The 922,980-nt window shown below is 39.9% G+C and overlaps 5 protein-coding genes and 4 long non-coding RNA genes across 47 annotated transcripts; 6 read left to right on the forward strand and 3 right to left on the reverse strand.

Moving 5' to 3' along the window:
• Nucleotides 1–2,125: 2,125 nt before the first annotated feature.
• Nucleotides 2,126–17,426, reverse strand: DNAJA2 (DnaJ heat shock protein family (Hsp40) member A2). Its single transcript, XM_070611821.1, has 9 exons — nt 15,903–17,426; nt 14,666–14,725; nt 14,141–14,364; nt 10,999–11,079; nt 10,616–10,749; nt 9,940–10,136; nt 4,752–4,896; nt 4,495–4,622; nt 2,126–3,903 (listed from the first exon to the last, which is right to left on the reverse strand). The coding sequence occupies exons 1-9, from the start codon at nt 15,978–15,980 to the stop codon at nt 3,712–3,714; spliced, it is 1,239 nt and encodes a 412-aa protein (XP_070467922.1). The 5' UTR covers nt 15,981–17,426; the 3' UTR covers nt 2,126–3,711.
• Nucleotides 17,427–92,404: 74,978 nt separating this feature from the next.
• NETO2 (neuropilin and tolloid like 2) lies at nt 92,405–149,374 on the reverse strand. Of its 2 annotated transcripts, none has more exons than XM_070613559.1 (9): nt 149,112–149,374; nt 139,106–139,162; nt 136,102–136,242; nt 135,213–135,461; nt 130,726–130,749; nt 130,495–130,622; nt 116,258–116,486; nt 95,628–95,741; nt 92,405–94,487 (listed from the first exon to the last, which is right to left on the reverse strand). In XM_070613559.1, the coding sequence occupies exons 1-9, from the start codon at nt 149,347–149,349 to the stop codon at nt 93,907–93,909; spliced, it is 1,761 nt and encodes a 586-aa protein (XP_070469660.1). In that variant the 5' UTR covers nt 149,350–149,374; the 3' UTR covers nt 92,405–93,906. The 2 variants fall into 2 exon arrangements, with proteins under 2 accessions (XP_070469660.1, XP_070469659.1); XM_070613558.1 differs by having other exon boundaries at nt 130,705–130,749.
• Nucleotides 149,375–150,655: 1,281 nt separating this feature from the next.
• LOC139082429 (uncharacterized) lies at nt 150,656–158,978 on the forward strand. Of its 2 annotated transcripts, XR_011538403.1 has the most exons (3): nt 150,656–150,789; nt 151,606–151,752; nt 153,404–158,978. It is a non-coding gene; the product is annotated as an uncharacterized lncRNA (long non-coding RNA). The 2 variants fall into 2 exon arrangements; XR_011538402.1 differs by lacking the exon at nt 153,404–158,978 and having other exon boundaries at nt 151,606–151,823.
• Nucleotides 158,979–160,915: 1,937 nt separating this feature from the next.
• ITFG1 (integrin alpha FG-GAP repeat containing 1) lies at nt 160,916–427,485 on the reverse strand. The gene is made up of 18 exons (XM_070613598.1): nt 427,127–427,485; nt 425,367–425,439; nt 420,066–420,211; nt 418,869–418,926; nt 417,547–417,621; nt 401,850–401,944; nt 343,979–344,040; nt 337,284–337,365; nt 306,048–306,142; nt 302,814–302,983; nt 259,948–260,098; nt 258,389–258,497; nt 239,259–239,302; nt 222,119–222,197; nt 169,359–169,483; nt 168,203–168,285; nt 165,086–165,203; nt 160,916–162,345 (listed from the first exon to the last, which is right to left on the reverse strand). The coding sequence occupies exons 1-18, from the start codon at nt 427,332–427,334 to the stop codon at nt 162,286–162,288; spliced, it is 1,833 nt and encodes a 610-aa protein (XP_070469699.1). The 5' UTR covers nt 427,335–427,485; the 3' UTR covers nt 160,916–162,285.
• On the forward strand, nt 163,393–167,661 carry LOC139082430 (uncharacterized). The gene is made up of 3 exons (XR_011538404.1): nt 163,393–163,494; nt 164,036–164,128; nt 167,487–167,661. It is a non-coding gene; the product is annotated as an uncharacterized lncRNA (long non-coding RNA).
• Nucleotides 376,040–379,284, forward strand: LOC139082428 (zinc finger and SCAN domain-containing protein 4-like). Its single transcript, XM_070613599.1, has one exon. It carries the CDS (start codon nt 377,716–377,718, stop codon nt 379,033–379,035), a length of 1,320 nt encoding a protein of 439 aa, XP_070469700.1. The 5' UTR covers nt 376,040–377,715; the 3' UTR covers nt 379,036–379,284.
• An 81-nt stretch (nt 427,486–427,566) lies between the features above and the next one.
• Nucleotides 427,567–646,032, forward strand: PHKB (phosphorylase kinase regulatory subunit beta). 37 transcript variants are annotated; one of them, XM_070613592.1, is made up of 35 exons: nt 427,583–427,692; nt 429,091–429,206; nt 429,860–429,972; nt 432,580–432,625; nt 433,608–433,768; nt 452,477–452,566; nt 454,341–454,479; nt 467,450–467,549; nt 472,120–472,227; nt 475,247–475,327; nt 495,814–495,929; nt 504,944–505,007; nt 513,221–513,316; nt 514,535–514,732; nt 530,739–530,796; nt 531,353–531,430; nt 533,856–534,014; nt 546,236–546,330; nt 586,086–586,141; nt 586,658–586,751; nt 591,570–591,653; nt 592,130–592,234; nt 593,406–593,488; nt 593,670–593,760; nt 598,471–598,532; nt 598,619–598,781; nt 599,916–599,997; nt 601,930–601,987; nt 604,148–604,238; nt 607,046–607,248; nt 626,638–626,772; nt 639,432–639,561; nt 642,261–642,368; nt 644,355–644,495; nt 645,144–646,032. In XM_070613592.1, the coding sequence occupies exons 8-35, from the start codon at nt 467,508–467,510 to the stop codon at nt 645,279–645,281; spliced, it is 2,919 nt and encodes a 972-aa protein (XP_070469693.1). In that variant the 5' UTR covers nt 427,583–427,692; nt 429,091–429,206; nt 429,860–429,972; nt 432,580–432,625; nt 433,608–433,768; nt 452,477–452,566; nt 454,341–454,479; nt 467,450–467,507; the 3' UTR covers nt 645,282–646,032. The 37 variants fall into 37 exon arrangements, with proteins under 37 accessions (XP_070469676.1, XP_070469663.1, XP_070469661.1 ...); XM_070613582.1 differs by lacking the exon at nt 433,608–433,768; XM_070613583.1 differs by lacking the exon at nt 433,608–433,768 and having other exon boundaries at nt 429,878–429,972.
• A 198,825-nt stretch (nt 646,033–844,857) lies between these two features.
• LOC139082433 (uncharacterized) lies at nt 844,858–869,550 on the forward strand. The gene is made up of 2 exons (XR_011538408.1): nt 844,858–845,013; nt 864,223–869,550. It is a non-coding gene; the product is annotated as an uncharacterized lncRNA (long non-coding RNA).
• A 46,599-nt stretch (nt 869,551–916,149) lies between these two features.
• LOC139082431 (uncharacterized) lies at nt 916,150–918,302 on the forward strand. Its single transcript, XR_011538406.1, has 2 exons — nt 916,150–916,526; nt 916,915–918,302. It is a non-coding gene; the product is annotated as an uncharacterized lncRNA (long non-coding RNA).
• Nucleotides 918,303–922,980: the final 4,678 nt, after the last annotated feature.

Here is a 922,980-nt window from a genome sequence, read left to right on the forward strand (position 1 = left end):
CCACTGAAATCTCACAAGCTTGTAATCTATCATAACATTAATAAAAAAATATATAAATAAAAAAATAGATAAATTGGACTTAATCAAAATTAACAATCTTTGTGCTTCAGCGGACACTGTAAAGAAAGTGAAGACAACCCATGGAATAGGAAAAAATATTTGCAAATCAGATGTCTTGTAGGAGATAAACAACCCGTGGTGCATACATACAATGGAATTTAATTCAGCAATAATAAGAAATGAGCTATCAAACCAGGAAAACATATGGATGAATCTTAAATACATACTGCAAGAGAAAGCCATTCTGAAAAGCTTACATACTACGTGACTCTAATTATATGAAATTCGAGAATAGGCAGAACACTAAGAAGCAGTTGTCACAGGTTCAGGAGGAGACAAGGGAGGAGTTGAATAGGTGAGGCACAAGTGATTTTTTTAGGTGGTGAGACTATTCTGTATGACACTGTAATAGTAGATACACGACACTATGCATTTGTCAAAACAGACTGATGTTACAGCACAGTGACCCTTAATTATGAATATTTTTAAAAGCCATTGGGGGGGGGGGTCCTAGGATGGAATGTGGAGTGCAACAACACAATCTATCACAGACATATGAAACAATCTCACTGAAGGTGGTGAGGGAAAAGGTGCTGAGCTCCATGACTTTGGAAATGGAGTCTGTACAATTAAAGGAAGAGAAACTATATACAGCACTGCACTCTGGTTGGTAACGTTGCTTCCCACGTGGGCCTGGGTTAACAATTCTGATGCCACTGCACATGGATACTGGAACCGAACAACTAAGCGGGTGGTTGGCAGACGGCGGGAGCCAGGTTTCTCAATGTTTCACTGAAATAACACTATACTGATTCATTAATGTAAGTGGGAACGTTAGAAGCAACTTTTATACATGTGCCTTTGTGGTTTTTAACATGCTGCATGTGTGCTGAAGTGTTTCACTGAAATAACACTGTGATACTGTGATAGATAGAATAATGAATATGTATTTGGTCTGCGTCCCAGTTCCTGGCACAGAGCTCCTAAAACCCTAGGGATTTCCAGAATGATGGGGTGCGAGGAGTGTCTTTTTTAATTCATAATAAGCCCTTTTCAACTATATCTGAGTTTATACTAGTGGGATGACTCTTGGAGGATGGGGACTGGTTACCAGAGGAATCAACCAAGGGATAAGAGAGCTGAAACTTCCAGCCCCAGCCCTCCACCTCCAGGAAGGGGGGAGGGGCTGAGAACGAGGCCAATCCCCAGTGGCCAATGACTTAATTAACCATGCCTATGTAAAGGAACTCCCATAAAAACCCTAAACGATGAGGTTTGGAGAGCTTCCGGGTAGGTGAACAGCTCAAGGTGCTGGGAGAGTGACCTGGCAGGGGGCTTGGAAGCTCTGCATCCCTTCCCCCCCGTACCTTGCCCTATGCACCTCTTCCATTTGGCTGTTCTTGAGTCTTATCCTTTACTAAAAAATTGGCAATCTAGTAATTATTTTCCTGAGTTTTATGAGCTACTCTAGTAAATTATTAAATCTGACAAGGGGTTGCGGGTACCCCTGATTTATAACCGGTTGGTTTTAGTACAGGAGACAGCCTGGGGCTTGTGATTGGTGTCTGAAGTTGGGGCATCTTGCGGGACTAAGCAAGCCCTTCACCTGTGGGGCCTGTGCTAACTCCACGTCGTGTCAGACTGTTGAGCAGACGAAACGTTTTTCTTTTAAACATTATACTGGTTCATTCCTGTAACTAGTACTGTTAGAAACAACTTCGACACATGTAATACCCAGAGGGACATTCTGCAAAATATGACCAGTATTCCTCAAAATCATCCAAGTCATCAAAACAAAATCTGAAAACTGTCACAGCCAAGAGGAACATTTTTAAGAAGGCAGATTTAATAGTATATGAATATTTCAATAAAGCTGTTATATAAGATTGTGATTCTACTAAATATGCCTATTCTCTACAGACAGGGGCTCTATTAAGTAGAGCAAGTAGACTGAATGAAGCGACAGATCTTCTCAAGGTTTTACTCCCCTTCCATACGGTTCTCTTTGCTACAGTAAAAAAAACCTGGGTAGAAGGACTGAAAGAAAGACTACACTGAACAACTCTCATGTTTCAGAAACCTTTATTGGGAAGGTTACAAACTTTGTATCGCCACCGCATCTCTTACGCTCAAAGTGGTTGTGGGGCAGTAACCATGGAGACAAAGCTACTCTGCTGCTGAATTTTGCCCAGGCTGGTTGTCAACTACTTTTCGTACAACAGAGGTAGAGTGGACAGGGCAAGGATTTAAACCTCAGGCCTGGGTTAATGCCAGGACACCCTTTTTTTCCATTCAGGTTCTGGGAGACCTAGAAATAAACTACAAGAATTATATTTAAGCTCAGGGACGGCATAATCCATTTTCAGTTTTTAGTTTTCAGTTTCCCCCGATTTGTTCTTTCACAACTGAGGTCTCTTTTCCCTAAAATTAAAGTGTGTTCTAAAAATACCCTGGGAATGAAAAGAAGATAATAGAAGATGGAAAGAAGTGCAACACAACATCCTTTTCATAGTAGTTTTACCTGATTTTTTTCCTATCAGCCTGTCTTACTTTTCTACAAAACATAAGTAATAATCAATGCTTCCCCCAATCTCAAATATTGAACTTAATGGAGACAGAGAATCTTTAACTTAACATTTAATGAAAACAGAGCATTTTAACAGGTTCTATGCAGACATGGTTCTCATGTTGATTTGCTGTTACCTTATTTTTAAAGGGTGGTGGGGAGATACAGAGGCTAGATCAACCTGGCCCAAACGCTCAGGATCCTAACTTACGAGTATATAACTCACATGTCCTTGACTCTACAAGCATCAATTGAAGCCAATAAAGCCTGTTTCTACCAACATATCAAACTTTCTTTTGCCTTTTAAAACTACAGAACGGGCATGTGCCTGCAGCATAAGCTTCAGGCCAATGGGTTTTTAAGGGCTGTTCAAGAACCAGAACTAAGGATACATTCTTCTGCTTAAGGATACATTTTACAGTTCAAAATATGCCTTCTTCTAAAAATGTGACACAAAGAATAATTTACACCAACTGCTTTTTATTATCGAGTTTCAGAAACCTTTCACAAGATGGTAAAAAAAAAAAAAAGAAAAGGAAAGAAAAAGAAAGCTTACAACCACAGCTAATGTTATTTTTTTCCATTGTTCCCAGTCAGCTCCAAACCCATTGTGTGCAAAGCCCATTTTTCCATGCATCTAAATGATAGATACAGGCTATGAAATTCTTTATTCTATTTGTAGCAGCTTATGCAGGTGCAGCCAAACACAAAGCTTCAGGACAAATTGTACACAAACTTTACAATGTGGGATTTGAATTTAAAATATGAAACATAAAATCTACACAAAACTGATAAAAATCAAGCACAGATACCAGGACTGAAACTTATAACCCACGTGTGAAAGGGAGTCTTGTTTCCTTTCAAGTGCTTTATTCTGCTACAGAACAGTCGAAATGAAGATGTAAAGCTTTGTGGTTAGTTTAAATTATACACTCTGTAGATACTATACCAATTTTAAAAGTTACACACAGACCAACAGATGTCCATCAGTTCATCTGGATTGACCAGACACTCCAGCTGGATGGCTGGAGACAAACCAGGCAAACGTGGAAAGAAAATCCACCTGTGCAATTCGTTTGTAGAGTTTACTGATGGGCACATTGCACTCCTGGTCCATGATGGCTGCTGCTTTCTTCATCAGAGCTATCGTTATAGGCTTCACGCCTCTGACCACTTCCTGAGCCCCGAGTGCTATCAAATTCCTGAAGCTCTACCTCCTCTGTGTCTCCAATGATGTTTGGAACTTCTGGTCTAGATGGCAGAAGGTCTTCTAGTTCCTTCATGAAAACAAACAAAAACAAGGCTAGTTGTAAGATATCTTCATCAACTCCCCTTTTGATACAATTGAAGGTGTATGCTTCCTCGAGAGTTTAAATAGATAAGTCTGCACTTTAAGCCAGAGATCACAAACAGATGACCCACAGGCAAAATCTGCAGACATCTTTTATGCAACCCATCTAGTACTCAGAAAACAAAAGAACTGGGGTTAGTTGCCAATATTTAAACATTGGAAAATTTCACAGAAGACATGCCTTCTTGCATGGAACAACCAGGACATGCCAGGCTGGGGAGTCGCCCTGATCTTCAGGTGAGGGATCTGTTCTCCAGGGCGTCCCAATCCTCCCACACCCAGTCCACTGCACTCCTTTTTTTACATGCCCTATTTGGCCCTATAAACATTTATACCAGCAATCCTCATCTTAGTTAAGAACCAGGACAGCCCATTAACCACTCGAATACTAGAAAAGCAAAATGTTATAAATTGTGTGGTCTGATCTCAGCACCAAAAACAAACGGAAAAATGACAAAGAAACACAACCATTATGAAACTTGAAGTCTTCCGCTGCTCAAACTTAGGGAATGCTTACAGAAAGCTTATCTGGGTTGATCCAGTTGTTCTCAGGAAACTGCACATCAAACTTGATGTAAAGATCACCTTTTTCAAAGGGATTACGATACTGTGGCATTCCTTCACCTCGAACTACACGGACACATCCTATTAAGTAAAGAGAAAACTATTAAGAATTTTACCCAAGAAGAAAGATGCTCGATAATATTGAGAGTCGCCTACTATAAAAAATTACAAATGGTAAAAGTCCTGAATCAGACAAAAATCAAGATTTACCTGGTTCAATTACTTTGCCAGGGGGGTATTTCACCACAATCTGACGTCCATCAAGGTGCTTAAATGTGAACTGAAATCCACAGAGTGCTTCAACAAGTCCTATCTTATATGTCATGTGCAAATCATTGCCATCTCTCTGGAACACCTACAAATCAAACACACAAAAACTTTTTTTTTTAAATTATGGAGCCATATTCTTTTGTGCTGTGTTCCCTGAATCAATTTCCAAACCTTAATTCTACCATTCATTGCAAAAGCCAAACTGCCACCACCCTTAATTCTCTAAATTTATGTAAGGAAACCTAGCTAATCTCAAGTAATATGCTAGAAACTTCCATCAGAAAAGCAAGGGAATTGGGAAAACAATGGCTCATAAGGCACAGCTGAGGCTCCAAAAACAGAACGAGGTATATTCTGCAATTAAGGCCCATTTCCTGACCCTGCCTCTGAGCAAAAACGTGTAGCAGGCCAGTGGGATTCCGTAGGTCAGGTTCATCTTAGAGTGCTCCCCAGACATGGTCTTAACAGGGGAAGGGGAGGGTCCAAGTTCAACATAAAAAGCTCAATCAGTAATACTAAGCCAGTAAAAGCTATGATAATTTCTGAAAAACAAAAGTATAGAGTATAGAGGAGGGACTAACATCACCAAATATTGTGCTTCTCTGCTGTGCAAATGCACAACGGTAGCCAGATCACCAAAACACGCACACAGCTGTACTGAAAGATGCATACACATTAAGACACACCACTCTCAAAAGTGAATGTTTTTAGACCAGAAGATTTAGACCAGCACCCACCCTAATCTCATGGCCTCACAATTCCTTCACAAGCACAAGTGTTGGGATTAAAAAAAAAAAAAAAAAAAGCCAAAAACAAAATAACAAGCTTTTTCATGAACTAGTTCAAACTAGTTTTCTTCAGAGGATTAATATTTTCAGTGGTATAAATTAAATAAGATGCCTAAATTTCATCTCGGGCTCAAATTTATTTTACTGGTCATAATAAAACCAAGGAACAACCTTTGACCTCTTACTAGATGAACTTCCATTCTAACCTTTACTATCTTCTATTTTCTACTTTAGACAACCAGTTACATTTGCTGTCTGTTGGAAATTCCATGTAATTCCACTGCTGCCAACAATTTTAAGAGGTGACTTACTTTCAAATGCCTCCCCACAGCCCCAGAAAGAAAAGCAGCTTATTCATTCTCTTATTTGATTCTACAATATCCTTCCAAGGGAGGACCACCTTTGTTCTTAGCAAGTAAACCTAAGCCCAAGGAGGCCAAAGCTAGAGAGTCACAACTTAAGTCCCTTGTCTCCAAATCCAGTGGTCTTTATTTTGAAAATCTCAATTTAATTATATGGCAACATTAAAGACTGAACTGAGTGGTTAAAAAAGGTTTCACCATCAGTTTGATGTACCAACAACTCAAAAACGTCATCTCTACTCTCCTCCAAATAAGCATTACTTCTTAACTTCCTCACTACCCTCCCTCTGCTGCACTGCCAGACATCATTTGATTACTATCCTCAAACTGTTTCAATGATAGATTAATGAAAACACTCACATCCTGTTTATACCATCTTACAATATATTTTACTCTATACTTGAGCAGATTATAAACGTCTCAATTACTTGGTTGTCTTTCTATCTTTCTGCCTTTTATGCCTTGTACAGTATTGTGCATGGAAGGCAAGATTAAACAAAGAAAGAAGTGGCTAAAATGCCAGTTAATAGAAAATCTTGTACGGAGTTACAAATATTTCAACCTACAAGACCCCAAGGCAGAATTCTAGAAATTACTCCTATTTTTTTTAGCAATTTAGGAGACCCTTGCCATTTGTAGCTTCGGCAACATCTGCGAAGAGCCAAGATACACACAGTAATTTATAGCTTTGCTAAGGCAAGAAATTTGACTAGTATACCCTGAGAAAAGCTACTGTAGGAGAGCAAGTCACAACCCAGTGAGGGAATGAATCTAATCAAATCGCCAGAATCTACATCTCAATATGGTTTTATTCTCTACTGGATAATTGATTTTTAAAATTCACTTTATTTGTAGAAATCATCATCAAATGGGAGAAAATTTTAATGTAAACTAAAAAAGTGGTTGACTTGTGATGTAAACACTTTCAGAGGAACCTGAGTCAATGCGATCAAGTACAAAGCAGAACTCTGCCAAATGCTTCTCTATTCAAGAATCCGGGTGATTATACTACAGGGGTGTTTCGTGAAGAGCTCCAGATACATCCTTCATGAATAAAGATCTACAGTATATTATACAGCACGTTAAAAATAGAGGTGCAATGGTATAAGCAAAATAACATAACCTTAGACCACATAGTCAGACCAGTTCATTCTGCCTTGTACATAACAGATACAATATGTATTCATCAGAAATTTAAAAAATAAATTTTTTTTTAAACTGTAGAAGATTTTCTTTCAAGAAAAGCTCACCTGGATGTCTAATATGTAAAATAAATCAACAGAGCAGCACTGAGGACTAAAGCCCTGTCCACTTAGCACCCATCAAAGGATTTTCACAGTGAAAAATGAGGGGCCTTAGATGGCCTGGTCCAACGCCCTCACTTTCATGAACAAGGAAACTGGGATAGAGTCAACGGGACGACTTAAGCTTCCAGTGCAATGGCTGAGCTGTGACCAAAAGTGACTGCTTCTACAGTGCTTCTGACTGCACCTACCTTGTTGGTCCACAGGCATACCTTGCTTCACTGCACTTCGATTTATTGCAATTGAAGGTTTGTGGCAACCCTGCCTTGAGCAAGTCTCTTGGTGCCATTTTTCCAACAGCGTTTGCTCATTTCACATCTGTGTCACAGTTTGGTAATTCTTGCAATATTTCAAACTTTTTATTATTCTATTTGTTACGGTGATCAGTGATCTTTGATGTTACTACTGTAATTGTTTTGGGGTGCCACAAACTGTGCCCATTTAAGACAGTGAACTTAAACCAATAAATGTGTGTGTTGTGACTGCTCCACCAACCCAGCCAAACTGGCCATTCTCGTCTTTCTCCCTCTCCTTGGGCCTTATTCCGAGACATAAAAATACTGAAATTAGGTCAATTAATAACCCTACAATGTTCTCTAAGTGTTCAAGTGAAAGGAAGAGTCCAACGTCTCTCACTTTAAATCAAAAGCTAGAAAGGATTAAGCTTAGTGAGGAAGGCATGTTGAGAGGTGAGACATGCCAAAAGCTGGATGTCTTGTGCCAGTCAGCCAAGTTGTGAGTGTAAAGGAAAAGTTCCTAAAGGAAATTGAAAGTGCCACTCCAGTGAACACACAAATGATAAGAAACAAAACAGTCTTATTACTGATATGGACAAAGTTTTAGTGGTCTGGCTAGACGATTGAACCAGCCACAACATTCCCTTAAGCCAAAGCTTAATCCAGAGCAAGGCCTTCACTCTCTTCAATTCTACGAAGGCTGAGAGAGGTGAGGAAGCTGCAGAAGAAAAACTTGAAGCTGGTAGAGGTTGGTTCATGAGGTTTATGGAAAGAAGCCATCTCCATAACATAGGAGTGCAAGGGGAAGCAGCAAGTTCTCCAGAAGACCTGGCTAAGATCATTAACGAAGGGGCTACACTAAACAGCAGATTTTCATTGTAGATGAAGCAGCCTTATATTGGAAAAAGATGCCACCTACGACTTTCACAGCTGGAGAGAAATCAACGCCTGGCTTCAAACTTTCAAAGGACAGGCCGACTCTCTTGTTAGGGGCTAATGCAGCTGGTGACTTTAAATTGAAGCCAATGCTCATTTACCATTCTGAAAATCTTAGGGCCCTTAAAAATTATGCTAAATCTACTCTGCCTGTGCTTTATACATGGAACAAGAAAGCCTGGATGACAGCACATCTGTTTAAAACATGGTTGACGGAATACTTCCAGCCCACTGTTGAGACCTACTGCTCAGAGAAAAAGATTCCTTTCAAAATATTTCTGCTCAATGACAATGCACCTGGTCACCCAAGCAAGAGCTCTGATGGAGATGGACAATGAGATTAACGTTGTTTTCATGCCTGCTAACACAGCATTCATTCTGCAGCCCATGGATCAAGGAGTAATTTCAACTTTCAAGTCTTATTATTTAAAAAATATATTTTGTAAGGCTACAGCTGCCACAGATAGCGATTCCTCTGGCGGAGATGGGCAAAATAAATTGAAAACCTTCTGGAAAGGAGTCACCATTCTAGATGCCACTAAGAACATTTATGATTCATGAGAAGAGGTCAAAATATGAATATTAACAAGAGTTTGGAAGGAGCTGATTCCAACCCTCATGGATGACTTTGAGGGGTTCAAGACTTCAGTGCAGGAGGTAACTGCAGCTGTGGTGGAAAGAGCCAGGGAACTAGAATTACAAGTGGAGCCTGAAGATGTGACTGAATTGCTGCAAGCTCTTGATAAAATTTTTAACAGGTGAGGAGTTGCTTCTCATGGATGAGCAAAGAAAGTGGTTTCTTGAGATGGAATCTACTCCTGGTGAAGATGCTACAAAGACTTTGTAATGACAACAAACGATTTGGAATATTACATAAACCAGGGTTTGAGTGAGAGAAGCGACTCCAATTTTGAAAGAAGTTCTACTGTGGGTAAAATGCTATCAAACAGCATCAAATGTTCCAGAGAAACTGTTCATGAAAGCAAGAATCAATCAATGTGGCAAACTTCACTGCTGTCTTATTTTAAGAAATTGCCACAGCCACCCCAACCTCCAGCAACCACCACCCTGATCAGTCAGTAGCCATTAACACTGAAGCAAGACTCTCCACCAGCAAAAAGATTACGACTTGCTGAAGGCTCAGATGATGGTTAACATTTTTTAACAATAAAGTATTTTTAAATTAAAATACGTACATTGTTTTCTTACACATTATGCTATTGCATACTTAATAAACTATGGTATAGTGTAAACATAACTTTTATATGCACCAGGAAACCAAACAATTCGTGTGACTCACTTTCTTGCAGTGGTCTGGCACCGAACCTGCATTATCTCTGAAAAAGGCTTGTACTAAATTAACAAGACAATTCTCATGAACTCAGCCCAACTACTTGACAGCTTCATCTATGTCCAGTGTTACTGCATGGAACCCAAAAGATCTAGCCTTAATCTTGCATGCAAGACCTATTTCTGAATAAAACAAACAAAAAGGAAATTACCTCATGTTCTTTCTCTTGTAGCAAAAGAACAATGTCCCCTGGTTCCACTCCTGGGGCCTGGTCTGCTTCCCCAGTGAATGTAATTCTCTGTCCATGTTTCATTCCTTTGTCTACGTGGACTTCAAGAATCTTGACTTCTTTAATCACCTTCTTCCCTTCACATTTTTTACAGCGGTCCTTTTCATTAATTACCTCTCCTGGAAAGAGACGTCATTCAAACTTTCAGCAAGAGTACCATACCGCAGTCTTAAATAAGATAGGTCTTGATAATGCCTTTATTCATTAAATAAACTTTCTGAGCTTCTTTTATTTTTCATTTTTTTGAGGAAGATTAGCCCTGAGCTAACTACTGCCAATCCTCCTCTTTTTGCTGAGGAAGACTGGCCCTGAGCTAACATCCGTTCCCATCTTCCTCTATTTTATATGTGGGAAGCCTATCACAGTGTGGCTTGATAAGCAGTGCTAGGTCTGTACCCGGGATCCAAACTGGTGAACCCCAGGCCGCTGAAGCAAACTGTGTGAACTTAACCGCTACACCACTGGGCCAGCCCCTGGACATTTTTCTTTAATAAAGTGAATACAAACACACTTTAAAAAAGAAAAATTGTAAGCCTCTCCAATTTCTGCATTCCCAATCCATTTCAACATAGAACCAGAGAAGTACTGGCATGCATACCTTCTCCATTACAGTCAGAACACACAGACTGCATCTGTTGTACCATTCCTGGAGCCAGCTGTCTGATCATGATGCGTACACCTCGACCTCGACAAGCACTACACTTCTGAACAGCTCCAGACTTTCCACCTTGGCTAAAGCAATCAAAAGCATAAATTAGATTTTGCCCATAGACCATTCCAAGAAGCCATGACAAACAGGAATTGTGCTTTTCACCTTCGTTTTCAACTCGATGAATGGTACTTAAACTGGCTTTCAGAGGTATCACAAAATGTTCTTTGCTGGGTAGTTAGTTCTAAATCATGAACAATTTTCACCTGGTATAGACTAAATGTGCCACTGAAAGAACAGATAAAATTTATATCATAAACCAAAACACTTACCCATTGCATGCACTACAGAGTACATTCTTGCTAAGTTGTAGTTTCGTTGTTTTGCCATTATACAGATCTTCTAAAGATACTCTGGGGAAAAAAGAATGAGGTTCAATCACATTTTGCCAAGTTCTCTTAAATACAAAACATAAATGACAGCTGATACAGCAATTTCACTATAATCTGCTAAAACAAAGAATTAAAAAACACCTTATACTGTCAACTTGACTAAGGTTTTATTTTGTGGCTCAAATCAGCAGAAACATTTCATGGCTACGGACAGTATATATGGTGCTCAAAGCCAGAACCTACAGGATCAGGCCAACAATTTGCTGTACTACATTTTCTGACAAAGCTGATAATTGCACAAATTCAAGCTTCACAATCTTCTTCTCGCCTCAGGCAGGAGCCCTCCACGTAATCCAACCCTCTGAAAAAGGTACAATTATTATCCCCATTTTACAAGACAAAACTGAGCATAGGGAGGTTAAGTAACTTGCTCAAGATCACACAGGCTTCTGGCTCCAGAGTCCATGCTCTATGAGGCCCTGCTCTCTCCAAGGACAATTTAGAAAGGCCACAAAGTTATATTACAAGTATAGGAGGCATTTAGATTGCATACGTCTCAAAAACAAGTGGCCTTGTCTACAGTATGACAGAGAGGAGGAAAAGAACAGGTTTTCAATAACAAGCATACAATAAGTTTTAGACGTCTGAAGAACTCACTGAATTATAAGCAAAATTGTCTATCTGAACAACTTTTACCAAATTTTCAAAGGGGTTTATGACCCAAAAAAGTTGAGTTAAAAAGCCTATTAAACATATACAACTGATAAAACCCAACTCACCTTTATTCATATAACATATCTGAATTACAGGACCAATCATTTCCAAACTAACCTCAAAAAAGATCTATGTCTATCAAAAGTCTCACAAATACTATTCATTCAAGATCTCGCAGCAACGTATTTAATTTGGTTTTACCCTTCTCATTGTGTTTTAAAATCTTCTTTAGTAGTAAGATTTTACTTTAAAATAGAGAAACAAAAAATAGTTAAAAGTATTTTGCAAACCCACTAACTATTTTGTAATATTCAAACTTTCTCAAAATTGTTATTTTTTTTTTTAAAAGATTTTATTTTTTCCTTTTTCTCCCAAAGCCCCCCCCCGTACATAGTTGTATATTCTTCGTTGTGGGTCCTTCTAGTTGTGGCATGTGGGACGCTGCCTCAGCGTGGTTTGATGAGCAGTGCCATGTCCGCGCCCAGGATTCGAACCAACGAAACACTGGGCCGCCTGCAGCGGAGCACGCGAACTTAACCACTCGGCCACGGGGCCAGCCCCTCAAAATTGTTATTTTAAGCTAAAACTTTTATACATTCTAGGTATCATAAGAACAAGAACACTTATGGACAAAATATTACCAACATTTCCAAATAATGACATATCAACAGTTTAACCTTAGACAAAAACAATTGGTTGCATCTGTCTTTTATACTCCTAGTAAGAACCTTTAACCAAATCATTTACAGAAAATACCTAAGTCTTTTACCACTTACATACTAAATTACAACTAGTATGCAAAAGCATTATCTAAGAGGCCAGAAAAATCCTCATTTCAACAAACATGGCCAAGGGAGGAAAAATGAGGTGAACAGTCTGGCAAAGCTGGCATTCTTCACCAGTGGGGCTAAACTGGCACAATACTCTACAAGGCAATTTAGTTGTATTTATCGGCCTTAAAACACTGATGCCTGCCTGAGAATCTCTGCCAAGAAGAGACAAAACTGGATATAAAGATACTCAAAGCAGCAATATTACAGAAAAAAACTGGCAACATCAGAAGCACACAGAAAAGGTGAATGATTAAATAAATCATGGAATGGAATACTGTAAAGCCACCCAAAATGAAAGGTAACAACAGGGAAATTTTAAATAATGTTAAAAAGAAACCTTATTTACTGTACCATATGAAAAAACTTTTAAGGAGAACATGAAGAATTACAAGGTACAGCAAACACTCTCTCAATCCTATTTACTTCTTAGACCATTTCTATATCAAAGAAAAACAAAAGAACTAACCCACACAGCATGAGTACCACTCTTGGAATGATATCCAAATGATAATTTATTTCTGAGGGTAAACTCTTAAAATACAAACAAATTTAAGAATGAGACTCAAACAATGTAACTAACATTATGCTTTAGGTTCCTCTAATCTCAAATGTATAAACTAGATAATAGGAAATTATTTTAAATAGACACTTGATCTTCAGTCTTTGGCATTTGCTAGTAAAATCATCACTGGTTCATGAAAAAATTAACAGGATAAAAGACCTCACAAATTTTGCAAAGTGAAATAGCTATTTTCATACTGTAGAGGGCTCAGGGGTTTGCAGTCTAAGATCAAGGTCAGATGCTACTCATATGCTGGCAGGTTCACGTCAGGCTTGAAGCCAGCAAGCTCCATGGAAACCAATTTAGGAGAGTTCACATTGAGGATCAAGTAATGACTGACTGTAACATGTAAACAAACTAGCCAGACAGTCACTCGCTCTGTAAGTTTTTAAATAAAAAGTAACTAGCGGGACCTGCCCAGCGGTGCAGCAGTTGCCTTGGCACATTCCACTTCAGTGGCCCAACCCAAGGTTTGCCGGTTTGGATGGGGGGTGGGGTGGGCAGACCTCGCACGGCTTGACAAGCCATGCTGTGGTAGGTGTCCCACATATAAAGTAGAGGAAGATGGGCACGGACGTTCCTTGGACCAGTCTTCCTCAGCAAAAAGAGGAGGATTGGCAGTAGACGTTAGCTCAGGGCTGATCTTCCTCAAAAATAAAATAACGTGGAAGATTTAAACACGTCAAAGAAAAGAAACTTCATAAATGAAATTTTAAATCAAATGGTAACAAGTAGCCTCAGAAGCATATAACAAAACCATCTTCCTACTTAGCAAAAATGCCAATAATCTTTCAAGATCTGTAGCAAAATACAAACATCAAATTCAACTTAGTCACCCAATGAGGACAATAAGACAAACAGAAGATTTTTTCCTATGAAGAATAGAACATTGTTAATGTCCTTCTCTTTTACTGAGTATTACTACTTGAAAACACAGTACTTAGTATTTTTTAAAAAAGAAAAAGATATTTACTTGAGTGGATGCATCATGTCTTCCCCTCTTCTTCTGCCATTTCGACTTCTACTCTGATTGCCCATGAAGCCAAACAATCCCCCACCAAAAATGTGAGAGAAAATGTCATCCATGCCGCCACCGCCGCCGCTACCTTCCCGAAGACCTTGCTCTCCATATCTGTCATATAACTCGCGCTTCTCAGGATTTGACAGTACTTCATACGCAAAACTTATTTCTTTAAACTATAAAGAAAAAGGAAAAAAGAAAACACCTGAATTTTCAAATAAAAAAGCGTGAGGAAAGGCTACAAGCATCTAGAACCCACTTAATTCCAATGAAAGCTACAAGCCCCCTTTGGTTTGATTCTGCTTATTTCCCACCCACCAGCGCCCAGAATGTCAGTATTCCCATCACAAGACCAAAATAATCTTGACATAAAAATTTGGCTCTGTGCACAGAGATGGACTTTTCTCACAGTTCTTTTTTCAAGGAGGGCAATTTAAGTTGAAACCTGAAACTTCATGGAACAAAATCTCAACTTACTTTGTCACCAGCATTTGGATTCTTATCAGGGTGGTATTCCTTGGCTAACTTCCTGTAGGCCTGTAGGAACGATGATAAGAAAAGGTTAGATACAAAGACCGGCTTAGAGCTCTGAGAGGACTAACCGAACCTCCACTTTTCTCAGCAGCAGTATTCTAAAATCATAACCTTCCAAAGATACCTTTTATTCCCTGCGATTGGCATCCTTCCATCTCAATACTGTTTGCTCACTACTTTAATATAATAAGGCAGACAGCAGTTACACTTGAAAATTGGTTACATTCAAATCCGATACAAACAACGTAACAGTTTTCCCTGTGGAAACATTGACACATTCCGCATCTTCACCATCGTCCAAGGTTTCCGACGGCCAGCAACTAGACCAAGACGGCGCCACGAGCTCCGAGTAAGCGGCTGCAGCTTCGCAGAGCGCCGAGCCTTCCCACCCACACGGAGCGCAGGGCCCCTCGCCGCGCGGGACCGCCCCTGCCCGCCCGCTGACTGCGCCATCGGGCCGCACGACAAGCCCCAGGCCGGTTCCGCGTGCACACGGCGGGCGACCCGCGCCGGCAGCCGCGGCCCCGGGCCGCGCGGCGCTCGCGGACACGCCGATTGCATAAGGCGGCCCCGCACTTCCGGCCGGCTCACAGGAAGTCCACCGCACGCTCGGCCGCCCGGCCCGCCGCCCGGGGAGCGCGCTCGTTCCTCTCACTTTCGAACCCGGGTCAGCCGAGCGCCGGGAGGACGCTGGGGCTCGGCCGGCCGCCTCCAGCGCTCCGAAGCCCGAGCCGAGAGAGGCGCAGCGCGGCGGGCAGCCAGGCCGGGCCGCCGTGCTCCTCAGTCGGCGGGCGCTCGGCCGGCCCGGGCTCACCGCGGCGCCGGCCCGCGGGCGGTGCAGGCGCAGGGCCACCCGGGCGCCGGCGGAGGCGGCCCCAACCCGGCGCGGACGCCGCGGCCTGACCTGTTTTTCCAGGGTGGTGACCTCGGCCGGGCGCGCCCGGCGCCCGCGGGGGCAGGAAGGAAGCGTTCTCGTCGTGTCTGCGCAGGGGTGGGTTTTATCTGCTGCATCGGCCGCGGGCGGGCGGGGCCGGGGGCCCAAGGTCAGCCCGGGCCGGCGTGCGCGGCCCCGCGGGCCGGTCTCGCCGCCGCCGCCGCCCCCAGCCCGGGCCCGGAGCGGCCGCCCCCGCCGCGCAGGCCCGCGTCCCTCACAGCCCCTAGCCAGCGCGCTCCCCAGTACCTTCTTCAGCTCGTTCTCGCTGGCGCCGGGCGGGACGCCCAGGATGTCGTACAGCTTCGTGTCGGCTACGTTCGCCATGGCGGCCGGCCGGGCAGCGCTCGGGCAGGGGAGCGGCGGAGCGGACGGAGCGCAGCCGGGCCCACAGCGGCGTCGGCAGCGGCGCAGGCCGAGGGAGACGGCGAGGGGGAAGCGCGGGCGGGGCTGAACTTTGACCCGGCGCACGGCACGCCGTGACGTCGCTGCGCGGACACGCCCCCGAGCTCCAGGCCCGGGCCGTCGGGGTCGTGGGCGGCGCCGGAGACCTGGGCCCTCGGGGTCGCGGGCCGGGCAGGGCCGGGCCGGAGCACTTGAGGGCGCCCTGTGCGCGGCGCTCGCGTGGACTTGCGCTCTCCAGAGGCGTTTCTGGCGGGCGCCCGGGGGTGAAGAAGCGGCCCCGTCGGTCCGTTCGAGGCCGGCGGGAGAGAACGTCGGCCGGGCTCCTGCAGGAGGCCCGCTCGGCCCGCCGGGGTCTTGCTCGGAGATTGAGACGCCGTCGGCGCACCTTCTGGGGCCGGCTCCCTCGGGGCTTACGAAGAGAAACAGCAGCGGGGGGCGGGGTGTTCTGTGTTAGCGTATTTGCATACTTATTACCCCCAAGAGCACGACAGTGAGCCGCATCTTGCGCGCCGTGCTCCCTCTGTCCTCAGGTGTCTCTCTAACAGAGGCCTTTCAAGGCGTCGTCACAGCATCGCAGGTGACGAGGCGAACCCCGTCGTCGATCTCCCAGGCCGCGGCTAGGCCTGGTCCGGGGTCTGCGGCGTGCGCCTCCGCGCCGAGGCAGCCGCCGCCCGGGAGCGGCTCGCTGGACGGCTGCGCGGTTGGCCACCGTCGGCGGGCCCGCGGGCGCCAGGCCGGCCGAGCCCCCGGGTGACGTTCGCTTCGGACCTCGCTCGCTGCGCCCCGACCGCGGTCGCCGATGCGCAGACGCCTGGGCGGGCGAGGGGGGTCGCAAAGGACAAGCCTGGTGCCTGCCTCCCGCCCTCCCAGGACCCGCGGGGACAGCGGGCTGAGAGGTGCTGGTCCTGCGGGCCTGAGCCGGCGGGGAGGGCTCCGGCGCGCGCGTCTCCCAGCACTCTCCTTTGGCGTTCCTGCAGACCTGGTTGTGCAGGGCCTGGAGTACCATGCCAACAAGTTTGAAATGTATTCTGGACACCCTGGGGAGGAGTTGATGTGGAGTTGCCTCTGCCGCCTCACTCTTCCCCTTTCCTCCAGCTCTGTGGCAAAAGCCGCTCTTTTGTGAAGTCTCCCTTGATTCCACAACCTGGTGAACGCTGCTCCGGGCCGCTGCCTTTTGTAGACAGGTCCAGCGTGCAGTTTGAATGGTATTTTGGTGTGAGTCTGAACTTCCTTAACAGGCTGTAGGTGCCTTAGGGGAAATACCACCTTCTGTGCCCCACAACGTCTGGTTTTGAATGCAGTCAAGGCCTCAATAATTTCCGTTTCCCCGCTTCCTTTTGACGTTTTGACATGTTCCTAAGAGGCAGCATCAAGTTGTGGTGGCGTTAGATTGTGTGGGTGGCCTGGCTCTGCCATTGAGTAACAGTGTGACCTTGAACAAGGTACTTAACTTTCCTGAGGCTGTTTCCTCACGTGTAAAATGGGATTTAATCGTATTTATATCATTGACTTGTTCTGAGAATTAAAAGAGTTAATACATATAAAGTACTTAGCACAGGAGCTAAAACCAAGTATTAGCAGTTGCTTTTTGCCTGTTTGCCTATAGGCTGTCTCCACATCGCTATTCATTGTCTTTACTCATTTAAATTACTGGCTTTTCTAGTGGGATTCCCCAGCTTCCTCCACGGCCTGTGTGGAATGCCCTCAGTCTTTCCTCCTGATCTCACCTGTCCAGATGTCCCTGCTTGACAATTTCCATACTCTCTTCTTCCTCCATCGGTTCCTGCTCCACATGAGAATATGAACTGAAAACTTTGTCTTCATTGCAACCTTCAGATAGTTTCTCTTATTTTTATCTTATTTCTTTCTGCCCATAAAGAGTCAAAAAGAGCTGGACTTTTCTGTCTGTTCCAGTTTTACTCAATTTTTTTCTTTTTTTTTTTGCAAAGGGAGAAAAGAAAATCCTCACTTGGTTCGATTTTAGCTTTTGATATTCTAGTAAACAGTAGCTGGGTAAATTCCCTCCCTAGCTTTAAATTATTTTTTACCTGACTACATCAGTCACCACAGTTCATATTTTTATTTTGTTTTCATTTATAACATTTTCTCCACTTCTGAATGTTAACTGTAGTCAGCATTGTTATTTGCTAATTTTATAGGTCAACAAGATATTTTAGAACAGTTCTGTGTGATTCAACTGATAGATGCTCTCCTCCCTATCATCACATGTTGAGTCAAACCTGTATCATTGGGGGCACTGTAACATTTCAGCCACTAACTTTCTGTTTTTAAGGTATTAGCTCATTTATTTTAGCTCCAGATTTAGCTAATGCCATGAGGAGAATAAGACCTTTATCTCATTTCATGGCTCAGGCACCATAAAATGCTGAGTCACAGTGCAACTGAGGGCTGCTCTTACTAGGCAAATGATTTAAAGTTCAAGGCTGGAGTCATTGCAGATTTCCACCAGGCTTATATTGTTGTTCACTTCCTTTTTTGAAAATTTGGTGTACTTGCGTGACTGCGGGGTGTGGGGGGGGGGGTACGGGTAGCTGGGGAGGAGGTGGATAAGGACTAGGGAGGGAGTTATGAACTACAATATTTTTAACGCTATTCATGCTCTTCACAACTAACTGAATACAGAACCATGTAATCCATTACTTTAGACAGCTCTCTATATATGATTGAGGCAGTTCAGACAGTAGTTTTATTTTCTGCCTTTTATCTAACTCGTTTTGAATGTACAGAGCAGGTGATGCTAGTTAAAATATTTTTCAGGGGATACAGAAGTTGCTAATGGCTATTCAAACCTCAGAACTGATGATCGTTGGTACTCTGGGAAGAAAAAATTGTGGGGTTTGGGTCACTGGATAATCTCTAAATTCCTTGAGGTTCCTGGACTAGACTGTTGGGTGATGGCGCGGCATGGTTGTGTAGGATGTTTACATATACACGTATATACGTATACATGCATGTATACACATATATACGTATACATAAGGTGTATATGATTATATATGGTATATAGCCCCACTGCTAACTTGTCAAATTCTGTCATGGCAAACCCTTCCATGTCAATTAGCACATTGTAAAGGTTCAATTTGCTTATAAATTGCAATGTTATAGTAAGCAAAGAAGCTGGGTAAGTTCTGGGTAACCATTTATGTGGGAAAAAAATAATGGAGAAAATATGTCTATATATTCATTTATTTGACAAAGATGTATTATGGACACACTCTGTGTTGGGCATTGTTCAGAGCTGGGGATACAGTCATAAACGAAACAAAACCCTACCCTCACAGAACTTACATCCTAGTGGGGAAGACAGACAGTAAACAAACAAGTCAATATATAGTGTATCGGGTGGTAATGTGTGCTGTGGAGAAAAAGAGGGATAGAGAGTATTGGGGTTGGATACCATTTTTATTTAGGGTATTTGGGGAGGACTTCACTGATAAGGTGACATTTGAACTTCAATCTAAAGGAAGTGAGGGAGTTAACCAGAAGGATATTTGAGACAACTTTCGGGGCAGTGGGCCTGCAAAGGTCCTAAGGCAGAACATGCTTCATTTATTTGAGGAAGGAGGCAATTATGGCTGGGTAACAGCAAGTTAGGGAGGTGGTGGAATGAGGGGTTGTGAAGTCAGAGACATTGTGGGAGACCCAGTCAGCTCCCATTATAAAGACTTTGGCTTTCACTCAGAGTGAGATGGGAAGCCATTAAAAGGGTTTTGACTAGAAGAGAGACATAAACTTAACTGCATTTTAAAGTGATCACTCAGGTAGCTGTGTTAAGAAGCTATTGCAGTAAAACTCCGGCGAGAGATGACTTGGGCCAACGTAGAGAAGCTGGAGTTGGTGAGGAAGGGTTGGATTCTGGATATATTTTGAACTTGGAGCTGATATAATTAAACACTAGGTGGAAATGGGAGTGGGGTTAAAAGATCCTCATTGCTGTTTCCAGATATTGCTTTCTTCCACATTCCTGAAAAAGCTTTTACTCTCCAGTCACCAGAGTATATCACCTACGACCCTACATTGCACTGTCAACTTATTGACCCCTAGAGTCACTCCCCCTTATTTCTCAAAAATTTTAGCTCTTGGCTCACTCTCCAACTCCACTACTATCTTCATTCTTTCCTTGAAATAGATGTATAAATGATCCTTCCAACACCCTGGCTTCTCACTTACTAGAACTCACATCCAGTGATCTTGTCCTCTACTCCCATGGAGCTACTCATTCCCATGGTTTTATGACTTTGTCATTGTCAAACTTTCCTTAATCCCATTCACTACAACTGCCTATCTTTCCATTCACTCTAATACTCCGACTCCAACCATCTTTCAAACACAACAGGATCAGATTTAGCAAAGTAGAGAACGTTAGTGAGAATGGAGCAAGGACTCTGAGGGCGTGCAGGGGAGAGATGATGATATTTAACAGTGGGATTTTAGTGAGAATGTGGTACTATCAATGGATTATGGGTCCTGGTCCTATAGGACTTGCTGATGGATTTGATATGGATGTTGGAAAGAAGAGAAACATCAGGATGACTTATGGATTTTTGACTTGAGGCACTAAGATGGTGGTAGAGTCATTTAGTGACATGAAGAAGGCTAAGAAAGGAGAAGATTTGGTGGTTATGTGAATCAAGAATTGTAATTTGGCAGAGTTAAATTTGACATTCCAGTATCTAACTAGAGATGGAGACTAAGGAATCAGACCTAATCTCTTGGAGTTCAGGCAAGAGGTCAGGGCTGGGACAGAAACTTGGCAGCAGTTACTCTGTGGTGGCATTCAGAGTCTGGGGATTGGTTGAAGTCACCCTCTAGGCTCAGGGGTGAGGATAAGAAATAGCCACAGTTTGAGAGGGTTGCAGATTTCCATTTGGCCAAGATGGCAAAGGGAATGTTCAGAGAAGGAGTTGAGGCTATGGGAATTTTGATGGTTAGTGAATTCCAGAGGGCACAGAGGAAGGATTTCAGGCTTATGATAATTTTGGACCCGATCCACAGGAATTTAAACTTTTTCTAGTACCAGCCAATATTGCTTTGAAACAGTTTCAAATCTGGTGTGATCTGGCTGCATAAACCCTAGGATGATTTATTACAGAACTTTAATTGTATTAAAAGATATCAGTTGTTTTTCGCAATTCTAGCCTAATCAGGAGTCTTAATACTTTCTCTCTAAATTTCTGCATCTGAAGAATTGACCAATTTCTTAAAGGAAAAAGGGAAAAAAGAAGAATTTGATTTAATCTACTTTAGAAAAATTTCAGTAAATGACTTTCAGAAACAACTTATTTTTCACAGTTTTTTCTATCTTAACTTGAATGTTTCTTAGACCTATGAGTCCATGCAAGTAGACATCTTGCTTACAAGAAAATTAAGATTAAAAAAAATTATTAATATATTTATGTAACTCAAAAGTTTAAACTATATAAAAATTATGTGAAGAAAAGTCTTGCTTCCACCCCTGTCCTCTCTATCCCTGTTTACCTCACTCTCATCGCCTATGTTTCTCACTTGTCCTTCCATTGTTTCTTTATACAAGTGAAGCAAGTACAAATTTATATTCTTTTTTGTTGTTGTTGTTGTTGAGGAAGATTCTCCTTGAGGTAACATCTGTGCCAATTTTCCTCCATTTTTTAGGATGTGGACCACCAGCACAGCATGGGCAGTAACAGAGTGGTGTAGGTCCATGCCCAGGAACTGAACTGAGGCTGCTGAAGCAGGGTGTGCTGAACTTAACCACTAGGCCACCGGGGCTGGCCACGAATTTATATTCTTATCCCCACTTTTTGTTAATATAAAAAGTAGAATACTATATGCAGTGCTCTGCACTGGCTTTGGTCACCTAACGAATCCTGAAAATCCTTTCATGTTGGTACATAGAGATTTTCCTCGTAGCAACGTAAATTGTGAGGATGTACCATGACTCATTTAATTAGTTTTGTGTTGATGGACACTTGTTATCTGGTAATTAAAATATGTGTTTATGCCAGAGATAAAACTGCCTTACTGGGCCAGCCCCGTGGCTGGGTGGCTAAGTTTGCGCGCTCTGCTTTGGTGGCCCAGGGTTTCGCTGGTTCAAATCCTGGCTGCAGACGTGGCACCACTCATCAGGCCACGCTGAGGTGGCATCCCACATGCCACAATTAGAAGGACCCACAACTAAAAAATATACAACTATGTACTGGGGGGCCTTGGGGAGAAAAAGCAGAAAAAAAAAAGATTGGCAACAGTTGTTAGCTCAGGTGCCAATCTTTAAAAATAATGCCTTAAAAGTTATTCTTTATTTCCCAACTTTTAGAAAATAGGATCTAATTCTTCAGGGGCATTCTAGAAGGCTGAATCAAGTTTTGAATTTATTTAATTAATTTATTTTTAAAGATTGGCACCTGAGCTAACATCAGTTGCCAATCTTCTTTTTTTTCCCTTTCTTCTTCTTCTCCCCAAAGCCCCCAGTACATAGTTGTATATTCTAGTTGTAGGTCCTTTGTCTGGTTGTGCTGTGTGGGATGCTGCTTCAGCATGGCTTGATGAGCGGTGACAAATCCGCACCCAGGATCCAAACCAGTGAAACCCTGGTCCACTGAAGCAGAGTGCGCGAACTTAACCACTTGGCCATGGGGCCAGCCTCTGAATTTATTTGTGATAGTTTAGTTTTTAAAGGAAGTTGTTTTAATCAAAAGGGAGTTTCAAATTTTCTTTATGACATTAGGCATTAACGTCAAATATCCTGGAACTGAAGAACTCCCGGGGACTATATAAAGCCAACAGCCATCAGCATCAGCATTTGACATTTGAGCTCAAAGTCATTAGCTTTCTCCTGTGATTCAAGGAAAGATATCTCGAAATTGTAAGAACGCTTTGAACTACAGTTTCTAGGTCAATGGAATAGAGACATTACTTTAGCTGTGAACTTGACTAGCAGATTCTCCCTACTAAAGAAATAAGCCACTCAAGTCTAACTGGAAAAATACACAGAAGAAATCCAGAGGACTATTGGCCTTGGCAATGGACGCCTTCTTTTCCTCTAAAATAAACCATGGTAAAATACTCTTTAGGGCAGTCTCCACGAGGGATGGAACTCACTGAAATGACTGCAGTTCAAGTCTGTGTCTTCTTGTGAAGAAGATCCCATTCTGAAATTTTTTTTTTTAAAGATTGGCACCTGAGCTAACATCTGTTGCCAATCCTTATTTTTTCATTTTTTTTCTTCTTCTCCCCAAAGCCCCCTGGTACATAGTTGTATATTCTAGTTGTAGGTCCTTTTGGTTCTGGCATGTGGGACACTGTCTCAGCATGGCCTGATCAGTGGTGCCATGTCCGCACCCAGGATCTGAACCGATGAAACCCTGGGCCACCAAAGTGGAGCACATGAACTTAACCACTTGGCCATGGGCTGGCCCCTTTTTTTTTGTTTTTTTGAGAAAGATTACCCCTGAGCTAACATCCACTGCCAATCCTCCTCTTTCTGCTGAGGAAGATTGGCCCTGAGTGAAAATTTATGCCCATCTTCCTCCGTTTAATATGTGGGACACCTCCCACAGCATGGCTTGGTAAGCAGTGTGTAAGTCCACACCCAGGATCCAAACCGATGAACCCCACGCCACTAAAGCAGAGGGCATGAACTTAACTGCTATGCCACTGGGCTGGTCCTGAAATTTTCTTTCAGCAAACCAAAGATAAGCCATTTAAATACTTTTTTTCCTGCCAGATTGGTGAACTGGCGGACTAAGAAGGGTCATGAATGAATAGCCCTCTTTATCTAGAAAGTCGTCATTTCAATGGTGGCCTGAAGTGAAGTGCCACACCTGAACTGCAAAAATTTCTTAAGAGTTCTTTTGTCTCGGGGCCAGCCCTGTGGCCGAGTGGTTAAGTTCTCACACTCCACTGCAGGCAGCCCAGTGTTTCATCGGTTCGAGTGCTGGGCGCGGACATGGCACCGCTCATAGAACCATGCTGAGGTGGCGTCCCATGTACCACAACTGGAAGGACTCACAACTAAGAATATACAATTATGTACCGGGAGGCTTTGGGGAGAAAAAGGAAAACAATAAAATCTTAAAAAAAAAAAAGAGTTCTTTTGTCTCTTTTCTTAGCAGAATTAGTGAAGTTCTAAATGTTGGTTGTGACTACTCCTCTAAAAGTTGCTCTGGGAAAGGCCACAAGTTGTAGCTGTTCTCCTTTGCCGAGGTGGTCATTAGTAACAACAGCAACTAGCTTATTGAATACCCACTCTGGCAAGGTACTGTACATGGGCATAGCCTCTTTCCTCAAAGACCACACACCATGAAGACAGCTTCAAAACTGCCTAGGTTTTCTATCAATTGAATTCCAGAATTGGATGGACATTGAGAAGTGATTGTGGTTTACCACTAATGTGAAGGATTCCATTACTCTTTGGAGATAGGAGATAAACAATACTATAATTGTTAGGTTACAGTGTACTCTATAAGGGTAAAGGAAGTGTCATCTGTAGATTTGTGCACAGACCGAGAACCATGGTTCTCTTGTCCTGTTGTGCAGTAAGTTTTCTGAATGTGAAAGTCATTTAAAGATTCCTTCCACTTTTTTGATAAGTTTCATGGGAGCAGGAGCTATATCTCTCTTGCTTGTTTTATTCCCTCTACTTTAAAAAGTGCTTCATACATAGTGTTAAAGAAAAAAGTATACAAATGACACTTAGAGCATGCTAAGGAAGATTTTGCTCAAGGAGGGACCATCACAACAGGTATAGGGACCACTGGAAAGGACTTCTGCAGTGAAGGAGAGAGATTGTGCTCAATTTCGAGTACAGCGTGGGCAGTGGGAATTTATAGTCAAGGAGCAGGGCAGGGGCCAGAGGATGGAAGATCACTGAGCGGAAACATCAGGGGTAAGGGGAGATTCGGGCTACACCAACCTAACAGGATTCTTTCTGAAGGCAGGCCAGGGTGATCACACATCACCTGGGGGATGGTGGAAGATAAGGAACCTGATTGGATATCGAGGGTGATCAGATATTGAGGGTGGGGCATTTTGTTTAAACTGACTTACCAGGATTCTTGTTTAAATTGGACAGTGCAGATATGAATACAGAAGTCCAAAAGTCAGGCCTAGTTGAAAGAGTTCAGGAGAGTCTGAGTAGAACTTGATCAATGAGAGAATCTCTGTCAGTAGTAAGCAGTCAAATATCTGTGGGATGAATGAATGAATTCTTTCTATAAAATATTCATGTATTCATCCATTCATTTCACAAATATATATTAAGTGATACATTTATATAGCCATTGTTCTAGGCACTTGGGGGGAAAAATCAGTGAACCACCCAGATTTGATGCCTGCCCTCATGGAGCTTATATTCTAGTTGGTAAACAAGATAAGTAAAATATAAAGTGCGATAGTGATCCATGCTAAGCAGAAGAAAAAGCAGAAAAGGAGAATGGGAAATGCTAAGCGAGGGGTAGAATGTTGAAATCTTAGATGTGGTGGCCAGAGAAGACCTCTCTAAGATGGTGACATTTAAGTAAAACCCTGAAGGAAGTGAAGGAGGGAGATACCAGCTGTGTGGGGAAAGAGCATTCTAGTCCAAGCAGAAGGATCAGTAGGTGTACAGACCCTGAGGCAGGAATGTGCATCTTGTGAGCAGTCAGGAGACAAAATCAGAAAGGTAAAGTAAGACAGGACACATAGAGCCTTATGTTTGTTGTGCAGACTGTGGCTGTTACCCAGGGTGAGATGGGAAGACACTGGAGGATTTTGAGCAGGGAAGGAATGTGACGGGGTGGACATTTTCAAAGGTTACCCCGCTGCATTGAGAATAGATTGAAGAAGAGTAAGGGCAGAAGTTAGGAGGTTATTGCAACAATCTAAGCAAGAGATGTCCAGGGTGTTATTGGTGCCAGAAGTTTAGCAGTAGCTGAATTCTGGGTTGATTTTGAAGGCAATACAGAAAGTAATGGCTCATGGGTCTGTTGTGAAGTGTGAAAGAAATGAGTGAAGGGTGAGGACCAATGTGGGCAAATGCTCATACAGTTGATGTTGAGTTGTTTCTGCAAACGTATATGTTGCATTGAAACACTGTTCATGTATGTAAAGCAAAATATAAAACTCCCTGATGGGCCGGCCTGGTGGCTCAGCAGTTAAGTGCGCACGTTCTGCTTTGGTGGCCCGGGGTTCACAGGTTCGGATCCTGGGCGCGGACATGGGCCGCTTGGCAAGCCATGCTCTGGCAGGCGTCCTACATATAAAGTAGAGGAAGATGGGCATGGATGTTAGCTCAGGGCCAGTCTTCCCCAGCAAAAAGAGGAGGATTGGCAGCAGTTAGCTCAGGGCTAATCTTCCTCACACACACACAAACAAAAAACTCCCTGAAAAAAGATAATGTAAAGTGGCATGCCCCAACCAATCTCTTGACTTTTGTGCATGTGCATACTAAGCATTTACTGCACTGGATTATGTGCTTCTTACATGTCTAACCCAGTTGACTTTAGGTTTTTAATGGGTAGGGATTGTGGCTTTCATCTTTCTCTATTTCCTCACAAAATACCTGGCATAGAGTAGACACTGAATACGTGTTTCCTGAGCCAATGAATTCTTCTGAGCGTCTTATGTTCCTGAGCATTTTCCATATGAGTTTATTTAAAAATCTTTTTGTTCATAAAGCACAAAGGTTTTTGTGTTAAAAAAAAATGTACAAATTGCAAATGATACTAGGGTTCCGTTTAGAAACATCTGCTCTTGTACTTTTTCTGTATATGTTGTAATTCAATCAAAATCTTTTTAGATTCCTATTGAACTTGTGTTATTAATATATCCCCTATCAATTAAAAGTTGTGCATTTGAGGATTTATTTTGTAATAAGTTTGATTTCTCTGAGAAGTTTCGTGTTCTTTCTTTTTAAGAAGTTTGTAAAGTACAAAAGTGGCCCTGCCAAGACACTCAGGTCCTCACCTCCCCCTTGCCCCAGCACCCCCACCTTTATCCTGTAAAGCTCTCATCCTGCCAGTCACTCCCGTCACAGACAACCTCTCTATTTCACCCTGAGCTCCCCTTTTTGATTTCCATCCACTCCTGTCATTTAGTGCCTATCTGCTCTCAAGCTGGCAGACGAAGTGACTTCTCACCTACCTGTCAAATCCGACTTGGTGGCTGGTTACCAGAGTTATACCAACTTTGAAGGAAAATAAAATTAAATAAATTTTTTTGGACCTCTCTCATTTCCCACCTCCACTAGAACACCTGATAATGTAAAAGCAGCAGGACCCCTTCCCTCGTTTTCTTTCCAGATTCTCCTGCCGAAGAACTGAACTCTGCCCAGCAGACAAGTTTCTTCCTAAATATTCCGAAATCTTTTGAATCATTTGTCACCCCAGGAAATATGCGGAGTATTTAAAGAACAGATCATTCTGAGAAGACATATTTATAAAATGTAACATTATCTTAATCTTTGTAACATCAGCTGTGCTGTAAAAAATATCAATCACCTTTCTCTGGAAAGACATGTAGCGGATTCAAATGTGGTCTAAGAGCAGAGCCCTTGTGGCATTAACACCATCTCAGTGGGACCTGTGGATACCGTGTACATACAGGTAAAATCTATGTTTGCCAAGCCTAGCATCCCTCCTAACGTGTGGCCGCTTGACTTGCCTTTGTAAGTGTCGTCTATATAGCAGAAGGATTTATCTCAGATGCACAGGAGGGAATGTGTGTGGAAAATGTCTAGCGATTTTGTCAGACCTGTTGGTGTGTCCTCTTTTCAACATCCAGTCATTGTGATTTCATTCTGTCTTTCCACAAGTTTTTGTTGAACACTTTCTGTGCCAGACTGTGCTCGAGGCTGGGGATACATTCACGAATCAAACAGAAAATTCCTTGCTCTCGGAGAGCTTGCGTTTCACTTAGGAGTTGGGGAAAGACATACAAACAACAAATTAAAGAATATCTAATAGGGCTAAAAGCTAAGGAGAAAATAAAGCTGAGAAAGGGACTGAGAATGCTGGGAAGGCATGGGGCTGAGAGTGGGAGAAGCTGTTTTACATAGGGTGGCCAGGAAGACCCCACTGGACAGAAGACAACTGAGCGGGACCAGAGGGAGGGGCAGGGAACTGGCCACGCTCCTCTTTGAGGAAGAATCTTCAAGGCAGCGGGAGCAGCAGGTGCAGAGGCCCTGGCACTGGAATGTGTTTAGTGGGCTTGGTGGGTTGGTTGCTTGTTTGTTTTTTTCAGGAAAGCAGCTTCTTTTGACAGTCTCATTGAAACATTTGATATTTCAGCAAGTAATCCTCACTCAGTTACCATACACATTCTACCTTCTTTTAAGAAAGGTTTAAATGGATCACTAAGATCACAAAATCCACTTTCAGTTGAAATATATTAATAAACAAAATGCATCACCATATTAATAACTATAAAGATCTGCCAGAATAGAGCCAATTAGCCATTTGATACAGAACTCAGCCCATCTATTAGAACCGCGGCCAAGAGAAGGCAGATGAGAGGCAACTCTGTTGCCTTAGTCACAAAAAGTTAAGAACACAGGGTGAAAAACGTGAATCAGACTCCTTTCCCTTGCTAATAGGAAAACAGACGAACTGGGAGTGCCTGATCTAGACGTTTTGTTTTTAAATCAGCCTTCCTTCTCGAGAGATTGGTGATGTCAGAGCTCTTTGGGTGGCAAGAAAGTGAGATCCCCTTGAGCTTACTTAAATAAAGAAGACTTTATTATAAACATTTACAAGGTTTGACCCCTGGGATCCAAGACTAGGAACCACCACCAGAAATCTGGAACCAGGTACTGTGGGAGCTGCACGCCCCCAATCCTGGTGCCCGACTCTATCCTGTTCTCCTCGCTCACCAGCTGCCTCTAACCAGTCCTCTAACAACTTTGACTTACCAATGGCTTTGGCTTTTTGTTTTCACCTGTTGCCGATGTTCCTTTTAAAGTTAAAGTAATACATTCATGAGTAAAGAATTATTTCTCTCCCACTCTCGACCCCTAGCCTTCTTCCCCGGGAGGCAATTTCTGTTAATAACAATCTCTTGTGCATCATCTCAGACATTTTCTGTGCACATATAAACATATATATCCCCATTGTATACACAGTTATGGGCATAGAATGCACAGTTTCCCATTTTCACCAAATTTGAATAAAAATTGCACCCAGAAACAGATTGGTTTACTAATTTACCATGTTTGACCAAAGCAGAGTTCAGAAAAAATTCAGTGAAAGTTTCTGCTTTTTTTGTAGTCTTATTCATTATTTAGTTTTCCTTTTTAATTTTCCAAATCAGATGAACCCTTGGGAGGCATATTAAAAGGTTTAAATTTTAGATCATAAAATAAGTCACTCATTCCCAATAAGCAATACACCACCATGCATTATTCATTCCAGACATGTTGACCACAGCTGTGTGTGGCCGGGAATGTTTTAGGATTTCAGCTTCACAGTGCTGTCATCCTTGGCAAGAATCAAATCAATTTTCCTTTTGTAGTGAGCACACAACTGAGGTTTGCAAGAAAAACTTTTTCTACTGTTCTGTAACTCACTTTCTACTTAGGATCTTATTTGACTAAGGTTGTGGAAATGTGGGAGTTTCCCTTTCCTGTGGTTGGGTCTGAGCTCTAGGGGCTCTCGTTACCCCAGGAAGTTGGGGTGTGTCGTCTGTGTTGCCTACCAGGTGTTCCTGAAGCCCTCCCTCTCCCCGCCTGCCTGGCCCCTTCAGGTCGCATGGCTGGGTGCTCACTGTTGTGAATGGCGCCAGGGCCGTTCTGCTGCTGCCTCCGCTGCTCTGGCGGGGATGGGAATAACCGTCCCTCCTCAGCTGCATCTCCCTAGACCCCTTTGTGGCCATTTCCTCTCTGCGGTTTTTCAGCTTTCCCACGCAGGGGGACACAAGCATGTCTGCTCTCAGCTTCTCAGGTTTCAGTGTATTTCCTTCTGCGTTGGGCCCCCTTTATCCAGATTCCACTGTGTCTAAACCCTCATCACTTTCCCTCCACCTCTCTTTTCTGCCCCACCCAGGGTACCAGACCTTAGTCAAGGTGTCTTTTGCCTTAGTCTGGGATAGATGGAGATGAAGAGGGTGATGAGCAAAGAGGTAAAAGGGGCCGTTATTCTGCTACAGTGTTATTACTCTCTTAGCGTTTCTTTTGGGTTTCTGTTCACCCAGCTGACCCTCCCCTCCGCCTACATATGAGCCCCCTGTTACACTGTGTAAAGAAAAATTCATTAGAAATGCTCCACCTGGTCTGCACTAAATTTTCCAGATGCATCCATTTGCTAAAGTTTGATCTTCCTCTTTTTATCCCACTTCATAGGGTTAAAAGGGGCAGGGGACTTAGGAAGGCTGAACCAGAGGGCCATAGAATGTTTTTTGTTTGCTCCTGAGGAGAGAAGTCCTGAGGAAAACAGCCGAGACGGCCCAGGCAGGAGGCTGAGCTGCCAGGCCCAGAAAACAGCCTGGATCAAGTCTTTGGTCCCTGGAGACGGAAAATTCGGGGTGGGAGGTGAAGCCACCTATGTCTCCCCAGCTCGTGCTGGATCTCTCTGCCTTCTAGACAACTGGCCTTTGTGGTTTCCTGCTTTCAACACAACTTTCCAGATATATCTCTTCCAACTGCTGCTGTCTTTAAACAGAGGGACGTAAGAGATCGTGAGTCCAACACATAGTGTGTACACATGGTGCATAGTCCATATACATAGTGCATACACATGGCGCATAGTCCAATATACATAATGTATACACATAGAGCATAGTCCATATACATAGTGCATATACATAGCGCATAGTCCATATACAAAGTGTGTACACAGCACATAGTCCATTAACATAGTGCATACACATAGTGCATATTCCATATACATAGTGCATACACAGCCCATAGTCCATATACATAGTGCATACACATAGCGCATAGTCCATATACATAGTGCATACACTTAGCCCATAGTCCATACACATAGTGCATACACATAGCACATAGTCCATATACAAAGTGCATACACAGTGCATAGTCCATATACATAGTACACACACAGCACATAGTCCATATACATAGTGCATACACATAGCGCATAGTCCATATACATAGTGCATACACATAGCGCATAGTCCAATATACATAGTGTATATGCATAGCGCATAGTCCATATACAAAGTGCGTACACAGTACATAGTCCATATACATAGTGCATACACAGCACATAGTCCATATACATAGTGCATACACAAGCGCATAGTCCATATACAAAGTGTGTACACAGCACATAGTCCATTAACATAGTGCATACACATAGTGCATATTCCATATACATAGTGCATACACAGCCCATAGTCCATATACATAGTGCATACACATAGCGCATAGTCCATATACATAGTGCATACACATAGCCCATAGTCCATACACATAGTGCATACACATAGCACATAGTCCGATATACATAGTGTATACACATAGCACATAGCCCATATACAAAGTGCATACACAGCGCATAGTCCATATACATAGTGCATACACATAGCGCATAGTCCATACACATAGTGCATACACATAACGCATAGTCCGATATACATAGTGTATACACATAGCGCATAGTCCATATACAAAGTGCGTACACAGCACATAGTCCATATACATAGTGCATACACAACCGCATAGTCCATATACATAGTGCATATACATAGTCCACAGTCCATATTCATAGTGTATAGGGCTCTTGATTCAGGGCTTTAAAATGTGGCTTATAATTTAAAAACGTTTAAGACAAAATATATTTTATTACAATCAACAGAGAAAGGGCAGGATATACATTCTCTTAGGTTGAAAAAAGCAGTCAGTTCCTTTTTTTTTTTTAGCTGTATAGTATTATAGATTAAACTTTTAGGAAAAAAAGTAAAAATATGTATAGTTTTGTTCATGGCATAGACTTTAAAAAGTCAATGTTCAGCATAGTCTGAGAAGTTGGGGGTGACGATATGCATCTCTGTCACGTTTGTGCTGCTTTGCCCTGAGGGGGCTCTGTCATCTCAGTAGCAAGGTCTCCCATCTCTCTGAATGTGTTGTCACTATGGTAAAAGAAAAGGCACTCATCTCTTTCCCTCTTTCAACACCAGTGATCATGCTTCATCACCTGAGAAGCGATGTTTTCCAGTCACAATCACACTTCAAGTTTAAGAAAATGCTTAGCATGTAATTTAAAGTCCCTGGGACTGCATAGCCTCCCACGGCAACTGCAAAAGTGGGTACTGGTTGGGAAGTGACTGTTTCTTGGCTTGAGTACCAAGAACCCCAAATTTTGGCTTCAAGAGTGTTATTCCAACAGTAATACACTTAAAATAAAACGTTGTTGTAGGGGCCAGCGGTGGCGCAGCGGTTAAGTTCGCACATTCCGCTTCGGCAGCCTGGGTTCGCTGGTTCATATCCCGGGTGCGGACATGACACCGCTTGGCAAGCCATCCTGTGGTAGGCGTCCCACATATAAAGCTCAGGAAGATGGGCATGGATGTTAGCTCAGGGCCAGTCCTCCTCAGAAAAAAGAGGAGGATTGGTGGCAGATGCTAGGTCAGGGCTAATCTTCCTCAAAAAAAAAAAAAGTAGTTAATTTCTTTATTACTTATTCTAAAAATGTATAAAGTGATGAATTTAAGCTGGTTTTACAGAAGGTTTGTACGAGGTTCATTTTGCTTCATATCTTTAGTTATTTTCTCTTTCTCTTTATGATACTTTGAAGAAAACCATTTAGACCAAGAAGGTGTCTGATATTCTAGATCAGAACTTGGAAATTCAGTTAGCTGCAGAGCAGCGTGAATGGGGTAAACTGAAGGTCTTAGAATTTGGATTGATAAGGATTGCGGTGTTCTGGAGGACTCATGTCAACTAAATGAGGAAGCCACTACTCAAGTCCAGCTAATCGTAGCCAGATGAAAGAGTGGGTGCCATGTTGCCAGAATACTGTTTCAAGAAAAGATGGGAATCTAGATTTTCATGTGAAATTGCTTGATTTTTTTGAGTTTTATGGGACCTACCAAAACAAACCTGTTTGCCAAATTTGGTCTTTGGGTCACCATGTTGCAACTTCTGTTCTAGAATTTTTGGTTCACATTCCTTTTGTTATAAAAATGAAACCATGAGACTCTAGAGACAAGTTTTGGCAGCATATATCAAATCGATACAGACAGTAGAGAAATTATTTTTAATCCAGGAAAAAGAGTGAGAAGTTAAAACTCCTTCCAAATGGTGGCAACATTCACACCTTTCTTCAGAGAATAAGAATAGAGCAAAAATTTGCACTAAAAGAATTTGCATATGGGGAAAGTATCTTTTAGAAAAGGATATGACAAAAGCTACTAAAGGAGCTCTTAGAAAATCTGAATGCATTCCAGCCACTGAGTGCAGAAGAAATGCCTCTGAGGTACTAAGGGGATTTATTTTTTTTCTCTATAATTTCCATTTAATTAAAAAAATCCACTCCAAATCTTTGCAAGTTAACAAATGTAGTATTGATTTCTTATCAGTCTTTCCATCATACCTCAAACTTGCAGGTGCTTCACGATCATCTCAGTTGTTCTTCAAGAACTGCTGAATGAGGGAGGCTGCGTTCCACTTTCCGTTTTTTAAAAGCAGACTAATGAATCTTGTGCTCAAGTCTGGAAGACAATGGGACTGTGCATTACATACACGGTAGGACTATACGGCCTTGAGCCACTTGAGAAGAATCATAAGGTTCTTTCCATTAGAATTATAAAATGTATGAAAAAATGTTTGAAGGAAACAAGATATTTATATTTGTACCTAAGCACTTGATAGATGTTTCAAAATTATTTTTTTAATTATTTTAATAAAACTTAGATAAAAATGCTTACAGGAATTGAAAAACGGCCAAAAAGGCATAAATGGAAGGACACTGATAAAGGGTGAAAAACAGGGGCGCTCAGGCCCGATCGATCCTCCCACAGTCTTTGTTAGAGACGCAGACACTGCAATGAGGACTAGACCATGCTGGGTCTCTAATGGAGCAGAGACCCCGAAGGAAACATGTATTCGGCCATCTTTTTTTGGGAGGAGGTTGGGTAATAAAGTGTTTATTTTAGAATAGTTTTAGATTTATAGAAAAGTTGCAAGGATAGTAAAGAATCCCCATACCTCCTCTCCCAGTCTCGCCTATTGTTAACAATACAAGCATTGCCGTGGTACATCTGTCACAGCTAAGAAACCAACGTGGTACATTACTGTTTAGCTAAACTCCAGACTTTATTCTGATTTCCCTACTAATGTCTTTTTTCTGTTCCAGAGTGACATCCCGAATATCAACTTACATTTAGTCATCACACCTCCTTACTCTCCTCTGGTCTATGACAGTTTCCCAATCTTTCCTTGTTTCTCCTGACCATGACAGTTTTGAGAATCACTGGTCATGTATTTTGTAGACTGTCCCTCAATTTGGGTTTGTCTGATGCTTTTCTCAGTTATAGATTTATGGGTTTTTAGGGAGAACATCACAGAGGTGAAGTGCCCTTGTCAGCACATCCTCTCAGGGCACGTGCTATCAGCGTGACTGACCACTGGTGATGTCGACCTTGATCGCCTGGCTCAGCTGGTGTTTGCCAGGTTTCTCCACTGTGGAGTTCATCTTCTGCGGCACGCCCCCCCCCCCCCCCCCCCCACCGCATACTCTATTCTTTGGAAGAAAATCACTAAGTACAGCCCATTCTAGGGTTGAGGAGGAGGTTAAGCTTCACTTCCTGGTGGGGTGTTATCAATATAAATTCTTCTGCAAGAAAGATTTCTGTCTTCTCCCCTATTTACTTATTTATTCAATTGTTTATCTATATCAGTATGGACTCATAAATATTTATTTTATATTTTGGGTTATAATTCAATACGATCATTTATTTTGTTGCTCACATTGTTGCAGCCTTGGCTATTGGGAGCTCTTCCAGGTTGACTCCTGGGTCCCTTTGACATGTTCCTGTCCTTTTGTTTGTTTGAGTACTTTCTGGCATTACAAGATGCTCCAGGCTTATGTTGTATTTTTCCTGCTCCAGACCTAGAATCAGCCAGTTCTCCAAGGAACCCTGGTTTCTTTTGCTGGAGAATGGTGTTTAGAAACCAAGAGCTCAATGTTGGAAGTGCTCATTGCTACTGAGGGAGGATGTAATCATTGCTACTGCCCTCTCAGTGGGCAGAGCTAGGAAAAATATAGATGTGTACTAACCCATGTGTGCACACACTCTATAATTACTTCTGTATCTATCCATCTGTGTCTATATTAAGCTGCACATGAGTTCATGCTGATGTTAACCATCCTTTCTAATGTATGCCTCTACAACACCAAGTACAGCAAATTTCCTGTTATCTGATGTGGTCAAGGAAGGCAGTACCCTGGTTGATTAACTTGCCTAGATCAGTGAGCATTATCAAATGTAACTTAAGCATATTATCAATCTTCCAAGAACTGGGCTATAACATTAAAATGATTTCTATAGATAATAACAAATCTTTGTATTGTAGTTACTATGTGCCTGTCACTTTACATTTAGTCTTCATAACCCTTCAAGTAGGTCCTGCTACTATCCTAATTTTACAGATGAGGAAACTGAGGTACAGAGAAGTGAACTTGCCTAGTGTTATATAGTGAGTGGCAGAGCAGCCGCCAGAATCCACCGTGCTATACCTCCGTAGCAAGCTTTGTCTGTCTTTGAGGGTTCAGAGGACAATGTGGAGTCCTGACTCTGTGTCAGTTCTAAGTATTCTGCAGGTGCCTGGACATGCCACGAACCAGGGTTAGGATTTATTGAACATCAAGTAACCAAGAGTTTTGTTTTCCTTTTGGTTATCTGGAGTTGCCATATTTTCTACAATGAGTATCTATTAATTTTATATTAAGCAAAAACTCTGAGCATCGTATACATATGTTGAATAACAGTAGCTGGCTACACCTCCCCACCAGAGTTTCTCCCTCCATGTCCAATATTGGAAGATCAGAGTTTAATTTTAGTAAGGTGAAAGGTAACTTTTCCTTATACTTGATACATTTTCTTCTTTTATTTATGAAAAGAACATTACGTATCTCCCATTTCCCTTTGCTGTCAGGAAGCTCTGTATAACAACTGCACAGGTCCTTATGGCCTATGCTAATATTTTTTGGCCAAAATCTTACTTATAAAATATTAGCTGTAATTTGGTGGATGGACCTTGAGGGTATTATGTTAAGTGAAATAAGCCAGATAGAGACAGACGAACTCTGTATGACTCCACTCATAGGTGGAAGTTAACATATAGACAAAGAGAACTGACTGGTGGTTACCAGGGGAAAGGGGGGGTGGGGGGAGGGCACAAAGGGTGAAGTGGTGCACCCACAACATGGCTAACAATAATGCACAACTGACATTCCACAAGGTTGTAAACTATCATAGTCTTAATAAAATTAAAAAAAAAAAAACAGCCAAGCAACTAAAAGAAAAAAATATATTAATGTAATTTCGGTTTCATAATATGATACAATGAACTAACGTGGACCTCCCTCTTGCTGTAAACAGTAGATTAAAGTTTTTTTTTAAAAAGTTCAAATCCAAAGTCAAGCTCAAAATAAAGAACCTACAATTAGAATATACACTTATGTACTGGAGGACTTTGGGGAGGACAAGAAAAAAAAAAGAAGATTGGCAACAAATGTTAGCTCAGGTGCCAATCTTTAAAACAAAATAAAAAATAAAGACAGAATTTCCCAGGTGCCAACAATGAAGGGAGCTCACACCAGTGTGGTGCCCATGCAAGTCGCCATGATGGCCCAGAAAACAGTGGGCCTGGACGCCGGCCCACACAGTTCATTGGCCACATTGGAATAGGAGACATGCCTCCAGCCACAAGTGGCAGGGCACTGGAACTGGCCCCTGCATCAGCCTGGGGTCTACAATGGCTGCTCCTCTGTGATTAGGGAACCAAAAACATTGCTTGCCTACTCAAGCGTGAGAGTTTATCTTGTCAGGGCTCTGAGTGAAAAAAAAAAAGACCTCCTTAAGAAGTTGGAACCCCAAACCTACTCCACACATGAATGCAGAACCCAAATTTACTCTCCCTACTAGTGGCAATACAGAGCCAATAAATTAATGTAAAAACCGACCACAGAGAGGTGAGATATTGGAGTGTTTAGCAGAGGCAAATGCAGATCTGCTCTGTGGGGCCACTTCCACACACTAGACCTCACAGAACGCGTGTGTGTGTGCATGCACATGCGCACACACACACGCATACGCCTGGGAAAGATGAGCTCACACGGGAGATTGCTACATCATCAGAGAATATCAGTAGACACAGTATCGAAAGAATTAGTGCCCCTGAGAACTTGAGATAAGCAGTACGAGAAATGACTCTACGGAAAAAGGACAGTCAGACTTGATGAAATACATGAATCTCCAGATGGAAGAAGGACCCTGAATGCTGAACAGGATGAGTAAACCAGATGTGCCCTTGAAGTATTTGTTTTGTCAATTCAAGTTTTCATAAATCGAGTGTTCTTAAAGTGGAGCCCACCATACACAGTGAGTGCCATCTGGAAGGATTTGGGAAGGCCTTTGGGCAGCCCTGACAAAAGAGGTCACCGCTTTCCAGATGCCTGGACAAAGACTCAGGCCACAGACACTCTTTCTACCCTGAATGGTCCTCAGCAGTGCCCGGGCCCCCAGGGCTTGGCGGCCACAGGATGTCTTCTCGCCTAGGTCTGCTCAGGACACTGGATTAAAAGGTTGTGGGTTGACATAGGAGGAAAGACTAGAGGGGCTGAAAACGAGTGCTGGATGGAGTGACATAGCTGTGCTGACAAGACAGCTGCCCGCACAGTCCTGTGGGGCATAGACCAGACCACTGGCTTAGCAACGGCAATCTCAGAAACTGAGAAATAGAAAGTTAAGAGTGTGTGCCAGGGGAAATCTCCTGCCAATCATACCTTCCTCAAGAGGAGAAGAAGTTTTGCAAGGAGAGAGGACTCAGCCCCGCCCAGGCTCTGCAGCATACAATGAAGCGAATCAGCTAGCTGGTTAACACGCTCCCTGAAACAGTACGCTCAGCCACTTGTTCTCCTGTTCATCCTTCAAGACATGGCTGCAAAGTCCCCTTTTGGCAAAAATCTCTCTGCCTGTCCCCACCCCAGGCTCGGGTGTGCCCCTCCCTCAATGTACCTTTGATTCAAGTCCATATGGTGTCTGTCCAGCAACTCTAACAAAAAAGGCCACAGTGGCTAAATCCTTGGGCAGTGACCCCTGGGGTCTTTGGCCCCTGGGGTCAAATGATGGGATGTCTAGACGAGCAAGGTCACCACACTCCACACATTGCTTATCCCTGCTATGTGTGCAGGGACTAAGTCAACTGCTCTAACAGAAGGTGATACATATGCAGTGTTAATGCCAAGCAGGCAAATTGAATCAACTTATTAAGAAAAACCACAGTTCAGTGGGAACAGATCAAACAGATTTCTTGACGTGGCGTAGACAAGAGTTAATTGACTAAGTTCTGCTCTTCATTAAAATGTTTGGGTATCATTTATACTATCAAATCATTTTATCTGCCTTTCCCAGCAGTTTTTTTTTTTTAAATTCTGTTGGACATTTTAAATATCTTTTCTGGCCAATTCTGAAGGAAAGAGATTCATCAGGAGAGACAGCAGTCTATTTTTAAATGGTTAAGTAGGCTATATTGCTATTTTTTAAACAGGATTTAAACATTTTAGCTATTAAGTTAGTTCTCGTTCCCTAAGACTTTCTTTGGACGGTAGTGGAACAAGAGGGTTATTCTGTTTGAATAGAGAGAAACACAGTATATATGAAATAAGCTACTATTTAGATAAACTCCTTGACTTACTAAAAATGGTTCCTATTGTAAGCCCAATTTTTGAATTGGGAAAGGCATTTGTTAAAAGCATAATCTAGCATGCTCCAGTGCTGAAATCAGAAGGAGGGCAAGAAGTTCATAAAAAAGTCATTTAGAAGCTGAGTGAGTCTCCTTTTCACACGCGGCAACTTCTCGTTCAAATTGGTTCAGACTCGCAGCTCTGACTGCAGAGGTGATTCTGCGCTAGAAAGCTCCGGCATGATTCCAGTCTATTAATACCTTGGAGGACATAGAACTGTGTCTTTCTGCAGCTCTTGGTCTAATCTTTCTGCCAGAAAGGAGCCTACAGAGCTCGAGGAGCCAGGCTTGTTGCTGTAAAACTGGAGGACGACAAGGCGGACGTCTTTGTCTATCCAGCCACGTATGCTGGACCGAGGCGTGCATTCAGTGTCCTCCTGTGCGGGGTGAGATGACAGACGCTCCACTGTGCTTCTGGCAGGTCACAGCGTGAGAGGATGCGGGGCGAGAGAGGCCCACATGCCCGTAGTCACAGAATCAACGCTGTCTTGGGACAGAGATTGAGTCAATAAATGAAGGACTTTATATATTGAGATGTTAAAAGCCTTGATTTGAAATAAGACAAGTATGATTTAAAATAGACTGGCTAACTCATTGTTTAAAGCAAGTCATGAAATTGGGCCAGGGTCTCAAATTGAGCCTCATGGGGGCATTTTTTTTTTTTTTGAGGAAGATTAGCCCTGAGCTAACATCTGTTGCCAATCCTCCTCTTTTTTTTGAGGAAGGCTGGCCCTGAGCTAACGTCCGTGCCCATCTTCCTCTATTTTATATGTGGGACGCCTGCCACAGCATGGCTTGCCAAGCGGTGCCATGTCTGCACCAAGGATCTGAACTGGCAAACCCTGGGCCGCTGAAGTGGAACGTGTGAACTTAACCGCTGCGTCACCGGTCTGGCCCTGGGGGCAGTTTGTTTCTATTTGGGGAAATACAGTGTCTCCCTATGGTTCTCAAACCCAGCTGATCTTCAGAGTCACCCAGGAAACTTTTAAAATACAAATTCTTAGGGCCGGCCCGGTGGCGTCGCGGTTAAGTGCACACGTTCTGCTTTGGTGGGTCGGGGTTCGTCAGTTCAGATCGTGGGTGTGGACAAGGCACCGCTTGTCAAGCCATGCTGTGGCAGGCATCCCACATATAAAGTAGAGGAAGATGGGCACGGACGTCAGCTCAGGGCCAGTCTTCCTCAGCAAAAAGAGGAGGATTGGTGGCAGCAGTTAGCTCAGGGCTAATCTTCCTCAAAAAAACACACAAAAAAACAAATTCTCAGGCCAGCCTCCAGATTTACTGAGTTGGGGTGGGAGAATGGGGCCCAGGAATCTTGAATTTGAGAACTACTGGGACTTGGAGAAGGAGGTCAGGCTCAGGGCCAGGCAGTCTGGTTGTGAATCTCGCCTGTGTGAACTTGAGCAAGTTTCTAGACTCTTCTGAGCCTCAGAACCTCTAAAAAGAGTAACTTTGGGGTGAATCAATGAAATGCCAAAGGTCTCAAAGGGTTGGTACAGAGGCTGGACATTAGTAGGCATTTGGTAACCGTCAGTCCATTCGCTATTTGGTAACTGTTATAGTGCATTTTGCTGTAACAAAAATACCATGGATTGGCGCTTGAACAATTTCTCTCTCGCAGTCTGGAGTCCGGGAAGTCTGAGAACCAGGTGCCGGCAGATTCTGTGTCTGGAGAGGGTTTGCTCCCTGGTTCACAGACAGCAGTCTTCTCACTGTGAGCTCACATGGCCAAAGGGGCAAGGGAGCTCTCTGGGGTTTCCTTTATAAGGGCACTAATCCCAGTCATGAGGGTTCCATTCTCATGACCTAATCACCCCCCAAAGGCCCTACCTCCTAATACCATCACACTGGGAATTAGGATCTTAACATCTGAATGTTGTGGGGACACAAACATTCGGTCTCTGGGAGTAAACATGGGCTGCCCTCTCCTTCCTAACTCCAGCACATGAGCCCTCTGGGATGTCTGCAGACAAGACGATACTCAGTTAAACCATAATTAGATGGCCACATAGCAGGTCAAGAAGCTGGCTGAATCACAGAGAGGAAGTCTTTGACATCCAGGATAATTCTGATAACCTCAGGTTGAACCTGATTAAATGTGTGGCCGGCCAATCGAAGGCCAACAGCAATTGGACGGAACCAGCTGAGCAGGCAGGCATGAGCCTCATGGTTTCTCATTCACTGAGGAACGTTGCTTGCCTTGGATCCCCCACGCAGGCGGCAATCATGCTTCATGCTCACACACTTTCAGTGTCTTCAAAGTTTACTTGATTCTCAACTGAGTGGAGGGTGGCCTACGGGCTCTGTCCCCCAGCCTGCTGGCCCAGGACCTTCTTCGGGCGCAGAAACTGAGGGAACTCGAGGGCATTTGGAGCCAAAGGATAAACACAGCCAGGGGATTGTAATTTTATTCTGATCCTAGAGGGAGCAGCATTACTTTTTACACTAATAATATCTAGTGTTAATGAAGCATTTGCTTCGTGCCAGCCATGTTATTTGATCCTAATAACAATCCTATGAGGAAACCCTGAAATGTAGGTACTATTATCATCTTTGTTTTACAGATGAGGAAAAACGGAGAAACAGAGAGGTTAAATAACTAGACAAAGAGGTACTGGAGGAGAGTGAGGAGTAAAAGGAGAGAAGGCATCCCTGGTAGAGGGCACAGCCTTTGCAAAGGCCCTGGGGCAGAAAGAAACACAGTGCATCTGAAGAAAAGAAAGGCAAGAATAGCCAATGTGCAGAGAGCAAAAAAGATAGAGCCACCAGATTGTGCATGGCTTCATGGGCCACGGTGATTTTGTCTTTTATCATAAAAGCAATGGGAAGTGACTGAGATTTTGTTTTTAATTTAACTTTTATTATGGAATTTAAAAAACATATACAGGAGTAGAAAGAAGAAGATAACAGATCCCTATGTAGCATCACCCAGCTTCAACAAATAGCCCCTGAAATGTTTCAGGCAGGAAAGTGACATGATTAGCTTTATGTTCAAATCAACCAACCAACCAGCCCATGGCTCCTGCAGAAAAGGAACTGGAGGGAGCAAAGTGGACACGGAGAGAACAGTCGGGAGGCCACTGCAGTGGTCCAGGTGAGAGTGAGTGTCATGGCAAGGTGAGGATAGACTGAGGGCAGTGGACGGATTCTGGAGAAATGGGTATGGAGGGGTCATGGGTCTGCTTTCCCCAGAAGCAGACCCTGAGACAAGGATTTGAGTTCAAGTCGTTTATTTGAGGGTCAGGAAATACTGACAGAGAGGCGTGACAGAGAGACGGTGAAGGAAGGAGGGCAGGCAGCCAACGCCTTCTCAAACCAGTTACCCCTTGGGCAGCACCAGCTGCATAATTTACGGGGGTCAGTGAAAAACGAAAATGGGACGCCTTTTGCTTAAGAATTATTAAAAATTTCAAAATTATGGTAGCAGAGTATTCAGCCAAGCACTGGCCTTGTATGCACAGGGGCCCTCTGCAGCTGTACATGCTGCATGCCATGAAGCCTGCCCTCACTTTGGACACCTGTAGCTTAGTCCTGAGGGGAAATTCAGTGAAATGGGGTGAATCGACATCTGAGGGGGAGAGGGAGCATGAGTCATGGGGAAGGCTGTTCTTGGGGCGTTCCAACTCCCTGGTAGTTCCAGCCTGCCTTGCCCAGGAATAATGGCTTTCCATGGCTTCTTCATGCAGATCCTGGCAGTTGGAAGTGTGCCAGTGCCACCGACAGATGTGGTCTCTCCTTTGGGACATGGGCCAGACACCAACAGCATCTGCTATAGGGGCTGAGGATGAGGGAGTGTCTCCAAGGAGACACAAGGTGACTTCTAGGTTTCTGGCTTATGCACTGGGAGGTCAGAGCGTCCTTCCTTGAGACAGAGAGCACTGGAAGTGGAGCAGGTGGGGGCAGGTAGGGGAAGCCCCTGAGTTTGGTTTAAATGTGTTGAGCTTGACTCATCCATTTGGAGATGGCAGGAAGGCAGTTGGTGGGGCCGATGGAGTAGTGATTAAATTCACGTGCTCTGCTTCTGTGGCCTGGGGTTTGCTGGTTAGGATCCTGGGTGAGGACCTATGCACTGCTCATCAAGCCATGCTGTGGTGGCGTCCCACATAGAAGAACTAGAAGGACTTTTAACTATGAGATACAACTATGTGTTGGGGCTTTGAGGAGAAACAAAAAAAAGAGGAAGCTTGGCAACAGAAGATGTTGGCTCAGGGCCAATCTTCAAAAAAAAAAAAAAAAAGAAGAAGAAGAAGGCAGTTGGAGGAAATGCCTGGCTATGGGCATGGATGAAAGTGCCCAGGGAGGGTGTGCAGAGGGCTCTGAGACAACTGGTATCCACTGTCCGCAGGCTGGGGCCAGGTCACTGGCCAGCACCGAGGGCACTTAGGTAACTACAGCAGAAAGCTGCTCCCTTACGCCCCTCCTCCTCAGGCCCTAGCCTCAGGACCAGGGAGTCAGGTGGATGCTCGCCCTTAAGGCCCTCCAGGTTTGTGCCATCTCTCCCTGGGGAGGCTGGAGCCATCACTCCCCCAGGCTCCTGTAAACGGCTTCCTGTGGTGGCCTTGGCAGAAGCAGAGAGCAGATGGTCTGAAACCATCATTGTCAGGCTGGCCTCGCACACTCCCCGAGCCAAGGCAGAGGTGGAAAGAGAGGGAGAGGGAAGTTCTAAAATCGCATGTACAAACACTGAAATAGTTTCCCATCCTTATCTCCAGTTTCTGCCTTATGGAGTTTTTCTTTGCAAATAAAACCCTCAGTTTACTAGTGGATATTAAAACAATGAATTTCCGCCCCAAATGGAGACAGTGAAATGGCTGGAGTTTTACAGAAGTTAATTACCAGAAGCAGTTAAAGTATCCACAGTTTAGTGCGTGGGCCTTGGGATGACACAGGTGCTCTTGCATATTTCAGTGTCTATTTAAAGAAAGGGTGCCCAGGCTCCATTAGTGCCAAGAAAGCCTCCTGGAACCCACTTTATTTCTCATCACTAAAGTCAATGCAGGTTTCCAAACAAGGAGGAGGATATAGGAATCGCACCTGCCAGGCTCAGGCAGCCCTGGACTCCTCCGCCCAGTAATTGCTTCCCTATTGGTCTTTCTCATTAAAACAAGGGTCAAAGGAATCACATGGCCCCTGCTGTTCTCACTTCGAGAGAGAGAGAAATCTTCCAGGAGGCCCTGGGGATAGTGGAGGGACCCGTGAGCCCACCGCAGGGGCAGTCCTGGGCCAGCTCAGGCTGTGGGTCAGCCTTGCGCGTTCACGGCTTTACTTCAGGTCTTCCTGGGCAGAATCTTTCTACTTTCTACTTTCCCTGTGCTTATAAAGAATGTAAATACATGGAACTGTGTCCTAGGTTGCAGTGTGGGCAGGTTGAAGTGATCCAAAAAAGAGCCAGAGTGCGTATCTACCTACTCGAAAACATTTAGACAGAAAGTGGAAAAAATGCAGATAGATGTGTTCTATTTGTCATTGTGGAAAGTTAAACATCTGGACTGTTAGTTAATTTTTTACTTTTTTTTTTTTTTTTTTTTTTTTTTTAATTTTTCTCCCCAAAGTCCCCTAGTACATAGTTGTATATTCTTTGTTGTGGGTCCCTCTAGTTGTAGCATGTGGGATGCTGCCTCAGCGTGGTTTGATGAGCAGTGCCATGTCCATGCCCAGGATTCGAACCAACGAAACACTGGGCCGCCTGCAGCGGAGCGCACAGACTTAACCACTCGGCCACGGGGCCAGCCCCAATTTTTTACTTTTTAATCCAGCTATTTTGGCATGGCAAAGTCACAGCTTGAGAGATTCTTATTTATTATAATTTCATGGCTGTTTTACTCAGGGGTGATACTCAAATATGGAACATCAAGTTCAGCATAAACACCAGTCGAAACCAGCCTGTCTATGGTCCTGGTGTGTGCTGGGCCCATGACAGTCCCAGCTGTCCTGTTCACTCTGAGACTGAAGGGAAGAAGAGGGGACAACAAGGCAGAAGTCTAGACGGCATCTCCATTTGTCCTAGTAGCCTGCTGTAAACAGGAGGTGGAATGACAATGGTGAAAAACCTGAGTGTTAGGTGACGCTCGTGTGCCCCGGGAATTCAACCCATGGAGGTTGGCGCCTGCCTGGCCACCCACTCCTAAGGCTGGCCTGCTGCCGCTGGCTGTCGTGATAGTGCAGCAGGAGCACACAGACACCATGGACTTGGAATTTGAAGATGGATAATCCAAGATATCAAAAATGACACTCCACATTGGTTCCAAACACAAGGATGTTTCATAATGTGCTGGCGCTGCTTGCCTCTTGCAGCTTCATGCTTCAAATGTTTTCAGCCCAATAAAGAGGCCTAATAGCCATCAAACTCCTGTCCAGTGTCATCACCATAAATCCTTATAAATGGATTCTAACATTGCTGAAGACACAGACACACAGCCATGGTCCTCGGGAAATGGGGCCACGAGATTGTTCTGCGGAGGGAATGTGACACCACATCACGCCCGTGGGACGAGCCTGAGCTCGTGCTCGGGAAGTGAAGGAAATCTCCCCAAAGTGTTTTGTGGTTGTTACAGGTGGCATTAGTTGAGGGAAAGAACTGGAACACGAGACTATTACAGGAGAAAAATCAGTGGTGATACCGCTCAGGAAGCAGTGTTTCTACAATAACCATGAATGTGAGAGCTAACATTGATCGAGCACTGACCGTGTTGCGAGGCCCCCTTCTAGGGACTTCACATCCGGTAACTGCCGTGTGAGGTAGGCCAGGCTATCAGTCCCATCTGAGATGAGTCCCATTTGAGTTTCCATTGAGAGGAAAGAGCTGGCAAATAGCACAGGCAGGCGCTACCAGCTTACAACTCTTCCTCTTTAAATGCGTTCATTTGACACCAATACTGATACCTTCTGGGTACCCTGGGGGAAACATGGAAGGAGACCAACTTCTGTCCTTGAGGGTGTGGCAGTGCCAATGTGTCCCGCAGATACAAGTTTGAAGACACTGGAGGGCAGGCCCCCTGTGGTTGAAGGGCCCCAGGGAAGACTGGGAGGTGGGACATTTGAGCAGAGCCATGAGGATAGCAAGGTTCTCCTTGTTTTCACCCGCCCCCATGATGTGGATTAAAAATGTGAAGCTCGTACTACTGTTCTCCTCTCTCCAGCCCCAAGCTGGATTTATTCCCACACCCTCTGCCTTGCCCCAGCCTCTCTGGAACCTCCTTGCCCAGCCTCCCCCTACCCCACTCCCTGCCTTGCCCAGGTGGGCTCCTTATGGCCATTACTCCCCTCAGTAGGGTGCCAGATTTAGCAAGTCAAAGTACAGGATGTCAGTTGAATTCAAATTTCAGATAACGGAAAAAATTTTTAGTTTAAGTATGTACCAAGCAATATTTGGGACATATTTATACTAAAAAAAAAATTGCTTGTTCAGCTGGCCCTAGTGGCCTAGTGGTTAAGTTTAGCATGCTCCACTTTCCAGGCCCAGGTTTGGCTCCTGGGTGCAGACCTACACCACTCATCTGTCAGTGGCCATGCTGTGGTGGTGGCTCACATGAAGATTGGCAGTGGATATTAGCTCAGGGCGAATCTTCCTCAGCAAAAGAAAAATAAAAGAATAAAAAATTGTTTGTTGTTTATCTGAAATTAAAATTGAACTGGACCTGTTGAGTGTTTCATCTGGCAACCTAATACCCAGCCTCTAGGAGACCTCCCTTGGCACCTGAAGGCCTGGGCCGTCCACCTAGGCCCTCCCAGTGATGCCTGCTCTGGTTTATCTGAAATTCATTTATGCATCCTTCAGAAATGGCCTGAGCATCCACCGTGAAGAGAGCCCTGTGCCATACTTTTTGGGGATGAGATGACATGGCACGGTCTGCCCTGGAGAACCTCTGTTCAGCGCGAGGGAAGGACACATCGGTAGTAACACTGTTACAAGGTGGGAAGCGCCAAGCACCGCCCAGGATCCTGAGCGGCTGTGGGCTGGGGCAGAAGGGTGCCAGGAGGAGGTAGTCTTGGAGGGGGATCTTGAGGGAAGGGTTGCCCCTGGAGCCCGGGAGAGCGACGCTGTGGGGCTGGGTTCAGGCGACTTACAGCCTCCAGCTCGTCCTGGCGCCTTCTCTGCGGGAAGGGTGTTATCAGTAGAAACAAGCAGAGCCGTCCCCGACTCTGGCCACCAGAGGGCGGGCGGCCAGTGAAACGATCTTCCTCCGCCACGGGGAGCAAAACGGACCATTTCCCACGGGGCAGGTTCCCTTTTTCTTTGTTCTGCAGCCTGGTCAAAGATAAGAGGAAATGCGGGCACGTCCCTTCTCCTCTGACCGCGGAGGGCTTCCAGGAAGCCCCGTGAGAGCAGGACCGAGCCTTCCTAGGCCAGAGGCGGGTCCCCAGCGCCTAAGGCGGGGCCTGGGGCTCAGGGGGTATTCAGGAAATACGGAGGAGAGGGAGGGGGTGGGCAGGAGAGGGAGGAGGAAGGAAGCGGGGAGGGAGGGAGGAAGCGGGGAGGGAGGGAGGAAGGAAGGGGGAGACGACTGAGGGAGAGAGGAAGGCGCGTCTTCCTCGCTGGGCCAGGGGAGTGACCTGCTGGATGATTCAGAGCTTCGAGCCCAGGGCTTGACACACAGAAAGACACTTGATGAAATACTGGCTGAGAAAGAGAATGAACGGTCCCGAGGAAGGGCAGTTCTTAGAACCCTTTCCTCCCGGACGTTCAGGGTATCTATCATTGGTCTAGAGTGAAACCTGGGAAGGAGAAGTGGTCAGAGAGGACAGGAAGGAAGGGGGACACTTCAGGAAGAGAGAGGGATGGTGCAAGTGGCGGAGGAGTATTCCCACGGCTTTCAAATGTACTGTCTGACTTTGAAGAGATTGTGTAACTTTTTTAGGCCTCGGGTTCCACATCTGTAAAATGAGTGTTCTTGCGCTTGCCACCTTGTAACAGTTACTGCGGAGGTGTCCTTCCCTCCCACGGAACAGAGGTTCTCCAGGGCAGACCCTGCCACGTAGTCTCATCCCCAAGGAGCATGGCACAGGGCAGGGCTGTCTTCACGTCGGGTGCTCAGGCCATTTCTGAAGGATGCATAAATGAGTTTCAGATAAACCAGAGCAGGCATCACTGGGAGGGCCTGGGAGGACGGCCCGGGCCTGCAGGTGCCAAGGGAGGTCTCCTAGAGGCTGGGTATTAGGTTGCCAGATGAAACACTCAACAGCCCAGTTCAATTTTAATTTCAGTGGTTGAAAAAAGAAAACAGACGTGATCGTGTGACAGTGCTTTGTAAACCGTGAAGTGTGTGCAAAAATGAGAGTGGTGTCAGTGTCATTGTTACTCTCCTTCCCCTGAAAACCAGGAGAGAGAATAATGTTGAGTAAAAGGTGGGAAGGAGGGAAAGGAGGGAGGCGAGAAGACCAGAGACAGCGCTCTCTGCGTGTGGTCCGCATCTCCTCTTCCCCCCTCGGCCCGCGCTAGATGCGCTCCAGACCCTAGGGCTTTAATTTTCTTGGTTTCAGGTAAGAAGGTTTACTCATTGTTCGACAAGCATTTACTGAGCCCATAGCTCTCCCCTCCCCAGGGGAACGTTCTGTGGGGCCTCAGCCTGTACACCGCCAGGTTCCCTCGAGGGTCTGCAGAGCGTCAGCGTTCGCGGAGCGTTTTTACAGAAACTTTCTCATTCGTCCTCTAGGCAACTGAGGGCAGGTGCAGAGACGGATTAGTTTTTCTCCATTTTAGAGACGGAGGCAAGGTTGGAGGCCCCGAGTGCTGCCTGAGGTGACCACAGCAAGTGGGTCGGCGGGGCCTCTTTTCAGTCAAATGCTTCAAACGTGGTGATTTGAAAAAACAGCAGGAGAAAGGGATCTTGTCTGAGGAATAGGTGAGTAAACTGTGGCAAAATCAGGAACAAGCTGTACCTTCTTCACTGGGGGAAGAGGCTCCTCACCTCCGGACGATGGAAGGCAGTGCCTTGTCCCTGTTGCTTGTTTGTTTCTGAGATCCTCTTCATGGCCTGCCTGACTAGGGCCCTCTGTGCACCAGGCACTCCGCCGACCTTCCGCACTGTTCATCACTTCAGCCTCACACCAGCGCAGCAGGCAGGCCCAGCGGCCACAGCGGGGCGTGCTGGGGCGGCTCTCAGCACAGGCCTCTCTGACTCTGGGACCTGCCTTCTCTTGATCACAGCTGTGAGACATGCTCAGCTCTTGTAGGTGTTCAGGGGGTTTGTGCAAAGGTTGATGGGTTCTCACTCCGCCGAGACTTATTCCACTGACCGGGCTCTCCTCTCTGAGTGGCCCTGCTTACTGATTAGGCAGCTCTGTAGGCACTGACCTGGAGAGATGCCCATGAGGCCTTGTTGAGTGAGGAAAAAAAGGAAGTTACAGAACTCTGAAGACTGGTGTGTTAAAAAAGAAAATTTCATGTGGGCTCATATTTTTGTCTATGTGAAGAATAACTCCGAGAGGATACTGACCAAACTATCCTCAGGGGTCACCTCTGTGGGGAGTGGAATTGGAGTGCAGCTAGGTGTCAGACATTATTTGATGATCTTGGCTACGGTCTGAATTTCTTGTAAGACGCCTTGTACTTTAGAAACCTTGGAAATGTGTTTTTTGTAATCGTGAAAATTTGGAAACAACCTAAATGCCCGCCACCAACCCCGTCACTCCTCCCAGTCCGTCAGGCCAGGCTGCCGTCCTAGCCCAGCCTGGGATGGGGCTGAGGGTTGGAGCACATCCAAGAATGGGAATCAGTCCAGATTTGAGTCAAAGAAAAGACAGTTGGGCGGCTATGGCAGGGCCCCCAGGGGCTGCCGGAATGAGAGCTGAAAGTCTGTGGGAGTGTACACACACGTATAAACAGACATATCGCCCCGTCCCCCATGACAGGCACTCTCTAACCTGCCCTCTGCTCCACAATCCAGAGGGTCCTCCGTGTGCCTGCAGGCCTTGCCTCCTCTTGGAAGCCTGCTCAGGGCTAGGGGAGCAGATGTGGTCCCTGGCCCAGGCCCCATCCCCAAGGACATTCACAGGTCAGATCTCTCCCTAACTTGCCCCTCCGCCTGACCCTGCTGACCGGAATGGGTCAGGAGAGGGGATGCAGGGTCATCGGGTGTCTGGACAACCAAGGCCCTGGGCAGCCCCAGGTTCTCTCTTGTTCCTTTCCCGAAGGGGAAGAAAGCTCCTCCTCCAGCCCCTCGGCAGGTCTTCCTTCCCCAGGGTAGCTGGGCCGTGTGCACTCCATCCGGGGAGGCTCTGATTTGGTGGGAAGCTTGTGGGTATATGTGGACATAGGTGTAAAGAAAGCTTTGGGGGATGTCGTCCAGAATGTTCACTGTGGTTATCTCTGGGCGGGGAATTGTGGGTGAGCCTCAGTTGCTTCTTTCCTCACATTTGTAGTTTGTATTTGTTTAATTTGTTTTTTAAAGTTTGCCTACAGCCCCAGAGATATAATCATCATGAGAGGAAGGGAGAAAGTAGGAGAGACCCACAGAAAGCAAGCGGGAAAGGGCAAGAGGCAGGGAAGAGAGAACAAAATAAAATGAGAAGGAGGGGGGCACAGGAGTGCAGAGAGTGAAAGAGGGAGAGGCAAGAGCAGAGGAGAGGATGGGGTGCCGTGGGAGGCCTGGGCTGAGGCCTTAATGTGACCCCCAGAGTGGCAGCAGCTGGTGTCCGGAGAGCCCACAGTCTGGCCAAGGCCAGCAGGCCTGGCACCAATTGGCTTCGCAGCTGCTCATGGGCCACCTCCAGATGGCACCATAATCCCTTTTCCAGCCATGCTTCCCAGGTCCTCTGGCTCTGTGGGAAGCCCCAGCATCTCTGCTGGTGATGGAGGCAGCAGGTGCTGTACGTGCCAGAGCTCAGCCTCCAGGCCAGAGCAGCTGAGTGTGAGGAGACAGCCCTCTGTGGATCTCTTGGATTTCTGCACATCTCGTGAGCAGAGATGGAGGCGCTGACCGCCTTTGTTCTGGATGACCTTTTCTAGGATGTTTGTCTGACAAACAACCTTAGATTCAAGCAACAGTGTTTCCTTCTGGAGCAAAGAGCAGACATGCCTACTGCCCATTATAAACTGTTCTGTTCCTTTATGTCTCTGATTCCTCTTCTGGAGGTTTGCATTGCAAACTACACACAACCTCACATGGTATGTTAGACTCTTTGTTCTCAGAAACACAGGGAGCTAGTGTAGCCTAGTCATTAAGAGCTCAGACTCCTAGTGTGGGCTCTGTCCCAGTGATACCTTGTAGCACGTGCCATAGGCATGCGACCTGGAACAAGCTGCTTGAGATCACTTCTGTATAGAATGTGATTTGAGAGCAGACTCTCAAAAGAGAGGTGGGCAAGAAAACCAATTGGTAATTTCTATTAAAAAGGAACATACGGGGGCTGGCCCCGTGGCCGAGTGGTTAAGTTTGTGTGCTCCGCTGCAGGCAGCCCAGTGTTTCGTTGGTTTGAATCCTGGGAGCGGACATGGCACTGCTCATCAAACCACACTGAGGCAGCGTCCCACATACCACAACTAGAAGGACCCACAACGAAGAATATACAACTATGTGCCAGAGGGGCTTTGGGAAGAAAAAGGAAAAAATAAAATCTTTAAAAAAAAAAAAAAAAAGGAACATATGACAGGGGCCGGCCCAGTGGCAAGGTGGTTAATTTTGCGCGCTTTGTTTCCACAGCCAGGGGTTTGCAGGTCTGGATCCCAGGCATGGACCTAGCACTGCTCGTCAAGCCATGCTGTAGCAGGTGTCCCACATAATGTAGAGGAAGATTGGACAGATGTTAGCTCAGCCACAATCTTCCTCACACACACACACACACACAAACGAACATATGAATACCCTATGACCCAGCAGTTTCACTCCTGGGTAGACACCCAACAGAACTACATTCTCATGTGTGCTGAAAAACATCTACTAGCGTGTCCAAAGCAGTGCTAGTCAGGATAGCCCCAAACTGGAGACTACCCAAATGTCCGTCAACAGTGGATGGGTAAGTTGTGACATTTCCACGTGACAGAACAGTCTGCAGCGAGCAGGGAGATGGTCTATAGCCACAGGCAATAACATGGATGACTCTCACAGACGTCACGTTGGGGGAAAGATGCCAGGCACACCAGAGTGTCCATGATATAGGACTCTGTTCACATGAATTACAGTGCAGGCACGACTGAGGGATGCTGTCAGAGGTCAGGTTACCTTTTTTTTTTTTTAAAGATTTTATTTTTTTCCTTTTTCTCCCCAAAGACCCCCGGTACATAGTTGTATAGTCTTCGTTGTGGGTCCTTCTAGTTGTGGCATGTGGGACGCTGCCTCAGCGTGGTCTGATGAGCAGTGCCATGTCTGCGCCCAGGATTCGAACCAACAAAACACTGGGCCGCCTGCAGCAGAGCACGCGAACTTAACCACTCGGCCATGGGGCCAGCCCCGTCAGGTTACCTTTTGGGGGCAGTGACTGAAGGAAACACAAGGGGTGCTCCTGGGAGTGGGTCACCTCTGTGTCTTGGACTGGGGACCAATGATGCAGGTGTGAAAAATAATGATATGTCTCTCTGTATGTAAATTATTTTCCAATATGAAGTCTAAAACATGGGACGGGATGGTCGGGGAGGGATTTGTTTAACTCCAGATAGTAGGACTGAGTTCTTTTTGAGCCTGAAAAAGGTTGTTTCAGAAAAATCCATAAGATCTTATACTTTTCACAAGACAATGCTCAAAGAGATGGAGGCCAATAACAAAAAGAGAAGCCTAGGTATGTTCAAGGAAGCCTTGTCCACAGTGGGTTACTAAGAGAAACAGGTTTACTAACCCTCGATGTGGGCTGCACTGTGTAGTTTTCAAAGCACTTTCACATTTGTCTGATCATCATGCAGTGAGTATGAAAAAATTATTATTTTTTGGCTGGCACTTCTAAAGAAGGACATCAACTTTAGGAAATTCTTTGATGAAACAACTTGGGGGCGGAAGGTAATGTCCTGGTTTGGAAGGCGACAGTGAAGCAAAGAGGTCATCTGATTGCTTCACATAAGAAGTGTAAGGAGACGTGTGGCAGGTGGGCAGAGGAGAGCCGGGAGGAGGCGGAGTGGGCGGCGGCGCATGCAAGATGGCGGAGGCTGAGATCTTAAGGATCAGTGACCCTCACACGGACTCACTTTGTACTGGGCACTGTCCTAAATTCCTTCACAAGTGCACACACACACCCACCCCCCCCCCACCCCCCTTACAAAAGTATTTGATCCTCCATTCAGCAGGAAAGTGACCTGAAGCAGCTTGTTCCAGGTCACACGCCTGGTGAGTGGTGGTGCACGCTGGCTCTCGGAGTCCTAACTGCTAGGTACACCGCCTCCCTGTGTCTCTGAAACAGAGTCCAATATGCCATCCCTGGGTGCTTGTGATAGGCAGGGTAAACCGTCTCTTCCCCAAGCCCGTTTCAGTAAACACCCCTCACATCTAGATGCCTGTGGGAGTATTTGGGAAGGGGCTGAGTTGCTTGTGGCGTCAGCACTCAGCAGAGACACAGGAACAGTCATGGAAGTGAGACATGAGTGAGCTAGAACACCAGCAGGGGTGGGAGGTGGCCCTGAGTGCAGCCATCCCCAAGGAGTCACAGAAATCTTGAGGGAAAATATTGGATTTCCCGCTGACAAGGATCTGAGGTCCCAGCTAATTTAATTTGAATTTCGAAGAACAGCGTGAGTACAGCTGGCATCTGGGTTATACGACAACAACTGTGAGAGATGGGGAGGAAGGCTTTGCAATCTCAATTTCATAGAATAAATTAACCCCAGAGAGATTAAGAAACTTGTCCAAGGTCACACAGTGAGTGTGGTGCTGTGGGATTTGAATCCACCTGTCCTAAAACACCCAGGGAGAATTTGTGCCCTAAAAATACAGTTCCTAGCACCTGGGTTCCCAGGCTGCTGGAGCTCCTGCCCTTTCCAAGGCTGGGAAAGTGTGTTCAGCCCTTTCTCTTCCTCTGTGAGCTGTCTGGATCCTTCTGGAAAATTACCTTCTTTGGCCTAAGCAATCCAAAGGTGTTTCTTAACTTGCCAAGAAGTTAAGTTGCCAACTAACAGACTACAATGAGGCCTGCCCTGTGCCAACCCTCAGCCAGCCGGGGCACATGGACCCTGCCCATGTCTCAGAGGGCTCATAGTCAGGAGGGGAAGAATCAGCTGTCCTCAGAAGGAAGCTGATGCAAAGGTGTGGGAATGCTAAGAAGGGGCGTGGGCTCCCAAGGCCTCATCTGAGCTTCCCCAATGACCATTATTCTCAAGGAGCTGAGGTGGGAGCAGGGGAGGACGGGGGAAGAGGAAAGTGCCCCTAATTTGCAATGACTGGACTTGAATCTATAAATAGTTGTCAGAAATAGAACACAGAGAAGTCATTTGTGGGCTTACATTTAGTTCAGTGGTGGCCTTTTCCTTCCTTCTGAGACAATTTGATTCTATTCAAACTGAAAACAACAAAACCATCTTGAATTACCAAAGAACCTATTCAGACCCCTTGATGCCTTTCAGGATGGGAGTCACATGTGAGGGCCTTGTCCAGGGGGCATGTGCAGGTGATGGCTGCTGGGCGTGGAGGAGAGACAGTGACCACCCGGCCCTTCCCTCGTGCTCCCTCCAACAAGGCACCCGAAAAAGTCAGCACCAGCAGCCGGAGGGGCAAAATTCACTAGCAGGTCCGGTTTTGCATAATTTAGTAGCTGGCGTTAGCAAATTAAGTCTGCTTGGCCTCCCTCATTGCAATGGCCATCAGAGAAAACGTGAGGAAACCACAGGCTCAGCAGCTCAGCAGTTTTCCGGAGATGATAATTAAAAACAACAATGAAGTGCTAATAAGACTTCACAGTTTTTCCTTCCACTTACATTTTCTTGCTTGTTCCTCACAACTGCAGCAGAGGAAAGCAAGGCTGGATTATTGTCCCATTTGATGGACAGTGAAACTGAGACCTGGGGAGGTGTGTACAGCAAGGGAGGGAGCTGTCCTGGAAGCTGCCTTCTTCAGCTGTCCTCTGCCTACCTCGGGTGTGTCTGTGTGCCTGCTGAACTCGGGTGGTGAGTGACCTCGGGGAAGTCAGGGCTCAGGCAGGACCCAACAGCAAGGCCTGCACCCACAGCCTTCTCTGTGGGAACCTCAGTGCTCACTTGGCTAGAGAAAATTCTTCTATTAACAATGGCAGCGACAATAATAAAGCTAATATTTGCTGAGTACTTGCAGGCACCAAACACCTTACATATATACTATCTCATCAATAGCTCACAGCCACTCACAAAGTAGGCAGCAACATCGCCGCAACTCACTGGGGAGGAAATCAAGTCTCAGAGAGGTGTAACAGACACCAATCAGAGTGACTGCCTGGTCCCCAGTGAGTCTCTCTCTGGGAATGATCTGGAAACACAGGTGAACTCCAGTGGGTCTGCCTTTGTCATGTGGCCCTGGCCCCTTGGCAAACCTGATTGGGCCTGAGCTTGGTCAATCAAAACCCCTCTCTGGGAAGTGGTGTCAGCAACATGGCAGACTGAGCTTGCCCGGGACTCTCTCCCCTCCAAATTACAACCAAAAGGAGCAACTGAATTCCAACCAAAAGAATCCTAATAACACAGAAATCATCAGAGACCCACAGCAGCCAAACGATGGAGGGCGGAGAGGCTGGGGCGGCCCTCAGAAGAGCTGGAACAGGGTAAGAGAGAACTTTGCTCCCTCCACTAGAGACTGGGATTGCTGCCGCGGGTGAGGGAAGGAGCGGGGGAGGGGACGCACATCTGTGGGATTGTCTAGGACTCCCACTACCCGTGCAGCAGAGACCCCATCAAGCCAGGCCCCCAGGAAACCAGTGAGCGAGAGCTGATGGGAATCCAGGTCGGCGTGCGAGAGAAAGTGCCCCTACTCCCCCAACTCACGCTGCACATCACCATCGTGGCTGAAGGAGGAGGGCTCAGAATGCACGGCTCTTGACCCGCATCTAGTGGCAGCAGGCTGTAACTGCAACCGAATAATAGCATTACGCGCAAAAACCACTCCTCTACCATCCAGCAATTTATAAAAGCTCCAGTCCAAAAGGAAAACAATAAAAACACAGAATTATGTCCTGAGGAGTTGAAAATAGGTAAACTAAGTGAAAATGAGTTCAGAATAGCTATCATCAAAATACTCAATGAGGTAAAGGGAAATATAGAGAAACAAGTCAACGAGTTCTGGAGTTACTTCACAAAAGAGATTGAAACTATAAAGAAGAATCAATCAGAAATACTAGAGATGAAAAATACAATGGATCAGATAAAACAGAATACGGACTCCCTGAATGCATGTGTAGACACCATAGAGGAGCAAATTAGCATAATCGAAGATAGACAGGCTGAATGGCTCCAGACAGAGGAAGAAAGAGAACTAAGAATTTAAAAAACTGAAGAAAATCCCTGAGAAATAGCTGACTCAATGAGAAAATGCAACTTAAGAATCATCGGAATTCCTGAGGGTGTGGAAAAGGAAAATGGAGCAGAAAGTGTGTTCAACGATGCAATAGCAGACAACGTCCCAAATCTAGGGATTGAGTGAGAAGTGTGTGTGGAGGAAGCTTTCAGATCTCCTAGATTTGTCAATGTAAAAAGACCTACTCCAAGGCACATAGTAGTAAAAATGGCAAAAATGAAGGACAAAGAAAGAATACTTAGGGCAGCAAGGCAGAAGAAAATAACCTACAAAGGAACCCCTATCAGACTTTCAGCGGATTTCTCTACAGAAACCTTACAAGCTAGGAGAGACTGGAACGACATATTCAAAACTTTAAAGGATAAAAACTTCAACCAAGAGTACTCTAGCCAGCAAAAATATCCTTCAGATATGAGGGAGAAATTAAATCCTTTCCAGACAAACAAAAGCTAAGGGACTTCATAGCCACAAGATCTCCACTACAAGAAATCCTCAAGAAGGCTCTCATACCTGAAAAAAGAAAAAAAGGGAGAAAGGGGTGACAAAATACAGAGTAGGGAGACTAACAGATAGAACCAGAATAGGATAGCAAACATTCAACTATAGCATTAGGATAAAGGGGAGGAAATCACCAAAGCAAAGACAATCTTATCACTCTAACCACAAACTCACAACACAAGTTGGAATAAAAGATGAAAATAATAATTTAGGAGGGGAGGAGGAAAGGGATTGAAACAGTCGAGGCTAAGGAAGTGAGAGGCCACCAGAAAATGGACTATGTTATACACAAGATTCTGAATACAAACTGCAGGGTAGCCACTAAACTAAAAAAAAAAGAGACACAAAACATAAATAAGGAAAAAGCTGAAAAACCCACCATAAGAAATTGCAGAAGTCAATGCCTAGGCTAAAACACACAGGATGAGAAACAAAGGAAACACAGGAAAACTGGAAAATGAACAACAGAATGATAACATTAAGCCCCCATGCATCAATAATCACCCTCAATGTAAACAGATTGAACTCTCCAATAAAAAGACACAGAGTGGCAAAATGGATTAAAGAACAAGATCCAACAATTTGTTGCCTCCAGGAAACACACCTCAGCTCCACTCAGGCTCAGAGTGAAGGGGTGGAAGACAATACTCCAAGCTAATAGCAAACAAAAGAATGCAGGTGTCACAATACTTACATCAGACAAAACAGACTTCAAGATAAGGCAGGTAAGAGACACATAGAGGGCCAATACATAATGATCAAAGGGACACTTCATCAAGAAGAAATAACACTTATAAATGTCTATGCACCCAACACAGGAGCACCAAAGTTCATAAAGCAACTATTAACAAACCTAAAAGAAGATATCAAAAATAACACAATAATAGTAGGGGACCTCGACACCCCACTCACATCAATGGACAGATCATCCAGACAGAAAATCAGCAAGGAAACAGTGGACTAAATGAAAAGCTAAAACAGTTGAACTTAATAGACATATATAGAACACCTCATCCAAAAACAGCAGAATACACATTCCTCTCAAGCACGCATGGGACATTCTCAAGGATAGACCATATGTTTGGAAACAAGGCAAGCCTCTACAAACTTAAAAAAATTGAAATAATAACAAGCATCTTCTCTGATTATAATGCTATAAAGCTAGAAATTAATTACAAGAAAAAAGCTGAGAAAGCCACAAAGATGTGGAGACTAAACAATATGCTATTGAACAAGCAATGGATCATTGAAGAAATTAAAGAAGAAATCAAAAAATGCCTGGAGACAAATGAAAAAGATAACATGCCATACCAACTCATATGGGATACAGCAAAAGCTGTATTAAGAGGAAAATTCATCGCAACACAGGCACATCTTAACAAACAAGAAAAATCCCAAATCAGCAATCTTAAACTACACCTAACTGAATTAGAGAAAGAAGAACAAACAAAGCCCAAAGTCAACACAAGGAGAGAAATAATAAAAATCAGAGCAGAAATAAATGCTATTGAAACAAAAAAGGCAGTAGAAAGGATCAATGAAACAAAGAGCTGGTTCTTTGAGAAGATAAATAAAATTGATAAACCCCTAGCCAGACTTACAAAGAAAAAAAGGGAGAAAGCTCAAATAAACAAAATCAGAAAAGAAAGAGGAGAGATAACAACAGACTCCGCAGAAACACAACAGATTATAAGAGAACACTACGAAAAACTATATGCCAACAAAATGGATAACCTAGAGGAAATGGATAAATTCTTGGATTCCTACAATCTCCCAAAGCTTAGTCAAGAAAAAACAGACAACTTGAACAAACCAATCACAAGGAAAGAGCTTGAAACAGTAATCAAAAGCATCCCAAAAAATAAAACCCCAGGACCAGACGGCTTCCCTGGGGAATTCTACCAAACTTTCAGAGAGGATTTAATACCTATCCTTTTCAAGCTATTCCAAAAAATTAGGGAGGATGGAACACTTCCTAACACATTCTATGAGGCCAACATCACGCTGATACCAAAGCCTGACAAGGACACCACGAAAAAAGAGAACTACAGGACAATATCACTGATGAACATAGATGCAAAAATTCTCAACAAAATTTTGGCAACCCAAATTCAGCAATTCATCAAAAGGATCATACATCATGATCAAGTGGGATTCATACCAGGGACACAGGGATGGTTCAACATCCGCAAATCAATCAATGTGATACACCACATCAACAAACTGAGGAATAAAAACCACATGATCATCTCAATAGATGCAGAGAAAGCATTTGGCAAGATCCAACAGCCATTTATGATAAAAACTGTGGAAAAAATGGGGATAGAAGGGAATTACCTCAACATAATAAAGGCCATAAATGACAAACCCACAGCCAACATCGTACTCAATGGGCAAAAACTGAGCGCCATCCCCCTGAAAACAGGAACGAGACAAGGATGCCCTCTATCACCACTCTTATTTAACATAGTACTGGAGGTCCTGGCCAGAGCAATTAGGCAAGAAAAAGGAATAAAAGAAATCCAAATAGGGAGGGAAGAAGTGAAACTCTTGCTGTTTGCAGATGACATGATCCTATATATAGAAAACCCCAAAGAATCCATTGGAAAACTTAAGAAATAATCAACAGCTACCGCAAAGTTGCAGGATATAAGATCAATTTACATAAATCAGTAGCACTTCTATACTCTAATAACGAACTAATAGAAAAAGAACTCAAGAACACAATACCATTCACAATCGCAACAAAAAGAATAAAATACCTTGGGGTGAATTTAACTAAGGAAGTGAAAGACCTATACCATGAAAACTACAAGGCTTTTCTGAAAGAAATGGATGACGACATAAGGAGATGGAAAGACATTCCATGTACTTGGATTGGAAGAATAAACATAGTTAAAAATGTCCATTCTACCTAAAGCAATCTTCAGATTCAATGCAATCCCTATCAGAATCCCAATGACATTCTTTACAGAAATAGAACAAAGAATCCTAAAATTCATATGGGACAACAAAAGATCCCGAATTGCTAAAGCAATCCTGAGAAAAAAGAACAAAGCTAGAGGCATCACAATCCCTGACTTCAAAACATACTACAAAGCTACAGTAATCAAAACAGCATGGTACTGGTACAAAAACAGGTGCACAGATCAATGGAACAGAATTGAAAGCCCAGAAATAAAACCACACATCTACGGAAAGCTAATGTTCGACAAAGGAGCTGAGGGCATACAACGGAGAAAAGAAAGTCTTTTCAACAAGTGGTTCTGGGAAAACCAGAAAGCCACATGCAAAAGAATGAAAATTGACCATTCTTTTTCACCATTCACCAAAATAAACTCAAAATGGATCGAAGAGCTAAAGGTAAGACCTGAAACCATAAGGCTTCTAGAAGAAAATGTAGGCAGTACACTCTTGACATCAGTATTAAAAGGACCTTTTCGGACACCATGTCTTCTCAGGCAAGGGAAACAATAGAAAGAATAAACAAATGGGACTTCATCAGACTAAAGAGCTTCTTCAAGGCAAAGTAAAACAGGATTGAAACAAACAAACAAAAAAACCCCACTAACTGGGAAAAAATATTTGCAAGTCATACATCCGACAAAGGCTTAATATCCATAATATATAAAGAACTCACACAGCTCAACAACAAAAAATCAAACAACCTGATCAAAAAATGGGCAGGAGACATGAACAGTCATTTCTCCAGAGAAGATATACGGATGGCCAATAGGCACATGAAAAGATGTTCATCATCACTGATCATCAGGGAAATGCAAATCAAAACTACACTAAGATATCGCCTTACGCCCATTAGAATGACAAAAATATCTAAAATAAATAGTAACAAATGTTGGAGAGGTTGTGGAGAAAAAGAAACCCTCATACACTGCTGGTGGGAATGCAAACTGGTGCAGCCACTATGGAAAACAGTATGGAGATTCCTCAAAAAATTAAAAATAGAACTACCATATGATCCAGCTATCCCACTACTGGGTATCTATCCAAAGAGCTTGAAGTCAGCAATTCCAAAAGTCCCATGCACCCCAATGTTCATTGCAGCATTATTTACAATAGCCAAGATGTGGAAGCAACCTAAGTGCCCATCAACAGATGATTGGATAAAGAAGATGTGGTATATATATATATACAATGGAATACTACTCAGCCGTAAAAAAGGATAAAATCATCCCATTTGCAACAACATGGGTGGACCTTGAGGGAATTATGTTAAGTGAAATAAGCCAGATAAAGAAGGACAATCTCTGTATAACTCCACTCATATGAGGAATTTAAAAATGTAGACAGAGAGAACAGATTAGTGGCTACCAGGGGAAAGGTGGGGTGGGGGGGTGGGCACAAAGGGTAAAGGGGTGCTCTTACAACACAACTGACAGACCATAATGTACAACTGAAATTTCACAAGATTGTAACCTATCATTAACTCAATAAAAATTAAAAAAAAAATTGTACTGGTTGATGTAAATGCACTGACAGTACAGGTTACTAAGCTTCTTTCTTAAGGTGAAGTTCAGTGGAAACTAACTGTGTAGAATGAAAAGTTCCATTTGTCTCTTGTGGTTGCAAGAAAGTTTGTTTTTAATAAAAAGACTTCTGTCAGAATTTTTTTCTGAAACAAACAAACAAACAAAACCCCTCTCTGGGATTTGATGGCCCGGAACTAAGGCAAGGGAGCAGTCCTCTTCTGGTGATGGCTGGAGCCATGGCAGCCCTGTTCTCACATGGAGAAAGTCAGGAAGGGAGATGCAGCAAGGCAGGAAGGGCTGGGCAGGACGCTCTGGTATTTGAATCTTTCATTCTAGTTGTCCCTGAGGCACGTGGAAAGTGAGAAGCCCTGGTATCCTCCCAGTAAACCCCCTTTTTCTGGAGCTGGTTGGATTCAGGTTTCTGTCTTTTGAAACCATGAGTCCTAAGCCAGGACCTTGCCGGGGTCCCCCAGGAAGTGTGTAGTGTCGCAAGGACTGGAATCTCCTTCCCTCTCCACCAGGGCCTCCTGAGCCTCTTGTCTTGGGACATGTCTAGGGGGACAGAGGGCAGCCCAGGCAGGCCTCTAGCTCTTGATGTCCCCCGGCTTGGGGGAGGAACCCCACTGAAGGGCAACTCCTGCTGAAGCTGAGTCCTCGGCTAAAGCCCCAAATCCCGGCGTGAGTGTGCTGCAGCTCACCACGCCACTCCCTGCTCCGGGCAGGCTTGGCAGGGCTGGCTCTCTGCGGCTTTGAATTTTTGAGAGAGAGGAGACAGCATCCTTCTTGTGTTGGAGGGTTCGGGGAGGCAAAGTGTCCCTGAGGCCGCCCCTGGCCTTCCCCTGGGCCTCAGCCTGTGCCCGGACTCTCATGCCCCAGGGCGCTCACTCGTGAATCAGCACGCAGACAGCTGCCTGCACCTGGGCCTCCCCGAATGCATATCAGGAGTCCAGCAAGTGTCTTTAGGGTCTCTCTCCTCCCCATTCCCTGAGTCTCTTGGGAAAAGAAGGCTCAGGCTCCTACTGGGCCGGAAACCCCCTCCAGTCTCCCGAGCGGCCGAGGCATGCACAGCAGGCGGTTTGCAGAGAGGCTGAGGTTAGACTGTAGGGCGCTCCAACCTGGTTCTGCCATCACTAGTCTTGTGACCTTTAGGGACATTCTTTGACCTCTCCCTCCCTCAGGTTTCTAATCCGTAACAAAAAGAGGACAGTAAGTACCTACTTAGGATGATTGCTAGGCCTCAGAGACAGATTACAAGTGCGTGGCAGAGCTCAGTGAATGCAATCAGTGTTGATCAGCAAAGACGGGGAAACCGAGGTCAGGAGCAGGAGAGTGATTTGCCCGGGATTACACTGCAGTCGGCATGGGGCTGCACCAGCAGCCGGCCGCCCCTGACCAGAGGTTTACCTCCTGGAAAGACCAGAGAGCAGTGCCGCGCCCAGGCCGGCGAGGGGCCTCTACATTTGGCAACTGCCGAGGGAAGGGATGGCGCTGGGCGGGGGAGAGGCTTTGTTTGTAAAGCGACCGAGTCTCTCCTGGTGAGTCAGGCGGAGATGGGTGATTTATTGACGCATCGGAGAAAGCCGTCGGCCTGCCCCAGTCGGCCCCCTCCCTGGCGGGCGCAGCCAGGAGCTGGGTCGTGTCGCGTCCCGTCCGGTGCGCCCGCCCGTCACCAGCCGTGGACGCGGGCCGCCGTCTCAGGTGCGCAGCGGGCGGGGCCGGTCCCGACCTTGCTGCCCCCGGACCGCCAAGGGGTTGGGAGCTCCGTGCCGGGAGTGTGGCGCGCGCCCCTTCCTTCCCCGGCCGCCCGGGCTGCCGTCCGAGGCGCGGGACCGAGGGGCGCGGGGACGGGAACCCCTCCTTGACGTCTGCTACCGCAGAAAGCTGTTAAAGAAATTTTTTTTTAACCAGGACTATTGATTATTTGACAGTAATTTTTTAAAAAATCAATAACGAAAATTTAGCACTAACCTGAGAAGAGGTCTTGAAGGAGAAATAAAAGGATGAAGGGGGACAGACATGGCAGGGGCAGGGGTCCCAAAGCACCGCCAGGGCCGGGAGAGGAGCCGGCAGGGGCTCTGGCATTCCGGCAGGGCAGGGCGTGGCGCGGGCGAGCCTTGGAGATGCCTCTCCAAACCCGCCAAGGTCTCCTGGATCACACAGCACTGCTGGCTGGGAGAGAAAAATCACCATTACCCCCATTTCACAGGCGAGGAAGCCAAGGCTGGAAGAGGAGGCCACGACTTTCCCCGGCTCGCAGCGCTGAGTAATGGCAGGGCCGTGACCCCCTAGCCCAGACCGCACCTTTGGGTGAACTTAGTCCTGCGGGCGCACAGCCGACAGCAGAACCTCATCTGCCAGGGGTTTGGGGGTACAAGGCACACAAATGTACCCAGCAGCCCTGGCTGGGCTCACACCAGGGTCTCTGAACTCCAAAGGCCCAGTTCTTCCCACCCCAGAGCAGCCCTGGGAACAGTGAAGGGCCGTGGGAAGGGCGAGAGCACCACGGCGACGGGGAAGGGTGGCGGGCGTGGCTTGAGAAGGTGGATGCTCCTGGGAGGCGCCGTCAGGCACGCACTGAGAACGGCTGCGGGGAGGATGAGCTCACGTGCTGCGTGCCTGTCCGTACTGACGAGCCAACGCCCAGAGCTTGGAGACTTCTTTATGCTGTTTACTAAACAAATAAATTCTAAAAAGCTCCTATCTCCTGGTGTGGTGAAGCCACAGACAGCCCAGAAGAGGGCTGCCCCTGGAGTGGGGCTCTCAGTCAGGCACAGTCCTCAGCGACGCGTCCCTGATGCCATCCCCGCCCACTTACCCGAGCTGGAAAGGGCAGGTAGGGCCCCCCAGAGAGGAGGACAGGGCCCTCCCCCCAACATGAATTCCCTGGACATCCTTGCTGCTGGACTCCAGCTCAAATGGTCAGTGAGAACTTGGGGAGCAGCCCCTGTGCCAGCTTTGGGCCAGGGATACAGCCAAAGAGATGGTCGGCTCTGGAGGCCAGGAATTAGGCTCAGTCCTGCAGTAACTCTTCTGTTCACCTGTCTGTCCACCTGTGCACTCATCCATCCGACACGGAGCACCCAAGTCGGGTGAAAGTTTCTAGTGGAAAGTGTATTAAAACACCAAGGGGAGAGGCTGAATCCATAAGGTGGCTCTTTCCTTGGTGGATTCACCACAGTCGCTGGGCTGGCCCCCAGGCCCCGAAGCTCACGGTCCCCACCTGGTCAGCATCTCCCAGCGCATGGGACTCCGGGAAGCTGGCTCACACCTCCAACACCCTGGGAGACTGAGGCAGAATTGTATATCCACTGATTAATCACCCGCGAGAATTACAACTGCTGGACTGAGGTTTGTGTGGCCTCACCAGCACCTTCGCTCCCTGCTGGCCAGCAATGTGGTGGGGCTGGTTGTCAGAAGGGGTCATGGTGGGCACGCAGTGACAGGGGGTCAGTTAGGGATTCCAGTGACTTGTGCATTGGGAAATGGTGGCCAAGGCAGGCCCCAATCTGGTCCTGGCTTCCTCTCAAACCCCTCAGGTCAAGCATTTCTTTCTTTTAATTCTCTGAAATGGGGCCGCCATTTCCCTTGGACACTGTCTCTGCTGCTGACTCCCCCTTTCCTATGCTTTCAGAGGCGGCCAGCCCCCTGTGACAGACACTTTGTCTTCAGTGCCTGTAATCAGGTTATGGTTGGTCTGGCTGGCTTACGGTCCATCTGTCTCTCTGTGGTGACAACACATGGTTCGCCTTTGCTCTGAGCTAATTTCATAGTTTAATTTTTTTTTATTTGAAGATTGGCCCTGAGCTAGCAACTGTTGCAATCTTCTTCTTTTTTTTCTTCTTCTCGCCAAAGCCCCCCAGTACACAGTTGTATATTCTAGTTGTGAGTGCCTCTGGTTGTGGCATGTGGGATGCCGCCTCATATGGCCTGATGAGCAGTGCCATGTCCACACCCGGGATTCAAACTGCTGAAACCCTGGGCCACTGAAGCAGAGGGCGTGAACTTAAATCACTCGGCCATGGGGCCGGCCCCCATAGTTTAATTCTTAGAAAGTGACCTTCTTCCTTGTTTTTCCATCTTTGGGGGCACCCCACTTCACACCACAGCACACCCTACACTTGGCACAAGGAACATAGAGAAGCATAGCACAGGGCCTCTGTCCTCCTTAAGTGGGAGGGAGCAAAGGGCATGCTCGTGACTGATGCACACCTTCTGGGGTTTCTTCTGGGTGCCCTCCCTGTGCGCTGCAGGAGTATCATTTGCTTGCAAGGATGCAGGCTGCCAAGGGGGGAGACTCCTGCAAATGCTGGGTGGTCCCTGGAGGCCACAGCTGTGGTATCTTGGGCTGTGGGGAGTCTTTGGCTCACCTTCCCTTTGAGTGCCCTCCACAACTCTGAGAATCTCTTATTCTCAGGCTGCCCTCCCTAGGTGAGGTGACGTCCCAGGATTATGTGGCGGCCTGTGTAGTGTGGGTCCCAATTGCTTTTGTGCCCTAACTCCGTCCTACGCTCAGCCTGGAGGTCTTCAGGACTGAAAATGACGTTACTGTTTTTATTTTAGTTGGATATTTTTGATGAGTTTGGTCTTAAAGTAAAGGAATGGGGTTCTTAATGGTGCAATTCGGGCAAAAGTGGGCATGTTTATTCAGTCCCTTTTCAGAGCTTCCAAGATCTCAACCGGAAGTAGACCCTCTCTCTGCCTCTCGCCAGTAGGACCTGGAGCAGATAATTTTTCTCAGTGGAGCCTTAGTTCCTTTGTCTGTAAAACGGGCATGGAGAAGGCCAGAGCCTACCCCACGGGGTCCTGGGGAGGGTTAAATGATTGAAACTGTACAGAGCTTAGAACACGGCCTGTGCTTGTGAGGCAAGTGCCTAAGAAACATTAGCTCTTCCTATTCTGACTACGTGGCCTCTCCTCTGAGTTGACTTTGTAAGGGGCCTCTCTCTCTGCCTCCGTCTCTCTGGCCCTTGTTCCTCCCCTCCTGAAGCCTGGCCCCACTCCTGGGGGACGTACCACTCGGGAAAGGAAGTGCCTGCAAAGGGCTCTGGGAATCTCAGTTGTGGAGGCCTGGGGTTGGCTTGGTAGTGATGCCCCAGCCCAGAGAAGGCCCTGCTTTCTTCTTTTAATTAACTGAAATCTCTGCCTCCTGATGAGTTCTTGCCAAGAAAATTGGTCTTAATCGTTTATAGCTATTTTCCTTTCCAATGACTGTCTAATTCCTAGAATGCTGCCCTAATTGTATTGTGGCTACTGAGGACGCGATGATAGTATGGGCAGGGCTGTGTGTGTACTTGCTGACAGCATTCCAGGACTGGGTGGGGAGCTCCTGGTGGCCCCTCTGGACAGGGGACAGGGTAGAAGAGGGTGCTGCCTGCACCCTCACTCCCCCTCGGCCTCTGTGCTGTGTCTGAAGTGGTGTCTGAGACACTGGCGGCCCTCCTGAGCCACATCAGCTGGCCAGAGACACAGGCTGGGAGACAGGCCTGGAGGCAAGGTCACCAGATGTGGCCAGGAGTGAGCCAGAGGTGCCTTGGACTTGAAGAAGAGCTCTTGTTTTCAGCAACACCTGGAGGGGGCAGGCGCCCAGAAGAGACGGAGTAGGGACACTCTGCCCCCGGGCTCATGCTCAGAAGGACCATGGGGACCCCGCTGGGTTACACAGCGCAATTTCCTCTCCTGTGTCCTGGCCTCCACTCAGTCCTTCACATGGCCAACTCCTGCGGCCTCATCTGAAGCAATGTCTGTGAAACCATGCATTTGATGAACTAGCTATATGTTTATATTAAATATGTAGCTATTAAAACAAAATAGGTCATGTTGCGTTTCCCCTAAAAGCATGCTGTGTCCTGCCAGTGGTAGCTGCCACTCTTCGAAAATCTTAGCTTGAGTTTTGGGTGAAGGATATGGCGTGAGAGTGCACACCACGTGCACATGCCAGGCTGGGAGCCAGGTGAGGACAGAGCTGTGTCTAGTCTTGTGCCCCGCACACAGTGGGTGCTCAGGGTGACACGGTGTGGGTACAGGGAAGAACACAACTTCGCATTCAGAAATGAGTTAAAAAACTGGCTTGTTGGGGCCGGCCCTGGGGGCGTAACGGTTAAGTTCATGCACTCTGCTTTGGCTGCCCGGGGTTTCACCGATTCGGATCCCAGGCGCAGAGCTACACACTGCTTGTCAAGCCATGCTGTGGCAGCATCTCACATATGAAACAGAGGAAGATGGGCATGAATGTGAGCTCAGGGCCAGTCTTCCTCAGCAAAAAGAGGAGGCTTGGTGGCTGATGTTAGCTCAGGGCTAATCTTCCTCAAAAAAAGAAAACAAAAACAAAAACAAACAAAACTGGTTTGTGCTTTACCGTGTGTGCAACTCAGGGGGAGCTACTGTGTCTTGGCATTCTAATCTTACAATGGAGAGAACGTTATCTTTGGGAGGTGTCAGCAAGGCTGCCAGGGATGGTACGTCCAGTACCTGGGAAACCTGGGACAGAGCAAACTCTTAGGAGATGCCAATTTCTTTCCTTTCTCTCTTTTGATAGTTGATTACCAATTTGTACCAAGCTGGTAGTGAAGTAATACGCCTCCTCCTTTCCCAAGGGAGTTTGCATTTGACTTCAAGGATGAATCCCCAGCAGTGGGCCAACAGGCGGCAGCAGTACAGCTGAGAGGCACTTAGGATGAGTAGCAGCCCTCTACTGGGGACCAGGGTCTCAGATCTCAGACTGGGGCCATCACACCTGCTGGCCTGGGGGGCAAGAGTTGAAATGAGGAGCACCTCCCTTGGGGACTGCAATGTCAGTTCTTCCTGGGGCTGAGTAGGTGGGACAACCTGACAGGTAATAAAATTGAGTGCAGGACTGAATTGAGACAATAGGGAGTGGTGGTGCCTATGGCAAACTGGAGAATGCCTATTGGCGTTCGAGTTCGACTGAAAGCAACAACACTATATTGGCTAAATGAAACAGGTTTGACCAGGCCAGGGGATCACTAGTTTGCAACCCCTCAAAGAGCTGTTCCAGGCAGGAATAATATTCACCATATTTAACCACCAGAAGGCTTGCTAGTAAGACCCTGGCAGCTCCCCATTTCAAGCCTCCCCACTCCATAAAACTCTGAGTAGAGGGAGGAAGGAACGTTCCTCTGGGCCCCAAGGTCTGCTGCTGCTTCCCGCCAGCCATTTTATGCCCAGTCTGTGAACAGGCACTGTCCTGCTGGGCTCTGACTGGGCTTCTGTCCAGGCCTGCTTGCCTGGGGGAGAGCAGCTGGCTCTGGGTGGGATCCTCAGCATGTGTGGGGTGCTCCCTCTGACCCTGCGCTATCCAGCAAAAGATGGCCTGGCCTGATTGCAGTGCCAGGCCTCTCTGCCAGGGGCAGTTTGCCCTGTCCTGCCCTCCTGGCAGAGTCCCTCACCCGTATGTGTTCCAGTCTGAAAAGCACTTCCACGTCCACACACCACGGGATCCTGGTCACCGCCCCAGTTGAGGCAGGGCGAGGAATGTTATACCCGCGTTTTCGGTATGAGAGGAGAGGTCCAGGGGCTCTCCTAAAGTCAAAGGAAAGACAGGACCGAGTCAGGGTGAGACCACAGTTCTGCCTCCAGCAGCTTCCTGCGACCTCTTCTCCTTGGTCCCAGCTCTGATGCCCCCTGCTGGGGAGCACGCAGCATGGGCGGGCACATTCCCTTCCACGAGCAACTGGAGGAGGACAGCCATAGTGAACATACCAGAGGGTAGCAGCGAGCATTTGAAACCCAGTAAAAGACCCTGTTTCAAGGCCCTTGGTGTACATTAATCAGATCATGTGTGTTTCACAAAGTTTACGACACCATTTGTGACGTGTGATAGCCTGAAGCGTTTCACTTGAATTTGTCAGATCAGGACCCAACTAAACGACACCACAAGAAAGCAACCAGACAACTTAGAGGACGGGGCGCTCTGCAGGACCAGTGGTCCAGCCTCTCCCCGCTGTATGCTCACATAAAGGAATACTGCACTAGGTTCAAAGAGACCTGGGACAGAACTACCACGTGCACTGTGTGGTCCTGGGTTGGACGTTGGTTGGACGCCCTGGCTGATGGCTGTGTGTGTATTCCATGGTATGAGCATGCATTCAGGTGGGAGGGAGACTGCTGACTGAACAAAGTAGGTGGGATCTCTGTATTAGACAAATCCTATTGAAGGGTGTTCCACAAAACAACTGACTGGGTCATTCCAAATGTTAATATCATAAAGGACGAAAAAGGCAGGGGAAATGTTATAACTTAAAGGACACTGAAGGGGCCAAGTGGTTAAGTTTGCGCGCTCTGCTTTGGTGGCCCAGGGCTTCGCCGGTTCAGATCCTGGACGTGGACATGGCACCGCTCATCAGGCCACGTTGCACATAGCACACAGCACAACCACATAGCACAACCAGAGGCACTCACAACTAGACTATACAACCATGCACTGGGGGGTTTGCGGAGAAGAAGAAGAAAAAAGGAGACTGAAGAGACATGACAACTCAATGCAACAAGTGACCTTTGATTAGATCCAGATTTTAAAGGGAAAAAAAAAGTCTGGTTCTGGAAGATGCAGATGTGTACCACCCAGATCTCCCCTCAAGACTTGCCGCCCAACTGCAGAGACGTTTGGAGCTGCCTCAGCTGGAGAGCCCCGCTGGCCCAGGGAGGCTCTTCCCAGAGCAGAGCCACAGCGGGACTGATCGGGGGCTATAGAGCCCGTTTCTGCTCCACACAGGATAGCTGGATGGGCAAAGTGCCCTCCCGAGCTTCCCCATCGGGTAGACAGACTTCGTCAGGCCTGTGTGGCGGTTCAGCTTCTTCCTCGCCCAGTCCTGCTTCCTCCCGCTTCACAGATGCCTGATAAACCTCTGGCACCCCAAACTCTATCTCTCCGTGTGCTTCTGGAGAGCCTAACCTGTGACACCAAGTGTAAAGGACAGTCTTGGGCAATGAGGGCACTTTGACTCTGGACTGTATATTAGATGATGACATTGTATCACTGTTAACTTTCTTTAGCGTGGTCGTTGTGGGGTGGGTTGCAGATGGCTGTCCCGTTCTTAGGAAACATGCTAAGATATTAGAGGATAAGGGTCAACCTACTCTCAAATGGTTACTATACACCCACGTACCTGTGTTGCTATATCTATCTATACAGATCTCTCTACACAGACATTTGAATATCTGGATATAGATACATGGACACTACATCTGAATGTAGATACATACATGTCTACATAGAAATCTACATATATCAGGGACAGAGATAGAGACTAAATGAATGTGGCAAAATGGTGCCAATTCAGGAAGCTAGATGAAATGTGTACAGATGCTCATTATACTAGTTCTTCGACTCATTGTAGGTTTGAAATTTTTCAAAATAAAAGTTGGGGGGTTGGCATCATGGCCGAGTGGTTAAGTTTGCACGTTCTGCTTTGGCAGCCCAGGCTTTTGCCGGTTCGGATCCCGGGTGTGGACATGGCACCACTCGTCAGGCCATGCTGAGGCAGCATCCCACATAGCACAACTAGAAGGATCCACAACTAAAAATATACAACTGTGTACTGGGGTGCTTTGGGGAGAAGAAGAAGGAAAAAAAAAAAAGGTTGGCAACAGATGTTAGCTCAGGTGCCAATCTTTAAAAAAATAAATAAGTAAAAGAGAGAAAAAAATCAATAGGTGTAGTATGACCTCATTTTGGTAAAAACAATACATGTACATATATACACAGAAAAAATCTGGAAGGATATACACTAAGGAACTAAGTGGTAATCTCTGAGTGCTTAAAAATGTATTATTACGGGCTGGCCCCATGGCGCAGTGGTTAAGTGCGCACGTTCTGCTTCGGTAGCCAGGGGTTCCCCGGTTTGGATCCTGGGTGCAGACATGGCACCGCTTGGCAAGCCATGCTGTGGTAGGCATCCCACATATAAAGTAGAGGAAGATGGGCACTGATGTGAGCTCAGGGCCAGTCTTCCTCAGCAAAAAGAGGAGGATTGGTAGTAGATGTTAGCTCAGGGCTAACCTTCCTCAAAAAAAAAAAAGTATTATTTTCATTTTTGCTTGTCAGTATTTTCTCATTTTTAAAATTCACATTTTGCTTCTGTAATGAAAGATTATTAAAACAACTCATAAAGGCCTATGGCAGAGGAAAAGGTGGGCCTCCTTCTGATCCAGAAGGGTAGTGGCCTGGAAAAGGGGCCAACTCCTCCCGCCCCTGTGAGTGAGATGAAAATCCCAAAAGTGTCACCTCCTCCACTGGCTGTTCCAGTCTTAGGCTGTGTGGCACTTGAGAAAATGGGTCATTTGATGGGAAATTCCCAGTGGATAACAGATGAGGCCAGCCTGCTGGTGGGACGGGCAGGGCTGGTCACTGGTTTAGGGCCCCTGGAGCTTTGTCTATGACCACAGCGGCATGCCGTTTTCATTTTCCAGCTCTGTTGTTGGTGTGGGGAAACATGAGTATTGCTTTTTTTTTTTTTTTTTTAAAAGATTGGGACCTGCACTAACATCTGTTGTCAATCTTCTTTTTCTTTTTTCTTCTCCCCAAAGCCGCCCAGTACATAGTTGTATATTCTAGTTGCAGGTCCTTCTGGCTGTGCTGTGTGGGATGCCACCTCAGCATGGTCTGATGAGCAGTGCCATGTCCGCGCTCAGGATCTGAACCGGTGAAACCCTGGGTTGCCGAAGCGGAGCGCACTACTTAACCACTTGGCCACGGGGCTGGCCCCTGAGTATTGCTTTGAGTTACATCTAAAATTAAATTTCTTTACCCCTTTCGAGTGTGCAACTATCAGTTCAGATATTTTTGTAACCTTTTTTTAAGAACCTTTTTCCCTCTTATCGCATCGCTTTCAGTCTGAATACAGTTTCTCAGCAATAAATAAACAGGAGGTTACATTTAAATGCCCTCAGTGGAAGACAAGCACTTCTCAGAGACTCCCTCCTTGTGGACTGAGCCCACCTGGAGGCTCAGGTGAGCAAGGAGGTGGTGTCACCCTTAAGGGAAGGACTCAGGGAGGGCCTAGGCCTGTCTTCCAGGGAGCTAAGAGGATGGGGAATCAGCATTGACGTTAGGAGGAGAAAAGGCTGTGTCCTGAGGGAAGAGGAGTGGAGAGAAACAGGAGACAAACTGAGTTAAAACCAGGCCAGGGGGAGAAGGAGGGGTCTTCAAGCAGATTTCACGTGCCAGGGCTCCTCCGGTTCTGTCCGCGCAGTCTGGGCCTCTCACCCCTTTCTGTGGTCCAGTGCTGTCTGAGGGTGGGCCGTGTTGCGTTAAGCCTGCCTCAGTTAAGATAGGTTCTGTTTGTGTGGCCCAGCCCTGGGAATAATCATCAATCAATCAACAAATATTTACTGGTCCTTTATTATTTGCTGGGTGCTAGAATGAAGCTTCGACAACTCAGCTGACCTTTTCTAATATCCTGAAGCGCCAACCAGCAGAGCGCATGGTTATTGGCCTCCAGTAAGCTTCTCTTGTTTGTGGGGCAGGGCACTCTCATCTCTTTAGCTGGCCTGGGACCTCCTGAATAACAAATCTGCATGTGTCTGTTCCACATTCAAAGCGAACTTGATACCTGACCTCTTAATCTCAAGTTCCTGTGCCTGATGCACAGTAAGCTGGTCACTGAGACAGCAGTGCTTGGAGGTGGAGAAAGGGTTATTCAAATTGGTCAAAATGAGAAGAGAAGGCCCCAGGATAGGCCTTCTCAAATGCGCCTTCGTGAAAGAAGAAAGCAGGGGGTCTTTAAAGAGCTAACTGGCTTGGGAGGAGGAGTTTCAGAGAAAACAGAGGGGAAATCTGTTTCTTTTACTTCAGATAACCTCTTGGGCAACCAGACTTCTGGGCTTCAGCAGCAGCTGGGGGCTGGTGATCTGGTGATCATACTGTCCTTAAAGGCATTTTCTTTCTTCTGCAAAACAAGCACATAAATCCTTGTGAGCTTGAATCAGCCCTCAGGTTAAACAAGAAAACAGCAAATTAACAAGATTAACTTCTCTTCATCTGTGTCTGCTCATCTTGGGCCCTGTGTTGGCAACAATGTTGATCATGTTCTTATCGAATATTTACAGTCACCCTCAGGTACCTGGCTTCAAACTTAATGCGGATGGGGCCCTCAGTCATGTGTTGCTGGGATCCTGGCCACTGGGCTTGGTTTGGGTGGGAGCGTGTTTGCCCAGAGCAGCAGAAGCCCACACAAGCCAAAGTGCAAGAGAGTCACCTGGATGTCCCCTAGGTCCTGCAGACTCAACAGGTTCCATTTTGAACTCATCATTTGTTCTTTAAGCTCACTTCTGTTTGGAGGACTTCCCTGAGCACTGCACCAGGTGTAGGGCCTTGCCATGTGCTCCCGCAGGTCCTTCTAACTGCGCTACATGACTCATCTTATTTTATTTTAACTTTTTGTTTAATGTTAGCCTTCTCTAAGAGCTTCTAAGTTCGTGAAGACAGGGACCATGTCCATTTTATTCAGGATGGGGTCTTGGCAGCTGGAATGAAAATTAAGCCACAGTTGGAGAGGTAAGCCAGAAGGCAGTCCGGGAAGAGCAGCAGCCTCCAGCAGAGGCCTGAGACCAAACGCCAGAGCGGACGTGAGGGATGGGGGCCACAGGCGGGCATGGGCTGGGAGGCGGTACCGGGCAACCATGGTTTGAGCCATAAACTGCGGGCAAGGCAGGGTGCTAGGATCTGATCAGAGTGAGGGCTTGGTAAGCTGGCCACCTTAGAGACACAGACTCCAGCCGGACACTCGCCTCCCTGTTGTCAAGCACTTCGGACAGTCATCCAGAAGTTACTCACTGGATCCTGGGTGACTGAGTCTGTACCCGCGGATCTTCTCTCTGGAGAGGATGGAAGTGCTCAGCACAGATCTTGAAACTCAGCAGGACTCAGGAAATGATTATTGACTCTAAAATTGAAAGAGCGAAATTATATTATCCAACCAAAGAAAAAGAGTTGTATCTCTTAGGTTTCTCTGATTATAAACAAGAGAAACTGACTTTGGCTAACTTAGGCAAACATTTAACTGAAGGAAAAATGGAAGAAGTCTTTGGGACAGACAGGAACCAGCACAGCTCTGGGAATGTGACATTGGAATCAGTGAGGTGTCGCCATCAGGAAGAATCTGCTTCATCTGTCCTTAGTCCTTCTAACACTCTGCTCAGGAGGGGCAGACCCCTTGACTGACGGTCCCATCAAGTCTGCATGCAGTGGGTAAGGGGGAGTCCCTAAAGGAAAGAGGTGTAGATGGAGGGAGGGCAAAGTCCATACAGGTTCACTCTCTCAGCCCCTGTGCCGACTGAGTGGGAGTCTCCTGGCACTGGCTGGGCTGTCCCACCTGGTCTCTGTTGTTAACTCTTCCTTCACACCAGGTTGCTGTCCTTTCCCCAAGCCTTGGACTAGACGCCTGGAACTTTTTGGCTTCCTGGGCCACCTGACCCAGTTTGCCTTTGTTTTGCATTTTGCATCCATGGGTCCAGGCTTCCCACCCTTAGTTCTAAAAGCTGGTCCCCTTACTTGCCTAGAAGGGGAGGTCAGACAAGAATCCCAGGTTATCCCAGACAAGGATAACCATGTGTTCTGGATCTCGGAGGCCTAGAGGTGGAAAAGAAAGGTGTTCAGGGTCAGTGAGTGAGTTAAGGGGAGATTCCCAGCCACAGCCCAGGCTTCTCTGTTTTCTGTACAATATATATGTATTTTTTTTAAGATTTTTTCCTTCTTCTCCCCAAAGCCCCCCGGTACACAGTTGCATATTCTTCGTTGTGGGTCCTTCTAGTTGTGGCATGTGGGATGCTGCCTCAGCGTGGTTTGATGAGCAGTGCCACGTCCGCGCCCAGGATTCAAACCAATGAAACACTGGGTTGCCTGCAGCAGAGCGCGCAAACTTAACCACTCGGCCACGGGGCCAGCCCCTATATTCTTGTCTTTAATTATAGAAGTAATATATGTTCAGAAAAGGAAATCCAGAAAATATATGAAAGTAAAAAGTACCCACCCATTTACATTTTAAGCCCAATCATTTGACACCTAGTTTCGCTTAGGAGGCAATATAGCCAATTGGTTGAGAGAATGGGCTCTGGAGCACTGGCACTGCCGGGTCCGAGCTGTTTGGCCTCCCATTGTGGCTTAACTTCTCTAGCCTCCAGTGATCACCTGTAAAACAGTGGTGTGGGGAAGAAAGGGCAGAGGAATGTTTGTTATATATTAAGTGCTTAGTAAATGTTGGTAAGTGCTCAATAAATATTAAATTTTATTAACATCTTACGCCCTTTTGATGCTGTCATGCTGCCTGTCCCAACTCTTTCCCTGCTAAATTCCTTAGGCAACTTCTCATCTAACTTCTGGGCTTTTGGGATACCACCCATTGGTTTTGGGAATAATTTTTCACCCGTTCCATGCCCTAAAAGCAAAGCCAGCATCCAGGGGATTGTATTGAGCCATTTGCGTGGGGAGTGCGGGGTATAAAAGACGCGCGTGCAAGAGCAGACTGAGCGCCATGCTCGCCACAGCAGCTCAGCTTGTCTCCTCTCCCCTTCTGGGAGTAGCACCTTGTCCTTTGGGGAAGTCTTCTCCTACCCCAGGTGATTTGAATGGGGCTGTCAGTCACATTATCTGGCGCCGCCTGTCCGAGCCATCGGTGTAGATAAGGGATCCAGACCTAGTCCATCAAGTACCCCAAGCCTTTGGCCTCAGAAAGTGGTTCAGTAATCATCAAGTGACTCGGCCGGGCCCAGGAGACTTCTTCCTGGGACTTTTTGTCTTTGGAATGGAAGTGCTGGAGGGATGTGAACATGTACGTCTCCCAACCATGTGGAGGAAGCCTCCTCGCAGGGAGAGAGAATGAGATCAACGCCAAGAGAAGGAGACACCGGCTGGGGTGAGCCGGGATTGTCAAGTCCCAGGGTCCAGCCCCTGAAGCCCTGGTTCCTGCAGAACTTCGGAATTACGTGAGTGTTCCCAGTATTCTTCCAGCTGTGTGAGCCACAGAAACTTCCAGTTTTTGCTCCACCGAACTGTATCAGGCTGTTGTTATTTCAAGTCAGAGTCCTGACTAATACAAATGCTTTGCTTATAAAGATGGGAAGGCAGTCGTGTAACCATTTGTAATTTTGTCCACTCTGACTCTGATAAGAAGGAACGTTCTCTCCCCAAGTTGGTGGTACTCCCAGCAGACTGACCAAGATCAAGGGAACCCCAATCTCTCGGTGCTATAGCTTGTCGATTTCCTATTCAAGCCTTCAAGTTGTCCTCCGTCTTGCTGGTTGCTGCTATGATCTGCAACATTCAATCTATCAAGCAGAGCTTGAGTCTCCCAAGTCTTTGGAGTTGTCTGAAGAAGCTGTGGTCCTTTCATCTCTTCTCGTTTCTTTCGTGCTTGTTCTCTCCTCTTTCATCTCCAGCTCAGCCCTACAGAAAGGTGTAATGGCATGAAATCCTGGGGTCTGGATGTGCATGAAAGGATACAGATATAATCTGAGCACTCAGAACTAATAATGTGGCGTCCACATTCTGCTCCCTTTATCGGGACAGCCTGGGTGAACGGCTCATCCCTGGGGGACGTGTACGCAGGCCTCCCTGTCTGGTGGTGGTGAAGGAAGAAGGAAGGTCACAGTTGGTCAGAGACAAGACAGGCTCCCACTTTACTGCTGGCTTCAGGAATCCCCTGCAAGCTGAGTCTTCCCATTGTTTGCGACGTCAGCCCACTTTCTTATCAGGCTCTTCCTCTTCTTCAGAGAAGTGCTCTGAACACTTCAGAAAGCCTTCTAACTTGATTCCTTTTAGTGCCAGTAAACCCAGCATTTGTTTTCTTCTATGCGTCCTTTTAATTTTTTTTGAGCACTCAATACCTTACTTGGGGGCAAGAATAATGTATCCTTAGATTTCCTTTAAGAAAATCACAGAAAAAACAAGGAATAAGGGGCTCGAGGGCAGTTTAATGGATACTGGGGCATGTCTAGCATTTCATCTTCAAAGTGAGGAAACAGAACTGGAAGGAGTATGCTGTGTGCTATGTACTTTCTAGGATAAAAATGTTGAAAGAGGGGCCGGCCCTGTGGCCAAGTTTAAGTCCGTGCAGTCTGCTTCGGTGGCCCAGGGTTTCTCCTGTTCAAATCCTGGGCACAGACATGGCACTGCTCATCAAGACAGACTGAGGGGGCATCCCACATGCCACAACTAGAAGGACCCACAACTAAAAATACACAATTATGTACCAGGGGACTTTGGGGAGAAAAAGGAAAAATAAAAAAATCTTTAAAAAAAAAAGAAAGGTTGAAAGAGCTGTGACCCATTTAGGGTTTCCAGTTTCACAAAATTCATAAGAAGTAAAAGGATTTTTTTTTTACTCTCTATTTCACTTATCTCTGCTCTAATCTTTATTATTTATTTCCTCCTGCTAACTTTGGGTCTAGTATGTTCTTCTTCTAGTTCCTGGAGGTGTAAAGTTAGGTAGTTAACTTGAGCTCTTCCTCTTTAATGTAAGTGCTTTTGTCTATAAGCTTTGCTTTTAGCATTGCTTTTGCCGCATCCTGTAAATTTTGGTAGGTTGTGTTTTCATTTGCATTTGTCTCAGGATACTTTATAATTTCCCTTGTGATTTCTTCTTTCACCCCTTGGTTGTTTAAGAGTGTGTTGTTTGCCAGAGGGAGGGCTGCGGGGCTGGGCAAAATAGGTGAAGGGGATTAAGAAGTACAGACTTCCAGTCGTAAAATAAATAAGCCATGGGGATGTCATGTACAGCACAGAGAACATAGTTAATAATATTGTAGTAACTTTGGACAGTGACAGATGGTTACTAGTGATCATTTTGTAATGTATAGAAATGTTGGATCACTGTGTGGTACACCTGAAACTAATATAGTATTCTATGTCAACTATACTTGAGTAAAAAAAGAGTGTGTTTTTAATTTCCACATCTCTGTGGATTTTCCAGTTTTCCTTCTGCCATTGATTTTAGTTTCATCGTATTGTGGTTAGAAAAGATTGTTTATGTGACTTCAATCTGCTTAAATTTGCTAAGAATCGTTTTGTGGCTTAATATGTGGTCCATCCTGGAGAATGTTCCATGTGCACTTGAGAAGAATGTGTATTCTTCTGTTGTTGGTGACAAGGGCTCCCTCTTTGCCTAAATTTTAGTCAGGTTCCTCTCAGGTACTCTAGGCCTCAGCCTTGGGGCCTATCCTTGTTGGGTCTGTGTTGCCCAGTTGTAGCAGGAATCTTGCTAAGCCCGTTTAGAGAGAATCCCTCCACCCTGGATATCTGATCCCTCTCAATCTCTGATGAAATTCCTTACCTCCAACAATCACCCAGCTGATGTCTGATCACCGTGGCCTGCCCTCAGCAAGAATCCTGTTAAGTGTCCTTAACTAGAATTTCCCCGTACCCCTGATGTTTCCTTTTAGTAATTTTCCATCCATTTACCCCCATCCTGCTCCTTGACTATAAATCTCCACTTGTCTGTGCTGGATTGGAGTTGAGCCCAGTTTTATGCTGAAGTCTCTTTTCCTATATTGCAATAGTTCCTGAAGAAAATCTGGTTTTACTGCTTTAACTATCGTCAGGCTCTGTTTTTCTTTAACCTTGGGAAGAGGATGTTTTTTGAATATTCACATAGATACACATAAATGTGCAAGTGCCCACACAGATTTTTTTGGCTTAATTTGTCAGCATTTGTAAATATAAATGCTACTGTGATAATTTCACTACAATCAACCAGTAATTTCTGAACAAAAAAGTAACCAAGACTTCCAACCAATGCTCCACTGGGCCTTTCTAGAGCTCCAGGGGGTCTAGAAGCAGAAACTGTGGACCCTGCCATAATGTGGCGATACGGAGAAACTCTTAAACGCAGTCAGAAAGAGAGGCTGGTTATATGCAGAAACTGAACGGTCACAGACTTCCTGTCAAAAATGATGTAAGCCAGAAGACAATAATAATGTATCTTTAAAATGCTGAGAGACAAGAAAAAAATCTGTCAACTTAGAATTACATAATCGGCAAACACATTTTCCAAACATACTCTTTCAGACGAACAAACCCCATGAGATCTGTACTACAAATGGTACAGGCTGAAAGAAAACAATATAGATAGACACTTGGATCTTCACAAAGGAAGAAAGACTGTAGGAAATAGTAAAAATGTGGGTGAATGTAAGTGACTTCCCTTAATTAACATTTTTTTAAAAGATAATTGATTGCTAAAAGCAAAAGTAATAACAATGTATTGTGGGCTTTACAGCATAAGTAGAAGTAAAACGTATAACAATAATAGTGGAAAGGATGGAAGGAGAGAGAAAAGCTACTAATGTAAGGTTCTTACATTACATGCGAGGTGAAATAAAGGTATCTGAAGGTGGCCTGTGTGAGTTTCGGACGCGTATTAAAACCCCAGAGCAACCACTTAAAAACAGGCAAAGCTGAAATGCCTAGTAAACCACTAAGTGAAGATAAAATGAAATAATGGGGAAATAGCCCAACACAGGAAGGCAGGAAAAGAAAAAAGGAACAAAGAGCAGATGAGACACACAGGAAACAAACAGCAAGATGGGAAATTAAAACCGAACCAGATTAATAATTATGTTAAACGTTAATGGTCTACCTTGTTGGGTTACAACATACAAGTCTATTGTCAGGGATAAAGTGGGTAATTATATAAAATGGCAAAGGGATTAATTCAGTAAGAAGAAAATCTTAAATGAGTATGCATATAGAAGAACTTCAAAATATATGAAGCAAAAACCGACAGAGGTGAATGGAGAAATAGGCAAGCCTACAGTTATAGCTTGAGATTTCAAAACACCTCTCTTAATAACTGATTGAAAAGCAATAGACACATAGAAGATTTAAAGAAATGAAGACTATCAACCAACTGAACCCAATGATATTTATAGAACACTACACCAAACAATGACAGAACATATATTCTTTTGAATTTAATGTGAAATGTTTACCAAGAGAGACCATACGTTGGGCCATAAAATGACTTTTAATAAATTTAAATGACAGAGATCTACAAGGTGTGTTTTTTAACCACAAAAGAATTAAGTTAGAAATCAATAATAGAAACGTTGCTGATAGTAAAAAAGTCTAAAGCCAATGATTGAAGCTTCCATCTTAAGAGGCTAGAAAAATAACAAGCCCAAATAAAGTAGAAAGAAGAAAACAAAACTATAGGAGTAGAAATCAATAAAACAGGAAATGGACAAATGATAGAGAAAATCAATCAAACCAAAGGCTGGGCCTGGGTAAGGATCAAAAAAGTTGTAAACATCTAGCTGGACTGATAAGAGAAAAAGGAGAGAAGATGCAATAGGAGATGAAATAGGAGATATCACAACAGATTCTACAGCTATTTAAAGAATAACAACATATTATGACTAATTTTAGGCCAATAAAATTAACAACCTAAACGAAGGGCCCAAATTCCTTGAATTCCAGAATGGACTCAAGAAAAAAAACAGAAAAACTAAGTAGCCCTGTATCAATTTTTAGAAATGAATTTCCTATTAAAAATCTTTAGATAAATAAAATAATCAGGTTTAGATGACTTCACTGATGAATTCTATCAGACATTAAGGATGAAATAATACCAAATACGATGCAAAATCAGGAAATGCAGGAGGAAGTACATTACCTCCAAGCTCATTTCACGAGGCTAGCATTGCTCTTTCACCAACATCAAAGACTTCACAGGAAAGCTTATAAACCAATATCCCTCATGAACACAGATGTAAAAAATCCTTAACAAAGTATTAGAACTTAAATCTAGCAGTATATACAAAGTATAATACACTATGAGCAAGTGAATTTCTCCAAAGAATGCAAGATTGGTTTAACATTTGAAAAATCAATGTAATTTACCACATAAAAAAGAGGAAAACCATAGGATCATCTCAATAGATGCCGAGAAAGCACTTGATAAAATTCAACACCTATATGTAATAAAATCTCTTAGCAAACTAGGAATAGAAGGGAACTTCCTCAACCCCATGAAAGGCATCTATGAAAAATGTATATCTAAATAATACTAGGTGGTGAAAGACTGAATGCTTTCCCCCTAAGATCAAGAACAATAAGAGGATATCCACTCTCACCATTTCTATTCCCCACCTTACTGATGGCCCTAGCCAGTGTAATAAGGCAAGGAAAAGAAATAAAATACATATATAATATAAAACTGCTTTTATTCACAGATGTTATGTTGGCATATATAGAAAATCTAAAGGAAGCTATAAAATGCTAAGAGAATAAGTGAGTTTAGCATGCTTGTGTATAAAGTCAGTATTCAAAAACCAACTGTGTTTCTATTTATCAGCAACAAACAATTGGAAATTTAGATAATTAAATTATTGAATACAGAATATAAAATATGTTTAAAATGTTTAAAGAAAGAAAGAATAAAAACTAGGAGAACATCACAATACATATATGTGTATTATATATATTCTTAAATTGTATGAATTTTACAGAATATAATTTATACTCCAACAAAATTAATAAGAATTTTATAATACCTGTGGTTTTATATATATACAAAGAACTATTATTGCTCCATAATAAGAAAACAACCCAGTTACAAAAAACTCGGCAAAAAAATTTGTATAAAAGCCTGACCAAAGAAGATACATAAGCACCTGTAAAGGTATACAACATCATTAGTCCTCAGGGAGATACAAATTGAAACAATGTGATATCACAGTAATACAGTCAAAATTAAAACAGATGAGTCAGACCAAGTGTTCGTGTGCATGCAGAGGAAATGGAACTTTCATACGTTGTTGGTGAGGTTGTAAAATGGTACAAAAACTCTGGGAAAACAATTTGGCAATTTCTTAGAATGTTCAATCTGTACTTATAGATGATCTAGCAATTCCACTCTTTGATATTGACATGAGAACATATATATCCTCACAAAGACTTGTACATGAATGTACACAGAGGCATTCAAATTGAAAACAATCAATATGTTCAACAAAGGAATAGATAAATAAATTGGGGTATACTCAACCATGGAATACTACTCAGCAGTAACAAGGTATGGACCATTGATACCCATGACAACATAGATTAATGGGAACATTATCTTGAGTGAAAAAAGCCAGACACAAAAGAGTGCATAACATATAATTCCATTTATATGAAACTCTAGGAAATATAAATCTACACTATGGTGCCAGAAAGCAAATCAGTGGTTGCTAGGGGCAAAGGGAAGGGCTCAAGGGAATCTTTTGGGTTGATGGAAAGGTTTTATATCTTGATTGGCATGTTAATTCAATGGATGTATATATTTATAAAAACTCATCCAACTAGACATTTAAATTGTATGGGTGTTATTGAAAGTAAATTATACTTCAATAAAACTAACATGGAATTTTAAAAAAGCTGTGGTTTTTGAAAATTCCAATATGAAAATTAATCTAAAGTTATCCTGAGTTGAAACTAGTCTGGGAGTATCTCATATAAGCCAATGGAAATTTTTTTCAGAGGGAATATAATCACACAATTCTTTATCAGAGTCCCACAGACATAAAAGCTTTTCATAGATGCATTCACAATAAAAAGAAAATTAACAGTCACCCAAGAAAACCAACTACCATGTGCATGAGTCTTCAGAGATGAAAAATAACTAAAACCCTAAAGAAATTTAGGTAAGAGAATTATGGAATACAGAATATAAAACATGTATAGAATCATTAAAGAGAGAAAAGAGAATAAAAAAATAGGAAAAGAAAAACATATCACAAAATAGAGCAGGTAGATTTGGGAAAGAACTAAACAGAATTTCTAGAAATAATCAACACAATCATTCAAGTTAAGAACTCATTGGAACTGAAGAAAACTAACTGTCATGAGTTAAATAGAAGTTAGATATGGCTAAAAAGAACATGTAAAGAGATATGGCACATGGAAAAATATGAAGAGATGGAGATACTGAGAGACCAAGAAACGTGAAAGAATTTTTCAAAACTGATAAAAGATATCTTTAGATTCAAAAAGCATATGGAGTCACAAAAATAATATAAAAATAAATCCATATGTGGACATATTGTAATGAAATGGCAAAATAGTAGAGAATATTGTAAAATCAGTTAAGAGGAAAAGACTGATTATAGGTAAAGGAATTTAGATTTATAAAAGAAGCCAGATCTTCATGAAATAAACACTGAAAGAGAATAACAGTCAATGTAGATTTTTATACCCACATAAACTATCATATAATAATGAGGAGGAAATACAGAGATTTTTCAGAAAACCAAAAATTGGACAGATCACTATGCAGGGTGTCAATAAATAACTTCCAAAGGAAGGCAGAAGGAAAGTGGATCCCAGATGTAAGGTCTGGGGTGTGAGAGCAAAAGAACAAAAGAACCGATAAGCATAGAGAGAAGTCTAAATATTCACTATAAAAACAAAAATATTGACCATTTGGGGGAGACATAAAAAACAAGTTAGAACTAAAATAATATACAAGATGGAAGAGGGGTGACTGGAGATAAGGCATTATATGATTCTTGTTTTGTTCAGAAGGAGAGTAGAACTATTAATTTTCAACTTGACGCATACATGAGAAATATGAAAGTCAGTCACAAAAGTGAGAAATAGAGTACACGACCTCTGACCAACACACACACGGGGGTGCTGAGCCAAATTCAGGACCTCTGACCAACACACACACTGGGGTGCTGAGCCAAATTCAGGACCTCTGACCTACACACACACGGGGGTGCTGAGCCAAATTCAGGACCTCTGAGGGATGAAACGGGGAGATATTAAGCAGGGTTCTGGGTATGCGGGTGCTCATTATTCTTTATACCTCTTCACAAGTCTGAAATATTTCTTTAAAATAGAATTCAACGGCTTTTGGTTATTTTTTTTTAAATCTCTTTCATCTCTCTATAGCAGTGGCTTCCAAAAGGGGTTGATTTTGACTCTCTCCCCCCAGGGGACGTTTGGCTACATCTGGAGACATATTAGGTTGTCACAAATCAGGGCAGCGCTGCTGGTATCTGGCGAGTAGAGGCCAGGGCTGCTGCTGTACGCCCCACAACACACACAACAGCCCCCATAATAAAGAATTATGTGGCCCAAAGTGTTAACAGTGCCGAGTTTGAGACATTCCATTCTTTAGGATAAGAAGATTTGTTTTTTCAAAAATTAGATTTTCTCCTTCTCCCTTCTATTTAAAGGGAAATGGAACTTCATTTTGAAGTCATGAGAAGCAGAAATGATTTTATCACATGGTGACTTCATTCACAGTACTTCTCATGTACATATTTATTTTCAGAAAGTAAAAATGCTTAATAAAGTCTTCAGGAAAAACATGAACTTCCTAAATAGGCGGTGTAATTAATATTTTAAAGTGTTAAAAAGTAATTTACCTTTGCTTGATTGAGAAAGTGGTATGAACATAAGAACAACTACCATGGGTTTGCTTTTGACTGGAGTTTCTTTATGAGATGAAGTTTCCATGAAACAGTTAATTGCTTTCCATTTCTCCATCTCCAAGAAAGGTGCAAAAAAAAAAAAAAAAAGCTGTTTCTGTCCTCTTGTTTTCTTGCTAGGGGCACATTAGTATTCAACGGTGATACTGTGCTAAATTCCGGGGCTGCTGCTGAAATGCCATCATTAAATTCTGATTTTACACATCTGGCATGCTGCCTAAATGCGGCCGCGTGTGTGAACTCGCTGAGTGCAGTCCAACAAATCAATGCTCTCGTTGTGCGGGTTTATGTGAACCTGCAATTAAAAGCAGCGTGCAATCACTTTCTTTGCCGACCTGATGAGGGGAAGAGAGGCGAGCTCTTTTCGCAGGTGGGAGGTGAGAATGCTGGCTTAAAATAGAAGCACTCCCTGGCACATCCTTTGAGACATGGCTTTTGATAAAGCAAATTTCTCTACATATCTCTCAGCCTACTGCTGACCTGCACCACTCAAGGAAATGCCCTCATTTTCATTGACAAACTTGGGAGTTCCTTCAGAGAACCTGGTTTGGTGTTGTAGTATTTCCTTAAAAAGCCTGTGAGCATTTGTGGGTAATGGGAAAACAAAACAAAACACCGAATCCTCAAGAAAGGAGTAGCAGGCCAGAAGATTTTTGGAAAGTGAGGGTGTTGGTATGCTTATTTAAAAATAACAGAGGATATCCGCAAGACTTCTAGTGGACAGGTAGGCACTTCTTCCAATCCTTCAGGAGAAAAGCAAAAGCTTCCAGCAACAGTCACAGACCACCACTTAGCAATTAACAATGGCAGGATGGAAAGACTGGATTCACTTGGTGCGTCTCTTGAAAAGATTAGGTTACACAGGGGAGCTTCCAAAGCAACGGGTACTGTGAGAGGCTCAGGTCAGACAGAGTCAGAGAAAAGCATTTGGGAGACAATTCTACCCAGAGGGCAAAACACTGTCAGCAATAACAGCTTCAAATTCCAAGGGAAAATTTATATACAGATACAATTAAAGATACAATTTTATCTTTACAGCAGGTAGCTAAGGCCGTGAGCCAGCTATTGAAAACAATTTCAGAAAGAAAAACTTTCCAGAGTTTGTCTTTCGATCATTTTGACGAAAGCAAAGCAAAGCAAAGCCAAAAAACCATTCTCTTCCAGGAAATCTACTTTTCATCACAACAGAAAAACTTCTGTGTGGAAATGCCTTGGTTACACTTCTCATTTTGGGGGCAGGGTGGGTTCTAGGCATGAAAGGCTTGTATTTCTTTTCTTGGTGACAGGCCCCTCCATCTTTTTTTGGGGGAGGGGGACTCCATTGTTTTCTAAATCACTTGACCCAGTTGACCCTTTCCAGGTAGTGATAGAGTTGTACCCAGCCCTGCAGTCCAGGAAACTGAGTGCTAACGTGACTGGAAATGGGAGAGATGTTGACTGAATTATGGGAATGCCATATGGAATCTGAATAGAATTTTATCCTTTATTCATTTTTAGATAATTTCATCTTACTCAAAGGAGACTTGACGAATGACTTAAAAGGGACAGTATTCCAGGGCTGAGATTTCATTGTAATCTAATTTACATTTCAAATGCAGAATCAGATTTCAGTCTCTTTTGCGGTACCTGAGAGAGAGAATGGATTAAGTGTTTTTGTTCGTGGCTAGGAAGGCTAAGATAGCAGACAGGTACTCACACAGGAGGAAGACCGGCTCTCCTAACTCTGTGCTGCCAGATTCAGCATGATATGCTCACTGCTTTGACAGTTTTTCTGCAAACAGAAAACATCATGTTAGAGCTCTATCAAGTACTTTTACCCCAGGAGTGGAGTTGGGATAAGCCATTGTCCTTTTCTAGCTTTGTTATCTAAGGCTGCATAACAAATAACCCCAAAAGTTAGCAGCTTAAAACTTCACGTTTTGTTTGTTTTTGGTGAGGAAGATTGTCCTTGAGCTAACATCTGTGCCAATCTTCCTCCATTTTTTATGTGGGATGCCTGCCACAGCAAGGCTTGATGAGCAGTGTATAGGTCCACGCTTAGGACCCAAACCTGCGGACCCTGGGCCGCCAAAGCGGAACACAAGAACTAACCACTAAGCCACTGGGCCAGCCCCAAACTTCACATTTTATCTTGGGTTTCTGAGTCAGTAATCTGGGTGTGGCTCAAGGTTGCTCACAAGCTGCAATCATTGTCTGCAGTGGCCTCACCGCTCCAGTAGGGGAGGATCCCCTTCCAGACCCGCTCACGGGCTGCTGGCATGATTCAGTTCTTTGCAGGTGGTTGGCTTGAGGGCCTCAGAGCCATGTTAGATGTTGGCTGGAAGGTCCCATTGCTTGTCACACAGACCTCTGCATAGAGGATCTCAGAACATGGCCATTGGCTTCTATCAGAGCCAGAAAGCACAGAGCAGTGATCAAGACAGAAGCCAGAGTCTGTCACCTAATCTTGGAAGTGACACTTGTCACTTTTGCTGTATTCTATTCATTAGAAGCAGGTCACACCTCAGGGTGGGGAGGATGGAAGACTGTGAATACCAGGAGGCAGGGAGCGCCCCATGCCACCCTAGAAGCCTCCTACTCAAGCTTTGTTTTTTAATATTAAAAACTAACGACTGAGGAAGTAAGACTATGAATGTGAAAGGCAGGGGCTATACATTTGAGCCAGTTGCAGCAAGTTCACTCTTTACTTGTGCACATTTTCAGAGCTAACTTGTTTTCCGAGAAGTTACACATAACACAGTGATACAATAACTCAAGGGTATAGAAAGAACTCTCCTATGAGTCACATGATTATTTTTTGGTTTAAAATTTGTGAATCCTTCTCTGAAACACCACTTAACATAATATAACAAAATCATCAATGGAAGAAGAGAACAAGATTTGAAAGCATGGTTCAATACCCGACGAAAATTCCTTCTGCCAATCAGCAGCTACTCAAAATGTTTCAATAAAGGATGTAGCAGCTCAGTGGCCTGCTGGCACCACATGTTACAGGGTATGACAAAGCTTGGAAGGTGAGAGCACTTTTAGATGAAAGCTGTTTCTTGATCCTAAATAACACAAAGTAAAATTGCTCTGTAACTATTTGCAGAGACAGACCACTGGGAGCTGCCTTTTTCTTTCTTCTTCCTTTGCTCCTCGATCTGTGTCTGTGACTGTAAAACTCAGAGGAGTTTTTGCCTTCCTTTGCGTTCTCTTCAGTGTACCCCTTTTGTGAGATCTCTTCCTCCCTCCCTACTGATGTGTGGCTGTGACCGATGCATTCTGCATCTCAGAAGGAGAGCAGGTTCCAACAGCCCACTCTGTGGAAGTCCTCACTGACACTTCAGTGACCGGATGCAACTCTGGATCCTGCAGGCATCTAGGACTAAAGTCATCTTTTTTTTTTTTCAGTTCATCTTCACTTGAAGATTAATTAATCTGGAAAGTTAAAATGGTTTTAAGTGTAATAGCCTGAGGATGCTTTTTCTTTTTTTAATCATAACTATGATTTTACTTTGGAAGCTACTGGATAAGAAATGTCAACTTTTCCTTGGAAGGAAATAAGGATTCTTTGCCGCTGCTAGATGATGAGGATTTTAGGCTGGTTAATTTTAAAACTGCAGATGAGAAGCAGGCTCCGAGGAGTGGAATTTGCTTGCCCTTTGTTGGGAGGCATTTGCATTTGTGGGGGGAACCTCCATCTGTGGAGATGCCTCCCTCTCTGTGCCAGGGGGAAGGGGGATGGCCTTGTCTCTGGAAACTCTTAATGGGGAAGGCAAGAACTTAAGTTGGTTACTGTCTGGCAACCTCCTGTAACTGATTTAGGGTGGTAGCTTCTGGCCTTTACTTAATCCAATTTGATTCTTATCTAAAAGTTGTGGGACCACCCAATGGCCAGACCCCACCTGCACTGATACCATTTTAACTTTTTTACATGTTCTTTCCTTTGTCTTGTAAAGAGATGGCTCACATACCTATGCCTTAAAATTAGCCCTACCCTCAGCTCATTTTTGCAGCAGCAGCTCTGACTGCCCATGGGCCCTGTCCCCATGCTATTCCACACTATTCTCTAAATAAAAGAGCACTACTGCCAGATCTTGAGAGTCCAAGACATCTTTCTTTTGACTCCTTGGCTCACCGACCCCACATCACTAGAGACTTTGGAAATTGAGGTAAGCAAGGAAATCAAAACACAAGTTTTTATTTCTAGCTCAAGGGTCAAATTCTTTAGCGTGAGGTGCCAAATCCAGGAATAAGCATATGACAATTCCTATGTGGTTTGGAAGTTCATGTCTGACAGAAAAATTCATTGCTTTAAAAAAAAAATTTACTCAAAACAGCACGTACTAAACCCACACCCAACTCACTAGCTTCTTTGGGCTTTTGTAGTCATTAAACCAATCACAGAAATACATGAAAGATACTAAGAAAAAGCAAATTCAGAATTTAGAATTTGTTATTAGTAGAGGTAAATGAAACATGGACAAATGATTTTGCAGGGAGCTAAAGAAGATATCCGAGGTCAACTTGTTACTTATAATGGCTCAGAACTCAAATCATTCTCTAAACTTGAGAGATCCAGCACACAAATGTTTAATTTCTAGAGTATACATTGTTTCCTTTAGACTTAAAAAACATCACAAAAGCAAACCACTGAAGCTCTTTCTCTCCAGTGTCAAGCCCATAAACTGTTAACGAACATTGTTTATTAAGAATTCCCAGTAGGGGCCACCCCATGGCCGAGTAGTTAAGTTCACGCTCTCTGCTTCAACCGCCCAGGGTTCAACGGCCACTGGTTCGGATCCTGGGCAGGGACATGGCACTGCTCGTCAGGCCATGCTGAGGCAGCGTCCCAGATGCCACAACTAGAAGGATCCACAACTAAAATATACAACTATGTGCTGGGGGGATTGGGGGAGAAAAAGCGTAAAAGAAAAAAACAAAAAAGAATTCACAGTAGTTGTCTTGCAGAGTTTGCAGGTGCCAAGAAATCATGGCAACAAAATTGTAGAATAACAAAGAGTTACATAAAGAAGAAAAAGTAAAATATAATGCTTTAAAAAAATTGCTATAGAATGAATTACATTTTAACTCAGAATGATTGACAAGCTTACATGGAACATCTGGATTGCTGTTTAGAACCACTTGACTTTAAACGTATAGCCAGCTACAGCAAGGAGACGGCAAACAGCAAGGTGAGCGCACTGGGCTGGTTCTGAGATGTGGGTACTCACTTCTCTCTGGGCTTCAGTCTTCTCATTAACAGCTGGACCAGATAATCTTTCTTGGATCTTCAAAAGATCAAAAACTCAAGGTTCCTTCTAATCAGTCTGATCCAAGGCATTTTATTTTTACTACTTGAAATAAAGTAACATGAACAATATACCAGATACCATTTTGCAAGAAAGCATAATCTTTTTTGGATTGAGAATTATTTCTGGAATCAGTTAGGCTTTCCCTATCCTGTCTCATCAGTTGACACACTCCTGAAACAAGGAAGCATCCTCCTCATCAGACAATGGCAGAACTATAAAAATGTTCAGACGCAGACATTTACAAGGACCTTTTAATGCCTAATAATTATATGAAACGTGACGAAGACGCTGACACAAGAGCTGTTAACCAGTCAAAGGGAAAGGAGCCTCTTTAATCCCTTTTGTGATGTGAAATGTGGCAAATCCTTTGCTTCTTTTCCGTCCTTTAGGCTGAACATCTCCCCCCACAAAGGATGCATCATGCCTTATGACAACACTCTAGATGTTGGGATTAGCAGGGTTCCTGCAATTGGGAGCACTTGGGGACTGCTATCTTGTGTTAAATTCGGCATCAACTGTGTCACAGATAAGACAGCGGGACAGTCTTGTAGAGCTGTCCTGAATGCTGATCCTGAATGGAAGCTATTCCCCTCCAGACGTGCATTTTCCATTATAAGATCTGTTTACACTGGGTACTTTATTCTCTGTGAAGGGTGTAATCACTTCCACAGATGGCTAAATTTCATCTTCCATTACTAAAATTTATGGCTTTCACTTTAGTAAACAACTTGTAAAGTTTTCTCACTGACCTCAAAGATGAAAGACTATATATACAGCCATTAGCATTATGCTGGTAGTAATGCCTAAAATTTATTAGATTCATTCTCTTTTCTTCCTATAGTATACTGCTAAATGTTTCAGAAATAAATGAGATCTAATACCCATTTATAGTTCAATCAAGACATATAACATTATGCAGCCTGAGGCTGGCTCATCTGGGTCCTTCGTCCCGCCCCTGCAGACAGCCTGAGCAGGAACAATGTTCCTTGATTACATGAAGATGTACCTTCACTGGGCTAAGATTTACCGTCATGGCTGCTCTCTGCATTTTCCATCTTTTTTAAATTCTGAGGAAATGCTGTCGTCTATAAAGAACCTCTCTTTCTTTAGTTTAAGAGAAAACTGGCTTCTGCAGATAAGTCTGGGTTTCCCACTGTGAAAAACAAAAACTATTTCACATGTTTTAGCAGCCAGAAAACTTAAAACCAAATTTGTTGTCCAAACTTGCTGAGTTGCAGGAAACCATGTACTTCCGTGCCATTTGAATATTAAATGTCTTCTTTAAAGGCTCTATATTTTGTAGGCCTCTTCACACCTTTTTAAAAGAAAACAGGATAAAAATTTAAAAAATAAAAATATAGTTAAGAGACAATAGACAATGTGGTTAAGCATGCCGAATTATTTCCTACCATAATCTAGATATTAAAGATGGATTTAACAGCTGTTTTTATAATGGATATAATTTTACATAGAAAATATGCTAATTTTCCTTTCATTATGATGAAGAACAAGATCACAGTTGTTATTATATCAAGTATTTACTATGCTGTTCAAATGCTGGCTGGCAGGCACCTGCTAAAATGCATACTCAACACAGCTGTTGAAAGGATTTAGGTGTCTAATCTGGCTCTGGTTCATTAGTTCATTGAATAATACACTCATTTTTACCTTCCCAAGTTGTATTTTTAAAACAGGAAATTATGCCGACTTAAAAAAAACCCCTTAAATCATGAATGTACTACGTGTAGATTTTCCTGTCTCCTGGATATTTGTATACTTTTCAAAAAGTAAAAAATGTGATATAAGAAACATTTTGGGGGCCAGCCCCACGGCCGAGTGGTTAAGTTCGTGGGCTCTGCTTAGGCGGCCCAGGGTTTCACTGGTTTGGATCCTGGGCGTGGACATGGCACCGCTCATCAGGCCACGCTGAGGCAGCGTCCCACATGCCACAACTAGAAAGACCTACAACTAAGAATATACAACTATGTACCAGGGTGCTTTGGGGAGAAAAAGGAAAAAAATAAAAATAGAAGACAAAATATTTTTTTTAAAAAAGAAAAAAACATTTTGAAGGAGTATGATATATATCATATTTAAAGTCACAGTTTTCACTAATCTGAGAAAACACATAGATGTGATATTTAAAAGAATTAACGAAATCCAGTGAAACTTCAACTTCTCGTTTCATTGAGAATTTACAACAAAAAATAGAGAAAATTAGAATTTATCTCTTAAATGGCATGTCTGTATTAGTTATAAATCAATAAACATATTCCTTTCCATGTAATATCTTAAGATCCAAAATCTTAGTGCCATAAATAATATGACTGAAGAATCATGTAACAATGCATATTTTAATATAAGATTTGTGTAGTGATTTAGAACAATAAATATCACACAGTGGAAAATGTATCATAAACTAAATGCAATAACAAAAGGAAACAAAAAGCTTATGTACACATTACCAAGGTCTTTACAATAAATTATAGAGTACAGTTCCATCACAGCATATTTGTACACAGAGCTGCTAATGTGAACACTGAAAGAAATCCGCCATGTAGGTCTTTAATCTTAATTTAATAAAGTTTGTACAGTATCAAATAATATCAAAAGTCTAAAAAAACACAAGGGGTTTTTATATCATGTTTATAAATTATTGTTTATATACCATAAAAAAGAAAATAAGGTCAAAAGTGCAGTTTAAAAAAAAGTGGAAGTTGTTATTCTTGGTAAGAACTAGAAAAATGTATTGTCCCAAGTAAGAAGCAATCTAAAGGCTTATACAGTTTCTTAGGAATTTTCCTTTAACTCTCATACAACCTTGGTTACCATATGCTATAAGAAAAACCAATAATACAAAGGGAGCTAAATAATCTTTTTATACAAATAATAGGAAACACAGATCTGGTGATAACAAACATTGGAAATAAACATAATTATAGAACTCCCTAAAAATAAATTAAACGACTCTTTGCTCATAAGAACGAATGGGCTATCACTGAATGTAACCAAATTTCGGAAATTTCAAAGGATTTCTAGAAGTTTTCACCTTTTTCAAGTTTTTAAGTCATAACTGGCAATGGTGCATACATCCCAGGATTATGAAACTTTCTAGTATAATACAACTTAAGACAAAATATGACTGAAACGTGAATCATACCATTTACTTCTCCCAAAAGATAAAGACTCAGGATCCAGCAATTAAAAGGCAGCAGTATAGAAATTACTCAAGAAGAAACAGATGGACAAAAGATAACTCTGGGTCTTAATTGGCACTTACCACAGTAACTAGTTTTATTTTGACAAATTCTAGAACAAATGCCTATATTGAAATATGTGTAGTACATTAACCACTCATATTTATTTAAGAAACTGAAATGGCAAAATTACTGGCTTATAAAACAAATTAAATTTAGAGAAAAGAAAAATAAAAGGAATGTAAAGAAAAATCTTATTTTTAAGCTTACTGTGGGGTCAAAATATCGACAAAGCTATCCCAGTCAAGAGCAGTGTTTCTGCTACAGTAACAGGCAGCCTGAGCCTGCTCAGCACAACCCTCCTCTTCTCAAATGCCATTCACCCGGTGCTTCGTTTACATGACACCAAGCGTTAGATGATGATTATTTTTTTCAGTGAATTTTGGAAAAAGTTCCTTGGTTGGTTTAACATATATAGACTGCCTGAGATAATAAAGCTTCACCATTACAATAGGTTAACGGGAGATGGAAATCTTCCTAGTTGTGACAGGAGAAAAGGGCTGGCCGCTGAAAACAGTGCGGCCACCCTGCAGGCTGCATATGTACACACTTAATAATTAACGTCATCTTTAGTCAAAGATTAAAAATCAATGGATATGGATGCTTGTGCAGAATCTTCTCGGCCCCGGACATAAATTTCACAGGGAATCTCCTCCATTACTCTGTCTTCTAGGGCCTGTTCAGGGCACTCATGTGCCTGTTTGAAAGTGTAGCTACTTTTTTTGAAGGTGCTATTAAACGTTTTCATTGGCTGTGGTTGTGCAAAGTCATTTCGGAAGGGAAGTTCCATGGAGCTGAGGTTGGTCCTGCTCTGTTTGGTGCTGGAGGCTTGCGACCCACAGTGATGGTCGTGCACGCAGCGGGAGGCCGTGGAGGAGCGCCGCAGCTTCTGGTAGCTGTCCAGTTCCTCCGACAAGTCAGCCAGGTCTGCAGAGATCTCTTTGTCCCGGAGAGAAAACAGTTCATAATGAGGAGGATCAAACACTTCTTGAAATCCAGTTTTATTAAAAGCAGTTTTGCAAGTCATGACCTTTTTTCGAGGCTGTTTCACTTGTACTAAAATAGAAATAATGAGAAGGACCAAAACAACCCCTGATGTAATGCCAATAATTGTGCCGTGAGTTTTAGTGATTTGTTCGAACAGTCCTGCTTTTTTCTTTTCTGCAGAAAGAAAAAGAGAAATGTTGAGGCTTTCAAAATTCATTAATGAGTCCTGTCACAAATTGGTAAGGTATTTGTAGGTAAAGCAGGACACACGGGTCAAACACACCACAGATAATGCAATTTAACATTAGGTTTTTAAAGAACACAATCCTACTACGATTTCTGGTTAAACTAAGCAATCATAGTATAGCTAGATGACAAAATAAAGGTCTTATTTCTTTACTCAGAAGGTACATGAATCATGAATACATACACTTTGCAAATCAAATTAAATACACAAATATAGAAAATACCAAAACCATTACTCTTGGTTCTATCCAGTGTAGCTTTCTGCTGTACAGTAGATTTGACCAACTGCCGCGTTTAAGTAAATCCACAGTATTTCTACTGGGGGCCATCCGTAAGAGACAACTGAAATGAGCGGACTAACCCACTCAGGGATGTTATCACGGTCCACTGTTTTTGACTGATGACCTGAAATACTTCACGACAAGTACCTGAGGCAGCCATATCAGATTACATTGACTTTTCAGAGTAAGGTATTTATGGAAACCTTGGAGAATAAAAATAGAGAAACCTTAGAACTGAGACAGTGACATGATAACCAGCCTGCAGACATTCAATGATGGCCACAGCCATGTTCATCTGCCAGGGAGCATGCACTGGAAATACAGCAGAGGAAATTTTATGAAATAAAAATAGCAGTTCTTACAATGAGTCTGCTTTTACAGTGTAAGACTGAATCCATCAGCTGATTTTTATTAAATAGTATTTTCATATAATTTAAAAAATTACAATACTCTAGGTTATTTTCTACATTACTTTGAGAATAAGGTATCTTTACAACACAAATGACCAAGAAAATAAGGGCAGGAAATATCATGATGGACTTTTGAACAACTTAAAAAATATAATTTAAAGAAAAATGCTTTTGTTGAGAATAAGTATTTTTACTGGCTTTTGCCACATCCCAGAGGTCTATGATCCATCTAAAAGGAACATTCTATTATACGTCTCCGCTTCTGCCAAGGAAGCTCTGCTAAGCACAGTTGTAGAAAAGGACATTTTTAAGTCTTTCTTAAATGAAAAGCAAGGGCCACTCTTCTCTCAAAAGGCAGGCCTGGCCAGCAGACTCACCTTTACAGTGATTTTCATCCCAGGGGTACGCACAGTTCTGCACGCCGTTACACACTAAGGAGTTGTTGATGCACATGCTGCTGTGGCAGAAGAAGGTGCTCCCCGTGCAGGGGGCTGCGGGAAGAGAGAACACTGGGTTGCCAAGAATGGAAAGCACACAAATCATGAGCTCATCTTGATTTATGTTACACTTGCTCTTATAAAATCAGTATCTTACCTCAAAGGCCTTCCATGAATACACTCCGTACTATACAAACAACAAGACAAAGGCCAATATTCTCTGATGATGACTTGTAAACTTTTACTTACATTTGGGCACCAAAATGTCATTTTTAATAATGACAATATGAATATATTTGTCATGGTTCTTATGGAACTAGTATATAGCTTGGTAAATTTTTTCAAAACGTTAAAACAAAATGTTGGTGAGGATGTGGAGATACTGGGACCCTTGTGCACTGGGGGTGGGAAGGGAACATGGTGCAGCTGCTGTGGTGAACAGCACAGCATTTCCTCACGTTTATAGACATTACCACATGCTCCAGCAACTCCACTTCCAGGCCTACGCCCCAAAGAGCTGCAAGCAGGGACTTGAACAGATACAGGTATGCCAGTGTTCGCAGCAGCATTATTCACAAGAGCTAAAGGGTGGAAATGACCCAGATGGCTGTCGATGGATGAAGGGATAACCACAATGCAGTATATACAGAGAACGGAATATTATTCAACTGAAATTTCAGAATGAAATTCTCACGTTACGACATGGATGAATCTGGAGAACATCATGCTAAGTGAAATAAATGAAGACACAAAAAGACAAATATTGTATCATTCCCTTTATATGAGGTATCTAGAGAAGTCAAAATCATGGAGATAGAAAGTAGAATAGAGGATATCAGGGTATGGAGTGAGAGGAGAATGTCGAGTTGGTGTTCACTGGGGACAGAGCTTCAGTCTGGGATGAAGAGAAAGTTCTGGAGGTGGATGGTGGTGATGGTTGCACAACAATGCGAATGAACCTAATGCCACTGAACTATACACTTAAAAAAATGGTTAAAATGATAAATTTTAGGTTACATAGATTTTACTGCAATAAAAAACCCCACTCTTTGGGATTAAATTTATTTTTAAAAAACAATAAAGATATATGGAGTATACACCATGTAATTTCCGATTTTGTAAAAGCTGTTCATTCAGCCTGAAATGTCTGCTGCTTTCTCCTTCTGGTGGCCACCTACTCATCTGTGAAGACCATCCCAAGTGCTGCCCTGTAAAGAGTCCCCGCAATCCCCGAGGTGGCTAGTGACTCCAGTCCTACTCCATCTATTCTTCTAATTAGCACTTCTCCCTGTATGTGTGGACACTCGTTACACTAGATTACGATTCAATGTGTTTACTTCTGTTAGGAAATACAGTGCTAGATTGGAGACAGAAGTACCAACATAGTAATATCATGTATTTCAGGGTAAAGACACAAAAAAATCTGAAAGTCAAGATGGAGGACGGCTTATTTACCCTCCCCACTAAAAAAAGATTGTGGAGGTTAAGACAGAGGCCCTCCCCAAGTCAACTAACCATTTTGACTTAAAAAAAATAAGGAAACAAAATGCATTTCCTGCCTAATAAGTTCAACATTTTTTTAAGTTAATTTTTATTGAGTTTATGATACTTTAAAATTCAACATTTTTTATTTTCAGAAAACACGTTTAATCAAGGAAGGAGAACTGACTATTGCTCTACGTTATGCTAACAGGCCTCAAGTATCTTTTATATCTTTTCAAATGTTTCTTTTTGGGATGAAAACAAATCTAAAAATTTTACAGGACTAATAAGAAGTGTGTTTTTTTTCCCCTAAATACTAACTTTCTTTTTATAAATATACAATGAACCTCATTAAAATGATAGCCATGAGTTTAGTGTTTTCTTCTCTCTAAAGAGAAGGCTCTCTCTTCAGATTACAGTCATGGGAAGCTTTGAAATACTTAACCCCATTCTCCAGCTACAGTGTCAGTAATAAAACTGACAGCTTGGTATATCCACCTGCCTGGGCCCCTTTGTCTACTTCTCAGTTGGTACTGAACACGGGCTGGAAAAACAGGTACTATTTATTGGGTCCCCAGAAAGCCCCAAAACATAATCTGATAAAAGCAGGTGAATAGAGAACATCCAAAATTGCTTTGCTACTAGAGAGCAAACATACCCTCTCTTTGAGGCAGAATCCTCAAAAAGGTAATATTCGCCCACGCCCCAGTGCCGCAGGTTAATCATTATGAAGTAGGATTTGTCTGTCCCTCCTCCCACCCCACTGCAAGCCAAACTGAGTTTATGCATGACTTCTATCTACATACGAGTGCATATTCTCACACTAAACTTTCCAGTTCGCTAGTTTGCTGAGCGCTCACCCACCACAGCTCAAGGGGAATAATCCCCAGGCGGCTCTCATGACTGGAGTCTAAAATAGCCAAGAGGTGTGAAGAACTGGGGAGCCAGTGCTGTGAAGCAGAGAGTGCAACAAACAATGGACTACTCATTAATTGAAACGGTTCTGTTATCAGTTCACTGGTATACCTGAAGATATTTAACCTCCCTGGGTCTCAGCTTCCTCTTTTTTTTTTTTTTTTTGTTTTTTTGAGGAAGATTATCCCTGAGCTACCATCTGCTGAGGAAGACTGGCCCTGAGCTCACATCTGTGCCCATCTTCCTCTACTTTATATGTGGGACACCTGCCACAGCATGGCTTTTACCAAGTGATGCCACGTCCGCACCCAGGATCCGAATCAGCGAACCCCGGGCCACCCCCTCAGCTTCCTCTTTTTAAAGACTGGCATCTTAGCTAACATCTGTTGCCAATCCTTTCTTTTCTTCCTTCTTCTTCTTCTCCCCAAAGCCCCCCAGTACACAGTTGTAGATTCTAGTTGTGAGAGCCTCTGGCTGTGCCATGTTGGACACCGTCTCAGCCTGGCCTGATGAGTGGTGCCAGGTCGGTGCCCAGGATCCGAACCAGTGAAACCCTGGGTCGCCGAAGTGGAGCGGTAAAACTTAACCACTCGGCCACGGGGCTGGCCCCAGCTTCCTCTTTTTAAGTGACTGGTATGCACTATAGGGTGCTAAAATCTGAGGAGATTATGAAATTAGTGGTCTCAATCATGTTGATACTTCTGTTCTTAATCCAAGTGCAAAACAATGTATATATCTAAGAAGTATTTTGCTCAGAGACTGTTAACTTGTCAAAATGGCATCAATTAAACTATTAAAATAAGTATTTCATGACTCAAAAAATGCTTGATGGCTTCAAAGCTCATCATAAGGACAGTAAGTATTGGTTACATAAATAAGCCATTAGATTAAGTACAGAAAATGCAATGAAGATGTATGGCGGTATTTTATTAAGCATAAAATTAGCTAGTGTACCCACCTCAGTTGTGTATTACACAAATGTGTGCATTTTAAAATGTAACAAATGGCCTAGAGAACACAAAGCATTTTTTAATTTCTTATTTCTAAAAACTGGAGTTTTCTGTTTTTTATTTCTATACTATACCATAATTCTATTACTTACTATATCATAATCCATTTTGAATTCTAATTTTACCTCTTTTATCCAGTTCATAAGTGAGAATATAGGGAAGAGAAGTTATTTTCAAGACAGGTTGAGTGAGGTTATAAACAGCACTGTAGCTTCTAGATATTCTGATTTTCTGAGTCCAACTATCATTAGCTCTTAAAGTTTATCCATAGAACATTCTGTGACTGCATTTTGATGGCTCTTTATAGCTTCAAAAGCAGGAAAAAAGAGTGTTCAGTGCTTCTCATTGATTGAACAGTGAATGGAAAATACCCTCAGTTATAGAGTCTTTACAACCGCTCCCCTCGCTCTTTAAAGCAATTAGAAAGCAGCACTGACATTGTCAGATTTTGTTTTGTAGAAACGCGAATTGTATTTATAATTAAAGTCTATTAAATTTTATGGATTTTCAGTGGACAAGCACAGCTGTTTATAATAAGAATCAAAGTATCAGCAACTGACCTGGGATGCCAGCGACACACTTCGATTCAAAACTACAGAAAACGGCTGAATTCCAAAGCAAAAGACAAAGATGACAGCCAAAATTAGTGCCAGTTATGAACTGCTCTCTATTCACAGCCTAAGGACTCTCTGCTTCTCCCCTTTATTCACTATCAGGTCACAGTGTGGGCAAGAGGGGGGTTAGGATTTCAGCTCCCCTCGACTTTGGAAGAGATGCGGCAATGATGCTGAAAGACAGTTCTGTCCCCTTCACTAAGCCTGCAGGGGCCTGGAGGCAACACGACACTGAACTTCGCATTCTGGATTCATTCTAACAAAATACCTTCTGCTGCTTTCACAGTGCCAGTCCTAGAAAGCATTTTCCTAAAACCATATCCTTTCTTAAAGAGTGAGGTCTATATTAGCATTCAGTGCTCGGGAGGAAGTCAAACATACCCTGACTGCTGTTCTGTAGCATCCATTTTAGCCGAGTTACACTATTTTAGTCACATTCTCAATCTACAGTGGGTAGACATGAAGTGACTCTCTCAAGCAGAAATAGTCCATTTATATGCACCTCCTCTGAAAGATTGTTTTCATGGATGGATTCATAACAGTTACAAATCATGAAAAGCTCAGAGACGAAGAAATAGTTTAACAATTTGAATTAATGATAGGCGCGTAAAAGGTACTGTTCGGAGCTCTCAAATGCGCTTATCAAACGGAGCTTTTCAAACTGGAACTTATGTTTTATAAAAATTCATGACATCTCATATTTTGATCTCACACATGCTCTTTTGGAGGGTGGCTTTCTTCTTGTTCCTGGGTAATAAAGCTGAATTTGGGATATGGAGTGAAGGTTACTGCAGCCTTCAACTTGGTCCTACATTTAGTGGTGAGTGTGGAGAGTCTCCTGAAGGAGGCTTTTCACCTATTTACTTATCAGATTTGTGCTAATGGAGAAATCATTAGTATATACAGAGAAAATAACAAACATACTAGAGAGGAATTTTTCATGTAAGTATATTAGATCAGTGCTGTCCAAAGTAAACATGCGAGCCAAAGATACGAGCAAGAAGCTATGTTAAAAAGGTCTTTAAAAAGAAACAGGTGGGGGCCAGCCCTGTTGCTGCGCTGCGCTTTGGCGGCCCAGGGTTTCGCCGGTTCAGATCCTGGGTGTGGACATGGTACCGCTCGTCAGGCCAGGCTGAGCTGGCGTCCCACATGCCACAACTACAAGGACCCACGACTAAAATATACAGCTATGTACTGGGGGGATTTGGGGAGAAAAAGCAGAAAAAAAAAAAGATTGGCAACAGTTGTTAGCTCAGGTGCCAAGCTTTAAAAAAGAAACAGGTGGAATTAATTTTACTAATAGTTTATTTAACCCAATATACCTGTGCAGAAAAGAGTTCCTACAGCAGGACTGAGGCAGCTACCTTCAGAAGGGTCTGTGTGCAAGGCTGGCCCGCAGCGGGCATCTGGGAACCAGGCTTTCCTTCACTCCCTGACTGATGAGGAGGGTCACAGTGCCAAGAGTGTGTGTTAAGAATGTCACTTTGCCAAATACCTGCTTTCCTTCTGTGAGTCGAGTATTTTGCTACATGCAAGGCAGAGAATGCCCATGTGACCAGCCCCCATACGAAGCTTGGGCGCTGGATCTCTACCGGGCTTCAGAAACCCTGTACACATTCCTGCATTTTTTGTTGGGGAAATGAACGTGCTCACTGCTCCCGACAGGAGGGAGGAAGCATAAGGAAGCCCGGAGAAGGGCTGCTCAGACTGAGGCTTTTCTCCTGGCTGATCCCACCTTGCATCTCTTCACTGTAATAACTCTTAGCTCTAAGTACAAATATGCGCTGAGTCCTTCTAGCAAACCACCTAACATGTGGGTGGTGTTGAGGAGCCCTGAAACAATATGCAAAATATTCTCATTTTAACATGTAGTCAACATAAAACATTATTAATGAGACATTGTACATTATTTCATACCAAGCCTTTGAAATCTGGGATATATTTTTATAATTATAGCACATTTCAATTTAGACTGGCCACATTATAAACGCTCAGTAGCCACATGTGGCTGATGGATGCTGTGTTGGACAGTGTAGGTACAGATGTTAGGAATAAAAAAACTGAGGAAAAAGATGGCTAAAAGGCTTTCTTGCTAACTATATCTTTGCATCAAGCACTGATTTATAGTATTAGAAATAGTGAAACAGTCTTTGCACAATTTTTTTTTATTTTTCAGATTTGAAAAGTTCCCCCATTTAAAAAAGAAAGAAAAAAAATTTAGGGGCCAGCCCAGTGCAGCAGTTAAGTTTGCACGTTCCACTTTGGCTACCGGGTTCAGCAGTTCGGATCCTGGGTGTGGATCTACGCACAGCTTGGCACGCCATGCTGTGGGAGGCATCTCACATATAAAGCAGAGGAAGATGGGCACGGATGTTAGCTCAGGGCCAGTCTTCCTCAGCAAAAAGAGGAAGATTGGTGGCAGATGTTAGCTCAGGGCTAATCTTCCTCAAAAAAAAAAAAAAATTGGAAATAAACTGAGGTTATACCCACAGGGTAACAAGCAGCAGCAGCACAGTTTACTCACGGCAAACACCACTGCTGAGCTCTTGACACTTCCAACTGCCCCAGGAACTCACTTTATCCAAAATAACCCAACACTTTTTCCCTCTGATCGGTGCAATTTTCATTCCCCAAGTCAGTCAGACCCAAAATTGTAGGTATCTTTGACACATTCTGTTACTTTCCATTCTTGATTAACCACTAAATCTTGCTGACTCTATCTTGCAACCCTTCTTTACCCTCACTGGCACTGCTGTGGTTCAGAGATTCCTCACTTCCCACCTTGACTATGGAGCAGCCTCCAGCTAAAGCCCAACTCTGCCCACGGCGTTTTGTAGCAGGAAACCTTGCAGAACTCCCCACGCCTGTAACATGAAGTCTGATACAGCCTTTAATCGAAAAGCCCTCGAATTCTGCTTTGATGTGCCTTTCCTGGCTCAACTCTCTGCTCCCTCTCCCACTACTCCTTGTGGCCCAGATCAGCTCTGGGTCGATGCCTTCGTTCATCCTATTGCCTCTGTTGGAGATAACAACCTCACTTAACACTTCCACCTTCTAAAATCCACCTACCCTCAAGGATAAACTCAAAGGCCCTACCCTCAAGGACGACTCCTCCATAATTGATGCACCTGCTAGAACTGACTAGGATATTTAATAAGAAGGCACTCTGTTTTCTGTCTCAAATGGTCTTTGTCATAGAGAATCCTGTATTTGCCTTATTTGCATATGTCATCTCACCTAAGTGACCATAAGATCCTCTGGGACAGGGACTGTTTCATCCATTTTTGTATCTTCACAGCAGACCTAGTACCCGTATGATAAACGTTCAACAAATGAATGGAAGGCAGGGAGAAAGGCTGGCTGGCTAGATAGGCTGCATAACCCAACCGACCTTCTGGCAACTCATCAAGTTGGACATAAAAGCCTGGACACGGTCACATACAATCAGGATTTTATAGAATCCATGGCATAATAATATAGTATTTTGAATTTATAAGGGAAAAATTATTTTTTCCCACTTTTCTCCACAAGTCCCCCCAGCACATAGTTGTATATTCTTAGCTGTGGGTCCTTCTAGTTGTGGCATGTAGGATGCTGCCTCAGCATGGCCTGATGAGCAGTGTCATGTCCGCGCCCAGGATCCTAACCAGTGAAACCCTGGGCCGCCGAAGTGGAGTGCGCGAACTTAGCCACTCAGCCACGGGGCTGGACCTGAAAAATCATTAATTCTCAAATTTCTCAAGAAAAATGTCAGATAATATCCTACTGTCATACCTTTGTATTTACAAACTTTGGCTTTGCAAAAATCACACAGCTTATCATTATACCATATTCATCAGTCAGGATACAAAAGCTAAAATATTTGTTTCTCTCACGTGGACCATAGGTAAGATATACCACTTATTTTTAGAATACATGTGATGCAAACATACACACTCAATTACACCTGGGCCGTTTGGATGACTCTTTAAACGGAAATTCTGGGGGTGGCCCAGTGGCCTAATGGTTAAGCTCACGCGCTCTGCTTCGGCAGCCCAGGGTTCGCTGGTTGGGATCCCAGGTGCGGACCTACACACCACTCAAGCCATGCTGTGGCAGGTGTCCCACATATAAAGTAGAGGAAGATGAGCTCAGGGCCAATCATCCTCAGCAAAAAGAAGAAGATTGGCAGCAGATGTTAGCTCAGGGGTAATCTTTCTCCAAATAAATAAATAAAGGGAAATCTTCTCCATGTGGGAGATGACCATATGGGAAAGAGACCAGAGAGGCTAATCAGCTCTACCCAAATGTAGATCACAGTTAAGAGTCATTCAAACCAAGCAAAAAACATGATGGCATTTTATTTTATTTATTTAGTGCTGAGGAAGACCTGCCCTGAGCTAACATCTGTGCCAATCTTCCTCTAGTTTGTATGTGGGTTGCTGCCACAGCATGGCCGCCACCGAGTAGTATAAGTCTGTACCCAGGACCAAACCCGGGCCGCTGACATGGAGTACACCAAACTGAACCACCAGGCCATGAGGCTGGGCCCAATACAGTGGTATTTTTGAAAGCAGGTTTTTTGTCAAAGCTAACGTAATATGATCTGCACTTAGGATAAGCAAAATCAACAAAATATTAGGAGGTACTGACAAGTCACTTGGACTTTTATAGGACACAGGCAGCAGAACCAACTTCTCCTTGTAAGAATTATCAGGAGTTTAAGGGAAGACTCCTAAAATCTCTCATGAAAGTTTCTCTACTTTTAAGCTAGGTCAGTGTCTACACATGACCTACAACGTCTTTTAATATGAAAAAGTTCCCAGGTGCTCACAAAATAGCAAAGATGATTTTTAAAGACTTAAGCAATTCATAAAAAGACAAAAATGTCCATTGTAACCACAAAGAAAATATCTAAATACACACAAAAGGAAATTCAAACACGTCACTGGAAAAAATCAACTGAACACAAAAGAAGGCCAAAATGAAGGAGATAAAGGACAAGAATGCTATCAGGCATATAGAAAACAAATAGCAGAAAGGGAATGTCCTTCCTTATTAGTAACCACTTTCAATGCAAATGGACTAAACTCTCCATTCAAAAGGCAGAGATGGGCAGACGAGATAAAACCAGACCCAACTATATACTGTGCGACTACAGACTCACCTTAGATCTAAAGGTAAAAACAGTACAGACTGAAAGTAAAAGGATGGAAAAAGATATTCCATGCAAATAGTTACCAAAGGAGAGTTGGGGTGGTGATGTAAATATCAAACAAAAATAGACTTAAGTCAAAACTGTTACAAGTGACAAAGAAGGACTCTGTACATTGATAAAAGGCTCAATTCATCAAGAAGATATAACAATTATAAATATCAATGGATGGAAAATCAGAGCCCCAAAATATAAGAAGCAAACATTGTCAGAATTTAAGGGAGAATTAGATAGTTCTACAATAATAGTTGGAAGCGTCAATACCCCACTTTCAGTAATGGACAGAACAACCACAGAGAAGATCAATAAGGAAATAAAGGACTTGAACAACACCACAAACCAATTGAACCTAACAGACATATATGGAAAACTTGACCCAACAACAACAGAGTATACGTTTTTCCCAAGTGCACATGGAACACTCTCCAGGATAGACTATATGTTAGGCCACACACACACAAATCTTAATTTTAAAAGACTCATATCATACAAAGTATCTTTTCCAATCACAATGGAATGAAACTAGATACCAATAACAGAAGACAAGTGGAAAATTCACAAATACATGGAAATTAAACTACAAACTTTTTTTTCTATTTTATTTTTATTGAGGTTATGATAGTTTACAACCTTGTGAAATTTCAGTTGTACATTATTATTTGTCATTCACATTATAGGTGCACCACTTCACCATTTGTGCCCGCCTCCCCACCCTCCCTTTCCCCTGGTAACCACTAATCTGTTCTCTTTGTCCACATGTTTGTTTATCTTCCACATATGAGTGGGGTCATTCGGAGATTGTCTTTCTCTATCTGGCTTATTTCACTTAATATCCTGAAGGCCCATCCATGTTGTTGTGAATGGGATAATTTTATCCTTTTTTATGGCTTAGTAGTATTCCATTGTGTGTGTGTGTGTGTGTGTGTGTGTACATATATATATACACCATATGTTCTTTATCTAATCACCAGTAAATGGGCACTTAGGTTGCTTCCAGGTCTTGGCTATTGTGAATAATGCTGCAATGACCACAGGGGTGCATAGGTCTCTTTGAATTGCTGATTTCAAGTTCTTTGGATAGATACCCATTAGTGGGATGGCTGGGTCATATGGTATTTCTATTTTTAATTTTTTTTTTTTCTGGCAGTAGTGCTCTTTTATTTAGAGAATAGTGTGGAACAGCATGGGGACAGGACCCATGGGCAGTCAGAGCTGCTGCTGCTGGCGTGGTATTTTTAATTTTTTGAGGAATCTCCATACTGTTTTTCATAGTGGCTGCAGCAGTTTGCATTCCCACCAGCAGTATATGAAGGTTCCCTTTTCTCCACAACCTCTTCAACATTTGTTATTTCTTGTTTTGGTTATTTTAGCCTTTCTAATGGGTGTAAGGTGATATCTCAGTGCATTATGATTTGCATTTCCCTGATGATCAGTGATGATGAGCATCTTTTCATGTGCCTATTGGCTACCCATATATCTTCTTTGGAGAAGTGTCTGTTCACATCCCCTGCCCACTTTTTGATCAGGGTGTTTGATTTTCTGTTGTTGAGTTGTGTGAGTTCTTTATATATCATGGAGATTAACCCTTTGTTGGATATATGATTTGCAAAAATTTTTCCCAGTTGGTGGGTTCCGTTTTTGTTTCAATCCTGTTTTCCTTTGCCTTGTAGAAGCTCTTTAGTCGGACGAAGTCCCATTTGTTTATTCTTTCTATTGTTTCCCTTGTCTGAGAAGACATGGTATCCAAAAAGATCTTTTTGATACTGATGTCAAAGAGTGTACTGCCTATATTTTCTTCCAGAAGCCTTATGGTTTCAGGTCTTACCTTTAGGTCTTTGAACCATTTTTAGTTTATTTTTGTAATGGCATAAAGGAATGATCTATTTTCATTCTTTTACATGTGGCTGTCCAGTTTTCCCAACACCATTTGATGAAGAGACTTTCTTTTCTCCATTATATGTTCTCAGCTCCTTTGTCGAAGATTGGCTGTCCATAGATGTGCGGTTTTATTTCTGGGCTTTCAGTTCTGTTCTATTGATCTGTGTGCCTGTTTTTGTACCAGTACCATGCCGTTTTGGTCACCATGGCTTTGTAGCACATTTTGAAGTCAGGGATTGTGATGCCTCCAGTTTTGTTCTTTTTTCTCAGGATTGCTTTAGCAATTCAGGGTCTTTTGTTGCCCCACCTGAATTGTAGCATTCTTTGTTCTATTTCTGTGAAGAATGTCATTGGAATTCTGATTGGGATTGCACTGAGTCTGTAGATTGCTTTAGGTACTATGGACATTTTTAACTATGTTTATTCTTCAATCCATGTGCATAGAATGTCTTTCCATTTCTTTATGTTGTCATCAATTTCTTTCAGAAAAGTCTTGTACTTTTCATCGTATAGGTCTTTCACTTGCTTGGTTAAATTTATTCCAAGATACTTTATTCTTTTTGTTGCAATTGTGAATGGGATTGTGTTCTTGAGTTCTCTTTCTGTTAAGTTCGTTACAGAAATGCTACTGATTTATGTAAATTGATTTTGTACCCTGTAACTTTGCTGTAATTGCTGATCACTTCTAGTAGCTTTCCAATGGATTTTTTAGGGTTTTCTATGTATAAGATCATGTCGTCTGCAAAGAGAGTTTCACTTCTTCACTGTCTATTTGGACTCCTTTTATTTCTTTCTCATGCCTAATTGTTCTCGCCAACACCTCCAGTACTATGTTGAATAAGGGTGGTGAGAGTGGGCACCCTTGTCTTGTTCCTGTTCTCAGAGGGATGGCTTTCAGTTTTTTCCCCATTGAGTATGATGTTGGCTGTGGGTTTGTCATATCTGGGCTTTATAATGTTGGGGTACTTTCCTTCTATACCCATTTTATTGAGACTTTTTTTTTTTTATCATAAATGGATATTAGATCTTGTTGAATGCTTTCTCTGCGTCTATTGAGATGATCATGTGGTTTTTGTTCCTCATTTTGTTAATGTGGTGTATCATGTTGATTGACTTGTGGATGTTGAACCATCCCTGTGTCCCTGGTATAAATCCCACTTGATCCTGGTACATGATGTTTTTAATGTATTGCTGTATTCGGTTTGCCAATATTTTGTTGAGGATTTTTGCATCTATGTTCATCAGTGATATTGGCCTGTAGTTTTCCTTCTTTGTGTTGTCCTTGTCAGGTTTGGTATCAGGGTGATGTTGGCCTTGTCAAATGCGTTAGGAAGTGCTCCATCTTCCTCAATTTTCTAGAATAGTTTGAGAAGGACAGATACTAAATCTTCTTTGAATGTTTGGTAGAGTTCTCCACAGAAGTCGCCTGGTCCTGGACTTTTACTTTTTGGGAGGTTTTTGATTACTGTTTGAATCTCTTTACCTGTGATAGGTATTCAGATTCTCTGTTTCTTCCTGATTCAGTTTTGGGAGGTTGTAAGAGTCTAAGAATTTATTCATTTATTCTACGCTGTCCAATTTGTTGGCATATAGTTTTTCATAGTATTCTCTTATACTCTTTTGTATTTCTGTGGTATCCGTTGTGATTTTTCCTCTTTCATTTCTGATTTGATTTATTTGAGGCTTCTCTCTTTTTTTCTTAGTGAGCCTGGCTAAGGGTTAGTGAATTTTGTTGAAGAAGAACCAGCTCTTTGTTTCATCCTTTCTACTGTCTTTTTTGTTTTGATTTCACTTATTTCTGCTCTAATTTTTATTATTTCCCTCCTTCTACTGACTTTGAGCTTTGTTTGTTCTTCTTTTTCTAATTCTGTTAGGTGTAGTTTGAGATTTTTCTTGTTTATTGAGGTGAGCCTGTATTGCAATGAATTTCCCTCTTAGGACCAGTTTTGCTGCATCCCAAACGAATTGGTATGGTCTGTTTTCATTTTCATTTGTCTAAAGATAACATTTTATTTCTCCTTTGATTTCTTCAATGATCCATTGGTCGTTCAATAGCATGTTGTTTAATCTCCACATCTTTGCCCCTTTCCCAGCTTTATTCTTGTAACTGATTTCTAGTTTCATAGCATTATGGTCAGATAAGATGCTTGATGTTATTTCAATCCTCAAATTTGTTGAGGCTTGCTTTGTTTCCCAACATATGGTCTATCCTTGAGAATGTTCCATGCACACTTGAGAAGAGTGTGTAACCTGCTGTTTTTGGATGGAGTGTTCTATATATATCTATTAAGTCCAACTGGTCTAGTTTTTCATTTAATTCTATAATTTCCTTGTTGACTTTCTGTCTGGATGATTTATCCTTTGGTGTTAGTGGGGTGTTGAGATCCTCTATTATTATCATATGGTTGTTGATATTTCCTTTTAGTTTTGTTAACAGTTGCATTATGTAGTTTGGTGCTCCTGTGTTGGGTGCATATATATTTACAAGTGTTATGTCTTCTTGGTAGAGTGTCCCTTTTATCATTACAAACTGCCCCCTCTTTGTCTCTCTTTACCTATTTTGCCTTGAAGTCTACTTTGTCTGATGTAAGTATGGTGACACCTGCTTTCTCATGTTCACTATTATGTTGGAGTATCATCTTCTATCCCTTCACTCTGAGTCTGTGTTTGTCTTTGGGGCTGAGGTGTATTTCCTGGAGGCAGCATATTGTTGGGTCTTGCTTTAATCCATCCTGCCACTCTGTGTCTTTTGACTGGAGAATTCAATCCATTTACATTTAGTGTGACTATTGAAAAGTGGGGGTCTGATGCTGCCATTTTATTGCTCATTTTCCAGTTCTCCTGCATTTCCTTTGTTTCTCATCCTGTGAATTTCGGACTACCAATTCAGTTAGGTTGTTTTCTATGTTGGTTTTCTTCTTGTTTGTAATTTGTGTCTCTGTTTTAATTATTTGTTTAGTGGTTACCATGTGGTTGGTATAAAACATCTCATAAATGAGATAGTCTATTTTCTGATAGCCTGTGATTTCCGTAGACTAAGCTGGCTCCAACCTTTTCTTCTTCCCCTTCTAGGTTCTTACCATCACATCTTTTTTCCTTCTTGTGTTGTAAGTTTGTGGTTAAAATGACATGATTATATTTATTCTTGGTGTTTCTCTTCCCTTTATCTCTAATGTTATACTTAAGCATTTGTTCACCTGTTCTGATAGAGAGCTGCAATTTTCTGATTTCGTCTTTCTACTTATCTCCTTGCTCAGGCTCTTGTAACCCCTTTCCTTTTATTTTTTTCAGGTATGAGGGCCTTCCTGAGCATTTCTTGTGTGTGTGTGTGTGTGTGTGTGGGGGGGGGGGTCTTGTGGTGATGAACTCCCCTGACTTTTATCTGGGAAATTTTTTATTTCTCCATCATATGTGAAAGGTATTTTCACTGGATAGAGTATTCTTAGCTGCAAGTTTTTGTCTTTCAGAGTTTTGAATATATCATTTCACTCCATCCTAGCCTGGAAGGTGTCTGCTGAGAAGTCTGCTGACAACCTGATAGGGGTTCCTTTGTAGATTATTTTCTTCTGCTTTGCTGCCCTTAGTATTTTCTCTTTGTCATTGACTTTTGCAAACTTCACTACTATATGCCTTGGGGTTGGTCTTTTTACATTGATAATTTTTACATTGATAGTCTGGAGATCTATTAGCTTCTGTCACATAGATTTCCAGCTTTCTCCCCAGGTTTCGTAAGTTCTCAGCTATTATTTCTTTGAACAAACTTTCTGCTCCATTCTCCTTCTCTTCTCCCTCTGGGATACCTATAATCCTTACATTGCATTTCCTAATTGAGTCGGATATTTCTCAGAGAGTTTCTTCATTTCTTTTTAGTCTTAGTTCTCTCTCCTCGTCTATCTGAAGCATTTCTACATTCCTATCCTCCAAACTGCTAATTCTGTCCTCCATAATATCAGCTCTACTGTTCAGGGAGTCCAGAATTTTCTTACTCTCCTCCATGGTATTTTTCATCTCCAACATTTCTGATTGGTTCTTCTTAATAGTATTAAGCTCTTTGTGATGTAGCTCCTGAACTTGTTGAGTTGTCTATCTGTATTCTCTTTTAGCTCATTGAGTTCTTTATTGATAGGTATTTTGAACTCTTTGTCATTTAGGTTGTAGATTTCTGTGTCTTTGGGATTGTTTTCTGGGTACTTGTCATTTTCCTTTTGCGCTGGAGATTTAATATATTTTTTTTCATATTGCTTGATGGCGTGGATTTGCGCCTCCACATAGAGAGTTTGGTTACTGCTTCCACTTGCTGCCACTGCAGGGGTGGGGTGGGAGGGAGCAGCAGGTGTGGAATCTGCACCAACCAGGATCCCTGTTAGCTGTTCCTGACTGAGTCTGGGCCTCTGCTTGGGATCACAGTGGCCCTGTGGGGTCTCCCATCAACTGTGGGAACAAGCACATGAGGGCTTCAGGCTGCTGGTGCCTACTCCCACAGACCGACCTAGGCACACTCCTTCTTTAGGGACTGCAGTGGTCTTGCGGGCTTTCACGACAGCTGGGAGCTGGTTTGCCCAGACTTGCAGCTCTGCCACCGTCTGGTCCTGCTGGATTTCACTTGCCCTCTCTGGGCTGCAGCAGAGCTATGGGCACCTAATGCAGCCAGCAGCTAGTTCACCAAGCCATGACACGTCTGCTCCTAGGTCGCCCAGCCTTTGTGCTTGGTGGGTGAAGCCTCTCCACTAAGGCCAGTAGAGACTCTCCCTGGGGCGGCTGTGGGACTCTGGACTATCCCCCTGGACCAAGGAGCAGTCATGCTGGGGGTCCAGATTGTCTCCGCCCACTTGCATGGTCCCACTGGATCTCACTTGCCCCTCGGGGCTGCAGCAGAGCTGTGGGTGTTTAATGCAGCTGGCAGGTAGCTCACCCAGTCACACCACTTCTGCTCCTAGGTTGCCCAGTCTTTGTGCTTGGTGGTTGGGGTCTCTCCACGAGGGCCGACCAGAGACTCTCCCTGTGGCCACTGTGGGACCATGGGTTTTCTCACTAGCCCCAGGGGCTAGACCATACACTCTTAACCAACCAGTGGTTCAGAGAAGAAATCACAAAGGAAATCAGATAATACCTTGAGACAAATGAAAATGAAAACGCAACATAACAAAACTTACAGGGAGCAGTGAAAGCAGTGCTAAGAAGGAAATTTGTAGCTATAACGCCTACGTTAAAAAAGGAGAAAGATTTCAAATCAATAACTTAAAGAACTAGAAAAAGGAGGGCAAACTAAACTCGAAGTTCTATGCCTTTGTCAGAAGTATTGAAATAATAAAGATTAGAGCAAAGATAAGTAAAATGGAGAATAGTAAAACCAGAGAAAATAAAAAAAAACAAAATTGGTTCTTTGAAAAGATTGACAAAACTGGCAAAACTTTATTTAGTTAGACTAAGACAAAAAGAAAGAAACAGAGATAAAAAGACTCAAATTACTAAAATTAGAAATGCAAGTGAGGACATCAGTGTAGACCTTACAGATATAGAAAAGTTTAGAAGAGAATACTAAGAACAATTGTACGCCAACAAACTGCCAACCCCAGATGAAATAGACAAATTCCTAGAAACATGCAATCTACCAAAACTGAATAAAAAAGTAGAAAATCCGAATAGATCTCCAACTAGCAAGGAGACTGAAGCAGTAATCAAAAAACCTCCTGACAAAAATAAATCCCCTGGACCAGACGGCTTCACTGGTGAATCTACCAAACATTTACAGAGAACTAACACCAATCCTCAAACTTCTCCAAAAAGTTGAAGTGGAAGGGTCACTTCTTACTCATTCTATGGGCTAGCATTACCTTGATATCAAAGCCAGACAAAGATACTACAAGAAAATAAAACTACAGGCCATATCGCATGCATACTGATGTAAAAATCCTCAAAAAATTATCAGCACCAGATACAGCACCATATGAAAAAGGATTATACACCATGACCAAGTGGGATTTATTCTTGGAACATGAGTATAGGGAAATCAATCAGCGTAGTACACCACATTAACAGAACGAAGGGGAAAAACCACATGGTCATCTCAATTGAATCAGAAAAAGCATTTGACAAAATTCAACACCCTTTCATGATAACAACACTCAATAAACTAGGAATAGAAGAAAATTTCCTCAACGTGATAAAGGCCATATATGAAAACCCCACAGCTAATATGATACTCAATGGCGAAACGTTGAAAGCTTATTATTGCTATTTTTTTGGTGAGAAAGATCAACCCTGAGCTAACATCTGCACCAGTCTTCCTCTATTTTGTATGTGGGATGCTGCCACAGCATGGCTTGATGAGTAGTGTGCAGGTCCACACCTGGGATCTGAACCATCAAACCCCAGGCTGCCGAAGTAGAGCGCGTGAACTTAACCACTACACCACCAGGCCAGCCTGAAAAGTTGAAAGCTTCTGCCCTAAAATCAGGAACAAGACAAGAATGTTCACCTACACTTCTATTCAATATAGTACTAGAAGTTCTAGCCAGAGCAATTAGGGAAGGAAAGGAAACAAAAAAGCATCCAAATTGGAAGCGAGAATGTAAAATTATCTCTATTTGCAGACGACACAATCTTATATGTAGAAAATCCTAAAGATCACACACACACCCCCCCCACCACACACAGAGCTAATAAACTAATTCAGCAAAGTTGTAGGATATAAAATCAACACACAAAAATCAGTTGCATGTCTACACATTAACAATGAACAACTGGAAAGAAAATAATTCCATTTATGCCAAAAAGAATAAAATTCTTAGCAGTAAATTTAATGAAAGAGATGCAAGACTTGTACACTGAAAAGTATAAAACATTGCTGAAAGAAATTAAAGAAGACAAATAAACGAGAAGACATCCTGGGTCATAGATTGGAAGACGTAATATTGTTAAGGTGATAACGATACTCAAAGCAATCCACAGATTCACTGTGACGGCTACCAAAATCCCAATGATGTTTTCTGCAGAAATAAGAAAACCTATCCTAAAAGTCATAGAATCTCAAGGAACCCTGACAGCCAAAACAATCTTGAAAAAGAAGAACAAAGTTGAAAGATTCACCTTTCCTGATTCCAAAACTTACTACAAAGCTACAACAATCAAATCAGTTGGTATTGGCATTAGGACAGACATATAGACCAACGGAATAGAAAGGAGAGCCCCAAAATGAACTCTCATGTGTACGGTCAGTTGACTTTTGACAAGGGTGCCAAGACCACTGAGGAAAGGACAGTATTTTCAACAAATGGTCCAGGGAAAACTGTATATCCACATGCAAAAGAACGAAGCTGGGCCTATACCTTACCACATAAAAAAGTGAACTGTGGCAGACGTTCCACACATAAAGTAGAGGAAGATGGGCATGGATGTTAGCTCAGGGCCAGTCTTCCTTGGCAAAAAGGGGAGGATTGGCAGCAGATGTTAGCTCAGGGCTAATTTTCTTCAAAAAAAAAAAAATGATGATTTTTATGAACTGATATGGAGGAATCTCCAGGATATACTGTTAAGTGACAGAAGCAAAGTGCAAAGAGTATAATCTGCTTTCCTTCATGTAAGAAAAAAGAGGATATAAGGAAATACACACATAGCAGCTCATTTATGCAAAAAGGAATACAAGGAGGATACAGCAGGAACCAATGTGATTGGTTGCCTACAAAACATGGGCAGGAATGGAGCACAAAGGATGGGGGAAGGGGGCCAGGACAGCGGAGACACGAGCCAAGGGTACTTGGACTACAGCTTTTTCATATAGCTCTCTGGAAACAATGGTGATATTCCAGGGATTCTAAAAATAGGAACAATTGAAAGTAACCATGATGTGGGGGGTACACGAAATAAAAAGTCACAAATGAGTCTAAGTGTATTACAAATGCGTGACATAACAAGAAGGAAAGGAGAGAGGAAAACAACCAACCTAAGTAACTGGAAACCCATATTTTGACAGTAAGGCTAAAGACAAAAAGAACTGTACACAAATAATGTCTCTGTTAGGAAATTTCTAACAGGGATATGTGTTAGCAACTCTAAAATTACTTTATGTGTATACTGCGATTGGACAAATCTATCGTGGATAATTAGAGCCAGGTTTCTCACCGTAAGAGAAGGAAAAGGACTTCTTGGAAATACGGTTGGTTCCAGGACTGGGGCAGGGAAAACAAAAGTTGAGCCTGGTTCATTGTGTGGTAACAAAAAGTAAGGAAGTGATTAAAAAAAATAATGGGCACATGAAACGGATAGAGGAGGCAACCTGAAGGGGCTCCCAATGGCCAGAGCTGAGACTCAGCAACAAAAGGACATCAGTAATACAGGATGATAGAATATATATACAACAATGGAATAAAATAAATACCTATGAGCTCATACTGATAAAAAAACTGAATAAAGAAATGAGGAAAAAGAACAACTCTTCCTCACAATCGAATTATAATTACTAAATGTAGAGGGAATGACGAAAACAGAAAACCATCATTAGGTAACACTACAGTAATAATTATGACAGGCAGAAACCATTAAAGCATGCTAAAACTAGTGAGCAAAAGGATATTTGAGTGGTCTCAAAGAGACTTACTAATTAGAAAGGAAAACATTAGTAACTTCACAGTGGAGAAACCTGGCAGACAGCACCTTAAAGAAGTGGTCAAAGTTAACCCAAGACAGAACACGACGCACCCCTACCTCCTTGGTGTGATGCGCTGAGAAAGATATGACATGATTTCTCCGGCATTCTTCACAGAAATGCACAACCTCAGTTGAATCCATGAGAAAATATCAGACAAACCCAAACTGATGGACATTCTACTAAATAACAGGCCAGCGCTCTTCAAACACATCAAGGTCTGAGATGGAGGAGACTAAAGGAGACACGACAGCCAAACGCAACCTGGGATCCTGGATCAGAAAAGGACACTAATGGGGAAACTAGTGCTATCTGAATAAGGTCTCTAAATCGGTTAATAATACTGCATCAGTGTTAATCTTCAGTTCTACCTGGTGTGTAAGATGGTAACGGGGGAATCTGAGTGAAGGGCATATGAGAATTCTGTACTATTTCTACAACTTTCTATAAACTTACAATTATTAAAAAATAAAAACAAAAAAAAATAGCCTACCTAAATTTTTGGTGAGCATGGTTTGGTGGATTCATAATTAGTCACCAAGCTGAATTAATACTACTGATAATTACGTATAATTTTGAAAATCTTGAGAGAAGACTCCACTTTCTGCACTGCCTGTCATGTGTTTACACCTTTATAATAACGTAGTGGTGTAATTTATGTATTAACATGTTTTTCACCCATGAAGGTCAACTCCTTGAGAATAGGGACTAAGACTTAGTTATTTCTCCATCTGTGACTCGCAGTCTTTGTCAAAAAGAAACAATCAAGATAGTATTCTGAATGAACGAAAACTATGTAAACGATCTCAGTGCTATAGGAATCATTTACTTACGCTCCACGAAGGAAGTAAAGAGCATTCTGAATCTGCTAAGCCGACTGCCTTCGTCGGCCCACATCCGTATCACTCCAACTCCTGTTTTCAGCATTATATCATTGGCCACAGTGCTGCAAAACTTGGCCTTCAGATTTTCAATAGAACTGCTTCCATCATAGACTGCAACGAAGTTTCTCTTGCATTCATTTGAGTGCTCCATTTGATAATCTAGGAACCTCAAATAAATCTGTAACATTAAAACGAAGAAAAACACTGCTTTAAAAAAGATACACTAATTTGAATTTTCTAGTTCTCTTATCCAGTCAACATGGTAGACTTAGTCGAGTTACGACAGCTGACAGAAAAACAACAAAGGCCGACGCGTACGTATTTCAAAGAACCAAGACTAACGGTCTGTTTCTTTGGTTGTCCGAATAACGCAACCAAGCATTAACAAGAAACCTAAACTTTGTGTTTTGTCTACAGAGAAGAAACTTTATGTTTCATGAGGTATGACTATATTGCATATTTCCCTTCTTATAAAAGCAATCTCATGGTACAGACAAATTGGGAAAATAAAAGAAACACACTCATAATTCTACTACTCTAACAATCATTGGGATTAATTGGTGAGTTTCAGTTCTCCTTCACATTTTTAAAACCCAAGTTTACTTACAAGATACATACTGTCTGCTTTTGCTGTAACATGTGAACTGTTTTATCTATACTCTTCACAACCATAATCATTCCCATAATGTCCTGTTGTTTACCCACCATCCTATTATTGTAGACTTAAGTGGTTTTAAGATTCTACCCCATAAATAACAATTCCGCATTTTCAGTCAGGAAGACTTGAACCATAGTATCAAAATTAGTATTAGAATACTATTAGTATCCTATTTTTATTATCCTTGTTCTTCACATTTTATAGGCAGCTTGCTACCCGGCACTAAGTTATTTCTTAAAATATGCTTGGCCCACTCTTTTTTGAAGATTTCTTTTACATTCTAGGCTTCAAAAGACCTTGAGGATTAATCTTTAGGTTGTGGACTTAGAAAGATTGTGAGCATCTTCTCTAAAAGAACTGCATGAAGTAGGTATCACTTATAGGTAGGGAGGAAATTAAGGGTCAGAGAGATGAAGGCACTTGCCCAAGGTTACTCAGAGGGGGAATATGAACCTAGGCTGGTCTGACTAAAGAGTGTGTTATTCCCACTGCCTGGGATGCCTTCTATGTGTCTGTATGTGCACACACACACAGAGTTCGCTTTTAGCCTGTAGTTGCTCATATGTGACTCATTAATGAAAATAAAATTTTAGTGAGTGATGAATAAAGACTTCCTTTGCTTGCCACTGAAGACGTCTAACGAATATTCACTTTCTAGTTGCTAACTCTAAGGTAGCAGTATAATGCCACTCATCCTTTAATTAAAAGGGCTTCATAAAAGAAAAATGTAATGTCAGAATTTTTCCCCCAAAATACTTTGATGGCATAAAACTAAGAGCAAACAACTAAAAAATTATACTTAAAAAGTTAAATTTTGACCAAGTAATGTTTACCACTTCCATGAGAATGGTAGAAAATTGGTAAAGAAATAGGATTTCCATTTTCAAAACTTCACAGAATCTTCATAAATGTATTTTGACACAGAAGCAATGTTTTCTCCAATAAATCATCTGTTCTCATGAATTTCTCCATCATTTACATAACAAAAACACTCTTTCCATGGTTCTGTTATTATCTGTCTTCTCCATTAGACTGTAAGGTCTTCCAAGGAAAAGATCACATGCTAACCATATCCAGTATAATCCTTCCTCATAGCGAGTGAGGAATAAACGACGAGGCTGATAAAACTATGAATCGGGAGAGCTAAACATCAGGAAGACATTCAAGAAGTCTGAAGTATTTACTCTCCGCTTTTTTTTTAATCCAAAGAAACATGGTATTGCACAAGGCCACAGTAAATGCTCTTTAAAGATACAATTTTTTAAAAGTCAAAAGTTTTAAGATGTCATATGACAAGAATGACATTCTTCTCTATTGTTGAAAAAGCTAAATATTGTAGTAGTTTAGTTCAACTAATTTTCAGAAAATACACCTAACAATATGAACCTGACAAACTGAAACAGATGGAGGGCACAAACTCCTCCTCTCTCCCCCAGAATGAATGAGAAGAGATCTTCTAGTCAACACTCGTGCTCTCTTACCCTAACGCCCCTCTCCAGGGACGCAGAGTGTGTTACCTGGATGGTGAGGAATTTGGTCTGTTTCCTTTCCTCTTTCCCTGGACAAGTGAGTCGGGAACAGTGACCTGAGTAAGTGCACCTCTTCTGCAGATGCCAACTTTCCCTGGATTGGGATAGGCCAGGGTAGACTCTTGTGGAGGTGGAATTGGCGCGAGAGGAATTAGCAAGTCTAATTTGACTCTCACAAGCTGCTTCCCTAGCCTTCATCGTAATAAAGGGGCTATTTTGAATCTCCACATTCTCAACTGGTTCCAAACTCCAGTGGGAAAAAGGGACACTATTTATTGAAATCCCCAAAGGCTTTAACAGAAATGAAATCTCCAGAAAGCCACTATATCTATGGAAAGGCCACTGACGAAAGTGGACTAAAACACTACTTGCATAAACAAACACCAACAACTTCTTTTGCATATATTTATAAGTGGATTTTCTTGAACATCACCCATTAACTAGTTTACCCCTTTTGAGTATTCAAGGGTTATGGTGGTCTTTAAAATTTTTTCCTTTAAATTTCTTAAACAAAACCATCTGGTTACTCATTTAACACTTAAGAAATGTGATCCAATTCCCATATCAACTGTGAATAATATTTTTTAATTTTTAAAAATTGATTTACTTTTACTAAAAGTAACATTCTCCAATATTCCAGGTAATACTCCTGAGAAATTTATGAATATAGAATTATTTCTTCAGGAAATATTTCAATAAAGAACAAGATCTAGGAAATATAATTTAATTTCACTTAAACAAATATTTATTAAATATTGTCAAATAAAAAAATAGACTATATATTACAAATATAGCTGAAGCCTCTTGTGTTCTCCTTCTTTCCTACATACCCTTATCCTGAGTTTGATTTTCATAATTCTCATGCATATTTTTATATTTCCATATTTATGTATCTATAAAAATATGCAGTACTGCTCCGTACTTTTAACATCTTTTACCAATTATAGAAATAGATCACTATTTATTTATTCACTCTCCTTTTGGACATTCAGCTTGCTCTCATTTTTTAAAATATTAAATAATACTGCTATAAACATTCTTGAATTCTCATCATGCACATGTATGATGATTTCATTTGGGTATGTTTCTAGAAGTGCAGCTGCCATGTTACAGGAGGTGACCATTTTCAGCTTTACCAGCCCGTGCCCAATGGCTTTCCAAAGTGGTTGTGGCAATTTATCCTTCTAAAGCAAGTGAAGAGCGTTTCCATTACTCAGTCCTTGCTGACACTTGGTCATGTCAAATAACATACAGTAAAATTCTTCAACAAATGCAGTCACGTGACAGCCAGAGCAACCAAGAACAGCTCCGTCACCCCGCCCGGAATTCTCTTGTGCTGCCCCTTGGCGGTCAAAACCCATCTCCAGTCTGGATCCCAGGCAACCGATGATCTTTGGCTGCACTTTGGTTTTACCTTTCTTAGAACTTCATATAAACAAAACCACACCGTATGAGTCTGGACTCTTCCACATAGCATGATCCATTTGAGATTCTTCTAGGTTACTGCAGGTACCAACAGTTTGTCCCTTTTTATTACCAAATGGATTTCACATTATGGATGTAATACAGTTTATTCTTTTAAAACAGCTGAAGAACACTTGGACTGTTTGCAGTTTTTGGTTATTATGGATAAAGCTGCTACAAACGTTTATGTATAGGTGTTTCTGTATAAACATGTTTTTATTTCACCTGGGCATCAGGAGACCGCTGCGTCACATGGTAACTCTATAAGGAACCACCAAGCTGTTTCCCAAGTGGCTGTAGCATTTTGCATTCCCACCAGGAGTATTATCAGATGTTCAGTTGCTCTACACAGGTTCCAGCACTTGGTACTGTTTTTTTAAACTAGTTATTCTAACAGATGTATCATGCCATCTCATTGTGGTTCTAATCTGCATCTCTGTAATGACTAAATCATCTTTGGTGAAGAGTCTGTTCAAATCTTCTGCCCATTTTTAAATTGGCTAGTTTTCTTATTGTTTTCAGTTCTGGATTAAAAGTCTTTTGACCAGTGATTTGCAAGTATTTTCTCCCAGTTCGTGGCTTTTCTTTTCACTCAATAGTGTCTTTCCCAGAAAAAACTTTTAAGTTTTAATAAAGTCCAATTTATGTTATTTTATGGATTCTCCATTGATGTCATATCTAAGTAAGAATTGTTTGCCTAACCCCAGGTCATAAAGATTTTCTTCTAAAAGTTTTATAATTTACACATATGTTTATGATCCATTTTGGGTTAATTTTCTACAAAGTATTAGATATAGGTCAAAGTCGGTATTTTTTTTTTGCATATGGATGTCCAATTGTTTGGCAGCATTTGTTGAAGATTATCCTTTCTCAGTGTATTGTCGTTGTATCTCCATAAAAAGGTCAATTACAGTCATGCATCACATAACGATGTTTCAGTCAATGGCAAACCACATACACAACGGTGGTCACAAAAAATTATAATAGAGCTAAAAAATTCCTATCCGCTGGTAACACCATACCCGTCTTAACGTCATAGTGCAATGTCCTACTCACGTGTTTGTGGTGATGCCGGTGTAGACAAACCTACTACATTGCCCGTTGTATAAAGTACAGTATATACAATTATGTACAGTACCTAGTACTTGATAATAATAAACGACTGTTACTGGCTTATGTATTTACTATACTATACTTTTTAATTGTTATTTTAGAGTATACTTTCTACTTATAAAAAGTTTACTGCAAAAGAGCATGCTGTTTATGCCAGCAGCAGCCTCATACATCTCATGTTTATGGCATCTCTTGATTGCATCCTTTTCTCGTGTGCTTGATTTAATCTCATGTTGTTTTGTTCATCATGGTCCCTAAACATACAAAATCCACTGCTAACCTTGCCTGTAAGAGGCCACATCGAGCGACTGACCTGGAAACAAAACTGAAAGTGATTAAGGACTATGAAGGTGGAAAATCTGTGATGGTTATTGCTCGCCAGTCAGGCATGTCCCATTCCACCACAGCTATGATCTTGAAGAACAAGAACAAAGTGAAAGAAGCTGTTAAAGGGTCTGATCATTGCAGGCCACGAGACTAACAAAAATTCGAGAAGGGCCTACATCAGACATGGAGAAACTTCTTATGACCTGGATTGAAGACCAGGCGCAAAACTGTATCCCTCTCAGCACCATGACATCACGGCCAAAGCAAAAGCTTGTTTGTGATGTTGAAAGAAGACGCTGGACCCAACTGTGATGTTGAATTGACTGTGAGGCTTGGGTGGTTTCCACGACTCAGGAATCCTTGTTCATCACATAACGTGACAGTGAGGGGCGAGTCTGTGAGTGCTGCTGTGAAGGCGGCTGAAGAACTTTTAGAAACTCTAGGTAAGCTGATTGTGGAGGAAAACAATTTGCCAGAGCAAATACTCGATATGGATGGAACCTCCCCACTCTGGAGGTGGATGCCTGAAAGGACTTCCATCCCTTAGGCCGCCAAGTCAAGGTCAGGTTTCAAGGCTTTTAAGGACAGGATAACAGTCTTGCTTGGGGGCAATGCCCAGGCTACAAATTGAAACCCTCTGTGACCTGGCACAGCGAGAACCCAGGGCCTTCAAGCACATCAAGAAGCCCGCAGTGCCAGTGGACCCCAGGAGCAATAAGGAGCCATGGATGACTCAGCTGCTCTTCCAAGATGCCCTCCTGAATTGCTGTGCCAGAGAAATGGAGAAGTGCTGTGTGGAGAGTAACACATCTTTCAAGATGTTGCTTCTTGTTGGTGATGCTCCTGGCCATCCTCCTTTGACTGGTGATCTTCGTCCCAATATCAAAGTGGGGTTTCCTCCTCCAAACACCACCTCTTTGCTCCAACCAGTGAATCGAGGAGTTAAGCAGCTTTTCAGGCCCAGGATCTGAAGAGGACCTTTGCCCAGGCTCTTGCTGCAACTGAGGCAGACACTGACGCAATTCTGGCAGGATTACAACATCTCTGACTGCATCAAGAACCTTGCTGGGGCCTGGGGTGATGTCACTGGGGAGTTATGAACGGCGTCTGGAAGAAGACAGTCAGGAGGTTGATCCATGACTTCAAAGGGTTTGCCAAGGATGAGGAGGTTGCAGAAATCAACAGGCTGCGGTTGAGATGGCAAACAACTTTACCCTGGGTGTGGATGAGGATCACACTGAGGAGCTCCCAGAGGTGGTTCCTGAGGAATTGACTCACGAGGAGCTGTTGGAACCGAACAGGAACACACAGCTGAAGAAGAGGCAGGACAAAAGGAAATTGCAAGGGAAGAAAAAGAACCCTCAAGAAAATTCACAGTGATGGCTTAGCAGAAGCTTTTGCAGACCTCAAGAAGCTCCTTAAAAAGTTTGAAAACAAGGACCCCAACACTGAAAGGTTTTCAGTAATAGAAAGGAATGTTCATGGTGCATTATCTGCTTATAAGCAAATCTACAATGAAAAGAAGAAACAAGCCAAGCAAACCACGACAAAGAGTGACTCCTCCTCAAGAAGCTCAGCCAGGTCCTTCAGGAGGTGTTCCAGAAGGCAGCATCATCATAGGAGATGACAACTCCATGTGTGTTATTGCCCCTGAAGTCCTTCCAGGGGGACAAGATGTGGAGGAGGTAGACGGTGATATTGATGATCCTGACCCTTGTAGGCCTAGGCTAATGTGTGTCTCTGTCTTAATTTTTAACAAAAAAGTTTAAAAAGCTAAAAACAATACAAAATCTAAAAGCAGAAAAAATCTTATAGAATTAGGATATAAAGAAAGAAAATACTTTGTACAGCTGTGCATTGTGTTTGTGTTTTAAGCCATTGTTACTACAAGAGTGAAAATGTTAAGAGCCAGCCCTGATGGCTCTGTGTGCTCTGCTTTGGCAGCCTGGGTTCAGTCCCTGGGGTGGAACCACACCACTTGTCTCTCAGTAGCCATGCTGTGGTGGTGGCTCTCAGAGAGGAACCAGAAAGTGTTACAACTATACATAGCTATGTACTGGGGGTAGGGGGTGGGGAGAAGAAAAAAGGAGGAAGATTGGCATAGATGTTAGTGTCGGGCAAAATCTACCCCCCCCCCGAAAAAAGAGAAAAAAATTAAAAAGTTTATATAGTAAAAAAGTTGCAGTAAGCTCAGCTTAATTTATTATTAAAGAAAGAAAGATATATTTTATAAATTTATTGTAGCCTGAGCATATATTGTTTATAAAGTCTACGGTAGTTTTCAGTAACGTCCCGGGCCTTCACCTTCACTCTCCACTCACTCACTGCCTCACCCAGAGCAACCTCTAGTCCTGCGGGCTCCGTTCATGGTCAGTGCCCGAGACAGGTGCACCATTTTTTACCTTTTATACAGTATTTTTACTCTAGCTTTTCTCTGTTTGGATACAAAATACTCACCACTGTGTTACAACTGCTACAGCATTCAGTGCAGTAACACGCTGTACAGGTCTGTAGCCTAGGAGCAATAACAGGCTACACCAACAGGCCAGGTGTGGAGTAGGCCGCACCGTCTAGGTTTCTGTAAGTACACTCTCTGATGTTCGCACGACGAAATCGCCTGATGACGCATAACCCAAAACGTATCCCAGTTCTTAGGCGATGCATGACCGCATAGCAAGCTCCCATACATGTGAAGTTCTCCCTTAGGATACTTTATTCACTTTCATTAGTTTGTACATCCCAGTAACAAGTGCATTCTGTCCAATTACCACAACTTTATCTTGAAGGATAAGTCACCCCACTTTGTTTTTATTCAAAATTGTTGTGGTTCTTCTGGATGCTTTCCTCTTCTACGTGCCTCCGAAAGCCCTACTGGGATTAGGATTGGAGTTATTTATGATTATTTTCTTTGGTGAGGAAGACTGGCCCTGAGCTCACATATGTTGCCAATCTTCCTCTTTTTTTTTTAAAAAAAAAGATTTTATTTTATTTTTTTCCTTTTTCTCCCCAAAGCCCCCCGGTACATAGTCGTATATTCTTTGTTGTGGGTCCTTCTATTTGTGGCATGTGGGATGCTGCCTCAGCATGGTTTGATGAGCAGTGCCATGTCCGCGCCCAGGATTCGAACCAACGAAACACTGGGCCGCCTGCAGCAGAGCACGCGAACTTAACAACTTGGCCACGGGGCCAGCCCTGTCTTTTTGCCTGAGGAAGATTGACTCTGAGCCAACATCTGTGCCAGTCTTCCTCTCTTTTGTATCTGAGATGCCACCACAGCAAGGCTTGATGAGCAGCATATAGGTCCATGCCCAGGATCCAAACCTGTGAACCCCGGGCCGCCAAAGCAGAGTGTGCCAACTTAACTGCGACACCACCAGGCCGGGCCCTAGATTGGAATTATTCTAAATTGATAGATTAATTAGGGAACAATGAACATATCTGTGATATTGACTCTTCCCACCCGTGACAATGATCTCTCTCCCAACATTTCTGTAGATCTTCTTTTATGTATTTCATTGTAATTTAAAAATTTACTTCCTGGTAGTTTATGGCTTGTTTCTATTGTAAATGGTGTTTTAAAAAGTTTCACTTTCAAACTGCTTTTGGCTGTAGTACAGAAAAACCACTGACTTTTATAACTGATTAACTTTTTCTTTCTCTCATCTTGTTGTATTGACCAGGATTTCTGAACACCACCAAATAAAATATTGACAATAGACATCCTTGACTTATTCCTGAGCTTCAAGGAAATGCTTTTAAGCTTTCACCATTAATTACAATGTTTGTTTTAGGGTTTTAGTAGATATTCTTTGTCAGCCTGAAGTCGAGTTTTCCTATGTTGGAATCACTGAGAGTTTTTTCTATCGATAGGTTTTAAGTTTAATTGAATATTTTTTCTGCATCGATTGATATATCTGGATTTTCTCCTTTCATCTGTTAATATGGTAAACTACATCATTCAATTTTCTAATACTAAACTATGCAAGAACTTCTAGGATAAATGCACGTTGGTGGTGATTTCTAAAAAACTTTGTTAGGTTTAGTTTCTTATTGCTTACTCTAGTTTTATGGGTCACCCCCCTCCCCCTGCCTTCCATTTTATAAATAATCCTGGTTTATAATTCTCTCATGCTTTCTATTTAATTTTCATAGAAACAGGCTGAGGAATGGTCTTTCTTCTTCAGTTTTCTGAAACAGTTTATATAACATGTTCCTTGAATATTTGGTAAAATCTAATCTGGCCAGTTTTTTCTTTTCTTTCCTTTTCTTTTTTTTTTTTTGAGGAAGATTAGCCCTAAGCTAACATCTGCCACCAATCTCCCTCTTTTTGCTGAGGAAGGCTGGCCCTGAGCTAACATCTGTGCCCATCTTCCTCTACTTTATATGTGGGATGCCTGCCACAGCATGGCGTGCCAAGCGGTGCCATGTCCGCACCCGGGATCTGGACCGGTGAACCCCTGGCCGCCGAAGTGGAACGTGCGAACTTAACCCCTGTGCCACTGGGCTGGCCCCTAGCCAGTTTTTTCGTAACATTTTAAGTATAAAATCGATGTCATCAATTTGGCAAAAGTTTATTCTTGTTTTCTATTTCTTTGATTTAATTTTGGTAAATTATATATATATACAAATATATATACACACACAAATATATATTTAAGGAAATTGTCCATTGAGACTGTTTACAAATTTATTAGCAAAGAATTACTCATAATATTCTCTTATAGTTTAAAACACTTTCATTGTGGAAAATTTCAAACATGCAAAAACAGACAAAATAGTATATAAACCCATGTACCCACCCCTAAACTTAACGAAGATAACTCGGCCGGTCTTGCTTTATCTATAACCCTCCCCACTTCTGCCTCTCACTTTCTGAGACAAATCCCAGAGATATGATTTCATGTGTAAATAGTTCCAAACATACTGCTAAAGACCACTTACAAAAATAACCTCAGTAGTGTTCTCCAACTGCACAAATGAGTAATTGCTTAATATCAAATACTGGTTGGCGTGTAGACTTTTCACTGTCTCTTAGCGCTCCCCTCCTTTCATGTTTCCTTCGAATCCACAAGTTTCCTTGACTTTTACATTTCCCTGATCTGCAGGTTCCCCTACCGTCTTCCTTCTTCCTTCTGTCATTTGTTTCTGGAAGAAACGCTCGGGTTTTCTCTTCTCCTCAGCAGGTCTTCTTCCTAGTTGTCTCACGAGTTTTCAGTCTCAGCTCTAGCTGATTTATGTATGACCTTTTCTGTTTCTAATATTTCTTTTTTTCTAGATCAATCTCGCCAGAGGTATGTCTATCATTTTTTTTTTACAAAGGGGCAGCTTTTAGTCTGTTGCTTCTTTCTTTTTGTAACTTCGTTTTAGACTTCATTTATTTCTGCTCTTGTATTATTACACTTCCTTTGGATATTTTGGTTCTGTAACTTTATTTTTTTGAGGAAGATTAGCCCTGAGCTAACTGCTGCCAATCCTCCTCTTTTTGCTGAGGAAGACTGGCCCTGAGCTACCAGCCGTGCCCATCTTCCTCTACTTTATACGTGGGACACCTACGACAGCATGGTGTGCCAAGCGGTGCCAAGCGGTGCCATGTCCGCACCCAGAATCCAAACTGGCAAACCCTGGGCCGCCGAAGTGGAACGTGCGCACTTAACCATTGTGCCACCAGGCCAGCCCTTTCATTTTTTTTAAGATTGGCCCTGAGCTAAGATCTATTGCCAATCTTTTTTTTTTCTTCTTCTCCCCAAAGCCCCCCAGAATATAGTTGTATATTCTAGTTGTAGGTCCTTCTAGTTGTGGCATGTGGGACGCCACCTCAGCATGGCCTGATGAGCAGTGCCAGGTCCGCGCCCAGGATCCCAACCAGCGAAACCCTGGACAGCCAAAGTGGAGTGCATGAACTTAACCACTTGGCCACGGGGCTGGTCCCTCTGCTAACTTCTTGAGTTCAATCTTAGCTCATTAAATTTAACTCTTTTTCTTCTTCTAAAGGAAGCATTTACAGTTATAAATTCTCCCAAAGTACTTTTCACTGCATCCCACAAGTTTTGTATGTAGTATTTCCATTCTTCTTTTTTTTCTTTAAAGATTTTATTTTTTTCCTTTTCCTCCCTAAAGCCCCCCAGTACATAGTTGTAAATTCCTCGTTGTGGGTCCTTCGAGTTGTGGCATGTGGGACGCCGCCTCAGTGTGGTTTGCTGAGCAGTGCCATGTCTGTGCCCAGGATTCGAACTAATGAAACACTGGGCTGCCTGCAGCAGAGCATGCAAACTTAACCACTTGGCCACGGGCCAGCCCCTCATTATTTTTGAGTTTCAAACATGTTCAAATTTCCATCCTGATTTCTTCTGTGACCTATGAATTACTAAGTGGTATATTATTAAATTTCCAAACATACGGACTTTTTAAAGTTATCTTTTGGTGGCTGGTTACTAACTTAACTGTATTTTTTTTGTCAGGGGATGCTCTGCATGATAGCAAGCACTGGTATATATTTCAGACTTTCTTTTTAGCCTAGCATATGGATCAGTTTTTATAAATGTTTCACTTATACATGCTCCCAGAGAATGTGTATTCCTTGGATCTTGGGAGCAAGATAACATGTCTCATTAGGCAGCCTGTGTTGTTTAAATCTTCTGAGCCTTACTAATTTTTTTGTATGACTGACACACTACTGAGAGGTGAAAAAAAATTACCCACTATAATTGTGGATTTGTCAGTTTTCCTCGGCAATTGTCAGTTCATAGTTTGTACATTTTGAGGTTAATACATAAAAATTTAAAATCATTCTTCCTTGTGAATTAGTTTATTTCTTGACTTCTATTTTAATCGCTGTATCAGTTCTCTTTCGGTATTTGTCGGTATTTCTTTCTTGTTTTTGTATTTCCAAAATTTCCTGTGGTTATCCTAAAACAGGATATATTTGGATTTTCACTGTAGCATTTTATCCATTTAATATTTTTGCCCACAAATATCTTAGTTTTGCTTTCATTCTTGAATGATAGTTTAGCTGGATATGGAATTTTAGAATTTTAGATTGTGATTTATTTTTCCTCAGCATTTTGAAGACATTTTTCTATTGTCTTCTGGCTTCCATTTTGAGATTGATGATTCTGATGTCACTCCTTGTATGCAATCTCTCTTTTTCTCTCTACTTGTTTTGAAGATTCTCTTGTTGTCTGTGGTGCCCAATGTAAGCGGGTGCCAATTAAAACATTTCTTTTCTTGCTTTGGGAGTCACTTTGTATCAATGCTTTTTGTCAACTGAAAATTTTCTTAATAGCTGCCACCCCCCCGGACTCTCAAGCCATATTCAGGGCAATTTTCTCAGATCTTTCAATAACCATAGTTTTTACTTGGATAAGTCCTATTTGACTATTTTTAAAGTGTAACTGGTCATTGCTCTTTCTCATCTTTCTAATTCCTTCTTGTAGGATATTTAAAACACTTCCATTCTACGAAGCCCCTGCCGTTGTCGTGTCTGCTCACTCACTCACGGTGGGCTGCTCACTTGTGCATTTCCTAACTGTGGGCTGTGCGTTTACCTCAGCTTTATCTACCATGATCCCACAGCCTCCATGGTTATTTCGTATTCTTTTTTTTTTTTTTAAGGTTTTATTTTTCCTTTTTTCTCCCCAAAGTCCCTTGGTACACAGTTGTATATTTTTAGTTGTGGGTCCTTCTAGTTGTGGCATGTGGGACGCTGCCTCAGCATGGCCTGATGAGCAGTGCCATGTCCACATCCAGGATCCGAACTGGCAAAACCCTGGGGTTCCACAGATGAGCACTCGAACTTAACTGCTTGGCCCTGGGGTGGCCCCTGGTATTCATTTTTGTTAGGTGCCACAAATGGCTTAACAAGCCCAGAACCATTTTGTTAATTTTTGGGCTAAGTGGTTCCTGAATTGAACAGGGAATGTAAATTCACATCCCAAACTTTCTATGGATAAAGTTTTAGGGGAAACCCCAGCATCACTCCTATCCCAAGACAGCCCAGAAAAATAAGCTTCTTGTTATCAACCTGTGCTAGCGGAAGATGTTTTCTATTCTACCATTTCATGGCAATATTCTCCCTTTGAGGGTTCCAGCTCTATGTGAGGGATCTCACAAAGGTCACATGAGCCCTAGGCCTTTTTTTCTGTCTCAGCGTGGGTATTAATACCAAGCTCCTGGCATGTCTACCCCTGAGTAGTCATACACTACTGAAATCAGCAAGGGGCATTTGTATCATCAATTTCAGTTTTCAGTTTATCACTCTGGTTTATAGTTCTCTTTATTTTTAGTCCAAAATAATCATCTCCTTTTTTTGGAGCTTATATATGCTTTTAAAAGGACACCTGTTATATTTTATCCAATGTTTCCAGGTGTTTTGTAAAAGGCAAAAGGTATATTTTCAGGTAATCTATCCATCATATTATCATAACTCTAAATTTGATTTTCATAATTCTTCAAAGGTTTGTTCTCCCACCCTCATTCTCTTTTCTCTTCTTACATATTAAATATAATCTTAACTCTCTTAATATCCCTAGAAGTGTAAATTAAAAGCAAAAAGCCTAAGTAGTTAGCAACCAGTCTCAATCTGGCAGAGTCATTTCAAACATTCTCCCCTGTGACGGATTCCAGTGAAAGCCCTGCCTGATTAGCAGAGGACAGCACGGCAACAACACAGCCCTGAGATTCAACGTGTCTGTGTTTGGGTTTGACACTGCCAGGACCGATTCTGAGATGTCTGACAACATACCTTAACCTCCTGTTGCCTATTTTTTCTCCTCATAAAGTTTTTATGAATCTATGATCATAGTGACCAATACTTGCACTCTCTAATTAGGAATACACAGATTTCAAGAATCTTAAAATTCTTAAAATAAGAATATTAACATATGTGTGATATTCCTGAAATTTATAGTGTAGTTTAACTATAACAAGGCTGAGATCTTAGCAGGTGCCTGATAATGTTACTGAGATAAAGTTAATTTTTTAAAAGTTGTAATATCAGTTTATATAATCAATAAGTATCTCCATGAACCAAAATAACATATTATACAAATCACGTCTTATTATGTTCTTCTCTGAAGTGACTCAATGCATAATAATACCTTAGCTCTTGGAGTAGCTTTAATTGTCCATATGCAATCAACTGCTTGCCCAGGTTTCGTTTTTCCTTCTTGTTCTACCTGACTAGAACGCACTACTCCATCAGCTCCTGAGAGCTCAAACTGGCAATCTAGAAAGAATAGATGAATGATGTTCAAAGGAAAATAAGACTGATAAAAACGCCATGAGGAAAAAGAGGTGATATACTAAACCTGGGATGGGGTTTAAAATACCTCCTAGGTAAGTAAAATCTGGATCTGCAACAGAAGAAAGAAGAAAGTCATTGGCATTGAGATACTGTAGAATGACTTTAAGGCTCAGTGTCTTAAGTTATATCCAATGCTACATTTAACAACAAAGCAAGAGAAAGCTTCCACTGGTATAGACTGCAGACCACTGGTTATTTATGAGCATATTCAGGTGCTCACTTCAGGATCAATGTTTCTAAAATAATGTTTACACTTTTGATCCCATCACAAATTAATGCTCATCTATACTACCTGAAAACTCATAATGCTCCATCAATAGCAGTAGCTAGTCCATTGATGGATGAATGAATAAACAAAATGTGGCATATACAGTACAATGGAATATTATTCAGCATTAAAAAGAAATGAAATTCTGACATATGCCACAACATGGATGAACTTTGAAACATTATGCTAAGGGAAATAAACCAGACACTAACGGACAAATATTGCATGATTCCGCTTACTGAAGTACCTAGGTTACATCAGTCAGATTCACAGAGACAATAAGTACCAGGAGCTGGACGGAGAGGGAACGGGGAGTTAGTGTTTAATGGGTACAGTTTCAGCTTGGGATGACAAAAAAGTTCTGGAAATGGATCGCGGTGATGGTTGGACAACACTGTAAATGTACTTAATGCCACTGACTTGCACATTTAAAAACGGTTAAAGTAGTGAATTTATGTTATGTATAATTTATTGCATACACACAAAACGTGGTAGCTGGTAAGTGGTTTTTTCATAATGGCAGGAGAAAAGAAAGATGAGTAAGAGGTATACAGGAGTAAATAATACTTTTATTGTCAAAAAGAAGTTACAAAATCTTATATATAAATCAGATCTTGGCAAACAAGTGTATACTATCTGAAAGAAAAAACAGACATCAAAAACAATGTTCTTAATTATTTGAATGTTTTTAGATACTAAAAACCAAAATCAGGCAATTTTATACATAAAGATTCTTACTTTGAGGAAAAGTAGCTCTTTTTCCTCTATTAGTTTTATGTATCATGAGAGCAACTTTATAAGGCTTACAGTTAAAAGATCAACCAATGTTTAATATTACGCTAATGACAGTGACATCGGCAGGATTATATAATACTCCATTTTACAGAGGAGGAAACTGAACCAGAGAGATTATTTTCTTAGATCATACAATGGCAAAGTCAGGACTAGATGCCAATTCTCTAGAATTCTGTTACGCTACCATGTTGCCTTTGTAATGTGGGTGAGGATTCCACAATTTTACCACTAAAAGAAAAAAATCACGTTAAAATAAACAAGCATAATTAACTAAATTATGGATGTGCCTAGTTACTTAAACTCATATCTATAAAATAAAGTTTGTCTAGGGATTGGTAAACCTAGAAGAAGCCTGCTAACAATGCTGAGAAATTAGTATCTTTTCAATGAAATCCTCTAAGCTCCTGGTGATATCTGTTGAGGCAGAGAGGCTCTTAACAGATTGTTAGCTCCTGGAAGTCACTGGGATAATTCTGGAATTTTAATGTAGTAACAACGATATCCTAAAAGTCTCGCCTACATATGAAGAAATTCAGATTCGTTTGCCAGAGAGCTCGCATGGCTTTACTCCAGTGCTGTTTAGGATTTAAATTTCTCTTTGACATTTCTCTGCAAAAGAGCTGAAGTGTTGTTACTCCCTTTTAGCAAGGCTGGGTTTAGTTTATTAAGTTAAAAAAGAACAGTTTTGGGGCCTGCCTGGTGGCGCAGTGGTAAAGTGCACCCCTTCCGCTTCTCGGGGGCCCGGGGTTCACCGGTTCGGATCCGGGTGTGGACATGGCACCGCGTGGCACGCCATGCTGTGGTAGGTGTCCCACATATAAAGTAGAGGAAGATGGGCACGGATGTGAGCTCAGGGCCAGCCTTCCTCAGCAAAAAGAGGACTGGCAGTAGTTAGCTCAGGGCTAACCTCCCTCAAAAGAACAAGTTTCTGAGACGTATCGTAAATTGAGCTAAAGTTTTCCCTCTACCTTTCCAGTATGAAATTTGGATAACCATGGTTAAAGCGTCTGGAATTACAAACAACTGGAACAAGACTGAGTGCCGAGTGACAGAAAAGAAGAGTGTGCACTGAAAACAGGTCTTGCCGGCTGAGGAAAGGCGCTGGGACATTTTACACGGGCAGCTTCCACTCTGCCAGTTTGGTATATTTAGGTTCGATCTGAACTTTCAAATTAAGTTTTTTTTTTAGATACCTGTTTGTAATTTTTTAAAATTTATTTTTATTGTAGTAAAATACATGTACCAATATTTACCCTTTTAATCACTTTTAAGTGTACAATTCAGTGGCATTAAGTACATTCACAATGTTGTGCAAGCATCACCACTATCCATTTAACCAAAAATTAAAAAGACAAATTTTAATACAATCCAGCCATTGCACTCCTTGGTATTTACCCAAATGAGTTAGAAACTTGTCTACACAAAAACCTGCACATGGATGCAGGTTTATTTACAATTGCTAAAACTTGAGAAGCAACTAAGATATCCTTCAATAGAATGGATAAACAAACCGTGGCACAACCACATAACGTAATACTCAGCACCAAAAAGAAATGGGCTACCAAGCCATGAAAAACATGGAGGAACTTTAAATGCATGTGACTGAGTGAAAGCAGCCAATCTGAAAAGGCTACATATTGTACGACTCCAACTATAGGACATTCTAGAAAGGGCCAAACTACAGAGACAGTAAAAAGACCAGCGGCCCTTGGGGGTTTAGAGGGAGGGAAGAACAGGTGGGTTTTTCAGGCAGTGGAGATAATCTGTATGATATTGTAATGGTGGATACACGTCATTACACATTTGTCTAAACACAGAGAACATAGAAGACCAAGAGTGAACCCTAATGTAAACCACAGACTTTAGGTGATAATGATGTGTCAATGGAGGTTCATCGATTGTAAAAATGTACCACTCTGGTGCAGGATGCTGATTTTGGAGGCAGTTGTGTGTGTGTGTGTGTAGGGGGGGGACGGTAAGAAGTATATGGCAACTGTACTTTCTACTAGGTTTTGCTGTGAATCTAAAACTGTTCTAAAAATAAGGTCTATTAGACAAATTTTCCTTTTTGAAAATGTTATCCTTTTGGCATTGAGAAGGTACATACTGAAGCAACACTTAAAAATTTCCATAATATGTTTACTGACAGGAAAAATGTTGACTACATTGTTCACGCAAAAAATCAGGTATCACAGCTGTACGTATAGCATGGTATCAGCTAAGTGGAACAAAATAGACAGAGAAAAACATCTGAAAGGATACACAGCAAATTGTTAACACTGGTTTTTTATATATAGGGTGGTAAGATTATGGATATTTTCTTTTCATTTGGATATGTTTTAATTTTTTTCAACTAAATTTCTTGCATGAAAACATAAAAGCAAAACGATTGTACAGTTGCTCCACTAAGTCACTTTTCATCTTGTTAGTTTGTAAGCTCTCTGAAGACAGCAGCAACAACTTGCCTATCTTAGTGTTTCCATCCTGGGGATACGCCCACATTTGCATGCGACAGGCCCTTGCAGTTCTTAAGGTGTTCTCACACCCCACGGGGCAGGGAAGACAGGCAGAGTGTGCTGCACGGAGTCTCCTCCGCCAATGCATGTGCACACCCTAGTCCTCAAGACCTGTGGATGCTACTTCATATAGTGAAAACCAGTGAGCATTACGAGGCGAAAGATGTGATGAAGCCAAGGATTCTGAGAAGAGAAGTGATGTGAGGATGGAGGCAGAGACTGGAGCCATGTGGCCCAGAACCAAGGAATGCTGGGGCAGCCACCAAAAAAGCTGGAAGAGACAAGGAACGGATCCTGCCAGACTTCCAGAGGGAAAGGGGCCTGCTGGAGTTTGCACTTCTGGCCTCCAGAGCTCAGAATAAATTTGCGTTGTTTCCGGCTGTCAGTGGGTGGTAGTTAGTTCTGGCAGTCCCAGGGGATGCACACAGCAGGAGTTCCCATCTCACCAACAGCAACCCCTAGGCACCACACTGTGCTTAACAGCCTCACAGTTATTAGGTGACAGAGAAAGGATTCAAACCCAGATCTCTCGCCTCCAAGTGTAGAGCAGTTTTCTTTCTATTGCTTAATATTTTCTAGAGACTATTCAAATGAGCAGTTAATTCAATCATTCCAATGGAAAAACCTGCCAAACTAATTACTTCAATTACTTTTTAAAATGTATTTCTTTGGATGCTTTTGGCCTTGATATATGCTATGAAACAAAGAAATCTAAGAAAACGTGATACCATCTATGATATGCTTCAAAATTCAAGTGATACAGTTCTATTTCTAATTTTTGTGAAGTGTTCATTTATTCATGGACTGACTTCCCTTTGACTTTGCTAATTTCTTTAAAGCCTTGATTTGGTTAACTCTATTAAATTATCTCTTTTCTAGCCTTACGATTCTAAAACTAGTATGCCCTAACCGCTGAAAAGATGACTTCATTACCTGGAATAAATGAATATTTTGCTCGAAATCCCAGTCCTTCCAGTTCTTCATCAGAACTAAACTTAATCCACATGAATCTCCCTGTTGATCTAATTAACGGGGGGCTCTTCACCCCACAGTAACGATCTATTAGTGGAGAGAAACCAAATGGCCCATCTCGAACTTCCAAGTGATCAAACCGACATTCGAACGATGGTTCTATATAATAACGTTCATCAAAGGTTAACTCTATTCTCTGACGTGGGGCAGCTGGAAAATAAAAGGAAGTAGATCAGGGCAACGGGAACAAGAAAGGTACAAACATCCCGACACAAGTGAGAAAGGAAAACAAACGTGCTGCTGCCCTCAGAGACGAGGGCCACGGGGGCGCTGCGCGCAGTCATGCGAAGCCCACACTTCACATTACTGGTAACACTGCTGTCTGCAGAACTGCAGTAATCTTTCCTCTGGCATATGCTACATAGTAAATTAGTTAAATGTAGGCAAATGATTAAAATTAGAGTTGAGAAGCCAATGCTCAGTACCTGAGATACGATGCACCATGAGGAACAGAAGAAATGAAAGGAGCAACTGACGGAACTATGGACATAAGTGTGCATAAGGCCTAATAAGAAACGCCAGGAAGTTTAAGTTTCTTACCAGAAGTTTCTCATATACACTGATGCATCTAGTTGAATTATGTTTTAGGAGATTCAAAATTCCTATAAAATTTCAACTATTATTTTGTTAACGTGTCCAGTCTTTAGAAATATTTATAATTACTAGAGTTTGATTGAAATGCATGTTTAAATTTTGTTCAAACTGGTTTAAACAGGGCATTTTAGCAATGTATTTAGTTTTACAAGAAAGTAAAAATTCATTCAACAAAAGACAGAAATTGGTCAAATACCTTCCAAAACGTAGATACATTCCTTGTTGGGTGGGTATGAGTCAGGATAATTTGGTGAAGCGAAATGACCTCCATTGCTGGTTCGAACCCAAGTGCCGCACTGGGTTGCAGGAATGTGCTTCATTCCAATATTTTGTCCATCTTAGGGAAAAATAGCATTTAAAATATTAGTTACAGCAAAGACAACACCGTTCTTCTCTTCCCCCACAACTTCCTCAAACAACTGCCCACTCTACATTACACACATACATAATTTTCTAAGAACCACTGTTAAATTTAGCATAACAAATTGAATCCAGCAGAAGTGAAAGAAAGGTGAGACTGTATGGTGTGCTTGCTGGAAAAGTGGCTGCTGGAGACAAGTGTGCCATGTAAGAGAGCAGGGAAACAAAATGCTTAGACTTAACTAGGGCAAAACCATGTGGAAGAATCTGATAAATCAGTAAAACTCTAGAAAATTCAGTCTGACATAAAAATAAAAGGATCCCAGGAGTTTACCTCAGATAGTACCTCAATATTTAGTTTAACACAAAAGTCAAATAAGATTCAGAGGTTACAAGGGGATTTAAAGATTCTAAGTTGAATGCACGTATTTCTCTCTGCTTCCTCCTCAAACTCCACTTAAACAATAGTACAGTTTTTTTTTTTAAGGGCATAAATCTGGAAGTACAAAGAGGCAGATACAATAGTAACAACTGGCAGTACTAGCTATCTCTGGAGGTGGGGAGAGCGGTGGAGTGGGGCTTTCTTAAAAACAGGAGGCTTGGTTAAAAGTCTATTTAGTATCAATTTGATTTCTGATACCCACCCCTACTCCACAAATCCAGGTATTCTCTGTTCTATCGCCACACCAAAAAACGAGACTATTTCTTTGGAGAAGGTCAAACAGGGCTCCAGGACTAGGCGACACCAGGCCCAGCTGAGGGTGAAGACAGGGAGACTGGGTGAATGTTAACATACTGAATGATGCGCCCAGTCTCTCCTGCACGCACCTCCTCAGGAGGCCTCTTGCTCAGATGTGGAGCCTCTAAACAGACAATGCAAAGATTCTTCCCTGGGGAATCCAACCAGCCCAAAGAAGACGGCCCCAGGATGCAGACTCGGGCTCTCCAAGGGCAGCCACTCAACAGCGTGGCTACAGGAAACAGGCCCTGTCTATACCTGCAGACAGCTAATGATCAGACTTTAGTGCTCCTCGCACAAATATGAGTATTCAAGCATCACCAGAAATTTGAGAAAGCCTCTAGTATGAGAAACAGATTAAAAAGCAAACAAAAAAGCAACTCTGAGGAGATGAAGATTATGTAGAAAAAACAGTAAAAAAAAAAAAAACCCAATAACAACAACACTACATAAAACTATCATTTAATCTCCTCAGACAAAGAGAGAGTAGTATATCCATAGAACACGAACGAGGATACTCTGAAGAGAGGATATTGAGGAAACAAAAGAAAGCTTCTAAGAACAGGAGAAATGCAAAAATCAGTAGACAGCTTAGAGCAGAGGTCCACAAACTGTGGCCCTGGGCCAAACCTGGCCTGCTGCCTGCTACTGTGAACACGCTTCTCCTGGAACAGACCACGTCCACTCAATGCACACTGTCTGCTGCCGTCACCACAGCAGAGCTGAGCACTTGCTCCAGACCCTGGAAGGCCTGCAAAGCCTTAAATATTTACTAGCTGGCCCTTTACAGAAAAAGTTTTCCAATTCCTGGTTTAGAGGATAAAATTGAGGAAGTCTCAATAGAGACTATTGAGAAGAAAACAGAGCAAAAAGAGAGGTGGAAGGTGCTGGCGCAGTGGCGCAGTGGTTAAGTCCGCACACTCCCCTTTGGTGGCCCGGGGCTCACTGGTTCAGACCCCGGCTGTGGACCTACACGCGGCTTATCAAGCCATGCCGTGGCAGGCGCCCCACATAAAATAGAGGATGATGGGCACAGGTGTTAGCTCCGGGTTAATATTCCTCAAAAAAAAAAAAAAAAAGAGCAATGGAAAATAGAAAAGATAAAAGAAAACAAAACACCAATAATAGGAGTTCCTGAAAGACAGAACAGAGAAAACAGAGAAAAGAGAATTTAAAAAATTAAACAAGAAAAAAAAGGAAATGAAAACTTCCTAAACTGAAAGACAAAATTTTCATATTGAAAAAGCCCACTGAGTGACTTCATGTAAACCCTAAATACAGACGTAACCAGAATTACGGTCTAACTGCTGAAAAGGGGGGTACAGATGGAAAGTAAAAAACACTTCTATCAGTTGGGGGTAAAGAGGAGGGACACGAAGGAGCTCAATTCTCATCTTCCATGCTGGGAAATCATTATCTACTACCTAAAACTGAAAGAATAAAGCAGGAACAGCCTAGTATGCTGTTTATAAATATGCAGGGAAATAGCCAAAGAATCAGCTAAAAGAGCGGCTATGTCCGTGGAGCAGGAAGCAGGGGAGGGTGGGACGGGGGACTGAGTTTCCTAATTAACTTCTTCAGAATGCTTTGACTCTTGTCATGGGTATGTAGAACTTTGATGAAAATAAAAGATAAATCAGGTATTTAGGAAATGTTCTAAACTCTGACATGAAAATCTGGTTCAAACATCACACTAGCTAATTTCCTTCCTAAACAAGGACAATGAGAACAGGTCCAAAGGGCCCTGAACAAGATATTGATGGAAATGTTTCATTTGTCTCCAATGGAAAAACGGCTTTTTATTTTTGCTTAGTGATAGAGCATGAATCTCATTTAACATTTGGACAAAATCCACGGCACGCCAGGAGCTACCAGTGACAGCAATTTTTAAAATTTATCAGGGCAAGACTTTTCGTTGACACTTTACTCTAGTCAACTGCAGCTGAATGCAGTTAAATTGAAGCTGATGGGTTGGCAGAAAGCCTAGGTCATTGAAACACCCCAGAGGGATGACGGAAATAGTATTCGAAAGTTGCAGTCCTTTCAAATAAACCATCCACTGTCCTGAACATGCGGTTAGTTACTGCTGTGAACACCTTACCTTGGGTCTTTTGGGCCACAGCAATCCCTTCCACTACAAGTACTGTTATTAACAACACTGGAAAAACAACAGAAAAGAGAAGTTAAAAAATTGAATCCATAATTCATTTTGCTAAGTTTATAAGGAAAATCAGACGGCAAAAAAAGATTAACTAAAACCACTATTTCTTACTAGCATTCACTCTCAAGATTTTTAAGGGTTAAATGTTCTGTTCTGATTTACTATTTTACACTTAAGACAACTAAGGAAAAAAGCATAATTCATGTTGTACACAGTTCTACAAGCACTAATAGTACATGGCAGTTAAAGCATTTTTCAATTTATGATGGATTTAAAAAAGCATAATTCTGTTTGCAACAAATTTGCTGACCCCAGTTCTTAGATTAACTGTACTCCATATCTCCAAATTTTATATGCATTATGGTGAGCTCCACGACGTCCTACGCCACCTAAAGTCCAATTCGATTATCTGACTCGCGAGGACACTCATGAGCGAGACAGCGCGCAGCCAGGTGGCAGCAGTCTCCTAGAGATCAACAGGAGACACTGCGTACTGTGCAGTGCTGAGCTGGGTCCTGGGGAGCAAAAGCCAGCACACTTAGAAAGGGAAGCTTTTCGTTCCAGGGTGAACATTTCAGAGACCCAATCAACAGACGGAACTGTTTTGTGTGTGTTGAAGATTCCTTTAAACATTTTATTTTTATGAACTGTGCACTGACATCTTTCACTCTCCCTTTCAAAGGAAATCACACCAGCACACTGTCCCAAACTCCTGTGTGACCTGGAGTCATTACTTATTCAGTCAATTAGCAGTCACAGGTATCTGCTGGATAGGAGGCACTGAGGATACACAGATGTGTGAGGAGAAATACAGCAAAATAGTAAGAGCATGGACTTGACAAATCAGATGGATCTAGGGTGGGATCCAAATTTTGCCATGTACCAGCTGTGAGGCCTGTTTAGCTGTTTACGTTTTTGTAAAATGAGGATGTTGTATTAATAGGACCAACCTCATAAGGTTGTTGTGATGATTAAAAGAGAGGATGCACACAGCAATTTTTATGTATTACACATTCTGCTAAATAAATGACAGATATTAGGACAAACTACCATCCTTAAGGAGGAGTCACTCTCTTGTCAAGGACAACCTACAATACAAGGTGAAAAGGAGTTCAACAGGGCTCCACAGAAAGCATAATGGGAGCAGAGAAGGGAACCAATCTGCGGGTGTTAAGAGGAATAGAGCGAGAAGAACTTCAGAAAAAGAAAGTGCATATACTCTAGTTGGACCTTACAGGATTCAGTCCAGGAGAGGGAAAAAGAAATACTTAGACAAAAACAGGGAGGCACGAGCACTTACGGACGGGACGGGTTGCAAACTCTCAGTGATACAGGATGGTCTGAAGTGCCCTACCAGGTTAGAACTCGGAGGATGAGATCTGAGGGTAAAGAGTCTTGAATCCCATGCTAAAGAGTCTGGACTCTTCACTATAATGAGAAGCCACTGTGGGTTTTGAAATTAGAATGTGACATTATCACATTTGTTTTTCAGACCAACAATCCTGATGGTTGTGTGGAGTCGAAACTTTTGAAGAGAAGAGAGGTCGTTTAGGAAGCAAAGGTGATAAGGTCTTGAAGCAGAGCAGTGGCAGCAGAACTGGAAAGGAGAGATGCACAGCCTGATTCAGATGTAGCGTCTAGTGCAACTGGTGACTTAGAAGACGTCAGGAGTGAGAAAGATGGACGCATTGAAGAGGTTGCTAGTTAAGTGACTGGTAGATGGTCATGCCATTGTTCACTCAATAGCATGTACTGAGTATCTACCACCCAAAGTTACCAATGTACAAAGACTATTCTTGCCATTCCATTGTTTACATCTTATAATCTAATCCTTTGACTTCTCCATCTTTGGTTTCCGGTGTCCTTGCTGACTTTCGTCTCCTTTGTCTTCTCTCAACAACTTTAACACCCCTTTTCCTTTCCTTGGTCGATAGTAGTGTTAAAGATCTCACGTTACGTAGGAACAATCCTTCCTTCAAACTCTTCACATCTTTGCACTGGATCAGAGTTAGAGGAATGGAATCTCAAAAGACATATTTTTAAAAACAGAAGATTTAGGATAAAAAAGAAAACCTAGGGTAATATTAGATACCTATCAATTAGCAAATAGCCATTTGTATCAATTTATCTCATTAGAGGACACTATTTTCCAAGGCATACCATTCAGATGATACACAACTGGTCAAAATTTTGTGCTCAGTATCACCTTTCCTTCTGAATCACAGGCACGACAATTTACCAGTTTTCACATTTAATACGCACAGTACGTAAGCAAGTAATGCAAAGCCAGGCAGACAGGGCAAGTAAGAAATCAACAATCTGAAACCAGGAGAATAGTAAAACTATAGCAAAAAGGTGAACTGTGCCAGGAAAATTAAATAATGATCAATAAAACTCTGGCTGCGTAGATATCTGATTTATGAAATCTGCACTGAATATACAACTAAGGTAGAACAATCATATTAAAAATAAAATTACACCACCAAATAAACCTATTATTCTTTTCTACTTTAGAGGGCTGCTCACAATTTTCTTTTTTCCCAAATGTTTAAAAAATTATTCACCACTCAATCAACCAAATGAACTGTGCCACTGAATATAAAAATGACATATAAAGAATAGGGCAAATCTGCACAATAATTAAGGACAGAAATGTGCAGTGATGCAGCTGTTGGCGACACAGTTGCGACTGTTGATCATCCTAACTTCTGTATCGTAGTAAACACAGTTCCTCCAAGCCGTGTGACAGAACCTCTGTAAATCACTTGTTATACTCAGACTGAGATACCGAAACAAACTCCATTACCGCCCAGCCTCGGAGTGGCGCCGTGGAGCTCTGTCCTGTCTAGACCCCATCTCCCTGTGACCAAAAGAACCCATAATCTCTCAAATCCAGAAACACATCAGACTTTGAATTCAAAGACAATGTCCCCAGAGAGGCACTAACTCTGTAAGGCAGAAACCCACGCCCAGTGAACATTCTAATCCACAAGCACACAGTGTGACTGACTACGCAGAGCTGCCCGAGGCTCCGTGCCTGCCCACCATTTCCGCCCTCACCTCTGGGTCTGGAGTCCAGCTGAGGCCTTGTGACAACCCGTGCACAGATCTGACTTCAAAATGAAGGCTTAAACGATAAAGACAGGTGCTATTCAAGGTGTTAAATACAAATCCCCAAGCCTACTCCTTCTACCCGGGATCACCGTCACGTTAGCTCTCCACAGAGTCTTGTGCCCAGGCTTTCTAGCGGAGAGGCCCAACTTCCCACAGCAAAAATCAAGGTCAGATTTATTCTCTTCACTGCTACTTAACAGTGGCAACTCTGGCCAATGCACTAAATGCTGGAAAGGAGACAAAATTATTATTTCTAGATAATGTTATTTAAAACCTAGAAGTCCCAAGAGAATTACTTGGGAAATTATTATACGTATTCAGGGAAGAGAGTAAGACTAAAATAAACAAACAACTACATAAATGTAATACAATGGAGAAGTAACATGCACTGAACAGTAAAACATTGTAAAGGTTAACAGTTCTTCCCAATTAGTCATACATTTAATGATACTTCAGTGAAAATCTTAGTTTTCGGGGGGACTTGAAATGTTACCGCTGTTCCTCTTGACCAAGTAAACACATCCAGCCCCCACTGTGTCCAGGCAGTGAGTCAGTCCTTGAGGACACAGCAATGAGTCAAGCAGCCATGGTCCTTATTCTCAGGGAGCTCACAGAACAGAAAAGGGAAGTAAAGAAAAAGCTCAGAAACACATATATATCCCAAATTTTATTAAGATATATGTGGTATTTGAAACTCTTTTGAAAGGATGGTTTTATTAATAAATGGTTCTGGGATAACTTGTTAATTATTTGGGGGGGGAGTAGATCCTCATTCCCAGCTAAATAGAAAAATAAATACCAGACTGAAAAAAAGCTGAATTATGCATATACTTTTGGGTGGAGAACATGTTCATTTACTAAAGACAGAAACATAAACAAAAACCACAAATAACTGGGAAAAAAAGATTACGCCATCAGAAAAATGTGCCAGGAAACAAAACAACACAAAAATTCAGCCGTAGTAATATGAAAAAAAGAAAAGCAGCAGATTCTAGTGTTGGTCAAGACATAGGAAACTGACACATACTGCCATTCGACTATAAGCTGGCACAGCTCTTTGGAGGTTATTCTGGTAACATGTATCACAGCCTAAAAATCTACAAATCCCACCCAGCAAGTCTACCCTCAGGTTTGGGACCTGCATCACCGGGACAGTGGCTATCAAATGTTAGTGTGCACCATACGCACCTGGAGGTTTATGAAAACAGAGAATTGGGGCGGGGGTACCACCAGAGACTTTGATCCAGTAGGTCTGGGATGGGGCTTGAGAACTTGCATTTTAACAAGTTTCCTAGTGATGCTAAAGCGGCTGGCCCGGGGACCACACTTTGAGGACCACTGCAAAAGGAGGAGGACAGGACACTGAGAGAAGCAGAAAGGGCCTGCCTGCTTCCTCCTTTGGTGATGGGAGGGGCACGCTGGGCCAGACGGATGGGGCAGGGTGGAGGGTGGGCAAACAGGAGCTGACGAGCCAGTTTTGGAAATGTTGCTGAATGCTCCGCTACTTCTTCTCATAACGTCCCTACAAATACTCGTTTCTGAGCATCTGCACTTGCCATGGACCTCCCCTTGCCTCTACGAAATTATTTTCACACTGTCCAAAACCTGCTTTTTCTTTCAAGATTAATGTTATTGGATAGCATCCAGACTTTTCACTTCTGTGACTGTTCCACAGCTGTCTATCTCTGGTTTTGTTTCTTTCACTGATTTTGCACACTCCTATGACGTTAGCATTAGGTTTGGCCCAAGTAATAGGAAAACCTAAACTAACAGTTTAAAGTAGATACAGTGTATTTCTCTGCCAAGTAAGCGGGCGGTAAGCGGTCAGGGGCTAGAGTGAAGGCTCCGTCATCACTAGGGATCTAAGTTTCTGCTACCTTCTAGTTGGGCTGTGTATGACTTTCATTTCCAAGGTCATTGTATGGTCCAACATGAACGCTGGAGTGTCAGCTATTATATCTTCATTACAACTATGCTGCCAGCCTTGGGAGTCAGCAAGAATGAACAAATGGCAGGGCATTCTTCTTTCCTTTAAAAACACTTGCCCAGAATCTACAGTGATCTCAAGATAAAAATTTTAACTAAATAACAAAAACACCACTTCCACAAAGGTGTACACACATCTGACTGGCCAGATTTATTTAGTCACATGGCCACATCTAACCCTAAGGAAAGCTAGTGACCGTATGCTTAGCTAAAACTCAGAGAATTTCTCAAGGGTAAAATGGATGCTGAGACAAATGACAGTTTCTGCCACAGTTCCCTAAAGTCTATTCTGCACTCAGCTGTCAGGGATCCTTTCAGAACAGAAATCAGACCACGTCACAGCTTTTCATAAAATCTTCCAGTCGAGCCCCATCGCATTAGAGTAAACCCATACTCCTCATTCCGACTTCAGGGGGCCAGCGCCCTCTGGCGCCTGACCACCTCTCTGACCCTCCAACTGCCATCTCTGCCACCCAGGCCTCCTTGTCATTACTTCAACACACCCAGCTAATTCTTGCCCTAGGGACTAGCCATTCCTTCTGCCGAGAACCTCTCTGCATGGCTGTCCCTTCCTGTCATTCAGGTCCTGTGAGGCTTCCTCATTTTCTCCTTCATCCTGTTTTTATTATTTAAATAACATTTTAGTTATTACTTACATTACCTGACATTTTCTTGCTTATCATGATCCTCTTCCTGCTAGAAAGAGGGGCCTTGTCTGATTCACTGATGCATCTCTAGTGACTAGAAGATTGCCTGGCCCACAACAGCACTCAATAAAAACTGGAGGAACCCCTGTAGTGGCTAAGCACGATCCTGATTCCCCTTCTTCGAAACCACACACACAGTCCAGAGAGCCCTGCACTGACCACACACAGGCACACATCTTGGTTAACGGCAGCCATGCATACGACCCAGCTTCTTTTTATTGCAGCACAAATCAGGGAAGTTTTTTCCTTTCAGATAGCCAGCCACTACTCTCACTTTTCTTAAGCGGGCTCAGTTTACCTCTGTTAGTAATTAAACACGCCTCTTTCTGGGCCTTCCTGTTTTAAGCATCTAAGTGGTAAACATAAGGTTTGTCCAATCAGTCAGGAGACGCCAGAATGTGACAACCAGCTAACTGGTCTGCCTGCTCCGCGCTATTTTCTAGGGAGAGCAGAACGCAGCTGGATGAGCGTCTACACACTCCTCGAGGGAGCAGCAACCTGTTTTCTATAAACTATGTTCCTAAGAGCAAAAGCCTACCTAAATTTAATCAAACTCAGTTTTACTTATTAGTGAAGAAACCAGATGGGTCTTGGTGGCCTTTGGGATCAGACCACTCTCGCCTCCGCGGGCTCATCACAGTGCCAATCACGCCTAGAAGAAAGAGGAACTGCGGCAGGGCTTGCTCTTTCCTGCAGAATGGGACAATCTCCTTGTCAGCCACATGCTCCCGAGGTGGCGGTGCGGGTTCCAATTACACAGGAGTCTTCCTCAGACATCCACAGCAACTACTACCAAACTGTACCACGGCTAAGTCACATTGTGAAGAGGACGTGCTATCTTCTCACACGCTAGTGCTGTAACTTCCAATATATTATTCTAGGAATACGTAAACCAACACAGTTTAACATCACTTTGACTAGGAAGAAATGAACTTTCATTTTATTTTAGCACACTCTGTAATTTTGTGAGTGTTGTAACAAATATCTTAAAAAGTGTCAGATTTTTGTCACCACTCTGAAGAGGACTGAGAAGGCAAGCCCCTCCCCATCCAGAGCTGCCCTGCTCTTAGCTGTCGTTCTGCTTTGTTTTAGTGCCTCCTGAGGGCGCCTTTGGGGGAGGCACTGGATTAGGTCAGCTCTCAGGATCCCCTTTCCAACTCAAAGGCTTGAATAACCAGGATCTCAAAGTGCCTCAGGGACACTTTTTTTCCAATGTCAATTATTCTGCAGGAGCATAAATTTAAAAATGATAGGAGATTGTGCTGAATAGGTAATAACCAAGAGCAGAAGTTGGAATGTTATTTAAAAATTTTAGATATGAGCTTTCTAGTCTATCTTTTATCTATTTTATTCCAAAAAGGACTGAAAGCGGCTTTGATTTGAACCTGTTTTGTACTATACATGTGTGTGTACTTCAGGACTGCATGTTTTTCCTAAAATGTGAGTATGGTTTCAAAGCGTAAACGGGGTTCTAGTTGAGGATTTACTGTAATAAGACCATTGTTTAATCAGACTTTTCAATTGTCAGCATTAAAACATTTCCTCCCACTCCTGGAGAAAAAGCCAAAAAGTTAATTTTTAACAAGGCTGGGTTAAGAAACTTCAGTAGTAAAGGGACAGCTTTTCAGTATTATACCTTTTCTGTATAGTTTACTTTCTTGGATGAGGCTTAAGAATAAAAGACAGGAATTAATATTTGTCACAGTCTCAGATAAGATTTTTAAAATATACAAGCAAGAGATATTTATGCTTTATTACACCATAAATTTGACCACAGTTTACAGATTTAAATGTAACTGAATATAATAGGATTCTCCTGAAGCCAGTGCACAGAATGAATAAGAACACTAAAAAAAAATAGGTTTATAATCCTAAAGTAATATTTTTGTGTGACTATGATGCTTCCTTAACTTTGACAGAAGGTAAGTCAAATTTTATAAGACCTGGAGTGATCATAAACACTTTTAATTAAAAGTGAATCACTCAGTTTTAACAATACATGAAAGGTTTAAACAGCCTTTTGTTCTCCACCGCTGGAAGTAAAACAAAAAGAATACACGGCATCCTAAAGAAAAGTACTTGGTACTTAAAGTCGCACACACTCATTACGGCTGATTTGTGTTAGTAGAAACTGACTGTAATGTTCCAGACAAGGCTTTTGGTAGGTGATATCTACGACTACGCAAATAATAAATGACTGCTTCTGATAAGAACCTTTTCGATGTTCAAGTAACCCACCTTCCAGGATACCTAAGGGATAGCTTTTCATGCCTTGATGCACGGCAGCACGGGGAAAATGCGTATTTTTTCAAAGATATTTTTTTACATGTAAAAATATTAAGTTTTGTATAGGTAACACAGGCATCTGGTTAAAAAAAATCAAGTGATACAAATGCGTATGCAGTGAAATGTAAGTCTCCCCTTCTTTCTTGTCTTTCAGTTTCCCAGATTCTCTTCTCAGAATCAACTTTTGTTAATTTCTTGAATCACTCCGGAAATTCCCCATATTTACAAGCACATACACACAAACTTGAAAGACTTAAAAATAGCTTACTTTCTCTCTAGCAAGGCGACAACAACAACAATTTAGTTTTAGCTTTAAAAATACTCCCGCATGTAAAAATAGTGTAGGCTGGGTAACAGGAAAAAAAGAAAAGCCAGATACTACATTGTTTCCACCGCGGTTCGGCCAGCGCCAGGGCCCTTCCCCGGGAGGCGCGCCCACCGGGCGGAGGCGGCGCCGGAGGACCGCGCTGCACGGGCGTCGGAGCTTCTGTCCACCCGGCGCGGGGCCGCCAAGTTGTGCAGGTGAAGCTGCCACATGTCCACGGGCCTTGTCCCCAGGGATCCACTCGGATGAACTGTCGTCGTGATGTCGACAACCACACGACCATCAGAACAACGGAGAAAATCCAGAGAAGGGGCACTATAGGAAATCCTACTGTGCAGATGGTTTATTTTGAGAGAGTAAAATAAAATCTTAATTTCCAAGGAAAGGCTGTATCAATTAGAAGTTACAGATAGGAAAAACTACGAAATTAATTTCAGAGTTTTAAATTTTAATACAGTATCATGAGGAAGTGACTAAGAATTTATGAGAGAACTATGAAATATTCACCAGCCACAAAGTCCCAGGTTCCCTCAGCGCAAACCGTATACAGAAGTACACAGTTGGGTAGTCAAACATTTTAAACTGCTGAAATCGAATTATGAATTTAGGACTATCTGGAGAATAAACAATTTGTCCAACTAAAAGCAAAATTATACTGAATTTTCCAATAAAACAAATTTGAAAAAAGTGTTAACATGGAGTGGAGAAAAAACACTATTTGTCATTGTACAAATATCAAGACACAATGATAAGCGATATGCGACAGCTAATACAATGCCTTAACTCCTTCCCCAACATGAAAAAGAATACTTAATTACATTACAAATACGCAGCTATTCGGTTTTCAATTTAAATCAGTGGGGGCGGGGGAAGGAAGCCCTTTATTGGTGCTGCTGTTTTCCTCTGAGGACTGAAAAAAGCATTTATTCAGTCTGAGTTTCGGAAGCAACTTTGTATCACAACCTTAATGATCGATGTATATAAATTTTAATTTAAAATAACCTCTTGGAATGCAAAGCCGCTATTTTTGGGTTTTGTGCACTTGGCAAGCCGTTTCAATTCCCGGTACAACAAATCAGAAAGAAGAGGCGCCAGCGCAGGTCCGCTGCGGTCCCGGGAAGCGCCGGGCGCAGCCGAGCCGCCGGCCGGGCCGGGCGCCCGCAGTGGTGCCGCAGCCTCGGCGGCCGCAGCAGGTGGGAGCCGGCCGGGCGGGCAGGCCGCCTCCCGGGGCTCCCATTGTTCGCGTGCAACGACTCTGTTACCCAACGGTGCAAGGACCAGCCTCCGCCCCGCTGGCGCGAACCCCACAACTTTGCAGAGCGACGAGCGGGATGCTAAGCGACAGCGCGCGGGCGCAGCTCGGGGGGCCGCGGGGCCGCCGCCCGACCGTCCCCGGCGCCCGGCAGCCGGCGGAGCCGCAGGCCGGCAGCGCGCGGGCCAGGGCGCGGGCTCCGCGCAGACAAAGGCGCCGGGCAGCGCGCCGCGCCTCGGCCCGCAGGGGGCGCCGTCCGCGGCCCCGCGCGCTTACCTTTGAGGGCCGCGCAGAGCTGCTCCAGGGCCATGTTCCCGGGCGGCCCGGCGCTCGCCGGGGGCCTCAGCTCCGCTCCGCTCCGTGCCCGCCGCCCGCCGCAGGCCGCCTCCGCGCGCGGGGCTCCGGGGCCGCGGCGCCCACGCCCGCCACCGACGGGCGCCGCCTGCCCACCAGGCCGGCCGAGCAGCGCGGGCCGCGGGACCCCCGAAGCGGCGGGCGCGGGCGCCCGGCCCATTTAAGCGGCGAGCGCCGCGCCCGGCCCGCCCCGCCCGGCGCCGCCTCCCGGCCAATCGCCGGCGAGCTCCCCGCCCCGCGCCCCGGTGGGCGGTGCCTGGCCGCGGCCGGGGGCGGGGCGGGCCGGGGGCGCGGGGCGCGGGGCCGAGCCCGCGAGGCCTGCCCCGAGGGAGGGGCCGGGCCGGGGCTCCCCGCGCGCTCTCGCGGACTGACGGGGCGGCCGCCCCTCGGCCTGCCGGGCCCTCGGCGCCGGTCACTGCGCCGCCCCGCGCGCCCCGCGCCCCCTCGCCCGGCGGCCGGGAGCCCCTGCTTCAGCGCGGCCGGGGCTGCGCGCACGGCACCGACCCGTGACCATCTGCTCGTTTTCACCGCAGACGCGCCGCGTGCGGTGGGTGCTGCGGGAGAAGGGGAAACACCGAGGCCAGAAAGCTTGAGTGATTTGCCCGGAGCCACACAGCGAGTGCGGGAGGCAGCGTTGTGAACCCACGAATCTGCCTGCAGAGACTGCCCTCTTCACCACTAAGCCTGCTGATGTGGTCGCTAGACTCGGCGGATAAAAATCTCCAAATCGCAAACCACTGCGTCCTATGTGGATTAATGATCTTGTTACATTTTCTCCATGGTGATTATCACGCCCTGTAATCGCCTTGCTCATCCACGTGTTTGTGCATCATCTGTATCCCGCCTCCCCCCCCCCCCACACACACAGAAGCTGCCTGAGGGCACGAGGCTGCATTGACAGAGTCACTCAACACATGCTCACTCAGTGTCAGCTGTGTGCAGAAACGGTGATAGGTGCTGGGAGCATCCGTGACAAAGCCCTACCGTAACAGAACATATATGCGGTGCTTGATCCGTCCTAGGAACCCCATAAATATTCGTCTAACAACTTGAGCTAAGGACGTCAGGCAACTAAAACAAATCTTCCAGGATGTGAAGCTCTCCTCCCTTTTCTTATATCCCTTCAAGAAAGGCACAAAGGCAAGTATTCACACGGTTTACAAGTGAAAACGTGTTTAACACCAATTAATATCAGCGTATTTCACCCTTTACCATGTACGATGGGAGGTATAAAAGAGGTGTGTCTTTGGGTTCCTAAGGACAAATCACCTATTTAAATCGAGATTGCACAAAAGAAGCAACTAGGAAATAAAACATTCAAAGCATTTCCACAAATATAATAAAGGGACATGCTGGGAGGCTGGGACAGTAATAACAAGAATACTAAATTAAGTCACAATGGTGCACAAAAAGGGCTGCGAGGAAGGAGCCCGCTCAGCTTCCGGAACGTAATAGGTTCCTAGTGCGTGGTCGACTTGAAGAATCGAAGCGGTGTGTGTGATGTCATCAGAGAGAGCTTCCTGAAGGAGGTGACACAAAGAATGGAAAGGCTGTGGACGGCGGGTGGAGAGGAGCAAGGGCGGGCGAACTTTCACGCCAGGCAAGGAGCCGGGACGGGCATCGCACTTGGGGCAAATGCTGTCTTTGGTGGGAGGTAGAGACAACCCTGAGTATGGGGGCTTTGACCGTGGAGACCCTCGCTTGAACGCTAGGCAGAGGCGTTTGTGCGCAATTCAGGAGGCCGGAGGCATAGTTTTAACAGTGGAGTTCTGGGAAGATTAATCTGGCAGTTGAGTTGAGGCTATAATAAAAGAGGAGAGATTAGAGCAACCGCAGGGATTCAGAAAGTGTATATGGGGGCGGCCCTGGGCCGAGTGGTCGGGTTCCCGCGCTCCGCTTCGGGGCCCAGGGTTTCGCAGGGTCGGATCCTGGTGTGGACATGGCACCGCTCACCAGGCGGCGTCGCACATGCCACAACCAGAAAGCCCCACAACTGAAAATATGCAACTATGTACCGGGGGGCTTTGGGGAGAAAAAGAAAAAAAAAATAGTATATATGCAGCACTTTTTCAGTTAGCCTGGTAGCTTTTATTGGCAGTGCCGTTTTGATGAAACCTAGAAAGTCTTTTCTCCTCTAGTGTGTTGGCTGGGGAGCAGCTTCCCAAGGAGCAGACTGGGGATGTTCATTTTGTGGCTCCCTTGTAAGACACCTATCTTTTGGATGTACTGGTGTAATTGTCTGGAGCAGATTTTTCAAGGAATGTGGTAAAGCACAGATCATAGCTGAGACTACTGTGTGGCCATATGTTAACTAAACCGAAAGGGAAGCAGTTTGCAAAGCTCTCAGCTGGGGAGCTCTGTGTTTGAATGATTCTTCCCCCAGCAGAGCCCCCAGTAACTCCCGGTCTGTCCCCAGGTTACCTGGCGGTTCCCAGGTGACGAGGACCCCGCTTCTGTTGCTTCCCGCCTGATCTTCCGGACGTGATGGTGTCTCTGCCTCCTCACAGAATCCTTCCTGTAGTTGAAATCTGGTTTTCTCTGAGTCCTCTGCAGCGCTTGAATGGTGTGTGGCATTGACTTACTGTTAGAATGAATCATTTAAAATGCATTTTATCCCGGTGTTTATGTACCAAACAGATTTTGTTGTCTGTCTTTTTTGCTAGAGTTTGAGAGCTCTAACATCTTATTAAACGATAGCCTAGGAAGGCAGGCTGTTATGTTGAGATTGTTATGGACTGAATGCTGTGTTCCCTCGGAATTTGTATGTTGAATTCCTAAGCCCCAGTGTGACTGCATTTGGAGGTGGAGCCTCGAGGGTAAATGCAGCCTTAAGGGTGGGGCCCTAATCTGATAGGATTAGTGTCCTTGTAAGGAGAGAGGCCCGGGAGGGAGCTTGGAGCAAACGCGTGTGAGGAAGCGGTGAGAAGGCGTGGTTCGCAAACCGGAAGAGAGCGCTCACCAGGGGCGGAGTCGGCTGGAGCCGTGATCCGGACCTTCATCCTCCAGGACCCGGAGAGAGTAAATGTTGCTGGATGCGCCCAGTCTATGGTGTTTGTTGTGGCATCCCGAACAGACTCATACGGAGAGATGAGGCAGGAAGACAGAGGAAGTCACACACAGCCAAACTGGTGTACAGTAAAATAGGGATCTCACACTGCTTTTTCTGTACTGTGTGCAGATATGGCTACAATGATGGTGAAATTGAGTGAAAAAATCATATAGGATCTCAGTGTATGAAGGTTTCACTGTTACTATACAACTGTAAGGGATTTTTTTTCTTCTTTTTTTTTCCCCCTAAATATTCTTCTCTCCAAAGCCCCCACCCAGTACATAGCTGCATATTTTAGTTGTGGGTCCTTCTAGTTGTGCTGTGTGGGACGCTGCCGTAGCATGGCCTGATGAGCGGTGCCATGTCGGCGCCCAGGATCTGAACCAGCGAACCCGGGGGTGGAGGAAGCAGAGCGCGCAGAACTTAACCGCTGGGCCACGGGAAAGGAAAAAGAGGAAAATTTTTAATTTTTTAACTCATTGTACTAGCCTGCTTGGGTTGCCATAACAAGGTACCACAAATGAGATGGCTTAAACAGTAGAATTTATTTCTCGCGGTTCTGGAGGCTGGAGGTCCAAGGTCAGGATGCTGACAGGGTTGGTTTCTCGTGGGGTCTCTCTTCCTGGCGTGCAGACTGCAGCCTTCTTGCTGTGTCTGCAGGTGGCCCTTCCTCTGTGTGTGCAAACAGCTCATGTCTCTTCTTCTTATAAGGACACCAATCAGATTGCATTAAGTTCCCACCCTTATCATCTCATTTAACCTTAATTACATCCTTAAAGGTTCTATCCCCAAATACAGTCACACTGGGGGTTAGAGCGTCAACATATGACTTTGAGGGGACACAATTCAGTCCATACACCCATGAACCAAAATTATTCCTGTTAATGATATTGAAGAAGAACTGCCTCCAGGGAGTCAAAACCAGTTCTTTCAGTAACCCTGTCACCTAGACTTGTGTCCAAATTTGTGCTTAGTCTAATTCCAAAGCAAAAAGATATTTAAGAAAGATTGCCTACTACCAGTACTAAAGTATTTCAACTTTATCAAGAAAATTTCTGGCATCCAGTTACTTTCATTTGATTGTGAAAAACTTACAAAAGTCCTGATTATATTTCTCAGAATAATATTGCTAACATATAACAGTATGTTGGGCTTTTCTTAAAAGCCTGTTAGGCCGCAAGCCCAGCTGGGCTAGGGCAGGGGGATATCACGCCGAGAGACCGAAGAAACAACCGGAGACTGCGAGCGAGGCGTATGGGTTTATTGGGCCCTACATACTGGAGCGAGTGCAGCGGCCACCGGCTGGATGGAAGAACGCGTCCGCCCGGAACCGGCGGAGAGAAGCTTGCGTAAGTAGGCAGAGGAACCAAGCTGCACACTGGCCAAAGGGCTGTCCTTGGTACGACCAGCGTTCCCAGAACAGTAGCTCACATGGAGGGCCCTGCGTCCCTGTAAGGCGTGCTGTTATTCTTGTGGGGTTAGGGAGGGTCCGGGCTGGCCGGGCCCAGATTGTCAGAAATCCCCGCAGCTGGGCGGCCTGCCCAGAAGGGGCCAGAAGGACACATGGTTGCAACGGGCCCGGGGGTTTCTGCTGAGCAAGCAAGGCCCAGGCCCTACAAAGCCCCAATCCCATTTTGAAAGCAGATGTTTCCTTTATGCTTAAACCTCTTTACTACAAGCTGAAATGAATGCTTGTTTATTGGTACAATATGAAACCATAAGATTAAAGTGTAAAATTCTTGACTTGGTTATTTGGTAATGTTTACTAGATAATAGAACTTTCTTATATGTTCAACTTAAGAGCTAGACGGACTGTGAATATCTGTGCTGCTTGATATACCTATGCTATTATTACCAGTGTCAGTAGAATGCATATTTTCAACTACATGTCCATGTTAAATTCTCATATTTGTAAGGAACGTGTGTCTAAATTATTGCGATTATTAGCACCAAATCTCAAACTTTTTTTTGCATTATAAAATATATAATCTAAGATTTGTGATGCAAACATATTTCTAGATATGTGATCTACAAAGAGATCTTTGGGAAACTTTGATAGGATCTTTAAAAAATTGTGAAATATAATACATATTTGAAAAAGTGCCTAAAATAAATATGAATGTACAGTTTGTTTATAATGCTGAGTGCCATGTAAATACCACCCAGATCAAGAAATAAGACTTCATCTACACCTGGAAGCCGCCACGTGCTTGTGCCTGGTCATAATTTTTTCTCAGTTCCCTAGAGTTCATCATTATTCTGACTTTCATCATTTCCTCCCTTTTCTTTATAGTTTTCCACCTCTAAATGCATCTTTAAACAATATAGTTTTTCCTATTTTTGAACTTTAAATGAATAGAATCATGGTGTGTGTATTCGCTTGTATCTTGCTTTCTGCTTACTTTTGGAAAATTAATCTGTGTTGTTATGTATAGCTCTCCTTCATTAAATGTCATGGCTGTGTAGTATTTCATTGTCTAAAAATCCATGTAGATGGACGTTTAGGCATTTGTAGCTTTTGGCCATTAGGAACATTGCTGCTATATTTATACCTAGATCCTGGTATACATGTGCAAGAATTTCTATTAAGAGTAGAATTGCTGTGTGGAATGAAAATATCCGTATCTTCAACTGCAATAAATAAAAGTAAAAGCAACCACTGCTTATAAAGCAATTATACCCCTTTTTATGAAGTCCCGCCCAGAATGTGAGACTTCCCTTGCTCCACATCTACGCCAACATTGGTTATTGTCAGCTGTTAACACCGTGTGTGAAGCTAGCGGGTGTGTGGTGAGGTTTTAATTTGCACTTTCCTTACTAATTAGTTTGAACACCTTGTTATATGTTTATTGGCTACTTGAATTTCCTCTTTTTGTGGATGACCTATTCAAAACTTTTGCCCATTTTTTTACCAGTCTGTCTTCTTAAATCATTTTGTAGAATTTCTCTATTTTGGGTACTACTCGGTTATACGTATGGAAAATATTTTCTTTCATTTTATGGTTTGTCTCTTCACCCTTTTAAGAGTGTCTGTGATGAACAGAAGTTATTAATTTTAATGTACTCCAATACATCAAAAGTTTCCTTTAGGGATTAGTGTACCTGTGACTTGATCATGAAGTTATTTATGTATATTAAATACTAAAAGCTTATACATTTGCATTTCACATCCACCTGTCTTTTCCCTAATACTACACTAATCATTGTAACTTTATATCGTTTTGATATCTGACAGAGCAAGTTCTTGTTCTTTTTCAAGCTCGTCTTGGCTATTCTTGGTCCTTTGTATTTCCATATATGTTTTAGAAACAGCTTATCAAGTTCAGCAACAATAACAACAAAAACCCATTGCATATTGAGTGGAGTTGGGGAAGATTTGACATCTTTACAATATTTAGTCCTTCTATCTATGAACATGGTATACATATGCATTTATTGAAGATTTCTTTAATGTTTCTCAGGCAAGTTTTATAATTTACCCCACAGAGATGTGGTGTATCTTGTGTTATATTGATTCCTAGGTACTTGACTTTATTTGATGCTGTTATAGTGTTAATCTAAGTCCATTTTGTAACTGATTTGCTTATACGTAAAAATGAAATTGATTTTAGAAACTACCAAACTGTTCTCCAATGTGGCTTCACCATTTTGTATACCCACTAGGAATATATGAGAATCCCAATTGTTCTTCATCCTTGTTAGCACTTGGAATTGTCAGTATTTTTTGTTTTAGCTTTTACAATATGTATGTAATAGGTGTGGTAGTGGTATCTTTTCATGACTTTAGTATTCATTTCCCTAATGGTTAATGATGTTGAATATCTTTTCATGTGCTTAGTTGCCATTTGTATGTCTTCTGTGGTGAAATGCCCAAGTTCTTGCCCACTTTTAAATTGCGTTATTTGTTTATGTATTGTTGAGTTTTAAGAGTTCTTTATACATTCTGGATACAAGTCCATTGTTGGATATGTGATTTGCAAATATTTTCTTTGCATATGTAGCTTGCTTTCATTCTCTTGAAAGTGCTTTTGGCAAAGAAAATGTGTTTAATTTAGATGAAGTCAAATTTATCAATATTTTCTTATGGATCATACTTTTGGTGTCATTTCTAAGAACTCTGCCCAGTTCGTGAAGATGTTCTCTTGTGTTTTCTTCTAAAAGTTTTATAATTCTACATTTTACATTTAAGTTTATGATCCACTCTGAGTTAATTATTGTATAAGGTACGAGGTTTAGGTCAAGGTTCTTTTTTTTCTTTGCATATGGATGACCGCTTGTTCTAACACTGTTTGTTGAAAAGACCGTCTTCCACTGAATCACTTTTACACCTTTGTCAAAAATCAAATAGCTATATTTTTGTGGGTTTTTTCCTGGACTCTATTTTGTTCCATTGATCTATTTGTTTATCTTTTTGCCAACATCACACTATCTTGATTACTATAGCATTACAATAAGTCTTAAAATCAGGTAGTTTGATTCCTCCAACTTTGCCTTCTTTTTCAAAATTAAGCTCTAGTTTCTTTACTCTTTCATATACATAATCTTGTTTATGTCCACAAAAAATACTGTTGGGATTTTGGTCGGAACAGTATTAAATCTATAGATCACTTTGGGGAGTTTTACATCTTTACTAGGTTGCATTTTCCAATCCATGAACACAGTGTCTTTCCATCTAAGTCTTCCTTGAGTTCTGTTGTTAGCATTTTTAGTTTTCAGCATACAGATCCTATGCATGCTTTGTTATATTTCTACATAAGAATTTCATTTTTTGGATCAGGCCATGCTGAGGCGGGGTCCCACATAGCACAACCAGAAGGACCTGCAACTGGAATGTACAGTGATGTACTGTGTGGCTTTGGGAAGAAGAAGAAAAAAAAAAGGTTGCCAGTACTATGTTGAAAAGTATCAGTGGGAGAGGACATCATTGCTTTGTGCCTAATTTCAGGGGGAAACCATTCAGTCTCTCACCACTAAGTATGTTGTGATAGCTGTAGATTTTTTGTAAATGCCCTTTATTAGGTTAAGGGAGTTCTATTCATAGTTTGCTTAGATTTTTTTAAAAAATCAGGAATGATGTTAGATCTTGTCAAATTATCTTTCTGTGTCTATTGAGAGGATAAGATGGTTTTTCTGATTTATTAATATGGTGAATTATATTACTTTTTTTCCTACAGATAGTGAACTAGTCTTGCATTCTGGGATGACACCCACTTGATCATGATATCTTTTTATATTTTTCCAGATACAATTTGCTAATGTTTTATTGAGGATTTTTGCATCCATGTTATAAGGGATATTGGCCTGTTGTTTTATTTTCTTGTAACCTCCTTGTCTGGTTTTGGTATTAGGGAAATACCTTATAAAAGGAGTTGTGAGGTGTTCCTTCCTCTTCTTTTTCTTCAACAGACGGTGTAGATATTAGTATGTATTATTTCTTCCTTAAGTGTTAGTAAAATCTGTCAGTGAAATCATCTGTTCCATTGAGTTTTCTTTTGTGGAAGGTTTATTTTTTAAGATAAAAGTTGATAAGGTTTATCGATTTCTTCTTGGGTGAGTTCTGGTAGTTTGTATCTTTTAAGGAATTGATCCATTTAATCTAACTTACTGAACTCATGGGCATAGATTTGTTCATAGCGTTCCCTTCTTGTCCCTTTAATGTCTGTGGGATCAGTAATGATGTCTTCTCTTTCATTCATTATATTGGTTATTTATGTCTATTCTTTTTATTTCCTGGTCAGCTTAGTTAGAGGTCTATCCATATTATCTATCAATCTTTTCGAAGAGCCACCTTTTTATTTCATTGATTTCTGCTCTAATCATTTCCTTCTGTATTTTGTTTGCTTTAGGTTTGCTGTGATCTTTTTTCTAGTTGACTAAGGTCAGAGTTTAGGTTCCTGATTTTAGATCTTTCTTGTTTGTTAGTATATGCATTCAACGCTATAAATTTCCACGAAGAACTGCTCTCTGTCTCCTACAAATTTTATGTTGCATTTTAACTTTTATTTGGTTAAAAATATTTTAAAATTTCCTTTGAGAGTTCCTCATTGACCCCAAGGTTATTTAAAAGTACATTAATTTCCAAATATTTGGATACTTTCCAGGTATCTTTCTAGTTTAGTTCTATTTTAGTCTGAAAATCTTTGTATCATTTTTACTCTCTTACATTTGGTCAGGTTTGCTTTATGGCCCAGAATACTGTCTGTCTTGGTGAATGTTCCATGTACACTTAATGAGACCTGTATTTCACTGTTGTTGGTTGGAGCATTTTATACATACCCATTAGGTTAGGTTGATTGACTGTGCTTTTCATTGCTAAGCCTTCTGATTTTCTGCCTACTTTTTCTGTCAGTCACTGTAGAAGAGTATTGCCACTTCCAACCTAAATTGTGGGTGTGTCTATTTCTCCTTACAGGTCTGTTTTTGCTTTATGTAGTTTATACGCATTTAGGATTTTTATGTCAAGAAGAGCAGAGTGATCTTGGGTGAGTCTGCTCTGTTCAGTTGAGACAATCTCCAAAGGGGGATGACAGCTGATTACTGAAGGCACTCCCAGAAATTAGGAGAAATCCTTTATTCCTGAAGGAGGATCTGGACACTGCATCACAGCATCTACCAGAGGAGTAATCAGGTTTTCTATTTGAGTGTTTTAATGATGTTTTCATAGGAATTGGTCTATTTTGTTAAACTTTCAAATTCATTGGTATTAAAATTAACGTCTTCCAGTTTTTGTTTTATATATACATTATCTGTAGTTCTCTCTCCTTTTTCGTTTCTGGTATTGGTTATTTGTGCTTGTTTTCTTTTTCTTGATAGAGGCTCTTGGGGCAGCTGGCAGCCATTTAAGTGATTAACTTGGGGGTACACAGGCCTAGTCTTCTTACCCTAACTTGAGACAGGTTAGGAGATAGGAGAGGTCATTCTATCTCAAAATTCAACATAGGGTTGTATGAGGCATTCCACTGAGAATGGATCACAACTCAATTTCTCTCCCTGCCCAATATTCCTTCCTTCCCTTCTTCTATGCTGGTGTTGATCAACAGCACTCCGTAATCTATTATCTGTTTTATTAGTCTTTAAAGATAAACACTAATAAAGACTCCATCGCCTGGCCAGGGGACATAAAGCCAGGCTGCAAGTCATCACAAAGGCTGCTTAACTTTCAGGTCACCTTCACCCTGAGGAGTTAGCCCTTAAGTATCCTAGCTTAATACTTGGTGTACCATCAGGGTCTGCCGGACACAATTCAAGTTTTTGAGTTTCTTTTTTGAGTAGTTCTAGCTATTTGTAAGGATTAATATGTCCTGACTTTTATTATTTCTTAGAGGTCTTCTAAAGAACAAAAGGAAAATTATTTTTTAAAATATGGAATAAAACTCATTCTCTCTTGCAATTACCATATGTATCCACTGGACCCTTGTATAAATCTAAGATTTATTATGTAATCTTATCGATCTTATTTTTCCTATATTTTGAAACATTTTGCTGTAGCATTTCTCTCCATGAAAACGCTATGAAGCCAAGATCCTTTTCCTTTTAGTAACCACAGCCCGAGTAGAGATGCTCTTCACAGACTTGTAAAGATGCTCAATAATCTGAGGGTGCATCTCTAGGTATCTCTACCCATAATAGGGCCCTATCTTTCCTTACTAAGAGTGGGAATGGTAAGGAAAGTATGTTTAAAAGTTGTAACCTTTAATTTTGAGGCCTTCTAGGAGTGACAAACTATTTTGGGAATTAAGTTTCGGAAAATACATAAAGATTTTTGGGTGGTAGATGGAGAAATATAAAAGGCTAGTCCAAATAAATGGTGTCTTACCAACAATGTATTTATAGTATTTACAAATACCATAATTTTTATCTTCAAAGTTAAGTCTTAATTAGTCCTCCTTGTTCCCCAAAGAAGGAGGATTATAGAAGTATATATCAGTGGAAGAGAGTCAGAAAATGTTAAGTTACTGTTGTCACTGCAGTGGGAAATGGGAGGGAAGAAAAGAACCAGCACTTAATCAAGCACCTTCTGTGTACACGTAGCTATTTAAGACTCAAAACATCCTTAAAGGAAGGTATCACTCACGGTACTTCTTTTACAGATGAAGAAACCAAAGCTCAAAGAAGGAAAGTGACTAAAAGTAACAAAATGGGAGGGTTAGGCTTTGAATCCAGATTTGTCTGATGTCAAAGTCTTGTGCTTTTTCCACTAAAATATTCAAAATTAATATAAAGGTCTTTCTATTTCATTCTCAATGTTGTGACATATTTTTCACCTGTTGCCCCTTAATAAATGACATCAATGTTGCATTTGGAGGTAGTATCAAGATGCAGAAACATAGTATAATACCACTAATTGTATTTTCAATTGTCATTAACGTTTTATTTGCCTATAGCACTACTCCTCGAAGACCCTGACTCCAAGTGAGTTTTAAAACTCATGCTATTGTCAGCTGAGAGACACTAACCCTAACTATCTTTAGGAACAGTGTGGAACAGGGCCCGGCACAGTGCGCGGGTGGATAACTGTGTAGTGAGTCTAAGCGCGGTGGTCAGGAATCTTGCCCTGCTCACAAGGAGGCAACGGCAAGTCACTTTACTTGTCTCACAGTCCAGAGAAGTGACTTAGACCTTGGATTCTCTAAGGCCTCTTCATGCTCCAAAATAACGATTTACAGACTCACCGGAATACCTGGTTCCAATACAGAGTATTTATTCAGAAGACATATTAACATGCTCAGATACACAGAGTAAACCACTTATACACGCCATTCTCAGCGAACTGTAAAGAAAAACTAACATGAACAACAAGATTAAATGTTCTCTGAGAAGTTTTTGTAGTTTATAGCTATCACATGCCATTTGCATATTAGAAAATTATTAACACTGATATATAAGCTGTTTTCCAGATCTTAGATGAAGTCTTAAAGTAACTTTTTGGTGAGGTGAAGTTCACAAAAATTTGCATTGAAGTCTGAATGTAAATCAGAGACTCCTGCAAGCTCTGAAGAATGCAAGTGTGATTGAGGATTTGTATTCCCAGTGCTATCCAAAGCAGTTTCCTCTCCAGAAATCAAATGTTCTTCATCACCACATGGTAAGCATCAGTGCTCAAATGAAAATTTTAGGGCACATTAATTCTTAGAGGGCACTATAATTTTTAGTTATGAACAAGTAATAAATCTTTATATAAGATGTCAACCACCGAGAATTTAGGCTTTCCAAAGAACATTATTTCCTTACGCCTGAAAATAAAATTCTATCGAGTCTATATATTTTGACAATTAGTTCTAGAAGTCTGTACAAAAATTATCTAAAATAGTAATAGATGACAGCTACCACTTATTGAGCACTTATTTTGTGCTAGACACCAAGCTAAGCACTTTACATACATCATCCCATTTAATGTTTGCAATAACTCGAGTAGTAGTGTTAACTCTGTTTATAAACAAGAAAATGGAGGCATACAGAGGTTAAGCACTTAGCTAAGTTCAAACAGCTTTTAAGTGGTGGAACCAGGAGTGTAAGGCGAGTCTGCCTGACTGCCATCCCAAAGCCAGCGCACCCAATCACTACGTCGTGTGCCCCCCGCGAGCGCCCCCGACCTGCGACGGCCAAGAGGAAATCAGTAGCTCTGTGGTACATTCACAGAATTATAATTGGCATCGTTAGAATAAGAAGCAAGACCAATTCCAGCGGAACACAAGAGACCCTGCTCATTTAAATATTTTTATTCACACGTCTTTCCCCAACATCATTATTCTAATAAGATTATAAATACATGAACACCTGAGAACATGCAACACATTCCACAAAGGAACACAAATGCACAGCACAAGTGAATAAAGAACCCAAGTTATTATATACAAAGTGCTTTACAAAAAGACCTTGTGACATATTCAGACCATATTTATTTGAATACTTTCCAATAATTACCAAGAGATGCATCATTTATAAATAATATTCAAAATCTCCTACTTTCTTCTATAATCCAAATTAGTATTTCAGTTAATCAAGCAAATAGCTGTTCTGTTGCCTTTATATGATAGTTAAGGCAAGTCACATGGCATCAAAATGAAACCGATGGGCTTCTTGTCGTTTTTCTCTATCATCTGCTTTCTGAAAAAGAATTTGAGACTAGTTTATAAATGATAGGAAAATGTCAAGAAAAGACTCATTTCTGAAATATAAAGTGGCTAATTAAAAAAAAGCCCTCAGCAATTAATAGATTAAAGGTGTGATTTTATTATGCAATAATCTTATGAAATATTTTTGTAGTTTACAGTAGCTATTTTATAACTAATGATCCACTAAATTGAATTTAAAAACCAACAAGAAATGTTCCTTAAATACTTAGTTTGTTGTCATTTATTATTTATGTGAAAGTAGGAGTAAACATTAGACTCTGTAAGGATGGAATCAACAATACATTTTCCCCATTAGTTAATAAACAAGTCTAAGTGAATTATATTAAAGTACATTAATTATTTTTGGTTAAACTATTGATTTAGCAGATATTTATTGACCCTCTGCTACCAGCAAAGTACTGCACTTGGTATTTTGAGGGACTTAGAAAAACCTGTTTTGTATCTTGTTCTCAAGGAACTTAAACCCTAGAAAGGACAAAGCAGAACATACTGAATAACTGTGTTTTGGGATAAAAAAGTGAAGAATGTTACCAATATTCTGAGAGAAAGATTATTTCTAGGTTGGGGTGAGGAAAGGGAAAGCTTTGAAAAGATAGTATTTATGGAAATGGAGACAGAGGCATTCATTCCAAGCTGGGGTAGAACAGGAGCAATCACGGGGAGTCCGGCAGGAGCGCGGCACGTGTGAAAGCAACTGGGAAGAAACAAGGTGGGAAAGGTGCATGGTGGAGTCCCATGGGAGTCCAGGAAGGCGAGGCCAAGCAGCTTACACTAATTAGGAGTGGTAGTCATGAAAGGTTTCTGAGCAGAGGAGTGACAGGATTAAGTCTAATCTTATTGATGAGTAATCTGGCAGCACTGTGCTAAATGGAAGGGAGAGAAGAGAGAACGGAATCAGCGAGACCAGGTAGGACACAAGGAGCTGAGCTTCAAGCACTGGCAGTAGGAAGAAGAAGTGGAGGCAGCTGCAGAGATTCGTAGGGAGCAGAATCAATATGGCAACTGATTGAATCTTGTAGGAAAGGAAGAAAGAAGAGAGAGGGAGCTTTAGAATAGTCATGCACCACATAATGACGTTTCGGTCAACGACGGACTGCATGTACGATGATGGTCCCATAAGGTGAGTCTGTAAAGCCTGGGTATGAAGTAGGCTGTACTATCTAGGTTTGCGTACATACATGCTATGATGTTCACACGACGATGAAATCGCCTAACAACGTATTCCTCAGAACATATCCTTGTCGCTAAGTGACACAGCACTGTACGGGTTTTAAGGTGCTTGTCCGTGATCCAGGTAGAGCCGTTTGGCGACAGTTGGAAATGGGGGAAGAGACTTTTAGAGAGAGATGGGGGCTGGGGATATTTGAGGTAATCCCTGAAGCCATGATTTTAGATAAAATCGGCAGAGAAAGTGCAGAAAGAAGAGGGCCTAGGGCAGACCCTGTGGATGGGGAATGGCAGAAAGGAGCAGACAGCGCAGGTGAAAGAGAAGCGGTCAGAGAGACAGAAACTCAGCACCACAGGGGAGGCAGTTTACACGGTCCAATCCATATTTGTAATGAAAACTTTAATCTTTAGCCACTGCATCATTATTGTTGTTATGTTTATACTGTAATCAGATCCCCTGAGAAGTTGATGAATTAGTTTCCTTTCCTTCCTAGGTCTAGAGCTATGTAATGTTCCAGACTACGTCCTGACACTTCTCTACAAAGTCTGTAGGGTCTGAGCTTATCTCTTAAGTTGCCATCTTAAAAGTAAGTGAATATGTAACTTTATGTCCTCATTTTGATATGTAAAGGAGCAATTTTTTTGGAGAGACAAACCTATGAACATTTATCAGAACAATTAACATGTTCTCTTTTTCATGAGTTACGACAGCTAAGATAAAACAGACAGTAATTTTAGTTAACAAAAAATGATGATGATTGGCATGACAATCCAAAGAGAGTAGGTACAAAAAAAGAAAACCTTTGGGACACAAAGAAGTCTTTTTTAGGGAACCTTGTTGGAACCTACTAGTTATGTACTTAATATATGTTCATATACAAATAGAAATTAGCTTTTTCAATTTATATCTAAACTGCTGATAAATTTATGTAGTAGCTTCTTTTTCTCATAAACATTGTATAAAAAATCTACATTTTTGGAATTTTGTCTTTAATTATCATTTAGGGTGTTACACTAAAGAACAGAAATCAGTTTAGTTTAGTGCAAGAATACTCGATAGACGGAAAAGACGTTTTTTACTTTAGTTATTACTTCCAACCTAAACCTTGAGAAAATCATTTAACCTCTCTGTGCTCTAATTCTTTATAAAGAGATAGGTGCTATTCCTGGAAAAAAGTGTCCATGGCTCTATGAGTGACATGAACAGAGGCTCATTTAAAAAAATGATTATTTTCCAAGCTATTATGAAATTGTTTCTAATTAAGTTTTTCTATATACCTGGTGATTTTTGGGGGATCACTTTATTACTAATGAACAACATGAGAGTTTTAAAATAGTCTTCTCTTATGATTTGTATGAATTGCTGAGACTTTAGTAACTTAAAAGGGTAAAAGAAATTATCATCTATAAGATGACACTATGGACAGAACTTGAAAAATCAGAAACTCTTGGTCATGTGAGAAAGTTTAAAATAAAGTTTTTAAAGAGCAATCTATTACTATTATAAATTAACCAAAGCTAATGTTCCATTTAAATGAACAAACCTTTTCCTGCCAATGTAGAATGCCAATTATTGCCAAGATGAAAACACAGACACCGATGAGAGCTATAGCAGTAAGTAGAACAATGTTACTTGGTGTAAGATACAGTTTGGCACTCCAGCTGTAGATGAAAACAGAAGAGCTGAAATTACACATTTTAACTTATAAATAACAAAATTTTACTGAGATCAAAAAGCAAAACAGCTTACTAAAGAATCAATCAATTCATTCATTAATTCATTCGCCCATCTATTCATTATAAATAAAAAGGCAATTAAACTTAGATAGGGCTAAAAATATTGATGCTCCTGCAGAGTTCACATTTTACCCAGAGAACTGAAATAGAATTTTTGATGAGATGCTTCAATATTTTTCATTGATCCTGTGTGAGGATTATTCTTAAGTAAACCTATCAAGGGTACTTTGGGTAATCTTAGACATTGTTTTTACATCTTGATTGACTTGCTGAGTTTGAAACCTTGAACTCTAAGGCTATGTAATCACAAGATTTTGGTAAGGTTTCTATAATTGGCTTATTTTTTACCCCTGTTCACATATGTATTTTGACCAATGAAAACGACCATATGTCCAAGTGGGTGTAGACAGATGGTTTGTGCAAAACTTCTACCATTTCTTTGTCATGTTGTAGGGTTTACATACTACAGTGATGATGTAACTTCTTACAAAATCACTTTTAGTCCCTCAGTGTTAATGGCAACATACAGACTTTAGCATAAGTAGGACTAGCTCTTTTTCTCAAACAGTCCACATGATATAGCTCCTACAAACCCTGACAAGCCTAAAACTGAGGTCTGCATCCCCAACACTGCAGGTGGTCTACACAAAGAAGTTTTTGTTCTCTCTGAAAATAAATAATGGATATATTTCCATTTTAAAAGTTTAATAAAGGTAAGATCATTCTGATGACTACCAAGTAGCAATTGACTTATTTTGGGATAATAAAAATTTATTGATCCATAAATTAGCCCCTAGTCAATAGATCTCAAAATACACCTCAACCTAAAATCAATTTGGGTTTTTATTACATACGTAAATTTGAAAAGAATATTTCTTCAGAAAAAGCAAGAGAAACATGAAAAATATTAAGATTATAGAAGAAAGCTATAACAGAATTTTCAGAATTTCAAGAGTAAGAAAACAAATACTGTTAATTAAAGTTGAGGTTAGTTATTCTCAGTACCTTCATACTTAAAAAAAAGTTTTTTCATGAGTATTTTTGGTGGTTCTACTTTTTAAATTAATTAAACCCATGCATATAGGAATTTTGGTAAGAAAAAAAATTGGGCAAAAGCCCAATCCTCAGTTTCTTACTCAGAAAGCAGTCATTCTTAACAGTTTCTTGCACGTCCTTCCAGAGATATTTTATACATATGTAAACATACATACACAGATATCTTCTTTTTAAAACCATAAATGGGTGCTTACTATGCATACTCTAAATGCATTTTCCCTTTACTGTCTTTTGCTTACCACTCTATTTTAAGATATTGTCCTGGTAGGTCATGATATTACTCCACACAGAAGCATCATAATTTATATAGTTTCCTACTTATGGTACAGATTTTCTAGTTTTGTTATAAATTTCATGTATAGAAAACTAACAAACACACAATACAGACTCATTAAAACAATCTGAACTCGGACTGTAGGTGTTTCTATTGATGTTATCTTATTTCCAGCATAATGAGCATAATGCTTAAGAAAGTTGTTTCCTTAAGTAGTTTGGCTCTACAGCCCAGAAATCCACCATGAAACACATCCAGTGGTGTACTGGTAAACTGGCTCTCGGAGGGGGGGGGGTGTTGAGAGGGTGGGGAAGCCCTGATTGGCACCTGCCAATTTTCACAGTGTAAATACTCGCATCATAGCTGATTTTAATGTGACTCACTCAACAGAGTTGGAAAGAGATGCATACAGTTAGGTCTTGAGGTGGCTTGAGCTGGTTCTAGCAAACCACCGAATACACCCCAACTAAAAATTTAATAAAAACAATACAGTCTGTATTTTGAGAAGAAATGTAAAAAGTAGGACCCCACTGGTTACATGTTCAGAGATGGATTACACTGTTTCTCTTTGGTTATTTTTTCATATTGCTATCAGACTAGCCTTAAGAACAAGTTATAGTCTTCCCAATGATTTTAAATTTTAGTGAATATCTTCATCACCTATTTTTTTTTAAAAAAGATAGAATCACTCTAGTAACTTCAAGAAAAAGAACAAAGATAAATTAAGGATTTAGAGTTAAATGCTATATTATGAAAGGAACATATTCTGCTAAAAATGATAAAAAAAACCCTACCATTCACTGAAAACTTCCTATATGCTGGGCACTGTATTGCATCTTCATCCTTCTAATGTAGGTGTTTTTTCTCCCATTTTACAGACGCAGAAATTGACCCTCAGAGAGGACAAAGGACTAGCTGCCAATCTCAGTTAGTCAGCAGTGGATCAGAGTTTCTAGCCTATGTCTGTTTGACTCCAAAATTTTTGCCTAACCATTGTGGGAGATATACTACTTCTCAAAGCATTTATTAAAAAGATTGATGCTTATTAAAAAATTTAGCACCCTGAAATTTTAGAATTTATAGCTAGTAAACTGAAGACCAGTTTATTTAAGCGGAATAGGAATAAATCCCTAATTAGTTAACCTCTTGTTGTTCCAATAAGGTTTAATTTATTCATGAAAAATGCCAGGGACCTTCTGTGTAGGTATGTTAAAGTTTGCTTTAAGCAAATTAAGTGATGGCACTCATGGGAAAAAGTTTGTTTTTTTTCTTTTAGGAAGCTTAGCCCTGAGCTAACATCCGCCACCAAGCCTCCTCTTTCTGCTGAGGAAGATTTGGCCCTGAGCTAACATCCTGCCCATCTTTCTCTATGTTATACATGGGATGCCTGCCATAGCATGGCTTGATAAGTGGTGTGTAGGTCCATGCCCAGGATCAGAACCGGTGAACCCTGGGCCACCGAAGTGGAGGGTGTGAACTTAACCACTATGCCACTGGGCCGGCCCAGGAATAAGAGTTTTTAAAAGATGTAACTGTGTCTATGATTCAGAGTTGACAAGATTTCTGCCAAATTCAGTTCAAGCAAGGGTATTACCTTCGAGGAACGTTGTGAGGATATGGAATGACAATTAGCTGGGAATTTGGAATGATTGCAGTCCACTCCTGTTTTCGTATAGACTAGAAAAAGAATTTAAGAACATTTTACATCAGTACGCTTTCAAAACAATCATTATTCTAAATAAAGAAAAACTTAAGTACTCTTTGATTAACTAAAATCCTATGTATGGATTAAATTAAATTTCCATATAATAAGCCCAAAATAGGACTCCTGTGCCCTCTCGGCAAAAACTTTTTGATCTTTTCAGGGAAGGAGTATATTTCTGTCTCATGGACTCATTAATTCAACAAATATTTATTGAACACTTATGCAGCAGGCACTGTGCAAAGTGCTATTTACAAATGCTGCTTGGAGCTAAAATTCAAGTTGAGGGGGGGAGTCTGATGATAAATAATTTATAGTATATTAGATGGTGAAAATGAGGAGGAAAAGCAGGAAAGAGGGATAGGAAGTGGTGAGATGTATGGGAGAGGTGTGGAAACTATATCTTCAAATTTTGATGTGCTGTATGTAAGACAGGCTTGGATAGGTCACTACCAATCATTTTTAAAAAATTCTTTAAAGGGCCTAAAAAAATTGCATTACAGTAGTCCCCCCTTATCTGTGGGAGATACATTTCAAGACCTCCAGTGGATAAGGGGCATGGATAGTACTAAACCTGTATAATGTATGTTTTTCCTATACATACTTACCTGTGATAAAGTTTAATTTATAAATTAGGCACAGTTAGAGATTAACAACAATAACTAATAATAAAATGAACAATTATAACAATACACTGCAATAAAAGTTATGTGAATGTGGCCTCTCGCTAAATAACTTATTGACCTGTACTCACCCTTCTGCTTCTTGTGATGACGTGAGATGATAAAATGCCTACGTGGTGAGAGGAGGTGAGGTGAGTGACGTGGGACTGTGACAGTGTAGTATGAGGCCACTACTGACGTCTGACTATACGTCAGGGGGAGGATCATCTGCTTCCGGACCACAGCTGACCTTAAGTAACTGAAACTGCGGAAAGTGAAGCTGCAGATAAGGGGGAGCTACTGTATTTGAACTCAAATTATTGAATCAAAATATGTGAATAGTTAATATTAACACACAGATTAATTGTATACAAATTTTTACTCACCTTCTCTCCAGATGGACGGGGAATACCAACATAAAGATGATCAAGAAAATTTGCACTTCGACCTAACCCAAGTACACTGTATGGCAGCTGGAGAGCTAAATGTGCCGACTGGCTGAGTTGTCCAGCTAAATTTATTTAAAAAAAAAAAAAGGAAGAAGAAATCTTTGGAAACATTGCTCTCATCAAATATTAAAATGATAAAATGTTAAAAATGTATGTGCTAGAACTTATTCTTTAAAGATAAAAATGTGAAATGAAATGTCCAGTTCAGTAACATTAAAGATTTACTTTTTAAAGAAAACAGCTTTATTGAGATATAGTTCACACACCATAAACATCACCCATCTAAAGGGTGCAGTTAAGTGGTTTTGAGTATTTTCAAAAAGTTGCTGAGCCATAACCACAATAAAATTTTAGAACATTTTCATCGCTCCAAAAAAGAAACCCTATACCCACTAGCAGTTACTCCTATTTCTAACCTGTACCCTTCTAGCTGTAGGTAACCACTCATCTACTTTCTCTCTGGATTTGCCTATTCTGGAGCTTCATATAAATGCAACCATGCAATGTGTGGTCTTTTTATGAATAACACTGCTGTGAACACTCACATACAAGTTTTGTGTCAACTCATGTTTTCTAAAATGGCCGCACCATTCTAATTCCCCCCAGTAAGCTATGAGGGTTCCAGTTTTTCCACATCCTTGCTAGCACAATGTCTTTTTGATCATAGCCATTCTAGTGGTTGTGAATTGGTATCTCATTGTGGCTTCTATTTGCATTTACCTAATGACTAATGATGTTGAGCTTCTTTTCATGTGCTTATTGGCCATTTGTGTATTTTCCTTTTTATATCTGTAAGGTTGGTAGTGGTCTCCTCTTTCATTCTGGCTTTTAGTAATTTGAGTCTCCTCCTCTTCTTGGTCAGTCTAGTTAAAGGTTTGTAAAATTTTGTTAATCTTTAAAAAATCTTTTGGCTTAACAGGTTTTCTCTGTTTTTCTATTCCCTACTTATTTCCTCTCATATTTCCTTCCTTCTGCTTGCTTTGGGTTTAGTTTGCTTATTGATTTCAGATTGTTCCCATTCCTGAATATAGGCATTTACAGCAATAAATTTCCCTCTAAGAACTGCTGTAGCTGCATCCCATACATTTCGGTATATTGTGTTTTTGTTTTCATGTACCTAAAGTATTTTCTAGTTTCCATTGTGATTTCTTTGTGTGTTTTTTAGGAGTGTGTTGTTTAATTTCCACATATTTGTGAATTTCTAAATTATTACTGATTTCTTTTTTTTTTCCTTTTTCTCCCCAAAGCCCCCTGATGCATAGTTGTATATTTTTAGTTGTGAGTCCTTCCAGCTGTGGCATGTGGGATGCCTCCTCAGCATGGCCTCATGAGTGGTGCCATGTCCGCGCCCAGGATTCGAATCAGTGAAACCCTGGGCCGCTGAAGCGGAGTGCATAAACTTAACCACTTGCCATGGGGCTGGCCCCTTATTACTGATCTCTAGTATCATCCCATTATATTTGGGGAACATAGTGGGATGACTTCAATACTTTTAAATTTGTTGAGGCTTGTTTTATGGACCTAGCATATGGTCTACCCTGGAGAATGTTCCATGTGTGCTTGAGAAGAATGCTTAGTCTGCTGTTGTTGGGTGGAGTGTTCTGTACATGTCTGTTACATTTAGTTGGTTTATAGTGTCATTTTTTTCTTTCCTTATTCACCTTCTGCCTAGTTGTTTGATCCACTATTGAAAGTGAGGTATTAAAGTCTCCAATTATTTATTGTTGAATTATTGATTTCTCTCCTCAATTCTTCATGTATTCTGGGGGCTCTGCTGTTAGATGCATGTCTTTATAGCTGTTATAACTTCCTATGGAGATACTTTTTATTGTCATTATAAGATGTCCTTCTTTGTCTCCAGTAACAATTTTTGTCTTAACATCTAGTTTTATCTGATGTTAGAATGGACATTCCAGCTCTCTTTTGGTTACTCTTTGCAAGGTATAATCTCCCCCATCTTTTTACTTTCAACTTATTTGTATCTTTGAATCTAAAGTGTGTCTCTTTTAGATAGCACCTAGGTGGGTCATATTTTCTTATCCATTCTGCCTTTTGATAGGAGTGTTTATTCCATTTACATTTACTGTAATTACTAATAAGGTAGGATTTAGGTCTGCCATTTGCTATTTGTTTTCTATATGTCGTGTCTTTTTAACTCTTCTATTCTTTCATTGCTGCTTTCTTTTGTTAAATGTTTTCTAGTATATCATTTTAATTCCCTAGTTGTTTCTTTTGTTATATATTTTTTGAATTCTTTTCATAGTGGTTGCACTGGGGATTACAATTAGCATATTATCTTTAAAAAACCTTAATTCCTAGGGCATATGACAACTTTGCTCTCCCTACTTTGTGCTATTGTTATACAAATTTATTTTTATATATATTATCACCCCATGAACACAAGTTTCTAATTATTACTTTATGCAGCAGTCTTTTAAATCAGACAGGAAAGAAGAGGCATTACATAATAATAACACATGCAACATATTTTATATATCTACAGTCTTACTGGTATTTTTTACTTATTTGTGTAGGTTCAAGTTACTGTCTAGTTGTCTTCTCAGGTTCAGCCCAACGGGTTCCATTTAGTATTTCTTGTAGGGCAGGACTGCTAGTGATGAATTCTCTTTTTCTTTATCTAGGGGTGTCTAAATGTCTTCATTTTTGAAGGATAGCTTTGCCAATATAGAATTCTTGATTTGACATTGTTGTTTCTTTCATCACTCCCTTCCGGCCTCTATGGTTTCTGATGAGAAGTCAGCTGTAATCTTATTGAGGTTCTCTTGTATGTGACGAGTTGCATCTCTCTTTGTTTTTTGACAGTTTGACTATGTGTCTTAGTGTGGATCTCTATGAGTTTATCCTACTTGGAGTTGTTGAGCTTTTCAGATGAGCAGATTAATGTTTTTCATCAAATTTGGGTGGTTTCCACCATTATTTCTACAGATATTTACTGTGCCCTTTTCTTTCTCTTCTCCTTTTAAGACTCTCCTTATGTATATGTTGTTGTGTTTGATGGTGGCTCCACAGGCCTCTGAGGTTGTTCATTTTTCTTTCTGTAACTCAGACTGTGTACTCTTACTTGATCTACATTCACGTTTGCTGATTCTTTTGCTGGCTCAAATCTGTTGTTCAGCCCTGTATTGAATTTTTCATTTCAGTTACTGTACTTTTCAACTCCAAAATTTCTGTTTGATTTTTAAAAATAATCTTTATCTCTTTATTTGTATTTTCTATTTAGTGAGACATAGTTGCCATACTTACCTTTAATTCTTTAATGCTAGTTTCCTTTAGGTCTTTGAACATATTTGTAATAGCTGATTTATAGTTTTTGTCAACTTAGATATTGATCTTCCAGCACGTTTTCTGTTTTTTTTTTTTTTTAAATGTGTATGTGGCATACTCCTCTTTCCTTGCATGCTTTATAATTTTTTGTTGAAAACTGGACTTAGGTAGTACCACAGTTGTTATATTATCTATCTCCCCCCAAGGGTTTGTAGTTTTTTCTTTGTTGTTGTTGTTGATGCTCATTTGTTTAGTGACTCTCCTGGATGAATGCTATAGATTCTGTATTCCCTGCAGTGCCTGCCATTAAGTTCTTTTATTTTCTTATTTTTAAAGGTCTTATTCTAAGCCTGGCTTCCTAGGGGGCATACCTGAGGCAGTATAACTTAGGGGTCAGCCAATGATTGGTCATAAGATTTCCTTAAATATCTTGTCTACATGTCTTCCAGCCTTTGTCAAGGGGATTTATGTGTGAAGGCATGCCTTCAAACTTCAGGGAGTTTACAGGACACAGGGCCTTGAGGTCAGGCAAAAGGGAACTGAGTATGTGAATGAGGTAGTTTCCCTTCTAGGCACGTTCACAGTCTTCTGGATCCCCAAGAATATGTTGTAGCTTTTCAAAGTTGACTATGGTTGTCTAGTTCCTCAGGACTTCCTGTTATGTTTTGGCCAGGCTTTTCTTCACTGCACCATAGGCTTAGGCAGCTGAGATTTTGCCAGTAGATTGTTGTTTTTGTTGGTAATGCCCTGGGGATAGGGCTTTTCTTTTTTTCTTCTCCTGCTGGGCTGAACTCTGAGTCAAGTCAAATAGCCCCTACATCCTGAGGATGGAGATTTTCCAGGGAGTTGCTAGTTTGGACAAAATATTGACAGTGCTGTGCAGTTGGGAATTTTAATAGAGCTCCAAAGGTCAGTCCTGGCCACTGACTGTGAGGCTGCTTGCTTTTCAGGGCTGCTGTCCACTCAGGAGAGAAAGGAGGTGGGATGGGAACAGCCTCAAGTTAAAATGCACAGACCCTGTTATCTCATCGAGGATTAGTAGTTTCTCTTGGACAGACGACACACAGTCCATTCTGTGGCTTTGGCTAATTTCCAGAGTTCTGAAATGGTTGATATGAGTGTCTGGCCAGTATTTTTGTTGTTTTTTGGGAGAGCAGGTTCATGAAGTCCTCACACTGGCATTTGAACAGTCAATCTCTCCCTATTATGGTGTTCGCTACATACTTAAGATTTAAATACAAGGTTAATTAGTATCTAAATATTTTAATTAATTAATTAAAAAATGTTTTAAAATCTACGTGTGTCAATGAAGGGTGAAGTTTCATTTTTTTTGTGAGGAAGATTGGCCCTGAGTGAACATCTGTTGCCCATCTGCCTCTTTTTTTTCCTTTCCTCCTCAAAGTCCCAGTACATAGTTGTATATCCTAGTTGTAAGTCATTCTAGTTCTTCTATGTGGGACGCCGCCTCAGTATGGCCTGATGAGTGGTGCATAGGTCTGTGCCCAGGATCTGAACTGGTGAACCCTGGGCTGCTGAAGCGGAGCATGCAAACTTAACTACTTGGCCATGGGGCCGGCCCCTACATATTTTAATATTCACTGGGACTCTGCTAAACCTCACTAATGTTACCTGGAAATATGAAATCATTGGAAAGTATATATCTGATTCTTTATATATTTCTTATGTTAATAAGTTAGGCATTTTTTTTCCTCCCCAAATCCCCCCAGTACATAATTGTATATTTTTTAGTTGTGTTTATGATATTGTAAAGCAAAATAGTGAATTGCATGGGCTGTACAATTAGTCCACCTTATGGAGTTATGCTGATTGAATGATAATGATTAAAAGAAGAGTGTTCCATGCAGTAAACATTCAATACATGTTAGCTGTCTTTATTAAAATTTATTATACAGTTGAACTAAAAATTAAATATATATGGATTTCATTACACTATCAGCAATGACTGACTTAAGTGACACCAAACTAGACTTATAAACTATTTTCCAATAATTACTTTCCTGAAAAGAACCAAAATAAGAACATTTATCAATAGTACTCTATTAAGATCATAGAGCATAAATTCCAAATTAAAATTATATGTTTAATAAGAAAACTATTAAAAACAATAATGAAAATAAAATTATCCAAAATATCAAAAGGAAGACATAATTATTATATTTTAGCATACTTTTAATCGTGTAATTTTCCGCTAGGTATGTGCATGCACAAATAAACATGTTAGCATACTTCAGTATTATTGCTTTTCACTCAGCATTATTTCCTGAGTATTTTTTCATGTCATTAAAATTCTTTAAAAATAGATAAGAAGAGAGAAAGATGATTGCAACACTGAAATCCCATTAAGGGAAAACCAAGGATAACACAGTTAAAAGACACATATTATTACATTTACCCTTTAAAATTATTTTTCTAAAACTATACACACATTATCAAAAACATAATTTTATTGCCTACATAATATCCTTATATCATTATTAAAAAAATTAATCTCCTACTGTTGGAGATTAAGGATTTTTCCTAATCTTTCACTATTATAAATGATGTCTAATGAACATCTCTGCATATCAATATTTGTCTGTGCCCGGATTATTTCTTACGTCCTAGAGATGGAATACTGGATCAAGGAGGAGGATGACCATTACTTGGATGAAAGAATAGTCTCTCCAACAAATTTTGCTAGGACACCTGGATAATGACATATAAAAGAAAACCTGATTTCTAAAAAGAGGTTGTACTACTTTACATTTCCACTAGTTTTCAGTGAAAGCACCCATTTCACTCCATTCTATTATTATTTTTTAGGTCAAATTCGCATAATGTACAATTAACCACTTAAAGGATAAAATTAGGTGGCCTTTGGTGTAGTCACAATGTTGTGCGACCACGAGCTCTCTCTAGTCTCCAAATGTTTTCACCACCCCACAGACACCCCACACCCATGAGGAATCGCTCCCCATTCCCTTCTCCCCTGGCAACCTCTAATCTGCTTTCAGTCTCTATGGGTTTATCTACTCCACATGTTATCACATAAAAGGAATCATCCATGACGTGAACATTTATGTCTGGCTTCTTTCACTTAGCATAACGTTTTCAAGATTCATAGAAGTTGTAGCAAGTATCAGCACTTCATTCCTTTTTGTGGCTGAATGATATTCCTTGTATGTATGTACTTTGATTTGTTTATCCATTCATCAATTGGTAGACATTTGGGTTGATTCCACCTTTTGGCTGTTATGAGTAATGCTGCTATGAACATGGATTTACAAATATCACTTTGACACCCTGCTTTCAGCTATTTTGGGTATATACCCAGAAGTGGAGCTGCTGGATCACATGGTAATTCTATGTTTAATTTTTGGAAGAAGTGTCATACTGTTTTTCCCAGCAGCTGCACCATTTACATTCTCATCACTAACGTCTGAGTGCTTAGTTCTTCACCCCCTTAGTGACACTTGTTTCTATATTTTTTCACTAAAGTCATCCTAGTGGTTGTGAAGTGGTAACTCTGGTTTTGATTTTGCATTTCATTCATGAATAATGATGCTGAACATCTTTTTATGTACTTACAGGCCATTTGTGTATCTTCTTTGGAGAAATATCCTTTGCCCATTTTTTAATTGAGTTGTTTCTGTTTTAGTTGTTGAGTTGTAAAAGTTCGTTATATATTCTGGTTACTAGAATTCTATCAGAGATAAGATTTGCAAATATTTTCTCCCATTCTATGCAGTTGCCTTTTCACTTTCTGGAAAATGTTCTTTTTTTTTTTTTGAGGAAGATTAGCCCTGAGCTAACATCTGCTGCCAATCCTCCTCTTTTTGCTGAGGAAGACTGGCCCTGAGCTAATATCTGTGCCCATCTTCCTCTATTTTATATGTGGGATGCCTGCCACAGCATGGCTTGACAAGTGGTGCCATGTCCACACCCGGGATCTGAACCGGCCAACCTCGGGCCGTGGAAGCGGAATGTGCGCACTTGACTGCTGCGCCACCAGGGCGGCCCCTGGAAAATGTTCTTTAATGCACAGAAGTTTTAAGTTTTCAAGAAGTCCAATCTATTTTTTCTTTTGTTACTAGGGCTTATGGTGTCAAATTTAAGAATCTATTAGTAAATCCAAAAAAATGAAGATTCACCTATTTTTTCCTAAGAGTTCTATAGTTTGAGCTCTTATGTTTAGGTCACGGATCCATTTTGAGTTAATTTTTTTTTATATGGAGTGACATAAGCATCCAACTTCACTCTTTTGTATGTCACCATCCAGGTGTCCAAGCATGATTTGTTGAAGAGACTATTCTTTCCCCATTGAATGGTCTTGGCACCTTTGTCAAAAATTAATTGGCCAGAGATGTTTGGGTTTATTTCTGGACTCTCAATTCTATTCCATTGGTCTACGTGTCTACCTTTATACTGGCACCACACAGTTGACTACTGTAGCTTTGTAGTAAGTTTTTTTTTTTTTTTTGAGGAAGATTAGCCCTGAGCTATCTACTGCCAGTCCTCCTCTTTTTGCTGAGGAAGCCTGGCCCTGAGCTAACATCCGTGCCCATCTTCCTCTACTTCATACGTGGGACGCCTACCACAGCATGGCGTGCCAAGCAGTGCCATGTCCGCACCCGGGATCCGAACTGGCAAACCCCGGGCCGGCGAGAAGCGGAACATGCGAACTTAACCACTGCGCCACCAGGCCAGCCCCTTGAAGTAAGTTTTGAACTTGGGAAGTATAAGCCCCCTTACTTTGTTTTTCTTTTTCAATGTTGTTTTGGCTTTTCTGGGCCTCTTGCAATTCGATATGAATTTGAGCACTGGCTTTTCCATTTCTGCAAAAAAGACCACTGGAATTTTGACAGGACTGCACTGGATCTACAGATTGCTTTGAAGAATACCGCCATCTTAACATTGTTAAGTCTTCCAATCCATGGACATGGGATGTCTTTCCATTTATTAGGTCTTTAATTTCTTTCAGCAATGTTTTGTAGTTTTCAGTGTACAAGTCTTTCCCTTCCTTAAATTTATTCCTAGGTATTTTATTCTTCTGGATGCTGTCGCAAATCGAAGTTTTAAAAATTTCCTTTTCAGATTGTTCATTGCTGATATACGGAAATACAACTAATTTTGGGGGTTGATCCTGTACCCTACAACTTTGCAGAATTCATTTATTAGCTCTGAAAGGCTTTTTGCATGGGTTCTATGAGATTTTCTATGTATAGAACCATGTCAATTGCAACTACAAATAGTTTTACTTCTTCCTGTCCAATTTGGATGCCTTTTATTTCTTTTTATTGCCTAATTGCTGTGTCTAGGAATTCTAGTCACAGCAGTAGTGAAAGTGGGCATCCTTGTCTTGTTATTGATCTGAGGGGGAATGCTTTCTTTTTTTCATCATTAGGATGTTAACTGTAGGCTTTTCATAAATGCCTTTTATCATGTTAAGTAAGTTCTTTTCTATTCCTAGTTTGCTAAGTGGTTTATATTATGAAAAGGTGTTGAATTTTGTCAATGGTGTTTCTATGTCTCCTAAGATGATCACGCGGTTTTTTCCCTTAGTTCTATTACTGTGATGTATTACCATTGCTTGATTTTCTTATGTTCAACGACCTTTGCATTCCTGGGACAAATCCCACTTGGTCAGTGTATAATAATGTGCTGTTACATTTGGCTTGTTAGCATTTTGTTGAGGACTTTTACATCAATATTTGTAGGAGATATTGGTCTGTAGTTTGTTTCTTGTGGCTTCTTTGTTTGACTTGATATAAGGGTAATGCTGGCCTTATAAAATGTGTTAGGAGGTCTTCCCTCCTTTTATATTTCTTAGAAGAGTCTGAGTGGGATTGATGCTAATTTTTCTTTATTTGGTTTGTAGAGATCACCAATGAAGCCACCTGGCTTTGATTTTTCTTTGTTGAGAAGTTTTTAAGTCAATTTTGGCATTGTGTGTTTTTAGCAATATGTCCACTTCATCTAGATTAATTTGTTGATGTATAGTTGTTTATAGTATTCTCTTATAATCCTTCCAATTTGGTAGTAATGTTCTGATTTTTGTTATTTGTGTCTTCTCTCCTTTTTTCTTATTCAGTCTAGCTAAACGAGTGTTAATTTTGTTGATCTTTTCAAAGAACCAATTTTTGCTTTCTGTGGTTCTCTCTGTTGTTCTTCTCTTTTTTATTTCACTTCTCTCTGCTGAAATCTTTATTTCCCTCCTTCGGCTGGCTTTGGGTTTAGTTTGCTCTTCTTTTTCGAGTTCCTTAAAGGTTAAAGTTATGCTCTTGATCTGAGATCTTTCTTGTTTTTTAATGTAGGTGTTTTCAGCCATAAAATTCCTTCTGCATACTGCTTTTGTTACATCCCTTAAGTTTTGGAAAGCTGTGTTTGTTTTCATTTGTCTCAAAGTATCTTCTAATTTCACTAATACATAGTCTCATTTGCCTTGAGTGAACCATTCATACAAAGTAGTATAAAATAGATTATATCAAGAGTTCTGTGTCTGCTTGCTACTGAATGTATATTTAGTTAATGTCTTTATTTGCACAAAATTTGATTTCAGATTTTCTTTCATGTTTCCTAGTAGTAAGGAAAGGAGCTACTAATCCTTGGCAACTGTAACTTCCTTGTGGACTACAATTATCTCTCCAACCTAAGAGTTGTGTATGACCAAGTTAATTTAGGTCAGTCCCTAATACTCCCAAAATTTTAACTCCAGCTTAGAATTCCAATGCCTGAACTCTAGGCTCCTGTTTCCAACTGCATGCTCAACATCTCTATTTCCATGTCTAAAAAACATTACAAATGAAATATATTCAAAACAGAACCCCTGATTTTCCTTCCTATACCTGCTCCATCTCAGCTATGGCAACTCAGTCTTTCTATTTACTCAGTAACCTTATAGTTCTAGTATGCTTTTTCTCATACCCTATATTCAGTCTGCCAAGAAGTCAAATATATCCACACTCCAAAAACGTCCACAATCCTAACACTTATTTCTACCTGCAATGCTGTCACTTTAGTCCAAGCCGCCATCCTCTCTAGCCCGAATTCTTTTAACAGTTCTCTGCTTGGGTTCCCTGTTTTAACTGCTGTTCTTCCCACAGTCTACTGCTTCATCAGACTAAACACTTGTACCTGGTTTATACTTCCCATCCCTCATTTAGCTCGATTTCATCTTCCACTCCTAAACCCCGTCTTTCACTCTGCCCCAGGACACTGGCCTTTTCACCATTCCTCGGAAATTCCAAGAATGCTTATACTTAGGGCCTGTGCACTGGCTCCTTCTTTGCCTGGAATATTCTTCAAAAGATAACTATATGTCTAACTCTCTTACCTCCTTCAAATCTTCGTTCAGATGACATTTCCTCAGAGAGGCGCAGTCTGACTACATAACACTGATGACTCCTTCTCGATCCTTCTTACCCTGCTCTAGTCCCACTCCCCCCACAGTACTTAACACTTCCTAACAAGTACAGAGTATAAAATAATTTACTTATTATGTTAATTTCCTCTTTTCCCCTACTAGAAGAATGTAATCTCCATGAGGGCTGAGATTTTGGTGTGTTTTATTCACTATAATATATTAAGAGCCTGAAAAAGCCTGGCATGTATTAGGTACTCAGTACATATTTGTTGAGTGAATGAAAGAATAAAAGATATTTCACCCTTCAAACATGTCAGATCTGAGACTTGTAACATATTCCAATTCAAAAATAATACATCAATTTATACCACATAGGTATTATTACAGAAAGATAATCTACCTAAAGGTAAAGCCGCAGTTATAAATAAAAATTTCAAGAAATTTATAGTAAGTACATAAATGGCATTTGTGATATAAATTAGATACACCAACCATCAGATTCAAATGCCTGTATGTTCTTTTGTTTATGATTGCATCTTAGTCTGACTTTCCAAAATATTTCAAGTACACCTTATTTATATAATTAAAAAAAATTAACAATTTCTGGGGGCTGGCCCCATGGCCAAGTGGTTAAGTTCATGTGCTCCGCTGCAGGCGGCCCAGGGTTTCACCGATTCGGATCCTGGGTGCAGACGTGGCACCGCTCATCAGGCCACGCTGAGGAGGCATCCCACATGCCACAACTAGAAGGACCCACAACTAAAAATACACAACTATGTACCGGGGGGCTTTTGGAGAAAAAGGAAAAATAAAATCTTTAAAAAACAAAACAATTTTTAAAGTTGATCTGTCCTTATTCTCCAGGAGAACACTATGCTGACATCCAATTCTGACTGGTTAGCACCACTGTAAAACAGGTTATGCTGTACCTTAAGATCCTGAATTAAGTTACAAGGCCGCACAGGAGATGAACTCCACTGTAATGATTCCAATCCACTCTATTTTTAGGTAAGATATTGAAGCCAACTTCATTGTCTAAGAATGCTAGATACGAACTCTAACTGTAGCTCTGATGTCTGTTGGTCAAAAATAACACTTAAATCATGTATATATGCTAACATAAGAGGCAGGAAGAGAAAAAGGGAAAATTCACTAGCTGGAGGGGAAGAAAAATCACTGAAATTTTATCTTTGTTGGTATATGAATGTGTGCATGTGTGTGTTTTACTCTGAGTCGAAAGAACACTGAATTCTATCTCCCTGCAAGACTTTAAGCCACAAGGAATTTTCATCTAACAGTAATGTCTGCAACTCCTCTGGCACTGCCCTGGCTTGAGGAAAAATAGCATCTCTATAAAAATGAGATAAAATGACACATTCAAACAACCAATGTTTAATTTAACTTTATGGAAAAACATGTCTCTTCTCGGGAGAGAAAATTGCTCTGAAAAATATTTGTTATTGATAGCTCTGAAACAACACTACATTGTCATCAATTAAAATGAGATGAAGCATACCAAAGGAAGACAAAGTATAAAAATTAGACGAATGCCTTCCATAAGCAATAATAAAAGCATTAACAGCTATTGAACACTTATGGTCAATCAGAAACTGTGGCAAGTGCTTCTTGCACAATATCGCAGTTACTGTTAACAATGACTGCGTGTGGGTGGGTGCTACTGTTATCTCCACTTTATCACGAGCAAACTGAGAGGTTAAGCAATTTGGCCAAAATATTTAGCTACTAAATGGCGGAGACGGGGTTTTAATTTTGGCAGCCAAATTCCAAATCCTGCACTCTTTATCATCACGGGTGAGCTTGTTTTCTGCTGAAAAAGTGTGATATTTGTCTTACTGCTCTATAAAAAGGACTTCTAATGAGACAGAAAAACCCCTTCCAATGCCAGTTGTTCATTTCTTTTACTGTTTGGATCTCTATAATATTGGTGGGGTCCTGGGCTGTGATCTGGGAATCTGTAACATTTCACATGCAGTCATTCTGGTTAACATGGCATTTGTCAATTTTGGCAAGTCCAGGCCGTAGGGCCATACACATGGTTGTGGCATTTGGGCCCACTGAGCATATTCTGGGCTTCGTGGTGTTCCCTTTCCATACTTAAAGCCTGGGCTATTTAATTCTGCGGGGACATGAGGCTGGTTTACCTTGCTGCTCCTCCATGACAGGCACTAACTTGCTGAGGAAGCGTTTAATCCACTTATATCCTTGCAGGATATGATCATGAAAAAGATGGTGCTCTGGATTTGGACTAGTCCCTGACTTACACCAGAACAAGCTTGGGTTCTCTGGCTCATTCCCAACAGTTAACAGGGTTAGAACTGGCAGTGAAAATCTTAAGTGTTCTCACTGCTAGTGAGAGGATGCTAAAATAAATCTCATCATGCTTTCGTTCCATGTGGTATACATGTTAAACTATATTCTCCTTAAGAAAACAACGTGAGAATATCGCGTAGAGCACAATGTTTCTCTGTGAGGAGCATTTGGAAATATGAGCGTGTCAAGCTGGATAATAACATGAATGGTAGAGCTTAAGAGAAATAAAGTTAATGGGGCTGGCTCCCTGGCCGAGTGGTTAAGTTTGCGCACTCCGCTTCGGCGGCCCAGGGTTTGGCCGGTTCGGATCCAGGGCGCGGACATGGCACCGCTCATCAAGCCGTGCTGAGGCGGCATCCCACATGCCACAACTAGAAGGACCCACAACTAAGAATACACAGCTATGTACCGGGGTACTTTTGGAGAAAAAGGAAAAATAAAATCTTAAAAAAAAAAAAAGAAAAATAATGCAAAGACGTAAGAAAAATATGTTCATAAATAGATTTAATATTAACTATATTTCATTATATAGGGACTCAGACATAAAAATGATGTGGCCAGTAGTGTTTCCTCTTACTAACTGGCATTGTACTCTTTAATAGTTTGTTTTCCAATCTTCAACTGCTTAAAAGACTCATGCTCCGACTCTATTGTCATGTCTGCTGTGTGTCTCTTCACTCTGAGTGAGGGACAGCCCCTGAATCAATGTGCTCTTTGCTCATTAGGTGGCCGATACCTGATCTCTCTTCCTGGCGGGGGAAAGGAATGGAGAAAAAGACTGTTACACGTACTGATGTATTTTTTTCTCATAAAAAGTTATCAAGAGTGATTAGGATTTTATTAAAATCATGGATTTAAAAAGTTTGGATAAATTATAAAATTAAAATTTTAAAGATATATTATCACTTGCTTTCCTTTGCTGCTAGTCCATTTTAACTGCTGACAGTATAAGTTTCTGACACAATGATTAAAATCTTCCTAGCTCTAACAATTCTCATGGCCCCTTGTACCTAAATGCAACCTCGGGCAATAAGCTGTGTTATCCTATATGAAACGGCTCATTGTGAACATTTATAAAATCAGATATATGAGCCAGAAAAAGTCGACCAATTAAAGTGGTGTTTATGGTCTACTCTGATAATATAATCGTCTTCCTGATATTTAAAAAAATTGTTCCAAGTTTCAAACAACTTGCACAATTTATAGAAATGAAGCTGTAGGTTAGATACTATATCTATGTATTCTAATTTTGTGGAAATAATAAAAAATACAAGGTGACCTTAGTGGCTTCTTATCAAAATATTTGATTTGCTCTGAGGACTGCCCCTGCTCAATGCCCTCAATTTTCTTCTTCTTCTTCTTTTTTTTTTCAGGAAGATCAGCCCTGAGCTAATATCTGCTGCCAATCATCCTCTTTTTGCTGGGGAAGACTGGCCCTGAGCTAACATCTGCGCCCATCTTCCTCTACTTTATATGTGGGACGCCTACCACAGCATGGCTTGCCAAGCAGTGCCAATGTCTGCACCTGGGGTCCGAACCGGCGAACCCGGGGCCACCAAAGCGGAACGTGCGCACTTAACCACTATGCCACCAGGCCGGCCCTCAATTTTCTGATAATATAAACTATCGTAGCTGTTATAGTAGGATTATTTTCGGAAGATACCAGTGACCACTTTTTTAACAATAAATAATCAACTAAGAGAATAGTAGCCAAAGTAAGCAAGTAATAAAATGTATTAAAACAGCGATCAGTTTTGACATTTAAATTCCCTGCTGAAGTGTTCAGCCAGCTGCAGGGAGAGACAGCCAGTTCCTACATATAAAACAGCAACTGTGGAAAGGCTACTTGTCAACAGGCTAACCTGTTCTTCTCAAGAGCACATTGTCACCTGACACCAGAATTCAGAAGTGAAGAAAAAAAGAGGACGAAACAGATTTGAAAGGTGAGGAGAAGCCAAAACAAATTTTCACTGAGAATAATAAAAATATTTGTATTGAATTTTAAAATTTGGATAACTTTTAGGCTACAGTCACTTGACATTTAAAACACTTATGAAATCATAGCTTATCTTATTTTTTGTTTTAAAATTCATGAATTTTAATTAAATAGATCGCTATGCACACAGAAAAAAAGAAGCACAGCAGTTGTCCTCTGCTTGATGGTCAAAATCTACTGGCTGCGATGACTAAGGCGCATCACTTTCCTTGGACTTTGGGAAAATCTAGTTTCTAGTGTAAGTAGATTCTTGCTAATCGCTTACTGTGTTTGTGATTAATTAGTTTGTTCCACAGATATGAAGCACTTGCTATCCAGTCATGCGTCCTTAATGATGGGGATGTGTTCTGAGATATGCGTCGTCAGGCGATTTCGTCGTTGTGCGAACATCAGAGAGTGTACTTACAGAAACCTAGACGGTGCGGCCTACTCCACACCTGGCCTGTTGGTGTAGCCTGTTATTGCTCCTAGGCTACAGACCTGTACAGCGTGTTACTGCACTGAATGCTGTAGCAGTTGTAACACAGTGGTGAGTATTTTGTATCCAAACAGAGAAAAGCTAGAGTAAAAATACTGTATAAAAGGTAAAAAATGGTGCACCTGTCTCGGGCACTGACCATGAACGGAGCCCGCAGGACTAGAGGTTGCTCTGGGTGAGGCAGTGAGTGAGTGGAGAGTGAAGGTGAAGGCCCGGGACGCTACTGAAAACTACCGTAGACTTTATAAACAATATATGCTCAGGCTACAATAAATTTATAAAACATATCCTTTCTTTCTTTAATAATAAATTAATCTTGGCTTAGTGCAACGATTTTACGTTATAAACTTTGTAATTTGTTTAACTTTCTGACTCATAATAAGACAGCTTAAAACACAAACACATTGTACAGCTGTACAAAAGTATTATATTTATATCCTTATTCTATATGCATTTTTCTATTTTAAAAAAGTTTTATTGTTTTAAACTTTTTTATTAAAAATTAACAGGGTTGGCCCAGTGGTGTAGTAATTAAGTTCACGCACTCTGCTTCAGCAGTGCAGGGTTGGCGAGTTCAGATCCTGGCGCGGACCTACACACTCATCAGCCATGCTGTGGCAGCATCCCACATACAAAATAGATGGCCACAGATGTTAGCTCAGTGACAATCTTCCTCAAGCAAAAAGAAGATTGGCAACAGATGTTAGCTCAGGGCCAATCTTCCTCACCAAAAAACCAAAACAAAACAAAAAAACCCCACAGACATTAGCTTAGGCCTACACAGGGTCAGGGTCATCAATATCACTGTCTTCCTCCTCCACATCTTGTCCCCCTGGAAGGACTTCAGGGGCAATAACACACATGGAGTTGTCGTCTCCTATGATGATGCCTGTCTTCTGGAACACCTCCTGAAGGACCTGGCTGAGCTTCTTGAGGAGGAGTCACTCTTTGTGGTGGTTTGCTTGGCTTGTTTCTTCTTTTCATTGTAGATTTGCTTGTAAGCAGATAATGCACCATGAACATTCCTTTCTATTACTGAAAACCTTTTGGTGTTGGGGTCCTTGTTTTCAAACTTTTTAAGGAGCTTCTTGAGGTCTGCAAAAGCTTCTGCTAAAGCCATCACTGTGAATTTTCTTGAGGGTTCTTTTTCTTCCCTTGCAATTTCCTTTTGTCCTGCCTCTTCTTCAGCTGTGTGTTCGTGTTCAGTTCTAACAGCTCCTCGTGAGACAATTCCTCAGGAACCACCTCTGGGAGCTCCTCAGTGTGATCCTCATCCACACCCAGGGTAAAGTTGTTTGCCATCTCAACCGCAGCCTGTTGATTTCTGCAACCTCCTCATCCTTGGTAAACCCTTTGAAGTCATGGATCAACCTCCTGACTGTCTTCTTCCAGACGCCGTTCATAACTCCCCAGTGACATCACCCCAGGCCCCAGCAAGGTTCTTGATGCAGTCAGAGATGTTGTAATCCTGCCAGAATTGAGTCAGTGTCTGCCTCAGTTGCAGCAAGAGCCTGGGCAAAGGTCCTCTTCAGATCCTGGGCCTGAAAAGCTGCTTAACTCCTCGATTCACTGGTTGGAGCAAAGAGGTGGTGTTTGGAGGAGGAAACCCCACTTTGATATTGGGACGAAGATCACCAGTCAAAGGAGGATGGCCAGGAGCATCACCAACAAGAAGCAACATCTTGAAAGATGTGTTACTCTCCACACAGCACTTCTCCATTTCTCTGGCACAGCAATTCAGGAGGGCATCTTGGAAGAGCAGCTGAGTCATCCATGACTCCTTATTGCTCCTGGGGTCCACTGGCACTGCGGGCTTCTTGATGTGCTTGAAGGCCCTGGGTTCTCGCTGTGCCAGGTCACAGAGGGTTTCAATTTGTAGCCTGGGCATTGCCCCCAAGCAAGACTGTTATCCTGTCCTTAAAAGCCTTGAAACCTGGTCTTGACTTGGCGGCCTAAGGGATGGAAGTCCTTCAGGCATCCATCTCCAGAGTGGGGAGGTTCCATCCATATCGAGTATTTGCTCTGGCAAATTGTTTTCCTCCACAATCAGCTTACCTAGAGTTTCTAAAAGTTCTTCAGCCGCCTTCACAGCAGCACTCACAGACTCGCCCCTCACTGTCACGTTATGTGATGAACAAGGATTCCTGAGTCGTGGAAACCACCCAAGCCTCACAGTCAATTCAACATCACAGTGGGGTCCAGCGTCTTCTTTCAACATCACAAACAAGCTTTTGTTTTGGCCGTGATGTCACGGTGCTGAGAGGGATACAGTTCTGCGCCTGGTCTTCAATCCAGGTCATGAGAAGTTTCTCCATGTCTGATGTAGGCCCTTCTCGAATTTTTGTTAGTCTCGTGGCCTGCAATGATCAGACCCTTTAACAGCTTCTTTCACTTTGTTCTTGTTCTTCAAGATCGTAGCTGTGGTGGAATGGGACATGCCTGACTGGCGAGCAATAACCATTACAGATTTTCCACCTTCATAGTCCTTAACTTTCAATTTTGTTTCCAGGTCAGTCGCTCGATGTGGCCTCTTACAGGCAACATTAGTAGTGGATTTTGTACGTTTAGGGATTGTGATGAACAAACCAACATGAGATTAAATCAAACACAAGAGAAACTGATGCAATCAAGAGATGCAGCAAACACAAGCTAAATGAGGCTGTTACTGGCAATAACATGGCATATATAATATATATATATATATATATTTTTTTTTTGGTGAGGAAGATTGGCTCTGAGCTAACATCCATTGCCAATCTTCCTCCTTTTGCTTGAGGAAGACTGTCGCTGAGGTAACATCTGTGCCAGTCTTCCTCTATTTTATGTGGAATGCTGCTACGGTGTGGCTTGACAAGCAGTGCTAGTCTGTGCCTGGGATCCGAACCTGCAAACCCTGTGCTGCTGAAGTGGAGTGTGTGAACTTAACCACTATGCCACTAGGCTGGCCCCAGCATACTGTTTTACAGTAATCATTTTTTTTTTACGAGTAGAAAGAGTATACTCTAAAATAACAATAAAATGTATAGTAAATACACAAGCCAGTAACATAGTCTTTTGCACTATTATCAAGTATTACGTACTGCACACAGTTGTATGTGCTGTACTTTTATACAACTGGCAGCATAGTAGGTTTGTTTACATCAGCATCACCACAGACACATGAGTAACGTGTTGCACTATGATTTGAGGATAGCTAAGTTGTCACTAGGTGATAGGAATTTTTCAGCTCCACTATCATCTTATGGGAGTACCATCATATGTGTGGTCTGTCTTTCACTGGTATGTTGTTAGGTTGTTTATGACTGTCTATCAGGCCTTGTGTTGACGAGAGGAGCACTTTAATCAATCTCTGATCAAATTACAAATCTAAGATGTGTATTAATTTAATGTTACTATATAAATACTCCTGGTTTTTTTGAGTTCATAATAGTTTACATCATTTTAAAGTTTCCGTTGTATATTATTTCTTGTCTGTGACCACATAAGTGCTCCCCTTCACGCCCTGTGCCCACCCCCTATTCCCCTTCCCCTGGTAACCACTGAACTGTTTTCTTTCTCCATGTGCTTGTTTATATTCCACATATGAGTGAAATCATCTGGTGTTTGTTTTTCTTGGTCTGGCTTATTTCGCTAAGCATAATTCCCTTCAGGTCCATCCATGTTGTTGCAAATGAGATGGTTTTGTCCTTTTTTATGGCTGAGTAGTATTCCATTGTTGTGTGTGTGTGTGTGTGTGTGTGTGTGTGTGTGTGTGTATCCCCATCTTCTTTATCCACCATCAGTCGATGTCGATGTGCACTTGTATTGTTTCCATGTCTCGGCTATTGTGATAGTGCTGCAGTGAACATAGGGGGACATGTGTTACTTTGGATTGTTGATTTCAAGTTGTTTGGGTTGATGCCCAGTAGTGGGATACCTGGGTCATATGGTAGTTCTATTTTTAATTTTTTGAGGCATCTCCATACTGTTTTCCATAGTGGCTGCACCAGTTTGCATTCCCACCAGCCGTGTACGAGGGTTCCTTCCCTTTTCTCCACACCGTCTCCAACATGTGTTATTTTTAGTCTTAGTGATTATAGCCATTTTAACAGGCATAAGTTGGTATCTTAGTGTAGTTTTGATTTGCGTTTTCCTGATGATTAGTGATGTTGAACATCTTTTCCTGTGTTTATTGGCCTTCTAGATATCTTCTTTGGAAAAATGTCTGTTCATATCCCCTGCCCATTCTTTGATCGCTCTGTTTGCTTTTTTGTTTTCAGTTGTGTGAATTCCTTATATTTTATGGAGTTTAACCCCTTGTTGGATATACGATTTGCAAAGATTTTCTCCCAATTGCTGGGTTGTCTTTTGGTTTTGATCCTAGTTTCTTTTGCCTTGCAGAAGCTCTTTAGTGTGATGAAGTCCCACTTGTTTTTTTCTTTTTTTTCTTTTATTTCCCTTGTCTGAGAGGACATGGTATTTGAGAAGATCCTTTTAAGTTTGAGGTCAAAGAGTGTCCTACCTATATTATCTTCCAGGAGTTTTATGGTTTCAGGACATATCTTCAAGTCTTTGATCCATTTTGAGTTACTTTTTGTGTATGGTGTGAGATAATGGTCTACTTTCATTCTTTTGCGTGTGGCTGTCCAGTTTTCCCAACACCATTTATTGAAGAGACTATCTCTTCTCCATTGTATGTTCTTGGCACCTTTGTTGAAGATTACTGTCCGTATATGTGTGGTTTTATTTCTGGGCTTTCAGTTCTGTTCCATCGATCTATGTGCCTGTTTTTGTGCCAGTACCATGCTCTTTTGATCACTGTGGCTCTGTAGTACATTTTGAAGTCAGGGATTGTGATGCCTCCAACTTTTGTTCTTTTTTCTCAGGATTGCTTTAGCAATTTGGGGTCTTTGGTTGCCCCATATGAATTTTAGGATTCTTTGCTCTATTTCTGTGAAGAATGTGATTGGGATTCTGATTGGGATTGCATTGAATCTGTAGATTGCTTTGGGTAGTATGGACATTTTAACTATGTTTATTCTTCCAATCTATGTGCATGGAATCTCTTTCCGTCTCTTTATGTCATCATGTATTTTTTTCAATAATGTCTCATAGTTTTCATTGTATTAAGTCCTTCACCTCCTTAGTTAAATTTATTCCTAAGTACTTTATTCTTTTTGTTGCGATTGTAAATGGAACTGTATTCTTGAGTTCTCTTTCTGTTGTTTGTTATTAGAGTGCAGAAATGCAACTGATTTTTCTAAGTTGATTTTGTACCCTACAAATTCACTGTACTTGTTAATTATTTCTAATAGTTTTCCTATGGATTCCTTAGGGTTTCCTATATATAAGATCATGTTGTCTGCAAACAGTGAGAATTTCACTTCTTCCCTCCCTATTTGGATTCCTTTTATTCCTTTTTCTTGCCTAATTGCTCTGGCCAAAACCTCCAGTACTATGTTGAATAAGAGTGGTGAGAGTGGGCATCCTTGTCTTGTTCCTGTTCTCAGAGGGATGGTGTTCAGTTTTTCCCCATTGAGTATGATGCTGGCTGTGAGTCTGTCATATGCGGCCTTTATTATGTTGAGGTAACTTCCTTTTAGCCCTCTTTTGTTAAGAGTTATCACAAATGGCTTTTGGATCTTGTCAAATGCTTTCTCTGCATCTGTTGAGATGATCACATGGTTTTTATTCCTCATTTTGTTAATGTGGTTTAAATACTCCTAGTTATTAATAGTCCTAATTAGTAATCAGCGTAAGAACAAGACATAGGCTGTCTTCATGGAAAGGCAGAATCCATGCAGAGAAAGTGGTTCCTATCTTTTAACAGTATGTGCTGTTATTACTAGGTCCTCTGGACTGTGGATCCAGAATAAGGATCCTGCATTATCCTATGTGAACAGCACATAGGGAATTTGTGAGGCTACATGCTCAAATGCTAAATTCTTAGATTTCAGAAGTTAGGTCTGTAGGTATTTATGGAAAACTTCTTAAAAATATGGTTGGCCTCTTTTCCTGGTAGTTGATGGGTGGCTTATAATGGAGAAATAAAAACCCACTGACATTTGACTATTATTCCTTCAGAATATTTTGAACTACATCTGAACTCCGCTTCAGATAACTGACAAGGATTAAGTGATGAAATGTGTGGGAGAACCTCCTACTAGACTGAAAATAGCTCCATGCAAAGGCGTGTTTTGGTGTTTCTAGTCTAGTGACTTACTCATTTTTATGCTTATTCCTAGGGCATAGCACAGCGGTTGACACACAACAGGCATTTGGTAAATGTCTGTTGTACTACCCTGAAGGTTTGGTAGTAAACAACAAAGTATAATTTGTAGAATAGTTTTCCTTGAGGTCTTATCATATGCGATATCAATGATTACTGTTGAAGACATCCATTTGGGCTTTGAATAATATGATACCAGCTTAAAGACCAGAACTTGAATAATTGTGTTCCCTAATACAGGAGACTTGTGATGTGGTATTATGGAAAGCACAGAGGATTTGAATGCCAAAGACAGTATTCTAATACTGCTTTGTTTGACCTTTAGAAACTCTCTTGCCCTTCATAAGCCTTAATTTATTTGTCTATTCACTCACCTAAACATTTATTGAATGTACACTGTATGCCTTTTTTTTTTTTAAATATTGGCACCTGAGCTAACATCTGTTGCCGATCTTCTTTTTTTTTTTCTCGCTTCTCCCCAAAGCCCCCCAGTACATAGTTGTATACTCTAGTTGTGAGTGCCTCTGGTTGTGGCATGTGGGATGCCGTCTCAGCCTGGCCTGATGAGCGGTGCCATGTCTGTGCCCAGTATCTGAACCAGGGAAACCATGGGCCACCAAGTGGAGTGTGTGAACTTAACCACTTGGCCACGGGGTCGGTCCTGCACATTGTATGCCTTTTATATAGAGATGAAAAAGAGAAAAATCTTGACTTGGAGATGCTTAAAAATACAACAGAAAAATATAACTTGAATGTTTCCTCACGTATAAAATTAGAATTATAATACCACCTACTGCACGGATTTCATGAGGCAATTACAACAGTACTTAACTTTTAAGTATATAAATGTGCTTTGGGGGGCTGGCCCAGTAGCGTAGTGGTTAAGTTCATGCGCTCTACTTTGGTGGCCCGGGGTTCACAGGTCTGGATCCTGGGTGTGGACCTACACACACAGGTCGTCCAGCCATGCTGTGGCAGTGTCCCACATGCAGAGTAAAGGAAGACTGGCACAGATGTTAGCTCAGACAACCTTCCTCACCAAAAAAAAAAAAAAAAAAGTGCTTGGGAAATGGCAAAGCAGTATACAAATGTTAGTTGTCATTTTGATTACTATATAATCATTCTTCATAGTTTCTGTTTTTTTCTTAGGTTGAATTTCAACTTGACATTATTTCCTGAAAAGTAGCGTAACACCAATTTTTCATGGAAGTTTTTCGAATTTCTCTTTTAGAATAAATCAGGAAGCTTGGAGCCCTGGTTCAAGCTTTACCTGTCAACTTGCTTCCCAATTATAAATTTAGAATGTGAGTGGGTTTTTCTTCTTTTCTTTTCTGTTAAATCAACATATAAGTCCACCACTTTAAAGTATACAATTCAGTGGTTTAGATATAGACACAAAGTTGGACAACTGTCATCACTAATTCCAGAACATTTCCATCACCCCAGAAAGGAACCCGTACCCATTAGCTGTCACTTCCCATTTCTTCCTCCCGTAGGCTCTGGTAATGCCCTCCCCAGTTCCTTTCTATCTCTATGGATTTGCCTATTCTAGATATTTTATATAAAGGGAATTGTATAATATGTGGCCTTTTGTGTCCGGCTTCTTTCACTTCGAATAATGTTTTACAGTTCACCCATGTAATAGCATGTTTCATGTTTTTATAACTGGATAACATGCTATTGTATTGATATGCCACACTTTGTTTATCCATTTATTAGTTAATGGACATTTGTTTGTTTCTACTTTTTAGCTATTATGAATAATGCTGCTATGAACATTCATATGCAAGTTTTTGTGTGACATATATATTTGATTCTGTTGGGAATATACCTGGGAATGGAATTAATGGTTCATGTGGTAACTGTATGTTTAACTTTTTGAGGAACTGAGTAGTGTGAATTTGATAACTGCTTCTCTGTAGCTTAATCCACATGAAGATCTGATGAAGGAATGATAAAAGCTCCTGCCAATGCATGTAAAAATGATGCAAAGAGAAGCAATAAATCTGCAATTCTCATCAAGCCAAACTGCACTGATGCCACTGCCTGCGGAGGCCCAACTCGGTGCACTGATGCCACTGCCTGCGGAGGCCCAACTCGGTGCACTGACGCCACTGCCTGCGGAGGCCCAACTCGGTGCACTGACGCCACTGCCTGCGGAGGCCCAACTCGGTGCACTGACGCCACTGCCTGCGGAGGCCCAACTCGGTGCACTGACGCCACTGCCTGCGGAGGCCCAACTCGGTGCACTGACGCCACTACCTGCGGAGGCCCAACTCGGTGCACTGACGCCACTGCCTGTGGAGGCCTAACTCGATGGTCAGTGTTCCTTACCGAGCTGCATTAGGGATGTACACTTTTCTGAGGTTATGTGCAATTATATTTCAGTTATCATTCTCTGGATTAAAAAGGTAAACTTTGGTTTCCAAAGTGGACAATATGGTATAAAGGAGCTAAATGGGAAATCCTGGCTCGGTTTATGCTTTAGTGCACTTTATTTTCCATGTTGGAGATGATACCTCTCTGAGAGCAAACCAGTGGGCCGTGGCATTTTGCTATAAGCTATGTTTTTTAGTACCGACAAAAAGCGCAAGGGAGAAAAACTGCTTAGTTCCGTAACAGGGAGAAAGACACATAGGTACTTTATAAACCAAAGGTGACAGGAGGTTATTTTAGTCCCAAATTTCAAGATAGGTTATTTTTGCTGAAACGCGATTTTAAAATAAATGCTCATTAGACTAGGAAGCTGTCATATGTTAGTCAACTTGGAGACACCTGGAGGCAATTACTTTGCTATCAACAGACATAAAACACCAAAATATCTTATAATTTTTCCTTTACCAAAGTCATTTCTTTCACATGTACTGTCTTTCTAGAGGATGTGCTTACAGTTGTGACTGTCAGTAACCATATTCTCTTAAAGCCTTAAATTCTCACCTTCTGCTTCTGTGCATTTCTTTTGCTTTCCTGTCTACTCAAGTCTGCACTTCCCAAACACACCTTTTTATTAACATTGACAGGTCCATCTCTGTAAATTATTTCATATTTGGCTCTTAAGCAAAGCAGAATACGTTCCTTTTAGCAATTATTGTTGTATAACAAACAAACCCAATGTTTAGTGGCTCAGAACTATAATCATTGTATTTCTCATGATGCCATGGGTTGGCTGAGAAGTTTCTGCTGGTTTTGACTGGGCTCACTCACGTGGCTGCATTCAGCTGGTAGGTCAGCTGGGATGTCTGAGTAGGCATTTCTCCTTAGAGTCTTTCATTCTCAAGGAGACTAGACTGGGCTTCTTCACATGCAATCTCAGGGTAGCATCCCAGGAGGGCAAGTCTCAAAGTCTAAGAGCTTATCAAGGTTCTACTTCTGTCATGTTTGCTGATGTCCCTGGTTAAGCAGAGTCCATGTGGGAGGGGAATATATTATGAATCATTGGGGGCCAGTAGTATAGCAATTTACAACTCAATGTTCACTAAGGTAAACTCTATTTTTTATTCCTTTTCTCTTTGCTTCTTAGTTTGGGAAGATTCTATTGATATCTTCGAGCTCACTGATTCTTTCCTTGCCATGGCCAAGCTGCTGAGGAGTCTGTCAAAGGCATTCTTCATTTCTGTTGCAGTGTTTTTGATTTCTAGTCTTTCCTTTTTTCCATTTGAGCCCTTAGGATATTAATCATAGTTATTTTAAATTCCTGGTCTTATAATTCCAAAATCTCTGTCATAACCAAATCTGGTTGTGATGCTTGCTTTGTCTATTCAAACTGTCATTTTTTTTTCCTTTAGCATGCCTTGTAATTTTTTGCTGAAAGCTGGACATGCCATAGCAAATAACAGGAACTAAGGTAAACAGGCCTTTAGTGTGAGGTTTTATGTTTATCTGGCTATGAGTTAGTCCACATTTACTGGTCACTGTAGCTGTAGGAGTCAGAGGCTAAAATTTCCTCTAGTGTCCTTGTTTTTGTCTCTTCTATTATCTTTGGGTTTCCTTAGAGCCTCCTTTTTAAATAGGGCTTGAGACTTGCTCAGCTGTAATCTTCTGTTGTTATACAGGAGCCTGACTGATGTGGTGGTAGGCTGTAGGGGGAGGGTAAGTGTTCTAGAGTCCTATGATAAGGTCGCAGTCTTTTAGTGAGCCTATCACGCTGGCTGTGACTTTCACAAGTGCTTTTCAGGTCCCTTCCCTTCCACCCTCCATGTATCCCCATAGGCAAGACAAGAGTAGAGGGCGCCAGAGTTGGTATCTCACTTCCCTCAAGTCATTCAGGCTCTGGTAAAACCCAAGTTGGTTAGGCTTTGGTAAAATAATTTCCCTTGAGGGCATGCCTTTGTCAAGGAGAACAGTAGCTCTGGGAATATTTTAAAATGTTTATTTTCCTCCTCCCCTGACAGAAGCACAAGGGGATTTTTCTCAGACTTTGACCTTGAAAACCTGGTATGGTTCCTAGAGATAAACCCGTGAAAGTGTGGGTCCTCTAAGGCTGGGCCTCCAGAAGTTTCTAATCTCTTTGACTAGTCTCAAACTCAGTCTTCAGCAACTAGTCAATTCCCTTTAAGTGTTTCTGCCAGTGACTGCCCTCTACTGTGGCCTCTGCGTCCTAGTAAGCTGTGATTCTCTGTGCTTACCTGTCCTTCCACTTTGGGGGGCAGTGGTTTGCCTGTGTTTTCAATTCTTTGATGGATCTAAGAGTTGTTGGTATTCATTTTGTTCATTTTTCTGGGGGGGTGAGGATGAGAGTATGCCTTCGAAGCTCTTTACATGTTGGACTGGAAACTGGAAGTCCCCAACATTGTACTTGTGAAAAGGAGGTTTTTCTTTCATTTGTTCATTCATTTATTCATTCATTCATTCTCTTTCTTTTCTTTATCTTAAAATATATTTCAAGAAATGGGCAACCAGGCCTATTTTAGATTATCGCTTCCTTTAAAAATATAAAATCTTGAAATAAATTAAGTAGGATTCATATTTTCAATAACTATGTTTTGTGAATTACATAATTAAGTAAAATGTGTTATAATGATTAGTAAACTGCTCACTAAATTAAATTTAAAAATAAATATTTTGTATAAAGAACAATGACTATACTAAATTCCAGGTCATTTGTCAAGTTAGGAAAAAATACTAGAACAACTAAAACCAATGGGAACATCCATCTAGGATACTGGAGTTTTCCTCAATGTGGTTAAGAAAAAGGAAATATTCAAAGATATATATAGCTTTTGTGTATAGTATAGATTTCAAAAACCAGAGCAAGATTGTCTTTGATTGTCAAATTACTCCCTTTTTGTGTTGCTTCTAACATAGCTGCATTTCTCATATTTTGATCTGCCAATGCTACCTCTACATTTCGTCTTGTTAAATTCTTCTGACCCATATTGTACCAACCCTTCAAATGAAGACTTCCTATCAATCAGCCCACAATGGTCTCTTCCTTCTGTGAACTCCTATAGCACTTATTGTTGCCAGCAATGTGACACTTACTTATTGCTTTGTAATCACTATTTAAGAAGATATTAAAAAATATATATGTCTAGCTCCTGAAATATAAAGTTCTTGATGGCAGTAACCAGGTCTTAATACTTTTGCACCTTCATAGCACTGGGCAATGCATCATGCTCAGTTATCCAGGCAAATAAGGTCAAGGGCATCACGTTTCTAGGAGGTAATGACATGGAATCCTAGTTCTTTGTGAAGACTCCACTCTAGACACCTAAATCTAGAAGAAGGGGCAAATCATCTTACAGGAAGTTATTAGTCTTCTGTTAAATCTTTCATTAGTGGCTTATCATGGTATTTTTTTCTTGTTTTCTCTCTCCAAACTGTAGACTTTTTGAGGACAATGAATATATTTCATATTTCCTAAAGTGCCTAGGATTACAGCTTGCACTTAGATATCCAATAAATATTTTTTGAATAAATAATAAATCTTCTTAGAGCAAACCACAATCACCGTGGAGTTTACCGTCTACATGCACAGCCGCCACCCTCAGACCACACATACATTACAAATGATTCTCATACTCTTGACCTTTTTTCTTGTCAATTTTCAATCATTCACTTAGCAATTTCTATTCTCTGGCTTTTGTGTCTTTCTCACTTGCTCATACTTATTTCATAGATTTGTCCTTATAAGTTTCTTTCTGATTTAGTCTTACTATACCCTACCCTTATTTAACCTCATGTCTTCTTTAGTTCTCTATGGATTTGGGGGGGGGGGTGCTGCAAAGTCACTCCTCTTTGAAGATACAGTGTATTAAAGTTTTATAGCCGACTACTGTTGAAAGAGGTTATCACACAAAGCTGATGGTAAGGAAGGACTCCTGGTTGTCATTTCCAGAAAAGGACTAACTTAAATAAACAACAGAGTATTTCCAATTCCTCCCTCCCATCTCTTATGGCATTGTTGTCATTCATATCACTTATCCATATGCTATAATCCCCCAGTACACTGTTACTCTTATTACTCTAAACAGGAACCTTTTAGATCAACTAAGAAAAAAGAAAGGTCTTATTTTATCTTCTTTATTTCTTCTCTGATGCTCTTCCTTTCTTCTGTAGATATGTTTCTGACCTATCATATTCCTTCTCCCTGCCTTTATTTCTCCTTCATGTTTAAAAGATAATTTTGTTGGATATAGAATTCTAGGTTGGTGATTTTTTTCTTTCAACACTTCCACACTTTAACTAGTTCACTTTCTTCTTGCTTGCATTAGTTTCTGATGAAGTGAGCTATAATTATAATCCTTATTCTGCTATAGGTAAGGTAAGGTATTTTTTTCCTATGGCTTGTTTCAAGATTTTCTCTTTGTCTTTGGTTTTCTGCAGTTTGATTATGATACGCCTAGGTGTAGATTTGGTATTTATCCGGCATGGTGTTCTCTGAGGTTCCTGAATCTGTGGTTTGGTGTATGCCATTAATTTTAGAAAATCCTTGGCCATTATTACTTCAAATTTTTCCTCTGATCTGTTCTTTCTTCTCCTTCTGAGACTCAGTTATACATATATTTCACACTTTGAAATTATTCCTTCAGTTCTTGGATGTTCTGTTGTTGTGGGTTTTCTCCCCCCAATTCTTTTCCTGTCTATGCATTTCATTTTGGGGAATTACTACTGGCATGTCTTCAAGCTCACTAATTCTTTCCTTGTCCACGTCTGTTCTACTGATGAGCCCATCAAAGGCATTCTTCATTTCCATTACAGTGTTTTTGATTTCAAGCATCTCCTTTTGATTTTTTCTTAGACTTTCCATCTCTCTGCCAACATTACACATCTGTTCTTACATGTTGTCCACTTTTTCTATAAGAGCCCTTAACATATTAATCACAGTTATTTTAAATTTTCTGTCTGATAATTCCAAAATCTGTGACATATCTAAGTCTGGTTCTGATGTTTGCTTTGCCTCTTTAGACTATATTTTTTCTTGCCTTGTACTTTTTCACTGAGCACCAGATATGATGGACATGACGTTATAGGAACCAAGGCCTTTAGTGTGAAGTTTTATGTTACTCTGGTTATGAGTTGGACCACGTTTAATGTCTGCTATAGCTGTTGGTGCCAGAGCCTTCAAATCCCATTAGTGTCCTTGTTTTTGTCTCCCTTGTTATTTCCGGTTTCATTAAGAACTCCTCTAGAGATAGAGTCTGCTCTTGCAGCTTGTTCAACTGTAATCCACTATTGTTATACTGGAGCACTATGTGTGGTGGTAGGATGTTGGGGAGGGGAAGAATTCTGTAATCTTATGAGCAAATCTCAGTCTTTTAGTAGGCCTGTGTTCCTGCGCTATGAGCTTCAGAAGTGGTCCTTAGTTTTCCATCCACTCCCCACCCCCACACCCCTAGGTGAGACAGGAAGGCTGGAGGGGGCTGGTGTCAGGTAAATGCCATTCCTCCAGGAAAAGTCTTTTTCTTTGGAGAGTAGGCTTTTGTTATGGAGAATGCTCTGAGCATATGAGGGGATATTTTTTGGCTCTTCATCATGAGAAACTCGTGGAAGTAAAACCCATGAATGTGTGGAGCCAATATTAATAAATGCATGAAAAAATTATTTTCTCTGATTTTACTTCAGCATATTTGCCCCCGTGGTTTTGTATTTTGAGTTAGGGAAAGTCAAGATATGATAAGCTCTGTAGTATAATTTCTTCCTACAGGGCTCAGGGATTACATTTTGGTAGGTAGTAGAATTAGACTGTTGTTACTGATTTAACTTTAAGAAAACATAAAATATTTGTTCTGTTACAATGAATCAAGTATTATAAAGAAAATAGCAAAATTATTCAGTCATCAACCATAAAACTCTCTCATGTTTCCATACATTTATCTGAAATAGTTACAGATGAGTAACTTTGAGATAAAATATTAGTTTTCAAATTTACCTGTGTATTAGAATTTCACATTGAGTTAACTTAAAAGTTTCACATTTAGAACACAAAAAATTTAAGTGGTAATTCAACCTCAGAGGGGTAATGCTAATTATCTACTTGCACATTTCCACATAGGAGAGGCTACAAATTACAAGTAAGTAATCTATGATGATTTCCCTGCCAGGAAAATGATATGCCTTAAACAGATAATAACAAAAGTGATAATGACAATGGTCAGTAACAACATAAATTATTTCCCACATTGTCTTCTTAACATTACACTTGACATAAAAACTTCTAATTGTGGGAATATGGAGAAGATAAATGAATTATTATAGGTCATTTAGGTCAGTGGTCCTTAAATATCTATTAAACTTTATACCAGGGAAAAAGGAAAAATACAATACTTACACTTCAAACTTTGGGTATATTCTTAGCTGTGAAAAGTCTTATTGACTGTTCTCAAGATGTGGTCCCTGGACTCCTGGACCACCTGCTGAGAGCTTGTTAGAAATGTAAAACCTATAGTCCTACACCAGACCTACTGAGTTGAAACTTTGGTGGTGGAACTCAGCAATTTGTGTTTTAATTTAGTTCTCTAGGTGACTCAATATGTTACAGTTTGAGAACCATTGCTCTAATCAAAACCAAAAACATGTTAGAAAAACACAATATAGTCATGAATCACTTAAGTACAGGGATGCGTTCTAAGAAATGCATTGTTAAGCGATTTTGTTGTTGTATAAACATTGTAGAGTATACGTACACAAACCTAAATGGTATAGCCTACTACACACCTAGGTTATATGGTACTACTAATTTTATGAGATCACCACTGTATATGCAGTCCGTCATTGAACGAAATGTCATTATGTGGTGCATGACTGTATACGTATTAAAGAGAAAACAGATGTATTGAATACATCACAAATTTACCAAAGTCCTGGCTTATGTTCCTTACAATATGTTTCAAAAGCTCTGAAAGATAGTAAAAATGGACATTGGGATATTTAAAAGCAACAAAGTTTGGGAACCACTGCAATAGCGAGACAATGACATCTGTAACTATCAAATACATTTTCAGAATAAATATATCACCTTTTCTAAAATTACAGAATTTCATGAAAAGGAAGAGAATTTAAATTTACATTTAGGAATAAATTTCCATTTTGCATACTACTTAAATCTAGGAATATTTTTACTGAATTTATTTTCATACCAAATCCTCAGTCTCACGGTTTATGGACGGTAGGACAACATGAATAAGGAGCCAAACACGGCATGGTGGAATGAACTGAGGACCTGTGAAATACTATTTTAACGAACCTATCAGTCAGCAAAAAAATAAACTCCCCTAACTGTATTTCACATGAATATTCAGTACATTTTACCTCATAATTAATCACGTTGTAATCTTTTCTGACAATGGTTTAAAGTTTTCAATAAGTCTCAGCAGTAAACCCCCAGCCCTTTAGGGAGAAGGCTGACCTGCTGTTTATCTCTGTATCTTCATCTAGGGGTCTGACCCAGTACTCTGAATGCAGTGTTAGGAATTAAAAATATGCACTCAACTAACTGAAATTATTTCAAGTTTCTCAAAGTGATCCTTTAATGTTTACAGCTGGGTTGTGGTGACATTTTTCTTAAGAATTTTGTACTTTTTAGGCTGTAGATTAAGATTGATGGATTTTACGGTAGTTCTGATCTGCTAAGTAAACTACAACACCAAAGTTGCAGTAATTATGCTAAAAGCCAACAGAAAGAGTTGCAGTTTATATATTAGTAATCTGCCTTACAGTCAAAGCCATTTATTTCAACTTTTTAAAAACATATGGCTAATGAGAAAACTCTAGTTTATGTGAATAGAGTAAAAAAATACTTTCATGCATAAAACATGCCTAACAATAAAATAGTACATATCTTTTCCTAGGTGTTCTCCATGTAGACATTCCATTTGTCCATTTTAATTGGTAAAATAATTTCCATTGTTTTTGATATACTATATTAATTTTTTTTCACTTAATTTAGGGGTCAATCATGGGTCTCAGTGATACAGCTACATACATAAAGGTACTTGTTTTTCATCCTAGGTAATTAGCTGAAAATTGTACTATGCTCATATTCATATTTCTACTTTACTCAGTCAAAATAATCATATGGGAATAATGATGTTAAAACATTCTGGTCTGAAAGTATATCACAGAAGATAAACCAGTTGCATTTTCAGGTACTGCTCCTGATAAAATGAGTTTAATTCATTGCAACTCCAAACATCCCACCACACAATTAATAGATTTCACATGAAACTGTGAATACTATAAAACTTAAGTACTTTTGCTCGTGAATCAGAAATTCCTTCATTTTTGGCCCCATGATACATAATCGTTGTACATTATCATGTTCCCCTTCACACATACATGAATGAGATGAATGAACCAATAAACAAATTGCTGGTAGCAGTGCATACATTAAATTTTACTAGATAGATGACTATTTATTTTATTCTGGAAGTTTAGAAAGTGCAAGATGCAAGTGCAAGAAACCAAGGCTGCTGTGTCATGAAAGTAAGGTTAAGACTTTTTTAAAAACGAATTTTGGAACATTGATTCAATAGAATTCTCCTGAAATTGTGGAATAAACTGTGTTTGACTAATGCCAAGAAACGCAAGTCTGAGGCTGTTGTACCTTCCCAACCCCTCCAATCTACCACTGCCATTCTCTCGTTTGAAATCTAAACCTCAGCTGTGGCAACAGAAACTGGCATGGTCAAACTCAGAAGGACAAAACATAGGGCAGAAAGTTTTTCCCACTAGTTTTTCTTCCGGATCAAAATCACTCAGGCTGAACTTTCCCTTCTGGGAAGAGACTACAGTAGTAGATACACGTTTCCCTATTCTTCCAGCTAAGTATAACTAAAAACCCTAGACACTAGGTGGGGAGAGCATGTGTGGAGACATTTTTTCCCTGCCAGTTTTATTGAGATATAATTGACATACGGCACTAAGTTTACTGTGTACAGTATAATTATGTGACTTACATATATTGTGAAATGATTACCGGACTAAGTTTAATTAACATCCATCATCTCATACAGATACAAGATAAAGGAAAAAAGTGTTTTTCCTTGTGGTGAGAATTCTCAGGATCTACTTTCAACAACTTTCAAATATACCACACAGAAGTGATAACTATAGTCACTCTGTTGTACATTATATCCCTGGTACTTATTTACCTTAAACCTGGAAGTTTGTACCTTCTGAAGACCTTTCTCCAATGCACCTCCCCTCACCTCTGGTAATGACAAATCTGATCTCTTTTTTATGAGTTTGGGGAGTTTTTTTTAGATTTCACCTATAAATGAGATCATATAGTATTTGTCTTTGTCTGGATTATTTCACTTAGCATAATGCTCTCAAGGTCCATCCATGTTGTCATAAATGGCGGGATTTCCTTTCTTTTTTATGGGTGAATAATATTCCATTGTGTCTATATGTCTCTATATGTGTGTGTGTGTGTGTATACATACATACACACAGACACACACACACACATATTACTTCTTTATACATTCATCTGTTGATGGACACTTAGGTTGTTTCCATGTCTTGGCTATTGTAAATATTGCTGCTATAAACATAGGGGTGCAGCTATCTCTTTGACATACTGTTTTCATTTCCTTCGGATATATTCCCAGAAGTGGAATTGCTGGGTCATATGGTTGTTTTAGTTTTTAATATTTTGAGGAACCTCCATACTGTTTTCCATAGCAGCTATACCATTATACAATCCCACCAAAAGTGTACAAAGGTTCCCTTTTCTCCACATCCTCATCAGCATTTATATCTCTTATCTTTTTGATGATAACCATTCTAACAGGCACAAGGTGATATCTTGTGATTTGGAGTTGTATTTCCCTAATCATTAGTGTTGCTGAGCAACTTTTCATGTACCTGTTGGCCATTTGTATATCTTCTTTAGAAGAATGTCTGTTCAGATCCTTTGACTATTTTTCAGTTTTTTTACTTGAGGTCATAATAGTTTGTAACATTGTGAAATTTCAGTTGTATATTATTATTTGTCAGTCACCATATAAATGGGCCCCTTCACCCCATGTCCACCCACTAACCCCCTTCCCCTCTAGTAACCACTAATCTGTTCTCTTTGTTCACACATTAGTTTATCTTCCACATATGAGTGAAATGATATGGTGTTTTTCCTTCTCTTTCTGGCTTATTTCACTTAACATAATACCCTCAAGGTCCATCCATGTTGTTGTGAATGGGACAATTTTGTCTTTTTTATGGTTGAATAGTATTCCATTGAGTATATATACCACGTCTTCTTTATCTAATCATCAGTAGATGGGCACTTGGGTTGCTTCCACTTCTTGGCTATAGTGAATAATGCTGCAATGAACCATAGGGGTGATTAAGTCTCTTTGAATTGTTGATTTCAACTTCTTTGGATAAATACTCAGTAGTGGGACAGCTGGGTCATATAGTATTTCTATTTTTAACTTTTTGAGAAGTCTCTATACTGTTTTCCATAGTGGCTGCACCAGTTTGCATTGCCACCAGCCGTGTATGAGGGTTCCCTTTTCTCCACACCCTCTCCAACATTTGTTACTTTTTGTCTTAGTGATAATAGCCATTCTAATGGGTGTAAGGTGATACCTTATTGTAGTTTTGATTTGCATTTTCTTGATGATTAGTGATGTTGAACATTTTTCCATGTGCCTATTGGCCATGTGTATCTTCTTTGGAAAAATGTCTGTTCATATCTGCTGCCCATTTTTTGATCACGCTGTTTGTTTTCTTTCTTGTATAGTTGTGTGAGTTCTTTATCTATGTTGGCAATTAAGCCCTTGTCGGATATATGATTTGCAACTATATTCTCCGAGATGATAGGTTGTCTTTTTGTTTTGTTCCTGATTTCCTTTGCCTTGCAGATGCTCTTTAGTGTGATGAAGTCCCACTTGTTTATTTTTTCTTATGTTTTCTTTTCTTTGTTTCCCTTGTCTGAGTGGACATGGTATTTGGAAAGATTCTTCTAAGACCCATGTCAAAGAGTTTACTGTCTAGATTTTCTTCTAGGAGTTTTATGGTTTCAGGTCTTCTCTTCAAGTCTTTGATGCATTTTGAGTTAATTTTTGTGTATGGTTAAAGACTTTTATTCTTTTGCATTTGGCTGTCCAGTTTGTCCAACACCACTTATTGAAGAAACTTTCTTGGGGCTGGCCTGGAGGTACAGTGGTTAAGTTTGCACATTCTGTTTCTCGGCGGCCCGGGGTTCGCCGGTTTGGATCTCAGGTGCGGACATGGCACCGCTTGGCAAAAGCCATGCTGTGGCAGGCGTCCCACGTATAAAGCAGAGGAAGATGGGCACAGATGTTAGCTCAGGGCCAGTCTTCCTCAGCAAAAAGAGGAGGATTGGCAGTAGTTAGTTCAGGGCTAATCGTCCTCAAAAAAAAAAAAAAGGAAGAAACTTTCTTTCCTCCATGGTATGTTCTTAGCCCCTTTGTTTAAGATTAGCTGGCCGTAGATGTGTGGTTTATTTCTGGACTTTCAATTCTGTTCCATTGATCTGTGTGTCTGTTTTTGTACTAGTACCATGCTGTTCTGATTATTGTAGATTTGTGGTATATTTTGAAGTCAGGGATTGTGATGCCTCCAGCTTTGTTCTTTGTTCTCAAGATTGCTTTAGCTCTTCAGGGTCTTTTGTTGCCCCATATGTATTTCAGGATTCTCTGTTTTATTTCCATGAAGAATGTCATTGGGATTCTGATTGGGGTTGCACTGAATCTGTAGATTGCTTTGGGTAGTATGGACAGTTTAACCATATTCATTCTTCCAGTCCATATGCATGAACATCTTTCCATTTCTTTATGTCAGCTTCGATGTCTTTCAATAACGTCTTATAGTTTTCAGTATATAGGTCTTTCATCTTCTTGGTTAAGTTTATTCCTGGGTATTTTATTCTTTTGTTGTGAGTATAAATGAGACTGTATTCCTGAGTTTTCTTTCTGTCAGTTTGTTATTATAGAAATGCAACTGATTTTTCTAAGTTGATTTTGTACCCTGCAACTTTGCTGTAGTTGTTGATTATTTCTAATAGTTTTCCATGGATTCTTTAGGGTTTTCAATATATATAATATCATGTCGTCTGCAAACAGTGAGAGCTTCACTTCTTCACTGGATATTTGGACTCCTTTTATTTCTTTTTCTTGCCTAATTGCACTGGCCAAAACCTCCAGTACTATGTTGAATAAGAGTCGTGAGAGTGGGTACCCCTTGTCTTGTTCCTGTTCTCAGAGGGATGGTTTTCAGTTTTTCCCCATTGAGTGTGATGTTGGATGTGGGTTTGTTACATATGGCCTTTAATATGTTGAGGTACTTTCCTTCTATACCCATTTTATTGAAGTTTTTATTACAAATGAATGTTGGATCCTGTCAAATGCTTTCTCTGGATCTACTGAGATCATCATGTGGTTTTTATCCCTCATTTTGTTAATGCAGTCTATCACACTGACTGATTTGCTGATGTTGAACCATCCCTGTGTCCCTGGTTTAAATCCCACTTGATCCTGGTGCATGATCTTTTTAATGTACTGCTGTATTTGGTTTGCCAATATTTTGTTGAGGATTTTTGCAACTATGTTCATCAGTGATACTGGTCTGTAATTTTCCTTCACGTTGTTCATTTCTGGCTTTGGTATCAGGGTGATACTGGCCTTGTAGAATGTGTTAGGAAGTGTTCCATCTTCCTCAATTTTTGGGGACAGTTTGAGAAGGATAGGTATTAATAGTCTTTGAATGTTTGGTGGAATTCTCCAGAAAAGCCATCTGGTCCTGGACTTTTATTTTTGGGGAGGTTTTTGATTACTCTTTCAATCTATTTACTTGTGATTGCTCTATTCAGATTATCTATTTCTTCTTGGTTCAGTTTAGGATGTTGTATGAGTCTAAGAATTTAACCATTTTTTCTAGATTGTCCAATTTGTTGGCAGTTTTCCAGTATTCTCTTAAAATGTTTTGTATTTCTCTGGTATCCATTGTAATTTCTCCTCTTTCATTTCTAATTTTATTTATTTGAGCATTCTCTCTTTTTTTCTTAGTGTGTCTGGATAATGGTTTGTCAATTTTGTTTACCTTCTCAAAGAGCCAGTTCTTTATTTCATTGATCCTTTCTACTGTTTTTGTTTGTTTGCTTCAATTTCATTTATTTCTGCTCTAATTTTTATTATTTCCCTCCTTCTGACTTTTGGCTTTGTTTGTTCTTTTTCTAATTGTGTTAAGCATAGTTTAAGATTGCTTATTTGAGATTTTTTTTTGTGATGGGCCTGGATTGCTATGAATTTCCCTCTTAGGCTGCTTTTGCTACATCCCCTAAGAGTTGGTATGGTGTATTTTCATTTTCATTTGTCTCCAGATATTTTTTGATTTTTCCTTTAATTTCTTCAATGATCCATTGGTTGTTCAGTAGCATGTTGTTTAGTCTCCACATCTTTGTCCCTTTCTCAGCTTTTTTCTTGTAGTTTATTTCTAGTTTCATAGCATTATGGTCAGGAAAGTTGCTTGATACGATTTCAATCTTCTTAAATTTATTCAGGCTTGCTTTGTTTTCTAACATACGGTCTATCCTTGAGAATGTTCCATGTGCACTTGAGAAGAATGTGTATTCTGCTGTTTTGGGATGGAATCTTGTTTATATATCTATTAAATCCATCTGGTCTAGTTTTTCATTTAAATCCACTATTCCCTTGTTGACTTTTATCTGGATAATCTATCCACTGATATAAGTGGGGAGTTAAGGTCTCCCGCTATTATTGTGTTGTTGTTAAGATTTCCTTTTAGGTTTGTTAATAGTTGCTTTATGTACTTTGGTGCTCTTGTGTTGGGTGCATATATAAGTGTTATATCTTCTTGGTGGAGTGTCCCTTTTTTATCATTTTATCCTACCACTCTTTGTCTCTCCTTGTCTTTTTTATCTTGAAGTCTACTTTGGCTGATCTAAGTATTGTGACACCTGCTTTCTTTTGTTTGCCATTAGCTTGGAGTGTCATCTTCCATCCCTTCACCCTGAGAGTCTGTTTGTCTTTGGAGGTGAGATGTGTTTCCTGGAGGCAGAGTATTGTTCAGTCTTGTTTTTTAATCCATCCTGCCACACTGTGTCTTTTGATTGGAGAATTCAATCCATTTACATTTAGAGTGATTATTGGTATATGAGGGCTTAATGCTGCCATTTTGTCACTTGTTTTCCCTTGTTTCTCATCTCGTGTACTTTGGACTACCAATTCAGTTTTTAAAATTAAAATACAAAAGAATAAAAAAATATAGTATCATAATAGGACATATACTGATAGATAGGAAGAAGAGAAAATTTCCCAGGACAATAAGTTAAAGTTATGATCCTGGTGTTCTGCTCTGCATTTCTTTCTTCCTTCCTTGATTTAAAGAAGATAGATTTCCATTTTCCTAATACAACCTCAAGAAGACAATAGATTCACCCTAAAACATCTAATATTTCTAACATTCTTCATTTAAGAACAAAGCAGTTACATTTTTAACAGTTAAGATTATAATTAAATTCAGTCATTTTAATCAGTTATTTGAAAGGCTGCTATGCAGTTGTAACTATTAAATGAAATATAATAAGAAAGCAAAACTCTTAAATCATATGGGTGTGCTCAACAATAAGAAAAACAAAAACAATTAGAAAGTGGGCATAGAACTTAAATAGCTGTTTCGCCAAAAAATATAGCCCAATGGCTAATAAATACATAAAAATATGTTCAACATCATTAATCACTAGGGAAATACAAATCACTCAACTACTAAATAAATAAAGTAGGATCAGCAACCTTCCAGAAAGCCAAGGAATATAACCATTATCTAAGTCCTGTTTCTGAAATCATTATGAAAAAAAAAGATGATGAAGTACAAAAACCATAACCCTACAGCAATAAAAAAGACAGAGAAACATCATAAAACATCAGTTTGTGTTTGTTAAATTATAGTCATCACTTCACTTTACACAGTTACCATGGTTTAAATAGAAATGAAACAAAACTATTAAGGATAATTTACTCTTTTTAGAATACCTTAACCTTTCACAAGATGACATTTAAAAATACTGGAGTAGTGTTAAGAATGTCTAGCTTTGTAATTAAATAGTCTTGAGTTTTAATCCAGCTTTATTAACAGCTGAATGACTCAGCCATTTAGTGGAAAGAGAGTTTATTTCTAGTTTCAGGAGTGGGCTTAGTGACAGACTGATGGCACAGTGCTAGTATTGTCATATTTGGAAGTTCTGATATACAGGGATGGGGAAGAGGTAGACATTGGAAGGGTGAACAAAGGCATTGATCGTGGAAGTGGAGAAAGCAAGATATACTGGAAACAAAGCTGGAGATGTGTAGGATGCATAAAGGGAATTAGAGACAGATAAGGCTGGTAGATATTTTAGGGCTCAATTCTGAAGTCCTTGATTCTCAGGCAGTAGGAAACCATTTAGGGATATAAAAAGAGCTGTGCTTTAGCAAGATTAATGTCTACAACTAGGTTTTTAAGAGATCTCAACATTCTAGAAGCTAATCTCTGATGTTATTGAGGACAAACTGTTCAGACAATTGTTATGTAAATTTGCAATGACCAATGTTAGGGGTTATGGAAACACAAGAAAATACTGATCCATGATTTAGGTATTTGTGGGGAGCTAGAGGCATTATGTTGAACAGGCACAATCTAATTATGAGTCTGTACCATATATTTGTTTTTCATGGCCTCTAATTCTTCTGTTGTTTTTCTGGTCTAGAAAGTCTAGATTAATAATGGAAAATGCATATGAGAGAATAAAAATTTGGAATTTTTTTCATGGTAGAGCTAGCTTAAAAAAGCAAATACCTATGAGTAAATTGCTAAAAATAAAATTGGTAATTAAATCAGTACATCTCTTCCTTAAATTTACTTTTGTTACTTTCCTTGATACTGTACTTCTAATGAATGTAAGATAGGAAGTAGTGAAAAATTAATTAAGCAGATGCAGAATCTAGTTTTTTTTCAAATACTATTCTATTTCAATTTTAGACTTAACTTACGGTAAATTATTCCTTGTATCGGCAATATTTCACTTAAGCATACATGAGAAAATCATCTCAAGAATTTTATTTCCTTCTTGTATTTGTTCAGTGTGTACTGAGTGCTTCCTCTGTCACAGGCATTGTATACATAATATATGTGTGAATTTCAACTTTTATTGTAGCACATAATAGTCTTCTATGGTTTGTGTTATGTATGAAGTTAGAGGAAAGCATGGATATTGAAAATAGTTAAGTCCTTAAGTAAGATTAAGGCAATGAGAAGGAATACATCAGTGGTATTACTGGGTAAGGAATGAGATTTTAATCAAATTCCTTTGTACCAAATAAACTTGCGCAGTAGACAGGGTTTGTTGGATTATTTACAACTTGTGGAATGACAAAACATTTGCTAGCAAAGACCACAGAATAGACAAATAATATTTTTTCTCCCACTTTCTGTTCCCAAAGCTGTTATTGGCAGTTTTTCCTTCAGTATTAAGATCTACATTAACTGCAATACTATGCTGGAAATCAGGTTGTAAATAGAATTTCATGAAGCCAATCTTTCGTTTTTGTTGGTACTATAATTTCTGGCTTTCTTTCCTTTGATTTTGCAGAATATGACTTTGACTCATTTGCATCTGTGCAGATAGGATTTCTAATTGTGAACAGCAGAATAATTTGCTGTTTCTTACAGTTTCTCAGACTTTCTGTATTTCTTGTGATTCATTCAGTGCTATCAAGAGGATATATCAGTTACTGCTTAGAGTTATTCCCTATCTTCCGTCCATCCCTCTGTTTCTTTCTTTCATTTCAATAAAAGAAAATCACCATAACCTGAGTCCCTCATCCTTATCTCTGTTGACTTTGCTATTCCTGCCAGATCTTTAGTTGATGTGAGATTAAGGTAAGGGAATGACTCCTCTTGCAAGAATTCATTCTTTCAGAGAAGAATGTCATGGATAATCCAGGAGGGCATAACGACTCTTGCCATGTTCTTTTGTTATGAATTATGAATTTTGACACAAAAATAGGCCTTAATGTTGAGGACTGCTCAAGATAAAATTTTTGGCTGTTATGAGTATGACAATTTAAAATGTGATGAGTAGTTAAAATGATTTGGGACTAAAAAAGTTCTTTTATGGATAGTTACATGTGGATAAATGGAACATGACTATACTTTGACGATAATTTCAGAAAATGTGTATATGAGAAATGAACATGAAGAATAAAATGTTTTTTGACACTGGAAGATGTAATTTACAATTGATTAAATGAAGAAATCTGAAAGGTTGTAATTAAAATTATAGAAAGACAATGTGCTTATGTGTTACAACAAATCCTTTTCCTCAGTAATCTACTATTTACTGTCAATATGAATTTTGTTATATTGTTCATCCAAATGCTTCCTTGCCCTTTGCCATGCTGTGCTCTCAGCCTGCCATACATTTCAACGGCTCTTTGATTTGAGGCATGTAATGAAGGGTGCACAGTAGGCAAGGGTTACTTATGTTTTTCTCAGATACGTTCACAAATAGTACCTTAGAGTAACCTTTAAATAACAGGGCCAAATAGGTAATCTAAGGGGTAGAAAAACAATTCTTGGTCTAAGAATGCTATTATTCACAAAAAACCAACAACTCACTTGTTCACATAATTTTGCCAATGTGCTCCAATCTTCTAAGTTCATATCAAATATTGTTTACAGACTATGGATCCCCATTGTAGATCTCCAGCTAATTTACAAGGGTAGTAAACAAAATCCTAGATTCAAAACTAGAGGAGTTTAGCTCCTAAAATGCTCATGACAAATGTAGTTTATTCTTTTGATCTGTCAGCAACTATAAGTTATTGAGAAAATTAATGACTTCTCTGTAATGTAACTATCTAATAACATTTGGCTATTCAGGCTTTGCTAGGAAGTGGAGTAAGATCAGAGAGTATTTGGTAACAATGATAAGATCTATCTATAAGCAAGAGGATAATTAGTCCAGGCCTTTTTGAATAACACTAAGGCTGGTTATTGTCTCTGGCAGTGGCTTTCAAAGTTGTTTGACCACAACCCATAATAAAAACTACATTTTACATCATCACTCAGTATGAACACATACACAAACTGCTAAAATAAAACCTTCATGAAACAATACTTAAAATTATATCTTTGGTGTACTCTGATACTTTTGATCATTTTCTTTTATTCTATTAAATAAAAAGTGCTTATCATAAGCCACTACATTAATTTTGTGACCCATTAATGAGTAGTGACCCTTAGCTGTTCTGTAAGTGAACCAGGGTTGCAGCTTCTGAAGTACATATATGTGGTCATTCTCTTCCTAGAGTGGAAAGTTCTCTACTGGTGGGGCTGGATGGGTTGGAGTATATGGTTTAACCATGTAATATTTCTTTAGACTTCAACATGCTTAATATTTAAACTAGGAATTTTCAACCTTTTAAGATTTGGGGCAGGATTTCATTATAGTACTTCCTAAATAAATTAAGTGCCACTTCCCTGTTTAGAACATACATTTATGCATGAAATATGGTGTACATATAAAATATTTTATCACTATTAGTTTGTATTTCTTAAATTAAAAGCAATATGTGATCAGTGTAGTAAACTAAAATGCAAAAAATATATAAAAACGAAAACCCTACACCCAAGAGATAATCATAGTAACATTTCTATACGTCATTTTGTTTTTATATTTTTCCTACACACAGGTAGACTTAAAAACACATACGCACACACAGAATTTGGATTATATATATAGATGTGCCTCCCTCCCAAAATTTATACCATAAAGATCTAGTCATTTCATTAAAAATTATTTTAAGGTCAGATCTCATAGGCAGACTCTGAACTCACGTCCTTCCACAAACACAACCAGGTTACAGCTACTCTTGGAAAAATTACCCCAGAGAGAGAAGTGAAAACTGGATAAAAGGAACCCCCACAACAAGGTTCAGTCCTGACCCAGGTGGAAGGGCAGAAATTCCTTCTGGAGAAAAAAAAGTCACCTTTGTGATCCATGGAGCTTCACAGCCGGCCAGGTGGGGGCTACCCTAAGGTACGGAGCCCTCCCTAGAGGAGTGGGGACCTTAGTGGGGGCACATTGCCACTATAAGCATTCTTTAAACTCAGCACAACTGAGACGAGTGTCCTACTATCTGGCTTCTCTGGCTATTAGCTGCAGCAGAGAACACCACCAGAAAAGCCAATGGACGAAAGCTGAAAAAAGCCGGCTCTTAAAGGGCCCATGCACAAATTCACCTGTCTAGAAGAGCAACCTAAAATCACCAGAAAGAAAGGTGCACAGTCCTTTGGTGAAAAGGGACTCACCTGGTAGGCTCTGGGCGCATCTTGGTGAGAGATGAGACCTCTCCAGATACTGAGACATTGGCAGCAGCCATTATTGTGACTTAGTAGAGGGGGGCTGGCAGACCCCATTGGTAGTTCTTACCCTGGTCTGTTAGCCCAGAGGTCTGCCACACCCAATAGAGCATAGACTTCATCCAGTTCAGCCAGGGCGGGCAGCCCACATTAGGAAGTGGCTCCACCAAACAGCAAGCCCTCAGGCTACTTACTGGCCTGCACAGACTAGATGCCTTGACATTCTACAGGCACCTGAGTGTGTTGGCCTCGTGGGGCAGGGCCTGTGTAAGGACCAGGTGAACTGTGGGGGGCATTGGTGGAGAGGTGCGCACCTCTGCAGTGGGGGGAGTGGGTATGCCCCAGGGGGTCAGGAAGTGTGCATGGGCCAGGACTGTGTTGATGGTGTATGTGGATCTGTGGGGGGTGGGGCTTAACAGTGGCAGAAGACCTGTGCTTCACAAAAGCCACAAAGGGGATCAATCCCCACCTTCCAAAGCCTGAAACAATTGGGTGCTCCTGTGCCTGAGGCCAGCCTGACTCAGCTGAAATCCTAACAGAGCTGACAACAGCCTTGCAGGCCGGAAGCCTACAGCAACTGTAAGCCCCTGAGCCTAGCAACCAGCTACACTGGGTGCCTACTCATTTACCAGGAAAACTAATAGACCTTGTAGCCAATGGTGCTATGGCTCTTCAAACCCAATTTAGAAACAGCCAGCCAGGGAAGGAAAGCCTAGACTCCCTGGGTACCTGTAATACAGCAACCCTGCCACAGCAGAAGGACACAAGTAGCCCACAAAGGGTCCACTCCTGGAACATTTGGACTGGTGACTGCTGGGCCTCAAAAGGCATCTGTTACATAAGGCCACTTCTCCAAGCTAGGAAGCCATAACTGACTCACCTAATACAGAGATATAAGCACAGAGAAAGAGGCATAATGAGGAGGCAAAGGAATAGGTTCCAAGTAAGGGAACAGGATAAAACCCCAGTTGAAGATCTAAATGAAACAGAAGTAAGCAATTTACCTGACAAAGAGTTCAAACAAAAACCCATAAGGATACTCACTGATATTGGGAGAAGACTGGATGAACACAGTGAGAATATCAACAAAGAATTGGAAAATATAAAAAAAAACCAATCAGAAATGAAGAATATAATACTGGAAATGAAGAATTCACTAGAAGGACTGAGTAGCAGAGTAGATGATAGAGAAGAACCAATCAGTGAGCTGGACGAAAGACTAGAAAAAAATCACCCAAGCTGAACAGATAAAAGAAAAAAGAATTAAAAACAACGAGAACAGTCTAAGGGAACTCTGGGACAATATCAAGCACACTAACATTCACATTATAGGTGTCCCAAAAGGAGAAGAGAGAGACAAAGGGGCAGAGAATCTATTTGAAGAAATAATAGCTGAAAACTTTCTTAACCTAAGGAAAGAAACAGACATCCAAGCACAGAGAGCACCAAGCAAGACAAACCCAAAGAGGCCCACACCAACACACATTATAATTAAAATGTTTAAAATTAAAGATAAAAAGAGAATCCTAAAAGCTGCAAGAGAAAGGCAACAAGTGACATACAAAGGAAAGCCCATAAGGCTATTGAAGGACTTCTCAGCCAAAATCCTACAGGCTAAATGAGAGCAACATGACTTATTTAAAGGGCTGAAAGGAAAAACCCTACAGCCAAGAATACTCAATCCAGCAAGGTTATCATTCAGAATGGAAGGAGAGATAAGTAACTTCCCAGACAAGCAAAAATTGAAGGAGTTTATCACTAAGAAACCAGTTCTACAAGAAATGCTTAAGGGACTTATTTAAATGGGAAAGAGAAGACCACAAATAGGGATAAGAAAATTATCAAAAAACCCCACAAAACCCAACAGCAACAAAAAAACCAGGCAACAAAATCACTGGTAAAGGCAAAAATACAGTCAAGGTAGCAGATCAACCACCTATGAAGATAATATGAGGTTAAAAGACAAAAGTAGTAAAATTACCTATTTCAATGATAAGAGGGTAATGGATAGACAAATACAAAATAAGAATTCAAGAACATGAAATGTGGGAGGAGGGGCATAAAAGAGTAGAGCTTTTAGAAAGAGGTCAAACTCGCGATTAGCAACTCAATATAGATTGCTATATACATAGAATATTATATATGAACCTCATGGTAATCACAAACCATAAACCTATAATAAATAAACAAATAAATAAGAGGAAAGAAATCAAACATATTACTAAAAAAAGCCATCAAACCACAAGGGGAGAGAGAAAGAGAAGAAAGGAACAGAGAAGAACTACTAAAACACCCAGAAAAAAAATTACAAAATGGCAATAAATACATATTTATCAATAGCTACTTGAAATGTCAGTGGACTAAATGCTCTAATCAAAAGCCACAGGGTGGCTGATTGGATAAAAAACAAGACCCATATATATGCTGCATACAAGAGACACACTTCAGATCTAAAGACAATCACAAACTGAAAGTGAAAGGATGGAAACAGATACTCTATGCAAATGGCAAAGAAAAGAAAGTGGGGGTAGCAATGCTTATATTACACAAAATAGACTTTAAAACAAAAACTGTAACAAGAGACAAAGAAGGGCACTATGTAATGATAAAGGGAAGAATCCAATAAGAGGATATAACACTCGTAAATATCTATGCACACAACAGAGGAGCACCTAAACATATAAAGCAAATATTAACAGACATAAAAGGAGAAATAGACAGCAACACAGTAATAGTAGAGGACTTTAAACTCCACTTACACCAATGGATAGATCCTCCAAAGTGAAGATTAATAAGGAAACACTGGCCTTAAATGACGCATTAGATCAGATGGACTTAGTAGATATACACAGAACATTCCATCCAAAAACTGCAGAATACACATTCTTTTCAAGTGCACATGTAACATTCTCCAGGATTGATCACATTTTAGGCCACAAAACAAGTCTCAATAAATTTAAGAAGACTGAAATAATACCAAGCCTCTTTTCTGACAACAAAGGTATAAAACTAGAAACCAACTACAGGAAGAAAATCAGAAAAGTCACAAAAATGTGGAGATTAAACAAAATGCTACTGAACAACAATTGGGTCAACGAAGAAATCAAAGGAGAAATCAAAAAATACCTGGAGACAAATGAAAATGAAACCACGACATGCCAAAATCTGTAGGATACAGCAAAAGCAGTTCTAAGAGGGAAGTTTATAGTAAGTCAGGCCTATCTCAACAAACAAGAAATAATCCCAAATAAACAATCTGACTGTACACTTAAAGGAACTGGAAAAAGAAGAACAAACAAAGCCCAAAATCAGTAGAAGGAAGGAAATAATAAAAATCAGAGGAAAAATAAATGAAATAGAGACTGAAAAAAAAAAAAAAAACCAGAAAAATATCAGTGAGATCAAGAGCTGGTTCTTTGAAAAGATAAACAAAATTCACAAACCTTTAGCTAGACTCACCAAAGAAAAAAGAGAGAAGGCTCAAATGAATAAAATCAGAAATGAAAAAGGAGAAATTACAACAGACACCTCAGAAATACAAAAGATTACAAGAAAATACTATGAAAGGGTATATGCCAATAAATTAGACAATCTAGAAGAAATAGATAAATTCTTAGAATCATAGAATCTTCCAAAACTGGACCACGAAGTAGAGAATTTGAATAGACCAATCACCAGTAAGGAGATCAAAGTAGTAATTAAAAGCCTGTGAAAAAGTAAAAGTCCAGGACCAGACAGCTTTCCTGGTGAATTCTACAAAACATTCAAAGAAGACTTAATACCTATCCTTCTGAAACTCTTACAAAAAATTTAAGAGGAGGGGAAGCTTCTTAACTCATTCTACAAATCCAACATTATCCTGATACAAAAAGCAGACAAGAACAACACAAAAAAGGAAAATTACAGGCCAAAATCACTGATGAACATCAATGCAAAAATCCTCAACAAAATACTAGCAAATTGAATACAACAATACATTAAAAAGATCATACATCATGATTAGGGGGGATTTATTCCAGGGATGCAGGGATGGTTCAACATCTGCAAATCAATCAACGTGATAACACCACATTAACAAAATGAAGAATAAAAATCACATGATCATCTCAATAGATGCAGAGAAAGCATCTGAACAGACATAGCATTTATTTATGATAAAAACTCTCAATAAAATGGGTATAGAAGGAAAATACCTCAACATAATAAAGGCCATATGTGAGAAACCCACAGCAAATATCTCAATGGAGAAAAACTGAAAGCTATCCCTCCAAGAACAGGAACCAGACAAGAATGGCCACTGTCACCACTCTTATTTAACATAATATTGGAAGTCCTAGCCAGAGGAATCAGGCAAGAAAAAGAAATAAAAATGATCCAAATTCGAAAACAAGAAGTGAAACTGTCACTCTTTGCAGATCATATGATTTTATATGTAGAAAACCCTAAAGAATCCACTAATTAACTTTTATAAATAATAAATGAGCACAGTCAAGTTGCAGGATATAAAATCAACATACGAAAATCAGTTTTGTTCCTATACACTAAAAACAAAGTAGCAGAAAGAGAAATTAAGAATACAATCCCATTTACAATTGCAACAAGAAGAATAAAATACCTAGGAACAAATTTAGCCAAAGAGGTGAAAGACTTGTACACCGAAAACTACAAAACGTTGTTGAAAGAAACTGAAGACGACACAAAGAAATGGAAAGATATTCTGTGCTCTTGGACTGGAAGAATTAACATAGTTAAAATGTCCACACTTCTAAAGCAATCTACAGATCCAACGCAATCCCCATCAAAGTTCCAACAACATTTTTCACAGAAATAGAACAAAGAATCCTAAAATTTATATGGAACAACAAAAGATCCTGAATAGCTAAAGGAATGCTGAGGAAAAAGAACAAAGCTGGAGGTATCACACCCTGATTTCAAAAGCTACTACAAAGCTATAGGAGCCAAAGCAGCATGGTACTGGCACAAAAACAGACACAAAGATCAATGAAACAGAATCGAGAGCCCAGAAATAAACCCACACATCTATGGACAGCTAATTTTCGATAAAGGAGCCAAGAACATACAATGAAGAAAGGAAAGTCTCTTCAATAAATGGTGTTGGGAAAACTGGACAGCCACATGCAAAAGAATCAAAGTAGATCATTATCTTACACCATGCACAAAAATCAACTCAAAATGGATTAAAGACTTGAATGTAAGACCCAAAACCATGAAACTTCTAGAAGAAAACATAGGCAGTACAGTCTTTGACACTGGTCTTAGCAGCATTTTTTCAAATATCATGTCTGTCTGGGCAAGGGAAACAATAGAAAAAATAAACAAATGGGACTACATCAAACTAAAAAGCTTCTGAACAGTAAAGGAAACCATCAACAAAATGAAAGACAACCTAACAATTGGGAGAAGATATTTACAAACCATATCTCAGGTAAAGGGTGAATATCCAAAATATACAAAGAACTCATACGTCTCAACAACAACAAAAAACAACAAGCCGATTAAAAAGTGGGCAAAAGATCTGAACAGAGTTCTTTCCAAAGAAGATATACAGATAACCAACAGGCACATGAAAAGATGTTCAACATCATTAACTATCAGGGAAATGCAAATCAAAACTACAATGAAATATCACCTCACTCTGCTCAGAATGGTTATAGTTAACAAGACAGGAAACAAGTGTTGGAGAGGATGTGGAGAGAAGGGAACCCTCATACACTGCTGGTGGGAGTGCAAACTGGTGCAGCCACTATGGAAAGCAGTATGGAGCTTCCTCACAAAATTAAGAATAGATCTACCATATGACTCAGCTATTCCACTGCTTGGTCTTTATCCAAAGAACATGAAAACACGAATGCATAAAGATATATGCACCCCTATTTCATTGCAGCATTATTCAAAATAGCCAAGACTTGGAAGCAACCTAAATGCCCATCAGGGGATGAATGGATAAAGAAGATGTGGTAAACATACACAATGGAATACTACTCAGCCATAAGAAATGATGAAATCCAGTCATTTGTGACAACATGGATGGACCTTGAGGATATTATGGTAATTGAAATAAGTCAGAGAGAGAAAGTCAAATTCCGAATGATCTCACTCATAAGTAGAAGATAAAAACGACAACACACATGGGGCCGGCCGGTCCTATGGCCGAGTGGTCATGTCCGTGCTCTCTGCTTCCGCGGCCCAGGGTTTCGCTGGTTCAGATCCTGGGTGCAGACATGGCACTGCTCATCAAGCCATGCTAAGGTGGCATCCTGCATGCCACAACCAGAAGCACTCACAATTAGAACATACAACTATGTACTGCGAGGTTTTGGGGAGAATTAAAAAAAAAAAAAAGATTGGCACCAGATGTTTGTTAGCTCAGGTGCCAATCTTTTAAAAAAACCCAGAACAACAACAAACACACACATAGCAACAGAGATTAGACTGGTGGTTATCGGAGGGGAAGGGGACACGGAGGAGGGAAAAGGGGTGATTAGGCCCAGGTGTGTGGGAATGGATGGTAATTAGTCTTTGGGTGGTGAACATGACATAATCTACACAGATTCAAAATATATTACAATGTACACCTGAAAGTTATATAATGTTATAATCTAATGTTACTGCAATTAAAAAAAAGAAAAAACACTGGGCATAAATGTCCATTAACAAGAGAACAGGAAAAAATCCATTACTTTAAAATATTTTGTAGGCTAGAAATTATTATAAAATGGCACAGTTTATTATTTCTCTATTGTTAGACATTTAGATTTTGCCAGTTTGGTACTGCCTTTTATTTTTGTTTATGATTTTTTAACATGAAATTTATGCATTCGTTTGATTTGTGAATTCAATTGCATTTATTGTTTTGGTAGATATCTCTCCTTTCCCTTTATGCTTACAAATTCCTTTCCACTCCAGGGAAGAAGTAAAGATAAATTTAGTAAGAATAAACCCAATGTTCCCTTATTGTTTTGGGGTAGATTAAAAAGAAATCATGGTAAGGAAATAATCTTCCATTCACTTAAAAAAATACTAATGAGTAGTGAATATTACTAGAATGGGTTTTCAGTTTCTTGTAAAATATCCTATTAGGCGTCAATGTCTGGTTTGTAGCAGAGGTTCAATAAATATTTTTTTTAGCGAATCACCAATCACAGAATTAAAAAATATTTCTGACATCTAATTTTAAAAGTAATAGCTTTGATATGCTTTGATTTGCTATAAAATTTATCTTTCTTAAAAATCAAATTTAAAAGGACTAACATAGTATATAGTTATAGAAATGTACCAAGTAGGAAGTGAATCTCTTAAATTCTTGGTCCAGGATAAACGTTAAGAATTTGATGAATATTCTCCAAGATTTTTTTTCTATGAAGTGAGAATTATTCATTTAATTGCACAGAAATAAATGCACGTAGATCTTTGCTGTTGTATTGTTGTATTATATTGAAAAAAGTAAACAATAGAAGATTGTCTAGACTAGTTATTGTATCAGCATTCAAAACAATCCCAAAACAAATTAGGACTAGCTATGCGGACAGACATGGGAAGATTTACACAATCTATCAGTATACGAAAAAATAAGACGATAGGTCTTAAAAAATTTGATCTCATTATGATAATAAAGAGATTCCCCCCATTTTAAACCATCAGTGCAATCCTGAGATAATCACCTAATTGACGGTGTTAAGTAAGCAATTCTTTCAAAATAGAGATGAATTTAAATTGTTAGTATTTTAGATAGAATTTTTCATTGAGCTAAGTTTTTGGTTTTGAGTATGCTGGCTCTGCCTAAGTTATAGTAGCTTCATGAAATGAAATAAGTAATTTCATCTTTTTTTCCTATGTTCTGGAATATCTTACCTAGCACTGAAATTATCTGCATTTTGAAAGTGTAAGAGAACTAACTGACAAAAGATAAACCAGCTGGTCCTGAACCTTTTTTGTACAGTTTACTATGTATCTGAATTAAAGCATAAGTAATTTGTACAAATAGTCTATATCCTTATTTATTTTAAATTTCTTTGCCTGACAGTGGTATACTGAAGTATTAGACTATAACTGTGTTTGTCAATTTCTCCTTGAATTTTTTAAACCATTTTGTTTTATGGTATGTTTCTGTGCTGAGGCAGTGGTATGACTGAGGGTTCTAAACGTGTACAATTAGCCAAAAAGGAAACTCACTCTAGTATATTTGATTTATGTTTGGCCATTATATAAACTGAGAATGACCCTATAATGAGTTCTTCCCTTTTGTCTGGTCCATAAAAATGGAGGAATAACAGCAACTCTGTTTATCCTTCTTCATGATTAGGACTCTAGGAGTCTCAAAGAAGCATATAACATGTTAGGATTCCTTTTCTGATTTAGTGAACTGAAACAGTCCCACTTGTATTTACTGTGATTTGGATCTCATCTGTCAAAAGCAGACATAATTGCTTAGTCTTATTTCCTTTTTGTCTTGATTGCATTTCCCTTTATTATTTATTCAAATGTATAACTAGACTCTTTTCTTTATAATCATATACCAAAAAACCCTCTATATAGGGGCCGGCCCCATGGTGTAGTGGTTAAGTTCGTGCACTCTGTTTCAGTGGCCTGGGGTTTGCTGGTTCAGATCCCAGGCGTGGACCTAGCACTGCTCATCAAGCCATGCTGTGGTAGGTGTCCCACATATAAAGTAGAGGAAGATGGGCATGGATGTTAGCTCAGGGCCAGTCTTCCTTACCAAAAACAAACAAACAAACCAAAAAAACCCCACAACAAAAAAAACCCCAACTCAAACAAAAACCCTCTATGTAATATTCCAGCTTCTATTCCACATATGAAAAAACTAGGATTAGTCTAAGCCGGATTCCTACGTTTTAACTTCTTCTAAGATGAGTTTTATTAACTAATTTACCACTTCACACTTTGATGAAGATAACTCAAGTAATTTCTCCCAATCTCTGTTACTTCAACTGAAAAATAAGGCAATGATTTGGCTCCATCATAAGAGGGATATATTAGGAATTACTATTTGTCATGAAGACCTTTTGTCATCTACCAATGTAAGTCTATGGAAAGGCTAAGTATAATATAAAAAGTGGACATTTTATAAAGGGCATGAAAACATGATAATTTTTGTTACCTAGTTTATTTGGCCAATATATTGATTAAAGGTGCTTTTACATATTAAGGATATCGTATCTTGTCTTACCTGAACCGTTTTTCAGATATCCATTTGCATCTACAGTTGTATACATGATATAAGGTCCAGGTTGATTTACTCCAAAGGGCTGCAATAAAAAATGAATAGTTAAGCCTTGGAAAATAAGTGAAGCATTTGAAGTTTCAGGCAAATGTATTACAAATAAAGTAAGACATTCTTACATCTAAGTCTTACATAAATGGCAGTTACTTAGAGAACATTTCCATAAGTAGATAATACTTTAAAAGAAAACCTGTATTAGTAGAAAATTCTTAATATTTTAAATGATTTGATGATTGCATTTCTATGGTTCATTAATTTTAATAGATATTTCTAAGACTTAATATCATCTCTTCTTTACTATATAAGGGTGAATATTTTAAGGAAAATTTTCTTCACTACTTTTGGTTCTATGTAGAATAGAGCTGTGACAGTTTTACGATGACATTTCTGTTGATTACAGCATTGCTTTCCCCTTCTGGGATGGACTGGACATAGATTACATTTTCCCACTAAAATAGCAAAATAAATAAAATCCATCCATAATAATTAGAATGGAATGAAAAATACTGATGAGTAGATTACCACAGTAATCTCCTGTACTGGATTTAGAGAATACATTATTTTCAGTTAAGAAAAACATCATTGGCAGAGCCTAGTCACAATGGTGAGGTTTATCTCCAACTTGTATATTGTTCCATATTTCTGGGGCATTCCTCGCACTTAGACAGGATGATTTATTCTCTTTAGAAATCAAGTCTATTTAAACAGGGTATAAAGAAACCAATATCTGCAAAAGGTATATGAAAAAGAGACGACAAAATGGTCAAGAGATGCTGTAAACACTGCATAGAATTCAAAATTCTACTGTTCTCAATGAAGTAGGAAAAAGTTCATAAAGACATTTAGATAGTCTAATGATACACTAGAAATGATTTTCCTCTAGGATGACAGGCAAGAAATAATTAATTTCACTGGTACTACAACTATCTGATTGATATTGTAAGAACTTTAGAAATCCACATGCTTTCAATGACCATAAGAAAACAGGTTGTTCTAAGAGGAATTACTCATAAGACATTACTAACTGAATGAAGACTCATGAAGAATATCACAAAAGTAATAAAAACAAACTTGTTAATAAATTATTTTTATGTAGAAAGCAGAATATTACACTTTGTAAAACATACTATTTCCATGAAAGTTACCAAAATTCTATATCTGTATTAATGTTTTGCAAGAGAAAGCACTGTTCTTTAGATAAGCAGTTTTAAAGCTTAGAAGTTAAACTATGGAATTATCTTTCTCATGCAAATATTCATTTTTTTCCTTTATAGTTTTATCATATATTTCAATATGTTAAAATATATTTGTTGCTTTGCATGCTTAGCAAGAAACATTGCTAATGTAGTATATACTTAACATAAAGGAGGTCATCTGTCCTAGGTTTGTTTGTTTGGAATAGGGTATGCTCTTTTATTCTTTAAACTTGTCTCATTCCAGTGAGGCTGAGAGATAACATTTATGAGGCTACGTTTATTACTGTGCTATCATCTCAAATTTACTTTATTATCCATAGTCTAGTCTATGTACCGGAAGACTGGTATCTTGGGCTATCAGCACTGTTTTCGGTGCAACTTCCCAATTATATTCTTGAATATTTTTTCTAATTCACACTTGGAGAATTTCATACTATTATCCACAGTATCTTACTTTACAGATTTATTTAGGCAATTTTTACCTTTCTTCCCCTATACTCAATTTAAAAAATCAGGTCAAGCAAGTCTCTCTTCTGAGTCCTAAAGCTGAAGTTCACTTCTCACCATGGGCCAGTGACTCTAATATTTGAAGACAAGATCCAAACATCCAGATTTGATTCTTCCACACAGTGGTTCAGTGTGGGGCAAGGATCCATGGGGGTGGTCACAAAACCCCACTGTAGAAAGGGTGACTAATCAGCAGCAGCACTAAACTGCGGTTATTCAGACTTGGGTATTTCGACAACATTTTCCTGAGAATGACAAGTGAGTCTGTCACTTTAGGAAAATGACTGACAGTATTTGTTTCTAATAATAAAGTTTGAGCTTCCAAACGAAAATTGGAATTTTGGAAGACTTGTATCCACCACTGTGAGACTGACACATTAAAAATTTAAAACCTTTTTTGATGAGATCAGTGGTGATATTAACAAATGTGTTTTTAAATATTATATAATGAAATGTGTCAACATTAGGAAGATCTATACACCTCAGTAAACCAATATTTTCCAAGTGACCAATGCATGATGTTACAAAACCATGCATGGATAAAAGACCATTTAAAGTACAAGATAGACCAGTGAGTTTTCAAGTAACAGAGAAGAGGAGAAGCACTTCTGGAATGGAATGGTATAGTAAGGGCCTCAAAAAAGTCTCCTTCATAAAAGCAGTGAGAAAACTGGCAAAAATTTTCAAAATAATTTTTTCAGAATTCTGGAAATCAGCCAAAGGTTTGCAAGAATCTGAGGAATATCTGTTGAAGAAAAACAACTGAATCTTGATAAGAATATAGTAGTCCTACCTTAAACATGGTTTCACTTTCTGTAGTTTCAGTTACCTGTGGTCAACCATGGTCCAAAAATATTACATTGAAAATTCCAGAAATAAACAATTCATAAGTTTGAAGCTGCGCACCATTCTGAGTAGTGTAATAAAGTCTCACGCTGTCCCACTCCATCCTGCTCAGGGCATGAATCATCCTTTGTCCAGCGTATCCATGCCATGTATGCAACCTGCCTGTTAGTCACTTAGCAGGTGTCTTGGTTATCAAATCAACTGTATGTTATTGCAGTGCTTGTGTTGAAGTAACCCTTATTTTATTCAATAATGGCCCCAAAGTGCAAGAGTAGTGATGCTGGTAATTTGGAAATGCCAGAGAGAAGCTGTAAAGAGCTTCCTTTTAAGTGAAAAGGTGAAAGTTTGTGACTTAATAAGGAAAGAAAAAAAATCATACGATGAATATGCTAAGATCTATGATAGCTTTTATTATAGTATATTGTTATAATTATTCTATTTTATTAGTTATTGTTGTTAATCTCCTACTGTGCCTGATTTATAAATTAAATTTTATTGTACGTATGTATAGGAAAAAACACAGTATATAAAGGGTTCAATACTATCTGTGGTTTCAGGCATCCACTGGGGGTCTTAGAATGTATCCCCCATGACTAAGCAGGGACTCCTGTCATGCACTTTGTTGTGTTTTAATTTGCCCTATTCCTATAATGCTCTCCCTAGCTCTGAAGTAACCTTGAAAGCCAACAGCTTTGAACTCAGGAAGCTATGAAAATGAATAGCCTAGCAGCCAGTGGGGGTGCAGAATAAGTTGAGAGCTCCCCAAAGCCCCATCCCCAGAGAATTGTCACTATTTGATCTATCTGGCAGTTTCCTGAAAAGCTCCATCCTTAGTATTTGTCTTTATTTGGCCAGACTGAGAGCTTGCTCGGTGTGAATAGCTCTATCAAACTGGAACATTTGTTAAAAACAATCATTAGCAACTGTTTATACTGAAGCTGCATGAGGTAGTATATCAATTTGGGCTAATAAGCAGTTGACCAAATCTTAAAAGAAAAATGTGAATGAGATGTTCAAAGGGGGTGTTTTGAAAAGCTCTGACATATTCCTGGGAATCTAGAAAGCCACACATGTGCAACACTGTTTTCAGACAAAAGACCTAAGAAGGCCCTAGTCTCTCACCTAATCTCTCATTTAAGGAAACCTCTGTCCAATCATAGCTGACCACTAAGCTAACTGAGTAGGAACTTCAATGGCTACACACAGTAAAGAATAAAGACTTTACAGGATTAGTCCAGGAAAGTCACTGAACAAACAGCAAAAACAACAAAAAACAGGAGCAACAACAACAAACAGCAACAACAACAAACTCAGGGAAGGGATTTCCAGGGTTGAAACATTATTTAAAATGCCCAGTTTTCAAAACAAAAAATTATGACACACACACAAATAGGAAAGTATGGGTCAAACATAAAAAGGCAGTCAGTAGAAATTGCCCTCAAGAAAGCCTAGATGTTTGACTCATTAGGCAGAGACTTTAAATTAGCTCTTACATGTTCAAAGAACTAAAGGAAATCATGTCTAAAGAATTGAAGGAAATTATAAGAACAACGTCTTACCAAAACAGAGCATCAATAAAGAAGTAGAAATCACAAAAAAGAAGTAAATTCTAGCTTACAATAACTGAAACGAAAAATTCACTAGAGAGGGTCACCAGGAGGTTTACATTGGCAGAAGAAAGAATCAACAAATTGAAGATATGTCAATTCAGATTATCCAGCCTGGGGATCAGAAAGAATAATGAGGAATGTAAAGAAAATGAACAGAAACTCAGAGACATACAGGGCACCATGAGGAATACAAACAATAATGGGATTCCCAGAGGAGAGGAGAAAAAGAAAGTGGCAGAAAGAATACGTGAAGCAATAATGACTCAAACTGCCCAACTTTAAATACATCAATCTGAACACCCAAAACCTCAATGAACTCCAAGGAGGATAAACTTGAAGAGATCCACACCAAGACACATCACAGTCAAACCCCACCAAACACATCATGGTCAAACTGTTGAAGGCTAAAGAGAGAATTTAAAATGCAGGAAGAGAGAAGCAGCTCATTATGTACAAGGGATCTTCCATAAGATTAATAGCTGATTTCTCATCAGAAACCCAGGAGACCAGAAGGCATTAGGATATTCAAAGTGTTGAAAGACAGACCGTCGACCATGAAGTCTAAAATCCAGGAAAATTATCTTTCAAGAATGAAGGGGAAATTAACAGATTGTGAGATAAAAACAGAGAGAATTTCTTATTAACACACCTGACCAACATGAAATACTGAAGGGAGCTCTGGCTGAAATGAAAGTACCTTGGTAACTCAAATCCACACAAATAAAAAAAAAGGTACCAGTAGAGGTAACTAAAGGTAAATATACTAGATGGTATAAATGTATTTTTGTTTGTAGCTCTTTTCTGCTATCTAAAACACTACTGCATAAAGCAATAATTAAAAAATCATGTCATTGGGCTCATAATGCATAAAGACGTAATTTGTATGACAATACAGGCACAAAGGAGGGGGGTAAACTGAGGTAGATCAGGGCAAAGTTTGTTTATTTTATTGAAATTAAGTTGGTATTCTTTTTTTTTGAGGAAGATTAGCCCTGAGCTAACTACTGCCAATCCTTCTCTTTTCGCTGAGGAAGACTGGCCCTGAGCTAACATCCATGCCCATCTTCCTCTACTTTATATGTGGGACGTCTACCACAGCATAGCTTTTGCCAAGCGGTGCCATGTCCGCACCCGGGATCCGAACTGGCGAACCCCGGGCTGCCGAGAAGTGGAACGCGTGAACTTAACTGCTGTGCCACTGTGCCGGCCCCTTAAGTTGGTATTAAAATGACTAGATTGTTTCTAAGTTAAGATGGAGACTGTAATTCTGAGAGAAACCACTAAGAAAATAACTTAAAAAATAGAGTACAAGAAACAAGGGAATTAAAATGACAGCCTAGAAAATATACAACACAGAAGAAAACAGTAATGGTGTAACAGAGGAAGAAAAAAGATGTAAGATATATAGAAAGAAAATAGCAAACGGCAGACATAAATCCTACCTTATCAGTAATTATAGTACATGTAAATGGATTAAACACTGCTATCAAAAGGTAGAGATTAGCAGAATGGATAGAACAATATGATCCAACTACATGCTGTCTATAAAAGACACACTTTAAATTCAAAGACAACAAATAGGTTGAAAGTATAAGCATGGAAAATATACCATGGAAATAGTAACAAATGAGAGCTGGAGTGGCCATACTAATATCAGACAAAATAGACTTTAAGACAAAAATTGTTACTAGAGACAAAAAAGTACATTTTAATGATGATAAAAGGGTCGATCCATCAAGAAGACATAACAATTATAAACATAAATGCAGCCCCAGTTCCCTGGGGACAGAAGCTCCTGCACTTGGGGCCCTTCTGGACCTTGACCTATGTACCTCTTCCATCGGGCTGTTCCTGAGCTATATCCTTTTATAATAAACCAATAATCTAGGAAGTAAAAAACCCCCAAAAACAAAAACATAAAACATAAGTGCACCTAACAATAGAGCCCCCAAATACATGAAGAATTGACAGGAGAAACAGACAATTTAACAATAATGGTTGGATACTATTATAATCATTATTAATTATTATTATTATTTTGTGAGGAAGATTGGCCCTGAGCTAACATCTGTTGCCAATCCTCCTCTTTTTGCTTGAGGAAGACTGTTGCTGAGCTAACATCTGTGCTGGTCTTCCTCTATTTTATGTGGAATGCCACCACAGCATGGCTTCATGAGCAGTGCTAGGTCCATGCCCAGGATCCAAACCTGCGAACCCTAGCCTGCTGAAGCGGAGTGCATGAACTTAACTAATATGCCGCTGGGCCAGCCTCAAATCATTATTAATGATCAATATACCAGTTTCACTAATGGATAGAACAATGAGGCAGATGATCAACAAGGAACTAGGAGACTTGAACAATACTATAAATCAACTAGACCTAGCAGATACAACTAGAGAACAGCACACCCAACTCCAGCAGAATACATATTCTTCTCAAGCACACATGAACATTCTCCAGGGGGAACCATATACTAGACCATAAAACAAGCTCCAATAGGTGTAAAAGTACTGAAATTATACAAAGTATGTTCTCTTACCACAATGGAATTAAATTACAAATCAACAAAAGAAAGAAATCTAAGAAATTCATAAATGTATGGAAATGAAACAACAGACTTCTAAATAACCAGGGGATAATGTAACAGAGAAGGAAAAGTTCATTGGAAAGGTTTCAGATCTCACATTACAACTAACCTTTAAGTAACTGCCACTTGCTGAGTTTCGCTATAGTATTATCTGAACAGGATATGAAATCTTCCCTTTTTCTACTATACATCTGTGTGAAGTTAGATTTTTTTCCATATGTTTCAACCCAAACAACAAAAAACTAAATGTAAAAAGAGATGTAAGAATCTTCTGTCTTCTATTATGCTAGGTGTTAAAGAGATTTGAAAAAATGTAAAGCAGTGCTGCTCTTCCCTAATTTTTTAATTTGGAAAATACAGGGCTTTTTAAAATAAAACATAGATTGTGTTAACATGTAATGGGTTTATTGTTATTGCTAGAGTTAATAAAACCATTTAAAATTATTTCAGTGTTAATTTCATATAGAGTAATACTGATAGACATAACTCACATAAAGAAAAATTCTTTGGGGTCCTCAGACCCAGAAGTTTGAGAACTGCTGCCCTGTACCATGTACATAATGAGTAATTTGATTCCTGCTTTGCCCTTCCCAACTGAAATGATATGACTGGTACTTGTACCTGTAAGTCTTTTGGTTTCTTACCCCATATGTCAATAGCATTACATTTTTCAGAGTTTGTTTTTACCCCCCCAAATAGTGCCATTTATTTCCCTATGAATGTCCAGTACAAAATGTACTAAAAATGGTGATGCTTACACCAAGTGCCAAGACATGTAGAATTATTTTTACTTTGTGTCTCTTCTAATACAGTTGGGGTGCTACGAGTATTGCTGTATCCTTTTTTTTTTTTAAAGATTTTATTTTTTCTTTTTCTCCTCAAAGCCTCCCAGTACATAGGTGTGTATTTTTAGTTGTAGGTCCTTCTATTGTGGCATGTGGGATGCCACCTCAGCATGGCTTGATGAGCGGTGCCATGTCTGCGCCCTGGATTCAAACTGGTGAAACCCTGGGCCGCCACAGCGGAGCGCACAAACCTAACCACTTGGCTATGGGGCCGGCCCCTGCCATATCTTTAATACCTCTAACATACCTGGGTTACATTAGTGTGTTCCAAAGAAAATCTCAATTTTTAGAAATTTATAATTTGGGGAGTGATTATTTCTATCCTTGAGGAATTTTCAATTTAAAAGGATTAAGAATTTCTGAAACAATTAATTCCTCTAGTTAAGTATTTATGCACACATCTTAAATTCCTTTATGTGAAACCTGAAATACTAATATGCCAGGACTCAAACTATGGTATCAATCAGCAGTGATGACAACACATCTGTCAAAGTTTCATGTAACATCTTTCTCACACTTCTCTGAAATAATTTACTTATTTGTTATAGAATGGATGTTTGTCTTCACAAAATGCTTATGTTCAAGCCCCAGCTTCTAATGTGATGATATCTGGAAAGTCAGCAGTGTTAGTGATGTCATGAGGGGGGCTCTCATGATGGCATCAGTACCCTGATAAGAAGAGGCACCAGAGAGCTTGCTCTGCTCTCTCTCCACGTGCACAAACCTGGAAGAGGCCATGTGAGCACACAGTGAGAAGGTGGCCTTCGACCAGCCAGGAAGAGAGTCCTCATGAGCACCTGACCTTACTGGCACCTAGATCTGGAACTTCCAGCTTCCAGAACTGTGAGAAAATAAACTTGGATTGTATTTTGTAATGGTGGCCTGAGCTGACTAGTACAATAATCTAAGGACTATGAGTTATTCCATATATTTCACGTCATGAGAATATTTTAGGTATTAGCTTTCCAAATTCTGAAAATAAGAATGTAGTTTTTAGAGTCAGAAAATCTGACTTCAAATTTCTCCTCTTCCACTTATTTTCTGTGTGGCCTTCAGCAAGTTATTTAACTTCTTCTGCTTCAGTTTGCTCATCTTAAATTAGGGATAATCACATTACCTATCTCATAAGACTGGAGTGAAGACTGAGTAAATGTGTAAAATAAGTAGAACAGTACCTGGCACGTAGTAAGTGTTCAATATATATGCACTATTATTTTTTTATTTTGGCAAAGTAAGTTAATGTCTTTTTTTGGTAATGAAATCTCATTTTCAATTTTGTTGAACTACTGAGTGAGCAAAATCATTTCGATCAAAACCAGAAACATTTACCTTCTCGTTTTCTTTAATGTATTGGAGGATTCTAAAACTACAGGAATCATTTATTTGCATGAATGTATGTTTTATGTTTAGAATGAAATCCAACTTCTGAGTATATACAATCGCTGTGTAAGAAGACAAGGTTGTAGCTTACAGCAAAGCCCTTTTCTAGAGGTCCAGTGCTCTGGTTCTCGAACTTTAGCATGCCTCAGATCCAGCTGGTGGGATTGTTAAACTAGAGATTCACTGGCTATATCCCAGATGTTCTCATCTGGTAGGTCTGGTGGAGCCTGAGAATGTGAATTTCTTACAAGTTCCCAGGAGATGCTGATGCTGGTTTGGGGACCCCTTTGTAAGACCCACTATCTATTGGGATGACAGTTTGTATACTTTATAAAAATTGGCAGCTTGTGAGAATATTCAGTGTAACCGAAATATTTTTATAATGATTAGATTTGACTACATACAAGAGAATAAAACCATTAATTCAGTTGAGCACACAAAAAACAATGTTCGAAACACTTCTCATTCTTTTCAGTTGATTTTAGTGGTGCAGAAAACTGTCGTCTTAGTAGCAATGCTCCATTGTCAACCAACACAAATGCAAAGGAGTGAAATGAGGGTTCACAGAACTGAAATTTCACAGATTTGGAAGGCAGTTAGAGAGAGATTCAAGTTGGGATCATTAGGAAGCTTTCTGAATTGTGAGATATCATCTGCAATGTTTAGATTTATTTTAATTTATTTCCCTCTGAAAGGTATGCTCTTAAAAGCATTTATTCTATAACTGTTTTCACATGCTCTATACTATTATAACATCAGCATACTCATTTTTCATTCTTAACTACACAATAAAACAGCATGATCTTTTCCTCTTAAGGGCAAACTTAAGGCTGTCTATCAGCTAGGTAGGTATCTAAGTGAGCTGTAGGATCTTGTTGGATTAGGTGTGGGAGCAGAATTGCCTTGACAAGCAAAGAGGCAAGTCGAATACACCAGAAAATATAGATATTTCAGCATTAAATAGGCTTCATTAAAATTTACAAGCAAATTTTAATTTGCAAGTGACAAATTCAGAGAAAGGGAAGAAACATGAAGAGGGGGGCAGTCTTACCTTGAGCAATAAATACAGAGCATTTCAAATGAAAGAATTCTGTAGTTTATGTAGTATCACAAAAGACTGTTTAAAAACAACTTAGAGGGAACATCTCAGAAAAGGAACCTATCTGATTAAATGGATAATTAGGGTGCTGGCTTAAAAAGGCAGGTGCGCTAGTCGAACACGTAGCAGATCAGAGAAAGATGAAGCAGATTTTACTTTCTCTTGCAGTTGTTATTTCAGCCCAGGAGTTGGCAAACTTTTTCTCTAAAAAGCCAGATAGACAGTAAATATTTTCGGCTTTGTGGGCCATAAGGTCTTGTGCTGCAACTACCTAACTCTGATGTTGTAGCATGAAAGCAGCCATATACATGTGTAAATAAACATATACATACGTAAATAAATAAATAGTGGGCTATGTTTCCATAACATTTTACCCACAGAAACAGGCAGCAAGCTGGATGTGGTCCATTGGTTGGAGTTTTCTAGCCCCTATTCTATCCAACAGGAGAAGCAATAAGGCAGAAATTATAACCTTCTAACTAGTTTGTCTGATACAGACTTAGCCCTCTACACAAGGCTAATAAGCTGATGATATGTTTTTATGTTTAGAAATGTTTTCCACATACATGGGGTAAGGAAAAGGTACTTAATATACACAGGGATACTTTTAATAATATATAAAATAAGAAATTTCTTTTAACTTCCTTTAGTAAGTGAATAATTATGAAGTTCTTCAAAAAGTCATGACACAGTTTCCTCCTTTATACAGAGACATCTAAGTCCCTGAGTTGAACAGAAAAAGGCACAGGGTTATTTTCCTGGCTTGTAAGTGGTGGGAACAGGCATGTCAAGGTGCTTAGGCACGGACTTGGTGCTGCTCTTGTGGTCCTTAGCTTCATTTGAATTTTCCAGACCCACTTTTGAGGATACAACCTATGGTAACTGGTATGGTAATCTTAGTTGTCTAAGTGCAAAGAGTTCTTGCTTAATGAAGTGAACACATACTAGAGTTTCTATAAAATGAACTGTTTTCTCTGAGAATTTTTTAAATTTTTAAATTAAAAAATTTTTTTTTAAAGATTAGCACCGGAGCTAATAACTGTTGCCAATCTTTTTTTTTTTTTTTCCCCTGCTTTTTCTCCCCAAATCCCACCCAGTACATAGTTGCATATTTTAGTTGTGGGTCCTTCTAGTTGTGGCACGTGGGATGACACCTCAGCATGGCCTGATGAGCTGTGCCATGTCCGCGCCCAGGATCCGAACCAATAAAACACATGCCCGCCAAAGCAGAGTGCGTGAACTTAACCACTCGGCCATGCGGCCAGCCCCTCTCTGAATTTTTTTTTAATGAAGCAGAAACATATTTCCATGGAAAACATTTAGTAAAATGACAATACATTTTGGTAAGAAGTGATTAAGACATTAGCTATTCCCATGGAATGCCGAGCGCTATACCACATCATCTAGCAAGCTCACTTTCTGTGTGAAAATCTGAGTACAAATCTCTCACATATTGTCTACCTTTCCTTTTAAATGTCATTTCTTTATTTTTTTTATTTTTTAAAGATTTTTATTTTTTTCCTTTTTCTCCCCAAAGCCCCCCAGTACATAGTTGTCTATTCTTTGTTGTGGGTCCTTCTGGTTGTGGCATGTGGGACGCTGCCTCAGCGTGGTCTGACGAGCAGTGCCATGTCCGCACCCAGGATTCGAACCAACGAAACACTGGGCCGCCTGCAGCGGAGCGCGCGAACTTAACCACTCGGCCACGGGGCCAGCCCCTTAAATGTCATTTCTAATATTTGTTTGAAAGAATTCAGAAAAGTTGAATGAAAAAAATTAGTAATCTCTCAATTTTTCCACACTGTAAGTAAAAAAGGGACTACATTTGGCTCCTTTTTTTCTATTCTAGGTTGTGTCATACTTAATGCAGTTTAGGTGTTGTATTATACAGATTCTTTTTAACCAACTGTCCTCTGTATGCCTGTTGACTTATATATAATCAGGGTTGGCATACCTGTTTTTTCTTCAGAGACTATCTTTTTCAATAGCTTGGACAAATCTTGGTGGTTTTTATGTCAGTGTCAAGTACCTGATTATCTAACGATTTGTTTCAAGGTCTGGGGCTCCTACAATGAAGACCAAGTATATTCTACAACATTGGCTCTGGATGGTAAAACAAAATTGGAAGAACTTATAAGAAATATTATTTTAGATAAAATAAATATTAATTATGCAATATAAATTTATGATTCTAAAATATCAGAAAAATAGCTGACTTACAGTATGGACTTTATTTTTCTCAAAGCGCATCTCTGGTAGGAAGTGCAACTACTTTACTACTGAAGGAAGATTTCTCTCCCCTCCTGGCAATAGCGCAGCCAGTGAGAAGTGCTACAGCTCATCCAATGAGAAGCTGTTGTCACCCTGAACCGTTATTTTCCCTCAAAGAACTTTCATTTAGAGCAGCCCCACCCTACACCCTTTTGCTCCATAAAAGCAAGTCCCTTCCTTTGTCCCTCTGGATTTGCCTGCGGTTCACCATAGCATGCACATCCTGATTTGCAAGTCTTTACTGATCTCAAATAAACCCATTTTTGCTGGCAAAATAACTGGCTATTTGTTTAAGGTCAACAATATAAAATCCTTACTTATCTCTTAGAGATACACACTGAAGTATCTATAGAATATAAGACATGATGGATTCGCCTTAAAATAATCTAAGGGGGGCTGTGAGTGGAATAAGCAGGAGGTGGGGGTATAGGTGAAATAAGATTGGGTACATGACGACAGTGTTGAAGCTGGGTGGTAGTACGGGCACAAGGAGTTTTATTATGCTAGTCTATACTTTTACAGATGCTTAAAATTTTGCAAAAAAGAAGTTAAAGGAAGAATTCAAGGTAAAGAGCAATAAATGACATGGAGGATGATACATTGATAAAAGCCCTGAAGTAACATGGACACAAACTTTTAAGATAAAGCAACACTGACAAAGAACCTCAGTGGTGCCTGAGGAACAGTGGGGTACGGTCAGGGAAGATCGGAAGGAGGGATAGCCAAGGGGTGCAAAAAAACTTTTGGATATGATATATTGTTTGTTATAATATATATAGCCATTAAAAATATATTGTGTATATATATATATATATACACACACACACACACAATATATGTCATGACATCAAATTGAATATATGAAATATGTGCGGTTTACTGCACGTCAATTGCACTGCAATAAAGGTGCAAAAATAAACAAGAAAAATAAAGCAATACTGATAAAAATGCAAGGAGAGTTTCTGCTTTCTGGTCTGACATGTAAAGAGCTTGGAAATCATCAGTCCTATCCTCACAACAACAACAAAAAAGCAGAAGAAATGGAAAATCAACTCTTCTCAGATTCATCAGAAAATTGAGGTCATAGGGCAAACTACTCCCAAACTGGAGCAAGAAAGGCAGATGCGCAGAGTCAGAGCCTCCTGAGAGCAAAAGCCCAGGAGCAGAAGACTGAAACTGGAGCCAGTGCTGGTTGGAACATCTGAACTGTAATTGAGAAATTGCTAGAGGATCAGTGTGAACTAGTTAGCTCAAAACTTGGGGGGAGGGGGGAGGCAGTCTTAGAGGAGCCCCACGCTTTTGTGAGTTTTACCTCCAGAAGTGCAACAGATTCTCAGGGGGAAGATTGGAAAAACAAACAAACAAACAAACAATACAACTCTCAAGCTTCTAGCACAAGGAAGGGAAAAAACCATTTTGAAATATGCCCAGAGCTCTTTGTTCTCCTTAACAAACGCCCTCAAGGAAAACTATTTTATCAGAGCTTAAGTGACTTGGGTTTTACCAAAACCTAACCAACCTGGCAGAAAGGAAACACCCACCTTCAACACCCTCTAGGCTTCCTGTCTCCACACCAAACCGCAGATCCAGGAAGCTTAGAGAACACCAAACAGGAAAAATACCTAAAAATCTAAACCTATGCATGTCATAGTCAATCAGTGGAAAATCAAAGACAGAGAAAATCCTGAAAGTAACCAGAGAAAAAGAATGGGAGAAAAGATGACCAGAGGTCCATATAAGAGTATGCTATAATTATGAATACTGATTTGAGGTTGAAGAGTATGAATCAGTGGTGGTACCAATATGCAGGGCTGTATATATCTTTTTCTTCAGAAATGCCCAGTAGCCTAGGTCTAGGAGTGAACAAGAGGGATAGCTCGACTAACCCAGGGTTGTAATTTTGCCAGGAAGGTGCAGTAGAAGGAGAATGCTTTCTGAGAGTTAAAGGTAGTGGCAGAAGTGATGGTTGATGGATGGTAGCTAAATAAGGAGGGAGGTAAAGACAAGAGGGGCCTGATACAGGTGAAGATACTAATGGTCTTAACGTTGAACAGGTAGAGTAATAAGAGAGAGGGCTGGAAAAATAGGCTGTGGTCAGAGAGGTGAACGGATGGCACTGAGATTTCAAAAGTAAAACAATTCTGGTATATAAGGTCTAGAGTATGGCCATGAGACTGAGCAGCTAAAGTTGATTAAGAATGAAAAACTCTGGGATTTTTGAAATGGAGATGAAAGAATCTGGGTGGGATTAGTTGCTGACCTGAATAATTCTTTCCTCTCTCCATGTATGAGACAGGTTGCCTGCATCAGGTGGGAACACATAGGCAGCAGAAGAGCTATTCAACTCTTACATTAACTCGAGGTAGAGAATGTCATATAATAACTACATTTTCCCTCTCAGTCTCACACTGGGTCATAACTAACATGATAACACTTCTATTATGATCAAATGGATCTGATGTCAAAACAATATGAAGAAGATCCACTTTTTCATGAAATAATTTCACAAGTGGACATACATTTCATATATGGAAAACTGGGGAAGTACAGCGTGCATTCGTTTCTTTTAGGTTGTCATAAAATTGTGATCTATCATATCAGTGGGGAATGAAAATGAATATGTGAGGGGCAATTCAAGAGAATCTGAAGTTCAAAGAAAGTAATGAATAGATGAATGGGAGGCAGACGTATCACCTGCAGAAAAGCCCGAAGCTGCTGGACCGTTAGAGTAACCACTGTAACAACAGCTCTGCACGCGGGATTCCACTTATGGGACTTCCCACGATTCTGTTCTCCATATGATAGAGGTGGCTTTTATTTTAAGATAGAAAGAATGGGAGCTTTATTCATGTTAGAAGTATAATCTGCCTTAATCATATAGCCTTTCTATCAAAATTTCTGCGGGTAAAAAAAATTTCTGTGGGTAAAATGAGTGGGTTCAATTTCAATGTTTTAAAGTTCTCTGATTGATCATGTAATGAAAGAGCCACACAGTGGGGATATGGTCAGTAAGAGCAAGGAAGAGGAACAAAGGGTCTGAATATTTCACAAGCTGGGTGGACAATACTTGAATAACCAAGTTAACCTTTAGCCTCCAATTAATCCCATCTACACTTTAAAATTTTTAAAAATACTTTATTTTTTAGATTCACGGCAAAGGTGAGTGGGAAGTACAGAGAGTTCTCATATATCCTCTGCATCACTCCTCTCACAGCCTCCCCCACCGTACATCCACGTTTATGACATAAGAGCAGATGGGGTTGCCGTTCCCAGTGAAGGTGGTGACGCACTGTCCAGAACCTCCCTTCAGGACTGAGGCACATATTCCCTGAGTCGCTCCAAGTGTTGCTGCTGATAGCTCCCAGCTAGGTTCCTACCTAGAAATTGTTCTCAGCCAAGGAAGCGGGCTCTCAGGAATCATAACCCCTCCCTGGGGACTGCCTCCAGGCAATGCCTGATTGATGTTAGGAATACAGAGGCATGGCTCCTTTCCATCAACTTGGGCCATCTCTGAAGGACCATCCTAGCTTCACAGCTCTCCATGCATCAGAGACCAACTTCTCCTGCCAATCCTGCCTTCCTCACTACTTCAGAGGTGTTGCTCCCAAGTCCAGAGTAAATCTCTGCATGCAAATCTCTGGGTCAGGATCTGTTCCCACACATCTTAAATATGGGAAGTTTCCCAACCATACATAAAATGTTGGTAATGCAACGCTTTAATGGGAGAGTAAAAATACGAGACTAAAATCAGAACACCTAGCTTTGTGTTCTAGTTTCGCTACTTAAAAGCTCTATCACTTTGGATAAATGAATTTCTCTGAGCCTCAGCTGCCTCATCTTTATTTATTTCTTTTTTGAGGAAGATCAACCCTGAGCTAACGTCTGCTGCCAATCCTCCTCTTTTTGCTGAGGAAGACTGGCCCTGAGCTCACATCCATGCCCATCTTCCTCTACGTTATATGTGGGATGCCTGCCACAGCATGGCTTGCCAAGTGGTGCCAAGTCTGCACCCAGGATCCGAACTGGAGAACCTGGGCCAAGGAAGCGGAATGTGCGAACTTAACCGCTGCGCCACTGGGCCGGCCCCTCCTCATCTTTAAATGGGGGATAATTCCTTATGAAACAAGAGTTACTTTGAGGACCCAAGCAGGAATATACCAACACACACACGCTTTCAAATATAATGTAATATTCTTATTACAATTTATATGAACTGGCAATTTTGAAAACTAAGCCTAATTATTTTCACATTTCACATTTTGTTATTTCACTGAAAAATTCTATTAGACGGCAAGTCAATATCAAGACTATACCAAAAAAATTTAATAATTGTCTACTATATGCTTGACCCTGTGCTATGTAACAGGTATACAAAGATGGCATGGTTGCCCCCAAAGAATTACAGTCTAGTGTGGAGAGGCATTTAATATAAACAGGTAAGTGTGATCAAGTTTTACAGATGCCAAAATGGCAGTAGTATGTACAAATATAATTGGAGGGGTAGTCATTTTTTGAAGGGTATCAGAAAAGGCTTCATAAAGGAGGTGAACTGTGAGGTGAGGAAGTTTTTAGGCAAGGTACCTTATTCCCAGTAAAGTTTTTTTGAGCCCTGAAGGATACTTTAATAATTTCTAAAGAGGAAAAACAATTTGATTATAACCTATAACAACTATTTTGTGTATATCTTTTATCATGCAGAGAATTTTCACAGAAATATTTACAACTAAGAGTTAAGTTTACTTACTGTTATCTTACGAGGACAGTCATTAGAACAGAGACCACTAAGAACTGTGGAAAAATAAAGAAAAGGCTATTATTACTGTTATAATGTAAGCCTATATTTAAAGTGAGTTCTATCTTTTCACCTAAAATCTGTTAATATGCTCTGTTGATTCATGAACACAAGCAGAAACCAATTTGATTTCTTTAGATCTGAGTAAATTAAGTTTTCTGTTGTTCATTTTATACCAATATTTCACAAGCCTTTATGAAACAGTCAAGATGCTATTTTGTGAAATATATAGGTGAGATAATTACTGATAGTTACATCATACCATACCTACTGTTGGTTCTATTTTCTAAGTGGTTAGCTAAATTCCAAGGATGACTTAGAATCTAACAGAAAAGCGCCAATTAAAATGTATAGTGAGGGGGCTGGCCCAGTGGAGTAGTGGTTAGTTTGCACACTCCACTTTGGTGGCCTGGGGTTCACAGGTTTGGATCCTAGGTGCAGACCTACACATTGCTCAGCAAGTCATGCTGTGGCTGCATTCCACGTACAAAATAGAAGAAGATTGGCACAGATGTTAGCTCAGATACAATCTTCCTCAGCACAAAGAGGAAGATTGGCAACAGATGTTTGATCAGGGCTTCCTCACCAAAAAAAAAAAAAGTATACCGAGAAAAACAAATCGAACATTTAGCACTTTATATCTCAAACTAAACCTTTTCCATTTATCTAGTCAGTTTCTGGGTCAAAGATTCTGGCCACCCTTGATAACTATTATGGAAAACATAACTATAAAATAATTGATGGGTCTACAACAAATATACAAAAATGACAATGACACATTTATTCTATAATCACAACAAAGAAACAAGACAGAATATCTGAACATTCTTTATGTAAGCAACATGAGTTTTAAAACATAGCTATATTACCACCACTTCCCGTGAAGTGAGACCTTTGTAAGAAAGTGGACACTATGTGCTATTAAATATGCTATGTTACAAGTTAAAGAAAGACAGCTGACCGTTCTGCTCAAGCATGAATTATTTCAATAATAATTATGAATATTTGTTCAAATATATCCATAGGAAAATGGTTTCTTATTTATAGTCTATGAATGTGACATGACAATCATTCTAATAGAAATATTATACCTGGGCAGAGCATAAAGTACAGACACCAAGAAAGGAGCATGGCATATCATCACAAAAGAAGAAGCTGTTCCTTTACCATAGCATGTTTACATGAACAACTGAGGACACAGTGAAACAAACGTTTTACACTTGCAAGAACGGCTTCCAAAGTTTAAGTGTCCTAGCCCAGTAGTGTCTGGTTCTCATCCTTTCCTTCTCAAACTGTCCATGACCTGACTTTGCCCTCTCCTTTGCTCCTCTTCTCTCAGCTCTAGGCAGACTGGTGCTTCTTCTCCACTTGTCCCAAAATGGTTTTCATGAACTTTCATTTAAACCGTTATCTTGCTGAACAGTAATTACTTAATCACAAGTCTGCCTTTGAACTATATGTAAGCTCTGCATCATTTTATCCTTATTTTCTCAGGGCCTAACCCAATGCATTTGCTCAATAAATACTTGTTAAAGAAGGGAAAAGATAGATTATTCAATAAATGGTATGAGATAATTTATTATATGGAGGAAAATGAAGTTAGACTTTAACTCATAACATAAAAATTACATTTGGGAAAGACACAAATAATACAAAGAAGTCTTATATTTCAATAATAAAAAGACAACCCAATTAAAAAAATGAGCAAGGGATCTGAATAGGTATTTCTCCAAAGAAGATATAGAGATATAGAAAGCTCACGAAAATAGCTCAACATCATCAGTAATCAGGGAAATGCAAACCAAACCACAATGAAATGTAGACTATTCACAATATCCAAGAGCTGGAAGCAACCCAAATAAATGTCCAATGACAGATGAATGGAGAAACAAAATGTAGTATATACACACAATGGAATATTATTCAGCTTTAAAAAGGAAAGAAATCCTGTCACCTGTTACACATGGATGAACCTTAAGGACATTATATTAAGTGAAATAAGCCAGTCACAAACAGACAAATATTGTACAATTCCATTTATAGGAGGTAGTCAAATTCATAGAAACAGAAAGGAGAATGGTGGTTCCCAGAGGCTGGGGTGGGAGGAGGGGCAGTTGTTGTTAAATGGGTACAGAGTTTCAGATGTGCAAGATGAAAAAGTCTGGAGATCTGTTTCACAACAATGTGAATGTGCTCACCTCTACAGAGGTGTACACTTAAAAATGGTTAATGATGGTAAATTTTATATTACATGTTTTTTACCACAATAAAAAAAAATGGTTACACTGGTAAAAAACAAAACAAACCAATAGATACCACTTCATACCCATTAAGATGGGTATAATAAAAAAGTCAAATAATAACAAATGCTGGTGAGAATGTTAAGAAATTCGACCCTTCATACACTTCTGATGGGAATGTAAAATGGTCCAGCTGCTCTGGAAAAGTATCTGGCAATTCCTTAAAAGGATAAATATAGAGTTCCCATTTAACCCAGCAATTCCATTCCTAGGTATACCTCAAGAGAAATTAAAATATATGTCCACACAAAAACTTGTACATGAATGTTCACAGCAGTATTTTTCATAATAGCCAAAAGGTGGAAACCATTCAAATGTCATCAACTGGCGAATGGATAAACAAAATGTTGGTATATTTATATAATGGGGCATTATTTGACAATTAAAAGGAATAAAGCACTGATGTCTGCTAAAACAAGGATGGACCTTGAATACATTTTACTAAGTGACAGAAGTCAGTCACAAAAGACCACACATTATATGATCCCACTTATATGAAATGTGCGGGATATGCAAATCTATGGTACAGAAAGGAGTGGTTGCTTAGGGCTGGGAAGACTGAGGGTAATAGCTAGAGGGCACAGGGTTTCTTCTGTGGTGATGAAAATGTTCTAATATTGATTGTGGTGATGGTTGCATAATTCTGTGAATATCCTAAAAGCCATGGAATTGGTTACTTCAAATGGGTGAATGGTATGGTATGTGAATTATATCTCAAAGCTGTTACAAAATAAAAAAGAAACCATAAAATTTAAAAAAACTAATGACAAGGGGGTGAACTATTTTTTTTGTTGGCTGAGGAAGATTTGCTCTGAGCTAACATCTGTGCCAATCTTCCTCCACTTTATATGTGAGTCGCCGCCATAGCATGGCTGCTGAGTGGTGTAGGGCTGTGCCTGGGATCCGAACCCATGAACTCGGGCCGCTGAAGTAGAGTGTGCTAAACTTAACCACTACGCTGTGGGGCTGGCCCCAAGGGGGTGAACTTTTTTAAACATACATTACAAAGAAATACTATCACTAATATACAAAGAGCTTCTAGGTATGAGTTAGAGGATGATAATCCAATAGAAAACAAAAGATATCAAAGAAGCAATATCGAGAAGATAAAATGCAAATAATCAAAAACCATGAAGAAAGACACTCAATCTCACTAGTCACGAAAAAAATCAGTGTTATACCTAACAAACAGGCAAAAAACAAAAGACTGATAAAAATGTCTGTAGGAAAAACAATAAAATCAAAGATAAATGATAAACTAGGGAAAATATTTGCAACATATATCACAAAAGATTAATTACCCTAATATATATTATAGTGCATTTATAAATCAATAAGAAAATGAAAACGGACAAGGATCATTCATAGAAGTAAAACTATAAATGGCTCTTAAACATATGAAAAGATGCTGAATTTTACTCAGTATAAGAAAAATGCAAAATAAAAGCGACAATACTTTCCACTTGGGTAAGTGGTAAAAATCAAAAAGTTTAATAACCCATTGGGTTGGTGAAGGTGTTAGGAAACATGCACTGTCATACTATACTGCAGGTGGATGTGTAAAGTGACACGATGTCTACAAAGAGACATCTGTTAAAACAAATAATACTTATACTATAAAGTTCAAAACCAGGCAGAATTAATCTACAGTGTTGGAAATTAGTGGTTACCTTTATGTGAAGTGGGTTAGTAACAAATAAGAGGGCATGAGGAAGCTTCTGGTTGCTGGTAACACGTGTTTCTCGATCCGGGTGTAATAATATGGGTGCATTTACTTTGTGAAAATTTATAGACCTGTGTACTTATGTGTACTTTTCTGTATGTTATATTTCAATAATATGTTCATTTTAAAAATGCACATTTATTTTTAATGCTTTCATTTTTATGAATTTATCCTACAGGATATTCACTGTGCATTATTTATAACAACAAGAGACTGAAAATAATCTTGATATCAATAAAGAACTTATTAGATTGTGTTGTATCCATACTATGTGATACTATTAGTAGCTAAAATAATGTAGCCATACTACGTGATACTATTCAGTAGCTAAAATAATGAGGCAGCTCTAGATTATATTACTATGGTATAATCTCCAAGATATGTTGTTAAGTGTAGAAAGCAAGGTCTGGAACTGTCATTTATGTAAAACAAAATTGTATACACATATATGCTTGTATATTCATAAAATATCTTGGATAGACACTAAGAAAAGGTTGTCTTTGGGAAGAAGAATTGGACCATTGGGAGACAGGCATGAAAAGGAGACATACTTTTCACTATATACTCTTCTGTATTGTTTTCATCATTTGCATGTACTACCTATTTTAAAAACTAATTACTGAGAAAAATTTAGAGCTCTCAGCTGAACATGTGGCAGACTAGACAGTGTCATACGCTGGTGGGAATATAAATGCCTACCACTTCTGGGAAAGGTAATTTGGTATTATCTACTAACATTAAAAACATAGCCCCTCAGGGCTGGCCCATGGCTGAGTGGTTAAGTTCGCGTGCTCCGCTGCAGGCGGCCCAGTGTTTCGTTGGTTCGAATCCTGGGTGTGGACATGGCAGTGCTCATCAAACCACGCTGAGGCAGCATCCCACATGCCACAACTAGAAGGACCCACAACGAAGAATATACAACTATGTACTGGAGGGGCTTTGGGGAGAAAAAGGAAAAAATAAAATCCTAAGAAAAAGAACGTAGCCCCTCAACTCATCAGTTTCATGTCTATGAAACATTGGAAACCACTTATGTGTCCACCAAAAGAGCAAATGCTAAACAAATTGTGGAACATCTATAGTAGTATGGAATGACATGGAGCGATTAAAAGAAGGAGGGAGACCTGTAAGTCATGACTTGAAAGGGTGTTTATACTCTCTTGCTAAGGTGAAAAAACAAGACGTAGGCAAATATGTTTAGTAAGATTCTATTTACAGATGTATGTGTTGCATGAATCTCACAAATATAAAATTAGGTAAAAGAAACCAGACACAAAGAGTACATACTACGTGATTGTTTTTACAGGACATTCAGAAAAGGGAAAGCTAATCTATGGTGACAGAGATCAGAATAGTGGTTACACTTTGGTAGGGAGTACTGACTGAGTGGGGGGATATGAGGGACCCTTCTGAGGTACTGTAAATATCTTGATCTGGGTGTGGCTGTGATTTTTTATTTAAAATTTTTATTTAAAATTGCACCAAGCTGTATACTTTACCTTATTTACTCTGTACACCCACTGCTACCACCTTCTCTCCACTGTCCCATCGCCTCATGCCTGGATGACTGCATTCCGAGGTGGTCACCCCAGGGCCGACCTCTTAATTACGAACACCTAGCTTCTCCCTTTGAACACTGCTGCAAAAGTCATCTTCTTAAACCACACAGTTGACCACAGGCTCTCTCTATGAAGAACTTAAACAGTAAATCGTGGTGGTTAATTTTATATGTCACCTTGACTGGGTCATAGGGTGCCTAGATATTTGGTCAAACATTATTCTAGGTGTTTCTGTGAGCTTGTTTTGTATGAGATTAATATTTAATTGGTAAACTGAGTAAAACAGATTGCTCTTCATAATGTGGGTGGGCCTCATCCAATCAGTTGAAGACCTGTGTAAGAATTATCCAGCCTAATGGCTTTCGAAGTGAAACATCAGCTTTTTCTGCTTGATGAACTGGCACTTTGATTTTTCCTGGTTCCATAGCTGCCTGATGGCCTTTTGACTCAAAATGGGACATTGGCTCTGCAGATTTTGGACTTGCCAGTTCCCATGACTGTATGAATCAATCCTTTAAAATAAATCTCTCTCTCTCTCCTCTATTGATTCTGTAGTACAGTAAGTATTTGCAGTTATTGCATCACTGACAAAATCTTCTCTTTGCCATAGCTGCCCTTTCAGCAATGGATACCATCAATATTCTCCCTTAGTAATCTTCAACCTAGTGCAAGAAAGTGAGTTTCTACTTCTCACCATCTGCTCATTCTCTATTACTGTGATCATGGCCTCCCACCTGGAATGTTACACCACTACCCATTTTGGTCATTCCAACTCTTAATCATCTTTCTGGATATAGGTTCTCACCTACCATCTCCAAAGAAGCCTTCTTTGACTTTAATAATTTTATAGCAGATATAATTCCATTTCAACATTTGAGTACAAAGCACTTTTCACTGTCCTTTAGCTATTTTACATGCATACATCTTCCTCTTCCAAGTAGACAGATGCTTATTGATAGTAATAAATGCCTGCTACGTAAATGGGTAGATCCTCACTGAGAAAAACTGAGTAATTAATGTTCAAAAGCCAAAACAATAATGTGCAATGTGGGAGAACATACTGGATCTAGTGACTGGAAGTGCTAAGAAATGGATCTGTTTCCAAAATCCCCTTTACAGACACACACACACCTACTTTTTATAACGTTATTGAGATATAAATCATATACCATACCATTCACCCATTTAAAGTGTCCTATGCAAGGGTTTTTAGTATATTCCTACAGTTGTGCAACCATTACCAGAATCAATTTTCATTACTTCAAAAAAGAAACTTGTGCCCTTCAGCTGTCATGCTCCAGTCCTCCATTCCCACACCCAGCCCAAAGCAGCCACTAATCTACTAATCACCTACTGTGTCTATATACTTTTCTGAATATTTTGAGTACGTCATTGTAGAAAAAATTAAAAAATATAGATAAGTAAAAGGAAGAAAATAAAAATCACTTGTGATCCAACCATTCAGATATTGTCATCAATTTGCTGTAAGTATCACATTGTCATAGACTAAATGTTTGTGTCTCCCCAAAGTTCGTATGTTGAAGTTCTAACCCCTAGTGTAGCTGTACTTGGAGGTGGGGCCTCTAAGGAAGAAAGTAAGGTTAAATGAGATCATAAGGGATCTGAAAGGATTAGTGTCCTTGCATGCTTGCTCTCTCCTGACATGCACAAAGAGCACACAACGAGACGGTGCCCATCTACAAGCCAAGAGAAGAGGCCTCAGAACGAAATCTACCTTGCAGGCACCTTGATTTTGGACTTCCAGCCTCCAGAACTGTTAGAAATAAATTTCTGTTGTTTAAGCCCCCCAGTCTGTGGCACTTTGTGATGACAGGCAGAGTAGACGAATACACATACTTAGTTTCTTTTTAGTTTTAAGTAAATGAAATCAGGCTACACACAATTTTGTAATCTTTTTGGTTAATGTAACAAACTTTTCTAATATCATTAAATATACTCTACCATATAACTGCATGGTATTCCATTGTATGTATGGATGGATACATACACACATATACGCACGCCCATTCTCCTCATTAGGACATTTAGGTTCTCCTCCATTCTATAAGTCAACTTAAATTTTTCCTCTTAAAAACACTGAAAGATCGCCTTTATAGAAATGGTACGTTATGGATAAATCTTTGGTGCATTATACACAAATTTCTGGCACATCTCTGATAATTTCCTCGAGATAAATTCATAGAAATATCTTAAAGCTTTTGGATGTATATTGCCCCGCACCTCGTTTTATTTCCAGAAGGGGAAACTGAAGCTTGGGCCCATACATTATTCAAAGTCACAAAGCAAATGGAACTCTTTTGAAAGACCATGTGGCCACTACTCATTAAAAAGACATATTACCCTACTTTTATGGGAGATGGGAAATCAATGAACCATTGGATTATTTTATTTTCTGTGTAAGATAAAATGTCTGTGTCTTGTTTAGCATAGTTGAGAGTATTTACTCAAAATTATGTAACAGTGTCTTTCAGTTTGTATATAGCAAGCTAAAAATTGGTTTCCTGTGTCTATTTTTGTTTTTTACAAGACTTCTTCTGTCAAATTTGAAGTTTCATATTATAGCAATACAATCAAAATGATAAGACTTAAATGTATCATACATATATACATATCACACATTTTTGTCATATATATTATACAAATATATGTTTTATAAAAAGAGATGTCTACATAATACAAATAGAATATGCATTTCCTTGGTTTTTGCAACCACAGACGCAAGAAGCAATGATACTAATCCTTGAGCTTAATTAATTTTCCGGTTGATAATATTGTTTAATTAGGAATTCAGAACTCCCAAATACTATCATAAAAGTTAAACTGTTCTTAGCCTGAAATTATTATTTCAGCCACAGACAACTCCAACTTTTCCCAGCGCTGTTGGCGTGGCTGCCGCAGCAGGTGAGGCAGACTCAGACTGCATGGTTTCTGGGCTCAACTAGCTGTGTATATTAGATATAAGACAGAAAAAGAACGTTTTTAGCTGTGTTCAGTAATTACACGGCTCTTTAAGGGAATACTACAGAAGAGCAGAATTTGACTTTTAGCTTTGGCTCTATCCCTAAATCTCCCTGTGACTCACCCTTTAGTTTTCCTATCGGAAAAAAAGGGGCACATCCGCACTTCTTACTACTTTCTTCCCCTCTTGAGTTAACAAAATTAAAAAAAATCTGAAAAGTGTTAGGTTTCCTCAAATGTACAGGTTGTATAAAGAAAATTTTTATTTTCACTTCTCATATTTTTCAGTATATTAATGTGACAGGCTTATCAGTACAGTTTAAATCACAGCTTACTAAAATTAGACACAACTTCAAAAAGAAAGAAGTGAACTAAACGTTGCTGAGAAACACAATATAGCATATATTTTATATATGTGTTTATAGATGCGTTAGTTCATCTTATTAATAGTTTTTTTCTGTTAGTTTCTATTCATATTAGATTAATTATACTAAGTCTACAGACCATGAGTGTTCATCAAGAATAAATCCCAAAGTGACTATCTGATACCAACATTGGCTAAAAACCATATGCTTAGCTCCTTTCAGGCACCCTATTCATACAGGAGACAGGAAATTCTATCTAGGGCCATCTCCTGCTGTGTGAACCAACGCGAAGTGTGGGCATGGTGGGCATGAGAGTCTTCACTTCTCTCTGTTTTACAGTTTAGAAAAATCTTTAAAACAATGTGGTTGGATAAAATGATTTATAAGGTTTACACAAACTCCCAAATCCTATAATTCCGAACTGGGATCTATCTTGCTATTAGGTAGTGTTAGGCACTTCACATCCACCCTAGCACAGAGGGAAGTGGTTTGATTTTAAAGGGCCCTTTTGTGTAAGTTTGCTCATATATGACAAAATTATCTGGAAAAGTGGAAGCCTTGAATAGGCAGGGTCTGAATGAATGAGGCTGGATCATGGATGATGCATACTTTCTAAAGTCAGAAATGCAGAGGAGAACCAGGAGTATAACTTGTTATTTTATAAGCTAATTTTCTCCTTTCTCTGTACACAAAATGTAAGATTATACTATTTTTAAAAGTTACACATTCTCACATATTTTCATTTCAAAATTATCAAATACAGATACTACTCTATGAGACAACCCACGTAGACACCTGGCGGAGGGCCTGGCACAGGAAATATGATAAATATTAGCTCCTGTTGTTCAGTTGTTGAAATAAACTATGGATTCTATAATTCTGGATTCCAGGATTTAAAACTATCAGCTTTCACTGCTGCAGCTTCTTTTGGTGTTCTTGAAACTTTGGCAACCAGCAGAAGCAAGCAGAAAATGCTCAGTGCTTATTGCATTTATATCTAATAATTGGCAAAGGGTACAGATTTTTAAAATACTTTTCCAGATTTTCCAAATGCTTTGCAATAGGCTGCCCTTTTTTTTGTAATCAGAAGACAAAACGAAATAAATGCCAAACCAAAACTTTACCAATAAAAAAAGGAATAATGGTTTAAAATTCTCTCGCGTAATCAAAGAAGTAGAAGGGTAGACTGTCATGGCGTTTCTACAAATGTCCCCCTGAAATTACAATTTTAATACCCTGTAATGTTAAACTTACGAACAAGTAAAAAGTACCGGCAGTCTATTAAATCAGTGCAAGAATGTAATTTCCCCAGTGACATCAGAGTAAACATTCCATCCTTTGTGCTTTAGTCAGGAAAGACCCCACTACTAAACGCTCTAAGACAGAATTTATTATTTTTACAGCAAAAGCTCACCTCCTAGAAGTGGGAAGTTATACATTTTTCTAGAAAAGCATATGGTTGTGAGTGAAGTAAAACATTTTTCTTAAGCACCTATAACAACAACGGGGAAGGTGTGCTGAAATGCATAAAGAGCCCATATGGAAAAGGGAACTTTAATGGGGCGGATACCAGTATACAATTCCAGCCTTCCACTATTTGGATTTTTCGCCACTGTGAGTTTCTTGAAGTCAAGAACTGTTTTCATTTGTTTGGTTTTTAAGTTTCCTCTATGCTTCTCATTTCAAGTATCAATAAATGTTTTCCTACTATCTACTTGATTTTGGTTGAACCAGAGTCTAATTTTTAGAAGTTTAAAGATTTTTAACCATTTCATAAACTTTTGTAAATTATTAGTATTTGTAACCATATTCAAAATTCTATATAGATTTAACATTTTATAATATCCTTTTAAATAAACTGTTATAAAAAGTAATTTCTAATACTCCTAGACTTTGAAAAACAAAGTTGTTTTCAAAAGATTTACACAATAAAAGAAGATAGGCTATTCACAGAATTAAATGAAAAACTGTAATTAAAATTCTTAATGAGCTATGTGAATTACCGGTTATTAGTAGATTACATTAGTTTAAAACATGACTACTGGGATGTGCAATTCATAAGTTTTCTTTAAAGTGACAAAGCTTAGAATCTTGACATTTCATGTTAAACCACACTATACATTATAGCCCACGTATTCTTACAGATATTTAAAGTACGTCCAGCTTTGTCATTCAGTTTACGTTGGCTACTTTTCACAAATGCCAGAACCAAAAAATAGCAATAATCATGCATAAATACTGTAAAAACCAAGCCAATGTGCAGGTTGGGAAAAAGATGAGTAGAAGAAAGTCAAAGTAGTAAAGGTCAATACTGTATAATGGTTTTAGGAGCATTTAAAATAAAAAATCCTTGTCTGGATTATGGGTCACTCTTCGTATTCATTCTCTGAAAACGTTTTTAGTTTTTGTTTCCTTAAGACACATGAATACAAAGCAAATATCATAATCAAATATGTGTGAAATAAAGCCCCCCATTCTTGTCATTTAGACATTATTTTAGACACTATATGGAAACCTCTTTTTGTCTGTTATTGATTACCTATCTTTCACATATTTTTCTAAATTAAAAAATTGTATGCTCATCGTAAAAAACAAATACAGAAACATATGAAGCAAAAAGTGGATCAGCTTTCAAGTAATTTTGACCCTGTTCTCTTCATGTGCAAACACATCAAATATTAAATGTGAGAGGTATATGTTGTATGCACACATAATTTTTTATACACATAAGTATATTTTTATACACATATAATGTTAAAATTTTTGCTAAATTCGGGCGAGTCTTGACCTTTAAAAACATATTTGGTTCATGGTAAATATACTTGAAAAACTTTTAGTAAATAATCTGCATTTTAATGCAAAACATAAATATTTACTTCAATTCTCTAAATATCACTACAATGACTAAAAAAGCATGAAAATAAAAGTGTGTGGTCATCAATGGCAGATATTTTAAGTAATTTCTAAAGTTATTAAATAGGTAAATAACATTGAGAAAACAGCCGCTTAGCGCTGAGCAGGTCAGAGAGTCAACGGGGCCACAGTGGCTGGACTCCCAGCAGACCACTGAAAGCCTGTAACCTCGGAGCTGCGGCAGCTGAGAGCAAGCCATGGCGGGGCTAGGGGAACACAGCGGAGCCGAAGGACTCCCAGAACTGTGCCGAGGCTCATAGACGGGGGAGCTACATTTGTCACTTGGAGGTTCTTGCTAGCTAAGTAAAATGGGTAATTTGCTGGTACTTATACATAGGGTCCTAAATAATTTTAGAGTATTGCCAAAAAAACCAAACCTCTGAACCCGTATGGTGCAATAATACAAAATGGCTCAGCAAAGCAGTGAGACTGCCTAATAAACTGTGCCCCCCGTAACTCTCCTCCTCTTCCTCCCACTGGAAAGCACAACTCTGCTCAGACTCAGAGTCTGATGACGCCCCACGCTGAGGCCATGGGCGTGGGTAAGTCAGGTGCTCTTGGGGTGCCCATCACTAGTGAATCTCACAGAGTGGCTGCAGTTCAGCACCAAGGCATCACTTTGCTGTGTTATGTGAGAACCTCAAAGCCACCATTTTGCTCAAATACGTCCACCTCTGCTCAGCTCCCAGCCTGCACGCCCTGAGGAGCTCCTGCACGGGCAGGGGAGAAAAGGAGTAGTGGGAATTGTCTGCTGGGCAGAACTGCATGTGACACAAGTGCTTTTGCTACCCACATTACCCTTCAACACTGATTCTGTTTACAAATATAAGCAGAGAAAAATTCTCAGACACATGAAAAAAACTCAACAGCTTAAAAGAAGGAAGACCAAAGTGAGTAATCAGATAAACGGTCCCTACCTAAATAGGACAATATGTGGGAAAAGGAGAGAATTTCAAGACTATCATACTATTTGCAAGAAGAAAATGGAACAGTATTATATTTATATAGCAAAATTAGTGTTGATATGTAACGGCAAGAGAAAGATATTTTAACACATACCAGTACTCAGAAATATATTAACCTACGTACAAATTTCTGAAAGTCACTTGAGGAAGCACTCCACTAAAAGAAGCAGGAATTCGAATGAAGAAAGGAAAAGATGTGGTATCTAAGTGAAATGGTGGCAATAAAGCTGGTAAAACTTGTTAAGTTTAAATAACCACTGAAAATATGGTTGTGAATTGTCAAAAAGGATTTGCAAAACAGAAGTCACAAAAGGTAAAACAAAATAAATCATCCAGAAATAAACTTCCACATTGTTTCAATAAAATCTGGAAGCAGGCAAAAGAATAAAATGTTTTAAAGGTCTCATCTTATTTGGGAAGTAAAAGGTGAAGATGCAGTTACAATTTTAAAAGTGCCAGGGAAATATAGGTTCATATACGCGTCTTAGAAATTTGAGTTCAGTATTAGTAAGATAGAATTAGAATGCAGAACCTCCAAGTGTAGCTGGCAGGAATGAGAAAAAAATTAGAGCTAGGAACTAGTTCTGATTCAAGGGAGCTAGGGAACCCCACAATTCTGCAGTCCACAGGGTCCCCTGTCTTCACACAAGTGTTGGGAAACCGTTCTGTGATCTGTGGCGTTGCGGGAATCAGCAGGGAAACAGGCAGAAGGATAATTTTACCCTTCCCCAGCCACATATAAAAGCTTAAGTACCCAAATTTCCTCAACTGAACAACACTGACATTTAGCACAGGCTGGTTTAAGCATTAGAGTAACAGAATAATTTCAGATCAAAATCAACCCTGGACATCATAGACAGCTTTTTAAGGGTAATTACATACTAGTAACTGTCTGACTTAGGGCAAACAACTACTAATCGAAAGGAAGAGTGGAACGGCACCTCAAAACAGCTAGAAGGTTATTTTTCCCAAATGACTGCTTTAAATTGGTATCTCACTCCCCATGACCTTTCTGTAAAGTATGTTATGTTAACATCTTTATAATGCAAATATAATTTATATAAATGTAAAATTTATATATAATATATATAATGGAAATATAATTACTTGTTTTCTAAAACTAAAACCTCCTGCACCAACTTGGCTATTTCTGGGTCTGAGTGTGGAGACGTGAAAAAACTTTCCCTAGGCTACTGTTACTCAGAGGGCAGTGCTGCCCATTGGTACCCATCCTGACTTAGACGAGGAAGTCACAGGCCACAGATTCTCAAGAGACTCTGTGGATTTTAAACTTTTTACATGAAATTTTTTAAACATATACAAAATCAGAAAGAACAGTATAAAGAACCCCACTCACACTTCACACGACTTCACTTGTCAACAACATCTATATTCCGTTTCCTACATCCCTGGACTACTTTAAAGAAACACCTCAGACACGTCTTTTCATTTTCAAGTAGTCTGTTGTCTCATTATTTAACTCTTTAAGTAAGTTTGCTTTATCCCCAAGCAGGACCATAATGTGTTTATAAGCATTCTGTTACTACAGTTAGAATTTATGGTCTGCTTTAAGGACAAAAACTGTTCATAGTTTTATTAGGACTAATTGTTTTTCATTCAACAGATACTTATCAAGGGTCTACAACATATCAGACACTAGTGTCAACAGACAGAAGTAACTAAATATACACATTTTGATTTCATACAGAACAAATTTTCCAGCAACTAAACTGACTCAGAAGAAGTGTGTGCTGCTGTCCGAGGAGGTGAGCTTTACTGCAAGGCATTCAAGAGAAGCTGGCTGAGATGGCACATTGGGTTGGACTTGGGCAAGATGCCTTCTGAGGCCTTTCTCATCTCTAAAATTCCCTCATCTTTTTGTAATTTTTAAAAATGTAAATGAACAAATACCAAGGAAGGATTGAGGATCCTAAATTATATGTATGCATTTTTCTACATGGACAATTTCCAAATGATCAATTAAAAACAAAAAAGGTGAGACTGGCTTCTGCCTCACACTGAGAACGGCCTTCTCTCTTTAGCATTTCATTATTATTATTATTATTACAGCTGGGAATTGGAATCCCTTCTCAGTTAGGAAAACCCTATGCTCTGATTCACTTCTGCCTCCCATGACTGACAACCTCTGCTTCGGAAAGGGCCTGCAGACTCAAGCAGGGCACAGCGGCATTGCACGCCCTCGTGGCAGCTGACAAACCTGTGATAAGTAGAGTATGAAGACAATCAAATTTTTTAAGAGTACAAAACAAAGAATATTTAGTAGAAAAGTAGTTTTAAGGCTTGAATAAAAGGGTGCAGGGTGAACCTGATTTGTCTTAACCACATACAAATTAATATCTCTCTCACCTGAATTTTTCCTTACCCCTCAATGACTAACACCTGTTCTAGAAAGCACTAATCTTCAATCCATACAGATAGACACATGGACACACCAAATTCAGATGAACTAAGTAATAAATCTGTGTTTTTTTGAAAGCTTCAAACTTGAGAAAATAGTTTCTTTAAAGCACACTGGCAAAACTCCTACAGCTACAAATCTTACAGCTATCTCATTAAACAGAAAGAAGATACTTTGAAAGAGAATTAACTTGAATTTCAAAATGCATTTTTGAAACAAATAACATTTATTCTAGGTTGGAGCAAATGGTCATTTTCACAGCATCTCCTAAGGTAACTAGAGAGAACCCTGCTCTTACTCACTACACGTTATTCTTTCTGTGTACTTTTGGTGTTGTAAGCCTGGGAAATTAAGTTAGAGTTTCCAGTCACAGAGAGTCTGAAAAGATGGGTAGACTTGAGAAGTTAAACCAGGGCAGGGTTAATTCATTCACTAAGGCTCAATAAATTCTCTTTTTAAGAAACAAAGTATTGACTAGCTGTGTCCCTGATATCAGAAAATGGGTAAAGGTGGAAATGTGTCCTTGAATTAGAGTTCATATTTTGGTGGAATGCTTCCTAGAGACAGAACATGGGGTGAGAGGCATCAAGTGTTGCTTTGGTACTAGAGGAAACACTTTTAAATCAAGATAGCCAATCAATCTGTGCCTCAAAAAGTAGCCGGTCATTTGTCTAACATATGTCCTGAATGCCTCCTCTTATGCCAGGCCCTGAGTTAGGTACTGGGGAATCACAGACAAATAAGACATAGACACTAACCCCCAAGCTGCTTAGACTATCACAATATACTCGGAGAGAAAGATGGTAAGCAAATGACCTAAATAAATACATTATTTCAGAGTGCTTCTCAAATATCCTGGGATGGATGGAGGCAGGGAGGGGAGACGATTATGTGTGACACTAAAATACATGGGAACTAAGAGCGTGCTGTCATCACAAAGGACGATGATTCTAGTGATCCAAGGGCACAGAGCAGATGTTGAGATGTTTGCTTTTGTTGAATCTCCCGTTGGCAACCAAAGCCTGCCTTAGTCAATGGCTGTACTTAGTATTTATCGGAAGGGATCAAATTCCAAACTGTTACTCCAACAGCCTTGTATCAATTAAATGAATCGAACCAGGTTTTTCTAATTACATATACATTTAGGGTTGCTAAGTTTTAAGGATTCCTAGTCTTCTTATCTGGAAAATTAAAAGTTCAAGGAAAACCACTGAGAAAAAAACACACTTCAAACTAAAGAAGCTAATAGCATACCAAATATATAGAATATTTAAATTTTTTTTAGCTGTAAAACAGTCAAATAATACCTCCTTCAAATGGCAAAGAGAAGGAGAGAGTCACATGGATAAAAACTATAGAAATGGTTAGACTCATAATATCTATTCTGTGGCTGCAACAGTAATGAAGACAAGAGTTACTCCTAGTTCATTCAAGTAAGAGTGAATTTGCTGGTTAGAAAGAATTAGATTTTCTGCCATTTTTATTTCTCAAATAAATCTCCCAATAATCTTTCATTATTCTGTTGCTTTTCTGTGTTCAGCTACTTGTACCCATTTCAAAATGGTAATATTTATATGAAATACATGTCATCTCATTAACAGATGAACTGATGTGACTGTCTTGATGTCAACTATAATAAGAGTAACCCAAAAAGTTACCTTCCAACACCAAATCATGATAAAGCACTCAGCATACTAGAAATAGGGGAAACGTCCTTAACAGAAAACAGAGTATCTACAAAACATCCACAGCTAACATCATACTTAATGGTGCAAGACGGAATGCTTTCCCCCTAAGATCAGAAACAACACAAGATGTCCACTCTTACCAATCTTATTCAACACAGTGATGGAAATTCCAGCCAGAAAGAAAAAGAAAAAAAAAAGGCATACATTTTAAAGGAAGAAATAAAACGGTCCCTTTTTGCAGATGAGCTGATTGTCCACGTAGAAAATTGCATGCAATCTAAAAAAACCTCCTAGAACCAATAAGTGAGTTGAGCAAGGTTGCATTATACAAGATCAACACACAAAAATCAATTGCATTTCTATATACTAAAACAAACATGTGGAAACCAAACTTAAAAACACAGTAACACATCACTTCAAAAAAATAAAATACTTAGGGATACAGTTAATAAAACATGTGCAGGGTCTCTATGATGAACATGGGTGGCAGGTGGAGGACATGACTAGCATGGTTGGCAACAGGTAACAATGAACAAATAGGTAAATATATTGAGGAAAATGGGAGCTGAGTTTCTCAGTGCTAGCAAAGATATCTACAAACAGAAAAGATTAGAAAGAACCCTTGAAATGTGATGTTGGATTAGAAATGGAAGTTAACGGTATGAATTCATGGTTTTATAGGATATGTATATGCATGTGTGTGTGTGTGTGTGTGTGTGTGTGTGTATAAATAATATAGATGTGTGTATTTGTGTGTTGTATCTGAGTGAAGCCATACTTGTATTTCCTAGCTCTGTCCATTGAGAGAACCTAGAAGAAAGGACAACCCAGTAGCAACCAGCACAATGACTATGCAAAACTTGGTTTTTAAATATTAACCTCTACTAAAAGAAAGCAGGGCTCCTTGGAAAAAGATCCACTTCTACACTTAGGGCAAGGGAGGTAAAGGATGAATCTGGTGTACCTTGCTATGCCAGAAAACATGTCAAAAAGATATAGCAGCCAACCTAAAGGAGCTCCTACTGCCTCCATAGGGAACAATTTGAAAATTAAAAGATTTTATTTATTAAATAAAATATGAATACACAGATCTATACTGATAAATGAATACATAAATATATGGGAGAGAAGTGAAAGATCTTCTTTTTTCTTTTTTTTCTTAAAGATTGGCACCTGAGCTAACATCTGTTGCCAATCTTTTCTTTTTCTTTCTTCTTCTCCCCAAAGCTCCCCAGTACATAGTTGTATATTCTAGTTGTAGGTCCTTCTGGTTGTGTTATGTGGGATGCCACCTCAACATGGCCTGATGAGTAGTGCCATGTGCATGCCCAGGATCCAAACTGGTGAAACCTTGGGCCACTGAAGTGGAGTGCATGAACTTAACCACTCGGCCATGGGGCCAGCCCTGAAAGATCTTCTTATGGTAGAATGCCAACTAATAAATGTAGAAGGAATGTTGGAAATAGACAACATTCTTTGACAACTATCATATTGGTTGATTTAGGCAGAAGCGGGCAATGGACTCTCGCTAGTAGGTAGAGATTTGAGGAGGAAAAAGATTAAAGTAGTATCAGAATACCTCTCCAAAAAACACTAATCAATTACAAGGAGGAACATATTGAATTTAAGCTGGATAAACCTGGTGGTCATCAAGATGACCAGATGATCAAGGTCAACAACATGGTGGCAGGGCAGGTCAACATCACACTTCCTGCTTCCTGACATAATGCATGGAGAAGTGCACAGCATTGGTTCTGCAATTCTGTAAGGGGAATTTCTGCAAAGAACGGACGACCTGAGTCGGGTAATGAGGAAAGAGGGTTATCTTACAGAATGTAAGCCCTGTATTCTTTCAAACTGATAAGAACATGAAAAAGAACTGTTCCAGATTGAAGAAGTCTGCAAAGATATGACAATTAAATGCAATAGGTATTCCTGGACAGAATCCTGGACCAGAAAGAAAAAAGTCATTGTTGGGATAGTTGCTGAAATTTGAACAGGGTCTGAGCACAGGACGGTAGCGTTGTATTGAAGTTGATTTCCTGATTTGGAGAGTCGTAAATAGGTTATGTAGGAGTGTGCCTCACTCTTTGGAAAATTTGTGTTAACAGAGAGAGAATACAAACTTAAGGTTAATATTTAATAATAAAATATATAAAACAAATACTCACCAATAACTTTCACAAAATAAGCATCTGCTTCAAAGTTATTTTTTAGTGTATGGATAGCAAAATCATTCTTTGTATATCCTTTACTCAGTACTATAATGTCCAAGATTCCCTGGAAAAAAACATAAAAAAGGTAAGAAGAAACTACTCAACTGACTGAGAAAAAATGATGAAAAAGCATGGCATGTTTATCATGTAAATATAAACCTTATTTATTCAATTCAACATTCAAAATATATAAAAAGTTGAATAGTAAAATATAAATAAAATGAAAAAATCTGTAATTTTAATCTCTGGAGATAATTGTTAGCATTTTAACATATTTCCTTCCATTCGTATTTGCATGAATTTTTATAGGCCTATGATATGGACTGCCAAACCATTTCCAAACATCAGAGAAAGAAGAGTATCTTTTCATCTGTCCTGGCTACTACAGCATATTATCATTTTCTTTTTCCTAAAAAACGGGGAAGCTTTGCTAATTTTATCAGTGGGAAAAAAAGGTGTGTTCATTTCCATTCCATTGACTCTTAATGAGGTTGATCATTTATGGTATTTTTTCAAATGTTAGCCACTTGTGTTTTTTCTCTAAATTGACTATGTTCTGTTTTTCCAGAGGGAATTTTTGGTGACTTATATCAGTTTGTATAAACCCTTTTTTATATTAAGGATATTAATTATTTGACTCTTTCATAGCAACTTTATTTCCCAGATTTAAAAACAATTTTAAATTTCATTTATGATTTTTTTATGTACAGAAATTAAAAATTGATCTGTAGTCAATTCTCTTGATTTTTTCCTGGTGATATTTTTGCCAATTAATTTTATGCTTGGAAACTGCTAATAAAAAGTGAAATAATATAAGATTTTGTAGCAGAGAGACAGAAGAAAATAAGGACCTGCATAATTCATATAATTGAAAATTGGCCTCTTATAAAAAACAAAAGAAAATAAAAAACGGGGTTGAGGCAGACATAAATGTCCTGATGGATATTTAACTTTTTAAAATACTCAAGTTATTTTACAAGGATATACTGTGATACATTAACTCTGGAATTTAACACATTTTTATTAGAATTTATTATTTTTCTGAGTGGTAGACTGGCTTTTCACATTAGAAAGGTGGAAACCTGGGCCCTGAGTGCCTTTCACAAGGGCACCTGGCACATGAAGACAGAGTCACAAGAATCTGTCCTCTAGTTCACAAAGTTAAAAGAGAGCACTGAACTCATGCTCCTTGCTCTTTGCAGGGTCTTTGCCTGTTGGCTGTGCTTTTGTCTACTGATGCACATGTACATTTGGCAGTCTCAGAAGATGATTCTCTAGAGGTTTAATCTAAATAAGCACAAAATGAGATAAAGGCATTTTCATATTTCACTGTACTGATCAGCCAATGGTGTCAATAAATTTGTTCCCTCTGCCATTTAACGTAAAAGGGGCTTGCTTTAACTCATTTGCTTTCATTATCTCGTCTACATTTCCTGGTCAAACAGGGTGTAGCGAAAGTGAGATGAGGTAGCTGGCAATTAGAAGCCAAACACACAGGAGAGCTCTGTACTCACATCTTCGTAAATGTCAAAGAAGGTGGCAACCACGGCGTCCCTGATTTGATTTAGGTCCATCAGCTCCCAGTAGACTCTAAACATACGATGTGCCCCTTCGCAGCTTGCATTATTACAAGGGACGTTCTCCAGTAAAAAGGCCTGCTGATTGCTGTAAGACAAAGGAAAGGCTTTTAGTTAATATAACACATCAGTGTTGTGTGGCATCAGCTGTGCTGTGTTTCCTAGAATCAAAGAGATGGTAAATGGTATATAGTGAAATGATATTTACAAACTCCACATCTTATTGATTACTGTACTGTGTCATAAAAAACTTAAATTGTTGGCTATCTTTTGTCAGCCTTTGGCAAAAATCCTCTGAGGCTAGTTGGCTGCTGGCCTCTCTCTCCTCATGTGGAGTTTCCAAGTCCCTATCTCCTTCCTCCCTTGCTGCTCTACAGCGATCAGCCCTGTGTTCCATGACTGTGTTCCTGGACCCTGTCATTATCCCTTTAGATGTGTATAACTCCTCAAGTGAATATCTGCATTTTAACTGGAGACCCCTCATATCCCCAAGTCTTGTAAACCCAAAGCAGTGAATCCATAATGACAGAATTTCAGCTTCCCAGCCAGGCAGTAGAATAGACATTGCTGGGCACCCTTCAGATAAAAGCAGCGTTGTATTTGTATAGCTCTCAAGTCCTCCCTCTTGAATCCTACTCTGCAGACAGAGAGTTTATGAACTTAGATTTTGGAGCCAGATCACACGGATTCAAACCCTGGCTCTGTCATTTAGAAGCTCTGTGACCTTGAGCAAGTTATTTAACCTCCTGAAGACTCAGATCCTTATTTGTAAATTGAGTAATGAGAATACTTATATTATAGGATTGTTGCAACAATGAAATGAAATACTGAATGCAAAGTACTTGGAATAATTCCTGTTATCCTGTTAGCTCTCAGGAGAAGTGTTTGTACTATCGTCCTTCTTATTTATGTAGTGCAACATCATGCCATGTAAAAAGATTTCCTTTAGAGATAGAAGTAACTTTGGTAAATAGTGTAGTTTTATGTAATGGCTTCCATTTATAGGCATTTTCCAAGAAATACATTCCTTCATTTTCCTCTATGTACATAGAAAATAACAGGCTAACTGGCTTAAATTTCATTACATTCAATTTTCTCTAATAATTATTTAAAAAAAACGATAAAGACAGATTTCTTTTTTTCCACATGAAAATATTACTCTGGGTCTGGGCAATTTGGAAAAGAAAAAAAAGTCCTATTATAAGATAGGAAAATTTCTAAGTGTTCAATATAGTAAGGATACCTATGTACAAAATATTCAATTTGCATGATGTACTAAATATATGATTGACTTTTCTAGATAAAAAAATTCCAACACAAACAGTTTATAACAACAATTCTTTACCAAAGAAAAACACCTCCCAGGTTCTAACATTTACCTGGAAAACTTTGAGGTGACTTTGCTTAAGACCTAACACACAACAGTATTCTTTCACTAGAAGCAATGATTTCTTGTCTCCTGTCTAATAACTGATGCTTAAATTCTAATTTGTAATATTCTTTCCTGGAAATTTACCCTTTCCAGGAAATTTTTTTTATTAAGATTATGATAGATTACAACCTTGTGAGATTTCAGTTGTACATTATTGTTAGTAATTTTGTGGGTACACCACTTCACCCTTTGTGCCCTCCCTCCACCCCCCCTTTTCCCTGGTAACCACGGATCGGTTCTCCTATAAGTGAGGTCATATAGAATTCGACTTTCTCTGTCTGGCTTATTTCGCTTAACATAATACCCTCAAGGTCCATTCATGTTGATGCGAATGGAACAATCTGGTCCTTTTTTATGGCTGAGTAGTATTCCATTGTGTATATATACCACATCTTCTTTATCCAGTTGTCAGTTTCTGGGCATTTAGGTTGGTTCCACGTCTTGGCTATTGTAAATAATGCTGCGATGAACATAGGGGTGCATGGGATTCTTGATTTCAGGTTCTTAGGATAGATACCCAGTAGTGGGATAGCTGGGTCATAGGGTATTTCTATTTTTAACTTTTTGAGAAATCTCCATACTGTTTTCCATAGTGGCTGCACTAGTTTGCATTCCCACCAACAGTGTATGAGGGTTCCTTTTTCTCCACAACCTCTCTAACATTTGTCACTTTTGGTTTTGGATATTTTTGCCAATCTAATGGGTGTAAGGTGATATCTTAGTGTAGTTTTGATTTGCATTTCCCTGATGATTAGCGATGATGAACATCTTTTCATGTGTCTATTGGCCATACTTATATCTTCTTTGGAGAAATGTCTGTTCATGTCCTCTGCCCATTTTTTGATCGGGTTGTTTGTTTTTTTGTTGTTAAGCTGTGTGAGTTCTTTGTATATTATGGATATTAATCCTTTGTCGGATAAGTAGCTTGTAAATATTTTTTCCCAATGAGTGGGCTGTTTTTTTGTTTCAATCCTGTTTTCCCTTGCTTTGAAGAAACTCTTTAGTCTGATGAAGTCCCATTTGTTTATTCTTTCTATTGTTTCCCTCATCTGAGGAGTTACAGTGTTTTCCAGGAAATTTTTAGCTAAACAATTTTACTACATATTTCACAGAAATGAAGAACACTCTATTTTGTTATTAGGATATTATATGGAAGCAGGGCAACAGGTGGCGAAGGCAGCCTTCCAATGGTCTCCTACAGGCAAGGCCCGCACTGGCCAGCCCTCTGAGTGGGTGTGTGCTGCCGCTTTCCCTGTAAAGGGGAATGTGCGCATCTCATTACCATATTATAACTCGGACCACAATTTCAAATTCACAATGTACAACCTAGAACAAGAACTTTAATTGCAGTTGTGCAATTTAAAATATTTTAATTTTGATATGAGTTTGTAAAGATTATAAATGCCATGTGCCATGGTTCTCGTCTCACTGCTCACTAACTAGCTTAGTCTTGCACTGTGGAACTTGGGGTCTGTAAAATTTCAGTTCTTTTAAGTTCTACTGAGCTCTACAGCTAGAGCCCAACACTTAGCTTTAAAAATAAAATTCCATTTAAACCTAGGAAGGAAGAACCTTGATTGATCTGGCTTGGAGACCCATGGGGAGAAATAATCTTGCTTCTTTTTTTGTTTTATTTTTGAGGAAGATTAGCCCTGAGCTAACATCCAATGCTAATCCTCCTCTTTTTGCTGAGTAAGACTGGCCCAGAGCTAACATCTGTGCTCATCTTCCTCTATTTTATATGTGGGACGCCTGCCACAGCATGGCTTGATGAGCAGTGTGTAGATCCGTGACAATGACCAAACCAGCGAACCTGGGCTGCCAAAGAGGAGCATGTGAACGTAACTGCTACGCTGCCATTAGGCCGGCCCCCAATCTTGCTTCTTTTGAGTCTGTTTCACTATGTGTTCTTGGCAATTACAACCAATATATCTTTTTTAAGATTGTTTTTTCAAAACTATGTCACAAGTTGTAAAATTCAAGTAAGGGAGACATTTAAAAAGTTGAAATCCTTCCTTTCCGGAGATAACTATTGTTAAAGATTTGATGTGAATCTTTCTAAACCTTCTTCTAGGAATGTACAAATATATGAGTACCCATATCATTAAGAAAACACCCAATTGGGTTTTACAACATATTTTTCTGTAACTTTTTTCTTTCCATTCAATAATCTAGCATACACATGGGGGAAAGGCATATAGTCTGAATGGGGACTTTTGATATCTGTTTTGAAAATTCTCCCCAGAGAAGTTGTACCCATTTATATCTCTCAGCAGCAGCCCATCAAATTGCCTGTTTCCCCACACACTCATTCTTTTCAACGGCTACTCTACTATATGGCTAAGCCATCGTTCATTTTAACACCATGTTATTGACAGTCAGGTTATCTTCAATTGTTCTCCACTACAAACACAGACACAGACACAGACACACACACACACACGTAAAAGTCATTTTTCCTTGGGAATTTGTAAAACGATTTCCAGACGACAGTCATCTGGGCAAAGGATATGTATATTTTAAATACCAACAGGTAAAGCTAAATGGCCTTCTAAAAAATGCACCAATTAATACTTCTAGTAGTGTACGAGCACATCCTTCTTCATATTTTGCCAATATTAGTATCACTGCCTCTTATTTTTGCCAGTTGGGTAGCTTAAAAAATGATCTCATTCTCCTGATTACGACAGAAGCTGAGAATTACTTTTCCATTTATCGGCTATTCGTGTTTCTTCTGAGAATTGGCACAGATTTCTGTTTATTGATTGATTTTTTAGGACATCTCTGATTGTTATGGACATTAGCCCCCTACTTGTTGTTATCATATCCTTATTTGTAAAATGGGGGTGGAAATTACCTCAAATGGCTGTTCTAAGGATTAAATGAGAAAATACATGGTAAAGCATTTAGTATAGTGCCTGGTACTAGCACAGCACAGCGTCAATATCTGCTATTATTATTATTATTATATATGCTGTTACTATTACTCCAATATGTTGCAAAAATTTTGCCCCATCCTTTTGTTTTTAAAATTTATGGTGTCCTTCAAGAGAAGGTTTATAATATTTATATAGCCATTTATAACAATATTTTTCTTTATGGCGCATAAGAAATGTCAAAGGAAGTCCATCAGGCAGATGGAAAATAACACCAAATGAATATCTACAGTTACAGAAAGAAATGCAAAGCAGTGAAAATGTTACATATGTAGGCAGACACAAAAGATATTTTTTATTATTTAAACCTCTTTAAAGATAATTGATAATTAAACAACAGAGTGTGGTATTAACAATATAAGTAGATGTAAAATGTGTGAAATAATAGCACAAAGGCCAGGAGGGGAGAAACAGAAATACGCTTATGCTGTAAGGTTCTTAAACTATAAGTGAAGTGGTACAATATTGTTTGAAGATAGACTAGGGTAAGTTAAAGATGCATCCCCTAAAATAACTAGATTTACAGTTAATATGTTAGCAAAAAAGATAAAATGGAATAATGAAAGATGCTCAACTAATTTAAATGAAAGCAGAAAGAGGAAAAAGACAACAAAGAAGAAAATAAATAACAAGACCCTAGACTTAAAACCTGACCATATCAATATTGACATGAAATAAAAAGGCACAGATTGTCAGCTTAGATTAAAAAGACCAAACTATATGCTGTGGCTTTCTGAAAGAAATCCACCTTAAATATAAAGACACAAATAGCAATTTGCAAATCATGTATCTGATAAGAGACTTGTATCTAGAATATATAAAAAACTCTCATAAATCAGTAATAAAAAGACAATCCATTTTCAAAAATGGACTGAAGAGACATTTCTCCAATGAAGAGAAACAAACGGCCAACATGCATATATACGCTCAACATAATTAGCCAACAATGAAGTCCAAATCAAAATCACAATGAGAAACCACTTCACATCCACTAAAATGGCTATACTAAAAAAAGACAGATGACAAGTGTTGGTGCAACGTGGAGAAATTGGAACCCTTACATATTTTTGAGGGACATGTAAAATGGTACAGGTGCTTTGGAAGACAGTCTGCAAGTTCCTCAACAACCCGATCAAAAAATGGGCACAGGATACGAACAGATATTTTTCAAAAGAAGATATACAGATGGCCAGTAGGCACATGAAAAGATGTTTAACATCACTAATCATTAAGGAAATGCAAATCAAAACTACTATGAGACATTACCCCGTGCTCGTCAGAATGGCTATTAAAAAAGACAAGAAATAACAAGTGTTGGAAAGGATAGGGAGAAAAGAGAACCCTCGTACACTGCTGGTGGGAATGCAAACTGGTGCAGCCACTATGGAAAACAGTATGGAGATTTCCCAAAACATTAAAAATAGACACACCATATGGTCGAGTTATTCCACTTCTGGGTATTTATCCAAAGAACACGAAAACAACTAATCCGACAAGATATATGCACCCCTATGTTCATTGCAGCATTATTCACAATAGCTAAGACTTGTAGGCAACCCAAGTGCCAATTGACGGATGAATGGATAAAGAAGTGATATATATATATATATATATATATACACACACACAATGGAGTACTACTCAGCCATAAAAAAGACAAAATTATGCTATTTGATACAACACGGATGGACATTAGGGGTATTATGCTAAGCAAAACAAGTCAGAGAAAAACAAATACCATATAATTTCACTAATATGTGGAAGATAAACAAACACACACATAGATAAGCAGAACAGATTGGTAGTTAATAGACAGGAAGGTGGCAGGGGGAGGGTGAAAGGGGTAAAGGGGCACATGTGATGGTGACTGATGGAAACTAGACTTTTGGTGGTGAACACAATGCAGTCTATACAGAAGCTGAAATATAGTACTGTAAACCTGAAATTTACACAATGTTATAAACCAATGTGACCTTAATAAAATAAAAAAGAAATGAAATACTTAGGTATCTGACAAAAGATGTACAAGACCTGAGCAATGAAAACTATAACACACTGCTCAGAAAATTAAAGACCAAAAATAAAATAAAAGGATACACACACACACAGTGTTCATGGATCCAAAGACTCAACATAGTTGTCATTATCTTCATATTGATTTACAGATTCAATCAAAATCTCAGTAGATGTTTTTTTCTTGCAGAAATTGACAAACTCATCCTAGAATTCAGAGAAAATGCCCAGGATGAACTTTTTCAAAATTAAGTACTTCTGAGCTTTGAAAGACATTGTTCAATGAAGAGACAAGTCAGTGATGAGATAAAATATTTGCAAAAAACATATCTAATAAAGAATATGTATATAAAGAACTTTCAAAACTCAATAATGAGAAAAGAAATATCCCAAATAAAAGGTGGGCAAAAGACTTGAGCAGACACTTCACCAAAGGAGATGTGTGAGAGCCAAATAATCAAATAAAAAGATATTCAAAAATCATCAATTACAGAAATAATCAAAATTAAAACTACAAAGAGTTACATTACAAACAAAATAGCTAAAATTAAAGAAGACTAACCATACCAATGTTGAAGAAAATGTGAAGCAAGTGGAACTGTTTGGCATTTTCTTAAAAAGTTAAACATATACCTTCCAAAAACGCAGCCATTCCATTCCCAGGTTTACCCGAAGCAAATGAAAGCTTATGTCCAGACAATGACTTTTACAGGAATGTTCATGGCAGATTATTTGTAATAACTGGATCTGATAAAAACTCAAATGTCCATCAATATATAAATGGGCATAATAAGCAAATTGTGATATATCCATACAATGGAATAGTCCTCAGCTATAATAAGCAATGAACTAAAGATACATATAACGACATGGATGAATCTCAGTATTATAATGCTGAGTGAAGGAATCTAAACATAAAAAAGCAGATATTGCGTGATTCCATTTGCATAAAATAGCAGAAAATGCAATCTAACCTACAGTGTCAGAAAGCAGACTGGCGCTTGCCTGTGGGATGAGGAGCAGGTGGAAGGAGGAGAACGGCAGACTACAAAGGGTTAAAAAGACACTTCTGTGGGTGATGGATATCTTATCCTTATCTTGACTGCAGTGATATTTTCATAGGTGGTATATGTCAAAATTTATCAATGTACATACCTGAAAGATACACAGTTTACTCTATGTCAATTAAACCTCAACAAAGCTGTTAAAAATATATGGTACCCCTTCATAAGAAAAACATCAAAAACACAAGCAACAAAAGAAAAAATAAACTTGACATCATCAAAATGAAAAACATCTGTGCTTCAAAGGACAGCATCAAGAAAATGAAAAGACAACCCAAAGCATGGGAGAAAATTTTTGCAAATCATTATATCTGACAAGGGACTTGTATCTAGAATATACAAAGAATTCTTACATCTCAATAATAAAAAGACAAATAACTCAATTTTAAAAATGAGCAAAGGATCTCAACAGACGATTATCCAAGAAAGATACACAAATGGCCAATAATTACATAAAAGGAAGCTCAGCATCATTTACTCATCAGGAAACTGCAAACCACAACAAGATAATACTTCATTCCCATTAGGATGGCTACAACAGAAAAGACAGGTAATAACTAACGCTGCTGAGCATGCGGAAAAACTGGACCCCTCATACATAGCTGACTGGAATGTAAAATGGTGCAGCTGCTTTGGAAAACAGTCCGACAGTCCCTCAAATGGTTAAACATAGCGTTCCATTCCTAAGTATTTTCCGCTCCTACGTAAATCTCAAGAGAAACGAAAACATGTCCTCACAAAAACTTGTATGTGAATGTTCACAGCAGTATGATTCAAAATAGCCAAAAAGTAGAAACAACCCAAACATCTATCAACTGATAGAAAATGTGGTATATCTCTACAACGGAGTATACTCACCAACAGAAAGAAATGAAGTACTGATACAAGCTACCATACGGATGAACCTTGAAAACATTACGCTAAATCAAACAGCCAGTTATAGAGTACCGTGTATTGTTTGATTACATTTACATAAAACGGCCAGAAACGGCAAAACTACAGAGACAGAGAGTAGATGAGTGGTTTGCTAGGGCTGGTGAGATTGGAGAGTGATAGCTAAGGTGAGTGGGGCTTCTTTCTAGCGTAATGAAAATGTTCTAAAATTGATTGTGGTGATGGATGCACAACTGTGTGAATATACTAAAAGCCACTGAATTGTATATGGTAAATGGTTGAACTGTATGGTGTGTGAATTATATCTTAAAAAAGCTGTTAATAAAAAAACAGAAGTAATTGCAGAAAATTTTAAGTGACAAGAAAACCCCATGGGAAATGCTTAAGTGACATAACATGTAAAATGCATGTATCAAATGCCTCTTCTCTGAGTAGGCCAGTATTTAAAGACCTAGCGTGCAGCCTTTTTAGGCTGGTTTTAATTTCTCTTCAAAGGCTATAAACTAAGTGTTGTTTCTCGGTACACTACCACTTGACAAAGTTTGGGTTATTCTAGGTTAATATGCTATGTGTATCTGTCTTATTTCTCATTAAGAAAGGTAGCTGATGGATCATTTAACTTGAAGTTTGATTTTCTCCCTGGCTGATCTTAGAGCTTGTGTGTCCGCTTTAGTCATTTCTATCTCCAGTGAGTTGTGCTCTTCTAGATTGTCCTTAACTCTCTTCCTCTTAATTCCCCAATTTCATTATCAGCCTAGGCTCAAATTGAAGGAGAAGAGCTTCAATTTGGGGATATGTCTATCTTTCTGTGTAAACCTTAGAAAGGCAGTTTTACACACAGAAGAAAAACAAATTAAGAAGAAACACAAGTCAGTCCATTAGGAATCTTCTAAAAATGAAACAGTTTTTGTTTGAATTGATGCTTTAAAACCCATGCTGCCAGCTATTGGTAAATGCAGAATTCTCAGCCAAGCTAATATAACAAAATAAAACTTCCACTTTGAAATACTAAAAATTACTGAAGTGTTTCTGTAATACAGACTACTGACAATTAGAAATGTTCAAAAAGGTGATAAACTTGATATCCAGAATAAATTTCATTTGAGCTCTGGGCAAAAGCAATACATTTATTCCCTAGACAGTATCTAGGATTTAAGATTCAGTTGGTGGTAAATATTTCTTGAATAAAAGGAGGAGGCTAGCCATCTTTTGTAGAACAAGGCCAACTGAAAGGCAAAACTTAGATGAAAGACTGGATGCTAAAAGGTCCTGTCAAATAACTGGTTAGAAAAGATTTTGTCAGGTTTTAATTTATCTTTATTCAAAGGTATTCCTTACATTGGCCAATTTGGTAGCCACTCCAACACTTTCTTTCCAGGGATTATAATATGTTTTTTATTATGTAAAATGAAATATAACAGTCATTTATTTGTTAGTTGGATAATGGTATAAACAGGATATTCAGACTTTAGAGTGAGAAATTCAGGGACATACCACAACTTATAAAGTACACATGCAGAAGGAACAAAGATTGGTTAGGAAATTACACTCATTCTCGTTCAGTTGTTAATCACTGTAGGATGCAGTCATGAGTTGGATAAGGGGAAAGGGAGAGAAGCAATGATGAAAGAGACATGGAAATGAAGGCCAATGTCCACATTTCCGGTTTGAGTTATGGGGTGAATGATGGCACACCACCTGAGATACACAGTACACTAAGAACAGGCTTAGGAGAGAGAAGACACTTTTAAGTTTGGGGTGACACAGGTAGAGCATCCAGGGGAAGTTATATACACAAGTGTGAGGCCCAGATACAGTGATTTCAAAGTCCTAAGCTTACCAGTGGCTATAAAATAGCCAAAGTAGATGGAGAACAACCAGAGTGAGGACAAAGGGATGAGAATGGAACCCTCAGAAACAGCAACGTTTAAGGTGGCCAAGATGAAAAGGAGTTCTCAGAGGAGACGGTAAAGGAACAGTTAGAGAGGATACAGAGGGAACTAGAAGAGTTTTAGGAGTAAATTATCAATAGCCAAATATAGGCAAGAATCTGGTGACATGAAGACTGTGACGTGTCCACGGGATTTGCCAGTTACAAGTCTCCGGGAGTGAATGAGAGGTTTAGTAGGGTGGAGTGGGTTGAAGCCAGACTGGCAGATTAACGGTGAATTTGAGGTAACAAAGTAAAGACAGCTGTCCAGAGTCACAATTTTTTTTTTTTAAAGTTTGGGGAGACTTGCATATATTTAAATCAAGAGTGGAATGAGAATATTTTGAAGGCAAAGGAGAGGGGATAATTGATGCAGCAAGATCCAGATGATAGAGGCAGAAGTGAAATGGAGAGGGTTTCATGTAGAGACAGAGAAATCAAGGAGGAAATTGTTACAATAATTCAGGGTAAGGAGAAAGTGACTTCAGCTGGGGATGTGGCAGGATTATGGAAAAGAAGACTGAAAATCACATTATTAAAACGGATTGTACTTGCTTGGGGGAGAAGAGTCAATGGTAATTTAACCCTTCTAGGCTCTAATGATTGGGCCTCTTTGTAGTAAACAGGAAAACCAGGAGAAAGAGTCGGATTTGAAGAGAGGGGAAGGTATGATTAAGTTTGGTTTTAGACAAGGCAACTTTGAGGAGATGGTCGGACATCCACACGGCAGAGAACACACGGTTTGAGATAAAGATCTGGGAGTTATTCACCTAGAAGTTAAGACAACTTGTGCTGTAAATCTGAATGAAATAGCTGAGGGACGAAATAAAGGAAAAACTAGCAATAGCTGAAGATTCTACCTTGTGGAATGTCCTCAGGGAGCAGAGAAAAGACTTAAAACTAAAACAACAAGTTAGAAGCATGAAAATACGTATCTCACAGTGAGAGAGAGAAAATTGTGTCATCTGACATTAGAAATGACTTTTTTGAATATGTGAACTTTAGCTAAATATGACATCTTCCCATGTGATTTGTTTTTTTTTTGTGAGGAAGATTGTCGCTGAGCTAACATCTGTGCTAATCTTCCTCTATTTTATGTGGGATGCCCCCACGGTGTGGCTTGATGTGTGGTGCTAGGTCTGTGCCCAGGATCCAACCTGCAAACTCTGGACCGCTGAAGCAGAGTGCACAAACTTAATCACTGTGCCACAGGCTGGCCCCCCAATGTGAGTTTTTTGAGTTATGCTATAAGCCAGTCTAAGCACTCAATAATTGAAGATTGCTTAAATTGACATAATGGAATATTTTACAATTACTAAAATGATATCATAAAAGTAATATTACTGACATAAAATTGTTCATAATATGTTAAGTGAAAAAAGCAGGTCCTAAAACAGTACTAATGGTACGATCTTGTTTTGCAATACAAACAGAACATCACAAAGAACTCATAAACACACTCATGAGCACACAGAGGCCAACAGACTCTGACTCTGAGGACGGTCACCTACTTCTCTGGGCAGCCTAGTGAGACGCATCACAAGGCCCAGAGCAGTCCTGCACTGCTGCACAAGAAAAGACTGAGTGCAACCAGTTGATATGACTCATTTTATAAAAGAATAATCCGAGAACACACACAAATCTTGTGTCCTCAAGCCAGCTCCTTGTGATGTCCATACTTATTTCAATGTTGCTGCTCACAGTATTTTTGTGATTCCTCTTTGAGGATGCCTTCAGAAGCTGCTGGGTCTTCTGATATCCTCAGTGATGGAAACCTTCAATGTGAGCAGCAAATGTGAACTTAAGTGTTATGGCTAAGTTAAGTAAATAGGCTGGTCAGTACAACATTTGTACAAAATCAAAGTATATATTAAGCAGTGAGACTTACGTGAGTCTGACTCTTTAAACGGCTTATTTTTATTGAGATATAATTCATATACCATAAAATTCACCATTTTAACGTGTTGAATTTAGCAGTTTTTGGTATATTCACAAGGTTGTACAACCATCACCATTATTAAATTCCAGATTATTTTCATAACCCTCATATGAAATCCCATATCCATTAGCAGTCACTCCCCATACAATTTACAGAAGAATTTCTAAAGTGTTTTAAATACTACTAGAGAAATACCTATTCTACTAAGGTGACTCTTGCGGAGAACTGATTCATCTGTATATATTATTTTTAGATAAATATCATCATATTCATTTATAATTGGAAATACTAGTGAAATTCAATCAAGGAAAACAAATTGTTTTCTCACCAGCCATATTTTGTTTTTACATCATATTCTAAGACCACCTTCTATGAAATATTCATTCGTTCATGAAAGCTATGAAATCCTATGTACTTGAATACCTGTGAGACAAAATAACTAAGCATATTTAAGTTTCAATTTTATCTTCTTGGGAAAAGCTTGACAACATGCTGAGTTAAGGTAATTATGTATCTTAAAAAAAAGGGTATTATCCCATTAATGAAAATACATTAAAATAAGATCAAACAAGGAATGCATACATAATCACCTATTAAACCCTTTACTAAGTAGAGGCCAAAACATTTAGGTAATTAACTGAAACTCTGAAACAAAAAGCAGATGTAATAGAATTAGTGCTTCTGTAAAACTGGAAACTTTTTCCTCGTCAGGTCCTTCTTGGCCTTGAGTGACCCTAAGTCAATTTAAGATTTGAGTTCATCATCCTAAATTACTTTCTACCATTACTTGAAGATGAGATAAAACTCTCTGTTCTTGGGGTAACAACGGCCTCAAAAATGCCAAGTAATGGCACACTTACGACAATGAAAATTTATAGAAAATATCACTAATAAATCATGACTCCTCTGTTAGGATACTCATGCTAACAAATAATAAGTTGTTGAAGATGTAGAAAGACTGGAACTACAAGCAGGAAAGACCATGAGTTCAACTTACATTCTGTGGGAAAAAAGCCCTGGTAAGTCTGTTTGAATACGCCAGCTATAATGTAAGAGGAGATTGAATTCAGTCAGTCCATGACTCCTCCTCCACTCTTTAGAAGTCTACTTCAAACTCTATGGCATATGAAAAATGACAGTTATGCACCAGTCTGCCTCACTTTGGTGTTCTACTTAGTCTTATATTCACTTATTGAGAAGGGAGGGAAGGAGTTTCTAAGACCTATGAACAACAGCATTTTAAAAGCTTGGCTAACGTGGATTTTATCTATCAGATTTCTGTTATTATTACAGTTTCCCTTGCTTGGATTCATGTTCACAAATTTTTTGCTAAATTTCCCACATGTGCCTGAGCATCTATCAATCTGTTATTCTACTCTGTTTAGTTGACACTAGTTGTACACTTCCTTAAAGGTCTTAGAATGAAAAATATATCTTCTTGGAATGTGAGAATCCCAGGTCACTCCCTTGTTACTAAATTTCTGCAACTGCTGTTTTTGTATTGCAAAGGGCACCATTTTTGAAAGGCCAATTATGGGCCTAAGAAAAATACTAGCAAGTAAATACACAAATATAGGTATTTTCAAAATATGGTACACTTTACATGCGAGTTGCATCTTACACAAGTATAGGTGCTCAAGCCAGTAAGGTGAAAATCATGTACATATTGGAGTTGATCCATATGCATTTGAATTCAACTCTATGTATAATGCTTGGCACACTGTGAGAGAATAATATATAATCTGTTGTTTAATAACTCCAGAAGTATAGTAAAAAGGCTAGAGAATTGTATTTTCATACGTATTCTCTATTTCACTTCTCAGTATATATTATATGTATAGGGAGGTTTATACAAATCCATACATAAATTTTTTAACTTATGGGTGATTTAATAGATTTTTAAGAGTAATTTTGCCATTTTTAGATTGATTTTGCAACCTAAACTGTGATTCAGCCATACACCAAAATGCAACAGTGATCATCTCTGGGTGATGTGATTATGGGTGATTTTAATGAATTTTTTCATTTATACTTCTAAATTTCTACAATTTGTGTTTATTAGAAAAACATAAATATACTACACCATATTTTCATTCTTATTAAATCATGCCAGCTTCTGTTATATATTAAAAAATAAATGACTCTTTTGAATAAAAACATAATGTGTGGTCACGAACAAGTCAGTGATGCCAGATAACACCATTACTAGTCATCATTGTAATGAAAGTCCTGGCCAATGCAATGAGAGCAGAAGAAAGAAGTGTTATAACAATCATATAGTAAGAGATCTAACTATCCTTAATTTCAAATGAAGTGAGTATATACATGGAAAATCCAAGAGAATATACAAACTATTAGAATAAGAGTATAAAGCAAGATTGGTGAATACAAGATCCACATATCAAAACAACAGTCTTCTCACATACCAATAACAATCATTAGAAAATTAACAGAAAAATCTCATTCATAGCAACAACAAAATCTCCATGTTATCAAGGAGTAATCTAATGAAAGATACTTCATTAGGAGTTTTATGAAGATAATGACAAAACAATGACAAAATGTTTACTAAAAAATATTTAAAGAAATCATGAACTAGAAGATTCAACATAATAATATACCAACTCCTCACAAATTAATCTTTAAATACAATTTAATGAAATCAATCAAAGGTCCAACAGAGGTTTTCTTGGTCAAATAACAAAAATTAATTCTAAAATTTATGAACAAAGGGACAAGAATAGTCAAGATAATTCTAAAGGAAAAGGTTATGAGGGAGATTTTCTCTACCAAATATGAAAACTTATGTTAGAGCTATAATAATTAACACAACATCAAATCAATACACAGACTGACAAACAAGATAAGTCACCAGAATAGAAGGTAGCATTACAATCAGTGGGGAAAAAATAGAGAACAAAGGCGGCATTACAATCGGTGGAGAAAAAACAGACAATTCGATAAACACAGGGACAATTAGCTATCCAAGAAGAAAAGAATATAATCAAATCCCTTTGATGTAATATACAGAAGCAGATTTTATGGGGGCCAGCCTGCTGGTGTAGCGGTTAAGTTCATACATTCCACTTTGGTGGCCCAGGGTTCGTTGGTTTGGATCCCGGGTGCGGACATGGCACTGCTTGTCAGGCCATGCTGTGGTAGGTGTCCCACATACAAAGCAGAGGAAGATGGGCACAGATGTTAGCTCAGGGTCAATCTTCCTCAGCAAAAAGAGGAGGATTGGCAGCAGATGTCAGCTCAGAGGCTAATCCTCCTCCTCAAAAAAAAATCTGCTCAAAAACAGATTTTAGGTAGATTAAAAGTCTAGATGTGAAAAGGAAAAATTTAAAACTTTTATGATAAAATACAGGAAAGTATTGTTATGACCACAAGACATATCGGTATTACCAAAACAAGATTAAGAAAGTTTAATCTGTATTTATTCTACGTATGTATTTCTGATATTAAATTAGATATAATGATCTCTATTCTCTGTAATTTTTTGTCACATGAGAAGAGTCTGTGTGTGCCAGTGGTTATCATTAACATTGTGGTAGCTTACATGCAATGATATATAAAAACATTCTAGATCATATATTCAATTGAGCTACATAGGACATAAAAAAGATAAAATTATGTTAAAACCAGTTTTTTTTTAAAACTGATTCTTTTATTTTTAAGATTGGCACCTGAGCTAACAACTGTTGCCAATCTTTTTTCTTTTTTAAGATTGGCAGCTAAGCTAACAACTGTTGCCAATCTTTTTTTTTTCTTTCTGCTTTTTCTCCCCAAATCCCCCCAGCACATAGTCGTATATATTTTAGTTGCGGGTCCTTCTAACTGTGGCATGTGGGACGCCGCCTCAACGTGGCCTGATGAGTGGTGCCATGTCCACACCCAGGATCCGAACCAGCGAAACCCTGGGCCCCCGTAGCGGAGTGCGCAAACTTAACCACTTGGCCACAGGGCTGGCCCCCAAAACCAGTTTTCTTATTTTATTAGAAATACAACCCAGGGGCCGGCTCTGTGGCCGAGTGGTTAAGTTCGCGCGCTCTGCTGTGCCGGTCCAGGGTTCGGATCCTGGGCGCGGACATGGCACCGCTCGTCAGGCCACGTTGAGGGGGCGTCCCACATCCCACAACTAGAAGGACCTGCAACTAAGATATACAACTATGTATCAGGGGGGTTTGGGAAATAAAGCAGAAAAAAAAAAAAAAGATTGGCAACAGTTGTTAGCCCAGGTGCCAATCCTTAAAAAAAAAAAAAAAGAAAGAAATACAACCCATGCATTTTTATTTCCAAATTATGAAAATATATTTACAATGAACATAATAGCTGGAAATTTAAAGAGAAAATTAGATATTGGCTATTTTAATATGCAGTTTTAAATGGTAACAACATATGAAATTAAATTTATAATCACAAATTTGAATTTTCAGGTTGTTAAGAATGAGATGACTTAGTCCAAACCTGCGCTATCTAATACAGTAGCCACTAGGTTACGTGTGGCTACTAAGCAACTGAAGTGTGGCTGGACCAAATTCAGATGTGCTGTAGTGTAAAATACACAGTAGATTTTGAAGAATTAGTACACATACATAAAATACATACTTCAATAAAACTATACTTTGAAGAATATGCTATCTATATTTCTTATTCTGCAAGAGATGGTTGCATGTGACGTGCAGGCATATTTATTTTAGCTCATAGATTTGGGAGGGAGCTGATGTTTCCGGTTCAAGCTCAGAATTGCCTCTAGCCAGTGAGGCACACCTTTAAAGTATGTCACAAAATTATATATAATGAATAAGGTAGGAGAAATTTGTTTCAACTTTATACCAAATATTTATTTAAATATCTTCATCTCTTTGTTTCCTGATACTCTTAACTGTATAAAAGGGAGCTAAAGTTTACATCCATCCATTCGCAGGTCCTGAGTACTGTTTCTAGTCTTTGTTTAAAGCAAACAAATTTATTTAAGAGAGATTACAAATGAAGATTCTGTGCATAAAAGTGGCAGTGCATAATACATATTTTCATGTAAAAACAGAGATACAAAGATGAGAGGGCAACACAAGATTCACAGAGGTCTCAGTTATGTCTGAAGGATGTGATGCAAACATAACAAGGAGTCAGGACTTCTTAGGGCGGTGGAGGCCTGCAGGATGAATGGAAGAAGTCATTTACAAACGTTTCTTTCCAGACAACAGAACTGGCTTAGTCAGTCTGGTTCAGGAACAGACCAGGCAAGTAGTGCTGTTTCACTCCCTATTTCAGACGGCAGAGCATTATGCACAAACGCCCAGGGCCCAGACGTGATGGGAGAGAGACTGACAAAAGAGGAGGAAGGAGAGGAAGGCAGACCTGTTTTCCTACCTCTGCCTGGACAGCGATTTGGCTGCCATTCTTTCACAGGCCTGTCACACTCAGGCTTAGATAAAAAATACTTGTGCATAGAAAAAAGTTGTGAAACGGATATTCTGGAATACTTGACGCTGCTATTGCAGGGAAAAACCAGAAGTGGCAATGAGGAAGAAAGGCAAGTGACATCACATGTGAGGAGAAAATCACTTAGCAACGAGAGTAGAAATAGTGATTATCAGCTAATAGGAATTAAGATCACACTAAGTATTACTCATTGACAGCACAGCTATGTACAATCTACGAAAAGAGAGTAACTTAAGAAATAGTGAATATTTATGAAACCTTGAAATTCTCACATTTCTTGTTTATTCCAAATTTAACCCTCATGAAAACTTAGAAACCAGGCTACATTCTGAATCTTGTTATTTTTTTACTGTTGAGTTTAGAATTCTTTATATATTATGGACACAAGTCCTCTTTGAATATGAGACTTGCAAGTATTTTCTCCTAGTCTGTGGGTTTTTTTTTTAAATCCCCTTCACAATGTTTTTTGCAGAAGTAAAAGGTTTGAATTTTGATAAAGATAAAATTTTCAATTTATTTTGTTTACTAGGACTATGTTTTTGACGTCATGTCTAAGAACTCTTCAATTAACTCTAGGTCACAAAGATTTTCTGTTTTCTTCCAAAAGTTTTATACTTTTACATTTGACATTTAAGTTTGTGTTCCATTTTGAGTTCGTTTTTGTATACGGTGTGAAGTTTAAGTTGAGGTGCTTCTTTTTTGCCTATGCATGTACCATTGTTCCACTACTTTTATTGAGAAGACCATCATTTCACCACTGAGAGAGCTTTGCCAATACCACACTATCTTGACCACTGTAGCTATATGGTAAAGTCTTCAACTCAGGTAGTGTGATTCCTACAATTTTATTCTTCTTTCTCAAAATTGATTTAGCTATTCTAGTTCTTTTGTCTTTCTACATAAATTATAAAATCAGTTTGTGTATATCTACAAAAAATCCTACTGGATTTTGATAGGAATGACATTAAATCTACAGAGGAGAAGGAACAATATGTTTGCTGAGTTAAGTTTTCCAATTCAGAATGTGGTAGTCTCTTCATTCACTCGTCTTTGATTTCTTTCATCAGCATTTTGGAGTTACTGGCATACAGATACAAGTTTTATTTATACTTAAACATCTCATTTTTCTATTTTAACCTGTATTGTGTTATTAATTTCTATTCCCAATTGTTTTGCCAGTACATAGAATAAGATTGATTTGTGCATTGATCTCGTATCCTGCAATCTTCCCAAATTCACTTATTAGTTCTACTACTTTTTTTCCTACATTCTTTGAAATTTCTATACAATCAAATCATCTGAAATAGAGGAAGTCTGATTTCTTCCTTTCCAATTTTCTTGTATTTTATTTTCTTGCCTTACAGTACTGTGTAAGATTTCCAGTACTATGTTTAGTAAGAGTGGTGAGAATATACACACTTGCCTTGTTTTCAGTCTTAAGGAGAAAGCAATAGTTTGTTTTTCACCATTAAGTATAAGATTAGCTGTAGATTTTTTTGTAGTTCTTTATCAAGTTGATGAAATTCCGTGTATTCCCATACTTATGAAAGTTTTTATCATGAATGGATGTTGAATTTTGTCAGATGACTTTTCTGTGTTAATTGATATGATTTTGTCCTTTAATTTAGAGTATTAAATGGAAGAATATGATGATTTTTGAATATTAAACTAATCTTGCATTCATAGAGTAAACTCTCCTTGGTAGTGGTCGTCTCAAAAGAATTTATGTGGCATAATAGGAAATACATTTGATCTTTGTCCCTAGCTCCTGGCACTAAGCTCTTAAAATTCTAGGAATTTCTTGTTGACAGAAGTGTCTTTTGGTATTCAAAACAAATCCCTTTCAACCATATCTGAATTTATGCTAATGAGGTGACTTGTTGGGCCCCTCAACAGCTTCAGGATGAGGGTCAGATGCCAGAGAGACCAAGCAAGCCTTGGAACCTCTCGGGAGAGGAGAGGGACAGGAGCTGGAGTTCCATCACCAAAGGCCGATGCTTTAACCAATCGTGCCTCACAATGAAACCTCCATAGAACTCCTAAACAACAGGGCTCAGGAGGCTTCCAGGTTGGTGAACACATCCATGTGCCATTAGGGTGGTGTGCATCAACTCCACAGGGACAGGGGCTCCCAAGCTTAGGACTCTTTCGGATGTTGACCTATGTACCTCTTCATCTGGCTATTCATTTCCATCTTTTATAATAAACTGTAATAGTAAGTACAACATTTTCATGAGTTCTGTAAGTGGTTCTCTCAAATTATCAAACCTGAAAGGCGGGACTGTGGGAACCCCTGAATTTGCAGCCATGTCAGACGAAAGTGCAGGTGGCCTGGAGAGCTGGACTTGCAAGTGGAATCTGGAGTGAGGGCATTCTTGTGGGCCTAAACCCTTAAACCTGTGGAATTTGACACCAGTTCCGGGCAGTTAGTATTAGAACAGGATTGAATTGGTGGGCACCCAATAAGTGTCGGAGAATCAGAGAGATTCAGTTTGCTAATACTTTGGCAATTTTGTTTCTCTTCAGGAAAAATACTGGTCTGTGGTTTTCTTTTTGTACTCTGTGTGATTTGATATGAAGGTAATGCAGGCCTTTTAAAATGAGCTGAGTTGAGAAGAGTTTGTTCATTGTCTGTTTTCTGGAAGAGATTATGTAGAATTGAAATTATTTCTTCTTTAAATGTTTGGTAGACCCTTTCAGTGAAACTATTTGGGTCTAGAGATTTCTTTTTCAGAAGGTATCTACCAAAATAATTAATTTTTAAAATAGTTATATGATGGTTCATATTATCTATTTCACTTTGGGTGAATTTTGGTATTTTGTGGTTTCAAGGTCCATTGCATTTAAACTGTCAGTTTATGCATGTAGAGTTGTTTGCAGTAGACTTTTATCCTTTAAAAGTCTGTGAGGTCTGCAGTGATATCCTCTTTGTCACTTATTGGTACTTTTTATCTTCTTCCTTTTTTTCTTTGTCAGTTCTGCTAGAAGTTTAGCAATTATTGTTCTTTTCAAACAACCAGCTTTTGATTCGACTTTGTTTATTGTTTCTCTATTTTTAATTTCATTGAATTCTTCTTTTATCTGTATTATTTCCTTCCTTCTGAATGCTTTGAATTTATTTTGCTTTCTTTTTCTAGATTATTGATTTGATACAGCTATTCTCTTCTTCTCTTTTTTTAAAAAGATTTTATGTATGTATGTATGTATGTATCCTTCTTCTTCCCAAAGGCCCCCAGTTCATAGTTGTATATTTTAGTTGTGGGTCCTTCTAGTTGTGGCATGTGGGATGCCACCATCCCACACGGTTTGACGAGCAGTGCTATGTCTGTGCCCAGGATCTGAACTGGTGAAACCCTGGGCTGCTGAAGCAGAGTGCGAGAACTGAACCACTCGGCCATGGGGCTGGCTGCTATCCTTTTCTAATGTAAATATTTAGTGCTAGAAATTTTCTCCCAAGAACTGCTTTATCTGTATCCCACAGAGTTGGATATAGTCTTGCCTCATTTTCATTTAGTTCAATTATCTTAAAATTTTCCTTGAGACTTTCTACCCACATATGATTTAGATTGTGTTGTTTAATTTCCAAGTGTTTAGAGACTTTCCTGTTATCTTTTACTGATTTTCAGTTTAATTGCAGTAATATATTGTACAGGTAAATTCGTTAAGGTTTGTTTTATCTTGATAAATGTTCCATGTGCTGTTGCTGGGTGGAGCGCTCTGTAAATGTGAATTAGATCTTTTTGGTTAATAGTGTTGCTTAGTTCTTTTAAATCTTGCTGACTTTTTGTTTAGTGGTTCTATTATTTGAGGGGGTACTGATGTCTCCAACTATATTTGTGGATTTGTCTGTTTCTCTTCTCAGTCCTATTAATTTTTGCTTCACTTATTTGGAGCTCTGTTGTTTGATCATACACATTTAGGACTGCAATATCTTCTTGGTGAATTAACCCTCCTATAATCATGTAATATCACTCTTTGTCTCTGGTAATTTTCTTTGCTCTGAAGTCTACTTTACTGATATTAAAATAGCTACTATAGTTTTCATTTGACTATTGTTGCCACGGTATCTTTTCCCATCCTTATACTTTTAACCTACTTGATATATCCTTATATTTGAAGTGACTGTCTTGTAAAGCATACTGTTGGGTCATAATTTTTAATCCATTCTGACAATTTGTCTTTTAATTACTGTTTCAACCATTTACATTTAACGTAAGCATTGATAAGATAAGGTTTAAGTTGGCTATGTTCTTAATTCCTCTGTTGTCTCTAATGTTTTTCATTCTTATCCCCTTTTCTGTCTCCAAGTTGGTTATTTGAATATTTTTAAAATATTGCATTTTAATTTATCTATTATGTTTTTGAGAATCTCTGTATGTATAGTTTTTTTTCTTTAGTGGATGCTCCACGGATTACATTCACACACAACACAGCATATATCACCATCTACTAGTATCATTTTACTGCTTCAACTGCAATGTAGAAAACTTATCAATTAGGTCTATTTACCCTTGATTATCTTGAATATTACCTCTGTATACATTGAGAGTCTTATCAGAAAATGTTACATTATTTTCTTTCAACCATCCCATAGTTTAACTCAGGAAGAAAAGAATAATCTATTGTATTTACCCTTTTCATTGTTCTTTCTTTATTACTGATATTCCAAGTTTCTTTCTGGTATCATTTTCTTTCTGTCTGAAGAATTTCTTTTAACAATGATTTTAAAGCAGGTCTGCTGACTATAAATTTTCAGGCTTCTGTTGAGAATGTATTTATTTAACCTCCATTCCTCATGGATATTTTTGCTAGGCACAGAATTCTGGGTTAACACTTAATTTCTTTCAGCCCTTGAGAAATGTGTCCATTTCTCCTGGTCTCCACAGTTTCTGATAAGAAACATGTAGTCATTTGAATCACTGTTCCCTTAAAGGCAATGCTTCTTTTTCTTCCATCACGTTCATGGTTTTTTTCCTCATCTTTAGTTTTCATAAATTTGATTATGATATATGGATTTCTTTGGGTTTGATCTGTTTGAGGTTTGTTCACTTTTTTCAATCTGTAGGTTTACGTCTTTCACTAAATTTGGGATGTTTTCAGCCTTTGTTCCTTATTTTTCAATGCTGCATTCTTTTTTCTTGCTTTCTGGGTCTCCAACGACATGAATGCTAGATCTTTTATTATTGTCCTACAGAATTCTAAGGCTCTGTTCATTCTGTTTTCAATCTATATTCTCTCTGTTATCAGGCTGGATAATTTCTATTTGTAAAGTTCAATGATTCTTTCTTTTGTGATCTCTATTCTGCTCTTGAGACATTCAGTGAGTTTTTAATTTCAATTATAATTTTCAATTTTAATATTTCCATTTTGATTTACTTTCCCTTATATTTCTTTGCTATTTTTGTATTTATTTCAATAGGGTTTGTAATTGTTGTTGGAGTGTTTTTATAGTAGCAGTTTAAACTGTAGATAATTCCAATATCTGTGTTGTTGTAGGCACCAGTCAACTGTTTTTTCTCATTTGAGTTGAGATTTTCCTTGTTCTTGGTATGATGAGCAACTGTGCATTGTATCTTTGACATTTTATGTTACAAGACTCTAGTTTCTATTTAAATCTTTTATTTTAGAGGAGTCAATCAGAATGCACATCCCAACTCACTTTTGTGGACTTCAGTTTGAATGTCAACTTAGATTCTGAAGCCCTTGCAATGCTCTCTGGTTGCCTCACTTGTTTACTACCAGAGGCCATTTTGAAACCTAGCCAGTATTCCACAACGTACTTCCGTTATCAAAAGCTATCCTCTTTTGACCCTGGTCATTTTCATGCATGGCCCACTTAAGGGCACACCCAGGACTTCCAAAACAGATTTAAACAATCTCTTTCTCTAGCTCCCTCTTCTCCTTAATCCTCTTTGCATTCTCTTGTTGATAGGTGGTAGGGCACTGGCTCTCTGCTGACATTTGCTTATAGGAGGGTGGAGATGGTCAACAATTCTCCATTCCCACAGTCTGCAAAGCACTTAAGAGGGAGAGGGTGCGATGCCACTTTATTAGTGGAGGGTGGGAATAGTCAGCTTTGCCTCAATCTCGTTACCAGGTGAGGAGGGGCAGAGTGCTCCTCTGCCTGTTAATGCACAGTTGGCATATTCCGCAAGGCTCCACTCTCCAGTCTGCATGGCACCCAGTGGGGGTGTTCATTTAGAGTAGAGAAGGTGCTAGGGACTGAAGTGTGTCCTCCCCAAATTCTTATGTTAAAGCCCTAACCTCCAGTGTGACTATATCTGGAGATAGAGCCTTTACGGTAAGTAAGGCTTAATGAGGTCATAAGGGTGAGGCCCTAATCTGATAAGAGATTGGTGTCCTTATAAGAAGAGACACCCGAGACAGAAGAAAGGCCATGTGTGAACAGAGCAAGGTGGCTGTCTATAAGCAATGAAGATAGGTCTCACCAGAAACCAACCCTGAATCTTAATCTTGGACTTCTAACTCCCAAACTGTGAGAAATAACAGCAGGTTTGGTCAAAAGGACTTTTGTTGTACAATAGTTCTCCATCTTCAAAGTCCTCCAGCTTCAAAGTCTTTTCTTAGGGCTTTTTGTTTTGTCTTTGCTCAACTTCATTTCAGAGTTGCAGGCTACCCTACTGTCCAGGCCGGGATATATAAGAAGCAACAATCAATCAACCCAAAAAAACCCAGCTAACTAGCCAAACAATATTTAAAAAAGACCAGGGAACTCATCACTGGGTTGTCCCTCTAGTCCTGAGGTCCCCAGCCAGTCCACCTTCTTTTTTTTTCTTCTTTAAGAGTCTTATGATAATTGTTTTATGTACTTTATGCATTTTTAGTTATAATTAGCAGGAACAAGGTCCATTTTGATTAGTCTATCTTCTCTGAAATTAGAAGCCTCCATTTAGTTTTGAATTCACTCCAACTGGATTTTAATCTTCTGAAAACATTCTTGTCCAAATTAACAAGAGCTTTGTATTACTGTCTAATGGTAAATTCTCAGTCTTCAGTTTATCCAGACTTTTAGCAACATTTAATATAGGTGATCACTTCTTACTCCTTGAAACTCTTCTGGAAGCTACATTGTGATGGTTTTCCTCATCAGTGACATCTCCTCAGTCTCCTTTGCCGGCTACTTCCTATTCCTGACTTTTAAATGTTGGAGTGCCCTATAGCAGTTATCAGACTCCTTCTCTATCTATACTGATTTCCTAAATTATCTCATTCAGTCTTAAGGTTTTAAATATTATATATAAGCTGACCCTTCTTCATTTTTTCATTTCAGCTTTACATTATCTCTCTTCATATTTACATATCCAACTATCTATACAACAAGTCATCTGAGGTGTTGATGTGCTAATGAACATCCCAACCAAAACATATGCAAAACAGATTCTATGCATTCCTTTCTCCAGTGCCTGAATTGCTTCCCCCCAGTGCTCCCCATCTCAGGAAATGGCAGCCCCATTCACCCAGCTAGTCAGGGCAAAAATCATGGAGTCATTCTTGACTCCTCTCAGTCTCTTGGACTCTTCATTCAACTCATAAAGAAAGCATATTGATTGACCTTCAAATATACAGCAAAACTTACCACTTTCCCACACCTTCACTGCTATCACCTTAAGTCACCATTATCTCTTGCTTCGAACTGTGCAGCAGCCTCCTAACTGGCCTCCCTTACTTAAATCTTGCCCAAACCCATTCTCCAAACAGCAGCAAGAATAGCTAGAAATGATTCTTTAAAAATTGAAATCCTGTCTCTGTTCAAACCCTCTGAAGTTTTCCTATGATACTTCAAGTAAAATCTGAAGTCTTCACTATGACTCATAAAGCTGTAAATGACCTGGCCCCTGGCTACTTCTCCGGCCTCATTTCCTATTATTTTCTGGACACTCCCTCCAGCCACACTCACTTTCCTCCCTTCTTCCCTCCTTCCTTTCCTTCTTCCCATTCCTTTCTTTTCAAATAATACCCATCCTAAGTGGTGTGAAGTGGTATCTTATTGTGGTTTTGATTTGCATTTCCCTAGTGGTTGGGATGTTAGGCATCTTTTGATGTGCTTATCAGCCATCTGTATATCTTCTCTGCAGAAATGTTTATCCAAGTCATTCGTCCATTAAAAAATTTCTTTTTAAAAATTTTCTTTGGTTGGAGTTATTTATACATTGTGGATATTAATGCCTTATGTGACATATGATTTACAAAAATTTTCTCCCACTCTGTGGGTTGTGTTTTTATTCTGTTGATAGCATCCTTTAATACACAAAAGTTTATCATTTTGATGGGGTTCCATGTGTCTATTTTTGCTTTTGTTGCCTGTGCTTTTGGTGTCATATCCAAGAAATCATTGCTAAAACCCAAGTCACGAAGATTTTCCTCTATGTTTTCTTCTATGTGTTTTATAGATTTAGCTCTTATGTTTAGTTCTTTGATTTATTTCAAGTTAATTTGTGTAGATAGTTTAAGGTAGGGGGCCAATTTCATTTTTTTTCCATGGGGAAATACTAATTGTTGAAAAAAACTGTCCTTTGCCTACTGAATGGTCTTGGCACCATTGTAAAAAATCATTTGACAATATATGTGAGGGTTTATTTCTAGGCTTTCTATTCTATTCTATTGTCTGTATTTATGCCAGTACCACACTGTTCTAATTATTATTGTCTGTAGTAAGTCTTGAAATCAGGAAGTCTGAGACCTCCAACTTTGTTCTTTTTCAAGATTGTTTTGGCTATTTCACAAGGGTTCCAAAGTTTAGCATTTAAACCCCCTCCACCATCTCTTACATGTTGTCATTTGTGTTCAGTTCATTATACGGCAACCTCAGTTTGTTCATCTATAAAACGGGGTAAAAACAGTACCAGCTTACTGGGATAGTAGTGAGGATTAAATGAAATATCATATTTAAAACTTTTTGCAAAGCACCAGGACACATCATCAGTGCTCAGTAAATATTAGCAACTATTCTGAGAAAAATACATCAATACACAACCTGTAAGAGACAGAATAATGGCCACCCAAAGATGCCCAAACCCTAATCCCCACAACTTCTGAATATGGTAGTTTATATGGCAAAAATAACTTTTCAGAAGTGACCAAGTTAAGGACCTTGAAGTGTGGAGATTCTTCTGTGTTGTGTGGGAGGGCCCCATGTAATCACAATGGTACTTACGAGAGGGGGAAGGAAATGAAAAGTAAGAGCCAGAAGGTGATGTGAGGATTGAAGCAGAGGGAAAAAATGGTGATGTGGGGCCAGCAGATTTGCTCATGTGGGCCTCAGTAGAAGGAGGATAGCTTCTAGAAGCTGAAAGAGGCAAGAAATGAATTTTTTGAGCCTCCAGAAGGAACCAGTCTTGCCAACAACTTGGTTGTAGCCTTAAAAAGACCGATACAGAAATGTCGACCCCCAGAACTGTTACAGAATAAATCTGTGTTGTTTTAAGCCATTAAGTTCGTGGTAATTTGTTAAGTTATAATATCAAGCGAATACATATTTTGGCACTAGAAGTGGGGTGGCGCTATAACAAATATCTAAAAATGTGAAAGTGGCTTTGAAATTGGGTAACTCGTGGAGGATGAAACAATTTTGAGAAATATGATAGAAAAAGCCTAAATTGCCTTGAACAGACTGCTGTTTGTAAATATATGGACGTTAAAGACCGGTGGTGAAGGCTCAGAAGGATGTGAGAAACATGATCAAGAAAATCTGTATCATCATAGAGAATACTTTAATCATTGTAAACAGATTGTTGGTAGGAATAAGGATGTTAAAAGCTCTGCTGGTAAGGGCTCAGAGAGAGATGAGGGACATATTGGAAACTGAAGGAAAGAGAAACCTTGTTTTAAAGTGGTAAAAAGCTTAGGTGACTTGCGTCCTACAATTACATGAAAGCAGAATTATAAGTGATGAATGTGGATGTTTGAGAAGGTTTTGAAGAAAAGTTTTGAAGGTAAAACTTCATTCTACTGCTTACAGTAACATGTGAGAGGATAAAATGACAAATTGGATAAAGAGAGAAATTGAGAGAAGAACTGCTAATAAAAAAGATGATAATTTGGGAAATTTTCTGCCTATGCAGGTTGCAAAAGACACAAAGAGTAATAGATTACCGTCAGGAAAGCATGCTCTGGAGAAATGTCAAGGTCATGACTGGACAATATTTTGTTAGTGTCTTGGAAGGATCAAAAGATAAAAGTATTCCATCACAAACAGGGCTCTTTGAAGATTAGGTATGTGACTCATGTATCCCTTTAACCATCTCAGAAGCCAAAAATCGAGATGGGTTTACCCAAGAAAGATTTGTGGAGAAGCCTCTTGTCTAATGGAGAGAATCTCTTAGACACACACAGGAGACCCACAAGGTTTTTGAGAAGGTTATACCAGCAGAAACACTGCTAACTTGGACAGAGAGGATTAAATGAAAGAAAGCTGTTAGACTCTCAAAATTCTACATGTAGGAAATAGGCTGATGAAACTACTCAACTGCATACATGTGGTGCCCTCTAAGGAAAGGAAAGGATGACTCCAAGGATGAGCCATGGGCCCACAGATGGAGAAGAGGGTCATAGAGGATTAAACTCAGGCCTTGAAACCTCATTGCCTGGTTGGATTTTGTAATTGCTTGAGACCAGTAACTCCATTTTTCCTTTAGTTTTCTCACTTTTTGAATGGGAATGCCTGTAATTATTATCCCATGATTGTCCCACCATTGTATTCTGGAAACAAATAACTTGTTTTCTAGTTTCACAGACCCACAGAGAGAGAGTGATTTTGCCCTAGGATCAATCATACTGACAGCCTTACATGTGCCTAATTTAGATAATTTACAACATGAGATTTGGGACTTTAGAACTGATAGACTTAGATGACATTCTAGACTTGAGTTGATACTAACATGGATTGAGACTTTTGGGGATGATGAGATGGAGTAAATGGATTTTGCATGCAGGATAAGGGTAAGTCTTTGGGAAGCCAGAGGGCAGATGGTGGTAGGCTGCATAATGGCCCCCCAAAGAAGACCACAACGTTCCTTATAAAAGGGAAGTTGGAAGATGGGAGCAGGGGTAGGAGGAGAAGATGTAAGGATGGAAGCAGAGGTCAGAAAGGAGGGAAGATTGTGACCGTTGATTTTTTTTCCTTCCCAAAGCCCCCAAACATGTTTATATATCCTAGTTGTAAGTCATTCTAGTTCTTCTATGTGAGCTGCTGCCACAGCATGGCAACTGACAGATGGGTGGAGTGGTTTCGTGACTGGGAAGCGAACCTGGGCCACCAAAGTGGTGAGAGCCAAACTTTCACCACTAGGCCATCAGGGCTGGCTCTGGTTAAAACATTATTCTGGGTCTATCTGTGAAGGTGTTTCTGGATGAGATTAACATTCAAATTGTCAAACTGTGTAAACTATATTGTCCTCCCTAATGTGAGTGGGCCTCAGCCCATCAATGCAAGACCAGAATAGAACAAAAAGGCTGAGTAGGAGGGAACTCCTCCTACCTGACTGCTGAGCTAAGACACTGGCCTTTTCTGGCCTTTGAACTTAGAGTAAAACATTGGCTCTTCTTGGGTCTCAAGTCTGCTGGAATTTGGACTGGAACTTATACAATGGACTCTACTGGTTCTCAGGCCTTCAGACTAGGACCGGAACTACACATTGATTCTCCTGGGTCTTCAGCTTGCTGACAGCAGATCTTAGGACTTCTTAGCCTCTATAATCATGTGAGCCAATTCCTTATAATAAATCTCTCTCTCTAAATGTTTCTCTATATACGTCCTATTGCTTCTGGTTTTCTGGGGAACTTTGACTAATACGAAGATGCTACACTGTTGGCTTTGACAATGGAGGAAGGGGCCACAAGCCAAGGAATGTTGGCAGGCTTCAGAAGTTGGAGAAGGCATGGAAACAGATTCTTCCCTACAGCCTCCAGATAGAACCAGCATTGCTAACACAATGACTTTAGCCCAGTGAAATTGACTTCAAACTCTGACCTCCAGAACTGTAACAGCAGGTATTTGTGTTTTTATAAGATACTATGTCTGTAGTAGTACACTAATAATCCAATGTCATTTCTGGTGTCATATTGTGTCATTCTTCACTTGAAGCTTGGATAAATAAAATGTGGTATATCCATACTGTGGAAGGTTATTTGGCAATAAAAAGAAAAAAGTATTGATACATGCTACAACATAGGTAAACCTTAAAAACACTATGCTTAGTGAAAGAAGCCAGATAGGATCATGTATTGTATGACTCCATTTATGTCAAATGCCCAGAACAGGAAAATCTATAGAGATAGAAAGTAGATTAGTGGTTGCCTATGGCTGGGGGTGGGTTGGGGGTTTTAGAGGTAGTGATGTCTTAGAGGTATGGAGTTTCTCCTTCGGGTAACAAAAATTGATTGTGCTCTAAAACTGGGGATCCACTCTGTGGATATACCAAAAGTCATTAAATTGTAAACTTTAAATGGGTGAATTTTATGGTATGTGTATTATATCTCAAGGGTGTGAAAGAATTATACATTTATAAAAAAATTAGTTATGAAGTAGTACAAAAGTATTCCAATATCCTAGCAAGAAACAGAGCACCTGTAAGATACACCGCTTCTCTCTAGTCACAGATATATACAACTTATTTAAGCAGACGCTTTGTTCATTACATAGTAACCTTAGAAAACAGTACTCTTTTCTCATATTCACAAGCATTTTAATGCGGATAGATGAAACAATTTTAATTTCTCTAATATCTGTTTCAGTTACAGTGTAGCCATCATCTAAAGAGATAACAGATAAATGTTCTTATAATAATTTTTTTCTTCAAACAAAGAAACAAAACCCGAACAGCTGTTTCATCAGAGTCTTCAACTGCCTGTCAGATCATTTCAGAAGGGGACAGGTAAACTATGATCACTTTCCTCATTGCTGCTCTCATTATTTTCTGTGTTCCTTGGAGAGCCAAGAGAGAAACAAATGTACTATTTTTGATATATTTCTTTGAAAAAAATTCATGTGCATGGCATAATCCATGCCATGACTCAAGTGTTATAAAATCTCACCATTTTAAAGTGTATAATTAAGCGGTTTTTAGTATATTCACTCTGGTGTGCATCCATCACCACTAATTCCAGAACATTTCCATCACCCCAAAAAGAAACCCCATACCTATTAGCAGTCAGTCCTAATTCCTCCCTGCTCCTACCTCCTGTTAACCACTAATCTTTCTGTATCCATAGGTATTCTGGAAATCTTAAATAAGTAGAATCATATAATATGTGGCCTTTGTGTTTGGCTTCATTAACTTAGCATAACGTTTTCAAGATTTATCAATGTGGTACTTCATTCCTTTTTTGAGATGAATAATATTCCAGTGTATGTTTATCCATTCATCTGTTGATGGACATTTGGGTTGTTTCTACTTTTGGTTCTTATGAATAATATGTAGGAACATTCATACACATATTTTTGCATAAACATGTTTTCAATTCTATTGGATACACATCTAGAAGTGAGATTGCAAACGTGATTTGGAGAAAATGGGGATTAATACATTAAAATAAAGTCAAATCTATAAATGCTTTAGTGAGTCTGTTTTAAATTAAGAGCAAAAGTAAATAAATTCTACTAGGGAGTAGTGATATTTCTAATTTCTTTAGCCAATTTTTTTTTTTTTTTGAGGAAGATTAGCCCTGAGCTAACTCCTGACAATCCTCCTCTTTTCGCTGAGGAAGACTGGCCCTGAGCTAACATCCGTGCCCATCTTCCTCTACTTTGTACGTGGGACACCTACCACAGCATGGTGTGCCAAGCGGTGCCATGTCCGTACCCGGGATCCAAACCGGTGAACCCCAGGCTGCTGAGAAGTGGAACGTGCGCACTTAACTGCTGCGCCACCGGGCTGGTCCCTAGCCAAATATTTTATAAAACTGACAAATGATAAATGATAAAAATTTAGAGAATGACTGAATGATTTGACAGAGTATCAGAGAACCATTTCATCTTCTGCTGCTGCATGTTTCTAACAAACTTTTCAAAGATCTCAGTTCAAATTTTGTTTGTTAGGTCTCACTTTATTGGTTGACGAGAATCAGCCAGAGTTTTTATTAACAGATTATAGGATTTGATAAGCTCAGAACTGCCCTAACTCTCAACTTATTTCATTAGGTATTTTCACATGGATGCCAGACACTGAGGAGGCAGCCAACCATATGGATGTGATCATGTCCACTTCCTCCAAGTGACTCTTCAAAAAAAAAATAACGTTTCTTTTGGTTAAAAGAGAATGCTGTGGTGCAGAAAATTGGAAAGGAAGCACAAGAATAAATAAAATAAAAGGCAACCTCTTCTAAAATATATAGGTTATTATTCTGATTCATTAAGAATCCTGCTCTTCAGGAAGTTGTGTTAATTTTTTTTCCTATTAACAGAAGTGTTAGAGTCAAAACTTGTGTTCATATTTATCAGGCTAGAGAAATCTGAATCTTTTCTTTTAAAACAACTCATAAGCATCTCTCCCAAATATTTCACTTAATAGAAGTGTTACACCAAGGAACAGGCCTCTTCTTTAGCTATGACCTATCTTCTTGGTCTTATTTCTTTTCAGCAATGCTAATGCCAAATATAAAGTATATTTAAAGGAGATCATACTATACGCAAGATCTCAATAATGTAATCTCTAAGTGTAGTAAATTTAATCACTGTAAATACTTTGAGTGGTCAAAAACTGTTATCAAGAAATTAAAGATTAAAATAGAGGCTTAATTTAATAAAATACTTGGAAGCTTCCTCTTGCATATGTCATCCATTTTATTGACAACTCCTCTGTAATGCAGCACAAATATCTGCTTCATTTTACAGGTGAGAAACTTATGACTGAAAGTCAGGACTCTAAGGCAAATCTTTTTACATCAAATCTAATTCTCATTGCACTGTGCCATACTGCCCTGCTACCTCGTTTCTATTTGGTGTGTTTGCATATTGTGGATACTGAGGATGAAGAGAACAATTATTCCGAATCAAGACTGTCCTGTGTAAAAAACAGCCGAGCCCTTAAAAATTCTATTTATATTTAATTTAGTGACAAAGATAAAAAGGCAATGGATGATAAAATTAATTTATAATTTCATTATGTATTCTTTATATATATTATTCTTTATGACTGCCCCTCTCTCTTTGCTGATAAAGTGAGAAAATGTGACAGACATACATAAAAAGATAGATCTTGCTACCACAGACCTATTATTATTATTTTTTTAAAGTCATGTGTAACAACACTGGACAGTGATCTGCTACAGCATTTAATTTATCGGCCTCAGAGAGAAAAAGGCTGCAAACTGAGGGTCTGGAAATACTTGGAAAATTTTAAGTTGCTTCCTGAAATCAATAGAAGAAAACTTTTGGCTAATTATCTTTTAATTCTCTCTTTTAGTGTTACTCATTTTCCTTTGGAAGGTGTCAACTGATTCCATCCTTACTTAAAATATTCCAATCTGTGGGATTTTTTTGAAACTACTATTTTCCAAATAAATATGCTGTATTTCAAAAAAAAAAATTCCAATCTGACTAAACTACTTAGGTTTGAACAAAATACTTAGATGCTTAGATTGATATGTTTTAAATTTTCTAACATATAAATAAACTGCTCTATGGGGTTCAAAAGTAACAGGAATAAAATAGCCATCGGACTTTTCCCTGACAATAATCTGTGGGGTCTACAGGTGGTCAGAGGTCACCTGGCTGTCATAGATATCTTGGAACTAGAGTCAACATTCATGCTGTTGACAGTCTAGCTTAAATACGCATAGGTTTCTTAATAAGGTAAGCTTGAGGGGGAAGGGGAAGGAACAGTATTTCACTCAACCTCACAAGAAAGTTGCAGAGTAGGTATAACCATTCTTATTTTATAGATTTATAGATATATAAATAGGCTAAATGCCTTGCTGAAGGAGACAGAGCTCCTAAGTGGCAGCACGGGCATTTAAACTCAAGTCCGAAGTCCACGCTCTTTTCTTTCTCTCCTAAACTGCATTTAGAAATAAACATTTCTTTTAATCTTATGTGATATATAATGTAGTGGAAGAAACACATTTCACAATGTACTCTCACTTAAATTCTTTTTGGCATAAATGCTGTCCAAAAATTTGGGGAAAAAAAACCTCAACTCCATTTGTGTTTTATTTCTTCTTTGACTGACATACCTACTGCAAGTACACACATAACACAGAGGTCTGAATCTAAGTCTTGTCTTGTTCATGGACTGTTAGGAGACCCATTTTCCACTCTGTCATCCTGGGAAATAGATTCCATAAAGCCAGTTTCTAACATCATTAGTCTGATTCATACAGCTGGTAAGAATTACAAAAATAAAAGCTGAAAATCTTCCATGTTACTGTTCTTCTGAAGGAACAGTGTCACTGTTCCTGGGAGTCCATAAAACTTTGTAAGAAAGTTGATTAAAATGAAATAAAATGGATTTAATCATACTATTCCAGAATGCCTTTCTCCTTTCCCAGCATCTCCCCTCCATTTACAAAAGCTAACTGTATATGCTGATGAATCAACAGCTAAAAAGCTTAGTTTACTTTATAACAGTATAATTTTATGCAAAAACAAAGTTAGCAAAGCACTCATCAATTATACAGAAAATGCTTATTGGAATTTATCTTGGTAGCAACAGGGTACAAGTAATGAAATTTATCAAAATAGTCTGTTTGGAAAGACTAGCATATACACTCATATTTCATTCACTACTCTTTCTCTGTAATTAATGATGGGCTGTCCTATACAAATAAAATGCTTACAAAGACGATGCTCCTGACCCACTGCTAGTAAGTCATATCTTCTGAGTTGTTTTCACAGTGGTGACAGGTAACTTATAGTGATTAAACCCAAAATTCTATCTTACTCAGTTCTATAATCAAGGTAGTGAGTAGACCCAAATATTCTTCTAGAACGTAGCACAAAAGAAAAAAGATAAAAAAAAGTGAGGGGGTGAGAGGGTGAGACAAAGAGGACAGATCCAGAAGCTCTCTTGTTTGTTCTAACATAAGCTTCAGAAAAAATGAACAAACAAGAAAAACCTAAGAGAATTAAAAAAACCCATAAAGAACAAAAAGAAATTTATAGAAGTAGGAGCCACAATTAGACTCAATCTAGTAACATTTTAGAACACTGTGGATAAAGTACAAAGCTGTATCTTAGAACATAAAGAGGGTTCCTGCAAAGGAGCAATCAGACTAATATCAGACTTGCCACTAGCAAAAGCGAGTATTAGAATTTAATGGCGAAGTATCTTTAAGGATGTAAAACAAAATCATTTTAAACCCCGAATCCTATACTCTGCCAAGTTAGCATCCCCGCTGGAGAAAAATAAAGAAATTTTCAGACATGCAAGGTAACAGAAAGAGTCTGCAGACTCTCTCTATGATAGAATTATTTGATAATGTATCCAGAAAAATAATACACAAATCAAAGAAAGAATGGAAGACAGTGTTCAATGGTGATCAAAGAAACTAGTGAACTTTGTACCCAAGTGTAAACAATTATAGCAACAAAATGTAAAAATAAGTACATAAATAAATAAATATTGGATGATATCAACATGGTGGTGAGATCACTGAATGGGGAGTGACTGGGGTCGGGGGAGAACTGAATGCATCCTAGATTCTTGTCTTAGGTACTACCATGTCTCTAACAGTTCATTAAAAAATAAAGTTTAAACATATGTACTAAACATCTAAGTGCAACCGCCACAGCAGAAATGAAACTTATAATATACAAATCATCTTAAAACTATAAAAAAGAAGAGGCCAGCCCAGTGGTTAAGTTCGCGTGCTCTGCTTTGATGGCCCAGGGTTCGAAAGTTCCAATCCCGGGTGTGGACCAAGCACCACTTGTCAAGCCATGTTGTGGTGGCATCCCATATATAATAGAGGAAGACTGGCACAGACGGTAGCTCAGAGACAATCTTCCTCACAGAGAAACACAAAAAACAAAACACACACACAAAACTATGAAAAAAGAAAAATTTGAACAATCCAACAGAGGGCAGAAAAGAGGGGAAAAAACTGAGAAAAAAACACAATGAATACAAAACATAAATTGGCAAGAATAAATCAAGCCATGTGACCACAAAATATTATTATTAAATAATCAAAATAATAGTAGACACTCACATAGAACACATGCTGTGCCACGCGCTGTTCTAGGTCCTTTGCATATGTTAACTCATTGGTCCTCACAATAACCTCATGAGGGAGGCACTATTATTACTCTCATTAGCAGATATTAAAAACTGCAACACAGAGAGGTTGTTACTTTCCATGATCACATTGCTAATACACTGTAGAGCCAGAATTTGAATCTAGGCTCCACAGTCCAAACTTTTAACCACTAAATTATACTGCTTTGAATGGGTTAAATTCTACTATTAAGAGACAGAGACTCATATATTCAGTTTTTAAAACTCTCATCAGGTACTCCTTTTTTTTACTTAACCTAAATTTTTTGAGATTCATCCATATTGCCGACTACCCTTCTTCAGTAATTTACTTTTTTTAATTGCTGAGTATTATTAAATCGTATAAATATACTGTCTTTTGTTTATTTTCTTCTTAGAGACCTTTGATTTGCTTTCAATTTGGTACTATTATGAATAAAGATGCTATGAACATTCTTTTATAAGTCTTTTTGTGAACTTAAAAGTTTTCATTTCTCTTGCATAAGTACCTAGGAATCGAATTGCTAGATCACAGGAGGTACATGTTTAACTTCATAAGAAACTGCCAGAGTTTTTCAAAATAGTTGTACAATTTTACATTCCTATCAAAAAGCGTATAAGAGTTCCAGTTGTTCTATATCTTTACCAACGTTTGGTGTTATTGGGTTTTTTTTAATTGCTGGCAACCATTCTAGTTGGCGTGAAAGCCATTATATCATAATAGCTTTAACTGCATTTCCCTAATTGCCAATAATGTTGAATGCCTTTTCGTATATTTATTGGTCATTTGTATATGTTCCACATTGAACTGTATTGGCACCTATGTAAAAAACTCAGTTGACCATAATCTATATAGATCTATTTCTGGACTCCCTGTTCTGTCCCAGTGATCTCTGTGTGTATTCTTCTGCAAATACTACAGTGTCTTGATTCCTGCAGCTTCATGGTAAATCTTCAAGTCAGGTAGCATGAGTCTTCCATCTTTGTTGCTTTCCTCAAGATAATTTTGACTTTTAAGTTTTTAATCTAGCTAATCTAGTTTTTTTCATATAAACATTAGAATGAGCATGTCAATTTCTACAAGCAGCTTGTTGGGATTTTGATTGGAATTGCACTCAGTCTGTAGATCAAGCTGGAGGGAACTTGACCTTCCAGGAACACTGAGTATTTTGATGCATGAATATGGTATCTCTGTCTATTTTTTTAGATCTTCTTTAATTACTCTCAGCAGTGTTCTGGGGTTCAAGCACAGGCAAAACCAACCTATGCTGACAGAAATCAAAACACTGGTTACCTATAAGGCTGGGGATTAATAAGAAAAGAAGCATGAGAGAATTTTCTGGTGTGATATCTTCACTGGAGTTCTAGTTACACAGGGATAAACACTAGCAAAACTCAACAAGTTATATATTTAAAATCTTTGCAATTTACTTAGATGCAATTTTTTCCTTAATAAAATATCACATAAAAGTTGAAAATGAAGGGATAGAAATACATGCCTGGTAAATGCTGAGAAAAGAAACAGTGTAGAAATTGTAATATTATAGGAAAAGAATTCAAAGCAAAAAGAATTAAATGGAAAAATAGAGATATTTCACGATTAATAAAAGAAGTGAGGAGGACAAAACAGTCATAAAACCTTACGCACCTAATAATCAAGGTTGCAAGCAAATAAATGAAAAAAGAGAAGCTGACCAACTGTCTACATTCATAGTGAAGGATTCCCTTAAAAGAACACAAAAAATATGTAAGGGTATATAGAAGATTTAAATAACATAATTAACATGAATGATATTTCAAATAACCATTCATTGAGCTATCTGTTAAAACTACAAGAAAAATCTCAACAAGTTTTGAAAGGTATTGCACAAGACACATTTATGTTTGCAATGCAATAACTTTAAGAATAAACAATAAAAATACAGACTCAAACCTCAAAACAATACAAAACAATTCCTCAAACATATTTATGTGCACATTTAAAAACATCTTTTAAATAAGTCTTAGGTTAAGAGAAACTTAAAATTAAAAAAAAAAAAAGAACAAAGAAAGCTCCAATTATCAAAATATGTGGTATAAAGCCAAGTATATAGGAAATATTTAGTCTTAAAAATGCTTATTAGAAAATAAGAAAAGGGCAAAAATCTATTAACGAAGCATTCAGTGAAATAAACTAAAACACAAAACCAAAAAATAAACTTAAAGAAAGCAAAACAGGAAGGAATTAAATATAAAAACAGAGGTAAAATGTTTATGGAAAAATTCACCTTATAATTGAAAGTACAAGTGATTCTTTGGGCAACTACAATAATAACAATAAAAACAAAGACATGAATGAAGCAATAAAATGGAGCCTTTATCAAGTCTGATGAATGAAACAAAAACGGCAAATAACATTAGAAATATGAAGGGGCTATACCTACATTCAGAGGAATGTAAAAATTATAGAAGAATGCAATGTTATGCCAATGAATTTAGTGTGCAGGAGTAATTATTAATAGATTGATTAAAAATTGGTGATAGAGTAAATAATATTTAATATATCTCCTTTTGGAATTAACAGAGCTTGCCAGTGTTTTAGCTCAATAACTACATAATTTTTTCCCTCATAACTGACTAGTAGGTCTTTCTTCTCATTTTAGTAGGGGATTAAGGATTTTAATATGGGATTCATCAGGACAAAAGAATAGGCAACCTTATTGTAGAAAAAATATGATTGTTACATACTCCAACTACTGAAGCTGGAGCTGGTCGGCGAGTGAAGGTGAGCTAACACAGCACTGTGAGCTCCTCAATGATGAGACAGTATGAGTTCTTCAAGACTACTGAACAAGACATGTGATCATAAATAGAGTAAAAATGAAAGCAAATTTAAGCCTGATAAGATATTCTGTATTGTAAAAACTGATACTAAAAAATCACATATTGAAACTCCCAGAGGCTTTACGATAACTTGCAGAGGAGAAAGCAATGAATTTTCTTAAATCCAAGCAGTAAAATGATTATGATTCTTGAATTCAACACCCTTTTCAATTTTGAAAACAAATATTTTACAAAAACAACCCTGCTCTACCTCTACCTGCAATTTTAAAATACTCTAAGCAAAGATATTCTTTTGTCTTCAATAACCTATGAATGCAGATAACTTCCCTACCCAGAGTTACCTTCATTAACTAAAGACTAGTTAATGATTTAGGTCACAAGACAATGATAAGGTTATAAGGTGAGACACAGGCAATCCTCTCCAGTAACATCTGAAGAGAGAGCAGCACTGATATGGTATGTGACACAGCAAATCAAGATTTATTTTGCAAACTACCACTAAACATTCACAGGTAGAATAGTCACGGGACATTTTTTTCTTTTGCTGCAAATTAGGAAGTCTGCTGCATTGTTACCTCCATGAAAGAGATGATGAATAACTTTATTTTAAACAAAAATTATGGTGAATCATTTGAAGTATAAAATATAAAATTGGTAAGAGGGTTGATTTATTTTAAAATGATGATGAAACCCTTTGATACATTTCATAATGAAAATGAAAAAAACAGTGGTTAGAAATGTTCCAGTAGATATAGGTTCCTGTACTATGACTCTCCTTGCTTTCTAAAGCAGAACATCTGGAACATAACGTAAACTTTTCTTGGTGAGTCAGTGTATCAATGTGAAGCTAAATTATTCTATAAAGCCAAGGGTGAAGATGCAAACGCAGATTATACTGAACGGATAAGTAGCTAACACCTTCAGCAGAAGTCCCCAGCAATTAGTTTCCTGACAAGAGTTTGGTTTCTGGTTTCTGAATTACTAACATAAGAGACCACTTGCTTGCACATAATCTCCTTTGACAGCAAGCAGTTGTGGTGAGGAACTATTGCCACGGAATATATAGACAGATACTTATTTTTTCTTCTTCAGGGCTCACAAAACTTCTGAATTTTATTTGTCTCCAGCTTGCTCCTTTTTTCTCTTGTCAGAGTGATATTTACTATCTGACCAAATTATCACTTTTAACCTCTGGCAAAAACATGTTATTTTTGCTTATCTACTACTTCCTTCCTTCTAAATTTTTTTCTTACAGGGAAAGAAAAAAGATTTAGATTTCGTGAGCTTAAAGTCCTGACTGCAACTGTGTGATCTCTGACACATTGTCTGACTTATCTGAGACTATTTTCATATTTATAAAATAAAGATAATACCACCCTATAAAAAGTTACTGTCAAGTAATATGTATGAAAATCACTTTATAACTAAAGTTGTTTCTTCCTGGCATTAACTAACAAGGAATATATCGAATTTGGACATTAATTGATTTGCTTACCATTTAACAGGTTTTGGGTGCTATTATGGCTGATACTCAGAATCTGCCCCTTTGCTGCTGAAACCCTTTGTTTTAAATTTTTTAAATCTAATTTTAGGCTTAGATATCCTATTTATTATAATTTGTCCTTCAGTTTCTTTTAAAAAGTTTTTCAGTTCTATACTAAAGGCTTAGGACATAAAACATCTTTTCAGTGTTACCTTATAAATGAAATTTAAAAAAATTCTAAAAATAGAATTATTATTGGCTTAAGAGTACACGATTAGAACAATATCATGTTAAGTTTGCCTTTTTTCTCTGAAAAAAAAAAGAAAATTCAGAGAATTAAGACAACATAACTAAACACAGGGCAAGTGAGTAGCAATGGGACAGCCAAGGAAAAAAACAGGCTTTCCGTTAGTGGTGGCCCAGATGTAAACAGCTGATCTTGAACCACGTTGTTTTGTTTAGCACCACTTGCTGCCTCTCTCAAATGCCATTAATAGAGATGATTTTCATGTAACATGATTTTAAAGGTTAACTTAGACAAATTAGATTTTTACTATAAAATAAAGTACAAATAGAAACCCAAACAACAGCTATCTTCTGAAAACAAAAACAAAAAAACAAAACAAGTTAACAAACCATGGCTTCAAAATTTCTTTTTATGAAATACATGTTGCGGAGTTTATTCTCATAGGCATAGTTAATCTCTACCTGATTTTCAAACTTGCAGGAAAAAAGGAGACAGAGTTCTCCAGATAGCAACGCTTCAAATTAGAAACATCAACCCGGAACTAATTCTCAGCAATGTAGCAGTCTTGAAATCAATTAAAAATTATAAAATGCTTTCTCAACAAAAGTGAATTCATGTAGGAAAGAACTATAATGCACAGTATGTCTCTTTTTCCTTCTTCTATGTTTCAAAAATTTTATTACACTGAATTCTCCTAGACACATCTCCTTTTCAAGTATAGGCCCATTTCTCATCTAGTGATTTAACGAACACTCAGATGCACTGAAATCTATCCTTCACCTCTCTTCTATCTCAGAAGAACAAAAAAGAAACCCTGGGTTTTAAACAACTGCTTCTATAAAAGCATCAAGAGTCTATGACTGCCTCTTGTCTGATTTTTCCTGTAGAGCTATAGTGCTCCCTGCTGAATTAGCTGTTGGTACCATCATTATTACTAAATGGTGAAGAAACTTAAGTCAAATATGTGAAGGTTTAGAAGAGAAAATATTGATAAACTTTTATGACAAAAATAAAATTGCATGTTCTTCTAAGGATGAGTAATCATAGACTTAAATGAATTTAAGATGTAATTTCTTATTCTTTTGAATAGGGTTAATGTCCCAAATAAAGCAATTTTACATTTCTTTTATGTGTCACTATAAAGTTAAAAGGAACAACAGTCACATTCAAGTCAAAGATTTCTTTTGGTTACGTCAGCTTTGCTTCACACACACAGGTTGTGAGTACATACACTCTGCATTACGGAGCATGATAATTACGTCCCTGGAAAAGTCTGCAAACACAATTCAGAGCAATTATAATTTCAAATCAAGGTCTTTAGAAAAGTTTAGGTACAGACTGTCCATCATTTTCCATAAATACTTAGGGATACTCACTGATAATGTATGTTTCTCTAAAAATCAGATTTCTAGACAATTTGGTGTTAAAAATCAACAACAGGTCTGATTTTTTCCAGAGAAGTTGTATTGCATCATAAGCCTGATAGTAAATGTGGAGCTGAATCATCATTAATTCCAGGGTCAACAAATGAATTAATGCTCAGAATAAAAATTATGGATAGATATGATACAGCAGGCAAGAAGGAATAAGGACCAAGAAATACAACTAATCATGATATGAATAAAACAATCCGATATTAAAATTTAGGAAGAGTCATATTTATGGAATATCCCAAGATTCAGGCTAATTCTGAATTTCACTATATTGGTTTATCTACCTCTGCTTAAGGGAAGAAAAGTATCTACAGCATTCAAAATCACAAATAATGCAATCAATGTACTCATACATTTTATATATACCAACAATATCAATAATCACGTTAGAATTTTCAATGCCATTACAAAACAAGCAAGAGTAAGGTAGCATTCATTGAGAGTAAAGTCAGTACGTGCTAAGTACCTTACTAATCGCTTCGTTTATTTTTACCTCATTTAATCTTCACTGCAACTCTCCAACAGAGGTACATTACTCTCATGTTATAGATGAGGAGTTTAGGTAATTTGCTCAAGGTCACACAGGTGGTAAGTGGCGAGACTGAGACTGAAGCCTAGGCTCAGCTCTTAAGCATCATGGTCTTCAGTCTCAAAATCTAACTGGGCCATTTGCTAATAAAAGATTTTGATCTTTTAAAGATCAGGTTTTGTTGAATGAAAAATAAGCTTTGTAGTTTAGATTAGATGTTCATTTCATTCTACAGAAAATAATTCTGTGAAAAAGAACAGGTATTCTCAGCAGTTATGAAAAGTTCAGGAACCATGTATGGAACTGAGCTCATCGTGTTCCTTATTTAAGAGACTAACCCATATTTAACTGCTATTCATTTACAAAGTGTCAAAGTGAAGACATTTTAAAAATATTCCTCATTTGACTTAATTTCCATACCTTCCAGATGTATTCTTCAGTATGGCAAGAGCATCTGGATAGCCATCCATGTTGTAGTCTCCAATACGAAGGGTAATTGGAATTTCTATTTCAGTTGCTTCTTCATGCACATATGGCACAAAGCCCCAGAGGGTGCCCTTATTGCTGAATTCCTGTAAGACTGGAACCCACTATGGATTTAGAGGAAAAAAATTAGATTTTACAGTTCTTTTAGAAAAAGAATTCACCATTTGCAAAACAGATGATCCATTAGAACTCTTCAAGATAAGCAGCATCTTACTTCTTTATCTCTACAATATGGTAGGATGTTATAATAATTAACTTTGATGAATAGGTAACTAACACCGGGAAAAAAAACAGTCTCCTTTGAAATTTATCACTAGTCATCTTCCCTTGAACTGGTAGAAGGAGCCTTACAAGGTTCTTCATGGAATCACAGAATCTTAGGATGAACTGATGTTAATAATCACATAGATGAATTTCCCATTTTAAAATCTGCGTTGAGAGACAGCCCTGACGACCTAGCGGATAAAGTTCAGTGTGCTCTCCTTTGGCAGCCTGGGTTCGGTTCCTGAGTGCAGAACCACACCACTCGTCTGTCAGTAGCCATGCTGTGGTGGCGGCTCACAGAGAATAACCAGAAGAACTTACCATTATACACAACTAGGTACTGGGGCTTTAGTGGGAAAAAGGAAGAAAAAGGAGAAAGACTGGCAACAGATGTTAGCTTAGGGCGAATCTTTCCCTGCAAAAAACAAAAAAACTAATCTTTAAAAAAAAATCTGTGTTGAGTGGACATATAACCTCAAATGAATATTTTTAAAAATTAAAGCAAAGTGTAATATCATCTAAACTCATGTCCTTTCAGGAGGACCAGCTTAGGAAGAAAGTTAGAACATGACAATCTCCCTTGTTTTCCTGCTGTGCCTCCTATACATGATGATGACTTGAGTCATCATCCTCAGAGGCAAGAAGCTCTGAGGCTTTCCAAATGATAACAGCCTTGACAAGCTCGGCCGCCTCAGGAGAACAAGCTTTTTCACTAAAACAGCCAGAAGCTCCATTTCTAGTAAATTTTCTCTTTCTACGTTGATTCTAAAGAACAGAGACTATGTTAATTTCAAAATGAGCTTTTGGAAATCCCTTTCTCTTCTGAATGCCTGAATCTTCAGTATTTTTTTGTTTTGAGGAAGATTAGCCCTGAGCTAACATCTGCAGCCAATCCTCCTCTTTTTGCTGAGGAAGACTGGCCCTGAGCTAACATCTGCGCCCATCTTCCTCTGTGCCCATCTTCCTCTACTTTATATGTGGGATGCCTGCCACAGCATGGCTTGATAAGTGGTGCGTAGGTCTGCACCCAGGATCTGATCCAGTGAACCCTGGGCTGCCAAAGTGGAACATGTGAACTTAACCACTGCGCCACTGGGCCGGCCCTGAATTTTCACTTTTAATAACCTAACGCAAACTGAAAATCTGAAAGAGCAGAAAATATGCCATTAAAATTATAGATGTGTCCATAATTAGCTAAGAGTATGGATATTGCGACACAACCTGGAGATGTCCAAACAGAAGCAGGTGCAGCTGGCTTGAAATGACAGGATGCCAAATATGCCTGCAGATGTGTTTTTTCTTATAAGCAGGTGAATCGTTTACATGGTCCCAAGCCGAACCATATTAAAAATGGGTTCTTGAAAAGAGTTTAGAACACAGGTATCCCGAACACTTTCTAGGTTTCCAAAGAAAGCATAATTTGCCAAGGCAAAAAGAAAAAAAACAGCTTAATGATAAAAATATATTTACAGAAAATGGGCTGTTTTAAAAAACTCATCTGCATCTTTAATCAATTTTTCAATCTTTCTTAAAGCAAAAAAGTAAGTACTATATATCATCAAAATGTTTTAATGTTTCACTTGACTTTGAAAAAAAACTGTTGGTTTTGTTTTAGAAGAAGATAAGAAATTTTACAAAATGTCAAGTTATCACAAATTTCTGAATAGGATGACAGTTTATTAATGAGGATAAAGTATTCCTGTTAAGGTAAATGTACTAAGGTCTAAAAAGTAAAAAGGTTTCTTATTAATATGATATCCTTAACAGTCACCAAGGAGCTGTGACATTTATCTTCTCAGAGAGAGCTGACTGTCTAATTTGAAAATATTCTTTCAGTAGTCCGTCACTTGAAGACAGGCTGTAATTACTAGGTTTATTTATACCTATGAAACAATGATGAAGTGTTATTTGACCTAATGTTTTCAGTGATGCAAAACTTAAAAGTTCAAGATAATAAAACTTACGAGTGTATTACTCAAATGTTTTTAGAATGCTGACTGTATGAAGATGTGTTTTGTTTAGTGTCTTAGTGTAACATGTGATGTTTCCTACCTATAAGGGCTATAGAAGTCAATATGTTGTTCTATCATTTATTATCCCAAAAGAGAAAATAAAACTGATTAATTCTACTAGTATATTAATGGTTTCCTTTTAGGTGTTATCAACATGGAAAAATTCTCAATGTCATAATCTATTGTTCCCATATTAATCTTTTACAGTGTGTATCGGATTCTACATTGTTTACCTACAAGATACAGGTAAAAAGTTAGCAGGAGAGTATGAAACAGATCTAGATACCCCAAATAAAAACAACATTAGCCTTGAAAATGGATACAATGTCCTTCTACATAACCCTTTATTATAGTTATAGTGTGTTTTACCATATTCACAGCCCATAAATGATTAACAGATATTTAATTACAAGACCAAGAATGGGCTTCTTCACCAGAAATGATCATAATAGTACTTTTTTCATCTATAAAGCAATAAAAAATAGATTTAATTAAGTTAAAATGAAGAAGCCAATAAATTATTTTTGGTTTCTCTCTGTTCTGATTCTTCAGATACCTTTTCTAATCTCTGAAGATGTTTTTCAAGCACTCAAGTCTTTTTACATTAAAAACAAGCTGACCCGGCCCTGATGGCCTAGCGGTTAAAGTTCCGCGTGCTCGGCTTTGGTGGCCTGGGTTTGGTTTCTGAGTGTGGAACCATGCCACTTGTCTGTCAGTAGCCATGCTGTGGCGGTGGCTCACATACAAGAACCAGAAGAACTGACAACTAAACACAACTATGTACTGGGGCTTTGGGGGACGGGAGAAGAAAGAATAAAGGAGGATGATTGGCAACAGATGTTAGCTTAGCACAAATCTTCCCCTGTAAAAAACAAAACACAGGCTGATATACCTGCTTTGTTCCAGATCTCATTAAGTAAATGCTGCTTTTCTGGCAGTTTTTATCTTCACAGCCTGGCAGTAAGTGATCCATGTGTCCATCTCCATCTGCCAAAAGAAACTTCAAGAGTCCATAACAGCCACAAAATAAAGTGTCCTTGCATGGCAGATTAAATTTCCTATGTGTTCAAAGTGTGCATCAATCTGGGTAAACTGAAGAATCTGATGTACGGCTTTGTAATGAACGTGATTCATTACAAAAATTACTCTGGCCCTATTACCCGGACTACGTCTTGTTTTAAATTGCTCACTTTTCTATGGTTAGATATGTATCCAATGTTGGAAAAAGAGCCCATTTCAGGCTCTAATGTTAAAATCAATTTTGGGGCTGGCCCCATGGCCGAGCGGTTAAGTTCGCACGCTCCGCTGCAGGCGGCCCAGGATTTCGTCGGTTCGAATCCTGGGCGCGGACACGGCACCACTCATTGAGCCACGCTGAGGTGGCGTCCCACATACCACAACTAGAAGGACCCACAGCTAAGAATATACAACTATGTACCTGGGGGCTTTGGGGAGAAAAAGGAAAAAAAAATAAAATAAAATCATCAATTTTTAAAAATGTGGCTTTTGACTTATTTACTTAATAATCATTGCTCTCATAGAAGAAAGTAAGCAGGTTAATAGCAACCTATTATTATAGGGCTTATTTGAAATGTATCTTTACACATAATTTTGTGTCTTTTATATAGCATGAACTTCAGATGGCAAGAAAAATAGAATTAACAATAAAGAAATATTCTTCCTTGAGCAGGTTTACACAATAGAGATATATAAGTATAATAAGCCTATCAAGTCTCCAATAATGTATTCAAAAAGAAAAAAAAGAATTTTAGCCTGAGTGGGATGAAAATTTAGCCAATGGAAGTTGACCTTAGCAAGGTGAAGTAAAAGGCACAGCATGGAGAAAAATTAATTTCTTTCATTTAATTTCATGGTTTAATTACTTATGACCTTCATTATTAAAATCATTTGTGATAATAAACTCTTACTTAGAGGAGAATAACATTAAATGAAATAGCCGAATTAATAACTGAAAGTTGGAGGACATCTGTGATTTGACAGTCTATCAATTTGGACTACTGAGAAAGAAGCTGAGAGAGAGATGCAACTCTAGGCAGGAATACTTGGAAAGGAGAACGGTTTCCAAGGGCATCAACATATATCACGGTCAAAAAGGTAAATAAAAAAGAGCTAGCCAAGTAAGAAAGAATTAAATGCAAAATGCGATTTATAAGCTGACTCTAGTAACATCACAGACTTCATTAAAAGCCAAACCATTTGATTGCAAATTAATGGGGGACCAATTAGAAGAACGTTACTAAGTCTCTGCCCTTTATTTTTACCCCAATGGCAAAATACTCAGATTAGATTCTGGTTTACTCTTCATTTCCCCTAGTTTCCTTCTTCCAAGTAGTTTCCTATTTCCCACAAGCATTTCGATCAAGACCCAGCTGATATTTAATACTGGCAATAATCATCTAATAAAAATATAACCAACTCATGATAAAATCATAATCATGCCTCTTAGTATAAATTATCAGTAATATTTTACAGACATTGTCATAGAAATCTAGAACTCAATCAGAGAATGTGCTCATTAGGCTGACTCTAAGGGCTATTTCTTGATATTTAGGGGAAGTGATAGAAAAGCTTTCTGAGAGTACAACTTCATGCCCAAAGGAAATTTTCTCTCTCTTAAAGAAAACAACCTTCTACATCTTACTTGTTTCACTTTTCTGCATGTTTTTTGAAAAACCTTTTCATTTTGAAAAAATTTAAACTTAAAATTGGAGTAATGAAAGTAGTACAAGGAACACCTGCAAACCCTTTAACCAGATTTGCCTGTTGTTAACATTTTATCCCATTTGTTTTACCATTTACGTGCTCTATGAAATCAATTTTTTTTCTGAACCATGCACATAATTAGGCACATAATTATGGCCCTTTACCCCTAAATACTTGAGTGTGTATTTCCTAGGAATAGGGATATTCTCTTACATAACCACAGTAATCAATTCATTAATTACACAGATACAATACTTTTATCTAATGTACTATTTATATACCAATTTTGTCCATTGACCTAATAATGTCCTTTATAGCGTTTTTGCCCCTCTAACACTGGATCCAGTCTAGGGGTAGGAATTGCATTTAGTTTTAATCTTTAGCCTCCTTTAATCTAGAATATTTCCATAGCCTTTCTTTGTCTATAAAAATCTGCATATCTTTTTTACCTCAGACTACAGGAATCTTACTTTCTAATAAGTTATTATGCCTAGGGAAGAAAGTAGTTTCAGAAAAATAAATTTCACGTGAACCAGAGGCACAAGGCTAGGAACTAGGATTCATTTAAGAAAATTCTCTTGGAAATAATGTGACCTTCTGAGTAGACTACGAAGAAATTCATGCTGATGGAGGTACCAATCTGTGAACTTGGCACACATTCCTTAAAGAAGGCCCAGGAACTAATAACTTCGGACTGTCTCTCCTCAGGACTTCAGTATATTACATATCTCAAGTTTTCTTGCAGGCTAAAATCCCTTTGTTAACCACAATTTCTCAATATATTGATTCTCTAAGTGTAGTCACCAGTCCCACAGCCTCAGCATCACCTGAGAACTTGTTAGAAATGTGAATTCTTAGGCCCCTGTCCAGATCTAATGAACCAGAACCTCTAAGGGTGGGCCCAGCAATCTATATTTTCATCAACTTTCTGGCTGATTCAGATGCATGGTAAGGTGTGGGGACCATGCTGTATGCTGGTCTCCCACTGATGGCAGGGGTGCTGTATGTATTCCTACTTCTGTCTTGATCACGCTCCTCCATTTAGAATAAACTGTTCTCACTACCTCTTTAAAACTCAGTGTACCCCTTCCTCAGGAGCTTTGCTCCAGCCTCTTGGGACTGACTCCAGTCATCTGCAAATTCTTGGGTCTCCTGGGCAGGTCATCTCATTACGGCAACAAAACAATTACCACTACATAAAACAATTGTTTTCTGTGAATGTCTTGCCACTCTGTGAGAGCGTGTGGCAATTTTAATGTAATGGAAAGAAGGTAGAACCAGGATGAGTTAGATTTGGATTTTTAACCTGGTTTAGCTCCTACTAAGTAATTAGCCATCTAATTTTAGGAAAGAAATAAAAAAATAATTTTTAAAATATTAGGATTTTTTGGGGGAACAGATACAGCTGTCTTTTGTATTTTTTATAACAGCTCAAGAGGTATTCAGATTTTTAGAAATGTCTTCCTCCTAGTCTTACCCACAGCTCCCCTCCACACTGGCAACCACTTTAGCAGTTTCTTGTATATCCTTCAACACGTAGTCTATGCACATACATACACTACATATAATTTTGCACAAACTGTAGTGTACCCTACACATTTTCTGGCCCTTTGAATTTTTGATTTAATATATCTTTGAGATTGTTCCACATTGATAAATTCACACCTGCTTCATATATAATATAGCATTATGTTGTATGGATATATCTCAATACAAACAATTCTCAACTGATGTGCATTCACCGGGTTGTTTCCAACCTTTTAGTAATGCAAACAATTCAACAATGAATAACTTTGTACATGCGTTATCTCATCTTTGTGAGATTATATCTGTAGTAAAAATTCCTAAAGTGGGAATGACTGTTTCAATAGTTATATGAACTTAAAGCTTTTAGTTTAATCTCCATAGAAGAGTAGTTCTCAAACTTTTAGTCTCAAGAATCCTTTATACTCTCAACAAAAACATTTTGCAAGAAGTGTGGTATTATCCGGCTTAATAGAAAAAAGCTGGATTTTCATACTGCTTTTGTATTCAATTTGTTGATTTGGTTGAGAAATATGAAAATATATAGCTGGAAGTAGTACTTTAACAGTCTTTTCAGATAACTCTGGATATTCTTCCATATTACCACCAAAACTCAGTAAGTGCTAAGTCCTTAAAGGTTAATGAAGAAAGCAATGAAGAATCTAAAGCCATATCAACGAACTTTTTCTACTCTGCTAGTTAAAATCCAGTAGTCTGTCTTACACTTTGAGTGAGTGTTTTAGCAATTACAACTTTGACTTAGAAAATACTGGTTCACCGAGTTATGTAGATCTTCCAAATGCTGAAACATTTCACTACACAATATCACAAATTCACATTTGTTAATATCACCACCAATCCCACCCAAAAAGTCTTTAGGTAGTGGGAAGCTTTCAGTTCATGGAAGTAGATAAAAGTTTTCCAACGTTCCAATTTTTGCTTGAAAGATCGAATTTTATCATTGGCACCTTCTTGTCAGTTGTTTTCTTGAACTGACAAGCTTACTTTGTTCCTTTTAGAGAAAATGTCTACCAAATCCCCAAGTCAGAATAATCATAGTTTGGCTGTCAGTTGTTTTTTCAAGTAAAAAATGGTATTACATAAAAAAAAAAGTGGTTAGTTCAGCTGGCAACTCAGACACACCAGTGCTTTTCATCAAAACAACCACAATACTCTGCGGAAGTGTTTTAGGCATATTTCTTATTTCCCAACACGGATTTAAAAAGGTGTGTACTCAAGGGCTGAGAGCTAACAAAATCATTGTTTTTTGCTGTTTCATCAAAAACATTCTTAAGTGAAACTATTCTTATTTCCTTCCTCCTTCTCCTTCTTCTTCTTTAACACTGTGAGTGGTGAAGAATAACACTATGGTGGTGAAGAATACAACAAATGCTAATAAAATTTGGTGCCACTGCTTTGATTTGTGCTAAATGGCAAGCGGCTTTACAGATCATTGCTTTTACATTATGAGAGCAAGTGTCAACACTGTGGAAAAGGCAAATAGTATCTTAGCATTATTATGAAGATAGTTTTGACCTTGTGGACCCCCTGAAAGAGTTGCAGGAAGCCCTCCCGTCCCCACTGGGTCTACACTTTAGACCATGCTTTTGAGAATCTTTGCCAGAGAGGTTGCATCAATAAGTGAATTATCAAGTTATTTTAATTTTTGCCACTCTGATAAGTGAAAATGGTATGTCACTGTGGTTTTAATTTTTAGTTTTCTTATTAATGACATTGTGGATCTTTTTCTTATCAATTTGTAGGAGTCTTTTCTACATTAAGTAAATTATTCTTTTGCCTGTGATTTATTAATATTTTCCTTTACAGCTTCTAGGTTTTGCTTATAACTTATAAAGGCTTTTCCAATTCACAGTATTTTGGGATATTATTATTGTTTTGGCTTTTAAGTCTTGGATTCACCTGGAACTTATTTTAGCATAAGATGTCAGTTATGATCCTAACTGTACTTTTTTTACAGATGCATATATCCAGTTGACCCACACCACTACTGAATGATTGATCCATAGTTTTCAGAAAAGAAATTCAATATGTCCTGTATTATTTATCTTTACCTGTAAAATGATCAAAAGGAACATAATTTGGCTACTGCAAGGGGGCACTGTGAAAGTTAAATGTGGGGGAAAGAATTTGGAAAAAATTGTAAAGCAGTTCATTATCCCTGTATATCCCCTCCATCACTGTGGTATGCTGCTGTATGTACTTAAGAGAGCGGTATACTGTTCTCAGCAGGTGGACAATAGAGTGAAAAAATGCGTAACTCCCAGAAAGACAGGATGCTTTTTCTTCAGAGTTCTCACTTCCAGGACCCACTGTAGTGCTTCCAGTAGGCAACACTGAAACATTTGGTCATGAAAAATGAAAGCAACAATTTAGGATTTGATGAATGCTACTCCATAGGTGGAGAAAAAACTATTGTAAGTAGAATGGTTAAATATTTTGATCTGTAACCTGGAACTGCGAGTTCAGTAACAAAAATACATCAGTGATTTCTGAATTATAGAGTAGAACATGTCATGACAGCTCACATGGGGAATAAGTCAAAATGCCTCCTTCCACCATCTGGAAAATTTACTCATGGTGGCTATAGCATATACAAGATATAAATACTACAAGTGACATAACTAATTAACAGTAGAAAGTTCTAAACAGAATTCAAGGCTTTCTTTTAACATGTAGGACCAAAGACTAAAAGAATTCTACACAGGATTTCTAAAACTTCATTTATCACTAAAATAGACCCAGAATATACGTAGAAGTAACAGCTTTCCCATCACATTTGTCAAGAGATATGTAAGACATATGACAGATAATGTATTCACATATAAAACTACATTTTTTTGTGATTCATTATTAATAAACAGCTAGAAATATACACACTAAAATAAAAAAAATTTACCAAAAATCCACTTCACTTTTACTTTCACTGTAATATATAAAGTATATCACTTTACACTTTTCAGAAGAACACATCACTAACATAAGAGAATTAAATGGCACAAAAATTAATTAAATATGATATAAAAACTACTGCAATATAATAGCCAGATTAGTTTTTCTAGGAAAAAAAAATTCATAATTTTAAAATAAATGATGATTAGTATAAAAAATAGAGGGCATGCCTTAAAATATTTAGATTTCTTTAGCTTTTTAAAATGCTCATAAACCAAATTATGACAATGAGAAACAGGTGCTATATCAATTAGAAATTCAAGAAAAAAAAGGAAAAAGAATATATTATCACATTATCATGTGGAAAGGATAAACTTAATTTCTTCACAATATTCATTTTTAAATGACATCAAAGACAGAATTATGAATATGTACATCAGTTTACTTATTTTGCTTCAGATATTAAATAGCACACAGGCTGATCTTTAAGTTATACCCATATAAATATAGTATGAATAAACAAATGCCATTGAAGACAAGTCTACAAAGTGTCAGGGCCTTAACAGATTTCAATGACAAGAAACACATATTGTCACAGAAGATGAACATGATCAGAAGAGAAAAACTATAATTCTTTAAGATGCTGCTGGTTACTATCAGACATGGTAATCCTGGAAAGTGCGAGGTGGGGCCAAGGATATAGAAAGCTAACCAAATTTGCTTTACTCACATAAGTTTAGGCTTTGTGAGTAGCAGGCCATGAAACAGGACTTTCACGATGACTTCTTTTTATATTGTCAATTCTATTTATTGTTCTTATTGAAATGATGAAATATTTTTTCTTGTCATTTCAATCCTAAATATCCATCAGGCTTCAATAATGTCTCCAGGATACTTACCTGCTGATGCTTTTCTGTTTTGCTGAATATACTGATTCTTTGACTACTATGTCTTAATGATTTTTTTCCTAATTAAGAATTTTACAAAGCAAAGTAATGACCTATTCAACTTTGCGTTCTGAGTTTTCCCTGCTCTCTCTACTATGTGAATAAAGGCAAAAGCCAACTGTTTCCGTGAGCTGGGAAATACTGGGGGAAAGAGGCCCAAATCCAGCCCAGGCACCAGTAGGGCAGATGGTGGTGGAAATGTCTCCTCCACACTCTACATGGCAAAGGCCTTGTCTGTCTTACTTTCTGAAGCTGGGAAGAGGGTGAGAAGAGGAAGGTTGGACTAGATGTTCTTAAGAGTCTTATGATTAAATCTAAAACTCTATGTCTATTATTTTTTATTAATTATCAAATGTGCTGTGAAATTATAATTCTTTTAGCTTTCCTTACCAAAAATAAACACTGTATGTTTATTTCACTATGCATGGATATAATTTTTATATAATGTTCATCTATCATATAAAATGAACAGAAAATATCTCTATTAACAATGCTTTAAAATTTCTGAACACATTTTTAAAAATCAAACCATACATTATTTAAGACCATGTTGGTAAAACAGCAAAAAAAGACTTAAGTCTATTCTACTTGTTGTACAACTGGTTAGCTTACTTTAGAAACCCTTCTTATTTTCCAGAGTTGAGTGATAGTCAAAGAGTATTACTTTGTGTATTTGCTTGCTGAGGGCACTCAATATAACATGAAACTGTGTGTGGGATCATTTTAAGATTATCTCATCTCAATGAAAGAGACTAAATTTTTTTCTTTCAGTGGTCTTTAATCCTACTAGTAAAGTAACCTATTAAGACAAATTACCAGCTAAGTTAAATCCATAACCTGAATTCCAAAATAAACAAGAAGCTAAAACAAAATCCTATTTTTTGCTTTATACATTTATTAATATCCACCCAACAGGGTAGGGAAAAGTGGCTGCTAGTTTCTTTCCGTTAATACAATCTTGCATCCAAAATAAGGCTGTAACATCAAAAGAACAGAAAGGTATTTAAACAGGAAAATCCACATTTAAGCAAAAAGGGCAGCAAAATGGCTCAAACTCTTATTTGATAAGAACAAGGAAGCATAAAATGACAGTACAAGTAAAATTAGTTTAAGGATGAAATCTTTAGACTCAAAAGCTTTAATTACATGCTAACAATCCAGTATTTTATATTTTGGCAGAGGTCAGAATCAATACAGATATCATGAAAGCTGTCCCAAAGAATTCTCAGGATATGTGCACGTGTCTGGGGCCAGGAGAAAGGCCAGTGGATCAGGAATGGGAAAGATTGTGCTTTTGAACTGTTCACTTACTAAGGTGTTCGGTCAATTCAGTTTTTCCATCCATAAAATGAAAAGACAAGATTCCACATATATCATTCTAAAACGCTATCAAGAGTCCACTTCTACTAAGGCCACAGTACAGTTTTAGAACATGGGCTGAGGTGTCAGAAGGACCTGAGTTCAAATCTCAGCTATCACTTGCTAGCGGTCTGACCATGGGCAAGTTACTTTCCATTTCTTGCCTTAGTTTCTTTATCTGTAAAATGCACACAGCATTCCAACATTATCTTGACAATGTTGAATGATGATGATGATACTAGGAAGCATTCACTGAGTGTTTACTATGTTCAAAAACTGTTATGTTTTATACATGTGTTATCTCCTTTAATCTTCATAATAACCCCTATTGTGTTATTATCCTATGCTATTACCCCATTTAACAGAAGAAACAAAGGCACCCAGAGGTTAAGTAACTGCCCATAATCACCGAGTTAGTAAGAGGCAGAGCCAGAATACAGCTCAGGCAGCCTGACTCCAGAACCTACATTCTACCACTGCCCTTTGCATCGTGCTTGGCATATACAAGCTTAATAAATAGTAGTTATTGTTAGGACGATGAATATTCAAAGTTGTCAAATGTGATGCTATGATGTCAAAGATAGCTGTATTTACATAAGCCAAGAGTGGCCACTCCAAAAGAGCAGGGAAGGGCTGTGGTCCTTTAGTTTCCTGTGAAGAGCACGAATGAGGGTGTTACCTCCAAAGATAGTGGAAAACGACCAGAATTAAAATGGACATTGATAGGGGCTGGCCCCATGGTTAAGTTCTCGCGCTCCGCTGCAGGCGGCCCAGTGTTTCGTTAGTTCGAATCCTGGGCGCGGACATGGCACTGCTCATCAGACCACGCTGAGGCAGCATCCCACATGCCACAACTAGAAGAACCCACAACGAAGAATACACAACTATGTACCGGGGGGCTTTGGGGAGAAAAAGGAAAAAATAAAATCTTTAAAAAAAAAAAAAAAATGGACATTGATAATAACCACTAATTAGGGTTTTCCTACAGCTTCTGCCTATATTCATCTTTTGTTGAAATATGTAGCTTTGGGAGATTCAACTTTGAGATCCATTTATAATTGGCAACATTTTAAATAAACATGGGTTATTTAAAAGTATTAAAAAAAGGACAAATTTCAGAAGTATGTAGACTAATTTGAAATATTCTTTTGAAAAGTAAATATTCTAGTAGTGCTAATTTAAAAATTTCCATGAAAAAAGTACTTTAGAAGTTTTTAGGCATTTGATTGTACAATCAATGAGCTAATTAGCACTTTTTCTCAGAAGCTAAACATCTTTAATTCCCTTCACAATTGTAGAGTAGTCATAATTTCCAGTGGGGTGACAATTTACTTAGGTCAGTTATTAAACAACCAAATGTGCAACTTTACAAATACCCAACGAGTTATTAGGACACCAAGCTCTCAGGTATCAGCTCCCTGTCTTTAAGAACTGCATTTCCTCTCTCAAAATATTAATAGAAGATTCTTCTGTACGGAATGTCTGAAAGAGTGTTCATTTTTTCTAGCTCTGGCTGAATTCTGTTTCACTGGTTGGCTGTGAACTTCTTGTCAGAAGGACGGGGATGGATGAAATAAACAGCTGGTAACAGTGATAATACCATCACTCTTACAAGATATTCATTTTCAAGATTAAAATCTTTATTATCTACCCTTTTCAAAGCAGAAATAGGAAATGGAACTTTATGAACTTGTTAAGTTCATAAGCAAAGTGAACACTGAATTCTAAGGCAGCTGTGATCTCTGCAATTATTCCATGGGCATTAATTAAAAACAAAATGTTCTACCTAAAGAAGTATAAGGATCTCTCCTAATACTAGTGTTTTTTTCACATACTTTCCTAACTATTAATCCCTTTATTTTAAATAGCCAACAAAACATAACAATCAGGTTTGATTACATTAATTTCTCACTGATTTCAAATTATATAATGTTAGAAATACAAAGGGCCATAAAAATTATGTCCCTTACCGCCATCATTTTATAGATAGAAAATTCAGGCCCAGAAAGCTTAAATTATTTGTCCAGGATCACATGGTGAGGAAGAACCAAAACTTGACACCAGTCACATGTTCCTTCAACCATGTCGGCTCTATTTAGGAATGGTTCTCATTTAGGAATGGCCAGAACCAGGTAATTATTCAGTTTGTTAGGCATAAGTCACTGCACAACGTCAGAGTACTGATGTAAGGCTTTCCAACCACCTCCTGCATTAGAGCAGCAGTTTATCTCTGGATACCAGAGAGATTTAAAGGGTTATTCATCCACAAAATAATTGAAACATCATTTACTATCACATTTATATAGACATTTGACAAATAGAAATGGCAAGCAATAGTATATATTGCAGTATACGAGGAAGCCATTTGGTGTAAACGTAATTCGGCCTGACTTTGTTTTTTCCAAAAGGGCCTGACCATGGCCGTTGAGCACGCATTGTATATCTGCTTTAAACATTTACTATGGCAAGAACAAATGGCCTTAAGATAAAGGTGCAACTTCCCCCCACATTGGCATTTCCTGAAGGATAAGTATCTTTCCCTAGGCTAGGAACTGATTGCTGCACTCGCCTTTGACCACCCAGCTCACCTGTGACCACCCAGCTCAAGACAACAGACCTGCCACCCTGCTGTGGTCACCGAGACAGCAGACCTACCTGCTGTTTCCATCAATCGCTGCGCTGACAGAGCGGCCTCGTGACTATTGTAAAAGGGACATTTCAATCATATGTGAAACATCCTATTTGGGGGTATATAACCGCTCTGTACACCCCACTTCTTTGGTGCCTTTTCTTCCTTTGGGAAGAAAGGCCCTGGGCCATGGTCCTCACATTTTAGCTCAGAATAAACTCTCCCAAATTTTCATTTATAGATTGGTTATGGATTATTTTCGTCAACACATTTCAATTGTGTTCATAAGCACTGAAAAAAATCACAGAAGAAAAAGGGGAGGAAATATCTAGACATGGAGTTGTCTCAATTTTAATAAATATATGATACCTAGAGCTGCGGTTCTCAAGTTTTTTCCAGTCTGATACACAGGAGGGGGATGACTTGGGCTGGAAGAAGAGAACAGGTAATTCCTTAACATCTGCTAAGTCCTAGTAGAGGTTCTTTTATACACACTTGCACATTTAATTCTGACAAAAACCATGAAGTAAATAATATTATTCTCATTTTACAGATGAGGACACTGATGCTTGGTGATATTAATCATCTAGGTGAAAAGCCAGTAAGTGGCAGGTAAACCTGGGCTTTGAATTCAGGTCTCTCTAGGTTTATTATCCAAGGCTATCTCCTTCCCTTATTGAAACTGACATGTGTTTTTGAAGGGTTCAACTAGAATTAGAGAGCTAGCAAACAGCTGGAGAATATCGTTTTCCTCTGGATTTAAAGGGAGTAAGCAGTAATGAAGAATATATCCTCAAATAGGACTTTTTATCTTATTCTGAGTTGATCAGTTCAAGTGTGAGAAATGTGAACATTCACTCTAAAATTTTTCGTTTAGCAAAGTATATTAACACTGTATTTACTAACCATGATATAGAATGGTCAAGTAACTTTCATAAGTTCATAAAGTTAGTTAGGGATGAGCTTGGATTCATACCAAGAACGGTCTAACTTCAGGACCACAGGCAAGCTGCTTTAGTCCATACGCTCAGTTTTCTAATGCACAAAACAAGTAGAGTGGCCTCCCTGTTGCTTTAAGGAAATGGTTCTCTTTATTGTGTTCCTCCAACAGGAAAACAAATGTATTCTTTATCACACAAAGGCCTTAATTGACATTTCAAAAGTCAATGAACTGTGATATTCACATCTGTGTGGCTTCACTGCAGATTAAATAGTGCCTTATTAATTTAGATATCCACAAAAACATTTAAGACATACCATTCACCATATTGTTATATTGGCCTACCAGTAAATGTTGCAAAATAATAGTGTTAGTATGTGAAGAAGCTTTCAATCATGTTCCATTTCATTTGGTTAATCACCATTTTTGCTAAGTACAATAAAATCTGCTAATGTTACTCTCATCCAAAGGCCATCTCCTTAACACAGGAGTATAATTTTTTCTTAGTTCCTTGATAAATCATGTTATTTCCCTGTATGATGAGTCAAGGTTACAGAAAATACATTTTGTTCTATATTAAACAAACAGTTGAATCTAGGTGCAAAGAAACTTAAAAAAAGTCCTACAGCAAGTAATTTCAGAGATTTTCTTTCTTTGGTCTATGATTCATTTCTTAAAGTCTTGTTTCTATGCAAATTATACATCTTATGTGGGTGAAGAACTGTCAGCTATATTATAATACTGACACTTGAGTCTGTAATTTCAACTCTGACAACTGAGAAATTCCTGCAGCTTCTTCCTCACTCTGAGCTACAGCAAATAACCATCAGTCAATATTAGTATAATCTCTTAAATATGTTCCATTTTATGTGATATTACTCTCCTTACATACAAATATTACAAGTAGAAAATACTCTAAATAATACAATGCTCTGAGTTGAGAAAAAATACATGTTGTTGATAACACATAACACTCAAGAACTTATTTAAAATTAATTTGAAATGGATCATAGACCTAAATGTAAGAGTTAAAATTAGAAAATGTATAGAAGAAATCATAGCAGAATACCTTCCTGTTCTTGGGTTATGCAAAGATTTCTTAGACATTACACTAAAAGCACAATCCATTAAAGCAAAATCTGATAAACTGGACTTCATAAAAATTTATAACTTTTGCTCTTCAAAAGGCTCTATTAGGAAAATGAAAAGACAAGCCACAGACTAAGAGAAAAAATTTGCAAGTCACATATCTGATATAAGATCTATGTCAAGAATATACAAAGAACTAGAACTCTACATTAGAATTATAATTAGAATACACAAGGAATTATAGAACTTAATAATAAGAAGACACACAACCAATTTAAAAAAATGGACAAATAACTAAAATAGACATTTCACTAGAGAGAAAATACACAAATGGCAAATAAACACATGAAAAGATGCTCAGCACCATCAGTCATAAGGGAAATGCAAATAAAAAGCAAATTAAGATATCAGTATACACTCAACAGAGTGGGTATAATAAAAAAGAATGACAATACCAAATGTTGACAAGGACGTGGAGAAACTGGAATCCTCACACATTGCTGGTAATAACTTAAAAAGCCACTTTGGGGAACAGTTTGGTATTTCATAAAATGTTAAGCATAGACTTACTACATAGACCTAGTAATTTCACTCCTAGTCAAAACCATGGAAAAATGAAACCATATGTCTACACAAAGTTGTATAAGCAAATGTTTATAGCAGGATTATCCACAACAGCTCCAAACTAGAAACATTCTAAAATGTTCATCAATGTGTAACAAAGTGTGGTATACTCAGACAATGGAATATCACCCAGCAATAAACAGAAACCATTACTAATAGGTATTACAAATTGAATGAACTTCAGAAACATAATGCTAACTGTAAAAAGTCAGGAATATTGTATGACTCCATTTATATAAAATTTCTAAAACAGGCAAAACTATAGAGGAAAGTACATCAGGTGACATCAGCAAAATGGCAGGCTAGGCAGCTCAGGCTTTGGTTCCCTCACAGACGTTAAAAAAAAACCAAGCAGAAACTGACAGAAACAACTCTGTCAGAACTCTGAAAACAGTCAAAGGTCTGTAGCAACTAAGCAAATGTTGAACTAAAAAAAGGCAAGTTGAAAATGGCAGGAAAACTTTATAGCACTTGTATGTGCCCTTGCCCTACCCCTCTCAGGCGTGATAGCAGTGCTAAAACAATGATGGCCTGTGTTCTCAGTGTGAGACCCCGGACCCAGAGGGAACAGAGCAGACCTTATTTGCAAATTAGTGTATATTTCTTTTCTAGGAGTTACTTGAAAAACAGATGCAAGGTGCTTGTGTTTTCTCCAGCTAACTTGAAACTCAGGCCAGAAATGCAATTGGCATTGCTCAAAAACACTGCAAGGCTCACAGACGCTTAGGACAAAAGATTATAAGTCAAGACATATAATTGGCTGCCTAAGGCATGGGAGGAAAAGCTGAGGGAGATTCTTTGGGCAATTAGGACATTTAAAGACACCTGTGTATGAGGATGGATGAGGGGGTTGATTTAGGAAGCCACATGCCCAGAGCAAGACATATGCCAGAAAAGACCCAGGAAGACCCTAAGTTTCACCTTGGATCACTGCCTAGACTCAGTGGAAGATGGGCTAAGTTCTGAAGGAATGACTCAGTGCAGAGTCAAGATACAGACAAGTATAAGGGGTGCTTTTTTTCCTATGCTTTTTTTTTAATGCTCCTGGTAGTCAAGGACATCTCTGTCAAACATTAGTGGAACAGGAGCTAAAAGAAGAGAGACTTCAGTGAGTGTACATGATAAGGAATACCACCTTGGAGAAAACAGTTTGGAAAAACACCCAAACAAATGGACTACCATAGCCCAGAACCCTAGGAAAGGATAAGAATCTGATTTCTAGAGTTAACACATTATAGTATTCAAATGTCTAGTTTACAACAAAAAAATCACAAAGCATATAGAGAAACAGAAAAGGAGAGCCTATTCAAAGGAATAAAATTAACTGATTGAACCATCCTGGAGGAAACCCAGATATGAGACTTAGTAGACAAAGACTTTAAAACAACTGTCTTAAATATGCTCAGCTGGCTTAAAAAAAACCCACAAAGAACTAAAGGAAATCCATAAAATGATGTATAAACAAAATGAGAATATCAATAAAGAAATTATAAAAAGGAACCAAATAGATATTCTGGAGCTGAAAAGTACAATAACTGAAATGAAAAGTTCACCAGAGGAGTTCAACAGCCGATGTGAGTAGGCAGGAGAAACAATCAGTGAACTTGAAGATAGGACAATTGACAATAATTACTGAGACTGAACAATGGAAGGAAAAAAGGATGAAGAAAAGTAAACAGAGCATAAAGGATGTGTGGGATACCATCAGTGGATCAATATATACATCACAGAAGTGCCAGAAGAAGAGAAAGAGAGAGAAGAAACATTTGAAAAAATAATGGCCAAAAACCTCCCAAATTTGAGGAAAGATATGAATCTACAAATCCAAGAAGCTCAACAAATTCCAAGTAGGATACTCTCAGAAACTCATACTGAAAGACACTATAATAAAACTGTTGAAAGCCAAAGAAAAAGAAAATCTTGAAAGCAGCAAGAGAAAAGCAACTCATCACAAACAAGCAATACTTAAGAAGACTAACACTCAATTTCTCATCAGAAACCAAGGAGGCCAGAAGGCAGTGGGATGACATATTTAAAGCACTAAAAGAAAAACACTGTCACCCAGGAATTCTATAGCTGGCAAAACTGTCCTTCAAAAGTGAGGGAGAATTAAAAACATTCCCAGATAAACAAAGGTTGAGGGAGTTTGTTACTATTAGACCTGCCCTATGAGAAAAATGAGGGGACATTAGACAGTTATTCAAACTCATATAAAGAAAAAAGATTTTTGGTAAAGGTACATACCAGGTCAAATATAAAAGCCAGTATTATTGGTTTTTTTTTTTTTTGTAACTCTACTTTTTATTTCTTCTATGACTGATGACAAATGCATAAAAATAATTATACCTCTTTTTTATTGGGCACACATTGTATAAAGATGTAATTTGCGACAGCAAAATAAGGAAGGAGAGCTGCACAGCAGCAAAATGTCTGTATGCTATGTTGTTGGTTTTAATGCAAATTAGAATGTTTTAACTTTAGGTACTTAAATGTAATCCCCATGGTAACACAAACACAAAATCTATAGAATATATACAGAAAGATATGAGAACGGAATCAAAAGAGTTCACTACAAATCAAGCAAACACAAAAGAAAGAAGAAATAAGGACAAAAAGCTAAATGACATATACAAAACAAATAGCAAAATGGTATAAAAAGTCCCTCTTTATCAGAAACCACTTTAAGTGTACATGGGTTAAACTCTCCAATCAAAAGGCAGAGATTGGCAGAATGGATTTTAAAAAAAATTTGGTCTAACTATATGCTATCTATAAGAGAGACAGTGTACATCCACAGACACAAATGGGTTGAAAGTGAAAGGACTGATCAAGATAGTCCACATAAACAGTAACCAGAATAAGATGGGGAGGCTACACTAACATCAGAGATAATACATTTTAAGTCAAAAACTGTTGCAAGAGACAAAAAAGGACATTATATATTGACAAAGGGTCAATTCACCAAGAAGATACAACAATTGTAAACATACATGCATCAAAAAAAGAGCCCCAAAATATCTGAAGCAATCATTGACAGAACTGAAGGGAGAAACAGACAGTTCTACAGTAATAGTTGGAGACTTCAATACTCTACTTTATGTAATGGATAGAACATCTAGATAGAAGATTAAAAATGAAATAGAGGACTTAACAATAAAAACCAACTAGACCTAATAGACATGTGTAAAACACTCTAACCACCAACAGCAGAATACACATTCTCAAGTGCACATGGAACATTCTCCAGGGTAGATCGTATGTTAGGCCGCAAAACAAGTCTCAATAAATTTAAAAAGACTGAAATCATACACACTGTCTTCTCTGACCACAATGGAATGAAGCTAGAAATCAATACCAAAAGGAACAGAAATGCTCACAAATATATGCAAATTAAACAATACACTTTTAAACAACTAACGGGGCAAAAAAGAATCACTAGGGAAAACAAATTACTTAACAGATGAATGAAAACAAAAACATAACATACCCAAACTTATGGGATGCAGTAAAGGCAGTGCCCAGAGGTAATTTTTAGCTGTAAATTTAATGCCTACATTAAAGAAGAAGAAAGATCTCAAATCAATAACCCAAGGCATTAGGAAAAAAAGCAAACTAAACCCAAAGCAAGAAAAAGAAAAAATAGTAAAGACTATACTCTCAAGTTAGAAAATAGGACCAATGATAGTAAAAGTGACTTTTTTGAAAAGATCAAAAGAATTGACAAACCTTTAGTTAGACTGACAAAGAAAAGAAGACGACGTAAAACACTAAAATCAGAAATGAAAGTGGGGGGCCGGCCCGGTGGCGCAGCAGTTAAGTTCACACATTCTGCTTCTCGGGGGCCCGGGGTTTGCCAGTTGGGATCCCGGGTGCGGACATGGCACCGCTTGGCAAAAGCTATGCTGTGGTAGGCGTCCCACGTATAAAGTAGAGGAAGATGTGCATGGATGTTAGCTCAGGGCCAGTCTTCCTCAGCAAAAAGAGGAGGATTGGCAATAGTTAGCTCAGGGTTAATCGTCCTAAAAAAAAAAAAAAATGAAAGTGGGTGTATTACTACCACCTTTAGAGAAATAAAAAGCAGGATAAGAGAACAGTTTGAACACCAACAAATCAGATAACTTAGATGAAATGGAAAAATTCCTAGAAACACACAAATTATCCAAACTGACTCAAGAAGAAATAGAAATTTCAACAGATGTATAACAAGCAGAGATTGAATCAGTAATCAAAAACTTCCCAACTAAGAAAAGTACAAGCAGATGGCTTCTCTGGTGAATTCTACTAAATTTAAATAATAATTAACACCAAATTCTCAAACTCTTCCAAAAACAGAAGAGAACACTTTCTAACTCATTCCATGAGGCAAGCATTATCCTGATACCAAAGTCAGTAAAGACATCCAAGGAAAATTATAGACCAATATTCTTTATGATTACTGATGCAAAATCCCGTACAAAATATTAATACACTGAATCCAATGGAGTATTAAAATGATTATACATTGTGACCAAGTAGGATCTATCCCAGGAAGGCAAGGGTGATTCAACATAAGAAAATCAATCAAGGTAATATATCACAGCGATAGAATGAAGAATAATGACCCACATGATCATCTCAGGTGACACAGAAAAGGCATCTGACAAAAATCTAATACCTTTTCTCAAGAAAGGGTTTATCTTATCAATAAAATCTCTCATAAAACTAGAAATAGAAGAGAACTTCCTCAACATGATAAACGGCATTTAAGAAAAACCCACAGCTAACATCATTCTCAATGGTGAAAGACTGAAAACTTTCCAGCTAAGTTCAGGAACCAGACAAAGATGCCCACTTTCACCACTGCTTATTCAACATTGTACTGGCAGTTCTAGCCAGAGCCATTAAACAAGAAAAGAAATAAACGGTACCCAAATTAGAAAGGAAGAAGTAAAATTGTCTCTATTTGCAGATAACATGATCCTATACAGAGAAAACCCCAAAGAATCCCAGAAAAAAAGAAATATGTCTATTATTATAGATATAATAATAAATGAATTCAATGAAGGTGCAGGGTACAAGATCAATAGAGAAAAACTGGTCGTGTTTCTGTATACCAGCAATGAATAATCAATAATAATAATTGTTTTTTATTTGACACCAAAAACAAAGGCAACAAAACAAAAATAGGCAAATGGGACTACATCAAATTATAAAGCTTCTGTACAATAAAGGCAACCACCAATAAAATGAAAAGGTAACCTACAGAATGGGAGAAAATATTTGCAAATCATACATCTGATAAGGGGTCAATATCTAAAATACATAAAGAACTCACGAGAAAAGAAACAACTTGATTAAAAAATGGGCAGAGGAACTTAATAGACATTTTTCCAAAGATGACATATAAATGGCCAACAGATACATCAAAAGGTGCTCAACATCACTAATCAGGGAAACACAAATCAAAACCACAATGAAATATCACCTCACATCTGTTAGAATGGCTATTATCAAAAGGACAAGAAAGTGTTGGCAAGCATGTAGAGGAAAAGGAACACTTTTGCACTGTTGGTTGGAATGTAAATGGGTGCAGTTACTATAGAAAACAGTATGTAGATTCCTCAAAAAATGAAATATAGGACTACCATATAATCCAGCAATTCAACTTCTGGTTATTTATCTGAAGGAAATGAAATCATTATCTCGAAAAGTTATCTGCACTGCTATCTTCACTGCAGCATTATTTACAATAGCCAAGACATGGAAACAACCTAAATGTCCATTGATGAATGAATGGAAAAAGAAAATGTGATATATATATATATATATATATACATACATATTAAAATATGTATACATACAATGCAATATTTTTCAGTTATATAAAAGAAGGAAATCCTGCCATTTGCGACAACATGGATAGACCTGGGTGTGTTATACTAAGTGAAATAAGTCAGACAAAGACAAATAAATACTATATGATCCACCTATATGTGGAATCTGAAAAAAACTGAACTCGTAGATACAGAGAACAAATTAGTGGTTGCCAGAGGCACGGGGCAGGGGGTCGGGGGGGTGGAGTTGGAATAAATGGGTGAATGGGGTCAAAAGGTACAAGCTTCCAGTTATAAATAAGTCCCGGGGATGTAATATACCGCATTGTGACTATAGTTAAGAATATTGCACTGTACATTTGAAAGTTGCTAAGAGAGTAGATCTTAAAAATTCTCATCGCATGAAAAAAAATTGGTAACTGTGTGGTGATGGATTTTAACTAAAATTACTGTAGTAATCATTTCACAATATATATATGTATCAAATCATTATGTTGCACACCTAAAACTAATACCATGTTATATGTCAATTATATCTCAATTAAAACAAAAAACACCACAATACGGTACTGGCAGAAGGATAGGCATATAGACCAATGGAATAGAATTGAGAGTACAGAAGTAAACAACACATCTATGGACAAATGACAAGGGTCCTAAGTCCATTCGATGGGGAAAGAACAGTCTCTTCAACAGATGGTTCTGGGACAACTGGATTTCCAAGTGCAAAAAAAAATCAATCAAGTGGATTCCTAACTCACGCCATGTAAAAAAATTAACTAAAAATGGATCAACCTAAATGCAAGAGCTAAAACTATAAAACTCTTAGTAGAAAACACAAGGGAAAATCTTCCTGACTTTGCTACTGGATTCTTATATATGACAATGAAAAGAAGGAAGAAAAGAAAAAACAGACAAATTGAACTTTATTAAATTTAAAATCTTTTGTGCATCAAAGGACATTATCAAGGAAGTGAAAAGACAACCCACAGAATGAGAGAAAATATTTGCAAATCAGATTTTCATATTTAAACATATATATGTTTAAATAGCCATATAAAGGGTTTAATATCCAGAATATACAATGAACTCCAACAATTCAACAATAAAAAGACAGACAACCCAATTAGAAAATGAGCAAAGGACTTGAATTGACATTTCTCCAAAGAAGATATACAAATGGCCTACAAGCACATTAAAAGAAGCTCAACATCATTAGCCATTAGAGAAAGGCAAATGAAAACCACAATGACATACCACTTCACATCTACTAAGAAGGCTATAATAATAATAAGAAGAAGAAGAAGAAGAAGAATACCAAGGGTTGGCGACGATGTGGAGAAACTGGAACCTTTGCGCATAGCTGGCAGGAATGTAAAATGGTTCAGCATAGCATGCTATGGAAAAGTTTTGATTCCTCAAAAAGTTAAACATACAATTACCTGATGACTCAGCAATTCCACTTCTAGGTATACACTTAAAGGAACTGAAAGCAGGGACGCAAACAGATACTTGTATGTCAATGTTCATTTCAGCATTATTCACAATAGCTAACAGGTGAAAACAACTCAAAAGTTTCTCAACAGATGAATGGATAATCAAAAAGGAAGTTCTGATACTGGTTAGAACCTGGATGAACTTTGAAAACACTATGCTAAGGGAAATGAACCAGACACAAAAGGACAAATATTGTACAATTCTATTTATGTGAAGTACCTAGAATAGGCCAATTCATTGAGAGAGAAAGCAAATTAGAGGTTTTCAAGGGCTGGGGAAAGAGAGGAAAGAGGAATAATTGCTTAACAGTTATAAAGTTTCTGTTTGGGATGATGAAAGTTTTGCAAATAGATAGTGGAGATGGTTGCACAACAGTGTGAATGTAATTTACACTACTCAATTGCACATTTGAAAACGGTTAAAATGGGAAATTGTATGTTATATATATTTTAACCAAAAGTTTTTAAAAAGTAGATTAGTGGTTATTTGGGGCTGGGGGTAGGAGGGGATACTCACTACCTAAGGGCATGAGGGAACTTTTTGGGTTAATGGAAGTTCCAAAATTGGGACCATGGTCATGGCTGCACAACTGTCTCGGAGTTTATCAAAACTCACTGAACTGTACACTTAAAATAGGAGACTTTCATGGTATGCAAATTATACTGCAAATAAAATTGTTAAAAATGTAAAAGAATTTATTTAAGCATACTCTTTTCAAAGGAATCATTCATTAAACATTTCTTGGGCATTTATTATGTGCAACCACTATTCTAGACACTGAAATATAAATGTGAAAAGTCACACTCTCTATCTCCAAGGAATTCTTAGGTACGTGAGAAAAATAGAAGTAAATAAATAATTGCAACAGAGTACAGCAAGCAATAAAACAGAGTAGGCAGACAAGAACAAAAGGGAACTGGCAAGTCAGTCTAACTTGAAACCGCACCTGACATAATCATCTAATCAATCAAGTAAGCAGTTTATTTATCCATCCAGCAAACACTTCCAGAGAGCCGTTACTGTGGTCAGTTACTGTTGTTAAAAATAACTATTGAAAGACCTGAAAGATGAGTAGGGATTAGGTGAGTAAAAAGAGGAAGAAGGGGATTTCAGGCAAAGGGAATTACACACACAAAGGCTTGGAAGAGAAATAGAAAAAAAGAGTATATTTGGAGAACTGTACATAAATCAGCTTATCGGTAAAGTCTTGTTGTAGATACATAAAGAGAAGCCAGATCTAAAAGGGCCTGGCGTGCCACAGTGAAGACTGGACCTTGTCCCTAAGGGCACAGGCAGCTCTTAAAGGAGTTGAGTATTTCAGGTTTACTCTCTGTAGAAGCAGCGCTACAGACTGGAGGATGGTTTGGAGAGGCACAAGAGCAGAGTCAGAAGATCAGTAATCTTTCAGTGAGCTAGGAGAGAGACGAGCTAAACGAGTGCCCGTGGGGAAGGACTGCTGTAAGAGGAGGAAGAAGGGAAGACTCCACGGCATTTGGTGGCTGGAGGAGTACAGGGGCAGGAAAGAGGAAGAAAGACAGCCAAGATCATGTTCCAGCTCTGCCACTTCCCAGCTCTGTGCCCTTGGGGCACGTTTCTTAACCTCTCTGAATCCCTGTTACCACATCTGTATAATAAAGATAAATGACACTGCTCACTTCAGGGAGTTTTGGGAGGATTAATTAAGATAAATGTAAAACACATCCTGTAAAAGAGTTCCTACCAAATATAAGTTCTGTTAAGTATCATGAAAAAGCAGCAAACAAACATTTGGAAAACACTAAACCCCTAAATCCTTAAATGGCACCAATAACACAAACTCTACTATTGATTAAATTAAGAATACACTAGTTATATGGGGTAATATGATAATAGGCAGGGGCAGGTTAAGCAGGTTAAGTATATAATGTCCACTTGTCTCTATGTGTAACAGGGAATACAAGGGAACTGCCTTGCTATTGTGGAAAAGAACAGGAAAATGGGATTGCTTTGTTAGAGCCACTGAGGGAAGGGATTGCTCTGGAAAAGGGATAAGTAAAAGAGCACTTTCCTCCATCCATCCACCACCCATCCACCATCCTCCTTGCTACCCAATCCATCACTTAACTCTTTACATCCAAGAAGTACATCTTTGCTTTTGCTTATCAATGGATGGGGCATTTACAAAGAATGAAAATGCAGAGTTGCAGATGGAAGAAAATGGGCTTGAAGTGAAAGTCAGAGTTGTCTGAAAATGAAGCAGGACATTTAGAAAGGGGGTGACATTGGGCTCTTCATAATTTATTCTCAGGCTTTTATACTGCTCTGACTGATAGCGGGGAATTACACTCAGGTATAATGTAACACAGGAATAAATTTCACTGTCTTTTAATCTTTCTCAGGCTGTATGCATCTGGAAGGTCTAAGAATAGGCAAGATCCTGCAATAATCACTTTCCTTGTATTGTGGCGATCAAATAATAATGAGATGAACGCATGGTGAAGTTCACAGGGCAGTTATATGAGTTGCTTCACTTATCACAGATCCATTCTATTAATTAAGGCAGGCTTAGAGAGAGAAGTGTCCTGATTAAGTTGTGGGTTATATTAAAGTCTTAAAACTATCACTTGTTAAATTATAAAATAGCAATGTAATAATGTAAAATATAACATTATCCTGTAGAATCTTTGAGTACTTCAAATTTAATATTCAAAGGGCTAATTATACATTCATAATACCATGCACCATTAAAAAATTAAAAGAATAGCATAGTTTTGAGAATACAATATGTCACAGGTATAGCTTTACTAATAAAACCTCTTACCTAGAAAGGGAAGAATCTATCATATATAAAACGGTACTTAAAGGCTTCAGGAATTTAGGATCCTAGTTTTTCCTTATATTTGTATTTCTCAAAAGAAATGACTGCAGCCTGGTCTACTTTAAATGCTGAGTATGTATAAAACCAAGATGCTAAAGTAACAATTTTGTAATTTGTATATAAATTACCATTTCGAATAAAAAAACATTCAAAAAATTTCCCAGAATCACATCTGGCATCCATGACTCACCAAGATAGATGCCTCAGTCTTTGCTAGAAAGCAGAAAACTCAGGGACTAATCACTTTTGCTATGGGCACCACTGCAGTGCAATCGCCACAGTGACATGGAATGGAGAAGAAACACTCACGAACTGGACTTAGAAGAATACTCAAAGAATGTCTAATCACTTTACATGCCATATGGCAATGTGTGCTTATAAAATAATTCAGTTTTACCAAAAATTTATAATAGTACTGTCCTTCTTTGGTGTGACAAGGACAGGTCAGGCTGAGGAAGATAAAGTTCCAGCAGGTTAGAAGGAGAACTGTTTAAATTGGTTGCTTTTACTTTGATCATATCATAACAAATTAGCACTAGAAAGATTCAAAAAGATGTTGAGAAGCTGTACAGATACAGTGGTCTGTTTAAATGTTAAATAACATAAATACTCTAGATAACGCATGTTGTCAGAATTCAGGAATTAGAAAAATGGAAATATGAACACTAAGAATTACAATTTATAAGGACTCAGTATGTCTCCTACTGAAATCAGCATCCATCTATTTTACAGATTCAGAACAATTTTTAGTTCAATCACTTAACTTTAATCAAAATGAGCAAAAGTAATGTTAGATCAGTTCTCATCATGTGAATGACACTCAGAAGTTTTGGTTTAGGATTATGATTGAATACATTTAAGACATGTCCTAAATTTGGGCTCAATTCTTAAAAACCAGTTAGTTAAATCAATTAGAATACTTTTTCACTTAATGAAATTATTCATTCAAAATTACTCATTGAGTATTTGCAGTGTGACTGGCACTGCTCCAGGGATGAGCTATAGCAGTGAACAAAACACAACCAATGGAGAATACTCTAGAGACAACACAAAAGTAAAATGCACAGTACATCAATGATAAATGTATGGAGAAAAAAAAGAGGGAAAGGGGTCAAGAGTGCTGGAGGGAGGGGTTACAATTTTCCACAGAGCGGCCAGGAAAGGCTTCCTGGAGAGGGTGACATTTTGGCAAGACTAGAAGGTGGTGAGGGCAGGAGCCCTGAGGAATACCCGGAGGAGGAGCATTCCGTGCAGAGGAAGGGGCAAGGGCAACAGCCCTCAGGGGGACTGTGCCTGGAGCGTGTGAAGAGCCCAAAGAGGCCAGTGTGACTGGAATGCAGTTACATTTATAACGTTAAAAAGAAAGGTGGGATACTTGGGGCAGGTATTCCTTCGTTTACCCATTATCTTCTAAAAAGCATTTAAACGAGGATATACTGATATCCAGCTCTATGTCTCTTCAGAGCTTGTATCTCGTTTTAGTGTCAAATGGACATCTCAAACGTACCATATCCAAAACAGAGCTATTAATTAACAAAACTCCAAAGTTTCTCTTCCTACTCCTTTCCTACCTCAATGGTGTCACCATCCAGACAGTTGTTCAAGCCCCAAATCTAGAAGTCATCCTTTGTTCTTCTTTTTCTCTTCCTATCAGCAAGTCCCGTCAACTTTGTCTCCAATATATCCTCAACATGCCCACTTCTCTCCATTTCCTAGCAATTGCCCTGGTCCAAGTTATCACAGCCTTTGCATGGTAAATTGCGTATCCTATTTAACAAGTCTCCTTAAAGCTTCCAATTACATCTAGAATAAAATCCAAACTCCCTACCTTGGTCCACAAGGCCCCAAAGACCTGGCCCAGTGCCAGCTTTCCTTTCGTTCCTGGAACATTTACGTGTCACTTAAGTATTCTCTCTGAATGGAACACTCTCCTGAGACCTCCTGTAATTTCATTCAAGCGTCAGGTCAACTATGACCTCCAATCAGCTGCAGAAAATAGCTCTTCTCACTTCCCACTACAGTATTTTGCTTTGTTTCCTCAAAGTTCTTACCACTTTCTAAAAATAAGTTACCAATTTACTTCTTGTCGTCTTTCCTCCCTCAACAGAATTTAAACTCCATGAAAGCAGGGTTCTTGGACGCTTCATTCATAGCTATATACCAAGCATTTAGAACAAAGCAGTCCTAACAGTAGGCACTTAAAAAGTATTTTTTGAATAGGTTAATTAACATCTGGTACATCTTTCAGTACAAAATAGGAATAAAACGGAATGGAAGAAACACTGATCATTAAACAATCTTAAAAAATAGATCAAACTATTTGAACTGATATGTCTGTACCATAAAACTAAGTCAAAGGAAATACAAATATTATATTTCAAATTCAAGGAATTTGTATTGGTATTAGCTTAATAAATTCTGACTGGCGACGAAGGTACTATAATAGTACATTTAAGGGAGAATATCTGAAACCTGAAATGTTTTCTGTTTTATTGGTTATTCTCAACTGGAATTCAGTGTCCCTTTTTAATGGAAAAAATAAATAAGGCTACTTAACAAAAAATAAGCCAATTTTCAACTATAAGAAACAAACAAAAGTCCACTATTAAGTCTTTGGAATAAAAGACGGCCTTAAATGACTCACATAACAAGACTAAGTCCAGAAATCCTAACACCTAGAACTTTCCCTTATACAGTCTCTTTTAATATAATCATCTGTCTATTTGAAGATATTAGACTTTTAAAATTCTTTTGTAGAAGAGAATATGAACATTCAATTATCCATTAGCATTCAGGCTAAATATAAAATTTAAATTTCCATACATGGATCTGATTGACTTTTATTTCTAGATCAGGCACTAACAAGAAAGAATTTTAACTTGTCAGATTGTTGTTGAATACCCCTAACTGTAAAATAAGAGGAAGCGTAACTGCTGAGTTATTCTGAACCAAGCACTCAGCTCTACCAGGGTTAATTTGGAATTAAAATCTGAATTTTTATCAAGCATCATAAAGACTTCATAAAATAACCTGATTGTGAGGTTGCCCTCCCTTTATCCTTCACTTTAATAAATATCATTGATTACCTACTGTGCTAGGCAATGGGGATACTCAATTGAACAAAATTTGGTCTCAACCATCAATGACACCATCTTTAAAGAGTTTGATATTTTCCAATATGTTAATAATTCTTATGGATGACAAAGTTTTGTTTTCATTAGCTCCTTTATTTTTTATAGGATTATTCAGGAGATCTGATTGGCAATTCTCAGGCTTCACCAACATACCAGGTATTCTTCCTTCACTTGAAGAATAAAATGTGATCTTATAATGATCTGATACATGAGAGTTACCCTCTGTTTTGGATATGTAAATTTACGTATTATGAGATTTAAAATATGATTCAAACTGAAGAAAATGCTGACATTCTGTTAAGGTTTCTGTCCTTCCTTCAGTTTTGTAGTTTTTTTATTGATTTCCACTACATCTCACATTGCATACAAAATCAATGTTTTCATTAAGTCTGGTTGTATGTAATTTTTTTTGATAGAATAAATGCATTTTATTTTTCTTGATGTTTTTGTCTTATGTAATTTAATAAAGAGATATCACCTTATTTGTAGACATTCTAGAATTTGACGTTCTAAGCCTACCTAGAAAAAGACTCAACTCTAATATATAGTTTAAAAGGATGATATAGCAGGGTAAGACACAAATAATATTCAAACCAGCTTTCTCGCTTGATTACCTATCTCTACGGAAGATGGTAGAAAAAAGAATGATTCTTTTAGTAATTCAGAGGCAAATTTTTTTCTTACTTTCTCTAGTGTCAAACCAATCACTAAATTTATTGATTCTGTCTTTGCAAAGTTACTCACACCTGTCCCTCTATTTACTGATGTAAGTAGCTCACGCTCTCACCACTTCATGCCCTGAATGGTTTCCATTCCTAGAAAATCCAGTATTTTAAAACTGTTTAAATCTGCCTCTCTTTTGATATAAAAATCTTGAGCATCTCAAAGATTCTAACAATCTTCCTCTGAATTCCTATTCCATGTCCAAGAAGCATTACCTTCTGCATATCTCAACAGATCAGAAGATTCTGTTTAACTTTACTTTCAGAAATTAATTTAAAAAGGTATTCATAAAGAGCTGATCAGAATTGTTCTACTACTTCCCGCTACTTTCACAGAATAAAATGAACATCTGTTTATCTGCTATTCATTTGGTAATTCAATGTGTTCACAGTCCATTTTTATGTTTCTACATTTTTATAGTAACTCTCTATTCAAGCCAAACTGGTTTATTCACTAGTTACCTATCATACTCTGTTTTCACACCTCCAGATATTTTTAGCCAAACCTCAAAATTGCTTCAAAGGCCCTCTAAAATCTCACTTCTTCCACGAGGCTTCCTACCCTTTCTTAACCTAGACTGATCTGTATTGCCACAAGATTTTGCACCTGGTCTATGGCATTAATTTCATAATGAACAATGAAATTTAGTCTGGTTTATTTTATACTGTGGCAGTTATTTTTTTTATTCTTGTACTTTTTATATATTTGTCTTTTGTCTTCCCAACTAGACTGTGAATTTCTCAAAGGCAAGAACCTTACCTTAAAAATCTCTGCTTTCTTACATGTTATTCAGCACATTTTAAGCATAACAGAGGTCTAACTTTTGCATTTTGTTCGTAAGAGTTAAAGGTCATGCGAAAGTACATCACCTTCTCCAAAGGAGTTGTTCACGCAACTCAGAAGACAGCATCAATTATATATGAATTTAGAAGCACTACAACAAGAAAAATCCAACATCACATGAAATACACACTTTGGTTTTTTCTTGCCATTGTTGACTTCTTCTATAACTTACTTTTTCATTATTAAATCAGAATATTAAAGTAATCTAAGTACCAGAAAATTTGGAAAACAAGGAACAAGATAACCTATTATCCTACTTTAATATGGCCATCATTATCATTTCAATATACTTCTTTATAGTCTGGCTTTTTTAAGATGATCATATTGTACAACATATTGTTCTGCTCTTTTCTCCAGCAAAATCTTCATAACCATCATTTTTATTGGCTGTGTAACGTTCCATGGAGTTTTATTGAGCTGATTTTCAGGAAAGTATTTCTTTGTCTTATAAAAAATAAATAACATTATAATTGTTTGAATAAGATTTCTTTGCTTTATTTGCTAAACGTTCCTGACATGTTTGATTTCAGACCACCCTACCTAGTTCTCTTTGGTTATACCAGAACAGCCTAAGTTTAGAGTAGATTTTTTTGCTATCTTTTAAAAAATATTTTGAGTTAGCAGCTAAAAACTTCATCACAGCTGTAAAATACTTCTGTTCCAAGACAACTTAGGGGAGCTGTGAGCCATTTCAATGCTTCTTTTTGGTACAGGATTCTTCCTGTGAGCTATATCATTTATTCACGCATGTGCTTTTTTACCAAATGAATGGTGAATTTCTGAAATCATGCTGACTTCCTGGCTGTCAGTCACTTCCTGTGACTTGCTTCAAAGGGAGTAGGATGAGTGGAGGATGGAGTGCAGGATGCAATTCACAGATGTATTCAAATGTATATTTTGTATATATTAATATTCATAACCTTATTGAATACAATCTACTTTTTTGGACTCATTAGCAGTCTTGTTTTTTGATAATATTCAACTAAAAATACATGGACTTTAAAAAGACATAGGACATTTATTTAAGGTTTACTAATATATTAAAAAAGTTTACTGATATTTACCTAAAGTTATCAAAAATAGGGGAGAAAATACAGTCATGTTTCTTAATTGACTATATCCTATATTCTGCACATTTTAAAAATCCCAACAAGTAAATGTCTACGGTTATGGTCAGCATAATTAAAAAAAAATTTAAGTAACGCTGCTAATAATTTTGTTAAAAGCAAGGTACTTTATCATACAAAACACACAGTCACAAAAGAAGTAACTTTAATTCAGAGGTTCTTAGCCAGGTGTTAGGGGAGGTCTGAGAGCTCCCTGAGAATTATATAACGTATACACACTTTTTTTCCTAGAGAGAGACTTGCATGAGATTTCTCATTAATCCAGCTAATCAAGTCAATCAGCAAATTAAAAAAAAAGTAATTTCATATGGTAGTCCATCACTTGACTATTCGCATTAAAGACTATAAAGCAGGCACCAGAAATCTGCTCAAAATCAAAGTAATATTCAATGTAACAAAACTAAAATACACTACAACATAGAGATTCATGCTGAAATTTCCATCAAATGACACTATCAAACCTGCTACTTATCTGCCCTGGGATCGTCTCTATGACACTGAATGATGTATTGATTTATTCAACTGAGCAAAGAGCAGTAGCAATGAAAAGACTCAAACTATACAATAATTTCTTGTGCTCTTACTATGTACTTGACATCATGCTTTACTCACATTGTGTTATTCACAAAATAGCCTTTTAAGGTGGATATGATCATCATCATCATTTTATAAATGAGGAAACTGAGGTCTCTGGACGTGGTGGAATGTCATCTGCATTTTGAGGGACAGGCTGAGGTGTTTATCGGCAGAATGAAGGAAAAGCATGTTGGGAGTGAGCTTGGCCCTCTTAGGTGGTGGCCATCTAGACTACATTCCTGTCTAATACCGAAAGCCTTTTAATAATAACCCCAACAAACAATGAAAGAGACATACATTGTTTTGGAAATTTCTAACCAATGTGAACTTGTTTACTGTGTAGAATCTTAAGGAAAACAGATTCACATGTTCTCTTGTGGCGAATTCATAATACATGTTAATCTCCTTTGGAATTAAATGTAAATAAAAATGGTTTTTAGTATTTAAGTTTCAAGAGGTTAGGTTAACTGCTACAATTATTTTTGTTCCATAACCTGGATATATGGTTGTGGTGGAGACACCACAATAATTACTATTTGGTATTCTCTAGAACAGCCTCAGTAGTCTTCCCTGTTTTACATGTTACTCTTGCAAACAGGAGTCCCTTAAGTTCAAACTATAATTTAACATACATGTGATACATTGCTCCTTATTGTATCAAATAATTGACCACATGTCATATAGATTACTAGAAGAGGCATCTTTTAAATCTATAATAGTTCTGAAGACACTAACGTTATTTTCTAATATGGGGAATTAATATCACTAGGTCAGAGAGAGGGGGAGAATTTGAAAGATGAAAACAATCTTACCAAAGTCTGCAAATGCCGACTGTCCAACCACCATCATATTGGGAGGCTTTTCAAATACAGCACTGACAGAGAAATTTCCATCCTGTTAAAGGCAGAAGATTTTGGATTAGACCATCATAATTCAGTCATTTGTCAAGTGTGAAACAAAGCATTTTAACTGAAGCAGGGAAATTAATAATTTGAGGCTTTTGTTGTACTGCATAAAAATTATTCTAATTTCCTGTTCCACTTTTACCATAAAACAAAAGAAACTGCTGTGAGTTGATGAAGATGTGCATCTGGAATGTTTTCCTTGCTCTCAAATCTGGTATGATATCCTTTACTAAATTATCATCATAATTTCAGACATAGTGCATGTCTTCTACTTTCAAGCACCATGGAAGGTTTTGGAAATGGAAAGAAGTATAAAAAATATTTCCCACTGTCAAAGGGCTTACAGTCCAGTTGGGAGATAAGATATAAGTCAGGAAAATAGAATTTCTGAAGGTAACATGTAAGTGGTACAAGTAAGTAGCAAAGACACTATGTTTTATAGATTTCAAGGGAAGAAGAGTCTGTTGGGGACAGGTAAGAAGATATTCAAGTGAGATGAGAATTATATTGATCCTTAAAGGGCCAATGCATTATTAACTCAAGTTTATGTATCAATGAGAAGGGGAGCAAAAGATTACAACAGCTGGCATGTACTAGTCAGAAGCAGCTAAGTTAAACAAAAAAGGAGAACCCATTAGACATTCTTCATCTCCGTTACTCTTTCCAAAATGTAGTAGTACACATCTGACTTACAAAAATAATATGTACTTCTTTAAATTACTGCCTTTCCTTTCTATAATTTTAGATTATTACACAAGAAAAATAAACCAAAACACCGAATTTAAGATTTTGACCTCTCAGTTTTATATAGTACTCTCTTCTTATCATTGACACATCTATTCACTATTTGATATACTGACTCTGATTCCTATATACTTTATATAAAATCCCTATATATTTTAAATATTTAAAAATTTTAAGATATTTCCCCATTTTTGTTCCTCTAAGGATACTGCAAATCTGCAAGTTAATTTCTAAGAAATCATGCCTGACATTTCCAGAGAAAGGCAGTGCTACATTGAAAGCATGCAGACCAAATGCTTGAGGACCATGAGGAAGAGAGTAAGCCTTGTTTTGTGACAGGCAATTTTCCAACCATTTTAACACTGCATTATCCACATGCAGAAACGTGTTTCCTCTGTCATTATTAAAGTACATGATGTAGCTTTTGAATGATTTTTCTATAGAAATCTGATCTACACAAGTGTCTTGAACCTTAGGATCTTCTCTAGTCTTACTGAGTACCTGAGATTATACTACAGATGTATCAAAGTTGACAAATTTCTGACTGAAGTATCAGGTGCTTTTGTGTTTCAGAAAGATCACAGTATTTGGTACAGAGTGGACAGAAGGATTCTAGAATGAATGGAAAAATCTCTCTTAAAATACATCAGCCTCATATAACATACAGCTGAATATCAACCTATTAGACTGACTCAAATGAACAAATTACCCCACTGCAGTTCTGTTAAACTTAATAAATATATCTAGAAATGTTTCCAGATATAACCTCATGAAGCATCTCCATCAAGAAACATGAGTACTGGGGGCTGGCCCGGTGGCGCAGTGGTTAAGGGCGCACATTCCGCTTCCTGGCGGCCTGGGGTTTGCCTGTTTGGATCCCGGGTGCAGACATGGCACCACTTTGCAAAAGCCATGCTGTGGTAGGCGTCCCACGTATAAAGTAGAGGAAGATGGGCATGGATGTTAGCTCAGGGCCAGTCTTCCTCAGCAAAAAGAGGGGATTGGCAGCAGTTAGCTCAGGGCTAACCTTCCTCAAAAAAAAAAAAAAAAAGAAAAAGAAAAGAAAAGAAACATGAGTACTTTCCAGGTGATGGCCTCCCATCTCTAAGACGCTACATTCACCGTGAACCTCAACAGAAGAAAAGCAATACCCCCTTCTAATTGCTGGAGAAAGAGAATATATTCTTGCTAGAGTGAAAGCATGCAGAATACATTATATGTATGACATATAGGGGAAAAGACAATACTTTATTAAATTTAGCTTCCCATCATTATTATTACTTATTCTTTACTTCATTTGGCAGTACAAACCTATATGCTCATTTCCAATTGGATTAGTGTCATTTAAAAATGATTCAATAAACTTCATCATCAATGTTATTACTCTTACTAGATAACACATTTTAAAGTGATGCATGACAACACACTTTCAAAGATGAAGCTGTTATATACCCATTTAGTGTAGGAAAGATAAACATGTGACCAATACTTCTTTACACTGAGAGAGCAGAACAGACTGGAAGAAAGGGCACTAGACATGGAGTGAGATGACATGGGTTCCAGTCCTGCTTTCATTGATAAGTTGTAAAACTTTGGAACAGCCATTTACTCTGGGTCTTGGTTTTTAATGTTACAAGGGAATAAATGAACTGTCTACTTGCAGGGTTCTGCAGGGGATCGATGGAATGATAGATCAGAAAGTGTTCTGCAAAATGTAAAGTTATCAGGCAATGACAAGGTGCTTTTGTAATGGCAGTCCTGTGCTTACTAGCTGCGAGCACTTTTTTCATGGGCTGCTTTCTGAGACTCATCCACTCTAGCCTGGCCCACTCCTTACCACGCTGTTCTTACTGGCCTTCACGGGACTCCTGCAGTCCAGAGTTGGGCCACCTCACTTGGGGTTCTGCTGCAGCTACGTCCTTCACTTTTTCTTTTGCCTACTTGGTTTCTGGAATGATTGTACAATGACAAGGGTATAAGTTTTAGATCCAGATTTCCTAGCTCAAGTACCAGCTAGCGGTGAGGTCTGAGTCAGTTCGTTCTAATCTAAGCATCATTCACTTATCTCTAAAATGTATTTTTACAAGGTTTTTGTGAGGATTAGTGAGATAGCCATATAAAGTGCTCAGCACAGTATATGCACACAGTATGTGTTTAGTTAACATTAACTATTAGTAGTAGTAGGAACACTAGTAGCAATACTATTTCTGCTACCACAACTACTACAAGCACCACTGAAGCAGCTAACCCACTGCCATGGACAGAGGAGACTGTCTGCCACTTTCGACTTGAATTCTAACCACAAGCGCTAGGTTGTAACAAGTATCTTTTCACGGATGACTGCCTTTTCTGGCCTGCGTGTCTTAATATTTCATGTTAAAATTGCTGTATTTATAATGCTAAAAAAATGATCACGAATCAATTACAATAACTATCACGTGTCCACGTCTTTATTCACGTAAAGCAATGATTCTCAATTGCGGGTGATTTTGTTCTCCAGGGGATATTGGGCAATGTCTGGAGACATGTTTTGTTAAAATTTTTTTTTATTGTGGTTTAAATAGTTTATAACATTGTGAAATTTCAGTTGTACATTAGTATTTGTCAAATACCATATAAATGTGCCCTTGCACCCCTTGTGTCTCCCCTGCCTCTCCTTTCCCTCTGGTAACCACTAAATTGTTCTTCTTGTCCATAAGTTTGTTTATATACGTCTGGAGACATTTCTTTTTTGAGGAAGGTTAGCCCTGAGCTAACATCTGCTGCCAATCCTCCTCTTTTTGCTGAGGAAGACTGGCCCTGAGCTAACATCTGTGCCCACCTTCCTCTACATTCTACGTGGGACGCCTGCCACAGCATGGCTTGATAAGCGGTGCTAGGTCTGTGCCCAGAATCGGAACTGGTGAACCCAGGCTGCCGAAGCAGAATGTGCAAACCTAACTGGGGCGCCACCAGGTTAGACCCTGGAGACATTTTTGATTGTCACAATTAGGGGGTGGCTACCAGCATCTAAGTGAGTAGAGGCCAGAGATACTGCTAAACAACCTACAACGCAGAGGACAGATTCCCACAATAAAGGATTATCTGGCCCCAAGTGGCAATAGTCTAAGATTGAAAATTTCTGACGTAAAGGGTCACAGGTGTTGTCCAAGGCTCTGGCCTTGCGATTCTTCTCTTTACTCTTTCCCTTCATGATGCTTATCTACTCTCTTCCTAGAGTTCTACCTTCTCCATTTCTAACCAATTCCTTGATGTGTCTCTTACCTGATTTTTTTCCTGCCCCAAATTAGATATTTTGCCTTTTCTCTTACTGGTCACCAGTATAAAACACAAGTTACCCTTGCAGTAATGGTCATCCTGTCTTCTCATATCTATCCCTTCTTGTCCATTCCAACATTTTACTCTTTTAATCATTCACTTCTTTCCCGGGTTATAGTAAATTCCACCTATGTCCCCACCTCCAGATTTTCCATGCAAACCTATCTGATATGCAGTAGCCACATTAACTGCAATTAAGGAAATCTCTATTCATTTCACCCTCAGTCCTAAAACCTTTAAAAGCTTCTCAATAAATTCTTAAAAGATCAACTTACTTAGTTTAGAAGTTGAGGCCTTTGCTGATCTTATCTAAACCAATTCTTCCAATCTTACCTTCCACTATCTTTTCATGTTCTGGCCCAAGCCAGCCACTTCTACTCTGAATATACCTTGTGTTCCCTGTGCACTTCCTTGCCCTTCTCTTCCTTTTTCTTAATTTCGATCACTAAAATCCTGCTCATCTCTACTAGCCATTGCAAATACCACATCTTTCTGGAAGCCTTGCCTGATGAGCCTGGGCACATCAAATGGAAGCAACTGTTCTGTCTTTTAATTGCTTGTAGCATGAGGTTTGTGCCTCTCATTATTATCGCCGGAGTTGCCCACATTCACTTCCTAGCCCTCCTCCTGCCCCGGAAGCTCTATTCACTTCTGTATCTCCCAGAGCACCCACTGTGGGGCTATGCACACAACTGACACTCTGAAAACATTTGTGGCAGCTCATTCTTCTACTAGCTAACATGTTTTATAGGTTTTGAGGGTTTTTTGTCAATTAGTGTGCTACTGCAAATTGGTTGCCCAATCTCCAACTGAAAATGATCCTCCATTTTACAAAGCCTACATTTTATCTGAACTAGTTAACTTTGAGTCTATATTATCCTTAATTTGTACTAATGACTTATTCACTGTGAATGTGGGTATCTGACCCAGTTGTTTTATAGCAAGTACAACTCTTAGTCTCTATTGTCCAATAGCCAATTTATTAATTTTCTTTAAAGAAAACAATAATAAAAGGAAAAAAGATCCCAATCAAAATCTAGTCTCTTCATGAAGATTTTTCTCCTATTGAGTTGTATCATTTTATTACCTTTAATTAGCCTAGGCTGAGAGGACATTATATACTTAAAAGTGTTTCATAATTTTATATATGCATTATATTTACTTGTAATGAGGCTTTTTTCCCCCAGATGGATACCAGTTAATCAATCAAAATGATTTTCTTGTTTTCTAATTTTCTAATATGTCAAGATCTACTTGAGGTATTGTTTTCAAGTCCACCTGAAAACAAATATCTCCAGCAGTAGGAGATTTAATTTATGTAATCATTAAGAATATAACAATCATATTTGCATCATCTGAAAAACAAATGTAATTATATTTTTTTAAAAAGTAGAGCATTAAAGAAAGATAAATCTTTCTGGTTTAGATGTCTTTCTTCCTTTTCCTTGCCCCATTAAATGAAAAAAAAAGATCAAATTGCTTAGTTTAGAAGTAGTAGTATTTAGAAACCCTGATCTTGTCTAAACAAAGCTCCTCCCCTCATCCTAGTTTCCTTCCACGAAGAAATTTGAGTCATGACCAACATCACTGACTATGCTATAAGAGATAGCTGATAATAATCTCCTTCCATAAGCTTGTGCTTTACACTTTTAAAAATCTGCTTAATTTTCATCAATATTTTAATAAAAACCTATTATGTTATAAGTTTAATGCGGACTGAATAAAAGACAATCAAGAATAAGCAGATGGGAAATCAAGAGATCTAAAACTAAAATTTGGTTAAGTGTCTACTGTGTGCCAGGCGCTTTACCCACGTTGTTTCATTTAAGCTTCAGAAACATTCTATGAGGCAGACACTCTTAGTGAGGCTTAATACTTGACCGTTACTAGACGAATGTCAATCAGTTGGCCAATTTGGCCTGTCTTCAAATCCTGTCCTTTACTGAGTAGCCTGAAATTCAACTTTAAGATTTCAAGTGGTTTATTCTTCATTAATTAATCTTTCATATAATCTATATCAAGCTAAAAATAAAATAAAATCATGACATCAGTTTGGGAATCTTCTACTTGCAATTAAAAAAACATATTGGGAAAGACTCCTTAATTTTGGTCAAGTTGGCAGGAACCTTAGTGTATGTTGTTCTTATTTTTTTAGATAAGCCTGAAGTCAAGGAAAAAAATTAGTTGTTCTAAAAGGGTTTTCTTCAATAAACCATCATGCTGACAAATTAAATGACAGTAACCTCTCTCAACAGCTGACAGCCTGGTGGGGGCCCTGTTAACATGTGCATTAGGGCAGACTGATTGGTTTAATTTGCAGTCATGCCTAAAAATCTGCAGAGGAATTGATGCTGAATAAATCATTTTCTTCAGTAATATTCAGCAGTTTGAATGCAGCAATGCAACCAAAGATTCTTAAAGCTGTTCTATTTATTGCTGAAACCAACCGACCAAGTGATTACTTTCATTTTATTTTCTAAAATTGTGTGCTTTTACTGAAAGCCATCAGTTAAAAATGCTTCAAAGATAAGATTTCTTACCAAATTTTCCCATATCTCAAACTGGAATGTATCAGAGGTAGGCGATGTCGTAAGGAATAAATCTAGAAGGAAAATAATAGAATTTAAATTTTTGTTACTGATGTGTACTTGTAAAAAGAGGAAGAAATGCAATACATAAAAATAGTTATTAATATAGTTGCACTTAAACATATTTTAAATGATATTTTAACAAGCTTGATCCATCAAAGAAAAAACAGCCGATGATCCTGTATTAGCGCAATGAAGGAAAATGTATTTAAGGAGAGCATTTGGTATTAGTCCTTCAAAAGCATTTTTTATTTTTAAGAACAATTAGGTGCACTACTTTTTTATCTTACACATTTTTAAAAAAAAATACATTCTGATTATAATCACATTTTGCTTTCTCACCCTAAAAGCTACACTTAACCTACATATCATAGTCAAGTTTCAGCATAATTTTAAATCACAGTATTACAGCATCTAGAATCTTTAGAACTCATGTTGAATGAACAATAAATTATATTCAAATTTTGAGTAGCAGAATTGTCTTTAGATATTCCAAATAAAGAAAGTTTGTTTTATTGGAAAGCGCAAGAATTTTGATAGAATTTTTTGAAAAACAATAGGTTGACAGTCAAATCAAACATCCTATTAATGCAAAGGCCAGGTGAACTGCAAATCTATTCTAGTAGCGGCATTTATGATGTTCGCATAATGGCAATTTTACTTAGGGAATATATAAAGTTGTAAAATGATGAGTTGAGTCATGATATTAGTCTTTCATGCTTTAAAAAAATAGAAATTATTCTCAGTGATGTGAATGCCATGTCTATTTTAAAGAAAAGGGTTTTTTCCCCCCATTATATATGTTTAGAACACTCTCATTCACGTTTTAATGTGTTTTCTGTAAAGGTTTCATATGAATTGAATGAAGCTAATTTATAACTATAATAATAAAGATTTTCATAGAATCCCCAGAGCGCTAAGTAATTTGTTCAATTTTATCATTAGTTGAACTCAAAACTCCTGACTCCGAGTTGGTAGAACCACTCTTTATGTCAATGTACAAATATCTCCACATTTATTTCCCCCACACTAAGGATACTTTGCCTATAGATATAGAAATGTAGCCTTTGACAAAGATAATTTCCTTACTCTGTCAAACACACATTACCAACGAAGTGTTTACTTCCACATTTATGTAGGAAAACTCCCAAACAATATCTGAGATTTGCGTGATGGTGTAACTTAGCCAATCTCCTCTCCTTCTCTTGCGTCTTCTCCACATTGCCATCAGCATGATTAAAAAACAAAAGTGCAAATATGACCTCATTTTTTCTCTCCTAGGATCTCTCTTCCTTATATGAAGACCTACCTACTTGCGTTTCCAGGCTCATTTCCTGCTACTCCTTCACAAGAAACTTACTCTCTGTAATATCCTTTTAACTCACAGTCACCTGGTGAACTAATTCTTCAAAATGAGCTCAAGCGTTCCCATCTTTCCTGAGGCCCTTCCATTCCCTATGCCTAATATCTTTCCCTCCATTGTTATTCCACTATGATATCTCTATCGTCACAGTTATTACAATACACCATGATATTCTCGTTTCACATCTGTCTTTCCTGAGCTTCCTGAGGGGAGGAGTCATGCCTAATATTTTTATATCCTTGTGGTTCCTATGTGCTTGAAAATAGTATGTGTTTAAATGACTGTTGAATAACTAAATGATACCATGTTATATATACTGTGGTTTTTGCAAATTTGCTTGAACTGTCTAAAAATACAATATATTGCATCTTTAAACAGAGTCTAGGGAAAAGAAAAGTCTTATGTTAAAGCATTTCATTCAAAATAAATATGACTGATCACAGTGACTACTGTATTAAGCATTAAACATGCTCTTATCTTTTTATACTACCTGAAAATGTGGATAATTACCATAAGAAAGTGATAACAGATTAATAGCCTCAGAAATTTCTAAGAATCACTGAGAGCCACGTCAATGTAAGCTCTGAGCTATTCGAAAGAAGCAAAATCCAGAAAAGGGGCAATTATGCAATTATATAACAGGTGAATTTGTTTAAACTGAAAACATTACACTGTTGAAATTCTTAACCCATTTGAGAATAAATGAGAAGGCATCTTTCCAACAAGGGATCAAAGGCTCATTGCCTTGATAAGCCAGTTAGCTTCATGGATTTGCAAGAGCTCGTCTGTTATCACAAATGACCAAGTAGGGATAGTTAGATGGGAGAGGTAGATGGCTACCAGCCATCTATCACCATTCCTGGAAAAACAACACAAAATGTTTTTTTCTATCGGTGTTGCATTAGTCTCAATATATTTGCATAAAAGGTGATAAATAATGAGCTTCCTATTGTTTCACTCATATTTAGAAAATTTAAGAACTATAACACACAATGTTTGCTGAATTCTATTTTCATAGTTTCACTAACTATTATTAAGACTTTGAAAAATAGTAAAGTGAGATAAGGGATTGGAAGTACCTTGTAAAACAGATTTAAAAAAATTTCATTTCACTATTCAATTATGTAATGTTTGAATTCAACTATATAATGTATGTAATGTAAAGAGGTAAAGAGGTTATAGGAAAATAAATGATTCATTATGTAGAGAAATAAAAAGAGACAATTATTAACAATCCAATACGATGAATCATGCCTCAGATTTTGAATGAAAGGAGAATAACAAGAAAAAAATTTTAGTCAACAAAGCAATAAAGTTCTCACCCTCCCACATGGTAAAGAGTAATTCGCACAATAAAATTAAAGGAAATGTACTCAATGAAACCGTAATGGGTGCTGTGACATGCCACCCAGATCCCCTCTTCGGAATGAAGGACTTATTCCCTCAGCTGCTGGAAATGCTGCTGGCAGACAGCCCTAAGTAGTCACCCTCTTCGGAACAGCTTTGGCTGAACAGAGCTACCTTGCCAAAGCTTGCATTTCTTTCTGCACTAACCTGTATTCAATAACTGGTCAGTTCAGAGGAATAAAAACTAGACCCCCTCACCACAACTCAGGAAAACGCCGCAGGGCCATCCCGCATACAGAGGTCCTAGGGTCAGCTGAGGCTTTTACCGACACTGAATCATAGCCCAGCTCTCCTTCCTTCCCTTCCCTTTCAGTGGTATTGACTATAAGAGCACTCCCTAAAAGTAAACTTTTGCATACTAATCTCCACCTCAGTCTGCTTGCCAGGGAACCCAGTCTACAACAGTTGATACCAAAAGTGATCAGAGAAGGTGGACACTAAGATTTTGGAGTTGTATCACCTAACATGGGGCTGGCGTTAAGGACTCGTTCCTTGGGGGTAAGCAGTGCACAGCGAGTTGCAAAACGTTTTACTGGCGCTATTCTGGTGGAAGGGAATGTAGTAGTGGATGTGCTTTTAAGATTTTTGAGAAGTAAAAGGTAAACACTAACGATAAGGATAGTGGAATTAGATGGCTATTGCTAAGCTCAATTGAGGAAATATAGAAAAGTCACAAAAGCTAAGCATGATTGATCAGAAATTAAAAGCTAAGTGTGAAAGCCAGAGGGCCTCTTGGGCATCACATAAAGAAGTTCTCATCTCCTGCAGCAGGAGGGCAAAGAAAGCTGAGGGTCAAGACCAGGATGTAATAATGTTGAGAGTAGAAGAGCTCCCAAGAAGGTTGAATTCTCAACCTAAGCAGGTCTGCTGTGCTAAGGTTAGGGCGCCAGTTGGGAAAAAATGATACTTGACCCATGGGATAGGAACACCTGCCGAGGAACCTGAAAATTTTGAATCCCCAGATTCACTTGAACCTTCAGAGCCTGCAGAAGTGGCCCACTCTTCACTGTTAAAGGCTGGTGTTTGCTCCTGTTGGAAGATGATGGAGAAGTTTCTTCTGAAGGCTAGTGTTCTCTCTCGTTTGACGATGACAGATTTCTGCTCCCATTAGGCAACATGCTTCCCACTTCCTAGAGTCTGCCTCACCTTCTCTCTTGGCTACCATGCCAAAAAGTGGGGTTAAATTACAAAATAATCTGACCAGGATTGTGACAGACATGTAAAGGAAGCCCAGGTTCTAGATAACACTGACTGGCAGGAGCCAGGAAAGTCTGCATGAGACTACATTCTGAGGGTGCTTGATCAAGGCAGGGGGTAAGGGGTGGGGTAGGAAGGATGGGGTGCAGCGTGGAGGAGAATAAAGAGTTGGGGGCAAGGTGATTACATTGGTTCTCTTCCACCCTAGAAGTGGCAGCAATTCATCTTAAGGAGTAGACACATATTCTGTACATGGGTTTGCCTTTCCTGTCTTGAAAACTAATTTTAAAAATGCTAATAGAAACACTATGATGATAGCTGAGATCACTGGTATTTCTTTGAAGAAATAATCCTTAACAAAAGATAACATTCTGAGTTAGTAAAATATTCAGGATATAAACCCCAAACTCAGTTAAATCCTTTTTCATTAGAATCTTCTAACAAGTAGAACAGTGAAAATATTCAATGTGCAAGGAGTTTCCTCCCCAGAAAATGCAGACACATAGTCAAGTGTGTACAAAAACAGTAAATGTTTATGTTTACAAAAATAACTTTATACTTCAATTATTTCCATTCATAGCTTGAGAGGATTAAGGTAAGGCATTTTAATTGTTGCCAAGTGCAGTACAGCTTTCCCTTCAAGAGAAGAGCCCTTTGGTTAAAGTTGGAATCAAAAGGAAGCTTTAGGAGTTTTAGAAACTTAAATTGGAAGTTGGACTATGTGAACTAAACCATATTAGGAAAAACAAAACAAAGTCTTATGATTATGATCAAAGTTTAAAGTTTAATGATAATGGGTACCTAACACCCTTTTGATATACTATAGTCTGAAGAAAGATGTTAAACATTGTGATTTTTGGTACTGTATCATTTCAGTGTGAAGTCCCGACATTTTAAGAAAAATATTCTGATGACAATTTTTAAAAAGCATTCATAACGTCATTTAGAGTTCCTGCACGAAGAAATTCTCCTTAAATGATGATAGTCACTGTATTTCCAAAGGAGTACTATGGTTCATTTTGGAAAATACAGTTAATAAAACCTTTGTAGTGTTTTCTGGAAGCTTTAGACATTTCCATAAAGAATGATTCAAAGCAGTATCATAATCTGTACTGTTTCTATGCTTGAGCCAGGAGGAGATGCCAAGCTCATGTTTACGTCTGTTCTACAGTACAGCCCAGTTTTGCTTAGGCCTAGTTACATTAGCGAAAGAGCAGCATAAGAGTGCAGAATAAAAATATCTTTCACCTGCTTCCATCTGTTCAGAAAAAGTACACTGAGGGCCATATGACTGCTGAAATCATTAAGATGAACCAGCTAATGCCAACAACTCTTGCCCTTCGCAGCAGCAGTTTAACTGCATTCTGTAGCTCAGAGGTCAACTCAAACGCTGTCAGGCATGAGGCCCTAACTTAAATAAGTTAAGAGGTCCTGGCACAACCAAGATGATCAGATAGCAAAAGGGTGCAGGGCACGCAAACTGACTAAGGGTCTCAGGATAGAGGAGATAGTAGGAAGTAGGGACTCAGATGAACCAAAAAGAGCTCATCACCGACCAAAGAGGACAGCAACTAATTAGCTCCCGGCAATCGTTGTTATTATGGAAACGTGATTTTGTAAATGTGAAAAATCACATTTTAAAAAAATACTGAAATCTAATTAAAATATTCTAAGCAGTATGGGCAAAAAAAAATTAAATATATGTCTGCAGACTCAATTTGAGGCACAGGTATCTGATAGATTATTGCTTTGGTTACATATTTGTTCGCAGAGAACCAACCCTACTTCCTATATTTCCCAATAACCAATAATACTGCCAAATAATATTAATTTGGTAAGAGGACACGAGGAAGCTGTTTGAATGGGTCCCCATTCACAAGATACTATTCTTAGGAAGAAATCTAAATTTCTAGGAATCATTTCAAAATTTCACTATTTAAGTTCATAACCTTCCATCTAAATTTCCCTTTCCTTTCTTTCTCTTTCTTATCCCGAAACATTGGGTCCCAAATGAAGACTCACTATGCTTAGCAGAGAGCTCTGACCACCTCTAACTTCAGAGAGTGTACACAAGATACAGAGAGACTCAGACACCATATTCCATAACACAGGCACACACTATCACAAGACTGAAAGCCGTTAGTGCTCGGTAAACAACAAACATACTCCTGCCTTGCCTTCCTTCAGCAAGCAAATCATTATCAGAAGCACTTTTGTTGTAAGAAAAAAAAGGTTGGATTTATTTATTTCAGATAGTGTATGCACACGAAAATCTCAGGTGAAAACAATAAAATCCAAGTCACAGGTTGCTGGCAGCAAATGATGATGGGAACCTAACTGTCCTGAAACTGAATGTGGAAGGGGTTATGATTTTCATTTGAGGAGGATTATTAACAAGTAAGGAACGGTTATATTTTAATTACTACATTTTTATCATAGGGAATTTATTTTTCATAACTTGTATGTTGAATTTTTAAGAGAAATATATTCAAGGTAATTATTTTAAGTTAATGATCTTCAAAGACAACAATATTTTGAATTCTAGTGTTATACGTATATCTCAGTTGAAGTTACACATTTCCTCTACTCCTATGAGATTAGGTTCTTAAGGAATCTGAGGGAATTTGCAGTTTTAATATTTTAAATCTTGTAATGTTTCTATGGGTTAACAGACTTTATAATTCAAAATTCCAATATGAGAAGAGGACTTCTATCTTCTAGAAGAGTCCTCTATGTTCCAGAAGGTAAAGAATTCATTAGAGATGATAAGCCTTAATGACAGAAAGAAGTGGAGAACAAGAACTTGGCATTAATCATCACTAAGATTTTCAGATTTTCCATCAACTCTCATTATAGTAAATTTATTTAAATGAAGGTTTTATAATACAAATTTTAGAACCATATATGGCCTGATTTTTTTCCTTAGGTAATGAAGTCAGTCTGCATCCATTTGGTTTATATAATAAGGCTTCCATTAGTGTATTCATTAGTCCCTTACATGCCCAAATCCGGATCCTTTCTTATCATGTCCACTTATGTGTTCATTTACAAACATATAAAGACATCATCCCTGCGAACTGTTCAACAGCTGCCTACACAAGCACTGCCATCCAAACACTGTTCTTCTGGCAGCTGAAACACAGCAGGCTGGACTTCTGAGTGCTTACTTTCTCTGAATGAAAAGATTGTGTGTTAGTCTAGGTTGTGTGTTAGTCTAAACAGATGTTAAAGGACTTCCCCCCAAATGTATCTTTTATGCATTTCTGCCCCCTGAGTTGTTTCATTTTGAATAGAATTCTTAATTTTTACTATATCATGGGCTCCTACTCAAGGGGTTTGAGTTAGAGAAGAAACCTCAATTTTGCTCACAAAAATAATGGCTAGACATTTAAAATCAAATTCAACCTGAAAGTAATTTATTTCTTAAGTGGCAAGATTCAATTAAGGTGATGAATGCTCTAAAATTTATGAGTAGAGGCTGGCCTGTGGGATAGTGGTTGGGTTTATGTGCTCCACTTCGGCGGCCTGGGGTTCACTGGTTCAGATCCCAGGCGCAGACCTGTGTGGCACGCCATGCTGTGGCAGGTGTCCCACATATAAAATAGAGGACGATGGGCACGGACGTTAGCTCAGGGCCAATCTTCCTCAGCAGAAAGAGAATTAGTGGCAGACGTTAGCTCAGAGCCAATCTTCCTCAAAAAAAAAATGATAAAATAAAATTTATGAGTAGAAGATGTCAGTCTCTCTGATAATTGCTATGTCAGACTGAAATGCAAAACACAATACATATGGTAAGCAAAGTTTAGCAGATTATTCCTCTTCTAAATCCAAGGGCAGGACAGTTAAATATACAAAATGAGTTATTTGGAATGATTTAAACTCACAGTCACTCAAAAACAAATCTCTAACAGTAGGCAGTTATACCCCATCTAGTCAAAGAACTTTTGATTTGTGTACTGTCTCCTCTTTTTAACTGGTCTCAGGTCCCTTTCTAACACCAGAGAGGAACTTTCTGCAGACTAGACTAACAGTGGCCTTAATGAGATAATTTATCTACATGGTTTCTATGCACCATTTCCGGTACATACTGGAAGGGAATATTTTTGCTGAATCTAAAGCACTGTAGTGATAAAATCCTTGAAGTGTAATGAATTCAAATAACTTAGAAAAAATACAGCAAAGCATTAATCTCTCTGGGCTTCATTTCCTTGTGTATAAGACGATCTGGTTAGATGAAATGATCCTTAAGATTTCTTTAATGTCATAGTCACCCACTCATTCAACATCTTTTAAGCACCTGCTATGTGCTTGGCACTCAGTTAGGTATCAGCTGAACACAAGTGAGGCGTGCTCCTTGCCTTTGAGGAGCTTTGCATCTCTGGAGAAGAGGGATGTGGACACAGACAAATACCACCTGGCAATGGCTCAGCCAGAATTATGAACATGTATTGTGGGAACTGAGTTGGCAGAGGTACTCAAGTTTTGGGTGAATTTGGGGAAGGCATCACTGAGAAGGTGACATTTGTGCTGGTCAGAAACTCAACAGATGATTAGTTTTACAAGTTATGATACTCACATCAGTGAAATGCTAACACTACCAACACATGACATTTTATAGTATAAAGCTCTTTATATATGAACTAAGTTAAAACCAAACAATCAGATCATTAATAAACATCAAGTTAAAGCAACTTATTAAAATAATAAGACATACTCATGGCCTCTAACTCATTCAAAAACAAATATTAGGTAAAGCTTATCTTATTAATGTAATATACACAGTGAGTACACTTGACAATAACAAAAATTGCTCAAATGCCCAGTCCAGCTGTACAAAATCTGAAATTAGTGATAATTCTGAGAAGTAAATAATTTCCTCAAGATTATGGAATTTGATTAAAGTAGTACCTAAACTTTACATGTAAAATTAAAAATATATTTCTCTTGAAGCAGAAACAAGTACAATAGTGATTAAGCATGAAAATTAAGTGTATATTAAATGCATTAAAGCTTCCTTTCAAATAGCTACATGAAATAATTTAAGAAACTTAACATTAACTCCAAAAGTACATCTTTATTGATGTGGAAAGTATGCAGACGGTTGTAATGCAAACAGTAAACCTTATAGTGAGTAATGAACCTCTAATTAGTCTTTTAACTCTGTCATAATAGGAGAATGCTATTTATATGTCATGTTAAGAGTGCTCACTTCAGCACTCATGGCAGCAGATCCACACGGCCGGGGAAGTGCACTCCAGGCTTGCATGAGTGCCCATATTACTGCTGAACCACAAAAGTGGGAATGTGCCCTGGAGCGACAGTAGGAAGAGGTGGCAGCAGCCCTTAGCCTGCTTGTGATGGCTTTCCTGGCCGGGGTGAGAGGGGAACCCATGCTGCCCCTGCAGCCCCAAGGAGTGGCCCTGGCTTGGTCCCAGCAAGGAAGCCACGCCCATCAAATACAGTCCACACAAGCACCTGAGCACTCCCCAGACTTGTGCAAGCACCCATAGTACCCCACAGCTTCTAGAAGACAGGGTGGGACCAGAAACTCTGTCCCTGCTTCCCCATAGTGATAAAAGTGGAATCTGTGGTGTAACATTACCACAAATGCCCTGACAAAAGATTAGTTCATGAAACTGCAGCAACAATTCAGACTAGAAAGAAAATGACAATTCTCCAGAAACCAACCCTAGGCACAGAAATTTACAACCTAAATGGCAGAGAATTCAAAATAGATGTGATAAAGAAACTGAGACATTTACAAGAAAACACAGACAGACATTTCAATGAGCTCAGGAATAAAATGAATCTCTTCACCAAAGAGACTGAAACTATTAAAAAAAACAAGCAGAAATTCTGGATATGAAAGACACAATTAATGAAATAAAAAATAATCAAGAATCCTTAAGAAATAGAGCTGATGTTCGGGAGGAAGAATTAGTGATTTAGAGGATAAAAATACAGAAATTCTACAGGTGGAGGAGACAGAAATAAGATTTAAAAAAAACGAAGGAATTTTTTGAGAAATATCTGACTCAATTAGGAAAAGCAACATAAGGATTATAGGTATTCCAGAGGGAAAAGGAGCAGAGAGCTTCTTCGTAGAAATAGATGAGAATTTCCGAAACCTAGGGAAGGAGCAGATTTACAAACACACGAAGATAATAGAATGCCTAATTACATCAATACTAAAAGATCTTCTCCAAGGCATCTAATACTAAAACTGGCAAAAGTCAATGACAAAGAAAAAATATTAAGGGAAGCAAGGCAAAAGAAAATAACCTGTAAAGGAAACCCTATCAGGCTTTCAGAGGATTTCTTGGAAGAAACTCTACAGGCTAGGAGAGAACAGAATGATGTATTCAAAATTCTGAAAGACAAAAACTTTCAGTCAAGAATACTCTGTGCAGCAAAACTTTCCTTAAGATATGATGGAGAAATAAAAGCTTTCCTAGATAAACAAAAGCTGATGGAGTTCATTGCCACTAGACCTCCCCTACAAAAAATAATTAAAGATGCCCTCACACTGGAAACAAAAAGGCAAAGGTCTACAAAGCTGTGAGCAAGGAGATAGATAGACATAATCAGAAACCTACAGCTCTCTATCAGAACAGGGAGGCAAATACTCAATTATAAATTAAAAGGTAAAGGGAAAGAAAGAATCAAAAGTAACTATAACACTTCAGGTTAGTCACAAAATCACAACATTAAAAACAGAATAATTTGTAACAGCAATAACTCAGAAGGGGAAGAGGGAAGGGATGGAACATGCTTAAGTTAATGGAGATAAGAGGCTATGAGTAAATGGACTACTGCACCTACAAGATCTTATATACAAACTTCATAACCACTAAACAAAAAATCAGAGCAGAGCCACAATTCACAAAAAGTAAGAAAATCTCCTCAGAAAACCACCAAAATTAAATTTTAGTCAGAAATATAAAGGAAGAGAAACAATGGAAACACAAAACCAGAAAATAAGAGGCAAAATGGCAGTATTAAGCTCTCATATATCAATAATCACTCTGAATATAAATGGATTGAATTCCCCAATCAAAAGACACAAAGTAGCTAGATAGATTGAAAAACAAGACCAAACAATATGCTGCCTCCAGGAAACACATCTCAGCTCTAAAGAGGCTCAGAGTGAAGGGATGGAAGACAATACTCCAAGCTAATAGTAAACAAAAGAAAGAAGGTGTTGCCATACTTATATCAGACAAAGTAGACTTCAAGTTAAAAAAGATAACGAGAGACAAAGAGGGACAATATATAATGATAAAAGGGACATTCAAACAAGAGGACATAACACTTATTAACACATATAACACCTAACACAGGGGCACTGAAGTACATAAAGCAATTATTAATAGACCTAAAGGGAGAAATTAATAGCAACACGATAACAGTAGGGGACCTCAACATCCTACTTACATCAATGGACAGATCATCCAGACAAAAAGGCAAGAAGGAAATAGTAAATTTAAACAAAAAACTTGATCAGATGGACTTAATAGATATATATAGAGTATTCCATCCAAAAACAGCAGAAAACACATTCTTCTCAAGTGCACATGGATCACTCTCAAACACAGACCATATGTTGGGAAACAAGGCAAGCTCAATAAATTTAAGAAGATTCAAATCATCACAACCATCTTTTCAGACCACAATGCTATGAAACTAGAAACCAACTATGAGAAAAACACTGAGAAAGTCAGAAATGTGTGGAGACTAAACATGCTACTGAACAACCATTAGATCAATGAAGAAATCAAAGGGGAAATTAAAAGATACCTAGAGACAAAGAAAAATGAAAATACAACATACCAACTCTTATGGGATGTAGCAAAAGCGGTCCTAAGAGGGACATTCATAGCAACACAGGCCCACCTCAACGAACAAGAAAAACCTCAAATAGGTAATCTTAAACTGCACCTAATAGAACCAGAAAAGAAGAACAGACAAAGTCCAAAGTCAGCAGAAGGAGGGAAATAATAAAAATCAGAGCAGAAATAAATGAAATAGAGACTAAAAAACAAGTAGAAGGGATTACTAAAACTAAGATCTGATTCTTTGAGATGATAAACAAAATTGACAAACCCTTAGCCAGACTCACCAAGAAAAAAAGAGAGATGGCTCAAATAAATAAAATCTGAAATGAAAGAGAAGAAATTACGACAGATACTCCAGAACTACAAAGGATTATACGAGAATACTATGAAAATCTATATGCCCACAAATTGTATGACCTAGAAGAATGGGTAAATTCGTAGACTCATACAACCTTCCAAAACTGAATCAAGAAGAAATAGAGAATCTGAATAGACCAACCACAAGTAAAGAGATTCAAACAGTAATCAAAAACCTCCCAAGAAACAAAAGTGCAGGACCAGATGGCTTTTCCAGAGAATTCTACCAAACATTCAAAGAAGATTTAATACCTATCCTTCTCAAACCATTCAAAAAAATTGAAGACGATGGAATCCTTCCTAACTCATTCTATGAGGCCAACATTACCTTGATACCAAAACAAGACAGTGACAATACACAAAGAAGGAAAATTACAGGCCAACATCCCTGATGAACACAGATGCAAAAATCCTCAGCAAAATATTGACAAAGCAAATACAGCAATACATTAAAAGGATCACGTACCATGATCAAGCGGGATTTATACCAGGGATGCAGGCTGGTTCAACATCCGCAAATCAATGTGATACATCACATTAACAAAATGAGGAATAAAAACCAGATGATCATCTCAGAAGATGCAGAGAAAGCATCTGACAAGGTCCAACATCCATTTCTGACAAAAACTTTCAATAAAATGTCTATAGAAGGGAAGTACTTCAACATAATAAAGGCCATATATGACAAGCCCACAGCCACTATCATACTTAATGGTGAAAAACTGAAGGCCATCCCTCTAAGAACAGGAAGAAGACAAGGGTACCCACTGTTGCCACTCTTATTCAACATAGTACTGGAGGTATTGACCAGAGCAATTAGGCAAGAAAAAGAAATAAAAGGAATCCAAATTGGAAAGGAAGTGAAACTCTTGCTGTTTACAGATGACATGATTCTATATATAGAAAACCCTAAACAATCCAACAGAAAACTACTGGAAATAATCAACAACTTTAGCAAAGTTGCAGGGCACAAAATCAATTTTAAAAAATCAGTTGCATTTCTATACACTAAGAACAAACTAGCAGAAAGAGAAATCAAGAATAGAATGCCATTTACAATCACAACAAAAAGAAAAAAATATGCAGGAATAAACCTAACCAAAGAGGTGAAAGACCTATATACTGAAAATTATAAGACATTATTGAAAGAAACTGAAGAAGACATAAAGAAACGGAAAGAGATTCCATGCACATGGATTGGAAGAATAAACATAGTTCAAATGTCCATACTACCTAAAGCAATCTACAGATTCAATGCAATCCCAATCAGAATCCCAATGACATTCTTCACAGAAATAGAACAAAGAATCCTAAACTTCATATGGGGCAACAATATATCCCGACTACCTAAGGCAATCCTGAGAACAAAGAATAAAGCTGGAGGCATCACAATCCCTGACTTCAAAATATACTACAAAGCCATAGTAACCAAAACCACATAGTACTGGTACAAAAACAGGTACACAGATCAATGGAAAAGAATGGAGAGCCCAGAAATAAAACCACACGTCTATGGACAGTTAATCTTTGACAAAGGAGCCAAGAACCCATAATGGAGAAAGGAAAGTCTCTTCAAAAATGGTGTTGGGAAAATTGGACAGCCACATGCAAAAGAATGAAAGTAGACCATTATCTTGCACCAAACACAAAAATTAACTCAAAATGGATTAAAGACTTGAATGTAAGACCTGAAACCATAAAACTCCTAGAAGAAAACATAGGCAGTACACTCTTCGACATTGGTCTTAGAAGGATCTTTTTAAATACCATGTTTACCCAGGCTAGGGAAACAAAAGAAAAAGTTAACAAATGGGATTATATCAGACTAAAAATCTTCTGCAGAACAACAGAAACCATGAACAACATGAAAAGACAGCCTATCGACTGGGAAAAATTTTGGCAAATCATTTGCCCATCAAGGGGTTGATCTCCAAAATACATAAATGTTGGAGAGGATGTGGAGAAAAGGGAACCCTTATGCACTGCTGGTGCAAATGCAAACTGGTGCAGCTGCTATGGAAAACAGTATGGAGATTTCTCAAAAAATTAAAAATAGAAAAACCATATGATTGCGCTATCCCACTACTGGGTATTTATCCAAAGAACTTGAAATCCTTGATCCAAAGAGATTTATGCACCCTTATGTTCACTGCAGCACTATTCACAATAGGCAAGATGTGGCAGCAACCCAAGTGCCATTCTGTGGATGAATGGATAAAGAAGATGTGGACTACTACTCAGTCATAAAAAAAGACAAAATCATCCCATTCACAACAACATGGATGGACCTTGAAGGTATGATGTCAATCAAAATAAGTCAGAGAGAGAAAGACAAATACTGCATGATTTCACTCATATGTGGAAGATGATAAATATATGGATAAAGAGAATACATTAGTGTTTACCAGAGGGGAAGGGCATTGGGGGTTGGGTGAAAGGGATAAAGGGGGACATATGTATGGGTGATGGACAAAAATTAGACTACTGGTGGCAAGCAGGATGAAGTCTATCCAGAAATTGATAAAAAAATGGAGAGTGTTCACTTCAAGAAGAAGAGACCTTTCTTTTTGTTGCAAGGAAGATTCACCTTGAGCTAACATCTTTTGCCAATCTTCCTCCATTTTACATAGGATGCCACCACACCGTGGCTTGACAAGTCGTGCTAGGTCCACAGCCAGGGTTCCCAAGCTGTGAAACCCGGGACACTGAAGTGGACCGCATGAACCTAACCACTACAGCACTGGGTCTGGCCCTTAACCTTTTTTTTTTTTAATGTCCAAGGGCCTTACACAAGAATCAACACTTCATCATTTAAAACTGAAAACCTAATTAAAATATTGTACCAAATATAAGAAAGGAATGGCTTGTTCAGCCAGATAGGAAAGTTCTAATGATGTTTTGTAAAGTTATCATATTGAATTTATAGAATAATCTCTAACATGGCAGAATAATCCCATGCAGCATCCATTATAAACCTTCCTCCTGAAAAAGCTCCACTAAAAAGAGTGAACAAGAAAATTCAAGACCGTAGGCTTAAACAAAAACCACCACTTGGCATTATGAAGGACTACTTTTAGGTCAGCAGACGCCTACTAAATGCAAACGTTCCATCTCTGGAATGGCAGTGAGATGCTAGTGCTGCAGACCTGCTCCCCAGCAAAACAAGCATAAACGGGGAAAATTAAAAAAAAATCTCACCATTTAAAGCCTCTGGAAATTGTTCTAAGAGCCTATGGCAAATGAAGAACTATTTATTCAAGAAAATATACTAAAACTGAGGAAGAATAGTGAGAGTCTGTGGCATCTGAACCACAACAAGCTCTCTTCCTTCCTTTCCAAGCTCAGTGCAATGGAAACTCTGCTGCAGACAGGTGTAGCCAAAAATACAGGGCTCCCTTTCTCCCTAGCTACCAATCAAGCTATTTTTCTAGACCATTATCTTCCTCTAGTACAATCAAGGGCTATAATATATTCCTGGGAGTGGTAGGCACCAGCATTTCTCATCACCCCCAGCAACGTGCTGCAGAGGCTAAATTCCAAGCAAGTGTAGCTGAGATGTCAGGGAATCCCTTCTTTAAATCAGACCCCACTCATAGGGTGGAAGATCAACCTCAGGCACGACACACTGAAAATACTGGGGCCCACTGAAAATACCTGCACCCCAGGTCATCTATAGGCTATTGGTTCTACACTGGAGAGGCAAGCCAAAAGGATCAAAAGCTACCACCCTCACCTTGTACTCTGCTCCTAAAGCAGGTGTGTCACTCAGAAGAAGTACATCATTATCCTGGCTCCCAGCTCTGGAGTGATGGCTCAGAGATTTTGGACAGGAGAGGCAGGCTGTAACAAAGACGGCTCCAAAACTCTTGTACAAGAAACTGATTTTCACTTGAAACAGAAAGGGAGGAAGGTCAAGCCTAAGGGCACACTCCAAACCACTGGAGGGAAAGCAATTAAGCAGACGATGTCAGCTTCATGAAAGAAACAACCTAAAGCACAGGCTGGATAGCTTACCAGAGAGGACCAGGGAAAGAAGAAATAAGATGAGCCTTTCTGGGGTCTGAACAACCTAAAACACTGAACTAAAAAACTAACCTGCAAAGGAGTCTGAACTTAAGTATATCAGAGTATGGAGAAATTTATGCCCCAAGGTATTGTTAATAATAGAGCAATCCGCTGGCAATTACTGAAGCCTAACAGCTGAGTGTGATCAGGGAAAGAGACAAAGCGAACCCTGCTAAAACCACGGTCATCCCAGGGTGACTGTGCACATGTCTAAAGCTATAGCCTCTGAGGAGCAATATCAGCCAACCAGGAGAGGGAAATACAAAACAATATATATAGAAAAGCAGAGCTAGGACAGTGGTGGCACTGGTACTGCCATTTTAGGACAACTGGAGCTTAGATGCTCAGGAAGAAATAAGGAAGGTTACCAGGTCCCCAGAATTTCCTGGATATCTAATAATAGCCAAGGACACCACCTAACGTATTTGCTCCTTTTCTGACTACATCACACTTGAGGGTGCCTGAGCTTCTATTCCTCTGGTGTTATTAGCTAACTAATAGTGTAATGGTATGCAGCATGCATAACACATTATCCAAGGGGCTGTACTGGTACTGAAGTGCTCTGGGAGTTCAAGAAAGGGTCTGTGGTAGACTGGAGAGATCCTACAAGAATGAGTGGCAAAGAGATAATGGGCAAATTTGGCTTTTTTTTTTACAGTGCTTACAGGATTGATCTTTTTGAGTTTCTCACAGTCAAGAGTGACTTTAGGGGAGAGGATTCTGAGAAGATAGTGGAGTAGAAAGCACCAAGAATCTGTCTCTCTACCAAGACAACAACTGCACTGGCAGAGTCTGCCTGATGCAATTATTTTGGAATTCTGTAGCCTATTGAGGGCTTGCAACTTCCAGGGGAAGGTGTGGATCATAAACTGCAGTTAGTTTTGATCTAATTCAGTTCTTAGCACAGTATCAGCTACCCAGCCCTGACCCCCAGCTCCGTGGAAGGCAGCCATGCACATGTTCCTGGAACAGCATCAACACAGTTTGCAGGAGTCAAGGTAAGCAAAAAGGACCTTGGCCTCCAAATATTGGGGATCTGTTTTCTGATCACCGATTGCTTCTTCTGATGAGAGAAGAGAAGACAAAGAGGAAGATAGCCATTGTTGTTGTACCTCTCCCATTGATGTAACCCTCCCTTCCAGCTGAAGTGACTTCTGGAGGATTTAAAAGGCCAGTTGCCTCACCCCTACCATTTTTCTCCTTTTCGTCATTTAGGAGCAAGACATAAAGACTAGTTCTTTAAAAAACAACTGTATATATGGAAAAATTAGAAAGTGACTGTACATGCCCAGGGAAAGCCACAGCCCAGAAAGACCTGAGAAGACCTTAAATTTAGACCTCAGATTGATCTTCAGTATTAAGAGAGGCTACAACAATCAAAAACAATAAACAAAAACAATAACAAAACACAGCAAGCCCTGAGCAAGAGGGAGAATCTGATTTCAAGTGTTATCAAATTATTAGATTTAAATGTTCAATGTTCAATAAGAAATCACAATGTATAGAAAGAAAAAGGAAAGTATAGCTTATCCAAAGGAAAAAAATAAATCAACAGAAACCCTCCCTCAAAGACCTGACGGCAGATCTACTAGAGAGAGACTTTAAAACAAATCGTCTTAAAGATGCTCAAAGAACTAAAGGAAGATGTGCAGAAGGTCAAGAAAACAATGCACGAACAAAATGGAAATATCGACAAAGAAAAAGAAAATCTAAAAAGAAATCATGAACAAATTTTGGAGCTAAAAAGTACAATCACTGAAATGAAAAATTCACTAGAGGAATTTAAAGGCAGATTTCAGAAGACAGAAGAAAAAGCCCAGCAAACTTGAAGATAGGACACTGGAAATGATTGAGTCTGAAGAACTCAGAGAAAAAAGAAGAAAAGTAAACAGAGTCTAGCTGACCTGTGGGACACTGTGGGAGTCTCAGAAGCAGAAGAGAGAAAGGGGCAGGGAGAATATTTGAGAAACTAATGGCTGACAACTTCCCAAATTTGATGAAAGACGTGAATTTAAACATCCAAGAAGTTCAGTGAACTCCAAAAAAGATAAATTCAAAGAGACCCAAACCAAGACAATATAATGAAAACTTTTGAAAGACAAAGAGAGAATCTTGAAACCAATTCATCACATACAAAGGATCCTCAATAAGATTCAAAACAGATTTTTCATCAGAAATCCTGAAGGCCGAAAGGCAGTGGACCCATGTATTCAATATGCTATAAGAAAAAAACCTGTCAGCCAAGAATCCTATATTCAGCAAAACTGTCCTTCAACAGTAAGAGAGGAATCAAGACATTTGCAGGTAAAGAAAAGCTAAGGGAGTTTGTGACCACTAGACCTGCCCTGAAATGCTCACAGGAGTCTGGCAGGGTGAAATGAAAGGACACTAGACAGTAACTTGAAGTTGTCTCATGAAATAAAGAAATCGATAAAGCTAAATACATGGGCAATTATAATACTGATATTATTGTAACAGTGGCTTGTAACTCTACTTTTTTGTTTTCTACATGATGTAAAAGAAGAACACATTATTTAAAAAACTAATTTTTCTAAAAACTAGTATTATCACAACTTTGGTTTGTAATAACATATTTTGTTTTCTACATAATTTAAGATACTAATGCATTTAACAGAATTACTAATTTATGTTTTTGGTCACAAAATGAAAAAAGATGTAATTTTGTGATACCAAAAAACTAAAGGGGTGGGGACAGAGCAGTAAAGGAGCATAGTTTTTGTATGTTTTTGAAGCTAAGCTGATATAAATTCAAATTAGAGTGTATGACTTTAGGATGCTAAATGTAATCCCCATGGCAACGACAAAGAAAATAGATAAAGAATATACACAAAAGAAAATGAGAAAGGAACTGAAACATTTCACTACAAAAAATCAACTAAACACTAAAGACAGTAATTTAGGAAATGAAGGACAAAAAAGGTATAACTCATATAGAAAAAAAATAGCAAAACGACAAGAGTCCCTCTTTATCAGTAATTACTTTAAATGTAAATGGATTAGACTCTCAATCAAAAGGCAGAGATTGGCAGAATGAATAAAAATATATGACCCAACTCCATGCTGTCTATAAGAGATTTACTTTAGATCCAAAGTCACAAATAGATTGAAAGTAAAAAAATGCAAAAAGATATTCTGTGCAAATAGTAAGCAAAACTAAGCAGGGTGGTTATACTAATACAAGACAAAATAGACTTTATATCAAAAAAGGCTACAAGTAACAAAGACAGACATTATCTATTAATAAAGAATTTAATACAGCAAGAAGATATAACAATTATAAACATTTACATACGTAATAACAGAGCAAAAAATGTAAAGAACGATACAATATATTTCATATTTGAAGATATGAAGTAAAAACTGACAGAATTGAAGGGAGAAATAGACAGTTCTACAATAATAGTTGGAGACTTCAATTCCCTGTTATCATTATTAATAATAAGATAGAACAAACACACAGAGGATAAGTAAGGAAAGAGAGGACTTAAAAAAGAAAATTAACCAACTAGAGCTAACAGACATACACAGAACACTTAACCCAACAACAACAGCATACACATTCTTCTTGTGTGCACATGGGACATTTTCCAGGACAGACCATATGGTATGCTACAAATTAACTCCTTTTTAAGATTTAAAAAGATAGAATCATAAAAAGTAACTTCTCTGACCACAATGGGATGAAGTTAGAGATCAACAACAGAATTAAAACTGGGAAATACACAAATTTGTGGAAATCCAGCAAGAGACTTTTTAAAAAACCAATGTATCAAAAAGAAATCACAAAGGGAATTAGAAAATACTGAGAAATGAATGAAAACAAAAATACAATATTATAAAACTTATGGGACACAGCAAAAGCAGTGTTACAGGGGAAATCTTTTGGTAAATGCTTACATCAAAAGACAAAAATGATCTCAAAACAACAACCTAAATATTACAACTTAATGAACTAGAAAAAGAAAGACAAACTAAATCCAAAGCTAGCAGAAGGAAATAATAAAGATCAGAGTAGAGATAAACAAAATAGGGAATAGAAAAATAATAGAGAACATTAACGAAACCAAAAGTTGGTTCTTTGAAAAGATTGACAAAAATTGACAAACCTTTATTACATGGACCAAAAGAAAAATAGAGAAGGCACAAATAACTAAAATCAGAAATGATCATGGGAACATTAGTAGCGATCTTACAGAAACAAAAGAAAAAACTGTAAGAGAGTACTATGAACCTAAATCATGAAGAAATAGAAAATCTGAGTAGACCTATAACTAGTAATGAATTAAAATCAGTAATAAAAAATCTCACAACAAAGAAAATTCCTGGATTTGGTGCCTTTACCAGTGAATTGTCTTAAACATTTAAAGAAGAACTAATACAAATCCTTCTCAAACTTTTCAAACAATTTAAGAGAAGGGAGAATTTCCTAACTCATTCTATGAGGCCAGCATTACCCTGATACCAAAACTGGATGAAGACACTACAAGGAAAAAAAAACTACAAACCAATATCCTGTAAGAACATTGATGGAAAAGTCCTTCAGAAAATACTAGCAAACAGAATTCAGCAGCATACCAAAGGGATTATACTCCATGACCAACTAGGATTTATTCCTGGAATGCAAGGATGGTTCAACAAATGAAAATTGATCAATAAAATATATCACATCAACAGAATGAAGGAAAAAACACATGATCATCTCAATTGATGCAGAAAAAGCATTTGACAAAATTCAATAGCATTTCATGACAAAAACACTTAGCAAACTAAGAATAGAAGGAAACTGCTTCAACATAATAAAAGCTAGACATGAAAAACCCAAAATGAACAACATACAGGTGAAAGACTGAAAGCTTTTCTTCTAAGACCAAGAACAAAGCAGGGATGAGAGCTATCACCACTTCTATTAAAATACTGGAAGTTCTAGTCAGAGCAATTAGGCAAGGAAAGTAAATAAAAGGCACCCAAATTGGAAAGGAAGAAGTAAAATTATTTCTGTTCACAGATGATATGATCTTATATGTAGAAAACCCTAAAGATTGCACAAAAAACCTGTTAGAACTAATAAATGAATTCAGCAAAATAGTAGGATAAAAAATTAACATGCAAAAATCAGTTGCATTTTTATACATTAAGAATGATTAATCCAAAAAGGAAATTAAGAAAACAATTTAATTTACAATAGAATCACAACGCATAAAATACTTAGGAATTAACCAAGGAGGGAAAAATGTATATAATAAAAACTACAAAACATTGCTGAAAGAAATCATTAAAAAGACATAAATAAATAGAAACACATTCCATGTTGATGGATTGGAAGACACTATTCTTAAGAAGTGAATCCACTCAAAGTGATCTACAGATTCTGTGCAATCTCTATCACAATTTTAATGGCAATTTTTGCAGAAACAGAAAAACCCATCCTAAACTTCACATGAAATCTCAAAGGACTCCAAATAGGCAAAACAATGTTGAAAAAGAACACAGCTGGAGGACTTATATTCCTGATTTCAAAACCTACTACAAAACTACAGTAACCAAACAGTGTGGTACTAGCATAAAGACAGACATATTGACCAATGGAATAGAATAGAAAAGCCAGAAATAAACCCTTGTATAAGTGGTCAAATTATTTTTGACAAGGGTGCCAAGACAATTCAACGGGGAAATGACAAATGTTTTCAACAAGTGATGCGGAGAAAACTGGTTATCCAAACGCAAAGGAATAAAAGTTGGACCCTTATCTAACACCATATACAAAAATTAACTCAAAATGAATCAAAAACTTAAATGTAAGACTCAAAAGTATAAAACTCTTATGAGAAAATATAGGGCAAAAGCTTCATGACATTGGATCTGGCAATGATTTCTTAGATAGGACATCAAAGGCACGTGCAACAAAGAAACAATAGGCAAATTGGACATCATAAAAATTAAAAATTTTTTGCATCAAAAGACAATATCAACAGACTACAAAGGCATCCCATAGACTGGGAGAAAATATTTGCAAATCATGTATTTGATAAGAGAGTAATATTCTGAACATATAGAAAACTCCTACAACTCGACAACAAAAACCTGATTAAAAAATGGGCAAAGGATTTGAATAAACACTTCTCTGAAGAAGATATGCAAATGGCCAGTAAGTACATAAAAGGATGCTCAGGATCACTGACCATTAGGGAAACGCAAATCAAAACTACAATGAGATATCACCTTACACCCATTAGGATGGCTACTATGAAAAAACCAGAAAATAATAAATGTTGGCAAATATGAGGAGAAATTGGAAACGTTGTGCACTACTGCAAAGAATGTAAAACGGTTAAGTTGCTGTGATGGTAGTTCCTCAAAAACTTAAAAATAGAATTAGCATATGATCCAGCAATTCCACTTTTGGGTGTATACCCAAAACATTTGAAAGCAGGGTCTCCAAAAGATGTTTGTACACTCATGTTCATGGCAGCATTATTCACAAGAGCTAAAATGTGGAAATAATCCAGTGTCCATCAATGGATGAATGGAGAAGCAAAATGCGGTACATATGCAATGGAATATTATTCAGCTTTAAAAAGGAAGGAAATTCTGACATATGCTACAACATGGATAAACCTTGAGGATATTATGGCAAGTGAAATAAGCCAGTCACAAAAAAGGCAAATACTTTATGATTCACTTATGAATCATATGAGGTATTTAGAGTAATCGGAATCACAGAGACATAGGAGCTGGCCTGGTGGCAAAGTGGTTAAGTTCGAGTGCTCTGCTTCAATGGCCCGGGGTTTGTGGGTTTGGATCCCAGGCGCGGACCTAGCACCACTCATCAAGCCATGCTGTGGCAGCATCCCACATAAAACAGAGGAAGATTGGCACAGATGGCAGCTCAGTGATAATCTTCCTCAAGGGAAAAAAGGGAGATTGGCAACAGATTGGCTCAGGGCCAATCTTCCTCACACACCCCCCACCTCTCAAAAAAAATCAGAGACATAAAGTACAATGGTGGTTGCCAGGGGCTGGAGGAAGGAGAAAATGGGAAGTTACTGTTTAACGTGTAAAGAATTTCAGTTTTAGAAGATGATAAGTGTTATGGAGAAGGATGGTTGTGATGGTAGGACACTATGAATGTATCTAATACCATTGAACTGTACACTTAAAAATGATTAGGTGGTAAATCTTGTTAGCTGTATAAGTAAAAAATAAATAAAATCTTAAAAATTCTTATAAACAAAAAGAAGAGCGACCTTATATCACCATAAATGTAAACTCAGTCATTAAATACAAGATCATGGAATCACAACAAACTTCATCAAACATTTCGCTGTTTTATGTTTCGGGGATTAATAAAACCATAGGCAATCATAACACATTAACAGGTCAGTGTCACTTAAAATATATAGCTTTTAATTTAAGTCTCTTTAGGTACACTGAGTTATCAATTATGAAAATAGATTAGGATTTATCCTTTGGGTTATTAAACATTTCATGTAACATACCATACTTTGCTATGTACACCGGAATTTCCATTTATTCTAAGAGCAACAACTAGAAATGCTTTTGTGAGCAATGGAAAGGATGTACTCAATAGAAGCAGGATTTAAGAACTCATTTTATGTTTAGTAGTTCATACTCTAAATGTTTTTGTAAGAGAACTCATTTATTTCCTTCATCTGTATTATTTCTAATGATCATAAAAAATTAACTCTGGTCTAACAGGATAGAGAAATTTGAAGTTAGATCTAACTGAACTGTTTTGCAGATATATTCTGTGCTGCTTTTAAGGGAAAAAACTGTGTGTGTGTGTGTGCGTGTGTGTGTGTTTGGCATACTGATCATCATTACTAAATTGATGGGAAACATTATAGACTTTTAAGTCAGCTGATAGCTTACAACTCTCAGGAGTCAAAAAATGCCCTCTACCTCAGCTTGCTCCGCCCTTCCTGATAGCTTTGTTTTAAAATTTGAAGTGACTCACTGACACAAATTAATTCCACTTTAAAGTTTATTTCAGAAACAAAATTCTATTTCACTTTAGGTAGAGGCCACAGAAAGAAAAAGCACACTTTTAAGAATTATGACCGGATGCCATGTCCCAGGCACTATGCACTTTCCTAGAGCGCAAGGGCTCAGGTCCCATTAGTTGATAGAAGCACTGCAACAAAGGTTCTTTCAAAAATCAAATGGAAACAAAAAGATGATCTCTTAATTTGTAAAAAGTCCTCCTGTATGTTTTTAGCTCATTTTACCCCATGTTTTAATAACTTTGGATATTAAAAGCACTCTCAAAAATCTCAAAGTGCCCAAGCTCCATGAACGATACCTGAGATCTCTGGTGCTAAAAGAGTGGAAATGAGATCTCCGGTCATTAAAAGCTAAAGTTTCTTCTTACTCCATGATTTCAGCTAGCCTTCAAAAAACATTAATGGAAAATTAACTCTTTTGGTTTTAGGGGAAGGTTAAGAATGGTGCAACTAAATATGTCCCTTTGGACAGTTTTATTTTGCAGGCCAATATACAACATGAAGTGAGAGTGTGTTATGACTATAGACAGTTTCTACTAAGAGAAATGTAAACATCTTGCCAAAACATTTTTGAATGACTTAAGTTACATGTTAATTTTATATTCTGCTTAGCTGTACCCAGTGTAACAGTTTCAAGGTCCAGAGTGTTTAATGTTTATAGACTTTAAGTTCATAGTAAACCAACTATAATGGATAGAACCTGACCTAGTTCATGTTGATTAAGACTAGATAATAATTCAAACAATTTAAGCTACTTATTTTATATGCATCACATTGGGTTTTAAAAATATGCTGAGCTATCATAATCATTTATGTTTATTGGCAGAATGTGTGCTGCTTGAGGGATGCCATAAGCTGTCACTCAGATTAAAAAACATAGCAGGTGTCACATTCTAATTCAGGCAAAGTGCCCAGGCATACAAACTTGATTTAACAGTCTGTATTACAATCTAAACCAATGCAAAGGTAACTAGTAACAGTTAAAATGTCGGCACAATTCTGATAATTATAGACAAAGATTGAAAGTAATCTTTAGTGATTAAGATCACTGTTTGGGGTACATTAATATATGGAAAACACTGTATTATACAAGCAAAACATGTAATTCTATTTTCATTATTATACAGTCAGTAAGAGCTGGCTATCTAAGGGCACCAATTACCGTTTTAAAATGAAGTTTCTATTCTACAGTTCAATTAATAATAAAAATACTCAATTTCAAAACGTCAAAAAAGCTGAGTTTCCAAAAATTCCTTCCATTTATGTGGAAAATACAGTATTATTGCCTTGTGTCTATCGTCAGCAGTATGCAACCCTGGGTATCAGATTAAGAACATAACTATATTCAGAAAGCAGGTGTGAAGAAATATCAAACCATGCAACACAACCTGCTACTAAATGTCATATCAGTCTCCTGGCAAAAGACTGCCTAAAGTTTTAGATATCTGATGACCCAATTTACATCTACTCAGTTATCCAAAGGATATTTCATTACTTTAGTCTCCTTGATAGTAGCAGAAAACACTCACATCTCCCTTGTTATCAAGTATATGGGGTGGGGTGGGAGGTCTACATTTGTCTCTGAAGCCACTCAGAGCAAGTACATTGCTAAACGCCAAAACAGAACAGGTCCAGCTGTTAATGGCTGTTGAAATGTGTGCACTGCTTTCTTCTCCAAGTTTAGCAGGAAGGGAAGAGGGGAAGGGAGTGAGATAGACCACCTGACATAAATCAGGATGAGAAAGGAGACTTTAATTTCAAACTGTGACAAAGTGAGGAAGAAGTTCAGAAACTATGACATGGAATAAAACGGAGGCTTGACTTTAGACTGTGAGACTGAGATCAGGGATAGACTTCGAACTCAATGATTATAATGTGGTTTTCTTGGAGAAAAACTGTAGGTGGCTGGGTTTACCAGTGAGTAGAGTGTCTGAGTGTGGGAGAATGAGAGAAGTCAAGTGTATTTGCAAGAGACTGTTTATAATGACGCACCATGGATAGGGAGGGAAGTGGAGGCTGGAGGCGGGAGGGTTGGAGTGGACATAAAGTAGCAGAGCGAGTCAGTTTCAGTGGGCTGGAGGTCTCAAAGAAGTCTAAGAAGCGCTGCAGGGAAGGCACCTGAGCAGGCAGCCTAGAAGGATAGCAGGTGGTGGTAGACGAGTGGGATATTTGATAAGTGATTTTTGGGACGGTATATTTTCTGGTACCTACAAGGTACAGTGAGTGAACTGAGGTAGGTGAGGCGAACAGGTCATGGTGCTGGGGTGGGTCATCTGTGGGGATAATGAAATCATCTAAAATGATGGCAGGAGTTAGACAACTGTCTGGGAGGCTTTATATCTCCAATAGTCTAGAAAACTGGTAGGTGTTAGTAATAAAAAATGAAAAGTGGTTGGTGCAGCTTGGTGACAGAACCCTCAAAGGAGTAGGAGATTTTCAGAAAGATAGGGCAGAAATAATTGTAAGTGTAATTTGCCTCCCAGGGACATCTGGTAATGTCTGGAGACATTTTTGGTTACTACTGGTATTTAGAGGGTAGAGGCCAGGAATACTGCTAAAAACCCTACAATGCATATTACAGCTCCCCACAACAAAGAATTATGCAGCTCAAAATGTCAATAATGCCATGGTTGAGAAACCCTGAGGTGGAGGAAGCAGCATAAGCAAAGGCACAGCAAGGAGGAAAACTAGAGCACACTCAGGCAAAAGCAGCTTAGCTCAGCTGAAGCATACGATACCAGCAGGGCAACTCAGGAGATAAAGGTGGAAAGGAGGCTAGGCTGACAGTGTACGCAGGCCAAGGACCTAGCATCTAATTTAGAGGATCTTCATCCTCTGAACCACTGAAGGTCTCTGAGCAAAGAAAGGACACAAACACCATTAAGTTGGGAGGCTTTACAATTAGAGTCTTACCAATAATTTGTCTTTTCACTTTACCAGCACTTAAGCATGACTTTAATCACTCTTGAATGCTTCATTGATGTCTCACCTCACAGAACAGTAAGGCCCTGGATAGAGACGGCATGTTCCACAGTTGACTAGGCACACATGGTAGGCTAGCTTGAAATTCAGACTTGAAGCTAGACTGCTTTTAACAGCATTGCCACATGCACCCTTCAACCACTAAAAATAGAGAAAACACAAAAAACCTGAATTTCCTCTCTTCATTCCCAGTGTCTATTTAGGGGTGCTGAGGAACAATGAAATAGAAGGAAGCATGAGGCAGGAAAAGAAAAAAAGGCATGAATTAATGTAAGAAGCACCTAAATCTTTCCCGAAAAATTGAGTGCAAATTGTACTGCTGAATTCTGGAAATACTCATGAAAACTAAAACATGGGTCACTAAACTTCTTCAATCTCTTCAAGAAGGAAATCATTAACAACTCAAGCTTCTGAATTTCTATCAGTTTTTAGCTGTTCAACAAGTTTGTTTGGCTCGCTTCAGTTAGCAGTTACTTTCTAAAATGAGGATAATTTATAAAAGCCTGAATATAACCAAGGCAATCTGTTTCTAAGAAGAAAATATTAACTTGATTCAGGTTGCCTTTTTTGTTCTTCTCCAAAAACAAATTAGACACCAAACAGGGTCACCAAGGCAATAATGCCCCCAAATAAATCAGATCCTTTCTGACAGGTAAAGATTTAATCCACTGGCAGGCATACTGTTCAGAATGATAACCATAATGCCAAAGTGTCACTTATTCCTTCCTCCAGCAAACTAAATAGGGCCCTAATGACATTAAAGAGCTAGTACTATTTCAATGGTGCTCTTTCTATACTCAGGGAAAACTTATTCACCAGACAATGTTTTAGTTAACATTAATCAGAGAGAGAAGCTCAATTCTCCAAACTACACACATGGATCAGACTAGATAAAACCCATAATGGGAAGAACTTTCCACATCAGGAAGGAGAAAGAGAGCCTCTCTCCCTGTGCTTTGAGTCAGCTCAGGTAAGTGTTTCCCTCTCTACAGAGATGAAATTTTGAGTAGGCCAGGCCTTCTCTGACAGATCGCAAGAGTATAAGAAATGTTACCAAGGTGTAAGTAAATTAATCAGTATCATCTATTAATACATAATTCAGTGAAAATGAGATAAAGGGTAAATGGAGCAATACTGTTCAGTGAATTTTAACAGAAATCTACATTTTATTTTCCTTTTTAAAGAAAGAACACTTTTAGAGGTACCTTAGTAGGCAGTAGTTTCCATGAGAAAAAGTTCAGAAACCTTACATCTTTTCCATCTGTTATCAGCTATAATGAAGTTGCCCTTCTATTTCATGCAGCACACATGTATAAAGCACATTTTTAATATACTGTAGTTAGGCTCACAGATCCTTAAACAAGTAAAGATTTTGTTTTACCTCATACGATAATTGTATTTTTATCCAACTGGGAAGACAGTTACCTTTTACTAGTATTTTCAGGGGTTGAGGGCCACACGTAATAGTTTGCATCACGTCTGTTGATATTAACCAAGCAATCTCTGGCTGTGGGGTCATGTAGCCCTCTACGTATGCGTGCTTTTATCGTCAAAAAGAATACAGTGATAATCAGATTCCTTCTTATTTCTTTCTGTTCATATATTAGAATGGAATGAAATCATAGCTAGCCTTACTGTATACTAATTATGCTACAGGCACTGTGCTAGGTACTTTGCATGCATTCTCTAATTTTATTACTTACCCAGCAAGGTAGAAAGTATTAACATCCTCATGTTTACAGATGAGGAAAGTGAAGCTTAGGTGAAATAATTTGCTTGGCTGGTCAGTGGTAGAGCCAGGACTGGAACCCAGATCCAGTGGACTCCAAAGCCTGCATTCTTAACCACAACGGTACACGTCTTTGTTTGTAACTGGCTTTCTCTCACTTTCATTCCTTCCTTTGTCAATCAAATAGGTATCACTAGGCACCAGCATTGTGTCAGGAGCTGGTGCTAAAACGGTGAACAGAGCAGACAGAGCCACTCTCCTTAAGAGCTGACACTGTACTGGAGGGAAAAGACAAATGAGCAATTATAACAGAGTAGTATCCATTACATTGGGGGGTCAGAGAAAGCTTCCCAGAAAAAAGAGAAGTCTCAGTTGAGAGCCAAAGGATAAGTAAAAGTCAGCCAGGGGAAAGGAGGTGGAGGAGTTCAGAGTGTCTTGGGCAGAAGAAATAGCATGTAAGTTCCATGTGGCAGGAGCACAGAGAAAGAGATGAGGGTGAGAGAGAGCTAAGGCTGGAGCCAGGCAGGTACCAGACCAGGAAGGGCCTGTGTGACATGATGAGGAGCATGGAATTCTTCCTGTTGGTAATCAAGTGCCACTAAAAGATTTTAATAAGGGTGTAATAAGATCAAATCTCTATGTTAGACGTTATGAAGAGGAGGAGACTGGTGGCGATGAGACCAGTCAGGAGACAGCCACAGTAAAGTAAGCAAGATCTAACAATGGTCTAAACATGAGTAGTTGAAATAGTGGTTTCAAAAGGTTTTCAGGAGGCAAAATCATGACGATTTTGGAACTGACTAGATGTGAGGAGTGAGAAAGAGGGCGAATAAGAGTAACTCTTGTAAATGGCTTGACAACTGGGGTGATGATGCTGTCACCCACTGTGAGAGGAAGAAAAGCAGGGTGATGAGGTTTTGAGGGAAAGAGAACATGCTCTCTTTTGGACATGTCGAGTTTGAAATGCTTGTGGGTTACAGGAGTGTTAAAATCCATAAAAGAGATCTGGGATAGGAGAGAAATTTGGGAGCTGGTGGCATAACTAACGTAAGTGATGTCAGCCGTGGAAGTAGGCAAATCAATGAAGTGGCCAAAGAGAGCGTTTAGTGCAAAAAGGGAGAGGGCTGAGGACAAAATCCTGAGCTTTACCCACATCTATGGGTTAGATAGAGGAAGAGGAGCCCACAGAGGGTTCTGAAAGAAAGAAAACCAGGTTTCACAGCGGCTAAAGAAAGCAAGCGTTATAAGAACAGAAAAGTTGCGTCACATGCTGCCAAGAGGTTAAATAAGAGCCAGAGGACAGGAGCTGTGGTCGGGAGTTCTGGGAGACAAGGACTAGGTATGTCCATGCGACCAAAGCCTGAAATCTGGTGAGGGTGGTGGACCATGGGGATAACTACTAAACAGAAAGAAGATTAAAATCATTTGGGAAAATGATTTATGCAAAGCATTATTTATGTGGTTAATTACAATTAGTTCATTAAAAAATAATCAGTGACCTCTGAGGCACAACTTAAAGCACAATTTTCAAACTCGTCTAGTCAAGACAAGTTTCAAGAGCCCCTCTGAAGCTTTCCTTCATTCTTGCTCTGGTTATCTGAGTCCTTTCCTTCCAGTTTCAGCTGAACTCACACTGTGCAAGCTCCTATGCCCGATCTAAAGCTGATTCTCCTTGGTATCTTTCACACGCCCATGTGAAACACCTTGCCTAGGAGTTTCTTTGTGGCTTAGATGAGAGTTCACAATGACACATTTTCTTGTTTATTTTTCTCTCTTCCCCAAGGGCTACAAACTCCACAAGCTTAGGGACTGCCAGTTTTGTGCACACAGGTACAAGATAATCGCTCAATAAATGTTTGCTGATTGAATGACCAAAGTGGCAGAATCATTTTGGTAGTAGAATCCGAAACTGATTGAATCTTTATACAGTGTTTTCAAACCAAGAGTCATTACCCTCTAGTGGCTCATAAAATCAGTATCATTAATATTTTAAAGTAAAGTGTACCCCACACACAAGTAAGCCTTGTTATGTAAAAATGTTTATACACATATAGGTATACACCTATAAACATATATGGTGTAACTATTTGTGTACAGGTTATGAGATAAAATATTTTCTTACTATAGTTCTCAGTCAGAAACTATTTGAAAGTGAGTTATGGAGGAGATCTCGTCAAGATGGCAGCGTGAGCAGACTCTGAACTATCTCCTCCCACGAACACAATCAGGTTATGACTATTTTTGGAAAAATTACCCTGGATAGAAAACTGAAAACTGGATAAAAAGAACCCCCACAACAAGGGACAGTCCTGACGAAGGTGGAAGAGGCAGAAATTCCTGCTGGAGGGGAAAAAAGCCACCTTTGGGAGCAGCAGAGCTTCTCAGCTGGCCAGGCGGGAGCCACCCTCCCTGGAGGAGTGAGGTCCAGAGTAGGGGCGGACACAGCTATAAGCGTCCTTCAGACTTAGCGCAACAGAGACGAGGCTCTTACTGTCTGGCCTCGCTGGCTATTAACTGCAGCGAGGATCCCCAAGAAAAGCTATCACATAAAAGCTGAAAAGACCCGGGTCTTAAAGGGTCCACGCACAAACTCACCATTTCAGTAACCTAAAATCACCACACAGAAGGCTGACAGTCCTTTGGCGAAACGAGACTCACCTGGTGGGCTCTGGGGGCCTCTTGGTGAGAGGAGTGATCTCTCTGGAGACTGAGACATTGGTGGGGGCCACTGCTATGACCTGGTCCAGGCGTGCTGACACAGACCCCAGTGGACGCCACTGAGGTTCTTCCCTTGGCCTGGTAGCCCAGGGGTCTGCCACACCCACTAGAGCACAGATTTAATCCAGTTCAGCCAGGGCGGGCAGCCCCCCTTAGGGACTGGCCCCACCCAACAGCAAGCCTTCAGGCTACTTGTCAGCCTGCATTGACTGGGTGCCTTGATCCTCTACAGGCAGGAGAGTGTGTCTGCCTCTGTGGGGCAGGGCCTGTGTGAGGACCAGGAGAACTGTGGGGGGCATTGGTGGAGAGGTGGGGGCCTCTGCAGTGGGGCATCGGGGTATGTTCCAGGGGGCTGGGAAGTGTGCATGCACCAGGACTGTGTTGATGGTATGTGTAGTCCTATGGGGGGTGAGGCTTATCAGCCACAGATCTGTGCCTCACAAATAACCATAAAAAGGATCAGCCCCATCTTCCAAAGCCTGAAGAAACTGAGTGCCCCATGCCTAGGGCCAGCCCCACTCAGCTGCACTCCTAAGAGAACAGACAACAGCCTTGTAGGTCTGAGGCCTATGGCAACTGTAAACCCCTGAGCCTAGCAACCAGCTACACTGGGCACCAACCCAATTAAGAGGAAAACTGCAATAGGAGTGTGTGATAGACTTTGTAGCCAACGGTGCTAAGGCTCCCCAAACCGGATTTACAAACAGCTAGCCAGGGAAGGAAAGATTAGACTCCCTGGGTACCTGCAGTAAAAGCAACCCTGTCACAGCAGTAAGACACAAGTAGCCCACAAAGGGGTCACTCCTGGATCATTTGGACAGGTGATGAGAGGGAAGCACACTGCTGGGCCTCATAAGGCATCTCATACATAAATAAGGCCACTTCTCCAAGATCAGGAGACATAGCCGACTCACCTAACACATAGATACAAGCACTGAGAAAGAGGCGTAATGAGGAGACAAAGGAATAGATTCCAAGCAAGGGAACAGGACAAAACCCCAGAAAAAGGAATAAATGAAACAGAAATAAGCGACCTACTTGACAAAGAGTTCAAACAAAATCTCATAAGGATGCTCACAGATATTGGTAGAAGACTGGATGAACACAGTGAGCTCATTGCCAAAGAAGCGGAAAATATAAAAAAGAACCAATCAGAAATGAAGAATACAATGCTGGAAATGAAAAATTCTTTAGAGGGACTCAACAGCAGAGTAGAGGATGCAGAAGAATGGATCAGTGAGCTAGATGAAAGACTAGAGGAAATCACCCAAGCTGAAGAGGAGAAAGGAAAAAGAATTAGACAGAATGAGAACAGTCTAAGGGAACTCTGGGACAAGTCAAGCACACTAACATTCGTATTATAGGTGTCCCAGAACAAGAAAAGAGAGACAAAGGAGCAGAAAATTTATTTGAAGAAATACTAGATGAAAAGTTTCCTAACCTAAGGATGGAAACAGACATCCAAGTACAGGATACACAGAGAGCTCCAAACAAAATAAGCCCAAAGAGGCCCACACCAAGACACATTATAATTAAAATGTCCAAAGTTAAAGATAAAGAGAGAATCTTAAAAGCAGCAAGAGAAAGGCAACAAGTGACATACAAAGGAAAGCCCATAAGGCTATCAGTGGATTTCTCAGCTGAAACCCAGCAGGCGAGAAGAGAATGGCATGATGAATTTAAAGTGCTAAAAGGACTTTAAAAGGAAAAAACCTACAGCCAGGAATATTCTATCCATCAAGGTTGTCATTCAGAATGGAAGGAGAGATAAAGAGCTTCCCAGACAAGCAAAAATTAAAGAAGTTTATCACCAGATGAAGCCAGTACAGAAAGCCAGTCACACAGCAGTTCCGCCTTCAGCCCAGGATTCCCTGCTTTGACGTTCATTCAAGGAGTTTGTAAGCATCCGCTAGTTGTTGAAACAGATTCCCAGAGAAACAAGTCATCAGAGACTGAATGCCTGAAGTTGTGTCTCTCCGAGAATTCTTTTGAGAATGGCTTTAGATCTCAGAATCTCATTTCAAGGTGAACCATCCAGGAATGATCCTGGGTTAGAAAATCACGAGTTTAATCCCAGTCAAGTACCTGCTGTCCAAGAGGGGGAGGGGATCTCTGAGTTCCCGAGCACTCAACACAGCTTATTTCAAATTGGCAAGAACTCATGTACAAGGAAGGAACTGCAAAGACTCTATAAGTTATTTCACTCCTGGCTACAGCCAGAAAAACAAAGCAAGGATGAAATGATTTCTTGTTTGGTCCTGGAACAATTTATGATCAATGGCTACTGCAGTGACAGGTCCATGTTGAAAGAGAAATGGGAATCAAGTGGCAGAAACCTGGAGAAATTCATGGAAGATCTGACCGATGATGGCATGAAGCCACCTTGCTTAGTCCACGTCTGCATGCAGGGGCAGGACGCTCTCTTTTCTGAGAACATGCCCTTAAGAGAAGTCATCGTTCACCTCACAAAACAGTTGTTAACAGGAACCCCAACTGGAGAGAACATGGGGACCCCTTTCGGGACTCCCAAAGATCATTCCCTGGAAACAGAACAAGGAGATGAAGATAAAGAAAATGGTGGCAACATTTCTTTGAAAACTTGTCAAGTAAATGACAGTATGACTAGTCAAGACAATCAAACGCCTTCCCTACTCATCATCCAGGGAGAGAACCGGCCTGGGCCTGGAGAGGGAGGTGTTCCTTTGGAGAATCCACTCAGCTCCAGAAGAGCAGGTCTAGGCACCTGCAGGTCCCAGGAAGAGTCCCTGAAAGGACCCCCTTATCAAGATGTCGTTATAGAGGTGGGACCAGGGTTTCTCTCCCGGGCAAACCAGGTTATGCCTGAGTGTGTTCCTACCCACCAGAGCATTGAGGGAAACTCAGCATGTGGGGGACACCAAGAAAGATCCCACAGAGCCCCCAAATCATACAAATGTGAGAAGTGTCCCAGGATCTTTAGGTATCTGTCTCGGTTAAAAGCCCATCAAAGAAGACACAATAATGAGAGGACATTTATTTGTGGCCAGTGTGACAAAGGCTTCTTCCAGGCATCAGACCTACGCGTGCAACAGAAGATTCACACAGGAGAGAAACCTTTCAAATGCAGCACATGTGAAATGTCCTTCAGCCACAAAACCAACCTTCGGGCTCATGAGAGAATCCACACAGGGGAGAAGCCCTATGTGTGTTCCCTTTGCCAGAGAAGCTACCACCAGTCATCCACCTACCACCGCCACCTGAGGACTCACCAGAAAATTGCTTTCAAAAGTGTTCCCTCCACACCAGATGCTTCCTCGGGTACAGTGCCAATGTAATGTATACGAATCTGTACAGGTATATGTATTTCCTAGTACTTCTCTATTTAGAACACATCTTATAACTTTCTGATTATATTTTCCATTTATTGTCTCACTCCACTAAAGTGTAAGCTAAATGAGGGCAGGCAATTTCTCAGTTTTGTTCACTAAAGTATCTCAGGTGCCTAGGAAAGTGGCTGAGACATTTCAAATGACCAATAAATATCTGTTGAATAAATGAATGAATGTGTAAAAAAAAAAAAAAAAAGAAGTTTATCATCAAGAAACCAGTTCTACAAGAAATGCTGAAGGGACTGATTTAAGTGGGAAAGTGATAACCACAAAGAGAGATAAAAAAATTATCAACTCCACCCCCTCCCCGCAAAAACCAGGGAATAAAATCACTTGTAAAGGTAAAAATATAGTAAAGGTAGCAGATCAACTACCTGTGAAGACAATATGAATGTTAAAAGATGAATGTACTAAAATCACCTATTTCAATGATAAGAGGGTAACGGATAGACACACTAAACAAGAGTCTATATATGATTTCAAAAACATAAAATGTGGGAGGAGGGAAGTGAAAAAGTAAAGCTTTTAGAAAGAGGTCAAGTTGAAGAGTCTATCAACTCAACACAGACTGTTACATACATAGAATATTATATAGGATCCTCATAGTAATCACAAATCAGAAACCTATAATAAGTAAGCAAAAAAGCACGAGAAAAGAAATCAAACATATCACTAAAGAAAGCCATCAAACCACAAGGGAAGAGAGCAAGAGGAAAAGAAAGGAATAGAGAAGAACTACTAAAACACCCAGAAACAAAAAGTAACAAAATGGCAATAAATACATATTTAGCAATAGCTACTTTAAATGTCAATGGACTAAATGCTTGAATCAAAGGGCAGAGGGTGGCTAATTGGATAAAGAAACAAGACCCATGTATATGCTGCATACAAGAGACACATTTCAGACCTAAAGACACTCGCAGACTGAAAGTAAAAGGATGGAAAAAGATATTCCATGCAAATGGCAAAGAAAAGAAAGTGGGGGTAGCAATACTTATATCAGACAAAATAGACTTTAAAATGAAAACTGTGACAAGAGACAAAGAACGGCACTACCTAATGATAAAAGGAACAATCCAACAAGAAGATATAACACTTGTAAATATCTATGCACCCAACAGAGGAGTACCTAAATATATAAAGCAATTATTAACAGACATAAAAGGAGAAATACACAGAAACACAATAACAGTAGGGGACTTTAACACTCCACTTACACCAATGGATAGATCATCCAAACAGAACATTAATAAGGAAACAGTGGCCTTAAATGACACATTACACCAGATGGACTTAGTAGATATATATAGACCATTCCATCAAAAACCACAGAATACACATTCTTTTGAAATGCACCTGGAACATTCCCCAGGATTAATCACATATTAGGCCACAAAACAAGTTTCAATAAATTTAAGAAAATCGAAATAACACCATGCATCTTTTCTGACCACAAAGGTATGAAAGTAGAAATCAACTACAGGAAGAAAACCAGAAAAGCCACAAAGATGTGGAGATTAAACAAAATGCTACTGAACAACGATTGGGTCAATGAAGAAATCAAAAGAGAAATAAAAAAATCCCTGGAGACAAACAAAAATGAAAATACAACATACCAAAATCTGTGGGATACAGCAAAAGCGGTTCTACGAGGGAAGTTTATAGCAATTCAGGCCTACCTCAACAAAGAAGAAAATTCCCAAAAAAACAATCTAAAACACATTTAAAGGTACGGGAAAAAGAACAAAAAACAATGCCCAAAATCAGCAGAAGGAAGGAAATAATAAAAATCAGGGCAGAAATAAACAAAATAGAGACTAAAAAAAAACAATAGAAAAAATTAATGAAACCAAGAGCTGGTTCTTTGAAAAGATAAACAAAACTGACAAAACCTTAGCTAGACTCAAAAAGAAAAAAAGAGAGAAGGCTCAAATAAATAAAATCAGAAATGAAATAGGAGAAATGACAATGGACACCTCAGAAATACAAAAGATAAGAAGAGAATATTATGAAAACCTATATGCCAACAAATTGGATAATCTTGAAGAAATGGATAAATTTCCTAGAAAGATAGAACCTTCCAAAACTGGACCAAGAAGAAGTAGAGAATTTGAATAGACCAATCACCAGTAAGCAGATCGAAACAGCCATCAAACATCCCCCCCCAAAAAAGTCCAGGACGAGATGGCTTCCCTGCTGAATTCTACCAGACATTCAAAGAAGACTTAATACCTATCCTTCTCAAACTCTTCCAAAAAATTGAAGAGGTGATGAAGCTTCCTAACTCATTCTACAAAGCCAAAATTATCCTGATACCAAAACCAGACAAAGACAACACAAAAAAATGAAAATTACAGGCCAATATCACTGATGAACATCGATGGAAAAATCCTCAACAAAATGCTAGCAAATTGAGTACAATACATTCAAAAGATCATACATCATGATCAAGTGGGTTTCATTCCAGGAATGCAGGGATGCTTAAACATCTGCAATTCTATGAACATGATACATCACATTAACAAAATGAAGAATAAAAATCACATGAACATGTCAATAGATGCAGAGAAAGCATTTGACAAGATACAGTATCTATTTATGATAAAAACTCTCAATAAAATGGGTATAGAAGGAAAACACCTCAACATAATAAAGGCCATATATGACAAACCCACAGATAATATCATTCTCAATAGAGAAAAACTGAAAGCTATCCCTCTAAGAATAGGAATCAGACAAGGATGTCCACTGTCACCACTCTTATTTAACATGGTATTGGAAGTCCTAGCCAGAGCAATCAGGCAAGAAAAAGAAATAAAAGGGATCCATATTGGAAAATAAGTAGTGAAACTGTCACTCTTTGCAGATGACATGATTTTATATATAGAAAACCCTAAAGAATCCACTAAAAAACTTTCAGAAACAATAAAGGAATACAGTCAAGTCATGGGATACAAAATCAACATACAAAAATTGGTTGCGTTTCTATACACTAACAATGAAGCAGGAGAAAGAGAAATTAAGAATACAATCCCAGGGGCTGGCCTGGTGGCGCAGCGGTTAAGTGCACACATTCTTCTTCGGCAGCCGGCGGTTTGCCGGTTTGGGTCCCAGGTGCGGACATGTCACCACATGGCAAGCCATGCTGTGGTAGGCGTCCCACATATAAAGTAGAGGAAGATGGGCATGGATGTTAGCTCAGGGCTAGTCCTCCACAGAAGAAAGTGGAGGATTGGCAGCAGTTAGCTCAGGGCTAATCTTCAAAAAAAAGGAAAAAAAAAGAATATAATCCCATTAACAATTGCAACCAAAAGAATAAAACACCTAGGAATAAAGCTAACCAAAGAGGTGAAAGATCCGTACACTGAAAACTATAAAACATTGTTGAAAGAAATTGAAGAAAATACAAAGAAATGGAAACATATTCCGTGTTCTTGGATTCAAAGAATTAACATCATTAAAATGTCCATACTTCCTAAAGCAACCTACAGATTCAAAGCAATCTCTATCAAAGTTCCAACAACAGTTTTAAAGAAATAGAACAAAGAATACGAAAATCTGTATGGAACAACAAAAGACCCTGAATAGCCAAAGAATTCCTGAGAAAAAAGAACAAAGCTGGAGGTATCACACTCCCTGATGTCAAAATATACTACAAAGCCATAGTAACCAAAACAGCAGGGTACTGGCACAAAAACAGACACACAGATCAATGGAATTGAGAACTGAGAGCCCAGAAATAAACCCACACATTTATGGACAGCTAATATTCCACAAGGGAGCCAAGAGCATACGATGGAGAAAGGAGAGTCTCTTCAATAAATGGCGTTGGGAGAACTGGACAGCCACATGCAAAAGAATGAAAGTAGACCATTCCCTTACACCATGCACCAAAATCAACTCAAAATGGATTAAAGAGTTGAATATAAGACCAGAAACCATGAAACTTCTAGAAGAAAACAAAGGCAGTACACTCTTTGACATTGGTCTTAGCAGCATATTTTCAAGTACCATGTCTGAGCACGCAAGGGAAACAAAAGAAAAAATGAACAAATGGGACTACATCAAACTAAAAAGCTTCTGCACAGCAAAGGAAACCATCAACAAAATGAAAAGACAACCTAACAATTGGGAGAAGATATTTGCAAACCATGTATCAGATAAGGGGTTAATATCCAAAATATACAAAGAACTCATACTGCTCAACAGCAAAACAACCAACAACCCAATTAAAAAATGGGCGAAAGATCTCAACAGAGATTTCTCCAAAGAAGATGGCCAACAGGCATCTGAAAAGATGCTCAACATCATTAGCTATCAGGGAAATGCAAATCAAAAGTACAATGAGGTATCACCTCACTCTGGTCAGAATGCCTATAATTAACAGGACAGGAAACAACACGTGTTGGACAGGATGTGGAGAGAAGGGAACCCTTGTACGCTGCTGGTGTGAGTGCAAACTGGTGCAGCCACTATGGGAAGCAGTTTGTAGTATCCTCAGAAAATTATGAATAGATCTACCATATGATCCAGCTATCCTATTGCTGGGTATTTATCCAAAGAACTTGAAAACACGAATGCATAAAGATACATGCACCTCTGTGTTCACTGCAGCATTACACACAATAGCCAAGACTTGGAAGCAACCTAGGTATCCATCAAGGGAGGAATGGATAAAGATGATGTGGTATTTATACACAATGGAATACTACTCAGCCATAAGAAATGATGAAATCCGGCCATTTGTGACAACATAGATGGACCTTGAGGGTATCAGGCTGAGTAAAACAAGTCAGAGGGAGAAAGTCAAATCCCATATGATCTCACTCATAAGTAGAAGATAAAAACAATGACAAACAAACACACAGCAATAGAGATTGGATTGGTGGTTATCAGAGGGGAAAGGGCGGGGGAAGGCAAAAAGGGCGATTAGGTTCACATGTGAGGGGATGGCGTAAAAAAAAAAGAAAAACAAAAAAACCTGAAAATTAAATAACCAGGTTGTGTTTATACTGAGTTCATTTGTCCACTTTTAACTCGTATTTCAACATAATTAAACAACATTATAAATGAAACAAACGTAATGGAATAGTAGCTTTCATAAATAATGAAATGAAATAATTTCATAAATTTCATTATTTTATAAATAATGAAATGAAAAGCATATATACATACATAGTTTACTTTTTCTAGCCACGTCATATGTCTTTAAAATTGAACAATAATAAAATAATATAAAATTGACACATACATTGGCCAGTTACATTATCTTTAAACTTATAACCTGAATTTCATTCATGTTAGAAAATAAATGAATGATTTTCTTTTTATACTGTTCCCATTGCTGTTAATATAAGTGGACATACTTTCTGAAGCATACACGAAGTCTTATAAAAATATTTATAGCAAACTGATCTAAGAGTATTCATGTTCAAATACAATCATCTTTTCCATGAAAGTGAGTTATGGACATCTTGACACTTTACCTGTGAATACTTTAAAATGAATCTTTGAAGGATAAGGATGTTGTCCTACCCAACCACAACACCACTATTACATCTGAGAAGATTAATAGCTATTTCATAAGATTATTTAATAACCAATCCATATTCACATTCTCACAAATCCATATTTCACACTCTAAAGCCACTGCATCAGGCTATGTGAACTATCACCATTTTTACAAAGGAAGAGACAGAGTCTCAAAGAACAAACGGGATTTACCCAAAACCCAAGCTGTGAGGGACAGAACCCAAAGCCTCACCTGGTTGAATGCCACAGCCAACGCCCCCTACAGAACCTTGGCTCTTGCCACCCAGAGGCATGTGCATGGTGTTAAATAACGTTCACTCACCTTTCTGTGATTACAAATATCTGGAATATATTTCCATTTGGTACCAAATGCCCAACTGACTTCAACTGCTTGTCTGATCTCAATAGCTTTTACATAAACACAATGTATTAGTTAGTGATTTAAATAACTAAATTGATTATGCACATAAGGAGACTATGTTCTTATTTCTAGAACCATAAAACATGAATGTCAAGTATCTTTGCATGGAACCAAAGAAGAGATGTACAAAATACAAATATCTCATGTACTGAAATGTAGCTGGTTTTTAATACATGGGGAAAAAAGTCATACTTCATGTAACAAATACCACAAACTATTTGAATCAAAGGAGGAAATACCATGCTGTTATTTCTATACAATAACTAACATATTGCACTAATATAATGAGAAAAAAAGTAACAGAGATATTTTATATTTTTTAAAAGATTACGAGACTCTGTAATTGCTTATGGCCAATATACTGTTTTCTCTGTGGAAATACAACTGATATAATAAGCACTTATTATATTTGATACTTCGATTTTCTTAAAAAAGACAATATTTGTGGTACTTTTACCATTTGTTCCTTCTCTTTCTTCATAATGAAAACAAAAAGGGTTCATCTATTTTGTCAAAACATACAAAGCCAACAACACTGAGCTTATTGGAGCTTATTATTCTATTTTTTACTATAAGAAGTTGGTGCTCAAAAGTTAAAGCCATGTGGAAACAACCAGATAAATCCAGAATGTGGGATATTCTATAATACAAGTGGCCTGGACACTTCAAAAACATCAATATCCAAAAAAAAAAAAAAAAAAAGTAAAGTAAGGGTATATACAGCTGGATAAAGAAAGATCATAAAGAAATAACTACCAAATGCATACGTGAGCTCTGATTGGGTCCTAAATAGGGAAAAAAAAAGCAGTAATGAAAGGTATTTTTGAGATGACTGTGAAAATGTGAATATGGATTGGTTATTAAATGATTTTGTACAATAATCATTAATTTTCTCAGATGGAATAATGGTATTGTGGTTGCGTAGGAGAACATCCTTATTCTTCAAAGATGCACGCTAAGGTATTCACAAATGAAGTGTCAAAATGTCCATAACTCACTTTTAAATAGTTCAGGAAAACGTTCTCTCTTCACATACATAAGAATGCATGCACACATGTATGTACATATGTGAAAATACAGCAAAATGCTAAAAATTGTTCCATCTGCGTGAAGAGTATTTTAATAATCTTTTAAACATTTTCTGAATGCTTGAAAGTTTTCAGAATAAAAAGTAGGGAAAAGAAAAAAGAAGTCAGTGCTGAATGCAGAGTGCTGTGTCAAATACAAGCAAACCAAAAGCAGAGTTAGTATTACATATAATGGTATACTAGCCTTACAGCATGTGTTTCCTTAAAGTTTAAATAAAGCTTAAACCAACAAAATTTAAAATTTTTCAAGACTCCTTTCCTTTTTTTTTTTTTTTACAGATTGGCACCTGAGCTAACATCTGTTGCCAATTTTCTTTTTTTCCTCTTCTTCTTCCCATAAGCCCTCCAGTACACAGTTGTAGGTAAAATTTAAATTTTAAATCAACAAAGTAACAGCCTTAAATACACTGATGGTTAGTAATATCTATAAAAACAATACACAAAATCCTCATGAATGCAGGGAATCCGTTCACAAACCAGAATATGTTAAGTACGTATTTACTACTGGGGACCCTTCCACTCTTTTTTTAGTGGCAAGAATTAGTACGTTAAAAGAAATATATGTTCACATAAGAGAATATAATTTAGTTATGACATAGATGAGGTAGATCTAAGTACTGAGATAGAATGGTTTCTAAGAAATTAAGTGAAAAAAAGTTAGAAAATGGATGCATAGTTGGACCCTCTATTTTAGGAATCATTTTTAAAATTGTGAAATAACTCACACAACAAAAACAATCTATCAAAGATATAAAGAATAATAAAATAAACACTCAAATATCCTCTGCTCCCTGAACAGATCACCATTCTGCAACTCAAATCCAGCGTTCTCTGCTGAATCTTTTCTAACTCCTCTTCCACAAAGGTTACTTTCTGTTTATTTCCCTACTCCTCTATGGTTTTACTTCACACACCCACAAGTACACAATACAAATTATTTAATTTTGTATACTTTTAAACTCTACCTAAATGCTATCACAATTCTGAGACTTTGTTTTTGCTCAACATTGTTTCTGAGATTCATTCATGTTAATATATACAAGCTTCAGTTTTTTAATTTTTTCACTGTGTAATAAGAGCAGTCCAATAATTCTGGCAAATCCGATGAATGTAAAATGCTATCTTGTGGTTTTTACTTAATTTCTCTGATTTCTAATATCTAGGGTCTCAGGTAATGTGCGACTTTGTTTTCTGCATCACATATGCCTGTAATGTTTATGTATTTAAAACGAGCTATATTACTTCACTCTTCACTGGGGGACATCCTAGGGAGTTTATGGAGAGGTTTCATGGTGTTCATGAACATAAAATTGTTATGGGCATTTTTCCTGGGAAAGGTTCTATAACTTCCCCCAGATTCTCAAAGGTGTTTGGGATCACAACAATGTTAAGAATACAGCTCTACACAGTTATGTAAAATGTATAATACACTGAAAGTTTAGAGGCAGAGAGGCTCTCAGTTTCCAGGGCATGACCTTGGGGAAGTTACTTAAGCTCTGTATGTTGGCTTCACAACATGCATAATGGTGTTCATAAAAGAACTTGTTCCATAAGGTTGTTGTGAGGAATAAATAAGTGAATGGATATACACTACTGAGAACAGGTCCAGGCTCCTCTACGTGCTCAATAAATGGTAGCGATTCTTCTTACTATTAATTCCTGACTCTATTTCAGATAAAGACTGAAAAATTTATGGCAGATTCACTACATTTTTGGGGAGGGACTGAGGAAGGACTGGACATCCCTGGATTAAGCCCAGGTACCAATAATGGGTACTAACAGCTATGAAATAAGCAAGTGTAATATTGCTACAACAGACTAATATCTCTGTAAAGTTTCTCTCAGAAGTCTTTAGGAATAAACAAGTATAAGTATCAGAGAAGTTATGGGATGCTTACAAAAATATTCCCTATCACTTTGTCTCCCTGGAGCCCTAACCTTATCAGAGAACAGAATGATAACATCAGAAACAACAGCAGTTTTTAGTAAACAGGTCTCTTCATCTTTGCTGATAGAGATCAACTATTATTTACAACAGAATTTGAATCAGTTCAAACTGAATGCATTTACAAGGGATTTATAAGATAACCTTATGATATCTTAAGGGGTGGAATGGTTTAATTTGTGTTTTTAGAAAAATGGACAGAATTCTTGAAAAAGTCTCCATTATTTTCTACATCTGCTTAGATAAAATTGCCAACAGCCAAAGTTCCTAAGCTTTGTATACAGTTCTGAGAACCCTCTTGTGGATTTTTTAAAGAAAATCCACTCAATAATACATGCTGGAACGTCTACAAACACACACCATTTTCATCAGGAGCTACCTTTGTTAGCTGTTAAATCTTTACCTGAAAGAGGCCTATCCATTCGGGACAGTTTGAGCACTTAAAAACATGTTCTGTCTTCAGGTTCTGTTCTGATGTCAAAAAACTTGACTATTCAGTAGATATCCACCAAGTCCCCATTTGTTGCCAGCACTGCTCTAGGCACTGGAGAAATGACACAGAACAGAACAAAAATCCCTGTTCCCATGGAGTTTCTGTTATAGTAAGAGAAGCTATAATAAAAATAATAAGTATACAGTATTTCAGCAAGTTAAAGGGCCTTGGAGAAAAACTTAAGCAGAGCAAGGGCAAAGGGAAGTGCTAGAGAGTGGCAATTTTGAATACAGCAGGCATCAATGAGAAATAAGATGAAATTTGAGGTTAGATGTGAAGGAAGTGAAAATATTTAGAGAAATAACTTGAAAGAGGTGATATGGTTATCTGGAGGAATAATATTCCAGGCAGAGAAAATAGTTACTTGACCCAAACTCTGAGATTGGACCTTGCTTTGTAGTGTTTAAGGAACAACAAGGAAGTCAGTGTGGCTGGTGCAAAACATCAAGTGGGAAAATCGAATAGAAAGTCAGAGAGGTAATGGTGGGCCAAAGTATGCAGGGCCTGGGAGGCCATTTTACAGACTTTGGCTAGTTTTCTAAACATAAAAAAGAAGCCCCTGGAAAACTCTGAGAAGAGTGACATGACCTGATTTACACTGTCAGAGGATCACAGCAGCTCAGGTGTTGAAACAGACCATAGGGGAACAAGAGCAAAAGCAGAGAACGGTAACTGGAATAATTCAGGTGAGAAATGACGTTGTCTTAGACCAGGACGGTTACAGTGGAGGTGGTGAAAAGTAGTCAGGCTGTGGATACAGTTTGAAAGCAATGAATAGTATTTCCTGACAGACTTGATGTTAGGTATGATAGAAAGAGGTGGCAAGGATGACTCCAACATTTGACAGAGGAATTGGAAGGATGGGACTGCCATTTAGGGAGACGGGAAGACTATGGGTTAAGGAGATTTGAAGGAAAAGATCAAGGATGCAGTTTGGGAAACATGGTCTGAAATGTCTTATCAGACACAGACAGAGATGTCGAGATGGCTGGTAGGCAGCTGAATATGTGACTTTGGAACTCGAAGGGAGGTCCAGCCTGGAGATATATAAATTTGGGGGTCTTTGGCATGTAGATGATGCTTAAAGCCATGAGAGGACAGGAGTGTAAGGAAAGAAAGAGAAGAATCTTCTATAGCTCCATCCAAATGCACTACAAATGATACTCTTGAGTATTAATGTACACCTGGTTCTGAAATTCTGCTGCATTTTAAAACATTTAAGATATGAACCAGTGTATTTAAAAATCAAGCTTAAACTTCTAAATATAGCATAAATAGAGTGATGTCTTGGTATAATGACATCCTTGAGATTCATGCTACTGTAACTCTTGAGTCTATCTTGCTTTTCATTTTTGAACACTTGGTTTTTAACATAATGCCTTGCAGAGGAGAGGCTTAGTAAATAATTACTGAAATTGATGAATGAGTGGAGAGGCATTTGTGATATTAAAGAAATTTTCAGGTTATCTTGAAATGTAAATCAAAACCACAATGAGATATCACCTCACCTCTGTTAGAATGGCTAGCATCAAAAAGACAAGAGATAACAGATGATGGCAGGGATGTAGAGAAAAGGGAATCCTTGGGTACTGTTGATGAGATCGTAAATTGGTACAACCACTATGGAAAAGAATATAAAGGTTCCTCAAAAAATTTTAAAAAAGTACTACTATATGACCCAGCAATTCCACTTCTGAGAATATATCCTAAAGAAATGAAAACACTATGTTCAGGAGATATTTGCGCCCCCATGTTCACTGTAGCATTATTTGCAATAGCCAAGACATGGAAACAATCAAAGTGTCTGTCGATAGATAAATGGATAAAGAAGATGTGGTACATATATATGTATATACACAATGTAATATTATTCAGCTTTAAAAAACAAGGAAATCCTGCCACTTGTAACAACACAGATGGACGTTGAGGGCATTATGCTAAGTGAAATATGTCAGAGAAAGACCAATATTGTATGATCTTACTTATATATGGAATCTAAAAAAAAAAAAAAAGAAAAACCAACAACAAAAGCAACCAAATTTATAGAAAAAGATCAGATTTGTGGTTACCAGAGGTGGGGGGTAGGGGAAGGGGGAATTAGATGAAGCTGGTCAAAAAGTACAAACTTCCAGTTATAAGATAAATAAATAGTAGGGATGTAACGTACAATATGATGACTATAGTTAAGACAGCTGTATGATATATATGAAAGTTGTTAAAAGAGTAAATCCTAAGAGTTCTCATCACAAGGAAAAAAATATTTTGTGTGTGTGTGTTTTTGTTTTGTTTTTCTATATTTATAGGAGATGATGGATGTTAACCTATCAGGGTAATCGTTTCATGATATTTGTCAGTCAAGTCATTATGCTGGACACCCTAAACTTACACAGGGCTGTATGTCAGTTACATCTCAATAAAACGAGAAATAAAGGACAGACATTTTCAGGTCATGTTTCCCTCGCCATCCCAATGTCATAACACATGCCCCTGAAATGCCTAACAAGCTCTATCCACCATGTTCAGTGAAGAGACTAGGGAGGCATTCTCAGTGTGAACTTTCAAGTTCTAAAAGTAAAATACATAGCTAATGGCCATGTAAAGTGATAGCCTTCCAGTTATGTAATAAGCAGACAAGTGACCTCACAAAGAAAATGGTAAAGGGTCCCTGGAGTCAAGGGCTATATGTTTTATACCACCTCACCAATAGACCAGCCTCTAAGTTTGCTCATTTGGTTGCCTTTCAGGTCTAGATGCCAGAACCATGACAACTATGTGGCAGGAACAAGAAAGGGGTGGTGGGGTGGTGAGGGCGGTGCTTACAGAGATTGTTATAGTCTATCTGACTTGTGTCACTGCAGAGATCTTATCTTTGCTTGATCAATCTATGTATGTATCAAGGCTACTGTACTGCTCTTTCTCATGACTTTGCACAGTGACCAGAGCCAATCAGAGGCATCCATTTGCCTAGGGCAGCAGTTTGCAAGCTTTTTGGTCTCAGGATTTCTTTACAGTTTTAAAAATTACTGAGGACTTCAAAGAGCTTTTGTTTATATGAGCAATATCTACTGATATAATACTGATATAATTTATTATATTAAAAATTAAAGCTGGTTTTTAAAACACGAGAATACATAAGCACAGACATAAGATACCAGAGCAGTGCAGTTATTACATATTTTAAAGTTTCTGAAAAACTCCACTGTATACTTGTGAGAGAAGGAGAGCAAAGAGAACGACAGTGAAGAGAACGCGAGAGAATAAGAGTGAAGAGGGCAAATAATGTCTTACGATTTTTACGAAAATTATTTTGATCTCATGGACCCTCCAAAAGGGTCTTTGGGATCCCCCAGGAATCCCACACCACACTTTCAGAACTGTTAGCCTATGGGAAGATTAGGATTATTATAGCAGGACTGAAAAAAAGAGTCAATATTCAGCTTTTGGCTTCCAAAATAGCAGTTTTTGAGTTTCTACTCAGAAAAAAGTATTGAAAGTCAGGCTTTATTGAGAATGAGAAAAGATTCCTAAATCCCCAGAATTTTATTTACAAACAAAAAGCAAAATCTTGGGATCTGAACAAATTTTACTTTAAGTCACAGGGAGAAAGAGTTCAAGTCTGGATGTCAGCTACCTATGGAGGCAATGAGAAGGCTTAGTGCAAAGAGGAGGAGTTGCAGATTATTAGAAGATGGAAGTGGTTCAAGTCCAGTTTCCCCAAGCATCCTTCCCGGTCTCAGTCTCAGGGTTCAACCTGGAAGGGGGTAACACTGAGAATACAGAAGCTGGGGAAGTAAAGGGAAACATGGCACAAAGAGCCTGGCTTCCCGTTGGAACTTAAGGCAGAGCCTATCTTTTGAGATGATAGCTACATACAAGGGTTATCCTTAGTGACACACACATAAGACAGTGCAGATCGTCTAACCCAGTATTCTTAAACTTCCCTTGAGCTTTACACGTAGAGAAGGAACTGAAGATCCTCTGTGGTAAACATAAAAGGTAGCCAAGTTGAAGGCCAATGGACCTTCCATGAGCTGCTACGGTACAAGGCAAATGAACCCCATGGTAGAGGATGGGCGATGGACAGTCCAAGTCAGACGGTTGGATGGAGGAGGTGGAGCTTCAGAAGAATCCATCAGAACGGGAGATTCAAGGCAGGATCAAGTCAGACAGGGCAGACCATGAGGCTCTGACTGAGCCAGGAAGAGAGACCAGGAAGTCTCCAGCTGCCAACTTCAGCAGCAAATGCCGGCAGAGGACATAGGACACAAGGGTCATCAATGTGGTGGCACAAGGATCTCAGGGCAGATACAAAGAACTCCTTCCAATCGTTTGAGGACATATAAGCCTATCCTTAGGCTCAGCCAGTTACCATTTTTGCTAGAAGAAGCAGAAACGACACAAGATCCACAAAAACTGAAAATTTAACCAACAAATTATAATCTTAAAGAGACCAAGATAATTTTAATTGAGAAGTTTAAATTCCCTTTCTCCCATACCTACCCAAGGCACAGAGCTTTGATTTTAGAAAATAAAGAGGCTACTTTTGCTGTGTATATCTATGTTGTAATTTATTAAAATTTTAAATCCACTATTTATGATATTAAAGTGAGTCTGGTTTTATTATAATAAATCTCTTGTTTAAATGACCCATGACTGGGAGAGTTCCTTTTATTTATGGTAAACCTTTCCTGCTTATAGCAGGAAAAGGTGACCCAAATGCTCTATAAAAGAAGACACAGGTAAACAATAAGGGTAGGAATTAACTCCTCAATAGCATGGCAGGAATTATAAGGACGTCTGTGCTGCTGAATAAGGACTCTTCAGGGGCCATCAATACAGGCAGATGTATATCTAAAGGTATAACAAAAATATCAACAAGAGGGGCTGGCCAGGTGGTATAGTGGTTAAATTCACACGCTCCACTTTGGCAGCCCGGAGTTTGCAGGTTCAGATCCTGTGTGTGGACCTACACACCACTCATCAACCATGCTGTGGTGGTGTCCCACATACAAAATAGAGGAAGACTGGCGCAGATGTTACCTCAGGGCCAATCTTCCTCACCAAAAAAACCAAAAAAACCCCCCCAAAAAATCAACAGGAAACTGAATCAAAGATTTAAATACAAAATCATAAAAGCATAAAAACATTTTAAAAACTCGTTTGTTTAAAAAAATTTTACATACAAATGGCATTTTCCAAGCAAGACACAAAACAGATACCATGAAAGAAAAATTTGACTAGTAAATATTTAACAATTCTCTATGACCCCCCCTCCTCAAATACAATATACAAAATAAAAAGTTATACAAGAAGCTGGAGATAGTATAGCATGTATCACAAAGTAAGATAATTTCCTTAAGGTACAAGGAACTTTCATAAATTTTAAAATAAGACATAGAAAAACTCTAACAGAAAAAATGGCAAAGTATATGAACACACAATTCCAAAAAAAAAAGAATTATAAATGGCTAATAATTATATGAAAAGCTGTTTAACATTAATAAAGACCTCAAGAAATGCAAATCATAACAAAATATGAATTTTTACCTGACTTGCAAAAATGTGAACAATTTAAAATATGAAATGTTTAATCTAATTTTTCTACATTCCTGAAATAACCCATAATTAATAAATATACATTTTACAAAACAAAGGATAGAAAATATTCAATATTGGGAAGAACAAGCACTTCCATAATACCTTTTGTGGGAACATAAATCACTATAGCCTCTGAAGGGAAATTGCAATATTTATTAGAATTAAAAATAAAAGTTTTCTTTGTTTATTCTAGTTTATTCTTTGTTCTCTTCAGTATATTTGAAATATTCTATGATTAAAAATATTTAAGGGAAAGAAATGCACATGCACAACCTTAATTAAAGCGCTGGAAATATCAAATACCCCCATGTTTGCACAGAACACAGAGATGTACGTGCAAAAATGTCTAATGGAGCACTGTTGCAAACAGAAAAGAGCGGCATACAAGTGTCCATTGAGATGAATATTTAATCAAATTATAGTATATATATTGGAATACCACGAATGTATTAAAAGCCTGAGGTAGATCTACACGTGCTGATACGCCAACACACCTGAATTAAGACAGAGTCACACTTACAGTCTCCTTATCCACTGCAAGACCTCCAGCGAACACCTGAAACTGTGTACAGCACAAAATCCTATATACATTATGTTTTTTCCTATATATACACAGCTATGATAAAGTTTAATTTATAAATTAGGTGCAGTAAGAGATTAACAATAATAAAACAGAATAGTTATAATAATATACTGTAATAAGTTACATGAATGTAGTCTCTCTCTCTCTCTCAAAGTATCTTCCTGTACTGTCCTCACCCTTCTTGTGATGTGGAATGAAACAATGCCTACGTGATGAGATGAAGTGAGGTCAATGACATAAGTACCGTGACATAGTGTTATTTTTGGACTGTGGTTGACTACAGTAAGTAAAACTGTGGAAAGCAAAACTGTGCATAGGGAGGACTACTGTATATACAAAACCTTCTTCCATTTGGGTGAAAAAGGAAAGTGTGTATGTATCTGTACAAAACATTTCAGGATGGGCACAGAAGAAACTGAAAATAGTGGTTGCCTCTGCTTTATAAACTTTTGAACTGTTTGAGCTTCTTACTAGAATCATGTTACTTTTAAATAATTTTTTTAAAAGGGATACAAATACACACATGAGTAAACAATCAAACAAAAGAAAATAAGATAAATAATGAGTTCACAGTCCTCTGTCTTATCACTCCAAGCTCACTTTTTCTGAGCTCAGCCATTTCCACGGCCTCTACAATGCAGAAGAATCCCAAAACCAAGGCTTTGACCTTGACTTGTTTGCTGAAGCTCTAGGGCAAAATTGACAATGGTTGCCTGTATGTATCTCCCACCCATTGCCTCAAAAGCATTTTTGTCTAAAGTCAAATTCTCCGAAATCAAATGCTCTTCCTAAATTCTCTACTTTGGCTTAGAGTTCTGTTATTCTGTCAACCATGGGACTTTCACACCACTGGCAATTCTAACTCATGAATGCTACAGCTTTCTAAATAGTCTTCAAGGGTTCCAGTTCAGTACTCCAAAACATTCTGCATATTAATCTTAACACATTACTCTGATAATCTCATTTTCTTCAATAATCCATGTTAAGAAAATAAAGTCTAGCTTTTAGTCTCATGGCCCACCCCGCCATGCACAGCAGAAATGGCTATTGATCACCTAGAGTGGACTCTGTTACAGTCATTTATTCCTAAAGAAGAAAATCAATTTTACCATCTGTTTACCATCTGCTCACCTCATTTGATAACTAAAGAAAAGGAATCTGCCTTCAAAAATAAAGAAAAATATCAGAATCCAGGTCCTTGTTATAAAATGAAACCTGTATCAAAAGTCCAGTTGAGAAAGAAGATAATTTACAGGCGAATGACTGAGGACACATGGACCATTCTTCTCTCTTGACCTTCCAAGGCTGGTCCTTGGTCTAGGCTATAACATGGATTGCTACTGACTTGGTTTTCCTGCAGAACTGCTTTCATTGAGTTGGTTTTTCGTGTTATGTTTTTAATTTTCATTTAGTTTCATGTTGTTTTTTAAGCTTTCACTCTGTAAGAGACAGCCTTAATTAACTGACAACTGTCTGCTACACATAAGGGAAAACAGAAAAGGTCAACTCACCTATGAAAAGGAAAAATTCTATTTCAGTAATCTGAGAAATGCATATTAAAATCATAATGAAATATGTTTTTCACCCATCAAAATAACAATGACTTAAAAAAAGGTAATACTCAAGAGTGGCAAAGGCTGGGGAAATAAGCACGCTCGTGGCCTTTCTGGAGGGTAACGTGGCAATGTTTCACCTCCTTAAAACCAGTTTTGTTTTTTTTTTGTGAGGAAGATTTGCCGTGAGCTAACATCTGTGCCAATCTTTTTCTATATCTTTTTCTATGTGGGATGCCTCCACAGCATGGCTGATGAGTGGAGTAGGTCCACACCCAGGATCTGAACCCACGAACCTGAACCTGGGCTGCCTGAGCAGAGTGCGCGGAGCTTTAACTACTCAGCCACGGGGCCGGACCCTCCTTAAAACCAGTTATTTTACTTCCAGGAACTCTCCTTGAGGAACTTATGAGAGTCACATACAAAATAAGGCATATAAAAGATGGACTGGCAGGGGATGTTAGCTCAGGGCTAATCTTTCTGAAAAAAAAAAAAAAAAAAGAGAATTTCTTGTAGAGCTTATTGTTTGGAAAACTTTTTACTTTCTAAGGCATGAGATACTATGAACAATGAGAAGCAGAGAAGTTACTAGTTTTTCATTTGGCCAAACGCTCAGCTCAGCTGTGCAGGACTCTGCAGTCCCAAGAATGTGAGTCTGCCTCCTCCTCCGCCCTCCCTCGTGATCATACAGCAGTGTGTAACTCATGCGCACTCATTTCATTCCGCTACACATCACGGCTGGACTTGTACACCTCTCCCAGTAAACTAAATGCTCTTGTAATGGCTGAAAGCACTTCTTGTCATCTTTGTGCTTCACATAATAGAGTAGAGGGCTTTGCACAGAGTAGGTACTCACTGTGTGTGGAAATGACTTCAAAAGCAGAGAGAGCATTTTGATTAAAAATAATAACAATTACAATTTCTAATATTTCCTCCAAGTATTTTAAGTTATTTTCCAAAACATTACTCATCAAAGAGAATTACTTTACATTTTATACAACAGATGGTTTACCTACCTCAAAATGACAACTCCTATGAAAAAATGGCTCTGATTTGTTTCATCACAAAACTTTTAAGGTAGATTTTGCCAACTATAAAACCATACCCCCAAATTCTTAAAACATTATGTAAATGCAAAGTCAGTGTTGTTTAAGGAAGTCTAATACTGAACTAATAGAAACTAAGTTTCTAAAACCTCATAAGATAGGAATTTCCTCAGATAGGAATTGTAAAAAATAATTCTGTGTGTGTGTCCATATATATGGAATGAGATAACAGAAAATGAGCCTAGGACTATAGAATTTCCTTATCTTGAAAAACAAACTTTTAAGACAACTTCAATGGCAATGTCCTCAAAACCTTATTATTTTGTTTTCACGTGATTTAGCATACCAGGTAAGCCACATTAAAAATAACCTCTTTTCTCTCTTTAAACTCTCTCTTCTGTTTCCAACATGAACAAATACTCAGGAACCTTAACTCTTAGAACCATAAAAATCTTACTGGACAAGGGGCTGGCCCCGTGGCCGAGTGGTTAAGTTGCCGCGCTCCACTGCAGGCGGCCCAGCGTTTCGTTGGTTCGAATCCTGGGCGCGGACACGGCACTGCTCATCAAAGTCACGCTGAGGCAGCGTCCCACATGCCACAACTAGAAGGACCCACAACGAAGAATATACAACTATGTACTGGGGGCTTTGGGGAGAAAAAAGGAAATAAAATAAAATCTTAAAAAAAAAAATCTTATTGGACAAAAGGCACCATTTGTGGTTTTGTTTTAAATCAGTAAAATCTGAAGTAAACTTGAGCACTAAAATCTTCTTAACTTTGCAAATTCTATCTAAATAAAGAAAATGCTCTGGTGAAATCCATAATCATCCAGAATTAATAAAATGCTTAAACTATACAGTATTATTTGTTACCTGTTTTTCAAATAAAGTTTAGATGTGTAATCATGGAATACTTGTAAAGGAAGGAAGTTTGACTACTGTTAGCAGCCACCAGGCATGCTTTACTCATCTGCAATTAATACACTGTATAAAATTGTAACTGCAAAAGCAGATTAGAAGTGTTTGAAAACTTGTAAAAAATGGGAGGAATAGGAAAAAGAAAAAAAGACATGAAAACTAGAAAATAAAATGATCACTGCTCACAGACGATATGATTTGATATGCAGAAAACCCTAAAGACTCCACAAAAAACTATTAGAACTAACAAATGAACTCAGCAAAATAGCAGGATACAAAACCAACATGCAAAACTCAGTTGCGTTTCTATACATTAACAATGAACAATCCAAAAAGGAAATTAAGAAAACTGTTTCATTTACAATAGAATCAAAAAGAATAAAATACTTAGAAATTAACTTAACCAAAGAGGTGAAAAACGTGTGCAGTGAAAACCACAAAACAGTGCTGAAAAAAATCATTACGAAGACATAAACAAATGGAAACACACTCCTTGTTCACAGATTGGAAGTTGATATTGTTAAGAAAGCAGTACTACCCAAAGTGACCGACAGATTCAGAACAACCCTTATCACAAATCTCAATGGGAATTTTTGCAGCAATAGAAAAACCTGTCCTAAAATTCACATGGAATCTCAAGTGATCCCCAAAAGCCAAAACAACCTTGAAAAAGAACAATGTTGGAGGATTCATAACTCCTGATTTCAAAACTTAGTACAAAGTTACAGTAATCAAAACAGTGTGGTACTAGCATAAAAACAGACATATAGATCAGTGGAACAGAACAAGAGCCCAGAAATAAGCCCTTGTATATATGGTCAAATGATTTTCGGCAAGGGTGCTGAGACCATTCAATGGGGAAAGGACAAGTCTTTTCAACAAAAGGAAAACTGGATATCTATGCAAAAGAATGAAGTTGGACCCTTATCTAACACTGTATATAAAAATTAACTAAAAATGGATCAAGCCCTAAATGTGAAGAATAAAATTCCTATAAAAAATATAGAGCAAAAGCATCATTACATTGGATTTGGCAGTGATATCTTGGATAGGATACCCAAGGCACAGGCAACAAGGAAACAACAGACAAACCGGACTTTATGAAATTAAAAAAATTTTTACATCTAAAGGCACAATCAGTAGAGTAAAAAGACATCCCACAGAATGACAGAAAGTATTTGCAAGACCTATACCTGATAAGGGAGTAACATTCTTAATAAAGAACAACTAAAACTCAACAACACACACAAAAAATCCAATTAAAAAATGGGCAAAGGACTTGACTAGACATTTCTCCAAAAAAGATAAGCAAATGGCCAATATGCACATGAATAGACGCTCAACATCACTAAACAGAAGGGAAAAGCAAATCAAAACTACGAGATACCACCTTATACACATCAGAATGGCTGCCATGAAAAAAATGGAAAATAACAAATGTTGGCAAGTATGCGGAGAAACTAGAACCCCGGTGCACAGTTGGTGGGAATGTAAAATGGTAAAGCTGCTGTGATTGTGGTTCCTCAAAAAATTAAAAAGAGAATTACCATACGATCCAGCAATTCCACTTCTGGGTATATACTGAAAACAACTGAAAGCAGGGTCTCCGAGAGACATTTTACACCCATGTTCACGGCAGCGTTATTCACAAGAGGTAAAATGTGGAAGCAACCCAGTGCCCATCAACGGATGAATGGAGAAGCAAAATGTGCCACATATACTACGGAATATTATTCAGCTTTAAAATGGAAGGAAATTTTGATACATACTACAACATGGATGAACTTTGAGGACATTATGCTAAGTGAAATAAGCCAGTCACAAATAACAAATACTGGATGATTTCACTTATTTGAAGTATTTAGAGCAGTCAAAATCGGAGAGAGAAAGTAGAACAGTGGTTAGCAGTGGCTGCGGGAAAGGGGAGAATGAGGAGTTACTGTTTAATACGTGTAGGGTGTCAGTTTCACAAGCTGAAGTGTTAGACAGTAGGTCAACATTATGAATGTATTTAATACTACTGAACTGTATACTGAAAAATCGTTAAGATGGTAAATTTTGCTATGTATATTTTACCACATTAAAAGAAATTGGGGAAAAAACTGGGGAAAAGGAGGGGAAAGAAATAAAGCATTTAACCTCCCTGTTTCAACTGTATTTTAGGTGACTAAAGAGATAATGATATAAGTCCATTTGTCCGTGTCCTGTTCCCCACCCCATGCCCTCCCCAACGCCCCCTGTAGACTCCCTCTGAGCTGGCATCCGTTCCAATCCTCCTCTATTTTCCGTATGTGGGACACCTCCACAGTGTAGCTGGTGAGTGGAGCAGGCCCGCACCTGGGATCGGAATGCGCAAACCCGGGCTGCCGAAGCCGAGCATGAGGAACTTTAACCGCTCAGCCATGGGGCCGGGCCCCCTATTTTTTTTTTTTTAATAGAAAATTGCAGCTAATAACATACACAGAGGACTGAGAGATTTAGCATGCCACAATTTTGTAACTCCTGTTGTAACTCCTACTGAAATAACTCCTTTTGAAATGATCTTACAATGCTCATTAATAGTTGCCAAAACGATTAGGAGAGCATTATAACGAATGGTCCACGGTGAGGAAAACTGAAGTCTGATCAGACTTAACATCACAAAAGAGAGAACCTAAATCATGTGTCTCATAATTGGCTGAAACAAGCAGCAACATCTAGGAAGTATTTTTGACCAAGAAAAAAAAAAAAAGAGTCTGATTCTGATCAAGGCTCCAAATTTAACTCCTGGTTTAGAGGAAATTCAGGGGACAGTGTTACATGTTAACACCGCAGGGATGGATCAGCAAAATCCAGACTGAGAAATTCTACCACACAGATAATGTTTTTTCCATGTACGTACCTTGTTTAGTTCCTGATTTGATAAAAACACTGGGGCATTCTCAATAGTAAATAAATGTTTGATGATATTAAGGAGTTATTGTTAAATTTTTTTAGTTTTGAAAATGATCTTGTGATTGTTAAAAATAAAAAAGTCCTTATCATTTAGAGATATAGATTGAAATATTTACTAATGAAATGACACTATGTTTGGGATTTCCTTTGAAATTATCTGGGGTGGGAGCGGCTTGTGGGTGGCTGTACAGATGAAATGAGATTGGCCATTTACTGATAATTGTTGAAGCTAGGTGATGATCAAAAGTGCATATATCACACTATTCTGTCCAGTTTTCTATGTTTAAAATTTTCCATATTAAAAAGTTTTAAAAAGCCTTTGAAATATTTTAATACATAGCCAAATATTTTTCTTATAATTAAGTTTATCACATTAGTCAAAAATTTTTAAATGGAAAGAGAAAGAAACATCAGGCAACATGTGTCTAAATTACCGTAAATTCACAATAAGTGGAGAATCCAAAAACCACAACTAAAGACTTATTTTTTATATCCAGTATTTTTTATATGTATCCAATATCACCGACTTCCTTATAACCCTTTAGTTTTAACATTCAATTCAATAGCAAATGACTACTAAGAAATCAAATCAAATCAAATCTCATAATTCTTTGGCAGTTTAAAAGAAATATATTTATGTGCAACTCACCTGCTGTAAAATCTTCAGTCAGATCAATAAATGCATGAGAATGCGGAATTCGAGGTTTACTTTTAGTGGTCAATGCAGGATGCCATGACAAATTCCTAAAAAAAAAAAAAAAATCATTTTATTAAGGCAAACATAAAAATGACCATTGTTCTAGAACAGAAAAATCTGTGCATGCAAGGTATTTTTAAAATTCATTTACTTTTACTGAGATATTTCACATACCATAAAGTTCACTCTTTTAGAGTGTATAATTTAGTTGATTTTTAGTACTTTCACAGTGTATAATCATCACCATTATCTAATTCCAAAACACGATGGTCACCTCAAAAAGAAATCCCATAACCATTACTTATTTCTCATTCTCCCTTCCCTGGAGCCCCTGGCAACCACTAATTTGCTTTCCGTCTCTATAGATTTCCCCACTCTGGACATTTCGTGTAAACGCAGTAACATAATATATTGCCTTTTGTGTCTGGTTTCTTTCACCTGGAATAACGTTTTCAGGTTCATCCATGTTGTAGCATGTGTCAGTACTTCAGTCCTTTTAATGGCTGAATAACATTTCATTGTATGACTATACTTTTTGTTTATCTGTTCACCTGTTGATGGACATTTGGCTTGTTTCCAGTCTTGGCTATTATAAGTAACACTACTATGGATATTCATGTACGTGTTTTTTGTGGACATATGTTTTCAATTGTTTTGGGTATACACTGAGGAGTGGAATTGCTGGGTTACATGGCAACCGTATGTTCACTTTTCTGAGGAACTGTCAAACACTTTTCCAAAGTGGATTCACCATCTGACACTCTCATTAGCAACGTAGTACTGTTCCAACACCTCCATTTCTCTGTCAACACTTACTACTGTCCATTTGTTTTATGATAGCTATCCTAAAAAGTATGATAGTATTTCGTGGTTTTGAATTGTATTTTCCTGATGGCTAATGATGTTGAGTAGGTTTTCATGTGCTTATCAGCTACTTATATATCTTCTTTGGAGAAATGTCTATTCAAATCCTTTGCCTATTTTTAAATTGGGTTATTTATTGCTTTATTTTTGAGTTGTAAGAGTTCTTTATATAGATTGAATACTAGATCTTATCTGATATGTGATTTGCCAATGTTTTCTCCTATTCTGTACACTGTCTTTTCACTTCCCTGGTAGTGTCCTGTGATGTACAAAAGTTTTTATTTTTGATGATCCTGAATCATCTATTTTCTCTTTTGTCACCTGTTCTTTTGGTGTCATATCTAAGAATCCATTTCCAAATCTAAGGGCATGAAGATTTACCCCTATGCTTCCCTCTAAGCTTTATAGTTTTAGCTCTTATATTTATGTCTTTGATTCTTTTCTTTTTCCCTGAGGAAGATTTGTCCTGAGGTAACATTCATTCCAATCTTTCTCTATTTTGTATGTAGGCTGCTGCTACAACATGGCCACCAGCAAGTGCTGTAGGTCCCCGCTGGGAACCGAACCTGGGCTGCCAAAGCAGAGCATGCTGAACCTAACCACTAGGCCATGGGGCTGGCCCCAATACTTTGTTTTAAGTATAAGAAATGATTTAATATTATCACTGATGGTTTTTTCCAAGTCTGTGGAGAATGACAACGATTATCTTCTAGGAATATTAATTCCAAAGTTTTAAGCCATATAATAGAATGAATTTAGATCCCATCTTGCATTGTATACCAAAAATTAACTCAAAACAGATCATAAAGCTAAAACTATAAAACTCTCAGAAGAAAACATAGGGGTAAATCTTCATGACCTTGGATATGCAAATCTTATTTCTGATAAGGGCCTAGCATCCAGACTATATAAAGAACTTCTCCAACTCAACAACAAAAAGACAAACAACTTAATTAAAAAACGGGCAAAGGACTAGACATATCCAAATGGTTACCAAGCACATCAAAAGATGCTAAACGCCACTAGTCATTAAGGAAATGTAAACCAAAAACACAATGAGAAACCACTTCACAACCACAAGAATGGCAATAAGCAAAAGCCAGAAAATAGTATTGGATGGATGTGAAAAACAGAAACTCTTATATATTGCTGCTGGCAATACAAAATGGTGCATCAGTTGTAGAAAACAGTTTGGCAGTTCTTCAAAAAGCTAAACATAGAATTACCATATGACCTTGCATTTCTATACCTAGCTATATAACCAAAATAAGTGAAAACAGGTATTCAAACAATACTTGTACCTGAATGCTCTTAGCAGCACTATTCACAATAGCCACAAAGTAGAAATAATGCAAATATCCATCCACCAAGGGATGAACGGATAAATATCATATATCCATACAATGGAAATATTATTCCGCCAGAAAAAGGACCAAAGTACTGACACATGGTATAAAACGGATAAACCTTTAAAACATTATGCTAGGTGAAAGATGTCAGACATAAAAGGTCGCATCCTGTATTATCCCATTTATATGAAATACCCCTAACAGACAAATCCATAGAGACAGAAAGAAGATTATTGGTTACCAAGGATGGGGTAGGGTAAAGAGACAGTGATTTCTTAATTGGTACAGGGTTTCCTTTTGGAGTGATAAAAAACTATTGCAACTAGATGAAAAGCTATTGGAACTAGGTGACAGGGCTGTACAACACTGTAAATGTACTGAGTATCATTGAACTGTACACTTCATAATGGTTAATTTTATGATACGTAAATTTTATCTCATTAAAAAAATAAATAGTACGAAGTTTTCATATATCCTCATCCAGTTTCCCCTAACGTTAACATCTAAGATAACCAGAGTACAATTATAAATACTAGGAAGGTCACACTGGTTGACTATTATGAACTATAGAAAGAAGAGCAACTTTAAATAAAATCATTCCCCCACAATTCCTCAGGAGTAGAGAACACTCCAGTGTCAAAGGCACTCCCTCCCACTTATTAAGACCCTACTCACATCAGCTTCCTCCTTAAAAGGCCTTTGCTCTTCTCTTACTGTTTTCCTATTAACATTTTTCTTACTGACAGCACTGTGGTTTGCATTAAAGTCACTTGAGGAACTATCTCCGAGAGCGTAAGCTCCTTTAGAGCCCCATGACTCACAGATACTTGTATCTACAATGTCTAACCAGAACCTGGCTCCCAAACACTGGTGGACGTGAATTACAGTCTTGTGAGCAAATACTAGCTGGACTGAGTTATATTCTCAAGCAGAATGTCCTACTCTTCTCTACTTCTGCTTAGAATTTGCTATTTTTTTCATAGTACTATGTTCCAGTCCAATATGAAAGCACAGATATGTCACCTCTGAAGAGCAATTTAAGGCTCATTAAGTCCAGTTTAATTGTGAACGTAGTATCCAATTGACTGGACAGCAAACAAACTTTATTCCTGAATTTGGTTTTGATGTGTTTGGAAAGTGGAGAGAAACGATTAACTAATTTGTTCTTGGCAGTTGGAATCTGAGAAAAGATTAAGCGTTCATCAGGAGAAAATTTTCCCTACACAAAGGGTCCATGTTCTACAAACACTAACTTCTCGATAACCTTTTTCCACACTCTTTCCAGCACTCACTGGGCCTGATCTGTAACCTAAACGAGATCGTAAAAACAAAACCAAGCAGTATTTATACAACCTGATTTTATTATTTTAACCCAAACCCCATAATTTTAGGTCACCACAATAAGATATTAAAATAAATTGAGAAATTGTATTTAGTCTTTGTTGTAAAGTAATCCAACGCCAAGCATTCATGTCATGTTCTTCTCTCATACTATGCAAGGTTAGAAATGCTTAAAATAATTGCAATTAAGTCCAATTTAATAATGGCCGGTTGACTTCTTTTTAAGACAGGCCATTTATTCATCAGTTTTTAAATTCTATGCATTAAAGTATTTTTAATTATTAACAAAATAATCAGACTCACCCTGGAGATTCTATGACAAGTTTAACCCAAAGTCATTTCAGAAGTTTCCTAATGTTCCCAACAAATTTGTAATTACAGGTCAAAAGTGAGTAAAAAAACACAAGCTCTTACAGAGTTCGGCTCAATGAAGTTAATCATGCGGCTGTCTTTAATTACTACCTGAACAGTTATTGATCTCATTCCCTGTAGAATTTTTTTTGGGGGGGCAGATAAGGAAGATTGGCCCTGAGCTAACACCTGTTGCCAATTTTCCTCTTTGTTTTTTTGCTTGAGGAAGATTGTTGTTGAGCTAACACCTGTGCCAATCTTCCTCTATTTTATGTGGGACTCTGCCACAGCGTGGCTTGATGAGTGGTGCTAGGTCCACGCCTGGGATCTGAACCTGCAAATCCCGGTTGCCAAAGCGGAACATATGAAGTTAACTACTATGACACTGGGCTGGCCCCTAGAGTTTTTTTATAGTTTGAAATAAGCTACATCTGGAATTTTGGAAAATCTCCACTAACTTGTGACATTTTATCCTAGGAGCTACTTAACAAGATGCACATTTCAAATGAAGAAATCTAGAATAGTGATAAGGCAGAAGTCATAAAGTGGCAGACCATGGGCCAAATTCATCATAATGATGTGTTTTATTTGACCCACACATTGTTTTGAAAATTCTGAATTCACTGGTAAAACCTAAATAAAAAAATCAGATTTCACATGAAAATCTGGATTTCCAGCTTCTCTTGAAATATCTGAATGTCTGGGAACCAAGTGGCTCTTTTCAGACAGATCTAGTGCCTGCAGGCAGCTGAAGTCCCAGTCTCCCCAACTGCTTCACTCGCTATGGTTTCCTAATGGGCCCCTGCAGACATCTGAGTTTGCAACTCCTAACAGAATATTAACTGTAATCTTGCTTTCTTGAACATTTTAAATCAATGTTCAAGTTCGTCACAGTATTTTAAGTTTTATACTTGTTATCTATAGTCTGCAATTTTACATTAACATCTCTTAAAAGGTAGTTAGCTGATCCTTATAGTTTATTTTACACACAGTGTCTATTTACTATTCTGACGCTTACCGAAGTTGGGTGAAAGAGAGAGCTGTTGTTTCTTTTTGTGATGCATTTTAAGATGGTCGAAAATTGAACATACATACAGTTGTCTATCAGGATTAAATTGTTTAAAAATTCACAGTTGAAAATAAAATTCATTTCTCCTTCTACCTTGAATGTTGCTCTTTGTACGCATCATAGTTTTTCAATAATAAGCAGACAACCATATTTTTCAAGCAAGTATACTCATATAAACAATAATCTTCCCATATACATGCTCAACTCCATTTGAAGGCCAAGGTCACAAATACAAACTGCTCTAGATTACAAAGGAAGACACAGCAGAGGTGAAAAAGTGGGCAATTCTGAGCCATGCTGAGTCTATTTGTTGACATTTCTTGACTTCTGTAGAAAATTCAAATTATTAGCTTTTCCTCCCACAGGAAACATAATTATGTAAAGGTGTTCTAATTTGCGGGCATCATCACCTTAATCTCAAAGAATAGCATTTATCAAAGGATGAATTTAAATGTAATTAATGTCAACTGTAGCTTCTGGTTGCCTATGGTAACTTCTCTTTGAACTGACTGCTAATCCACCCACTTTTCAATGATCAACCTATATTGATTTATCATTATTTAAGATATCCAGGTACAAGCAATTACTAGGAGATGGTCTAGCATGAACATGGGTCTAGCATGCCTTGCCAAGCTGCCTAATTCTTTAATCCAGTGGTCTTCAAACATTTTTGCTTAGATGGGTGCTAAAAGAATTATGAAGAACTATTTATCCCTCAACACATTTAAGTTCATTTCTAAGAAAGTAACCTAAATGTTTTCATCAGCTTAAATAGCCACAAAATATGTAATCTTCAAAGCTATTAGAATTACTGAGATTTTAAAATAAAATGATTACTCTTAAAAAATGTATCCAGTGGAACATAAATACCATAGTGAGTTGTTATCCACCATCATCTGCATACACACAAAAACCACATGAACAAGCTCTTCTTTAATTGTACATCTTTCATCTTTGAACTTGTACTCCTGTTCCATTTTGATACCAGCCCTGATATCAGTTCCCCTACATTAAACCCAGCATATATGGGGTTAAACCTAAAAGCACTCATATGTAAATACATTTCTTTAACCTTTACCCTGAGCTTTACAACTAAATAGAAGATACAAATTGTTAAAGCCCAGGTGGCTGCAGATGGGGCTCACACTAAAGTTTCGACACATCACAGGCCCCTGAAGTCTATCACAGGGAAACTGATGTCCAGAGAATATCAAGAAACTGAAGCTTCCCAGAGTTTCCTGGGACTGGAATCTACTATCCACCAAGGGCAGCCACCTGTGGAATTCCTTATCTCCTCCTTCCTGCAAGCAGCCTCTCAAGGTCAAGTGTAGGCTGGCAGGAAAACACTGGCCAGCAAGGCTACATGCCCCACTCCCCTACCTAAAACCCTAAATAAAAATCCCTGTTTGTAGCTTTCTGGGGAGTTTGGGATTACAGTTTTAGATGCCCATTCTCCTTGCTTAGCATTTTGCAATAAAAAATCCTACTTTTTTCCACTACACCCCATCTCAGAGATTTGCTTGCTGCACAATGGGTGAACGAACCCACTTCAGTTTCGATATCAATTTCCCTTACAGAACTTTATCATGATGTAAAATGTTTTTATATCTGAAGTCTTTTTAGTGATCACTCGATCATATGTCTCCAAAGAAATGTATGACTACAAATTGGTATATAAATTAAAATTGATACTTAAATTGCTTTTGTTTATGTATCCAAGTGTTTAAAAAAATGTTTGAGGTTGGGTTATTTTAACTATTAGTGTACAACTGATGAAAACACATATTATATAGTTCAATAACTTACTAAACCAAAGGTAAAATTTTATTGAAAACGCATTTTTGAAGAGATAAAAGGAGCTTTAAAATATACTAGTTTATTTATTCTTAGAATATGACACTGCTGCAATGAGACAGGATTCTGCAGAAAGTCTATTCCTACTCTTCATCTTTATAGAAATAAATGCTAAGAAATCTTGTTCATATATTTTCATTAAAATCTCCCTGGAAATTTAATATTAAAAATTTTTCCTTAATTTTTCAGGTATGATAAATATATTGTGATTATGTATTTTTAAAAATACTTATTTTTTAGAGACATATATTGAAATATTTATAGGTTAAAAATGTCTGGAGAGGTGCTAGAAGAAGAGAGAAATGAGGAACAGGGTGTGAATGAAATAAGCCTGGCCAAGAGTTGTTCATTGTAGCTGGATGTCAGATACATTATGTGCAAATGAACTGTCCCATTCTCTTTATCTTTGCATATGTTTAAAATTTTCCAGAATGTAAGTTAAAAAAAAAAAAAGTAGAGCTACTGTTTTAGCTCATTCAATTTATGGAAAATGTCTGCCACATAATCCAATTAGCAAAGCTAGTCCTCACTGTCAAACCAATCTCCAAATGAAAGCTATTTTCTGTCAGAAAGAGTTTGCCCTCATTTTTTCAATTCAAGAAATGTGTTAATATGTGTTTCAAGGAATATTATAAAAACTGCTGAGAAAAGTATACTATTTTTTGTAGGACACATCACTAAAAGCAGTTAAGATTAAAATAATGCAATTCTTGGGGCCGGCCCCGTGGCTGAGTGGTTAAGTTTGTGAGTTCCACTGCAGGTGGCCCAGTGTTTCGTTGGTTCGAATCCTGGGTGCGGACATGGCACTGCTCATCAAACCACGCTGAGGCAGCATCCCACATGCCACAACTAGAAGGACTCACAACAAAGAATATACAACTATGTACTTTGGGGAGAAAAAGGAAAAAAATAAAATCTAAAAAAAAAAAGTATATCGTAAAAATCACTAAAAAAAATGTTACTTTCTTTAAAAAAAATAAAATAATGCAATTCTCATAAAATTGATTTATCTATTTTTATAAAATAGGTTATAAAACCAAGCTAGTAAAGCAACATGCTGTTTATCACTAATGAACTTATAGCAATGCAATGTAATACAGCTAAAATAATTTACAATACAAATAGTATGATAAAAGACATAACAGTCTGGGGCTGGCCCGTGGCCTAGTGGTTAAGTTTGGCGCGGTCTGCCTCAGCAGCCCAGCTTCGGTTCCCAGGCGCGGACCTACACCACTCATCGGCAGTGAATATTGAACTCTGGTGTCTGACTTTTGGAGTAATTAAATAAAAATAGACTACATAAATGAGAAACAACACCATTTCTTTCTTATTTCTTTAGACATAATGAATTTTTCCAATGACTTTAACAAGTGGGAAAGGTATATACTGTAAGAAATTATCTGGCTCAGGAGACAGTGTATAATTTTATTTTCTAGTAATAGAAGAAAAAAATAGTAAACATTTCATAAGAAAAAAATAAGATGCTTGACTTTAAATGAAATTTTCTCAATGCAATTTGATAAAATAGGTTTTATCTACATTATAGAAAAACACATCCTAAATATGAAAGAAATTATGTAAAAGTTTGATGTATGGGTTTGGTAGTTCTAGAGAACATTCCAGTCACATTTTGAACAATCATTGTCATCATCCAAAACTACATTGGCACAAAAGGGTATCTTCTTTCTAGTTCATGATGTGTCCCAGGGATCGAGTACTAAAAATAGATGAAAAGTCTGCTTTGTGGAGTTTGGTGTTTCTTATGGATGCTCTTTGCTTTGCTCTCCCAGGGCCCTCTTTCAACAATAACAAATTCTTTGACAATAGTCAAGGAATGGAGAGGCAAAGTCATTAAAACAAAAACTGGTTACTCCCACAATTGCACTCTAGCACATCTGAATTCAGAATATCTCAATGTGGATCAAAATGCTCCGTTGTGCAGGCAAGCTTCATCTTAAAAGAAATATGTATTAAGAAAGAGAAAGATTGGAAATTCTATTAGTTTAGTATGTCTGTGTTCGGTGCCCTGCAGGTTTTTATTCTCCAGGAAATGCATCATTAGTAAGATTTAGGGAGGTAAGGAATATGGCATTCTTATATGAAGGAGGAGAAAGTTACAGTGAAAACAGGTACATTCTCAGGGATGTCAATCTTAGGTAGGAGTGCCCATGAAACCTGAGGATCCAGAAGGTGATCTCCTTAAATGATCTGTGTTTGCATATTCCTTTGTAAGTCTCTGCTTGTGGTAAAGGAAATAAACACAGCCTACTGTGTTGTGTTTGCAAAGATGGCCACATTATTTCCCATCCCAATGCTCTTTTGCATTTTGATTTTGTTGTGCCCAGATCGACAGGGAGAGTCTGTAATCCTCTAATTCCCTTTAGTCTTAGCTAGTTCTTCCATCTATTTTGACCAATAGAACGCAGCAGAAGTGATGCTGTTTAACTTCCAGGACTGGGCCTTAAAGAGATCTGCAGTTTCTGCCTACACCTCTTGGAATGCTCCTTCTTGGAAAACAGTCACTACGCTACGAGGAAGTCCAAGCTAGCCACATAGGAGCACCACCAAAGGCCCTCTGTGACAACAACAATGGTAATGGCTGTACAGAATTGAAGGCAAGGGCACAGGCTTTAGACCCTGGGAGACTAAGATTCAAAGTCCAGATCCACCATTTATTTATACACTGCAAGCTTGCGATGGTCACTTCACCTCTGAATTAGCCTCTTTAAGCCATCTCCTTGAGAGAAAATCTTTAACCATACAAGCTAACTGTTATGAGAAAAAACATGAGAGAACTGATATAAAGCGCCAACCCCAAAGTTACTCAGTAGTTGTTTAAAAAGCAAAAAGTCTTAAGATTTTCTTCCTTCTCTTCCTTCCCTATCCGACCCTGTGCCTCAAAGGACAGATCCGCTGTGCAGCCCTGTGGTATGGCTCTTCTGCAGGGGCACAGTGAAGAGGGGCATATACGAAGAAGAGCGGGAAAAGCAGCCTCACTGGAGAAGAAAAGCCACCCTGGTAAACACTTGATGGGTCACTCACTCAATCTGGGCCCTTATTAGAACTCAAAGGTGTGGGATGGACCAGAAACGTTAAGGACCTCTCAGAAACAACATATTCATAAGAGAAAATGTGGAGATTTCTTTGAGTCATATCCTTACTTTGTCCCAATATTCCTACCTCCACAGGGTGTACAACAATAATGTTACACCTAAGACGTGCTTGGCAGCACTGGCTCCTGTGGCAGGCAGACCTAACAGAAGAGCAGGCAGTCTGAAGAGCAGCACAGGGCCCCTCTGTTCAACTCACACCTCTGCTCAGGACTAGTGTGGAGCTCAGGAACTGCAGCTCAGAGCCTGGGCCTCCAGACTGCTAAAAACCAAGTATTTTCAGGGTATTTTCAAAAGCACATATATTTCTAAAAAATGCAAGAGGAGTCTAATGAAAGAGGACTTAACCTGTATTTTCAGGAATTATAAAGTCTTATGATTCATCTTACTCTAAATGGAAATGATAATGTACACTAATCTTACTCAAACTCTTCTGTATACACAGCTTCTCTAACTATGCTTGTTTTTCTTTTTCCAATTTTTTTTTTTTTTTTGGTGAGGAAGATTGACCCTGAGCTAACATCCCTGCCAATCTTCCTCTTTTTGCTTGAAGAAAATTGTCACTGAGCTAACATCTGTGCCAATCCTCCTCTACTTTGTGTGGGAAGCCCCCACAGCATGGCTTGATGAGCGATGCAAGGTCCATGCCTGGATCCGACCCTGTGAACCCCAGGCCGCCGAAGTGGAGCATGCAAGCTTAACCAGTATGCCACTGGGCTGGCCCCTGCAATTTTTTTTATTGTGGTAAAATATACATAACATAAATTTTACCATCTTAACAATTTTAAGGGGTTCAGTGGTATTCTACGTTCATTTTAAAATGGACTTTTTTCAATACATATGCAAATAGTAATGAAACAAGACAAAACCTTCCCCTCAAAGAATGAAATAAAATTTTGATACATGCTAATAGAAATATGCTGAATTCAGACAGTTTTAAATATCATCAACATTTATGATGAAATGTTACTGTCAAATTTCTTTGCACAGAAACTATAAAACTATGCTTTTCTCAAAAGCTTATCTTTCTGAATGATTACTACAAAGAATACATATCTAAAAATTGTAAGATTTAACTAAAAGTAAAGTGAGTAAATTTTGAGAATAACATGTTAAATCATTCACTAAGAAACAAACAAAAGTTCACTTACATCCAATACTGCCAGCCAGAACCCAAAACCGAGCAGTACGAGACACCACCAGGGACTCCCGGGCGTCTCACTGACCCCTCAAAAGCTCCCAGTGGGACTCCAGAAAATAAAATTACAGATCCTAAGTAACACGCCACTCACAATGATCACAGCACATGCAATGTTCAGTCCTCTGCTAAAGCCGCTCACTATTTCTGTGGCTGAGTTTTGAAAAAGCTGAAGGTGAGCAACAATGGGAGAATAAATGACTTTATCCCCAACAGCAAAGCTTTCTTAGGAAAAGAGAAAAGTTAGAAAACTGACGCACTTATTCTATGGAAACACCAGTAAAAAACTTATGTCTCAAGTTCTAACAGATTCCTTTAAAGAGCAACGTTCAAAGCATAAATGGCGTACAAGGCTAGAAGGGGGCTCGCTAGCAGGATTCTAGAAAACGTGAATCATCTCAAAGCCACCTGTTTCTGCTAAGATTATGAGCACAAGGCTGATCACAAAATTAAAAGTCGACTTGATAATTATTTGGTTTTCCTTTGTCTTATAAATCTCATCAGAATTTTCATATTTTTCTAAACAACAGATTTAAGTGATACAATATATTTCATTAAGATAGGCATTTGCAGTATTTTCTATAATTCTAACAAAATCAGCAGTAAGAATGAAGGGTGGTTTAATAAACCAATAATTGGTTATAATGTAAGAAAAGACAGAAGATTACATGGAAGAACAGGGATTTATTCCTTCTGGGTCAAGAGTAGCTAACTATATTTAAATAGAAGATCTAGTTTTTTCTGGTAAAAATACCCACCCGCATAACAGATAAAATGAGTGCTTTCAGTGCCAATAATATTACAAAGAAAATTTTCAGGGCTGGCCCAGTGGCGCAGTGGTTAAGTTTGCGCACTCCGCTTTGGTGGCCTGGGGTTTGCAGGTTCAGATCCTGGGTGTGGGCCTACATACCGCTCATCAAGCCATGCTGTAGTGACATCCCATATACAAAACAGAGGAAGACTGATACAGATGTTAGCTCAGTGACAATCTTCCTCAAGTGAGAAGAGGAAGACTGGCAGCAGATGTTAGTTCAGAGCCAATCTTCCTCACCAAAAAAAAAAAAAAAAGTTTCATGATCACTCATGAAGTAAACAGAGTATGGCAAAATATTTATCTGTCACATACCCATAGCTACATTAACATTCCCAAGTATACACAACGTGGACCTGACCCAGAACTGTGTTTGAACTCAGCATATGAATCATAAAAAATCTGAGCAGAGCAACATTACATTTGGCTTTGATAAGAGCTACAGGTACAAATGTTTTCATTTCAATACTAAAAACAATATTCTGAATGCTTATGCAACACCAGTTTCAAACATCCTTTTATAGAAAATGCTCATTAATGATAACCTCACATCACTGCAAAAGCTCTTCTAACACTTATTAGCTAGGTGTTATTTCTAAGTATTGCAGCACATTATTATATTATTTCACATCATTATAAAGTGAGGTTGAGGCACAAACTGAAGCCTCACCTTTGACCATTTAACACACTTCAATGATCTCTGGCGCCTCAGTAGATTTAGCACCCATTCTGCCCCTGTCAGATAACCCCTACTGTACCAATAAAAGGGATTCTTCTGCCTATTACCACCGCCTGCTTAGACTGAACAACTGCACCTTTACTCCAGCCAAACTGGTCATGCTAGTTCGACTTGTGGGCAATCTCCTACTTCCATGCCTGTACTGGGCCAGGTTACAGCCCTGGGCTTTCCAGCACAATCCTATGGGAGCATTCAGCACTCTATTTAAAGATCATTGCAAATTTCCCATAAAATTAAGGTACTGGCCAAATTTAATTAAATTTAAGATAATCTTGGGTCTGGCATACCCATAAAGCATAATATTTAAGTTGCAAAAGGTAGGTTAAATCTTTTGATAAATAGGATTGGACTGCCAATCAGAGGTCATGCGAATAGTCCAAAATGTCAACGCTGATAACTTTTTCACTTATGCACCTATGCATATGTCTGTAACTTATAAAACTGATATGGCCTAAATCTATTTTTCTTATTTTAGTAACATATTAATGCTTGCTCCCCTAAGGAAATATTCAGCTTTCTGCAGTCTAAATCATGATATTGCTAGTGTGGGGGGTCAGAGCTGGCCACCCTGAAATGTGTCTCTTCAGCTTGATTGTTTTTAAGAACAAAAGACTATGAAAGAAACTTTGACCTTCCCTTAACTGCCTAAAAGAATTTAAGACAGAAGGCCTGTTCCAGGAAGGAACTAACGCCGTAACTATAGTATAATGTAAAACAGGTATGATAGACAGGAAGTCACCGGCAAGCCCATTTTTATCAAAGTCCTGTCTCTTGGGTCACACTGTTGATAGATAGCCCGGCAAACACTAGTTTATCAAACATTTACATTTCCATATTCATGAAAATTGTCTTCCACCCTCTGAAGTCCCAAACCACTACCCCTAACATCCTCCTTTGTCTTTAGCTGAAGATGGTATTTAAGGTGGTGGCTTTAGCCATTCTGGCAAGTTACTCAGCCCTCCTGGGTTTCTCCCATGTACATGTTATTAGACTGCATTTTATTTTCTCCTGCTGTCCTGACTCATGTCACTTTAATTCTTAGAGCAGCCAGAAGGACCAGGGGCAGAGGAACTGTCGTCTCCCCTACACTAGGCCACAGTCATCCAACAACGTAACTGACAGAGATTCTTTTCTGTCAATCTTTCTAACTTATTTTTTTAAATTGGCATCAGAACAAATCTTGGATACAAACTTGTTACATACAATATGGTTAGCTACAATTGTTTATAACTGAAGTTTAAATGAGAAATATCATAAAATACGAGTATTACTCCAGTATACTGAAGTATACCAGACTAGAATGTCGAAATCCAGAATACAAACTTGTCATGTACAGTGTGGTTAGCTACTATTGTTCAATCTATAACTGAAGTTTAAATGAAAAATATCATAAAATACCAGAATATTAGTCCAGTATACTTAAATATACCAGAGTATAATGTATAAAAAATAAAAGCAAACATGTCTATGACACTATCACATGATATTCTAAATAGTTTTCTTGTAGATTAAGTAGAAAATCCATAAAGATATTAGTTTTACTTTTCTGAATTACCAATTATAGTTATTTCACAAGTTTTAATTTCTAAAGATCAAACTATATCATATTAAAGATATTTGAAGTATTTCTCTGACTAAAATGGAGGTTACCATGAAATGAACCAGGCCAGAAGTCACCATCACATTCTCAATCACATGACTGCCTTTAAAGGAGGAGATGAAAGGAAAGAACAGGATTTCTTAAGTAGTCCCCAAAACTCGCAGGGCTTGCCCCTGTAGGAGTGGCTTGTGCGTTTCCCCAATGCTGCTCGCACTCAGCTCCTCCTAGAGATGGCCACAAACGCAAAGCAGGATCTCCATCCAATTGGTCTCCAAAGCAGGACTCTCTTCCAGGCATTTTTCAAAGTTTAGGGAAAAAACAGGTTTCTCATTTAAGATTCACAATAACTCTTTCAGAGGTCACCATGACTAGCATCAAAACACCCATATTCTTTATGGAAAACCTTCAGAGAAAGTAATAGGAAATGCGACAGTTTCTCCACAGAATACCTTAAGTTTTAACAATTTACTCTTCCGTGTGCCTGTGAATCACATTTCAAAAACCAATCATAAAAATACATTACTTCTCCAAACACAGAGGGAAAATTCATTAGATTTTCAAGTACCTGGGGAAGGCAAATTGATCACAATGGCTCCCTGCACATGCTGGAAAGTCAAAAAAGTTAATAAATGTGTTCTGTACTCTTGAACTAAATTTTTGCCTTATCAAATACAGAGAAAATTAACCAAGTTGAAGGTAGCTCGTGAAAGTATCTTGCTACCACGAATTCCTGTGCTAGGAGGACCATTCTATTTAAATGTAGAAGAATTATAATTGAGATTTTTGAATTGCAAGATTCCAGGCAGTTTTTCTTAAGAACGCCATGCTTGGATAATAAGAATCCCAGCACACATATTGGTCAAGGATAAAGTATACACAGAACAGTTTCCAGAGCTTACAGAAGGAATGTTTACATTTTCAGGCATTTAGTGATTGCTCACTGAACAAATAAAGGAAAGAAGGAACAAGACTTATTAACAAAAGTCTGAGAGCTAACATGACTAAGGTGGAAAATCCATCCAAGATACTCAGCTATCTATCCTATTTAAATTCAATCATTCCATTTCTAAAAACATCTAACGAACTAATATTTAGATGGGGACCTGTAAAGTTTGTATCTCTAATTTCCAGAGGGATAAACGGATTAAGCTGGCTCTACATGGAAAGCAGTTACAGATGAAATCCAACCATTTGAGAAAGCTTTTATGTTGATCAAATGCCCTTTTAAAAATCTTTACCAACAAAGATTTCCACTGAGCTGGGATTCTTCCCAATGGGTAAAGCAATCAAATCACACAGACACCCAGTCCTTGCAGCAGCAATATGTGCCATTAATTACATGGTTATAATCATATTTACTCACCCTCCTAATAGTATCTGTGGCTGATCAGATTCATTTGTGATACCAAACACATCAGGAATTAAATCACCATTGAAGCTGAAAAGGAAACATTAAAAACATTAAGCAACTATTTTATTAAATTCTCCCTTGTAACTTAGCTTTAAAAGAAACATAACTTTTGAGAGATGTGGTAGACATTACAACGCTCACTAGTATCTGTTGTAGTCAATGAAATGTCAGCAGAAGTGACACGTGTCACTTCCAGGCTAAAGTGTTTAATTTTTGTCACTGCACTCTCCAGCCCTCTTTAAGCTTGCCATGGTAATGAAAAGAGTATGTGGTCCAGATGGGCCAGCTCCACAGATGATGGGGCTCCAACAGCCTGACTCTGAGTGATGGCATAGAGCAGAGCCTATCACTGACCCACACTGGACATGTAGTGTGAGGAAGAAATAAACTTTTGTTGTGAGATTTTGGGGTTGTCTGTAACTTGCGCATAACCTAGACTATTCCTGAATAATAAGGAGACAGCACTTATTTCAGAATCATAACCCAACTTGCTTAGTTAGATGGGTTTAGGAGAAATAACCCACAAAAATAATCCCTACCTGGTATAAAAAAGTCACATTTGAATTTTGAATATTGTAACAACAATGAAAAAATACCCAACTATGAAAGAAATCAAGCTGAACATCTTTAAGACGACTAATCCATGGACTTATAGTTCAGACTTCTAACGGCCGTTGACCTACTGAAGTCTGACTATTATGTTAGTAACCGTACAAAAGGCAGCCCTGGAAGTGAGAAGGTGGCTGCACAGTGTTTTAGTCCCCAAATGATCTCTCTACCTCATTACCAAACTCCTGACAGAAATGTGGATTCAGTTTATCCTGGTACATGAGTCTATTCTGAGGAAAAAAATGATAACACTAAGGAAGAATTGTGAAAAAAAACCAAAAGCTTCTCCCTAATATAGAAATCTTTCTAAATTTCTAGAGGAAACCCTGTAGCCTTCATATCTGCTAATCAAGCACTAATAGTTTTACCCAAAAAAGAGTTATCTTAATTCTCTGAGTAATAACATGGCTAGAATCAAAATAGATCCATAATGGATACATTCAAAGCTAGTGAAACAAAACAAAAACACAAATTTCTTCCCCATTCCAAAATATTGAATTTCATTTTCCTCTATTCTCCATCATGGCTAATATAATATAATCAAGAGTATCAGTTTTAAAGGGAGAATGAACTTACTGTCTTAGCAAAGTAGTTTCTTAAGTGATAGATTTTATTTTATGCTTCTAAGTTTTAAATCATTCAAAGGGAAGTAAGCATATACTTACTCCATAATTAGTGGTTCATCCTGAAAAGTCCTATTGAGTAGAGTCATATTGTTAGGATCTGTGAAGAAAGAAAATATATAAATTAGCAGGCATTTTATATTATTTTTGAAATCAACACTTAGGGAAAGATATTCTTTTACTCTTTTCAAGATTTATCTGTAATTAATTCCAACTATTACCATTAATGAGATACTATGAATCTAACTTAAATGGACATCAAGTTTGTAAAGATAAAATATCGGGATAGTTCATTCCACAGTGAAGACTAGCATTATAATAACTTCTTTTTGAGGCTTCAATCTGAAAATCACTTAGGTTAGTTTTCTTTATATCCAATTTAGTACTAGAGCAGTTGACAATTAAGGTTTTGGTGTAAAGAAGGCAAGATACACAAAAATACTTGACTCTAAAATGTCCATGCCCTGCCCCCGCCTCCCCCATCCTGGCCTTGAAATCTGGCTCCATGAATAAAGTTGTCTATTTAGGTATAATTAATTGGCTTTTCAGATAAGACTTGAAGATTTGTGAGTGGATGTCATAGACTGATTCTCAACCTCATTCTAACTTTTTTGTGTTTGCCTGCACTGGGAAGATTAGAAACCAAAAATAGCATTTCTCAGATATCCTTGCATCTGAGCTTTTGGAGAAAATGTAAGCCTTGCCAATCAGCTATCCTGTGAGTTCTGGAAGGCGGGAACGAGGTGAAGGCTGTGCTGCCGCCATTTCTGCTTCAGTGTCGGATGGCTGACCTTGTGAGCATCAGGAGGCAGGGTGCGGGGCACTCATCTTGCTGGTGAGAATCACAGCAAGGACAGTGTCCTTCTAGCAGTTGTGCAACTGGCCACTTGCTGATAATGAAAAGGCAGTGGCTTCCTGAAAGTTCAGCCCAGAGAACTAAAGAGTTCTTCAGCCATCCCAATAATTCTGTAAGCCATAAGAACCCTTTGATAAATCTCTCTCTTCCTCAAGCTAGAAAGAGTGGATTTTGTTCTCTGGAATTGATCCCAGACCAGTTCTGGGTTGAAAAATAAAAATCAACCTTTAAAAAAGTTTTTACAGACAATTACTGATACTCAAGAACTGCATTTCTGAACTGATTTCAGAGAAATATTTTTGTTACATTTACCTAAGAATACCAGGCAAATTTTTCCTTTAATATCCAATGACAAATATTAAAAACTCTTAAAACTAATTCACCTAATGTTTGGTTTTGTCCCCAGAAGATAACAGCTCCTAATTCATTGTTGGCAATATTTTTGGGAAAATAGGTCAAAAGGACATCCATTTGTGAATCTCCGTCATAATCTCCCGGGACTACACTTGTTATCAGTGCACTGTGATTCCTAAAAGAAACAAGCATTTTAAGATAGTCGGTCAAGTTATAATAAAAAAGGACACCTCTATATTTGTACCACACAAAAAAAACACAAAATTTAAAATTTCACAGAACTGATTAATTTCATTCTCTTCTTTAATATCTTATCATCCTTTATGTATGTAGCCTTCTTTGGTTTACAAAAGAACTCAGGGTGAATGCAGAGTAGTCTTCAGAAACAAGAAAAATTGCAGACATATATCAAGAGAAAGCTCAGTTTTATGTTCAAGCTTTGGCTAATATCGTCTTTTTACTTAGTTCTCTTGTCAAGAACACCAGGACATTTGGAAGGGAGGCTCGTAACCAATTGCTAAAGCAGCAACGAGTATCACTGTCATTTTAACGGTTAAACGATGTACATAAAATATTTAATTGTGGATTTTAATGAAGATTTGAAATTTACAGTGAAAACTAAGTAATCATGTTATTTCTGGAAACTACTCAAGATTTGCAATAGAATATAAGTTCTTTTACCAAACCTGGCAATATACTATCAAATCATACATACCTAATTTTATATTTTTAACAATAATTCTAAAATTATTAACGTTGAAAACTTAACAAAAACATTCTGGAGTCTTGTCATAATGTCATCTGAGTGATCTAACCAGAAAATAGGTCTTAAATTCAACTTATATTTAATTCTACTTAGAGCAAATAGCAACACAGCAAGTTTCCAAATAGACTATGAATAATTATTTTCTAAATGGAATTGAGACTATAGAAATCTATGTTTTATTTCAAAATAAGAAATGAAAATGAAGAAAATACAGAAAAGGTTAAGAATAGTGAAGAAAAACAATAATAGCTTTATCATAATGCATCTACTTACTGTGTCCCAGATAGTATACCAAGTGCTTAAAAGCTATTATCTGATAATTTAATGTTTATCACCAGGAACAGACATTGTTATTCTCCATGAACAGACCAGCAAACTGAGGTTTGGAGTGATTAAGTAGCTCTCAGTGTTAACACTTTAAAGAGCTAGTTAAATGAAATAGCTGGAATTCAAATTCAGTTGTGCTGGCCTCTAAAATTGATCCTGATGACAATAAAATATTTTTGGTAATGTCAGTTTCCTCAAAGAATTCCAACAATACATTAACCTTTCTATGAAAAATACCTGGTCTTTAGAAATGATGATATAGCAATCACACAGACTACTATGCCGCAAAGTGCACCTAACGTGCATGCCTCCGCATGTGTATGTGTGTATATATGGATGTACAGTAACACAAACTGTACATCCTTGGAAGTCATACTTGTCCAAAAACATTCATGATTTGGGGGCTGGAAGTACTCTGAAATAGATAGGAATTTCTTACAAAGGATTAGATAGGAACTTAATCTAATCAGGTTTTACTCCTACAATTGCCCAGCTTCTTAACGGTTTAAAAATAGGAAGCAGAACTTTTAACAACATCAGATTGACACATGCACGTATCTCTTCTTTCAAATGATATGGAATGAATTAAAAACAAGAAGTATAACCTTCAAAGACAAAAAGCTAAGAAAGGAGATAGCAGGTGGAGGGATGCTAATCGACTCAGAAGGGCAAGGAAACTGTAAGCTGAAGTGCCTGAAGATAAAGACTCAAGAAGGAACGTTTTTTGCCCTGAAGAACCCCTGAGAGCCTCAGAATTTGGAGTCATCAGAAACAGTGGAAGACAAGAGTGAGGCACAAGGCTGAAAAGAGGTTTAATTTAAGTCTGTGTTGTGAGTGATGGTCCCTTCTTCCTCTTGCTTCCCAAGGCAAGAACCAAGAAGTTTATTTCTGGCAAGTTTCAGGCATTAGAGATTTAAGTTGCAGCAGAGGGTAAGGTTTTGGCCTTAAGCTAAAAACAAGGAGTTAATGGGAAGTCTACACAAGAAACAGTGTGACCCTTCCCCCAGCTCTACCCTACTCCCAGGATGCCAGCCAGCCAGGACACACCCACGGGGCTAAAGGCAGGAGGCAAGGCCCAGCACGCAGTTTCTAGTCAGCTCTTGAGTGCCTTACTCAAATCTTAAATGTGAACAGACACCTCCCTTTGGAAGAAAACTATGAATACTAAAGAGAGCCAAAACACATGGCAATAAGGAATCTGAAGAAAACAGAGATAATAGAGGGAACAGAATAAAACTTTAAAATTATACTTGAAGATGTAAAAAAGTATGTCCATAAAAAAAAATGACAGCATGCTATGAGTAAAGAACACTAAGACAACAAAGAAAATTTCCTGAAGATAAAAAATATGGCAGCTAACATAAAAAATCCAATAGAAAACTTAAGATAAAATTGAGAAAAGCTCCTGGAAAGGAAAACAAAACAAAATGACAAAAACATAGATAAAAGAAAGAAAGAAAGAATGGACCCAGGCAGTCCAATAAACAACTAACAGGAATTACTGAAAGAGAGCAAAAAAAACTATCAAAGAAATAACATGAAACATTTTAAAAAGCCCCAAAGATAGAAGCCTGTAGCTTGAAGGGGACCACCTAATGCCCACTATAATAAATGAAAAATAATCTACACCAAGATGGATCATCATGAGATTTCAGAGCAAAAGAGATAAAGAAGAGACCCTCATAGCTTCCCAAATTAAAAATAAAACAAGTTACATCTGAAGGATTAGGAGAAAGAACATTGGATTAAAATAGCAACCCACGAAGCTAGAAGACTACAGGCCAACCAAAGCATTAAGGGTGAGTGGAAAGTTTTTGGACGTGGAAGGACATACTGTGTATCCTTCTCAGGAATTTACTGGACGATGCGCTCCAGTCAAGTAAATGAAGAAGCAAAGAACAAAATGGCATTGGATCCAAGAAACAGGGATCAAACAAAGAACAGCAAAGGGCAAGGCCCCAAACTGTAGCTCTGTAGAAGGCCTAGAGAATGAATCCAGATTGGGTAGGAGTGCAGAGGTCTCAACGGAAAACAAAAATGCACAATAGGTATATGGCAGATACGATGGAACATCTGCAAAGAAGTTAAGGATAGGTACACAGAAAACTGGGCAATTTATTTTTTAAAAAGCAATCATTTGCTCCAGAAGGGAAAAACTGTACAGAAATTAAATACAGTATACTGCTTGGTTCTGAAGTACACAGAATCTACATGGTCAAAATGTAAGCAACAACTACTGATTCAAGTAAAAAATGTGATATAACTATATGAAAATGATGGAGATAATTTCAAGATGCTAAATCCTTATCCATGCCAACAAAAAAAATTCAAGAGATGAAATAATAACTTAAGAAATTACAGTGTAAAAACTTATTTTAAAATATGGAAATAGACACCAGAAGAAACAGCTAAAAGTTTTAAAAGTGGTTACATTTGAGAGGAACAGGGGAGTGGGGGGAGAAAAGGGTGAAGAATCATTATTTTCACTTTGAAAAATATTCTAAATAAATAAAAACAATAGTTTCTAAAATTTAAAAGTATATAAAACAAGACTGCATTAATCAAAGAAAAAGAAATTTATTTATTTTTTAACTTAGTGGAACCCAAGTCCTTTATATACCACAAATTTCCTTAACTTTTAATCTTCCAAAAAAAAAAATCACTTCTGGATAGTTCAATTCTTGTACATAATATTTATCAACTTCTGTTCCCTTTCCACTCTAAGCATGCTGACATCTAATACCCAGGAACATTTCTCAAGAGGGATAAGTTCCTGTTTATCCATTTATAACTTTCCTCTCAATGTTCTAACTCAAGGCCAATTTTTTTTTTTTTAATATATGTCTGAGTTTAAATTAAATATTGTAGAATCTGAGCACTCATTAGCTCATTGGGGACTTTAAAAGTGTTTTAAACCATTTCCTAAATAATTGCTGATCTTTCTACATAGCAATTCATCCTGCACGGGGTTAACAAGTAAATCAATTTTAAATACCATTTTCATCATCTTTTTTTTTCTTTCTTTCTTTCTTTCTTTTTTTTTTTTTGGTGAGGAAGATTTGCTCTGAGCTAACATCCATTGCCAATCCTCCTCTTTTTTTGCTTGTGGAGGATTTGCCTTGAATTATCTTCCGTGCCAATCTTCCTCTATTCTTTGCTTGTGGGATGCCTCCACAGCATGGCTGATGAGTGGAGTAGGTTCGTGCTTGGGATCTGAACCCACGAAACTGGGCTGTGGAAGTGAGCATGTGGAACTTTAACAAATCTGCCATGTGGCCGGCCCTATCATCTCTCTCTTAAACAAGGACCTGTAATGATTCTCCACTTATCATGGGATTGAGTTCTAACTCTTTCTGATATTTATGAAGGTTCCTAGTCTGCACTGATCTCTTCCTAGTCCATAACTCACCAAAGCGTACCCTCCACTTTTGTTAGGCAAATCTTTCGGCCTCCTTTCCACAATATACTGTTTTTAATGCCATCTCTTGTTAATGCTGTATCCTAAAGCTGAAAGCCTTCACCTAAATTTTACTTATCTTAAGGTCAAGCTCAAGTCTCATGGCCTTCTATGCCACTTTAGCCTGCACGGACTCATCTCTTCTTCCTTGAATCAGAGAACAATCAATACTTGCTTCTTGTAGGTTCAAAACTGTGTTGCTCACTATTGATAGGGGTCACTGTGTTTCAAGCAAGGCTAGTTACATAAAAGAAAAATAACAACTATTATCTGAACATTTAAAAAATTCAGCTTGATTTGAATTTCTTCAAAATCAACCATAAAAACTCACCATCTACCAGTCAATAAACAACAAAAAATCAGAACAGAAGTCACTGACCTTCTCCCCTCTTGCAAACTACTCTCCCTCACCTCATACAAAACACACAGTTGACCTGACGAGCCCATAAGTGAGCTGCTCCCACAGCACACTCAGGATGAGGGACAATCCCTAACACATTCAAGAAAGCATATCTGATGCAAGGGAATAAAGGGTGTTTATGCAGGAACACATCTGGATCCACTCAAATTTATTTATATTTTTAAAAAGTAAATCACTTTAAAGCTTTGGCACATTTAGTATTTTTCCTAACAAAATGTCTGCTACTCATAGCTCATAACTAGTGGTTTTGTGTCAATACCACAGTTGAGTAAAACTGATTTCAAAGCCAATCCAACTAGCTACTGCATACCATTATTACACTAATGACTACTATTTTACAGAAACGTATTTGTACTTACTTCAAGGATACCTTTACTTTGGGTTTAAAATAGGGTGCATTCTGGTCTGCCAAAAAGACGATTAAATCATTTCCTAAAAAAAGCAAATACATGATATTAGAAAAATGTTTCCCGGTAACATATCCAATCAGTGGTCACAAGAAGTTTTCCAGGTACTTTTCTCAACAAGAAAACTTTTATTTTACTCCAGTTCATCTGCCCTCTCAAGGTTAGTCCTACTAATCTATGGAATGGGAATTTCTAACTCTATCACAAATTCAATGTTCAAAGCAGCAGAGAAACAGGAAGGATGAACATGGAAAACCTAGTAGGTCAAGATAAATTAAAGCCAATGGCTTCTGCCAGGAGTCAGATCGGTTGACTTAAAAGAACCACATAAAGGACATACCTTATAACTATATTATATATCAAGCCTTGTCCTCCCTAAACCTAAGAATGCAGCCCCTTATACGACTGTTTAGTTCACCACACAGATGCATCACACCAAGGACACAGGAACACCCACTGTGGGTATTGGATTAGCAACAAGGACATGATTATGTATTTAATCAGAAAAACCTGAATTGCTTGCCTAAGACCTTCCTCTTGTGGCTCCTGTGGAACCATTCCCCAGGTTGATGCATTTTTGGAGCACAGTAAGCGCTCACTGGGACAGACTTCTGAAATTGTTTAAGCACACGCAATCCACCTTTAAAGTTAAGTCTCTCTATACAGTAGTTCCAAGTTTGGCAGTATGCACTCGTCTTGCAATACAAGGGGTCATACAAACAGAGGAACAATATTCAGGATCCACAAGAGGTTCTGGGGTCCAGGCAAAGACCCCAAGATATCTGAGCCAGAATTGTGTCATTCAAGGTCTGTATAAGCACATCTCTTCCTCCCTTCCACCGCCTTGACCTTAAACAGTACCTGCTTCTGTGGGTACTCAAGAACACTAAGACCCTCTAAGCCCATTGTCAGCATCAAGATTTACAAAAAACTTTGTTTAGTGATGGTTAGGAAAAGGAACTCTCAAGAACCACGAGTTGGCAAAGAAAGCAGAGATGTGAAAGACTAGGGTGGTGACCAAAGCTAGAAAGGATCAGGTGCACACAAAAGACTAGTCAGCTTAGGAAAGAGAAGAATCTGCAGTTTGAGAATCCTTTCCCAAGGAGACAATGGGTTTATCAGTGGTCCCTGCAAAATGCATGTGTGAACTGTGGAGTGTTCAGGGCGTTGGGAGGGCACAGGAGCTTCAGAGAAAGCTGGGACGCTGACAGCGGGAGTAGGGGGTGAATTAGATAAACGAGGCAGGGAGAAGTCTCCCATGAGAAGAACTTGACAAGTTGCATCAGTTCATCAATGGGAAGGAATGCTGGAGGAAGTAAAGAGGTAGGGGATGGAGAGACCTCGGGAGGGAATGTATAGGCAAGCTACAAAGACTCCTGGGAATCAGGAGGGACTCTGGAAGGCTGGTGATTCTATGGGGAGGAGGGGGTGCGTGGGTGAAGGCCTAGAGCTTATTAGGAAAAAAACTGGGGTGTTTCCATTGCTTTTGGGGGTTAGGTCAAACAGTGGGATGGCCAGGCCAGGCCCTGGCGTTGGAAAAGATGGAGAAAACCGGCAAGCTGTCAAGGATGCTGGAGATAAAGGGAGAGACACAGGGCTGGGAGAGAAGGGCCGGGAAACGCAGGAGCACTGGCCATCCGAGCAAGGGGTGTGGGGAACATCGGGAGGGGCACGGGGACAGTGGACAGAGGGAGGGCCGGGCAAGCACTGACTTTCCCGCAGCACGAAGAGGTCCGTCTGCTTGTCGGAGTTGAGGTCTCCGAAGGCCGCCAGGGTGCCCCAGGCCTCGGCCCCAAAGAGCTCGGCCGTGACGTTGTGCAGCGCCCGCGCGGGGACCGGCCCGACTCCCAGCAGCGCGAGCCCTCCAAGCAGCGGCGCCAGCAGCACCCAGGAACTCGGCAGCCGGCCCGCCGCCGCCATGGCCCCCGCCCGCCGGCCCGGTGCCGCGCTTGACGGCAGCCGGAAAGCACTGTGCCGCCGGCCGAGAGAGAATGGCACAGCCCCGGCGCTCGTACGAGCCGCCGCCGGCTCCCCGCTGGCTCTCCGCTGGGGCTGCCGCTCTGACGCCTGGGAGGCCGTGGAGCTAGGTCGAAGACCGCCCTCGCGCTCACTTCCGGCCGGCGCGCCTCCCGACAGTGTCGCGCGGGGGGGCGGGGCCGGCCGGGGCTGACGGGCGGCCCCGGGGGCGGCGGCCAGAGCGCGATGGCGGGGGCGGCGGGGCTCATGGCAGAAGTCAGCTGGAAGGTCTTGGAGCGAAGAGCCCGGACTAAGCGCTCAGGTTTGGCTGGCTGGGGCGCCACCCCTTCCCCTGCACCGTGGGTAGTGCTCCTCCTCAAGCGCCTCGGGCGGGAGGCAGGTGCAGCCCCTGCGATGGAGCTGTGCTGGCGTGTACCGCCTGGGAAAGCAGGCGGCGGCCCCGGCCTTCCTCCTGCTGACTCCCATACCTTTAGAAATTGGACAGTGACCCCAACTTTACTCCGTGTGTGTTTCCCCCTAGAAAGATGGCAGTGATGCCGACTTCTCCGGAGTCGTCGTCTTAGAAATCAGACGGCGGCCACATCCCTAGGAAAGAGTGTGTTCTCCCTGTGTTTCTCCTCAAAAGTCAGGTAGCTTCGTTGTTAGCTGTGACTATAATCTGGTCCTAGAAAACCGGCGCTGCTCCTTGCCTTATTTCATCTCTCCCTTTTACATTTCTCAGAAGTTCTGAGCCCGAGCCAGTTATCTGTGTGGCAGAAGTTGAGGGGGACAGGGCGTCAGGCCACGCAGTGGGTCACATTGAGCATAGTCAGGGCTCAGAAGGAAGCCGGCCCTTCCCCGGGCAAGCGGCCCCGGGACGCGTAGTTCCCGGTCGCGGCTCCCAAACCCAAGGCCGCCGAGGTCAGAAGACGCTGCGCAGGCAGTTAGAACACTTCAAGTGTCCTAAACTGACTTCTTCAAATTGCAAAGTCACGACTTCGAAGTTAGCGCTTGTAGCTGGTAACTCTTCTGAGAGACAGGATTGAAACTTCCCTTATTCCTGGCTGGCTGGATATAATCTTGAGCTCAAAGTGTGCCTGTAAACAGGAAAGATGGTGGAATGAAAAGTCTTCAGCTAAGACTCTTCTCTTTTAAAGGATTGATGTTACTATATGTCCGTGTTGAGAGATGCTAATGTCTATGTGTCTAATCTAAGAACACGGGAAAGCTTAGGCCTAGGAAAATTCTCTCTGCATTTGGTTGATATTAAGAGGGTTTTTTTTCCCCCTCAGCTAATATGCCCCCATTATATTTTGGACTTTTCCCATTTATGAAGTTCTTAGTTGTCTCTTCTGCATTCTGCCTTTTTTTTGGTTGAATTTTGAATAAAGTATCTAATTTCATAAATCATACAGAAGAAATTCACCCAATCTTTGTTGCTAATATTTTTAAACCTTAAAAAAAGTTTTACATTTATTTATGTAGGATTATAGCAAAACTACCACAAAAGTATGAGAGCATTTTTCAAAAATAGTCCCTAGTACATTTTAGAGTCAATACAGTTACTTGGAGTGGTCACATATATTTTTATTTCACACTTTTTCTTGAAATTTTTGTGTCATGTTTGAGTTGACCACTAACAGTGTGTCAATATGGCTATAAAAAGTGTTATTGGATTGATAATATCTGGTCAAAGAGAGTAACTGGAGTTTTCTTACAGGGAACTGAATTCTGCCCTCAACATATATTTTTACAGCAATTTCTCCTTTCCTCTATAAGCACATTGGTTCATTTTCTTCTCCAGTCTTTGTTTCCTCTGAAATGCATGTCATAACAGTAAGCTTTGAAAACCTACCTTCTCTTTTTAACTTAGAAAAAAATTGAAATTTTATTTAACTATTGTTGACTGCAGTCACTTAAATGCAATTTCACGCGCAAAGTAGTTAAGTGCATGGTGTAAATGTGGGGTGTTCCTTCATGTTCACATCACAGTAGAAGGAGAGACCGTTTGAAGTCATCCCTCCAAGTGAGTTGAGATTTCAGATTCTTCCTTGGTAACTGAGGTGTAGACTGTAAGGTTTCTTGAGTGAATCATTGACTGACTGTCATTAAAAACAGTCAACCTGATTCCTGTTACTTTTGGAAGAGTATATACACTGTGCTGTTTTAAACTTGGACTAAGCTAACTCTGATGCAGATGCTGCTGCAAAATTCTGAGCATTGTTACATAGTAGCATAATCGCTTCCCTGCTCAATAAAGGATGTCACTCTTATGTAATGTGTAGTAAGCGGATATATTTCCTGTCTCATTTATATAAGCAAATGTAATTTATCAAAGAAAAGAAAATCAAGTTTTCAACTCATGAAAGAGAAAATAAAATTATAATGAACCTCAATTATTGCCTTTGTTGCACACTGCATCATCTTAATAACTACTCACACTGCTTTCAATTAATCTAATGCTGATTGCTCTAACCCTCACTAAACAGTTTTGAAAATTGCTGTAGTTTAGCCCGCGACGCTTATGATTAGAGTCAACAATTTGAAATGGCCAGCTCACCTGATGCGGTCGTCTCTTCTCCACCAGCTTTCTTAAGGTCTGGTAAGTGTGTAGACCCCAAAAGGGTCACTGGTAATTTTAAATACCTTTGTTTCTGAAAGTTCTTGTCACCATATGATATCTTTTTGGTTTTATTTCTTCTTTGGTGGGCCCAAGCCTGAGCATCATTTCTGCTATTATTAGGCTCCAATTTGCATTGTATGTTGAATGTGACCTGTTGTGTTGTTATGTGGGTCATGAGAAGTTCAGAGTGGAGTCCGTGCCTTTGTACTTGCTCTGTTTGACAAGGGGCAGTTTCTCAGTGTCTGGGAAACTCAGTTGTCAAATGGGTACATAAAAAGTCTCTTGAATTATTTTTGTCTTCATGCATAATGGAAATAACTTTTATACATTAGAAATTTTGGTCAGCATCCCAATTATTTACTCTTCATCAACTCCCCGTGAAGTAGATATTTTTATGTACATTTTCGTAGACAGGAAAGGGAAGCTCACAGAGTGAAGCAATTTGCCCCAAATCTTGAGACTATTGTGTTTCAAGGCCATGTGCTTGGTCTTCAATCCCATGGCTTCCTGGTGTAAGGGCTGGAGGGGATGTTGGCACAATGGCTCTTACACTGTCATGTTGGTAGGACCCTTTGCAAGCTGCATGAAAGCTGTGGAATTGCTCCCCAGAGGAGTGCCCAGGATTTTGAAAACAATTTTGAGGAGATTCCTGCATCCAGGAAAGACCATGTATGGACTCCCATTAGGAACCCGGGCCTGTGGATGTGTCCAGTTTTGCTTTACAGAGGAAGAAAAGGCTTCCTTAAGTGGCCACAGAGCTGAACTGAAGACTGAAGTCTTTAGGGCTTTTTTCTGCAAGTCGTGACCCACCTTGGGCCATTTAAAACCTGTGGTGTGTGTGAGCACTCAGGGAGAAGACTGTTGGCAAGAGGCTGCTTTGACTCTAATGTGCCTTAAGCAGAATATTCAATCTCAGAACTCATGAACAGGTAAATGTGAGAGGAGCCAGCCCAAACAGTGACAGTGAAAAATCTCTTAGCTTCACCATAACCATTCAGAATTGGTTCTCCCCTTTATTTTCATTTATATTTCAAGTCCTCTTTTTGGCAAGTTGGAGGAGGAAAATCTTGAAGAAAAGAAATAGGAAATAGCTTAAAGAAGAATACAGTTCAACAGGAGAAAACAAAGCTTACACTTTAAGAAGTGAAAATGATCCTTGTTTTTAGTTGTCATCTGCTAAATGACAAAATAGGATATGTAACATTGCCCAGTGATTTCTCGTTTGATCTTTAAACTGAGAGAAAAAAAGGGCAGAAAACTTTAGGCAGTCTGTTCTTCTTTTGAGCACCAGGCTCTTTTCCATCTAGGCTTTCATAATAAGGGCTCAGTGGGTTTTCAGCATTAGCAAAGTCCTTCAGCAGTTATGGGGAAATAGAATGCTAAAGATATGCTGTGATGCACCAATAGTCCTGAAAATTTCAAAATTTAAGCACTGTGCTTTAACAGTACATAGAGTGTTTGAAGGAATATACAAGGAACTTTTCTAGTACCATATTATTCAATCAAAATAGAATGCCTCAAGAAACAAAATAGAAAAATACCAAACTTGATGTTGAAGCCATTTTAAAGACTGATTCCTTAAATACTACTTTTCAATATTTATACTTTTGTGTTCCTCTAACTAAAAATTTAGTAATGACTATAAAGAAATACTTAAAACTTTTATCTGTTAAAATAAATACTCAGAGGGGTTTGCATTTATAGTTTATTTACTAATTTGGAAATACTGCATTTATGTTGGAAATGATTTGTTTTCTTCTATTGTGTTTCCTTGGACATTATCATTGTAAGAGAGTGTTTTATGGTGTAATTTCATTTCAAAGTCATTTTAAAGCGTGTGCTGGGTTCACAGCTGAGCTTTTCCCTGGTACTTTTGGCTAGAAACTATCCAGTGTTACCAAAAATGAAAGCCAGTATCTTGGTTATGGAAAATTAGTTTCCAAAGTACCCAGATTATTTTATGGATTTTAACTCCCTTTCTTCCTCCTAGATTTGATTCTGCTGTTTTTTCTTTGTTTCTACTCTTTCTTGAATTTAGTGTGTGTCCTGCGTTTCTATGCGTGCATGCTTGAGCTGTGCTCTAACTGCTACTGTGTCGGTATGTGCTGTGGTTGAATATAATTTCTTCAGTTCTGATTGCTTAAATCCAAAAAGAGATCTGAATGTCCAGGTTTTTCTTTAAAGAACCTTGACGTAAAATGTACAAGACAATCAACTTATAGGCAAATTCCACAACCAAAATGAATTAACTAATTATTAGGGAAGGAGTGTAGCATCCAGTACCTGAGATTGCTTTCATTTCTCATTTGACTACTACAGTTATGTAATATATTAGGTTAGCAGAGTTGGTCAGCTATACCAGTCACATTGGTACTATAGTTCAGTTATTTATAGTAATTGTAGCATTTTTGTGGTGAGGTAAGAAATGTCTCGGCATTTTCACGTTTATTCTTAGATGATTATTTTTAAAATTACTCCTTCTTAAAATGAATCATCAGCTTATCTCTATGCTGGCTCTGTAAGTTTATCAGCATCTCTCTGTGTTTATCAGCATGTGACTTGAGTTTTTTCCTTATTTCTTTTTAGGTTCTTTGATTAATTTTCTTTGATTTGATGGACATATCAATACCTGGTAAAGTTTTGTTGTCTATTCTGGGCAAAACTCAACTTTTTATTTTATGTGACTGACAATTTCTTCTTTTTAGGCATTTATATAGCAGCCTTGTCTTCACCCTAATTTAACACTCAGGTAATCAAAAAGGTTCTTGTGGGTTAAAGAGACCATAGGCCCGAGGCTTCTGGACTGTTGTGTGTCTTGGCCTCCTTTAAGAGCCTACGGAAAAAGTACACATTTGTTTTCTGCTATACCTGAATCTCATCCTGGCTCTGTTGTTTAGTGCCTGTTTGATCTTGAGCAAGTTACTTTATATCTTTGAGACTTGATTTCTTTCTCTGTAAAAATAAGGGTAGTAAAACCTACCTGGAGGGATTATTGTGAGGATTAAATAAGATATTGTAGGTAAAGCACTTGATATTTAGTAGCGGCCCAATAAATTTTATATCTTATCTTTCCTAAAAATGTGTCTTTTACAATATTGCTGGTATATATTTAGGAGTAGGACTTATACAAAAACAGACATGGTTGCTTATCTCTTTCTTTCATTTTGGTATCTACCCTCAAAATAGCCATTTGATTAAGAAAACTTGTCATGCTAAAATATAATTAGCTAGAATCAGATTACCCAGAATCTATCTCTCATTTTACGCTAAGTCCGTTTCGTTATCAATAATCACTGCAAGTCTAAAGAAATTGTTTCTGTAGTTTCCATGGAAACTTCTGTATGACAGCCGGAAGAGCAGTCATTATTTTATGTATAGTTAGAAGATATTTTTGTCTTATATTGGGTATGCGATGAATTCCTTGCAACTAGAATGGAATTTTCAGAAGCAATTGTAAATTGTATCCTGCTGGGAGCTCTGATCTCTTCTTACTAGGTCCTGCCCTATAATCTTATAAAATTTAGGAAATAGAAGCCATATGATACGGCTTAGCTCCCTTGGTATGAATCTCATTGACCTTAAAGCTTACTTTCTTTCTGTGTCATTATCCTCAGAAAAGATAATGCTTCAGATCTTGTAAGTGAAATGGTTTCGTGAAGAGTACCGTGGCTTGTCTCACTGCTTTAGATTGCTGCAGAAGACTCACCTTGTGCATCTCGAAAGCTGTTTTCCTCTTGCTGTTTTATCTTCAGTCTTCTGTGAAGCCAGAGAAATAGTAAGAGGAACTCCCCAGAATTCCTGGTTCTGATCCCGGTGGCTACTGAACATTTCCAAATGGGTGTATATGATGGGCATCTCAAAAGTAACCTGGCCAAAACAAAACTCTTATTTTCTAATCCTGTTTCTACCCCAAATATGTGCCTTCCTAAATCTTCTCCACCTCAGTGAACTAAACCATTGTTCCTCCAGCTACTCAAGCTAAAAATGTAGAGGTTATTCCTTATGACTTTACCCTTTTTATTCAGTTCTTTTGTAAATCTGTTCTGCTCCATCTCCAAAAACATATACCAAAATCTCTGTGTTTTTCTCCAGCTGTACTCCTACCTCCCTAGTCTAAGCCACTTTCATCTCTGGTCTAAACTACTGAAATAGCCTGGTTTCTTGTCATCACATTCTTGCCTCACTGCAGTCTGTTTTCTGCCCCACAGTGGGAAGAATCTTATAAAAATGTAAGTCAGATCATGTCACTTTCCTGTGATCCTTCATTGCTTTTAGCATAAAATCCACAATTCCCTCCCTTGGATGACCCTAAGCCTGCGTCTCTTTTCTCCTCATGGAATACCCGTCTCCTCCCCTACTGCTCTCCAGCCATGCTGACTTGCTTTGGTTCCTTAAGACACAGTTTTGTTTTCATTTGGCCTCTCTATAGTAGCTCTTTCTTCTGCCTGGAAAGCTTTCTATCCTGCTGTTTGGGGAGCTTCTTCCTATTGGTTGTCTTTTAGGTTCTCATCTTAAACTTAGCCTCCTTAGAAAGGCCTTTTCTTCCTGCTCAATCTAAGTGGCCCTCAGACACATCACTCTTGATTTTAATTCTCTGTCGTATACTTCTCATTATTTGATATTTTTCTCTTGGCTTCCCTGTCCCATATGATGGAATAGACTTCATCAGTTTTGTTTACTCCTGTATCCCTAGAGCTCAGAAGAGTGCCTGGAACATAATAAATGCTCACTAAATCCTATTTCTTATCATGTCTGACTCCTTCCCACCCCTTTTGAAAGAGTGTTGTAATGTGGTTGGTATATGGACTGTGAACTCATACAGCCAGGCTTAGATCCCAGTATGATACTTACAAACTGTGTGAATCACTTTTGCACCTACTTTCCCTCATTATATAGTGGAGATAATAGTATATCCCTTGTAAGTTCTAGTGTGAAGATGAAATAGTGTCTGAGAAGTACCTACTGGTTGTAGTAGTGGTACTAATGATAACAATTATAAGGTTGATGATGACATCAGTGACAATTTCAGTAGCTAATTTTCGTTGAGTACATAGTATAAGACAAGTAGTGTTCTCAGTGCTTTATATTTAAATCTCACAATAATCCTATGCTATAGGTGCTATTGACTATCTCTGATGAAAAAAATGGAAACCCAGAGAAGTAAAGTAGCTTACGTAAAGTCCCATCGCTAGGGTGCAGACTCAGGCAGAGCCGCTGCTCCTAACCACAGCTGCCTTCCCCTTCATCGTGTACAGTGCCTGGTGTTCCATAAACGAATGGCAGTGATTGTTTGCATCTTGGGAGTGTTTGCTGCTCTTCTCTCACTCATTTCAAATTAATTAATGTTTATTGGACCTCTTTGATGTCGTAGGAAGTTTGTAATATATGATACTGGTCTTAGAGAGCTCGTAGCCTGATGGAACTTCGTGCAGAGCTAGAGGTGACTTCAGTACTTTCACATACATACTGTATTCCTTCCAGTTGTTTCCTAGGTAACTTTCCTGCCTATAGCCATCGCCTCCCGTTGTACCACCTCTTTAGCCAGTCCATTCTACAAGTTCCTGTCTGGGTGATTTTTCTAAGAGAACTAATCCTGTTACTTCCTTGCTTAACACCACTTGTCAGCTCCCTGTCTCTTGTAGGATTAGGGTGTGACTTAACGGAAAGCGTCTCTGAAAGTGACATTTGAGCTGATGGAGGAAATAGGAGTCAAGTGAGAAGCTGGAGTGAGGAAAGTTCTAGGCTAGCATTTGGGGATAGATAGAGCTGGATATTTGAGGAGTACTGAGAAGGCCAAAGGAGAAAGCATTGTGAATGACAGGATTAGGAGAGAGAGGATGACTGGGATGGGCAGGGCATTGGGAGCCTTAAAGATATTTAGATATTATTATAAATGGAAGGGAAAGCCATTGAAAATTTGAAGTAATGGAGTGATAAACCTGAGTAATATTTTATGAAGATCCTCTGACTACTATGAAAATAAATTGGAAAGTGGTGAGAAGGCAGGATGTAGCCTGATGGCAGAAGCCATGTGTTACATGTCTCTGTCTCTATGTTTAACACTTAGCACGGTGCCCAGTGCTGGCACAGGGGCACTCAATCCATGTTTCATATTAAATAATGAATGTCTGTGAAAGCACAGATAATGACTCTGTCATCTGTCTGGATTTAGAAAATGTGGCCACCTTTATTACGCATTAGAATCTATCCAAAATTTCTAACGTATCTTCAGCTCTACAGACTAACTTTGAAATGTGGCCCAGTCAACAGAGGAAAATTTCCTGTGTGTATATATGGCAAATTCTTATAAATCTATATCTTATATTATTATAATTATCTCTGTTCATATTTGAAGTGGCAGATTGACCATTCTGTTTCTGAGGAATAATTTGCGAAGAGATATTTAAAATAAGAGCATGTTTTCTTAATTTACATATTTCTGTGAGTAATTATCTTTGCTTTGTGGAATCTTTCTATGAGTTTTTAAAGTTGTTTCTATCAGTTCAGAGATCCTCATGTTTGGATATGTTATCTTGTTTTTGTGGGAATACACAATGCAGCTCAATTTGTTATATCCACTTAATCCCAATTCTCAGTAGTCATGTAGCTTTGATGATAGTCATTTGCTCACTGACCACAAGGATTAAAAAAATAGACTAGCAGGCTGTATAGTTAATTATTGTAATTTGAAGGAATAAAAAACTATTTGAGAATTAGAAATTATCACTGGACTCTTTCTTCTGCTGCATTACACTATACGATATTGATATTTGTACCAAAGATGGTACCAAATTTAAGCCTCTCCTCAGTCTTATTTATTCTACTTTTTAAATATTTCTTTAGTATTCCCTCCCCTCTGTGTCCCTGCTGTCACTATCTTAATTCAAGGCCCTATGATGAATGTTTTAACCAAAAGTGGACTCTTGTGCCTAGGACTCACCACTTTTCTAGCAGTCCGTCACGATGCTAACAGAATTATCTTTCTAAAGTTTGGATCATATGACGTCCTTGCCTCAGCCTCCCCAGTGGATCTCTGTCGTTCAAAGGATGAAATGAAGACCTGGAGTCTGCTGTTCAGCATCCTCTTCTGTTAGGCCTCTGGATACCTTTCTAGCTTCATCTTCCACTTACGTTCTCTGCTGCAGTGCTGCTAAGCTATCTGCAGCTCCCAGATGGGCCGGTCACTCTCTTTCTGCCTTCTGCACCTTTATCGTGAGGTTCCCTGTGTTAAATAGCCTTTCTCTGTAAGCTTGGTGCACTCCCGTGATCTTTTATTCTGCTCCAGTGATCTGTGTACTGACTTTTGCTTTCCCTGAAGGGAAAGTGGAGGAAATCACATAGACTAGTCATCTACATTGTTATCAAAATGTAAGTTATCAGTAACATGTTTAGTCTTTCACACATAGAGAAGGTCAACACATTTTAAAAGATCTTTGTCTATCACAGGATAGACTTTACCTAAGATACCAAGAAATTTGAACTTGGCATTTAAATTTCAGGAATATGGTAATGAAGGAGAGTAAAATGATACACTTTTAAATGAAGTGATAAAAAATTAGCTTCCTAAATCTTGCCATGTAGAGAAAGTTCAAAATTTTTCAGAATAAGAAATGATATAAAATCTATTTCTATAAAAGTCCTAAATACAATGCTAAATATTGCACTAGAGAAAAATCTCTGTGTTTGTGTTAGACCTCTTCAGATCAGAGACTAGCAGTTATTGCATATTTAATTTATAGATGAGAGCTCTTATTCTTGTGCTTTGCAGTTGACTTGAACTAATAGAAGTAAAAGGAAGTGGAAGCTAGGTAAAGGGCAGGTTATCAAGTATAGGATGGCAGAAACACCTCATTTACACTGCTGACGTGGACAGAGTGCAGTAAGCAATACTAGAATTGCTTAGAAAACAACTTAGTATTTTGGGGACAATTGTCATTAAAGCAATATTGCTGATTTAAATGTAACCTTGGAAGCAGGTTATATGTTGCTGTGAATCTACATTGTTTTCATAATAAGAAATGAAACTTTCAAGAGAAGACCCAAAATAATAACTATATACTCATTCTTTTTTTTTGTTTGTTTTACCTGAGACCAAAAAAAAAAAAAACAAAGCAGGGCTGGCCCTGTCACCGAGTGGTTAAAGTTCTGTGTGTTCCTCTTTGGCGGCCCAGGGCTTGGGGGATCAGATCCCCGGTGTGGACCTACTCCATTCATCAACCATGCTGTGGAGGCGTCTCACATACAAAATAGAGGAAGATTGGCAGAGATGTTAACTCAGGGCTAATCTTCCCCGAGAGAAAAAAAAGGAAGATTGGCAATGGATGTTAGCTCAGGGCAAATCTTCTTCACCAAAAAAATCAAAAAACAAAAAAGGCATTCTTCAGTGTTTAAGTTCTTGCTCTTCTACTTGTTAGCAGTGTGACCTTGGATAAGTCACTTAAGCTCAGTTTTTTAAATCTGTGAAATGGGAATAATAATAGTACCTACATAATAGGATTGTGAGGAAATCATGCATATAAAGCTCTCAGCACAGTACTTTACACATGGTAAATGCCTCGATAATGTTAGCTGTTTTTATTATGATGTGGGTAATAATGAGATTGTTATATTGTTCTTTCCCTTTTGATCTCTTTGGTGAAAAGTGGATTTACATGTTTATGTTCAATCTGGCCTGCTGTATATTGACAGCTCCCATTAAGTGTGGTGGTCTGGGTGTACTGGTAAATTATATTAACATTGAGCTGTGTCCTTCTCTGGGACATAAAGGACAAAATAATGAGGTAAATTAAAATAAACCATCAGACCCCTGAAGAGGGAATCAGGAGATCTCCTTTCTGGTGTTAATCCTGCTCTTAATAGCTCTGCATTCCTGAGCAAATTGTGAATTTCTTCCATGAGTTAAGGCTCTTGGACAGATGCTTATTCATCTTCCTTTCTGCTTCAGAATATTATGGCTCTTGACCATTGACTGTCGGGGTAGTCAGAGGAGAATATTTATAGAGTTTTAGGGCCTATGCTGTGTGATTTTAAGGCAGATCTTACAAGACGGGAACTGGTTGGGATTGGGGAGAGTTGATGACATGTTATCTTTGGATTGTTACAGTATTTAAGGTCTTGAAGCAAGCCTCGATGAAGAAGATGTTAGTCTTGATGTTAAGCTATTTGGTTTATTCACAGTTTTACCTTCTGTGGTTTATAGAGTTGGATTTTCCTAAGACAACAAAGCTGCTATTTGATTTTGATCCCCTCTCTTTTCCTCCCTTCCCCTTCCCTCTCTCATTTTTTACAAGACGGAGTTACTACCTCTGTAGAGCCCTAGATGTCCTTGAAATGCAGATTCTGATTCAGCAGGTCTAGGATGAGGCCTGAGAGTCTGCACTTCTAGCAAGTTCCCATGCAAGGCCCTCCTGCTGGTGGATGGACTGCACCCTGAGGAGCAAAAGTCTATCTATAGCACCGTACTTGTGACAGCAGCAGTCCTTTGTAGCATCCTCATCTCTTCTCTGTCTTGTATTTTAGACCCTAGATCTTGGGCTCCAAATTAAGCTTCCTCATGTTCCCAATCTTGAACTTAGCCTTTGGATAAATATGTCATTATCGGCATCCCCGATTCCCATTAGGCACAATCTCACACTTTCTGTGTGTGACCATGGCTGTTTCTGCAAGCTGCCTTTCACTAGTGTGGCTCTCTGCCTCTGTACCAGTTTGCTGGTCTACTGCAGTCTCTGACTTCTGGCCTGAATTCACCTGGACCAAATCCTTTTAGTCAGCTGAGCCACTGCAGTTGGGTTGCCAGTTTAGGGCTTCCATTTTGAGGCCATTGCTGTATATTAATAGTTAAATTTTCCAACAGATGTTATTAGAAATGGCTGCATATTATTCACATTTCCTTCCAGTCTCTTTACCATACATGATTTCAGTAATTATGTTTAGTGATCCTTTCTATGTCTAGAGGATCATGTAGTCTCCATTTCAGTAGGCAGCTCTGCTCCACGACGTGACGACTGCCTCCATTTTCAAGGAGTTGCCTAGCCATTTGAATGGAATTGAGAGGCATAATTGGTCAGCATTAGAAGTTAAGCTGCTCCTCCCCGCCCCCGCCCCCAGCCGAGTTTATTTTCCGCAAGTATTTCTTTGAGAAACTGAAGTGCTGATTGCTTGAAGATCTTTGTGGGGCCGGGGGCAGGGGGGAGGGGTTGAAGAATCTGGCCTCTCATATCTCATGCACCTTATCTGAATGATGCTAGTAAAGACTGGTTTTACAAGTCTTTCTGTCCTAGTCATCCTTGTCAGGTAAGATTCAGCCATCTTATAGAATGAACATAAAAATGAGAATAGGTGCTTCAAGTAGTAGAATGTAATTTTGTGTGAAAAGAAGGGGAAACAAGCAGTCTTTCGAAGATCTAGCAAGTTCAAGGCTGATTTCCATTATGGTTTCCTGTTACAGTAGTAGTTTAGTTTCATGTGCAATAGTATAAGCTGAATACCTTAAATATCCATTGTCGTGACTTTAGTTTTCATTTCAATTTTTTGCTCTAGTAAAATCCTTATGACTAAATTATAATGCAAATTAGTACAGCAAAATTTTAGTAGTCTTAGTGTTCACCCAGAGTTACATTTTTTCAGTTTTGTATTACATAAAAAAACTGATAGTCCATAAAAAATATGGTGAAGTTAAGCTACACATAGAATAGACATGAAAATTTTTTAAGCCAAACTCGATGGTTTGGGTAGTGTATTGCTTGATGAATGACGTAGTTAGACCTTAAAGAATGCCTATTATAGTATTCCACTTCTACAATCTTAAATGTATTTATTAGAAGGTAGATTAATTTCCATTTTAATCTTTTCAATTTAGCATAGTGTGGCAGCCTAATACCTATGCTATACTTCTTAATGAGAGATTCGGTTCTCCCCCCAGGGCTCTTGAGTTTACTTTGTCTCCCCACAGAGACAGCACGCTTTTCTGAGATGTTTCACAATTGGGCCTGATTAGGCGTGGAGATTGTTAGTGACTTGTCAGTGAAATTAAGGTTAGCTCTGAATAGTCATGCTTCAGAAATAATTATCCATTTTGGTTATGAAATTTGATTGACGACCTGTCAGCATCACTCCTGTCTAGCGCAGGGTCGCGTTTCAGTGCCACCTCCCCCTTCTACCCTCAAGATCCTTCCTCTGACAGGGTTAGAGAAGGCCGTGATCTTGGTTTCTGACGGCTCCTGCACGGAGGCACCAAGCTATGTATAGCAGCCCTAGGATACTTTAATATCACACGTATAGCTTAAATTCCACTCAGTTGTCTTTTTCTGTTTCTTAAAAATTACTCGTTATTTAAATTGCTGATTTAAAATCACTATGTGGGGCATCCATTCTTGCTTTGATCAAGAGGACTCTGATGTTAACCTGACAAAAATCAATTAATCAAGAACTCCTTGATTTCTTACTTTGTGACCAGACCTATGCTAAGTGTTGGAGGAGATTCAAAAGTTTAAGAATGGGGAAGGAGGCAATTAGTATCTAGTATACCCTGTGTTAGTTTCTTTTCTTAAAATGTTTCATTTAAGTCTCAAAGGACCCTGTGAGATTGTATAATTTTCCCCACTTTACAGATGAACAGACCTAGCTCAGAGAGAGCCCAAGTCCTGGAAGTGATACCACTGTGATTTTGAGCCAGGGCTGTCTGTCTTCAGAACCCATGTTCTGTTCACGGCTTCTTAGGTTTTAAGACAGTCTCCATCCAGGAATTTCTTTACCCTCCGGGGGTTGATGGAGACGGTGGGAGAGAGCAGAGAGGCCTCTCTTTTACTTGATTGAAGCTTGGGTTTAACGATACTCACTATAGAGTGAAAGATGGCTTGTAAAAGACGTAGCTGGAATTCTATGCAAGAAAGTTTGGTCAGTTAATGAATTTATTGTAGGTGGGTCTTTACAGAATGCAGGTCATCCACACAGACCCTCAGGACAGCCTTCGAGCAAACTGCTGAAGTCAGGGTAGAGGGCAGGAAACGGCAACGCCATATCTGAAGTCTGAGGGTAGAGGGCAGGAAACGGCAACGCCATATCTGAAGTCTGAGGGTAGAGGGCAGGAAACGGCAACGCCATATCTGCCCTGTTTTACTTAGCCAGTATGCTAAACTTCACTGCATTTTGATGAGAAGAAAATTAGCTAGCATTCATGATCTACAAACTTTATGCTGTCTTTCAGAAGTATTTCTAGTTTTATTTTGGGTGGGAATATTTTTATTCCTATGATCAGCTTACTTTGCTAATGCATAGTTTATTGTGATTTTTTTGATTAACATTCAAGACTTCCTCTATTCATGCCTACTTTACAGAGTGTCATCAGGGCAATTTTTAATTAGTAGTAATAACATTCATATTAAATACATTGCTGAACTTTGCCAAGAAAGGAAATACAGACCAGGCTTCATCAAAGTGTAGATGATAAATGGAAATGGTTCAGTTCCATTTTTCAAATGCTGAATGGATTGAAAGTATTATTTCTGTAGGACTTGTGTAGAGTAATGTATGCCTAATGTCACATGTTTTCATCACTACAATAACAGAAGACATAAAAAAATTAAATATTTCTTGTAAAAACTGGCAATGATGTATAGTGAATTTTTTTGCCCTTCCATGTAATTCAGTTGATATTAACCTAAGACTCTATCATTTAAGTCTTAGAAGTTTGGAATTTAAAATTTTCACTGTAGTATAGGTATCAAATAATGACTCTGGGTTTCTCTTGAAAAATCTTATATATTCAGCTTAGTATTATGCTTTATAAAGTGGCCCCGTGTAAGGCTCTACACATTTATGCTCGTGATCAAATCATTGTTAATAATATCCTTTTGTGATTTCATTCAGGTTTTTCTGTTGCTCCTTTATGAGCAATAGAAATATATATTTATAATAATATATATAATATAAATATATAATTATAAATATAATATGATGAAATATAATATCACTCATAAAGGAACAATAGAAAAACAGAACAGAATAGAATAAAATAGAATAGAACAAGTTAAATTACTTTGTAGTCATAGCCTATGTTATTGATGAGTGAGTCTTACTTAACGTCATCTGCCCTGATGAATTATCTTAGTCATTGCAGCTGATTCTGAGTAACTTTTGGCAAATTTTAGCTGTCAGAGGGTATTAATTCCATTTGTTCAATAAATATTTATTAAGTCCTCACTGTGTTCCAGGCAGGCACTGTTGGCACTGGGGTTATAGCAGTGAATGAAACAACTGCTACTGAGAACATTTCATAGCTTGTACTGTTTCTGAATGCATTTTTTTTCCTTAAAGAGGAGTTCCAAAAACTTTTTAGAAAGATTAGAATTGCTGGAATACAGCTCTGACTTCACAGAAATACAGATTTATGGTACATTGTGGCAAGGTACTCAACTAGACTATAAATAAGAAAGGAAAATGAAACAGCTAATTGAGTGATTGGTATTCATAAGGTCAGCACATGAAACATCAACCAGATTTAATATCTTTAAATAGATTTTATAGGCCATACTCCTTCTTTAAAGGTCACTGGAAGAACTTAATACCTTTTTATTAAAAATAAAGTGGGAACAGTGAATGGCCTTTTCACATCTTATTTGTATAAGTTGAATAGGCAAATTTTACTTCATTTTTACAAAGTTATTTCATATTTGCCATTTCATATTTTACGTTTAAAATGTTTTTTTACCCAGCTTGCTGTGGAGAAACTTACAGACTTAAAAAGTTAAGGGTTCAGATGAACTGTGATCATAAATTATGGTTAAGTGAGTAAAAGTATATGTTTGTGTATATGTACATGTACGTATAATTTTGGAGCAGTCTGTTGTTTAAGGCAGAAAATGAAAGCAAGGATTAAGGGCTTTTAACTCTTCTCAGCCAAGCATTTCTATGAGGTTTCATGGTATTGGGAAAAGAGCACATATACAGTTTGTTTTCAGAGAGGCCCGTGTTCAAATTCAGACCAATATTTCACAACTTAACTTCTTTGTGCCTCAATTTACTGCCAACCTCCTAACTTTGTTATGATGATGAAATGAGACAGTGTATAATCTTGTATAACGCATAGGAGTAGGCATTCAACCTTTCCCATTTTAAAGAATTATACAAGTAGTAAATGAATACCTTCTTATGTAATATTTAGATATCAGGAATATATAGTAAAAATCACTGTGCTCTCCCTAGTAGTAATTACTTTTAAAAGTTTGGCATGACTCCTTCTAGGCTTTTTAAAGTACTTAGTTATCCATATATGCATATACATTTATAAACATCACACATGCATAGTTATTTTTACTTAGTTTTGCAACACATAGTATACTGTATGCCTTGTTTTATGACATTACTTTTTCACACTATTTTTTTTGGTTTCTCGTGATATTACAAATAGATCTACCTCCTTCCTTTAACTGTTTCAAAGTACTTCACTGAGTGGAGGTGTCATAATTTATTTGTTCCTGCATTGGAGGCACATTTATTCCTTAATGTTTTAAATTTTTGTGCATGGTGGAACTGAACAGTATAGAAAATCATGGTTTAAGTGTTTTTTCTTTCTTTTGTTAGGAGATATGATCTTGAAGATCCTCAAAGTGCTGCGTTATGTATAGCGTATATCTTTAACTATAAAAGTTAACTTATATCCATTCTAAAGTTAGTAAGATAAGTTTTTCAGTTTGTCTGATCGTGAAAGTTGAAGAAGTGGCGCTTGATCGTTAAACAGAGGGTGTGGATGGGGTAGGATCAGGAGATCGCCTGTGAGAATCAAGTTGAAAACTGGTTATCAGAAGGTTCCTGAAATTTATTTTTGTCAGCTTCTCTCTTTCTTTGCGTTCCTTCCTACCAAACATTGACTGCCGTCTACTATTATTAGATATGGTCCCTGTTACTGGTCAGCTTCCAGTGTAGTATAACACACAAATCAAATAGTGAAGATAAAATGCGTTGTGATAAGCAAGAGCTGTAATCGAGGTATTTGCGAAGTGCTGTATGGTTGCAGAAGACCGGACAATTAAGTCTGCCTGTGGGAATTCAAGAAGGCTTACCCCCAGTCATGTGCATCACCTAGTTCAATTCAGTAAATATTTACTGAGAACCTCTTGGTGCCAGCATTAGGGATACAAAGTTGAGAATGTATTGGAATACCTTGTCCCTTCTATAGTAGTGTCGTTCTAGTTTTTATAGGTGGAGGAATAAAAGGGAATTTTAAGATGAAGAAATTATTATCTGACGTTAATGATGTAATTTAAATTCCAAGTTGCTTGAAAATATATTGTATCATATTTAGATGATACGTAGGATAAACATATAGATTATATTCTGGAAACACTTGCTATCTTAGCAACTCAAAAATTAATGTTTTAATACTGATAAACCACAGATGTGGTTTGCATATATTTTGTATGTTCATATACAAGGCTGTGTCTTTGCTCTCCCATGCCTACCTGGTTGGCACCCTTCCTGCCTGCCTCACCTTCTCTGCATGCGTATATGAGTACAAGGAACATACACACCTCGTGAAACTGTGGGGCTGTTTGACTTTCCACAATACAAAGTCTTCAGATTCTGCTTAGTTCCGGAGAATCTTGTGTGGGCTATGTTGGCTCAGGGAGTTTGGTTCTTACTGCTTCCTTGTCCATACTCTCTTCTTCGTTTATTAGCCGCTGGACTTCAGCCTTCAAAAGCTGGACTCCTCAGGCTTTCAGAGGCTGGTTTCTGACTGAAAATCACAGCTCTTCACATGTGCCCCGTCTGTGAAACCAGCTGCTCTCTGAGAGCTGAGGCAGGAGCAGGCTCTGAAGTCGTGGTCGTGAGAACTGCTGGACTTCAACCTGCTCGATTCCCAGTTAGGCAACCGCTAGTAAACGCAGCGGGGATACTGAGTGATTCTTTCCTTGGGCTAGGATTCTACTCTCACAAATTTTAAGTATTTTTCTTCTAGAAACCAAGACCCATAGAAACATGAAAGTATGCTGTTTACTTTATGTTTTAACTTTGTGTCAATATCCAGTGTTGAGTGCTACATAGAGTACTTTTCTAAGAAAATGAATCTGTGTTACTCCAGGCAATGAGGATTTTTAGGGACATTAGTGTAACCACACATAAAACTGAGGATTAAGCTATTTGTAAACGTCATATGTCCATGATAGGTTTGAAATCTTGCATAAAATTTATATCTGTGAGAAAATATAAGTAGGCCAAATGCTACATTATTAGATACTAGAGTTTTTATGTAGCTTTTAAAAATTGTTGTATTATTTCAAGAGGAAATAGTCTATTGAATCACATAATTTTGGATGTTCCATGCTTATAATTTAGGATAAATGGATCTTTCTTGTCAATACTTGGTAACCCAAAAAAAAAAAAAAAGGGTAGGGGCTGGCCTGCTGGTGTAGTGCTTAGGTTCAAGTACCCTGCTTCAGCAGCCTGAAGTTGGTGGGTTCAGATCCCGGGTGTGGACCCACACTGCTCATCAAGCCATGCTGTGACAGTGTCTCACATAGAAAATAGAGGAAGATCGGCATGGATGTTAGCTCAACAACAATTTTCCTCAAGCAAGAAGAGGAAGATTGGCAACAGATGTTAGCTCAGGGCCAATCTTTCTCACCAAAAAAAAAAAGAAAAAAGATGATGGGACCAATTGGATCTTTTAAAAAGTATGAAAATCACTACTTACTTTAAAAGCAGTTTAGGGGGCGTCCTGGTGGTGCAGCAGTTAAGTTCGCACGTTCCGCTTCTCAGCTGCCCAGGATTTACCGGTTCAGATCCCAGGTGCGGACATGGCACCTCTGGGCAAAAGCCATGCTGTGGTAGGCGTCCCACATATAAAGTAGAGGAAGATGGGCATGGATGTTAGCTCAAGGCCAGTCTTCCTCAGCAAAAAGAGGAGGATTGGCAGTAGTTAGCTGAAGGCTAATCTTCGTCAAAAAAAAAAAAGCAGTTTAGAAAGCAAATTTCTAATGGATTAAATACCTAAATGGGAAAATTTATTTTTTACATAATAAAAAACTTAGCAGAGAATTGAGGTGACTGTATGTGTAATCGAGGGGTTGCCTTTTTAAACAGAAAGGAAAATGTGAACCAAGTGAGGAAAGATAGATATATTTGACTATTAAAAGTTTTTATATTGTAACATTGGTATACTAATGAAAGCTCCTGGGAAAATATTTGAAATAGAAATCTTAAATAGCAAACAAAATATACAAAGAGCTCTTAGAAACTGATGACAAAAACACTAAGAAAGCAATAGCAAATGGCAAAAGGATGTAGGCAGTTCACAGAAGGGCAAATCCAAATGACCAGTATGAAAAGGTTCTCAAGCTCACCAACAGCATGGGAAGTGAAAAGTGAGTAAAAATGGGATACTGCCTGACTCCTGTCAGGTGGGGAAAACTCTTAAAAGAATGGAGCACTTACATTTCTGGTAGGAATGTGAGTTGCTTTAGCCTTTTTAAAAAATGCCGTTTCCCCTTATTTTGTAAAAAGTACATTTATCGTCTAATTCAATACTGCTTCTGGGAATTTAGAGCAGAGGTGGGCAGACGTTTTCTACAAAAGGCCAGATAGTAAATATTTTAGGCTTTGCAGACCATATGTTTTTGTCACAACTGCTCAATTTTGTGTGACGTCGCTGAATGCAGAATTGGGAAGAGATGTGTTGTAGCATGCTGTTATAGGATATTTCCAACGTATAGATATAGATATAAATAAATTCAAGAGCATATTTAATAGTAACCTGTAGTAAAATAAATTAGGAAGCAATGTTTTGAATCTTTATTATCCTTGTTTTTAATAATTATTTAGTTGTAAATTTACATAATTTAATTTTCAGTTATGACTGTTTCATAACCAGCTCCCCAAATTCCTGAAATTTCACAGTTGACTCTCTCTAGCTGGTACCATCTGGCTGTAGTGTACTACTGGCTGTATCTATGTGTAACGATGTTTTGTGGTATTGTTTATAATGGCAAAACTAGGAAACAAATTATGTATCTACTGGTTGGGGAGTAGCTGAATATGTTATACTGTATCAACACCCTGCAATATATAGAAGCCATTAGAAAGAACCATTGCCTTTAGTGCTGTCCGTATGTATTGTTAAATGAGAGGAGCAAGTTGCAAGGATGAGTCTATTTCATGATGCCATTTTTATAAAACAAGCAATGACAGACTCTCTCCTCATTTATGCATATGTGTTTGATTATATAAACATGGAAAAACATACGGTTACCTGGGAATGAGGACAGAAGAGGACAGGAGGTGAGGTAAGGGAAAAAAAGAATAATGTCTATGATAAAACCAGCATGTATGTTAGAATTCCCTGTGTGCTAAATTTTATGTATGTTTATATATACTGCCTAAAGAAATGCCTGAGAGTAATGTACCAAAATGTTAATGATGCCTGTTTTAGGGTGATGAAATTTTGTCCTTTTTTTTTTCCTTTGGTGAGGAAGATTGGCCCTGAGCTAACATCTGCTGCCAATCTTCCCTTTTTTTTTTTCCCCTCCCCAAAGCCCCAGTACATAGTTGTACCTCCTACTTGTAAGTCTTTCTAGTTCTTCTATGTGGGAATGCCACCATAGCATGGCTTGATGAGCGGTGTGTAGGTCTGTGCCCAGGATCTGAATCGGCGAACGCTGGTCTGCTAAAGCAGTGTGTGAACTCAACCACTTGGCCATGAGACCAGCCCCATGTCTTTTTTCTTGTAATCTGAAAATAAATTATTTTAATTGAATGAGAAAATGAACATCCTATAGGACTTTTAAGGATTTAGATTTATAATAAAATTTCTATCCTGTGAAAGGGCATACTTGGGTCAGTGCTTTAATAAAACTTACCGTTGGTGATACACTTTCTTACCTAGACCTTTTCATGTGTATCACTTCAAAAAAATCTTAATAGGTAGCATCTTGTTTCATAAGACGTGTATAAGTTTTACAACTATGATATTAAGTATGTGTGCATGTATGTACATATGTATATGACTTCATGTCCTCCTAGATTTCAGTTATCTTCATATTTAAATGGCACTCATTTTTTGAAATTACTATTGTTTTCAGAGATTGCAGTGCATGAGTTACCTGTTCTCCAACCCCCACAGGGGGAGTGAATTTTCATGTCCTTTGTCTTTTAAGGAACTTGCCACTCTACTTTGTGTTACTCTTATTCAAAACCCTACTTTTCCTTCTAATCTGTAGGCATTGGTAACCTCCTAGATGTGTGGTCCAGAGTCTTATGCACCCAGTGTATGTATTAATTGAATGAATAAATAATAGTATTTATCTTAGTCTATCATCATACGTGGAAAAATGATAAAACTACTTCCAGGATCATCGAAGTCTTGATTAATAACATTTTCATATGTATTAAAGAGCTTTGAATCATGTAATGAAAAGTACTACGCCAAAATAATAGACTATTGATGTTTTGGTTTGCTGATCAGTTTTCTACCTTGAATTTCCTCTTGGATCTTTTTTTTTATTCTTCTAACAGTTGGTGTTTGAATTACCATTGTTGTTATTTCTTAAGAGCCCCCCCCATAACACTCAGAAACCTTCTTGGTGTTTTATAGAGCAAAATTCAGAAAATTTATGCCTTTGTTAAGTTTATACTCTTTCTTTTTTTTTGAGGAAGATTAGCCTTGAGCTAACATCTACTGCCAATCCTCCTCTTTTTGCTGAGGAAGACTGGCCCTGAGCTAACATCCGTGCCCATCTTCCTCAAGTTTATACTCTTTTTTAATATTGTTTCTGTCTCATAGAAATGTCTTCGGAAACTCTTTCTTTAATCTTGATAGAAAATAGCCCTTTCCTCCAAAGCTGTAATATTTCTTCTCAAGTAGCAACTTCTGCTACTGCTTCTTTTGTATTGTTCTCTGTCACTGTATCTCTTTGACAATAATGTGTTCTGAAATGAAGATGTAGATTGTTTTTTTTTAATACCAAGGGAACTGACAGGTATAAGGTTGACATATTTAAACTCATTTTACAAACTTGATAGCTGGTAAGTTTCCTTTTACTTTGTGATGTTTGGATATAGGCGTAATTCAAATGGGGAAAACATAGAAGGAAAAACTTACATTTTAAAAATTCATTTCATTTTGAACTCTAAACATTAGAGTTTTCTGTCATTTTGCGTCTTTTTCCCCGTTTTTGGGAAATCATGCTCCATTGATTGCTTTCTCCTGCTCATTTTTATTTGTATTGATGCTTTTCAGATGTCCAATTCTTGTTTAAAATGTTGCCATCGATTACTTTTCCTTTGACTTCAGGTTTGTGGTACTGTTCACCATAAATTGTGTGGAACATCCTTGTTTAATTGTATGCAGTTACTTCAGGAGCAGTGCAATGGTGATCACTAAAATGTTACCGTTGATCTAGCCAGGCTGTTCTTAATTCACCATGGGCTTTCTTTGAAGATACAGGAAAGTATAAGAAAATATTGATTCTTGGTGAATTAGGTGATTTTACTTTTATGCTTTTCTCCTATGCTTTAAACATCTTGTTTAGCTCTAAGTAGGTATTTATTTTATTGAAACGTCTGGTTTTCCTTTTGTTTATTTATTGTTGCTTCTAAGACATTCCATTGGCGATTTTTATTGAGAAGCAGATGACAGAATCATTTAAATCTTTTTTGGGAGGGGAGGATCACCTTAATGTAATAGCACTTTGAAAAATAAATACTTTTTCACTCCGGAAACCATGATACAATGTCATTAAAACAATCTTGCAAAATAAATTCACCCACCCTTATAATGCAGATGGATTTCAGTTTTGCATATTCTATTTCAATCTTTATCCGTATGCACATTATTGTTTTCCTACTTGTAATGAAAGTATATATGCAACTTTTGGTGATTTTATTTTTCTTATAGAAAGCAAAATGTTAGCTCTACTAATAGAGCTCTAAATAAAAACAAATATTATTCATCTACAACCCTTCCACACCAGCAAAGGTGTTCACTTTAATCTTTGTATATATGTATGTACAATTTAAAAACTGTGAAGATTTGTACCTGATTTTATTTTATTAATTATTAGATGAGCTTCACTGAGAATTTGTAAACTCCCAGTACTTGATACCTAAAGTGCAAGTCGTGGCCATACTGTTCTTCCCAACTGCCAGGCTGCCCAGATACTCATACCCACCCAGAGCTGAGTGGATGCATGGAGGCAGAGGGCGTGGCTGGGCGTCTGCCTCCTGTACGGGAGTCCTCATGCTTTCCTGTCTGTGTTGATAGGGCTCCCCATTCTTCACCATGGGGTCATTCTGATTGTTGTCATTGTGAAGACTCTTTTTTTAGAAAAATCTCTTCACTCAGAGCAGGTCATTTTGTATTCCTTGTTTTTATCCACAAATCATCTCTCTTTCCAACCGAAGATAATGGGAGTATTGCCTGAATGTGTGGATCCTTTTCTTACTTCCTTTGTAATGTTTATCTCCCTAAGCATAAAGGGATTCCTAATACCTTGGCTTCAAACTACCATACTGGTCATAATTTTACGAACATAAATACTTTAATTTTCTTTAAAAACAGATGCTTAAAGCATGCCAACATGATTTCCCCTCCAGGTAAATTATAGGTTCACTCTTGTGCTGTGTTGTTAGACTATATGACACGCATTACCTGAATCCATAGGTGGATTAATTGTGACCTTGAGATGTTTATGATTTCTGGGTGCTTTTAGCCAGAATGAGAGACAGTACTTAGTCTGATGGCTGAAGGTTCAGATGTCTTCTTTTCAGTCCGCAGTCGAGAAGTGCACTAGTCAAGTGAACAATTTTCTGTATCCATTTTGTGGCAAATTACCGTGATTAGTATGTGTTCTGTAGCTTTGGAGCACTGTGCTCTGCTAACACCTTGGAGTAGTTTTCATGGCTGAGAAGTAGAAATCTTTCTGCTTATAGTCCAGATAATAAGGCAAGAGTATTATCTACCTAGGAGAAATTGGAGACTTGGCAGAATTTCAGTGTGAAAACCATCTGAATATTCGTGAAGTGGATGATTTTGGAACATGTCAGCATTATCTTTTTCCTTGAGACTTTTGGGGTATGATCGTTTGACAGAAAATTGCCTGATGAAGCATGAGCATAAGGAATAAGGTCTGGATTGCAGGGCATGTAACTAGGTATATTTTTCAAAGGGAACTGAAATTATGGAGCTAGTGACTACCACCTGAGTACTAGTGATATTTCACTTGCAAGGACCAGCGTACACGTGAGTTAGTTGGATTGACTGCCGGGGGTAAGGGTAGGGGTGTCTCATAGCACTTAGAACCCTCTGTACTTAGTACAAGAGTGCTTTCTGCTCTCTCCTTCCCCCACCAAAAATTTGACCAGTGGGAAATATGATAGTTTACGTATAAAAATGAAAATTAGTTTGCTAAGTAGTACTTCTTCATTTGTTTGGTTTTCTTTGTTTATCTGGATGAAAATGACTGAATTTGATGGATTTTCATCTTTCTTTTAGGCTCAGTTTATGAACCTCTTAAAAGCGTTAATCTTCCAAGACCTGATAATGAAACTCTGTGGGATAAATTGGATCATTATTACAGAATTGGTAAGCAAAACCTGAGGTAAACATGTCCTTAGGTAGCTGTGACTAGTATTTACTCTGCCTTCGTTACATTGCGCACATTAGGTGATGATGTTGGTCCCTCATTTGGATGTTGGGGTAGTTTCAGTGCTTGGCAGCTATATATTCCAATTGCATATTGATACGGGGACTATAAAAGGAATCTAGCAAGTCATATCTGTCCCTGAATAATTTTAAAACTATCACCAGTGTCCTCTGTGTCCTTTTAGCCTTCATAAACATCACCAGATTTGGAACCAGAGGCTATTCTTGATTAATGCTTACACAGACAAAGATTTTGCAGTATTCATTGCTCATTTACCTATACATGGTTCCTAGGTGGTTCTGAAGCTTTTATATCCATTTCTCATTCATTGAGGTACAGAAAGTAATCTCAGATTACTGTTACTAAAATCAGGCCCCTGATATTTTTGGTTTGTTTGTTTTGTTTTGTTTTTGCCAAGATCAGCCTGGCAAATTTTGGTTTTCGATATGAGTAAGCAGCTTTGAGATATGTGTGTATAGGGCTTCTCTTTGTTCATGAGACTGTAAGTTGGAAAGACCTATTAATTTTTTGTCAGTTTGCTTCTTGTGCCATTTACTTGGCCTACTATGGAAAATAATAGACAATTTGATTTATTTGTCTCCCCTGAGATAAGGATTTTTTTGTTTGTTTCAACCTCATGTAAAACTGTAATTCAGCTTATTTTGGTCAAGATTCTAGTATATATTCTATTCATATGTTGCCCTTTTATTATTTCTGTAGCCATAACCAGCTAAAGAGATTTAACTACCTTTTTAGAGATGTCAATTGTTTACTTCAGACTATGAGGACCAATTCTTTACTCTGGGAAAAATAGCAAATACCCTCATATTCTGAAAGAAATGGTAATGATAATGTCAGTTCAGTCTGAGAAAAAGAAAAATAAGTTAAATTTAATTCTTTAATCTCTGTGAAGGACCAGATTGCTTTGGACCTTTGAAAAACTGTCCTAAAAGTAGTTGACACATGCCAATCCAGATTAGATTAGTATATTTTTAGGAAAAACATTACTCATCTGTGTATAGACAAGAATAAGATAGCTTTTAGGAAATGTAGTTTTAGTGTATTTAATTTTCTATTTTATTACTCTTTTATAAAAGTTCATAAAACATTAATCTTTTATTTAAGTGAAACATTCCAAAAATAGTTTACTTGCTGTTTTCATGTCGTATATGGAAGGGATTCAGTTTTGAAATGTTAAACATATCCCTAACCTGTACAATATAATATGTAACATGAATATATTCCTCTGAAGACCAGGCACAAAATAGTCATCTGTGAAAAACAGGATTCTGGCCTGTTCACCAATTGAATTGGCTTTGGGTTGAGTGAATGTGTACCAGTCTTTGTTGTACATTTGCTTTATGTTTCCTTATTAAACTGATTTGTTGAAAATATGCTTGGTTTTTTGGCTGATCTTTTCTTTTGTACCTGATGTTGCCTTACAGCTCTTACTGGCATTAACCAGGGTATGCTAAAGGCTTAAAGTTCTAATTAGCTGAGACCTTTCCTCAAAAGTGGGAGACTCCTCCGTGCAGGGTGGATTCCCACTTCATCTGGAGTAACTTAAGTGACATTGTTTCTACATCTTTATAAAGTTTTCTACTACAGCTAAGTTGAGAAACAACAAAATTATCGGACGTGGGATGAGGATGAGGAAACCTAAGGAGAATGAATGGCTGTACAATTCCTTCTTTTTCTTGTCTTCAATTTCAGTCAAGTCAACATTGCTGCTGTATCAAAGTCCAACCACAGGTCTCTTTCCTACTAAAACGTGTGGTGATGACCAGAAGGCCAAGGTGCAGGACAGTCTGTACTGTGCTGCCGGTGCGTGGGCTTTGGCTCTTGCCTACAGGTGAGCTGGTGTGTGCGCTACTGGTAACTCACGTCTAGGTAAGAGGGTTTTGTTCGCCAAAGACAAATTGGGCAGCCGTCTTTTGGTTCTGCTGCTGACTTACTGTGTGACCTGTGACTGCTCACATCTCCTTTTAGGCCTCTAAACCTTTTAGTTTTCCTAAGGGTTTACGTGAGATTAGTTCTAACATTTTATGACTTTGTGACCAAAATTTTTCATCTCTAGGCTTGTAAATCAGCATTAGACTTTGGCAGAATGAACTGACCATTCTCATTGAGTTGGTTGGTTTCAATCATAGAGAGAATTGATGGTGATTGAATTTTGCAGATGATAAAACTGGGGCATAGAGTAGTTAAAAGGATTTGTTCAAAATTACGCAACTAGTTAATGATAGAGTCAGGGCCAAGGCTCCTTTTTTTTTGAGGAAGATTAGCCCTGAGCTCACTGCTGCCAGTCCTCCTCTTTTTGCTGAGGAAGACTGGCCCTGAGCTAACATCCGTGCCCATCTTCCTCTACTTTATATGTGGGACACATACCACAGCATGGCTTGCCAAGCCATGCCTTGTCCACACCTGTCATCCGAACTGGCGAACCCCAGGCCGCCAAACCAGAATGTGTGTACTTAACCGCTGTGCCACTGGGCCGGCCCCTGGGCTCCTTTTTTTTTCTCTCTCCACTTTAGTGTTTTGCCCATTGCACTTCATTGGGTATCACTTGTTAAATCTGGTTGTAAGTCAAATAACTATTTTATAAAGTAAAAAAAAATTCTTTCATTATACAAAATTTCTCCTTACTTTTTAAATTTCATTATATATGGAAAACATCCAATGTGGGTCCTGACACATCAGTCAGTAGTAACACATTTGAACCATTATTAAGATTGGGTTTCTGAATATTAATTTTCTGAGGGTGACACATGCGTATCCTTCTGATTTGAAAATTCTATCTTTCAGATGAACATGATTCCTTGTCTTAAATCATTGATGTGTTGCATTTGTAAAAGAAAATCAAATACTACTGACTGAGTAGTCACTTTCAGCATGCTTGTTTCCTAATGTCACTACAAGCCTTTCTTTACATATTCTATGTAAGCACAGTATAGCCTCCATTAAATGTGAAGCTACTAATGTCTTAGGAGTACAAGGAGCAGCAATAGCACTTTAACCAAGTGGTCAAGCCAGTAATGGGGTAGACTGACATCAGGTGCCTCCTGATGTGACACAATGGTAAGTACCCATCACCCATGTTGACTTCTTACCAAAATGTTTAGATGGATCTACCTGTGAGTAAACAATCAGACAAAGCCAGATTGTGGCTGCTATAAGACGACTTACTAGGGCCCTTAAAAAACGTAGCTATCAAAGAAGATTAGAAAATAGATACGAAGATCGCTAGATTAAGAAAGACTAAAGAAATATGACAACTAATGCATTGCATGGTCCTTGATTGGACCATGCATTAAAAAACACCATAAAGTATGTTTTGAGGATAATTGGATAAATTACATATAGACTATATCTTAGATAATATAGAATCAATATTAAATTTCTTGGGTGTGATAATGATGATGTTATGTAGGAGAATGTCCTTGTTTATAGGAGATACTTCTGAAGTGTTTAGGGATGGTGATGTTTGTAGCTTACTTTCAAATAGCACAGAAAGTAAATTATGAATAGAGAATGCAAGCTAATTTTAGCAAGTGGTGAATCCAGGTGGAGAGTAAAAGGTTTATTGGAGCATCCTTTTAGCTTTTCTAGAGGTTTGAAATTTTTCTAAATAAAATGTTGTGGGAAAAATCGCTTAAAAAATACAGAAGCCTTTAAACATATGATGGAGACTTTAAAGTCCTTTCTTTGCTGGGCACGCTATGTACAAACTCCCTGGGAAATTTACCTTCTTATGTGGTTAAAGTAGCAGATTTTTCATCTTACTAGCAAGGGAAATAGTTCCCATTTGGAGAAATGCAAGGGTACTTATCACAGAATTATAATGAAGTCCTTTTTAGTTTCACAGTATTAAGTTGTGATGATTTGTTTAGAGAATTCTCATGTTGTAAAATTAATAGAATTTTTGTTGCTAATTCTACTTGTAAATGCCGGTGAAATCATATAAGATTACGTTATGAAGAATTTCCCAAAAATTAAGCTGTCAATATTTTCTCTTTAGGAATTTATATGTATCTCTTTTTGGTAAGGAATGCATAATATAAAGTTATTAGTTTTTAAAAATTATGAGTAATTTAGTTTTTCTGCTGGCATTAGTTTTCTGTCAGTCTTGTCAGCAATCTCATTAAACCTGACATCTGTTTGAATTTGTCTGTGTGTATGTGTACTGAGAGCTTAAAACGATTATTTTATGCACAATTATATTTCACACACATTTAGGAGTATAATTTGGTGTTATTTCATTGATTAGATATATTCTATTTTATTATTAGAGACTGAAGTAATTTATTTTTAAAAATGCACTTTTAAATGGTTTTTTTTTATTGAGTGCATAATAGTTTACATCATGGTGAAATTTCAGTTGTACATTATTTCTTGTCCATCACCAAGTAAGTGCTTCTCTTTGCCCCCTGTGCCCACCCCACACCCCCATGCCCCTGGTAACTGCTGAACTGTTCTCTTTGTCCCAATGTTTGTTTATCTTCCACATATGAGCGAAATTGTATAGTGTTGTCTTTCTAGTCTGGCTTATTTCACTTAAGATAATAGCCTCCAGGTCCATCCATGTTCTTGCAAATGGGATGATTTTGTCTTTTTTTATGGCTGAATAGTATTCCATTGTATACATATATCATATCTCTTCTTTATCCATCATCAGTCGATGTGCACTTGTATTGTTTCCATGTCTCGTCTGTTGTGAATAGTGCTGTAGTGAACCTAGGGGTACATGTGTTACTTTGGATTGTTGATTTCAAGTTGTTTGGGTAGATGCCCAGTACTGGGATAGCTGAGCCATATGGTAGTTCTATTTTTAATATTTTGAGGCATCTCCATAGTGTTTTCCATTGTGGCTGCACCAGTTTGCATTCTCACCAGCTGTGTATGAGGGTTCCCTTTTCTCCATGCTCTCTCCAACATTTGTTATTTTTACTCTTAGTGATTATAGCTATTTTAACAGGGGTATAGTGGTATCTTAGTGTAGTTTTGATCTGCTTTTCCCTGATGATTAGTGATGTTGAACATCTTTTCCTGTGTTTATTGGCCTTCTAGATATCTTCTTTGGAATAATGTCTGTTCATATCCTCTGCCCATTTTTTGATCTGGCTGTTTGTTTTTTTGTTGTTCAGTTGTGTGAATTCCTTATATTTTATGAAGATTAACCCCTTGTTAGATATATGATTTGCAAATATTTTCTCCCAATTGGTGGGTTGTCCTTTGGTTTTGATCGTAGATTCTCTTGCCTTGCAAAAGCTCTTTAGTCTGATGAAGTCCCACTTGTTTATTTTTTCTTTTATTTCCCTTGTCTGAGAGGACATGGTATTTGAGAAGATCCTTTTAAGTTCGAGGTCAAAGAGTGTACTACCTATATTATCTTCCAGGAGTTTTATGGTTTCAGGACTTATCTTCAAGTCTTTGATCCATTTTGAGTTAATTTTTGGGTATAGTGTGAGATAATGGTCTACTTTCATTCTTTTGCATGTGGCTGTCCAGCTTTCCCAACACCATTCATTGAAGAGACTGTCTTTTCTCCATTAGTATGCGCTTGGCACCTTCGTCAAAGATTAGCTGTCCGTAGATGTGTGGTTTTCTTTCTGGGCTTTCAGTTCTGTTCCATTGATCAGTGTGCCTGTTTTTGTACCAGTACCATGCTGTTTTGATAACTATGGCTTCATAGTACCTTTTGAAGTCAGGGATTGTAATGCCTCCAGCTTTGTTCTTTTTTCTCAGTATTCTTTTAGCAATTTGGGATCTTTGGTTGCCCCACATGAATTTTAGTGTCCTTTGTTCTATTTCAGTGAAGAATGTCATTGGGAATCTGATTGGGATTGCCTTGAATCTGTAGATTGCTTTGGGTAGTATGGACATTTTTACTAAGTTTGTTCTTCCAATCCATGTGCATGGACTCTCTTTCCATTTCTTTATGTCATCATCTATTTCTTTCAATAAGGTCTTATAATTTTCATTGTAGCAGTCTTTCACCTCCTTGGTTAAATTTATTCTTAGATATTTTATTCTTTTTGTTGCGATTGTAAATGAATTGTATTCTTGAGTTCTCTCTCTGTAAGTTTGTTACTACAGTATAGAAATGCAACTGATTTTTGTAAGTTGATTTGGTACCCTGCAACATTACTGCAGTTGTTAATTATTTCTAATAGTTTTCCAATTGATTCCTTAGGGTTTTCTATAATAAGATCATGTCATCTGCAAACACTGAAAAGTTTCACTTCTTCCCTCACTATTTGGATTCCTCTTATTCCTTTCTCTTGCCTAATTGCTCTGGCCAAAACCTCCAGTACTATGTTGAATAAGAGTGGTGAGAGTGGGAATCCTTGTCTTGTTCTTGTTCTCAGAGGGATGCCGTTCAGTTTTTGCCCATTGGGTATGATGTTGGCTGTGGGTTTGTCATATATGGCCTTTATTGTGTTGTAATTTCCTTCTAGTGCCCTTTTATTAAGAGTTTTTATCATAAATGGCTGTTGGATCTTGTCAAATGCTTTCTCTGCGTCTATTGAGATGATCATGTGGTTTTTATTCCTCATTTTGTTAATGTGGTGTATCACATTGATTGATTTGCAGATGTTGAACCATCCCTGTGTCCCTGGAATATATCCTACTTGATCATGATGTATTATTTTTTTGATGTATTTCTGTTTTCGGGTTGCCAATATTTTGTTGAGGATTTTTTTCATCTATGTTTATCAGCAATATTGGCCTGTAGTTTTCTTTTTTTGTGCTATCCTTGTCAGGCTTTGGTATCAGAGTGATGTTGGCCTCATAGAAGGATAACATGTTAGGTGTGTTAGGAAGCTTTCCATTTTCCCTAATTTTTTGGAGTAGTTTGAGAATGATAGGTATTAAATCCTCTCTGAAAGTCTGTTAGAATTATCCAGGGAAGCCATCTGGTCCTGGGCTTTTATTTTTGGAGATGCTTTTGATTACTGTTTCAGTCTCTTTCCTTGTGATTGGTTTATTCAGATTATGTATTTCTTCTTGATTCAGCTTTGGGAGGTTGTAAGAGTCTAAGAATTTATCTATTTCCTGTAGATTGTCCATTTTGTTAGCATATGGATTTTCATAGTATTCTCTTATACTCCTTTATATTTCTGTGGTATTCATAGTTCTTTCTCCTCTTTCACTTCTCATTTTATTTATCTGAGCTTTCTCTCTATTTCTTTGTATGTCTGGCTAGGAGTTTGTTAATTTTGTTTATCTTCTCAAAGAACCAGCTCTTTGTTTCATTTATCCTTTCTACTGCCTTTTTTGTTTCAGTAGCATTTATTTCTGCTCTGATTTTTATTATTTCTCTCCTTCTGCTGACTTTGGGCTTTGTTCTTTTTCTAATTCAATTAGGTGTAGATTCATACTGCTTTTTTGGGATTTTTCTTGTTTATTAATGTAACCTGGTATTGCAATGAATTTCTCTCTTAGTACTGCTTTTGCTGCATCTTGTAGCGTTGGTTTGGGATGTTTTCATTTTCATTTGTCTTCAGATATTTTTTGATTTGTCCTGTATTTTCTTCAATGGTCCATTCTTGTTCAATTGCCTGTCGTTTAGTCTCCACCTCATTGTTCCTGTCTCAGCTTTTTTCTTCCTTTCTTTTTTTTTTAAGATTTTGTTTTTCTTTATCTCCCCCAAGCTCCCTGGTACATATTTGTATATTTTTCATTGTGGGTCCTCCTAGTTGTGGCATGTGAGATACTGCCTCAGCATGGCTTGATGAGTGGTGCCACATCCTCGCCCAGGATCTGAACTGGCAAAACACTGGGCCACTGAAGTAGAGCGTGCGAACTTAAACTCTTGGCCCCGGGGCTTGCCCCATCCGCTCTTTTCTTGTAATTAATTTCTAGCTTCCTAGGATTGTGATCAGAAAAGGTGCTTGTTATTATTTGAATCTTCTTAAGTTTATTGAGGCTTGCCTTGTTTCCCAGCATGTGGTCTATCCTTGAGAATGTTCCAGGCACATGTGAGAAGAATATGTATTCTGCTGTTTTTGGATGGAGTGTTCTATAAATGTCTGTTAAGTCCAAGTCATCTATCCATTCATTTAATTCCACTGTTTCTTGGTTGATTTTCTGTCTGGATGACCTATCCATTGATGTGAGTGGAGTGTTGAGGTCCCTATTTTTATTATGTTGTAATTTATATCTCCTTTTAGGTTTGTTAATAGTTGCTTTGTGGATTTTGGTGCTCCTGTGTTGGGTACATAGATATTTATAAGTGTTATGTTTTCTCGGTGGAGTGTCACTTTGATCATTGTATACTGCCCCTCTTTGTCTCGCTTCACCTGTCTTATATTGAAGTCTCCTTTGTCTAATATAGGTATTGTGGCACCTACTTTCTTTTGTTTGCCCTTAGCTTGGAGTATCGTCTTCCATCCCATCACTCTGAGCCTGTGTTTGTCATTGGAGCTGAGATGTGTTTCCTGGAGGCAGCGTATTGTTGGTTCTTGTTTTTTGATCCATCTTGTCACTCTGTGTCTTTTTATTGGAGAATTCAATCCATTTACATTTAGGGTGATTATCGATATATGAGGGTGTAATCCTGCCATTTTATGCCTCGTTTGCCGGTTCTCCTGCATTTCCTTTGTTTCTCGTCCCATGTGTTATGGGTCTATCAATTGAGTTCTGTAGTTTTTTGTGTCGTGTATCTTTGTTTCCTCCTTATTTATTATTTGTGTCTCTCTTCTGCTTTTTAGTTTAGTGGTCACCATGAGGTTTGTATTCAAAATCTCGAGACAGGAGTCCATTTTCTGATGGCCTCCTATTTCCTTAGACTAAACCGATTCAGTCCCTTTCCCCTTTGCCTCCTAATTTGTTTTTCTCACGTCTTATTCCATCTTGTGTTGTGAGTTTGTGGTTAAAATGTTGAGAGTATCTTTATTTTTGGTGTTTTCCTTCCCTTTATCTTTAATGTTATACTTGAATATTTTCTAATTCATTCTGATGTGTAGCCAGACTTTTCTGAGTTTGTCTACCTGTTTATCTCCTCACTCCATGCTTTGTAACCCTCCTCTCCCTTTTTTCTTTCATGCGTGAGGGCCATCTTCAGGCTTTCTTGTAGGGTGCAGATCTTGTGTCTAGGAACTCCCTTAGCTTTTGTTCATCTGGGACAGTTTTTGTTTCTCCATCATAACTTAAGGATATTTTTGCTGGATAGAGTGTTCTTGGGTGAAAGTTTTTGTCCTTCTAAGATTTGAATATGTCCTTCCATGCTCTCCTAGCCTGTAAGTTTCCTGCAGAGAAATCTGCTGAAAGCCTGATAGGAGTTCCTTTGTAAGTTATTTTCTTTTGCCTCACTGCCCTTTTTTTTTTTGGTCATTCACTTAAGCCAGTTTCACTACTATATGCCTTGCAGTAGGTCTTTTCACGTTGACGTATTTTGGAGATCTGGTAGTCTCTTCCACATGGATTTCCATCTCCTTCCCTAGCTTTGGGAAGTTCTCTGCTATTATTTCTTTGCACCAGCTTTCTGCTCCATTCTCCTTCTGTTCTCCCTCTGGAATACCTGCAATTCTTATGTTGCTTTTCCAAATTGAGTCAGATATTTCTCAGAGACTTTCTTCATTTCTTTTTAGCCTTTTTCTCTCTCTTCCTCTGTCTGGAGCTTTTTAATATGACTGTCCTCGATTATGCCAATTCATTCCCCTGATGTCCACTCGAGCATTCAAGGAATCCATATTTTGTTTTTTCTCTTTGATTGTGTCTTTCATCTCCGGTATTTCTGTTTGATTCTTCTTTATAATTTCAGTTTCTCTTGTGAAGTAGCTCCTGAGCTTGTTAAATTGTTTCTGTACTTTCTCTTTTAACTTGATGTTAAATTAAATTAAAAACTTGAATGTTTGATGATAGCTATTTTGAATACCCTGTCATTTAGATTACAGATTTCTGTGTCTTCTGGAATGATTTGTGTGAATTTGTCTTTTTCTGTCCGGTCTGGAGATTTAATATAATTTTTGATACTACTATATGGCGTGGCTTTATTCTTTTACATCCTGGTATTATTTGGTTGCAGTTCCCACCTATCGCCATTGGCTGGGGGTTAAGAGCCACGTATCTGAGCCATCTGTGATCTTCTGGGATCCCAGGTGCTGCAGCCAGTATTAGGCAGTTCGGTGAGGAGACGCTTTCTTCTGTGTACATTTCTGTGCTTACTTGCTCTGTCCTTGCTATCTGCTCCACTGGGGTCTTGGCTCGATGAGGTCATTGCCGTGTTAGCTTTCACCTCAGTAGGGGCTTTACCTTGGGCTCGAGGGCCGTTGGGGATCTTTGATGTTCCCACGAATGTGTGCTCCCTCCTTCCTTCCCCCTCAGAGGCTTCGTGCAGTACTGCATCGCAGTCTTTTGGGGAGGGAGCACACTTTTCTCTTACCCTGTTCCACCTCCTCGACGTGGCCTTCATCCTCTCCACCCTCCGACCTGTGGCTGTGTGGGTCTCTCAGATGTCATTTTTGTTGTGTGGATGTCCTCTGTTGGAGTTTGAATGTCTTTTTCATTGTATTGTGGATGGGAGAGGTCATTGGGAGAACTCACTCTGCCATGATGCTGACATCACTATAATTTGGCTTTTGAAATTGTTTTTTAAAATGTAATATTCAGTTCTACTTAATCATTTTATTTTAATTTAAAGAACAGAAGAAAAGCTTACTAATATGTGTGAGTTTTTAAAATGTTTATGTATCAGGTTGTAGTTCCAAATGCACCATTACTTGTAATTGTATTGCAGTATAATTATCTACTTACTATAATTAGGATAAACAAATGTAATATATTTACATTTTGTTGTTATATAATTACAACTATTATGATTATATTATTTTGGAAATAATTATGTGATTTTGACCTACATGGTTCAAGTTAAAACTGTTTCTGAATGTACTCAACTATGTAAAATCTGTTAAAAGAAAGTTGAACTTATACTTCATGTCATATTAAAAAGTATTGTGCAGGTTTTTTACAGTTTTTATTTGTTTCTAATATGACTTCTAGAGACAAACATGACTTTAAATGAGAGTTTAAAGGTGGAATTTCCTTTTCTTTGCTTTTAATATTTGAGAAGAGTCTTTTTTATGTTTTTGAGGATGAATCATTTTTTATTTATATTTATCAGCTTGATTATAAATGTATTTTTTTATTGAGGTTATAATGGTTTATAACATTGTGAAGTTTCGGTTGTACATTGTTATTTGTCAGTCATCGTATAAATGTGCCCCTACAACCATTGTGCCCATTCCTCAACCTCCTTCCCCTCTGCTAACCACTAAAGTGTTCTCTTTGTGTCTGTGTTAATTTATCTTCCAAATGAGTGAAATCATATGGTGTTTGTCTTTCTTTGTCTGGCTTATTTCACTTAACATAACTTTCAAAGTCCATCCGTGTTGTGAATAGCTCACTTTTTTTCTGAGTAGTATTCCATTGCATATATATACCACATCTTTATCCATTCATCAGTCGATGAGCACTTAATGGGTTGCTTCAACTTTTTGAGTATAGGGAACAATGCTGCAATAAAGATAAGGGTGCATAAGTCTCTTTGAATTGTTGATTTCAGGTTCTTTGGATAAATGCTAATTAGTGGGATAGCTGGGTCATATGGCATTTCTGTTTTTAATTTTTTGAGAAATTTCTATACTGTTTTCCATAGTGGCTGCAACAGTTTGCATTCCCACCAGCAGTGTATGAGGTTTCCCTTTTCTCCATGTCCTGTCCAGCGTTTGTTATTTTTTTGTCTGTTGATTATAGCCATTCTAATGGATGTAAGGTGATATCTTAGTGTAGTTTCGATTTGCATTTCCCTGACGACTAATGATGTCAAACATCTTTCATGTGCCCATTGGCTATCTGTATATCTTCTTTGGAAAAATGTCTGTTCATATCCTTTGCCCATCTTTTGATCGGCTTGTTTGTTTTTTTGTTGTTGAGTTGTGTGAATTTTTTATATATCTTGGAGATTAACCCCTTGTCAGATATATGATTTGCAAATATTTTCTCCTAATTGGTGGGTTATCTTTTCATTTTGTTCCTAGTTTCTTTTGCCTTGCAGGAGCTCTTCAGTCTGATGAATCCCACTAGTTTATTTTTTCTTTTGATTTCCTTGCCTGAGTAGACATGGTATTTGGAAAGATCCTTAAGATCTATGTCAAAGAGTGTATTGCCTATGTTTTCTTTTAGAACTTTTACTGTTTCGGGTCTTACCTTCAAGTCTTTGATCCATTTTGATGTAATTTTTATGTATGGTGTAAGAGAATGGTCAACTTGCATTCTTTTACAAGTGATTATCTGATTTTCCCAACACCATTTATTGAAGAGTCTTTCCTTTCTCCATTGTATGTTCTTAGCTCCTTTGTGTAACATTAGCTGTCCATGGATATGTGGTTTTAATTCTGGGCTTTCAATTCTGTTCCATTGACCTGTGTGTGTGTTTTTGTACCAGTACCATGCTGTTTTGATTATTTTAGCTTTGTAGTATATTTTGAAGTCAGGGATTGTGATGCCTCCAGGCTTGTTCTTTTTTGAGAATAGCAATTCATTTGTTAACAGAATATTGACTTGAAAGACTATTTTCAGAGTGTTTAAATGTACATACTGGAAAAACAAAAACTCCAGGCAAATGTGTATGAGATACCTTGCAGTACTGTCCAATGGAGAGAAAGGATGCTTTCTCCCAAGAAATCAACCCGTTCCCTTCCAGTGCTAGGTTCATCACCATTTTAGGAGTTGAACAAAATAGGTGGTCCTCGCTTAGTGCGAGTAAACAATTATGTCATCTAGCTATTTATACCAAACAATATTCTGGTTTTATTTACCTTGAAATTTGCCTGTGGGGAAATAATGCACCAATGATAGGGTTCACATGTCTAGTTTCTTCATTTGTTATTTAATTATGGAATTCTGCTTTAGATATAAATTCAAGAGTTCATATTATAGGAATATCAGATCAACACTTGCATATAGCCTGTATCAATACGTTGTCTAGAATTAAATTAAAGTTTTCATTTATTTTTTAAAGTTAAAAGTATTCTTCAGATCATATTAAAATTTGATTTTGCATCCATAGAACTTCCTAAAGAGAGTAGAATATTACCAATTCCTGGTAGAAAATAGAGGAATTATTTTGAGTCACAAGGTTCACTTTAATCTTAGGAAAGGTAATAAATATACCCTAATGGCCTAAATGTTTTTACTAAAATGCAGCTGCTCCTTTATTTTCTCAGTTAGAAGAGACATATTCTTCTGATTACTGTATTATTTGCAGAAGAAAGAACAAACAGCAGAACTTCTTTAAAATAGAAAGATCATTTATTGGAATTGAAAGATTCTAGAATATTTTAGTTGTGGTCTAATACTTATTGACATGAGGGGTAGAGAATTATTTTAATGACTTGATTTCGTCTTTGTCTGAATTATTTTTTTGTTTTTAGATGAAGTAGGAAATGTACATAGAACATTTCAGTGAGTTCATTATACTCCAGTTGTGGTATTTACTCCTTATATCAATGCTTGGTCCACTGTTATTCATACCATAATTTGCCTGTGAAAACGCTTGTGTCTCCCAACAGGGGGTATAATGGAGCAGAGAGCAAAATCATGCTCGTTTTGCTGCATTGTCTGTATTTGAAAGGAGGAATTATATTCTGATGATGAATAAGTTACTTTTTTTTTTTTTTTAAGATTTTATTTTTTCCTTTTTATCCCCAAAGCCCCCCGGTACATAGTTGTATATTCTTCGTTGTGGGTCCTTCTAGTTGTGGCATGTGAGACGCTGCCTCAGCGTGGTTTGATGAGCAGTGCCATGTCCGCGCCCAGGATTCGAACCAACGAAACACTGGGCCTCCTGCAGCGGAGCGCGCGAACTTAACCACTCGGCCACGGGGCTGAATAAGTTACTTTTTACTGACATTCACCATACTATGTTAAAATGATCATCATTCTTCCTAGTAGTGGTGTATGAGGCCTGCAGTTAGAAGAGGAGGTAATTATAGTATACTTTTTAAGGAGGCAGGTTATGCTTTTTATCAAGTGAGGATGATTGCCAGATATTTTAGTTAAGATTTAGTGAAACAATGGATAAGCTACTTTTATTTTTCAGTAGTGGGTAATAATCATCCACCTTTTGAAGGTCACTGATCCATAATAAAAAAGGAACTTAAGAAGAGAAGAACATCTTAACCTAGTTTGATAGTTAGATTTTAGCTGTTCTTTCTTTTTAAAAGCAAGAGATTTAAACAATCGTCAATCGACTTTAAACTAAGATCTGAGAGTACAAAACTTCACGCCCAAATCCATCATGTCTCGTACTGCGTGTGTGTTTAGTTGAAGGCCTCCTTGACCGTGTGCCCACCCTGGCATCATTAAACACGTGGCAGAGCAAAGCAGGCATGTGGCTACCTTAATCTGTGCTTCCTTGAATCGAAATGGTATTGCTGTAACCTAAAGGGATTGATTTTAAAAATTGCCGTTTTGTTGTAACAGTGAATTTTAAAAATCTTTTGGTAGATTCTTCCAATATAGAAATATCCTTTAAAATTTCAGGCAAGTCAATGTAGAAAATATTGTATGCTATTTTTAAAGAAATTGGCTTACTTCCTTACAAGAAGGAAGAATCTGCAGAAGTTTCATCACAGGATTTTTTTTTTTACTGCGGCATTTCTACATCTGCCGGGAAAATGGAGTTTCACTGTTGCACAATTAGTAGATGTTGCCAGAACTCAGGATTAGCCAGATAGTTAAATACTTAATTATCAAAAGCTCTGCTTCCTTTTCAAATGCATTTCCAATTTGTTTCATGAGTTATCTCTCTCACCCAGGCGCATTGATGATGACAAGGGAAGGACCCATGAGCTGGAGCACTCGGCTATAAAATGTATGAGAGGAATTCTGTACTGCTATATGCGTCAGGCCGATAAGGTAAAACACTGTGGTGTGGACTGGAATTCTCATTTCGTTCTGAAGGATTAATTTAACCAGTATAGCAATAGAATTTTCTGAGGAGGAATTTACTTGCAAAAGGTAAAACCACATCCTAGGGCAGTCTAGATAGGTTAAAACAGCTTCTGCCTTCCTAGTTCAGGGTTTTGAATACTGAAATTTGAAGAAATACTTTAAGCAAGAGGTGATTGAGAATTGGTATATAGGCTTGAATTTGTTTGTATTTTGCATCTGGTGTTTGCTTGATAAAGACTCAGTTTCTCAGGAACCTCACAATATTCATAATTCTAACTATTATTATATTACTTAAGGAAATCCTTATCAAAGTTCCTTTGGCACATGTGAATGCTCTGGCTTAAGTCAACTTTAGTTAAAAAATATAATCATTTATTTAAATGTAAAGAGTTCAGCAATTATAGAGTTAGTTAACAGCATTATTACAGTTACAGGATTATTGTGGAAATTAAAGAAATAATATACATAATAAAATCTTTTAAACTGTAAAGCTCTATATACATATGATATTCCCCCTACTTAACTGCATCTCTGTGTCCCCTGATCCTAATACAATGCATCCATATATTTACATCACTGTGTCTACGGTCCCCAGGACAACCCCCAGGTTTGATGATTCTTTAGCAAAGATGCACACTGGTAATTATGCAGGCAATTTTGATCACCTAATATCTTGTATGTTTTTGTCATTGCATATTATATTTTATGCTTGAAAAGGATCTAAAAGTTGTGATAGCACATTTTCTTCTTGAGATCTGTATCTAAAAGTTAAAACTGAAAAAAAAATCATTTATATTCTGCACCAGACTATGGCAACAAGAAAATGTTAGTTGGCAGAAAAAGTAAATTTATTCACAAGCTGATAATAGATGTGTGACAAAACTATAATTTGTCTACTGAGATTTGACTTTGTAAATCATTATAAAGGTTTTTCAATGCTTGAAAAAAAGTAGTATGTCACATTGACATACTTGAATTAAATTAGTATGTCATATATATTGAAGTAATTGTGATTAAAGTTATTTTTTCCTAAGTGTGAGAAGTTTACTATTTATTTCACATTTATCATTTCATGAATGCCTAATGTCTGTGAATTCACCTTTTCTTTCAAGGAAACATTGTGGGAGCCGTGAATTTCATGTGTTTGCCAAACAAGCAGACAGACTTAAATTAGAGTTGTTTCTCAGACGGAAGGAAATGATGTAATATGAAGTTTTTTCTTGGTGGCTTGTTTAGCCCATTGTTAATGTCCCTTTCTAAATATTATTCAACCTTACTAAACAGTCTTGACACTTATGTCTTCTTTTGAATGTGTCTGAAGCTGTCTTGAGTTTCACTTAAGCTGTCTTGAATTTCTTAAAGTATAGGATTAGCATTTCTTTGCTTATGTAGGTGCAGTGGTTGACCATTAAAACAAGTGTGAATTGAAAGAAGGTATGGATCACATTAGGATTGGGTATTTATGCATACCACAAAATGTAGGGTTTTACAAATTTTAAAGTGTTTTCATTGCTATAATCTTTGTTCATACCAGTAACTTTTTAGAGTCAGAGTGGAGGATATTACTATAATCCGCATATGAATGAGAGGGCTTGACTCAGGGAGATTGAACCATGCACCCTCTCACTGCCTCCCACCAAACTTTGCTTCACTCTTATTGGTGCTCACCATTTCCTTCATGACTCCTTAGCAATAGAGAATGTTAGCATACTTTAAAATGTGAAACTTCTGTGGGCCTTTCCTTAGACTGAAGTGAGGCATATTTATAGTGTTCATTTATGAACCGAAGGCTCATCTTCTGTGTCTTCTGAAGTAAAACCATGACTTAGAATGTCTAAGGCTCCTTGCTTTTATTGATTTCTCATTGTGAAACATGCTTCCTGACATATTTTCTAAAAATCCTACCTAAAAGAGATATTTTTAATTTATTATGGATTTGAATAGAGTTGTCCTTGATTTGCAGAATGTATAGCAGTCTGATTTCTATTACTGTTTTGCCACTTGTCTTAATTCCTACTTATTAATGTTATGTATTTTTTACCTCTAAATCTTCGTATACCTGTTCTCTCATTTACTCTCTTTTCTAATACTCCTTAAGGAGAAGTACTCAGAATTTTTCAAAATTGACTCAATCTGCCGTTAGGAGTTTGGAGGGCAGAGATATGCTTTACAATAGGCTATGAATGTTGCTGTCCCTACTTATCTACTTAAAAAAATTGTTTAAAATGCTCCTAAGTAGTTTCTAATTCATGAGAAATCACTAAATTTTTATAAAATGTATTCTTTCAGGATTCCCTTATGAGATGATTTTTCCCACCTAAGTACCTATTTTAAGGCTATAAATCAAGAATAGATGATAAATACTCACTTACCTTTTCCTAAATCATTAGCTGTTTATTCACAATGATTAAAATTTTCAGGAAAAGTCCAAATAACATACAAGCAGAGAAAACATTATTCAGGATTTTTTTTAGTCTAGAAAATTTTGCTTTAATTATTCTTTATTTTTACTTATCAGATGCCAGACATCATATAAAATACGAATCACTGTCCCCTTGTTTTTACTGCTTTTAAGAGTACTTTTTGTCTATAATTCACATATAACACGCCCCATTAATTTTCAAAACTTACAGAGTTTAGGTCTTATTTTTTTCTGAAATTTTATATTATTTGTCTTTTAACGGCTTTAAGACCCAGAACATAGTTATGTAATTCCCCCATTTGAGCATCTTTAGTAGTTGCCTTTCCCCTGACACGGTGATTGAATATAAATTCTCTTGCTGGGTACTTGCATGTTTTGAAGACAAATGACAAATACCGCCTTGTCAACTGCAGCAATCACTTTATTAAACTAATAAAACCGTATCCTTTTATAACCTTATTGAATGGGCAAAATGTATTTTTGTCTAAGACTACAGAATAATGTTCAACACCTTGAGATAATAATTGTGGTAGTGTGAAAGGAGTGACCACAGTGATTTCTATGCGTGTAGTCTAAGACTGTTGCCAGCAGTTTCAGATAGTGGGAAAGATAGCCTTCTCTCCTTCTCTGAGTTAACGCTGGATGGCTTGGTCACTTTACAGACAGAGGATATACATCCCTACTTTTACCCTTGTTCTCTCACACTTGATTACCTAGTCATGGGTCCCAACTTTCGTTTTGTTGACTTCAGTCATAGCGAGGGCTGTATGTTTGTGCTGGGCTCCTGGAGGGTGGAAAGTTGCATTAATCCTTCAGCACAGTACTGCCCAGTAAACTTTCTGTGATGACAGAAGTGTTCTACATTAGTGTGTCGAGCAGCGCAGAAGCCCGTAGTCACATATGGCTGTTGAGCGCTTGAAATGTGGTCAGTATGACTGAAGGACTGAATTTCTAACTATTTATTGTAATTTAATTAGACACATGTAGCTAGTGGCTATTATAATGCATAATTTAGCTTCTAGAAGCTTATAAGATAGTGGGAGATACAGACAACTAACAAGAATAAAAGACAGGAGAAGTAATTGAGGGATAAGCACCCTGATGTAGGAGTCCAGAGAAAGGAATTTCAGTGGGAGTTCAGAAGGGACTTTATAAAAGACAAGGTTTTTTGAGATGGGATTTTAAGGATGAGAAGAATTTTGAAGATAGAGAAGAGAATATGGTTCTATGTGGTTTCTTAGCCAAGTGAAGCAAGGCAAGATCATAACCACCCAGATATTATAATCGCTTATATCTTTTCAAAGAGAGAAGAAAATCATTGCCTTTTATAGAGCTATGTGTCATCCTATTCATCTCATACTTCCAGAGACTAGCACGGTACTTGGCATACACTTGGTGTCGGTAAATGTTTGCCAAATTGAATTGAGTAGGACCTAAAAGAGTAAATGGATTTTTTTGTCCTTGGAGTTTATCTGTTAGATTGTTTACTATTTACTTAGTATTCTAAAATAGTTAAATTTTATGTTCAATTAATAAGTAAAGGATTGGCCTAGGTTCTCTTGGAATTGATGCCTTAGTAATTGAGAATTTATGTGGAAAAGGAATGAAAACATGTTGACAAGAGCATAGGTTACAATTTGTGATCCTTAGAGAAAGAAATAGACCTGAGGTTTGAACACTTGATTAGAATGTGGCCTAAAGCACTTTTTCACTGAATGTCTTGTAAACATGACCCGATAGCAGTACAGTGGGTACAATCTCTGAAATCCTGTCCCACAGAGTAAACCATTATTGGACTCAAAAATAAAATGCAAAACATTGAAAAAGCCATTGCTACTCCATTAACATGCTCTCTATTACACTTGAGTTGATATGTTTGTGAAATATCAATTAAGTATTCAACAATCATGTTAACTCTGTGAAGTTAGTAGTTACGAGTTTTATCTGTGTTCTGTTTCTTTAGAAAAAGTAACATTTCTGCTTTGTTCTGTAGTCTGCCTATAAGCTATAGCTTTCCTCATTAAAAAGTTTCATGAAAAATAATTTATAATCTCTAATCTTGGATGAGAATGTGAATTACTAGCATTATTTAAATTTTATATTTGATTCTAGGTTCAGCAGTTTAAGCAGGATCCACGCCCAACAACGTGTCTTCACTCCGTTTTCAATGTGCATACAGGAGATGAGATCCTCTCCTATGAGGACTATGGTCATCTTCAGGTAAAAAGAGAAGATTACAAGTTTTCTTCTTCTCTACACTCTACGTCATGGAAGATTTGAGGCTATTTACTACTTACTATTTAAAAAGTAGATTTCATAGATTGTTCAAAATAGAAGTAGGAAATCAACCATGAAATGAAGGTGTGAAATGCCAAGCACCAGGGCTGAATTAGTCATTGTGAGTGAACATTAAATCTGACTGAGTTCTTGGTCTCCAAGCAAAAAGGGCAACTGGATAGATTATAGTATTACTATCTAGAAGAAGGAATCCTACAGTTCTTTCAATGACAAAAGCTTGTACTTGTTATCAAATTTAGAAGAATTTCAACACTTAGGAACTAGGGAATAAAAGACAGTTGACAGTGATGTAACAGCAAATCAGAAGTTTTTGTTACATGACTGTTCATTTTTAATATTATCAACTTTCTATAAAGCTAAAAGCATACCAGTAAAATGAAATTCCAAAAGGCATTTCTGGAGTCTATAAATTTTCTCTTATTTAACATATTAAATTGTATCCTATGCTAAGAATACACTGTAGGATTTCATGTTTTTACTTTTTTTCTCTCACATCTGTGTACTGCTTTTAGCTGGAGATCCTGTAGCTGCGTTTCCGGGATACAAATATTATACATGCTATTTGTCTTTCATGGATTTTCTTCCTGCATTTGGTTCTGTGATCTTTAGGACAGACTACTTATTATTCATATATTCCTTACTAAAATAAGAGTGTCTCCTTTTTATGCTACCTCTCTCTAGAGATCTGAAATGTCTTAATTTAGTATGACTCCTTCATGCACAGAGAGTGCAGTGTCCCCATTTTTATACAGCGGAAACTCATTCTTATTTGTAATCAGTTCCTTGGAGAATTAGTGTTATGTGAATAGGTAGTTTCTTAACCTTCTCCTTCTAGTTATCACATAATTAGAATTTCTGTACCTTTTGCTTTGACAAATATGTTTACTGTCTGAAATAGGGTTTTCAGAAGATAACAGCTCATTTATTTTTGTATCCCAGGATTTAAGCTCAGTACCTGGCACATAGTAGGTGTTTGGTACATGCTGGTCACCCTGTTATTTGGCTGTCCCTTTACAATTTGCCGCTTACTGATGCTTTCTCACAGAAGCATCCCCAAAGTCAGAGCAGAGGGCTTGGAGGTGTAGTTTTCAGTGGCTGTCCTTAGGAATGAAATTTCTTTGAAATCACTCTGACAGGCCAGTGTCACTGCTGTAAGAAATATCTGGGTGAGCCTGGCAGAGGGATGATGCACTTCTCCACCATGTTCTGAGAAGGTCACTGAAAAGTATATTCAGTCTAAAGAACCTAAAACCAGAATCCTATATCTTATCTTGTGCCCCACTTGGATCTTAATAAGACCCTGATACCCACTGGACTTTGAGTGCTGGAAGTCAGGAGATGTCCAGCATAGTCCTGGTTCCTGAGAGAGCTGCCAGCAACGCTAGGCCCTGGTGGCACAGGGCTGCTTTGTCCAAGGGCTCTAAGGCACAAATAATTTTGTGCCCCAACTTTCTGTCAGTTACTCAATAAGGATTGGAGGAGAGTCAAGGGAGACAAGCAAATTTACATCTTGCCTTCTCTTTGTTTTTAACTCGTTAGCAATTTCCTACCTAAATGAAACATTTTCACTACTTTGTATTTATTTATTTAATAACAGCCTTATTGAGATAAAGTTCACATGACATAGAATTCACCTATTTAAAGTGTTCAATTCAGTGATTTTTAGTATATTGATAGACTTGTGCAACCACTCTCACAATCAGTTTTAGAACACTGTCATCATCCCATAAAGAAATCCTGCACCCATTAGCAGTCACTCCCCATCTTCCCCAAGACCCCAGCCCTAGGCAATCACCAGTCCGCTTTCTGTCTCTATGAATCTGCCTATTTTGTACATTTCATAGAAACGGAATCATACAATATATATATAATCTTTTGTGACTGGCTTCTTTCATTTAGGATAATGTTTTCAAGGTTTGTCCATGTCGTAGAATGTATCTTTCACTGCCTATTTACTTGAAACAATTTACACATCCCATTCAGGATCCTGTGAGAATCTTTTTTTGTTAAAGTGGATATTATTGTCTTCATTTTTTTTGTTTGCTTAGGTCATATAATGTCTATCTTTAATAGACTAGTATACTAAAAGAAGAAAATAACTCACTTGTTTATAAAACTCATTTGTTAATAAATATATTTTAAATTATATGCTATACCATTGTTTAAAAGTAATGTGTCCCTGTAGTTCCTTTCATAAATTCTGTATTCTCTGAAAATAAGACTGTTTTCAAGATGCACTGCCTCTTATTTATGGTGTCCTGGCATCATTCTATCGCCTTACTTGCCAAATACGTTTTTCATTTACATACGTTTGAGATGGATTAACATTGCGTACCTGCCTGTGGGGCAGCACTGTTCCAGAGTAGGAGTACTTTAGACCTAGAGTTTAGAAATAAATCTTTGGGGGCTGGCCCCGTGGCCGAGTGGTTAAGTTCGCGCGCTCCGCTGCAGGCGGCCCAGTGTTTCGTTAGTTCGAATCCTGGGTGCGGACATGGCACTGCTCATCAGACCACGCTGAGGCAGCATCCCACATGCCACAACTAGAAGAACCCACAACGAAGAATACACACAACTATGTACCGGGGGGCTTTGGGGAGAAAAAGGAAAAAATAAAAAAAAAAAATCTTTAAAAAAAAAAAAAAAGAAAGAAATCTTTGAAAACAAATGTTACAACACACCTGCTAACAGTCCTACTGCAGCTGTATTCCTAATCAGGTGTTAACCATTATGATGAATTTGAAGATTTTAGAGTTTTATATGCAAAGCTAGGGTTTTATTGTGAACTAAATCCACAGCTTCTTTATTTCTCAATAGAAAAGGAAATAGTTTTTTATGCTGTTATTAGAGCAAATGACTTGTAATTTTAACTTTTACGTTTAATTTCATAACATAATATTTTTGTTGTTTCCTTTAACCTTTTAACATTAGTGTTTGTTTTCAGATAAACGCAGTGTCACTCTATCTCCTTTACCTTGTGGAAATGATTTCCTCGGGGCTGCAGATTATCTACAACACTGATGAGGTATGATTTCCTCAAATTCTTTAGCACCAAATTTAATCTCTGAAAACATATTTTTTCTTTTTACTTTTTAAAACATTTTTAGCTTCATAAAAATGGGTTATTCTTAAATTTGTATAATCTGAGACTGGATCAAAAAGTCTTTGTATTTTCAAAGCAAAGCACTTTAAAAATGAACAAAATATATAACAAGTTGTAAAACTTTACTCCTATGAAAAGGCTCTATTTCAGGTTATCTGAAATAAAAGCTTGTAATTTTCTGAAAATTTTAGTAACGATGAAAATAAATAGCTTCGGAGATTTTCTCGGAGTTATGATGTCTCTTTTCAAATCATTGCTTTTTGTAACCCATCCTTTTAAAAGTAAAAATATACTTTTATCATATTGTATTATTTTTATTTGTGGGACCTCAGTAGAGTTCTTGATGTTTTTTAAAAGATAAATGCTGTGTTTTTATTCTTATTAGGAAATTTGAAAAGAATTCATATCTAAGTTGAGAGACTTTTTTTCATAGACACTAATGCTTGAACAAATGTGCAGACGCACATGCTGACATGTTTTGAAATGTGTCACAGTGGAAGCGAAAAGCTTTTATTATTGAGATGGTATATACAATGAGAATTCTGTCAAAGAATAGGCATGCTGTCTATACTTGTTATTATTCCTGTCCTGTGATCCCTGCAGGAGAATAATTGTATCATATATCAAACACCACAATCGTCAGTGGACTGGATTGAGGGTGCTTGAAATTGGTACTTGTAGTCCTGCTGTCTAGTAGTTTATAGTCTTGTGCGTCCTTCCAGTTGTGCTTTTTAAATACAGTAAGTAAAGTCTATTTAGAAGTGAACATAAAGAAGAAACAATGATAAGAAGAAATTAATAATACCCACTTAAGGTTTCTTCTGTTTGATTCATCAAAGAATTACATGTTTTCATTTCAGTTTTTATACTTTTATGAAATAAAAGTATTCAAATATTTTGGGTAGAGGTGGGGTTGGGAGACTTCTATTTCAGACCAATCTTAACCAGACATCTGAAAATGTAAGACAAATAAAAGAAGCATTACTCTGACTGGGGAGAGGAGAGCTCCCAGAACCAGCTCATTTAGCTTCTCATTTCTTTTCACCCATAGAAACCTCAGAGCACTGGGAGAAGTATCCCAGGTCCCAGCAGAACACAGTATGAGAACCATTTACAATAAGTAGCAACTAACGTTGATGGTTGGAAGTGATTTCCCATTGGTGTTACTAATAGTAGTGGTAAAATCGCCTTGGCTAGTGGTGCCTTTGTCTTGTTTGGTATTTCATTTTCATTTTTAATTTTTAGCATTTATTTTTTGCTTTCTCAGTATCTACCATATTCATCTTAAATCTTCATTTGTCAACTGACATTTTTTCATAAATAGGATATTGTTTTAACCTTTTTATTGTTTTCTGTTGCTTAACTGTACTTAGGCAATTTTGGTATTTTCTATTTTTTTCTTATTTGTTATTTCTTGACCTTATAGGTTTTCTTTGGTACATATATAATTTTTATATAAACAATATCAATAGGAATTCAAGATGTACACTTAAAATCCTGGAATAATAAAATATGTTTTTGCTGCTCACTATCTTTTTCTTTGAGATTCCATATATTTTGCCAGGAATCACATGGAAGGGCAGTAAATGGGCCTGCATTTTCTTTCAGTAAATGAAGTTCCTTGTATCAAGATATTTCAGAGAAATGAATCCTCTGAAAGGTGATGTGACTTGGAACCATTTTCTTTCCTAATTGTATCTTATGCCCTGGAATGGGAAGTTGTTAGTCCTATCTCTGTTCTTCACTTCACAACCACACTCACATCTCAGGGGAATCTAAGGGCCTGGGAAGGAAGTGGGGCTACCGCTCATTTCTTTTTCTATTTACTATCAAAGTTGTAATTTGCCAAAATCCTTATTTTTCTTAGGATTGGAAAATACAGAGTTTGGGGATATATGTATATACATACACGTGTAACACACACACATACATGTAATGTTATATACATATTATATTGTCAGCACTTTGAGTTTTTCAATGAGCCATTTCCTTCTTTTGACAATTGATCATATCTTCACTGATTCTCTTGTTTTTGTAAACTTTATGCCCACATTGTAGTTTCTTAAGGAAAAGGTCCTTGTCTTAACAGTCGTGTGTAACCTCCCTAAGGTGCAGTGAACAGATTGAGTGCCAGTGTTTGTGCGGATGAGCCTTGCTGGGGAACATACTTCCTAAGGGCAGGAACAGTAGTATACACTCATTTTCAAACATCTTTCCTCCACACACGTATCATGTTTCATGTCTGCATTGGTGTCTGAAAGTAGTGCAATGCACAGATAGTGGTTTCTTATTAAAAATAAAAAGTCTTTTTATTAAAAACTGTGAAAAAGACAGAGTTCTCTAGTTCTGCCCTGATGCTGTTATTTGCTTTCTCTTTTTTATCTGGAGAGAAACCCATAATATATGTTAAACTTAAACATTTTTAATATAAGTTTATAAATATTATATATGTATGTTTAGAAATATTATGTATGTATTATATATTTGTCTATGTAATAAAAGTTTGTAAATATATAGGCATTAAAATATAAATATTTATGTGTAAATATAAATATATATTATGTATATGTGAATATATGAATATACTTATTTTTAATATAAGTTTATAAATATGTATAAGTTTATAAATATTATATAGTTAATATTTGTTTATATTACTTAAATATAAAGTTCATCTAAGTTAGTCCTTCTGTCTACTAATGGAGAAAACTAACTTAATCTGTTGGAGGGGGGGCAAAGTAATGAACTACCATAACATTCTTTGAGGATATTGTTGTCCACTTCTGAAATTCTTTATTGTTATTCAGTGTCCCCACGTTGTCTGATTGGGAAGACTTTAGTCTTTTCTTTTTTACTATATCATGAAAATTTCACTTGGCTTACTTAAAAATTTGTAAACACCTTTTATGGGCATTTAAGTCAAGTTGTATTATTTAGTATTTAATGATATTGAAAAATGGGTATTATTTTTCTGTTGGTTGCAGTATCCTGGATCTGGCAAAGTTTATGGGTTTTTTTTAGTAGAATTTTTATTAGGATGACATAAATAATTAATTTTTTCCCTGAAATCCCGATATGAAAATTCTTTAGAATTGAACACACCTGCACTTGTCACCTGTTACATTATGAAAGAGTTAGAAGAATAACTCCTCATCAAGGACAAATTATTTTAATATTTTGGGAAAAAAACAGGAGGTAGTTCTGTCAAGAAAAGACTTATTCTTTGATTTTTAATATATCTGGAATTTATGCATACAAATGATCACTGTTTTAGGATGGGGATGTCTTTTTTTAATAATTCCAGAGTATTACAAGGATAAGTGGATTTTCTGTCAGTGTTTATAGATGTGTAAATGTATTCCAATTTGTTCAACAAACATTTGAGGACCTTCCATGTGTAAGAAACTATGATAGGTGATAGGATAAAATGGTGAATAAGATAGCGATCTCATCTAGACTTGGGGAATCAAGGAAGTTTTTCTCTTTCAGGAAGTTTCCACATCCAGGTTGTTTTCTGAAGGCAGCGAAAGAATTAGCTAGGTGAAGCAGTGGAATAAGAGCATACTAGGAAGAGGTATGTAGAAATAATCAAACTTGGGAGAGAGTATAGATTATTCCAAGAACTGGAAGAAGCTTCACTTCTAACTTTTTGGAGGCAACCAGAAACTTAGTGGGGTACCCGCCATAACAGAAATTTGTTCAACTTTCTGTAAATCTGACAATAAAACCAAATAAGCTTATTGTTTAGCCTCTCTCACTGCAAAAATATGGAATACTAGATAAACTAAAACAAAATTTATTTTAAGAAACCAATTAAGTAACCAAGCACAAGTGAAAGAAAAGGAAATCCCTAGATGCCAGCAATGGAGAGAGAATTAGCAAATTAGCACTGGATCTGGTGTTATGGGTAAGACCAGGCGCCTAATGGATTCACTGATATTGTATCACTTAGGTATTATAATTTCTTTAAAAAGCACCCCCAAATTAATGTCTTATAAACAGCTTTTTTCCCCCTCCTAGCCTATAAAAGGGCTGGCCAGTTCTGCTGACTGTGACCAGGCTCAGCTGATCTTGGCTCAGCTTGCTCACGCAATTTGTGGCCACTTGACAGATTGACAGCTGATTTAGGATGGCATTGACTAATATAAGCCATCTCTGCTCTACATAGTCTGTCATCCTCCAGAAAGGAGCTACCCTTGTTTTTATAGTAAAGTTAGGGATCTGAGGGGACAGATACACATGAGGCCTTTTGAGGCCTCACCTCAGGATTGGTACATGCTCACCTCTGCCACATTCTGCTGGCCAAAGCAAAATCATGCTTCTGACCTCTTGATGGAAAAAAAGTGTTAAATAATGTTTCAAAGCATGTGGATAGAGAGACAGGTGGATAATTGAGGCCATTTTTGTGATCACTGTACCATAGATCTTATGGGCCAGGAGCTCGAGTTTCAAAAAGCTCACATTGGAATAAGACACGTTCTCTTGGGCTTACTCAAAATAAGGTATTTCCTGTGAGTGCTGTGCATAAATTTAAACAGAATTGTGCTCCTTATGGAAGGAAGACAAAAACACTTCAGCCCACTGGCCTAGAGAACAGGAAGCTACTGTTGTCTAGGACCCTAGATTGAAACCTAAAACCTGTGCTGTATGCTGATGTGGGGTCTGAAACAAAGATAAACTTGCTTTTTAGGTACATATCCACAAATGAAAATCTTTGCTGAAAATCAGTTAAATAATACAAATAGTAATTACAAATTGCATAAGAACGTTATTCAAAGCAAATAACCAGATACAGCAAATAGAAAAGCTTGTCACTCCAAGATTTTAGATAATAGAATAACTATTTGAAAGAGACTCTTAAGATAAAAATTTTTAAATTCTTAAATATTAATAGAGACAAAATAAAGAATGAAAAAGAACCAAATATGAGTAGAAATAAAAATATAAACAATTAAAAAGTTATTGGACATTTTAAAGAGTAGATTGGACATTGCTGGAGAACAAATTTATGAACTGAAAGATAGTCCTGGGGAAATTAGCCAGAATATAGAACAGAGAAGTAAAATGATAGAAAATATGAAAGAGTTTAAGAGTAATTGAGGATAGAATGAAAACATCCAAAATATGTTTCACGGGGAAAAAAGGATAGAATTAGGAAAAGGCAGTAGTTGACTCATAATCTTAATTGAGGAAAACAGGAGTCCTTGTGCAGAATAGATAACAAAATTCTCCACTCCAGCCACCCCTCCCCTCTGCATCCCTCACTGGGAAACCCCTGGGAAATTATAGGTCAAGTGAGAGAAGAAACTTGGGTTGCTAAATGACATTGTAGAATTAATCTGCCATACCAACCTGTGTTTTAAGAAGATTTAAAGATTTTTTCTGAGTTCATAATAGTTTACATCATTATGAAATTTCATTTGTACACTATTCCTTGTCTGTCACCACGTACGTGCTCCCCTTCACCTCCTGTGTCCATCCACTATCCCTCTTGCCCTGGTAACTGCTGAACTGTTTCTTTGTCCACATATTTGTTTATATTCCACATATGAGTGAAATCATATGGTGTTTGTCCTTCTCAGTCTGGCTTATTTCACTTAGCTTAATTTCCTCCAGGTAAATCCATGTTGTTGCACATGGGATGATTTTGTCTTTGTTTTCTGGCCAAGCAGTATTCCATTGTATATAGATACCACACCTACTTTATCCAATCATGGGTCCATGGGCACTTGGATTGTTTCCATGTCTTGGCTATTGTGAATAGTGCTGCAATGAACATAGGGGGACATATGTTACTTTGGATTGTTGATTTCAAGTTGTTTGGGTAGATACCCAGTAGTGGGATAGCTGAGCCATATGGTAGTTCTATTTTTAGTTTTTTGAGGAATCTCCATAGTGTTTTCCACTGTGATTGCCCCAGTTTGCATTCCCACCAGCCATGTATAAGGGTTCCCTTTTCTCCACACCCTTTCCAACATTCGTTATTTTTAGTCTTAGTGATTATAGCGATTTTAACAGGGGTAAGGTGGTATCTTAGTGTAGTTTTGATCTGCATTTCCCTGATGATTAGTGATGTTGAACATCATTTCCTGTGTTTATTGGCCTTCTAGATATCTTCTTTGGAATAATGTCTGTTCATATCCTCTGCCCATTTTTTGATCGGGCTGTTTGTTTTTTTGTTGTTCAGTTGTGTGAATTTCTTATATTTTATGAAGATTAACCCCTTGTTGGATATATGATTTGCAAATATTTTCTCCCAATTGGTGGGTTGTCTTTTGGTTTTGATCGTAGATTCTCTTGCCTTGCAAAAGCTCTTTAGTCTGATGAAGTCCCACTTGTTTATTTTTTCTTTTATTTCCCTGTCTGAGAGGACATGGTATTTGAGAAGATCCTTTTAAGTTCGAGGTCAAAGAGTGTACTACCTATATTATCTTCCAGGAGTTTTATGGTTTCAGGACTTATCTTCAAGTCTTTGATCCATTTTGAGTTAATTTTTGGGTATAGTATGAGATAGTGGTCTACTTTCATTCTTTTGCATGTGGCTGTCCAGCTTTCCCAACACCATTCATTGAAGAGACTATCTTTTCTCCCTTGTATGTGCTTGGCACCTTCGTCAAAGATTAGCTGTCCGTAGATGTGCGGTTTTCTTTCTGGGCTTTCAGTTCTGTCCCATTGATCTATGTGCCTGTTTGTGTACCAGTACCATGCTGTTTTGATCACTGTGGCTTTGTAGTACATTTTGAAGTAGGGATTGTGATGCCTCCAGCTTTGTTCTTTTTTCTCAGTATTACTTTAGCAATTTTCGATCTTTGGTTACCTCATATGAATTTTAGGATTCTTTGTTCTATTTCAGTGAACAGTGTCATTGGGAATCTGATTGAGATTGCCTTGAATCTGTAGATTGCTTTGGGTAGTATGGACATTTTGGATTCCTTTTATTCCTTTCTCTTGCCTAATTGCTCTGGCTAAAACTTCCAGTATTATGTTGAGTAAGGGTTGTGAGAGTGGGCATCCTCCTCTTGTTCCTGTTCTCAGAGGGATGATGTTCAGTTTTTGCCCATTGAGTATGATGTTCGCTGTGGGTTTGTCATATATGGCCTTTATTATGTTGAGGTAATTTCCTTCTAGCCCCCTTTTGTTAAGAGTTTTATCATAAATGGCTGTTGGATCTTGTCAAATGCTTTCTCTGTGTCTGTTGAGATGATCATGTGGTTTTTATTCCTCATTTTGTTGATGTGGTATATCCCGTTGATTGAGTTGTGCGTGTGGACCCATCCCTGTGTCCCTGGAATAAATGCCACTTGGTCATGATGTATGATCTTTTTGATGTATTGCTGTATTCGAGTTGCCAATGTTTTGTTGAGGATTTTTGTGTGTATGTTGATCAGCGATATTGGCCTGTGGTTTTCCTTTTTTGTGCTGTCCTTGTCAGGCTTTGGTATCAGAGTGATGTTGGACTCATAGAATGCGTTAGGAGCGTTCCATCTTCCCTAATTTTTGGGGCTTGAAAAGGATAGATATTAAATCCTCTCTGAAAGTTTGGTAGAATTCTCCTGGGCTTTTATTTTTTGGGATGCTTTTGATTACTCTTTCAGTCTCTTACCTTGTGGTTGGTCTATGCAGATTATCCATTTCTTCTTGATTCGGCTCTGGGAGGTTGTAAGAGTCTGGGAATTTAACCATTTCCTCTTGATTGCCCACTTTGTTGGCATATAGCTTTTCATATTATTCTCTTATAATCCATTGATTTTTCTGTGGTATCTGTTGTTATTTCTCCTCTTTCATTTCTAATTTTATTTATCTGAGCTTTCTTTTTTTCGTTGTAAGTCTGGCTGGGGGTTTGTCAATTTTGTTTATCTCTTCAAAGAACCAACTCTTTGTTTCATTGATCCTTTCTGCTGCCTTTTTTGTTTCACTAGCATTTATTTCTGCTCTGATTTTTATTATTTCTCTCCTTCTGCTGACTTTGGGCTTTGTTTGTTCCTTTCCTAATTCAGTTTGGTGTAGATTGAGATTGCTTATTTGGGATTTTCCTTGTTCGTTAAGGTGAGCCTGTATTGCCATGAATTTCCCTCTTATTACTCCTTTTGCTGCATCCTATATGATTTGCTATGGTATCTTTTCGTTTTCATTTGTCTCCAGATATTTTTTGATTTGTCCTTTAATTAGACTTTAATGCTCCAGTCTTGTTCAACAGCATGTTGTTTAGTCTCCACATCTTTGTCCCTCCCTCAGCTTTTTCCTTGTAGTTAATTTCTACCTTTGTAGCATTGTGATTGGAAAAGATGCTTGTTATTATTTGAATCATCTTAAATGTATTGAGGCTTGCTTTGTTTCTCAGCATATGGTGTATCCTTGAGAGTGTACCGGGCATACGTGAGAAGAATACGCATTCTGCTGTTCTTCGGATGGATTGTTCTGTATATGTCTGTTAAGTCCAAATGGTCTCGCCTTTTATTTAATTCTGTTGTTTCCCTATTGATTTTCTGTCTGGATGGTCTATCCCTTGATGTGAGTGGAGTGTTGAGGTTGCCTACTATTATTGTGTTGTTATTAATATCTCCTTTTAGATTTGTTAATAGTTGCTTTATGGACTTTGGTGCTCCTTTGTTGAGTGCGTAGATATTTAAAAGTGTTATTTCTTCTTCATGGAGTTTCAAAGTCCTGGGCTTTAACAGTGTCTGATCATTGGGTGTCATTGAGGATATAGACTCCTTTTCTCCTACTCTGCCATCTTTAGCATGGGACATTTATCCAAATAATCGTAATATAGATGCTGTTCTTCTAGGTATTATGTCTACACTAGTAAGTAAGAATTGAGAAAGAAGAAGGGACTTTAAAAATAGTTTCTAGAAGCCTGACCCAGTGACTTCTGCTTAATATCATCAATCAGAAGTTGGTTGCATGATCACTCCTGCTGCTTGTGAAGTTAAAATCAGTGTTTTGTTAGTAAGAAGGAAAGTGAAAGTAGATATTGGTGATCTACTAGCATTATGTGCTGGAACCAAGTTGTGTTTAATTCCAGAAATGCAAAGATGATTTAAAATGAAAAAATCCATGTAATTTGATTCATCACATTAGCAAGTTAAGGTAGAAAAACCGTATGTTCATCTCAATAGATGCAGAAGAGATAGTTGGTAAAAATTCATCACCTACTCTTGAAAAACATTCTTGTAAAATAAGTAGAAAATGCAATTTTCTTTACCCAATAAAAAGTATCTTGGTGGCCTAGTGGTTATGATTTGTGCTCTTGCTGCCGTGGCCCAGGTTCATTTACAGGTCAGGGAACCAGACCACCTGTCTGTTAGTTGTCACATGGTGGTGGCTGCATGTTGCTGTGATGCTGAAAGCTATGCCACTGGTATTTCAAATACCAGCAGGATCTCCCATGGTGGACAGGTTTCAGCAGAGCTTCCAGACTAAGACAGACTAGGAAGAAGGACCTGGCCACCCACTGCTGAAAAAATTTGCCATGAAACCCTATGAATGACAGCACAACACGGTATGATATAGCACTGGAAGGAGAGGATGGTGCAAAAAGATGGGGCTGGGTTCTGCTCTGCTGTGCACAGAGTCTCTAGGAGTCAGAATTGGCTTGATGGCGCCAACAACAACAACAAAGTGTATCTGCCAAAAATCGACAGCAGATATCCTATTTAATGGTGAAATGTTATAAGAAGACCCTTTAACTTTAAGTTCAGGGACAAGGTAAGGATATTGATTATACCAACTTTTATTTAATGTTGTACAGATGACCTAGCCAAAGCAATTAGACAAGAAGTAATGGGAGTGGATGGGAATGACAGAAAGCATTTCTGTCAGTTGTTACCTTGGGCTGGGGAACTTGGTTGTGGAAAAAGAGCTTCAGATGTTTCTGTCTTATGCCTTTAAAATAGGATCTAAAACAGAGAATGCACTATGTTAACATTTATTAAATTTAGTTGATGGTTCATGGGTGTCTGTTACTTATTTTTTGCACTTTTTGCATGTGTGTAATGTTGCATAATTTAAAAAATTTACTTCTTCAGCTGAGTTCCCTGTAGCAATCAAGAAACTGCATAGCTAAATTTTACGTATCTAGTACGTTAGAGTGAAGATTTTGAGGAGTGAGAATTTTGCTGGAAAATCCATGCCCCAAAGTAGAGTTCTTTCTTCTTCTGAACCTTAACCTTTTGTTCAGTGCATAGAGCCCAGGCTAATTCAAGGGAAAAGTATTATTTGTATGTTAGAATGTTTATTATTCTCTTGAAAAAAGAAAGCTGACTTGCCTTTTGCCAAGATTCTCCTACCCAGCATCAAGTTACTGTTATAGGAAATTCTAAGATACTTGAATTTAGTCTCTAACATTTTTTTTCTTTTTTTGCTGTGAGAATTTGGGGTTCTAGTTAACATGAATTGCGAATCACTTCTGTTGAGGATACTTAGCAAAAGAAGGAATTAAAGGTTAGAAAAAGTGGAAAGAGGAAACAGAAGTCAAAGCAAGAATGGAGGCTTTTGCTTTGAAAGTACTGCAAAAGAGAGAGAACCAGATGGAAACACACCTTCACGCCCAGGCCTGCATCCATTGCTGGGGGTTGCTGTGTGGGCGGTTTGGTACATGTGCTTTGGCCGGTAGCTATTGTGCCAGGACGAAAACCACATTGCCCTGGGTATCAGGGAGGGTATTTGCGAAGTAAATTAACACTACTCCACAGCTTCTTCCTTCCCTAGCAACCATTGACTGAAGGTAGGGCTCAGTCCTGCTAAAGAGTGTGTGAAATCATAAAAGCCTTAAACATTTAGGTGAATACCAGATGCAGGGGAAACAAAGCCCTTCAAATATGCATTTATCTTCATTTGCACAAAATTACTTTACAAATATCTTTGAAACCATGGGGAAAGAGATCCTGAAATGTTCTATATGGGAAAGGAACAGTAAATAGAAATTTATTCCATAGTACTCATTATTACTAATTTAATAAAATACGATAAAAATTACTTTTTGTTATATTGAGAAGGGGTTACTGTACTATTTGGTTAACACTGATTTATTATACTGGATGTTTTCAATTCTATGTAGAGAGAGAGTTAAATTATTGTTTGCCTTTGGAGTTTATGATAAACTAGTTAAAATTATATTTGTTTATTCAATATGAGATCCTCTTAATCTCTAATTTGTCATTGTTTTTGTTATTACACATGGTTTATGAAATCCATTAAGATTTTGTTTTTTAATACAGTATTACTCCAATTCACTATCTCCCAAAATGTGATTGTTTCATTGGCATTTAACTCTACTTTAAAACTATTTCAGATATTTGAATTATTATTTTATAGATTTAACTAAAAATATCCAGAAAATACTGCAGACAACATTGATTCTGATGGTTCTAGCTCTTTCAGATTAGGAATCTTTCCTTAGGGTCTTTTTTCCAAAAGTGACTTTCAAAGATATATGTCTTCAAAGCAAAGTAACACAAATTAGGAATTGGTATAAAGATAGAACAAAGGGTTAACAACATTGGACACACAAATTAGAGTCAGAATTGAAGTTAGTACACAAAATACCCTGACCTTGGAAATGGTTGTGATCTTTATTTTCATAATTATAGCAATCTTATATTTCCCCCACGTGCCCAGTCCCTTACTAAACCTCGGTATTGCTTGTGTGCATAATACAAGAAATACGTGTTTCTGAGTTCAGAGAAGTTATACAGGTCTATAATTCCTTGTCTAAAGAAACCTTTGGTACCAGATATGTTTTAGATATCAGAGTTTTTTGATTTTACAAAGGATATACTGTTTGTTTATGTAATAACCCCAGCAGGGTTAGCACAAAACCCCATAATCAGCATATTAATATTTTTGCATAAGACATGCATATTCACACAAAGGGTAGATAAAGCAGATAACCTCATGTCAATTCTGGGTTTTGCTGACAAATGAGTTAAGAAAAAACAACTGGTTTCAGAGTTTGCGGGCTTTTCATATTGCAAATAAGGGATGGTAGACCTATATACTAATTAGAGGTAGGGGAAAAAACAACATGAAACAAAAAAAAATTAAGAGCTGTGGTCTTGGCTGTAAATGCAATTTGAGTTAAGAGAAAGAAGTCAGAGGCTTCACCAAGGGGCGAAGTTGAACTGGGACTGAAGGAAGATTCATAGAAAAGCGTTTCAGTTGAAAATGAGCAACCTACGGTTCCTGTCAGACTGTGAAGTATGTAAAGACATAAGAGGATGGGGTGGAAAGATTATGAAGAATTTGAATGTTAGACCTGAGAGTTGTGCTACTGTGTCAAGATTCAGGGAACTTTTTTGACCCAAGAAACAGGACTTGGTATCAGAATGATATTGGGGATAAAGGATACAGAGTAACCAAAGATAATTTCCAGATTTCTAGACTGAGGGCATGGAAAACCATTGGTCTCATGAAGAAAAACACAATTGAGGCGTATTTACAAGTCATGAAAGAGATCAGAACATGGCATTTAATGGGAAATCCAAGTGGAAATATTTTATAATTGGGTATAGAAACAAAGGTATGAATTATAAGTATTCAGGGCTAGGATGTAAAAATCACAGTGTTGTAAACATGTATTGTAAACATTGTACTGTCTCATACTGCTAACTGTGGATAAAATATTGATAGTGAATGAGCTTGCTGGAGGCATGAGATATGAGTATAGAGAGAACAAGACAGAGCTTTGTAAAATATCCACTGGTAAGGGTGGAAGGAAGAAGAGGAGGCAAGTAGAGGATGTGGTGTCAGTCAAAGGGATGGGAACTTTGAAGAAGAAACAAGTGATCAGTTATATAAAACGTCATAGGGCTAAGAACAGGTAGATGAGGATGGATGATTAGACTTGTATGAGAGTTATTTTGGAAAATTTTACAACTACAGTTTCTGGCGTGATGAGGGTGGAAGTCAAGCTGCAAATGTTCATTGAGCATCTGCTATATGTCAGGCACTGTTTTCTTGGGATATAGCAGTGAACAGAACAAAATCTCTGCCCTCATGGAGCTTACATGGGGAAAGGGATAAAGTAACAAACATGTAAATGCTTTTTTTTTAGACTTTATTTTTTTAGAGCAGTTTTAGATTTACAATAAAATTGCAAGGATGGTAGAAATGTTTCTCATATATCCCCTGTCCCTGCACATGCATAATCTCTCGCATTATCAGATCACTCAAGGGAAGGCTACATTTGTTTACAAGGATGCACCTAGAGAGACGCATCGTAATCACCAAAGTCCGTAGTTTAACTTACTGTTCACTCTTGGTGTTGTTTATTCTGTGGGTTGGGACAAATGTCAAATGACATATGCCCATCATTATAATATCATGCAAAGTATTTTCACTGCCCTGACAATCCTCTGTGCTCCACCTATTCGTCTCCCCCCATCTCTGGCTACCGCTGATCTTTTTACTGTCTCCATGATTTTCCCTTTCCCAGGTGTCATATAGTTGGAATCACACAGTTATAGCCTTTTCACATTGGCTTCTTTCACTTACTGGTAAGCATTTAAAGTTCCTCCGTGACTCTTCATGGCTTGATAGCTAATTCCCTTTTATTGCTGAATAATATTCCATTGTCTGGATGTACCACAATTTGTTTATCCATTTACCTACTGAAGGACATCTTGGTTGCTTCCATGTTTTGACATTTATGAATAAAGCTGCTATAAACATCTGAATGCAGGTTTTTATGTGTACATACGTTTTCAGTTCTTTTGGGTACATAGCAAGGAGTGCAATTGCTGGATCATACGTTAAGAGTATGTTTAGTTCTGTAAGAAACCTGCAAACTATCTTCCAAAGTGGCTGTACCATTTTGCCTACCCACCAGCAGTGACTGAGAGTTCCTCTTGCTCCACATCCTTGTCAGCTTTTGGCGTTGTCAGTGTTCTACATGTTGGCCATCCTAATAGGTGTGTAGTTGTATCTTAATGATGTTTTAATTTGCATTTCTCTGATGACATGACTTGGAGCATCTTTTGGCATATGCTTATTTGCCATCTGTGTATCTTCTTTTGTTAAGCATCTTAAGATCTTTGGTCCATTTTTTACTTGGGTTGATTGTTTTCTTATTATTGAGTTTTAAAAGGTGTTTGTACATTTTGGATAACAGTGCTTTATCAGAGTATCTTTTGCAAATATTTTCTCCCAATCTGTGGCTTGTCTTCTCATTCTCTTGACATTGTCTTTTACAGAGCAGAAGTTTTTAATTTTTTTCAAGTACAGCTTATCAATTATTTCTTCCATGAATTGTTCCTTTAGTGTTGTATCTAAGTCATCACCAGACCCAGGGTCATCTAGATTTTCTCCTATGTTATCTTCTAGGAGTGTTATAGTTTTGCTTTTAGATTAGGAATATGATCCATTATGAGTTAATTTTTGTAAAGAGAGTAAGGTCTTTCTCTAGATTCATTTTTGTGTGTGTGGATGTCCAGTTATTCCAGCACCATTTGTTGAAGAGACTATCTTTACTCTATTGTACTGCCTTTGGTCCTTTGTCAAAGATCAGGTCACTGTATTTATGGGGGTCTATTTCTGGGCTCTCTCTTCTCTTCCATTGATTTGTCTGTCCTTTTACCAATACCACTGTCTTGATTACCATAGCTTTCTAGTAAATCTTGAAGTTGGGTAGTGTGAGACCTCCAACTATGTTCTTTTTCTTCAATATTGAGTTGGCTATTAGAGTCTTTTGCCTCTCCATAAAGACTTTAGAATCAGTCTGTAAATATCTGTAAAATAATTTTCTGGTATTTTGATTGGGATTGTATTGAATCTGTAGATCAAGTTGGGGAAGAATTGACATCTTGACACTATTGAGTCTTCCTATCCATGAATGTGAAATATCTCTCCATTTATTTAGTTCTTTGATTTCATTCATCAGAGTTTTGCAATTTTCCTTATATAGATCTTATATATATTTTGTTAGATTTATACCTAAGTTTCATTTTGAGGGGTGCTCTTTTTAATTTCAAATTCCACTTGTTCATTGTTTGTATATAGGAAAATGATTGACTTTTGTATATTAAACATGTATTGTCACCTTGCTATATTCACTTATTGGTTCCAGTTATTTTGTAGATTTTTTTGGATTTTCTACATAGATGATCATGTAATCTGTGAACAAAGATAGTTTTATGTCTTCCTTCCCAATATGTCTACCTTTCATTTCTTTTTCTTGCCTTATTGGATTAGCAAGGACCTTCAGTATGATATTGGAAAGTAGTAGTGAGAGGGGCATGTTTGCCTTGTACCTGATCTTAGTGGGAAAGCGTTGAATTTCTCACCATAAGTATGATTTTAGCTATAGATTTTTTCTAGATAGTCTTTATCAAGTTGAGAAAGTTCCTCTTTATTCTTAGTTCACTGAGACTTTTTATCATGAATACGTGTTGGATTATGTCAGATGCTTTTCTGCATCTATTAATATGATCGTGATTTTTCTTTTTTTAGTCTGTTGATGTGATAGGTTATATTAATTGATTTTCTAATGTTGAACCAGCCTTACATCCCTAGGATCAGTTCCACTTAGTTGTGGTGTATAATTCTTTTTATACTTTCTTGGATTCAATTTGCTAATATTTTGTTGAGGATTTATGCATCAATGTTCGTGAGAGATATTGGTCTGTAGTTTTCTTATAATGTCTTTGGTTTTTATGTTAGGGTAATGCTGGCCTCATAGGATGAATTAGGAAGTATTCTTTCTGCTTCTTTCCTCTGAAAGGAGATTGTAGAGAACTGGTATAATTTCTTCCTTTCATGTTTGTTAGAATTCATCAGTGAACCCATCTGGGCCTGGTGTTTTCTGTTTTGGAATGTCGTTAATTATTGATTTAATTTCTTTAATAGATATAGGTTTATTCAGATTGTTGCTTCTTGTGACTTTTGGCAGATGGTATCTTTCAAGGAATTGGTCCATTTTATCTAGGCTATCAAATTTGTGGGCGTAGAGTTGTTCATAATATTTCTTTATTTACTTTTAATTTCCATGGGATCTGTAGTGATGTCCTCTCTTTTGTTTCTGGTATTAGTAATTTGTGTCCTTTCCTTTTTTTTTTTTTTGTTAGCCTGGCTAAAGGCTTATCAGTTTTGTTGATCTTTTCAGAGAACCAGCTTTTGGTTGTGTTGATTTTCTCTATTAATTTTCTGTTTTCAATTTCATTGATTTCTTATCTAATTCTTATTTCTTTTCTTCTATTTATTTTGGATTTAATTTGCTCTTCTTTTTCTAGTTTCCAACTTGGAAACTTAGGTTATTGATTTTTAGATCTCACTTCTTTTTTAATATATGCATTCAGTGCTATAAATTTCCTGCTGTGGAGTGCTTTTGCTGCATTCCACAAATTTTGAAGAGTTATATTTCATTTATCTCAATATGTTTTCATTTCTCTTGAGGTTTTTTTCTTTGACCCATGTGTTATTTAGAAGTGTGTTGTTTAATCTCTATTTATTTTAGGATTTTCCAGTTATCTTTCTGTTATTGATTTCTTGTTTAATTTTGTGGTCTGAGAGCAGATATTATGTGATTTGTATTCTTTTAAATTTGTTAAGGTATATTTTATGGCCCAGAATGTGGTCTGTCTTGGTAAATGTTTCGTGTCAGCTTGAGAATATTGTGTTCTGCTGTTGCCAGGTGAAATAGTCTATAGATGTCAGTTATATCAGTTGATTAATGGTGTTGTTGAATTCAGCTGTGTCCTCTTAATTCTCTGCTGAATCTGCTCATTTTTGATAGAGGGGAGTTGAAGTCTCCAATCTGATAGGGTATTCATCTATTTCTCTTTCCAATTCTGTTGGTTTTTGCCTTACATAGTTTGATGCTCTGTTAGTTTCTGTCTTATATTATTTTCCTTCTCTCTAAAGAACTTTTAACATTTCTTGCAGAGTAGGCCTATTGGCAACAAATTCCCTCAACTTTTATTTGCCTAAGAAAGTGTTTATTTCTCCTTCACTCTTGAAGGATAATTTTACAGAGTACAGAATTCTAGGTTGACGGTGTTTTCCTCTACATTTTAAATATTTTATTCCACTCTCACTTGCATGGTTTCTGAGAACAAGTCAGATGTAATTCTTATCTTCGTTTCTCTACAAGTAAGGTAATTTTTTCCTCTGACTTCCTTCTGGACTTTGTCTTTATGTTTAATTTTCTATATTTTGAAAATGATATGCTGAGATGTAGTTTTTTTGGCACTTACCATATTTGGTTTTATCTGAGCTTCCTAGGTCTGTGGTTTGGTGTTGGATATTAATTTGGGGAAATTCTCAGACATTATCAGTTTAAATATTTCTTCTCTTTTCTTTCTTTATGTTTTCCCTTGGTATTCCCATTATGTATGTTACACCTTCTTTGGTTGTTCCACAGTTCTTGAATATTCTATTCTGGGTTTTTTAGTCCTCATTCTCTTTGCTTTTCAGTTTTCAGGGATTCTGTTGACATATCCTCTAGCTCAAAGATTCTTTCTTCAGTTGTGTGCAGTCTACTAATAAGCCCATCAAAGCCATTTTTAATTTCTGTTACAATTTTTTGTCTCTAGCATTTCTTCTGATTCTTCCTTAGGATGTCCAACTCTCTGATTGCATTAACCGTGTGTTCTTGCATGATGTCTACTTTACCCAATAGAGTCCTTATTGTATTAATCATAGTTTTTTTAAAAATTAAGTCTGGTAATTCCAACATCTCTGCCATGTATAGTGCTCTGCTTGCTTTGTTTCTTCAAATTGTGTTTTTTTTGCCTTTTTCTATGCCTTGATGGCCAGACACAATGACAAAGTGAAAGAAACTGGTGTCAATAGGCCTTTAGTATTCTGGTGGTGAGGTGTGATGGGGAGGGAAGCAAAGCATTTTATAGTCCTATGATTAGGTCTCAGTCTTTTAGTTACCTTATGTCTGGACTGTGGACTTTGCAAGTGTTTCTTAGCTTTTTTTCTCTCCCCTTAGATAGGACAAGATGGGTATGGTGGGCTGGAGTTGAGTATTTCCGTTCCTTTTGTGGAATGGCTAAAGCTGGCTGGCATTGGGTATTTCCCTTCCCCAGTTCAGTTAGGCTCTGATAATAGCCCAGCAGGTCAGGTGCAGTTACTTGTAATGTAAATGTTATTTTAGTTTTCCCCACAGTGCTTGTTAGCCAAAAATACCTTTTTAGTCACCTATTATACCAGTTATACAGCGTGACCAGACTGCCTTACTTGGGCCTAGCCCTGGTCCTAAAGTTCTTCTAAGAGGAGTAAGAAAGACGTTTATGGGTTATACACTTGAGACGTTTGTCATGAAAGGAAGAAGGATCTGAATCATTTGAAAGCTTTAAACTTGGAGACCTAACAAAGTATAGTGTATGTCCTGTATGTATTATAGAGTCTAAATAACTGTATGGACCATGGAAGCCAAACACACTAGGTTTTCTGAAAATGGACCAGGGTTTTTATACAGGCAGGTTTTCCTTAGGGTCTATGGGCAAGGTAGCAAGAGGTTGGGAAAGCTGGGGAGACCATCACCAGTATTCAAAGTAAAAACAAAAGTTTACTGTAGGTATGTACTGCTCCACTCTTGGCTAGAGAAGTTGTGGGATACATGCATGTTTTGTGGAAACCTGGAATTATGTTATGTTCGGCTCTTTTTCTGGGAGGCCCCAACACCCTAGTTGCTTTTTTAATCCACTGAAGTGTGTGAGTTGTTCTTGGCCCCAAGGGCAAATATATCTGTTGGGATGGATAATGGAAAGGTCAGATGTCAAGTGCCCCAGCTATTGATCATTTGTAAGAGAATCTGGGTAGACACCTCCCTGATCAACTCTTGATCAATGTATATGTTGACTCTGGCCTTAGAGACTTTCCAGAGACCCTAGATTACAAAGAAACATTTTGAGAGGCTGTGGTTTCCTCTGCTATTTTCTTGATCAATTTCTTTCTACTGCTTTCTGTCTTTCTGTAATTTCTCAAAGTTTCTGGTCTACTGATGGAACCTTACCTTGGTTTTCAGTGTTGTTATTGTTTCAATCTTAAAAGTATACACATTACATTAATTGTGTGTGTGTAGGGTAGAGGTTGGGGATGTGTATTGCCACTTGAGAGGGATCTTGAGATGAAGGGTAGGCTAGATAGACTTATTCAATTTGTCATATGGAACCAAACATGATGACTAAATTAAAAATCCTGTAATCAGGACCCTAACCCACTTAAGAAATTGCCTTCATTAAAATGAATAAAGTTTTATTAAATAAGAACTGACCATAATCTTTGCTTTCCATAGTTCCTTATGAGAGTGTAAATTTCATCAAGTATTTGAAATCTTTACATGGAAGCTGTGACTCCTGGCCTAGTGTTGGGAGCCCACCTCCAAGTGTAAGCTTTGAGTCATAAGAATGGGTACCTATAGCTATCGAAAAGGCAGGAGGAAGATTAGATTCCAGGAGTAATAGACTCAAGACTCCAGGTTGATTCAACATGGGACTGGCTTGTTACAGAACTGAGAAACAGCTTTTTATCTCTGAAGTTTTAGACTTATTTAACATTTCATATGGACATTTTAGATTCGAAATATTATTATCTAGTATAAAACAGTGTTACCACACAAAGGGCACGATCTGCTTGCTGCAAGACAAAAGCCAGTCGTCAAGAGGCAAGTTGGTGGCAGACAAAGGGCATTTTATCACAGCTTGCCAGCAAGAGGGAAGATGGCCAACTAATGTCCAAAAGAACCATTTTAAGTGGGCACAGAATCTTGAAGCAGTTATACAGGCCAGTGGGTTACAGGGGAGGGAGTTAGGAATGTTGACCCTCTGGTGTTGCAGACTGGGAATGGCTGCACTAGATCTTTCAGTTGTCATTGATGATGGCTGTCAGCATAGACTCTCTGTTCGGGGGTCATCACAGTCCTAAGGAGCTCAAAATAACGAAGTTACTGTCTTATCGCAGCTGGGAGGTATGTGTACAAGCGGGGGTTATAGAATCCGCAGAGCAGTTGGATCTCCTGGAGGGTGGTTACCCAGCTGGGTTAGTTAGTCAGCGGTCATTCAAAGTTACAATGTGGTTTCTTTTCTGTAATATGGCTTCCCTGTGTCAACCTTGTGTTGAGCCAGTATCAAGAGTGCTTTATATTTTTCTTACTTCTTAAGATGCACAGTCCTCGTGAACAGTAATAGGTATATCACTGAAGTATTATAGTTGGAGCATTGACAGGATTTAAATTTTGTTTCTGTACAGTATAATATTAGGTTCTCATTTTAGGCTTTATATTAGAAAAGCCAGGTATAACAAAATATTCATAGTAATGTAATAACCACAAGAGTTTCAACATGGTAAAAAAGTGCTGGTAGGCAAGTATGTATTTGGATTTCAAATAGTATCTAATTATTCTTATCAGTATCAAAAGATCCTGTTATTGCATGTGTCCTTATGTTTCATTTATTTTCTTTTAGGTCTCTTTTATTCAAAACCTTGTATTTTGTGTAGAAAGAGTTTACCGTGTGCCTGACTTTGGTGTCTGGGAAAGAGGAAGCAAATATAATAATGGCAGCACAGAGCTACATTCGAGGTAATTTGTTGATTTCTGAGTGTTTTTTTAAAAATTTAAATGTGTAGAATTTGAATATGAATAAAAATCAGAAGTATTAGATTGGAACTATGGTTTCTATGTTAATTTTCATCTCTTTTTTTTTCTGTATGATGCAGATGAAATTCACTTAAAATTAAAGCTAAGGGTGTGCTCTCAGTGCCCATAAACAGATGCAGGAAAGGCACAGTGTCCTTCCCAGCCTCCCAGGTGTCAGTCCACGTGCAGCAGCCTCCAGTCCACGGCTTGGACTTTCTGCTCAGCCACGTGGTTTTCTTCTTCCCCTTTACCGTGATGCTCTTTGAAGAATGAAGTACATTAAAATTGCCAAACACCAGTGTATATACATTGCATGTAAAATTCCCTTCCAAGTTATAGAGCTGATTTTTCTCCTATTCAGAGATACTTATACCCTTCCTATAAGACGCAACATTCATTGTTTTCTGTAAGAGGTGTGGTCAACATCTTGAGCTGTGGTTTAGGGGGTTTGAATAAACAGCAATAGTTGATGACTGATGTTAGTAGTTTATCACTTTCCTTTACTCCTTAGGGTTAGGGAAACAGCTTTAGTGACTAATTGCACCTTTCAGATATTCTAAGTTTTTGCCCAGGAGGTGATCTTTTAACTAAACAGTGTAGCTCAATTAGTCTTATCTATTTCACACTAAAAGATTTAAGAATTTAAAGGTGATTACCTATAGGTCAGTTTAGGTCGTTGAGACTTAAATGAAGTGGAGAAACAGTTTAGAAAACACTGGTTAAGAGGAATCTACACTTCTCTACTTTTTTGGATAGAAGAACTAATCACACACAAAAAATTAGGCCAATTTAGTTGTTATGTAAACGAAAAACTGGCTCCAGATCACTAGCTATGTATCCTTTCTATGCTTCAGTTTCTTCATCTATAAAATGAAGATGATAGTTTCTACTTTATAATGTTGTTATAATGATTGAGTTAATATTTCTGTAAAGCATTTGAATACCTGGCATAAGTAAGCACTAGGATACAAATGTACTCTTTAAGACTATTTTGATAACAAAGCTTGAAACAAAAAGGACTTTTTGGTTAACTCTGGTTAACTAAAATACAAACATTTTTCTATAAGTTTTATGATTCATATGAGGCATTTTTATAATACACAGCAGAACAGTAGCAGTCAGTGAAGTGGAGAAATAATTTGTGGGAAAGTTCAGAGCAGACATTAAACAAATTCTGACAAATATTAAAAATAGGAAGATAATGTTATATTTCAGCCATCATCCAAATTACATTCTCAAGATTCCAAGTTATCAGTCAAATTACAAGAAAGAAAGTGGATTTGATTAGAAAAGGTGATTTTACCTTTTCAGCATTTCTGATTTATCAGACCTCTTAACTGCTTTTTTTTTTTTTTTTTTGCTGTGGAAGATTCACCCTGAGCTAACATCTATGCCAGTCTTCCTGTATTTTGTATGTGGGTCACTGGGTCACTGCCACAGCCTGGCTGCCACTGAGTGGTGTAGGTCCACTCCGGGATCCAAACCTGGGCTGCTGAAGTGGAGTGTGCCAAACTTAACTTAGGCCGTGGGGCCAACCCCTCTTATCTGCTTTTTAATAACCATTTAATATATGCCACTGTTATCCCACTGACATTATTTTCAGTATGAAATATTTGGAGTAGGGGTTTTTCTGTTTATAAAAACTGTGTTAAACTCAGAATGAGCCTTGGGTAAAAGATACCATTAATGCTAGAAAGTTAAGGTGTTGGAAGGTTTCTAGTGAAAAAAACAGAGTCTCCAAGTTGTTTTCTTGTAACTAAGATGCTAATCTTTAGATTGAATCATTAAGGATTTTATTTCAAGGCTTGGAGGATATGAAGTTTTTTGCTACCTTTTGCATGCAAAATTAATCTTAATTGTAGCAGATCAGTTATATTCAAATGGATGGGAAATGAAATTTGCCGTTTAGATTTGGATGATGGGTTTTATACATTTAACATTGATCTTCTAGTTTTCCATGGTATAACACTTTACAATTCCCCAAAAGAATTTTAAACATTTTTTTTTTCAAATGTTTCTGAGCTCAGATCTCCACAAGCCTTTTTGGGTCTGTCACCTCTGGTGCCAAAGGAGTCTGTTTTGAAACTGCAGCAGGACTCGGCGCTCATGGGCACAGTGATAGCAGTGGTGGTGGGAGGCCAGTATCTTTCTTTGCTTAGGCCTGGGGAGTAGAATGTAGAGCTGCTACCAGTGAGGGATTAAGTCACACCTTTTAATCTATTGCTGCTGTAAGACATCCCAGAACTATCTGTGCCTAGTTGGATCTGATCTTTATTGCTTAATGCAGTATCCTTGTTACATCTTTAAGCTGTTCTCATAATTTCAGACAGCCTGAAGTAGTGTACAATAATTCTTGCTATAAGTACTTGCTATAAGTACGCCGTTTGCCTTCTTGACGTTCTTTGCCATTCTCCTTCTATTTCTATACTATGCAGTCCTGCTTAGCAGGAGTCAGAGAAGGGACAGAGTACACTCTGACTGTTGCCTTGGTGCTCACTAGGGCTTTGGCCAAAGTAACTGGCTTGGTGAATGTCCCTTTCTTCCCTTACCACACTGGGCACATCCCTTCTAAGCTGCAACTTGATCAAAGAAGATTCCCACCCGGGTCCCCCAAAACACACAGGTAGTATTCTGAGGTCAGAGGCTCCCTTTTCAGCATCCATGCTCAGTGGCCCTGCAATAATTGCAGTCTGTGGCACTGTACAGTTACAGAATAAATTTTATTTAGGTCAAGCAGGGAACATCATTGCCCTTTATACCGGAGGAAACTAAGGTTTAGAAGGTTTAGTGCTCTCCCCCCAACCCTGCCCTTAAATGATACAAGCCAGTAGGTGGTAGAACTGGAACTAGATTCCAGGTGGTTGGCCTCCAAATCCAACCGCTGAAAGTGGAAAGTTTCTACTCTTTCATGCTGAATTTTCTTCTTCTCCCCAAAGCCCCAGGACATAGTTGTATATCCTGGTTATAAGTCATTCTAGTTCTTCTATGTGGGACGCCACCACAGCGTGGCTTGGTGAGGGTTGTGTAGGTCTGTGCCGGGTTCCGAAGTGGAGAACCCTGGGCTGCTGAAGAGGAGTACACGAACTTACCAACTCAGCCAGAGGGCCAGGGCCCCCTCACATTGTATTTTAGAGTCTTAAAAAGTTATTCTAAAGTTTGAAAGAACAGTAGGGTGTATGCTGTCTGTGAAACTGTGGTAAGTTTCAAGGGTATCTTTGTTTAGTACTCAGTACAGCTTGATTCAGCTTAATGCTTTGGTCAGACCTTGTTGATCTGCCCTTTTCAGCCCCAAGTTTGCTGGTATCCCTTTTAGTCCAAGTTTTTGAATTATTTAGTATTTCTTAGATAAGTCTTAGAATTTTTTTTCTGAAAGATGATCTCATTACATTTATCTGAGCCCAATTCTAGCAGCAGCCTCATGCTTTTCAGGGCTGCAGTGAAAGGATCTGTTGCTCTAAGCTCACTGTGATTTTCTTGAAATGTTTCCTGAGCAAGTGTTCCCTGTTCTGCTGATTTTTCTGTTGACTTGAGTTTCCTCAAGCAACACGCTCGTTTCAGTTTCTCCCAGGGTGTCTGGAACTGTCAGATAATTGTCCTCTTTCAGGACAATGTTCAGTCTCTAAGTCTTTTAATAAATGCCAGTATATTTTAAAATCCTATATTATTTGATTTAATTACATTTTCCTCCATATATCCTTTTGGTACCTATTTATTGTAGCACTAATTCTTAACTCCCAAAATTACGTATTCAAGTAGTCTTCTCAGCTGCTCCAAGTTTAATTAAAGTATTTTAGTCTTTATATTTCCCCTTCCTCATTTGTGTAAGGATATTCATACACCTTGGGACTACCTTTAAACCAAAACTCTTTGTTTTTGAGAAGAGATGAGTCTTCTATAAACTGTGAATTGAATGCCAAGCCTAACTTTGAGTTTTTTGGCTCTTGGGAAGCAAAAAGGAAAATGGTACTTAATAACTTAGTAATGTGGCTATATGCTCAAATGGAAAGAAAAGTTTCTGAAATGTTAACTCCTAAATAGAACTTTCCATTTAACAGCATAATTTCCTTTTTTACTTTGTTAAATCTTGTATTTGCAGTGTAAAGAAGACTATAGAAACAAAGACAATTTAAATCTGATTTTTCATGGTTTTTTCCAATGGTTTTATGTTCTATTATCTTGCCTTTTTCAATAAAGAAAGGCATCACTAAAATATCAGATAAGTAACCATCATGTCACTGTTTAAGATGCTTTTAGTGACCATTTTATTCCATACACTGCTTGTTATTTGAAGTAACTACATAGTCTTCTTAAGTCATTTGTGATGTTCCAGTCATTGAATTATGATAGAAGCAACTATCCATCCATTCTGCTTCATTTTATATATTTTTGCCATACCGAACAGTTCCTGAACATCCATGAAAACTATAGTACTGTAAAGACTTTGTTCTTTCAGGAAGTATGATTGGGTGCTCAGGGAGTTAAAGCATAGTGTTAGTGAGCAGGAGATTGTGAATTTAGTTCCCATGCATGCCAATTAATTTTTTCAATTCCATGGTGAGTTATAAATCATCTGGTCCAAACCCATCATCTCTCTAGAAAAGCTTTGATTTATGCAATCAATCACTTTTATTACAAACTATCTCCCTAGCAAACGTTGCTTTATTTTAGCCCTCTTAAGTGAATGTTGAGGTAACACCTTGCAAGAATCAAATTGGTGAATGTTCTACTGATAATAGTCACCTAATATTAATATATTCAATAACTAAGTATGAATAATGTAATTTTCTGAGAATGTCCTGTGCTAATAAATATTTTCAATTCTTACAACATTCTTATATTTGCCAGTAAAATATAAGATCACATTAGGAGTGTATTTGAGTTTCTAAATAGCTTGCTGTTGCCAGAGATTTAAATAACCAGTGTATTCATGAATTTCAATTAAGTCCAATTATTTAACCAGTTGCATTGGGAAAGAAAGTTAAAATGGAAAGAATGCCACATTTACTCTAGTCCAGGTACAGTGTTCGGTTTTTTGTAACACTTCATTTAGAAGGCAATTTCCAAATTGCTTCCTTACGTGTCTTAAAGACAGAGCCTTGAGTGGGCTACATGGTATCTCCTCCAGTACAGAATTTCTTATGTATTTGCCTTTTAAATAATTTATTTCTTCTCACTTCTCAAAATACTACAAACAGTCTTCATAATACATGTACCTCATACTGTAAGTGGAGGTTTTCTGGTATTACTCAGTTAAATGCAGATAAATGTTTGTGCATTGGGGGTTTTAGGGGAACTCCTAGGACATCAGGAACACATTCTTAAGCAAGAAAACCAGTTGACAGTGAATTTTTTGCATGAACTGTCAGAATATATGATTCCTATGGGCTCTCCTAACCCTTGGGTTCAAGAGTCTAGAGTTCTTGTGCAGGTACTATTTGGTTTCCATTTGGAGTATGTAAGGCTAACTATGATTGCCCTGCTTGTTCTGGGTACGTGATAGAGTTAGGAACCTGACTTAGGTTCTCTTCTGGTTACCTATTGTTGCAAATAAACCACCCCAAACTTAGAGGCATAAAACACCAACAATATTTTACTATTATTAGCTCTCATGGTTCTGAGGGTTGACTGGGCTAAGCTAGGTGGTTCATGCTCAGTGTCTCTTATGTGTTTGCCATCAGTTGTAGCTGGCGTTGGAGTCAGCTTGAAGGCTTCCTCTCTCTGGCTTTGGAGTGTTGACTAGAGCCTTGGCAGGAGCTGTCTGCCAGAAGACTTAGATGAAGTTTTTTCATACAGACTTCCTCACAACGTGGTGGCTGGGTTCCAAGGTCCAGCGTCACAAAAAAGAGAGCCAGCCAGGGGCTATGTCCTAGCCCTGCTATGACCTAGCCTCAGAAGTCGTGCAGTATAACTTCCACCACATCCTATTTGTTAGAGTCAGTAAGACCAGGCCATCTTCTAGTGAGGGGAATAAGACTCCACCTCTTGATAGAAGTGTCAAAGAATTTGCAGACATGTTTTAAACTGGCATATATTTTTCACTTGGACTTGATTCCTTCAGGTTCTAGGCCTTATCGTTTCTCTAAAATGACTTTGGATATGAAAAGAGACTGCTGCCCTTGTCTTGAGTATACTAGCAGTACCAGCTGACTTGTCATGGAATTTGTTTAACCTGTGGAAGCATCAGGCACTTTGTTCACTACCAGTGAAATGCAGGGCTGCAGATTTGAAGCAGTAGGCCAATATCTTAAACCCATATTATTGGCTCGTTTGTTCTTGAAAATCAGGGCAAAACGGTCAGCATAGATTCTAGTAGGGAACAGAGTTTTCACCAAAGAGAAGGTCAGGATGCATTTGAAATCCACTACACTTCATCTTTTGGGACTTTAGATTCCTCATCTTAAAAGTAGAGGGAGTTAGCAAAAGAAATACAAGACTTGTACATTGGAAACTACAAAAAATTGTTGAAAGAAATTAAAGACATGCAAAAATGGAAATATATCTTTGTTCAGTGTAATGTATATCAAAAACCCAACTATCTTTTTTGCAGAAATTGATAAGCTAATCCTAAAATTCACAGGGAAATGCAAGGGAGTATTATGTTATAAGACCCTGAAACTTACTTTAACTTTCTATTTTAGCTGAATTTTTTTGGCACCACTGTGGGAGGGGAAGCAGACAGGGGCATCACCCCATTACTGCCAGGTGGGAATGTAAGGCTGGGTCTTTTGTTGACACCCAAGATGGAGACTCTTCATTACTGCTGGGTCTGGTTGGGATGTCTAGTTCCCCGGTAGGCTTCCATTGATACCTGCCTGGCTGGGAAAGATAGGAGTGTCTCATTACTGATTCCCAATTGGCCTCTACTTAACATAACAGGGAAAGGGTATGGCCTGTTTATTTTATTTTTTGGAGATTGGCACCTGAGCTAACATCTGTTGCCTTTTTTTTTTCTTCTTCTCCCCAAAGCCCCCCCAGTACATAGTTGTATATTCTAGTTGCAGTTCCTTCTGGTTCTGCTATGTGGGACGCCACCTCAGCATGGCCTGATGAGTGGTGCCATGTCTGTGCCCAGGATCCAAAGCAGCGAAACCCTGTGCCTCCTAAATGGAGCACACCAACTTAACTGCTCGGCCATAGGGCCGGCCCCAGGGTATGGCCTCTTTACAGCTGGGCATTAGAGAAAGTCCTGACGCCCCATTCGACCTCCTCTGATGCCATCGCAGCAGGAAGGGTTGGTTCACTCATTGCTGATGAGCAGGGGTGGAAGTCTAGGCTTTCCATGTGATCTCCACTGACACTGAGGTATGAGGGGGAGACTTCTTACCATTCCTTGGGAATGAAGGTCTTGGTTCCTCCTTGGACTTATCTGACACCACACCATAGCTGAGAGGGTTGCAGGTTGGGTGCAGTTCCTTATTATAGACTCAGGAATGTAGAAGTCTAGGTTTAACCCTTTCAGGAGTGGGTGGGGGTAGGGGCCCAGGGTGTTTTTGTTTTTGAGTGGTTATTGTTTAAATTTTAAATTGTCTAAATATTGAGTGGCTATTGTCGCATTTTGCTAGGCTTCCCTTTTCTTGGTCCTTTGGCTAGAGAAAGCAGGCTTTTATTAGGGCTTTTCTGTGCGCTTACTGGCATTTTCTGGTTGTTGGCTTCTTCAGCTCTGAGTCTGGTATATAGGAGGCAAAAAGGAAACTCAGGAAACTTACCACAGTATTGTTGCTAAAATCCTAAGGTTCCTAACCTAATAGAAAGTCTACCTTTCTATCTTTCTGAGCCTTTTTATTTTTGTTTATGTAATATCTAGTGTTTTTAGTTGTACTTAGTGAGAGGAATAGGGAAAATTATGTCACTCTACCTCCCCATCCATGTATTTTAAAATAAGTTTCCCATCTCTTTACTATCCTGTAATAAAAGTAATGCTTACTTGAGAACATTTCATGTAAACAACTCATTGAAAATGTAGATAACAATGATTTGAATAGCTTAGAACAGTAGTTCTCGAATTTAAAGTGCATGCAACTCCCTGAGGGCTTTGTAACACTGATTATTGGGCCCCCATTCCCAGAGAAGAGTGAGAACTGGCATTTCTAACAAGTTCCCAGGTAATGCTGCTGCTCTAGGGACCACACTCTGATAATCACTCCTTTAAAGAAATGCTGAAATCATGACAGAGCATTAATTTTAAATGATGCTAATGACATATGCATTTGCTTTTAATAAAAACAAAATATTGCAATAAATAAAATAAACTGGATATTAGATCTAAAATATTTAAAGGTTGAGAAGATGCCTGTGTCATATTTTTAATGAAATTTGGGTCTTCCCATTTTCCAGCACTATTGTATGTGGCATTTGAGAGGCCAAAGGAGTATACATTTTATTACAAAGAGAAGAATATAGCAAAAAATGAGAGGTATGATGATCAGTTGTTTTGTGAGCATAAAGTAATGCCTATTTTATTGGACTCTAAGCAAAGAGTATTTGAACGAGTATATTAAACCACACTCTGTGGTAAGCGTATGATGTGTGAGATCTTTTTTTAAGGTTCAGGATTGACGTCAGAAAAGCTCTTTTACATTGATCTGAGCTAATGATGCCCAAGTTGATTATTACTGTGCACATATCATTATAATTATACCTTCCTCTAAAGTTCATCTTTTTTTCTCCTTAAGTTAGTGGATATAAATGATGCTGGAATTAAAACTACTCCCATCAATAGTATGACCATTTGCCTGGATCAAGGTGAACTTAGAAATATTTTTCCCAGAAGATCACTAACTATGAAAAAGAAAAATTAAAATAGTGAAATGTCAGACTGAAGGCTCTTAGACATTATTCTTCTTACACTAGCTATAAGTGTTAATTAAAAGACTTCCTTGTGAATATTCATCAGATAATTGTTCTTATTTTGTAGCCAGTTGTATCAGAATTATAAAGTATTTCCTTTTCTCTTTTAGCTCTGTTGGCTTAGCGAAAGCAGCTCTGGAAGCAATTAATGGATTCAACCTCTTTGGCAACCAGGTAAAAAAAACCAGCAATAGCAACAACAACTTTGATTATTTTAGTGAATTACGTTTTTAATTAATTTGGCCATTCATTAACCAAATCACTCCTGATGATCAGAGAATGTCTGAAATTTATGTAGCAGCCCATGGTTGAGCAAACTTTCCTTTGAATGTGATTTGCCAGTTAAATTTTAGTTTTCTAACAGAAAAACTTTGCTTCCTTTAAGAGAAAAAATGTCTTGATAAAGAATTCTCATTTTCTTTGTCAGTAATTTTTCCCTCAAGTCTTTTGTTGAGCTTTCACAATTTTAAATATTCCTAACCTTATATGTCATATATTTTCCTTATTAGTGCTCATGTTGGTTTCAATTTAATGTATATCAACGTATATTTCATGTAGAAGGGAATTTGTATAATGTGTGCAGCCAAAGAATTGTATGTACTATGTACCTCAAATCTTGAATTTAAGAGTTTCAAGTTGGAGTATCATAGAACAACTGCCTTTCTTCCTCTCCTTACGTCCACAAACTCTCTTCTCTTCTCACTCTAACTTCCTTTTGGAGCACGGACTCTGGTTCCATCCATGACATGAAGAGTAGAGAATGACCATAGACATGAAAAGACTGGGAAGAGGAGAGCAGTACCTCATTTTGGGTGCCCAAGACTAAATTATCCACTTCACACTCTTCCTCCTCTCTCAAGACCTCTAACTGGAGAAATGGAGAGAAAAGAGCTCATGGGGATTTGGGGAGTATGAGCCTGTCAAAACTCATGGTTATTAATCTTATGCCTCTCCTGGAGATTCTTGGTGCCTCTGGCACTGATCTCTTGGCTTATATCAACGTTTCTCTCTCACTGGAAAAGTCAACATACTCATGAAAATCCTACATCTACCTTTCAGTACTTTTCATTTCCTTTTCACCGCTGCCTCACTCTCAATACATTTATTTAAATGTGCATGTATATGTGTATGTGTGAATGTGTGTGTGTGTGTGTATGTGTGTATGTAATTTACATGTATCAGAGAGAGAGGTAGGTAGGAAGGAAAAAAAGGAGTATGAGGGTGACATGGCGTAAAGGAATGGTGTTTTAATCATTATTTGCAATAGCTGAGATACAGAAACAATGTAAGTGTCCATTGATGGATGAATGGATAAAGAAAATGTGCTGCATATATGTGCAGTCATGCACTCTGTTGCGATGTTTTGATCAACAATGGACCATGTATATGATGATTGTCCCATAAGATTAGTAACACATGGCATAGGTGTGTAGTAGGCTGTACCATCTAGGTTTGTGTAAGTACACTCTATGATGTTCACACAATGACAAAATTGCCTAATAACGCATTTCTCAGAACATATCCCCACCATCAAGCTATGCATGACTGTACAATGGAGCATTATTTAGCCTTAAAAAAGAATGAAATCTTGACATTTATGACAACATGGGTGGACCTTGAGGGTATTATGCTAAGTGAAATAAGTCGGATAGAGAAAGACAAATACCATATGATCTCACTTACATGTGGAATCTAAAAAGACAAAACACCAAGCTCATCGATATAGGGAACAGATTGGTGGTTGCCAGAGGTGGGGGGTGGAGGATAGGGAAATAGGAAAAAGGGGTCAAAAGGTACAAACTTCCAGTTATAAAATAAATAAGTCATGGGGATGTAATATACAGCATGGTGACTATATTTAATAATACTGTGTTGCATATTTGAAAATCGCTAATAGAGTAGATCTTAAAAGTTCTCATCACAAGAAAAAAATTTTGTAACTATGTACAGTGACAGATGTTAACTGGACTTATTGTGGTGATCGTTTGGCAATGTACACAAATATCAAATCATTAATGTTACACACCTGAAACTAAAACTAATATACTGTTATATGTCAATTATACTTCAATTAAAAAAAGAAGAATGGCATTGTGTTCAGAGCCAAGACACCCACTGTATGCTCTGTACTCCCACCAATGAGTTCTATAACTTTGGCTAGTTATATACCTGTCTCGGCTTCCTCATCTAAAAAAATAGAGATAATGATGCTAGGACCTAACTCAGAAGGTTTTCACCCAAATAAGCTTAACATAGTGCTTGGCAAAGATTAAGCCCTCAATAAATGTTATTACTTGTTATTATTAACGAAGTACTAGTCATACTAAAGAAGGGAAATGAAGAGATTGGACTGAAAAACCTCTAGAGTATCTCAAGGGGACTGAGAGGAGTCACGGACCAAATCAGTAGTGTTACAGCAGCAGTCTGGAAAGATGCAGGTCTTGTCCTTCTGCCTTCCGTGGCACACCATATAGTGAGCTGAGTGGAGTTTCGTGTCTAGGTTAGATGTTATAAAGTAGTGGTCAGCTCTTTTTTGCAGTTGTGCCCTCTGCTCAAATGTACCTGAGTCTTAGTGTGCATACATATCTACTATGCACTCCCTCCGCATACATATATGCCCACACATATATATGGTACCTTTCCTAACTACCCATCTTTCAGGGCTCTGTCTTCAGCTTGCTTTTCCTGGGAAGCTTTCATAGACCTCTTAGCCATAACTCTAAAAGCACTGAATTGCTTTACTGTGCTTTCTGATTCTGAGTTATAAATATACTGCTGGAATTGTTCCTTCGTGATTTCTCAGTCTTGGCTGCACATTGGAAGCATTTGCAGTACTGATAGCTGGGCTCTACCCATATAGATTCTGATTTAATTGGTCTAGGGGGAGGCCTTAGCCTTGAGATTTTTCCAGACTGCCCAGGAAGTGTAATGTTCAGGTTGAGACAAGGATGAGAACAACTGCTCTAAGCAGAGTTAATATTGACTTTGGTTAGCTCATATCCATTTCCAGCAGAGCTATGTACCAAATGTTTGCTGAGTTGACTATTCCTTGAGTATTTCAGATAGAAATATGGACAAATAATGTCTTAGTCCTTTAGCCACACGGGTGTCACATCTTGCAAGTAGAGCCTCTCCATTTTCCCTTTTTTTGGATAATGTCAAGAGTATCCTAGTTTTACCAGTTCCCTTTGATCTTTGTTTCTGATGTGGAGAATTACAGAAACCTGACTTTGAAAATGTTAAAATTCCCATCTCTACAGCAGTTAAATTAAAAATGTACCTGCTAAACAGCACATTTACAAGTGCATATGATCATTTTAGTGTTTAATCATTTTATTATATTGCTCTATGTACTTCAGTGGGCTGTGGTCTCACTAAAAGTCAGTGGCTTGGAAAAGAACTGATATAACAAGGAAATGTTTTTATTCAAATGAAAACCCAAAGAAACCTCCTGAAGATTTGAGGGATTTTAGGTCAGATGAGTATTCTGTTATTTCTGAAGACTGTTGATAGAGTGTTTCAGAAGACCCGATCATGTATCTTTAACTAAATTAATCTAGAGCTTTGACAAAGTACATCTCCTGTTGGTGGCAACTCAAAGAGTCTTAGATCTTTGGAGCTGGAAGGGCCCTTCTCTCAAAATGAGTGGTCACGGAGTTGAGGTGTCTTTTCACAGGTCATGCAACAAGGAGGCAGAACAAGAATTAAATCAAAGCCACTTGGTAATGAATGTGGAATATCAACAGTCAATACAGGAAATCTTAGATCTTGAATGAATTCTACCTTTAGAACTGTGCATTTTCTGTGAAAATTTTTAAGCCATTTTCTTCTTTTTTTAAAACAACGTAATGATTTGATATTTGTATATATTACGAAATGATCAACACAATAAGTCTAGTTAACATCCAACACCACAAATAGTTACAAATTTATTTTTCTTGTGATGAGAACTTTTGTTAAGTTCTTTTTTAAAATTTATTTATTAATTTTGAAGAAGATTAGCCCTGAGCTAACATTTGCTGCCAATCCTCCTCTTTTTGCTGAGGAAGATTGTCCCTGAGCTCACATCCGTGCATATCTTCCTCTATTTTGTGTGAGATGGTGCATAGGTCCACGTTGGGGATCCAAACCAGTGAACCCCAGGCCGCTGAAGTGCAGCGTGCGAGCTTAACCACTATGCCACTTGGCGGGCCCCTGTGATGAGAACTTTTAAGATATACTCTCTTAGCAACTTTCAAATATACAATATGATACTGTTAACTGTAGTCACCTTGCTGAATATCATATCCCCGTGACTTATTTCTTTCCTAACTGGAAGTTTGTACCTTTTGACCACACCATTTTCTTTTTAATTGCTGAACTTCTGAAGGAGGTATCCACTTGACCAACAGCCTGAAAGGCTTACCTTTTGTCGTTTTTGTGCTTCAGTGTATGAGATAAGACAAATGTTAATTTTTATTTTTATGGAAAATTGTTGGGTTTATAAGCCTTTAGCTTTGATAATGATTATGTGTTCCTACACTTCCTTTCTTCTTTTTTTTTAAATATCAGACTTGCCTTATTATTCAAGGGAAAAACCTTGTCATTTAAATCTTTGCTTTGAAACCAACTTATTTTTCACAAGTTATTTTCTTTGGCAGAAAATATCTAAGAAGAAAATGTGATAAAATAGCCTGATTTCTTCAGCAATGTCTATAATAAAGGCTAATTTGGAGCATTTAGAAACATACTCATATAATCCTCGATATGAGAATCACATATTTCATCATGGTTTCAAATATATTCTCTATAAATATAGTGACATGTATCAATGTTATTTAAGTGATATTTGACAATATTTAAATAATATTTAAATAAATTATACTTTACACTCAGCAAATGTCATAGACATGCTCAGCAACAGTTTTGTGGTTCTTGGGTGTGAGTCTCAGCTCTGCTCTTCTGAAATCCTGAGAATTACCACTCAGGTTCATCTCTCTGTGTAGTTTGAAAGTTCCTTTAACAGTACTCCAGTAGGATTTTCTGTAGAGAAGAGAAGCATGGCTTGTGAGAGGGGCTGCTGGAAGCTACTGTTGGGTCAGTAAGTAAAAGTTGACTATTTACGTGCCCATTGCTACCACAGCCATGGTGCAGAGGGATAATTCCCATCAGTAAATATCCTTTCTTTAAGAATACTGCTCTCCAGGTTCTGCCGCAGAGCTAAAGAACAGCTTAATGCTGAACTGGGGAAGAAAGTCTCCTGATCATAGTTTTGTGGTATGATTTTGCTTTCAGAAGAATAGAAAAGATCGTATATGGTAGATAAACTGACTAGTTTCATCTTGTTTTATTCTTTGATGCTAGAAGGCAGCAAGCCCATTAGCTCAGTTTCAGAAAAGTGATTAATGGGGAAAAGAAAGGCCCAGACAATGGTTCAAATCATTTCACTTTGAATTGAGACTAAAGAGATCAGCAGTGTCTTATGGTCATAGAAATCACCCTTGGCCTTAGGTACCATCTCAAAAGTGTTTGTTGTGGTTATGGAAACTGGGGTAGATGGTTCAGTGCAGCTTTTCCCCACCATAGGAATGCAAGGCCCCATGACAGTGGTCAGGTTGAATCATCTTCTAGTGTGTTTACTCGAAAATAGTCATAGTAACTCAGTTTGGGAGTAAAATTTGAGCTGGCAGTCTTAAAGTATGCTCTTTAGGTGGACTCAGGATATTATGGTAGAGTTGTGATGATTTCAGGAAATGGAAGATGAAAATAAAATATACAGAGTTAATCAGATACTCTGGAGTGATGTATACATATGAAACATCCTTTGATATGCCTGTCTTTAATTGGAGAAATCACAATACTGACAAATGAGCTGAGGCCAGAATCTAAAAGGTAATGACTAGAGAAATTGCTCATGTTATGCAAAGCGTTCGAAGCAATGCAGATATATCTAACTTCCTTTGAAATTTGCAGGCCTAAAATTAATGTCTGATGATTTGAAGCTGGTGATAATTAATTCCATATGTAGGTTCTCTTTGATGACTTTTTTAAAAATTTGCTTATGAATAGGAATAAGTGCCCATGGCCTTGGGTGAATTTTATCTTCCTGCGAATCTGGGCCATATGCCTAATGCATGGTGTATATATATATTTCGCATGTGTGAGGAAGATTGGCCCTGAGCTAACATCTGTTGCCAATCTTCCTCTATTTATGTGGGATGCTGCCATGGTGTGACTTGACGAGCGGTGCTAGGTCCGCATCTAGGACCACCAAAGCAGAGTACACGAAGTTAACTACTACGCCACCGGGCGACCCCAAGCATGGGATATTTTTTTAAGAGCACAGGCTCACAATGTAAGTTAACTAGCCTTTGCTCTCTGTTAAAATACAGTAATATTATGAGATTATTTTTCCCTTTGCACATATTTCTTAGAGGCTGACAGAGGAAGAACCTGAACTAATACTTTCATGAATTTAGATAATAAAACCATTCATTTGTGGCCAGAAAATGGAAGTTGGCTTGTTTATATTAAATAATGGTAAGAATTGCCAAATTTGCTGTTTCACTTCATTATTTATAAATTACCCTACTTAGATTATATCTTTTGAAAATTCAATTCAAGGCAGACTGATTTGGCATGCAATTAACTTTACTAATTATCAGCCTAAGGATAAATTATAAGTCTGTTATTTTGTGTATTCACAGGCTCCCAACATCTTGTACCTATTCATTTTTCTGCTCTTTGTTCCGACTACTCTACCTACTCCCCTTTCCCCAAAAATTCAGATCCCTGGCTCTGATCCTCACCTTCTGAAGTATCCCAGGTTCCTATTTTGTTTTTTTCATGATCGTTATTATTCTCTCATCTAAGCCACTCACTTGGTACATAATCATGTTTGTTGGTACATAGTCATGTATTGCCGTGTGCAGTCTTTTTGTGTTGTTTAATAGTCATCTGGTTAGGACTATATCGCCTAGGTCAGCTCCTTGAGAGCAGAGGTCAAGTTCTGTCTTGTTTTCCTCAAAGCAGAGAACACATTACTCTGACACTGGCAGATACTGCATGAAGCTTTGTTGAGTTCAATTTTGTGAGTTGAGATGAGAAGTAGGAAATTTCAAATAATAGAAAGGACAGTTTAGCATTAGTCTGGTTGTTAAGAGACAGCCTCATTCCTTGTTCATTTATTAATTTACTTGTCAGAGTTAAAAGAGATTTAAGAGATGACATTATGAATGAGAAATCCTTCTATTTTATGAGCTAATACTCATGTATGAACATGAGTTATCAGGAAAAATGTACATATCATGAGTCTGATATTTGGATCTAGGGTCTAGTACTACTAGACTTTGAACTTCAGTCTAGGTGATTGGGTGATTCAAGGTATTTTAGTTTCAGAGCGAATGCATCTTTGAAGTTGGTGAAAATTGGGATAATAGTTCTCTTCTTCCTTTCCTCTTGTCTTTTTCTCAGTATTCTCTTGTAATGGAAGTAGCCTTTGTATTCCAATTTCATTCTCTGTTTTCAAAATATTTAGCTCCCCAATAAAAGAACAAAGACATGTTTACTTAGGACTATGCTCTTGAATATGGAATGCACTAATGGCTAAATAGTAAATTGTTTTCGACTTGGTTAGCAATCCAATTGACATTTTTTGTTATACTTATTTTTCTGTTCAAGTTTTTGACTGTTACTTGAAAAATATTTTTTATTGTGGGAAATTGTATAACTAAATGGTTAAGGTGTGGGCTTCTGTGTTAGACACTTGATTTTGAACCCATGCTCTGTAAACTAAGATTTAGCATCCTTTTCAGTACAATGGGGTATTAATAATCTACATATTGGGGTTAAATGAGATAACTCATGTGGAGCATAAAACACAGTACCTAACACATGGTGAATATTAGCTAATGTTATTTGCGTTTTTATTATTTGAGATTCTCCTATCTCCATGTTTTAATCAAGTAGTTTTTATATCTATAATTCTAGATTGTATCTAAATTTGCTTAGTTTGATCATATAATCAACCTTCTTTATCAGGACTGTACAGTTCAGATTTTGTGAATTCAAATTAGTTCTTTATTCCTTGTCAAAAATGTAAGTAAGCGATTTGTATTTTTATTAACATAAATATCCTTAATTGATTAGTTATAATCAATACATTTTGATTTATAAGAAAACTAAGAAATAGGAAAAATGTAAAAATAGCATTTTTTATGATTATAAAATTAATATTTATTGTAAGAAATTTGATACTGAAAGTATAAAAAATTAAAATCTTCTGTAATGCCGCTCTCAAATGCAACCATTGTTTGTAGTTTTGTGTAATTTCTTACAGTCAAAATGCCCAATATTCTACAAGTCCTTTTTTCTTAATTTTGGAAATATTTTTCTCTTTCTCATTCCAGGGCTGTTCTTGGTCGGTTATATTTGTGGATCTCGATGCTCATAATCGCAATAGGCAAACTTTGTGCTCACTGTTACCCAGAGAATCAAGATCTCATGTGAGATATTTTTATAATAAATTAATATGAGCTATCATTTATGATTGTTACGTAATTTTGTTTACTTTTCTAAGAACGTGCTCTAAAATGTTAGAGGTTGCCAGAAGAGATGAGAACAGAGAACAGATGTTGCCACTCACTCCCCTGGTCTGTGGATGTCTTGTTCAGGATGTGAGCGGAACTGTGGACAAAGCTGCTTTGTTCTTTGAGTCTTTGGTAGAACAATGGAAAGATAGATGTATATTTTTTAGGAGGAATAGCAACATTATACCAAAATGAATTATTTTGTCATAGAATATTAGAAAAATATTTTTCATAATTTGTATTTCTTTTGAATAAAAATACTTTTCATGCTTCTTTTCTCTCATTTGAGTCACCATTTTTTTTTTGTCAGATAAACTTTTATATGGCTATAGTTCTCAATTGCAGATTTTTCTAGTGGTTACATGTGGCTCTATTCTTAGAAAACACCCAAAATGGAATAATTTAATTATTTTAAGATAAGTATTTTATAGAAGTTATGTGAGATTATGATAAAAGAAAAACAAAATCCACAAATGACCAAATAATAATAATATAATATCCACTCATTCCACTACTCAGTTATAATCTTAGGGTGACAACATTTGTGTTTATATGTTTGTATATATTTTTATATATGTATATAGGATTTTAATTTTGTAAAACTGGGAGAATATTATTCATAATGTTTGATAACCTGGTTCTGTGAGTGGATGTTTCCATATCAATAAATGTTTCTTCAGTATGTAGTTTCTTCTACAACTTTAATGGCTGCTAATTTACTCAGCTAATTATTAGACATTTAGATTGTTTTGTGTTTTCCACTATTATGAACAAATTGTTATGATAAACTAAGTTGTAATGACTAATTATTGGTGTTAAATTTTTACACTCTGCCTTAATTAATATCTTAAAGTTTGAGTTCAGTGTTGAACTTTGAAAATACTCCTTATTGCTGAATAAAGTTTTATCCTCTCTGTGAGGTTTTACCATATAAACGTCTATCTGTGCTTTGCTGCACAGCGATCTCTCCATCAGTTAGTGACTTTTATTGACTCATTTATTACTTATTTACTTATTTATTCCTTGTTTATTGACTTATTTTTATTGGCTTTTCATCTCCATGATTCTCCTTGGGCTGTGTTGATCATATCACTACAGGCACTTACAGTTCCTTCGTTTTTTTATTGCCACCAGAACACAGATGCTGCCCTGCTCCCCTGCATCAGTTATCCTGCATTTGCCCTGGATGATGAAGTTCTCTTTAGCCAGACACTTGATAAAGTGGTTAGAAAATTAAAAGGAAAATACGGATTTAAGCGTTTCTTGAGAGATGGCTATAGAACATCATTGGAAGATCCCAACAGACGCTACTACAAACCAGCTGAAATTAAGGTATCAAAAAATATTCCATATCACATAGCATAAGAGAGTGATCAAAAGGACCGATTTGGGAGACTGACTTCTTGGGTTTGAATTCTGGCTCTGCTACTTATTAGCTGTCTGGACTTGGGCGAGTTAATTAACCTCTGTGTTTAATATTCTTCATTGGTAAAGTAATAGTACCTACTATTATTGGTCCTATTACTGAGGTTCTTGTGAGGATTAAATGAGTTAATATATAAGAGTGCTTACATCGCTCCAAGCACATCATAAGCACTTGATAAGTGTTAGCTCTTACTTCTAGTGAAGCCCATTTGCTCGTGTGGGGCTGTGTTTATTCATCAGGTGAATGATTCTTCCTTTGCACTTTCAGTACTCTGCCTGCCTGTCTCGTACCATTTGTCTCATATAAGAGAAAATATCTATTTGTGATCCAGCTTTCAATCTATTAAGCAAATGCTCTTTTTTGCTGTTTCGCTTAGACACTTCCCTTTGAAATACAGTCCTCTAAATAATTAGTTTCAAAATATTTTATATTTCAAACACACATACATACCCTATATCTAGGTTTATATCTGTTTTTTTTTAACTTTTTATTAAAATTATGATAGTTTACAACCTTGTGAAATTTCACTTGTGCATTATTGTTAGTTATGTTGTAGGTGCACCACTTCACCCTTTGTGCCCTCCCCCCACCCCTCCTTTCCCCTGGTAACCACCAATCAGTTTTCTTTGTCTATATGTTTAACTTCCACCTGTGAGTGGAGTCATACAGAGTTCGTCTTTCTCTATCTAGCTTATTTCACTTAACATAATACCCTCAAGGTCCATCCATGTTGTTGTGAATGGGACGATTTTGTTCATTTTTACAGCTGAGTAGTATTCCATTGTATATAGATACCACATCTTCTTTATCCAATCATCTGTTGATGGGCACTTAGGTTGCTGCCATGTCTTAGCTATTGTAAATAATGCTGCGATGAACATAGGGGTGCTTGGGACTTTTGGAATTGCTGATTTCAAGTTCTTTGGATAGATACCCAGTAGTGAGAAGGCTGGGTCATATGGTATTTCTATTTTTAATTTTTTGAGGAATCTCCATATTGTTTTCCATAGTGGCTGCACCAGTTTGCATTCCCACCAACAGTGTATGAGGGTTCCTTTCTCTCCACAACCTCTCCAACATTTGTCACTTTTTGTTTTGGTTACTTTTGCCATTCTAACAGATGTAAGGTGATATCTTAGTATAGTTTTGATTTGCATTTCCCTGATGATTAGTGATGATGAGCATCTTTACATGTGTCTATTGGCCATCTGTATATCTTCTTTGGAGAAATGTCTATTCATGTCCCCTGCCCATTTTTCGATTGAGTTGTTTGAGTTTTTGTTGTTGAGCTATGTGAGTTCTTTATATATTATGGAGATTAATCCTTTGTCAGATATATAAGTAGTAAATATTTTTTCCGAACTAGTGGGTTGTTTTTTTTTTTCAATCCTCTTTTCCCTTGCCTTGAAGAAGCTCTTTAGTCTGATGAAGTCCCATTTGTTTATTCTTTCTATTGTTTCCCTCATCTGAGGAGTTATTATGTCCAAAAAGATCCTTTTGATACTGGTGTCAATGAGTGGAGTGTCTCTATTCTCTTCTCGAAGACTTATTGTTTCAGGCCTGATCTTTAGGTCTTTGATCCATTTTGAGTTTATTTTGGTGAATGGTGAGAAAGAATGGTCAATTTTCATTCTTTTACATGTGGCTGTCCAGTTTTCCCAGCACCATTTGTTGAAGAGACTTTGTTTTTTCCATTGTAGGCCCTCAGCCCCTTTGTCTAAGATTAGCTGTCCATAGATGTGTGGTTTAATTTCTGGGCTTTCAATTCTGTTCCATTGATCTGTGCACCTGTTTTTGTCCCAGTACCATCCAGTTTGGATTACTGTAGCTTTGTAGTATGCTTTGAAGTCTGGGATTGTGATGCCTCCAGCTGTGTTCTTTTTTCTCAGGATTGCGTTAGAGATTTGGGGTCTTTTGTTGCCCCATATGAATTTTAGGATTCCTTGTTCTATTTCTGTAAAGAATGTCATTGGGATTCTGACTGGGATAGTGTTGAATCTGTAGATTGCTTTAGGTAGTATGGACATTTTAACTATGTTTGTTCTTCCAATCCATGTGCATGGAATGTCTTTCCATCTCTTTATGTCATCATTAGTTTCTTTCAGGAAAGTCTTGTAGTTTCCGATGTATAGGTCTTTCACTTCCTTGGTTAAGTTTACCCCAAGGTATTTTATTCTTTTTGTTGCGATTGTGAATGGGATTGAGTTCTTGAGTTCTTTTTCTGTTAGTTCGTTGTTAGAGTGTAGAAATGCTACTGATTTATGTACGTTAATTTTATACCCTGCAACTTTGCGGTAGCTGTTGATTATTTCTAATAGTTTTCCAATGGATTCTTTGGGGTTTTCCATATATAAGATCATGTCGTCTGCAAACAATGAGGGTTTCACTTCTTCATTACTTATGTGGATTCCTTTTATTTCTTTTTCCTGCTGAATTGCTCTGGCCAAAACCTCCACCACTATGTTGAATAAGAGTGGTGAGAGTGGACACCCTTGTCTTGTTCCTGTTCTCAGAGGGATTGCTTTCAGTTTTTGTCCATTGAGTATGATGTTGGCTGTGGGTTTGTCATATATGGCCTTTAATATGTTGAGGTACTTTCCTTCTGTTCCCATTTTATTGAGGGTTTTTATCATAAAAGGATGTTGGATCTTGTCTAATGCTTTCTCTGCATCTATTGAGATGATCATGTGGTTTTTGTTTCTCATTTTGTTAATGTAGTGTATCACATGGATTGACTTGCAGATGTTGAACCATTCCTGTGTCCCTGGTATAAATCCCACTTGATCATGGTGTATAAGCTTTTTAATGTATTGCTGTATTTGGTTTGCCAAAATTTTGTTGAGGATTTTTGCATCTATGTTCATCAGTGATATTGGCCTGTAGTTTTCCTTCTTTGTGTTGTCCTTCTCAGTTTTGAGGATCAGGGTGATGTTAGCTTCATAGAATGTGTTAAGGAGTGCTCCATCTTCCTCAATTTTCTGGAATAGTCTGAGAAGGATAGGTATTAAATCTGCTTTGAATGTTTGGTAGAATTTTCCAGAGAAGCCTTCTGATCCTGGACTTTTATTTTGGGGGAGGTTTTTGATTACTGTTTCAATTTCTTTTCTTCTGATTGGTCTATTCAGATTCTCTCTTTCTTCCTGCTTCAGTTTTGGGAGGTTGTAAGAGTCTAAGAATTTATCCATTTCTTCTAGGTTGTCCAATATGTTGGCATATAGTTTTTCATAGTATTCTCTTATGATCTTTTGTATTTCTGTGGTATCCATTGTGATTTCTCCTCTCTCATTTCTAATTTTATTTATTTGAGTCTTCTCTCTTTTTTTCTTAGTGAGCCTTGCTAAGGGTTTGTCAATTTTGTGTATTTTTTCAAACAACCAACTCTTTGTTTCATTGATCCTTTCTGCTGGTTTTTTTGTTTCAATTTCATTTGTTTCTGCCCTAATTTTTATTACTTCCCTCCTCCTACTGATTTTGGGTTTTTTTTTTGTTCTTCTTTTTCTAATTCTGTTAGGTGTCATTTGAGATTGCTTATCTGAGTTTTTTTTGTTTATTTAGGTTAGCCTATATTGCAATGAATTTCCCTCTTAGGACTGCTTTTGTTGCATCCCAAATGAGTTGATATGGCATATTTTCATTTCCATTTTTCTCCAGGTAATATTTGATTTCTTCTTTAATTTATTCAATAATCCATTGTTTGTTCAGTAGCATGTTGGTTAGTCTCCACATTTTTGCCCCTTTCCCAGCTTTATTCTTTATTCTTGTAGTTGATTTCTAGTCTTATAGCATTATGATTGGAAAAGATGCTTGCTATTATTTCAACCCTCTTGAATTTGTTGAGGCTTGCTTTGTTTCCCAAGATATGGTCTATCCTTGAGGATGTTCCATGTGCACTTGAGAAGAATGTGTAACCTGCTGTTTTTGGATGGAGTGTTCTATATATATATCTATTAAGTCCATCTGGTCTAATTTTTCATTTAATTCCTATAATTCTTGTTGACTTTCTGGATGATCTATCCATTGGTGTTAATGAGGTGTTGAGGTGGAGTGTCCCTTTTATCATTATAAAGTCCCCCTCTTTGTCTCTCTTTATCTGTTTTGCTTTGAAGTCTACTTTGTCTGATTTAAGTATGGCGACACCTGCTTTCTTATGTTCATTATTAGCTTGGAGTATCGTCTTCTATCCCTTCATTGTGAGTCTGTGTTTGTCTTTGGGGATGAGATGTGTTTTCTGGAGGCAGCGTATTGTTGGGTCCTGTTCTTTAATCCATCCTGCCACTCTGTGTGCTTTGATTGGAGAGTTCAATCCACTTACATTTAGAGTGATTATTGAAATGTGGGGGCCTAACGCTGCCATTTTATCACTTGTCTTCCGGTTCTCTTGCATTTCCTTTTTTTCTCCTCCTATGATTTTTGGACTGCCAATTTAGGTAGGTAGATTTCTATATTGGCTTTCTTCTTATTTGTTATTTGTGTCTTTATTCTTGTTATCTGTTTAGTGGTTACCATGTGGTTTGTATAAAACGTCTCATAGATGAGATAGTCCATTTTCTGATGGCCTCGTATTTCCCTAGATTAACCCGTTCCATCCCTTGCCTCTTCCCCTTCTAGGTTGTTATTGTCAGATTTTTTTTTTCTTCCTTCTAGTGTTGTGAGTTTGTGGTTAGAATGACAGGTTTATATTTATTCTTGGTGTTTCCCTTCCTTTTATCTTTAATGTTATACTTAGCCTTTGCTAACCTGTTCTGATGGAGAGCTGCAGTTTTCTGATTTTGTCTTTCCACTTATCTCCCTAGCTCTGGGTTTTGTAACCCCTCTCCTTTTATTGATTTTTCAGGTATGAGGGTCTTCCTGAGCATTTCTTGTAGGGAATCTCTTGTGGCAATGAACTCCCTTAACTTTTGTTTATCTGGGACAGTTTTTATTTCTCCATCATATTTGAAGGATATTTTCGCTGGATAGAGTATTCTTGGCTGCACGTTTTTCTCCTTCAGAGTTTTGAATATAACATTCCACTCTCTTCTAGCCGGTAAGGTATCTGCTGAGAAATCTGGTGACATCATTATGGAGCTTCCTTTGTAGGTTATTTTCTTCTGCCTTGCTACCCTTATTTTCTCTTTGTCATTGACTTTTGCAAGCTTCACTACTATATACCTTGGGGTTGGTCTTTTTACATTGACAAAGCTTGGAGATATCTTAGCTTCTGTCACATGTAGTTCTGTCTCTCTCCCCAGGTTTGGGAAGTTCTCAGCCATTATTTCTTTGAACAGGCTTTCTGCCCCCTTCTCCTTCTCTTCTCCCCATGGGATAACTATAATCTTTATGTTGCATTTCCTAATTGAGTCGGATATTCCTTGGAGAGTTTCTTCATTTCTTTTTATTCGTAGTTCTCTCTCCTCCTCCATCTGCAGCATTTCTATATTCTTATCCTCCAAATTGCTAATTTTTTCTTCCATAGTATCTACCCTACTGTTCAGAGAGTCCAGATTTTTCTTAATCTCCTCCATTGTGTTCTTCATTTCCAATATTTCTTTTTAGTTATTCTCTATACTATCAAGATCTCTTGTGACATAGCTTCTGAACTGGTTGAGTTGTGTATTTGTATTCTTTTTTAACTCACTGAGTTTTTAATGATGGCCATTTTGAATTCATTGTTGTTTAGGTTATGGATTTCAGTGTCTTTGGGATTGTTTGCTGGGTACTTGTCATTTTCCTTCTGTTCTGGAGATTTAATATATTTTTTCATACTGCTGGATGGCGTTGATTTGTGTCTCCGCATAGAGATAGAGTTTAGTTACTGCTTCCCCTTGCTTCTACTTGAGTGGAAGGGCTGCACCTTCTAATTGCTGACCGGACCTGGGCCCCTCCTTGTGGTCACAGTGGCCCTGTGGGGTCTCTCATCAGCTGTGGGGACAGTCGCAGGGGAGCCTCAGTTTGTTGGTGCCTCCTGTCACAGACCACCTAGATGTGCTACCTCCTTAGGGTCTGCAGCGGTGTTATGGGCTTTCACAGTGGCCGGGAGCAGGTTCAGCTAGACTCGCAGCTCTGTCACAATCAGGGCCTGCAAGATCTCACTTGTCCCCTATGGGCCACAGCAGAGCTATGGGTATCTACTGCAGTCTGTGGTTAGCTCACCCAGCTGTGCTACTTCTGCCTCAGGGCCTTCCAGCCTTGTGATTGCCAGGTGGGGCCTTTCCACTAACGCTGCACAGAGGCTTTCACTGCAGCTTCTATGGGACTGTGGATTTTCACCCTGTACCACGGAGCAGGCTCGCTGGGGCTCCAACTTGCTGCTGCCCACTCACATGGTCTCTCTGGGTCTCCCTTGTCCCCTCTGAGCCACAGCAGGAGTTTGTGTGTTAGATGCAGCCGCCAGGTTTCTGTGCTGGGCAGGGCTTCTCCTGTCCCGGGCCTTCCCAGTGTTCTGAATGCTGAGCAGGGCCTCTCTGCTAATGTCGAGTAGATGCTTTCCCTGCGGCTGCTGTGGGACCGTGGATTTTCCCACTGGGCTAAGGGGCAATCGTGGGGGGCTTAGGTAGGTCTGTAGTCACCTGTTTCCACCATTGCTTCTCCGATGCATGCACACGCCTGCCCTTGGTGCCGTGGCAATGCTATGAGCATGTCCGCTGGTAGAAAGTTGCTTGCAGTTACTATGCTGTCTGGGGGTCGGAGAGTTTTCACCTATCTCCACGTCCTCCTGGGGGGAAGTCCGTCCACCTTCCCATGTATAGCAGCACAGGTCACTCAGGCGTCCTGAGATGCTCTGTGGATATCCTTTGTTGACCGATGAATGTTTGTAGTTCGAAAGGGGAGAGACAGAGAAAACTGATCACTCTGCCATGTTGCTGACATCACTCTATATCTGATGTTTTTAAGCTATCGAAAAAACGATAACACTCCCCAAAAAAGGTAAGCATCCATCCACATTGCTGAAGATTTTGCTTTAGTGGGGTAGATTGAAAATTTATTTTTGTAATCTATGTTATAATTTTGACTCACTCACTGTAGATAGGTTGAATCCCATGAATCTATGTATAAAAAATGTCTAGGCAACATTGTACCTTGTTATTTGTTTGACAATTAAATACTCCTTTAAAATTTAATATACACTTACTTTTCCAGGACAATGAGACATGCTATTTATCATTTTATTTAATTTGACAACTGACTATCATTTCAGAGCATTAGGAGCCATTTTATTATGGGCATCTTTGAAACTTTATAACAGTCTCTTAGATTGGGCCAAAAGATCCATTTATCTCTTAAACACCTTCAGATGTTTCTTTTGTATATAATCCATTTCCTGTGCTGATTTATAGCACTTATATTTGAACTGGATCTCCTGTAATTACGACCCTATATACTTTCAACTTTATGTAAGTCCAGTAGACTTTCTGTATTTCTGCACCGGAGCAGCACTGAGGAAAGTCACAAGCAGTGTGAACTGATGCCACCCCAGATTTAGGACATCCATCTTGGTTCAGTCCTCATCCTTGCTTTCACTGTTGTTAGTTCTGGTATGTGACTCTGCCAGGGACTCCTCTTACAAGCTTTTCTGACTTTTTTCCATTTGTCCTCAAGTTCCCAGACTTGACTTCTTACTTTCTACTTGATAGCCTTTCATTCCTGTTTGGCTTCATCTACTGCATCTATCCTTCATCCATACTTACCTCCATCTCTCTTGCCTCACAGAAGTTGCTGTCTGTTCTTCATTCTAAGCCTAACCCTCGATAAGTACACCCCATCCTGTTCTCTTTTACTTCCTAGGACTCTTGCTGTATCATTTTTTTCTTCCCTGATAGATGGATGTCTATTTTTATCTCTTTATTTTTTTCTCCATATCTTCCCCACTTCTTCTTTCCCTCTGTTTTGCTTCCCCAACTCAAATCAGCTGCTTTTACTTCTCGGAAACACATTGATGTTCATCCTTAAAAAAACAAACAAGTTTTGAGTGACATGAGCATCATGGCAGGCTGAACTCTCCCCCCCTAAAATACAACTAAAAGGACATTCATACACCAACAGAGGACATTCACACAACACCAAAGATGTCTGAGAGACCCAAGCAGCCATATGTCTGAAGGTGGTGTGACTAGATCCTCTGGGGGAAGTGGAAACTTGTTGGCAGGAACTCCATGGAGAGAGAGAGGCAGCAGCTGGGGGAGGTGCACAAGCGAGAAAAAGCGGTCCTTCTGTGCCTGGCACTCTGGCCCCCAAATCACCCAGAGCACAACACAGAGAGAGGGGCTGCAGCTGGGGGAGGTGTGCAGATGAAGAAAGATACCCCGTTTCTGCCTGTCACTGCAGCCCCGCAATCACTCAGAGCACAACACAGAGAGAGAGTTGCTGGCTGGGGAGATGGGCAGCCATGTGATTGCCGAAAGCACTGTGCGAATAGAGAGGTAGCAACTGGTGGAGCCCCGGGATCACCGAGAGCATGGCGTGGAGAGAGGGGTGGCAACTGGTGGAGTCCTCTGACCACCCAGCGCACTCCACAGAGAGAGAGGAAGCGGCTGCAGGAGGCACACAGGTGTAAGAAGGTGCCCCTTCCCCTTCCCAGCACTGCAGCCTTTCGATCACCCAGAGGTCCATACAGAGAGAAAAGCAGAGGCCTGGGGAAGCACAGGTGAAAGAAAGCACCCATCCCTGTGCCTGGAAAGAAAAGGAGTCAGCGGCTTGAGCTGAGGAACCATGGATCATGCTAGGCCCAGAATACACAGCGCCTGATCCCCACTCCTTTGCAGCACATGGCAGCTGCAACCAGATAATAACTATGTGGAAGGAAAAAAACTACGCCATCAAGCAGTATGAAAAAGTATATTAAATCTCCAGACCAGAAGAAAAGTGACAGTTACCCAGAAACCAGCCCTGAAGGCACAGCAACTCATAACCTAAATGACAAAGAATTCAAAACATCTGTCATAATAAAGCTCAGTGAGTTACAAGAAAACACAGAAAGACAAATTAACGAATTTTAGAGCTTCTTCACAAAAGCAATTGAAAGTATAAAGAAGAACCAGTCAGAATTGTTTGGAGATGAAAAATGCAATGGATGAGATAAAGAAAATTCTGGATTCTCTAAACAACAGAGCTGACGGTATGGAGGACAGAATTAGCAACATAGAGAACAGTAATAAAGAAATGCTTCTGATGGAGGAGAAGAGAGAACTAAGACTAAAAACAAATGAAGAAAGTCTCAGAGAAATATCTCACTTAATTAGGAAATGAAACATAAGGATTATAGGTATTTCAGATGGCCAAGAGAAGGAGAATGGAGCAGAAACCTTGTTCAAAGAAATAATAGCTGAGGATGTCACAAACCTGGGGAAAGAGCTGGAAATACAAGTGAACAAAGCCAATAGATCTCCTAATTACATCAGTGTAAAAAGACCTACTGCAAGGCATATAGTGGTAAAGCTGGCAAAAGTCAATGACAAAGAAAAAATACTAAGGTCAGCAAGGGAGAAGAAAATAACTTACAACTGAACCCCTATCAGGCTCTCAGCATATTTCTCAGGAGAAACCTTACAGGCTAGGAGACAGTGGGATGATATATTGAAAATTCTGAAAGACAAATACTTTCAGCCAAGAATACTCTATTCAGCGAAAATAGCCTTCAGATGTGACAAAGAAATAAAAACTTTCTCAGATAAATAAAACCTAAGAGACTTCATCATCACAAGACACTCCCCTACAAGAAAACCTCAAGAAGGCTCTCATACCTGAAAAAAAAAAAAATATGAAAGGAGTTACAAAACCCTGAGCAAGGAGATGAATAGGTAGGCAATAATCAGAAAATGGCAGCTGTCTCTCAGATCAGGTTAGTAAATACTTAATTTTAACATTAAGGATAAAGAGAAGGAAAACACCAAAATAAAAATAAGTTCGTCATTTTAACCACAAACTCACAACACAAGATGGAATAAGATATGACAAAAATAACTTAGAAGGGGAAGAGGTAAGTGATAGGATCAGTATCGTCTAAGGAAATAAGAGGCTATCAGAAAATGGACTATCACATCTACGAGATTTTTTATATAAACCTAATGGTAACCACTAAACAAATAATTAGAACAGAGACATATATGATAAACAAGGAGAAAATCATGAAAACCAACGTAGAAAACTACCTAATCAAATTGGTAGTACAAAATGCATGAGACGAGAAACAAAGGAAATGCAGAAGTACCAGAAAATGAGGGATGAGATGGCAGTATTAAGCCCTCATATATCGATAATCACTCTAAATGTAAATGGGTTGAATTCTCCAAAAAGCACAGAGTGGTGGGATGGATTAAAGAACAAGACTCAACAATATGCTGCCTCCAGGAAATACATCTCGGCTCCAAAGACAAACATGGGCTTAGAATGAAGGGATGGAAGATGATACTTTACACTAATGGCAAACAAAAGAAAGCAGATGTTGCCATACTTATATCAGACAAAGTAGACTTCAAGATAAAACGAGTAAAGAGAGACAAAGAGGGGCAGTTTATAATGATAAAAGGGATATTCCACCAAGACATAAAACTTATAAATATATGTGCACCCAACACAGGAGCAGCAAAGTACACAAAGCAACTATTAACAAACCTAAAAGGAGCTATTAATAACAACACAATAATAGTAGGGGACCTCAACACCACACTTACATCAATGGATAGATCATCCAGACAGAAAGTCAACAAGGAAATAGGGGAAATTAAATGAATAACTAGACCAGATGACCTTAATAGATAGATATAGAAGACTCCATCCAAAAACAGCAGAATATGCATTCTTCTCAAGCGCACATGGATCATTCTTAAAGATAGACCATATGTTGGGAAACAAGGCAATCCTCAATAAATTTAAGAAGATAGAAATCATATCTACTATCTTTTCTGACCATAGTGCTATGAAACTAGAAATCAACTACAAGAAAAATGCTGGGAAAGGAACAAAAATGTGGAGACTAAACAATATGCTACTGAACAACCAATGGGTCATCGAAGAAATTAAAGGAGAAATGAAAAAATATCTGGAGACCAATGAAAATGAAAACACATAGTACCAACTCATATGGGATGCAGCAAAAGCAATCCCAAGAGCGTAGTTTATTCCAATACAGGCTCACATTAACAAGATAAAGCTCAAATAAACAATCTTAAACTACATCTAACAAAATTCGAAAAAGCAGAACAAACAAAGCTCAAACTCAGCAGGAGGGAAGCAATAAAAATTAGAGCAGAAATAAATGAAATTGAAACAAAAAAGACTGCAAAAAGGATCGATGAAACAAGGAACTGGTTCTTTGAGAGGATAAACAAAATTGACAAACCCTTTGCTAGACTCACTAATAAAAAAAGAGAGAAGGCTTAAATAAATAAAATTAGAAATGAAAGAGGAGAAATTAGAATCAATACCACAGAATGAAAGATTATAGGAGAATATTATGAAAAACTATATGCCAACAAACTGGACAATCTAGAACAAATGGATAAACCGTTAGACTCTTACAATCTCCCAAAACTGAATCAAGGAGAAATAGAGAATCTGAATAGACCAATCACAAGGAAAGAGATTGAAACAGTAATCAAAAATGTCCCAACAAGTAAAAGTCCAGGACCAGATGACTTCTCTGGAGAATTCTACCAAACATTCAAAGATTTGTTACCTATCCTTCTCAAACTATTCCAGACAATTGGGGAATGTGGAATGCTTCCCAACACATTCTATGAGTCCAGCATCACCCTGATATGAAAGCCAGACAAGGACAACACAAAGAAGGAAAACTAGAGGCCAATATTGCTGATGAACATATATGCAAAAATCCTCAACAAAATGTTGGCAAACCGAATACAGCAATACATTAAAATGATCATACATCAAGTGGGATTCATACCAGGGACACAGGCGTTGTTCAACATCTGCAAACCAATCAATGTTATACACCACATTAACAAAATGACGAACAAAAAGCACATGATAATCTCAACAGACATAGAGAAAGCATTTGACGAGATCCAACATACATTCATGATAAAAACTCTCAAATAGATATAGAAGTACCTCAACATGAAAAAGGCCGCATATGACAAACCCATAGCCAACATGATACTCAATGGGGAAAAACTGAAAGCCATCCTTCTGGGAACAGGAACAAGACAACAGTGCCCACTCCACTCTTATTCAACATAGTACTAGAGGTTTTGGTCAGAGCAATTAGGCAAGAAAAAGAAATAAAAGGAATCCTAGTATGCACTGAAGAAGTGAAACACTCTCTGTTTGCAGATGACATGATTTTATATATAGAAAACTCTAAAGAATCCATCAGAAAACTATTAGGAATAATCAACAACTACAGCAAAGTTGCAGGGTACAAAGTCAACTTACAAAAATCAGTGGTGTTTCTATACTCTAATAATGAACCAACAGAACTGGAACTCAAGAATACAATCCCATTTACAATTGCAACAAAAAGAATAAAATATCTAGGAATAAGTTTATCCAAGGAGGTGAAAGACCTATACAAGGGAAACTATAAGACATTACTGATAGAAATCGATAATGACATAAAGAAATGGAAAGATAGTGCATGCACATGGATTGGAAGAATAAACATAGTTAAAATCTTCATACTACCTAAAGCAATCTAAAGATTCAGTGCAACCCCATTGACGTTCTTCTAAGAAATAGAACAAAGAATCTTAAAATTCATATAGGGCCAAAAAAGACCCCAAATAGCCAAAGCAATCCTGAGAAACAAGAATAAACCTGGACCCATCACAATCCCTGACTCCAAAATATATCACAAAGCTATAGTAATCAAAGCAGCACAGTACTGGTATATAAAAACAGGCACACAGATCAGTGGAACAGAATTGTAAGCCCAGAAATAAAACCACACATCTATGAACAGCTCATCTTCGACAGAAGAGCCAAGAACATACAATGGAGAAAGGAAAGCCTCTTCAATAAATGGTGCTGGGAAAACTGGACAGACACATGCAAAAGAATGAAAGTAGACCATTATCTTTTGCCATACAGAAAAATAGACTTAAAATGGACCAAAGACTTGAAGGTAAGACCTGAAACCATAAAGCTTCTGCAAGAAAATATAGACAGTACACTCTTTGACATCAGGCTTAAAAGGACCTTTTTGAATACCATGTCTACTCGGACAAGGGAAACAAAAGAAAAAGTAAACAAGTGGGACTTCATCAGACTAAAGAGCTTCTGCAAGGCAGGGGAAACCAAGAACAAAATGAAAAGACAACCCACCAACTGGGAGAAAATATTTGCAAATCATGTATCTGATAAGGGGTCAATCTGCATAATATATAAAGAACTCATACAACTCAACAACAAAAAAACAAAGAACCCAGTCAAAAAATGGGCAGAGGATATGAACAGACATTTTTCCAAAGAACAAATGCAGATGGCCCATAGGCACATGAAAAGATGTTCAACATCACTAATCACCAGGGAAATGCAGATCAAAACTGCACTTAGATATCACCTTACGTCCATTAAAATGGCTATAATCACCAAGACAAAAAATAACAAACGTCGGAGAGGTTGTGGAGAAAAAGGAACCCTCATCCACTGCTGGTGGAAATGCAAACTGTTGTACTCACTATGGAAAACAGTATACAGATTTCTCAAAAAATTAAAAATAGAAATACCATATGACCCAGCTATCCCACTACTGGGTATTCTAAAGAACTTGAAATCAACAATTCAAAGAGACTTGTGCACTATGTTCATCGCAGCATTGTTCACTATACACAAGTTGTGGAAACAGCCCAAGTGCCCATTGACTGATGATTGGATAAAAAAGATCTGGTTTATATATACAATGGAATACCACTCAGCCATAAAAAAAGAAAAATCATTCCATTTGCAACCACATTGATGGACCTTGAGAGTATTATGTTCAGCTAAATAAGCCAGAGGGAGAAGGGCAAACACCATATGATTTCACTCATTTATGGAAGATAAACTTATGGACAAAGAGAACAATTTAGTGGTTACCATGGGGAAAGGAGGTGGGGGATGGGGACAAGGGGTGAAGGGGCACATTTTTATGGTGTTTGACAAATAATAATGTACAACTGAAATTTCACAGTGTTATAAACTATTATGACTACAATGAAAAAAATTAAGAAAAATAAACACCAACAAAAACCCTCCCTCAACCCTCACCTCTTTCTGCCTCCCATTGCCTCTGTCTTTGTGGCTACACTTCTGAAAAGCATGGTCTATTCTTGGTGTAGTGCCTTGTTGGCCTCCTGCTTACTCTTCACTTTATAACCCTGCTCCTCTCCCCAGTACTTCTGGTAGCTGTGCTGGCTTCAGTCAGTGTAGGTCACTGGTCACCCTGGATGCTTTTCTGACCTTATTTCACTTATTTCTTTGGCATTTGAGTGTCTTAACTGAGTTCTCTTTCTTGAAACGTTTTCTGTGACCCAGTTCTCTTCCTGACTCTCTGCTTACTTCTCTCACTGTCTTTGTTAGTCTCCTTTGCAGGTTCCTTTTCTTCCACCTCTTAAATATTACTCTTCTCCTGGGTTCCATCCTCAGTTCTCTTCTGCTATTCACACAGTCATAGCTTCAGCAGTCACTGTTAACCCTAGTGTTTCTATCCCTAACTCATACTTCTCCCCCTGAGTGCCCTACCATGAATCCAACTGCCTTTCGGACATCCTCACTTGGATGCCTTGCAGTCTGCTTATGTTCATCTCCTACCCTTCTTCCCAAGTCCCAGTCCTGAGAGTCATCCTAGGTGCTTCACTCTCACTCAACTCTACTTATCATTCCCCAGGGCTGACAGATTTAGCTTTCCTCTCTATTAATGCCTTGGTTTAGGCTAACGATTCATAACCAAGAACTGTCCCCAGGGGACCTTTGACAATATCTGCAGTCATTTTCATTGTCACCATGTGGTGGGTGCTACTGGCATCTGGAAGGTAGAGGCCAGGGATTCTACTAAACATCCTGCAATGCACAGGATAGCCCCTATAACAAAGAAGTTTTTGGCCCAAAATATCAATAAGTGCTGAAGTTGAAAAGCCTTGGTTAGGCTATCATCTTTTCTCTTTAGATTATTCCCAGCAGCCTTCCAAATGGTCTCATCTCTTGCCCTAAAAGTCTCTTCAGTAAACTGTCCATCTAGCAAGTAAATCTAATGTGTAAATCTGATCCTGCTGAGTATTCAACTGTGGTTCCCTGTTGCTTCCAAATCAGTGTCTTAGTCTCTTAGCGTGCCCTCCCAGGCTCTTCCTGATCTGGCTGGCCTGGCCTACTGTTGGGCTTCAGCTTCCACTATTTCTTCCTTGCTTGTTCCAGAAATACTGAATTGTTGGTAGTTTCTTTAAGAAACTTTGTGCTTCCATACATCTGTAGTTTATACTGTAGTTGCTTTCTCTGTGTAGAGTTTCCTTAGCTCATCTCCATAGAGAAATCCGTCAAGCATTAGTTAAGGCATCTCCTGGCCTATAAACCCTTCCTGACCCCCTAGGCAGACTCGGGTCCTTCCTTCCCTGTGTTTCTGATATGCTGTGTGTATAGATTTCATCAGGTGCTGCAGTTGTTCGTTTACGTGCCTGCCTCCCCGCTAGGCTGTGAGCCTTTGTGGGCAGGTTCTCTTGTCTTTTTAGCCCTCTGTCTGGTTGGTGCTAGGTATTGCTAAGTACTTAGTAAATGCTTATTGAATGAATAACTACTGTGTGACGGATTAAATGAATGAGCATTCGAATGAGTTCTGAGAAAGTTTTTGAAAAAAGAATAAGGAAAATTCTGGTAAATCAGTCCAATTTTGTTATTACTATAAATGAATCTTTTATGTACATCCTAAATATAATTGTTCTAAGTCATATAATTGTACTAATTGTTCTGTTAGTGAACTTTTCAATATTTTATTTTCTGTTTTAGCTATTTGATGGCATTGAATGTGAATTTCCCATATTTTTCCTTTACATGATGATTGATGGTAAGTGAGCTTTTCTCCTGAAATTTAAGCTATAGGATATAAGTGGTTTAAAGAAGAGAGAAATGAAATATGGCTCCTTTCAGCTAGCAAAATAGACTGCACTACCGTGATGTTAACTGCTCTGCATTTTCCTATGCTGCTCTTCTGCTTTCCGAGTGAATATTAAATCATTTAATATAGAAGAATTTTTAAAAACTTTAAGTATTTAAAAAATAATACAAATATATTTTCACATTTGCAAAGAATTTTTCTATGAATAGAAATCATGAATACTGTAATCCATAGCATTATGAATATCCATAACATTTACACTTAAGAATAGAGAAATTTTGACTAAAATTCAGTTTTCGATTCTAAATGCTGACATGACCTTGTAAAATCGATTTCCTGAAAAAATATCACACACATTTGTGTTACCTTTTTCAATTTTATTTTTATCTTTTACGTAGAAAATTACCAAAATAATTATAACTGGGCTAATAGACTTTCCTATGGTAAAATTTGTATGTTGCTTATTGAGCTCAGGTACTATTGGATTTTATATTTTACATTTTAGGAGTTTTCAGAGGCAATCCCAAGCAAGTAAAGGAATATCAGGATCTTCTGACTCCAGTACTCCATCAGACCACAGAAGGTACAGTTGTTTTCTCAAGAAAATCTTCCTACTAGTATTTCCTTCATGTTCCTTTGAAATGTGTAAATGATTCCTTTTTAAACAGAGCAGTTTATATTAAATTTTAAAAAATGAGTGGGATCTTGAATGAATTAGAATAATTGTTAATTTTTCATCGTAAATTTGTTTTTCTAAAAGGAGTTCATTAGGCAGTAGAAGGGTGGAGATGAGTTTCAGTGGTCATGGCTATAGTAACTGCAAAATAGTTTGGCAGATAGGCAGAGGTTCTTCCTCCGTTAGCTGCTATGTAACTTCTTCACTCTGTGTAGTGTGACGGTATATAAAGTGACTGATTTCTATTCAGCTCACCAGAAATGGTTTGTTCAGGTGACTGCTGCCCCTCCAGAGGGTCACCTAGTGGCTCTCCTTAGCCTAAAGGGACTCTCATGGTCAAGAACTTTCTGGCCTCCCTTCTGGACCTGCCTCTAGGGCTTTTAGCATCTTATTTTGAAGATCAGCTGTGAGCTAAAATGTCATCCTTTGAGGATGGATTTAATATTTTAGAAATGGTCAAAAGGCCCTGTCTTATGAGTAGGATGTTGGTTTCAGTTAAACACTGGCAGGGCCCATAAAAGAACATAACTGATTTTTCTGTATGACTAGAAAACCAGTTATCAAAGGAATTCCAAAGGAGAAATTCCAAGTATCTTTGGGTTTGGAAATATTAATAAAATAACAATATTTTCTCATGAGTGAACAGCTTTGAAAACATTTATCTGAAAGTTAAAAAATGATGTCTTGGGGCTGGCCCCGTGTCATGGTGGTTAAGCTTGGTGCACTCCACTTTGGCAGTCCAAGTTTGTGGGTTTGGATCCTAGGCACAGACCTGCACTACTCGTCAGCCATGCTGTGGTGGCAACCCACATAAACAGTGGAAGAAGATTGGCACAGATGTTAGCTCAGTGCTAATCTTCCTCAGCAACAACAACAACAACAAAATTATTATGTGTTGGTAAAAATGGAGGGTCTTGGGGCTGGCCCCGTGGCTGAGTGGTTAAGTCTGTGCGCTCCGCTGCAGGGGGCCCAGTGTTTCGTTGGTTCGAATCCTGGGCACGGACATGGCACTGCTCATCAAACCATGCTGAGGCAGCATCCCACATGCTACAACTAGAAGGACCCACAACGAAGAATATACAACTATGTACTGGGGGGCTTTGGGGAGAAAAAGGAAAAAATAAAATCTTTAAAAAAAAAAAAAATGGAGGGTCTTATGGACACAGTCCATCCACTAACAGTTACAGCACTGAGCCCATTCCTATCTCATGTGAAGTTTGTAATATTCTTTAGGGTTTTCCACAAGTACCCTAGAGTAAATACTTCACATTATGTGCTCACCCTTTAAAATACTTTTAATGTTAAAGTAGTGATATGTTTATGGATAAACATTGAATTTGAAATAAATACTAATTTTTTAAACCAGTTATGTCTTTACACTCTAAATAATTACTTTTCCACTGTGGGAAGTAGTGTAATGCATGTTGTGATGAATATGATATAGAAATCCCTTGAATGAGATCTTTCAGTATTCAGTGGTAGATCATTAATGCATTGAGGTGGTAGTTTAGTGTGCCAGACTTTAGGCTTCATCGCATTCAGAGAGTGGTGTTCAAAGTATTCCCTGTGAATATAGGCCTTTTTACTAGTTTTAGACACAGATAGCACAATTGATGCATGAAGAAGGAAGCAAATTTTAGGGAAATCTGTGAAATATTATTAGGAAAATTAAGTTTACTGTGGGCTGATATTGCAAAAAGACTTCTGTAGCACTCTACTAGAGTCGGGTTTTTTTTCCCCCTTTATATCATCCACAAAGATTCTAGTCTTTAAATAATAATTTTTAGTTCCTACCAAGTAATATTTTTAAACAGGTTGCTCACAGGGGAAGATGGATTTGTTCTCTTCAGTGATATTGAATGGTAGATAATGGGCTTAATGATTAAAATGAGGGTTTCTTTGCTCTAAGCAATGGCTCAGGGTTATAATTCTTCATTTAAGATTACTCAGTGTCTCCTTTGCAAAGCTTCCACAGACTAATCGTCTTAAAAATAGCTTCTTCAATGACTCTAAATATTTGCATGCTGTATATTTGTTGATTCATTTAAAGTTGTTGAAATTAAATGTTGTTAAAGGAGATTATGTACACATTGTCGGCTAAAGTATAGCATATGCTGTCCAATTAGTGTTTTCAAGTCAAGAAACTTTTTCCACATTTTGCACTGGCAATTTCTGAAAGGAGGCAAAATATCCAATTTTCTATAGTCTATCAAATTGGTTACCTGCTACATACCTTTCCCTTTGCTTTCTAATCATTGCAGTTTCTCAAAGAGAAAATTCAGGAAGGACACTGATTTGTTATATTTTAAATATTTATTTTTAAACTCCATAGGTTATCCTGTTGTACCAAAGTACTATTATGTCCCGGCTGATTTTGTAGAATCTGAAAAAAGAAACCCTGGTAGTCAAAAGCGATTTCCTAGCAACTGTGGGCGTGATGGAAAACTGTTTCTTTGGGGACAAGCCCTTTATATCATTGCAAAACTCTTGGGTAAGTAGAAAAGATTGGGAACAGTTTTTTCTCTTGTTATCAAACCGTTAGAAATAAATATGTCTTTGCAGACATTTTTCTTGGATTTGGGTGGTGTTTCATGTTGTTAAGAGGTCTTGGGAGAATTTCTTAGTGTGTAAATGTATATTAACATGTCTGTTTCACTGAATGATGATGGACAGTTTCTGGGAAGAAAGTCAGATAGGTGTGGGTACCATTTTGATAATTTAGAGAGCTGCATTCAGCTTAGTGGATAGGTTTCTAGCAGAAGCCAGTGGGAACTTTACTTACTTTTATATAATGTAGTAAAATTCTGATTTAATGTAACAATCATGTTTGGTCATAGCTTTAGTAAGCCACTTGCCAAAAGAGATTAGTTATCCCAAAGTTTTCTTCTTTCCAATAAATACATATTGGCAATTTACTCAATTATCTAGAGCCTTAATGAGACTATTATTCATAATTCTTTGAAGAATTTTTCTTCAGCTTCTCCTAAAACTTCAGCCAAATAAAAGTACTCTTTGGACTCATTGAAACGAAGCCTAATTTAATGAACACAAAGAAGCATTACGCATTTTCCTGGGCCATTCCTTGCTAAAATTTCAAATATTATTAGCATTTCCATCAAAAAGTCTATCTTATTAGAGGCAGAATTCCTTTATGGCAAAAAGATTATGAAACAGGCTGATTGTAAATACTGTACCTGCACTAAAAGAATTGCTGACTATGTGAAATACTGTTACTGTCTTTGTTGTTCTTAGTACTGCATAAATGCCAAATTTGTTTGTGCTGTAAGAGTAGTAATCTTGGGTTTCTCTTTGTACATTCCATTAGGGAAGAATATTTCAAATTCCAGATTTCCAATTCAAGCCTTTCACAGGTGATATATAAGAGCAAATAGAAGCTAACCAAAGAAGAGAAAATTAGCTTAATGCTGTTTTCAATTTGCTCTTTGCCTAACTGCATTTTCTGGGTCTCCATATAAACTTAATACCAATTTAAAAACTCTAGAAAAATGTTCTTCCTTTAAAGGGACAGTTTTTTGATAAGGAGTTGATGTTACTTACACAGATTTTGCTTTTAGATTTTCCAAAAGACAAAAATATGAGATGAAGTAGTTTTCTTAGAATCAAGCCATGATGGTGAGGTTATCTCTGGTTAGAATGTTATTTCCATCTCACTAAGCGTGAATACGAAAAAGGCTTGTTGATACTCATAGCTAAATAAAACATATTACAGTAGAGGATTAGCTAACCTATCTAAGGGCAAGAATTTTAACATCAGAATCCTACGTACTACACTTGGAAATTACAAATGATCATAATGAAATTCTTTTTGTGATTCTGAGGCTGAAAACTGGTACCTGGGATATGGGATTTGAGATCTAAACCTTCTTCATTTTGCTTTTTGCTCTATGTTCAGCCTGAGGTTGATACAGCTAGAAAGAGTGCTATTTGAACAAAGCCTCTGGATACAATTGAGAAGGCTGATGAATTGGGAATGCAGAATTGACTATACTCTACATAAGCAAATTGACCTTTAACAAAAAAAGAAAAAGACTGAACCAATATCCATCGGTAAAAAAGCACTGGACCTTCCTTATTCCAAAATAAATGTATTCGGTGTAGACAGATTTTGTGGTAGGTAGCATTTTCTTATATTAAGACCAGAATGAACAGAAATAGTGTAGGTCATTTCTTGATCTCTGGAAGAGTGAGCCTTCAAAGAAAGAGTCAGTTTCTCTTTTCCCTGCTGAGCCTTCTGCAAAGGCAGTAGAGAACATGCAGAAGGTGTGTTGCAAACTAGGAGACCACATGCTTGTCTCCCACTGAAAAATGAGAGGCTGCGTGTTCGTTAGCGCTCTGACCTAGCTGTGTCATCTGGTTAACAACTCACTCTTAACTATTGTATACTTGCCCCAAGAACCTGCAAACTTCTATGGATGTTCATCAGGAGTCCACACACCACATTTACTGACAAAGTCTTATTTGTTCATTAAAGAAGCCTCAGTAATTTTGTGGGCAGTTAATTGGAGTTACGTGAAAATATTAGAACATTCAATTTTTAAAAATATTCTGTAATATATGTCTTTCACTAATTCAGGCCAATTTGTGTCCAGTGAAATCTACTAAGAATATTTTGTTCTTTGTATGCCTTAGTGAATAATTATACAACAGAACTATGTGGCTTTTATTCCATTGTTAGAGCAAAAAGACTCAATATGCTATTTCCTGGCCCAAGACCTGAACTACCCATTGTGTTCTTAGAAAATAGTTAATTATTACAGTATTTATTTTTCTTTTCCTTTGGAAAATTTAGACTTTTAGAAAATCAGTATTTGCTATAAATTAGGTGTATAAATTATAAACTTGTTTATTTTAAACCAGAGACATATTTTAAGATATAACATTTGACGTGTCTTAGAATAAAGTGATCATTTGTTACATCATCAATTATTATTTAAATTTGGGAGTTTAGAAACTATCCATGTAAGAAATGATCAGTCTGTAGAAAGCAGTGTACTTTTTGAGTTCTTTGCAAAAATAACTATAAAAGTATTTATCATATATACGTTGTTTGAAAATCATGATCTTTGGATTCTGATTTTTTTGAGGTTAAGAAAACTAGAGAAATATGAGATAACATAAGATTAATGATAACTTTACTCTAAAACTTTCCCAAAGCCATTACTTAACTTTAACGTATTTTCTTACTTAATATTTTTTAAAAGAGAAACTAACAGATCGGTTGTTTAGCTTTAAAACATATCTGACTTGTAGATTTTAGCTTTTTTTTCCAATGTACATGCAACTGACTTTCCTTGCCCTGTACCTCAGACATTCAAGGTGATGACCTTCATTTAGGTACTACTGTAAGATCCCAAATCATTAAAGATTAGAGCTTTACATACTGTATGACTTAAGACAGGTGAATGAAGGATTTTTTTAGAATGAATACTTTGAAAACATTATTAGTAAACATCAGGAGTTAAAGTCATGTTCTTTGATTAAGCTTGAATTATTGAGCAATTTTAATTAACTACAACTTTCTCTCCAATACACACAAACTCCCAAAATATTTTCTAGAATTTTACAAAGAATTTTTTCTTTTTGGCATGGGTATTATTTAATTTTCTGGGAGTTTTAGTCAGAGACCTTTAAGATAAAATAGATATGCAAGTACTTTAAAATATCCAAAATGTTATGTACAAAAACGGTTCCCAGTTTAATTTCTTGGGTCCCTAAATTTCTTTGGTAAGTCATTGTTTGGAACTCAATTTATTTTCCAATAGACACCGTATTTTAAGTGAGTATTAATACCTGGCAAACTTGTAGCCATGTGATATAGGTTATTTCTTGGACATGATCATCTTGTTCCTCCACTTCCTTCTCCCCTGGTTTCTCTTCCTTTTTTTTCTTCATATTTTTCTTGGACTGTAGTGGAAAGATCAAGAGTTTTAGTTATAAACTCAGGAAATAAGCGGTTCAGGGTTTGAATACAAGTTCTACTACTTACTACTTATATGACTTGAAGAATTTTCTTAACTTCTATGATCATCAGTTTCTTTATTTTTATGTAAGAAGGATAAACTGATGAGGAAATACACATAAAGCATTTACTGTGGGACAAATACATACTTAAATGATTCTTCTACTTCCTGTCCTTCCTTTTTCCTTCCCTCCCTCTCTCAGACACCATTTAGGAGATAGTATTTGTGAAAATAGGTTTCATAGTTCTTGTTAATCTGGCAACTCAGGATGCTCATGGACCCTCCTTGCCAGTACTCCCATAGCCACAAAATATCACTGGAAGAAAATGCTTCCCTCATTGCTCCCTAACCGTTAATCTACTCGATGATTCAGCTACTATTTGTAGAGGCCTGCTCTATGCTAGTCATTGTGATAGCCAGTCACTCTACAGCAAGCAGGAAATGCGACAATCTGGGAAATATTTCTGCCCTCTGAGGGCAGCATAGTTATTCTGATGTACTACCTCCTAATTCCAGTGTTTGTAACTAAGATAAGTCCATTTGCATTTGATTTCATTCATGATATTTCTTGCCCAATTGACCTCAAATATAAAAGCCACTGATTAAGCCTGAAAGTCTAATGCTTTTCAATTAGTGATCAAGTGCCCTCTAGTGTGCATGAGGTCGTAAGAAACTGAGGTCTTGATTTTCATTCATCTGTTGACTCCAAATGCAATTGACTCAATTACTCAGTATAGCACGTGGTTTTGTTACTGATACTCATCAGTAACGCATCAGTAAATCAGTCTTTAACTCAAAGACAAAATGAATAGATAAGAATGTACAGATAAATTTCTAAATTGTGGTTGCTAAAAGATTTCCCAGCTGTTACACTTCAGGAAACTTCAAGCAGAAAGACATCAATTTCTGAGCACTTTTGTCATCCTTTTTGTGGTATTCATGTGATTGCTAGTGACCTACGGTAGGATTTCTGTGCAGTAGGCATTATAAACACCTTGAGAGCACATGTAATACAGTATTACTTTAAAAGCTTCACCTATGGGCTGGCCCCATGGCCCATGGCCAAGTGGTTAGGTTCACGTGCTCTACTTCGGCAGCCTGGGGTTCACTGCTTATCAGGCCATGATGGAGCGGCGTCCCACATAGTGGAGCTAGAAGAACCTACAGCTAGGACTACAACTGTGTACTGGGGGGCTTTGGGGAGAAAAAAAAAGAGGAAGATTGGCAGCAGATGTTAGCTAAGGGCAAATCTTCTTCAAAAAAGCTTCACCTAGAAAGATCTTCTTTCATTGTGTAAACGACTGGCTTTCTTGAAACTAAGATTTTTAGTTGAATTACTACTAGGGCTAGAAAACTTGTATAAAAAATTTGTGATCCCACCCTCAAATATGTTAGTAAAATTAAATATAAAAGCATATGTATTGTCAAACTGTTTCCCAGAAATTTTAATAATATCTGCCTTAAAACGAGTCAGATTCTGTGCTCCACCCTTTACAAATAATATCCTAAGTAATCCTGCTAACTTCTCTATGAGATGGGTACTCTGTGTCATAACTGAAGCTCAGAAGAGTTTAGCAACTCACCCAAGGTCATTCAGCCCAAGACTGACAGAGACTTTATTGATTTATTCAGGAGTCTGCAAGGTGATTGTGTCACCCTGTGACCTTTGTGGCATTAAATATGCTTATTAAAACTAAAAACTTTCGCCACAACTAGAAGGACCCACAACTGAAAATAGACAACTATGTGCTGGGGGCATTTGGGGAGAAAAAAGCAGGGGGAAAAAAAAACTGAAAACTTTTGAGCCAGCCCTGGTGGCCTAGGGGTTAAGTTCAGCATGCTCCACTTCAGTGGCCCAGGTTTGGTTCCCAGGTGCAGACAGACCTATACCACTCTGTGACCAGCCATGCTGTGCTGGTGGCCCACATACATAGGGGAAGATTGGCACAGATGTTAGCTCAGGGAAAATCTTCAGCAAAAATAAAAATAAAAACTAAAAACTTTGGTAAGCTAGTAAGAATTAATTTGTATCCTGTTTTCATTTACATGCTGATTGGTTGTTAAAAACATATTTCTTAGTCATTTCTGTGTCCTCTGTGAATTGTCTAGTTATTTGCTTTGCCCATTTAACCTTGGTTTTACAGTTTTTCTTATCAGTCTGCATAAATGTTTTATATGTTAGATATATTAGTAAACCTTTCTGACAGTTTCCTAGTTTGTTTGCCTCTGAACTTTGCTTGTTCTGTTTTTTGATGAACGAAATTTACAGTCTTTATATATTCAGGTCTTTCATTGTTTTTATATTTAAATTCTTGCCATAGAATTTAACATCTAATCTTTGAAAGTTCATCACTGTTAATCAATTGAGTTAAAAACATACATTTGGGATTTTTTGGTATAAGGTATGACGTTGAAGATCTATGTTTTCTTTTTCTCCATAGCTCACTTCTCTTAATACGTGTGTCTCTAATATGTGTCACTGCAGTTGGGAATCAACTAGGCTTTGAATCACGTGATCTTTCTCTGTAAATTAGCTGCTGAGCCTATTTTAGTGTGTTCTATGTAATTTTGTTTCATGATAAAAAAATTTCCCACTCTGTTAAATTTCCTTTAAATTGTCATTTGATTAAAGAAACCAAAATACTCCTTAATATTTTCTTTTTACTCTCAACAATTATTGTTAGAGGTAAACTCAGGGTATATTTTGTAAGCCTTTCTGTGCATAAAAAATGCAAATCTTAGTGACCCTAATCTGTCTTCTAAGGATTTAAAGTCAGCTATCCCCATTTATAGAAATGCTTGATTATCTGTGCAGTTGGGTACTGTATTGTGAAATGTAGAAAGCCAGTTGCTCTTTTATCCTGTTCTTTCATTTTCCGTTTAACAGTTTTGTAATTGGTTGGGTATAAGTTCTTTCAGGCTCGTCACTCTTCACCAGAAAACCAGCACCATGGAATTAGCACTATGAGGTGCTCTGTTTTTGCCTTCTGAATGCTAAAAATCAATGCAGTGAAAAAAAAAAAAGTCTATTAACTTGACGTTTTAAGGTGCTCGTCACTTTTACCATTATGGGAATTCATGTAATGATTATGGCAATTAATGTTTCCATTTGTTAACCCCCAATTTATTATTTTGTTTAATAAGTCTCTTGAATACCTACTTTGTGCCAGATGCTGTGCTGGGTAGTGGGGTGCAGCCATGAGTAAGAAGCATCCGGCCCATGGAGTCATAGATAAGTACATGGTATAAGTTGGAACATCAAGCCAGATATGCAGGTGCAGTACAAAGGAAGAAATAGGAAGGAAGTGTGAAGAAATAAACTTTTTCAAAAGACTTGGTTAACTGTTTGATTCATATCAATTTTAATAGATTAGCATTTATGCTTTCCAAGGATATAAGATTTCTTAATTTATCTGTCATAATTTATAAATAACAAAATAATATATTATTTCATTTCTATAGAATGACAGTGAAACATTTATTATGTAAAATGCTTGTTGGTAGTGGAAATTTTTTTCACATCTCAATGATCAGACAAATGAGACAGAGAAGTAATTTGCTGCTCTTTAGACTATGACCGTCAACCTTGCATCATGAGCTAAACAGATATTAGTAAATTAAAATTATATGTGGATATTTGCCATAATTAAGCCTGTATTAGTTTGTTTTAAATTTTGTGAAAGTGTATTTTTTTCAGAGAGAGAGAAGAATGTTCTGTAATAGGCTCCCTGATTTGGGTAGGAAAATATAAGGTATCAAGGTCTAAATTGTTTGCTTATTGTTTCTCCCTCCTGCTATCTGTTCCATCTGTGTTGTATAGAATGTCAGTGTTCTTAAAGGACAGGATTGTTTGTGGTTTAGAACCCAGACTCCAGAGAGAGACTGCCTATGTTTGAATCTAAGCTCTGTAATTATAGCTGTGTGCAAAGCTGCTTAACTACTCAGTGCCTCCGTTTCATCATCTGTAAAATGATAAACTTATTGTGAGGATTAATGAATTACTATATGTGAAATGCTTAAACAGCGGCAGAAATGTCGTGAGCACCGTCTCAGTATTGCTACAGCTGCTGTTGCAGAGGCAGCAGTGGCTCTGTGGCTGCTGCCACTCCTCCTCTTTCTTATTATTCTATTTTAATATCACTTTTATTATTATTAAAAACATCTTCCAAGAGTTACAATAAACGCCTTTGGTGATTTTGTCTGTTGGATAACATTGCACATGTGCCCTGAAGTTACCCTTGAATAGAAATATAATGAGAAACTTTCCCAAAGCTGCAAAGACATTTATAAGCATTTTTGTGGTTAACTCCCTGCTCTGTGTTTTAGAATTATTCACTGCCTAAAAATGGTACCTAAAAAGATATGGAAAGTGAGTTGTAGTATTTTTTCTTTTTTTTAGTAAATACTACACACAGGTAAATTTATACAAAACTCAGCATGGTGTTGTTTTTATATGGTCAGTATAGAATTGAAGATCAGGAATGAAATGAGCACATTTTCATCACTTAAGTGCAGTAAAAATAAAGTGTGCTGACTCACTTTAGAAGAGTTGGATCCCCTTTTTGTTGTTATTATTTAATTAACTTTCACATGTCTGAGCATAATAAGATAACTTTATAGATATACAAATGCTGGGTCAGAGGATGCTTGCTGTAAATTTGTGTAATACTGCCAGTTTGTACTCTGATGAGATATGTAGAATTACGTTTGAGTTGGGTTTTCCCACCACCACCCCTCACAGCTTAATTTCTTCCAGGCTCACGGAGAGTCCCTGCCTTAGTGAGCCTCGGGTGCCGATGGGTCTCTCTGAGGTGTGTTAGAGCAGAAGACAGCAAGGAACCACAACTTAGGACTTTCTTCTCACCCTGCCCTCCCAAAATCTAAATGGCCTTCCTTGTGGTATCCTTGGATTTTATCAAAATTTGCCACCAGGAACTACCACATGAAAAGAGCTTCCATGTTTACCGTACAGCAGCAGTTCAAGACATTACCCTCGTGCCGATCAGTGCCCCAGAGGAAACGCCTGTCTCAGAAGTCTCTTATAATGTAGCGTCAGGAAACACTTTGACTCCCCTTAGTGAACTGATTTCCTTCCTTGAGAAGGCAAATGCATTCTTTTTTAAAACTTTATTGAGGTACAATTTACATACCATACATTTCACTTAAAGTTTACAAGTCAGTGGTTTTTAGTATATTCACGGAGATTTGTGCAACTGTCACTACAAACAATTAATTTTAGAATATTTCCATCATCCCCCCCAAAACCTCATACCCTTTAGCAGTCACTGCTCACTTCCCCCTAATCAGTTCACCTTTTCTCTCTCCCCCCCAGCATCATGGCTGTATCAGACAGTGTTCTGCTGCTATTCATAGAGTTTTCGTGGCCAGATTTTTTGGAAGTGAGTGGCCAGGTTATTCTTCATAGCTGTCCTAGTTTGAAAGCTCTGCTGAAACCTCTCCACCTGCTGGTATTTGAAATACCCGTGGCGTGGCTTTCAGCATCACAGCAACACACAGTATGACAACCCACATATGGGTAGCGTGGTTCCCTGATTGGCGAAGCAACCTGGGCCACAGCAGAGGAGCACCTGATCTTAACCACTAGACCACCAGCACTGGCTCCCCGCCCCAGCCCTAGACAATCATTAATCTACTTCTTATTTTCTATAGATTTTCCTATTCTGGACATTTCATATACCTTGACTCATATAATGTGTGGCCTCTTGTGACTGGCTTTTTTTTTTACTTTTCTCACTGTTTTCAAGGTTCATCCATGTATCAATCAACACTTCATTCCTTTTTATGGCCGAATAACATTCCATTATTTGTATACACCACATTTGATGTATCCATTCATCAGGTGATGGACATTTGGATTGTTTCTACTTCTTTGCTATTATAAAGAATATGGCTATGAATTTTCTTGTAGAAGTTGCTGTTTCATTCTTAAAATGACATGTTTTTCTCTCTCTTGGGTATATACCTATGGATAGAAATGCACTGAACTGTAAACTGTAAATAGATGAAATGTATGGTATATACCTAGGGATGAGACATATAGTAACTCTTCCTTTAATATTTTGAGCAATGGCTGACTGTTTTCCAAAGTGGCGATAACATTCCAACCAGTGATGTATGAGGGTTCCAATTTCTCTACGTTTTCTCCAACCCATGTTTTTGTCTGTTTTTTTGATTATAGCCATCCTAATGGGTATGAAGTGGTATCTCATTGTGGTTTTGATAAGCATTTCCCAAATGACTACTGTTGTTGAACATCTGTTCATGTGCTTATTGGGTAATTTGTAAATCTTCTTCAGAGAAATGTCTGTTCAGTTACTGTGGCCATTTTTAAATTAGGTTGTCTTTTTAGTATTGAGTTGTAAGAATTCTTTACATATGCAAGATAGAAGTTTCCTACAACATATATGATTTGCAAATATTCTCTTCCATTCTGTGGGCTGTCATTTTGCTCTGTTGATGGTGTCCTTTGAGGTACAAAAGGTTATAATTTTGACAAAATCCAGTTTATCTCATTTTTTCTTTTGTTGTTTATGTTTTGATGTCGTAGTTTTGTCTAATTCAAAGTCATAAACATATTTTAACAGTTTTACTTTTTAGGATTGGCACCTGAGCTAACCATCTATTGCCAGTCTTCTTTTCTTCTTCTTCTTCTTCTTCTTCTCCCCAAAGCACCCCCACCCCCAGTACATAGTTTATATTCTAGTTGCAGGTCCTTCTTGTTGTGTTATGTGGGACACTGCCTCAGCACAGCTTGATGAGCAGTGCTAGCCCTGCACCCGGGATCCAAAGTGGTGAAATCCTGCGCAGCCAAAGCAGAGTGCGTAAACTTAACCACTCGGCCACAGGGCTGGCCCCTCTTACGTTTAACTTTTTGCTCTATTTTCAGTTAATTTTTGTAGATGGTGTGAGGAATGAAGATCCAACTTCATTCTTTTGCATTTGGATATCTAGTTGCCCCAGCACAATTTGTGGGGAAAAAAACTATTCTTTTCCCCATTGAGTTGTTTTGGCACCCTTGTGAAAAATCAATTGACTGTAAATATAAGGGTTTTTTTCCAGATTCCTGAGTCTATTCCATTGATCTCTATATCTGTCTTCATGCCAGGACCACACTGTCTTAATTACTGTAGCTTCCTCCTTTCAATTTGGATGCCTTTTATTACGTTTTCTTGCCTAATTTCACTGGCTGGAACCTCCAGTACAATGTTGAATAGAAGTGCCAAGAGTGGACATCATTGTCTTGTTCCTAATCTTTGTGACATTCAGTCTTTTACTATGAGTGTGATATTAGCCATTGGTTTTTCATAGATGCCCTTTATCAGGTTGAGGAAGTTCCCTTTTATCCCTAGTTTATTGAATGCTTTTTATCAAGAAAGGATGTTGAATTTTGTCAAGTGTGTTTTCTGTGTCTACTGAGATGATCATGTAGTTTTTTGTCCTTTATTCTCTTGAAATGGTGTATTAGAATTACTGATTTGGGGATGTTAAGCCATCCTTGCATTTGTGGGATAAATCTCACTTGGTCATAATGTGTAATCCTTTTTATATGTTACTCACTTTGGTTTGCTGGTATTTTTGTTGGGGATTTTTGTGTCTATATTCAGAAGAGATTTTGGGTTGTAATTTTCTTTTCTTGTGGTGTCTTTGATTTTGGAAGTAGGGTAGTGCTGGCCTCTTAGAATGAGTTGGGAAGTGTTCTCCCTACTATTTTTTGAGAAAGTTTGTGAAAGGTTGATTTTAGTTCTTCTTTAACTGTTTGAGAAAATTTACCAATGAAGCCATCTGGTTCTGAGCTTTTTTTGGGTGGGAAGTTTCAGTCAGTTGTTATACATCTGTTCAGATTTTCTGTTTCTTCTTGAGTCAGTTTTGGTAATATGTGTATTTCTAGGAATTTGTCCATATCATCTGGGTTATCTGAATTGTTGGCATATGTCTGTTCATGGTATTCTCTTATATTCCTTAAAGTTCGTAGTAATGTTCTTTCTTTCATTCCTGATTTAGTAATTTGAGTCAAAGCTTTCTTTTTGTCTTGGTCAGTCTAGCTAAAGGTTTGTCAACTTTTGAGCTTTTCAAGAATCTACGTTTGGTTTCATTTATATTCTCTATTGTTTTTCTTTATTTCATTAATTTCTACCCTGATCTTTATTATTTCCTTCCTCTGCTTGACTTTGACTTAGTTTGCTCTCTTTCATCCACTGTCTTAATGTGGAAGCATAGATTATTGATATGAGGTTTTTCTTCTGTTTTAATATAGGCATTTACAGATACAAGTTTCCCTCTGAGCATTGCTTTACCCATATCCCATAAGTTAGGGTATGTTATGTCTTCATTTTCAATCATCTCATCAGAAAGTACATCAGAAAGTATTTTCTAATTTCTCTTTTGGTTTCTTTTTTGACCCATTGGTTATTTAGTAGTATGTTGTTTAATTTCCACATATTTGTAAATTTCTAAAACTTCTTTCTGTTACTGATTTCTAATTTTGTTCCATTGTGATCAGAGAACATACTTTCTATGATTTTGATCCTTTTAAATTTATTGAAACTTGTTTTATGGCCTAGCATATGGAAGGTGTTCTATGTGTGTTGAGAAGGATGTGTATTCTGCTCTTATTGAATGGAATGTTCTATGGATATCTGTTAGGTCTAGTTGGTTTATTGTGTTGTACAGTTGTAATTTTGATAATGTCATTTTCCTTCTTTTTTTTCAGCTGATGAATTAATCAGTCCTAAAGATATTGATCCTGTCCAACGCTATGTCCCACTACAGAATCAACGTAATGTGAGCATGAGGTTTTCCAATCAGGTAAAGAGATATTTTATTTCTTAATTTAGACTCAGCCGAAGGCATTAAAAGCTTAATTGAAGAATAATTTAGTTCTGATTGGGTTTTTATTGCTCCTTCTGAGGGCAAGGTTTCTCCCTCTTCTGGTTAGTTAAGATTTACCTGTGGTAAAGGGCTCTTTGTTAATGAGGAAGTATGAGCCAGATATGTCCAACAAGATGTCTTCCAGGTACACGTTTTCGTCTTCGTAGTGGTTGAGTTTAAGGTGTCAAATGTCTTTGAGAAGATGCAGTATATATGGGTGGCCAGGAGATAGATGAGATGGCACTATTATTGAAGGGAGTGGGGTCCCGTGAAAGGCCCTGTGCTTGATGTCTCTCCAATGCTGTGTCTCCGTGACAAGGCTAAGTGACTGACAGAGTTGTTCTTAGTCTTGATACCTGTCGGATGAAGGAATGGTTTTTAATTTTTTGCATTTAGTAGCTATGGATTCAGATTGTGTTATGTCAACAACATTAAGTGTTTGCAGGATCAGCAAGATTGGTATTGACTTGAGGAAACTCTCCACTATTAAATGATACCAGTAATGAGGGCTGTTGAAATGAAAATGTGAATTTTGGAAACTGCCTGAGGAGAAAGAGAATGAACCTGAATGTGTGGCTGGGATTCCAAGCAGTTATCATTTGTTTAATAAGAATAGCATCAGCACTTAGAGAAAATATGCTTACAAAATTGAAATCCTCCTTTTATTTTAAAAAACGTATATATACATATACCACGCACACACTCAACACACATACACACACATGCAAATAGATGCTTGTTTTAATGAGAGAAAGGAGAGCCAACCAACTCTATTAGGTTCTATCACTATTTCTGAGTCTTTTGCTGGTCTTCAACAACACATGTAATTACACTGAGTGGTTAGATGGGAAGCTGTTTGGAAGACTTATAAATAAATGTTAAGATTTTCTCAAGAACATAAAATCCCTATGTTAAGATGTGATAGAAATTTTTCACTGGCCTGTTAGCTCCTATATAAGATGAGGATTTAACCTTTATCTTAGTTACCACTCGGGTCAGTGTAGTACAAGTGTACATTCTGTACAGATTTGAGATACGCAGTTTCACTTCAAGAAATGATAAAATAGGGAATATGTTTAACTTCATACTACCCAGTGCTGTGACTCTGAGCCATTTTAAGACTAGCATGTATCATTTACATAGCATTTCACATGTGTGATCTACTTCTCTAGGGTGATGAAATCTCAAAGCCTTTTCTTAGAAAATAAAGTAATAGGTCACAGGTTTGAGGTGTGGGGACAGGAGCCAGAGAACATCAAAGCCCATGGCTAGCAAAATCAACAGTATAAGCAGTTTTTTAATGCTTGACACATATAAGGAAGGCTGTGGGTTGTGTTTATTTTTGAACAGATAATATACTTGCAACTCTTTTCTCTCCCACTTGAGAAAGCTTATCAGAGTATAAGTGAGAGTGAAATTTATAGAGAATTCACTCTACATGTATTGTTTTCATATTGAAATCATTTTCTGATGTTGCTATTAAATTATCTGTGACATGCCTTCCAGATGGAGCCACATCCCAGCTGAGAAACTTGCTCTAGGGTAAAGACATGGGCTTCTCTCCTGCAGCCATGTGGTACATTATATCTGTGCAGAGTTGCATATGGTTCCTGAGAGGAAGATGATGGGGAGGATTGGCAGCAGAAAATTGCTGGGAGCTGTCATGCCCCACCCTGCTGGCAGCTTGGTTGTGGTGGTGTATAAAATGGTGAGGTGCCCTTGTCACTTTCTCAGCCATTTAGGCAGTAGCCAAGACCTGGCATGCCCATGTCCATTGCTATTTTGGGTGACATGGACTGGTGAAATACAGTGTTGTGAGATTCTGACCAAGAGAAAAAAAAAACCTTTCAGAGATCTTAGAATGTAAGCTCCTAGAGATAAGAAGCTATGTTTTATTCATTTTTATAGCTTCCGTACCTGTCGTAGTACCATAACACCTGTTGTATAGGAGGTACTCAATGTTTAACCTGAATGTTTGAGTGTACTTGAAGGTATGTGTGGGAGGAAGGTATGTTATGGAAAATAGTGAACTTATGCAAATATCTCTAAATCTGTTTCTCTAATCCTGACCTTTTTCCTAATATTTAAACTTGAATTTCTAACTACCTAGTGATCATCTCTCCACAAATCTAGTATTTAAAAGCCGATATTTCTGGTTGTGTACTATCTCCAACTTATCAAGTTGTATCCATTAAATATGTATAGTTTTTTGCATGTCAATCATATCTCAATAAAGTGGTTTAAAAAATAAAATAAAAATAAAACCCAAGATTTCTAATGCCAAGTTTGTTATGTTCTCTCTTCAAACCTGCCCTCCTTTCCATAGTCCCTGTCTTGGATAGGGACAGTCTTCACTAGTTCCTTCTCAGGCCAGTAGCTTCTCTGTTCAGTCGATGGTCACATTGGCTTTGTCTTCACGGTAACATCTACCTTTGTCTCTTCATGTTCATCCCCACTGCCACGTACCACTCAGACTGTGTTACTCCTCAGTGAGACGATTTTTATAATCTCTCTGTCTTCAGCCTCTCCTCCTGTCGATTCTTTGTGCTTGAGGACACATGATCTTATAAAGCATGGTTCAATTCATGTTATTTTTTTGCCTAAAACCTTCCCTGACTTTCAACTACCTACAAGATAGATTCTAAACTCCGTATCCTGACGTTGACAGCCCTCTACAATCACCTCAATTCCTTGTTTTTCACCTATAATCCTGCATTTTCTCCCAACCCTCCCTGTACTACAGTCTCCACAGACTTGTTGATCTAATGTCACACCCTGCCCTCGACCACCCCCAGACCTCTACATTTAGTGCAACTTCTGTCCTGAAACCTGGGCTTCCTTTTTAGTCAGAATCCTTAAAATCCAAGCGCCATGCAGTGCCTTTTTCTTTGAATACAAATAAATGTTACATAAATGCATGTTGTAAAAAATGAAATAATACAGATGAGATTACGATGCAATTGCGTTGCAGTCCATTGAAAGCATTAACCAGTCTGCCATTTCTCCATCTCCAGAAAAGCCTTTTTTTTTAACTCCATATCTGTTTTCACCAAATTTCTGAATAATGTAGATGTAACTCTTTTGCTTGATGTTTTACTTTTACACATGTAGTGGGCCCTTTCATTTTGTGACTTTGTTCAGCCGTGAGAAACTTTTTAAAATTATTTATTTGATAATTTTCTTTATTTTCTCTATGCTTTCTCTTAGGGCTGTTTTTTTGTGTGTGTGTTTTTTGTTTGTTTGTTTGGTTTTTTTGCCTAAGGAAGATTAGCCCTGAGCTTCCTCCACTTTATACAGCATGGCCAATCAGTGGTGTAGGTCTGGGCCTGCAAACTCGGGCTGCTGGAGTGGAACGCACTGAACTTTAACCACTATGCCACAGGGCCAGCCCCAGCTGTTGGAATTCTTGTTAGTGAGATCTTAGACCTATAGGAATGGTCCTCTGAATCTCTTCCCTCTTTTTCGTATGGTTTCTATTTCTTTGTGGGTGTTTTGTTCTACATTCAGGAAATCTTCCTTAACTTTTATTCCAGCTCTTCTGTTGAATTTCTTTTGAAAGTCATATTTTAATATCTAATAGCTCATTCTTGTTCTCTAATTATTTTTTCTAAGCTTCCTTGTTTTTTATTTAAAATTATCACAATATTACAGATTTGGAGAGTCAAAAATTTTTGAGGTATCAATTAAATAAAAAGTTTTTTTTAAACTTTTTGTTTTAAAATAAGTACAGATCCACAAGAAATTTCAAAGTGTCTAGAGATGGTCTGTTAATCTTTCACACAACCTCCTACAATGTTAATGCCTTATATAGCATAGTACAGCATGAAAACCAGGAAACTGACGTTGGTACAATCCGTGGAACTTGTTCAGATTTTACCAGTTACGCACACACTCACGTGTGCATGTGTGTGTAGAGCTCTGTCCATTTTAATCACATGTGTAGCTTTCTGTAACTTCTGCCACAGTCAAGATACTTAATTGTACCATCACCATATCATCATAAGGCTTCCTTGTGTTACCCTTTTTAACCACACCCACTCCCTCACCCCCATTTTTAACCCGAGGCAATCACTAATCTCTTCTCTTTTTTTATAATTTTGTCATGTCAAGAATGTTAGATAAGTGGAAGTATATGGTATATAGCCTTTTGGATTGAGTGTTTTTGCTCAGCGTAATTCCCATGAGATTGATCCAAGTTGCTGCATGCTGTCAAGTTTGCTCCTTTTTATTGCTGAGCAGTATTTCATGGCATGACTATACCATTGTTTAACCATTCGTCCATTGAAGGACATCTTATGGATTATTTGAACATTTCTTAGAATTCCATTTTGATTTATTTATACTATTTTTTAGTATATTGCTTTCTTAAATTTTCATCGTGGTTGTTCTAGGAATTACCATGTACATAGTTAATGTTATCAAAAGCCTACTAGTATCAAAATTTTACCATTTTAAGTGAAGTGTAGAAACTTTACTTCCATTTAGTTTTCTTTCCTTTTTTCACTTTTTAAGCATAATTTTCTTAAGTATTTCCTCTGCGTTCATTGACCAGCACATTAGATTGTGCGAAAATTTTTGCTTCAACTGTAAAATTTGATTAAAGAAACTCATAAGGTAAAGGAGAGTCTATTGTGCTTATCTCAACTCTTAACCATTCCATTATTCTTTCCTGTCTGAATATCTCACCCTTCTGGGAAAATGATTTCATATAATATGTAGTATTTTGTGGCTGACTTTTTTCACTTGCATAATGTTTTCAAAATTCATCAATCTGGTAACATATATTAGTACTTAATTCGTTTTACAGCCAAATAACATTCCATTGTAAGTGTATACCTCATTTTATCATTTTCTTTCCGTTTGGATAGCTTTCTTTAGATATCATTTGTGAATAGGTCTGCTAGCAACAAATTTATTAGTTTCCTTTGTCTGATAATGTCTTTATTTCCCCTTCATTCCTGAAGGGTGCTTTTGTTAGATATAGGATTCCTGATTGATAATTGTTTCCTTTCAGCAGTAAGAATTATTGTGCCACTTCCTCTAGCCTCCATAGTTTCAGATGAGAAATCCCTTGTCAGTTCAAATTTGTGTTCTTCTATGGGTAATACGCCATTTCTCTCTGGCCTGACTCCAGCTGGGCTCAGCTGATGTGGGTGGCTTGGCCCCCTCACAGTTTCCCCAGGTGTGGAGCAGGGGTTGGGTGGGCTTGTCACTGTTGTGAAGCTGCTGTTGCTGGCAGATCAGACTGCTTGCTGGTGCAGTGGTTGTGAAGTGGGGATTGGGATGGCTCTTGGAACTTTACTGCTGCTACTGCAAGTGAATTGGACTGCCTACTGAAGCCTAATTTGTGGAGCAGGGGTCGGGACAGTTCACTGGGGCTTCTTTGCTGATGCTACAGTTGAATTGGCTCACCAGTGCCCTGGTTGTGAAGCAGAGGTTGGGTGGGCCCACTAGGACTTTGAAGCTGCTGCTAAAGGCAAATTGACCCACAAGTACCTCAGTTGAGGAGCTAGGGTTGGGCCTCCCCACTGGGTCACTGTTGTGCTTCCTGTTTCCCAGTCCTTTCATCAGAGAGAACAGACTTTTCTTGTTTTTCTGTTTATTTTTTTTTTTGTCTATGCCTGTTGGTTGTTTTCGGCTGCAGGCCTCTCCGGTGCTCAGCCCAGCATATGTGGGATCTCAGGAGTCTCACTCCATTGCCATTCTTCAAGTCCTGAGGTTCTTAGCCAGTCCAGTCTGCCTTCTTCTTTACAGCTTTCGGAGTCCTTTAATTGTCATTCATTGATTATTTCTGGGGCAAATAATTGTATTTAGAGCAGCAGGGAAAACTGAGTCTAGGCATCTTGTTCCCACTTCCCTTTTTTTTTTTTTTTTTTATTAATGTTATGATAGATTACAACCTTGTGAGATTTCAGTTGTACATTTTTGTTAGTCATGTTGTGGGTACACCACTTCCCGCTTTGTGACCTCTCCCCACCCCCCCTTTTCCCGGTAACCACCGATCAGATCTCCTTATCAATATACTAACTTCCACCTATGAGTGGAGTCATATAGAGTTCGTCTTTCTCTGACTGGCTTATTTCGCTTAACATAATACCCTCGAGGTCCATCCACGTTGCTGTGAATGGGCCAATTTTGTCTTTTTTTATGGCTGAGTAGTATTCCATTGTGTATATATACCACATCTTCTTTATCCAATCATCAGTTTCTGGGCATGTAGGTTGGTTCCACGTCTTGGCTATTGTAAATAATGCTGCTATGAACATAGGGGTGCAACGGACTCTTGAGATTTCTGATTTCAGGTTCTTAGGATAGATACCCAGTAATGGGATGGCTGGGTCATAGGGTATTTCTATTTTTAACTTTTTGAGAAATCTCCATACTGTTTTCCATAGTGGCTGTACAAGTTTGCATTCCCACCAACAGTGTATGAGGGTTCCTTTTTCTCCACAACCTCTCCAACATTTGTCGCGATTGGTTTTGGATGTTTTTGCCAATCTAACGGGTGTAAGGTGATATCTTAGTGTAGTTTTGATTTGCATTTCCCTGATGATTAGCGATGATGAACATCTTTTCATGTGTCTATTGGCCATATTCATATCTTCTTTTGAGAAATGTCTGTTCATGTCCTCTGCCCATTTTTTGATCGGGTTGTTTGTTTTTTTGTTGTTAAGCAGTGTGAGTTCTTTGTATATTATGGAGATTAACCCTTTGTCGGATAAGTGGCTTGTGAATATTTTTTCCCAATTAGTGAGCTGTTTTTTTGTTTCAATCCTGTTTTCCCTTGCCTTGAAGAAGCTCTTTAGTCTGATGAAGTCCCATTTGTTTATTCTTTCTATTGTTTCCCTCAACTGAGGAGTTACAGTGTCCGAAAAGATTCTTTTGAAACTGATGTCAAAGAGTGTACTGCCTATATTCTCTTCCAAAAGACTTATTGTCTCAGGCCTAATCTTTAGGTCTTTGATCCATTTTGAGTTTATTTTGGTGTGTGGTGAAAAAGACTGGTCAATTTTCAATCTTTTGCATGTAGCTGTCCAGTTTTCCCAGCACCATTTGTTGAAGAGACTTTCTTTTCTCCATTGTAGGCCCTCTGCTCCTTTGTCGAAGATTAGCTGTCCATAGATGTGTGGTTTTATCTCTGGGCTTTCAATTCTGTTCCATTGCTCTGTGGACCTGTTTTTGTACCAGTACCATGCTGTTTTGATCACTGTAGCTTTGTAGTATGTTTTGAAATCGGGGATTGTGATTCCGCCGGCTTTGTTTTTCTTGCTCAGGATTGCTTTAGCAATTCGCAGTCTTTTGTTGCCCCATATGAATTTTAGGATTGGTTGTTCAATATCTGTGAAGAATGTTCTTGGGATTCTGATTGGGATAGCATTGAATCTGTATATTGCTTTAGGTAGTATGGACATTTTAACTATGTTTATTCTTCCAATCCATGTGCAAGGAATGTCTTTCCATCTCTTTATGTCATTGTCAATTTCTTTCAAGAAAGTCTTGTAGTTTTCATTGTATAGATCCTTCACTTCCTTGGTTAAGTTTATCCCAAGGTATTTTATTCTTTTCGTTGTGATTGTGAATGGGATTGAGTTCTTGAGTTCTTTTTCTGTTAGTTCATTGTTAGTGTATAGAAATGCTACTGATTTATGCACGTTAATTTTATACCCTGCTACTTTGCTGTAGTTGTTGATTATTTCTAATAGTTTTTCTGTGGATTCTTTGGGGTTTTCTATATATAAGATCATGTTGTCTGCAAACAACGAGAGTTTTACTTCTTCGTTACCTATTTGGATTCCTTTTATTTCTTTTTCCTGCCGAATTGCTCTGGCCAGCACCTCCAGTACTATGTTGAATAGGAGTGGTGAAAGTGGGCACCCTTGTCTTGTTCCTGTCCTCAGAGGGATGGCTTTCAGTTTTTGTCCATTGAGTATGATGTTGGCTGTGGGTCTATCATATATGGCCTTTATTATGTTGAGGTACTTTCCTTCTATACCCATTTTACTGAGGGTTTTTATCATAAATGGGTGTTGGATCTTGTCAAATGCTTTCTCTGCATCTATTGAGATGATCATGTGGTTTTTGTTTTTCATTTTGTTGATGTAGTGTATCACGTTGATTGACTTGCGGATGTTGAACCATCCCTGTGTCCCTGGTATAAATCCCACTTGATCATGGTGTATAATCTTTTTGATGTATTGCTGTAATCGGTTTGCCAAAATTTTGTTGAGGATTTTTGCATCTATGTTCATCAGTGATATCGGCCTGTAGTTCTCCTTCTTTGTGTTGTCCTTGTCAGGTTTGGGGATCAGAGTGATGTTGGCTTCATAGAATGTGTTAGGGAGTTCTCCATCTTTCTCAATTTTCTGGAACAGTTTGAGGAGAATAGGTATTAAGTCTTCTTTGAATGTTTGGTAGAATTCTCCAGAGAAGCCGTCTGGTCCTGGACTCTTGTTTTTGGGGAGGTTTTTGATTACCGTTTCTATTTCCTTACTTGTGATTGGCCTATTCAGATTCTCCATTTCTTCCTGATTCAGTTTGGGGAGATTGTAGGAGTCTGGGAATTTGTCCATTTCTTCCAGGTTGTTCAATTTGTTGGCATATAGTTTTTCATAGTATTCTCTTATGATCTCTTGTATTTCATTGGTATCTGTTGTGATTTCTCCTCTGTCATTCCTAATTTTATTAATTTACGATTTCTCTCTTCTTTTCCTGGTGAGTCTGGCTAGGGGTTTGTCAATTTTGTTAATTCTTTCGAAGAACCAACTCTTTGTTTCATTGATCCTTTCTATTGTCTTTTTTGTTTCAATATCGTTTATTTCTGCTCTTATTTTTATTATTTCCCTCCTTCTACTGACTCTGGGCTTTGTTTGTTCTTCTTTTTCTAGTTGTGTTAGGTGTCGTTTGAGGTTGCTTATGTGAGCTTTTTCTTGTTTGGTGAGGTGAGCCTGTATTGCGATGAATTTCCCTCTTAGGACTGCTTTTGCTGCATCCCAAATGATTTGGTATGTCGTGTTCTCATTTTCATTAGTCTCCAGATAAAATTTGATTTCTTCTTTAATTTCTTCAATGATCCATTGTTTGTTGAGAAGCGTGTTGTTTAGTCTCCACATTTTTGCACCTTTCTCTGCTTTTTTCTTGTAGTTGATTTCTAGTTTAATAGCATTATGATCAGAAACGATGCTTGATATTATTTCAACTCTCTTGTATTTATTGATGTTTGCTTTGGTTCCCAAAATATGGTCAATCCTTGAGAATGTTCCATGTGCACTTGAGAAGAATGTGTATCCTGCTGTTTTTGGATGAAGTGTTCTATATATATCTATTAAGTCCATCTGGTCTAATTTTTCATTTAATTCTATTATTTCCTTGTTGATTTTCTGTCTGGATGTTCTGTCCATTGGTGTTAATGGTGTGTTGAGGTCCCCTACTATTATTGTATTGTTGTTGATGTCTTCTTTTAGTTCTATTAAGAGTTGCTTTACAAATTTTGGTGCTCCTGTGTTGGGTGCATATATATTTATAAGTGTTATGTCTTCTTGGTGGAGAGTCCCTTTTATCATTATATACTGTCCCTCTTTGTCTTTCTTTATCTGTTTTGCTTTGAAATCTACCTTGTCTGATATTAGTATAGCGACACCTGCTTTCTTTTGTTCATTATTAGCTTGGAGTATTGTTCTCCATCCCTTCACTCTGAGTCTGTGTTTGTCTTTGGGGCTGAGGTGTGTTTCCTGGAGGCAGCATATTGTTGGGTCTTGTTCTTTGATCGATCCTGCCACTCTGTGTCTTTTGATTGGGGAGTTCAATCCATTTACATTTAGAGTGATTATTGAGATGTGGGGGCCTACCACTACCATTTTGTGTCTTGTTTTCTGGTTTTCTTCAATTTCCTTTGTTTCTCTTCCCATGGTTTAATCTGTTCTGATGAATAGCTGCTACTTTCTGTTGTTGTCCTTCTACTTATCTCCTCTGCTCTTGGTTTTGTAGCCCCTTTCCTTTTTTGGATTTTTCAGGAATGAGGGTTTTCCTGAGGATTTCCTGAAGAGGAGGTTTTGTGGCAATGAACTCCCTTAATTTTTGTTTATCTGGGAAAGTTTTTATTTCTCCATCGTATTTGAAGGACATTTTCGCTGGGTAGAGAATTCTCGGCTGTAGATTTTTGTCCTTCAGATTTTTGAATATATCATTCCACTCTCTTCTAGCCTGTAAAGTTTCTGCTGAGAAATCTGCTGATAGCCTGATGGGGGTTCCTTTGTAGGTTAGTTTCTTTTGCCTGGCTGTCCTTAGTATTTTCTCCTTGTCGTTGACTTTTGCTAGCTTCACTACTATATGCCGTGGAGTTGGTCTTCTTGCATTGATAAAGTTTGGAGATCTATTGGCTTCTGTCACCTGAAGATCCATCTCTCTCACCAGATTTGGGAAATTCTCAGCCATTATTTCTTTGAATAGGCTTTCTGCCCCTTTCTCCTTCTCTTCTCCCTCTGGTATACCTATAATCCTTACATTGCATCTCCTAATTGTGTCTGATAATTCTCGGAGAGTTTCTTCATTTCTTTTTAGCCTTACTTCTCTCTCCTCCTCTGCCTGCAGCATTTCTATATTGCCATCTTCCAAATTGCTAATTCTTTCCTCCATATTATCGGCCCTACTGTTCAGTGCATCTAGATTTTTCTTAATCTCCTCTATTGTGTTCTTCATTTCCAATATTTCTGTTTGGTTCTTCTTTATCGTATCAAACTCTTTTGTGACATAGCTCCTGAACTCATTGAGTTGTCGGTCAGAATTCTCTCTTAACTCAGTGAGTATTTTAATGATGGCTGTTTTGAAGTCATCATCATTTAGGTTATATATCTCATTTTCTTTGGGATTGTTTTCTTTGTGTTTGTTATTTTCCTTCTGTTCTGGAGATTTAATGTATTTTTTCATATTGCTTGATGTTGTTGATTTGTGCCTCCACATAGAGATATAGTTTAGTTGCTCCTTTCACTTGTTTCTGCTGCTGCGGTGGGGGAGCAGCTGTTTATACTGCACCAACCAGGAACCCTGTCCGCACTTGCTAACTGGGCCTGGGCCCCTTCTCGTAGTCACAGTGGTCCTTTGGATTCCCTCCTCTGCCGTGGGGGCCGTCACAGGGGGGCTTCAGGCTGCTGGTGCCTACTGTTGCAGCCCACCTAGACGTGCTCCCTCCTTGGGGTCTGCAACGGTGTTATGGGCTTTTCCAGTGGCCAGGGGTAGGATAACTTATATTTGTCACTCCGTCACTGTCGGCACCCACAAAATCTCACTTGTCCACCATGGGTCGCAGGAGAGCTATTGGCATCTTCTACAGTCTGTGGTTAGTTCACCTAGCTATGCTACTTTTGTCCCGGGGTCTTCCAGCCTTGTGGCTGCCGGATGGGTGCTTTCTACTAGTCCTGTGCAGAGGCTTTCCCTGAGGCTGCTGTGAGCCTGTAGGGTTTCCCCCTAGGCTATGGAGCTGGGTCACTGGAACTCCACCCAGCCCCAGTCCTGTTCCCCAGGAACTCGGGGAGCACTTTGCCCTGTCTTGGGGGATAGCCGGAGATCCTGATTTCAGTGGTAGCTGATCAGCTGCTGCCCTGACTGATATTCTCCTCTCCGGGACCCTCCTGGTGTTGTGGATGCTGGGAGTGGCCCCTCCACTAATAGCAGACAGAGAGTTTTGTCTGCTGCCCGGGCAGAACTCTGGAGTTTCCCCTCCAGGGCGCGGAGCCGGCCTCTGGAGCTTCACCCAGCCCCAGTCCGCTCCAAGAGCTCCGGCAATCCTTAGCCCCACGGGGCGGGCAACAGCAGCTGGAGGTCACCTCGCCCTCTGGGATTCTCTCCGGGACTTTCCCGGAGTTGTGAATGCTGGGAGTGGCCCCTCCTCTAATGGCAGACAGAGAGTTTTGTCTGCTGCCCGGGCGGAACTCTGGAGCTTCCCCTCCAGGGCGTGGAGCCGGCCTCTGCAGCTTCACCCAGCCCCAGTCCTCTCCGAGATCTCCGAGATCTCCAGCAATCCCTAGCCCCACGGGGCGGGCAACGGCAGCTGGAGGTCACCTCACCCTCTGGGATTCTCTCCGGAACTTTCCCGGAGTTGTGGATGCTGGGCATGGCCCCTCCGCTAATGGCAGACAGAGAGTTTTGTCTGCGGCCCGGGCAGAACTCTGGAGCTTCACCCAGCCCCAGTCCTCTCCGAGATCTCCGGCAATCCCTAGCCCCACGGGGCGGGCAACGGCAGCTGGGGGTCGCCCCGCCCTCTGGGATTCTCTCCGGGACTTTCCCGGAGTTGTGAATGCTAGGCGTGGCCCCTCCGCTAATGGCAGACAGAGAGTTTTGTCTGCTGCCTGGGCGGAACTCTGGAGCTTCCCCTCCAGGGCGCGGAGTTGGCCTCTGGAGCTTCACCCAGCCCCAGTCCGCTCCGAGATCTCCGGCAATCCCTAGCCCCACCGTGCAGGCAGTGGCAGCCGGGGGACCTCCGTACCCTCAGCGATTCTCTCTGGGACCCTCCGGGCGCCGTGAACACTAGGCGGGATCTCCCCGCCAATGGCGGGGAGAGACTCTCCCCACGGGCTCAGGTGTGTAGCTCTAGGGTTTCCCTCTGCGTTTAGGAGTAATTGCGGGGGGTTTAGGTAGGGTTCTGGTCACCTGTTTCCACCGTGGCTCCTCTGTTGTGTGCTCGCTCCTGCCCTAGATGTGTGTTGATCTTCTGGGGGCGTCCATTGGAAGAAAGCCGCTTGTGGGTACTAGGCTGTTCGGTTGGAGTCGGAGAGTTTTCCCCTATTTCCACATCCTCCCGGAGGAAAGTCCATCCGCCTTCCGATGTATAGTTGTGTGGGTCTCTCAGACGTCCTGAGATGCTGTCTGGATATCCTTTGTTAAGCGATAAGTGTCCAAATAATTGTAGACTCGAAGGGGGAGAGACAAAGAGGACTACTCACGGCGCCATCTTGGATCCTTCTGCCTCCCACTTCCCTTTTTTAATGGATAATTTATCTTCATAAGTCTTTCATAAGTAAAGTTTAGATTTAAGATTTCTTCTGTTCCTTGAAGCATCTTTTTTCTCCAGGGTAATTTTGTAAAACAGTAATAGCTATCATTTATTGAACATTTATTTTTTATAAAAGCGTTACTGAGATATAATTTACATCCTATGCAATTCACTAATTTAAGGTGTGCTATTCAATAGTTTTTAGTATATTCACCACAATCAATTTTAGAACATTTTCATCACACCTAAAAGAAACCCTGTATCCTTTAACAGTCACTCTCCACTTTCCTCAGCCTGTCTCTCTCTACCTACCCCAAGACTAGGCAACTACTAATCTACTTTCTATCTGTGTGTATTTTCCTGTTTGGGACATATCATATAAATGGTTTTATATAATATGTGATATTTCTTGACTGGATTATTTTACTCCCATAATGTTATCAAAATTCATCAGCATTGTAGCATGTATCAGTACTTCATTCCTTTTTATGGCCAAATAACATCCTATTGTATGTACATACCACATTTTATTTATCCATTCATCAGGTGATGGACATTTAGGTGGTTTCCGCTTTTTGGCCATTATGAATAATGCTGCTATGAAATTTTGTGTACAAATTTTTGTGACATGTTTTAATGTTTCTTGGATATAATGGAATTGCTGAATCATGTGCTAACTCTTTGTAACATTTTGAGGAACTGCTAGGCTGTTTTCCAAAGTGACTGTATTATTTTGCGTTCCTACCAGCAGCATATGAGGGTTCCAATTTCTCTACATTCTTGTCAACACTTGTTATTATCTGTCTTATGATTATAGCCATTCTAATGGGTGGGAAGTGGTATATCATTGTGGGGTTTTTTTCGCACTTCCCTAGTTAGTAATGTTGATGAGCATCTTTTCATGTGTTTATTGGCAATTTGCATATATATCTTTGGAGAAATGTCTATGTCATTTTTAAATTGGGTTATTTGTCTTTTTATTATTGTATTATAAGAGTTCTTTATGAATTCTAGGTATGAGTTCCTTATATGATTTGGAAATGTTTTATCCCATTTGGTAGACTGTCATTTTGCTTTCTTGATGGTGTCATTTGAAACACAGAAGTTTTCCATTTTGATGAAGTCTAATTTATCTATTTTTTCTTTGGTTGCTTATGTTTATGGTGTCATAGCTAAGAAACCATTGCTTAATCCAGGATCGTAAGATTTATGCTGATATTGTCTTCTAAGAATTTTATAGGTTTGTCTCTTACATTTAGGTCTCTGATCCATTTTGAGTCAATTTATGTATATGTTGTGAGATAGGGATCCAATTTGATTCTTTGCATATGGATGTCTAGTTGTAATAATACCATTTGTTAAATCTCCAAAGTAATTTAATTTTTTATTATTGTGGCAAAATATACATAGCATAATATTTATCATTTTAACCACTCATAAGTGTACAATTCACAGCATTAAATGTATTTACAATGTTGTATAACCATCACCACTATCTGTACGTAAAACTTTTTCATCATCCCCAACAAAAAGTCTGTACCCATTAAACAATGACTCTTCCTTCTCCCCTCCCTCCACGTCCTAGTAACCTCTATTCTATTTTCTGTCTCTATGAATTTGCCTATTTTAGGTGCCCCATGTAAGTGGAATCATACAATATTTACCTTTTTGTGTCTAGCTTATTTCACTAAACATAGTATCCAAAGTAATTTTTGTGTTTCATTAAGGTGGTGTTTCTCTTTCCTCCTGCTGGTTATTCTGTCACCTACCTGATGATCCTCCTTTGTCCAGTCGTATCAGTGTGAGAAATGGTGCGGTTATTCTTAGTGTCTCAAGTGATCTCTCCCCACCAGCTCCACAAGGGTTAGGGAGATGCAGTGAGCAGTTTCGTCTCTCAGGATCTTGTGGAAAACGGACTAGACCCTCGTCACCCTTGCCAAATGCCAGATGTGAAGGGAGAACTTTGAGGAAGCTGTTGCCTCCGCTGGAAGCATAACTCACCCCAGCCAGTTTGGTCAGTGTATTAAGAGAAAAACTCTGTTTTCTTGCTGACTGTGATTCTCTACGTGGGGCATGGGGCTGGCCACTGTGGCCTTTAATCCGTTGTGTGTCACGCCCCACTTCTCCCATCTGCCCTCCATTGTATCTGCAAACCAAGTGCCCCTCTGGAGTCCCCCTCTATTTAGTGGAGCAGCTACCACGCCTGTGGCAGCATTTTGGTGATACTGTAAGTGGCATAGTTTGGGATATATGGGCTTCCTCTGCTCTGCTTTATGCATTAATGCACTTCCTTTTGCCATCTTTCATACTAGAAATGTGCTGAAATATCTTATTTGATGTTTTCTCTTCAATGCTGTGGCTTTAGTCTTTTTTATTTATTTTTAACATCTTTATGGTCATTTCTGTGGGGTCTGAGAAGAAATGAGAATTGAGTGCCTGTGCTCATTTTTCTCTCTGGAACTGGAAGCCTAGGCTTCACCTCCTAGAGTTAAGTCTTATCTCATTGTTTCTGTTAAGTGTCTTTTCTCCAGCTACACTCTATGTTTCTACAGATGTTGGTCGATAAATGTAACACTGGGATTTAAGTAGAATAGATGTTCATTAAACAGTTGTGATGGCCCCAAGTAGATGCAAACCAGGTAAATTAAATGCCAAAAATATTCATATTGTCTGGCAAAGAAATATTTGAAAGAAAATAATTTACCCCAAACTGTTAATCTGTCCTATATTCTTATAAGTAGGGTAACAATGCCTGCTCCTCTTACTCCCACTTTCCTATCTTGCATTTGATTTAGAGAAGATAAATTCTACAAAAGACCAGATTATCCAGTCATCCTATAAACTACTCCCTAAAAACAAGTCATGTGGGTTTAGAAGCTGTCCCACTAAGCCTGCTTTCCTATCGCTCTTCACATATTCCGTGTTACAGCACTTGTCATGCTGTTGTAGTTGTTGCTTGGCAAGGGTCCTCAGAGTCAGAGAATGTGTCTTGTTCTTTGTCTTCAGTCAGCCTAGTTTGGTATTTGTCAGGGCAAGAGAAAGGAAATGAGAGAAATAAGAATAGCTACTCTTGATTGTGCTCCTACTGTACAGATATTTTATATGTATTATATGTATTATATCTGATTTTAACACTTTTCTGAAATAAATATTATCATACTCATTTTACAGATAGATAATGTGAGTCTCAGAGTGGTTAAGTAGTTTTTCCAAGGTCACACAGTTGACAAGTGGCAGAACCAATATGAAGGTGTTACCTGAAGAAGGAAAGGAGGAGGGGATATCAAGCATTTGAAAGCAATGATTTTCATAATGGTGTGAAGAAATTAACAAAGGAAAGAGCTTATTAACTGAACAGACTGGCTCAATATCACATCACAGAAAAATAGTTGTACCTGTGCCTTAGAACACTGGGAGGCCTGTGGAAATTATCTGAAAAATCAAATGCAAAGGTGTCACATCAGTACAAAATGTGTGATGGGATTGATCATGTTAAAAGGGTCTGATTGTTCGCTTCTTTCTTCTTCCCTGTTAGGATGAGACCAAGACCACAAGTCTAATAATTAGTAATTTTTTTAGGGATATTCTTCCTCCTTATCCAAAGGAAAACACTTTTAGGAGGCTAGCAAGCTTCTTTATTTGAGTGTTTACTCTCCCTCTCCTTTCACCCTAACTTGCTCCTGTTAGGTGTCCGTCATTTTCTGTTGTCTAGGTAATTCTGGTGCTGGCTACCTACTGATTATGTGTGAATGAGACTTTCATTGTTCGCACTGCAGTGCCTCTGCCATGTTAGTGTGAGATAATAGTCATTTGAAGACTGCGTTTGTTGCCAGCTTTTGTTGCTCATTCATATTTGGAAGAGATCTGACTGGTACAGAAACCGTAAGCAGCTGACTGTGTACATTTCACTGATTCTTTGGATTCTATATTACAGTTGTCCACTGGGGATAAGGTGACCCTATAGAGGACACCCACTTATAGCAACTGGGGGCGGGGGAGGGGGTTCTGGAGTTCTATAGCAAATGGACTTTATTTTGAAATGTGTATTACACTAATCAAAATACAGAAGATTCCTAGTTAAAGAGGAAAACACACTTGATACCTTTTTAAATGTTTGCTGGATTCTGTCTGAAACTCACATATTTAACAGGCAGTAGCATAAGACCAGCCAGGAATTGGGTTTTGTTTCTTCATTTTTAAACCAACTTGTGAAAAATTGATATTGTTTCTTGAAATAGATGTTGAATGCAACAGAGTTTTTACATAAATAAGCCATTCTAATATCAAAGGAAGAGTCACAGAAAAAAACACTCTGATGTGAAAATGCTGTCTTAATATTCAAGAATATAAATAGAGATTTCATGTTGCTGGACGTTCTGCCTAGCAAAACAGTGAAGAACACACCCTCTGGAGGCACACTATGTGGGTTTGAATCCAAGTTTGGGCAAGTGGGTTATCCTCTGTTATGCTTCAGTTTCCTCACATGTAAAATCAGAATAGCACCTCATAGAGTTGTGAGGATTAAATGAGTTAACACAGCTAAAGAGCTTGAAACAACAGCTCCTAACTTGTAGTCAAGCCCTCAACAAATGTTAACTATTATTAATATTTGCATTTTGATCGTTCCAATGCAGACATGGTAGTTAACTGAGGTCCCTAGCAGATAATGAAAAGAAAAAGTACAAGGTCATGTTGCTGTTGAACATGGCTCACGGTGGAAATTGAAACAGTGAGCAGACAGTTCTTGGGAGGCCAGGCTTGAGGCTTAGTTCTTTGCCAGGGTGTGGGTGATGCACATGCTAGAGTAAAGGGATGTGAAAGGTAGGGCAGGACAAAGGAATCTCACGAGAAGGTAAGACAGTGTCGATGGATGTGAAAGTGTGGAGAATTTTGACTTTGAGACAGTGGTTCAAGAAGGCTTTTGACTACCTATTTGGCTGGGAGGAACAGCACAGCACTGGCAGAAATGCAGGTGCTGGTCTTTAGACCTTGCGTGATTCACCTGCAGTGTAATCTGGGGAAGGTCTCCTAACATGTATGGAATGTAGTTCTCTAATCTATAAAATTATTTGGCTGGGTTTGATGCGTAAATCTCTTTCTAGCACTTCTGTTGCTGGCTTCCATGATCTAGGTTATTGGTAACCTTTGAGTGATTTTAGTGGATAGTGTGCCCAGAAGCCAGATTGTAGGGAGTAAAGAGCTATTAAATGTTGGAAGCCCATCTGTTCAGGAAGTGAGTTTGCTGCAATTGAAGAAAGGTTATAAGCCTCTCCTAAATTTAGTAGATTTGTTGTATAGCACTCCTACAATATGAATTTATACCTATTTCCCTTTTTATTCTTATTTCATATCTGTTCACGGTTCTTAAAGGTTTATGAATCTCAGGTGATTTAAGGAAATTTTGCACATGTCTCAGTTTTATTTGGTTCAGTTCATTCTAATGCTCTCAAATAGATTAACCCTTTTGAGGCATAATTTCTACTTAAAGGATTGAAAACAAACTCTACTTCATTAGCTTGGCGAAGAAAGAAAGTTTGAGGAACCAAAAGCCAAATTTATCTACAAGTGTGGGAGTGAATTTGAATGCTGAACAGACATTCTTATGATTATCATAATAAAATGGAATGCATAGTTAAGGCATCGAAACTGCTTCTGGAAGCCCAGCCTGCACATCCCACGGCTGCACAGAGGATCTTTCAGGTAATGCTGTCTGCAATCTTGGAGGGAAATGAGAGTCTCCTGTCAACTGGTGTTTATACCAGAGCCAATGAAAGTTAAATGCCTTGATCAACAATTTCCAGAAATGAGAAAAGTGAAACTGGAAGTAAAAAAATGAGCTTATACACATTTAATAGCATCGTTCTAATTAACCCATGGAACTTACCAAAATTAAAAGTTCCAGTAGTAGTCATGAGAGATAATGAAATATTTCATCTACAAGATGAAGACTTCTTCTAGTCACAGCTGAAATGTAAAAGAGGAAAAATAGATCCAAGTAAGAAAGCAAGGTTTATGGTCCAGAATAAAGATGTACAAGGATTATTATGATCTACTGTTGTTTTAATGAATCTACTTCAGTTCTCAGTTTGTGCCCCTGCTCTGGTCCAACCCACTGAGCCTAACTGTATTCCTGGCATTTTGCTCTAAGAAAAAAATCATATGTATTTGTAAATATAAATAAATTTATGAACTTACCTGGGACTTCCCTGCTTCCCTCCCCTGCTTTTTTTTCTTATTTTGAATTTATTAACAGTCTTTAAAGGTCTGTTGATCTTTGAAGAAAAGCCTATCCTTTAGCCTTATTCTGACCTCTCTTGTTTGCTGAGCTGTGTTACAAGGAGCTGCCCTCTTGTAAATCAGAGGATGGGGCTTTGGGAACCCGACTGCCCTGAGGAGTGATGTTCTCTCGTGAGGTTCTTGGAGAGTTCTATGTATGTTTGCCATCGTACTGGTGAATACAATATGAGTAATTTTGGTCAGCCACTTAAAGCAATATTTTACCTTTATGCCATAATTATTGTGATAGAGCAGATCATGTGTGTTGAAGCATGCTTGAGAAAATTCAGTGTCACATTTGTCATTTTCAGTGAACCAAAGCTTTAAATCTGAGAAGCAGACTAGTACATTTAATATGCCAATTAAAATGGATTGATCTACTTTGACAGTCTTTGGAGAAAAGGCTAATATGAAAGTGATGCTTTTTATTAATGAGAGCTTATTTTCCAAGCTGCAAAGATGATAAATTTAGGATGAAAGTCAGTACTTATTTACTAAATCATGTACATACTTATACAGATCTGAGCTAAAAACATATACCCTCGTTGATGTCGTATTTTTCAAATTAATAAAGAAAACAGGATTTTGTACTTTGTTTTGTGAAAATACAGGTCCACAAAATTTTGCACAAATTATTTTCCTGAAGATTAAAGAGGACCACATATATAAGTAATAAATTTTTATTTTTAAGAAGATGATATACTATAGTGGCTTTGCATCATACAGGCCCGGTCTCTTCTGCTTCTTAACTGTGTGACCTTGGACACTTTAATTAATCTCTTTAAGCCCCTCTTTCTTCATCTCTTAAATAGGGATAATAATTCCTAACTCATGGTGGTTCTGTATGATTAAATGATAATATATGTAAAGCTCTTAACAAAATGTCTGACGCATTATAGGAGCTAAATAAATATTATTGCTATTTTTATTTTATTCCAAATAACATTTTATAAATAATAGTAATTTCTCATTAAAGAGAATATGAAAAATCCTGAAAAGTCTGCAGGAAAACATGGTATTTCCAACATTCGGCCTATTCCTAACAGTCACAGGCTTTCTCATTATGTGGCTACAGCCGTTATTGGATACTCACTTTCGCATTCACTAACATTTCTTCATACTATCATAGTTATTTTTCATATTATTTCTATAAATATTACTTTAAATGTCTCTATTGTGTTTCTTCATTAGGCTATACCAGAGTTTCCTTTACCACACACCCTTTAATATAATGATTTCTTTTCTAGAAGTTTATCCTAATAAGAGCCAATTAAGATTTGATATTTTTACTGCAGCGTTATAGCAGTTTTAAGACTGTTGATGTGGCTAACTTGCTTTTCATTAAAAAGTCTCTCCTTACTCAAAGCTTTTCTGTTTCTCATTGAAGTATTTTATGTTCCATAGTGTTCATTAGCTAATGAAAATGAGGCAAGAGACTATAAGATAAGCAATTTAAGTTTACACTTATATAAAAATCATAAAAATGATAATCACTTTCTAAAAACTTTCCTTCCCTAAGACATACTTGATCCAAACATATTGTTACAGATCTTGATTTGGGAATATTTTATTGTATTAAAAAAATTTTATTGAGGTGATGTCGGTTTATAACGTTATATAAATGTCAGGTGTACATCATTATATTTTGACTTCTGTATAGACTGCATCATGTTCACCACCAGAAGTCTAGTTGCCATGCATCACCATACAAGTGTACCCCTGTACTTCTTTTGCCCCCTGCCCCACCTCCTACCCCTCTGGTAACCACCAGTCTGTTCTCTGTGTCTATGTGTTTGTTTATCTTCCACATATGAGTGAAAGCATACGGTACTTGGCTTTCTCCGTATGACTTATTTCACTTAGCATAATACCCTCAAGGTACAACTGTGTTGTCACAGATGGCAAGATTTCATCTTTTTTTTTTTTGAGGAAGATTAGCCCTGAGCTAACATCTGCTGCCAGTCCTCCTCTTTTTGCTGAGGAAGACTGGCCCTGAGCTAACATCCGTGCCCATCTTCCTCTGCTTTTTATTTGTGGGACGCCTACCACAGCATGGCTTGCCAAGTGGTGCCATGTCCGCACCCAGGATTTGAACTTGTGAACCCTGGGCTGCCGAAGCAGAACCTGCACACTTACCCACTGCGCCACCAGGCCGGCCCCAGATTTCATCTGTTTTATGGCTGAGTAGTATTCTGTTGTATATAGTATTCTGGTGTGTGTGTGTGTGTGTGTGTGTGTGTGTGTGTATGTATGTATGTATGTATGCCACATCTACTTTATCTATTCATTTGTTCATGGCACTTATGTTCTTTCCAAGTCTTGATGATAATGAATAATGCTGCAGTGAACTTACAGATACACATATCTTTTTGAATTAGTGTTTTCATGTTCTTTGGATAAATACCCAGAAGTGGAATAGCTGGATCATAGATATTTGAAAAATCTCCATACTATCTTCCACTGTGTCTGCACCAATTTACCTTCCCACCATCAGTGTATGAGAGTTCTCTTTTCCCCACATCCTCTCCAACACTTATTTCTTGTCTTTTTAATAACAGCCATTCTGACGGGCATGACGTGATATCTTATTGTGGTTTTGATTTGCACTTCCTTAATAATTACTGATGTTTTAAATCTTTTCATGTGCCTGTTGGCCATCTGTATATCTTCTTTGAAACACTGTTCAGATCCTCTGCCCATTTTTTGATCAGATTGTTTTTCTGTTGAGTTGTATGAATTCCGTGTATGTTTTGGATATTAACCTCTCATTGGATATATGATTTGCAAATGTCTTCTCCCAATTTGTAAGTTGTCTTTTCATTTTGTTGATGGTTTCCCTTGCCATTCAGAAGCCTTTTAGATTCATGTAGTCCCATTTGTTTATTTTTTCTTTTGTTTCTCTTGCCTGAGGAGACATGGTATTCAAGAAGATACTGCTAAGATTCATGTCAAAAGTGTACTGCCTATGTTTCCTTCTAGGGTTTTATGGTTTCAGGTGTTACGTTCAAGTCTTTAATCCATTTTGAGTTAATTTTTGTGTATGGTATAAGATAATGGTCTGCTTTCACTCTTTTGCATGTGGCTGTCCAGTTTTCCCAACAACATTTATTGAAGAGACTTTCCTTTCTCCTTTGTGTGTTCTTGGCTCCTTTGTCAAAGATTAGCTATCTATAGATATGTGGAGTTATTTCTGAGCTCTCGATTCTGTTCCATTGATCTGTGTGACTGTTTTTTTGTCAGTACTATGCTGTTTTGATTACTGTGGCTTTGTTGTATACTTTGAAATCTGGGAGTGTAATACCTCCAAGTTTGTTCTTTTTTCTCAGGATTTCTTTGGCTATTCGGGATCTTTTGTTGTTCAATATAAATCTCGGAAGTCTTTGTTCTATTTCCATGAAGAATGTCATTGTGATTCTGATTGTGATTACATTGAATCTGTAGATTACTTTAGGTAGTATGGATATTTTAACTGTTCATTCTTCCAATCCATGAGTGTGGAAGTGTGGAATATCTTCCCATTTCTGTTTTTGTTTTTGTTTGTTTTTGTTTTTGTTTTTGCAGGGAAAGACTCACCCTGAGTTGACATCTGCTGCCAATCTTCCTCTTTTTTTTTTCTTCTCCCCAAAGCCCCAGTGCATGGTTGTATATCCTAGTTATACGTTCTTCTAGTTCTGTTTTGTGAGCCAGCACCACAGCATGGCAACTGACAGACAGGTGGTGTTGTTCTGTGACTGGAGAAGCAATTCCAGGCTGCCAAAGCAGTGAGAACGTGGAACCTTAACCACTAGACCATCAGGGTTTTCCATTTCTTTATCTCTTCTTTGATTTCTTCCAATAATGTCACATAGTTTTTAGTGTTTAGATCTTTCACCTCCATGGTTAAATTTATTCATAGGTATTTTATTCTTTCTGTTGCGATTGTAAATGGGATCCTGTTCTTGATTTCTCTTTCTGCTAGTTCATTGTTAGTGTATAGAAACACAACTGATTTTTGTATATTGATTTTGTACCCTATAACTTTGCTGTATTTGTCAATTGTTTCTGATAGTTTTTTGGTGGATTCTTTAAGATTTTCTATATATAAAATTATGTCATCCACAGATAGTGACAGTTTTACTTCTTCCTTTCCAATTTGGATCCCTTTTATTTCTTTTTCTTGCCTATTTGCTCTGGCTAGGACTTCCAATACTATGTTAAATAAGTGTGGTGAGAGTTCACATGCTTGTTTTGTTCCTCTTGGAGGGATACGTTTCAGTTTTTCACCGTTGAATATGATGTTGGCTGTGTCATATGTGACCTTTATTTTGAGGTACTTTCTTTCTATACCCATTTTATTGAGAGTTTTTATCATAAATGGATGTTGGATCTTGTTGAATGCTTTTTCTGCAGCTATTGAGATGATCATGTGGTTTTCATTCTTCATTTTGTTAATGTGATGTATCACATTGATTGATTTGCAGTTATTGAACCATCCTAACTTCCCTGGAATAAATCCCCCACTTGATCGTAGTGTGTGATCCTTTTAATGTATTGTTTGTATTCAATTTCCTAATATTTTGTTGAGGATTTTTGCATCTATGTTCATCAGTGATATTGGCCTCTAATTTTCCTTTTGGGGGTTGTCATTTCTTGGTTTGGTATCAGGGTAATGTTGCCTTGTAAAATGAGTTAGGAAGCATCCCTTCCTCTTCAATTTTTTGGAAGAGTTTGAGAAGTATAAATATTTAGTCTTCTTCGAATGTTTGCTAGAATTTACAAAAGAAGCCATCTAGTCCTGGACTTTTGTTTTTTGGGAGTTTTTTGATAACTGTTTGAATCTCTTTACTAGTGATTGGTCTATTCAGATTCTCTATTTCTTCTTGGTTCATTTTTGGGAAGTTGTATGATTCTGAGAATTTATCCATTTCTTCAAGATTATCCAATTTGTGGGCATATAGCTTTTCATAGTATTCTCTTAAAATCCTTTATGTTTCTGTGGTATCTGTTGTAATTTCTTCTCTTTCATTTCTGATTTTATTTTTTTGAGGCTTATCTCTTTTTTTTCTTAGTCTAGCTAAGGGTTTGTCAGTTTTGTTTATCTTTCAAAGTAGCGCCTCTTAGTTTCACTGATCCTTTCTATTGCCTTTTTAGTCTCTATTTTATTTATTTCTGCTCTCAATTTTTGTTATTTCCTTTCTTCTACTGACTTTGGGCTTCATTTGTTCTTCTTTTTCTAGGTCTTTTTGGTTTAGTGTTAGATTGATTATTTGAAATTTTTCTTGTTTCTTGAGGTAGGCCAGTATTGCTATAAATGTCCCTCTTAGTACTGCTTTTGCTGCATCCCATAGATTCTGGTATGCTGTGTTTTCGTTTTCACTTGTCTTCAGGTATTTTTTGATTTGTCCTTTGATTTCTTCATTGACACAATGGTTGTTCAGTGACATGCTGTTTAGTCTCCACATATGTGAGACTTTTTCAGCTTTCTTCTTGTAGTCAATTTCTAGTTTCATACCATTGTAGTTAGAAAAGATGCTTGATAAGATTTCAGTCTTCCAAAATTTATCGAGACTTGATTTGTCTCCTAACATTTGTTCTCTCTTTGAGAATGTTCTCTGTGCACTTGAGAAGAATGTGTTTTCTGCTGCTTTTGGATGAAATGTTCTCTCTGTATATCTATTAAGTTCATGTAGCCGAGTGTTTCATTTAAGGCCAGTGTTTCCTTGTTGACTTTCTGTCTGGATGATCTATCCATTGATCTAAGTGAGATAGTAAAGCCCCTTACTATTATTGTGTTGCTGTTAATTTCTCCTTTAGGTCTGTTAATAGTTGCTTTGTATACTTTGGTGCTCCTACATTAGGTGCATTATATTAATAAATGTTATGTCTTCTAGATGGATTGCCTCTTTTATCATTATATAATGTCCATCTTTGTCTCTTGTTATCTTTTTTGGATTGAAGTCTATTTTGTCAGATCGAAGTATGACTCCACCTGCTTTGTTTTGGTTGCCAGGTAATGTTTTATTTTTTTAAATCAAATGTGTATGTATAAGCTATAAAACTGCCTATAGCTCTGTAATAGAAAGGAGCTGATTTCTTCTTGTTGCACACTGATAAAATTCAAAATCATTTGCCACACCCTATATTTATTGCCTGTACCTCACATACATCTTAGAATATTAAGAGAATATTAAGATTATCGAGAGCAAACTTATTTAACCCCCTCACTTTATAGAGCAGGAAATTGAGATTCAAAGAGAAGTGACATGTCTGAGATGACACGGGTGCAGATCCAAAACTGGAACCAGATGTCCTAAAAGTGTGGCCTGGTGAGCCGTGTACACCATGGGTAAATGGTGGTGTACGTGGTGGGTACAGTATGGTGAAAAATTTGCATTTACTGCATGCTATTAAGTAAAAACATATTCAGTGACACTTATTAAAGATAATAAGGCTGACTTTATTCAGGACCATAATGATAGGTATAGGGACCACTGCACTGGGATCTTACAGTGCAGGAGAGAGATTGGGTTCAACTCAGAATACCATGGGCAAGTGTGAATTTATAGCCAAGGAGCAAGGTGGGGGTCAGTGGATGGAAAACTACTAAGCGGAAACATCATGGGTAAGGAGGGTTCTGGCTAAACAATCCTAACAGGATTCTGTGCTGAAGACAGGCCAGGGTGGTCAGGCATCACCTGGGGGATGGTGGAGGGTGAGGAACCTGATCAGATATTGAGAGTGATCAGATATTGAGGGTGGGAGATTCTGGTTAAACTCAGTTAGCAGATTTTTCCTAAAACTGAATTTTACAAGGAAACTTACAGATGAGCCTAGGAAAAGGTTTAGGAGCCTGACTAAAATTTGGTCGAGCAAAGAATCATTGTCAGTGGGGCTTATATTATTAATGCCTTTTTCCTATATTCTCATCATCCCTTAATTATGACTAACTACATTAGTCATAAGCAGCATGTCTTATATTATTGCATCGCCAACACCAACAACTAGCACAGTGCTTCTATAGCTAGGCCAACAAATATTCATTTATCAACCACTTGCTTACCAGTAATATGAAACCAATATGTAGTTTCTCTCATTCCTTTGCTTTTTTCTAAGTTGGGAAATTTCTCATTTATTTTTGTTTCTTGAATACTTAGAGAGTTTGACCTTATTGATGATCATTATATATTAAAATATTTCTTGTACAAACTTTTATAATTTCTATTGATTAAACATTATGGTTGGGCTATTTTGCAGAAGATAAGATTTGAATTTTGGAAGAATTGGGAAGGAATTCTAGTGTAAAGGAATCACTAGCCTTATTAAGTAAGGAGTCATTTGAATATATTTTTTAGATTATATTCAACTTAGACAAAATTAATTTTGAGTATTTGACCTGTTAAATTCCTTTTATCTCTTTGTATGTCTCTAATTTAGACTGTCCCTATACATATGCAAGCAGTATTTTAATTTGGGCTAATTCTTTTTTCTTAATTTGGAATATAGTTCCATTAAAAAAATAGCCATAAATTGATAGTTTTTATTTGGTATAGAAACAACTTAATTGTATATTGTTTTTACTCAGGTTACATTATCCTGTTGCATCCCATACTTCTTAAGAATGATATTGAATTAGAAATGTCAGAATATAGTGCTCAAGAAATGTATCTTTTGAAAATCACTTTCAGAAGCTAGGAAAATGCTACATTGATATAATGCATAGAATTCTCATATACTTTCATAGATAATTTTTATAAGTTTTGTAAATTTTCATGAGCAAATCTTCATATTTTATTATCCTTTTTATTTATTTTTGTGTGAATCTTATTATTTCCCCTACCTTATTTAAAACGTCTTCCATCATGGGAGTCTGTGCTTTTGGAGCCAGATGGTTTATGAAGATGACTTGAAAAGGGCACTGTGGCATGGTCAGATAACTGCATACTGATTATGACTCTTCTAATCGTATCGTTAATCAGAGACTGAAGAAACTAATAAAGTCAGTCCAAGAATATGAGTTAAATGTGGCAATGAAGAATGAATACTCCTTTCTAGCAGAGCATGATTCCTTCCTTGTACTAGGTCAAAATTGTTAAAAGTAGGAGATAGAGTTTTAAGTTCTCAGGGGATCTATAAACATAAAGATTAAAAGTAGACTAAAGGATTCTAGTATATGCTGAGATCCTTGCCTCTAATTATGAATGAATCTTTTCTTCTGAATCCCAGAAGAATAAGAAAAACCCCATTCCCAGGCATTAACTCACCCAACTTTTTCCCCTCCACTTTTAAGCTTTCTGGTTTGATACCCATTCTTCTATATTTCACCCTCTTTCTCTCTACTTACTTCTCCTGAATCTATATACATGTTTAATTATCCCCTGACCTAGAAAACAAGAAATATTTTCTCCTCTGTGCTCCTCTCTCAAGGTCCTCTCTCACTTCCCTTCTTTCCTCACCTTTCAGACATCTTGGAAGATACTTGCACCATCTCCATTTCCTCAGCTCCCCATCACTCCTTACTGTACCCAGTCTGGCTGCTTATACTACCACTCTACTAAAATCACATGCAGCAGGTTACTAGTGACCTCCTAAGTGATACATCCAATGATCTCTTTTTAGACCTCAAAGATATTCAGCACCATTGAACACTACCTCTTCCTTTAAACTCTGTAATAACATAGAAGTAATCTTTGATTCCTCTCTGCCTTTGTCACTATTTCTCTCCTTCCAAATCCAATCCTGTCAGTTTTATTTCCTAAATATTCCTGAAATCTCTTCACTTGCTCCTTCTTCCTTCTTATCACTACTGCCCAGGACACCATCATCTCTCAACTGTAACCGCCAGCTAATCTCCTTGTGTCTACTCTGCCCTCTGCAAACCATGTCTATATAGCAGCCATCATAATATGGGTTAATATATACTGTCATATGCCGCATAGCGGTGTTTCGGTCAACCACGGACTACATATACAACGGTGGTCCCATAAGGATCAGTACCATATAGCCTAGGTGTGTAGTACCATCTAGGTTTGTGTAAGTACACTCTATCATGTTCACACAATGCAGTCATGTAAAGATGCATTTCTCAGAACATATCCCCATCATTAAGTATGCATGACTGTATATAAAATGCTTAGGCAGGGCCTAGCCCACAGTAAATACTATCTATGTGTTTATTGCTATTGTTCTTAAATGTGAATTAAATTGAATCTTATCCTTTTTTGAAACTCTTTTAGTAGCTTTTCATTCCACAAATGGCTTGTTGCATTATAAGGCCCTATTGGGCCTTAACCCTCTCCACCTTCATCTGTCATCAGTCTTTTGCTTGCCTGTTATGCTCCAGACACACTGATCGCCTCAAAGATTTCAAGTCTTTCTATCTCAGGGTCTTTGCACGTGCTGTTCTTTCTGCCTAAAGTGCTCATTACCAGGTCTCGCTCCTTTCAATGACACCCCCAAGAGAATTCTCTTCCGACCGTCAATCTAAAGTAACTTCTATCTTCAGTTACTCTATTATACTTTTCTTCACTTTTCTATAAAATCCTCCTCAGTTCTCTGAGGCTCAATTAGATGCTCCTTCCCTTGCCCTCAAAGCACCCATTAAGAGCACTGTATTTAGTGTCCTGCTGAACTCCATATATAGTTTTTCTTCTCTCTTATAGTAGGGATAATGTTTCATCTTTCTGCCATCCCTAGTGCCTATCGTGGTGTCTGGATGAATGAACAAATGAACAAACCCTCTAAGGCCTGGAGCATTTCTAGTACACAAAACTAGTGAATTGTGAGCTCATCAATATGGAACATTTAGGTTTACTCTGCTAAGAGTGATGGTAGAGTGTCTTTTCCACTGTGGGGTTCCCTGTGAGAATCCATACTGGGAGCAGTTTGGTCTCAACCAATGAATAGTTAAAGGCTTGTTGGATTATAGAGCTTGCTGGGAACCTCTGTAGCTGTTTGGTCTAACCCAGCAGCTATGTATCTTGCCACAAGTTCTCCCTTGCACTGTCTTACCAGCCCTGTCTTTTTGTCCTTGGCATGAGGACCTAGTGCTGAAAGAGAAAGTAGCACAGATTTTTGTACTCTTCCCCCTTCAAGGACACTTTTCTCAGGTGGCTTTCATCTTGTAATAACTGCATATGTGACCTATCCATTCAATTCCACTCATAAATAGAGTCACACACTTAGCAATTCTCTAGTGTACTGAGATTTTTACAGCCTGTAAGATGAGTCAGTCTGCCTTGGTAGAGAGAACTCTAGACCAAGTCAGTTTAGAGACCTGGATTCTGCTTCTGGATCTGCCACTAACTTGCTACAGGACCTGGATCATTTCCCCTGTCTGGGCATCAGTCTCTTCATCAAGTAGATTACTGATTTTTATCAAGGAAATCCATTTTTCAGACAAAATCTCAGGTGGAATTTCAGCATAAAAAATAGTTCAAAGTTGTGCTGCTCTGGCTAAAGTGGAGTCCTGCCACCCAGTCTCTCACATAGACTTCTTCACACCTTTTCCATTACCCATGCACTCCCACATGATAAAAATGTCCTCTTCCATCTCTTACATTGTCCGCTCAGACACCACAAGACTGAGTTAGTCAGTACAAGCCCGCAAAGGAGAAAAACCAAACACAAGTTGGCTCACTTGACTTGCTTCCTTTTCCCTGTAATTCTAACTAGCTGGTTTCCTTTCATCTACCTTTAGAGGCCTTTCATTGGTTGTAACCCACCACCTGAGGTCCTTTGAAATGACACAGAAACCCAGAGTGTGAAATGACTAGATGTTTGGAAACCGTAGTTCCCCTTCTGCCTCTTCTTTGCCTGTCTCACCCTCAGTTTACCAATCTTTCCAGATGTTGATCTTTCCTATTATGTTTATATAAGTTTTTCATCATTTGTTCTTCCCTTTGGCTGTGATTAAAGCTGTGTGAACACTATGGTCACATTCTCCTGGACCTATATAGTCATTTTAGCATTCTTTCCAGGAAGTAGGCAAGACCTTTAGCACTGCCATTTCTTTAAGACAAAAATATAGAAACATCCAGTTACAGCAAGTGCTTAGAAAGAGATAAGAACAGCTTTGCAAATCAATATGTTGTGACAAAGTGATGATCAGTGTTTTTCTTCCAAGATATTTGCAGTCATTGAAAGGACTGCTGTCAGAAAACATTGCCTGAGTTTTTCATTTGGGCATTTGAAACTATGTGTTTGAGGTCAGGAATACTTTTTAAAATTCATTTGTTTTCCTCCTTAAATGAAAGCTTATATAAACACTAATGCAATTTATAAATACAAGCCTCCTAAAGGGCCATTTTCTCCCTGGCTAGCTCTGCTCTTGAGCCAAGTTTAGCTTTTTACCCATGCTTGATGTTGTTATTCCTTAGATATTTCCACTTACCTTTCCTCTGCTTCTCTATTAATTTTCTCCGTGTTGCTTCTTTGGCCTGGTTGAAAATGTCAGAACAAGATGCCAATGTTTTCCAGTCAGGATGCACCTGTGTTCAAACTGCTGTAGCCTGTTACTTGGCTCCTACAGGAGAAATACTGCGGGTGTGGTGTCTCCAATTGGAATTGAGATGTATAAAGCATCTGCCTGGTTTCTTCAGCTAATGAGGTTTTTCTGAAAAATGAACGTAATGAGAAAATGCTGGCTGTTGGCAGGACCTACTGAGGAAGGCTAATGAGCATAAATGAGCTTCTGTAAGGCCCCAAAAGCAGAGGCATGGAATGTTTCAGACGCCCCGGCCTGGAGGCGAGACCAGCCTCCGATGTGGTGTGATCCATTTATTTGTTGGCTTCTTTTTTTCTTTCTTTCTCTCCCTCCTCCCTTGCCCTTCTTTCTGTAAAAGACCTATTCAAGCCAACCACAGTATATTATTTTATGCAGCATAGGGCATATTAAAAATAAAGCTACTTAGACCTGGGCTCAATACAGTGTTGCAGAAATAATACGTTATTTAATACAAGAGGTAATTTTTAAATTTAATTGCCAAGAACTAAAGAATTAGGTTCTCTCAAAAAACAGATAAGAAAAAAGGTGTATTATAGACAACACTTGGAGTTGAGCTTTTTTAAAACCTGATCTCATGTGGATGAAGATTGGCCTGTTGTTGGGACACAAGACTTCTGCTAACCACTGTACCCTCTATGCTTGTAACATGTCCCTCCAACCATGTCATGCTTAACTTTATGTGTCAACTTGCCTGGGATACACGGTTCCCAAATATTTGGTCAAACATTATTCTGGATGAGGGTGACAGTGTTTCTGGGTGAGATTAACATTTGAATAAGTAGATCAAGTAGGTCAGATCGCCCTCCCTAATGTGAGTGGTCCTCATCCATGAAGGCCTGAATAGAACACAGAGGCTGACCATTCTCCGAGCAAGAGAGGATTCTCCCTGCCTGATGGCCTTCATATCAGCTTTTTCCTGCCTTTGGATTTGAACTGGGTGTCGGCCTCCTGGCCTTTGGACTGGAACTGTTCCATCTCCTGGGTCTCCAGCTTGCCAACTCACCCTGCTGATCATGGGACTTGCCAGATTCTGTAATTGCCTGAGACAATGCTTTATAGTAAATCTCTTTCTACTCTTTATACACACACACACACATCCTTTTGGTTCTGTTTCTTTGGAGAACCTTGACTAATACAAACCACAACAGCAACCAGCACATAATGAATGGAATGTGTACTATGACATGTGCCATTTTGACTTTAGACTTAGACATACCTGCGGTCGGGTTTAAGTTCTACCACTGATTAGATGTATGACCTTCAAAATGATTCCATCTCTCTTCACCTCAGTTTCCTGATCCTTAAAAATGGGAGTTCTTGGGACAGTACATATAACATAGTGCTTAAATAATATGTGGCACATGGCAGGCTCTTGAGATATATTAATTCCTTAATATTTTTAAACTGGACTACAAAACAAATGTAATCAATAAAATAATATAAATCTTATTAATAAGCTGTCATGTTATTTCCATGAATAAGTTGTAAATGGACATCTGTGCGTCTTTCTGTGCTATTCTTCTAGAAAAGATTCAGATTCCTCTCACTGCCCCCCTCCCAAAATCCAATCCTACTAATCTTTTCTGATAACAGTCTTCTAATGACCCACATAATGCAGTGGTAGTAATGCCTCTGAATGATTTAGGTTGAGTATTTGTTCCACTCTTATAAGCAAAATTAAAACCTGATGTTTAATGGTTTCACCGTATAACCGTAACCATGTCCAGAGACTTCAGTACAAAAGGTTGACTAGCCTTAAATGATAAAAGATGTGAAAAAATGGCATTAATAAGTGGTACATCTACAAAATGGAAGACTAAGCAGTTATTACAAAAATGAGGATGTGTTCTGTATACTAATATATATGAAAAGAACACAAGAATATATAATTATTAAATGGAAAAAAGTGCTTTTAGTGTGCTGCATTTTGTCTAAAAATATGAGAAAGTAAGAATATAGATTCTTATTTGCTTTTATAGGCAAAAGGAAACTCTGGAAAGAAGCATAAATAATCCTAGCAATTGCCTCGTTGGTAGACGGTGGGGAACTGAGTACGTACAGGGACGACTGGTGGGAGAGAGACATCACTGAAAACTTTTTCATAATTTTTAAATTTTTGAACTATATGAATTAATTATCTGTTGAAAAAATTAAGTTAAAAGAAGAACAAGGGGAAGGAAAACCAGTAAGGCAGATTCACGTTTGAGTTTCTCTGTATACCCTTTGATAGTTGTAGCACACTATTTATAGCTCCCTGCTCCAAATCTTCTCGCCTTGCTACTTTGTCCTGATGTGGATTATTTAAAAACTAAAATCCAGACAGTTGTACATGCAGTGTTTTAGTTACCATATTTTACATTTTGAGCAAGGTAAGTTGCAAGATTAATACAGGTAGTGCCCAGTTTATGGGCAAGTTATGCTATAAAAGTTCTCCGTCCACTGTACACTTAAAAATGATTAAGAAGGTGAATTTTATGTTACGTGGTTTTTTAATCACAATAAAAAAATAACGTAAAAAAACCCCTCAATCTTACTTTATTAACTTGTAGAAATAAAAATTTTAAATCAGAATATTTTCAACTACAGATTGTTGGTCCCCAATCATGTGATTAAAATGACTTGTGTACATTACTTGATAGCTTATATAAATAGGTATGCATTTAATTATGATTCTTTCCCTTTCTTAAAAATATCCTGTTTGTATTTGAAAATATTTATCATCTCTACTCAGGGAAAGATTTGTGTGTTGCTAATAAATGTAATCAGCAATACTGGAGAAACAAAAAGATTCTTCTTCCAGACCATCAAGTGAGAACCAGTTGCCTTTCTTTTAGTATAAGGTGCTATGTATGTGCTAGGTGAGAAAGTGAGCATGAGGAACCCAAGGGGCTCACTCTCTGGTTATACAGACCACTCATAAGCATGCAAAAAGCCCTTGCAAAGAGTTGGTGTGAGTATTCCTGAGTGACTCATGCAGACCGTGCCTGCTCTTGCTGACACGGACAGAAGAGATCTAGACACTCTGATGTTTGAGGGAGTTTATGGAGGAGATGAAGTTGAAAGAGTGAGTCAGGAACTGGATAGACAAAAAGGAACAGAGGAGCACACAAATGTGGAAGGGCAGTGGACAGAAACGAGATGGACGTGAGTGAGCTGTTTGTTTAGTGAATGTTCTAAGGCAAACAGATGGGAGACAAATAGGGAACGGCATGTAGCAGTGAAGTTTTAAGGTCCTCAGAAGTTGGGAAACACTGCTTTATTTGGGAAACACTGGTCCTGGAGTAGAGAATTAAAGTCTTAAACATTACATAAATGTATGTGTTTACTTACCTGCCTTCCCTCCCTTTTCTTCATTCATTCAACAAATAAATTTTTTGACCACCTGTGTTGTATAAATCACTGGTGTAAGAAAATTAACCTAACTGTAAAGTACAGAAGAAGAGCAGAGGCAGATGTGGAGCAGAAAGCCAAGGAAGCCTATCACAGCAGTTGAGGGTTGTGGTTGTGTTACTGGAGTTGCTGAAAAGGCTAATGTTTTTTGAACACTGAAGCATCTATACCAGACATTGTATTAAATGCTTATATATGTTATGTATTATTCTCATAACCTGATGAAGTAGATACTTTCATTATCCCAGTTTACCAGTGAGAACACTGAGGCTTCGCAAGGTTTATTGACATCAGTCACACGACAAATAATAGTATAAAAATTATTTGTTTAGCAGATCAAAATTAGTAAGTATTTTATATGCCCTCTTTTGTCTGCTCTTCCCCTTGTGCAACTGCAGACTAATTATTACTATTCCCATTTTACAGATAAATACAGGATTGAGAAACTTGCCTGGACAGTCATTCATCAAATAGGAAGTACCGACTATGGGCCAGGCACCCTTCTAGGCAATGGGGACACAGCAGTGGACGAGATAGATCAAGGTCCCTGCTTCTAGGGAGTTACTCTCTGGTGGGAATGAGTAACAATGAACATACAATTTAATAATGTAATATAATTTCTGGAGCTGACAAGTACTATGAAGTAGACAAAATAAGGTAAAGTGGTAGAGAGGGGCTGGCCATGGTGGAGGGGGAAGGCCTTTCTGAGGAAGGGATGATAGTTTGAGACCTGCATAACAAGAAGGCGTGCGTGCAACCATCTAAAGGAAAACATTCCTAACAGAAGTGCAGCAAGTGCAAAGGCCCTGTGATGGGAACACTGTTGGCATGTTCGTGGGACAGAGAGAACCCACGTGTGGCTGACACATGGTGAAGAAGGAGAGGGAGAATGAGCAAGAAGAGTTAGGCTGGAGCTAAATCATGTAGGGCCTTGTAGGCCATGGTAAGCAGTTTGGTTCTTATTCTATGGGCCATAGGAAGCGACTGGAGAGTTTTAAACAGAGTGTCTGTGTATATGCATGTGTGTGGGGTGGGGTGGTGATGGGGTGGTCTGATTTATACTTAAAAAAAATGCTTATTACTCATACATCTCAACAACAAGGAAGCAAACAATCCAATTAAAAAATGGGCAAAAGATCTGAACAGACACTTTTCCGAAGACGCTATATGGATGGCCAACAGGCACATGAAAAGATGTTCAACATCACTGATTATTAGGGAAATGCAAAGCAAAAGTACAATGAGATATCACCTCACACTCATCAGAATGGCTATAGTTAACAAGACAAGAAATAACAAGTGTTGGGGAGGATGTGGAGAGAAGGGAACCCTCATACACTGCTGGTGGGAGTGCAAACTGGTGCAGCCACTATGGGAAACAGTATGGAGAATCCTCAAAAAATCAAGACTAGATCTACCATATGACCCAGCTATTCCACTGCTGCGTATTTATCCAAAGAACTTGAAAACACATAGCATAAAGATACATGCACCCCTGTGTATGCAGCATTATTCACAATAGCCAAGACTTGGAGACAACCGAAGTGCCCATCAAGGGATGAATGGATAAAGAAGATGTGGTATATATACACAATAATACTACTCAGCTATAAAAAAGATGAAATCTCGTCATTTGCTACAACATGGATGGACCTTGAGGGTATTATGCTAAGTGAAGTAAGTCAGAGGGAGAAAGACAAATTCTGTATGATCTCACTCATAAGTCAAAGATAAAACCGACAAACAAACACAGAGAGGTAGAGGTTGGATTGGTGGTTACCAGAGGGAGATAGATTAGATTGCCCAGGTTTGGATCTCTACTTTGCCACTTATTAGCTGTATGATTTTGGGTAAGTTTTTTAGCCACTCCATGCCTCAGTTTTCTCATCAGTAAATGAGAATAATTATAGTAACCTGCTTAATAGGAGTGTTTTGATGAGTAAATTTAATATGGCTACATGATGCTCAATAAGTGCTATCTATTTTTTAACTGTTATTGGTTATGAGATTTGAAGGAAAAAGAAGAATAAGGAGGACTTACACATTTTTGGCCTGATCAAATGGGTACATAGTGTGGGGTCTTAAGGAGATAAATACTTTGAGGGTGGGTGGGTTTAAGGATAGAAATCAGTAGTTCAGTTTTGTCCATGATAAGTTTAAGGTACCTTTTAGATGACCAGGATCATGTGGGGAGGAAGTGACAAGATGGGACTTGTATATGGGTCTTTTGGTTCTAAAACCTGCCCTCTTTCCACTCTCTGAGAGGCGGAATAAGTGAGTGATTATGAGCACAGACTCAGCAGTCAGACTGCCTGCATCTGAATTCTAGCTTTGTTGTTTGCTGACTCTATGACCTTGGATGGGTTATGTGTGCTTTCTGTGCCTCATTTTTATCTGTAAAATGAGGATAATGGTTTGTTAAAGCCCTGAGAACAGTGCTTCGCACATAGAATGTAAGGTATATGTAAAGTGTTTGTTGCTGCTGTTGCTACTTTTCAATCCTAATGTTGCTGTAGAAATGAAAAGAAAAGAAGATTCAAGATACTTTATGAAGGAAGGATTAACAGGATTTTGGTGACAAATTGCATTATAGAAGCTAAAAGGGAAGAGGCACAGCTGATTCTGAGGTTCTGAGCTGGAGTGAGTCTGTTTGAGGTGGAGGTGGGGTTGTTGAGGAATTGAGTTTTAGAACTATTAACTTTGGAAATAGCCAAGAGAAAATGTCCAGAAAGCACTTAAAAATGTGGGAACTGGAACTCAAGAGGAAGTTCAAGACTAGAGATATAAACATGGAATCATCTGCTTAGAGGCAAGAATTGTAGCTCCCAGAGTGAATGCATTTGGTGAGAGAGAAAGAGAAATAGTAGGATCAATAGGAGACCAAGGACTTAAGTGTGAGGATTTCCATCTCTAAAGGCAAAGCAGGTCAGCGGGCAGAGTACAGAGCTGCAGAGGCGGGGAAGGTAAGGAAATAGTAATAGTCTATGTTTGAGAAATAAAAGGAAGAAAATTAGGAAGGTGGTAAGTCACTTGAAGGTTTCTTTTAAAAGATGTTTGAAATTCTTTGGGGAAGAACTAACTAGCACATAAAAAATGGAATAATGGATGGTCCCAATGTCTTAGAATGGTCAAAGCTAATGGCATCTAGGGCAGCATAGGTATTACAGCAAATCTGAACAAGGAAGAGAGGAGCAGCTGTCCTAGGGTACATGTGAAAATAGTAAGTACAACTGCAGCAAGTATGATTGTTATTACGTGTCAAATACTGTGCTTAGCACTTGATTCTCTCCCTCAGTCCTTGGGAATTCTTTGAGATAAGGACAGTTATATTCTCTGCAGAAGTGAAGTGTCAAATCAAAATAAACATTCCTTTAATAAATTATGGTATGTCCTTACAATGTATTGCCCTTCAGCCATGTTTTTCAAATGAGATAGAGTGATACTGCCAAAGAAAGATATCAGTGAAATACGTTTACATGATATTAAACACATATTTGAAAACTTATGTCGTGTCCATCTGTCCCAGTAGACTCTAAACTCCTCAAGGAGTGTGACTGGATCATATTCATCTTGCAAACATCAGGGTGTAGCGTGGATTAGTATGCCTTAACTATTGGTCAAATTTGTGAGTGCATAAATGCATAAAATGGACAGTACTAGTACCACACAGGGCTTGAGTGTGTATATGTATATATATGTGCATATGTGTACTTTGTGAACCTAAAAGCAGAAAATGTTACGATATTTTAAGGAAAATACTAGTCAGAAATAGAAGGTATTAATTACTATTAGGAAGTTTTCAGAGACTTCATGGGTTTAGACAACAATGTTGTTGGTTTGAAGAAAATGGTGAAAATAGAGAAAAGCTAGTTCTAACTTTGGCAGTGAAAGGAAGAGAATTATTGGGGTCTGACTGCCCATGCTGAATTCTTTCTGTGGGTGGAAATGGGGTGGAGGGTCCCGCTTGGGCTGTGGTTGAAAGCCTAAGCTCATTATGGTAGGTAGTTGTGAATTGGGACTTTGTGAAATGCTGTTTTTACGATGAAAGAGTTCTTCAGCCATCTAATAGTCCCCTAACCAGATGCTCACTATGATTCAGCATGTGTAGTGGACGTTTTAGATCTGAATACTCTGTCATACAAATGGAAACGAAATTGTCCTAAACAGGCCTATGATTTAAAAAGAAGATACCAATTTGCCAATTAGGATCTATAAGCTGCCTCATTTATTGTTATTGAAATATCATCTGCATTCTGATATTTGTGTTCACTTGCTTTTCCTTTAAGGATCTCTAATTGTCCTGAAGATTTTCGATAATGGACCACTTTAAGGGCCATTCGTCCTTTTGATGAGTGCTAGAATACTAGATTTCATCCAAAAGAAATAAGGCTTAATGTTTTCATTTGTTGTTAAAAATCTTGATGAGACTGAATAATTGATTTTTCCTCAGACTTTTGAGTTAACATTAACTTTAAAGTCTTTATCAAATAAAAATAGAATTTATAGTAGTTTTAGCGTGTATTTATTTTTCTTGCGTGGTTGTATCATATTTTCTTCTATATATTCACTTAAATCACTTGGAATTCTGCCTGAAATGGCATTTTCACGATAATTCTGGGAACTCTCCCCTTTGACTGTATGATATTTATTGCTGATACATGTATTCTAGTGTTTCTTGCCTCTCATCATACATAAATTCTAGTGGCATGTTGAATACCATTGAGCAGAACTGGTTGATGGTAAATCAAACATTTTACAGCATACTGTTGGGAATGTTGGATTCATTACTCTAAAGAAATTACATTTTTTTCAGTATTTTGAGAGCTTCCTAATATGGTAATTTATTAATGTTCTCTGTTAATTATATATACAGGCTCAAAACTTGGTTCATTTTAACAATGTATAATATATGCCATTGTGAATCTTTTCCACAAGAAAAAAGAGTAGCAAATAATCCAACACTATCTTTGATTAGAACTATTAAGCCCAACAGCTTGTATTTAATGAACACAGTGTTAATTATATAGTCAACTGAGTAGTTCATTCTCTACCATAGGAACTATATATTCAAATAAAGCTGTTTTGATGTATAAGGTGCCAAAGGAAAATTGGCTAACAAGAAAGGGAATAGCCTTATATGTGGTTAAGATGTCAAATGAACAATTTTAACTCACAATCATTTTTTACGGAGAATACATAAATTGGGTTTTTATTTTTAGTTCTTCCTCTTCCCTTCAGAGTTAAATGATTGAAAATGACTCTCAGTCCCCAAACTACTCTTACACATCATTCAAAATAGCCCTGACAGGCTAGCCTCTCTGGTAGTGATGAGATTTATGACTTTCCATTCCTTGGTGTTCCATTACTCTGTCTACACCATCAAATTGATTAGTAGGCAATGGAAAGCAAAGAAAGAGAGGCAACTGCTTAGAGCCAGCTGGTGTCCATCATTTTAATGAACTGCCTAGAGATGGTTAATACTGTCCTTGATTCTCTTTGTAGCTGGTGATGACCAGATCCTTTAAAATATTTTCTCCCCTCCCTTATTCTGTGTTACAGGGCCCACTGGAAAATGATCTGGTAGTTCATGTAGCACTCGTAGCAGAAAGCCAACGGTATGAAATCCAGATGGTGGTGTGTTCTTTTGTGGGGAAGGGATGGGGACTGATTGCTTTACGCTTACAATATTAAGTGTGGTAGTAGAGATTAATTCATAGACCCCTTGACAGGGTTTCAAAGAAGTCTTTAATGTCACTTTAAGTGCCAGAACAACATTCTTTTCATATTTAAAAATAACTTTGTTTTAGTTGAAATAAATGTTAGAGACTGTGACCAGTACCAGTGTTGCCTGGGGTGTAATTTTGAGAAATTAGTGCAAACAAATTATAGGGATTCCAAAAATCAGTGCTTACCCTCTCTCCCAGCGCCCACGGTGCCCATCTAATGCTTTGTGAAGAAGCCAGGAGGGCCTCTGGATTCCGGGGCAGAAGGCATATTGCTGACATTAACAATCAATAATGTGCTCCAAGTTAGCATAGTTTCTTCCATTTTCTCCTCCTCCTTCACCATTTTCCAAACTATAAATGCATTGCTTCAAAATGTCTCTCTCTTTTTTTCCCTATGTTCTTTAGCCTTCAAGTTTTCCTCAACACGTATGGTATTCAGACTCAGACTCCTCAGCAGGTAGAACCCATCCAGATATGGGCTCAGCAGGAGCTTGTGAAAGTAAGTGGTTCTGCCATTTTACTGTCTACTTTGTGGAGGTCCTAGAGCAGGCTCATTAGACTTAGTTTACAGTCAGAAGCATAGCCAATCCAATTCTGAGGTAGGGTCATTGATCCAAAAGTCTTTCTAATTATGTTGAGAAACCTGCTTTATCAGACGTTGTTACTAAAAAAAAGACTGCGTTGTGGTGTATATATTATATTCATAGGTCTTGATTTTTACTCCTTGCTAAAACCTGGACTGAGCACTTAAGTAACAAATTAGCCTTAATTTTAGTAGTTGTGTATAAAATTAACCTTTCCATTTGATTTGATTATTTTCCCTTTTCTTAGCTGTTAAAGTAACCTTCTCATCTAAATATTTCTGTATTGGTAATAACTGCTTCCCTTTTTCCCTTACCTTTACTATTTGGAATCTAAAGTAATTTCTACCCCTTCAGTTTGCTGAGTCTCAAGTAATTATAAAGTAACATCTGAGTTTATCTTTGGTACAATTACATACCTATTTGGATTAGCTTAAAAGGTGATTTTTGAGGCCTTTTCATGCACTGCCTGCAGGTAGGTGCGAAAGTGCCTGTGTTTAAGAGTATTCCTGCTCATTAGGGACAAGAAATTGTTGACTTTCACTGGTTATTTATAAACTACCACTTTTATTTAGTAATTATTCAATATAGGCGCAAACTCCATGGTGTTTGGTAGAAGTGTTCAGAATAGTCTCTCTCAAGTGATCAAGATTAAGTTGGTTAGATTGGTGTAAATGTTGTGGTCAAAGCCTTGATACTACAACAAAGAATAAAAGCTTAGAGAAGTGAGGGGCACAGTGCATGGGAAACTGCAGGGCCTCAGAGTGCTGCTAATCAGACTGGACCTTACCCATTGGCAACCAAACCAGCACCTGGGTGTTGGGTCACCCAGAGCACCAGCTCTTCAAGAGTACTTAAACTTCCTCTATCAAATTTAGAGCTCTTTTTCTCCCAATTAAAGAGAGAAGACTAAAAATGCAAGGATCCCTGGAGTAGGTAACACTTTAAAATCACTGAAGACATAAATGATTGGTTTTTATGGTAGAAAAGGGTAAATGACACCAAGAAGGAACTGATGATCCACAAGGCAAGGAAAGGAGGCAGCATGGAAGGGGCAAAAATCGAAGGCTCTAATACTGTGCACTTATCATTCAGGTGCAGGCTATATTTGCTGATACACTTTTATGGTCTCTCACTGAAAGCTCCAGAAAATGATAACAAAGGTTATTATTCTTTGATGAACATACTCTCAAAGAAAATTAACCCAAATCTATTTTTTCAGTCCTAATTTACAATAGCAACTTTTTAAAAAATTATTTTTATTATTATTATTGAGGTCATATTGGTTTATAACATTGTGTAAATTTCAGGTGTACATTGTTATATTTCAGTTTCTGATAGACTGCATCATGTTCACCACCAATAGTCTAGTTTTTATCTGTCACCATTCATGTGTGCTCTTATCCCTCTTGTCTTCCCTCTACCCTCTCCTCCTTAGCAACTTTTTTTTGTGGTAGGTGAGGCCTTACTCTACCAGACAACATGCAATCAAGATTTAAAAGACCAATGTGGTTCCAGATGACTTGAATGTGGCATTTTATTCATTCATTTATCAACAAACACCTCCTATGTGCAGAGCACTACGTGGGGCCCTCAGATACAATGACTCTGTCCCTGTTCTCCATGTCTAGTGGTGTGACAGAAAAAATACTTAATTGCAATCCACTTTGATAAGTGCTATTGTATACATTTGTACAAGGCTCTGTGGAATCACAGAGGCGGTAGGAAGCATTTCTTTACAGAGTAAGGTGAAGACTTATAACGTGTCCTACTTACTTCATATCTTGTTGTTTTAAAGATGGTGTTAACAAATGATTTACAGTTTAGGTGTGTGGTATGGCTAAAAACAAAGATTTATGACCAAGAGCCCAGCTTCCCTGTACATATGTCAATATGGAAGATTCTCTGTGGCTACAGTCTCTGTGTTCCAAGCTAGCTGCTCTTTGGGATTCATCCTCTAAGATACACTGCCTAGTATACTGCTTCTTATAAGTCTGTCTTTTGAAAGCGTCCCCTCAAATCTTAGTTAATACACATATTCTTATGCCAGTGGCTGATTCTGTTCTGAGAAGCTACACCCTTTTTCAGCCCACTGAAGAGAACGTGAGGGCAGACAGCTGAGAGCAGGGCTTTTACTGTCTGTAGTTAATGTTGCATGACGTGACTGTGATGTGATTTGCCTCATAGGAGATCTGCGTAAGTGCAGATCTGGAATGAAGTATTTCTGTACTTCTGGGTGGTTTGGTCCCTACTATATATTTCAGTGCATTGAATGGTGTGAATGGGTACAACGTGAGGACAGTATTATCTGCACCCTGAAATGCAGGGAGCATTCCATGTCTGAGTACTTAATTGTCATAGACTTGCTGTACCTTGGTTCAGAAATTTAAGGAAAATCCTTTTACTGTGATGGAGTCATATTTAAAGGAATCTACCTAGATCTGTACATTTTAACTTGTGCATGGTGGATTAATATAATCACTTGTCTAAAAGAAGAAGTCTTATGTAGTTTAGACATACATTTATTTCTGAAAAATTGAAAATATTTGAAGGAAAGTGGGTTCTATCTAGTGTTATACACTGTAGTTTCCGGGCAGCTATATAATATAATGCTCATAGAATACTTTTCTGGCCAGTTGACTCTGTCTAAAACCACTGCTGTTCTAGAATCAGTATTCACACAGCACATGTGGCTCAGGAGGACATTCAGTTCCTTCATTCATCCATCAAGCTCTATGCTAGGCACAGTGCCAATTGACGGGTTGCTGTTCTCTAGGCACATACAATGCAGAAGAAGGAAGAGACAGAGAGCTTACTCTATCATAGATGTGTACACCATTGCAAAATAAATAGAGAGCTCTGGTGATGACAGTAATTTTGTGCATGATCAGGTTGATATTTGAAATAAGTTCAAATCATAATCAGTAGATTGTGTAGACATGGTTGGATTTTCCACTTAGGAAAATTTAGGTTAGATTTCTACCTCTCATCAAACACAAAAATAAATTCTAGACAGATTAAAATTTTAAATATTTTTTTAAATGATTTAACTATAAAATCACTAGAAGAAAAAGTAGGAGAACAGTTTATAACTGTTGGGAGGAGAAGTCCATTCTTAGAATAATACCAGTGTCAGAAAGTCATTAAGGAAATGATTAACAAATTTAACTAAATATAGCTGAAGATGGCATAAGCAACCTAGCATATCAAAGTTGCTTGTGAAATTTCCTAGTAGAAAAATGTTTAGATTGAAATACCACATGCTGAAATTATGTTTGACCTCCTGTGCAGTCATTCTCACATTTCATAGCAGCATTGAAGATGAGCAAACTGCGTAAAATATTTGATACAAAGGGTAATGTTCTTAATATACCAAGATCTCTTACAAATCAAAAAGAATAATAAATACCCAGTAGAGAAGGAAACAAATGAAAAAATTTATAGAACATACAAATAGCCATTAAATATATGGGAAAATGGTCAACCAGAAAACATTTGAATATGGTAGTATAAAACTGGAATGAAATATCATTTTGACCCAAGAGAATGACAGAAAGGGCCTATGCACTATTAATGTCAATATAAATTGGTCCATTATTTCTAGAGGGTGACCAACCTGGCATTATGTTTCAGAAGGAGTGTATATTCTCTTTGATCCAGGAAGTCTAGGAAATTATCCTGCAGAAATAATGTTATACTGTTCAAAGGTGTTTATTGAATTAGTTTTGAAATAACAAAATATCGGGAGCTGCCTTCATCAGGGAATAGGTATTAAATAGGGTAAAGAGCCTTCCTGACTGGATTAAGTGCTCAGCTCTGGCACTGATTAACTTCTAATTCATTCCAAGTCTGTCTGCTTTTACCTTATAGAAATTCTAGAAGTTTCTGTTCCACGGTGGTACCTTCCCCTTTTTCTGATACTTCTAAAGATATTTTTCCAGCCTTTATATTTCTTCAGTCATTTCAACATTGAAATATAGAGTAAACGCTTAGTCTCAGTTTACCATCTTGAAACTGGAACACGGCAGTATTAGGTTTAAAAAGTTTTAAAAAATGGAATACCAAACAGATTAGTGTATGAACCCATTTATGTAAATATTTAACTATGTACTTTTAAAAATCTGTAACTCTGTCTTATACTTTGGTGTTTCTTAAGGATCACACAATAAATTAACAGTCCTTTCAACATAACACCAAAGTGATATAAAAGTTGCCTAAGGTGTTGTGAGAGTAAATGGGAGCATTCACTTGTAACATATGGCTTAAGTTTTTCATAAAATTCTTCTAATCAGAAAAATCAATAAAGACAATTTCCATTTTGGTGGGAAATACTTGAAGGTGGGAATCTAGTAGGAGATGTGTGGCCCTGTTTTTTAAAAACTTTGAATAGCCAGATTTTTTATCACACAGTATTTATCTCCTTTTGTTTTTTTATGAATCAGACAGAGCTATCCAAGTTGTACATTTATGACAGAGTAAGAATAATGTCAAATTTTAAGATGTTGCTAAGTGGATCTGCAAAAGCTTTCCTCTAAAATCTCTCAGGGCCCCAAAAATCTTAGTTGACATCTTTGGCCAGCTTGTTTCCCTACAAGTTCACTGAATAAGGTTTCCCTAGGCTCTTTTTCTCTGGAAAGATCAGAAGTTATCAGGGCAGTAGTCGGGGGGAAAAAGACGCAAAAAAGGAAAAGCATGGATTCTTGCCTAACTCTGGTTTACAAATTTGTGTCTTACAGGCTTATTTCCATCTGGGTATCAATGAAAAGTTAGGACTCTCCGGAAGGCCAGATAGGCCCATTGGCTGCCTCGGTACATCAAAGGTGCTCACGAAACGTCCTTGTAGAGCAGTGTTCTGGTTATGACACACAGACTGAAATGGTGTTTGACCTGCTGTTCATCCATTCTCATGTTTCATTGTATAATTGGACTAATTATCTGAACTATTATTTTCTACAACTGAATCTTATTTGTCTTGTGTAATATTGCAGACATCTTCTAGGAATGAATACGCATCCCACTGCTGTATCAGTTCTAAGCATTCTAAGATACTCGATTATAACAGTATTTACGCAATCAGGGGCTTTTTCCATCAGAGTAGAGGAGGACTACTTTAAGTTTATTAGCATACTGATCCAATCAAGAAACTTTGAAATTTCTTAATATTAGGCATATTTCACAAGATATTATTTTATTTGTTTATTCAGATTAAAACATGAGTTTTAATTTTTATTAAGACTTACGCTCCTTTGCCTTTGGTCTGTTTTGTACTTATTTATTTTTTAATTATCCCTTACAGATTTATCGCATTTTAGGAAAGACTGTGGTTTGTTACCCTATCATCTTCGACCTAAGTGATTTCTACATGTCTCAAGATGTTTTACTGCTGATAGATGACATAAAGGTAGCTTCAGAACATCTTTTTACTGAAATGGCATGACTTTGTTTCTACTGATTTTATCACGTGTTACTAACTTGAGTGCTCCTGGGTGTCTGTGACACTGGGTTAACACAGTGTAAAATATGAAAGTAAAACAACATCTGCATGGGAGAAAGAGTTAAATTACTTGCAGCATTGAAATAACAGATGGAGTGTGTTTTATATAAAGCTGTATGACTTTGCTTAATATACCTTTCTACGAATGGAATGAAAGGATCTAGTTTGTAAAAGCAGAGGGAGAACCATTTTGTAAACCATGTTCATATGACAGCAATAGTTTATCTCATTTTGAATAAAAGTTGAGTTAGCAAAATAACTTTATTTATGAAGAATGCCAAGTAAAACCTCAGCTAACTCATAACTCTCAGTCAGTTAAATTCTCCTCTACTCCCTTTTCCATTTGCAGAGTACAAAAGCTTAGAGTCATAGTCCAGAGTATGAATTCTGGAGCCAGACTGTATTTGTTAAAATCTTGGCTCCACTATTTACCAGCTGTGTAATTGTGGGCAAGTTACTTAACTTCTCCGTGTCTCTGTTTTCTTATCTGTATAACTGAATAATAATAGGGCTATTCTGAGGATTAAATGAGTTAATATTTATAAAGTGCTCAAAGTAGCACCTGGCACATGGTGAGGTGTTATATAAGTCTTTGGTATGATGATGATGATGATGATGATGATGATGACAGCAGTAGAAACTGAGTCAAATAAAGAAATCGCTCCACCTTTCTAATAGTCTGTATAGATTCAGTCCATTCTCTTTTACCTGCTGTAATATAAATCCTCAGTAACGTTGAGTGAGAATTAATCTCCTGGATGATAACCCCAGGTTGGTTTTTCCTCCTTGGGACCATTCTTGAACTGTACTTATTAGGGCACCAAAAAAAAAAAAGCAGCCTTAATATATGCATGATCTGATTAGTTTTAAGAACAAAGTTTAAAATCAAAATGGTTTCTAGCTTAACTTGTATGTATTAGAACATTTCTACCCTAAGTAGTTTATATTATCCAGAGTTTGATTCTGAATTATCTTAATGTATATGAGTTTTGTTGGCTCTTTGCCACTAAGGGTTAAGTATCCTGATCAGCTCAGATACTGTGCCATTACTTCCTACCTCATTCTTATGTTTTGATAGAATGCACTGCAGTTCATTAAGCAATACTGGAAAATGCATGGACGTCCAATTTTCCTTGTTCTCATCCGGGAAGACAATATAAGGTAGGTTGATGAGAGAAGTTCACACTGTGGGCCTTTTGGAAGCAAGGTGTTGCGTTGTTTGTATCCCTCTCAGCGTGTGGCAGAGTGCTTTGCATATGTGAAAGGGCACTTAGTGTTAGGTTATTAATTTCTCATTCTGTTGTTAATATGCACATTTTGTTTATCTGTTTATATTTTTTAGAGGTAGCCGATTCACCCCCGTGTTAGATATGCTGGCAGCCTTTAAAAAAGGAATAGTTGGAGGAGTCAAAGTTCATGTTGATCGTCTACAGGTAATCTTCTGAATTTCAGTGTGTTTCTGTTTTCAGGACAGTTAATCCACAGATATAGCTGTGTTTTTAAATATATGTTCTATTTAAGATTTCTGTCTTAAGGTTTATTCTGTACCTTCCTACCTATTCCTGTTGTCACCACCCTGTTTATCTGATCCCTCCAATCAGATGCTTGAACAATCGCAGTGGTTTCCCACCCGGAATTTTAGACTTTAATAGCTCATCTCTAATCTGAGTTTTGCATTTGAGGAAGCTTGGGTCCAGAGTGGTGAAGTGACCTACTGTATAATCTTGAGTTGGTAGGTACAGATTAAGTGGCCTGACTCCCTGGTCCAGTGCTCTTTTCCCTGCTCCATAGTAACATCTAACCTGGAGATAATCCTTGTTCCATTTAGAACTTCACAGCATTGTCTTCACAGCTCCTAATAACAGAAGCCCTTTGTGGTTCCCTGTTAGCTATAACAACTTCTGCCCACAGTTATGGCCTACTAAACACTCTTTGTCCTTCTGCCAATACAAATTGATTACTGCGTTCTGAACCTTGTGAGGCTCTGCCCCTCTCACACTGTTTCCTCTGCCTGGAATATCCTTCCTTCTTTCACGATCTCGGCTTTGAAGTCTTACCAGACTTTAAGGGCCAATTCTACAAAATCACCCAGACCAGAAATGACACATTTCTTCTTTGACATGTTTTTGTGACCTTTGACGTGAGCTGCTCAGATTGTAGTCCATCATGGACTTAAATGCCTTATTTCCTTCAAAAAATTGTGATCATCCCATACAGTCTCTCACGTAGATAGTGCTCAATATTGAGTAAGAAAGAAGAAAACTCGTATAGAGAGACTTACGCAGCAACGTTATAAATGGCATGTTTATATACTCATTCACTAGTGCTTGTGTTTTGCATATTTGGTTGATTTTTATGTGAGCTTTTTATCTTTTCCCCCTTATTTTCTATTGCTTTGTCTTTTTGTAATGCTTCCTGGGGCAATTTCTTTGATATTTATCATGCAGCTCTTCTATTAAGTTTTGTATTTTAGCTATCATGTTTTCAATTTTCACTTTTCATAGTATCATGTTCTTATTTTCTGGGTATTATATTTTATCTTATCTTTCTGAGAATATGAACAAGACAGTTTTTGAAATTTTCTTCTCTGCATTATCTCCTTTAGGTTTCTTTTCTCTGTTTTTTTGGCCTCAGTCTTTCATGTTGGAGGCATTTGTCAGATGTATAGTAATCTTTAGCTACCCATTCATTTTCAAGAATGAAAGAGTAAAAAGTTTGTTGGAAGCTATGTGTTTAGGAATAAGGACTCTTTCCATGATGAATTCATTTATAAGGTGGTCTGGTGGCAAGGGCCTTTTGTTGGGGGAAACCTCAGTGCCAGTATCTGAAGATTTTTTCTCCTGGGCTCTTCAGTTTCCCAGAAAATGAACATCTAACCTCCAGCCTGAAAGACATGCATTTTGTCTCCATGTCCTGAGAACAAGGTCAGGGAAGGGAGCCAGGGGTCCCACTGCACTGTATTACAGTCTTTCGCTTAATCCATTGTTTAATCTTCATATCTCCTGCTCTCTGCTGCACCCTGCACTCTTGAGTACCGAGTCTTCAATCAGAGAATAAGCCTCTTTTCTTCTTGCAAAACTGAAGCTCTATACTCATTAAACAACAGCCCTCCTCCCCGACCCCAGCCTTCATCTTCTCTCTAATATAGCAATGAAAATGGCAGCTGTATGCTTCCTTTGGATTTTATTTCAAGCCCTTTCAAATTTCTTTAGCCCCTGATCCGCAGTCTCTCTCATCACTGGGCCTCGGCCTCCCTTCCCAGCTTCATCACCCAGGACTCTTTCCATGCAGTTCATTCCTGGCCCTGCTTTTCACTCCCCGAGTATACCGCATACTTGAAAATCTCTGATTGTAATTGGAGTTTTTTTCCTGCTCATGCTGTTACCCTATTCTAGAGTTGCCTTTTTCTTTTTCTTTCCTTTTAAGTCATACTTTAATTTCATAACTTAGGTCAATGTCACCTCTTTAGTGAAGTCTCCAAGACTGAAAGTAATTTCTCCTGCCAGTGTGCTTCTGTGGCTTTTTACTGAACCTTTGCTGAAGCTCTTATTTTAGGTGTGGTTAGTTTCTTGTGTTTGCTTCTCTCAGTGGATTGAAAACTTTTTCAGGCCAAGGTTTACAATCTCTGTATTCCCAGAGTACTCTGCCCACTACTGTTCTCTCTGTGGGACATATATAAATATTAGTGTATTGACTCAACAAACGTTTATTGAGCTCCCTTTAGGCACTGGGGATATAGTGTGAAAAAATATACAAGGTCCTTGGTCTCACGGAACTTATTCTGGTTGGGGAGCCAAACCCAAACCAAGCGAGGTCAGGTGCAGACTGACGAGATGGCGTGCAGGCGCAGGTGGGGTGCTCAGTTGGAAAGGGCCTGGAGGGATGTGATTGAGTATCAGAGAGCAGGGTACCTTTTTGAATATTATATTGCATTTGCCACATATATTACAATATTAACTTATTTAATTACCATCAGGAATAAGGTATTAATGCCTAGCAAATTAATCATAAGTATCATGTTTTTTATAAAACTAATTTAGGAGCCTCTGCAACCAACTGAATATTTTTTTATCAAAAGCTCTAGAGACTATTAATGGAATTTAGCATTTGCCTGTTAACTCAGATTGAACATTTACTTTATGGACTGAATTAGTACGTAAGAGTAGGTAGGCTAATAAAAGTAGAAAATATTAAATCAAAATTTTTTTTAATGTTTTCAGTATTAGCTATCAAGTTTGAGAATTAAATAATTCTTGACTCCTCTTTCTTTCATACCCCACATTATAATCCATTATCAAATCCAGTTTTCTCTATCCTCAGATGATATCCAGGATCTAACCATTTCCTGAAACTTCTAGCACTAACATCATGATCCAAGCTACCATCATCTCTTACCTAGATTTTTATAGTAGTCTCCTAAATTCCTACTGACCATAAGCCAGTAGTCTACATGCTGTCCCTGATATCGACATTCTTCTCTGACCTCATCTTTTTACCACTCTCCCTCAGTCTACTCTACTTCAACTGCACTGTCCTCCTTACTACTCCTAAAGCACACCAAGCATGCTCCTGCCTCAGGACCTTTGCACTTGCTGTTCCTCAGCCCTGCATACTCTTCCCTTAGATCCGTATCACTGACTACAATCCTTCCTTCAGTCTCTACTTACATGTCTCCCTGTTAGAGAAGTCTTTTCTGATCACCTGTATAAAATTGCACGTCTGCCTCCTCCTACTCTCCTGCCCTAGCACTCCCTATCCCCTATCTTTCTTATTTCTACTTTGTACTTATAAGCATCTGACATAACTGTTTAGGTTTCTGTTTGTTTATTGTCCACTTCCTACACACACCTAAAGTTGGTCTCAAGAGGGCGAGGATTTTGTGTATTTTGTTCATGCTGGATCCTCAATACCTAATATAGTGCCTGGCCTATGCTAGGTGTTCAGTAAAGATTTGTCTAACAAATTAGATAACTCAAGAGCCAGATGTGTAGATGTGAGCCTACATCTTGGGAAACATCACTCAGTGGGCTTTTACTGTGCTCAGCACTGCTGTCTGCCCAGGCACAGACTCCTCTCACACCCTGACCGTGGCTGGGCCACATAACAATGTGCACATCAGTTGCATGTTTGGCCTTCCTCACGCAAACTCTGCAAGGAGGCTTTAGCGTGACTGCTGGTAACATGGCCATCTTGCCATTTGTAGTAGGTATTTTTGTTGCTGATCCACTTTGTTTATGAGTTTCCACAAGAGGAGAGGGCAGCATAGCTCTGGGTGGTTAGCCAACAAGAGCACCATTCCCTTTGTCCTGTCACTTCACAGTTGAAATGAACAGTGAGAAAACAGAAAAAGTAATATATGTAAGACAATTTTGATTGAAGAATTGACTTATTTTTAAAATAATAATTTATGGCTTAGTTTTTATGCAGTACATTTCTTAGTTTTATCTGACAATTCATCAGGTAATTAGAAGTGACACATACTGCTAAAAATCATTGTGGGTTATCATTCATTTCTATTACTCATCATGAACCACTGACAAACAAAAACTATGAGTTTGGCCTCATTTGGTTTGCTCAACCTATAATCAGGAACTAAGGGAAAATAAAGTGACCAATTGGTTTCCAGAATGTAGAAAGCCCTGGCCTAGATAATCAACACCTTCACGATCCTGACAAATGGAGACTTGGCAGTATCCCATTATTGGAGAACCCTGAAATACACTCTGGTAGCAGAACCCTAAGTGCGATTTCACATTGTCTTTACCCAAAACAATTTTAGTATTTCATGTTTTTTTAATTTCAAAATAATTTTTAACATTTTAATAGGTACTGAATTTTAATTCCAGCTTAAAAATAAATACCCACGATTCTAAGAACAGAGAGAATATACAGTTCATCTCACATTTATTATGACTCATGAGCTTGGAACTTGATGTGTATGCTCTGTTTCAGGGAGTTTTGTTGTATGTGAAAACCTGTCTGATTTCAGAATGCTCGTTTAAGAACTTAAGACTTGTGTATATTTTGTAAGTAAACTCTTCTTTTTGAAGTATTGTGTACTTACAGAAAAGTTTATGCACAGATCATAAAGGTATGGCTTGATAAATTTAAGAGGTGTGAACCTTTTCTCAATCACATTTCAGACGCTAATATCTGGAGCTGTGGTCGAACAACTTGACTTCCTACGAATCAGTGACACAGAAGAGTAAGTCCCTTTGAGTTATTATTGTGTTTCTTGAGATTATACATTAGAAATGCAGGAAATCTGACGGTTTTTCTGTTAAATTCTAGGCTTCCAGAATTTAAGAGTTTTGAAGAATTAGAACTTCCCAAACATTCAAAAGTCAAACGACAAAGCAGTACCGCCAGTGCTCCTGAAGTGGAACAGCAATCGGATGTGGTCATTGCTGAGTGGAAAAACAAACCCACCCATGAAATTCTTCAAAAACTGAATGTGAGGAAGATGCAATTCCCACATGGCCCTGAGTGAGGCTGGCAGAGCAGGAACTCCCAGGGGCAAGCGATATTTCTTTTTGTCCTCTCAGAGAAGATAGCAGTTAACCTGGAGGTAGATGGCCTGTCTATATGCAGGGCAGTAATGAGAGGTGGTTCTCACGGTCTAACATTAGCATGGATGTCTTACGGTTGGTTAAGGAGTGCGGATGAATTGGGTTGTCTTAGGCATGGAAGTATTGTCTGGACCATTAAAGAAGTGAAGCCAGTGATAGTTGCCTTTGAGGTCTCCTGATTTCTCTTTCAGTGCCTTTTCCCAGCTCGGATCCTCTCTCCTGACCCTGTATTTAGGACTGATAGTGTTAAGTCTCACCAGTCGCTGAGGAACGCAATCCTATGACCACATCCATGTGAATATTTTATCTTGGCAACTAATATTTTACCTTCCTTAAGGTTATTTGCATTTTAAAAGAGGAGAGGTGGAGAGAGTAGTACTTATCCAAGGAAATGAAATTCTAAGCATGGTGACATCTTGTTGTGCCATAAAAATTTGAGCATATAGTCTAAATATATATCCTGCCAGACACCATCGGTCCTTGTTATTGATCGATATTATCTATTGATCTACATAAGCACAAAGATGATATAGAGGCATAAAGGCATAAAGCACATAGCACAGTGCCCTAATATATAATAAGCACTCTGCTCATGTCCCCTCCTTTCATCCATCTCTCCACAGTGGGTAGAAAGCAGCATGGTCTCCCATGAATAAGTGAAGTCAAGAAGGGAATGATTAAATGACTTGGCCAAATCTCTCAGAGTAGCAGAATCAGTATTCATGCTTATCGACAACACATTTTCTATCCATTACTTACCTTGTTTCCTGGAAAATTTGATTATTAAATCCTACTGCCCCAAGAAGCCAGCTTGCCTACCCTCTGTCTCTGAGATATCTAAGATAAATGGTTGTATAATGTCATCTTGTTCCTGGTAGTATCTCAGTGGCATTTGTCTTTCCTCAGTTCCACAGCAGAATATTTCCTCTCTGCACCATGTAATTTCGTGATTACTTACCCACTGTGGTGACTTTCGTACCCATTTCATTCCAGTTATTCACAGTGATGTATATTTTCAGGACTGCAGCTGTCTGGCTAGCCAAGCCATCCTGCTGGGTATACTGCTCAAAAGAGAAGGCCCCAACTTTATCACAAAGGAAGGTAAGAGTTCGTGTCTAAGAGAACATTTTTAAATAATAAAGACCTCAGTATTCTTGAACATGTATCAAATATGCATCATGAACATCCACTAAAATACTACAAGTTATTTTCTCCTTCGTTAAACTCTTTTATTTTTTAACTTTTAAATGGAAAATGTTCATTCATACCCCTAGAGTGGAATAGATTGATGTCTGAACTCCTAATTGCCTTTGTGCAATGATGCTTGATTGTTTCTCTGATTGTCTGAATAGTGTTGGAGCCTGGATTCTGCTTGTGACCGTTAACCTCTGATAACGCCCTAGTTTTTTATTGACAGTTTCTGTTTCCAGTTTTATTTTCTGTACGTTTTCGAGAACAATATTGAATCATTATAGCTATGAAAATTAGCTCCCTCATGGTCTGTAGCAGTCACTTGGAATGGAACGTGGTATTTAATAGAATTGTGCTTTACAGATTGTTAACAAAAATAAATCATTGGTATTCGCATCCATGTCCACTCTGCATTAAGGATGAAACCCAGTTATCCCTGAAATCCACGCTTGTGTATTGAGTCACTGCTCTGAGGAATCTTTGAATTCTGCATCATGGCCTGCTTCTGGCATTTTATAGTACAGAATAATGTAGAATACTTTTCAAGTACTTAATGTCTAGCTACTCAGAGTTTTTGGCTCAACTGAAAGTCCTCTGTCCAGAGAGGGATTTGATTTGATTAGAATTGGAAATTAAGTTAGTATTCTAAACAGTAATGTCGTTTATAAGATTTATAGTTTTGATAGTAAACTAGACAAAATTGTTTATTCAGATAAGGTCTACTTAGTGTTTTGCGTTATTATAGCTAAGAGATAACCTTCAATCCAGTATTACACATGTGGATTGAATAGTTTTAATTTTGTTAACTGATTAAAGGCAGAAGAACTCTAAGCAAATTTCTGACAGAATCCTTCATGTTTCTAATTAGTCTTGAAACTATAAATATAAGCAGAATCCCAATTATATTGAGAACATTCATTGCAATTTATGCTTTGACTAAAACAATAGGATTTTTAAAAATCAAACATTTCATTAGGAAGCTGGAATTCACAATGGTTATTTTAGTAGTGCTTTAAGATAAAATTTATATAAAATAGTTTATAGTGAAAATGCTGAAAGAATTAATTTTTAAACCATTTTTCTAAACTGGGGAATAATACTCATCTTTTACTTAGATATTTGAAAGACTTTAAATGTTTTAAATCTGTAAAACTTTATGATACATTGAAAATCATAAGCATCTAACAGAATTTGAATACAATTTTATCCAATTTGTTATAAAGCTATAAAAATAAGTTCAGGGTAAAATGATAAAGACCTTGTTCTTTACCTTTGTTTCCTTTTTGGTGCTCTGTTCTGTCACAGGCTTAGTTTATTAACAAACCAGTCATGAGGCCAGATCGCATGTAAATTGCTGCCAAAGAATGAAGCCCAGGGATGTCTTTTGCCCACTAGTGTATGTTGGGATGATCATGCACATAGCAGTGTGCCCACAAAGTTTTGTTGAACAAATAGATGAAGAATCATATATATTCAGAGTCTACAGTATTTGTTCAGTTTGCTATATTCTATTTTTTCTTTTCTGCAGTAGATTAAAATGACATTTTTATTTGTTGAAAACTTAGATTGCATATTAATTAAGAAAAGAATGAATTTCCAGAAATAAAGTACTTCCTAAAATCATATACTCAAACTAAATAATAACAAGGGCTGAGGGCAATCACATTATATGTATGGATTATATATTGAAATATGTCAGGTGGTTCAGAACATTAATGGATGGATGTATCAACTCTAGTGGAAAAAAGTGAAAATTCAAGAGTCATTTTTTTAAAGGAGAATAAATGTTATGCATTTAATTAAAAGCTTTTTTCAACAAAGACTCTATTATCCAATGTCTAGGTACCGTTTCTGATCACATTGAGAGAGTCTATAGAAGAGCTGGCAGCAAAAAACTTTGGTTCGTATTAGTGTTGTTGTCATTATGTTTTATTTTTTGTGTTGTCATGTTTAATAGCCTAAAGATAATGGGCCAATTTAAAGATGATTATTCATCCTAATTTTTACTTTTAAACTCCAAGGTTACAGCACCGTGACTCTGTCTACTTTCTAAGGATCTGCCTACTTTCCATTTTTATCATGGCTCTCTCAAGATATTTTTAAAATGTCTGGGAATAAAGACTGCCACTGGAATAGAACCTGGAGAGTTTTCACAGGAACGATATATGTTAATGGCTCTTTGCTGCCCCGCACCCCCTCTGTCCCAGCAAGGTGTTTTAGGTTCTAATTTGTATTCAGGAAACCTGTTCTGTTATAAGGCCATGAAAAGAGACCAATGGTTAATTTAATCATAAGCAAAAAATAATATACTTAGAAGGTAGTTCTCTTCCCACTTAAGTGGACTGAATCCCAGTGATTGTAGTTGCTTCATAAAAAATAACTGATATTCTGCAGAGGTAGTCTCCTGCTAGAGATTGAAAAAAAATTAGGTAGGTTGAGATAAAATTGTTGAAATTCGGAATTGGGTAGGTATGCCTAAGTGCATGGCCCTCTGCATTTTGAAGCAATTCTAACAGTTTTTCTAGCAGAATCTAACATTTTGAAAGTAAGAGTTATATATACTTTTTAAATGACCCATTATTATCTAATTTTGAAAAAAAGTCTCAAACAGGGTCATGAGAAACTCCCTTAACCTCAAGTGAGCCTCAGGTTTCTACTGTCTGAAGTAAGGGGATGAGACAAAACAATCTCTTATTAGTATTTCAACTCTGTGATTTATAGTAAGTATACCATTCCAACCCAGAAGAAATAATGTAATAATCCTGTGATTCAATCTCAGATTTTCACTGTAAATTCTCAGCACAGTAAGGCATGCAAGCTGATAGATGTTGTTTTTTAACCAGTAAATTTCAAATGTGGTCTATAATCATATTTTTTTTCTAAGCAAACTTGTTTTTGCTTTATGTATTAGACTTGCATTTTAGATAAACCATTAACTAGCAGACATGTAGAGTGATGTTATGTTTAAAAGAACAGACTCCTGGAAGTTTCATTCACTGTATTTTCCCTTTTATGGCTTTCCACTGACACACCCAGGTTGGCGGTGCGCTACGGGGCTGCATTTACCCAGAAATTTTCTTCCTCTATAGCCCCACACATTACTACTTTTCTGGTACATGGGAAACAGGTAACATGCACAGAATGTGGAAACTCCAGCTGCTTGAAACGTGTGGGCTTATTTGCATTCTGAGGGTTAAACATGGTTTTGGTCTTACAGTGTTGGGGTGAAAGCTTCTCTAAAAGCAGGAAGTGTTTGTTTCACTAACTTTATCACATATTGACTTAATTTTCTACTAGTCGGTCTATGTTGAGATTAAGGAATATAAATGTTTTTTATAGGTCAGCTTCCATGGATATCCTGAAATACAAGCAAACAGTTTTAAAACTACGTTTTTATTGTATTTTCTCCATCTAAAAGTTCCACATGAATTTTTACTTTTGAGGGAAAAAAATGTCCTATGTGTTGCATGTGCTGTGCTTAAAAAAAAACTCTGTTCTCCCTATAGTCTGAGACTTTTTCAGAAATGTAAAAGTAGTGGTGTGAATTCCTTCCTCCAACATTTTGGGTTTATCAAGAAAAAAAATACTGATATTTCATTGTATCACTTCCTAAAATTGGATATTAAGTGAGTCCCCTAATCCAGAGATCTGGTTATCTAGGCACCAAAATAAACATGATTTAACGTGGCTATGGAAATAGGTGACATGTACCAGTGACAGACTTAATCAATTTTTCAATGCAAAATCAGAGTATTCAATTCTTCCTCTGACCCCACGCCCCATCAAAGGGATAGTTAGGCTCCCTTTTCTTTAAGTTAATAATGACAGGAGTAATGCTGGTGTGGAAGTGAGGATAAGGGACCCCTCCCTAATTCTGGATGGTCCTACAGTCTAGGAGATTTTGGCTGCAGGGTCCAATGTCTTGGGCTCAGTGTTTCCTCCACATTATCACGTGAGGACCTGATTGTCTATATTTTTAAGTCTCCCCATTCAGGGGCCCTGTTCATTCATCATCTTTTAGATTTGTCAACCTCTGGCCTGCTTTGTTCTTTGCCCCCAGGTCGGTTGTGCGCCGTGCAGCAAGTCTTTTAAGTAAACTAGTGGACAGCCTGGCCCCATCCATTACTAATGTTTTAGTGCAGGGCAAACAGGTAAGTATCTAATTTTCAGACTTTCACTTGGTCACAGCCACAAAGGTTTCTGGGTAAGCCCCTCGCTTTTAAATCTGACTAGCCTCAGTGTCCTAGGCCTCTCACAAGCACATCAGCAGGGCCTCAGGCATTTCCACAGAAGGCTCCTTCCCCAAGCAAAATTTAGTCTTAAAGATGCACAGATACTAACTAGACCATCCCTTTTCCTGCTGCACTTTAGAGCTTTGATTTTCAACTCCTCTGTTTACTTGAGGTCAGTGAAGATGCTAAGAAAATGGAATCATACCTGCTGAAGTACTCCAGACAGGTATAGGAGCAAAGACAGGTGAATAGTTAAGGGCACATTTTCCCTTCTCCACATGAGATTCTTCTCCCCTTAGAAATGCATTGGCTCCCCAGATCCTTAACCCTCTGGATCTGCTCTCCCTCTAGCTCCTCCCCTCCCACCAGGGCCAGCTCTTGTCAGCTCCTCCTCACAGAGCCATCTCCAGTTAGCAGTTTCTCTCTCCTCTGGGTTCTCATAATAGGCCTGTGACACGTCTCACCATCTGCCTTGGATCCAAGTTCACTTGAAGGTGTGTCTCTCACCCCAGGGTATGCTGTGGACCCCTGGAGGTCAGGGCCCAGGTCTTGTCCAGCACCTGTCCCAGTGTACCCAGTATGGGGCCTTGAAATAGGCACTTGGTTGAATTAAGCCTGTGCATGTGGGTGTGCAGAGTGGGATGTGGCTGTGCATTTTTTGTTTTGTGTTCTATAAGCTCTAATTACCTGGCTGAATCATCGTTTGGTTGGAATGAAAACCTATTTGCTTTCTTTCTCTTCTTTGGGAACATGTGTGCTTTATTGTGTCTTCCTGACAGATAACCTAGGGAGATAATAAGCTTTAATAATATGAAATACTTTAACCCTCTTTAATGGAATCAACCCATTGCTCATATTTCAGGACTCCTAATTCATTAAAATGAAAAGTATTTCATCTAGCTTTTTAAATGTTAGAATAATAAGCTGTTTATTTTATCCTGTAATGTTTAATAACAATGAAAAATGATAGTACTAATAAACTCCTGAGAAAAAGTTAAATTATTTTCTGTTTTTTCCAAATTATTAAGAGGTAGAATTTTCATCCTCATTCATCAGCTAAATAGACCAGGGCACAGGAGATAACTTATCCAGTGCCTTTTCTCCTCGCAATCCTCACCTCCAGCTCAGAGTTTTGTGTTGTTTGCCTGGATGAGCCACCTCTGGAAGAAAGTAAACAGGCTCTGGGACGCTATTTTTTATTGGATTTTTAGGCCCCTGTAGTATGTCTGAAAATACAGTTAATTCTCCTTCATATAAGCATATGAGAAGGCATTGGAGATCTTTGGAGTCTCCGGCACCTGACACTTGGAGAGGGAGTAGGTTAGGGTGTTCATCTCCATTCTGTACACTGTCTAAAGAGGGCTTGCACCCTGTGATCCTGAGACTCTGCTCCCCACATCCTGGAAGCCTGTCCTGAGGCTGTGGCTGGACAATTGCCAATCAGACCAGCACATCTCCCAAGGAAACAGTCACTTAGGGAGCTGGGTACGCCTGGGAGGCTGACAGCTCCACTTCAGGTGTATGAAGTCCATTCACTGACCATATCTTACCCCTCTACAAAAAATAAATGAGAACGGAGCCTTCAAAGTTTGCATTTGCTCATTAGTGAAATGCCGCCCTGAGAATTGAAGTAACATTGTTTCTGCAGAGCAGTTTCAAATCAGCTCAAGCTCTCTGGAATGAATGAGTGGTTTAGTCATCATTGCTTCCAGAGTCAATGATGTGCCTTCTGTTTGTTGTCTTCTTTACACACTGACATTTTAATAAAAGTAATTGCACTTGGACTAACTGGTTGGTACCACTGATATAATAAACAGTAGTTCTCAGTTTTCACTCCATCACAGAATTAGGGCAAAAGACCCCATGTTCTGCACTCTCCTCTCGTCTCTGAAAACACAAGGGCCCTTTTATATGCTCTTCTTTTTCCTGCTTCTTATAAACGTGCACTGTACATGGAAGAGAGAGGGAGGGGATATTGAGGAGGAAGGAAGGGCTGCAGACTCTTCTGGGAGGCGAAATCCAAGGAAAGAGGAGAGGGAGAGACCAGGATATTCCTCTTGCCAACTTCAGCTGCACTTGCTGCTTTGAATTGTTCATTGCCGTTTACCTCTGTGCTTCCTCGTTTCCCAGGCTTGTAGGCAGCTGTGTTTACTCCCCTCCACAGGTGAGACATACATCAACAGTATTTTAGCCTCACTAGGTACCAGCACTAGGCCAGGAGGAGTGGCTGCCCTACAAGCATGTGACCTCACACCTGCCTTTGAAAAGGTCACAGTGTTGTTAAAGAGCAAGAAGTTCCACATGAGAAACTATAAAGATGTGAAAAACATACTCTCAAATACTAAATTGTGTAGGCTGTGCAGTGAAGTAAAGCTATTTAAAGTATTCTGGTTTCTCTGGGGAGTTTGTAGCACTAAAGTTATTCAGAATAGTTTTACCTTAACAGTTATTTATATTCCTTTCATGCTTTTATCTACTCACCTCCACTCCCCTAACTGGGACCCTCACCTGCCCTTATATTTTAGACCAGACTGTGAACCATCATGAACTCCAGTGGGAGTCATGCTTTGAAAGCCATTTTAATAAATAGCAGGAACAGTTATTCTAGCTAATTCCCTAGCTCGCATAGAGTAATTTCCACCTGCCAGTCATCCTGAGCCTTGAATTTCTTTCTTTTATCTTTTAGTAACTAGGAAATTTTTACAATAAAAATCTGCCACTTGTAGGTAACTCTGGGTGCCTTTGGGCATGAAGAAGAGGTTATCTCTAATCCTTTGTCTCCGAGAGTGATTAAGAACATCATCTATTACAAGTGTAATACCCATGATGAGAGGGAGGCAGTCATTCAGCAAGAACTGGTTATCCATATTGGCTGGATCATCTCCAATAACCCGGAGTTATTCAATGGCATGCTGAAAATACGAATTGGGTAAGTAAAATACTTTGCATTTGCATGAAGAGAATTGTTCAAGATGTCCTCTAACAGACTCAGCCTCTCCAAGTGAAGTGCTGCCCCAGGTCTGGTGGGTATTTAGGAAAGTGCATCTTTCCCCTAAGTCATAGAGGCAGTGTCTGGAGATATGAAGAAATAAATACTAGTGCCCTGAAAGATTCCTCCTGTTTATTTAACTCCTATGTTAGACATAGTAAAGTAACTCTTTCTCTGGTAAAATTTTTAAAAAAAGTCTAAGCATGATACTTGTAAAAGATCCTGTAAATAAACTGGATAAGCCTTAAGAATGATTTTTCAGTCAAAAGGGTATCAAGAGGACACACTCAGATAAAAATTTGGTCCTTTTAAGAATATTCTGCTGCATCCATTTTCTACCAAAATCTAATTTTTAATCATTAAAATTGTGAGTGTTTGGAGAAGAAGTTGTAAGGCTCTGGTGACTTCCGTCTTCTTGATCAAGGGTCTCGTGAGGCAGCGTGGTCAGGGGCGTCGGCCAGGCTCTGGCGTTCAGCAGAACTGACCGCCTCAGGGACCTGGGACACGTGGCTGAGCCTCTCCCCAGCACTCTCATCCCAGCCCTCTCGTATTACGTGACATGAAGGGAGATAAGTTCGTTAAAAGCCGATCACAACCAGATAAAGTCTTTTCTTTTTTTCAGTATATTTTTGATTGTACAAGTGTCACATGAATATGTTCTAATTATCGAAGAGTCAGCAATACCTGAGCATATAGAGTAACCTAACATGTGGCCAATTTGGGGGTGTTCCTCAGTGTTTGGAAAGAACGTACAGTCTCTGTTGGGAACAAATGTGTGTGAATGTGTGTGAGTGTGAATAAGTGTAGCTTGCTAATTGTATAATGGGATCCATATCTTTACTATTTCTGTTCTACTTGATCCTCGATTGCTGATGAAGTCTTAAAATTTTCTCATCATAATTATAGATGTCCATTTCTCTTTGCATTTTTATCAGTTTTGCTTTATATATTTTAAAGCTTCGTTTTGTTTCATGATACTTTAAAGTTTTTTCACTATATCTTTGTGTCATTTATTCCTTTTCAACTTGAATTCTCTAAAAATTTTTTTTTTAATTTCAAACATTTGCAGAAGTATAGAGAATAGTATAATAAAGCCTTGTGTGGTCATACTGTCACCCAGCTTCAACACTGTCATCATATGACGATCTTATTTCACTCTTCTCCCCAGTACTACCCACCCCCACCAACACCCACCCCCTCTAGATTTAAAGCAAATCCATCATGTCATTAATCTGTAAGTACTTCAGTGTGTGTCTCTGAGTTATGGCCTTTTTACATAACGATGACACCATTACAATGCATAAAATATAACAATTAAATTATTTTTTTGTCTAATATTACAGTCATGCCTGCTTTCTTTTTCCGTCATTATTAGCTTGGTAAACTGTCGTCCATCCCTTTACCTTCAATGTTCTTTTTTCATTTTGTATAGCTATATCTTATATATTCAGCATTTATGCTATATTTATTTTTAATCCAATCTGAATTGATCTTTTAATAGAAATACATATTTCATATTTGTACCATTGCTTATTATTTTTACTTTATTCCCACCATTTTATGTTTTCTATTTGCCATGCTTTCTTGTTGTTACCTTTTTCCTTTCTTCTTTATTGCTGGATTGATTTTCTTTTCATTTTTTAGTTTTAATTTTGCACATATGTATGAAACACTTTATGGGAAATGACTACCCATTTTTGCCTTCAAAAAATTACATATAAAAAACTAGTTGCTTATTGGGCAGTATCTGCATACCTGTTGTTTCAGCAATTCTCATTCTAGGAATTTAGACATGTTTTACAAAAGTCTTCATTTCACCATTGTTTGAAATCATGAGACACTGGCAACAGCCTAGGTATCCATCAGTAGGAAATAGCTTAAATTGTTACAGCAGTACAGTAAAATGGTTACAACCATTACAAGAAACAAGATGAAGTCTATGTACCAACATTTATAAATGTCCAAGACAGATTAAGGAAAACAAGTTGCAAATGTGTTGCTCCCTTTTTTTGTAAAGGAATGATAATAATACTGTGCATACATAGGTGTAATGTATGTGTGGAAAAATGTCTGAAAATATATGTAAAATTGGTGTCAGTTCTTTTCTTTAGGACATGTCTACTTTGTAAGTTATATTTTTCAGTTTTATTTAAAATTTTTTAGTTGAGGTTGTTATTTTTTAAACTATTTGTGTGATTTCAACTGCAATCATGCATCATTTAATGACAGAGATAGGGTCTGAAAAATGTGTCGTCAGGCAGTTTTGTCTTTGTGCGAACGTAGAGTGTACTTACATGAACCTAAGTGGTATAGCCTACTACACATCTAGGCTATGTGGTACTAATTTTATGGGACCACCATTGTATATATGGTCTGTTGTTGATCGAAACATCATTATGAAGCACATGACTGTATAGTATATTTCAGGTGAATTTCCCATTCTTTTTTTTTTTTGAGGAAGACTGGCCCTGAGCTAACGTCTGCCATCAGTCCTCCTCTTTTTGCTGAGGCAGATTGGCCCTGAGCTAACATCCATGTCCGCCTTCCTCTACTTTGTATGTGGGATGCCTGCCACAGCATGGCTTGACAAGCAGTGTGTAGGCCTGCACCCAGGATCCAAACTAGCGAACCCTGGGCTGCTGAAGCAGAGTGTGAGAACTTAACCGCTGTGCCACAGGGCCAGCCCGTGAATTTCCCATTCTTTACCTTCTTTTTCTTTTGATCGAGAAGTGAATTCACTCCGCATGGAACTTTAACTTCATTTTTATCCCTTAAAAGTGTTACTTGCAAAGATTTAAAGGTATTCTGAATCAGTTATAAGAACTTTGAATCATACCCTGATTTGTTTGATCTCTGCTCTAGTATTTTCAACTCCAACCTCTTGACTAAATATGAGGATACAGAAATGGGTCTTTCATGTGAGTTATCTCTAAATGAAAAGAAATGTGATTCTCCGTATCCATCCACGGTATTGAAAGTACTCTATTGTCATAGACTCTGGCATTTCTCTCAGGCTGACTGAGAAGTGTAGGATATAACTCTTCCAAAGTACATTCTTTGTAATAAATGTTCTATTCATGAGAACCTCTTTCAATGATAGTCATCCTTGCAGAGATTTAAACAAAGCCTTAGAGTAAAATTTAACAGTTTCCCAGGATTTTACAATGCTGTGTTTTTCAGCCCCTGGTAGTTTTCCCTTTACTGCTTATTTAGCATTTTATGTTTTCTTGAGATTTATGTTCTCTCAAAAATCCAATGTAATTTTCTTTCTTGAATTCAAATATGACCTGAAGCTTCTTTCTCTCTGAATGAAGTATGTTTAGTTTCTTCTAAAAATAGTTTTCTTCCTGTTTCTGTATCTGCTACTCCATATGTTCAGTGCCTTCTATGAGAAATAATATTCTCTTTTTCCTTAAACTGTGCCACCCAAAAGAAGAACGTCAGTACAGCAGCATATGACTTAGTATTTAACAATAGCAAAAAAACCTCCTAATGAAGAAATTTTCCATGAAATTTTCATTATTCACTGTCCTGAAACTCATCCTGGAATTAATTATGGCATTATATTTCCATTGTGAGTATTAACAGTGTCCCTGCCTAACTCATTATGGATATTTCTGTCTTATCCAGGACTCACAGGGTCAGCTCTAAACACTGGGATGTTTTTGGTTGGAGAAAATTCTAATTTTTTTTTAATAAGGAATAATTTATTTAAGAAATTTACTTCTGCTGAGGGTAGGGGCTAGATCTTATCTTTTTGTCTGTATCAGTGTCTAGCTCACAGGAGTTGCCCAATGAAATTTGACAGATTGTTTAATCTGTAGGTTATAAGCAGGTTCAGGTAGCTTGCCTTGAACTAGTAATTGAGAATTTAGGAAAAACAAAAGATAGCCCATCCTGTACTCATTAGAAAGAGAAGTAAAGGACTCTTGTAATTTTGATAAATGGACTTCATTTGTACAAATCATGACCTTCAGAAAAAGACCAAGTTAAACAGGGCCTTGATTATATGAAGGATAAAGGGGATAAAAGGATGTGGCACTTTTCTCCGTTCATTTGTTAATGGAGTAGTGCAGATAATCATAGCAGAGTGTGCCACGAGTGTCTTATCAATGCTGCCTCTCTAAGCAGCATTCCCAGGAAGGATCTTGGTGTGCAAATAGGAATAACACATAGTTATTGTGCTCAAAAGTTTACTCTGGTAAACTATTTCTCCTGCTTTTCCTCCATCAACATAACCACAAATATTTATTGAACACCAATTTTTATGTAGGCAATATGCTAAAAATATTTCACATATATTATCTGATTTAATCTATACAGACTTTGAGGCAGACACTAGGACCCCATTTTAAAGTAAAAAAACTGAGACTCAGAGAGCTTAGATGGCCTGTCTTAGTGAAACCAGTAAATGAAAGAACTGGAATGTATACCAGGTGTGCCTGACTCCAAAGTTCTTGTTCTTCTATCTTAAGTACTTTGCACGTGTCCGTTCACTTATGTATACTCCTACTGTTTTCTCAGGGTAAGGAGTCTTACTGTTTTGTTTCTAAACCCTATGACCTTTATGGTCCCTTCTATGTGATTTCAACTTATAACCCATTTTGTATTCAGGTGTTATGTAACAACTATGATATGCATTGGCTCCAGATGTTTTTTTGTCTTGTGTTTGTCAGTCCTCCAATCTAGGATCACCGTTGCATAGTGCAAGGCATACCAGGGAGCCTGAAGTTAACAAGGTAACAAACATAAGAAATGAGATTTTGCCCTTTTTATTCAATATGAGATCAAGGAAATGGGCATGATTTGGAACTGATTCTAAGTTAGCCCCTTGCACACTACAAGAGATATATTAAGATACTATGAAAATTCAGTGAAGTTAAGGAACTTGCCCAAGGTCACAAGACCAAGAACCAGGATCTGGACCTAGGGTTAGTGACTCCAGAGTTCAGGCTTCCTCATCCCCTCCCCCAGCTCCCTTGTCTATCAAATAAGGAAGGTTTCCCTGCTTTGGCTTCCCGCTTGGATTGTGGGGATTCTCGGTAAGGAATGTGAAGATGTTTTACAAAGGATAAAGCTTCAACAGTATTGCTGTTAAATTTGGTAAATTGTGCTCCTGTCTTGTGGCTTTTGGAGAACAAGTACCTCTGGGGATTTCCTTTTACAGAATACAAATCCCAAGAAGCAGGAACCTCCCCCCATCCCAACAAACACACACACACTCACTCTTGTCTTCCGGTCCTAGGTTTGCAAAGACCCTCTGCTCCCACAAAAGACGTTCACCCTGAAGGTATCTCTTTGCGCTATGGTTGTGTCTCCTTTAGGGCCCAGTGGGATAATCCCCAAGCATTTCATACAAAAACCTTAATTCAAAACCCTTTTGGATTCTCCACTGCTATCTGACCTGGTCTTGCCCCTCCATCACCTGGTGGGACCTCGTGAAACGCATGGCAGACACTCTGAAATCCCCTTACACCTGTGCCCCTGGTGCTCTTCCAGCACATTAACAAAAAGGTGTTGGAACCCTGTTTCCACTCTAGGGATGTCAGACAGTTTCAGAGAATTGCAGTTGTCCTGCCCATGGGGCTTGTGACAGTGTCCCTCTGAAAAGAAAGAATATATTTTTGTATCTTTTTAATATATTTTTGTTGCACTTCATCCTTAATAAATTTTTGATAAATTTTACTGAGACCTCAGCTCCTTGAGTGAATATCTTCCCTACATGTTAATCTACTGCTAGCAGCAAATGCATCCTCAATATATTTCTTTACAAAATTTACCTTGAATTAGTCCCTGGAAGGTTTTAGTTTGCTTAAAATTGATGAGCAGATTATTCATTTATAAAGTCCTTGAATGTTAAGTTTCTTATAAATTGTTAAACTTGTTGCTCTAGAAAGTCACTCTTGTGTATTGTAGTGATTGTAGCATAATTTTAAAAGAAAGGAGGGAGGGGATTTATAGAAAACATTCCTTTTTCACTACCTTATAGGTTAAAGCACTTTAGACTTACTCATGTCTGACTTTTTACTATTGTTTCTCTCTTTTAAATGTTGATTATGATTAAAGAGATTGATAGTTTGGTCAGCTTTGAATACCATATACCTCCTGAAGTGCCAACATTCCCTAGGCTGAATGGACATGAGAAATAAGAACATAAGTACATGTACTATGTATACTTTTATCTCTGTTTTAACTTCTCTCTCTGAGGTTTTTGGATTTTTAAAATTTATTTATTTATATCACCTATTGCCTCCATTGCTTTAAACCAATACCACCATGTGTCTTTTCTCGTTTCAAAGGTTAGTCCCCCCAATGCAATTTCTTCAGTGTTACTGCTCTCAGGCACTGTGGGGAACAAAATTAACCTGCTCACAGGAATGGTATTCTAGTCTGATAATGATTTGATTTGCTGTCTCGTTATTGATTTGTGCTCCAGCTCTCATGTTGAAATAGATCAAGTTTCTGACAGGCCCATTACTATAGACTCCAATCAACTGCTTTCTGCTCTGGGTCTGTCAGTCAGGCTTTCGTGGGAGATAACGCCTGAGGATGTGTGTTATCAAGCCTTTTTCATCTCTGCTTTCCATACTGCCAAGACATCCTCTGTAAGCAATTATGATCCAGCCGTGTCTTGTCCTTTAATGCCCACAACTGCGTCTGTGGATCACATATCCAGTGCTTAGAGAAGGCTGCTAGTGTCATAGGAACTGTGACAATAACATTGCTTGTGCAGTCTAGGAAAGGAGATTATCACAGTTCTGAGTTCATTAGCAAAGTTTGATACTCATTCAAAGCTTTGTGTTTTTGACATTTGATGTGAGGTAGGGAAGTGAGATGATGGAGCTCTGTTTTTTTTTTTTTTTTTTTAAGATTGGCACCTGAGCTAAGATCTGTTGCCAATCTTCTTTTTCTCTTCTTCTTCTTCTTCTCCCCAAATCCCCCCAGTACATAGTTGTATATTGTAGTTGTGAGTGCCTCTGATTGTGCTATGCTATGTGGGACACCGCCTCAGCATGGCCTGATGAGTGATGCCATGTCCGTGCCCAGGATCTGAACCGGCAAAACCGCAGCCTGCGGAAGTGGAGCGTGTGAACTTAGCCATCAAGGCATGGGGCCAGCCCCTGATGGAGCTCTCTTACCTGTATTCTGTTATGATTAGATTGAGGGTAGAGTGAGTGAGTCCTTCTTCTCTAGTTACCAAACAGGAAGCTCAGTTTGCCTTATCAAATTGTCACCCTCTCTGTATTAATAGGAATCAAGCAAAAAAGTCCCTTATGTGGCTTTCCCATCTCCTATTATATGGCTTTAGTAAAATGCTTGCACAGGGAGTTATTCCTTCACTTGTTTAACAGCAAACTTGGCAAATACTTCTTGCTATCTTTTTATTTACTTATTTTTTATTGCAGTAACATTGGATTATAACATTATATAGCTTTCAGATGTACATCGTAATATATTTCGAATTCTGTGTAGATTACATCATGTTCACCACCCAAAAACTAATCATAGTCCATCCCCTCACATGTGAGCCTAGTCACCCCTTTTGCCCTCCCCCTTCCCCCTGTGGTAACCACCAATCCAATCTCCATTGCTATGTGTTTGTATGTCGTTGTTTTTATCTTCTACTTATGAGTGAGATCATACGGTATTTGACTTTCTCCCTCTGACTTATTTCACTCAGCCTAATACCCTCAAGGTCCATCCATGTTGTCACGAATGGTCAGATTTCATCATTTCTTATGGCTGAGTAGTATTCTATTGTGTATATATACCACATCTTCTTTATCCATTCGTCCCTTGATGGGCACCTAGGTTGCTTCCAAGTCTTAGCTGTTGTGAATAATGCTGTGATGAACATAGGAGTGCATGTATCTTTATGCATTTGTGTTTTCAAGTTCTTTGGATAAATACCCAGCAGTGGGATAGTTGGATCATATGGTAGATCTATCCTTAATTTTCTGAGGATTCTCCATACTGCTTTCCATAGTGGCTGCACCAGTTTGCACTCCCACCAGCAGTGTACGAGGGTTCCCTTCTCTCCACATCCTCTCCAACACTGGTTGTTTCCTGTCTTGTTAATTATAGCCATTCTGACGGAAGTGAGGTGATACCTCACTGTAGTTTTGACTTGCATTTCCCTGATAGCTAATGATGTTGAGCATCTTTTCATATGCCTGTTGGCCATCCGTATATCTTCTTTGGAGAAATCTCTGTTCGGATCTTTTGCCCATTTGTTAATTGGGTTGTTGGTTTTTTTGTTGTTAAGATGTATGTGTTCTTTGTATATTTTGGATATTAACCCCTTATCTGGTCTATGGTCTGCAAATATCTTCTCCCAGTTGTTAGGTTGTCTTTTCGTTTTGTTGATGGTTTCCTTTGCTGTGCAGAAGCTTTTTAGTTTGATGTAGTCCCATTTGTTCATTTTTTCTTTTGTTTCCCGTACGCGGTCACACATGGTACTTGAAAATACGCTGCCAACACCAATGTCAAAGAGCATACTGCCTATCTTTTCTTCTAGAAGGTTCATGGTTTCAGGTTGTACATTCAAGTCTTTAATCCATCTTGAGTCGGTTTTTGTGCATGGTGTAAGGGAATGGTCTACTTTCATTCTTTTGCATGTGTCTGTCCAGTTCTCCCAACACCATTGATTGAAGAGACTCTCCTTTCTCCATCGTATGCTCTTGGCTCCCTTGTGGAATATTAGCTGTCCATAAACGTGTGGGTTTACTTCTTGGCTCTCAATTTTGTTCCATTGATGTGTGTGTATGTTTTTGTGCCAGTACCCTGCTGTTTTGGTTACTATGGCTTTGTAGTATATTTTGAAATCAGGGAGTGTGATACCTCCCTCTTTGTTCTTTTTTCTCAGGAATCCTTTAGCTATTCGGGGTCTTTTGTTGTTCCATATAAATTTTAGGATTCTTTGTTCTATTTCTGTAAAAAATGTTGTTGGAACTTTGATAGGCATTGTGTTGGATCTGTAGATTGCTTTAGGAAGTATGGACATTTTAATGATGTTAATTCCTCCAATCCAAGAGCACAGAATGTCTTTCCATTTCTTCGTGTCTTCTTTGATTTCTTTCAACAATGTTTTATAGTTTTCAGTGTACAGATCTTTCACCTCTTTGGTTAAGTTTATTCCTAGGTATTTTATTCTTTTTGTTGCAGTTGTAAATGGGATTGTATTTTTAATTTCTCTTTCTGCTACTTCGTTGTTAGTGTATAGAAATGCAACCGATTTTTGTATGTTGATTTTGTATCCTTTGACTTAATTGTATTCATTTCTTATTTCTAAAAGTTTTTTAGTGGATTCTTTAGGGTTTGCTCTATATAAAATCATGCCATCTATATAAAATCATTTCTCTATATAAAATCATGACAGTTTCACTTCTTCTTTTAAATATGGATCCCTTTTATTTCTTTTTCTTGCCTGATTATTCTGGCTAGGACTTCCAATACTATGTTAAATAAGAGTGGTGAAAGTGGGCGTCTTTGTTTGGTTCCTGTTCTTAGAGGGATAGCTTTCAGTTTCCCTCCATTGAGAATGAGGTTTGCTGTGGGTTTGTCATATATGGCCTTTATTATGCTGAGGTATTTTGCTTCTATACTCGTTTTATTGAGAGTTTTTATCATAAATGGATGCTGTATCTTGTCAAATGCTTTCTCTGCGTCTATTGAGATGATCATATGATTTTTATTCTTCATTTTGTTAATGTGGTGTATCACATTGATAGATTTGTGGATGTTGAACTATCCCTGCATTCCTGGAATGAAACCCACTTGATCACACTGTATGATCTTTTTAATGTGTTGTCGCACTCAATTTGCTAATATTTTGTTGAGGATTTTTGCATCGATGTTCATCAGTGATATTGGCCTGTAATTTTCTTTTTTTGTGTTGTCCTTGTCTGGTTTTGGTATCAGGGTAATGTTGGCTTTGTAGAATGAGTTAGGAAGCCTCCCCTCCTCTTCAATTTTTTGGAAGAGTTTGAGAAGGATAGGTATTAAGTCTTCTTTGAATGTTTGGTAGAATTCCACCAGGAAAGCCTTCTGGTCCTGGACTTTTATTTTTTGGGAGGTTTTTGATTGCTGTTTCGATCTCCTTACTGGTGATTGGTCTACTCAAATTTTCTACGTCTTCTTGGTCCAGTTTTGGAAGGTTCTATCTTTCTAGGAAATTTATCCATTTCTTCTAGATTATCCAATTTGTTGGCGTATAGCTTTTCATAGTATTCTCTTCTTATCTTTTGTATTTCTGAGGTGTCACTTGTCATTTCTCCTCTTCCATTTCTGATTTTATTTATTTGAGCCTTCTCTCTTTTTTTCTTGGTGAGTCTAGCTAAGGGTTTGTCAATTTTGTTTATCTTTTCGAAGAAGCAACTCTTGGTTTCATTAATTTTTTCTGTTGTTTGTTTAGTCTCTATTTCATTTATTTCTGCTCTGATTTTTATTATTTCCTTCCTTCTGCTGATTTTGGGCTTTGTTTGTTGTTCTTTTTCCAGTACCTTTTGATGCACTGTTAGGTTGTTTATTTGGGATTTTTCTTCTTTGTTGAGGTAGGGCTGAATTGCTATAAACTTCCCTCTTAGAACTGCTTTTGCTGTATCCCACAGATTTTGGCATGTTGTATTTTCATTGAGATTTGTCTCCAGGAATTTTTTTATTTCTCCTTTGATTTTTTCATTGACCCAATTGTTTTTCAGTAGCATTTTTTTTAATCTCCACATTTTTGTGGCTTTTCTGGTTTTCTTCCTATAGTTGATTTCTAGTTTCATACCTTTGTGGTCAGAAAAGATGCATGGTGTTATTTCGATCTTCTTAAATTTATTGAGCCTTCTTTTGTGGCCTAATATGTGATCAGTCCTGGAGAAAGTTCCATGTGTACTTGAAAAGAATGTGTATTCTTTGGTTTTTGGATGGAATGTTCTATATATATCCACTAAGTCCATGTGGTCAAATGTGTCATTTAAGGCCAGTGTGTCCTTATTGATCTTCTGTTTGCATGATCTATCCATTGGTGTAAGTGGAGTGTTAAAGTCCCTTACTGTTATTGTGTTACTGTGTATTTCTCCTTTTATGTTTATTAATAATTGCTTTATATATTTAGGTGCTCCTCTGCTGGGTGCATAGATATTTACAAGTGTTATATCTTCTTGTTGGATCGTTCTCTTTATCATCATGTAGTGTAGTTCTCTTTATCATTATGTATGTTGTCTCTTGTTACAGTTTTTGTTTTAAAGTCTGTTTTGTCTGATATAAGTGTTGCTACCCACGCTTTCTTTTCCTTGCCATTTGCATGGAATATCTTTTTCCATCCTTTCACTTTCAGTTTGTGAGTGTCTTTAGGTCTGAAGTGAGTCTCTTGTATGCAGTATATATATGGGTCTTGTTTTTTAATCTAATTGGCCACCCTATGCCTTTTGATTGGAGCATTTAGTCCATTGACATTTAAAGTAGCTATTGCTAAATATGTATTTATTGCCATTCTGTTACTTTTTGTTTCTGGGTGTTATAGTAGTTCTTCTCTGTCCCTTTCTTTTTCTCTTAGTCTCTTCCCTTGTTTTTTGATGGCTTTCTTTAGTAATGTGTTTGATTTCTATTGTCTTACTTCTTTGCTTACTTATTATAGGTTTCCGGTTTGTGATTACCATGAGGATCCTATATAATATTCTATGTATATAACAGTCTATATTGAGTTGATAGACTCTTTAGCTTGACCTTTTTCTAAAAGCTCTACTTTTTCACTCCCCTTCTCCCACATTTTGTTTTTGAAATCGTATCTAATCTCTTGTTTTGTGTGTGTTTTTACATTACTCTTTTCATTGAAATAGGTAATTTTATTTCTTTTGTCTTTTAACCTTCATATTGTCTTCACAGGTGGTTGATCTGCTACCTTTACTATATTTTTACCTTTATCAGTGATTTTATTGCCTGGGGTTTTTTGTTTTTGGGGGTTTTTTTTGATAATTTTTTATCCCTATTTGTGGTCATTGCTTTCCGACTATATAAGTCCCTTCAGCATTTCTTGTGAACCTGGTTTCTTGGTGATAAACTCCTTTACTTTTTGCTCATCTGGAAAGCTCTTTATCTCTCCTTCCATTCTGAATGACACCCTTGATGGATAGAGTATTCTTGGCTGTAGGTTTTTTTCTTTTTAGCACTTTGAATATGTCATGCCATTGTCTTCTTGCCTGTAGGGTTTCGACTGAGAATTCTGCTGATAGCCTTATGGACTTTCCTTTGTATGTCACTTGTTGCCTTTCTCTTGCTGCTTTTAGCAATCTCTCTTTATCTTTAATTTTGGTCATTTTAATTATAATGTGTCTTGGGGTGGGCCCTTTGGGCTTATCCTATTTGGACCTCTCTGTGCTTCCTGTACTTGGATGTCTGTTTCCTTCCTTAAGTTAGGAAAATTTTCATCTATTATTTCTTCAAATAAATTTTCTGCCCCTTTGTCTCTCTCCTCTCCCTCTGGGACACCTATAATACAAATGTTAGCATGCTTGGTTTTGTCCCTGAGTTCCCTTTGACTGTTCTCATTCTGTCTAATTCTTTTCTCTTTTCTTTTGTTCAGCTTGGGTGATTTCCTCTAATCTTTCCTCTAGCTTGCTGATCTGTTCTTCTGTATCCTCTACTCTGCTATTGAGTTCCTCTAGTGAGTTTTTCATTTCTAGTATTGTATTCTTCATTTCTGATTGGTTCTTTTTTATATTTTCCAGTTCTTTGTTGATGAGCTCACTGTGTTGATCCAGTCTTCTCCCAGTATATGTGAGCATCCTTATGAGTTTTTGTTTGAACTCTTTGTCGGGTAGGTCACTTATTTCTGTTTCGTTTAGTCCTTTTTCTGGGGTTTTGTCATGTTCCCTTGCTTGGAATGTGTTCCTTTGTCTCCTCATTATGCCTCCTTCTCTGCGCTTATTTCTATGCATTAGGTGAGTTGTCTATATCTCCTGATTTTGGGGAAGTGGCCTTGGCCTTATTTAAGAGATGCCTTTTGAGGCCCAGCAGTGTCCTTCCGTCTCATCACCAGTCCTAATGATACAGGAGTGACCCCTTTGTGGGCTCCTTTGTCCTTCTGCTGTGGCAGGGTTGCTCTTAATGCAAGTACCCAGGGAATCTAGTCTTCCCTTCCCTGGCCAGTTGTTTGTAAATCCGGCTTGGGGAGCCTCTGCACTGTTGCCTACAAGGTCTATCAGCACGCTCCTGTTGCACTTTTCCTCTTAATTTGGTAGGTACCCAGTGTGACTGGTTGCTAGGCTCAGGGGCTTTCCAGCTGCTATTTGCCTGAGGTTTACAAGGCTGTTGTCAGTTCTCTTAGGAGTGCAGCTGAGTGGGGCTGGCCCTACGCACAGGAGCACTCAATTGTTTCAGTCTTTGGAAGGCCTGGCTGATGTATTTTACAGCTATTTGTGAAACACAGGTCTTCTGCCACTGATAAGCCTCACCCTCCACAGGACCACATACACAGTCAACACAGTTCTGATCTGTGCACACTTCCCAACCCCCTGGAGCATACCCCAATGCCCCACTGCAGAGGCCCCCACCTCTCCACCAATGCCCCCCACAGTTCACCTGGTCCTCACACAGGCCCTGCCCCACAGAGACAGACACTCACCTGCCTGTAGAAGATCAAGGCATCCAGTCTGTGCAGGCCGACAAGTAGCCTGAGGGCTTGCTGTTGGGTGGGGCTGGTCCCTTGGGTGGGCTGCCTGCCCTGGCTGAACTGGATTAAATCTGCACTGTAGTACGTGTGGTAGCCCCTGGGCTTACAGGCCATGGGAAGAATTTCAGGGGCGTCTGCCAGGGTCTGTGTCACCACGCCTGGACTAGGTCACGGCAATGGCCGCCACCAATGTCTCAGTGTCTGGAGAGGTCTCTCCTCTCACCGAGATGCAGCCAGAGCCCACCAACTGAGTCTCTTTTCACCAAAGGACTGTGAGCCTTCTCTCTAGTGATTTTAGTTTGCTAAGACAGGTGAGTTTGTGCGTGGGCCCTTAAGACCTGGGTCTTTTTGGCTTTCAGCTGATAGCTTTTCTGGGATTATCCTCGCTGCAGTTAATAGCCAGTGAAACCAGATAGTAAGACCCCCGTCTCAGTTGTGCTGAGTCTGAAGGATGCTTATAGCAGTATTGGCCCCGCTCCGGACCTCACTGCTCCAGGTAGGGCTGCGTACCTTAGGGTGGCTTCCGCCTGACTGGCTGAGAAACTCCGCTGCTCCTGACGGTGGCTTTTTTTCTCTCCAGGAGGAATTTCTGCCTCTTCCTCCTTAGGACTGTCCCTTGTTGTGGGGGTTCTTTTTGTACAGTTTTCTATCCAGGGTAATTTTTCCAAAAATAGTTGTAACCTGGTTGTGTTCAAAGGAGGAGATGAGTTCAGAGTTTGTTTCCACCATCACTTTGACAAGATCCTCTCCTTAGTATCTTGAAATAGCCTCAAAGTGACTATTAAAAAAATTGTTTCTTGCTATGGATCAGTGCTATTCTTTATGGCACTGTTTCAGAAAATGTCAGCCATTCTGGTTTACCAATGATGTCAGATTTCCCTGCACTTTGTTTTATATTTCACACCTTGATTGAGGCACGTTGAAAAGAAAAATGCCAATATCTACACGATATGCTTACTAACCTCACAACCGGAGAGTTTTTAGAAGGATAAGCTTATTCCCAGGACTATATAGGAATCCTAGTCCCCTTCTTCACACTCTTCCAGGAGTGCTGAGGCCTTCATTGTCCTTAAGCCAAACCGTGATACATTTGAAGGTTGATCTGGTCAGTCGTGTGTATCTGCCACGTTCTCATTTGCTTATTGGCAAGTAGAGCATGTCCCTGAATTTGTAAGGTTCTAGTCCAAGGATAAACGTCGTTCTTTTGACCTTCCACATTTGCTTGCTTGCTTTATTTCCCCATTTTTCCTTAAGGGCTTTTACACTGGAATTGTCAAATTAGATATGATGACTTTGTCAGTGAGAATGAGGATAAGAGGTCAGATTTTCCCATGCAAAGGGATAATACAAAGGACATGCCCTTTTGTATTAGTAGTTCTAAAAATGCATAAAATGTCTTTCATTTTCTTAACTGTGTTACTCACTTGGTAACTTACTTTCTCTAAGTCTCTATGACTGCTATATAGTATAGTATAGCTTATATGTAAAGCTATTCTGCTGGTTTTTTTCTTTTTTAAAGATTGGCACCTGAACTAATGGCTGTTGCCAATCTTCTTTTTTTTCTTCTTCTCCCCAAATCCCCCCATTACATAGTTATATATTTTATTTGTGAGTGCCTCTGATTGTGGCATGTGGGACGCCACCTCAGCGTGGCCTGATGAGCGGTGCCATGTCTGCGCCCAGGATCTGAACCTGCGAAACCCCAGGCCGCCAAAGCAGAGTGCGCGAACTTAACCACCTGGCCATGGGGCCCGCCCCTGCTGTTTTTATTTTAGTCTTTTGAAGAATTCCAAGCTAAAAATATTAGTTTGGCCAATATTTTTTAATGAATAAATGTGTTTTAGTAATCTGACAGATAAGTTATATTCATTTGTGCTTGAATGAAAAACACTCCTCTTTCTTTGGTTGCTGTTGAGTACCGTGTTTTCTATAATTAGCTCAAAGAACTGCTGAGATTTTACAGTCAGAAGGAAAAAGCCTGAGGGGGAATTTTTAAATCTCCAACTATCTTTGTTTATGATACTGAAGATTTTAAAAGATAAATGTAATAGATGATGCTTCGTTTTAATAACTCAAGTTTGAGAGGACTTTAAAAAGTAAGCATTTCAAAAATGAAAAAGTTACTTACTTTAGAAGAGGATGCATCCTGCAGTTAAATGGACGCAACACGTGCGTAAGTAACTCCAAGACTTGAATTAAAATACTGTATTACCTTTCCTCCACCTTGAGTCTGAGAAGTCAAATAAAAGGAGTTTGCTAACATTTTTATAGCTCCGTAATTTCAAAATCCTTTTTTCGGGCAGTCTTATTTGTTCCTCAAAATAATTCCATAAAATGAGCTGACTACATAACAGTAATAATCCCATTTGAAAAATAACTTACCAATGGGGCACTATTGGTAAGTGACAGAGTTGATATTCAAGCCTGTCTTCATGTTTTTTCTTTTCAGTATGAAAATTTTTAAATGTATAATAATAGAATGATTTGGTAAATTCCCAAATGTCCATTATTTTTCTTTTTAAAGATTTTTTTTTTCCTTTTTCTCCCCAAAGCCCCCGATACATAGTTGTATATTCTTTGTTGTGGGTCCTTCTAGTTGTGGCATGTGGGACGCTGCCTCAGCGTGGTTTGGTGAGCAGTGTCATGTCCGCGCCCAGGATTCGAACCAACGAATCACTGGACTGCCTGCAGCGGAGCGTGCGAACTTAACCGCTTGGCCACGGGGCCAGCCCCCCAAATGTCCATTATTTTAATGAGCATAAGCAATTGTTAGTAATTTACGTTTGCCATATTTGCTGCTTTTCTTTTTTGCTGTAGATTATAAAGCAAATTCCAGACATTTTGACTTTTGCCCCTCAGTATTTTAGTAAGTATGTATCTCTTAGAAAGGATATTTTCTTAGTAATCACAGCACCGTTATCACACCCCAAAAAATTGGCAATACTTCCTTAATACCACCTGATACCCAACTCTTATTCACATTTCTCTTGTTGTCCCTAAAATGATTTAAAAAAAAAAAAATCAGGGTCCCAAACAAGGCCCACACTTGCCATTAGTTGTTACGTCTCTTAAGTCACTTTTAATCTACCCCCTACCCTCACTTTTTTTTGATGCCATTGGCTCACTGAGGAGACCAAAAGGCAGTTCTTTAGCTTTTTAATTTGGTGTTCCTTCTGTTATACTAAGCTGCCTCAAATATAAATTTTAAATGTTAAAGAAAGAAAAGAATAAGTAGGAGACAACTCTGTCTAACCTATAAAATTAAAAATAGAAATTTTTTGTTTAAAGAGAGGTCCATGGAGCCAGCCCAGTGGCGCAGCAGTTAATAACGTTCACGTGTTCTGCTTCAGCAGCCCAGGGTTCGGCAGTTCAGATCCCAGGCGAGGGCCTACACACTGCTTGTCAAGCCATGCTGTGGCAGGCATCCGACATATAAAATAGTGGAAGATGGGCATGGATGTTAGCTCAGGGCCAGTCTTCCTCAGCAAAAAAGAGGAGGGTTGGCAGCAGATGTTAGCTCAGGGCTAATCTTCCTCAAAAAAAAATAAAAATAAAGAGAGTTCCATGGAGCAGTTTATTGTAACTGAAATGTTTCTTTAACAGCTAATTTCATAAACAACTTTAACATCAAAGCATCCAAAGGGACTATATCTTTGTGAATTTTATGCTTGTATAACATTCTGACTAAATATAGTTAATAATAATGATGAACAATTAAGAAATTCTAGTCTTTGGCAATAGCACGGATTTCGTCTAGTTTTTCTTTTCAGCTGATTAGAGAAATACAAATTGTAAATCTTAATTTTGTTACGTGTTCTGTTGTACATTATCAGGAAGCTCATAAACATTTATTTTATTGTTTGCAAATACTTTGTCGTCTTTATTCTTCTTAACCAATGAGCAACTATGAAATATTTATTATGTATTATCAGTGGTAGTAATAACGATTATACATTTTAAAAATTATGTTCCCTTCTCGTCTCTCTCTCATACCTCTGTAATCTCTCCAGTGTTTTGCAACACATAACCCTGCAATTGACTGGTAGACTAAATCCCTAACTTCTAGAATTGGGAATAACAAAGAATAGAGGAGGGGGTAGGAAAAAGAGCAAGTTGCCTTAGCAGAGGGGAGTGAGATTGGAAGAGACACAGAGCAGGCACACTTTGCCTGTGGCCTATGGCCTCGCCTGACAAGCAAAGAAGTCTCGTTGCTATCACCTCTGGCTCACCTGGAAAGGCTTAACATTTCTCACCTTCTTTTCCATTGAGAGACATTAAAGTCATCCCATGAGGATGCATCACTGTTGTTTTGCAAACTAGCCTTGGCAGAAAGAAGGACTTTAATCTTTTGATTATTTCCACCTAACTTTTTAATCTCTGTATCTGCAATAGCCTTGTCCCTTGTCTTTCAAAGAAGTGTATCAAGAGAAAGATAATGACATATTTGGGTGCAGTAACTTAGCCACTTTAAATCTTAGTTGCTGTAACTAGACTTTTCTACCAGTGGGCTGGCTACACAGCCCCTCTTTGAGAGACAAAGCGGCATGGGCAAATGAAGCCACATTCTTTCCAGATGCTGAGCTGTTCTGTCTCTGTTTGTTATTCAGTGTTCACCAAAGGACTTAAGGATAAAGCGTAGGAATCTGCTGTGTAGAGCTAACTCCCTAGCTTTTCCTAATGGTGTGTAGAGTTCTGCTTCCCTAAGGTAAAATATTTTTTCCCGAGTTTTCTTTGGTATCATAACTAGTTTATCTGAGTCTTTCCTCAGAACACAGTAAGTGAAAGAAATGAGATGATGTTGTAAAAATACTTATTAAAAGTTTCTCAAATTAGAAAATAAAATTTCTTTCACATAAAATAATTAATGTTTTAGGCATTTCTAGGCATATAACTATACCACCTTGGGAAATACCAGGCATACAAATAGTGTTCCGTAAATGCTTGCTTAAATAATTATATTAAAGCTTTTTCTGTGATAAAAAATTATTTTGTGAGCAGCAATTAAATACTATTAAAGAATTGATTCTTTAAGAATAGGTACATGAGCAGCACTTAAATATCTGTATTTGAATGTCTATAAAGAAGATTATTCTGAAATCTGTTGGTTAAAGTGTGTTCTCTAACATACTAGTGTAATTAAGTTATAACTAACTGTGTTCCTGTATGTCAAAGGCAGGTACTTCTCTTCTGTTCCCTCCAATTGCAAGGGAATGACTGCAGAGTAAAAGAAAGAGGTGAAAACTTCTTATCCTTCTTGGGAAAGGAGCATTTATAATGGCATATCTCAGCCTATTTCTTAAAATGATTTGTTTTTGTTCTCTTTGCTTTTTGCATATTCTAGTATTAAGAAAACAATGGTGTGACAGCTGTTTGTGTACATTATTTTATCCTACCGAATTGGTAGAATCTCATTTGCCAGGAACCTAAGTACCAACCTGTTTTCATGTTTACTACCTAACCACATAGGCAAGAACAGGCCTCATTTTTAAGAGTCTAATCATGTCATATAACCTTGGTAGAAGTAATTATATCAACAGTTCAGGAAATTCAAATGGCCTTTTCTTCATTCCCCTTTGGATAGGTCGGTGCTGTTAAGGGCATTGCCATGAGAAGCACAAAGTAATTTTATCTCAAGAGTTACTGATTCATGCTTCCCCTGTTTGCTTCAGGTGGATCATCCATGCTATGGAGTATGAACTAGAGATCCGTGGCAGGAACAAGCCAGCCGTGGACTTGTATCAGCTGTCACCTAGCGAAGTTAAACAGCTTCTGTTGGATATCCTCCAGCCTCAACAGAATGGAAGGTAATGAGGGCCGTTTGTTCCCTACAGGACACCTGGATGTATTCAAATATCATAACTTTGATACATATATGAACTTAATAAGATATTAACAAGAAATAAAATGCAGCAGAGCATCAGAGTTCACTCTAGTAGATGAACAGTATGCAGAGATACTAATTAAAATACCTGTCTTCAGTTGTGATGTTGTGTTAATTTGAATTTTATCCTTTTTTAGGTATAGTTTATAAACATTTCTTAATTTTTACTATTCTGTGCAGAATGGAGCACTTCATACCCCTTTGTTCAGTTCTCTTTCTGAATCTTTGTAGCACTTACTGTCTCCCCCTGACATTTTGGCATAAAAGTTTGGGTTTGGGAACATTATTTAAGTGTATTGCCTGTTACTCTGTCTCCCTAAGTATACTGTCAGTTTCTTCGGGGCTAAACCCTTTCCGAGACTTAACTAATGCTAACCTTAGAATAAGAGCAAGACAAATACTTGTCGATAACATTGAATTGAAGAATATTTTTTATTACAGAAAAAGCTTTAATATAATTATTTAGGCAAGCATTTATTGAGCACTATTTATGTGCCTGATATTTTCCAAGGTAGTATAGTTATATGCTTAGAAATGCCTAGAAAAGAAATCTTCTACAAAAGGAGATTTGGACAGATGGAAAGGCATCCCTGTTCTTAGACAGGACCACTCAGCATTATAGAGATGTCAGTTAGAAATGTGACGCAGTCCCAGTAAAATTCCAACAAGCTGTGTTATGGAGTTAGACAAGTTAATACCAAACTTCATGTGCAAAAACAAACATGCAAGAGAAATCAGAAAAACGTAACAGAAGGACTTGCCCTAACAGACAGTCCAGCATACTGTAAAGCCTCTAATTAAAACAGTGTGGTGCTGCTACATGAACAGACAGAGAGACCAGTTGAACAGAATAGAAAGTCCAGAGATAGACCCCAAGCACATATAGAAATTTAATGGATGACAAAGGTGACATCTCAAATCACTGGACTTTTTAAATAAATAGTGATAGGACAACTGGATAGCCATTTGGTAAAGGTAAAATCAAATCCATACTTTATACCATACACAAGAATAAACTCCAGATAGATTAGAATCTAAATGTAAAAAATGAAACCATAATAGTGCCAAATTCCTCTTTAACCTTGGCATGGGAAAGGCTTTCTGACCATGACACAAACCTGGGGCAATAAAAGATTAAAGAGACAATGTAAAAATTAAAAACAACATTTTGCATGGCAAAAAATAGAAAATATCAAAAGATAGCTGAGAAACTGGAACAAAATGCTACAAAGAGCTGATATCCAAGAATTCTTAAAAGCTGAGGGACAAAGAACCAAAAGCCCAAGAGAAAAATGGGGAGAAAACATGATTAATCAGTTCATTTAAAAGATAAAAAATGGACCTCAGATATTTGAAAAGATGTTTAAACTAACTCATAATTAGAGAAATATAAATTAAAACATGTTGAGATACCATTTCTCATCTGTCAGACTGGCAAAAGTTAAACAGTATGACAAACATTTGCTGAGGCTGTGAGGAAATGGACACTCTTATATAAGCTGGAAGGTACAGCCCTTCTGGATGGGAATTTGACAGCATCCAAAAAAATCTACTTGTCCATTTACACTTTGACCCAGCAATCCTACTTTTAGGATTTATGGAGATTTTAGGAGATATGGCTCCAATAATATGAAAATATATATGGACAAGGTTATTCATTGCATCGTTGTTTATAATTGCATATTTTGGAATGCCCATAACCTAAATCCCCATATGTAGGGGATTATTTGAATAAACTGTGGTACATCCACACAATGGCGTACTATACCGCTGTTAAAAAAGAAAATGAAGGGTCAGCCCAGTGGTATAGTGGTTAAGTTCAGGCATTCTGCTTCAGCAGCCTGGGTTCACGGGTTTGGATGCCAGGCATGGACCTATACACTGCTCATCATACCATGCTGTGGCAGCATCCCACATACAAAATAGAGAAAGATTGGCACAGATGTTTCCTCAGGGCAAATCTTCCTCACCAAAAAATGGTTTTTTTAAAAAAAAAAAGGAACGGGTATGGTCTCTATGAACTGATATAAAGTAATTTCTGGGCTATATTGTTACATGAAAACAGAAAAGTACAAAAAAGCATCTCTGGTATACTACTCTTCATGTAAGAAAGAAGGGGATATCTGCTCATTTATGTCAAAGAAATACAGGAAGGATAAATCAGAAACTAATGAGCTTGGTTACCTTCAGGGGTGGGAGAGAACAGGGTGCAAAGAATGGAGAAAGAGGTCCAGGGCAGTGGGTGGAGCAGGAGAGCATGCAGTACACCCTCCCTGAGCCTGGCCTTTAGTGCAGCTCTGACTCTTAAACTGTGGGAATGTTTTATACACCCAAAACATAAGTCAGTAATTAAAATTAATCCAGATGTGGAAGGAAGCAAAAGAGAATACAAACAGTAACAAATGAACCTAGCTGTATTACAAATGGGTAGTATTCTTACTCTGAAGGGGTTCGGGAAGAGAATAGGTAACTGAAGTACCTTGGGAAAACATTGGATACTGTAAAGCTAAAGAAAAAAAGGACTACACACAAATACTGTACTCTAGTTCATTTTTTTTCACGGAGTTAGGTATTAGCAATTCTGAAATTGCTTTAAATAACACACACACACACACACACACACAAAGGTTGAATACATAAGTAAATGCATTGTGGGTAGTGAGAGCTGGGTTTCTCCCTGTTGGGAGTATAGGTACAGGTGAGGAAGAGGGAAAGGCTAGACTATCCTGTGGTGTTGGATTCGAGTTGAAAGTTATCAGTATGAATTCATGGTTTTTACACAGATGGATAGATACAGAAATGAATATGGATGTGTACATGTATATATGAGTATTTATCCGTATCTTCCCTAGCTCTATCCACTGAGAGGACCTAGAAGCAATGAAACCCCAACAGCAATGAGCAAACTTAGTGCCGATATATTGATTTCTAAATACCATTTTCTAATAAAAGGAACCAGCATTCCTTGGAGAAATGGTTGATTCCAGAGCTGGGGCAAGAAGAATACAAGATGAGCGTGGAGCATCTTATGCTGCCAGAAAGTAGGAAAGTGCTCCAAAAAATTACAGAGGTGTCTTAGAAGGATACTGGAGACAACTTGAAGGAGGCTCAATGGCCAAAGCTGGGACAATTTGAGCAAAAAAATAAGTAGTGATAGTATTGGATTATAACCCATAGAATGACTACCCATAAGGCCATGCTGATATAGATAGATAAATGGGAGAGTAGGCACTCTTCCTTACAGTAGAATTCTAATTACTAAGTGTAGGTGGAAAGATGGAAATAAAAGATCACTGTTAGACAATTACAGCAGTAATAATTGTTGCAGGCAAGAACCATGAATGGATGCTAAATTTAGTGGGTAGAAGTATGATGAGAATTGGAAAATTTGCGTAATTTCAAAGTATTTCCACTCAAGGTACCTTTTGGTTGCAAAAGGAAAAATAGTAACTTTACAGTGAAGAAACTCAGTTTACTCCACCTTCACCAAATGATCAAGGTTAACATCCCAGTAATAAGGCATATCAGCATCACATACCCTTGTGTGATGTACTGAAAAAGGCACAATCACTTCTGGGTATTCTTGCCAAGAATGCATAATCTAAATTTAATCATGAGAAAATGTCAGACAAACTCAAATTAAGGTACATGCTACAAAATAATTGACATTTCTAAAGTACCAGTCATGAAAGACAAAAGAAGATTGAGGAACTGTCACAGATTAGAGGAGCCTAGGGAGACATGGGAACTAACTGCAGTGTGGGGTACTGGGTTGGATTCGGGACCAAATCAAGGACGTCAGTGGTAAAATTAGAAAAATCTGAGTAAGGTCCATAGATGAGTATGGTATCAATGCTCATTTCCTGGTTTTGATAGTTACTGTTGGTTATGTAAGATGACAAAAGTAGAGGAAGCTGAGTAAAGAGTATATAGGACCTTTATGAGTTATCTTTTTGACTTTTCTGTAAGTCTAAAATTTTTCAAAATAAAAAGCCAAAAAATAAATAAATAAAAGAGAGATCTTCTAAAATAATTTTCCACCTCCATTGTGAGTATTCACACATTTCTTCTTTTATGTTGTTCTAAGCAAACATCTCCTTTTTATAGTATTAATCATGACTTTATAGAACTCTGAAAACATCTTTTGAAGGGAATAGGAAAAAAAGATAAAATGCAGAGTGTAGGATATTCAGTTTTCACACCCATTATTCAAAGTAAAACATCACCAAGGAACCCTGCTCCTTTGGGTTTCTTCTCTGTAGCATAGCACTGAACCCAGTCACGAGAGTCTGGGTATCCCAAAAGAAACTGTACCTCCAGAGAAGATGCCTCTCTCACTTAGTGTTAAAACTTCATTAGTCCTCTTTCACAAGAACAAAAATGTCTTTTTCTGAGGTATGTCCCTATTCTATACACATTTTTTGAGACTTTTTATCATAAATGGTGAATCTTGTCAAAAACTTTCCCTGCATCTATTGAGATGGTCATGTGATTTTTATTCTTCATTTTGTTAATGTGATGTATCATGTTGATTGATGCAGATGTTGAACCATTCCTCCTTCCCTGGAATAAATCCCACTTGATCGTGGTATATGATTCTTTTAATGTATTGTTGTATTCGGTTTGCTAATATTTTGCTGAAGACTTGCATCAGTATTCATCAGCAATATCAGCCTGTAATTTTCTTTTCTGTATTGTCCTTGTCTGGTTTTGGAATCAGTGTAATGTTGGTCTCGTAAAATGAATTAGGTAGTATCCTCTCCTCTTGAATTTTTGGAAGACTTTGAGAAGAATGGGTATTCCATCTTCTTTGAATGTTTGCTAGAATTAACCAAAGAAGCCATCTGGTCCTGGACTTCTGATTTGGGGGCAGGGTTTTGATTACTGTTTCAGTCCCTTTACTAGTGATCAGCCTGTTCAGATTCTCTCTTTCTTCTTGATTCAGTTTTGGAAGGTTGTATGATTCTAAGAATTTATCCATTTCTTCTAGGTTTTCCAATTTGTTGGCTTATAGCTTTTCAGAGTACTCTCTTATAACCCGCTCTGTTTCTGTGTTATTTTCATGGTAATTTCTTCTTTCATCTCTAATTTTATTTATTTGAGCCTTCTTTCTTTTTTTCTTAGTGAGACTAGCTAAAGGGTTGTTAATTTTGTTTATGTTTTCAAAGAACCAGCTCTTGACTTCATTGATCTTTTCTATTGTTTTTTAGTCTCTATTTCATTTATTTTCAATCTGATTTTTATTATTTCCTTTGTTCTACTGACTTTGGGCTTTGTTCTACTTTTTCCAGCTCCTTTAGGTATAATGTTAGACTGTTTGAGTTTTTTCTTGTTTCTTGAGGTAGGCCTGTCTTTCTATAAACTTCTTACTTTGTACCAGTTTTGCTGCATCCTGTAGATTTTGATATGTCGTATTCCACTTCTGGGTGTTTATCTGAAGAATACGAAAACACTAATTTGGCTGTTGTGAGTAATGCTGCATGAACATAAGGGTGTATAAGTCTCTTTGAATTGATGATTTAAAGTTCTTTGAGTAAATACCCAGTAGTAGAATATCTCGATCGTATGGTATTTCAGTTTTTAATTTTTTGAGAAATCTCCACACTCCTTTTCATAGTGGCTGTAGCAGTGTGCATTCTCACCAGCAGTGTGTGAGGGTTCCCTTTTCTCCTCATCCTCTTCAACATTTGTTGTTTTAGGTCTTGGTAATTATAGCCATTCTAACAGGTGTGGGGTGATAGGTCATTGTAGTTTTGATTTGCATTTCCCTAATGATTAGCGATGTTGACATCTTTTCATGTGCCTGTTGGCCATCTGTATATCATCTTTGGAAAAATGTCTGTTCATATCCTCTGCCTGTTTTTTGATCAGCTTGTTTTGTTGTTGTTGAGTTGTATGAGTTCTTTATATATTTTGGAGATTAACCCCTTGTCAGATATATGATTTGCAAATATTTTCTTCCAGTTGGTGGGTTGTCTTTTTGTTTTGTTCATGGTTTCCTTTGCCTTGTAGAAGGTCTTTAGTCTGATCAACTCCAATTTGTTTATTTTTTCTTTTGTTTCCCTTGCCCTAGTAGATAGGGTATTCAAAAAGATCCTTCTAAGACCAGTGTCAAAGAGTGTACTGCCTATATTTTCTTCTAGGAGTTTTATGGTTTCACATCTTACCTTCCAGTCTTTAATCCATTTTAAGTTAATTTTTGTGTATGGTGAAAGATAATGGTCTACCTTCATTCTTTTGCATGTGGCTGTCCAGTTTTCCCAGCACCATTTATTGAAGAGACTATCTTTTCTCCATTCTATGTTCTTGGCTCTTTTGCTGAAGATTAGCTGTCTATAGATGTGCAGTTTTATTTCTGGGCTTTCCATTCTGTTCCATTGCTCTGTGTGCCTATTTTTTACCAGTACCATGCTCTTTTGATTACTATAGCTTTGTAGTATATTTTGAAGTGAAGGATTGTGATGCTTCTAGCTTTGTTCTTTGTTCTCAGATTGCTTTAGCTATTTGAGGTGTTTTGTTGCCCCAAATGAATTTTGGGATTCTTTGTTCTATTTCTGTGAAGAATGTCGTTGGGATTCTGATTGGGATTGCATGAAAACTGTAGATTGCTTTAGGTAGTATGGACATTTGAACTATATTTATTCTTCCAATCCATGTGCATGGTATATCTTTCCTTTTCTTTATGTCATCATTGATTTTTTTCAATAATGTCTTAGAGTTTTCATTGTATAGGTTTTTTACCTCCTGGGTTAAATTTATTCCGAGATGTTTTATTCTTTTTGTTACAGTTGTGAATAGGATTATATTCTTGAGTTCTCTGTTAGTTCATTATTAGAGTATAGAAATGCAACTGATTTTTGTAAGTTGACTTTGTACCCTGCAACTTTGCTGTAGTTGTTGATTATTTCTAATAGTTTTCTGATGGTTCTTTAGAGTTTTCTATATATAAAATCATGTTGTCTGCAAACTGTGAGAGTTTCTCTTCTTCACTCCCTATTATTTCTTTCTCTTGCTTAATTGCTCTGGTCAAAACTATGGTCAGTGCTATGTTGAATAGAAGTGGCAAGAGTGGTCACCCTTGTCTTGTTGCTGTTCTCAGAGGGATGGCTTTCAGCTTTTCCCTGTTGAGTTTGGTGTTGGGTGTGGCTTTGTCATATATAGCCTTTATTATGTTGAGGGAATTTCCTCTTATACCCTTTTTAATGAGAGTTTTTTTTTTTTTTATCATAAATGGATGTTAGATCTTGTCAAATGCTTTCTGAGCATCTATTGAGATGATCATGTGGTTTTTATTCCTCATTTTGCTAATATGGTATATCACATTGATTGATTTGTGGATGTTGAACCGTCCCTGTATCCCTGGTATAAATCCCACTCGATCATCGTCTATGATCCTTTTAATGTATTGTCGTAGTAGGTTTGCCAATATTCTGTTGAGGATTTTTGCATCTATGTTCATCAGCAATATTGGCCTGTAGTTTTCCTTCTTTGTGTTGTCCTTGTCTGGCTTTCATATCAGAGTGATATTGGCCTCATAGAATGTGTTAGGAAGTGTTCCATCTTCTTCAATTTTTTGGAATAGTTTGAGGAGGATAGGTAATAAATCTTCTTTGAATATTTGATAGAATTCTCCAGAGAAGCCTTCTGGTCCTGGACTTTTATTTTTTGGGAGGTTTTTTATTACTGTTTTAGTCTCTTTACTTGTAATTGGTCTTTCCAGATTCTCTATTTCTTCTTGGTTCAGTTGTGGCAGGTTGTATGAGTCTGAGAATTTATCCATTTCTTCTAGATTGTCCATTTTGTTGGCATATAGTTTTTCTCAGTATTCTCTTATAATTCTTTGTATTTCTGTTGTGTCTGTGTATTTCTCCTCTTTCATTTCTAATTTTATTTATTTAGGCCTTCTCTCTTTTTTTCTTAGTGAGTCTGGCTAAGGGTTTGTCAATTTTATCTTCTCAGAGAACCAGCTCTTACTTTCATTGATCCTTTCTACTGTTTTTTTTTTTTGTTTCAACTTCACTCATTTCTGCTCTAATTTTTATTATTTCCCACCTTCTGCTGACTTTAGGCTTTGTTCTTCTTTTGCTAGTTCTTTTGTGTGCAGTTTAAGATTGCCTATTTGAGATTTTTCTTGTTTGTTAAGGTGGGCCTGTATTGCTATGAATTTCCCTCTTAGGACTTCTTCTGCTGCATCCCATTTGAGTTGGTATGGTGTATTTTCATTTTCATTTGTCTCCAGATAATTTTGATTTCTTCTTTAATTTCTTCAATGATCCACTGGTTGTTCAGTAGCATTTTGTTTAGTCTCTACCTGTTGGTCACTTTCCCAGCTTTTTTCTTGTAGTTGATTTCTAGTTTCATAGCATTATGTTCAGAAAAGATGCTTGATATGATTTCAGTCTTCTTAAATTTATTGAGGCTTGCCTTGTTTCCCAACATCTGATCTATCTTTGAGAATGGTCCATGTGCACTTGAGAAGAATGCGTATTCTGCTGATTTTGGATGGAGTGTTTTATATATATCTATTAAGTCCATCTGGTCTAGTTTTTCATTTAGTTCCACTATTTCCTTGTTGACTTTCTGTCTGGATGATCTATCCATTGATGACAGTGGGGTGTTAAGGTCCCCTACTATTATTGTGTTGCTGTTAATGTCTCGTTTTAGGTCAGTTAATAGTGCTTTGTGTACTTTGGTGCTCCTGTGTTGGGTGCATATATTATTTAAAAGTGTTATGTTTTCTCAGGGGAGTGTCCCTTTTATCATTATATAGTACTCCTCTTTGTCTCTCATTGTCTTTTTTATCTTGAAGTCTACTCTGATATGAGTATGGCAACATCAGGTTTCTTCTGTTTGTCATTAACTTGGAGTTATTGTTTTCCATCCCTTCACTCTAATCCTGTCTTTGTCTTTAGAGCTGAGGTGTGTTTCCTAGAGGCAGCAAATTGTTGGGTTTTGTTTCAATCCATCCAGCCACTCTGTATCTTTTGACTAGGGGCTTCAATCCATTTACCTTTAGAGTGATTATTGATATATGAGGGCTTAATGCTTCCATTTTATCACTTGTTTCCCAGTTGTTTTGTATTTCCTTTGTTTCTCATCCCATGTATTTCAGACTGCCAATTCAGTTTGGTGCCTCTCTATGGTAGTTTTCTCAGCTTTCTCTTCATTTTTCATTTGTGTGCCTGTTCTGATTTTTGTTTAGTGGTTACCTTGAGGTTTGTATAAAAGATCTTGTAGATGAGGTAGTCCATTCTCTAATAGCCTCTTATTCCCTTAGTCTAAGCAGGTTTCATCCCATTCCTCTTCCCCTTCCAAGTTGTTGTTGTCACAACTTATTCGATTATATATTGTGAATTTGTGGTTAAAATGAAGTGATTATATTTATTTTTGACGTTTTCCTTCACTTTATCTTTAGAGTTCTAATTGTTTGCTAATCTGTTCTGATAGAGAGTTGCAATTTTCTGATTTTGTCTGCCTATTTATTTCCTTGCTCAAGGCTTTGTAAACCCTGTCTTCTTTTTTTGTCAGGAATGGAGGCCTTCTTCATCAAATCTTGTAAGGGGATCTTATGGCAATGAACTCCCTCAGCTTTTGTTTATCTGGGAAAGTTTTTATTTCTCCATCATATCTGAAGGATATCTTCACTGGATATAATATTCTTGGCTGAAAGTTTTTGTTTTTCAAAATTTTGAATTTGTCATTCCACTCTCTCCTAGCCTGTAAGGTTTCTGCTGAGAAATCCACTGAAAGCCTAATAGGGATACCTTTGTAGGTTATTTCCTTCTGCCTTGCTCCCCTTAATATTTTTTGTTTGTCATTGACTTTTGCCAGCTTTATTGATATATGCCATGGAGAAGGTCTTTTTACATTGATGTAATTAGGGGTTCTATTAGCTTCATTTACATGTAATTCCAGCTCCTCCTACAGGTTTGGGAAGTTCTCAGCTATTATTTCTTTGAACAAGCTCTCTGCTCCTTTCCCTCTCTTTTCTGCTTCTGGAATATCTATAATCCGTAGGTTGCATTTCCTAATTGTGTGGGATATTTCTCGGAGAATGTCTTCATTTCTTTTTAGTCTTACTTCTCTCTCCTCTTCCTTCTGAAGCATTTCTGTATTCTTATCCTTTAGATTGCCCATTCTGTCCTCTAATATCAGCTCTGTTACTTAAGAACTCCAGGTTTTTCTTTATCTCATCCATTGTGTTTTTCATCTCCAACATTTCTGATTGGTTTTCTTCATGGTTTTGATCTGTTTTGTGAAGAATTCCCTCTGTTCGTTAATTTTGTTCCTGATTTCATTGAACTGTCTTTCTGAGTGATCTTGTAACTCGTTGAGGTTTTTTTGATGGCTGGTTTGAGTTCTCTGACATTTAGATTGTAAATTTCTTTGCCTTCAGGATTGATTTCTGTGTGTTTGTCTTTTTCCTTCTGGTCTGGAGTATTAGTATATTTCTTCATACCATTTCATGGAGTGGATTTGTACCATAGCATAGTGATAGTATCTGGTCTCAGGTTCCACCTGCCACCACTGGGAAGGGCAAGGGCTGTGATATATGAACCTTCTGCAGTCCCTTGCAGCTGTGCTTTTCTGAGCCTGGGCCACTCCTTGGGATCCTGGCAGCCCTGTGGGGTCTCCCATTGAATGGAAAAGCAATCACACCAGGGTTCAGGGCTGCTGCCACCTGCTCCCACAGTCCTGCCAAGAAGTGCTCCCCTCTTGGGGCCATAGTGATACTGTGGGTGTTCATGGCAACTGGGAGCTCATTCGTCCATGCTACAGATAAATGCTGCTGACTGCTTGTAGGTCGGCTCATAGGTTGCATCAGCTGTTGTGCTTGGTGGGTGGGGACCCCCCCAGTGGCTCCGAGCCAGAGCCACTCCCTGAGACCATGATGGAACTGTGGGCTCTCCCACCAAACCAGAGAGTGATCATGGAGGACCTCAGGGCTGCCGGCGCCTGCTCCCACAGTCCCCCAGAGTCATGCTCCCTGCTTCGCAGCCACAACAGTACTATGGGTATTTGAGGCATCTGGGAACTTGTTTGCCCAGACTCACAGCTCCACCACTCCTAGGTCTCCCAGTCTGCTCCTAGGTGTCACCAGCCTTTGTCCTTGGTGGGCAGGGCCTCCCCACTGGGTCCAAGCCTGAGCTGCTCCCTGTAGACCACACAGCCCTGGAGAATCTCCCACTGGACAGGGAAGCAATCATTTGAGGGTTCAGGGCTGCTGTCACCTGTTTCCACAGTCGCACCAAGGTGTGCTCCCATCCTTGGGGCCACAGTGGTGCTATGAGCACTTCAGCTGGGAGAGCAGTTGCACATGGGTACTGGTCTGCCTGGGGGCCAGAGAGGGCTCACATATGTCCACTACCTCCCTGAGGGTAGTCCATCCAAGTCTCCCAGGCATCTTAAGGTGCTGTGTGGGTATCCTCCACTGATCAGTGAATGTCCATTTAGTTGTAGTTTGAAGGAGGAGAGACAAAGGGAACAGCTCATTCTGCCCTGTTGCTGACATCACCCTAGTATTATATCTTTAAGATTTAATATTTAATCAATAAGAGATCAAGAATTTTAGTTTATCACTACATTCTGATTATCATGACATGAAAGATTTTGTAGCTGATTTTTTAGTATTGGTACTTTGTAGTTAAATATAAAACTAAATATAAAGTTTGAAATTAAAATATAAAGTTTAAAATACAGTAGCTCCCCCTTATCCATGCTTTTGCTTTTTATGGTTTCAGTTACCTGTGTTCAACCAAGGTCCAACAACATGAATTGAAAATTCCAGAAATAAACAATTCATAAATATTGTATTCAAGTAACTCTTGTTTACCTTAATAATGACCCCAAAGCTCGAGTAGTGATGCTGACAATTTATTATAGTATATTGTTATAATTGGTCTATTTTATTAGTTACTGTTGTTAATCTCTTACTGTGACTAATTTATAAATTGAACTTTATCATAGGTGTGTATGTATAGGAAAAAACATAGTATATACATGGTTCAGTACTATCTGTGGTTTCAGGCATCCGCTGGAGGGGGTCTTTGAATGTATCCCCTGCAGATAAGGGAGGACTACTGTAAGGTAATTTCGTTAGATACATTATGCTTTTTTGAGCATTGATTCTCTTATGAACTGGTTATTAAGCACCTTTCTGGGAGAGGTGTATAGGAGTGGTCAACCTATATGGTGTCCATGCCTTTGTGGAGCTTACATTTTATTGTATGTAAGGACCACATAAACTTATTTTGAAATTGGCTGCTCCTGTGTTTTTAAATGGAGCTGCTTTGCATATTAGAAAGTCATTTGATCTCATAGTGAGCAACCTTATAGATTACTAGAGAATAAGTTTTGCCTATTAAATTTTTTTAAATCTTGGGGATTTTCTCCTTTCTTGCAAGCTCTGTTTTTCTTATGGAATATTTAGTAATCTCTGTAACACATGGTAGATATGCATCATTTATAGATTTTGGCTTTTATTGCTCCCCCTATTGGAACAATTAATCCAAATTGAAAGCCCTGCTTTCTACTAGAACAAGCTTCTTTTTCAAATCTGAGGCATTTTCTTTTGGTCTGCAGATGTTGGCTGAACAGGCGTCAGATCGATGGGTCTTTGAATAGAACTCCCCCTGGGTTCTACGACCGAGTATGGCAGATCCTGGAGCGCACACCCAATGGTATCATTGTAGCTGGGAAGCATTTGCCACAGGTACAGCCTTTACTTTATGTCAGTAAAAGGGATTTCTAAAGAGACCTAAAGGAGTAGAGAATTCTTTTCCTCTCTGCATTGCAAATAACCTCTCTGCTTATTCAAATTTGTAAGAGTACTTAAAGAAGGGATGTCCAGATACCTGGAGGGAGAAAATACTAGAAAATAAGAAGTCTAATCAATTGGATTGGAAATATTTTTTCTCAATCTGAGTTACTTTTACTTTTCAGTTTTAGCTTCCCTCTATACAAAGGCTTTATACAAAGTTTTAGCTTCCCTCTATAGAAATGGATATTTTACTGAAAAGTTGTATTTAAAATCAACAATTTTTTGTATTATCGTATTTCAAATATTTCAAGGAAGGGCTCTGTTTAAATCAACCACATGGCCAAACCTTTGCCCAGCAAGCTGTCCTTCCTCTATTACTTGTTAGTGACCTTAGGGTTCGTATGTTAGCATTACTGTGAGTGGTGGTGTTCCTCCACTGCCAGGCGCTGGGGGCCAGTGCTGGAGACCTCACCAACAGTAAAATGGACGTTCAAAAGACAGAACCAGTCAGGCCTCAGAAGCAGGTGACTTAATGATGCTGTGGTTGAGGGAATTGCTGCTTATACATTGCACTGAATGCAAAAAAATGCAGCAACTTTTTAGGTCATTAGACAATCACTTATTTTACTCGAAATGTAACCGCCTTTTGGTTCGATTCAATTGATGCCCCCTCCTTCAGATGGTTTCCCACGTTATGTAAACTAGCCTGCTTCTTTGATTTGATTATTTTATTTGATCCTGACATCTAAATCATTCTGCTTATACACAGATGTGAATAATTAGGCCTTTTGGAAGTGGAGTACTGTATTTGTTTCTGGTGTTGAAGCATTAACCAGATTATTTTTGCTGAAGGTCTTTATACAAATAAAGTGTTCTTAAATATACACACCCATACTCATTTTGTTTATATGTACATAGAGTGTTTCTGGAAGAACCCACAAGAAATTGTGGAAATGTGGTCTAGGAGACAGGGTGGGCTTTTCACTAAAAACCCTTTTAACCTTTCAAATTTTGAACTTTGTCAATCTGTTACTTATTCAAAAAAATGAATAAAAACTTTTTTGGAAGTGTTCTTTTTACTGCTCACAAACTATTGAATGGATTTCTTTGGTTGCCAGTAGAGGTGCTCCAGCCCTTTCCCAGATGCTCTGTGCCCGTTGTGTGGGCAGCTCCGTCTCTGCGGGCAGAACACAGGCCTGCACTGTCCTGTCCCGCTGCTTCTGCATACAGTGGCCTAGGGTGACCTTTTGTTAGCTTCTTTCCCAGACCCCTCTAGTTGCTACCAGATTTTCATTTAATCGTCTGATTGCCTGGGCCACTTATTTAGTATCCTCTCTTTGATAACAACAATGTGTGTTAAGTATTTTTATGCCCCAGGCCCTTTTCCAAGTGCTCTTTTAATCCTCGCAATAATTTTGAGGTAGGTACTTTATTATTCCTATTTGACAGATGAGGAAACTCAAGCACAGCTAAGTGATTTTCCCAAGGTCATACAAGTAGTTGACCCAGAGTGTGACCCACCCCACCCTGGAAGTTTGACTTCTGAGCCTTTTCTCTTAACTCCCCCACTACACTGCCCATTCTGAGTCGTTTCAGAGAGTGCCAACCAAGGCAAGCTGGATGTCTCTTCTCTAGGCTTAATTATCATAGTTGCATAGTAACTAGGTTGACTTTTCAAATGAGATATATTAAAAGGAAATTAATGTGAAACCATGAAAGAGTCTTTCTTTCCTTCTGTAACCCCATTAATCCCATTGCTAGACATCTAAATAATTATAATTACTATGTTCAGCAACTGGGCTTCATTTTCCCCATATTAGTATATATTGGATCGTGTTGAATATAGAATACAATAGATGGACCATATTGAATATAGGGCTGAGGCATTATTATACTGGGCAAAATAACTTTGCTGCCATTTGATTGAAAGGGGACATTCGTGCTGGGTCCCATTTTGAGTAGTAAGTAGCCACACATTGTTCTGAGGCCGTGGTTAAGTTCACTATAAATCACCATGGTAGTAGAAGCAGATAGGTATGACTCATCGTCTCAGCATCTCTGGTAATAAACCTGGTGGCTCCATCTGTTTTCTACCACACAAGTCCAACATTTAGAGCCTTCTCTTCCATCCTTTGAGGGTTTTCCATCCTTAGTTTTGCTTTTTTCTGTGTTTACTTGCCATTTTTCCACATACTGTTGTTTTTGCTTATTTGTATGCATTTTTATGCTGCCAGTTCAGAAAGGACCTGTCGCAGAAATGATGTAAATTCAATAGCAAATGACTTATACGCTAAAGTCTGACAGCAAGCATAACTTCTTATGTTAATTCTGAAAGCAGTGTGTACTCTATTGTCTCGATTTTTGATTGTTCCTTTTGTGTATTGAAGTAGCGTTCTAATATAGTCCCTTTCTCCTAGAAACATTAATACAGTGAAGATAACTACTAAAAACAGGAGGTTTAATTTATCACAATAGTCAGCTGATTGGCTTCAGTAGTTTGACATATATAAAATCCACTCATATAGCTGAAAAAGCTCTCTAAGGTTTTATAGGAACTGAGAAAGTTTATTGATTAGAAAATGAAATTCCTTTGTTAAGTGGGAACCGGAGTGTAACAGTGCAGCATGTTAACGCTGAGGTCTTTTTTTCAGCAACCAACCCTGTCGGATATGACCATGTATGAGATGAATTTCTCCCTCCTTGTTGAAGACATGTTGGGAAATATTGACCAGCCGCAGTATAGACAGATCGTTGTGGAGGTTTGTACTTAGAAATGTAGATTGCTGAAGAAGTGCTTTCTCTCTGCTCCCTGAAAACTAGTGTAAAGGAAACTGCCAAAGAGACCAGGAATTCCACTCCTCACCTAGCCCGAATCTCCTCCAGCCACATTCTGGAGAAGGTGACCATCCTTGACCCAAATCAAGGCACAGGCACAATTCAGACATCTTCAGTCCTTCAGGGCGGAAAGACTGACGGTCTGACTTTTTTAGCTACACACCTACCTCTCAATAGTGAGTGCATCACAACCACCATTAAAGAGAGGAAGTGATCTTTTTCTGTTTATTTTCAGTTTTTTATGTTTACACTAATAATGCATGACTATTGTAGCAAGTTTCAATAACTCAAAAAAATTATAGAAAATAAAGAAAACAATTTCCCCACACCCACTAGCAGTAAGTCATCACTCTTGGTATTCTGAGGGACATCTTTCCAAACATTCTCTGTGAATAGAGAAGACATGAAATTTCTGTGCTGTGTCATCATTGCTCTGTACTAAGTGAAATGCTGAGATACATGCACATGCATGCACATGTATACATGTGCTGTTTTGCCATTTTAAAACATTGTACCAAATACATGGAGAATTCCCCAAATGAATGGATTTAATATGTAGCTCATCTTCACTTTGCCTCTTTCTCTGGAAATGTCTCTACCAGACTTTGTTTTCCTTGAGGGTGGGTAACGTGTCATAGATACAGAAGCTCTCAGTGAGTGCTGAACTGGATGTGGCACCTCCTGAAATCCAGCATGTCTGGAGCTACAGTCGGAGCCGAATGAGATTCAGCCTTATCTCTGTGGTGCCAGAATTTGGAAGCAGGATTAGCCAACCCATTTCATAGCATGTGCGAATGAGGCAGAGACTGGGGTCAGGAAAAGATAGGGTTAGTAGAGGGGTAAATGCCTTCCTTGTGCTGTTAGTCTTTTGGTGTCTACTGCCCAGCATCTGGGACCTACAATGGATGTAGAAGTTCTTATTGACCAAAGTGAGGTCATTCCCTTTGCAGAAGAAATTTTCCTTCCGAACTAGAGCAAACCTTTGTGTTAACCTGGCTGAAGCCCTACTCCAAGGTCTCCCACACTGTGACTCTGGGGTTTTTCTGAGACTGTTACGTTTAGTTGTTTCAGGTTCTGTTTTGGAAGCATTTCAATAAAGTACAGTCAAGGAGATTCCCAAATTGGGAATTATGAAGCCCTGTTCCTGTTGCGTATACAAAGTTGGAGTCATAATCATCGTCAGAAAGTCTCAGACACAATCTTTGCATATAACAGTTTGTCATCTAAAATGAACATTATGACTTAGGATAAATGTGCGGGATAGCCAGACAATAGGATGATGCATTAAACTAAGATATTTATATAGACCAAATAATACTTATGTCATAAAGAGATCAGAGTTAAATGTATTTTTTAAAACATATCCGTCTCCTGAGAAACTACTATGATGTCACAGAATTGTACCCATTTTGGGGTGCTGGGCTCCAAATCATTTGGTCGTGAGCCTGAATCCAGAGTCTCCACTGAACTGACCTACCTTCTCTGGCTTGTTGCCCATTGCCTTTTCTGGGGCAGCCTCTGGTTTTTGGTGTCTTGACAACAGGATTAATGCCCAAAGGCCAGGAAGAGTTCAGACACTTTGGGTGAATACGACAACTATATACTATAGAGAGGAGTAGGGAAGTCATTTTTCTAAGTAATTAGTTTTATTTAAGTGACTAAAAACATTTCTGTACAGCTCCAACAATACATTCAATGAAAAAAAAGTGCAGTTTCCAATCAGAACTTATGCTACTAATTTGCAAGATTAGGAAGATTCCATCCATAGATGATCCTAAAGTGTGTCATTGTAGAGAACATACTATGGAATACAAGAATCATCTATTAATATGAATAAAGAATGGTAACATGTCCAGACAGTGTCACTTTTGTGGTCCATATAATTTGCTTTCAACATCTGTCTCTTCTAGTTACTAATGGTTGTATCCATTGTACTGGAAAGAAACCCTGAGCTAGGATTTCAAGACAAAGTAGATCTAGACAAACTCGTGAAAGAAGCCTTTTATGAATTTCAGAAAGACGAGAGTCGACTGAAGGAAGTTGAAAAACAAGTAAGTAGAAAAAATAGCTGTTTGTAGAATTGTTTCGTTGTCTCAATTCTTCAATATATCCCTAGTCTCTTATCATTTAACTTATAAAACAGATTTACAGAGCACAAAAGAGAGTACTCGAGGGGCGGAGGGAAGTCTGGCTTATTTGGAGAATTATTCTTACTTTTTAGTTAATTACTAGTCAATTCAGCTATAAAGTTTTGACTTAAAAGAAATCTAGGAAGAGATAAGTTTCTTTCATACAGTTGGCAGTCAAAATGTCTTGTACCAGAGAGGAGCCATAGATTCCAGAAGCCTATGAAATTAAAACCTGAGGAGGGAAGGAATAGGTAGTACACTGCGTTGGTGCTGTGTACTACCTAATGTGGTCCCTTCTGGGCTCTCTGTTTAATATTTTATGCTCGTCTGTAAAAAGGTTCCCTAAGTAAATAAAAATTACCAGCAGAGAGAATTCTAAAAAATGCCTGTCTTTGTTTTATGTGCTGAGAAGACGCTTCAGGAAAATGAAAGAAAAGCTCAAGAAGCTCATATTTTCTATGAGGAAATCTTTCTGTGAATTTATTTTTCCCCTTAGGCTGACACTGATTTTACCTGTCAACTCTTTATAAACAAAAAATCAAACAACTTGCTTACTGTTTTTCTTTGTAGGATGACATGACTTCCTTTTACAACACTCCCCCACTGGGAAAAAGAGGAACGTGCAGCTATTTGACAAAGGTCGTGATGAATTTGCTGCTGGAAGGAGAAGTCAAGCCAAGCAATGACGACCCCTGTCTGGTTAGCTAGTGAGGAAGGTGTAAGAGGCTCTGATGAGACTCACTTTTTAGAAGTGTGTTAAGGTTTGTGCTGAAGCTTGATCAGGGCAGCCGTTAGTGCATGGGCTGGTGGTGCTGTGAGGGCTGCCGCGCCCTGGGCAGAGCTACTGGGCTCTTGCATGCCACAGCCAATCTAATGGCAAGAAGTTCTTCTCAAGTGGAGAGAAGTTCTCATGAGTATGCCAGCTACAATAATAATCTTTACTGAATGATAGAAATAGTTTATGAATTGAAAATTCACTGCTGCGTGTTTTATCATCAAATAGCTCATCAAAATGAATCTTTGCTCTTTGGACTAAATTCCCACCTTACTGTCATTAAAATGAATTTGCCAACTAGTAATGCATACTAGGAATGAAAAGATATTGAAAGAGTGGTGAACCGTTTTTAGTGGCATTGTCATACTAGAAGAAATGTTACTATATATCATAAAGGCAAAATCAGCCAGCTGATATTTTGATTCTCAGAAACTGCATTATTGATATTTTAGTATGTATAGCTATTGTACAATTTTTACTTTGTAAACATGACTATGGTTTTGTATTTGTGCTAACTGTAGAGGTTGGGCTAAAATACAGTGTAATAAATCTATACCTGATCAAACATTTTCTTTGAGCTCTTAAAAAATTGGACATGTGTAAGATTGTTAAGTATGGACTGTTAACCTAGTTTATACTAGTAAAAACAAAATTAAAGGTCATTAAATTTTATTTCTGAATTAATGAATTTATCTGGGTACATTCTTTGTTCATGTTCACAATATTGAGTATATTATTCCTGAATATTTTCATTTAATTGATCAGGAGATGGAATAGAAGAGAATCTATGGTATCTACCATTACACATATTTTGCTACCAGATTTACTACTTAAGCAAACTTTAATAAAAATAGGAAGTAGATTAAACTTTTAAATTTTATGAATTTATTTCATACTGAATGTTACAGTGCAACCCATTAGTTTGAGCCCTGGCCCCAAAGAGAGTCATTTTTCTGATCAATCTTATATGGAGTTTCACTTGAGAAGTCAGACTTGTCACATAAAAAAATACAACCCACCGTAGGGTCTCAAGGGTCTAAGGAAGAAAGGACAAGTGGCTTCAGTAACAAGTTAAAGTGATATCAAATAAATGGATGCATGAGCACATGGAAAAATCTGAAGGCTCGGGCATATTTCTTATAACTTTGAGATACACTGCTTAGATCTTGCATAAGAAATCATATATGTCCTGGTTGGGAAAATTGAGAAGAATGAGTTAAAAGTCTGACCTTACAGAATATCTTAAGGAGAGGGGTATGACAAAGAAGATAATTACTTGACTTGGTATATTTAGAAAGTTTATGAAAAGATAATAATGAAGCTAGTTTATACAACAAGCATGAAAAAAAGTTAAACGTGAAGCCCATGGAGAGAGTATTGAGGACTGACACGTCATAGCTGGGGAAACTGGAAAGAAAGAGAAAAAGAATCCTTGAAATAGTTAATATTTGCTGAAATCTGGAGGAGAGTAAACTGTGTTGTATTTTTAAGAATTTTAAAAAAGTCTGATTAGCTGAGCAAAGTTACCAGAAATCTGCCACTGTCTTAGTTGAAATCAGCCCTCATTTGCAAATGTATATTTCCTGAATGAGTTTTAAAGCTTCCTGCTTAAATGCTACATGTACGGAATTCTAAAGTTTTCCAGTGCTGCTGAAGGCATTCAGAATCTGTGACATATCTATCGACTTTGTGTTTTAATGAAATTAAAAATTTGTTGTTCTGAAAGATGTATTAGGATCAGTAAATCTTGACGTTCACCTCTACAGAAGCCAAAGTCTGTTTTCTAATCAGAAAAGCAAAAATAATAAGAAGTAGAACACGAACTCATATGAATTTTAGAAGTCCTACTTGGCCTACAGAGTCGAAATGTTTTAACAGCTGTGCTAGAGACTGACTGAAAATATTAGCACATTTAGCCAGGCATGACAAGATTTAAATCTGATTTAAAGCTCCTCTAGCATAATGGCAGATTCACTGTGTAAGTTTATTGTACAAGCAACGTCTGTTGGAAACTCCTGACTGAATATCAATTCAGCTACATTTCCAGAGCATCATTTTAAGAAGCATCGTGTTTTCCAGGTTTCTTTTCATTTTATTTAAGTCTGAAATAGTCATATTTCAATTTTTAAAAATCAGAATGTGGAATCCCCTTCAATATGTGATAAGCTTGCAATGCCTTATGGACACCAAGTAACATTTATAGGCTATCTGAATGAGTGTAACTTTTCCCCAGAAATCTGAAGAGTAGATCCAGATGTGCTTTTAGCTCATCGTGATCATGCATATTAAATAGGTGGCGTGTAAAAGTGGAAGAGTCAACACAATGTGAAGACACAGTTACAGCTGCACAGACAGACCACATTTAAAGTCAAGGAGAGGCTGGAAGTAGCAGAGTAGTATGCAGCCAGATCGTAAAACTCCTCTAAGAAACTGAAAACATAAATGAAAAATGAGGGAGAAGGTATCAGCGAGACAACTGCAGCAGCACAGCCGCCTCCACAAACTGGAGCGCCGCACAAAGGCTCCTGGGACTTGTCCTTGGCTCCTGTGCGCTAACCTCCCCGAAGCTGTGCAGGGTGAGGACAGGGCAGTAGATAAAGGATGAAAAACTTACTGCATTTGAGGGGAGTCAGATGAGCGTTGAGTCAACCTCTAAGGGAAAAAGCCAGAAAGTGTCCTTCCAGTGTGGAAGTTCTTCCCCTCCCACACAGACCACCATTACACGTCATTCTCCTGCAGGGGCTACTGCCAGCTCACATGAAGCCTGTGTGAATTAGAAAAAGGTCCCCTTGCTGGACGCACTCAGCCCAGTGGGCACAAGGTTTAGCACCTTTGTACAAAGAAAAAGGTCCTTTCTCTGAGCAGATACAACGGCATACCAAGACACACAGCTCAGAAAGCCAAGCATAAACTGTATTTCAGCCCCCTGTTGCCCTCTCAACTGGCACCTTTGTTTAGTGCACAAACTGCACCACTGCCACAGTGCTGCTCCCCAAGGAAGGGAATAGCTGTTGGGAGTAGGTATTTCGATTTTTCATCTGGGAGGAGGCAGATGAAGAGGAAGGGTACCCATGATCCCACAGAACTAGTTATCTCCAATAGACGGTCTGAGAGCTGGGACCCCTGACCTATGACTTGTTGCCTGAGAGGGGACCTTATGGGCAGTGCTTGGATTTGATGACTACCTTTTTTTTCACTGCACATAATTTTGGTTTAGAACTATGAGACTCGAATTCACTCTGTCTAGTTAAGGACATATCCTGTTTCCAAGTACGGTGTCTTGCAATATGATACTGTTCTTCCAAACAGGGTAAACTCTGGCGCTTACCTATTGCCTGAGAGGGAGGGACTCAGCTGGAAACAGACAGGAGAGAACAAAAGAGTTCAGGCTGGGACAAGATCCAGAAGACCACCCACACTGTATCTGGTCACCCACAAAGTTGCTGTGCCTGTCATGAGAAAGATGGAAGAAAATTGCTTGTAAACTGTAAAAATAGCAAAAAAAAAACAGATACAGAACTCATTCTGAAAATAAATTTACTTAGGAAATAGGACATCCTCCACAACAAATGCCCTATACTCTAAAAAAAATTAAAAAGAAAAGGAATCAATAAAGAAAAAATCAAAGACAAGATAATACAATAAGAAAAATAGAGCTGAGCAAGCAAGTTTCATAATTTAGAAACAGCAAAAAACAAAGTATACACAGCTGAAAACTGAACTGCTAATATACAAGGAAAGCTTGAGATCATTCAAACACTGAACATTGATTCTGTGCCAGACTATTCTGGCACAGTAATGGGGAAAAAAGAGACAAATTCCCTCTCCTTATGGAGCTCATGTTCTAGTTGGGGTTGGGGACATGAGGTGACATGTAGTAATAAATGCTGTGAAGAAAAATAAGACAGGTTGGGGGCAAAGAGTGACAAAGGTCCTTAGGTTTCCTGTGGTTGTGGAAAGGCCTCTGATACGGTGATATGTGATCAGAGAGAGAATCACAGTGAATGCAGATGGAAAAGAATAGAGATGGTCGTGGACAAGGTTGACCCAACATAAAGAAAGTTGGTATCCATAGGGAGAGAAGTCTACGTTTGGCTCAGAAAAAATTCAAAGATATGATAAAATGTTCCCTAAATAAGAAAGAACTCAGTCAGCAGATAAAGAGAACATATTATGTTACAGAAAACTGTTCCAGAATGAGCGACATTGAAACACCTTGGAGGTGTTTCAATCTTAGAGGGCTCAGTGCTCCACGCCAGTTCAATGTCACACAGTAAGTGTGACCTAAGATTTTTTTCCCAACCAGTTACAAAGGCAAATGAAGAATTCTTAAATATGCAGTAACTCAGGAATCATAACAACTGTGAACCTTTCTTGAAAATAGTATTTGACTAAATCCAGTTAACCAAGAGGATCAATGTAAAGAATGTAGTAATGGAGAAAACGTAATACTGTTTATGAACCATTAATCATTAAAATGTAAAATTAATAGTAACAACAAGGTGATTTATAGTTACAGAAAAGAATGTGAAGATGACTTGAAAGAAAAACTGTACAATTTAATATAATTAACGGACTGGGACAAAAATCCTAGAGCTTGATGACAAAGCTCAGTAGGTACTGAGAAGGAAGTGAGCTAATTTCCTTGTCTTTCATAGCAAGAAGTCAATATTTACTTCATTTTTTAAAGTTAGTAAATCAGGAAATAAGGGTTTTTAAAGTTTACCATTTGAAATACGAAAATAATTTTAAATTACCAGAAGGTTGCTGGGGGCGGGGGATATTCAGAAAATTGACCATATAGCACAAGATAGAAAAAGAAAAATGGCAATCTCCAGATCCATTATAACCATGACTTTCCACTTTAATATCAGACAACATGGAATTAAAAGTGAAAATGTCAAATCTATAACTAGGATCAAGTAGCCTAAATCTATATACGAAACAAAACAGCATTGTGGCAGAAACTGCTAGTTGTCAGTCAGTCTGTTCTCCACCTCCATGATAACAGTTACAGCTGGGCATGTGACTGCTCAGATACACCGTACATTGTATTCTCTCTTACAGTTAGGGTGTGGCCTTGTGACTTCAATGGAATGTTCTCCAATGGGATGTGAGCAGAAGTAGGGAGTGCCACTTCTAGGCCTGGCCCATAAATCTCCCTGCTTGCCCCTCTGTGCTCTTCCCTCTTTCTGTGGGCAGGGATGACAGTGAGCTAGGTGAATGTGGTAGCCATGTGTTGAAGATGGCCAAACTGCTTCATTCTCAGTTCCTGACTAACTCTGTCACCTCCACACCCCCCTGCTTACTCAAACTCCCATCATTGGCTGTTGAGCCAGCATTCTGTCTGGAGACAGAAGCCAGCCCAGTTATTTGGACAGAAAGAATGTCATATAAATAATTGTTTAACCAGAGATAAAGTAGGAAACTGAAAGAGTGTGCGTGTATGAGCCATTATGTTCATTCCAGCTGTTTACTCTAACCTGTGTAAGTATCAGGATATATAAAGCAAGTGTCTGAAAATGCAAGGAGAAACAAAAACATGATCAGAGCAACTTATTGTGACAAATGAAGTCCACAAGCATAAATAATGCAGCATGGGGAGTACAATAATCACTAATATATAAATATTTTAGTCCATATCCAAACAACCATGATGACACCTCCTAGTCCCCCTGAAACGTTTCACAGATGACCATATTTTGGATGCCACAGAGAGCCTCCTCCATGCATTTCAAATCGGGAATGGTGATGACTGCGTTCTCTTATGTCAAGAAGAAAAACCTACAGCTGAATAACCAAAAGAAAAAGGAAAAAAGCCAACCTCTTGGAAATTTTGAAATTCCTTTGTAAATTGAAACTAAAACTGAAAATTCAGAATATCTAGACTATAATCAAATTACTACAGCAAGATGGCTAAAACCATATTCAACAAAAATTCATAGTTTCAAACAGTACTAAACAAGATAGAATGGAAATAAATGAATTAAATACTCATTGCAAGAAATTTTTAAATTGCAACAAAATAAACATAAGGAAAGTACAAAAAAGAAAATGATAAAGTGAAACAATTAATTCAAAACCAAAATCAGAATAAATCCAAGGGCTGTTTTTTTGGAAAAAAACATTAGATAGCGATCCCACCAGTCAGCCTAGTCGAGTGGTAAAGAGGGTTACGAATAGCTGGCATTGAATGAGCCCTTAATATAGGAGGCACTGGGCTCCGTGCTCTGTTAGCTCTACTTGGTGAGGCCGGGACTGTCAGTGTCCTCATTTTACGTAGGAGGAAACTGAGGAACAGAGTTGAAGCATCTTATCCAAGGTCCCACAAATATTAAGTGACTGAACAGTCAGCTTCCAGATCACAAATTACAACTCAGAAAGATGAGATAGTCATTTCACAAACACAGAGGAAATTTAAAATTTAAATAGTATGTGTTACTATTAGAAAATTCTCAAACTTATAACATGACTGGTTCAGAGATGCTTCATGAAGAAACAAGCTCATCTATTTTTGAAGATTTGAGAAATCGGGGGTAGCGCTCGGAGAGTCTCCCCCGTGCCCCGCCCCGGCCCACTTTACAGCACTGGTTCCTCTGCGATGTGTAGGCGTCTAATGAGCAGCACGATGGGGACGCAAGAGAGCAGTTTCCTAAACGAGGCAGCTGGCAACACTGCCGCTCTGAGAAGCACAGGGGCCCTGAGCCTGCCTCAATCCCCTCCCCGCTGCACAGAGGCTGCCCGAGGCATATCCGTCTGACACAAAAGGCCAGTTCCATCTTGCTGAAAGCCCTGAAGGTACCCAATAAGCACAGAAGTCACAGTGTGAGTATCTTTCACTCTTTTTCTGAGCCCACAATAAAATGAGAATGAAGAAACTCACCAAGTGCCCACCCTGCCACATTCCTGTGTTTGCTGGAGAAATACAGTGCGAGGTGGGTATTCACTCTCCCATCTGTGCTCTCAGTACAGTGAACTGCAGGGGCAGGTGTAAGTGGCAATTTTGGTTCAAATACTGGCTGAGCCACCAGTGAAGATGATAGGTTCAGAAGGTGTTCGGATCATTTAGAGAAGTGTTTGTTTTCTGAGCCTGAGAGTGGATGCTGTAATCAGAATTTCGTGCAACATGCGATTCTAGCTCTTCAGATTCAATTGTTTTTGTTTTGTTTTTTTTTTTTGAGGAAGATTAGCCCTGAGCTAACTGCTGCCAATCCTCCTCTTTTCGCTGAGGAAGGCTGGCCCTGAGATAACATCCGTGCCCATCTTCCCCTACTTTATACGTGGGACGCCTACCACAGCATGGCGAGCCAAGTGGTGCCATGTCCACACCCGGGATCCGAACCGGCGAAACCCAGGCTGCCAAAGCAGAACGTGTGCACTTAACCGCTGTGCCACCAGGCCAGCGCCTCAATTGTTTTTTGATGAAGACATTGCAAATTACAAAAGCACAGCTCATAACCCAGAAGTTTGGCAGTGCAATCAAATTTTCTTTCTGGTCAACTTCACGCACAACTCTGGGCTGAAAAGGAGCAGGATGAATCCAAGCCGAAATGAAATGTTTTGAATGGATTTTTTCTGCCACTTCCTTATCCTGAAAAACATAGGGGAATGAATCTCCAGGCTTTGAAATGATTAATCTGCCCTCTTTTACAGACATTAAACAAAATTAAAGAGATTCTGTTTCATTTTAAGATAGCTTTCTGGTTTGGCTTTTTTCCTTGTTGTTTTTTATTGACCTATTAAAAGACAAAGGATATTCACTTTTTTAGTATTCCCAATTCCTTGACTCATACGTTTATTTTACCCCAATTTAGAAGCTCCCAATGGCCACTTTCATCCTGGTGGTCAACATTAATTAGAATTCACCTTGCACACAGCCATTTCCTGGTGTTCAGCTTAGAACTGTGGGAAAGGACGAAAACTGGGAGTCTGGGAACTTGGTCTCCGTCCCAAGGTCTCTCTAGATGTTGTGAACTGCTTGACAAATCACTGATGTTCTCTGAACCTCAGTTTCTTTATCCCGCAAGTGATGGAGCTGGGTGCGATTTTTGCAAGGCTCCCTTCAACTCTACCATGTTATCAATTCATCTTCCGTTTATGCAAGTGTGCACATCCCCTTCCTTTAGACTTTCACTCCCCTGTGTTGGTAGGTGCTGTCTTTCAAAGAGCACCTCCATTCTCTTGCCTTAAATATCACCTCTATCCTCATAACTCATATATACATATATGTATTGTGTATCTCTAGTTATCCACTGGAAATTTCCACTTACCTGTCCTACGTCCTACCATCTTCCATCAAACCCCTTTCCTATCCAAACTATGTAGAATCTGTTCTTCCCTCCCACTGTGGAGAGTTCCCAGTTCTGGCGTCGAGGCCTCTTCTCTACGGCACCCCCTATTCCCAAACCTGCAGTCATACTTAACAGCCCTCTCCATCAATCCCCAGGGCCTGTTGTCTCCTTACTCCTGTCCTCAGAGTCTGAATCTCCTCTCTGTTCCCACTGCAGGACCCAGATCACCTAGTTTCTCTGTATCTGCCCACCTGATATCTGGCTTGACCCAGGAGAAAGTTCCTCAGCAGGGAGTGGAGATTGCTCCCTGCCTGTCGTACTGTCTGTAATCACAAAATCACAAATGGGACAAAGAGAGAATGTGGTTTACGACTCAGACCTCAGCCCAGGAGAGAGGAGGCTTCCGCCCCACGGGTCAGTGAAGAACCAGGGAGCCACGCGCCTCGAGAGACTTCCCTCCCCTGCCCAGAGCCTGAGACGCCTCCTACCAGGCCCCTCAGGAGTCTTGGCTCCACCTCCGCTAAGCTCCTTGCAGGATTCATCTCACTTAACCCTAACACCAATTCCATAAGAAAGGTCTTGTCATTACTCCTATTTTACAGATGAGGTACTGAGTGAGCTGAGAATTAAACAGCCTGTGCCAAGTCAGTGGCAGAGCAAGGGTTAGAACCCAAATCTGCCTGATTTCAGATCTGGGCTCTTACTACACCAGTTTGCCTCACTTTCTTGAACAGCTGGCTTTAGTTTATTATACTTTTTAACCATCTGTCTATCTTTTATTCAGTGACAATAGTGGCTAAGAAAAAGCGAGTCTGCAGTAGTGTCCTCACCATTGTAAACCTGAGAGGTGAGTCCTCCCTGTTCTAAACATGGAAGAATGGAAACTCTCTTCCATTTATTGGGCTTCTGCTCCATTGCATCCTCCCGCCGCCCCCATGCCCTTAATGGAATCCCCAGCTCAGTTAAGGACAGCTCTCCTTACAACCCGGGAGACCTGGGGGCTTGTCTGTTGGGCAGGCTCTTCCCAGGCTAGAATTCCCATGGACACAGTACAGTTGATTGACTAGGACAGTAGGGCTTTAAATCTCTCTCCCTATCTGAAACTTAACGTCTCTTAAGATTCATGGTTTCAAAGCAAAGCCCTGGATTTGGTTTAAACTGTGGTGTTTGTATGCCATGAGGAGGAAACAATGGGACAGAAGCTTTCCCACCCTTGCCTCTGCCCTGATCCTGGGGAGGCCCCACGTGGAGCTCAAATTCCTGACACTGCGAAGGAGTCGGGAGGTGGGAAGCAGAGACTAGCCAGGCCCTGGAAGGATCCCAGGAGGAGCCTCTCCCAGTCTCTAGCCCACCTCCCAAGATTGTAGGAGAAGTTGACTAGAGTGGTGTTTTTTGAAACAGGATGGGTTGTACTTAGGCGGAGTGGGTCTTTTGAATCTAGAGGTGCAGGGTCTAGCAGCTCAGGACTACCTGGACGCACACCTCTTCTGTGAGGGAAGGCGCGTTTTACTTTCGCTTTATAGCCACAGCACACCTTCCTTTCTAAAAAGAATCTGCCCTTGGGGGTGGGGGAGGGCACAAGGGGGGAAGGGTGCACCTACAACATGACTGACAATAATGCGCAACTGAAATTTCACAAGGTTGTAAACCATCATAACTTAATAACAAAAAAAAGGCTCAAAGACAAAGTGCTGAAAGGTTCTGATCCAAAGTGCTTGATTTGGAAAATTTCTAACCCACAAGGAAGCTTCGGAGAATGTGTGCTAACATGGTTCCCTGCTTTGGGAACAAACAAGTCATAGGTCTTCGAATGAAACTTTCTAGAAACTTTCAGGTGAAGATTCTAAAATCGGCCTACAACTCACCTGCCATGCTCTGAAATACATCTTTAAATTTTGAAGACAATTCTGCTCTCAATCTGCCCCCCAGTCAGGCACTACAGAGGAAGCTCTCTGCATGTCGCTGTGCAGCCCGCTCACCCCTGTGTCCACGCTTGCTTCTTTAATTTCCCTGCCTATTTATTTCTGCTCATTTTTATGAGCTAAATAATTGTCACCACAATGATAATGTAGACACGTGTGAAACTCTGCATTTGGAGTAAGCAGGAAAACCTGGATAGTTCCAAGATTCCAAGGATAGCTGCCTGCAAGGATGCTGGGCTCAGGCAAGCATCCCTCAGCATCGGGCATCAGTCAAGAGAGTGGCATGGTAATTTCTAAGAACTTGCCTTGAGTGGAGGGAAAAGCAAGAACTACTCTGAAGTGGTTGGAATCTTTCATGTGTGTGTTTTGGGGGAAGGGTAAGCGGATGGGGTGGTTTTTCTCAGGTTTGGGGAGTTTCATTTGTCTACATCCCTAATCCACACCATAATATGCAAATAGACTCAGGAGGTGCCTTCCTCTTTCAGACAGGGTATCCCTTCCTCTTGCTGCTAAGTGGGAGATGCTGACTTCCAACCTTAGAACCAGCCTTAGTGCCAAAGGCAACAATTCATCTGCCGTGGCAGAATTTCCTAATCCTCAAAGACACTATGGTATTTTTTGGCATGCAGCAGTTGTTGTGGTTCATTTGAGTCTGCCTCTTTGCTTCACCGTTCATAAAAGAAAAGAGAAGGAACACTTGTATTTCAAGGTGTTAGAGCAGCGATCTCTAAAGGGAGAAATTCTGTTATTATTTCATCTTTTGTGGTGTATGGTTTATAAAGTTCATTGTATACCAGCAGACCAGTGAATGAATGAACAAACAAATAAATAATTTCTAAATTAAAAAAAACAAAAAAAAAAGAATATGACCTTGCTGGGGTTATCAAGATATATTTCTTGCTGCCTTGGGAGAAAAATGATGCTATCCTGGGGAGTCAAGAATCCTTGAAGGAAAAGGTAATCAAACTGTGGGACTGCTTCCACAGTGACAATGCTCTGAATTAATATGTTTCTTCCCCCTCCATCTCATACCCCAAACAGCCTTTTGGGTTCTTTTCTTCCTCATGGGTTCCTCCACTGGCGGGAGATAAGAGAGTCCCTTTATGACCCTAGAACTATGTCACTGCCAAACACTTTGTCTGACCACATCCTCCACCATCCGGTTCAGGACGCAAGTCTAGTTATCTGTTCCCTTCCAGCCATTGCAAAGCAATGTGTTTGAACTTCTTGTTAATCTTGTAAATAAGCCTTCCATGTTCCCTAGTGTCTGCCTTTTTGAGTCAGTCCAGGCTACTCATGGTCTTCAAAACAGATACAGACATGGTCCCCTTGCCTGAAACGTACTTCCTATCCTTCTCTCTTATTCAGCACTTCCATCCTCGTGTCCCCTCCTCCTCCTACTAGTCTCTGTCTCCAAATGCCCAAGGATGCCATGTAATTCCATGCAATTACAGGATATCCACTGGTATATTCATTATTTCTTGATGCCAATGCTTTCTTTAGATGAAATAGAAGCCTGCTGAGGCCCAGCACTCAAGAAAGGCTAAATAAATTGAGCATCTCCACCCACTGCTCACTGCAGTGCTGAGCATGTAGCAGAAGCTGAATAAATGCTTGTTGATTGACAGAAAAGACAGCGGATAATAAATATTTCATATGAATGGGGATTTCCCCAAAGGGATGTGTAATTGTCTGGTCGTCTGAAAATAGGAAAGGGATGAAGGGCTGTTTTGGTAGTTTATTTAGTACTGTGCAGTGAGAGTTAGAGAAATTCAGTAAACTCGTACATGTTCATGTCGTCTAGAAAACGGAAGGTAAAAAAATTGTTAGCTCAATGTTTATGAGAACCACTGATGAATGACTTCAGTCATTTGAAAACAAAAAGCTGAGAATTCCAACTTTGCTTTGTAAAAAATAGCTTTAGAGTCACATTTTGAAGCTGGAAGGTTTTTTGCAAATTAATAATACAAGTGATTTTTCAACTTCTATTGAACAGGGAAGTAAATAACTAGAACTAGAAAAGTCAGCAGTTAAGTGGGTCTCTCAATGCATCAAGGGTCGCGCCATTAATCTTCTCTGTTGTGGAGGTGGAGGATGGTCCCAACGCGCTTCCTTCTGCTTTCTGCCCAGTGCCCCAAATCCTTGATAGGCGTTTAGTTGGCAACTGTTCGGTTAAAATATATTATAACCAATGTACATTATACATTATACAAAATTTATGCATTATACAAAACGTACACAATATACAAAATGCATTATAACCAGTGGTATGTTCCTTAGCTGCTTTAACTAAGAAGGCACCCGAGGTGACAGTGCGCAGTGTTAGTTGGAGCAAAGCTGCCTTTACTCACTCTGCTTTACTAGTCACTATGTTACCAGCGACGTGCACAGGTTCTTTACCCACCACACAAGAGGGGTCAAAGAAAAACTGGAATGCCAGCCTTGCGGCAAGGACAGGGTGACATCAGCCACAAGGGGGGAGTGAGCCCTCCAATTCATCTCATCTCATCTCCATGAAAGATGGGAGGCCAGGGGTTTTAAAAGTTTGTGGCTGCTTGTGGGGAGAAGGGAGTCTGTGACCTTGCTTGTCAGTGCTTTCCCACCAACCTGCATTTGGCCTTGTGAGGAAATCTGCAGGTGGGTGTCCTTGGTTGGTTGTCTCCGTGGAGGATAGTAGATTCTGGTGCCAGGAAGCCAGGGAGTAAGCGGGGATATGAGATGAGTGCTTGGGTTTTAACCCCATATATCCTGGGTTTAATATGGGGAACTGATGTCGGGGCCAGCATCAACTGGAAGAAAGATGTGCTCCTCTGGAGGTCTCTCTTGGCTCCCCCTCCTTGTCAGATGCATGAGGGAAACCAGTAGTTACCCACAACATCTCAGAGGGTCATTGTGAAGAAAAACTGGGGTGATAAATGAGAAAGAGCACTGAAAAGCATAACACTTCAATATATAGTATATCATTATTGACGGCTGCTTGGTCTAAAACAAAGGGTCTGCATAGTAGTTATTCCATCACGCAACGTATAAAATGAAGCTTTAACTATATACAGGCATTGTATTATTGTACATATGGGAGCCTGACTTTAATATGTCCATGCTGGTGTTACAGCAGTGACCGCACAGGCCTTTGACTCAAAGCTCCCTTACAGGCCAGAGGTCCACATGAATCTTCGCCAAGTCCTTCCAACATCAATGATTCATGATAATACTAGTCACCTGTTCAAGGACCTTTCCCAGCCATCATCCCATTTTATCCTGACAGCTCTGAGTCCCTGCTCTGGGTGGTTCCTCTCCTCCTGGAGCAGTGGCCCAATGCCAGGCCCTGTCCTCACCCCTGCTGACCACTCCGGAGCTGCACCTACGGCCCTCTGTCTGCCCTCTCTGACTAGAGATGGGGGCCGCTTCCTCTGTCATATCTCAGCCTTGAGGCTTGGTGAATTGTCTCAGTCAGCAGGGCAGGGCGTCAGGCAGCAGCGCTCTTCTCTGTCGCCCCTGTTCCTTTTAGTGCCGATCTTGTTGCCTTTGGGAAAATAATGTCTTGCAGTGAACCAGGCTCCACCTCCCCAGAGAGCTGTTATTCTTCTGACTTTCCTTTTGCCTCTTGTTGCATCTCAACTGACCTGTCCATGGGACTGGGCCATACATTATCACCCTGAGAAGACGAAGGAGGAACTCTGAGAGCAGGATGGATGGAGACAGCGTGTTTTGATGTGTGAAGCATAAACTGAGGTCTCCGCTGGGCAAAGAGAAAGCCTTCAGGCAGGAAGTAGAGGTAGGGCCTCCTTCTGTGCGGTTCCTGTTTCCAAAATGCGTGTTTAATAAGCGTGAGTGTGTGTGTGTGAGTTTGGGTTTGGGGGGCGGGGTGGACAAGAAGAGAAGAACTCTCATCTGTCACCCAGTGCATAGTGAAGAGCAAACGATGCCCAGGGAGGCTCTTTGAGAACATGGCCCCAGCTCCCATTGCCGCATGGGTTCATTCCGCGCTGTAACTGAGATCAGAGTTTGCGTCAGGCTCCTCAGGGCAGAAGCAGGTTTCCCTGCCAGCTGAGTCTGGTCCTGCAGCTGTGCTGGGATCCCACTGGCTCCTGACTTCTCAGGCGCCTTACCCATCAGTCATTCCTCTCCTTTCTACTCCTCACTGAATCCTTCCTATTAGCACTAGCGTTTGCTTACGTCTCTCTCATCTGAAAACAGACCTTCCGCCCTCACCCCACATGGCTCCTCATCACACCATCCTTCTCCCATTCACGGCCAAATTTCTCAAAACAATCCGCACATGTTCTACTTTTCGACCTCCCTGTCTGTCACTAAAATGACTCTTACTAAAGTCGCCAATAATTTTCATGTCACCGTGTCCAAAGGACATTTTTTAGGCCTCATGTCTCAGCAGTGTTTAAACAAACAGCCTCTTCCGCCTTAAAGCACCGTCTTCCCTGGGTTTCCAGGCCACCATGCCCTGCTGGGTTACCTCCTCCTTGCTGGCTGCCCTTTCTCAGCCTCCTTTACCAGCTCATCCTCTTCCGTCCACCACTGAAACGCTGGCGCTCCCCTTAGCTTTGCCTGAGGTCTCCCTCTGTACTTCGTTGTCTCACTCTGGTGGTCTCGCCTGCTGGCAGGACGTCAATCAATGGTCAACAGCCTACTATACAACAGTGACTCCTGTGTCTGCATCCTTAGATGATCCCAGATTTCACCTCTGACGTCAGACTCATACTCAATTACCTACTTGACAGCTCAGTCTGTAGACACCTTATTGTCATTATCCAATTTTGCATCTGTAATAATCTCTCTCTCAACCCCTAAAATCCCAGTTTTCTTCCAGTTTTCCTTCCATAACCCATACACCCAGCTGTGGAGGCATCATATTTGGGATTTATCACTCCCACAGTCAATCAGTTACCAAGGTCTTTCAGTTCAGGTCCTAACAATTCTCAAATCAACTCACTGTTCTCGTTTCTACTGCCAACTTTCTGACTTAGGCCACCTCATCTTGTGGCTGGATCCCTCTGATGGGTTCCTAAGTGGTCTTCCCGCTTTCATGCCTGCCTCCCTCTGACCCATTCTCCAGCTGGTAGCAGGAGATATACTTTTGAAATGAAAATCTGAGCATAGGGGTGGGGAGTGGGGATGAGGAGAGAGCAGGGAGACTTACAAGTCTTGAAAAATAGAAAACCAGGTGTTCTAAGATAAAACCCCAAATTATCTTCTCAGTTCCTCAGATTCACCACAGAGCCTTTGCTCCTGTTTTTTTCTGCCTCCTCTTCACTTCATTCCCTCTGCCTGGCTCTCTCTTACTCATCCCTCAGCTCTCAATTCAAATGTCACTTTGCAGGGAGCCTTCTTGGAGCCCTAAGACCAGAGAGCACCTCATGTTACATGCTTCATCCTTTCAAAGATGTGGAAGCAATGATCACAATTGAATCTCAAAAATTGACCAGGTGATTAGCTCCTTAAGACCCAACACTACCTTTTAGGATAATGAAAATGTTCTAAAATTGAATGTGGTGATGGTTGAACGACCCCATGAATATACGAAAAGCCATTGAATTGTACACCTGAAATGAATTGTACAGTATGTGGATTATATTTCAATAAAGCTGTCTTTAAAAAAAGACAGGCTAACACTAGAATGAGAGCTCCAGAGGCAGAAGGGAGCTTGTCAATCTTGTTTATCCGGGAGTACCTAACACACAGCAGAGGGCCTTGCACACGGTGGGTGGTCAAGTACTGGTTGACTGGTGGTGAAAAGGGTGAGTCAACCTCAGGGCTGCCCTTCTGAGAGGGTCTGACCTTCTAAATGTTTTGTTTTTTCCTAGATTTGGGAAAGAAAGGTTGACTTTGATCTATTCCACCCTAATTATTTTAATGCTTTTTATGTAAATGCCTTTAGACTTCTGTCATGCTACAAGAGGAAGCAGTGACCCTGAATTTAGAGGTTCCAAGGCCACCAGACCCTGGAGTTTTCTAGCTTCCCTCTGAAAGCCTGCCTCTTGAGCACTAGGCCAGCTCCATCCGTGCAGATACAGCCGAATGACGCCAAGCGCCTCAGTCCTCACAGCGAGGTCTGTGCACAGCTCTGTGCCCTAGAGTTCTTACTGACAGTTCCTGGGGAAATACAGCTGCATTCGTGTTATTATTACTATCATCATCATTATGTTACGTCTCCTGAGCAATTTCTTTGTTGTTTGGTACGGCTCCACAGAGGTGCCACATATACCTGTGTCACCACTGATGAAATTTTGTAACCAATAGAAATCAGTTAGTCATGGAGGGAACCACAGCGGAGAATTCAGACAGACCATATGCCCTTCTTTCTACAAAGCATTGAACTTTATGTAATTTAGAATTACTCTAAAGGGAACCAAACACGACCAGTGAATTTGGCCCCATTTGGTTCCAGCTCTTTCTGCCTTCCTTTCTGGATCACTGACTTCAGATGAAGCAAAATGTGCTCCAGGGAGCATGCCACAATCTACATCATTGCCAGAACACTGCCTTATTTGTGTTTTCCGAGGGGCGTGTGGCCGCCCAGGACAACGTCTAAGTAGATGTGTGAGAAGAGTAGGTACGCAAGTGGCCTTCAGAGGGCCAGCCTGGTTCGAGCTGCCCCTTGCTCCCGGGCTGCCCTCGCCAGCGCCAGGGGCACTCTGACTCTGAAACTACTCCTGTGCAGACTGCTTGAGATATTATTTTAAAGACTTTCCAACGGATGCCCCTTGTGGCTTGTTTGTGTAAGATATTAACAGGCTGACTGCAGGACGCATCTCTGGGTAAAAATACCCATGAATGAGTGTAAGTGGTTCTGGGGAGTCAGAACTAGGACCTTTGGTTTCTGCTGTGAAGTGACTTCCTACAACTCCCCTCCCTCTTCTTTTGGTGCCAGCCCAGAGCAAGGGGTGGCTGGGGCTGCAGCGGTGGCTCTGATGGGGAGGGCACAGGAGTCCCTGGGCAGCAGGCCCAGGGTGGCATCTTTGCACACATAGTCACCTGACTGCTGAGGTTTTTAAGGATTTATTTTTAGATTTTTAACAATTGTGAGTCTCCTCACAAATTCATTCACTCGTTCAAAAATATTGATTGAACACTGTTGTAGCGGCTGGGGATTGAGTGGCAAACCAGAGAAGTGAGGTGTCTGTTCTCAAGGAGCTTATATTCCAGTGTGGAGAGACAGAACAATAAACAAGTAAAGAAATATAGTAATGTCAGAGATTGATGACAAAAAGAAACAAAAACAGGACAGTGATTAGAAAGTTGTGGAGGGAAGAAGGGATATTTCATACAGGGAATGCCAGAAAGGCTTCTATGAGCAGCTAACATTTGAACTGAATGATGGTAAGGAACCAGCCATATGCAGATTAGAGAGAAGAGCAATCCAGGAGGAGGAAACTGCAAGTGCAAAGGCCCTGAGGCAGGAACAAGTTTGTTCTGTTCACAGAACAGAAAGTCCAGTGTTGCTGGACTGGAGGGAACACAGAAATGGCTAGGTGTGAGTGTGGAGGGCAGGAACTCTGCAGGCCTTGGCTAGGGGGTTGGCCGCTAGTCTAAATGCAGTGGGAAGACATTGGAGGGTTTTAAGCATGGGGTGATATGAATGCCTTGGAGTGAAGAAGAATTTGGGGCACTTGTCGCAGGGCTGGAAACAAAGAAGGCAGCTCCTGGTGAGGTCCAGGCCAGTGGGGGTTGGTGTGGCATCTAAGCCAAGCACCCATCACTAGCTCTCGCTGAGCTGCCTCCCTTGGGACTATCTGCCTGGCCTTGAATCTGGGACTAGCTTTAGGAAAAGGCGGCTTCAGCAACACATTTAGCCATGCCCTCCATTCTTCCCAACACACTGAAGCAGCCTATCCTTGATTTCCAAACTCAGTGCTGTTTCTTTTTCATGAAGAGGCTCCGGCCTTAACCACAATGACTTGGCCACATTAGCAGAGATAGCTTTTCACCTTTAAAACTGCGGTCACCAAATGGCTGGGGGCCTGAAGCCAGCTGTCTCCCTCCAAAACCTACCTTCCTCTGTGCCTCCCAGTCGGGGATGGGCAGGCACCTCTGGGCTTCCGGGGGACCTTTGCTTGACGTGCTGGCCAAGGCTCTTCTGCACGTTTGTCATGGGTCTTGGAGGCAGAGAATCGCCAATCATCCACGTCACCTGCTTTTGGAATCCAGTCCAAACATCATTTCCTTAAAGTGAGCTAAATTATAATTTTTTTCTGCTGATTGTAGATAAGAGATCAGAGCATTTCTAAAATTCTAAAATTCTAAACTTCTAAAATTGCTCTTTTTCAGGGGAAGAATGACAATCTTGACACTTAAAAAAAATAGCAGCAAGCAACCATCACCACATGCTCCCTGCAACGTGTGGGAGCAAGTTTTTACGTCCTTCCCACATGGAGGTTATCGTCTGGCCGCGGTGGAGCCGGGGGCCAGACGGCTTCATGATGGATTTGGGTTCTCCTCTCCTCTATCCTCTGCCTGCTTGTGATTTTGACTCCCACTAGTGTTTTTGGGTAGAGTAATACTGAGTTATGGCATTCTTTTCTTTAGCAGGATCTCTCACGGCTAGAACTAAGGTAATACTAATAGGAGGCAGGAGGAGGAAATGGATCTTTAACCAGCTGTTATGTTTGCGATAGGTGGAGAAGCAGGGCACAGGGTAAGCTTCGAGTGAAGCCCAGGGGTAGGGCCAGGTAACAGGGCTGGCAATTTTAAAACCTATTCTGCACACTAAAAAAAGTCAATCATCAAGGTCCTTTTATAATAGTCTCTTGGAAGCAAGACGTGACCCTGCCCATTTTCCAGAGAGCCAGCAAGGGGGCTTTGCCTGCCAAACACCACCACTGTATCGAAAGACGGGCTCATGGGGAAAGGACGAGGACTCAGACGATGGCACAGCAAAAACACCTCTCTCTTCATTTCTCAGGAGTCTTTGGTTGGAAAAGCTGCTGTCTGGTGATGGGCCTCCCGCTGCTGAGTAAAGCGAGAGGCGCTCCACCAGGCTTCAGGGCCTCCGGTGCCTCCCTTCCCAGAAGCACCCCTCCCCCGCTGCCCCGGGTGCTCGGCCACCGTGAGCAGCTCTTTGGCTGGAAGCCATTATCCCTAGGATATCCCTGCTAAGTGCGCGCTCTGACTAAGGGACCACATCATATGAGCACATTTACATGGTTAATCATACAGGCTGTCTAATGGTTGGACCCATTGTCTCTTTCCACTTTTATCACCTCTTTGTAACCTTTCATTTTGACGGCTCCAAGTACCTTTTCCCACAAACCTGAGTTTTGTCCTTCCAGCCCAGTTCCCCTACAAGCATGGCATCCAATCCACTTCCTCTTCTGCTCAGAAACCTTCTTTGACTCCCCACTGCTTACAGAATAGAGTCCAGACGTCTCAAACTGTGTCCAGGGAAAAGGCCCAAATCTGTACTCTGCAACGGACTAGCTCTCTGCCTGTGGGAGGTCCTGCAGCCCCTGGGGTCCCGAAGCAGAGCAAAGGAGCTGCCAAGACAGCACTGCCCTCGGCCACGGCAAAGTGTGCGGACGCCAGAGAATGCTGATTTCCTTTTTCCATGTTACAATCTTTAGATCTGTTGAAATGTCAGCTTCAAGAACACACCTGAGTTTCTCTGTGTCTTTACCCATTTCCAGCTCAATTCTGGGGAGGCGTAGGGAGAGGAGGCAGAAACACATCACACTGACCCCTCCACCACTGGGTGAGGCTCCTCTCTGGAAAACAGGAAAAGCACTGCTGAGCGCTGTGGCTTGCTGCAAGGTAACACACTTGAAAGTGACGCTCGTCAGATCTGGTCCCAGCACTGCAGCATTAGTCCCCTCCCAGCCCCTTCTTACATCTCAGCGGTGTCTAGAGGTCACCTTGCATAGTGGAAACTCATACTTCTCTGCATGAGGCCAAACTGTGGGAAAATCTCCACCTCAGCCCGTGTTCTCTGAGAAATTGCCCGCTACCTTAAGTCATCCAGCTGCACCCGCTGCCCCATGTCCACCCTGTGCTGCACACCTGGCTGGCTTTGTCCTTCAGTTGTCTTTTGTTTTGTTTCCTATGTTTGTGGACTCTTATGCCTGGGAAGGACTTTGCTTCTCATGAGCTGTCACAACTGTAAGAAAATCAGTCCTGTTTTTCATGCCTTTAATAAAGGAGCTGCCCATTAATTCAGGCATACTTCAGTGCTTAACTTCCTAACAATGAGAAGTTTTATTCCTCTAAACCTGCGTAACCCTAGTGCTAGTTCCACCCCAATGTTGGTGTGTAAGCTTAGAGAAATCAGTCAGCCGTGGTTGGCTCACCTGTAAGAGGTTGGAGGAAGGGCGTGAGATGATCCTGCCTTCATTTCCCAAGCCTGGCTTTGCTGGTTTCTTGTGTGTGCCTCTCTGGAGATGAACAGCACGCTGACAACACCCTTTCTGTAAAAGCCCTAAACAAATCTACCTCACGACGTTTCAGAGGCAAAATGAGCAGCGGCCGCCAGCTGGGAGATGAGCGTGAGTCTCTGAGTTGCTAGTCGGTTCGCGATGAGGTGGTGTGGGTGTGAGCAGGCGCTGACACCAGGGCAGGGGCTGAGGCTGAGAGCCTGGACTGTTTCCTCTGTGCCTCTCACAGTCTTGCTTTCACACTTATGCCCGCTCATGTCGTTTCATCTACATCAACGAAAAAAATGAAAAAACTGCTGAAAAAGCTCAGCGATTTTGTAGAATGTGCCCCATCTCCACGCCTGCCCCCTCTGCTTCTGGGCAGGACTACCGCTCAGGCGCCTTCGCTCCTGGTTCAGCCGTGCCTCATGGCTCTAGGAAGGCTTTGGGGTCCGATCTGACCCTTTCATCGCCACGCTGCGGGTGAATTGTGCTGCTTTTACGTTTGGGCGGTGGTCTCACGCGTAAGTCCTTTTCCTTATTTCCAGCTGCTCTTCTCCTAGCTCTTTTCAAAGTTTTCCATGCTCCTCTGGTCTGTGAAATCTTGAGCTGATAGAGACGTCATCATACCGACATGGTTCTGATTTCTTTGACTCACTTTGTTATGAGATGTTGTCTTTCCTTGAGGTCCCTCCACAAAAAAACCTAAATGCCTCTCTCCTGGTTTTGCTGTCCTGCTTATTTCTGCTCTATTAACACAGAACAGCCTGCCCTGTAAAAGGCCACGGCCAGCAGCCTACCATCCTTCACTGGGTTTCCTAGGAAGTGGAGAAGTGATGCCACGGCAGTTTAATTTCACCTCTGCTCCCCAATCAGATGTGGCAGATGGCTGACCCAGGGAGCCAGCTGATTGAAATGGGGTCTCTTGCTGCCTACCCTGTGCTCAGAGTTCATCTTGTTCAAGGGCACAGCGCGTGGAAGGGAGCCTTAATCAAAGCGAAGCCACAGGTGATGAGGGCCCCACTTCCTCTCAGCTCCACATTCCTCTGCCTCCAGTTCCAGCATTACCATGAGCACAGCTCTTCTGATAAAAAAAGGAAAAAAAAAAAAAAAAAAAAGACCGGATTTCCTACTGGATCCCTCCTGGCTGATTGAGTTTGGGTGGTAATTCTGATTTAATTACTGCTTATCACCATGATGGCAAATGATCTCTGGTTGCTTCTTACATCCCTCTGTTAAAAGTTGTTTTAGCTAAAGATCTCAAGCTACTCCAGTAAGGATTGAAAGAAGTTTAAACCAAGAAAAATAGTATAATAAATAATAATCCTCATCACTGGCTGACTACCTCGAGTGTCAGATAACGTGCTAAGAACTTTGCATGAATCGTCACCTCATCTAACCCTCCTTTTGACTTTATAAGGCAGAGGGGAGTACGTCCATCTTTGTGATGAAGAAACCAAGGCTCAGGGGGGTCACTAGCTTTGTCAAGGTCATGGAGCTATAAAGTGTGAAATTAGAATTCAAGCCCAAGTTGGTCTGCTTCCAGAGTCCACACTCCCAGCCCTGTCTCACTGCCCCCTGGGAAGAACTGGAGCCTGAACTTGTTGTCTCAAATTGTCCAACAGTATTTTATTTTTCTGCATCTTATCTCCTGCCTGTCTGTAAGCAAATTACTGACCCACTCTGAACTTCGAGGTCTCCACACAGAGTGGTTAAGATTGAGGTCACGTACACTGAGTCCTCTGCGTTGTGTCAGCCGCAGAGCGGGCATTCAGAAAGGCCCAGTTACATTTCTCCAGACGAGTCTCTACAGGGACACTTGGTTCTCGTTTGTGAAGAGACGTTTGGATGTACGCCTTTTGCAGAAGATGTCTTTCGCAGCTCCCTTTATCAAATATAAAGAATGGTCTTGCTTGTGAATGACACAGTCAGCGAAGTAGCTGTTTCAAAGATTTATGTTCCAGTAGCCAGGACGAGGGCACCCAGTGTGGTCAGCTCGAGGGAGAGAAACAATGAGAGGCCAGATGTGAGTGCACAGTGTGGCAGGGGTGAGCAGCTTCATGCTGACCTTCTTTGGCTGAGCCGAGACCCCTGCCCAGTGAAGACCATGCAGGAGATGAAGAATCTTGTTTCGTTTCTACGCTTCTACACCTAGGAGCAAATTGAAGCCTTTGTGGTTAGAGCCTTTTGAGATCCTGGGGCTTCCTTCTTCAGTTTGAGTTTTCCTCCTGGTTTTCTAGGGGCCTGTTTCAAGAGAGGCTTGAGAAATCACGCAGTGTCTTTGGATGATTGGTGTACTTTAACTAAGGCTGCAAGAGGCAACCTGCAGCACATTTCAGGCTGGCTGTAATAAGGCTGGGCAGGTGTCTGCCACATAAAACTCGAAGGAGAGGCTCATCTTAACAACCTACAAGGTGAAATTGCCGTCTGTGGCTGGTCTGTGCTGTTAAGACTGTGGGGTTGGATTTGGATGCAAAAACTAGTGAGTTCTCTGAATGATCACCCTTTAATCTGGCTCCATGTGGGTTGTGTCTTAATGAATAATGATGATTGGTTCCCTGGTAGGACAGGAAATGCTCATTGCATGGAATTAAATGACCTCTTGATAAATTTTATATCAGTCTAGTTTCCTTCCAGCCCTCATAGCTATCTTCTCTAATCATGCAGTTTGTGCCTAGTTGAATATTTAACTAATTTTACTACTAGATTAGTCAGAGCACAATTTGGGAAGCAATAAGGAAAATATCCTAAAACTCCAACATATTCCAAAAGCTCAGATGCAAATTACTTTTAGATTACTTGGCATTTTGGAAAATGTGCTACAATTGTACTGAAAACCAAATGTGCAAAGATGAAGTTTCCCTTAATTTTTAAAAATAAAGGCTCAGAAAACTTGAGAGTATAGATAATCATAAGACACGTGCATGGCTAGAGTGGAAGCAAGAGCTATTTTATCGTGGTGATGGTTAGGCATCCAGATGTCATCCCATAGAAAGCTTCCTAAGAATTGCTATTCATGGGAACTTATCAGAAGATGCTTTTGTTGTGTGTTCCTAGTTCATATGTCTGGGTTGCTCTTGTCTCATTGGTAACACTTGGGACCATTTTTTTCTCTGTGAGCTCACCTGTCCTGGGTGGTGTCTAGTTCAAGATAATGTGAAGAAATGACAGCCGTGACCCACTTCACAGCTGTCTCTCCTGAGACTCTCAGGACACAGGGACAATTCAATGAGACAAATATAGCACTGTCACTGTGTGTGTGTGTGTGTGTGTGTGTGTGTGTGTGTGAGGGAGAGAGAGAGAGAGAGAGAGATCCAGGACACACTACTAAAGGAGTATTTAATAAACAGGATCTTCTATACAAATGGCCAACAGATACATGAAAAGATGCTCAACATTACTAATCATCAGGGAAATGCAAATCAAAACCATGATGAGGTATCACCTCACACCTGTTAAGATGCCCATCATCAAAAAGGCAAAAGGTAGTGTTGGTGAGGATGTGGAGAAAAGGGAACCCTTGTACAGTGTTGGTGGGAATGTAGATGGATACAGCCATTATGGAAAATAGTATGAGGTTCTGCAAAAAACTTACAACTAGAGCTATCATATGATCCAGCAATCCCACTTCTGGGTATATATCCAAAGGAAATGAGATCAGGATCTCCAAGAGATATCTGTACTCCCATGTTCACTGCAGCATTATTCACAGTAGCCAAGATATGGAAATAACCTAAATGTCCACCAACAGATAAATGGGTTTTATCACACCACACACACACACACACACACACACACCGGAATATTATTCAGCTTTTAAAAAATGGAAATCCTACCATTTATGACAATGTAGATGAACCTGGAGGACATTATGTTAAGTGAAATGAGCCACACACAGAAAGACAAAATGTGCATGATTCCACTTACATGTGGAATCTAAAATAGTAAAACTCATGGAAACTGAGAGTAGAGTGGTGGTTGCAGGGGCTGGGGGAGGGGGAAACGGGGAGATGTTGTTCAAGGGGTACGGAGTTTCAGTTATGCAAGAGGAACAACTTCTGGAGAGCTGATGCACAGCAGGGTGACTATCCTTAACAATACTGCATTGTATAGTTGAAATTCGCTAAAAGGATAGATCTTAAGTGTTCTCACCACACCAAAAAAGATAGAAAATACTAACTGTGTGAGGCACTGGATATGTCAGATCATGGTGACCATTTCACAATGTTCACAATGTATATCAAAACATCAAGTTGTACATCTTAAATATATACAATTTTTATCTGTCAATTATGTCTCAATAATGCTGTCAAAATTAAATAAACAGGGTCCTTGATCTCTCCATCGGGGGCTACTTGATTTCTCCATGGCATTCCCTGACTGGCCAGCTCACAGAGTTTCCTCTGTCTCCGGCTCTTGTAACTCTGGCACGGTTCTCCATCTGACCCACACCTCTTGGCCGCGGTGATGGGCACACCATTGTTGTCAGGGCTGTCCGTCTTGTCTCCTCAATCAGACTGGTAGCTCCTTGACAGCAGTAACTATGTGAGAGATGGCTTCTCTAGCCTTCATAACGTCTAGGACAAAGATCCACATACATGTCACGTACTTAGCTTGCTGGCATCACTATTAAAAGTAAAAAGCAATTTCCTTAGTCTTCTATTTTCCTGGAAGTGAGACTGGTGTAGATCTGGCTTCTTAACATGGATCTTGTTAATCTTTGGGCTGCTTCTTACTGTATGCAGCCACCAACCTTCCTCAAAAGCCGTGGAGGGCCTGTGGCTCCCTTCTTGGCAGACTCAAGTGAGCAACAAGGGCAGGAAGGAGTTGGTAGAAATCTGGCCTTCACCCTGTGTGACAGGGAGCAACACGAAGAATAATTTTCTTTTCTACAAAGCTGCCTACTGCCGAGTGATTGAACACCATTCCTCATTTGTCAGAGGAGGGAGGGGACTGAATCTGAGGTGCACGTGGTAGCTTTTAAATGCTGACTTTCTTTTCCTATTTTCTTTTGCTATTTGAGGTAAATTTTAAACTGATATTCAGAACGAGGAAGAACATTGAAGAAGGTTTTTTCTGAAACAGTTCAGTTTTCTTAGGAAGTTTGCAGAAACCTTTAGGATGTGCAGTGCTGCTGTCGTTTGGAAATCACACGAATCTTATAAGATAGGCATACCTGAGAACAATGGTGTGTAGATCAATCCTGCCAACAGATGTGGTTCAGATGGTGATCCTTACTAGGTCATGAGAATTATCTAAGTCTGAATCTGTATACTTGGTGTTATTCAGAACATGATCCATTGTTCACATTTAAATTTGATCTTTGGATTAAGATGTTCAATAACGTTGGGATGGAAACAGAAAAGGGGCAACAGTGGCGGTAGAATGAGGAAGCAGATAGGAAATCACTGTCAGGTGCTTGTCATTAGAGACATCCTCTGAATAAGCACCACCTCCAACCTGCTGGCCTCGTTTTGCTCACCTGCTTGACCCAGCACAGTAACACAGCAGTCCCAATGTGGCCCAGTGGCAGGAACAAAGTTGACAAGAGGCCTTTCCTTCCTTAGTCTTTCCCAGTTTAGTGTAACTATTTTCCAGTTGTTTCTTTAGAAATTTAATGTCTAAGTTGGAATTCTCTAGGCCGGGTATGTCAGTTAGTTATTGCTGACTAACAAATTACTCCAAAACAGATGAAGCGTTTATGTGAGTCATGGTGCTGTGGGCTGGTTGGGTGAGTCCTTGGTCTTGGCTGGGCTTGCTCGCACGCCTTTGCTCAGCTGTGGGTCAGGTGGTGACTCTAGATATGCTGGCTGGGCTTGCTCAAATGTTGGGAGTCCGCTGGCTGGCAGCTGGTCTGGGGCGGCCTTGGGTCTCCTCCAAGCTCAGCTAACCCAGCTTGCTCGCGCTGCAGGAGCAGGGCTCCAAACGAGAGAGAGGAAGGGAGCAAGGGCTCTCGACGCGGCTCTTGATGCTTAGGCTCAGAACTGCAGGTCACTTCTGCTGTTCTAGAACTGCCCTGGGACGCACCCGGCCGGCCAAGGCTCAACGGTGGGTAACGGACTCTACCGCTTGCATGCAGGAGCCACAAAGTCACATTGCAAAGAGCACAGATACGGGGAGGGTAAAGAATTGTGGGTTTGTTTTTTGTTTGCAGTTTATCACACTGGGAGAATTTTATACATATGCACAGATACAAACAAAAAATTTTGTTTGAGGGGCTGGCCTGGTGGCCAAGTGGTTAAGTTTACACGCTCCACTGTGGTGGCCCAGGGTTCATGGGTTTGGATTCCAGGCATGGACCTACACACCGCTCATCATGCCGTGCTATGGCAATGTCCCACATACAAAATAGAGGAAGATTGGCACAGATGTTAGCTCAGCAACAATATTCTGCAAGCAAAAGGAGAAAGACTGGCAACAGAAGTTAGTTCAGGGCCAATCTTCCTCACCATAAAAAAAAAAAGCTCTTTTGAGCTGCTGGAATGTAGGAACAATGATCAGAGTACAAGATTAGGTGTTGACATTGAAAAGAAGACACTTCCCTGTGCTCTGACATTAGGGGTCCGTTCTCTCTGGTTTCTACCTTGGTGGCTTTGCTGCTGTCGCCCTCTCTCCTCATTCGGCTACATTTTCAAAGGACTGGGATGTTCAGATGTCTGAGATCATTTAAGATGCAGGCCTTAGCTAGCTCTGCGTGTTTGGGATCTCTGTACTGTGTAATTGAGTCCTTTTGGCCCTAATAGTTTATTTTTCTAAGACATTCATACTCCATGTTTCTTTGCGGCATTTAATAAAATCCTGTCTTCTAATTTAGACAATAAAATTGAAATTTTTCTGAAACACTGTTCTGGGCCAAAACCAATAAGTCTTCTGAAAATGTCTGTGGACCTTTGATTTGCAGCTTCTGTGAGACTCTCCAGACTCCAGCCGGGGGGTCGCCAGCCCAGGCCAGGGCGGAGAAGGTCTCAGGGGGCCGCTGGGCACGTTCTCTGGGAGGCAACAGGAGGCGGGGGGTCCTGTGCTCGACCAGCCGTTCTTGACATTTGCTGCTGGTTAAAATCACCTGGGAGCTTTACAAAAATGCCCAGGCTGCAATCACTATTTAAAATAGAATCTCTGGGAGTGAGACCCAGACATCAGTATTGTTTTAAGTTCCTTGGGTCATTTTAATATGCAGCCCAGTTTGTGAACTAGTGAATTAAGCCAGGATTCTCAGTCTATAATGTGCAAACAAATGACCTGGAGACCTTGTTAACCTGCGGATTCCGATTCATCAGGTCTGGGGTGGGCCTGAGCTGTTGCATTTTTAGTAAGTTCCTGAGCAGCATCACTGCTGCTGGCTTTCAGAGCAAACTATGAACAGCCAGGATGTCCAGCAGCCCACAGACTGTTTTGTGGGTTTTTTTTTGGTTGGTCTGTTACAAATTTAAACACTAATTGAGTCAATATTTCAAAATCAAGAGATTTCTCGTAAAATTCCAGATTTCTGATTTCTCATAAAAAAAGTGAAAGATCCGACGACACCAGCTTTGCATTTCCACATGGACCAGTGCTGAAGAGTGACTGCCCTGAGAAGAGGTGCAGGTGATTCACAAAGGGCTGCTCTGAAATGCTTTTCCACACCTGTCTGAGAATAGGATAAATGTGTCTTTTTCCCACATGCACTGACCTATCTACACATGCACATATGGATGCTCAGCAAAAACCATGACAGCAAAAGTCAATCAATTAAGTGGGAAAGGGTAAAAGGAGAGGAGAATAAAAATCATTCTTTAAAACTTAGATATGTTTATTAGAAGCCCATTAGAGCTGTTTAAGGCAAAAAGTAAGCGAGGAGGAGGATTCGTCATAAGGATGAGAGTAGCTCATGGGTCCGTCATGGATCTGTGTTTCAGAAAGAATGGAACCAGGGACACGGGTTTCCCCAACGAGGAGCCTCCCTTGGCCTTCACTTCAGCTCCTCTCTGCACATCTTCCTCATCCCACGACCTTGCTTCCTCTGTTCTCCAGGTCACCTGGTGGAAGCACGACCACCGGCAGTACCTGGGTTTACACGCTAGGGATCTTGCTGTGCAGTCCCAATCCGTATTCCTGAGGAAGGGACTACGATGGCTCAGCCTGGGGGGCTGGCGGGTGACCTGAGCCTCTGCCACACTAAGGAAACACTCTGGAAGCTTCAGGTTGAGCATGAAGTTGAGCCCCCCCATGCAGGGAGGGAGAACTAACGCCGTGGAGCTCTAGAATGACCCCAGCCCATCCCAGAGTCAGGAGGATAGACAAGAAAATCAACGGGCTCCTCCACTCAGGAGGCGTCTTTGCCCTCCAAAGGAGGAGAGTCTGTCCAATTGCAGTCTCAAATGTTTCTCAATAATAACGATAATAATACCTGAAAGTGAGGCAAGGACAGCAGTGACTAGCTTCACTGATTTCTTCTCTCTCCAGAACACAATGCAAAGCATGAAAATTACATGAAGCCATCAACAGCTGACAGCCTACTAGAGGCAAACTTTTGTGTTAAGAGTGTGACTGTGTGGGCAGATTTAAGTAAATAACACACAGAGATCATCTCTGGAAGCTAAGTCAGGGGAACACAGCCAAGGGTACACAAGACGGAGACTCTCCAGCTGAATTTCAAAAGATGAGGAAACTAGGTGAAATGATAAAATGGGAAAAGAGAAGAGGAAAATGTTAATAAGCCAGGTTATTGAGGAATCTAAAAGTGGTTCATAAAAGTGTGCATTTACTCCCCTATAATGAGATCTGGGATTATCTGTAAAAACATTTAGCTCTGATTGTTTTAAAGAGAAAAGATAAAATGTTTAATATGTGGCACCCTGGAGTGTGCCTTTTCCTCACATTTTAAATGATAATCCTAATGAAACACCTATAATGTGTAAGCGAGCAAGTCATACAGCTTCCCGTTAGAGAGTGCAATTGAGAACAATGGCACAGATGTCGTCTATTCAAGTGACAAGGTGAGAGCAGGTTTGAGGATAAGAGGAGCTGAAGTGCCTAATAGAAGAATATCTGAACGCTCCCCCCCGGTCCTGGGATTCACTGTCTGACTTTGGCAGAGATGTTTCATAAGACATAAGGCCAAATGCTGAGTCTGCCTTGTAATTAAAAATAAACCCTATGGCTCTTCCTTGAGATCCAAAAAGATGTGATTGTACCGATAAATTACATTGAGTCCTTGGGACCCAGTCCAGTGGTCCTTGAAAGTTGCCTTATAAAGCCAAGAGAATGCACGTCAATGTGCTTGGAGGAAACATTGAAGGAACTCATCCCCTTGTCCTGGGGAACAATCTTCAGTTTCAGGCTTGTCAGGGGACCTAAAGTTTATCTGTTTGTCTTTGACTCTTTCAAATCTACAGCTACTGGCCATTCTCTCTGGAAAACTAAAAGTGGTACCTTCTGCCAAGTAACCTCAGCTGAGGCAATTCCTACCAAGGCCTAGTGGATCCCGCGGAGGCAGACACGGAAACCCCTGCCCGGCTCTCTGTTTGTGCTTGCCTCCTTTCCCCGTCCTTTATTGTGGAATCAGGCCCTTGGAACAGTGCATTAAAGTAAATCGGCGTGCTCCTGGACCAGGAATTTGTCTTTATTGAGGCATAGCTTCTTTCTACAAGGAAGGCTATTTGGAAAGCCACATCTTGCTTGGTGAGGCCTCTGCAATGAGAACATCTGGGCTGGCTGGCTGGCTTGCTCCCTTTGCCAGCGTGTGCGACTGGCTCTGTCTTAAATTCTCCCTTGCCAACAGGCCAAGTTGCCCTTTCAGTTATGCTGACTGCACTTACATTTGCACCAGATACTTCCTGGCTGCTCCAGGCAGGTAAATTCAAGCAACCTCCCATTTCTGCTTTCACACCTGATGATTTCTGAGGGTCTTTTGCGGAAAAGAAAGCCTCCCCCTTTCCTGGACAGGACTTGCGTCTTCCTGCCCTTCTGAAGAAATCAAGGCTGGAGAGAGTTTGAATCACTCTCACTTCATTAATGACTTCTTAAATTGTTCGTGAACTCAGATCCCTCTGACTTCTGAAGGGGTGAACACTTTACAACTGGATCTAGAAATATTTCTTTTTATGCAAGAAGTTGGAGTATATCACCCACATGCTTCTTTTAAAGAAAATACTAGGGAAATGACTGACCACAAAAAAAGAATAAAGAACTTAAGTTGGGGAAAACCAGGAAAATGAGGCAAACAACAGAATATCTGTAAATGATATAGATAGATCAACATTGTGGAATAAGAGACAACAAGGCAAAAATTCTTCAAACACAAAGGGTAATGACGGGGAGATTCTAATAAATACTCAGCAAGTTTACAAGCTGGGAGGTGAGATGCAGGTGAAGCGAGTTCCAGAAGTCATAAAGTGGTGGTGACTATGAAACAGACTGTTCAGAGGGAGTGAAGGTGATGAGTAAAAGCGTATCACAGACCGCACTGTACCATGGCCACGTAGAAACCACGTGCGCCATGGGCCCACTCACACAGCCCTGTTAAAATTAAAGCGGGATTTAAGGGTAAAAGCACCTAACAAGATAAAAAGGAATATTGCGTGATGACAAGTAAAACATGTGTGCACCAAAAGCAATAGCAATTAAATATACAAAGTAAGGGAGAATTGGTAAAAATTTAAAGTGGGCACCTCAATCAACTCTCTCAGAATTGTAAAGTTAGTTTTTAAAATATGCTATAATTTTAGAACAGTTTCAGATAAAAGAAATTTGTGAAGATAGTACAGAGAGTTCGCATATACCTCACATGCAATTTCTATTACTAACATCTTACGATAGTATGGTACATTTGTCACAATTAACTCACCAACATTGATGTATTATTATTAACCAAATATAGTAGTACCCTTTATCCACAGTTTCGCTTTCCTGGGTTTCAGTTACCAGCGGCCAACAGCAGTCTGAAAATATTAAATGGAAAATTCCAGAAATAAATGATTTATGAATTCTAAAATTCTCCTGATTCTGAGTAGTATGACGAAATCTCAGGCCATCCCTCTCCATCTGGCCCAGGACGTGAATCATCTCTTTGTCCAGAGTACCCACACTGTGCACACCACCCGCTGCCAGTCAGTAGCCGTCTCGGTTGTGAATGGACTGTTGTGGTATCTGCAGGGCTTGTGTTTCAAGTAACTCTTATTTTACTCAGAAATGGCCCCCAAGCGCAAGAGTAGTGACGCTGGCAGTTCAGATATGCCCAAGAGCAGCCGTAAAGTGCTTCCTTTAAGTGAAAAGGTGAAAGTCCTCAACTTAACAAGGAAAGAAAAAAATTGTATGCTGAGATTGCTGAGATCTACAGTAACTTTTATTACAATTTATTGTTATAATTATTCTACCTTATTAGTTGTTAATCTCACTGTTAATTTACAATATAACAATAATTTATACTATAATATAATTTATAACGTTAATATTGTTGTTAATCTCTTAGTTTATAAATTAAACTTTATGGTAGTTACGTACGTATAGAAAAATACATAGCGTACACAGGGTTCTGTACTATCTGTGGTTTCAGGCATCCACGGGGGGTCTTGGAACGTACCCCCCCTGGATAAGGGGGACTACTGTACCTACTTTATTTGTATTTTCTTAGTTTTTAACCTAATGTCCTTTTTCTGTTCTAGGATCCCATCCAGGACACCACATTATATTTAGTCACTTGTGTCCTCAGGCTCCCCTTAGATGTGACAGTTTCTCATACTTTCCTTGTTTTGGATGACTTCGACAGTTTATTATTTTGGGAGGTAACAGCTTTACTGAGATATAGTTCTCATACCATACAATCCACCTGTTTGGAGTGTACAATTTGGTATTTTTTAGTATATCCAGAGATTGTACAATCATCCCCACAATCAATTTTAAAACATTTAAATCACCCTTAAAAGAAACTGTTCCCTTTATTTATCAGCCCCAAAGTCCCCGTCCCTTCAGCACTAGCCAATCACTAATCTGCTTTCTGTCTCTATAGATTTGTCTAATCTGGACATTTCATATAGATGGAATCATGTAATATGTGACTTGCTGTGACTGGCTTTTCTCACTTAGCATAATATTTTCGAGATTTGTTCATGTTGTAGCATGGATCAGCACGTCACTCCTTTTTGTGGCTGAGTAGAACTCTATTGTTGTAGACACCACGTTTTGTTTATCTGCTCATCAGGTGATGGACATTTGAGTGGTTTCTATTTTTTGACTGTTATAAATACTACTGCTAGTTTCTTTCAACAATATTTTATAGTTTTCAGTGTACAAGTCTTGCATTTCTTTTAATTTATTCCTAAGCATTTTACTCTTTTTTGTGCTATTGTAAAGAGAATTGTTTTCTTAATTTCACTTGCAGATTGCTCTTTGAAAGTATATAGAAATACAACTGTTTTTGCATATTGATCTTGTATTCTGCACTCTGATAAAGTCATTTATTAGCCCTACTAGTTTTTAGTGTGCATGAATGGCTTAGAATTTTCTAAAAGATCATGTAATTTGTGTATAGAAATGGTTTTACTTCTTCCTTTCCAATCTGGATGCCTTTTCTCTCTTTTTGGGCCAGCTGCCCTGGCTGGAACCTCCATGCAGTGTTGAATAGCCGTGGCAGAGCAGTCGCCCGCGTCTTGTTCCCGATCTTTGGGAAAGCAGTCAGCCTTTCACCATGAATATTATGTTGCTGCGTGTTTTTCATAGATGCCTTTATCAGGTTGAGGAAGATCCTTTCTATTCCTAGTTTATCATGTTGATTTTCTTTTTTTTTTAAAGACTGGCACCTCAGCTAACATCTGTTGCCAATCCTTTTTTTTTCCCTCTTCTTCTTCTTCTCCCCAAAGCCCCCCAGTACATAGCTGCATATTCCAGGAGTAGGTCCTTCTGGCTCTGCTATGTGGGATGCCGCCTCAGCATGGCCTGATGAGTGGTGCTGGGTCTCTGCCCAGGATCCAAACTGGCGAAAACCTGGGCCACCGAAGCAGGGCGCATGAACTTAACCACTTGGCCACGAGGCTGGCCTCCAAGAGTGTTGAATTTTGTCAAATGTTTTTCTGCATCTGGTAAGATGATCATTTTTTAAAATTATTCTATTGTATGGTATATTGTATTGATTAATTTTCAGATGTTGAGACAACCTTGGATTCCTAGGATAAATTCTACTTGGTAATGATGGATAATCCTTTGTATATGCTGCTGGATTTTGTTTGCTGGTACTTTGTTGAGGATTTTTGCACCTATTTTCATGTATTCTTTTTCTTGTGGTGTCTTTGTCTGGATTTGATGTCAAACTAATGAATGTCCTTTCCTGTTCTACTTTTTGGAAGAGACTGTGGAGGACTGGTGTGAAATATCCTTCAAATGTTTAGTAGAATTCAACAGTGAGGTCATCCAGTTCCGGGCTTTACTTTGTGGGAAGTGTTTTGACTGCTGACTCAAACTCCTTACTTACTACAGGCCTATTCAGATTTCGTATTTCATCTTGGGTCAGATTTGGGTCAGTTTTGGTAGTTTGTCTCTTTCTAGACCTGTTCCTGCTTCATCTAAATTACATAATTTGTTGGTGTACAATTGTTCATAGTATTCCCTTATCATTTTTTAAATTTCTGTATGGGCAATAGTAATGTCCATTCTTTCATTCCTGATTTTAGTAATTTGAGTCTTTTCTTGTTCTTGGTCAGTCTAGCTAAAAGTTTTCAATTTTGTTGATTTTTTCAAAGTTTTCTATTTTTCTATTCTTTATTTCATTTGTTTTCACTCTAAACTTTATTATTTCCTTCCTCTTGCTTGTTTTGGGTTTAGTTTAGTCTTTTTCTTCTAGTTTCTTAAGGCAGAAATTTAGGTTATTGATTTGAGATCATTCTTTTTCAATGAAAGTTTTAAGTTTTTGTGTGTTGTGTTTTTGTATTCATTTACTTCAAAATATGTTCTTTCTTTTTTTCTTTTTGCTGAGGAAGACTAACCCTGAGCTAACATCTGTGTCCATCTTCCTCTATGTTTTGTATTGGGGATGCCACCACATGATGGTAGCTCACTAGTTGATGAGTGGTGCATAGGTCTGTGCCTGAGATCCAAACCTGTGAATCCTGGGCCACCAAAGTGGAGCATGTGAACTTAACCACTGAGCCACTGGGCCAGCCCTGTGTACTTTCTAATTTTTCTAGTGATATTTTTTTTTCCTGGCTTATCATTTATTTTGTAGTGTGTTTTTAATTTCCACACATTTGCATATTTCTAAAATTTCCTTCTGTTACTTATTTTTAATTTTATTTGATTGTGGTCATGGAACATACTTTGCATGACTTCAACCCTTTTAAATTTACTAAGACTTGTCTTATGGCCTAACGTATGTTTTTTCCTGGAGAATGTTCCATGAGTACTTGGGAAGTACGTGTATTCTGCTGTCATTGAGCAGAGTGTTCTATAGATGTCTGTTATGTCTAGTTGGTTTATAGTGTTGTTCAAATCTTCTGTTTCCTTGTTTATCTTTTGTCCTATCCATTATTGAAAGTTACATATTGAAGTCTCCAACTGTTATTGTAGAGCTGTCTATTTCTCCCATAATTCTGTCATTTTTTCCTTTTTGTATTTTAGAGATCTTTTTTTAGGTGAATACATGTTTACAATTGTTATATCTTCATGATGGATTGACCCTTTATCGTTATAAAATGTCCTTATTTGTCTCCAGTAACAGTGTTTGTCTTAAAGTCTATTTTGTCTCATGTTACCACTGCCACTCTCTTTGTTATTGTTTTCAAGGTGTATCTTTTCTCATCTTTTACTTTTGACCTATCTGTGTCTTCAGATGTATTATGAGTCTCTTGTAGGCAGCATACAGTTGGATTATATATTTTTTATCTGTTCTGCCATTCTCTACATTTAATTAGAGATTTTAATCCATTTACAATTAATGTAATGACTGATAAGGTAGGATTTGTCTGCCATTTTGCTATCTGTATTCTATATGTCATGTCTTTCTGTTCCTCATTTTCTTTATTACTGCCTTCTTTTGTGTTAAATAGATTCTTTAGTGTATCACTTAAATTCCCTTATCATTTCTTTTATTATATACTTTTGAGTTATTTTCTTAGTAGTTGCCCTGAAAATTACCACTAACATTTTAATTTATAACAATCAACTTGGAGTAATACCAACTTAATTTCAATAGTATACAAAAATTTTGCTCCTATATAGCTTTATTCCTCTACTCCTTTGTGCTGTTCTTGTCACAAATTACATCTTTGTACGTTGTGTGCCCATCAACATAGATTTATAATTCTTGCTTTATGCAGTTGTCTTTTAAGTCAAAGAGGGAAAAAAGGAGTTACAAGCAAAAAATGTATTTTCAATGTCATTTATATTATCTACACAGTTAACTTTACTGACACTCTTTATTTCTTCATGTGGATTCAGATTGCTGTCTAGTGTTCTTCCATTTCAGCCCAAAGCACTCTCTTTAGCATTCCTTGTAGAGCAGGACTGCTAGCGATGAAATCTCTCAGCTTTTGCTTATCTGAGAATGTCTAAAATTCCTCTTCATGTTTTGACGGATAGTTTTGCTGGATATAGAATGTTTGGTTGACAGGTTTTTTTTTGTCTTTTAGCACTTTCAATATGTTCTTCCATTGCCTTCTGTCCTTGAGAGTTTCTGATGAGAAATCAGCTATTAGTCTTATTGAGGGTCACTTGTACACATGTTCAGGAAACACTTGACACTTGAGGAAAGTCCTAAGTTCTCCCTTCTGATTGACTTTGAGGCTCTGTGAAAGCAGCAAGTGTCAACTTAGGCAGAGCTATAAACACCTGGCTGAGTGTTGAGGACATACCCCAGCATGCACACAGATCCCTTGGCAAATACCCCTAGACTTATTGATTCTAGATGTTTAAGCCAATTTCTGTCCAATCATTGGCTGATCACTAAGCTACATAAGTAGAGACTTTAGTGTCCACACATGACAAAAATACAGGCTTAAAGAATTATTTCAGAAAAGTCACTAAACAGACAATAAAAACCACAAGCCGCAACAGTAAACCCTGGGTAGTGGGGAGAATCTGATTTTCAAAATTGTCATACATATTATTTGAAATATCTAGTTTTCAACAAAAAATATTATGAGACAGTACAAAAGAAGACATGACCCATACGTAAGAATCCAATGGAAATTATCCCTCAGGAAGCCTAGACCTTGGACTTACTAGACTAAGACTTTAGGTCAGCTCTTTTAAATATGTTCAAAGAGGTAATGAAAACCATGTTTAAAGAACAGAAGGACTCAGGAGAAAAATGTGTCACCAAATAGAGAATATCAATAAGAAGACAGAAATTATAAAAAGAAACCAAACAGAAAAGCTGGAGTTAAATTATAATAACTGAAATGAAAAACTCAATAGATGGGCTGAATATGAGATGTAATGCAAATGTAAGCAGGCAGAAGAAAGAATCAGTGAGATGGAACGTACGTCAATCGAGGTTATTCAGTGTGAGGAACAGAAAGAAGGAGGGAGGATAAGAAGCTCTACAAGTACCGTCTCTGTGTCTCCACATCGAGGTGCACACGGCAACTGTCGTGGTGTATGTGGGAACAGGAAATTGAAGCTGGAGTGCTGTGACCACTGAAGGGAGTTGGCAGGGGGTGGGAAAATGGGGTACACCCCATCTCTGACCCTCAAACTACACGTATGCAGAAGACTCGAAGCAGCGCAACTAAAGACAAAAGATCTGAACTTAGACTAGAGCCACTGCTTAAGACATGAGTTTGAAGTTGAGGTCTAGGCAAGAACATTATCTGCTAAAACACTCTAAGAGAAAAATAACAGGCTGTAGGAATTTTTCCTTGTTGGGTGCTGTACACTGTAATATTCCTATAAATAGACATCAGCTTCATTTTGGGATGCAGTTAAGTTACTTGGAAACAATTTGATTATTTGGGTTTTGCTTTAAGCTTTGCTAGGAGGGAACAGAGCAATGTTTAATCTAGGGTAAAATTTTCTCCACTACTGAGGAAAATCTCTTCTCCGTATTCTACCAATCCTTATAATTATGAGGATTTTCCACTCCAAATGGTGTGAGCAGGCACTGTTCTGGCCTTTTGTAAACCTTGAAGACCTTCCCCTCTAATCCTTTTGATAGTTCTCTCACACATGTGCTGAAGGATACTAGGACTCTCATAGTGCTGTCCTCTTTTAACGGTCTGCCCTGCTAGTTCTAGCTGCCTTAGCCTCCCTCGCTCCCAGCTCTTCCTCTTCAACTTAGGGAGACTGCTGTGCTCTGCCTGGGTTGCCCCTTCCTGTGCTGCTGCCTAGAAATTCTCTCCAGGTCATAGCCAGGGCAATTTTAGGGCTCACTTCATTTGTTTCTCATCTCTCAGGGGTCAGTGTCCTTCATTACTTGATGTCCAATGTCTTGAGAAACTTTCTTTAATGTATTGTCCAATTTTCTAGTTGTTTCAGGTGGGAAGGCTAACCTGTTCCCTGTTACTCCATCTACTCTGGACCCCTCAGTCGTCACATCCCCCACTTATGGGCTCTGCATCTGGCATGCTCCAGTGTCTGAGAAGATGAAAAACAATAGGCTTTTTGAAGAGATTGACAAGCAGACGTAAAAGTTTATGTGAAAGGCAGTGGACTTAGAATAGCCGAAACATTTTTGGAGAAGAAGAATCAATTTGGAAGACTTACACTACCTGATTTCAAAACTTACTATCACTCTGTAGCAGTCAAGAGACTGGCATCAGGACAGCCACATAGACCAATGGATCAACAGAGCCCACGAATAGACTCATGCTTCTGCGGTCAATTGAATGCCAAGGCAAGCCAATGGAGAAGGGATAGTCTTTCCAACAAAAGGTGCTGGAATAATTGTGTATTCATATGCAAAATAATGAACTTATACCCTTACCTAACACTATACAAAAAAGCTAATTCCAAGTGGATGACAGACCCAGATGCAACAACGAAGACTACAAAATTTCTAGAATAGGAAATAGGAAACTTTTGTGACTTTTGTTTATACTTTCTTTTACAGGATGCAAAAAGCTTAAAATATAAATAAAAAATTTGATAACATGGACTTCATTCAGATTAAAAGCTTTTGGATTTTAAGAGACACAGTTAAGAAAATAAAAATGCAATCCATAGACTGGGTGAAATTGTTTTGCAAAGCATACATCAGACAAAAGACTTGTATCTAGAATGTATAAAGAACTCTTATAGCTCAAGAATAAGAAGTCAAACATCCCAATAAAAATTAAAGTCTTTCTAAAACAAAGACCAAATTTGTGAACATATATTTTACAAATGAAGATATATAAATAGCCAATAAGCATAAGAAAAGATTCTCAACATCACTAATCATCAGAGAAATGCCAATTAAAAATCACAATGACATGCCTACTAGAATGGCTGAATTGAAAAATACTGAGTACAAGTGTTGGTGAGGATACAGAACAATTGTAAGTCTCATTCATTGCTGATTGAAATGCAAAATGGTACAGTCACTCTGGAAAACAGTCTGTAAATGTCTCTAACTGTATGACATACACCTACCATATGATCCAGAAGTTCTACTCCTAGATATTCACCTGAAAGAGAAAGAAAAACTTATACTCACAAAGACATGTACTCAAATTTTTATAGCAGAACATTCTATAAAGACAAAAACTGATGAATGGATAAAGAAATTGTGGTTTATCTATAGTGTGGAATTCCACACTGCAATAAGAAGTAATAAAAGATTAATGCACTCACCGTCATGGATAAATCTTGAAAGCATTATGCTGAGTGAAAGAAGTCAAGCACAAAAGTCTATACTGTATGATTCTATTTACACAAAATTATAGAAAAATGCAAAACTATAGTAACAGAAAGAAGATCAGTGTTTGCCTGGAACTGGCACTGGGGGTGTAAGAGAGGGAAAGAAAACATTTTATGCTGATGAAACTGTTCCTTGTGATTACTTTATCATATATAATTACCACAATTCATCAAATTGTACACTTAAACAACTGCATTTTTTAAAAATAGAAATAGTACCTTAACTTTTAAAAAGAAAAAAATAGTTTCCTCATGACTTGAGTACTCAAGTGTAAGAAAAAAATCCTGAAAAAGAATGCTCTTGCAAGAAAATCTTACAAGTTAGGAGTCAGGGAGAACTTCTTAACTAAGATCAGGAACTTAGATGCTGTGAAAGAAGTGATAATAACCTTTATGTAGCTATAGAAACAACTAAAATCAATGGACAAAATAGATGAGGACAAATTAGTCCAATGTGAATGGCAGACAAGGGGTAAGTTGTCCATATTATTCAAAGTCCTTCTCCAAACTGACAAGAAAAATACAACGCTGTTAAACAATTGAGTAAGGAAAAGTCATAGAAGAGCAAAGGTAAATGGTCACAGATATATGAAAAGATGCTTAAATTCATGGGTAGCCAGGAGGATGCAAATTTAAGGAGCAATGAGATAGCAGGTTCGTTCATCAGAAAGAATTACACACTTAAGACTCCTGGGGAATTAAAGGAAGAAATACTCCCATATTCCTAGTGGAATGTGCCATGTTACAGCTTTTGGTAGAAGTAATCTAGCAGAATTTATTAAAAATAAAAATGCAGGATCTCATCAAGATGGCAGTGTGAGCACACGTTGAACTTGCCTCCTCCCATGAACACAACCACGTTACAACAATTTTTGGAAGAATTACCCTGGATTGAAAACTGAAAACTGGATAAAAAGAACCCCCACGACAAGGGACAGTCCTGAGGAAGGCAGAAGAGTCAGTAATTCTGGCCAGAGAGGAAAAAAAGCCATCTTGGGAGCAGTGGAGCTTCTCAGCTGGCCAGGCGGGAGCCACCCTAAGGTAGGAGCCCTCCCTGGAGGAGTGAGGTCCGGAACGGGGGCAATACTGCTATAACCATCCTTCAGACTCAGCTCAGCTGAGATGGGGGTCTTACTGTCTGGCTTTGCTGGCTATTAACTGCAGAGATGACACCCCCAGAAAAGCTATCGGCCGAAAGCCGAAAAGACCCGGGTCTTAAAGGGTCCACGCACACACTCGCTCATTGCAGCAACCTAAAATCACCAGAGAGAAGGCTGACAGTCCTTTGGTGAAACCAGACTCACCTGGTGGGCCCTGGGGGCATCTTCGCGAGAGGAGGGACCTCTCTGGAGACTGAGACATTGGTGGGGGCCCCTGTTATGACCTGGTCCAGGCGTGCTGATACAGACACTGGTGGGGGCCATTGAGGTGCATCCCTTGGGCTGTTAGCCCAGGGGTCTGCCACACCCACTAGAGCACAGATTTAATCCAGTTCAGCCAGAGCAGGCAACCTGCCCTAGGGACTGGCCCCACCTAACACCAAGCCCTCAGGCTGCTTTTCAGCCTGCATTGACTGGGTGCCTTGATCCTCTACAGGCAGGAGAGTGTGTCTGCCTCTGTGGGGCAGGGCCTGTGTGAGGACCAGGTGAACTGTGGGAGGCATTGGGGGAGAGATGGGGGCCTCTGCAGTGTGGCATTGGGGTATGCTCCAGGGGGTTGAGAAGTGTGCATGGACCAGGACTATGTTGACCGTGTATGTGGTCCTGTGGGGGGTGAGGCTTATCAGCAGCAGAAGACCTGCACTTCACAAATAACCATAAAAAGGATCAGCCCCACCTTCCAAAACCTGAAACAATTGAGTGCCCCCATGCCAAGGGCCAGCCCCACTCAGCTGCACTCCTAAGAGAACTGACAACAACTTTGCTGGCCTCAGGCCTATCACAACTCCACACCCCTGAGCCTAGCAAACAGCTACACTGGGTACCAACCCAATTAAGACTACAATTGCAATATGAGTATGCTGATAGACTTTGTAGCCAACAGTGTTGAGGCTCCCCAAACTGGATTTACAAACAGCTGACCAGGGAAGGAAAGATCAGACTCCCTGGGTACCTGCAGTGGGAGCAACCCTGCCACAGCAAAAGAACACAAGTAGCCCACAAAGGGGTCACTCCTGGTTCTTATGGACTGGTGACGAGAGGGAAGCACACTGCTGGGCCTCATAAGGCATCTCATCCATAAGGCCACTTCTCCAAGATCAGGAGACTTACTGGACTCACCTACTACAAAGAAAATAGCGCAGAGAAAGAGGCATAATGAGGAGGCAAAGGAATACTTTCCAAGCAAGGGAACACTACAAAACCCCAGAAAAAGAACTAAATGAAACAGAAACTAGTGACCTACTCGACAAAGAATTCAAGTGAAATATCATGAGGATGCTCACAGATATGGGGAGAAGAATGGATGAACACAGTGAGCACATCAGCAAAGAACTGGAAGATATAAAAAAAAAAAATCAGAAGTGAAGAATACAATACTTGAAATGAGAAATTCACTAGAGGGACTCAATAGCAGAGTAGAGGAAGCAGAAGAATGGATCAGCGAGCTAGATGAAAGGCTAGAGGAAATCACCCAAGCAGAACAGAAAAGAGAAAAAAGAATTAGACAGAATGAGAACAGTGTAAGGGAACTCTGGGACAATATCAAGCGTGCTAACATTCGTATTATAGGTGTCCCAGAAGGAGAAGAGAGAGACAAAGAGGCAGAAAATTTATTTGTAGAAATAATAGAGGAAAATTTTCCTAACCTGAGGAAGGAAATAGACATCCAAGTTCAGGAAGCACAGAGAGCTCCAAACAAGACAAGCCCAAAGAGGCCCACACCAAGACATATTATAATCAAAATGTCCAAAATTAAAGACAAAGAGAGAATCCTAAAAGCAGCAAGAAAAAGGCCACAAGTGACAAATAAAGGGAAGCCCATCAGGCTATCAGTGGACTTCTCAGTTGAGACCCTACAGGCGAGAAGAGAATGGCGTGACATATTTAAAGTGCTAAAAGGAAAAAAACCTACAGCCAAGAATACTCTATCCATCGAAGTTGTCATTAGAATGGAAGGAGAGATAAAGAGCTTCCCAGACAAGCAAAAATTAAAGGAGTTTATCGCCAAGAAACCAGTTCTGCAAGAAATGCTGAAGGGACTTATTTAAGTGGGAAAGCAATGACCACAAATAGAGATAAAAAAAAATTATCAAAAAAACAAAACAACAACAACAAAAAAACAGGCAATAAAATCACTTGTAAGGTAAAAATATAGTAAAGGGAGCAGATCACCTACCTGTGAAAATAATATGAAGGTTAAAAGACAAATGTACTAAAATCACCTATTTCAATGATAAGAGGGTAATGGATAGACACACACTAAACAAAAGACTATATATGATGTGAAAAACATATAATGTGGGAGGAGGGGAGTGAAAAAGTAGAGCTTTTAGAAAGAGGTCAAGCTAAAGAGTCTATCTACTCAATATAGAATATTATATGCATAGTATATTAAATAGGATCCTCATGGTAACCACAAATCAGAAACCTATAACAAGCAGGTAAAAAAGTAAGACAAAATAAATCAAACATATTACTAAAGATAGCCATCAAACCACAAGGGAAGAGAGCAAGAAAAAAAGAAAGGAACAGAGAAGAACTACTAAAACACCCAGAAAAAAAGAAAAAGTGACAAAATGGCAATAAATACATATTTATCAATAGCTACTTTAAATGTCAATGGACTAAATGATCCAATCAAATGCCATAGGGTGGTCAATTGGATAAAAAAACAAGACCCATGTATATGCTGCATACAAGAGACACACTTCAGACCTATAGACAATCACAAACTGAAAGTGAAAGGATGGAAAAAGATATTCCACGCAAATGGCAAAGAAAAGAAAGAGGGGGTAGCAATACTTACATCAGACAAAATAGACTTTAAATCAAAAACTGTAACAAGAGACAAAGATGGGCACTACATAATGATAAAGGGAACAATCCAACAAGAAAATATAACACTTGTAAATATCTATGCACCCAACATAGGAGCACCTAAATATATAAAGCAATTATGAACAGACATAAGAGGAGAAATAGACAGTAGTACAATAACAGTAGGGGACTTTAACACTCCACTTACACCAATGGATAGATCATCCAAACAGAAGACAATAAGGAAACACTGGCCTTAAAGGACACATTAGACCAGATGGACTTAGTGAATATATATAGAACATTCCATCCAAAAACCACAGAATACACATTCTTTTCAAATGCACATGGAACTTTCTCCAGGATTGATCACATATTAGGCCACAAAACAAGTCTCAATAAATTTAAGAAGATTGAAATAATACCATGCATCTTTTCTGACCACAAAAGTGTGAAACTGGAAATCAACTACAGAAAGAAAACCAGAAAAGCCACAAAAATGTGGAGATTGAACAAAATGCTACTGAAGAATGATTGGGTCAATGAAGAAATTAAAGAAGAAATCAAAAAATTCCTGGAGACAAATGAAAATGAAAACACGACATGTCAAAATGTGTGAGATACAGCAAAAGCAGTTCTACGAGGGAAGTTTATAGCAATTCAGGCCTACCTCAACAAAGAAGAAAAATCCCAAATAGACAATCTAAAAGTGCACCTAAAGGTACTGGAAAAAGAACAACAAAGAAAGCCCAAAATCAACAGAAGGAAGGAAATAATAAAAATCAGAGCAGAAATAAATGAAATAGAGACTAAAAGAAACAATAGAAAAAATTAATGAAACCAAGAACAGGTTCTTCAAAAAGATAAAACAAAATTGACAAACCCTTAGCTAGACTAACCAAGAAAAAAAGAGAGAAGGCTCAAATAAATAAAATCAGAAATGAAAGAGGAGAGATTACAACAGACACCTCAGAAATACAAAAGATATAAGAGAATCCTATGAAAAGCTATACGCCAACAGGTTGGATAATCTAGAAGAAATGGATAAATTCTTAGAAACATACAACCTTCTAAAACTGGACCAAGAAGATGTAGAAAATTTGAATAGACCGATCACCAGTTAGGAGATGGAAACAGCAATCAAAAACCTCCCAAAAAATAAAAGTCCAGGACCAGATAACTTGCCTGGTGAATTCTACCAAACATTCAAAGAAGACTTAATACCTATTCTCAAACTTTTCCAAAAAATTGAAGAGGAGGGGAGGCTTCCTAACTCCTTCTACGAAGCCAACGTTACCCTGATACCAAAACCAGACAAAGACAACACAAAAAAAGAAAATTACAGGCCAATATCACTGATGAACATCGATGCAAAAATCCTCAACAAAATACTAGCAAATTGAATACAACAGTACATTAAAAAGATCATACATCATGATCAAGTGGGTTTCATTCTGGGGCTGCAGGGATGGTTCAACATCCGCAAATCTATCAACGTGATACACCACATTAACAAAATGAAGAATAAAAATCACATGATCATCTCAATAGATGCAGAAAAAGCATTTGACAAGATACAGCATCCATTTAGGATAAAAACTCTAAATAAAATGGGTATAGAAGGAAAATACCTCAACATAATAAAGCCCATATATGACAAACCCACAGCAAATATCATTCTCAATGGAGAAAAACTGAAAGCTATCCCTCTAAGAACAGGAACCAGATAAGAATGCCCACTTTCACCACTCTTATTTAACATAGTATTGGAAGTCCCGGCCAGAGCAAACAGGCAAGAAAAAGAAATAAAAGGGATACACATTGGAAAAGAAGAAGTGAAACTGTCACTCTTTGCAGATGACATGATTTTATATCTAGAAAACTCTAAAGAGTCCACTAAAAAACTTTTAGAAATAATAAACGAATACAGTTAAGTTGCGGGATACAAAATCAACATACAAAAATTGGTTGCGTTTCTATACACTAACAACGAAGTAGCAGAAAGAGAATTTAAGAATACAATCCCATTTGCAATCGCAACAAAAAGAATAAAATACCTAGGAATAAACTTAACCAAAGAGGTGAAAGATCTGTACACCGAAAACTATAAAACATTGTTGAAAGAAATTGAAGAAGACACAAAGAACTGGAAAGATATTCCGTGCTCTTGGATTGGAAGAATTAACATCGTTAAAATGTCCATACTTCCTGAAGCAATCTATAGATTCAACACAATCCCTATCAAAGTTCCAACAACATTTTTTACAGAAATAGAACAAAGAATCCTAAAATTTATATGGAACAACAAAAGACCCCGAATAGCCAAAGGATTCCTGAGAAAAAAGAACAAAGCTGGAGGTATCACACTCCCTGATTTCAAAATATACTACAAAGCCATAGTAACCAAAACAGCATGGTACTGGCACAAAAACAGACACACAGATCACTGGAACAGAATTGAGAGCCAAGAAGTAAACCCACACGTTTATGGACAGCTAATATTCCACAAGGGAGCCAAGAGCATACGATGGAGAAAGGAGAGTCTCTTCAATCAATGGTGTTGGGAAAACTGGACAGACATATGCAAAAGAATGAAAGTAGACCATTCCCTTACACCACGCACAAAAATCAACTCAAAATGGATTAAAGACTTGAATGTAAGACCCGAAACCATGAGACTTCTAGAAGAAAACATAGGCAGTACACTCCATGACATTGGTCTGAGCAGCATATTTTCAAGTCCCATGTCTGACCGGGCAAGGGAAACAAAAGAAAAAATGAACAAATGGGACTACAGCAAACTAAAAATCTTCTGCACAGCAAAGGAAACCATCAGCAAAATGAAAAGACAACCTAACAATTGGGAGAAGATATTTGCAGACCATATATCAGATAAGGGGTTAATATCCAAAATATACAAAGAACTCATACAGCTCAGCAACAAAAAAATGAACAATCCAATTAGAAAATGGGCAAAAGATCTGAACAGAGATTTCTCCAAAGAAGATATACAGATGGCCAACAGGCATATGAAAAGATCCTCAACATCATTAGCTATCAGGGAAATGCAAATCAAAACTACAATGAGGTATCACCTCACTCTGGTCAGAATGCCTATAATTAACAGGACAGGAAACAACAAATGTTGGAGAGGGTGTGGAGAGAAGGGAACCCTTGTTCACTGCTGGTGGGAGTGCAAACTGGTGCAGCCACTATGGAAAGCAGTATGGAGAATCCTCAGAAAATTAAGGATAGATCTACCATATGATCCAGCTATCCCACTGCTGGGTATTTATCCAAAGAACTTGAAAATGCAAAGGCATAAAGATACTTGCACCCCTATGTTCATTGCAGCATTATACACAATAGCCAAGACATGGAAGCAACCTAGGTGCCCATCAAGGGACAAATGGATAAAGAAGATGTGGTATTTATTCACGATGGACTACTACTCAGCCATAAGAAATGATGAAATCTGGTCATTCGTGACAACATGGATGACCTTGAGGGTATTATGCTGAGTGAAATAAGTCAGAGGGAGAAAGTCAAATACCATATGATCTCAATCATAAGTAGAAGATAAAAACAATGACAAAAAACCACATAGCATTGGAGATTGGATTGGTGGTTACCATTGGGGAAGGGGGAAGGGGGGTGCAAAAGGGGTGATTAGGCTCACATGTGAGGTCATGGACTATAATTAGTGTTTGGGTGGTGAACATGATGTAATGTACACAGAATTCAAAATATGACGTACATCTGGAAAAGAAAAAGAAAACTATTTGTTAAACTGGAAACTTTATAAATTCTAAGGAAAATATGTATAATGGGGTGTTTTTGGATCATTTTTTGTTTTTTTTCACTCAACTTTGAAAAGCCATTTATTATAACAAAAATAAAAGTGGTATTTATTTTTTAAAAAAATGCATGTATCATCTAACCTTACTAGGCTTCTCCCAAGAATGCCAATAGAAACAAAAGCAGACGATTAGTGGACTTTGGCACTAAAGCGTTTATTGCAGCATTGTCTCTAATGGCACAAAACTAGATCAAAGTGGATGCTGGTCAAGAGGTGACTGGTTGAATAAATCCTATTGCGTGCGTACTACATTCTGTTGAGCAATCAGTAAAATGAATGAATTAGAGCTATAGAAGGTGACTTTATTCCATAAGTTACTGCTGAGTAAGAAATGCGAGATGAAGATGCAGAAAAGGGTGTACAATAGTCCACTTTCTTATTTTTGGAAAACAAAGGCTAAAATCCCGCTTTACATACATACATATATTTCTATGTATATGTGATGGATATACTTGTATAGTATTATGAGCATGAAGGAAAAATATGGAAGGGTACATACCAGGTTTTTAAATCGTTCTACCAAGGTGACCCAAGTTATGCATGTTGACATATGTGTAGATAAGGGTGAAGCCAAGCAACTAACAAACCCAATGACAGCGTCTGCATTTGGAAAGCGTACTTGTAATCAGATTGTATTGTATTGGTCAGGATAAGTTAGGTTCTTCTTCAGTGGTAAACAATCTGACATCTCAATGCATTAACCTGAAAAGAAAACACTTACTTCTTGCTCACACAAAGCCTGAGCATCTGGGAGACTCTCCAGACAATTTTCTCAACAGGTTGCTTTAGCCTTCCAGGCCATTTAGATCTCGTGGGATCTTCCTACCAACCTGTGTTTTCATGATTGCTGCAGCAGGGGTAGAAAGAACACGGAGATTCATGCACCAGCGGTTTGATGCATGTCATGTTCATCCTTTTTTTCCCCAAGGCACATAGCCATACACAAGTTCACAGAGTTAGGGAAACTGGTTCCTCTTGTGCTCCTCTGGAAGGGGAGGAGGAATGGAAACACTGGTGAACAGTAATAATGTCTACAATACATACATTTATGAAATTATTTATTTATATAAAGAAACTAAGTTTTAAAATGGTTTTGAAATGGTTTATGCTTTATGAACAAGCAATTTACAAAATACAAGAAATGACCAATAAAAATGAAATTATGTATCTCTTAGCAGATTAGCTAAGATTAAAAAGGTTGATAAGCCCCAGTGATGATAAAAGTGAAATTCTCATACACTCCTGGTATGGAATAAATTTGTACATTTCTGAAATATAATCAGGCTGAACATATCAAAATGTAATTTTTGAATTACCTTTTGGCTCAGTAATACGACGTATAAGAATTCACCCTTGAAAACAATCAAACAGGTGCATGTGTAAAGAAATGTTCACTGCACATTATTTATACTAATCATAGGGAAAACAGTCTAAAAGTACAACTACTAGGGATGAGTTATTAGCATATGGCAAAGGCATATAATATGAGAACCACTAACAGAGATGAGGTGGATTTAATTTGTTTTAACATAAAAAATTTTCAAAGAATATGTTTTGGTTATGTGTTGCCATGTTACAAACAACCCCAGAACTTTGGAGTTTGAACCAACCATCTTACTTTAGGAGACATCTCTGGCTTGGGTGTGGAGAATGAGTGAAGGGGTTGCACCTGGTGGGGGAGCCCATTTAGACGGCTGTCACAATGACTAAGTGAGACAAGCAAAGGCATGGGCAACGTCATGTTGTATTTACGGTTTGGGACTTAAGTTTTTTCACTTAATATTCCATACTTATTATTTTCCCATTTCGTTTAAAAATTATTGGTAATAATTAAAAAAAACAACAACTATTTTACTCTACTGCTGGTTTTGTAGATCAGGACTCAAGAAGGGCTCAGCTGGGTGGTTTGTGTTTGAACTACCCATGTGTAGATTGGGTGGGTCAGCTGGGTTGGAAAGATCCACTTCCAAGATGACTTCTTCATGTCTGGGGTTTTGGTGAACTTTGGTTTCTTCACTTCTCAACATGGAATCTCATCTTTGAGGCCTTCTTGGGCTTCCTCATAGCATGTTGATCTGGGAATAGTCCTACTTCTTACAGGGTGGTCAACTTCTAAGAAGTAGGAAGTGGAAGTTGCCAGGCCAGTTAAGCGCTATGCACAGAACAAGTATAACGTTATGGCAGCCATATCCTATTGGTTGAAGGTGTCCAAAGTCTACTCAGATTCCAGGAGGTGAAGAAATAACAATTCTTGACGAGAGAATGCCAAGGACACTTTCAGAATAGCATGCAGGATGGGTATATTGTTGTCGCTGTCTTTGGAAAACGCAGTCTGCCACGGTATCATATGATGCAACTTATGTAAATATTGATGTTTCTTTATATTTAAAAATCTAGAAAAAATATAGAGATAAAACAATGTTTCTGTGGGGCACAGCAATTTTGAGTAGACAATGCTTTCTACTTTAGATTCCTGGGTGTTTGATTTTTTTTTTTTACAGTAAACACAAATTACTTTTATATTCAGCAAAATTTTTTAAAATCTCTATTTTGACATGAAAAAGAAATAGGTTGTTTAAAGTTGTTTGCTCACAGAATTTGCAGGACTCAAAGCGTGCATTTAAATGGATGACTTTTTTTTCCCTATGGAAAATTTCAGGAGGAAACTCTACTCTTAAGTTTCCATATTTGCACATAGAGTAGGCATGATAGCTTCTTGGCAAAATTGAATTTAAATGATGGATTTAAATAATAGAAGCCATTATTCAGGATGAGCTTAAAGCAGTCCCCACCCAGAAGAAAGATTTAGGCAAAGAAAGGGATCATATAAAAGCCTTGCAGCTGCCTCGTGCAAATTATATTATATTAAAAATTTAAACAAACCATTGAAAATAAAGCAGACCAAAAACTTCAAGAAGGAAGGGCTGAAGGGTTAAGTGTCCTTTTCAGCAGTCAGAAAAATGATCTTAGCCTTTAATGGGCATCTGTCTGGTTCCTACTCTCTATTTTCAGCTTCATCATTCCTGTAGCTGCGAGTTATCAGAATAACAACAAATGTGTGTATTCAAAGATTTTTCATTGCCTTCACCCATCTTCTCAAATATACCCAGAAGTCATAATGCTGGAATTACACTGACACAGTCATCCCCATGGAAACAGAGCCTGGTGTCATAAACAAGGCATTGTGACTTCTCAGCAGGAGGAGGCAGATGGAATTTTGGCACTTAATCTGTAAGATTTATTCAAAAACACAAATGTCTTAGAGAATAACACCAAGGAAAATAAAAAAGAAAGGGTATAGAGTTGCCCCTATAATATTTTTTATATTTGTTTTTCTGTTTTTGATATTTTCCCAGGATTTCTTCACCTCTGGCAGGACTTGATTTTGTCTATTCTTTTTCTTTTCCATTGTTGCGTTTGGCACAGCATGTTCTCGTGTTATTCACTGGCTGTTCATCTTGGGAGGGGCTGCATCCTCACATGGAGAGGTTGAGGCTCCGAGAAGGGAGCTGACTAGCTCCAGTTACCTAGCAAGTTAGTAGCCCTGTGAAGCCAGGGCCCTTCTCCTGACTCCCAATCCACACATTTCAGTGTCCCTTTAATGTCTTAGTTTTACTTGAAGAGCATAATTTGTGATCAATTAAGACATTGCTTTGACCGGTCTAACAAGATCCCTCCTCAAAACAAGTGTTTAAATAAGATAGAAGTTTGTGTCTCTGTCAACACAGCCCATGGTGTCAGGGACCTAGGCTGTTTCCATATTCTTTTTCTGCCATCTCTACTGTGTTGCCCTCATCGGCTAGTACAGGAGGTTGCACATTCCACACAGAGTCACGGGAGCACATTCCCACACCTTTTAAGAGCACAATCTGAAAGCTGCACATTTCACTTCTGTTTACATCCCCTAGTCATTTGACCACACTTGGTTTCAAGAGAAGCTGGATAGCCATGTGATCAGCTAAAAGTGGGTGAACTATCCTTATGGGAGAAGGGAGAACAGACACTGGCAACAACCAGTGGTCTCTGTCATGCCTTGCATCCCTTCCAACGGACTGTTGCTTTCAGTGGACTGTCAACTAATTGCCTTTCAGTTAGTGCAATGGTTGAAGATTGATTATGGTATTTACTCCCCCGAGGGTATTTAAAACTGTAATTACTATACTAGTTATAGAGATCACTAAATTTACAGAAAGACTGAACATCAGATCTGAGATCAAAACAGAAATTAATTGCCCATTAGAGTATGTCTTAGGATTATAACAAAGACCCTCCAATTTAGTGATTAGTTGAACAAATAAATTTGTTTCTTTTTCACCTAAGAGTCCAAGATACGTGTTCCAATGTTGGTGAAGCTTTACTCTATGCACATAATGAAGGATCCGGGTTCATGATAGTGCTTCTACTTTCAATATGTGGCTTCTAAGATTCCTCTTCTCATTGCCATTCTAGTTATCATGAAGGGAGAAAGTATAGAAGTTCCAGGTTGGGGTTTTTGTTCTTAATATGTGAGACAGGAATTGTTCTGCTTATTCTATTTATGAGAGCTTAGTCACTTGTCACCACGAGAGCTGGGAAATACGGAAAGCTGGGCTGCTACATCCTATGTTCAACTCCGTTACTACAGAAGATGGGCACATGGATATTAGTGGACAGCTGGTGGTTTCCTCTGCAGGCTCGAGCGGCTGGAATGACGGAGCTACAACAATTTCTTTCTTCCATCCACGTATCTTTCCACCAGAAGATGAGAGAGGGAGAGGAAGGTTTTTGTGATCAGTTAGGCTTAGGCCATGTGTGCCCCCATTGGTAGCTGTTGGGAAGGCAGGAGAAGGATGGTGGAACCTCTTTGTGTACCTGCATTCACATTCCCACCAAGACTGTTCCCAATGCAGCACTGGTCAGGAGTTTCCTTCAAAGGACCCCCTTGTTCTGAACATTCCTTCCTGTTCCTGTTGTGTAGCAGCACCCCATTTCCTTTTGATATTTAGGATCAACCACCCAAACCAACACAACTGTTTTTCGGTTGTCTACCCAGTGGCAAATAATCATGTAGAACTTTCAACTTCCAGTTCAATGTAAACATGTTGGAAGCCCCTGGTAGAAGCCTTTTTTTCTCTAATTCTAAAACCTCTAAATTAACAAAGTCCAAACTTACAGAGATGGGAAGAAAATTTTGTTAGTCCACCCTCTGACTGCTGGATCATAGTACGTTCTGGGTCCCCAGGAATTAGTGCTGGCTAACAGCTGGAGTCCAGTAATTCCTGAATGATCCTAGTATTTTCTTTTCCATAATGATCAGTTACCCTGGCCTTTGGTCCCATTGGCCATGGGAAGAGGGGAGATTTCCAGTACACATCTGTGTTATCTCAACATTCTTACTCAGTGTTTACGTGAATTTCCCTTTGTTCCGGGGATTCTGGGTCTATGAATTGATTGAGGCCTTGGAATTGAGCAATAGGTTGTGATTCTTTTTATAATGTTTTAAGTAAGTCCTGTTTGCCAGACCCATAGCATGATCAATCATACAGAGCAGGTAAGACCACAGATTTGCTCATCTGTTTTGGTCCCAGAGACCCCAATGATTAATTGACTTCCATTAAGTATTATTTCACATATTTCTAATTCCTACTTGGGCTGTGCTGGCTGTTACTGAAACTATGCCCAGCTTGCAGCAGGTTTATAAGTGCCACCAGTTGTCTTCTGTCACTCCTGGATAACATCATCCTAATTGAAAAAGGAAGATCTCATTTGAAGGGTGGTCTTTTCCATCTTAATCTCCTGCCTGCAAAGGACAACTTCTATATCCTTTTTCAAAAATAAATATATTCTTATGTCAGAAATGCAAAGCTCATTGAACATTTGAAAATAAACAATGTATGATTTCTTAACAGACTAAAAAAGAAAAACCACACAATCATTTCACTAAGTGCATAAAAAAGCATTTGACAGAATCCATCATCTAGTTATGATTAAAAAAAAACCTGTGTAAGTTGTAATAAATGGAATTTTCTCAACCTGATAAAAGGCAACTATAAAACATGCAATTTATGTCATACTTAATAGTGAAAGACTGAATACTTTCTCCCTAAGATAAGAAACAAAGCAAGGATGTCCACTTTCATCCCTTTTATTGAACATTTTGTTGGAGGTCTTAGCCATCACAAAAAGGTAAGATAGTAAAATAATAAATAAGTAATAATAAAAGGCATCCAGAGTGAAAAAGAAGAGGTAAACTGTCTTTATTGGAAGATGGCATGACATCTATGCAGACAATCCTAAGGAATGTGCCAAAAAACCATTAGAATAAGTGAGTTTAGCAAAGATGTAAATACAAGATCAATATAGAAAAATCAACTGTAATTCTGTATAGTTATAATGATCAAAATTGAAATTTAAAAACTGATACAACTTACAATATCAAAATATATGAAAAAATTTAGGGACAAAATTAACGAAGGATTTGTAAGACCTGTGTACCGAACTACAAAGCATTGCTGACAGAAATTAATGGAATGATACATTATGCTTATGCATTGGAAGACTCAACATTATTAAGACATGAGTTCTTCCCAAATTGATTTATAGATTGAATACAATTGCAATCAAAACCTCTAGGCATCTTCTGTAGAAATTGACAAACTGATTTTAAAGTATATGTCAAAATGCAAGGGCCTCAAATAAAATTATTTTGAAGAAAAAGAACAAAGAGAAAGGTATTACTTGATTTCCAGACTTAGAAAGCTACAGGAATCAAAACAGTATGGTAGTGGCCTAAAGGAAGATATGTAGAATAATGATAGAGAACAGAGTGCAGAAATGGACCCAAACACATATGACCATCTAACTGTTGACAAAAGGTGCTGGAAGAATTAGACGTCCTCACGGATGAGGGGAACACAGACCCCAGATTCTCATTTCTCACCATATACAAATACAGAAAAATGAATTATAACACAAAATGGATTATGAACCTAAGTGTAAAACTTACATTGATAAAATTGCAGAAGAAAGTATAAAAAGAAATCTTTGTGACCTTGAGTTTGGGAAAATTTCTTAAGTATGACACCCAAAAAATTCTAAAATCATAAACTAAACTTCACCACAATTAAAACCATCCACTCTTCAAAAGATATTCTTGAGAAAACTAAAGGTAAACTACAGAGTGAAAGAAAAAATTTGCAGTAAAAAATATGAAAAAAAGAACTGTTATCCAGAAAATTATTATTCAATAATAAGACAGACTCAATTTTTTAAATGGTCAAAAGTGGTTCTTCTACTTTTGGGAAGATGGAGTAAATATACTTTTTTCTCTTCTTCTCTCAAGTACAGCCAAAGTCTCTGAATGTTATATACAAAGGGAACACAAGAAGACTCAGGGACACAGAGAGGAGAAGGCAGGCCAGTGAGGGACCTCTGGACCTAGTGAACAATGTGATGATGAATTCCCTGAGTTTTCTTTTGGCCTCATATACCCTAGACTTGGAGCTGAAGAAGTCGGCAACCTGGAAAAAATAAGGGGTGCAGACCAAAAAAAAACTCCCAGCAAAAGTCCAGGAAAGGGGCAGCAAGATAGAAAGCATTTAGGTAATAACTACGCCACTCCAGCCAAACACCAGAGGAAAAATTGTGGCCTCAATCCCCACCCATGCCATCAAAGGACAGGGAAGCCTAGTAGGGGGCCTAGACTTCCACCCTCGTGAGGCTGTAAAGAGGCACCCCAACACCATCTCAAAGAGGTGATGTCGGGAAAGTCCAAGTAGGAATGTGGCACTTCACGCCAGCCAGCAGGTAATGAGGCCCAGCCTACGTGGTATCAGTGCAGACCATGTGGGGAGCTGAGACTCCCGCCCTGCCCAGCAGTTATGAGGCACCCCTCATAATACATGGGTGTCAAATCAGGATTAGTGGAATGTCAGGACTTGCACTAGAGCCTGGTGGTAATGAGCCTGCCTCCACCACAGTGTCAGTGGAGACCACATGGGGAACTGGAACTCCCACCCCTGCTCAGCACTGACGAGCCCTCAACGCACAGGTGTCAGTGGAGGCTGAGTGGGGAACCCCTGCTCCCATCTGGTAGTAATAAGGCAGTGCCCCTACTTCCCCAGCTGGAGCAGTGTCAGGAAAATACAACCAGAAATATTTTAAAATAATATCCTGAGTTTCACAGCGAAATATGAAAATGTCCAATTTTCAATAAAAAATCACTCATCGTACCAGGAAGAATCCAAACTGAATGATCCCAAACTGAATGGAAATATAATCAATACATGTCAACACCAAAATGACAGACATTTTAGAGTTATCTGACAAAGATTTTTAAACAGCCATGATAAAAACACTTCAATGAACAATTACAGACACGTTTTCAATAAGGGAAAAAGTAGAAAGCATCAGCAAAGAAATAGAAAATATAAAAAACAACTAAATGCAAATTTTAGAACTGAAAGATGCAATAACAAAAAAAAAATCAGTGGATGAGATCAATAGCAAAATGAAGGGAACAGAGGAAAGAATATGTGAAAACAGAACAGTAGAAAACACCCAATCTAAACAACAAATTAAGAGAAAATAGAATGAAAGCAATTGGACAGAGCCTCAGGGGTCTATGGAACTATAATAAAAGATCTAACATTTGTGTCATCAGAGTCTCAGAAGGAGAGAGAAAGAGCCTGGCTGAAAAAGTACCTAAAGAAATAATGACTGAAAACTCCCCAAGTTTGGAAGAGATATAAACCTACAGATTCAAGAAGCTAACCAAACCTCAAACAGGATAAACTCAAAAAAATCCATGCCAAGACACACCAGAATTAAACTTCTGAAACTAAAGACAGAAAAAATCTTGAAAGTCAGAGGAAATATAACAGCTTAACTGTAAGGAATAAAAATTAGAATGACAGCAGATTTCCGAAAGAAGTCATGAAGATCAGAAAGAAGTGGCACAATATTTTCCAAGAGCTGAAAGAAGTATCAACCCAGAATCCTATATCTCACGAAAATATTTTTCAGGAATGAAGGGGAAATCAAGATATTCTCAGATAAAGTAAACCTTAGAGAATTTGTTACACGCAGACTGGCTCTAAAAGAATGGCTAAAGGAAATTCTCCAAATAGAAAGGAAATGATATAAGCAAGAATCTAGCAGCATAAGGGAGGAAACATATGAATAGAAACAACAGACTTTCCTTCTGCTCTTGAGTTTTCAAAATTATGTTTGACTTTTGAAGCAAAAACTATAACACTGTCTGACGTGGATTTAAATGTATATAGGGGAAATATCTGAAACAATTCTATTCCACATGGGGGGTTAAGGGAAGGAAAAGGAGGTGAGGTTTCTATATGTCACTGAAACCGGGAAAACAATGACTCCAGTAGACTGTGAGAAATGATATAGAGAGAATGTACCACCGAGAGCAACCACTAAAGGACTTATACTGAGAGCGTAACACACTTATAAAGTTAATATCACTATAGATAAATCAAAATGGAATTCTAAAAGCATGTTCAAGTAACCCACAAGAAGGCAGGGAAAAGAAAACAGAGAAATAAATGGAAAGAACAAGGAGAAAACAAAAAAATAAATAGACTTAAGCCCTAACACATCAAGAATTACATTAAAAGTAAGTGTTCCAAGGGCTGCCTGGTGGCGTAGTGGTTAACTTCACATGCTCCACTTTAGCAGCCCAGGGTTCACAGGTTCAGATCTTGGGCATGGACGTATGCACTGCTTATCAAGCCATGCTGTGGCAGGCAGCCCACGTATAAAGTAGAGGAAGATGGGCACAGCTTTTAGCTCAGGGCCAATCTTCCTCAGCAAAAAAGAGGAGGATTGGTGGCAGATGTTAGCTCAGGGCCAATCTTCCTCAAACAAACAAACAAACAAATAAAAAAATAAAAGTAACTGTTGTAAATACCAGTTAAAAGACAGAAATTGACAGAGTGGGTTAAAAACATGACCTAACTATATAATGTCTGCTAAAACTTGCTTCAAATGTAACAACATAGGCATGTGAAAAGTAAAAAGATGGAAAAGATATATCATGTAAAAATTAATTTATAAAAAGCTTTGGTAGCCATACTAATATCAGATAAAGTAGATTTCAGAGACAGAGAAGGACATTATAAAATGGTAAAAGTGTCAATTTACCAAGAAAATATAGCAATCCTGTGTATGCATCAAACAATAGAGTTTCAACATATGTGAAGCAAAAACTTACAGAACTGAAAGAAAAAATCTGCAGTTATAGGTGGAGATTTCAATGCCTCTTTCTCAACAATTGCTAGAAAACTAGACAGAAAATATGTAAGCAGATTAAAAAACTAGACAACATCATTAACCAAGAGGAACTAATGTATATCTATAGAAGGCTCCACCCACAGCATCAGAATGCACACTCTTCTCAAGTGCCTGTGTAACGATTACCAAGATAAACCATATCCTGAGACACAAAACACACGCTAACAAAGTTAAAAGAATTGAGGTCATACAGAGTGTGTTTCCAACCACAACAGAATCCATTACTAATCAATAAGAGAAAGATAACAGGAAAATCTCCAGACATTTGGCAACCAAGCAGTATAATTCTAAATAATTAATGTGTAAAAGGGGAAGTCCTTAAGCAGATCAAAAAATACATTGAACTGAATGAAAATATAACATTTCAAAATTTGTGTAACAAATCTAAAGAAGTGCCAAGAGGGAAATTTATAGCACTAAGTATGTATATTAGAAAAGAGGAAATGTCTCAAACCAATAATCTAACTTCCCACTTCAATAAACTGGAAAAAAATAGCAAAATAAATCCAAATCAAGCAGAAGCAAGGAAAAATTAAAGATATGTCCATAGGAACTTCTAAAATTGAAATGTAAAAAGAAAAGAGAATGAAGACGGAGCAGAATATCTAAGAACTGTGGGACAATTACAAATGGTATAACGTGTAATGTGAATACCAGAAGGAGAAGAAAGAAAGAAACAGAAGAAATACTTGAAGCAATGATGGTTGAGAATTTTCCAAAATTAACGACAGATGTCAAACCACAGATCCAGGAAGCTCAGGCAGGATATGTACCAAAAAAGTGACACCTAGGCAAATCATATTCAAAATGCAGAAAAGTTAAAAAAAAGAGAAAATCTTGAAAGACACCAGGGGACAAAAGTACCTTACCTACAGAGGAACAAGGATAAGAATTACATTGAACTTCTCTTAGAAGTCGTGCAAGCAAGAAGAGAGTGGGGTGAGGTATTTACAGTGTTGAAATAAAAAAACCCTCACCAGCCTAGAATTCTGCATGAGCAAAATTATCCTTTAACAGTGAAGGAGAAATAAACACTTTCTTAGACAATAAAAATTGAGGGAATTTGTGGCCAGTAGACCTGCCTTGTAAAAAGAATGTTAGAAGTTCTTCAGAGAGAAGGAAAAAGATACAGGTCTACACAAAGAGAGGGAGTGCTAGAAAAGGAATAAAGGTAAAATGAAATCTTCTGATTCTTAATCTAACTGGTAACAGTTTGTTCAAAATGATAATAGCAACAATGCATTTGGTGATCATTGCTCGTAGATAAGTGAATTGAATGACAGCAATGTTATAAGAGACAGGAAAGAGGAATTGGGAATGCTCTATTAGAAGGTACTTGCACTACTGTGAACTAGTATAATCTTATTTGAAAGCGGACTTGGATTAGTCAAAAACGTGTATTGCAAACTCTGGAACAACCAGTAAAAAATGTAAAAAGAAGTATAATTGATACGCTAGTAGAGGAGATAAAATGGAATCATATAAAATGCTCAGTTAAAACCACAAAAGGTCGGAAAAGAGAGGAAGACAAAAAAAGAAAGAAACAAAGATTAAGGATAACAGAAAACAGCTGTAAATATAGTAGATATTAATCAAACTATATCAATAATCACTTTAAATATGAGTAGTCTAAATATACCAGTTAAAAGACAGAGATTATCAGAGTGGATAAAAAAACCAAGACTCAACTATATATTGTCTGCAAAAAAACCTGTTTGAAATACAAAGGCACAGATAGATTAAAAATAAAGGGATGGACCATATATGAAAAACCCACAACTAACATCATACTCAATGGTGAAAGACTGAAAAATTTTCTTGTAGGATCAGGATCAAGACAATAAAGCTTCTCTTGCCACGTCTTTTCAACACAGTCCTGGAAGTCCCGGCCAGAACAACCAGTCAAGAAAAAGAAAAAAAAAGCACACAAATTCGAAAGAAAGAAGTAAGATTGTCTGTTTGAGGATGACATGAGCTTATATGTAAAAAAGTCTAAAGAGTCTACCAAAAAACCCTGTTAGAACTAATAAATGAATTCAGTAAAGTTGCAGGATATAAAATCAACAAGTCAAAATCAGTTGTGTTTTGTACACTAATAATGAACAATCAGAGAAGGAAATTAAGTAATTAATTCTATTTACAACAGAATGAAAAAGAATAAAATACTCAGAAATTGTGAATGGATAAGCAATTCTGTCACATGCTACAACATCGATGATCCTTGAGGACATTATGCTAAGTGAAATAAGCCAGACACAAAAGGACAACTCGTGTACTATCCCACCTATCTGAGGTATCTAAAGGAATCAACTTTATAGAAACAGAAAGTAGAGCGATGGTGACAGGAGCTTTGGGAGAGGAGGGGGTGGGGAGTTGTTGTTTAACGGATACAGAGTGTCAGTTTTGCAGGATGAAAAACCTGTTGCATAACAATGTGAATATATTTAACACTAATGAGCTGTACACTTAAACATGGTTAAGATGGCAAATTTCATGTCAAGTATTTTTACCACAATCAAAAAGAAGGAAAAAAAAACGTAAAGAGATGGAGAAAGATATACCTAACACTCTATTCAAAAGCAAGCTGAGGGGCCGGCCCAGTGGTGTGGTGGTGAAGTTCATGAGCTCTGCTTCAGCGGCCCAAGGTTGCAAGTCTGGATCCAGGCATGGACCTACACACTGCTCATCAAGCCACGCTGTGGCAGCAGCCCACATATAAAATAGAGGAAGACTGGCAACAGATGTTAGCTCAGGGCTAATCTTCCCCACAAAAATAAAGAAGAAGAAGAAGAAGAAAGCTGAGGCAGCTATGTTATTTTCAGAGAAAGCAGACTTCAGAGCAAGGAAAATCATCAGAGATAAAGAGATGCATTGTATAATGATAAAGGAGAAAATTCTCCAAGAAGATATAACAATTTTTAATGTGTATGTGCCTAACAACAACGCGTTGAAATACATGAGGCAAAAAAAAAAAAAAAAAGAACTGGGAGGAAAAATAGATCCACTCTAGTAGGGAGGGCCGACAACAAACAAAATGGAGCATACAGGATGCAGGTGGGTGACACGTGCTTTGGAAGAAAATAAAGTAGGAAAGGCGAATATGGAGCGTTGGGGGAGAGTCACATTTAAATAGGGAGGTCAGATAAGGCCTCACCACTCAGATGACATTTGAGGAAAGAACATTCTGGTCGAAGGAAACAGCAACTATGGAGAAGCCTGTAGAGGGAACTTGCCTTTCATACTTGAGGCCTTTGTGCCCGGAAGGGAGTTCATTAAGTGAAGGGCGGTAGGGCCAGAATATATTGTTTTGTGAGCCTTTGTGGGGACTTTGGCTTTTTTTTCTGAAAGAAATGAGGATTTTGAACAGAGTTGTGAGCTGAATTGCTTGCAGTTTAAAAGGATGTGGTATAATAAGAAATATATTTGGTCTTGGTCTCCTAAAACCCTTGGAATTTCCTGAGTGATAGAAGTGTCTTTTGTATGCGAATGGGACATCTCATGGCACAGGGTGGGGGTGGGAGGTGAGAGTGGGGCCGGGAATGGGGTGGCTAGACAGCTGAGGATGGCTGCCGTGTGACTGGAAGGCTAGAACTTCCAGTCTCAGCTCACCTCTCCACCTCCACCTCAGGGAGGGAGTGGAGCTGGAGACTGGTTCATTCACCAATGGCCAATGATGTAATCAGTCATGTCTACATAATGAAACCTTTATTAAAACTGATATATCAGGGGGGCTGGCCCCGTGGCCGAGTGGTTAGGTCTGTGCGCTCCACTGCAGGCGGCCCAGTGTTTCGTTGGTTCGAATCCTGGGCACGGACATGGTACTGCTCATCTGGCCACGCTGAGGTGGCGTTCCACATGCTACAGTTAGAAGGACCCACAACGAAGAATATACAACTATGTACTGGGGGGCTTTGGGGAGAAAAAGGAAAAAATAAAATCTTTGAAAAACTGATATATCAGAGCCAGCCCTGTGGCCAAGGGGTTAAGTTTGTGTGCTCCACTTTGGCCGCCCAGGGTTCTTCCCTTGGGATCCTGGACACCAACCTACACACTGCTTGTCAGGCCATGCTGTGGCAGCGTTCCACAAAGAAGAACTAGAATGACTTATAACTGGGATATACAACTAGGTACTAGGGCTTTGGGAAGAAAAACAAAGAAGAGGAAGATTGGCAATAATTGTTAGCTCAGGGCCAATCTTCCTCACCAAAAAACAAATGAGAAAAAAAGCATACCTTTAAAAAAAAAGATTAAAAAAACCTTTGATATAATTAGGCTGGGGGAGTTTCCAGGTTGGTGGTCACATTGATGTGCTGAGAAGGTGGAGTGTCTGGAGAGAGCCTGGAAAGCTCTGCGCCAACCCACCTCTCCCCGCCGCCATAGCTTGCCCTATGCATGTCTTCCATTTGTCTGCTCTTGAGTTGTATGCTTTATAATAAAACTGCAATGGTGAGAACATCGCTTTCCTGAGTTCTGTGAGTCATTCCAGCCAATTATCAAATCTGAGAGGGGTGGTTGGGTTATGGGAACCCTCAAATTTGTAGCTGGCCTGGCAGAAGTGCATGTAGCCTGGGGACCCTACTCATAGATGTCTTCTGAAGTGGGGACAGTCTTGTGGGACGGAACCCCCAGCTTGTAGGCTCTGTGCTAACTCTGGGTAGTTAGTGTCAGAATTGAATAGAATTGTAGGACACCCAGCTGGTGTCAGAGAATTGGAGAATTGGTTATCGTTAGTAAAAAGACTCAAAATGGATGGAATCCCTTTGGCTGTTTGGAGGACAGCATGGAGGGGATCAACAGTGGACGAAGCAGGGAGCCGTGTGTCATAAGCCAGGAGAGACACAGCAGTGGCCGTGATGAAGAGTGTCTGGATTACGGATGTTTTTTGAAGGCAAAGCCAACATGATTTGCTGATGGATTAGATGTGGGATGGGAGAGAAAGAGGAGCTGAGCTTGATTCAAGGTCTGGGCATGTGGAACTATAACGTATTTCTCAATATTTCTCAATGCCTTAGTGAAGGAAGTGTCCTCTGAGCTTTCTTGAAAAATGTAGTGAAGGGTTGGGTGAGCAGGTCACACGTGCTAAATCCATTCCAACACTCCTATTTTTCTATGTCTGTGGATTTCTTCTATATTATAAGAAGAAATTTTTGGCATTTACACTACATTCAGTGCAGGTCACCATTTAGTCTGGTTTTACTCAACCAAATAAGCAAACACTTAGAACCACTGAGCTGCAGCCGGCACGCTGACTCCAGAGCCTCTGATAAGCACATCCACATTGAGAGGTGCAGCCTGAATGAAAATTGCTTCTGCCTCCTGTGCTCAGTGCCTTCAGAATCTATTTCATACATTTCCCCCAGGTTTTTGCTGATAAATTTGCAAAATCCTGCAATTATTTTTAGTGTTTTGGCCTTCTCCTGGGTTTGACTTTGTGTTTGATATGATAGGTCTGGAGTTCAGCCTAAACACAATGGGAGGTGTTGGCTATGGGATATGAGGAGAATTAATGTCCCCTTGCAATGTAAATACCTCAGGTGAGGCCATTACGAACTCTTCAACCAAGGCATCACAACCTTCAGATGGAGTAGGAGTGGCCGTTTCTGCAGCACAAGGGGTGTCAGTGGGGTTTGAAGGTTTAGAATACCCAGAGTCAACTGCTCCTCCCAAATATTGCAAATCCAATTCTCAAGGTGCCGTTTCCAACCCCTTTCAATGCCCCAATTTTCACATAAAGGATTAGAAAAAGAGTATGAACTCAGCAGTCCGCAGGGTCGGCCTTTGCTTCTCACTTTTGCTTATGTCTGCCTTGTGGATATAAAAAAAAGATTCTTTTGTACCAATTATAAAAACTCCTATCATGTCTTGAGCCAAAAATTTACAGCTCAGAGCCTATAATGTTTTTCTTTTAAGTTTTCCTAAAGTGAGAAACGCCTTGCATTCTTCATGAGGTCACAAAGATGCAGCCCGGCAGCCTTTCTGTCCACCTAAGTCCTCACTTCAATAGGTCCCGGATTCCAAGTGATCACATAACTTCTACCTTTGGAGCCAAGGACCACTAGGTGCAGCCTCCTAATGGTCATCAGATCTTCACTGTCTTCAGATCCGACTGTGTCGGTTCGCCACTTCCATATTCTCATTGCCTTGAGGACTTGTTGGTCTTAAAGCAATCACTTTTGTGGTTTACTCTATTGGTTGAAATTCTTAGCCGCCTAAGCTAGTTTAAGGACGTTTAGTAAGAGCTGTAGGTGGATCACAGAACATCTCAGAGGGTTTAATGAACAGAACTATGATGACTAATTTTATGCATTGACTTGACTTGGCCACAAGGTCCTCAGATATTGGTAAAACATTATTCTGGGTGTTTCTGTGAGGGTGCCTCTGGATGAAAGTAACATTAAATCGGGACTGAGTAAAGCAGATCGCCCTCCATTATGTGGTCGGGTCTCATTCAGTCAGCTGAAGGCCCAAATAGAACAAAACGTCTGACCCTCCCCCCACGTACGAGAGAATTCTTCCTGTCTGATTGTCTTCAAACTGGGACATCGGCTTTCTTCTGCCTTTGGACTTGAAGTAAAACATTGGCTCTTTCTGAGTCTTCAGTCCAAGGGCCTAAAGATTGGAGCCACACCATCAGCTCTCCTGGTTCTCAGGCTTCTGGACTTGGACTGAACTAAATTATCATCTTTCCTGAGTCTCCTGCTTACAACTCACCCTGCAGATCTTGGAAATTGCCAGCCTCCATGATCATGTAACCATATATCTATATCTGTATTTCTGTATCTGTGTTGTGTTTCTCTGGTGAACCCTAACTAATACAAGACTCTAGGCTTCCAGGAATGACTCTGAAAACTAAATTGTAGCATTGAACAACCAAGCAGCTACCACCCCTGCCACAATCAGGAAGCTGCCACCAAAGCTGCAGTCTCCTCTGCTGTTATCTATGTCAAGTAAAACGGGTGCCTTGCTCCTTTAAACTCCATCTCCACATAAACCCTCTTCCGAGTTGGTCTCAAGTGAATGCATCTAACTGACAGAACCTAAGGCATGTCTAGAACCCTGAGTTGCAAGGAGCGGATTTGATGTCTCCAATCTCTGCAATATAGGAAGGAGACGTTCTGCCAGACCGTAGTTTGGAATGGTTGGAGCAAGCCACAGTGCCCTGAAAGGCGATTGGAGAGATGTTGGAAGGAGGTTGGTCGTTGGTATCAGAGCACGGCAATGTCCAATGCAGTTACTTAATGTTTAAGTTATAAAAGAATTTGCAAATGCATGCTAATGAAAAAAAAAATCAAATATGAATGTTTAAGGAAAAAGAAGGTTTATCTTTACCTTCTACTCCACCCAAATCTTACCAACCTCCTCATAGTTAACTGTCATCAGTTTTTTAATCCTTGCAAGTCATTTCCTATGCATTTGTAAATGTGTGTATGTACCAATTTCTTACATAAAAGTTAGGCTACTAGATCTTGGCAGCTAGCATGGTGACCAGCGGAGAGGGAGAGTCAACACCTTGACCCCACTCCCCACTCCTGCTCATCTCCTGCTGGGGCGCCCACTGGTTGAGAGGACATGTTGACGTGGCACATGCAGGCCAGCCTCGCGGCACAGAGCACAGGGCAGAGAGGAGACCCGGAAGGGCAAAAGCGGTGTATCCAGCACAGAGAGACTGGAGCGAGGGGACAAGAACACTATTTGTGGCCGCTGTGTGAGGAGTAGTCATAGCAGTGGTGGATCCCACAATCGCTTCCTCCTGCTCGGTCAGGTAACTCATGGAGCAGCCGCATCAATGTCTCTGCGTTACATCCCTGCCTCCCACCTCCACAGGGAGGGGGTGACCCAAACCATCAGTGACTTGTGACAGATTCCTTGCAGTCCTGAATAAGGCACACCATCCCTGCCCTCTTCCGAAGGCTGGGCTAAGTGGGATATCAACTTTTCAGTGACGTCCTTCAGCTGTCAGCCACTTGCTCCTCAGGCCACCCCTCCTTCTGTCCAAAGCCAGTCCAGTGACCTGGAGTACCATGAAAAGGCCATATTCCCCTGCAGAAGGCTTTAACTGGCCTGCCCTTCTCCCCTGGATAAAATCCACCTCTCTTTTCCTGACTGAGACTGTGGGAGCTAACACTCAGCCTGGGCTGCTGTCTGTCGGTCACAGGTGTGGGGCAGGCCTTGGCATCTTTGGGTGCAACTGTTTTCCAAACCCCACGTGCCTCAGACCTTCCATGCAATGCTCATGAGAGCATGGATGGCTGGAAAAGCCTCTTCTCCTTAAAGCACTTCCTTTCTGTCCTTCCGTGTTAGTTAGCCAGTGGCGGGTTTCAGTGAAAGCTTTTGATGGCATTTTTCACCTTTACTCTTAGCCCTTTTAGCCAAATGCCTTGTAGGCCTCTGTTTCAGTTAAATTTTCTTGGCCAAACATAGTTTTTCTCTATCCTCCAAAATCCAGCTGAAGCTTCACCTCTGGTGATGGGCTCCCTCGGGCCACCCTGATTCCTGCTTCTTTTCTGGTGGATGTCCATCCAAACCCAGGCTTTTTCTTGTTCTTCTTCTGTGGACACGAGAGCAGTGTGTGACGTTGTGGAAATACCCCCGGCCTGGGTGTTGAAGGGTCTGGCATGACGTAGCCCCATCTGGCTCTGGGACTTTAAGTAAGTCCTTTCTCTAGGTGGTAGGGTTTGCACATCGGTGACCAGTGGACCAGATCTGGCCCAGCATGTCCTGTTATCCTAAAAAGTGCTTTTACTATATACGTTCTTAAGCGTGACTGTGCTTTCCAGCTCACTGTACCCTACCCTGCCTTGCATGCTCTACCTGGCCTGCGTCATGCACTCATACTGGCTTCGTGGTCCCTTTGGGTATGTGCTCTGGACTCCCAATCCTTGTTCATTTATTCTTAATATTTTGGGAGATGTGGATCTTCTTGAAAATTGATGGAAAGTCTCTACCCTTTTCCTAAAATGACTCACATATCACACATAGATACAATTTTGTATAGGATTTCAGGGTACTTAGAAACACTCTGGATCTATCCATGGATGACCCTCTCCCAGAGGTGCATGGGCCCCTTCCTCTAAATGATCTCAGAGCCCTGTTGGTAGGCTGGATTTGGAGGATTGTTTGCAATCCTCCGCTTCTCTATGGTGGAGTGCACTCAGTCCGTGGGAAAGTGCCCCATGTGGCTGTCATGTGCAAGGCCCTGTGCCCACGTCCTCAAGAGAAGGGGATGTCTGAGCCCACGTGGAGCAGGCATGAAGGGAGTTGAGTTGACTCTCTCCAGAAGCGACCCCAAGGCCCTGGGCACTTTTTCCCAGGGACCTGGGAAGGGATTGACTTCTGCCAGATCCCAATGAACACTGGATACAGGCCTTACAATTGAGCTGCTTCCTGTCCTCATAAAAAAAAAAACCACTAAAGCCAAGCTTCTTCCCAGCCACATTCAGTGTCACAAGGAGAAGGGGGCTCTTCCAAGACGCCAGGATGTGGCTTTTCTCAGCATGTAGCCACTTACCCTCTCAAGATGTTGACGATTTCCATTAAAAATCACCATTCCAACTTGGGGGAGAAGTTCTCCTAGTGGCTTCCTCCCAGGGCCAGGGTATGGAGCTAGCTTTCATTAGAACCACTCCTCAGAGAGGGTGGAGAATGAGTAACATGGTGTCAGGAGAGCAGTGAGCCTGGTAGCCAACAGATCTGAGTTCCAGTCCTGCACATTTACGGTGACAGCTGGCACCTGTCAACTGCTTGTCTCACATAAAATTGCAACAAGCCTATGAGATAGGTCCTATTATTCCCATTTTACAGATATGGACACTGAGGCTCAGAGAGTTAAGGTGACTTGCCCCAGGTCACACAGCTTGGAAGCAGTGCGTCAGGCCAAGCTGACTCGTCAAATAAGTTCTTATCTGCAAAGCTGAGAGTTACTGGCTGTGTAGGTGGTCGAGGGACTCAGGCTCCCCGCCTCAGGGTGAGTCATACCGGGTTGTGAAGGGAGGAGGACGGGAGGGCGTGATGCCAGCCAACACTTGCAACATCTCCTCCCTGAACCCAGCACCACAGAGCAGCACCTGAAGGTGGGAGGAGCCACAGGAGTCACCTAAGAAAGCCCAGAAGGAACTCACTTCAGAACAGGAAGCAGACACTCAACCTAGACTGTCCCTCTGAAGGTGTAAAACCCTCGTCTCTGACTCATAACCAGTCAGGTTACTTCGCAATTTTAACTCCCAAGGTCCCTTCTCTGTCATTATTTCATTTTTCTCTGAAATAACCCTGGGACATTGTACATTTATTTCATCCGCTTTTCTGTTTAAACACTGTATTTCACACTAAAAAGGTAAAAGAATGCACACAACTCAAGCAGGGCAGCTGGTGTTATTCCCTTTTTACAGATGGAAAAACAGAGGCTCAGAAATTATTTGATTTGACTAAACAGAGCTGCCACATACAGTTGTGCAGGTTTTTCACTGTGTAAGGAAGCCAGCAGAGAAATGAGTGCTAGATAGCCAAGCTGTCGACGGGCTACATCTGCCTGGGGGAAGGGATGCCTTTTCCTGTTTTGCGCAATGGTACCTTTTGGGCTGGGGCAGCCCAGGGCCCCGGGTGGGGAGGTGGGTCAGTGGCATTGCTGGGAGAGAGGCCAGGTCTCCAAACTCTCGCAGCTCCTTTGTATTACCCACTGTCCATGCGCTCTGTCCCTACCCACCGTCAGTTATCCTCGGTCTCTGCCTGTAACCCCCGACCCTACTGTCTAAATCCAACTGCTTTAGAGAGAGAAGGAAAAAAATTGATGCAAAGGGGGTCAAATGGGAGTGAAAACAGAAATGTAATGAGCTTTAAAAAAGCATCAGTGGCTCCGGTAGGCAGGGACAGAAATGTATGCAAATGGAGGAAGATGGAACTCTTCCTGAGAAGACATGCCTCTAGTTCCTGGAGCCCTGCCTGGTGCGGCTGAAAGGTAATTTGGTGATTTCTTTTCACTCTGCTCCCCCGGAGTAGGTTCATTCACCCCACCTTGGTGAACCTTCCTTGGGTTCCTGTTGACCTGCCTGCTGCTTCCTGCAGACCAGAGCCTCCCTGGCCCTTGCTTCCACTCCCCCCGGCCATCTGTCCCTGCACAGACAGCAGTGCCCCTGGGTGCTGGGATTTCCTGTGGTCCCAGAGCACCCGGGAGGGGGGATTTGCTGGTAGGGGTGGCCAGGGGAGGCTGGTGCCCTGCTTCCTGCAGACTCTCCTGTCTCAGTCTCTTTTGCATCTGCACCTAGATGTGCATTCTCACTCTTGCCCGCCCAGAATTCATCTCCCTGTCCAGCAGCACCCAGATTCCTTCCAGGAGTTTCCTCTCTCCCAGCATTTTCTGCCTTAGGGGCAGGCCTGTTCCAGGTCCTGCTTCCCACGGCAGAAACTAAGGACACAGCCTTCCTCTCCCCACACCTGGTGTCAGTGCCCAGTGCAGGTTGTCTGAGTGTGAGGAGATGCTCTGCTTTCCGATGCCCATCTCCTGACATCACGACGCCTTCTTGTTTCCTGCCCTTTCCCAAGTCCACTGCCCCAGGAACTCCATGAGTGCCTTGATGTCCTCAATAGATTCCCTTTGTTTCTGTTGCTCATAGCCGAGAAGCCAGGCTTAGACGGCTTGGGCTGCAAAATACCACAGACTAGGGGACTTAAGAGCCATTTATTTCCCATAGTTCTGGAGGCTGGAGGTCCAAGACCAAGGTGCCAGCAGATTTGATTCTGGGTAAGGGTTCTCTTCCTGGCTTGCAGAAGGCATCTATTCACTGCGTGCTCACGTGACCTCACGTGGAGTGAGAGAGCTCTCTTGTCTCCTCCTCTTCTCCTAAGGTCACAAATCCCATCATGAGGCTCCACCCTCATGGCCTCATCTAAACCTAATTACCTCCAAAGACCCCACCTCCTAATGCCACCACATTGGGAATTAGGTCTTCAACATATGAAATTTGAGGGGACACAAACATTCAGCCCGTAACAAACCAGGGCTGACCCAACCCCCAAATCCCCAGGCTTAGTATGTTACAGCAGCCTGGCGGGAACAGTGTTTCTCTGCCATTTTGCTTGAAGACTTATTCGGAGGAAAGAGTGTTGTGGACGCAGCTTCCAGGCACTGCAAACATTCCTCCTGTCCCAATGTCCCCGTTCTCTCTCCAGTGCTTTCCTTACCACCTCACATTGCCTGAGGGCTGCCTAAAGGGAGCATCTCTCTGGTTGCCGCCTTCTGGTTTCTCAAGACAGACACCCATACACTCTTATTAGTAGGAGGTAACAACAATAATAAGCTTAAGGAATCTTCAAAAGGATTAAAACTCAAGTTTTCTTTGATCCTATGGGATCAGACCACTGTCTGGCAATTTCCTAACTGTGTTGCCTTGGGCAAGTTACTGAATTGTCTATGCCTCCAGGTTCTCATCTCAAATACAGAGTAATAATATCTGTGTCTTAGGAGTCTTGTGAAGATCAAATGAGATAACAAACGTAAGGTGATTAGTGTGTTGCTTCACGTATAAGCACTTGACAAATAAGAGCTGTGATATGCCTGTTATTACCGTTTGAGTAGTATTTGTAGTTGTAGGGTCTTTCATTCCCCCTTACCCATGACCTTTGACGATTTAGGAAGGTCTGTTTCCAGCCCTCTTTCCCTCCCCCCCCCACCCCCGCCCCGACCCTTGGGAGTGAGACACCTGTCTCCACTCTTCCTTTAGGAATAATTTCCCACCCTGGCACTGAAGGTTCCCTCTGTGCACCAGCCAGGCCACACATCGACAGCTCCTGTGAACCCATGCGCCTCTGGAGTGCCCTGCGCTGGGTGTAGGGCACGGAGACCCCAGAGGCCGCGCTCTGTAGCTGGTGTCTCTCCCTCTTAGCCTCTCTACCATCTGTGAAAAAGTCCTCTCCCTTTAGCCCCTGAGAACTTCAGGCTTCTCTGTAACTTCTCAGCTTTTCTCATTCACCCAGGGAAAGTTCTCCGGCTGCCTGCTCCTGCAGCCCACCTCCGCCAGGAAAGGTTCTCTGAGTAGTTGACAGCATGGTGACGATTCTCCCCAGAGACACAACCTACTCACAGGTGACTCGCTCTTCTTGTCTTCGTGGGCTGGGGAGGAAATTGCCTCGGGAGACTGGAACTCCTGGGACCCGTTGGGTACCATAACCTGTTGGGGGAGAAGGAGGCTCCCAGGCCCCTTCATATTGTAATGTTCTGCAGTCCTCATGCAAGTCCTTAGAACCCTAGAACTCAGAATTCCAAGCAGCATCCAATGCTCACCTACCTTCTCTGAAGATAGACTCATATTGTTGTTCAGACATGTGGACATCACAAGGTCACATGGCTGGAGCAGAAAGAGGAACCAGACTTGAGTCTTCTTCCTCCTGGTCAGAAGCATTGCTAGAAGAGCCTTTCTCTCTGAGCAAGCCCGTTCTTCCAAAGTAGTGTGGCTTTGATACTTTCTCTCTCTCTTTCAGAGTCTTTCTCTCTCTCTCTAGCACTTTCAAAGCAAGGGTCAGTCTGTCCAACACGCAACGGGGACATTAACAGGCTGATGGAGTGAACCCAAAGAAGGCAAGTGGGGGTGGGGTGGGGACTTCCTGACTTCCTCCCCTGAAACACTAGCCCCGCTCCCTGGTTGTTGGAACATGGCTCCGCCTCTGCTAGCGGCGTGATGTGTCCCTTGCCCTGCATCCTGGTGCTTCTTTATGAGTTGGGTTAGCCTCCCATGCCCATCACTGCTTCCATGATCATAATTGGCCTGAAGATTTTGAGGCTCAGAGCTATCTGTTTGGTTTCTCTCTGAGTCTCACCACATGCTCAGGAGTAAATAATTGATTTTAAGGTACAAATTCACAGATTATAGACGCTATTAGAAGAAGCCAAGCTTCTCTTATGTCCCCTGAATGCAAGGAGAGAACTTATTCAGAACCTAGGACATTTCTTGTAGATTTTTCTTAGAGTGTTTAAAAATAGGTTGAACATTTTCCAGATGTATTGGATTTCCATTCTTTTGTGAATTAAAACAAGACGTTAACTTTGTTTGGGGTCTCTGGTGTGTAAGAGGCCCACATTTAAAGTGTTAACAGAGTCTTTAATAAAAGCTGGGAGGAAGCAAGTAGCAGTGAAGAGGTTTTTTTTTTTTTTTGGTTAAGCAGCTTGGAATTCTGAACATTCACATGTGAAATTCAGCTGCAGCATATCTGGGTATAAATAATACATTGAAATTTTCATGTAGTTGAATATTACAGGAGTTGGACAAGTTCTGCAAGGATTTGCATTTAATTCTATCTTTTAAAAAATGTGTTAACTAAAAATAAAATAATTTCAGACATATAAAGTAACTAAGACAGTAAGGAGAATTTGCAATAGAAAGTGACTCGTTTAATTTAGTGCCTGTATCTTAAACCATTCATCGGATTAATTTGCAGGAAAAGGTCACCTTGGGGCTGGGAGAAGGAGGAGGCTGCTCTGAATGACAAGCCAAGACCTTGGTTTTGGCCTTCAGATTTTACTCCTCCTTAGCTCTTCACAGACCCAGCTCTTCTGTTGTTAAACAAGGTCAGAGAAACGTTCCTGCAGCCGGAGAGGCCACAGCGTGGGCGAAGACAGGAGGGGGGAGGGAGGGATGGGAGGAGGGAGGCCTGGAGACTCAGCTCCCTTTGTGTTCACCTTCACCTTGATCCGTCATCTGAGGCTTCTTCCTTCTTGTGCGCAGGACAGCTCTGAGCAGGCATCCGGCAGCCTCTTGCTGCCTGTATTAGTGTGCTCCAGCTGCCGTAACAAACACCACAGTCTGGGGGCTTAAACAACAGAAATTTATTTCTCACAGTTCCAGAGGCTGGAAGTCCAAGATCAAGGTGTCTGCAGGTTTGATTTCTTCTCAGGCCTCTCTCCTTGGCTTATAGATGGTTGCCTTTTCACTGTGTCCTCACGTGGTCTTTCCTCTGTGTGTGTGTACCCCTGGTGTCTCTTCCTCTTCTGATAACGACACCAGTCCTGTTGGCTCAGGGCCCCCGCACTCATGACCTCAGTTAACCTTAGTTACCTTTGTAAAGGCCCTGTCTCCAAAACCAGTCACACTAGGGGGTCAGGGCTTCAACATATGGACTTTGGGAGGACACAGTTCCATCCCAGGCAGTGATCACAGTCTTACTGGTACTGAGTAGGGGCCCACAGAAAGATGTCTTGAAGCCATCCTCTCCTTCCATCCTCCATGTGGCCTGAGTGAGTGTATTACACAACCCTGGTTTCCTCCTGTAATATAAGGTGGAATTACAAAGTGATGTTTATGATGTGTCTCAATTCTGAGGTCCAGACTCATACTCACTAGACATTTACATTCCTGGGGTTTAGACACAGGTTTATTCCCAGTTGACTTTGAGGCCTCAGACAACTCTCAACTTACCCAATAATAAACGTATATTCCAGCCCCTGTGCTGGGCACCAGGGACACATAGCTGATCATAACCCAGCCCTTCTCCTAAGAAGCCCCCAGACAGGTAAAGCAAAGTCTGCTACATGTGTAAGCACTGGGTTAGAGGAGGGGAAAAGGTGCCTAAAGGGGCGCAGCTCCTGCTTGGTGAGATGGGGGGAGCACACACTCTGTGCTATTCCCTACGCCGAGCACCCTGTCAGCTTGACGCAGGAGACCGAGCACGTCATGTGCCCCAGGTGCACACCATCTCCTCTAGTGGCATGATCTCACTAGGGCATAGGTACTACTTGTTTTACTGTGATAAATTTTATATAACATAAAGTTCACTTTTTTTATATGTATGTTTTTTAGTTTTATCAAGGTCATAATAGTTACATCTATATGTTGCTTACAATAAAGAAAAATTTGGAAACAAGAAGGCAGAGGGTACAGGTGACCAAAGTTCAGAACATCACTCCTGTGTAGACAGCAGGGAGGTTACTCTAGCCCTGACTTCTCTTTGGAGCTCCAGAACCACCCCAAGCCAAACGCTTTATTGTTTTCTCTGAATCTGCGTTGCCACATCCATTTTCATGTTTCCTTAATGGAGCCACTGGCTAAGTTGTAATCCAAGCTAAAACCTAGGAGCTGCCCTTCCTTCCTTTCCTCCTTGCTGTTGTCTGAATGTGTGCTCTGCCCCCAACCCGCAAATTCTTAGGTTGAAATCTTAACACCCACAGATGATAGTATCAGGAGGTGGGACTTTGGGAGGTGTTTGAGTCATGAGGGTGGAACCTGCATGAATTGGATTAGTGCTCTTATAAAAGAGACCTCACGGAGATCCCTAGCCCCTTCCACCATGTGAGAACACGGTGAGAAGGCACCATTTATAAACCAGAAAAAGGGCCCTTACCAAACACCGAATCTGCTGGCACCATGATCCTGGACTTCCAGCTTCCAAACTGCGACAAACAAATTTCTGTTGTTTATAAACTGCCCAGTCTGAGGTCTGTCGTGACAGCAGCCTGAATGGACGAAGATAATCCTCTTCTCCTTCATTTAATCTGTCCTCAGATTTTGTCTTGGCTATTGTGAATAGTGCTGCAGTGAACATAGGAGATGAAACTTCTGGGTGAATTGATTGCCGGAACTGGAATTACAGAGTTACAGGGAAAGGAGCAATTGGCAAACAGAATTTGAACACACTAAGGATGTGCAGGAATTCATCTTATAGCTCGTTCTCGCTAGAATTGGCTATTATCATTTTAACAAACATTTGCTAATCTGATAGGTGAAGAAGAGTTCCCTTACTGTTGTTTAGATTTGCTTGTCTTTGATTATACTGGAAGTTGCACATTTCCAAATGCTTTGTATTTCTTATTTTGTGAATCTTCTGTTTGTGTCCTTTGCCCATTTATCTAGCTTGGTTTAAATGTTTTCATAATTCATTTTAGGAGTTCTTTATATGACAAAGCTATTAACCCAATGTCACGTAGCTACAAATATTTTTTCTCAGTGTGTTTGCTTTTCGTTTGAGTTGTGGGTTTTATTGTTGTTTTACATGCATACATTTTTCATACTTAGTCTTTAGATTAAAATCTTTCTGCACTCAACTTCTGAGCATTGTATGCAAGGCCCTTCAGGGTCTGGCACCCCTTCCACTCCTCCCCTGGCAATTCATCCCACAGAAATGCAGTCTTTAACTACTTCTCCCTGCATGAAAGCAGCTCTCATACTTCTAGGACCTAACACATCTGCCTAGAACGCCCTTCCTACCCCATCAACCGGGATAACTTGCAGTCCTTCAGGAGCCAGCTCAAGCATCCCCTCTAAGGCAATGTGATGGAGGGGTTCAGTGCACGGGCTCTGGAGAGGCCCTGGGCCTGAGTTCCAGCTCTGCAATTTACTAGCTACAATAGCTAGTTGACCCAGACAATCCAAGCCTTCATTTCCTTAGCTGTTAAGTGAGAGTAAAAGTAGTGGTCCCTCAAAACATTAAACATAGAGTTATTACATGACCCAGAAATTCTACTCCTAGGCATATACCCAAGAGAATTAAAAGCATACATTCAAACAAAAACTTATACATGAATGTTCATAGCAGCATTATTCATAATAGCCCCAAAATGTCCATCCAAATGTCCATCAACTGATGAATGCATAAACAAAAGATGGTATATCAACAAAATGGAATATTGCTCAGGCATAAAAAGGACTGAAGTACAGACTGGACAACTCTAAAGCGTCATCCCAGCACCAGAGCTCCTGCAGCACCAGAGCACATGCAGCCTTTTCTTGTGTCTGCAGCACAGTTCAGCTTCTCCCCTGACCCATTTCCATTTTCTTCACTCCCAAATGGGTGTTGATTCCTAAGTCACTCTCTGATACATTTCCAGTATGCAAATCTCCATCTCTGAGTCTGTTTCCCAGAGAACTGACCTGACAGAAATGATACGTCAAGGGCTTACATTTTCATCCCAGTGTTTTCCTAGACTGGAAAATAATTTCTTTGAGACAGCTACTAAGGTCACTCCCTAGATATTTGAAGATCCTTCTGTCATTTTTGTTAGTGGCCCCAAAGCTACTGCCAAATGATCCCACCTCCTCACCCATGACCTGAGTAATTTTTTGGTAATGACTGATAAGGTTTTAGTTTTTAAGTCATATTATATTTTGTAATGTAGGTATCTGAAATTAGAATAGATTTATCAGTGAAACAGCATGGGATAGAACACTTTGAAATTTTGATCCCCTTCTCTATTAGCTGACTTTTAAGGACAACTCCAACTTTTAAAGGAAGGACTGCTTTAACTAGAAGTGTTTTTGTTCCTAGTTAGTTGAGTTAGAAGGATGAGAGTCTGTTTACTTAAGATCAGTGAAAGTCCCTTAAGACAAGGCTGTGGTTTGGGAGAGCTGGCCAGAGTATGTTTGAGATTTTTAATTCATAGCCTGAGATACCAGTTGTTTATTTGAAACAGCAAAGGTAGAGATGGTCAGACATCCAACCATGGTGGTGTTTGACCCTGAATGTTCCCTTCCAACGACACCCTTCCCTTGCTTTGAGGATGTGGATGGCAGTGGCAGCGCGTCGGAAGGCAGATAGAACCTGTGGAAGAGTTCTTGTTAGAAGGCCAGGCCCTCTTCCCCTTGTCCTTTCTCTTTGGACTTGCCCTCAGTTCTTTTGTCTCCAATCCTTCCTGGGACTTGGTCCTCACTCTGGACCTTCGGCTCCAACACGGGGCCTTGTCTCTAGTAGTCTCTGCAGCTTCTGCCTCTTCATCCACATTCCTGTTTATGTTGTGGCAAATTTTCTCCAGGTTCCCCAATTCATTGTTTATTAGAAATGTTTTTTAATATTTGTCAATTCATTTGGCAGGCAGACATTGCGATTATGGACAAGATTGACTATTAGGAGAAATCCTCCCCCCTTCCTTCCTCCTCTGCAGCAATTGAGTAGCACACCACACATTAAGTCACATGAGCAGGCATTAGCGTCAGATGTAAACAATTTACACTGCAGAACTCCTGCCGTCTTGCCAAATCCCCCAAGAATTAGATGTGGGTTCCAACTCACCTTGCTAATTAATTCAGAATGAGAGGATGTGCCAAAAAACAGTACTCTTTCATACTGGTGGAGAGTCACATAGGCATTTAAAAATGCTTGTAATATCTATCCTGTTATTTTTAGTTTAAGAGATCTCTTTGCCAAAGTCTGTTTCCAAAATTTCATTGCTTTCTGAGAAAAATAGTGTGCCTGGAAGCATGTGGATTTTCTTACCGTCTGTCTGGTTCATTTTTGAAACTCCAGCACCCAGCATAGTTCTGCACATATTGTAAATACTCAGTCGTCGTGATATTGAATTAAATCCTAATATGTTCTTATAGTGCAGTAGTTGATTCAGGAATTCATAGGGATGACTGAGATAAATTTCAGTATATTTCCAAGTGTCTTAGTCACTTTAGGCTGCTATAATAAGATATCATAGACTGGGTGGCTTATAAACAACATAAATTTATGAAATTTCTGAAACAGTCTTGGAGGCTGGAAATTCAAGATCAGGGCACTAGCATGGTCGGGTTCCTGTGAGAGCCCTCTTCTGGGTTGCAGGCTGCCGACTTCTCATTGTGTTCTCACAGGCAGAGAACAGAGAAAGGAAACAAGCTCTCTTGTGATTCCTATAAGGGCACTAATCCCATTCATGAGGGCTACACCTTCATGGCCTCATCTAATTCTAATTACTTCCCAAAGGCCCACCTCCTAATACAATCACATTGGGGGTTGGGATTTCAACATATAAATTTTGGGGGAAACACAAACGTTCGGTCCCTAAGACCAGTAATGCCCATTCCATGTGCTTTTGTAACCAATTTTCTAAGAATGGAATTTTCCCCAAGGTTAGTAGGTAGAGGAAATGAGGAACCAGATTTTGAATTTAGCACTGTTTGATTCCAAAGTTTACAATCTCTCCCTCTCACCATGCTGGAGGATCTATTTTAATGGTCTTCCCTTGGTACTTTTGTTTGGTTTCAATTGTGTGTGTGTTTTTGCCTTTTGAAACATTCCTCCCTGCATTCAGAGCCTCCAAGTCAGATACTTGTGCTTTCACCCTGCTGGGACTGCAATAGGAATGGGAAAAAGGGGTATGATCAATAGATTCCAATTAAGATGCTACCCCCACCAAGGATGTTTGCATTTTAAATGAGGAACCTGGAAAAATGGACATTTATGTCATTGAAGTATGTTCACTCAACAATCCAAGTGTCACTCTCCAGCTTAAAATCTCCCGGTTGGCCTCCCATTGCACATAGAATGCAATTCAAGTTCTACCCGATGGCCTGCAAGGCTCACTGTAATCTGGCCTCTGCCCGCCTCCCTGGCTCTATCTCATGCCACTCTCTCCTTGATTACTAAACTCTGTGGTTCCTTGGACAAACCAAGCTCATTCACAGCTCAGAGCCTCTGCATTCACTGTTCCCTCTGCCTGGGATGCTTTTCCCTCAGATATTTTCCATGGCTGCCTCCTTCTCATTTTTTAGGTCTTCTTAGAGAAGCCTTCCTTTATCACCTAATCCAAAGTTGCCCCCAATTTCTAGTCACTCTCCAACCCATAATCTTGTTTTAATTTCTTTACAAAACTTACCATTATCTTATTTATTTGTATGTTGTCTGTCACCACCACTAGGGTGGGAAGTCCTTGATTGCAGGGACCTCATCTTCCTTCTTCATTGTTGGTATTCCTCATGCCTAGAACACTGCCTGACACATGGTACGTGCCCATTAAATATCTGTAAAATGAATGAGTGTCTTCTAAGGTCAACTTCAGATCTTTATAGAAGCGGGATGGGGAGGGGGATTTGGGGTCAGAGAACACCTCTGAAGGCAGCCCTGCACCTCTTCCCAGTCTCTAGATGTGAAGACCCTCTCTCGGCTCTGGCCCCAACTCGCTGACCTGGAGTTATGGTTGGAGTCTGAGAGCTGATACCTGTGTGGCTGTTCCCTGAAAGGTGCTTGAGGGCCCCTCAGTGGGTAGAGTTGTACAAGACCAGTGGCTGTGTTGTAATCTAGAACCCATCATTGTGTTGTGTTCATGTGAAGTAATGAGCTAAATTTTGTTGAGGAGGTAAAGATAGTTAAAGAAAGCAGGAAGGGTAGCTGTCGTTGTTGAGCAGACAATGCCCTTGAGGGCATTCTGTCCTCTCTGTTGTGAAGCTCCCAGGAAGCCCTGGATAAGAGGATTTCTCCCCAGTTGTTACCTATTCTCACCAGAGGCAGAAGGAGCAGATACTTATGGAGAGGGGTATTTTAGTGACTGCGTGGATTGACTAATCACTCTGCAGCCACTTTAATGAAATGATAAGTTCTTGCATTAACTGACACGTGTCTGCACTTAAAAGCTGGTTTAAAACTTCTTTCCTTTCATTTACTTTTGTGGGCCAAGTTTTCCCACTAACTGGGTAGCCTCGCTGTCCATGGTGCTGAAACAATCTTCCTTACAGCGGGCAACTGAGCGGAAATAACGTTCCTGCCGTTTTCATTTTGACGCTACAGAGAGATCTATGGGTTTCAAAACTCTTTTCACACGTATCTTGTGTTTTTTTGTAAATTTTGTAGGGAAGGTGGTTCCTTCTTCCCACATTTTATAGACTGAGAATCGTTGGTTGGAATCAAAAAAGCTTCACGCCTATCAGAATTTCTCTCATTTTGATAGATATCTTTTAAAGCAAATACTTTTTACATACGTAAAAATCATTAATTATGGAAAATTTCAGAAATACAGATAAAGAAGAAAATGAAAATACTTCATGGGCCCACACCCAGAGAGAACTGCTATTAACGTTTTGATAAATATTCCTCAATGTAGATAGATAAACGGATGGAAAGAAAATACATGATCTAATACTGTGTATTCTGGTTTAAAATGATATTTTCCACTTAGAAGGTTATCAGGTACTTTTTTCTGTGTTAATAAATATACTTCTATAGTGTTTCAGAGACAGGTGACTAGTATATAATTGTGAATTTGTACCATAATTTGTGACCAATTTTTTTTTCTTAAAGATTGGCACCTGAGCTAACATCTGTTGCCAATCTTCTCTCTTTTTTTTTTTCTTCTTCTTCTCCCCAAAGCCCCCCGGTACATAGTTGTATATTCTAGTTGTAGATACTTCTGGTTGTGCCATGTGGGACGCCACCTCAGCCTGGCCTGATGAGCAGTGCCATATCCGCGTCCAGGATACGAACCAGTGAAACCCCAAGCTGCCGAAGTGGAGTGTGTGAACTTAACCACTTGCCATGGGGCCGGCCCCTGTGATCAGTTTTTTTGTAGGACGTTTAGATAATTTCTAATGTCTTTGTTATTATAAACAATATTGTAATAAGAGCTCTTTTAGCTAAATGTTTATGCATATTGTTATTTATATCTTCAAGAAAACTGCTGAACTTGAAATTCCTGGACCACATAATTTAAGGTCTTTTGATCCATATTGCTAAATAATCCAATTTGTTTTTATTTTTGGGGGGGAAGAAGATTGGCCTTGAGTTAACATCCATTGCCAATCTTCCTCTTTTTGCTTGAGGAATATTGTCCCTGAGCTAACATCTGTGCCAATCTTCCTCTATTTTGTGTGTGGGATGCTGCCACAGCATGGCTTGATGAGCAGTGTGTAGGTCCACACCTGAGGTCCGAACCTGGCTGTCGAAGCAGAACGCGTGAACCACTATGCCACTAGGCCAGCCCCCAAATGATCCAATTCGTACAAACATCGGCAGCCTGCTTTCCTCTATACTCATACACTCTGAGTATTATTATTTAAAAACATATTTAAAAAAATTTTTTGGGTGAAAATGACATCTTGCTGTTTTAATTTGCCTTTCTTATATTATTAGTGAGATGGGATACTTTTTCAAGCATTTTTGGCCATTTGAATCTCTCTTTACTCAACTTCCTTCTCATAATCTTTGACTACTTTCTTGTTTGACAGTTTTGAAATCTAGGTCCTCTGACTCTAAATTCAATGCTCTGTCTTTGAAATAGGAAGCGCAGCTGTTATGAAAACAGGCATGTGTCTGGAACTGGTCCTTAGGTTGTAATGTGACCTTTCCTTTTAGGCTGTTCCCCCTCAGGCTCCCAGTGCTGTTCCAATTCTAACTGCGATGACTCGCTAGTGTCTGTGTTGTTTTATTACTTATACATTATCTCATTCCGTTTTTATAAGTGTCCTGAGAAGCAGATGCAGCAAACCACAGCATCTACATAGCAGAGGACATGGAGGCCAAGATCACAAACTAGTACTTAAATCAAGGTAAATCCTGCGCCAGCGTCTCAAGAGTCTAGTGGGAAAGTGAGCTGATAAGCTAATCACACTGATGCTTAATGACTCTCATAATGTCTTATCTTTTCCAGAGTTATTTGCATTTAAATAGAGAAACCTGAAGCAATCACTATTTAATGTGCCCCATCACGCTAGGGGAAGAACTATTTTAGGGTCTGGAGCCGGCCCACCCCTTAATTTAATCCACACTGTGTGGATATCCACCTACTTCATCTGTGCATGGTCCTGCCACCTCTGTCTCAGTGTGGGTTGACTTGAAATACCAGCTGTGACAATCTGAATATGCACAATGTAGTGCCAAAAATATAAAGAAAATAGAGGCAGGTTCTCCCTCTCTCTCATTTTTAAGTTGTCTTCGATGTGCAGAAACCTGTTTTTCCATTTTCTTCACAAAATCACTCAGAGCCTCTTTCCCTTTTTCTCTGAGGTCAGAGAGTTACTAAGTGCCTCTCAGAGTTACTAAGTGTTCCCTAAGTGCCCAGAAGAACAGCAAGCAGTTAGCTAGAAAGTTACAGAACACTGAGCAGCGGGGACAGCTCTCCTCTGCTGACCTACCGTCTGATGAACTCAGGCTTAGTTTCTCACCGCTTCCCCGGCCCACAGACCCTTTGCGGTAGACTCACCCTGGACACCACGGTGGGCGGACACCATGCCTCATCAGAGCAGGCAGGGATGTCTCTGAACACCACCTCTTCAGTGCGCTTATTGTGTGGTGATATTTCAGATTGTACAAAATCGCAAAGAGGTGTCAAGACCCTTCCGGGGTATATTTCTCCCTCACCGTGGATGCTGGCCTTCCACTGCCATCTCTGCCTTGGTTTTCTCCCTGATAGATTTCACCATAATGACTTTAAACATTTTAGAAGAGGGGACTTTGCAGTTTTTTTGCAAAAAGTTTTGGCGATATTTTGCTGGTGTTCTTTTAAGAATGATTGAAGAGAATTGCTTATTTCAGTGACCATTTAGTGTCCTGTCTATATTATCTTTGCTCATCTCTATATCATCTTTTGAAGAATTTTCTAAAGGTCTTTGTTGGTACTTTAATTTTTGTGGAATTAACACGCTGATGCTAGAAATCCTGAGACTCAAAGTAGACTGGCATGGTACAGCATTATGAATTTTTCTTTTTACAAAGATGTGAGGATTGACACACCATGAACTCTAAATTGGCTGGTGATTACAAGAAAGAAGGAGATCATAGATAGATCCTTACTTTGGTTAATACAGTTAAATTCTTTTATCCAGTGGTGGATTAACCATGGTCAAGATAAGGAAGGACTAGAAATGTCTCATATCTCCAGGAGGAAATAATTAGGCATCAGATGATCGCTACCAATTGACACGCCTTCCACTGGTATGTGTGTGCATGTGTGTCTGTGCACAGCAACAGGGAGGTGATATTCTCTATATGAGTTGGGATCAGTCGTAACTCATCCTGGACCTTTTTAGGGTCCACGGTTTTCTTTTCCATCAAACAGTGATAATAATCCCTGCCTTATAAACCTAATAGGGTGGAAGTCAAGTTTAAAATGAAAGGACTTTGAGAAGAAGACAGTGCTATGTAAGTGCAAAGGATTTTGATTTCCTGCTGTTTATTAGAGTAAATGGGCTCACACAGGAATCCAGAGGGCCTGGTTGGCAGGCCCACCAGAGCTCGATAACTAAGACATCAGGATGTGTCCCTGTGAGGCCCCATACTGAGATGACTACGTTTTTGAAGAAAATATTTCAGAAGCTAGAATGGCAGATGCCTGAGAATCCATTTTTTGAAGCACAGCCTTATTTCAAGTATGAAAGGAGCCCGAATAATTTGTTTCAGAGAAAGACACGTGCCAGCCCCGAGAGTCAGCTCCTAGAATGTCTCGGGCGGTTTCACGTCCGTGCACATGGGGGGCAGCGCTGCCTGATGAGGAGGAAGGGCACTGGCCTCATGTTGGGCAGCTGTTCCTGCTGGAGCCAGAACTATGCTTTCCTCTCACTTGATCAGAAACAATGTGTTATTTTGGTAACTCTTTATTTTCCACACTGCAGCTTCCTGTGTAATTATTGGATGCAATTAGGTGTCCCCATGCTGCATAATTACTCAGCTATCTGTGCTTCTGAAAGATAGGAAACAAATGATTGTGAAAGTCCATGGTGAAACCCTTCCACACAAAGACTGAACCTGGGCTTTCCCCCTACCTGACAGTGTGTCAGAAGAAGACACAACAAAATTTAAACATTTTGGGTTTTTCCTCCAGCTGCTGTACACAGGAATAAAACTTAACATTAGTGCAGTAGAACAAACTAGTTTGGTTGACATTTTTTGGTCATATTAAGCTATGGCTTCCTATTCTGGTTTGTGCAGACGTCCAAATAAAACCTCTTTATAGCATGGAAAAAAAGAGCAATGGACCAGGGTCCAAAGATGATCCATCAATCCAGCTTCACTAACCAGTACCCAGGGTGGCTGGAGCATCCTGCTTTATCTCCCCATCAAATTCATTCTTTAACACAGAGAAGAAAAGAATAGCAAGGCATGTTAAAGTAGGGAAAGAGCTTTGCTTTTTGTATACATCTATATTAACCAGGATTCTTCTAATTACAAGTGACAGAAACCCAATTCCAGGAGCTGAAGCAGAGAAGGGATCTAGTAACCTGACACTGGGGCATCTCAGAGAGTGAAAACGAGATACAGGCAAAGGTGAAGCTCAGAGACTGGAACTGGAGACTTGATTCCAAGATCGTCTCCCGCTGTCCCTCTCTTATCTTTGTTTTTCTCTCTGCCTTGGCTTCATTCTTTTGTACACCGGAGAAGCTTTCTCCATGTGGCAGTGACCACCGCTACTGGAGACTCTGAAGTCACATCTCTGAAGCTTCTATCAAAGGAAAAAGGGAGTCTTCCATGCTAGTTCTGCTAACGAAAAAACCCAACAGTGAACGCCTCTGATTGACCTTGATGGGTCAAGTACCTTCCCTGGACCAATTTCCGGCTTTAGGGGTAAGTTAAGGTACTAAGACTGGTCCAGCCTGGGTCATTTACCCAAACCTGTTGAGGGAACAAGGTTTGTAACCAGAATAAGGTGGGGACTGGGGCAGGAGAAAGCATGCTGCGCAGATGACAGCAACGGCACCAAAGCACCCAAGCATGACTTTGTGCAAACTCGGAGAGCATCTTCAGGGCCCAAGAGAATAACCCAAAGTGTACTGAAGTAAGGTCATTTTGTGTAGAATCTTAGAATTCAGTTTTCTATTCTCAGAACCTGTATTTTCTCTCATGACCAGGACCCTACTGAGACCACATGGAAACGCATAAGAATTTCAGGCAGAATTATTTTCGGAAGAAAGCCAATATTGAAACCCTAGATATGTGAGGACAGGCAAGGCCTCAGGGAGCCAGTGGTAGAAGTTATTGTCTTGTTGGGTTCAAGCCAAGCAAGGCAGCCATGGAAGAAAGAATGTTGGTTATTTTCCTCCACTCAGATAGAAGTCCTCTTGCTGGGGAGGTCCATGTCTTACCTTTTTCTTGCCTCGCTTAAAGATCATTTCTAAAGGGAATTTTTATCTCTTTCTCTAGGTAGACAGGCAGATAGATAAAAATAATTGCCCAATGATACTCTACTTTCTAAAGACAGTCATGAGTCAAGTGTAGGACTTTGGGTGTTTCTTTTGGACTATAAATTTCGCATTGTCTAATTTGGTCCATGAATATTCCCAGTGTCTTAGCTCCGTTTCCCTGGAAAGCCAGGCCTGAGGCAAAGCTCATGTGCTACCTGTTTATTAGGGAGTAAAGTCCCAGGGAGCAGGTGTGACGGACAAAGGGAGTGGGAAAGAGGAGGAAAAGCCAGCGTGAGGGTGCCTTGATAAGCTGGCCACCACTTGGTGAGTATAACTGGTTGCTCTATCTTGTGGGACCATCCACTGCAATGTCAAATCAAAAGATGCTTCTCAGAAAAGTCCATCTGGCTGAGGAAGGGAGGAGAATTTCTGCTCAATTGCATCTCCCATCAGTCAAATGTTTGACCTGCAGGCCTTGAATGCCCTGGTGCTTTCAGGTCGTGCAGTGTGGGCATTCATACATCAGCGTCAAATGGGGAAGTCCAGGACAAGAGGCTGCAGGTGGTGGTGCAGGCTGGAGGCAAGACGCTGTCAGGTCGTCTCCATGGGAGGCTGAGGCTGAGTCAGGCTGAGCTGGGAATCACAGCGCTGGCCAAGGTGGAACAATCGGCCCAAGGCCTGAGGTAGGTGAGGCCGAGGGGAGGGAAGTGACACGCAAGAGGCATAAGATTCTGGTATAAGATTCTGCTATTTCCCCCAGAATCAGAGGGACAAACCAAGGAGAGACCTCAGAGATACTTTTCACATAAGCAAATTAAAATCCAGACAGTTTAAGGGACTTGCTAAAAAAACTCACAGCCAGTTGCTCCAGTTAGTGACAGGGCTTAGCACATGCACCACTCACAGCTCTCTATTCATTGCTTCTCCACGGCTCCCCAAACATCAGACCCCTATTTGTGGCACAATTTCCCAAATGTCTTATGAGGTGAGAAGCCAGTCAATGCCTATTACATATTCATGAGCTGTTTAATGATTCAATCTCGGTGGGTAGTAATATGTCTATCAGGATCTATTTATTCTCATTACTTCAGTGTTGTTCTGGAGCGATGCATTATAAACAATTTATGATGTGTTGACAGGACAGACGAATGCTAGGATAACAGGCTCAAGAGGAGAAAATCTCACCCTGGCAAACAGAATGCAGAGGCGTGACCCTGGAAAGTGACAGGAATGACTGTGATGGTTTGACTGCTCAGCCATTTATGCACCAGGCTGCAGCCCTGCTGGTTTTGTGCTGCAGCGCTTGTGTGTCTATCTTAGCCTTTGCTTGCCTTGGGCATCCTCATGTTGGAACCTGCAGAATCTCTGCTTTGCAAAAGGAGGGTTCCACGGCCGGGGAGGCGCAGTCGGCAGCAGCCAGTGAGCAGGGACATCCTTGAATCCTAATGCCCTAGTAGCCTCTGGAGGAGATGTCACCTTACTCAGCCAGCCCAAAAGGGATTTGACTCAAGTTTTGGGTGACGATTAAGTTTCTATAGCCAAGGCTAACAGCTCAGGCTCAGCAGTCTCATCGTTCAGAGCTGCTGCTGTTTTGAAAAGTGTGTCTGAGAACAGAACGCGAGCGTTCTCTCAAACGTTGAGCACTGACCCTTCTCCGCCATTCACAGTGATGTTCTACGTTCACTCCCCACCCGAGTGAGGACAGGCTCTGCTTTCCTCTCGCTCTTACATACCTTGCCTGGAAAAAGCCCCCCAAAAGAAACAAAAACTGTGTTGAGGTTTTTCCCCCCAGGAGACACATTATGGGAAAAAAACATTTGTTAAACACTCTGTAGGTATTACCCACATTTTACAAAGGAGAAAAAAGAAGTAAAAAGGGCTAAGAAATTTGTCCAAGGAGACAGAGATGACATGTGTTAAAATCAGAAATCTCAGCCTGCCGGTTACCTCCCACCGACGGTGCTGTGAGCACTGTTATGCCTCCATGTGGCCTTGAGAAATGGCATTTAATTCTCAGTACCTCATATTTCTCATCTATAAAGTGTGGGTTTAGATAAATTGCCTACATATCTTAAAGGCAGTTTCTGAGGATAAAATAAATGGATAAATCTGAAAGCATATTGAAAAAAGCTAAAAGATATGGGGAAAAGAAAGGAAGGATTTTTTTCCCCATTTGTCTTTTTTTTGTTCATTTGTTTCACTCCAAATTCTTGTCTTTTGGGTGGTTTCAACAAGTTCTCTCTCATACCCACCGTGGAGGTGAACTTTGGTGTTCTGAAAAGCATATTTATGTACATCCTCCAATCTGAGCTTCAGAATTTTGAGAGCTAGGATGATGTCCTTTGATTTCTGGGTAAACTGAGTCTGCTGTGGACTCATCTGCTCAGAACTGGTGAGTGAGCGGCCCAACATTGTGCAGCCACCTAGCGGCAGAGCAGAGCCCTCCTCTGTTGCTCTGTGTTCTTTCTCCATACCCCGCAGTCTCACTGCACCTAAACTAAGTGTTGGTATAAGAAAATCTTGCAATCAGTGCCAGCAGGGTGTGCTGGGTGAACTCCAAGGGCTTGAGGTGGCGGGTTGAGGATCGTGGAGATTTCATGTCAGCCTTCAGTCCTCCCTTCTCTTCTGAGCTGCCACACACCTTTCTGAAGCACCGTCTTCATCTTCTCAGCCCTGACCTCTGTTCTCCTGTCTTTTCCTCAGTACCAAGTCAGGGTGACACAGCCAAGAGAGGGACAGAGAAAGGACAGCAACACCTTGTTGCTATCTAAACATTCGCTTGATTTAGTTATCAAGCCCGTAGTTGCAACTATTTTTAACTGTTGATATTTACGTTTTATAAAACATTTAATGCTTTATGAGGGGCACGTAGGGAGACGAAACGCTAAAGCTCACCTGCCAATGTATGCCTCTCATGAGCCGGCAATTGCCGAAGCTGAGTGATGGGTATATGACAGTTCATTAGATCAGGGGCCAGCACATTTTTTTAAAGGTCCAGATAGTAAATATTTTAGGCTTTCAGGCCATATGGTCTCTCACTCAACCACTCAACTCTGCCGCGATAGCATGAAAACAGCCACAGACAGTATGTAAGTGGATAAACGCAGCTGGGTTCCACAGACAGTAGGTAAGTGAATAAACGTGGCGGTGTTCCAACACAACTTTACAGAAACAGGTGGCACGCCAGATTTGGCCCATGGCCTAGATTTGCTGACCCACGTTTCACTCTGTCTAGTTTAGTAGATGTTTTAAATTTTCCATAGTAAAATGTTAAAATATTTGTGCTTGAAGTTATATGTGATAATTTCTTAAGGAACGAGGCCATGGTTACAAAATTCTCACCCTCTATTGCTATGCACAAAGCACAGGTCGCTTAGTGGCAATCACATTTTGGTAAAAGTAAGCCTTTTCTGCATGAATAAAGTAGGATATTCAGCAATTATCTAAAAAAGGTTGGAGACAACTAGGTAATCATTCTGTAAACTTTGGGTAAAAGAAAAAAATCTAGCTTTGCCTGAATTATTTGGCCTGACTGGTGAGGCCTGGCTGGGAGCTGGGTGTCAGGTCAGGCAGAGCTCATCTTTTGACCTTCCAGAGTCGGTCATCGTCAGGCTCCAGCCGAGGGTCATCTGCCTTGGGCTGCGCAGGCATGACTTAGGAAGCGACAGTCCCGCTCCCAGCCAGCAATGGTTTCTGGTGCTCATCAGAGCAAGTGCTCACTCCTCTGCTGCTCCTACATCTGTTTCCGTGGCAGCGGACGCCAGCTCAGCTAAAACAAGGTAACTGAAGTTTTAAAACAGTGATTATTTGGACTCTCAGTTTCTATGGAATCACAGTGAGCCAAGCCTCAGCACTTAGGTTGTGATGTTTTTCATGCCTGAAGTAGGTACCAGACTTTGTGCGAATGTCTTATCTGTAAAATAGGGATAATGATAGTATCTGCCTCATAAAAACTCTCCAGATGACCAAAGGCAACTAGTATGTTATAGTACAGTACACCACAAAATTGTAGTATATTGTGCAGCTATAGAAAATAATGCTATGGAGAGTGGTGAATGGCAGGTAAAATGCTTCCATTAAAAAGTTAAGTAAAAAAGCATGATAAAAATTATTTATATGATATTATCTCAATAACTTAAAAATATGCATAGAAAAACTGGAAGTAATATTGTAAAACAATTCTCATTAGGGAACTCACAGATCATTTCCACCTTTGCAAAGTGGGTCTATGGTCAGTGTTTAACACCAGCTTCTAGAATTAGGAATTGTTTTATGTGACTACTTTTTATGTTTTAATTTGATTTGAATATTTCAAAAAGAACCTGCAAGTGTATTTCCCAGGGGCAAAAAGCTGTTTTTTGCAATATAAAATGATGTTTTTAATTCAACCGTTTAATAACAGTGTTTCTCAAGGGATCTGAAATGTCTCATTGTAAGACGAAATGAATATCCTGTGTTATTTGGGTTAATAGCAGGGGTTAATTCTGCTGAGCAAGACTGGAGCTCCAGTTTCTGCCACTCTTCTGCAGGACCGAGCAAGCAGACTAAGTTCAGGTGCTATTACCAGTGACATTTAGTCTTGCCTATATACGGCTGGGGCTTAGAAGGTGGTCCTAGGATTAAGAGAAGCGACATGACTACTGCAGCAATAAGCAGTTGAAAAACTCAGTTTTCTATCAAGAAGAAAGTTAATTTTGTTCTATTTGCCCTTCCTGGGTGCTGACTCACTCAGTGTTTGCCCACTGCCATATTTTAGCTAGAAGAGCAATGCTCTCGCTCTCTGCATCTCCCCCCACTCCGACACCTCCTTACTCTCCCTATAGTGAAACTATATTTTAGACAAATTAAAGGATTGTTTTATGGAATTCTTCTCTGAGAAACATAAAAAAAGAAATTAGAGAATTTTTAAAAAAACAAAACTTCCTAATACTGTCAAGACGCTCTCTTATGTTGCTGGTTGAAGTGACCCAATCTTTCTGAAGGAAAGTAAGGAAGAATGTATCAAGAGCCTTAGCGATGTTAATACCTTCCAATGCATTAATTCCTCTTCTGAGGATTTAACTTGAGGAAATAGCACAGAATGTTGACAAAGACGTCCCTTGAAGTGTTATTTTTCCTTCCAAGGAAGAAAAATTGAACTCCAGTACCCATAAGGGGTGAATGGTTTAGTAAATTATAACATACTTATACAGATGAGCCTTTGTGCAACCACTGAAGATGTTTGCAAAGTTTTTTTAAATAAAGAAATTATATTGAGCCAGCCCTGATGGCCTAGTGGTTAAAGTTCAACTCTCTCTGCTTCAGCAGCCTGTGTCCAAGTCCCAGGGGCAGAACTCATCTGCCAATAGCCATGCTGTGGTGGTGGCTCAGACAGAGGAACTAGAAGGACTTATAACTAGAATATGCAACTATGTACTGGGGCTTTGGGGAGGGGAAAAAAAAGAGAGAGAGGAAGATTGGCAACGGATGTTAGCTCAGGATGAATCTTTCCCAGCAAAAAACCCCACAAAAAACAAACCATCAAAATCAACTCTGAGATTTGTGCTCAGAGTTTGTGGAGTAGCTCCCAAAGCACAAGATGGAACATTAAAAAAAAAAAGAAATTATTATGGCATAATTGGTAAAAAAAAGTCAAGATTTTAAATTGCAAATATAATCTACTCATATCTGTATAATAACATATAACATACAAACAATAGCAGATAAAATGGAAAGAAATATCCCAATAACAAAATCATAATTTATTTTTCAATTAAATTTTTTTTTTTGAGGAAGATTAGCCCTGAGCTAACTGCTACCAATCCTTCTCTTTTTGCTGAGGAAGACTGGCCCTGAGCTAACATCCATGCCCATCTTCCTCTATATATGGGACCCCTATCACAGCATGGCTTGCCAAATAGTGCCATGTCTGCACCCGGGATCCGAACCAGTGAACCTGGGCTGCCAAAGCAGAACGTGCACACTTAACTGCTGTGCCACCGGCCGGCCCTTGATATCTCTTTTGAGGCTGAGCAAGAAACGAATGAAAGAGTGCACAAATAACCCATGCCAAGTGTGACAAAAGGGGGGCATGAATCCAAATCCCATAGATAGAAAAAAAGTCAAGAAGTGGATATTATGAACAACTTTATGCCAATAATTTAAAACTATAGATAAACAGATAAATTTCCAGAAAAATGCAGCTCACTAAAACTGCCACAAGAAAAATTAGAAAATCTAAATAGTATAGTTTCCTATGGATATATGTCACAATAAAAAAGGTTAAAAAATGAAAAATAAGTAAAGTTAAGAATCACAGAGCTGAAAGGGAACTCAATAAGTCAGTGGTGCTTTATGACGTGCCTTTGAACAGATTAATGTCTAGATTCCAATTTTATGAAACCTCAGATATGCAATATTATTTAAGAGGTTAGAAGTGACTTTAATTTAAATTCAGATAAATAAGTTAATTTAGAGTTTTTGATATGATGAGAGTTTTTGTAACGCTGGATAAAGTTATGTTAGAACTTGACAAAACTCCTGAAAGGTTGATAACCAAAAGAAAGGTAGACTTGTTCGTTGTCTTCTTGATATAGCTTCCATTTCTCTTTAGCTCCTTGACAGTAAAGCAACTCTTTCTATTGTAATATCAGTACATGTTCTTCTTATTTCAATTTAGAAAAAAGCTGGTCTGTATCTGCCTGTAACATCTCTGAAGGGAGAAATCAGCTCACTTAACTTCCCTTCTCTTCCCCAAATGAATATTGTACCTTCCACTTGGCCTCGGACCACACACTGGTAAACTATGGATACATTTCTTAGGCCTACTCTGCATTTTAAGAAGAGTTTTGATTCCTTATAAATCAAGTTGGTATTAGGCTTCATCATAATACAAGCACATTCCGCCTGTTGAACTCATGTTACCTGCTCCTTTTAGACCAACAATCTCATTATCTGTCCAATCCTTGTCTCTATAGTTGTCTAACCCTATAGCTGGGGTTTGGGATTAATTCTGACCTCTGACAGGAGGAATCTGGGTTGTCCGTCATTGAGGATACTGAGAAGCTTCTGGGTGTTTCTTGCTTCTTTTCTGCCTTGGTTCTGGGATGGAGGCCCTCCCTGTCATTCAGTTACAATATGACACCCGCAAGTGAGAATCCTTGTCATTGTAACCTTGCCACATGCTTCAATTTCTCCAAAAACCCTCCCCAGGTCTCCCCTCTCCTGCCACTAAAGGCCTGTTCCCTAGTCTTAGCTGAGTGAGCATGTCCCAGGCCCCTGCTCAGAAACTCCCTATCACAGACAGTGCTGCTGAGACCCTGCCCACACTCTTACAGGGAATGGCAGTGTGGCATATTGCACAGGGCAAGGGGTTGAAAGTCAAACAGAAGTGGGTTAAAGCTCCTGGCTCTGACACGTACCAGCTCGGTCCTATTAACCTCTTTGGGTCTCATTTTTCTTATCTGCATACAGAAAGTTGTGATGACTATCTTCTAAGCTTTTATGAGAATTAAACAAGAACTTGTAAAAACATTCCTTTTGGTCCACATTTTCACTTTTCCTGAATTTCATGACCAGGCCTTAATCTTTCTGCCTATGTCTTCTTGCCTGTGGGGTAGCCTCCCAAGAACCCATGTGTTCCTCACAATCCTCCAGTAGCCCAGTTTTTCTCATCTGATCTCTTCCAAACTTTCTTTGAATTGAAGAGAGCGCCAAGATACAGCCTATCTAGTGAAATAACTTTATGTTAAAGGCATCTGTTCTGCTTCAACACCAACTGGATGTACTGCAGTTCAATTCTGACACTGGCTGCCTGGAATTAGCCTCGGGTTCTACAGGTTTAAGGGCTCAGCCTTCCACAAGACTGTGCTTACTTCAGATACCAGCCACACTTTGGGGGTCCCCGGGCTGCGCTTGTGACGAACTGGCTATAAATTTGAGGGTTCCCACAAGCCTCTCAGGTTTGATAATTCACTAGAATGACTCACAGAACTCAGGAAAGCACTGTACTTACAATGACAATTTTATTATAAAGATTACACATAGGGTGAGTCCTAGGAGGGTCCTGAATGGGGAGCTTCCACGCTCTCTCCCCATGGGGTCAGCGCATGCCACCCTCCTGGGGCTTCAGTGTGTTTACTGACCAGGAAGCTCCACTGAGCTTTGGCATCCAGAGTTTTTATTGGTGTTTCATCACATAGGCATGACTGATTAAATCCTTGGCCAGGTGGTTGAACTCAATCTCTAGCCCCTTTTTCCTCCCCAGCCGTTGGTCTGGTCTGATGTAGCTACCCTTTAATCACCTGTTTGGTCTTTCTGGTGACCAGACCCATCCTGAAGCTATTTAAGGACCCACCATGAGTCACTTTATTAGCATAACAGAGACACTTCTATCACTCGAGAAATTCCAAGGATTTTAGAAGCTCCCTGCTGGGAACGCGGGATAAAGATCAAACAAATTCTTTATTATACCACAGCATCTAGTAAGTGCTCTTTGATTAGGATAAAAGATTCTATCCTCCCCAGAAGATAAAAGACACATTTTGAAGCCAGAAGGTGTGGTGGTGTACTAAAAGAGAGAAGGCAGGCACATCTTCAAATACATTTTGTTCCTGAACTTAATTCAACTCAAGGTGCACATAGCTAAGTAATTCAGTGAATGCCTTTTTAAAATAAGAGTTTGCCAAATAGAATTTTCTTTGACTTCTCAAGTGTAAGTTTTCTAGGTGTTGGTAGCATGTTTACTAGAAATTATTTTTCATTATCCAAAGATAACAGTTTTGAGATCTTTGCTTTGCAAAATGCTCTGCTCCACAAAGCAGGTCCCCAGTTGAAATGGCTGTTTTGGATGCTTTTCAATGTTATCAAATTATTTTTCTGTAAGGAAGTGCAAAGAATAAAAAAAGAGGTAGCAGTGAATCCTAGGGTTAGTCGAGTCCTCAAAGGTGTTCTAGTTCAATTCCCGGATGTGGTACCTGAATTATTTCACAGTGTTTCCAGCCAGTGTTCATCCAGCTTTTACCTGAATATCTCCTGTGATGAGGCATTCATTACCTCTAGTCTCATATTTTAGACAGTCCTGCCTGTGAGAAAGTTCTTCTGTTACACTGAGCTGAAATTAGCCTCCCAAACTCCAACCGATGGTTCTCGCTCTGATTCTTGGGATCTACGAAAGAAAGATCTAGTTGGGGACTGACAAAAGGATGAGGAACATTCTTCCAAAGATGTGAGCGGATGGACATTCATGCAGGCAGAAGACGTGCCTGGGTAACCTATGAGTTTTCAGCTTCAAGAAGAATGGTGGTCAAGAGCCTGTCTTATAGCTCTTCTTGGCTGTTAGTCTGGGAATTTCAGCACAAGCAGCTTTACTGATGATGATGATAAAGTAGATAAAATAATAGATAACATTTTTGAGTACCATTATGTGCCAGGTACTGTGCTAGGAGCTTTCCTTGAGTGATCTCACTTAATCTTCAAAACTATCCTGTGTGGTAGACACCATTGCTGTCATCACTGAGGCTCAGAGAGGTCAAATTACTTTCTCAAGCTCCCTCAACTAAGGGAACCAATTTCAAACCTTGGATCTTAACTCTAGCACCCATATTTTTAGTGGTTAACCCTACACTGCATTCTACTTTAATTTTAATGACGCATATGGGTTGTTGGTTAGTTTTGCCTGAAGCTAAGAGTCTTTTGTCTCCAGATCTTCTTGTGCGCCATCGACTCCTGGAAGATTCACTATCACCTTGGATGGGGAAGGGCAGTTTGGGTAGCTAGAGTCTTGGGGTAAGTTGGTAGCAACAGCAGAGGGGAAAGAAACAAAATAAAACCCAAAACAGTCTCCAGTACCAGAATCTAGTTCTAAGACTGGTGTTTCAGGGTCTATTTTTCTAATCTAGATAACTTTCCTGGGAACATCCTGCTTCAGGGCATGTTACCAGCTGGATGACACCTCACAATAACTTTTACAGATGACTAGTGCCACCAAGAATGTTGGCCTGAAATTGCCTCACAGATTAGTAACTGCCCAGGGTCACAGCAATTCAATAAATGAAGGTTCTTCTGGGCTAAGGATGATAAATAGCCTCCCCAGTGGAAGACTCAGGGCTGGGCAATGAAAGGGAAGTTTTAGTGAGCCACATCAGAGAATGAACCCAGGATCCCTCCCAATTTTCTTACCCACAAAGCCTTCCTGAAGTATCTGACTATGTTTGTTCAAGGTGCTGTAGTTAGTAAAATGCACAGTTTCTGCCTTGTGAATTTTCTTCAAGAAATCCATCCAGGCTAGACATCATGGGCTGAAAGAGATGAATCACCTGTGATTTCTGTGTTGGAAATCCAGAGATCAACATGAAAGATAAGACGGATGCACAAATCAGGATAATACAAAGCGAGACGTACAATGAGTAGTGTAAGAGAGAGAGAAGCAAATTGCTGCAGTGGCCAAAGGAGAGAGTAGTCATCTCATCTTGCTGAGAATCAAAGAAGGTTTCACCAAGAAAGTGGAATTTTAATCTCTAGGTCACAAACTGGAGGCCACCATCTGAATCTAGCCGGTAGATGTGTGGGAAGTCAAAGGGTGCGGCCTGTGTAAAGCAGCACATCAAACTAGCATGGGCATGTATAGAAAAACTTTTTATTCCAGGCTTGTTGCAACAGGGACTGAAAAGGAGAAATGAGAGATGGGATTTGAAAGGTGGGCCAGAACTAGATTAGAGAGCCTTGCCAAGGAATTTGAATTTCCCTGCTTATTGAGTATGTACCCTAAAGGGGTCCTTGCAAAGCAGAACTGTCCTGTAACGCTCCAGTCCTTCTCTCCAAGAGAACACCTTAAGAATTATGGAGATGGCGGCCAGCCCCGTGGCCGAGTGGTTAAAATTCGCACGCTCTGCTTTGGTGGCCCAGGGTTTCACCGGTTCGGATTCTGGGTGCGGACGTGGCACTGATCGTCAGGCCGTGGTGAGGTGGCGTCCCACATGCCACACCTAGAAGGACCCACAACTAAGAAAAATACACAACTATATACCAGGGGGCTTTGGGGAGAAAAAGGAAAAATAAAAAATCTTTAAAAAAAAGGATTATGGAGGTGAAAATTATCAAAAGATTCAAGTCATTCCTGCTTATTTGGTGACAGTATTATGTGCCAGGAGGGGTTATCATTATGCAACTGGGAAAACCCCAAGAGGATTAGCAGATACAATATTTTTGTGGTTAAATCAAGAATCAAGCACATATTAAATTGTATGTTATTGAGAATAAAATGTATTCTGTATGAGTTTCACTTTTAATACAGTACACAAATAAAGCTCCCTGAAGGAGCTGGCTCTGAACTATGGCTCCCTTGGAATAACTCACACCCGCCGACTTCATCCTCCTCTCCTCCAACCAGCCAGCCTGTATTACTCTGGATATTGCAGGTTGGAAGAACGCCACCTTTAGTTCTCACTTTATTTTCATTTAATATGCCAATTATGGGTTTTGCTAATCTGCTCATGGGCAGTTTTCCAGAAGACCTGTTTCACTTAGTGTAGACTAAATCAATTATGCTGATTCAATTTCATTGGCAGCACATGTGGGACACTTATTACTCAGGTTCTCTACTTCTCATTCGTGATTTAAATCTACAGATTATTCCAGTAATCACATCACTCCATCTCTGTCTTGACTCAGATCGTAGAGTTCCTCTCTTCTTGCCTAAAGAATAGTGAATTTAGCATTGCCACTCCAGAGTCAGCACAGAATGGTTTGAATGCAAAGCTCCAATGGCTATGTCTTGTGCCACAGAACCTTAGCTGGCTTTTCCAGAATGTAACGAAACCACTGAACCAGAGTCAGGAGACCTGAATTTTAGCCCTGACCTTGCCAGTGACTGTCTGTGGATTATATCCCTGGCATCCGTTGTCCTCTCCCCTTCACAAGAGCATCCCACATTTCTCAGCCATGAGATTTGGGTGAACTGATCATACTTCCAGCTGTAGGGCTAGGCCCTGTTTGCCTTAATGCAGGCTGCATGTCCCCTTTCAAAGGCCACAGTGACGGGTCAGAGACGTACATGTACCAAGGCAGGTGAATCAGGGCCAACAAGACCAACTTCTGGAGCTTAGGTTGAATTATTGGGGAAATTGAGTCCAATGAGGAAACGTAGTTCTGGAGTGTCTTAGGGCACATTTTGGTACCACAATGGGAGAGCCAAGAAGAGAGAGAGAGAGAGAAAGAGAGCGAGCGAGTGCACATTAATCTCCATCTCATCATTGGGGTCTTAGATCAAGTCTTTTATCTAAAGCTACATATACCTCTGTACTGCTCAATTACATGAATCAGTAAATTCTTTTTCTGCATAAATCAGTTTGGATTGAGATTTCTGTTTCTTGCAACCAAAAGCATCTGAACTGCTGTGTGATGTTTGGTAAATTACTTTCCCTAGCTGAACCTCAGTTTCTTCATCTGCCACACAAGGAGCTGGGCTGGCTAAGGTTTATTCAAACTTTGAGATTCTGAGACTGATTTTTTGCTTCCAATTCTTTGTAATCATCTGGCTGTTTTCTCTGATGAGAAAGAAAGGAAGTGTGAGTGTGGACCTTCTCATTGCACTATAGTGGGTGTCAGGGGTGGATCACAAAAGGCCACTCTAAGGGAAATGTTTATTTTTAGTTGAGGTGTGAAGAATAAGGGACAGTGAGGATGGCAAAACATAGTGTATACTCTACAGGCAGTGGGAGCATGTGTCCAGTCCTGAGCTCCACACGCCTATTGCTCGTCCCACATCTGCCTTCATAAAGAAGAGTCATCTCCCTCATAGAGGCACCTTCCATTTCTACTGTCACTGCAAATTCCTTGAGGACAGAGGTCGTGTCTTAATTAACTCGGTGCCTCCACAGTGCCTAGCATGGTCCTCCCTCTGCACACAGTGCGTTGAATTTCAACTCACAAGATGAGTGCTCTCAAAAATGGGAAAGAGCATGACAAGCTTTGACAATGAAAAGGAGACAGGGCTGGCTGGAGTGGGGAATCAGGCAGGAGAGTAGAGGAAACAGGGCTTCAAAATTACACTTGGAGAGAGCCTCAAGTAAGGTATTGGGGTATGAGTTACCTTTTGGAGGGGACTAAATAATGAGTAATCAAAGGACACATTTGTGCAATCATAATGCATTCAGTCTCTTCAACTGCTCAGGCCATTGAAAGAACATTTGGCAACAAGGGATTTGTATGAGCTGTATGCTCACCACCTCAAGAAGTCCGTTGAAAGCATAAGTTGGTCACAGAATGGGGTAGATGACACAGGTCCCCCACCAACTTCAAGAAAATGTCTGTGTAACGACAAGGCACTCTGTAAAGCACACATGATTCCCAACCCCGCAGCACCTCTCTCCCAGCTATTATTCTGGCTCCAAGAGACCCAAGGCTTAGCTAAAGCTGTCATTGTGAATATAAGAAAAAACCTCATCCGGTCTTGTTCTGTGTCCTGAGAATTTGGCTTCTTGACCAGTGAGCATATTCTCCTTGCTCTCCACTATACAGAAGGTGCATTTACTGGGGTGCACCTTGGTGGCCAGTCAAATACTCTGGGATTCTGAGCACTCCCTTTGTCCGGCTGTGCCAAGCTCTCAGGGGAGTTTGTCATAAAGGGCCCAGTCCATAAGGGGCTTTGTTGTCCCAACCTTCATTGCTTGATAGTGCTGGAGAAGTCCCATTCCAGCAGCGCCCGCCCGGTGTCACAGATTAGCGGGTCTGTGACTGGAGGCGTCCCACGCTCTTGTGGGAGACCGGAGACACCGTTTTCACTACACCGTCCTTACCACCTGTGCAACGAAGGTCTTTCCTTTCTCTGACTAGTTCTGGGAGTGAACCTGTGGATCATGGGGCTACATCATCTGCGCCCTCTCCAGGGACGCCTCTTGTGTCTATAGTAAAGATTTATTCTGAGCCTGGAAAGCTACCTCTGGATCTTTCTTTAAAAAGGCTTATTGGGGGTCCGGCCCGGTGGTGCAGTGGTTAAGTTCGCATGTTCTGCTTTGGCTGCCCACAGTTCGCCAGTTTGGATCCTGGGTGTGGACCTAGGCACCACTTGTCAAGCCATGCTGTGGCACGCCTCCCACATATAGAGTAGAGGAAGAACGGCACGAATGTGAGTTCAGGGCCAGTCTTCCTCAGCAAGATTGGTGGCAGATGTTAGCTCAGGGCTAATCTTCCTGGAAAAAAAAAAAAAGGCTCATTGCGTTGAGTCACTATTGGAGTAAATACACAAAGGAGATCCTACTCATCAACGGCCAGATGACAGATCTTTTGAATTGGAAAAACTTTTATATTTGGAAAATATTTTAGAGAGCTCTCATAACAAGCAGCTGCCTCATTGGTATGTATGGGAAGATCAAATTGAAAAGAAAACCCCAAAAAAGTATAATGGCTAGCCTTAAGGAATCTCTTAATAAATTGAAAGAGCAGAAGTCAGACTTAGAGCGAAGATTAAAAAGTAAATTCGATGAAAACTCCCCTTCTCCGTCCTGTGCTCCCCTGTGTCCCCAGCTCCCTGATTCCCCAGATCTGTTGGATCTCTGGGCCCCGGGTTCACACCCTCCCCCTCAGGACTGAGCTCCTCAGCCAGTTCCCTTAGATCCTAGAATGCCCACTTCTCCAAAGGGCATTCAGCTGCCTGTTTAAACTTCTCTCTCTCTCTAGAAGACTAACAGGCAGCACTCAAGCCTGACCTCCAAGCGAGAGGCATACAGGTCACTTGTGTAAATGCTGAAAGCCGGGAAGTGAACTTAGTAGAAGCAGCCAGGAAAACAGAAAGCTTTGTTTTGCTGACCCTTACAACTCCTCCTACTTTCCAGGGCTCTGTGAGCAGGCTCTGCCAGCTTCAGGGGTTCCTATGCAGTGTCCATTGCGGATGTCTCCTGGACCCCCGCTGCAGAGAATTCATGTGCCCTGGACAGCAGCCGATCTGTTGAACTATAAAACTCTCCTGCCTTCATCGTCAGAAGATCCCACTCAGTTTAGAGAGGAATTAGAAAGATTAGTGGCCATTCACAACCCCACCCACAGAGATCTTGACTGGCTGCTAAGGGGCGTTCTTCCAGCCCATGATTACACTGTAGTTATCAGACAGGCCAGACAACCCCCTGGAGAAAACCCCCCTCACAGGGGAGATAGAGGGTCAGATCCTCTCCCGGCCCTCCTGCAAATGAGCAGGAAGTGGCGCAACTAGAGGCTCATATTCAAGGCTTAATAGGAGCGATTTTAGAAGCATTTCCTCCCAAAGTTAACTGGTCAAAAATTGAATTATGCACTCAGAATGAGGGGGAACCTCCAAACTAGTGTGGTTGTTGGTCAGGGCAACCATGAAGCATAATAATGGAGGCTACTGCACAATTCTTTGAAAATAGTCAGCAGGAAAGTAAAAGAAAAAGAGAATTAAAGACAACTGTTCTCGCTTTACAAGTTGAATGCTTTGAGAAACAAAAAAGCAACTCAGAGCAAACTAATGCTCGCTCAGAGCTCCCTATTGGCCTCCAGACAACTGCAGGCATTGCAAGGAACCAGGGCATTGCGAAAGAGAATGTCCCGCTCTTAAGAGAAGGGAAAGTTTAAAAAATATCCCCGCTTGGCCCCAGAACCCCCAGAACCCCCAGAACCCCCAGAAGCCTTGTTTTTCTCATCCTGAGGGGCATTTCCCCCTTAAATGATGGGGTCAGCCGATCCTCAGTCGCTCCCCTGAGCCACCATTAACCTTAAAATACAGGATCGGAAACTGGGTATTTCAGTTGATACTGGTGCGACTTTCTCTTCTATCTATTTGAAGGATTTATCTCTACCTGTCACCTCTGATTCTATTCAAGCTGTTGGAGTCCCTGAGCAGCCTATTTCACCGCCCATATCAGCCCACTCCAGTGTCTTTAGGCCCCCTTAACACTCGTCACGCCTTTCTGGTTTCTGACTTCACCAGCCAGTTGGCTGAGTTACTCAGTTTCTCCTGAGTTTCTCCTTTGTATACATGCTATTCAACTTTGTTTGATTTTCCCCTGCTAACCTGCCTTTTAAATTATCTGACCAGCCATAAGAACCTTAAGGAAAAGGGTGGGGGGTAAATTCTCCCACTTCCCTGACAAAGGCATAGCAAAAGGCAAAAAACACAATTTGAAGAAACAAAGGCAAGCATCAGAATGAGACAAGGCAGGGACGTTGGAATTATCAGACTGGGAATTTAAAACAACTATGATTAATATGCTAGGGCTTTAATGGATAAAGTAGAAAGCATACAAGAACAGATGGGTAGTGTAAGCAGAGAGAGGGAAACCCTAAGAAAGAAACCTACCTCTCATTATTCTTATCATACATGGTCAGTTTTTCTGAACATCACCAATCTCCTATTACTGCTGTTCTTCCCACCAACATGGACATCTCCTCACCCCATTCAATCTCTGACACCACACACTGGGCTGCTGACCTGCTGCCCCCGACGTGGCAGCCTCTTCACTCAGCAGGATCTGACCCGAGGCAGGGCTGCCGCCTCATGTGAAAATACACCTTCCTCTGTCCAACTGACACTCCATCCCAGGTTGCCCTTCCCTCAAACCACACAGAAGCCTCCTCATCCTTCACAGGCTCCAACGTATTGTGCCTGGATGTCTTCTGTGTGGATGTCCTTCTCACCCTCCCATCAGGCTTTGAGACCCTGAGCTGGTCTGTCCCCGCAGAATGCCCCCCATCATCCTCCTCAGGCTTCAGCATCTTGCACATGCCATTCCCCTGTGGTAAGTTCTCAAGTGGCCTCTCATCTCCAGTCTCTTTCTTAAGTCTAAAACAAAGCTCATGCCATTCCACTTCTCAATTTTCCACCAACCTATTTTTTGTCATATAAATGGAATCAGGCACACAGAATGGTACATCCTTTGCTTAGCTTTTTCCACTTAGCATAATGCATTTCAGATTGATCCATGCTGTGGGAATCAATTGTCATTCCTTTTTACTGCTGAGTCATTGTATGGATTAATCATTCTTTGGCCATCTATTCATCAGTTGAAGGACTTTTGGGTTGTTTCAAGTTTTTGATGATTATAAATAAAGTCAATATAAACATTTACGTACATGTTTTTGGGTAAACAAGCATTTTAATTTTACTAGGGTAAATACCTAGGAATGGTTGTATTGGGTCATATGGTAGGTAAAGGTTTAACTTTAAGGAAACTGTCCAACTATTTTCCAAATTGGCTAAACTATTCTGCATTCCCATCAGCAATGTCTGAGAGTTCCATTTGCTCTTCCTCTTTGCTAACACTTGATATTACGTTTAAAAAAAAAATCCTAGGGGCTGGCCCCATGGCTGAGTGGTGAAAGTTCTGCATGCTCTGCTTCAGTGGCCTGGTTTCATGGGTTTGGATCCCAGGCATGGACCTACTGCAATCATCAGCCATGCTGTGGAGGCATCCCACATACAAAATAGAGGAAGGTTGGTGCAGATGTTAGCTCAGGGCTAATATTCCTCAAGTGAAAAAAAAGAAAAAAAAAAAAAGAGGAGCCTTGGCAATGGATGTTAGCTCAGGGTGAATCTTCCTCAAACCACACACAACAAATTCTAGCCATTTTAATAAGTATGTAGTGGTATCACATTGTAGTTTTAATCAGCATTTCCCTAAGGATTAATGACATTGGGAATCTTTTCATACATTTATTTGCCAACAATTTATCTTCTTTGGTGAAGTATATGTTCATATCTTTTGCCATTCCTTTGGGTTCTATATTTTCTTATTATTGAGTTTTGAAAGTTATTTATATATATTCTGGAAATAAGTCTTTCCTCAGATATTTGCTTTGGATATATTTTCTCCCAGTTTATAGCTTGTCTTTTCATTTTTATTTCCAATTGTTTTATTGTGGTAAAATACACATAACATAAAAATTGCCATCTTGAGTGTCTTTTCTTTTTAACAGAATCTTTTGAAGAACAGAAGTTTTAAATTTTGATGAAGTCCAACTTATCAATTTTTTTATGAATCATGCTTTTTGTATCGTATCAAAAATATTTGTCTAACTCAAGATCACAAAGATTTTCTATGATTTCTTCTTGAAGTTTTGTAGTTTTAGGTTTGACAATTTGGCCTATAATCCAACCTGCAAATTTGTGTATATGGTATGAAGTATGGGTAAAGATTCCTTTGTTTTTTGCATATGTATATCCAATTATTCCAGAGAATTTAATGAAAAGACTATAATTTCTCCATTGAATTGCCTTTTAATCTTATTTTGTTTTTGCTTGAAGAAGATTGTCGCTGAGCTAACATCTGTGTCAATCTTTCTCTATTTTACGTGGGATGCCACCATAGCATGGCTTGACGAACAGTGCTACATCTGTGCCTTGGTGGATCCTGGAACGCCTGGGTGGAGGACACAAACTAAAGCACTATGTCACCAGGCCAGCCCTGCCTTTTTATCTTTGGATGAGGATGATATCGGCAAGATGGAAGATTAGGAAGCTCTAGGCCCTTATTCCCACAGAGACACCAAATTCGTAGCAATATATCAACCAAAATACCTTTGTGAATATCCTAGAAATCAGTTGGGAAGTGGAGAACCCAGGAGAAAGCATAGCCAAGAAAAAAAAACCCACTAAAAATGGTAGGAAAGTTTGTGGCATTTTGCATACCCTTGTCCTTCCCCCTACCCAGTGTGGCACAGCCCAGCTGGGAAGAAACCTCCAAATTCCTGGCTCCTCCTTTGGGAGAGGAAGGAAAGAGTGGAACTTATGTTCAACATTCTGGTTTTTCTGGTGGCTGCCTGAGGTACTGGCATCTGTCTTGTGACTTGGGGCACCAATGGCAACAGTAGCATAGTTTAGATACCAGGTTGGAGGCCACACTGAAAACAGAGGCAAGCACTGCAGAATGTTAAAGCAGTAGAGAATCTGAAGTTCGGTAGACAGGCATCAGGGAAGCAAGAGATTATGAGCAGGGGAATACAACAAAGCAGAAACCAAAAGCTCTGAGAAAAAGCAGGGGTGAGACTTTCAGGGAAATTAAGATAGTCAAAAGCAGCCACATATACTGAAATAAAAGCACACACACAATTCCAAAGAAGACGTATGCCAAGAAAAAGTTTGAGAGGTCCAGGAACCTCTAGATAGGCTGATTAGTGAAAGTTCTCCCTTGCACAAAGTGAGCCTATTAAGACTGGAGAGCTGGCTGTTTATGCAAATGCCCAAATCTCAACAAAAGATCACAAGGCGTACAAAGAAACAAGGCAACTCAGCCCAATCAAAGGAATGGAATAAATCTTCAGAAGCTGATCCTAAGGAGACACAGATCTCTTAATTATCTGACAAAGAATTTAAAGCAATTGTCTTAAAGATGCTTTATGAGATAAAAGAGAACACAGATGGGTAAACGGAATCAGGAAAAGGATACAGGAACAGAATGAGAATATCAACCAAAAGAAACTATAAAAAAGAAACAAACAGAAATTCTGAAGCTGAAAAATACAATAACTGAATTTAAAAAATTCACTAGAAGGGTTCAACAGTAGATGTGACCAGGCTGAAAAATAATCAGCAAACTTGAGGACAGTTCATTTGAAATTATTGAGTCAGAGGAGCAGAAAAAGAAAAGAGTGAAGAAAAGTGAAGGGAGCTTAGGGATTTATGGGGAACCATCAAGCAGACCAATATGGGAGTCCCAAAGGAATTATGGGAGTCCCAAAAGGAGAAAACAGAAAGGAGCAGAGAGCTTATCTGAAGATATAATGCCTGAAAATTTCTCAAATTTGAGGAAATAAATAGTCATAAAACTTCAATAGTTTCAATGAATTCCAACTAGGAAAAACTCTGAGACCCACACTGAAACACTGAGACACATTATAGTCAAGATGTCAAAAGCCAATGACAAAGAGAGAATCTTGAAAGCAGCAAGAGAAAAGTGATTTATCACATATAAGGGAGCTTCTGTAAGATTATCAGGGGATTTCTCAGCAGAAACCTTACAAGCCAGAAGGCAGTGGGATGATATATTCAAAGTGCTGGAAGAAAAAATATTACCAAGAATACTATGTCCAGCAAAATGGTCCTTCAAAAATGAAAGAGACATTAAGACTTTCCCAGATAAACAAAAAATGAAGAAGTCCATTACCACTAGACATGTCCTGTAAGAAATGCTAGGGGAAATCCTTCAAGTTGAAAAGGAAGGATGCTACACAGTAACGTAAAGCCATATGAGAATATAAAATTCTCTGGTAAAGGTAAATATATGTACATATATAGAAATCTGTATTATTGTAATTTTGGTGCATAAATCTACTTTCAATTCTTGTATAGAATTTAAAAGATAAAAGTATAAAAATAACAATAAATCTATATTAATGGGCACTATATATAAAGAGGTAATGTGTGACATCAATAACATGAAAGGGTATAGCTGTAAAGGAGGAGCGTTTTTGTGTGTGATTGAAGTTAAGTTGTTATGAGTTAAAACAGATTATTATAACTATAAGATGTGTTATGTAATTTCAATAATAACCACAAAGACAATATCTATAGAATATACAAAAAAGGAAATAAGAAGAGAATCAAAGATGTCACTATGTTTTTAAAAAAAAAAAAACAGCAAAACACAAAGGAAGCCAGTAAGAGAGGAAAGAAGGGGCATAGATGCTAGAAGACATAGAGAAGACAACTAACAAAATGGTAATAGTCCTTCCCTATTGGTGGTTACTTTAAATGTACATGGATTAGAGTTTCCAAACGAAAGACATAGACTGGCTGAATGGATTAAAAAAAACCCAGGATTCAGCTATATGCTGTCTGCAAGAGACTCACCTTAGATCGAAGAACACACATAGGCTGAAAGTGAAGGGATAGAAAAATATTCCCTGAAAATAGTTAACAAAAAGACAGCAGAGTGGCTATACTAATATGAGGAAAAATAGACTTTAAGTCAAAAACTATTACAAGAGACAAAGAAGGACATCATATAGTGATAAAAGGGTCAATATACCAGGAAAATATAACAATTATAAATACATATGCACCAAACATCATAGCTCCTAAATATATGAAGCAAACTTGGCAGAATTGAAGTGAGAAATAGACATTTCTACAATAATAGAAGGAAACTTCAATACACTATTTTCAATAATGGATAGAACAATAAGATAGAATATCAGTTAGGAAACAGAGGGCTTGAAAAACACCATAAACCAGTCGGACCTAACAGACATGTACAGAAAACTCTACTCAACAACAACAGAATACACATTCTTCTCAAGTGCACATGGAACATTCTCCAGGGTAGACCATCTGCTAGGCCACAAAACAAATTTTGAAAATTTAATTAACATCTTAATATCTTAAGTTATTTTGAAAGGTTGGAATTATATCAAGTATCTTTTTCAATCACAGTAGGATGAAATTAAAAATCAATAGGAGAAAGAAAACTTGAAAACCCACTAATATGTGAAAATATAACAACATGCTCCTAAGTGACCAACAGGTCAAAGAAGAAATAAAAAGGGAAATTACGAAATATCTCAAGACAAATGAAAATGAAAGCACAACATACCAAAACTTATGGATGCTGTGAAAGTAGTGCTAAGAGGGAAGTTTATAGCTGTAAACACTTACATTATAAAAGAGGAATGATCTCAAATCAACAATCCAACTTTATACCTCAAGGAACCAGAAAAATAAGAAAAAACTAAACCCAAAGCTGATGGAAGAAAGGAAAAAATAAAGATTAGAGCTGAGATAAATGAAATAGAGAATAGGAAAACAATAGAAAAAAATCAATAAAACGAAGAGTTAGTTTTTTGGAAAGATCAACTGAGTTGACAAACCCTTATGTAGATTAACTAAAATAGAGAGAAGACTCTCTAAAATAAATAAATAAATAAAGTAAGAAATGAAAGAATGGACATTACTACTGATGCCACAGAAATAAAAAGGATTATAAGAGACTAGTATGGACAAATGTCAATAAGCTGGAAAAACTAGCAGAAATGGATGAATTTCTAGAAAAACACAACCTACCAAGACTGAAGCATGAGGAAATAGAAAACGAACATAGACTTACACCTAGTAAGGAGATTGGAGTAGTAATCAAAAACCTCCCAGCAAGGAAACCCAGGACACACGACTTCATTAGAGAATTCTACAAAATATTTAGAGAAGAATTAACACCAATCCTCCTCAAACTCTTGCAAAAAATTGAAGAGGAGGAAACATTTCCAAACTCATTCTATGAGGACAGAATTACTCTGATACCAAAGCCAGACAAAGATACTACAAGAAAAAACAAATAAAAAACAACAAAAACCTCCCCAAACCTTAAAAAGCCCCTACAGAAAAATATCTTTGAGGAATAGTGATCCTCGACAAAGTACTAGCAAGCCTAATTCAACAGCATATTAAAAGGTTTATACACCCTGACCAAGTGGGATTTATTCCTGGAGTGCAAGGATGGTTCAACATATAAAAATCAATCCATTTAGTATACCCACATTAAGAGAATGAAGAAAAAAAATAATCATTACAATTGATGCAGAAAAAGCAGTTGACAAAATTCAACACCTTTTCAAGATAAAAACGCTCAACAAATCAGGAATAAAAGGAAACAAGCTCAATATGATAAAGACAGTATATGAAAGGCCCACAGCTAACATTATACTCAATGGTGAAGGCTGAAAGCTTTTCCTCTAAGATCAGGAACAAGACAAGGATGCCCACTCTCACCACTTCTATTCAGTATAGTTCTGGAAGTTTTAGCCAGAAAAATTAACCAGGAAAAAGAAATAAAAGGCATCCAAATTGGAAAGGAAGAAGTAAAATTACCCCTGTTCACAGATGACATATTACATGTCAAAAACCCTCAAGATTCCACAAAATATTGTTAGAACTAATAAATGAATTCAGCAAAGTTGCAGGATACAAAATCAACCCAGAAAAATCAGTTGTACTTTTATATACTAAAAATGAACACTCAGAAAAGGAAATTAGGGCCAGCCCCATGGCCGAGTGGTTAAGTTCGTGTGCTCTGTTTTGGTGGCCCAGGGTTTTGCTGGTTCGGATCCTGGGCGCGGACATGGCACCACTTGTCAGGCCACGCTGAGGCGGCATCCCACACGCCACAACTAGAAGGACCTACAACTAGAATATACAACCATGTAATGGGGGGCTTTGGGGAGAAGAAGGAAAAATAAAATCTTCTAAAAAAAAAAAAGGAAAAGGAAATTAAGAAATCAATTCCATTTACAAAAGCATGAAAAAGAATAAAATACTCAAGTAAACTTAACCAAGGAGATAAAAGATTTGTACACTGAAAATGACAAAACGTTGCAGGAAAAAATTAAAGAAAACACAACTAAAATGGAAAGACACCCTTTCTTTACGGACTGGGAACCTTCGTATTTGCTTCCCAAAGCAATCTACAGATTCAGTGCAAGCCCTACCAAAATCTCAATGGCATTTTTTGCAGAAATAGAAAAATTCATCCTAAAATTCATATGGAATCTCAAGGGGCTCTGAATAGCCAAAACAATCCTAAAAAAGAACAAAATTGGAGGTCTTGCATTTTTTGATTTCTAAACATATTACAAAGTTATAGCAATCAAAAACAGTGTGGTGTTAGCATAAAGACAGACATATAGACCAAAGAACAGAATAGAGTGCCCAGAGATTTACCTTTGAGTACACAGTCAAATGATTTCTGATAAGGGTTCCAAGGCCACTAAATAGGGAAAGGACAAATGGTGTCAGGAAAACCTTATATCCACATACAATGGAATAAAGTCGGACTCTTAACTTATACCACATTTAAAAATTAATTCAAAATGAATTAAAAACCGAAACATAGACCCCAACCTATAACATTCCTAGAGGAAAACATAGGGAAAAAGCTTCGTGACATTAGATTTGGCAATGAGTTTTTGGCTAGGACACCTAAAACATAGGCAACACAAGCAAAAATAGACAAATGGGACTACTTCAAACTCATCTGCATCGAAGGACACGTCAACAGAATCAGATGGCAACATATTGAATGGGAGAAAATATTTGCAAATCGTATATCTGATAAGGGATTAATACCCCAAATATATAAAGAACTCCTGCAACTTAATAACAAGAAACAACCTGATTAAAAAATGGGCAAAGGACTTGAGTAGACATTTCTCCAAAGATGAGATACAAATGGCAAACAAACCTGAAAACATATGATGCTGAATATCACTAAACGTGAGAAGAATGTGAATCAAAACTACAATGAGATATCATTTCAGGACCATTAGGATGGCTGCTATGAAAACAAAACAGAAAACAAATGTTGGTAAGGATGTGGCAAAATTGGAACTTGTGCACTATTAATGGGATTGTAGAATGGTGCAGACACCATGGAAAACAGTATGGAGGTTTCTCAAAAAAAATTCTAAAAATAGAATTACCATGTGATTCAGTGATTCCACTTTTGGATATATATCCAAAAGAGTTGAAAGTAAGATCTTGAAGAGCTATTTGTACCCCCATGTTCGTACTGGCATTATTCACAATAGCTATGAGGTGGAAGCAAGCCAAATCCCCATTGACAGATGAATGCATAAGCAAAATGTGGAATGTATTAATTGCCTAGGGCTGACATAACAGAACACCACAAACGGGGGCTGAAACAACAGATATTTAACTTCTCGTAGTTCTGGAGGCTGGAAGTCCAAGATCAAAGTGCCAGCAGGGTTGGTTCTCCTGAGACTTTTCTCTGGCTTGCAGAGGCCACCTGCTTGCTGTATCCTCACATGGCCTTTTCTCTGTGCCTGTGCCTGCCTGGTGTCTCTTCCTCTTCTGTGGGGACACCAGTCCTATTGGATCAAGGCCCCCATCCTTGTGACCTCATTTAACCTTAATTATCTCTTTAAAGGCCCCGTCTCCAAATAGAGTCACATGGGGGTTAGGGCCTCAATGTAGGAATTTGGGGGTGACACAAGTCAGTCCACAACAACATAGAATGGAAGATTATTCAGCCGTAATGAGGAGGAAATCCTGTCCCATGCTACAATATGTGTGACCCTTGAGGACGTCATCACCTGATGTCCTATACAGAACACTCCTGTGATTTGGTCTTCAAGTCTGCCCTCTTCCCTGCCACCCAGAGTACTCACACCTCCACACCACATGCTGTCCTGTCACATGGCCCTGGGCCTTTGCACATGGCTGTTTGCTCTCCCAGAGTGTCTTTCCTTCACTCTCACCATCAGAGGGGAAGAATGGAATCTCATCCATTCTTCTAAGCCCAGCCAAAATGCTCTCTTCTAGGGAGAGCTCTCTCCTGAGGGAGAGTTCGTTTCTTTTCTGTCCTCCCCTAGTTCTTTGTACAACCCATTCTGTTACAACTCTCTTTCTCCCAGCCTACTCCCTTGACTAATTGTAAGCTCCCAAAGGCACAAAGCCTCTTCCTCTCTTGTCACCCATGCCTGGCACATGCCCATGTATAGTAGTTACTCAATAATGTCTGTTGAATGAGTGCAGGCACAGATATGTAACCAATGGTAAGTGAATTGCGACTATCACGACCCAATCAGATTTGGAGAGGCCACCTAGTCCAGTCTTGGCAAAGTGTGGTGTGTGTATAAATAGTGGCCCACAGGATGACTTTAGGTGGCACCTAGATGAACATTTTTTAATAGTTATGTTTATTTTGATGTGTCCAAAAAATATAACTAGATCTCAAACCAGTGCTTTCATGCATCTCCTGGCTTCTCATGAGGCTAAGTAAAAAGCAATGAGTCAATTTAACTAGAACTATTGAGTAGATAAAACTTCAGGTAGCATGTGGACATGGTAAAAATCCCAAGTAGCTAAAGACTGAAAAACACTGGGCTAGTCTTTGGCCTCACTCTTGGGCAAAATTATGGTCTGACATTCCCAGTGACTTTCGCAGAACAGTGTTTTCAATCATTCCTTCTATTTTTCAGTCTTCACTAGCAGGAAGGCATGGGAAGAGCCGTGGGGGGGGAAATAAAAGCATCCTCCCTGTGTCTCCATCCGTCTTCCGCAATGCTGTCTTCAGTTTGTTCTGAGTGAGGGGTCATGAGCAATTCTCACAGAGAACATCAGCCAGCTCCTTTCATAGCCAAGCTCATCAGCATTTCTGGTGATTGTGCATTGTGGTATCTGCAAACAAGTGATATATATTCCACAGCCTTCTCCATCAGGATGTTTATAAGATACATGTTAAAAAGATGGGTCTTTGGTTTGCTTCCAAGTCACAAAGATATCAGTCCTCTTTTAAAAATGTTCTTTATGCCTAAAAGCTGACCATACAGAATGGAGGGGGTGGGGGTAGGTGGCCACCAGGAGGGGTGGAGGGGCAGGGGAGAAAGAACGAGATGGGAGACCTGCGTGGTAGTGGTATTTTTATGCTACAGAAATATTCTTTGCCTTACAAAAGAATTAATCACAGGGTTCCTTTTAAACAGAAAGTTTCATGCATTTCAAAAGAGGATTTGATTTACAAGAAACTTTTCAGGAACACAGCTGCTGGGCAAAGTAAGCTATTTACACTGACTTGAAATCCATTTTATGAGCCAGGAGTCTGCAGTGTCAGGAGGAGTGATAAAACTCCTTTAGTTTTTAATTGACAAGTGGTATTGACTAGCACAGTGAGGGGCCAAGGCATTGGGCCTGGGTCAGTGCGTTTCTGCACAAATATGTGTGAATGTGCTGAGTGCTTGAGTATTGATCTGTCTGGGTACCTGTTTGGCTCTCGCTGTAAGGGCTTTGTATTGTGCAGCTTTAGAGCCAAGCTGGCTTTCACAGAAACCTGTGTCAGAACGTACCAGGTTGTACAGCATGAATCATGGAGCTCCATGGCCTCTGGGGAGGGGCCTTGGCCTTGTATGGCACTGCAAGGAGTAGCCTCAAAGATGTCTCTGGAGGGGAGGGCATGGGGGTGAGAGGGCTGTGCAAGTGAGGACATGCAATCTTTGCCTTGGAAACAAACCTTGGCATTCCTTTCAAGCCCCTTTTCCCCTCCCACCCAGACTGCTAATAGTTATCTCCCTCCCAATCATCCCACTCCATTGAGTTTTATTACCACCTGCATCTTCTGGAAATTCCACAAGAGCCTGGGTCCTTAAATGTTTCCTTCTTTCCCTGCTGCCTGCTGCAACAGCACAGTAGCAGAGTGTCAGGTTGAGAGCTTCTAGAAAAAGAGACTATCCTACTTCTGAGCCTCGAGTCTCAACCAGGCAAAGACACCATAGAAGGCCTTTGTTCCACAGGTTCTGAGACCCACCTAAACAGTCATGGGATTTCATCCTGGAGCTGGCAAAATCAGGGTATTGCACATAAAAAAGAGCAGTTGTTCTCAGAGGGTAAGGGTACTAGAAATTCAATCGTTTTCAATGGCAAATGTTTACTGAATGTCAGAGAGAGGGAAATTTTCTAGGCACAGCAGTTTGCGTAATTAGGGAAAAAAACCCCATGGAGACTGACCTCAAGGAGCTTACAGTCTAAAAGGAAAGGACAAGGGCTGGCCCCAGGGCCACGTGTTTAAGTTCATTTGCCCTGGGGCCGGCCCCGTGGTAGAGTGGTTAAGTTCGTGCGCTCCACTTTGGTGGCCCAGGGTTTTGCTGGTTCGGATCCTGGGCACGGACGTGGCACCACTGATCAGGCCATGCTGAGGCGGCGTCCCACATGCCACAACTAGAAGGACCCACAACTATAATATACAACTGTGTACTGAGGGGATTTGACAAAAGAAAGAAAAAAAAAGAAGGAAAAAAAGAAGATTGGCAACAGTTGTTAGCTCAGGTGCCAATCTTTAAAAGAAATAATAAAAAAAATAAATAAAATAAATTAAAAAATAAGTTAACATACTCTGCTTTGGCTGCCCAGGGTTTTGCTGGTTGGGATCCTGGGGGCGGACATGGCACCGCTCGTCAGGTCATGCTGAGGTAGCATCCCACATAGCACAACCAGAGGCTCTCACAACTAGAATATACGACTACGTACTAGGGGCCTTTGGGGAGAAGAAGAAGAAAGAAAGAAAAATACAAAAGAAGAAGATTGGCAACAGATGTTAGCTCAGGTGTCAATCTTTAATAAAAGGAAATGACAAAATAGCACGTGAAGTACTCTGCCTGAGGACTCTACTGCTGTTCAACGTACCTGCTTCCTCTCCCTTACCCATGTGACTCCATATGACTCACTTTAGCAGATGAAATTGTTACTGCACAAAAATGGTGTTCTCCTATCCAATGCACATAAAAAAGCCAATTAATTACAACATCAGCTTTTGGGAGAAGAAATCAGCTTTATTCTGCAAGATGAATCTGCAGGGAGACAGGGGGCATGTGCCCTCAGATCTATCTCCTTGATCCAGGGCTTGGGGCACAATTTATGGGATGAAGGGCAGGGCGGTCTGCATGGTGGAGACAGATGATTGGAGGTGAGGAGAAGTGAGGTGATTGATGATCTGGGCAAGCATAGTCAAGCTTCATGGCTCTTCATAGGACACACGTTCACAAAATGGTGGCATTACCATGATCTGAGGTGGAGTTTTCAGCTCCTTGACGTCAAAAAGGTCACTTATTCAGCATTCATGCAGGTCCAGTTGATGGGTTTGTGGTCTCGACTGGCCTGAACTGGACAAGGGGTCTCAGTTCCTGAAAAACTGCTCTTAATTGCTCTGTTGGTAAGATGGGGTCAGTTGCACTGGTTCTGGAGGGCCTGTGGTTACAGAATGGGAAGAAGCCTAAGAGACATCTGTGCTCTCCTGGACTCTCTTCTTTCCCTCTGGCAAGTACACCGGTTCTCTGTCAACTGGACTCTGAGTGAGAACAACAAAGATAACAACATAAATGGCGATGCTGGAGCAAAGCCCCCACTAACCTGTGGTAGACACAGAGTGTGAGCGAGAGACAGACCTTTATGATTTTCAGCCCTGAGATCTTAGTGATGTTTGCTATTACAGCATAAACTAGCCTGACTGATACACTTTGGGCCAATTCTGAATAGCTACAAAGCTTAATCTTTTTTTTTTTTTTTAAAGATTATTTATTTATTTTGGTGAGGAAGGCTGGCCCAGAGCTAACATCTGTTGCCAATATTTCTCTCTTTTTTCTCCCCAAAGCCCCAGTACATGGTTGTATATCCTAGTTGCAAGTCGTTCTAATTCTTCTATATGGGATGCCACCAAAGCATGGCCTGATGAGCGATGTGTAGGTCCACAACCCCGGGCTGCTGAAGTGGAGCATGCGAACTTAACCACTTGGCCACGGGGCTGGCCCTCAGAGCTTAATCCTAAATGGATCTTAGCTGACTAACGTTAACTTCTTTTCATTTTATAGTAAGTATCTGATAAGTGCTTAGGAAATCTATATATATGCATAGAATTTGGGAGAATGAAAGGACGTTTGAGATTTGTCCAACCCAAGTATTTTACCATCAACATTCTGCTATACGTTCTTGTTCACATCTTTTTCCATCTATCTTCCCACTGTCCAACCTTCAATCCACTTTAGACTGATGCATTTTGGGTAAACTTCCACGGTAGCGCTTTAAACGATTGTCATTTATATTACTCATTTTGACCTGGGCCGGACCATTGTACACGTAGTTGTGAGGCTCCAATGACATAAGGAATATTCAAAAAGTTAAAACAGCTTCAAATATGCTTATCTGAGAAATGTTCACTGAGAATGTTAGTGGCTGGCACAGTTTCGAATGGGGTCTTGGGGACACAAAGATCAATGGCTGTGCTGGTGTTGAAGGAACTTGGGGACTTCACTGTGAGGACAAAGTTCAGGCTTCATGTTACTGTGCTAATATAGCCTCAGAATCACCGGTGACCATCTTTGCAACAGGCACAGACACAGACACTTGAACTCATTAATTTTCTTCTTAGTTCCCTCTCTTCAGACCTCCAAGGTATTTAATCTTCAGTTGTAGTATAGGTACACAGATACAGACTTTCAAACAGCACAGTTGTGCTCGCACACACATGTTCACGTCAATGTGAATGCAGGCAGCATGATGCGCAACAGAGTTTGAAAGACATCAATGATTAAAAAGATGACATAGAACAGAATGAGCTCTCCCAGTGCTGAGTCCTCAAATGCCTTTTGTACTTTTAGGACAAGTTTTGGAGAGGTAGGGAGAGAAATCCTCTTTGCCAGCATGTCAGGGCTGAAGAGCAAGCAGTTTCAGGACCAAGGCGCAGAAGCAGCGTCATCCTGGGCTGGTGGTATCCATGGCAACTCGGGGGCCTGGTGGAGCTAGTGACCATGTTTTTCAGATCTCGGCTGCTCTCCTTTGGAGGGGAGAGAAGTGCTGGGCTTGGATCTGCTTAAAATTTTTATGAATTTTCCAGCTGATGCATCATGTCAGAGGTGCCAGTCCCTTCCTGTTATGTAACTCAGCAGGGTTGACTCAATGGGCTTGAAAGGGACTTGGTGGCTGAGAGGGCTTTGAACAGTCTTTGGGGTTCCCTGTGGGACACAGAACAGTGTTTGTTGCAAACAGTCCCCTCCTAACAGACAAAAAATGGATTTCTTTGCTATATCCCAAAGTCAAGTTTGTCTTGGTGCCATGTCACCTTCTCAACTGGCCTTGTTTCCTGGCGTCTGAATTCGTGGCTGCTGAGTGCCCTGCAGCACTTCAGATTCTGAAGTTGGACAACTTTATTTTCAAATCCCAGCTTGGTCACTCATGACTTTCCTATCCATCCCATGCCTCAGTTTCCTCATTTTTTAAATCATAAGGATGTTGACTGGGTAAGATGATCTGTGTCCAGTGTTTAGGACAGTACCTAGCATATGTGATAATGACATTATTATTCCTGCTGCAGGGCAGTTCACTGTGGGCTGAGGCATGCCTGGAGGTAAGAAAGGATGGGGGCCGGGGCTGTGAACGCAGCCGAGAGGTACGTGAGGCTGGCACAGGAAGATGAGTTACTGATTCTATGACCGGAAATAGCTCAGGCTTGTCAATCCCTCCCCACCTCCACCCCTACCCTAAACCTGCCCATCTTCCAGTCTTCCCCATCTTAGCAAATGACACATCCACCTACCCCATTAGCAAAGCCAGTAGTCTGGTGGTCATCTGTAACTCTTCTCTTCGCCTCCCTTTCCCAACGGATCACCACGTCCTGTCAGCTCTTGGATTAATTAATTCCTTCAACAAATACGCTTTGGGCTTCTACTGTGTATTAGACATGGTTCTAGGCACTTAGATATGTCCATTAATAGAACAGTCAAAGCATCCCTACCTTCATGAAGCTAGAAGAAGGAGACAGAAAATAAATGTAACAAAGAAGTAATTTCTATACTTTTGTCAATGTCCTCCAGGCAAAGACCACTAGGAACACAGATGCAGTTGAGCAAGTTGGGTTTAGTGCTCATTGCAGTGAAGGAGATGCCCCACAGTTCCCCTGATATGTCATCTGTCATTGCAACAGTAATTAGCTGAGCATGTCCCACTGCAGGTGCGTTCCTGGTGGTCTTTGGCCAGAGGGCATTGACAGCTGTTAGAAGATAGTGCAGTAGAAAAAGCAAAGCAAGGTATAAAAAAGAGGGGAGTGTTAGAGGTAGGTACGGGGGGGGGGGTGTGTGTGGCAAGTTTCAGTATTAAATAGGTGGTCACGGTCAGCATCCCTGGGAAGGTAAGATTTGAGCAAAGTTTTGAGGTGGTGAGAGGAAGATGAGAAGGCACCCCAGGCAGAGGCAATAGCCAGAGAGAAGGCCCTAAGGGGGAAGGGTGCCATTCCAGACACAATGAGGTCAGTGTGGTTGTAGCTGGTGGGCAGGAGGGTCGTCTGAAATGAGCAGAGAGGTAACAGGTCACAGAGGGCCCTGTGAGGACTTTGCCTTTTATGCAGAGGTAAATGCGGAGCCATTGGAAGTTACTGGGCGGAGGCATGATGTGATCTGACTGACGTTCTAACGGAACTGCTTCGCCTACAGGGTTGAGATCCACTGTGGGGCCAAAGGAGCAGTGGGAAGGTTATTGCATGGAACTCCCCTTTCCCTTCACCCACTTCACTCCCCAGCGCCCTCAGAATGGACAGCCTCTCAACACAACTTATAAGGTCCTGCCCGACCTGACCTCCCTCTAGGCCCACATTCCTCTCCATTCTCCTTACTTGCCTCTCTCCCAGGCACATTTGTTCTTTCAGTCACACTGAATTCTTTGTTTTGAACCCCGGCGTTGGAATGGCGCATCCTCCCTGCACTCCCGCCACCCTCCTGGATGCCCTTCAACAGTCACTCCCGCACTGTCGGTGGTTATCACTCGTTCTCCCCGGTCCCCCCTGCCCCACGCACACACATGCACACACACGCACCAACTATAATTCCCTGCAGGCAGGAACTGTGTCCATCTTGTTGTGACTCTGCCCAACACCGTGCCTGGATATAAGATATTCCCTAATTATTTTAAACAAATGAACACATGCAAGGCACAGGGTCAGCACTTTACACACTGTTTCTAAATCTCACAAAAACCCTGGATGATTTGTAAATTATCCTCGTTATAGAGAGGATGAAACAGAAGCTGAGAGGCCTTGCCCAGGGTCACAGTCATTAACATCTCCAAGTTCCAGCTCCCTCCCTTGTAAAGTTGGGATCATCATTCCAACCCTCAAAGGGGCTGGAGGAAGCACCCAACCATGCTGGGCACGTTGGTGCTTGTTTCCCTGCCCTGCCTCATCTACCTCGCTGGCCCTGGACCCCCACCCGGCAATACAGAACCCTGGGGACCCAGATTCAGCTGGGGGTCTTCTCTCCCTTCTGAGAGGAGGTTAGTGTCTGGCTGGGATGTCTGAGCCTTAAGGGTTCAGAAGCAGCCAGCACAGCAGGGAGAAAAGCTGGGAGAAGAAGCAAGAGGCCCTGATCCTAGTAGAATACTGGTCAAGATGCTTGTCAGGCCTGCTGAGGATACTCTCATATTTATGGGGAGCAGTGAGGGTGCTGCTGAGTTTGGAGTACAGCTCCCGAAACTGAGGCTTCATCCAACGCCCACACGGAGGGCTGGCCAGCTGGGCTCTGTTGCATCTCTGGACCCAGGAGCTCCTGCAACTCTTCTGAGACTCCGGACAGGCTGCAGAATTCCGTCCAGCTGGTCTCTACCTTGCTTGTCCACCTCTGCAGTCAGGGCTCCCCAAAATCTCAGTTGAACATTTTGCCTGTGTCTTTCCCCAGGCCCTTCATTCACCTGGGCAAACCCCTTCCCCATGTCATCCACTCTAACAATAATAACCCACCTTGCATATGAAGAGGACTTTTATATTTAAAATCCTACCCATCCTTTAAGGCTTGGCTCAAATTCGAATTCTTCCTGGGAACTTTTCTCGGTTTCTCCTTCCTCTCCCCCCGGGGAATCCATTGCTTCTTTCTCTGCTTCCCACAGACTCATGTTTGTACTCTTCGGCCGCTTAATTCACTCTGCTCACCCAGCAGGTAAAGTCAATGAGCACAGCAGGCTGGCGGCAGCAATAGGGAATGAAGGGGTCTAGGGAAACTGGTGAGCACATGCCCCACTCCGCAGCAGCAGCCAGCCCGCCTGTCCGTTCTCACTGACTGTCTCCATGTGGGAATATGGGCTCAGTCCTGCCACCTTGGATCTGTTTAGGAGAAGCCAGAAATGTGGCATTGAATGCGAAATGTCCTGTCTTTTTAATATTGGCAACAAATCCAGTTTAGAAAAAACATACCATATAAGACAAGGAAAACGTTTGTGAGGCTGTCTTCATTTTTGTCTTCCCTGAGAGGGCAAGCTCCTTGAGGTTGAGTCAGAAAGGTGGAGCTGAAGCTGCCAACATGACATAGTCCTGTTTGGGAGCGTTCTACTCCCCTGGAGCACCTGATGAGCCGTGTCATCCTAGTACTGCCAGGTCACTTTCCAGAGGGGCCCATGTGGGGCTTAAGAAAGTGAGTTCCTGGAGTGCTGAGGTGCCCTTGTGCTCTTCCAGTCATAACTGGTGTCTTAGCTCAGTGCCTGGCATACAGAAGGTGCTTAATAAATGCTTGTGGAATGGATGCATGTTCTATGAGCAAGTTCACTAGTTCTAGGGCAGCAGGGAGATTTTGCTCTGAGGAGTACAAGAGAACTGGGCCAAAATTTTGGTTTTTCCATATTGGGGATGTGAAGTTGGCAAATTATTTAATCTTTTTAATTCTGCTTCATCATCTGAAAATGGGATAATAAACAGATAATGTAGTTAAAGTCTTGGCACGTAGAAGACAATTAATAACAGCTATTAAAACGTGGATTGCTCAAGAACATTAGGTGCCGCTAGCCACAGTGGTTGGTTCATGGGTAAGTGTGTGACCCACGCAGGGTCAGTCAGAGCCATGGCCATCCTTTGCTGGGAGTTTTGCTAGAAATATTGACAAAGAAAACCTCTCTATCTTGGGGAGGCTAAAGTGGAAAGATATAAGCTTGGAGTTGGAGCTGCTGGGACCTACCCTCATAGCACATGAAAACAGCCTGACTGGGAAAGAAGTGGGCATGGAAGAAAGATCCTAAGTGGAAAAACCAATGTCTGATAATGCTTTTTGGACATTTGAATCCAGCTTGCCTGAAGCTGGACTACCACTAAGCTTTTCAGTCACAAGGACGACTATGTCTTCTTTTTCGCTTAACTCAATTTCCGTTGGGTTTCTGTCACCCGCACCCAAGAGTCCTGACTATATGAACCTCTCTAAGTGAGAAAGGGGATCTGAGGAAGACAATGAGTTATTTCTTAAAGTACATGCTTGGTGGGGATTTGAATGAATGATTGCTGTGTCAATCAGAGATCTACATTTGCACGGCTGATGGATGGAACACAGTGGTTTTCAAAGGGGTCCAATTTGTTCACGCAGAGGACTATGAGAGTCCAAGCTTCTTGTCAGAACAGGGGGCCAGAGGCTGTGGAAATGGTATGTTTGTATGAGCTTGAGGTGAAATTGTTTTTGTAGATTCTTGACTGCAAGACCTTAGCAAGCTGGAGGGTCTCTGTTTTACAAGATTCATATCAAAACCAGAAGTGATAAAGGAGCTATGATGCTGCTGCCACAAGGTTTGGCAGCCAACTGCTGCCTCTGGCATCTCCTATCAGCCTGAAAGACCTAATCCAAGATGGACAGGGATCCTTGTCTGTCCTTAGCTCTCTGACTCCTCATCAACTTGCAGGGTTTCACGAGCTGTGACTCCAAGTCAGCCACGAGGGCACAGCAGCCGTAACCTTTGCCTACAGCACCTGGTGCAGGCTGCCAGCATTTCAGAGGCATTCCTGAGCCATTCTCACGCGTCTCTACCTTCTGGCCTTCTCCATACACAGCCCTGTGCTCTGCCAAAGGGAGCTAAAATAAGCCCTTGCTTCAGCAGCCCGCTCAAGCATGGGGACACAGTGTGCAGCAGCAGAAGAATTGGGCTGGGGTGGGGCAGGGGGAGCCTGCAGGGAGAAAGGAAGGATTGCATGCTAAAACTCTCCCTCTCAAAGAAGACTGGGCATAAAGCCTGTTTCAGGCTATGACAGTTCCAGGCCAGGAGTCATAGGACTGTAGCTGTAGGAAACACAAGAAACAAATTTTTTGTTATCTCATCAAAATATCCCAGGGGAGCCAGGTTGTTGGAGCTAGTTGTATGTCACTATTTGCATCAACCGAGAAAAAGAAATAACAGGTCTGGCTCAGGAGCTGAACCTTTCATCACAAGGAAAGAAAAGGAACATTTCCTGAGTGCCAGACACAGCAACTACAAATATTTTTTGAGCACTGTGCATGTGCCAGGCCCGGTACTCAACACTTCCCTGGCATGAACTCAGTGATTCCTCCACTCGTCCTCTGAGGCAGGCTGCTCTCATGACCCCATTTTAAAGATGGGGCAACGGACGCTCAGAGGGGCCAGGTGATGCCCACAAGGTTCATCGCAGTGAGCGGTCGAGGCAGGATTTGAATTGGTTTGCCTGGCTCAGAGCCCATACTCGCGCCTGCAATGCTGAGCAGCTCTGACTATAAGGAGCAGGGGTCCCTCCTCCCAGTCCCAGGCCCTGTGCTGGGCAAGTCACACTCATTATCTCATTTAAGTTTCACAACAACCCTGAGGTATGGGGATTATTAGCTCTGCTTTACAGATGGGGAAACTGAGGCCTAGGAAGTTCGAGTAATGCCCAAGTTCAGACCGTCCACAGACAGCAGGGTCAAGGTGCCCAGCTGAACTTCTGGCTCCAAGTCCAGTACTTTCCCACTGCTTTACCAACAGGGAGGACAAAAGGCACCAGTTGTTTGGTCCAGAACTGAATTCAATACAGAGACAAGCAGAAAGCCTGTATCTTTGCTGTTTCTTTCTGTTTTTGATCCTTTTTCTTAAATGCATAAAAATATATCTGATTCTCCTTGTGGGCCATGGTGCTCAGAACAGGGCATCGTCTCAGTTGGGGTGCTTTGCTTGCAAGCAACAGTAACAGATATGGGCTAGTTGAATTAAACGGGATTCATTGGAAGGATATATACTTTATTATTGTTCACTGAAAAACTATATATTGAACACCTAGTATGTGCCAGGCACTATTCTAGGTGTTGGGATAGTTCAGAGAAACAACAAAGATCCCTGAGCTTGTAGAATTTAGTCTCTTGTTGAGGAAGGGGAAGAGTGGTGGGCAGACAGACAGTAAACCATAAAGAAAAATAAGTAAGTTACAGGATATATGAGAAGTGATAAGTTATATGGGACAAATGAAAGCAGAGCAAGGCAAGGGATCAGGAGCACCAGAGGGAGCACTTTCAATAGTGTGAGCGGGGTGGGCCGCAGTGACAGGGGAGACTCGAAGTTGGTGAGGGGTTAGCTGTGCCAGCCAGAGCTCCTGAGGGGAGACACAAGCCTGATATGTTCCAGGAGCAGCAAGTAGGACCATGTGCTGGAGCAGAGCGAGCTGGGGGAGAGTGGCGATAGAGGAAGTCAGAGAGGTAAACGGGCTCTAAACCCTGCGGGCTCTTGTCAACCATGGCAAGGAATTTGGATTTTACTCTGAGTTAAATGGAGAGTCTGAAGGGTCTGAACGGGGGAATGACACGCTCTGATTTTCATTTTGGAGGATATACTCTGGCTGCCGCGGGTAGCAGACTGTAGAAACAAGGAGGCCCAGCATGAGGCAGTTGCAGTGAATCCTGCAAGAGATGGTGGTGGCCAGAAGGTGGTGAGGAGCTGGGTTCTGAATGCACTTCGGAGGGAGAGCCAGCAGGATGTGAGGGAAAGACAAGAGTCAGACATGACTGCAAGGTTTTTGGCCTGAGCAACTGGCACAATGGAGCTCCTATCCACTGAGGTGAGGAAGGCCACGCTGGAGCAAGTTTAGGGGGAAGAGCAGCAGTTAGATAAGAGTTGGAGGTGTCTGCTAAATACTTAAGTGGAGGTATCAAATAGCAGTTGGATATATGAGTGAAGTTTGAAAGAGAAGGCAGGGTGGGAGATATAAATAGTTCACAGAATCCAAGGTAATTCTGAAAAAAAACAAATCTTTTTGGAAAAGACAGGAACTGTGGGAATTTCTCAGTAGGAGGAACATGAGGAGTTTTCCCCCAGAAGGAAAATCGGGGTGTTCTGAACATAAGAGGTGGAAATGAGATGGGCACGAGAAATCACCAGGGAGGTTCACTGCAGGGCCACGTGCTGGGCATCTCTGACATTTCTTTCTAAGTCTTCCTGAATCATCAAATGGGGTAAGTGATGTTCCTGACAGACTGCTTTCCCATCTGCTCAGAAAAATCTCCGTGTCTGGGTGAAGAGTGATGGTGTGTTTGGGCTAGCTCAAAGCCGCCAGGAGTGTGTTTAATCAAAGTCAGGGAAGACACGATTTGCAAACCCCAAAAGTCACTTTTCATTCTGCTTTCTCTCCCTGAGAGAGAAACAGCCCCTCACCCTCACCCTGGATCCTAGAGGAGAGTGATGTACTGACAGCAGAGGCATCTAGGTCCTGGGGAGCAGGCCGGAAAGGCCCGCCCTCACATCCCCGAGTCCTCAGTGTCCTGCTACTGTGGAAATGGAAAAGAAAAGGGAAACCAAAATCGAAGTCCAGGAAAGTCTGTAGTTATCTTGTTCCTGCTCCACTGGGGAGGAGGAACATTGAAACCACAGAAGAATCAGATCACTGATTTTCCTATCTTGGGACTTCCCACTGGAGACCATCTGTGTCGAATGGACAGGTTCCATTTCCCTTTTTACTCTTGAAGAAAAGTGGCCAACAAGTCTATGCTTCTGGGTCTTCCATTTCTGCCCACAAACATCTGAGGGAATAAACTATTTCCTGATGTTACGGGTTGAATTGTGTTTCCCTAGCCCCATTCATATGCTGAAAGCTCTAACCCCTAGTACCTCAGAATGTGGCTGTATTCAAAGATAGGGTCTTTAAAGAGGTAATTAAGGTAAAACAAGGTCATTAAGGTGGGTACTATTCCAACAGGACTGTCCTTCTAAGAAGAGGAAATTTGGGCACAGACAAGCACTGAGAGAAGACCATGTGAAGACACAGGGAAAAGACGGCCATCTACAAGCTGAGGAGAGAGGTCTTAGAGGGGACTATCCTGCGAGCACCTTGATCTCGGACTTCTAGCATCCAGAATTCTAAGAAAATACATTTCTGTTGTGATCCTTTGTTATGGCAGCCCTAGCAAACTAATATACCTGATTTAAGGGTTAAAGATTCTTTTGGTCAAACTCTTAAGTTTAATTGTTTTGCCTTTTCTTATGAGAGATGAAAAGGAAGGCAAAGATTTCTAACATAGTCCTGAGGTAGAGGACACCCTTTATCTCCAGTTGTGTTGGAAAGGAGAGTAAGGAAGGAAGGGCAACACATTCTTAGGAAACAGTTGTGACAATGTTTAGAAAGTGTTTTCAAGATAATTTAGTCTTAACAGCCTAACTGAGAAAAATATTTATAGATATCCCTGAGTGGGCAAACCTGTGGGACCCCTCTGGCAGGGTTTGGATATCTTTGCAGTTCCACATAAAGTTTTATTTCCTTCTGACAGTCACCTCATCTACTTTTCTTTGGGAAATGTTTGCCTAGGGAGGAAAAAATCTTCCTCCTGGAACTAAACGATTTAGTGTTTGGGATGCTGGCCAATTAAATGTGACTCCAAGAATATATTTAACCTTGAAAATGCTTTCATTTCAAACAGAAATGCAGCCCTAGGGTGAGAGGGTGACTTCTTGCCCCGAGAAATGCTGTTCTGGTCTATACCCTGTTCATTCATTCAACAAATATTTATTGAGTTTTTCACAGGCACCAGGCACTGTGTGAGGTGAACTATACTCAGTGCCAGCCGACACGGAGTCTACAGGGAAAAGATAGATGATGAAATGGACAGTTATAACCCTGTGTGATAGGTGCTACAGTAGCAGCAGTCGCAGGGTCTGGAAGATAAGGGGAGAATTGTTGGAGGAAGTGATATCTGAGCTGATCTTAAGGACTGGGAGGAGTTAGCAGGTTGAGAGGGAGTCGGAAGCACGGCAGGCAGAGATGTGCAAACAAGCAGCCTTGTTGAGACAACTCACGATGGAGCCGTTTGGCCATGTGTGCTGATGCTCAGTAAGTGCTGTCCCATTCTCACTGCCTAGTGGGGAGAATCTCTTTGTGTTTAAGGTCAAGTCTGAATTTCTAGTAAGAAACCTTAGGTATCGAAGGGAATGGCTGAGGCACTTATTTTCCTTTCTTCTAACTTTTTAAAGTCTTCCTTCTCTGCAGTCATTTTCTGTTCAGAGCCCGAGATTCGGTGCTGCTTTCACTGTACTACTTTGGGTACAAATAGTTGCAAGCCACAAGCAGTATCAGTAATTGAGTCTATCTCAGAAAGAAATAATTTTCCACAGTGAATTTGAGCTTATTTTCATTGTCTTCTGTTCATCTTTCACTTCATAAGATTCTTAAATAAGGATTTTCCTGGCCAAGGAACAGCCTGTGGCTAAGAATGCTCATCATTTTCCTTCTTCTTTTTTATGCCCGAGGCAGCTTCCTATGAAAGTGTGTGCACAAAGGAAAATGGACATTTTCCTGCCTAACTCAGAGTCTGTGGGTTTTATTCCTAACATTCAAAAAGAGCCATGCACAGCAGGGTTCCCGAGAGCCAGTCTGTGAATCTCCAAATGCTTCCAAGGGTAGCGGTACCTTGTGTTAATATTAATAGGCTGCAGTTGGCTCTCTAGAGGAATTTTCAAAGGGCTCATTTTCCAGCCTCCGTTCTCCTCCCTGGCCCTCATTGATTTTTTTTTTTAAAGTTTGGATTGCTTAAATCAAACATAGAAAAAGCAAATTTGTCTCTTGAAGGACAGTTTGCATTTCTCAAATCTTTCAAGTCCTTCTGGATTGGGGCTGCCGCTGGGGCAAGTTTCAGCATTTCCTTTCTCTGCTCGTTCTCTGGGGAAAGAGTCTGTGTGTGAAAGGGCAGGGAGAGCCAAAAAGTCAGTCTGTGCTTTTTGAGAGGAGGCAAAGTGTTTTCCCACAACGTCCTTTTGCGCTTTGGAAGGATACGGCTACTCCTACTCCTGATGCTTAGGTTTGATTCGGAAGGTGGTTCAGAAATATGAGAGTATTTGCCACCGAGGTCCTAATGTTTGTGAGAACATGTTTGAATTTTTACACTCTAGTTCTTCTAAATTATTTAAGAGCAGAGTAGAGCTTGTATAATGTGATGAAATAAATGACGGAGGTACGAAGAATTTGTAGAGAAAATTCAGAGTGTATTCAGAAAAGTTGAGAGATTCACATAGGGCAAGATTCTGGAGGGCCATCCAAGTTGCACAAGATTGTCTATACTACCTGGAAGGTAAGCTCAGAAATTCAACAAATATTCATTCCACAAATACTTATTGAGCACTTGTTTTGTGCAATAGTTTACAGATGTTTCGATTGCCTATCTAGAAAATTCAAGAGAATAAGCCAAGTAACTATTAATTCTCATGAGTGTTAAGTAATGTGGTCAAATACAAGAACCATAAATAAAAATTGTTAGTTATCCTATATATCATTAATAACGAATTATAAAACACAAAGGGGAAAGGATTCTATTCACAATAGCAAGAACAAACCTAATAAGATACATGAGCCCTATGTAAAAGAAACACTAAAACTTACTGATGGACATAAAAGGAGATCTAAACAAATAGAAACATACCATCTTCTTAGGAAATATAATATTAATTCTTCTCAATTAGACTGTAAACTCTCAATTATAAAATCCCAATTAAAATCACAATAGGAAGCTTAAAACGTTTTGTCTATTACATATACGGAAGGGGAACATGTTCAAAACTAGCCAAAAAACAATGAGAAATGGCGTGCCTTAGAAGATAGCCAAATTGACGTTACAAGCCATTTTTAATGAATGATAATAAAAGCGCTACAAATCAAAGCCAGTGGGAGATGGCCAATACGGTACTCAGAGGAAAACGTGTAGCTTTAAGTGCACGTACTGGAAGCTGAGAAATATTAAAAATTAATGAACTCATCTTCAACATAGGAAGCTAGAAAAAATGACAAGTTAAAGTAAATAAGCTAAATAAAATTAACAAAGATTAATTTCTATTAATTAAATAGAAGATAAGCTAATTAAACTTGATTAATAAAATCAAATTCACTAAAGGTTAAAAAAATACCTGAGAAGACCAATAATCATGCAAGAAATTGAAAAGGCAATAAAAGATATAGCCTTAAAAGCAATTTGAGAAACAGTTCATAAGTCAGTTCTACTAAATCATTAAGGAATAGATAATTTTCATTACCCATTCTTGTGTATACACAATGATCAGTATCCAGTATACATACAATTTCAGGATTATAGAAAATGATGCCAAGAGTTCTAGCTCATGGAATGAGCTTATAGTATTACTAAAGTATTTTGTGTAATGTTTTATAATAATACAAAGAATGGAAGACCTAAGTCAGTATCAGTTATGACATAGATGCAGAAAGTCAGGGTTGGAGACGTTGGTTGGGAGAAATCAATGCAAGAATGATGACAGAACCCACTCCTCCATGAAGGTAAGCATCAAGTTAAAGGAAAACCATGTCAAGCATGGTTCTTGAATGACCAAGTATGGATTATGAATGCCTTCAGGATGTCTACTTCAGTAACTGATTGAAAAATAAACACTATCTGATCATTTCAAATAATTCAGGAAAAAGCCAATTTATAAAATTCACACTCATGTCTTTAAAAAAAAAAGCTCTCAGTAAGCTAGGCATAGAAGGAAAATTCCTCAATTTGATAAAGAGTAGCCATCAGAAACCTCTAGCATGCATCCTACTAATGGTGATATATTAGAGGATTCTCACTAAAATCAGGAACACGGGAAAAAATGCCCACTAACACTGTGACTGTTTGTAGTGGAGAGAAGTGTGGAAAGTTGGGAGCAAATTGAGGCGATAAAGAAGTGGTCTCAACAGAACCTTATCACCTATTGGATGCGGGTCGGGTGAGAGGTGAGTGACACTAAGATGAGGTGAAACTTTCTGTTCTGGGCACCCGGCAGAGGCAGAGGCAGAGCAGGAGGGTTGTTAGTGAACTTGGGGGCACAGCAAGAGCAAGTCTGAGGAGACTGAGAAAGTAAACACAGGACGTGTTGACTACCAGAGCCCCCTTGAATGGCAATCAGAGAAGAGATCCTGAAGCTCGAGAGAAGTCTCAGTTGGAGACGTAGATTTAGAAGTCAGGATAAAGATGATCAAGCAAGCCACAGGGGTAGCTGAAATTGCCCAGAAAAGCAGATGAAAAGGATCCTGCCGTCCACACTCCAGCTAGAGTGAACAATGGGTCCGTTCCAAGCCTGCTGCATTCTCTCATCCCAGTGCAATTACTGCCTCCACCAGAGGCCCACCTCCCCGCATTCCACTTTCCCTTGGCCAACTCTTGCTTATCCTTCTCGATTTGTCTGAGTTATCAACACTCCTTCTCTGATCAGCCACAGTAAGATTAGATCCCAACCTCTCTGCTCGCACAGGGTCGGTGATCCCACACAGTGAGGCAGGATTCTGCTACAATGCTGTGTAACAAACAACTGCCAAGTATCAGTAGCTCACTATAACAAACATTTAATTTCTTTGCTCACGTGTAGGTGCATCACCTGGGGCAGCTCTGCTGCAGGCTGCAGATGGCAGCTCTGTTCCTCATGTCTCTCGTGCTAGGACATGCTCTTAGCATTTCAGGTGGCAGAAGTGCAAGGGGCTGAGCCATGCTGTGTTAGCTCATTAGAGCCTTGGCTTCGTCATGTCTGCTCACAGTCCTTGGGCCAAAGCAAGTCTCACGGCCAAGCGCAGAGTCAGGGGGCCGGGAAGCATAGTCCGCTGCACAAATTCACAAGGCAGAGGGCATGAATGGAGTGAAGAAGTGTGGACAGCAGTCCAATCCACCACATCAGTATCAAATATTATGGCCTTGGCCTTTTTCCTTGTCTTCCCACTAGGTTCTTAGTGCCTTTAGGGCAGGACGCTGGCCATCCTGCTTATTATTAATCCCCACTTCTGCCCACAGAACCCCAGTATGTAATGATGACTCATGAACAGTTACTGAATGAAACATTGGATGAAGGGGCACCAGAGTGAAGATGGAAATGTTTCAGGAAAGCAGAGTAATCAACACCTGAGAGACGCCAAGACTGGAAAGTGCTTTCTTGATTGAATAAGTAGAAGTTCATTGCTTACTTTGGAAATAGTTTCAGGGAAGTGCCGGGCGAGGGAGGCAGAAGTTGGGCTGCCGTGGGGTGAGCAGTGAGTGGGTGGCGAGGAAATGTAGGTGGTGAGTGAAGATCATTTTTTCAGCTCTTGGTACAGAAAGATCAGGTGGTAGGTTATAAGCAGGGTATGGATAAAGGAGGGTGTTTAATGATGGGGGAGATTCAAACATGTTTACAGGCTAAAGGCAAAGGGCCGGCAGAGAAGGAGGGGTTGAATACAGCTGCAAGAGAGGGTGATCGAGAGAGGGAGGAACGTTAGGAAGCCGGGCAGGGATGAGATGCAGAGCATAGTTGGGGGTGTGGAGGGCTTAAGAACACTCGTCACGTCTGAGTGGTTCAGCTTCTCCCCTCCTGTGCTGGAAGCCATCCCCACTGAGTGTGGTCCTGCAGGAGGCAGTGCCCTGCCTCCAGCTCTGGACGCTGAGGCCCTGATTTTCCTCGTCCCTCCCCCTGGCAGCCAGCACACCGGCTTGTGACCTGGTCACAATTAGCCAATTAGACCCCCTAGCAGACTTTGAATCTTGACAGAGGGACACACAGATGGTAGTCCAATAGGACTCTTTCACGTAGTGATGGCTCCATCCTGTCAGACAACTCGCACTTCCTCTTTTTGGTCCTCAGGAGCTGCCCTGATTAGAAGCTTCCTCTCGGTTCTGTGAGTCCACATTCTCCTTCCAGTAAATTTGTTTCACCTCCCTGTTTGTTTGTCTTTTGTTGCTGTTGTTTGTTGTTTTTGCTTGAGATAGTACTCATTTCTGTTACTTCCACCCTAACTATGCCTAGCAGAAGAATGAGGAGTGACATGTTGTTGGGACTGGAAAGGGGGTGTTCTGCGAGCAAGGAGTCTCCTGGTGAGGGATAGCTTCAAGAAGCCAGGAGAGGCTGGTGCTAGACTGACTCCTGGTCCTCCTGGTTGACCTCTGCCATATGGAGCTGAATAGATTAATCATACCCAGAAAAGTTGGACCAGTGTTTTCTAAACTTCAGTCAGTCAGATTCCACCTTACCAATACTTGCCATGTCCACCCAGTACCTTATGTATAAATGCATTATTCTGTGCTACCTACCACATAGTTTTCTCTAAATTGATTAGATTTTCATTTAAATACATTGACTTAAAAATCATGATTTCAAGCAAAACCCCAGAATGATTTACTTTAATTAAAAATGGGTATAACGAAAACAAAATAATGTTATTAAATTCTAGATGGATATTATTATGCGATGAAGGTTCTCATCCGGAACTCTCTTTGTTAAAAAAGGGAGATTAGTAAGTGTTATAGTTGTTAAAGACATTTTAGTACCAAACTGAGACTTTCTTCTTCTTTTTTTCTGTTTAAAGATTGGCCCTGAGCTAACATCTGTTGCCAATCTTCCTCTATTTTTGTTTTTTTTCCTTCCCAAAGTCCCCCAGTACATAGTTGTATATTCTAATTGTAGGCCCCTCTAGTTCTGCTATGTGGGACACTGCCTCAGCATGGCCTGATGAGTGGTGCTAGGTCCGTGCCTAGGATCCTAATTGGTGAAACCCTGGGCCGCCGAAGCGGAGTGTGCAAACTTAACCACTCGGCCACGGGGCCGGCCCTGAGACTTTCTTCTTGACTTGATCAGCTGTGCTGAAGTAAAAGCAAGAAGGGAGAGACTTACTCTATGATTTAATGTTATTTAAAGTTGAGTCAGCTTACCCTTATATCATCTCACACTTCATCAATGGGGTGTATTTCCTGCAATGGGAAAAACAGGGTAAAGCAGTATGGGTCAGTGCATGGAAAATGCCAAAGGAGCACCAGGACATTTGCCCTATTGGGGTGACCAGGGGAGGTTTCATGGAGAAGGTAGAGCTTGAGCTCCGAAAGACAGAGGAAAGCAGAGGTCATTTCTGGCAGGAAAACATAAAAGATAAAAATATGGGGGTAAAAGTTAATAGTAGGGTTATGGGCCCGGCTAGAGGGCAGAGTTTGTGTTGGACACAAGCTCACAAAAGGTCGTTCTTCCTTTCTTCCCCCCATGGTGCCTCCCCGACTCCACCCTTTGTGGGCAGGATCTTGAACTTGACCATCTCCTCTTCCGACTCGCTTCTGTAGCCTGTCCTTGGCCCTAGAATGGGAGGCATGAAGTGCCACCTGTGAATTCTCATGTGGTGGCCACTGCTTCACAGTGACTTGGTCTAGGACTCTGTGGGTCTGGGGGCCTGCTGGGCACTCTGCTGGTTTCCCTAACAGTGCTGGGCTGACTACACTGACGGGGTCAGCACAGCAAGTTTCAGACTGCTGCAAGTTAGGCTGCGTGCTCCTGGCCATCTTCCTGTCCAATACATACTGTTACTTAAATATTAATAATGAAGCAACTCGCTTTTTAAAGGTGTAAATAAATTAACTTTAAAAGACATTTCATGTCACTGTCATAAATGCAAAACTGGCATCAGTTGCTATAAACACGAAACACCACTAAAATAAATGCGTAATTGCTAAACAATGCTTTCCAAGTACCATGTTAAATCCCTGACAATGAGTTTATCCCACTTTGGGAAAGTATCGGGTTAGAGAATGAAGCGGACCCATTTCTACTGGAAAGGGAGGAATGTTAGAACCTTAGAGCCAGAAGGGGCCTTAGTAAGCATGTAGACAGCGGTTTGCAAGCTATTTTTCCCCACCAGTGATACCCTCTTGGCATCTCTCCACTCTTTATTTTTTTAGCTGGAAACGATACATAAAGCAGCAAAAAACAGGGCTGCTCTGTCTGAACCCTGTCGCGGATTCTCCCTTGTTTCTCTAAGGTAATCAAATATCCCCAGACACCCGGTCTGAAAACCTCTCCCTGAGTCTCTTCCTCCTTCCGTCCCGTGCTGGCCCCATGCTGGCCCCTTCTACAGAGGAGCAGCATGCATGTCCTCCACCAGCCCCACTGGCAGCCAGAGGAGGCAGAAGCTCGTAAAAGCCAAGCAGTGGGGTGGGCTATGGAGAGCCTACTCTGCTTTGTGACACCAGTGCACCCCAACGTAGGATAGCACCCCAGGCCTTATCAGATTTTAAAAGCCATGTGTGAGAAGCCTGCAAATAACCCCTTACGGGCCGCCAGCTTCCTTTCAGAGGCACATCAGCTTGGATCTCTCTACTCTCTTTGACACCAAGCACTGGGGAAGTTTTAAAGAGCAGGCTGTTGCTTTTCTCTGCATGTGCATTCATGCCTCACTCCATCTTAGCCTCCCCGTGGTCTCCCCGACACTCCTTTCCTGAATATCATTTCTTTCCCTTTCTCCTGCACACAAAAGCTCAATATGGAGTTCATTCTGTGAGCCTGACCTTTTGCTTCCCCCGCTTGGCTGGCTCAAACGCCACTTGGAAAAATGCAAATCTCAGCTAGGCTGAGTGCAGTTTTTGCTGCCCCTTTTCCAAGCCCCTGCTCGCTCTAAATCATTGTGCAGCTCAGAGTCAGAGTGGATCAGGCCTTGGAGAATCCACTGTTTGGGCTAATACTCATTCATCACCTGGGCAAATACTTCAGAGGCAAACCCAGCCTGGTGCAGTGGGAAGTAAGACTCCAATTCCAGTCGTTCCACTTGCTGAGACCACTTGTAACCTTGGGTTTGTCTCCATTATAAAGAGAAGAAACTGTGCTCTTGCCAAGCTCATAGGGTTTTGGTGAGGACCAGCTGGAGAAGGAGACTCGTAACCTGAAACACTGTAATGATGAGGGCGTTCTTTCTGTTAGGCCCTGTAAGCCCTTTCCAAGGTGGGGGGGTCGAGCAGTTTCTTTAGGGAAAACGTTTTGAAAATTGGCTGAATTCTCCCCTCTCTGCAGACCTCCAAATGCCAACAAGTGATTCTGTGGAGGGGTAGGTAGAGGAATGTTTATGCAACGTATGTCCTGATTAGATGCAAAAAAACAAGACAATAATTGTTGACTGCTTTTTGAGGGTTCGTTTTCATTTGAGGGTTTTGTTTGCACATTAGATGCACACAATGTGATTTACATCATTGGCTTCACCCTGTCTTATTTGCCTTAATGTAATTGTCTGTTCAGATCCACTGATGGTGAAAATTGCATTTGTCCTTATCAGTGAAGATATTCTAAAAATGAGCAGTTCAAAGAAAGCAGAGGCTTCAATACAGGGAAAGTATGTTTATTTTCTTAGTTCCTTTGAAATAGTCTTACCCCCTGAAATAGAATAATCTTTTTGCAGAACACCAAAATTGATGGCTCATGGTAACCCCTAACCAAGGAAATCGCTAAAATGGTGGCCTGATTCAGAGTACTTCTGTGAGTTCAGCATGGTTCTTGGATAGACTTGGAAGATGTGGGGGTTGTCTGAGAAATCCACAGTGTGTGCCTTGTCTTGCTTGCAAGGGTAACTCCAAGTTCTTCCTTTACTGGAATGCTTGTTCTAGGAAACATCCCTCAGTTGGGAGTAATACAGGAAGACATGGAGTGTAGACATGGGGAGGGGAGTGAAGTTTTCACAGTGTGGAATGGGCTCCCTTTGTTAGGGTCTGACACTGGAAGTCTACATTTACAGGGCTCTTAGCATTTATTTTCTGGCTTAGTACAAACTTTTGATGACATGCTCTACTCCAACATTATTTACCTTCATTAAGCTATGGGACTGTAGCTTTACAAGGAGTTTTAGGCTGCTGGATAAGCGTAGGTTTGCCAGACTGCACATAATAAAAACAATAGCGAACATTCATTGTGTGCCCATGTCCTGGGAATTGTGCTAAGTGCACAACGTGAATCATCCCATTTAATCCTCACAACAACCCTCTGAGGTCGTTCCACTGTCATGACCCCTTGTGGTTTGAAGCAGATAAGTGACTTTCCCCCAGGTGACACAGCTATCATGGGAAGCTGGGATTTGAGCTCAGCGGTGGGGGCCTCTGTAGCAGTGGCCTTACGAAGTCCCCAAGCACATAGCTGCAGCAGGCTCACACAGGAAGGCTTTGAAATACAATGAGATGATTATGAAGTGTCACTGGGGGAGAGCCCGGGGGTGTGTGCTCTAAGATGGTCATTCTCAGCTTTGGTTCAGAACTATACCCCAGGCTGGTTGGGTTGGTATTGTCAAGCTTGCCTGGCTCTCAGAATAACTCAGGGGCACTAGTTAGAATACAGATTTCCAGGCCCCACTTTGGAGCTCCTGAATCAGAATTGCCCTGAAAACACCTGGGAAGCTTATTTTAAGAAAGCTCTTGTCCCACGTGCTTATCCAAGGACGGTGCGTGGAAAAGGTGCTTGGTAGAAATGTACTGAAAGAGACAGACAATTCATATGGAAGGTCATTTTTGTGATTTGTCGTGGTGAGTGCTTGGGACTAAGTCCTGCTCCCGTTCTGCTCTGTTCTCACCAGCTGGGCAGTCTGTGACAAGTCACTTTCTCTCTCCAGACCCCAATTCTCCCAGCTGTAAAATGGAGAGTGGCCAAGATGACACTTTCTGACTCTCACCTTTTTAAACACTGCTAATATTCACTGAGCCCACTTTTATAAGAAACATCCAAACACAAGACTGCAGGCTTTGATTTAGATGCCCCAGTGCTAATTTTTAGGGTAAATCACCTTAATTTGCTGTGAAACAGTGAGTCTTTGCGGGTGGGAGTCTGTTTTCTTATGAACTCTAAACACTGATCAAGCAGACATCCCATCCGGGTTTGACTCCTGGGCAGACACTGGTGAGCCACCTAACCACTTCTCTCTGGGGATTAGAAGTTGTCGTTGTTCTCCACCTGGGACAGGCTGGGGAGACCGCCAGGGCAAGTAATGAACACGCCTTACCTTGAAGGCTACCTCAGTTTCCCGACTCCCTCCTTCCACACCTGTGACCTCATCTGAACTTGACACAGATATGGACTATGGGCAGGTCAGGGGATGTTACCCTCTTCTGGTCAAGGAAGTCCCATAGCCAGTCAATGCTGAGCTGGGGCTACTTTCTCAATTCCTCCAGTGTGGGTGTGGTTTCCCTGAAGGATGTAAGCACCATGAGAGAAGAGGGCTCGTCTATCTTGTTCAGCCTGGTGCCCAGAACGGTGCCAGCACACAGTGGGCTCTAGTAGTTATCTGTTCAATGAATGAATGAGTCTGTCCCTGACCTGCGCTCTCCAGACGTTTAAAGAGGTGCAAGGTGGTTTGTGGGTGTTCGGAGAATCATTTTTAACAATACTGTCATTTTTATTGTTCACATGGCGACTGTTAAACCCTTCTTTTTAAAATGCTGTTGAAAGGCTACAAAAGCAGAATTTCCCAGTGTGAGAGCTACTAGAGAGGTACCAAGTGATGGTTGCCATCTGCCCTTGAGAAATTCCCGTCTCTATGTGGTGGGTGAAGAAAAAGGAGGAAAACTTCATCTCTTGAGAAGCCCCTGATCGAAGGCAGCCCCTCTGAAGAGGGCACACCTGCAGGGGGTGGTAGAGTCACAAAACTATTGGCTGGCTTAGCAGAAAAGACAGTGGAGCTGGCAGAACTTTGTATCGGCAAAGACCTTCACCCTGAATTCTGCCTCTCAGGTGGGACAACACCGAGACGAGCTCTACGCAGGAAACTCTCTCAGAAACGGGTTCTTCCTTAGGATGTGATAAAGGCCTTGTGAGGTGACAGATGGAAGAAAGGGTCAAGTGCTTTACGAACTCCAGGCAATGGCATCGTTACTTATTGTAGCAGAAACTATAAAGTGGGACCGGCAGATGAACTTTGTTTAATCTGCAAGGTGTTTTTAAAATTTTTGAATTCATTACCAACACATTTGAAAATCGAGAGATTTCAAATAAAACTTAGATTTGAATTTTTCTCTCGAACACTCAGTCCACATTCTTGCACGGGCAACAATTGGCTGGAGCTAAGTAGCTGCAGCAATTTCTTACTGACGTGAAAGCTATTGCCTTTGTCATAGTAGAGAACTAGTTTTCTGTATGTGTGGTGGGCGTTGCTGGTGCCTAGCCCACCCCCCAGGCCCATCCAGTCCTCACATACCCCACACTGCTCTGACTTGTCCTTCTTTCCCTCTGAGCTTTCTTCATGAGCCAGAAATGTCAGCGAGCCGCCCTTGGGAGTAGCTCTCAAAAAATGATGGCTGGGCCTTAGTGGATAAGTATCTGACTCTAAGGCACAGTCTAGGTGGTCCCTGGGGTCCTCAGCAGAAGTGAACTCCAGGTGCCCCCAGTGGAACCTGCTCACAAACACGCCCTGCCTTCACTCCCTTCTCTTCCCTTTCCTCCTGGTGTTCCTGGGATCGCCTCCCAAATAAGCGACTTGCACTTAAATCATCGTCTCAGGATTTGCTTCTGGGAGGTCTCAACCTAAGACAGTATGCTTGCCTTCATCCCAAAAAGGAAATGAAAAGAAGACCCTGTAGCTGACTTTCCTTGATTTGCCTGGTATTTCCTATTCCAGCATCCCCAAGATCACATCTCTGGTGATGCGCAAAAACCCACTCTTTCCAGTGCAGACGTGGCCTGGGACATCACTGAGCAGCATACTTGTCTTTAGGGTCCTTGTGCCTTGAGATAGTCACCCCCAAGGCCCAGGACTCTCAGGGGGCCATCACATCTGGACAGTGTCCCTTGACTAGCCTTCAAGCATCTCAGTGCTGGTGATGAGGAGAAAAGCACCCTGCTGAACACATCCATGCCACGTGTGAACAACAGCTGCTGGAAAGGCTCTGTCGCTTCGCCCAGCATTCCGAATCTTTTCTGTTCCAAGAGGCCCCCTCTTCATTTTGAGGAATCATTTCTCACCTGGCCTCATTCTGTAATGTTTGGGGGTGACGACAAAAATAATCCATAACCAATCTATAAATGAAAATTTGGGTGAGTTTATTCTGAGCTAAAATGTGAGGACCATGGCTCGGGGCCTTTCTTCACGAAGGAAGAAAGGGCACCGAAGAAGTGGGGTGTACAGAGTGGTTATATACCCTCAAAGAGGATGTTTCACATATGATTGAAATGTCCCTTTTACAATAGTCTCGAGACTGCTCTGTCGGCACAGTGATTGATGGACACAGCAGGTAGGGCTGCTATCTTCGTGGCCACAGCAGGGTGGCAGGTCTGTTGTCTCGAGCTGGGTGGTCACAGGTGAGCACAGCAATCAGTTCCCAGATTAAGGAAAGATGCTTATCCTTAAGGAAATGCCAATGTGGGGGCAAGTTGCACTTTTATCTTAAGGCCATTTGTTCTGGCCATAGTAAATGTTTAAAGCAGATATGCAATGCGTGCTCAATGCCCACAGTCAGGCCCTTTTGGAAAAAGCACAGTCAGGCCGGATTAGGTTTATACCAAATGGCTTCCTCATATACTCCAATATGTCCTATTGCTTGCCATTTCTATTTGTCAGGGGTGAGATTTGAACCTAGGTAAAGCTACTCCCAAAGGGCTCTTAACCACTACTGTAGGCTGGCTGACAACACAGGTTTGGCAGTGAGGTCTGCCACAGTGCACATCTCAGCCATACCTCTTACCAGCCATGAGGGTGGGGAAGTCCTGGTCACCTTTCTGAGCCCTAATTCCTTCCTCTGTTTCATGGGCTTGTTGTGAGAATTTAAATGATGTAATAAGCAGAAAGCACCTAGCATAGCTCTCGGCTCTTTGAAAGTGCTCAACAAATAATAACTGGTAATATTTAAATTATTGAGATTCTAGTTGGCTGAAGAAAGGTGGTAAGAGCACAGACACATCTGAGCTGGAGTCTCTGAGCTGCACTCCGGGAGCTCCCAGAGAACTCAGACGATTTTTGTTCTTTTCCTTTCTGTGTCTCCCCTCCCACTACACCCACCTCCTCCCCCCCCCCGCCCCCGTGAGTGATTGAGAGAGTGTGTGTGTGTGTGTGTGTGTGTGTGTAGAATCACAACCCATTGGACATGCTTCCTGAAGCTTAGCTAAGTGAGCTCCCTGCTGGGAACTATGTGTGGCCACCCGGGAATTGAGCATTAAATAATATTTAACTTCACTTTTCCCCAAGTATTATTGCATTCCATCCCCAGTAACTTTTGTTTTTGACTTGCTCTTTTCGAGGCAGTTCAAGTGGAAAACAAAATCGCTTAAATGCACGTGAAAGAGCCTCATTCAAACAAAAGAGTTCTCAGCTCGAAGCACGGGAATGGGTGAATTTTGTTTTCTCACGTACGTTATTTAGCATAATGATTATCCTCGTGTCCTTTTTTATTTTGGGGACTGCTTTTCCCATCTCCCTAGGGAGACAGTTTTTAGCTCCATGGAGCGTGAATTTTTTCACTTTTCTGATGACTATTGGGCATCAAAATCCCCTTTGGTAAGAGATTCCACCTTTAAAAATCTTTTCAATGGGCAGTTTTCTGTCAATATTGCATATGCTTATTCAGGGCAAAGTAATGCTCCTGCGTCTGGATCCTCCATAACCCCTGCCGACAACAGCGCCTGCTGAGGCCCACCTGGTGGATCTACGGAGCTGGCAGGGGTTCTAGTCCCGAGCAGCTCTCTTCTTCAGGCTCCCACTGCTTATCTTTAATGGCATTTCCACATGACCCTGGAGCCGGACTCTGACGTTTCGCTTGAATGTGTGATTTGAACAGAGCACTTCTCTCTGGCTCATTTTCCTGATCTGCGGAATGAAGACTTCATCAGGGTCTACTTCACAGGGCTATGGTGAGGATTGAATGAACGAACACAGGTAATGTACTCAGAAGGGTACCCAACTCATAGTAAGTACTTTGTATGACAACCATCATCATCCCCCTCTACTCAGGTGGTTCCTCACTTTCAACATATACAGGCCGCCAAAGGAATGATCCAGAATATGATGCCCTGCCTGTGGAATCCCTCTACAGGAACGCGAAATACAGACGGCAGTGACCGCCTTAGTTTGCTCAGCTACAAAAGGGATAATAATGATATTTGCTTCACGGCATTGTTGTGAGGGTTGGATGAGCTAAGGAGTGTGCGGCGATTAACACAATGCCTCACACACAGATCTTCAGGAAATGCCAACTCTAAGTCTTAGTGGGCTCTTGCTCTCAGCTTAGCTCTTTAAGTTTAAACATGCAAAGTAAAACCCCAATATTCATGAAACAAATATTGGTGCCTCTGTGTGTCAGGCACCATTCTGGCCACGGGCAAAGGTAAAGTATTGAATACAATTGACAAGCGCCGAGATTCTTATACCATCTGCTCTCATGGGAGGTGACTGACAACAAACAGGCAAATATCTATACCATGTGGTAATAAGGACTGTGGAACAATAAGGCAGGGTAAGGGAATGGAGAGTAAAGGAGGTCAGGAGAGGTGGGGGGGGGGTGTTAAAATAGATGGGGTGACCTGGGAAAGTCTCTCTGTTGGGGTGACATTTGAGCATGGGCCAGACGAAAGTGAGTAAGTGAGAGGAGGCTGGGCAAGCATTCTAAATGGAGGGAAGAGTAAATGCAAAGGCCTGATGGAGGCAGGACCTTCTTGGAGACTATAACATTCCTTCCTTTGTCTCCATTGTTTTCTCAATTTTCTCTCCAGCCTTAGACTAGAAGTTTCCAATGACCCAGGACTTACGGAACAGATGGACTTTGGGAAATCCAGGGCTCAACGACATAAGAAGACTTGAAGTCATCAGCAAACTCCCCATGTGACTTACTGTCCTGGACCTTTAGAGGCAGCTACCACTTCCCAACGGAGCTGCCTGTTTAGTTCAGAGAATAGTCACTCGCATTCTCTAAACTGCTGATGCAGCAATCCACTAATTAAATTACTGTGCATTGCTGGTTGCAAGGCTAAAGCCAGTGGAGTGATTTGTTATTATCCTCTTGAAGAACAATCCGTGGGCAAAATATTATTAGATTTGATTTTTCGGAAAAGCTGGGAGTGAAGTTATTTAATTAAGATTGTGTCAAAGCATGACTCTCTTTTCCCCTTTGGCCCTTTTCTTTCCATTCCAAATATGAAAGGATTCCTCTTGGAAAAAATGTAAAGAAACTGGTTTGTCTCTATTATTGCTAAGGTACAAATTTTATTTAATCAACCTATCCCCAATGCATATTGTAAACTTGCTATCAGGGCTCTTTCATGCAGGAAAGTCCAATCAGATATAACCCGTACTAGAGTGGTAGCTGAACTTTGTTTGACGCCAACAATCTCCAGGAGAGACCACAGTCTGGGTAGGGACTTTGGGCTTAACTCTTTGTTTACTAATTAAACTCATTCATTTACTTCCTGTTAATTGAGATCCTAATTTGTGCAAGATATTGTGCTAGGGCCTGAGTGTACAATTAAAGAAAATATAAAATTATAATTCCTCTTGCTGAAAGTCCTTGAACAGTGGAAAGCTATAATAAAAGAGAAGTGATTTGGAGCCACCAAATTGCATTTGTTACTCCCTAGAAATGGCCCCTCCTCCCCACTGTCCAAGCTAATCTGTCCTTTACACGCTTGCTCAGATGAGGTCTCTTCCATAGGACTTTTCCTGAATACTCCGTTCCTTACTTGGAATTCTTTTTTTTCCCACCTGAATTTTCTCTGAACAATCTGTACCACATAATTTTATGTTTAGTTATACATTGTCTTATTTCTGAATTAGATTGCAACTTTTTTGAGGGCTTGGACCATATCGTCTACTTCTTTGTCTCAAAACATCCACCACCTTCATGTCTTACATAAAGCAGGCACTTACTTAATTGGAAAGAAGCAAACCTAACGTGCCTCAGATGATGTGCTTTGACTACAAGAGTCTGCTTACATCCACCACCCATCCACCCTCATCCATCTGTCGATCCAGCATCCCTCCAGCTATGCATCCACACACCATCCATCAAACTACCACATGTCCATCTATCCATGCGCCATTCATGCCTCTCTATTGATGCACCATCCATCCATCTATCCATCATCTATTCGTCTTTCTGTCCACCATCCATCCATCTACTAGTCCACCATTCATCCTTTCATTCATTCCCCAGGAGAAGTTTATTAAAAGTTAGTCCACCAGCTGGCCCCATGGCCGAGTGGTTAAATTCTCACACTCTGCTTCGGGGGCCCAGGGTTTTGCCAGTTCAGATCCTGGATGTGGACATGGCACCATTCATCAAGCCATGCTGAGGCGGCGTCCTGCATGCCACAACTAGAAGGACCCACAACTAAAAGAAATATGCAACTATGCACCTGGGGACTTTGGGGAGATAAAGGAAAAATAAAATCTTTAAAAAAAAGAAAAAAAGTTCAATTATGGCAAAATTTGTAGTTTTAAAATTCTTCTATCTTATGACCAATATTAATTACTGTATCAAAAACGTGGAGAGAATTGGCATAGAAAGTGGCTATCGGAAACGGGAGCAGGTGAAGATGATTGGCCTGATGACATTTGCTGTTTCCTCCTCCCCAGATACTCTCTTGCTCTTAGGAGGCAGAGGAAGTCAGCTTATAAGCATTCAGGCAACAAAAATAACTCAGCGTTTTGGACTGAGAAAACCAGCTCTACTGTCTAAGGGCGTAGCAGTCAATGGACATCTGTAATTTCAGCCATATGACTTGCTTTCACATGTTTGGTTTTTTTAAAAGCAAACAATTTATGCTAATATAATTGTTATATTAAAAATGGTACTAATTTAACCTTTCTAAGAATATAAATATACAGCTCATAACTGTTCTGCTTTCATTAGTCACACACAAGAGAACACACACAAAGTAGGTATTTTGTCTCTTGGAAACAAAAGCAGCTTGAAAGAACAAAACATCAGTTCCCTGGGGGAAAAAGTACCAGCCAAGTGGAGGGCCTCCTATAAAACGTTAGTGACAAAAGGAAGATGGGAGAGAAGGAGACAGAGACAGAGGTAGTGGGAAAGGGGAGGGGGGAGTGAAGGAAAAGGTTTTCCAAATGGCTGAGGAAACAAAAGAGAAGGAGAAAGAAAGACCCTCAGGAGAGAGTGTGCCATGACCTCCTAGAAGAGGCTGTGGGCTGCTGGTTGGAAAGAGGACACCAAGTCGGCTCCGTTTGGCAGGCCTGCCTTCTCCATATTGTCGGGGACTGGAATTGGCCACCCCAAGATAGGTTTCTTTGGCACTAGGATTATTTTGGGCTGGTTGCTTTTAAAAGCTGCAGACAGGGGAGAAGCTCTGAAAAGTAGAACGAACTTACCCTTCGTTAAGAGACGTTTATATTTGTGAAGGAAATCTCCATCTGTACAGGTGTCTCCCTCTCTGTACCAGGAAGAAGGGGGGATGATCTTATCTCTAGAAACTCTTATCAATGCAGAAGGCAAGGACTCAAGTCTGCATAATAACCTTATTCTTGTTTACTGTGCTTTTTTGGTAACCTCCCGTAACTGACTCCTCCCACCCCCAACATCCTCCTTTGTCTTTAGTTGAGGATGGTATTTAAGGCGAGAGCTTCTGCCATTTTGGCAAGTTGCTCAGTTTGCCTGAGCCTCTCCCATGTATACATGTTATAAAGCTTTGTTTAATTTTCTCCTGTTATTCTGTTGCACATAAATTTAATTCGATGTCCGGCCAGAAGAACCCAGAGCGGTTAGAGGAAATGTCTTCCTCCCCTACACAGCCTTGCAATGTTTGAGGAAAATATTTCAGGGGACACTGATAATTTCAGGAGACATGAACTTGAGAGGAGTTTGTGTAGCTTTTCTAAAATAGACAAGAAATAATAACAGAATGGTTTGTTACTCTAAGAAGCAGAAACACAAAAGGAGTCAGAATATCTTGAAAAAGAAGAGATGTTTTGGCTTTTTGGCTTCTTGTTGTGTAATTACTTTAAAATATTTCAAATGATTACTTTGCTGAATTTCCTTTTCCTGTAGGAGCTTGAGAAAAACATGTGAGAATAATACTTTCTCTTGCGCCCCAATTTTTATTTGTTTATTTTGCAAAATATAACTGTGTTTAGAGAAAACCCCAAATTTCTCTGTAGTTCCAGCCAGAAGCTTCAAACCTCTGAAACGGCATCAAGGGGAGGAAACAGCTGGGTGAGGGCCGTCCTTCAAGCAATGTCTGTCTTCCTTCTTCTTGCTGCCACTTCAGTCCCTTCTCGGAAAACAGGTTTGCTTGGTAAAGCTATCTAGCTAATTCCTTCTTGTTCTTGTAGGGATGTCAGTAGTCTCCCCTCCCCCAAGTTCCCTTTCTCCTCAGCCAAATGGGTAGATAATTGTAAAAAGTAGAACCAAATAACAACTTCTCTGAGACTGACACTGAAATCAAAGCTCTAATTTGTTGTGTGATCTTGGATAAGACAGATAACTTCTCTGTGCCACAGTTTCCACATCTGCAAAATGGGAATAATAATCTTCATACTTTATAGGGTTTCTTGAATGTTCACCAAAACCACTTATTCACAAACAAAAAACCCCCACAATAGTGATGAGGATTTTAGGCTGGTTAATTTTAAAACTGCAGATGAGAAGCAGGCTCCGAGGAGCGGAGTTTGCTTGCCCTTTGTTGGGAGGCATTTACATTTGTAAGGGAAACCTCCATCTGTGGAGATGCCTCCCTCTCTGTGCCAGGAAGAAGGGGGATGGCCTTATCTCTAGAAACTCTTAATCAATGCCAAAGGCAAGAACTTAAGTTGGTTACTGTCTGGCAACCTCATATAACTGATTTAGAGTGGTGGCTTCTGGCCTTTACTTAATCCGATTTGATTCTTATCTAAAAGTTGTGGGACCACCCAATGGCCAGACCCCACCTGAACTGATACCATTTTAACTTTTTTACATGTTCTTTCCTTTGTCTTGTAAAGAGATGGCTCACATACCTATGCCTTAAATTTAGCCTTACTCTCCACCCATGTTTGCAGCAGTAGCGGGGGCAGCAGCACCTCCTCCTGCCCGTGGGCCCTGTCCCCATGCAGTAGCTCTGCCTGCCCATGGGTCCTGTCCCCGTGCTGGCAGCAGCAGCTCTGACTGCCCATGGGTTCTGTCCCCATGCTATTCCACACTATTCTCTAAATAAAAGAGCACTACTGCCAGACCTTGAGAGTCCAAGAAATCTTTCTTTCGACTCCTTGGCTTACCGACCCCGCATCAATAGTACTCGGTATGTAGTTAATACCTGATAAGTGCTAACAATTATTGGCTCCCCCACCCCCAAATGCAGTGTCTCTTCCAAGATGCAGACTTTGTCCTCAACTCCATACATTTCCCATTCCCACAGTTGTTCATGTGTTTTCTTCATTACTCACGTCACACGTGTTCCTTATAATTCACATCACAGCTGTTTTTGGCAGCCATTGCTTAAGCAACTCAATTTATTCTTGATAATCTTATTTGATATAATTTGATATGATTCTTATCAGTAGTCCCTGACAAAAGCAAATTAAAAAAAAAAAAGCCTCAACATCTATAGCTGCCTTCTGCTGGATTTCCTTGCATTAGTTATTTAGATCATCTGTCTAGTTTGGCATTTGGCACCTTTTGCTGAAGTAGTTTTCATCCCAGGAGACTGACATCCTTGCATCCTTCTATCAGTGCTTTGAATCTTGTTTTTCACACTGACGTCTGTCCCTGCGGGCAGCAATGAGCTATGGACTCTTCTTGCCATTTAACATTCTAGTGGAGACCCTGGCAGGCCAATTTACAAACGATTGCAAAAGTGCTTTGGCAAATCGAGGGTGGTTTTGACTGAGAAAGAAAAATATAGACTGTGAAAATTTCACACCTCTCAATTGGGTTCACTTCATGCCACACAGGCTCTCTCCTAATGAGCGTTTTCAGTCACCGCTAGAAATCCTGTCTGCCTTCCCAGGTCCTGTGCTTCGCAGGGCGCCCTCATTCCCGCGGGTGTCCCATCTCCGCACTTTTTGGGCTGGCGCTGACTCCTGGACAGGATGCCTTGCCTCCAGGCTGCGCCTCTCTCAGAGGTTAGACTTTGCCTTGGCGGGCCGACCTGTCCTGAAAGCACCACCCTGGGGTTAGTTCACAGGTCCTCAACTCACTCGGCAGACACCACTTTTCTGACGCCTCTGTCAGGCCCTGCAATTCATGGTCCGAGAGTAGGGCAGAAGCCATGAGCTATAGAGCGAGGCCAGAGACAGACTGTGTATTTCAGGGTTGTTTCTTAGTCCTTGGCTTGGAAGTCTAGCCAGGAGGTTTCCACTGGGGGTCCGTTTGCCTTAAACAGCCTGTCTCCAACGTGCAGTTTGGAGACAGAGAGACGTCAGGGCAATCTTCTGTCCTGTGTTGACAGCGTTATTATGGAGAAGAAAGGATGAGGGCTGCCTGATGTGCTAATCACTGTCTCCCATCTTGCTTGGATGCCGGGGGATGTAAACACTGCCCAGTGCTCACAGCCAGCTCCCTGAGAGCCTGGCCTGGAGCTCCTCTCCCTGAGGAGGTGATGTTAGTGGTTTTCTTTTCAAGTCCCTCTCCACCCTCTGTCTCTTTGCAGGATTGAGAACCACTATGTCTAGACGCCTAGGAGCTTCTAGGAAGTCGTGAGCCTGTTTTTGCTTGTTTATTGTGCTGTCTCATCTGAAGATTGTGTCAACACCCAGTATGGTGAAGGATAGGGGGCAAATGAGATGCTGAGATCAGACCCGATAAGTCCCTGCCTCCCTCCCACAGTCCTCTGGTGCTCTCTCTGGGCCCTTGTCACACTCGCCCTCTTTAGGTCCTTGAGCGTCCCTCAGTTCTGCCCTTTTCAGAACCCTGAGAAAGCTCCTGGCCTAGACTGCTCCTCCTTTCTCCTCTTCCTCTTCTTAGTACCCATCCATCCTCTGCAAGTCCATGAGCGAGCCCTCTGCACCTCCACCCCAGGCAGGGGAGGCCCTGCTGGAAGCTCTTAGAATTCCTGGTTTGTTTCCTTCAGTGCCTTTCCACGTTTGCCACATACTGTTTGTGCGTGAATGTGTTTGGCCTTGTCCCCCGGATAAGCCAGAGGGGCTCCCGAGAGCCAGGCAGCCTGGCTCAGCTCACCGGCACTCCAGCGCCAAGGAGAGGTCTTTACCCCGGAGTTACTGGACTTATTAATCTTTATGGCATGAACCACTGCGAGGGACCAGCCTAGGGTTGTCCGTAAGGGGTTTTGAGTCAGAGGTGGGGTATGTAATGTGTATGCACCTGAAAATGATCTTTTCTCTTTCAGTCCACCCCTAGGAAAAAGGATGGAAAAAGGAGCCTCTTCACACGGTGGGTTATCTGGGTAGAGAAAGAAGAAAGGGCACACGATCCCGTCACAGTTTACTCATCTTGACATGATCTATGTGTGCGAAGAGCTGTTAGGAGTAAACTCAAAACTCAGCTAAATCTTAATGGAAGTCATTTCCAATAGATCCTTCGACTGAACAGTGAGCAGATTGTCCATTTCAGCGTTGATGTGTGTGCAAGCACAGAATTGTTTATGTAGAAGATACAATTTTAAATATCAAATGAGGTAAAAATTGAAGCATTGAAAATAAAATCATGTTTTTCTGTGGAAGCATATTGCCCAAATTAGAGTGCAGGTCAAAATATCTTAAGTTTTTTCATTCTCTTTTCTGATTGTAAAAATCCCATTATTTTCCATATCAACTTCCTCAATCCCCCAAATACCCAAGCATCCCAGGACTTTGGCAGAGTTTGAGTCTTATGCATTCATTTAGAAAATACCCACCAGGTGCCAGCTATGGTGCTGTGACCATGTGCCAGTATCATGCGGGATGCGGTCCTGGCTCAGATGGCAGGCGAGGTGTGAAGAGCCTCAGGTTTGGAATTGTGCAGTCCTGAGCCGGAGGGACAAATCTACCATTTACAAGCAGCATCAACTTGGGCAAGATAGTTGATGTCCCCCAATTTCTACATCTATAGAGTGAGGTTAACGATACTTCTCGCTTAAGATCGTTTCGAGGATTAAAAGAGGCAATCATTTTAAATGTAAATCAGATCATGGCACACCCTCACTTAGAACCCCCCAAAGGGTTGTTGTGAAGTTTGGAATGGAGTTCAAAGTCCTTCACAGGTCGTGGTCCGGCCCTGGTCCACCCCATTGTCCACAGCTCCTGAGCCTCATTGCCTCGCTGCCTGTGCTACCAATACGCTGGCCTCCCGGCTGTTTCTCCAGCAGCTCAGACACATTCCTACCTGAGGACTTCTGCGCTGGCTGCTTTCTCCAGCTGGAATAGTCTTCCTCCCAATAGTCACAAGCCTTGCCACTCACGTCATTCAGGTCTCTGTTCCAGGGCCACCTCCCCAGAAAGCCCTCTCCTGACCCCTGACCTAAAATATCTCCCATCACTTCTACTTCTTTAATCTGCTCTATTTTTCTTCATAGCCATAATTCCTATCCGACATGATGTGGTCTTTTTATTTGCTTACTGTCTGTCTCCCCGCACTGGAATGGGAACTCTGTGATGGCAGCGACTTTACTTTTTCCTTTGCTGACTCCCCAGTTCCTAGAACAGTGCCCAGTACTCAAATGTTTGCTGAACGAGTAAATGACGAGAGTCATTTCACCCAGTGCTTGGTATATAGTAGGAACTCAATAAATAAATGTCAGTTCTCTTCCTCTGCACTTCTCAGCAAGAAGCTTAAACTTTACAGCCGAAGATAAGACAGTAGGAGATGGATTTTTTTGGATTTAGTTAAGCTGCTTGGATCTTTTCACATCCCAATAGCCACACATGGCAGAGCCTAACAGAAAGTGAACCCTCGTTTTATGTTTTAATCAATTTGTTCCACATAAAGTATGTCTGGGGTGATAAGAACAAGTGTTAGAAAAAAATAAAGCACTAGAACAAGAGAGAGAATCTGCTTAGTGGTCCTTGTCCTCTCCAGCACTGCTTGCCTTGAAAGGCGGAGCCAGCTGGAAAGAAAGAGCCACCTGCCTCTGGGAGGGAGCATCCCAATGAACAAAGTTTCCTTTAATGAATTCTGGTGAATCTTGCCATTGAAAGATGCGTCAATGGAAACTATTTCTGTCTGTTGCTTTAGGAATGAATTGTATGGAGACATTTCTCTGCTATGGTGAAAAGCATCCCACGTGGACCACACGCTCCATGTTTCCTGCTCCTTGATGGCTGGTGTGTTTATGGGGTGGAGATTAAAAGCCCTGTGTGGTGGGTGGAGATTGAGGAGATGGGGAAGAAACATGCTGGCAGATGCTATGAGGGCATATAACCGGGCCTGGATCACGTGAGGTTGAGTAGGGGAAGGTCAGGGAAGAATTGTCAGAGGAGAGGATGTTTGAGCTGAGATTTTGAAATTAATAGGCATTACGTAGGCAAGAAGGTAGTATGGCGGGGAGTGCAGGAGGAAAAGCATTCTAGGCAGAAGGAAAATTGGGTTCTGGGTTCTTATCTTACCTCTACCACCATGGAGACCCATCTCCTCTCTGTGCCTCAGTTTCCTCAAATGTAATGCAAGGGGTTGGATTAGATGATTTCCTAAGTTCTATCCAGGAGGTAATTCTGTCTGCTCCCGTGGAGCCCTCTTTTTCTTCCCCTCCCCATCCTGTGCCCTTCTTGTCCCACGAAGTTCATTTCCCTCTCCCCTTTTCTTTGACCTGATCCTGTTGCCCCCTTATTTGTGAAGTCATTAAGAGCAACAGAGAGCATTACTGAACGTCTTTGAGAACACTTGGGGCAGAAGGAATGGCAGATTGCCTCTCCAGCATTTATTCCCAAATTTTACAGCCAGAAGAGTAATTGGGTTCACTAAATCCCATGGTGGTAAGAAGAAAACTTGAGTTCTATAGTAGCCATATTTAGGTAAAGAAAGAATTTTTTTATGGGATGAGTAGTCACTCTGTCTTTAAAACTAATCACTAGCACTGGTTGGGCTCCTCTTACATTCCTGTATTATCCCGCAGAATTCTCACAGCAGGTAGACGTCAACACTTGCCCTCAATTTATGGGTGGGGAAACTGAGGCTCCAGGAGGACGCTCAGCTAGCAGGTGGCAGAAGCAGGCTCAGATCTCTGGGAGCCAGAACGCAGGGGTCACCCATCCCTCCCCACACTGGCTCATCTGCCTGGATCTGCACATGCTGACCACGTGATCCTGGCTCACTGCTTCTCGGGACCTCAGTTTCCCCGACTGATCTCTACAAAGCCTCCACCAGCTCTGACATTCTGATTTGGCCACAAGCCCTTGTTCTTTCCCTGCCTCTGAAGTCACTGTGAGACAAAGGAGGAAAACACAGCAGGAGACTTTCTAGTTCTGTGGGAAATGCTCCGAACTATTTTAATGACTGGCAATGTGCTTAAGTCAAGGGCAAGTGAAGGACAAGTTGAGTTTCGGTATACTTGGATGGCTAGAGAAGAGAGTAAATTCAGAGCACATGACAATTTCTAGGACTTCAAAGAGAACAATAAAAATCAGATTTTGCAGTGGGGAAAAGAAACCTTCCATTCCATCTGGGCCAGATTCATACCCGGGGAGTAGTTTTGGCAAGGGGAGAGCTGTGGTTTGTTAAATATTAAACAAAAAAAATACTAATAATCTGGCTCATTCTTCATGTCTGTCTCTGATGTACAACAACCCCTAATTCACTTTTCCTCTTCATTCTCTATTAGTTAAGCTGATATTTGATTCTAGGAGAATTTATTTTATAGCTAGTGGTAAGCCTCCAGAAGGTTTGCCAAAAGGTAGACTCATAAGAACTGTTCCCCCTTTCCTTGACAGTGCAGGAGCTGGGGAGGGCGAAGGATACAAGAGACTCTTAAATGTTGCTTGGCTATGACAGTAGAAATAGCATGCAGCCCACCTTTCTCCTTGGCACTGGCCTTCCCCTATGAAAGAGACATGCTCTCAGAAGGTGTGCAATGGACCAGACTCAAGAGTCTAATTATATATATATCACATCCAGATGTTGTAGGGCTAGCTCTTCAGAGGAAGGAGAAATAGGTTCCCTTACCCTCAAGTCTTACAAGATCAAAGTGATGGAGTGAAGGAGGTAATGGGAAGTGTCAGAATCTGTCTGAAGAAACAAAGGGACAAGAAAGATCACTAGGAGGACAGATATGAAAGTGAATGAAGTGTAGCTTGAATTACGGCACAAGAGTGTGGATAAAAGTCTCTGAAAGCATGCGATTAGGGTATTATAAATAATATACAAAGATATTAGTGCCTGTCTTACTTATTTCCCATCCATATTTGAAATATGTCAACCGCCTCTACTGTTTCCTATGGCACCATTTACAAAATGGGTTGAGCACACATCCAGAGTTCACTGCCACTCCAGACAAAATTTTACTGAATTAACAGCCTATTGTGTTTTCCTTTTCTCATAGAAATGCTTGAAAAATATCCCTAAACAAAGAAATACTTATCTGGCATTTTAAAGCACAAACTGCCTGCCAAATGAAATAGCAGGATTTTAAGAGCTCTTTAATAAACGCATACACTCTAAAGACCTAATGTACACACTCATTTCAAGTACATTTTATGAAATAATTTACTCTTAGTCTGTTTTGAATAATTGTACAAAAATAGTTCACAAACATAATAAATCTTTAACATACCCTCATCTTGCATGATGTTCCTCAAAGTCTCAATTTGAAGATTATACTTAATGGAATTGTCTGTCAGTTTCAATCATTACCATCATGACTGTGCATGCAACATGCAGAAATACCCTGTGCCTCTTCTGCTTTGGCCTTAGCCTCCTGACAACTCACACTGTGGTAGGTAGTGTTCTCTTCAGAGAATTGTTTCCCTTAAACACCACACTTCATGCATCGTTACAAATAAATATATTCAGATGAATTTCTTTATTTATTTTAATTTGTTCACCTCACATACCAGCATTTAAAATGGTGCTCCCTTGGGGTTTGTTACACAGACGCTAGATTTGAGAAGAATATATGCAGAGCTCCCACGCAAGCCAGAACCACAAAGGAAGCTGGACGCCTCATGGAAGCAAGATTTGTCTGAGGCAGGGAGAAATGTATAGGGCCTGAGTTCAAGAAGCTGCCTCATTTCTCTTACCTTGCTCTTGGGATATTGGATTCTGTGGGGGACTGGAATCTGCCACCCCAAGATATGTACGTCTCTTTGGCATGAGAATTATTTTGGGCTGGTTACTTTTAAAAGCTGCAGACATGAGAGAAACTCTGAAAAGCAGAACTTACTTACCCTTTGTTAAGAGACATTTACATTTGCAAAGGAAATCTCCATCTGTACAGGTGTCTCCCTCTCTGTACCAGGAAGAAGGGGGGATGATCTTATCTCTAGAAACTCTTATCAATGCAGAAGGCAAGGACTTAAATCTGCATAATAACCTTATTCTTGTTTACTGTGCTTTTTTTTGGTAACCTCCCGTAACTGTCTCCCCCAACCCCCAACATCCTCCTTTGTCTTTAGTTGAGGATGGTATTTAAGGCGAGAGCTTCCGTCATTTTGGGGAGTTGCTCAGTTTGCCTGAGCCTCTCCCATGTATACATATTATAAAGCTTTGTTTAATTTTCTCCTGTTATTCTGTCTCAGGTGAATTTAATTTGTTGTCTGGCCAGAAGGATCCAGAGTGAGTAGAGGAAATGTTTTCTTCCCCTACAATTCTCTCTAGGAAGCCAATGCCCCAATGGGTCAAAGTTTTGGTATATACCCCTAGCTCATGTGGACTGGGTATTTTTCCCAGAATTTTGCCTATACCATTATTTTCATTTTTATTCAACGCACTTCCAGGATGAGTGGAACAAAGGGGCATAAAAAACATGGGGTCAGAATTCTCACTTTTGATGGCACTAAACTGGGTGGAAGACCAGTTGTGAAGATTGTGGCTGCTATTTTAACATGTCCTGAGCATCTGCTAATGCAGCTGTGACTGTCTATGTCAGTGTGAACAGATCTAAGGGTATAATACCATTTGTGAATCTTACGTCACAGCGTAACATACTAGCAAAAACACAGGTTTCGGAACCATAAGACTCAGGTTTGAATTTTAATTCCTTTACTTGGGAGAGAGTTTAGAGTTGAGGTAAAGAAGGGGGCTCTGGGGTCCATGAAGCTGTGTTTGAACCCCAGCTCCTCAGCTACTAGCTATGTGACTGTGATCGTGAATGTATCCTCTCTACATCTGCTTCCTCATCTGTAAGGTGATTGTGAGAATTAGATGAGATAAGGCATATAACATAAAGAGACATCTAAAGAATGCCAGTCAAAGGTAACAATTGTATACCAACACCCGGCATTTTGTACTTGTTCAAGACCTATTTGACGAATGAATTAATGAACAGGAAATGGAAGATAACATAAACTCTTTCAGTGTTTAATGGTGAGAATGGAGTGAACTTAGACCCCGTGTGTGCTGTCCACGTGCTGAGCTCAGATGGCCTAGCTATGGGACCTTGGGCAACGTACTTAACCTCTCAGCCTTAGGTTTCCAGCTATAAAAACGGAGTAATAATATACCTACGTCATAAGACTGTTGTGATGAGGGATTACCAGCAAAGCATGCAGCATGTTCGGGATTATCATTAATTTAGCAATTATCTGCACAGTGCTTGGAGTTCTATCGTTTGCCCCAGCTCCCCCTCCGTGCGGCTGCGTCACAGAGAAGCTCTCCCTCGCGCACGTTTCCCCCCCCCCCGCTGTCAGCCGCCTGGCAGCATGGAGAGGTGGCGTTTGGGGAGCCTTCCGCTGAGGCCCTGCCCGGTAGAAACGGTGATTCTTAAACAATCTTGTGAATGCAAATAGCAATATCTGATTCCCAAATATTTAGTTTGCATCCACCATTTCCTAGTTGCATGATCGGCCCGCACACTCTCCATCTGAACAGTCATGCCCTGTGTGCGAACCACGTTATGTCGCAGATGCGTCTTCATTAGTGATTAGAGTGGTATGAGAAATGGGTAAATTGGATCACTTAATATCATTGATTTACCTCCAAAAAAAAAAAAGAGATTGAAGTATTTCTTTCCCTATTACAGTTTATAAGACTTGAAAGGCTAAGTTTTCATTAGGAAGGCAAAAGCATTCTTAGAAGTTGTCTCTATAAAGAAGGGCTGAAGGCAGCAGAGTGTAGAACCTGGCAGCCGTGGTCGCCATCTTCCCAGGGTGGAAATCCTTGTGGTCCGTGTGGACTCACTTCTCTCTCTTTGCTGCTAAGTCTTTGGAAGTCAAAACCCCGCAGCCCAAAAGGGATTTTTGGGTTACCAATCACATTCCTCTCTTCTGAAATTAAATCAAGAGCTTGCTTCCTCCAGGAAGCCCTCTCTGCTTGTCTGCTGCACTCTGGTCATGCTCTGTATACCCCACTTCAAGCCACTTTTAGACTCAGCGTCAGGTGTTCCCCCAAAACAGAGCCTGAGGCAAGGACTTAGGAGTGAGTGCTTCATTTGGGGGGCGATCCCGGGGAGCAGAAGTGAGGGGCTGGGGACAGTGAGATAGGAGATGAGGATGTTTCCTGAGGTCACTGTCATGTGCAGCGGGCCTGGATTCTACCAGGACCTCCAGAGAAGCCTGCAGAACTCCTTCCAGGTCTGACTGAAGGGTAGGTGGAGGGAGAAAGGAAAGCTCCTGCCTCACTGGTTGTATGTTGCCCCTGGGCGCGCTAACCTCCCACTCAGTGGCAACACTTGGGTTCTGACCCTGTGTGATCCCAGGGCAGCAGAGACGACCCCAGGGCAGAATGAAAATCTGTGAGTGCTTGAGGTGAGAGCCAGCAGGAGGCGAGTCAGGGTGCCCATGGGACTGAGCACCCAGCTGTGGCTGCAGTCAGAGGTGGCGGCACTGGGAAGAGGGTCGCCCAAGGCACCTGCCACGGAAGTAAGAAAGGAGATTAACACATGCTGAGTGCTTATACGTCAGTCATTCACTTGCTCACAAACGAACACTTATCAAGAGCCTGTTATTTCTCAGATCCTCTTCCAGGCTCTGAGGATACTACAGTGAACGGTACAAAATAAGTAAATTTCAGGTGGGGATATTTATGAAAAAAGATGAAGCAGAGTAAGAAGGTAAAATGTTTTACTTCAAAGTGACCAGGGAAAGGCAACACTGAATAAAGTTACCCCAGAGAGCTTGGGGTGGGGTGGGTGGTGAGCACAATCTAGTTGGAAGAGCAGCCAGGCAAGGGCCCTGAGGTGGGAGGAAGGAAAACGTGGAGGCCGGTGGGCCTGGGGGTGAGTGAGCAGGGGTGGGGGCACTGAGGCTGGAGAGACAGGCAGTGTGAGGCTGTGCAGCCTTCAGCTCTGAGGCCCGGGTGGATCTCGTTCCCTCTGTGACAGGAAGCTGTCAGGGCACTCATGGGAGCTGGTTAAGCTTTTCAAAGAGTTTTTAATCGAGCGGGTACGAAACATTGTGCGTGTTCTGATTTTCAGTCCTTGTAACAACCCCATGAGGTTTTAGGGATGGGAGGGTATGCGACTTCCCCAAGGTCACACAATTATCACACACAGGCAGGAGCTGGACCCAGAGAGTCTGGCTCCAGAGCCCTGGACCTCTTGCTAGTTTGCCTTCCAAGTCCTCAGGCTGTTTCCCTAAGACTGTGCCCTGTGTCCCCACCTGATGGCACACTCCCAGGTCAGGGGTGTCCCTCCGTTTTCTTTCTACCTCCTGCAGCACGCAATGCTGCTCACACCTGCTGTGACCCGAGGGAGCCGGCTGGACTGTGCGAGTGCACGGCCTGGGCACACAGAGGCACAGGGGCTGGTAAAAGGTGATTGTGACATTCTGTCCTGACTTAGTTCCTGCTCCCCGTCATCTCTGGACCTGACGTTCCTGCAGGCATGCAGTTTTTCTGGATTAGTGTGGCCAGACTGTGTCTGCCGCTGCGGGTGAGGGCAGGCCCATCCAGGAGGGCTCTGAGGTGCCAACGCACAGACACTTGATGGATGACTGAGGGACCTAGGCAGAGGAAGGAGAGAGAGACCAATATTTTGCAATTTTTCTATCTATAAAAATAAACTCCAGCTACTTCAACAATTTGATTTGAGCCAATGTTCTGACCTGTCTGTGACCTCTCATTCAGTATATGAAAAAGGAGGTGTTAATTTTTCCTCTGCACTTAGACGTTTCTTGCACCAGCAAAGATGTTGGGTCAGCTCACCCTTTAAAGGTGACAACTCCAATTTAAAAGATGTAAGTTTTGGAAAATGTGCTCTCTCCTAAGAGCCCTGGAGCAGAGTCATAAAAAACTCGCTCTCCCGTCCACAAGCAGTGGTTTATGTGGGTTCATTCTGGACGCTTGCAACGGGTGTAATAAAAAAGGCAAGAGTGACAGCGGTTCACCCACGGCAGGGTCGGCTGGCCTCAGGGGTCAGCAGGGCAGCTTGCTCTGCCCCTGCTTTGAGGAAGAGCAGTACTTGGTCAGAGAGGTGTCATGCTCAAGGCACAAGACAGGTAGCCACTAAAGACCTCCACAAAGCTCGTTAATCAAGCCTGCAAGGTCTAGGCTGCCACAGTTTGGCATCTTCAGAGGTCAGCAATGGGGGGACCCAGAGTGAATTAGAAAGAAAGACCAGAGGCCAGGCTGGCTTCTCTGTGATCCAGATCCTAGCTTTGTGAAGACAGGTGAACGGATCTTACTTGCCGATTTTCAGAAACCAATAGCAGACTTCCTTGACCCGTCCTTAAAGCTTTAGAACAAAAAGAAAAAAGAAAACCAGCCTTACCCAGTGTTATCAGCTAAAGAATGCAATGTGCCAAGAAGGCAGTTCTGACCAAAACCATAAATAACCTCAGGATGGTTGAAATAGGTAATAGAGAGTAACTTCCTTTGCCATTTGGCTTCCAGGAAGAGAATCAGGATGAGATTTGAATCTCCCTCGGTAATCCCATCATAGGGACAATTCCTCAGTTGAATGGATGATGGAACTAACCCGGAGAGAAATGCTAGTCTCCTTAATGTTTGGTGTAAGTTGCTGTGGTTTTAGATATACATTGATTTCCTAAATCTTTGGGTGCATGAATAAGAATGCAGGCAGGAGCTCGCGTCAAATTCTGGAGACCTGAAGATGTCTCTGAAGGGTAGCAGAGTCATTGTGGTTGCCATAGTTGTGACAGACAACATTCGTTGAGCACTCATGAGCCAGGCACTGTGCTGTGTGCTTTTCATACTTTCCTACATCTTATCTTCACAATAACTCTGTAAAGGGGCTTTGAATCATTCTCTCTGTGTTAGAGATGAGGAAACCAGCACAAACTAACTTGACCAGGTTCACTTTAGTAGCTGGGGGCAGAGCTGGGATTTGAACATGAAGCTTGATCCTAGGGAGTGGTATTTTAGCCCCCAGTCTGGACCCCCTGTCAGGCAGACCCACCTGAGCCAAAGGAATGTTGGCTGAGGGTCACTGGGATCAGATGGTGCCTGACTGGGAATGTTCCGCTGGGTCTGGAAAGTGCCTGACCTCCCAGACCAGAGCAGTTGGTGGCAATACCACACACACATCTGCCTTAGTTGGGAACAGAAACGTTAGAAATCGTAAACTATTTAAGCCTGGGCTTGAGTGTAGGGAGCGCTGAGGTTTGTCTCTGAGTCACTGCATCTTTCTCAGCACTGCTTCATAAACCCTTCGTCTGCCTTTACTGTCTCTGAAGCTTGGACTTTTCCTGAGACTTTCTGTACCCATTACATTTGTTTTGGGAAAAAAGTGCAATGGCCAAGGGGCAGTGAGGAAATTATTGTTCTGGCTGATAGTGAACTGACCAAGGTCAAGACACTCGAAATCCGAGGAAGGCGACTCCCCCCTCCGCTTCCCAAACACCCGAGTCAAGAATCCGTCCCAGTCCTCAGAAGACACTGTCCTTCGGTCCGTCAGACCTGTTTCAGGGAACAGAAGGGCCACGATAATTTCTTAACATTTGAGACAAATTATAATTTGATTAAGACATTTCAAATGCTGATAGCAGCAGTTCATATGTAGAAACGATTTGAGGTCTGGGGAAAATAGCTACATTGAAAGAGAGTTTCCGAGCTCTTAAAAAGGACAACGTGAACAAAACTTAATTAGGAGTACAGGCTAATGGAATTGAGAGGGAGGCAAGATGAATTCATATATTAATAATAAACCTAAACTTAGGGAAGGGAAAGCAGCTGGAAAGAAAGGAATATATAACGGGTTATGTTTCATTTCTTCTGAATAAAATGTAGTGTGCTGAAATGTAACGAGATTATCCATCCTCTCCATCTGCTTTTGTCTAAATAAATTCAGATTTTTCACAAATGTAGTGATTTAAGCCTGTAATTTGCTGTCTCCGGTGTGCGCAGTGCTGAGAAGACCCAAGATGCTCTCTCTGAATCCCGTTTGCTGCATGCCCCAGGCCGGGGACCTCCATGGAGCACCAGACACTCACAAAGCATCAGCAAGAAGGTTCAAGGTCATCTCACTCTCAGCATGGGTGGCAGGTCTTGTCACGGCAGCCTCCAGGGTAGGGATGGAGGTTGCATGGCACAAGTTGGCAGAGAAGGATAGTGGCCTGGATTTGGGGTGTGGGGCTAGAGTAGCAAGTTGGGTTTCTTTGTCTGCATCCTCTGGGAGTGAGATGAAAATTCATGAAGCTCTGTTCCCTCCTCATTTATCAGTCACTTATCTCCATGTCTTTATTCATAAAGGTTTCTCCACCAAGAATTCCATCTCTCCTATTCTTCAAGTTATCTTACTTTTAAAAACTCACTTATTTCAAAATTTCTTCTTTAACTGCTTTAAAACACACAGATTTATTTCTCTTCTCCCTCAACTACTGTTGTCCTTTAACTTGATGAATTCGACTCTGGACTCAGTTATTGAATTCCCTGCATTGTTTCTTCTGAATATGATTGTAAGTTCCTCCTCTTTCCTTTTTTTAACAAATATTTGTTGAATACCTTCCATTTGCTACGTACTGGGCTTTGTAGCCATTGGGGATTCAATGGAGAGCAAAGTAGACTTGGTCCTTCGCCTCATGGAGCTTGAGGGCTAATAAGGAAGACATATAAATAGTATTCACTCAAATAAATAGATGTTCAATTTATGTGTCACCTTGACTAGTCTAAGGGGTGCCCAGTTAGCTGGCATACATTATTTCTGGGTGCGTCTGTGAGGGTGTTTCCAGAAGAGGTTGGCAGTTGAATTGGTGAACTGAGTAAAGCATATTGCCCTCCCCAGAGTGGGTGGACATAATCCAATTCGTTGAGGGCCTGAAAAGAACAAAAAGGTGGAGGCAGAGCGAATTCTCCTCTCTCTGCTTGAGCTGATACGTCTGTTGGGGAAGTGGGAGAATTCTCCCCCGCTTTTTCTTAAGGCTCTTCAAATAATTCAAGAGGCAGTTTAGCAAGAGAAAATCAAAGTTTAAGAGCATGTGTACATGGGAGAAACCCAGAAGAAACTGAGTAACTTAGCCATCTGGCTGAGGCCACCTGTTTAAGTACCTTCAGCTACAGACAAGGAGGACATTGGCGACAGTGATTTGGGACTTCAAAGGGGAGGAAGACAATGTACATAGAGATGGAATGCCAATGTTTGTTAAACAGGTTTTGGTTTGTTGGTGTCCTCTTTTTGAGGAAGATTAGCCCTGAGCTAACATCTGCCACCAATCCTCCTCTTTTTGCTGAGGAAGGCTGGCCCTGAGCTAACATCTATGCCCATCTTCCTCTGCTTTATATGTGGGACGCCTACCACAGTATGGCTTGCCAAGCGGTGTCATGTCCGCACCCGGGATCTGAACCAGCGAGCCCCAGGCTGCCAAAGCAGAACGTGCGCACTTAACCACTGCACCGCTGGGCTGGTACCCAATGTTGGTGTCCTTTTATCACACCCACTTTGCATCATACTATAGCTATCATGTGGTACGAGCTCCTTCCTGGAACAGGTTTTCTATGTTAAAGTCTTTTAGGCAGTCTGGAGGGGAAAGGTCGGACGCTCTTCCTGAGTCTTTTGAGCGTTTATTGGCTTCAGCTCGAAATAGTCCGCATACCAGAGTGGCACATCTTGGAGTGGCCTGCCCTGAACCCCATCACATCCATCGTCTCCTGTTCTTGGACTTTCCTGCACCTGGTTCACAGGCTTTCAGCTTCAGTTTAGGACTTATACCACCTGCTGCCCGATTCTCAGGATTTCAGACTCTGACTAAATTATACACCAGCTTTCCTGGGTCTCCAGCTTGCAGACGGCAGATCGTGGGACTTCTCTGCCTCCAGAACCATGTGAGCCAATTGCTATATAAAATCTCCTCATATATTTCTCTATCTATCTACCTGTCTATCTATCTATCTTATCTATCTATCTATCTATCTATCTATCTATCTATCTATCTATCCATCCATCTAACTGTTCATTTTGTTTCTCTGGAAAACCCTGATTAATACAATCACAAAATTTAATGTGTCAAATTTAAGTCAATGTTGTTGAGATATAATTTTACACAATAAAATTCACACATTTTAGGTGTACAGGTCAATGATTTTTGACAAATGTAACCACTCATGTAACCACCATCCCACTTAAGATATAGAATATTTTCATCTCCTCAAAAGTTTCCCCATACATCTTCCTAGTCAACCTCCTGCTGTCCAAATCCTGCCTGCCACCACTGATCCGACTCCTGTCACCACAGGCTACTTTCTCCTCCTCTAGAATTTCATATAAATGGGAATAATATAGCATGTACTCTTTTGTGTCTGGCTTCTTTCACTCAGCCTAGTATCTGTGAGGTTCTTCAATGATGTGTTTCCAAGTCATTTGTTCCTTTATATTGCTGAATATACATGAGGATATACAAATAATTTATTTATCCATTCACTTGTTAATAGACATTTGGATTATTTATAGCTTTTGGCTCTTATGAATAAAGCTGCTATGAATATTTGTATTCAATTTTTTCTGTAGTGTATATTTCCATTATTCTTGAATAAATACCCAGGAGGGAACTATTGGGTTACATGGAAAGTGTAGGTTTAACTTTATAAGAAACTACTAAAGTGTTTTCCAAATGGGTCATAGACTTAAAGCTAACAGCTAAAACTATGAAAACTCTAGAAGAAACGTAGGAAAAAGTTTTCATGACCTTGGGATAGACAAAGATTTCTTGGGCATTTATGCTCTTCCCCAAGTGTTTTTTAAAAACCTCACAAATTTGACTTCATCGAAATTAAAAAAGTCTGCCCTTCAAAAAAAAAAGAACCTTAGGAATTTAAAAAGGCAAGTCACAGATCAGAAGAAAGCCTATGTAAAATGTATTTGGAAAAGTAGTTGCATCCAGAATACATAAGGAACTCTTAAAACGCAATAATAGGGAGACACAACTAAAAAATAGAAGGGCAAAATATTTGAACGAACACTATATAAGAATGGTCGAAAAGCACGTGAAAATATGCTCAATGTCATTAGTCCTCAGGGAAATGAAAGTTAAAACTACAGTGATATACCTCTTCACACCCACTAGAAGGGGTTAAAAAGAGTGAAAATCCCAAGGTTTAGTGAGAGTATAGAACAAGAGAGTAGTGTAAACACGCTGGAAAACTGCTGGGCAATATTTTAAATAAAGTTAAACAGGCACCACAGTGTGACCCAGCCATTCCACTCTCAGATGCTACCCAAGAGAAGTGGAAACGTGTGTTCCCACAAAGACCTGTACACAAGTGTTCATAGCCGCTTTATCTATAATAGCCCCAAATGAAACAATCCTCATGCTCATCACCCATGAATGGATAAACAAACCGTGATACATCCATGCGATGAAGGCACACTACTTAGCAACAGAAAGAAACCTCACAGACACTATGCCGAGTGAAATAGACGATCACCAAAGAATATATGTGACACGGCTTCATTTATATGAACTGTAAAAAAGGGAAATCTAATTTAGAGCAACAGAAACAGATCAGTGATTTTCTGGGGCTGTGGATCGTGAAGGGTTAACTGCAAAGAGGTAGCTGGGAACTTTCTGGGGTGATGTGAATGGTCTATATTTTGATTGTGTGGTTACATGGGTATATACATCTGTCAAGGTTATTGATCTGGACACTTGAAATGGATGCAATCTTTTGAATGCACACTATACCTCGGCCACGTTGTTCAAAGCAAACAAACAGGCACAGACTTACTAGTGATGGCTGTCTAAAAGAGACTCTTCTCTTCTCTCTGCTGTCCTCCTAGCAAGAAAAGGGACTCAGTAAGTGCAGGCATATCCTGTTGTAGAGACTTTACACGTCGTGTGGGAGCATGGTGGAGGTCTGCTGGAGTGCTGGTTGTTTAGCTCTACGTTATGCTGCAGAAAATGAAACGAGAAGTGGATTTCATGTGACGCTTGCATTTATTAGCAGAGAAACAATGGATCTGCTAAGAAGAAGGACATTCTATTGTGTGGATGTCACTTCTGATTGTCAAGTTGCAGAAAACATTCAGCTAAGTCTTCAGCTTGTTAAACCTCAAAGAGCTGTTTACATGTTTTGTATTTTCTTCATGTGAACTCTTAAGCATTCCATTTAATTTGCAAAGGCAGAACAGGTTTTCTTGATGGCTTGGCTCTTTTGGGATGAATGCTGAGAATCACACTCCATATTAGTACCTATGGGTCTTGTCCTCTCTATTAAGACAGTTTGAATCTTAAACTGGGGGCACCCAGAGTACCAAGAGTTGCGGCACATCTAAGTTAGAGTGATATGTCCACTCACAGAGATGTCACAACTGGACTGATGCTTGACCCTCACCGTGACCAGTCATTTCTCCTCTAAGAGGTGTCATAAGAGTTTAACATGCTGCCCCTTCTTTGTAGCAGATACTCAATTGTGAGCAAAACTCTGTTTCCATGACCACACATGCCTCTATGCCAGGGTCATGGGTAGCATAGCTCTGTGGACATATGGAAAAAGGGGAGAGAGCTCACTGAGGACTGCAGCCACCGTCAGTGACTGAAAGTTGTATAATGTTTGAGCAGAGAAAGGGGCAGCAGAATAACCCACAGAATGTCCTGGGTCTCTTGGAGTCCAGAAATTTCCAGCCCATAGTTAATTTTAATGAAGCAAACATTAGCTGTAGCCTACAGAAGTTACCTTCCTGATTTGGGAAGGAGCTCAAGACATGGAAGCAGAGAGGACTCAAGGGGTCTTGCGTTCTAACTGGGGTTCAGATATGTCAAACGATGTCAGATTAGCCAGTTAGCTCTTCTGATGAGATTTCCTTACTTCTGAACTAAGTTGAAACCCGATGCTGATAACCAGCTATTTCCTCATCCTTCAGATCCTTCATTTTGAGATTTCTCTGTTTTTGCTTACTGCCACAGTGGAAATAAAACCTAAATATACCCAAAGAACCCACTCACATGAAGAATATGAATGAGCCATGCTGACTTCACTGAAGATCTGGTAAGGAGAAGGAGAAGGGATTTCACTGCACTTTCCACATCTAAGGAGTATTCCAAAGGGACTGTATGTGTTTGAGCGGGTGCGTGTGTGAATGTGCACATGCTCGCACGCGTGTGTTTGAGCGGGCGCGTGTGTGAATGTGCACATGCTCGCTCGCGTGTGTTTGAGCGGGCGCGTGTGTGAATGTGCACATGCTCGCACGCGTGTGTTTGAGCGGGCGCGTGTGTGAATGGTGCACATGCTCGCACGCGTGTGTTTGAGCGGGCGCGTGTGTGAATGTGCACATGCTCGCACGTGTGTGTTTGGCGGGCGCGTGTGTGAATGTGCACATGCTCGCGTGCATGTGTGTTTAAAGGCTCTCGCTCTTCCTCCCTGCAGTACCCAGAATCCTCTCTTCTCTTCCTCCTCCTGCTCTTCCTCACAGAATTTCGTTCTTTTCTGTCCTCCAAGAAGCATAGCAATTCTGCTCATTCCCCAACTTGTACCCCCAGACTCCTGCAGGTGCTCAGCAAATCAAACGGCCTCCCTGGGACCCTCTCCTTCAGAAGGTGGCTTGGTGATCATTTTTGTAGTTGCACGTGATTTGGTATTTTCCTCCTTGCACGTCAAATAGCTTATACAAATCTCCATATTTTATCAGTGCTAAGACTGACTGTTTCTCATATCTTAACATCTCTGAAATTGGAATGCTACATACAATAGAAGACATCTTACAATTATAAGTGAGATTTTTCATTCTTAACATTTTAGATTTGGTTAAACATGGCATTTCCTATAGCTGAATATGGGGCTATTTCTCTCCAGCAGCAATTATTATTATTATAAACTTACTATGTAAAATTTTCTCTGTCTCAAAATCAAAAATATCTCAAAGTCCCTGGGGTTCCAAGGCCTGGTTAACAAACTTTGTACGCAGATGTCCCCACCGCTGCTCCTGGCTCCCTCACTCTCTCATGCTGGCAAGGACAGTGACAGACAGCAAGAAATAAGGACAGGAAATTGTCTGTGTATCTAGATTAAGTGAGATTCTGTTCAGCGGGAAGAAGTCATTAGTGGAATTGGGACTTATCTAGCAAAGAGGTGACTCTTAAAGTGCGGTCCAAAGACTGACTAACAGGCTTGTTAAAAAGTATGACTTTCTGGGCCACATTTCAGGTCACCCCAGTCACATCTCTGGGGGCGGTGCCCTAGAATCTGTATTGCAAACAAGCTCCCCAGGGGCTTTTTATTCACGTTAAAGTTTGAAAACTAGACTACTGCTTTTGGAAAAAGGTAAAAGCCTGCCACAGATTAGGAACTTCTATTTCAATTCACTATGATTTAAAACTCTCAAAGACCCTTTAAAGATGTGCGTTAGTCTTGTGTTTGCAATGGGGAAACTGAGGCACAAAGAGCTTGAGTAACTTCCCAAGTCACCACCTAGGAAGTGGTGGAGGCTGGAGGAGAGCTTTGCCTATCTGACTCCAGGGCTTTCTGAGCCCCATCTTCTCTGCACTAAACAGAGAACATAATTTATTCAGCCTTTTTGGAACATAATTTGACAAAATCTATTGAATTCAACACACCTATTCCCTTTACCCTACAATTCCATTTCAAAGAGTTCTACTACAGAAATACTCAAGCATTGGCCCAAAGACACACACCTGAATATTCACTGTAGCATTGCTGGTAATAGCAAAAAATAGTCAGAAATAATCTATAGTTCCATCAATAGGAAAAGTATAAAATCACGATATTTCCACACTATGAAATACTGTGTATCAGTAAAAAAATAATGTACATTTATATATAATAGTATGGAAAGATCTCTAGGACATAGGATTAAATGTAAAAAGTGAATTTAAGCACGAAAATGAAGAGAAGAATGCTGTTTACGTAAAAACAAAAAACAAACAAACTCCCTTTTTATGTTTATGTTACAAATGTGAAGTCATAGAAAAATATCTAGGGAATTATATGCTAAATTGCAAATAGTGGCTACCTTTAAGGAGGTGAGTGGCATTTGAAGTGGCTAGAGTAGGAATATAGGGGTGAAGGTCATTTTTAATGTGTATTCCTACTTCTATATTTTGTTAATTTTTATCCTGACAATTCAGATGTCAGGCAAATTGTTTTAATAACAAATTTCTTTTATTTTTATTTCTTTTATTTATTTCTTTATTTTTTTGAGGAAGATTCACCCTGAGCTAGCATCTGCCACCAATCCTCCTCTTTTTGCTGAGGAAGGCTGGCCCTGAGCTCACATCCATGCCCATCTTCCTCTACTTTATATGCGGGACACCTACCACAGCATGGTGAGCCAAGCAGTGCCATGTCCGCACCTGGGATCCGAACCAGCGAACCCCGGGCCGCCTAAGCGGAACGTGCACACTTAACTGCTGCGCCACCGGGACGGCGCTCAGGCAAATTTTTAAATTGCAAAAGAAGGCAAAACTTGTACAGTAAACTGCTCACACACTCATTTTCAACCCCGAGGCTAGCTACAAAGATGGTCAAAGGCTGCAGTTTCTGCAGAATAGCTAATACAAAGGACCTTTGTTATTTCTTGTTCTGAATTATGTACTCTGCCTAATGGGTACTTGTTCTTTTTATCTCAAAACAGAACTGTGAAGTATAAAAATATAACTCAGCAAAATCTACAAGTCAGCATGTACTGGTGAAACATTCCTATTAAGGGTAATGTTGGGCTTGCTGTAAACTAGCCATATTTCATCTTATGGTTAGTTGCTTCCAAGTTTTAATAAAGGCCCATAATATTTGCTATTTACCAAGGGAATTCGAGAAAGCTCATCAAAACGTATACAAAAAAACAAAGATGAAATGCATGCAAGGAACTGCCACATTCTTCTTGGTCTGTTAATGAAAAATGGCTATTTTACTGAAAATTTCTGTCTCTTGTGTCTTTTTTTCTGTTTTGAAAAACCCAAATTGGCTCTTAGCAGAGTACTGCAACACCTGTGCCATTTGTCTTGAAGAGGTCTTTAAAATATACCTATAATTACAGGCTTTGTGCTATAAATCATTTAATTTTCAGTAAAGAATAACCTTACTGGGACCGGCCTGGTGACGCAGCGGTTAAGTGCGCACGTTCCGCTTCTTGGCAGCCTGGGGTTCACTGGTTCAGATCCCGGGTGTGGACATGATACTGCTTGGCAAGCCATGCTGTGGCAGGCGTCCCACATATAAAGTAGAAGAAGATGGGCACGGATGTTAGCTCGGGGCCAGTCTTCTTCAGCAAAAAGAGGAAGATTAGCAGCAGATGTTAGCTCAGGGCTAATCTTCCTCAAAAAAAAAAAAAAAAAGAGTAGGCTTACTGAGGGAATGCTGCAGTAATGTGGCTTGAAGTGTAGGCAGAGGAGTTTTTCATGACTTACCTGGGCAAGCAGATAAAAGAGAAATTTTCATCATTCTCAGCAGCCCTGACTCATCGTCCCCTCCTCCATGGATTGTCTCATTGGTTTTACTCCTTTACCATAGTGTTAAGTTGGATCAGCACATACAGGGAATAGGACAGACGCACTAACAAGCTGTGTGACCTTGAATAAGTCACCTATCCACTCTGAATCTCATTTCTTCATTTATAAAATGAAGGACTTGCTCAAGAGAATCATGCATGTCCTCATTTTAAAATTAAGAATTTGTAGCTTCTCCTATAAAAAGATCAGTGGGAAAGATCTTTTCCCATTTCTTAAGTGGCTGACCTTGGGACTTGCTTTAACCAATAGAATGTGATGGAAGTGACACTGTGCCCATTCTAAGCCTGAGCTTCAAGAAATCTTGCATGCTTCCACTCTCTCTTTGGAACCCTGCCAGCTGTTATGAGCACATGCTCATGCCAGCCTCCAGGAGGATGAGAGACCCTGTGGAGCAGAGATGAGCCAACCTAGCATGACCTAGTGAGTGAGCTCCCCCAGGGTAGAAGAACCGCCCAGCCACGCCTATCTTAAGTGGTCAGCCTAAGAGCTGAATTAAATAAATGGTGGTCGTTTTCAGCCACTGAGTTAGGGTGATTTGTTACATAGCAAAAGCTAACTGGTACCATAGTAGATGTACAAGCAAATAGAAATAGTGTTAAAATACTGGGTGAAGATCATATTCTATGATTTTTAGTATAAAGACTAGCAATGCCTTCATCCAATTTGTAACATTTATTATTAAGTAGAAATATATCAGATTAAAAAGAAGGCTCCCTAAAAATCAAAAGATTGATGAGACATGATTTTTTGTGAGGAGATGATAAAATACATACTCATATATTTATATGGGGATTATCAATTGGTATGACATCTTTGGATGATAATTTGCCAATATTCATCAATTTAAATCATATGCAAATTTTCCCAACAACTACTAGGCATTTATCCTACACACATACTTCACAAATGATATATGTGTAAGCATGTTCATTGAAGCAAAAAAGGGAAACAATGTAAATTTAAGAAGTACCTGATTAAATGAATCATGCACTATTTATACTGAAGTAATCTTTATAGTGAATATGTCTAATAATAAATAATAGATTGACCAGTAATTTAATTTAATATTTAATATAATAAAAATATTTATAGTGAAATAATGTTAAAATAGATACATGTTGCTATGAAATGATTAATCTATGTTCTGAACTGGAAGCTTGTGTCCCCCTAGAATTTGTATGTTGAAGTCTAGTCCCCATTATTTGGAGGTGGGACCTTTGGAAGATAATTAGGTCATCAGGGTGAAGCCCAAACGATGATATTAATGCTCTTATAAGAAGAGACAGAGAGAGTTAGCCTCCTCTTTCTCTGCACCCTGCCACGTGAGGACACAACGAGAAGACAGCCATCTACAAACCGGGAAGCTGGCTCTTACAGACACCGAATCTGCTGGTACCCTGATCTTGGACTTCCCAGTCTCCAGAACTTTGAGAAATAAATGTTTGTTCCTTAAGCCACTTAGTCTATGGTATATTTGTTATGGCAGCCCAAATTGACCAAGATAATCTGTAAAGTATATTGTTGGATGAAAAGCAAATTGAACACTATAATTTGCTCCCATGTAAGTCAACATTCATATATACAGTCACGTACCACATAGTATTTTGGTCAACAAAGGACTGCCTATATGATGGTGGTCTCATAAGATTATAGCCTAAGTGTGTAGTAGGCTATACCATCTAGGTTTGTATAAGTGCACTCTGTGCTACTCACATGGCAAGGAAATCACCAACAGTGCATTTCTCAGAATGTATGCCCTTTAAGTGACGCGTGACTCTACACATACAAGCATAAATATGAATCTACCCATGATACAGTGAAGTGGAATCCTGGAACTGGAATTTAATCCTGAAATTTCCTTTAATATTCCCTTAACATTTCCTTAGATACATTAGGCATGTATCTAAGTCTAATTCACCATCCAGTGTAGACATTAACATTATGACTTTCTATCATTCGCCCTGGGCTTATGGAACATCTTATTGGTGGAGATCTCATTACCTGTGTACTTAGTGTATCTCAAAAGAGCTGTGCCAGAGACCTCTCTTAAAACTTAAGAACTGCTGGCATGGGGAAAATGTTAAGTTGTCTTCAACTAAGGCTTGACATCCACCCAAGAGGAAGGACCTGCAGGAATGAACTATAGGTTGGATACCTAGCAAGAATGGGTGTCTTTACACTGCTGAAGCCCAGTCGAGAAAAATAATATGATAGAATGCAGAGAGCTTGGGTTTGGAGTCGAGCAGATAGGTCACTCTAAGAGGTGTTTGTGCTCGGCATCATTCACTCAGCCCACCTTTGATTTCAGCTGTAATTGTGGTGGACAGGTCCATACATGCAGACATTTCCCTCAAAGTCCAGCCCAATCAGTCCATCAGCTTCCCTGCCTCAAAGGTCTCCTCCAAAGCTAGGGGCCTTCTCTCAGCTCACATGCAGGTACAGCCCAGAAGCACAGGGGACTGATGCTTAGCCTCTCATCCTTTGAAGGGACAATTCTGAGGTACATTCTACATAGATCCTCAAAGTGTCTCCGGTGGGATTGAGCCCAGTTGCCCATATCAGTAATCACCTCAATAAAGTGCTTTGTGTTGGCTCTCTCGTCTTTCCTTGTAATCACCCTCCCCACAACTTCACTCTTGTTTACAAGGATGTCCTTGAAATAAACTACCTGCACTCAAGTCTTTGCCTCAAGTTCTGATTTGGGGACAAGTCAATACACTTACTCAACTTATCTGAGTTTTGATTTTCTCATCAGTAAGGGAAAGATATATATTTTTATATATATATATATATATATATATATATACAAACACACACATATACACATACAAACAGATATATATGTATATATACACATTACTGTGTGAAATTAAACTATCTATCTATCTATCTATCTGGTATGCTGTAGGCGTTCGACAAATAGTGGATAGTTTCCAGCCAGGGAGCATCTTTTCCTCAATCCTGATGTAAATTCTTCAGTTCTTCCCAAGTCTGTGAATTTCTGCTCTCTACTGGAGATTTGCCTCACGTAAGCAGAGGCACGGTGGAACACAGTTAGTTAGTAAAGCATGTCTTAGCACTTGGAACTTATCACTTGACCTTCAGCCTTCTGTCTGCTGTGCCTTGCAAGTTTCATTTCTGTGAAGAAGAGCACACTTTCCAAAAGGATGCTTGAGGAGCGGAGGCAATGTGCCCAGTTTCACTGTGTCATCCTGACTTTTACGGAAAGACCTGCTCAGCTCTTCATTAGCAGCCCTGCTGGTGGCTTAAGTGATGGTTTTCACAAACCGACAGCAGGAAATCCAATGAGAAGCCGCTGTTTATGTAGCAGAATAAAGGATTCTAGCTGTCTATCTCTAACCAGTGACCCTGGCATGTAGAATTGAATTGATGCTGACCACATTGTGCTTAATTTAGGCTATCTTTATTCCTTCTGGATGGCTCATGCATCCTAATATATTTCTTTTGAGAAAAATGGTTAGATTTCTTCAATGGAGCAACCATTTCCTAGGTTGTCATGTCCTGTGAGAATAACTTTGTGTGTGTGTGTGTGAGAGAGAGACAGACAGACAGACAGAGACAGAGAGAAATAGAGAGAGAAGGAGAGATTGGTTCATTAGTGACCTTTCTCCTCTAGCCACTCAGATCTGTGATCCTTCAATCAGGAACTTTTTGACCATGATTCCCAAACCATATTTTTGGAACTTTAGTGATTTTCTAATTTGTATCAGAATGACTGCAGATGGGTGAGATCTCAGTAGAGAAGTTATTCCAATATTTATTTCCTCATGTTCCAGCCACTCCTTTGCCCACCCCCAGTGCCTAACTCAATTCTCCCAGGGGAGGAAGGAAAAGAAAGAAAGAAATGTCTTTTCTTTGGCTATCCTCTGTCTCTAAGTAAGAGACCTGGTAAAGTGCACTCACCCCGTTGGATGGATATGGTGACAGGAGAGAGCCAGCCGCTTTCCCGCCCTGCGCCTTGCATCAAGTCAGGGTCCTGAGAGTGTAGAAGGAAGGAGTTTGTGCCTGCATGAAATACGTCATGACGGAGGAGACCTGTGACCAAATGGGGATCCTACACCCTCACTCATTTGCAACAGGAACAGTTAGTCCTGGAGTGTATGAGAGGGGTCTTGCTGACTGAGGACTTGATGTAGGTGTGTGGTTTAAAAATGGAGCACCTCTGACTCTCTTATTTGGTTCAAAGGAAGATTCAAATGTTAGGTCCTAAGGGAGGATGTGGATGGATGCTTTCCCCTGACATGCTACTGACAGCATCATGATCATATATACATTGCCTGTCACTCCTGATGGGGCAAACTTGGGTATGGGTAAGAATAAAGAAACGTTATGCAAAATCAGCTCCAACCCCCTGTTATCTGCTGCTGTGGTAATGCTGCCCTAAAGGGGCTCTAGATGGCAAGTGCAGAGACCTAAGTTCAGGTCCTCAGAGCTTGGGCTTGCTCCTGCGAATACGAACACTTGCGCTTGGACTTGAGGACTGCTAAGTCCCCCCCAGATTCCTGTTTCAGGAATCTAAGTAGGAGACCTATCTGACTCCAACCTCTCCCCTGCCATGGGGTGGGAATTGCTACAGGAGAGATGGTTTGTTTCACTGTCCAGCTGTGTGGCAATGGCTCCAATCAGCAGGCACTCTCCTGCCAGGGCAACATCAACTCTCCCTTCTACATGGCGAATGATCCAGATTATGAGTGTTTCCAGTATTAGATTTCTCCTAGTTTTCCTTTCCTTTACTGTATTTTAATGACATTTTTAACCAAAGCATTCATGGTAGCCTAACAGCAGAAACAGAAGAGGGGAAAAAAAGTTGACGGTGCACAAATTACATTTCTGTGCAATTAACCTCTATAGTAAGCTACTTAGTTACAAACTTGCCAGTAGGGGAAACCAGCCATCTGGACAGGAAATGACATAATTATAGTCTGGGGCAGGAGTGCCTCTCAAGAGATTTTCTAGTGTGGCCCCAGATATGGGGCAGAGAAGATGCATCCCCATTTTGAAGATGAGGAACTGATACTGGATTACGAAGCCGAGAGAAGAAAGCGTCTTTTCTTGCATTGTCTCAGTAGAAAGATTTGTCTTGAAGACAAAGAACGCATGGTTAAGAAGTGATAAGGAGGGAACGTGAGTGGAAAATCGTGTGTTCCTGATTTCTGCTACCCGCTCCACACCCAGCCTAACTCCCAAAGAGGCCTGTAGATTAGAGTGCTAAATTGCTATCAAACCACTCTTTTTTCCTTCAGAAAATAATGTTTGAGTGGATTTTTTTGTGCCAGACACTGTTTTATGTAATGGAAATAGAGTGGTGAACCAAAAATTAGGGTATCTTTCCTTACCGAGTTAGGAAGATAGATATTAAGCAAACACGGAAGTAGACATACCACCATTGTGAATATGGTAAATAACAGAGAAGAAGAAGAGCGGGTGTGGGTGCGCACGGTCCTACTGAAGACGGTTTGGCTGTTTCTCACACAACTAAACATACTCTTACCATATGACCCAGCAATTAAGCTCTGTGGTACTTACCCAAAGGAGTTCAAAATTTGTGTCCACACGACAACTTGCATACAGATGTTTATAGCAGCTGAATTCATAATTGCCAAAACTTGGAAGCAACCAAGATGTCCTTCAGTAGGTGAATGGATAAATAAACTGGTACATTCAGACAAAGAAATACTATTCAGTGCTGAAAAGAACTGAGCTAGCAAGCCATGAAAAGACATGGAGGAAACTTAAATGCATATACTAAGTGAAAGAAAGCAATCTTCTTCATACTGTATGATTCTAACTATATGACATTCCGGAAAAGGCAAAACTATGGAGACAGTAAAAAGATAAGAACCGGGGTATGGAGGTTAGGTGAATAGGCAGAGCACAGAGGATTTCAGGGCAGTGGAAATGCTCTGTATGATATTATAATGATGGATTATGTCATTTTACATTTGTCCAAACCCATGAAAGGTACCCAGAGTGAACCCTAAGGTCAACTGGGGACTTTAGGTGCCGTGATGTGTCAATGTAGGTTCATCCTTGGAAAAACTGTATCAAGTGATGTTGATAATGGGGGAGGCTGTGCATGTATGAGGGCAGGGGGTATACGGGAAATCTCTGTATTTTCCTCTTGATTTTGTTGTAAACCTTAAACTTCTCTAGAAAATGTTTCTTGACTGTCTATGATTTCATAGGCCCTGTGATAATGTAAAATCTAATAAAGAATAAATGATTTTTAAAAGTCAGGGTGCAAAAAGAGTGAATAATACGTTAATTATTTAGATTGGGGATTTCAGAATATCTGAAGGATGAGTAGGGATAGAAATAAAGAATGCGGGCATATTCCAGGCAGGGCAACACCATAAATAGAGCCTGAAGGTGGCAAAGGGCTCAGTCCATTTGAGGAATGAGAAAAGGCCCATGTGGCTGGAGTGTGGTGATTGGTGGAGGGAGAAGCACATAAGAAGGCCGAAAAGGGTGCTCAGATCCAGTCAAAAGGGGCCTTGTGGATGTCCTCAAGAAGTTCGGACTTTATCCAAAAGCAGTGGGAAGACTCTGAAGCAGCACTGTCCAGTTGAATGTTTCTATGTTCTATAATCTGTGCTGTCCAGTATGGCAGCCACTAGCCACGTGTGGCTATTGAGCACTCAAAATGTGGCTAGTGCAACCAAGGAACTGAATGTTTAATTTTATTTAATTTTAATTAATTTAAATTTAAATAGTCACATGTGGATAATAGCTATTGCATTAGTGCAGCTTTAAAGAGTTTTATGAAAGAGAGTTAGAAGGTTGGATTTATCTTTTAAATCACTCTAGCTACAGGTCAGGGGATGAATTGGAGAGGGCAGGAATAGAAGTGGAGCGGCCAGTCAGGAGTTTGGGCTGGATGGAGGCAATGGATATGGGGAAATGGGGAAGCATCTGTGATATATTCTGGGATAGAATCACAGGACTCAGTCATGGAGAGGGTCAAGATGGCAAGAAAAACTGAGGTAGAGAGGTGTCAAGAATGATGCCCAATGTTCTGGTTTGAAAACTAGTGGAAGGATGCTATCACCAGGACAGGGTGGGAGGAAGGGGGGCAGGTTTGAGAGTTGGGATCAGATCAGAAAATGTTTAGTTGTGAATATTTAACCACTGTGATGCTGGTAGGATGTACAAACGGAGATGTCAAAAGACTGCTGGATACTGGAGCCTGGAGCTCAGGAAACATTCTATGGACACTCTGAGCTTCAGAGACTGAGTATTAAGAGAAGGAGGCTAAACATTACATTGGTTGGGTATGAACGAATTTGAGAGAAATAGAGTCAAGTCTAGAGGTTAAGTCGAGGCTTTCAATTAACAATATTCTCTCTGCTCACGTTCCTCTATTTTGAAGTATTTAGTGCTTCTTTAATAAAAGAAGAAGCAAGTTATCCTCATACATCTACTCAGGCATAAGCATTTGTTAAGAGTGTATTTGGGCCACTGCATGCCAATGTTTCCTAAAGTGAAGATCAAACACTTCTAGTGGTACAGGGATGATTTTCGATAAACACAAAAATAGCATTAAATAACAGGAAAACATATCATGAGAAAGTTATTTGCTTTTCTAATTTCTTTCGCTCTTCTGCTGATAGAATAAAGTCTCAGTTTGTTGTAAGCATGCTTTAATGTTGAACACTTGCTAATCTCCATTTCAAACAGAGAGAGTAAACCTCAGGCTTCCAGACCTTGGGAGGCAACGGAATCCGGCTATTTAAATCTAGCTATTTAAAGCATTATTTAGTTTTCATTGCATTTCTGTTACAGTTACTTTCTTTTTAAATACTGAGGATAATTTTTATTTTGAAACAACCTCAAACTTACAGAAAAGCTTAAGGAATTCCCACAAACAAGGAAACGCTCTTCACAACCACAATACAACCACACAAATCAGGAAATTAACACTGATATGTAACTACCATATAAGCCACAGATGCCATTTATATTTCACCAATTGCACCAAGAATGTCCTTTATAGCAAAATAATCTAATCCAAGATCACTGTATTTAGTTGTCATATTTCTTTAATTTTCTTTATTGTGAACAGTTTCTCAGTCTTTCCTTGACTTTCACGACCTTGTCAATTTTAAAGATCTCAGGTCAGTTATTTTGTAGAATGTCCTTCAATTTGCATTTGTCTGACATTTCTTCATTATTAGATCCAGATTATGAATCTTTGGCAAAATAGCACAGAAGTGATGTTGTGTTCCTTTCATCCCATCCTATCAAATGGCATATGATATTGACTTGTCCCATTACTGCTAATGTGAACTCTCATAACTTGATTAGGGTGATGTCTGCCAGGTTTTACCACTGTAAAGAAAGCTACTCTTTTATCCTTTATAATCTGTAAGCATTTTGTAGGGAGGTTCTTTGATACTATGTAAATATTCTGTTTCTCATTAAATTTTGAAGACTAGTTTTAGCATCCACTGATGTTTCTTGAATGAATTAATCATTACTCTGATGGTTGCCAAATGGTGAATTTCTCATTCTATCATTCCTTCTACTGAGAGATAAAGCTTTCTTTTTTCCCAATTATTTATTTATGTCTGCGTGGACTCACAGATTCCTATTTTATTCACTTGGTTATAATCTCTTACTATCATTATTATTTTGATATTCAAATTGTCCCCACTTTGGACAGTAAAAGCCTGTCCTCTCTCCTTTTGATGTGTTCCTATCATTCTCTGAGCACTTCCTTGCTTCCTGGCACAAGATTCTCCAGGCTTTTCAGCCATAGCTCTGGAATCAGCCATTTCTCTGAGGGATTCTGTTTAATTCTAGTGGAGAATGGTCTTAGAAACCAAGATCTGGGTGTTGAATGTGCCCATTGCTATTGGAGTGTTCCCAGGACCTCTCAATGTTGCTATTTGTTTTTAACTCTCCTCTCTCTCTGTCTCTCTACCTAGTATGACTTTACACTAACTCCAGCCCAACACCATGGGTTTTATTCTAGTTTTTTCCCTTCTCATATGCATAACTCTCTTCTCCAAATGTGAGAAAACTGACTCCCACTAGCATCCATCTATTTATTTTCTACAGCAATCCACCCTTTGTATAGCCAGTCTCCAATTACCATGACTGCCCCATGCACAGATGCCTCTCTCACCCCACTTGGGCTTTGACATCTCACACTGGGCCATACCTCCTCCATTCCCATTGCATTTGTGCTTCTTACCCTGCTCAGGCTCTAACACCCCACACCAGCTGCTGTTGCCATCACCCCTCAACACACACAGTTGCCCTCCTCATCTCTCTTGGACCTGACATCATGTACTGGCTGCTGCCACCCCACCCCATGGATGCCTTCTCTACCCAGATGGAATTCCAACATACCACATTGGGTCACACAGCTGCCTTCTTCATCCCACTTGCGACCCATTACCCCATGATGTCCACCGTTACTGCCCCCTTCCCTATGTATGGATGTATTCTTCATTCTTCTCAGACTTCAACACCTGCCACCCCTGGGTCATCACCACCCCTGACCCCGACCCCTGAGCACAGACCCTTACATTCTGCCCCATGCTGCAGGGATGTCCTCTTCCCTTCACTTGTGACACCTTACCCTAGGCTGCTTCATGACCCATACAGACTAATCTTGCTTGGAACCGCCTGATGACTTTTGAACTGAGTTTTTCAGGATGAAAGGAGAGAAGGAAGAAAGGAAGGAAGGAAAGGAGGAAGGAAGGAAAGCAGGAAGCTAGAGTTACTGCTAACTAGTTAGTTCAAGGCTAACATTGATTTTTCATTTACTGGATATATAGAATAAAATTTCTTTTTTTAAGTAGATTTTATTTTTTAGAGAAGTTTTAGGTTCAGAGCAAAATTAAGTGAAAGGTACATAGATTCATATATAGGCTACCCCTACGTATGCACAGCCTCCCCCAATATCAAAATCCTGCAACAGGATGGTATGTTTGTTACAGTTGATGAACCTGTATCAACACATTATCACCCAAAGTCTATAGTTTACATTAGGGTTCATTCTTGGTTTTATACATTCTATGGGTTTTCACAAATGTATAATGACATGTATCCACTATTATAGTATCATCCAGAATAATTTCACTTCCTTAAAAATCCTCTGTGTTCCACCTGTTCATCCCTTTCTCTCCCTTAACCCTTGGCAACCACTGATCTTTTTATTGTCTCTGTAGTTTTGCCTTTTCTAGAATAGCATATAGTTGGAATCATACAGTGTGTAGCCTTTTCAGATTGGCTTCTTTCACTTAGAAATACACATTTAGGGTTCCTCCATGTCTTTTCGTAGCTTAATAGCTCATTTCTTTTCAGCATTGAATGATACCCAGTTGCTGAATATACCATAGTCTATTTATCCATTCATCTACTGAAGGACGTCTTGGTTGCTTCCAAGTTCTTTGGCAATTACTTACAAAGCTGCTATAAACATCAGCGTGCAAGTTGTTGTGTGACCATAAGTTTTTAAGTCATTTGGGTAAATACCACAGAGCTTGATTGCTAGATCATATGGTAAGAATATGTTCAGTAGTATAAAAAACTGCCAAAATGTCTTCCAAATTGGCTGTGCCATTTCGCATTCCCACCAGCAATGAATGAGAATTCCTGTTGTTCCAAAGCCTCACCAGCATTTGGTGTTGTCAGTATTCTGGACTTTGGCCATTCTAATAGGTATGTAATGGGATTTCCTTGCTTTAATTTGCATTTTCCTAGTGACATGGTGTGGAGCATCTTTTCATGTTTATTTACCATCTGTGTATCTTCTTTGGTGAGGTGTTTGTTCAGGTCTTCTGCCCATTTTTAAACTGGGTTGTTCACTTTCTTATTGTTGAGTTTGGAGAGTTCTCTATAGTTTGGATAACAATCTTTTATCAGATGTGTCTTTTGCAAACTTTTTTCCCAGTCTGTGGCTTCTCTTCTCATTCTCCTGACATTGTTTTTCACAGGGCAGAAGTTTTTAACCATAGTGAAGTCGAGCTTATAAATTATTTCTTTCACAGATCACACCTTTGGCATTGTGTCCAAAAAGTAATTGCCAACGTCAAGGTCGTCTAGATTTTCTCCTGTTACCCTCTAGGAGTTTTATAGGTTTGCATTTTACATTTAATTCTATGATCCATTTTGAGTGAATTTTTGTAAAGGGTGTAAAGTTTGTGTCTAGATTCAATTTTTTGCATGTGGATGTCGAGTTGTTCCAGGACCGTTTGTTGAAAAGACTACCTTTTTTCCAATGCCTTTACACGTTTGTCAAAGATTAGTCTATTATATTTGTGTGGTTCTATTTCTGGGCTGTCCATTCTGTTTTACTGCTCTATTTGTCTACTGTTTCACTAATACGGCACCGTCTTGATCAGGTAGCTTTCTAGTAAGTCTTGGAGTTAGGTTGCGTCAGTTCTCTGACTTCATTCTTCTCCTTCAATATTGTGTTGGCTATTCTGGGATTTTGCCCTTCCATATAAACTTTAGAATCGGTTTGTCAATATCCACAAAACTTGCTGGGGTTTTGCTTGTGATTACATTGAACTTATAGATCAAGTTGGAAAGAATTGACATCTTGGTCATATTGAGTCTTCTTATCCATGAATGTGGAACATGTCTCTATTTATTTAGTTCTTCTTTGATTTCTTCCATTGGAGTTTGTAGTTTTCCTTGTATAGATATTGGACAAATTTTATTAGCTTTATCTCTAAATATCTCATTTTGGGAGTGTTAATATAACTAGTAATGAGTAATGTGTTTTTAATTTCAATTTCAATTGCTCATTAGTTCCAGGAGGTATTTTTGTCAATTATTTTGGGTTTTCTCTATAGCCGATCACGTCATCTGTGAACAAAGAATTTTATTTCTTCCTTCCCAATCAGAATACCTTTTATCTCCTGTCTTGTCTCATTGCATTAGCCAGGACATACAGTATGATGCTGAAAAGGAATGGTGAGGGGATATCCTTGATCTTGATTTCAGTGGGACAGCTTCTAGTTTCTCACCATTAAGTATAATGTCACCTGTAGGTTTTTGTAGATGTTATTTATCAAGTTGAGGAAGTTCCTCTCCATTCCTAGTTTACTGAGTTTTTATCGTGAATGGGTATTGGATTTTTTTTTTTTTTTTAAAGATTGGCACCTGAGCTAACAACTGTTGCCAATCTTTTTTTTTTTCCTGCTTTATCTCCCCAAATCCCCCCGGTACATAGTTGTCTATCTTAGTGGCAAGTCCTTCTAGTTGTGGCATGTGGGATGCTGTCTCCACGTGGCCTGATGAGTGGTGCTGTGTCTGCACCCAGGATTCGAACCGGGGAAACCCTGGGCCGCTGCAGCGGAGTGCACGAACTTAACCACTTGGCCACGGGGCCGGCCCCCAAGGTATTGGATTTTGTCAAATGATATTTCTGCATCTAGTGACATAATCATGTGATGTTTCTTTTTAGTCTGTTGATGTGAAGGATTACATTAATTGATTTCCAACATTGCCTTGGAATTTCCAATGCAACCAGCCTTGCATACCTGGGACAAATCTCAGTTTGTTGTAGTGTATAACTCTTTGTATACATTGTTGGATTCAAGCTGCTAATATTTTGTTGAGGATTCTTACATTTATGTTAATGAGAGATATCAGTCTGTGATTTTCTTTTCTTGTAATGTATTTGTCTGGTTTTGGTATTAGGGTAATGTTGGCTTCATGGTATGAGTTAAGAAATATTTCCTCTGCTTCTATCTTCTGGAAGAGATTTCTCTACAGAAATGGCATAATTTCTTCCTTAAATGTTTGGTAAACTTCACCAGTGAACTCATCTAGGCATGGTGCATTCTGTGTTGGGAGGTTATTAATTATTGATTTAATTTCTTTAATAGATATAGGGGTATTCAGATAGTCTATTCTTCTTGTGTGAGTTTTGGCAGACTATGCCTTTCAACGAATTGGTCCATTTCATCTAGGCTATCAAATTTGATGGCATAGAGTTGCTCTTGATGTTCCTTTATTAACTTTTGTCCATGGGATCTGTAGTGATGTCCCGTTTTTATTTCTGATATCAATAACTCGTATCTTATCTCTCTTGTTGTTTTTTTAGTTATCCTAGCTAGAGGCTTATTGATTTTATTGGTCTTTTCAAAGAACCAGGTTTTGGTTTTGCTGGTTTTCTCTATTGATTTCTTTTCAGTTTCCTTGATTTCTGCTCTAATTTTTATTATTTCTTTTATTCTTCTTATTTTGAATTTAATTTGCTCTTTGTTTTTTAATTTCCTAAAGATGAAGCTTAGATTATTGATTTTAGATCTTTTTCTTATTTTATATATATATAAATGCATTATATATATATATAAAAATGCATTATATATATATATATATATATATGCATTAAGTGCTATAAATTTTCCTCTCAGCACTGCTTTTGCTGCATTTTGGTAAGTTTTATTTTCATCTTCATGTAGTTCAAAATATATTTATATTTCTTTTGAGATTTCTTCTTTGACATGTGCTATTTAGAAGCATAGAGTTTAATTTCCAAGTACTTTTGGATTTTCCAGCTATCTTTCTGTTATTGATTTCTAGTTTAATTCCATTGAGGTCTGAAAACAGATATTGTATGATTTCTATTCTTTTAAATTTGTTAACCTATGTTTTATGGCCAGAATGTGTTCTATTTTGGTTAATGCTCCATGTGAACCATATGTATTCTGCTGTTGTTGGATTAAGTACTCTATAGATATCAATTATATCCAGTTGATGTATGGCATTGTTGAGTTCAACTATATCCTTACTTACTTTCTGCTTGCTGGATCTGTCCATTTCTGATAGAGGGATGTTAAAGTCTCCACCTATAATAATGGATTTATCTAATTTTCTTGCAGTTCTATCAGGTTTTGCCTAATGTATTTCTTTTGCTCTGTTGTTAGGTGAGCACACATTAAGGATTATTATGTCTTCTTAGAGAATTGACTACTTATCATTATGTGATGTTCCTCTTTATCCCTGATAAAGGGATAATTTGGGGGAAATTCTCAGTCATTATTGTTTCAAATCTTCCCTTTTCTCTTTCTTCTCCTTCTGATATTCCCATTACGCATATGTTACACCTTTTGTACTTCTTCCATAGTTCTTGAATATTCTGTTTCTTTTCTTGAGTCTTTTTTCTCTTTGCTTTTCAGTTTTGGAAGTTTCCATTGACACATCCTCAGGCTCAGAGATTCTTTCCTTAGTCGTGTTCTGTCTACCAATGCACCCATCAAAGCATTCTTCACTTCTGTTACAACGTTTTTGATCTTTAGCATTTCTTCTTGATTCTTTCTTAGAGTTTCCATCTCTCCACTTACATTAATAATCTCTTCTTGCTTGTTGTCTACTTTTCCCATTAGTGCCCTTAGCATATTAATCATAGTTGTTTTACATTCCTGGTCTGTTAATTCCAACATCACTGTCATATCTGGTTCTGATGCTTGCTCTGCCACTTTCAAACCATGCTTCTTGCCTTTTAGTGTGCCTTTTAATTTTTTCTCCATAGCCAGACATGTCGTACTGGGTAAAAGGAACTATCGTAAACAGGTCTTTAGTAATGTGATAGTGAGGTGTGGGGAGAGGGGAATCTTCCTATAGTCCTGTGATTAGGTCTCAGTCTTTTGGTGAGCTTGTGCCTCTGGACTGTGAACTTTACAAATGCTTCTTAGGCATTTGCCCCCTTAAGTGGGACAGGATGGCTAGAGTGGGCTGGAGTTGGCTATTTCCCTTCCCCCAGGTTGATTAGTCTGACAAGACCCAATAGTTTAGGCTCTGGTAAAATGATTTCTCTTGAGGGCAGGCCCTGTTAGGGAGAGCAGAGTGCTCTGACCTATTTCCAAATGATTCCTTTCCCCTCCCCCAGCTGGAAGAAGGTGAGGATTTTTCTCTGACATTTACTGTGGGAATTTGGTTGAGCTCCTGGAGGTAACCCTGTGGAGGCCCTCGTGTCTGGCTTCCCCTGGAGTTTTTGACTCTCAGCCTTGTCCACTCTTAACCTCCAACAGTTTGTCAGTTACAGTTTAAGTTTTCCTGCCCCGGCACTGGATTCCAGGGAGGTTTCTGCCCTAGCAAGCTGTGACTCCTTGTGTTCACTTATCTGTCCCTCCTATTTTGGTGGCTTCGATTTGACCTGTGACTTTACTTCTCTGACAGATCTAAGAAGAGTCATTGCTTTTTTCTGTCTTTTCAGCTTTTTACTTGTCGTTGGAATGCAGTGACAACTTTCAAGCTCCTTACATGCTTGAAGGAGCATGGAAATCTAAAATTTTTTTTTAAATATTTTTATTTATTTGTGTTAAAAAGTGAGTCTGAATAAAAGGACAACAGTATTAAAAATCGTACAATTGATATTCAATAGCTTCAGTTTGGGAGACACTTTTGAAGCCCAAGATGGGTGGGGACAGAACCAACCTCTTTCTTTGTTTATTTCAACTCTCTGGTCTAATAACCACTCCAGGATGCATATGCAGTTCTCCAACCACACAAAATCCACATACGTGCTCCAGTGGCCATCTGTCCCTGAAACAAAAGGTGTGCACAGCAGAGAGCCCCCGCCCTGTCAGCAGTGATTTATGAGCTCCTGAGCTTGGAGGAGTGGCTGGTCCGGGCTGTGCTAACTCAGCACCCCAAGGGCAGCTGTCCTGATATTCTAGCCTCTCCTCGCAGTGACTGTGTAGTCACTGTCCAGACACAGAACCCCAGGAGTGCTCTGTTTCTCACTCCTTACCCACTTCACTTCCAGAATTTCTCCGTTTTTCCTGGCTCTCTCTGGGGGAGACACCCTCCCCACATAGCCGCCTTACCTCCTTTCAGCTGGGCTGGTCTGACCTGTCTTGGATCTCCTCTGTACAACTGTGAGGCTCATCTGAGCACCCTATTCCATATCCACTTCCCTTTTGGTGCCTCTGCCCACCACACCTCCCTCACTTTGCAGGAGTCTGTCCTAGAAGGGTGCAAATAAAGGACTGGGAGTCAAAAGACACGGGTTGAAGTCCTCATTCTCTGCTGCTAATGTGTTAATGTGTGTGCATTGAGGGTGGGGAGAGGAGAGCTTGAGCAGGTCATTAAAGATCTCTAAGCCCATTTCCCTTGAGTGATCCTCTGGACTTGTATGCTGTTCTGAATCAAACGCCCTTTATCCTGTTAACACCCTGATCTCCACCTGGGAAATGGCCCATTGTATACTTTTGAAGTAGGACAGTTCCTACGCCCACCTCTTACCATGGAAGTGGAGGGGCGTGAATCCTTTCTGTACCGCCCATCTATCCCACATCCCAGCCACCGGACAGGCAGCTGATGGAAGCTCAGTCAATCAGCTGCTCCCTTCTGTGACCTTGCCGAATGGTAAAAGCTGGAGGGACCATCGGGAGGTCGGATGCTTGCCCATGCTGGTAGGGCGTGTGGGCCAGATAGGTCCTCCGGCATGACCCTCGTTGCCACCCAGCCCCAAGCCTCGTCCTCCTATGGCCCAGTGATTCTTTGAATCCCTAATATCCTTTCATTACATTCTCTTTTTCCTGAGAGAGCCAATCTGTTTCTGTTTTTTGCAGCCATCAGTCTGACTGGCACAGCCCCTGCTTGTTAAACAAGAATAATAATATCTACCTAACAGGGATTTTGTGTTTATTGAATGAGAAAGCATGCCAACACTCCTAGCTTGAGGTTGGAATATAAAAACTAAGTTTACAGAAAGCTTAGTATGTGTCAAGTCCTGGGATAACCAATAGACAACTTTAGCTCAGGGAATCCTCATAATGACACCATAAAGGTGTTCCCATTTTGCTGAGGTGGAAACTGAGGCATGGAGAAGTTAGGTAACTTGCCAGGACTACCCTGTTGTCAAATGCAGAACTGGGCTTGGCCTGGGCACGCCCTCTGCTAACGCGGAGAGTCACACCCCGCTGTGCCGAGCAGGCCCTGCTTTCCTCCTTCTCCTACTTGGAAAGATGTCCTGAACACTAGGCCGTGAGCCGGGCCAAGTTCAGCCCAGGAAGGCAGCCAGTGCTGCTTTGGGGCTCACAAGCCACGAGCTTCCTGAAAACGTGACTCAGGGGAGAGAGCATAGGCCCACCGATTCACAAAGTGTGAGTCAAGCAGAGCGAAGTCCCTGCAGCAGTTTCAAGGTCGATGGGTTCTTTCCCCGGGAGAGAGTTGAGGAAGAGGTTGGAGCAGGTGGGGGAGGGAAAGAAGAAGGGGGGCTCGCTGCGGAGTCCGCTCAGACCCCACTGACCAGCACAGTCAGCTGGATACCCGGAGGCCCCAGCTCAGTTCGGCAGCATCTGTGGTGTCTGTGGAAGCCCCTCCAGCAGCACCGGAGCCCTGAACATTCTGGTAGATTTGTGGCATGTGTTTTGGTACCAGGCAAGACTTCCTCAGCTGCAACTGTTAACTTAAAACTACCTTTCAAAAGATGAATTCACAAGCTTGGCAACTGGGTAGGTAGGGGATAAACTGCCGCCAGGCACAACCGCATCTCGATGCTCTGACCGTGTCCTCAGCGCTCTGTGACTTGGCTTTGCTGTCCTGTTAGGCTCCTTCCCCTCACCCCTATGATGCAAACACAGCCCTCAGTAGCCCCAGGCCTGCTTTCTCCAGCTTAGCACTCACAGCCGAAGGGGTGTACTTCCTCTCCAAGAGTTCCCAGAGGAAGTCCTGGGCCTGATTCTTGCCGGTCCGACCTGCTCACATGCACACCCCTGGGCTGATGACCATGGTCAGAGCTATGGACAGCCCTGCTTGGCCATGCCTGGGAAACAGAGAGGGCAGGGTGGGATCAGTCCCACCAAACAGTAGGGACTTAACCCAGGGCAGACGGCTTTACAGCGTCTGGCTTTGGGGGGAGCGCCTTCCCACCACCAAAGGAGGAGAAGTGCTGGCCTTCCTTCTCCGCTTGCTCTGTCCGCTGTCTGACCCGTGCCCAGTGAACTCTGCTGGAACTCGCAAGAAGGGAGGAGGAGAGCACGAGACCCAGATTAGGTTTTTCATAGTGGCCTGTATTTATTCCTGAGGACTCTCCATGTATTCTGAAGATCAGGGCTGTTTTTTTTCCCTTTGTATCTTTTCTCCTTTCCCCCAGTGACTTACACATAGTAGATGCTCAGAAAAACTTGTTGAATTTGATGGTAGAATATTGAGGGAAACAAGCAGAGAAAGGCAGTCCTTGCCAACTGAATGCCAGCCCCTTCTGGTCAGAGCAGGGAGGGCACTCCTCCCTCGGCCCCAGAGCCCTGCATTGTTTTCTTGGGCAGGACTGTGTTGGACTCTATGGGACGGAAGGGAGCACAAGGTGGAGAAGACTGGGTGCCGCTCTGTCCTGAGGAGCTGAGCGGAGCGGAGAGGTGACGCGCCACGCGGGGAGGCGGTCAAGCCCACAGCACTGCCGCTCCCCCTTCCTCAGCGAGGCCCGGGCTGTAGATCTGGCTGCAGGTGTGAACTGGGCACAACTCAACTTCCTGTGACTGTGTTAGCGCTGCTGGAGTAACCGGCGACACACGGAATGTGCGTCAGATGCAAGGTTGTCGTGTAGGAACTGTATCTCAATCATATTAATTGACATTTCAGAGCAGATGGATTTCCTTTCCAAGCCACATGTTATTACATTTCATTAGCATCATATTAATGGCAGGGCAATAGCAGAAAATCTGGACATTAAGACAATTTTCTGATGGCTCAACTACAAGTTCTGTGCCGTTAACTTGAATGCTGGTCTGCTGAGTCAGGATTTCTCTGCTGGTTGAAATATAAGTGACTGCAGATATTCCCGAAGCAATGGACAGACCCAGGTTACACTTAGACTGATTTTTACCAAGCTAATGGTTTTTCTGGACTCTGAAGAATCTTGGTCTAGAGACATGGCTCGTCCGAGGCCCCAAATTGTGCCTGCTACACTGCCTTTCTTCCTTTCTTCCCTGTCTATTCCAAAATGGATTTGAAGTGGCTTATAAAATAAATACACAGGGTAAAGATAAATAAGACCAGTGTAAAGGGATGCTTGAATTCAAATCTCTACTTCATCTATTCCTAACTGTGTGACGTCGGACAAGTTACTTTACTTCTCTGAGCTGCAATTTCCTCATCAGTAAAACGATATCAGAATCTACGCCTGGGAGGGCTGCTGTGAAGATTAAATACAAGGTGCGTGGGTAGTCTGTGTAGCTGGGGTGAGAGAAGGTGGAGAGGGCCTGGGGGTCAGCTCAGGCAAGTCCGTGAGGGCCTCGGTGGACTTGGCTGCGTGCTCAGGGAGGCAGAGGACCGCTGGAGCGCTGTGAGCAGAGCAGAGGGGCCTCATCTGACCTATGCTGGGAAAAGTGCTTCTGGCTGTTGCATGGAGAGCAGACTGTCAGGGCAAAGGCAGAAGCAGGGACCAGTGAGGAGGCTGTCGTGAAAGACGGCGGTGGCTAGGATAGTGAGGTGGTCGTGGAGGGGATCCCCTTTGAAGGGGAAGCCAACAGAGCTTACTGAGTGGTGCGGATTCAAGAGAAGGAGCGGAGCCAAGAGTGGGTTACGGGGTGGACAAGCCTAACAGGTGCTCACCGGCCAGCCCCCAGGGAGCCCTGTGGCCAGCCCTTCTGCCCCTGGTCCAGCGCTCACACCCCTCCGCCCCACTGTCAGCTTGTTACCGAGAAGGATTCAACCTTAGCTTCTGATGAGCAGGGCCCGAGTCATGCCGGTCATGTAAGAGGACAGGATACTGTGCAGAATCTCAAATGGACGCGGGGAATCAAACTGACAATAGCTTGTCTTTGTATGTTGTTTTTCATATCCTTTAAAGTGCTTTCACATAGCCTACCACACTTTTCTTCCTAGGCCGCTCCTGGGCATTAGATAGAGCACCACATTATCCCATTTCCCAGAGAAGCAAACTGAAACCTGGAGAAGAGAAGTGACCCCCCAGGGCATATACTTAGCCGTGACTGTGTGAGGATGAACGAACGAACAAAACGGAAACTATGAGTTCCTAATGAAGAAAGGTGTTGGATAAATCCAAGATACTCTGATTTTATGAAAAGATATTTATACAAACTCTAATAATAAAGTGTAAAATGTTTAAGTTTAAAATGTTTAAAGTTTAAAATATTTAAGTTTAAAATGTAATATACTTCTTCCTTCTCCATCTGTTTCATGATTTGGGGATATAATTTTCTAGATAAGAAACAGAACGGAACCAATGGTTGATATCCTCTTGTAAAACCACATATTATACATAGATTTTTCCAGTTAACCCCAGTAAGGACCCCAAAGAATGGGCATTACCGCCCCCATTTTACCATTACGGTTATGGAGGTGCTCGTGGCCTCCAGTCACTTATGTCTGTAAGACGCCTGAGTCCCTCACTCAGGGGAACAGTCTTGGTGGAAAGCTGAGCCAGGGAGCAGCCGTGTGCTGCGTGCCGTCCATTCCAGTGGAGATCACGTCAGGCCTATTTCTCAGGAGCCTTCTCATGTCAGCCTTAAATACGGATGTCAAAACACATCACCCTCTGGGGAGGCTGCAGCCGTCTCAAGGTTGCATGTTTAAATGACTAAAACAGAAAAATACAGCTCTTGGATTTATGACAAAAAGCCGAAAGCTTTCACCTTGGGCAGAGCCGTGTATCAGGCAACCTGCAAGGGTGGGAGGAGGCGGCCAGTGCTCCCTGGCGTCTCCAGAGGACACGCAGGGAGCCGTGGGCCAGCCTGTGGCTGGGAACCCACCCTGCCTTGTCATTTGTCAAGCAAACAGCTGATGTCACAGTAGATTATGCTGGTGTCAAAAAGAACACCCTGGCTGAAAACACATCTGAGGCTGAAAAATATTCCTCCTTAAAAAATGGAGCGTGTTTGAGGCGCCGGTGTTCTGGAGAGGACTGGTGGGCAGGTATGGATGTGGATCCTCCTATTAATGACACAGGGGCAGGTGTCCTTCAGTGCTGTGTGTGTTGCTCACAAGACAGGGCTTCTTGAAAAACACTCTGTGACTCCGCACTAGCAGAACAGTCTGGAAACACCCCAGTGAGCAGGAGAGTAGGCCAAGGACAAAATGCTTAAATCAGAGGCGGCAAACTGGTTTCCCCCGGAGCAAATGTTGCCCATGGATTTCTATTTTCTTTTTTGGCCAGTTTAGTGTTTTAAAAAATACTTGATTTGTGAACTAAAATGAGATTACAAGTACAAATCCAGATTTTTTCCTTCTCTGGAAAGATCGGAAGATCTGACAATTCTGGGCCTATTTTCCGACATGAGGAGCTGGCTGAGTTGAGCCCCAGCTGCCCCTTGTGGACGGAGAATGGACTCTCCAGTTGGTAGCATTCTTCGCTCATTTATTTAAATTGCCTGCCTGGCCCTGTTGGCGTTCAAGTTTGCAGTCCTGACTTAAATCTGCCCAATCCCAAGATCTTTGAGGGACCCCCCCGCTGACAGCCCCTTCCTTGTACAGTTTCTCCCCCGACCCCTACCCCCACCAAGGCAAACCCATGAGCGTCAGCTTTGCATCTGAGAGAAAAGGAACACCCTCACCCCCGTGGTTTTATAAATAAGAATAAAATATTGAAACAGGTCCCTGTGAGCAGGTCAGAGCCTTCCCATCTCTTTCCCTCCCCATCTGGTCCTGAGTGAGAAGGGACATAGCTTCAAAATTTAAAGAGAAGCCATTTCCTGTTTATTTTGAAGCCACAGATGGAGGAGAGAATCCCCTCCCCCCACAGTTCTCTCTGCCTGCTCTGTTCTTCTGATAGCCAGACAGGATAGAATTCTAACAATATCGCCCTGGAATGACTTTCTTCATGCATCAATTATTTCTCATTTACAAAGGTTTGGGAGATGCTTTTTTTCCTTCCTTTTTCGCTGTAGAAAATGATGACTGTTTTCATTGCTAGACACATTACTGTCAGAACTCCTGAAGCTGATGGTCAGGCCTGTTCTCCCATGGAGTCCCTCCCCAGCAGCCGGCTCAGCTTGTCACGTCCCTGAAGTGGCAGCTCTTGTCAAGGCATGTACAGGAAGGTCACAGTTATGACAGCCAAAGGCAGGTGACCACTGTGCCTACCCTGCTGGCATGAAGGCAGGTGTGAGGCTGTGGAGGGCCGGCTTGCTCTCATTTGATCCTCACAAAAAACTTTCGGGAGTAGGTGTTATTATCATTGTTTTTACAGATGAAGAAACAGAAGCTCAGAGAACTGAAGCCACTTTCCCAAGGTCACCCAGCCAGTAAATGGCAGAACTGGTCGTTATATCTGGCTCTGCCAACTCCCAACACTTGAACCAGCACGCGGAGCTGCTGTGCCAGTGTTCTTTCTCTTGGAGCGCTTTCTCTCCCCGGAGTCGGCTTCACCTTGAGGGCTGGGGGGTGATTTCTGAGGTGTGGGCACAGGATGGTGCCGAGGTGCAGCCAGCCGTGGTGAGCTGTCAGGGGCCCGCGTTCCCTTGCCAGCAGCAGTGGGCTGGAGCCCCGTTTAAGCTTCAGCCCGTTTAAGCCTCATAAGCCCCTCTGAGGTGGGTACTGTTTGCCCTCGCTTTACAAGTGCAAAAGCTATAATCACCGTGCTGTGCATGAACTCTCTAGAACATACTCATCTTCTAGTTGCAACTTTGTCCCCTTAAACAACAGCTCCCCAATTCCCCCACCCCCAGGCCCCAGAAACCATCTTCTTGTCCCAGTTCCTCCACGTTCGAGTTCGGCTTTCTCAGATTCCACGCGTAAGTGAGATCATACAGGCTTTGTCTTTCTCTGCCTGACTTGCTCGGGTAGCATAATGCCCTCGAGGTCCAGCCATGTTGTTGAAAATGGCAGGATTTCCTTCTTTCTCATGGCTGAATAACATTCCAGTGTATATATTTACCACATCTTCTTTACCCATTCATCCATTGTACTTCAAAGTTGCGGAGAGACTAGAACTAAATGTTCTCATCACAGGAAAAAAAAGATAATTATGTGATGTGATAGGAGCATTGGCTAACACTGCAGTGGTAATCACACTGCACGGTACAGATGTATCCCGTCAACACTTTGTGCTCCTTGAACTTACACAACGTATATGACAGTTATATCTCAGTTGAAAAGAATTTTAAGAAATGAAAAAATTGAGGCTTACAGTGGTTTTGTGACTTGCCAAATATTGAATAGCCTAGAAAGGGAAGTTGAACTCAGGCCTGCCTGGCTCTAAGAACCACCATTCTTTGCTAGCCTCTTACTGAGAACTTCTGAGGGCAACATCCCAAAGGGTGGTACTCATGTCGGCGGGGTACATGGGACCATTTCAGGAATTCATGGACAAACCCTTTTTATTTTAATGGCGTGCACTTATTATAATTTATGCTAGAAAATATTTAAAACACACCAAAATCACAATTTTATGACCATTATTGTTTAGGTCAAGGCCAAAACTTACTTAATAAAACAAGAGCTAATTTTTAAAAAAATTATGTAGATAACAGGAGACGTGGGACTCAGAGATGGCAAGAATTGTCAAGATGGTTTGTGAATGAATGCAGCTTGGGAAATATAGGATAATCATCCAGTGACATCAAAGAAGAGGATTTTATGTACTAGGTGCCTACATGGTGAGGCCATAGAGGACAATCTTGGGTATGTCCCAGTTCACTGTGTAGTGACCCTTCTCTCATAACTGTCCCCTCCCCACTCCCAGCTTCTTTTTCACAGTGAGAGGAGTCATTTTCATATAGCATGGCCACGCCCCACAGGCCACAGTTGGTGGTTGGTCCACCGTGGCCTAAGCTAGCTGGGCCAATCGGTTGCATCCCTCTAAACACAGACTGGGACTAAGAGAGGGCAAGCTCAGTTGGATTGCTCTGTCGAAAGGAGGCCATGTGAACTGAGGAGCTGTTGGTGACTGCCACTCTGCCTTGTAGACAGGAAAGCGGAGTTGGCTACTCTGTTGGGGGAAAAAAGAATAAAGTAGACATGCCGAAAGAAGCAGAGATGAGGTTGAGAGAGAGAGGGCCCTCTGAGCTCCCTACAGGGCTTCAGGCCCTGGCTCTGTTCTGTCCCTGAAATCCGGTGGGTTCCATACAACACTTCTATATTCTTCCCATTGTTTCTTCTTTTGGCCAATGCTCACTCCAGTGAGGATCAGTAATTGCAGCCAGAAGAGTTGTAACTCGTACAAATCTCGTACTACGAGATTGGCGTGACTGTTAAACACTCACCTTTGCCAGCTCCCCTTCCTTCCCTCCCCTGTGTGCTGCTCTAATAGCTTATTGCCAGGAGAGGCAGCTGGGGCGCATGTTCCATCGCCCAGCATAGGCCCTTTGAGATGAGACAGGTCTGTTCCACTTCTCAAAATGGCAATTAGGGCCAGTCGGCACAGCCCCATCTGGAGGCCTGGAAATCTTGATGTGCACCTGCCACCGTACTCAGGAGCTGCTGAAGTTTCTGCTCCTCTGGGTGGTGAGGAAGGGCAGCCTCTGTAATGAGAGGAGGCAGGTCATTAAACTGCTCACAACAGCACATCTTTGCATAGAAAGCGGTTCTGCAACTGAGCCCCAGATTGCTTGGACTTGCTCTCTCTGGTCCTCTTCCTTCGGAAGGCATTTCTAGCAGAGGTGCAAGATACACCCCTAGGGAACCCAGAGCCCCAAGTTAAAGGAATTGTCCAATACAGGCTCTCTCCTGCCTGAAAGCTGTTGTCATATCTTGTACAGGCACCCTGCTGGGCCTTCATCTGGTCAACCTCAGTGATCCAACCCCATCCCAAATTTTTATCACACAGACCCTCTTTTCTAGTCCAGCTGATTTCCTTAGGATGTCCTGGAGTTGACACACCTGTGGAGTTCCTGCCTTGCCAAGGCCTGGTAACTGCCTTCCACCACCATGGAGTAGATCCCTGCAGTAGATGTCTCCTTTCCACACCCAGCTGGGGGGTCCCAGAGACTTGAGTTAGCTGCAGAGCTAGACTGGAAGGTCTTAAGGACTTGGGGCGCTGTGGGGTGAGCGGAGGATGTCCAGACTGCACCATGTGCAGAGACAACAGGCCGTATGTCTACAATCTTGCCAGCATTTCAGGTCCTTGTTTCTGTCTGTCGTGACAACCACCATGTTTCCCTAACTTGGATATCAGGAAATAATCTTATAATAGGTCCACTTTTGATTGTTATAATTTATATGAAGCAAATTGCTCAAATCTTGAATGGGTTGCTGTTTGTAGATACTGAATGATGTGTGATGAGCCATTTCCCCACATGACTATTTCACTGTCTCCCATTTGTTTATGCTGCCCCCACTTCAGCGGTGTCCTTCTCACTGCTCTCTGCCCACCTGATCCCTCTGCATCGTCCATGAAGCCCTCCGCTACTCCCCCAACCAAGAAAGGTCTCCCTGTGCTTTGAGCCTTCTGGGTCCGTCCTGGTTGCTATAACAAAACGCCTTAGCCTATGTGGCTTAAACATCAGAAATTTACTCCTCATAGTTCTGGAGGCTGGGAAGTCCAAGATCAAGGTGCTGGCCAGTTTGGTTCCTGGGGAGGACACTCTTCCTGGTTTTCAGATGCTGCCTTCTTGCTGTCTTGTCCTTGCACGGCAGAGAGAGGTCATCCCCCTCATGTCTCTTATTATAAGGGCACTAATCCCATTCATGAAGGCTCCACCCTCATGACCTAATTACTTTCCAACGACCCTGCCTGCAAATGCTGTTCCACTGAGGATTAGGTTTCAGTACACAAATTTAGGTGGACACAAACACTCAGTCCATAGCACAGCCTAAGGTCTTGACTCCGCAGTAAAGTAGTTCAGTTAACAATCGTGAAGTGAGCCTACTCTCTGTGCCAGGCCTGTGCTGGGTGCTGGGGACACAAAGACATAGAGGCACATTCTTTCCTCCAGGAGCTCACAGCAGAGGAGACAGACCTGTAAAAAAACCAACCACTGGGGCCGGCCCCGTGGTGCAGTGGTTAAGTGCACATGTTCCACTTCGGCGGCCTGGGGTTGACCGGTTCGGATCCCAGGTGCGGACATGGCACCGCTTGGCAAGCCATGCTGTGGTAGGTGTCCTGCATATAAAGTAGAGGAAGATGGGCATGGATGTTAGCTCAGGGCCAGTCTTCCTCAACCAAAAGAGGAGGATTGGCAGTGGATATTAGCTCAGGGCTAATCTTCCTCAAAAAAAAAAAAAAAAAAACTAACCATAGCACTATGTGACAAGTGCTAAAATGAGAGCTTTTCCTTCTGTTGGGGGAGGTGTGGGGTCCTCAGGGAAAGAAGGAAAACAAGGTGACCTTGGAATTGAAGGATGAATGAAATTTTGCCAGGTGCACAAGGGGGCACAGGACCTTCCACACCTTAATGTTTAGTTAAAGAAAAAATTATTCTGATGCTTGTTAACACAGTAAAGAAGACTATTTAAGACTGTTGCAATAGGAGTATTGCCATAGGCGAGAGAGAGATTGGGTTCAACTCCAAAGACCGCAAGGACAAGTGGGGATTCATAACCAAGGAGCAGGGTGAAGGATCAGCGGATGGAAAATTGTTAAGAGGAGACGTGAAGCACAGGGAGACTCTTGCTAGAATGACCTAGTGGGATTCTTTCTGAAAGTAGGCCAAGGACTTAGACATCAAAGGTGGGGGATGAAGAACTGGATCGTATTTCAAGGGTAGGGGGTTGACATAACAGGATTCTTTGCTTAGACTGGTCTGGGCAGGCCAAAGACAGGATGGGGCCGGGTCAAGGCCGAGTGGAAAAGAAGGCTTAGAGGAGCCTGCCTAAAGTTTGGTCAAGGAGGGAGTCTTTGTCGTAGTCCAGGTCCTGCAACATTATCTAATCATTCTGTGTAAGAAAGACTTCTCTCCTTAGCTATCTCAGTCGGCGGCTGGGATGAAGGAACTGTCTGCTTCCTCTTATGGGGGTCACCTCTCTTCTCTTCACTCCCCTTCCTTCCATTCCCAGGCCCCACTTCACCCTCCTCCTTGCCTCAACTACTTTAATTTCCAGTTTTCTTTCAGAGATCTAGGAATTTCAGCATCTGGAAATCACACACACACATAAAGACATACACACACACACACACACTATGGTAATGAAACCATCTGGGAAGTGTATTGAGATGTAAAGAAGGAAAGGAGGAAAAACTCCTACTTCCTGCAGAGTCATATCATAAAGGAGCTGGGAACTGAAGTTAACAGGGATGGAGGCAGTCTCCTGGAACAGACAAAGGCTGGTAAGTAAAGAAACGCACGTGCAGGAATGGCCCAGCTTTAAGATCAACGTGCGGAGGCAATGTTGAGCTTCTCCAAGTTTGCAGAAAAGCAGCAGCAGGCCTAATCTGTTTATGGGAGGCACTGTCGACTCTGCTCCATTCCTATCTCAGCCATCCCTATGGCCCCTCAAGCAAGCACTTGTCATATCAAATGGAGTTTATTAGAAGCCACTGCTTAGTTACCCTCGTCACAAATGATGGCATAATTTACTTTCAGGACCCCAAGTAACTTGAGTGATGGACCAAAAATATATTGTAGGTGTTAAAAGGAATTCAGAACAGCCTGCCCTTCTTTTCAAATATCTTTTCTTCCATTTTTTTTTCTTGACAAGAATTTTGAAATAATGAGTGCCGGTAGGTGATACATGAGTGCCCTTTGTTGCTTACAGCTATGATAAAGACAAGGGACTTGGCTAAAGAATCCCATCTTCATTGTCGTCTACCCTTGGTGGAGATGTGAATTGGTACAGGCTTCAGGGAGGAGATTTGACAGTATCTGTCAAACCATAAGATTTCCTTTCCTTCCATCCAGCAATCCTGATTCTAAACATTCTGTTCTGGTTATCTATTGCTGCATAACAAACCGCCCCAAAACCATTGGCCTAAAACAAAAACTTATTATTATCGCTCACACTTCCGTAGGTTGTCCAGGAGAATCTCACTTACAGTCTCTTATATGGCTGCAGTCAGATGCAGCTGGGCCATCTGAAGGCTCACTGGGGCTAGACATCCAAGACGGTGCTCTCCATGGCTGGCAGTCGGTGTTGGCTGGCAGCCGGGAGCTCCATTGGGGCTGTTGACTGGACGACTTCACATGGCCTCTTCGTGTGAATTGGTTTTGCACAGCTTCGTGGCCAGGTTCCAAGAGGGAGTGTCTCATGAGTAAGTGTTCTGAAAGGCAAAAAATGGGAGATTCCGGGCCTGTTAGGGGCAATGCCCAGAACTGGCACAGCATCACTTCTGCCGTATTCTATTGGTCACAGCAATCATTGGGTGCGCCCTCCCACCAAGGGCCTATATGCCCCCCACTCCCTTATATGTTCTCTGAAATGTTTTCCAAAATTCTCCTTTTGTTTTATAAAACATCAAAACTCTTTTACATACCAAGTTTTTTTTAGTTAGGTCTCTTTGATACCGAGCAACGGAAACTGGTTGCAAGGAATAGAGAAATTATTGGAGGAGGAGAGGTTGAGAAATCCGGCTTGGAACAGCAAGGAAGTGCTCAGTAGTATCACCTGGGTTCTACTGCTGGAATGAATGAACTCTACAACTGACTCTGTCCTTGCTCCTCAACTCAGGAGTCAGTATCCCAGAGGAGAGACCCTGGCTGGCCACGCTTAGGTCCCGAGCCTAACCCTCGTCTGTGGGGAGTGGAAGAGAGATCTGGCAGATCCTATAGACTCCTCTTACAGCTTCCATGGTGGAGGGCAGGTGACTAGATTTCCATTCCAGCCTGATTTAACCCAGTGGGGGAGAGGCAATTTTCCAAAAGGGACAATGGATGCTGAATTAACAGACAATAATGGACATCCTCTCCACTGGGTTTACTTTCTAATGCTTCTTCTTGATGTTATACACTGCATCCACAGACAGATATCAATCTAGAGTGCAGTCCATGGAGGCTGGACCTTGGAGCCAGACTTGGACAATCATTTAATCTTTCCTGGACTCAGTTTCCTTATCTGCAAAATGGAGGCAAATAGTGCCTAACTCTCAGGGTTCTTATGAGGATTAGAGATAACCTATATAAAGTCTTTGGCACAGTTTCTGGTGCACAGTAGACCCTTAATAAATGGTAGCCACTGCACCATTCTTAATGATGGAGCAGCCATGGCCCTGCTCCTCTCTCTCTCTCACCACCACCATGGGACATCTGCCCTTCCTCCATGATGGGAGATGAACTTATTAGCCATCCAAAAGGGAGGGGTGCTCAGCCCAATTGTTATATGAATTGGGTGTGAACTGTGGAGTCTCAGAACACACCAGGAAGAGAGTATGGCTGACAGAGAGCCCCTTCCTGTCCCAGGTTGCTGGTAATTGCCTGCACCCAGAGTTGTTGAAGGAGGGGCTCGATCCTCACAGCCACGTGACAGCATGTTTGAGCACAGATGCTTCAGCCTGTTGCTCCTTCACAGGATGCCAGGCACACTGTGTGCTATTTTAAGCTGAGATTCCACATGCAGTTACATTCCTCCTCTTTCATTCCTGGACCTTTCTGTTCTTTAAACAGACCTTTGTTCTTTTTTCTTATGTTTTCTGTCCCTCTAAGAGTGATAGGATGAGTTCGCGACTCCTGCCATCCTCAGAATTGCCTGGCTTTGAGATTGTATTCAGAATCCTTTAATGGTGCTTTAATGTCAGGTGCAAAATGAAGCCTTTCCCAGGTCTTTATAACATGCTTGAAGGGACAAAGTGGTCTTGTCACAGGCTGCTGCGATGCTCTCAGAGCTTTGCCACAATTCATCTTGTAACAGATGGACTCTTCATTAGGTGTACACATTGCATCTACCTGGGAACTCACCACCTTTGGTTTAGAGAGTGATTTCGTTTCAGCTGCAGATAATTCCTCGCTTTCTTGTCTTGACCCTTAGATCAAAGATTATCAACCAATTCAAATTCTTCTGTCTTTTCCTCTTCTGCCAGATTGGAATGCTAGAAATAGGTCAGGTGAAACCAGCTTTCTTTCAAACAGCTTGGCTTGGACTCAGATACCAAGACCAAGGTTATTAGAGTTTGGTGGGTACTGCAACGTGGGGTTTCTGACATTCATAGCCATGAAAATCACTGATGACAACAGATTCTGTTTCTACTGCTCTTGGTATCACTCCACTGCAAAGCTCAGGTAAGGCCCCAATGACTCTGCATTAAGAGATCATCCATAAAATGCTCCCTTCCTCATCTTCATTTTCTTCCTACTACTCTAAGAATTATGTCTCTTTTTACAGGTTTCTCTTGGCCATTAAATATTGAGGAAACTCAGGCTTAGACCAATCCAGTTTCCATTCTCAGTCTTTAATCTCCTATGAATTTCATCCATGCCCATGACTTCAATTACCTCCTCATGGCAGATGACTCACAAACTCTAGTTTGAAGATCCTCAAACCTGTATGCCTAACTGCCTTCCTGACATCTCCATGAGGATGTGTCAAAGGCTCCTCAAATGCAGCCTGTCAAAATCTGAACTCAGTATTTCCCCTTAGAAGCTTTTCTTCTTCCAAGATTCCCATCTCCATGAATGGTGGCCCCATCCACCAACCTTCAAACAAAAAATCCAGGTGTCTTCTTCGACAAGTCTTTCTCCGGGCCCTCTCCTATCCACTCTATCATTAATCACTGCAATTATATCACTTGAATATCTCCCATTGGTCTGCTTGTTTGCACCCCATCACCAGTACCCTGGGCCACATCATCTTCCTGCCTGAGACTACTGGTCTGCCTTGTGCATGGCCCCAATCTGTTTTCATTGTTGCAAGCTTTCCAAAACATAAATCTAACTATGTTACCCTCTGCCTAAGAACCTTCAGGATTTTCCAATTGATTTTAAGAAAAGAACCCAAATCCTTAACATGTCCATAAGGCCATTCCTGGTCTGATCCCAATCCGGCCTGCTTCTCCAGCCACACCTCCTGCCTTGCCTTCCCTTAGCCTGTTTGTGTGAGGTCGCGTCAAAGGTTTTGCACACGTTGTTTGCTCTGCGTTCTGTACCACCTCCCTTGTTTTAGATGATGTTTACTCTTGTTCAGATCTCTGCTCAGTTATCCCACCCTCAAGGCAGGCTTTCCTTTACCTCCCAGACAAGCCAAGTCCCTCTGTGAGCCCCCTCAGAGCACCTCGTGCCTCTCAGTCACAGCCCTTATCATAATGGATTTGCGGGATTCCCTGATTACGTGGCTCTATTCCAGGAGGGCAAGGAGTGTGTCTCTTTTTGCTCATCGTTATGTTGTTGCACCTAGTACAGACCACACACATAGTAGATGCTCATTAAATACTTTTAAATAAATAAAGGAAGTCCAGAATGAACTCGTGCTGCTCAAGAATTAAACCAGATAAGCCTTCATGAGACCTCAGATTTTGGATAGAAGTAGAGAAGAAAGGGGGCAACTTAGAAGGCTGGGTTGGGGCTGGGGGACACTGGTCTCTGCTTTTTATCATGAAGGTCTTTGTAGTATCCCCAATGTCAGCGCCCAGTGGGGTTCCTTCAATTGTACAAGCTGGGTTTGTGACGGGAAGGACTGTTCTGTCAGAGCATAGAGCCCTGTCAGCGGGACTGCTCTGTCAGGTCCTAAATGTGTAGTTCCACTGTGTCCCATTCCTGTGCTCACTGAAATCAAGGAACCAAGTCTAGCGGGAGGGCCAGGACAAATGAACACAAAATGCGGGCATTGCGTCACGAGGCGAGAGAAGCGGGTTTAGGGTCAGTGCTTCCAGTCTCTAGATGTGGGACCTCCAACACGTTTCTTAACCCCTCTGAGGCCAAGTTTCTTCATCCGTGAAGTGGGGATCACAAAATCAAGGTGGGTTTGAGGATTCAATGAGATAATACAGTGGGTGCTGTGCACAGTGAGCAAAGGTTTGCTGTAGTTACAAGCCCTGACTGGGGCTGCGTGGGCTCTGAGAAGTGGAGAGGGAGGAGTGGGGGAGATGGAGTCACAGAAGAAAGGGCCTGGGCTGGGCCTTGGAGTATGGGGAGGTATGGGACTGGGAAGAGGAGGAACAAGAAAGAGAGGGGGAAGTGGGCTTTCCTGCTCAGAGGCAGGAAGGGAGTTGGCCTTGGTGGGAGGGGAGGAGCATTGGAGGCCCTGTGAACACACCTGCAGAGGCTTAGAGTTCCTGCTCTGGGGAGTCTGGGTTGATCTGTCACCAGAGGAACTGGATGTTTCTTACAACCGATCCCTTTACTAAAAATCAAGAAAGAAATAAAACTTACCATGTGAGTTTGACCTTCAGTTTGTTAAGTATTTTTATAAGGCAAAGAAAACAGTAAATTGCTTGGGTCCTATGCTAAATATTTCAGCACTTGATTTTACAAGCAAAAGAGAAGAAAGCGCACAGGTTTTGGTGTCTAACTATGTCATGATAACATGATAGCATTAACTTCTCTCAACCTCAGTTTTCACATCTTCAAAATGGAATTAAAACGCCATCTAGCAATAGTAAACAGCTGCTATGGGCCAGGCACTGAAGTGTGTTAAGTAATTAAGATTACTTACATTTGTTGAACACTGTGCCACAGGCTGTACTTGAATTTGATACTCAGGACAGCCCACTGAGTAGGATTATCATTGCCCCCATCGTACCTGTGAGGCACCAAGAGGTTAAGTCAGTTGTTCGGGCAGACCCCAGAGCTCAGGTTCTGACCCACGAAGCTGGACTGCCCTAATTACTCCTTAGAGGGTGGCATCAGAAACACGTGGGACGGTGTACGGAAAACACTAGCCCATGCCTGGTTTGCAGTAAGCGCTCAACATACGTTCGTTCTCTCACATTTGCTTGTACTCAGCTCAGTACTTTATCACATACTGTTCCTTATTGGTTTCAGGTGTTTCTCTTTCCATCCAATAACAATGGTAACTATATTTCTTAAAGAAAGGAAGGGTATTACCACTTGTGTTTCTTTTGTGGCTTTCAGAGCGCACCTAGAGGTTCTCAATAGAAATTTCTTAAAATGAACTGAATAAATGCTTCCTGGTTGAATAAATGAAGGATTCAATAAAAAAAAAAACAAATGTAGAACATGAATGATTGGCTTTTATAAGTTCTTATTTATTTTACCCCACTGAATTCTAAAAGAGGATTTGAGGAGGATTTAAAAATATGAACGATTCGACAGGATAAAAGCAAAGTGAGAAAATTGGAGTGAAGGGAAATCAAATCAAATCAGGAGTGTTTATTTCTTTGTCATTTCTTGATAGAAATTTGTCAGCAAGTAGCCAACATGAACCCAGAAAATCTGCCAAGAACTGAAACTTGTAGAAAGTTCCTTGGCCTCTGATGAGACCCAGCTCGAATCTCAAAGGAGAGGAGGGTATGGGTTGAAAATTGAGAGAATCCAGGACTCTCTCTGGTCTGGCTCCTAAGAAAATACCACATTTTCCTTGATCCAATGCACCCAGACCTCATTTTATAAAGAGGAAGTTTTCTCAAAGGTTGAGAGAATCATATCCTACTGGCTCACATTACCACATCAAACCTCTCTCTTCTCTTTTTCTGCCTGATCTAAAGATCTATCCACATGTGTCTGGAAGGCGTGGAAGAGCCTTATCAATCACCCCTCTTCTCTCCTGGATTTGGAATCAATTAAGAATAGGCACAACAGGGTCCTGTGGAAACCAAGGATGATGGAATAAGGTTAAAATGTTGCCAGTAAGGCTACCTGCCCCGTCCATCTAATTTGGCCTCTCTGTATAGTAATCTCTCTAAATCAGTGGTTCTCAGTTTGGGCTGCACACTAGGATCACCTGGTAGCTTTCAAAAATTCCCGGTGCCTGAGCGCTATCCTTGGAGCATCTGGTTGAATTGATCTGGGTGGCGCCAGGCATTATTATTTCTTAAGCCCCTAGAATGATTCCAATGTGCAGCCAATATTGAGAACCATTTAGCAGGTATCAGAATAGAATCCCCCACAGGGCTTGTTAAAACACAGATTGCTGGACTCCACCCCTCACCCCGAGTTTCTGATCAAGAAGGTCTGGGGTGGGACCTGAGAATCTGCATTTCTAACAACCTTGTAGGTGATGCTGATGCTGCTGATCCTGGTACCACACTTTGAGAACCACTGCCCTAAACCAACAATTTAGCCAGAAGACCTCAATGTTTACAAAAATTCCATTATAATACAACAATTTGTTTATAAATATTTGTTTATTGTTATGGAGGTAAATTTTTGTTTTGATTTTTTAAATTTGTTGAACAAATAATGCCAGAAAAAAAATGGGAATGGAATGCACATAATCCCACGACCTTTACACACGTGCCATCGTGTTGCACAACAGCGGCAGCTGCGGTAGCCAACATTTATTGCACACTTGCTATGCCTCAGGCATGAACTAAAACTCGAGACATTCTTTCCTTCCATCCTCGTGGCAACCCCATGAGGTAGCTACTTTACTAGCCCATTTTACAGGTGGGGATTTGCAACACAAAGAAATTGTAGTGGATCTTTCACACACTTGTACCAGAGCATAAAGCCAGCTTCTCAGCACCATGGCGTATTTTCCATCTTGTATGCGCTATCCCATTGCATTCATGTATCACGGTTTTCTTCTCATTGGACATTTAGGTAATTTCCACTTTTCACAATTATAGTTAACACACAAATGATCAACTTCATTTAGTGCTTGTCTTAAATTTTCTTAGGATAAAGCCTCAGTCAGACAAAAGGTAAAATCACCTAGATTTGATTACAATGTACAGAGCAGAAAACATTTTTTTCCAAACCAAATTTTTTTTGGACCAAATCATTCTCTGGATGGGTTTAGATAGTCAAACATTTAAAATAATAGTACCTAAAATATTCAAGAAGACATTCCTTATAATCTAGCTCCACCCCCAAATCACTCCAATGAAGGTCACTTCCCAGGCAACCAAGCTCTTCAAGAAAACTTCCAGCTTGCTGATGGCAAAAGTACGTTTCTGCTGTCTTCTCTTAGAATCACCCCAAACAGGAACGGAGTAAGAACTAAAAACGCAACTTCATTTTGGACAATAGCAGAAGACACCTGTAACTTCGAACCCCCGTTGTATCAGCAGAGGGCCTGGGAGGAGCGTCAGACCCGGATGCCTGAAGGCAGAGTTGGCAGTCCGAGGCACCAGCTACTGCTGAAGGTCAGCGAAAGGCAGCAGCTGAAGACGAGAGAGTTATCTGCAAGTCTGAGTAAGGGACAGGCAGAGCCGCCAGAACTCTACTCCTAGTGCCAAGAAGCAGGTAATTCTCTGGTGTGACTGAGTGAAACTGAGACTATGCACGTAAAGAGACGACCTCCAGATGTGGGCTCCCCGGGTGCGGAGGAGGGCAGGCGTGCCGTGCCAGACCAGACCAGACCAGGGATTGGGGAACGGTCTGCATCTGCATCAGGAGCGCCTCCAGCCCCTTGGCCAGGTGAAATCGTGTCATTGTCGTTCACTAATTGACTCAGCAGGGGGCCAATGTTTATGTGTCCTTAGTGTTGAAAACACTTCATATGGATTTATTCAAAAGTCGTGATGGAGTCGTATCAGGAGGTTGAGTTGAACAGAGGTAGGTCGTGAGAGAGTTTTATCTATTCACTTTAACAGGAAATTGTATTGAACATGAAAATATTTGGAAATGTTGAGGTAAATAAAGGATATAGAGCTAAAATGATTAAAAATGGTCGCCTTGAGGGACCCGGATGAGGCAGGAGTATTATACTTGGGGGGATTGCTGTTTTTTCTCATAAGCTTTTAAGTACTAATTAATTTTTACTGATGTGAGTGTATTTCTTTGATAAATTAAAATTGAGGACAAAGGGAGAAATTGCTTGGGCACTTACTTACCTGCTACTTCATTTATGTACCTTATGAGTTGGACTTCCATAAATGGATTTCGTTCAAGCAGGCCACTCATGGAGGTTGCAGATCATAAACAAGAATTGATGATATACTGGGGAGGTAATTGATCGGTCAGTAGCCAGAGATAACACGGATTCCTAAGAGAGGAGTCTGGGCTCCAGCTTGAAGAGCTGGGATGTCTACTGTGGACTTCATTCTGGCCAAGATTCTAAGAGAAACTCTGTGCTAATCCACCCTTTGCAATGCAATCCACCTGATGAGTCACCCATACTGTTGGCAAGAGTCTAACTAACCATCGTTCCAACTAGGAAAATGCTTGCGCCTGCTCTCCGTTGCCATAGAAACAGTGCAGCTCAAGTCTCTGTTGCTTTGGTAACCCACCCCCATTTCCTCACATCACTACCGCTGGGTATTTTGCTGCCAGGATAATATTCTCTACTGTGGATTGAATGTTAATGGGGCAGTCCTCTATCCCAGCCTCCACCCAGCCCCTCTCCACAGCTCCACATGTTAAGACCTTGTCTAAGTGGCATCTCAATGAGATGTTAATAGACACTCAAATCAGATAGAGAGGAGCCGTGGTGGCGGCGGTGGGAGTGGAGGGGGGGCGGCTCCTTATTACAGTGAAAGAAGGGTTCAGCTCCTAATCCTGAAAAGGGAGGAATGAGAGGCAGGAATGGGGAGATCATCCGTTAGAGGGCCTCAGCTATGTGTCAGGGACCGGAGCCATTTCTCTCAATCAGTAAAGGATAATGATTGTAAACAAAGCTTGTTGGGTAATGAATATGTGGTAGGCAGTGGGTTGAGCACTTTATGTCCATTTAATCCATAATTTACAGAAGAAGGAAAGGGTAAGTAACCTATTCAATATCACACAGATTCAGAATTCAAACTCAAATCTTAATCACTGCACTAAGCTGCCACTCACTCGAGACCAGGGGAAACGAGAGAAGCATCCGAGAGTGTTCTTGCACCAAAAGGGCTTACTCTTCAACTGGAAAAAGAAAGTTAACACAAAGGGGCAAAAAGGAGAAGATAATACCTCACAGGGCGTGATTAAGTGTGAAGTTCAGGTGCCGTGTTCACCAAGAGGCTGGAGTAGGCACAGAATCATAACAGACTTTCCACAGGGATAAAGAAGAAGGAGGGTCCTGCAGACACTGCGAGATCCAGGAGCAAATCTAATACGGCAGAAATCAGGGTCAAGTTCAGGCTCCGGCCCAGAGCAGGCATTTAACCGAAGTCACCTCCCGCTGAGGGCAGCCTTTCGGTTGCTCAGCAAAGGGAAAGCTTTCACTCCTCTCCCTGTTCCTTGTGTCCTTAAGCCTTATGGGATTCAAATTGACATGGGGCTGTCTGGCTCTGTTACTCTGAAATACAACAAAATTGAAGCTTTATATAAAATTGTTTGAAATTTTATGGCTCTCAACTTCACAATCCAATAGTTGCATTTGCTTTCCAAGTAGACATTTTTTAGCCACCCCAAGTCCTCATGGCATTAAGTGGAATATAAATCTTCAGAAATAGTTTTTATGGTGTCCTGATTTTTTTTGTTGGAATTATAACGCTTAGACTTGTCCTTGTGCATCTTCTAATTTGCCCCCACTCTCCACCTTTTAACACTCCAGGCCATGACAGTCACGGACAGCAGGCTGGAGACCCCAAGCAGAGCTCTGGTGGAGGCACTGAATTCTCCAAGGAGAATTCAAGCCTCCCCATCGGTGAAGTCTTCTTAAGCCTGAAGCAGTGGTTCTCAGTCCTGAGCTCACTCTAGTCATCTCAAAAAACATAAAAAACGCTCAACTGTCAAAGCCAAATGAATATAAACTCACTTTTAATTTTTATAATATATATGTATGTTATCAGGAAATCTTAGAGGGAAGTGAGGCAAAGGTTCGTCTGAGAGTAGTATCCATTGTTGGCTAAGATGATGGTTTGTGAGACTGTCTACATTTGAATCCAGCTCAACCTCTTTCTGTCCCTCTGTCTCCTTCTCTTTCTCCCTTTCCCAATAGCTCTTCTATCTCCCAATAGCTGTGTGACCTTGGATAAGTCACTTCATTTTCTTAAGCCTCAGTTTCCTCATCTGCAAAATGGGGAGAATAACGGTAAATCACCTTTTGCGCAGATTGAATGAGACTACGCATGTAAAGAGTTTATGGTGGTACCTGGTGCATAATGCTTAGCAGATATTAGCAGTTTTTATTCTTGAAAAAGGGATCCCACTAGGTGTTTCAGGTCGTCAGAAAGACTCCTCTTCCTTAGGGGTTGGCGTCTTTCAGTCAGTCTTAGCCAGTTTGAGCATGCGAACTTTGGAATATGGCGTTTCCCAACTCCTCTTGCAGCTTCTCTTTTAGGATCCTACCTGGATTTGGTAATTCAGACTCTGATGTCTCAAGCTTCTGCCCTTGTTTAATCCTTGCATCCACTCACTTCAATGTTCTACATCCTGATTTTTGTGGTTCTGCTCCTGGAGCCAGGGCTAGATTCTGAATCTTAGTTGCTACCTTGCTCAGCCATAAATTTCTGTCATTCTTGATGGTGAACTGTATAGTGTATTATAATTAACAAGATTGTGGAAGGTATGTAGGGCCCTCATAGGAAGAAATCAGATATCTGAGCATGGGGTGATTTGGGGCTGGCTGCCCCAGAATGCAGAGGAAAATGTGTTAATCAACTACTGTGTGCCTGGTGTCGGGCTTTAGGATTTAGCTTCTAGCATGAATGTATGGCTGGTCTGGAATAGTTTTGTCTGAAGACCAGTCTCCTCATATATGGAAAGTCTTCATCACTAATAGAGCATTCAGCCTACAGCAGCGAGGAGAGAAGGGGACCCACCTCACCACTAGAGTAACAGGATCAATGTTGGTGACCCATGGGGTGACAGGTGGTAATGCCTCAACATAGTCACAGACCCAGTACTTTATGGGTTGCAAAAAAAGAAAACGCTTCCATATCACCCTCAATAAGCTGATGAAATTGTTGGGGATGGGCAAAAAGAATCAGATAATTATATAGAGAATATGTATGCAGTATATATTTGTATATGTATACGAGTAACAAACTCTAAAGGCTACAGAGTTTGAAAGATACTTGACAAAATGTGACAGAGCTGAAACAGAATAGTTTGGGGGCCGAGGTGGCATAGTATTCAAGGTGGTTGTTTATGTTTGGTGTTCAAGGGCCATCAAAATATAGTGGGAAGAGCGTACCAATTTAGAGAGATGCAGTTCCATCTTGACACTCACCTTGCTGTGGGAACTGGAACTCGTCCCTTTATCTGCCATGTGATATATGAGTCTCCCACAGCTGGGTAAAAACAGATAATGAATGCAAAGGTGATTTGTAAACGTGTAATTGCCATGGAGTCCATAGGTCAGTAACCATTGTGAGTCCATGCCTTGAGTTTCAAGATAGCTGGCCACTCTTTGTACTTGTTCACAATATTGTTAAGGAGAATTTTATTGAGTCTCTCCTTTGTACCCAGAGTTGTCGAGTGCTGAGCAGGTGTGACTGGTGGGCGCTGGGCCCCGTCTCAGGCCTCCTGGAGTGTGCCCAATGGAAGGTGTGAAGTGTCCGGGGGACTGAAACAGCCTCTAACTCGTCCTACTGCTTCTACTTGCTCATGCTTCCCTCAACTCCATTCTCCACGTGACAGACCAAATGGTCTATTTTTCTCTTCAATATAATATTTGATACATTATATATATAACCTATTTATTATATATAACCTATTTTACACATATTTACAATGTGTGTGTGTGTGTATGATAAAACATAATTAAGTGAGCACTCAAAATCAACCATCCCACTTAAGGACTAGAACACAAACCTGGTAACTACCTGTTTGTCCTGTACCCACACCCCTGCTTTCCTCTTCCCAGAGGCAACCACCATCCTGAATGTCATGTCTATCGTTCTCTTTAAAAAGTACCCTTGGGGCCGGCTCTGTGGCCGAGTAGTTTAAGTTCGCGTGCTCCGCTGCGGCGGCCCAGGGTTCGGATCCTGGGCGCAGACATGGCACCTCTCATTAGGCCACGTTGAGGTGGCGTCCCACATCCCACAACTAGAAGGACCTGCAACTAAGATATACAACTATGTACTGGGGGCGGGCGGAGGTGGGGGGCGGGGGGTTTGGGAAATAAAGCAGAAAAAAAAAAAGATTGGCAACAGTTGTTAGCCCAGGTGCCAATCCTTAAAAAAAAAAAGGAAGATTGGCAACAGTTGTTAGCCCAGGTGCCAATCTTAAAAAAGAAAACAAAAAACAGAAAACAACGCTTTACCCTAGGATCTTTTGAAAAAAAAAAGAAAAGTACTCTTTCATCCCATCTATATCCTCAAATAACATGTTGCTTAGTTTTGCTTGTTTTTGAGCTTTAAAAAGATGGTATCTCACAGCCTGGTCTTCTGAGGTTGCTTTTTAAATTCGTCATCTTTCTAAGCTGCTGTTGTGTGTTGTGTGTAACAACACATGTTGTTGTGGATAGTTTTTGTTCTGTCATTTTTACCATCGTATACCCAGTGTGATCTTTAAAAAATTATCAAAATCATATCCCTCTCTGACTAAGAATACTTCAGCGGCCTCCCTCTGAATTTAGGGCAAATTGCACTCTCTACCTCCACTACAAGGCTCTCAGTGATTCATTCAGGTATTTGCAGTCCTTAGGCAGCCTCCTTTATTCTAGGGATCTGCTTCTCCAGGCCAGTCTTGGCCTCTTGGTCCTGTGGATTTTGGAACGTGCTGTCTCCTACCTTCTCCTGCTCCCTCTCTCCTGTCCCTAACTGACCTTGGGAATTCTGGGGCTCCCTCCCACCTCTCCAGTCTCTGCTCTCCCCACTCTTAGACTTGTCTTATGTTTCAACCATACTGCCCTTTCTTTCCAGTTCCTATATGCCCATCTCAGATCCTCTGCACACAACGGACCTTCTGCCTGGAGTGCCATGGTTCCTTATTCTTGATCTTGTTATCTCCTATCCGCTAGGGTGACCCTGCCTTCTTAGCCATACCCTCTGTGCTAACTAGATGGAGTGGCCGTGTCCAAGTCGCTCATCCTGCTCTTATCATTCTCTTCATTGTACTCAACAAAGTGTGAACTTTAATTATGTTTAATTATTTGTGTGATTATTTAGTTACTGTTCATTTTCCTTTTGGAAATTCAAGGAGGTCAAGCACTTTCTATCTTTTTTTTATTGAAGTGTAATTGACACACAACATTGTATTGGTTTCAGGTGCACAGCATTGTGATTTGACATTGTATGCATTGAGCAATGATCACCACAGTGAGTGTAGTTGCCCTCTGTCATCGTACAGAGTTAATACACTATGAGCAACTATAGTCTCCATGCTGTACATTCATCCTCATGCCTTATTTATTTTATGACTGGAAGTTTGTACCTCTTGATTCCCTTCACCTACTTTCTCACCCCCCAACACCCCTCCCCTCTGCAACCACCCATCTGTTCTCTGTATCTGTGAGTCGGGTTTGTTTTGTTTGTTCATTTGTTTTGTTTTTTAGATTCCACATATAAGAGAAATCATACCATATTTTTGTCTTTCTCTGTCTGGCTTGTTTCACTTAGCATGATACCCTCAAGGTCCATCCATGTTGTTGCAAATGGCAAGATTACCTTCTTTTTTATGACAATAATATTGCATTGTATATTTATGTACCATATCTTCTTTATCCATTCATCCATCAATAAACTGAGGTTGTTTCCATATCTTGGCTGTTGTAAATAATGCTGCAGTGAGCATAGAGGTGCATGTATCTTAAAATTAGTAGGGTTTTTTTTGATGAATACCTAGAATTGGAATTGCTGGGTCATATGGTAGTTCTATTTTTAATTTTTTTGAGGAAACTCCATACTGTTTTCCAAATATTATCTATCTTGTTTGCCACCCCCTTCCTAGAACCTAGAACAGTGTTGGCGAAAAGTAGATATTCAGAAAATGGTTGTGGACTGAATACATGGTTGAATGCGTAAATGAGATAACGAATAGATGTATTAATAGGAACCTAGATGGAATGAGCATTTGTTTACGAGATCCATTGCTATAAGCAGCAAAGTCTCTCAGCCTCTCCCTGTTCCTCCAAAAGATCTCTGACCTTCTCCATCCCGGCCTCCAAATTCCAGATAGCTGCATTTCTGTTGTGTTCTGTTGTGAGAACCATCCTCTGCAGAAGCCCGCAGTTATGCCCCGTAGTGACAGTTGTGCTGCAGGACGCCCTTGATATAAGCGCCTACCCCTGGGGCTCGACTGCTGCCCCCACCTCCCAGGTGTATACCTTGAATTGGCTTCCTCTCTCCAAGGCACTCAACCTCTCTTAATATTTGTGTTTCTCCCTGGAAAAAGAGGGTGTAAATATGGGTATGTGAGGGTTAATTTGACAGTCTCTTGCTGGAGCCTGAAATGACATTTTTGCTTTGACCTGTCGAGTTCTTGTGACTTTCCAGAAATGGATTTGGGTAATGACTTGTCATTATGAGTAATTAGCATTTGTGGAAGTCTGAGAAGACCTGCCCTTTGTTTTTTAGCTTTGGAAACTTTACTACCCTTTTGACACTTCAATTGAGGTTGCACATTTGGTAAGAGGTGAGATAAAAACATGAAAATAAAAGGTTATCAATCAATGCCTACAATTAACCCTTCACCATCCTGAAAGAAATGAAAGTCTTTACGTTTCTAGATGTATCTAGACATAGCTTCTAGACTAGACCAGTTTTCCTTTAAATGCTATTTGTCTTTCTTCAAGTTAAAATTAGTGTTTATAAGTTGATATCTGGAAGCAAAGAAGAGAGCCATAATTCTCATTTCTTAATCAGTATGTTTCATCATGCACCAGAGGGTCTGTGTCTGCTTACTGCTCTTAGATATTCCTTTTGACTTACGACATTCTGTTGGAACCAGAATGAATCTTGGACTTTGACTTGTCCAGTCCTCTCATTTTACGGATGAAGAAACCAAGGCCCCCCAAAAGATAAAGTGACATTGTTTTTTGGTACTTAATTCTTGGTTTAGAGATTGACCTAGATGATCTTTAAAGTTCTTTCCAACTACATAAAATACAGAGCAAAGTATTTTAAACAGTTCTGGCGTGTGTAGGGATTCTCTGGCCTCAAAGCATTGGTCTTCCTTAGTTCTAAGTCAAATTCTGGCATGTTGGCAAGTGGATTGTCTCAGTTTAGACATAATAAGTACCTTATCTGATTTATTATCAGGGCTGCATCGTGCTGGAGTATCAAGCAAGCACCTGAAAACTGAATGGCAAAAAGCAAACAGTACTGCCAGACTGCATTCCAGAATCAAGAGAGAGTGGCCGTAAGCACATTCACGGGCTCTCACAGGCATCAGAGAAGTCATGAAGGAGGGACATTGTTACTCTCTGTCTTACCAAAGTCACTAAATTGTAAACGGGAATGAGGAAAGTGTGGGAAATAGTGAATCTGATCTTGGTGTCCCTCTGACTAATCCAAACTTGTTGCTCGTGAGTTAGAATAACATCATAAAAGGATCCCACGTACATATAATGCAATCAGCTTCAGATAAAAACCTGGGTGTGGCTTCAGAACTCTCTCCTTCCCTCCTTCCTTTCTTCCTTCTTGTTCCTTCCCCTCTAGAATATGGAAATTAGAATATCTATCTTAAAAAGTTGTGCAAAACCCAAGAAATGATACGTATAAAGTGCTTGGTACCATGCCTGGTATTTAGTTGACAGTTGAGAGCAACTGTATTATTAGCCAAAAGCTTAAAAACTGAGGGTATAAGAAAGGCAGAGGGCACAGAGCTACATTCTGGAGTTCATAAACACCTCTGATCATTGGAAGAGAATAAGACACACTTTCTGGAAAACAAAAAGCACACACATACATATTATACATAAAAGTTGCACTATAACTTCAGAGTTCGTCTTGAAGCTATCCCTGGACCCATACTCATTGACTCTTTTCAAGTCGTGATTTTATTTTTTTAAACGTAAGTACATGATCGTGGTAAAAAATGCAAACGAGACAGAAAAAACAAATATTGAATCAACAGACTAACTAAACTCCCATTGCCTGGAAATAACTGATATTGACACTTGGTGAACGTTTCCAGACATCTCTGTATGAATATATATATATGTAGCAAGAGAGAGAAATCTGTAGAATACATGCTTTTTAGAAAATAAAAGTATTTATATTTAATTTTGTATAAATTTAATAGAAGGGAAAGATGCAAAATTGATGGAATTTCCAAACTTCTATTAAATGCTTTTTTATTGTAGGTATCCTTAATTTCTAAAAGATTAATTGATGGTAAAGAAAATATTATAAAAACTTTAAGAGTTAACTCTATTGTTAATTCGATTAATTGGCCTCTGATCTCGATGTAGAAAATGAGCTGATCATCCTGCTATATTTTTGTCCCTTTCCTCCCTTCACAACTCGATTTTTGTTGGTTACATGGTTGGTTGGTTCAGTTTATCAGAATGTTGTATGTTTATATTCTATACTGGAACCACAATCCCCTCAATAACTTAATGTTTATTCTATATTGGTGAAATCTTGTTAGAAGTTTTTTATAGTATTTATTCTGTTTCATCAGAAGTCAGTTTTGTGGGAGACAGTAGACAGGAGTCTCAGGATATGGATACTATTACATTATTTTAAAGTGGTCCAGGGGACGCAAAATATTAACACAAAGTCCTTGGGCCAATGGATGGGAGGTTAGGATGTAATCTGACCACATTATTTGAGGAATGCAGGTGAGGGCATGAGCACAGGCCTACTGGTCAACCACAGCCATGGCCCGTTGTGCTCCAGGTCCTGGGAGAAGCCATTGGCTGCCACATTCTCTGGAGAGGACCATCTGGTAGACTCCATCCTCAACCTACTTCACCAAGTCCCTTGGAAGAGGCTATTCTTCAAGGCCAGCTGAGCGGGCCCTGTGAGGTGTTGTTATCCGGTCTACTCCTAAACTTATTGCTTGGTGATGCTTGCTATTCTTTTTTTTCTTTTAATTAAGATTATGATAGTTTACAACCTTGTGAGATTTCAGTTGTACATTATTGTTAGTCATGTTGTGGGTACACCACTTCACCCTTTGTGCCCTTCCCCCACCCCCCCTTTTCCCTGGTAACCACCGATCAGATCTCCTTGTCAATATGTTATTCTTTTAATGGTGATGGTCAGAAGGGAGGGGGGATATCTCATCTTTTCTACAAATGCCAAAAAAACGTTTAAAATGAGGCAGTGGACGTGCCTAACCCAGTCTTGGCCACATAGGTGCTGAGTTAATGTTTACTCGGAATGCAAGTCGAAGTAACAGTTTAGTGTTTCATCCACGTTAATCAGCCAGTCCTTGAGGGATAGGGCCTGCTGTCAGCTCCTTGTCAGCATCTACTGGAGGAAGGGCCTGGAGTTTGGAGTGAGGTAATGGGGCCCAGGTGGGGAGAGGAGGAAGCCAGAAAGGTAGACTGAGGTCACAGATGATGGAACTTGTGCTCTTCGTTAGAGGGCTGCTGTTTATCATCAACACGAGGGGAGAAATAGACGTTGGGCACTAAGGTATTTTTGTCGTGCAGCTGCATAAGCAGGCAGCTCATTTTGCATGATTTATAAGGATCTTTCTTGTTTTTCCTTTGAACCTGGCTGACTCTAGGAGAAAGAGCTCCATGCCGAGGGAGTCATTAGTCAAGGTATTCCTCGGAAGAGGCATATCTCCATGGGCAGGGCTCCAGAGAGGTCTCTTGGAGATCCCATCCAGTGTTATCAGTCCTGCCACACAGCAGATCTCTGGAGGTGTTATTAACAACTCTGATGCCTGGGCTCTGCACTAGGAAATTACAAATTCTAAGTTTATCTGTAGAGGGGCCGTGCATGTGTATGTTTGAAAGCTCCCCCGGGTGATTCTATGTGTAGCCGGTATTGAGAACCTCTGAACTCTGTCGACCCTCTCATGGCACAGATGGGGAAAGTGCGGCTCAGAGACGAGAAGGAGCTCCCCTAGTGTCACACAGTTACATTGATTGTCCAGTTGGGACAAGAACCCAGGGGTTCTGACTCCCATGTCAATGTTCTCTGGAATAGCATCATGCCCTATCGTAACCAGACCTTTGGCAATAGTAACTAACCTCTGCTTTCCCCTTCTCACAAGGCTCAAGAGAAATGAACTTCAGCTGTTGCTGCCAGACAACTGTTTATCCACTCCTGCAGTGGGTATTTTAATGAAATTAATTACCATCCAGAATCCTACTGAGAGTTTATCAAGAAATGAACAAATACTCTTTCTTCCCCATAAATAAGAGAAATGACTAGAGGATGTCTCAATATCCTTTGAGAAAGGATATTGTTGTGGCCAGATTGTTTTGTTTAAGGCAGAGAGTTTGCCTAATGCATCTCCCAGGTCTTGTTTTGTCTGGCCTTTGCTTGAGGTATGGCGGGGGGCCATGGAACAGAGTAAAACTAAGTAGTCCCTATACGCTGCCAAATGTGGTATGCTTTTAAAATCAGATTTTGGAAAGTATGCAACTTAACATGGTTCCTTTTTCACCTTGGATGTCAGGAAGCTCAAAGTAGTGATTCATATTTACTATAGTCTAGACCTCTACAATACTATTTTCTGTTTTGTCTCTTTCAATGTCTGTTCCTTATCCTTGAGTCTTGGTTTTATGGGCTTAATGGATGTGTCTTTTGGTGGAAGCTATGTCACATCTTTTGGAAAGTAGTCAGGGGTATAAGTAATAAATGGTCCATAAGGAGTTTGACCCAGCACGGTGTGAATGCCAACAACATCAGCCCTAACGCACAGCATCACAGCCCCTCGTGAATGCGGTGCCTTCCCTCGGAGCTCCTGGCTGGCTGCGGGGTTGCTATTTGAATCGTTCATTCTGGTTGCTTCTTGGATAGGTACAGAAAAGTAGGAGAACCTGCTCTCTCCACTGAAGGGCTTAAACTCTAGGCCCTGCAGTCAAACTTTTCGAAGGGGATGTCTGTTAACTTATTTACATTTCAAATGCCTTCGAAGCCAGTGGAGCATGAGTGAAAATCGGGGTGCAGGGCAGAGGGTGCGAGGGAAGGAGCTGCAGGTGGAGGGGAGGTACCAGGGACAGCGCTGCTCTTAGAAGTCTAGACACTGGGGCTGAGTCCTCTGAGGTCTCAGTCACCCATTTATGAGGAAGCCACTATCCCCTAAGTTGAAGTCCCTGGCAAATTTCCTCATTTTGTAAGTTTTGGGTTGATTAAGCCAAAGTAAGCTCCTTCCATCTATTCTCACTGCACATCTTCCCTGTGGATTTAACAGCAAGGGGCACAGGCCATTTGATATTTACAGTGAAGTTTTGTGAGCAAGGCCAGTCTGAAAGAGTGTCCTTGACAGAGCATCCTTTTTTGCAGTATCGTCATGGCTGGTGATAAAGGAGGAGAAGGGATAGGGCAAGTGCGAACTCCACGCTGAAAATTACCATTCAAAGAGGTTGCTGACTGGTCTTTACCCTCCTAGTTCCATTAATCTAGGATGGTCATTAATATGTGTATTAACATCTACAGGAGCATCTGTCATCATGAGGCGAGGGGAAGGGTGGAATTGTCAGTCCAGGTAGCAAGAAGGAGAGAAAAGAAAGCCTGTGGGTAGGTGTTCTTCTGTCTGTCCACTTGGTTCTCTAGTGAGGCACTCTCTCTGTATTCGTCCCAGGACCATTAAAGTGGCCAACAGCATCTTTAATGAGGTGGGGGCTTTGCCAAGAACAGCTGCTGAGACTTCTCTGTCTTCTGTCTCACATTGAGAACGTGAAGGTAGTTACTCTCACCTCAATCTCTCTCCCAATGTGAGTGACAGCAGACTTCGTTATCGAGGAAATTGTACCCCATTCTCCAGGAAAGAACATCGCTCTCTCCCTCCTCTTGCCTCATTGTCCACCTCTGTAAAAGGTCCTAGAAGCAATTGAAGAGTTAGTCTCTACAGATGGATATGTTGATGGACATATGACAAGGATTGTGCTCTATTATCTAAACACATAACTTGCTTTCCTGGATCCTCATTAAAAGCAACTTTTGGGGGCCGGCTCCGTGGCTGAGTGGTTAAGTTCGCATGCTCCGCTGCAGTGGCCCAGGGTTCGGATCCTGGGCGCGGACATGGCACTGCTCGTCAGACCACGTTGAGGCGGCGTCCCACATCCCACAACTAGAAAGACGTGCGACTAAGATATACAACTGTGTACGGGGGGGTTTGGGGAGATAAAAGCAGGAAAAAAAAAAAAAGATTGGCAACAGTTGTTAGCCCAGGTGCCTATCTTTGAGAAAAAGCAACTTTTGGGGCCAACTCGGTGGCATGATGATTAACTTTGTGTGCTCTGCTCTGGCAGCCTGGGGTTCACAGGTTTGAATCCTGGGCAAAGACCTAGCACTGCTCATCAAGCCACACTGTGGCGGCATCCCACATAAAATAGAGGAAGATTGGCACAGACGTTAGCTCAGGGCCAATCTTCCTCACACATATACAAAGTGATTTTTATGTGACTTAGATGGTCTATTCTTGGGGTAATGAGAATGTGAGTTTGGGAGGTAGACAGATCTGGACTCAAATCTGTGCCCCCCACCCATCCCCCAATACACACACTAAGTGTGTGACCTCAGATAAATGACTTCTCCTCTCTGAGCTTACTTTCTCATCTATAAAATGGGTATAATCATAGCATCTACTTCATCGGCATGCTGTGTGGAAATAGATGGAATGAAACATGCATGCACAAAGCTTAGCAAAGTTCCTGGCCCACAGTCAGTGCTCAGTAAGGCACAGTGTTATCACCTAGTGTGGATGGAACGACACCCAGAAGTGCTTCTCCGAGGGACCCCTGAGAATCAAAGACATGGATTCTGGCAAACCACTTCCAGGGGGCTTCACAAGCTCAAGTCTCAGCCCTCCACATTTTGCAGAATGGAAGCTCTGAAAATTCCCATCCTATTTGCTATGTCTGTGTGGCTCAGCTGAAGACATAACACGCAGCCTTAAATAGATCTAGAGAAAATTGAGAAGTATGTTAAAATTGGCCACAAAAACAAGCAAAAATCAAGCTCTGTAATTAATGCTCAGGCTTCTGTAGACTGTGAAGTTTAACAAGATGGTCTAAAGGTCAGGAGTGAGACTTACTCAGCTAAACACAGAGAGAGAGGAAGCATCTTGCTGCACGACCGCATCCAAGTCCTTTAACAGGGGACCTCGGGCTGGGGAGTTAGAGGAATTCCAATTAAACCCTTTCATTTTGATTTCTCATTAGATCCTTAGAATATCTGCAGAAAATTAAATTGAACTGGAGACCTCCAGCTGGGAGATTTATCAGATTTAATGTTTTGAAAAAGACTTATTATCTTGTCAGGAATAATTCGAAAATCCAAATAAGAGAAATTGAATCAGTAGAATTTAGGCCTCAAGACAACACGCATTCTGTACAACCGACCACAGCATTTAAACAGCTGGAGTGGCACTTCCAAAGCTGCTGCTCCTGGAAGTTTTGTCCTTCCAAGAGCTCAGCCCTTCCCAACTGTGCCCTCTCCCTCCCCTACCATCACCTACCATTTTTTAAAGACCACAACAGTAGACCACAGCAACTGCGTTAAAACTAAGCCCATATCTGGGTTCCTCACTCTGGCTTCACTTGTCTTCACTGGATGGTGTGCAGATGGGCTGCCACCTCATGGCCTCCAAAATGCTTGTCCCATTCCACTGGGGGTCTTTGGCTGGCTGTGTTCTCCATGTGAAATGGCAGCTGACTGCATCCCTCATCATCTCCTGGGATAGGGGGCTCACTGATAAAAACAATTACACGTGTTTCAAGATGTAATTGGGCTTCTTGTTTTATAGCCTTCCAGCTACAGGCAGCAACTAGATGGAGAGATCTGAGGCCATGCTGTTTTGCTAATCACCAGATCATTCAGGTGAAGTTGGGCTGTGTGTTCGTTCACCGCGGCTTCCTTCCAAATCCCTGTTGAGACCGTGTGGATGCTGGGATTTATCCCATGACTTATGGCTCAGTCCTGAAGGACGAGGTCCCTTTAAGTATCCAAGAGCTCTCCAACCTTCTCTGCTGAGAATGCGCTAGATAGTAGGGAGAGAGGAGAAGGCAGGTAACAAACTTCAAACTTGCCAAATAATGGTTTCTCCAACTCAAGTCATTTAAAGAGTCTCTTTTAGTTTGGAACAGTCTCTATTGGGTAAATATTTGGTCAATTCAAAGCCATTTCCTCTTTCCTCCTCCTCCTGACTTACTTCTGGGTGTAGAGAAAGATTTGAGTCCTCCTGGCATGGAGATCATGACACTAGGTCCACATGCTTTCCACTTTCTCTGATCTTTGCTGTTGGGTGGCTGAGCTGGTTTGATGGCTGAACAGGTATTTGCTTAGATACCACTGTCATTGCCTCCAGTCATCAAGGTCCCACCCTTGATGGCCTCCTTTTCCTAACCCAGGTCTCTGCTCTACCAATAGTCCTCTCTGTATCTTTCTCTTCTTCAAAGAACATGTAGAAACTTCTGGGTTCCCTGCAGCCCACACACAGGCCTGAAAGAGCCAGGTATGCCACCACAGGGTGTCCTATCTGACCCCTCACTCTGAGATGCTGCATCCCCCTATGCCACATTGGGTGTGGCCATGGATGTTTAGTTTTTCCCCAGGCAATGCCCACTGACATATGCTACCTTCCAACCCCCAGCCTCATGGTGATCTTGGCTCCTCCTTGCCTATCAGGATATTTCTACCAACCTCAGCAAAGCTTCCACCCAATGAGGAAGACAGTGGGGACACGTGTGACATCTTCACATTTCTTCTTCCCGTACTTTACTATGGTAGATGGAGTGTTTCATCTCACACTTTCTCTTTGAAACGTCCTTTTCCTATTTCCCAGGTCCCTGAGTCTCATGGTGCAAACCTAATAGCAGAAGGGGAAACATCCTTGCTACACCATGGAAGAAATTCTATGATCTGAGCCTATCAGGTGTGGTTCTTGATGTGGGAGCCTATGACTCCCCATAGGGACCTCCTTACTGTATTTACAATCTGCCTTACTTTCTAGGGGAAATGAATCCCAAGGAGGAAGCTTTGTCACTGAGCAGGGGCTGAGTGTGAGGATGCTCCCTGGAGAAGCTGAGAGCATGACTCTCACTGCCCTTCCTAAGGAAAGGAAGACAGGGACACACAGAACATGAGTAGCTGTGGGTGGGAAGGAGGCCAGGTCTGGCATGATTGGGAGGTTGTGGGAAGGGCTGCTCTGGAGGAGAAAGAGGAAATCAGTTGGCTGTCGACAGGAGAGGACTTTGAGGACAGAGCGGAGATGTTTAAAGGGAGCATTGTGAAGTGTGGCTCCATGTGTGAAACACGAACTGCCCCCTCCACGTCCTGGAAGTAGAACATTGTGGACTTGGATCTGGTGACACAGCACTGTGGATTTGGATCTAATCTGGAAGTGTGGCAGCTGGGCTCTGCTTCAGGGTGACCATGGAGCGAGGGCCAGGGCCACGCGTAGGCATTCAGTCACGTTGCAGTCCCATTTCCATCTCCCTGTGTTCTGCACCTAAATGAACTCTGGAGATTGAGGAGGTCTGCAAACACTCCTGCTTCCCTTGATCGATCCTCTTTCTTTTTGCAGGGGGAATTTGTCCATACTTTTTGTTGAGCTGTTTTTATGTTTGTCACCCTTCTTTCAGATAACAAAGTTTTAAAATTTCTTTCCCTTTATCAGTTAGCGAGTTTGCAAATATTTACTGAATGCCCATTTTGTAGCAGGTAGCCTAGGAGAGGGCAATGAACACAACAGGCACAGTGGCTGTCCCCATGTAGTTTTGTGAGAAGACAAACATTAAAAAGAGAATTACTACAATCGCAACAAAAAGAATAAAATACCTTGGGATAAATTTAACCAAGGAAGTGAAAGATCTATACAATGAAAACTACAAGACCTTCTTGAAAGAAATCTACGACGACATAAAGAGATGGAAAGACATTCCATGCACATGGATTGGAAGAATAAACATAGTTAAAATGTCCATACTACCTAAAGCAATCCACAGATTCAACACTATCCCAATCAGAATCCCAATGTCATTCTTTACAGAAATCGAACAAAGAATCCAAAAATTCATATGGGGCAACAAAAGACCCCGAATTGCTAAAGCAATCCTGAGAAAGAAGAACAAAGCCGGAGGCATCACAATCCCTGACTTCAAAACACACTACAAAGCCACAGTAATCAAAACAGCATGGTACTGGTACAAAAACAGATGCATAGATCAATGGAACAGAATTGAAAGCCCAGAAATAAAACCACACATCTATGGACAGCTAATCTTTGACAAAGGAGCAGAGGGCCTACAATGGAGGAAAGAAAGTCTCTTCAACAAATGGTGCTGGGAAAACAGGACAGCCACATGTAAAGGAATGAAAATCAACCATTCTTTTTCACCATTTACTAAAATAAACTCAGAATGGATCAAAGACCTAAAGATTAGGCCTGAAACAATAAGTCTCCTAGAAGAGAATATCGGCAGCACTCTCTTTGACATCAGCTTCAAAAGAATCTTTTCGGACACCGTAACCCCTCACATGAGGGAAACAATAGAAAGAATAAACAAATGGGACTTCATCAGGCTAAAGAGCTTCTTCAAGGCAAATGAAAACAGGATTGAAACAAAAAAACAGCCCACTAATTGGGAAAAAATATTCACAAGTTATTTATCCGACAAAGGGTTAATCTCCATAATATACAAAGAACTCACACAACTCAACAATAAAAAATCAAATAACCCAATTACAAAATGGGCAGGGGACATGAACAGACATTTCTCCAAAGAAGATATGTGGATGGCCAATAGACACATGAAAAGATGCTCATCATCACTAATTGTCAGGGAGATGCAAATCAAAACTACACTAAGATATCACCTTACACCTGTTAGAATGGCAAAAATATCCAAAACCAAGAGTGACAAATGTTGGAGAGGCTGTGGAGAAAAGGGAACCCTCATACACTGTTGGTGGGAATGCAAACTGGTGCAGCTACTATGGAAAACAGTATAGAGATTCCTCAAAAAGTTAAGAATAGAAATACCTTATGACCCAGCCATCCCACTACTGGGTATCTATCCTAAGCACCTGAAATCAGCAATTCCAGAAGTTCCAGGCACCCCTATCTTCATTGCAGCATTATTCACAATAGCCAAGTCATCGAACCAACCTAAGTGCCCAGCAACTGATGATTGGATAAAGAAGATGTGGTATATATATACAATGGAATACTACTCAGCCATAAAAAAGGACAAAGTCATCCCATTCATAACAACATGGATAGACCTTGAGAGTATTATGTTGAGTGAAATAAGCCAGACAGAGAAAGACGAACTCTGTATGACTCCACTCATAGGTGGTAGTTAACATATGGACAAAAAGAACTGATCGGTGGTTGCCAGGGGAAAGGGCGGGGGGGAGGGCACTAGGGGTGAAGTGGTGTACCTACAACATGACTAATAATGATGTACAACTGTATTTTCACAAGGATGTTAACTTTTATAACCTTAATAAAAAAAAAAAAGAGAATTACTAGACAATTTAGTGGATTCCGTATGTGTGAAGTGCTGCAGTAGAGGAGATGTCGGGGTGCCTGGAGGAGGTAATCAGGAGACTTATCATCCTCCAAGGGGTCAGGAGAGGCTTCTCAGAGGAAAGGGTATTTGACTGAGTTGTTCTGAAAGATGAGCGGATATGAGCTAGGGAAAAAGAGGAGGAAGAACATTCTAGAAAAGGGACCAATAAGTCAAAAGTTTGGAGGCAAGAGAGAGCACAGCATCTTCTAGGACTGAGGCTGTCCAGCATGGACAAAGCCTAGGGAATGAGGGGGGCAGTGGTAAGAAGTGAAGCTATAGACACTGCCAGGGCCTGCCTTGATGACAGGGTAGCACAGAGCTAAGTGCATAGGCTATGGAGTCAGAAAGTCTGATTGCCTGCCTCCCAAATGGGTGACCTTGAGAAGTTAGTCTCTCCAAGGTTGGCTCATCTGTAAAACCAGGATGATGTACCTGACTCATGGCCTTATTCTGAGAATTAAATGACATGATCCACAGAAATCACTCAGCACAGTGCCTGGCACATAGTAAGCACACGAGAAATGCTACGCATGGTCTTATAGCCACAACGAGGAATTCGGATTATGTTTTCAAGGCAATGGGAAAGCATCAATGAATTTTAAGAAATATTTTATGGTCTGTCTTGTGCTTTTTGTGTGTGTGTGTGTGAGGAAGATTAGCCCTGAGCTAACATCTCTCTAGTCTTCTTCTACTTTGTAAGAAGGTCACTGCCACAGCATGGCTGACGAGTAGTGTAGGTCTGTGCCTGGGATTCAAACCCACAAACTTGGGGCCACTGAAGTGGAGTGTGCTGAACCCAACCACTATGCCATGGGGCCAGCTCCCATATGGTCTATCTTGTATTTTTAAAAGCATTATTTTGGCAGCTGAGAGGAAAGGGGGTTGGAGGAGAAGAGGAAATATGAGAGGCCAATGAGAAGGTTGTGGTAGATATGAGGGGTTGACATGTTCAGTGTCTAATTCGTCTCCCTCAAATATGCCTTCTTGTACTGCAGAAGATCAGGTTCCAGTTCAGTTTCTGGAGCAGATAAGATTCCATGAGCTGCATGAATCTTGGAGATTCAGAAGATGGTCTCAGCCGGCAAGATTGGTCATGGCCATTGGCTTTTTCTGAAGCAGCAGTCCAGCGTCAGTCATCAGCAAAATGGTGACAAGAGACAGCTTCACTGGCTTTGTGATCCCTGGATCTCATCTAAATTGACGTTCTTAAAGTCAGCAGTTTCAGTGATGGCTCCCTGATTCTCCACCTTCCTGACTGTGGTAGGAGAGCAGTTCCCCTGCTGGGCTCATTCTGTCGTGTTGTTCTCGATGCTATTTCTGGAAGCCTAACTCAGAGCTTTCCAGTCCTTCCAGGATTGTGCGAACTCCTTGTTTCCTGTATTAAATTCTTTTATACTTAAGAGCTAAAGTGATTTCTACTTCCTGCAACCAACTCTCACTTTGTATAGAGATTATAGATATAGATAGGTTATTGCAATACTTCAGACAAGAAGTGATGGCTAAACCAATGTACTGTCATGGGGGATGTACAGAAGGGGATATATATGAAAGATATTTAAGAGATTGAATTAATAGGACTTCATGATTGATTGACTACAAAGTTGGAGAGGAATAACAACTGACGCATAAATTATTGACTTTAGAAATTATGTGGGTGGTGGTGCTATTTCTTAAGGCTACCGAGATTGGAGTTGGAGAAGTTTGGGTAGAAAACTCATGCATGTAATTCTGGACATATTCTGTTTAAGGCATATTTAAAGTATCTACATGGAGATGTGACAATGGCTGTTGAATATAAAAGTGTGGAGTTCAGGGGAAAGGCCTGGGCTGGATATTTAGGAATCCATTGTATAGAGATGGTGCTTAAAGCTTTAGAAATGCATATAGTTGCTTAGGGCGCACGCGGAGTGAAAAAAATTAGGTTCCAGACAGACTTTGAGGGATACCATCACTTAATGGGTGTTGAAAAGAAGAGGAACTGAAAAAGGAGCTTAAAAGGAGCATCTGGACAGGCAGGGAGAATACAAAGAGAAAGAAGCCAAGAAAAGAGAATGTACCAAAAAGGAGGGAGAGGAGTCAAAGTAGGATGGGAACTGAAAGGTGTCCCTTAGATTTAGCAACATGGAAGTCGGAGGTAAAGTGGCAGGGGAAGAAAGCAGATTGAAGTGGGTGGAGAACAGAGTAGGAGGTGAGGGAATGGAGGAGATACATGTACACAGCACCATGGGGCAGCATTCACCAGCTCATATGCCAGAAAAGCTCAAAATAACAATAAGGGGAGCAGGCACATCCTTGAAGGGCTCCCTTCCGGCCGTATCTTGAGTCCTCCAAAATCTCTAATCTTTCCGTAATGTAGACCCTTTATATTCCACATATGAGGGAGAAACGTAACCGTGAAAAAATTATTTATAAACTCCAACCACTTACTGCTGAAGGTTGGCTAGGAAAGAGCCGAGGCGGGGGAGGGGGTAGCTGAAAAAGGGGTGGGGTTGAGGGAAGTTTTCTTTTTTAAGAAGGGAAAGGCCTGAGGTTGTGTCAGTCCTGACGGAAAGGAGCTGAGAAAAAGATAAAGTTATTGATCATGCAAGGTTCCTGGGAAGACAGAACAGCGTGGGGTCCAGAACACAGGAGGAGGCACTGGCCTTGAAGAGGAGCAGGGATCACTCAGTTCCAACAGGCGGAAAGGAGAGAGAAAAAGCCGATGGGTATCTTAGGTCAAGTTCCCCAGAAGCAGAGCCTGATATGGGGATTTTTGTGCAGGTGGTTTATTGAGGGAGTATTCTCAAGAAGAAAGTGTAAGGGAGTACAGAAAGCAGGATGTCACAGGGCAGAGGATAGGCAAAGGTGTGGTTTCAGAAATCCAGCCTTAAGTGATCCCTCAGGGAGCTCTGGCATGTGAACTGCTCCCACTGAGTTTGTCTGTCTTTGAGGCAAGGGGGCTGAACTTCTATATCCTTGATTCAGCCGTTAGCCATCGGCTGTCCTCTTAGAAGCGGAATGGGTTGCGTAATTTCCCAGGCATCTTTGGGTGAAGCAGCTTCCCTAATCCAAGGGCAATCATCCAGAGAAGGGTGCAGGTGTGAGCCATTAGCAACCAGCTCCCACAGCAGCGGAGGAATGGGTGCACCTACCTGTAAAGGAGATCTCGGAGGAGCCCCAGTAGCAGATGCTATAGTGCTGGTGCAGGAAGATTTGCATATTTGGTTTCAAGGATAAACAGCAAGTGAGGAGGCAAGGGAATCTGAGATTTAAGAAGATGAGAAAAGTTTGAAAATAATAGGAGTAACTGACCTGGAAAATGTAGTAGGCTGCCTGCACAGTTGGGGTCAGTGACCATGAGTTTCTAGTGGCACCATGAGCCACCTCACATAATTTTCTCCAGTGATGTCCAGCAGTCCAGATACAGCCATGGAGCAAGCAGTTAGATTCATTTGGGCAGGAGTCAGGGTAGGTGCTTTGAAAAGAAAGAAAAGAAGGGAAGTTTAGGCACTAGTTATGGTCCTTAGGGTCTAGCTGGCCTAGGGAGAAGAGGAGGAGACTGATGGAGAGGGAGAAGAAAGATAAGAGTCAATGGCTGAAAGTTTCCATGAGGTTGGAGATTAGGTCTGGCGAGCGGTTAAGGGATTGTTGAGCGAACCAGCTTAAATGATAGATCTTCATGCGTGTACAGAGAGCTCTTTGAACCTTTGATCTGATAGAGTGGACGATGGGAAAGGATGGCTCATTTGAGCTGAATACCATAGTCATCAACGAATAAGGCTGGAAATGACTGAGAAACAGAGGGAGTGGCAAAGTGGTATGGAGAGTATTGCAGCTAGAAGGCACATACATCCAAAGTGGCAAGATTGTACAGTGAGATTCCTTTCTTTGCGGATCCCCTAAATCTTGTAGCAGGATTTGGTGATAAGGCAACCTCCACCATCCAGCACAGCCTTCATTGTTCCTGACTGAATAGGCCTCTTACACACCAGGCTCCTTCCATAAGCTGTGATCATTTGGGTTTCTGTTTCTGCTGTTCCCTGGAACTTAAACTCCATCGTGTTTTTTTCTCCTTGAGATATGGTGAACTCCACTCTGTACTGCATTTAGAAGGGAGAGCCATGGAACTCTGGTCCAAGATGGGCATTGCAGCCTCAATGGAGCCTTGTGTCCTCAGGGTCAATACCAAAGTGGCATGGCTTTAGGCCAGTTTTCTTTTGGTGATAATTTAGTGTAAACACCATGGCTTCAAGTGCTTTTGGAGCAAGTAAAGCTCCTTCCTTTCTCCTCACCCGGGAAAGGAGGCAGCGTTCTCAGGATTTCGGGACTGGACTTTAGGAGCCGACTTGCGTGATCTGATCCCCAGCTCTGAATTTCTACCTCTCCAAGTGTGTTTCCTCCTCTGTAAAATGGGGCCAATTATACTACTTTCTTAATAAGTTTTTGGTAAGGAATTGACACATTATGGCTCCTACCACAGTTTCTGGCACATAGAAACTCCTCATTAAAACTTATCCACTAGTATTTGTACAGCAGTCCACCTCCCTTAGTAAGTGGTGGGGTGTCATGGAAATATTCGCCTTTGGAATCGGTATGGGTTCAAATCCCAGCTTCTCCATTTGTTGGTCGTATGGTCTGGGTAAATTACTTACATCTTAGAACCTTCGTTTTTTCATATGTAAAATGGGGTAAACTCATAGAAGCAAAGAACAGAATGGTGGTTGCCAGGGGCTGTCAGGAGGGGGAAATGGGGAGTTGCTAATTGACAGGTATAAAACTTCAGTTATGTAACACGTGTAAGTTTTAAAGATCTGCTGTATGACGTTGTGCCTATAGATAACGATACCGTATTGTACACTTAAAAATCTGTTGAGAAGGTAGATCTCACGTCGTGTTCTTACCACAATAAATAAAGAAAGAAAGAAAGAAAAGTTTTAAGTTGTCAATGCAAAAAAATGGGGGTAATAGGAGCTTTATAAGGATGAAATGAGATAACGTATACAGGAAGGTGCGTGGTCAACTACTGTTCGTGCCATTTCTGTTATTTCTGCTTGGAAAAATAACAATGTTAATACTGCTGACAAGAACTAGTTAACTGGATATTTGGTACTAAATCTAAGTTAAGGCCTTTTGACCAATGTATCTCAAGATTTTTCAACATTGAGAGTGAACAGAAGAAAAAGAGCTTTTACTCATATTTCAGAGTTTGAGAGAAATGGATATTGCTGCAGTGTGGCGCCCCTTATTCTGGTTGACTGTAAAAGCCACAAGAGTCATTAGAGTCCACCCAGCTCACGCGTCCTTCACACGTGGGAGCTTTGGCCTCCAAGGATAGTGGGACTGCCTTAGCGTTGGGGCGGTACCTGTATTGTGATGGTCTGCTGTTTAAATGTGTATCACAGCCACCCAAGCCTGGCAAATAAATTACTGCCAAATCAACTATGTAAGAAAAAGAGCCAATGTACATCCATCAACGAGAAAATGACAGGGATTTCACTAACTCAGAGAAATCTTCCCACCAAAGGCACTGGACACTGAACAATTTGGCGGGTAGGTGAGTTTTTCTAATTGTTCTTTGAGACAATTCCCCCCGCCTGATGGACGTCTACAAGCGGACGGGCTCTCAGCATGGGGACCCATGGATATTTCTGACCAGCGGCGGGCGGGGAGGGTCTCAGTGTATTTTATCCCGGAATATAAGGATGGAAGGTACTTTCTCCAGGAACATTTCTATTCTCATCTTAAATACTTTGTTGACCTGAGATGCATCTCAAAGGCAGGAATCACTATAAAAGAAATACCATGTCTAAAAACACTCGTTTATAAGATTCCCTGGCAGGAAATCTCCGTTTTGAAGCCTATGATTGTTTTATTTTTCTTCACCCAGAATGGGCTGTCACTCAAATCACACGCCGCACGTCCGAATCATCTACACACCTCTTTGTACTCCACCACGCCCATGTTTTATTCATCAGCACCTGCTTCTCTGAGTGTCATGGATGCTTGTTTTGCTTAAAGTAACTTCCTTTCAGCCTTTTATCAAATAATCTCCAATCCCCCCTTAATAATTCGATGGGAAAAGCCTGGAGATGGCGTTTTCCACAGTGTGAGAAATATGCCAATGATTTCATTTGAATTGCAGCAATGGACTGTCTACCTTTGCAATCAATGATTTTCTTCCTTCCTTGGGCAACAATAATTTTTTATTATAAGTGGTGTTCAACAAACTCAACAACAGTCCCTGGTGATTTTCTTTAACAGCAGCCATATGGAACTGTAATTTCAAAGTCCCTCTGAACTCGTTCAGTTTTATGCTGTCGGATTAAATGTCAAAGTTGTCTTTGTACCATCTGCAAGATTTCTTCTATTCTGAATACTCTTATTTGCTCTCAGATATCTGGTGAATCGTTCTGTGCATTTTTCACTCGTATTAAATTTCTAACTTAAAGGAAGCTGTTCAACATAATTTATTTTGCTGCCTCTAGTTTTCATAACATGGAGTGAAATTGATTCCCAAGTGTCAAGAACTATACAGCCAGACCAACAGGGAAGAAAGCTTGATTTTAGAAAGCATCACACATATCCCTTAGGGTCCTAATGAAAACATCTCATGATGTCTGAAAACACATTGGTTTATGTTTTTTCTTAATCTCCACCAACAGAACAGAGTTGAAAGTAATGTGCCTGAGAAGGTTTAGGATAAAGAGCATTCTTGAAGATAGCAAATACTGGACATAATTCAAATATTTATCTATAGAGAATTGGTCAAACAAATATAGTAGCCCATGCTATGGACATACAGTCCTTAGAGAGAATGCAATGTGTCCAAAGCATTAAAGGGGTAGATGAACTTTTTGTTAGCAAAATTATAATATACGAGAAGAAAATAATAGATATAAATCTTTATGCAACAAATAAGCAAAGAAATATGTATAATAGGGGCCAGCCCCATGGCCAAGTGCTTAAGTTCATGTGCTCTGCTTCAGTGGCCTGGGGTTTACCGGTTTGGATCCTGGGTGTGGACCTACGCACTGCTCATCAAGCCATGCTGTGGTGGCATCCCACGTAGAGAACTAGAATGACTTACAACTGGGAAATACAACTATGTACTGGGGCTTTGGGGAGAGAAAAAAAAAGAGGAAGATTGGCTAAAGATGTTAGCTCAGGGCCAATCTTCCTCACCAAAAAAAGAGAGGAAGAGCTGGTAGACAGCAGAATGGGAGGGGCTTTGGAGAATGTGCATGGTTCCAAAAAAAAAAGTAAAACCAGAAATATGTAAAATAGAAATGTATGAAGAATTTGATAAAACTATATTAGTATTGGGAGGCTTTGATCCAGAGCTTTTGGAATTTGACAGGTCAATTAAACAAAACACAAGAAGGGTATAAATGATATGAATAACATAATCAACAAACTTGAAGTACATTTGGCATACTACAAATAGAGAATACATGGTCCTACTTTTTCTTTTGCTTATTTCCATAAATCATTTGTAAAAATTGGCCCTTTACTTGGTTACAAACAAATAAAAGTCTTAATAAACTCTCCAACTACAAATATTTTAGGCCACGTTTTTGGACTATAGTACAGTAGAAAGATAAATCAATGAAATCACAATCTCCTTACCAAAAAAATCCCACTTTGAAATTTAAAAGGAAAGTTTAAAATAATTTTTGCTCAAAGAAAAAATCACAACTGAAGTTAAAATTTATTTGGGATTAAAGATACTTAAACTATTTATCTCAAAACCTTCAGAATGATCTTTCTAAAGTACAATCAGAATGTCACCCTTTTGCTTAAAACACTTCAACGGATTTCTAAAATAAAATTACTGGAATAAAAATCCAGACTTCTTCCTACAGGCTTCATGCGCCTACATAGCTTGTCTTTCTGCCTGGAAGCCTCAGCACTTACCTTTCTCCCTGCCGCCAGCCCCTCCCCCCACACCACCTTTCTTTACACCCGGCAGAGTGCCAAGGTCACTCTCATCTTAGCTTCCACTTTTTCTTCTCCCTGAAAGTTGCTTCTTCAGGTCAGCGCTATCCAATAGCACATCCTGTGGTGATGGAAATGTTTTATATCTGTGCTGTCCAACACAGCAGCCACTAGCCACGTGTAGTTATTGAGCACCTGAAATGTGACGAGAGCAGCTGAATAACTGGATTTTAAATTTAATTAAACACTTTTAACTTATTAAAATTTAATTTAAGTAATTAAATTTGGTTAGCTAGTGGCTGCCCCTTTCGACAGAGCAGCTCTAAACCTTTGCCAGGCTGTTTCCTTTCATTCACATTTCATTCATTTGTATTTCAACAGAAATATTGCCTCCTTAAAGAACCTTTCAGCAGGTGATCAAATAAATTGTTGTGGTTTAGTCTTGGTAAGTTGTGTGTTTCTAGGAATTTACCATTTCTTGTAGATTGTCCAGCTTGTTGGCATACAATTATTCACAGTATTCTCTTTCAGTCTTTTTTATTTCTGTGGCATTGGTTGTAATGTCCCATTTTTCACTTCTGATTTTAGTTATTTGAGTCATCTCTTTTTATTTTATTTTTTAATATATATTATTGAGGTCACATTGGTTTATAACATTATATAAATTTCAGGTGTACATCATTATATTTCTACTTCTATATAGACTGCATCGTGTTCACCACCAAAAGTCTGATTTCCATCCATTGCCACATACATGTGTCCTTTTCACCTTGCACCGTCCTCCTACCCCCTTCCTCTCTGGTAACCAACAAATTGTTGTCCATATCTACATGTTTGTTTGTTTATCTTCCACATATGAGTGAAATCATGCAGAATTTTTCCTGCTCTGACTTATTTTGCTTAGCATAATGCCTTCAAGGTCCATCCATCTTGTTGCAGATGGCATGCTTTTGTCTTTTTCATGGCTAAGTAGTATTCCATTCGTGTGTGTGTGTGTGTGTGTGTGTGTGTATAAATCACATCCTCTTTATCCATTTATCTGTTGATGGGCATGTAGGTTGCTTCCAAGTCTTGGCTATTGTGAATATTGCTCTAATGAATAGGGTTGCATGTATCTCTTTTTTTGGTGAGAAAGATTGTCCCTGAGCTAACATCTGTGCCAATCTTCCTCTGTTTTGTATGTGGGACAGCATGGCTTGATGAGCAGTATGTAGGTCCACACTTGAGATCTGAACCTGCAAACCCTGGGCTGCTGAAGTGGAGCACATGAAATTAACCACTGTGCCACTGTGCCGGCCCCAGGGTGCATGTATCTTTACAAATTGGTATTTTAATGTTCTTTGAGTAAATACCCAAAAGTGGAATAGCTGGATCATATGGTAGTTCTATTTTTAATTTTTTGAGAAATCTCCATAGTGTTTTCCATAGTGGCTGCACCAGTTGGCACTCCCACCAGCAGTGTATCAAGGTTCCCTTTTCTCCACATCCTCTCCAACACTTGTTATTTCTTGTCTTTTTTTTTTTTTTTTTTTTTTGAGGAAGATCAGCCCTGAGCTAACATCTGCTGCCAATCCTCCTCTTTTTGCTGAGGAAGACTGGCCCCGAGCTAACATCCATGCTCATCTTCCTCTACTTTATATGTGGGACACCTCCCACAGCATGGCTTGCCAAGCGGTGCCATGTCCCCCCCCACCCCCACCCCCACCCCGGGATCTGAACTGGCAAACCCCGGGCTGCCAAAGCAGAACGTGCGCACTTAACTGCTGCACCACCGAGCCGGCCTCAATTTCTTATCTCTTTAATAACAGCCACTCTAACGGGTGTAAGGTGATATCCCATTGTGGGTTTGATTTGCATTTCCCTAATAATTAGTGATGTTGGATATCTTTTCATGTGCCTGTTGGCCATCTGTGTATCTTCTTCGGGAAAATGTCTGTTCCTATCCTCTGCCTAGTTTTTGGTCTGTTGCTTGTTTTTTTTGTTGTTGAATTGTGTGAGTTCTTTATATATTTTGGATATTAACCCCTTATGGATTTATGATTTGCAGATATTTTCTCCCAATTGGTGGGTTGTCTTTTCATTTTGTTGATGGCTTCCTTAGCTGTACAGAAGCTTTTTACTTTGATGTAGTGCTGTTTATTTTTTTCTTCTGTTTTCCTTAGCTGAGGAAATATTTTCAAAAAAGATGCTGCTAAGACCGATGTCAAAGAGCGTACTGTGTATGTTTTCTTCTAGGAGTTTCATGGTTTCAGGCCTTACATTTAAGTATTTAATCCATTTTGAGTTAATTTTTGTGTTTAGTGTAAGATAATGTTCTACTTTCATTCTTTTGCATGTGGCTGTCCAGTTTTCCCAACATCATTTATTGAAGAGACTTTCCTTTCTCCATTGTATGTTCTTGGCCCCTTTGTTGAAAATTAGCTGTCCAAGATGTGTGGGCTTATTTCTGGGCTCTCAATTCTGTTCCACTGATCTGTGGGTCTGTTTTTCTGCCAGTATCATGCTGTTTTGCTTATTATAGCTTTGCAGTATATTTTGAAATCAAGGATTGTGATACCTCCAGCTTTGTTCTTTTTTCTCAGAAGTGCTTTGGCTATTCAAGGTCTTTTGTTGTTCCATATAAATTTTAGGATTCTTTGTTCTATTTCCATGAAAAATGTCGTTGGGATTCTGATTGGGATTGCACCGAATCTGTAGATTACTTTAGGTAATATGCACATTTTAACAGTGTTTATTCTTCCAATCCATGAGCATGGAATATCTTTCCATTTATTTATGTCTTCTTCAATTTCTTCCAGTAACATCTTATAGTCTTCAGTGTATAGATCTTTCACCTCCTTGGTTAAATTTATTCCTAGGTATTTTATTCTTTTTGTTGTGATTGTAAATTGTATCATATTCTTGATTTTTTTCCTGCTAGTTCATTGTTAGTGTAAAGAAATGCAACTGCTTTTTGTATGTTGATTTTGTACTCTGCAACTTTATTGTATTTGTTAATTATTTCTGACAATTTCTTGGTGGATTCATTAGGGTTTTCTATATATAGAATCACGTTGTCTGCAAATAGTGATAGTTTTAATTTTTTTCCCATTTGGATACCTTTTATTTCTTTTTATTGCCCAATTTCTCTGGCTAGGACTTCCAATACCATGTTAAATAAGAGTGGTGAGAGTGGGCATCCTTGTCTTGTTCCTGTTCTTAGAGAGTAACTTTCCTTTTTTCACTGTTGAGTATGATGTTGGCTGTGGGTTAGTCAAATATGGCCTTTGTTATGTTGAGGTACTTTCCTTCTATGCCCATTTTATTGAGAGATTTTATCATAAATGGATGTTGGATCTTGCCAAATACTTTCTCTGTACTTATTGAGATGATCATGTGATTTTTATTCTTCCTTTTGTTAATGCACTGTATCACATTGATTGATTTGTGGATGTTAAGCCACCCCTGCATCCCTAGAATAAATCCCACTTGATCATGATGTATGATCCTTTTCATATATTGTTGTATTTGATTTGCTAACATTTTGTTGAGGATTTTTGCATCTATGTTCATCAGTGATATTGGCGTGTAATTTTCCCTTTTCATCTTGTCCTTGTCTGGTTTTCATATCAGGGTAATGTTGGCCTTGTAAAATGCGTTAGGAAGTGTCCCTTCCTTGTAAGATTTTTGGAAGAGTTTGAGAAGGATGGCTATTAAATCTTCTTTGAATATTTGGTAGAATTCACCAGAGAGGGCATCTTGTCCCAGACTTCGGTTTTTGGGGAGGTTTTGATTACTGTTTCAATCTCTTTACTTGTGCTTTGTCTATTCAGATTCTAAATTTCTTCTTGGTTCAGTTTCGGAAGGTTGTATGAGTCTAAGAAATTATCCATTTCTTCTGTGTTATCCAATTTGTTGGTATATAGCTTTTCATAGTATTCTCTTATAATTCTTTGTATTTCTGGGGTATCCATTGTAATTTCTCCAGTCATTTCTGATCTTATTGATTTGAGCCTTCTCTCTTTTTTTCTTAGTGAGTCTAGCTAACGGTTTGTCAATTTTGTTTGTTTTTTCAAAGAATCAGCTCTTAGTTTCATTGTTCCTTTCTATTGTATTTTCAGTCTCTAGTTTATTTATTTATGCTTGGGTTTTTATTTCTTACCTTCTGTTGACTTTGGGCCTCATTTGTTCTTCTTTTTCTGGTTATTTTTGGTGTAGCGTTAGATTGTTTACTTGAGACTTTTCTTGTTTCTTGATGTGGGACTGTATTGCTCTATACTTCTCTCTCACTACTGCTTTTGCTGCATCCTTTAAGTTTTGGTAGGTTGTGTTTTCACTTTCATTTGTCTCCAAGTATTTTTTGATTTCTCTTTTGATTTCTTCACTGATCCAATAGCTGTTCCATAGCATGTTGTTTAACTTCCACATATTTGTGACTTTTCCAGCTTTTTTCTTGTGGTTGATTTCTAGTTTCATACCCTTGTGGTCAGAAAAGATGCTTGATATGATTTCAGTCTTCTTAAATTTATTAAGGCTTGTTTTGTTTCCCGACATATTGTCTATCATTGAGAATGCTCCAGGGGCACTTGAGAAGACTGTGTATTCTATTGCCTTTGTATGCTGAGTTCTATATATATCTATTAAGTCCATCTGGTCTAGGGTTTCATTTAAGGCCAGTGTTTCCTTGTTGACTTTCTGTTTGGATGATCTATCCGTTAGTGCAAGTGGTGTTAAAGTCGCCTACTATTATTGTGTCACTTTCAGTTTTTCCCTCTAGGTCTGTTAATAGTTGCTTTACTTACCTTGGTGCTCCTGTATTAGGTGCATAAATGTTAATAAGTGTTACGTCTTCTTGGTGGAGTGTCCTTTTATCATTATATAGTGTCTATCTATATCTCTTGTTATCTTTTTTTTTTATTTCTGTGGACGTTACTCTTTTTTTTTATTAAGATTATGATAGATTACAACCTTGTGAGATTTCAGTTGTACATTATTGTTAGTAATGTTGTGGGTACACCACTTCACCCTTTGTGCCCTCCCCCCACCCCCACCCCCTTTTCCCTGGTAAACACCAATCAGTTCTCCACGTCTATATGTTAACTTCCACCTATAAGTGGGGTCATATAGAGTTCGTCTTTCTCTGCCTGGCTTATTTCGCTTAACATAATACCCTCAAGGTCCATCCATGTTGATGCGAATGGAGCAATTTGGTCCTTTTTTATGGCTGAGTAGTATTCCATTGTGTATATATACCATATCTTCTTTATCCAGTCGTCAGTTTCTGGGTATTTAGGTTGGTTCCACATCTTGGCTATTGTAAATAATGCTGCGATGAAGATAGGGGTGCATGGGATTCTTGGGATTGCTGATTTCAGGTTCTTAGGATAGATACCCAGTAGTGGGATAGCTGGGTCATAAGGTATTTCTATTTTTAACTTTTTGAGGAATCTCCATACTGTTTTCCATAGTGGCTGCACTAGTTTGCATTCCCACCAACAGTGTATGAGGGTTCCTTTTTCTCCACAGCCTCTCCAACATTTGTCACTTTTGGTTTTGGATATTTTTGCCATTCTAATAGGTGTAAGGTGATATCTTAGTATAGTTTTGATTTGCATTTCCCTGATGATTAGCGATGATGAACATCTTTTCCTGTGTCTCTTGGCCATACTTATATCTTCTTTGGAGAAATGTCTGTTCATGTCCTCTGCCCATGTTTTGATTGGGTTGTTTGTTTTTTTGTTGTTAAGCTGTGTGAGTTCTTTGTATATTATGGATGTTAATCCTTTGTCGGATAAGTAGCTTGTAAATATTTTTTCCCAATTAGTGGGCTGTTTTTTTGTTTCAATCCTGTTTTCCCTTGCTTTGAAGAAACTCTTTAGTCTGATGAAGTCCCATTTGTTTATTCTTTCTATTGTTTCCCTCATCTGAGGAGTCATAGTGTCCCAAATGATTCTTTTGAAACTGATGTCAAAGAGTGTACTGCCTATATTCTCTTCTAGAAGACTTATTGTTTCAGGCCGAATCTTTAAGTCTTTGATCCATTTTGAGTTTATTTTTGTGAATGGTGAAAAAGAATGGTCAATTTTCAATCTTTTGCATGTGGCTGTCCAGTTTTCCCAGCACCATTTGTTGAAGAGACTTTCTCTTCTCCATTGTAGGCCCTCAGCTCCTTTGTCGAAGATTAGCTGTCCATAGATGTGTGGTTTTATCTCTGGGCTTTCAATTCTGTTCCATTGATCTGTGGACCTGTTTTTGTACCAGTACCATGCTGTTTTGATCACTGTAGCTTTGTAGTATGTTTTGAAATTTGCGATTGTGATGCCTCCAGCTTTGTTTTTCTTACTCAGGATTGCTTTAGCAATTCGTGGTCTTTTTCTGCCCCATATGAATTTTAGGATTCTTTGTTCAATTTCTGTAAAGAATGTCCTTGGAATTCTGATTGGGATAGCATTGAATCTGTAGATTGCTTTAGGTAGTATGGACATTTTAACTATGTTTATTCTTCCAATCCATGGGCATGGAATGTCTTTCCATCTCTTTATGTCATTGTCAATTTCTTTCAAGAAAGTCTTGTAGTTTTCATTGTATAAATCTTTCACTTCCTTGGTTAAATTTATCCCAAGTTATTTTATTCTTTTCATTGCGATTGTGAATGGGATTGAGTCCTTGAGTTCTTTTTCTGTTGGTTCATTGTTTGTGTATAGAAATGCTACTGATTTATTTATGTTGATTTTATACCCTGCAACTTTGCTGTAACTGTTGATTGTTTCTAATAGTTTTCCTATGGATTCTTTGGGGTTTTCTATATATAAGATCATGTCATCTGCAAAAAGCGAGAGTTTTACTTCTTCATTGCCTATTTGGATTCCTTTTATTTCTTTTTCCTGCCTAATTGCTCTGGCTAACACCTCCAGTGCTATGTTGAATAGGATTGGTGAAAGTGGGCACCCTTGTCTTGTTCCTGTCCTCAGAGGGATGGCTTTCAGTTTTTGTCTATTGAGTATGATGTTGGCTGTGGGTTTGTCATATATGGCCTTTATTATGTTGAGGTACTTTCCTTCTATACCCATTTTATTGAGGGTTTTTATCATACATGGGTGTTGGATCTTGTTGAATGCTTTCTCTGCATCTATTGAGATGATCATGTGGTTTTTGTTTCTCATTTTGTTAATGTAGTGTATCACGTTGATTGACTTGCGGATGTTGAACCATCCCTGTGTCCCTGGTATAAATCCCACTTGATCATGGTGTATAATCTTTTTGGTGTATTGCTGTATTCGGTTTGCCAGAATTTTGTTGAGGATTTTTGCATCTATGTTCATCAGTGATATCGGCCTGTAGTTCTCCTTCTTTGTGTTGTCCTTGCCAGGTTTGGGGATCAGAGTGATGTTGGCTTCATAGAATGTGTTAGGGAGTACTCCATCTTCCTCAATTTTCTGGAATAGTTTGAGAAGGATAGGTATTAAATCTTCTTTGAATGTTTGGTAGAATTCTCCAGAGAAGCCGTCTGGTCCTGGACTCTTATTTTGGGGGAGGTTTTTGATTACTGTTTCTATTTCTTTACTTGTGAGTGGCCTATTCAGATTCTCCATTTCTTCCTGGTTCAGTTTGGGGAGGTTGTAAGAGTCCAGGAATTTGTCCATTTCTTCTAGGTTGTTCAATTTGTTGGCATATAGTTTTTCATATTATTCTCTTATGATCCCTTGTATTTCTTTGGTATCTGTTGTGATTTCTCCTCTCTCATTCCTAATTTTATTTATTTGAGATTTCTCTCTTCTTTTCTTGGTGAGTCTGGCCAAGGGTTTGTCGATTTTGTTAATTTTTTTGAAGAATCAACTCTTTGTTTCATTGGTCCTTTCTACTGTCTTTTTAGTTTCAATATCGTTTATTTCTGCTCTTACTTTTATTATTTCCCTCCTTCTACTGACTCTGGGCTTTGTTTGTTCTTCTTTTTCTAATTCTGTTAGGTGTCGTTTGAGGTTGCTTATGTGAGCTTTTTCTTGTTTAGTGAGGTGAGCCTGTATTGCAATGAATTTCCCTCTTAGGACTGCTTTTGCGGCATCCCATATGATTTGGTATGACGTGTTCTCATTTTCATTTGTCTCCAGATAATATTTGATTTCTTCTTTAATTTCTTCAATAATCCATTGTTTGTTCAGTAGTGTGTTGTTTAGTCTCCACATTTTTGCACCTTTCTCTGCTTTATTCTTGTAGTTGATTTCTAGTTTCATAGCATTGTGATCAGAAAAGATGCTTGATATTATTTCAACTCTCTTGTATTATTGATGCTTGCTTTGTTCCCCAAAATATGGTCTATTCTTGAGAATGTTCCATGCGCACTTGAGAAGAATGTGTAGCCTGCTGTTTTTGGATGAACTGTTCTATATATATCTATTAAGTCCTTCTGGTCTAATTTTTCATTTAATTCTATAATTTCCTTGTTGATTTTCTGTCTGGATGTTCTATCCATTGGTGTTAATCGGGTGTTGAGGTCCCCTACTATTATAGCATTGTTGTTGATGTCTTCTTTCAGTTCTGTTAAGAGTTGCTTTACAAATTTTGGTGCTCCTGTGTTGGGTGCGTATATATTTACAAGTGTTATGTCTTCTTGGTGGAGAGTCCCTTTTATCATTATATACTGTCCCTCTTTGTCTTTCTTTACCTGTTTTGCTTTGAAGTCTACTTTGTCTGATATTAGTATAGCAGCACCTGCTTTCTTTTGTTCATTATTAGCTTGAAGTATTGTCTTCCATCCCTTCACTCTGAGTCTGTGTTTGTCTTTGGGGCTGAGGTGTGTTTCCTGGAGGCAGCATATTGTTGGCTCTTGTTCTTTGATCCATCCTGCCACTCTGTGTCTTTTGATTGGAGAGTTCAATCCATTTACATTTAGAGTGATTATTGAAAGGTGGGGGCCTACCGCTGCCATTTTATGTCTTGTTTTCCGGTTCTCTTCAATTTCCTTTGTTTCTCGTCCCATGGTTTAGTCTGTTCTGATGTAGAGCTGCTACTCTCTGTTGTTGTCCTTCTACTTATCTCCTTTGCTCTTGGTTTTGTAGTCCCTTTCCTTTTTTTGATTTTTCAGGAATGAGGGTTTTCCTGAGCATTTCTTGAAGAGGAGGTTTGGTGGCAATGAACTCCCTTAATTTTTGTTTATCTGGGAAAGTTTTTATTTCTCCATCGTATTTGAAGGATATTTTCGCTGGGTAGAGAATTCTCGGCTGCAGGTTTTTGTCCTTCAGATTTTTGAATATATCATTCCACTCTCTTCTAGCCTGTAAAGTTTCTGCTGAGAAATCTGCTGAAAGCCTGATGGGGGTTCCTTTGTAGGTTAATTTCTTCTGCCTGGCTGCCCTTAGTATTCTCTCCTTGTCGTTGACTTTTGCTAGCTTCACTACTATATGTCTTGCGGTTGATCTACTTGCATTCATAAAGTTTGGAGATCTATTGGCTTCTGTCACATGAAGTTCCATCTCTCTCCCCAGGTTTGGGAAGTTCTCAGCCATTATTTCTTTGAATAGGCTTTCTGCCCCCTTCTCCCTCTCTTCTCCCTCTGGTATACCTATAATCCTTAGGTTGCATCTCCTAATTGTGTCAGATAATTCTTGGAGAGTTTCTTCATTTCTTTTTGGTCTTAGCTCTCTCTCCTCCTCTGCCTGCAGCATTTCTATATTCCTATCTTCCAAATCACTAATTCTTTCCTCCATATTATCGGCCCTACTGTTCAGTGTGTCTAGATTTTTCTTAATCTCCTCTATTGTGTTCTTCATTTCCAGTATTTCTGTTTAGTTCTTCTTTATAGTATCAAACTCATTTGTGACATAGCTCCTGAACTCGTTGAGTTGTCTATCTGAATTCTCTTTTAACTCATTGAGTTTTTTAATGATGGCTGTTTTGAAGTCATCATCATTTAGGTTGTATATTTCATTGTGTTTGGGATTGTTTTCTGTGTGTTTGTCATTTTCCTTCTGTTCTGGAGATTTAATATATTTTTTCATTTTGCTTGATGGTGTAGATTTGTGCCTCCACATAGAGATAGAGTTTAGTTACTGCTTCCACTTGTTTCTACTGGTGTGGTGGGGGGACAGCTGTTTATACTGCTCCAACCAGGAACCCTATCAGCTGTTGCTAACTGGGCCTGGGCCCCTCCTCACAGTCACAGTGATCCTGTGGGTTCCCTCTTCAGCTGTGGAGGCCATCACAGGGGGGCTTCAGACTGCTTGTGCCTACTGTTGCAGACCACCTAGACGTGCTCCCTCCTTAGGTTCTGCAGCGGTTTTATGGGCTTTCCCAGCAGCTAGGGGCAGGATCACTTATATTTGCAGCTCTGTCACTGTCGGTGCCCACAAAATCTCGCTTGTCCACTATGGGTCACAGCAGAGCTATGGGCATTTTCTACAGTCTGTGGTTAGCTCGCCTAGCTATGCTACTTTTGTCCCAGAGTCTTCCAGCCTTGTGGTTGCCAGATGGGTGCTCTCTACTACTGCCGTGCAGAGGCTATTGCTGAGGCTTCTGTGAGACTGTAGAGTTTCCCCCTGGGCCACAGAGCCAGGTCGCTGGAACTCCACCCAGCCCCAGTCCTCTCCCCTAGGATCTTGGGGAGCCCATTGCCCTGTCTGGGGGATAGCCGGATACCTTGAGTTCAGCGGCAGCTGGTCAGCTGCTGCCCTGCCTGGGATTCTCCTCTTTGGGACCCTCCTGGTGTTGTGGATGCTGGGCAGGGCCTCTCTGCTAATGGCAGGCAAAGACCCTGCCTGCTGCCTGGACGGGACTTCAGAGTTTCTCTCCCAGGCCATGTAGCCAGCCGCTGGAGCTCCACCCAGCCCCAGTCCTCTCCCAGGAGATCTCCGGTAGTCCTGATCCCCTCCCGGGTGAAAGCCCAGTCAGTGGAGCCGGCAGCGGCAGCTGGCAGGCTGGTGTGCCATTTGGGATTCTCTCCAGGAGCCCCCAGGCATTGTGGGTGCTGGGCGGGGCCTCTCCAATAATGGCAGGCAAAGACCCTGCCTGCTGCCCGGACGGGACTTCAGAGTTTCTCCTCCAGGCCATGTAGACAGCCGCTGGAGCTCCACCCAGCCCCAGACCTCTCCCAGGAGATCTCCGGTAGTCCCGATCCCCTCCTGGGCGAAAGCCCTGTCAGAGGAGCTGGCAGCGGCAGCTGGTGGGTTGGCGCGCTGCTTGGGATTCTCTCTGGGGGCCCCCGCATTGTGGATGCTGGGTGGGACCTCTCCGCTAATGGCGGGTAGGGGTTTTCCCCACCGCCTCCTGTGTGTAACTCTGGAGCTTCCCTCTGGGCTCAGGTGTAATTGTGGGGGGCTTAGGTAGGGTTCTGTTCACCTGTTTCCACCGTCGCTCCTCTGGTGTGTGCTCCCTCCTGCCCTTGGCATGTGGCGATGTTCTGGGGGCGTCCGCTGCAAGAAAGCCACCCGCAGGCTCTAGGCTGTTCGCGGGTAGGGGTCGGAGAGTTTTCACCTATCTCCACCTCCTCCCGGAGGGAAGTCTGTCTGCCTTTCGATGTATAGCAGTGTGGGTCTCTCCAACGTCCTGAGATGCTATATAGATATCCTTTGTCAAGCGATGAATGTCCAATTAGTTGTAGATTCAAAGGGGGAGAGACAAAGAAGTCCGCTCATGCCACCATCTTGGATCTTCCTCTCTTGTTATCTTTTTTGTCTTGAAATCTGTTTGGTCTGATATAAGTATAGCTACTACCACTTTCTCTTGGTTGCCATTTGCTTGGAGTATCATCTTCCATTCCTTCACTCTGAGCTTATGTTTGTCTTTAGAGGTGAGATGTGTCTCCTGGAGACAGTGTATTGTTGAGTCTTGTTTTTTAATCCATCCAGCCACTCTGTGTCTTTTGACTGGTGAATTAAATCCATTTACATTTAGAGTGATTATTGATATATGAGAGCTTAATACTGACATTTTATCTTTTATCTTTTGTTTTCTGGTTGTTCTATGTTTCCATTGTTTCTTTTTCCTTGTATTTCTGTCTGCCATTTCAGTTTGGTGGTTTTCTATGATGTTTTCTCAGTTTCCTCTTTGTTAATGTTTTGTGACTCTGCTCAAATTTTTTGTTTTGTGCTCACCATGAAGTTTGTATGAAAGATCTCATAGATGAGATAATCCTTTTTCTGCTGAGAGCCTCTTATCTCCGTTAGCCTCTTATCTCCATTAGCCTCTTATCTCTGTTAGCCTATGCAGGTTCTGTCCTTTTCTTCTTCCCCTACTATGTTTTTTATTTTTGTTTTTAAAGGTATGCTTTGTTTTCTTGGTGAGGAATATTGGCCCTGAGCTAACATCTGTTGCCAAGCTTCCCCTTTTTTTCCTCTCCAAAGCCCTAGTACATAGTTGTATATCCTAGTCGTAAGTCTTTCTAGTTCTTCTATGTGGGATGCCACCACAGCATGGCCTGATGAGTGGTGTGTAGGTCTGCATCCAGGATCCAAACCAATGAACCCTGGGCTGCTGAAGCAGAGCACGCAAACTTAACTGCTCAGCATGGAGCTGCCCCCCTGCTATGTTTTTGTTGTCACAAATTATCCTTCTTTTGTGTGTTGTGAGTTTGTTACCAAATTGAAGTAGTTATAGTTATTTTTGACGTTTTCTTTCCCTTTAGTCTTTATGTTGTAATCAAGCATTTACTAACCTTTTCTGACATAGAGCTGCAAGTTTCTGATTCTGTCTATCTTTGCCTTTTTGTTTCAGATAGCAGGGTTCCCTTCATCATTTCTTGTAAGGCAGGTCTAGTGGCAGTGACTTCTCTCAGCTTTTGTTTGTCTGGGAAAGCCTTTATTTCTTCTTGATATCTAGAGACTAACTTTGCTGGTAGAGTATTCTTGGCTGATAGTTTTTATCTTTCAATATTTTGAATATGTCATTCAACTCTCTCCTAGCCTGTAGAGTTTCTGGTAAGAAATCCACTGAAAACCTGATGGGATTTCCTTTGTAAGTTATTTTCTTCTTTATGGCCACCCTTACTATTCTTTCTTTGTCATTGGCTTTTGACAATTTTAATATGATGTGCCTTGGAGAAGGTCTTTTTGCATTGAGATAATTAGGAGTTATATTAGCTTCATGTACTCATATACCCAGTTCTTTCCCCAAGTTTGGGAAGTTTCCAGCTATTATTTCTTTGAATAAGCTCTCTGCTCCTTTCTCCTTCTCTTCTTCTTCTGGGATGCCCTCCATCCTTGTGTCGCTTTTCCTAATTAAGTTGGGTATTTCTCATAGAATTTCTTCATTTTTAAAAAATATTAGTTCTTCACTCTTCCACCTGAATCATTTCTAAATTTCTATTTTTGACCTTGCTATTTCTCTCTTCAATATTGTATCCTCTATTGCCAATGCTTTCTACTATATTTATTTATTTATTTTATAGATTGGCACCTGAGCTAACATCTGTTGCCAATCTTCTTTTTTCCCCCTTCTTCTTCTACCCCAAATCCCCCTAGGACATAGTTCTGTATTCTAGTTGTGAGTGCCTCTGGTTGTGCTATGTGGGATGCCACCTCAGCGTGGCCTGATGAGTGGTGCCTTGTCCACACCCAGGATCCGAACTGGTGAAACCCTGGGCTGCCAAAGTGGAGCATGTGAACTTAACCACTTGGCCACGGGGCCAGCACCTACTTTATTTTTCATCTCATTAATTGTTCGTCCTCTCCCGAATTTCTTTTTTAGAGTTTCCATCTCTTTGGTGAAGTGCTCTTCTGTGCATTAATCTTACTTCTAAACTCATTGAACTGTCTTTCTGAGTTTTCTTGTTACTCACTGTGTTCTTCACGACAACTATTCTGAATTCTCTGTCAGTTAGATCACAGTCCTCTGTGACTTCAAGTCTGGTTTCTGGAAGTGGTCATTTTCTTTCTGTGCTACCGTGTTATTGTAGTTCTTCATGGTGCTTGATGAGCTGATCCTCTGCCAGTGCATTCATGGTAGTAAATAACTTTCTTACTTGCATAAGCCTTTGGTTACTTTGGTTCTGAGCTGCTTCAAGTTATTTGAGAACCTGCACTTTACCCTCCACTGCCTCTGCTAGGGGCACCTTCAGTCCCCTCCTTGTGCTGCTTGTGCCTCTGAGGTTGCTGGTCCTTGCTGCTTACGGTGTTGCTGTAGTCATGGGTGTCACCACTGTGGTCACCAGGCTGTGAACAGCTCTGCTGCTTTGAGGGTTACCTGGGTCTCGTGTTCTGCCACTGGGTCTCTGTGGGCTCTTCATGAGATCTGGTTATGCTTCCCCGTGTACCACATGTGCTGTGCTGCTCCTGGGTTATCTGGGGGTGCTGGCATCACCACTACCAAGGGTGCTGGGTTCATGGGTGTCGCTGCCACTGCCAGGGGCCTGGTGTCTTGTATACAGACCCTGGTGCTTGTAGGGCTGGTGTTGGGGGTGCTGCCACTGGAGTCTGGGTCATGGGTTCTTCTGTGGCTCCTGATGCCTCAGGTCACAAGTGCCACCTGCCATAGCTGAGGTAGGGGTAGGGGCTGCACTATGCATGCTGCTTCTCCTGCAGCCTCTGGTCTCCAGTTCAGGTGTGCTTTTTGAAACCCTCGGGTCAGGTCACCACCACTCTTGCCAGGGGTATCTGTATTTTGGAGGCAGCCCTTGCTGCTGGAAAAAACAGGGTCAAACTTGTCACTACCTGTGGAGGGGGAGGGGGTTGTTTCTTGGCACTGCTGTGTTTCGTGAAATTTCAGGTCAGGGCACCACCACTACTGCCAGGGGTATCTGCATTTTGGATCACCACTGGCTGCTCCCCTAGTTCCGTTGCCTCCTAGAGGTCCAGTGCACCCACCCTCAGATGTATGGCTCTCTCAGGTGCCTGTTGTGCTATGCAGGGAGTTCTTTGTTGGTCAATGGATGTCCTACTGGTTGTAATTTAGAGAGTAAAAACAAAGGAGACAATTCACTCTACCATGATGCTGACATCACTCTTATCTCCTTTTTCTCTTAGTTAATTTAACTAGGTATTGGTTAATTTTGTTGATCTTTTCAAAAAACCAACTCTTAGTTTGGTTGAGTTATTTCTACTCTCTATTTTGTTTATCTCTGCTCTTTATTATTTCCTCCCTTCTGCTAACTTTGGGTTTAGTTTGTTCTTTTACTAGTTCCTTGAGGTGTAAAGTTAGGTTGTTGATTTGAGATCTTTCTTCTTTTTTAATGTCTGCATTTACAGCTATGAACTTTCCTCTTAACATTGCCTTCACTGCATTCTATAAATTTTGGTGTTATATTTTCATTTTCATTTGTCTCCAAGTATTTTCTAATTTCTCTTATTACTTCTTCTTTGACCCTTTTGTTGTTTATTGTTTAATTTTCATATTTGTGGATTTTGACATTTTCTTTCTGCTATTAATTTCAAATTTTATTTAATCATCATCAGAAAAGATACTTTGTATGATTTTAATCTTCTTGAATTTGTTAAGACTTGTTTTGTGGTTTAACAAGTGGTCTATTCTGGAGAATATTCTATGTGCACTTGAGAAAAATATATATTTTGCTATTGTTTGGTGGAGTGTCCTGTATATGTCTGTTAGGTCTAATTGGTCTATAGTGTTGTTCATATCCTCTTTGCAATAAAGATATACTCTTCAATAAATATATTCTGTGTAATTTTCTATCCATCATTGAACGTGGGGTGAAGTCCTACAATTATTGTGTTGCTGTCTATTTCTCACTTCAATTCTGTCAATGTTCACTTCCTATAGCTAGGAGCTCTGAGGTTTACTACATAAATATTTATAATTGTTATGTCTTCTTGTTAAATTGACCCTTTTATCATCATAGAATATCCTCCTTTGTCTCTTGTAATAGTTTTTGACTTAAAGCCTATTTTACCTAATATTCGTATAGCCATCTCTGCTCTCTTTTGCTAACTGTTTGCATGGAATATCTTTTTCCATCCTTTGACTTTTGACCTATGTGTCCTTAGATCTAAAGTGAGTCTCTTGTAGGCAGTGTATTGTTGGATACTATTTTTCATTCCATTCAGCCAGTCTATGCCTTTTCATGGAGAGTTTAATTCACTTACATTTAAAGTAATTACTGATAGGGAAGGACTTGCTATTACCATTTTGTTAACTGTGTTCTGTATACCTTATAATTTTTTTGTTCCTCCCTTCCTCTCTTGCTGCCTTCCTTTGTGTTTCATTGACTTTTTGTAGTGACATTGTTGATTTCCTTCTTATTTTCTTTTGTGTATATTATATAGATATTTTCATTGTGGTTACCTTTGCAGTTACACAAAACGTCTTAAAGTTACAGCACTCTATTTTAAACTGATAACAACTTAACTTCAATCACATACAAAAACTCTACTCCTTTATAGCTCCACCCTTTCTTCCTTACTTTATGTTATTGATGTCACAAATTACATCTTTATGCATTCTGTACACATTAACATAGATTTATATTTTTATGTTTTTGTCTCCAATTCTATGCACCAAAATTATAATAATACAGTTTACTATATTTGTCCATGTATTTATGTTTACTGGGGAATCTTATTTTTTTTTTACAGCTTTGTGTTCATGTCTACCATCTTTTTGTTACATCTTGAAGCAATCCCTTTAGCATTTCTTGTAGAACAGGTCTAGTGAGAATGACCTGCCTTAGCTTTTTTTTATCTGAGAAAGTCTTAATTTCTCCTTCATTTGAAGGACAGTTTTACCAAATACAGCATCCTTGGTTGACAGTTTTTTTCTTTCAACACTCTGGATATAACATCCCACTGCTTTCAGGCCTGTAAGGTTTTTGCTGATAAATCTGCTGATAATCTTATAGAGACTCTCTTATACATGATGAGTCAATTTTCTGTTGCTTCTTTCAAAATTCTCTTTGTTGTTGACTTTTGACAGTTTGATTACAATGTAACTCACTAAATAGATCCCTTTGGCCTTATCCTATTTGGAGTTCTTTGAGTTTCTTGAATATGTATGTCCATTTCTTTCCCCATATTTGGGGAGTTTTCAGCCATTATTTCTTAAAATAAGCTTTATGCTCCCTTTTCTCTCTCTTCCCCATCTGAGATCCCCATAATTCATATATTGATCTACTTTCTATATCCCATAAGTCCCTTAGGCTCTTTTCACTTTTCTTTGTTCTTTTTTCTTTTTCTCTTCTAACTTGATGATTTCCAGTGACCTATCTTCAAGTTCAGTGATTCTTACTTTTGCCTGATCAAGTCTGTTATTGAACCCCTATAATAAAATTTGCAGTTCAATTATTGTAATTTTCAGCTCCATAGTTTCTGTTTGGTTCTTCCTAATAGATTTTATCTCTTTCTTGATATTCTCATTTTGTTCATGCATTGTTTTCTTGATTTCATTTAGTTGTCTATCTGTGTTCTCTTGTAACTCCTTGAGCATCTTTATGACAGTTATTTTAACTTCTTTGTCAGGCAGCTTATATAGATCTGCATTTCTTCAAGGACTGTTTCTGGAGTTTTATTTTGTTCTTTTATTGGGCCATGTTTCCCTCTTTTTTTGTATGCCTTGTGATCTTTTCTTGAGACTTGGGCATTTCATAAGCAGCCACCTATCCAAGTTTTTACAGTCTGGCTTCGTGCAGGGGAAGACCTTCACAATCAGCCTGGCTAGAGGTTCTAGGACCTCTAAAACCTTTTCTGATCTCTTAGTCTCCTTGATGTCTGCCTGCAGAACTGTAGATGTAGTGTCTTGCAATTCTTGCCTCTGTTTTCAGCAACTTCCAAACTCTGGCTCCAGTCCTGTCAGTGCTCAGGCAAAACAGGCAAATCAGAAGTCACTCAAAACAGAAACCAGTTTCTCAGGCAGCCCTGAGACAAGCCAGAATATTGGATGCACAGTCCACTCTTTTATTTCAGACCCAGTGAAGGATCCTCGGTATTTGGATACGTGGGGGAGTATTGTGCCTTGGCATGCTGTATAGAGGGAAGGACATGGAGGATTGTGCAAGATACCATGAATTTTCCCACCTCTTTCTCTGAAATATTTTTTGGTTTTACATTTCCTGGGTACTGTTGCTTCCCACCTGTCTCTAGAACTCTCACAGAGGCATTATGGTCCATAAATTGTTGTTAATTCACTGTTTCTCTAGGGGATGAAGGGTCTGGAGCTTCCTAGTCTGCCGTCATGCTCTAACTCTAGTGTACTTTAAACAAAGAACTAGCCATCTCTAATGAGAAATAAACTCTTCATTGTTTATTATTTTGTACTGTTTGAAATAATTCAAACTGTACTACTTTTTAAAAGTTAAAAAATATATTGAAACAAGCAATGTATACAATATCTACTATGGGAAATCAAAGAAGAGAGAGATTAGAGAGGTGGTCCTATGTTTCAGAAAAGGTCTAGTCACAAAGACTAAATCCACACAGGTGTCCAAATAAAGAGAATTTAATTTGGAGCACTCCTTACAAAGGCACAAAGGCGTTTGGAAGATCTGAGAAGCCAAAAAAGGTTAGTGAGGCAGCCTAGACATTAGTAACAGCAGAAGTTAGGGCTGACCATGGAGGTGACTAGTTGCTACCAGAGATGTCACTTCTCATAGATGTCTTCTAGCTTCTCACCTCCTATCAGGTGAATCTTCCTGGAAGCCAATTACCAAGCGAGCCTGGGAAACAGAGTTTGCAGGGGGCAGCTTGCTGCATACAGAGCGGAACAGGGGAAAGGTGGCAATGAATTGAAGAACAAAAGGTAAATGACTAGCATATTCTATGCCACTTGGTAGTCCTCCAAAAAGGTGGAAATCAAACCAAGCTTTAAACAATGGAGGATGTTTGGAATAAGTAGAAAGGAGGAGATGAGGATGTCAGGGGTGAAAATAAGCATAAAACTTTGGAGAATTGAGGAGGCAACCCCAGATGGAATAGTTGGCAATGAGATTGCTTTAGGAGAGTGGATCCCATCATGTGTAGTTTTGAGCACTAGACATTTATGGAGAATTATAATGAAACAGTGTTTATAATAGATTAGCTTGGCATCTGTGCAGAGGACATATTAGATCAGATTAGTCTTGTCCAGGGCTGTCTGTCTCCAATATTAATTGTGCAAAGTAGTAAGGAAATGTTCAAGTGGGTTTTTAAAAGTCATCCTCAATTCCAGTTTAAGGGGCAGTGCTGAAAAGCCACATGATCTGAGAGTGGAGTAGAGATGGTTCCTCAAAGGAAATCAGTTTTCCTTGGGTGGCATAAAGGCAAATGGACACAGCTCCCCTGTGGTAGACTGTGAGCCTCTTGAGGGTAGAGATCACAGCTCATGTTTTTCTGAGCACACTCTTAGGCACTACAAGCACATGGCATGTGCTCAAGAAATAGTTGTTCCTTTACCCTGGCTATCACCAAGCCTGACTCATATAAAAAGCTCCTTGACTTTAAATGCTATGATTCCATCTTGGTTGTTAGGAAGAAAACCCTAGGGAAATACTTGTTGCCAGAAATATAGCATAAATACTTTAAAAAATCGTTCTTTTACTTTGTTCAAGGTTGTGAATGGCACTCGACAGCCTCAGACTGAGCAGCAGACCTCAAAAGTGTCTTTGGGGACTCTAAGATGGGGTTAATGGTCTTTTAAATACATGAGGGACTGGCCAGGCCAAGGGGTATAACTTTAAATAGGCCTATACCGTGTAGGGACTTTGACCCACCTCGAGGGGCCAATGAGTACTAGGTTTCTCTGGGACGCTTGTTGGGGCACTGCTGCAGCAAATGTACAGCCCTGGCCAGCCTGGGGTAGAAGGCTTCCCAGGACACAGTTGGGTTTTGCTCTTCAGCTAATATGCTGTGGAGGAGTGTTTCCCTGCCTGTAAATCTGCTCACCCCAAATGCCGAGATAATTCTTTAAAGGCAAGGATAATTTGACCAATATAAAAACACTGATGGAGCCCACCTGGTTAAATGCCACAAAGTAAGGGAATTAGGATAATAACAAGAATGTCCTCTTGTCAGCATCTCCGAGGCTGTTCCAGCTAGGGAGTGCTGGTAAGCTGGCTCAGAGAGGGGAGATTAGGTGACCAGATTCCACCATGATTCTACTAGGTGACCTTGGATTCCACCACGAGGTGTGAATTTGGGGCAATGAACTGTTAAAGATTTTGGTCTTCATTCTCTTTTTTTAGAGTACAAGAATACTATTGGAACGAATCGTATTTTAAGATCCTAACAAGTAAACTTTTGTTGAAAAGAGAAAGAGAGCCAAACAGAGACAGAGAGAGAACATATGTGCACGTGTGCCAGGCACTACGAAGATGATTGCTTCATTATCTCTTGTTGCTAGTAAGAAAGGAAGATCTAGAGACAGGGGCACCTCCTGGGAAAGGCTCATCGCAGTGAGTGGGTGGGAGAAAAACAGTGCATGAGTGGCTTTGAAACACAGGCACATCTGGTGGAGAAGAGAAATGAAGGGCATGCTAATGAATATCTGCCCAACACCACTGGCACTCTCTACTTGGAACTCCTTCAGCCTCTCTCGTTACCCATAGGATCTGTCATGATCTTCCATGCCCCTCGCTTAGCCATAGTTTATTGGTCAGAGGAAGGCACCTGACCCAAGCTGGGCCAATGATAGTATCCCTACCATCCTGTCCATGGCTGATGGTCCAGGAATGGGCCTTTGATACACTTGGTCCAATAAACCTCTTCCCTAGGAATTTATATTGGAAGCACAGAGTTTATCACTCCAATGTCTGTAGCAGGTGAAGTTAACATGGAGCTGCTGGTAGCCACATTCTCTGCAGTGTGGAGACAGCACCTCTGCAGAGGGGGCAGACGGAGCCGATATGCAGAAAGAAGCAGGGATGCATGAGTTTGGTGGCATTTGAGGCCTGGATCCACCTTCTCCTGAGGCCCATCCCAGACTTTCTGTGGCTGACTGCCCAACCTTTCCCTGGATTCTCTTGAGCCTATAAGTTTCCTTTATTGCTTCAGCAGTTTCCAGTGGCTTCTGTTACTTACAGCTAAAAGAGCCCTAACAGCACAGGCACTTAAATGGTCCTGAGAAGACAAGAAGTAGACGGGTGATTGCCAGGGGCTGGGGGAGGGGAATGGGGAATTGTTTAATGGGAAGTAGTTTGGCAAGATGAAGAGTTGTGGAGATTCGTTGCACAACAACGTGAATGTACTTAACACAACTGAATTATACACTTAAAAATAGTTAGAAAGGTAAATTCGATGTTATGTGTATTTTATCACAATTTTTAAAAAATGATCCTGAGGAGAACAGGTGTGTTTTTGTTACCTCCCAAAAATCTGAGTCTAGGGTCAGCCTTACTGTGGATTTGGGCTGCAAATTATTTTCTTCATATCTTTGCAACTGAGTTCGAAACTCTTTGGACCCCGGTCTGACCCTTCCTTGCCCCTTTCTAGATCCCATCGCTGGTCACCCTGCTTTGCATGACTCCTTTTAATAACACAGATTCTATCATGCTAAGCTGTAACAAGTAATCTAGAAAATACACTGGCTCCCTTAGAACAAAGCTCTTTCAATTCCTTCCAAAGCCGTGTAGGAATGATGAGAGGTCCTCAGCCTGCTGCCACCCTCCATCGGCACAGATAGCTAAGAGTTGCCTGAGCCAATGCACACGTGTGGGAGGGAGGTGTTCAGTCTAGACGTGGGTCTCACGAAGAATGAGAGAAAGGCTTTGCTCACGCTAGATTTTAAAATCCTTTTGTGTGGCTGAAATTGGGGAGAGTGGTTTCTAATGGACGCGATCTGGTTCCCAATCCATGCAACACACTCTCTGCCAGCCTCCTGAACAAGTCTGCTGGACAAGGATGATAAAGGGAGAGCAGCTCGTCTTCCACTTTGAGGAGCTTTTCACCAAGGGCTCAGCCAGAGGCAAAGCAATCAACAAAGACAGGATTTCAATAAAGAGAACTCCAGAGAAGATTTCCCCGTGCCTGTTGAAAAGCTCTATCAAACACAAATGCATAGCTTCGTCCTCCAGATCCCAAAACGTTTTGTGAGTATTTGTGTGTATAATATTCTCATCCGCAAACCAAGAAATCCCTTTCTTTTCAACATATGCTATTAAAAATACAAAAATCTTCAAAACTTATTTAAAGGGAATTGACTTGTAGAGATGAAAATCTCCCCACAGAGGTGAAAATAGAAAACATCTTTATAAAGTCCTTGGAGAGGGTGAGTTTGAGTGTTAAAAGACGTGGAAGAAGCAGTGGGGGCGGGGGGTAATAGACCTGCCTAACGAAACACATTTTTGTTTCTGAGCTAAATGCAGAAGATGTTTTAAAGTGCAAAGTGTAAATTTTACCAAGTCCTTTGGCTTTAAATAGACGCATGTACGTATCCATGAGAATGCCCTGACAAGCCAGCCCCGCTGCCTGTGCTGCACATTAACATGCTGGGCGGCAGCAAAACGATTTGGTTTTACCAAATATGAGAAGCTATTAATAAAAGCAGAATTGAAATAAATCACCATCATGTGGGTGCTGGCTGCTGGACTTTGAGGAAAGGCGAGATTCGTGAGGCTGTGCAGCGTGAAAAAAATTAAAACGGTTCCCTTCTGAGCATTCCTACTGGAATGCTGTAGCAACTCCGCCAGCTCTCTCTGCTGAAGCCGCCCGTCCTGCTGCTGTCACCTTTGCTCAGCGCTCTCAGTGCTGTGGGGTCCAGACCAGCCCTTACTCCGCCCTTGCTCGTCTTTCTTTCCTTTCTTTTGTTTCAAAGGACATACATATACCCTGGAATTCATCTGTAACTGCTTCTTGGAAAATGATTCACCTTTTCAAGAGAGTCAATTGCTCTGGAAGAAGTTTTTTAAGGCTCAGAAAAATTGATAAAATATATATTCTGCTCTTTACAAAAATCTTTACAAATGGACTTAGACAAAGTTATGAAATAGACAAGGTACGTCTCAGTCACGTTAACCATAACTCCCGTCGGCATCGCCCTCCTATGACCATCCTGGTATTCTTTCCCACAGCCCATTCTGGCACCCTTTGACCTCTAGAGCTTCTCCCAAACGTGTATTCTGTTCCTCAGATCCCTCTCTTTTCTAGGAAATACGAGGTAATAATGGTTTAGTTACCAGATAATGAACACGACTTGGTTACCTTTCAAGGGAAGAAATCCATAATTTAGCTACAATGTACATTTTTAGAAAGTCCTTACAGTCCAACTAGTCGTATTGGAGAATATTTAAAACACAACAGGTGTCCAGTGAGATAGCAGATTGGGACACAGTTGGGTGTCGTGGCACCATTTCTGTCCAGGGCCTGGAATTAGGTTTAAATCTTGATATTTGACTGACTTCCTTTTCTCCAGACCATGCTGGTTCACTTTTCTGCTCATGGGTTTGCTGAAGACAAAAGTAACTGCTTGATATTTTAAACAAGGCAAGCGTTATTACCTCTAACCACAAGGATAGCAGTGCAGCGGGACCACCATGCCCATCAGCCCGCCTGGCTTCCAGCTGGTGTGGCCTCACCGTTGTCTTTCCACTGTCCACCTCTAGACTGCCGGTGTGGAGCGAGCCTACCAGGAAAGGAGTTTAGAGCCTGTCTTTTTGATGCTGAGGTGACATACAGATCTGTATCACTGACCATGACAATTGTAATCTTTCTGGAGGGCACGAATTTAGACGAAAAACCATAAAGCTGTCATTCAAAATGACTCCTGATTGTTGGCAAGGTAAAGCATGTGCTGTGATGGTTCTTGCAATCACTAGTTCCAAGAGGAGGAGGATGGAGTTAGCACTTGTCTGGCTTTCAGGTAGCGGGGAAGGTCTGGGATTGGCAGCTGACATTGCTACGTTATTTGATATGACGAAAAGATGTGGAGGAGAGTAGATTGTTAAATTTAACAGCAGAACCCAGAGTATTGTTCAGGGAATTACGTGTCTGCTGTATCTGTGGAGACAATTCTCCAGTATTTCTCTGGACCAAGATCCGGGTCTACTTCCCTTGGTTACACAGGCAGAATGGAGGTGCCAACCTACGTACTGAGAGGGGCACAGGCTGGGCTTGTGTGTGCATGTGTCTGTGAGTCTTAAGCCTTTGAAGCAGACTTCGTGGAGCACTAGAAGCACACAAAGTGGATTTTAGGTCAATGCCATCAAGTGTGGTGTGTGCACATTTGTGTGTGTGTGCTTATGTGTGTACTTGATGCTATATGCTGGCAGGACTATAAAAACTTGGTGAAAGCAGATTGAAGGCAGCATAGAAACGCCCTGTTCCCCAGCAAGGCTGAACTGCTTTCTGTTGCCGGAAAGGCTCCAAGGCACCATGCTGTTCCACACTCCTCTGTTTTTGCAATCAAGTCTCAACTAGCTGGAATGTCCTCTCCTGTTTATCATTTACCGCTCAGCTTAAGCATCTCTTTCAAGCCTTCCTTGACTGTAAGGAGGCAATTACCTATTGCTTCCTTGGGGTCCACTGCACCTTGTAGCCTCCTCTGATAGAACATCAAGCTTCATAACCAGTGTTTATTTACATGTTTCTCTCCCCAGCTGCCTGAGTGAGAGCAGGAATTCCATCAGACCAGAGGCCCTCCTATGGCCACCAGTCTGCACTGTGCAGGGAATGAAGCATTCAGCTGTGAGCAAAACACTAACGCAGGATGGCAACTGACCCCAGGCACCCATCTGTGGGGTGTGATTTGTGTGAATTGAGTATTTGACTGTAATGTCAGCACAGAAGTGACCAGGATCCTTCTGGCATCTTATGAGAATTTCTAAGGGCTTCATAGCAAGACCTCAAACCAACAGAATCAGTTTGTTTCAGATTTGTTTAAAAGAACATTTTGATGTTCCAGAGAGTTTTGGAAATGAGGAGATTCCTGTCCAGGTATAAGTGATTTTCTTGATGCCATTTGCATATGAGACAGAAAATTTTAATTTTTCAGTTCATCTTAGTTTTTGTCATTCATTCATTTACTCATTTGGCTAATGTTTATTGGCCATCTGAAATTCAACTCCAAAATTACACCATGCACCTGAACATGACACAAAAATCTTTATTCAGACAGAGTGTTGTAATGTGGGATTTAGAAATTTTGGAAATAAAGCCACTGTATTATCCACCTGTGGTAGCTGCCTCCCCATTCCAACTTACTCCTCCCTCTATGAAGCCCAGAGACCCTGCTCATGGAGTTTACGGAAAGCTTTCCAGCTCCTCTGTGAACTCCTGTCTCTGCGTGTAGTGAGAAAGGCAAAATACAGTGAGCCCTAACAAAGGCAAAGGACATCAGTCAATGTTTGTCGAACATTTACTACACGCGCAAAATAAAGGAGATGCAAGGAGAAAACAAAGTCCTGTCCTCCAGCAACCTTACCTCAGTCTTGCTGGAGTGACCAAACTAACGCCTGGGAAATAACTACAGACAGCAGACAACTGTTTGTGCCCTCGACAAGCATCCGCCAAACTCCTCCTGTAAGACCAGTGCTGTGGAGGTCCTGGGAAATGCGGGTATAGAGACTCAGTCCCAGTCCTCCAGGGGCTCAGGTCTAAGGGCTGTACACACATAACTTACCTTGAAAGAGTGTGGTAAACTGTAGCAGTGGAGATCTGTGGTTGCCCGATGAAGCAAATAATGAGCCCATCGGAGGCCAGGCAGCCTTTCAGAGGGGACGACACGGGAGGGGTGAGTTCACAGGGGGGAAGCTGGGCCCATTAACTGCTATTGAGGTATTCTCGTGAGATGTTCTAATTACATTGAGGCGTGATGTCAAAATAGCACTAACAGTGAGTTTGAAGGGGGAAGAAGAGTTTCAAACTTTGCCAAGACCTCAAGCACTTGGAGGAGACATCTTAAGCCAAAATGGCTTTAAAGGACACATGTATACACAAAGGTTCTTCTTTGTTGCTTTCTTTCATATTCACTTATTTATTTATTTATTTATTTACTCAACAAACTTTATTGAAGTCCTAGGTTCCAGGCAGGAGTCTAAGGATTGAGGATACAGTGGTGCAAGGATGAAGCCCCTGCCTTTGAGGACGACCACCCCAGAAGGCGGGGAAGCAAATAGACAAGATTCTATCAGTTGTGACCAGTGCCATGAAGGATGAGGGTATGAAGTGACTGGGAGGAGCTTCTTAATACATTCTGGTCAAGGAAGTCTGCCCAGAAAAGGTGATGTTTGAGCTGAGACCTAAAACATAAGGACTGAACTGTATGGAGAGTTAGCAGGTGGAGAAGAGAATCTTTTAGGCTAATGGAGTTAGGAAATCTCCATTAAATAAATCTAACTTCAGGCCTTGATCCACTTACAGCCCCCATGTAAAAAGGATTTGACCATCAGTCAAAACAGACTGGGTTATGCTACAATAATGTGGCTCCAAATACCAGTGATTTATAGCAAGATGGGCCTCCATGGTGCTCATGGAACGTGTCCACATGTCCATCTGCTGTGCTCTGTCCACAGAAAACAGAGGGCAGGGAGTCTGCTTCATGTCTTCAGCCCAGGACTGAGGCTGACGGAGCAGCCCATGTCTCAGTGCCACTTCTCATGGAAAAGGGAAAGAGAGGAAGCAAGACCTTGATCAATCGCACACTGGCTCTTCTAGCCTCTACCTGGAAGAGACTGTGCACATTTTATTGGCCAAGGAGTGACACATGTGCACACCTAACTCCAAGGGGATAGTGCAGTACAGTCCTACATTGTACTAGGAGAATGAGAAATGAGAATGTTTACTGAAAGCACTAAAGACTACCTCACACGGGGAAGGTAAAGAATGTACATTTCTCCCTTATCTGATACATGAAATCAAGACTTTAAGATTCGGAAGTTTGGCATTAGCTCCAAGAACTTTGTTCACAGCTTATCCGAGCTTTCTGAACAAAGGAGCAACACTTTGTTCTGCTCCTGCTGACAACATACAGCTTCTGCTGATAACCTCCCTGTCTCAGTCTGCTCAGGCTGCTACAGTGAAATACCACAGACTGGGTGGCTTAAACAAGGGAAACTTATTTCTCCCAATTCGAGAGGCTGGAAGTCCAAGATCCTGGCCGCCTCTCACTGTGTCCTCACAGTACCTTTTCTCGGTGCATGCTCATGAAGAGAGAAAGGGCTCTTGTGTCTCTTCCTCTTCTTATAAGAGGAACCAATCACATCGTGAGGGCGCCACACTCATGACCTCACCTAACCCTAATCACCTCCCAAAGGCCCCCTCCTATGCCATCACATTGAGGGGAGGACTTCAACACGGAAATCTGGGGGGACACAAGCGTTCAGTTCATCGCAGCGCTCCTGTCATGTGGTCTTTCAGAGCCAGCTTTACTTCTAAACATCTCAAATTCCCCTGAAACAAAGGATACTGTAGACAATAAAATCCCCAAAAGATTCTGCAGCCAAACACATGTGCCTTAATGTCTGTAACCTTAGGATCCTAGGAGCCACAGAGGGAGATAGTTCCTGGGATCCAAAGCAATCATGAGATTGTATGAAAGTTCAGAGAAACAAGGGATCCACAAGGGATGAAGTAAATGCACACTGAGGGCTGGCTTGGCCTGAGTCTGGAGGAAGTGTTTGATGTATGAGAGGAAAGAGGCAAACTTGGCATCCCAGACCTCTCAGCTGCTGCCCTCCCTCAGCAATGAAAACCCCAACAAAAGATGCTTCATCTCCCTGAATCTCAGTTTTCAGAAAACATGCTTCAAAATGCTCAGAGACCCACCAAGAAAAGAGTCTGGGCTCTTATGTACCCAGGCTGGGGCCACGAGAAGAGCTCAGAAGGCAGTGGAGAAGCTGGGGCTTTGGTTTTTAATGACAGTGGGAGAATGCCAGGAGAAGGAGGGGCAGAAAGGGGAAGATGAAAGACTTGAAGCATTTCTGATGAAAGAGCCCGAGTGAGGTGAAGGTGAAAAGAGATGGATGAGAGATCCAGAAAGAGAAGGTCATGAGGCAGTGCAGGTGCAGGTGAGGGGAGAGTAGGTATCAAAAGAGCAGGGTGTCCCCACAAATCAGAGGGGGCAGTGCCTAGCGGAGCACAGATTGGCAGCTGCCACTGGCTGGCCACTCCCTCTCTGGGGAGTGGAGAGATTGGTTCATACCTGTGCCTTATAAATCTAGGGACTTAAGAGTAGGCAGAAGCAATGGGTGCAGTATTTGGCTGATGAGTGTCTGGTCAACTTTTCTCAGTATATGCCAGACAGCAAGGGTTAAAAAAGACAGCTACTGTTCTTGCCTATCCAGCATCCATACCCTCTTCTGCTCACAGCACCTTGATTTTCATCTGGGGACTCTCCTTACCAATGCTTAGCTTCTTTCCACCATTACATTGTGCCACATTTGGGTGCATGAGCCAGGTTTGGCTAATGTGAATACAGCATCTACCAAATGATTGGTTTGGGGGTTGGCATCTGGCCCAAACTGGACCATTCACACTAACATTATCATCTCCAAGACTGGGCTGGAATGATGGGGGGATAGGTTCCCTCTTTCTCCTGGGGCTACTAAGCTACTAGCTAGAGTCAGCTGTGCTTAAAGCTTGCATCCTTGGGTATCTCTGTATTGTGAGCCTCTAAATTCCTTTTGTTCCTTAAGACTGCCTGAGGTGGATTTCTGTCACTGAAAGGACCTAATATGGCTGCCATCTCTTCTGGCAGCAAGTTCACCTTCTGCCCAGCTTTCCCTGAGTATACCAATTTAGTTTCTTTCCATGGCTACAACCCAAACCCAGGGTCCTAGCGGGTGGTTTGAATCCTAGCTCTGCTATTTACTACGTGTAAGACCTTGAGTAAGTTCCTCAAGCCCTCTGTGCTTTATTTCTTCATCTGTAAAATGAGGATAATAACACTATTTATCTCACCGGGTTTTGGGGAAATTAAATGAGTCAATAGATGTCAATAGCTTAGAATGGTGCCTAGCACATAGTAAGCTCTCAATAAGCATCAGCTCACTGGTCGCATTTCTTATCCCATGTGCTGACCCAGGAAGACATGCAAAACAGTTGCTGCTGCCAAATGGCCTCTCCTGGCTGAGCCTGCTCTTAGAATGCCGGCTGACACAAAGTTGGCTTTCCTCCCACACCTCTTGTTACCTTGAACGCATGCAAAGGACAAAGTGAGTGTTATGTGTTGCCTGGATCCTGGGGTTCAGCCAGCCATGGCCCAGGGACGGGAGTGGAGCAGCCCAGCCTTCCTGGCAGCAGGAAAGGCATGGGCTCTGAACGGGCACAGCAGCCTGCAGGGTGGAGGCTGTCAGTTGGTGGGAAGGGTTGCTGCGGCTGGGCATTGAACAGCTTCAGATAGAACAGAGGATCGGTCCCTTCCTCCTTGGAAGCTTCTCCAAGGGGTTTGGAACCACGTTTAAAGTTTATTTGCGGGTCTGTTGCCTGCATAGTAATTGAATGCTGCAGCCCTGAGAATTCACTCTCACTGACAATTTCGTTCTCTCCGTCTTATTTTCTGAAGCCTTAAATTGTCCTTATAAAGAAAGACAAAAGGTGAACTTGTAGGGGAGAATAAGCTAAGAAATCCTGATATCTTTAACACTCCACTTGCTGGGCCCATTCCTGTAGTGAGGATGCTGTTTTCCTTTGACATATGGCAGGGTAGCCCTCCAAATGCCCAGGATTCATTTTCAATTCCCCCCATGTCACAATACACACAGTCCTTTCTTCATGGACCCTCCACTCAGCTTGTTACCATAGAAACAGCTGCCTGTGTCAGAGCACCTCTGAGAGGGTAAGAAGGAGGCATGAGCTGCTGCCATAGCAACACGCATCTCCACAGCAGCAGCCCACGCTCAGTGCCATCTTGATTCTAAAGAGGGCGGAATGGTTGTAGGGGATGCCTGGGCAGTTTCCACAGGCTGGGAAGTGGGAACACAAATAACGGATACTTATCACTAATTCAGGCAGCTCTGCCTGGGATGGAAGAGCCAGAAAAGTTCATTTCAAAGTTCTGAGATGACCATATGGGCCAGAACCCATTTGAAGCCATACTACCAGGGAGGCTATTGTTGAAAAAATTAAAAGACTAATTCCGATGTTTCTCCTAGCATTGTACTTATATGGCTAATACACATAGCATCAGGGTTAAGAGCGAACTCAGGAGCCAGATGCTCTGGAATCAAATGCTGGCTTTGTCACTTACTGGCTGTGTGACCTTGGACAAGTCAACTTGTCTGTGCCTTAATTTTCTTACCTGTAAAATGACAATTAATAGTCCTTACTTCACAATGTTGCCATGAGTGTTAAATCACTGAGTTTATGAAAAGCTCTAAATCCCATCATACAATAATCCCCCAACAATTGTTAACCCTTATGGTTATCACCGACAATGATGAGATAGCTCTTACGAGTGCTTCACTGGGGCCGAGCGCATGCTTAGCACTTTACTTGCAGCATGGTCCCATTGTTATCCTGCGCTAGTGTAGAGACGAGGAGCCGACTTCTCGAGAGGTGAGGTCCCATCAGTACTATCTCCCTAGAACATTCATTCCCAACAGGGCAAAATCACCCCCAAGGCGGGCAGAGAGGCACATACAGCACGTACGCAGAGGGCCAGTGTATCTGTGGAATTATTCCATGGGCTGAGGCAAGCAGGGATATTATCTAAAAAGGCTTTTTAGGGAGGTGATAATGAAAACAGGGTTGAGGAATCGGAAATCAGACGGCGAGGTTTGGGAAGCTAAACTACAGGCAAATTCAACCCCGGCCCACACCCTCTACAGGTGGTCAAGGCCAGAACTTCTGAAGTGTCATCCTTTCACCCCAGCCTCGATCAAGCACTGGCAGAAAAAAACACACCTTCCATAGTGAGCTTGGAAGAAACGAGCCTAACATCCAAGAAATTAGTTCGAACTTGTTAGAAGAAGGGCCCTGTGTAGATCCATAGGATTGTTTGATTCACAGCACTGATGGTGAAGTCTGAGATCATCACGGGAATCAAGTCCGAAAGCTCTTCTCTGACCTGTCAAAGGATAGCCAGCCGAGTCCTTGGAGGGCGGATCCGGCAGACACCTGCCCCAGCTCCCCGGGAAGCTGAGCGCCAGCTGCCAGGACACGTGAGTTTAGGGCCTGGCTAGCGCTCAGATGTCTGGGAAAAGGCTGACAGAACTAAATCCTGCTGGAAACCCTGCCTAAAGGACTGGAAGCCTTTCATCCCTGTCGCCCAAGCAGCTAACCTCTGGCATTGAGCTTCTAATCGGAAGAAATGGTGCCTCGAGCGAGGCCTGGCAGGCGGTGGCAGCCACGGGGCAGGGGGAGAGGGACTCCCCAGAGCCTGTGATGAGGCCCCAGAACACCTGCTCCCCTCCAACCGCCATGTGAACAAAACCACTCAGCAAAAGTACAAGTCAGCCTGGAACTTACCAATGTGCAGCATATTATGATTCGCTAAGCCATTTCACCCCGTCAGAGCCATGAGAAATCATTGCCTTGATGTTAGCACAGTTAGGAAAGGCAGGAAAGCCCGGGGGGCGGGGGGCCTCGACTGGAAACATCCAGCTTTTCCTGAGGACCCTGTAGACCAGAGATCTTCAAACTGATTTGGGTTGTGACTAAACTCAAGAGACACACTGTACCTTGTCAACAGGTGTGTGCACACATGTCAGCGTCAAACTGAAATAAAAGCGTCAGGAATAATACTTGTCCTTAACACGGATGGTGCCCTCCCATGTCCCCTATTGTAGCCTTGTGTAGTCTATTTTAAAAGGAGCATGATTCACTGCAATGACTTCACGGGTCACAAGCCAACATTTGAAGAACACCGTCAATGACCACGTCATTCTTTAAGGCGGTGACACAGAGTAGTTAAGAACTTGGATTCTGGAGTCAGACTCCTGCGGTCTGCTCCCAGATTACCAGTCACTGCTGTGGAGATTTCAGCCGAGTTACTTCACTTCTCTAATCCTTGTTTCCTTATTAGCAAGGCAGGAATGTCTGTAGTACCTAGGCCCAAGGACTGCTTTGAAATTAAGTGAAATAATGCTTGTAAGGCACTTAGCACAGTGCTTGACATATAGAAGGTGGCCACTAAGTGATAATTATCATCATTATTACTGTTGTGGTGGTGGTGTTTGCTTTTAAAGAATGTAGAAGGAGGAGTGTTCGCCAAATTGTGGACATTTGAGAGTTCAAGGCTGGATAAAGCAGCAGTGGAAATGAAGCCTGGCCCAGAGAGAGAGGAGGACGTGCCCTAGGGAAGCAAGAAGAAGGAAGAAAGGGCCCCCGAGACAGAGAGCAACAAGGCTAGGAGCCCCAGCGTGGATCAGAAGGGGCGCTATTCCTGCGACAAGGCTGGGTGCATGTCGGGGGTGGGGAGGGCGAGGGCAGCCTCAGAAATCTTCACGTACAAAATAATTTTCCTCCTTTGCAACAGTCCAGGGCTCATTTGCTTTTAGACTACAGCCAGTTGCAAAACAAATTCCAGAAGAGGCTGCTGTGGCCTAGGCAAACCTGGAAGCTTGTGACGTACTAATCGAAAATTGCACACTTGGTTTTCTGAATGCCAACTGCTGTCCAAGGATGATCTTAAATATGGGTCTGAGCACACAATTCACCCAACTCCTGACTCACATGGTGTTTACTGAGCTCCCCAAAGTGCTGGTGAACCTGCAGAAACAGTCCCATTTGTCCTGCATTCATTGTGTTCAGGCCAGAAGCGGCACGCCGGCTCCTTACCTATGCCCTTGCCCCACAGGACAGCCAGGCCAGGCACTCCTAGAGCCATGTGGTCAAGGGAGAGACGCGTGTGCGGGTGTGCACGTGATGTGCACGCCGGAATGTGAATGTGTGTGCGCATGTGGCCAAGTAGAGGGCAGTAAAAAACAGACAGCTCCCAGAAGCAGTGAAGGAGGAGGCTTCTTCCCAGACTGTGGCTTGAACTTAAAAACCAGGACTGGAAAGGAAGGAATAGTCATGCTGATGCTCATAGTAAGAGAGAAATGGCTAATCTTGGTTGAGCACTTCTTTGCACCGGGCATGGTGCTAAGCTCCTTAGTTGCAAAATCACCTGTGCTCTTCACAGTAACCGTGTGAGACAGCTGTGACTATTACCCCCACTTTCCAGAGGAAAAATCTGCGGCTCAGAGATGTCAAGCAACCAGCCCAAGGTCAAGCAGCTGGTCAGTGGCCAAGCAAGGACTCGGACAGTTTGACTTAAAGCATCATCCTCACAGAAGTGGCCAATAGATGCATTTTCCATCTGGGAAAAGGCAGTCTTCCAAGCTGGGCTTAAAGCTGACCTAGCTTTTCCATCTTGAGATGCAGGGGGTAGGTGACATCTTCAGACAGGTTCAGGCGTTGGGGACAAATGAGGAGAAACAGGGAGGAGAGCCGGGATGGCTTGCTTGAACGCTATCCTTCCCATAAGTGTAGACTGTAAAATATGTGAGCAGGAACGGCCCTTTGGCTTTGCAGATAAGGAAACTGAGACCCAGAAAGGAGAGTGACTTGCTCAAGGCCACAGCAAGTTAGTGGCAGAGCCAAGATGAGAATTGACATTGACAAACTCCCAGTCCACAATGCTCTTTCCACAGTTCCAACGACAATAAAAGTAATAGCAATATAATAAAGATTTATTGAGTACCTATTGTTCACCAGAAACCATGCTAAATATGCTAAAAGTATTAACTCAGTTATGCTTCGTAACAACCTGATAAGGCGTATATTATTATTATCCCCATGTCACAGTTGAGAAAACAGTGGCACAGAGAGGTTAAGCAACTTGCTCAAGAGCACACAGTCAGGAAATGCTCTGTGTCCTTCAAGGTCAGACAAAGGAGCTGTTGTCCTTCCCTGTTTCATTCACTCAACTTAACTGGCCGAGTTTCCTCGCAATTTCATTTGCCCACAGCGGCCTGCTCTCCCCTCTACCCCAGCCCCTTCCCAGAGAACCCGAATGATCTTTTCCCGGCCCTGATCTCAAAGAGTTCAGGAAGGGTCTGGAGAGGGTGTGGAAGGAAGCCCGCTCTGCAGGACCAGCAGCAAGGGTTTTACTCTTCTGAGCAGAGGGCTCCTAAAGGTTGCGCTTGTCCCCACTTCTCATCACACTGAGAAACAACCAGCCACCGGGTGACCCGGCGGCCACCGAGCAGGGAGGCACCAACTGGTCTGAGGGCTCAGTGCACAGGGGGCACAGCTCCAGGACTTATCTGTAAGTCATGACTAAGAACTTCACACCCTTCAAAGAACTTCCATTTTGGGGGCTGGCTCCCTGGCCTAGTGGTTAAGTTTGGCTCTGCTGGGCCTGGGTTTGGTTCTGGGCCTGGACTGACACCCCTCGTGGGTGGCCGTGGCATCCCACATACAAAGGAGAGGAGGATTGGCACAGACGTTAGCTCAGGGTGAATCTTCCTTAGCAAAAACAACAACTTCCATTTTGAATCAGGGGTCACCTTAGACGGAAAACGTTTTTGTTTAATTTGGGTTATCTGGGTGGCAGTCACTTCTTTTAACGTCACCTTACCCTTTCACAACTGTAGATAATCTTTCTTTCTGCAGACAAGCCCAGAAGTGTAGCTGTATTTATGGGTCAGGCTTCGCAGGCATCCCTCAGAGGATGAAGATGGAGCAGAAACGCACCGGAACAGCCGTGGCTCCTTCACGCACTCCAGTCTCTCTCCCCAAGCTCGCTCACGTGGAGGGCGGGCGAAGGTGACCCCCTCCGGAGAGGCATAGAGGATGAAATTGCAGCCCGGGTACAAGGAGAGTGAGAACACAGTGGGCAGGAGCAGCTCAGTGGCCCTGGAGGATGTGCACGGGTGGTCAATGTTCTGCCGCGTCCCATCTGCCCAGGGCAGGACACGCAGAGCCAGGTTCTTTGGCCTCGGGCTCTGCAGTCAGACACAGGAGCGCATATTCGGACTGATCCACTGACTAGCAACGCGACTCTGAGCAAGTGGCCTAACCTCGCTAAGCCTCAGTTTCCTCAGCTGCAAAACAGGGATGAGAACCACACAACACGGGGTTATTGCAAAGACAGAAGGAAGGTAAGGTGCTGAGCACAGGGCCTGGCTCACTGTGAGGGCTCAAAAATGTTGGGTGTTATTTGTAAGAATTAGATGAACCTGGAAGGTTATGTTGAGTAGAAGTCAGACACTGAGAACAGTGCTACCCTGCACGATTACACGGAGAGGAAGTTCTCAGACGGGCAAATCTAGTCCAGGAAAGAAATCAGAGCAGCAGTTGCCCCTGAGGTGGGAGGTGGGGACAGACAGACTAGGAAGGGGCGCAGGGGACCTTCCGAGGCTGATGGAATTGTTTTACATGTTGGTAGGAGTGTGCACGCATGTGTCAGAACTCACTGAACTGAATACATAGGATCTGAATTTTACTGTTTATAAACTATACCATCATTTAAAAATTACCAGTAAAAATCATTATTATTCTACTTGTGCTGGACATTTTGTGTCCTAAGATAAACCTTAATGAGGAGTCCTTCAGTGATGGAGACCAAACTAGATTAAACAAAGAGGGGATTTATCAATTCTCTTAGCTGGAAAGATCAGAAATAGTTTGGCTTCAGGAACAGCTGGATTCAGAGGCCATGCCTCTTCATCTTTCAGGCGGCTTCCTACCGCATCGACGTCATTCTCAGGGAGCCTGTTGCCACATGGTGGCCAGAGGGCTGCCAGCAGCTCCAGACTGACCAACGATCAGCTCGGCAGCCCTGCGCCGGGGGGTGGCCTCTGTCGACCACCCCTGCCAAAGCCCTGGGTCTGACTTGAGGAGTGATCTCGGATAAAGAACAAGGTGGGGGCTCCCCAGACGTCAGTCCAGAACGGCTTCAGTTCAGGCATGTTTTGTTGTTGTCGCTGTTGATCTTGTTATCAACCCTCTGAGGAGGACAATTAAATGAAGTGGTTTAACTGAATTGAGAGCCAACCTGACAAAATTGAGTAATTTTTACACTCTCGGTGGTCTCTTTGTGTGAGGCAATACTTTAACTGCCCCGAGCCCCGAGCTGAGGAGACCCACAGGACATTCATTTCTTAGTGGGCTCTCTGCAACCTCATTTCCATTTTCTGAAGGCTCTTCTCCAACTGTGCAGGCCCTTCCGAGGAGCCGTTTGGAGCTGTAATAACAGAACTTATTACAGATTTGACACCACAAAGGTTTTACTCTCTTTTCCTTATTACGACATTTTCATCCTTAGAAAGTCACTCTAGGAAAACAATAGGTTCCAGCTGTCCCCGTACTAGTCCCTGAGCACAGTCGCTGTCACTCCTGCTGACGAGTGTGTGACCTGGGACTGTCGGTCACCTCTCCTGTAGAATGGGGATGATGTTGCTTTCCAGCCTGCATCATGGGAATCGTTAGATCCAGGGAAGCTAATCAAGTGAAGGTATTTTGAAAATTACAAACATGGAGAGTAAGAGTTACAAGAAAGACTCCTAAATGTCCAGGCAGAGAGACCCTTGTCGGCCCCCTGCAGCCACTTGAGGGTCGCCAGAGCGAGTTTGATGGGCTATCGCCCTGGGGAAGGAACTCACTCTCCTTGGGAGCCCCACCCAAGCCTGAGCAGGGAGATGCTGATTGCGCACTGCCGGAAACGGCTGTGGCCTCAAAAACTCTGCAGGCCTCAGACGTCCTCTGACCGACTCCTATGGGGTCCTTTAACATCTCTAGGACAGAATTTAAACCCTCTGTATCCTCTGATGCGGCAGTTCCACTGCAGGGACTGTCCCTCGCTGAAGTGCTCATTCCTGCATGCCTCAGCGCGCTTCAAAGGGGGCTCGCTGTACGGCGTTTGTCATAGAAATGCTGCAAAATACCCCCATGTTTATCAATAAGGAGAGACGTAAATGCATTAAAGTACACCTGCATTATGGTACGCTTGGCAGGCCTTACAAAGAATGAAGTAGGTTCATAGCTCGGTTTCTTGAAAAAAACGTAAGTTGCAGAACATATCACTTACTCATTCAGCATTCAACAAGTGAGATTGGCCACCTCTCCTGGCCCTCTCCTGGGAACACAAGAGTGAGTAAGAGACACAGTCCTGGTTTTCATGGGGCCTATTTTTGGCATAAAAAAATTTAGTGCCACATCTTCACAAAATGCCTACTTACAGCAGCCGGCCTTAGAGAGGGGACTGCAGGGCGGGCCAGGGGCACGCGGGAAGGAGGAAGCTGTTGTCACTTCCTCCGTTAGACAGGTCTGTGCCATTTGAATATTTTACAGTGAGTATTTGCCACTTTGTAGTTTTGTAAAACCAATAGAGGGAACAAAATAAATGACCTGCGTGCATGTGCAAGCACACCCCATCTACAAGGAGCCAGCCTGGGAGGAGGCACAGGGCAGGTAGGCAAGGGTCCATGGCAGAGATGGACATTCCCCAGGTCCCCAGGGGAGGCAGCTGAAAGCAAATTGCTTCTGGAGGGAGCAAGCTGCTAAGGCATTCCTTCTGCCATGTGCTCCTGTGCCAGGAGCCAGGCCTGGCCTGAGAACGTGGCCCCTCGGTCCTGGGTACAGAGGTGGCAGACGCCAGCTGGCACACGCTGGGCCCACTTTGGGACGGGAGGCAGGCTCTGTCCCTGCCCCGACCAGGACTTCATCGTCTTCTCCATGCCCATATCCTGCCCCCTCCAGCACAGGGCAATGTGCCCCCGTACCATCATGCAGAGTTCAAGGGCTAGCTGTACCTCTAACAGGCAACTCCCTTCATCTCTCTGTGCCTCAGCTTTCTCATCTATAAAATGGAGATGATGACGATGATAGTTATGCTGAGGGTTTGGTAAGTGAATACAAGTAAAATGCTTAGAACAGTGCCGAGCACTGGATTCAACCTCCTGCCCCTTCCTGCCTCTTCAACGCAGACGAGTGTGTGCGCAGAGGGGAGAGCTCTGAATGGTCTGCCAACTCCATTTCCGCACCAACACAGCCTTGACGGGACAGGTGAGTTTCAAGCACCAGAACCTGCAGTGTAAAAATGATGCTAAAATTTTCAGTGACTCTTTTGTGGATATGACTAAATGTAAATTTCTTGCTGTTATATGTATTTTCATCTTGGACTATTGTCGCAGTTAAATTTATGTCCCAACTTGAATGGATTACAGGGTACCCAGAGATTTGGCTAAACGCTATTTGTGGGTGTGTCTGTGAGAATGTTTCCAGATGAGGTTAGCATTAGAATCAGTGGACTCAGTCAGGTCGACTGCCCTCCCCAGTGTGGACGGGCCTCATCCAATCCACTGAGGGCTTCCGCAGAACAAAGGAGGAGGAATGGAGAATTTGTCCCTTCTCTGCCTGACTGCCGAGACGTTGGTCTTCTCCTGCCCTTGGACTGGGAACTACATCACTGGCTCCCCTGGTTCTCAGGCCGTTGGACTCAGACTGAATCACACCAATGGCTTTCCCAGCCTCCAGGTTTCAGACAGCTGGTCCTGGGACTGCTCAGCCTCCATAACCGTGTGAATCAATTCCTCATAATCTCTCTCTATCTATCTATGTACTATTGGTTCTGATTCTTTGGAGAAAGCTGGCTAATACAGCTATGTATTTTTTTAGCTTAACTTTTTATTTTGAAATAATTTTAGACTTATAGAAGAGTTCCAAAGATAGCAGAGTTTCCATACACCTTTCACCCAGGCTCCCCAGTGTTCATGTCTTACATAACTGGATACAATGACCAAAACTAAGAAGTTAATATTGATGCAGCACTTTTAACTAAACTACAGACTTTATTTGGATTTCTTTTTTCTGTTCCAGAATCTAACCCAGGACCCCACATGGCATTCAGTCATCACGTCTCCTTAATCTCCTCTAATCTGACACTGCCTCATTCCTTTCTTGTCTTGCATGACTTTGACACTTTGAAGGTCAGGCATTTTGTAGGCTGCCCCTCAATTTGCATTTGGCTGATGATTTCTGATGATCAGACAGAGGTTATAGATTTGGGGAAGTACACCCACAAAGAGGAACACTTCTCATCCCATCAGATCAGGGGGTAGGTGAGATCAGCATGTCTTATTGCTGCTGTTGCTAGCATCCATCACTTGGTTAATGTGGTGTCGTTTGTGTTTCTCCACTGAACAGTTACTATATTCCCCTCTCCACACTCTAGGCATTAGAATTGAGTCACAGGTGCCACCTCGGGAGTGTAGTGGTTAAGTTCGTGTGCTCCACTTTGGCAGCCCAGGGTTCATTGGTTCAGATTCCTGGTGTGGACCTACACACTGCTCATGAGGCCATACTGTGGCAGCATCCCACAGACAAAACAGAGAAGGATTGGCACAGGCGTTAGCTCAGTGCCAATCTTCCTCACCAAATAAAAAGAAAAAGAAAAGAGAAGTGAGTCACAGAATCCAGCCCACACTCCAGGGGAGGGGAGGTAATCTCCTCCTGGAGGAAGAAGACATGTCAAAGAACTTGTAGAGAGATGTTAAAGCCATATATAATTAGTACATAAACAATAAATTTAATAATTAATTTTATCAATTAATAAATATTTGAAAGGAGATACTTTGAGGCTATGCAAATATCCTATTTCTTCTTAAACTTTCCCTCACATGTTAGCATTCATCGGGGGACCTCGCCTTCAGCAAGGATGGTTGTGATATTCTATTTCCCTCATTCCTTCTCTATTTATTAATTGGAATTCTTCTGTAAGGAAGTGTCAGCCTTTCCCCTCCATTTATTTACTTATTCAATCATTTATGAGTATAGGCTCATGAATATGTATTTTCCTCTTTGGTTATAATCCAACACCATCATTACGTATTTTGTTGCTGACAACGTTCCAGTTTGGCCATTAAGAGTTCTTTCAGCTTGGCTCCTGTGACTTTTTAATATGTCCCCATCGTTTTGGCATTTGTTTTTGGTTTTGTTTTGCTATGCTTTATTTCTCTTTTTTGGTGCAGATCATGGATTTTGAAAGCATCAGTCAGACATGTTACTCTCCAACTCCAAACCCTGCAGGGGGTTCCACTGTGCTTAGAATAAACTGCAGAGTTCCTCCTCTAGCACGAGTCCCTGCGTGATTTGGCCCCACACATCTCCCATCTCACTTTTCCCGCTCTCTTGTTTCTTGCTGACCTCGGCTTCCTTTGGCTTTCCTCTTGTTCTTGTGATACATCTAGTTTGTTCTCTGCAAGCCCTTTGCTCCTGCATCCCCTCTGCCTCAAGCAGCATCCTTGCCCAGGTTTCATCTTGGCTGACTCCTTGTCCTTCAAGCCAAAGCTCCCTGATCACATGTGAAGTGGCAGGAACACTCAGAAGGGCAAATGAAGAGAGTTTAATGAAGGTGCATTTTACAGAGGTGTGGAGGGGCTCACGGGAACCAGGAAGGAAGAGTGAAGCGCTGAGGAGGAGCCAGACAGGGGCTGTTACCAATCCCTGGCTTGAAGGGGCAAGAGGAGGAAACAGTGTTAATAGTGCTGGCAAGAGCTGGGGCCACAGGTAGAGGATCTCAACCACTGCCCAAACCGTGGTCCCAGCTGGGGCAGTGGTAGGTCTTGGAGTGTATTAACCTTTCTCTCCTACTCTTTGATCTCCTGTCAGTGCTCCCCATTGGTCAGACCCCACAGAGAGCTGGAGGACAAGCCTGCTGTGCTCCACAGAGGTCAGCCTGCTGGGATACAGGGCAGGGTGGAGAAGGATGGAGAATGGGTCTCCAGGGGCAAATGGAGAATGCCCAGCTCGCTACCCAACATAAACTGTGTCTATCATCAGTCTATCATTTCACCTTGTTTCTCCCCACCCCATCGTGCATTTACCATTATCTGAAACTGTCTTATTCATCTATTGTGTGTTTACTGTCTACCTCCCCCCCAGAATAATGTGATTTCCATGGAGAAGGGACCATCTTATTCACCACTATATTCACAGTCCCTGGCACATAGTAGGTGTTCAATAAATATTTATGCATGAAAAAAATGAATGCACGTTCAGAAGCCAAAACACATGCTCAGGCCCAGAGTACTCCCCGCTGGTTTTTCTCCCTTCAGAATGCTGAGAGGTAATCGGCTGGGATGATTCGTGCCATTCCAGAATTAGAATTCCTCTAGGACCTCTGATCCACCCTCTCTTCCCATACTCCCCCATCAGCCAGCTGCACTCCTGGCACAGCAGTGATGTTTCATCCGCAGGTGCCTCTGCCATCTCTCCCAACTTCCTAACCCTGAGGCCCAGCTCCACCTGCCTCCCCCTGAAGCCTCTCTGAGGTCTGCAGCCTTCTTACCCTCATCATTCCTCTTCACAGACGTGCCCGTCGCTCCTACTGCTCACCTATTTCTCTAGACCTGTGCTGGCCTGTGCAGTCACCACTAGCCACACTATCCATCCAGCACTTGCATTGTGGCTGTCCAAACCGAGATGTGCCGTACGTGTAAAGCACACACCAGACTTCAAAGAATTAGTGTGAATAAAAGAATGTAAAAATCTTGATTACATGTTGAAATGATAACATTTTGGGTACATTGGGTTAAATACAATATATTATTGACTAATTTCTCCTGTTTGTTTTCAATATAGCTACTAGAAGCTTTAAAATTACATATGTGGCTCACATTGGATTTCTGTTGGACAGAGCTGCTCCAGACTAAATGTCTCCGCGAGTGTCGTTTCATTTGCCGCAGCATTCCCAGGGCTGGTGCAGAGCCCGGTCTGTCGTAGGTGCTCAGTAAATACCTGTTGACTAAAGAAACACTTCCTACTAGGGCTTTTCCCCAGGGGATCACAAGCTCCTGGAGGAGAAGGCAGGGACCCTCTGTCTGCCTCACAGGTAGTGTGGGTACGCAACTCTCAAGCAGGGGGAGAGCTGCCTATGGCATGTGTTTGCTGAATGAAGGTCGTCAGGGAGGTGCATGCCTGACTGAGGCTCCAGAAACGACACCTGGCGGGGCCTGATGTGTGAAATGGGAAGAGAAGTCAGAAGACCAGCCTGGAGAGTAAGCGCCATTGCCTCCCATTAAGGATAACTCGCAAGAGGGTCTTAGAAGAACACAGGGCTCCTACAGAAGAAGGGCAGCACCCTGACCTGTTTTGCTCAGCCAGGGATGTTGCTATGTGCCAATTTTCTTGACAGGAAGATGCTAGAGTCTGCTGGCTCAGCACGTTTTTACCTGACAGAGGGGGAAAATACGTAAACTTTTCTGCTGCAGGATGTTGTAAAAGGAAGAGATACCTGCTTCTCCCCAGAGGCAGAGCTTGAGCCAGACGTTCTCGTGAGCGCTCTAGAATTGTTATTTCATAAATCCCTTCAGTTCTTCTGCGAGGCAGAAGTATTACCAGCTCTGCTTTCCTGATGAGGAAAGCGAGGCTCCAAGAGGTAAAGTAACTTAGCCAAAGTCTCAGAGGGAGAGTGGCAGAGTCAGCAGTGGAACATAGTTTTCTTGACCCTTTCTCCAGTGTACTTTAACTATACCACACTGTCTCTATCCCTCAATTGAAAGAGAGAGAGAGAGAGACGGAGAGAGGAAGAGAGGAAGAGACGAAGAGAGGAAAGCAGTGGGGAGGGAGACAGAGAGAGTTTCGAGGTCTGTGATTCATTGGTTTATTCGTGTAGCTCTTTGATAGTAGAATTTTTCAAAGCAGTAAAGGTGGGCTCTGTTTCAGAGCACAGCTATGTGACAGGAGCCCAGTTCCGGAATTCTAGAATCAACATCCATAGTTACTTCTCTCTCTGTCCAATCACTGGCTTTGTGGGTCCCCAAGGATAACACTTCCCAGTTCTCCGTGCCCTTCTGTAAGATGGAGAGCTGAGATGTCGTGCATGTTCAAGTTTCCTGGTACACATACGTAAAACACCATCTGTCGGCTGTCTGACCTGGCACGTAGACCACCTGTGTCAGTCAGTTATTGCTGCATTACAAAGTGCCCCCAAAGAGATGCTCACTCACATGCATGAAGATCTCTGATGTGCTTCTGCCTCACAGATCTCAGCTCAGAACCCTGACCAAAGAGGCCTTGGCCACCCAGGGCATGTTCTTCTCATGTCAATGGCAGGAGCACAAGGGGGTAAAACCAATCCCTCAAGCATCCCTCAAGCCTCTGCTTGTAGTCCCATCTACCAACATCTCATTGGCCAAAGCAAGTCACATGGCTCAGCTCAAAGTCAAGGGGCAGGGAGACTGGATGAGGTGGGTAGGAGGAAATATTCCTTAAGAGCAATCTTATCTACTGTGTTCCTTTGTCTATCTGGGCCTCAACGACTGTTGGTTTCAATGACTATTTGGTCAAAGTTAGAAACACACATCATGCTTAAAGGATAATACTGGGTATATTCTTGATTTGTGAAATAATGCTACAACAGATTTCTATTGCATTCTAGTTCATTACTTCCTTGATTTGAGTATTTCACAAAGTCAAATCCCATCTCTGAAACTGAACAACTACATTTGATTTCATGCAATCAGCCAATGTATAAATCCCATTTCCCATTACCAAGGTGGTAAAGAAACTTACCCATAGCATCAGGAGTGAGCACTCTTCTCCAATTGTAGTTTTCTTCCTGCGTGAATTATTCCCGACAAAGGCTCTCCTTATAAATCTACTCACTTTTCCATGGCCTTCACAGATTTTAGAGCTTGCTACTTTTCTGAGTGCGTTGCATGAAGGTTTGCTGCATTTAATGGCAAATGGATTTGGCATGTTCATTAGCCAAGTAATCATAAATATCCAGGTGCCAGTTATGCACAGAGTGCTGTGGCAGGGGATCAAAGACAGACTGAGTGGAGGGACGCAGTCCCTACCCTCAAGGGGCTTAGAGTGTGGCTGGGAAGTTGGGATGCTCATCCACGCTGACATAGACTAGCCCTGCCAGCCTATAGTGTACGTGCGACTCAGGTCAGGCTGTCACAGAAAATATCACCTTACGTTCCACAGTTTGGGCTATGGAACGAATGTTTTTGCACATGTTTCTCAAACCTGACCTCTGCAGTTTGGGTCTCAGAAGCAAATTTGAAATTTTGAAGACATTTCTGTTTTCTGAAATGATGGGTTTAAATCTCTGCTCAGCAATGCGCAGGCCTCTCTGGCCTTCCTTTCAGCTGAATTTCTCACCTTATAAAGGGTATTTTTATCAATTTATGGAAAAGACTAATTTTGTTCAATGAAAGAAGAATAAAAGCACTAGATGGGAGGCAGTCACCTTGTTTTCAGTTTATGTTTCATTATGAATTTCCATTGCATCTGACACTCTTGCATTAAAAAAATCTTCAGATACATCATTTTGGAGTTAAGGTAATCTGTCTGCAAATTTGACAGAAAATTCGGTAAGGCTGGAGATCCATCATACAGACATAATTTGCTACTGCTCTGATCACTTTCAGTAAAATGATCCAATTATATTCCACATGGCTTATTATCAGCCTCTCTCCCTCCACCAGCTGAAAGAGGGAAAATAGTGTCATGTTATGAGTTAATGGCTAAAGCTTGCTTTGTGCAACTCAGAGTCTGATTTTGACAGTGAATTCCAGGGGACATCAAGCGCCAAACCCTGTAATCACTTATGTGCTCAATAAATACATACTGATCCCGTGCACTACACAAGACACTAGGCAGAGAAGGCAGAGGAGTAACACAAAAAGGAGTAAGGCAGGAGGGCCGCAGTCTCAGCACGTGCAGTTGCTGAGCTGCTGACTGACGGGAACAGCTGAGGTGAGCACCAGAGGGCTCAGCAAACAGGAGGCGGCAGGCCCCACCCGCTCAGCTCCCGTTACCTAGCAGCCGGCACACAGGTAAGATAATGTGGTATGGCCAGATCATCTAAACTTTTAAAAGAAGCCAAAAACCTGGGCATTTGGTGAAATCTCCTGACTCGAAAGCCTGTCTATTGGCCTCTGGGCTGCTAATTGGGAGCCCCTGGTAGAGACAGGGTTCCTGCCCTCAAGGAGAGCGGGCAGCAGCAGACACAGTCACTGTGACACAGTGCAGAGTGAGATGAGCGGTGTGACAGATGCATCTCCAAAGTCCCAAAGAAGCAAGAAGGAGGGTGGAGTCCTCCAAGCGTGGGTCTCCTCTTCTGAGACATCTGTAAGCTGCAGGCCCTCTTTCCTTTGAAGACCCCACCCCAAGACATGGTAATCATATTAAAATACATCCAGTTCTCATATTAAATAGAATGTTTTGTTGTCAAAGTTTGTTTTCAAAATATTATTTTGATTTTTCAGTTTTCATATTTTGGAACTCATTATTTTTTCCCCTCCACTGCAGGTCTCAAACACTGTCATAGGCTCATGAAAACCCTGAGAGCCTGATGGATAAAAATACTCCTGGAGTCAGGAATGGTGTCATAGATCTTGAAAGCAAAGGGTATCTCCACCAGTAGAGAGGGGGCTGAAGGGCTTTCCAGAAGAGGCAAACAGTGGGAGGATGTTCAGGAACAGCCTAGAAAGGATAAAGTATTCAGCCCTTGCCAGAGACAGGTTAGAGAGAGATCTGGAAATATAATTAGTAAACAAATTTTGGAGACTGGATGTGGATTTTAGACTCTATTCTCCAGGCCATGAAGAGCCACTGATGGTTTCTGGGAGAAGTGTGACCTGTCCAGAGGACTGCATGTGGGACTGGCCCGGGAAAGCTTCGAGGAGGTGAACCTGAAACTTGACTTTGAAGAATGAACCTCAGAGCAGAGCTTGGTGTAGAATTCACTTGCTATCTGCACTCACTCTACTCCCTGTGTTTCTTAATTCTGTCTTGTCACTTTGCTTTTCAAGGTTCCTTGCTTTCTTTCTCTGCCACCATGTTCCCTATAACATGTGCTCCTCCTCCCTCTTGAGCCCCAGCAATCTTGGCACTGGCCTTGCTCTGTCTGGCTTTCTCAGTCAACATTTCTTTCATTATTAAATTTGCTTCTCTCAAAATACATTTTCAAATGTTCATACTATAGCTTCTCTTTCTATCATAGGAAAAATTTATCTTAGAGAACTTTAACACTGAAAGGGACATCATAAACCAACTACTCTTCATTTCTTCAAGTTCAGAGTAAAGGAAACTGGCTTACACAGGAAAAGCGACTTGCCTAAGGTCACTGGAATCAGAGCCAAAGCTGGAAGAAGAGTCTGTGTCATCTGGTTCGGGTAAACTGGCTTCTCTGTACCTGGCCACCTCCTGTGGGTATAACCTGGAGATTAAGCTGACAACTACACAGCAGCACGAGCTTTCAGACACTAAGAAGAGACACAATGGCCCTCTGAATGAAGATTGATGTCCCCTAAGACAATCCAGGAATACTTTCAGTCATGGGGCCCTGGGGTTTGCAACCAAACTCAGTTGTCTTGGGGTCAATTAAACTGACCTTTGGAAAGCACTCTCCATGGACTCTCCAAGTCAGTCTCTGATTTGCTTTCTTTTTTCATCCTTTTCAAACACAAGTGAATGACATAAATGTTGTGACTGATAAGCCTCCCTTTTTCTGATCCTCCAAGAGAAAATGTCTGGCCCGGAAATAACCATTTTTTTAAGACTGCTGTCCATTCTTGGCAAAAAAGTCATGTCAAACATAGCCCTGGGCTTCCTCAAACTTGCAACCTGCCTTCCGCCATCATTTTAACAGAGAGGGCTTCCCAGACATCATGAACTTTGCATGTAATCTTTGTTTGTCTTTCAAAGAGATTTGGGGCTGGATTTTCCATGACAGTCTGTTAATGTCAACATAACCATTGGTGATATGTTGTGTTGTGGAGGCAGTGGAGGTGAGCAAAAGAGCCATCGAACCACCCTAAATGGACCAGTCCCACTTACTCTTCCGGCATTGTCTTCAGATAGCTATCACATCCCTTCCTGAAGACGTCCAGGAGGGGACACACCATGCCTTGACTCTGTGGCCTCAACCTGATGCTTTATCATTAGACCTTCACAAAGCTGATTCTCCTGCCAAAACTGTAATGCCTGGAACATTCGTTTACTCTCTTCCTTTCTCAGGTCAGTCCCTAAAACAAGGAAATGGCTGCTCAACCTTGTTCCTCTCCTTGCATTCTTGCAGATGACCACTGTTTCTGTTGCGACCGGCACCAAAGGCTCTCGAGGGTACAGGCAGCTTGCAGGGAAGGTTTCCTTGGACTCGTGGCCCCAGATCTTCCTCCTGGGCTGCCTTTCAGACAGCCACCCTTGGAAAGCTGGTAGCTCGCTTCTCTGCTGCCTCTTCACTTCTTCGAGATGCCAAGGAACCTACTGCATGCAAAGTGACAGTTCTTGCCATGTTTGAATGTGCACTTACAGTTCCTAATTAAATAATAACTTTCACAGCACTCTGCTGCTCTAAGCCTGAACAGCATTTCCATTACCTCCTCTGCTAAAGCAAAAATTACAGGCCTGTCATTTCCTGGATTTTCTCATAAATGCAAGCATTAAATTATACCTACACTCATCCATTAGTAACTTCTCTTTGTAGTGGGTGTTTAAATGTCTTATAATGACTATCCTATCTCTCCAACTTTCCATCCCTCTCAGAATATTAATGAATTCCACCTTGTTCTAGAGTTCCTGTCTAGTTTGTCTTCCAATTTCTTGATGCAATAGGAATTTGATTTTATAAGGTTCTTTTTTCCTTCTCTTTGGGAAGGGAAAAGAGAAACATCTTTCTTATGCAGAGTTCCCATTCTTCTTTGAAGGGCAAGAACCTGATAGAAGACAACTCACCTTTCAGGTTTTATATTTTTCTTTGAGCAGAAGTACAGACAGTTTGGGTCCAGTTGCAGACAATTGAGTCCCTTCATCTGGGGTATTTAATTATTTTTTGCCACTTGATCACACTTTGATGACAACACATGTTCTGGGTGCTTTATTGACTCTTAATCCTCACAACAACCCTATGTTCCAATTTTACAGATAAGGAAACTGAGGCAAAGAGGTTAATGGACTTTCTCAAGATCACGCAGCTGGCAAGTGTCAGACTGAACCCAAGCAGTCTGGCCACAGAGTCCACATATCTGTCAGGGTTTTTTGAGTTACAGGTGACAGAAGCTCAACTCAAATTAGCCACACAAAAAGGGCTTATACAACCACTCCTTGAAAAGAACCAGAAGGGAGTTTCTCTCTGAGACAACTGAGGCTGGGAACTTTGCCCTCAGGACTCTATCTCTGATCTCCAGGTGTTTCCATATCTCCTTCAGGTTGGTTTCTTCTGCAAGGCAGGATTCAGGGCTACCAATTATTTCTTAGCTGACATCAGCCCAGCTTCACAGTGAAAAGAAGGCTCTTAGCTCCATGCTCCAATTTAAAAAAAGAAAACAAACAGGAAAGGATATTGACTGGCCAGATTGGGTCACATGCCCAGCCCCTGGACCAGTCACTGTGGCCAGGAGGGTGAGGTACCAGGATCATTCAGCCTGGGTTAAGCGCCCATCCTTGGAGAAGTTATTGTGGAGTAAGAGATAAAGTAGCTTCTGGCAAATCACATTTTAGAGTCGTGGAATAAGAGAAAGACAAGACAATTCCCTAGAAGGGGGAGAGCAGAGTTTTGCCACCGGAATAATTACCGCAAGCTGAACAGCTTCAGGAACAGCAGTTATCTTACCCTTTATATTTCTCTGAGTTTTCTAGTTGTTCCTGAAGTGGATAGAACAGATCCACAGATCTGCCAGCACCAGACTTGCAGGTCAACGGTCAGCTGGAACTGAGGACCAGGCGCTCCCTTTAGGTGGCATGAGGACAGTCCACTTGGCCAAAGCTGCCGTCAAGACTGCTTTGCTCATTTATGTGGCCTGCCTTATCCCTGTAGGCATTTGAGTTGGAGGCGAGTGGCTTAGTGTGTCACCAAATAGCACAGTCAGTCACTGGGATGACCAACTGGAACATCCGTTTCCTCCATCATCTTTGGTCAACAGCCCATGAAGAAAGCTAATTCTTTGAATAAGAAAGAGGCAAGACAAAGGAACTGGCAGTTAAAAACAAGAGTTTTCTTGACAGAATGGCTTATGGCATTTGACAGAATTTTTCAAGGCGCAGAAAAACAAGTTTGACAGTGTGCGTTTTAAGCAGAGATGGGTACATGGCACTTTGAAAGTCAATCACTGCCAGCCTTTGTGTGGGGTGGGAGTTGGGAGGGAGGGGGACTTTGTCTCTCTCTCCCTTCTTCTTTCCACCCAGAGCTTCAGTCTGCCCTCTTTAGATGGCTGCATGAAATAGGAAAACCCATTTCCCTCTTGTTCCCACAAATTTCCAGGGCGCTCTCTACCTTGACATTCCCTTTGTGAAAATGCCCAGCAGCTCCTGGAAAGCCAGGGGCCCCGGGGCATCTTACAACGCTGAGCCTTTCAAAATATAGTTCTGGAGAGTCTTTGCTGCATAAACCGGAGGCGTTTTCTAGCCAGATGCCTATTGAAAAACTTTGAGAGCTTAGAGAAAAGATTTTGTTTTCCCTGAGAGGCTGGGACGGAATGGGCTAGTAGTGGAAACACAGGATGAAAGTTTTATGTTCCACATCCAATCTTCATTTTTCTCCACATCCGAAGCTGTAAAAAATATAAAGAGCTTTGGTGGGCAGGAGAGGGCGGACCCTGAGCTGGGAAGTGGAAAGCGAGGGAGTAGGAGGTAATCATTTAGGAAAAGACATCACATTGGTCAAGCAAAAGTGGCTCTTCCTAGTCCCCTCTCACTGAGCACCCCTGAGAGGGTGAGTCTCTTGCTTCCTTTTCCGGGATTATTGGTTCCATTATCACGCTTGGGGCAGAGAGTAAACTCGGCTGCGGTGCTGGCTGTCTCCTTCCGCCGTCCCTTGTGGAATAGAGCCCGTGTTTGTGGAGCAATTCCGTGTTCCCGACGGCTTTGCGGCTCCTCTGGGCACAGTTGTCCTCCCTGCAGCCTGTGTGATCACCCTGCTACATTCCGCAATGATTTTGGTGTTCATTTATATGTTTTCCTCTCATTTCGCCAAGAGGGAAGAAGCGGTTTACTGCTCCCCGGTCGCATCCTCGCCGAGTCTCAGCTTAGCTGAGTTTTAGATCATCTTGTCCAAACTCTCAGTTTGCTGATTATTTCAAGTCAAGAAATACTTCCTTTACCAAATTCAGCTGTTGGCCAAAAGTGAATGAGAATGTTTTAACTTTCATTTTCTTCGAAGTTCTTCAAATTTATAACCTATGCTCAAGGTCATGCTCAATCTAACAAGTGATTGTCTCTCACACCGGATTAGTCATTTGTCCAGCCAGCCAGCCAACCAGCTACTTAACAAACATTTTGTTGAGTGAATACTGTGTGCCTCACATGAACAGTGTCATTACTCTTTCCAGCTGCAAATAATATTTCTTCGGACAAAATATCAGATCATATACCCATTTGTTTCATATCTCAATTAATCCCAGTGACCACATGGAATCAGCGGCATCACACAGCACGGGTATCAGTTTTGGAACAACTGAAGAAGCGGCTCGCCGGGCAGTCACTGAGTGTATAACTGGACGCTTCTGGAGAGTACTATTCCCAAATCTGCAGAAGTAACGTTTAGTCATGGAAGTAAAGTATGACTAGATTTCTTAAAAAGAAAAACAAAAGGAAGAAAAGCAGGGAGAGGAAGAGAGGGGAGAAGAGGAGATGTGAGGACATTACAGACGTCCCTGTGTTAAGGCCCCTTTGCTCCCTGTGCCGGGTCTGCGTCCCCTCCTTTCTCTCTAAAGGCCACCATTGTTATGAGATGAGGTTTGCAGACCATCTTGGAGGAATTTATTAAATACACACAAAACAGGGCTACATACTTCTCCATTGGTAGATAAAAATACATGCATTCCCTGATTTTTTTATGGCAAGCAATTTAAAAAATTTCCCACAGTTTCAGTAGAAATGAACATTACTTGGGTCATTTATTCCTTGCTTTTGGGCATAAATGTGGAAGATCATGGTTAAATATCAGTGCTTCAGGTGGCAGCAGTGTCTGGGCTCAGGTCAGAATGTTGTCATAAATTTAGAGAAATATAATTTGCCTAGATCAATTAAAATTTAAAACCACTCGCTTTTGCAGAGGGTACTACGTGATCACCTTTCCCCGGGTCTTTTCCTAGTAGGGGCTGGGGGTTGGGAAAAGCAGCCCATCACCACGCTGATTTCCACAAGCTAGCCTCTCGAACTACACACTTGTTCTGAGCTCATGCTCCCTGAATTGAGAACAGAAAAACTGCCACCCAGGGAAAAATAACTTGAACAAGAGAAAGCCTTAAAGCATGGGGCTGTCACTATAACAAGCCCAAACTGGAGGTGCTGGAGGCATGAAGAGAGGGCCTTAAGTCGCAGTGTTCAACTTGCTGTCACTGACAGGAGGCTTTCCTTTCAGCCCTTCTTTCACATCCTCACCTTATTCTGTCTTGACTTTTGGCTTCACTCTGGTAGCACAGAGCATGATAAATGCATTTGCCTTTAACACAGGGGCTCATTCTTCACCCTCTGCCCCAGCTATATCACCAGCTCTGCCCCCCAACATGGATTAAGAAAACACGGGTGTCAACAACGACATAGCCATATATTAATATACACAGAAATTTTCAAATTGGAAGTCTTTAAGCTTAAAATATATGCATCTGAGTTATAAATCAGCAGGATTTATAGATATGTTCAAATAATCTATGTAAACAAGAATAATCATGCATGTTATCCTAAGAATCCACATTAAATTATTCATCTCTACAGCTGATTTTCCAATTAACCCAGAGTCCTTTTCTTCAAGATGCTTATTTTGAGAGTAATGATTGTTTTGGGCCTTTTTTTTTTTTTTTAACAGTTTGTGTTTATTATAAAGAATTTAAGCAATGCCAAATCTACAGAGAAGTAAAAGAATTACCCCAAATCTAACCCCTAGAAATGGATATCATTAAAATAAGGTGAATATTTTTAAAATTACAAGAACATCATTCCAAATACCTCTTTCTTTTTTGTATATACACAGATGGGAGGCCAGATAAATCAAGTAAACTACATTTCATGCTATTTTTAAAAAAGAAGTTTAATTTAGTTTTACTTGAATTTAGTACGAAAAAAATGACATTAAAGAAATTCATAAAAGAATTTATGAATTTCAAGTGAAAGTTACTGTACCAGTACGGGTATTAATTTCTA

Source organism: Equus przewalskii, chromosome 3 (genome assembly GCF_037783145.1).
Source record: "Equus przewalskii isolate Varuska chromosome 3, EquPr2, whole genome shotgun sequence".
NCBI lineage: Eukaryota > Metazoa > Chordata > Mammalia > Perissodactyla > Equidae > Equus > Equus przewalskii.

Coding starts and splice junctions, on each gene's coding strand:
- DNAJA2 (XM_070611821.1), bottom strand. CDS start 15,980: ATGGCGAACGTAGCCGACACGAAGCTGTACGACATCCTGGGCGTCCCG. Junction 14,365..14,665: donor ATCCAAATGCTGGTGACAAA/GTAAGTTGAGAT, acceptor TTTTCTTTATAG/TTTAAAGAAATAAGTTTTGC. Junction 4,897..9,939: donor TACAAGAGAAAGAACATGAG/GTAATTTCCTTT, acceptor TTTGATTTGTAG/GTGTTCCAGAGAGATGGCAA.
- NETO2 (XM_070613558.1), bottom strand. CDS start 149,349: ATGGGCCGGGCGCCCGCGCCCGCCGCTTCGGGGGTCCCGCGGCCCGCG. Junction 135,462..136,101: donor ATGTATCTACGTTTTGGAAG/GTATTTGACCAA, acceptor TTTATTTTCCAG/CTGCCCCACGTCAGAGAATA. Junction 130,623..130,704: donor TATTTTAAACCCCATCCCAG/GTTTAGTATATC, acceptor TATTCTTTCTAG/ATTGCCAGTTTGAGCTCTCA.
- LOC139082428 (XM_070613599.1), top strand. CDS start 377,716: ATGGCTTTAGATCTCAGAATCTCATTTCAAGGTGAACCATCCAGGAAT.
- ITFG1 (XM_070613598.1), bottom strand. CDS start 427,334: ATGGCGGCGGCGGGCCGGCTGCCGAGTTCCTGGGTGCTGCTGGCGCCG. Junction 344,041..401,849: donor GACTGAAGATTTTACAGCAG/GTGAGTTGCACA, acceptor TTTTCCTTCTAG/ATTTATTCCTTACGACATCG. Junction 306,143..337,283: donor GTCGGCATTTGCAGACTTTG/GTAAGATTGTTT, acceptor TTCTTTTGGCAG/ATGGAGATGGACACATGGAT.
- PHKB (XM_070613560.1), top strand. CDS start 427,617: ATGGCGGGGGCGGCGGGGCTCATGGCAGAAGTCAGCTGGAAGGTCTTG. Junction 593,761..598,470: donor TTCATGTTGATCGTCTACAG/GTAATCTTCTGA, acceptor ATCACATTTCAG/ACGCTAATATCTGGAGCTGT. Junction 603,215..607,045: donor TTCTGGTACATGGGAAACAG/GTAACATGCACA, acceptor TGCCACTTGTAG/GTAACTCTGGGTGCCTTTGG.